The 1,131,982-nt window shown below is 38.2% G+C and overlaps 38 protein-coding genes, 2 long non-coding RNA genes and 4 other non-coding genes across 71 annotated transcripts; 22 read left to right on the forward strand and 22 right to left on the reverse strand.

The window, feature by feature from the left end:
* Positions 1-3,196: 3,196 nt before the first annotated feature.
* On the reverse strand, positions 3,197-4,693 carry LOC106636175 (uncharacterized). The gene is made up of 4 exons (XM_014348495.2): positions 4,462-4,693; positions 3,941-4,213; positions 3,755-3,863; positions 3,197-3,673 (listed from the first exon to the last, which is right to left on the reverse strand). Exons 1-4 carry the CDS (start codon positions 4,537-4,539, stop codon positions 3,426-3,428), a joined length of 708 nt encoding a protein of 235 aa, XP_014203981.2. The 5' UTR covers positions 4,540-4,693; the 3' UTR covers positions 3,197-3,425.
* Positions 4,694-9,588: 4,895 nt separating this feature from the next.
* Positions 9,589-12,237, forward strand: PGAP5 (Per1-like protein PGAP5). 2 transcript variants are annotated; one of them, XM_089591196.1, is made up of 9 exons: positions 9,589-9,846; positions 10,617-10,762; positions 10,857-10,927; positions 11,002-11,142; positions 11,225-11,392; positions 11,467-11,552; positions 11,625-11,747; positions 11,825-11,965; positions 12,047-12,237. In XM_089591196.1, the coding sequence occupies exons 2-9, from the start codon at positions 10,698-10,700 to the stop codon at positions 12,200-12,202; spliced, it is 951 nt and encodes a 316-aa protein (XP_089447322.1). In that variant the 5' UTR covers positions 9,589-9,846; positions 10,617-10,697; the 3' UTR covers positions 12,203-12,237. The 2 variants fall into 2 exon arrangements, with proteins under 2 accessions (XP_089447322.1, XP_014204125.2); XM_014348639.2 differs by lacking the exon at positions 9,589-9,846 and adding an exon at positions 10,276-10,541.
* Positions 12,238-12,649: 412 nt separating this feature from the next.
* TM9SF4 (transmembrane 9 superfamily protein member 4) lies at positions 12,650-16,659 on the reverse strand. Of its 4 annotated transcripts, none has more exons than XM_014348586.2 (12): positions 16,642-16,659; positions 16,152-16,511; positions 15,805-15,874; positions 15,539-15,719; positions 15,299-15,445; positions 15,067-15,219; positions 14,728-15,005; positions 14,333-14,545; positions 14,098-14,255; positions 13,714-13,973; positions 13,457-13,640; positions 12,650-13,379 (listed from the first exon to the last, which is right to left on the reverse strand). In XM_014348586.2, exons 2-12 carry the CDS (start codon positions 16,152-16,154, stop codon positions 13,140-13,142), a joined length of 1,887 nt encoding a protein of 628 aa, XP_014204072.2. In that variant the 5' UTR covers positions 16,155-16,511; positions 16,642-16,659; the 3' UTR covers positions 12,650-13,139. The 4 variants fall into 4 exon arrangements, with proteins under 4 accessions (XP_014204072.2, XP_089447320.1, XP_014204074.2 ...); XM_089591194.1 differs by lacking the exon at positions 16,642-16,659 and adding an exon at positions 16,597-16,622; XM_014348588.2 differs by lacking the exon at positions 16,642-16,659 and having other exon boundaries at positions 16,152-16,217; positions 16,297-16,577.
* Positions 16,660-17,119: 460 nt separating this feature from the next.
* Positions 17,120-23,011, forward strand: LOC106636234 (neuroguidin). Of its 4 annotated transcripts, none has more exons than XM_089591174.1 (4): positions 17,120-17,187; positions 18,290-18,812; positions 18,929-19,270; positions 19,353-23,011. In XM_089591174.1, the coding sequence occupies exons 2-4, from the start codon at positions 18,302-18,304 to the stop codon at positions 19,376-19,378; spliced, it is 879 nt and encodes a 292-aa protein (XP_089447300.1). In that variant the 5' UTR covers positions 17,120-17,187; positions 18,290-18,301; the 3' UTR covers positions 19,379-23,011. The 4 variants fall into 4 exon arrangements, with proteins under 4 accessions (XP_089447300.1, XP_014204058.2, XP_014204057.2 ...); XM_014348572.2 differs by lacking the exon at positions 17,120-17,187 and adding an exon at positions 17,244-17,367; XM_014348571.2 differs by lacking the exon at positions 17,120-17,187 and adding an exon at positions 17,569-17,806.
* A 1,368-nt stretch (positions 23,012-24,379) lies between these two features.
* mxt (Eukaryotic translation initiation factor mextil) lies at positions 24,380-34,496 on the forward strand. Of its 8 annotated transcripts, none has more exons than XM_014348747.2 (12): positions 28,982-29,134; positions 29,355-29,463; positions 29,609-29,749; positions 29,895-30,064; positions 30,139-30,337; positions 30,554-30,625; positions 31,226-31,286; positions 31,361-31,655; positions 31,748-31,991; positions 32,099-32,214; positions 33,615-33,756; positions 33,927-34,496. In XM_014348747.2, exons 1-11 carry the CDS (start codon positions 29,051-29,053, stop codon positions 33,720-33,722), a joined length of 1,599 nt encoding a protein of 532 aa, XP_014204233.2. In that variant the 5' UTR covers positions 28,982-29,050; the 3' UTR covers positions 33,723-33,756; positions 33,927-34,496. The 8 variants fall into 8 exon arrangements, with proteins under 8 accessions (XP_089447481.1, XP_089447484.1, XP_089447483.1 ...); XM_023391257.2 differs by having other exon boundaries at positions 33,930-34,496; XM_089591355.1 differs by lacking the exons at positions 28,982-29,134; positions 33,615-33,756; positions 33,927-34,496 and adding exons at positions 24,380-24,398; positions 24,582-24,618 and having other exon boundaries at positions 32,099-33,067.
* A 2,161-nt stretch (positions 34,497-36,657) lies between these two features.
* On the reverse strand, positions 36,658-43,672 carry Top1 (DNA topoisomerase 1). Of its 2 annotated transcripts, none has more exons than XM_089591794.1 (12): positions 43,200-43,672; positions 42,604-42,649; positions 41,190-41,589; positions 40,851-41,119; positions 40,665-40,777; positions 40,360-40,599; positions 40,133-40,294; positions 39,943-40,055; positions 38,630-39,603; positions 38,101-38,551; positions 37,877-38,026; positions 36,658-37,800 (listed from the first exon to the last, which is right to left on the reverse strand). In XM_089591794.1, exons 1-12 carry the CDS (start codon positions 43,239-43,241, stop codon positions 37,698-37,700), a joined length of 3,063 nt encoding a protein of 1,020 aa, XP_089447920.1. In that variant the 5' UTR covers positions 43,242-43,672; the 3' UTR covers positions 36,658-37,697. The 2 variants fall into 2 exon arrangements, with proteins under 2 accessions (XP_089447920.1, XP_089447921.1); XM_089591795.1 differs by having other exon boundaries at positions 40,360-40,551; positions 40,650-40,777; positions 43,200-43,671.
* A 1,812-nt stretch (positions 43,673-45,484) lies between these two features.
* Rnmt (RNA guanine-7 methyltransferase) lies at positions 45,485-47,462 on the reverse strand. The gene is made up of 2 exons (XM_014348635.2): positions 46,824-47,462; positions 45,485-46,744 (listed from the first exon to the last, which is right to left on the reverse strand). Exons 1-2 carry the CDS (start codon positions 47,161-47,163, stop codon positions 45,801-45,803), a joined length of 1,284 nt encoding a protein of 427 aa, XP_014204121.2. The 5' UTR covers positions 47,164-47,462; the 3' UTR covers positions 45,485-45,800.
* Positions 47,463-49,171: 1,709 nt separating this feature from the next.
* Positions 49,172-50,479, forward strand: LOC106636289 (uncharacterized). The gene is made up of 3 exons (XR_001338870.2): positions 49,172-49,306; positions 49,671-49,755; positions 50,342-50,479. It is a non-coding gene; the product is annotated as an uncharacterized LOC106636289 (long non-coding RNA).
* A 389-nt stretch (positions 50,480-50,868) lies between these two features.
* On the forward strand, positions 50,869-51,907 carry RsfS312 (ribosomal silencing factor RsfS-like protein, 312). Its single transcript, XM_014348496.2, has 3 exons — positions 50,869-51,240; positions 51,339-51,599; positions 51,675-51,907. The coding sequence occupies exons 1-3, from the start codon at positions 50,892-50,894 to the stop codon at positions 51,839-51,841; spliced, it is 777 nt and encodes a 258-aa protein (XP_014203982.2). The 5' UTR covers positions 50,869-50,891; the 3' UTR covers positions 51,842-51,907.
* Positions 51,908-52,168: 261 nt separating this feature from the next.
* LOC106636260 (uncharacterized) lies at positions 52,169-55,388 on the forward strand. Its single transcript, XM_014348606.2, has 4 exons — positions 52,169-53,479; positions 53,563-53,765; positions 53,842-53,981; positions 54,153-55,388. The coding sequence occupies exons 1-4, from the start codon at positions 53,106-53,108 to the stop codon at positions 55,041-55,043; spliced, it is 1,608 nt and encodes a 535-aa protein (XP_014204092.2). The 5' UTR covers positions 52,169-53,105; the 3' UTR covers positions 55,044-55,388.
* A 109-nt stretch (positions 55,389-55,497) lies between these two features.
* LOC106636261 (uncharacterized) lies at positions 55,498-57,682 on the reverse strand. Its single transcript, XM_089591033.1, has 4 exons — positions 57,274-57,682; positions 56,362-56,743; positions 56,149-56,289; positions 55,498-55,865 (listed from the first exon to the last, which is right to left on the reverse strand). The coding sequence occupies exons 2-4, from the start codon at positions 56,731-56,733 to the stop codon at positions 55,581-55,583; spliced, it is 798 nt and encodes a 265-aa protein (XP_089447159.1). The 5' UTR covers positions 56,734-56,743; positions 57,274-57,682; the 3' UTR covers positions 55,498-55,580.
* Positions 57,683-62,792: 5,110 nt separating this feature from the next.
* On the reverse strand, positions 62,793-66,280 carry LOC106636178 (uncharacterized). The gene is made up of 4 exons (XM_014348498.2): positions 65,474-66,280; positions 64,720-65,380; positions 64,361-64,633; positions 62,793-63,796 (listed from the first exon to the last, which is right to left on the reverse strand). Exons 1-4 carry the CDS (start codon positions 65,758-65,760, stop codon positions 63,581-63,583), a joined length of 1,437 nt encoding a protein of 478 aa, XP_014203984.2. The 5' UTR covers positions 65,761-66,280; the 3' UTR covers positions 62,793-63,580.
* Bug22 (cilia- and flagella-associated protein 20) lies at positions 66,176-70,325 on the forward strand. 3 transcript variants are annotated; one of them, XM_089591416.1, is made up of 3 exons: positions 66,176-66,284; positions 69,194-69,479; positions 69,581-70,325. In XM_089591416.1, the coding sequence occupies exons 2-3, from the start codon at positions 69,204-69,206 to the stop codon at positions 69,884-69,886; spliced, it is 582 nt and encodes a 193-aa protein (XP_089447542.1). In that variant the 5' UTR covers positions 66,176-66,284; positions 69,194-69,203; the 3' UTR covers positions 69,887-70,325. The 3 variants fall into 3 exon arrangements, with proteins under 3 accessions (XP_089447542.1, XP_014204128.1, XP_014204129.1); XM_014348642.2 differs by lacking the exon at positions 66,176-66,284 and adding an exon at positions 68,410-68,582; XM_014348643.2 differs by lacking the exon at positions 66,176-66,284 and adding an exon at positions 68,859-69,105.
* A 2,866-nt stretch (positions 70,326-73,191) lies between these two features.
* On the forward strand, positions 73,192-78,953 carry LOC106636179 (uncharacterized). Its single transcript, XM_014348499.2, has 6 exons — positions 73,192-73,461; positions 75,677-75,895; positions 76,343-76,557; positions 76,685-77,170; positions 77,324-77,694; positions 77,776-78,953. Exons 1-5 carry the CDS (start codon positions 73,192-73,194, stop codon positions 77,667-77,669), a joined length of 1,536 nt encoding a protein of 511 aa, XP_014203985.2. The 3' UTR covers positions 77,670-77,694; positions 77,776-78,953.
* A 6,853-nt stretch (positions 78,954-85,806) lies between these two features.
* Naprt (nicotinate phosphoribosyltransferase) lies at positions 85,807-92,343 on the forward strand. 4 transcript variants are annotated; one of them, XM_014348554.2, is made up of 11 exons: positions 85,807-86,192; positions 86,980-87,150; positions 87,387-87,513; positions 87,602-87,813; positions 88,094-88,212; positions 88,296-88,489; positions 88,829-89,014; positions 90,118-90,343; positions 90,517-90,837; positions 90,920-91,048; positions 91,133-92,343. In XM_014348554.2, the coding sequence occupies exons 1-11, from the start codon at positions 86,120-86,122 to the stop codon at positions 91,208-91,210; spliced, it is 1,836 nt and encodes a 611-aa protein (XP_014204040.2). In that variant the 5' UTR covers positions 85,807-86,119; the 3' UTR covers positions 91,211-92,343. The 4 variants fall into 4 exon arrangements, with proteins under 4 accessions (XP_014204040.2, XP_089447240.1, XP_089447241.1 ...); XM_089591114.1 differs by having other exon boundaries at positions 86,020-86,192; positions 88,094-88,216; positions 88,300-88,489; XM_089591115.1 differs by lacking the exon at positions 88,829-89,014 and having other exon boundaries at positions 86,020-86,192; positions 88,094-88,216; positions 88,300-88,489.
* A 503-nt stretch (positions 92,344-92,846) lies between these two features.
* Neos (nuclear receptor coactivator protein neosin) lies at positions 92,847-99,595 on the forward strand. Of its 3 annotated transcripts, none has more exons than XM_089591766.1 (7): positions 92,847-93,068; positions 93,709-93,955; positions 94,060-95,335; positions 95,449-95,529; positions 95,624-95,823; positions 95,917-96,321; positions 98,733-99,595. In XM_089591766.1, exons 2-7 carry the CDS (start codon positions 93,721-93,723, stop codon positions 98,954-98,956), a joined length of 2,421 nt encoding a protein of 806 aa, XP_089447892.1. In that variant the 5' UTR covers positions 92,847-93,068; positions 93,709-93,720; the 3' UTR covers positions 98,957-99,595. The 3 variants fall into 3 exon arrangements, with proteins under 3 accessions (XP_089447892.1, XP_089447894.1, XP_089447893.1); XM_089591768.1 differs by having other exon boundaries at positions 98,736-99,594; XM_089591767.1 differs by lacking the exon at positions 92,847-93,068 and adding an exon at positions 93,120-93,302.
* A 97-nt stretch (positions 99,596-99,692) lies between these two features.
* LOC106636180 (protein-lysine N-methyltransferase SMYD4) lies at positions 99,693-102,170 on the reverse strand. Its single transcript, XM_089591769.1, has 5 exons — positions 101,987-102,170; positions 101,092-101,713; positions 100,685-100,971; positions 100,334-100,617; positions 99,693-100,211 (listed from the first exon to the last, which is right to left on the reverse strand). The coding sequence occupies exons 1-5, from the start codon at positions 102,168-102,170 to the stop codon at positions 99,693-99,695; spliced, it is 1,896 nt and encodes a 631-aa protein (XP_089447895.1).
* A 1,820-nt stretch (positions 102,171-103,990) lies between these two features.
* LOC106636274 (arf-GAP with dual PH domain-containing protein 1) lies at positions 103,991-107,675 on the reverse strand. The gene is made up of 6 exons (XM_014348631.2): positions 107,568-107,675; positions 106,606-106,831; positions 106,327-106,525; positions 105,879-106,238; positions 105,578-105,800; positions 103,991-105,495 (listed from the first exon to the last, which is right to left on the reverse strand). Exons 1-6 carry the CDS (start codon positions 107,647-107,649, stop codon positions 105,431-105,433), a joined length of 1,155 nt encoding a protein of 384 aa, XP_014204117.1. The 5' UTR covers positions 107,650-107,675; the 3' UTR covers positions 103,991-105,430.
* A 7,791-nt stretch (positions 107,676-115,466) lies between these two features.
* Positions 115,467-117,292, reverse strand: LOC106636290 (uncharacterized). The gene is made up of 4 exons (XM_089591359.1): positions 117,208-117,292; positions 117,012-117,131; positions 116,826-116,925; positions 115,467-116,758 (listed from the first exon to the last, which is right to left on the reverse strand). Exons 2-4 carry the CDS (start codon positions 117,032-117,034, stop codon positions 115,697-115,699), a joined length of 1,185 nt encoding a protein of 394 aa, XP_089447485.1. The 5' UTR covers positions 117,035-117,131; positions 117,208-117,292; the 3' UTR covers positions 115,467-115,696.
* Positions 117,293-118,167: 875 nt separating this feature from the next.
* Nhe1 (Na[+]/H[+] hydrogen exchanger 1) lies at positions 118,168-121,804 on the forward strand. The gene is made up of 4 exons (XM_014348577.2): positions 118,168-119,823; positions 119,902-120,071; positions 120,232-120,600; positions 120,726-121,804. Exons 1-4 carry the CDS (start codon positions 118,296-118,298, stop codon positions 121,080-121,082), a joined length of 2,424 nt encoding a protein of 807 aa, XP_014204063.2. The 5' UTR covers positions 118,168-118,295; the 3' UTR covers positions 121,083-121,804.
* A 6,466-nt stretch (positions 121,805-128,270) lies between these two features.
* On the forward strand, positions 128,271-650,583 carry MESR6 (misexpression suppressor of ras 6). The gene is made up of 8 exons (XM_089591368.1): positions 128,271-128,647; positions 132,236-132,381; positions 132,485-132,634; positions 369,847-369,973; positions 424,288-424,482; positions 521,292-521,407; positions 646,834-647,052; positions 649,859-650,583. Exons 1-8 carry the CDS (start codon positions 128,585-128,587, stop codon positions 649,998-650,000), a joined length of 1,158 nt encoding a protein of 385 aa, XP_089447494.1. The 5' UTR covers positions 128,271-128,584; the 3' UTR covers positions 650,001-650,583.
* Positions 206,699-207,229, reverse strand: LOC149374959 (uncharacterized). Its single transcript, XR_016292955.1, has 2 exons — positions 207,143-207,229; positions 206,699-206,859 (listed from the first exon to the last, which is right to left on the reverse strand). It is a non-coding gene; the product is annotated as an uncharacterized LOC149374959 (long non-coding RNA).
* On the reverse strand, positions 213,630-215,216 carry LOC106636182 (alcohol dehydrogenase 1-like). The gene is made up of 6 exons (XM_014348501.2): positions 214,992-215,216; positions 214,763-214,898; positions 214,580-214,686; positions 214,339-214,512; positions 213,841-213,995; positions 213,630-213,768 (listed from the first exon to the last, which is right to left on the reverse strand). Exons 1-6 carry the CDS (start codon positions 215,094-215,096, stop codon positions 213,630-213,632), a joined length of 816 nt encoding a protein of 271 aa, XP_014203987.2. The 5' UTR covers positions 215,097-215,216.
* Positions 650,584-669,361: 18,778 nt separating the features above from the next.
* On the forward strand, positions 669,362-669,525 carry LOC111643444 (U1 spliceosomal RNA). The gene has a single exon (XR_002759699.2). It is a non-coding gene; the product is annotated as a U1 spliceosomal RNA (small nuclear RNA).
* A 2,900-nt stretch (positions 669,526-672,425) lies between these two features.
* LOC111643876 (U1 spliceosomal RNA) lies at positions 672,426-672,587 on the forward strand. Its single transcript, XR_002759698.1, has one exon. It is a non-coding gene; the product is annotated as a U1 spliceosomal RNA (small nuclear RNA).
* Positions 672,588-766,987: 94,400 nt separating this feature from the next.
* Positions 766,988-767,892, reverse strand: LOC106636265 (microsomal glutathione S-transferase 1-like). Its single transcript, XM_014348614.2, has 2 exons — positions 767,683-767,892; positions 766,988-767,392 (listed from the first exon to the last, which is right to left on the reverse strand). The coding sequence occupies exons 1-2, from the start codon at positions 767,806-767,808 to the stop codon at positions 767,063-767,065; spliced, it is 456 nt and encodes a 151-aa protein (XP_014204100.2). The 5' UTR covers positions 767,809-767,892; the 3' UTR covers positions 766,988-767,062.
* Positions 767,893-770,792: 2,900 nt separating this feature from the next.
* Positions 770,793-773,825, forward strand: LOC106636185 (uncharacterized). Its single transcript, XM_014348505.2, has 5 exons — positions 770,793-771,011; positions 771,102-771,299; positions 771,367-772,175; positions 772,240-772,832; positions 772,911-773,825. The coding sequence occupies exons 1-5, from the start codon at positions 770,927-770,929 to the stop codon at positions 773,632-773,634; spliced, it is 2,409 nt and encodes an 802-aa protein (XP_014203991.2). The 5' UTR covers positions 770,793-770,926; the 3' UTR covers positions 773,635-773,825.
* A 690-nt stretch (positions 773,826-774,515) lies between these two features.
* Positions 774,516-775,843, forward strand: Dtwd2 (DTW domain containing 2). Its single transcript, XM_014348567.2, has 5 exons — positions 774,516-774,724; positions 774,809-774,970; positions 775,040-775,220; positions 775,300-775,502; positions 775,584-775,843. Exons 1-5 carry the CDS (start codon positions 774,639-774,641, stop codon positions 775,711-775,713), a joined length of 762 nt encoding a protein of 253 aa, XP_014204053.1. The 5' UTR covers positions 774,516-774,638; the 3' UTR covers positions 775,714-775,843.
* A 69-nt stretch (positions 775,844-775,912) lies between these two features.
* On the reverse strand, positions 775,913-778,875 carry Art7 (arginine methyltransferase 7). 3 transcript variants are annotated; one of them, XM_089591132.1, is made up of 10 exons: positions 778,715-778,875; positions 778,423-778,603; positions 778,212-778,361; positions 777,919-778,140; positions 777,620-777,858; positions 777,410-777,539; positions 777,116-777,342; positions 776,488-777,034; positions 776,248-776,408; positions 775,913-776,178 (listed from the first exon to the last, which is right to left on the reverse strand). In XM_089591132.1, the coding sequence occupies exons 2-10, from the start codon at positions 778,597-778,599 to the stop codon at positions 775,923-775,925; spliced, it is 2,109 nt and encodes a 702-aa protein (XP_089447258.1). In that variant the 5' UTR covers positions 778,600-778,603; positions 778,715-778,875; the 3' UTR covers positions 775,913-775,922. The 3 variants fall into 3 exon arrangements, with proteins under 3 accessions (XP_089447258.1, XP_089447256.1, XP_089447259.1); XM_089591130.1 differs by having other exon boundaries at positions 776,482-777,034; XM_089591133.1 differs by lacking the exon at positions 775,913-776,178 and having other exon boundaries at positions 776,316-776,408; positions 776,469-777,034.
* Positions 778,876-779,069: 194 nt separating this feature from the next.
* LOC106636186 (uncharacterized) lies at positions 779,070-782,555 on the reverse strand. The gene is made up of 6 exons (XM_014348506.2): positions 782,146-782,555; positions 781,895-782,068; positions 781,623-781,824; positions 781,363-781,555; positions 781,213-781,298; positions 779,070-781,148 (listed from the first exon to the last, which is right to left on the reverse strand). Exons 1-6 carry the CDS (start codon positions 782,330-782,332, stop codon positions 779,108-779,110), a joined length of 2,883 nt encoding a protein of 960 aa, XP_014203992.2. The 5' UTR covers positions 782,333-782,555; the 3' UTR covers positions 779,070-779,107.
* A 651-nt stretch (positions 782,556-783,206) lies between these two features.
* DEF8 (differentially expressed in FDCP 8 homolog) lies at positions 783,207-785,447 on the forward strand. 2 transcript variants are annotated; one of them, XM_014348652.2, is made up of 8 exons: positions 783,207-783,320; positions 783,407-783,612; positions 783,683-783,974; positions 784,042-784,212; positions 784,367-784,420; positions 784,549-784,790; positions 784,857-785,092; positions 785,156-785,447. In XM_014348652.2, the coding sequence occupies exons 2-8, from the start codon at positions 783,436-783,438 to the stop codon at positions 785,355-785,357; spliced, it is 1,374 nt and encodes a 457-aa protein (XP_014204138.2). In that variant the 5' UTR covers positions 783,207-783,320; positions 783,407-783,435; the 3' UTR covers positions 785,358-785,447. The 2 variants fall into 2 exon arrangements, with proteins under 2 accessions (XP_014204138.2, XP_089447490.1); XM_089591364.1 differs by lacking the exon at positions 784,367-784,420.
* Positions 785,448-786,140: 693 nt separating this feature from the next.
* LOC106636267 (uncharacterized) lies at positions 786,141-791,853 on the forward strand. Its single transcript, XM_014348618.2, has 5 exons — positions 786,141-786,171; positions 788,342-788,828; positions 790,970-791,129; positions 791,260-791,409; positions 791,592-791,853. Exons 2-5 carry the CDS (start codon positions 788,387-788,389, stop codon positions 791,683-791,685), a joined length of 846 nt encoding a protein of 281 aa, XP_014204104.2. The 5' UTR covers positions 786,141-786,171; positions 788,342-788,386; the 3' UTR covers positions 791,686-791,853.
* Positions 791,854-792,202: 349 nt separating this feature from the next.
* On the reverse strand, positions 792,203-799,292 carry su(r) (dihydropyrimidine dehydrogenase su(r)). The gene is made up of 16 exons (XM_014348555.2): positions 798,735-799,292; positions 798,525-798,635; positions 797,626-797,958; positions 796,353-796,661; positions 795,797-796,126; positions 795,520-795,730; positions 795,259-795,443; positions 794,967-795,182; positions 794,729-794,893; positions 794,434-794,586; positions 794,243-794,363; positions 793,413-793,675; positions 793,165-793,341; positions 792,876-793,100; positions 792,612-792,769; positions 792,203-792,470 (listed from the first exon to the last, which is right to left on the reverse strand). The coding sequence occupies exons 1-16, from the start codon at positions 798,783-798,785 to the stop codon at positions 792,398-792,400; spliced, it is 3,081 nt and encodes a 1,026-aa protein (XP_014204041.2). The 5' UTR covers positions 798,786-799,292; the 3' UTR covers positions 792,203-792,397.
* A 2,131-nt stretch (positions 799,293-801,423) lies between these two features.
* Cdc6 (Cell division cycle 6) lies at positions 801,424-803,810 on the reverse strand. The gene is made up of 5 exons (XM_089591140.1): positions 803,702-803,810; positions 803,305-803,604; positions 802,312-803,211; positions 802,042-802,235; positions 801,424-801,965 (listed from the first exon to the last, which is right to left on the reverse strand). The coding sequence occupies exons 2-5, from the start codon at positions 803,561-803,563 to the stop codon at positions 801,732-801,734; spliced, it is 1,587 nt and encodes a 528-aa protein (XP_089447266.1). The 5' UTR covers positions 803,564-803,604; positions 803,702-803,810; the 3' UTR covers positions 801,424-801,731.
* Positions 803,811-804,871: 1,061 nt separating this feature from the next.
* On the forward strand, positions 804,872-804,943 carry TRNAG-UCC (transfer RNA glycine (anticodon UCC)). The gene has a single exon. It is a non-coding gene; the product is annotated as a tRNA-Gly (tRNA).
* A 166-nt stretch (positions 804,944-805,109) lies between these two features.
* SMC5 (structural maintenance of chromosomes 5) lies at positions 805,110-809,950 on the reverse strand. The gene is made up of 14 exons (XM_014348630.2): positions 809,518-809,950; positions 809,104-809,431; positions 808,634-808,972; positions 808,409-808,537; positions 808,142-808,349; positions 807,935-808,066; positions 807,323-807,850; positions 807,100-807,229; positions 806,770-807,016; positions 806,292-806,702; positions 805,989-806,216; positions 805,739-805,918; positions 805,559-805,654; positions 805,110-805,413 (listed from the first exon to the last, which is right to left on the reverse strand). The coding sequence occupies exons 1-14, from the start codon at positions 809,586-809,588 to the stop codon at positions 805,267-805,269; spliced, it is 3,174 nt and encodes a 1,057-aa protein (XP_014204116.2). The 5' UTR covers positions 809,589-809,950; the 3' UTR covers positions 805,110-805,266.
* Positions 809,951-812,865: 2,915 nt separating this feature from the next.
* l(2)k09022 (HEAT repeat containing 1 homolog l(2)k09022) lies at positions 812,866-820,292 on the forward strand. Of its 2 annotated transcripts, XM_089591731.1 has the most exons (11): positions 812,866-813,058; positions 813,157-813,299; positions 813,393-813,687; positions 813,765-815,828; positions 815,983-816,104; positions 816,159-817,752; positions 817,823-818,411; positions 818,525-818,842; positions 818,914-819,365; positions 819,454-819,910; positions 820,005-820,292. In XM_089591731.1, the coding sequence occupies exons 2-11, from the start codon at positions 813,158-813,160 to the stop codon at positions 820,173-820,175; spliced, it is 6,204 nt and encodes a 2,067-aa protein (XP_089447857.1). In that variant the 5' UTR covers positions 812,866-813,058; position 813,157; the 3' UTR covers positions 820,176-820,292. The 2 variants fall into 2 exon arrangements, with proteins under 2 accessions (XP_089447857.1, XP_014204224.2); XM_014348738.2 differs by having other exon boundaries at positions 813,765-815,871; positions 815,975-817,743.
* Positions 820,292-844,240, reverse strand: LOC106636187 (uncharacterized). The gene is made up of 8 exons (XM_014348507.2): positions 843,807-844,240; positions 839,929-840,032; positions 837,348-837,524; positions 837,073-837,270; positions 836,054-836,242; positions 823,530-823,754; positions 821,565-821,649; positions 820,292-820,936 (listed from the first exon to the last, which is right to left on the reverse strand). Exons 1-8 carry the CDS (start codon positions 844,238-844,240, stop codon positions 820,840-820,842), a joined length of 1,509 nt encoding a protein of 502 aa, XP_014203993.2. The 3' UTR covers positions 820,292-820,839.
* Positions 844,241-864,038: 19,798 nt separating this feature from the next.
* Positions 864,039-956,495, reverse strand: dysc (whirlin protein dyschronic). Its single transcript, XM_023391298.2, has 17 exons — positions 956,087-956,495; positions 925,870-926,297; positions 925,047-925,300; positions 924,367-924,378; positions 921,233-921,363; positions 907,662-907,982; positions 906,267-906,499; positions 904,330-904,618; positions 903,524-903,586; positions 899,399-899,547; positions 895,969-896,050; positions 894,561-894,671; positions 873,057-873,281; positions 869,249-869,563; positions 867,560-867,638; positions 866,738-867,030; positions 864,039-865,944 (listed from the first exon to the last, which is right to left on the reverse strand). The coding sequence occupies exons 2-16, from the start codon at positions 926,271-926,273 to the stop codon at positions 866,888-866,890; spliced, it is 2,811 nt and encodes a 936-aa protein (XP_023247066.2). The 5' UTR covers positions 926,274-926,297; positions 956,087-956,495; the 3' UTR covers positions 864,039-865,944; positions 866,738-866,887.
* LOC106636337 (uncharacterized) lies at positions 882,949-889,822 on the forward strand. The gene is made up of 2 exons (XM_014348714.2): positions 882,949-883,285; positions 889,366-889,822. The coding sequence occupies exon 2, from the start codon at positions 889,398-889,400 to the stop codon at positions 889,578-889,580; it is 183 nt and encodes a 60-aa protein (XP_014204200.1). The 5' UTR covers positions 882,949-883,285; positions 889,366-889,397; the 3' UTR covers positions 889,581-889,822.
* A 4,427-nt stretch (positions 956,496-960,922) lies between the features above and the next one.
* Rgl (Ral guanine nucleotide dissociation stimulator-like) lies at positions 960,923-998,616 on the reverse strand. Of its 2 annotated transcripts, none has more exons than XM_014348593.3 (6): positions 997,805-998,616; positions 966,369-966,473; positions 964,763-965,189; positions 962,704-963,338; positions 962,139-962,602; positions 960,923-961,646 (listed from the first exon to the last, which is right to left on the reverse strand). In XM_014348593.3, exons 1-6 carry the CDS (start codon positions 997,832-997,834, stop codon positions 961,136-961,138), a joined length of 2,172 nt encoding a protein of 723 aa, XP_014204079.2. In that variant the 5' UTR covers positions 997,835-998,616; the 3' UTR covers positions 960,923-961,135. The 2 variants fall into 2 exon arrangements, with proteins under 2 accessions (XP_014204079.2, XP_014204078.2); XM_014348592.3 differs by lacking the exon at positions 997,805-998,616 and adding an exon at positions 971,872-972,109.
* Positions 998,617-1,000,693: 2,077 nt separating this feature from the next.
* TRNAV-CAC (transfer RNA valine (anticodon CAC)) lies at positions 1,000,694-1,000,766 on the forward strand. Its single transcript has one exon. It is a non-coding gene; the product is annotated as a tRNA-Val (tRNA).
* A 2,170-nt stretch (positions 1,000,767-1,002,936) lies between these two features.
* Axud1 (AXIN1 up-regulated 1) lies at positions 1,002,937-1,068,292 on the reverse strand. Its single transcript, XM_014348743.2, has 7 exons — positions 1,067,690-1,068,292; positions 1,012,535-1,012,935; positions 1,008,948-1,010,269; positions 1,007,639-1,007,871; positions 1,006,754-1,007,185; positions 1,005,895-1,006,406; positions 1,002,937-1,004,919 (listed from the first exon to the last, which is right to left on the reverse strand). The coding sequence occupies exons 2-7, from the start codon at positions 1,012,915-1,012,917 to the stop codon at positions 1,004,379-1,004,381; spliced, it is 3,423 nt and encodes a 1,140-aa protein (XP_014204229.2). The 5' UTR covers positions 1,012,918-1,012,935; positions 1,067,690-1,068,292; the 3' UTR covers positions 1,002,937-1,004,378.
* A 5,109-nt stretch (positions 1,068,293-1,073,401) lies between these two features.
* Oli (basic helix-loop-helix family member olig) lies at positions 1,073,402-1,076,748 on the reverse strand. The gene is made up of 4 exons (XM_014348508.2): positions 1,076,596-1,076,748; positions 1,075,192-1,075,457; positions 1,074,804-1,075,027; positions 1,073,402-1,073,655 (listed from the first exon to the last, which is right to left on the reverse strand). Exons 1-4 carry the CDS (start codon positions 1,076,746-1,076,748, stop codon positions 1,073,402-1,073,404), a joined length of 897 nt encoding a protein of 298 aa, XP_014203994.2.
* Positions 1,076,749-1,131,982: the final 55,234 nt, after the last annotated feature.

A 1,131,982-nucleotide genomic window follows, 5' to 3' on the forward strand; every position in this document is an offset into this window, starting at 1 on the left:
TACTTTCCTTGAAAATTCGTTCAACGTTTTATAGAATCACGATTTCTTCGACTAGATGCAATGTTAAAAAAAATTATTCTCGATTCTCACCAGCACACCGTATATCCATACAAAAACTGTTCACGCTTTGATTGATAGTATTTTTATGAGCAAAAAAAAAAAATTCTTAGCAACTTACCTCCGTACGCTCGAAACTTTTTAAATAAAATGGTAAAGTTTAACGACTCGCACTGAGTCGTAATTACCGATCAACTCTTAAGTAGAGCCCAGATATAAGATCGTGCTGATGTTTATCTAATCTGCGGGTGAAGCTCGTTGGGAAACGTGGTTTAAAATTGATTAAAATAAAAAATCGAATCTCCTTTTAAGCAATTGATCATGTACGTATGCGAAATTACGCTACGTTTGTATGTATGAACATTAAAACTAAACTTCTTTTTAAATTAATAGGGATTATTGAGAAAATTAAAGTGAACAGTAGAAAAAAACATTGAAACATTGTATTTTTGACCCACTACATAATCATCAAGGTATATGTCAACAAATATCTCTCGAGATTTGACGATTTCTACTGGAAGTGAAAGGCAAGTTAATCTTCATTGTGTGTTTGACTTTCTAGGTTTTTAGTATAGCAACCTGATCAAACTTCTTAAAGCAAATATGAAATGACGCGTTGGAATGTATTGGAAAAATTATGCACAAACAAGTACATGTTTTATTATTTATCAACATTAGTGGGGGTACATTTTTTCTCACTTTGACGTAGTCAACAAGACATATGTTTGACATTAACCATATACATTTATTTTATAATAGTAACCTTTTTTTTCCTTACACTGTCTCCGTAATGCTTGTTGATTAAAAAAAAATCGTTTTTTTTTTGTTTATCATAAGTTTAATTAAACATTTGTAAGGTATTACTAGCTCTGACGAAAACAAAGATTAAATAATGTTATCGTTTTATTTAATCAGTGATAAGATATATTTTAGCCGTGAATCCTATAGTGATAAACTACAATAATGATGATGAACAAAGTTTTTTTTTAAACGGTTACAACATCTTTATAGCCACCCAGTGGTGCGAAAAAAATATTTAATGTATACGTTAACCAATGATGTGAGTCGCATGTTCCAATGTTTTTTCGTTGATGAAACCATCGAGCAACTTCGTCAGTTCGGAATCAATTGTGCCAATAAATAAATACTGGTGGAAGTTGACGGCGTGAGGCAGCGATGAGCTGATTAATTTATTTATACTCTCCGAGGCCTCCTCATCGTCATAGATACCGGTAGCGCGAAACTAAAAAAAAAAAAAAAAATAACTGTATTTGTTGATTCCGCGTGTTTAATCGAGTTTTCGGGAATGATATTCGTCGTTCTTACGTCGATCGATCCCAGGGAGATATTTGTGGATAAAGCATCAATTGATAATTTGTTTGTTTCTTTAGCTGCACTGAGTTTTATCTTGACCGCGACTGTGAGGTCTTTGGCATCAAACCTAAGGGTAATGTAGAATTGAAAATAAAAATATAAAGTTGTCAATGAAGGTGATGGTTTTTTTTCACGGAAGGACATATTTATGCTGAAAAAAGACAAGGTGGTGAGAGCGCACGTAGGAAAATTAAACAATAAACAAGTGTACAGGTCAGATCATGTCATTTTAATGTGTAAATATGTTTTTAATATTTGCACCAATATGCAAATTGTCTATTTTCACCGTCGTAACTGGATGGTATCTTTACTTTTCTACCAGCATTGTACATTAACTTGTAAATGTATAAAAACACATTTGAGCCACTATTCCTCGAAGAAAACTCGACGGATCATCATACCCAAAACATTCTTAAGAAAAAAATTCTCACTACAAAAATAAAAACCTTAACTGATAAGTATTACTTCGAATGGAATATTTTATTATTTGCAATCAAAAATTATTTAATATGATTTCAATAGTGCAGGTTTATTAGTAATAAGTGTTTAATATATGTCTGAATCAATATATTAGATAAAAAAAAATAATGTTGAGTTGCATTTTTGTCAATAATGCATGGATGATGGCTCTGAATTTCTCACGGGGCACAAAAATAATACCTATATTTGTATGTTATTTGTAATGTTGATAGAAATTTTAGTATAGTATACATAAATAAGTTTTCATTGTCGAAACTTGGTCTTTTGTCAATTGAAACTTTCTGAAAAATCTTGATTTCAACGAAGAAACTACAAGAATAGCTTAAACAACGTCCTTGAATTTTTGAGTTTGATCTATTGAGTATTTTTCAAGTAATTTATGTACAAAGTCAAGGAAATAATTTAAAAATGTAAACTATAAATACTACGTGATAAAAATTTTAGTCATACACTGTATCACCATTTCCGAAAAGAGGAAAATCCGGCCAATCTTTTTTGAATGCTTTTAAACCGTACGAAGTCACCACTTTTAAACTAGACCAGGTTGCGTTTAGCGTCAATTCCTGGTCTTGAAATTTGAAATGAGCTTCGTTGACTTTATAATTGGACAAGCCCCCAACCTTGAGATTACTCGCGTTGAAATCGACGCTGAACAACAAAAAAAACGAATGTAAAATTCTCGCAATCCAAATTGAATCACCTGGTACCTAACAAATGTTGCAGTAAATACCTGAATAGATCGTTGTTGATGGTGATATTTTGAAAATCAGTTTCAAAAGGATCGAGAACTGGAATTCCTAGGGTATTGTTTTCAGATCTCATGACATCTTTCAAACTTTCAAAAAAGACCTTCAACTGTCTATCCGGGGCCACTATTTTTATCTTACGATATACATGTAGAATGTGATACGTGAAAAATGACCGATCGAAATATATATCGGAAGATATTGCGAGCACAATAATCGCAATTACCGAGATGGCTATCGAGAACTTCATCACGCGTCGTGTATGTTTTTTACATGTAATAAACGATGAGTATGAACAGCAACTGTTTCAAGCACGAGCGGTTATTAATTGTCGGAATATTTTATCTTATCGCTTTGTAAGTTTAGAATGTGTTTTTTGAAGGTTACAATGGTTATTGGGTGACGATTGAAACGATGTCAAAAATGTGAGAGCCATCATGGTAGAAAGTAGGTACACAAGATTAAATATACACAAGTTGATATTCATCGCAATGTGTAAACATAATTTTACGATTTTATTAAGCAGAGGTATAAATTTTTGTATTATAAAATATCCTATTGAAAAATGTCTGTTATAATAGGTATCAGTTCTTTGTTGATGATCTGCTTTCATTCTGAAGATTAACTCATATTTGAAAACATTTTTTTTTATGTGTAATGTACTTAGATGAATGAATGTTTAACAAACATTAAAAAAGGTAATGCTTAAGACGTGTACAAAATATTAATTTTTATATATATATATATACATAAATTCTAAGGAAAAATCTACACTATCTTGGGAACATTCTTAGGCTTAAATTTAAGATTAACACCAGCACTTTTTAATGTCTCTTCCAAAACAGCAAGCTTTTGTAATGATTTTTTTACTTTTTTTACGTGCTTTGCCTCGGCTAATGGAAGATCGTTTTTCTTCAATTCTTTCATGCGATTCTTTACTTTGGGGTTTATCTTTGTAGACCATGGTTGACCTAAAAAGAAGCCTCGATGTTGTTTTTCTGGTGGTATGTAGGTAGCTGTAAAACAAATATTATTTAATAATTGAGAAAGAAAAATGTAACTGTAAAAGAATTGTTGCTTATACTAGGAGTTATTACTTTTCAAAAGCCTGCCACACATCAAATAGTTGTTCATAGTTTCTGCAGCAATCTTTGCCACTTCTGGTTCTTTGAATTCAACGTAACCATATCCTCTACTCTTTCCAGTCTGAAAAGTCATAAAATTGACATCATCTAACTTACAAGCAGTCATACTAACGATATTTACAAAACGTAGTAGTCTACCTTTCTTGATCTCGCTACCCTCACATGAGTAACTGTCCCAAATTGTTCAAAATACTCTTTCATTTCATTTTCAAAAAATCCATGAGGAATGTGTCCAATGTAAACAACTCCTCTGGTTGATTGGAACGGTTTTTCTTTTTTCTGAGGTGATTTTGCTGCATTATTTCTTTTGCTCTTTTTGGAATTGTTTGAAATTATCGTCTTAGCGACTTTTAAAGTTTTCTTAGGAACTTCTTCTGTTGTCTTTATCTTGGTTACTTTGTTGTTTTTGTTCTGCAACAGAGCGAGCAATATATGAAACACAGAATTATTATTTTGGTAAAAACAATAAAAGTTCATGTGATTTACTTATATTTTTTGTATTTTACGCAACAAACCAACACATATCGTGTTCAATATTGTTGTGAATAAGTATAATTTTTTTAGATATTACTTAGAAAAAAAAAAACTGTAATAAAAACTGAAATTTTATTTTAAAAAACATATCGCAAAATAGGTTATATTTTAAAAACTTCGTTTACCTTTACGATATTTGTCACATTGCTGACGGCTTTGCTGAGAACCGATATTCCCGGTGCTTTCGTCTTCTTCACTTTCATGTTATTATTTTTGCTGTGTCTATTCGCACCAAATCCACGTAATTACGTGGATATAAGGTTAGGAATTTTAAAGAAAAACGCTACTTTTTCAAATAAAGTATGTCCACGTAAAGTGAAGTTCGCACCAGTGCTCTCGGGCGTCTATTGAAGCGGGAGGGAAGAACGAACGCACGAGCGCACGAGTGCACCGAAAGTGCACGAGCATTTATATATATATTACGATATTTTTCCAACTAGCTATCAGCGCCATCTAGCGGATGATTATTCTCGAGAAAACTCGTGGCTCAGATACCCTACGGACGTTTTTTTATTTCGGATGACGAAGAAAATCTTAACTCGGATTTCGCTATGTAAAATGTGACGGAGAAATACGAGTAGTGCTTTTTTTCGTCCGCCGTAAGGGTCACCGCTGATTGGCTCTACTATTTGTAGGCTGTCAAATTTGTCAGCGGACGAAAAAGAGCACATCTCAGATTTCTTCATGTTATTTTACTTTGCGAAATCTGAGTTGAGCTTTCCTTCGTCATCCGAAATAAAAGAACGTCCGTAGGATACATATATATGGCTTTACGGCAGCGCAAAGCGCAATACACTTAACCGCTTGTGGTGACAATTCTATCCTGCTATACCTGCATGCTTTATTGCGCTCCATGTGACTGCAGCCCAAGATTGTCTTTTAGTTATCAGTTGTCAAAATGATTCAATTTGGTATCTGTACATTTTTAACCGGTAAATTTTTAGGTAAAAGATAAATTGTAAACTTGCCGCAAACAGCACAAAATATGTCAACTTATTATTGCCTATCTATTAAATTGGTTGCGGCTGGTTTATAATTGATTACATGGCTCTACTGTAAGTATAGTAATAATTATTAGGATCAGCGCCATCTAGCGTTGCGGATTTTTAAACTAAAAAGTGGCCCTAAACTTTTCAACCAGAGCTTTAGCGCTTAGAGCCACTTAGCCTATTATAAACCAGCCGCAACTCATTTAGTGGCTATAAAATAAAAAATTAATTATACATGTGTTTTTGGCGGCAAGTAAACAATCTATCTTTTACTCGAAAATTTATCTTCAAAAGTATAAATACATAGTAGATCAATTTTTTGATAAAAAATAGATTGTTAATTTGCCGCCAAAAACACATGTATAATTAATTTTTTATTTTATAGCTGCAAAATGAGTTGCGGCTGGTTTATAATAGGCTAAGTGGCTCTAAGCGCTGAAGCTCTGGTTGAAAAGTTTAGGGCCACTTTTTGGTTAAAAAATCCGCAACGCTAGATGGCGCTGATCCAAATAATTATCACTATATACTTCCAGTAAAGCCACATAGGGTGTTTTCCGCAATCGTCACCAGCAAGTAATTTAAGGTTGCGCTCTACGCTACCATCAGGTCGGTAAGTCAACTACCTTGAATTAACTGGCGCTCTGTTCCGTAATCTGGCCAGTTAAAATAGCAGACGACAGTCAACAGCGATGAAATCTTCACTTTTTTCAACAAGGTAGTTGACTTACTGACCTGACGGTAACGTAGAGTGCAAATTTAAATTACTTGGTGGTGACGATTGCGGCAAACACCCCAAGCGGCGTTACCACCACGACCTACGTAACTTTACAGCCTCTGATTTTTTCATTCTGGTAAAGAGAGCACGGTGTAAGATGTACGTGAAGTTATGTGTAGTAATTAAAGAAATTACTACTAAGTAATGCCATATGGTCGATTTTATTAAACCATATGAATATCTCTATTTTTAGAGCTCGACTTTTGAGTAAAAAATAGATTGTAAACTTGCCGCATACAGCACAAACTACGTCAACTTTTTATTATCTATCTATAAGATTAGTTGCGGCTGGTTTATAACTAACAAAGTGACTTTGCTGTGAATAGCAATAGTTATTTGGATCAGCGCCATCTAGCGGTCTTTATTTTTTGGCCAAAAGTGGCTCCTAAAATTCTCAATCAGAGCATTCAGGATTAGAGCCATTTAGTCAATTATAAACCAGCCGCAACTTATGATGAAGCTATAAGATGAAAAAATAACGATACTTGTGTTTTAGGCGGCAAGTTAACAATCTATTTTCTACCAAAAATCGACCTCCTATGTGTTTGTACTTTTGAAGATAAACTTTCAAGCATAAGACGTATTGTTAACTTGCCGCCAAGAACACATGTATCGTTATTTTTTCATTTTATAGCTTCATCATGAGTTGCGGCTGGTTTGTAATTGACTAAATGGCTCTAATCCTGAATGCTCTGATTGAGAATTTTAGGAGCCACTTTTGGCCAAAAAATAAAGACCGCTAGATGGCGCTGATCCAAAATAATTATTGCTACTTACAGTAAAGTCACTTTATTAGTTATAAACCAGCCGCAACTAATTTTACAGATAGATAATAAAAATTTAACGCAGTTTGTGCTGTTTGCGGCAAGTTTACAATCTATTTTTTACTCAAAAGTCGACCTCTAAAAATAGAGATATTCATATGGTTTAATAAAATCGACCATATGGCATTACTTAGTAGTAATTTCTTTAATTACTACACATAACTTCACGTACATCTTACACCGTGCTGTCTTTACCAGAATGAAAAAATCAGAGGCTGTAAAGTTACGTAGGTCGTGGTGGTAACGCCGCTTGGGGTGTTGGCCGCAATCGTCACCTAAGTAATTTAAATTTGCACTCTACGTTACTGTCAGGTCAGTTAGTAAACTACCTTGAATTAAACTGGGGCTATTTTTCGTAATCTGGCCAGTTAAAACAGCAAACGACGTGAAAGTCAAGAAAAAAGTGAAGATTTCATCGCTGTTGACTGTCGTCTGCTATTTTAACTGGCCAGATTACGGAACAGAGCGCCAGTTAATTCAAGGTAGTTGACTTACCGACCTGATGGTAGCGTAGAGCGCAACCTTAAATTACTTGCTGGTGACGATTGCGGAAAACACCCATAATCAATTATAAACCAGCCGCAACTATTTTGATAAATAGACAATAATAAGTTCAAATTTTTCGTGCGGTTTGCGGCATTTTTACTATTTATCTTTTACCCGATCATCGACCTCCTATATGTTTATGCTTATAGAGGTAGATTTTGGAGGAAGAGTTTTTATCAAAATGTTAAAATTCTATAATTCTTCTAAGTATTTACTAAGTGTAACGATTAGTGTTGATTTTTGTTAATTGAAATAGGTAAAAAAACAAGTAGAGCCATAAAATGTCAGAGTTTTTTAACATTTTTATTTGATAAGTATTTTTATAAAAATATAAAATAATTTTTCCATTGCCTTTATTGACATAATGTTGAGTACATGATAATCACAGCTACAAAAGAAAATCGATGTTATAAGACCCATTGCTTAGGAACATCCCAAATTTCAATGCACACTGAGTATCAGGATCAATAATGTAGTTACTACTGTTTGCAACTACAATTGGATTACCACCTGCATGAAAAAAATTGTAATGTTTTGAAACATAATATATTAAACGTGGCATATGGTTTTACAAAATTTACTAACTAAAATTAATTTTGCCCGGCTTGGAAAATAATGTAACCTTTGTGACTTTTTGTACAATTATTTTAACACAACCGAGTTTGACTAAAATCTGTAATAATTAAGTTTTTAAGTATTGGATATGACGAGTTTAATCATATTTGAATACTTTTAACTTGTATGCAAGTAATTGCTCGGGGCCTTTTCACTTAGTCATACTTATGTACCTAGACTGGATACACCTGCCTCTTGAGCATCTCCAGATAAATATTTTCATGATAAAATATTCGAAACGCCATACCTCCATCAATCCTCTAGTGTCATACGGTTGCAATGCTGGTGAGAACCGATTTTGTACACTAGTAAGAAATAAACCTGGCCTCTCTACAATAACATAATACTGCTCCAAGCATACGATCCAAAACACGCATATTCAAAACTCCATCGATTCTTATCCAAGGTTTTATTACCACTTTGATTTCTTCTTTGCTGCTACAAGCAATTGATAAATTTATCTTGGCCAACAATGAGCGTTAAATATTTCAATGATACAAATTTCTTTTAATGGTAAATATTCGGGTAAAAGATAAATAGTAAACTTGCCGCAAACAGCACAAAAAATGTCAACTTATTATTGTCTATCAATCAAATTATTTGCGGCTGGTTTATAATTAACTAAATGGCTCTACTATAAGTTATAGTAATAATTATTTGGATCAGTGCCATCTAGCGTTGCGGATTTTTGAACCAAAAAGTGGCCCTAAACTTTTTAACCAGAGCTTTAGCGCTTAGAGCCACTTAGCCTATTATAAACCAGCCGCAACTCATTTTGTGGCTATAAAATAAAAAATTAATTATACATGTGTTTTTGGCGGCAAATTAACAATCTATTTTTTATCAAAAAATCGATCTACTATGTATTTATACTTTTGAAGATAAATTTTCGAGTAAAAGATAGATTGTTAACTTGCCGCCAAAAACACATGTATAATTAATTTTTTATTTTATAGCCTCAAAATGAGTTGCGGCTGATTTATAATAGGCTAAGTGGCCCTAAGCGCTAAAGCTCTGGTTGAAAAGTTTAGGGCCACTTTATAGTTCAAAAATCCGCAACGCTAGATGGCGCTGATCCAAAAAATTATTACTATACTTACAGTAGAGCCATGTAATCAATTGTAAACCAGCCGCAACCAATTTAATAGATAGGCAATAATAAGTTGACATATTTTGTGCTGTTTGCGGCAAGTTTACAATTTATCTTTTACCTAAAAATTTACGGGTTAAAAATGTACAGAAACCAAATTGAATCATTTTGACAACTGATAACTAAAAGACAATCTTGGGCTGCAGTCACATGGAGCGCAATAAAGCATGCAGGTATTGCAGGATAGAATTGTCACCACAAGCGGCTGTGTTAATAAGACTATTGGCTATTAAGACTGGCTATTAAGACTATTGCGCTTTGCGACGCAGGATAGTAGCCTATTGCGCGGGGCAATATACTTAACACAGCCGCTTATGGGGACAATACTATCCTGCAATACCTGCATGCTTTATTGCGCTCCATACTGGGGTGGTATTCCGTAAATTTTGTTCACTGTGTGAGCTTATGTTGTCATAGGCTGATAGGAGTGATAGGCTGATGCAGGTATAAGTAGGTATACAGCTACAGCAGACTGAGCCAGCCGGCAGCCTTAGCGATGGAATTTGACATCCATAGCCATACGATGTCAGTACTTACCATCAATGTTTGTGCCGTTTGTAGGCTTGTTTTGGTCACTTAATTGCTCCTGATGGCGGAAATGAAAACAATAAGTAATATATTTTTTTATTTTCTTCTCCGTTTGGCTAGATATGATATTTAAATAACCGATACTTAAGTACAACTTCTGACCGTAATAAAATTGACGATACAATGAGATGATTTTTTTTCTACTCATTCAGATACTTTTGTTTTACATAAAGCAACACTACCGCATTCATCCGTGTTGCTTTAAAATGCTGAATACCCATGAAAGTTAGTTTGTTTAAATTATTATAAAGGTATATAATGGTGAATTTATATTCAAAAGTATGAAAAAGCTCATGAAAGCTTCATTCACGCTTCGAGCTACAATGTTTGTAGTTCATTATGCCGATAAAAAGCAGTAAAATTCAAAATGTGACTACCAATGATATGCAATGATTGTTTATTTATTGACGAACTGTTTACACTTGCAGATATTGTCTTTGCAACTTTTCGATTGAGTGCCAATAGACACAGCGTTTTTTCATCATAATACGACGTTTTTTGCTAACTAACGTATAACAAGATAGCTGGTTAATTTGTCATTGAGGAACTTATTCCTTATTATTTTTGAGAATATACATACAATAAATACATTTTTTAACTACACAAAATGTTCGGCTCGAGACGACCATTTAGTCACTTATTAATGAAAAGCTCGATTGCGGCATTAGGAGTTTTATTTTTTACTCAATATGTCGTATACTATCTTGTCCTCATACAGGTACATTTTTTTACGAATTTTAGAAAATTTTAATCTTGAAATAAGCAAATTTTCAAATTGTTTCATTATTTCTAGTGTGCCTGGCCAGTATTGGACGAACGGAAAGTTGATCCTAAAATACCTCCTTCAACAGTTGACGAAAAACCTATTAATGTGATGTTTTTAGCTGACACTCACCTGCTGGGTTCAAGAAAAGGCCATTGGTTTGATAAATTAAAAAGGTCTCGAGAGATATATTATGAACTGCTGTACATGTACACATTTCTCCAAACATTTAACTGTTAGGGTATCTATATTTCGTTTATTATATTTTAGAGAATGGCAGATGTACAGGGCATTTCAAACGGCAATGGCACTCCATAGGCCAGATGTGATATTTGTATTAGGTATACAAGTCTTGTGATCAGGCTTTGTTTGCCCAATTTAAGAGATCACTTGATTTTTTTCGTTTTAATTCCAGGCGATCTTTTTGATGAAGGGCAATGGTGCAGCTTGGAAGAATTTCAGATGTATGTCGCAAGATTTCAAGCTACGTTTGCCGTTCCAGAAAACGCGCATCTCTATGCAGTAGCTGGAAATCACGACGTAGGATTTCATTATGGTTCGAAATATGTTAACACTTTTGATTCCCTGATGCGAGGTACTAAAAGAAAAAGTATACTAACAAGTAAATTTTGTATTAGTTATTACTCCTTATTTAAACCAAAGATTTGTGAATGCTATGAATACATCAAGCGTCAAAAGAGTCAGTATTAGAGGAAATCACTTTGTTTTACTTAACAGTATGGCTTTGGAAGGAGATGGATGTTTTTTGTGTAGACCCACAGAAGTAGCTGTCAATAAAATAAGCAGTAAGATGTTTATAATAGTCATTAATAAGTTTTTTTTCCATTTAACTAGCTAATGTAGACAATTTTTTATTTAGAATCTCTAAAATGTGCCAAAGGCGTTGGTAATAATTGCGAAAATGCTAATATTATTAAAAGATACAGTAGACCCATTCTAGTGCAAGTTAGTAAAGATTTTTGCTTGCAGTTACTACATTTTTTTCATTCATTTTGATCATTGATGATTGTGATTCAGCATTACCCGCTATATCGTGAATCTGATGAGATTTGTAACGAGGTTGATGAAGCCCCAGCAGATATAAAAAGTATCAAGTTCCGGGAAAGATGGGATTGCTTGTCAAAAGAAGCAACAGATCAAGTAAATTTTAAGCAATTAAAGATTTTTTTACCGATGTGTTTGGAAGTTGATTGTTATGCGTTTTTTAAAAATTTTAGTTACTAGATATATTAAATCCAAGACTCGTAGTTGGTGGCCATACACATCATGGATGTAGAAAAATTCACAGGCAAGATATTTTGGAAATGACAATTCCATCGTTCAGTTGGCGAAATAAAAACAATCCATCGTTCTTGTTGGTGGGTTAATGTCATTTATCTTTTTTATTTTGTTTGTTTTAGCATATATTATACGTGTTATACAAAATAATTTACTTCCAGGGCGTATTCACACCAAATAATTACGCTTTATCAAAGTGTTATATGCCTGTTGAATCAACAGTTGATAACATTTGTATAATTGGTTTAATTGGTATAATTATTTACCTAGTAATCAAATTTTGGAAAAATAGACGTTACAATAATAAAATCCTTTAAGTATTTTACGTTTGAACGTTGTAAATATTACCTGCTACGCTTTGAATTATATCACTTTACAGTTTTATATTACATTTTAATTGTTTTTATTTACCTACAAAAGTGAACAGAAGTAATGTTTTTGAATCCAAAACTGGATTTGCACAGTACACAACTAATTTTTTTTCATAATGAATCGTGTTGCAAGTTATATTTTTTGTCATTGAAACTTGTAAAAAAATTTTGTTATTCTTGATGATTAAAAAAGTAAAATTACTTTAAAACGATTAACAATGATAAATTTTGATTTAATATAATAAATTTCATAATTTTAGTAATACTTAAAAACCATATAGTACTTTAATTTTCTTCACAAATATGATAAAAATTAAGTATTAAATCTTTTAATTTTTTAAAGTTTTTTTTACAATCATCAAAGAAATAATTAGAATATCAAGTAATGATGAATTTATTTATAAATAATTGTTTACTCAGAATTATGAGAAATGATACATTTTGAAATCTACAAAGAATTCTATATAAAACGATGATTTATATATTTACACGCGCAAGATACGAACATGTTGAAGTGAGCTCATACTATACAGTCAATTCTCGATCGATCTTCAAGGATTTGTACACATTGATTCAAAAAATTAACATTTTTTCAACACTCAAGCAATTAAATTATTTTCGGATCAGCGCACTTAAATGCTACAACTAAAGAATATATTTAATACAATGTACCAGCAGATTTACAAGACTTAAAAAGTAACTGATCCCTTTCACGTGTGTAATAGTAATTTTCTGCCATTAGAGACTGGAAAATGTAATCAAACATTGCAACAATTTTCTCGTAGAGAACAAAATTACAATTAATCAAATCACAACTATTTCGTAGTTAACTTTCTTCTGGCAGAAAGAATATCACTGATTTATCAGAGTCAGTTTAGTACGACTAGTCTATTTTGACGGATGCATAAATTTTTCGGATAAACGAGTAAGCTGCAAAGAAACCGATCGTCCCGGTTAGCAGCCAAAACGTGAGCACCATCAACGTAGTGTATCCGAAATACATAAGAGTCGGTACGAGTTCCGTTATCTCCAGTTTGGTCATAAAGTAAAAGATGGAATAAGCCAGTACGTACACTGCCGAGCCACCACTGACTATGAAACTGCGCCACCACCATCTGTAATCCTGGAGTAGAAAACAGGAATAATTAGTACTAGAGTAAGATTTTTAACTCAGATAAAAAGTTTAAAGAAAAAACATACTTCTCCACAAAGTTGAAAGTACACCATGACGATTGATATCTGAGAACATGATATCACAAGAATACAAAAAACTAAGAATAAGAAACCAAAGACGTAATAAAACTGATTTTCCCATAGCGCGGTCAATATGAAAAACAGCTCAATGAAGACTGCTCCGAAAGGCAAAATACCAGCCATAAAAATACTGAAAAGTAAAGTCGATTGAGTTAATTTTTTTCATTTCCACTTTGACACAAATTATTTGAATTAAAACTTACCTCAAGATAGGATTCATGTACCAAAGTTGATCCGGTACTTGTCGAGGAATTTGGTTAGTTCTAACGGGATGTGTAAATGGTTGCTTTCGGTATCCAAAGAAGTAACCAAGGTACACGAGAGGCAAAGAAATGCCAAACCAGAGACAAAGTAACGACACCATTGTGGAGAATGGAACTGCTCCAGAGCTATGCTTGCCCCAAATGAAAAAGTTCAAGAAAAAGCATGTACCAAATACAATACCGGGATATAAAGTTGCAGCCTAAACATCAAATTGAAACAAAAAAATTTTCAATATAAACAACACAGTTTTTAAATTAATCAAATTCATCATACTTTATGTGTTATGATAGTATCTGCAGGAGTTTTGTTGCAAAAGGACTTACCAAAAACGCAGCTTTTTTCCATTCTTTTCCTTTCATAGTTTTGTATAATCGTGCAGAAAAATATCCTGCTATAAGCCCTGAGGAAACATACAGGAAAATCGCGCATGTACCAAGAGCTCCTCTGCTAGCTGGCGAAAGCATACCCAACATGGCAAAGACTGTATTACAAATAATAACAAATTAATTCTCACTTATGGTTATGTGAATAAAACTAAGAATTAAACTAACAACTCACAGATTGTTATCAGTGTCATTAAAAATATCTGTATTCCACTACCAATGACGGCAGCAAATAAGCGAGTGTTTGTTGGTGGTCGAAAAACGTCTCCATGAACAAGTTTCCAACCAGTTTCCTCGATTGCTTCATCAAGTCCGAGATCACTATCTCCAGCATTGTACCTAGCAATATCCCTACGTAGGGTTCTAATAATAATCATTGTCAAAATACCTGTTAAAATCATAAGATTATAATTAATGAAACATTTCTCATACTACAATGAGGTACAATTAGAAGGATACTGTACAAAAGAAAAACAATTGAAGCAGGAAATATATAATACAACTATTATAATATAATACATAAATGCAACTATTGCTTAGTGAAAATTGTTAATAAAAATAATATATTACCTGACAAGAAACAGACAACAACTAAAGAGTTGACAATGGAGAACCAGTGAATTTTCACATCACTCATTCCAAGATACGCATCCCATCTACTTGCCCAACTAATTTCTGATTCACTCCACTCAACGGAATAGAAGAATAGTATTTTAGTCAACTTAGGATTGACGTATTGCAGTTTGTGCTCATTGAGATTGATTTTACATGTTTCGTCTTCAAATTCTACTGTATTATAATCTATTGAATGGGCTTCCACTTCAAAACCGACGACTCGGAACTGATTCCTACAATCATTTCAGTTAATTTTTTCAATGAAGAAGATTTTCATATTTCACAAAAACTTACTCAGCATGTTTGTGGTAACTTAATTTAAATTTCAAATAATTGTTCACATAGGCTTTGTTGTTCTTATCAACACCACCTAATCTGTACCCTGGATAAACATTAGTGTTGTCATCATTTTTTTTCTGTGTAGCAGCTGGTAAATTATCAATCAACCTTCAAAAAGTATAAAGATAACGTTAATGGATCAATTACAAAAATATTTTTTATCAAAAGAAGACATTTGATGACTTACAAATGAACTGTGTACTCTTGTTTGATTCTCTCAATGAATCGGAGAGAATCTTGTTCACTCCAATTCATAGGATTTGATTTACCATGACACAAAAGTTTACAGCTAACATCTTGACCCATTGCAACTATATAAGGAGTGTTGACGATTCTAAAACCAGGAAAAAAAATTTTTTTATAAGCAACGATGTTTTGATTCCCACCTAATTTTATGTTTATTAATATTTACACTGAAAATATTTACCTGTCACCTCTGAGAATCTCTCCTAGATTCTCTGACTTATACTTTAACGTTCCTTTTTTAGGTTTACAAAATTCCAAAGAGTAATATTCGTACGGTAGTTGTGCACGGGTGCTGGTCATTTTGACAGCTTTAACATCAATATTCTGTCCTCTCTTAAACTCAACTGGAGCAACTCCGGGAACTTTGAAATACAACAGTCCACATAAAAATTCGCAAAATAAATAAGCAACATATATTTTACCATATGATTCATTCACTTAACTTACCATAGAACCCATGGACCTCAACTAAGAACATAATCAAGGCCAGCACAGCCCACCTCCGTTTTAACCTATCCTGTGGGATAAATGTCTATAATTAACAAAAGATCAAAGCTCGTATGAAGAGTCTAACTCGAGGTGACTTAAAATGACTGTATGAAAAAATTTGATGGTTGTCATGAAAAACAGAGCCAACAAGCCAATTCTTAAATAATTGAAACATTCAATGCTGAAACGACCTATGAGAAATTTTTTGCCAAATCAATCTGCACTTCGACGTTTATAACATTCAACTTGAACCCAGCAAAAATAATGAGAATCCGACTAGTTAGAGAAAAAAGGAAAGCTCTTACCATCTTTCGTTATTTTTTCTTCCGGAGTCGCGCCACGCTGACGATTTCTCTTCCTCTTGTTAGGTTCTCAACAGATGTATACCTATATAAATTTACTCCAGAGACACGATGACCAAAGAGACGACGAGGCTAACGCTTAAGTAACCTGCTAGATATTTGGATGTGTTTTCTCCGGCTGTGCTGGCTTTTTGTTGTCTTTTCTTCGTCTATGTTGCTCTTAACAGCACTTTTTTTCTTTCATCGAAGAAAAAGGCATATAGCACAGCCCAGCACACTTGCATTAAGACGATTGTTTAAGATACACTTGGAATAGTTGGAATCCAACACCTTAACACACGCACTCACATTGAGTCCACTGAGCTGAAAGTTAATTAATACAATTCGATCAATTAAGTATTTTACCAGATTCTTTTTATAACGTAGTATGATATAGGTATACGTCTACTTTGTTTCTAATTCTAATGTCATATTGTCATATCGTAATCTATACCTATACATGTTTTCAAACACTCGTCTGCACGTACGGTCTGCAGCATCTGCCCTCCTGCGGCTCCGTATATTTCTCATCTTATATTGAATATTTCTGAAGTTTTTATCATACTTGAGCAAGTACAATAAAATCCTTGGAAGAAAAAAATGTTACTAAACAACGATGTTTTACGTAGTGTTGACAATTTTTTATTCAAATTGTTCTCCAATGCAACATACATCTAATGCACTAAAGTTATTCAAACTTATGTGAGCCGTTGCGTATTTTAATATACAACTGATATCCAACTTTTTCAATATTGGATAAAAAAATTTGTTCATCTGCGGTTACGCTGTAAAATATAACGAAAGCACGTGACGGACAAAGTGTGTATAAAAATTCCAGCTTGAATTTCGCGCCATTGCAGACGACTCTGGGGAGGAAGTCAAGTTGTTGTCTTTGGTGAAATTTGTTATTGAAAATAGGCTCTTAACAATGAAGCTTTCGTGACAAAAACTAGTGAAAATTAAGAAGGTCAATAACCAGCGCAAAAATTCGGGCAGACAGGTGGTGTGAAAAAAAAATACCGAGGGAAGAAAAGTATGGGTGGTCGCTCGCTTGACCAGGCTTTTCCCGTAGGCGAAAAAATATACCCCGCAAGGAAAATATCCTCCACGTGGGGAGTTTAATTACGAGTTGAAATTTTAGTTAAATGTAGTTAATTTTCGTTGAAAAACCATGGTGCAGGTGAGTAGCGCATGTGCACGCGTTATCCGAACCGTGTGCGGTCCACGAGAGCCCCTGGAGGCGATTTTTCACGCGAGTACGCCGAGGGAGCAATTTTTCGTTTGTTTTTTTTTTCCGCTGTCATCCATTAGTAAATAGGAAAGATGGCAGCAGATTATTGCGCTTTTTTCTCGAGCCGCGGCGCTCGGGGGGGCCGACATTTTTCTTTCCTCGCGAAAAATATATTCCGATCGGGGGATGAAAATTCCGGGATTTTCCGGGCCCGAGTGATTGGGAAATTTTGGCCGCGCCACGAGGTTTGTCGACTGGTTTTTCGCGGGCTCGCGAATTTTCGCGAAGCGAGGCCCGCTCGTCGGCGAAAAAGGTGTCACGTCGGGAAAAATTATTGGAAAAAAGAGTGTGGGCTCTCGCGGCTCGAGTGCGGATGCTGGAACGAGAGGTACAAGGGGGAGGCTGTGGCCCCTGCAATCAATGTGATGATGATGCGTCGGAATTTTTATATCTCGGCGGCGGTGATCGGACGTTTGTCTCAAGAACAGTGATCGAGTGGTCCCCCACCCTCCCTATGATCTCTAAATTTGAGTTTTCACGTGGTTAATATATAGTTTGTTTACATTTTCGGAAAGTGTGACATACGAAGGAAGGCTGTTATGCCGGCAACGGGTTTTCTTAAAATTAATTGCTCGTGACATTTGTTAAGTACTCCGAAATCGCTGGTGTTTTAAAAGTTGTCAAGTGTACATTCATAACCTGGGAAAATTATTTTTTAACTTTTCAAACTTACAACATGATTGACTTACGTGTACGTGAATTTACTAAAATTTAAAAATTTTCACAACATAGCTTTGTTAAGTTTTTTTTGAAGAATTCCAAGTGATGTCAAGTAATGATTGTATAATATTGAATTTGTTTGTTTTTGTAGGCAATAGATGAAATGGAGCAGCGGGATCTGCCACAAGCATTCCGTCTGCTGGGAGAAATGAATGCCAATGTGGTTCAAGTGAATCAGTTGGTGGACAACATGCTGGTCAGGGTAAAAAATGGGGAGATCTCAACGGACAAGGGTCTTAGTTTCCTAGAAATGAAGTATCACATGCTGTTATCCTATCTTATAAATTTAACTTATGTCGTCTTGAGAAAGTGTTCTGGAGAAAGGATTGAAGGAGACCCATCGATTGATCGCTTGATTGAGATCAGAGCAGTGTTGGAAAAAATCAGGCCTATCGATTACAAGCTTAAGTACCAGATAGACAAGCTTGTGAAAACTGCAGTTACAGGAACAGCAAACAGTGATGATCCAATCAACTTTAAGCCCAATCCAGATGCCTTGGTTGGTCAGTTGGACGAGACAGAGGAAGAGTCAGGAAGTGAGGAAGAAGCTGAAGGTGCCAAAACACACAAGTCTGGAGTTTACAAGCCACCAAAACTTGCTGCTGTTCATTATGGTAATTATACATAAAGTTTAATGCTATGATAGTTTCGTATGTAAACACATTAATTTGCATCGTTGTATATAATAAATGGTAACGATTTTTGTAATATTTTTATTTTGATTTCTTAGATGGTGATGAAACAATGAAAGAAAAAATGCGCAAGGCTGAGGAAAGAGCACGCAGACGTGTTGTGTCAAATACTGTCCTACGAGAGCTAAAGGAAGAATATCTTGATGCGCCTATTGAAGATGCAAATGATATAGGACAAAAACAAGCAAGCCTTAGCCGCGAATATAAGAGGAGGATCGAATACGAAGAGAATAACTTGACACGTACACAAATGACCAAGGAAGAGAAACATCGTCTACGTCAAATGACAACTCTTGGTACACTTGGAACAGAAATTACTACTTTTGGTGGTTCCTCATCAGCAAAAAAAAGAAAAGCTCCCAAAGGGAAATCTAAAAAAAGTATGTATAAACTGTTTTATTTTTAATAAGCTTTGATAGAGCTCACATGTTCATCTTTTAATTGGACATTTTTTTATTGCAGGTTTCAAAAAGAAACGACGTCACTAAAATGTGATTTACTTCAATCGTCCTAAAAGAATTCAAAACATTGGTACTGACTATTAAGGTAAATCTCTGAAAACTTACTTCGTCACTTCCTCTTGGTAAACGAAATCGCCAGTAATACTCTCGTTGCTAAGTTATATTAATAAATTGATTGAAAAGTCTACCAATAAGGATATACTGTCAGTCAAAGAAACCAAAAACGTGACAGTTGTACTATTGTGTAAGGCATCGTAATGGTCGTAATTATAATTACCAATTATAGTTACTAATGATTTTAATCTCCAACTGTTATAAAGAAAAACGATTTTTAAATTATTATTAACTTGTCTAACTTTACATGGACAAGCGTTTTACTGATACTCATTCATTTTTTAAGAAGTGAGGCATCAGTGTTGACAGATAGTAAAATTTTGTCTTCTTTCATCGTAAAGTTGGTTGGTTAGTTAGTTGGTTGGTTTTGCCCCTCGTAGAGGAAGCGCTGTATTTTCTTTTATACTGTTTGTTTTCCACACAGATTATTGTGATTACTAATAATAGATTATTATCGAAAATTTAGAGTTTGTGTTTTTATTTTAATTTGAACTGTAAATTATTTATATTTATATTTAAATTTTGTTTTACCGCTACGTGTAATTTAAGTTTGTTTGAAAATTTCGAGAATCGGGCACGTATCTGACAACACTGATACGCGTATGGACGAATTTACTTCGCGTTAGAAGAAATAATCTAAATAAGCGATGGTGGCTTCTAAAATAAAAGAAAAAAATATTATAAAGCCCAAAGCACATCAGCCGTAAAAAAAAGAGTAAAGCTAGATTGAGATTCAAAGTTTTTTGAAAGAAATAAAAAAATAAGAAGATAGCATCGTCCGAGTGACGGCGCTCGAATCAATTGTTACAAAAGCGTAAAAATCACAAGACATTCACCAAAAGCGCAAACTCACTTTAGGCTACCGTCGAAAAAAAAGCTACACTTACCCTTTGGCACTATCGAAATTTCAGGTCTCTTAAGAAAATTACCAGTTAATTATTCACGATCGCATGTCTTAGGATTTTCTCGCTGTTCTTAGGGTAGTAATATTAGTAGATAACTAGATTAAGTATTACATGTATGTTTTGTTCGTGTTTCCCCCCTGGTAAAACAATGTTGAGGCTATTCAAAAATGAAAAAAAAAAAAAAAGAAAAAACGCAAAAAAGGAAAAAAACTTTCATTGTGACTTTTGTTTTCGGGAACTTTGCGTTCAATTTTTGTTTAACGCAGTTTATCTTTCGTTCCTTATTGTTTACTCGAATATAAAGACAAGCTTATATAATCTTTAGGCATTAAACGTGGATGTGTCAAAATTCAAAATTGATGTAAAAGGTTTTTTATCAAGCGTTTATTTCACATTACTGTATTTTGTTTCGTCTAAGAGAGAGAAAGCATGTAACATCACGGAATATTAAGAAAATATAAAAAAAAAATGGAAGTAATGTAAGATGAGTGTTACTTCATATCGAAAAAAAAATTATCAAAATTCGTTACGAACCTTTCGACAAATTGTTTAGTTCTAAAACGTTCCGTACACCAGGATAAGCTCTCCGAGCTTTACCGGGATTGCAATGCTAGAATTGTCCATCAAACTGTTTGTTTGATGGCGAATTCCAGCATCGCGATTCGTTTTGCATTTTTCGAGGAAAAAACTTTTCGGCCCCAGCGAAGCCCAATTATGTTGGTGAAGTAAATCGCTGCACCTTCCGATAAAAAAAAAAAAAAAAGAAAAAAAAAGAAGAATGAAAAAAGAAAAAAAAGTTTTTTATCGCTTACGCCAATTGTTGCAGGCTCGATCATTCACATATAGCGCTATATATTTTTTACAAAGATGTTCATTGTTTGAGCCGATTGGCGAAGCATGATGTTACGTGCATTTCTTTCTGTCCAATCTGTGACAAAGATTAAGATGAAAAAAAAAATGTGATAAATTATTCTTGAAAAATAATAGTTAAAAGAAACAAATGAGAATGGAAGATGGATGATACTAAAAAATGGAGGAAGAAAAAAAAATAGCACAATTGCTGGGCATTATTTACAAAGTGCTAGCAAAAAGCCTAAAAAAAAAAAAATGTCGTCAGCAGCCTCTCGTGTAGTTCCGATAATTGAAGCCGAAAAGGATAAATGTCAATGAAAATTTGTCGAGCCTTGTTGTGGGGGCAGATGTTGATACTTTGTTTTTTTTACTGTCAACGCGCAAGCACATGTACAATAGATTGATCGTCAGTTTGTAGACCGTATTCACGTTGCAACACAATATGGACAATGTCTGAGAAGAGATGATTTTTAAGATTTACAAACACAAGCAGATTTCAATCGAGACGCACATCATCAAATTCTACTTGACATTTAACCGGCATTTCGCTTTCAACAACTTGGACGATAAGTAATAATTGAAGAATTTCAACTATACCCCCTCCAAAGAGACCACTATGAGTCCAAATAAACTTTTCTAGGGACAGGGTTTTGAATTTTAAATAAGAGTAATAAAAAATAAAATAGAAAAAAAATAAGAGAGAGAGAACGGAGACGAGGGGGAGTGTAAGAGGGTGCTTTGATTTTTCAAAACGCTGAGCGCGAGGAGCGAGAGTCCAGCGTTTTCTACGGTATAGGCATGCGCGTTTTCAAATTTTTTTTTATTGATTTTTCCGTTGATTTTCGATTGCTTGTTTGTACGGTTACACAAACCGGAAGTCGATGAATTTTTGACCTTTTGGACTTGTAGCAAAGGGTTGTACGGCAAACGAGCGTGAATGACAAACGAATCATACTTATTACAAAAAAATTGTACGATGCAACACAAACACATATCCGCGCACAGTTACTAAACAAACTCATGTCCAAGTCTAATTTTAAGGTATCGATCGAATTCAAGAATTTGTTACCAGGTCAACCGTTTTTTCGCGTGGCTCGAATCGAAGGAATGGATTATCTTTGCGAGTCATTAAACAAAGTAACAAGCAACGCATCCGAGAAATATAAAAATTAGTGTAAAACAGGGGAGATTTGAGGGGATGGATGAAAAAGAAACTCTGTTCGTTTCTCGTTTTCCATAGCAGTGGAATGGATTTCCGACACTTCACAATGTACAGATATAAATAACACACGCTATGCGAACAGATGATTAACAATAGTTATTTATACAGAATTAGTTGTAATAACAATAAACACAGTACTTGAAGGGCGGAAAGTGAATTTCCGCGCCTTCGTTCGCGCCTGATATGCCTTGAGTCTTTCAGCATTATTATACGAAATGATACATTTTTTATTATTGTAACATGCGACAACTATAATACACATTCTTTAATATCTTAACGATGAGAAATAAAGAAAAAAAAAAAGAAAAAGAAAAAAAAACGAACAGAGTTGGCATTTATTACATAGTTCCAAAGAGAGTGAGAGAGAAAAAAAAAAGTATAGAAAAAAAACTAAGTTCACGCTGCTGTCCAATGGAGACGTCTTTGCAGCAAAGACAAAATAAAAATAATTTATTGACTGGGTACATGTGAATTATTGAATGATTTGTGAGAATCACCGTGTCAATCGGTGATGCTGATGAAACTTTTGAATACTGATAATGTTTTTTTATTATAAATTTATTATGATTGTCATTACCATTATGATTATTATCATTATTGATTGATTGATTGATTGATTGATTGTCATTATTAAAATTATTATCATCGTCTTTATTATTGCTATTATTATCATTACTGTCATGGTAAATGATATTGTCATCATCATCATCATCATCATCATTATTATGTAGAAGGCTTCTTACTGACTGAATAAAATGTTTTAATGTCAAAACGCTTGTTTTTATTACATCAACTATAAAAACACATGTCATATAAATGTATTAATTTAAAGTCTAAAATCATAATGATACAACTGATCGATCTTTAGGGTGATCACGGACTTTTTCTTGTATTGCTCCCGATCTTTTCCTAAAAAAAGTTTTACCTTTGTTTTCAAGTTTTTTTACCTCTTCCTTCTTTCCCCCCCCCCATAGCGCGTGCACTTTTACCACTATCCTTAAAATGTTTATAAGTCGAAATAACATTTGTACATCGAACAGATCGAATCACGTGAAAAATCCTGTGAAACCCTGTAAAATATTGTTATTAAAACACAAGAAATCGTATCGAAGAAAGAAGCTGTTGGGAAAACCTTGTTCTAGCCACACTGTATATATGTGTTATATATCCGAGCAGCTCATCACGCGTATAAAATACGATGAAACGATTGTACCCATCGATCTCCTATCGATCAAGCGAGCAAAATAACGTACAGCCATGTATTAAAGTAACATGCTTAGCTTTCCCTGCAGCAGATATCCTTTTCTCTTCCGTACAAAATCTAAAATACATTCACTCGCCATTATAAACACGTACAGGTAAAGTATATATACAACAGAGACTTTCGCCTACACTTACCAAGTGTAAGTATACAGCAGTGCCGAGCAGCGATCGGGGCCTTTTACACGGAGCGTTGATGTAGAAAGTTAAAATTGCTGTAAGTACTCCCGGCATAAAACACTCCTCTCCGCTCGTTATTCGCCAAAAATATATACGTGTGCCTAGACCTACAAGGTATACCATGTGTACATACGCGGTTAATACTTGAAATTTTTATTCATCAGTGCACAGTATAAGTTGTAAATGAATACGCAATTAAGCTTATGCCCGGATGGATATCGGTGAGCTTATTTTTTTGAAAATAGAAGAAAAATGAAATAATTTTTTTTTTGTTCAACCAATGGAATATTTTGTATCCCCTTGTAGCGCAGAGAGATGGTGGTGTACACAGTCATGGATCTCAAGTGAAAAAGCTCGAAAACGGATGTAAAAAAAAACCAAAGCTTGCAAGTTTGCCCCGTTTCTCCCTCGTTGGAACGAAGAGAGGCGAAGATAGAGTGGGTATAGCAGAGAGGGAGAGAGAGAGGAAGCAACTTATCGTGAGGAGAGGCGCAGTGTGGCACGGCGAGCCGAGGTCTGTACAACAACCGAGTGGAGCTTGCACGCGCGGGTGTACATATTTTTTTTTTTATATTTTGTTTCTTGTACGTGTATACACGAGTATGGAATATTTACAATACATACGTAACATTTTATTTTAAAATCACAATCAGAACTTTATATGTATACATTTAACTTTGTGTTGTTTTTGTTCAAGTTCAACGAAGACGACTACGACGACTGCCTCATTCGGTGTGCGTATAATACGGTGTATATATTTATATACCCATATGCATGAAATATTTTGTACAGTGTGCTTTTCTTTTTCATACACTTTTTCGGAACATTCGTTTACATTTTCGTACTAATGCTTTATTAGTTTTTTTTTTTTTTTTTTTTTTTTCTCCTGATACTCGGTGCAGTGACGAAATGTATGTAATGTAAAGGTGGCGATGATGTAGGTGATTGACGCCCACGACTTGATTCATCTCATTAAAATACGCTCTGCCCGAAGGCTTTATTGAAATCGATACCCTGCGTGTCTCTGTTGTGTGTGAAGGAAAAAAAAAAAAAAAAAAAATGATGAGCGATTCGTTTGTTCGTGACGTATATACACACATCACGTATACTCATAATTATTATTATTATTATTATTATTATTATTATTATTATGTAGAGTGAAGCGCGGCTCTGTGTTATTTTTAGTTGGTGTGTTTTTTGTTTTAATGAAAAATCGCCGTGTACGCGTCGCCAACAACGTATTTTTGACTGACAGCGTACATATTTATATACGTATGACTGACAGAGGGAGCGCCCACTGTAAAAATTGAAAAAAAAACATGAATATAAGTATGAAATGGAAACAAGTGCATCGATTGATCGTTTCTCCATACAATACCAGTCACGTATTTCGAAACCACAACGCGGCTTCTTCGGTATGCGTATGGCACTATTATTCTTACACTTTAGTATCCAGGCTGAGAGGGGGGGACCCTCTTCTCTTTCTGCATGGTTACTCAATACTTGACACTCGTATATGCGTGTGCGTCTGCAGTGCATAAAAAAAGCTCTCGCCTGGGCCTAATGAGTACATATATATATTTTTTTATTACCTATGCACGTGTGTGCATCCGAAACAGCATCGCCACAATGTTAAACCAAAATTGATCTTATGATGGGTCTCTTGCACCGCGATAAAGAGGGATAAAGAGGTATAAAAAAAAACAACGGGAATTCACATATATACAAGTGTAGGAGGGAAGAGGTCATAATTCTTTAGCATCTGTGTGTGCGCGTGATGTATATGTAGGTACTGTACACTCGCTAAATTAATGTACGTGTAAAGTTAAAAAGCAAAAAGCAAAAATTGCACTTCCTTATTATCAATTAAAGATAATATTCAAGCTAATCACAGAGTATAAAATAATTTTTAGAACGAAGTTTTTTATTTTAATTTATCATTTTGCCCCGAAACGTTTTAAATCATAGAACACAAGTTGTTTGTAACTCTCGTACTCTCGAAGAAAAAAAACAACTTATTTGCAAGCTCAGAGGGTTGGTTATGAGAAATTAATTTTCGGGTGAAGCCTCGCGCAACTGTGTACCTACAAAGTGAAAATAATTTATACTTTCGCTCCTTTATATTTAGAGACAATATAAACATGCTTTTGTTCTCTGTAAAGGTGCATATGGTTCACCACAATTAATGTAAAATTAGTCCACGTGTCATATTGGTAAGCACATCGTTTTTGTTCCCTTTTATTAATCCTCGCGCAAAAATTACAATGTGGAATGCAAAGATAATATGAAGAAAGCTTTTAACCATTGCAATGGCGCCTAGCACAGTTTACTCGAATGTATAAGTATATAGTGCTTGTTTCCGGAGATCTCTCTGTTTTCGTGCATTACGAACACCGACGAGCTTGCAAGTTCAGTGCGTCGGTACGGCAGGAAGCGCATCAGCTGTCCGATGCAGAAGACAACGCGAGCGTTTATTTTTATTAACTTCGTTGTAGTTTCCATGCGGCCAGCATCAATTATTTACTTTTTTTTTCTTTGTGATATTACGGTCAATGTATATTCATTCCTGCACAAAGACGCGAAAAACCTCGAGCTCTGCACCTGTCATATTTCGCGTCAATTTTTTTAAAATTATTTTCAACAAATGCACATCTCTCGTTTAGAAAGTTAATTTATCTTAACGAGCAGCTTCTGCGAATTCATCAAGTGTAATTTGCCTCAACTCATCCGCGGGTCTTTTATTCGAATACGTTTCGCGAGTTACGGAAGTAAAAACAAATTTTTGTAATTTTTCGTGCCTTTTTTTTTTTTTTTTTTTTTTTTTTTTGGTCCGTCGAAAAAGTAAAAATAAGCTGCAACGCTCACGTACAGACGTGGGCACATGATGTTTGACCTTTCCTTTGTTTGATTGGTGTATTTTTGGTTTTTGTTTTTGTTTTTTGACTGGCGTATTTTTCTCGAGTATATTGTACACTTGGAAAGTCAGTGCTTATTAAAAAAAAAAAAAAAAAAAAAGTGTTTCTCTCGTGAAAAATATTATTTTCAAAAGACCGATCAAAACTTGAAAAAAAAAAAAAAAAGATCGATAGCCTTCACAATTCATCGATCAATTAACAAATATCAGAGTTAAGACATAAAATTTTTCTGTGACATTTTCTAACATTATTCAATCAACTAATAAAACGTAGATAATATATCTTTGAAAATTTTCAGGGCTCGTGAACAAATGTATTTATTAAAAATTTCGAGAGATTACATACTTTACATAGCTTTTCTAAGAATTAATCATCTTTGTATGTTAATTGTAATTGTAGTTTCGTCAATATAAACAATCCTTTTAATCGTGCCTTTGTTTACCTTTCAATTGAAAATGTAGTGTCTATACACGTTGAACACAAGAATTTCAAAGAGAGGCAGAGATAAAAAAATCATTTAAACGAGGATTTTCGTGTGATTGAATCATTACAAACATTCAAGTATAAAAAAAACAAACAAGCGAGAACGTGTACAATGTCATAAGCCTTTATTGATGCACTGAATAAACAATACTTCTTTTTTTCGAATCAGTGTAATTAAGTACTGTACTTATACTGAATTAACTTACTACTTACTTGAAAAAGTACTGATTATCCATTGTACTACTCATGAAAACTCATTTTTAAATACGTTTTTTACACGAAATCATTAACCGTTCTAGTTTTTACCGATGACTCATTCATACATTGAAGTATAGTAGCTTCTGGATATTAGAATTAGACCAAAAAATTACCGAACATCGAAAAAATGTTTTCAGAACTGTCAACCATTACCTTGGGAACAGAGGGGGAAGGGGGGAGTGAGAATGATTTTTTTTTTTAACGCAACGTAAAACAAAGAGGGGACAACGTGTCGTGCTTGCATTTAATTTATAGTCCTTTAAAAACTTTTCCCCCCACTTTAAACAACAACTTGCATATATGTTTATATTTACCAGAGCAACAAATGAATATCAAAGGAAGGGGGATGACTTTTTACCAAGTCAGCGAATGAAATACGAGTCGAGAGAGCCGCATTGTTTTGAAAACTCAGTTAGAAGGAAAACGCCGGAATACTTATAAAACCTTTACCAATCAATACATTATTTTCTCGTGCATCATGTGTGCAGGGTGGCTTGTATATACATTTTACAGTATATGCGTATATAATTGCGCAACTGTGCAAAACTGCGAGAGCAAAACAGAGAAAGAAGAGAAGAGAGAATAATAAAAAGCGCGGCTTCCGGAGGGGAACGATGAATAGGTGGGAGGAGGAGGGGGAGGGGATAGGTCTGGTGGTGCCGGGGTGCCGCCTCGCGAACGCTTGGATATATATATGTTTTGAGTGTGGCACCTGACGTCACTTAGCCGTGAGCCACAAGTCTGTCCGTCCATCGCACTCCGACGTCTCCGACCCGCCCGTCCCGTCCCGTCGTCGACGAACTTGCACCGACTCGTATGTAGAAGTATTTTTCTCGCCCGCGGATACCTGGTGGTACAGGGAGTTGGTGGCTTCCTGAGTTGTACGTGCGAGGGGAAAAGCTCCCTGGAAGACTGCAGCTGTACGACGACGAGGACCGGGTCGGTGCATTAAAGAAGAAAAGTGAGAAAAGAAAATCAACAAAAAGCTTTTTTTTTTTTTTTTTTTGGTTGTACCTATCTACCTATAGCACGCGGTAACCATGTGTAGCAACACTCGTGAAGAGATTTCCCTACACCTCCTTCCGCTTTGCTCTGTCGTCACACGCAGCCGGCAGTATTTTCTTTTTTTTTTCGTGCGAGCGAAAGAAAGACTGAGAGCCGGGGGGTTATTTTTAAATCGGCCGCAACGCAGAACGACGGCCCGGCCCCGGAGTGTAGCGTAGCCGTAGCTCACCAGCAGTAGCCTCAGAGAGACAACAGCGAGAGTCTTGTCTTCGCTTAGGACTCTGGCAAAAGCTTTGGTGTGCGCGAGGAAGCAGCGGCAGTCTTTTTCTTTCTTTCATTCTTTCTTTGTTTTTCTCGAAACGAAAATTTGCCTCTTATCTTTACCACGAATTTTCGGTATTTTAGTGCGCTTGTATAATTACGTACGTTCTTATATACATTTCGCACTTACTAGCTTACTACTCGTGTACATAGGTGTATAGGTTGTACATACACAATTAAAAGTATGGCTGCACTGTTTCATCGCGCCCGAAGCTTCACCGGGAGGTCCGGGAGCCGGGTAGACGAAGAGGACGAAGACTTATTTGCGGTGGGTCGTGGGTGTGTTGAGTTTTGTGTAATCATGCATTCCTTTCGTAATAGTTTTCCCGTTTTTCAAAATCACGTGATGGGAAAAACTTGAGATAAAAACAATTTTCGCCATTGAAAATTGCTGATTTGTTCTGGGATTTTTTAAGCTACTTATCACGTTATTGTTTACATTAACTTATTGTAAGTGACTTTTTATCTAATTATTCTCTCTGTTTTAGACAATGGCAACTACAATTAACAGACCACGAACGATTAAGAAGCTGGAAAAGCCTCGGCCGCTGAAGATCAGCCAACGTAGCCCAACGACCGACACGCGGATTACGACCGGTAAACCTGACGGATGCCATTTTTCTTATTTCACTTTGCCATTCCATATTGCACGTTTTATTTTTTTCTGCAAAATAATTTTCGAGTATTGGATGCCTTCTGGGCTTTATTCAACTTTTCGCGTGTTTTTTTTAACTCACGACAGTCGACGACATTGTTTCACTGATTGACAATGTGGCCATGCACTTGAACAATGGCTTTTACGATCAATCCCTGCAAAACAACATCGTTAGGATGTGCAATCATCTGAAGCTTTATTCCCAGCAATTAGAATTGATTTACAAAGGTGAGTTCTTTGCGTTGTATTTTTAAGCTTCTCGATATTTTTGTTTACCTCCTAAAACCAATATATTTTGATATTCAAGTAGAAAGCGGTTCAAATGTTATCTCTAACTCTAAATAATGTGTGTTTACCTATTTTGTTGTTTTAGATCAGCTGGATAGAGCATTCATTGCTATCAGAAATGGTAGCCAAGACGAAAGATTAGACATGACGACCAGGGTACACTTGTTGGAACTGATAGAGCTAAGGGCTAAACAATGGCACAACAATGAATCCATGCATGCCTATTATTCTCAGAAACTTTCCCATTTGGATGACGTGAGTCAAAAAAATTTTCTTACAACTAATAAGGATGTGATCTAACTACCCATGAAAAATGTATGTAAATGCAGCAAAATGAGCTGCTGACACCAGAAACCCCAACGCATTTGCTGACGCCTAACTTAATGCCCATGAACTCGGCCTCATCACCTCTATTGGGACCTGGTGAAGTTATTAAGAATAGTGGCAAGTTTGTGAAGCCGACTCGTATTCCTGGTAAAAATTACTGCAAGGATGAAGTTGTCATACGAAATAGTGATTCCGGAAAAGGTAAGACTTGTACTTTATCCTTGTTTTTTTTCAGAATGCGTAGATGGGCCATTTCGTAGTTTATACTTCTGTAAATCGCAATCTGCACTCACACTGATGAAATTACTTGTAAAATTTATTTATCAAAAGAAGGTTAACATGGTATAATTTTCATTTGAATCTGTAGACTGCTATGGTTTTTATTTATTTTTTAAATGAATTTGCACAAATGTATAGTGATGGGAATAAAAGGTCGACGAGTTCACATGATTGAAGAACTTAGCGAGACAATCATCTCCTTCCAAAGAGGTAAAGTGTTAAAAGTGGTGTGCTGGACATGCTTGTGATATAAGATGATTCACCTACAAGTTACTTGCTATTAATCCAACAATGACACCTTGTCAATAATTGCTCACATCATCAGTTTTGTTTGCAGCTTGTTGTTCATTAGCACCATATTTTTATACCTAAGGACATATTAACATTATGCAATGAGGAAAGGTGCCCCAAGAATTTTTAGATAATTCGGCATTAAATTATGCTTGTAAATAATTTTTCCGAATTTACTTTAACTAATTCTAACAGCCCCTTGAAGCATGGCACAGCACGTATCACATTAACACCTAAAAATTCTTAACAAAAGTGTTTAAATAACTCGTTTGTTATATTTTATTAATATAAAAATTAATTAGTTAAAAATAATGAAGACTGTTGAGTAGATTTTGGTACTCTATAAGTATGAAAAAATTTACACAAATCGAATTGGTATTATCAACATAACATAGAGTTATAAATTTTAATCAATGGTGGTCAATTTTTTAAAATAATTAAGCCAAAGTTGTATAAGTAACATGTTTCACATCGTTTCTATTTTAATTATTCATTATTAAAAACTTGAATTATTTTTAGTGAATCCTGGAGCTAAAGAACGACTTGTCCAGATAACGGGTACTTCCGAGGACAAGATACAGTAGGTTCCATCATTTGAGTGTTGGTGCTACAAGCACAAATAACGCAAGAAAATAATAAATTATTAACTTTCAGCTATGCGAAAGATCTAATCAAAGATACAATTCAACGAAACGCATCACCAGTGCGACTCGAACAAGGTGGACGAGAGAAGAGTGCTATTGGTGGCTCAAGTTCTTCCCTGAATAGCAGTAATTCAGATGAAAGTAACAGACTACAACAACATCATCATCAACAGCATCATTCTATGCGCTCGTCACTTCTCCACAGTCTGTCCACCAACGACGCCAGTATTGGCGAATACAAGTATACTGTTACAGTAGGACCACATGCTATTAAAATTACTGGAAGTAATTTGGATATTGTTCGGGCAAGTTTTTTAACAACTCATATTGAGTGTTAACTTTTTACTCTAATGTTTGTCTATTTTAATCATGACAAATCTGGATTCGTTTCGTTAAGGCGGCCAAGTTAGTTCTTGATGAATATTTTTCTGAGGAGTCTGAGCATTTCAATAGTGGAATAGCATATTTCACATTTAACGAAGACCCATTTGCTCAGGCTACTCCAACAACTCCTAGCACTCCCCTGTCTGCTGGTCAGGCAAATTTTCCTAGGAGAAATTTAAGTTATGAAGGTAGCCCAGCTATGGATACTGCTAAAACTAAAGGTGCTTGTATCCCTGAAATTGAACCCAAAAAAATTGGTAAGTTTTATTTTCACACTTAGTTTTGAAATCTCAACTCTCAAACGATGTCATTATTTTTTTGAAATCAAACATTTTGACGGCCCTTTTTTTAATTTTGTTCACAGCATCTACGGAGCTTTCATACGAGTTTTTGATGCAATGTGCTAAGGGTCCGTTTGCTAAGCGACCTCCAGCTGACTGGGACCGCATACAGAAAGAGCATCCTAATATCGTTCGAAAGGTACAGGATACTCGTGTTATTACTAATAATGCTAATGATATTAACGAGGACTCGCCAAGCCCTCAACTGCACCCTTTTAACAATACTAATGTAACTTACAAGGCTGATAACTTCAAAAGCTTTTGCGATCCTTCTACCAATTATGAAAATAACGGAATGCAATGGAAAGATATTGCAGTTGCTGTTTGCAATTAATCCTCGGACAGAACACAATCATAAAACATTCACCTGTTCAAATTTCATTCTTTTGAATTATAAAGAATGACAATTTTTTTAACTATTGATTAATAGTTGTGATATTAAAAAACTTATTGTTAGTATCGAGCTGTGAAATGTCTAAACATGCGATCATCTCGCGATTTGGATAAACGTAGTAAATACACAAGCAAAATAATAAATGCCAAAATATTCTTTAGTCAAAAATATACTCAGTCAAGTTTTATAACATTACATTATAAGGTAAACTATTAAAATATTGAAAGTTTATAAATCTCATTAACTAAGTAGGAATGTGAGAAACTTGACAAGTTATCATGTAAGGATTTATACGAATTGCTATTTATGTAAAACTATTAGACGTAGATAATGTCAAGAACCTAAAACGTCTAATAAATAAGTAAATTCCAAATTTGGAAACATACTTGTAGACAATTCATTTTTTTATATTTCACAACTGTTCTCTATACGTTTTGAAACGTGTCAATCAATCAGAAAAAACTAGACAATTTCATTATTTTTTTACTTATACTCATTGATCTATCAAATAAATATAGTTTGATGAATTATATTAATTGTGTTTAGTTAATCTTTATTTTATTTTCAACATTGCTAATATCTGCATGCTTCCACAATATTAATAACAATTACGTTATATGCGCATGCCTTGTTTTATTAACTGTGTTAAATTGCATTTATCATAACTAATTATGTCTTTCAACCTGCTACTAAGGACAATACAAGGTAAGATTATAATTTTTCTACTAAATTACTTTGAGCTCGAAAAACATGTGTCTCACTTCCAAGCATAAAGAGGGTCCAAAGTACTTTTCACACCTTTTTCTCTTGAACACAAATAATTAAATAGTACATCATGCATCACCTAAGACAAGAAAGTACAGAATGTCCTAAATCGCATGTTTAAAACGCTCAGTTTCGCCTCAGATGGCAATAACATTCTTCACTTCCGTTCTCGATGTGTACGATTTTTGTGTCTCAGGCTAGAAATATGAGTTTTCTAGCCACTGGCATGAAATTGAGATATTTTCAGTGAAACCCTGCAGGATGAAATGAAAAAAAATTTAATTTTTTGTAGTAGTTGATACTAATATCAAGTAAAATAAAAATTTGAATAAAGAATTATTAGATGTAAGAATCTACAAGAAAATGTGTGTTGGTTGTAGGCACCGATTCGCTGGTTCGAACCGGAAGCATATAAAGCAAAAGTAGCTGCAACAGGTTTCAGTACCGTGATATCTGTTGGTGAAATATTGGAAAACGATCCTGAATAAACTTGAACAGTTCAAGCGAGTAACATAAGTCGAAGTGAGTAAAATTTCATACTTTCATTTTAATAAAACGCGAGGACGCATTGGATTTTGTTTTAAAATGTGTAAAATTAGAGAGAGAAACAACTATTATATTCTAATGTGCCGCACGTTTTGGCTTCATTTTTTGGGAAAAAAGTGAAAAGGATCTGATTACAAAATTTTCAGAAGTTTGGCCATGAAAAAGTCAATCAAAGACAACTTTTGAAAAGGATACTCATTCAAACGGTGTGATCAAAAGTTCGAGGACTTACGCTACCAATCGACTTTCATGAAAATAATAGACGTTTTTTCATAATGAGTCCTTTCCAGTCATCCCTCATGAACTTTTTTTACGTACATAATGTGTATATGCAATAATTTTAGTTTGTATTGGAAGTTTTACGAAAAAATGGACTGTGTTCCGTGAAAGGTAGCTGTAAAAAATAATGTGCAAGAAACGCACACCTGATTCATAAACTTGTTTGTAATAATTCATAATCTTTTATTTCAAATGTTACATTATTGATAAAATTGTATAAAATTATTTTTTAAAACAATGACGAGTAGCAATTTTCGGAAAATTTAAATTTTTAGGCACAGTTTGTACAACTGAATTTGCTTCCTGCATGATAAGTAACTTATGACGTTAGATATTCTTACGTCTTGAGTATTTTATAAGAAACAAAAGTTTTATTTCAACTAACGTAAGATTTATCAAGTTTTCCTTTAAACTACCCTTTCATGTTATAGAGCAATAATTTAAATTATTTGTAAAACAATGCTTCTGTGTGATCAGTGACCTTATGAATAAGTACGAGCTTTCGCTTCTGAAAAAAAAAAAAAAAAAAAACGGTTTATACAGTTCGATCTGATGACAAAATTGAGTTGTACAAATTTTGAGTAAAAATAAGTACACATTTATTAAATAGTCTAGTCCCATTTTCCTTTTTTAGTTTTGATTAAATCTTTTTCATGAAGTGACGTGTCAAAATGGATATTATACATACACTAAAAAAAGTATAAATTGTTATAGAGCTTCGCGTTGACATAAAATTTAAAAATCTTAAGAATATATTAAGTTTGTTGAAGCTCGAAATTAAAAAAATAAAAGCTTGCGTAACGCGAACAATTTGATTGTCCCGTTATAAATTTAAGCCTAAGAAATGTGTTGGAATATGGCGACTTGCATTTTTTTAGTCAATTATTTGAAGAAGATAAGACATTCGTAAAAGTAAGTAGATAAAAATTCCCAACAAAATTTGATAAAAAAAAAGTGATAAAAACATTAGTTAGTAAAAAAAATAAAAAAAGTTCGAGCAATAAAAAAGATAAATGAAACGCAAATCGCGCTTGCATTTTCTAAAAATAAAAAAAATAAAAAAAATAAAAAAAAACAATCAAGAGCCACTTAAAGAATAAGTGACTTAAAGAAAAAAGGAACCTAGTCTGAAAAATTTGTTTGTGATTTCGTTATTTGTTGTCCCTTAATATTTATTTTTCATCAAATCAATATTACTAAGTTTACCTTTTTAAAACAATGGTAAATTTCATGTTTTTATACCTACAATATGTTTTGTTAAGTGACTACAGAAAATGACGTCTCAAAATATATGTTGTGTTTGTTAATTTTTATTATGTCTACAAAATATCGCTAGATGCAGTTTGTATGTATTTATGGACAAAAAATGGAAAAAAAAATACCATCGAGGCGTTTCACTAATTTATTACGAATTTTTACTAACTGTAATTATAAAAATATTACAGAGTATTGCACTGTATCAATGTTTCCTTTTTTAATAAATTTTAAACAGTAAGAAAATGTTTTTATAATTAAGGTATGGTTTATAAATGGTTGCAAATTTTATAAGTACACATACTTTAATAATCCTTTTATACAAAAGAGTTTTTGACACATACATAAAAAGGACTTGCAAATCTCCTACTTTAAGTAAACATTTTTTCAAAAACAATCGCTCTTGAAAAATAGAAGTTATTTTTATGATTCATTAAATTACTGGCATTGTTGGCTTATATTGTAACATAAAATTTCTTTTCATTTATGTAAGAAAAAATGTCAATGACTACGACAGAGCTGTATCATCATGGAATGATTATTGAATCATTTATTACTTATTGTTATAAAAACAATCTAATGTTTTACTACAATCCTCCACTGTTACTCAGGTCAGTAAACTAACCCAATTTGAATGCGCTTTAAAATTTTTCAACAAATTCACTACATTGATGGGAATCTGACTTTGCCATTATATGAAAGTGTAAGAGCAAAAGATTATCACTATTCTAAAAAATCTTCGTAATTTTATATCAGTTGTTTCAACTGCATGAATATTTATAATTTTCATTAGTTAATTCATTGCTTATTTTTTTTTCTTTCTAATCTTATTCCCTGCAATATAAAATAGTTTCTATGCAATCAACATTTTTAATTAACTATGCATACAACTTTAACGGTTGATTGTGATGGTTACATCTAGTAAAATTCATTTTTTGTTGCAATTGTGTTTGGTGAACTAGACTTCACGAATGAATTTATAAATGAATTACCCTTAAAATAGACTTACAGATGTATACGTCATTCCATAACTTAAAAAAGTTACAATTATCATTACAAATTACTTTTTATTAGAATTTATATTATAAACCTTTCCTTGTTTGAAACAATTTACTGATTCTAAAAGAGAATGAATAAAATATTGCTTTTGTCAAAAATATTTGTCACTGTTACATTTACCAAACAAATATTAACTATTGAAGACTACACATTTATTTGTAAAAAGTATCATTTTAAATCATAGCTGACAAAATACTTACTTCTTTTGCACGCTTTTTTAAATTTATATACTTATTAATATCAAAGTATATCCCATAAAAAGTAAGGGCCCTTAAGTGAAAGATCTATAGTTTTATAGAATTTTATTTTATTTTTTTACTACATATACGATAAATTACTTTGCATGAGTGTATTTATGTATAAGAGAATATTACATGATTCAGACGAGTATATTCAATTCAATGCTTAAAAAGTATGAAATCATTGTTTGTGATGTAAAAAGCGCGTTTGTACAAATGTATTTCCATAACCTTAGGAAGCTTAATGAAAAACTACATTTGAGTGTATCTTAGAATCTTAATGAAAATTTTTTTTACAGTCGTGATAAAAAGTGTTATAAATAGGAGAAATAATACTTTATATACATATAAAAAATCTCTATTACTGTTTATTGTATGTATATGTGTATACTGAACCACTCATTAAATTCAACAATAGGCAAGAACGTCTTCAAATTTAATGTTTGCTTTCACTTCGTGGCATTTATCAATAAAACCTGGGTTATTAAGTAACTATATAGTTCATGCTACGAATACAAACCTGTAATTAAAAATTATGTTGATCTTTCTTTCAACTTTGAATATATATAATTATTTATTGGAGTGATAATGATTCAATTTTGTACTGACCAATTGAACGTTTGCTACAATTATACTACACATGACTGTATTAAAAAAAAATTGTTTGTTTTATTTATCTATCAATTATATGCACGGAAACAGGAAAATTGAACAACAACAACAATTTTGTCTCAAATTTTAAAATTGACTTATTGATATAAGAAAACATCAACTTTCAATACAATTACAAAAAAAATGATCTATCAATCTTATACAAATTAATTCCTTCAAGGATTATCTTAGAAAATTAAGATAAGGTAAATTGCATTTAATGTATCCGGACAACTACCTAGATTATTATACATCTCGATAATTATCCTTTTAACAGTTGATTATCTAGACAATGTACAACACTTACTCACGCACGCAGAATTTTCTTTAATAGATTATGAAAAAAGTTCATATTGTTCTAGACGTCTTCACAACTAAATTAAAATTGACTAAAGAGAGTAGTCGCACTGCTGCGCGTCGCCGAAATTCGCGAGGTTAAAAAACGTAGTCGGCTCCTGCCATGTCTATTGCCCAACGGAACTTATCTCGCTGTGTCTTGTTATAAATCTTTTCTATTGGCACGTCGTGTTTCTTACACCTTGTAAATGAAAAATTTATTTTAATTTTTAATAATTTTTTATTTTTACTTAATTTTGTATTTAAATTATACTCACCACGCAACAGAGATACGAGGATCAAGATAATTCAATTTACTGGTGCCTAGAGCAATTTCTTTATTTTCTTCCTTATCTGTGACCTGAAGTTCTAATTTATGTAACTGCTCTTTGAGTTTTTCCAATTGCTTCTTTTTTTTCTCATACAACCTAAGGGTATAAGATTTTTCGTAAGAATTCATTACAAACAGAAATTTCAAATAAAAGATTCAAGAGTTACGTACACTTTTTCTTTAACAGAGCCACGTTTTGCGTCTTGCTTCATTCCTTTGATATTTTTCTCCGCCTCAGCAATAACTTCCTTCTTTGCATCAATCTTGCCTTTTAGATTCTCCATTGATTTACTGTGAGTTTTTGGAACAGCTCGCTGATGGTTACACAATATCGCGACAGCACGATTCGCTCTATTGTAGGATAGAATTTTTTCAGCTACCGTCGAATCAGGATCAGTAAGCTTATCCAACTGTTGTTGCAGTGTCCAGGATGCGTTAAAAGTCCTGAACACTTTGGCAGTAAGACCTTCCATCAATTCGTTTAAGTGTTTGTTCATAATTGTAGTATTAAGACGATCGAAAAGTTCATCGCTTGGTGCTTTGTTGTCCATGAAGAGTTGAAGACTCTTGAAAACGCGTTTTTCGACTGGTACTTTGTTATAGTATCGAATTGAGTCTTTACCTAGGATTCAAGAGAAATGTGATTATTTATTGGTACTTAAAAGTAATGAAAAATTGAGTACTAATTTTATCAGCTTACCTAAGAAATCAAATTCAACTACAAATTCTTTTCCATCCATTTCTTCGTGTAATTTGATATGTTCCACGCGCAAGGAGCAGCAACCGACTGTGTCAGCTTGATCCTCGTCTTTCTCATTACCAGCTCTCAAAGCGAGCCTGTCAATGAAATATAATGCAACAGCCCTTTGCCTAACTCTCATCTCTTTACTCTTCCAGTCGTCGCGGTAAGTTGACCTAATTTTATCTACAGATTTAGCAAGTTTCCTAGCAGTCTCATACTTTTGCCAATCCTTCTCACCTTTAAGTTTACTTGAAGGATTTAACATGACATATTTGACCTGGCCCTGAACATTTTCAGTCCAGGAAGCCAACCAAGTAACAGTGGGATCATGTCTGACTTCTCTCCACTTGTGACCGGGTGGAGGTTTAGGGATTAACGAGTCTTTGGAGCAGTTGATCAAAACATCTTCTGGTACAACTCGCTTTTTAAGTTTTCCCATTTTAGGATGTTCTCCACGACCTCTGAACAAACCTGGTGGTTCTATTTTGAAATTACCTATTTTTTCTTTGTGACCGTCAATTGTGCAAATACCATATTCCTTTTGAATCTCTTCATTCTGTTCTTTAATAGCCTTCTTTTCTTCTTTAGACATTGCCTTACGCTCCTCGCTTTTCTGGGTAAAATACTTGTTAATTTCTGTAAAGTTACATTTCTTCAAATCAGTGATCTTGGATCGTTCAGAGTCTGTCATGACCTCACGCCAGTCGTGGAAGAAGTTGTCATTGAACACTTGTTTCGTTGTATAATCATGTTCCAACATTTTACCGTAGAAGGTGGCAATTTCTTCAGCTTCTATAGACAATTTCATTTCTTTGCCATTGTAATAAAATTTAACACTACTCGGTAGTGGTTCGTATAGCGGTGCAAATACGGGTCCTTTGTGTTCCAAGAAATGCCACTTGGTTCCGTCATCTCTCTTTTCTTCCTCCCACCTGAAAATAATAATAAAAACGTTCACCGTACAGACATCTTTAAGAATGAAGAAGATATGTGTGTGGAGGTTAACTTAACCTTAAATTCGATTTTCTAGAGGATTTTAACTTCGGGAACTTCGCTTTTGAGCAATAAGAAAAACAATGAATATTAACAACGGCACTACTTTTGTTCACAAGATATTTGATCATAAACTCTAAAGTGAAATTCATTACTTTTATCTAAAGTTATAGACAAACATCTCATAATGAGTCAAGGCAAGAAAAACACCGTTGGGTCAGATAAGGTTACGTTACATCACGTGATAAATGGGTTCAAATTTTGGAGCAGCATCTTACCATTTCCAAACTTCTTGTTCTTCTTCTTCTTTTTTTTTCTTTTTAGGACTTGGTTGTGACGATGTAGATGTATTATTTTCTTTTGCTTTTAGTTTTCGTTTCTTTTTCGGTTTCTATGTACATATATAAAAAAAGTATTACTCTCAAGTGTACTCCTAGACAGTAAAGAATTGTGTATTATTTGTCTCACCTCTTCAGGCTCTTCGTAATCATCTTCATCTTCACTATCCTTCTTCTTCCTTTTCTTTTTAGATACAGGCTCTTTTTTAGGTTTTTTACGAGCTGCCAAGGGAATATCATCATCACTATCTGACAAAGCCTTTCTCTTTGTACCTGGTGTTGATCTATTAGCCTGCATTGATTGAAAAATAAGTAAATAAGTTACAAATAACAATATATAATTAATTTGATCCATACCAATGGCTTATCTTCATCAGACTCTTCTTCAGTTTTCATGGTACTATTGTACATTTCAGAAAGTCTAGTGTCAGCAGTTGAGTCTAAGCTATTTTCTTCTTTCATTTCTTCATCTTCTTCTTTGATGTATAGACGTTGACTATCATCTCCGCTATCATAATCGTCATCTGCCTCTTTAAACGATTCTTGTTGCTTCAGAAAATATAACATTTCATTAACGATTAGACTTAAATTTTGCGTGTGAAAATAGTGTAAATGAAAACAAAAGAATTGCAAAAAAAAAACGTTACCACTTTAACTTCAATTTTAACTTCAGACTTAATTTGTAAATCAGACTCTTCTTTGATTACAAGTTCTTCTTTTATCTTAGGCTCTTCTTTAATTTTTTCCTTCTTTTCCTTTTCATCGCGTTGTTTGGCTGTAAAACGTATTCTTGTATAAAATAACCGTAAAACAAGAGTTTGTATTAAAACATACTATCCTTAACCTACATTTTTCTTTATCATGCCGATGCTTATCACGGTCTTTCTTGTCTTTTTCGGGGGAACTTTTCTCTTTGTGCTTTTCACTTGAGTGAGAGCTGGAATGACGTTCCTTGTCCTTATCGGAGGAATGCTTCTTTTCTTTATCCTTAGAACTCTTCTCTTTTTCTTTATCCTTGTCACGAGAGGAACTTTGTGAAGAACTGTGCCGATCTTTGTGTCTTTCCTTATCTTTATCCTTACTTCTTTCTTTATCTTTTGAGCTACTGCTATGGTGTCTGCAAAAAAATATGATTTTAGAGCTTTTGTAAGTGGTAAAAAAATTTCGCATAAAACTGTTATACTCACTTGTCTTTAGAGCTGGAACTTGATTTATGGTCTTTGCTTCTCTCCTTGTCACGATTAGAACTAACAGATGAGCTCTTGTGCTCCTTGTCTTTGTCTCGACTCGAAGAACTACTCTTCTTGTCCTTGGACTCTTTATCCTTGTCCCTACTTTTTTCTTTATCTTTACTACTACTGCTACTGTGCTTCTCTTTGCTCTTATCTTTAGAGGAACTTGAGCTGTGCTTGTCCTTATGTCGATCCTTGTCCCGATGTTCGCTTTTATGACTCTTTTCTTTATCTTTACTCCTTTCTTTATCCTTATGTTCAGACTTGTGACTCCGTTCCTTATCCTTTTCTTTATACTCAGACTTATGCTCTTTTTTGTGTTCGTAACCATTAGTCATGCCATTCATTTGAGCATCTAAATAATAACACAATAAATAATGTTCTTTCATGTTATGTTTTGATTTTAAATTTGTCATGCATCACACAATTATATATTATTTAAATTAAAGCTTTCTTCAAAATTGTTTTAAAACTATAGTGTTCTTTTAAAGGATATCAGAGTGTTCTTTCAAGTACTATTAGAACATCAAATACAAAATTGTTAAAATATGATAATTATTTCAATGTTTTGAATTTTTTCTTACTTAAACTAGAAAATTGTTTCTTCCACCATAAGAAAAAACTTCAAATACAAAACTAGGACCTTATGTAAAACTTTTTATGAACATTACGAACAAAAAAAGAAAAAAAGAAATATTTATCAGATAAAAAAAAAAAAAAAAATTGAAATATCTATACAATAATCAATAGACTTCAAAGCATCAAAAATTCGCCAACGATCGGTCAGGTTACTACCTGTTACTCCGACTCGGTAAGATACAAAAAGCTGATTCGATATAACGTGCTAAAAAGTGGAAATAAAAGTGAAGCTGTTAAGACACGGAAAATAATACTACTTAATCACTTAGTCAGCGTGTAGCCATGGGAAAAATGTGGAAGGAAAAAAAAGTGATTGAGAAAAGAACGTAAGTAACAGTTCTTCCGTCCGCACGCAAGCGGCGATCGGAGTCGGCTGGCCGTTCTCTTTAAATTTAAAATCTCGGCCTGGCCCACAAAAGCCGCATCGTAACTTTAAGAGCTGTCGCAAAGCCGAGAAGGATCCGACGAGCGAGAGAGAAAAAGAAAATCAATTTGCCTCGTCGATTCGAAAACCGGAGCACGTGCCGAATATATGTGTATATACGTGTGCACATATATTTATATAAATAGTGTTCTGCGACTCTGCGATTCTTTCTGATGGTCTGCAGTTACCCGTCGACGACAGAACGTATGATGTGTTGCCTTAAGAGCGGCACATTCGGAAGATACAAAATAAGTTGAATAAAAAAAAAAAGGTCCTTCCCCTCAGCGTCCTGGAGGCACGACTTACCTCCATGGTTGCCAGCCGCGCTACTGTTCTCCTTGGCCTTTTTGTCCTGTGAAAATAGCAGATATTAAGCGTGCATGTCTCAAGATATAAAAAAAAATTGAAGTAAAATAATTTTGTTAGTAAATGTACATGTTTAATCTTTCAATTATCACGTCTACTGGAGCTCATGTTTTTTTGAGCTATATATTAACATCCTCCCAAGGATATAAGCAGCGCTTTCTTAAGAATTAAATATTTAACAAACAAGTACTACAACTGTCTTACAAAGCCATAGATGGACTTGAATACTTGGTATTTTTTTCAAAAAAAATTTTTTTTTTCTATATGTATATTATTTAGATAAATGTAGCAATAAAGTGATACACAGAGACGCGCCGCGAGTCGGGACATAGCCTCTGGACGGTAGGAAGCGCTTACGTGTTATAGAGAGAGAGCAATTGAGGGGAACTTAGTCGCAGACGCCATATTGGGACTTAGAAAAATTTCGCTCGGCGGAGGAGCGGCCAAGAGCGAAGAGGTCGAACGGGGGCTCGGATCGAAAAAGTAAACTCGTGACGAGCTTCGTCGTCGAGGATAGAACAGAAATGGCCACTTACCGGGTCGACCTCGGCCCTGGACACTGGCTGCTCAACCTCCATTTTCTCCCACGTACGGGTGATAGTCTCTGGCGTGCTTGGCCGCAGCTGTCTCCTGCGAGAGAGCCGTAGCCCGAATACTTGCTTGCTGCTCTGCTGACCGCTGCCGAGAGACTAAGTTGCTTTCTCGTTCTCTACACGCTTCTCTTTTCTCTCTTGCAACTTCTCTCCTCTGGAAGCGCGACGACGACCGCAACGCCAAAGTCCCGACCAACAGCGGCAAAGATACGTTTACTTATCTTCACAAGCTCGCGTTCGAAGATAATTCTTCTCGTTTTCGTGGTCGTCCTCTCCCCTTTTTCATATACTTACTTTTTTATCCAGAACAAAACTGCGTTTGCGTTCGAATGTCGCGCAATAACGAGCGTAGCAAACTTCGACTTGGGATTCGCATGTCGCACCTTCTTCGCACGGAAATACGACAAACACCCAACAACTAACGTATCGGAACGTATAATAATGTACAGTATGTACACTTAACCCGAACCCGGCCAGCCAGCGTCTAAGTGCTGAAAATGTACAACTGCGCATGTGCAGGCTCTTTAACTCTATCCTTTTGATCGAGTTCATCGAGTCGAATCGTCGAACGGCGAGATGAAAAAGATGAAACTTAATCACGACCACAAGATATATTTACTCATGTTTAAGGAATAAATAAGTATATATATTACACCGCTGTGATAATATGATTTTTTGTATTTATGGATTTTGCGAAAAAGTACGATAATGCTAATCCTCCCCGAAGGCCAATAGTTTTTTTAAGGTGGTTAACATACAGCAGTTAATCAATAATTCGAAGCTTCTTTTTCGCGGTCACTTATTGGAGCTGTATAACTGATGAAATTTGACTACATAATTTTTATTGTATCAACTTAAATTAATTAACTACTTAATAAATTTGAATTTATCAAGTACATTTTTAGTAAAAAGACATTATTCTCACTTCGAAAAAAATTGTGATTTCTAGAAATCTTCAGCATATTTTTTATAATTTTGCATTTTGTGTACAGTAAAAAATAAATAAATTGTATTTTTTTTTAATGAATTTCAGTTAAAGAATATGAAAGAAAAATTCAAAGAACAGTTTATATACGATACAAAAATTGTGTTTTTCAAAAATTATAGTATATGCAAACTATGACATTTGACAGCTTGTAGATTGTTTCGTATGATATTGTATTAAAATAGAAAAAAAAATGATTTAGGAAAAAGGTTTTACTTTTCTGAGATTTGTCAATTTTTTGTTCTTTTCGTATTTGATTGTAAAACATTAATATTTAACTTAACTGTTGTAGGGACAAAACTTTTTTTTTTAGTTTTTTTTTGCAATTTAGAGTGTTTATTATTGATCGCTTAGAACTTGAGAATTTCAATGAAATATATCTAAAAAACTTTATTTCGGAGTGTACTTTAAAAATGCCTATTTGCGCTTATAAAAGGAAAAAATTGTATTCTTTTCATTTATGTTTATATAAAATTTCAAAAATAATAATTAAGAAATCATTTTTTAAAATCTTGTAGTCTGCAGTACGAAGCTTAAAAAATATTAGCTCTTGTCAGATTTGATAAATAATCCTTTATACAGTACTGGCCCTTAGAGCGTTGGATGATAAAAGCAAACTACTTGTAGCCAGCTGTCCATTACATGATGTGAAAAAATTAACTATATGGAAACGCTTTTTTTTCTCTTTTTTTTTTAAATCTTTACTTAGTGTTACTGATAATAAAAACATGGATTATATTGTACATTTGCAAATAAGGCGCTTTAGCACGAGAGCCAATTATGGCTCCTCAACAAAAGGGGAAACAAATGTAGATGTGTACATGTATTGTATATAAGTACTTGACAAAACAGTTTTTTCCGACAGCACGATTTTTGTCTGCACTAATAAGTATCGATATTTTAAGTACCATCTTGCTCTTCTGTTTATCGCTTGCTTTTATATCCGTAATTACTTACTTGTACATCTTTAACTCAAATAATACTTTAATTTATTCGCTAGTATGTGACAATTGGCGAAACTTATATCGATTGCTTGAAGTAGATGGCCGTTAACGTTTATACGATAATTTTAATTATAATTTAATCTATTTTCTCTTGGAATGAAGATTTCATGACTTTCATTAAATTTATTGTTGTCTTACGATATAGAAGCTCTTTGGCCTTGCACAAATATTATTATAAAATTATCCTATGAGGTATATATGAGATAATATAAAAAAATACGTAGGAAAAAAGAAAATTATTGTATACATGAGTCCTTTATTGAAAAGTAATAACAAAAAAATAGTTAACAGAGTAATTGTATAAATCGTGCTTTACAGTAAGTATATGTATATCTACATCACATGACAAAATATAGGAGTAAACGGCAAGCAAAATGCGCTTGTCTATAAAAAATTCAGATGCATAATTCGGGTATTTGATTAAAAATGTACAATTTCAGGGTAAAGTTAATAATAATAATAATTACAATAATAAAGTAAATAAAGATCTATGGTGTATAATTCATCAAGCATATGTGCAAATTAAAAAAAAATATCGATGATTCGCGCGTTTGTTCAACATTTAACATACTCGGGCTTGCCTTCGGCGTTCCAAACGGTTTTCATTTTTTGAAACGCGAAAACAGCGTAAATCGTTATCGCCTCCCATTCAGATTTGGAAAGTGTTCCGATTCGACGTATGTTTTCGTTTTTTTGCAAATAATCTTTTGCATGTTGAAACTCGTCGGGGTTATTTACAAGTTGAGCTCCCTGTGCTGGTGGATATGTTTCCAGAGCTCTCATCCTAAAGAGAAGGCCTCTGTTTTGGTTGTTTATTCTCCCGTTTTTTTCATCTCTCATCATTTTCTTGTAATAATCTTCAAATTTATCAAAAAAAATCATTTCCAAACCATACTTCAGAGCTAATTTGCGAAACATAGGCAGGTAGACCAGAAATTCTGGACAGTCAACTACTCCTTCCAAATGGAAGTTGTATTTTGCGCCAAACAACGGTGGCTTATCCTTGTCACATTGAAACTCAATACTATAAATGTCGTTGCCAAACTTATTACCGTCACTTTTCTGCCATCGTGAGACTAATTCATAAGCATTTGGTATTGTTCCAATAAAATAGCCTCCTGGTTTGAGACTCTCGCTTGCATTCTTCATCATACACTCTGCTTGAGGCAGAGATTCAAAACTGTAATGAAATGCAAATTGACAGGACACAAGATCCAGCTGCATACTAGGATCTTTATATTTTTCCCTTAGACGAACTTTACTGCAGTCATAAGCATGAAACTCTGCTTTGAAATTAACCGGTTCCCTCTTACTACCCATTGTTTTGAAACGCTCGCTACACTGTTCGACCGACACCTCGGCAATGTCAGCGCAAATCAAATAATTTATCTTACTTTTATTCCATTTAAGTAAGTCTCCACCTTTGCCACAGCACATGTCTAGTACGCGCACTGGATCACTGTAATTTTTCTTTTCCTTGACTTTTTCTAGGTACTCATCTAAAAATGACAAAATAGTCATTCTTTCATTCAACAGTTTCATGTTAAAAAATTGTTATCTTGTATGAAATCCACTCACTGATTATCATGCTCTTGATCCAGTTATTGAAGTTCCTCATGGTGACGATGCGGCTTTCGTTCCTTGCATACAAACCCTTTTCCTCTAGGGTGTTGTAGTGACTGGCAACAACGTTGGTGTGATCCTTAATCCTTGCAGTATTCGTCTCTCCCCTAGGTGCCTTATTAACAGTCAAGATTTCTGGCAAGTCTGCCTCGGAAGCGCTTCTTTTTTTTGATGCCTCGATGAGCCGTGTTTGCTCCTTGGCCACAGCATCCCCGTCTTCCTGGCAGTACACCTTGAGGACATTTTCGCTGGTCTGGTTGCTGATGTCTGTGATCCCTGCACTCAGTTCTGACATACTAAAATTGTTGCTGTTATGTTGTTATACAACTGAAGCACGCTGAACTCTCTCTCTCCCTACTGCAGCTGATTGCAGTTTAACCGGAGGTGAGGAAAGGAGAAGGACGAAGACGACGCCGCAGCTGCGGCAAGCACGAGTTGCTCCGAATTTGAGTATATATATGTTTGGTGTTTTGCTTACGTATGTTACTGCTTGCTACGGAAGCCCGGCACGTCACGACATCTGCATAAAAACGCATAAGTACGCACGAGAACAAGTATGAGTGCATTGAGTGCACGAAAGCGCGCTCAGCTCACAACAAGTTGCAAAGCAGGCGGTTTCTATTTCATTTACTTAAGAACAGCTTATAATTGTAACATCGTTACGCGGGAAAGAGATTTGTTAAAAAATATATAAATATATAAATATATATACATATTAACTTTTTACATATATTTACTTTGGATTTTATCATTCTGGTAGAGAGTACGGTGTAAGATATACGTGAAGTTATGTGTAGTAATTATAGTAATCACTACTAATAAGTAGTGCCATACGGTCGATTTTATTAAACCATTTAAGTAGAATTTCTATACTTTTGTAGATAAATTTTCGGATTAAATATATATTGTAAACTTGCCGCAAATAGCACGAAATATGTCAACTTATTATTGTCTATCTATAAAATTAGTTGCGGCTGGTTTATAATTGATTATAAGGCTTTACTGGAAGTGTGTAGTAATAATTATTTGGATCAGCGCCATCTAGCGTTGCGGATTTTTGAACTAAAAAGTGGCCCTAAACTTTTCAACCAGAGCTTTAGCGCTTAGAGCCACTTAGCCTATTATAAACCAGCCGCAACTCATTTTGAGGCTATAAAATAAAAAATTAATTATACATGTGTTTTTGGCGGCAAGTTAACAGTCTATCTTTTACTCAAAAATTGACCTCCTATGTATTTATACTTTTAAAGATAAATTTTTGAGTAAAAAATAGATTGTTAACTTGCCGCCAAAAACACATATATCGTTAATTTTTGATTTTATAGCTATGAAATGAGTTGCGGCTGGTTTAGAATAAGCTAAGTGGCTCTAAGCGCTACAGCTCTGGTTGAAAAGTTTAGGGCCACTTTTTAGTTCAAAAATCCGCAACGCTAGATGGCGCTGATCCAAATAATTATTACTATATACTTCCAGTAAAGCCTTATAATCAATTATAAACCAGCCGCAACTAATTTTATAGATAGACAATAATAAGTTGACATATTTCGTGCTGTTTGCGGCAAGTTTACAATATATCTTTAATCCGAAAATTTATCTACAAAAGTATAGATATTCTACTTAAATGGTTTAATAAAATCGACCGTATGGCACTACTGATTAGTAGTGATTACTATAATTACTACACATAACTTCACGTATATCTTACACCGTACTCTCTTTACCAGAATGATAAAATCAGAGGCTGTATTCCGCAAATGCTGCCAGCATGCATGCAATGCATTATTGTGTAGGTACACAATTCAAAATAGTAATTGGTATTACCTACCGAGAGAAGACATACTTACCAACCGCGGATGAACTTGCGACTTACAACCTTGAAGTTTAAATTTGAGTGTCCATACTCCCCGGAAAAATTAAGAAATCTTGAAGGAGAATATCGCAAAATTTAACTTCAATATAGGTGTAGTGTTTGATTTTTCACTATTCGTATGTAATTAGTTAGGCTTAATGAATTGAGATCCTACTACAGATGAGTTACAATCAGTACAATTATCTCGTCAATAACAAGTATTCTTACATAAAAGTATTTCCTACTTTTATGATAAAACCTTCCATGCCTGATGGTATTTGTAATTTATCCGTAATACTTACTTTTTACCAAAAAAATAATTTTTATTTTTTCATACTGAAATAGTTTCTTAGCGTTTGGTACTTACTTTAAGTGCTTTTAGTATACTTCATCTATCATCTTTCCTATTGCGATCCGCGCGCCACAAGCCGCTTGCCGTAAACCGTAAATTCCCTAAACATCTCCAGTCTCTTCCATATTGGCTTCAGAATTGAACGGACAGTCGAATCCAGTGAGAGTTCGAAATCCGTGGCAATCGAGAATTCTAGAGTAATCTAGTTTTCTCAAACCATCAAAGATGAGAGCGAAGGTAATTATTAACAATCTCGGTGCATTATTTATTTGTTATTGTTTTGTTTTGTCGCAAAATTTCGTTGGTCGCTTCTGTCGGAATCGACCCACGTCGTTTTCTGGAGAATTGTTGTGTTGTGCCGTCCTTTAGGTTAAACGTGTTTTGTTTTATTGTTAACAAGTTGACCTATTTTATTATCTAAATTTGAATAATACGTGTTGTAAACAATCCGTTGTGGAGATTCTGCTGTTGCTGGCTATTTTTGGACATAACCTAACTGCCTAAACACACTATGACTAGTAGTTCTTGGACCTTGAAGATTAGGGTTTCTTTCACTTTTAGGTGAAGCTAAATTATTTATTTATTTATTTATTTATTCCAGTGGCGTAAAAAGAGGATGCGAAGGCTAAAGCGCAAAAGGAGGAAGATGCGTGCGAGGTCCAAGTAAATCTCCCGTTTCTCATTCTGTAAGTACTTGTTTTATATTTTCCACTTCATTTACATTATATGCCTTGAAACCCTAAACACAACTTGGTCATAGTTTTTGTGCCGAAGTATTGTTTATTGTTTAACAGGATTTGCTTATTAATATAATGAACTTGAGTCTCGCGTGTTTGTAGCTACCAATACAATGTGGATGTTTATTAAAATCTTGAATTACAAGTTAATCTAAATAATCAAACCAAAAGTTAATAAGTTAACGATTTTTTACAATCTTTTATTTGGAATTGTATTGAATCTGTAAATGCAACATTTTAAGGGCTTTGGTAGCTCTATGTGTGTTTGCATACTCGACAAAAAAATTTAAATCAAGGACATTTGCTCTGTTTACCTAGACAAACTTCACTCTAACTCAAAAAATAAATAAATATATAAATAAACAAAAACGGCATCGAATTGAATTCTAGAAAAGTCGAAAATAAAAATAGTTCCAAAGATAAACAAATAATACAATCAACTACGTTTCTTAATGTATTAACCAAGAAAAGCAAAGTACTTTTAACAAACTTTTCTAATGTTCTGATAGTGACCATGAATTTTATTTTGTTTCAGCTGTGGCATTAATATTGTGTAAGAATATTAATAACTGACCATCACCATCAGTATTGCAGAATTTTAGCTCAGAGAAATATTTTATAAATAACTTATCTTGTTTGGATTAATAAATAAGATTTTTCAAGATATACGAAACTGTTAAAAAATCATTTTCATTAACCTAGTACTTGATACATCCTTCATCCTTCTTATTTGACCAGTTATTATGTGCAAAGCTTTCTTCTGGTTTCTTTTTACATTTAAATTGTAAATAAGTAAGTACATGATATTTAAGTGTAAGAGCCCGAAAAGTTTTGAATACTTGAAAAATTGCATTCCTATTCTCAGTTATACGGCACTGTTTACCCCTTGTTTTACGTTTCCGTAAGAGAGTTGCATTGTTTTTTCGTCATGCTAATTTGCAAATCTGATGTGCCCCATGGATGAACGAACGCACGTTTTATACGTGTAATGTGTATATATCTGAATACACGTATATATTTGAATGTGCAGTCGAGCAGACAATGCACGTGCACTGTGCACACGAGGGTTATACATAAACAACAGCATGTACGGCATCACTTCGCGTTTACTGTACAATTGCAGCACAGCGTCATACCGATCACATATGTGCCGATGTAAATCGATAAATAAAATCAATTACAGAAAACAGACCATTTCACAATGTCGTATCAATTACGCGAATAAAAAACTGAGTGACAGTGAAAATTTTGAGGAGGATAAAAGTGACGAGCATAACCTTCCTTCTGCTTTTGCGACTAAGTACAAAGTGTTCAGGGATGAGGATGCACCGGTGATATTTGATGTTAACGAGGAGAAAAAAAGAATTGCTCTTAGTGAGCTACATATCACAGAGGCAGACCAAGAAGATCCTTACGCTGATATTAACTTGACTCGTGAGTTGTCAAATTATTCTGTATTCTAGATGTTAGATGAATTTTAGAGAACTTGTAAACTCAATATTTTCTAAAATCTTTTTTCTGATTTTGCGTAGGTGGTACAACCGGAGTTTACGAGATTGAAGATTTAGTTGAAATTTTACAAAAAAATAATGCCAGGCAACTTTTTGTTGCATTAGTACCCAAAGAGAACAGTTATGTCGATTATATAGTAGTGGTGACTGGGAAATCTCCCAGGCACATGCTAGCTCTTGCCACGACTGTTCGTAAAATATTCAAGCTAAAAATGCATAAAAATGATCAAATTCCTAGAATAGAAGGTGAAAACTCTAAAGAGTGGGTTGCAATTGACCTAGGTAATATTGACTTTTATTGTTTATCATTTCATTAAAGCCTAAAGTTTTATTTTATAAATTGATGATTTAATTCAGGTAACATTGCACTTCATATATTTTCTCAAGAGGCGAGAAAGAAGTATGATTTAGAAACTCTGTGGGCCGTTGGCCCTCAATATGATGACTTGTGCAATCAGAAGGATGATGAAGATATCATGGACAAATATAAGTCGTTTTTGAAAGACCTACAGCCTGCTGAATAAAAAGATTTTTACCTCATTTTTTTATTGTACAGATTGTTTACTTAGTTTACTAGTTTGAGTTGAAATCTTGACAATCGTTCTAAAAGTTGTTTTTTATATAAATAAATAGTATACACCAATTTTGTACTAAAATGTATAACAAACTTCAAATTTTGGTGTGTGATAACGAATGAAAAAAATGTAAGTTTTGTGGATCAGTACCATCTATAGCAAATAAGTATAGCAGTGCTCTCATTTGACATTTCTACTTGGGTCGAATGCGCATGCGTGAAATTCGCTTTTTTTATGCCTCTGAGCCTCTCTTAGTCTCAGAGAGTCTAACTCAGTCTAAGTCTCTTCTCTCTTCTCTCTCGTTTAATCGACAGATTAACCAGCTTCTGATTTTGGTCTGATCGCGTCATCGACACCGTGTCGTATAGACCCCAGATTCAAGCTGCCAGTCTGCCACCTAATTTAAGTTGAGGTGAATTGAATTGGGTCTCAGTCACCCCATGCACCCGACGACCCGACGCGAGTACGCGGATAGAGTTAGAGCAATAGTATACAAAATGTCAATCTGAGTATCTGACAATCAGGATGTTTTTGATTAGATATTCATATGTACAAGTGTGTTTAGAATATATGAGTTAATTACTTAGTACATACGCTAATAGTATTTTGCCTAACGTATTGCAGAAGCGATGTACTAATTAGGTTTAAAAGGAAATATAATTTGAGCTTTTTGTGCTCTAAGCTTTTTTTTGTTCGATATATACTTATAAAGTACCCATATTCAATACAAAAGTGGTACCCTACTTATTGTAATAAATATACATTGATTTTACCATGTGATTTTGAAGTCATTTGAGACAGTAACATTTATGTATGGTACCAGAGTTCAGCATAAAGAAAGTTAGGAAGAAAATTACTCAATAAATGATTACGCACTTACGGGAAGTGATAGTGATAAGAAACAGTTAAGTGTGTCATCTGATATTAGAGGCAAAAACAATGGTGACTTACTTTGTTACTTTGAATGATCTATTTGTCGATCTTTAAGCTAAACCGATAGGAAATAAGACAAAACAAATAAAAAGTGACTTAATTATTCCTGTGAAACGTGTGTGGTGTGTTTACATAGACCATTTGAGGTCATAGAGTATAATCACACAAAACCTTGATTTATTACTTAATAAAGTTAATAAGTGCTTGTCGTAGTTTATAATGTCCGTGATGCAGAGAAACAGTCAAGATCGTATGCTCTAAGAAAATTATTGAAAGAGAAATGACAACAATGACTCGGGAGGTAAATGAGATTTGTCAAAGGAAATCAACCAGATACATGAAGATACCTTTAAAGTCAAGGGAACAGGTGTACCTGGTGTTCCTTGTACCCACCATTATTAGTTGCCTTGTGTATGTGTTACACTTTGCAGCTGACCTGGTTGTTGCACTGCAACATTACAGAGAAAACAATCCAGCATGGGCTTGCATTACTGTAGGATTTATGTATGCTCCTGCAGTGGCTTATTTCGTCTTGACAATTTCAAGACCCGACTGGTGGATGACCGATGATGATAAGCTGCACAAGGGAGCTTTTCTGTGGTGCCTGATGCAAATTGCCAAACTTGTGGCTTTTCCATTTTTTGCTCTTTACAGGTACTTAAAGAGATAAATCCATCTTAGATATTTAATAGTTACACTTAAAAGATGTTTTCAATACATTGTAATATTTGTTTCAGATTTGCTGGACTCATAGTATTGTCTGTAGATGCATTGCAGCTAAAAGGAGAAGAAAGAAAGAAAACACTGGACATTGCTGCAGCTCCAGCTGCGATTGAACTCTACTTCTTTCTTCAGGCTTGGTTCCAGGCTGCTCCTCAGGCATTTTTTCAAATGCACCTGTTATTAAGAGAAAGAAATACTCCAAGATCTGCACAATCTGGTAAATTTTTGTAATTAAAATTTTTCAAGTCATTTCGAGATAAGTAAAAATTAATTGAAATTTTACCGTGTTACAGAGGTTATTCATGGGCTATGTATCTTAGTATCGGTTTGTGTGATAGCCATCAAGACAACATCATTTCAGAGATATGAAAGCCAAAGAGTAGCTGGTAGAAAAGTGCCTTGGGCAATGTGGCTAAAAAAATACAGGCTTCAGGTAATAACCTATTTAAATCTAATTAGTAAAGGTAAACTTCGTTTTTTTGTAATGCTTATATTTACGTAACTCTAGATTGTATCCTTAAAAACGAGTTTTATACTTTAGTTAAACTTAAGAAATGGGTTGTGTATATTTATTTGATAACAGTACCCAAACATTATATTTCAGGAACTTCAAAGTCTTGAAAAAAAACAGTTACTTTCATCATCTGTGACAACACCTCAAAAAGAAAGTGCTGAACCAATTCTTCAAGAAGAAATTTCAAATCAAGACAATCCAAATTATACATATACTATACAACGTCAAAACTCTGTGACTCCACCACTGCCACCAAAAAATGTCAAGATCATCCCACCTCCAGCTCCGCTTCGAGGAATAACGTCCATCACGCCGTTACCCATTCCAGACATGCCAGCACCACCTAGGCCAGATTCCATGGTTGATAGCAAAGACATAACGTTTGTTCGAGTTGAAGAACCATGGAAAGAAAATTTAATAATGTACCAGACTCTTGGTGATAAGACAGAGGTGACTTTTGAAAAAATTAACAGTATTAAAAGAAAAAATTATTCTAAAGGCTTAGACGAAGATGATCCCGTGGGATCATTTCTATCGTTCTTGTGGTGGTTTTTATTCATATTAGCGCGCATATTATCAGTGGCCATATTTTTTGAATTTTACCCTTTATATGCGGTAGGAGTAATAGGGGCACATTACATTGTCATGATTACTTATTTATTTTATTACTCGAAGTATTTTGATGTAACAAGTTTCTTGATAAATTTGTGGCTCGGATTAGTGTATATTTTTAGTTTAATCGAATACAGAGTAAAATTTACGAAAGCCGACAAACTGGTTGCTTTTTACCATGTGTTTGTCATATTGCAAAATACTTTAATGACCATATGTTGGTACTTATACAGTGAATTTGAAGGATTCTGGTACTCATACTCATTTAACTTAATATTTATATGCATGAGTCTATGTCTCTTTTCAATGATAGTGTATACTTTTTTACTAAAGCCAGAAAAGCGTAGAGTGTATATCGCCCAAATATAATAAAATTTACAGTATGTGATACCTTTCTGAATATCTATTTACATTAACTATTTTTTAATCAAGAAATTTGGACTCCCAATCGCTCCATTTTGTGTTTTTAATAGTACGTATAGTTTTACAACATGTTAAGACTGAGCTAATTGTAACAGATAGGGACTGCAATCTGTGTAGAATATGATTTCACGTTGTAATCAGCATCTTATAAACTATTTTGTGAAACACTAATTTATTATTTATATCGTAACTACATCACATAAATAATACACTCTAGTGTTACAATTTTTTACCTGGTAGACATATTTACAGATCCTTGTACAATATGTGCAATAAAAATATTTATACAAATACTTTAATTGTTTTTACAACTTTAAAAAAGAAAATCCAAGCAAACTATACAAACAAAATATACCAAAGTTTTATGCTTATTACAAAGTATTTAAAATACCTTAAATATGTAGTTGAAACATTTTTCAAAAAAACTTTTTGCATTTAAGAAATAAAATAAAATTAAAATAGCGTTGTACTAGTGCGCATTTTTTAAACATTTATACTTGAATTTTTGTGAAGATTACCTAACTGTGCTTCAAATAAAATGTCGTTAAGTAATTTTTCAGCAATAATTCTTTGATCCACTCCCATATGTCGAAGTTTAGCTGCAACATTTTTGCCAATCGCATCATATTCATCTTCAACAGCAACTGAGTTGTTGTGAATTCTGATCATTTCTTCAGTAGCACTTTCTTGTGATTTTCTTTTTTTTATATTTGGAGATTCTAGCCATTCTACTTGATCAAATGAATTTTCATTAGACTGAAATTCTTCCTGAAAATAACAGCAGTAAATTTTCTGAACTTTTTTTCATGAGTGTCTTTTATCAAGTTAAATGAAAAAAACATACAAGTGGACACACGTGAACTAACAAATTTTTTCTGTAGATTAAAATAATTATGAGTTTATGACTACATTTATAAAGATGTATTTACAATACTAAACTTCAAAGATTACAAAAAAAAAAAAAAAAAAAAAAAACTTCTAGATGACTAATTAATGAATTAAGTTAAAGACTTTGCATGTTACAAAAAAAAAAAAAAAACTTTATACTCACATGTTTTGGAAATTTCTTGAATCTTGCTTTTTGTTTGTGTTCTTGACATTTCTCTTGGGCTGATAAATCAATGTAAATTGCTGCAGGCCTCCTTTGATTTGATTTAGTCTTGATTTTCTCCATTAAGAATGGGTGTACTCTCTAAAGGAAATTCAAATGTTCAGTATACCAAAAAAATTGAAGCACAATTAATTTGGATGATAGTTCACATACTTTGATGTGGCTGAGAAAATTTCCTGTGGACTTGAGATTGCCATTAAGAAGCTTATTGCATTGCAAACAACGTGCAGTTACGTTTGAATCCTCAAGTCTCACGACGCTAAAGAACTCTCCATCCAGAATAGCAGGTAGTCTTACTGGTGTCAATGTCACATTTCGTTCAGAATTTTGTATGATTGAAGTACTTTGGTCTTGTTCATTTACACTTTCTTCTTGATTTTGATCACCCTCTAGGGTATTCATATCATGAACGGTTCCTTCACTAGCAGATTGTTCAATGTGCTCTTGTGTATTGTTGCCATCAATCATACATGTTACGAAGTTTTCAATTTTGCCCTCATATCTCTGTGTGGCAAAAGTTTCCATATTTTCTTCACTGGTCACACAATCATAGAAAAAAAAGAAGATATTTCTTTCGTGTCTCAGTAAAAAGAAATCGGTTTAGTATACTTTCAACGGATTATCCCTTAAAAAAAGGCAAAATAGTTTTAAAATTTGACTTTTCAAGTTTATAGCTTCACAAACGTTTATCTAGGTAATTCGCCTGGCAGTAGAGATCTTCAAGATAAGCTCCTCTAACCAGATAAGAGAGAACATGCACATACAGGGATACAGGCATACAGGTCAAGTCAAGCATACACGCACACACATACATACCTACATGTAAAGTATTAAGCATAAGCTCGCATTGCTCGCAATTGTAAGCTTGTCTATATATAGACTATATTATATAGTAGATAATAGATGAAGGAATAGCTTAATTTTTTAAAATATACAATTGTCAGATGAATCGACGAAGCAACTTTGAATTTTGAAAAAACGTGTAGTTAGCACTAAAGAGGTACATTTGCTCTTTTAACCCGGTGTTTTACAAAATAAACTGTTAGCTTATTTTTATTTACTTACATGCAGCAGTCACCCAGTTTTTACTTGAATTTTTATTAGAAGTCAGCTTGTTCTATCTTATCGGAAATTTCCATGTAGTGTGGGTGAGTATTAAATTTATTCAACTATTTCTATCCAGTATAAAATTTTAGGTTAAGTAAACGTTTAGCACACAAAATGCCATGCAGATCGTCCGCGGTTCAGATTTGTAAACAAGTATAAGTATATATTATGTTACCGCCTGCGTAAAGTAAAGCTACGACGTAGGTACCTATATAGATTTACTGTTACCAAATTTTCAGTTTTACTAACACGTTTTTAGTCTGTAAATTACAGATTTCACAGAGCTTCCTGCTCTGTCTCTGTAAAGGTGTATAGTATAACTACGTTTAATTGTTTTTGCCAGTTTATTCATAAATAGTAAATAAAAGACTTTAAATTAATTTAAGTGACGAGTTATAGGTAATTGGTTGTTGCCACTTGTTGAAGTTAATGTGCTGCCACTTAACGACAACAGACCCAATTTACGCACAATACCAACAATATTTTTGCGTATAGTGCGCAAAATAGTCGATGGTTTTTAGTTTTTGTTTCGTTGTTAATTTTTCCTTGCACAGATTTTTTTTAATTTTATTGGGAACAAAAAATTTACAAAAACCCCTTGAATTAACAATCACTTTAGTGCAATGTTTGCCCGCCAATTTCGAATCCCAAAACATGAAAATTATTTTGGAGCCACACAAGGAACTTACTCGTTCGCTCCATAATCCATGCAGTTTGAACTGAATAGCATCATACTAAAGTGAGTCAAAATTTATTACTTGCACATTTATCATGAGATAAAATTGAAACAATGATAATTTTCATTATATTACGAAAATGAAGTACACGACACGCAAGAAGTTTTATGTATCAAAAAAGTTAATCATGCATCTCCAGTTGAAATATATAATAAAACTTTTGTTTTAATAATACATTTATCGCACGCAAATCAAGGTGGAACTAGTGAAATTATATTAGCTCCCGCAACTATATGGAACATTTAATATTTCGTATGCATCCAAAGCTTCAATGACTCATTCTTACTTGTGGAAATTCTCTCCATGTGGGTTCTGAGATATTTGCAGATGAAAACTTTGCAAATTAACGTGGCGCTGGAATAAATAAATATTTTTTTAGGTGCTAGATTATATTAAAGTATGTACAACTGTTTCTAATTAGTTCGATTCCTCGCCGTATCAGCAAGCAGCAAGACCGGTATTTTTTAATAATTCATTAAAAATGATCGAGCATTGTACTTGCAAGTTGAAGACGTCATAAATTCGACACGAATTTTTTTTTCTTTTATTTTACGTTGTCGCCTCAAACCTATAGCAATACTGGAGCTTTTAATGTTGTAACAGTCTGGATTATTAAAAAATGAGTCTCTGTGAATACTAAACCGAGTTAAATAAAGCGCTTATAAGCAAATCAATAATAAATCTCTGACTATATATATATTATACAGCTGTTTACGCTAATCAATTGTTTTCTCTCTTCAAATGCGGATTCCAAAATAATGTTTAACATTTAGTAAGGGTAACCAAACACATTTAAAACATTGACGAGAGTTTCTCTCTATATATATATATATATATATATATATATATATATATATATTGTCGTCTCGTAAAACTAGATTTGCTGTAAATAAATGGTAACATATTGTAGTAGGTGGCTAATTAGGTATGGAAACAATAAAATAATTAATTTATAAAATCTTTCCGTTTTCTATGGTTGAAAATAATAGTGTATGCCTTGGATATTTGTGTTAGTGATGAATATCTAGCAAAAATTATAAATACTGTTACTATAGTCTATGAGTTTGCACTACGTATTTATTACATACACTCGTGAAAAAATTTTAAATTTTGTTAAGTTCACGTGAAAAATAAAATCATTTTCATCGAATGTGTTTTGGTGCATAGATTTTTTTATTCATCTACATCAGAAGTGTTGGATAATCGTGTGAAGTATAAATACATATTTTCAACATAAAGGATTTTAACACGAGAATAAAGTGTGTAAATAAATTAGTTCTTTATTATTTTGACAAGATTTTTATGAATTAAACGTGCATTTTTAACTTTTTAATGACAAACTAGATAGGTTATATATTGTAGTAAACTATATTTCAAAAATATACATATTTCGTTGATTACATCGTTTTAAGGCACTTTTTCTAACCCTATGTCACAAACATGAAGGTACATTTTTCAAATATTTATAAATTTGTAAATTTCGATAATTTTGGAAATGTTTATAACAAATGTGCCATTTGGATGGCGTTGGTTCAGATTTTCTCGTGAGTCAGAACAGTTTGCGTGTGCAGCCGAAATCGTCATCAGTTCTACAAAAAGAGAAATGTCAGCCATGCGCACCGATAAGACGGCATTGAAAGTGGATAACTTAAACTAAACCTACAGACTTTCCCTTAGAACGTAGGTTTTTCAGCGAATAGAAAAATAAGCTGATTCGTGCATTGTGGCTTCTTTCAGAATCATTATAGTCCCATTAAACACTTCTAATGATTTTTCTTGGTGACACCACCTATACTGCGATTTTCTAACACCGTAGGTATTTGAGGGCAAGGGTACGCTTTTCATTCCCACTAACGTCGAATCATAATTGACTTATAATCGCACACTCGGTGAAAGCGTAAGTGAATAAATATGCGAGTCGAGGGCCCAGGAACACATAGTCTGAGTTTACCAACCATAAGTAGTGCATCAGTTAGGAAAACCTCTGGTAGTTTAGTGCCATTACTCGCTGAATTTTCATTTGTCGTGTTTGAGTATAATAAGAGTAAAAATCAAGCGAAATGCCCAGCGCTAACATAAAAATAAACGCCTGTGACTCCAAAACGTTACAAAAAAGAAGTAAGCGTCCTTATTTTATGATTGTAAATTTTGTTAAACAGTCCGAGTCGTATCTGTGCAAACTGATCCTCTAAACGCGAATCTACGCTTGCCCAATTTTTTCCGGTAGATTTGTTTTTAAGGGACCATTTTGTATATGAGATCACGCAAAAACTTAAGTATGAATATTTTGTTCAACGGATTCGCAGTTCAATGTAGTCTAAGATCTAAGAGTTTAAAAAATAAACGCATTAGTGTTTACGTATTATTCTCTTGTGATCTACAGGAAATAGAACGGCGATAACCTGTCAACAAAAAATTATTCTGCAACGAGAGTTTGCAAAATCAAATTATTTGTCATCAACGGCTCGTCACGATTTAACAAAAAAGTTGGGTTTGACGGAGCGCGAGATAACGACGTGGTACCAAAACCGTCGATATTTGTTGAAAAAGGCAAGCAAAAAGGATTCGGAGTTGGATGCGCATTCGGTGCTTTTGCCCCAAAAACAACCTGCACCAAGCTCGCTCGAAAAGCAACAAACATCGCAACAACAGCAGTACAACCCGATCGAGTTGCAACAAGGGAATCCGGACACGGCCAATTTAGCAACACATGGTTACCACATTGCTTATAATTTGCCAACCGATTCCTCAAACACGAGCAATAGCTGGGCAAGGTAAATATATATTCAACAAAAATATTTTCGATCGGATAAAAATTAATGGTACATATGCCATTATTTTGATGGTGAATAATTTGTGCCATTATTTATGTTTCAGTAATAGCTCTAACGAAGATAGAGTTAATAATCAGTCAAGCTGTCAATACGGAACGTGTGCGCCAGTGCTAAATCAACAGCTACTCCAAGAAACAAACGATCTACTAGATGACATTAATGAGATAATCATGAGGGAGTACAGTGATTTAAATTTGTACTGGTAGTGTTTTTTATTGCTTTTGAAAGTGTTCAGTGAATCAAACTATAACTTTTATACCAAATCTAGAGTAACTAAATAACGACAAAGTACCTGAGGACTAAATTTAGCAGTAGAATTGAGCAGTAGTTTAATGAATTGATTTAATGGAATTTCTTAAGGTGTTTTTTTTAGTGATTTACTCATAAATATATTAGCGTAGTCGATAAAATGTATTAATGTAAGCGTAAAGATACAACTGTAGAAACGTATATCATCGATATGACTACATTGATTACTGAGGATACGAAAATTTGTATAAACTTTTTGTAATAATGTGTATGTACAAAGTTATTATTTTAATTAAAATATATTTTTACGCAAACAAAAGTTTATCCAGTTTTATTACAAGTAAAGAAACTAGTTGCCACCCTAAAACTTCTCGTTCTTTTTTTACTTTTATTTTAAATATTTTTCAAATTTCAATGAAGAGCCATTATTGGTAAATTAGTTCTGTAAACAAAGAACGTTGTTTAAAACTATATTTGAATAACACATATTCTATTACTAAAAAGTAAATAAAATTCTGTTTCTAAAAAATAACTCTTTTACTACTGTCTTTCTATTATACTTATAAATTTAAAGTTTTTACTCAAGAAATTTAAACACCTGAGACCCTAACACAGATAAAAAAGATAAGCCACCAACAAACGTAAACGATGATGAACTTCAACGCTGGCTTATCGCATTGCACTTACCTTTTGTATATAGTTTATACTTTTGCTCTGTTGTAAGCATACTTTGCCGTTAAAAGAAATAAAAATATACTTAAATTGTATTAGTATTTTTTTAAGTTTCTTGTCAATAAAATTATAAAAAATACAACATTAGAGGATCACCGAAGCATTAGTTAACATTTGATATTCAATGACTTTAGAATATTTTTTGGAAAAGGTATTTTTTTTACTTTCATGATTGTTAATGCATATAATATCCAATTACTTATTCGTTTTATAAATTGTATTTAAAACTACAAATTTATTGACGTCAATTATCTAATGGACATGCAGTTATCCTCTTATACTTCAAATAGATATTCGATCGAGTTATTTTTTAACCTCCAATTAACTCCAATTAATATGAATCACATAATTTATATTTTCTTTTTGACATATTTTTGTGTATATACATATTCCCATACACATAAAACTGCTGCAATAGCAAGCTTACACTTTTCAACTTGTTTTAATCCAATGAAAATATATTGATATTTTGATTTTTAGTTGTTAAATTCAGGAAAAATAAAATGAAAGTTCAAAGTGTATTTGTTCCTGTTTCATTAGAATTTTTTAAAATTATCACAACATGCATGAAAAAAAAAAAAATTAACTTTAGCTTTTGAAATACAATTTATTAGTATTACATTAAAACTCACACATGTTCCAATACTATAATAATGCTTGAACGAATATAATATTTTTGGAGGTTTGACGATTTTGGAAAATACACAACCAAAGGCGATAATGAGAAAAGTTTTAATTAATTTAAAACAATTTTAGTACCAAGTGCTTATGACAAAGAATGTAATCACACCGCAAAAACTAACAAGTCCATACTGGTTCATTTGTTGTCGGTCGGTTGCGATACTTTCCAATAACCCGGAAATCGTAAAAAATACTTTTAGACACGGGAGCCGATCACATAAATACCTACAAATTTTTATGGTAACTTTGGCCCACTACATTTTGCCGCCGAGAGGGGCTACGCAGAAATGATCAAACTACTAAGTATTGAAAGTCGGAGCGGACGTGAAAGTTGTCAATGTTGGACGACGTAGAGCTTTGCATATGGCAATTGCAATAGAGTACGGTACAGTAATTTTTTAAATTCATATCTTAATTCATTTATAGCCGTAGACCGTAATAAACTTTCAATTATAATTGTGAAAAAAGTTTTGTCAGAAATGCGGATTTTTTATCGCCATCCTGAAAAAGGATAATCTTCTTTCCTCGTATAGCTATTAATTAAAATAACTGTTTTTTTCATATTTGTGTAAGCATTTTATGATGTGCGCTATGAAAGCTATTTTTAATACAAATGCCTTGAGATTATTTAATTTACTACACAGACCATAAACAATTCAATAACACTTGTATTATGATACGTTCGACCACATTAAATATGTTTCCTTTCAAGTATTAAATACTCATATCTAAGTCATAAAGATTTAAAAAAACTGATGCCTTAAGCATAACTGTAAGTATTGAAATGTAAAAAAGTTTTTCAATATTAAGATAAGAATTTTCAAAATACTTCAAATTTTTTAATCGAAGTAATTTCACGTTAAAAAATAAGAGTCAACTATTACGAATAGTTGTAACCTATAATACTGATGAGTACTAAACTTACAAAACATGTAAATCTCATGAGTCCAATTTTTAAACGAAGCATGAGATCAAAGCAACACACATACACATATACTATTGTTACACAAACAATACTTTCAAAACGATACTTTAACACACTTTTTTTAATTTTATGTTTCTAAAGTGTTTTTTTAACTCATTTTTATCACACTTTTTAATACTGGTCAAATTGTTCAAGTATCCGTGAATGTCCTTCAGATCCTCTGGAACTTGTAGATAGATCCTATCAAACTCTGGCAGCACTTCTTCACGAACCAATTTGAAAATGTTATAACTCCGACGAGTAATCATACCATCATAGAATTTCTGAGAATAATAACACAAGTTTGTACAAAATTACATTTTTTTTTAAACGAGTGCATATAAATTGACGAAAAAAAAAAAAAATTACTTGCACGATTCATTTATACATTGGATTAACGGAGAAAAAACAGGTGCAATTTCAACTGCAGGATTTTATGTAAAAATCCTTATCATAGTTTAATGTATCAATATTTTGTCAGCAAATGTCATGCAGATAATACAATTACAAACTATGGAAAAAAAATTAAAACGATTTTCATTGTATCTGGTGTGCAAAAAACGATTTTTTTCGCTGTTTTTGTACATCTACTTTGTATTACAAAGAAATAAAACAAATTTTCATTGTGCAGCCGAACATGTAACGTGTACGTAAAAGAAGTTATAGCTAAAAAACTATTTTTTTTCCCTCGGATAAAAACCTTCATACCCGAACTTACCTAAAAAATGTAAGCCTATTCGTATGATAATTTTGGCACTCCCATAAACAGGTAACGACTAAAAATTGACTGAAAAAAAAAAAAAAAAAAAAAAAAAAAAAAAAAAAAGGTTTCGCTACGAAGCTCTCACCTGCAAGTGACCGCCTCGCGGATTGATCCGAATGGCCTTCGAAAAATAAACCAGGGCATTCTTGACGTCTTTGCCCTTGAAAAAGTACTGCACGGCCACGTTCAACAGCAACAATTGCTGCAAATAAACGTCGTTCTCGTACTTTCGGACCATACCCTTGAAGTAACCGACGCAGTCGAACTGCGGCAGCAGCTTCGCCATCATGTCGACGTACTGCATCTCCGCCTTACCATTGCCGCACTTGGCCGCCTCGTAAAAGTACGTGGACGCCAACTGAAAGACACACCCCAACCATCCGTTTATCTTCAAAAACGTCAAACAACTCTCATACACATATACATATACATATATATGTATACCTTGTACAAACCCAGCCTCTCGCAGTAAATGCCCCTGTAGTGCAGGTACATCGAGTTCCCGGGGGCAAGCTCGCGCACCCGCTCCAAGCACGCTTGGGCGAGATGCAAGTACCCGGGGATCCTGACAAAACCCAAGGCCAGCCTCAGATTGATCCCCACGCTTTTGGAGCCCCGCGCGAACGCCCCGAGGTACAGCCGCGCTGCCCGCTCGAACTCCCTGCTCTCCCGGTGCATCAGCGCCGCGAACACCCCGTAAAACGGCTCCCCGGAGAGGTCGTAGGCCATGGCCAGGTGGACGCGCTCCTCCCGCCCGGGCTCGAACGACGGCCCGTCCCGGCGCCGCAGCCGACGGAGGTTCTTCCCCAGCACAAAGTGCCACAAGGGGCAGGCCGGGCTGGCGCGCACCGCCTCCCGGGCCAGGGCCGTCGCCCGGTCGAGCTCCTCCTCGTGGAACATCGACCAGGCCACGCTCTTGCAGCCAGCCAGGGTCGCGCGAGCCACCAACTCTTGCTCCCGGGGTCTTGCAGCCGCGTCGTCGCACTCCCATTTTTCGATGGCCGGTGTCGAGCGGTGCGGCTGGATTATCCTGGATAAATGGCACCGCGTGGCTTGGACGATGTGCTCGAGGACCGTAGGCGAGATCCCTTGTCGGGCCACTTGTCTTTACGACCCAGGGAATAACGTATACACATATATGTTTTGCAAAAAAAAACAAAAAAAAAAAACGTGTTTGAAAAAAAAAAGAGCCACTCACTGGCGGTCCAGTTTGCCGAGGCATTGGTCGGCCAGTCGCGCTCGTTCCTGGGCCCGGTCGAGCTTGCGTTGAGTCGCGTTGATGTAAACCATGACCGCGGCCTGGACGATGGCGACGACCGGCTGCTCGTCGAAGCCGACCTCGAGCTCTTGCTCCTCCTCGTAGCTCGCGGCCAGGCTCGCGTCGATACCCCAGACGAAGGGCGACTCGAGCGCGAGGTCGTTGGTGTCGCGCGGCGCTTCCCTGGCTTCGTCCACACTCGTCCTGGCTATGTGCGTTGGGGCCATGGTTTGTACCTTTTTTTGCGGTCGCGAGTTTTCGAGGGACGATAGGTCACGGGTGCCGAAGAAAACAATCTCGGGTGAACGATGCCCTTATACGCGGTGGGGCAGTCTAAGAGTCTATATACACGCACGAGCACCGACCTCAGATGGCGAGTTTCTCGGAAAAATGGCCAATGTGTACGTGTACAAGTATAGAAATGAGTGGCACTCGTGCGCGTGTGATGAATACAAATTTATGAGTGTACCTGTGCATGTGTGTTTATTGCAAATGAAACAATACTCGCAAATATATTGTTTTGCGAGATCGCGTGGAATGTTCTTGGATTGAGAAATCAGTCAGAAAGTGTCTGCCTGGATATATGATATATATATCTCCTTACCCTTTTGTCCTACTTTTTATTGCGCGCAACACCGTTTGTTTATACTTGTTACTTTCTTGAATATTATAAAAGCGTGATGTGAGTGTACATATAGTTATAGACATAATATAATGGGATGTTCCACATTACGTCAGACGGCCGAAAGAGGTACGATTTTGTGGATTTTTTTTGACGAAAACACTTCAAACTTGTGACCGTCACTCGTGGCTTTGGCGTACATTAAAAAAAAACTAATGAGTAGTATTTTCATGAAGGACTATCGGCCAGCATATAGGTTTCGACAAAAATATATTTTTTACCGTCTGACTTGACGCGGGACATGTCACATACATAATATATTACATAAAACTACATCCATAGCGCTTTCTTGGACTATGATATATAAGTAAAGTATAAATGTCGATTCCTAAATTTAACAAACAGATCAGAAGGTGTGCCCCTATTCTTACATTTATGTACTTACTACGAAAGGTAATATACTTTAGTGTATGTAAGTTTTGCTCGTATACACAAGTTTTTGTATATAAATTGATCGATAAATTACCTTTATTTATTAGATTTTTGGAACTACGCTGTAGGAACACAATTATACACTACGTGTTTTTGTTTATCTCAGATACTGTATATTGTAAAATAATATACATACATGGGTCATTTTACGAATAATGCCATTTTTATTGGCCCTGTCAATTGAAACGTTTTTTTAAATACTTACTTAAATGATAAATAGTGTTTTTCTGATAAAGTTCCATCAAAAATTAGATCATAAAAAACGATATTGCTTTTATTTCAAACGGAAATAAGGGCGACTACGTTGGCGTTATAAGCTTGTCCCATTATGTCCCTACTCTAATCCTCCATGCGTTTGTGTAATGGCCATTTGCAATTGTCGTTTTTGTTCCTTAGTTTTCGGCACAATACTGACATAGTCAATAGCTTTTGAGAGAAAAATGATTTCGTGAGTAATCAAATTCTAATGATCTCGAAAAAAGCGACCCTATAGTTGGAATCGCAGTCCGTGACAAAGATTTTTTTTCCCCAGGGAAAAACAATGAGCCGTCCTTGGTCGTGGAATTTGGCGTATTTCAGATACACGAAAATAATTGTTTTCCTTGGTATGAAATAAGGCAAGGCAGCACCTCGTCAGACATCTCTGACCTGTTCTGATGGACCATAAATACTTACATGCGGCTACACGGAGCGCCCTTACAAGCTTTACCGCACCATTAAAAAAAAGTAAAAAATAATTTTAATTACATCCTAACTCTTCGCTACTTTAATTGTACTTTATTAGAATGACAGAACACAGATAATTACTAACCTTTTACGAACATATATTTCTTATATATGTGTAAGACCTGAAGTATTACGTGGGTAAAATGTTTTAAAATACATTTATATCTAAATTTACAACTGTATTGATGGATTCGAAAATAATTACAAACGTTTTTAAAGTAAAAATTAAACAGTACCACTAGTTTATTTGGATACAGATACTTATACATGCAAGTACTCATTGTGACCAAAGTTCTAAAAACGCTGATTTTTCTTTTTCTTTCTTTTTTTTTTTTTTTGCCAAATTTCACTAATAGTAAAAAAAGCATTCAAGGGGCGTACATTTTCCAATAATACTGTTGCTTAAGGATACGATCCAAAAAAAAAGTAAAGTACTAGTATTATGATTAGAGTGTGTTGGATTGCAAACAAAAAATATTTTTCAAGTGGCAACAATCAATCGATAAATGTTAGATGGATTTTCACGAGTTTTTTACGTAAGAAGGTAATGCTTAAAAACTAAGACTCACACTTAGATGACGTATTTATAAATTATTCACAAAAGTGTTTTACATATAATCCTATGATAGTGTGTATCAATAATGAATGCTTAAGATAAAAAAAAAAAAAAAAAAATGCTGCCCCATACGACCTAGCTCTAAAAGCAGAAATAATTTTTTGTTTTTGTTTAAATTCTTACGACTTTGTTTATTAACGTAAACAGTTGGGATTTAGACAAGGGATACTCTTAAATACCTACATATTTAAGGAAAAATCATTAAACAAATTATTAATTAAAGCTATTTCTCGCAATCAAGATCAAATACTCAAAAAGAGGTGTCGATATATTGTATATATTTGTCGGTCGGTACAGTCACTGCCTGTCGCACCGTCCGCCGGTGCATCTATTATTCATTAACGCTCCGCTAGATGGCGCCGATTTGGACCTCCATCTTTGTTATTGTTTCTTTCTTGTTGAAAGCGGCAATGTGTGTGCTATCACTTAATTAACCACAACATGTGTATCTTCGAAGTAAAAAATTCGTCCTTGCAATTTGTTTTTACTTATAAGTAGATGTAAAATAATTTTCAAGTTGTTCGACGCATTTTGAAGTTCAACCCGACAATACGTGAAGACGTGCAATTTTGTTTAATTTTATATTTTATAAGGTATATTACAATAAAATGCATTCAAGCATTAACAGTTATTTTTTACAACCGTATTCTATTGTACCAAGAGTGTTTCTATATTTATAAACAAATCGAGTGGTGAAACAAGTGACGTTTCTTCGAACTTTTTGTCAATTTCAAACGTTCGTTTCCCCCGACACTTTTTTAGGTTAAGCCCGTCAAAATCAATAGTTTTAATTGTCCTTGAAGAAGTAACTCAAGTAGCACAGTCGAGTTCTTGCTTTGAACGACTTTGATATTTGACATAGTTTTCTCCCTCGTTAATAGTAATAATTAGAGATTCGTATATTCGTCTTCAATGCGAGTCCTCGAAAATCTTGTGAAGTGTGTGCACGCCTAGCCTGCTTTTGTCTGCAGGGCCAATCCTCTCTTTCTCTCATCATATTTCCCCAACGACCTTACTATTGATAAAACTCCGAAATTACCTTTGCAAGTCTATAGGCGGATGCCACAAGCGCAATAACTCCGCATCTCGAATAAAAAAAATGTACACTCGACAGAAGTAATAATAATATGAAATTGAACTGTATTATTAAGTATACGAGTTTTAGTTTTTATATCGTAATGTCAAAGTGTCATTTATTTTACAGGTAAACGAAAATGTTCAAGAACACGTTTCAAAGTGGCTTTCTGTCAATTCTCTACAGCATAGGCAGCAAACCGTTGCAAATTTGGGACAAGAAAGTTAGAAATGGACACATCAAAAGAATCACAGACAATGACATTCAGAGCTTGGTTCTGGAAATCCTGGGCAGCAACGTCAGTACAACATACATCACGTGTCCTGCAGATCCCAGAAAGACCCTGGGGATAAAACTGCCTTTTCTGGTTATGATTATTAAAAATTTGAAAAAGTACTTTACCTTCGAAGTGCAAGTCAGTATTCAATCATCATTATTTTTATCTTACTAATACGTTTTCGTATTTCATTAGTGCCATTTTCATTTTTTTTTTTTTTTTTTCTATAATTGTTGCAGATTATTGATGATAAAAATGTAAGAAGACGTTTCAGAGCAAGTAACTACCAATCCACGACCAGAGTAAAACCATTTATTTGCACAATGCCAATGAGACTTGATGATGGTTGGAATCAAATACAATTCAACTTGGCTGATTTCACGCGAAGAGCGTATGGAACAAATTATGTAGAAACTCTAAGGGTGCAAATTCATGCAAATTGTAGGATTAGAAGGGTTTACTTTTCTGATCGATTGTACTCTGAAGATGAGTTACCAGCAGAATTCAAATTATTCTTACCTATTCAGAATAAGGTCAAGTGCTAATGAATAACAATTATTTTAGTGCTCTAAATTGGTTTCAAATAAAAAATATAGTTAAATTAAAAACATAGCAAAACTTAATCACAAACGCTAAAAAAATTTAATGTTTGACTGATAATGACACTAAATGTGATATTTTTATTTGTTACTGCAAAAAGTGATCAGATACTTAGTATATCATTAGTACAAATGGTCGACTGGAGTATTTTTTTGGAAAGAAAATGTATGTGCTTACAATTATTGTGAACTTAATTTAATGATATGTGTGAATCAATTATGCTAATGGTGAGGCACAAATGCGATGTGTCTATCGAAAGAAGATAAATACTGTTGTGCATTAAATCTTGTCAGTCAGTGCCTTGCTTTTCATATTCACAGACTTTGCACCTTAAATGATAAGCAATCACCTATCATGTTAAAATTTTCTTTCAGTCCTAAGTTAACCTGCTTTTAATAAATAATTTTTACAAACTTACTCATTACCATTGTTTCCAGCAACCCACTTAAATATGAAAGCTATCCTGATATTGCACAAGTACATGAGAAATTCTGCAAAAAATGAGTTGAATTTTACTTTGCGTTTTCTGCACTTTTTTTTTTTTTTTTTTTTTTTTTTTTCATTTAAGGTAAACAAATACAACAGTTGTCTCCCTGAAAAATCCTCTTTCAAAATGTGACTAGTCAGAAATCCAAAGTTAAAATCACAGTGAGAAAAAGCTTTCAAGTGAATCTTGTCAAGTTTATAATTTCCTGATCAAAAGTTTAATACAGTTGAAGGTCATTCGTCAAATTCAAATAATGTTCATAAAAATGATCAAAATTTAAATAAAATTTGATTGCTGCCCGTTTCCCGATATTATTTTTCAACTCAAAAAGTCAGCTCCGATAATAAATTACACATTGTATAAAAAATACGTACTTATTTAATCCTAGGTGAAAAAAAGCTGCAATTTACCCAATAAAATAATTGCAATGATTAACAATAACGTCTCAAACCTAATATCTATGCTCTCGCATGCGTTGATTTTCCCTTTAAATTGAATATTTTCACATCGACAAAACGTATAATCAATCTTACCTAAATGTACCGACGAAAAAAAGCGAACCGTTAATTTTTCACGTCTTAAATTAAGAAAAATTACAAAAATTACATATTGCGCGCATCGAATCCCCTACATGACACGAAATATCCAAAAAGTCAAACAAAGCGAAACACAATAATACAAAACGTAATATATTCTCAAGGAGCCCCCGTAACTTGTAGTTCTTCGAACGAAAACAAAACGAGATATAGCTCGCCACTGCAACCCTTTCGACTCATTTTCTCTTACTGTCATATATTATTCATCGACTTAATTAAGTATATACCTAATATATACATTTCAGGCAGCGGTCATACACACACGTATAGCTCAGGTCACTCGCAACACCTATTCACGTACTACAGCAATCCACAAGTAAGTATGATGCACACATATCAGCAGCAAAGTAAGCGCCCATCGACACATTAATTGCTAATTATTGAGTATTGATTTTTTTTTTTTTTTTTTTTAACATGGGCAGTAGAGGGGTAGAGGCGGGGGGGGGGGGGTGACGCCATCCCCATATTTTCCTTTTTACCCCGGGAAAGGGGAGATGGAAAAAGAGCCAGCCGGTGCACCCTGACCCGCGTGCGAAGGGACAATTAAAACACGTCGCGCGCACACCCTCCCTCCCGATTATTTCCGGTCCAGAAGGAAGGGGTGTGAAAGCTCGCGCTTGCGCCGAAAGCTGGACCGTTTCGGAGTCTGCGGGAAAAAAAAAGAAAAATTCGAAAGCTCTTGTTCTCGATTGGTTCGCAAAGACGCGCGAGTCATTGTTTTTCTACAAACATTTTCTGGATGAAGTATGAAATTGCTTATCGCGTCACGTTTACACGGGGGATACATTAATGTAGGCACGTAAATGGCAAAAAAGAATGGGAGGGGGGGGGTGGCAAAACTGATTGTATATATAAACAGCCAGAGATGAGTTTTTGTAAAATTTATTTGTAACGAGCAACCACTAATCGTAGCTACGATTTGTCACGTGGTAGCGCGCGTCAGCGAGAAAGAAATATAATAAGCAAGCAAATGGGTATATCGCTAAAAATGGCGGAGCAATTAAAGGGCGCGAACAGAGTTCGTCGTGGCGTCAATAATCAGTTACGATTCGTCTCAACACTCTACTGTGACCGGAGGCAATTGTCACAATATTTTTTTTTTCATACCTTCCATTTCAGGGACGAAAAAACGTCCACCACTCTGCAAAAGAACCTCCCCCCTCCCCCCAAAGGTTTATTTATAAGAGCTCGAGCTATAGTGTACATATTATTGTGTGGAGGGGCACGCGGGGGGAGGCAGACGAGGCGGAGGTACAGAACCGCAGCTAAAATAAAACCGCGATCCATAACATCGGTGGGAAGGGATGTGTGTGGGTGTGTAATGTATCGCACCCTTCCCCCACCCCTGTATACCTTAGCTGCCAACCCACTTCTGTGGGCGTATAGACACAGGTTTATTTATAAATACCCTCCTGAAAAAATCATCCCCTCGAAGGAAGGAAAAGTTTGATAGGGTTGTATAGACACACACACACATATTACCCGAATGGACACTTAACGCGAAACGTGTCTATACCTACAACACCGGAGGAAGGGTTGATACACGAGACGAAGGGTGCACACGTATACATGTTATACGTAGTAATAATAAACGTATATATACCGCGCGGCGTACAACCCGTGGAGGAGGGTTGGTGGGGTGGATAGAAAGAGCAGACGAGGAGGGAAAAAGATCAGCGGTGGTAGTGGTGTGGTGCGCCCCTACCTGGATCCGCTGCGAGGCTGGAAATGAAGAAGACGAAGAAGAAACGCCAGCGGCGGGCGAAGGGAGGGCTCGTCGGGAATAATGTAATTGTCGTGGTGAGGAGAGGAGGGCGGAGGACCGTAACCGAAGCGTCGCGCGCTTTTAGTGGAAAAAGTGCGCCGAGACGAGATAGATGCCGTCGGCCGCGGACGCTGCATATCATATTTATTTATACACATATACATATACACCGTGTAGCCCCTAAACATATTATATACATGTATATGTATATTGTTTACGGGCGTTGTATATATACGCTGACCTGGGGCATCGTAAATAAAAATTGATAGCGGCGAGTGTCGTGTTTTGTCGTCGATCGGTATCGGTTGCGATCGAGTGATCCCCCGGTATGCGAGGCGCGGGTGATGCGTGACGCGATCGAGATCGCCACGCGAGGGAGGGATCATCGTGCATAGCCAAGCGATGGGAACCACGGGGAGAGATCCGACGCCGAGGATCGAGCATCAGCTGGAAAATAAGGAGGAGGAGGAGGAGGAGGGGGTGGTAAACAGGGGAGCGCGGCTGGTCCAACAGAGGTGCAGGATATGCGCGGGCTCGGTGCGGCGAGTCGAGGCGAGGGAGCCCGAAGACGGTGGTGGTGAGGCTCAGGCCGGACAGGCTGTGTGCGTCTTTGGCGAGGAGGGCAGGAAGAGGAGCTTGCAGAGGAACGTGCTCAAGTACCTGCACATTAGGGTGCGAAATCCTTTTTTTTTTTTTTTTTTTTTTTTTTTTTTTTTTTTCTGTTGCTGTCGTAGGTGGTGTTTTTTTTTTTTTATATATCAGAAATTTTAAGGGAAAATTCTTGGGGGAATACAATTTTTAAGCAACAAAAACAACGTGGCTTTTCACTCACGTGTTTTTTCGTTATTTCAAAAGCACGCAAAGCTCCACATCCACCCAAAACGGATATTCCTCGCGCTGTGCACGTGTACCTCTCTCTCTCCCTTCGTGATCTTTACACTACATAGGCATATTCATTCCTTGTCCTTTTGACCCTTTTTAAACAAAAACAAAAAAAAAAGCCTCGAAAATAAAACGAAACCCTTGGTAGGCTTCTCATGTCGGCCTTGGGAGCTTATATTGTAAGACGAACAAAAAAATCAGAAAAACAATACGAGAGACCGAAGGGAAAATTATGTTAATAAAATATGCATGGGAGGAGAAAAAAAGGCATTTATAATTTAAATGTAGATACGTACGAGTACAGGCAGAAAGTCATAATATTGTACGTGCGCAAAGTGGATGTGGAGCGAAGCAAGCTGGGGAGGGGTGAGGGGTTAAATTGGAGCGCGGCAGTGGTAGGAGGAGGCTGGACCTGTAAAATTGTAAAGAATTAGCATTTTATTGATTACCAGCGCTGGCTGCAGTAGATACAGACAGGGGAGAGAGGCCGAAGTATAATATATATGTATATAGAGGGCGGGAGTCGTCTGGGTCTGGCGTTAACGCGACTGTATCTACTTGTACCGTGTATATTTTTTATGTAAAATATACACCTATACGTATTATTACGTTGCTTTCATGACGATGCGCTTACTTTTTTATCATCTCGTACTTGTTACTTATCTGGATCTTTTTTTTCTTTCAAGTATTGTCGTTACACGTAGGTACACATGTATTTTTTTTCTAATCACAAAATATTTTTTTGTATGTTAGTGATTTCGTGCATTTTTGACGTTTTATTCATTTTTTCGGATCTCAATAGCAGTAAATTACTTGACCAACTCTACCTTTAACGGAACCTTTCTCTCGATGTAAAATTAAATACAGAAAATTTTGTTAAAAAAAAAAAAAAAAAAAAAAAAAAAAAAAAAAAAAAAAAAAAAAAAAAAAAAAAAAAAGAAAAGAGCGGATAAATTTGTGATTTTTTAAAAATGTTTCTTGCTTTAAATTCTTTGATTTATTCGTAGTAAAGAAACTCTAGTGATTTTTTTGTAAAATATGTAGCAAAAAACAATTGTTATTTAATTCATGATTCGTCGCGAAATTTGGCACATTTTTTGTTGAAAAATTATAACGTGATTTAAAAATTGAAAATTAATAAGGTAAATTTAAATTTTATTTAAAAAATAAAACAAACAAAACTGGTTTGGGAGATCTGGAACTAATTACACGTACAAAAATTGAGTTTAAAAAAAAGTAAAAAAAAATATTCAATTTTAAAATCAATACATGGATTGGTTCGTGCTCTTGTATTCTCAGCCGGTGTACGAAATCACCTTGATCCCTATAAAAAAAAAAAAAAAAAAAAAAAAAAATAGGTGATCACAGATTTAGACTTTTCGCTACGCTTTGAAGTGTGGGACGGTTGCAAGTGAGGGTAAAAATTGATCGACATGTCCTCGCAAGTGCAGTTTATATGGATTTAACCGAAGTGCATGTGGCCGTTTTGAGAGTTGATGATGATTTATTTTGCATTCAAGTAAATATACCTCCCAGCGATTTCGTTAGCGTAAAATTTTGAGGATCACTAACATTTTAAAAATATTTTGCTTGTTTTTCTTAACAAATTGTAAGTTTTATTTATAGATTTCTACACCTATTTAAGTTTTTTTTCCCTTATTCTGGTAATAACATAATATGAAGTACAGATCCGAGAGTTGCAAATAATTTACAAGGTTAATAGCACATTGGGTGACATATCAAATTAATCAAGAAAGATTTCATTATTCATCGGTCCATTGTAGGTCCAAAGCCAGAACTTTTACGCGCTAACGCGCTGCAATTTTCTGTTCGGAGTAATTAAACTAAATGCACACAGTAACAATTTCATGAACGCAAATAAACGAAAAATAGGGATGGAAAAATAATTTTCACAGTACATATATACGTCTATAAAACATTAAAAAATAAATTAAAGCGGATAGAACAAATTTAATAACATAACTGCTTGTGTACTCAAAAATAGATAACTTCAGAAGACACTTTGCCGAAAATGGTGTGTACGACGTGTATCGATAAACTGGATGGGATTCACGACTTTGCGACAATGGCACTGAGGAGCCAAGAAAAACTGAAACAGGAGCTTCTGAGGGTACCCGGTGATCCAACAATTGTTGTCGACGGTTTGGACAGTTGTCCAGACAAACTCGAAGACCGCGGTCTTCTGCACTCGATATTGACAAAGGTATATAAGTTATATTTTTTAATTTTACGTACAATGGATCCTTTTTGCGTTAAGGTAAATAATTTTCTCTTTTGGAATATTTGTTAGGTACACCTGACTTTATATTTTCGTGATTAAATACTCATTTTGGAACATTCTACAGATGCCTTAGTGAAAAAAAAGATAACATATCGATTTCGAATGCGAGGAAGTTGTAAACCAATTTTTTTCTCCTGATAGTTCTTGTACTAGTTTATTTTCTCGTTGAAGAAAAATTTTTCTTGGTCGAAAATTTAAGTAACTCGTTTTTCCCATGAACCACGCATATAATTAAATTCTAAAAATGATTAATTCCCAAGAGTACCCTTTTGTAGCGATAAATGAGAAAACACCTGAAATCGGCACTTGAAAGATCAACCATGTATAAAAGCGTCGTATTGTTATTTTATTTAATTATCATCTCAAAAGGGATCCATCGACACCTCGAACGGCGGAGAGTCACCCCCTTGGCGCCAAAGAACACCGAGCACGGAGGAAATGGAAGTAAAAATCGATCCCATGCTGTTCCTCCAGTGCGCCCTCGAGCAAGCTTCGTCGGTCGATTGCTCCGATTACTCGGACGACGACTCCGACAAAGAAGTCACCTCTTACGGCACTCTGACCTCCGAGCCAACGACAAACAGGTGAACACGCACACACACCACATAATACATACATATATATATATATATATATATATATATATATATATATATATATATATATACACACACGTGGATCGTGACACATTGACGAATCGACATTTCCCAGGGCCAACAAGAAAAAGCACACGTCGAGCTCGACGGCCGAAGAATCCCAGGCGAAAAGCCACCGCGACAGCAACGACAACGAAAACAGCCCCGACAACGCGGTGAAGTGCAACTTCATCGACGAGCCGGATTACTACGACGATTACGAGGAGCATCGTCCGGCCTACTTGGAAGAATCGCACGACGCCAAAGTAAACAAGCCGCACTCGTGCAAAGTGTGCGACAAGCCCTTTGCCTCGCAATTGGCGCTTCAGAATCACCTGTGGTCCCACTTGCCAACGACAACGACGACCACCACGCCAAACGGTCAGGACTCTTCGTCCTCGCTAATACTCAATGGCTGCGGGGTGGAAAATCATCTGCTCGGCGAGGCGAGCTTCATCTGTCCGATATGCAGCAAGAGGATCTCGACGAAGGGCAACCTCAAGGTGCACCTCGAGACCCACAGGCCCAAGGGCAAGTACGGCTGCGACATCTGCGGGAGGATGTGAGTACCTTTCGACTCTGAAGTTCAACTTCTCGTGTGTATATACATATACTATACCGCGCCCAATGTAAAAAAAAAAAAAAAAAAAAAAAAAAAAAAGAAAAAAGAAGAAAAAAAAGAATCAAACGTACATGATCTTTGAAAAATTCTTAGCTTCAAAACGCAATCCAACCTCTTTCGTCACAAGGAGTACCACAGCAACGTGCAATTCCCGTGCTCGGTGTGCGGCCGGGTTTACCCGACCAACTCGACCTTACGAGCGCACAGCATAACCCACTCGGACCTCCGACCTCACGCGTGTCCCCTGTGCGACAAGACCTTCAAGCGCAACCAGGACCTCAAGTTCCACATCAACCAGCACACCGGAGCCCGGCCCTACCAGTGCCCCTACTGCCCCAAGGCGTTCGCGAGCTCGGGCAATTGTTTCTCGCACCGCAAGCGCATGCACCCGAAAGAGGTCAACCGGGACCGGCAACGAGCCGCCGATCTGATGAGATGAGTCGCGCTGGGGTGTGATGACGCAGGTGAGCGTTAATCCCCTTTTTACTTGGTGAACGTTAAATTTTCCATCCTTATTGAATACACGTATATTTTTTTTGTTTAAGATCAACGTGCAGCCGACAACGAGGATAAATTTATGTCTTAATAAAAGAGATGGTATCGACTCATTGAAACTGACCCCACGCCGCGTGCCATCACATCGAGGAAACGGTCTAGCCCTGTGATAATAATAAAAACAATGACGATCCGACAAACGAGCTTAAGTGTCTTTTCATTTTGGTCGGACGCGACAACAAAAATGGGAGGGGGGGGGGCTGAATTTTTTTGAAAGTGAGTGTTGAAACGAGAAAATCGTCACGCACAATAAATTGGACGCGTGGTGACGGAGATGCGTGTGTTGAAGCAAAAAAGGGGACATTGAAAGACTGCAAAGTAACAAACGAAGAAGAAGAAACAAATAATGTATAACGAATTCACATGTGTCAAATTATCTAATAAGTATATCGTTATGAAATACGGGCGTTGTTTGTAATAATCATGATATACATGTTTCACGTGGTCGAGTTTAGCGATTCTCGTAGTTTCTTCAACATTAATAGATCGTGTATTTATCCGTTAGAAAAAGTATGATATTTGAGGAATGCTCTCGTAAAATGCGATAAAGTATACGTATGAGTGTACGATAAATTGATGTTCATACCTGAATATAGAAAGAGAATGCGTGATTTTAGAGTAATATATATACATATATAGAATCGACATTTGTAATTCCTCCAACAGTATTAAATATTAGAACCTACGAAATTGTGGTGATTAACTATGACCAAAAGATTTTATGTCTTCGTGTATAGTGATAGAAAAGGAAAGAAAAAAAAAATAGTGCTTCCGTAAACTTGAAACAATTGTACTATACGTATTATGATTGTAAAGAGTCCCAGTACGTGTATTCATATTTAACGACACGTGTGTACAATACCTAGGTATAATTTAGTATGTAGAAATAATCTTGTATTTTATATTGAATTTTTTGTAACGGTAGTTTAGCGAAGGAAATTTGGAATAAAATTAAAAAAACAAAAAGAAGATAACGAACAAAGGTGCTTAGACATATTGTATAGAGAAAGTAATTCGTAAAGTTACAATTATTTTTTTGTCTGCAAATAAGTCGATGAGAATAATAATAATTATTAGCAAACATTGATTATACGAATTAGATCGAAGACTGTGACTACATATGTTTGTTATATGGTGTGATGACCAATAAACAGTATTATTTGCCCAACTCGCTTGTGTTTGTGAAATTCATTTATTACTCGTATCTAATTGTTTTGTTATTATTCAGTTGTTAAATCTGACAGTCTATGGTATTTTATTTTAAATGTTTTGTTTTTCTTCACATTTGTACGTGTAAGCCTTGATTGAGGAAAGTATGATTAATTTAATTAAAAATGCATAATATTGTTTGGTGGCTTGGCTAAACAAAAATTTCTTTTTAGTTTAAGTATCAGAAAAATTTTATTTTTTAGTACAAAATACGAGAGTTTTTTTTTATTCCTTTGAAATTTCGGGACACATACTGTTTTGAAAACGAAAATAAAAAATTATACCAATTAGTTAAAAAATAATTAAAAATTAGTACTATTATAAACAAGAACAAAAGTATTGTAAAATGGTAACGAATAAAATTTTTAGCTAGCTTTGCTCCAAACAATTAGTAGTTATTTTTTAGGATTTAACAACTGAAATATTCAAACAGTATTAAATGTGTAACTACTCGCACAATAATGATTATAGTATATTGTAATCAGTCTACTTCCACATTAGGTATTCTGTGAATAATTTAAATCCCAATGCTATTTTTCAATACATTTTTTTACAATACTTGATTAAAGGTAACATTCTATTTTTAAACAACAATCATTTTACACCTTAATTTTTCCATCAAAACGACGGAGTACAAAAAAAAGTTCTTAAAAATTACTGCAAAAAAAAAACGGATGAAATCCACACCCATATTCGTATTATAACTGCTGCAAAGTTGTATAGTACTTGAGAGAGGACTCGTAAAAACACGGCAAACCCTAAAGAGTACTTCAAACATACATACCTATGTATATCAGACGAGCAAGCGTCGTCAAGCCAATCATCGTAAAAATGAGAGTTTAAGCCGATGCATATGAGGAAAAAAAAAAAAAAAAAAAAAAAAGCTGCATGTATTCGCTACAAGAGTCGGCGTTGTTTTTCTCTCCTCTGCAACTTATTACGTAGATTAGATATACTCATGCCTATATTTACACGATACGTATAAATGAGCGCGCACACGCATGATCATCCTTATCCGCTCCCGGTCAATGAAGAGACACACGTGCTTACATGTCAGTGCAGTAAATTTGCAACTTTACGACAGGCAGGTTCCACCGCTGGATCTCTCTCTCTCTCTCTCCCTTATATAATGACGCTTTAATTTTTTTTTGTTGTTGTTGTTGTTGTTCATTTTTATTCGTATAAAAACACAATATACCCTCGTCGCATGCATAACACTCTTTTATTTCACGCGAACGGGTGGCCGATAAGGAATATATAACCACTACTGCGATCGTGTGCAATAGACAAACAATGAAAAATCAAAGAGGTGTGATTCTCGATGGATCATAGTGGACAAGGTGATTGAAGTATCACTAGAGGTACAGTAGAACCGTCAATTTGTTGAGATAACACTCGCGACAATCGTTATTTTAACATTTTTTATTTTACCGGAACATGTGTATTGTATTTTTAGATTTTATTCCATCGTTGGTTTTTGTGACGCAAATATTACATGCATGATACAATTCCGCTGGTGCGTCGTGTGGGTATATTTTCTTTTTTTTTCTGCAATGTAAAACTAAGAAGAAATCTCGTTGATAAATTTCTTTTTTCCCCTTATTTTCATCTTCCACTAATTTGCTTTTGTAAAAAAAAAAAAAAGAGAAAAAAAATTATAGTGAAAAAGAGAACGTAGTTTCTCCCGGTTAAGCACTTTTTTAATTAAAAAAAACATTTTCGTATCAAATGATAAAGCCACATCGTACGTAAGTATAGATAAGCGTAATTGTATTGTCCACATAAACATGCTCGGGTGCATTTGTTATTTATTAAACTAATAGAAAAAAGCGTTACTCAAATTTATAATTTTTGTCGAACTTTGCCGTCGCAATTTTTTTAAACTCCAGTCGTTGTAATTGCAACGAATCAATTGTAAAAAAAAAAAAAATAATAATAATAATAATAATAATAATAATTGAGGGAAATTACCGATGACAGTGCTTTTTTACCGCCAATAAACCATCTGCTGACGTGCGTCAAGTTATTTTTGATGCCGTTATAACGCAGAGGTCTGTAATCATTTTTTCTCTTTATAAAACAACTAAGTACGCAAATAAATACAAGGTGATAACGATTCAGCTGCACTGATGAGTAACGTGTAAAGTTTTACAATGAAATTTTTCCATATTTTTCTCAACTTGAGAACAAAAAAAATTTCGGTATAAATAATCACATTATACAAATTTGTTTATAAAACAACAAAATACAGTTATCGTTGTTTAAAAGAAAAAAAAAGCTTGTGAGGTAAATCAAGACTGTTTGTACAGGAAATCTGATATTTATAATTTTTAATTAATCTCCTCCATTTGAAACATACCATGTCGTACACGAAAGATATTCGAAATAAAAATTCCGCCGCTTCGAAAAACGGTTACACCCGATGATCCAAAGTAAATAAAAAATAAAAAATTATTGATTAAATTATTATTTAAATTATTTCCTAAAAACCTCGAAGCACATCGGATTACGACACGTGACGAAAGCTCGCCGGCAACCAGGAGTCAACGGCGCGAAACCTTGCAAAGTACGGGTGTATAAATATATACTTATACAGCTCGAAAAGCACGCGCGGGCCAAAGTTCCTCGCACCTCCAACCGATAATTGCTCTCCATCACGACGACTCATGAGTAGAAAAAAAAAAAAGGAAGAAATTTTTCAAAGTCGAAATCAACAAAAGCATCAAACGGCCCTCGATGATAATCCTTGAAAATGTTCTCCGGAAGGGTAAAAGGAATCTTATAATCGCGTGTGCGTCTCTGCCAAAAGCCCATCTCGTGCACGTGTATCCATATAATGCGCGATGGATGAAAAAAAAAAAATAATAATAATAAAAAAATAAAAAACGCGTTATACGCCCTGTTCCTCTACTCGGTGTCAAGTATACATGTATAATTTACTTACGCGAGGGGGTTGGCTTGTGACCTCGAGGTCGCTACACTATACGTAATACACGCTTTTCCCGTTTTGTTTGATCGAAGGACTCGTAAATATACGCCAACGCGGTCGCGAGGATATGTGTAGGAGTCACACAAGCTCGAAAGCTCCCTGAGACATAACATATCGTACACATGCACGATATCTCGGGGTATAAGCCTGTTGTTACTACTCTGTTGCTGCAGGCTAACTTTTTTTCTTTTTTTTTCTTTTTTTCCTTTTTTTTTTTTTTTTTTTCTTAATTGCCTCGCGAGAGAAAGTGGAAGTACTAATACGCGGTGCCGCTGCGTTGCGGATCTCAGTAGTCGATTGGCTTTCTCACGCGTCGGGTATAATATATAATACGATTAACCGAGACACGCGCGCCGCTGTGGTAATTGAAAATAACCAAATTAAATCTCGTTTGTGTTATACGTTTTGTTGATAATATTTCCTCGACTGTCACCGGTACCAACTCTTTGGCTATATTATCTCATTGGTAATTTAAGCGGGAAAGATCACTGCGCTGATTCTGGATTAATATTTTACGTTTTTTTGTATAACTGCATATTGCCCCGTAAGTTTGGCTCCCGAGTCCGATACAAGTAGTTTGCAAAGAAAAAGGTATTTGAATTGAAGATCTTCAGGTTGAAGTTGTTTAAGAAAAGAGCTTTTCCCGCTGGACCGATAATATCTTTTCGAATGAGTACAATTTTTTTTTTAGTTCTTACGCTTTAGTATGTAGGATGTAGAATTTTTTGTAGAGAGCTTTCGATGTTTGAAAAAAATGTTTACTACCTCTTTTTTTCAGTACTACAGAATTTTTCCAACGTAATTTTTTTTTTTTTTTAATAATAATAATAATAATCAATTTAATGTAATATAGCTTACTAGTAGTTAATTCTGCAAAGAATTCAAAGTACAATAAATTGTTTGAAAAATAATAAAACACAAAAATTATTTAGAGATCACAATTTTTTATCAGCTGTTATTTTAGATAATGCTCATACGATTTGACTGTAATTATTAAAACTTTTTTCCTAAACATAGTTCTTACGATTATTTTTCAGTTCAAATTATTTTTTCCAAGAAAAAAAATACCACTCGATGTTAGTAATTAAATTATATGTGTTTTTTACATTTCTTTCAATAGATAAGTATAGTTATGTTCTTTAAAAATATAAGCACTGAGGTCATTATTTTTTTTTTTTTTTTTTTTTTTTTTTACATCAGGTCACCATTTATTGTGAGTTCATATTGTAAATATTTACAAGCGATGTTTATGTTCACAGTATTTTTATTTGCGATTAAGTCGATGACTCAAAAGTCAATATTAAATTATACTTAATCATATAATCAATATTATCTATTTAAAATAATACGACAAATATCGCTGCACTTAATTTTTAGTTAACGACTGGTGTAGTATAAATAGTATAATATAATTTTTTTTTTTTTTGTGTCAAACGAATCATCAAGATGTCTTAACAAGTTTGGAATTGAAGATAAAATTGAAAAAAGCGTTTATATAGCAATTAACAATAATCCCACAAAACTAAATATTCTAGAACATCAAGAAATTAAGGAACAATTAAAATAATAAGCCATTGTGAATCACACATTAATCTCGATGTCTTCATCGTGAAATCGGTTTTTTAAAAATTTATTTTATTTATTTTTTTCATTTAAAGAGCCACAACTTTGTGCACTTTAAAAACAAGATAAAATATAAAAGCTCAAGCAAGAGAAATAAGAAAATTGTAAGCCAACATCCTACGATTGTGCAGAAGAAAAATCGTCGATGTTTGTATGGACACATTTCAACAGTAATTTTCCGCAACTTTGAATTGTCACTTATCTCTGGAGTCATTATTTTTGCATTTATCGTGAAGATACGATGGCAAAGTGTATAAGTTTATAAGAATGACAAAAAGTTTCGTTCCATTCATGATAAGTACATAACTGAGTGCAAACAGATAGGACGGAAAAATTAATATAATTTTGCAATTCTATTGTCAGAAAAATGGGAAATTTTTATCGTAAGCAAAACATCTTGTATTTTTCGTATACGTATCCATTCTTTAATCGTATGATTCAGTAATTACATATTTTCTCAGTATATCTGTCAATGCTCACTTGTAATCTGAATGAGATAACAATTTAAGTATAATTATTCCAACTGACATTTCTAAGTTGATAATAATTTTTTAATTTTCATTGAGAGTTTTTGTTCCTGTGCATACATCGGATAAAATATAAGATAAGTCATTATGAGGTCAATCAATCAAGTGCACGATTGTACATGGTAGATTTTTTTTTTTAGAATTTAGTTTTTTATTTTTATTTACTATTATATATATATATATATATATATATATATATATATATACGTTGCGTAACATTTATATTTACATGACATGTTGACCCAAAAAAAAAATTATCTTTGAATACTTAAAATTTAGATATTCGATGGGATTGCACATGTATCGATCGTCAATCATAATATGAAAAAATTTTTTTGATTTGAATAAAATTTTTTATCAGTTTGATAAAAAATAGGTCAAAAGGTTTTTTATACAACATTATTTTATTTGTAGAAAACCTGAGAAAGCCATAAATATATTTTTTTAAGAAACTGAATAGTCGAAAGTGTCGCTAATAATTTTCTTAAATAATAACAATCTATTTATTCGTTAGGAAAAATAATTAAATTACTATCATAATAACTGCACATTGCACGTGCATGCGAAAAATAATGAAACAGTTGCGAGTGTGTAACAATACACTGAAATGTGTCAAGCACAAAAGATGAAAAAGAAAGAAGGAATGATAAAATTACACATAAATTAAATATTTTTCAACCCAATGACGGTGCAATTTTCAGAGTAATAAAAAAAAAAAAAAAAAATGCTAATGAACTGTTAAACTGTACAGACATAGTTCCAACACCATTATCTAAACCAAAACAATACGGAATATGATTACAGATAATTTTTTTTTTATTCTTATGGCCTTTACTTAGTGTAAAATAATCTTTCTTCGAATCCTCCAAAAGTACAAATATATAGGTCAACTTTTTGATAAAAGATAGATTGTAAACTTGCCGCAAATAGCACAAACATTATTAACTTTTTATTTTTCCTTATATCAAATTAGTTGCGGCTGGTTTATAATTAATTACATGGCTCTACTGTAAGTAGTAATAATTATTTGGATCAGCGCCATCTAGCGTTGCGGATTTTTGAACTAAAAAGTGGCCCTAAACTTTTCAACCAGAGCTGTAGCGCTTAGAGCCACTTAGTTTATTCTAAACCAGCCGCAACTCATTTCGTAACTATAAAATCAAAAATTAACGATACATGTGTTTTTGGCGGCAAGATAACATTTCATTTTGTACTTAAAAATTCATCTTTAAAAGTATAAATACATAAGAGATCAATTTTTGGTAGAAAATAGACTGTTAACTTGCCGCCAAAAACACATGTATCGTTATTTTTTGATTTTATAGCTAATAAATGAGTTGCGGCTGGTTTGTAATAAGTTAAATGGCTCTAAGCGCCAATGCTGTGGGTCAAAAGTTTAGGGCCACTTTTTAGTTCAAAAATCCGCAACGCTAGATGGCGCTGATCCAAATAATTTTTACTATTTACAGTAGAGCCATGTAATTAGTTATAAACCAGCCGCAATTAATATTGTACGTATAAAATAAAAAGTTAATATCGTTTGTACTGTTTGCGGCAAGTTTCCATTTTTTCTTATACCCGAATATTGACCTCCAAAAGTATAAACATACACTTATACAAGCGCGGCGCTGGGCGCTTCTGTGTTTTTATGTACCTAGATGTGACCGGGCTTGCGTACAACAGTCAACAGTGGTAACTGTTAACAGCGGCAACAACAACAGTGAGATCACAATCAGTGGGTCTTCAGCAGCAGCGCTGGATCAACAGTGTAACAACGAGCCGAAGCAGCCGAGGCGCAAGTCCAGCTGCATCAGCAGCAGCGCCCTGTCGAGCATCGTCGAGGAACAGCAGCATCAGCAGTCATCGTCCCTCGGTGCTGTTGACGCTGTTGTTGTTATCGAGCCACCCGCTCTAACCGCCGCAGCCTCGACCTCCTCGTCATCCTTGTATTGCTCGTCATCGGAATGCCGCGGTAGAAAACGCAAGATGCAGCCACCCCACGACCAGGAGATTTGGTGCCGATCCAGGCAGAACGGCGTCGTCCAGCCCCTGCTCACGGGTAAGCAAATTAATGCGTCAAGCTTTTTTAGATCTTACCTAGCTATAAGATGCCCAAAAGGCGGCTAATATATTTTTGCACATCACTGTATAAGTGTGGGAGCAGTGCGTGGGTGACATGACATGCGTCTGCATCAAACTTTTTGTGCGCTTTGTTAAACGTATAAGTACTTGAGAATTGTGGCTTGTTTACGCGAGAGAGAAAAAAAACGTACCTACTTAATTATCCACTAGTGGACGGAGAGCAGAGAGCCTGTCCTGTGATTACGTGATGCAACTAGTCACAGCCACAGCCACATAATATTATACAGGCAGTTTCATTAAATTGTTTACACTCTGTTGCTGCTGATGCACATGCATTCTCGTAACTCGTACGTTTCATTTATTTGTTATTATGACATGTGTCCAGAAGAAATCTTTTTGGTGATGGCTTAAATATATATTTAAAAGAGCTGTTTCGTTGCTAAATACTTATGCAGTTTTAATCTGCAGCGATGTCTCTCGAGAAGGTGGCTTTTTAAAAAAAGTCATTTACACGGCTGGCTCGTCAATAACACACTTGTGAGTCAGTCCGACTGTCCGCGAGTCTCTCTGACGTAATGCGAAAATTTGCTTAACAATCGCTTGGAGCCTATCTCGAATGAACTTTCAAGTTCAAATGAATCGTAACTATTTTTCTTTTTATATCGCTTTGTTGACTCTCCCGTTGTATCCGTGTGAAGATGGGGTTCTTTTGGCCCGTCTGCAATGCGAGTTTAAAAAAAGAATTGTTTTTTTTTCTTTTACAGATCTGTATCAAATCACGATGGCTTATGCCTATTGGAAAAACGGGAAGATGAACGATTATGCGGTCTTCGATCTTTTCTTCAGAAAGAATCCCTTTCAGGGTGAATTTACTGTGTTTGCTGGGCTGGAGGAGTGTCTCAAGTTCCTGGAAAAGTTTCACTACTCTGATAGTGGTGGGTAAATTCATTTTTATTGTACGAGAAGGGACCTTATAAGGTTTTGTGCATAACTTTTACTTCTTTTTTTAAATAAGTCTGACAGATGTGATTAAATAACTTAAGTTGTATAAAATTTGTATTGAAAATCTCCTAAAAGTAATTGTCATGCAATCCAAAACTGAGTTAGTTTGAATAAGCTTTCATCAACTTTTGCAATTTTGTTATTATTAGTTCAATTATGTTTCTAACAGATATTGAATACCTCAAATATGCGATGCCTGCGTCAGTTGAGCCAGAGTTCTTTGATTTTTTACAAAATTCAACAGCTAGGGATGTTACTCTTTATGCCATTGAGGAAGGATCTGTAGTGTTTCCACGGTAATTTTATAAAAAAATATAATACCATCAAATTTCATTGTAATGCTTTTGAGAGAAATGTTGACGAAAAAATTCGTACGATTTGCAGAGTACCACTGTTAAGGGTTGAAGGGCCTTTGATAATGGTACAACTTTTGGAAACAACGCTGTTAACTCTGGTCAACTACGCTAGTCTAATGGCAACGAACGCAGCAAGGTATCGCATGGTCGCTGGCAAGGGAATTCGATTGCTCGAGTTTGGCTTGCGAAGAGCACAGGGGCCAGACGGTGGTCTCAGTGCTTCCAAGTACAGCTATATGGGTGAGAACATGGTTTATTCGGAAAATCAATATGAAGCATGAACTTGCACTCTCACACGATGCTCTGGAAACGAGTACCAAGTTACAAGGTCGCGATGTCGATTTATCTTTAAAGGTCGATTACCAGAAAGGAAACCGCTTTCAAACTTACTGTTCATATACACGTATACTTGTAACTCGCTCTAGAGCTAGAGGGTAATTATTTTTGTCGGCCCGTCATGGATGATATCATAAGCGGTATTCGTGCATACCTGATGGAAAAAATCAATTTCTTTCTATAGGTGGCTTTGACGGTACCAGCAACGTTTTAGCTGGTAAATTGTTTCACATACCTGTGAGTGGCACTCACGCACACGCCTATGTCACATCTTTTACCAGTTTTAATGATTTACCTGATAAGGTTCGTTAAAAACTAATTTTTTTGATTTTTTCTTTTTTTATTAATAATCATTGTTTGAGTGAACCAAAATTTTTAATTTTCAGACAGTACCCGACAAACAGACTGGAGAAAAACGAGATCTCTTAGCATTGTCTTGTAAATATCGAGATAATATAGCGTCAGATTTAGGTGTATTAGTATCAGAAGCCTCTGATGGAGAACTGACTGCTCTTGCGAGCTATGCAATAGCTTTTCCAGATGGGTTCATGGCATTGGTCGATACTTACGACACTAAAAGGTACGTTCATGTTTAATAACGACGTGTATTGATGATTGTGTCTTGTTATAGGTGCAGTTCGACTCATTCCATTGCTTTTATACATGTTTCTTGTAATTTCAATTAGACATCGTGATTTGCGTTTTAATGTTTTTTTTTTATCGCTTCTAACGTTATTTGTTCATTTATATATTAATTTAAAAAAAAAAAGTGCACCAAGCCATTAATCCCGTCATTTACTGTTGTAATAAGCTACTATAATGTCGTGAGAGTTGATAATTAAAAAGGCTTATAAAGGATTAGAGAGCTTGCAAAAGTACAGCGCGAGTGACTCAAAGTCTAACAAAAGTGTGTTTATAGTGTTGACACAACGGCCAAGCCACAAGCAAATGTAACCGGCAATAACTTAACGAATAAGCTTCTAGCTAACGGAAGCAATAAGACACCTCGAAATGGTGCGAGACACATCCCAATTATATCTGATGAACCAACTTTGTCAAAGAGTGGCATAATAAGACAAAGTGAATTGGGCGAGCTCTATGTAAGGTACGGTCATGGCATACCTTTTTTGCTTTATCAAACGTGGAAATTTTATTTCACAAGACGCGACACTGTGTCTTTAAAGTAACTGCATCTTATTTCAACGGAAATATTCTTCAGTAAGATGAAGCAAAATCCATAGTGTGAATCATTTTTTTCTTTTGCTTTATCAAACGTGGAAATTTTTCTCTACAGAACGCAATTCTGTGTCTTAAAAATAACTGCATCTTATTTTGACGAAAAAAATTCTCCATTAAGATGAAGCAAAATTCATATCATGAATCATTTGTATATCATCCAGCAACTCTCAAAAGCATGAGAATCGTTTAAAAATAACAACGTAGAGCGAGCGGTTCTAATTTTAAAATATTAAGAATTTTCGTATCGTGAAGTACATTTTTTGCATTTATAATAATTATAATCAAGGCAGTGAGTATCGTATTTCAAAACCCTTTAATATCGGCTTTGCGTATTTGTACCATAAATTATAAAATTTTAAAGAAGAATACCTTGGCTTACAATCAGTTACCACTAGAACTGCACATCGGTGACAAGAAGTTGACCAATCTAATTTTTACTTTTTTTTAGCATGATTTTTTCTTCGTTTGGCTTTTTTTGTTAAATTAAATGATTTTAATACAAAATAACCATATCCCAAGGAAAAATTTGTTGTAACTTAACTATTTTAATATTCTAAAACATGCCTTGTCTTACTAATATTTTAATACTCCGAAATAAAGCTCTTTGGTCGATAAAATTTTATGTTATAAAATGAATCGTTTTAAACTAATATTTCCTGTTTAAAGACACGACCTTATGCAGTGCCCTTCCCAATTCAATTTTGTCAAGCATTATAGCATTTATTTTTTTTAAATGTTGTTGCTCATGACGGTTGGCACGTTTAATTTTTGCTTCCGATTCATTCATATGGTTTATATTTATTGCATGGGTAATTGAAAAAAAAAAAAAAAAAAAAAATGTTTTTTAACATCAATAGCTTTAAGCACATTCATAACTCATACAAGACATTAATAGCCCTCAACAACTAAGCTCTAAATCAAACTTGGAGCTTAGACTCACCATGGAAAATTTGGTTTTGATTTTTGCAGAAGTGGTTTATTGAATTTCTGTGCAGTTGCTTTGGCCTTGAGCAATCTAGGCTACAAAGCGATTGGCATTCGCATTGACAGTGGAGACTTAGCCTACCTCAGTCAAGTAGCCAGAGAGTTGTTTGTAAAGCTTGCCAAAAAATTCGATTTGCCGTGGTTTGCTAAACTTACGATTGTTGCCTCCAATGACATTAACGAAGAAACTATTGTTAGCTTGAATGAACAGGTGATTGTCCATTATTAACTAGCAATACTTATACATCAAGGATGGCTTTTTAAATCAATTCCATTAATACATATTCTTCTCATAACACAATTTTTTTACTCTTCAAATTTATCTTGACACATTCGATGTTTGGTTGAAAAAAATTGTTTACTTTTTTTTTATAATTATTCCAGAATCATAGAATAGACTGCTTTGGAATTGGAACCCATTTAGTAACTTGTCAGAAACAACCAGCACTAGGTTGCGTGTATAAATTAGTAGAAATCAATGATCAGCCTAGAATAAAATTGAGTCAGGAAGTTGGAAAAGTGACAATGCCTGGCAGGAAAACTGCATATAGGCTATATGGTTTGGATGGTCATGCTTTAATAGATTTATTGCAAAGGGTTGAAGAAGAACCCCCTCAAGTTGGACAAAAGGTACTATGTAGACATCCCTTTGAAGAATCCAAGCGTGCTTACGTTATTCCTACAAGAGTTGAAAGTCTACACAGGGTAACAACTTATAAACTCTACAATTATACAACAATCAAATCTAAATTAAACATTTATTTATTTATTTATTTTTTATTTCCAGTTATACTGGCAGGATGGTAAAATTCGGCAGAAAATACCGACACTCGCAGAAACGCGAAATAGGGTGCGAGAGTCTCTAAACACCTTACGCAACGATATTAAACGGAATTTAAATCCTACGCCTTACAAGGTAAATACGTACAACCAAAATCTCAGTTTGTTTTTACTGATACCACTGTAATGTTGTATGCCTATTATAAACATTTTGTTACAGGTATCTGTTAGCGATCACCTGTACTCTTTCATCCACGATTTGTGGCTTCAAAATGCTCCGATTGGTGAATTATCTTGAAGCAATTTTTTTTCATCACTTATAAAAAATTACCAAAGCTTGTACTTTTACAAGCGTAAAATCAACCCACAGTTCTCAATTTATGAGAACACTAACGATCATAAAAAGCAAATAATAATTATAAAAAGTAAGCATAATAGAGGATGTAAAAAATAACTATTTCAGAAAAATCCATAGATACTTTTAGGGGCCTTACAGTGATAAAGTTGATCATGTTTAAAAAAATTTGAATTATACACGTGTCATGAAACGAAAAAAACTAGGACAATAGGTAAAAAATTACATTTATTTTTTGTGAAACATTTGTAACAGAAAAAATCAAACATGCCTACAGTCATCCACAAAAAAATATATTTTTCAAATATAACTCGTTAAAATGAATAATGAAACTGTTAAATTTTGAATGTGACATTGACAAAATAAGTTTTGACAATGATGAACGTATTAAAAATTTCTGACTTAATAACGAAACTGGTAGAGTTTTTGTAGTAGTACAAAGGCAGCATTACTAATGTAGGCAATTATACTTAAAAAATAAATTATTTTGTGTAATAACTATTAACATTTTGACTACAGTTTTTTTTTTTTTAGTAATCAGCCATTTTATAGACACATTTTATAAGTTTAAATACTTTCTTATAATGAATTTTGAACTATTTATGTCACCAAGATTTCGAGACATACTTGATAATAATGTAGGTTGCTATAAAACGTATTTGAATATGTAGTCAAAATGTATGCATATTTGAATATGAGATTCCTTCTGGTATCATAGTGTTTTTGGAAAAAGAATCACAGTAGGAAGCTTAGAGATTCCTAGAAATTAGTCTACACGCATTTGGGACTTGTAATTATTTCATATCATTTAATTGATAACATCTTGAGAAGTGATACTTCTAATCTCTAGTCTGGAGAAACTACGTTAAATATATGTAAAAAATTGTATGTATAGCATTGATGTGTATGTTTAGACTTTTATAAATTCCTTAATCGATTTTATTTGAATTTACCCGTCATATGTAAATGTCACACTCAAAAAGGATATACGCACATAAATATGAGAGCGCATTTATTGTGCCGTTAATGTGTTATACAATTATATGCTTTTAATAAAACGAAACTAATCTAGTAAATGTTGTTTTATTTTAACCGATCAAAAATCACGTTTTAATGGTACTACTCGATACATCATATTAATGATTATCAAAGCCTTTCAACAAAACAAAATATACTTAATCTATATCATCGAGCTCAACTGCAAAAATTTTGTCATAACAATAAAAATACCACTGTTTGTAAGTACCTACTTACTGCGTTCGGAAAAATAATAATCATGGAAAATAACTTCATGAACCTTTACCGTACACTTCAGTGGTGATCGTAGTATCGGCACTCGGTATGCTTTTCCACCATATTTATGCTAAAAAAAGATCCCCTCCCTGCTTTCCTTACTTTCTTACACGTATAATATAGCTTAGCAAACGCAGCGAGGATATTCGCATGAAATGTGGATCGTTTGCAAAACTTTATAAAAAAAAACGTTGGGGCTGTTTTACAATTAACAATACAAACACTGTGTAAAAGGCAAAAGAGATTAGTTATAGGGGAGGGGGGTGTGCATTCCAAAGCTCCGAGCTCCGAGCTCCGATCCGATGGTAACGCCAGAATAACCAGAACGGATCGAAACGTAACGTACCCTGTCTCGGCTCGGCTCCTTGCGGCCTGAGCCAATGCGCGTTTTTACTATTTTACATTGTGTTTCTTTTAATACAAACAATCAACAAATTCTAACAAAGCCTACTCTGGCTTTAAAACATTCCATACTTAATTGTAAGTGTCACCTCGCAAAGGATTCAAAGTAAGTACCGACTTGATCTCGAGAGAAGCTTGCTGCGCATATTATAACCTCTAAAGCTTTCCGGCTTCCATCGTGTTTACGTCCGTGTGTGTATATGTATGGGCGAATGTTTGTCTCCTAAACAATTTCTTTGACGGTGACCTTATCAGGTTTTATATTATTGCTCAGGATCCAGGAAGCATGTACTTCATCTGTTCGACATCCTCCGGTTCTCTGAGTACTTAAATCTTGATTGTAAGTTAAATCGTGCTTAATGGAGTCGAAACTCCGAACAGTGTGTTTGTGTTTATGTGTGTGTGTGTAGACGCAATAACTTTGTTTGGTTACCTTCAATTCTTTTGTCGTTTTGTTTTTTTTTTTTTTTTTTTTTTTTTTTCAAGCTCCGGGTTTCCCTTTCATGATTTTAACTACTTAGAGGTCAAGAGGTTGTAAAGATTATTTTGCTCTATTTTTGACTCGTACAATACATGCACATAAGTAGTACCTAACTATTATCGCATAAGCAAGTATTTATGGATTCGATTTAAGTACTTAATTTAACACCAAAGTCACTATGTATAGTAAATACTACGTGTATGTATACTATCTATTAGAATTAAGATTAAAATGACGGCGTCATTAAATAATCATTCTCTTTCAGGTAAAAAAAGCAATGGCTGCTCGACTTCTAAAAGATCCAGCGACTGCTGGAAGCAGAATATTCATAGGTCATCTCCAGACTGAAGATATGTCCCGTAACGAGTTGGAAGACCACTTCTCCAAGTATGGAACGATTGTTGGTTCATTGCTGAACAGAGGTTTTGGTTTTGTACAATTTGAGAATGAATTGGATGCTCAGAATGCCATAAAAAACGAAAATGGCTCTATGTTTAAAGGCAGAAGAATAGGTAGAGTACAATTGTATCTTAACAATTTTTTTTTTTTTTTTTCATCAAGCAGCTAGGAGATTATGTCTTAATGCCCTTAATTTTGATTTTTTTTTTATTCAAAGATGTGAAGCCAGCCACAGGCGGCAAAGCAGCTGTCGCTGCTGCCGCTGCTGCTGCTGCAGCTGGTGGTGGTGGTGGCGGCGGCGGTGGTGTTGGCTCTGGCAATTCTGGGGGTCCTGGTGGTCCAGGAGGTTTCGGAAACGACTCTTTCAACAGCGGCAACTTTGGAGGTGGAAATCAGGGCTTCAATAATTCCAAACCATTTGGAAATGATAACCAATTCAATCGAGGTGGTGGTCCTGGATTAGGAGGACCAGGAAATCTTAGTGGAATGGGAGGACCAGGAAATCTTGGTGGAATGGGAGGACCAGGAAATCTTGGTGGAATGGGAGGACCAGGAGGTGCTAATAGTGGATCAGGAGGCCCAGGAGGTGTTAGTGGTGGACCTGGCGGTTCTTTCAACGATCAAGAAGACTTTAATAATAGAAACGATTCGTTTAATCCAAACAAAGATCAAAATAATGGGCCACCCTTTGGAGGTCCTGGAAATCGAGGTGGTCCTGGAAATCAGAATAAAAACCAAAATCAAGCGGGAAACCAAAGGCAAAGAGGAACTCGAGGTGGTAAAAATCGAAAAAATAGAGATTCCTCTATGGATGATCGCATGGGTGGAGGTATGGATGATCCGTTCAATGATCGAATGGGAGGACCCGGCGATCGCATGGGAGGACCTGGGGATCGGATGGGAGGACCTGGGGATCGAATGGGAGGACCTGGTAATCGCATGGGAGGACCTGGCGATCGTATGGGAGGACCCGGTGATCGCATGGGAGGACCCGGTGATCGCATGGGAGGACCTGGCGATCGAATGGGTGGACCCGGTGATCGCATGGGTGGTGGTATGAGCGGAGGCATGGGTGGTGGTATGGGAGGAGGGATGGGTGGGGGCATGGGAGATTCAGGAAGAGATCTCGGATCTGGCTTAGGATCAAGCTTCCGATCAGGATTAGGTGGCGGTCTTGGAAGTGGATTAGGCAGTAGTTTTGGTAGCCTCGGGAGTGGTATTGGTGGAAGCTTAGGAAGTAGCTTTAGAGACAGAAGCCCACTGGGAAGATCTGGACGGCCCATGGACGACAAATCAAATCCATTAGCCAACTGGGAACTCAATAAACCATCACAGGTTGGGTCTGGAGGTCCTGGCCCGGGTGGGCCACCTGGACGTGGAAGCTTTGGTGGTTTTGGTGATCACAAGAGTCGCTTTGATGACTTCAAAGGACTGGGAGGTCCTGTAGTATCTGGAGGACCTGGAGGCCCACTAAGAGATGGACCAGGATTTGGGTAGACGTTTATTTTTATTTATTTATTTATTTTAAAAATTTTTTTTCTGTTTATAAGTAACCATTATTTAAAACTTTGGATCCATTGGTACATTATTAATTGATATTTTTCAGCCCAGCTGTACCAAATGACTATCCATCAATCGCTGCAGAGAAAAATGATTGTGAAATTATCGTAGTCAACAAAATGTTAACGTAATATATTCATACATATCATATCTAAATGAACAACCTCTGTATGCTCGTAAGCAAGAAGATTAATTTTTCTATGATTTTTATATTTTTACAGAGAGTATGCCGAAATGATCGAATCACGTTTGAAAAAGGAAGGATTAACAGTTGACTTACTCTTCCCAAATGAAGATGTACCACTGACTCGAGTACTTGGAAACATATGCAGTCGCGGTTGTTTGTACGCCATTGTTATTACACCTACTAATGAAAAACACCGCTCGTTAACTTTAAATATCTTACATGGATTGCCACAAGGTAATATTATATGTCGTACATGAGTAGCTATTACATAGTGATTCAGTTCAAAGATATATAATTTCAAATTTGGGATGCTTGTATTTATTACAGAGCACAGAAACATGCCAGTCGAAGATGCTGTATCGTTGATTGGGCGTGATTTTAAAAACTACAAAACCGGAGGAAGATCTGTACCATCGAATATCCCTCAGTCACTTGACCGTCATCCTGATGCTATCCAAGTTCTTCTCAATATGTTGGCAGATAATCTTCAGTTGACTGTACTTCAGTATGAGGGCTTGATAAAGTACTTAACCATAAGGCGAGAAGAGCAAGTACAGCTAGAATTAGGCGAAGATTTGAAAACTCTAGGCGCAACACCTTTGGTCAGCGACCCGAAACAGGCCGAGCTACAGTCTAGAATATTAAACATACTCAACAGCAACAAAAACCCATCGGCAGCACCGGTACCCCCAGTTGTCGAAGCTGCACCTAGTCCAGTTCCACCTCCAGCAGGTAAAATAACCGCAGTAACGTAGTTTTGCTCTGTGATGACTATGATGCCGATCGCAACCGTAGATTGTGCATCAAACTTTGTTTTTGTCCGAAAGATAACTCAACACGCACCGTACGGTTCTCATCGTATTCCGCCAATGTTTTCGCGATCTGTTTTTTACGTCTCCATATCCTGATTTGTTTCCAGCTTGTTTTCGTTCAAATATCGTAAATATTTGCGTTTATCGTTTGAATCGAAAAAATGTTTTTAAAAAACAAGCATAAGACAATCATCCTTTAGCGCATTAGTTCTGCGCCGTTGCGTTTTTCATTGTTACTGTGCGATACATCGACAACCCTCTGAACTACCTAAAATCATTTTTTTTTTTTTTTTTTTTTTTTTTTTTTTTTTTTTTTTTTTCATTTATGATTTTTTAAACAAGCGATCTTATACCCTACGATTGTAATTAATTAATTGTGGTACCGTTTGCGTGTAACATTTTTTTGATACGTTTTATTTTTACTTTCTACATTTGAAGTTTGAAAGGTGTTGGAAAGTTTCTTGATTAGCGACTTCGTTTGTGCTTAATACGTATGCTTGAGTAGTCGCGAGTCGAAAAGTTAGATTATCACCGTCTTCAAAAACTTTCAACGTAATACTCTGCATTTTATCGTCCAAGCGGATGAAATTTTTTTTTAAATACTGCTTTTAAATCGATATCCGCTCTGGTTAAACTGCAAGGACGACTCAATTACACATTCCAATGCCGTCTTTTACGTATGGAATGCATAGCGTGCAGAATATCTACATTACGCATCGATTTTTAATCGGGAAAGGAACACGCGATGATGCGATTTTGTGTTTCTGCGCTTAGCACCTGTATGTTTTCGTTACTTATGAAAGTAAAATTCGCATCGTATGTGAAAAATATTTGTTTAGGATCGTGTAAACAACATGCTTCTACCGGAGTGAATTCGTATTTTAGAATAGTTTTAGAAGGGAAAACTTTAAATTTTCAAAAGTGTGAACAAAAATACTATGATAAAATAGTATTAAAAAAAAAAAAAAAAAAAAAAAAATTATCTATGGTTTTGCGCATTTTGCGCATAATCGTTTCTGGAAAAGCCGTTTTTACGTTTAATGTATTTCTGAAAGCTTTTAATCACGTACAGCCACTTAGGTTTGAAGTTTACGATTTCCTAAATCTTTAGACAGTATATTTACAGTATCATCCACTCTAACTTCATATCAATATTCATAATCGAGCTGTTTGCACTTTTTCAATCTTGTGCAGATTACAGATTTGTGTGTCTTAATACATATAATTTTATTCTTATAATCGTTATAAGATTAGTGTTAGGATAGATATTTCAAAGAATTTGATTCTTTTTCTGAAAGCGTAAGATTTTATACTCTACTATTTTACTACTACGTTGGTTCATGTACAGCTTTGTTTGAAAATCGAGGCTTAATTTTTATAAGGTTTTCATATAAACATGAATATAATACGCATCAAAATGTATGACTTTTTGAATTTTTTCGAAAAGATTAATACATCACAATATTATATAAAGTGTATAAATTTTGTTATTATTGCGTGTAATTTGCGGTTAGATCTGTTTATTATAGAATCTACTTAATATTGCTAGTAATTAGTATCGTTTTACACAGTTACTTTTACAACTAGCGATTATTTTTAGGTCGAGCCTAACATTTAGAAATCTATGTAGCGTTTGTACAGATATTTTTCGCATCTTCCGAAAATTCTGTAAGTACCTGTGATTGACATCAGACGTTTCTTTCATAGGGCCCATAATCTACATTTCTTTAATCTCCAGTATTTTGTATACAATAGGATTTCTATTAATGTAGGTAATTTTTCATGTTTTGTGCATTGCAGTAGTTTTTATCATTCGTTTACAAATGAATCGGCGGTATCTAGGAGAATATGGATTTTATATATATTTTTTTTTTCCATGAGCATAGTAATGCAGCATAATTCTGCATTCAATCACCACATCCATGACGTGCGCGTGACTTTCAAATAATAAATATATAATATAAATAAAAACTAATAAATAATTATAAGAGCTTCTGTGTGCTAGTGGCTTACGGTGGTCATGGTCAGACAAAGGTAAAATAAATGATGACAATAATTATCCTATACTACAAATGAATCTTTCAAAGGGAACTCGCGTCTCAAGTCTAATATCACGTGCGTTATTTAACCACCATCGGTCACTCAGTCAAATAATTTTCATTACACATTGTAGAAAATCAAACTACATAACACAACATTTACCAAAAGTGACAAAAGCCATTGCAAACTTATTTTACACCTAAAAACTTTTTTTGTTTTTTTTGTTTTACCATTCATATTTCACAGCATCTCTTCAATGAAACTAATTGGGTATGTATTTCTTTGTATTAGCAGCAGTGACGTCGAATATGCCCGGAAATCCAACGGTCCCAACAAGCACGGTTACGCCTTCACCTCTGCTGAACAATCCCACTGTACAGAAGGCACTTGATAGCCTATTTCAGGGCAATTTGTTGAAAAACATTGGCGATCAGCAACAACAGCAGTCGGTTCCGGTAAATTCTTCCGGTCCGACTCCGCTTTTTGCTGCCTTTTCCAATATGAATCGTTTCTAAGCTCAAGATAAGATAAGAAGAAATAAGAATAAAGTCGCGTCTTTATTTCCTCCTCCCGCCTTCATCATCTACCTTTTCTGTAATTATCCTTTTTTTTACTCTTACAGTAAGTACCTTTCCCTTTACCTTCTAATTCGATGCATTTTTTTATTCAATAATTATAGACCAATTAAAATATATGTGAACAGCATGTATGTATTCATAACGACTAGATTGGCTATTATAATAGTTGTGACATAATTAACTGAACTTGTAATAAATGTCTCTGTACTCTCAAACGACGAGCCGTTTTTTTTTACAAACCTCTATGATATCGAACAATCTACCTTTGATTGAATAAAGTATGTATTTAAATTGTATGCATGTTTTGGTGTGCCACCCTTCCAATCCTTTCTCCGTAAGAATTTTGTGTTTCTGAGAATTCTCACGACTGGACTCGAAGATGATGTGAAAATTAAAAGTAAGTAAAATTTACTTATCACAATAAATGCGTACAGTGATGTAGTCTGGTTGTTTAAATATCACGTTTACGGATCTATAAATGTAAAAGATGAATCCATTATTACTGATATTTCAGGGTAACTACCAAGCGTTTGCAGCAGCAGCAGCAGCAGAACTAATAGCGAATCTCAAACTACAAAAGCTTTGAAAAAAAAAAAAAAAAAAAAAAGTGTGAGAAAAAAAACAAGCATCAGTCACTTTGACTAAAAATGACTAGAAGCAAAGTAGGGCAAACTCAAGCTTTGCAAACGTAAGTCGATTCGTGAAATTTACCCAGGTAATAACTCTTGAGGTACTCAACGCCGTGGACGATCTCCTCGCTGGGCATCTTCACCTCGGCATGTAGCAGGTTCAATACACTTTTCACCGCTTCGATGTCATACTTGTTGTGCATCAGTCTTTTTCTGTATGGCTTTAATTTCTCGACAAGAGGCTTGTTCATCTTCGAGATGGAGCCTACGTGGTTCCTCAAGATCTCGGTGTACGTGGGCCAGTCTTCCTTACACGCCTGGCAGTCGCACTTGAAAAAGTACTCCTCAAACATTTTGCTGCGACGCTCGCGCCTGTCCATGTACTGATAGCCACCTCCGTAGCAAGTGAATATCTGATCGCCCGGGTGAATGGGCTCCGTAGCGCGTGAGATCATGGTGAGACCGTCAAAGTGTCGAAAAGTGTTTGGAGCGCACGAGTGGTTCATCAAACTGCACGTGACGTACAGACCCGATCCAGATTTCACGCTTATCTCTTGCTGAACCTAAACAAAATCCAAATAATAGTTTAACCTTAAGTAGAATTTTATGTACTTTCGCAATAAAAAAAAATAAATAAAAAAAATGCATTAAATGTAATGCTTTTGAATAATAAAACCATACCAACCGAGTACGAATTCGACGACACTATGACGCAGTTGCGAAATATGAGCGTACCGCAGAACTTGACGTCGTCTTTTTCAACGGCTTCCCTGAGTTCGTCCATTTCATACTTTTTCCCAAAGAATTTCGTAACCACGGCCAAAAGCACAGCGGCCAGGGCTGATATGCAGGCAAAGGCACTGACCTCCATCAAGGGACGCGTGTCCAAGTTTGTGGACAAACTGAGCGCGCACCTGGTGTCGTGGCCCAAAAATTTCCCATCGTCCGTGAATCCCGCTGTTCTGTTATCTGTACGGGCAAATCGGTTACCGCGTGATTTATGGTGCGGGCGGGAAAACGGCACTTTTCGGGTTACCTGGATTTTTTTCGGCTATCTCCGCGTCTCTGCGCACCTCGTCTATGGCCGTGCCATTTTTCGTCTCTATTATCAGCATGCGTATGATTTTCGTGAGTATTCGTATCTTGTTCTTGTCCAGCTTGAGCAGCTTGGAAAGCACCGCGAGTATGGGGCACTCGGTGCCATGGGCCACCTCCCAGTCCCGCGTCTTGCATTTTTCCGAGCAGTACTGGGCGACGGGGCACGCCGGGCACGGTATCAAGTTGTAACTGCGCTCCAAACAGTGGTGACAGTGCGTGTAGTACCTAAGCGCGAAGAGAACAACATCACACGAGGTAATTAACACTCTTTCGTCAAACAATGATAACAACGCATCCATACTCTAATTGTTCAATGACCAATATTTGTTTCAGCCTAGCACTCACTTTTCCCTGTAGACGACGTAAGCGTACGGCTTCTCCATGGCAACAATGTCCCCGGGCTGGAACTCCTCGGTGGCCTCCAGGTACCTCCCGTACTTTTGGGAGTAAGCGATCCGCACACCCTTGCTCAGAGCCGGGGCCTCCTCGCTGGGACCGTGGGCAAAGGACAGCTCCCTCTCCTCGACGATGTACCTGGCCGGGCTCTTCCTCCCCTTGGACATCAACTCGTCGAGATCATCCGTGGCACAGGCTTCGGGGGCAGCTCGGTCGTCGTCGATGAACTTCCTGATCATGGCGAGGTCGCCCTCGATCGGCTCCTGGTTGGGGTCCCCAGTGGCAGGCAGGTCGTTCATGTTGAGGTCCTTGGGCCGGTAGAGCTGGCGAACGGCCTCCACGGCCTTCTGGGCCCGATCCTTGAGCTTCCTCTGCTTGTCAGGCGGGTAGCCGTGGACCAGGGCTGCGTCTATGTCGATCAGGCACTCGCGGTACAGCTTCTTGCGGTAAAGGGCCGCCGAACGATTCGCCAGGGCCAGGGCCATGGATCCTCGGCTCGGCGCGTAAGCTAGGCTCATCGTGTACTTTTCTATCGCCTCGTCGTCGTCGCCCGACACGAAGCTTTGGTTACCTGAAACGCCGAGCACTGCGATGTAAGCATTTTTCCCTGATTTCAATAAAGCTTGCGAACCATCGATCACTCTCCGTCTTTTTCATTGGAACATTTTTCTCTTTTTCCACATCCCAATCGGAGAGTCAGCGTATTTGTATTTTTTTTTTTATCCAAAGCGCGCAAAAACACATTTAACGCAATGAACGATGTATGCATATTTTTTTGCTTTTCTCTCAAATTTAATCAAGACCCGGCAACGCGTGAACGCGGGTCTATAAAAATTGATGTTACCCTCCTCCCTGAACCTGGCCGAGTCCTCCTCGTTCTTGGCATCGGAGTCCAGCGGGGGCATCTTCGTCTTGACCATGTTGCTCAGCACGTGGCTGACCAGCGCCTCGCACTCCTTTTGCAGTCCGTACCCGGCGTGCGAGTTGTTCCTCTGCACCGCCGTTATCAGCTCCTTGGCCAACTCCATAACGACGAGCTACTCTCAAGCGTACATACATATATATATATTCATTACATACACTTTAGCGAAACTCGGACGAAACCGTCCGTACAAGTAAGTAATTTTTCTTGCTTTTTTATTTTTTATTGTTTCTCCTTAATGAGTAATTTTTCTCGATACTTGCGACAATTCCTCGCTCAATTATGTAATTTAAATGCGCATTGGGGTGACAGAGCGCCCGAGCGCGAAACACTCGATGGACGATTTTTTCTTTCTTTTCCAACCGATGGCGGTAGATCGTTAAAAAAAAAAAAAAAAAAAAAAAAAAACCAATTCGTACTATTAAAACATAATGTACGTAGGTGTATATAATTATATTTACCGTGTAATTGTGTGGGCAAACAAGCCGTAGATGATAATATAGTTGGATAGGGGGTATATGCGCCCGTGTGCGCGATTGCGAACTAAATTAGCCGAGGCTATCGGTATACGCTTATACCGAGCAAGGTGGATGCACCGGAGAGGAATAGCGGGTAAAATCGAGCAACGAGACTAACACTCGGGGACTAAAATTACCCCCCTGCTGGTGCTACCTCTATTTGGTATACCCACATTTGTACATACGTACCTATACGTGATATAGCGAAGGCGGAGCCCGTAGGGTTTGCTTTTATATGCCCACTTATGCAATGCTTTCTCGCCTCGTGTTGTAAGTATTATTGTACGTTATACACGCGCTCTCTCTCTTTCGCCGGTCTCTCCGACTTCTTGCGCTTGGAGCTATTAGGTGGTACACTCCCAGCCGCTGCTGCAGCTGCCTCGATTATAATTAAATCACCCACCGTTGTTTTACCACTTTGCTCAGAGATTTTTTTTTTTTTTTCAACCGTCGATTCCTACAAATGTCGACAAGATATTTTTTGTGCCATTTTTTACATGCTAACACAGGTACACCACTTGTACGATGAACGATACATTTACTAATATTTAGCCATTATGATTTATACATTGATACGTACACGCAGGAAGATCTCCTACTGCTGTATATCCTATGAACAATTTTGTTGAAAATATATGAATGTTTGTTGAAACGAAAAACGCTCAGCTCGTCTTTTATCCACACACCTTCTGTAACTTTATTTTGTTATTAATATTATTTGCTAATTATGGTATTATTGAATAAAAAAATGGTTTTTAAAAGGTAAGTAAAAAAAAAAAAAATACTTACATACCAAACAAAACGATTGATCCAGTGCACTTTCTTTGACAACTAAAGCGTGTACACCCAATTGGCGTGTTTTAACGATGATGGATCAAGTGTTTTTGTGATTTAATTATTTTTGGCACTGCCGTGAGAATCACAAACATTGTCGAAAGACGTCCGAGCGAATGGCCAAATTACCTGGTGACAATTACGTAAGTCCGGTGCAAGTGATGGTGGTTATTTATTCGATTTTGCCGCTGGCCGAAGAACCAGGTCCATGAATCATCCGAATATCGTTCGCTTAATGGACTAACGAAGAGAGCGGACGCGGCAAGTGTCAAGTGGGCTGCTAAGGCTGTTTGAATGGATATATAGGTAGTATCTAAATGGCTCTAACAAGCAAGCTATATATTTGCGAGCCTTCGTATAATTGTTACCATTAAAATTTAAGCTAACAATTAAAGTGCCCCGCGGTAATCAAGTTGTGTTGGCTCGTAGCCAGGTTTTTTTTTTTTCAATCAAGCTCTGTTTTTTTATTTATTTATTGCTGTGGCCCGTTTGCTTATGATTTTACATACTTGCACGTTGAAATGGAAATTGAAAGGTAAAAGGGAGGAATGATTGATTTAAAACTGCTTAGGAATCGAATTGAAATATCTTTATTCACCAAAAATCACACAATTATGTATTAACATCTAAGTAGAATGAAATGCGATGTGAAATTTTCACAATATTTCGAGTGACAGGTGTTTCGATTTAAAGCTACATTTAAAAAACAAAAAAATTAAAGCATGTATACTGCTTGTATAACGTGAGAATCGATAAAATCACATTAAATGAAGATGCATAGTATTATGTACATTACATTTTTAAGTGTTATTAAAATTCTTATTATTATATAATAGTAAAATTGTCCAGCTGGTGATATAAATAAATTAAAACCGATAAGTGATGTATATAATCAAGAGATCAGCAATCAGAGGATCATCATATTCCTTTCAAACTGCATAGTTAAAAATACAATTTTCAATCTTATGCTACATTAAAAATTTCACTAATTCACATAGTTCAGTCAAGTCAACAATTTCATTTGCCCTTGCACTCGGGTTACTTCGCATTGAGAGTATAAAAAAATCCTTATACAGTCAATTAAAATATAAGTTTCTTTTAACTTCTTTGGATTAGAAATATATAGACTTTTCATTTCGCACTTTGACACTAAACATCCGACTTGAGAGTCGCGACGAATCACATGCAGTTATACATTATTTTACTCATTTTGCAGTCGCTCTCTTTTTATTACTTTATTTTTTTAGTGTTTCCCGTGTTAGTCTTTGTCAAATAGTTGCCATGTACACCGTTTATTCTTACATTATAGTTTTATTTAAGAATAACTTGTCAAAAGACCGACTTACGTGTTTTTCGTTAGAATCTTTATATTATTAATTTTATTTTAATACAATAGCACATATTTTTTTCACAGATAATTACAGAGTAGCGACACTCTAGTCAAAATAAAAAAGCAGTTCTAAGTAGTGAATAGTCAGTTTTTATCTGCCAAGCCTCATTAGGATAAGTCAGCTCTTAGCATAAAATTATTAATCTCTACAACGACGTTTCGTTATTGCTTGTAAAATTACCAAGAAAACACGTCAAGAGAGAAAGTTTTAAGCTAAACGAAAATCTCAATCCCTTCAATTAATTCAAATCGCCTATTATACAAATTTGTAATCGATCATTGCGTTTGCAAACATTCTCAACAATTTCTTTACTTTTTTAAAAGAGCTATAAAATACTGAAGTATTAGTTGTCTAAAATTCATTTTGCATTGAATATTGCATTGCTCATTAAACACAATTATTAAGTAGTGCAAGAGAATATACACAACGCGCATGCACAAACAATATAATTTGTGCGCCTTTTTCAAAACGAGGTTTGAGCATACATACCTTAATTTTTTCTCAATCCTTGAATACATAAACAATTGATTTGCTTATGCATTGTTTGCTGTTGAGATCATCAATCTCAAAGTAAACAATGCTCTCTGGTTATTTTTTTTTTTATCATTTGGTAAGACTGTACCCTACCTCGCTGAGAAAATATTCATGGTACTGTTGGCGTTGCGTTTTCTTACAAGACGAGCTGCAACTGTAAAAAAATTTCATCGTTTAAAAGAGACAAAGGTGATATTTCATATTTAAAAAAATGTATTTCTGTCAAGTATACTTACTATTAGCGTCTTTAATAGTTAACGGTCTTTCAAGAACTTTTTGAAGAACATCGATCCATTGCATCCTATCATCTTCATTTTGAGCCGAAAGAAGGTAAGTCCTGTCTGGCGTCTCAAGAGTAAAAGAGCACCCTTGATCACGAGCACCTGCAGGAACGCCCATTTTTACCGAGTAACCCTCTGAACAATGTCCTATGAATATTTCTCCTTTTGGATAGGCATCCTTGAAACAAACATTTCATCATTCAATTAAATAATAGCGAATAACATAAAATACCTGTAATCTAGTCATTAAAATTACCATAGGATCATCGTGATACATTAATTTGCGGTTATCGAGTGTGAACCAACGCTTTTTGTAAGCATCAGTAGGTCTCGGTCCTGTTTTCCACAAATATCCCTCTTTAAGGAAATCCTTGGTAAGTTGACCAATTAACTCGTCATCAGATGCGCCAGGATATGCTAGCTGCAGTAGATGCAACTGTGCACATCTAATAGCAAAATACCAGTTGATTATTATTTTAGGATCTTCATGATAAACATAAATGTGACGCGTTGTTCCATCCTTTAGAAATGAGATTTGAAGGCTATTTTGATTTCCAGTCTTGTTAGGGACAAACGATACGTTCAATTCTGATAACTGCAATACTGCTTTTGGTTCCTGTGTCATAATTAAAAGTGATTTTACAAATTTTGACGCTAAATTGACTTTACTACTTACAATCAAAAATACGACAAACGTATCTCACCTTATTTTCTTTAACGTAATACTTCAAGGTGTTTTCCGACTCTTTAAGTACAAACTTCCTGGGCTGATACCTGGCATCTTCCTTTCCCCTTTTCATCAAAAACCCTTCCATAAATCCATTCATGTAAGGATTCTGTCTCTCGGGATAATAGAACTCTTGTGTTTCGTACTTTGCTTTGATCCACTGCTCTATCAGTACTCTACCAAAAAAAAAGCTAGTTATTCATCTTACACTGCACTCAAGTAGGCAATGAAAAAAGAAAAGGAAAAAACGGCTTACTGAGGCGAATCAGGACCGGGTCTTATGTAACAGGCAGGTACTCTGTCCTCGTATCGCAATTTCGCCACGGTGTTACCCACCTCACGCATTCTTTCCACTTGCGAGTCTTCCCATCTGTCGAGCCTGAGATGCTTTACTTTTGATATGTGTGCCCCCATGGAGCGATGCACACCCGCGCATCGGGTGCACACAAATACCCCGATGTTGTACGATGCCCATTCTGGTGCTGCATAAGAAAGAAATACAAAATAGCGAGAAGCGAATTAATTAGACACTGTTAACGAGAAGCTAACGTGATTGTAAAACGCATGACAATCACTTCGACATTGAGAACTGGAGCGATAAACAAACGATGTATAAAAAAATGCTCATTTCTCATAATTGTTATCTTGACAGTGTTTTGACATTTTCAAGTAATGAATCATCATTATCCGGAAAGAGAAGAAAATTCCAGAAATTACAAATGTAATCTATGCATACAGATGTAAACATTCGTATACTTGAACTGACAGCATTGCACGCGTGTATGTCAAAAAGTATTGCAATAACTGCGTATCATAAGAAAAGTACTTGCAAAACAAAACAAAGTCAAATGTCAAGTATCTACATTGCAGCAATGCCCAAAATGATGCAAATTTTCCCCCAAAACAACAGAGACGAAGATGACGCGCATGAAAGCATTGGTAAAAAAAGGGGGTTCAATAATTTACTCAAACAGTTCAAGGGAGAAGAAAAAAAATAGGCTGTCAAGTAAAAGAAAACACGATAAATCATTCAAAACGTCCAAACGAATGAAAGGTTGCCCCCCGGAGTCTGAAGGAAGAACATAAACAACACAAACGCGCGTCTTCTCGGAGCGTGCAATTTTTTGTTGTTGTTGGGGAGCAACCAGCCAATTCCCGTGTATGACATACGGCTCGTTCGAGAGCTCATCTAACGCGGCATCTTATCCTGGAACTCACACTTGGCTTCGCAATCGGCACACACGTCGTTTCCTGGCTTCTTCAGGAGCTCCATGAGATACTTTTCATTCTCGTCCGCCATCTTGGCACTTACTACTCAACAACACAACACCGATACACACAGAGAGAGTGAAAAATATATAGGGTGTATTCCGCAAATGCTGCCAGCAGTTAAGTTACGTAGGTCGTGGTAACGCCGCATGGTCGGGCAGCGCTAGCGTCAACCTGTACTAACTGTCGGTGGGTTCCGCATGTCAACAAACTTTGATATTTTTTACTGTTTTCTCTCCCATGCCATCTGATATTTCGGAGTTTGTTGACATGCGGAACCCACCGACAGTTAGTACAGGTTGACGCTAGCGCTGCCCGACCATGCGGCGTTACCACGACCTACGTAACTTAACTGCTGGCAGCATTTGCGGAATACACCCATAGTCCGCAGGCTAAGTATACGTCCTTAACCGCCTTTTTCACTAACGTTTATAATAATGATTGAGACAATCAATGATTGTATCATGAGTTTTTGTATAAAGTTCAATTTATACAAATAAGTTGGTAAATATAGGCACACATGATTAATATTTAAACATTTTAAGCTGTATAAATATATAACATAGATTCCAAATATGCATTATTACCGCTGGAATATGCTAACAAAACCAAATATCCGTCTTTCTCACCCAGCAAAATAATAGGTATCTGTATAATCCTGTATCAATTTATTGCACACATGCGAAATGTTCAATGACAGTAAACAATGACATAATTTCAAACTTTACTTTTAACTCTTCATTTCACACGTAATTTTACAATGCAATTGATAAATTATTATTCATACAAAAGTATTAATATTCTTATAGGAGGTCAATTTTCAGGCAAAAGATTATTTGTAAACTTGCCGTAAACAGCACAGCCAATGTCAACTTTTTATTTTCTATCTACACAACTAGTTGCGGCTGGTTTTAGCGTTTCAGATTTCTAAACTAAAAAGTGGCCCTAAAATTCTGAAGGAAAGCTTTAGATATTTTAGGCCCTAGAGCCATGTTGTCAATTATAAACCAGCCGCAACTTATTTGACAGATACAAAATGAAAATTCAACATTTTCTGTGCTGTTTGCGGCAAATTTACAATTTATCTATTACTCGAAAGTATACATATATAGGAGGTTAATATTCGTATAAAACATACACTGCAAACTTGCCGCAAGTAGCACAAACATCGTTAATTATTTATTTTGTATCTATTTCAAGAGTTGCGGCTGGTTTATAAGTGACTAAATGGCTCTAGGGCTAAGCTGCCTAAGGCTCTCCTTCAGAATTTCAGAAGCAATTTTTGGCCAAAAAAATCACGACCGCTAGATGGCGCTGATCCAAATGATTATAACTACTTATAGTAGAGCCATTTAATCAATTATAAACCAGCCGCAACTAATTTCGTAGATACAAAATAAATAGTTAAAGATAATTGTGCTACTTGCGGCAAGTTTGCAGTGTATGTTTTACACCAATATCGACCTCCCTTATATTTACACTTTCGGGTAATAGATAAATTGTAAACTTGCCGCCAATAGTGCGAACAATGTTCACTTTTTATTTTGTATTTATCAAATTAGTTGCGGCTGATTTATAAATGATTAAATGGCTCTAGTATAAGTATAGTAATAATCATTTGGATCAGCGCCATCTAGCGGTAGTGATTTTTTTGGCCAAAAATTGCTTCTGAAATTCTGATGGAGAGCTTTAGGCAGCTTAGCCCTAGAGCCGTTTAATCACTCATAAACCAGCCGCAACTATTGACATAGATACAAAATAAATAATTAACGATGTTTGTGCTGTTTGCGGCAAGTTTGCAGTGGATGTTTTACACCAATATCGACCTCCCTTATATTTACACTTTCGGGTAATAGATAAATTGTAAACTTGCCGCCAATAGTGCGAACAATGTTCACTTTTTATTTTGTATTTATCAAATTAGTTGCGGCTGGTTTATAAATGATTAAATGGCTCTAGTATAAGTATAGTAAAATAATCATTTGGATCAGCGCCATCTAGCGGTAGTGATTTTTTTGGCCAAAAATTGCTTCTGAAATTCTGATGGAGAGCTTTAGGCAGCTTAGCCCTAGAGCCGTTTAATCACTTATAAACCAGCCGCAACTATTGACATAGATACAAAATAAATAATTAACGATGTTTGTGCTGTTTGCGGCAAGTTTGCAGTGTATGTTTTACACCAATATCGACCTCCCTTATATTTACACTTTCGGGTAATAGATAAATTGTAAACTTGCCGCAAACAGCACAAACATCGTTAATTATTTATTTTGTATCTATTTCAATAGTTGCGGCTGGTTTATGAGTGATTAAACGGCTCTAGGGCTAAGCTGCCTAAAGCTCTCCATCAGAATTTCAGAAGCAATTTTTGGCCAAAAAAATCACTACCGCTAGATGGCGCTGATCCAAATGATTATTTTACTATACTTATACTAGAGCCATTTAATCATTTATAAACCAGCCGCAACTAATTTGATAAATACAAAATAAAAAGTGAACATTGTTCGCACTATTGGCGGCAAGTTTACAATTTATCTATTACCCGAAAGTGTAAATATAAGGGAGGTCGATATTGGTGTAAAACATACACTGCAAACTTGCCGCAAGTAGCACAATTATCTTTAACTATTTATTTTGTATCTACGAAATTAGTTGCGGCTGGTTTATAATTGATTAAATGGCTCTACTATAAGTAGTTATAATCATTTGGATCAGCGCCATCTAGCGGTCGTGATTTTTTTGGCCAAAAATTGCTTCTGAAATTCTGAAGGAGAGCCTTAGGCAGCTTAGCCCTAGAGCCATTTAGTCACTTATAAACCAGCCGCAACTCTTGAAATAGATACAAAATAAATAATTAACGATGTTTGTGCTACTTGCGGCAAGTTTGCAGTGTATGTTTTATACGAATATTAACCTCCTATATATGTATACTTTCGAGTAATAGATAAATTGTAAATTTGCCGCAAACAGCACAGAAAATGTTGAATTTTCATTTTGTATCTGTCAAATAAGTTGCGGCTGGTTTATAATTGACAACATGGCTCTAGGGCCTAAAATATCTAAAGCTTTCCTTCAGAATTTTAGGGCCACTTTTTAGTTTAGAAATCTGAAACGCTAAAACCAGCCGCAACTAGTTGTGTAGATAGAAAATAAAAAGTTGACATTGGCTGTGCTGTTTACGGCAAGTTTACAAATAATCTTTTGCCTGAAAATTGACCTCCTATAAGAATATTAATACTTTTGTATGAATAATAATTTATCAATTGCATTGTAAAATTACGTGTGAAATGAAGAGTTAAAAGTAAAGTTTGAAATTATGTCATTGTTTACTGTCATTGAACATTTCGCATGTGTGCAATAAATTGATACAGGATTATACAGATACCTATTATTTTGCTGGGTGAGAAAGACGGATATTTGGTTTTGTTAGCATATTCCAGCGGTAATAATGCATATTTGGAATCTATGTTATATATTTATACAGCTTAAAATGTTTAAATATTAATCATGTGTGCCTATATTTACCAACTTATTTGTATAAATTGAACTTTATACAAAAACTCATGATACAATCATTGATTGTCTCAATCATTATTATAAACGTTAGTGAAAAAGGCGGTTAAGGACGTATACTTAGCCTGCGGACTATGGGTGTATTCCGCAAATGCTGCCAGCAGTTAAGTTACGTAGGTCGTGGTAACGCCGCATGGTCGGGCAGCGCTAGCGTCAACCTGTACTAACTGTCGGTGGGTTCCGCATGTCAACAAACTTTGATATTTTTTACTGTTTTCTCTCCCATGCCATCTGATATTTCGGAGTTTGTTGACATGCGGAACCCACCGACAGTTAGTACAGGTTGACGCTAGCGCTGCCCGACCATGCGGCGTTACCACGACCTACGTAACTTAACTGCTGGCAGCATTTGCGGAATACACCCATAGTCCGCAGGCTAAGTATACGTCCTTAACCGCCTTTTTCACTAACGTTTATAATAATGATTGAGACAATCAATGATTGTATCATGAGTTTTTGTATAAAGTTCAATTTATACAAATAAGTTGGTAAATATAGGCACACATGATTAATATTTAAACATTTTAAGCTGTATAAATATATAACATAGATTCCAAATATGCATTATTACCGCTGGAATATGCTAACAAAACCAAATATCCGTCTTTCTCACCCAGCAAAATAATAGGTATCTGTATAATCCTGTATCAATTTATTGCACACATGCGAAATGTTCAATGACAGTAAACAATGACATAATTTCAAACTTTACTTTTAACTCTTCATTTCACACGTAATTTTACAATGCAATTGATAAATTATTATTCATACAAAAGTATTAATATTCTTATAGGAGGTCAATTTTCAGGCAAAAGATTATTTGTAAACTTGCCGTAAACAGCACAGCCAATGTCAACTTTTTATTTTCTATCTACACAACTAGTTGCGGCTGGTTTTAGCGTTTCAGATTTCTAAACTAAAAAGTGGCCCTAAAATTCTGAAGGAAAGCTTTAGATATTTTAGGCCCTAGAGCCATGTTGTCAATTATAAACCAGCCGCAACTTATTTGACAGATACAAAATGAAAATTCAACATTTTCTGTGCTGTTTGCGGCAAATTTACAATTTATCTATTACTCGAAAGTATACATATATAGGAGGTTAATATTCGTATAAAACATACACTGCAAACTTGCCGCAAGTAGCACAAACATCGTTAATTATTTATTTTGTATCTATTTCAAGAGTTGCGGCTGGTTTATAAGTGACTAAATGGCTCTAGGGCTAAGCTGCCTAAGGCTCTCCTTCAGAATTTCAGAAGCAATTTTTGGCCAAAAAAATCACGACCGCTAGATGGCGCTGATCCAAATGATTATAACTACTTATAGTAGAGCCATTTAATCAATTATAAACCAGCCGCAACTAATTTCGTAGATACAAAATAAATAGTTAAAGATAATTGTGCTACTTGCGGCAAGTTTGCAGTGTATGTTTTACACCAATATCGACCTCCCTTATATTTACACTTTCGGGTAATAGATAAATTGTAAACTTGCCGCCAATAGTGCGAACAATGTTCACTTTTTATTTTGTATTTATCAAATTAGTTGCGGCTGATTTATAAATGATTAAATGGCTCTAGTATAAGTATAGTAATAATCATTTGGATCAGCGCCATCTAGCGGTAGTGATTTTTTTGGCCAAAAATTGCTTCTGAAATTCTGATGGAGAGCTTTAGGCAGCTTAGCCCTAGAGCCGTTTAATCACTCATAAACCAGCCGCAACTATTGACATAGATACAAAATAAATAATTAACGATGTTTGTGCTGTTTGCGGCAAGTTTGCAGTGGATGTTTTACACCAATATCGACCTCCCTTATATTTACACTTTCGGGTAATAGATAAATTGTAAACTTGCCGCCAATAGTGCGAACAATGTTCACTTTTTATTTTGTATTTATCAAATTAGTTGCGGCTGGTTTATAAATGATTAAATGGCTCTAGTATAAGTATAGTAAAATAATCATTTGGATCAGCGCCATCTAGCGGTAGTGATTTTTTTGGCCAAAAATTGCTTCTGAAATTCTGATGGAGAGCTTTAGGCAGCTTAGCCCTAGAGCCGTTTAATCACTTATAAACCAGCCGCAACTATTGACATAGATACAAAATAAATAATTAACGATGTTTGTGCTGTTTGCGGCAAGTTTGCAGTGTATGTTTTACACCAATATCGACCTCCCTTATATTTACACTTTCGGGTAATAGATAAATTGTAAACTTGCCGCAAACAGCACAAACATCGTTAATTATTTATTTTGTATCTATTTCAATAGTTGCGGCTGGTTTATAAGTGATTAAACGGCTCTAGGGCTAAGCTGCCTAAAGCTCTCCATCAGAATTTCAGAAGCAATTTTTGGCCAAAAAAATCACTACCGCTAGATGGCGCTGATCCAAATGATTATTACTATACTTATACTAGAGCCATTTAATCATTTATAAACCAGCCGCAACTAATTTGATAAATACAAAATAAAAAGTGAACATTGTTCGCACTATTGGCGGCAAGTTTACAATTTATCTATTACCCGAAAGTGTAAATATAAGGGAGGTCGATATTGGTGTAAAACATACACTGCAAACTTGCCGCAAGTAGCACAATTATCTTTAACTATTTATTTTGTATCTACGAAATTAGTTGCGGCTGGTTTATAATTGATTAAATGGCTCTACTATAAGTAGTTATAATCATTTGGATCAGCGCCATCTAGCGGTCGTGATTTTTTTGGCCAAAAATTGCTTCTGAAATTCTGAAGGAGAGCCTTAGGCAGCTTAGCCCTAGAGCCATTTAGTCACTTATAAACCAGCCGCAACTCTTGAAATAGATACAAAATAAATAATTAACGATGTTTGTGCTACTTGCGGCAAGTTTGCAGTGTATGTTTTATACGAATATTAACCTCCTATATATGTATACTTTCGAGTAATAGATAAATTGTAAATTTGCCGCAAACAGCACAGAAAATGTTGAATTTTCATTTTGTATCTGTCAAATAAGTTGCGGCTGGTTTATAATTGACAACATGGCTCTAGGGCCTAAAATATCTAAAGCTTTCCTTCAGAATTTTAGGGCCACTTTTTAGTTTAGAAATCTGAAACGCTAAAACCAGCCGCAACTAGTTGTGTAGATAGAAAATAAAAAGTTGACATTGGCTGTGCTGTTTACGGCAAGTTTACAAATAATCTTTTGCCTGAAAATTGACCTCCTATAAGAATATTAATACTTTTGTATGAATAATAATTTATCAATTGCATTGTAAAATTACGTGTGAAATGAAGAGTTAAAAGTAAAGTTTGAAATTATGTCATTGTTTACTGTCATTGAACATTTCGCATGTGTGCAATAAATTGATACAGGATTATACAGATACCTATTATTTTGCTGGGTGAGAAAGACGGATATTTGGTTTTGTTAGCATATTCCAGCGGTAATAATGCATATTTGGAATCTATGTTATATATTTGTACAGCTTAAAATGTTTAAATATTAATCATGTGTGCCTATATTTACCAACTTATTTGTATAAATTGAACTTTATACAAAAACTCATGATACAATCATTGATTGTCTCAATCATTATTATAAACGTTAGTGAAAAAGGCGGTTAAGGACGTATACTTAGCCTGCGGACTATGGGTGTATTCCGCAAATGCTGCCAGCAGTTAAGTTACGTAGGTCGTGGTAACGCCGCATGGTCGGGCAGCGCTAGCGTCAACCTGTACTAACTGTCGGTGGGTTCCGCATGTCAACAAACTCCGAAATATCAGATGGCATGGGAGAGAAAACAGTAAAAAATATCAAAGTTTGTTGACATGCGGAACCCACCGACAGTTAGTACAGGTTGACGCTAGCGCTGCCCGACCATGCGGCGTTACCACGACCTACGTAACTTAACTGCTGGCAGCATTTGCGGAATACACCCATAATATGTCGCCGCTTTTCGAATATAGCTATATATGTATTGATCATATCTCGCTCAGTTTTTAATTAGCGCCATCTCGCGTTGCAGATTTTGGGAATTCAGGGAATTGAGTTAAAAAGTACCCCTAAAGGATTAAAACTCTCGGAAAATCCTCCGCCAGAAAGCGCTAGTGGTGGAACTGCAAAAAGTCACTAGCCTAGTTCGGATAATCTAGTGACTTTTTTAGTTCAAAATCAGCCGCGCGAGATGGCGCTGATTGCAAAACGTGTATGAAAATATTTTTTACACATATTTTCTAAGTTTTTACAAAATTTGGGTTAATAAATTTAAACAATCGTGATATTAACAACGTTTGCGTACTTAATTCTATTTATAAAATACTTAAATAGACTGTACAAGGTATGTTAGTGTTAAAAAAATCAATAAATGAATAAAAGATTGAAAACATTATTACAATTAACTTTTTGTGTCATTAATCTCCAACAGTTAAATGAAATACATAATTTATTTACAAGTTCTTAACAACTAGTTTTAAAACGTAGAGTTTTATAGCATATACAAATAGTTGAAGTACCCAGATAAATTTTTAACAGTTTTGTCGCGCCAATTCCGGGAAAAATTGTGAATTGTACTTTTGTTTCATCATTGGCTTTGCAGATTCGACTGGTAGGGTTGTTGTACCTTGACTTCTTACTTCTGCTAACAATGCTTGAGCTCTCAATCTTTCTACCTTTTCTCTTTCCAATCTTTCTGCTCTCAACTTTTTGAAATCTTCGCTACTTAGACCGCTAGAACTGACTATACCACCAAAAGAACAAGTACTTACGTCAAAGGGCTTTACTACTTGCTTATCCTTATCCTTACTTTTCTTGTGTTTCTTATGCTTCTTGTGTTTCTTGTGTTTCTTATGCTTCTTATGAGATTTTCCACCATCATCACTCGAGCTGCCACTTGATGACTTGTGCTTTTTACGCTTTTTTTTGGACTTGTGGTCATCTTCGCTCGAACTGTCGCTCACCAACGACTTGTGTTTTTTAATCTTTTTTCTAGGTTTTTGACTGCAATCTTCATCAGGATCACGCTTTCTTTTTTTCCCTATTTGAACCATGTTATTGAACACGTCACTTTCAACTTTGATCATATTAGGTTCAAGTTTGACCAAATTTGGTTCAAGTTTGACCGAATTTGGTTCAATTTTGACTCTAGAAGCTAGTATCTTTTTGTTTTTCTTATCCTCCATTTTTTGAGCATTCATTATATTTAAGTATCTCTTAATATCGTGAATAGGATCTTCCACAGCTTTTCTGTTAGGCTTGATTTCGACATTTTTTTCTGGATCACTGACTCTTTTTGGTAATTCATTATACCAACTTTTGCTAACAGCTTCTTTGATACCTTGGCCAAGGTAAGTCAGATAACCAATCTGCTTTTCATACTTTTCTTGCTCTTCTTTTTTGTCCTTCTCATAATCCTTGTTCGTCTTCTTATAGTCTATATTACCTTGTTCCAACTCTTCAAAAAAATTTATATGCTTAGAGGAAGATTTAGACCTACTCTGAACTTGTTTTGGTTCAGCATCATCTGGTAGAACACTCTGATTTTTCTTTCTGGATTCATTCCTCAGAAAATTTATTCTTGCTTCACTTTCCTAATGGATATAAAATAGTCATCAATAAATAGTAATAGACGAGTCATTCATCAATGAGAATACATACAGCTTTGTCAATCCGAGCCTGCTCAATTCTGGCTTCTTCGGCAGCCTTGGCTTCATCCTTGCGAACTCTTGCTATGTTTTCCTTAGTACGCACATGCCACCTGTCAATCACAACCAATACGTTTTTACGTTACATCCACACTTTGTCAAAATTATTAGCTAAAACGTTATATTTTCGGGTACATACCTTTTTTTTGGTAAGATATTCATTTCTTTTTGCTCTTCCAAGGGTTATGATTTTTAAGTTTTCATTTATCTAAATACTTGACGCTGTTTTAAAATTGTACACTTATACGACTCCACATAACTGAAAACCAATTGATGAACTAAAAAAAAAGTGGTTTTTGTTTTGTCTTCATAATAATCAATCAACAAAAACAAACGCAGTCCAAAGATAACAGATCCATTGCAGAGTACACCCATGCCGATAATGACAAAAAAGTTGCCATCTATCTTACCGACGATGAAGAAGAACAAACACGCTTACTGTATAAGTATAGCAATAATTATTTTGGATCAGCGCCATCTAGCGGTCTTTGTTTTTTGGCCAAAAGTGGCTCCTAAAATTCTCAATCAGAGCATTCAGGATTAAAGCCATTTAGTCAATTATAAACCAGCCGCAACTCATGATGAAGCTATAAAATGAAAAAATAACGATACATGTGTTCTTGGCGGCAAGTTAACAATCTATTTTCTACCCAAAATTGACCTCCTATGTGTTTGTACTTTTGAAGATAAATTTTCAAGCATAAGACGTATTGTTAACTTGCCGCCAAAAACACATATATTATTATTTTTTCATTTTATAGCTTCATCATGAGTTGCGGCTGGTTTGTAATTGACTAAATGGCTCTAATCCTGAATGCTCTGATTGAGAATTTTAGGAGCCACTTTTGGCCAAAAAATAAAGACCGCTAGATGGCGCTGATCCAAAATAATTATTGCTACTTACAGTAAAGTCACTTTATTAGTTATAAACCAGCCGCAACTAATCTTACAGATAGATAATTAAAATTTAACGTAGTTTGTGCTGTTTGAGGCAAGTTTACAATCTATTTTTTACTTCAAAGTCGACCTCTAAAAATAGAGATATTCATATGGTTTAATAAAATCGACCATATGGCATTACTTAGTAGTAATTAATTTAATTACTACACATAACTTCACATACATCTTACACCGTGCTCTCTTTACCAGAATGATAAAATCAGAGGCTGTAAAGTTACGTAGGTCGTGGTGGTAACGCCGCTTAGGGTGTTTTCCGCAATCGTCGTCACCTTTAATTATATACTTATATACTTGCTGGTGACGATTGCGGAAAACACCCATAGTCGTCTGCACAGCAGACGTTAAACGTTGCGTCAGTCAAACAGCGTAGCAAATTGTTGACGTGTCTTGTAAGTGTATCCCTGCAAAAGTCATCCAGCTAATTTAATTTCGCTCGCGTCGAAAAATGTGAAATCCCGAGGTCATGATTCTGTCACGCTCGACCACCAGGATATTCCAGCTAACTACCTTGGCTCTGATACAACTGACAGTGCTCTGCTTCGTCGCCAGCGATGGAGGCCCTAACCTCACTGCAGTTGTTATTAATCCAACAAATGCAACTACGCCCGAGATCGGCAAGGATGCGATCCAAGAAATCCCAAAAAATTCGAATACGAACGTCTCGAACGCCAAGGAGCAGCCTGCGGTGATTAAGCAGCAGCCAGATGCTAGTGCACCTCCAGTAAACAGCAATGAGCAGCCTGTGGTGGTGCCGCAGCAGAGTCAACCAGATGACAGTGCAACTTTGGTAGTGTCTTCGACCTCGTCGTCCACTACCAGCATTTCAACAACCGAAGATGCGGGTAAAGTTCAGTCTTCATCAACAACTACTGCAACAACAACGTCAGGGTCCACGAGTACCTCCTCGACGACTTTGTCTACAACTGTGGCCACTTCCCCGACAACTTCCTCTACAACTGTGAGTACTACAGATACCAGTACCGTGAGTACTACGAGTACAATGGCTCCGACTACGAAGACAACGACGACACTGAGTCCTACTAGCAGCACCTATAACGAGTACAGCAGCTTGCCCGGTCCAGTGGTCACTGGGACTAACAGTGTCGATGTGACAAACGAGACTACCTCTAGCAGCAGCACCACCACCACCACCACCACGGTCGCTCCTGTAGAGCCAGTCTTGCCAGCTAAGGGCTCTGCGGAGGAGGAACACAACAGCTCTATGTCAATATTCTTTGTCCTGTGCGTGCTAGCACTGGGTATTCTTCTCATACACCTAATGCTGCAAACAAATTTTCAATACTTGCCAGAGTCTGTGGTCATTGTATTCCTGGGTGCTGCCATCGGGATGTTCATAAATTTCGTTGCCCACAAGAATATCGCCAATTGGAAGAAGGAGGAGGCTTTCTCGCCCACCGCGTTTTTCTTGGTGCTCTTGCCGCCCATTATATTCGAGTCCGGATACAATTTGCACAAGGGCAACTTTTTCCAGAACATAGGAAGTATTATGGTCTTTGCCATATTTGGCACGGCTATTTCTGCTCTGGTCATTGGAGCGGGAATTTACTTGTTAGGATTAGCCCAGGTAGTTTATAGGCTTAGTTTTGTTGAGAGTTTTGCCTTTGGATCGCTCATTTCGGCGGTCGATCCTGTTGCAACGGTAGCTATTTTTCACGCACTTGATGTTGATCCCGTCCTGAACATGTTGGTGTTTGGAGAGTCAATATTGAACGATGCTGTAGCTATAGTATTAACCACTTCTGTTTTGGGATCAAACAGTGCTGCTACCATTGGAGAGGCTATTATCTTATCTCTTCAAAAATTCTGTTTGATGTTCTTTGCATCAGCCGGAATAGGAGTTGTCTTTGCACTTATGAGTGCTTTGTTGTTGAAACATATTGATCTCAGGAAAAATCCATCCTTAGAATTTGGGCTTATGCTGGTTTTCACTTATGCACCGTATGTCTTAGCTGAAGGAATACAACTTTCAGGTAAATAAAAATTATCATCATTATTCAATGAATGTTTTCAAGCATAAAAGTAATTCATGATTCGATTTTTTATTGCAGGAATCATGGCAATACTCTTCAACGGAATCGTAATGTCGCACTATACTCATTTTAATCTATCAACTGTTACGCAGATAACAATGCAACAAACAATGAGAACCTTAGCCTTCATTGCAGAAACATGTGTGTTTGCTTATTTAGGATTAGCGCTATTTAGTTTTAGACACAGGGTAAGATTTTATCAGTTTTACATAACTTGTACAGTCAATGCCGTTCAATATGCAATCAATATTTGAAATTAAACTTTCATTCTGATTGCGGAATACATAATTTATAACTTTGTACTTATTTTAAATGTTAAATAAAGTAATGTACCATTTGCATTTTCAGTTTGAACCAGCACTAGTCATTTGGTCCATCATACTGTGCCTTGCGGGAAGAGCAGCTAATATCTTTCCTTTAGCTATTCTTGTCAATCGATTCCGTGAACATCAGATAACTAGAAAAATGATGTTCATAATGTGGTTCAGCGGACTGAGAGGAGCCATTTCCTATGCTCTGTCACTTCATTTGGACTTTAGTGAAGAAACGCGACACGTCATAATAACGACTACTCTCATAATCGTACTTTTTACTACACTCATTTTTGGAGGATCCACTATGCCGCTACTGAAATTTATGCGAGCCGAGAAAAAGCAACGAAGTAGCAGACGCAGGAGGAAAGAAAAAGGAGTTTCACTTAGTAAAACTAGAGAATGGGTTTGTTGTTGCTTTCTATTTTATACTTTGATGTTATTTTTAAAACACAAAGTATTTTTGTAAATTCCACGTGGATGAATTTGTTGCTGCAAAAAAATGTTATTGCAATTTTTTATCTTTTGTAGGGTCAAGCCATTGATTCCGAACATTTGTCGGAACTGACGGAAGAGGAAATGGAAGTTTCGTTTCTACAATCGCGGATTCGCGGTTTTGCTCGCTGGGACCTGAAGTTTTTCATTCCCTTTTTTACGCGTCGATTTACACAGCAGGAGCTCAAGGATTGCAAATCACAGATGACCGATTTAACAAATCAATGGTACCAGGCGATTCGCATCAGTCCTATTGAATCAGATGACGAAGCGACAATTATGTCTTCAATGCAAATCCACAGTGGTGACAATATTTTTTCAGATAACCAAAAAGAATTACAAGATATGAAATCTAAAGACCGTCCTAGTCATGGCTCTATATTGAGTATTTAGTACTTAAATAAATCATTTCACAAACTCTCTGAATAAAACAATACAGATTGCGATTGCTTGCACAAGTGCCAAAAATAGTAAAGCATTGGTTTTTTGAAGGTTTTCTTTTCATTTAAGAACATTACAGTACACTTGCTCGCACATTATTTTTTTATAGAGAGTTTTAATAGAAGTGTGCCTACTTTTATGAAGCTGTGTTACTTTATAATTTAAGTATTACAAAAAAAAAAAAAAAAATGTGATTTTCTAGACAATGAGTATTCATTACGTTTGTTGCTGAGCTTACAAACTTGAATTAATTATACTGATATCACTATTAGCTTTAGAATATTAGATAATTGAAATTATTCCATTAAGTTTAAGTCATGGGTATTTCTCACATAGATGTTCAAGCTGTATATCTTTAATTAAAGTCTCGTACCTACCACTAGTGTTGTGATAAACTAATTTTCAATATATTTATAATTGTTTATAGTTGAAAAATAGATTTTTTTTCAATGCTCTGCAAATGTCTTAATCACAAAAAATACGCGCAAGCCTTGTACATGTAAATGAACATTAAATATACATTTATCGATCATTCATGTATGAATACGTAAAATACGATTCTACCAAGGCAAAGAAAAATAACTGTTTGATTTCAATTTCGCCGAAAAAAAAAGTTATTGTATGTCTTGCAAAGCCTTATTATATACATTTGAAAAATAAACGTCTTATTGTAATTCGATCCAATTGTACAATAAAGTTTTATCTTTTTGAAAGTATAAGAAAAAGCTTTGTTTTCTTTATTTCTCTATGAATCTATCTACTCGTCCAATAAACGTTGCAACAATGTAAAACCATAGGAATTTGGAGAGAACAAAAAGCTGGTAAAAGGACTATATTCAAAGAAGAAAATTACTTTTCCAAGATTACCAGATAGATGCATTTAGCTAAACGAAAAAAAAAATTCATATGGAAACTTGTGTTGCACAATGTACAGACCTTTGGAATAAGCAGTTTAAAACATTTTGGTGCGATTTGGGTACAGTATATATAATATATAAAAGCCGATCATTGGGTCAATAAAAAAGATTTATATCTTATAAAAATATACGTTTTCCGGAAAATAATCATTACTGCAATCACTTGGAAAATTACATTCAAATGTTAAAAAGTATTTAAGGATTTGAAAGATCCAAAAGATGCATTATTCAAGATCATAAATAGAATCTAAGTTTGTTGGATTACAAGGTATATTATATTATTACTCAATTCGAGCACGAAATCCTGGGATTTTTAATTCCGCGAATTTAAATTACAAAAGGCTCGGTCGAACATTCGATTTTTTAATTTAATATTCCATCCTCCCTCCCCCGCCTCCCTAATCACCGAAAAACATCACCGTGCAACTGTATTATTCAAATATTCTACATCAAACGCGAATTCGAAGTGATATTTTTGAGTTCTTAACGATCTCGGGTTCAAAACGTTCGATTCCTCAGTGCAAACGGTCGGCCGGCCCCTACTCTGCTTCTCCTCACTCTCGTCGGGATCTTCAAATTGTGCGCGTCTGTGAATAGTGTTTTGCAATAAATAATCGGTTCCGCGGCGGAAATCTTTAAAAAAGTGTAATAGTTTAGTTTCGCGTAAGTGCAATGCTCGGTTTTTTTATCTCAATTCGCTTAAAATACCGTAAATATTCGCTATCGCTATCATGTCCGGGATGACGAAGAACTTCAAGAAAACGCCCGTTTTCGTCGTCGAGTCTCACAATGGGGTGAGTGTTTTTCTCATTTTCTCTATCAGAGACGTTAGCGATTCATTAATTGTTAATCGCGAAAAGTGTGTTTTGTATAACTACACACTCTAGATACAGTGCGACTTTGGTTTTCGCAACATAACCTACAACTTTCGTGAACCGCCCGTACAATATGCAATCGAATTTGTTTGTTCTTTTGTGGTGGTAGAATAAATGGGAAAGTATCGGATGAATGCATTTTGCTAGATGGAAGTACGGCAAACAATTACGGTTTAGAAATTGTACATTCGTGGTTTAAAACACATTCGGTTTTGGAGTAATCGGAGTCGATGCGCGGTGCTCGGAGCCGCTGCCCGCTAGCCGCTAAAATTACTTAATTCTTTTCGCGCGAAACCCTTAAACTATGCTCATCGCGTACTTGTAAAATGTTTGTCTATATATATGTGCTTTGTTCTCGTTGATAAAAATGTTTGAATTTTTAGGCTTATGTATATATATATACGTGTGTAGCATTTTCACAATTTCCCAATGGTTTTTGGGGGTAGATAGCCAACATAACGACTACTGTACACTGTTATCTGGAGGTAACTCATTGAAAAATCGTTTTTAATGGTATTTAGTACTTTCAGCGTTAATTTTTCTTCAGACAACTATGTTTTAACATAAAACCAGGCAATTAATCAAGTGCTTATTTTTTTTTCCTTTTATGTGCGCATGTTATATACATTGTACAACTGCAACATTTGACATAATTGAGACTTAAGTTTTTTGTATTAAACTGTGACAAATTCTAAAAATTCAATGATCCTCAAAAATATTAAAAGTCCTTGCCATGTGAGAGCAACAGTTTTTTTCCATCCAAAAGAGAAAATTTAATTGTGATGTAACTCTGCATTAAATAATTAAATCTTTTGTCAAAAGTTCAAAGATTATAATGATAAATTATGTTAATTGATTTCAGCCCTAGTACATTTTAGTGCATTTTTTCTAAGAGCAAAATTGTTTCACAGATGCTGTTTTTCGCCTCTCGCTGCACCGAGTCCAAGAGTTTGTCGTTGGAAAAAACTCTTTCATATACTCCCGTCCTTATAAGTCGGTACTGAAAGATATGGGTACCGCAATTGGATGAAAGAAGAAAGAATCTATTTAAGTAAGTCGAATTAACTGTATGTCACTTAGAACTTTTCAATTAAATTTCTGATTCATTCAAAATATTACACTGTTGAAGCCTGTTCAGTGATCATTACTTGTTATATTCCAGTAATATCAGTATTTTAAATTGGATATCATCTGTCACAAATGTTGGGCATTTCAAGAACCTCCTTTGAGTTGAATTACTATGGGCTGATCCAATGGCTGATGAAGAAAGGACTTTTCTCATCGGCAAGCATAAGAGCACCAGATTAATGAGGCTAGTTCGCTTATTTAATAACAACTATATACTTAGTCAACAATTTTTATTATTTATTATACAACTTGAACATTAATTTACTCATAAAAAACTAACGATTAAGAATCTTTAAAATTCAATGCAGTACAAAAAATATATAGCAAGAATAACGATGATTAGAGTACTTAGTTTAATGATAGTTATAGTTGCAATGAAAAAAGTATATGTAATATGTAGTATGTTATACAAGTCCTTTGCCACCAAAATTTTCTGAGCTGCCATTAACAGACATTATCAAACAGCATTACTAAAATGTTTGGCCAATGGTTCCAAGATCCCATCCGAATACTAGGGTAAAAGCAAAGAGTGAAAATATCACTGTGCTAGAACTATTAATAAATAGAATTTTGTTATCGGATGGTAATTTTAAAAGTAATCTATTTTTTGCTAGTGGTAAAAATTATTGTATTAATAAATTTATAACGGTATCTGGACAACGAAAAGTCCCCAAAAGATGAATTGTAACTAATCCATCAAAGCTAAACGACCAAAAATAAATGTTTAAACAATGGTATTAACGTTCCCCATTTGGATTATCATAAGCATTTAATAGTCGTTACCGTCAGCTGCCACCGATCATCCTTTTCTTTATCGTGGGTGATTATTTTTTCTCTTACTCGAGTATTTAAACAGTGCATATTCCTTGTGAGTATACTGGTAACAGATAACTAAATAGACGACTTGATAAAGTGTACCCACGCTCTAGAAAGGAAAAGTTCGGTTACTCACTTTGATACTTCATGCTGCTGCTATTCGCATGCACCGGAAGTCGATAAAATCCAGGCTAAGACTGTTAAAAATGTAAGTAAAATCTTTCCTGGTAAGTGTAACAGCAACAGCTGTGGAAAGTCACCTCTAGTGGGCGCGAAAACTGCAGGTGGAGTCACTTTTCGCTCTTCCGTTATTTCTATCGTTATTTTTGTCATTGCTTCTTTCTATAGGAGTTGGATAAGGAAATACGTAAATGCTGGTTAACTTTTGCATATTTATCTGTACTTATATGCGTACACTTTGCTTACGTACTGCTGAACGAGACCTATGCAATTTTTATTATTTGTAGCTTCGATTTATTTGCTTTTGTAATTAAAAATTATAAATTTTGGTCATTACATGATATATTTGTTTTACTTGTGATAAACAGTTGTTAATTTGCGTTACTTAATTAATTTTAATGTTTTTCGCGACTACACAAAAAAAGTATTGCATTTGCATACTCGTGTCAGCATGTATATGTAAACCCACGAACGTTGTGATGAAAAATTATGTTCTTGTATTAACATAACTCGAGTTGTCTTGCTCAGCAAAAATTATCGAAGTTTTCGCTTGGCGCGCCTGTAAAGAATACGCGTGTAAAAGTGTAAGGTGCAAATACACGTATTTTCCAAGTGACGAAAGAGCAAATTTCGATGTGATATCATCTTTGGAGCAAACGCCGCTAACTTTTTTATCCTATTACTACCCTAAAAAAAAGTCCTGAGTATGGTAAACGACAGAGAGGGGTGAGGTATGTGATGATGATTTTGTGTTATATACTTTTTCAATTAAAGTAATCGATGACTATTTCTTCTCACAGAATGGCAAGAACTTGTTAACAGTATGTAGCAGTATAATATATCGAAATACGTGCAGAATTTACGAATTCAGGTAAGAAATTTACAATAATTTATTATGATTTTGGGCATCTTCCCATTAATTATTACATTTTTTTATCACAACCTATAGGAAGTCCTCGAAACACTTAACAAGTAAAGAACTATTTACATAAATTGTTACTATATTGATAAAAATGCATATTTAATGTCTAAAATATTTAAGGGTACTTGGTTTTCTTTACAGAGCACCGAGAACATTTACTCAGAAATGGGTGTTTACATCATAAACTTTCATGTGTGAAAGGAGATGCTCGCGTACCTACTACTTTAGTTAGATCAATCAAATACCTAAGATTTCAAGAATTTTCAGCTGGTATCAACAGCATGGTAACTATTTTATCCTGTGTAGCTGTTACAATCAATAAGAGAGTGTCATTCTGAATTTTGAGCGCTGGAGAACGAGGCATCTTCAAATCGGCGAGCAGATCGGTACCCTACCGATCGTACAATGATCCGAAGACAAAGAATTTTATGATAAGGAAGAATTTAAAAAGCCTACCAGGCCGATATGCATTCATGTCACCAGTCACATTGTTATTGTTAGAAAAACTCTAAACAGCGATAAGGTACAATAATAAGCCGTTGCATTTACCTACTGTTTAGAATACTCCATGTCATACTTTTTGAAACAATTGTCTTTTCTGTTTTCAGTTGAAGAGTACCTCAGGTTCACAAAACAGAGTACTTCGAAGCTCCTGAGTATTGGTGGAACTGGTGTCATTCAACTATGAGGACTATAAAAATTCTGTGAAGTCCACGTGGCGATAATTTTGCTACGCGTTACGATCCAAAGATGTTTGCTGTATCTTGTATCGTCAAGAAGACATACTTACTTTTCTCGTGAAACGTCCCGATATCATCATCAACCGTGTGATATTCTCTCACGTACAACGCTTTGTCACTTGATTGTGTGCATCCAAAGCAAAGTTTTTCCTGACAAAAAGCAAAGATGCAACAATGCTCTCAATGTACATTTATCCATGCTGCTGCTGATAGAGTACAGATACAAGTTAAGGCGCAACGAGGTCATGTGTATCAATGGCACAAAGGGCGTAAGATCATGCGTCTAAACTAAATGTCAGGCAATGTGATTGGTAGTAGAGAGAAAGAATTCTTGGAACATCTTTTTTTTAAAGTGTTTCTTTTGTAATAAGTCTATTCAAGTAGTTTTTCTGCATTTATTTCGTATTATTCGATTCATGTTTGAAACTCTTAGAATAAAATAAGATCAATTGCTTTTACAAGTGCCATTATTTTCAAGTTCAAATCAATTTAATATCAGTGTGTATGCAAACACCACTGTGGACAATAGAATTTAAGACAAGTGAAATTATTTCAATAAATTGGATTTCTTTTCATACCTTATAAAAATGTTAAAACTTGTATTTTTATTAGTGTTGTGATAAACGAATTGTTAGTCTATTTGTACTGGAAAAAATGTTCTTGTATTTTGTATTGTACATTATAATTCTGTATGAAGAACTAAATTATGTAAAATGCGCCCAAACATTGGAAAAACTTGTAAATGTAATTATAATTAAAATGGAAATTTACGAAATGAAAATAAACTTATAATTGAAAATGTGCTATGAATTGAAAAATTGCTTTATTAGGCATGGCTTTTATTATCTTCTGAAATATAAATGTCTTTTTGCTATCACTTGTGTTATTATTATTTTTTTTTAAATATAAAACAAAATTTTATGTCACATCATAAGGACTACATTTATTATACGAACTACAATACATAATATTTAATTTTTAGCATTTAGAAATATTTATAAAATAAAAATCTTTAACAACCCTATACTATAAAAAAATGTATACCTTGTAATCTTTCTAAATTTACCTATGTGTAAGAGTATGACGTAAGGGCGGTAAGGATTGAAAGAAAACAATAGGATGCCAAAAAAAAACGTCAAGGGGGAAAAAACTAGTTTCGTGAGAACAACTTACTGCTCTATAAGGTATTCAGCACGGGCTCAAAGAACATGCGTACATATCAATTTCGAGTACGAAAGTAAAGCAATCATTTTGTTGCTTCGAATCTCTTATAAAATAAAAACTCGCTTTTTTATACTATTTAAGACACATAACTACGAAACTCAATTTATTGAGAGCATTTAATGCATAATTTTTCTATATTCCATAATTTACACTCATATACAAATAATATTATACATATTGATACATAACAAAGCTTTCCGGAGTTTTCGTTTACGCAAAAACGAAGATCCGATCGTCCGGTCTTCACTGGTTCAAATTTCGAACGCGCATCCGATTTTAAATAATCGGTCGTTCTCCTCCCCCGCCTCCCCGCTCGCCGAAAAACATCACCGTGCAACTGTATTATTCAAATATTCTACATCAAACGCGAATTCGAAGTGATATTTTTGAGTTTTTTAACGATCTCGGGTTCAAAGCGTTCGAATCCGCAGTGCAAACGGTCGGCCTCGATTCCTTCACAATTTGCCCCTCCAGCTTCACTCTCGCCGGGATCTTCAAGTTGTGCGCGCGCGTGTGTATTTTATTTCGTTGATTTGTCGGTTCCGCGGCGGAAATCTTTAAAAAAGTGTAATAGTTTAGTTTCGCGCAAGTGCAGTGCTCTTTTTTTTATTTCAATTCGCTTAAAATACCGTAAATATTCGCTATCGCTATCATGTCTGGGATGACGAAGAACTTCAAGAAGACGCCCGTTTTTGTCGTCGAGTCTCACAATGAGGTGAGTGACGTGTTATTCCAACGTCTTTAAATCGATCGGACATGTTAGATTTTTGTTTTGCGGCAAGTGGCACATCAATTAATCATTGATTACGATCGCGACAAGTGCATTTTTCGTGCAGCCAATTCAGGTCCGATTTTCTGTTTTGCGACATAACCTACAACTTGTACGAGTTGCCAATACGCAAATGTAATCGTTCCGCGAACTCCAACTTGTTTGTCACTCGTTAGTATACAACCTAAGAGTACAACTGAGCCGTTTAATTGATAGTTTGTTGGGTTAGGAACATTTGTTAAGCTCTCACAAGAGTCGAACAATCAGCGATGGGATATAGTTCCGGCCAGATTTGGGAATTCTCTAGGACCCAACCTCTCTGACGTGGGAAATCACTAGATCAAAAAAAAAAATAGTACCGAAGGTGACGCGCGAGATTCAAATAAGGTCCAATAACACAAGCATCCATCACCTGATGACCCAGGGCGCTTACTGGCCACTCTTTTAAATAAACAATTATTAATAAATAACACAAGCGCCTATCACCTGATGACCCGGGGCGCTTACTGGCCACTCTTTTCAATAAACAATTATTAATAAATAACACAACCGCCTATCACCTGATGACCCGGGGCGCTTACTGGCAACTCTGTTAAATAAATAATTATTAGTAAATTACACAAGCGCCTATCACCTGATGACCCACGGCGCTTACTGGCCACTCTTTTAAATAAATAATTATTAATAACACAAGCGCCTATCACCTATTGACCCGGGGCGCTTACTGGCAACTCTGTTAAATAAATAATTATTAGTAAATAACACAAGCGCCTATCACCCAATAACCCGGGGCGCTTACTGGCAACTCTGTTAAATAAATAATTATTAGTAAATAACACAAGCGCCTATCACCTGATGACCCGGGGCGCTTACTGGCAACTCTGTTAAATAAATAATTATTAGTAAATAACACAAGCGCCTATCACCCAATAACCCGGGGCGCTTACTGGCAACTCTGTTAAATAAATAATTATTAGTAAATAACACAAGCGCCTATCACCTGATGACCCGGGGCGCTTACTGGCAACTCTGTTAAATAAATAATTATTAGTAAATTACACAAGCGCCTATCACCTGATGACCCACGGCGCTTACTGGCCACTCTTTTAAATAAATAATTATTAATAACACAAGCGCCTATCACCTGATGACCCGGGGCGCTTACTGGCACCTCTGTTAAATAAATAATTATTAGTAAATTACACAAGCGCCTATCACCTGATGACCCACGGCGCTTACTGGCCACTCTTTTAAATAAATAATTATTAATAAATAACACAAGCGCCTATCACCTGATGACCCCGGGCGCTTACTGGCCACTCTTTTAAATAAATAATTATTAATAAATAACACAAGCGCCTATCACCGTATTACCTGGGGCGCTAATTGCAAATCTAGTGAATAAATAATTATTCATAAGTATGTCAAGCACCTTCTTCCTGATGATCCAGGACACTTGTTTGCAACACTATTAAATGATAAAAAGTTGATCGATAACATATTAAACATATCACAATTTATTTTGATTGCCTATCTAGTACAACAAAGATCTTTTTAATTGGCGCTCTTGTAATTACTTGATAACTTATTATTCAATAGTAGCCAGTAAGTACCCCGGGTCATTAGGTGATAGGCGCTTGTGTTATTAATAATTATTTATTTAAAAGAGTGGCCAGTAAGCGCCCCGGGTCATTAGGTGATAGGCGCTTGTGTTATTTATTAATAATTATTTATTTAACAGAGTGGCCAGTAAGCGCCCCGGGTCATCAGGTGATAGGCGCTTGTGTTATTTATTAATAATTATTTATTTAAACAGTGGCCAGTAAGCGCCCCGGGTTATTAGGTGATAGGCGCTTGTGTTATTTATTAATAATTATTTATTTAACAGAGTTGCCAGTAAGCGCCCCGGGTTATTGGGTGATAGGCGCTTGTGTTATTAATAATTATTTATTTAACAGAGTGGCCAGTAAGCGCCCCGGGTCATTAGGTGATAGGCGCTTGTGTTATTTATTAATAATTATTTATTTAACAGAGTTGCCAGTAAGCGCCCCGGGTTATTGGGTGATAGGCGCTTGTGTTATTAATAATTATTTATTTAACAGAGTTGCCAGTAAGCGCCCCGGGTCATTAGGTGATAGGCGCTTGTGTTATTTATTAATAATTATTTATTTAACAGAGTTGCCAGTAAGCGCCCTGGGTCATCAGGTGATGGATGCTTGTGTTATTGGACCTTATTTGAATCTCGCGCGTCACCTTCGGTACTATTTTTTTTTTTGATCTAGTGATTTCCCACGTCAGAGAGGTTGGGTCCTAGAGAATTCCCAAATCTGGCCGGAACTATATCCCATCGCTGCGAACAATGCAGTATGTCCCGGTCTATCAGTCTATCACGCACAATCCTTTAGCAGAGATAAGAGTAGTAGTAGTCTCTGCTTTTAGTGCGCTCAACCTACTGCGCAAGTGCGCACTCTTTTTGAAATTTGAAGGCGTACAAGTACAAGTCTTGTCTATCTCGCATGGCGTGGGATGCGCGCACACAGAGAAGAAAAAGTCGCCAGATTGGTTACCGAGAATTCAAACGACAACCAATTCGGAGCCGCGGTTGTTTTCGCGGAAATTATGAAACTGGGCATCGTGATAAACGGTGTACACTCAGTTGAACTCTGATCTGTTCCGGACCCTATTTCGGAACTATGGCGTGAAGTACTGTTCAATAATAGGGTGCGGGACAGAACAAAGTTCCACTGACTGTACATCTGCGTTTCATTCGCATATATGAAAATAATAAAATAATTTTAGGCTTATGTGGATACATAGTGTGTAGCCTATATTCCCAGAGCATAAGATCTCATAGAGCACCATGGGAATGAGGGGTATGAGGGTGAGGTAGTTTTTCAGGAATCTCTCGAACACCCACAATGTCCCATGGACTTCCATGCATTTTTTATAACAAATTCTGAAGACGTGTAACGACTGTCTCATTTGTATCCTCAGAAATATCCTATTTTGGGGGTTTATCGTTAACAGTGAAATAATGGAACGCTTTTGTCCAAAACTATCTTACACAAAAAGATGTTTAATTACATAACTGGCCATAATTCTTAGAGTACTTATGTTTAACATTTATATTTGATCAAACCAATCAACAATTTGCACATATACATTCATTTTTGCATATTTCTACTAAATATTAAATTTATTCATAAGTATTACGTCGCACATGTAGAGTTTTTTACTTTTTAAATACAAAACTGTACTATTAGGCATAAATAAGCCCATTTGTTTGTATTTTATACCTAGACTACGTATAAGAATTTATCCAGTAGCATCATAAGAAATCACTGATATAAAAAAGACGGTTTTTCATTCCAAACTACCATAAAAATTAAAACATGCTCACTTGTAGGAAAAATCTGGGTTAGAAAATAAAATTTCATACAAAAAATTCATGTATTTAAATAACAATTATTATTTGTCATTTTCAGCTCTAAAATATTCAATTGTATTTTTTCTAAAAGCAAGTTCATTTTACAGATACTGCCTTTTATCTATCGCTGCATTGGATCCAAGCATTTGTTGTTTGAGGGAAATACTTTTATACATTTGGACTCTCATCCAGACATGTTGGTGCCAAAAGACATGGATGCTAATACTGTATGGAAGAAAGAAGAATTATTTTCGTAAGTTGAATTTGAAAGTTTTCAAATGGAATTAAAAATAGTGATTTATAATTTATTTAAAACAATGCACTATCAAACCTATTATATAAAATTTTTTGTCTAGTAAAATCAGTATCGAAAATTGGATGTTACCTGCTGCATATGCTGGACATTTCAAAAATCTTATTTGGGTTAAACCACCATGGGCTAATCAAATGGTTGATGGAGTGAGGACTTTCCTCATCGGCAAGCATAAGGACAGTGGATCAATAAGGTAAGTGTACTAATGAAAAAAATTCAGTAAAAATGTTAATTGCATTTACCACAAATCTATTTGATTTAGTTATCCAAAAAATATTTTATAAATTAAGCATTATTTCAAAAAGGTAAAAGTACATGAATAATATAATTGAATTTAAAAATTTTGTAATTTCACTTAAACTGAAAAGTAGAAAAACATTAGCGAGAGTATTTCTAAGCTTGTCCAGGTACACAAAAAGCTCAATGACTTTAATCTATCTTGGCAATTTCTAAGCAGCAGAAATAACTGTGTAGCAAAAATAACATTGATCACAGTAAAAACGGTTAAAATGGAAAATATATATCTGTAATATCATATGAATAAGTCACTAGTTACCAAAACTCTCAGAACCGCCATTATCAAACAATAGTAAATAGAATCTCTTAAAGAGAGTTCAACTACAGCTGCAAGGTCTCATCTATCCACTGAAAAAATGTTGAAGTACAGGAGTACTACCAACAGTAAAAGCATAAATTCACCCTGGGCTGGCCCAAGCTGTTCTGGGCGTTGAGTGCTACTGAAGCATATGGAAACCGAGTAAGGATAGATGTAAACACCTGTAGTTTTATTAAAACTATCTTATTTGCTTCAGTGACCCTCCATGTGTAGAACCTCTGCTTGAGCTAGTTTGTAAATTACTTCCCGTCAGGTGTTCAACCTTTGCTTATAAAAGTACCCATGAGACCTTTGCAAGACTTCACGAGTTTACTTTTTTTTTGCTGCTCAGGGACCATTTTTTCGAATACTTTGCGTTTTACAAATACATTCTCGTTCGATAATCTAACCAGAGTATAAGGTGAGCCTGTACTTAGGCAACCACGCACTCTTGGGTAGGGCCCCTGTTACAGCTGAGTTATATTTTCGATCTTGTCAGGTTGCTGCTCTTTACTTGTTTGGTACGTTACTTAACACATATTTATTATTCTGAATTGAAACATTTTGTAAATAAAAAATTATATTTTGTCAATCATACACTTAATTAATATAAATCTATGCTTCAGCACACTTTTACACGTTTGAACATCGAAATTCTCAATGTTGATCTTTCAAAGTACACAAGAATGGCTGCATGCTCACCGCGAGGATACGATAAATATTCGAGCTCGGAAGCACCCACCGGCGTGCACGCGTTAAGCATTGTATACCCATAGCGCGACTGCGACCTAACATTATGTGCACGTACATGGCTCGAGGGGTTGTGTCTTGCTCCGCAAAAATTCTCGAGGCTTTCTCTCGGCGCCTGTGCAGGATGTGCGCGTATGCAAAAGCTGTAAGGTACCATCGCCTGTTTGTCTAGTAGCGGTAAAAATGTAGATATGCACGTGTGCAGCTTGTCTAGATCATCCTTGGGGCAAACTGTGTACCGACTCTTCTACCTCGACTACTTACATCTTTGTATCTCGTGTGCTTGTGTTCTCTTTTCTTTGGCTATACTTACTTCTTGTTTTTCGAGATTATCGTCTTCACTTTTGTGTGGTAGCTTATGTAGATGCAAATCTAATTTAAATTTCAGTTGCTCAGAGATGCCAAAGTGCTAAGGTGTTTCAGTTTTTGATCAACGTTTACGTGAAACAATTGCATTTTATAAGTAAGCCTGTACTTACTTTCAACTGCTCATAAAGATATTCCATGAATGTCAGCACGAGTATCTTAAGTATGTTTGTAAAAGATCTTGAAAATAGATACACGGTCGGCTAGACGGACACGGAAAAATCACTTTTTTCGCATTCCGCGAATTTCTCCTGGTCTTGTATCAAAATGTACCGTATATTGTGTATAGTAGCTATCGAAAGCGAGAAAGATATTCGCATCGTCACGCGCATTCTCAAATCGTGTTTGTGCTCAAGAATGAATGTATACGTAATGTGCCTATATCTGTTTTGCAATCGTGGTTTCAGTTTCACACTCGATTATTTGTTTGCTCTCACTCACATTCTTGGCTTGTAAGTTAGAAAAGAAAAATGAAAAATAAAAAATTGAAAATTGATTGATGGTATTTGTCAAGAAGATCCAGCGTGTAAGCTTCGTCTGAAACGTGATTTACACCACCAGTAAAGCCTTGAGCGTCTTCGTAGCGAAACTATACGTACATCAGAATGCAAAGAGGACACCATAAACGGGTATCATAGCGGAGTATGGATCATCACTATGATTATTATTTATTGCCCGAAAGAGACAGAGAGGACATAATGAAAAAAAAAAAAAAGTAATAATAAAAGGCGTCGAGAGGACCGCGGGCGGTTTACCCACGGCACGCTGGCATGCGGCTCCTCCTCTAATGGGCCTTAATAGATATTCTAACACCTGTTCTTAGCCACGTTTATTGCGGCCGCTTAAACACAGATGCCGTAAGGAAAAGAGGGCCTCGCTTTGGTGTGGGATGGGCTGTACTATACCCAGGGATGATCTGACTTTTACAACGAGACTCGGTCGTAAATGGCATCTTTTAAATTCACTTTAGGTGCACGGTAAATTGTACAGACTTCGCTGGGGCTTGTGCAAAATTGAAATGCAGCGCTTTTGTGTCGGAAAAGTGCGCGCCTCCTTTTACTTCGATGATTAAACAATATTGCAGAGTATAGCACCGGGCCGTCGCGTCGGTGCTTCCAATTTTATTCTTCGTCCTTTATTCCGTTATTTTACCCTCATGGACTCTATTTAAGTTAAAATATTGTTTTTGTTGTTGTTGTTGCTGTTGAAAGCTACATGTATACATGTAAACATTTTCAAAAAATTTTTAGGGATGACTGCATTGTATTTATCATAGCAAAAATGTTATTTTTCGTTGCAGAAAAATTATTAAATACAATTCGAGAATGTTCCGACCACTTTGCATTATTGTGTGGGGTAAAGCCATTGCAATGCTTTAAAACGTTTTAAATTGACAAAAATATCTTTTTGACGGCAAATTTTGATAAAACTTGTAGATGTACGTACAACAAACATTTTTTTTATGTAACATTTTATTTACACTTTTACTCTGGTAAAATATATGCCCATCATTTGTGCCTTGTATGAATGTATTAAAGTTCGCTTGATTGAAAGATTACAGCTAAAGCTTAACTAAATAATGTTATGGATAAAATGAAAATGACACCTACCTTGAAAATTATAATTTTTTGACACGAAAAAATATATGAAGCTCTCACGGAGTTGTTTGCAACTCTGTCAGACCATTGAAAACAATTCAGTTCAGTACCCCTTTTTTTACCCCCTTCTTGTATTTTTTTTTCCATTTCCGTCTCGTCGCTCACCTTCATCAGGTGAAGAGGAATCTCCTATCTTCGTTTGTGCAGTGTACTTCATTTTGCCCCTTTTCAATACATACCAACACAGTCTGCCGTCGCACCTCGACATTTTTTTCTTAAGAAATCCTCCCTTCTTTGCGCCGTAGGATTATAACAATACTTACCGCGAAATTTTAGCAGGCTGCTCTCGACGTTTTTCAACATTTTCTATTCCCCTTTTTCTGGTCTTGGAAAATTATTGATGAGAACATTTTTAGTTCTATGGTTGACAATTTTTTTCACGTTGACTTTTCTGAGTAGAAACAAGAAAGATTCTTGAGTTTGAAAATCCTGATTTTTCTTGAAAAATATTTACACATGTATAATTAATACAATAATTTTTGTAACTGTCAAACTTATGTGAACTAAACCTTTTTCAACGCTGATTTTTGGGGATTCAAATTAAAAATAAACTACTTTTGGCATTCCACGTGAAAAATAGTTAAAAGTTATTCTGTTACGAGCATTTACATTCTTTCTCGATCGATTAATGACAAGTTGTATTAATTGTTTTATGCAAGTGTATATACATCAGCATTCATATCACAATAAAATACACTTCAGACTACGCAACTATTTACACAAAGCAGAAAAACAAAATCCCATAAATTTACTTATAAAACTATAACCAGCACCATTAATTTTTTCAAAACAAATTATCGACCAACTAATTGTTACAACACTTTACGAGGGTCATGCGCATGTATATAATATATGTTAAAAAAAATCAGGCGGCGCTTCCTCGCGTAGCGACGAGCGGGCGTGCCGATATCTAACGCAGCGTACCAGCACGCGCGCAATAGAAGACCCACCGGGCAAATTGCACTCGCGTAATTTTTTCCTTTTTTTTTTTTTATATACATTTACACAACACGTCTCCGCAATGGCTTCTTCTCCTCCTCCTATCCAGCGTCACGCTCCGCCCGCTCTCTTGTCCTCTTGTGCAATCTCTCTCTCTCTCTCTCTCACACACACACACACACACACACACACCTCCGTCATATTTATAAAAGTAGCTACACCGCCAATATCTATTAAAATGCATCTGTGCGCGATTATCTAACCCACGCGAGATCACGAGTAAACTGCGCGACGTCGTTAGTTTTGCAATTTTTTTTTTTTTTTTGTTTTCTCGCTCTTTTGTACTTTACCTCGATGTACGTGCACATAACGCGCGTTCGGAGGATAATGCAGTGACGCAACAACAGCGAGGAATTTTTCCAGCGACGAGCTTCTTTGTTCGGCATGTCCTTTCGTCGCTCAAGCGATTTTCCTTTAATTTATGATAATGCGCGACCAAACTAACGAGAGAGTCGAGAGGGTACACAGAGAGAGAGAGAGAGAGAGAGAGAGTTTGTCATTGTGCGAGCGGACCAGCTCGACGAAATGAGAAATTGTCTTTGCCTCTCTCTCTCTTTCTCTCTTTTGTCGCGAGCTTGAATACAATATGAAATGGAAATTAGGTTTTGTGTGGTGACGGGAAAAGAAAAAAAAAAAAAAAAAAAACAATGGGTACACATACATGTATCTCCGCGACAATAGATATTATGCGGAATGTAAGGTGATTGCACGTACATGTAGGTTACAGGTTTTGATGCTGTTGGGCAATCTAACTGAAGCTTGGTAATCGGAGGTGACAAAGGATTCGACATTCCAAGAAAACTAAAATCTCGTTTGCTTTGATACGGCCGACCAAAAAGTTTTGAAAATAAATTAAAGTCATTCAAACAAATATCTTATATACTTTTCTTTGTTAAAATTAGTATAAAATTCTTATACGAATGTTTACTTTGCACAAGTTACGTTTGGATCTACGGGTACGGCTCGATTGGCGTGTTTTGCTACGACAAAGTTCATCAGATTAAATAAATTTTTCTATCGTCTACATCTCAGAAAAAAAAAAAACATTCACAAAAATAACAAAGGACCCGATTGAAGTATCCAAATTAACTTTTATCGTAAACATCTTAGACGCAGAAGTATGAAATAAACTTTACGCTACAAATTAATATACTTTCACACAGTAATCCGGAATAAGTCGCGCGTCCGCACGCGGATGGATAAGTATAGCAATTACCGCTGGTATACTCCCTCAACAACAGCAACAACTGCTCTCCTCCTCCTAGCGCATGCATATACCCATATCAGCTATACTGCAGCGAAAACACTTCACTTGCCAACTTCATATACATCCTATCATAGTGCACGTATATATGCACTTGAGCTTCTAATTACAGTAATTCAAACGTTTTTTTTTTCTTTCTCGTCGAGCCCACATGTATGCAAATGCATGATACATAGAGGAAAGGGGCAATGGGAGGGAGGGTAGGGAGAAATCTCCCAATTAAACAATCGAACTACCCACCTCTTCAATTAGGCGCGCCGGCTCGTTACTATCATCATCCGCAGACTCTCTCGAATCGAGGTCGAAAAAAGCTCCCTCTTTCCGCATCCGCGCAGTTTCGAAAACTCTCTCTCCGGCAGACAGACAGACAGACAGTGAAGAGGTAAAAATGAGAGAGCAACAAAAATCCTCGATGTGCGGGCTCAAGTGCTCCGGATGATAGCCCCCATCGAAGAGGACGCGGATAATCAGCGCACACATCTGCCGAGCTTGTCTTAGATATATAATATATATGTACAGTTGTAGCGGTACCTGTGTACACAGGTGTGCCAATACACCACGGCTTCTACTCTTTTCTCCTCTTCACCGCCGCCGTTGTCTCTAGCCTCTCATTTTTTTTTTTTTTTTTTTTTTTTTAATTTACACTCTTTCTCTCTACGCGCTGCACGAGAGATCCTTCTCGGTAGCGATACTCGGCGCGCGCGACATCGCGAATAATTGGATCGGCACAATTAGACTACAGAAGCGCCGATGCTGCAGGACTCTCTCTCTCTCTCTCTCGCGTCGTTGGCGCAAAAAGTTAGCAAGGCCTAATGGAATCGGCGGCTTCTTGTGGCGGTGCAGCGGCGGCGGCTAAAAAGCCAAACGCGCAATAAAATTTAACAAGGCTCCCCCGTTTATTATTTCAGGAATCTCGCTCGCTCTCCGACTTCTCTTGCCCCTTTGCTGTGGACTATATATACTCCCGTGAGCTCAAAATAATGCTTTTTTTCCTTCCGCCCTCTCTCGACTCTCCTCTTCGTCTTTTTGTTTTCAACTAGTGCCAAACTTCGGGGATGTTTTTCATAGGTATACGTATGGTTACACAGGATTTTTCGTTGCTGAAGTGGGTGTCTGGTTAATTGTGTGTGTGTGTATGTGTATGTGTGTGTGTGTGTGTGTGTGTGTGTGTGTGTGTGTGTGTGTGTGTGGTTCGAGTCAAGATGCTTGTTATGAACGAGGTGTACGTGATGAAACGCGTGAATTGTTAATTGTTCAGGGAATGCGTAAGGGTCAGTGAGCGTATGGTTTGTTTTTTCTCTCTATTTTCATGTTTGGATGCTTGGACGCTTTAATGGTGAGTTGTGAGACGAATTATGAATTTTTCAGGGATCAGGTTGTTCCTGTTCCTGTTCCTGTATGTACATCAGGGTAACCGGTTAACAGGAACTATATCGCGACGAATTGTCGATCGCCTTCGGGGTAATCGTTTGCTTGGCCTTTTTTCGACATTTGTGTTATTTGTTCCCCGAAATATCGCTTGGCTGTCGATTACTTCAGGAATAATTTGTTTTTAGCTGTACTTTTTTCATCAATAACCAAGCTTTGGAGACCCATCTGATGCTCAAACATTCCAATTAATGTTTGCTCATGAATTTTTTTTTTCTACTGATTTTTGCAAGTGATTGTATATTATGAGTAAAAAAACAACTCACTATTATTGATACATATGTATAAAGTTTCACGTTACTTGAAGGTGAGCCAAAGTTTTTCAAAAAAGCGTTGCTTTTAATTGCCACGAAAATATAAACATTTCGCAAGTTTACAATAATCGAAATTTCATCCACGATAATAATGCATTTGATTTGTTTTTCTTTTTGAAAATATATTAGTGAAAATGTTTGCATGGAAAAATTTTATACGACCTATATGTGTTGTTCTTGTTACAATTGTAATTTACTACCTTATGTAATAAATGTATACGCAGATGCACATGACGAGAGGAGTCAGGGAATTAATTATGAGCTTTGAGATACAATTTTATGACTAAATGTACTGTTGAACATTGGCTTGATTTACTTACTTCCTTAAATTAAATTATAGAAATTTCTCTTTTGTTTTTTTTTCTAATTAAAAATATTCTAAATTTCACGCATCCAGATAAGTTATTGATCGTACAACGAAAAATCCACATTATAACTTGAAAAGAAAAAAAAAAAAACTGACGGACTCTTTTTTTGTCCCCAACTTATATTTGACGTTTCGAACAGTGTCGACGAGACACGTGAACACGTGCTCTTCTCTTTTAATTGGCACCTCGAGAGCTTTTCCCTCCCGAAGAAAAAGTAAAATTCCCAAACGCTTGTCCTGCTTCGGAGAAAAAGACAAGGGCCCTTTTTTCTTTTATTTTCTTTATAAGTGCACCAACGAATAATCAAACGAACGCAGGGACGAAAAAGTGCTCGCATAACTTGAAAATAAGTATACTATCCCTGACAAGAGACGACCCGCTCGCTTCCCCGTGAAATATATACACGTGTTGTTGTACTCGATAAAAATTCTTGCCATCAACTGCTGTCATTTGCACTGTTATACCTGCTACGTCCGCCCTCGATCGGAAAGAAATTCAGAGTATTCTAGGGAGCTTGTACCACAGTATACATATGTGCGTGCACGTACGCGAATTAGCGATATCGGAGCGTAGCGTCGTATGAAAGAACGCAGGCGTGCAGATATCCGAAAAATTCTCGCGTCTCTTTACCCTCCCTCCTCCCCCCCAATCACAAATAGAATGACAAAAGGAGAGCCAAAGGGACGACAAGTGCTACGTGCGTTACCCTTTTCGGACGATCGTGACGAAAAATGCGCAGGTGAAGAGGAGGAGGAGGCGGCAAGAGAAACCGGACTGCCCGTGGAAAAATATGGCGACGAGGAGGGCTCGCCGAAGAGAGCAGCGGCAGGACCAGTTCTTTGCGGGTCCGCAACCCCCGTCCCTTCGGTACTGCCATTACTGCCCCCTCCTCCTCTGTCCTCTGGCGGACGCGCGGCACAAACGATGCCTTCATCTCGTCCGGGCACGAGCGAGTTCCATAACTTCCTTCTTCCCTCGCATATTTTCTTTTTTTTTTGTTGTTGTCCCTCTAGCTTGAAAGATATTCGTCGATTACGGGCACACGTGGACGCAGTGGGCGACGGCACGGCTGGCGCGAAGGCTTCAATTATATCGCGTCGCGCGCGGATCCTCCCGGAGTGTTTCGCGCGCCGCGATTCTCTTATATTCTGCCTTCGTCGTCGGCCGAGTTTTATGTATGGATGAAATTATCCTTCGTCCTGTATTGTGATTAATGGAGATGTCGGGGCTGCTGTTGCGGAAAAAGAGATGGATTTTAACACGCGCTTTTAGACGGAGAGGAGGAAAAAAGAGGTGTGAAGGATTGAGTTGGCGACGACACCGACGGCTACTCTACACTATATATACACTACTGCTTGGATTGACGATGTAATTTATCGTCGAGTTGTTTTGAGGGTTTAATAAATGATACACATGGTTTCTTTCTTTCTTTTTTTTTTTTTTTTTGCGTTACACTCTTTTTCTCCACTGCGGAGGATTTATCACGTGTAAACGCTTTTTATTCATCAAGAGTGCTTGTGTTTTTCTGATACTACATCCTGGGTACAACAGAATAATGGGATTAACTTTAGAATTAATTTGCAATAGTTGTTATCGACTATGGGCTCTTGAAGATGTAATTACAGTACAGTAAACTTGGAGGCTTTTAATACTCGTGTAAAAAATAACATTATGTAAATGCAAACGTTTCAGGGATAAAGTAAAAAAAAAGGCTTGTTTATAATTTAAGAAAATTTAATACCTTTCATGTTTGGACTAAAAGCTGTTCTTGTAAAATGGGAGTAAAAGTATATGCAATTATCCCTGATGCGGGCATAAAATTACACCTGCCGCGCAGCATATCTTCTTAAATGGTTTTCGTGAATATTCAATGAGCTATGCGGTCTAATGAAATTGTACTAAATAAAAAGATTCTCGTTTTCGTTCTGGAGATCTATTTGTCGGCCACGCTCTAATTTTAACCACGTAAGCTTTTTTTATGTAAAGTAGTACATGATGAACAATTTCTCACCTGCATGTAGTAACAAACTATTCGGAATAATTGTAAACGTATTTAAAAAAAAATTTTTTTTTCAATTTCAACATAAACGTAAATTTTTTATTTTCGAAAAAAAATTGAAACGAACTGAATACCATTTTTTTCACACAACTGACCCTCGACACTTTAAATTACTGTTATAAATAAAAACAACTTGGGCAGTATACATGATTAAACAATATCATCCAGTGCTGCCTTGACCCAAAAATCTCCCGACTATAGTGTATAAAACTCTTAGTGAAGTATAACTGAACCTAACAACAATCATCTACTTACTACGGGTAGTATTAGTTTGAACTCGATTGAGCTCCCATCACAAAAACTATACATCGATCGTCACTGCGTCAATTATACGTACTTACATCGGAAAAAGTTACAAGGGTTTTTACTGCTCAAACCACGCCAAGGTTGCAACGCCGAGCTAGTTTTAATAATTAAATCACAATAAACTTTTTTTCTGAAACTGTTGCAAACAAATTTTCCATGCCAGCTACATAGTATCACTGATTGACTTAAATTATGTTATAATTATAAAATTCATCGTTAAACGTATATATCATAATGTATTAGCAATTATTACTTTATAAAACGAAGTAATTAGCTATGCTAGCTTCTATCGCTAAAAATTTTTAATTACTCATCCATGCAAATTTGACAATAAACCTCAAAAATAATATACAATTGGAATACTTTGAAAACGCATTCAGACAACAAAAATGAATTTATCTTTTTACCTTTTTTTTGTAAAAGCTTTCTACAAGGAGAGAAATATAACCGTAATGGCAGAGTAAAAATTATAGAAAATTTAAGATATATTTTATCATCAAAATAAAAATTAGCAAAAGCTAGAGTAAAAATTATTTGCAACAGTCTCGGCATTATCGAAGTTTTCGAGGTAAAAATTCTTGTAACAATTTGTCGCAGTTTAACGCTCAAAATTGTAGGTTTCGCATAGTAGTACGCACACGTGTCGCACATTAAAAAAACGCCTTACATGCACACACACACAAAGTTAGTAGGTGCGTTTCGGAACGATCACATTATATAAATATTATCTCTCTATCTTTTCGTAAGAGCGTAAAATCGCACCTGCGCCCGCGTTTTCGCGTCCCTGCAACGACGAGACACGACAAAGAAGAAGACCTTTTCGAAGCGTGCGTGTATATGTTTTATTATCCACATGTAACGAGCACGTGTATAATATATTTACGAGTATCGCGTGTATAGATTACCGCGTCAATGGGGACAGAAAAAACAAAGTATACATTTACCTTATACATTATATCTGCAGCCGTCATCCGCATGCAAAGCGACGTCAAGGTGTGCCAAAGTTTCGTATCGCTGTTGTACACAAAAGTGTAGCTCTTATACATACACATATTTTTAATTTTTTCTTCTGATCCCTCATACACATTCTTTATACTTATACTCCCAAGTATTACCTCAGCGTTTGACGAATCAGCCGAGATCAACGCACACACGTACACGTTATAATAACAATAATAAACGCACACGCGTGTCTACTTTCCCTCTTGTATACCCATATACTGTATTTTATCTTTGGCACGTAATCGAGGTATCTCGGAGCTATATTGGTACTTATATGTATACACGTACGGGTGAAATAATGTTTGGAGATTAATAGCGTCGGGAACTTGTCTCTCTGGCCGTCATATCGGTTAATGCGCTTGGACTCACCTATTATTTGTCGCTCTCGTTTAATCGGCGAACTGCGCTGTACATAGCCCGGAGGAATGCTTTCTCGGGGTAGCTTATTACGCAGGAATTCGCGCTCTCGCGCACGCTGCGTCTACTTAATGGGGAACGGCATTTCTATCTATCTCTCGCGGTTGCCTGACAATCGAATTATTTCAAGAAAGAGAAATACATACACATGTTGTTTTTGTTGTTGTTGTTGTTGTTGTTGTTTTTGTTGTTGTTACGTCATCGCTTTATACCCGCACGTGCCGAGCGAGCTGCGATAGCACGTATACCTTACACATCGCCTTACACATATCGCGAAATGGCCGCCTGTGATATTACGCGTATAATGCGAGTCGAGTTTTCAAGCGAAATTAAATGAACTTTCTCTGTAATGGTGTGCTGTTGGAGAGCTCGTGGTGTTAATGTTCATTAATTTTATGGGCCTGCTGTTTGTTGGGATATTTCATTTCACGCTTTGGCCTTTCACACCTGAAGAAAAAAAAATCCCTTAATTTAATTTTCAGTTAATAATATTACAACATACTAAACGAAGAGCAAAAAAAAAGTTAGTTATCTGTTGTGCCTCTTTAAACATCCAAGCATATGCATCCAAGCTTTGCATTACAGTAATGATAATACGATCTGAAAATATCTATTGGGTAATATTTTTTTTTGGTACGGTAATTTTTATCGTTGATTAAATTAATTTTTTGTAATAATAACTGATCCTCATGTAGTACATGAACGGTGGACACAGTACAGTTTAATTACCGATGAGCAATTTAAAATACTGTAATTTTCTTTCTTTTAATTAAAAATGGAAACATTCGCGCAATAAGCCATGAATAACGTTCTCGTCAAATCAAGTTTAATCCACGCGTAGTCTAAAAGAAACAAAAAGATGAGATGTACCCCTGAGAGAAAAAAAAAAACACAACTCCTACAGTAGCCCACGTGGAACTCCCGCGGCCCGTTCATCAAACCGCACTTAAAAAAGCCATAACTCAGAGCGTCCAACGGACACCACAGCCCTCGACAGAAGCGCAGCGTCGCGGTGCCACGAAAATTTCACGCTCGCTCGCAAATCCTAATTCCGTCCCTGCCACGCGCTGCCGATATCCTTCTGCGACGGCATCCTCAATTACCTCGTGAACGGAAGGAAAAGAATTTCGCCGAGTAATAATCCCGGCCGCGTCAAGCTGTCAGTCTCGCCGACAACGTGTTACACGCGAGAGAGAGGGAGGAGGGAAGCCTCTGCTTTCAAATAACAACAGTTACCACCAACGCCCAGGATAAACACATTTCCGACCCGCGTACGCGTACGTGTTATATGTATATATGCGCATGTAATATTAAAATGTACAGTTCTCGTGAAAACAGCAGCTTCTCCTCTCGCCGTAAATTCAAATTTAGCCACGGCACCGACACTGCCCTGGGCGTCGTTGTCGAGCGAAAAAGCCTCCCCAGCTCCGGATGCTATATGCACGTACGTGTGTACTTATATACGCGACCGTCAAACGACACACGACGCCGTACTTTTCCTGTCCGCGGCGCTGACGTTAATTTATCGTTTGCTACTCGATCGGCGACGTATGTACGTATGCGCGTGTGCCGTAAAGGAGGCCGTATATCTTGTGGCCCTGGGGTACGGTAGTGGTGTGTATGGGCATTAGCTGTCTTAACGACGGGCACAAAGAGCTAGAAGCGGAAAACAAATCGGTTTTCTCATTAAACGATCATATACTTGGTAATGGACCTCCATACTGACTTCCTACTTCTGATGTACCTACTCTAGAAAATTTTTTTTTTCTTCCTTTTTTTCGCTTCTTTTCGTGCAGAAAAAGTAAGTAGTTTGTGTTGGAAATACTTTCAGGATGGGATGGTAATGAGCTTGCGGATTTGTCGGTTAATTTCAACAGTTGTAATGATAAAATTACGTGTAACTTCAATAATCCTAATTCGTTTTCGTGTTACATCACGTCCCTTAAAACACTATGATACCGACAGTCAGCTCTAGTTTTTTCGTACCAAAGTTTTAAAATGCATGAATATTTAATTTCAAAATAAACCTTCCTTTTTTCCCCCAAAAAATTTCTCATAGTTCAAGGTATTACTTGTAATATATTCTTTAGCTTTAGTTACTATACGACAAAGTGAACTCAATACCACGTACATCAATCAAATGTCACACCCACTCGGGCTTTTGTCTTGGGTAGCAAACAAGAGCTTTTTTCTCTCCTTCCCTCGAAGACTCATCTCGTCACTCGCTAAAAGGCTAATCGCTGCGAAAAAATGTCTTGCCAAACGTGTATCTAGACAACAGTGTATCTGTCTTTCTCGCTTTCGACTTCTCGTTCTTATCTCTCTTTTACTTTAGAATAATTTTTTATTTTTCCTGTAATGAAAATTTTTGCAACTTTTGGAGATTTCAGTTTGAAAAACTTTGGATTGTTTACCCTCTCTCGTTACCATATCTAATCTGATAGTTTTCAACCGAACCGAAGGGGAGGCGATAAGTTTCCATTCATTCGGATTTTTTGGGATATTGTACGCTGTATCTCAGGAGATGAAATGTTTACTATCTTATACGTACGGCAAGTATTATTTTAACAAAGGTTGTTTTTGTCAAGTATATACACGATTTATATTACCCGCGTTGATTTTCGAAAGTGTTACCTCGTATCTTTTAAATGCCTTACAGTTACTCGTGATAATATTTAATTAAACGCCTGATTTAGAATACACCATTGTATCAAATGTTGTTGTAATTTTGTATACGAAGAGATAAACTCTGCCAAAAAAATATTATTGTTGCTGTAGTTGCGTAAATACATAACTAAAATAGCCATCAGTTTGCTAATTTGCTCTAAAAATTTTTGAAACTAATTTGAGGCATACCATTTCAAATGTAGTATAAGGAGCATCGTAAAACTTGAAATTTTGTGCTATTTCTTTAAACTAGAACCATTTTTCAAAAACCTCTTTTATTTTGTTGCTACAGTTGTACGAATATAATGTGAAATAGTTATATCATCCAAGATCTCTTTTTTTTAAATCTAGATCTTGGCTTTTTTAAAAGTTGTAGTGTACATAGAGTGTAAGTATAGGAAGGTATGTTAAAATTGTCTCTTTAATTTTAAGAGAAAATTAAATTATTTACCACACTCTGAACGTTGGTTATGAGCTTTTAAACTAATCTAAATCAATTTAACATGAATCAAAAAACGGGTATGAAAAAAATTTGTATGTCTTCTTTCCAAATACACCCGCTCACACTTAAATATTAACAATCGTCAGTAGTTGCAGCAGAAAGTCTTGCAAAAGACAAACTTGTCAAGGCCACGAGTTTTTAACGTCTTTAATTCGATGGCGAAGTCGCACGTACATAGGAGCCAACAATACGGTTGCTTCGTCAAGCAAAGTAGTTTGCGTACATGTTCACGTTCTCATTTTTTCCCTTTTTTTTTCATTGCTACTCAACTTACCCCTCCTGTGTACTTTCTTACCTCGTTTTTTGCGTATAGAATTCATGTACATACTTCACAATGTGTGTAATCGCATGTGCGTGGGAGATGAAAGAGTTGTTGAAAGGGACACAAAGAAACAAACGAAGGGGAGAGCCAGGTGATGTTTGAACCGAACCAGTTGGACGCTCATTCTTTTGAGTTATTGCAAACTTACAGAAGACCATTAGATTTAAATGTAGAAAGCTGCTACGAAATATCTCAACAAAATAAGCAGTGAAATCCATTGTTTTTTTTTGGTGCATACAAGATGACATCAAAATGTTTGATTTTCTAAAATGCCGTGAATTTATTCACCTGTACGAGTACCTACTTGAATTTTATTTTAAAAAAGACAACCATTTTCCTACCGACAGCCATTACATATTCCATGTCACGCTGCTCGGAAGCTGGGGGCTCGTCTCTCTTGTTACCATGGCGATACTTGTAAGCTGTCGTCGTCTTTTCCCTTGTGACTCTCGCCTTTTGAGTTTTAAAACTTTAGTCATTATGAATTTTAATTAAGACACGGGTTACTTACTATCTGGTTAGGAAGCTTTGTCATAGTGTTTTATTAAAAATATGCTATTTACAAGACACCATTGTTCGTCAACCCTTTATAGCTCTTGTGAGTTATATTTCTGGATCTTGATGGTTAAGTCTAATTATTTCGGAGTTAAAGCTTTTGTTTTTCAACAAGTCTGTAATTACTGAAAATTTAATCTCATTTTCAGAGTTGCATGACTATATTTTTGTGATTGATTCGTTTCAAATTTTGACAAGGTGTTGCTCTTTCACAAGAAATGAATGATTTTTTTTTTATTCAACAAAAGATGCTACGTTCTTCCACCCAGATTCGATTATACATATATTATCATGCCAGCATTGTCTATTTGCAAAGTTAAATGTTTTTCTATTAAAAAAAAAGAAATAAAAAATTCACACACGTTTGTCACAACGGCTTTTCCGTCCTCTCGCCGTCTTCCACCGCGTTCAGAGCTCAAGCGAGCGCATCAAAAGAGTAAAAACGCGGAAAAGCTCTCTCTTTTTGCGTAAAATCCAGCGTAGCTTCCGCATCATCATTATCATCATATTTTCCCCAGCTTAAAGCTTCATGTCAAAAGGCGAATATCAAAGCACAGCAGCTGCGTTTCGCCATACCGACTCGCATAAATGGAGAGGAAAAAGCATGCCGTGGTACGTGAAAGGGAAAAACGTCGAGTAAAAAATGGAAAGGCCGCTACCATACACACCGTGCATACTGTATATTATAACACAACTGCAGAGGAGACGCGCCATTCCGTCGGTGGTGCAAGCAAGTTTGACTCCCTGCCTGGCAACACCCCGGCTGCTGGTAGACGCGTTAGGGGTTGCTAGGCGCCTCTTTCTCTCTTTCGCTAGCGCACACGCATACAGAGACACTCCCACGCGTGAACGACCGTCGCCATGGCGACCAGACGGCGGATTTACATTTTCGCGAGAATAATCCTGAAAAGAAAATCCCTCCCGCTACCGGCCCCTTCGCGCCACCCTCCTCTTGCGCGCCCAACTCTCTTTACCCTGCACTCCTCGCGGCGCGGCGGTATAGATTTTTTGCCAACGCTTTTGATATATATGCAGCAGCACTCGAGAGCGGCGCGACGCCGAAATTTCGTTTGAGGACTCCATTGCCTAGTACAACAGTTGCTGCATGTATATATGAATACGAGGGCAGGGAGGGCTTATATGCAGCGTATTCCCGCCCTCTTCCTCGGTTTATAATTTTTGACGTCTAGCGCCAGCGGCTCTTTGACTCTTTCGCGACTCCTTTACCTCTCCCTCTTTTTGCAGACTCGAGTCTATAAAATATGCTTCCGGCTCGGGCTTCTATGATTGCAATTAGTGAAATTGTTATTTATTTCCCCTTTTTCTTCATCTAGCCCTCTCATTTTTCATAGTTAAAATCACTCCAATTTGAGAAACTCCCTATGGGGTTGTGCTCTTTTCTCTTTCCCGGGTTTAATTAATTTTACACGCTCGCCTGACCTCTCCGCCTCTCTTGTTTTAATTTGCGAATTGAATGTGCGTACGTGCGTGAAAAAAAAAAAAAAAAAAAAAAAAAAAAAAGAGTAGGTACGCAATTACTCGCGCAAGTGGTTTGCTTGAGAAACTTCGTTTGAATTTGTTTGAAAATTGTTCAAGGGCGTGGTTATATTTTATGCGATTCAACGTGATTATACTACATGTAGCTGATTCGCCGTCGGGTAAACAAATTATATCCCACAATCATTTTTTCACAAGCACGTGCTTTACAGAACTTTTTATTTCGGCCTTGGGGTGTGTATGTAAAAGTAATCATAAGATGAATATTGTCAGAGAATCCTTTGCGATACAATTTTTTCTTTTTTTCTTCAAATTTGATGTGTTGAATTATGCTGGAAAATTATGATTTTTTAATCACCGCTTACAGTAGAATACTTGACAAAATTGTTTAAAGCAAAAATAATGCATTAAATATGAAAAAAAAACTCATCTTAAATTTGCTCAAACATCTATAAAATGATTACATCAAAATCTGAATATCGTAGTACATGCAAAAAAGTATGATATGTGCTGAAGCAGATGTATAATAAAAGAAAAGATTATTGATTTATCATTGAAAAACTCCTTTGTTTGAATGCCAATTTGTAACAATAGATAAGTTGATCCCATTTTCGACAAAATATTACGATTTTGTTTTAAAATTAAGTTCTGTTGTTGTATTGTGGGTGGATAAAACAAACTTTGATTTTCATTTATAACTTTTGTACTTGATAATGGATGTTTGATCATAGTCATCACCCCATTTGTTTCACGCAATGAATTTCACAATTAAATTTGTATACTGTATTGATTTTGTTTTTTGTAATACCTCACATTACTCATTATTTTAAACCATGACGATCATGCATCCACACCTGAATTTCATATCAAAATCAATTACACAAAAATTAATAATAAATCACCTTGAAAACACACACGACTACACTAAACCGACTATTTTGCAAACACCGCCAACTAGGCTCCATAATTAAACCAATTATTCATGAACAATAATTAAAAAAAAGCAAGTTGATCTCGAATAAAATCAAAAGTCCGTATACCGCGAAAAATTAAAATACACCCTTCAAAGCAACTCATAGCTTTCAAGATTCCAGTTTTCAATCCTCCGTAATCACCACCGTACGACCACTACGTCACGCGCGTGATTATCAAAACTACGTAATTGGCGCCCGAGGCGCCTCTCGCCTGGATTAACCAACCACTCTTATTATGTGCGACGCGCTCGCGTGAAAAAGAATTTTTTTTCCTCCCCCCTACCCCTTAAATTCGTGGAAGAAAATAAAAGTTAAAACGTAGAAAGAAACGGCGCTCGTTAATTTAATTCTCGCTCTTACGTGCTCTCGTACAAATATATACCTACACGCGCACCCATACATGTATATATTATACACATAGGTATGTATATAAATATGCGCAACATGTCGCACACTTTGAAAATCTCACCGCGTTAATCAGACGGCGGTACTGCCGATGTGGTACGCTCATTAACTAGCGAGAACGCGCAATGAGATCGCCGGGAGTAATTACCATTAGTGCGAGAGGGCATGAGCGTATACGTTCACTTGCAAAAAACAAGTAGAAATGACGATGACGATGAATAAAAGAACGAATAGGGCAGAAAGAGGGTGAGGGGGGAAGAGAGTTACCTGGATAGAGAAGAGAAAGCCTCAAAGGGAGGCTGCTCGTTGCTAAGGGCACGAAGAGCCAAGGGCAAAGGTCGTCGGGTTGGCCCACCTACTCGATGTACGTATGTACGGCTGTGCTATATATACTGAAGTCTTCGACAGTCAACGGGAGCACTTGTAACGATCCCCCTCGGCCAGAGAGGGAGTCCTTTAGCTCCGTGTTTGCTGACTCTTTTTTTTTTTTTTTTTTTTAAAGCTCACCCTCCCCGGCTCATGCGCGAGAGAAAAGCTCTCCTCACGGGTGGAGTCGTTTGAAGTGGTCTGCAGCTGCAAGCGGCCATGTTGGCTGTTTCTGTGTGCGCGTGCGTGTGCGTGTGGCAAAAAGGGGGTGGTGCCGACGACGAGGGAGGGTGTAGGCGCCGAGAGTGCCGTTGCCTAGGCTACGCGGGCCCCCGACGCGCCAACGCCCATATCCGCTGTGCGTGTTTTTTTTTTTTTTTTTTTTTTTTTTATATAGTGTATACGTATCGTTCGTCGAGACGGCTTTTGCTTCTTTTCTTTTTCATGCATATGTGCCTGCGCGGCGATTGCGATCCGTGTAATTACGCAATTGATCGGATACGGGCTCATACATTTTCGTGATAGATACATCAGGGCCTTGGGTGAAGAAAAATTTTCGTTCACCCATTGAAAAAAAAAACACAATAGTCATAACCATTGGGTCGATTCATACGACGAATTTTCGTTTCATGGAAGCTCGTTAATGACGCATATATACCGTCCCTTTTTTTTCATATCTTCCGCGGTAAGCTTCAGGGTGGAGGAGGCGTTGATTAAAAACGAGTTATGAAAGTACTTTCGGCGAAACCTTCGGCCGATATGCTACCAGAACGAGTGAGCCGTGCACCTGAAAGCGCGACGCCGATGGCCAGAGGTGTTGTCGCCGCCGCGTGTATTACGTACGTGGCGTTTTAATAGCTGTTTCTCGTTTCGCCCGGACCCCGTGTAATTAACATCATCGTCGAACCTTTTGCTTTATTGTTTTTCATTGTTATATAATATACGTATTCTGTACATATAGCTTTCTTCTTTTGTGCTTTTTATCATTTTAATTTTATGCTTTTTATCATTTTTAGTTACAACTATTTTTGATCTGTGATTATATACTTGACCCCCATCTTTTTTAATTGAATGTCATTGCATGTTATTTAAAAACTCTGTACGTGATCCGATCCACTTTCATTCGTTTATTGCGACACCTCTGCTCCATACTAAACGCCGATTCAATCATTCCATATACCACCGACGTAACATCGTGATACCGGAATCTAGCGCTTAAAACATAAAACCTCGATCCCACACGACTATTCATCTCGAATAGAACGAAAATATTCTCGCCAACATTCACCCCGCAACAAAACCATTTTTCAAGATTAATCGCGAGGGGGGAAAAAAGGAAAAGGAAACTAAAATGCACAGCCGAGCAATAAGCGTAAATCAACACGCTCTAAAATCCACGCACGCGCGAGGAATTCGCGAATAAAGAAAATCCAAACGAGCCCCCATATTTATTCCCGACGGCAAAGAGCACGCGCGCGCCCGCGCGATTTTCCCAACACCACCGAGGGATACTTGATAAAAAAAAAAAAAATTCCGATCTAGCCTTTCTAATCTCCATATGGGTAATACCCATTTCTCTGCCTTTCAGGACCAAAAAGAAAAAAAGGGTCCATAACTCTGCATTATTATGACCATTGCAAGTGGCACTGCAAATACGCGGATAGTTAACGAGACGCGCGAAGAGCTTGCTCAGATAATAGACACAATTTAACGCCACACAGTAGACCGGCCGTGCCCTGCTTGTAATACACACGCACATCGCGTATAAAGGCACTTGGCGCGATCTTTACGACGGAGAGAATACTCTCCCTGGATTATTTCGCGCGCATAATCGCCCGCTTATTACTTACCAACACAACCGGTTCCTCTCCCGCGGAATTGATTTTCGTTCGTAGATCATCCACCGCGACAGTAGCGATAGCCTCCGGCGCACACGCGATGCAAGTATCCATACACACACATAGGCGTAAGTGCGTGCAGCAGCGCGAGCATAAATCACGCATTGTGCCTCGCGGAGCGCCCCGGTCTCTCGTCCGTTCAATTAAAATGTAAATCAAGCGCCTTGCCCCGTTCCTCCGTCCTTATCTCGCGCGAGCGACGAGATGGACAGTATCGTTGAAAAGCCAAGGCTGGTGTACCGCACAGTGGCCCTGTCTCGACGATGTGCTTCTTCCACTTCCGCGTCGTCATCCTTGATTTTCTCCCTTCGTCTATTTGCCATAGAGCTTTTTGCCATCGCAAGCTCGCTGGTTTTGAGAATCAGGTGGAAAAGAAAAGTAAACAGGATATTTCGTCCCGCGCGCAACATCGATCACGTTTATCTCGAGACACGTGTGTGCGTAAACTCGTGTCGAGTGTGGTGCACATGCTCTACCTCCTTCTCATTATCATACAATGGCATCGTTCGCGCTGGGGGCAATTAAAATATGATTTATTTCCTTGCTAATGCATTCTAAATTGCGCTGAAAAAAAAGGGCTTTAAAATTGGAGTAGTACGCGCGCGCGATTCTAATAGTAGGGGTGATCGATTGTCCGGGAAAAATAACGTTGCATGTCTGTCGCGCACCATTGCGCATATATTATATACTTACTTACTTGTTTCTGCATCTTTGTTGTCTTTCTTTTTCACGACATGATTGTATGTGAACTTGCGCCCTCGTCAAAGAAAACGCATTTCTCCGTGCATCGAATGCAGAGTGTATTAGTAAATGACAAAAAAAAAACAAAAAAAATCGAGTGCACCTCGAGGAACGTGTTTTCCTCGTCGCAGACGTGCATTACGAATGACCTTCCTCTAGTTTATGAATGCGGCGTCAACGCGGAAAGAAAAGGAAATACTTAACTCACGAGTACATATGTATCACGGGTCCGCCTCGACTGCTCTCACTATTCACGGATGATGGCGCTTCTTTTGGTTCACAACTTGGATGTTATTGCGTACTACGTTCTTTTATGCACAAGTGAGGCTGTTACTTCTTCCTCCAGAGCACGTGTATACTTTGCTACGACGCGTGCATGGGACTGCATAGCGTCACGTTTTGTGTTTAGATATACCGCCGGACGAAGGAAAGCTTTGTTAAGTTTCTGCCTTGTTTACAATAATATTGCGCAAACGCTTGCCGAGTTGAAATTCGCAAGGCAAACCGGGGCATTGTAGTATTTTCCGATTGACGTTGGGTTGATTAATTTTCAGCAATCGCCGTGTTTGGACCGATAGCGAGTGACAGACGCTCAATCATTGGTATAGTCTATCCGCCAGTAGACTAATTGTTGTCGTTGCTGTTGTTGTTGCTGTTCTCTAGTGCAAAATTGATGTTATTAATCTCGAACTGTCTACTTGAAAAAATGCTGCTGGAAAATCAAGGATATTAATATCTATTGTATACAGTATGTCTGATGGTATACGTCAGATACGATATCTCGGCATGAAAAACAATATTGGCTGTAATGAATTCGCTCTCTTAGCAAAAGAGTACAAAAATTGTTGTCGTGCAAAGTCAATCATAATACATATTAATAGACTCTATTGTGTTTGATTAATAGACCCATAGATTCGCGTTCAGATTCATTTTTGATTCCTCGTCTACTGTTCGCACTTGTCGACAGAGACAAAGAAGGAAATACCACCGCTTCATAACTCTGTGGTAACTCGAAGCTTCACAAAATGAACTAATTTCGCTAATACGATAAAAAACCCAGTACATATGATCACTTTAAAACAACAAAATATTTATAGTTTGAATAAAATCTATTTATTCGTGGTAAATCAAAGTAGTCTCGGTATTTGTTTGTAGTTTAAAAAAGCAGTTGCATCTGTGACTCAAAGTTGAGTTTTAAACTGTTGTTACTGTGATAAAGTTCATCGCAGGTAATAGTTTTTTTAGTCTATGTGAAAACTTGCAAAGCTACATGGCAAAATAAAGTACAATAGAAATGCAGTCCGGCTATTTTTTGTAAACTCAAACCTTTGAGCTTTTTCTTTTACTAAAATCAGTTTTATAAGCGAGTATCCACACGAATCAACTTATTTTATCTCTCCGGCAAAAGATAAGACCGCACGTATTCATGATTAAGCTAAGCTTGTATCCGCTTTGCTCGCTCCGAAATCAAAAAATCTAAAAATCACCCCCCAGCCAAATCAACGTCGATCCGAGAGCACTTTTCACGTCCAGGCACGAAGTTTTCCGCGTAACTCGCAATCTCACCTCGTACTCTTCTCTTTTTTTTTCTATAGCAAACTTCGCGCTCCATCTCCGCAACATCCTGCAGGGCGTAAATTTGCCGCTTCTTTTCTTGCCTCGCGCGCCGGCGGTGATTTACTTTTGCGCCACTCTTTGCGGAATGAAAATCAGCTCCTCCGCGCGCCCGAGAGAACGAAAAAAGCTCGCCTTCTCGCGTTAGATTTATAGGTGCTTAGAGAAACCGTCGAGACGAGCTGAAATGAAATATTTCCCCCGAGCCACGTGGATGCCGTGACTGACATCTTCATTTGGATGCTTCTTTATGACCTTTCTAAATTACCTTTACTGTCGTCAAATCTAATCGCTTCTCTGGAATGTTGCTTGCTCTTTTCACGAGGAGGAACAAAAATATCAACACGTGTCCTGCGTATCTGCTTCTTCTGACCGACACATAGAGCAACAAATATCACAGTCGGTACAATTTACAATATCCTGAACTAAATAGTATATAGCACACCGTAAATACTTGGAGCAATAACTATATGGAAGAAACACACAGTGTTCCGAGATGAATATTTTACGTCGCGTGCAGTATCAATTGGATATCAACTTGCTTCAATTTTCCCGTGTATAGTTATACCGCGACGTTAATGTGTAATATACACCCAATACCTACAATAATCCCAGCAGCTCGCGTTATTATACATATTTTCCGGATTTTATTACACGCGTAGTTAACGTTATCATCGAAATCCCCGTGCACGGTACATATTATCGAAAGAGCAGCAGCTGCAAAAAACATGCACAACATTATAATTTCCTGCTCTAATTTTCCTAGCGTTTCCCGCGCACGCTCGTAAAAAGTCCAACGAAACGATTTATGGCCATTTTTTCCTGTCACCGCGAGCCCTATAATGGTAATACATAACAGCCGCTGGTAGCACAGCGCGCAGGAGCTTATCTAAAACACGGCTACCGGTGGTGCGAGCCTCCGGACTTACACTTGCGTGGGCGGACGTGGGTACCTGACTGCACGTACAAACACACGTGACAATATAAACCGGAACACAGTATAGAGAGTATAATGCATGTGCCATTATGCGGAGAGTCGTATCAATTGCCGCTGCCTCCTTTCGCGATTTATGGCCGCGGAATCTTACTCTCGCGCTGTGGGAGAAATTTATAATTTGTCGGATAAGATTGCGCCCGGCTTGGAGTGTATCGTGACGGATGAATGGCTTTTAATTTTAATTGCACACCCCTCGCGGACACCATAAACTCTGACCGAGTTACCCGTCATAAATTTCCCTTTTCCCCGATTCATTTTATATATTACGTATACGTAATCGTAGAAAAATAAACGCGAATGAACATTGCAACTAAGTAACATACAGGCCACGCGTTTGCGCAACGATTTCGCCAAATTTCCGAGCGCTATCCCCCCCCCCCCAGTCCGTCATAAATATTATCTTACACGCCACGGCTAATACCTTAATAATCGTCACGTGCTCTCGCGAGCGATAATTCGCGGAATTTGTCCTGGCGTACATATCGGCCGGAGCTCCCCCATTGGTGGTGGCGAGTTGCGCAATGGCCTTTGAGCTGGGGAATTTTCATGCCTCGCTGATAATCTGCCTTCTGCGTTTGTCCATTATATGCGCACACAGGTGGTGCCCCCGCGCCATCTGGAATTCGTTGGATAACTGACGGAAAAGGGAGCGAAAGCTAACGCGTGGGGCAGAATTAATAAATCATTTTGCGTTTCGAAAACAGGTAGGTGTGTACGTATGTGCGCGTGAAACCACTCCGAGGAAAAAAAAAAAAAAAAAATCAGGAACGACACATCATAGAGTTTTCAAGCTGACTCTAGATTCATTAAAAGATACTTACTTGCGGGTATGTACGGTGCCGGAATGTTTTCCAGCTCGTCGTCCCGCCCGATGCTGGCATAATGATTCGGGCACAAGAAATATTTTCTTTTTCTTCCATCTATTTCCAAACGAGAGACACTATCGCGTGTCCAGCTTTCCGCATCGATGTATCCACTCCTCATACTCTACGGGACTGCAATGAGAGCATTCGTCCAGTATGGTGGCAGCTGCCGCATGCAAAAACACGGAACATGTATATTAAATTTATCGAAATCGACGGTGTCCATCTTTTGCGTGCAACTAAGTTTCTTTTCCCTGTTTGTGGTTTTTTTCATTCTATTTTTTAATTTTTTTTTATTTTAAATTTTTTTTTCTTTTTTTTCTTTTAGTTTTTCGTGCACGAGTCGAGACAGATTAATCTTCTGCGCAATTTTTACCGCTCGCGATATCTCGTTTCTTTTTCTCATTCGCGTGGCAACTTGTTATCCTAAGCGACACGTGCGCCTCGTACCGCGATATAATTGGCGTTGTATATATGTACCAATGATTTGTCATGCAGATTGTGCTTTGCGTGTTTTTTTTCTTTTTTTTTTTTAAGATGAGAAAATTGATAATATTAATAATAATTAGGAACGCGACGTTTAAAAAAAAAAAAAATGTAGGTATATGGCAAGGTGTCTTGACGAGAGTTACAGTTCTGTTCAATAAAATCGTCCTGAGATTTTATTCACGTGTTGTACGTTGTATATGTCCTAGTTTGAGCTAATCATTAGAATCAAGTGCGACTCAAAGAAAAATATCCACGTGGTATACACGTCATTTTATCTCATTCTCATAGAGCGATCTCCAAGTACGCTGATGCTGCTGGTGCATCTGATTACCATGAGGCAAGTAGCGCCCACCCACCTGTGCCCATAATACGTATACACGCATCTTTCCTCCGCACCTTTTCTCGGCTTGACATCTGTTCGCTGAACGCCAACTCGTGTAATCCAAGGTGGGAAATGTTACTCGTTTCCTTGCTGCTGCAGTACCGCTTGGGGCCGGAAAATTTGCAAGTGCGCTTGTACTCTCGCACGCACGGTGCTAATTATTCCGTGTTGCTGCTTGTCAGCATGTGTATATGAAATGACGATCAGCTTAAGATAAAAAAAAAAAAAAAAAAAGTATGAGTCGAAAATATGAGAAGAACATTGATGCATGTATTTGAAACTATAGTTGGCAGTGAGAAATATTATGAATAAGTTTTTTTTTTTTTTTTTAAAGTAATGTAGTTAAAGTAAAATAAATAACTTATTTTTGTAACAAAATCCTCAAAGTGTATATAAAAATAATTATTTCATTTGTCGAGAAAACAATTTTATATTGACCGTCACACGAATGGAACTTTATCTTCAATATTATATTTAGTCACTCACCACAATCAAAGTTACATTTTAGTCAGGACTTCCTCGAGGCTCGTACTTTATACAATTTCACACCCACGAAGTGTAAAATTTTGCTCATTTTTTTATTGGACGCGAAAAAATTCGTGCAAGAAAATTTCTTTACAATCGAGACCAAAAAATCCGAAAACAATCGCGTAACAGTAATTGACAGGCGTTCCACGTATGCCAATCCAACGCCAATCAAACGCCGAACCGTATAATTTTCCCTCTGAGACGAATAGGTAAAAAAGAGGAAACCCAAAAAAGTTGATCCTCTCTCCCGCTGGCTAAGTTGCGCAGCGCAGCCCAGAAACCACTAAACAGGATTTGGCTGGTGGGCTGAGGACAAAAAAAAAAAACTGGTCGCCTTGCCTTCGCGCGTAATATAATGCGTAAATCTACGTTTTACATAACAAGCACACATGCATGCGCGAACTCACCGTAATGTCGCCGTCGTTTTAATGGCCACGTCCACATAATATATATACATGTTACACTTACGCACACAGCCCTCGGGAAGTCATTTCCGTGGGCCTCATTGTTCATTCAAACGTCTAATGCCTCCTCCCTCTCTCTTTTCTCTTTTTTCTTCGCATACGTACCCTCTCCCGCGTAACACTCGCGCACTTCAAGCGCACACCCTCCAGGGCAACTGCTCCTGCAAAGCCCACAGCTCTCGAGCGCTCGCGATTATTTTCGCAAAAGTTCTCCCCGACGATCGCCGGCTCATTGTTCCCGCGGGCGCGCGCTTTGTTGGCACGTATATACTTATACCCGGCAGTTGCGGCCCACGTCGTTGTTACCAACAGTATAGTGGCAGCAGCAGAAGCAGGGCCCGACTGACCTATTCCTTTGCTTCGCTGTGCCTGTACCCCTATCAGCTGCAGCAGCTGATTCTTCGAGTCCTCGCACGCGGATTTTTAAAAGGCGAGGAGGCTTGTAGCTTTTTTTGCGATGGAACGAGGAAAGCGGAAGCCTTGTGTACGCGCTGTACTCGGGAGATGTGTTGCATAATAACGTCCGTGACAATACCTATCCACTCGATCTGTATGTGCTTGAGTCGTTTCGCGTTTTTTTTTTTTTTTTTTTTTAACGAAAACAAGAAGGAAAAAGAAAAATACCGGTCAGGAAGCGAAAGCACGTACACACGATCGAAGCGCAACTCTCTTTTTCGAGATTGATGAAATTCGTTGCCGAGCTTGAAGCCTGCATCCTGCTCCAGAGAGGGAAAAAAGGGGTTGCGGATTGAAATAACCGTACACGCGTGCCCATGTACACGTACACACGCCACACGCGTGCTCTTGGAAGTAATTAGTTTTGTAAATTAGACTCGTCGTCGTCATCGTCGTCGTGTGCCACGGGGATGTGTGGTACTTACTTGCAAGGCATCGTTGCCGGTTGTGTCTGTCAATCGACTCGAGTCCGCGATTAACTCCCGATACGTATTAATTAACGAGTTTCTCAACGGGGCAAAAAACTACCTGCGCGAAAATCTATACAGCCTATGCACGTATCCCGTCCACGTGAGTAAGAAGTTAGTTTATTTTTCAGGTGTAAAAAAGATCGATTAATGTTGATAACACGAGCATCGTGTCGGCTTCACGCTCCGTGGTTTTTGTGCTTTTTCAACCCTTGTCTTTTTTACCCAAGGCAGCTTCTTGAGCTTAAATACTTCTTTTCTTCGGGCCAACTTTGAGATATCTTGTTTGCCATCGAGCTCGTCCTTTCCGCAAAGATTGATTACGACGTGATTCAAGGCTTTCATTTGTTTTTTGCGAGATTGGCAAAGGCAAGGTTTTTTTTTTTTTTGTAAAAAAGTACATTTTGATCGAATTCCATCGTTGCGTGTATACATGCCCATTTACAGTGAAAAAAGCCCGTCCAACACGACTAATGCATTATAAAATCGATCTCTTCGGAAAAACTTCATCGAGCCTTAACAAAGTACTTGCAATGAAGCTCGACTTTCACCGTGTTTTTAATATATCCAATGACGTCAGGCTCGCGTTTTCACAAAAATATGCAATAGCAACTCCGTGACTCGGTCCGACTCGACAAATGAGTGGCGTATAATGGGGGCTCCCAATTAAAGTGGCTCAACCAATCAACTTCCTAATACCCGCACAATAGAGGCTATTGACGCATTGCGGTAAAATTGATCCAACCACATAAATGCGTGTATTGCGAAATCGAGAGAAAAATTCCCTCTGTATTGGACTGACGATTGTATAAAACGCACCAAAATTATGATACAGTAGCCGTGTTTGTGTGCGGTGGCAGTAGCCAAGCGATTTTAATTAATTTACGTCCACAATCCTTCCACGAGGCACAATCGGCCTGTATACTCTTTACAAGTGATCCGAAAGCTCTGCCTCCGATCAATTAACATAGCCGGCAGTGCATTACGCGGCTCTTACTTAGTCGTTGTGTGTGTGTGTGTGTGTGTTGCACCACCAGTGGTGCTGTTGGCCTTAAAAAGGAAAGAAAAAGAGAGCACGTACGAGGTTGAAAATTTACGAGCGGCGTCGGCGAAAACCTCTTCTTCTTCTTCTTCTTCTTCTTTCTCGGGCATTTATCGCGCGCAATTTGAAAAATGCGCCCGAGCGCGGGCTTTCACGACGACGGTGAGATCCTTAAACGCTCGCGACTGGGAATGCGGAAACGGCTGCCAGCGGCGGACGGACGGCTGCTCGCTTCTCGGGTGTACTTACGGCCTTTTCAGAGCCACGTGTTGTTGCGTTTTGTCGTCGCGAGGAGGGGGAGGGCAATGCTATATATCCCTCTTGGAATGTCTTTTGTAATGACGATATGTATCGCGAAGCGGAGTAAATGGCTGCTCGATTCTTTTATTATTGGAGCCGGTAGAGAGAGAGTTGACGCTCGTTGTTGTTGAGACAAAAATTCGATTGTCTATTGCCACTTGATGTGGAGGGCGCAGATACGGCGTTAATAGCTCCGGGCCGGATTATCTCAGGCACGAGGTTTTCGAAATGAGCTTTTGATGATTTTTCATATTTTCCTTTGGTATACAGTGCATATGTATACGTATAGACACTTGGGCAAGATTATCTCCCTTTATGCACATAGAGTGTATAGTGGTGAAAGCAATCAGCAATCACTATACCGGCCATTGTTTGAGGAAGGTGGCTTTCAGGCCATTTGGAAAATACTTTGGCCGCAGTATGAAAAAATCAAAATTTGCAAAAAATTTATCCTTCGCAGCATCGCAAATAACAAAATCTCCAACTTTGTTCAATATCATCTTGAATGTGATCTACACGCAATGTCTAAGTTGAAAAAAAAACAAAGGAAATTACAGCTGAGCACCACCGCTGTACCAATCGTCGGCTCTTCTCAAGGTCGATAGGCATCATCGTCGATGACACACAAAAGAAGACAAAAGAGGCGAGCGTGTATCGCAATTTTTGTCTCGATTAATGAATGCACAGAAGGCTCTCGCGCATTTGCATTAATGATTCATCTACTACAATGGGCAGTGATTCGCATTCATGTGTCTATTTGTGCACCTCCTAATCGTCCTGTTTAGTCATCTATGAGTAGGGGTGGACTGGAATTTGAAATTAAAGCAAAAACAAATACAAACGCGTTGACGAGTTCCCCTCGCCTATGGATATTCTATCCTTTGTTGTGCTTTATACACAACACACACGGTACAATAAACGCCATACGTATATACCCGCATGTACATACACATGAGTCGTGTTTCTTTGTCGTGTGTGCTATGCATATTTATGCCAAGTTGCATATGGTAGCAACTAGCAACAACAGACTGGACCACGAGAAACTTTGATCTGTAAATCATTGTACTCCTGTTCAAAGATAGAGGGTTTCTCTAATGGGCCTCTCGATGGTTTTGCATTTCATCGATATGCTTGCATAGAAATGTAGTCGTCACGAGTAGTCAATGACACCATCGTCTTTGAAAAATTCTTTCATCGATGGTCATTGTTTTTATTAATTGCTACTTTTTTTTCAAATTGAAGGCCTACCATCTTTCTCGTTATCTTTTATGCTTTATATAATGAGCTTTTTCCCGACCTTTTTTTCTTTTGGCTCGTTAGGTAGTATATGTACGAAATTCATTTTTTTTTTTTATGGTCTTACACAAAATTTGTACATGATAACGTATTCCAAAAACTTACTACGTCAGTCTACACGTTTTTTAATGTTATTAATGTTCAAAGTTGCTGACCTATGTTGTTGGTATATTTGTTGATATATTACGTGATGAATAAGGCTTCTTTTTACAAACGTATGCTTTTTATTTTCCTTCACGCTTCTAGTTAAAAATCGTTCACGTACTGAAAGATTTTTACGCTTTGCAGTATGATTATATTGTTTATTTTGTTTTTTTACACCAAGTTGAGTACCATTGCATCGCACATATACTACCTTAATTTTATCTTGTCCAAATCCTCGACTCAATGAAAATTATAAAATTCCAGTACGTCAACAGTCCCCCATTATACCCATTCATCGATCATCACCTTAATCACCACACTCGCGGTATTTCTCTCAATTTTCAGATGACGGAATTTACAAAATTTCCTCGAACGATTACATTTTCAAGATTAATACCATTTCGATCAGTCATCCGTTGGACGTGCAACACAACGCGACGTATAATCACACCATCGCGAGGCGAACGAACGAGCGAACGTGCTGCATAAGCACTCTATCCGTGCAAAATATCAACCTGAATTACCGGTCGCGGGAGCGGGAAAATTATTCGCGCCCGCGTAACTTCCTGCGCCACGCCGTCGCGTTGATACACTAAATATTATGCAAGCGGCAAAAAACAACTGCCAAAGTTTTTCTTCCGATACATCATGCACCCGTACGCTCGTTCGAGTCTCCATGTGCCTTTCCTGCGCTAGTTTCATGCGGATGGCAATTACGCGCCTGGAAGAGGTTGTTTTTTTCTTCTATACACTCTTACATGGAAAAATATCCAAAAAACTGAGCCGTCGTTCTGTACATAGATACAACACGTGCGAGCCCTAATGAGCTGGTCGGCGCTGGAAAATCGACTAATCCCTCCAGTGACCATATTTATGCGCGGGTGAGAGACGAGTTTTTTTTTTTCGCCTCCACTTTTTCGAGCAGTAATAAGGTACATTCGTGTTGCTCGTATCAACGTTGATCAGTTGCATCTATAAATTATCCATCGAAACGTCAAATTTTGTCATCCAACGATCTGCGTGGAAATTTGCAATCGTTGCGCTGAACTGCTATGCACAAGGTGCGTTCTTTGGTGATTATTTGTGTATACAAAAATTGATTTAATTTTTTTGCGACACCTTAAAAGCTTACTTCATTGACGTACCAAAAGGAAAATAATTTCATAAACAATCAGCCTGGCGTCCGCGCAGTAACAATCGAGATTTCAATTATTTGCTGCTTTTATTTATACATCGAAATCAAAAAATAAGTTGACTTCCCGCTATAGCTCTAAACACCATTACCTCTATCGAATTCCAATGCGCCATTTGGTATGTATACGAGTTACGCAGATCCCAACTATCGCGATGACGCTGTTGAAACGCTGGTGATACACAGCTTTGGCATTTAGGAAACTCAAACACAATGCCGAGTACAATCGTGTTGTACAAGCTGACGTAAAGGCGTCGTTTGTGCAAAAACTCCTTACGTAAAATAAAGAAAAATAACTAATAGTTGAAATAAGGGAAAACAAAGAAAAAAAATGTACATCTCTTTGCACAGCGATTAATTATACTGCGCAACTCTTGCAGCAAGCATTACTCCCTTTCCGATCCATGAGCACCCTCGCGTTTTATCGTAGCAAAGACTCGTTTCCTTCCTTCCTCGTGCTAATGATCGTTCCTCGGAACCTGGCGATATAGGCTCTTGTTATTATTCCCCCGGGATGGGTGAGCGCCAAGTGCAGGTAAGATTGTAGGCGGACGTCACTAATAGGGCCCCTTGAAGGAAGCCAAATGGCCGCGGGCGACTTTCGGCCGGTAGTGCCTCTTTGCTGACGAGAGTCACTGCATTGCTTATGTATGTATGTATACGTACCATGGAAAATAAGACCATTCTCTCTCTTTTTTTTTTTTTTTTTTTTTTCGAACGTTAAAACACGAATGTCTTTGCAATAAGTAGGTACAGCGCAATCTAATCGGCTACGTACGCGAGCCACTTGAACCACGTGCAAGTGGGTATAGGCTCAAAGTCGTATTTTACGTCCGTTTCGACCATTATTCTTTTGCAATTTGCCGGAATATGAGTGGTACTTGAATGCGAATTTGAATTTTTTTTTTTCGTTTGTTTCGCGTGGGGGAGCGCAATAAAATTTGTGTTCGCGTAATCTTTACGACTGGCGCTTTCTGCACTTAAGGCCGATCGTACGAGTAAGAAACAATAAAAACGCTTTACTGCCGAATCGATCGTTAAGAACAGATTTTGCGCTCCGCGATGATAACCATACTGTACTCGTACTCCAGTTGTGGCATTGCTGAAAGAGTTCAACGTTAATGCCATGTTGATGTTGATGGACAAATTTTTTTTTTTTTTTTTTTTTGGTCGATCGGTGTTGACGTTACGATCTCACGGACTCGAGAAACGCATTTGCTTTATCGACATCGTAATGGATGTGGTGAGAAGAAAAATCTTCCGAGCTCTTTAGAGACGATTAAAAATTTGCAAAGTGCATAGTATACCCGTACGAGGCATAAATTTCCGTGTACGTGGGGTGGACGGAAATTTATGATATTTCATCGTAGACTATGTAATTGAAACGGCGAGTCATTTGCATGCACTGATGAGTTGTTGTGTGATCTTTGTTTTACAAGGTATCGATTATACTCGTAGTAGACCGGTTTTTGACACCCAATCATTTATTGACGCGCTAGTTGTTGAAAAATCAAGTTGTGCATCATGCACGCGCCTGAGTTGTATCAATCGTCGCTTGAAATTTTTTGTTGTTGAATAGAAACAATCAATTATTATTTTTCATCCGATACACGACTTTTTTTTTAATGTTTGGAGCTGGGGTTTGTTCCGATTTATCCAAATCTAAGAATAAAATAACGAACTTGTGGTGTATTATACGAGTATCATGATTGATTGAAATGTAAATACTTATTGCTACTCATGAAATCATATAAATCCTTAAGAGAAAAACATTTTTTAAATGATTTTTATCATATATTATACCTAGTAGTCACGATTTCAAAGTCTATTACACTTCTAGTGATTGATTAAAGGCACGCAGTGCTTATCTTCGGGGTTTTTAGATTCAGTCCGAATCAATGGTAGTGCCTTATTTTTTTAAACTAATTATCTAGCAGAGTTTAAGAAAAATTGGTTGCTAATTAAAATTGAAGTTTAGATATACACAATAGAAAAATTCATTAAAAAATATTGTTTGGTTATTTTTTGCCTCCAGATTAAACTATAAATTTATTACAGTAATTCCTGTAAATTATATCACTACTTTCACATTTTTTGCATAAAGTAACACTGTCTCAACACGTGTATTATACACAGTTTTGTTTAAAATTACTTGTACATGTGCCTTACACTTACTGTCATTTTTTACAATTGACCGCTTAACGCTCGTAAGTAAATAAATTTTCCATTTTCCCAAGGTATTGTTTTCTTTTCAAATACTTAAGTATCTGTAAAGGGACATAATACCTCTGTTGAGGGGCAGAACTATTTTGCGCAGTTTATATACATTTAAGACACATAAAATCATCATCGTATGTTTTTTTACACTGTGAATCTGGAAAATTTTGTTTGTACAATGGTTATGATGTTTCAGCAATGAATAATATCCGAAATGCCTAGCTACATCAAGCGAAAACTCACTGATTGTGAGTAAATTATGCAAGGAAGTAAAGTTCCTCCGAAAGTTGCATTGGCATTACGTAAAACAAAAATCATCCTCGAAACCAATTTACAAATTTTCTACCACGATTTCTCAATCCTTTTTTTTTTAGTTATCAATTGCTGAAGCTACTACAACATTATAATTGCAGTATTCATATTTCTCGCATCCTCATACATGTATCCACATATTATAAACATACAAGCGTCGTGCAAAATTAATATCACCTTTAATAAATAACGTTTGTCTCCCGAGCGTGCCATTGCTGCGTTCATAATTGTGAATTATTGAACAAGCTGACAAACAAGAAAGCCCTCTAACCGAGGTACAAGCAAATGACTTCCGCAATTATCGAATTCAGCACCTATAATTGAAAACTCGATTCCCGCGCGCGCGTATAATACGCGGCAAACTCATAACAGCAGCAACAACGACCAGCCGACAAATGGCAAATTTGTCTGCCATGTACGGAGACCCTCGCGCGTGACACTAACAAATCTGTCTTCTTGCCCTTTTCGCGCATAAACTGTGGAGCGCGAGAGACTTCTCACGCGGACGGGGAGAAAAATCATCGGCCTCGACACAATGTGTGCGAGTCGCGCCGTATAAGCTTTGGAAATCATACAGGCTCCAGACGCGCGTAAATGTGCATTTCGAGGCGCTTGTGAGATGCAGGTATCGTGTTCGCACGCAGGTATTGGGCAACGCGTCGTAAAGTCACTCGCGGCGGTGGCTGCGCGTGGAAAATACACATTATATCGTAGGTGGCGCGCCTCGGGCCTTTTCATTACTTTTCTGTTCTCCTCTTTTTACCATGTGTTTGAAAATGGCGAATCGTCGACGCGCGTGTGCGCACTGATTTATGCTCGCTGAGTCGCTCGTCAAATAACTGTTAAATTTATTGTTGTTATTTCCTGCATTTGTTGGATTTTATGACCGTCGGGAAAGGGGATTGGCTTTAATCGAAAAGTTTTGATGCTCGTATACCCACGTCAGTTTTTCTTGTGCAAGAGACACTTTTTGTATGTCTTTCATGACATTTTTATGATTCAGTGTAGCGTAATACTATTAACTGCCCGCGTAAAAATTTTTAAGTTTGGCCAAACTTGCGCAAAAGTTCATGTGGTCAACGTTTGGTCAAACTTTGGCCAAGCTTGGGCAATGAGAAAATCTCAAACTTGGATTTTTGTTGGAATATTTGACTCAAGTTTAGCAAATGTCTAAAAAATTAATTTTTTACGTCAGGATATTAGTTGATCTGCATACATGACTTACGAAAAATATTGAGTAAAATATTCCAACGAAAATCCAAGTTTGGGATTTTCTCATTGCCCAAGCTTGGCCAAAGTTTGGCCAAACGTTGACCTCATGAACTTTGGCGAAAGTTTGGCCAAACGTAAAAATTTTTACGCGGGTGACTTTACTTTTGTTTACCACCTGAATTGAGACAAAGCAACTTGAAATTTTTTTGAAATTAACGAGCTTTATTATCGATACTTGAATATACTATACATGTGTTTTACATATTATACATGTGATGTTTCAAAAGTTTGGGTTCTATGTATGACGTGTTTATACCTTACAGTATGATAAAACGTGATAAACAAACTAGAGCATCTCGTCGAAACGTTTTGAAACAGGAAACATTGAAAATTGCACGTATTCAATCGTCAATGTAAATAAACAATCTCCATGTAATTTTGTAAAATTTTCGCTCGTCCACTAAATCTCGCAAGTTGCCTTCGAGCAAAAAGACTCACTTCGCAGCAATTTCCTAATACGCCACGTAAAAGCCATCCCGACGCGTACAATGGATACTCACTTGTCTTACGAAAGGCGCAATTTACACGCTTTCGTGGCACCGAACATCACACATATTAAAGCCTCGACGCAGCCACAGAAAAGGAAATAAAAACAAATTTTAAAAACACTCCTCAGCTCCTTCGCACAAGTTATAATATAATTATCGCCCATTGCGTATATATGCGTGCGATGTGCTATTGAAAAGCCATCAACCAACAGATACTCGATTCACAGCCCGTGGTCGCGTGAGAGGAAAATACCACTCGCATCCAGACACAGTATACCCACACATCCGCGGATAAAAAAGTAATACGTATTAATTAACAGCGGCACGTATACAACGCGTCCTGCTAACGAGCGGCCGTTTTCCAGCTTCTGTTCGGCCTCCTCGGCGGCATTATAAATGAAGAGATTACGCCCCGATCGCCCGGACCCACGGATATCAAACGCACGGCTCCTTCCCTGCAAGTTAATAGATTACGCGCGCCAAGGAGATAAATCTTCGGCCGCGCGTTTTTCTCCGCGCTCCGCACCATCATCCGGCAAACAGCAGCGGCTCGCTTTTTTTTCCCCTCCCCGCACGCGTGTACCTCCGATTTCCGCAATCAATCTTCCGGGGCCCGAGAGTGACTGCTGCGCCCGAAAGGAACACGGGCAGATCGTTATCTATACCAGCCCCGGACGCCCTCCTATGCGTCCACGGGTGTGCTTCGCCTCGAGAGTCTTTGAGCGATACACGCGAGTCGGCAGATTTATTTGTTCCTCTCTCCCTCGGTGCTCCAAATCGATTCGGTAGCCGGACCCCGGCTGGCTTTCTAATTGCGCGCCATTAGCGCCGCTGGCTGCTCGCCTGGTGCAAATGAAGTTGCCCGCGCTCGATCATTAGGGACGTATTAGCTCGGAAAAATCTCTCGGCGCTCGTTTTCTTTTACCGCTGTCCTCGGCTTGAGGTGCATTTTTTCCCCCAAAGTATAAGTTTGATTGATGCCGATCGTTGATCTGTTGCGCAAAAGTTGGGGGTAACAGCGTTAGCTCGACTGAAGGAACGATGGGGTATTGAAATTCAGAGCGCATCTATTGCCACACGCGTTTATGTCGATTCGAGATCGGGAGGGGCTACTTTTTGTCGGATTGTTAATGGATGCTGTGCCGACGCGAATCGGTTTTGTTTCTTGCTGCCTGGTCCCGTCGTTTCTGCGGAATACCTTATGCAAACGAGTGCGCGTAAAGTCGCATCAATATTGGTTGCCGATTTTTTTCGGCTAATTAAAGCAGTTCGTGGAAGAGAGTATCGAGAGAGCCCCCCCCCCCTGTCCTTTGGTATGCTCGTTTGATTCGCCTTTTTTCTTCCAACTCACTGGTGGCACGACCAACCAACGTGTGTATATACATACGCCAAGTTAATTTCAAAAACACGAATAATCACGTGTGTTTTTCGACGCCTCGTGTTTCTCATCCTCTCGTCTCCCCATCGCGTATATACAAATAAGCACTTGCCGTCTGGTGTTTTTTGCACGTCTCGATCCGAAGAAGAGGGAGAGAGAGGGAGATGAACGGCGATAGCGAACAATCGGACGACGAGACATCGATCGCACGCTCCCTCGGAAGGAGCCTCTAATCTCCCGTCGATATCACCATTATAGCGAGAAAACATTGCCCACGGGTGCATGCGTACACGCGGACACGTAGGCGACAGAAGAAAGAGGAAAAGCCGTTTCAAAGGGGATCGGCTGAGCCGATAAGCTGGTGGTGCGGCTCTCTCTCTCTGTGTATGTCGAGGAAGAGAGATGTAGTTTCCGAGCCAGGTGTCGCTTCTTTATTGAGCCACGTGCCGCGTGAAGTTGACTGTGCAAAATGTGAATCGCGCGATAAATTTTGTCTCACGCGCCTGTTTTCATTTTTTTGCAGCGATTGTTTCACGAAAGGCGACAAGTTGAAAAGCTGCGGATGTTATGCTGATTGCACTCGTGCCTTTTTCCTTTGGTTTAATGCTGAGTTGTTGTGTCGTTATTGCGGATCGAATGAAGGTGTACACAACTAAATATTGGGTTATTGGCGATCGGGTTGGTCCAATAAGGATTTGTATCCATGAGGAGTTTGACCTAGTCTTCTTAGTTACTATAGTTTCTTTGTCGTGACTTAACAGTAAAGCCAAACCCTAATTTGTTGTTTATTCCGAAATACATGCAAATACATAATACAATATAGTCTTACGATTACTTGAAATGTATAACAATGTAATGATTTAGAAATATAAATGTATACGTGTATTTTTATTTATCATATAAATGATGTGGATTTATTTCATTATTTACTTTGATTTGTTTAATTATTTATTATTTTCTTACATATATTATATATACTAGGTCATAATAATAACAAAAATGTCGATGATACAAATATCCTATTTTTTCCTTAAATTTTAACTTAAAATTTGAAATTAAAATTCATTATTTGAACTTTGTGCGTTTTTTTACCACGGTCTTGTAAAACTTCATAACGTAAGGTATTACTACATGATATTTATGTATTACCACGTATCACCATAATCTCAATTTTTTCCACTCTATATTTCCCTCTAAATTGAGATATGGACATAATGTATGGACATCCGATTGGCAATAGCAACGCGGGCTGAGTTTCAGTCCTCCTTTGAATTTGATGCAACAATTAACAAACTTCCAACATTTTTTGCTTGTACATATGAAATACCAGAAATCAATTTTAAAAGCAATTTAAATAAAGTAAAAACAAAAACCATGACATGCGAGAGAAAGAAAAAAAGAGCCTACACAGGACGTGTATAATTAAACACTTGTCAAAGGAAAAATGGCTTAGGTAGTTCGCGAAATAGCGTCTCGATGAGAATTAAATTTTAAAGCGCCCAATTATCCCTTCCTCCCTCCCTTTTTCTCTCGAGTCACTTATTATATGCAAATACATAGGGGCGACTCTCTTCGATTTCGCGAGGCGTGCACCGCCTCGGCATTAATTTTCCTCCGAGCCCCCGTATACACCTACCTACTGCACTCGATCGAGCTGTTTTGTTGTTCTTGTTGTTGTTGTTTTTCTTTCGGAGGGATCATTCTCTCTTTTTCTTTCTCTCAAATGGACTTGTAGCCCCGATTTACATACGAAGTAAATAATTACCCATTTGTCGGACCGATTAAAACCCTTCGCCCAGACATACATACACGCGCATCTGCATGAGCGGAGCTACCGGCCCCTCAGCCTTCGTTTGCTTTATGAATCAGTTTTATTTTTGGTCTTCGAGGTACCTTCGATACCATCCCTGTGCGCATACGATTTGCTCCCTTCTTTTTCTTTTTCCTTCATCCTGTGGGAGCAAAATTATACAGGTGGGCTGACCAGCAAATGTTTTTTAATTTATCATCATTACCTGGTATCTCACTGGGGAAGAATTTCATTGAACTGCAGCAAGGGTTTTGAATGATATCCGAACTGTTTTTTCCCTCGATCGCCGCAATTGAAAAAAAACCCTATTTGTTGCCCACTTTTTTTGTATCATAGGAAATCCAAACGGTCATTTGATATAGCAAACTCGGGAAAAACCGCAAAAAAAAACAGTTGGCGAGCTGTTAAAAATTCTTTTCGAAATAGAACAACAAAAGAGGAAAAAATAAAATAAAATAAAAAGAATAGGCTCGCATCAACACCGGAGAGTTAGATGCGTCCAGATGTTCCGATCCGACGAATGGGCGCACGCCTCCGAGTACAAGAGTAACCGCGTCGACTGTCGTCTCTTCTACAGCTCGTAACACTTGCGTGTCCACCCTTTGCGCTTGCATCAACAATCTACACACATGTATATAAATGCAAAAAAAAAAGAAAAGAAAAAAATACGGCTCTTGCACTCATCACTTACAACGTACACTTACCCACGTTCGCGTATATATATGCGCTCATGCAGAGGCGAGCGAAGAAGCACCGTGGTGTCGTAAGTAACAGCGTCGAGGTGTTTCTCAAAGGTGCTGCGGCCGCGGGGGATAAGCATCGGCGCATTAGCGGAGATGACTTCATTTGCGCTCCCGCTATTATGCCCTCCTGCGTGCATCCGAGCGCCGGATCTTTCGTTATCGAGAAAAAAAAAAAAGAGAATATCGTAATAGGAGGTGAATGGAAAGGAGACGATGGAAGTCGCGAGACAATAGGTGCGCGCGAGCCTCGCGATAATGGCGTTGATAATGGGAACGTAGCGTCGATGACGTTAATGATAACCCGTGCCACTCGTTGTGTACTCGTTGTTGAATCCAAGGGGAATATATACAGACATCGGGTTTGTGTGTATTGTTCTTGAGTGCAGTGGGTACATGCACATACCGTTGAATTGTATTGTGTGCGTAGGTATATATATATATATATATATATATATATATATATATATATATATATATATATATCTGCTGCTACCGCGGCCTCGGACGCACCCTTCCAACGAGAAAAGTAGGTGGAGCATGAGGAATTATTATACGGCAGGCTGGGTTTCTGGGCCGCACTCCGAGGCCCGCGGGCCAGATCTCTCGTCGATTCCTGCGGTCGAGGGGGTGCGCGGATCATTGATTTAGAGCTCGCTTATTTTCGCCCTCCTTCCCTTCCCCCTCGATTGATTGCTCGGGGATTTTAATGCGGCGATCTTTATTACGGGGCCCGCTCTACCCCCGCTTCCTTCCTTTTGATGATGATGCCCCGTGGGCATTGACTCCGCGCTCGTATTTTCCGAGCGCTAATCAGCCGTAATGCCGGGCTTTTACTTTGGCACGCGCGCCAGGCTGGGTGTTTATGGGCCCTTTTTCCTGTTTCTCCTCCTTCTTCTTCTTCTTCTTGTGTTTGTTTTCAGAGTTTTGTTGACGAAATCTGGAAAATGAGGATATGTTTTTATTTTTATGCTTAGGACAGTAGGAGTTTTTATTTAAAAGGTTTTTTTGTGTTTAGAGTGAACCTCTTTTGAACGAATAATATATTATAACATCAACACCACCTAAAATGCTGTAATATATTTTTATTCACGATGAGTGACAACTGTTAATTAATTTATCGTGTTGTCGATGTGAATGGCATGATAAAGTTGCTAAATCCGTACGGTATTTATAAAAAATGTTGACAGGTTTTTAATTTTTTAATTTGACTGCGAATAAATATTTTTTTATCTTAAAAACTTTATTGGCTGTATTTTTTTAATCTTGTGCCATTTTATGTGTCAATCTGTTTATATATACTGTAGATAAAAAAGTTACTCACGTGTGAGATAATATAGTCAGTTCGTAAAATCAATACTAGAAAACTGCTTTATCCGTCGATATAAGGAGCAAAAGGGGTTTTGGGTTTCGACGCTTTCTTCCCCTACTGGCTGGCGCTAAATTCGACCAGCGAGGCTTGGGAGGTGCTTCCCTCTGTGCCGAATGCGCAAACTAGTTTAAAGGTAATGGAACCATTGTAATCGATGGGAAATCTTTACATGTACATATTTGTTTTCTTTTTGCTTCACGCGATGACACATTGTCAAATAAACTTTTGGTGATAACGTTACAAACTCACTTGTCGTACCTATAAACTTTTCATTAAATATAATATATAGCAATCGACGCAGAATTCCAATTTAAAGTACTTTAGTAGTAGCCAATTATCGACTGTTTCAAATTTTTTTACACTTGAAAAATTTTAAGATAACTACATTACGTAGCAAAATGACTTTTTCTTGATTAAAATTAAAAATTAAAAAAAAAAAAAAAAACAAAGTTAATGATTCTAAATTATACGCGTATTTGCTAATAAAGAATTTTTAAGATAACGAATAAATTATTACTGCGAGCAAGCGAGTTTTATTATGAAACTTATTTGCGAGAGAGAGAGAGAGAGATAATAAGAGGTTTGCCGATATATTTACCAAACGATGGAATCAAATAATTACACAACTACCAGCCGTTTGAGATAAAACGTGATCGCCGGCTTTAAATTGGCTTTTTCAGCGACTTACTTCACTGGATATACACATTTAATGATCTATTTTGAAGTGTGGCCGGATTAATTTTTTTTCTCCAGCGACACACCTGATTGAAAACAGCGTCGCCTCGTTGCGAGCTTTCTATATACACACTTTGCGGATATTTTTTTTTTTTTTTTTTTTTCTAGTTGCAATTTGTTCGTGCACGGGAAAAATATCTCGCCTGCCCATAAAAACGGCAGCTAATAACGTTCGAATAGTTGCTCTGACCATTTTAATGGCTAATAGTTTTACTTTGACCATTTATTTCTTTTCAAAGACCAAAAATATATACTTACAGTTTCAATGATAAAAAATAAATCAAAGTACCAAGTCTCGACTACTCTTGTGCCTATTACCTAGTTGACCTATTAGTACTATTAGCGAATCGTTTATTGTTTCCACCAACAACCAAATAAAAGTTTCGGCCATCCGTCGCGTCAGAGCTAAACAAAGTGAAACGGAAAAAAAAAAAAAAAATTTCCAACCAAGCTTAGAGAGATGCGTGACAGTAGCTCTTTGTATTTAAGCTGCAGTGGAGAAAAATTCCGTATACCTACGTGCGTATGCACAAAAATCCTTCCCCTCTTGCGACCTGGTGTACCTCGTAGAGTAGAACAACTACACCACGGGTAGTCGGGCTGGTAGCAGCAAATTTCTCGGAGAAGAGGCGCCGCTTGGAACAAATACTCGCGGGCGTGAAGCGCCGAGACAGTAGTTGGAAAGCTCGTCCATGTGTGTTCCTGGTGTACCTACACACACACATGTGCACTAAAAACGAGCGAACAGGGGACAGTAGTACAGACGCTTCGTACCTACATAATATGTTATGCACAATGCGCCTGTGCTTACGTATAGCTTGTGCACTGGGCCGTTGTTTAATTACTGCACTCGAGGCCGTGCGCGCGGAGGAGCGCCGAGTAATTATTAGCTACAATGAAATATTTCAGGGCCCTCGTACGCACCCACCCTTTTCTCTTTTTTTTCTTCTTTATGCCCCTTCTTACGGCACTTTCCAAGCACTTTTTTTTTCGTTCTAAGCCTCTATGACGACATTTGGCGTCCGTGCAAGCTCTCTTTTAGCACACATGCCATGCTCTCTGCTGCCATTGCAACGAGTGTTTGCTACGGCTGTGCAAAATTGAGGTAGTAGCAGCCGAGTTACGAGTGTAATGCACGCGCGCTCGCAGCAGTTGCCATTGTGGCCATTACGTTGCCATTAATGGCACTCGAGAGAGAAAGAGAGTATATACCGTAGTATTGCGTGTTTTTCAAGTCTCCTTCTTCTTTTCAACCCTTCGTCTTCTAGTGTCCCCCCTGTGCTCTCTCTCTCTCTCTCTCTCTTTCTGGCCTCGAGTGCGCCCGCTCGTGTGTGTATACATATATACGTGTGGGTATACACACCACTCGTCCATCGATACTCGCACACGAGTTGTTCTCTTTTCCCCCTGTAGGTACTTTTGCGTCGCGACGCGCGTATAATATTGTGAGCGCTAATATTTTAAAGCTGCACACGTGTATATGTATGTATACACACGCGTACCACCAGCCCAACCCACATACGCTTACTCTCTGCGTCCGTTAAAAGTAAATTTACGACGAATTTGCATGCAATTTCAGTAATGCCGGGTTACACTCGCGAGCTCGCTTCTTTATAACGAAATTGCTACCGATAATTCACGCGCTTTCGTACTTGCGAGCGAAATTAAGAGTTTGCTCTCTTACGTGTACACGTGTAACGTGTATTATATTGCATTTGAATATAAATATTGCAATTTTACATTGTGTCGGCTAGGTTGTACCTGTATAGCAATGCGCAACTTTACTACCTTCCGCGTGGGCATGTTGTGAGTGCGAACGAAAATTATAAATCTTTTTTTCCTTCACCCTTCTTTCTTGGGAGTGTAAGATATTTATGGACACCGACGATAACAAGATGTTCTTGAATATTATGAGGATATTTTAATTGTCACTGATAATGTTTCTTGCTATCTGCACGAGGTTTACCCTCGCCTTCGATTTGTCAATTACATTTTTTTAAACCAATGCATTATGTTGTTGAACGATTGAATCAAATGTGCACACGTACAAAACGTAACGAAAATCATCATTAAATATCGATGTTACTGATTGTGCCCATGCCCAAGCTGCAACGATTGATGGAGTCTTGCTTTAGTCACTTTTGAAACTCCCATGCAAGCCTAACTAACATCATCTATCATTTAAGTATAAGGCTTCGTTAGTTGAAATAGATTCCAATAGCAAAAAATTTTTATCACCAACAAATAGTACAATTTTTTCAGAGTACACACCCTCCCAAATTTTCCTACGTCAAGTCCATAACTCAATTGTTTTTGTCTGGAGTCTCCAAGAGCACCCCCAGACCCATAGTTGTTACCGTGTGCACGAGCGCAAGTGCGTGCAGAATCTCTCTCTCTCTCTCTCTCTCTCTCTCTCTCTCTCTCTCTCTACGTGCCTCTCGCACGTTACACGGTAGGCAAAAAAAATGAGCCCAAGAGAAAGAGAGGAAGAAAGTGCAGGTTCTCTCGTCCTCGGGGGGGATAAATTTCGCGAGATTAGGATCGGCTTAAACGACGAGTCAAGGTGGCCTCTGCTTGCACACACGCACATCCAGCCTTTCGCGTATTATCTGTTCAGCAGCAGCAACATTCCCCGAGGATCATTATAATCATTTTCGAGCGTCCCCCTCCTTCTTACCCGCTTCTTCATCCTCGTCTCTTCTCGCCCTGCTGCTCATGCACTACATTACCTTCTCTCTGCTTCGTGGTGTGTGTGTATGGGTATGTACTCACGCGTGTGCGCTGCTCCTCCGGCTTATCAGTACGAATTATTCGGTTCGGAGTGCCCGAAATATTTACGATTCGAGATGGGCTGACGATCCTCATAACCCAGAGCAGCGCGCACCTCCTCGCGATCTTAACGAGGATCTTTGCCGCTTCTTACTTACCTCACCTCCCTTTTTTTTTAATTTTTTTTCTTTGCCATCTCCTTCTGGGTGAATACTTATGCGCACTCTGTACTTTGGTGCTGCTCGATGAAACATTGTCTCGAAAAACGTATGGGTTTCTTCGTTTTTTAAATATTTTTTGTCCATCTTTTTGACCTACAACTCGTTCCAAATAGTAATGATTAAAAACTTGGTTTTGTTGTTTATAGGTGCTGTTACATGCAGGTACTTGGGTTTTGAAAGAGATAATTGTAAATATGAAGGTTGAAAAACGGCCAACTGTCCTGCCTTTTATCCTATAGTGTATTATTTTACACCTCTGTGATGTAGCAAATTACCATATATGAGATTATGTCGTGGAGGTTTTAAAATACTCCAAACTTTAGATGTTGCCAGTATTTTATCTTTAATTTGATAATAACGCTGTCCTAAAAATTTCATTATAAATATTATTATTAAAGAAAATAATTTTTCAATTATAATAACTATATTAGCATAGAAATGCTTTTATTTTAATTACTATAAAAATAATCGTGTCCACGAATCTAACAATTATTTATTATGATTTATTTTTCTATGTTGCAGGTACGTTTTATACATTGACACATGAAATTACGTCAGTTATCACTTACGTAAGTCTATAAATCTATATTATTTGTTTCCCATAATTTTACTTCAAAGTACTTGATTGTTAAGCTTTTGACAGCAACCGTTGCAAAGCTTATGGTATGGAAACAAAATAACAGCAAATTAAAAAAAATATTTTAGAAAAGAAAAATATGATGTACCTATTTCCGCATTTAGAAATAAGTAAAAATTAAAAGAAAAAAGAAAAAAACATCCGAGTAAACATGGTGACTGTCTGAAATTGGAAAAGAAATTTCTAAAGTCTTAGAAAATAATCAGACAACGAGTAGAAAAATCCAATTAAACAGATCCAAAAGCAGACGACCCCATTGCTTGTATGACCTATTCAGATCTGATTCCTCAAGCTCGTTACTCTTCCGTTCCACAATGCAAAATCTCGTTGAAAAAAAAAGGGTAGAGCATAGCCACTTTATTATTCCCGTAATTTCTTTCATAAAGCATATTATAAACTCCAACGAGCAACAACAGCCGCAGCTACATACCCTCATTGTCACGACAAACGGGCTCGCAATGGCAACAGCGACGATTGCTTTTCTCCAGCCTCGTCTCCATCCTTTCACGCATCATTATAATTTTTTTTTTTTTTTTTTTTTTTCATCCCCCTTTCTCATAGCCCTGCAAGTACGCTAGGTTGTCGATTTTTCGACTGTCGTGCATATTTTTTTCCTACACTAGCAGCAGCAACAGCACACAGTTGTTGTTATTGTACATCTGCATAATGCACGCAGTGGCTCGCCTCCCTGTCACGCGTACGGGGCCCCAGTCTAATGCCTGCGAAGTACCTATACATGCATAATATTATGCGCCTCTCGGCCAGGTAAGCACGTAAGTATATATATATATATATACACACAGACGCGCTGTCTAACATATCGAGAGGGTGCAGCTAGATTCCGCTCTCTCTCGCCTGATTAGCATTGGGCGTCTATTTTTTCCTTCGACTTTGGCCATGGAAATGCAGCCCCCCTACCGTAGGACCTTTTTTTTTTTTTCTCTCTTCCACCTCCTTGACTGCAGTAGCAATAGCGGCATCTCGAGCGGCCGATCACCTTTTTAACTTTGCTCTTGCCTTTCCCACAATCTCCTCTACTCTCCTCGGCGGATTTGCATATGCAGAGAAAATCTCCGGGGTCCCGTGCTCCTGTACTTCTGTCACTCGCGCTGTGGGAATTGACGCGCCTAGGTATACACTTACATACGTGCAGTGCGCGAATCTGCATTTTCGTGTTTACCTATTTATAAACACTCGCTGGCTGTACTTTTTCTTTATGTCCTTTGAGACTTGGATTGCTCGAGCTGTTGTGATCTTGTTGAGATATAATCGTGCGCGAAAAATGCAGATCTGCCATGGGAAAAACTAAAGGATATTGACAGTAGGACAGCTGATTCTCGTCCCATTCGATCCCAAGCTATACCTCTGGAGTAGCTTGCGTGTTTCGTTCATAATTTATTTAATTTTATATTGTATACTTGATTTAAAGCTTATGAATTTGATTATTCCATGGAAAGTATCTTTGATGTTTGTAACCAATATTTTTGTAAACATTAACAACACAAAATTTTAAAATATTTTTTACTGTCTTCTTACAGCTATTAAGTATATACGAAATATGATGTTGGAAAATTTAAATGTCAAATTATCTGAAAAAACATAAAAAGAAATAAACGTTGTAAAGCCAGTTTTTTTGCGAATATTCACTGCATTAAAACTTCTTATCCGAATATCTATTCCTCGTGCGTATGGTTGTAAAGTAACAATGACTCTTGTCTCCATTTCACCCAAAACAAATCCTCTTAATGAAAAAAAAGGGAGTAGACAAAAGCTTGTAAGCCAAAATTCAATTAACGAGTTGGAAATCCCCGTAAAGAGCCAAGTGAATCAAAGCCCACGTACATCCGCACGCGTGTGCTCCCGTGGAAAATCCGCCTGTGGCCCGCGTCCATAGTCATTTTCCCAAATCCCTGTAAATCAAGCACTGGCCGCAATTTCATCCCGCGGCGGGGTGTCCATTAACAAATGAAACCCCCTCGCGCTTGTGATGCACAGGCCACTTTGCAACACACTTGCGGTTTCGCCGAGGCTTGCGCGCACATGGAGGGCGGCACACGCGCAACCGCAAGCTCCTCTCTCCTCCTGCTCTTATCTCTCGGTCGAATAAACCGAGGATCCGCGTTCATTTTCCAAAAGTAAACCTCCACGGAGGAACAATGCCATTGCGTGTATATTACGTTATACGCCTATTATACGGGCGTACGCTTTCGTATCTGTAAGAAGCATGATAGGTAGAGGTGTGTACATATATAGTGACGCAACTTCATTTATTACGAGGCGTCTGACGTCCAATACCGTCGCCCGTCGCCTCCACCTCTTTCCATATAGAATTTTTTGAATACGTGACGCTTTTCGCGCGTCCCGAACAATGGAAACGCTCAAACAGCCGCTTTTTCCATCCATCCCCTTCTCTTACCTACATATATACATCTGTCTTCTCGAACATCAAACATACACACACACACACACACAGACAGTGCGAGTGAGGATGAAAATCCTTGGGTTGGTTCGTCTATACTAGAGGTTCCCTACTCACCTCCTCTCGGGGTCAAGTGGGGGCTTCGGTGAGATTAGCAGGTCTGGCCCGATCGCGCCACTCAACAAAAAGGGCTTTCGCTAGCGGCGCTCTTTCTTTCTCCTCTTCATCTTCCTCTACTTCTACTTTTTCATATGAATATATATACCTGTATACCTTCGATGATGTCGAGGGTTCTTCCTTTGCCCTCGCCCCTCTTTTTTTTTTTTTTTTTTTTTTTTTGTGTTGCTATCCACCACAGCCGGTCCTTTTCCCGCGCTGTGCTCAGCTTTTCTTCTGTATCGATGATGGTAACTACCCCGACGAAAACGATGATGACGATGTGCTAGCGCGTGCGGATTTCGAGGGTCGGCACAATAGGCGAGAGTTTATTTGGGACGCAGGTCTTTTAGTTTGCCTTGAGCTGCAGTCACGAGAGCTTGTGTTTGGCGAGTGTTGTTCGAACGCGCCGCAGTTGGGGCATCTTTTTCGAGAACAACAGCAGCAACAGTGTTTTTTGAGCCCGAAGATCGTTTTGCGTGCGGTTTTCTCACCTCTTGTGTTTGCGTATATTAAAGGAGCCTGAGGAAGGATATTAACAGGTGTTTTTTTGCCCCACCCTCCCGATCTTTTCGCCAAAAAGGGATTTCTTTATTACTTTAGGTGCCTTTGACTCCGCGTAATTGCACAAGTGGTGTCCATCACTTGCGGCTACTTAAAGTGCCATAATACGCGCGCAAGAGTGATCGTTTCGGGCTTGGTTGTTCTTGTTGTTGTTTTTTTTCCTTTTTTTCTCGAGTTATTTCACAAATTTGCATAATAAGCGTACACTCGAGGAATGTCAATCTCTGAATTCATTCGCACGCCCCGCCTACGGGGGTATTGGGGAAAAAATTGTTTATACATTTTTCAATCGCCGGCTCTCGCAATCGCAAAAGCTTATTACTTTCCGGTAAAAAGTTATAAAACGTACCTATTAAATATCCATTTTTTCAACACACACACACTGCACCCGAGCGTACACGCTCGACAAATAATATAAACAGGGCGTGTGGGCGTTTCTCAATCTTAGAACGGGGCACGGCCTCCCTCTCTCTCTCTTATTGGCGTGAAAAGCAATTACTTTGCTACTCGATAATTATCGTTATCGAGGAAAACGCGCGTGCGTGCCTCTGCCTTGTACACGACTAATTTTTTTATTGAAAGCCGGCGGCGGCAAGTCACACGAAAAATTGGAAATGAAGGCTGTATAGCTTGTTCCCTGAGTCTTCTTGCATGGGGCACGTGATACCATGTACACGCGTTCACGAATGAGTTTTTGATTATTACAAGAAGACGACGACTGGGCGGAGGCGGGAAAGCATCAGCCTGTGCACACGCGAAAAGAGAACGTGGGAGAGGGAGGGTGGCCCCTGGGACGGTAGGATGAAATGGGGGGTAAAAAAGAAGGAAGAAGGTGGCATGGGAGTCGCGCTCCATGTAATACACGGGCGAGAGGAGATGGAGCCCGAAAGGACTCTCGAGGAGGAGGGTCTCGCCGGGAGAGCGAACGAGCGAGCCGAGTTTACCACACGTAAAATTAAATTTCCATTAGAGACGAACGTAGGAATTATAAAGACGTAGGTTGTTGCAGCGGGGCAAAAGGAGCCCATAATGTACGTGATTCGCCGAGACGCGGAGTAAGAGCGTCAATCTGAACACGCACGCCGGAGAGTTGATGATGATGACGATCATGTGTATAAAGAGCGTCGATGGTGGTGATGGTGGCGCATTGCGTAACAATTGATGCAGCCTCCTCGCGGCCATTGTTATTAGTCAACAAGTATACGTGCGGCGTTTTTTTTTTCCCTTCGAGATAGAGTTTATGCTTGCATATGTTTATTTATCGTTTCAAGGTAATCCGTACCTACGTATAAACTTTGCATCTTTTGTTCACTATTTTTTTTTCCTCAAGTATACGAGCTGATATGACTTGCGCAAATTAACCGAGTCTAATGTGTTTCTCTCGTGTGTTTCTACGCTTCTTTAATGAGAATGTGACATGTTTAAGAGGGAAACGATCTTTTGCGCATGAGTGTGTGTGAGTGTGGATGTGTGTCCGTTTATTTGAGTCGCGCCTCTTCTTTATTGCGTCGCCTAATAAATTATTATGCTCGTTTCTGTATGTACGGTTTTGTAAGCCATCAGTTGACTGTCTTTGTTACCAAGAGAGTTGTTGTAATTTGAGCTCTGTTAGGAGTACAGGATATAATACAGATGGTACGGATGAAGTGTCGTACATAGTGACTGACAGGGAATGCAAAGCACTTGTGTATCTTTTCGATTGCAACATATTTTTTTCCAAATACATGGAAAAAGTAAATTATTTTATAAGATTTTAAATTTGCAAACTAAGTAGTTAGATAAAATTTTTATTATCTTGTGGACGAAATATTTATCTTAATTAGATGTCCACTCAGAAAAAAATAGTGTTATCTGTTGTTTTATTATTAATAACTGCAAAATACATTTAAAACCCTTTTTTCTAAAGTTTAGTATTATATAGAATTACTTTATCTATCAATTACAGTTTTCAATCGATCTTTTTTCAAGTATATTTTGAAAAATTATAAAACATTAAATAACGAATAAATTTTTTTATTTTAATATGTGAATAAAGAAAAGTTGATTTTTTTGGTTTACATTTATGGTACAATAAAACTTTTTTTGTTAGTTTATTGATATTTCCTTGGTTTAATCATGTATTTGGTAAAAACTGATATTCAACATTATTGCAAAAATTTCATTGTGATTTCAATCTATGATTTACATTATTACTTGCAAAGAAGGTTAGAGATCTAATTTTCAATTTATGATTACAATGTAAAAAAATTTTTTATTAGTTTTTAAACTATCAATGTTAATTACAAGTGCAACTTTTTCCATGGCAGTAGGTAGTTTTTTTGAGGAAAATATCGATCAAAAGTGTTAGTGGTACAAAAAAAAAAAAAGTTTTCACGCGTTAATAACAATCCAGCGTCTATAGAGCTATCATCAATAGTGTTATAAAAAATTGGATAAAGTAAGAAATCCAAAACAAAAAAAAATTTATATTCATGAGCATCGCCCACCACCATGCATCGACTGAAAAAAACAAAAAAAAGGAAATTGAGATCAGAAGCCTTCTATAGCCTGAAATTCTTCAGTAAAGCTATTATATAGCGTATATCCTTTCGATGGTCCTCCTTAGCTCGACGTTCCCGTCGCACGCCACGTTTCTCTTCTCATTATGTATCATGCATACCTGCGTATATACTTGTCTAACCCACTCAGTCAAATCCGAAACTGCATAGGTGAATGCAACTATATAACTTTCAATGGCAGAGAGGCATATGGTGAGCGGTGGCGCAATAATGGAAGGATCGAGTGTTAGAAAAGGAGAAAAATAAGGGCAGCCCCGGAAGTTTTTAATTTTTCGCCCGCCAGAGGTGGCTTTTTCCCATTTTTCAGCACCCGCTCCATCCAAAGGCAAAACGCATCCGCTGGAATTTTGCAAAAGCGCTGCTCTGGAAACAAAAAGGTCCACGTGTATCCCTCTGTCTTTCTCCAATCGTAAATCTGGTGGTGGTGGTGGTTCGAGCGCAGAAATCAGGAGGCGGCAGTAGTTTGCACGCCCGTAAAATTCGCCTCGGCGATTTTCGAGTAATTACCCACGAGGGCCGCTCGTAATTTTCTGCAAATGTTTTCATTACGCAATCGTCGTTGCTAGCTAGCTCGCGCCTGAGGCCCGTTGTTCGGCCGCGCTCGTATAAACCTCTTTTAATGATTCTGCAGCTGACGAATTGAAAGGTAGGGTACTTAACTTTGCTCAGGTCTTGTGATGTATCAATAGTATTGAAATTATAATATTTTTTGTTTATGAAATTTTCCTGTTTAACACATTTTTTTAAATCTCAGTAAATTAATAAAATATGAAATCATTCTTGAATTAAAATTTAAATGAATATTTTGAACTTTATTTCTAACAAAAATAAAATAATGTCGTATGGTCCAGTTGCAGACTAAAAAATTATACACCTAAGACTACGATAAATAATCATACCATCACTCATATCAATTATTTTTGTTCTTTACGTAGATGTTTTTATTTTTTTTAAATGACACGTAATATTACTGATGTATTTTCGATCTCCGACTCTGAATTATTTCAAAATTTATTTTTGAATTATTTTGATTGACTTCTAAATGAAATAAAATTTTAAAGATTCAGTAAGAAGTAAATTATTTTTCATAAAGCCAAAAATAAATAAGTTATGATTTATTTATACATCATTTAAAAAATTGGTTTACCTTCAAATACATTTAGTTTTTCTTGAGTAAGTTAATAGTTCATCTTTTGAAGAAGTAGGAAGACTAATTTTTTTACTTATTACAATGAATCCTATTACGTAAATTTGAAGTAATAATAGTACTTTAACAATTGACGTGCCTATCATCAATTTATTTAAATCATATGGCTTTGACAGCAAAATTTTCTTTTGATGTAAATTGATTTAACGTTAATTCGATTATTACATTAATCTAAATTAACCACTTGAGTTTTTGCCATAATATGGGTTACGTTTGTTTATGACCTTATTTATAAAACCATTCTGTAAAATAGTTGCTCTCTCATCAATTTAATTAAATTCATCCATGTAGAACAATTGATTGTGAAATTTGCTAAGATGAGCGATAACATATCGAATCAAAATAATTTTTTGATTGAACGAATCATTTCACATAAATATATTTATTTTCTTGTTTTGCGAATAATAACATTTTCCTTGGTTATCTACATTTACCTTATAGAAGTTGTATTTTCCTGTTAGGCTAGAGAGCAAAAAAATCGTCAAAACATTTTTCATGTTTACCTTTAGTTAATCAAAAATTTAATTAACCATTGTCTATCATCATTGCAAACAGCGAGACCCAAACTTAACCAACTGAACCACATGGCATCAGGCAGCATACTTACTGCGTTTATCCTTCGAGCCAATAAAATCTGTATTTCTTTACAAGTAGCTCTGCGGTGAAAACCGATTTCCATAAAAGCTCACGCAGCAGCTGCTCCACAATTATCTTCTAAATAAAAGGCCAAGCCAAACACCAGTGAACGATGCGCAAAGAGCATAAAGGACGCGATGTAAAAACACCGAACGATTCAATTGCAGAAACAATCGGGGCAATTTTCCGTAAGTAAAAGACTGCAATGAGCGCAGCATAAAAAGAAGCTTGTAATATCAGACCGCAGAAGAAATTTGTTTGAGCGAGCGGCAGTCGTAATCCGAAAGTAAATCGCTGCAGGTTTGAAAGAGGGAGGGAGAGAAAGAAAAAAACGCCCGCTCGAAATAAAGAGCTTGAATTTTTTTTTATTATCATTATTATTCCTTGCAGAGCCCCAAGCGCACGTAAATCGAGCTCGCGCTTGTAACTCATTACCCGGCAGTAAGGGAATCCCTTGTTTGCGTACATTTCAATCGTCGTCGGATTGATGCTAAAGAAAAATCTCACCATATGGAAAAAATAATATCCACGCTAGAGGCAGTGCGCAGGTCATGGGGGAACGCTGCACATATACTTTACGACCAGCTTTTCTTTATGCATTCGCTCTTTTCGCAAATTTGCGTATTATACATACATCTATTGGGTACGCACAAGGATTTAGAACCTCCGCTCGATCTCTTTTTGCGCGTAATCCTTATCTGCTAGGTGCCATTACGCCCAGTAATTTTCTCCCTATTACCTCCCGAGAAAAGGAGCCGGCCTGCGAATAGCTCTCACGCCCTGGCTCGCGCTCGCTCGTGTCTTGCTCTGCATACAGGCTTTCTCTGCACCGTAGTGCATTTGAGTTGTGCTCGTATAATTGCGGTGATATCACCAGATGGATTGGCACACGTGTATACGCGTACGCGCCCCTTCAAACCGTACAGGGAAATGATAAAATGTTTGTGATAGCAATCTGTGGTCTAATGACGCGTTGGTAGTATGTACAGAAAGGGGAAGCTGAATTTTTGGCTGTGAGTACTAAGTTCGCGAGATATACACGCGGTTTTTAGAGACTCTCGAGATTGCGCTTCGATTACGAGTTACTGCTGTTCGTGTCCACGATCTGTACGATACCTCATTTGTTGTTGTTGAGCTCAGTAGTGCGTTTGACGTGCGGGTAAGAGGCTAATTTCACGGTTAGGTTTAACAGAGGTCCGTCATTTATATTGAATGTATTTTTTTTTTTTAGTGGTTTTTGTGCTCGCAATATATACATGAAACTGCGTGCATGTGATATAAGATCATCTGTACACATGTGTTAAGAACAGAAAATGAAAATTATAAATTACACTGTACTCATGTATTTATGTGCCCACTGGCGTAGGTCAGTCGGGTGGAGTGACGAACCGAAACGTGTTGTAAGATAAACTGAAGTTCGAAACCAAGTGGTTGCAAATGGCAGTTGGTACCTTTGAAAAGACATGTAATTTGGAAAACTAATTAATTTTGAGGTCTTAGTTACTTCGTACTCCCATAATTTTTTTATGATTTTTCTTCTTTATTTACTGCCGGTATTATTTCCTTACAATCAAAGGTATGATACCGTACATCCCTCATTTTATCCGAATGCGACGCAATACATGCATTATTACGCCTTTTATTCACAACTTGATGAACCAGATCATATGAAAATAACCAGACGTGCCGCAGAAATATTTAATTAACGAAAGTACCCTCCGAGATGCCAAGTATCGCCACGATATCGTGCTCGTAAAGTCTGACATTAAAATCCAATTCCGAATTAAATTTAACAGTCCAGCTATGTAAAAGTCTCAAAGCTAATTTGCTATGAATTACAAAAAAAAAAAAAAAATTAAAAAGAGCAGCAAAGACAAATAAAAAATTTCCATCTCCCAATGATAGTGACCAATTATCATCATCAGCAAGCCACAGGGTCCATACGCCCGTGTTAAAATCACACATTCCCCGTACGCATCGTTTAAGCATCACACTGTCCCCTAAATTGCTCAATATTATTGTCGATATTATTAATTCCTAGTCCTCGAGACCCGATAAGAACGAGGATAAGAAGGAAAGACTGCAAACACACACACATACATGAAAGAGCGACCAAGCGCAAGGTGCAATAATGCGTGTTCTCGGGGTCCGTGAACCCCGCGCAGCAGAGATATCCCAAGAGATGCATTAAAGGGCCCGATGCCGCAGTGCTCGCGTGTTGGTGCGCACTGCACGGAGACGGTCGAGGACGACCGGGACCACTCTCTCTTTCTCTCTCTCTCGCGAGATACGAAATAACAACCGGTTCTCCGCCTTTTTCTTCTTCCTCTCCCAGCAGCATATCCCATCTCTCCGCGTCGGCGCACGTAAACATTTAATTTAGGGAGCCCCGTACGTGCATGCACGCTCACACTCGCAAACCTGCCCTCCTCTCCAAGGGCCCAGAAGCTCTCCCTTATACCTTCAGGAGCAGCATCCTTATATGCTTTCTCTCTCTCCCTCTCCTTCTTTTACCTCTTCTTCATCATCCAGAGAGCAAGAGGCTCCGAAAAGAGAGCCGTGTGCGTGTACAGAATACCGGTGCAATCAGGCGCATGAAAATCGAGGGAGACAAGTTTATTCCCGTGGTCCAGGAGGCGGAAAATTTTTCGAGACAAAAATCATATCGGCTCCGATGCTCATCCCCTTTTTCATTATCTCGTGTATATATACTACACACAAGGCGCCTCTGATTCGGCGTTTTCTCTCGCTCGGTCACTCTTTCTCTCCGAGGCATCAGCCTCTTTCTTCTCATCTCGCGGGATATCGCCGCACGGCTCTCTTACCAAACCGGTCCGACAACACGCGGCTCTTCCTTCTCTCTCTCTCTTTCGATTCTGGTGTTGTTGATCTCGTCTTGTTTTTGTTTTTTCCCTGTTTTTTTTTTGTAACCCGCCTCGATTTCCATCGCCTTCTCGAGGTGAGTCCATGGGTCCATTGGAGGATATGTGGGGTGCATGCACGAATGTACGTTTGCACGTGTGTACGCGATGGACATGACGAAAAAGAGCGGCAGGGGCATGGGGCGTCACGTTAAGGGTCAATGTCGTTCCTAATCATTTGCAGGTATCTGCGGAGTTGGTGACGTGACGCGACGGGAGGATTTTTAATATTCATAAATAAATTTTATATACAAACCCACAAGGAGAGTTTACGCGTCATGAGAAACTTACTCTGATTATATTTTAAGAAACATGTTTTTCTTTATTAATCAACGTCAAATAATATTGAGAATGTATTAAAAAAAACTTTTACACATTATACATTAGTTAATAAGCATTTCTTTGTGTAGTTAAGAGAATATAATAATAATAATAAATGTGGGCATTAACGCGTAGGGGGTGCAGCCCACTAGTAGTCTAATTATTCACAAAACACCTGTTGGAAAACGGTTTGAAAACAAACACTTGATATATTGCTGTTGTGTCACTTGATTTCTTCTATATATTTATTTGTTTATTTTTTATATATTATTTTATTTTATTGCTCTAAAAGCCGTACGTAAGTCATGCTTATTTTTTCTGTCTTTAAATATGAGTTGTATGCTCGGCAGCTATAGCTAAAAAAAAAAAAATACTTTCAACGTGTGCATAAATTCTCAGTGAATCCCCGGACTTTTCACTTTCTCGCTGTTTTTTTTTTCTTTTTTCTTTTTCTTTTTTTTTTTTTTTTTTTTTTTTCAAAAATCCTCCGCGCGTCAACGCGCCGATATAAATAAAACATAATGCTCGCATAATCGCACTCGGCGGATATTCAATTAATCCGTCGCGCGCTAGCGCGTGTCCTAAGACGCGATAAATCCTCTCGAGCCGCGAGTGCCTGATGATTTGTTACGTCGGCGCGAGCTTTATTAAATACCCGTGAGTACTTATACATCGAGACGTGCGTGGAAAAATAAAAGGACCCCCCACACTCGTGTGCGCACTTTTTCCTCTTCTTTTTTATTGTCATCTTCTTTTTATTCGCATACCAGCAGTGCATTATCGAGACGAGCAGTAGCGTCGTGTCCATGTGCATTCCTGAGAAAGAGAAGCGTATGGCCGAGTGAGTGGAAGCGGAAACAAGCCTAACAGTTGGCTGGCTAATCGTAACGTTGGATGGGGAGGTACGGTCGTTCTGCGAGTCGTTAATTTGGCCGAGGCGATGATGTGCCTCGTACAGCGACTCCTTCCGCGGCTATGTTGATTAGCAGTTTATCCTGGTGGTAGCGATCGATTTTACGACTCTGAGCCGAACCATTTGTGTAACACCGGGGTCGTGTTGAGTATATTGTTATTTTGCTTTTTCATGACTCGTTGTTAATTGTGTATCAGGTTTAAGTGTTTGGGATGGTGGTAAATGCGAGTAAATGTACTGAGAGGATGTTTTCGATTTTTTCCTGGTTTTGTAAATTAAATTAGCTTGCACCTCTGTTATTTCTTACAAGTTTTATTGTTTTAACGTAAAAATATTGTCGTTCATGATAAATTCGGCTATAGTGAAACAGGTGTGTTGAAACTGAGAAATGAATTGGATAATATTGAATAAATATAATTTTGATAGGCATGATAAGCTTAAAATTTAGATTAATAACAATTCGACTTATATTTTTGAAACATTTTTATAATTATGAACAAATGTTTGCTACTGTACTTTAAAATCAGCTTGATGAATTACTTACAATCCTAATAAATGGTAAATTTTTCCAAAAAAATTTTTTGACCTCCATTTTTTTGGTGAATTTAATTTAATTACTTAAATGTAACAATATAAAATAAGAATTTTTAGATTAAACTTATTTTGATAGTTGAGATTGACTTATTTTCTCAACTGCATAGGAGAGGGATGATCATTAACTTGTTTTGTTTTGTTGAATAATTTTCAAAATAATCTCGGAATATTTGTTGCAAGGGATTTCATAAACTGATTAACATAAATAATTAGAGTTTGAACGAACGATATACTACAGTTTTTATGTTAAACATGCCAAATACTTAGACACTTTGCAATCTAAATCAATCTCATTTTCTTCCACCTTAATGAATTGTCAAAATGCACACTTCCCCTCCCCCTCGAAATCAATTTAAAGCCAAGAGAATTTACACCAGCCATTTGCAGAGTTCCCTTAACTTACAAGCCTCTAACGTAACTATTCTACATTTCGGAAGTGCAAAACTCAGTCTAGGCCATCCGCAAGCGTCAAAACCCAGCCCTGCAAATTCCCCTCTGGCGCAATCCTTCCTCTTCAAACTCGGTCATCCTGTACATAGTTGTACAGATAACTACCACGACCACAAACCCAACAACTCTGATCGCCCAAGTGCAAAAGCTATATACACAGGTTGGCGAGTGATTAGCAGAGAGCGAGAAAGACAAGAAGAGGAGGAGAAGAGGCACCCCCCGGGAGAGTTAAGCGTCGAGTCTTTCCCATTAGCGCGAGAAAGACGGAGCGGTGGTGTATAGCAACGCTGCACGGGGCGGCGTTCGAGAGGGGCGCTTGGGCTTTCTCTCGCCCTTTCGCAGCAGCAGCAGCCCGAGGGGAGTCAAGGGAGGCTGGAGGAAGGGTGGAGAAGCAAATTAATACGGGCGGGCTAGCGGGCCCCGCTAACGAACGAACCGACGCCGCGCTCTATACCAGACAGCAGCCGAGGCCAAGTCTAGTGCCGACCGCCGTCCGATCTTCTACACCCCGCGCACTCTGTACGAGATCCTCTTTCTCTCTCTTTTTTTTTTGTTTTTTGGGTACAATTTTTTTGTTTTATTTTTTATTAATTTTTTTTACGTAGCTTGTTTTTTCGCACGTCGCGTGCGGTCACTGACTAAGGGGTCGCTGCGAGTTACGTAAGTATCATCCACACCCGTCCTGCTGCTGCGCCTGGGAAGACGCCGCCATCTTTGGAGCTGCTTCTTCTTGGCTGACTCGTTATTCTCTTCTGCGAAAACGTCATGTGCGTGCGACGACGTTTTGTAACAAAGAAAATTGTCCGCTGATTTGTGTGCACCTCCGGGAAATTTCTTTTCGCAGTGACAATGGTATCAAAGACGCAGAAGCGCGCGCGTGTGTGTATCTCCCTGTTGTCCGCGAGGAAGGAAAACAGTCCTCGTAATGTCCACGCTCCCCTTTTTTTATCGCTCGCGTATTATGCCAAATTCGATATATCCAATGGAAAAATTCCGTGGAGGCTCAGTCTCTGCAAGACGAGGGCGATGGAGGACTTGGTGGGCGCAGCGAGTGATTTTAAAGTGTGTCTACAGTCTACACATAAACGCGCATTAAGCAACGTGGCGAAGTCGCGCGAATTCGCAGACTTGCTAACCTCTCCGCTCCCACTCCCTCCCTCGTAAGCCTATACGTGCACGTACTTCACACCTATTACTTTGCTCGTGTGCCTGTGTGTTGTAGGCTGTGCATGTGAGGATGTGAGTATACACAGCATGTGCATGACAAGGGGGACCCTGATATTTCGGTCGTTTTAGCTCAGGGTGGGCAAGCAACTCTGTGTGCTTGTGTCGAGTGCTCGAGGGCGGATAAGGGGTTGTCGTGGAAGGGGATTTGCCAGCTTCGAGGGCGGAAAAAAGGGGGAGAGGCTAGGACAAGGATGCGTGCACGTGACTAGCAGGAGGGGATACCTGATGCCAGATGGATCCTGTGGAGGGGTAATGGCGATGGGTGGGGAAGGATGGATGCGCGCGCGCCCCGAAGGAGAGGAATCGATAAAGGGAGTGTCGTCGTCAGCGACGCCGATGCCAACCGTGTATGAGTGTGTTTGCGCGTGGGTCGAATTTTGAGGTTGAGGGTGTGTGTGTGCGAGGGGGGTAGAAAGGGTAATTTGTTCTAAAATAATTGTGTATCTAGCGGCCGTCGAATTAAACACGTGCGCCCGCTCTAATGGAAATTGGTCGTGCTCTATTTATATACATCCGAATGCGGGTGCATGAGAGGACCGGCGTTTAGCTGCTTGTTTCTGGGCAAGTTTTGATATCACTGTTCGGTGGATTTGCGTGTAGTCCACTTTCCTGCCGATACGCGTGAGATATTTTAATTGATACTTGCGTTTTGTTGGTCTCTTCTTTTCTCGATTGTTCTGGCACTGTTTACTTCCCATTTGGTGTTTTTTTTAAATTCAATTTTCTTTTTTTTTTATGTAGTTGTTGTCGATTGTTTTCCGTGCCAGTCGAACAGATTCTGCTAATAAACTTTTTTTTTTATTTCCATACGAAAAACCAATTTCGTCCAAATGTTTCTATACTTTATTAGCTGAAATTAGTTATTTGATGTTACTATTTTACATTAATGTTCTATGAATAGAGTATAGATTTTTTTACCTGCTTAATGAGGTTCTATACCTTCAAAAAACTTTCACTCGGAATGAATATCAAACGAGATGTACAATTATTTTATAAATACCGTACTCAGATACTATATTATTCCTGAAAAAATGCTCTAATTCATTTTTTGTATCCAATCCAATTTAAATTTGTTGCACTTTCTATTGTTTCTTGTGCAAATTGCGTACAAAATTATCGAACACGTGTTTGAATAATATTGAATGCGTTAAATAACTTTTCATAATTTTACTTGTTAGAGTGCATGAAAAATGGAACGTAAATTTTCACGAAAAATCAGTGGTTTGTCATTCAGAAAATTTTCACAAGACTTTCGAAATTTATTTTACAATTTTATTGGTTTTAACAAAAATTGGTTGTGGTTCCCAATTAATGGTTTTTGTAACGATACAACTACGAAACAATTTTTAACTAAATTTTTGGAACAGCTTAATTAATTTATTGTTTTTTTAAAATTTTATTAGACACAATTCTTTTTAGTGAATAAATTACCTATCATATCAGTGTAAAGTTATCTCGTATTCACAGGATTCCTTTAGCCGAATTAAAATTAAAGCTTTCTCTGAGTGCAGAGCCTCCTCAACCAGGCCTAAAACCTTTCACCAGCAGTAACTATCGATGATTTTTTTTTTCGCTCAAGTTTTACGTAATACAAATAATTCTGTATCCTCAGTATTATAATTGTCAGTTTTGTTAATCTACAACGTTTGTTTTACTTTGAAAAGTTTAATTTTTGTATTATTCGGTTTGGGAGGTCAAAAACTTTTGTTATCAAGTTTGTGAGTTAAGAAACTTGCATTACAGAATTTAAGTGTGGGTTTAAAGGTTGCAAGGGTTGTATAGATTTCAAGATCTTTCATTTTCAAACTGAAAGAAGTTAAAAAACTACGTTTTAAGATCTTGAGGGTTTGCAAGTTATAAGAATTGGAGCTTAAAAGATTACTGGACTTTTATTTTTTCATCCTACGTTTTAGGGATCGAAATTTCACTCCTTACAGAGAAAAGGAAAGAAAATAGGATTGAGATTTATCAAAAGTTTCGTTTTTTATTGCATATTAATTATATTAACTATTGTCATTGAGCTGCACAATTTCATCAATTTCACAACTGTTTATCACAACTATAAAACCACTAATGTTATACTTTTATAAAAATCAAAAAATACATACCAAATAGTAAGTTTCAATATTATTGTCGATTATTGGAAGCTGCAGTTTAAACTTCGAGTAAAAAAAACAAACGACTTCAAATTAAACATTAAAACCCTATAGAGTTATTTTAATAGCAATTCAACACATTACCAACGTATCGATAGCTCGGAAAAGCAAGAAAAAAAAACAGATCACGCACTTTGGGGTACACCAGCTTGACGCTCTAAATTTTTTAAGCGAGTAATGCGCGCTACAGAGGGCGTGTGCGTGAGGGTCGGATATAGGCGGATTATTTGGGATTTTTTCTGCTGCGAAAGCTAAAGCATGAGTAAAAATAAGCGGAGAGAAATTTGGGGAGGAGGTGCGAGACAATAAAGACGGTTGTGCGGGGTTGATAGAGAAACATAGCAAGTGAGGGGAAGTAGTGGTGGAGAGGTTGCAGTGGGAGGTGTTTTATTTTTATTTTTCCTATTTCATTTGACGATTTTTAAGAATGGCACACACTCTAGGGAAATATTTCGCTTGAAATTTTGGCGTGGTACCTTGACTATACAGGCTCTGAGTTAGGTGATGCGTGGAATGGATTATGCTAATGCGATTGCCGGATTTCAAAAATGGTTGCTGAGGGAGGTTGTTCACGTGATCTTTGAACGTATTTAATGCTCCAAGAAAATTACTAATACTGATGTAATAAAAATAGATAAACTGCTAGTGGAATATCAAAATTTCTAAAGTAAAAACTATTGAGATTTTTATCTTTGTATCTGCTTGCTGCCTGTAGATACCAAAATTTTTGAAACATTCGCATTTGTCTTAAAGTACTATATACAATTTTTATAAAATGTACCTTACAATGACTAAATAACATTCGTTTAATAACCACTGTATACAAATTTAATGAAATTTTTGAATGGTAACTATGGAAACTATTTTATAAGAATCCTTTAATAAAATTCTTATGACATATTGTATTTTAAGATACTTGGGTAAAAAATTAAATCTTATTAACTGATTGTAGGAAAAATAGAAAATGTTACACTTGTTGCTGAAAATACGGTGAAATAGTAGTCAGTTTTCAACTTGTGGATTTTATCTGTCGAATTATACTAAAAAATACAAATAATTAAAATCATTATGCATCACAACGAATACTTATACTACTCAAATTGACAGTGATTTTAAAAATATTTTCTCAATTACGTAAAGTTCGTGAGGCAATTTTTACCACCGAGTTCTTTAATATATTGTATGCTTTCGAAGTATTTTTTGTAAGACATTTATTTATTACTCATACAAACTTGTAATTGTAAAATGAAAAAAATAAATAAAAAATGATTGCAGACAATCCTGAACAACGTTGAAATACCTTGATACGGCCTATCGACAAATTTAGCTTAATGAGCCATCCACCCCCACGCATCACTAAATTATGTGTTTACACCGGCGCATTATATTGATCAATGCTCCTCTACTGCTGCTCCCGTTGCATTTGCCCTTCTGTACATGTTGGCTTTCAAATTAGCAAACACAACCAGAGAAAGGGATCGAAGCGATAAACAAAAAAAAAAAAAAAAAAAAAAAAAAAAAAAGAAAACGCAAAGGCAGAGCAAATAAAAACATAAGGTAAAACCAATAATAACAGGGCCGTCGTCGGTTACACTGAGTGCCGAAGAGAAGGCAAGCAGGCGAAAGATAATAAAAATAATAAAACAAAAAAAAGGCCAGCAGAGAGCGTATCGTTCATGGTGAGCCAATTACAGCGCAGTTCACGTTACACGACGGCGACCGCGAACTATCTCTTCCATCGTCTCTCTCTCTCTCTCTCTCTCTCTCTCTCTCTTACTTTCAAGGAGGAGGAGGAGGAGTAGGCCCAAGTTGCTGCTGCTAGCAGTCGAAAAAAGCAAGACGTCGTTGCCCGTCGCCCCGATCCTCCTCCTCCTCTCCTCGTCTTCCTGCGTGAAACGAGAGGCCCCGCATGCCTTATCTTCTATCTATACGAAGCTGGGGAGTGCAGAGAGGGAAAGAGAGAGGGAGAGAGAACATACAAATACACGTACACACACAGGCCAAGAGAAAGGGTCCAAGTGCTTAAAAGCCCTATCCTCCTGGCGCACATTGTGTGAAACGCTTAGAATTTCCGATGAGTGGCGGAAGAAAAAGCCTGTGATGACTTAATTATCACGGCTCGTGATCTCTCTCTCTCTCACTCTCCCCTCGTTTACAGCCCAGAACTCCTTTCTTCATTCGCGCTCTCCTCCCCTATTGTGTATACACGCATTCACCTTCTCCTCCGTATTCGCCTCGACAAATAATATCGAGACGCACGGCTACTGCACAGCCTCGCGCGAGATAAGGGACGAAATACGCTTCTCCGTTCAAGAGGGAGCTGCTGATCTTCGGAGCCGTCCCATCGATCATCTCGTTCCTGAAGTCGCCCTCCTTGAAGGACGCTTCGGTGGATTTTTTTTTTTTTTTTTCAAAGTATCGTCGTGTAATGCTAGAGTTTTGGTTGAATGTTACGAGGCACGTTGTTTAACAACCCCATTTTTTTGATCACAGAATTTCTATCAAACCCTCATTTTTTTATTGAAAAATATATTAAATTGACTGTACTTACATGGTATATTTCATTGAAATGAATTGTTACTTTTTCATGCTCAGTAAACTTTTTTTTTATCCATTTGAATGAAATATGTTTAACGAGCAAGTTAATCTTTTTTTTTTTCTTTGATATAAACAGTTGGGTTGCTCAGCGTATGGACGTAATGTTTAACTCTCATTTTTTTCGTGTACAAACATTTCTTTAATTCACGAGCAAAATCACTTTGAAGTAATTTTCATTCATGCCCATTGTCATGAGTAACAAGCTCAGCGAATCATGTCCCCGTCGCCGAAAAGACGACATCATCATTTAGAATGGAACGATATCCAAAAACGGCACTTCAATCGATAAATGAGTTGTACACCCATGGATAGGAATGAAAAGTGTAAAAGTGCGTTCGCAGCTGACATCTCGATCAAGTACGAGAAATCGGACGGACAGTAACGAGCGCATCTCGAGCACATCGATCTCGTATGCATAATACATAAGGGTCCCCGTGTCCATCTGTAACAACGACGTCGGCAGCAGCAACGGAAGCAGCCACCACCCGGTGGTAACGCGACACGTCCGTTACACACCCCTTTTCCATATTTACGCTGTATACCTACGTATGTATACGTATATACCAACGACGCGAGTTGGAGGATGACGACGACAGGTGCTGTGCTGACTTGCCGCATTCTCTTTCGCATTGCTTCTCTTTCTCCTCTCCTCGATACAGTGGTATTATTGTAATGCGGACTAATGGTATTGTTTGCTCGATCTGTAGTACACACCCCCGATCTCTTTGCGTGTGCGCATGATGGGTTTATTGATTCGGGCTTTGGGTACGTGTGCTCTAATGTTGTCCGATTGGAATTTTAAACAAGTTGGTGTATTGATAGAGATTTAGCGATAAGTGGGACGAAAGGAGATTCATACAAATTTACTAAAATGTTAATTAGATTGATACACGTACTATTTTCGATAAGTTGATTGGATTACTTGCGATCACTTGCAGTCACGGATTAGCACTTTGCGGAATTTTTTTGTCTTTTAAGAATAGAATCCATACTCGATGAATTATTTGGTTGGTGCATCCATTGGGAACTTCAGAAATATACCCGTTGGCATCGATCGTGGCCTCGTTTTCATTTTAATGACCGCCCATCGATCCTCACCAAAATAAGCACCCCAGAAAACAAGTTCCACGACGTAGATATTACCTAATAAAAAATTTAGCCGTAGCTTCAAAGTTTCCCATTTCGAAAAGTAAGAACTCAACAACAAAGTTTTGAAAATACATGTATGATTTTTACGTACTGTTATCTGAAAGCTATTTACCAATACATTACACACGATACATATAAGTATATATACAGTTACACAGTCCATGCGTGTAGTGCAATCAAGCAACAACAAGTTTCCCCCGCACGTATATATCAAACAGTCGCATAAAACTTTTTTAATTAGACAAATTTTAACAATTCGTATAAACGATTTCCAAGCGGCAGTCGAAGTAACAGCCTAGCAGCGATGGCGGTAGCAAGGACTCTGCACGTCCGGCTCATAAACTTGTCACGCGACTGAATAACTCAGTGGCTTCAATTAACAAACATTTACTTGGCTTATCAGCCTCACGTATTATACACACACACGTGCACCAGCGGCAATACCCGACTACTTACTCACCCCTCCTTCCTTTCCTTCCCACACACATACATACAACTCCACGCATTTGCAGGTTTTTTCAAAGCCTTGAAAGAGATCGTATAATACTCGCCCCCTTTTTTTCCCTCTCCTCACTAGTTTATATCCAGAGACAGGGTACGTTTGTATATATATATCGCATGTGGCTCGTCTCGTTAACGGGGAGCGCGAAATATCGATGCAAGATAAGGCGCGTGGGCCGTAAAATATTTTTTTTTCCTCTTCTCCCTGCGCTTTTTTTTCATGCACCGCAGCTCGCAGCCATTACTCAAGCCAACCAAGGCTTTTCGCGTAAATTACACGCGCACCAACTAGGCGACAATGAGGAACGGCTGCTGGCGGCTTACTGCGGCCATCCACTCTGCTGTGTGTAGTAGCTGGCGCGTCGCCGCTACCGTTGGCCTAATGGCAGTGCAAATAGTTTCTATTAAATCAACAGGTCGCTCTCTACTGCTGTACTACTGCTGGCTGGTCTTAGCGACTTTTGGTATACATAGGAAAGAGAAAGAGAGATAAGCAGCAATGTTGTCATCCGTAGCACACCTCAGAGAGTGGGAGGAGGGGGACAGAGAGGAGTAGTTTCTCCCTCGTGAAGCAGCTACCGTACATAGCTTCTCCTTTGCATTGTCGGCTTTAAAAGCGCAAATTTCTCGGATACCGAGCGATGTTTGCTTTCCCATTAAAATGAGCTGTGCGCGGCCTCTTTTCTACAGCTCTTGGCTGGCTAGAAATTGCAGAGAGAACTCGACAATGAAGCGACTCTTGCGCCTCGGGGATTAAATGCCCGCTTGATTCTGCTATTTATGCGTATAGGCATGCCTATTAGGAATTGAAAAAAGCGAGACAGGCAAGTATCTGTGTCTCTTCTACGAGCTATCTTGGCTGTTTTATTAACACCCGAGGCCATAACAATACAGTCATGGGATATTGAGCCAACGTGTAACTCTTTTGATCCCAACACTTTTATGCATGGCACAATGAGAAACTTGATGTCATTCATTAAAGTGGAGGGAAATCAATGCTGTTAGGGTGAATAATTAATTATACTTCAATGTACTTGTTTTTTTATCAAAACTATAAATTTGTCCATAGCTCAATCGACAAGGTGTATAGATTTGTTTTGAGGCAAATAAATACAAAGCACAATATATGAGAAATACATTAGCAGTACAATTTATTTAAATTAATAAATATAGAAATAAGTAAATGAACGTTGAATGGTGTAAGTTGTAAGAATTTTTATCTAATCATGTCGATAGAAGTGTTTTAACAATCTCTTCCAAGAACCCACATTCAAAATGTTTTTTATATTTTTTAACATCGACTTAAAGTATAATTGAAAAGTTTTTCTCATATTTTTTGCAAATATATTTAATTGCACTTTATAATATCTATACAGCTTCCTGAGTGTACGAAATTTTTACGATATTGCGTAAACAATTCTATTGCATTGAGTAATAATCCTTTAAAATCATTAAACGTCATTACTATTTTCCTTAATATAAATACAAACAACAAAGTGTACTACATTTTCTATTTTATTTAAATAGTTCATGAAATATTGTTTCGTCTGAATATTCATGGTAATGAACTTAATTTTTTTCGCAACATTGGTAGTTGAAAAGAATTTACTATTAATTTTTTACCGTTTTCAAAATTTTCAATATCAAATTTCAGTAATATTTGTGCACGAAATTTGTCAAAGTTTATATTTCTTTCGGTATTTTAAATAATAAGTTAGCATTCTTTGTTGTATGTAACTTTCTAATACTTCATCTCTTGATCTTTTTTTTCTAATCTGACGTAGATAATTACTTGAAACTTCTATCGTACATGCAAATAACTATGATTCGTTATTTGTCTAATAATTTTCTTATCATCAAATTCTTTCTTGTTGCCTTTCAATGTTAAATTTACTTCCTTAACCTTTTTTTTTGTAAATTCCTTCCTATGCCTATTTGCTACAAATCTTGAAATTTTTCACTACTTAATTTTTTTCATTGTCCACATTATTGTAATCTAACTTATTGTTCTTCAGGTGCATCATTTTCATTTATGGAAAACCATCATTTCTTTTCTTTGGTTTTCCTTTTATTATTTATTTTTAGTTTTTTTTTTACGAATTGTGAGTATGTAGAAAGTATTACAAATGTCACGTGTCGAGGTTGTGAATATAATTTTATGCTTGTTTAATTTTCAAGTCCTTGATAAATCACTAATTCAATGAGGTTCTGAGTCCTTACAAAGTTTAAACTTCTGCAACTCTGCTTGACATTACATTAAATGTCGGTAAAAAAAAAAGCCCCGAGGCACTTGTTCGTTGCCTTACGCAATAAAGTCGCTCGGTAATCATAATACGATTATAACCATTCGAAGAAGCGAAGGGTGAAGAGGACGCCGAAGGTAGGGGGCAAAAAAACAAATATAGAGGATCGACAAGACCGATCGTCTAATAAATTCATCCATGTGTGCGCGCGTACGTACATCCTTCTGCAATAATAACATAGGCGTACAGAGTGGGAGAAAAGTACATAAGGGGAGGAAGGCTGCACTAATTCATTCTTTTCGAGGAAAGAAGAAGAAGAAGAAGAAGAGTAAGTAGTGGTGTATAACGTCGAGTATAATTTGTGTGCCTGCACCACGCCTTTCCGCGCATTACATACACGTACGTATACAGAGAGGAAGAAGAAAGTACAGTGAGGAGGCATCCGTATAATATACCTACACTCTGTTTCTCTCTGTGCGTCGCCGCTGAACATGCATTATTCACCCGCGGATTGTCTCAATGGGGGTATATAATATGTGCTGGTATATGTTCAAGCCGATGTAGGTATATAGTTCTCTAGTGACGCGTACGACCACCATCGGCTAATGCTCGAGGTCTTTGTAATGTCAATGGCAATGCTTTGTGTCGTACTGTGAACTCTGATCTTGTATTGCTCACACGTAAGCTCTAGACTTTACTCGTTTACTAACGTCGAAACTAATCTTAAATGCGATTAGCTAAATTTTGTGTCCAAAATAAATAAAAGTACCTTGGGACCGGTAACGTATACGCTTTCGTATATTAAAGACGTCACACGACTTGGTTCATTTTTCATGGTTATCGATATCGTTGCTTATGTTTATTTTTATCGTAGTCAATGGTTGGGTATTGAATAATTTGATTTCCATCGAAAGTGCATTAAATAATACGCCCCAGACTTTCATGCCAGCTAAATTAGCAGTTGTAAAATAGTTTCTTGTTGATTTTCTCATCTGGTTTTAGTTATTATTTGGTTAAGTTAAAAATCTGAAAAAATTACGGGGCTATTAAAGTCTTATAAAATTATTGAGTGAAATCGTCTGTCAATCACTCGTACATCATTCAATCACTCGTAAAATCGTAATGCTCGGAGTCAGTAACTTGATAGCACTAATGTGCTCCGAAAAAGACGACTGAACAATAATCGTGCAACAACAACAATAACAACAAGACATTAAACAAGAGTTCTCTCTACTCTACATTTACGAGTCAGCAATTACTGGCAAGTATCAATCTCAGCTTTGGTGCACACGTATGACATAACTCTATTTATTTTATCCGCGAGAGACCGACCGCGATCGCGCACGCTGGAAAAAGAGAGAACGACAGACCCCCCGTATGCACAAGAGGGCCATAATTTTCTCCACAAGAGCTACAGAGAGTGCGTACACCTTCACTGTGTAGTACCTACATTCTGTCTGTCGTTCTCTCTTTTTATACACACGCCCTGATGACTTTTGAAGCGTAATGTGTTCCCCCATCGTTACCTATATTTGCCATAGCTCGCAGTATATTCGAGTGCATAAATAATAATGCACGACTGTGTGTTTACGCGCAACCTGACGCGTAATTGGTCATATGTACCTGTAATGTTTTTCTCCCCGTTGCGGAGCTGTTGGATACGTGTCGTTCATTTCCGCGAGCCGGAAGCTGCAGGTCCGTGCATTTTTCAAAGTGAAACAAAAAGAGTCGATACACCGAACGAACGCCCGTGATGGCTCCGTGGCCTGTAACATCGTTTTTATCCAGCTTGCGTCCATCCATTCGCGTTGTTAGCAGATAGATAAGCAAGAGGCACTGATTACTTACTGCGGGCACGCGTGGTCGGCTGCGAGTGCATCAGTGAAGGGAGAGAGGGATGCGTTTGGCTAGATACACACAGCGTTCTTCACGCACCAAATCTATCATCACATCAGTCTTTCTCTGTGTGTATACCCTGCCGATGTATGGTGATGATGATGATAATGATCATTTGCAGTTATCTTGTTTATTTTACGGAATGAAAACGTGCTTTTTTGTTCTTTCTGGTCGATTATTAGATTTCTGAGTCGTTATAGAGATCAAAATATCGACTCGCGATAACAGTAATCTTACAACTCGAAACCGAAAGGGGGGAAAAAAATAATACCACACTTGATTGGTTAATAGCAGTTACATAAAACTTGGTATTTTTCATATTTTTATAAAGCTACGATTCATACAAGTGTAATAATAACTTGGCAAAGCACAGCGTAATTATCTCCTCTGTACTGCGCTGCAGCGGGAGTCAAACGTAAGGCTAAAGCAGCCGATGCCCTCCGGCCAATAATGTCACAGCAGCACGGCAAACTATCAATGCGTCAATCAATCAGTTCCAGCTAAATCGTCTCTCTCTCTCTCTCTCTCGTGACATTATGCAATTATCCACAGCTCGTCCGTGTGTGTGTGTACAGATAGAGTATTTCCACAACTATTGGGGGCTTATCTCTGTGCGAAATCGCTGTCTCATTCCTTTGCGACAGATCTATCTTTCTCCTCCTCCTCGATGCTCCTCGGCCAAGACTGTTTCTGTCTTTCTTCGACCCTATGATTATACACGCGTGTAGTGAGTTCATACAGGTATTCGATTTTCTGTTTATTCTGTCCTCTCGTTTTAGTGTACGTTGGTACTGGCTTACCATCATCCATACCGCTCATTTCTTTCTTGCATCGAGTATTTATTTGTCTTCTTCGCCATGAAACTTCAAATGGTAAAAACGTATTAAATAATCAACTTTTAAATGTTACTAAAATCAAGTAACCAGCATTCTGTGCTTATTTTTTTAAGATGACAGCTTTGTCTCAGTTTCTCAAGCATTATTATTACGCATCCGGACCGATAGAACCGTTTTATTATTAAAACTGATATTAAAAAAAAAAATTGTTTTGAAAGTTACTTAAGCATGTCTAAATTTTATGGTAGAAACAAAACATCTTAGTATAATTTTAAGCTGATTGTAAGAAAAATAATACTAGCGGCCCAATGTCTGAATGAAAAGCATTTTTTAATTATTTTGTACGTAATTCATTTTAGCTCACTAATGATGAATCATTTATCCAAAAATATTGCAAAATTTTTTTTCGAGTAATAAGGCCCGGTGGATGTATTTTTTTGGACTCACAATAATAATGTTAAGTATCATTCAAATGAATTTTAAAACAGCAAACTAATATATTAGGCAGTTTACATATTTTCTATTTGCTAATGCTTCATATCTTCTAACATAACAGAGACATTTTACACTTCTTAATTTTGATTTATTTCATACATTCAGTTATCAAGAAAAAATTTTAGTAATTTTAAAAATCACTTGCTCTACATTGTAGTTACGCAACAAAGGGTTGAATAAAAATAAAAATTAAAAAAAAATACATTTATCAATTTGGTGAACTTCTTATTGATCTTGAAATATAATCGAGGAAAAACAGTCACTCGAAATTTACTTTGAGGAAATGAAGAACTAGAAGCTAGAACAATTTAATCGTAACGTTACTAACAAAGTAATGAAAAACTCTCTTAAAATACAAAAAGACTTGTTTCTCAGTATTTATACCCCATGTAATATACGTATTTGACATTAAAGGTTAAAGAACAAACAACTCAGAATCCCAAATCCCCTATACCTTTTCAACTGAAAAATAAAAATAAGCGACTGCACGTGAGTTCCGTGTACGAGACTTTAAATCAGACAGAAAAAAAGCTTGTCAATGACGATGCAGTGCCGATGCAGACCCAGGGAATGTTTCCAGTCATACGCGCGACGTTGAGAACGAAGAATAAATCGAGAGTATACCATACACAGAGGGAGGACACACAGGGAGCTCAGGGCGCATGGGCGCTTTAACCGCACTCAATTATCGGCGTTCATAACGGTTGTTTGCTCGCACGAGCGCAGCCGAAACCATCTTACGCGAACCAACCCGTTATGATCACCATGGCGTATCCAGGGATAATTGATATCCAATTTAACGCCCCACCCCCGTCTCCGTGTCTTCTTCGTATTCCGAAAGTGCTGCTGCCGGGGCGCGCGGATCAACCACGTGGGCTGCTCTTATTCGGAAAGAGGAGGAAGCATCGCAAGGGCGCGAGTGCGTTAGGCAAATTAATATCCTTGGAGATCGATTTATGCCCCGCTAAATAACTGCTGGCACATAATAAATAACAACGCTGGCAGAGCGAGCAGGAGCCCTCCTTGATGGCAGCAGAAGCAGCGGCAGTGGTGCGCCGCACGAGTATTATGGAGCTCTTTTTTTCAAAATTAGCGTGCTCCGAGGAACAGTAATGATACGGTTGAGCGCTGCTTGTAGTATCCCGATCGACTCCTCGATCCTCTTTGGTATTATTGCTTGCTCGATTTTACTCCCTACATTATACTGCAGAGGAATTTTCGTCTCGAGCCTTTTTTTTTTTACGCTTATTACGTATGCACGCGGCGAGCCATATTGTAGCTTCTGTTGCTCTCGTGCGCGTGTCTATGCGTGTGTGCGTATATAATCACTGTATTTAATGTGTTTACGTTGTTGAGATCGCTTGGGTCGATACGGGGTGTATAGTGTGCGCTGCACAACCGCGTTGTTAAAAACAATCGCGACGACAACGACGCGATGGCCGCGATGAGATTTTCGAGTCGTTAATGTGTGCGATGATGATCGGTGTACGTGGAATCGCCGTATGGTGCTTGCGGTTTTTCTTTTTTACCACCTTGATTCTATACCTTCTCACAGAATATGCATTGCAGGCTGCTGTGTAATTTGTTAAAACATACAATACAGATTTTCATATTGAATAGCATTGAAAATTTTGTGAACGTTTTTCATTTGAAAATATTGGAAGTATTGGATGACAATATAACATTGTTTTTTTTAAGTATACATATATTAAATCTATAAGTTTTTAGTTTTTTAGTTAGCTGTTCACATAAAAATCGACCTTGAAACTACATACCAAGTAAAATACTTGATGACATTTTTCACTCTATCTGGTGCTCATTAACGTTTCAAGGTGGATTTTTAATTTTTTAAAACTTTGTAAAATAATAGTAACCAAATCAATGCTTTTTCTGTTACCTAATGCATCATACGCAATGCACCATCCGGGAAACGCAGACGAGGTAGACATACCTGAAGCGAAAAGGGATATAAGCTTGCTAAAAGTAAATTAAATAATCCTGAAATATAAAAATACCACGGCGGCCATTTCACGTGAATAACTGAAAATTGGTTTTTCCCTCGTATCGGCTGCGCTGCTTCTTCCTTCTCCGTGCACATTTCCGCGGGTCGGATAATATAAAGGCGTTTCAGAATGAAACTCACGAAGCGTAATTTCCTACATAAATTTATGGAAAAGACGCCGGCAAGCAGTACAGCGGAGAAAAAGTAGCGGCCGCTAACCCATTCCTGTCTTCCTCCTCGTCGTCGTCGTCATCGCTCTTTCATGTAGCAGGTGGAAGGAAGTGTATATATACATAAGGGATAGAAAGGATATAGGCAAAGAGGGACGAAGGGAAGGGAGCAGCGGCGCAGGGATAAGAAGGCAAAGGGACGCGAGGCCATTTGTATTCATATGAAAATATTATCTCTGTGGCGGCGTCTTCGTCTTGTGGATCGCTGCTATTGAGTTTGCGTGGGGACCAAGTCGCGGGCCCATTGTTATGCAACTCTCGGCTGGGTTATAAGCCAGCTCGCGGGGAGTCGGCCACGGTATGACATTGTATACTCTTGTGCATATACATATATTGTACAGTACCTCGATGCTGATCTCATTTCACGGAGGGAATCATTGCCATGTGATCCCTGCCCGCTGCAGCGATGAGAAAGTGCACCTATATAGAACCCACAGTGATTGCTTTGCGATGATTTTCAGACGTGTCTTGATGCATGTGGGAAAAAATATTTCTCATATTCGACAAATTCAGCGAACGAAGAAATGTAAATAATATCTACGAGATATTGGTACCATTGTACAATCATTTATTAATTACAAAAGCATCTATAAAGAAAGCCAGTATCTTCGTAAGCCAAGCACTCTACGTCACTGCTGCACTTGTGGCACAGATCTTCGCAGCTCCTTCGCAATGATCCATCGCAAAATATCAATTGGTGAACGCGACCTGCAACACCACATTAGATACAATATTTGACTCTATGGGTAGTGTAGCTTGTTGTTATCTGTTTGGTAGAGTACAAGACTCGTATCTTAAAAGTTTAGTGGATTCGTGACACAATGTATTATAACAAGAACAGTAAAACCCAGAAAAGGAATTTGTTTAATTATAATGAGAGCAAAGTGTATTTCAGCTGGCCTTTTTTATGCAACGCGAGCGCTAGTGTATTACTTGTATACTAAAAGTAGATAACTAGTTGTTTTTTTTATTAGTAGTTTGTCAAGCTTACCCAAAGTAACGTTCACGATGCAAAGGATTACGAGCACACAAATTAAATTTTTAACAAACATTTTCGTACAAATTATTCACCACAAAACTCCACTAAAATGTAACGAATTTCGCATCTTCTTATGTTCATTTATATATCACTTGGACACTTTGTTCCTCACTTATTGTGAATCTATTGGCGTTTTAGATTAAAGTTATCTTATCTGAATTTTCAAGAGTAAGTTCAAGGGTGGCAAATCTTCTTTGTCACTAGCAACAACAATTTCCGCACTATGATATTTACGAAATTTCAATTACGTTTGCTTTGCATGTATGTTTGATAATATTATCGATGGATGAGTGTAATATTAAATATGAATTTTATCATCTTTATTTCCATTTGATGAGAGATTCGTTGAGCAAGAGTTTTGAAGTACAAGTTCGAGGTATGCGTATTTTCTTTGTCCATGCGAATCGTCGATATTCGATGACATTTTTCAATAGATTTTTCTTTTTCTTCTCTAAAAATTAACATATCAGTGTCTCACGACACGCGATTATGTCAAGCGCTTTTATTACTTAATTGTTATCGAGATGGCTGAAAAAATTTCCCCAACGGTTTCGCGAATTTCAAGTGAGCTCTCTGGAAAAACGTGATCCCCCTCCTACAAACCAGTTTTTCCGCACAAAGACCCGACCGATGAGAAAACGCACGAGCGCGTATGGATCCTGCCCATCTACGGCGAGTCTCTTTTTTCCCCGCATACAGAGAGAAGCTAAGCTCTTCGCGGGTAGGGGGGGCTCTTTCTCTACAGCTTCTGGTAAGTGGAAAACATTAACGCGCGCGACTAATTGTCGAGTCGAGTGCGCGCGCGCCTCTCGTCTACTCCATCGGTGGTTAATCGATTCGTTGGAATTACCGCGAATTTCGCACACGCCTTACGAAACTCCATTGTCTCCTGTTTCAGCGCCTTTTTTGCGCCAACGACTTGACTTTACGTTTCTGTTCTCGCAATTGAATTCACTACGCGAGTCGGCAAAAAGAGTTCAAGAAAAAGAAATAATGCGTCGCGAGGCTGCATCTAGTCGTTCCTGTCGTAGTGACTTTAACGTGTGAATTGCAACTGCAGCATTGACAGCAGACTTTCAAACGACTGCGAGACGCATTCTTTATTTTTTGTTTTATCTATCTTCCAAAGTTTCTATTTGCTTCTAACAATTTTAATCATGAAATTGATGGAAAATCATGCCGATAATTTTTGGTCCATAAATAAATTATAGTGCTACTGACAATTATTTTTAATGGAATTCTTACAGTATAAACATTTATTTGGGATTTAGTTTAAGCAAAAAAAAAAACTTATTTTTTAAAATTGTATAAAATAAAAAAGTGGGTGTACAGTTAGATTGGTTTCACATGCGACGAACTTACATGAATGGTGTTTTCAACTTTTATTGATGTTTAAACGTTATTGTTGTCAAAGTAATAAAAAATAAAAACTACAGAGCTCCGACAATGTTCTATGACAAAAATAATTCCTTCATCCTCCCAAGATAAAGAAATATCAAATATGTATCGTATATGTAAAGTGACTGTCGTCCTCCGATGCACGTGCACAAAAAGTCTCGAGTATCACGTACAGCCCTGTATGTTATATCCACCAACACTGCAGAGAGAGGTCGAGCAAAAAAGCAGATAATAACAAAAAAGGGGGGGACGGCGAAGAATCGCCCGCTGCTACTATTGCTCGAAAGCTCGTAAAATTAGATACATGCACTAGCAGCGTCCTTCACCTCCTCCTCCTCCTTCGTCTTCTTCGAGGGCTGTTTCTTCCTCGTATAGCTGACGTAGGGTATATGTATAGAGGATAGCGCGCCCAAACAAGCGAGAAGAAGGGTGGAAAGTTTCTTGGCGCGCCGTGGTTTTTCGGGGCTCGTCTCGAGCAACATAGAGGAGAGAGGCCCTCGGGACGACAACAGCGTAGCAGACGAGGAGTCTTCGGGGCTGCCGGAAATTCACGGCTCTGGAATTGTGCGCGAGCCCTCTTCCCTTCTCGACCCCTTACTGTCGCTGTGCGGAAGACCCTGAGGGTGTATATGTATATGTGTGCGCGTGTGTGTAGAAATGGAGGCACACCTCGAGGCCTTTTTTGCATGTTGCGTGCCTCTTGTTCGGACTGAGTGGAGTTTATCACCGGGGATCAGGGGTCGCTGATGGTGTATTCGTATTTTTGACTTTTTTAGGTTCGTTGGGCTTTCATTGGTTTTTTAAATAAAATTTTATCACTCATGAAACTAACGGTGCAATAAACGCCTCCATTATCAATTGGATCTGAGTTTTAGGATATAGACACAATCGTAACGGTGCAAAGTATGGATACCAATGATTTTTTTTGTAAATTTGTTCAATTATACAGCCTAAAAAATTTTAAAGGTTAAAATTAGTGTTTAACTTTAACATCTCGATAATAGATCTATAGGTAGATTTTATATTAAAGTGGTAATAATTGTTGATAATTTATTTTTCAATGTCGAAACATTTACTCATTGTGTACAGGCTTTTTTTTTAGTTCATCGATTACAGGGAATTTTTTGTAAATACAAGATTGTCTTGTTCTCGTAAAAAATCAGATGCACCGCATGATAAATAAGATAAATACCACATATTATTTTCCACTACCCACTGTATATCAAATTTATTTACGATCTCTATCAATTTACCGAGCACACCCCCCTCCTACATGCACATACAGGAGCATACTCTTCTCAAGTTCAGAGCAATAGCAGCAGGATTGATCTTTCCCTCGTTCCGTATCCCCTCTGACACGACCATCCCCACGTTGATTTTTTTCTCTCTCTCTTTTTTATGAGACGTTATTGATTCTAATGACATTTTCGTTCGAGCGACACCTATATGTACTCACCAAAGCGTACGACACCCGATGCCTGTAATTGATACGCCCCTTGAGTCACACGAGACGCCCAGGCGTCGTCTATTTTGGCCCGCCCGAGTGTTAGGGCGAACGGAATAATCGATAAGTAGACAGCTCCAATTTTGCCGCGCGATTCGATTATGCGGCAGGCGCGAGGCTGACAGGTGATTTTGCGCTCGTCATCCGACATTTTTTCTCCCCTGTCTGCCTTTTTTTTTCTCATCCCGTTTCTGCGAACTACCAAAGTTTCGTATTCGCTAGCTTTACTTTGATTTATCATCCGAAAACGATTTTTTAATTGACGTGCTAACCTCTCGTTACGCTGTATGGTTTGAGAATTTTTCGTTGTGTGCTTTGAGTAATTGAAATTTGATTGTATTAAAATTTTCATGCCCATCATAGTGATACCAAAATATTTAATTGCAATAATATTACGTGGGTTGTGTTCAAGATGTTACGTTACGTAACTGTACTTGACGATAGAAAGCTAATTCGAATTAATTCAGTTTATCTTAGCTGTCGTCATATCACAACACTTTTATTTAACTTTTAATTAATTATGTAGGTCAACGAAAAAAACTTAAAAGTCGTGTGTTATGCGACGAGTGCGCAAGGCTGGTGATTTTTGTACGGTTTTTACGAACTTTTGTTCACTTATTAAGAGGTGTATGAAGTATTTTCTTTCGTATTTTTCTCAAAGTATTAAGTAGTATTCTAATAAAGTAAATTTTTTCAATTACAAAAATAACTATGCTAAAGAAAAAATAAATCTTGGTAGGGGTCCATTTAGAAACACAAAAAAGGTCAACTGTGAAAAAAATTGAACAAAAATGGTCCGTCTTATCTATGAAAGCAAATATATGATAGCTTTATTTGTTCATTTATTTAAGATGATAATAAAAATGTAAGCAAAGTTGCGTAATAAAAATCACGAGTCTGCGCACTTTTTTTAACATGTACGAATTAGGTGTTTCTTGAATTAAGAAGAAGTGATTTCTGACACTAGTATCCGAAATAGTTACTTTATGCACAAAGAAAGTTTTTCGCGTTGCTTTGAGTGTATAAAATTGAATTTTCCCCAAGTGCAAAATAGTGCAGGAAACGCTTATTTTCCACACACTAATACGAAAAAAAAACCCCCCTTTTTTAGAAGCTACATTATATAATTTCTTTTACTGTCTGTGCAAAAGGAGTCAAAATCGCTTTCCATTTAATTTTTCACGTACTAGTCGACCCCTCGCGCTTCTCCTTCCTTTTTCCTCGAGCTGAGGATCTCTTTGGAAATAGCTGATACTATTATAAAGCTGAGAACCCGGACGAGGCACTTGTGACTGCGTGTCTCTCTCTCTCTCTTCTCTCGAGAATGCATAACCCCCTGCCAAGCCAGCCCGCGACCCCGAACCAGCTGCGTGTACATATTATGTCGCGAGAGCGCTCGCGTTTGTGTATACAGAGACTCGCGATTTTTCGCGCATAATACAACTTGTACGCGCACACCTGTACCCACTCCCCGCAGAACCTATACACACCGTGCGTATATTTCAGCACGAGCCTTATTTTCTCTTATTCTTTTTGCCCCTCCATTTGTCTGCTCTCTTATTTTATTTATTTATTTTTTTTTTCCTCTTCTTCCTCTTCTGCGAGTGCGCCTCATTTCATACGAGCCTTCAGCAGTGGAGAGCCGAGAGAGACAGAGAGCTCTATCCTCTTTGGTATACAAGTACAGCCTCCGACCTCAGAGCGTTCGAAAAGACAAATTGTTTCGGAGCTTTCCATTCTTCTTCTTCTTATTCTCCGCGTTTCTCCCTTTCTTACACACATACACACATAGCGGCTACAGAAAATATGGAGGAGGATTCGCTGCGCATCGAGACTTTATTTCCCTCCCTCCGCTGTCGGCACAGAGAGTATACAGCCGCCACCCGCTTCTTTTCTCCATGCATTGCGCGTATAGTACCTATACCTTGTCGTCTCTGCTGCTACGCTCTCCTCTCCACCACTTCCATTTGAATAAAAGCAACGATAAGCACATCCTTAAAAAGAGAGAGAGCAGCTCGCAGCTCTGAATTGTTTCCGCTTCTTAAACCCCGACAAATTTATTATAATAACTACCCTCAGTCCTCTTCCTCCTCTTGGGGCGCGCGTGCCTTCTTTCTTCCTTTCTCGCGAGCCGACATGACTCGAGACTCGAGTTATTATCATCCGCAAGGGCCCTAATGCTCGCGCTGTCTTATCGCTGCCAACACGCAGCGGGGGCAGGCGAACGTGCGCTCGCCCACATTCTCTCTCTCTTTGTTTGAATATAATATCGGATTAAGCTGTGTGTGGTGTGGCCCTCGGCTGTGGGATCCTTCATGAATGGACTTGTGAGCTAATCAGGTGCTTATTTGATTGCAACTTTTATTCATTACATTTGTTCTTGAGATTAGAAATATATGTAAACATTAGAGTCTCCAGGAGGAAATATTAGAAACTGTACAAACTTTACGACAGGTTTTGGGTACGCATAGTCCAGTGGGGAGATTCGACCAGATTTTTTTCTTTATCACTCGAGTTCAGCGACATAATAGCGAAAGTACCTAATTCTGATAACGATTTTTTATCTTTGTGTACATTTTTTTGCTTTGTAGTATTTTAAGTTTGACAAACAGTTTAATTTAAATGAACACATGATTACAAGTCATAAACTATTTAATAAGATAATTGAATGTGTGCACTTGAGTGAACAAAAATATGTACCAATAGGTACCATAACTTGCTATGAAAAATTAGAAAATAACAAAAATAATAGAACAAGAGAAGAACTGTAAAAACGCTAGCAGGCTTGTGTGTATATTAAAACGCACGTGCGCACAGAGTATATATGTATGCACGTATATACACAAATATAATGGCAATGTAAGGCAAAACTGAGAGAAAAGAGAGACACTGGTTGTTCTCGTCGTGTATTAAACGCGAGCTCCTTGTTCAAGGAGTAGTGCCTTTTTCCACATCTTTTGTTCGGCCCTTTCTCCTGTACACTCACGCTCTTTTTTCTGCGTTTCATCCTCTATTCTTAATGAATACGTACGCTGGGCGTACTGCTACTCTCTCCAGCTCTCATAAAGGACACACAATGCTTTTGCTACCAGTTTCTCAATTCTTTCAAATTTTTCGCGCTCTAGGAGAGTAGGGGCCAAAGATGTCCCTCTCACTTTGCTGCGAAATCCTGTCTTTTTTTTTTCTCTCTGTTTCTTTTGTCGAGAACAGATGAAAAACTTTGAATGAACATTTTTCGAAATCTTTTTCCACATTTTTGTTTTTGACCCTTGAGATTTTCAAGAAAAATTAACCATGTAATCAATAATTTACTCGTTGATTTTCACAATTTTGTATTGAAAAGTATGGAAATGATTGCTGTTAACTGTAAGAAAATTGTAAAGAGTTCTTTGAGAAAAAATTATCCATGCACATTTTAATTCTGTTTATACATTAAAAAAAATAAAAGCATGATTATAAATAATTAATTTTTTAAAAGCATCAAATAGTTTTATTTATTTATTTTTTTTCTTTAATTAACACAAAAAAATTAAATTTTCATTCAAGTTTGTAGCTTAACTCATCGACTTCGTTTATCTCTCGTACTCCTTCTGTCACGTCGTTGCTGACAATCCAAACAGCTCCATAGTCTCCCTTGTTGATTATTTCCATCACAGCAATGGCAACACTTTCTGGCCTAAAATGGCAATGTAATTAGTTTATCATTATTAAGGCAAAAAAAATATTCCATTTTCACATTAACTCTTACTTTTGCATGTAAGCAGTTTTGAAATATTCCGAGAGAACTTTGCCATCGACAAAATCAAGCAATTTTTTCGGTAATTCTTGTTTGTTCGCCAACGGTGTGTTAGTCAAATTAGGACAGAGACACACGACATTAACTCCGAGACTTTTATTGAAATTCTTGAGAGTGAAATATATGAAAGTACGTTAGAGTCTTATGAAGAAAATCATTTCTTAGATTCAATGGAACGTTTTATTACATATAACTGCTGAAATATTTTATCAGAGTAATGGTATTAAGAGAGGCACAAAGTACTTGATTTAAGAAACACTGGTGAAATTAAATATTTGTATGCACACAAGAAGAAAAATTTTTATTTTTTTTATTTTTTTGCTTCAATCAAAAATAATCAAATACTTCTGAAGAAATACTTTGTCATCACCGCGTAATGTAACATTTCATTGAATCCAAGAAATTCTTTTTCTTAGTGATACGTATATATAATTTTTTTTTAATTTTTACTTTGAGTGATCTAACAAAGGAAACGACAGCGTGCTTTGTGGAATTGTACACAGGAAACATTGAGAAGTTACGTAAGCCCGCCGTTGAAGCAATATTGACGATTACCCCCCCTTTTCCACCTTTATCAGTTCTCATATGATCAATTGCCATAAGTGTACCAAACACTACTGCTTTCTACAGACAAATGATTACATTTATGAAAAAATTCGAATGCACTTTATATTATGTCATTATTACTCACATAATTAATATCGATACTCAAATCAAGTTGTTTTTCATTTATTATTCCAGCATTATTTATAAAAATGTCAACATGTTTCTTCAATTCGACAACCATATCAAAATTAGCTACAAATATACGCAACCGCAAGAACAAATTTTATCAAGAAGAAATTTAATTATGTTATGTAAATAATTTACCTACCTTTGAATTCATGCTTGTTACTTACGTCACACGAAAAATACCCGAATTTATTTTTATTGAATTTTTTTTCCAACTCTTGCAAACTTTTGAAAACTTTTTCATCATTAGATTTTGGTAGATCAAACATAGCGATGTACTGCCAAATGTTTAGAACAATTAGTGTTACATTATTAACTAATCAGTTAATGGTGGCTTAACATACACAAGTTATTTATTGTTATGAACCTACCTCTACTCCATTTTTTAATAAGTGTTGTACTGTTTGAAACCCAATTCCTCCGAGACCACCGGTTATTACGGCTATTTTGTTGCTGATCTTTGTTTTTACATCCATGATTAAATGCTGTAACTAATTAATGTATAAGAACGCATCTACCTTTTAAAATCTTAGCTTCTACTAAAACGAACTGAATAATCGTTTTTGAAGATAAATTGTAAGTACTTCTCTCTACGTGATCACGATACTGTTTGCAACTCTGCTATAGATTTCTGTTTCTTATCTTATCATAAAAATTTATCAACAATAAATCTTTAAAAAAGAAATAAATTTCTTGTTCTCTCTATTTATGCCAGCCGTATATGCGCTACAATCACCTCACCTGTGTCATACGGTCGTTCTCGATAAGCAGTTTAACACCTTTACGGTATACATACGTACTCACTTGAACATTACCACTAATGATTCAGGCTGCTTACAAGGCTGCAACTGCTTACACTGCACATAATTTTTTTAACGTTTTTTTAAAAATAATTAATCTTAATCAATAATTTTTTTATCTAAAAAATCTTTTTTGGTAAAAGTCTTAAGTCTTACCTTCAAAGTCTTTTTTGCATTATAATAACTTATAATATATTTAAATAATTAAATGGATCTTTAGTCAGAAAATGACTTTGTATTCGAAGATTTTGTCTGACTCCCAATGACTTTAATATTGAAAATGTTAATTCTGGATTGATGAAAGAGAGTCGCCCGATTATTAAAACAATGGATGCGATGGTATACATCGTAAGCGACTCCAAGAAACGTGAACCAACTTACCAAGAACGGCGAAGAAAAACAAACAAAGCAAGTACTCCAGAAACTAGAAACATAAGCGATGATACCTAAACGCGCCCGTAATTGGCTTCAAACAAACGTGTTCGGGGAAAACCTCCGAAAAATCTCGAGAGCGATTCCATCCCATCCTCTCGCACTCTGATAAACATTCTCCGATTTTCAACAATCGGCGCTTAAAATATCCCTCTCGAGACCACAAACGCTGCCGGCTCCCTTCTCGCAACGGCGGTCTACTCTCTTCTCTCGACATCATTGAAAAACAATCGAAATTAATCTCTGCTGTCTGCTCCAAGCTGGTCTCGTGTATACCTACCCGTAAAATTCATCGCCGCAGCTTCGATCTATTGTTTTCTAATCGAGCGCTGCAGCAGCAGTGGCTGAAGAATTTCCAGGACGGATCCTCGATTATCCAGCAGTAGAACGAGGCAGTGTCGCTGATTGAAGTAGCCGTGAAGACAAAAGCTCTGTTTGCTCGCGGTGGGCGTAAAGAGGTTGTGTGCATGCGCTCTGCGGGAAAAATATCCGAGAGGCAGGAATGACAGCGAAGCAGGACAGGATGAGAGTCGTACGAGGGGGTGGACTTGCTCATCGGCTGGAGGCGCCTTCTTTTTCCTTCCTCGTGATATTTACGACGTCATTTCCTCGGCTGACTGTCAATAATTTCCCTGGGGGACATGCAGAAGGCAGAGAGCCGCCCACCTCGCGTGCCCTCCTCCCCATCTTCAACGCTGTGTGTGTGTGTAGTCTTTATACTTTTCACATCTTGAGCTTTTTTTTCTCCTTAGTATATTATGAGCATCTCTAGCTGTGTATTCTAACTTCCTTTCTTCCTCGCCTCGCTTGAAACTGTTCGGTCTTCACTCTTTTCCATTTTCCGCCTTTTTGCACCAACCACCTTCCTCTCCGTCATCGTCGTTTCCCAACCTTTTTTTTATAATCACCTCTCCTATTTTACTTACCACTCCCACTACTTTTACTTCGAGGGCGATTGTTTGTTTTTGCGTTCGAGGTAACAATGTGATTAAGTTTTTCGTTTTCATTTTTTTCTGTACCTATACACTATACAATGTATGTCCTATCACTCCGTTGGTTTTGCAATTTTCTCATGTGTGGAATGTTATGCATGTATGGGATTCTCTCGGTTAGATTGCAGGGTGTTAAAAGAAAACATCGATTTTCTCGAAGGTCATGAATGCAGGGGGTTTCAATTGTGATCATGGATACCTCGTATACCATAATTAGATCCCTTTAACAGTCTTTCCAATAAATGATCTAGTCAACTTCGAATTGGTAACTCCTAGCAGCAAAAAGACATTTGCCTCTAGTCAGACTTTTTATTCTGAATAAAGTGCCATGATGTCTATAGTAATTAAAAAAAAAAAAAATTTGTTTTTTGAATAAATAAGCATTACATTTTTGGCAAAAAATTATGTTTGAAAAAAATAGAAAATTTATCAGTGCCCATGTCTTTCTCTAGTAAGATAAATAAAAAGCTTCGCAAGCTCTGTTGTATTCTTCATATTTTTATTTATTTTTTACCTCAGTACATTCATGACTTTGCAGGGCTTGCAAACCTTCTTTAGCAATTAAACAAAATAACGCATCAGTATCGTTGATACATTAAATACTTTTATGCACCACATAGCATATTGAGTCCACTTACGTAACCTTTTGTTTTTCAAGTTTCATAAAAAATTACAGCCATGATCTTGTTTTCCAGAGCGTTTTTATTTCCAAAAAATTTTAATTTCGCGAGCTCGCTACGTCCAACGTTGAAAAATGAAAAACTGTGCTCCTCGACATGGAAGAAAATTACGGCTTATTGAAAATATCGAGCGCGCAATTGAATAAAAACCAATAAAACGTAAGCGAATTATCGTAGGGTCGCCCCTTCTCTCTGCCGTGGGAGCCCCGAGGCGCACCACGACTATAAGGTTATACGCAGTGAATTAGAAAAAAGGAAGTTGGTTACCACCGCCGATCGGATTACCTTGAAAATAGTATCATAAATCATACCAATGGATTTTCCCTCTGTAAATAAAAATTTAGCATAACACATGTCACGTACTAATACCAACCCCCTTCGAAAGGGAGAATTCCTCCATTCACACGCTCCGATGCCGTGTCTCGTCGATACAATACACGTCATCGTATGCGCATATTCAATTTTTCTAAACCCTCGTTCTCGTTTACCTGTACGTCACGCAACGCAAGCCCTTATGCTAATACTTTCACGAGTCACCCTACTGCCAACTCTTTAGAGTGTGTACATACATTTAAATACATGATCCAATCAATACTCTCTTGTAATTTTGCACAGCGAGAAGCTATTGTACCAAAAATTTTTAATTGTACTCTGAACGAAATTTTTGTGCATTTAGCCATAACGATGGACTAATTTAATATGAATGAATTTTAGATGATGGAGTGAGGATGGAATAATGTATTAAAAAGTTGTGACGAGTCTTAGAATAAAAAAAGGAAGCATTTTACGATGTTCTCTTTCGCTCATTACACTCAGGCTAGCAAACGGATGTTAACAAATTTGTAGCCTTTAGAGAGGATGGATTAAACATCCCGAGATGGGAGACGCCACTCGGTGTACATAAATAGTATCCAACTCGAGTCCAAGTCGAGCATTTAAGGATCCAAAAATACGAGCTATTTTTTCTTTCCCTTCTTTTATCCGTGAGTTTTGTTTAAGCAAGTCCGCGTCGTGTTTACTCACCATTACTCGAAAATCGCCCTCTTACTATACCTTACATACACATCTCAGAGTAAGACGAGGACGAAGAAAAAAAACATGTGCATTCTTTTGCTCAGTTATGATATAACTTCCGCCCCGACGTTAGGAGACAGAGGAGTAGCAGATATCCCGTCATTTTCTTCTGCTCCTTCTTTGCTGTGCCTCCCCCCTTTCTTATTTTTCTACCACGGCATGTAATGAAAAGCAGCGAGCCGGAGAAGACGTGCCCGCGGGTGTGTAGCGTCGCCGATCTCCTCGCCTATACTTATACATGGCCCCCGTTGCGGAGTAATATGGGAAAAGTCGGGAGTAAGCGGAATGAAAACTGTCCAGCCGAAGATCAAAGCTGAAATTTTTTTTTTTTTTCTTTCTTTTGTCGCAGTTTTTTTCTCCCTTTCTTCCTTGGGTGCGCTGTTGAAGGGGAAAAAAAGTCGTGATAACCGTTCGACGGTAAGATTTGGGATTTCTTTTTTCTTTTAGCCTTGTCTATGTAGCGTTGGAAATTTTGGAGAATGGAAAATAGTTTCTTCTCTTGTACAAAGTATCGAACGGAAGAAAGAAAGAAGTTTTTCCGAATGACTGGCTGCGGACTTGGGGAAAAATTGCTTTGTTAATAGACCACGACGTCTTAGCTGATTGGACACAAACATGTATATAATGGCTCGTGGGTAGGCGATATTTTGTACATTCAAGGAGTGGTCTTACTTTTTGTTTGGTTGATTATCACATTATGTTGAATCCACTAGTATTTCAAACTTATTAAGTTTTTTATTCTTAAGTATCTTTTTCACAATATAATACGAAAGATATAAATACGAGTAATTACCTTAAATTTCGTATAAAAATATTACTAATAATCATTTTGCAAGTCAAAATTCACCTGAGATCTATACAATTTATTTTGATTAAGAATTTGTAAAATATTCTGATAGCAATCTCTTGATTCCTTTTTGAAAATGTTCTTATTGTGACCATTTTTATGCAATAAACACACGATCAGTCAAAAGCTAGGTTATTTATAAGGCTAAGTTGTCATTAAATTATTTATTCAAATCTTGAAAATATGGTCTATTGATCTAGCACCTTTGCGTTGGTTCCGTTGAATTTGTTTAAATAATAGATAATATCCTCAAGTAAAAATAAATTTGGTGGCTAAGGTATATGATAATCTTCTTAATTTAACTTTGTCATCGATTTTGAATTTTGATTTCTGTACGATTTCTCATAATCCCATAACAGAAATCAATAAATATCGAGCTACAAAAAACCCAACCCTACTACGTACCATTTTTTACAACAACTGAAATAAAATATTCTACAGAGTTCACCAAATTGCTAGAAAAAAATCGAAAGTCTCGATCGTAAACAAGGAAAAAATCTCCACGACCCTATCAGCAGGTCTCAACGCAGCACGCGCTCATCTTTATTTTCCAGGGTGCTCCTCGTAATTGAAAAGTTCCAAAGTGACCTTGGCGAAACTTTCACAGAGTTAAACGACATAAAAAAAAAAAAAAAGATGAGGCAAGCAGAGCTCCAAACAGAGGAGTAAAAGAGAACGAAAGCACAAGGAAAATGGTGGCAGTGAACTCGTGCATAACTTTATTAGCGGAAACGCCGCCCGCAGCTGACCTTAATGGAGAACATCTCCTTTAACTAATTTGCAATCAGCTCTCCGTCTCGGGGGCAAAGGAAAGAGGAGTCAGATGACGGCGACGGGGGTAGTAGCGCGGGCGCTAGATCGGGGCCAAAGCCGTGCCACCACTTCCATCCCTCTCCCTCCCTCACTCGGCCAGTTCAGCTTCACCGTGACCCAGAACTCTTCGGTTCCTTCCATCCCTCTCCTCCCCACTACCGGCTCTCTGTACAGCTTAGCGTGATACCGCCTTATCCCCTTTAACTCATTAGACTCAATCAATTATACGGCTTGCGTTCGGTGCTTCCTCCCACCTACCCTCTCCAGCCTTGGCGAGTCCGTCCGCTAGCTTTTTCCATTCGTGGAGCCCCCCCCCCCTACACTCGTGGTCTCGCTACCTATTATTATTACTTGCTCACTTTAACTTACTTACTCGCTCTCTTTCTCTCGCCGCGACAATACCAGTAGTACAGCGCATCGGCGAGCTTATAATTGTCAAGGGTCTCTTTCTCTGCTTATATATAGTGTCTCCGTCTCTTGGCTCGTAATTTGCATAATGTTTCGGAAATATATGAACGACCTCACTGGGGCGAGTGCCATTACGGCTCGTAATTTATTCGCTTTCCTCCTTTCATTCGCGACGGGATCGCTCTCGTTATAATCGATCCTAAAGTAGTTCGAGCAAATGACACACTTATGGCCTCTTATGCTCTTTATCTTTCGTACCCTCGTTTTCGCATGCATACATACAGTCTCAGCTATGAATGGGCCCTCTCATTATATTAATCAGTTGGTGTGCGTGTATACAACCCATACCATTGAACTTTCATTTTTTTTTCAATTATGGTAAATCGCGCCTCGCCAGTGAATGGACCACGTAAACGTTGTTTTGTTGTTTATCGCTCAAGGATCGATGATCGATGTAGTTATTAGTTTTCACACATCTACGAAACATTTATTTTATTTGATACAGGTAGGTGCATTCCATTGTTTTTCTTATGATCGATTATAACATTACCTTAAAAATATCATAGATTTGTTTAAAAATGTATAAAAAAAAAATTTTAGCACCTATAATGTCGTGTCTTACTCATGATTTTGTATGTTCATTTCCCTCCTGAACGAGCTACAAATAACAGTCAGTATCAAAACAGTGACGCTGTGCCTCTATTTATTTAAATCAAGTGTATTAAACTATAAAAGCCAGCCTCACACGGTAAAACGAAACTGCCGAGTCTCTGAACGAACAAACAGAATATAAGTCGTGTGCAGCTCGACAATACCTTCAGACCCCGACGTCAGCACATACACGAACTCCTAAGCCCTACAACAGTCGAGCAAGGTTTACCTGTCTCCAAGTTCGTACTTTTCTCCCTAGTTAAGGAGTTTGAAATTCAGCGACGCGAAGTCGTCCCCGCGCCAACTCGGTGTACTCGCACAAAAGCACGAATGACTCGCAGTCTCTCCCCCCTCTCTCTAGATTGAAAATTCAGTCAAGCGTAGGAAGGAAAACTGCCAGGCAAGGAGGAGGAGGAGGAGGCAGGAAGAAACTCGTGTTACATGACGCGGTAGCGTATACCCGCGCGACCGAGGCAGAGGAGAAAACGAATGATGATAACAGGGGAGACGAGAGGCACATTGTCTGCGCCACGGTGACAGTTTCCAGGAGTCGAGGCTCGCTGTGCGCTTTTGCATGTACGTTTAACGTTAATTTGTGCGATAGAGGAATCATTGATTTTTACTTAAGAGACTCGGAGACAGAAGACGACGACGAGGACAATGCTGCTGCTATTGCAAAAGTCAGCGGGACGCTGGGGGCTGTAAAAATAGAGAGAAATGGCGCGAGAGTGGCAGACATTAGGGAAGACTTCGAGGGCGAAGGGGAGACTTTACTTTGTATAATAGCAGAAGTCGTGCAGGAGGGAAACAGCAAATGGATGTACGGGTATGTGTGACGACTCTCGGGAACGACGCGAGCGAATGATAATCCGAGCGAGAGGAGTAAAATAAATGCAGTGGCAGGACTCTGGAAATAAAGTTTCGAGAGATAAGGGAGGCGAAACGGGGATGTGGGGGTGGTGGTTGCGAGAGGAAGAGGGTGGAGTGTGCTTGCTTGGGAAAGAATTACTTGGAACGTTTTTCTGCTCGAAACGAACCGAAAACCTGTAAAAATGTACCAAACTTTTTATGTAGTTATATGTGGTTATAGAGTTGGGTTGGGGCGTGGCTCTGTACTGAATCAATGATACATGTGACAATGGAAATCGTAATTAATTAAATTTTCGTTATTGTCTAGTATTAATCAACCGAAGCGAATCGAGTGGTGCGACGTAAATACTGCCAGAATCGTTTTACTAATACGATTGGCTTGGTATCTACTGATAAAGTTTTTTTTTTTTTTCAATTTATTAGTGCTTTATTATAGAGGTGATAGGCAATCACTCATTTTGTGTCCACTAACTTGGTAGTTTTTAAAAACGAACACGTCTAGTTTTCTTAGTCAATAGTCTGGCTGTTGGTCGAGGTACCATAGCTGAGTTTAAATCTGTGTTTTTCTTCTGATTTCAGTATTTTTGTAAACACTGTCTTTTTATTTTCATCACATTATCTTTCTATCTTTTACTTCATCGCTGGTTTTTATTAATTCATCAACATTATTACAAGAAGGTTATTTTCATGTACGCCAGTAACAACAAGATGCTGTATCTTGGAATCTCGATAGTTATTTTATTAGCACCAGGTAAGTCATTAAAATTAGTTATAAATTATATGCTTCAATAGCGTATTATTTTTCGACTCAAGTAGTAATCTGTAGTGTAAGAGTGTGGTCCAGAACTGCAATCATGTTCTTGAGCCGCACGTAACATTTCTCACAATTTTGAAATTAGAGCCACAAATTTGGAATATCTATCTGGACGCAGAAAGTGACAAAGGCTACTTTTTCTAGGGATGTTTGTTCGGGTTTAAACAAGTCAGCCAGATGATAAGTGTCGTTATTTGAGAATTCAAGGAGACTTTGTGTCTTTGAAACATTTGTTTGTATTCAAAACATTCGAGCAATTAGCGCGTTATATCATGACACTTGCATCACCAGTATAAACGTTTTGAGAGTGAAACAGATTAGTGCCGTGCACAGCTATACATATACCTACACATTTAATGAATTATATGATAATTGCAGTCTCTTAAATTGAGTTTTTTTTTTAAGTTCATGATCCTAAATCTAGCCTCTTAAAAATAAAGTACTGTTAAAACTACATTATATTTCGTATTGGGCGGCTTGGCTAGTTAACTGCTCACTTTGCGTCCTGGTAGTGTTATTTCCAAATTTTTGGTCAAATGAAGTTTCAACTTATAGTACAAGGATAATCAAAACATGTCTCTATTTAAAGGTACAATTGCTTCGGTAACAACAGACAATAGACTCGTTGAACTTCGTAGTGAGGTGTTAATTCAAAAATTAAGTTCAAGTGGATTCAAAGACGTATGTCGTGGGGCTCTTATTTTGGAAAACTATATTTTAACTGGTGCCCATTGTGTCAACGATTCAAACGCAATATATTCCATTGCAGCTATTTATGCAAATGTGAGAAAGATTATCATTCCGGATTATAACACGTAAGTGACTTTGATCTTTTAAGTTGTGTACCAAAGTTGAATTTTCTAATAAAGTTTGTTTCACTTAATCACTGATCATTATTGCAGGGACTTGGACGATTTTGCACTTCTTCAACTCGATAGACCAATAAAAACTGTGAACTCCTACCAATTGCCATCCTCAAAAGAACAGTGTGACTACGTAGTTGCCAATTTGAAAAAATGGGAACTTGTCATCAAAAAGGGAGAGCTCCAATCCTTCCAGGACGATGTTTATCAACACGACGAATGTAACGAAGAGCCATTAAATCAGTTCATTGGTGACACTAAACTTACCAAAGATGAATTATGCTTCTTTTCATGGCCTAAAAAAATAAATACAAATATCATGAGATATAATTCAGAAGTAAGTATATTTTACGTGGAAAAATGTATCATGAATTATTTGCATGAAACAATTAAGAAAAAAACAATTGTTATTTTCCCCAAAGGATATCACTGGCAGCCCTCTCATACAAATAAATGATAAAAAAGATACCTACCTTATAGCTATTACAACTTCACTTATCAACAATAAACATTCCCAAACGTTTATTGCCACGAAGATTTGTAACTACCTCAACTGGATTAAAAAATTTACAACTCAAAGTCAGGATGATGACTATAGTTATGCTAACTATTTAAAGACTATTTACATTAAATTAGAAACCATCGTTACATCGATATATTGACATAGTGAGTAATCTAATTATTAAATGTACATGCAAAATTTCAATGATGCAAGTAAATAATTTTTCTGCTCTACATTGAAATTTGTTTAATGTCAAAAGAAAAAAATTAACTGGGAAAATGTTGTATTTACAATTATATCATTTGAATAATATTTAGGATATTTATACTACATTTGAATATGTATTTATATTTGAATTTTTTGTGTTACTTGTGTATATTAAATTTTGTCTTTAAAATAATACAAATTGAAATAAATTCCTTGTTTCAAAGTTTTTTATGCTCTTTATTTCATACACACAATTTTCAAATGGTCTACAAAACTGTATAAACATAAAGTTTGTATGGTGTCCTAAATTATTCTCATTCGCATACTTTGATCAAATTCGTGAGCATACAAAAAAAATCTGTCTCATTTTTTAGAACCCTATGTAAATTAATTATTTATGGAGAATAGCTCATATCTCGTCACTGTAGTACAATATTGGCATCATTAAAAAAGAAAAAAAAATTCCACAATAGCTGATAAATTTTTCCAGCAATAAATAAGACAGCAATAAAGTGTTCGCGAGTCTCATCAACAATAGCTCCGAGAAATAAATTAAATTGCAGTCGCACGAGCTCCGGCTATTGAAGATATTTCAAAAGGAAAAAGAATCCCAAATAATACAAAGTTCAGCGCATAGTGAAAAAAAGCGACCAAGAAAGAAAGGGGGGGGGGGGGAGAAGAAGCCATTAAACTTTGACAAGCGTAGTGCAATTGTTCGTCCTCTCGTTGTCGTCCTCTTCCGTTTCCCCAACACCCACCTAACTCCAGCTCCATCCTATCCTCGGAAAGCGCCTCTAAGTGAAAAATTCTCCGTAAAAGAAGCTTTCTCGCACGCGCGCCAACTAATCTCGCGGCCTGCTCTTCTCCCTCGCACAAAGAAGCTGCGCTCGACACTTCACATACTCGCACACGTACACAGACGCATCACATCGTACGTACACATAAAGACTCGAGAGCTAAAATTCGGAGTAATAAGAAAACTCCAGTGGTAGAAAAGAAGTTCAATATACGCGGAAGGAAGAGAGCTTGAAATATGCTCTTTTGACTCCTTTGATTTCACGCGCGTGTCTCTATGGCAAGGACACGTTGACTCTCTTTTTTACTCGGGACCACTATGTATAGCCAGCCATGGCTTTGGATATTGGGTGGAGAAATTTCTACCTCGTGTGATTTTTCTCGTGTCCTTCTATTTTACTCCTTCTCGTCTTGTGCGTATATAAATCCCTCCTTTGGTTTTCCGATACAGTTTTTCCTTAGTAAAATAGTCTTACTTCTACTATCTATTAAACGCGCATTTGGTGTTTGTCATTAGAGTTGGGTTCAGGTTTTTTTGTTTCTTTGTTATTTTTATACATGACATTAACTTTGATATGATAGTAATAATCAATAATTTGACAAGTATTATTTTTAAGTATATATTTTATGGGTGTGTATATGTATAGTATTTGATAGCTAACAAAAAATAATGAAAATAAGTAAAAAAATTTTGGAAACTTTAACTTGTGATGTATCTTTTTATCCGTTTATTTAACCTTGTTTACGTTGACATTAGAAAATATTAATTTTATATCATTCAAAATAAAGTCATAACAACTTGTAAGTTTGAATATCTTTTCTATTATTTTTAGATAGCCTTTGTAAATTTTATTTGTAATAAAATAAGTAAAATAATGTCAAATATCATTATTTTTCGAAAGACACACGTCAATAATAAGTCGTTATATTTAGTCACAGTATTAATAGGACAAATAAAATTTTTAAGTAGTAATTGTACGTATTTGGTCATCCATGGGGAAAGAAATAAGTGTGAACAATTTTAAACATCTATGTTGCATCCTTCACTTCTTGGTACCAAAAAATCAAGTTAAAGGGTTGAAACGTACAGGAAAATTCTAAATTTAATATCGAGAATAATACACGAAAATCTTTTTTTTCCTGCCATCGCTATTTTCGTGCCTTTATAAAACGACTGTGGAATTTTATCTGCGAACCAATTCGAAATTGTGTTTCAAATCATTCGAAGAACCCGAGCTAGAGGATCAGAATGCAAAACGTAAAATGCACTGTAATCTCGCATCTTTCTATTGTCCCTCTCTCTTCCGTACTCTTTTTCTTGACTATTCGTAAAGGCAAAAGAACATCTGTACGAGCACATCCATCATAAGCATTCCTTTTTCTCAATGTCTTGCAGCACAAAAATGAAGGAAATTGCAAAAAAAAAAAAAAACTACGGAAACTCTCCGGGAGCCAAAGCGATAAAATAAAAACGAAACTAGTACAGGGTGACAGAGGAAAAGGCGTGACAGTAAAGAAAGAGAGAGGAAGAGTGGCGGCGGTGGCTGGCTGAGAAAAACGAGAGACGGAAAAAAAGCACACACACAACCTTTGCCGTACATTTTATGTCTCTTCGTCTATTGATTCTCGAGCTCTCTCGAGTGCATGCAGCAGCAGTAGCTGCTCTCGGAATAAATTTGCGATCGCTCGTCGGCTGGGGCGCACCGCGAAAAAAAAAAAAAAAAAAAAAAAACAAGTCAAGGCCCATACTCTTTCTCTCTTGAATTCAGCAAGAATTTTCAATACCCGTGTTCGTCTTTTCTCCCTCTCTGATGCTTTTCTCACGCGAGCAGCCGTTCGAGATTCTCATTCGTACCGATCCATCCTCCTCCTCCTTCTCCTCCTTGGGCAGCACCTCCTTCTTCTGCCACTGCTTCACCTCCACCCACCTGTCCGCCCCCTTTCTTGCGATTCGCGCCAGATATGTAGATTTTTCCTAGAGTGCCAAGCAATTTCCCCCATATCCCTCCTTCCTCGACGCTGCCGATCCTACGCGCAGACGCAAATCGAGAAGCTTTTCTTTTCCACTTTTTTCTATTTTTACTATTTCATACAGCTCCTAGCAATTTCCTTCTAATGTGAACTTTTAACTCTGTGCTTTGTTCCCTGCCTCTGGCAATTATTTTCCGGTTTTTCCTCGCAACGATATCGCTCGTTTTCTCCAGACTCGCGATTTTCCACCAAAAAGGAACTCCCATCGGATCTTCCGTTCTTCCTGACGTTTCTTGAACGAAAAAAGGCCAGCTGAATCCTCACCACCTCCTCCGTGCGTCGCTTATTCTTTCCCGGGCATCCTTTACCCCAGCCAAACGTCAGAATCGTTACGAACGATGATTGGCGGTAATCTCGTTACCCATTACGTTTGAATAATCGACCTGCCGATTTTTCGCGACTACGCGATCCTTGCATGGCGTAATGAGGCGTAGAAATCCCTCCCCCCCCCCTAAACTCTGCTGTATTTTTCCTCGAACAATAATTTTTAAAGGAGCACCACCCCTTCTTCTTCTTTCCCTTGTCTGGTGAAACCCCCGGCGCGCAGTCCTTTTTTTCCCTTTTCTCCCTTTCATCTTCCATCACGGCCCGAACACGCGATCGCTCCTCGTTATAACCAAATTCAATTTTATGTTAAATATCTTCTTCGGCTGGCCTAACCTCGATCTCCTCCCCTGTTTTTTTCTTTTCTCAGTCGAGCACCTACATTAATCTCTGGTATGCGTGTTCTAAATTTCGCCTCCAAGTACACTTGCTCCTGGAGCTATTATTACTATTATTATGGACATTAAAAGCCAAATTTTGTTTTTCCATCCCATTTCATGTGTTATTGGAGCGAGCTGTGTACGCTTAGCTTTTCCAAATCCATTTTCACGAGCTCTGCCTAGTTTTAAGTTTTTCAATGTTTTGGTTCTCTTTGGTATCAAATGGAAATTAAAAAAAAAAAAAAAAAAAGAAACTCTAGATCTTCGGTACATAAAAAGTTGTAAGATTGCCTTATTGGCTCATCCCCATCCAATCCTTACAGAGGATGTGGATGGAAAGCCCTCGCATCACCTCACAAGCCATTTGATAGGAAAACACGCGAACCTCGAAAGCTCACTTGTACGACAAACAATCCGTATTACACACCGAAAGCATACAAGAGAGAGGTATAGGGAGGAAGAGAGACACGGGCTCTCGGCTTGATGTATATCCTGCTCGAGACAGGCAGACAGGCCTCTTCTCCCCGGTCTGTCGAACGAACTGGGGAAAGGGATCGAGGGATTCTAATCAAATCAAGGGAGGATACAGAGAGTCGAGTCCCGAAGTCGCATTCGACAGACAGCTTGCGCTGTGCTATACACCATCCTAATATACGCACATCGGTACGGGAAATATACGTGTATGTATTCGATGTGGGTGGGAGGAGAAAGAGGATCAAATAAAATTGGCGTATAGGAGAGGTGCTCCGCTACGGATGGAAGGTATACCGGGCCCAGGGGGGATCAATCTTCTTGCATTATACTTCCACCCCAGTATTTCTCCTTTCCTCTCTCGTCGCAAATATATTTCACCACACCTTCCTTTTTTCTTTTTATCTCTACTATACTCCGCTGTTCTTCCTCCTTCTCCCCCCCCCCCCGTTCTCACGGGCGAACAACGCCATTGCCCGCCATCCTTTTTACTTAGATACACGTTAGTATACCTACACCAATACCGTCCCATAAAACTCCCTGCCAGTTGGGAAACCTACCAAAAAGCTTTTCTATTCATTTACGGGCCTCGTGCTCCGGTTTCTGCAGCACTATACTGGTACGTACACAGATACCAAAATACATACCTACTAGTGATAAACACCTAAGCGACTTGAAACTCATGTTTTTCCAGAAGCTCGAAAATCTACCTTTGTTTATTCAGTCCCAGGTAGTTATCAATCATCAATTGATTGCAATCTCATTAAGCCATCTGTCTATTCCCAACAATATGTTTGCAGCCACCAAGTATGCACGTGATATCCCTCAATATAAATAATGCCTTTTATGGCATTTTTCTTAAAACTCTGCTGATAAAATTCAATTGTTGGTTCTATGATCTTTCATTTATCCTGTTGTCACACCTCTGTCTTATCCATGTTGCCAATGTAAAAACACATGCCAAAAAGATGTTCAGTATTCTCGCACCGTAGAGCTCAACCTCTCTGCTACGTATACATAATATCCCATCTGTAGATTTATCGAGTATGGAAATGTCCATTATTTCATGGATTACTTCCAAATCTGCGAGCGTTTTCTAGTACACCTCTTTTAGGCTTATACCGTCCGGGAGGATTTTTCTGGTAAGGATGTACAAAAGAGTAGTATAGAGGCATTGCTGAAAAATTGTAAAAAAAAAAAAAAAACCTTATGAAACGCTGTTTAAGATTTGCAAAACACTTTTGCAACGTACTGTTATTTTTTTTGCATAAACCTGTATAAATTAACAAAAGGATCCTCGAGGGTATTTTTATCAGTGAGGAAGTGGGAGGAGAAGGAGCAGGAAGAGCGAACGAGCAAGAGCAAGGGAGCAGAGGAGGAAGATTGATCGATCGCTCACTTTCATCCCGGGCTTCATTCTCCTTTTCTTGACAAATCCTTCGTTATTCATGCCTTCCTCTTCCTCCTCCTCCTCCCCCCGTCTGCTCCCTCTGCACAAGCCGAGCAGACCAGGTGCGTTTCCCTCCTCTACTCGGCGTGGCGCCTTTTCTGCCAGCCGCGTGAAAGCCTCTGATGAACACAGGATGGCAGATAAGCGTATACAGTGTGTTGGTATAGCTACACGCTGGTATCGAGCAGCAGGTTGATTTCATCCGCACGTCTTGTGCTGGAAAAAGAGAATAAATTATACTTTGGAACAAAAGGAAAAAAAAAAAAAAAAAAAAAAAAAAAAAAAAGAAAAAAAAAATGAAACGTACAGGTGAAGAGATACACGAGGATTATGTGTAGATAGGGCGCGCGAAATATCTCGAGAACAGGAGAGAGGGTCGATTTAATCACTTGGCACGACTCGCCGAGAATTTCTCCGCTCCTCTTACGTATACATATATACATGACAATGCGCTACTTTTGCTCCCTTCCAAGTATATACATAGTTCCGTCCAGGCCTCTTTTCCCAAAGGCAACGCGCGAGGAGACACTTGATCTCACGAGCGAACGGTCTGGAGTGAGGCATTGGGGCCCGTTCAATTACCAATATGCCGATATAATACATACACGAGGATGCGCCGTCGCGGATTACGCTTTGGATGCAAGTCACATCGAGAAAGCCTCTCTCTCTCTGTCACTTTTTTTCTTTCCTCCCACATGCACTGGCTTTGTTCCAACTAGTCACTATAGTTACGGTACAGGAGCCAATACAGAAGAGATAGAGAAAGACAGAGTCGTCCCTCTTCCCATTTTTGCTCCATCGCAGTGTTGTTTCTTTCTTAAAAATATCCTTGCGTGCCTTATCTCCGGACGAGCCGGAGACAGACTATGCTTGTGCTCTTGGTTATACATCCAATTTTCATCACTTGAGTCGCTCTTCTCTCTACCCCGCCTCGGAATTCGGGCCTCTAACGAGCGAGAGAGAAATCGCGAAACGACCCCCCTCGCGTCACACGCGAGTACCTGCTAAAAATGAGGCGGAAAATAGGGGGAGTGTAGTAAACGAGCTTTTCAACGGGGGCATGAAGGGCAGGGTTGTGTAAGACGTTTGAGAAAGTTTGAGCTGGCGTGTATGCGAGGGGGTTGAAATTTGCCCTGCCTGAAAAAAAAAAAAAAAAAAAAAAAAAATGCCACGCGCACTAAAGAGAGAAAAAGAAGGAAGAGGCGACGCTCCTAATGCGATTTCGATATCGTCGCCCCGAACATTTCGCGAACTCGGCAGCCCCCTCCCCCTCCCCGTTTCCTTTCTCCCGTCCGAGCTCCCGTCTACCATGTACCGCGTATACGTAGACGGCCCGTAGAGAAAACGCCATGGAATCGAAATCGCGCTAGTATAACAAGCGAGGGAGCGGAGAAGGGAGTAACTTCCTGCGCGAGGGTGGGCTCGACTGCTGATGGTATGAAAAAGGGGTGGTGGGTCGGGCGGCGGGGGGTAAAAAGAGTCGGAGCGCAGAAATGGAAAAACGAATGAGGAGGAAAAAGCGTCGGAGGAAAATGGGAAATATAGAGCGGGAGGCGGGGTTTCCCTGGTACATACACTTTTTTTTTTACTTACTTCCTTCCTTCCTTTTATCGCGAGGCAGCGTCTCCCTGGGGTTGAGGTCTGGAGTTTTCGCAGACGATGTTTGGTTAAATAAACTCACCGCCTTCGGGATGGTTTTGCCAGGAATGAAAAATTCACGGCTGAGTAAAAGTCTTGTCGTTCTTCTTCTTTTTTTTTGTTGTGGAACAACTGAATGTGATTTACGAAAATCTTTAACGTACGATTTTTTCGTGTCAAGCAAAATTTCTGTACAAAGGTCCATTCGACAACACACGAGAGAGAGAATTGAATTGAATTGAATTGGATAGTTTATTGAGGCTAAGGACTCCTGAGAGAGGGAGAGAGAGGAGAAGTTACCGCAGAATTTTCCAACATATTTTACTCCTCCCAGGCGACAAACATTACCGAATGAAGGAATTTTAATAAGTAGAGGGGAAAAGAGAAAGCAACGAAAAACATTCCACGCGCGCGCGCGAGGAGACGAAAGGTAAAACTTGTATAAAACTTCCGGCACGGCAGAAGCTCGAGACATCGGAAGCAGAGCTGGGAAAAAAACAGCGCCGGGAGGCGGGGGGGGGGTCTTCAGGCCGGGAAAATTGAAAAGGGCGACGTAATTGCGAAAAAGTGACGGAGCAAGGAGAAACGAGCGAAGAATAGATAGAATCGAGATTGGGTTTGGAAAAAACGCATCGGCGTCGACGCGAAGGAAGGGGGAAGGCGGAGGTTAAAAAAAAAGAGAGAGCCCGAATGGAAGAGCTTCCCATCTACCAAATAAGAGAAATGGTCTGGAGATCGGGGCGCGTTACGTATGCGAGGACGCGTCGCAGCCGGGAATAAGGTGAGGAGCAAAAAAAGCGCTATGGGTGAATATCTTTTCCCTCTGCCATCTTGGAATCGACGATGTCGATCAGGCGGAAGGAAGGAAGGAAGGAAGAAACTCTCCTGCGCAGCCAAGGAAGGGCGCACTCCTGCCGCCTCTCGGTTTCTTTTTTTTTCTTTTCCCACATGGAGAAAAGAGATACGAGCACCTAGAGCACATCCTTCCGTCCAATACCGCGTGTGTCCTTACTTACATAGGCACACGCACGTATACGCTCCTTTCGATTCACGGCACCCCGACGACTCGACGTCTTCCTCCCCTCTACAAGTATATAGTTATACACGTGCTATAGCGGGAGGAGAAATAAGAAGACGCCCCGGCGACGAATGCGCGGCCACGTACGTCTTGTGGTATATACGTGCATGTACGCCGATGCGAGGCACTCGATTCGCTGGTTAGTCATCTCTCTCTTTCGTGCTCGATCCTCGCATGCGTATTACTTGCAAAAGTGGCCCTCCGCGAGAATTTCTTTTCATTTTCATCCTGCGGAAAAATGGCTGATGCTGACGATACAAACACAGCTCACGTGTGTGCATTGTCGAGGGGGCTAATCTCGGCTTGGCGATTGCTAGCCGATGAAGCAATTACTCGTCGGCAGAGAGGAAGCTGTGAATCCACGAGGCACGTAGACGCACTTGCTGCGATAATGAGGGTACGCGCGCGTGGCTCGGTTTAATGGAAATGATGCTGCTGGTGCTGCTTCTGCTGTATTCTTTTTTTTTTTTTTTTTAATCATTATTAATATGATTAAGCGTTTATTTCGGCGTAAAGTTACAATCTTTTCGGACATTTGTTTCATGTATTTTAGTTGATGAATTTTTCTTTCATGATTGGTTTCAAAATTTTTTTTTATTGAAATTGATCAAAATATAATTTGATAGCAATTGTAAAATTAAAATATTTTACACCAACACATTTACATCGATCAATTTTGTTCGACACAATCGCAGATGATGATTCTGCACGTTTGCTCTAAAAAAAACAGGAAGTAAGCAACCGAAAGTTCTTATTCTTTGGCAAAGTTTTAAAATATATTTGACGTGTACATGAAATGAGCAAACATCCCTAGATCTCCTCAGATAAGCAACCAAACCGAAGGCACGGTGTGTATTTCACTGGCAGACGCAAACGAGCCTCCGTCGCGCGCCAGTTGTTATTTTTGCAACTGGCACGTACACACACTCGGAAAGCATGTAGGGAAAGCGACCCGCTAACGACGTACATTCCCAATGAAATATGCGCGCCAGCCCGCAATAATGGCCGGCGACGAGCACAGATAAGCGCCTCTATCGTAGGAGGCGAAAAAGATCCCCGAGATCGCCGATGATTTATGGCTTATTACGGCCCGACACGCGAACGCTTTCCCGGAGACTCGCGTCTTTCTCTCTCGGCTCCTTTTCGGAGCTCTCGGCGTGTACGCGAAACTGGAATGCATGAATGTTGTCGACAAGGCTATTCATCGACACCGCATTGTAGGGGAGACAATCTCCTTGAAACCCCCATGAAATACTTTCCACAGATTTCGATATCATTGTAATTTATTGCAAATTGAAATCTATCGTTTGCCCTGAATGTACTAAAAACATAAAGGTGCCCCCTACGACATGATGATGGGCCAAACGTTGGATTTAATTGAACGAAAATCCCAACGCTTGCACTCGTGACTCGCACTCCGGCCCGAGGGTGCGATCTCCCGGATGTGCATCACGCGCTATCGAAATTCAAATAAGCTCCAACACACAACAACCCGAGAGAATGGAATATTATTATTATTATTTTTTTTTTTTGCTATTGGCACGAGCAGCAGGAGAGGAGGTGGAGGATGAGGAGGGAGGCCACTAATCACCCGCTTGTCGGCGCTGCCATAAATCACGCCAATAAACTCGTTTAAATTACACCTCCCCCTCCTCTTGGAGCTGTACTCGCGAGAACCAGTGCCGCACGTCAAGCCCAACGTGTTCGGCTCCAGCGCCTGCAATCGATCATACGCAGCTGCAGTTGCGGCACATCAATAACACACGGGCGTGCCTCTATGGGGATCAATTAGCCGAAAGTGTAAAAAGCGCCCGCGTGAAAAACCGCGGAAACAATAGAGAGAGAAAGGAGGAAAAAAAAACTTTTCATCCCCCTCTGTTGTAAATCTGAAAGAAAAAAGAAAAAAAAAAAGCCCCCCGGGATCGATTAAACGCCTAAGTTCATTTCATATACCTATACATAAGTAGTCATCAATGGGAGAGCAAAGACCGCGAAGAAGAATGAGGAAAAAGGAAGGAAAAAAAAAAAGAAAAAAGTTACTAAGTAAGTAAGTAAGTAAGTAAGGCGGAAGAAAAGGAGCCGGGCGCCCGGGCGCGGTAATGAGAAATCGGAGCAGTGGCCGGAGCGCCAATGGAGGGGGGAAAAGAAGAAGCAGAGCGCGTGTCTTCCGAAGGGTAAAAATTGTGCCAATCGAGAAATGAATTCGGTCAGTGTGCCTTGGGATAGGAGGGGGGCGCGTCTTTCTCTCTTTCATTTTCTCCTCATCGAGGGGTTGAATGAATACGTTCCCGTGACCTTGGCCTCGCCCCCGCGGGAGAGGACGATGGCCCGGGGTCGTTCCGCAAGGTAATTAAATACCAAGGACGCCGGGCGGGGGTGGTGGTTGGCTCGGAAAGCGAGAGAGAACTGTATAATGGGCGAGATATATATGGAGGGCGCGTAGAGGGTGGTGCTGCTGGAGTTCGAGAGAAGGAGGGTGGGATTCTCATTCTCTCCTTCTCTCTAATTGCCGATGCCAGCGAAGCGGTGCGCCCTTTCTCCCGCCGTCCTTCTTCCTCTTCGTCTCCGCGCGAGAGAATCCTTCAAGGTGCTCGTTCACCGACTTAGCCTCCAATTATTTTTAAACCTTCGTTTCTTCTTTCTTTCTTTCTTCCTATTGCTGATATTATTGCTGCTTCCTTATCTTCTGCTTGGGAGCGTGTCGGTTGCTACTGCTGCTTCTGTATTTACGCAGCAACAGTGTTGCGAGCAATTTGTGAGGAAGGAAGGGAGAGTTGCTACTTTTGATTTTGGACTTCAGTTGATTCGTGTGCTACGCTGGTGCTCTGTTGCTCAGTGTAATTGGTTTGTCGAAGCGAAAGTGTTTATATTGTTGTACATTTTTTTTTCTCAGCCATCACTAATGCGTTTTGAGGCCTGCTTAAATTTCACATCCGATTGCTTTAAACGTATGAGATAAAGAAATCATGTCATAACACTCTACGTGCGAAGTATGAAAATCAATTATTAAGCAAACGAGACCAGTGGGAATAAAATTTTGTATAAAAATAAAAATGATAAAGAGGTCTTAGCTCGGAGGAAAAGTTGTCCGCGAAACCAGCCAGCAGGGGGAAGAAGAACCTCTGGCTGGCTGGCGCTTGGCTCGGAAAGAAAAGTAGCCCAGTTAAAAATTAGCATCCAAGGATTGCCCTTGGCGCCGAGGAGCAAGGAAAGACTCTCCTTTTACTTTCCCTCAGCCACCCTCATGCATATATATAGCGCCTCGCTGCTGCTACTCTCTGTCCCTTTCCCTCCTCGGCGTTTCATTCGCAGAGGTTGCTCGAGTTATTAAAGAAAGTCTTTAGGGGTCAAGTCTCTCGAGCTAGGTCACGGCGCCGCGCGGGAGTAATGAGCGCCCGAGGAAAGTTAAACGAGGGGCTGGTTTTACCACCCGGAAAAGAAATTGCTCCGCAGCCGTCGCCCTTTCTTTAATGCACAGCCCAGAAAGTAGGGGAGAGGGAGAGAAAAAAAAGTCGAGACATTCAACCTCCTTTCCCTCTTTTCCTGGAAAAATGAGTAAGAGGGGGGGGGGGAAAGCTGGTGTTACTGTTGTTGGCGCAGGGAAAATAATCCGTCGGGGTGTACTCGGGCCCGGCTGGGCTTCTATTCATTACCGCCGGTTTACCCCTAATGGAATCTTCGTGTCCTCATCTTCCCACTGTCTCTTTTCTCTCTCCCATGGTAATTCTTGTTTTGCGCAAACAACAACAACAACAGCCGGAAAAAGACTCGTTTGTACGCCGTATTGTTGGCTCTGTTTTTTTTTCGTTTTTTTTCCTTTTCTCCGCTTTGCCGAGGAGCTGCTAAATAATTGGGAGCCAAAGCTCCGGGAAAAAACGCCCTGGCGTTTATTCGCGCTCGAATTAATTCCCCGCCGCCGGTCGCTTATCGTTAGCGCTCCGTTTCGAGCTGCCAGCTAAGAGTATAATGGTGTCATGACCAGAAGTAGTTTTGGGGCTCCGGATAAAGAACTGGAAGCGACTCTTTCTCTCTGCGTGTGAAGGTACTTTGGATGGGCTCTGAGGTATTTTTTACCCGAGTGCAGGGGTATGAAATTTAATCGGGCGATTAATTTGAAACAAATGTGCAAGTGCGAGTTTTGTCGAGTGTGTCTGGATAAACATATGGCAAATGGAAAAGATAACGAGGTATTCCCAGAGAGGCTTATTACTACTGATTTTGCGTACTGCCGCTCGTTCCGTAGATTTCTTTTCAAGCATTTGCATTGATCAATTTCGTTTGCTCCGTTTTTGCTCGTTTATTCAGAGATGAGCATCACAGATAAATCCACAAACTTTATTCTGGCATGTGAAACTATACCATGAGCATCTAACGAGTGGGACAATTAATCCAAAGACAAGTACCGTTGCGTACCTTACAGGAGAAATTATGAAAATCAAAGGGCCTGACAGAAATAACTCACATGTACTGTTAGTTTGCTATATGTTTAAACTATTTTTAAATAAAAAATTCTCGAAGCTATTGATAATTAAAAACATTTATTTTTCAAGCTTTGCAACATAGGTCTATAAAGATGACTGTACAAGCTTGTAATTACCGTAAAGTTAAAATTGTTTTGTGTTAATACTAGTTAAGAAAAGTGTAAATAATACTGTTGAATAAGTATCTTTTGTAGTGAGCAAAAATCATGTTAAACTTAAAGTCCTGTTAATACATATTTAGGGCAGGTACTTACATAACTTTTTTATCGGTGGGTTACCATACTCAGTAACGAGCTCAATAACTCTGTGGCTTGCCCTTTTAGTTAACACACATGTATTCTGTCGATTCATTTATATTCTGCAAATGTCACATCACGTCTATGCCCAATACTCATAGTGAAAGTTCAACTCAAAGTTCACTGAATCGGAATAAACTAAATCTGAATCAGCGAGTATTCATCGATTAAGCAGTTGAAATTGGGTCATTGCCGAGTCCATGAAACTTCAATTACTATTCATACTTATTGACCACCATCATGAGTTCTAAAATTGCATTTACTTTCTAATGCCTGTATTGACAGTATTGCACTTTTCATTCCAAATTAAAGACCAGCCATTACAATTAAAACAAGATTTTTAGAGAATAAGTGATCAATTTTTCACTGATTGAGTTTTAAAGAGAGAAATATCACCATAGTAAGAAAGAGAGAGAGAAAGAGATGTGATCTTCCCACAGCACTCGTTATAAACGTAGCAGGTTAAAAGGAGTTCCTTCAGCAGCGTGGGCACACGATGCGCACTGGGTAAACATTGCCGGGTAATTAAGCGATTTAAGGCCGAGCGGCCTTTTGATCTACGAGCCGACTGTTGCAGTGCGCCCTTTGAGTGCGTATACTTGATACACGTACGGAGATGGAAAAATAAAAGAAAAACGAAAGGCGGAAGGCTGCACCGTATACACCCGCCAAGAAGAAAATCGGGATGAAATTACCGGACCATTGATCTTTGCCCCCCCCCTCCCCCTTTAAGCACAAGGCACACATGCAAGCAGGCGTGATAAACCATTCGTAAACTCCAAGAGGCTAAATGGACCAGTCCTGTTTTTTTTCCCCTCCTCGAACACAGTAGAAGCCTCGTTCACCTGGGCTTTTGTTGGCTTCTCAGCGCCGATTCCATAGACGTGAGCTTCGCTCGTCCATAAACACAAACGCAGAATCTTAATTGCCGCGACCCGAGATTTCATCCTTCCCCTGGTTTAGACGCTCGCGTATAAGCGCGGCAACGGAGGAATTCCTTGATTAGGGATTAGAGAGCGCGGCGTGGCTCGTTTGCCAAACAGAAACCGCGGGGGGAAGAACAAATTTATTGCTAATGAGGTGGAGTTGCGAGGCGCCGAAGTGCGTGCGCGCGCGCGTGAATTTTATGAACTATCGGCTAATTGACGGGGTGCTCGTTATCTTTACGAGCGGCCTGATAAACAAATTATTGCCCTCTCGCGCCTCCGTATGTGCGTGCGCGCGCGCGTGTGTGTGTGTGTGTAATTTTATAGGAGCGTCTCGAGCTTTTCAGGTGAGCGTTGTAGGGGAGAGATTATTCGAGGGTTTAGCGGAAAACATGCGAATCAATTAATTTTCGCTAACCCCGTGTGAGTGTGTGTACGGGTACTTTCGCAGGCGCGTGTTTTACATGAGTAATGGGCGCGTGCTTTGTTTGTTGATAGTTTTAATTGCTCATGGTGTGCGGGAACTTTTGGAATTTCGAAAAAAGGTTGGACGAATTTTTTGACTTCCCGTTACGTGTGGGTACCTATACCTGACGTATGTACATTTCATTAGCTTAACGAAACATTGCATTATGTATTATGTAGCTTGGCAACGAGTGCAGTCGACTGTTTCGCCTCACTCTCTCTCACTTCATTACGAATCATTTGATTTTTCGTCCTCATTTTTACGAGCGAAAGATATATTTGTTGTACCCTCGGGCTAACTGTGGAAATAATAGATTAATTTTTGCATGCCATGCACCTAATATCACATCCCATTGTAATCCATTGTATAAACATGTTACACCATTGTTATTTATCGTCAGCGTTGTAATTATTAAACCCATGAAATGTCTTCGGTTAATGGCAATCTCTTGTATAATGAATCAATCTTTAGAAAGTTTTTTTTAGCAATAATTTTATTGTACCCTTTGAATAATGTGTGTAAACTTCGCAGTATAAACAAAACAAATCCTTATAATGGTAACAGGTTAATTACGTTATTGTATTTTCAATACAGCTTTTAGTTTATCATATCTAAAAAAAAAAAGACTGTGATTTTTTTTTTAAAGAGTCACTTTTTTTTCATTCTTGGGTAATTTTAATGGGTTTAACATTTGCTGATATTGTAGATTTATGTTTCTGTAACAGCTTGGGTCTTACTCCAAAATTTTGTCAACTGACTAAAAAATATAAACACACAATATTTGAAAACAGTATTGTTAACTTTTTTACTGAGATTTAGAGGCTTATTTTTGTACTTTTGCGCAAAGCCATCAACGTACCACGTAAATACATAGTCTCCAGACCGCCTGCCGGCTCTCAAGAATATACCTGAGCACTACTGCCACGGGCTCGCGTCACGAGCATCAATCAGCCGAGTCACACGTGTATCCTGTATGTAACAGGAATTTTGAGGATCGCTGGTTTTTTTTTGCCATGTCAAATCCTCGTACGCGAATAAAAAAAAAAAAAAAAAAAAAAAAAAAAAAAAAAAAAAAAGATTGACCAATCAAATTTTATCTGTGTGTACCCATACCTACACTGTTGTCAGGTGTGAAAATTCAGCCCAACTATCTCACTGATGTTTCTTCTCCCTCCTACCTGCGATTGATTACTCGAGTAGAAACTCGATAAGTGTAATCTAATCAGGCCCCTTCGACTAAGAGCTCAATTGGGTTAACTTCGACTCGGAGCTTGTTAGAGAACACGTACACAGCCAACTCTGCGTCTACACTATGTGCCCGTGTGTCTGTATTTTTTTTTATCTATGAGAGCGTATAAAATACGAGGACTCGACACCTCGTTTGATTTACTTCTCGGGCATTTTAAACAGAGACAATATCTGACACATACACTCATTATCTGCACACTTGAAAGGCAACGCTATTGTATTAAAGATTTTTTTCAATTATGTTTGACACACTGTGTGACACTATCCTTAAAATAATACCACATAATCTTTAGTATAGATCATGATCTCACAACCATCTAAAAGTAGTACCTATATTGGATATTGGGTTAGTAAGTCATGATCATTACTTTAAAAGTCATTTGTGTAAGTAGGGGGGCACTAACGCGAACATTAGGCCACAGAACGAAGAGCACATACCTTTATTGCAAAAAAAAATTGTGTTCGCCCACCTCCCACGAATAGTATATATCATCTCCCAAAGGAAAAAAATTAGTACACGGTGAAACGTCATAAACAAGAAAGACGAGAGCGCGTGTAAAATCTTGCGAAGGTGGTGAAAAAAGAGCCAAGCAAAACAAGGATGGAAAGGACACGCGTCGTGCATATATACACGCGACACGTATGTCCAACCCGAGGGGCGAGCGATGATATTTCAGCGTCGTTGGGCCGAGAGCGAAGGCACTCTTTTTTTTTCCTTTCTTCTCTACTCCATCTCCTTTGCATGGCCCGAAATCCGAGGATTTATCATCGTCCTGGTCACACAAAGAGCTCCTCTATCTCTTTCTCTGTATGTATGCCTCCCCTGCACCGAAACGCCTTAATTCTAATCGCCGCACTCGTCAAGCAGACGATTCCTCTCTATCGGACTTTTGGGAGGTTCTCGTTTCTAGAGAAAAGAAATCTCATCAGCACTTAAAGAGTCAGGGCTGCAGAGGGGGCTGCCCTTGAAAGCGAGACGCGCCAGGATAAGCCATAAGCCTCCGCTCCAAGGGCCAAAGGAAGAAAGGAAATTTTTTTTTTTTTTTTGAGAGCGTCCGCGATGAAAAGCAGCCCGCTGTACGTTATACACGCGCTTGTATGCCTACGAGAGGGAGAAAAAAAATAGGAAGGGGCTGAAAGTTGAAGGTGGCGTCGTCGTCGTCGTCAGGCTCTCTTGAAAGAGGTTACAGGCCGCGAGGGTGGCTTCCAAGAAAAGCCGACGCACCCACACCAGCGTATACGGTGCAGACAGCGGCGAGGACGCGCCAGCCGGCTGTTCAGATCAATGCTTAGAGAGCGCCTTCCCCCCGCAGTGGCAACCCTTTCCTTTTTCGCCCCCTCGCTGGTGTTCTCTTCTTCCGAGCGAGCCTCCGGCACTCCAACCCTTTCGTTCCTCCCCTCGTTTTTGGTATCTCTTTTTTTTTTTTTTTAGTCAACTCTTTGTGCCGCTGATGCTTCCCGACCGCGATAGGCATGATAAAACACGCAGTCGCTTTGATTTTTCGTCGACGCGGTGGGGCGAGGGTGCACAACGAGATACATGCAGAGCAAAGGAAAAAGAGAGAGAGGAAAAAAAGAAAGAAAAATGAAAGGGGTTTCCCTCCTGTGCTCTCTTGTAATTGCGTTATGGGCGCACTGTTTGTTTGGCCGGAAATGATCAAGAGCGGTCGTCGTCGTTGGGTATAGGGAGGAGGCAAAGGGTTAGCGTAGAGTTATTGTTATTATTACTGGAGCTGAATTAATAAGGGGAAAACGCGGTTGACACCGAGTGATCTCGTTATTCGAGACGTTAAGTGTCTCGAGTGATCTTGACTGATGGTGGTTTTTTTTGTATTTATCTCGCAAGGGTGGTTTATTATGGGTTATTGCTTGTATTATGATTTAAAATTGATTTTTATTTTTAATTTTTTTTTTTTTTTCACTTATGTGTTTTATTTTCATAATAATGGAGTAAAACAAATCACTAAATTAAGGTTGTAATTGATATTTTGGTCATCTTTGAAAGGATCATTAGAATTTCCTGTCACCAGTTCGTCTATGTGGGTAAAAATTCCCTCGAAAATTCCCACATTATCATGAATGAATCACCGATGTTTTGCTTTGATTTCCTTCTCTTAAATAATTTTCTTTCTCACCCAAACAGTCGTTAACTGGATGGAAAAAATTTCCATCCGATCCACATTATTTTTGTTTGGAAACTGAAACCGTACATTAAAATATTCAAAGACTCAACTCGATCCTACTAAAGTCAGGGTATTATTGTAATCTCTAAGCGCAGGGGCACGTAAAACAAACACAGTTCTCATTACCCGAGCCATCTAGTCTCTTCCGCTCAACCCTTTCAAAGGGGCTCACCATATATCTCTTCAGCGCACGTGTACGTGCAAGCATACATGCACACACGTTGGCCAAAGGCTGCTCTCAGCTACGTGGTCCATAAACCAGCCCCAAAGATAATTCGCGTGTAATTGATTAAGCAATAAAATATACGTAGGTATATGCGCGTCATGCGAGAACACCGACCTCTGGATCTTCGATTATTACAACCTGAAAGGGGGAAGGGAGAGAAAGTTTATCCTCGGGTGCTCGCAAATAAGGCCTGAAAATTCTTTACGGCACCGTAGAACCGCTTGCGCACCCACGAGCAGGTACATACGAGCCGAGACGATGGGAACACCACCTGCGGTATATCATATCACTTTGTTGCGATAAAAGCCGAAAAAAACCAACCCTTTCGCTCGTGATGTACGCACTCCCGCGATCCTCTCTCGGGTGGGTACAGTATACATATATACTTCAAGGATGGATAAAGAATCAGAGGTGGAAACGTATAGGTGAAAGGCTCGTGGCGTGCTGAAAAAGTTGAAAGTTTACGAGCTCCTCGCTGTAAATTTTTCACAAGCTTGGACTGCAAAAAGTGTATCTCTTTGCGTGAGGATAAAAGAGATATCTCGGCGGGGTGATGGCAGTGGAAAACGAGTCCTATCATCGCGCTTTCTCTCCCTTACTATCTCTGCTCGCCCACGCACACCAAAATATATACACATAACATCCACACAGCGTAGACCTCGCATTTAGATAATAGGCAAGAGCGCAGATCTATCTCTATATATTGTACCCACAGCACCGAGAGAGTTGGCATGTATACGTTCTGGGAACGAAGCATCATTTCCGCGCATGCGCTCGCGTGGGCGTCAATACGCGGGGCCCGGCTCTCTCTTTCTCCTGTGCTCGCGTGCATTTGTACGTGGTGTACGTGCCCGCCGCATCTACCCTTTCTTTCCCTCTGTTCTCCTCGCGTGTCTATGTAATGTACCTACAAGTAAGTACAATGTGTACACCGTCTCTCCCCTACTTCCCTCGGTGATCTTCAAGTCTCCTGCAGCCGAGTCGCCTCGCCTCTGTGACTTTACGGTGCTGTTTTGTGTGTAAATGCGCATGCATGCCTGGGCGCGCCGAAAATAAATTTCGCTCGAGGGTACGGGTGTACACTTTGTTTAGATGAAATTTTTCAAAAATCTATAGAGTAGGGGGAGGGGGGGTCTGGGTACGAATAAGCGAACTCCGCGATTTTCACGAGCAAACAAAAGATCGTTTATCGAGCGAACGTTGTTTTTTTTTCGCTCTTCTTTTTCGAGTTCGCTTGGGTTATTTATTGCGAGGGATTTTTTTTTACTCCATCCGGGGCGTAATTGAATTGTCGCTCGATTTATCGGGCACAGCGGGTATTCGGCGAGTAGTGGAGGTGGATTTTTGCTCGGAAAATTTTTTTTTTATCTTTGAAACACGTGCAAGCACTATTTTTGGCTTAACCAAAAGCGAAATTGCTTAAATTGAGCTAAATTTTTTTAGAAAATTGTTGTTGTCTTCGATAACAACCTACATTGGTTTATAGGAAGTTTGTAAAGAATCCAAGCGTGATTCGTCAATGCAATATTCTTCAATAATCCAACTATAATGTGACTAAAGGTACAGTTGTAACCCAGAATTGGATGGTTGTCCAATAAAATGTAATCGATGTGATTTCAATGAGTATTATTGATACTTTTATGAAGTAACTTTCATAAACAAATGCATATTTTACCATTCATATAATTTTTGAGCTAACAGTAAATTACTAGATAGCTGTTTAATTGAAGGAAAAGTAAAGTTAAAATAAGAAATTTTTTATAATAGTTATCGATATTTTTAATAATAAAAATATTATATTGATAGACAAGAATGATAAAAAAGCAATACCTCACTTCATAAATGTGATAATAATACACTCTAAAAGTTGCTAACTCGCCTCGTTATAAGACTCGGTTGTTTGAAGATATTAGAAACTTCCGTCATGGACACAAAGTTAAACGGGGGGGTTGGGAAAAAAACTCGCTCAAATTTTCCTTCTATTGTTGTAGTAGCATCTTGTAATAAAAAACGTTGTCGTAGCATATGTTATGCAGTGCATTGCACCGGTAGGCATTTTTTATTGTGTGACGTGCTGAGCGAGCCCCAAGTTACGTCGTTGTTTTTCGTTTCCTGAAAGAGGAAGGAAGGGGGAGCCAAGAATTTTCCGGTGCGCTCGCAAACTTTTTAAGGAAATTAATCAACCTGCATCCCGGTCGCCGCGTGCCTGCCTCCTCTTTTCCCCCCACCCTCGTAGCACGCGGACTATCTGCTGGTAATTTCTTTGAGGCAGTTTGGCAATTTATTATTTTCCAATTTCGCGCGGTCCTGCCGTCCTGGACGTCAAACTTTGACGAGGGCACGTCTGCCCCTACGCTGTGCGAAGGCTGTGCATTTGTAAACTTTTGGCTATGTTTCAGTGCACGCTGTGTCAAGGAAAATCACATTAGTTAACTCTCAATTATTTATCCAAACATTGCAAACACGTATTCACACCTTATAAAATGTGTCTTTTCATGTCTTGGAAAATGCAGACTATCCATGTTACCCCCGCAATTGCGTTTCATTGTATTAACCTAAGACAAGTATCCCTTGACAAAACTTGAAACCTGTTAAAAATTTCTACAATAAAAAATCTTTAAAAAATTAAACTTTTCCACGTGAAAAGTCATGGGTGTAAAAAAAAGAAGAGTAGACATAGAGAAAAATTTACTCGCTCACACACATGCGCATGGGGGGGGGGGGAAAGAAGCGTTAACAATCAGCAGCTTTCCTCGGCAAAACGCGCCGCAGCCCGACTCCATCGGCCAAAAGCCAGCAAACGAGCAAGAAAGATACCCGACTCATCCCCATGTGTACGCATACAGATATACATTTCAGCCTGCGAACACGCCGACGAGGCAACTTTCGAGCTCTCCAATGGGGGCTACCAACGGCAGAGCGAGCCCAGTACGTATGTAAATCTCTCGGGCCGCGGCTACCCTCCCGTGATGCGCGCACATACGGATGCGGCAGCACGCGTATGTATTATATGTACACACAGGTACGCGCAGTTTCTACCACCGCGCCCTACCTGCGTTTCTCTCCTCTCGCTTTTATTTATTTTATTTTATTTTATTTTTTCCTTTTCTTTCAACCCCGTCTATTCTCTCTTTCTCCGGGGCTGCGAGCCTCTCCCCCAGAGCTGCTGCACGGCTCCAGCTTGGTCTGGGCTTCGCAGCAGCTACCTCGTTTTTTGCTCATCTCTCGCTCGCGCGCTTGGGGAGGCCCCCTACCTCCCCCTTTGCCCCGTAGCTGCTGCTGCAGCTCTCCTTCTTCTTCTTCTTTCTCCCGAGCGACTGGAGGGGCTCTAACCCTTTTCCTGGCGCTCGTAACTATCGATTTTTCAGAGCACCCGAGACGAATGAGAGAGAGAAAGAGAGAGAGAGAGAGAAAGCGAGTGTGCATACACTGCACGTACACACGCGAGCAAGGCGCGAGTTCTATCGCCGGTACTTTTATACCCGGCCCGAAGGTATATCTCGACTTGGCTCTTTCGAGGAGCCATGCAGCCTCGCTCCGACCACTCTCGCCCGCTATGCTCCTTTGTTCACCTTCTTTTTACAGTTTCCGCGGCACTCCTTCACCCCTTTCTTTCACACCCCCCGCGTGTAGGGCGCCGGCTGCGTGCTATCTCTCAGGGCGCGTCTTCTCCTTTTGGTTATAAACGTGATGAGTCATCGCTCGGTGTTTTTGCTGTATGTGTATATTTAAGACGCGGACATGTACACGCGCGTGTTGAGGCTTCGTCGGCGGACCGAAAGGGGTGCGCGACCCTTTTGGTAATACGTAAAATGGGACGAGAGTGTGTGTGTATGTGCGTCTGTCTATTATATATATATATATATATATATATATATATGTATAATTCTCGATTGTTACTTTGTTTGCTTAGGTAACGCTCATGGGAGTGACTCTTTAATTTTTTACTCCATAACGTCGCTTTTATTCTTTTAGTGATTTTCCATCTACTGATTATACCAATGTACGTCCGAGAGTTAACTGGATGTATTCGCAGCTTGGGTGGGATGTTTTGTAAATCCAAAACGTGTTTGTACAGTGTTTGTGGATAAACAAAAAATTGTTTATTCAATATTGTAAAACCTCTGATCTTTAAATATTCAAAGTTGCCAACATTCAGTTCGGCTCTGCTCAGAAATAAACGCCAAAGAGAAATTAGCGTCCTAAAAAAGTCACTCAATTTAAAAAAGAAAAGTGAATTGTAATAAAATTCAAAGACAACTTTATGAATCTCATTGCAGGTAAAATTTAATAAGCTGCACAGCTCGTGCGTATAGGCAGCGCATACGCAAAGAAGGAGACTGGCAGGGGTGGAGCGTACATACGTATGCAATATGTGCTCCACGACGATGGTAGGAAAAGAGAGCCGCGCGGAACGTATCGCACGAAAGGAGGGAGGCGCGCGTCGAGGGGTAAACACACACGTTTAAGCTCCCCATGAGCACTCCGTACGGAGAAGCCAATGTTCGGCGAATTCGATGAGTTTAGTTTGATTGATTGTTAGGGTGGAGTCTGGCTGGCGAACAGCCAAGGGTATCTACTTGTGCTACGCACGTGGGGGGCGGGGGATGATGTGCTCACTGTATATACCTACCCTTTACGTATACGTATGTATAGGCTCATGAGGGAGAAGTGGTGCGCGAACGGAGGAGCTTTTTCCGTGTTTTCGCGAAACACCGACGCTAGAGCCCACCTACATTTGTACACCTCAACTCCTGCTGTCGCGGATGTAGGGGTTGTGTAGACGCACTCTGCTCTGTATGCGATTCGGGGGGTGAGACTAGGAGCGGGTGTGTGGGCACGAAAAAAAAAAAACAGCGAATCGGAGCGGGGGCGCCAGAGGCCAATCGGAAGCGAGCGATCCTTTCTTCGGGACGCGTGCTCCTTGCCCGATATCTCTGGGTACACATACGCGCGTACGAAGGGACTCCCCGCACGTGTGAGGCGTGGTTTCCGGGATTGACTTTTGCGTACAGCTTTTTTTCCCCATTTTTTTTTCTCCTTCCCTCATGTTCGCCGACACTTTTCCTCGCGATGACGGGCGTGAGCCTCTTTCTCCCCTGGTGCGACGCTTATAAGAGTGTGGGGATGGGGTGGATATTCCTGGAGTTATGAGGTGGACGCAATTTAGCTGCGAGTGATGGACAGGCGGTCTCGCGAAGGTGAGCTGAGGATATAGTGACACTGCGGGTAACTGTCCAATAACCCTTTTCATTTTATAGAGTGAGTATAAATAATGTGGTGTATTAATGCGTGATCTCTTGGAATTGGGATAGTATTCCATGGGGTAGTGCTTCATAGTTCTAATAGGATTTTTTTTCTTTACAATCTAGTTGATGTCAGAGCTGTAGCTGTACGAAATTCAAATATAACTAATTGGGAGAGAAATTTCAAATAAGTTATCGTTCATGTGTAAGCATAAAATCTTCAATTTTGTTGCCAACAGTTATGTTTATATATAAAAAAAAAAAAATTTGTTGTTTATTATCCTTGTTCAGTACGCCAGATGTGAATTTGATGCGTGTAAATGATATTTTTTACCGTTACATTTTCCCACGGCGTTTCCCTGTACGGGATGTATCACATTATCATTCATAATGCGTGTATCGAATGGAATGTTTGCATGGTTTAGTATTTCATCGTTTGCATGCTGGGGATGCGTGTACGTTATGCGCGTCGAACACCACCTGAATAATGTCCGTGAAAGAAACCCCCTGTATAGGAAGTAATGTATGCAACTTTGCATTCGAGCGGAGAAATTTTTAAGTGACAAGCGCATAAAATTGCGGAAATCAGTTGGCACGAAGTTCAGAGCAACTGCAATTTGCGTCAGATTTCTATTACTGGCAAAATACATATTTGCGTGAAATGTAAAAAATTTTTGATAGTAAACATGAGATGTTGAGGAAACGTACTTGTCTGGAAAATTTTTTTTTTTATTTATTTCAGTTTAAGTATATTTGATTCTAAAACGCATATTTTTTCTTATATAAATAAAAAATTTAAAACATAATAATGCAATTACAATTGTGAAAATTACGAAATGTGCTTTTCGTAGAATGCGAAACAATAGTAAAAAATTTTACCTGATACAATAACTGATGGATCTTAAGCGTTAAAGATAATTCTCTAACGATAAATAGTATTTAATCGCTATTTTCATAAATAATATAAACTCTTAAATTTGACGTACCGCTGACACTTTTTTTAGTAGATATTTTTTGGTAATGTTGCTGATACTTACTATGTTCTCTCTCAACATCTAGTTATTCAAATGTATTATTTCCAATTTATTATGTACATAATTTTACACAAAGATCTTAGTGCTACGCAGGTATCAGTGTGTAATCAGTATAAAAAAACTTAAAGATAATAAAACACAATTCGTGATAATAATGATAAAAATTGCGTAAAATGTAAAACATGATTTTAATAACGTACGTGACTATCAGCGTGACAAAATTCTACCGACTCACCACAACATTACACGCCAACGTAATTAAAAAAGGTGTTATTCGAAATTTCTTAGTTACTATGAAATCTCATTCGACGCTCAAAAAGTAGAACGACGCGCCATTCTGCTCCCTCGAAATAATACACTCGCGAAATCGACACGGTAGCGCGATATTCCGTACGCGCGATATAAAATACAGACTGCGAATCTCCCTCACCTTCGCACGAACTACTCTCTTTTACCTCATCTTCACAACGTCCACGTGCACGTGTGGGCGGCTGAAGTGTATATACACACGGTAGCAGCAGCAGCGACGAAGGGAAGTAGAGAGCAAGGCATAAAGCGAGAGGAGGCACATAGAGCGAGAGTGGCGAAAAAGGTGCAGGAGGAAGAAGAAGCGGCGCTGCTGCCGGCGGGAAAGGGAGAACTCATTATGCATTCCTTTCAGGTGGCCGTCATTATTTTACATATTGCAGGCAACGCCGGTAGCAGCAGCCGCTTTCGCTCTTCTCTCCCTTTCTGGCGCGCGTTTGCGTTCCTTTACGGCTCTTTGGATTAAATGGCAGTGGAGGCCAATTTTTGCGGCTCGATCAAAAAGAAGCGCGCCAATTTAGCCCTCGCGCCCGAGCAGAGATACAGAGCTGGTGTGCGTCCACGTTGTACGTGTGGGCTTCTTATCGGTGGGAGGAGGGGGGCGATGCGCGTGCATAACTTTGCGCCAAATCGACGCTAGAAGGTGGTGGTGGTGGGGTTTTTCGATTCGTCGCCGCCGTTGCTGTCGTTCGTGCTTTTCTTTTTTTTGGGCTCTTATGCCCTGGCGATTTTTTTTGTCCTCTCTCTCTCTCTCTCTCTCTCCTTTTTTCGCGTCACTTGGCTTTTATCTTCCCTGCACTTTTATGCCTTTTGATACGCGCTGATGCTGCTGCTGCAGTTCTCTGGCGAAGTGGGCGCATAAAAACGCGCTGGTCGGTGGTGGTGCGAGTATATAGTAGCTACTTTGAGCCACCGCGATAAAAGCTGCGCGGGCAGAGATCAGAGGGAGCAGTAGAGTGGAGAGCAGAGATGAATAAAGTGTGTGTAGAGACGCTCGGAAAAGCTCGACGACTAATGACACCGTTAAGCTGCACATAGGTGTTGTGGCACCCGAGGTGCTTCGGATGTAGTGGGCTGTACAGCATCGGAAAAGTGATGATGATGATGATGCACCTGTTATGGTAACACGAGTAGCTTCGTATGATTTGTGATTGCATATTTTTCTTATTTGGATTTTTAAAATTAGCAAGTACATTTCAGGAAATCAACACAATATAATGAGTCTTGTGTTGTTTCAAAGTATTTTTTTTATTACATCTTTTATAAACTATTTTTGAAAAAAAAATTTTGTTGCTAAACAGGTCTTGCCAGAAAATGTAAATATACATATTGTATAAAAATTAACGATAGCCAAAATCCAGTGGGTAAAGTACATTTTTTACAATTTATTGCTTTTCAATAGTGCCTATGGTGTAAAAGTACAAAGTAAAGCAACCAAGCATACAATAAACTTGGATGGTACACTACCGAGGGGAATTCGAGTCGAAAGGAGACAAAAGGGCTAAAACATCATTCTTTTGCGCAGAATCGAATTTCCCCACACGCTTCGGGGCTCGGAAAATGCATCTTTCTCCGTGCCCTCTCCCTCTTTCCTCTGTTCCGATAACGTCCAAAGGCAGAACTTACTGCTCCTAGCGGTGTTGGGTATACATGTATATAAGGTTGAACGGAAAGGAAATCAAGAAAAAGAGTGCGACACGATGCGCAAGAGAGAGGATGAGGAGGAGGAGGAGGTGGTTCAGCGAAGGAGAGCGAATATATAGGACTCGACGGGCTTGATGCGATATTGGAAAATGGCGTCGATGTGTGCGGAGGGTTGGCTGCTACCTCCTCTCGCATAGGTAGATGGAGAGTAAGGGTAAAAGAAAAAAAAAAAAAAAAGAAGAGAGCGAGTTTATACCTATACGCGCGGGAGGAGACGAGCGAGGAGGCAGCTTGACTTCATAGTCGCACACGCCCGGGGGTCGTTGGGAAGGGGATGGGGGTGCACCGGCGGGGAAAAATAAAATAAATTGCTCAACATATCCAATAAGGTGGCAGAGTCGTTGCCCCGGCAACCTCCTCGGCTCGTGCCCCGGCACTATAGTACACCTGCACTAGCGCTGTGCTGCACGTACACAATATGAGTACCGCACTACTTCTCTTCTATCCTTTTTTGTTTGCGCGGGTGGGTGTTTTTCGTCTCCCCTCTCGCTCTTTAGCTCCGTACAGTATCCCTTTGCGCTTTTCTTCCTCCCCCTTCTCCGCTCCGCCCCGCATGCAGCTCCCACGGATTTTTCTCTTTGTTCTCTTGTGCTCCTGCACTTGAGACAGTCTTTTCCTCACTTCCTCTAATTTCTTATTCCTTGTACGCGCCCTCGTGACGCTCGCGATTTTTCTCGGGGCCGAATATTGTTACTTCTCGTATACATGCTTGGCTTTCGTTGTGTGTACGACTCGCAGAGTGACTGTGTCGAGCAAGTCCCTCTTTCAATTCGTATTTTAAATTTATTGTAATTGAAAAGTACCCCATCATAAAAATCAGCCCAATGTCACTTAAGGCTTTTCCATTTTTTATATTTTCGAAACTGAATCACGTGAGCAATGGATTGTTGGGTTGGACCAGTCATTGCGTTCGTAAAGAAAGGCTCTTCATTAGTTATCTCAGTAATTTCAAGTATCCTAGAAAGATACTAAATGTGGTGTGCATAAAAATAATTGAAAAATTTTTTTACAAGAGTAGTTCCACCACTTTTTTTCTTCAAATAATATTATCCCACCGAAATAAACAAATCTCCAATAAAGGCCACTCCAAACGTTTAGTTACCAAAACGTGCTCAATGAAAAATAAAACTCCGAGAAATACATCTCGCACTTTTTTTCATTGAAGACGGGAGGGCAAAGGACGAGAACTTATCAGCAACGTGTACACGCTTGTGTCCCGTCCCTGCTCACTCTCTCTCCCTCGTGGTATTTAAAAAGTCATCGTCAAAGCCGGAAGGGCTATACATTTATGGCACAGGGGCTCGTGATCGGCGATATTTCTCCCCACCCCCTCCCCCATTCTCTGCTCGGCAGCGACAAAGTAATCTGACATATTTTAAAAGTTCGAGGATCGAGAGCCTGTGCTCTGTACGCCTACGTTTGGCCGCGACGCGACGTTTCGCTTCGTTTCTCCGTACTTGACAGACTAAGCTGAGGAGGGAAAAAAAAACTCTCGTAATAAGAAAAGGGACCATGCGCCGCTGCGAGCTTACGCAGCTTGTATTTTGTAGGCAGGGTGGGCTTGTAAATTCTAATTGATTTTTTGAGGGTATACTGCAGGGCGTTTTCTTCATTTTCTGTATAGAAATACAAGCGGTTATGGTTTTTATTTTTTTTTTTTTTACTTTTCAATATCTATTATTTAGAAAAAGTGCCTCTGTAAAGTTACCTAATATTACTGTCGACCAGTATAGCTCAGTTGATAAAGTATGAGGTCACAATATCCTCGATGTGGCTTTTTCGGATCGAAGCCAAAAAGTTTTACAAGGACATCTCATGAGATCTCAATGTCGACCGATGTGACTTAGATAGAAATTAATCGTGTAAACTCTTCCACGATCGTCTTTAAATTCTGTAGCCTTTTTTTAATTTTGACTTAAGCCTACATAGATATAGAACCTTCCTTTCCCTACCTTACGCAGACATCTTTTATCTACCACTTGCGGAGGTGGAAGATTAGGGAAGAAAAGGTTAACTCAGAAAACGTGCATCCTCTTGTACGCTATACCAACCCTTACGATACAACGGAAACCAACAAATCTCTCCAAGATGACAATGAATCGTACTTATCTCAAAAAGTAAGCCTCACAGTTCACGACTCTTACATAGCCGAGATAAATGCAGAAAAAAGTCTACAAATTTTTTTTACACCTGCTCATCGACATATTAATAAACTTGTATCGATTACAACTGAAAAATCTTATATACTACAGCGATTTTATCATGAAAATTTTTCTCTTTCATTTACACTTTTCTTTTGCAAAGCTATAATATTTCATAAAACAGCCCCAGCAATGAACAGTGTATTGTTTGTCCCCCATCACCGCAAGAGCAATAGGTGCTTTAAAACAAACAGAAACTACTAGCTGAACATACTCACAACGAAAACAACAGCTCGACCTCGTAGAAAAACCCCGCGTTCCGTGCTTTTTCCTCCTTCCTCCCCAGTTCACTCGTCCCCCGATGGTGTTCATCGAAGGTAAATGCTCGAGTAACGACAGTGACGACGACGCGAGTTACTGCACTCGGAACAAGCAATACAAGCCGGGTGGAGCAGTTGGCTTTATTACATATGTACCGTAGCGCCAGCCTGCGCGCACAAGTTTTTAATATCAGGCGCAGTGTCACCGTGTCTGCGAGAGCGGCTGAGGTGGTGCTGCTAATGGAGAAAGCGTTTTCGCTCTAACGAACGCGAAGAAAGAGCAAAGGGGTATGTCTCGGGGAGATACAAGATTGTTATAATACGTGTGACGCGCGCGACGCGAGCGCCGGGCTGCGAGGGAGCGTTTTCGTTCTTCTTATTTTTGCTCTCGACTCCCGCTTTGTAGAGCTCTGCTGCTGGGCTGCGCCGCCAATTATCTCTATCTCGGATCTCTAGCTTTGCCACTTTTGTCTCGAGCCTCCTTTTTTCTTTCTTTCTTTTTTTTCCGCTTTCAAACGGAGTCAAGAGAATGACGACGCGACGTGAGTCAGTCGTACTTTTTGTTGTTTTCGTGCATATGTGTTTATGAGGCTGTTAAAAGTTGCTTAATAACCTCGCTGAGATACGAGATCGCGATGACGGTCGCGATGGCGATGATGATATGAATGGGTGATTAAATGCCTTTTGCCCCCGCCGGGCTCGACTGTGCTCCAAGTGTTGGTTATTAAATTATAACTCACTTGAAATGGTTTTTCATGATCTTTTTTTTTTATTTGTGAGCATTGGGACTTGAATTCGAAAGAAAAATTGGTTTTCTTTGCGTTGCGGTTTCTGTTTCAATGGTTAATTTGTAGTGTAGCAACAAAATTTAGAATAAACTTAGCCCGTGGAACTCATGACTTATAAGTTAATCCGTACGTTCAGTTAAGATAAATTTAATAAATAAAAACACGAAGTTTTCCTTTTTTTTTTTTGTTTTTTTTTTTTCGGGACGAAAATATTGGTTTTTGCCAACAAAAAAATTATAATGTGGGGATATACAAATGAAAACAAAATTTGTTAGCAAACTCGTTGAATTTTAATCACGCATCATCGACATGACCCAACTCCATCTTTTTTTCTGGAAAAAAAAAAAAAACAAACTTTGTCCTAGCTGACCGAAATAACTCTAATTTTCCTCGCACGCAGAAAATTTTTCATTGTTCGCCTTCGCGGGCGCAGCTTCCCTCCGCGGAACTTTGACAAAAGTTTAAATCAACTTGAGAGCAAGAGAGAGATAGAGCTAGGTTATTTGGAAAACAAATTGCTCGGAGCTCGCAGCCGGAGCGTTGAATTACATCTCAATCGGATCGAGAATGGGACGAGATAGAGGGAGAAGCATAGAAAGAGGAAAATAGTATATAAGGAAAGTAAAGTAAAGCGCAAGACGCAGGTACTGGGAAAGGGAGAGGAGGAGGAGAAGCGCACCGCACCACGGCCCGATGATATTGCCGCGGATATAAAAGCCGAAGGCGGGCGCCAGCTTTGCGAAAGAAGAAGAGAGGGACGGACGCAGCGGAGTAATAAGATCGGCCTAAGCTCCACGCGAATCCTTTTATTAATCCGCATACACGCCAGGATTGGATATGAAGCTCTCGCTTATGCCTCCACCTTTTCTATGTACCCACTTCTTCTTCTTCTTCTTCCTCTTCTCCGACCTGTATTCTCCCCCCCCCCATTTTTTTTTCTTCGCTCTACTCTCGCTAAAGCTGTGTGACTACATATATCTGATGTACGTGCGAAAAATTGTACTGACGCACCCTTGCAAAGAATCCCTTCTACATTCGACAAACACCTTTCCTATCTTCGACTTTTATCCCGCATTCTTTCTCTATCGTCTTCTTATCACGGGGAACTGGTTTTTGACGTGCAGGCGTCCTTTCATCTGCAAGCTTTATGAGTTACCTGATGATTCTGCTTGTCTTTTTCCTCAAAGTTAGCTTACCACCTATCTGAAAATTAGAACAAATATTCCTCAAGTTTTTTTCATAGTTATCCGTGTTATTCGTGTTATTTATTGCTTGTGACATTTAGTGTTTCAAAAACTGTTGCAAATTGTTTTTGACGAGGAAAAAAAAAACATTTCTGCCCAAATAAATTATTTAAAGAAACCTTTTAAGTCAATGTAAGTATTATTTGTACATTGAATTTCAGCTCAACCAACTGAGCAGTTAACATTAACGTTACACGTGGTGTTATTTAGTAATATTGAAGGTAAAAAATTTCAAACAACTTTACATACGTACAAACAACAATTTGGCTTAGTGAGGTTCCAAAAACATTGATCTTGACGTGGTTCAACCATCAACTAAAGCCATCAGATGATGATCGAGTGCGTCGAAACGTACACCCTTCTGAGTAAAAAGTACGCGCGGCAATGAAAGGCACAGCAGGTGTCGCTGTAAAAATTCATGGCCCTCCCTCCTCCCCTCTAAAAGTAACCCTTCAATTTTTAATGAAAACCCACACGCGTAAATCATGACGAATGGATCTACGCCTGCGAGTGGCTCTCCGTTTCCCGTACACTTGCCAGATGACGACGGAAGCGATAGCGCGACGTCGTGCACGCACCGGACGGGTTGTCGATAAAAATTGACCAGTGTTTTTTTCTCCTTCGTTTTCCACGGAAGGTTGTCCCGGTGCGAGTTTCTATCATTACCGGGTGACGCGCGAAACTAATGATCGACGAGGACGTGGATATTTCGTGATCCAGTTAGCCTCGAGAGAGGCTCGATGCGTTGAAACTCATGTGTCGTGTGCACACGAGATCTAGGGAGCGAAAAAAAATACATCCACGACATAAATTGATGATGTGGGCGTCTGCGGGAAATATTAATGAATGATTTCAAAACGAAATTGAGCCCGAGACTTTTTTCTCTTTTTATGAAATATTAAAAAAAAAAAAATTCCCCGGGAAATTCAATTTTACGCTCGTATTCTTCCCCCTTTCCCCGATGGTTTTAATTTATCAGCGTGACCGATCATTAATATAAGCTGTCACTGCGGCTCATCGAATTAATGCCCGCAAAAATGCGATTCCTCGATTTTCGAAACCCCAGCAAAGCTCCCCTCCCACGCGTGCAACTCAACGCGAAAGATTAATCCAATCCGTATCTCGATTTTAATTGCAATCCGTTTCGAATACATTAAAACTCCGCGTGCAACAGCGGCATATGTGATCCCATTTAATATTTAGTGGACAGTTTTTTTCGATTCCTTATCTTCTGTGTATTTGCATAGTAATTTATGTGTCGAGGTGGAGCAGCTTCTGAAGCCGTCAACTCGGTAGCCCACATACAGATATATCCCAAAGAAACTTCGACTCCTCGAGTGATTCGCAAGACACCAACTCTACGCATTACCATGTACACATCTAGGAAGAATCGAGAGAGGAAATCCGCGAAGGTGATATAATTGAATGGAGACAACGATTTGATTATCGCTTTTGAAAGAGATCTGACTCCCCACTGACTGTACTCGTAAGAATAATACAATAAACGTGCCCATGGATGGAGAGATATGGAGGTAACGGAGAAGAGAGAAAAGACAAGTGCATGCTGGTGAGTTTCTTTCTCTTATTCGTAGTCCACAACCCCACGGCCGTCACTTCAATCCACGGACCTTCTCACCTGCTTCTTCTTCTTCTTCTTCACCTGGTTTTTTTGTTTTCGTTCTGCTTTATCTTTCTTCTTCTTCCCTCTGACTCTTCTAAAGAAATGTAGTGTCTGGGCGCCGCCTTTGCCTCGGTCGTACGGATGCATTTGTACATATATTACACATACAACGTGGGCTTCGCTCGCGGGCAGCTACGACATCAAAATGTAAAGTGTATCGTAGCCAGAAGAGCATCAGGTGGTCCCTCTCTCTCATTCGCGTTCCCACGGATACTTTTGCCTCTCTATTATATCATTCGATCACAATGAATACACATCCACCTATACCTGTACCCAGGGATAAGACGTTTCCTCTCTCTCTCTCTCTTCGTCTTCATTTCGCTCCCTCCACGTCCTTCGCGTTATATTGCCCTTCGAAGAGAGAACCAGCTGCACCTGCGACTCTGTCCCTCTCTCGTACTCTGCAGCTTGCAATTTCTTCTTATTTCCTTTTTCTATCTACCTTACTGCTGATCCTCTCTCTCTCTCTCTCTCTCTCTCTCTTATTTTCTTTATTTCGCTAGATGATGTGTTTCAGAAGGAAGTATTTTCTCGTGAATTTTTTACAATACATTTGTTCACGATTTTTGCCATCAAATGTTGTTTGTATATAAATTAGTGAAACAATTGATGTGTAGGGGTTGAAAAATTCTTAACTTAAGTCGATACATTTTTTGTAAACACAAACAGTTCAATTTCTTCACTAAAAACTATTTATTGTCATTAAAAGTCGCATGACATTTTATGAGACGATAAGTTTCTAAGTCATCTTTTAGTACTTAACATTAAAAGTATTTTAGACTCGTTTCAATCTTATTAAAAATTAATCACCATTTAAAATTTACATAATGTACCTCTACTATAATTATGAATGAGTAAAGTATTTTAGATGTTTTTTTATTTGATCCTCAGTTAAACGATATCAGTATCCATCCAGTGAATGAACTGTGAGATGATGTAAATAATTAATTTTTCATTTTGCGAGACGTTCGTGTCATAAATAATTTTTGTCAGACTAACAAAGAAGATAAGTTAAAAGTTGGTCAAAAGTTGAAAGTTTTTTGGGAATTATTAGTCTCTCTACAACTAAACAAAATCATCAATATGTTTTCCTCTTCATCTATTGAATTTAAGATAAGCTGCCTTCTTTTTATAAATCGTGAATGAGGTTTTTAAAAAAGATTTTTAAAAAAAAGCTCAAAGAATTGGAGTGCCTATTATAGTTTTCATGACACTAAATGCCATGTCTCTAGATGCCACTCTGAGGAAGATATAGAGCTTCCAGAAGAAGAAGAAGAAGAATCATTAAGAACCAATAAATCCTTCACTCGTTACCATTGTTACTGTGTTTTTCAGCAAATTTTTTTTTTTCATTCGCTTACTCGAGGTACAGCAATATCAGCTGCAGGAAATGTTCAATATTATCGCAATTTATCGGCAAATATATCGATTTACCCCGTCACGTGTGGCATGGCAAAAAATGTGGCATGCGCCTGCTGCTTTTTTAAAATAGTTGCGGTTTCAGAATGGCCGAGCTTTTTTTTGCACTAGCGTGCGGATGTCGATTAATTTTTCAGTTACGTGTTGTAGTGTTGGTTTGTGTCATGTGTTTGGAAAAAAAAATCAAGGAAATAATGCATTCAGCTAGTCTTAATTTATGTTGCAGCTAGACTGAGTGTGGCTGAGAATTAAAATTAGTACAAGTTACATTAGATGTATGATCGAACGTTACAATTTATTAAAACAAATACTTGTAATGAACCTAATACTTTGGTATTACTTCATGAGTGCATCGACAAAGGTTTTCTCAGCTGAGTAATTAGGTCATGAAATCATTTGATGAAGTTGAAATAAATAAATTTTTTTCAGTATGATGGATAAAATTGAAATTAACCTGAAAAGATATCCTCGTTATTTTTTTTTATACATTCCTCAATTTTTTTACAAAAATTCCAACTTTGTCATATGTTTTACTCGACGTATTTTTTAACGCAGACTATTTTCATGAAAAAAAAATCTCTTGTGTACTCAAGTAGAAGCTTCAAATTTACTACCACCTAAATACTCACCTGCAAAGAAGCCGACACTTTTCGCTTGTTTCCCAAGAAATCGTGACGTGCAACACAAATTTCGCACTTGTACGTATAATATACATAAACAGCTTTAACTCCCCTTTGCACCTCGCTCCCGCTCTTGTGGATCCTTTGTGTGGAAGTACTTTTTTTTGGCATACGAAAGTACCCGCGAGCGAATCGGGTCAGTTCGAGAAGTTGAAATAATAATGAGCAAACGGTGCATTCTCATTTCTCATACCTGTGTACATGCGTGCAGGGTATCGTGTGCGCCGACCGGGTGTTGAATGCCAATTTGTACATGAAGGCCCTCCTGACGTTTCGTGTAACAACTTGCGAGTACAAATTTTTCGCGTGATCTAACAACAGCTGCTCCCCACCTACCGCACAGCGCGTCATTTTCATTTTCTTTTTTCCCCTCTTTTTTGGTCAATTTTTTTTTACCGATAACGTATCTCTTTCCATTTGAATAATGTTAATTTACTTTTTCTTTGGTTTTCAAAGTACCACTAGGATGGGTGCGTGCTATCGGCCTGAGACTACACGAGCGATCGCAACTCCTCGTGGCATGCTTTTACGATTGAAAAATTTTTTTCGTAGGTGCTAAGTTACGAGCTGGTGTTGCGTCCAAGTACATGTTACGTGCACGGTGTTTGAATTATTTATGGCTGCTTCTCGTAACAGCACGAATTGTCACGTTTCGAATTTTTATCATCGATGGAATTTCAAAGTTTGCCGAAGTAACTGTCCGCGCGTGCTAATTAACGATGCTTTTTTTGACTTTCGACATTACGGAGGCGTGTATCTGGTGAGCAAAGTGTGTTTGTGCATGTTTTATAATTGACGTACGAATTTTTTTATGGAAATTGTCCATTGTTTTTTGATTTTCTGTGAAGTGTAGATTTCCGCCGTTTGTGATCGGTACATAAAATGTTTACCACTTTTATCCTTACTCATAGTCGCATTTACAAAAACTTGGCATCTGGTTATTGTGAGGAATTATTTCTTTTTTTTTTAATTCTTGTTTTATTTTTAATTACTAAAAAGAAAATTATCATATAAGAATTTTCTTTGTATTTTTGTTTTGTGTGTTATTCAAGTTTTGATTTATCCATTATTTTTCCCTTCATTGTCATTTTCCGAACTATCCAATAGAGTTCTAAAGTACTTTAAATATATGTTGCAAATTGTTGCAAATTAATTTTTCTACTTACATTTTTTTATGTAAAATTTAAAACATTGTTTTTCCTAGCTCAGCTAATACGCATACTTGTAAAGAAAATTTCTACCATAAATCCCAAACATGTGAGCACACAAAAATATTTAGTGAAATCAAGTAGTTTTTCTACTTGCAGTTACAGACTTGTACCTCGTAAAATATAAAAGTCCAAAAAAAAAAAAAAAAAAAAACCATACAAAAGGAGGGAAGAAAAAAAGAAGAAGAAGAAGAAGATACTGAAGAGATTTGGGTTGCAACACCATCATTACGGCAGTAATAATTTTGCGCGAAATGTAAATAAATTGGTTGCATAGTAATAATAAGAATAACGCGGGCGTTTATTTACGTCATGCAAGGTAATCTCAGCGTTTTCCCACACTTCGGTCTTTCCCTTCCTTCCTCCCTCTCTCGCGAGAGCAACAACTGTCCGACCGACATTTCGGTTCGCATTTGAGCGCGCGGTGCCGCCAACAACACTGCCGTGCAAACCTGCAATCTTTCTCTGTGGGGCAGATACCCGAGGCCCGTTCGCTAATTCTAGGGGCCCGGAAACTTGAGGAATCACCCGCAGACGGCGTTATACGCTCCATCTTCCCTTTCTTCATCTTCTCGTACTCCTCCCTCTTCTTTTTTGCTTCATAAGTATTGCACGAATATATGTACACGTATAGGTGTGTTGAAGTAAGGCGAGAAAGCCAGCTTCGGGCAAATTCATAACAGAGAATACAGGCTGCGAGAGACTGGGAGACAGCACTGATCGAAAGAGATTTATGGAATAAACTCTGTGTACCTTCCTTCCAACTTCCTCTCTCGGTCTCCTTTTCTCCGCCCCCTCCCCATATTTTGAATTTTCTGTCTTGTGAGTAAACAAACTAAATCAATAAACGTGTAAAATGTACTGTTGCGTAATGGGGTGATGAGTGATATTTTTTTTAAGTGACTTTGCTTTATGATATTGTTTTGTTGCTATTTGTTGATATTTAATATATACTATGGTAATTTAGAGTAATAATAAAAACTACAGTAATTTTGACAGTGAAAGAATGATTATTACGTACGAATTGTGATCTATAACTGTTTTTTATTCCATTATGTCCAGTACAACATTAACAGTGAGAAAAAATTAGACTTAAAAATTAATTTTTTATTAAGTCATGTGATTTATTTACTTATTAAAATAAAACAATTAGGTACATGTACTTTACAATTTAGGACAGAAACTTAAAATTTATCCTCCAAAAAAACTATGTACCTTAGTTAACAGAGTTAACTAAATGTTGATTATTTGAGTTTAATTTTTCCTTGTCATTATCATTCAAAGGTTGGTTCGCTTTTTATTTCACATGTTCCTATGTACGTAACATTTTGCTCATTTTTGACAATAAACATTATTTACTCAGGAATGGACACTGGTCCAAAAAGTATATACACTCTGGGAGATAATTAATCTTGTCATTGCCAAAAAAATAGTTTTTCGTAAATTGTCTGTGCTCCTCTTCGCTCTTTCTTTTTTTTAATTTTTTTTGTTCCCTTTTTTTCGAAAGCTACTATAGGCTTTTTATGCAATAAGTGATTCTATTAGTAATTACGAGTAAGGCGTTTTTGTTTATTCAGTTACATTACCAACATATTTGGAAGTGAATTTGTAAATAAAGTGTTTCATTATTTACAACAATTAATTATAATTTTTTCTGAATATTCAACAAAATATTTTATAAAATTTATAAATTTACGATACTTCACATAATTTTTTAATTTAAATTCCATTTTTCAAGCTCTACAATAATTGATATTTTTATTTTCAGGTAAGCCAATCATCTAAAGATTAAATGTTATCGTCTCAAAATTATTTGAATATTAATAATAATGTATGGCGATTTGGTAAGTAACATCAACAAATTTTTTTTAATAGCTTGAGGGGCCACACCTGGAAGTGTAAGGTTAGCAAGAAAATCCGCTCATGTTTAATTTTGTGTTTTAATCTGAAATGAAATTTTGATAGTTTTAATATAAATGTCCCGAAATTCATACAAACAAACAATTTACAAAGTTCTTGAGACTGCTATAAAATGTGATTCATATTTTTATTATGTTTTAAAATGTATTCATTTCAAGAATTAGAAATGTATCCATTTATTTCTCTTGTTAATTCTGTACATTTATTTAATTATTCATAGTAATGATTTGAAATATTTATTATTTCACGCAATATAGGAAATTTTTTTCATACATTTTGCATCAGGTCTCATTTAACTATATATAGTATACTCTTAATCTTTTTTAAAAAGTTTTAATCAATAAAAAAAACTCCCTTTCTTATAAGAGCACTTGTTAAATAATTAATTAATTTTTGGAAAACGATGAATCCAAGATTTTTGAAATTTCGATGTGTTACTTTGCATATTAGTATTAGTTTGTAAAAATTGTTCAATTGATCCTTAAATTTTTTATTTTCATGATACAACCCTCATAATGGGGGTAAACTTGTTAGGCTACTTATACTCTTCTAAGTGTGGCCCCTCACCTATAAACCAATAAGTTTCTCAATCAATGGTATAGTATTAACAAGTGCACTACACTACACACTAACCAATATAAAAGACTTTGAAACAAAAATTTATTGTGACGATCTCTGGTATAAGTTCTTACTCACCATCCATTCCCCGAAACACACCCCTTTCTCCCGATTGTAAGAATAAAGAGTATAGCGTCGTCTGTGCCCACCCCAAGAGTCGAACTCAACGCCTACTAGATGCCCATACGCTCAGCCGCCCTCAGTGTCGTCGTCACCGCCTTTATTGCAAAGCAATTCCTGCAGCTCATATAGCGTATACCTGCGAATAGAATCAAATACGCCTGCACGGATGGTATCAATGTTGCTGCATATGTTTCTCCTCCTGCTGCTAAATCTACCATGTAAATTTAAATTGCATTCGTCGCATTGCATGAACTAAGTACATGTGCTTGAATTTTGAGCCAAATTATTTCGATTATTTTTTTTTAATTTTTTTTTTTTGACCACAATGGAAGTTATTACGTCAAAAGTTTTTTCAATTTTTTGTAATTTCAAATAACATAGAAATGATAGTTTTTATTTATATTTTTTCCAAATAAATTTTACAACAAAAAAATAATAAAAGTATGCAAAACTTGTAAAATAAAATGTCATTTATTGGTGGTAATCTTCGATGAAAACAACAAAGTTTCAGATATAACAAATTTATCAAAGAAAAATTCAAAATTTGATTGATTACTTATCTAGACCTTAATCTAATACAACTTGGGTATATTTTAAAGTTTTATATTCAAAAAACTAAATACGTACTTTCTGGAAAAATTATACCAACTTAAAAAATTTTAAGTACTAAATAAAAACTTTTCAAATAATTCTTGTTAACGCACTAATCACCTATCTTTTTTACTTTATTGTTAGTTTTTTTTGCTACTAGATTTTAAAAATTCATAAACATTTAAAAAATTAACAAACATCAATAAATCTTGTCATGGTATAATTAAATTTGATTAAACTTCCAAAAATGCATTGAACTTTTAATAACTTATAAAAAAATTTTTTTTTTTAAATTCATATCTCTTTATACATTTAAATTGGCATTTTTTGATATAAAAAAAGTTACAACTCATAAAACAATAATAAAAAACATTTCACGTGTGGTTTAATTCATTCGAATACTTTTGGAATGGTCTTTTTTTATAATTTAATAATTCTACGTACAGAGGCATGAAAAAAATACACGAGTTATTTACAGTGTCAATTAAATTAAGCATTTATTAACGAAAGTTACTCCATGTATTCTACACGAGAGAGCTGGAAAAGCTGACGCCGCAGTTGCAAACAATTTAAAACGCACGGCGTGACGATGCAGCAGCAGTAGCAACAACAGTGCCAATTAATGAATGTGTGCTGTGTATTATGGGCACTTGCAGGGCGCGTGCATTTGCATTTTAACCAAATTAGGAAACGACTTTTTCTCGAGGGATGAATATTAAATGCGGCAACAGATATCGGGGCGTTAATTAATTCGTATAAAATTAATGCACTAAAAATGTAGTACCATCATTTCATTGTGCACTTTTACTTTTTGAATGATACAACGGTGATGCAAAAACGGAAGAAAAATAAAACAATAAAATAACTGCTTGTCCTGTTATTATACGTATATGATAAAAGTAACGAGTAATTCATTCGTAAGCTTGCCCAGGTCGTTCTATAATTAAAATATCAAGATATTATATTATGATGGTCAATTTTTCAGTGCCCTTAATTGTCCCACTATTTTGTGAAGGGTATTTTTATGGTACATTATTAAACAAACGTATGCGACGACTAATTATCCATAAACAGGTGCAATGTGGCAAGCCACGTAGTTGCAAAAATCTCTGATAATTATATTAAATACAGAAGGACATGTGCTTCATTCTTTTCTTTCATTTGGTACACACAGTCCCGCATATCAAGTAGAGATAAACAGCGGTCAAAATTCATGAGGCGATTTTTTTTTTATTCTTCACAGTGTAACTGCTGTAGTACTATTAACAAGTTTTTTTTTTCTTTTACTATTTTAATTTTTTTTTCTTCATATAATACTAATGCTAATAAACTTTATTTTAAATATATTGACGATTGTTTAAAAAGACGTATGTGAAAAAGATTTATCAGTTATAGATCAGACTTTAGCACTATTATTTTATAAATTTTAAAACACTTTAAAACGTGTATATTTTTTTATCAGTGGATCAGACTTGGGCAAAATTATTTTATAAATTTTGAAACACTTCAAAATGTATAATTTTTGCTGAAAAAATAGTGCAATTACATTTTTAGTCGGTAAAATTTGTTATGAAGTGTTAGATGAATATTAATTTAAATACTTTTTTCTATTAAAATTTTTTTTCTTTTATGAAATGTAATTCATAATTGTATATAAAAATAATTTCTTTAAGATAAAATATTAATAGGAGTGATAAAAAAAAAGTTTCAGAAAAATTAATGTTTAAAATTTGCAATGAACGCTACAATTTTCTCCGTGAATACTGAAAATTTCATTGATTAATCATCGATGCATGAAAATATAACCATACGGTTGAGACAGTACGCCTTTCATTCATATGGTATGTACCTACATGTTGAACAAACAAATAAACGACTCCTCGTTGGCGTAATAATTAGCAGCTCATTAAAAAATAATAATTAGCACACGTCTCTCACAACGCGTGCACTGTGCCATGTATTCTCATATTGACTCTACTGCAGCGAGTCGACTCAATTAACAGAAAATTACTCACAAGAGTCGCACACGCCAACACGCGCCGATACGCTTGCATTATTAAATAATCAATTAAAATTACAAGATAATTACTCAGCTCTTTTGCCAGGGAGCCCCCACCCCCCTCCTCCATCAAGATACACACGCAACACCTTTGCTCCCCGTATGTACCCTACGGGCAAAATACAAATGTCTAGAGCCTCGTTTCCCCGATCGGCTTAATCGAACTCGATATCCAGGAGGCAGCCCCTCTCGAACTCAATAATCAGCCAAACTCCAGCTACGTCTGCGCAAAGAATCTTTGATATATATCTGCCATTTGTTTGTGGCGAGGGTCGCTCGAAAGAAAAGGCAGCGACAAGGATCGCAAGGAGGGAAATAAGTGCATGCACACCGTCATTAAAATAAAGAAGCGATAGCCGGTCGTATGTACTTACTGGCAAAGGAAAATAAAAAAAAGTGCGAGGGTCCAAAGTACGAGCGAACGTGCATGCAACTTGTCGCATTTGTCGGGTAATTTAATTGCTGCCAGCTGCCGTCAAGCCGTTTCGCATGTGCGACTTCTTTTTCTTCTTAAATAGAGTCGTTTTCTTCTCTGCAAAAAAAAAATGTAGGTTATGGGTAAAATTTATATGCTGTACATTACGAAGTAAAACACCGACCTATCGGATAAGTATCACTTCGAGTAGGATGTGTTTTATTTGTAAATTTGATAGTTACACAAGTATAGCTCATACACTGTAATTTAATACATTGTTTCACTTTAATGACGAGTAAAATTTTAGAACTTTACTTTAACTGTCATAAAATTTATTTTAAGTAAAGTATTGTAAAAAAATTACCGTATGTATACAAGCAGGTATCGATGTATCGTTTGCTGAGAAAATCGTGTTGATAACTTTTCGAACCAATGCTTAGACTCATTTTCTTTATTCTACCATGATCTTTGATTATTTTTTATCATTGGATTATTTATTGAACAACTATCACTGTTAACGCGCCTTCCATTACTATTCCAGTTTGTACATTTTTAAGACTCATTCGTGTTTTTTACTTTTTTTTTCTTTCTCCGCCAATGAGTACTTTTATATCATTTTGAAAATAACTTTGTTCGTAAAGGACTATACATGCTTTGGTTGTTAAGAAGCCCTTTTTCCACGTATTTTAAAATACAATTTATCGATTGTCGTAAGCATGGTTGTAAGCTCTGAAATGATCGGGTTATAACAAATTATTAAAAAGATACCACCACAGAACAAAACGACAGTAAGCACTCTCAGTGGCCGGTGATCACTACGAGCGCTGCCAGTAATGGAAAGTATAAAAAAACTCAAAACTACCATCCCACACTTCTCTAAACTTCACTTTTCTTCTCAACTACACGCTAACCAAAGCATTTTACCCGCCCATTCTCTCATTCAATGGGCAGATAGCGACTTTCTTCTCTCGTCCTAGACCACTTTTCTCCAAGCGGGCACTATAAGTAGAAGAGGCCGACGATCGGCCAATAATTATTTTCAAGGATCCTCCCCGTTGCGGAAAGTTAAATGACCCGCTCGCCGATAAAAGCGCAAGTAGTATACATACCCGAAGAGCACAGGAAGAGAAGTTTATGTGGACATATAAATTTGAGCTCGGGAGGGCCGAAAGGAGGGAAGGGTAAGACGGGCGACACAATACGCATGGTATAGCACAGGAAGATAAAGATCCCCCGATCCCATCTTTTCCGCATTGTCTCTTCTGGACGTGTATACGGTAGCAGCTTCTGCTAGAGGGGGGGGGTACCAGCAGGTTATTCTCCCTCCCTGTGTAGTAGTAGTATAGATACAATGCAGAGGAAGGCCGTGGAGGACTCTGGCAAAACGCCCGAGGAGCAGCAGCAGCAGCGGCAGGAGCAGAGGACACTCTCGGCTGTATCCATTTCAAAGGACAATGCCTGCTGGCGTCTTCCTTCTCTCCTCCCCCCTTCTCTCAACCACCGCGTCTCTTAGCCAGTGTCTTTGTGCAGTCGCGCAATGGATTGCAGGGGGGTGGCGGCGGAGGATGCTGTTACTCCCCGTCGCTGATTACTCCGAGTCGTCTTCTTGACGGGTATGAAAGGCTGAGAGTAGGGAAGGAAGGACGGAAGGAAGGAAGGTGATGCAAGCTCTGCGAGGGATACCGTCCATCAGTCTCTTTCGAGCGAAAGCTGCGGTGTGCCTTTTGGGCCTCTCTTTATGGTATTGACAAGTGGCACTCGAACGCGCATGATTCCTTATGCACGTAATATTGTGTGTATAGGTATATGACGGATGCTGCGCGCGTATGGCGTGTATCGCAGTCGAGTTGATGAGCGGGTACGGTGGCGGCGGTGTCGCAATCAAGAATCTCGTAAACAAACACTCGCCCTCTTCGGAGAATGAATGTTGGCCATTTATACAAGCGAGAGTAGTTGATGGACGGGTGGACGGCTGAGGGTTTTAATTGAGCTCATTTTCGACGATTTAGCGTATGCAAAGTGGTGCGTGTGCATGTGCTTCATGGACATACACGCGCTCGAGAGGACCGTTCTTTTTCTTTTTTTCTTCTCTTTTTGTTCTTTTTTCTTCTTGGGTCTCGAGAATAAGCGTGGCAGTTTCGGTGTATGCAACACGTGGTCGTGGAAGCGAGGCAATTATTTTTTTAAAAGTTTTAAAAGCATCTCTGTTGTGTGTGTGTGTGTGTGTTCGAGTAAGAGGTTCGGCGACGATGTAGGTCTCTCATTGGCGGTTGGCGGGATCTCTTTCTTTGGATCCGGTGCGTTCATTATCTCCGGTAATTGATTGTCCTAATTAAGATAAATAATTGATTATTTTTTATTTGAAACGCGTAACGGGTAGTCGAGCTGAGGCAGTATTATTTGGTAGCTGTTTACTGATGTATTATTGATGTGAGACTTTTTTTGCAATATAACTCGGTGGTGGTTGAGCTGTCGTCAGTTTTATTTAACTTTCTCGATCGAGGTATACGATATAATTTAGTGTATTTTTTATTCTTATAAATTATTCTGATAAATTATTTGGTATCAAACATTTAACATATACTTTTGTGCTATTCAGTTCATAAGAATAAATTATTTGTACACCAAACTACTATTTAAGCCGGTTGAAGAAATTTTCATCGTAAAAATTATTTGAAAAAATTTATATTCGATGACGATCCATTTATTGGTGAACTTATCTTTTTTATACCTTAACCTATTGCATTACAATTAGTAATATTTTTGAGCTGCACTTACAAGAATTGAGAGTAACTTTTGTACTTTATCTTTTTATCTTAAACTAAACAAAAAAAAATAATACTAAACATACAATATTAGTCGTTTGAAAAAAAATAAATACAACATTCTTATTAATATTCTTTAAAAAAAGTCTTGAAAACACAATTTTTTTCTATTTATCAATCAAATGCTTATTATAACACCTTTTAACATGTAATAATTTATTCCAAACTTTTCTCTTTTAATGGACTTGTTGATCACAAATTAAGACAAATTAAGGCTCTCATAATTAATGATGGACTTTTTTCTCAAGTAAATTTAATTGATCAGGCGGTTTATTAATAAATAAAAGTGTGTTAATAAAATTCACAATTTTAGTATTAAAGATTTACATTACGGTACAGTTTTAAAATTATACTAGCATCAGAAACAAATATTTGAATCTTTTTTTTCTTCTTTGTAATTCATAGGTTTAGAGCCAAATATGAATTTAAAAAAAAGAATTACAATGATTTGACTATTTCATTTTCTAAAATATGTGCCAAAATATAGCCTCTCGAAAAAACCGTGCTAATATCCTCATATACCCCTACAGTCCGAGAAACGCACGATGTTAGTCTCGAAATAATACTGAATTTGTTAATCCGAGTCTATATAAATGCTAATCAGCTAAATCTATGACATGCTAATCATTGAGCCAACACCACCTTTCAACAATTTTTTTACTATATCTCGTTTGCCTCTAATATTCGCAATAAGTTTTATTCATCTATAAAATAATATACTTTTAGAATCTTCAAATGTCAATGCACGAAATTTCGAAACATTTCTCCACAGCATTTCCACCAATTACGTACAACACACGCGTATTATTTTTGTAATCGCCCGTTTACAAAGATCCCTCGAATAATTAAAATAAAATACTGCAAGATCCAATGATTCCAATTAAGGTGCTTAGACCGAGCTTGGGTGGAGTCGCGGTAGAGATCAAGCCACGCAACGGATAGTCCAAAAGACAGACAACTTTGAACGATGACAAAGCGAATATGCAACACACGCGACTCGGCACACGCACTTTAACGTACATATTGTGTGCATCATCATCGCATAATATAACAACCCGTACGTTCGTATATACCTTGTACCTATACGCACCGCAAATTGCTCGGCTACCGCATAATGCACCATAATCCATATACGCGTCAGTCAACCCTATGCACGTGCGCCCACACACACGCGCGCTCAGAGTGCAATTGAAATTTAGCTTAAGCGTATTCCGTGGAAGGAAATATTCACTCTGTGCGGGTAATGTCGAAATCGTTGGTTTTCGTGCTGGCGAGGTGGAGTAAGGATAGTTGGGCATCGCATGATGATGCGGTCGAGATTGATGCGCAGCATGGAGAGAGAGAGAGAGAGACTGATGGACTGAAGCGGGCCGTCCACTGTTCCGCGTCGCTGCGGCTGGTAATGCGTTCGTTCTGCAGCTTTGGTATTGCAATTGCACCTGTTGTCGCATGTATGCGCGCGTGAGTTATCTCTCCCACTACTGTGTTGGGGGTCTACGATCGTTGACAATCGTTGCTGGTGATGTATTCTGTATATTTTTGATTTATTTGTATATCGGGAGATTTGGTCACATATGCATATTCTGTCAATCGACGATCTTATACGTTTTTGAGGATGTGACATTTTCAAGCTTACAATTGGTGTTCTTTTTGTGATTATTTGTTACTCGATTTAGTTGGCTGGGCTTGAATTTATAATTTTAATTGAAACTTAGGAAAATAACTAATAACAGGTCATTTATTTGAAAGTGCGATTTTCAATTCTAAGTTGTTTATTATTATTAGCCAAATGGTCGCTTGGGAGGGATAAGGTGTCTATTTCGAATTGCTCCTAGAAATTTATCAAACCTGCGTAAACCCAACCAACAGAGTAAAGAAATTTGCACACCTAAAATCATTAATCAAAACGTATATACAGCAACAATTATCTCTCGATAGCGCCGCTGTCACATCTAAAAACACACACACTCGCACACAACATTAAAAATGCATAAAAATAAAATAATGATACAATCGAAGTGTACCTATTGTCCATGGACACATGTAATGCTCGTATGGGCGCGTAAGTCCTTTAAAAAGCCAACAACAGTGGTGGCAGCGGTAGAATAGAAAAGCACACACAATCGACGCGTGATGGCGAAACAGGTAGGTACTTATGGTCCCAGGCTCGTGAAAGCAAAAGGAAAAGAACGAGAGAAAGCGGCTCGTCCCCACTTTCATCGATTAATATCAATACAATAAACGTCAATGGGTCCCGGGGACAGTAAACGAGATGGGTCCTCGACAATGGTGCACAATCCCCCCCATAAAATAGCACTTCATTCGGCAAAAACGCGCAGTAGCAGTATCCATCCATCCATCCATCCATCCCCCCAGTACTACACCTTCAACCAGACTGTCGATGTCCTCAATGGCTCACTAGCACACTGGCACGCATGTTTTTCTTTTATTCGCCCCTGTGTATGTATACCTATAGGCGCCAGCCAAAAAAGAAAACCAACCAGCCAACCCCCCGATCCGCACCTAATGAATGCATGTATATATATATGTGTGTGTGTGTATCGATGGCCGATCAATGGCTTTTCATTGTGTAGAGGAGCCATAGGGGCGGGCGCGACGCAATTGTCATCGTGCACCGTTCGCTTATTATGCGTATATACGTATTTCGGCGTGCCTGCACATATATACTGCTTCAGTGGGGTGCACGCGATGGAGGAGAGGAGCGCAGGTATAACACGTCGTTTCGATTGTGCCCTTGACAGCGATTGATACGCATTCGACGACGACTAGAGAAAGGGGTCTCTGGCCTCTCTCTCTCTCTCTCCTCTATTGTTCGCTTACTCTGGATCGACGTAAGTAGGAGCGAGGGGGGGGGGGAGAACTGGTACTTTAACGATTATATCGGGACTTTTCGATGCCTGGATTACCGTCGAGTCGATTTCTCATCGGGAGAGCCCGAAAGAGGGTTGAGAGTATATAATATTGTGCGTATACGCGCCTACCTGTATGCTTGCAATGTGTTAGTGTTGTAGCAGCAGCCCGTCGCCGCACGACAAATGAAAGGATGGGAATTATTATTATTAACTCGGGATGGCTCTCGGCCCGGGAAGGTGAGAAATGAGACGGCAGTATATTATCGGGGGTTTTTAAGTGTTGCCGAAGAATTCATCATTCGCTATTCATTATATTGTACGAGAGAGAGAGAGAGAGAGCTCACCACGCGTTATGCGTTTGTGTACGTGTGCATGTGGAGCAGCAGCATAATGTATAATAACCAAGTGCACGCAGCTTTTCCTTTTTATTACCATTCACATCTATTCAGAGGATGAGAGGGAGAGCCGTGTCGGGGCTACAATTCGATTTATCCTCTATTTGGTCCGCTTATTTTCTTACTCTCACTCTCTCTCTCTCTCTCTCTCTCTTCTCGACTATTTATGCGTACGTACGTTTGTGGGGCTCCGAACGCCCACGGGGCACACGAGATTTTTTTGTTCTTCTTTCGCGCTCGGACACATCACTTTAATAAAGAAGTTTTATTAGCCCACTTTTTTTCTACCGTCGTCTCGGACTTTTGCATTTTGTCTGATGTATTATTTATAAGATGGAAGTGTTTTGGCTGCAGAGCTGCGAGGGATCGTTTCGATTATTATTTTTCTTTCTTTCTTTCTTTACTTTTATTTTATTTTATTTATTTTTTTTTTAGGTGGTTGAAAAATGGTTTGTTCCTTTGTATTTTTTTCTGAAATCATCTGTGTGGGTTTTGATAAATTTATCCTTCAATGTTATTTGGGCTCAGACGTTCACAAAGATATTACAGTTATTTAACTCGCTCAGTGCTCGTTGAGGTCGTATATGTTTTCAATTTTTGCCCAAAACTGAGGTAAAAGTACAAATCATCACACCCATTTCTATCATAGTTTTTTTTCTTATTTAATAAAAATTTTTTGCAAGCTTAACTACTGAAATTCCGGTTTTTGATAGTTTTCCTCTACGTCATGACTCTAAAAACGTAATTCTAATTTTTTAATGTGATTTTTATGTAACAAAATATTATTTTTTTTTTTTTGTAAAAAAAAATTGATACGACTCGCTTGCCTACATTATTAAATGGCACCATTAATCTTTTCCTATTTTTTGAACGATTTATGTCTATTATAAAACAAATTCTCATTAAAACCTAACGATAATGTAATAGTTTAACTAATTTAAATCACTTGGGTGATATAATATGATTTTTTTTTAGTTTAATCCAAATTTATGTTAAGTTACTTATCGTAATCTTATGAACTGGTCAAGTGAATCGTTTCAAATACATTATAATATGGACTACTTACAAAAATAGCTTCTGTCATCTTATCCTTACCATGACATTGTTTTAAAAAAAAATCACGTTTTTTTTTTTTTTTTATTAATTAAAATAATAATTAAGCTTTCTCTAGTGAGCTCCTAAAGATAAACAATACATAGATTTATATAGGTGTTTTTGTACTTTTAATTTCAATACTTCTGTAGGGCCTTCGAGCATTTGGCGAGTAGTTATTCCCAATTGGAGAGCTGCAAATTATCAAAGTCAGTCAAAAAGATCTTTTAAAAACTAAGAAATTCCTTGCAAGTCTTTTGAAGCCTTGCAAATGCTTTCAAGACATATAAATTCATCCAATGACTTGAATTCACAGTCACAAAAAACTATAAACTTCGTTGAAAGATTTAAAAATAGTAAAGTCAACTATGAATATTCCATAGGACTCTCAATAACTTGATAGTTTTCATGGGGACTTAAATACAGAATCCATACTCACATTGAACATCCAATCGAATACAATTTTCCGTAGACCTATACACGGACTGTCACGTTCGCTTAAATATGATCGATAAAAAAAAAGTAGGTCGTGAAAATAAAAGCTCAAAGCTTAGTTTCTACGGCCAGCAAAAACACATTACTTATCGGAGATCCAAAGAAAAGATAAAAAAAAAGTACACGTATAGCGGTCGCGATAATAGCTGTGAGGGGAAAAAATCGATGCCCTTTGAAACACCTATGCCAGAGTTCAGTACGATTTGGGCTTTTGGAAGGATCGCAGTCGTCGCGATCCTGTGAATCAGTTGAGACGATGCAGGTCGCACTGTTTATATTGATATTTTTTACCCTTTGCGGAGTGCAGTACGGAAGAGTTGGGTATAACGTTGATGTTGCTGGTTGCTTTTGGATGAGCATAGTGTCGTACAAAATTGCGATACTGCTGATCGGTGATACCATTAAAGAGTGGCTTACCACATTCTTTGATGAATACGAGGAAAAACGAGAGGAAGAACGTAAAAATGCAGAAACACACGAACATAAAGATTGAATTTTTTTTTTTCTATGACGAGTTGATCCTTTAGTGACGAATTTTAAAAAGAGTTGTGCGATTTAAGTGAGTGTTTATTTAATTTAATTCTTATTGTCTCCCTAAGTGCCTGAAATGTATATTTATTGTATGATACAATTGATGTATTTTGTAATAAATGAAGATTTTATAGAAAGTTGAAATTCGTATTATTATATTAAAAAATTTTTTAGTGATACAACAAAATAAAAGAATTTAAGTATACGTGAATGGTGGAGAAGTGGTTGAATAATTTTATTCCATATTATATTTCATGTTATTGCTTAGTGCTCTTTTCATTCCTTTAAACTGTTTGCCTAGAATTTTCCATGGTTTTAATCAATTTTATAACGTTTAAGCAGTATGTCAATAAAAGTTTTTCTTACGTCTTCATGTCAGAAAAACGAAACATTTTGTTTTTTAATCATAACAAAAATCATCTGAAACAAAATACCAACACAAGCACTCTCTGTACTGCGCTTCGCATCCTCTGATCACCAGGTCAATTTCATTCCTTCGCGAGGCTTATCCCCATCTCTTTCGAACGCACCATGCAGCCTACGCGCCAAAGTCCATCCATTATATAGACATGCGAGTATACACGAGAGGCGCTAACTTTCCCGCTATGTTTGCCCCCATACTACTCGTTTCGGAGGTGAGCGAAAGAGGAGGCGTTATTTTGCTGTGCGACTAGGAATTTTGTGGGCTCGAGTGCGCGTGTGATGTATATTAAGCGTGAATGGTTATAGCCATTTTTTGAGACGTACGTGTGCCAAGAGCGCAAATGAATTCGCTTGGGCTCGTATGATGGGAATGTAGCGTTGCTGCGAAAATTAACAGGTTACTCTTGCTGTGTGCTAAATCGATGGTAGGAATCTATAACCAATAGATTGTTACGAGTGTTACTTTTTTTTTGCCTTCCCAAAATCACGTGACCAAATATTAAACGATGACCTTTGAAAATTTGAGTACACCGTAACCATCAACGAATCGAAGGCAAAGGGAGAGCGAGAGAGGCGCATTGTCGACCAAATGGACAAAGGCCAAGGCTCTTTTTGAGTGGCTCTCTTTGCTTCTTTCGACGCGCCGTCGCGGCTGTTTCATGCCTCTTTTATTTCCCCGTGGTTTATACCCCTCCCCCCCCATTTGTTCACAATTTTTTCTCTCTCACTGTTTCTATACCTACCATTATTATCGACTTTGTGCGTACAGGCATAACCCCCTTTATGGGTACTACTTCTCTATTCTCTCTTTCTTTTATACTTATGTTCCCTATGTGTATATGGGTGGGTACTTGCTCGCTTGCACGCTTAACTTGTTCTGCGGTCCAAGGAGGAACGTGTTTCAGAAAATAAGAGTCTCGAGGAGGAGGGGGAGAGCCACAGGAAGCTTCGACCGTAATCTGCATATTACGGAACGACCTGAGCAAATATTAGTGGCGTACCGGAGGGTCGTCGTCGTCGTCGTGCGGCTCCCGCGTTCAACCGACGGTAATATGACTCTTGACCTCTTTGGTTTTCGAATGCTTTCTGTCCCTATCTCTCTCTCTCCTTCTCTTTCTTGTCCTCTTTAACTGTACACACAATTTTATATTACTCGGCATACAAGGTGTATATGTACATTATGATGCGTCACCTATTCAATATCAAAGTCAATATAATGTGAAATGTAGTGTTCTTTACTCGTGTTACATGCACAAAAGATTGTTCAATGCAGATGTAAAACGCTTGATGGATATTTTTTTTTGTGTGCAAGAGAAATTGATACGTTGAAGTATTTTTTTTTTATTTACGCATTCGGAAACAGTGAGAATTTTTTTATTTTTTTCTTTTAAAGTCACGTTTTTTAGGATAAATTTTTTTGTGCTATCAGCAATTATTTCTAATTCAACGGCTCAACATATTATATACTTTTACCGTGGAATTTTATCAGAACTTTCATTAATTAGTGGTTTTTGTTTAATAATGTGATTAGAATAAAACTTTAGTCTTATAAAAAATAAATTACGCAACAATAGCTGGGTGTGAGGACGAAATATATCTTGTTACAAGAGAATTTTAAAACATTCGTCTCATTTACGTATCTTGAAGAGTATATTATTTCAGTTCAAATTTTAATACATCATTTTGTCAATAAAAAAAATATTATAAAATGTTGTATCATATGCTGAAATATGCCGAAGAGAACCCGACGTTTTGAAGCATATTTTCGAAACCTCGTGTAATTCGCAAAATAATAGTGACGATATTCGCGGTCTTTCACACTCGGCTAGCAATAAATAAACCGTTTCGCCGACCCCACACTTAACAAAGTGAAACAACGTAAAGATAAAATATTTATGCATCACAGCGGCGCTGTATAGCAAGCAACGAGATCATTACTTGCGAATTTGCACTCACCGGATAATCAAAGCGAAAAACACTCCAAGGGCCCCTCGGAGCCTTCGACGATTCGTTATCCACGCAATAAAAAGAACACATGTACACGTCCGCCTCGTGTCAATTGCACCCACACGCACACGTGCTCTTTGAGTAGGCGTGCTGCACCGGAGCAGAGAACAACTTGTGAAACAGCTTACATGCACAATATCGGGGCGCTCTCTCCTCTAACGCTATCGCATTTGTTAATTAAGAAGCGCCGCAAGCGATACTTCTCAATGAATGATTGATGAACGAACCCGATCCTAACTCCCACCCCTCTCTCTCTCTCTCTCTCTCTCTCTCTCTCTTTCCTCTCTCGAGATGAAAACAGGTTCTTTCGTTGTGGGATACAGGGGCCAAAGGTATATAGCATTTAGCATTGGGCTTAGCGCGGCTCACCGATTCTGCATCTGCTCGACTTCCGACCGAATCTCCGTTTGTTTCAAAGTTCGTCTTACAGCAGCAATAATCACATATAGGGAGTGGGCGCCATAGTTGCGGTACAGGCATTTATAAATAGCTTTTTCTTCCCCCTAGATAATACCTACATTTACAAATACATTAGCCCAATAACAGCTATTCGCTATAGGCCAGGAGGGCCGATAGGAGATGCAGAGCGAAAATGCAAACCGCATATCTGTCTCCTGTCGGTGAAGAAGTAGTCCGCACAGGCAGATGCGTGAGTGCTGATGATGCCTCCCCAAGGGGTGTGTCGTTCTTTTCGACCCCTTGAGGTGTAGCTCCTGACGATAACGACGATGGTTGTCATAGTGGTGCTAAATGATTGTATAGCGGAACTTTATTCTCGGTGGGCAGTGGTGACGATTAAAAGTCAATCACACCGAGCGTTTACTTAAAAAACAGCTGGGTATTCCTGATGCGCACATGTAGAATTTTTCTCGTAAATGTTCACGTGCAGTATCACTCTAATGATCTCAATTCCGATTCACCTATCAGAGAATCAATTCAACACGTGCACGTGCCGAGCTGGGATTGCGCCACGGAGTTTATTGGCCCCGGTGAAATTTATTTTAATGATGATTGGATTTGCATTTGGGATTTAATTCGGAGTTGCGTGGTGTACGCGCGGTAATGAGAAAATTGAACGGTTGGTGCTCTGTATTAATAACGTCGTGGTATAAGGTAAAATATCCTATAGTGAGACAACTCTAACGGCACGCCGAATAACTATTGATTTTCGTTATGTATTTTATGAAAAAAAAAAAAAATTGTTTTTCGCTCTTTAGAGTACCAAGCATAAAAATAATTCAACTTTTTTCAAATTGTTATTTATTATGATAAAGAAGTATTTGCTTGTGATTTTATTGTCATGAAAATTGTACCTATTATTTATATTTAGACATATTTGTAATCAAAGAAAGAAACTTGAGACTTTTTGCAATAAATTGTTGATATTTTGGTGTGTATTATTAAAATTTTACAATTTGCTATTAAAAACAAAACTTGCAAAGTTAGCTGTAAAACTATTAGTTAGTTACCAATTTTGGTTAACTTTAATATTATGTAAAAACTAGAAATATTTTCGATTTTTAATTAATAGAGAAAATCATAATGTGTACGGCGAAACTATTTTTTATACATCGTAACTCATTAATTTTTCTTAAATTGGAAGCAAACTTTGTTTTATACGTTGATTTTGTCCCACTATTTGGCTTATTTATTTATTTTTTTTAACACGTACAGAATGGATGTCCTTTTTATCAGATCTCTCGTTTAATAATAGTCGTTGGCGTCGAGTGGCAAAAAATAACACTACGCACTGTCAGCCGATCGGGCTTCCTCGCACTTTATTCATCTCGCCTTTAGCACTTATAACACGCATACATACGTCAGACCAGACGGTTATTCAAGCTTACGGTGGTCGGTTTCCTCTCTCTCCCTCTGTCTCCCGTTGCTCGAGCAAGTGTATTATGTGCACCGCGTGTATACCTGTGCGGACGAAAAACCACAGAAAAAGCCTTAGAGGTAGCGAAAACGAGCGTGCGACTGTAAGCTCGGAGCGTGTACGGGGGCTCTGGGGCCGAAATCCGAGTAATGAACAACAACAACGACGACGACGAAAACATCGAAAAAAGGAAAAAACCGCGTCAGTGTGTATCTGCATGTATATACATACACGTGTCTTTTTCTCTCTTTTTCTTTCTCTCTCTCGCTTCCTTTGCTCACGAGCCTGGAATTTGATCTCGTGGTTACGAAAAATTTTTCGCGGGTCCTGCGTGCGCCCTTTTTTTTAGAGCTCGAGTCATGCTATATCAAGTTTCGTCATCCACCGTGTGAGCATTAGCCAAATCAGTGTTAGCTCGTCTCTTTGTTTTGTCATTACTTTGCACTCGAGGCACTGCGATAAAAGCTAGTTAAGAAAAATTGTATTGTGTTTTGTATTTGATAAAGTTGTTTTGGCTAATGAGTGGTCCATCGGACTAGGACCGAAGAGATCGATCCTCAAATGCGATGGTATATAGTACCCGCGTGAACTTGATTAAGATCTCATGGTGGGATCCCTATGCTTGCGGTTGTGGTAAAGAAAAAAAAAAAAAAAAAAAAAAAACAATTATTTTTGCTCGAGGGCTCGTAAATTCGTCGCGGTTTCGTCGTCGTCTGTCCCCGCGAGATGATGATTCTTTGCGGGCGACGCGTAAGTTTAAATCGGGTCTTGTGGGGCTCGGCTTTCGTTTGCGGCCATCGCGACGTGAGTATGTGTGCTCATATAATCACGATTATCAAAAATGTTATTATATTACCCACTGCTGTATCATTGTTATTGTAGCTGCTGCCTACGTGTGCCTGTCTGGAAATTACTTTCGCAAACGAGCCCTAATGTCTAACGACGATGGTGATTACACCGGAGAAAAATTTTCAAGTGCATTTTGAGCACGGTAATCGTACCTTATTTGGATATGTGGGTGCATTTTATGCACACATTTAACAATGAAACATACAGATTTCTTATTTAGTATGGAGCCTTTTTCCTTTTTTTTTTACGATCTATCAAAATATTGTACGCAGTATCAATATTTTATTTATTTAGGTTTTTACGTTCGAAACATTTTTTTTTATGCATACCTTATATTTGTAACAAAAAAAAAAAAAAAAAAGAAACTCTTGTATCAATTATCATTTACAATTACCATTATGAAGTCAATTTGCAGTATTACCATCTTCAATCACTTAGAATTTTGGAGACACTTGTGTTTCAAATTGAGAAAGATTCCAAGCCTTTACCCACCGAATTATTCTACTTGACAACATTTGAGGAACTTTTTATAATTTTATACGTTTTGCATTAAAATGTTGGAATATATATTATGCATAACAACTTTTTCTTATGCAAATGTTAAATTTTGCATACAAACATAAAGATCCTTATCTGCTCTAAAATTATAAATATAAAATTATATCTATTACCGAGATTTGCGGAACCATCACGTGTTACACACGAACTTAACAGCCTCTCAACCGATACAGAAAGCCTCGACGCTCTGGAATAAAATTATAGCTCCCGTGGTGGAGTGCACTTAACTCGTGCTCTGTACCATCAGCAGCATCAGCTCATAGAACAGGACCGAGTGCACTTTTACCAGGCGCGAAGAAGAAGACCGAGCAATTACTATCGCAACTTTTTTTTTTGTTTCCATCGACTCTTACATGCTCCGCCGACAGCGTGCAGAGAAGATACCGCTTGTAATTTATCATCAGCAGCGACATTACCGCGAACTCACGAGATCAAAGAAAGCTCTTGCGATAATTGATTTCTAATTTCGCGTTTTTAGGGGAGATGCATCGCAGCCTCAAAGAACAACATATCCCCCGGGTGACGTACGTGCAGTGCTCGCTGCTTCGTTCACCAAGTCGGGCGTTATTAATAGAAGAGCTTGAAATATATCAGCAGCTACAGCGGTAGCCGAGTTGGCCCACGGGCTCGCAAGGGGAGGGAAAAGCGAGAAAGAAGAGAGTCGAATAATGGCACGCACTAGGTAACAATTGGCCCGGCTGGCACTCGATGAGGAGAATAAAAAACAAGAGACGGATTCCCGAGACGCTGTCGAATGGGCACGCGCGCGAGTGAAAGTCTCGTTGCATTGTTCGCCGGTCTGGCTTGACAAATTGAACCAGTCAGTCGTCGACGCGCGACGCAATCTCCGCTATCTCTTCGTTGTCTTCCTACTTGTTTTTTTTTCTCCCCCGATGATACACGACCGAATGCCTCGTGTCGTTGCTTGTCTGTAATTCTTTTTTTCTAAAAAAAACCAACTTCTATAATTAGAAACGAATGACTTACGCGTATATGCTCCTTGGAGATTTACGGTGTTTTCAGGAAATGCACTATCACCCCGGAAAATATTTATGGAAGCGAGCACGACTTCATTTTATGAGTTCTTTATTACCCATGAGGCATTATCACTACTAGGTGTGTTCGTACGCGTCTGCGTTTACTGCTTGGGAGGCCTGTGATATTTTATAGCTAATAACTCACATCTAATTAAAGCCAAAACTGTTGTTTAGTACATAGTGCACAAGGGTATGTGTCTCACAGGGGGAAATACTCGGGGAAATATTAAAGTCACCCACATATTTATCCAAGAAATCGTAAAATTCAATGCTGATAAAAAAATGTTTGTTTTCTCGTTCCTTCGCTGTCTGTGTAGAGGCAATAGGACCATAACACTGCGATTCGCATTTATAGTCCCCCCCGGGAATCTCGCATACACCCACTGGCAAGCTGCCAAATTCAAACAGTGCAGCGCGCACGTGCCAGCATCCATTCCTTTTGCTAGCGAAGAAAAGTATCGCGTGCCTTCGGTTGCCCAACATGTCTTTCGACTCCATCTAAAAAAACGAATCTCTGTGGTATTGCACATGAAAATGTATTGTATTTTTTTCCATTACTAACTGATCATGCACAGTACACACTTTTAGTTGGATTTGAAAGATGTTCGAGCACCGATATCGATGGGTGCTGTTGATAAACTTTTCTCAACTGGAATCATCCCGAATAAACCTTTTCATGCTCATTACGTGGCTTAGAAGAACCTCCGGCGAATGCGATATGCACGTCCAACTTAATCATTCCCGTACCGTATAAAGAAGGCCGCTCAAGCCGGGGAGAGCTCAGAAAAAATGATACTTACCGTAAACGGACTCGCCTCACCAGATATCCCTTGCTTTTGCAAATTAGCCTTTCATTAATTTCATTGAAGATCCGCGCATGGACTGCTGCCGCGGCTCTTCTAGGCTCTTAATATTTCATTTCTTCCTCGTGTGGTGCCCATGTGCGTTGTAAAAAGAGCCGCCCTGCAGATCTGGCGAACGATAGTACGTTCTGGAAAGTGGTGGTCTGATTAAAACCAATGAAGAAGACCAATTCAATGAATTTGATGCTTTGCTTTATTTTTTGTACTTTCGTGCCATAGTCGCCGCCCTTTTTCTTCAAAAACTGTTTGATAATTGACGTTGATCATCAGAGCGGATATCTAGAAATCGATTTCTGCACAATTTCTACTTTAGTTGGTCCATGTCTTTTTATGCTCTATAATCTGGTGATACTTTTAAAGAGAATTTTTTATTTGGAGGAAATCACAAGTTCAAGTACCCTGACTTAAACTGGACTGCTACTTATTATGGTCCGAACAATTATTGCGTTGCATCAATACGAAACAAGATGATTTCTTGATCACCTGGTGTTGAAATATTTTTATCTTACTCCCACTTATCACTATGGTTTTCCTCTTGCCTTGCTACGGTATTTGATTCTCAACTAGGATTGTGTACATAAAGTTTTTCTTTTTAATATTCTGTTTTCCATTCCTATAGGACAGGGAGCTTGTTGTGTGCTCTGTTTTCACTATTTATTGCTGTGTCCTTTTCTCGATTGGTAGCATCTCCTGTTTTACATCGACCATGTCTGCTCTTTCAATTTACATTCTACGTTTTCCACTTACTTCCCCAGTTTGGATATCTTTGCTTTTTCTTCATTATTGGCTTACTTACTTCCTAACCTTACCTTCAGATCTTTTGTTATTTTTCCAAGCTTTTCAATTTCTTTTTTCTTCTGACTCTTTCTGCTTTTTCTGTGATCTTGCAATGCCAGACTTTTTTTTTTACTTTTGTTTTTCTGATGCACTTGTGTGTATGGGATCTCGTTATATACCTTTCTTTTGTATATTCTAGTGCAAATATTTTTTTTGATTTGCAAGATTTTTCCTCGTATTTTTTATAGCTATTTCTATCGCCTCGACTCTTAAAGCTTAGTATTTTGATTTTTTTCTTCCTGTACCAGGTAATTTGATGTGTTAAAATACATTCCAAGTATCTACTTCATAAATCTTCTTCTTTTTTCCAGCTCTTCTTCATTCTTCAAGAAAAGATGTTTTATAAGCATGCCAAACAATAAAAAATAATTCAGTGCGAATTTCTACAAATTTGTTACAAGTATCTCGTCATATTTTAAACATAATGTTTCAAACACGTCAAATTTCACATAAATTCATTCACCTCGTTCCAAAAAGGAGATAGCTACTACCAGCATCAGTAGAATTGTACATATTTAAAAAAGTCTTACGAAGTTGTCATCGTTGTCATCATCGTTGCAAGGGACGATACATCGTCAGAATTAGAGATGAGAGGCAATGAGAGAAAGAGAGAAACAAGGCCGACAACCCACACAACACGGTTGATTTGCCCCTATTTACGCCATGAAAAAAATTCAACTAAATTGGACACAATTTAGAGCGAGAAAAAATAAATTACGAGATCGGAGGGGCACACATTATGTACACACAAGCATTGTCCCGGTAACGTCGTCACTGCATATTTCTTTGGAATTTCTGACGTATCATTCCACACCCACTATGAAGTTTTCAAGTTAATAAACTTGTTGTCTCGCTTTTCAAGATCTACCAACAAAAAAGAGAAACCTGTCGTGATTGCACACCTCGTCAACTTGCAAATATGTAGCGTGTGCCGCAAAGCCTCAAATTAATATTAATCCTCCATCTCTGGTGCATGTACGTGAGCCGAAACAATTTTAATTCAAGCCCTGTTCTGTTTACTGGATGGCGAACTCGATGCTCTGCTGACACTGACGCTTACGTGAAAAATCGTGTGTATCTGTGTTTGGCGTGGCCCCTGATACAACGTGTGATGTCAGAGTTTTCAAAAGCTCGACTGATACTGTGGTTCTATGATGATTTTGAACATCGCTTTTCTATATTTATTATTTTTAGCACGACAGACAGAGAACTTTGACACTGAGTGATTGCTTTTGAGATTTTTTTTTTCTCAGAAAACATTAGAATTCATGCTAACAAAGAAATTTTCTGGGCCCAGGAATCAATTAAATTTTTTAGGAAACATAGTACTAATAACCTTTTTGTTTATTCTTTACTGGATTTGCAATATTACCAAAAATTTTTAACATGTGATTCGAGACTTGTGAGACACGTTTTTATGGAATCTTTACAAGTTTATCAATATGTACTATGCCAACATCAGAAACATTAAAAAAAAATTTTTTTCTTCAAATTTTCAAGCTTTAAATATTAATGAAAAAGAATGGCTCAAACTATTATGAAACAAAATATTTTTAGCAATTTTTTTATATTGTTTTGGAAAAAAGAATTCCAAATATGCCTTCAAATAATTAAAGTACATTTTTTGGGGCCCAGAAATATTTTTTTTTTGCACAATAATTCTCCTTAAATTCATACTAAAGTCTCTTATTAAAACTTGCATTTTTTTTATCAAGTAAATGTTCCTGCATGCCAAAAAAAGGAAGTAAATTATTTGCAAAGCTAGTAACATTAGATTTTCTATTTATTATTTGCTATGTTCTACTTCTCAGCTCAAAAATGTTTGATGAGTCCGAGCTGAAAATAAATAATCAGATTCATAAAAGAGCCACAGGGGGATGTAGAAACCAAGAGGGCAGAAGCGAAGCGTGGAACTCCATCCCACGCATCCACGATCCACAAAAAGAAAGCGAGTCGGGGCAACGTGGGCTCCACGACTATTTGTAAGACGCGTAGAGCAATGTATTTAAAATATAATGCGCTCAACAGACCGCTCGTATCAGATAGGTTGCACTGGCAGCTTCCCTACAATTCGGTGCAAAGCACAAGGGGGGCATATTGGTGCGTTACCCTCCTCCTCCTCCTCTTCATTTCATCCAGCATCATATATGCACTCAAGCAACATGCACGCATGGCTCACTCGATCTTCTCCCTCTCATTCTTTTTCGAGACGCGCGTGCGTGTATTTATTATCACGGAGTTGCAGCCAAGCACGGCTGCTCCACCTCCTTCTTCATCTTGCTCCTCTGGCTACTAGTATATACTGTGCCGTGGCTGTTTCTCTCCTGCGGAGATTTATACCGGGGCAGCGATACCATCTCATCGGCTCCCAGTTGGTAATTGAACTCGGATGTTTTCGGCATGTTGAAACTAGAAGGTGGATCCGCCCGGCCTCTGCCGATGTTGCACACCGGAGATTCTTCTTCGCCCCTCCGACTCTTTTTTTTTTTTCTTTCCCTCTTCTCTCGCGACAGGCAATCATAAATGTAAAAATATACCGGATCTCCGGCTATCTAAATGCATCGGCATTAGTCACCATACCACGGTTCTTGTCTTCCGTGTATCCTTTTTTTCGCTCGCTACTCGCACTTGTACTCTCATTCTTCTTCTCCTCTCCTGGTTTCGTTCTCCTCCTCTTCGGCGTACTCGTGAATTTTTTGCTCTTTTTCGAACGCACGTACAACGCATCGAACGCACGTGTAATATATGCGTTCTATGTCTCCTCTCTCCTTCTCGAGGAATGCTTATGTTCAGTCGAAAACACGTTATGGATGACCTCAAGCGCGCTACCTTGCTTTTTCGTGCTGCTGATGCTGTTGGTGTTCGTCGGCTGCAAAAAACAAAACAAAACAAAACAAAAATGGGATAGACATACGCGTATGTGTAAGGATGAAGATTCTGCGCTCGCGCCTTAAAATTCATTATGTATTACGGAGATAATGATCTCGTCATTTTCTAAAAGCTCATGTATTTTTTTTCCCGTTCAAAAACAAAACAAAAAAAAACGATGCCGATCACTCACGAGATTGCGCTTTCTTTATGAATTTTTCATGCGGTTCGCGCGCGCGCGTGCTCTTATGAAATTATGAAAATATAGATTTCAAAATTTATGACAGCCATTATGTGCGCGCGCTCTGCGAGGCGTGAGCGCTAAATTACGGATAAGCCATTAGTCGTTTCACGGAGAACGAAACGAAAAAAAGGGCATTTTAATACGCAAGGTGATCTTTTTTTTTTTTTTTTTTTTTTTTCATTTGATAAAGCTAGCTGCGATTGAGATCGATAACTTTTCATTAAAAATAGCAGAAAAATAACCTAGTTCACCTTTCGTTTGGATTTTTATAATGTGTCGCATGTTTATCTAATTAGATGTAAGGAATACCAAGGATATTAAATACTCGAACTTGATTAAAGCCGGTCAACAAATATTGACGCGATCGGCTCTCTTAATTCTTTGCACACATTTTTTTTTCATCTGCTTGAATAGTATTTATTTGCTCTTTTTTTAATTCATAAATTTTTACATTGATACGATTCATTAACTCTTCTCTTAATCGTCTTACAGTTTCTAAGTTTGAAGTGTAGCGAGTATCTTAGTTTGTGTGATATTACCTAAGTACCTTGCACTGTCACTACCAGTATGATTAATTTTAGAAAAATGACTTCTCAATAATTTCCTTTTTTTTTCAATTGCAAGTTTATGTTATCTAACGTGACGTTATTGCTCGATTGTGCATCATGAGTATTGATTATATTTTAACTTGTTTTTATGATAGATTTTATACCAAGTAAAGTTATTTATTTGTTTATTATTTTGTCATTTTCAATTCGTTTTAATTTATTTGAGTACTTTAAATATCATTTTTTTTTCATCCTTTGACTACTCTAACGGGCTCATGCCCTTTACATCTGTATCAAACCTCTCTTTATACTTACCAAACGCTGCTGTCACATGAGCTACGTAACCTGTTAATTGTAATAAATAAACTTCAAACTTCATTAATACACAAGTATAGAGCCACCACAGCTCTGTATCATTTTTCATGTAATCATTACGTATTAGCGATCGTATCTCTCCGGCATTGAGATCGCATGCGGTTTATTGCAGAAGATAGAGGGGGCGAAAGGCAGGGCAAGTGCAGTCGACGTCTGATTCACGGCGCCACGGTTCCCCGTTCGTTTCACTTTTCCTTCTCGGCTCCTATAAGTTTTACACACATCTACTGTAACTCTCTTATCCGGCGTCATCTCTCTTTCTCCCAGAGCTTGCATGCAGCTACCGAACACGTTCCGCGCTGCTCTTTTTTTTTCTGCCCCCCAAACTCATGCATCTATTTCAGATATCGGCAATAGTCTTACGGTATATTCCGGGAGCAGAGAGATCAGTTTTGCCACAGGTGAGAATAACTAGCGCTCGTGTAATGCTCTCGCATATTTGCCATTATGCTCCATTGCCGGCTATAATTCTCGGGTATGGGGTATGGGGACGGGAGACCGATGAACAACGAGATCGCGCTCTCTCCGTGGTGCTTTTCCGCCGCGTGTGTACTTGTGTGTACGTGTATTTATACGAATGATATATTGATCGAGGGATACATGGATTTCGTCGCTTGTGTGTTTGGAGATTTAAAAAAAATTCTTATACCCGCTTCGATGTGTACTTTATTGGGAAATATTGGTGCTGCATTGAATGGAGTGTGTGCTTTCGTAAGCGTTTTTCGTTTTGCAAGTGCATCGCGTGTTGCGGATTCTCGAGCTGATTTTCGAAATGATGGCTAAAAATGGGGTCGACTTGGATGGTGGAAGTTATAATTTCGCCGCGAGGAAAAGAGAAACCTAAGGCAAGATACTGTTCTTTTGTGTATTTGTTGGTTCCTGAAATATACCATCAATTGAGTCCGAAGGGTGCTGAGAACTTTTAAATTTCGATAAAATATAAAGTCGTTTTAAATTTCTTGCCAAAATTTTTTTAAATCATCAAATATCAATCAAAGTCCAGTAAATTAATCGAAAGTGCCTTTTTGTTTTCTCTGACTTCCAGTGAGTACAGCTTCTCCCTAAAGTGTAAGTTTCTACAATGATTCTAGATGGTTCGTTCCATTAGTATTAAAAAGCACTCAAATCAGCGTATACACCATCATAATACACGTGGACCAAATATTTAATGATACCTGTCGGAGGGATGAAATTAGGTAGCTGCGAGCAGAGAGCAGAGTACGGTCTGTCAAACGTGTACGGGTAACCGCACGTAAGCTGTCAGTGCACGTTTCTGAGAAATTAGCGCGTAGCAGCAGCGGTAACTCGCACCTACATACCGTTGGATTAGGCTCTGCATCAAGTTTATTACACTCGTGCGTACCTATGTATTAGACCGAGTGCGTGTACATATACGCAGTAGCGCCGGGTCATAAGCAGGTACATTATAAGTTTGTTTCACCCAACTTCGAAGGCGTGTAATTTATACTTGGTAATTAAATTACCTTTCCGACCGCGTGTCTTACTGGTTCCTTATGTTTTTTTTTCTTTTTTATCGTTGCTATCTATGCGTGATGTATATATCCCCACACGTAACTGATTGCAAATGCCATATCGGCTGTGCAGCTGCCACGTATTTCTGTGGACGATTTATAATAACGAAATGTTACATTTTACGGACGGAAGCCAATTTTTGCTGCATTCCCAGCGTCAGTTAATGCCGCGATATTTACGACTCCTGCACAGCTCGAGTTATTCGGCACGCGGGGATTTTTCGGATTTTACGGTTCCTCTCGTTTGGATTGCGCAAAAATTTGCATCCTAGCGTGCTAGCTCACGTGGAACACATGTGCTCGGGAGGGGGTACTTTTAATTGAAACGATCCAAATCTCGAAAAACGTCGATAAAATGAAAACAGAGTGAGGGGTAGGGTGGCAATATACCGAGTTTGTGAAGGATTTTATGGCACCATATGCGTTCGCGCTTAAACGGAACACGGACGAGCTTGCGTTTGTGGCCATTAAGGATCGTTTTCTAAAAATCACTCATTCGAATTTCCAAAGCCGTAAAGCGCGTTTTTATGCAGTTTGAGTAGCAAAATAAATTTTCTGTGATACAAGAGAGACGGGCTTTGTCCTCGAGCAATAAAAGGAAAGTGCCTTTTTTTCAAGCAAACGTAGTGCGTGACCATAACTTCATCCTTCATACAGTATTTCTATGTTTGACTAAATTTTTAAGAAATTTAGTATTGGCAATGATTAGCCAAGTTTAACTAATAAGACTTTGCCATGTTTACATTCTTACGTGTGTACCCATCAGACATTTTAAGAATTTGAAATATATTCTTCACATCTTAAAAAATTTTATTTTTCTATTTAAAGCACAATATGTTAAATAAAAAAATTGTAGTACCGCAATATTGTAAACTCAATAACTTTTAATCTGGTTGTTTGAAATAGATTTCAATTACTTTTTTTACTCATCAACATAATTGAAATAAATCATCAATTCATTTTAATTACTTTTTTCAAATACAAATACATTTGATAATTTAGTTGAAATATGTTAATCAATTAAAATTGTAACAGTATTTTTGTAATTATAATTTTTTATTTGAATTGAAGTAGCTAAAATATTGTATTCAAAATTAAATATTTGCATATGGTGATTAAAAAGTATGACGTTTAAGTTACTTTATTTGAAATAATAAATTAGTTTAAATAGTTTATTTGATATTTTATTCAGATTACAACAATAATTAAAGTTTTTTAATCAACACCAAATATTTCAATAAAGTAATTAAACTACCAAATAATTTTAATTACAATTCAAATAAAGTAGTTAAAAGTTTTTAAATTACTTTAAATGACACCTATCTCTGTCTGGATACTTTTATTACGACGATATAACTATATTGTTGCTCACAGTAAGAATACTACTTATATGCTTCCAATTTAGGGATCAAATATCTGGATGGACGAAATATGCAAGAATGTAATACATCAATTTGTCATTGTACAATATTGGCTGAACTCAGCTTAAAATGAAAATATAACTGTAAAAATCAGGGCAGATAGATTACGCAACTCAAACTCGAATATTCTTTTTCAAACTAACATGGTATGCATGCATTTTTACTCACATAATAGCTCGGACAATAATACAAACCCATACAAGTGCCTATTACGCAAATCGAAAAAAAAACGCTCTCAAATATACCGTTACATCTTTGCTCGTTATAATTCGCGGGGCAAGAAAAAGAACTGCTGCCGTACAGCTGGTGATGGCGATGGCCTCATAATGCATCCCGAGGAAAGAGAGCCTTTATTGCACTGTAAACGTTCGGAGAGGTGCATCCAGGACCGGCTTCTTCCTTCTTTCTTTTCTCTCGGTAATTCCTCTTTCTCTTCTTTCTACTCCTCTCGTCGCTTCATTGTTTTTCTCTTTTCACCCCACGTGGGTCCTTCGGGCAAGTATCCGCGAACATCTCGATTAAAATAAAAATGACGGGCCCCGGATCGGGGGACAGCCTGCAATTTGTTTCTCCATTTTTGTATTTCGCCCGCGACTCGATTCATAGTCGCAAAAACGACCATTACGGGAAGGGCTTCCTTCTCCCGGAGATTTCAATTTTTAAGATCTCGCTCGTTTTATAGCAAGTTAACGATTTTCTCGAGTAGTCGGGCAAATTTTTATCCCCAGGCCTCTTTGCTCGAGTATCCACGTGCGGCCCGTCATCAAAAACAGTTACGAGCCCCCTGACGTTTTTTTTACTCCTTTCTTTTCGTCATTGAAACTTACGACTGGTCGATTAATGCGAGAATAAATCACAAGCGTGATTGCATCTGCGTATAATAAATTGCAATTTAAAAATAGTCAAACGCTCCCATATGAGCTGGCGCACGCTTGTCGGGTCGGATTTATTGTATAATTGATTGGGATTGATTATATTGTAATGCGGTGCGCTGCTGCTATGTTTTGCCGTTTGGAGGGGAAAAAATGCGATTGATACGGCCAACATTGTACGTATGAATTGCAATAACGACTCGGGAGAGTATGGCAGAACAAGAGACAATGGGTGCCACCAGTGGAGTCAAATTGTTGATTCGTATGCTTTGAGAGAAGTTGAATATACAGTGTATGCGTTTTATGATTAGGTATACATGATTTTCAATTTTTACTTTCAACTCCATTGTGTTTCTTTTTTTTCTCGTCAAATCATCTTTTTGTTCAGGCATTGTTGTTTGATCAATGCAATGAAAGACTTTATCCAATCATTCGAGGTATCTCTAAAATTCAAGTGCTCCATTGGGAGTTAAATAAACACTCGTGACGTGTTGGCAATGTAAAATGAATGCAAAATAATACGGTGACGATTTGAGTGACGCGGATAGAAGAAGAAGAGAGAGAGTTGCGACGATTGTCTTTTTACCACGGAGTAGTTGGGCCCTCGTTGGTGGGTATTATTCAATTCTTCCTTGCAAATGTTTGTATGATAGATTTTTTGTTGTTCCGAAGACTCTCGAGGGGAGATACATAAAGAGAGACTCCGATGATTTATCCATCAAGCCCCGCTGGTGGCACCGTTCCAGCCGTTTCGGCCAGCGACGTATAAATAAACAACGCGATCCAGTTCGCGTTTAATTTATGTCGAGATACGGGCCTTTAAAGTTTCATCAAGCCCGTGCCGTCTTCATCAATCATTAAAGATGCCATTCGTCGCGCTCGTCGTGAATTTATTTACGACAAATGGAGAAAAACAAAAAGACGTGAGGGTGAAGAGAAGAGCAGGACAAAGAGAACAGAGAGCTTACACTGCCGTGCAATGTATGAAGCCGAGGAGATGAGGCTACTGGCTGCGCGTGCGACAAACAGTAAAAAAGAGAGAGAGAGAGTCCCAATAAGAAGGAGAGAGAGAGAGAGGAGAAATAATGAATTATTCCTCGTGGAGGAGGAGTGGCACGGTCTTCTCTCCCTTTCCCACGCGAGCACACGGGTTTTATTGTCGCGTGCCGATAATTAATTCGTCGAGATGTTTGCGCGATCGGTCGGAGGTCGCGCCGAAGTGTGGAATCGTGAGAGAGCGTGTGCTAGAGAAAGTGCCTGGGGAGAACTGAGATTTTTCACGATGCCGGATTATCGCGCGTCTAATGCTTATGTATGGGTGCTGCCTGCGCTAGAAAGTCTTATATTCCATTCGGGGAATATAATCATATTTAAGCCGCAAAGTTTAGATCAGCGATGTGTATCGCTTGCCGTAGAGATTTACGTACTTTGGAGGAAAGAGCCGTTGCGAGGGGCTTTGGGGAGAAAAAAGGGTCATTGAATGAAAATTTTTTGCGAAGATGAAATATCCCTCTTTCTATATCTCGTTCTATGAAGTGGATGTTATGTACAGTGACATTTTTAATAAAGATATTTTTTTTCGGGGAGTTGAATTGAATGTGATCTCTTCGAGGTGATTTATGGTTTCTGCTCTGCTGTGGTCCCCGAATCACTGGCTTTTTAACCGCGTACGTGACAAAAATACGAATCCAACACGGTTCCGTATGGAAAAGCAATTAACGATCGATACCGTTTTATTTGTCGTCTCAAGATTGGAACATAAATAAGAGTCGTGGTCCACGTGTTTTTGTTTGACTGATTTATTTCACTATTAGGGTACATTAGGTGAGTTTGTGCATTTTTCTTGGGACTGTAAAAATAAATTGTTTCTCTGAATGAAATAAAAGGTTCTGGAACTGTTTGGTTTTTATTAATGTCAATCATATTGTATTTACATCACTGTTGTAAAAATGTTTATTGAACTTGACAAAATTTATTAATTTGGAAAATAAATTTGAACTTTATGTTAAATTTTTGTTGTTTTGACATCAATATGTAAACGTAATGAGCGTATGTTCAATACTGAAGATTCATTTCTTAAAACTAATAAGTTTATGTATAAAAATTTTTATTGAAATTTCATTAGCAATGATAAAATAATTATCTGAACTGTACTTATGTTTCATGTTTATTTAGTAAATTTAGTGAAACGATTTTAGCTTATAAGTAACTTTAACACTTTCAGTTTTACCGTTTAGCAGTTTAACATTTTCTGTTTGAAGTAACTTTCAAATTTTGAAGAGCATTTATCGAATTCAATCTGTAAATTTAATTAAAAATTGAATACAAAATAACAATTGTTTATTATTTAAAAAAATTAATATATTTTCATAATTACATTTATGAAGTGGTGTCTTAAAATAAACATAAAAGAAAAAAATTTTTAAATAGATACCTCAATTTTTGTACGTATAAATTTTAAAGTATAACTACACAGTAATAAATAAATTTCATGTGTTAATGCAATAAAAATTTGTTTATTAAATAAAATTTGTACGCCCTTAATTAAAAATTTAAATTGGTTGTATTTCATAGAAATTCGTTTTTACAAATTATCAAATTAATGTCTTAATGTTTAGTAAATGTTAATTCATAACTATGATTCAGCTTAATAAAAATAATTTATTTAATAAAAGTAATTCATGTAACAAAAATTTGTGTTGTTTTGGTTCAATAATTGTAATTTAATGAATGAAGATATTGTCATACACAAGTTATAAGGTAATGAAAATTAATATAAATTGTTCTTAAAAGTTGTATTAAATTTTAGAATTTTCACTTTTTCGCAAAAATTTGGTTTCCTCACTAACCCACAACTTAAGTAAGAACGTCATTCGCCTCGATCTCGATTTTCAAAGCCACGCAGCAAGGCTTCACACATACAAACACGTATTCGACGGCATCAACTTGCAAGCTGCACCCACCGGTCAAGCAACCAGAGCCACTCCACACTCATTCGTTCTAAGAAAGTCCCTTTCGAGGAAGCTTCTTGTCGTCAGTTCCTTTCCCCGCTATGCGTGTGGGTGCAGCGTGTCTGGTGCAGTACGCATTTTTTACTTAAGCTCACTTTTCCCGTAATCCCGCATCCCCGTGTAAAAGTGATTTACATCGCGAAAGGCTATTCTCGATGCGCCTGCGTCGTCCCTCCTCGTGTTCTCTCTTTTACGCACTAGCAACAAGAAAAGCTCACAGCTGAAGCCACACAGATGCACGTACTCGACTAGACTTGCTGCATACGCGGAATTTCCAGTTAAAAAAAAAAAAAAAAAAAAAGCTTAAGGGGATCAGTGAGGGATTACATTTTTCAGGCCTAGTCGTATAGAGACGACGTAGGGATGGAAAATTTTTCTTAAACTGTTCGACTTGTGCAGCTTAATTGAATTTTGAGCCTAAGTCAAGAAAGTTGTTGTTTTATAATGACGAGAAAGCTTAGTTGTGTTGAGCTTTTTTTTTAATTTTTAATTTTTAAATATTTTTATGCCTATTAGATTACACGAGATTACTGTTATTATCTTTGTAAGGTAGGTAGTTTATCTATCACCTGTTACCAGCAGGTAGTAGTGGATATAACCTAATTCCCATAAAACTGTCTTATTTGACTTCAAAATTCGTCTTAATTCAACAATAAGATTTAAAAAAAATTCACTGCTTCGGAACCTTTAATTAGAAAATTAGTAGCCACTTGCTCAACTGTAAGCCATATAAGAAGTGTAGGTGTTTTCAAGTAACAGTACTTTTTATTTAATTTTTTTCAAGTATAATCTTGTCTTGAATAATACAGTTATAACTGTACTAGAGTTTTATTAACTACATAAAACACCATCACTTTTTTACTTTATATATATTTGATTCAATTATTGTTTAATGAGCTTTTATTGTTAACGCATGGCCCTGCAGTAATCACTAATACGTCAGTGAATCTAAAAATCGAAATTATTGCTAAAATATTCCTCCAGTACTATTTTTTCATCCATCATCTACTACTGCCCCAGCTGTAACGTCATTAGTGGCTACTTGGTCCATCACTTTTCAATTTTACCGTTCTTTTTATAGCAGACTATAAAAGAGTTTTGAATTCTGCTTTGCAACAAACTTGTGTGTAAACTAATGAATATAAAAAAAGGAATTCTTTTTCAAAATTAATTCGACAGTTTTTTTACAACGGAATTCTTCTCACGCTACCAGCTAGTAGATCAACTACCTTACCTGTATACTGTCGTCGCTCCCACGTACATTGATTAATAGTAATTACTCTGTGTACGGCTTTGCGTTGTTAAAACGAAAATAGAAAAACGTTGTACAACTAAAAATGATTATGCTTTTGAACACGACTAGGTTGAGGAATATAAGTTCTTGTACACAGGTACCCCACCTATACCAGCTATAATGCCTTAATCGACCTAATAACGACAATAATTCCCCGGTGTGGTAAACAAGACTTTTTTACGGCCATGGCATCGTAAAACATCTGTACTCTTGTTTCATAAACACGATATATCCCGTGCACGCGCGATCGTACGGGTGTATTTATAATCCCAATACACTTTTATTTGCGTCGATTAGAAATTTAACGACAGCCATCAAATTTGAATAATTTCGATCTAATGAAAGCTAGATTATCCATCAAAGTCCCCTCCCCTATCGATTGAAAAAAAAGAAGAAGAGAAAAAAAAAATTGATTAAAGGTAATTTCGTCCATGTTTATATCGATGTCGTCGCTCGGCCAATTACCCGCGCGATGAAAATTTACATCTCCCGCGACTGGCAGCAGTGGGGTATATATATCAGTGACGCGCTTACCTGTACAAACTGTATCGGGAGAGCGCGGAAAACACCAATTTCGCGATAGCCACACGTGTATGGGGAGATACCCAAAAGGAAAAGTCCCATCCCGTTGGAATTTCCATATAATTTGAACGGAGATACCTCGGTGCGCGTCACACACACACGCATGTGCGTTTGCACGCACGCAAAGATGAGCAAAAGTAACCATACCAACAGCCAGTTGGGGCTAATAGACCCGCAAGGCCTGAATGCCGGGCTCTCCCGATTACTTTGGAATTGCCCGGCTAACATTTAATATCGAGCGCTGCTGTTGATGCTACTGCTGCCGGCACGAAAATTGACATTCTATCGGACTGGAGCGGCTTTATAGGCTGGGTGTCCTGTGTATAACGCATCCTCCCTTTCCTGATGGCCGGCCGGTGCGCACGTGCAGGGCATGGTATACCTGCCTCCGTGTACGGATCAGCGTCGCTACGTGTATATGCAAGAGCAGTGACAGGACTCTCTGAAACGCGTGGGGTGGGGAGGCTTTAAAGTCCGTGGTGTACCTCCGTAATCATCGATGATTGCCTTTGATTACGGGCGCTCCATCTGCTGCTTCTTCTCTGGTCAAAGAGTAGCTTGCGTGTAATATGGTAGTGTACGGCTGATGCTGCTCGTCAAACAACATCGTGTCCGGTGTGCGGCTTTTCTGTTTCTGGACCCCCTTTGCTCGACGATTTTATCATTTTGTCTTTTCCGATAGCTGCTGTTGCCGTTTCATCGATCTTCTTGTTGTGCATGAGAGAACTGTAAAAAAACATCGGGGGAAGTGGATAAGAATCATGATTAAAGTAGTTATCGTGATTTTTTTTTCTTCGGATGTCCTTGAAAACATTAGTACATCTATTTTAGTATCTTGAATATGACACACTCAAATATTTAGAGGGCCTAAATATTTATTTCTATGGTCAACTGTACCCCCTTGATTATATCCTAGCAGTGTTTGTTGTAAAAATAAGTATGGCGAATTAGATAATATGTTTTTAAGTTTTTTAATAATTAAGAAATGTGTAATCACGTAAATTTGTAATACTTGATAGTTTTTTTTTTCTTTCAATATCATTTTTGCTTCCAATAAAGACCCTAAAGATTCTTGCAAAGGAACTCGTTAAGATGTAAGTATAAAAGGCGCAACAACTCGTAACTAACAACTCACCGCTTCCATCGAAAATCAGATAAGATTCACTCAGTCGCCAATGGGGCAAACGCGCACGATTGTGAAAAAAAAACTTTTTCTTGCCTGCTGCTACCAACTCGTCTTAGCTCTGCCAACTAATTAGGGAAATGAAATTGCGGCAAAGCACATTTCCAGGTGAACAAGTGTATACTTTCCCTATACCTTATAAGCGTTTTCATAAATGCAAGTTTTCATATACAAACCAGTCAAAAGGAAAAAAGGGTAAACTGCGCAGCGTATTAACATACACCGCGGGAATGAGCGATACGCGCACGCGAACTCCTCGTTCCGTATCCCTCGGGATGCGCGTGAATTTCGACTTTTTGCTTCCGTTTCGCTTTGCGAGAGAGGCTCGCAACGATTTCGAGTGGATTAGAGAGCGGCTGCGTCGGACAGATTTCTTGGAAGATGATGATAATGATGATGATGATGATAATGATGATGATAGCGGCAGAAATCTCTGATACATCGCGACTTTAGTTGCTGCTGAGAGTTTTTCTCGTGCAGGTACTTTTTGACGCTCCATTTTTTTGAATTTGATCACGTTGTCCTTGGTAATCCCTACATAACAGCCATTTGGACGTTTAAAGGTGGCGAGACGCATTGAAAATGCTTGACAGGTGGATAAAAGTCAGAGCTTTTGTGCTGCGTCCAAAACACGCGATTGTACTTTTGCCGAAACGAAGCTCACACGCGTTTAATTTTAACTTGATCGATAAGGGCGTCGCTACGTCCAGACGTTGAAGTTCCAAACTTCTAAAATTACATCGTGACGAATCAAGTGCGAGAGGGTTCAAACTTCCCATTACCGGAGTTCATGCCTCGCATGTGCTTCGACGAATAAATATAAACGACGCGACGGGTGGCTGAGGCTGTGTGTGCTTCAAAGCTCTGCAGAGAAGGCGAAGTATCGGTGCTGTGCCGGTGCTGTCGTAGATGAAAAGAGAAAAAAAAGCCAAAGTGCGTTAGTGCGTGCTTCGCATGATATGATCAGAGAGGAGGAAGCCATGGAGGAGAGAATGAACTTCGGGAACGAGAGGGAGACAAAGTTTCTTGCTCGCTCGAAAAAGAGGAAAGAGCAACGGGACGATTAAGGGAAAGAATAAACGATGAGAATAAGAAGGAAAAAGGAGAGGATGAAAGAGGAATACGAGGAGGAGGGGGAGGAAGCTGTTCTCTTGCTCTTCGTCTCTGTCTGCGCGTTGAGCCCTTCAAGTTCAACGACACGCCTTGCCTTCCTCTCTCTCCTTCTCTTTCTCGGGCCGGTGTAGTAAACAACCTGACGCTGCTGAGGCAAAAAGAATCAGTGGGGGAAAGGAGAGAAAAACCAAAGCCTCGAGGCACAGCGGCCTTCATAGCAATACGGTTCTGTATGTCGCTCCCCGGAGGCTACTCTGCTACTAGTTGGTGTAATCCGATGCGGTGTTTGGACCCTGAAAATTGTCATTTTGAAAAAAAGAGATTGTTAAAATTTTTGAGATCTTTGTTGGGACTTTAGTTGGATTCATTTTATTATTTTATTGTATAGGTTTACTTAAATAACTAATATTCAGGGACTTACGTATCGTTTATTTAGAAAATTTTTGAGAACTTAGAGCTGACTAACATATAGTTTGGTAGGTACAGCGTGGGATCCCGTATCTAAACGTATTGATAGGCTCATATCATGTTCTAACATTGTATCTAAGTGGTAATACCTTTAGAATGCGTTATAAAAGAAAATTATGTATTGTTATTTGTTCATGCACTATAATTTTTTCCGCCTTTTTTTAAGGCACGACTACTTCATACAAGTGACTTATATTTTTTCCAGAGCAAAAAATATAACCACCATTTATGTAGACATTGCCAGCCCCAATATTGCCTAACTTTAAAAAATTAAAATCAGATTTTGAGTGTAAATTATAAAGTGGGTATTGTAGATCTGTACGCAGTCAACAAAAAATGTAGATATAAAAAAAATAACCACGTATGCAGAATAAAAATTGGTATTTTCATGCCTTTCTAGTCAAAAACGTAATATTTTACAGATGGAAAAAATTAATTTTTTTTTATATATCTTTTATAGTTTTCATTAATAGTGTTTATAAAATCCAAGAAACAGTTGTAGATCTCACTGAAATACAACAACTTTTTTTGTATTGTAATGCTGATGCAGTCTAGGAGGCCATCATAATTTAAAAATAAAAACAAATAGGTTTTTGTCGATTATAGTATATGGTTATCAATGTTGATGAATTGAAATTTATTAAAATTTTATACGAGTGCGGTTCTACTTTATTCTCTTTTCAAAAATGTAGCAGTCGTGCCACGGATGCAAAAATATTTTTTTCCTTAAATGTAGCCTTTTTTTTTTTTTTAATGAGTATTCAATAAAGTATTATCAATTTATTTGTTTAATTTATGAATTAACCATTCAGTACGCCAATTTCATGTAAAAATATAGTACTTAAATTTCAAGATTCCCAAGAAACTGGAAAAAAAAATACATCGAAACCAGGGATTTAATTATTTCATACTGAAACACGCGATTATTCTAGGAAAGAAATTCTGAAAAGGATCAAGATTGCTCGTTCCATATAAGAAGATCATGATGATAATGATTAAAAATAATTACAGTCATTACGCGCGCCTTTTTTTTTATTACAATATTTATGACGATATCAGCGTTAAAAATTGCTCTGTCATGTAAATTACTATGATCTTGATTGCACCAACCAGCAGCAGATTACGTTCGCGCTCAAGTTATTCCATTGTCCCGCTTGACTGTAGCCTTGTAGAACACATAATAGCTGCAAAGATTTCGCTGTTTATCCACACTCGGTATTAATATTTATGATACATAGAAAATAATACAATCTCTCTGCGTGCCGTAGTAATTCAAAATTTCAACCAGCTCTCGCGTGGTGTATTAGAAACGCGTGAAGGCCTTGATCCGGCTGTAAGCGCGAGAGAGAAGGTCGCGTGAATTGAGCAATACGAGGCGAATTACCGAGCGAAATTTCTTCGGACTAAATAATTAGCGCGCATAAACACTCGTTTCCCGCTACGTTAAATGCTGACATTACACTTAACGAGGCTACATAGATTTCGGACGCTATTCACTTGTCTAACGAGTAGTATGTACGTAAAGAGTTGTTTTTTTAGAAGCAAAGGGAGGTGGTGTTTTTGACTTTTCGAGCCACTGGAAAAAATATTTCCAGAGTCTTTCGAAGTCGTCAAAACAATTTTGAAGCTGTTTAAAGTCATTTTAGGTTATTACATGCCATGTTATCAAATTCATAAGATACTTTTTAACATTTCTAATTGCAATCTTAATTACAAAACAATTTTTCTCTTATTTTCATTAAATCCCTAAAGTGCAAAACACTATGTATTATGCAGTTGGCACCTTGAGCTTTTGGTTAATGTTAGTTGATGGTGTCTCTACTCATCATTTATTTCTCTGCATTGTAAAGTATTTGATTTACCGTAATATGGAAATTGTAGATTTTATGCTCAGGTCTGCGATTCGTATGTTTTTCAGATATTTTGTTTTTACTGTTTTTGTAGTAATTTTCCTTTTATAAAGTTAACTATGTTCTTCTCTACCTCGTCAAAAAAAAGGAAATTACATCATCCCAGTGGTATAAATTCTCAGTACCCAATAAAGTAATTATCAATCTTATTGTATTTGATCTTTTGGGGCAAGGACTATAAAATAATTATCTTTTAAGTTGTCAAAGTATCGTTTATTACAGACTCCCAGTTGATGTATTGGAAAGCTCTACTCGAGACTTTACATTACTCCTCGCTCACAGTGATGCATTCGTTCTATTTTCTCTCAATAAATTCTTTGTTCATTCATAAACAATATGATTTCAATATTCTGCTTCAACGAAATCGCACTATTCGTGCAATTAGGAAGTAATTGATCCATCACATTTTGTAAAACTTAAACTTTCCTCTTCGTGAAGTGCTTCATCAACCACATAGCTATCGACAGTTTCCGGACCCATCAAGCAAAATGAAAAACAAACCCTGCAACCAGCTATACCGATCTCTTGTCCAATCACTGTAAATTTAACGGTCCCCGGGCTGTCGAACAATACCCACCACACGCGTCCCATAAACGCACCACTGTGCAATCACCGAGCAGTCCTGTGCAACAATGGGCCGCTGGTGGAGCTCACCCGTGCAAGCTCGTGGCTTCCTGGAAAGCCGTGTCAAGGAGAAGAAGAAGGGGCTGTAGGAGTATCCTCGAGGCTCAATGGAACGGGAGAGAACTCAAGGGATCCGATTGTGCGAGCTTAATTAGAATTTATGAATGGTAGTCAGAGATAGGTACAGCTGGCCGCGTAAGCTCTGCCGTCGAGCCGAACGCGTTGCACAGCTTTATCATTTATGCAGAGCGAACGAGGAGAAGATAATACTCCTGCGTACGGGTATAATGGGCTGAGAGGTAGGGACAGAGGGGCTGGCTGTGTGTGTAGCGCCGCTGGCTACGCAATTAATATAAATGATGGATTACCAAGCGTGAGGCCCGCGGTCGTCGCGTGCAATGGCTGATCTAGTGCCCGTGTGTTTACCGCCGTGCGGGAGAGATACGAGAGACAACCCGACAACAATGGCAAAGTGGAGGATACCATGGTGCATTGGGATTCACGGGATTTCTGCTGCTCGATCGCTCGTTCACTATGTTGGAATTTCAATTATTTATTGGGGTTTTGAGAATTTTTCCGTTTTTTTTTTTTTTTTTTTTTTTTTTTTTCTTTTATTTTGAAGTGATTTATGCGTGAGATAGTAATTGTAAAACGAGTCAAACAATACCTTGAAACATTTTTTATAAAGTTATGATCAAACATCCCTAACAATTTTATACGAGGTTATTGGCAAAAACGTCAACAATGCTTGTTTAAAGTTTCTGTTTTTATCTGGACTTTAAGAAAGGGCACTATTTTGTTTTACGTATTTACAAAAAAAAAAAAAAAAATTAATTTTTTTGGCCAAAAACAAAAATAAAAATAACGTAAGAAGAAAATTACACAACATTGAACTTAATTAAACGGTATTGATGGAAATGTCAACATGAATTGTACAAACGTAAAATATGATTGTTCAAAATATAGTTGGAAATCTTCAATAAGTGTATTCAATAAAAGCAAAGTTTACAAAAACTTTCTTGATTTCAATTAGTTTTAATAAAAATACAGATTTGCCATTGACTCAAAACTCACGCACAAACCACGTAAATTAAATGCACGGATCCTACGTGATTCCATTTGAAAATATGTACATGCTATATGTTTAGAAATTTGACTCGAAGAAATTTCGCTGCATACGTATACTGAGCATAAGTTCCAGTAAACTTAAAAGCTATTTATCGCATACGAAAGCAGCATTAGTAGCAATTTAGATACGAAATGTGGTTACGCGCAAAAAGAAAGAGAAACCTATGTCACGTTCGTTCAATAAATCTATACTGAAATTATTTGGAGAAGTGTCGAGATCGCATGGAATTGCGTCCATCGGCTTATACCAGAAAATAAGCTCTCTCTCGCTCTCGCACACTGTACATGCAATAAAACTAGTTGAAGATTGCCTTTTTGCTTCGTTTTTGTGTATCGTATACACGGATACCCGATAAATTTGCCGATCGTGGAGCTGCGTGAGTTCAGCCTCCGGTCGTAAGACGAAGTTGACGCGATTTGTGTTCAAAATTCAATAACACCAAAAACTAGCGTCTCTCACCAAGGAGACGGCGGCTTAAGCTGCTTACTGCCGGCGTCTGATTTACTTTTACGCACGATGATAAAATTTAGTTTCTCGAGATGATTTACTGCGTAGTAGAACATGCGAATTCGCATATCCTCGCGATAAATCTAGAAAGGAACAATGCTCATTTAAACGCGAAGTCAGGAGGCATAGGCCTGTGGTGGTATAAATCATTTTGCGATCGAGTTTAATATTTTTGCCTACGTTTTTACGAATCATATGACCCATGTTAAAATTTAGTGTTTTTGTGATTTGCAACAAATTCGATAAATTTATCATTATATCAACAAAAAGGTAAAACAAAGGGAGGAATAATACCATGAGCATCCTTTCTCAATTTTTCACACCTCCGCATCATCTCGCGCACTTCCTCTTCTCTCTCTTTCTCGGATTACGAGCGCATATGCACACATACCAGATATGCCACAGCCAGGGCTGCATTGCAGCTCACCGGGCGACCCTTTACCCTCCATTTCATTTCCAGTTGCACACACACACACTCATTCACTCGCTCTCTGGGAGAGATAAAACGAGAGACGGGGAGAAAGGGCGCGGGCACTTTGCCGTCGACGTTAACACGGGCATTGCGGTCACGCGGCTGATTAATCTTGCGGCGCGGGCGTGGCGGCGAGCCCTCCGTGTGTACGACCCGCCACCACCACCACCTCCTCTTTCTAATGTCATTTACTTTACTGGCCGCGTGCCCGCTATTTTTGCGCGCTTTCGGAGAGAAAGCTTCCATACTGCAACCACGGCGACGTTCTCTGCGAGCTATGATTCGCCCCACTGTAGAGCAGTGCAAGGGGGGGGGGGAGAATTAAGTCGCAATTTATCCCTGGCTAATGTAAACGGCTCTCTTCGCGAGAGTTGCACTCGGCACGCTGTCAGCCCAGCCGCGAGATGTATAGCGCGCGCGTGCACGTGCGTGGAACGCGTGATGTACGCAAGGCTGGACGCGAGCCGAGTCCAGAGCCGAGGTGGAAAAGAGGGTTGCTTTTGATTGATTTACCGTGGCGTCAAAAGCTCCTTTTCCGCGCGCTTATGGGACAATACAGGAAACGTGGATGTAAAAAAAGCTGAGTGTATGAGCAAAAGAAAAAAAAGGGGGAATGGTGAGGTATGATAATAGAGCAGAGCAGTGGTCGGATATCTGCATATCGGTGCTGCGCATCTTCGTCGAGGACGAAACAAAAAAGCGAATGAAAAAATGTATAGCGTGTACCTATTGTAAACTTCCGTCGCTCGACCCCTACGCTAGACTTGGGGACGGCTGCACTCCTTTTTTTTCCAGCTTGGGTAGAACAGTTTATAATATCTAGCCAGACGACGCGGCCCCTCACCCATGACCGAAGGGGTTGTTGTGTATCTAAAACAGAGTGGAAAAAAAAATGTATGCAAAGAAAAATCGGGTCTGCAACAGCGATGATGTATAATAAAAAAAAAGAAGGGAACGCACACGTGTGTACCCTCGTATAGAGTAAAATGAATGGACGCGTCTCCCAGAAGCTGATCATCGTCAGCGGTAACAAAAAAAAAAAAGGTAGAGACCATCTCCGTGACGTTTCAAACTGCCTGTGTCGCTGAAGCTCTGTGTATAATCGTTTTTAGGCGCATCGGAGAGGCCATCGGGGAGGAGGACATGTGTGCCGCATGTAGAACGACGACGTTGATGTCTGTCTCTCCGAGAGATGCAAACGAAAAAAAAGCGCGATGTCGTCGTTTTTGACACGGCGTGGGGGGCGAGGACGTTCATGTTGAGATTTCTAATTATGTAAGACACGCTACATTGTTAATGGCTATAATTAAGTGGGTAAATTATGCGCATGGCTCTGCTGCTTTTTTGGTTCTACGTGTATTTTTATTTTTTGATGTTTTTTTCTCTCTAACTAATTATTTGCCTTCTTGTATGGGCTACAGGAGAATAAAGTAGTGTTATCATATAATGAGTTAATTGATAAAGTTTTTTTTAATATATTTAACAAGAGGCAGTACTTAATTTGTTAACATTTCATCGGTACTAATGATTTTTTTTGGTAAAAAACTTCTCAATTTACTTTCGAAATAATTCAACTAAGTATTATAATTCTACTTTTTAATGCATAAAGAAGGCTTTGTTACAGTAGCTGAGAAATATTAATATAGCTTTTTTAATGTATCAAAGATCTTTAAACAAGTTTATGATTATTAAAAAAAAATTGGTTTGCTATTTTTCAGTAAAAAATTGAAATTTAATTTATACATTAACTTGAAATTGCATAGAATAAAAATAGCTTTATTTTTTATGTCAAATCTTTCTAATGGGATTTTTTTTTTTTCTTTAATTAAGTAATATTATGATTTTTTTTTAAATCACCTATGTCTCAGGAACCTGGTAAATGATTTGGAATATTTATTGCACGATAGTGTTTACTTATTTTTATTAATGCTTAAAGATAACAATTTCTTTTTCTCTACTGGGTACAAACGATTTTTTAATTTCCAAAAAATTATTTCTGTTCCGTTTTTTTATTTTTTATACTTGTATAAAAACGTCAAAATTTATTATTATACACTAGATGGACACCGATTATCGGACTGTAATTCTAAATTCAAAGCAACACTTGAAAATTTCAAAGGATGATGAAAAACAATAGCCATATAAACTAATCCCTATTATAAAATACAAGCGGTTTGTGTTAAAGGTTGCGCAAATTTAAATTTCGCACTCCACACAATAACAACGGTAGCAGTAGCACAACGGCCTGAAATAGCAATAGACAGCCACTGCTGCAAATATCCGTGGCGCTATGTTTCTGGTAGGAGAACAAAAAAAAAATTCGAAAAGCACTAGACACATGCAGCAAACGAGTAGACGCAATCGCGCCTACGATGCTGTGAGCACGGTGCCGCAACATCCTAGTGGTAGCCCGTCTATCACTCATGCGGCAGTCTTTCTCGACGAGCACTCGAGAATTTTTTTTCTACTTCCTCATCCTATACGTCCCTCACTCGTATTATACATACATCTGTCTCGAACCAGCTCTCTCTCTCTCATCTCTCGTACAAACAATAACAAGCTTTGTGTCTACGTGCACTTACGTAACGTAACCCCTCACCCATAGGTAACATATATGTATACACTGTTCAGCTTCTCTTTCTACTCTCCACGTGTCTGGTGGTCCAAAAGAGAAAGAGGGAATCTAATGCGGCTTCTCTCGATTCGCCACTCGTACGGAGTTTCTATTTTCGTTCCGCTTCGGACTTTCTATTGTTTCTTCGCACCGCGTCCTGGTAATTTCGGCGTGTATATGTATGCACATGGCAAGCAGAGGGGTCCGAGCGAAGTGTCCGAAATAGAGCAAGCTGGCGAGAACGCTGCACGATGAAATTAGAGGCTTTTTGTTCGTGGCTATTTCATTGGTGCAATCAATAGCGTTTGATTGCCCTGCTTTTTTCCAAAGTTGACCGAACGTGATCCAACCAGCAATACGTTTTTATCGATTTACTTTTGGAGTGTCATTAATTTTTGAGAGAAGCACGTGGTGTTTTCCTTTTTTTGTACTTTTTTAAGCTTTAATGATTCCCATTATTACAAAAAAAAAAAAAAAAAAGAAAAAAAGAAAAAAAAAAAAGAATTTTCCAGCGTTCCTTTTCAAACTAATATGCTTAATTGTAAGTCTGTTAATTCTATTGAGTTAATAAAGTGTCCATGTTCAATAAATACTCGTTGGCTGATTCAACATCCCAAATAATAATGAACCACTCGATTATGTGAATTGAAACTTACACCCATTCGAATTTATCCGATAGCACATATATAAATTTTTTTTTTTTTTTTTTTTATATTTAAGTGTTCTGACCTCTGTTGAGGTATTGACACTAGCTTTATTGAAGTCTTGTGTACATACATTTATACGGTTTATAAACAAGCTATAATTCGCAGTACAAGTATGAAGATATGTAGTGTACGCTCATCATATTGATGACAGAATACATATATATATATATATTAAGAAGAAAAAAAAAAAAAAAAAAAAAAAAAAAAAAAAAAAAAAAAAAAAAACATTACAGCTATACTTTAATATTACAATTAGAAAGAAATTCATGAATAACAATACAGGCTTCGATGATGGGTTTGGCAACTATGCATTCTATGTTAAGGGGTGGAGACAGGCCGATGTTAAACAGTTTTTTTAACATGGATGATCTATGAACATTATACATATTACAATTCCAAATTACATGATTTAGGTCTTCTTCTTCGTAACCACACTCACATTTTGGGTCGCTTATTATATTTTTTCGAAATAGAGATTCAGCGAGGCTGTGATGGTTTGCGCGCATTCTGTTAATAGTCACTATGACCGATCTGGGAAGCAGCTTTTTACTAAACCAAGTTCGTTTGCTAGGAGAGAACATAATTTGAAAATAAATTTTGCCTTTATCGAGGCCGTCACGAATATTTTTAGCTTCCGAGGCGTCAAGAGAATTTTGTTCGAATATTTGGTGAAAATCAGTAAAATTAATTGAGGTTGGGGAAGGGAAGTCGGATGTTGTAGCTGATTTTGCGAGAGAGTCTGCTATTTCGTTGCCCAAAATGCCTTTATGTGCGGGGATCCAAATGAACTTAATGTATTTGGTGGGATTTTTGGAAATGAATTCTATGTATTTGTTTTTTATTTCAAAGATCATGTAATTGAGTTTAATGGATAGTTTAGATGAATTGAGACTTTGGAGAACGCTAAGGGAGTCGCTAAATATCAAAAAGTTAGAGTCAGTAAAATTAAGTATGTATTCAAGGGCTGCTAAGATCGCAGTACATTCGGCTGTAAAAATTGAGGAAAAATTAGAAAGGCTGGAAGTGTGTCGGAAATCGGTGGAGGGGCAATAGCAGGCTGCCCCTACGAAAGGGGCTGTTTTAATTTTACTGCCATCCGTAAACATAGCGATAGCGTCGTGCTGATCCAGATAGTCTTTCAGCAGTTGATTGGGGGCAGAAGAATTTGTGAGAGTTGGACCAATCTCTAAATCTATGGGGGGAATCGTGAAGGGAACCAAGAAATTGTACTGATAAATATTATATTGCTCAGTAGTGTGAATGGATAAATTCGAATTAAGTAAATCTATTATGTTTTGTGGTAAAATTTTATTGAGTCTAGTGTATTTAAAGGCGTTATTAAATTTGTTTAGAGTAATGAAAAGTTCAGTAGTTTGATTGCTAAGAATTTTTGAGAGGTAACATTTGCATAAATAATTGGTACGTTCTTTTATGGACATTAATTTTGATTCTGAGAGCAAGATATTAGTAGGAGTACTGGTCCGGTAGCCTAGTGCTGTTCTGATGGCGGCATATTGAATTTTTTCGAGCTTATTTTTGAGGTTCGCATTGTTGGGGAAATAGATAAAGCTTCCGTAATCAATTATAGATCGGATATAGCTTTTATAAATTGTTAGAAGGGTTTCCGGTTGTGAGCCCCACCAGGTTCCGCATAGGTATTTCATTATATTTAAAGAAGACATACATTTTCTGTGAACGTTGGCAATCTGTTCGTGAAATAGTAATTTAGGATCAAATATAATGCCTAAAAATTTTACGTTTGGAGAAGATTGAACAACATGATCTTTTATTTTGATTGAGGTGTCACCTGGTCTGACGTTTTTTTTGGTAAAATGAATGAACTTGGATTTTCTTGGTAAAATGTTAAGGCCAATTTCCGAAATATTTTTATCAAGCGTACAGGTAGCGTTTTCCAATGTGATACGGTGGTCGGTATATGGGTCGGATTTTATATATAAAGCTGTGTCGTCGGCGAAGCAAGATACGGATATATTATCTGGGAGATTGAGGGTGATAGATGCAGTATAAATTGCATAGAGGAGTGGGCTCAGAACTGCCCCTTGAGGGACTCCTTTATACGCTATATTGTAAGATTCTGTGTTTTTAACTGAGTATATGAATCGCTCAGCAGTTATAAATTTAATAAATTTTACGACTTGAAGAGAAGTTCCAAGAGACGCTAATTTTTGGAGTAAGATGTCTATATTTACATTATCAAAAGCGCCTTCTATGTCCAAGAAGGCAGCATATACATCCCGTTTTTCTTTAAACGCTGATTCAATGGTGAGGGACAAGCTGGCGAGATTGTCTATAGTTGAGTTCCCTTTTCGAAATCCATGTTGAGATTTGGGGATCCAATTGTTTCTTTCAGCCACCCATTGCAGTCTATTTTTTATTAAAGTTTCGAATAGTTTGCATGAGCAAGAGGTAAGTGAGATTGGTCGATATCCTTTATTTTCGGGTTTCTGTATAAAATGGACGAATACATTTTTCCAAATGTGAGGGTATAGGCCCTGGAGAAACATAGCGTTGAATAGATCTAAGAGTAGAAGTTGGTATTTGATTGGAAGTTTTTTTAATACGTCAAAACCGAGACCGTCCATACCCGGGGAGGAAGTATCTTTTTTTATTTGAAGGGCTGCGTTGAATTCGGAAAAGGAAAATGGGGTGTCGAGAAAATCGTTAGGAGAGCAGGGTGGCAGATCGTTTGGATTGGTATGAGCCCAGGGTGGGCATATCTTGGCAAGGGTTTCTGAAAATTTAGTATTAGGTTGAAGATTTTCTGACACATGAGGAGGTTTAATGTTTGTCAGACTGTTTTTCAAAATCTTGCAATGATTCCAAACGTATGAAGGATTGGTGCGAAAGTTTAAATTTTCAGCAAATATTCTAAAACAGTTTTTTTTTTTAATTTTGAACATTCTTTTTGCCTCGGCGCAACGTTGATTATATAGAATTAAGTCATTGAGATCTAATGAGAATTGGTATCGTTTAAAGGCTGCTTTCCTTAGTCTTATTGCACGATCACAATCGCTATCCCACCAAGGCACAGGATTTCTGTGGATTCTCTTGGACACTAATCGTTTAACTGGTGTGAATGTAATTATCGTGTCAGCAATGGTATCGTAAAAGGCTTGATATTTGTCAATTACGCTAAGATTTTCATAGTCAGGGGACAAAAAATAGCTATACTTTTCATCAAGAGAATCAGAAATTAAGGGCCAATTGGAGCGAACTGAGTTTAGTTTGAATGAAGCCTTACGATAGCAGGATTTATCAACAGTAATGTTTATAAAGACTGGAAAGTGATCGGAATCCCAAGTGGTATCATTGACTGAGGTGCTTATGATTTCTTTGATCTTTTGATTAGATAAAACTAGGTCTAGGTTAGAACGGTAATTATTTCGCAAGTTAATATACGTTTGAGTATCAAAGTTGTGTAGGAAAAGATTGTGAGCTTTTATGGAATTGTGTAGGTAAATTCCATTGCTGTCAGTCTTGGGACAGTTCCAGATTGAGTTGTGGGCATTGAAATCGCCAATAAGAATAGTATCATTGCTATGGTTAATATTACTCACAATCTCGTCCCAATAAATTTGAGGTAATACATGTCCAGGAGATCTATAACAAAACAATAAATCTATCTTAGGGAAAACGTTATTTAGGTGTAGACCACATATTTCGACTGTGTAATCAGAGCTTCTGGTAGTAATTTCAGTGTATGCAATATTTTTTTTAATAAAAATAATAATGCCTCCTCCTTTTGAGTAGAGACGATCTTTCCGAAAAGTATGAAAGCCTGAAAGATTTAAAGTTTCATTTGGGGTAAGCCAAGATTCAACGCAGGCTATTACATCGAATTTCGTCGAGATTTTTTTTATTTCAAGAAATTTAGGTGCAATACTTCTGGAGTTCCAAAATAAAATTTTTAGAGTCGACTTACAGAAAAAAGATGTGTTGGAAGAAAAAGAATTAATCATTTTATTGCGTTATAGATTGTAAGATTTTATCTAATAAGCTCAATTAAAATAATTAAACTATGAAATGGAGGAAAGATATAAAATTGTAAAGTTTAACTGACTGAAAAAACACTACCCATTGAGGAATCTGAAATTGATTCAGATTCACTCTGATTAGACAGTCTCTGCGCTAGCCTTTTGACACGGTTGCTAAATCTTCTATTTTCGGAAAGCTCAGAAACAACCTTTAGTGACTGGATTAGCTCTTCAGAAGAATTACCTGTTTCTGACACAATACTTAATAATTCCGTCTTACCGTAAGCGCTGAAGATAAATTTTCCGATCTTGCTTAAGTCTACCGGGTATTCAACTTTTTCCTGGAGTTGTGTAGCTAATGGCAGCAGCAGTTGTTCTATTTCCGATTTGTTGTTATGGATGGTGTCAGCGAGCTGATCGTAGCGGGTTTTTTTCTTTTTTCTTTGTTGTCTCTCTTCTTTTTTTTTAATTATTGGCCTTTCTTGAGATTGGGTAGACTGGGAGGTTAAAGAAGAAAGAGGTCTTTTAAAGGAACACTCCTGTGGTTGAGTCTCCATAACTGTTGGTAGGGCTGTTTCTGTGGGGGTCGGTAGCTGAGATTGAGTAAAACCTGTATCCTCAGTTTCATTTACATTGAGATCTTGACTACCAGGGGGGGATAAGTTACTGTCGTCAGCCTTAGGGCAGTTTCTGGCTAGGTGGCCCTCTTCATGGCAGAGAAAACAGGAAAGCTTATCTGCTGTAAAGAAGATGTGAAACATAGTTCCCTCTTCAATTATCGGAAGTGAGTCCGGAATGTAGGTGACTTCTTCTTCTTTCACATACATTTGTTTTCTAAAACTCTGTATGTGGGAAAACTGGGAGCCAGGAACACTTGCTTTAATACTATTGAGATTAGAGACCGGGTAAATTCCTCTTTTGTTTAACTCTTGGATGATAGTGTAATCGGAAATGGTCGGATTAACATTCGATATAATAATCCTTTTGGCCCTTGAGATCAGAGGACGTATAAGCAGTTCGTTGTTGTCGATCGTAATTTTTTTAACCTCATTGCAAAGTTTGTTGACTATTTCATCGCTCTTAGTGTATACGCAGATGCGAGATTGTGAGATCCTAGAAATGTGCGTCATTTCGTCCGGAGATATGTGCTCGGAGAGAGCATAGCAGTATTTTGCGACTGGTATGTTATCAATCGCATCCATAACGATAGCTTGTCTTTGAGTTGAGCGTTTCTGTGTTACAGACGCCATTTGAGAGTACGTTGCACGAGTTTGTTTAGAGATTTGCGACGGTTCGGTGGTTTTCGACGAGGCTGCTGGTGACGATGACGGAATTTCGCTGTATGAGCTGATGGTAACAGTAGAACTTAGCTGTCTTTGCTGGAAGTTATTTGGAGATACGGTCTTGAGGTTGTTGACGTTGTGGAGAGATGTCACTTTTGGCATTTTGAGGTTAGGGTGGTGGACCCGCAAGCAGGACCGCACACTTTTTTTCCAATCGCTTCGATTGGATTATCTAACAAGATAATCGCACTAATTTATGTCACAGGTAGAAGCAGGCCAAAATGGCCTGCTTCTGAACACTTTTCACTTATGTATCGAGTGCGGTATTACTCGTACAAGATCAAAAAGGCCGGAGCGAAACAACCACGTGTCAATCGACCAATCCTCTCCCACATATATAAATATCGAAGTGACTCATAATAAGCACTCGATCCAACATATATATATATCCTCCAAACGCATCATTTTCTACCGTCAAGAAGGCACAGTGGGGATAAAAAACAAAGGAAGGGAAGCTTCGATGCCGCGATGAATCAACGTTTGCGTCACGAAAATCCGAGAGTGCATTATTTGCCAATGCCTTGAGAGGGGGAGAGATATGAGCAGAAGAGAGCCGTCGGAGGAATCAGCGTGCATGCCGGCATACATATACAGACAGCTGCGACGTTAATGCGGACGTTCCGGTGTGGTCTCTCTCCTCCTCCACTTGTTCTCTTCTTATTTTTCTCCCGATGTGTGTTGCACCGCACGCTGGGGCCCAGGGGCACTCTCTCGCTCTCGAGAGAACACGAGTTGCTAGTTTGAGAAGGAGGACGCACGTCGAGGAAAAGTCGGGTGGACGATACAACAATGCTGCCTCAGAGGTAGTCCTCTAACAATTCATAAGGGGAGAAAGAGCTTGATAGCTCGCGGTGCATGTAGCACAGAGATGGTATTATACACGTAAAAATGGATAAGGCAGAAGAGACAACATCGGAAGTATGAGAGAGTGGGCGGCATCCAGATCCTCCACTAGAGTAGTACCAGTAGTAGTCGTCGTCTTCTTCGTGCTCAAGCTCGAGTTGACGAGCGCGCAAGCCGAAGAGGCCACTCCAGGAAGCTGCTCCTTTCTCCCTTCGGCTCGAATGCGACGTCCTCTTCGTCTCTTGTTCCTTCGTGCTCCTTGGCAAACAACACGAACACACACACAAATAAAGTCCGACTCTTCTCTTGTATACTCTCTCTCTCTTTATATTTCTTGGCGTTTCGTCACGTCTCGTTGCCGTGATATCCCGTTATATTTGCATTGTGAAATGAATCGAGGAGAAAAAACAAGATAAGCTAGCTACTGCTGCTGTTGTTGGCGGCGATGCTCGGAAGAGGTGCCATGCCGTTCTCTTTGCATCCCTCAGGATCTTGCGCAACTTTTACCCCACGAAGCCTATATTATGATGTACGGTACCGACGCACTTGTAAGTATCATCCTTGTAGTTGTGTTGGGGGTGGCTTCCTTTCTTTTTTAGCCCATTGTACACAAGTGTGTATATGTACACTTGGCGTTATGCGGAGTAGATCTTGTGTAATATAGGACTTGTTCAAGTCTCTCGAGTGTCATCCGAATGCTAAGCCGTTCTGTTGCTCGTGTTGTCTGGTTCTTCTGATTTTTTGTTTTTTCATCCTTTAGGGTTTGTTGGCAAATTGCACAGACACCAAATCCATAATAAAAAAATAATAGTAATAACTTATAAAAAATAATTTTACAGCATTAAGACTTTGACCTTAAGAGTGGTAAGGGGACGTGGGATTTCAACAACTCATGACTATTAGCCTCAGGGTTTCGTCCTGTATAATGAAACCATTCAGACGTAAGTCTCAGTATGGTTCCCTTAAGGTACATAGAAAACTCGAGAAAAAGTATATTTACATCTTTAACTGTCTCCAGAATTTTTTATTTTCATCTCTTTGTTATCTCCATTTATAATTTTCATTGAGTGTTGTCCACTTCTGTACGACTACAGTATTATTAACATCCTTTACATCCCTCGTGGGGTTGGTTATCCACGATGTTCACACTTTGGAATTCGAAGCACCTGCTGTTACATCCTATTTTGTAGAACACAAAACTAATTCAACACTTGGTTTTCGAAATTACCCTAACAAACGTTCTTCAATGTAACAATGACGATGCTACCACTAATATTACCAACACTTGCAAGCCAAGTAGGTCCGATCTCATGCACTAACTGGCGAAAAACCGAGAAAAGGAAAAAAAAAACCAATTATAAATTTCAGCCTACGGGAGAGATATCGGAATCAGATAATCGCACGCACATCCCTCGCGTACAAAGGCGCGTTTCGAAAACGAAGTTGCTGCTCGTACCTTTAGAAAAACAAAATCGAAACTCGAAGGGAAGAAGCAGGAGGGATACTAAAAAAAAAAAAAAAATAGAGAAAGACCCAAAGCAAAGAGAGGAGGAGGAGGAGGAGTGCATGCCAATGCATTTGAAGTAACCCGAGAGTCACTTGCTGCTTCCACACACACGCACACATCGCCTCGACGTCCGGTCACACAGTCATTTTACCTGCGAACGTGGAAGCGATAAGCATCAACGTACAACACGTATATATAGGCAATGACGAAGAAGCCGCAAGGATGAGGAGAGCTGGTTCGCTCTATCGAGCTCCCTCCTCTTTCGCATATCCGCACGCACACGCCACTTGGTGTCAGGGGTACCGATCGCTGGCCCTGATGTGTGTATATACACACTCGTGTGCATATCGATTTTGATCACAAGAGAGAAAAAGAGAAGCTCTTGGAGCGACACTTTCCACGCGTCGAAATCGCTCCAATGGTTTAATTGCCCTCCTCGGAGTGCCAGGTGAGCCGTACATACGCGGCTCTCGGAGGAGAAAAAGAAAAAGAAAGGAGACGTCTCTTGATCGAGACTCGGGCCAATTTACTCCTCGCATCTGCTACGGCAGCCGGCCGTTGACGAAATGTAAATTATAGGTAATAATTATTCGACCGATCGGTCACTTATCTTGTCGCTCGCACGCTCGTCCTTTGTACAACAGTGAACGCCGATCAGCCCCAACATTTTATACATTTGAGGTGGTCGTTGCTTGTAAAAAAACAGCCGCTTGTTTCTACCAAGAGGCGTCGATTTGTGCGTATCCATCATCATCCGTCCATCCGCGTGCCATGTAATAAAAATGAAATTAGCGCGTTTTATTGCGCGTGCGCGCGCTTCACGAAATTGCCCCGATAATGCACTCAAATTGATTATTACTCCAAAGACGAGTGCGCGTGTTATTATGAGAATTGTTGCTCGTACGCGGAATCGACTGCACTGATCCCCAACAGCTGATCATTTTATATCGCTACCTACGATCTGCATGGGTTGTATACGTGCTTGATGGAATTTCTTTTTTCTCCCATATTACGTTCTTTTAATACTGCATATTTTCTTAACATGGGGATTAGTTTGTGTTTTTTTCCAGTTTAAAAACTATTTCACAAATGATTGTCGATTCATCGAGTGGAAAGCGAAATTTTGTATAGTATATCGGTATATTATACAGCTCGACCACTCAATTTCCGATCCGAGACGAACTTGGCCTATCATTTTACGTGAGCGAGCTTGAGAGTCTCTCGTACTTTTTTACGAAAAAAAGGTTTTTTTTATCACAAAACTCTCGAGCTGTCTGCGTACACGTCGACGATAAAGCGTTTGGGCCCTTATGGGTAAGGGGATGGTAAGATGATACGGTGCGCGCATCAGCCGCAGATAAAAAACTACTCGAGCCCCATTCGTATGCTCTCTTTCGCTCTCTTTCGCTTTGCGTAATTACAGTGTAAAAATTTACGTCGTCGACCCGTACGTCGGGAGAGACGATGCGAAAAAGAAAAGACTGAAAAGACTCGGGGCCTCCTGCCCTTCACTAGTCACTTCGTGGATGTACCTGTACGTCGTCGGGCAAGACTCGCTCGAGGGAAAACAGTACGAGCGTGTTTTACTTACTCTTGTGGAGTTCTCGCGTATGTATACTTACTTCATCTTCACCCATGAATACGTGCAGCTAAATAAGGTTCTGATTCTTTGTATTTTTTTTTAAATTTTCGTTCCATTCATTCTCTGAGAGCTTTTTTCATGTCTGTACCATGTGTGTACAGGGTTTGGGAAATATTTACAAATCTACACGTTCATTTCGTTTTTTAAAACTGGTAAGAGTGTGTTTATGCATTTGATATACGATTTCCGGTCGTTTCGTTGATGTCCGTGAAATATTGATTTAAATTGAAAAGAGAAGAGTCGGCAAGGACGGCTGAGACAAGCAGTGAGAACAAGAGAAGTACAAGGTGAATGCAGTACAGCGTCGTGGTGGACTGTATAATTGAAACGTAAAAGTTTAACGGCGCAAGGATCACGAGGGGGCTCGATATGTTCGGTTTTCGAAGACAGATGTGTGTGTATATATGCACGCGTGTGAGCTGTATAATAGGGAAGCGCGCTGGAGACTGTGGTTAAAAGTGACGGGCTGCTCGTAAAATGCAAAGACGCGCGGATCTTCGGCGCTTTGGCTTTCATGTTCTCGGAAGCTCGAGCGGGGCTGAAATAGTAGGCTGTTTGCAACACCGAGGGCTGTTGCGAATGTGTGATTTTTTTTTCAAGGGCACGGGGAGGATGGTTCGTGGGGTAATTTTTTTCCTTCAAAATTACTTTGAGAGAATTTTTCTCGTTACAAGTACGATGTGGGTACTTGAAATATTCATCAGTTGTCCATCTACGTAGATCCGATTGGCAAAGAAACATAATTTGATCTTTAAAGACTTTATGGGTTTAACAGCTGACCTCTTTAGGTATGTATTGATGCAGTTTTGGTTAAGAGATTAAAAAAACTCCTATACTTATAACAATCAACGTTATTGACAGGATTGTTGATTTTATTAAGTAAATCACTGTTTTTTATTTCTTTGTGTTTTTTTTTTTTTTTTTTTTTTTTTCATTATGACATTATAATCTGCAATCATTCTATTCTTCTCACTACGAAATCATTATACTATGGAGTGAAATTTACAGTATAAAAAAGGTGCATATTTAAATATTTTCAATTTCCGTATCTCATTATGATTCGTACACAATGTTTCTTTTTTTTTTTTTTTTTGTTTTTTTTTTAATGTCAAAAAATCAACGATTATTCTATATTCAACAAGTTTTTTGATCCCTCGTATTTATTTTACTTCTTAGAGAAAAGTGTTCTGATTATAATTCATAATGAGATTTATAGTATCTTTGTGGAAAACATTTGTGATGTATAGCAAAAAAAAATAATCTAAAAACCCTGGGATTTTTATATTAAGATTAAATTCTGTTTTTCATCACAGATAGACGATTTTTATGTGGTTACGCTTTCCAACACATTGAAAATTTATAATTGATAATTAGCAGCTCGCTGTTCTGCAAAAAGGTTTGTTCCCATAAAAATTTCTTAACATTAAATGATCAATTCGACTGCTGATGTCTTAACTACCCACATTGTCCTAGCTCTATGCCTCCAATATACTTGACTCAAAAAAGGCGCTCACTTGATTTACGACTAAATTAATAGAGTTAATTAAATAGAAAAGTCAAGCAAATGGAGCTTATTACGCCTCGTTTTTTCTTTATCGTCGTACAATAAAAGCGCATGCTTCTGTGAAGCTATGTTTAAGAATATACATGGTACACGAAAGTCGAGGTTTTTCAGAGACGAGATAATGAATATGGATAGTCTTTCAAGGATATAATAGTTAAACAAGGCTGATAGGTAATAGATGTGATTTTTTCTACGTTTAATCTGCCTCAATCGTCTCTGTGACCTGAGCACCCTTTCCGTGGCGCATTATATGCAATGTGCGATAAATAAATAACCGATATCTCTTCTTGCCTCGCACTTGATTGCTCGTATTTATTTTATCCCAAGCCATGCGAATAACCTCCGTCCTCGATCGTGCATTCCCATAAATATGCACAAATGGAGATCACAAGCAGTGGCATTATTCTCCCTTTCTTCGTACACGTAGAATCGTATACAGTACATCGTGTGTGTACATCGGGAATATAGTAGTCGGTGTATCAAGACACAGACGTGTACATATTTATACAGCTACGTGTATGCGCACAAAGAGAGATCTGTCAATAAATAATTACGGGCTGGCCGCAAAAGCTGCAAGTAGTGTTCGCTCGGCACTGCAGATCCCTCGTAATTCATAAGCGGTATTCTATTAGTGTTACCCAGTGATTACGCGCCTGCCAGTCCCGAGAGTATATTTCTCTCTCTTCTTTTGCTTTGCAAAGAAGAAGAAGAAACAGCAGCAGCTATACTCCCTATACGTGTGCATACACGTACCGCTTAACCCTTTGCTCTGGTAACGATGGATCTTTTTTTTTTCTTCCAACTGGGTTGATAATTTGTTATTATTTTCATTACGACCGACTTCTTCGATTTTTTCGTTGAAAATTAAAAAAAATTAGTACACGATTGGACTTCAATTTTATGTCAGTTAAATTCACGGTTTTGAAATTTAATACCAACGCCATTACATAAATCACGTGTCCAGATCCGCAAACTTTGTTTGATATCGTTCGAATTTACGATAGAACGACCGAGAGAGTCCATTACTAAGTAAAATTGCAAACTCGGCACTAAAATAGGACCACCGCCTCGACCCTTTCTCCTATACTCAGATGATTACCCATCGAATTAATAATTTATCAGCTCAGTGCCGCTCTCAGCCATACATACTACCCCTTATTTTCAGCAAACCCACTATAAATTTATTTTCACCGACGCGATCGTTACGCGTCATGCTGTACAATGTAAGCACCTCAACTGTTTGCAAGTAAAAAGTTTGGTTGCCCAAAATTCTCCGAAAATTCCCAAAGAATAAAAATAAAGAGTCCCCAAACACTCGCAAAACTCGCGTGTCCATCCACCGCAAAAAAAGTCCGATCGCTCTGGATCTCGCGGATCTCCAGTCCGCTCTTTTCACCCCAATTAACGAAGAAGAACCGAAGGTATACGTAGCACCTGTATATAACTGTATCCATGCGTGCGTGTGCAAGGGGGAAAAAGCAAACGGACTGACCGATTTCTCGCTCATACTTCTAATTTGAGGCTGTATCGGTACTTACATGCATATAAATACACGTGCAATAAACTCAGGAGGCAGGAGCACGGGGGCGTGAGCTCGGGCCATTATGCGCCAGTTATCACTTATAATGGCACAGCAGCAGCCGGCCCGCGGTAAATTGTTAATTATCCGGTATCTCCACTTCTGGATTGCTCGAACGCGACACCGAGAGCCCCAGGGCATCTTGTGCACGAGGGTATACCTGTGCACGTGTGCGCGCACGTGTGGTGTATAATGAAGCGAAGGCTGTAACAGCAGCGCGCGAAAAAGGGAGAGAAAGAAGTAATTGAGAGATCGATAGATACAGGCGTGTGCGTCTCTGGAGCCGAGGGAAAGGGTGATCAGAGGAGAGGGAGAATGACGCTCAGAGCTATGGGATGCATGGAGTAGAGAGAGAGAGAGAGAGGATATAATATATCTCAGGCGTGCATCTCCGAGCAGTGCCCTTACCGTGACTCGAGTGGTCCTTGAGGTTTTTTGGAAAACCGTGGATTCTTTGAGCTTCGTGTGTCGAGTACCCATGAATTGGGCGGAGCAAAAGAGGGAGAGGAAATGCAGCATCGATCGATACTCGACCTATTGCCGCAGGAATTTTTGAGTCAGCACGTCTGTGTATCGTATAAAATTGCATGCTGGGTGCAAGGTTTTCATGTGCATCGAGTGTAGATTGCACGATAAAATTTGTGAGAGATTATTAAGGAATTAAATCATTGTGATTATTTCATGATGACTGTTGGAGTGAGATTTTTAGAGGAGTTTCAAATTTTATTTAAAAAAATAATTATTTGGGTAATTTATTTACTATCAAATGCATCGATTGTACGTTGACTAGCTTAATTAAGTCGGTAGTTTTTGAGCCTCAGGTGCAGAAATAAAACTTCATGGTCATCAGAGACATATGTTCTATATAGTTTCTACAGTCTCTATGGAACGATATCACTTACAAAGACTAAACGAAATGAATGAAATAATTAGTAATTAATATTGCACAGTAATAAAATAGTGAAAATTGATTCTTCATTATTTGAAACTGTTGGTATCCACCTACGATTTCAATTGTTTTACGCTTTATCTTTAATGATGATTAACATTATATTTTTAACGCGTTCATTAAAATCTGACGAATAAAGAATCGACCAGTACAAGTCTGTATCTACCACAGGCAACCCATCAGTGTACGATACGCTTAACAACGATTTTATTTTCCGTAATGACTTGCAGTACAACATCAAAAGTCACGTTAACACGCAAACGCACACACTCGTACACAGATCGACAATAAACATCTCGGCGATCTTAATTAATATCAATAAATCACGCAAACCGAGCAAGCAGCAACAGCACGAGCAAACGTGGAAATCCTCGTCTCGAAAATTAGTATGTTCCAGTGCTCGATGCTCATTAGCAATTCATGTAAGCGCGAACACTATACTCGAAAGAAAAAAAAAAAAAAAAAAAAAAAAAAGATACCCGCGAGGTTTCCCTCTAAACGTCTCGTGGTGCATGTATCCCACGAGAGACTGAGAAGGAGGGAGAGATCAGTCGTAGGTAGGTAGGTACCTACACAATTCCACAGACATGCATAATAAATCGCCGTCCGCGATTCTAGGCTAATCCCTCTCGGAGGTTCGTGCAATACTCACGACTGGAATCTGCGGGGTGAAATGTTCTCTCTCCCTCGTCTATCACACACGTATGCACTCGCTTGTTCGCTTGTTATAACGCCATATATGTAGGCATACTTCTCCAGAAGGGGCAGGCAGCGTAAACCCATGCTAACGCCACACATAACATACACCTTCATGTGTAGCTTATCTCTCGCGGATCGCGTGTATGTATCTGTACGCGCTCACGGTGATCCATCACCTATCCTAGTCGATCACGACGGACTGAATTATTCGGCTCAGAGGGAGGAGAGAAATAACGAAAGGTATATATCGGGGAGATAGATGGAGGGGATCGATGGACGCGATAGCAGCGGTTCACGGATGAGGAGCGAATAGAAAGATACGTGCCGGATAAGTTCGGGAGTGGCAAAACAACCTGTGTTTCTCTCCCTTGTCTTAACGAGCCGTGAGTTCTGATATTGCTGCTGCTGTGTTACATATTGTGTGATAAATTGGAAAAATTTGCCTCCACTTGTAAACTCTCCTGCAGCACTGATTGTTCATATTCTTTGACACCTGGCGATTGTTGCTGTTGTTACTTGCGTACCTTGTTTTATGTCAAGTATACTGCTATCGCAATCATGAATCGTTGAGAACGAAGTAATGATTTTTTTTTGTTCCTAGATTTTTAAAAAAAAAAACTAAAAAACATTCGTTACTTTCTATTCAGATGTGTTAAATTTATGCAAGATTGAAAAACGTTCTCAGCTTTCAACGTTACGAAGTAACCATTCATATTTAAAATTGAAACTTGTTCCACCACAGACCCAACAAAAAGGCAGATTCGTTCCTCCCGAAAGACATATAGTACACAATTCAAAGGAGCTAAACGCCTACAAGGAAAGAGAAGAGACAGAGATAAAAAAAAAAAGGAGAAGCCGCTTTGAAAACGCAAGTGCGAAGAGCACATTATTCAACCTGTAGTAACAGCAGTAGCTAACAGCGGGAGATCGCGAAAGCCTCTTCATCGAGTGCCACTGCCCGGTGCTAATTGGAGATACCAATTAGCGCTCGGATTGACGCTTCTGAATTTCTCGCACATATATACACATACGCTAGCTCGATACAAACCGGAGGAGAGATAATTTCTCCTTACTCTTCCGAGACCCTTCAGCAAAAGAGGGAAAATTTGCCTGATTTCCGTATATTTTGTCTCCTACTTCTCTCTACGTGACCCATTCATTTTTTATGGGCTGTAATTGCTCACCACAATCTAATTAATCATTTCATCACTCATTTTTTATGTAACATGCACTTTAAATATTTACTGCTACTGCAGTAAACTTTAGTTACACTTAACGTAAAACCTTTACAAATATGAGGTGTGTTCACCGTTAATAATTGATAAATAAGTATTTTCAGCTTTCAAAATGAACTTGATTTAGAAAAATGAAAAAAAAAGAAATAATAGAAGATTTCAAGATTAAGACACAAGTTCAGACAATGGAAATAAATGCTAAGACATTGAAATTCAATAACAGAGGTGGAGGGATGGACATAGAGGTAACCGGAGGTAACTCAAAGACAAAAGCATAGAGACATAAACTTAAAGTTATGTTGAGGAATATTTATACAATCAGAATAAGAGATACAAAAATGAAGATATGAAAACCTTAAGAACAAATACTAAAAAGAATAAACAAAAGTTCATGCACATAAAAGATATTTTAATTTAGAGAAACGTTGGTGTAAAGAGCAAACGTAAAAAATAAAGAATGATAGTTCAGTGATTTAGTTTAGAGATTTTGTTAATTGGGAGTTTCAGAGATCAGGGTGCATCTGAATGCATATAAGATAGAAGTTTGAATACATAGATATACAATAAAAATGACTGAGTATCAGATAATTGTGGACAAGATGCAATAAAAATTAATTGTTAGACAATTGTAAAGGTATGAAATTTTAAAGGTGTTCTCAAGTTTTGGTTTTGGCTTAACTTCTTAGCCCTCGTAATTTTACGGAAGGATATAGCGATGATACGGCCTATTCGGATATTGATGAACAAGAATGAGCTGCAATACGTAAATGTTGAACTTGAATGGAAAACTCATTGCACACTGTTATAGGTTGATGTGCATTGTTTCGAAAATATGTTACTACACAAAGGAGGAAGAAAAGGAGTCTGAGGAAGAAAATAATCTAAGAAGCAGTAATAGTAGCGGCGTGTGCAAACGTGTCACGTCAATGTGCATTGATTACAAGACTTTATACTCCTATCACGACAGCATTTCAGATGTAAAGTTTCTTTCTTTTTTACCCGAGATATCATTAGTTTCAAGAGCAAGGTTCCGTTTGAAAAACGAGGAAGTAGATCAGACTTTACATTAAATGAAGACCTGCTGCTATCTCATCTGCTACTGCTGATCTCGATGTGATATCTGCGTTTATCTTTATTAATTTCTTTCTCTTTGCGTGGCAATGACAAAATCAGCGCAGCTTTGTTCACCTCTCCTATGTGTTCGTCCGCTCTACTTGTCTATAAATTTTCATCTTCTTTGATTCTCTGTTCAATTTCTCTTTCTTATTGATTTTTGTATTTGTTAAAATAGCTTTTATCGTATAGATGCTATTATTGTGCGTGTTGGTAATACTTGCTTTGGATTTCTGTACATTATCCATACCATCTGGCATAGAGCCTTTCTATCCGTTTATTTTTACTATTTCACTTAAATCTCCTTTGCAATGAAATATTTCTATAAAATGTAACCCTTTGCTTCCTGGTTCAGTCTTCGTCATATCTTATGGATATATTCCACTTTATTATATGTATATAAATCATACCAATACAACATGCAAAAAACGGAAAAAGTGTCAAGTCAGTTGTCAAATCGTCCCGAGACACATGACCGCATGATAATTTATAAAGGAGCCTCAGTAGCATCTGCCAATGCGACATGCACAAACACACACGTACAACTCGTTATATATTTGCATATCATAACGATATGTAGATAGGCATGCGTTCTCGTGCGATTGCACGACGCGTTAACGTCCATGTAGGACCATATATAGGTGATGGTGTACATATACGTGACGCGTCATCGCCCAAGTGTCCCTCGCGACGATACCTGCGTATAGCGTGCACCTGTGCTTTTCGAGCTATACCTATCTAACAGGAACGCATTATCGGAGGCGCCGTTTATGTACATTATATATTATGTGTGCGGACACACGCTCCTCGATGTGAATCTTCCCCTGGTGATCGGGCGTTGTGTTACCACGTCCCCAATGAATATTATATATCTGCGTATCGTGCTCTCGGATCGCAAACTGCTCGCGAGGAGAAAATATGTTCGTGACGAGGGGAATAATAATAAAAAAAAAAACTCACCATCTTTTTTTTTCTTTTACTATAAGATCTTATTGCTCAATGCAAATGAGGTAGTGAGTATCTTTAGAACCGATGCATCCTTACGTTTTTTGTTTGTCTTTTCTCTTTCGCTTCTGAGGTGATTAATCAAAGAAAGTCGAGGCTGTATACAAAGAGTTACAAGAGGAGGGGTTCATGTGCAAACACGAAAAATAGTAGGCAGTTTTAGAACATGTTGGTTTTATTAATCATAATTTCCAAGAGACATAACCTCGGGCCTAACATGTGTTATCTTATTAAGTGTTGACTGGCAAAGTGGTAGTGGTTTTTATATACGTTCAGTGTAAGATATAGTCATCTAGTGATAATGATCTAATGATGGTGTTTGACTAAAGCAATCAACTAAAATTGTCCATAACAAAAAAAAGTTGACTTATCTGACGGTTTGATTATTCATTTTTTTCATCTCAGCGTCGATATCTGCTTATTATTAAATGTATTATTTATTAGGATGTACGGATAAAATTACATAAAGCTTGTAACTATTGGGATACCTGCCGAGTTTTTTATCAGTTAAAAAAAAAAGATTAAATCAATTTTATACTTTTTGTATTTCAAAATATTTTATTACAAATTATTATACAACTTGCACCTATGTTTACAGTCATGACTTAAATCTGACTCTTGGAGATTAACTTTTGCTCAAGAAATATGTATACTTTGTCGACAAAATATTAATTTCCTCTTGCTTTTTTAAAGTATCATGTAGTATTTCTATAAAAATTGCATTGAGAAGCAGATTAGTCAACTATTTCATGAAATTGTAAGTCAATATTTAAATTAGTTCGTGGCTTAAAAATTATTCAATAATTATAATGTATCATTTTTGTACCTAACATACTTGCTAAAAACTTTAACGAGTACTCAATTCAATCCTAGTCTTCTACCTTTGCACATGGGTTTTATAAATTTCTTTTAAATTATAGAATGATCCAATAAAGAAGGATCTTCCCCATTATTTCTAAAATGAATTCCTGTTTTAAAAATTAAATTTATTATGACATGTACATACATATTGTAATTGAATACGTAGGTCACATAATCCTTGCATTCTGAATTATTGGAACACTGAAATCATCTTCATTTTAATAATTGAATAAGTCATTATTTACCAAATTCAATATCATTAGCAGCCAATACCCCATGTCACAACCTCTTATTAGCGATTAGAAACGATAGCAACCCCCAAGTGACGAGAAAATCAGCTTTATCATTCCGTAAATCTATAATCTCATTTCAAAGCGTTCAAATACAAATGCTAACATTATTACTGAATAATTCATCCAAGCACCCTGCAATCGTGACTTTCCCTTTCAAAGCCCTCGTTGCCCCTCGGAGGAGTTAAGTAAGAATTTGTTAATTTGCTATATACACAAATCAAAAAGTCAACCTGCCCAGTTGACACAGTTATCCGGCTCTTTTTATCTTTCATTCTTTGAACAAACAAAGAAAATCTTAAGGTGTCGAACGTCACCCCTATAAGGGAATCACAAGGCATCTTAATTTATGCTACAGAGGAAAGAGATGCGCATCCAAAGTTACACAATACGAAGATTAAAGCATATACATACGTATACATATCCCGCAGGTGGTGGTGTAGGGAGCAGATACACAGAGCCTAGGACTCCCGACCCATCCGGTGTATTTGTCAATCAGGGATTATTATTGATGACTCGAATATAGGGGTGCGTACACAGAGCCAGGTAGGATTATTGGCAGAAGGGTGGTCGGTTGGGACGCGAGAAATTTCAGCCACAGCTACGTATCCCTCCTCTCCCCCTTTATCTCTCTCTCTCTCTCTCTCTCTTCTGCCATCCAATGCACACAGGAATCAGCTATACTTGCGCTCGATTCACGTCTCGGTGGTAGCCGCTATGTTTGACTAATGCCTCCTCGCAATTTCGGCCATTGTTATTTGCGCTCCATTGCATGCCGGGAGGAGGGCATTGGAGCTGATGCTGTTAAGTGAACGCTGGGATAAGTGTAAGAGCTAGAAGGTACGATATGCTTGACGAGCATTTCTGTCTGGCTTTGAATTCTAGATTGGGTAAAACCATACCGAGAGTGATATCGATTTTAGGGATGTTTTGCACTTGGTTGGATGTAGAAACCGGTCCACTTCTGTTGGATAGATCTAACTTTTGTTTTCCCCCACGAGTTCACAATTAGAATTCGGACCAGCCAGCCACGTTACGCGTAACTGTTTCGGGAAAACACGTAGATGGACAAGTCGGTAAACAAATTTATTTAGAATTGCGCAAGTTGTTTCACCGCTGAGATCACATATCAAGCGAAACTCACTGCCATCGTAATCTCGACACTTTACAACTTTCATCGCATTAAAACATTTTTATCTTGCCTCTCTCGAGCCAGGTTCTTTATTAATAGTTCGGGTTGACCTGATAAAGTAAAGATACTCTCTCGCGACTTGCGCAATTCCAGCAAAGAGCAATAAACATTAATTATTCTGTTTACAACTGGCAGTAGCTGCAGTGATTAGTTGTTTATAAATGTTCACTCGTTATTTGAATAATGCCGAAGGGGGAAAAAAGAAGAAGAAAAAAAAGGCAACGTTATCGCGCTCGCGGTTTTGAGTCGAGTTATGCAAATGTATTAAATGTACCTCGCGTGTTTTGCTCCTGAAAGGTTATTTAATTTAAAATCGCGCACAGTAGCTGCCGTTGATAAATCTTGAATTAATTAGTTTCGATGAGAGGGAAAAGTGGAAACGAACGTTGCCGAGTGAATAGGTGAAAAATACTTGTTATCCTGTTTTCAGTAATAACTCAATTCCGGTCGCATTTCACAAAATCCATTCACATATCTCGATGAAAAAAGAAAAAAATAATAATAACGATTTCGTTTAACAGGAACTCCTTAACAGCCAGTCGGGGATAAAAGCCTATAAACGACGACAAGAGGAGAAGAATGAAAAAATAAAAAACACTTTTTCGAAAAATTTCATTCCTTCGCTATAGCGAGACAATGGGGAGCCGATTCGGAAGCAATTGGTCTTTTCAAGAGCTGGGCGCTCTCGCGCAGATGCTAAGGTTACAAAAGGCACTTCTGGCGCCCGAGTCCTTGAAGCGTAAAAAGCCTATTGCCTTTTTTTTCTCTGCTTCCGTGCCGAGGTCCGCAATAAAGTATATCAGTGAGAAGCAACGTTCGGATTCTTCCTCGTGCGAAACGTTTTCGCGGACAAAGACTGGGATGAGAATAATAGCTAAAGGAGGGAAGCATACACTCCTGGCCTCTTTTTTTTTATCTTTTAGAAGCTAGGCACGTATTCGCAAAGGCGTTTGCTTAATATGGCTCCCGGGGTCCCTGCGCGTTCGGATCACTGTGCCGCCAGGTTTTCCGTACATGGCTACTTCCGGTCTGCTCCATCTGAACCCGGCTAATTCAATTCGTGCGCGCCGGACGTGACCCGCGACCGAAAACCTCCTTCTTTCTTGCGTTTGCTCGCTCTCCTTCGCACTGTACGACTTGACTTAGAAATGCGCTCAGCAAGTGACGTCGATGAGTTGCGATGAGCGTTCCTGGCATCTGCCACTCACTGCCCCCGGACAATCTTTTATGAAAAACTTTTTGAAAAATCTTTAGTTTCATCGTTAAAACCCACATTGATTTATACTATAAAACAAAAGTTATCGATTTAATTGAAATATTAGCAGGTACGCCGACTCTGCAATGACAAAAGAGAAAAAAATCCCCACCACAGTGGTACACACGCCCAGTGAGTTGGAACTGCATTCTTTTAATATTAAAATTGCGCTCCCACTCTCCGCTGAAACCAACCCAACATCGAGCCCTCGAAAATTCCTCGCGTCTACCTCCTCCTCCTTTCTGCACTACCCAAATGCGTACCAACTGTATAGCGAGCGGCTCGAATTCCTTGGAACCACGGCTGCGGTGCACTGCGTCCAAAGTTCCACTGGAAGTATGCGCGTGAGTAAAGAAGCGTACGTGCGAAGTTTCGGTCCAACGATGAGGAGACGAAAGTAGATTGTGGACGGCTGAAAGGAAGAAAAAGAAATCAAGCCACTTGAAAAGTGGTGCAGGCCCCTTAACCGCGACGCTGCAATGGTGGCACTCTGGAGGCGATTCGAGTCACGTTCCAGCTGTTCCGGACGATTCAAAATTGGCGCGAAGTAGAGGCACCTCTGCGTCACTATTTTTTCATCGAGACCCTCCCTCCCGTATACTGTTACCTCCAGCATACTTCACGATTTGTCGAGGCTGGCGTGTAATCCGATTAAAACAGCGCGACCCCGCGCCACTATATGCTCCGCGCTGCGTTACTAATACTCCCTATGCGTGCACGGGAGCTGTGTTTTATCCTAATGAGAGCCGGTCAGCGATACGGCACCCCTGGGAATATGCGCCACCGTCGCGGCTTGATGAGAATGGGGTCATTAAACCCGACGGCGACTACTCTCCGGCGTTGTCTCCTGCCTCGTGCTTTCGTTCTGTCGTTGTGTGCTAGCTCGCAGTGTACGCGTACGCTAATTCAATTAAGCGTGCTCTCATATGTGGAAGAAGACGATGATGCGTCTAATACAACGAAAACGATGACCGCGTCTGACTGCCAGCGGAGCAGGAACTTTTTATTAATTCACGTCATCGTCACGCATCTACATACATGTACACGGACTAACTTTCATCAACCGTCCTTCTTGTTTCTCGTACAACTCCATGGGTTTGACTGCATGGGTGTTACATTAGCGGTGGGTGCGTGACACACGCCCTCCTTCCGTATAGGTGGAAGGATACGCTCGTTTGTATTAATTTGGGTGCGTGGCTTTCATTCAAATTACTTTTATTCGGATCTTTGCTCACCACTGTACGTGGAGTCGGGCTACGTCGCTGATTAGAAATTCGGACCTTACGTCGCCCTAATTCAATTTGACATGACAGTAATATGCTGGGTTCCATTTTTCGTTTTGACCATCAATAATCTGCACTCTTAATTCATTAGCTCCTTGTTTTCTCCCTTTTTGTACGTCGACCACGCTCTTTTCGTTAGGCTTCAACAGGACTACTCACACACGTGAAATAAATACACGAATTTAGCGCTGCAGCAACGTTTGAATCTAAAGTACTACTTGAATGCCTCACCTGCTGTGGAAACTAATTTATACGTCTAATGTTTTATAAAAACAGCATATACCCGATACAGCAAACTATTTTTTTTTAAATAAAACAGAAAATACATAAATATTTTCAAAAGAAACTCGGCCTGAAAACGAGTAGCTCATTTTTCCTTCCGATACATGCAGCCCAACTATAGAGTTGGCCACAAAATTTTTACATCATGGTATCAGTAGCAGCAGTAACAGCTAGCGATCACTGCGGCTGATGTGTGCCCACATAAATTGCCGTCTCATGCACCTGCGTCTCGTAAACAAGTTACACGCGTGTATGAAGATACATTTATAGCCAAACCCGACAGCCACGCGTAGTTTTTGCCTTCTCTTTTTCTCTCTTCCTCTCGTTTTTTACACGTTCCTTCTTTTTAATCAGTCCGCGCCTAGGGAGAGAAAAGCTCGAGTGTGCGTCTGTCCATATGCTGCTGTTACTACTGATCCTGTCTGATTGGGTTTTGGTACATTTCTCTCGATGGCCCACTCGCTCTTTATGCTTATAAGGCACCATCTTTCTGCAGGTTTTGAATGGGATTTGTTGTTGATGGTTGAAATTCCGTGGCTCTTTGTCAACTGAATTGTCTTTTATCAAGTTAAATAATGGTATTACTTTTGCTGCTCTGGAGTACTCTTCTTTTTTTTTTTTTTCTTTGTCAAGTGGTTGAAGATTCACCTTTTTTATCAGGAGTAAGCCATCTTAAAGTTGATAGTAGTATTATTATGAATAGTTAAACAAAAGTATTTTAAACGTCCATCTAAAAAACGGTCACTATAAATTCAAGGGTTTCAAGATTTTTGTGACTACGTATGTGTGACAACATAAGTAATTATTATACACATGTTTTTGATTCCTCCACCCTCACTATTTCTTTTGATTCTGAAAATGAACACTCTTGGAAAGTAAAAATCAAGTTGTATTTAATAATGTATGACCCATATTTTTTACAAATACCCTAAATTACGTTGTATTCTTCACATGTGGAAAGTAGGTACAACTGCACGAATACAAAAATTATTTCAACAATAAAACATCTAATTTCATGCCGTCCTCGTTCTGAGAATCTCACAAAAGGCCATTTTATTGCACATAATAAGATATTTTTTTTTACAAATCTCATTGCTCCAAAGAAATCACGTGCGTCTACCACATGATCATTACGAAAACGATACAATATCCAGTTCTTTTAATGTACTGCTGAGCTAAAATCACTTGAGTAAATTCATATAATCCAAAGTGATATGAAAATAAGTACTTGTGCGTAGGAGGAGGAGAATTGAAGTCACGCTATCGTACCAAAAACAGTTTCATCAAAAGCAAACAAATAGTTTATTATGCTTCAACAATGCTGTAACCGGCGGGACGTTCGTTGTAAAGGAGAGTAGGTATATGGTAACATCAAGGCTACAGCACTGAAAAGGGACTTGCAAAAACGGTGTTTCCCATGCCATCTTTTTCATGCGCTGTAGGGCTCCCAAACATTTGGCCCAATAATAACACTAATTCTACATCTCTCCCCGGAAGAAACCCTGCTGTCCAGTCTATAGGTGTATGCGTTATTTTGTTTGTAGGTGTGCCGTTACAGCGGATGCAGTTCTCTCGATCTACACTTCCGTATGTCTGTATAGTAGTATTATAGGAGCCGCTTATCTTTTTTTTTTCCAACAGTTTTCATAATGTACCTTCGATATTAACAATAACCTGGAAATTACTCAAAGCCATTGATTCATTCTTTGAATACTGCTAAAACACATTCTCAGAGATAGCTCTTTCTTTCAAACAATAAGGATTTTTCTATTTATTTCCAAATGATGAAATACACATCCATTGGTCACATATTGATAAATATTATTTAGAACTATTATCGTACTATTATAATCAATAAAGGATATAATGACGAATTTGACTCAATTATTGCTTCATACAATATGATTAATTACTTATCATTAAAATTTTTACAGTATTAACCACAGATAAGTATTAGTTTCAACAAACTGATTGTGATTACTTGCCTTCTTGATTATAATATATAGCAATCTGAAGTAACTATTGCAAGGACTCTACTAAAATCAGTTTGAAAATAGCTTTTATCAAAATCTAGAGTAACACTAATCCAAGATTAACATTAAACGTTTCACTGCAAGATAGTGTAATGTAACCGGTTGAACAAAAAACTTACTTTCACTTGTACCGCAAAACTTATGCCCTTCTTTAAACGCTACGACGCCAGAAATTATTTCGCCAAGTACACACATGTAGGTACTCTCGTTTTCATCTTTTGACTCGTGAAAAAAAAAAATGTACGTGTATTACCGAAACCACTTTCGGAAACTTTTGTCGCACGCACGTTCCTCTTTCGTTTCTTTCAAAAAAGACGCTCTTTTCTTCGTGCTCGCCCTCAGGACAACCGTGTGACAATGTAGCTTACAATAAGAAACGATGACGTGGCTCAAACCTAAGACAAAAGAACGAAACAGAGGAAGGAAAAAAAGTACAGCTTGCAAAGGAGAGCAGTGTACACGTGTATACGTACTACGTAGCATACAAGAGTGAAGTTGTAACGAAAGAGAAGGTGTTATTTTACGTGTGTGTGTGTGTGTGTGTGCGTGTGTATGTTTATCTGTCTGTCGTATATGTGTTGCAGGACAAATGGTATATTGTATTCAATGAGAGGCACGGCAGGAAGTAGGCGTTTGACGGAATTCGGCCAAGGTGGAAAACTTGAGAAAAAGTGGAAGTCAGCCATTAGTTGGGCACAAGCTGCTCGGGTGCTTTCGTAATGGGCGTCAGTGCCCACGTTTTTGCTGAAAAAAAACTCGTATGCTCTCGTTTGTATGCATGGGTATTGAGTTACATTGTATAACATCGATATACGTACGTTGGTATGAATGGTGATTTAAATTGACTGACTGACTGGTTAGCTAAGTTGTACTTATGCGCCTAAATCTTATGCCACAAGAGCGAAAGTACGCTAAAGCTTTTGCAATATGCTCTCAGTTCGATAATTTGATGGGATTGTTCTTTTCTTTATCTCATCTCTCTCGTTCGTATTCAATTTTGACGAGTGCATTATTCATTTTCTGAATGATGGGTTACATGCGAAGCTCTTGAAAATAGCTGTTTGGCTTTTGTCTCGTGCATTGTAGGTTGCTTGTCCATACTTATCTCAAAATGTGGATTTTATTTTCATAAAGTGAAATAACTGAATAAAAATTTCAGTTTTTGTGGTTTAATGCTAAAATTGGTTTTCATAGAAGGAAAGTGTACTTTTCTTTCCAACGCACAAGATAAATTTTTTTCGTACGTGATTATAACGTTTACATTACGAAATTTAAAATATAAATATTATTCCTGAATATGAATAAGGCAAATTGAGGGATCCTAAGTTTTAATGAAAAGTCCAAAGTCTTTTCGAGACTTGAATGACTATGACTGGTTTATCGAGTATTTACAATACTTTTAAAGTTTTTGAATTATTTTAAAAGTCGTTAAAAGTTTTTAAAAAGAAATTAGATGACGTTAAATGGTTTTCGATGACTTTAAAGTATTAAGTATGAAGACATGAACCTTCCTTGTGAGTATACCACTTTTTCATCTTCCTCTGTTTAGATGAAGAAGTAAATTTTCAAAAATACTTCAGTTTTAATACAAATGTTTTATTTTATTAAATATACCTCTAAAAGTCTTAACTTAGTACAGAAAAGTCCCCTAAAATCATTTAGAGACTTTCATGAACTTCAAGTTCACTGAAAACCATTGAAATACTCCTAAATCCATCAAAAGCCGTCTGATAACTTCTAGAATTATTGGAAGCCACTGAAATACTTTGTCAACTATTTTAAGTCATTACAAGAATTTTAGATACTTGTAAAGTCATGTTATCAATCGTTTAGTGGCTTTTGAAACCTGACAAAGTCTTTCTGTTATTTTTTCAATGTTAATGGTGATAAAAATTTTGGATGACTGTTATAGTTCTTAATAACCTTAAAAAGCTTAATAAACACACAATAAGATGTCTCTAAATTGAAATTAAACCTTGACTACAAAAACCATGACAGTCAACCCCAAAATTCTCAATCGTCAAAGAAATCGTATAAATTTTTTCATTGATCAAACTTCTGATGTATAATAGCTCATTAGTCCAAAACATTCATCACCACTCATATATCGGAGCATGTCATTAGGCACATTTTAATCATATATATATATGAAAAAAAAAAAAAAAATAAAAACGGATTTTCATGGCCCAGCAAAAACAGCACTATTTAATCGTCTGGATTCATCCACACGTATTCTTATACAATCGTTGTATAGGTTTTGACACGCATGCACGCACGTCTACCCTGAACAGTGGAATAAAATATTCTTGTGGTGCAAGAATAATGTATAGAAAAAGCTCTCGTGTTTCTCACACAGGCGCACCTCGAGCATACATTTATATCCATCGTGTATCTAGCAAACGCCGCTAACCACACACGGGCAATCTCGAGCATCTGTTATTGGCCGAGCGAATTTCATTCGCGTGCACCACAGGCTTTATGGCGACGCATGTGTTAAGCCGGAGATTGGCAGTCGGATTTTTTTCTCCCTCACACACAGACACACGCACACATAGGTACTCTTTAACTGTGAGTGAGTGATAAGGTTCTTGGGGAGGGTAAAAAAAAGAACATACGGATAGGTGCAGAGTACCAGAGCTAGAGACACACCAGTGGGTATAATGGACTCGCGCTCATTTTGCAGTGGAGTGCGTTGGGCTGTCTGTTCGCAATGTAGAATATCGATTGGCCACTTGTAACTGTCACTGCCGAGTGACGAGAGACATACATACACACGCGTACCCACAGATTCGCGCACTGTATCTCTATGTACATCGTGTACGTGTGTACAGCAGTGGTCAGGAAAGAAGGAGAAGTCGAGTGCAAAGACTTGGGAAGGATGGGAGTACATTCTGTCTGTCCTTCGCTTGCTGTACTGCAGTCAGCCCGGTATTAGCTCCTGTATACCCAGGACTGTGGCTATACTGTAACTAGAGCACTCTCCTAGGTGTATACCTAAACCTCGCTAACGAGTGAACGAGAGAAAGAGCGAGATATGGCGTGTTGCTGTGGGAGACTTTGCCTTGGCGTGATTTTTGCAGGGACTCGCTTGATGTTGCTACTGCTGTGATGTTGCTGGATAATTTTAACCTTGAACATTGCTCGAGTGTATCTCTGGTGTTTCTGTTAGTTTGGTCGGATTATCTTTTACTCACAGACTTTCTGTGCTGTTTTAAGATTTTTTTCCACCTTTCACCAATAAATGTGTAACAATTGATTGTTAAATCGGTTGACTTCCCTAATAGAATTTTAGATTTGGGACAGAGAAACTTTTCGTTGTTTTAACAAGTAGTTTTCTTTTATTTTTCTTCAATTGTTATAAAATTATGAGATTATATTGACAAATTTAACTATAAAGTCAATACACAGCTTTTATATTTAATCTTGGTGTTAAGTAGGTAAATATTTATTTGAAACCATTGATAGATATCACTGTACTCAATTGTGTGAAAAAAAAGTTTTTAATTGCAAATATTGTTTGTCTTCAATATCTTTCATCTATACTATATATACTATATATACTATATATACTATATATACTATAGTATATATATACTATATATACTACACGGTAAAAACTGAGACACAAAAATTTTTTTTTTTTCAAAAAAATAAGGGTTGTAAAATGGTAAATTTAACGGTATGGACATTAAAAATTACTGTAGGGATGGAAAATTATGCTCCGAACGGCTAAGTTTTAGCAACTTTTTTTGTTGTAACTTATGTTTCCTCATTCATAAAGCGAACAGCATTCCATTGGTACCTGAAAACATCAAACTAACGGAGCCTGTTTGTTTTTTTCAAACGAGAGCTATAATTTACTCAAAAATAAATAATTGAAGCTTCTATCCGTCATAATCAGATGCACGCGATTGAAAATATCTCTCCACGGCTCACGTGCTCTATGTGATTATCAGTAATACATGGTCGTGTAACCAACAGGATTTCCGGAATACGCGCGGCTATTGAAGCGACGAGGGGAAAAAATGACAAAAAAATACACCTACACTCGAGAGCGTCAGTAATCCGTTTATTCTACCTAAATTTTAATTAGCGAGGCTGGATTTTCCAAATTTTCAATAAATAACTCATGCATCGAAAAACAACCGTACGCTAAAGTGCACCATAGCTCTTGGTTGTGACGTGGCAACGTAACTAAGCGTGAAATTGGAAATCACGAAGAGTTGTTCAATCGCTATAGCGTGGAGGATTTATGGAACGGTACAGCTAAGAGCGAGCGCCGACACGGGACCAAAATCCTGACTTTGTTTCGGTGCCGCTTATCGTTGAAAATTGCCTCTTTGCACAATTAGCGCACCAGAGTCTTTCGTACGTTCGTTTACTGTACGGGCAAAAAGTCCTTCTGCTCTATTTAACTGATGCTGCTGCTTGTCTCTGGTGAGAAACTTATTTGTTTATGACCGTGTTTGCGTGCTTGTGTGGTTAAATGAGTAATTAATTGCAAGGTTTATTTAATTACGTGGTTATTATTTGAGCGAATGCTGTTGTAAAATGTAATTTGTTGAGTGGAAGCATAATTAATTATTGTAGAGTTGCTTTTATGTCAACACTTGGAAAACCTGCGAATAATAAATTGGCTTTTGAGTGAAAGGTGTTTTTTTATGAAAATAATTATTGTTGTTTTTTTTTTTTTTTTCATAAATTTTATTTTGTTCAGGTCATTATCAATAAACACTTTTTCTGCCGAGTGTCTTATTCTTCCAAATACTTATACTGTCACAAATAAAATTGTTTAGTCAACAAATTATGTTTTAATTAAACGGTAAACAATATTTTTTCATCTGTTCTCATCAATCATCGAATCTCTTTGAGTTATAATTCAGAGTCGATTATGATCCTAATCGCAAACAGGACCTTAAATAGGTGCTGATTTACTTTTATGCATGGAATGTAAAACTTCATTTTATCTATAATAGTTAAATTCTCACTTACCAAACGAACAATTTATCATTATAATGTTTTATCTACAATTTACATCAGTAACCTTTTTGTTTATTTTTACTAGTGTCATCTATACATTTATTAATATTGTAAGTCCAACTATAAAAATTAACTCTATCGTTTTTCTTTATCTTCAGTCTTTTTCAGCGATTGTCTCTAAACTTTACAAGTCTTTTTTTTAAAGATTATTGATTTTGCGTATTCTTGCTTGACTCTTACATTTATATACCTTTTTATTTATACCTTTAAATATCTGTTCGAAAAATCTTATAATCGCCATTCCTGCTGCTTTTTCTCAATCACTGTGTCACCTTTTTTTCTCAATCCACTATATTTTCTTCTTTGTTCAAATTTAGTTTTTTGTTATTATGCCTGTACGTTAGATTCTTTCTCTAGTTTTTTTTCTTGATGCTTTCAAGTAATTTCGTTCAAAAATTGTCTCGAAAAGCTAATAAGCTAAACGCAATATCTTTCTCTGCGATCTAAAAAGAAAAAAAATCCACTCTTCTCGACGACACCTTCGTGCATGCAATGCTGTACGCTGCACGCAGAGAGAGCGTCTAGAGCCCTAACCCACCTATACACTCGCGCAGTCAAGAACGATCCTCGCTAACCCGCGCAATAAAATAAACACAGATAGCCCAACGTAGATTTCCAGTCCCGTGCAGATAAAAGTACCCGAAAGTGAACTTACAGGTCGAGCGTACAGGTATCCCAAGCCTGATTTTGTATCGGCGCTCCGCTTCTTCGCCCGACGTTGGCTCGTAACTTTTCGATTAAAGCACCAAGCACGCTGTGAGAAATGGATAGGATATGCGCACGTATTGCAAGAATCAAAGATAGCGAACGGGAGGGAGAGAGAGGGACACTTTATGCAGTCGATCTTTTAGCGAGACCCGTGCGGGTTTATCTATGCTCACGCTCTTTATACTTTATACACATGGATATTGATGCTAGAGAGGAGGATGACCTCTGTGCGAAACGTTCAGTTAAGGGATCGCATTGCACCACAGCGTGAGTAACGATTGGCATTTTTATTCAGAGCCTCACTGGGTTTTTCAAAGGAACGAAATTACGAACTGTTCGGCTGATTGCATCCCGCGCGCTCAAATTGAGCGTAAGATTGAGATTATGCAAAATGTTTGCTTATCAGACGCGCTTGGGGTGCTGGATCGAAATTTATAATCGAGCGAGACCCTATCGGCCGAGTGAGTATTTAAATAGCCCGTGAATTGTGCGATAGCGCTGTGCCATACTCCTATTATGCGGAGATCACGTTGCTTGTGCATTTTGACAAATTTATCACTCGGCAATGCGTGTTGATGTTCGTGTTAATCTCCAACTGGCGTACCTCGCGTGCAATTATTTATTGCCACAGACTAATCACCGATTAACATTTTACTATATGTGCACGACACACGCATTAGATTTTGAGTTTTAGCGTATTTCATAAATGACTGCGTGTGGTCCGAGCGTCTATGTATGAACCTACCCACGTGAGCAATAATAAAGCACAGCCTTAAATGCTGAGTATAAAATTTAATTCTTATTCTGACTTAACGTCTTTTTCGGATTCACAGTGATTTTATCTTATTTATGCACTCATGCACTCCCACATGCCCAGCGTTTGAATCGGCTTCGATTGAATGGTGTGCTTTTGCAACTATCATTTATTCCTATTGAATTTGGTAGCAGAATCAGTGCTCATTTTCAGTAATCCACGTTAAAGTATACAAAACGTTTTCTATACCCCTCCGGGAAAATATTACGTCTAAGCCAAAAGGTGAGTTGCACAGATCTCTAAACCGAAAGAGTTAACTGGGGTAGTTCAATTGGTAAATGGAATAGGACTTATTACTTGCTTAGTTTGAGACATACATTCGTTCATATGGATAACTTGCGAAAGTGTTAGTTACTGCTCACCCAAGTTACTCGTATAGGCGATCTCCAGCTAGCAACGTCACTATACACGATAAATCCATGTACAAAAGAACGCCAGTGCCTGGTAAAATTTTGTTGATAGCACAAATGAATAACATAATTTCAGTAACATCATCTTATTAACATTATCTTACCCTTTGTTTGTCATTATTCTTTTGTGGACCCAAAAACAAAACCCATTTCATTGTATCATCGTATCCTCCCTTGATCAACTAAATCTAACCCCGTCGAATATACAAATGCCTGTCACGTTTGAATTGTCCTTGGAACCGCCAGTTGATTATCCAACAGTATATATTTATACATGCATAAAAACCAACTTATTCTATTTCGTTTTTGTTTCGACTCTGGAACACCCCATTCAACCTCTATCGCCACCACCTTGTTACATCATAGTCGTCTATGCAGTCGTGTGTCTACATAATACCTATTTATAATATAGGGTTTCCAGACTGTATCTAGTCCGCTTACACAAGCGCCCACATAATACATACACTACAGTGTATAACAGTGTCTTTTTAATGACATCAGCACGAGATCAGCACCGGGGATCCCATGTGCTCTCGTAATCGCAGATGCACGTGTGTGACGGTATGCTCAGGCGTGCCTCTGTACACCTATACGTACATCTGAAAGCGCCACATAACGTGGAGGAGAGGAGATGCGGAGTCGCGATACCCGGCGCGACTTTTCAACGACTGGAAATCGAGGAACGATTGAGCTTGCGAATTTATGTACGGACGATGCCAATGGGCTACCCGTGGCTTGAAAACGGTTCTGCAGTCGATCGCTAATATTGTCTCTGGAGCAAGCTGCTTCTGGCGTCTAGGGCGATAAATCGACTCTCTACATAAGTAGGTACATAGGCTGCGCCTAGCATGCAGAGAGCTCGAGAGGCAGTGCACCGTGTGCGCAGCTGCAGCTTTGATGGAAGTGGCGCAGGGTAATTAGACGATGCTAGGTGCCTTACACTGCACCATTCACACGTGGATGTGGACATACGTAACAGATCTACGAATACGTGTCCTCGTCTCTTGTGTTGGCAAGTGTGTGTACGGCGCAGGTACTAAACGGTGATTTAGATACCCGCTCGCGAGGATATTTATCGTTTCGAGGGGGAGCAGAGTGTATACCAGCAAAGAGAGACACCGGCGCACGCGACACAGACCGCCGATGCTGCTACCGCAACGAGAACCGAAGCCCCTTATCGGCTTGATTGTTTCTATCTCTCGCCTCCTTCTCTTCTTCTTTCTCGCGTTTCGCCAACTGTCTACATGTAAGGTGTTTTTTCTTTGCCCCTCTACTCAATGCTCTTCTCTTTGTGCTGTTTCTACTCCATCTTGGTTCTGGTTTTCGATTGTGGGTCTTTGTATCTTAGAATGTAGTGCGTGGGCACACCATCGAGCGCGAAAGGATAGGGCTACTGGTATCCGGCACTCTCGTACGGTTATACGAGTTGTGACACCCACGCGCTTATTTTTTTTAGCTTCGCAGTTCTGAGGTGTGAGATAAAATCGGAGACTCTTCTTTGGTTGGAAATTTCAGGTGTGTCTCTAAAGTAAAAGAAACTACAACTTACATGAGTGTCTTTATTTGTTAGTAGATTACTTTATAAATAATCCTTATCAATCACCATCCTAAACAATCTAATGTTGAAAACTTTTTAACTTGTAATAATCGAATATTTCAAAAGCCTGGATCTTTTGACATTGCAATTTTAATTCACCTACATCCCGTGATGTGAGTTGACGTTTGAAATTAGGTCTAGATCTCCTAATCTTGCGATTGGTTTTTTACAATCAAGAATCATGGAGATTTTTTAAAATTTACTAACATTATCTTTGTCTAATAATCAGAATAGGAGCTATACGAAGGCCACCTGTAGCATGAAAAAGTCAATTAAGCTTCTGTGTCAGAGTTATACCCATGTGACATGTAAATATCCAAACTCGACGACATATGATTTTGATTGAAACTTGAAAGAGAGATAAGCACTACTTTTGTAATTCACTGATGTTGTCCAAATTTTTCTTAAAACCATCATATAAACATTTCAGAACATGATCCAAACATTTTTCAAAATTCACACCTTCATTGCTTAAAAAAAAAAGAGATTGTAAAAACCAATTTCATTTTATGAATAATCAATCACGTAATGTACCCCATCGAATCAGCGTCAAAAAGCAGACAATTTAGGGCACCAAGAAAAATCAAAGAGGCAGAGAGAAAAGAAAAGTATGTAGGCTCATGATTCACCGTCAACCCAGTATTAAAGGTCCCGTCAATAATCGTCGATCTCGCGTGCCCTGAGAAAACGAATAGAGAGAAGATGGGGCATCAGGTAATGGCTTTGAAACGAAAAGACACTTAGCTTTCTCTCTCTCTCTCTCTCTTTCTCCCATGAGCTTTGTCGTTTTACTTTCGTATATAAAGTAACCCGTTGCGTGAACCGTTAGACGCACGCGAGAGGAGGTGATACAGGGAGGAGAAAGAGCCAAGGCTCCTCATGCACCGACCGACCGACAGCAACAACTTCTGTTGGTTGCTGTTATAGGCTGCAGCTACACACAACAACTACTACTACTTGCTGTTGCCTTAGCGGCGAGGCAATTTTCTTCTTACATCGCGTTCACTCGCTCGCCCCGTTATATTGGCTCTTCTGTATGTTCATGTTGCCGGCATGCAGCGGCAGCAGCCTATTTTCTCGGCACGTCGTACGTCTTCATAATGCAGCCTCGCCTCCCTGCAGCTACACGTAGGCACTGCTAGAAGTTTGGCTCTTCCCCCATCGAAAATGATTTCTCTTCGCTATGCCCTGCCAGCATGTATACGTCCCGACTTTTCTCGATTCGATTATCATAGAGTCACGTTCCTCGCTACAACTGTCCTTCGTATCACATAAATGTTTTCTATCATGTCCCGAGGACTCACTTTTTCTCTTGCGGTCGCAGCACCAGCTGGATAGGTATACGTATTATGCATAAGTGTATAAGTGAGCGCGTGCAGGGAGACACACGTCGCCGCCACCGCCACCGCCATCTCAACGAGCTCCGGGAATTTTCCCTGGAATTTTCAGTGACGTTAGTTGAAAACAATTTTCAGTGAGGTCATTATGCTTATTTATATATACAAGCTAATGCTGATGGAATTACCTTTTTCGCAAACGTCGAGAGCGCATTCCAGCTAAATTTTAATTATTTTGCATTATTTTTGCATCTCGTGGCTGTGGACTATCTTTTGGGTCCTTGAAAAAGATTTACTCCCAACGAAATAAATGAAAGATGAAATGTTAATTTTAATGATGGACGTCCCATTCCCTTCGTGATATTTATCTTCATAAAGATACAAATGTGTGAGCTTTTCCATACACTGGCTTTGCATTTTTTAATAAAGTTTTTTTTTTTATTCAACCATTCATTAATGTTCTGATTATCGTTATTATGGAGAGAACAAATGATCAGATATTCGGATAGCTCGTCTGTGAAAAAACATTTGCGCTCTAATCACTCGGAGGTTCTCTAATACAATGTAAATAAAAGATTGAAGATGATAGAGAAGAAAAAAATCCAATAATAATGGTTTTGCACACGTATGGATTTTTTCAATTTACTCGTGCTTCTTCGATCATATGTTAAGTAATTCTCAGTGCAAGGAGAAATTATTATCATAGATCGAATAATAATTTTTTTGTACGTAACGTTATTCGAACGACTAAGCGCCGCACGGCAAAACAAAAGCTACTGCTAATAGCTCACAAATGATCGTAGAATTGCCGCGCGGCTTGCGACAACTATAATAATTAGGCTCTCTCTTATCCCCCTCTCGTAATCATACCCTCGGCTATCCTCGATATGGTAATTTCAGCGGCGGCGTCCGCCTCCCATTATCCAATTTTTCAATCCACAAAGAAAGAAAAAAAAAAAATCTTGAACCGCAGCCGGTTTTTCAATCCTCGATTTTTTTTTTCTCTTTTCCAACCACGGATATCTAACACGTGTCAAAACATGGTATTATGAACACGAAAAATAAGAGGCCCGGGGAGGAGAAAAATTCCAGCTAGTGTGCAGGCCATGATTAGCCATACTACGGGAAAGTGGCCTAGCAAAAAGAGAGGTCAAGTGCCCGTATACATGCGTGATGTCACTACACTCGTAAACTCGGCGGCGAAAGCGAGAACCGCAAAGGTAAAACTCCGGCTGCATGCAGGTATCTGTCGGTCTGTCTCAGTCCTGCGACTGATTTGATTGGAATTTGCGGGCCGCTTCTATTCTCGGCCGAGCTGCGTATACTTATACACGTTTTCAGATGACAATACGCTTCTCGCCTTATCTATCTACCTGCGGGTATGGTCATAGAGCAGTATTAGGCAACATGCCTGAGACTCTAGTACGCAGAATGCCAAATGAAACCGCGAATTATTCGATCAAAGTGCGGCTGTAATCCTGTGGCACGTTCTCGCGTGATGTCATTCCTCAGCGGCGAGGAAAGCATTTTTCTTACCACAACGAACTTTTCTTTCTATCTGTACTTTTTATTTCGTATGGCATGAATGATGGTCACGGTGTGCGTTATATACATGCATGGGTGAACCACGCAGGATCGCTGACTAACTGTTCTCTGAAAATGGTACGAATGGTTTTTGCATGTATCGATATCTTTGAAAAAAACCAGAAATTCAAACATTTGCCAATTACACTACCCAGGAAGAAAATTATATCATCTAAGGGTAGTATTCGTTTCTAAATTATTTTGGTCGACACGAAATGCTTTTTAGAATTACCCTTTATTTTTATCTTGATAAAAGATTCACGAATTAAAGGGGTACCTAGCACAAAAAATGTCGATCAGGTCAAAGGTTACCGGATACAAGTTTAGCTCGAAAAAAAGACTTTATCGATGATCCAGTTAACTGTGATATTTTCATTAATTTCCAAACTTCTCAACTCTTGAGCAAGTGCTCAAACATATTCCTGATGTCACAAAAAAAAAAAAAAAAAAAAGGATCTTAATTTACCTGCACTCTTCGTTTCGCACCATTTTCCAGAATTAATGTTGGGGGTACTATAACTGGTAAAACAGTACAACGTGGGCTGAGTTTACCCCTTTTTTCTTCGAGAGCGGGGGATCCTCTATATCCTTTTTGCCCAATGAAATGTGTTCCGAAACTCTCTTCGAATCACAGCACACCAGCTCGACCAACGATTGTAATTTACGCGGGATAATATAATATATGTCTGAGAACTGCACACACAGCCATCGCGAATTGGCTTTCGGCTCGTAGAAATTTCAAGTCGTTACGTCGATGTTTTAGTGCAGCTGCATTCGGGCTCCGACTGCGCGTAATCGCACTTGCGAAGGAACAGAATCTCAGCCGTAAATCTTTGGCCCACAACCACACGCGTTTCCTTAAAAACTGCGTTTCGGGGAGTGCGCGAAATTCACATCGAAAGATTCTTTGATCTTGCATAATTTGAGCACCCGATAATTTACAACAACAAAGAAAAAGGATCCTGGCATTCAAGGTGTAAATTGCAGGATAGCTACGAAAACAAACAAAAATTTGCACATGAACGTGCACCTTTGATCGATCGTTCTCTCCCTCGCATATAAAAGCTCACCGAGATCGCGAATTTCACTGTAAAGAAATTAACATGTAAGCACATAAATCGGTTTTTGGATTTCATTTTTCCAGTTACCTCGAACGAGACGTCACACGCGGAGAACACACCAAGTTCTGTATATGTACGAGCGCCACTTAAAAAACTAGTGCCATGTAATTACGTGTACGAGCTTACTGCTATCGTTTTTATGACCACCGCGATTTTACCGCGATTCATTCATCATAATTATAAAGTTCGAAGGGGGTACAAATAATTGAGGAAAGAAAAAAGGGAAAAAGATACCATCGAGCTCGTGTACAAAAATTTAATCGATCGTTTAATTAGCGCTGGCTGCACCGGTTGAGTTCTCTCAGGGACGAGCGAATGTTGCGATGCACACATACGAGCGATTTGTAAAAGAGGCGTCTAACGCGATGATGAGGTCCCCCTGTGTATATATAGGCGCACAATCTTGGCTGATGGTTGGTCCCGCTGCTGTTGCCCGGAGAGTTTTATGGTGGTCGTATTTATCATCGAGCGCTAGCGAGTGTGCGTCACGGCGATCTTTATTAGCCTCGGCTATGTATATATAATGGTGCCTTGAAATTCCATGAAATTCGATTTCTCCGCCATTAAGCGGAGGGAGGAGGGGGTGGTGACGTGATAGCCCCCCGCTCGTGCAGCCTCCATGTACCACCCGTCCGTTCCTTCCTTCCTTCCTTCCTTCCTTCACCCCTTTGCTGTAGCCGGCCTCCTGTGGCCTAATGACGTTTCTCAGAAAAATATCAGATTGACTCTCTCTCTCTTTCCCTTCCTCTCCATTTTCTTGTCCCTTTTTTTCGACCCCTGCCTACTCATCCTTCTCTATTCCTCCCAAACGCTCATTGCAAACCCCCTCTTGCATCAGAAGAAGCCTGCGTTGAGCCACAGAGGACTCCTTTCTCTCCTTCTCTGCTCTTTGCGAGGTAGAAATTCAATTTCCCGGCGCAATTCGGCCACGGGACCCGAGAGGACGATCGATCAACGTCTCGTTCGAAATTATCCGCGCTCTCGTTTTTTGCCCCACCTGTGCTCTTGTTGTTGCTCCAGCGCGTCATTACCCGGGATGATCGTCCGGTGGGTATAGTTAAGTTATTGCGAAAACAAAAGAGCGAATCGACGATGCGGGGGCGGGAAAGGAGGATCGATCTTTTATAACCAAAGTTACGAAAATGTGCGCGCGTTAACGAGCAAGAGGAGTGTAGGCATGTAGATGGATGGATGGATGGATGGATGGATGGATGCAGGTTGTAGGCAGAAACAACAGGGCCCCCGCATATGGGTATTCGATACGTGTGTGTTAACAACAGTGGAAATGATGAGCCAGTCTGTGGATATAGTGGTGGTGATGTATAGTAGGCAGACGTGAGCCGATCATTGGGATCGGGATTGCTGGTGTTTAGATGGGGATTGTGGAAAAAAATACATTGTGCACCTTGTTATTGGCAAGGAGCTTCATCTAGAAGGATGGGAAAAAAATCTCGTGTGGGATGGTGGTGTTGGATGTTGTTTGCGTGGGTGATGCATCGTTTTTTTGCTGGAAAAAGGAATGATTACAATCGTTACGATGATACTGAATACAAAATAAACTCGTTTTATAAGACCACATGGTTATCCAATAAGTTTTTAAATATCCCAATATTGTTTCAAAACTAGATAGGATTTGGTTGATGTAGCAGATGTCTCTGTGCGAATCTCAATATTTAATTGAACACTAAATGAAACCATTTCTATATGATTGAGGTTTAACGTGTCACCATCGTATCCTTAATTCACCGATTTTCAATCTATTGGAAACATAATTGGTCGTGACGAGAGTACTTGAATAATAGAAAGTTGAGCAATACCATTTGTCATTGATATTTCCTTTTTCCTTTGGTAAATAATAACCAGTCACACGCATGAGAACCAGTTCTACTTCCGCTGTTGGTAAAATCTCAAGTCTCGTATTTTTAACACCAGCATAAGTCAATTAAGAAACCACATCCTCGAAAAGTTCAAGATCGTTTTCTCATTTCGTAACCATATCTATACTTATTTCTAAGGCCATCACAACAAGCCCCATTTAAAGAATGATTTTTAAATCTAGACAAAGTCAATCCGCAATACCTGTATTCGCAAGCCGTATAATAGGTGCCACTTTTAAAAGCTGAAAATCACTTAATAATGCCACGAGACGCAGCAAACAACGTCTCGCTGCTTCGAAGGGAAGAAACAGCAGTGAGGCTCGATTCCCACTCGCGCACGCCGAAAAAAAAAAAGATCAAGCTACCGCGAGTGGCTATTGTATATATATTACATAGGTGCACACATAATGCGCGAGGGCAAAAACTACCTATTGCATCGATTCCGCGAAGAGGAGAACCGCCGCTGGAAAAATAGCTCACGGGACTGGCAAAGGGGAGACAAAAAACGAGAGGAGGAACAAACACATCTCTAGAAAAAGACGTATAGGGACTCGACTATCTACAATGTGCGCTCGGCTCCTCGAGAGCGCCTAAGTGAGTGCGCAGCGAAGGCGCATTACGTGGTCGCGTTGCAACACACCAGTCCCGCGGGGAGCGAGCCGAGAAAAGAAAAGAGAGCCGATCTCTCTCGCTCTCTTTTTCTCTGTTGCAATGTATACCTACACGTCGTGTGTGCAAAGTTGGAACGTTTATTTTACTGTACCAATGTACCCACACACACACACGCGCGCGCACACACACACACACACACACACACACATATAGAGTGAGAGAGTGTAGATAGAGGCCTAGAGAGGCGCGAAGTGTCGAAAACGCGGCAAAAACTCTCCGGAGCCGACACATCGCGTCCGTAGCTGCTGCTGCTGCTACTATACGTGGGCAGAAAATTAATGGCTCCTCATGGGGATTACGCGAGGGAATTTTCATTGCTTGCTCGCTCTCCGCAGCGCGAGGGTCGACCGAGCCGGCAGGCTTTTCCTTTCTGCAGCTCGTACTCAAGGACTCGCTTCTATCTCTCGCGGCTTTTTGTTCGCCCGTAGTCTACTGTAACAGCAGCTCGGATTCGGAACGCATTTTCGCCTTTCCAATTCCCCTTTTCAATAAGACACATAGCCAGGTATACCCCATGTTTTCTGTGACGCTGTTGCCGCTTTTAGAGCTGCTGTTGCTGGATGTCTATAATGAAGCGCCAATTTCCGCGCGAAGAAGATGATGATACTGGTACCGCTTCTTACCAGCTGTGGGCGCGCTCGCCTACAATATTCGCGCATTGAGATTTATGGCACACTGTTTACCACTAAACACCATAATGAGGGGGTGGTAGGAAGAATCGGCCTTCTTTTCCATGACTTGTTTTTTCCTCGCCAAACAAACCGATTGACAGCAACGACAACAACCTGCTCCTTTATTGCGCAAGCACTTTCATAAGCGCCCAGTTGTATATGCTCAATTAATTATAGTGTCTCAAGATGTGTGAACGCGGTTATTGGGGCCTTTTTTTATTCTGTACTTGTACGAGCGATGTTATTAATTTCCTACGCGAGATTTATTTTTGGTTTAGGGTTTATTGCTACTACGAGCTATGTGCTTGAAAAAGAGCCTTTGGTACCGCAAGGCCCGTTAGGGAAGAGCCGTAAAACAATCTGGCGCAAGCATTTTTGAGAACAAGCGAGAGCGTAAAAATCATCGAATGGGCAAAAACCGGTGCTGGAGATTTATCTCTGCACATATACATATACGCACCAGGAGGGAATAAAAAGTCTCGTCGGAGAGTTGCGCGAACCATCAGTTTCCACAGCTCCATAAAAAAATGTTTTCAAGATAAGAGCTAGAGGTTTAGCTACGTGGGGAGACGAATAGACGAAAACGCGCTTTCTCTGTATCTACATGAATTTTTTTCCTTCAGCATCGAGAAAAAGAGCCGATGGCCGGGGTTCGCTCGCTCGCGAGTCTCAAGTTTTAGTGCATACGGGGCTTATCGCAACTCTCTCGCTTTATGGAGACATAAACTTTTGCCGGAGCATAAAGTCGTCGTGTGTAATTCCACCCTTTGTTCGAGTGCCTGCCCGTGTAGATGCACATTCGCTGACGTACGTAAAAGTGCGCCTTTGGGCATCAATTCGAGCTTGCCGCGGATAAACAGCCGCATGGTTGTATATTTTTTGCCACCGCCGAGATGCAAAAGGATTGTTAGTAAAAGCGATTTGTATGGGCTTGGTGTGCGTGGCTCTCGTCGTGTCTCCTTTCCCCTGTGTGTGTCCAATTAAATTTGACTCGGGCCCGTGTCGAGAAACTGTACGCTTGGAGGTAGTGCGCGTATACATTATGTCACGTGCATATTTCAAGACTTGCTTTACGCTGGAGAGAAAAAATTAGACGCAAACCCCTTGGTTTCTGCTCTGTTTTGCATAGAGTAGTCTTCGACAACATTAGGATTTTGGTATTCGATAATGTGAAAAATAATTGTTTCAAGTCAATCGCTGTTTTGGTCACTAAATTAAACGAAATTAACAGCATCAGTACTGAAAAATTCAATAAGTTACTCTCCTTGATGTCACTCCAAGACTTCTCAGGACCTCCAATAACTTCAACTTCTTCAAACGACTTGTCATCATGAGTCAAAACGTCTTTTTTGACAAGTTCCATGACTTTGAAAGATTTCAAAATAAGTCTCTGATATCACAGTCTTTTTGCAAAAATCTCTCTTGTATCTTCCCTCAGTCCCTATCATGGGCATCAATAAAACTCCTAAAGATTCATCTACAAAACGTGAAATCGACAAGAAGCTTACAGAATGAAAAAAACGAAAGCATTCCCTTGTACAAATGCCCACGCACTAATAAGATGAAAATAGAAGAAGAAATAAACTATGGGGATTATATACAGGGAGGTACGGAGGCATCCCACATGTAGTCAGCGACAGGAGAGAAACGTCGTGGTGTTTCTTTCTCTCTCTCTCTCTCTCTCTCTCTTGCAAGCAAGTCCTCCCGAGTCGCACACAAACCCACAAAACCCTCTCGTCGGCAGCCATGGTATTCTCTTCGATAAAGCGTCAACGCAGGGAGTGAGTAGGTATACATATATATATATACAGGGGACAGAAAGAGAGGGAGGGAGTTCTGCAGGAGCAGCTCGGGCGCGCGCGCCTACTCTCTGGCCAACTCGGCTGCAGCTTCCCACGGCTGTTGACATGTTTTGTGTTCATTAGCCGAGCTCGCTCTCTCCCTCTTGAGGGAGAGGACCGCCAGAAGAAAGGGTGGAGGAGGAGGAGGAGGAGGGAGCAGGACTTGGTTATACTGCACAGCACACACATACGGGGCACCTCTCTCTCTCTCTCTCTCTCTCTCTCTCTCTCTCTACTCTGCAAATGTATGTATGTGTGGATGTATATATAGGTATCCAGCACTGTAACGTTGCAGGTTGGACGTGTGTGTATGAGTGTTTGCTGTCCCAGCAACCTTTTGCCTCTGTGTATATGGATGTGTACGATCGAGTACTATATATGTGCAATCCAACAGCAGCGCGAGATACTCGGCGTGAGAATAGTTATAAGAGCGCCGCGCAACTACACCGTATAATACATGTAGCTATGTGTGTCAGCCGTTCTCTCTTAATATTCACGCGAAAACGGCCAATTTATCCGATGTACTCGCATTAAGGAGGCTTGTAAGGCCTCGGCGTGTACATGGATAGCAGGAGCGACCGTCTCCGTTGGGAAAAACATTTTACTCTCCCTCACCCCGGGCGCAGGGTACACAGCACTTTGCGCACCTGGTTGGTTAATTTCTCGACTGATTTTTCCGACCCCGACTTTTTTTTTTTTTTTTTCGCCACGTTCCAAAGATTAAGTTACACGACTGGCTTGTTGTCGTCGCTGTTGTTGAAAGTCCCCGAGTCCAGCCGCACCTGAAATGACGTGGAATTTATGAAATATGGGCAACGCAGATTGTTGAAAGCTCGCGTATTTTTTACGGGTACTAGTGTAATGTGTGAACGGGGTGGGGGGGAAAGGGGTACAGATTTTTGCCGAGTGGCTGCAATTTTGCTAGAGCGTGATGACGAGAGCGTTTTCTCACGTCCCTCGGGGGTATTTGCGATTCGCAAATTTTTATGAACCTCCCGCTTTCTAGTGTTTACTCGCACGAGAGGGAAAGCTACACTCGTCCGGATATTTTTTCGGAATAAAACGGCTGTAGCCGTGAAAAAATTCAAGTATGCCAATAAATAAATAAATACATAAATAAAGCGTCTTTTCAAGGCTGGTCAGAGAAAAAAAAAACCACCCAATCTCATCTAGAGCTCCAAGTTTCTGCCTTTACCGAGGCAATTTTACTCAACGATTGCGTTTCCCTTTTTACTTTAAAAAATATGTCGCGTCTCCCTAATCACAGTTACTTTGCAACCGGTAATGGCTACTAATGGACTTTGCGTGACACACGTGTACGCTCGTGTCGTGTATATGGGCAAGGGGAAAAATGCGAATTTAAACATATGCACTCTTGCATTTTTACTAATTTAATAACTCGTTGAATGAAGCCGAGTAGGCGTACATGTTGTGCCGCGTTTCGCAAAAAAACACCGTGGTATTAAAATTTTTTCATACTGTATTAACCAGTCGAGGAAAAATTTTTCACAGCCTCGCCAAAGCAGTCCACAGTATCCACGGTACTACCATTTATTTCGTCGTGATTATGATTTAGAAATATTAAACCAAGTTGTATACTCGCTTGCACGCCGATGTTTAATTTTTGCCGAGCAGCTTGCAATTTAAAATTGAATTTATTTTCATGATTGAAAATCGATGCCCCTTCCCACTACCCGCTTGATTCGCGCTCATAAAAAAGTAGAACAAACTGCGAAATCGCATAAGCATAAGTCAATCACGGACAATTATGAGTTTTTATTGATCCAAGAGCAATTTCGTTTGTAACAAATGAGCTTACGACGCCCAGCCGGCCGATTAAAACGGTATAATCAAATCGTTACTCCTAATAGACTAATCTCGGATACCTGCATTAATTCCGAAAATGTTTTTTAATCGTCCCCAACCCGACGTGGGTATAATTTAGTCGTGACATCGATTCTTCATCCCAATCCCGTTTGTCCTCGGGTGTACAAATATATGTATATGCATATACACGTAATTTGTATTGCATTAAATCTTCCGTAACAATTTACATTCGAAAAAATAATTCCCGTTCCAACGAGAGTTACGATTGCTCGAACGCGCGCAAAAAAGGCCTCGTTCCTCGAGCCACGTATCCTCCTTTAGAACCATTTAAGATCAATCAGCAAGCCGGATAATTGACAATGAAAAATAAACTACCGAGTCGCTTAAAAAGAAATTTCCCCGCTCAATGAGGCCTTAAAAATACCAAAAATGCCGGGCTCTCCTCTTTCTCGGGCAGCAGTTAAAGTAACATCACCGCGGTCGACGCAGTGGGTATGGGCTTTTGAAAATAAAGGAGGTAAAAAAAAATACGCGTCCGTGCAAGAAGGGGAGGAGGGGAAAAGGAGATGCGAGCGAAAGTGAGCCAAATGCGCCTCCGCTCGTATACATGTACACGCAAAGTAATTGTAACGATCCGCCTTGTAAGGGCACAAAAGACGAACAAGTGAGCGGGCGAGCGATAAACGGTCCCTTAGACGGACGTAATGATTGTCCCGGTCAGGAACGAGCATTTAATGGCCTCGCGATTTTTTCCTTGCCAGTAGCGCGCGCGTGCGCGTGTTTATGCACGTACATGCGCCCTTCCAGGGTCCAGTGGTTTTATGTACACTGTACTTTGTGCCATAGAAGAAATCTATAGCTTGCGTGCAAATACAAGAAAAAAAGTGCGTGTTGCGTGCCATATGTGGGCCACAGCCTCTATATGGCGACTACCAAAGTAAGTTTTTACGGGACGATCCGTATAATGTAGGTGAGTGCTGTGCTCGGGAGAGCTGCGATTCTGCGAATAACTGCGGCGCAAGACTGAAAGTTTTAAATTACTGCTATTCTTACTGGCTAGCTACAGTACGGAAAGTTATCATAATCAATCCTTTTTTTACTCTGTAGCTATAGGTGAAATAAAAGTTGTTCACGTGAATCGTCTGCCTATGGGTTATTTTATGTTGAGAAAGTGTTTGGCATTTTCTTGATTTCTTTTTTTTTTATAGCAGAAACTATTTGCTTCTGTAAAAAGAGAAAATATTTTCACTCGTATTAGTTTATGTTTTTTTTAGTACGAGGTGTATAAAAAAATACAATTTTGGAATGGTCAGAGGGTGAAATGGTATAATTATCAAAAACATTCAGTTCTTTTCATTGCTTATCATTACACTTTTAATTCCTAGTAAAACCAAGTATTTTATTTCAATTTCCACACTTTTACAAATTGTACTGATGTTATGTTAACGATTAGGTTATTATTGAGTGATTTTTGATAAACTGAGTCGATGTTTTTGCACGACTCTTAAAATTAACAATAAAATACTTAATACTTAAATGGGTTCACTTGTTCGTCTCTATTATTCTCTACATGCATCATTTACGATCATCGCACCGGAATACTTTCATATCCCAATATTTTACCGATGCATCAGACTTGGAACACACCATTTACTGCAACTCTTATTCCCTTTGTAATGCACGCACATCATCTTCGTATACGCACATTGCACACTCAAGCTGTATGGGCATACAATTGCAAGGCACAGCTTGACTCAAGCACGCTGCAATAATAATAAGGCTAGAGGGCAAATTATTAAGTAGCGGAATTAATGCAGTGATTAGAGCAGAGAGCGGCCAGTGCACAAAGCCTACACATACACATTATATACAGCTCACATGACGCTATACTTACCTCTTGAGTCAACAATTTCGCTGTTGTTTTTTCCATTATTTTCCTTTTCCCTTGCTACTTTTTCGCATGCTTGCTTCCTCCTTTTTTTTCCTCCGCTACAAAGTAAAAGTATACGAGAGAGTCGCGATGTTTAATGATAGGCTGCTAGATGTAGTACCGCAGCAGCAGTGCTTTTATTGTCTCCACTTCCACTGTCGCTGTTGCCGCAACTGCGGTAACAAGTTTATTCTGTAGTGCGAGAATTTTATTGGAAATTAATGTAATTTGGATAATTGCGTGAAAAACAAATAGCTCGGCGATACGTAAATTACGGATTGTGATTTACGTGTGCTTCGCGGCGCAGGGCTTGTTATTATATGCTGAAACGTTTGTTTTTCCGTTGGACTACATTAATTTATTGTGGTACCTTTGTTTTCTGTTTGCTACCGTTTTGTAAATTTTTTAATGCACATAATGATTGATGCAAATTATTCGTTTTCTCAGAAAATCTTTTTACAATTAAATCATTGTCATTGTTACTATTTTAAAATACTTTACTTTCAATTAATTAATAAAAAATAATAAGTAATCTTTTATTAGCAACGTTTAAAGCAATTTATCTTATTCGCAAAGAAGAAACGCACAGCAATATTACTGCGGTGATTGTTAAATACATGTATCGTATACTCGAAAACTGGTATATAGGCAGGCCAGCGAGTGGAACTCTCTGTGTAATACAGAGCTGTAAAATAGCAGGGGAAGAACGAGCGCGTGTCAATGCTCGGGCAAAACATCGGGCATGGGCATTGTGGGACACGGCAGATGATTTGCGTGAAAAACGCGCTTCCTGAATTTCGTGTCGCAGTAATCTAAATGGCACAAGAGCCCTCTTCTGTAATTGATGGTCCCAGTGCCTCATCGCCAGTTTATGTAAGGCCGTATAGTAGTAGAAGTATACATTACTTGTATTTAGGCTTTTGTTAAAAAAAGTACGGGGCCAAGGGACAATAGTCGTCGCATTTTGCACTTCCTCGCCCTCTGAATAGTATACCTATTCATTTTCATGTGAGTTTACAAAAGCTTATCCCTTCGAAAGGGTATTTTTTTCTAAATTAATAACTAGCTAAGCGCTCGGGTAGGCCTTTGACCCTTTGACTTACCGTTGAGTTTTGACACGTGCACAGTGGTTCATTGACCTCTCTAGCTATGTATTCGAAGAGGTTAATTTTAATTATTTTTTCTCATCAGCTCATTAATGAATAAACATTTTTATTGCATTTTTCACAATAAGAATAATACTGAAAAAACTATTGCCAATGATTGTTTGACATAATGCTAATCACTATTATTTTATCATATTTTTTTTATTTTTCCTTATTTGTATTCTTAAGACGTGGTATTGACAAGCATAAAAAATAGCGGTATCTCCAATAAATTATACATCGATATCTCAATATTTACGAAAGATCTCGTAAAAAACTAAAACGATAATTTTTTTTTTTTTTAATAAAAAAAAAACAATTCAAGCATTCGAAACTTTACCAGGGGCTTTTTGTGAGATATAGTGATTTGTAGAGTTTTAAATTTGCATAATTTTACTGACGTGTTCATTAACATATACATAAAACTGATATAGTGTTTGGATTACGTAGACTAGTTAATTTTTTATGAGATAAATGCTGCTTCAGAGTAAAGTTTTCCTCATTTTAAAAATGTCATCGTGACAAACTTTTTTAAACATAAAAATTTCAAATAAAAATTATATTCAACAGTTGTTACTTAATGATTAAGTCATCCTCAGTTTTCAATGTGAATAATCATAAGATGATATTATTTTTGATGCTCAAATCATTCTTGATTTTCAAGATTACTATGATCTATTGTTAACCACACAGATTATTTTATATACAAATCTGAAGTACAGGTAAGACACCAAGTCACCTACAAAATAATAACCAATGATCTAATACTTAGTCATCGACTACAAGGGAAGGTGTCCCTTTTCTATCGTCTAAGTAAAAATTTAATTTTTTTTGCACGAATTTAGCCACTTGTCGAACGTAACAATAAGCGTCTTCACAAAAATTTACCACAACCTGATGTATGATTAAATAAAGAAATAAAAACCTCAGTTTATTCTCTGCAGAACGACTTGGTTGGATCCTAATGCATATATACATTATAAAGCATTACATACGACTGTCGTTAAGGAGTATACAATATAACGGTACACAACACGGCGAAACGAAAATCATGACGGACATCAGAGCGACGGACACTTAGGAAGAGAGTGCAGGGAAACAGGAGGGGGGAGAAGAACGAATTCAGGGTGACGTGTACAGGTGATCTCACAGAGGCTCTTCTCTTGCATCCACGTGTATACTCGTCCCTGGGCTGCTGCTGCTATGCAAGCGGGGGATGATGCCGTGTAATTGAGTCTGTGACCCGTCATCTCTATCTCTCTTAGCGAGCGCAACATGCACAAGGAGCCGGCGCCACGGAATCGTCGCTGTCGTGCCGGCGCATTAATACAGAAGGAGAGGGAGAGAGAATGCTGAGAGCTCAGGCAAAGGGATCGGCATGAGATCGGTATATACGGCGCGGCAGCGAGCTGTGCAGTCTCTCGAAAACGACGCTTCGTGCTCGTCCCATCCGGGACGCGTCTCTTATTCTCTCCCCTTCCTTCCGATCCTTATATGTGGCCATCTTCTCTCCTCTTCGTGTAACCGTCGTGATTACATTTGGATCTGATCGGCCTATGCTCCAGAGCGGGATGCCGAGAGAACTGGAGAGGGCTATTGTCGTGCGCTAATCTAGTTTGAAACTTTGGGGCAATTTAAATCCGCGCGCAGCGCAGCAATGCAACTCTGAGAACAAAAACAACAACTACCAGCTTTATATTAAAAAGATAATGGGGTATACGTGGCCGCTCGAGTCATGAGAAGTAGCAGATTGGATGATGTGCCATTTGTTTGCTGTCAAGCGGGACGTCAGGGAGAAATGATAGATTTTGTTTTATCTCGGCATTATATACCTTGTAAACGTATAGTATACGTACGTCGCAAAACGAGGTTATCGGTCGCCGAGTGGCGTGCTATTTTGTAATGATCCGACAAAGTTGTGTACGTAAGCTGGTTTTTTTTCCCCCTTTTTTTTTATCGAAAGCTGTAGAGTACATTTGTGAAAAATCGCAGCTATAAATCCTTGTATCGATAGCCGGTTGAAATGTAATATTAGTTTATCCGCCGACCACTGCGGGGTAAAAATAGAAATTCACGATCCCGTCGTGCTTTTTGAGATTGTAAAACTTTTTCTCCCTCCGTCAGAGGAGTGTAAAAGAGTCTCGTTAAAATTACGAGTTTGGAGATAAAATCTGATGGAAAATTTATTTTTCTAATTAAACGCTCGAAAAGCCGCTCGCGCGCTCTGTTCCCATGAGACGAAGAGACCACCGCGTACGATTCTTTGAGTACAAGAAGGCATACACGTGTTGATAGTAATTCTCCAACCCCCAGCTGAATCACCAGTTCAATGGCATTCACGTGCATTATTATTCTGAAATAGTTTATTTTTCAATGATAAAAAATTAAAAAAAATAAAATAAAAAAAAATTAGCGTAAACACCGACGTTTGATCAAGCAATTTGATAAAGTCGTTCGTTATATAGTTTAGCTCTGAATAAGTATACTGTCAGCCGGATTAAAGTTAACGACACTTCTATCAAGGCAGCGAGTCGCTTTTTACGACTTCCTCCATATCTCACATCTAGGAAAAAGAAAAAGAAAAAAAAAGAATCAGAAATAAACACATCAATTCTGAAAAATTAAGATACGGTCAGCGCGCGCACGTAACGTCTAACGTATAACGAAGCCTGGCTCCGCTATATTTGCAATAAGCCTTACGCTACGGGGTATATATACGGAGATGGAGAAGGAGACAAACTCACGCTATAAACTCGATATTTTATTTTCCCTCTCAATGAAATCTAAGCCGCGTGCACGCACACACGAACACGTTCACACCTACATGCCTACGCACATTATGCGCATTTTTTTTGTTCGTCCACACCGACACGGACACCCATACAATCTTGGAGGCTACAATTTTGCATTTGGATTTATTTGAGCGTCGCGCGTGCTGGTATTATGAGTCGGGCCTCTCGAACGGCCTGCGTAAGCCTTATTTAATTGATTAATACCTCTGCTTGAGTGTGAGTACTCTCTGTGATATCCGTATGTATGTACGAGAGTGTCTATAGATCAAAGTCAATATTTTTGCGGAAGAAGGAGCAAAAAAGTAAGGCTGCTTATCGCGGCGGCTGGGGTGAGTTGAAACGAGCGGATATTTCATTTTAATTAAAGGGTAGCGCGCACCGAAAGTACTAACCTATCGTATCGCTGCTTTCTGGTTTTAAATTTTATACTCACTGTCACACTCCTTGAGTCCGTTTTTTTTTTTTTTTTCTTTTTTCAGTCGCGAAATTTTAGCAATGCGTGAAATACATTAGGATTTCTCTCTCATAAACTTGCCTACGTTACGGCAAGTGAGATTTTTTGCTGTCGTTTAATAAATTCAACGTTCGGCTCCGAAACGGCTTGAATTTTGCATCGCGCATAATCACTTTGGAGCTAAAAAATACACGTATATGATTTTTTTTTTTAATTTTATTGCTCGACAAAATAGACTCGACTTGTTTATTCATCGCATAAATAATCGATTCAGCGACGCCAGCAGGTTAATGCGACAACGCCAGAGTATCAGGTTTCCGGACAAATGTGCCAAAAGCAACTACAAATACCCTTGACACGAAACAAAAAAGATAAAATAAAAAAAAATATCCTTAACCTTAACGTAGCGATAACTTTGATACCACTCCTACTTCTCTAGTCTGGCGTGTCTCGTAAATTTATCAATTTAATTCCCAGCTCGACACGTTCGTCACGTGCGTGTCATCGTAATGCTAGTTTTTTATTCTTTTCGTTTTAATTTTACTTTTTTTTTTTTTTTACTCCAAATGCCTAGATCTCGTTGTTGTTTATACACATGTGAAACGTTATATTTATTAAAACAGCGAATTTTATCGTTCCATTTATTCTCTTGGAATACTTTTTTGTCGTCCTCTGCATACATAAGTTCTGCAAGAAACGACGCTCACTGAGCCTTATTGTGAGCGAAGTCAAGTGATATGAAAATGGGCGAATTCCCTCGACACTTGATATCATTCAACTCGTTCATTTTTTATCTCTCGACGTACCAACGAAAACAAAAAATTAGTTTTATGAAAAATAAATCGTTCTCAAAATTCCTAAAGTATCATTACTCGTATAAATTAAATCATTTGAAACAAAAAAAAAAAAAAAAGAAAAAAAAGGCTACAGGTGATAAAAAACGCCAAATTATTCCTGCCAAAATGAAAACTGAAAGAAAGAAACAAGTCATCGCCTCGGTTCCACTTACTCACTCAATTGTCACTTTAGCACATTCGTGTGTACGCTTATTTACACACCGGATCCACAGCGACTGGATATCGTGCAAGTACGCGTGCGTACGTATGAAATAGTAATGACAACAATAACAATAGTACAACGAGCACCAGCACGCAGGATTGTGCTGCTTCAGCGCGCCCTGATGTCGTTGGCCTGCATAGTTTATACGTGTATGTAGCTCGAAAGAGCGTCCCAACACTTCCTCTCTGGACTGGACTATCAACTCATATCAGAGAAGGCTGTCTATATGAAAAAAACAATCATAGGTGCATGCTAAAATTACTGAAAATTATCCAAGAAAAGAGTCACCTGAAGTCTTTACTCTTCTTTGATGAAAATTTCCATCTGTATATTAGCAATCAGATTTCTCTGTTCTCGATACAGTCAAATGACAGTCATGACGTTTTAACATCTTAATTTTTTTACTGTTTCAATTGATTGTATATTTCTTTATTTTACTTTGCTCTTATTTACGCAAGGACCTCTAAATGTTAGCTCATACCAGCCTTCGTATTTATTTTTCCCAGCTTTTTACTATTTTTTTTTCTTCTTTACAGAACAAAAATTGGTGAGATCTATCGATTGCCGTAAAATATGAAAATATAGTATTTTAGCCCATAAAATAAATTTTTATGTTTGTTATTAACATGCAACCATCTGTTCTGAAATAAACTACGAGATCCGCCTTAGCCAGTCAACTTTCAAACTCGCTTTCAAATGTAAAAGGTATCGTGCGACCCATCAATCTTTTAAGAGAGACTCAAAATTTTACGACCCGACCCTTTTGATGTTAATGATGCGAGTAAAAGTCTTTAAAGTCAACAAAGTAAATGAATCAAAACAAAAATTTCTTTTCCCTGCTCTTTTTAAGATGGCACATCTGAATGACTAATTTATTGAATCAAAAGATTCCCACACTCCTTACACCTTTCAATAGACCATAAAACTAAATAATATCACCCCATGAAATCTCAATGCAAAACTTTCTATGTTTATTCTCAAAAAAAAATATCCAACCGCCTGTGTTCAAAAAAATTCCCCACAGCTTTTAAACTGTACACCAAGTGCACACCGCCATTCGTCGCTAGCGGGCCATCAGTTATATGAGCGCGTGTAAAAAGGGGCAAGCAAAGAGGAAGTTGTGCCAGCGATAAGTTAGACTCGGTGGCGTACAGAGACGTGCGCGCACGCACACGCGGACTTATGCGAGTTCGTATTATGCATAAAACATCTGGATGCAGAGGAGAAAAGGCTTGTGCTACCGTGTGCGACGCTAACCGCATCGCAATACGTATAGACACTGCAAAAATTAGCTAGGTCGAGTATACTAAACTTACTGTGCTGCTGCTGCTGTTACTGTTATGAAAAATTATATTCCGTTACGCGTCGTGCGGACAAAAATATTTGGTTGCAGTTGTAGCATAGGTTTCATGTACAACTTATGTAGTGGCTCACTTCAGTCATTTTTACCAAAGAACTCAAAAAATTTCCAAAACGGACCTTGAAGTAAGACAGTTTAGCTTTTGCGAGCTTTTTATATGCCTTTTGTACACATTACTGTAGAGAAACAGTGACTGGCTTCTTTTTATTGTTTCCCCTCCAATGATATTTCTCCTTTTATTCTTTTGCATTTCTCTTGTAACCACGTTTTATGAATCTTGCTGCTGTCGTCGACAATGGTCGAGTGTAAGCTTTTTCTTATTTTTTACTTTTTACTAATAATAATCTTTTAATTGGCGTATGTTTTTATAGTGTACGATAAAAATGAAAAGATTTTTGACATCCACCTATCTCTCGAATGATAAAACATAAGTTTAGTTCCAAAACTCACTTCCACCATACTTTGAAATCTATTTTAATTTCAAAACAGGTATTTTAAAAAACTAATCTCGTGCGCTTACGTACGTATACCATAATCAACAAAAATCCAAAGAAGCGCATTTGTTGCTGACAACATATTTTTTCTCCTTCACTGGCAGCTAAATTACGTACAGCGAATAACCGAGCTCATTTTTCCTTACGCAACGATCGACGAAAAACCAGTTTTCCTACTCGCTCTTATATGTATACGTTGCGCGTATTACACGAGTATCCGGAAATAATCGTCATCCTCGTACTCGATCGAAAAATAAACTAAAGAAAAAATAATCTCTCTCTCTCTCTCTCGCATCTCGGCGTCAATGTGGCATCGCTCGTCTCCTACATATATACCTATTGCGTCATTCATACAAATTGACACGTACCGGCCAAGCTTATAACGTACAGCTAAGTCACAGCTATTGCGTACAGATCCTGCAGAATAAGAGATTTTACTGTGCAATAACTCTGATACACCAGCGAGGAAAATAAACTCAAAAGAAGCTGTCTTTGCACGCGCTTGCTTTTCATGTCGTTTATACGTGCGTGTACACCCACGCGGATAAGCTTACGGGAGATTTTACGAGAGCAAGATGTCACGTACGTTACAGACTTGGGCTTTTTCATTTTTTCCGAAATTCGATCGGGTTCGGAGGAACGGCTGGCAGTATAGTGACTTGGAAATAGAACGAAATCAACTGGCTTAATCGCAATGCTGTGACGTTAAGAAACTGTAGCTATACGTTTTTATGGTTTCGAGTGTTCCGTTTGATTTTTCGCAAGTATAAACGTTTTCAACGATTACGTGAATACTCGTGACGATGCACTTAGCAACTCACCAAAAAGATAGAGATAAGAAAGGACTTTAAAGTACATGGTTCAGAAAAGGTGTGTTATATTGACATGTCGGTGGATTATCCGTACAAATGACCCGTCCGAGCTTGACATGCATTACACGCTCGTAAGTGCACTCGAGCAAACGCGAGCCAACAACAAAGCAGCACACTGCACATACATAGGACGCCTTTTGTACTTACTTTGCGCTCCCACATATCTTAGTAATGTGGGAAATCGGCGTCATTAGATTATACGGTTGCTTTGGGTTTAATTGCATCAGCGAGTACGTACAAAGCGACTATCCATCCCTCTTTGAGCGAAGGAATCTGATAAGAGTCCTACGGTAGTAGGAAGGATGAAAAAAAAGGGCCGCCGTACCTGCTAATAATAAAGAAGGAGCATCAGTGAAGTAAATGAAAGGTGCTTGGTATGTTAAAGGAGGCGGGGTCGAGCAGGCGCGTATGCAACAAATCCCGAGCAGGAAGGATAATAAAGGACAAGCGTATACGCCAGTGGGGGAGAAATGGGAAAAATAAATTTCCTCGATACCCGATGTGTTTCTCCTTTCGCGAACAGGCAACTTTGTCGTTGACTTTAATATCTGAAGTTTTCTCATACGTGAACGAGCAGTACGTGCCTGCACATTGCTGCTGAGCCCGATGCCTTGCTCCTTCCTGATTTTATCTCTTTTTTTGTTTTTTAACTTATTTTTCCGTATATATGTGAAATGAATTCCAGGAGATGTTTCCTTAATGAAAAATGAAAAAAAAAATCCATTGTGAGATTCCTCCCGTCTCGTACGTGCAACTTTTTTTTATCTTTCTCTTTCTCTATTTCGATTTTTTAGCTGCACAGAGTCTTGTCATTTTTTTTATTCTGCGTGAAAGTAGAGAAATTCGTGACTAAGGTGATCTAAAGAGACGGTTTTATAGCAGCTGCATGAAGAGAAGACGAAAATGGTGTCGAATACCGTTGCTGTGAACTTTAATATTTTGCGAATCTTTGAAAGTGAGAGCACGAAAGTTTTGGTACTTTACTGAACAGTTTACTTTGGAGCCTGATTCAAGCTCATTTTCTGTAATAAAGTTCTGTTTCCCCTTTTCGAATATTGTAGAGTAAAATGGAATAATTTTTTATTAAAATTGTATTCAATACTAATGAATAAATCAGTTAAAGTAGCATTAAAATTTTTGGTACAAATAGAATACTGTATAACTTTAGCACCTTCTTGTTAAAAAACTGAAATTTTCTTAAAACCCAAAATTCGTACTGGTATTTTTGTTCACAACCGTTCATGCATCAATAAATGCATAACATTATTCATAATACTTTTTGCTTTTTTGGTTGGAAACGTTTTCATATGTCTAGTCGTTTCTTTTTTTAATTTTTACTCTGAGAAAACTAAAAATCGCTAGAAAATACAATTGAAAAAAAATCCTCTATTTTCATAGCCAGCATTATTAGTTCTTTGTTAATTCAGTCTCGACTGAAGAGAAGCAATATCAGAAAAATAATATCGCAATTAATTTTGTACCATAAAACGTACACTGTTGCATACGGGAAAGTTGCAGGTGTAACTTTTGTATTAAACATGAGCTTTACAGTGCTTAATTTTTTTGCGGAACGAAAACGCGCTCTCAAATTACACGTATGCGCGCTTCCTCATATGTTAAATGATTCACACGGCCAAATGAATCAGGATGAGCATAATTGCAAAGGAAATTTTCATTCTTAATATCCAGAGCTTGCCGTAAATTATATCTATTTTCAATTCCTACTCGGGTACAGGCATCGAGGCTCTGTGTGAATCACCCAGCGATTTCGTTCCGTCACTGCGATTAGCGAGAAAATAATAAAAATAATTTCATAATCACCGGAAACATTAATATCGAGGAACTGCTTTGAATGAAAAGGAGAAAAAAAAACCTCACGTTGCCGTCAAACCCACGCAGCAAGACATAAAGCAAACGACGACAAATAATCCGTTTGCCGATTGATCAAAAAATTTGTTGCGCCGATGGCAATTAATAAAAAGGTTCGAGATTGACGCTCTCGGCATACGCGTGGTACGAATACAAAACAAGGCAGCATCGCAAGCGCATCAAAGCAAGCTGATGCCACGACGACGGCCCACGAGCCCCATGGGAATATCATGCCCGTAAGGGGATAATTGCGCCTCGTCACAATACTCGATCGCGTGCTAACAGCGAGACCGTGCCATTTAGTATATATGTATGCATGTCCCAGGGACCGGGGTCGGTGCTCTGTATGTGTACGGATCTCGATGCGATAGCGCATAAACGCAAATGGAGTACAACGACTATATGAGGATGTCGTGATGTGGCAAGGACATTGTGTACGTAAGGAGTATAGAGAGCCCAACGTCGACGCCGTAACTCTTTCGCGGCTTCTCGTTAGCTGCGGGTATACCTCAACCTTGGAGTCGTTTTTGTATTTAAATACGGTTAATGGTCCGCTGCAAGGGGACGCTAGTTTGGGCAGCACAAAAACATTTTTTTTTTTTTTTTTTTTTTTTTTTTTCCTGTCAGTGTGGCGCAGTATTTAGGTGGTTGTCACGGAATTATATTGTACATCTATCTTGACTACGGTTGCAGTAAATGTAGTTTATAAATAAATACTTTATCCTCACCTGCAGCAAAGAAGTAACTAAATAGTTTCAAACAAAATATTTTTTGTTAAACTCGTTTGGATATGAGGTGGAGGCACTGTTACATGATTCGCTATTCTGAAACGCATCTTTGCTCCAGAATAAGTCGCTTGAAAGCAAACAAATGGAAAAAAGGGGCAGGCTGCACTGGTTTTTGCATGCGATCGAAGGCGTCGTAGCAGGACGCTGGTAACGAAAGTGATGCACGCAAAAATTGCCCGCCGCGGTCGGCATGCACGCACGCAGAGTCGTTTTTCCTGCGTAATGTGCCATGAAACGGCGTGCAATCACGCTGCATTACCATTTCCCACTTTTTCATCTGGCGTGGTATATGATGTACACCAGCAGCGACCATAATGAGCATCGCACTGCACGCGCCTGGACGCGACGACGCCGAAATTATTGTATCGCAAACAACAACGAAATTTCTTTCCCTCAAAACCCCAAGAGAGAGAAAGAGAGAGAGACGGACACGCACGTGGGGAAATGAATGGGGATCGGAGGAAGTAGCGGGTTATTAATTTACCGGCACCGCCACGCGTCCGAGCTGCTCGTGGGATTTGGGTCAGTTTGGTTTGTGCGTTCTCCTTGTTATTATGGTTTTTACTTCTTTCTGTTCCTTTGTTCCGAGACGAGAGAGAGAGAGAGAGAGAGAGAGAAATAAGAGAAAGACCCCGAATTCAAGGCTGTAGATTTTTTTTGCGTGTCTCGCGGTGAACTCGTCTGGGAGCTCTGGGACCCATTCCGTTCTTGAAGAAAATTGCTTTTGATAAGTAGACAATACGCTACTCTACCGAGCTTTTCAATGTTTATTTGCTCTCTGTTCATGTCCTGGACTATCGTAAGCTCCTTGTCGCTAAATATTTTCTAGGACGTAACTTTTTTCTAATCTTCACGAGCAATGACATTGATTTGAAGTAAACGTATATACAAATGTCATTAAAAATTGTTCATCAAATTATATTTTTAATAAATTTCCAGGACGATAAAATTGAAGTTCAGCATCAGACAGAAAAACTGAATTATAATCACATCGTCAGGGCAACATCTCACTTATTTTTTTCAACTCTCTTGGCTCAGCTGTACTCTCCTTATATAGTACACTCAACCCCGTAAATTACGCAGCAGCCAAGAAACAGTAGAAACAGAGCAGTGCGAGTTCTAGGACGAGCGCAATCGAGCGTTTTACGCAGGAGACCTTCGTTGCTCAATCTTTTTTTTTTTTTTTTTTTTTTTTTTTTTTTCTTAAACGGCAAGAAATTGCAAGCTCCGGCGTGCTAAAATGCGCACTTCCTTTGCAGCGCGCGCAAGCTTTCCATAAATTTAATCACCCTATCCACTCTTTTTTTTCATCCAAACAAATAAGGATCCTTTTATAACGGCTTGTTACAATGCCGACGACGACGACCAATATTTATTCCGGGGATCTCTTGTTCCGAGCTTCCTTCGAAAAATGACGATGCGTTTTTCATCCTCCTCTTCCCCCAGCTCTGTTTCTGTTCTCTTTTATCAACTCCCTCTCTCTCTCGCTCTTTTTTTTTCCTCCCGAGACAAAAGTACAATTTAGACGCCCCCGGGCGCTTCTTTTTTTTCGCTTCCTCTTGCCGAGATGTTATTTAAAACGCCCAGCAATCTGCGGGCGGTGGACCATTACCTATTTTTCAAATGTATTTTTGTGAAATAATCGCGCGGTGCGAAGAAAAATTTCTTGTTCTTGATAAAATATGGCGATGTGCAGAAATAAAAATAATCCTAAACAAATTAGATACGCCCACTTGTCACACGATAAAACGAATGTAGCAAATGTATCGCGTGGGCACTCGTAGAAATAAATTTTCATCTGCATATGATATATTTTGAGATGGATAATTATATGTAAAAATGTTTTCCTGCTGTTACGCAAAAAATACAAGTCTATTAATATTCATCGAGTTTTAGATATAGGTATAACCATAATCGAGTAATTACAACGGCGAAAAAATAAAAAGCAACTTCCTTAATACGAATTTCAAGAGTATTGCTACACTTTTACATAATCGCACCACTGCTGCTGCTGCTGTTGCCCGCGGCAAGGAAGTTTTGGCACACACAACGAGAGGCCAAAACAATTTAGAGAGCTTCCGGTCTAGCTGTCAAATTCTAGCCGCGAACAACAACTCCTTGAGTTAGAGAACTTAGATATGTATACGAGGGCAGGCGAAAGCGCGGTCTTTCACGCTGTGGTCAGCACGGCAATACCTTCTAGCATCCTCATTTAGGTATATATAGAAACGTCCGCCTAGTCGTGAGAACACGTTATGCAAGCCACACAGTATGTTCCCTTCGTTTACTATATTATGTTGTACCCCTTTTTTTTAGCAATGTTAACTTCCTCTTCCTCTTTTTTCTTGTCGGTTCAAAGGCTGCATGCTTAATTCACATTGAGCAACTGAGAATAAATGTTGTTAATAATGGATCGATTAACTGTGGTTAAATGTACTATTGAATTCAATATTTTCCCAAATGGAGGTTTACTGCTTTTGAAGTTTATTTAAGAGGTAACAGACAATGAGCTTTTGAGGCTGGATAGGGTTAAGAAGTCAACTCTAAGCACAAAATTCGTCTTTGCTTAGTCATCATACCAATTTTTATTGTAAGCAAAATAAAAATGTTGTAGCCCAATAAATTTATTGCGACACGATTCGAGACTGCATGATGCCTATATGCCTATGTATGACATACAAAAAAGCCTTAAGACGCCCAATAACATGGAATACGATTAGATTAGTTCTCAATTTTTTACGAGCCTCCCGAAAAAAAAAAAAAAAAAAAAAAAAAACAATATTCATGAGCAGTCTTTGAGCGTACTCGAAAAGTTAATTGAATTTTATTGATTTCCCTTGATCACATGTACCAACGACTTCTCAACGAATACATTTCTAGTCATGCCTAATCTACGTAACACACACTTGTTATACGACCCAATCCCCAACAATATCGTAAGAGCTGAATAATTCGACGTTAGCGAACGTTGTACACAGTCCATCTGTCGCCTTTCCTTCCAATATTGTATTATTATTCGCCGTATGAATTCCATTAGCCAGAACCTCGAGTAGCAGCGGACAAAGTCGCTATACGCACCGGGACACGCGCAACTCTTTCTCCCATTTACAGGTATCCACACTCACCGTCACTCGTTTTCGACTTGTCCACAGCACATATATAACATATCGGAAGGGCGCGGGACTCGGTCAGAACTACGTTACGTATAAGCGGGCGTGTGGGCTGCGGAAGCTTTTTTCCAGACTAGTCATCGCCCATATTCATTCGCTAGCATCGCGTGAAACAAGCATGAGGGTGCGGTCGTGTCCCTTACTTGTGTGCCTCTTTTTTTTCTTTTTTTTTTCACTCTCTCTCTCTCTCTCTCTCTCTCTTTGCTGGGCTTCGACTTTTCGACGCCTGTCACGCGTCTCGTCCCGTCCATTTGGCAAATTGATTTCATTACAGGTGCAGGTCTCGCGTGCTGGCCACGTTTTCTTTGCAGCGCATCATCACTCGCTCAGCTGGTGCCTTCTCGTTTTTGGTATCACTCGATACCACACAAGTTTTAGTACATCTTTTTTCTCTACTTTTATCTCGTGAACCGTCGATTTTCGTGGTCTCTTCAAACTTTATTTTCCTGTATAGGTATTTAAGGTTACAACCAAATTTTGAAAGAAAACAACATTTTAATTTCAACAACAGGTTTATCATTTAATCGTCACAATCATGGAACCTGAACTGGAAATTGGTTGAGGAGTACCTACCATCGTAAAACACAATGAACAACTACGTGATTCCCATTACCAGCACATAAAAAAAAATCTTCCTGGAAACTAATGAAACTCCTCACTGTCGTCCTGCAACGCAACAAATGCTCATCCAAGTAATCATTTCGCGATTTACATTATTCACAGAAAATCCAGAGCCTCGATTCCTCGCACCGCGCGCGCGTCGTAACAAAAAGTTCGTCGTTTCCTTTCTTCTTCTACTTACTCTCACGGCGTGTAAATGAACTTGGCGACTGCTCGTTGATGTAATACACACGCGGCTACATCATCGACGTGTCTCTTGTTTTCTTTCCCACCACCCCGTGGAACTTGTACGGCGACTATTCCGCGGAACGCGTTTACCCTTAAAGCAACGTTTTCTCGTTCTCACTTCCAGCGTCTCCCTCGCTTCTTCGAGGAATACCTATTGCTGCTGTTACTTGTAAGGGAATCGTGTAAGGCGCACACGACTTGAATTCTTTTGGAGTGCAGCTCTGCTTGCTAGCGAAAAAAAAAGAAGAACCAGTTGCCGGCGATGGTGACGATGACTTGGTGATGTTAGCATTCATTGGTAAATACAAAAAAGAGTCACTTCACGAGTAAGGGAAAAAGTGTGTTGAACGCGCAGCAGAAGTAGAGAGAGGAAGCTTCGTGGGAGTGGGTGGGAAGAACATTAATCATCGGGAGTTGTCGTTGAGCACTTACGTGTGTGTTTATGTCTAGATATCCCAGTAATAAAACTTTTTTTGATACAAAAAAAGAAAATGTTCAATGGAACCATAAGGTGGAAAGTACAATTATTGCTCTGCCAAAAATGACCGATCGAAGTCGCATGAAAAATATGATGTAATCATCTAAAAAAAAGCTAACTTGTTAAATTTCATTACACATCCCTCTCTTCCTACGTGGAGATAAAGTAAATCATAAAAATTTGGCAATTTAATCGATCTTTACAACGTCGTTTAACTAAAATCTTCGTCAGATAACTCTTTCGGGCAACGTGTACGCACGCGAGCAACAAGGGGCGACGTTATACTGAAACAAAACACTCGTCCCTTAATTCATCAAACAGTTCTGGCAGGCAAACAATTTCTTTCTTTTCATAAACATATTACCGTTGCTTGTAAACCAGTTCGCGTGTAGAGCCGACAAGAGAGAGAGAGAGAGAGAGGCTGGCTAATTAGCATCGCTGGTTTACGCATTTATTCTCGAGCTTTTCGATTTTACGAGAGCCATTAGATCCACCGCGGCCCGTTTTACGACGTCGCGGCACCTTTTGCCCCGATCTTTTTCTCTCCTCCTCTCCTCATCTTTCTCTCCCTGTATACGCGTGTACAAGATGTGTTACAGCTAACATTCGAAATTCAATCGAGGATAAAAAAAAGTGTATGCTCACGCATGCGTGTAAGAGAGCGGGCCTGTACAAGCGAAATAATTGTCAACTCGTAAAACGATTCTCTAACAGTGCTGGAAAATGTACACGTTGTACACTACGTATTGCGTTTATGTTATGTTATACTGCGTGAACGAGAAATCACGTCAACTTTTTTGGTAATAAAAGATATTCACGATTTGATAATTCGATCGCGTGAGCTCATGCGTTCTATCAGGTCTTTCTTTTTTTTCTTTCATTGAAACTAATTTTTGACAATCTATTTTGAATATGATGAATGACATAAAATAAAACGCCTTTACTAATACCATTTACTGCTATAGACAATGATTCATAGATCACCTTTTGAAGAAATCAAAAAAGTTTTTTGTCCTCGTACTGCTGCAAGAGTCGTGCACACTTCAATGTGTCGAAGCACGACACTCCTCTTTCCCTCAATATTTTCGAGAACGAATGATACACCATAGCTATCCTACAAAAATCATCAATATTATTACTGGGAGAGGAGAATAGGTCTTTCTCAGTAACGGCAACTCGTGCGGGTATCATTACAAGTCCTCTACCGCTCATGTTCTCAAACCTATAAATATACCCACGCGTGCACATGTATGTACGACGGACAGCTGACCATCGCGAGATGAAAGGGTTGGATAGAGCGGGGACCTCTCTTGCTCAATGCATCATCATCTCACGCGCATGCACACGCAAAACCGAGAGCGGCTAGCGATAATTATCGCTCGCCCTCGCTTGCTATATGGAATTTACAAAATCTCTCGCCTGCGCTTCCGCTTCAGATAGTTCTGGCGGCAGACCGTGTGTGTACTGATTTTTTTTTTTTTTTTTTTTTTACACAGGCCTCGTGGCCAAGCTGCGATTTCACTATCGCCCGCCACCGCCATCGCTTGATGATAAATCGACTTCCGACGAAGTGTACGGTTCGCGCGGATAGCACGCTTTTTAGGTCTCTTGGCGATCTTGCTGTATATTAGCGTTTTTTTTTTTTTTTTTTTTTTTTTTCTTTAACAAATTCTTTTATGTTTATTGAAAACGCTGCAGTTAAATTGTAATTGCAAAACTCCCCTGCTTTTCAAGCTATCGTTCAATTTAAACACGCGTAATCGAGGTTGTAAATGTGAGTATTTATATTATTGTCGGAGCGATACTATCGTGCATACTCAAGGGTATTAATTCAATAGATACATGAAAAAAAAAAAAAAAAAAAAAAAAACTTCATTACAAACACACATTTAATACACACCGCAATCCATTCGTATACGCAAAATTAATCTCCTCTCTGTTTTTTCAGCAAAATAACAGATCGTTTATCCGTGTACCTGCCGGCGTAATAAATTTTCTCGTTTTCACGATGCCCGCGAATCCCATCAATAACCAACGTACGCGCGTCTACGGCTATCTTTTTCCCATGTCTGTAAATTAATTGATTTTGTTTAACCACCGTGCGTGGCGAATCGTTACGACCCGAGAAAAATATTACAACTGCGGGTACACGCACATTTAATGAAACGACTTGGTTAATGATTTTCCATCTAACCACTCTGATAATGTGAATGTTGCAGGTTGACGTGCCCCGAGCCCTATTTCGTAAGCGAGGCTCTCTACTGTCTTCCCGAGGAGCTCGAAAATACCCGTGAAGTTACGCTGTGCGTTATTACCATCGGCAAGTTCATCACGAATCCAAGCGAGGTAAGTGATTTTGTTACGGTACACATGAATTTCTAGATGTATAATTTTTATACATTAGTTCATATCCACATATTTTTGTACATGACTGTCACGTCAATAACTTACCAATTCCTATTTGTATTGATGATTGTCACTCCTTACTGAAACGAAGCTTAAATTATATGGCACAGTCGTCGAATAATAAAGTAGCTATGTCTAAATCGAGTAAAAAAATTTTATAAACCTTTCGTTGCATCAAAAAAATATACTTACTGTTAATTTAACGCCGTTCATAATTTTTATTCTTCAATATTGATACTATTCCCCTATCACGTGACAATTTTGAAATGTAAATCTAACCTGCAATTATTCTAACTTTTTTATTGACAATTTTTTCGTGAATATTAAAAAAATTTGCATCTTCCTTTCCAGTGTAAAATATCATTGATAATATGAACTCAATACAATTAGAGATCCATTACCTTAGACTGTGTGCGCAAGGTGATACAAACTCTCTTCTTCCCAATGGTACGGTAGAGTAGCGCAAGAGGCGCTTGAATAAATAAGGGGACGGCTAATTGCGAGCACGAGCGCGCGATTCATCCGTCAACCGATGCTCTTTGCTTCTCTTCCTCTTACTCCCGTATGCTCTCGGGGTGCCGATTAAAATTATACTTACGCGCCAGCGCACTTATATGTATACATATATGCTATGGCAAGTGGTAATTGGAATGCGAGCGTTTGTGCTCGCGATACTTACGCGTGAAGTGATTGTTAATGATCGTTAACAAAGCATCCACATGAACCCAGGTCCTGTTCACATACTTAAGGCGATACAATGTCAAAAATGAATGTGAGAAATTATTGATTTGTTGTCGAGATACTTAATGTCAAGTTGAAACTTTATCAGGTTGTTATACCATTTAATTATTTTGTCTCGCTGTAATACAATTGATGTTGATATTTTAATTGTTTAAGATTGACAAAAAATTTTCATATTCGTTTATTACTGTGAGCAATGAGTAAACGATATTTCTGTTTTATAAATTAATAAACTGGTGGTAATCAGTCGTCTAGGAGCCTTTTACTGTTTGGGTAATAACTTTAATATTTCCTCAGAAATAATTACAATATCACTTACAAAACCTCGCAAATACCAGCTATTTACAATTTTCGAATATTGATTTTTATTTATGATTAATTTATGATTATTCCACCACGACAACCATTAAAATGACTATACGGATGTACAAGAAGTGTACGAATTGCTCATTGGTAAAAACTAAAGACGCATACAAGCACGTAGAGTACTTATATCTACAAATACATAAAAATCCCTCATGTTTTTCACATTTGAACACATGTAAGTGCACGTGTGCAAGCGTATACGTGATTTGAAGTAAATGAATTGAGCTTGCGTTGAAACGGGGGGGGGGGGTCATATCAAAGCTTCTTTTCTCTCGTGGATCGCTAATTAAATGAAACGGCTAATTAGATAAGTGATAAAAGGTTACGGCTTCGTACTCCTCCTTCTGCATCCCCTTGATTATTTTTTCTTTTTCCCCTCGAGGCTCTCTCTCTTTCTCCGTTACAGAACCAAGCTTTCCCTCCAGGCGCTCTCTCTTTCTCCCGTTTTTTCTTTCTCTTCGTATGAGAAAAGATCGAATCGAGCATCAGGTATATGTATACAAGCAGTGACCTCGTGATTAATAATAAACCCAATCGTTTGTATGCGCGCGCGTATACACGTACGCTCGTATATGCAGGTGTATTTATATTTTTGTGTGTGTGCGCGGATCGCATGATTCATGTGCGCTGGGCCGGGGAAACGAGCGGTTGGGCCCGGGCGCCCGATAGGTGCTCTCGCAAGCACATGCGTTTTTCGATTGGAATCGTATAAGTGCCCGGCGATTTATGATTTTCATAAAGCATATTGGCGAAGATTAAATTCACGAGCTGTACCAACTCTTTCTCTCTTGTTACAGCGGAGTCTCTTTTGAAAAAGAGGAGGAGAAGGAGAAAATCCTTAGTATATAAATAGAAGGGAAACGGAGAACATCGCGTTTTCTAATTTTACAAAGCGCGTGGGCCGGGGTCTATCCAGAAAGATCTTTTGAGTTTGTATGGGTATGAGAGAGAGAGAGAGAGAGAGAGAGAGAGAGAGAGAGAGGAGCAGCCAACTGTTATTTGGTAATACGAAGGAGAGGTATGCCTTTTTTTTGGAGGAGACAGCAACAGCGGTAACTGGTTTTTTCTCTCTTTCTCTTTTCAGAAATTGTAAGCGTGAGTGATTGTAATAATTTAAAATTGCAAATATAAATTCTGAATAGTCCGAGGGGATATTTTTTATTGTCGATAGTACGTATATTTGATTTCGTAGATTTACTAACTTTTTGTAGAGTTAACACCCAAGTAAATAATTGACGTGTATTCTACTTTCTTTCAGTTTAATGTTATTTTTATTGGTGGACGTAACATTTCAATTAATTATTTCAACGTCAATCATTATTTTATTGCGTGTTTTGATTAAACATGAGTATCTTATTGAAGTAAAGCCTTAGTATTAAATAAACTTCAATTCGAAATTTGTTTAATACCTTTAAATTTGCAAAAGACCGTGGCTACTGATAACAAAAAATAAAAAAGGAACCTCTGGCAAGTTAAAAAACGAAATGAAGAAAGAGAAACCGGAGCCCAAGGAGGCAGGTACCAAGTCTAAGCCTTTTTATCCACATCAGCAGCAGGGCATTTGTCACGCGAGACCTAATGCCCATACCTATACAGCGCCTATGGAGCAAAAAAGACAGAAAGAGAAATCCAGTCCTCATTTCGTTTTCGCACGGCTCATTACCTATCTGGGCTCTCCTAGGAATGACACTTAAAGCGCGCGCACGCGTGTGCCGTACAGTAGGCACATATAACGGCGAGAGATATTTATTATAATTGCTTGTCGCTCGGGCCCTGGTGCGTAATTTATGAGAGCGCGCGCGCTCGCTCCAGTTTTCGAGACTATAATCGCGTGGCAGCCAAGATGACAACGATCAACACCCAATATCATTGTTTATTTGTGTCATTGGTAGCTCGTGTGATCATGAGACGATGGTGGAAGCTCATGTCTGGTCCTTTTGTGACCGAATGCAGAACTTAAGGTTCCTAAAAGAATCTGTGTGGTCCATTACAAAGTTATTTATGAACACGGTGGCAGTAACGAGAGCTTTATCGTTGGATTAACGTTTCTATTAAAAAACCTACGATGATGGGGCTTCTATAACGTAAATCTTTTTTATGAGTTTCGCATTAGGCGATCTTGGGTACTTTTTTTAATGGGAAAGCGCATTAGTATTACGTTGCTCTGATAAATGACAAATCTCACTATCTATCGAGCTGCTTTTTGTTTATGTAAATATATATATGGTATAATTGATCAATACTAGTTTAAGTTTACAGTCATTAGTATAGGTATTAAAAATAAAACAAAAAGGCAATGAAAAAGTCTCAAGTTGAGTACGCGAGTTTGCACACACAAAAAAAAACTTAAAAAAAAAAAAAAAAAAAAGAATTGAGTAATTCGTTTCTTTGCTGTTGTAAAAATTTCTCCACCTGCAAATAAGCTTGTATACACGCCAAAGTGAAACGCATCAATTATTTTCTCTCAATTAAGTAAGGCCAAAACGTAACACAGCTAGTCTCGTCTGACGATTCTTGTACTACAACGTATACACGTGGTTGTAAAAGCAATAGTATCAGCCAGTAGTTGTCTAGACGCGCTAAAAATACTCCTGAGGAACAATTTCCCTCTCCCGCGTAATCACGAGAATTTCCTTTGCATTGCGTGCTCACCACCAGAGCGAGCTTCATTTTCCTTGCAAAATTAAACGAAAAAGACCATCACACGCTCTTGCACGTATGCATACTGCGCATATACGATCACGATCGAAAGTTCGTATTTACGTGTACTGCGGGCATTAAAAAAACCAGCAGCCCACCGCAAGCGTCTCGCGAGGTGCGAACGCAATTTGTCCGCACGTGTGTACGCGCTTGCACACGTATACACACGCAAATTTACGTCGGAGGAGGAGAGGAGGAGCAATTAAACTCCCTGAAGTAGAAAGAATTAATGCTCCCGCCCGATTCTCATCGAGGAAACCTACAGAGCACATACGCAACACGTTGCACCACGCCAAATATACATACATACACGTACGGCACATGGAAGCAGTAGCAACGGCGGCCCATAAGTTTTCCTTCTTAATTAAGCCCGTTAAATTAACATACTCGAAATAATAGAGCCGAACAACTCATTAGTCGGACCGACACTACGGGTACGTCACGTGTAACATACATTACAATCTCACACAAGGTACTGTACGTAACTGCAATGCATGCCACATACAGTGTCATCGGCCGCCTCCTAATCCGCTTTCTCAGCCCGCTTAAATAATTCAGTAGCAGCAGCGCAAATCGGCCCCTCCCGTCCGACCGATACACTTACGAGTGTACTCGTACATGTATTCATATATACCGACCGCGGGAACGATGACCATTAAATTAAGGACTGCGTCCCGAGACCCCTTTGGCTAGCTTCTAATTAACATGCTTGTATATATCGATCGCAAGGCCAAATCTCCTTCATCTGTCTCTTTAAAAGACTGTGTGCGCGCACACTCGACTGCTTGTGTTTATATTTATACGTGTGGGGCGCGTAAAACCGATTCTCGGCGATATTCCCTCGGACGAGGCATAAATTATTCAGGTAGCCGGGGACCTCGAGTGATTAATTTTATTGGTCGTCGACGACGATGACTACTTACCTTCCTCCCCCGGATATGAAGCCCCTCTCTTGTGTGTATATCGGGGCTGGACACTGCCGTTGACCACTTCTTAGCAATTAGGTGGATGACTTTTCAAACATTGCAGTACCAATTGTGTAATAATATTGAGAATGTTGGTCAGTCATAACATCTATAATTCAGCACAAAACGAAAATACTTTGTGGTAATGAGAAATTTAATATATCCATACGTTGAAATTAATTGGGAAAGACTTGAGGTTATTTACTAGATCATGCAAAAAATTTGCCGTAGTTTGTTTTAACTTTTTTCAAACAATTGATTGCACCCTATTTTTTCATTACAATGTAGTCAACTGTTCGAATATTAATCAATCCATTGATGACAAGATAATAAATAAAACATTTTATTAAAATCGAAGTTTCCAAAAAAAGTATGCACTCTCGAGCGAAGCAAATCGTGAAAATAGGTCACACAATAAATATTTCTGATTCCATCTCCTTGTTCATCTCAGCGACGTAGCATTTCACTGTGCTATTTATTGCTATACGATGGAGTCGCACAAAATATTCATCGTTCTTACGATCATAATTTATTATTCACGCCTAACAAAAAAAAAAAAAAAAAAATCCAGCCATCCAAGAGATCAGCGTTCGAATGATCGTGTACGTCCAGAATCCAACGGTATGGATGAATCCCGTTCAAGCTGCTGAGCTCGGGGGGTTGTTGTTGCATATCACACATCGCGCAGCTGCATCCGAATAGTCCGCAGAAATTTCTCTTTTTCCCTTCGAAGATCGCATTTCTAGAATCTGTAGTCTGACAGCAGTAGTCACATTCGAGACCATATTATTGTGATATGCAGTTGCAGAAACCCCTTGTTGCGCCTCTATGTTCCGTTTTGGCCAATCGCTCTGTTACCACGAAGGACTCTTTCTTTTTTCGTGATAGTTCCTTACACTGCATTTATGTCTGCAAAACTGTTCCTTCATAGCTGCTAGAGTGGCCTTTTGTGTCATTTGCAAAAATATTAAATTAAAAATTCTGTAACGGTAAAATCGAGGGTAAAATACGAGTAAAGATTACTTTCTGTCTGAAAAGTTATTGAAAATATAAAGTAAGATGATACAAGGGACTTTCTTTCAATAAAAAAAAAAGTTTTGTTTATTGTGTTTTGGTCAGTTGTTTTTATATTTAGTTTCGAGGAGTTCAATTTTATTAATAAACTAACAAAAAAAAAAAAAAAAACTTTTCCACATCACCAACTTTTCATGTATACTTGTGTTATTTCTAAATTCATGGATATGATAAAGCTAACCATGTTCACTCGGAGAAACTCGAAATTTTAAGCAATAATTAGACGGCACATACGATTAGCCGACGAAATCGATGTATAAGTAAAAATTTTGCTGTGCAGTCAGACACTCTGAGAAAGAAAGAGATAGAGAAAGATTACGCAAGTCGGCGGACTCGTTCACATAGGCTTACACGAATGAAGGACCTTTCACCGCTATATATGTGCACTGCATCAACTATTACCAACTATACATGTCGTATAGCTTAGCTGCAGATTCTCTTTGTCGTTGTCGTCGTCATCATCATCATCGTCAAAAATACATCTACAACCCGTCATTTATATATGTATGGTAAATATAGTCTTGCGAGTCTCGCTATCGCATACACAAGTTGCTGCTTCTTTTGCTCCTGCTGAGCTCGAAGCAGTTGATGCAATCGAATAGACGATCGCTTGGAAATGTCATTGATAAATGTGCATGAATCTCAAGCGCCGAGCTCGTCCGAGCGCTTTTCCTCTTCTTTTTCTACTCAAGTTTTTTTTTCCTTCTCTCCATATCACTTGCCAATGCTTTTTTTCTTCTTTTCCATCCCGTTGCCTATCATGATAAGTGCCTGAAGTTTGCAGCACGGCTCTACTTTTTAACTTTTTAAAACTAGAACGTGCCTCGCACCAAGTTTCTTCCTGGCTTTCATGATTTTTTTTTTGTAGCTATCGAGTTTTTTACTATTAAATGGATAAATAGAGTAATTGAAATCGTCGTGTTCTTAAATGTGACGTATAAATTACGTTAGGATGAAAATAATAGAGTTTATTTCTGATAGACAAGAGATCGAATTTTGTTTTTGTCGATCTCGATAAGAATATATATTGAGAGTAAGAGTGAGTTGTAATGCGATCGAAGTTGTGTGTTAGATAATTGAAGTTCTACATAAATAACTCAATTCAACGTTACGGAGCGGATACGTTTCGCATTGTTCGATATAAACGTCATAGCATGCATGGGACTTATTATGCAAGATAGATATATTTTACAATTAGAGATAAATTCAATCGAAAATAAATCTCCGCGTGGAGTTTATCGAGCATATGAAAGTCAAATTTAATTTTTCTTTCTAGTCGATGCAATCTTGTTTTGATACGGTTCATAATGTTTTAAAAAAGGGCTGCAAACCCGTTTGTATGATTACAGACGTTGAACACATTTGACACATTTTTTTTTTATTTCCTTTTTTTTTATTCTTCATTTCAAGTTAAACTTTTGTTTTTACTTTATAATAGTATAAAGAAATTCAAAAATTCAAAAAGTTTTTTGCCACTTAACTCAGTTTAGTCTAACAAAATTACGTAACTACGGACTAAAATATTCATACAAAATGGTATCATCTCAGAAGTCTGTATGGTAACCTGATTAGGTTATTGGATATCGAATTTAAAAAAAAATAAAAATATTGGATACTAATCATCGGAAGTTTTTCAAAAGTTAGCCTGAGTTTAAATTCATGGGATTCATTAAATTGTTACCATTTATTTTAATCATCATATTGTCAGAGAAATAATATCTCATCAAAGTAAAATTTAAGGTCAATAGTGTACGTATACACTATTATTTACTATGTTATGTTACAATCAAATAGTCTCATTTGTTTTCAATGAAAAAAAATTACGGTTGTCGAATAAAATTGTAATAAGTAGTTTCAAAATTGGAAAGATATGCAATGCATGTTTTAATTTGATACTTTTCATGTTACAGTTCAATGCGGGTGACTCAATCAGTGTCTGCTATTTAATCTCTTACAATTGATTTAGTATACCAATACCATAAATAAAAATAATTTTAGAGAGTAGTAATGTTGCCAGATACCTCTACTTTACGTCTTCATTTTGAATATTCAAGTGACAATAATGAATGTTACCATAATACTCAACTATAGCGCCTACCGACCTACTCAACTACAGCGCATAACCGCCCGCTCTATTTAGCCAAAAATTTTAATCTCAGCTCAGATGAAGTTAGACGATCAGCTAAAACTTTGTCCACTTTATTGCTTTGCCCACGTTTTAGAACCGAAACTTTTCGACATTCTTTTCTGATCCAGGCTATTTACTTGTTAAACAGAACTTGCATCCCAGTCTTCGATCCTGCGCTCATTACTAATTTCAAAGAATCTTTAAGGAATTCAATATTAAATAGAGAGAAGATTGAGAATGAGATGGCTTTGAATGAATGGCACAGCTGCTAAACTAAGCTAAACTACAACAAAATTTTAATCTTAATTCAGCCAAACACACTTTTTACACACTATATAAAAATCCTTATTTATTTATTTATATATTTTTACCAAGTACTATCAAATTTCTATTATCATTGTAAGTTATAATGTTTAACAAATTCTAGCATACACAATATTGTACCTATTTCTTTAGCCTTATACTACTACAATCGTAATTAACCTACAAAGATTTGCTTTACATGTAATTCGTGAACTAAACATGTATTAAAACTATACCAATACTATTACACTTTACTTGCATCTACGATTCTACCACACTACTTTTTTTATACGCTTTTTGTAATTTAGTAAATTATTAACTTGTTGTAATTCGTTGCATAAACTTATTTAAATCTGTATTTTTACAAATCATGTTGTATATTTCAAATGTATTATTATCAGAGGGCCAGACATGGCATAGCCACAAGGCCTCAATAAAGTGCAATCTAAATCTAAATCTAATTTTGTACATAGTCGTACTTTAAACTTGAACACTTTAAGTTAAAAATCTGTTGTCCAACCAACTGATGTGTAACTAACGAGACTAAACGTAACAATAAACTTTTAAAATCCCTTTTGCAAGTAAAACACGAAAAAATTCAGTAACCATTTTCTCCACTTATTTCATATGGATGCATGTCCGTCAAAAGGTTCAACAGCCTCGTCGCGCTCACCCACGTTAGCTTGTTGGCTCACCGTAAGTGCTTACACGCCGAGCGAAATCCGGCTTTTGAAAATGATTTGAAGGGTCTTGCGTGTGAATAAGATCGCCTCTGTGCGATCTCTCCCCGGTGAGCATATAATCGCGCTATAATTCTTAGGGGAATCCAAGCGAGCGAGCTAGAGTCGTATAGTTCCTTTCGTCGGAGGAAAAGCGGGGGGCATGTAAGTATCTAACGAGCGTGAATTCCGAGGAATGGAACCGCGCCGCTGCTGTATACTGGGGCGCGTTGCGCATGCCAAGATTTACGAAGCCAAAGTCCCCGTGCGGATGTGTATACACGTGGATATAATGTGGAAAGGTGGGGAGTGTAAGTGATGAGAGCGGAAAAGCTTCTTTGAGTTGGTTTTGCGCGAAGGATAATGTTGTTGAGGAGAGACGCTCTTTCGTTTGCTCCCGTTTTCTTCTAGTTTTTTTTTGGTCCGTCAACGTTACAGCTTAAACGGTCTTGGATGTTTTTTCAATGCAATTAGAGTGGCTCGGCAATTTATACGTCATGAATAATTGAGTAGAGTTTTGGTTTTGTGGATTTCATGACTGGTGTTACGTTTTACTCTATTGAAACTTAATGGATCGATTGTTTAACATCTGATATGCTTTAATTTTAATATGTATACTAAAATTTGAAATTTTTATTTTTTACAATGTAGTTTTCTTAGCTTCCATATGCGAGTATTACTTAGTTCATGGTTAACTTAATTTCGAAATATTTTTCTCACAAGTCACTTTACCAACTGACGTAGCAGATAATAAGTTTTCGTAGTTCTTAAAACGTTAAATCTTATAGAAATTCTATCGATCAACAGGATGTTACGTTTTGAAAAATTAAGTTCGGAAACAATGATGCAACTGAGAAAACATTTGTCCTGATTAACTAGTTAATCCCCTTAACTATTCAGTTTATTGAAAATAAGAATTTAATGACACCTTCGGAGAAAAACTACTCTCATTAAACTATACAAACAAACTCCCAAAAATTAAAGAAAAGAAAAAAATTATTATTCGATGAATAATTTACTCATCCATTTTTCGAACGCTATCAATTTATGCTCGAGCAAAAAAATCACCAAAAGCAATTCATTACAAGAACCCGCAGAGGAACCGGTTGAGAAGCTCAAAAGCAACGCTAAGCTACACACACGTATAGGAAACAAGATTGAGTGAGGGCAAAGGGGGCAGAATAAAAAAAAAAAAAAAAAAAAAAAAAAAAAAAAAAAAAAAAAAAAAAAAAAAAAACGGTAGGAAGAAGAGAGGAGCAAGAGAGAGGAATAAAAGCCACTAGCGCATTAATTTTAGAGCTCGTGGTGAGGCAATTTCTATGTAACACCTACGTAATTTTGTCAGTCGGTTTTTGCTCTTCGTCATAATGTAATGCACCGAGTCGAGTGCCGCTCTTTCTCCCCACATAATACATCAGTTCGCGTTAATGTACACACATACGCACACATGCGAGTGATATCTCTTCCCCTGCAGTTTCTCCGCCAATTAAAATGCAGAGAGGATTGAAATACTCGCGATAAAGATCCAATTCAGCGCATTTTGTGTCGCTGAATTTCCGATAAAAGTTCATCTCTTATCGGAATAGGTACTGGCTGCTGGTTGTTGAACCGGCTTTTATAAACTCGAGCGCGAACGCGTGCTATTATAAATATGTTATCGTTCCGGCGAGGGAGAAGGAAAAAAAAAAAATAAATAAATAAAAAAAAATGAGAACCAACCAGACTCGCTCGGCCGGGTGTACAGCTCGGCAGCGGCTGCTGCATAATTTTCATTCGTTCCTTAAATGCCTGCCCCGATCGCCTCGTTCCATTATCCATCCGTATCATTCACGTATACGTTATACGCATGTACGCGCAAGCGAAGGTGCATTATGTACTTTTTTCGTCTTATTATTCTTCCTCTGCTTTATCTATAGCTGTCGTTTTGTTGTCGTGCCTTAACCAGCAGCTCGCAGGGACTACTGAAAAAGTAGCCGATCGCAACGTGTACAGCAGAGAGGCATTCTTTGAGATCATTTGAATTTAAATTGGCCGAGACGCAGGCCGATACTTTTCGCTCCACGTGTGTATGTGTGTATAATACGCGTGTGCTTAGGTGTATATAATAAACTAGTACAAAAAAGGGAGATAGAGAACACGATGGATTAATTGATTCAACAGATCTAATACGCGGCGTTGATTGAATTTATCTCATTGTAGATGGACGTTTTAACGAATTTTCATATTTTGCAAAGGTCAATACACCACGTAAGTTTCACGTCAACGATTTTTTAGGAAGCGGTACCCTTGGATAAACCTTGTTTAATGATTATCTTCTTTAAATATTGTACTACTACTCCAATACCAAGTTTGCAATAATATTTTTTAATGATATTTATCAGACAAAAGGCCATAAAATTAGATTTCGATGACAAAAGGTTTAGAGCGTAAAAAGAATTTATGAACGTCAATGGGATAGTAATGATTATTATTATCATTTTATTAGCTCTAACAAGCATCTCCGATCTGTGTAAGTCGCTCATAAAAAGCTTGCACGTCGTACCGCACGAAGACATCAATGAAATCAGTTCCTGTTTATTATACCTACTAACTTATACAGCAGATCGTGAGAATCGGCATCTCGAAGAATCAATCAAAGTTACATATATATATACCGAGCGACGCAGCGATGTTTGCATGTCAAGTGCCGAGCGTACGTATAGCTTGAAACGCAGTCTCCTTGTAATACGACCGCCATAAATAATAGAATTATTAATAGAACTCATTACAACAAAACCAGTCCATCGTCCGGCTAGAAAATTCCATCGCTCCATTGCCAAGTCGAGAAAAACATTGGCGTGCTCTAATCTCCCCTGCGGGTCGCACGTTACCGTGGCCTCGTAGTATCCAATAAATCAGCGCGAATTATCAAACTATAGAAAAGCAGTTAATTTCATAAAGGCCTCCGTTGGCGCGTTATCTCGCCTATAGATATGTATCTGTGTCCCGATGGACTCTCTTTGGATTTTTCGTCAATTTGCCCCGCCAATCTACCTGGCTCGATCGACGCACGTGATTCTCTTTCTCTCTCACTCCGAAGGAGTGATCTCCTTGGCTCTTTCTCTCCCGTGACTCATACGAAAAAACGTCCCAGATGATGAATGGGATCTCCGCGCCCGGAAAAATTGCAATAATGATCAATGCAAGATTAATCGACGCCACAGAGGCGCTCTCGCCGCGATTTCATCTCTCTGTGCGGCGTCGCGGATGCAATACGTATGTATCGTAACGCGTGCCGTGCCGTACCTATACCCGAGTCCATCTATTCAATGGCCTTTCCTCCAGTTATTGATTAAGGGTAATTTCAGCAATGGGCAAAAATATTTCCTACAAATGCGCAGTGCACGTAACCTTATAGGTGAACCAACTCTAATGGGTGAAATGTCGGGGTCTTTTTTTCCCCCCTTTTTTTTTATGGGAAAAAGCAGAGTTACACCGCGCAGCTGAGTCTTATGTATCGGCTTGGCTCGTAACAAATGTTATTGCTACCAATAAAATATAGGTTTTGTAAGAGACGGTACACATATACGAGGCGGCAAGAGAGACAAAAAGAAGCGGTGAGAACTCTCCGTCGAGCAAAAGCCGATCTTACGAGTTATCATGCTCGTACAGCGCACCAGTGCGAGTACTTTAATTTTACAGACAGGAATTTTTGTTAACACGATTTTCAGATTTCAATCGTGATTAGATGTATACTCGTGCTGTTTTATTTGCGCGCGCACACACACACATGTGTAATATAACGTGGTTAACAGGATTACGAAAATATACGTCTGTTTTTTTTTTTCCTTTCGTTACCTCCGTCTGTTCATATCATACCGCTCTGTCAGTGTATTTTACACAAATTAGAAAACGTTAATCAGCGCTAGCGTAGCAAGAGTTTCAGAGTAATTACCACGAAACGCGGATTGAAAACTTTATACGTGTACACTACTTCTCCCTGTACACATACTCGCCACCTTCTCTACACGAGCGCTTTTCAACGTCCCACCTATAGTACGAGCATCAATAAATTAATAAACTCGATAAAAATATCTGCTTTAAATCCATCCTGGTGAAACAAGAAATTATACCTCGTTGAAATAAATTATTATCATTTCGGAGCGTTGCCGCCTTACACGGGTCTAATTGTTTAATTACAGGCGTGTACACGCTAGACGCGCGCTGAGCACGTACGACTTATAAATAACGGCGTTGCCTGAAAAATATCGAAGCTCCACTTGGCGTGCAGTGTGCGCAAATGTTACTCGCCCGCCTGTAGGGTAATCCAACAAAGGATCGCCACTCGGCACTATAAATTTATTTCCCCCGCGCGGTATTCTCGTGCAGCTTGGCGATCTTAACACAAATCGGTCGCTACGTACTGTTGTCAAGCTCATGCATACACGCACGCGATTTAATTCATGATAATATAAGCGTAGTAATCGCGGATGCTTCTATGGTTAAAGATATTGATCTACAGGTATATGCTCTGCGAGTGCGAAAAGAAAATTAGATGCCATTTTTTTCGGGCTGTTTGCTAGTTTTATTTAGCGTGACAGGGAGCGACCGCAGCGGGCTGTTCTTTTTTTTTTATTCTCTCTGCTTCCGATAAACTCGTAAATACCGTGCTCAATTGCCGGGAGTACCGACATGCCGAAAGGAAGAGAATGAAGCGGAAAAGCTGACGCGATGTCGATGGTGATTTTTCTGTTTTTTTTTTTCCCTCCCCGTTCAAATCTCTCGTGTACCGATAAATTGCTCGGATTAGAATTCGATAACGCGTGACGGATTCGATACACCATGCAGGAACTAGTTCTTACCTGCTCGGAGCGTAACTGATGTAGTTGATTTTTTCAAATAGTGCAGCTCAATCAATGGTGTTTTCCGTGGAATTCGTTCAATAAGTGCAGGTTTTTTTTATATTATGGCAGATATATGCGAATGGTCGATAATTAGTTTTTTCAAAATTACTTTTTCATGTTCTTCTCATTTAAAAATATTAACATTTGGATGAGTATTGTTACTCAAGCCGGTAAAGCGAAATGTTGTAGTTATTATCTTTGTTCTCGATACTTGATGATGCTGTGATTGGTAAAATCATTAATTTAATGAAAATTTGATCCGGTATTTTATAGAAGTAACATTAATATTATGAAATTTAAAAACAGATATTACAGAATGTCTCTCATTTTTTTCCCAATGAAAAAAAAATTTTCTTTTTATTCTTATACGTATAAAACAAAATTTTTTGCATCCTTTCACATCCGTAAACGTAGATATTTTCATCAGACTCTACCGCCAAGAATCTCTTTTGCATCTTTCCGATTGTATGCATGTTATTGTTCAGCGAACACACACACACACACACATGTATGTACAGATCGGGCCCTCGATACTTCTCATTCAGCACTCATCCTCCGAAGAAAACGGCCAGCGGCGTCGCCAGCGCGCTTTGTACACACACCGCGTAGCTTCACGATAGTAATTTTTGTTCTCATCGTAATTATCCCACGAGCTCGCCTGCATCGAGAGGTATCGGTCAAGGAGGCAATCCGCGCCGGCTCACAACCAAAACCCTCCGAAGCCCCCGATATTCATCGATTTCTCGCAGCCTCCCTCGATTCTTTCTTTCCATCAGCCGATGCCGATGAAGATTATGAGGGGAGCCAAAGAGCCACAAGGGAGATTCTGGGCCTCGTCATCAAGATTTTCCGAAACGTCATGCATCTCAATCTCGGGTGATTCGCCACGCGGCAGCGCACTTTATTCCGACACGGGGCACGGTATACCCACCCCGAGGCTCCTCAGCAGCAGCTACGCATGCAGAGCGATATGATGAAGTTATCAAACGCAGCCGCCAAAACGACGTGTCGAAGTACTGCGTCCGACTCTCCCTGTGCCCGCGCGTATGTGTGTGTACCGATCGATCGGCCGATCGAGAGATTTGACCGATGGCGATCGCGCGTACACGTGCCGGAGAGTTATGCGCTTATAATGCGATGAGCTCGTTCATTAATCCGTGCGCGGTTGAAACGACGTGTTAAGACTAAGGGGCCCCCGGCCAGATCCACGCCTCCCTCGCGAACGACTCGGGACACATGAGCCGCGGTACAAGTGCATGTAATCTCTCGAAGGCGTATGCCGGCGCTTTGCTCCTCCATTCGTCTCTTCTCTTCCCTTTGGGCTCGTGTGGGTATATACTTTACTTACTCTTATACGTGCCAAGGAGAAGAGGAGAAGACGAGGTATGGAGAGGCTGCTCGGTTGGCGTGGCAGCAGCAGCAGCATCAGCTTCGAGGCAAAGCGGCGCCAGGCAGGCAGCCGCCAAAGTCGATGTACGCTCTCTCTTTCTCGTGTGGAGCTCGTATGCAGCCGGCAGATGCAGCTCGCTGGTTTTGCAGGTTCTGGTTCCGCGCAGGCTTCGAGCCCGCGTGTGTGTAACTACGTGGTACGTGGTTGCAATGTGCGAGTGTACTCTTTTTTGCGCGATAGAACGTGAGCGGTTGTGTGCACAGGTGGGCTCTCGTGTGTTGCGGATGCACGTATATCTGGCGGAGAGAAGCGCGAGGTATAGCGACTCTGATGTTTTCGTGGCTGCTTTCGGCGAAATCGTTTGCCAAACCTTAAGCTCGCGTATAAGTACCGTTTATTCTTCGTAGAAGTACATGTTTTTTCCCCTAACTTCTCTTTAACAGTGTGATTGCGAATCGGCCTAATTTTTTTTTTTTTTTTGTTTCGTTTGTCTTAAATTTACTTGTTTATTTATCCGTTGGTTTTTATGGGGTGGTCATCTGAATTTATGTAGCATTGCCTTTCAATAATCAATCAGATAAGTAGTTTGAATCTAAAAATAATGTATTCTCAATGCTAAGATATTGTCAATTTATTATAAAAACAAGTCCAAATGATTCATTATCAAAATTCATTATTACTCTAAGAGACTTGAGATGGGGAAGTCATAGAAAATTGTAAAAGAGTTAATCATCGTGCAATCGTTTACACGAAAACGTAATTTTTCACAAATATTTCTTATAAGTGTGAACTTTAACCTGTTTCTGGTTTTAAATAAATGCCCATACAACCTTATCTTTAAATGATATTGAGCGTTGATAAGATACCTAGAATCTAAATACAAAAATAACTGATGAGCTGTCATTATGTTTGACAATGTCTTATCTTATTGATTGATTGAAAAATAATACAATAAACTTGTTTGATGATTTAATTTTTTAATGTGCTCGCTTTTTGTGACAAATAAACATGATTTTCAGAATCTGTGCAACAATTGTATCTCATGACAGTAATTATAAGCAGTTCTTAGAAATTTTTTATTTTCATATTAACATCAAGAAGAAATACATGACTAAAGATTATTTATGAATTATTTATTTTTGTAGAAAAAAAATTATTTCTAATGTTTAAATATATTGTTTCACAATAATCTTTTGTATATGCTATAAATATTTCTTAATAAAATTTTTTTTGAATGCTACGTCAATCTAAAGATTTAAATTAAAAAATAGCTAGAAAATTTTTTTGAGTTCATAATAAACAAGATTAGCACAGAAAAATATGCTAAGTCAGATAAAAATCTTTATATTCATAAAATCATGAGATCTGTCTGTTACACTAACATTTATGAACACATTTTACATGATTCAAAACAAAAGTATGTTATCATGTATATTAAATCTTTTAATATTATAATTAACATTACAAAAAAAATTCAAAACTAACATTTTTTAACTCAGATAAAATAAGAAGAAGAAAAAACTTTTGAATTGTAATTAGACCCGGAAATCTTATGATACGTATACCTGATTGCACACAGAAATATATTCAGTTACATGTATCTACATTCAAACAAATTTAATGGTATGAGATAAATTTCTTGATTAAACAAACATACCTATTACTTTTTAATAAATTTTTATAATTTTCTAGATTTTCTAATATACAATATCCAGAAAATCTTCTTTTTTAATGTATCTTAAAATCCATCAAATTTTCATTAGAGCTTAGTAAAATAATTTAATTATACAAATTAATAGTATATCAAAGTATATTATACACATAATTACTTAAGTCAATTGTTTTTTCCAATTACTTTCTCTTTTTTTATATCATCTACAAATTCTTTAAATTTTTCTCTTTTAGTATTCGATCTGATACACAATCAATTGTATCTTTCTTTCTCTAGATTATAATCTTGATTTTTCCTTAGTCTCTTGAATTATAAACCTCGTACTTTGATTTTATTTGTTAAAATTTTTTTCTTGCTTTTAGTTGCATCAGTTGTACCATCTTTACGTTGGTCCTTAACGTTCCTTCAGTATACCAGTTTTTAAATAAAAGTCTTCTCTGTTAAAAATTTTTTTTTCGTTATCACTCCTTACTTTTTCATCAATCCCTTCAGCTGATTCCTTCAGACTTAAGTATTGTTTACTGCTATTGATTCTTGACATTTTCAATGAATCAAACTATTACTGTCATTGAAGTTACATGAATAATCAAATCTCACATCTTAATTTTGCGTAATTTACCGATTTAAATTTTATAATCTAATTCTGTTACATTGTGTTACATATGATTGATTAATTCTTTTTAATAGTTTTTTTTTAATGTCTCAGGAGGAGTTTATAAATTTTCCTGCAAAATCGAAAATTCGTTGAAAAAATAATACCGATCGAAAAGTCCAACAAACCCCAAGTCTAGCCGTGCATGGGAAACGATAAAACAATCTTCGTTTAGCACGAAAATATTTTCGTACCCATTCCTGGCAAAATTTCGAAATCCTGCTCTTGCTCGATAGAAATATGCACCGGGTCAGCCTCAGAATCGCACGCCAAGACAACCCCAAGATAAGTCAGGACACGGAAAACAGCAACAAGATCGAGAGCGGCGTATCGACCGCGATCTTGAATCGAGAGACACGGCGGGAGAGGGGGGGGATCGATAGTGCAACTACTCGGGTCCCGAAAGATCGATAAAGCCAATCGGCCAATCAGCCCTACGGAGAGAAAGAGACCACGCGAGACGGTAACGATTGTGTGATCGTGTATTACGTAAGATATCGCGATCAATTTGGCCGTAGCATATGCCACGGATTATCGGGGACCGGATACGCTGAGGAGAAAAAGAGTGCAATATTTTTGAATGATCAAATCGCGACTTGACATGGAGCAGAGAAAGAGCGAGGTGAAAAAAAATCGTAGCTGCTACAGTTGCGACCTTCTGCTCGTCATCGTTATGGTGGTGAGAGAACGACCTGCATGTATTACACAGCATAGCAGCAATCGTGACGCCCTCCCAGCCATCAGCTCTCCGAGAGACAGTTAGTTTGGCTTGTATATCCGGAATATAATGCATACACGTGTTGCTGTACGATCCCTGTCTATCTTTCTCTCTGTTGTTAAATAATTATTTTCGCATCGCGATCCTACCAAAAGATAAGCTAACGACAACGAGGATTGTGCACTTGTGTGCTGGTACATGGATGGATGCTATAGTAGCGCTGGCGCGGTGACGTTGCTGAATGTTCCGATGTAGCGAGCAAGAGATAGCAGGAGAGAGAGGATACAGATACACAAGAGTGCAAGTAATCAGAGACGTGTGTTTTTCGTACTGAAGCGAGGAAGACGGAACGGGAGTCACTTTCTTGATGCCGTGAGCTGACTTTAAGGAGAACTTGATGGATTTGTTTGGGAGTCCATATCGCATAACTCGACACTGTTTCGCGATAAAATTAGCTTCGCTGTATTATATACCAAATGTCATTTTTAATCCTTCTACATCGCAGTTGCAAGCACATTTGCAAAGTAGATATTTTTTGTTCGCATCAAAAACTTTTGCGTTAGAGTTTCAAGCGTTTACTTATGATCGAGATAATCTGATTATTATTACAAGATGACTGTTATCGATAATCATGCACTCTAATCTTCAATAATTATAGACAACTCAAACGGCAATTATCGATTTATCGTGATAATCTCAAATCTTGCGTTAATTAAAGTAATAAAATTCTCACAATATACCCTGAATATATTGGCCTGCAACCAGTAACCAAGTGCAATAGTCTCAAAGTATTTATCAAAGCATCAATTGTTAAGATTGAGTTATATCATTATTCAATAAAGGTCTCTCAATGATTGCCTGCGCAAATGTATGTATGTATGTATGTATGTGCCTGATGTGAACTCCCTCGTTATCCAAGCGCCACACGGAGCTGCTCACTTTTAGATACACATATACCATGTATGTATATATATTTGACAATTTACGCATTGAGAAATTATAAGTCGTTATACTTTGGAGCAGTATTGTCCGGAGTCGTCGAGGCGAGCTTAATAGCTCATGCGCGCGATGTATATTTCTCTCATTCTAATTATAATTTACCACGTGTGACTCATTAAAAGCTACGGTGGGTATACAGCACACGCGAATTCCTCTTGATTCATGAGACAATTAAACGTGTGTGCCGCCTCCATTAATAGACTCGTAACAAACGTTGAGTTTGAACGCTTGGCTTTATAATTGGAAGCTCGACAGAGTAGTGAGTATTAATAATTATGCTAGTGACCTGCAGTAAACGTCAATTATTCGAGTCAATGACACACTAAAAGCCAAGCTTTTTATCCAAAGTGCGAGAAAAAATGTATAGGACGGAAGAAAGAAATGAAAGGGAAAGAAAAAAAGTAGTGTAGAGAGGTAAAAGAAAAAAAAGGGAAGGAAGATCGGGAGCGTGTGCGTGCGTTATATGTACGATCTCCCTTGCAAATTGAGCGGGATGAATTAATAGATACATCGCGTCGAACGCGAGTGACTCGACGGTGGTGGCTGGAGCGAAGAGTCGCCCGCAGAGCAACTGAGAGAGAAAGAGAAACTGCATGTACACGTTACAGCAGCAGCGGCAGTGCGGGGACGACTCTTCGATCCTCGTGCCCGATACAGAAAGAGGATAGCCGAAGAATGACAAACGGCGCCATGTGCCTCAATAACAGAGGCAATTTCATCGCCCTCCCTCGCCCTTCTCTCCCTCTTTCTCCCTCCTCTCTTCTATTATATTCTTTCGTTGTACTCTTTGTTTTGTTGTCTCTTTTTTTTTTTCGTTCTCTTTCGTCGTTGCTTCTCGATCGTATGCACTTTGTTGTGCTCTGGTGATGAGTTGGCTGTTTTGATAATTTTGTTTACACAGTCTTTTTAATGATGTGTTTTTTTTCTTATTTTTTTTTAATTAAAATGCAATTAATAGAGCAATTTTTCGTAAATGAAACATATCTTTTTGAGTAATATGGTCTAGTCTTATCGTGTTTTCCGAGGAATGCAGTCATTTGATGGTAAAATTATGCTTGGTTCATCAACATTTAAGCATATTCTTATTTAAAGGCTTTATTGGATTTTTAAATTTAAATCAAAAAAATTTCATTTCCAAACATTTTTTTTGTTACCTCTGCTCGATACAACTGTAGGTGTATCCGACAGTTGAATGAAATGTGAATGACAACGAAAATCAACCTTACTGTCCAAAGACTAATAATGTTTTGCTTTATTCTGATCAGCATCGTCATTGTTCACTACTACCCTGTCCCCCTCCGACAATTAAACATGTACAGTGTAAGTTTAGAATTACATGCCAGATTTGTCGAAAGTGACAACGACTGTAACACCTTTACCATGTTTTAGCTCGACCATCAATCACTTTTTTTTTTTTTTTTCTTTTAAGTAAATGAACGAGCCTAACTCTAGAGCCAAGACAGAATCAAGGCAAAATGTAATCGATTTCCTTAGGCAACTGATCCATTTGAGCAATTCTTCTTAACATAATAATACATGCATGGATTTACACGCCTGCAGCCCACGTTTTCTCTCGTCACATTCGCGCTCACAACACTTGCGAACACGAAAGAACACCGTGCGGTGGCGGTGGTGGCGAGGTAATGGTGGTTTGGGTTGCCTGTGCCAAACACACACATACACCTACCTATACACGTACACGCTCGAGCTGCTTATTCAAGGCTCGTCGAGTCTCTTAGACCTTAGCTCTGTAGGTATACAGCTGTATAGGTACTGTACACAGAGCCACAACCAGATAGTCTAGGAATAGGCATGTATACACATAGACAAGATGGTGTGGTGCAACGCCTGTAGTTGACCCAGTTCTAAGCTGCAGCAAGAGCTGTGTATATATACCGGCAATATCGGTGAAGAAATGCCGGAATGTACCGCAGCCGTCGACGTCGACTAAGCTAGCCTAGCTATAAGCACGCTAGTTCTAGCTAGCTAACTTGGGGGATACTTTCACTGGCGCTCGCTTGCTCGGTCTGTACGTTACACACTACCTTCATTCGTAAGCGAGTGTATCTGTAGGTATATTATACCACCACTCTGCCGAAGTAGTATGGTCACCGTATTTGTTACTATAGTTGGGGGTATACGAGTATAATGCATGCGAACATGAAGATGCAATATGGGTAGCGTAAGAATCGATTGTCTTCGCAAGCTCTATGGAATCGCTAGCAGTTGCTATCAGTCAGAGTAGAGCGTTAATATTTAGCTTAGACATGCCAAAATCTTATAAAAACATGAAATGTTCATTATCTAAGCCATGTATAAAGACATGGTTCAAAGAGTAGAAATAAAAAAAAAAAACATAGGTAGTCGGTAAAAATTACGGTTTATACTCTTAGTACTTAGTTATTACTTAGCAAATTTAAGTTTTCCACAAGTTTTCTTGGGAATAATGTTGTAGATATCATTCAAAAATATTTTTTTTTTTATAACGTTTTCCTTTAAATAATCTAAAAAACACTCTAGGTTAAGAAGAATTACTAAAAATAATATAAACATCAGGTTTTAATCTACATCAGTAAAAAATTCTATGACAAAGTAATCGTTCAAAAAATTCAAAAAAAGTAATGATGAATCAAAATGTTGGATGTCTTGAAAAATGAGATTCGGACCCCCCCCCCCCCTTGAGGGCCCAACTACTCAAGCTACCTCCCAACTACATACTCTAGTGCACTAACGTTGCTGTAAAACCATACTGTAATGCTGAATTGTCTACTCATTAAAAATTTTTATCTAGAAATGATGACATTGTAGGTCCTTGTAACGGACCATGACGTCAATTTGTATTATATAATGTACGATTTTTTACTTCTTAATATTATAAAAATGTTTAATATGTAATGCATTGAAAACTTTGACATTCGAGTTTTATTTTACCTTACTGACTCAGTACCCCCATTTATCCAGATAACGCTTTATGCGGTGCTCTTTTCAACTTACCCCTTTACCACCTACTTTTTTATTCTCATACCTATTCTTTTCAAGTAACCTTATTTCTTTACTCTTCCTATGTGAGTAGTTTCGTATTAACTTAGTTTTTTCGCCGTCACCATATTCCTTAAATTTAAAAATTTGATCTCTTTTTTACTATCTTTTTATTTTTCCTCTTTTTTTTTATTGTACGTCGACAGCTATAGCCAACCCCACAGACTACAGTCTTGAGGTAAAATACGAGGTAAAATAAATATCACATTTGAAACATCACAGGAAAAAAAAAATACTAAAGTATCTATTCGTAAGTACCAACACGCTATTCACTGAGCCAACAACTATTCCTTCACAAGAGAAACAAGTATGCGGTAAATTAAGATTCAACATTGCTTTTTGACGATAACGAAATTCTGCAAAGCTTCGTTAATATCATCGGCCTCACCGCAAAACGTATAATTAGCTAAAGATAAAAACGCATCAAATATTTTCCGAATCAGGCACTTGAATCGTACAATAAATAATTTGCCTATACGGTACATTAATAACGCTCACGTGAGTACAGTTACGTCCATTAGGTTTTTTCTCTACTCGTCAATTTTTATCTCCCTCATGCTTGGAATCATCTTTAATAGTGACTTTCTTAACGACTCCTCGTCGTCTACTACCAGGTACATACGTACCGTTTTCTTTTCTTCGACTTTTCTTTCGAGAAAAATACCTCTCCGCAGCAGAAAGAGAGACAAACTCCGTGCAGAACCATACATTTCAGTCCGCGTTCTCTAAAAAGATGCAATCAAAATTTTCAGCCGCTCATAACTACACGTCCGCGTATAGAGCCGAAATCCGTATGCTTACTTGCGCTCGTAAAACCTAGCTGGTTAAAACGTCGTCGAGGAGGGCGTACTTGTATATAGGTATACGGACGAGAAAGAGCTACCGAGCGCGCGCACCCACCCGGCTAAATAATCCCCGTAACACAAAGAGAGGGCAGCAGAAGCAGAATCGAAATGCCTTGGCGCCACGGCAGCGGCAGTTAAACTTAACTAACGACACCATTAAAATATCTGCACTCAAGAGAGAGCGAGAGAGAGAGGAACGAGAGCGCGTAATATAAAAGGCGGAGGGTCTCTCTCTCTCTCTCGCGATGCGAGCGTGCGCGCTTAGCCGATCATTAAATGCTTTGAGAAACGCGAGCGTCTCTTCTCTCCTGTATACCACCGTTTGCCATAATACACACCGTATTTACTCTCTCTCTGTCTTGGCTCTTTTTTTTTTTTTTTTTTTTTTTTTTTACTTGTTTTCAACGATAGCAATGGAGAATACGAGAGAACGAGACAGCAGAGCATCTATTTAGGCTACACTGGGTATATATATGTGAGGTATTTCCCGACAAAACATCGCAAGAGATAATAGCACGTGCGCGAGGCTTGCGAGAATAGCGAGGGCTTCCGATATGTTTATTGCCCTTTGTCGATCATGTGCGATTCTCGTTTCGTTTTTGCTGCTGAGGTTGGGCTTTTATTCTTCTTTTTTTTTTTTTTTTTCCTTCGATGTGCTACTGCACTGATGATTGCGCCAGTGCAGATCGCAGGGTAATTGAACAATTATTTGGAGTACGCGATTGATTTTCCACTGTTTCGTTCTGTTACGTGGGTCTTATTCAACTGGCTAGTCACGTTTTCGTCTTCGATATATGTTATTATTGTATTGTATCGGGAGTAGTTTCAAGCAGTCACCGTGATCCATCAAGTATAAGAATTTTCTATTATCCAGACTACCACAATTATTTTCTCATGTACTAACAATTTGAGTACAAGAAATGGTAAGGTTATAGAAAAAAATTCAATTTTTTTTTTTTTTTAAGGAAAAATTTCATTGGGAATAGTGGCAACAAAATTACAGACCCTTCGGCATGCATCTGATCTGTCAATCACTATATCGAGTCTATTTTATCAAAATCGACGTACCAATTTTTGTAAAGCAATATCCACGTATACGTACCCCCTCACAACAATACTCTTATGTTAGTTATAAGGAAAAATAATACGATCCATAGATTTTCCGGGTGTGCTCGCAAAACTGGGAACAGTAGAGTAGGTATAGCCAAGAGAGAGAGAGAGAGAGAGAAATGTATAGAAAGAGAAACAAACTACGTCGAAGGGGGGTCAGCGACCCGGAGAGAAGAAGAGGCGCGTACGGAAATAGGATCGAAACCTTAGGTTTTCCTCGAGTTTGCGCTCCCTCGCTGCTGTCATGCACGGCGATGCATTTGGAGAGCGGCCAGTACAGTAAAAGACGTGCCGGCGCGCACGATTTCACTCTCAGAAATTGCGAGCAAAGATACGGAGGGACCCCATACGACGACGATGCTCGTTTTTTACCTGTACGTTTTAAAAATCTTTGTAACTTTGCAAGTTTCTTCTTTTTCAATGATATGTTTGATAAAAATACTCTTAACGAGGACCAAATATAATGAGGCACAAATGACATATGCTTAACGTTACGGGTATATCTCTGTCGATGGAATTTTCTGTTGGGTATAGCCCTTATAAAGTGGCTCACAGTGTCAGAGACAAGTAACAGCTGTGCAAGCAAAAACAACGCCGAATTTTCTCTGAATGCTCTGCATCGTGGAGTTCATCAGTAATCGACTCTGATACCTCTTGGATCTGTAATACTTAACAGTCCCACCATAGTACAGTAATGATTGCCTCTTTCATTCATCTTTCTTTTTGATTTCTAACATGTGTACATGATACTTGGAAGTGTTAGAATTTTAAATACATTGCTTCTTTGGTTAGGTGAGTTTTTTAGACTAACAATAATACACTGATTAAAGGAATTATTTCACCGTAAATCCAAGCGTTTTGAGTTACACGTTTAAAGGGTGTCATTGAAATTTTTTTTTTTTCATGAAGTACATTGCGGTGGCGTGGATAATACTTTTTATAACAACTAAGATCTATGATGCGCCAAGTAGTTACACTAAACCAGTTTCACTAAAATGGACACTTTTGAATGGGAAAAACCAATGTAGGAAAGCTGTGGAGCGAAATAACTTGTCTGTCACATATTTTACCTACTTGTAAACGTGTTAAATTTGTGACACAAATGTTTCACTTTCTACATCCTTTTAATTATGCCAATAGTTAAAGGAAAATATTGTTTAGTTTTACAGAATAAGTGAAATACTTTATGAAGTATTGATTTAATTATTCCTAAAATGTTTATCAATACTACTATAAAGTATTTTATGAAAACGGAAATTTCGATTACACGCTTTAATCGTGTACCTCAACACACTTGGATTTTACAGTGTTGTATCTAATAAATTATTCATTAAAAATTCGAGCTTTTAGATTGACAATGTAAGAATATTCGATAATGTAGTTAATGGTTGTGTCTCTGTTTTAGCGAAATTAAGTGCGATGGTATCTGCCACCTTCTGGACTCTCACTATTAAAATATCTTATGTTTTAGTTAACATTAGATGAACATCGATGTTTTATTTTTATTTTTATTTGCTTCAACATTAGACGTATTGAATGGTGATTCAATCTATTGTTTGAAATTAACAAATTTTTTTTAAAACTTTGAAAAACCACTTCTGATTTTAATGTAATGTAAAGCAAGTGCTCCAAGACGATTTCTAACCAGGAGAATGAAACATTTGACTATCTGCAAACTTATTCGTGGTCTTTTGTCAGCAACGCTTATTCTCGAGACAGGAAGGGAAAAAAAAGCGTGACAAAAAGGTGTCCCTGCCATTAGCGTCCGCATAAAACAAGGGCCGCGCCTTCGCGTCGTTCCAACTGCACAAACTCATGCACACATGAGCCACGGCGCACTTTACGACCTACGTCCGCGACCTCGCGCTCCTTTGTCCACAGAGCGTATATACTTACGTGTGGCTTGGCGGTGCACGTTCTCGGCTCTTTTTCTCTTTTCCCCGTTCGTTGAGGAAAGAGCGTGACCTGTTCCGTTGGTTCATCGACGACGTAGAAGATGGGGATGCATTACGTCGCGGGTCACATTGAGGCTTCTCGAGGGATAAAAACGAGCGGTGACCGCTACACCACTAATACACGAGATGAGGTGGACGAAACAGAGACGCGCACGCCTCGGTGGCGGGGTCGCGCTCATAACGCGATAACCATCGATACTCCTCTCCCTCTTCCGCATACCGATTTTGTGGAGTGTACGTGCAGGCACACGTCTATAGAAGTCGTTGCGGCGGTGTACGGGGCAACGAGCACGTGATTGCATGGACCACGGAAATTGCGCGACCGCGTAGTGTACCGAGACTGTGGTGGGAGATAAAGACGCGCCAGCTCTCTATTGTGCCTGTCGGTGTAGGCGGGCCGATGATCTTGTGCATGTGGATGAGCACGAAAATAGTTACAAAGGTGATGGACAGAGGGTTGTTTAAATGGCATGAAAAAATTAAAAATCATCCTTCAGACTGACGGTCTTTGTGATAATTATGTGTTGGACATGTTCTAGTTACGCCAGGTGTCCAACATCTCATTTCTAGCTTATGACCAGAATCCACAAGTACATCAGACATCATGCCATAGTGTCCGAGACAAAAGTTACTTGCAAGCTCGCAAGCACATTTTGATACAAGATTCAGAGCAAAAAATATGTAAAGGAGGTGGCCCCTCGAAATCGACCTGTATGGTTGTCATACCTTGGCCAGATAATCCCGTCGCGGAAGTACATATCTAGCGTGTACATATCACCCGGCACGTGACTCCTTCCCTGTCATTGTCGAAGAGACCGTGTGCTCGGGAGATAAGTAGGCGCAACCAACCGCCGGCCGATAGTTCGGTCCGATAGGGCGTCCACCACCACCACCACTACGAGAATTATAGCGCTAGAGTAGAGTAACCCTATGGGTAGTGGGTCCGTTTTTGCCCCGTGACGTTTTTTTACCCTCCTGCTCTCTTTGAATCGCCGCGCGCAAAAATATCTCGGGTGCATTCACTGCCGCGAGGGAAAAAGCGCGGCAATAAACGGCTTTCCCGCTGCCACGGAGAGACAGCTGGTCGGTACATACGATTCTGGACGCTGGAGGGAGGAATATTGGCCTTTCACACGTGAACTGTTCACCACCTCTCACGAGTAGAGGTATCTTTTTTTCTTTTGGCGTCGCTCTCGTGTGTATTGCCGCCCGCCTGTGGGAAAAACGAGCCGCCGGTGGATTTTCTTATCGACGGCTCGTTTAAAAGTCTCGAGGTCCTTTTTTCGTGTACGTGTGCGTATACGTGTATTCTGCTAGTTTTGCTGTTACTATTACTGCCCATATGTGAGAAAAGTAAGCCGACTCTCGCAGAAAGTCATCAGCGGCTCTGTCCCCTTGGCAGCAGCGGCGTGGAATCCGCAATTGGATGGCACTGGTAAAGGTTGCCGCACCGCCCACCGATATGATGCGCGAATTTATATACATGTATACACGTGGACGGGTCCGTTTGTTTGTTGGCCGACGGCGTGCTCGGAAAATTGGACTCGTGCAGTGCGCCGGCTCTTTTCTTTCTGCGTTTGTCCGCTATACGCGGGGATATCGTTAGGTGGTGCGTTGTACCTACGCTGGAATGCGGTGATTGGGTGCCGGGAGTGCTGGACGAAGGACAATTTACTCGCTGCTGATATGGTCATATTTATTTGTCGGCCGCGGCTTTGCGCTCGACACTAGGTACTCCTGCGTTGTAAAATAATTGATTGTAAAAAGTGCGCTTTACCGTTTAGCTGGTCGAGTCGGTTGAGACCGAGTTGAATAGTTGGTGCACGAAGAGAAAAAGGTTATTTTTTTCACCCAAGAGTGGCGTAAGAGAGTCTTGCGCGGAAGAACAACTCGGTTTGGATTCTGCGGACGTTTTTTACAATTTTTCGTGCGATCGAAATTTTGCTTTTCGTAATTGCGAAATACTCGTCATTAAAGTTAGAAAATGATGTGTGTACGTCGACTCACATAGTTTAGGATGTGGATCTCATGACTGAACGAAGTTTTAAACAAAATACGAGCTGTTATCGAAACATGTAGAGCATTATCCGAGGCATTATCCATTGCAAGTGTAAGGAAAATATTGATGTGATAAAAAATAAAGACAAGTTATCTTACTATGGAATCAAACTTTTTTTTTAATGATATTACTGCTGAAGTTGGTTAATTAGTGTTATTCTGTTTTTACTTTATTGAATGTAAATAGAGACTTTGAAATTGTTTAAGTAAAACATCAGTATGAAGAAAACGACAATATGACATTAACAAAAATATTGTTATTCAGTTATAAAAAAAATTAAAATTCACTCTTAAAAAATTTCAACAATTACTATTACTTTAAAGTGAATCTATCAAAATTTTATTTTGATAAAATTACAATGTCAAATAACATAGTCAATTTTTTTTTACATCACATGCATGAACAAATTTATCAACTCCTTCGTGGTTAAAAAAAACTTAGTGTCACAATTTTTAATTTCTTTTTTGCTGAAAGCACGTCAACTTTATTATTAAAATACTATAGCAGACATTATCTTCCAATCAAACTAAAAAACACCCATGTACAGTTCAGGAAAACAGACTCGTCGACATCAGCTTTCAATAAATCATCGATTTTCACGATAGAGAGTAGCCGCTAGCCCATTTTAAAAATAGCCTCGTTCTCTCGCACACCATACACTCCGCGTACTCCTAGAGAGCCGTAAAACAGCCCGGCCCAGTGTCCTTGTCACTCACAGCTCGCCCACACGTGCAGATATAGTAGCGCTACGACGTATCGCAGAGCGCGAGAGAATGCGAAAAAATCGTGGCAGCAGCAGCAACAACACACACGTCGAACGATCGACGTTAGGAAAGAGAAAAAGAGAGCGAACGCGTGGCCGCGATACTAATTTCGCGCTAGCGCATTCCGCCTTTTCTGGGCTTGGGTAGATATTATAACGTACTATACGTAAGTACTGTAGTGCTGCTGATAGTGGTGGTGGTGTTTTGCTGTCACTACGATCGAGAGCCGGACACGGACGAAGGCCGGGGTTCCTTTGACAAGGATTCTTTTTTCCTTCTTTTTATTTTTTTATTTTATTTTATTTTATTATTATTTTTTTTTTCTTCAAATAGGCACAATCACATTTTTTGCATTGGCAAGACCTTTGAGAGAGACGAACTGTTTATTTTATCGAAAACTTGTAGAAAAAATCAACAACTTACACATCTACATAAATGTAAAACATTGTAGTTTAAAAAATAAATTTAGATATTTTTAGCTACATTAATACTTAATTTATTCGTTAATTTACAATATTCATTAAATCTAGTGAACTTTCTCTGCGCGTGTACATTTTCTCGAGCATTTTCCACTCATATTATTTTTTTTTCGATGTGTATCAATATTATTTTCAATTCAGAAGTTAATGATCCATAATAATAATAATTTTTTTTATTATGATTACATAATTGATTGGATTCTAATCACCTTTTTTTCATAGCACACAAATGCCTTGAACACCTTTCACATCGTCTTACTTTTCAATCATATTTAAATTTACTCACAGCAATAAAACTAGAAATATTTCACAATTGTACAATTGTGAAATACTTCAAGATCCATCGCTGGTGTATTTTTACATTCGCTTACTTTCTATTTCATTATGATTTCTGTGGAAAAAAAAGGAGGCTCCGATAAAAACGAAAAGTTACAAAAATGGCAGCACGATCAATCAGCCGGCTGTCAAATAAACAGGTTCTATCGCCCTCAACAATCTACAAACTTCAAAAACACATACAGGCAGACATTTTTTCCCCTCAACCGAGCAACTTCTTAAACGTTTTATTGATTTTTTTTTTTTTTTTTTTTTTTTTTTTTTTTTTTTTTTTCTTTCATCGTGGCTAAAGTAGTTTAGCGCACATACCTAACATGTATAACAACGAGCGAAGCGAAAAAACTGCCGACACGATAAATTAACGTATACATGCATAAGCTGCTGCTACCGTCACTGCAGCTCCGTAACACGCATAAAGCTCCACGCTGGCGCTGTTGCTGTCGAGAGCAACACGAAATTCCACCTCGTGGAATATTAAAACAAGTCTTCATCAACTGTTTTATAATTAATTTACGACCAACCGGTGGCGCCCAGCTAATATGAAGATCTCCCCTATTTGGAATTTCTTCTAATTGGCCTGACAACAATAAGTATACGGACAGCTAGTGGCTGCGAGTCGCAAGTAGAGCACAAGTTTTTTTTTTTCACACGATAAGCAGTCATGATGGTGGCTATTGTGCAATTTGTTATTCTTATACGCTCACGACGTTGGGCCATAGTTTTTTTCTCTCAGCCGCTACCGACCCCGCGAATTCGCGCATAAATTAGACCCAAGGGGCCAATGAGTATACCCCCCTGTCCACCCCTTGCTTTGGTAATTATAAGAAGTAACCCTTGTCGCTCGGCGAGAATTTCGCAACGCGCACGACTCATTGAGCTCGTTCGCTCTTTTGTACAGTTCAATTGCTGCTGTGTCCCGTTATGACGTGCTCTCCACCGTAGACGTGTGATCATTGTCGCTGCTAAGCCCAATAGGAATTTATCCGTCGGATTTTATTCGTGCTCGTGCGGTGTATTTTATTACGTGACTCTATGTGCTGTCGAGCTTTTTTTTCATCCGACTTTGGTATGGCAAGCGTTTCCACTAAACGCCCGGTATTTTCTGCTCGTGCTCCGTGAATGTCTATGTGTGTACGGGCACGTGTACAGCGAAATTCGATCTCTGCTTTGATTTTGGTCTTACTTTTAAATAGTCGGGGACTTACCATTCGTTCGGTATTTCATTCGAGAGATATATCGTGCTACCGTGCCATGTGTATACGTATACTTCTCTATCAGTTGGATATATTAAGTGCTTTTCCGTTGAAATTCAATTAAAATTATAGTACACGTGGTACGAGTAACGACTATATACCACATTAAATGGCTATGTCTAAATTGTTTTACAATTTTATTATTCAATTTCGAGAAATGGAAACAATCGACTGTAAAAAAATCTGTGTGAACTTACATTGGCCACGATAGTGTCTGATGAATTTTGATGAAACTTTGGGAGATGGTGTCTGTTACCTCACAGCACAGAAAAATTTCACACAGCATTAACAATTTTTTTTTAGAGCCACTGCTTATTCACATTAATATTAACACTACTGTTTTGCTACAACCACCTGCTTTAAACTTACGATTGACCCTATTTTAAAAATAAGTAATGATGTTAGTATCAGTTAAATATTAGAAAACACCAGAATGAATTTGAATCGTTAAATACTGTTTCTTCCATTGAAAAGTACCAGAAACTATACTTCCCGAGGTATCATTAAATAATTTTCTCTCAAAATAATTGCGTGCAACAATCTACGACATTCCATACAATCAATGCCCAATGTAATTGAAGTAATGCAGCATCATCGTGACAATCCACAGCGAGAACCAGTGACAAAAAACTCTCCCCCTAATTAAATTACATCTCCATCATCCTCCACACGCCTGATAATGAAGAAGTCATATTGAGAATTGTTACTCAATAATACTCTGATCGATGAAGATATATATCTTATAAAAGAAAGAAAGAGAAATCGAGCGAACAGGCACGCAGGTCCAACTGCACGCTTGGAATAATAAGCTCGCACATCAAGTATGGCGATCGAATTTGTTGAATGACAGCAGAAATGAACCTGCTCCTTCCGCACCCGTGGTGCGACGAGATTCGCGTCTTGGGCACCAAAGATACGTAAGGCGCACCGTCAGAAGAACAGCTGAGGAAAAAAAAGAGACGCAGCTGGATCGCATACATTTATACAGGCGCATATATATTATATATATATACATTATACCCACAGAGCTCAGGTGAATGCGAATGAGAGCGTGCGTATATACCGCTCGCTTACCAAAACTGGACATCCGCGCATGGACTAGGTACACTGCGAGCGACGAGGAGTCGCAGGCAGCTTTTCTTTGCGCTGGGACATACCGCTGCGCGTTCCCGCGACTGCAGCTGCCTTACTCGTCGTATACATTATACGCTTACACACAGTGCGGTACGCTGAATTTGTTGCATGCGTTTCTGAAAAGGGAGCTAAGGTCGCGTGGTGAAAAAACGAACGGGAGAACAAAAAAAAAAAGAAAAAAAAAAATAGAGAATAAAGTGTACCGTACGGCGTACGCTCCTAAGAGACACTTGCGAAGGCCGAAAAAATGCGTGCGGAGGAGGAGTGCGTGAGAGAGTTAGCGGACGATCCCACTCTCTTTCTCTAATAAACAGAGCCATTGTATGGTAATCCATAAATATGCACACGTGAGGCTCGACTAGAGAGGGAGTGAAACTTGTACGTATATATACGTTCCCTCTCTAGTCGAGTGCTGTACGTCTTTCTTGTGCTTAGAGAGACTCTCCTCCGATTTCGCGTTGACCCATCGCATTCGCCTTTCATATAATATGTACGTATACATACCTGCACTCGAGCAAAAATTCTACGATGCAGCAATCATATTTTTACGATAGACGCTTAGCTGTAAAAAAATAATTCCTTTGGATAACTGCGATTTGGAAACTTGTCCGCGTTGTTTGTGGACCTTTCGATGGTGTGGTTAGTAGAGGTCCCTCTATACAAATGTTTATGTTAAACATTTTGATTCTCTCTCTCACAAATTATCATAATATCGTTTTGAAAATTTATCATGCGCATAAGTTGAATGGCTTAATGGGTTGTGTTTTTGGCAAGACTCGCTTTTTATTAGAAACTACATAGTTTAAAATTACCGTGCACGAATACCGGAAAATGGTGATAAATTTTGTATTGCAAAAATAAATTTTTAAATGATATTCTGTAAGGAAAATCTGTGTATTTTAACTGCGAATACACAAAAAAAATGAATTTTTCCACATGTGCCTGTATACTCACACGTTAGAGTGCCGTGTGAGAAAAAGCCTGAGAGCAGCAGCTTGATAGATGAATCAATTGAATGCTCGGAGTAAATCGCTTTCAAATAAAATATGTAAATCCATTCAAATATATTTGTCAGGCAAAGTTACTTTTCTCACCCTAAATCGGCTTGAGATAAAAATCAGATTGTTTGTATACCTGCTGCTGCAGCCTACCTGCGTTTGTGTTTTTCGAGCACAATGTACATGCATTGTATGCGCGATTTATCCGAATCTGCTGGCTGAGAACATGGAAAATCAATTTAACTCTTATGTATGTGATATTAATAATTGTATTAAAGTCAATCGAGATTCAGATGAAAAATAAAGCAAACGCTCGAGCTTGTATACACCAAAGCGTTACAAGTGTTTTATCCGTAATAACCAATATTTCATTCGATTCTGATAAGTTGCTGTAAAAAAGTAAGAATTTCGACGTTTTTATGAAGCAACTGCATTGAAATGATAGGAACTCTATTGGTTTACAAAAGCAACGAGATTTCTTCACACTCGGTCCACTTTGGTTATTTATTCAAGCTATTGCTCTAATGGGTGCCATTATCTTCTCGCCCTCTATTGTAAAACCGCTTGGGTCTAAAACGACGTTTGCAAAATCAAGCTATACCCCACATCGGATGGACTAGGATTTTCTCATTAAATACCTATCAATCAAACAAAATGAGCACAATAGAGGCAATTTTTCGAAATTTCCCCCCGACGCCGCTCTTGTCTTCGGTAGATTGGGTTTTTCAAACAACCCAAGGCAAATAACCCCTTTCAGAAATTATAAGCGACTCGCCCGAAAATATCCCACACTTTTTCTCCCGCGGCACATTGCATCTTACGTAAGAAATGACCGAGACTTTTGCACACGTGCCAAGAGAGATCCGCGTAAAGGACGCTTGACAAGTTCTCACGCTACTCAGAGACGACGACGAGGAAGCGAGAGTATATATAGGAGAGGCACTTTAGGAAGAAAAAAAATGAAAGGAGCAGGAAAAGAAGAAAGGGAAAAAAAAAGCCAAAAGAAGGGAGATGAGAGAAGGTATATGGTGGTGGCGGGCGTGGGCGACGGGAGGCCCTGCAACAAGTCGGTAATTGCGGATACAACGCCGGAATCACAGACCCGGGGGCTTGATTGTTCCGCCCAGATACAGATCTGAAAATGGTCGCGCTGTTGGTACTTTTCGTCGTCCCTGCTTCTTCTCCTTCTGCTTCTTGTTTTTGTTTTCCTCTCCTTTGAACGTCCCTTCTCCTTCATTTCGAGGGATCGATCGGTACTAGCGCACGAGAGACGTTGTCGCCTCCCTCCCACCCACTTGGATTCGTCTTCTGGAGTGTTCAAGAGAACGGCAGCAGTATAAGCCATGCAGTTTGCTTTTATTTTTGCGCCCGATAATTTATCGCGCTGCCCAAGAGCAGAAAGGATACTGCTGCCGTGGCGAGAGGAGCTACCGTGTTGTTGTTGGCTGTATGTAGGAGAAAGATAAGGCCGGGAGGAAGCTTCGAGCTGTCGTCGGCGATTGTGCGCGGGGATGTTTATTGTCTCGGTGCGATCTTTTCATTTTGCCTGTGCGAGGAGCAGCGTGTGTCTGTACGTGTTTTAAAGGGAAGGTGGTATTTGTCGGTAGGGTGTCTGATTTATCGTTTTGTAAGTGAAAATTCATCATTTCTCTAAAAACGATACCAAGCTTTCTAGAAACCTTCGCCCAACAGCTTCTTGGGTGGAAATTTTTTTTTTTTTTTTCATCCCATCGTCGTGACACTAAAATCTGTTTTCGTGCTCTACACGAAACGTGATAAATCCTCGCTCGCCGTATTATATGATTTTTCTCTCTCTCTCTCTCTCTCTCTCTCTCTCTTTTCGTAAAATATAAACGCCAACATTTCAAAAATAACGAGCTCAGATGCTAGAATTCTCCTTTCTCGGCTGGCGATTGCAAAATCATGACCCCACCTATGCCGAGCACTTGCACTTCGAAAATCGTTACTTTTCCGTAACAGAACGTGAACGGGTGTTAAATGAATTATGTACTTTTATTCTTATCTTCGTGATAAATCTTTGCAGCGTTGGGCCAAATAAAATGAACAGAAAGTCGAGGAGAAGAAAAAAACGAGCAGATACTTGAGGAAAAAATGTAGGGAGAGAAAGGAAAGCAGAAGGAGGCAAACACGCGGGGCGGAAACGTTGTCGGGGTGCCTCTTAATTCTATCGATAAATAAGGACTCGCCGGTAATAAAAATCCGATCGTGACGCCCTTATTAAATTCGTCGTGGATTGAATTTTCCGCTGAAACAAGGCTCCGCTCCAGCGAAAGTTCTGCTCTCCAGTGCGCATGTATAGGTACATTGCAAGAGTTCCATCCCGGCAAAGTTCTGTCTTCGTTCCGCGATGTCTCTTTTCTTTTTTCCCTCTTAGCCACCGACCGCCTGGCAGCCGGGCTCGTGTCCTTCGTTCGATTTGTTCGTCGCTCGGCCGGCAACTTTGTAATAAAATTACGATCGTAACTGATGATTGCGCCACTGCGAGAGGCGATTTGCAATTCGTGCATATAAACAACCTTGAACGCCGATGAAGTTCTAGACGAGGAAATTGTTTGGCCCGCAATCGGGAAAATGATTTGTTTTAAATGTTTTTTTTCTCTTTTTTCCATTGCAATTTTTTTTAATGATCACACACAGTTTACTTAATGTAAGTTATGACAAGTTATTAAATGTAGTAAATAAAGAGAATATTTTTGGCGTTTTTGCACCTTGTGTGTGATTTCTAGTATTAAGATAAAGTTTAAATTTCATTGAGTGTAAGTTACTTGAGTTGCTTGTACAACGTAATTATTTATATGACAAAATTCAAGTGACACGTATACAAAAAAAAAAAACACTCGGATCACCTTCAATTCACATTAACTTTAAAGTTTGTTTTAAAAAACGGTAATCAGTACATTTTTAGAGGTATTGTTGAATGATGCGGAAAGTCGTTTTACATTCACCAAGTTTTTGAGCAAATGATCTTTAGAATTACTATTATCTATGATCCGTTTTATTTTATGGATTACCTACAATCCGATTAATCACAAAAATCACTAAGTGTACAGTGGCTCAGCCAAGAAAGCAACAGCTGTTGAATTAAAGCGTCATCGATTCAAATGTTGTACTGAATCTCAAAGTACTGCCACCCACGTACTTTGCATTACTAAATATTATGCTAGTATCAATACTCGTCAGTAATAGATACATACTCAAATTATGCACAATCAAACCGTAACCTCTTTTTGTTTACTTGTATTATTTTTTTTCCATGTCGTAAGTTAATCAAGATTCATCAGTATACATAAAAAATACATAAAATTGATTCTGCTATCGTCAGCGTATCTATTGTCGGAAGAAAAATATACATCAAAATCAGCAAGAGCTCGCTGCAGTATCCCCATTAAAAGCCATACAAGAGTTGTTGTAGCTGAGGGGCCAGTAGAAACTGAAACCTTCCACTCTCCTATAGCTTAAGTCTCTCTTTCTCTTTCCCTCCCTCTTTTTGCTAAACCTTTAGGAAATCACGATTTGGAATGGTTGCGAAAAAAACATTGTGAACGTGTGCTATACACCATCTCACGATTGTAGGTGGTGTGCGTATACACATAGCTGATGGCGTAGGTACGGTCTTAGTGCTCAAGGCGAAGGGAGCTCAGTACGTACAAAAAGGTTCTTTTTTTTTTTCGCGACTTTTACATAAACCGTGTGTCACTCTATTTCGGTGTGGCACGCTCTATATTCACGAAAGAAGCATCGCAAAAACGTTGATTTCGTTGATTTTATCTTGTGCCATGATGCGTTCTGTACTCGATCAAAATGAGTAATTAATGTTACGGGTGAGCCACGAGCGATTGAGTTTTTAGCAGCGCTCGCTATCGCTGTACTTACATGGAGTTACTATAAATTTCGTTCGCACCGCGTATCTTGAGATTTTTTCATACCATTTGAAACCAAGAACGCGGACACAGATACGATTGAGAGAGGATTTCTAGGTGCTTGGAATGATACTTTGCCCGAACGCAGAAGTAGGTACGTCTCTGCTGCGAAGCGTGTATCTGTTATACACCGAAAGGAGTAGAAACGCATTCCGTATGCAACTATTCTTAGATTATTCAAAAACGCTGTGCACATTATAAAGTTTCGCTTCGGCTTTTAAGGAAATACTTTCGATGACCATTAAATCTTACTCACCGAGTATGTTTACATTCAATTATGCTCTTACACCGCGGTGCCGCGACGACGCGCCGCACAATGTTTTACGACGTGCTAAATAATACCGTGGCTCATACGTACATATTTAGACATTGCAAAATTATTACAATGCTGTTTACAAGCAAAGGGGGAAAAATCCCAAGCTATCGAGCCCAAGCAAGATTGATTCAGCTGGTACACGGAAAAAATGTGTGAGCACTCGGTCTCGATTTTCAAGATTTTTCTGACGCGTATGCGCGTATGGCGCCATCATGCAAATCGATCACCGGTGGAAGACTAGAGAAAAAGATCGTATGCTGTCGAGGAAAAAGAAAAAAAAAGATACAAGCACGTTTAGGTACAGACTCGGAGCGCTTCAATTTGCTCGTGTCCTTGAAAGACTCACGCTTTGCGTAATGACCGCAACCGAGAGGGAAAGAGAGACTTTTAGTATTGTACAATAAATAATTTAAAGTAGTTGTTTTCCACCTCTCTCCCTCATATTCCCTCGACTGCCCAGCTGTACATACAGATATATGTGCAAGCCTCGGCATGAGAGTTGTGCCGCTCGTTCGTTCTTTGAAAGGCTTTAAACGGTAAGCGCGCGCGCGCCGCGGCTCTCTTTGTCATGGTGGTACACCGACGACTGCAATGAGACATAAATAGCAATTACACACCGCCGCTGCTGCCCCGTGAGTCGGACTCCCTTTCTCTCTCTCCGCCTTTTTTTCTTCCCTTTCTCATTTTTTTCTGCTGATCTCTCTCCTCTTCCTTGGCAAGCTTTGCTTCTCTTCTCTTCCTTTCTCATTTCGTTCCGTCTTCTCCCTTTTGCATCTTCATTTTTGTCCGTCTTTTTCGAACGTACGAGGATTTTTTTTATACGCCAGACTTTTATTTTTCCGATAAAATGGACGAAAGCATGCGAAACCACGTACACTTATTAACTAGTAAACGCGTTTTAACAACAAGCAAAAGTTTTGATGAATTTCAAGTAACCTTGTAAATGATAAATAATTGATAAAACAATCAAAAAAATTTTTAAAAGAAAGACAAAAACTAGCCAGCTCCACAGAATGCGTTAGTACATATTTCCCCACATGCTTTTTCTTGTCATTCAGTGTAGCTTATCTCGCTGAAGTGAAAAAATATTTCTTCTGTCGTTCAACAAAATATTTGCCTGTTGCACTACTACTATTACTACTACCACCGGTCAGACAAGCTTGGCTTATTCTACTTAATATGCGCAGGAATGTTTCTGCGCATATTGTTTCGTTAATACATACGTAACCCCACGTTTTATTCAATATTTATACCTTTTATCATTATTAACCAAGGCTCACTCAATTCAATTTGATAAGACACGCCGTACGTATTTATCTTCTGTCGTTTGATTACTAATTTAATTTTATTGATAAGGAGCCGGTACATGAAAAAAACCCGTTATTGCTTCTGTGTTACTCAGTCATATGTAAAATAAAATCGTTGTTATGTATACGTATCTTTTGAATTATCACATTGATGATTTTTATTTTTAATTAAATTTTTTTACCATAAACAATTTGTCATTTTACATTAAATGAGCTCATTTATAATCTAGTTTGACATAAAAAATTTCACTTTATCTTTTAATATTGCAATATCTGATGAAAGATATCACAAGTAAGGAATCGTTTGGAAAAATTTTCTCATTTTTTTTTCACAAGCTTTTATTTTACTGTATTTACTGCCTGTTTGTAAGACAAAAATCTGATATTTGATTCTTGAAAACTGTCGAATTATTATCAAATTTTTAACACACCTCCAATACTGGTGATAAGATAAAATATACTTTTTTTGGCAATGTATTCCGTACTCAAGTTGGAGCCTTGTAAATTGTTACTTATATTTTCTACACTTGCAAAAATATATTTAAGGATGGACTACATTAAGTATTTTTTTCCTTCTTAATTCCAAGCTTTTTCTCTCTTGTCTCTTTCTGTGCGCTCATAGCACAGTTTTGTTTACTTTCTGTTTTTTTTTTTTTTTACAATACCACCTGAATTATATATTCCATCTGAATTGTTATTTCATCATACTAGTCCTTACTTTCTTCAACTATTATTATTTTTTGTTCTCATTAAATTCTCATTTTTTCCAGCACGTGTGTCATACTACTTCTTCGTTAACAAACGCAAAATCGTACCATTCGCTATAATAAACCGATAAAAATATCCATTAATCTATAATTTTCAACCAAAAATTTCAAACACCATTTTGCAACGGTCCATCTGTATAGCTTCCGATTATACTTGCACAAGAGAGCTTTCGTATTAATTCATTCCGTGCGTAGATAAAAAAAAATGGGCCAAGGCCTCTCTCTTTCTCCGATACACATCACACGAGCGAAGAAGGAACAATGAAAGCTCAGCAGTAGCGAAGCTCTCGTTAGCACTTCTGCCGAGTTATTATGCCTAATTAAATAGCGTCCTCTCTCTCTCTCTCCCTCTCGTACGGTCCGTGGCTGCATTAACACCACGTGTGACACCGTTAACTTTTTGTGTCGAGAGTGCACGCACGCTTCCTCGTTATCAGCCGGACAAAGACGGCTCGCGAGGAAGTAATCGCCGCTGCACTTCTGAGCGTCGCGACCGGCCCGTTAACTTCTCAATTCTATGTATGCGCACGCGCATAGGGTAGGCATACACCCATACGTGCGCCAGCCAGATTCGCGAGCGTCGCGATTTCTCTCCGCCTTTTTTTCTTTTCCCTCCGCTCATCTGCGAAAGAGGACGCTTCTTTTTATCTCTCGCAAGGAGGAGGAAAGTCGTCTCCCATTGGCGGTGCAATCGAAAGTCTGCGATTCTCTCGCGTCGAGTGTGTCGTCTTGCGTCGAAGTACGGATACATTATACAAAGGCTCTCGCACGATTCTGGGCAAGATTTCTTTTTAATTTCCTTTCGAGTGCGCCAAGAGATTCTCTTCTGTTGGATTTTCTAGACACTTGCTAGTCAGAGTGTGCGGCGCAATGAAATACACTTCCATTGGAAAGTCGAGAGTTAAAAGCTGGAACGCATGTAATGCACTCTGTTAGCTGGCGTCGTCGACACGCGAGATTGAATTTTCTTCGATTTTACGATCGGCAATAATGAGTCAATCGCAGAAATAAATAAGGAAATGGTATATACGAGATCGTTAAACCGTCTTTTTTTCCGCGTAAAGCTGTTATCTAACCAGACGATTGTCTGTAAAAAGAAAAAATAAATAAAAAATAAAAAAAAACCATTTTCTTAGAGCACCATTGCTGTTGTGCGTATGTAAGGTCCAATGGATTTCAAAGTGAAAATTCCGTGCATTAGCTCTTGCGGTGTTTTTGAAACTCTTAGAGTACAGACGTTTACGTTACGACGACGAGCGATGACGAAGCCGATTGTGCAAAATGAGAAAGAAATTTATTTCGAGAGATTTTTTCACTCTCACGATTGTACTATGGGTACTTGGTAGGTAGTTTTTCCACGTTGCACGGTCGATTTTGAATACGTCATTGTCTCTAAGAGATACATACAAGTGCGCTAGGAGTCGAAACGAGAGATCGGAAAGGTATATTTCGCAATGAAAAGTGACACTTGCAAGTAGCTGGAGTAGTGAGCAAACTGTATCTTTTGTCCCTGTATCGAACAACAGAAGGTACTACACTGGCACAATTTGAGGCTGTTTCGAGTAGTTGGATTATTCGTGGTTCAATCAGAGGATCAGTGAGTGAAGATTTTGTCTCATACATTCTCGTTTAGGACATTTAAGATTCCGATAGTTTCTCTAGAGCCTAGAGTGAGCTCGTTTTTGCACGTACATGAACCAGGGTACTCGATTTCCTCTACTTGTTTTATTCCATGGTTTTTTTAAATAATTTAATAATTCTACTTCTCAAGAAATTTGGTTTTTACGTATGTATAATATCATCAAAGTGTCCGGATTATTTTTTCATTTATACTCAGTTATTAAATATCTACATTCCTGTGCTTGAAAATAAAAGAGCCCAATGTGTAGACTCCATGAAAATCGGGGCTTGATACTTCTTGGGACATCCGAGTTGATGCATTCTTTGGGATAAATTTGATATACGTAATCACATATAATAGATCTGTATGGGGTTATTTGAATATATTTGAATTTCTATGTGGAGAAAGTTGGCACATAAACCCAGGAAAGGTCCCTTATCTAATCATTAAGTTATTGCTGGATATTTCTGAAAAAAAAAAAAAAAAAAAAAAAAAACACACCGTGTTTGCAGTTTGTGATTGAACGATGTACTTACAAACCTCTCGGTTTCTAAGTACATCTACGCAATTCCATCCGTACCGAAGTATTCAAGTCGCTAAAAGTATACGACACTTTTTAGCAATAATTTTCAAAATAACCGACCGCCATCCATAGTAAACAACCTTTCGACATCGTCGAGCAGACGAAGAATTTCTCGAGGAGACGATGAAAGATTTCCCTGTAATCGGCTTTCCCTCCATTTTTCACAATTCACTTCTCTTCACGGGAAATAAAAGCCAAATAGGAAAAGTCTCCTGTGATTTTCCCCACTTGATATTTCTCCCGGTTACAAGACACAGCTCGAAAGCTTCCATTGCGATTTTCACCACCAAACTCATGTACCACCTTCAAAGCCCATTCATCCCGATGCTCCTATTATCTTCGGAGTCCTACATTTTTCCCTCTTCTTCCTCCCATCCGTCCCTTCTCTCCGTCTTACTTTCTGGACCTTAACTGCAGCAGCAACTCGGAACAACAACAACAAGCTCCCGCTCCGAGAGCCACGGTAGCCGCAGCTCTTTATCTGGCAAGGAAATCGTAATTTAGCGAACGAGAGAGCGAGAAAGGGAGAACACATCTTGCAGATCCTCTCCGATCGAGCCGATGTGCATGTACACGCGAGCCGTGCATGCGTTGTATGCAACCTCCTCCTCTATCTCTCTCGTAGCTGCTGCTGTTTGTAGAGTCGGAGCCGCCTTAGGCTCTGAGCAACTCCTATCCTTCGTTTCTCTCTCTCTCTGTGTACTCCATCGGAAGACCTGTATCTCGCACAAGTACTTACGCATGGACGCATTTATAATGCATACACATAAATGCACGCAAAAAAGTCCAGCAAAGGGAGGAAATGACGTTGCTCTTGTTTTTTGTCATTCAATGTCGCGAATTTTTCATACCCGATGTACAAACGTATGAACATCCGAAAGAGATACCTATCGCATCTGCAAAAGAGCGAGCAGCGCATCACTTGGCGCGTAAACTCTTCGTTCATTCATAAATATGTAAGAAAAACATACCCTTTTCTGGTTTCGTTGTTGAATAATCACGTGCGAATGCCTCGATGGCTGGGTTCCCTGCAATTAAATCAACCCGCGGGGAGAGGAAAAAAAATGTGGAAAAATGAGCTCTTACGTATACTCGTGTACCTGCGCGTGAGCACAAGTGTGAACGAGAAAAACATACTGAATAGCAGAAAATACTGAAAGTAGAATTATAGCACACGGTGAGTGAGCAGAGTTGGTGTACACACTGTTGGGTGCGAATTTCATTAAACTCTCCCTGTTTTACTTGCTGTACGAGTATATGCATAATATTATGTACTCCTGAATCATTTATACGCACAAATACGGAAAGCGTACCTATTGGACGGAAGGTGCACGTTGATAATTAATTTCGCCGTCACCGTACTTGGGAATCGTGAAATGATCGGCGAAAGATGATGGGAGCCGCCGAATCAATTAGCTCCTTTCGAGATCGGAATCGGGAGCAATGAAAGCGTTTAATGGCTTCGAGCTACCTTGTGAGTAGCATCGATGCGAGGCCCGTATGTAATTATATGCGTACGCGTGCTCTGCGGTGTCGGAAGTAACTTGAATCGTTCATTGCTGCTTATTTGAGACAAATAATTATTGTTATTGGAGATGGCCGTGTCAGAGATACACAAATTATTTTTATTTCGGATGAACGTCAATTATTTAACTTTCTCAAATACCATCTTTATTGCATTGTCGACTTTTTAATACATTAATTTAAATAATGTATAATAGGTAGAAAAATAAAATGTCTCCTGAATTAATTTCATTTAACCCTCGTTGAATATTTTGTGGGTTATACATCGATTTTAAAAGTTTTCATATTCAAGTTCTCTTTGTGAACTCAAAGTATTCTTAATGAATATACATGCAGCTATAAAATTCGGCCATAAAATTTGATTTTTTAAAACTATTTTTAACATTTGGTGATTTTGAATACTTTTGTAGCTTTAGGTAATAAAACTTGTCACTAAATGCCTATGAATTGTGTTAAAAAATTTCACTCCTTTAGATTTGCAACTTTATTATACAAAACTTTGACATGTGTTGTCAATTTCTCAATGTAATACAAACAATGAATTATACTTTATAAAAATGAATAAAAGGTAGCTTTGGGGAAAAAATAGGTTTAAAAAATAATGAAAAGTATAGATGTGTATTCGTTGAATTTTTAACCATTAGTGCGGCGTAAAAAAATGTTGACAATCCTCTTGATCTCATGATTAGAAAACATCAGATCTGAAATAAGATTTGCCACCGAACAAGTACAGCTTTTACATACCGTGTACTTGCAGCTACAGCAAAAGCTTAAAACTTCGGAGCAAGAGTCCAAAGTGAAGGAGAGAGTGGGGCAAAGAATGAGCCTTACTACACTCCAGAACGAATAAGAAGGATATACGTGTATAAAAGGGGAGGCGCGACAAATGGAAAACACTTGTAAGCGCAGCGCCGGCCTCTAAGAGGAGAGAAGAGAATAAAGTGGTGCCTGTCCGAGCTCTGAATGTAGATATATACCGGCTTTTATGCGCGCGCGGGTGCGTTATCGTGGCCTCATCTGCCGCGCGATCGAGAGAAAAGAAGCGACGGCTGCAGGAAAGAAAGAAAGAACGAGAAAGAAGCGCTCGCTGTGTCCCATATGCATGCGTTCGTTCGTTTGGAGCTCGGTGCATGAGAAAAAGCAGAGATCTACAGCGGACGCGTGCCTGCGTGTCATGTGCTTCTTTGGCTGCTCGTCAAAGAGATCCATTGTCCGTGTGTTGCATCTCTGCTGCTGAGTTATTTCCGCAAGCTCTGCGCTCTCGGTGTTGGGCTATGCTGTCGTGAAATGAGCTTTGAAAAATTACATCCCGTTATGCTCATATTAGGTGGTATAAATCTTTGAAAGATATATTTTTTTTTTTTTTTTTTCAATACTCTTGCTTTGAAAGTTAGGGAAATTAAAATGAATTTGTAAACAATCAGCAACTTTGTGTGCTATACTTATAATTGTCGCTCTGGTTACACATGCATCATACGTATACCTCATATTACTATGTCATAAATTGAGTCACTTACTAAGTAATTTCCTTCTTATCTTTTTTCTTGTGTAAGACTCTAAAAAAGCTACGAGTATCCTTCCTAATAATAGCTCAACTTCTTACCCTAGCTCTTATCAACTCGTGTGTAAATTAATGTCCGTATATGTGCGCATCGCGTGATACTCATGTATAGCATGTATAAGCGATGTAATAATTTCAGAACACAGAAATAGAACGCAACACAATTAAAATTATTTTTAGCTCGTGAATTTCAGATGATTGTTGTTCTTACAATGTGAGAAAAAATGAATCTTATCTAGTTCTATTTGCAACGATGAAAAGTTTCACGAGTAAAAGTGCAAGTTGTTTACTCGGTCGGGTATTAAAAATAAATTACCCTCTTGAATCTCTTTGTATGCGGAAGAAGGTACATGATTACTTTTAACACTAGAGTTGCTTTTACAAAAAATTCAGGTCTTGATTTCTGTAATTTTTTCAATAGAAAAATTTTTATTTGAGAATATTTAAAAATTTCATACAGTTTCCTTGAATATAGTAATTGTTGACAGTTTTACTGCTTTTCGAGCATTTTGAGAAAAGCATTGAATCTCCTTAAATCCTTGACTCTTACAAACCTAACTGATGGATTATCTGTATTTGCAACAAAATAATAAAAAAAAGCTTGCCCAAACAACACCAAAGTAGTATCAACGATCAAATTTCCGCTTTACGTAACAAACAAACAATAATAAAAATAAAAAAGGCCCAACTTGGCTCTTTTGATATTTTACTGATACGTAAACATGCCTCCTCTCTATCAGATACAGTAACTACTGAAAAATACTCTCCGAACTCATTCATTCGAATGACTAATGAGGCTCTCACTGCTCTTGTCCTCGTAACGACTTAACTTGCCGGAGATAAAGAGTCCAGAGGCCGACTCCATTACCTCGTGTATAAAAACAATTATCACGGCGAGATAATGCGTCAATGCGCGACATTGTTAAGCCCATGTAGGCGAGCGCCACTCGACGGCCTGCGAAGCACCCAATAGAGCAGCTCATAGGTATGTACACATTACCAGGAGGTATATGTACCTTGTATGGAACCCCTGCTGCTCTCAAGACAAGAGGCTAATTAATACCGCTGTAGCTAATTATGCTCAACCAAGGACAATGTTATTGTTGTTACTATTGTTATTGTTTGATGGTTATGGCGGTGGTGGTGACAATGGTAATGCCTCAGCAAAGCAATGTGCTTCGTTCAATATTGCGAGACTGTTTGTCATTTGTTTTGCCAACGAGTAATGGACAGAACTACTTTTATCGGGTTCAAAGTCTCATTAAATTCATAATTCATTGACGACCATAGCAAATCAAACATTCTTTCATACACAAGCTTTTTTTTGATTTGTGAATTAGACCACATGTGATTTATGGCTCTTTTTGACCATAAGAATCAACAAAACTATTTTTTTTAATCAAACAAAGCTCAAAACTTTAGCCTTTTTCATATTTACAATTTTAACAAAATTCATTTCACGAAATATTGGTAGTATAGAAAATTTAACATCTTAGTTTACAGCATTTTATAAGCTTTATTAAATTATCGTTGTCCCCATGCAAAAAGCTCGTGTAGGAAGCTTTTCTAAAACCGAAATAAAATTTGTACATCATCTTTCAGTATAAGTTATAAAATTTCTTATATCATTAAAATAGTTATGAACGTTTTGGTAATAATTACACGATATTTTATTTTTCGACTTACTGTCCATAAGACTTTAACTATTTGTCTTATTCCATTTGTAAACTTCAAAAATACTTGTGGATCAAGTTTTGGACTATTGAAAAATTTTAACAAGATTTCTGATTGTTTGATTGCCAAGTTATTAATGAATTATGTATAAATTATGGTTTGAAGTTTGAACAAACCCTAAAATGTTATAACCCTGAGTCTATGTATACAATTACATCGATTCTGCGATTGCACGAAAATAGTAAAAAAAAGGTACTAAAAAGTTACTTCATTTTCCCTTGCAAACTGTAATCATTTCATGTTGTTGGATAATTCGCAATTTCTTTTAATCAACTGTAAAGGTGAAGATCTTGCAGATAAATCTAAAAGTTAAAAGAAAACAAAGCGGTTTAACCTGTTTTTCCGAGCTAAAACCCGAAAATTACTCCATTCCATACAAAAAGGGGGGAAAAAAGTATCCTTCGCACCGACTTGCGCGTAAAATTTCCAACGATGCAGCGGAGATATCGCTCATCAGTGCCTGCGTGTATGAAAGCCAAGCACTTTATTATCCGCAATAAAGAGAACACACACGCAAACTTTCATCGCTCTATCACACGAGCCCAGGGTGAAATGAAGAAAATAATTGTGCGAGGAGAAGGAAAAAAAAAAGGATACGAAAACGATTGACATATGTATACACGAAAACGGCCCATTGAACCTCTGGATAGCATTCGGTAATTCGAGAGGTCTTTTTGCGCGCGTAATTAGAGCCACGCTACCGGTACACACGTAACACACACTACGTCCTCGTATAGAAGCCTGCGTACTCGTATACGTATAGGTCGTGGTATGATACGTTAAACGTATGATACGTTAAACGTATGATACGTATACGTGCCTGGGCTAGGAAAAAGTTTGTATTAACACAATATGCTCGCGTAATTGCCCTACAATTATGGCATGCCAACCTCCCTCTTCCTCCTAATCCTTCGCGTATGTCCATGCAAATACGCAAACTTAAATATTTTCACAACTGCAATAACAATGACTCGTCTTCTTATCTGGCTTGTGGGCATGAAAAGAGCGAGCCGCCAGCAGAGATACAATACGCACGAGAAAACGTGTGGTAGTCATATCTTTATTAATTTATTTCAAGAGTGTGCAGTGCTTCTGCCGAGCGACCGCTACCGCAACTTTACTACCCAAGGTCATTGTCGAGACGAGCAGGGGGACGATCTTTCGAGAGAAGGGCCCTTAGACGCGCTTCCGGCGCGCGAGCCAAGTGCGAAAATGAGCGGTGGTGCGCCGGGACCCCCTTCTCTCATTCTCTACCTTCGGCAGCGCGAAATTGCAAGTTGTTCCGCGGGATCGGGGCTTCGTTTTTCTTTCTTTTGCTTTGTTTTAACGTCGATCCCCCTAATTGAGAGCTTCGTGCGATTTAGCGCCGCGGAGGTTTCGTATTAAAAGTTCGTCCTTTGGTTTCAATTACGCGCGCACCATTGAAATTTTTTTTGCATGGATGACAGGAATTATACTTGCACTGATGGGAGAGTACGGTGTTATTTGTCGCGTTTATTTTTGATGAACTTGGGTTGCGTCTCTTGAGTCGACGCATCGATGCATGGGCGAAAGGAACAACTGGCTCGGGGAATTTTTTTCTTTTTCTTAAATTTTTTAATGTCATCACTGCTGCTGTCAAAATCGAGGATGCAATCAGTTTCATTGACCCAACCATCGATATCTCGATCTTGTATATTTGCACAAAGAAAAACTAATTGTATTTATCATCAATCGTTTGAGCAGAAAAAATTTTTGTATTCGACGCGATAGTAAAATTTCTTAATGCAAGATGTATAGTCAATCTTACACTACTTTTACCTGTTGTATAATTATATGTATCCTCACATACGTTTGTTAGTAGAATTTGAGCCAAAGTATCCCGTGCATGTGGCAAATGAAATTCCTTTGTCCTATCCACCTAACCATAGAGTCGGACAGGAAACAATAACTATCAGTAGCGCGAGTTTCGTCTAAAATACCCGGGAAACATATAATTGACAAGTATATATACGACTTGGTTATCAATATTCAATTGAACAGCTAATCTAGCAAAAGGGGGATATCGTTTCAAACGAACGACACACACTATTTCTCTCAGCCATCGTGACAGTAAAAGTCTATCCGGGGGCGCGTGGCTATAAATAAAATATGACACTATACAGCCGTGAAATGAAAACCCCCCCCCCCCCACGTCGTTCCTCGATGTAATGCGATTTCGCAATCCGTGGCTGGAGCCTATAATTAGAAACGCACAGACAATCGCTCGATTCATTCTTTTTATCAAATGAGAAAACTATTTGTGATGTGAGCGCGAGAGGAGGAGGAGGAGGAGAAAGAGAGAGCGGCGCGGGCATTAATAGCCGTCGAAGTGGAGTGCAAACTACTGGACGTGGGGGCCTTTATTCGATTACGCATTGACATTAATTGCCGACGGTGGCGCGAGCGAACGCACGCTCGATTATTTTTAACTCGGCAAAAGTGACTCATTTGAATCGCTAGTAATTGGCAATAACCCGTCCGCATGAAACTCTTTCCTCCTCCTCTCTGCTGCTCGGCTGGTGCTTTTTTTTTTTTTTTTTTTTTTTTTTTCTTTTTCTTTGTTTGCCTTTTTTTCCTAATGGTGCGAACGCCACCGCGTACTTTTTTTTTCTCGCGCAAACAGAAAAATGCCAATTTCACTGTCAGGCAGGGAAAAAAGAATGCGTTGAATGCTCTGATGCGTTGAACTTTTCAAGTTGGCTCCATATGCGAGGCAATATTAAGTTCTCGCAAGAAGCAATTCTTCTGCGAAAATACGACTCCCGAGGAATCCCTCTTGTGAAATTTCACTCCAATTGTGGCAATTTCGTGCACTTACGCGCCAGCAGCTCATTACTCTCTTTCCCCTTCATCTTGTATTCTCGGTGACGTACAAATTACAATGTTTATCCATCCGATCGTGTCCTTGTCTTGTCTCTTTCTCAACACGCGTTCTCCAGCGCGTGAAAATCATTGCGTGCACCACAGCGCGGGTAAAAGACAATGTGTGTCGCAAGTAGATATGGGCAATTTTCGCGAGGCAACCATAGGATTTCAAAATCCACAATAAAAGGGAAGAAAAAAGCAGCGCTAATCCAAATCATCGTTATTATCCACGGCGCGCACTCTTACACGTTCACGCGTTACTTGCATGCCTGCATGTATATATCTTTACACACTTTGCACACTTGGCTTTTTGCACAATCCTCGACGTTTAATAGAAACTCGTGGAGCTCCGAGTCCAATAATGTGCGTCGCTTCTATTTTCCATTACGCGAGTCAGAGGGAGAAAAATAGCGTCATTCGTTGCCCCATCTCTAGCCCTCCTGGCCTCTCTGTTCACTGTCTGCACGTCTGCTGATAAACGCGAAATGGAGTGGCGTTGTAGTGTACATACACACGTACATAATATGCTTTTATGCAACTGCGCTGCTGCTGGTAATGAGCGTATCGTTAATTGCACACAATGGGGGTATACACACGGTGTACAAGTCCATGTGTGTACGTATGCAGCACCCAAAGACCCGCGAGTAAGAGATGACATAGGCGAAAAAAGAGAAGCACCAGAACACCATTGTTCCGACAGTGAAGTTGTTTTAGCACTCGCTTTCAGAGCCGTGTAGACCTTTTATGCGCGAAAACCTCGATTTTTCCCAGTGTCTCTGTGTGGCGTGGTATACCTACCTACCTGCCTAATAGAAAATTCTATCGGTCTATTCTTATCACCGTCGCGCTGGAGTAACACGAACGCGGCATTGACGGACCGGCCTCTCTCGGGGATCCTACATAATGCAACGTGAGTTGTAGCTGCTACCGCACTGCTGCGTGTGCGTGTGCTACACGAGCTTGCGCTACCGGATACCGATACAACTTGCATACTGATATACGCTACGCGAGCACGCGCTGCACCCGAGCAAAAGAGCCACGTATACGGACGGAAAACTCCCTCTCCCTCTCTCTATGCTTCGTATAATATACGCTTACAATGTTGTGTGTCTCGCATTTTGTACGTGCAACGTCGACTATGAATCGTAGACTTGTCGGGGTATATATACTAATTAATGCCAATACGAGTGCCACTGTCTGCTCGCGTCTTTTTGAGCTGTCCGACCTTTACCGAGAAACAATTTATTCGCACGAGCGTTGGTTTGATGTTTCTTGATTGTGTTTTCGATTTTTTTTCTTTTTTTTTTTTTTTTCTGATATTCTTACACTTTTGGTTCCTTTTTCCATGCACTCCTCCATGTTATATTGGAATGTAAAAAAATTACATTAGCAATATATTTTTTTAGTAACAACTGCAGCAATAGTGTGGACTTTTTTTATCTTAATTAATTTATAATACGTGATGCGTAAAATACTAACCCCTAGTAAGACTCAATTTGTTTGTACCACCAAAGTCATTGGTATAATTTGATCCAAAAAATTAAAAACTTTATTCTGGGCCCCATTGTAAGGTTTTTTTTTTAACGTTACGCTCTCGCCTGTTCATCATAAAATTTACAACTCCCCATACGACGCGACAGTCGCAAGCATGATCCTGCATAGTAGCCAAAGCTTGATTTCAATGACGAAAGAAAAAAGTAAAAAACCCTAGTCACATCTGCCTTTCCTCAACGCACGCGTGTAGTCAGTTCATGTCGGTGCATTGTTTTAATTAATAAACGCCACGTGTATACTCTCCCACTCGCTGCACCGATTCTGGGCTGTGTTAAACGTACAGGCGCGATCAAGCCACATATTTGCGTACAGCAGCGCGAAACAAAGCGCCGTCATTCCTCGATTGACACAACGCATCTGCCACGCGCAGTGCCTCCAGGTATTTTTTTTCATTGTTAGTTTTTTTTTTTTTTTTTTTTTTTTCACTCTCCTCGGCCGAGCTGGAAACAATGATGCCGCGTGCAACCGCGTTTACGCGCGCCACGACACTTTTGATTAAGATGACGTGCCTTTCCGACACTCCCCTTCTGTGGCGCCTTGCCGTGTGTCAACTTATTTTAATAATGCTTGATCTCCTGTGTAGACCTTGTTGTTATTGTCGCTGATCTCATGGGCTTGTATGTTATTGGAATAAAAAAAAAAAATGGAAATAGAATTTACTCATGTAAAATGCAGCTTCTGTGTTACAATTTGTGCTACGTGGTAATCATTGTTTTACCTCATGTATCTTCGCTCAAACATTAGACAGTTATTATATGAGGAGGCTAGTCCTTTGATAAATAATACATTAAAGACATTTTTTAATCCTAAAAACAAATAAGCTTGATTAATCAAAAAATACAGTACCACCTACTTAAGTCTAGCCATTTGTTTATTTGGTTATCTACCTATCGATTTATCAGTCATTGACTAAGGGATGTTTTGTATGCATTGTTCTGATAAAGTCTGTTGTTGGAAAATAACCATTGATATTAAATTTGAAGTTTAATGTAGCAGTTGTACAAGATTTATCACAAGTATGAATAAATCTATTAAGTGACAAAAAAACGTTTTTTTTTTTTTTTTTACTTTTGTTTTAAGGAAATTTCTACCATCAGCTCGTAACTAAAAAATTCTAATAATTAATTAGTTTCCAAAAAACTCCCATCATTTTTTACATAAAAAATATTCCTCCAGGGCTCCAGATAGACACAGCTCATATTTCAAGTGTAAAAATACAATGCTCGCCAGAGAAAAGCTCTCAAGGCGAGATCCAAGCTTCCTTACAAAAAAAAGCAAGAAGGATGGAGGTGGGAATTAAAGTATAGAAACATCCCTCGAAAAATTACTTAATCCGTCAGCGAGGGTGAAACCAAAGAAAAAAGTTGAAAGACAACGCTCTTCGTTAATCACGCCCTCGCGTACCTCGACAAAAAAAAGACCCTTCCTTTGAGCTTGGCGGAAAAGAACTTATAGGACAACCTGGCGCTTAATCGCTTTGCTCCGATTGTTGCCGTAAATTTGTGTAACGCGAAAAGTACAGAGAAGCAGCGCCATTGTTCCTTCGTTTCTCGTGTGTCCGTGTTTCTACTCTACCCACTTTGTATGTTGTGCGTGTTGTGCGTCGCAAGCACAGCTTTTGTCCATCCCAGACTCTTTTTGCATGTTACTCGTTAGAAACGATTTTCTCCCTTTGGTCCGCTGTTTACACGAATAAACGTGCTGTGTATGACTTCTGCCGCGTCGTCGACTTTGAAAGAAAAGGGTGAAAAATGTAGAAAAGTTTCCTGAACGTCACGTACATATACACAGGGAGGGTGAAACTGGCTAAAAAAGAAAGTCGAATTCGTGCCTGGGAGTGCTGTTCGTAGATTGGTTCTTGTATTGTTACACTACTCCGATTATTTCTTTCTCTCAGTTGTAATATATTGTATACAATTTTTTTTTTTTTTTTTTTTTTTTTTTTTTTTACAAGCGATACCACGTTGCTGCTTTCGATTTGTCTTCTCCATGTCTTTTTCTTCTTGATTGATGATCCTGCATCATTAAAATATTGTTCATATCATCTGGGGCAAAGAAATCTGCATTTTAATTATTTCATGGGGTTTATATATATTTAAAGATTCAATATTGTGAATAACATTTTTATGAGTCTTCTGCAGCTCTACAATTTTAATTCGTCAAACATTGAACCGAGGTTGTATAAAGATATTGCTTGGGTCAATTACTAGAGCTTTTTTTAAAAATAAAACTGAAAATAAAGCAGTAGTATAAATTTAACAATGTATTTTTGTACTACTGTTGAATATTTTTTTTTTTTTTTTTAATGACATCGCATGTAAAGGCACCTACAATATTTTCAACACTTTCAATTTTCAAAAAATTCCGCAGACACCAGAAAATTAATAACCAACAAGCACCTCTTTGTAAAAATTATTAAGAACCCGATTCGAAAGCTCGACAAAAAGCTCGAAAAACCCATTGATGGTTTCCCTTCTTTTTCCCCGCGCGTGTTCACTCGTAAAGATCAGCCCTCGAAGCCCCGTGGATTTGCATAGTCGAATTAATAGCCATTGTTTCGAAATGAAAACCCAATGAATGGAGAATTGCGAGCGCGTCACAATGCAATCCCTCCTGTGGTGCGCTCGTTTTTGAGCACTCGCAGAAGAGAAAAAAAAAAAAAAAAAAAAAACAATGAGCCCTGCGTGCGTGTAAGCGCGCGTTTCGAGTAATTGTGTTAAAATCGATATTTTCGCGCTTGCCCGCGCGGGGCTGCGCCTCTGGGATTTACATGCAATTGTGTAACGCTCCCGCGCAGCTAACGGGTTGAGAGAGAACACATGCGGAGTTCGAGAAGGAGGAGGAAAAAAAATGCGGGAGCTATTGCTGGGTAGTGTGTATATATACACGCGAGTCTAGTTTGTAATGTTTATTCCCTTTGTCTCTCGAGTATTTGTATGCAAATCATCGGATTTCTGATAGTACATGCATGAACGATTGCTGCCTTCGTTTATGATTCATTTTCAATTACGATGCACGTACGTGCGCTCGTTTACAAGTGAAAATGATAATCAAATTCATACAATTTTTTGCCTTCCCATGTAATGACTGTTTGTTTTCTATTTCTACATTTTGTTCCACATTTTGGTAAACGAATATAACAAAAGTAGTTAACAAAATTTTCCGTAAAATGTTTCAGACCGATGACTTCGTCCAGGTCGGGCAGCAAATACGCCAGTACTTGCCAGAAAAGGACATGCCCTACATCCTGGACATCGATCTCGACTTCTTTAGCACGAAAAATCCGTTCCGCGACATTTACGAGCGCGCAAACCTCTACGACAAGCTCGCCAAGCTCTACAGTTTCAAGCGGCCGTCCAGCTGTGATCCCGAGGTGAGTCATGCCTACACACTCGTAGCATTAGCCTTTTCAATGCATATAGGTGTATCGTGATGCCAGCATGGGCCATGCCACGCATGTATAACAACGTGTACATGTGTATTTATACGTATGTTACCCATATCTGCCCGGCGGACGGAGAAAGAGAACGAGAGTGTATATGAGAGGCACTCATTCTCCCATCTTGTGTATACACTGCCCACGTAGAGCGGATCGCGTGTCATTAATAATTACTTAATAAGAGTACAAGGGGACAGCCGACGGGCTCTCGGACCACGATCGGCGTGACGGCGTTAATTACCTGGCGGCTCCTCTATTAAGAAATCAGCACTCGCTCCCTCCCTCTCTCTTGTTCTCCCACCCCACGTGGCTACCTATACTCTTTTTCATTCGAGTGTCGAGGCTCAAAAGACCGGCCTATAGGGTCATTATTTATATATACACACGGCGAGAGAGAGAGAGAGCGGGAGGGTGAAATAGAACGCTTAATTTGCATATCTTTGCGAGAGCTTAATCATCTTCCGAGTGACATCAAGTGCCGGCACGTGCCTTTCTCGCTTTATTGCCCAATCGGACGCTCGCTCGTTCTCATTCTCTCCTTCTTTTCTTCTTCTTCCACCTCTTCCCCGTTCACAAACGCTTAAACGATAGTCCGGTCTCTCTCTCTCTCTCTCTCTCTTTCTCTCTCTTATTCTTTCACTCGGTCGCCCTACACCCATTTCTCGCCAATTCCCTCTCGTCGGCTTGTACGTGTGTGTGTGCGCGTGGTGTGCTTTCGAGGTTCGAGCTCTCATTTGAGGACCGAAAATTTAAAGCAGTTGGCACCGTGGGCTCATTGTCTGGCTGTCGGCCCACTGAGAACAACACCCTACATCGCTGTGGCTATATAAAAGAGAACGAAAGCTGGAGTGAGAGATAAACACGGAGGGAGCGAGAAAGAGAGTCGACGGTGCCAAATGCGGTGTGTATAGTGCCACGCGATTGTAGTCCCAACTCACCGGGTTCGGGTCAGGGCCGCTCGCGGACTTTGGCGTCTCAATACTTTCTTAAAAGAAGAATAGAGGAGGGAGGGTGTGAGAGAGATATGTAGAAGAAACGAGAGAGAAGAGGGCATCACTTCCACGCGGAAGATTAGCGAATAATTAGGCGTCCTGACAATAGGCTCCCGCTATTTTTTTCTCTCCGTCTCTCTCACTCCATCCCTTTTTATCCCCCCCCCCTATTATTCCTTCTTCTCTCCCTCTCTCTCGTTCTCCACTTCTGTTTCTTCTCCACCGCTTGTGCCAGTGGTCGCTGCTTCGTCTCGCGGTGGGCCGGATACACAATGTGGTTCGCTACCATATACTATAATAGACAGAGAGCCCAGTGGCAAAACCGAGAAAGAAAGAAAGAGAGAGAAGTATACACAAGGGCCTTTGGATTCGACGACGGACATAATGGCACGGTCCATTGTTTCCCGCACTCTGCTAACTGCAGTCTGCTCTATAACATCCGCTATACAGGGACTTTTTTTTATGTCTCTCTCTCCCCCTTTCTCTCATCTGCATACTCTGCACGCGTGTACTCTGTATATACCTACACGCTGGCCCGACCCTCTAGCTTCCCTCTCTTTCTGTCAGCCGCACACAGAACTGGTGGCTGATGCTGGCCGATCACCGACACACGCGAGATGTATAATAAAAGAGCCTTTACCTCCTCCTGCCGCTGCTGTTGCTGCCATTGCCGTACTTGTATCATAATCGCAAAATATTCATTCCGTGCATAAGAGACGCTACCAACTCCACAATACGTTTAATATCTTTCTATTACCAGTTCCAGAGTTACAATTTTTTCTCGAGATATCTGTTGGGGCAAGGCCGATACAAGGTGGGCGTATAATTATTGTATCTGATGTGAATAATTTCAAAGTTTGGCCCATTTTTAGTCATCCCAGTAATGTGTCCAACGAAACTCTTAACCGTTATCTCATATAATTTTCTGGCATGTTTTTGTAAGAAAGACTAATTTTCTTGTACGTTTTCTTTACAGCTGTTGACCACCGAATCAAATGCCCGAAAGACAAGAGAAGACGTTAGTTTCGCACACTTTCGCTGAGTAATTTTGCCTTAACTTTGTCCAAACTTCAATTCTGAAAAGTTTTGCCAAAGATTTTTTTCTTTTATCCGAATTTTGCAAGTTTTAAAGCTACAGTCGTTGTATTTTTTCTCCTCACCCTTTTGCCGATTGACCTTGACTGCCCCTTATTTTTTTTTTCTATCAATGAATGGGCGAATCAATACGTGTAGTTAAATTGCCTCTGGAAATCCAAAAAGCATAAGCAGCCGAGGAACGCGGCCCTCCTTCCATAAAGTCCTTCTGATTCGTTATTCCCTCTTCCGTTTCTTTGAATCATTCTTGCAACGTCGTCAGCTGTTTGTACAATACGCGAATCAAGACTCCCTTCGCATACCCCGGTAAACTTTTGCACCGACCGTACATTTAATAGATTGAAAGGCAGCTAGTGCCAAACGTTCCCACCTCACGTTAAGTATACACGCGGAGGTTGCATTGCGAGTCGCTTCATGTATATTAAACAAATGGCACACGGGGCATATGTCGGGGCAATTTGCCGCGTCTGCGGATAATAAGAGCGATCAGAATTGCCCGTCATTTTCATCGCCTTTAGAAACGAGACGACTGCGTCGACGTGCGCGCCCATCCCTTTTATGCAAACACCTCCTGCCTTCCTTTTCTTCCTCCGGTGATGCTCTCTATGCAGCAGTACTTATGTAGCGTAGCGACGCATTTGCATGATGCATTCTACGGTGTATGGGCCGAGGAACGCGAGAGTTCGACGTTTCCCATGTCTGTGTGCGAGTGCGGAGTCGCGCTGTGCTGCGTCGTCTTCTTATGGTAATTTTTTCGGAAAGGCTGCTGCTGCGGCTTTTGCTGCACGTTCTATTGGGAAGATGCAAAAATGATGGGGGGTCTGTGTATGCTAGATTTTTGGGCATGTGCGCGCTAAGGCTTCGTGAGAAACTCACGGGTTATTTGGATGAGTATTTGTTGATGGTTTGATTGATCGTTTGTGTTTTTTTTTACATTTCATTAAATACATATTCAATACTATGATGCATTGGGCTTTGGGAAAGAGATCGGTATTGGATCGTAATTGAGATACGTGTGACATTTTTCAATTTAACATCAAGGGCAACTCAAACTCATTGTTAGTATTGCTTTTTTCATTTTTTTTATTAATCTTTTGTTTACAGATGATAAAATAATCAATCAGGTACATCATTTACCTTTTGATGTGGTTCAAGTATGTGGTGTTGTATCAAGTTCCATTCCCAGTTTTTGCGCAATCGTTTATAAATCATCATCACCAAAAATGATTAAACTCTTCTTAGTTTGTACAGTTTTTTATGATTTTTGTTAAAACTCTGTGAATACTTCTATTTATTCAGAAAAAAACTAATCTTTTTTACATAGGATTACTTATTGTCTTAATACTAAATGGAAAACTTTTTACAAGTGATGAAACAGCTTTGCTACGCAACTTAAGTTACGAGTTTTATTATTATTTTTTTTTACATGTTTTTAAGGCTCAAACTCTATTCTGTTCAAGATTGGATAAAGCTTTCTTTGGATTTTTTTGTTCAGATTTATGTGCTTATTTTACAGCTATCTAGTAAATGGAGTACTAAAGTTAACTTTTTCAATTTTTACCTTTGAGTATGCATCTCTCTATAATATATAAGACGTAGATGTAATTAAATTGTACTAATGCAAATATAGGTGGATGGTACGGTCCAATTGAAAAACTTGAGTGAATATTTGTAAATTATTTAAAAAAACATTTATTGTAAGTTTATTCTTTAAGACAATTTAAAAAATCGAAATAGTATAAAATTTTTAGATATTCATCAACTATATTATTTTGATCAAAAAGTTTAAATTTTAAATTAAATAGCACCATACTATACATAGAAGAAATACCACATTTTTGAAATGATACTTTTTTCTATAAAAATCTTCAAATAGCACTCCTTTTTCCCAAGTCATAAATTATCAGTTTGAAAAAAAAAATTATTAAACATATGAGTCGTACAATGGATTATTAATAAAAAAGGACTAACAAATCAAGGATCGATTACCATTATTAACTTAGTCACGAATGTCTTATCGCTATAACATTGAAGAGCCGTCATGCGCCCACGCTAATTCCACAAAACCCTCAAAAGCTTTTATTCACAATTTGACTACAGTCAGCCGCCTCAAAAATATGAAATCCCATTCGAAATACAATGCAACCACAATTACAGCTGCAACATCACGACGATCACCCGATAGTAACGGGGAACAACGGGAAAAGCAATCAAAGCGTTCCATTATCGAAACAATGAGCACCTAATTAATATTTTTCACGAAGCGCAACGAGCGGCGCAATCCTTTATTGTCAGCGGAGAGCAGCACGTACGCGCGTAACGTATATTATACACCCATGCACACGCTCTTGCGATCGGATAATCGGATTTCAGCTGATTTAATCCTAGCGTCGTCTTTAACGTTCCCAGCATCGGCGTCCGTAAACAGTGTATATTTATAGGTGGTGTACCAGAAGGAAAACCTGCTCGCGCGTGTGTGTAATGTGGATCCGCAGCTTCTCGATTGTAACGACAAAGCGCACGTATGTTATACGTGAACGGCGGAGCGCGCGCACTTCTTATCTTCGCACATGCGCCCTCAAGCAAAGGAGCAAAAGCAGCGGAAGGAGGAGGAGGAAGGTAAACAAGTGGTTGGCGAGAATCTCTTTTTCTCCTTCTCTCTCTCTGTTTTTTTTTTTTTTTTTTCCCGCGTGATAAAGTGTAGCGCGGAGCAAGTACGTTGACTTATTGTGGCGTAAGGCCGCCGTATAGCCTCCCTTTGATCTTCCCCATAGTATGTAAACTCTATTTAGGTGTCCTTAATTTTGTTATTTATTTATTAACTTATCTTACAGAGTAGGTATACGTACGCCACAGAGTTTGCGATCGTTAGCGCATAACGTAATCGACAGATGAAGCGCGAGAGCAAGTAGATCGTATTATACAGCGCGTCATTTCGCAATTGCAGAACGCGGGGGTATATACCTATAACACGTACGAGCAAAGTATCGATGCTATCTGGAAAAACATTTATTGTTTCGCGGCGCTCCCGGCGCGAGAGGTGAAAAGTCTTTATATTATGTGTATCGCAATCGGTTGTATTTTATTGTACGCGACGCGCTGAATTTATGATACCGGCTCTCGCGCTGCTCTTGGCTCACCGTTGCCCTGCTGGTGCTGTACCACTTATTCTGGCACGGGTATATAATGATACTCGTTTACTTCTTCATTATACCGCGTTATGAAATAATTAAAGCCCTGCAATGTACCAATAGCGGCCCGCGTGTTACTTGTCGTGTGATGAATTTATTTTACGCTCGGTAATTGGCTACTCAATTCACCCATGTCTGCGAAAAACACAAAGGAAAATAACTTTTTTCTTTTTTCTAATTATTTTTACAAACACACGCGAGTTCTGTCAAAGGGTGTAGACTTTGAAAAAAAAAAAAAAATCCAGCTTTATTACACGATAAACAACTTGGTTGTATAACTCTCTCTAACAACGAGTAACTCATCTTCACTGCGCAAAACACACCTATATACCCGCCTATACCGTAGATTATGTCCAGACGTGCCCTCTGGGTTCTATGTTTAACAAACAATAATCGTATACTCCGAAGTTAAAACACGAGAAAAAAAAAAAAAAAAAAAAAAAAAAAAAAGCCCCTCTCGGTCCGACCTACCGAAACGCTGTCAAGTGGCAGCAGCAGCCGAGGAAATTGTTTAATCAGAAATCCCGTTGTTTGCAGGGGCCCACGCGTAAGTGTGTGAGTGTGTGTATAATATATACGCGGCCACCCGTTGTTTTCGGCTCCTCTCTCTGTTTCGAGGCGCTTATTTGCGAGTGTGTGTAGCTGCAGCAGAGCCGGAGACACGAGGAGGTCGCCGTCGCGGCGAAGATGCAAACGCGGGCGGGGGAGAGGGGCGCCCGGTCGCTGGCGCGGTTCGAGACATGCACACAGAGAGAATAAGATAAAGAGAGAGAGAGAGAGAGAGAGAATGGAAGAAAGGCGAGTGCATAAAAAAGGAAGGGTACAAGGGAGGAGGGGGACAAGGCGCAGGACAATAATGTATGCGGGCCTCTCTCTCTTTCTTTTCGTAGTAGGTTACGTACATTTGTACTCGTAGCTACCTGTTTTACCCCCGTAAAGGCCAGCCCGCGCCATTGTGATTGTAATCACCGCTCGGCTGTTGCTGTACGTAACATATATAGCGCCGCGGCGTGCAGGTCACCCTGTGGCCTAACTGGGGTCAGGGTCATTCTTGGAATGATTTAAATTGCACGATTTACATGTACGAATTCTCTTATTAAGTATATTACTTATGGTGTACGTGTTTATGTGTGTCCACTCTCACGCGTATATATGTATGTGCATTTCACGTACAAGCTGCATTTACGCATATCATCCCTTCCCCCTTGCTCTCTATAATAGCGATTCTTTTTAATGCACCTTCCGATATCTTTTCGAAGTTGCAGCTACTGTTCGGCCCCGCGTGCCTGCAGTGCTACTAGTACAGTAAAGTCCTATTACGACCACTACTGTACAGAGAGCCGCTCTCGCGAGCCAATGGTGGTTGTTGTTTCCTACCTCTTTCTCCTTTTTCTTTTTTTTTCTTTTTTTTTTTTTTTTTTTTTTCTTTTCGAGAAGGATCGCGAGTGAATTATACGTTCCGCGCACTCGCGCAATAACAGAGTGGAGCTTTTGTTGTGCCGACTCTGCTCCCTGTATGTATATATGCGCTCGCCGCGCGCCGAGAGCCCGTAATTTATTTATCCCTCGTGCTTTTCTAATTTTCGTTTAATCGATCGCTCGGTCGGATCGGCGGCTTCTTTTGACCATAGCCTCGTGGATTGATTAAATGCGCACAGGACAACCAAACTCGTGGTCGTAAAGAGACTTTGTTGCTGCTGTGTTTAATTTTTTTTTATGGAAGTATGTTCACTATCGTAGATTGATCTGAATCGATTCGGTGGTAAAGTAATGGGGGCTAAAGTACTATAGTACAACGAAAGGTAGACGCAAATGTGTTTTTGTTAAACTGCTCAAATTATTTGTTTGTTGATGTACACATGGTCCAATTTCATCGACCATCACTTATAAAACAAAATGGATCTTGAAATTTTTCATACAATTTTTACTCTAAGCTTACATACACATGATGCAAACAAATTGTCATGCAAGCGAATCGTGCAACGAAACTCTCAATTGCCCCAATGAAAGAGAGAGAGAGAGGGGTCGAAAGCTTATAGCGGAGCATGAGACACCAACCCTTTTCCCCTTGCTTTTCGCGCTTATAAAACGTAAATAGAAAGATGCAAGTGGGTAGTCGGCCGAGCGAAAGAAAAGAAGAGAAAAGATGTAAAGAGAGCTTGAGGACGAGTATGAGAACGAGAAAAAAAAGCGAAAATAAAAGCTCGCAGCGCGAGCCGGGGAGGCAAATGTCACTCTGAGTATTTCTCGACCGATCTCTCGAGAAGGGGCGAAAGAAAGAGTTGGGCGCGCGTATCGTGGAGAGTAGCGCGGAACAGAAAGAAAGAGAGAGAGAGAGAGAGGGATGCCACAGCGGGCGAGCTTGCACACACGTGTATGTATAAGGTACGTTTGCGTGATGTATAGGTGTACGGGGGACCGAGAAGAGGGAAGAAACGGCGTTTAATACGAGGGGGGTCCGGTATACGTATGCAAAACGGCCTTTTTCTCTCTCTCTCTCTCTCTCCCTTGGCAAACGTTTTCCGGCCTCTCTCTGAATATTGATGCGTGTGTGCAGTTGGGTCTGCTATCGCTGCAGATGAGCGTGAGAATGCCGCTCGTGCCGGATGGTAGAGTATACGGCCGTGCACGTATATAACACACCGCACATAAGAGTGAGAGTGTACGTGGCGTTTGTGTGTATAGACAAGCCGGAAGCGCCCGAGAGAAGCTGCTGCTGTTGCTCTCTGTGGCTGATGCCTGCGATGTTTGACGTCCCCCTGACCGCTGCCGCGTGCATAAGCGGCGTTTCATGAGATAAGTGGACGCGAGCTGCACGCCCTGATTTTTTGCCCTCTTGGTGTTGGTTTTTTTTTTTTTTTTTTTTTTTTTTTTCGAGTCAAACGGAGGCATTGAAACCATTTTTTTCCCTTTGGTTTGCTTTTGAGGCGAGATTGATGCTGAGCTTTCGAACAATGAACAAAGTGTAAGATTTTGACCTTTTTTTCCTCTAAAGGTCTAGTGGTTTATGATTCATTTCGATTTCTGTAAAACAATTTGGATTGTCACTTGGGGTTTACTTGTAGTGCGGATGCTTAGTGTTCCAGCAATGTTTCTATTGAGTATGGCATACGAGAACTGCCGCACAAAAAGGTTTTTAGGAAAAAACTCTCAAGAAATTACAACTTGTCTTGTTTTTAAAAATTTGTTGGCATGAAAAGTCCCTTCTCATATTATTTTCTTAGTATTATCTCAAGAACTTTGCTTATTCATGCTTAATATGAATCATCCCGGAAATGAGTCTTTTGACTTTGTTTATTGTCTTTAATTTTGACTAATTTGAAGTTTAAAAAATTAATTAAAAACTTTGTAATCAACCGAAGGTTTTTGCAAGATCTTGGTACAAAAATTAATGACCTATATTCTACTGTACGTTAAATGCCTTAGCAAATTCGCTCAATTAGTAAAATAACCAACACGCGCGAAAAATGAGTTCTCAAATCTAAAGCAGACGTATCCATCAGAGCTCGAGGAGGTGCTGCGTGTACTATTCAATTTGGCCGAAAATCAACATCCCCCGTGACTTCTCGACGGAACCACCAATCAATTATCCAAAACACCTAGCACCGCCGATGGGGCCAGCACGTATTACCAAGCTAACGATGAGCCAGAAAAAAAGGCGTCGTTTATATTAAACTCCCGGCAATTACGCTCGGCTGCTATAGGATCACGCGAGAGAGAAGCGACTTTGTATACACTTTCGTGAGCCGAAGTAATTATCAGAGCCGACTGACCTATCTCCATTCACGGAAACTCACACTCTTTCGTTTCGCCTCTTCTCTTTTGCCAGACCAGTCGTACTGTAGTGCAAGTATAACTGCTGGAGCAGGGCAGTGGGCAACCATAAATTTCGCCCCTCGTTTATGTACACGTGTAAGCATTCGGAAAGTTGAGTCGTTTTTAAATAGTTACCCGTCAGCTAGTAGAGAATTGCGAAAACGCAACGCACAAGCACCTACAGAAAAATTTCATCCCTTTAACGGAAATAGGTAGTAAATGTATATAGTCCTCGAAGAGAGGACGGGGAAGAGAAAGAGAGAGAGAAGTGCCATCTGTCGTGTTCGATAAGAACGAGAGGGCGGCCGAGAAATTTCCGATAAGCTCCACCACCCTGCCCTCCCTCTTTCCTTTCAAGGATCCTTGGGCTCCCACCCATCCCCGAACATGGCCGCTTGAATGATTACATAAAAGCTACGTATACGGGGAGAGAAGGTGGGGCGACGTTTTCCACTACACTACACACACGAGCAGGGGGCGGACATTTAGGGGTGGCTTGCACACTCAAGGGGATCTATGTATACTCATATGTATACGAGATGGAAGAGAAAGGGAGGGGAGTCTTGAGACATATTTTGCAACTTTTTTTTTTTTTTTTTTTTTTTTCTAAGCAATGTTTCTATTCACGCTTGCACGTCCGGCGATTTTTGCGCCAACGACTTTAGGAATTGCTTTTCTTGGCAGACCCTTTCAAACCGGCCGGCCGAGTCAATAGAGTTGAGACCTCTTCTTTCATTGCTTGAATTGATTACACAGGCTTTTCAGACGCAACGCGACGCTTTTGGACGCTGCTTTGAGCTTCCTTTGTACCTTCTAGTAGATTGCAAGCTTGCAGTTTTGCAACATGCTGGTGTTGTGCAAAAATTCATCGAATTACAATTTATACGTTTTTTTTTTTTTATCATTTTTTATAATTTTGATGTGTTACTATTTTTGTTTGATAAGACAGTTTTATGCTATTTTATACGGGGTAAGTTATTTTTTTATTCAGCTTTGTAAAGTACTAGGATACAAAATTTAGTGGGCAAACTAAAATTAGGACTTACATTAAACTAACTTGAATTTACGTGCATAGTTGCTCTGTATTCTGGGCAACGCATGAGTTTTGTCACTCACGATCTTTATAGGTATGAGTAGAAAGTTAAAACTGAACCAAAATAACCACAAAATGCAAGTTGGCTTCTATCTCGTTCTGTTGTAAAATTCATTGTAAGGTTGCAAAATATCGATATCTTGGTGTTAAATAGTGATATATTTTTTTTTAAGTTATAGACAGTAACATCTCTATTTTTGTTAAAAAAACAGTACTATAGAAAAAGTAGAGATCTACTTTAATTTTCTATATTAAAGTTTAATCAATGCAAATAACTCAAAATTAAACTAACGATTTTAATCAGTAGAACGATCTGTACGAAGTGGTTTGAACGTTTTGATTTTCACACGATCGAATAAAAAGCGATTGCGGTAACACAAAAAAGCAAAAATCGACTGAACCAAAAAAAAGTCTCTCGAAAACCCAGAAAACTCGACACTCGTGCCACCCAACAATCCCTTGCAAACCAACCACTTGCACGTGTATCAAATAACGCAAAGCCAAGTTGCAATTCGTGCTCGCGATTTCCTCGTTCGACTTCACGCTTGCACGCGCGCATCTGTTGTTTGCAAAATGCACAATAACCGGTGGCCCGCCCTCGCCTTGCTTGCACCAGCATTGCGTAGCCGATAAAAAACCGCACGTAAAAAATCGACCGTTTAATTTTTTTTTTTTTTAAGGCGTCAAACTGTAAGACCAAAGTTCAGCGACCGAGCGCTGCTACCGGCTTTGACTTAACACGCCCATTTACACGTGTTATGCTTATTGACGCATGTATTAAGGTATACGGGTGCTTTCACATTGCCTCATTGCATGTGAAATTTATGTATTGAAAATTTTCGAACAAACTTTATAGAGTTGAAATTTTTTACTCTTATTGTAATGAATCCTTTGTTAACAGGAGATATGTCTATTTTGAAATTTAAGGCATAATAACGTGAAAAGTATTATTGAGGTCGAAAAGAAAAATAACAATAGGAATTAAAAAAAATCATAACATCGTTGCATAATAACACAAGAAAATTTATGATTTATGCCAAAAAGTGTTTTTGCCAAATAATTTTTTAATCATTGTTTATTTTTCTTTTTTCTTAGAGTGAAAAAAAATCTCTGATCTTCACGTAAATTTGGTAAATCTTACACTTCTTGAGTCAAATTTCATCATAGTCAAAAAGTTAACAATAAAATCATTTTTGCTTAAAAGTCACAAGTCACAAGAAAAAGCTTTTAACTCTATAAAGCTCTAATCTTTTTCTAGTAAATATACTCTAAACAAGCCTCTTTTGACTTCTAATCAGTATAGAGACCTTCTAAATGGATACTTTTCATGGAATCGTGCAATCTAATTTGAAAACATGACGCAAGATAAAGTTCAGCGTGTACCTCCAAGTCAACCGCTTAACGTTCCCTCGTCAAGCAATTAAAAACCGTTTCAGCGGGGGCAAAAAATAAAAAATAAACGAAAAAAAAAATGATAATAAATAAATAAGTAAAACGGATCAGGGTGCGCGGGTTCATTGACACATAATCGTTATAACGCGTTTCGCCGCATTTTTACCGCAAATAAGTGACGAGCTCTCCCAAGGAGTTCATCGACCCGTTTCACGCTTCGGCGAGCGATTCGTGGCAGAAAAACAGAAGCAGCAGCAGCAGCAACAATAACTACTGCACCCAGCCTGGCCATTACTTTAAACGGGGGATGCAAAGTACACGCGTGAACCGTGTGTGCATACACCACCACAAGGGCAGGGGGCTGTGCGGGGGCGTGCTTGCCTTCTTGGTTCGTTTACGAGCTTCGCTAACTTCAAAGATACTGCAACGAGCGCATTCGCACACCCACACATACGTACAATTCGATAGCCCCGTCGTCGCACGTTCGGCACATGGCCGAAATGTATATATTAACATCGTCCCGTTTAGCGTAAAAAAAAGAGGGTGACCCGCACCCGAAAAACCGCCACTTCCGCCCCCGTATATGATACTGCAATTTACATCGCGCGCTCACATATATATCTACATCGCTCGGCTGAATTAGCTCCCACCTCCTCCCAAGCCAAGCGAGAGAGTGAGAGAGAGTAGGTATAACATACAAGGGGTGCGAGTGCAATTAAAACGCAACGCCAATTTGTAACGGAGAGGCGTAATAGTGGTTGCCTTCCGAGAGAGAGATCGCGATGCCGCCGCGCGTATTATATACCTGTTCCGCCTTCCTCTCCTGATTTAATCGCTCTCCTTGTGTGTAGCTGACGCATTCATTATTATTTCGTTGGAGTGCGTTTTTTTTTTTTTTTTTTTTTTTCATTTTTTTCGTACACACGTAAGTGCGAGGAGGAGGAGGAAGAGATGACGCGAGTAGCTTACATATGATCAGATAAGCCAACTCTGGAGGCTAATTTTTTTCCTCTCCCCGGAGGTCGAGAGCTGTTTTTTAATTCAAATTGCTCGTCCGCCGCGTGTTCAACACCATGTTCGTCAATTAACTATTCACTGAACGGGAAAATTGATCCCACGACAATGTGCCGATTATACAGCGCTCGAGTGCATAAGAAACACGTAATTTGCATCTGTTCCCCAATTATCGATTGCACGAAGAAACATTTGAATATCCCGGGTTTTCAATTCGACGCGTGTATTATTTTTAACACTCGGTCGACGCATTCGCAATAAATTCGCTGCACGCAAAGCTCAAACTCTGCCGGACGCGTTGCCGTTTCAATTAAATGAAGCCGCGCATTGTACCACACTTGATTAACAAAAAGCAATTTTAATCAAACGGCATCATTGCTTTGGAGCATTATCTCTGTCGAAATTAATGACCGCACCCGTGCAACATAAAAACGGCGTCTCGTATTAATTATGTATTATACGCTCGCGGTTGACATTGCCACCATAGAAGTTGCGATCCCGAATTGTGTGTTATCGTGAAAATAACGATGAAAAAATATAAAACCGATACCACACGCATCGGACAGCCCTGGTGCACGTTATGCTGCAGTTGCACACAACACACGTGCGTGTAAAAGATCAATGCTCGCGAATTAATCGTGCCAAACTCGGCTCGCCAATAAACGTGCGTATTACCGGAAAAGTGCTCCAACCCCCAAAGAGGGTACACGTCGCTGTGTGTGTATAATGTACGTGCGCGTATACACGTTGGGCGGTTTTCACGGGTGAGTGCGCGGAGAGATACGTATATACACATAGGAGGTTCGGGGGTCATTGAACGACCGAAAAATATACGTGCAGCGTGTGTATGTGTGAGTGTATAAGCAGTGCCTATAACGTTTTAGCGTTCGACTCGGTACCCCGTGCATAGAAAGTAGTGCGATAGTAGAGCCCCTGTTTTAAAATTAAAAGAGGAACGCCCACGCATGCAAAAAATACATGAGTAGGTACGTAGGCATAGGATAACGACATTGGCACCCCTACATATTAGGAACTACAAAAATTCCCTTTCGAAAAACAAAATAACAAAAAAAAAAGAGTCAAGGGGGTAGGCCCTGTGCAAGAGAGCGATGTACTCCTCCTGCAGTTCCGGTGGTGCCTCGTGAGTAATTGATGGGTTCCTACCTATCGTCATCTTTCGTCGGGCGGCTAATTTCGACCGCAGTATCTTATTTATTGACTTATTGTTATTTTTCATCGGATCAGGCACATGCTCACTGCGTGCCTTGTATATACCTATACACCGTGATGCGCTGATGGGTGGTATTTTATACATATGTATGTAGCACTGGGCGCACATGCGCATGACCTCTCTCCTCCCTACAGGTGGCACGGACGAACACGGCGCCGGCAGGTAGGTTGTTCCTACAAATATGTGTGTGTGTGTGTGTGTATGTATATGTGTTACTATACGCGCCTCTCCTCGCGGGGTCGATGAACTCCTCGAGTCAGCCTCGAGCGAAACAGCGAGCCTAGAGGAGTTTTCTGTTTGGCTGTGTGTACCTGTATGCTCGTATTATGTGCTAAGCGATGACAGGACTTTAGCAAGTACGTGTTTGTGTGGATGGAACTTTAAGAAGAACTCATTGTGGGGCGCGTGCATAGGTATTTATACACATATTTACACTCATGGCATAGCGATAAGAACTGTATGCGGCTTTACTTCTTTTTTTCGGGGCGACCAGTCGCTGTATCCACGGAACGGATTTACTGTGAGACCTAACGGTGCAGGCCGGCTGTCTACAGGACGTTTTTCTTTTTTTTTTTTTCTGAAGATTTCGCTTTTTTCAGCCAGCCAGCCGTTCAAAGCTGATGCTCTGTTCAAGATTTTACGGCCACGCGCAGGATGTTTGTGGATTTTGCTAAAGTTGCGGATGAATGTGCTGTTGACTTCTTTGACGTCTTGACTAACTGGAGAATTTTACTTTAACCCCTTAGCACGGGATGCATGTGTCTTAATCGATGATTTTAGCATTTTTTATTGGAACATATTATGTAGGTGCGTTTAAAGGTGTTAATGAACAATGACTTTTATAAACGAATCCATACGATGGTTAATGTTATTATTAAACTACGTTATTATTCCAACTACGGATTACCTTTCTCTTTAAATACTCTCACAATAAGGCTACTAAGAGTCCAATTTTTCTGTCTTTTATTCAATACACTTATAATTATTTTGTTTCGTCGAGCTCGTTAATTATGGCTGATAAAGTTCTGTAAATTAGCGGCTACTACAAATTAAATTAGCATTTTCTATTTTTAACATAATTTTAAATCAAATGTTTCTTCAACATAAATCTAAATTAGCTGTTTAGTCTCAATCCTAATTAGATGTTATTTAAACCTAAACTTATATTATATTACCTACATCTGAATTAAATGCTTCTCTAACTCAAATCCAAATAAGTTGTATTTTAAGAAAAATCTTTGAGAGAATATCAAAATCTAATAGTGATCAAGCTAAAATCAGTATATCAGGTGGTTTATCTCGGGGTTATTTAAAATATGACAATATTAGCCCAGCTGTGTGCGTTTGCAGTGTTTAATAATTTGTTTTGTTAGAATCGCTTCCAAGCTAAGATCCTGTATTATATGGTGTAGTAAATGTTGAACCTAAAATCAAATAATCGAATACCTGAATTACGTGTATATGATAAGTGCATACAATAGGTTAGCAGAGCACGATAGAGAAAGAGGGAGATATACTTACACGAGCTTTAATCGAGAATTTTCCCACGTATAATGGAGCCCAGACGAGTTGATGAATTAATCACGTTTTCCTTGGGCAAACATATATCGATCGGCCTGTAATTAACAATATGTGTGGGAGCAACGAAAGCACGTGTGTGTTGTTATTAGCTCGTTATACACCACTGTTTGCTCTAGTGTGTACCTACTTGTTGCTACATGAGCTAGCAGAACCGCGAGAAATGAAAGACGATGATTTTTTAATCTTTTTTTCAAATGAGCTAATCTACTTTACATCCTGTTGAATGCCATTGGCAAAAGATTACGCACTGCAGTACAATGCCAAGAGCTGTGCATACTTGCGAGAGAGAGAGTGTGCGCGTGTGTGATATGTGTGCACGTGTATGATGTGTGGAGTCGTTAATTGCTTAACAGTTTAATTATTTTTCGTCCTTATTGTGTAATTATCATATGCGTGGTGTGAAAGTACACGAAGGTGTATCAAGTAGGAAAGAGAAAAGAAGGATTATACGTATTTTAGTGTATACATAGGTATTCACTGTCATTACTGTTCTTTTTCTTTGTTTCTCTACTAATATGTGCATGTACAAGTACCTACTGCGAAGTGGTAATCGATATGGCCAGACTTGGAAGCGGAGAGATGCGAAACACTTTGCGCGCACTTATGTGTAACTATATATACATACATTCAACTCAGGCTTACTTTTCTCTATATTGCTACAACAATCATGATAATTTAAGGCTAATAACACGTATCGTTTGATTAGAGACTAGTATTATCGAGAAATGTAGGAACAAAGAAAATGCAAGAGACTTTTTAAAAGTGTTTGGCTAACTGCATGTGCGTGCGTGTCCATGCGTTGAATATATATGCATGGAGGTTAAAAAACTATGAACAACTTACAGGCACGTAAGTTATAAAGCCATTTATGTACAGCTTCTATGTTTGAGCTGGACGTTTCAATAACATGTAGCCCTTTAATGTAGACGTTTTGTTAGAAAAACTTTCATCCTTATGAAACATATCGAAGTATCGTGTACAGCGAAGAAAAAAAAGTTGTTCATTATAGTTGGTTGGATTTCGTTTTCAAAGCACACTCCGTAGAATAGTTGGGCAATATTAAATCACCCTTGTCATGCGATACCCAAATTACGGCTCTAAATCTCATGGAAATTCCCAATACTTGCTTACAGAATCGATATTTTCCTTTGGCCTACTGGATTGAAGTGGTGCTTGATTTATTTATTCACCGAGCTCACTTGACTAGCATTGCTTTTACTTAGATGTGAGATGCTAAGTGAGAAATGGTACTACCTGCCAATGTGATTCGATCAAAAGCAGTAAAATTCTGACTTGATTTACTGGTAGACCAGGTCTGCTTGTATCTATATCTGCACATTTTTTTACGAATTTACTATACGCACATTACAGGGTATGATTCCTCGTAACACTATTCGTCATTCGTAACAAACTATCGAAAGATGCCTTGCTATAGGTGCGGATAATATTCAAGTATAGGCGAATATATAGCCTGACTCGATTATCTCGTAAGTACAGTGTACACATAAGTATACGGTTCTAGGTATACCTACGTTCGTTTTCCTATACGTCCACGCAGATATACCTAGTACGCAAATCCAACACATGTCTAAGTAGGTATCCGCCATGGGTAAGACGACGTGCCATGGTGTGGGTTATACGTGGGCGCCCAACACCTTATTCTCTTTTTTACAGACTCTGAGTTTATAACGTATACCTACAATACGTTTGTGTAGTAATAACGTGTATTATATACCTATAGGCATGTGCCCGGAATAGGTACTGCGAGACTAAAATGTGTACTGTACGTGTACCCAGAATAGGCACAGGTCGACCGCACGTTCGATACGTAAGTGTGCTTTTCTATGCCCCGATATCGAATTTCAAGTGTATATATAACTACCTGCGCCTTTTGTTGCGTCTCCCTTTCTCTGCCTCAAATTTCGTCACGTGAAACAGTTTTTTTTTTTTCCTCCTCAGCGTAACATAAAAATTCGTGCGTTACCCATTGCATGCTACAACAAAGCTAATGCACGGTTGTTCTCTGCCCTATACGTTGCACGGCAATTGTTCCTTTGGCTGCTCACGGATTCACATTGAAAACTGTTGTCTACATTGAATTTTCTTTCAATTTCTGCACTTATGACAAGGCAATAAAACTAAAACTTCCGCAACGATTCACGAGCTCCGTGCAAGAATATTTGGCGAATAATATTCATTGTTGCTTACCCCGGAGTGCAGGTTGACTTATTATTTATTGGTCATTGTATTCACGAGCAAAAGGGCTCTCTCTCTCTCTCATTTTCTCCGCATGTCTGTAAAAATTGTAATCGTTTGAGGTATCTTTTTTTTCATCCTTTTTTTTTTTTTGCCAAGCTCGCATTATCAGTGAAACGAAGAATGTTACGCGATAAGCTTACCCTCTCTCCCTCTTATCATGACACGCGGATCGTAAATATCGCGCCGGTGTTATTGGACAACGAGCTGGGTACCTGCCTATCCTACTGTAATCGTGCAAGTGCTACACTTACTCGTGTGTGGGTATGTTGTCGCGAAAACGTTTTGCAAAGCTATTAAACGTTATTTTTTTGATAAAATTGCCCGGATGTTGATTGTCGGCAAAAGTTTCAAGCTTGGTGTCTTTAATTTCTGACTGTTCCTGTAGCTAATACGTAAATTGAGTCCTGATTGTCGAGAGAGCGAGAGAGAGAGAGTACAAGAGATTATAATAGCACGTTTCTGAATTGTTCTGCATGTCTACCACATGATAGTCTCAGAGATAATAGTTTTCAACGAAAAAAGAATCTCATGTCTGAATCTGTTTTTTTTTTTTTTTTTTTTTTTTTTTTGTATTATCGACTCCCTCATGATTATAGAATGTCGGTCGTTTATATGCATGTGGCACGTAAAGTTGGAAGCGTCTTTGTACTTATATCCAAAGAGTCAGTGCCCGAATGTACGAGCTTTTACAGTAACTCATCTAAGAGGTGTCGTACGTGCAAGTTTGGCTGCCGGTTTTAGAACTGTCAATAGTACTGCTACGCTTTTTATGAATAGGGTAGCTTCCGTTTCTTTTCAACTGACGCGTCGAATTGGATGCTGGAAGTAAGATGATGGGATTTTCCTCGCGGCTCAATGCTTCGATAGATTTTCCGTATAGCAGTCATCTAAATGTCGTCGTTGCTCCACTTTTTAAGCCGATTATTGACCGGTTGTGCTTGGTATGTGTTGTTGTTGCAGTGCTTGTGTGTCCCTATTTTCATGGGGAAAAATCGTGATTTGTTTTAAAATACATCTACATCTTTGCCACGAACTAACACAACATATTAGGTACGAGTTTGATGGGTCATAGTGGCCTGTGCTTTACCATCTAAGAGAATATGAAGGGCTAATTTTTACACGATGTTCAATCAAGGGTAGTGAAAAGCAAGTTATATTACAATCAGTATAATTACGTCACATACTGCGAGGCTGTAAAATGAAAATATTAACGCACACCTAAAATACTCCCACCCTAAATAACATTTATAGCTGCCTGATCAGAGTACTTACACCTGCATGTTTTAAATTCCAAAAAAGAGTGTCTCTCCCCCTACAATGCAACACTTGATAGTAATGCTAGAGCTCACGCCTTGGTGGCCGAATATTGAATCTTCCAAACGTTTATCTCCTTCTCTTTTTCGTGGCCGCAACAATTTTTTGCATTCGCTAAAAAATAATTCCTCTTGTGTGAGTGTAGAACACACGCGCGGAAGTTTTGAGTTTTAATTAAAATTAAAAATTACTCTCCTTCTTATGTATAGTGCGTATACCGCGAGCATACATATATTACAGTTACGAAGAGCCGAAGCGATAAAGGCGTGCGAGAGAAACGGCGGCGTCAAGGCGACACCTGCGCAAATCTACATACCGGATCGACGAGTAGGTACGTTACACGTAGGTATACTTACCTCCGTCTCCGCCAGCCACTTTTATGTATGCGTGATGATGTATATCGCCCGCTGCGCGTGTGCGTGTGATGTATACGTGTGTAATGCGTGCTTGGCTTGTGTTGTACATCAGCGAGTCTCTTGTCACACGACGACGACGCGCAGGTACTTAATACGTGCCGCGCGCTAAAGTGACGGAGTTTACGCGTTTGTAAAATACGCTCGGTATAGTGGAGAGACGACGGTGACTTCTGTACGGCTCTTTTTCTTTTCGGCGCCAAATGCATCTTCGGCTGTCGTCTATCCACGAGTGTCTCTCTTCCTCGACGAATTTATCGCGGTCTTGGATTTTACTCTGGTGGAAAAGAAAAATACGCGAATGCGATAAATTGTTTGATTTGAGCATCGAAACATCCACACTGAGGCTCGGTCTTTCTTTTAAATTAGCTCCAACGAGTGTATTTTTAGTTACCTTCAACAATTCAGATTGCCCATCATTTCAGAATAATAATTTTTCCGTCGTTGTGGCAAATATTTCTCGTTCAATTATCATTTTGAAGTTTCATCGTAAAATTTTGCTTTACTGTGAAAAGATGGCTCGTAAAAGACAAAAATAAACTCGATCGCCTCGACCGCGTGATTTTTATTAATGAAGAGGTCATTTACTGGCTCTGATATTTTCTTGTTTTTATAATATCGCTACCAATGATACTCAAAACCACATTTTTTTTTTTTTTAATTTCTATACATCGTCAACTATAAGCCAATTAAGGATACGAGAGATAAAAATCATCGTTAAAAACATCGTAAGAGCATCGTATCCTTGTTGTGCAACAACAAAATACCCACGAGTCGGTGATCGAGCATATCAGCGTTGTACAATCGAAACATCAACTGGCATTTAGTACTCCGTCACAGGAGCGACGCTCATATCCTCGAGAATCCGGTAAAATCGGCCCCGTTCTCACAGAGAGGGAAGACAGTTTGATTTGAAGAAGAGCCGTCTCAGACGCAAGAAGCGGCTCACACGGGATCGATGAAAGACAAGCCCAAGAACTCGATTAAAGTCGAAGTAGGAGCGGATGGGAAGGAGAGACAGGAGATAGACCATCACATCTAGTTTCCGATTATTTCCGACGTCTGGGAACTCTGCCGGTTGTTTCCGTGGATGCAGCGCATTTACCGCCGGGAGTTTCGAGCTCTGCAGCTTCCGTCTCTGCTGCGTCCCTTGTATACATGTAGGTGTATCTCTACGTACCAGCGTTTACCTGCTCGTACGTGTGGTCTCTTTCGCTGATCTAGCTTCGATATCGCAGATAGACGTCCTGGGAGCATATCAAGGAGGGATGTAGGAGCATCTCATCTCACCACAAGATCTCTATCTTTTTTTCTTTTTTTTTTTTTCCGTCTTCTTTCTATCTTCCCTATTTTTTGTACGCCGCTTAGTAGTTGTTGGCCTCAGCATCAGCAGCAGCAGAATACCTCTTTCTCTCTCTCTCGCTCTCTCTCGTGGCTTACAGTCATCCCAAGCGTGTGGCTGTACGTCAAGACGAGACGCCGAGTATATCCTTGAAGCTTCAACTCGTTCCATCGTGTAGTGTATGGTAGTAGACGCTCAAACACGCAAGCTCCCGCGAAGCGAAGAAAAAAATATCTACACGTATATTCCTCGTTGCCTGCGCGTGTTCCATACCTCATTACACGCGTTGGTTCCCTTATTTTCTCTCCCCTTCTATTTTTTATATTTAGAAGGCAGTCTTCGTTTTCTAATCGAAAATTCGTGCGATAGTGCAGGCGTTCAGGATAAATGTAAATTTCACTCGGTATCTGCATAAATTTCATCCGCCGTAATTTGCACGCTTTTGTAATACGTTAGTTGCCCTCTTCCAATCGACAGAAGAAGTGTACACTCACGTGTTATGCACTGCTTATTAATGGATAACAAATAACCATAATTATATAAATCTTAAGTGTACTCTCAATGTTGCTTGATTTTATACTTTTTTGTTAATTGTATTATTCAGTTGTAAAGGTTTTTGTTCTCATATTTTTTATTTAAGGTGTATAATTCATTGTTCTACGTATTTATTTGATGTCATTATATAAACATATGTAATACTTGCACAAAGTCGCGGAATTTAATTTTATAAACTTATACTTGTTTTATTTTAATGGATAACTAGATTTTCTTGATTTATCTATAAAACATTGTATAAAACAGAATATTTTTAATCATAGCTAAACTATTGCACGTCACAGTTACAGAATTTTCGTTAAAAATACTGCTATGTATCTTATTGCCAATTTTTTTTATTTTTTATTTAATATTAAATCTATTAATCTTAGACGTTATGAAAGTTAACCCAACCCATTGACTGAAAAAAAAAAACTAATGACACAAACTTCACAACCCTTTTTATATGGAAGAATAATAATAGTATAATAATGCCAGGACTGTCAGTCTGCACAGTTTTAGGTAAAGATATGCACACGGTGTACTTATGTATTCAACTAGATTATTCTTTTTTTCCTAAAATCGAAAGAAGAAATAAATCCACCATTGATGGACCTTAGTGCATCCATAATTTTATATTCCTTCTAATTCATGCTCATGTTTATGAAACTGTACAGATCTACAGTCCTCGAGTGATGTTATTAACAAGTTATGATCTTTGAACGCCATGATTTGACTTCATAACGTAAATTTTAAAATCTCCTATAATCTTGTAAAAAAAGCTTTGCAACTTTATAATCCGAGTTTTCTAAGCTTCTCAGTACTAAAGCTTCTGTTGATTGAATATAGTCATGGTCTTCACTTTATCAGCGATTGAGAACTCATCAAAAATTTGATACATGTACTGAATATATTTGTATATTTCTACAAACAGGAAGCATTTTTCCAAACTGTAAACAATAGAGAAACAAATTATCAAGTTTTAGAGTGAACTTGAGAAAAAATATCTTAAAAAAAACGAATAAATACGCGTTCGATACACCCCACCCTCGATCTCATTCTCCTCCCTGTATATTAACAGTTTGCATCAGCACCAAGTGCATCCGTTCCCTAAAAAAAGGGAGGAAAGAAAAATGTAAAAAAATTAAAAAAAAAAAAGAGAGCGAAAGCGAAGAAGAGGCTTCTAAGCATATTGCTTCCGGTGTGCATGCACCATAGAGAACAGTAGGTATACGTACGAGAGAGAAACGAAGTTATCCACATTACTGCGATGCAAGCCGGCTTATAGGGTGCAGGGCTGGAGTGCATGTCCGGTTTGCAAGATATACGTATAGATGCACCCGGCACGCATATCTTTTGCGTTCCGCAGGCGTTTCGCTGCGGTTTTAGCGCGTCCGCTCTTTCGAGAATAGAATTTCTATATCCCCGCGGGAGGATCCGCTATACCACGTGCATGTTTATAGGGCGATACGCGCGTTGGTGCGTATGTAGACGTGCTAGAGAGTGGGTAGGATCCTGTGTAATTAAGCGTTGACGTTGGCGACGACAACGACAATACAATACATAGACAGACAAGGTCTTTCTCTGATGTGAAGGTGTGGGATGTCGCTCACGTCAGGCGAAGACCCGCAAGTTTGGAACACACACAAACACATGTACGTACAAACTTACTTTTTTTTTTAAGATGGTGGTGTACTGTTTTAGGAGAGGATGAGCACGCGATGCTTGCTGTTGATATACGTAGTACAGTAGTGGGCGAAATATAACAAAAGACTATGTATGCTTGGAGTTAGGTTACGCGTGAATGCCGGAAATTCTCAGGACTCCTTGAAAAAAAAAAAAAAAATTGCGTCTAGGCTAAAAGAGTTCGTGTGGCACAGCACAGCTTGAAATTTATGCACAGGCCTAAAATTAGCGCGGTGCGGTCGCCATCGTGCTGGTTTTATCTGGGAGAAAAAACCTAAAAGATATGGGAGTTCCGCTTACTTTTGGAAATTCTTTTGGGGAAACGAGAGTTTTTTGTGAAAAAAAGTGTATTTCCCCTTTTTATGTACACTAAGTATATTTGATTATGAAATCAGTGATTTATTTTTTATTAAGATTTTTTTTTCTTTTACGAATTAAAGTTTGTCCACAATAGTCAGAAATGATAAATTTTTAATTCTTATTAACTACTTGAACTTTATTGTAAATGGAACTGGACAGTAAATAATAAGTGGCTTCAAACATGAGGAGAAAAAAGTAAATATTTAAGAACAGTAAGTCATCACTATTTGTTTGTTAAACTGAATAACTGTCATTATATCGGTTTAGTTTTAAACATGATAATATTATATTTTTAGTGCTATCAAATTGAAGATTATATTCTTAAAATTTCCAAATATAAATAAACAAAGAAAAGAGCCTATCATTTCTATTAATAGTAGTACATTGAATAAATAAAAATACGGGTTATCACATCGGATTACTCATATCTAACGCATATTTATTCAGACGGACGTTTTATCGAATCATAGTATACCTTTGCAAGAGGCTACCTTATTCTTTCTGCGAATAAATTCAATTTACTTTGTGCGTCGACGATTTCAGTATTTTTAATTCTTACGTATTCGATATAAGCTTAATAGTTAACATTTCACAGAGAACTTATCTAAGATTATTGCATCGATGAGACCCATACCTTTTACTTTTTTAAATTGTTTAATAAAAAAAAAAATTTTTTTATAATTACATTGTAACCTCAGCCAGTGACACGCGATTAACCACGAAAAAACTAATTTTTCCAATTTACTGATTCATTTCCGGATTCACCTGAACAATAATTTTCAGGTCTCTCTTTCACTCGAGCAATGTCTATACGGCATCGGTGGCGGTGATCTCGAACAGAGGTGCTGTCGAGATACGAGTTTGTTCACCTGCGACACATGCCCCCGCGTAGACGAGATAAGCCATTCTTGTTTGCTTTGGACAAAAGAAGCCGAAGGCGGGCGGGAGTAGGTTAAATGTGGTCCCCGGGACTTTATCTCTCCGAGTCTTTTACGTAATGTGGATATTTCTAAACGGGACGATGAAACGAGAGAACTAGTGCTAGTTCAGTATACCGGTAGATTTATGACGGGTCGACGAGTATATTTCGTGGATATTTTTTTTATGATGACTTTTAATTTATTGGGAAAAGGTATATATATACCCTGGATTTGCCGAGTGCATGTACATCTATTATCCATTGGTTTTAAGTTTAATTTTTTCCCGTTCACCGTTGATTTAGAGAAACAATTTATTACACGTCTAACATTGAACGATTGAATAAAAATTAATCAGCTGATTTATTTATATAATACCCTCTGCCTTGTAAAAAACCATAAAAATCATATACATACATCACATGGAATCGCCTAACATCAAGTTAATAATACAATAAATTAAAAATATCAATTGAACCATTTGACCGGTTGAACCATCCGTGTATTGTACATGTATAGACACACGAACCGAGCGCGGAGATAAAAAGTTGCGTGCAATTGAGCGAGGCAGCAGTATACCAGTGCGCACTGCATTAACAGAGCAACGAGAACAAAAGCAATAAGGAGGCTCAATGAAAGGGAAACAGTGGGCGAGCGAAAACGAGAACAGGAGGAGGAGCAAGCCGTTCGGCTGATAGTCGATTTGGTCGGCAAATCGATGGGTTTGGTGCAAGAGTTTGGTCGCGGTGCTTATCGGGCCTATACCGTCAGGAAATGGAGCTTTGCCCCACGTAACGTGAGCGATGCACCAGTACAAAGTCACTGCAACGCTGCAGACCTCCAAGTTGGGATATTCCCGCGGGCCTTGGAAACACACGTATACGAGCACTTGTGTGTATTTTGTATTATTATATACACACGGGCGAGCGATCTCTTCCTCTCTCTCTCTGTGGTCGCCGGAGCGCTAATGGAAGTCGCAAACATTAATTAGTTAGATGCACGGTGGCCCGGGAAGAGGTAGATAACGACGCGGTTGCGGTTTTTGGCAGCGTGGCTGTGAAGCTGCTATCGGGACACTGTGTCCGCTGGATTTCGGGGTACACAATGGATTCCGTCGTTAGCCTCGAGTAAACACTCCGTCTTGGAATGTACTGCTCCTGGTTTCTTAATTAAGGAAAAGTGGCACGAGTTTGGACAATATTTCACTGAGTATGATGGATATTTTTAATAAGGATCTTTTGTAATTGAAATTACACAATGCTGACTCCTTTTTGTTGACTACATCAAAAACAGAACATTATATTTTCAGATTTTCTATTTAAATGATCATTAATTGTTAAAAATGTTGTTGATTTAACAATTTGTATTCTCTTGTTATAAAATTGAATGCCTTTTTATTAACTTAGCTGTACTTAACACACTATACATTTGAAACAAAATGTTCAAGTATGGATAAATTAAATAAATTAATAATCAAGTTGATGTACTATAAAAATTAAATTAATCAAAGCGTAATCAAACATGTGAATGTGTACATTAAATTTTCAAATTAATCAGTAACAAATCCTTACAAAGTTAATTTTTTCGCTAATATTTTTATTTATTTTAAAAAAATCATCTTGAAATTTTTAGAGAATCAAAAACAAGAAAAGGATATAAATATTTCGAAAGTTAGTCCTTTCATTCATTTTGAATTATTAAGTAAGATCTTTTGAAACAGCAAAGGTTACGGATATTTAAAAAATACATCTTTTAATAGCTTTGACTTAGTGAGAAGTTATTATTTTTCAAGTAGTCTTCAAACTCGATAGAAAATTCTAAAGAGCAAATGAAATGTTTAAAATTTTACTGTCGAAATTTAGCTATCTGTTTCCTCTTGAATATATCTCACTATTTAATTTAAATATTCCAGTAGTTAAACTTATAAACTACTATTACATAGAGTCAAGAGCTTATTCGTGGTGATATTTCAATTTTATCGAGGACCCAAATTGGTTGCCTTTGCGACAGCAAAAATTCAGGCATGATTAATACAGCCTATCGCGGTCTTATCGATACAACTCTTCTCTCGCTCTCGGTTTTTACGCATGTGGTATTATTATCACCCATTCAAATACGTATCTATAATACATTCGAAATTTCCGTTCCACATTCTTATCATTCCTGTTTGTTTGATGGTACGAGCGATAATATTCCGCGTCACAATAACAGTGATAAACGTGCGACTAAATATCTCGTTATCCTCCACAGCAAATTCGAATAACACTATTATCATTAATAGTATTCTCGTAATAAATACCACAACACTTTCCAGCGTCAAAACAGACATTGACTGCGATTGTCGAGGATAAAAATAGTTCGAAATAAAGAAAACGAAAAGAATAAACACGGAGAGAAAAAAAGGTATCGTTTCACAATCGTACATCAATAAGGCTTTCTCATTTCCTCTACGCTAGCTCAAACAACTCGTCGATACAAGTACAATAGATGAATCACGTTTCCTATTCCACACAGCAGGAACATAAAGAGCCGCGCTACAACGAGGGCAGGCTATACACATTATGCATTGCTCAAGAAAACTCGATTCCTTTGGTTTACCTCTTCCTACAATTACCCGCAAAAAAAGGCCAGAGATTAGTAGTATTATGTAGCATCATCGGTGAGCGTGTAATATACCATGTGCATACGTACGTACGTCAGAAGCCATGGAGAGGAAATGATTCCATTCCGAGGGCGCGTTTATCTGTGCTATTCGTCAAGCGAGACGCGCCCAAGACAAAAGAAAAGTGAAAAACTGCTCCCCTCTTACACAGATGCGTCGTTGTTATGGGATTCCGAGTAATAACGGGCTTTCGATCTGTAACCATCACCACTATAAGTACCCATGCCACGACGTTTTGCCCGTTGCGTTTATGTATATATGTACACTGCATCCTCTGTTTTGCAATGTGAATTCAGCGAGAGCGAACACCACGAGAAAGAGAGATACGGACAGAGAATTTCCGGCTGCACTGCTGGGCCATAGTACACACACACCATCGCCCACAGTGGCGTGAACTCGAATCCGTTGATGCGGCAAATGAGTGCGCGCACTACCGTTTGGCAAATTCACCTCTCATTTGTGTGTGTATACACATGCTTCGTCGGCAAAAATACGAAATTTCAACGCTAAATTGGAAACACGCGGGGAGTACGGGCAATACGATCAATAGGACCATCGGTACGTGATGCTGCTAATTTTACGGTCCTACAGGCGCGTACGTACTTTGAAAACGCAAAACAGTACGAGTAGTATCTCTGTCGAAAAATTACTTCAGCCTCTGGCTTATAGGTTTATCTGATGTTGTGTCAAGAGAGTTAGCGACCAAATCTATTTGTGTCGGATCATTTGGAGGTTTGGTCTAAAAACTTATCTAATCATAGCCTACAATCAGTTGAAAATCGAGAATGATTGGTGGCACGAGCGTTCAACGATTATCCTTGTAGCATAGAAACAGGTGTAAAAAATCATACTTCAGCCATTGCGAAAACCTCTCGTGTCAGAAATACAGAGAAGACTGTTATATTCGATGCTTCTGTTAAAGTCTTATTGAAATTATAAATTTATTACCTTTTTAAAATTATTTTGCATGAAATTCTTTTAGTATGTGATACTATCTAGCATAATATGAAGTTGCTTTTGAATTTTATAGAAAATTCCATATGTTACTTACGATTTAGGAGTCTTCTTAGCATATTTTGATATCAATTTATGTTGATTAACAATAAAATTATTGATTTACTATTTAATTGAATATGTTGAGAACGTCTGAAGGTTACCAACTTCTTCAAAATTTCTTCCATATCGCCAAAAATTGAGAATTGTAATCGTACAATAAATAGAGTTAGTGCGTACGCTATGCTGTATACAAACGCGAGTACATAAATCCATTCGATTCAACAGCACTAGTTTGGAATTCCATCCACATAGACTTTGGTATACAACTGCGTTTGCTCTATTGGAGGATGTTGTTGGAACGAAGATGGGAGGGGCTGCCGCGTTACAGTATCCAGAGCATGCATATATACGTGTATATACAACACTGAAGAGAGAGAGAGAGGATGTACGGAACAATTTAGGTATATCAAATACCCAGTCGGCAGGCGTTCGTGTCGATAAATTCATCAAGAGAGTAACAACGACGAGCAGCAGCAGCAACAGCTGGTGTGAGTAAGCGCAAAGGTACGAGCGGTACGAGAGCGTGGCTCTCTTTTTGGAAAATAATAGCTCTGGCACGCGTGAAAAGCGATATGGGTACGTGATATGCACTTGTCATACGCAGTCTAAGCTGGAAAGCAGGCGATTAAAAAAAAAAACCTTTTTATGATTGTATTCCCGATAACTTCAGGGCTTTGCATTCGTTGCATTTATCAATTACCAGAAGATCTCGTGAACGTTTGGTTGACACTTACGTGAAGATCAAGTCGTTCAAGCAGCGATGTTAATGTTATTGTTGGAGAACAGAGCCAAATGAAAAACTAGTAAATTGTAAGTCCGTCACTCTTTTGATAAATAAATATTTTGTATCAAATTCATTTACTGATACATAATAATTTAAGTTTGAAAAAACTATCCTTGTAACAAAATAAAAATTGCATAAATAATATATACATACCACTTGTCAGCCCAGGGCAGTTTTTGTAGTGTTATATTGACTGAAATGCCAAGTCTGTGCCGTTAATGGGCCGAAGTACGAAAGCACTTTAAAAAGCGCAATTTCTATCTATAAAATGTATTCTGCGAAGGGCTCAATTGAACGACAAATACGCCTTTTCTCCAAGAGAGTCGAAGAAGTACCTTAACAAGAGCAAATAAGCAAATGCAAAATTTTCATCGCCGAACGTGACGTGACGGCAAAAGTGCTATACTCTTTCTCTCAATCGTTGAACATAGTGACCTCGGTGGCACTTAAAATTTCGCCGATAGCGACTTGTCGGCTCTTTCTCCTCCTCCTACTCTTTTATTTCTCTCTCTCTCTCTTTCTTTTCATCATCATCGACATCGCTTCGTCTTTCTTGCAGCATTTTTTTTTCTACTCGCACGAATTCGCGTGTGTGTACGTGTATACATATAACGACGGTCGACTCTACAGGCATTTCGTCTCTTTTACTCGTCCTATCTTCTTCCAGCGATTCTCAAGTTTCGACTGAAACATAGCGAAACAGACGAGACAGAATTTCATTGGGATCTGCGACGAATGTGCGTGTTTTTTGCCATTTTTGGGATTTGCGGTTGTATAGTCTTGATCTTAATCTTAACAAATTAAAAAAGCTTTGATTACATCTTTTTGTCATAGCTTAATTTGAATGTTACTCAGAGTAGGGATAGTTTTTGATGATGCTGCGAGGTATACATTTTGTTACTAAATTTTTTATCCAATAGTGCATTATTTGAATTGACTTAGAAAAAATTCTTAGCTTTTCAGTATCGCCTGAATAAGGTGTTCCATTATTATCTTTTAAATGATTTCAACATGGGTTTGTGTTCTTTCTCACACCATTATGTGTCTGCAACAAGAACCCCTTTCTCGAATTAAATCTTACGCTATAACGACTAGAGTACGTCCGCCGGGAACTGAAATCAATTAACTAACTTAGTAGGTTGAACATTTCTAATTTTAATTCGATGGGTCGTATAATAAATTGCCAATTTTATAAAACTGTTATTACAGTGTGAGATTATTTTACGGATACAAAAAAAAAAGTTTCTTTCTTATTTGTTATTTTACTTTACCTTTCTTGGATGAATTATTATAAAAAGAGTCACGGTCGGACTGAAGTTAGCTCACTCATAATATAAAATACGTACTCTATACCACTAGCTGATCGAATCAGCAAATTTCTTCAATTGACTTATGAATTGGTTAAACTAACATTTGTGTTTAATGTCCACTATGGAAGACTTGGTAACCTGCATCAATCATTTTATCTCATCGCTGATGCTATTAACTTATTCTTACTAGCTCAAACGTTATCGTAGATGTTAGATTTTTCCAGATGATAAATTTTGACCGAATCTCATCGATTTTTTGTCGTCATGAACTGCAGCACCAATATTATTTATCAAAATGTACCAAGATCAGCCTGATAGGGGGTCAATGTACTTGGGACTTTTCATATTTGGCGTAAAAGCTCTCAAAAAGGCTCAGCGGCCTGACAAGACGTAAATTGATAAAACAGCGTCCAGATAACCGAATAAAGTAGAAGATCCACTGACAAAATTCCAAAGTGAGTACGAGGAGGGAAAGACAGCGAGAGAGAAAAAGCATCGTGCGTCTGAGACATATCGTCTGTCGGCTCAAGGCGCAGTCTGGTGACGTTCATCTTTCGGGCCGCAGAGAGATGAACGTGTGTGTGTGTGTATGTGCGAGAGAGAAAGAGTGAAAGAGCGAAACAACGACGTAGTATAACGCTCGGGCGCATAAAGTCCACACTCCATTTCATGGTGGTCCAGCGGCAGCTTACTGCTCTTCTCTCGCGTTGCTGCTTTTTCCGTCCGTCCCGGGTTTCTCGCTTGCGAGAGAAAGATATATAGGTACCTACGGCTTGCACTATGGGTGTATGGTATCACGATTCCCTATCGAGTGACAAGCGTCGCGTCCACTTTCTGTCCTTCTCTCTATCTTCCTTTCTCAGACTTGTCGCGCCACAAAGGCATCGTGCCCTTCTACTCTCCTTTTTTTCGTCTCCCTTTTGACCCTCCTCTTTCTCGAGACATTAGCAAAAGTTAGGATCACGCTCTGAGATCCGCTCACTTCTAGAGATGCATGTGGTTTGGATACGTTGAGAAGGAATAAGACAATATGATTGGGCGTCATTGTATGACTCTGTAGTTGCATCTGAGATAATGCACAAGCATATTACATTTATATTGACAAAGTCTTGTATTACCTGTGAAAGGTAACCAGAGATAATTACGAGAAAATACAGTCAATTTTATTGAATTGCAAGTCATCTCAATCCTCGAATGGTTACAAATGATCAAGAGTAAATTGCATTAGTTACCTTTCTCTCGAATAAGACATTTACGTTTTACCAAATAAAGACATCTCGTGAAACATTATTATCAATTATTTCGACATTTTGCAAACGAGCAGTTTTTTATTTTGCTTATATGTCTCGCTGATTATTCAGAAATTAATCATAAAAACATTCCTAATAAGATGTGTTACATGTGTCGAAATAAGTTTCTTTTGAAAGTTATTGGTCATACAATAAGACCGAATGGATTAAATTTTAATTAAATTTTAGTGTCGCACCAAATCACAGTCGAATTAGTCTCCCCCTAGTTCGGACAAAGTTTCACATAAAATTGTAAGTAGATAAACAGTGGCGGTTCTGGCTAAACTAACTTAAAAATAAACAAATGTTTCAAAATTCAATTTCCTTAAAATTCTCAATCCTATATTGCATGTCAACAAATTATATTTCATAACAGATAAATTATAAAAAAATTTATTAATAACAAAAAGAAGATTCAAGCAACGCTATGCAAGCAAACTCAAGCAGCAGTTTAGGAGATTTCTACAAGAAAGTTAAGCTTCAACATAGATTGCAACTCTTGAAATTGCGCTTAAGGGACTTCATGCGACCCAAAGACTTATACAAGCATGTACATGAAAATTTTTAATCTCGAAAGAACCGTATACATCACATTCGCTCAAACACCGTCAAGCATGCTCTACACTTTGAACCAAAAGTATGAAAGTGAACGCTCAAAAGTAGAAATTACATAAAACAAAAGTATAAAATCATAAATTCTTACTTTCCAAAAGTAGAAACGTTTTTTCTTCTTCGAAAAGGATTAATCAAGTCATTTCATCTTTTAAAAGTAGGAATTATATCTCGAGAGGGCCCTATATCATATTTGCAGCTTGAGTATACTCTCCGCACGTCAGGTGCTCTACGGGAAGAAAACAAGATTCCGCAAAACTCAAGCAGCGCATGCGGCGGTCCATCAAGTAACAGCAGCAGTTCGGGGGTACTTGGTCGGACCGCTCTCGAGCATACTTGCCGCAGCTCGACCCTGGTTGCCTCATGTCAGGGGCAAAGGGGGGAAGTGAGCCAGAACCGCCACTTGGTATCTACTATTGTAATAAGTACGGAAATGTAGATTGTCTTTGATGATAATAAATATATAAATGGCTGTGATAGCACCTCGTTCTTCTTAGGTGACAAAAATTTTTTTTTTTTTTTTTCAAAAAATCCGTATATTAAAGTCTATTCTGCCTTTGTAATCAAACAATGCAACAATGCACCAAGTCCTAAACTTGTTATCCAGTCCACCCCTGTACAAATTTTCGAGTTTGGCAAAACTTTGTTTAAGTTTGCGTTGGCTAAAGTTTGCTAAGCTATGACGAGACTTTCCTAAACTTGGGCCATTTTCAAGTTTGGTGCATGTTTAGGAAAATTTTTTATTTGTCTCAAGTTTTTTTCAATATCACTTAATGTTTGTGCAGGTATGTCAAGGTAAATAATATATTCTTATCATACTAATTTTAATTGAATTTCTATTTTATTTCTATAACAAGACAAATGTTTACATATAAAATAGTAAAAAGACATTGAAAATTTGCTCTTTACTTAGAAAAAAGAAAGTAGCATCCATATAATTTTTAAAATGATTGGAAATGATTACTTGTCAATTCTTCAGAGATATACTACAAGTGCGTTGGAATTTCAATGTAAATAATACGTATTATATAGTTGTTGCGTGCTATAACAATTAGAATAAATAATAGCCAGTTGTAGTTGATATCAAAATCTTTTTCTGATAATGGATATATAAAAATGTATCCAGCATTAAATTAAACTCAAAAGTCTTACTTGGCTTGAAATACCTACGAAACGTTAGATAATACAAAAAAATTATCTAAAATAAAGAAAAACTTTTCCTGAGCATTCGTCAATCTTTGAAATTGAAAATCACCAAAGTTTGGGAATGTCCCATTGGCAAAGTTTGGCCTAATTAAAAAAAATTTCAAGTAGACATTAATATATTTATGCTTCACAAGAAGTAACACAGTTTTTATTAAGATTCGGTATTGGGTATTTTTATTAATCGACTGTTTAAGAACTTTAAAAATTTTCCTTACCTTTTTTTCACTTTCATCAACTTGCCTTAACTGTGTAATGCTTCTATGTCCTTCAATTATATGGCATAAATTATAATTATTGAATTTCCTTGATCACTCAATTCACCGAATAAATCCTATTCAGCAATTCTTGCTATTCTGAATATTCTGTGTTAACACAAGCATTTGACAGAAGTAGAACTAAAGACCTTGACTTCATCAAAAGAAAAGTTTTTCTGTTCTATTTTAACACCTTCTGTTGGGTTGAGCACTGAGTAGTTAACAAGGGAATTTTTAAATAAATAGTTATTTGAAAGAATTAAGAAAAAATGATGCATCATTGTATGAAATGAAATGTCGGATAACAGGTGTATAGCAACAATAAATTGCGATTTTCTATGGGTAATAAAATGTATACTTAAACTTACATTTATGAATTATTAACAAATTCAACCTCCGTAATCGTCAGTGCCCACAAATTTTCCCAATAAAATTTAATATGTCAATCGTCAATTAAATCAAACAACAATTAAGCAAAATCCTGTGTTTACTCAACAGAATCTAAGCTAGATTGATTATTTTCTTAAAAAGCTGCAGACAGAATAAAATCAGTCCACGCAAAAACAAGCCAAACACGTGTCTAAGCAAAGCACATCAGTTTGCTCGACATTTGTGCGCGCCGTACATCGCCCAGTCATGGCGACACTATACGTAATTTATGCACCCCCTTTATCAGTTCTTTCTCGCTCTGTGTTTCTTTTCTTTTTTTTTGTTTTCAGCTCAGTGTGACACTTTCCTCGGTACGTCTGACGAGACGGACGGATGCTCGTTTTGACTGTCATGCTGGGCTACAGTAAAACTAAGCCGGATAATAAACCAAGAAAAATAGTCATTGTTTTTACGAGTGTAAGCTCAAGAGGGATCGTGTTGGCTTGATGTATAGAAAATAGAAGAAAACACGGGAGAATTTTTCTTGGCATCCACGGGAAGCTGTTGTCGCTGTCGTATATCGTTTCCTTCGAAAGACAGCTAGCCTGTGCCTCATGGTTGTCCAAAGCATGTATACCCACCGTGTAGACTATCTCTCGGGCGAGCCAGTGGACCTGTCGTTCTCTCCCTCCGAAAAACGAAACGGCGTAAACTAGTCGCATTAAAATAACACGTTCTCCCGAGCCCGCCGCCGCGTGTTACCGGCTCTCGATCCCTTTCTACCTCGCCGTGTCTTTTCTACAACTAAAGCAGCGCTACCTCCCAAACTTATCTATATTTTTTTTCTCCTCTCTTTCTCTTTTTCACCGTAAAACCCGTGATTCATGGCTTATCAGAGGCATTTATCTCACCTCGTGGCGTGCGTGTGCGCCTTGCCATCGTCCCGGGTAAGGAAAAAAAAAAAAAAAAATCACAGTGATTCATATGAAAATCACAACGGTATTATAAAACGCTGCGGCGGTGGCGGCGGTTGTGGTGGCGGTCGCTCTTTCCTCGCGTCAACCATAATTTTCGGTCTCGCGCCGGTGATGGTGACGAATGAGATCCAGTTTGTGAAATCTTTCGAGAGCGACTGCATGTTCCTTGGTGCTGCTATGAGCTTGTGCAACGACGAGCAGCGCTTTCGGGATCCGAGACTTGCTACTACTCGGCACCACCACCGCTGCAGCTCCGATAAATCTTGTTTATCTTTTCCGGCAAAGGAGATGGATAAAGTCCTAGGAATAGGTGCTTGCGGACTCGTGGACGAGCTTTTAGGTTACCAAAAATGTGGCATGTACTAGCCCGTGATAAGTTGACAAAGAACTTATCCATCAAAATAGCCGATGAGTTTGCAAGCCAGTGATTTTCTCCCGTTACGCAACCTCGAGGTTGGACAACAGCGACGAAGGAAGGTCGAAAATTTTGCACTGCAGTCTGAAATTTTATCCAACAATCCATCTCAACCGCAACTCTGTGTGGTCGGCGTTAAAAAGCACGAGGCAAAACTCAAAGAGCGCGAATAAACCCAAAACACAGATAAGCCAACAGCTAAGCTCGTGAATCACTCCAGCGACGACCCCGAGGCCGAGGCTCGCTTGAGCTAGTAGGACGGCTAGCCGACAGTGGGTTACTTATCGTGTGTACGAGGCAAAGTCCTCTTTTTGAAATCGCGCACATGCACCCCAGAAAAAATGTAAGGCACGCACTTTCGGGCACTTTCACATTCCTTGGCCGTAGAAATTTCGTGCGAACGAAAAGAGGGAGTAGAGGAAGGAATGAGCCGCTGCCCAAGAGGAAGAGATTTTGCGCGTGTTGTGCTTGATGCTGAGTGAAGAGAGAAGGAGGTGCGTGGCACTCCGTAAGGGATGGGACGTGGATCGCAAAGCTCACCTGAAAGAGAAAAATCGCGGGTCCAACCACGAGTTGGGGGGGAAGGAAAAAAAGGAAGAGGACGAGAAGGTAGAGAACGACCCGGTGGTATATACGTGTACGAAAAGAGAAGGAGAGGAAACGGAGGAGGAGGGCGTGTGCAGGGGAGAGAGCGAGCCAGGGCCGAACCGGTCTTTCTATCTATCGCTTATTCAGCGCCGAGATAAGTGACTCTCGGAGAGAGACTGACTCTCTTGCTCAGGTTATCTTGAGGCGATTCGGCGAGACCGTGCGCTCGAAAAGCGCACCGCGGCCTATCTGTTTTGCGCTCCTACGTCCCGCCAACCTCACGTATAGGCATTACTCCGAAGACCGCCTCTGCGTCCAAGATTTTTCGAAAAACGACCAAATGACGAATAATGAACGCACACACCGCCGTCTCTTTCTTTGACTATTTTTTTGGAAAAGGGTAGCTCGGCTTTTTTTTTTTTTTCACGATCATGGTGGTTCTCCTCTGTTTATAAATTATTCATGATAAGGTCCCGTCTTGAGGTGTTGCAAAACTTCTTCCTGTTTTATTTTTATTTTCTCTTTTCGTTTTCAACGTTAGCCCATACGTTGGGGATATATAGTACTTTTACAACTATTAAGCGAGTTTTTGTATTTTTGACAATTTACTGCCTTTTTTTTACCTGCCTAACAACAAAAAAACATGTGCCGAAGAAAATCTTTAAGTATTATTATATAATATTGTTTTATCCCCAAAAGAGAGTGGCTGGCTGAAAAAAATATGTAAACGTAGGAGCTTTTTTTTTTTTATATTGGTGCAGTCATTTTCATACAAAGTACGATTGCTAGCTTGATAATTAGAAGCTCAAGAACGCAGTATAGTATCTTTCGGTAACTTTGTGAATGCTACACTTTCTACTTTCCTGCTATACATCAGCAAATTTTCATAATTATAAATTATTGTAAAAACCTTAACAGTAGAATAGGGTTCCATTATCAACATGTATTATTACTATTCATATTTTTTTTACTTATCTTGTTCAAAAATATGTACTTAGAATTATTATTAAAAAAAAAAAAAAAAATTAATAAATAAAGGAAAAAAAAAAATATTTTTCGCGCTTGAAATACGTAAAAGGTTTTATGATTATTATCTGTTTCAAGGCGGGTTTTCCCAAAATTCTCCTTTAGTGCTGCAAGAAAAAGTTCCGTATACTACAGTTTGCACAAAGTACATGTTTAAGGCTGATCTGATACACCTTTAGGGACGGAGAATGGGAAAAATCAGTTTAGTATAGACTCTTACGAAAGGTTTGTCTCTTGGGAAGTAAAGATAGTTCGCAGTAATAACAATAATGATAAAAGTAATCGCGTAAACTTCACCACTCGAGTAAACGCATACACAAAGAAAATTTTCCGTGGTATATGATAAATTTAACGATGTTTTGATTAGGTTTCCTCAGGGACAAGGCTGTGAAGGTTAAATTGTAAACACATTAAACTTATCCACTCAACACGAGAACGCACTAAAATTTAAGTGATGATGATAACAATAATAATAATAAGAACAAAAACATCGATAACACCACCACCCGCTAATATTTTTTAAATCCCATTACATTTAATCGCCACTAATGACGGATTTATCGGTAACAAGGTTTCCACATAATCTTGAGTCATTGTCGATATGTAAGATCAATTTCGGTAGAAAAGTTTTCTTTCGCTTGTAATGCATACACACATATAACACACCTTTTTTGTCCCCATGTATATGTGTCTCAGCGAGAACCCAAAGAAAACACGTTGGCGAAATCCCCAAGTCATGCGAGCAGCAGCAGACTGACAAAAAAAAAAGTTGGTAGGTCGTCGTAGCAAAAACGAACGCACACACATGCACGTGTAACCCAGCAGCAGACGCACACCATTTTGAATCCCTCGCATTTGAACGAGGCCATATAGTCGCCGACGGGCCTCCTCGTGTATACGTATAATATTAAGGTCTTCTACCCCCTGCCTGGAGCCAAAAAGTCAGCAACACCAAGGAGAGAGAGAGAGAGAGAGTCGACTGACAGTTGGCTTTTCTATTTAATCTCGAGGTGACAAATGGCGCCTCGGCTGTTTGCTCGTATATATATACACACTAGCTGCGCTCCGATTTGATGACTCAAACGTGTAATCCCGTAGCCACATTGCAAACAGACGCGATCGCTGCACGGGGGCGTCCCGATACCTCATACACGTCGAATCGACGTTTATAGCCCCCTCGGGCTCCTACGTGATGGGTGTAGTATGTGCGCTAAAAACGACGCGAAGGAGAGAAATAGAGTAGCTGCTCGCTGCTTATATACAAAGAGCGGTTCGAGGCATGCAGAATAGGTGCTCGGAGGAAAAGCCTCGGCTCCGAAGAACCTCCTCGAGTTACCCGAGTGAAAATTAACGACTTCCACATCCGCGCCGACGCTGCTGTTGCCGAGCGAGTTCTCCGATCGTCGTCTTGGCTGTTGGTGCTGTGTAACACGCCACACGAGGCAAATTGTCCGTGGTTTTTTGCTGCTGCGGATGATGGCTGTGGGGTATTGAGGCCTCTTTTTTTAGCTGCGCTTGCTTGAACGCAGCTGGTCGGAAATACATGAGAGCCGGTGTGTGGATTGGATTTTTTTTTCTTTTTTTAGAAGTGACAGGTTTTCGACTGAAAAAAAATCAAACTTTCCGTCGATTAATACGTGACGAAGTTTAATAGGATTTTTTTCCTAATTTAAATGTCACTAGTTTGACAGATAAAAAATAGAGTGTTGTGAGCATACCACGAAAGTGAAGATATGATAGTATAAGTATAAAGAGTAGTGTAGACAAGACCGAACAAGCCGTGCTGGGTTCCCTCTTGCCTCTGTCTGAAAATAAATTTTCCTGTCAATTTGATTAGATGCGCAAATTAATTATTTCCTCAATACTTCAGAGTTACGCTTCGCGTTTTCATGTTTTGCGCAACAGTCAACGTGCGCAAACATGTATCGGCGATTATTGATGAAAGATATTTTATGCTCTGGCAGATTTTCATGCAAGATCGTTCTATCCTTCGCTTACGGCAAAATTTGACAGGAAAAAGTAATTATTATAATGGAAAAATTGATCTCATTACTGGCGAGCCCAAGAACCTGAGTATGGGCAACTAAATTTGCAACATACGTTCAAATAATCTGTGCACTCGAGATAAAAACTTTTTCTACGCGGTAACCAACTATTAGAAATAATATTTGACTTAACACATACATGCCGAAAGCACACGTTTGAAATAATTGAAACAAATTTTCCATCTCATTGTCCATACTAGAAGAGCAATTAATCTGCCCATCGACTCAACGTACATTTATCATACATACTAGAGCCAGAAAATACTATGCCATACCTACATGACACATTCACCTTAACGCAAAAGTTCGCACCGTTCGCACGTCTGTGCTTTTATACACACATTCCTGACACATACAGTCGCGATAAACATTGGCTGTCCAAAAAGCTGCGCATGCGTCGAGATTGTAAATTTAACATCACAAGTAGTAGTAACAGCACAAGTGCGTTCAGACACACATTTCGATGGCCGGGGGAATTGCGCGTGTTCTGCCGGCGGCAGCGTAACCCGATCTAAAATGGCCGGGAGATACAAGGCAAGTTGGTACACGAGGAGGAGGAGGAGGAGGAGGAGGAGGCCACCGCGGACGTGTGGAGGGACTTTTCGCGGCCCAGCGCGTCGGAAGTGCGAAACAGCCGCAACGGTCTTGTACACACGACACCACACCACACTCGCTCGCACGCACGCATATTGTACGCGAGCTGCTCACAGAGGGTACGTGTACACGCACACAGTGTATATGTAATATGCCTATCCCGAAGTTGGACTTCCGCCGGTGCGAGGCTCGCCTTTTTCTGTTCCGCCACCACTAGCGCGTGCACGGTATATAAAGGTATATAGCTGCCGTCACTCGTTCTGGACTCTGTCTATTTGTCTGTCTCGCTCTCCAGGTCTCTCGGATTCATTGCTACTTTTACTACCATATTTTATACTCACTGTTGCAAGAGAAAGAGGAATAAAGAAAGGAGAAAAGAGAGAAGGGTTACGTAAGGCACTTTTTTTTCTTTCACGCGTACGCAGAAGCTTCTCGGGCTTCGTCATCATCTTCTTCTCTTCTTTTAATACGATCGAACGGCATGACGAGCGCGTCGTGTGCGTGTGGGTATGCTCATGTGTGCACTTGATGCCACCGATGTCGTCGTCATCGCCATTCGGAGAAGGAGCGACCAGGGAATTCGAAAATCGACGCGTGGCAATAAATCATGATTTAGCCGATCGAAGATGGCCAGCGGTGTGGGCTGAAGAAGTTTCGGAGGCTCGAAAACGCAGCCGAACCCGGCGTTTTATATTTTTCTGTTGCAGATGTCGAGCAGGTTTCTCAGAAAACCCAGAGATTATCGAAAATCTATTCGAGAGAGATGTTTTGATTTACGAGCTCGGAGGGTTGGTGAATTTCTTTTACCTCCGAGCTCGTTTACCCCTTTTTTTCCTTCTTGCGTTATGGAATTCCCGAATTGTTGATAAATAACGATCATCCATCGTTTGACCGACGCCGAGTACTTATCAAATTGTGCACGTTGTGTTGGCATCATACATAAGTTCTTCTCGTGTACAATAATCGCATCAAAAAGCCGAAAAGACATTTTTTGGACTACCGTGTGGAAAACTAAAAAATAAACCAGCACTTTCTTCCCACGCCCACTCTGACGGAAAACCGTATTGCGTTACCTACCACTCGCAAAAATTACACATTACATCTTGGAAAAGCTTTTAATCACAGTCACATACGTAGTATTTTTTTTTTTCAAAAACCCTGAGATTTTTTTTTTTTTTTTTTTTTTTAAAGCAAGTTACGAAACGCAACATCTCTCTCCGCCTCTCTCTTTGGCAACGCACACTTGACTGTTTTATAGAAACTTACGTAACTCTCGTTTTATTGAAGTGCGCAATCGACCAGCCGATAATCTCGAAAATGAAACGTGAAAACTCGCGAGACACCAACGTGTAATGCGTTGTCCTACACCAAGTCGATTTTCCAACCGATTTCCATCTATTTCTCATGCACTCTCCGATCCGCGTGCACAATAATTTCGAGCGACGAAGCACACGTTACATTTAAAACTTTTCTCTCTTTCTCACACACACGCACGACAGAATATTCCCGTTTATAGGGTACACCGCGAATCAAGTCTAACACGTGGCCGATCGTTAATCAATAAATGTATATGAATAATAGTTACAATACGGCGACAGCTGCGACGATGTTTCGGCAAGTCCAAGAGCACGGTATGAAGTTCCTACTTTTTGAAATCTACGTAGGAACTCTATACCTCGCTGCTGGATCTCTACCATATTCATTGAAATCACCTGTTACGGCAATCTCTCTCGACTCCCACGGCGGTTGTGCTGCTGCTGCTGCTGCTTCTTTTTGGTCCTCGTAGCGTACGGGCATCGGGCATCCGTCGGCGCGCAGACTCCGCGAGGTAAGTTTGATTGCGCACTTCCTTGCCCCGCAGGCGCGAAAATCATGCCGCGACCGTGAATAAGTACAGGAGGGAGCACGTGGACACGCCGCGCGATATTTCACATCTTTCGATTAGGACTTGGGAATTATTTGCTTGTTCGATTTTTAGAGGTAAATGTGTAAGGTGTACACTTTGTGATTACTGTTTGAATTTACCACACTGACGTACGGTTCGAGCGATCAAGTATGTTTTATATGTAGTAAAAAAAAAAAAGTTATTTATTTAACTGAACCGGTGTAGCTTGAAAGAATAATCACGAAAAAAAAAAATTTTTTTTTCAATCGACGTACAAACTACTCTTTTGAAGTGAGGAGTACCCCGACTCCGAAATTTCGGAGCACGAGGTCGCCCATATTGCTTCAGAAAAGTTGGCGAAAGGTAAAACATATTTTTTTAGTAAAATGCACGAAACGATTCGCTGTTCCCTCGGAGTATAATAGTCCACTCGATCGCTCGAAACGGAAGCCGATCGCCGGAAAATTACAATTATTAGGAGTTCCGTTGCACACCGTACGGTCACTTGGTTTTCTAGTTTTTCTCCTCTCTCGGAGCGCAACTTTCAACAACTTTTTCCAAACCTTGGCGTTGAAAAAAAATTTTTTAAAGAAAAGAAAAAAAATCGGTATCTGGAAAAATCGAAATCGTTTCAACGATCGCACAGCTCGTTCACTTTTTCGAAACTACGTAAGCTTACACCTCGAATGGTGTACGTGTAGCCGACTAGCTGCGCAGCAGATATATATATATATATATAAAAAGTGAGAAAGAAAGAGGGAGTGAGAGATAAAGTTGACTGCTGCGAGCGAGAGCTGTCGGCTAGCTGTTTCGAAGGTCCGCGGAGTACTGAGGAGCACAGCCACGGCTGCACAGCCGCTGCCACGAGCCGCTCGCGCACACTCACTCACATACAGCGAGAGAGAGAGAGGCCGCCAGTCGGCGCACGGTCCCGTGATATTCCCCTTCCCTCCTCCTCTTTGGCTCCCACCCTCTCTCTCTCTCTCTCTCTCTCTCTCTCTTTTACTCGTCTTCCTCTGCCGCTACGTTGTGCACGCGCATACGTGGAGCATATACAGCGAGGAGAAGAGCTTCCCCGAGATTCCGGGGGAAGCAGAGGGTCACGGCAAGGGGGGAGAAGAGGAATATCGTCGACGACGGCCTATCTTCCTCTCTCGCTCTTGTGAGTGAGGAACGTGTGCTGGCACACTGCATGCATATATATATAAGTCGTAGTCGAGGTAGACGTGGCTGACGGAGACTACGTCACCTTCGTGCTCGTGCTCCACCTTCGAGGAAACATAAAGGAAGATGGATAGAAAAAGTTGTAGGTTGTCGGGGAAGAAGGCGATGGTCCGTGAAGAAGAGAGCGCGTGCGTGTGTTAAGCTTAGAGAGAAGAACCACACCCAAGACGTCGTCGTTGCCGCGATGATTGGGCTGCGTGAAGTAGCGTGGCATGGCTCTTATTCTCCCTCTCTTTTTACACTGACGGCTAGCGTTTATGGTCAGTCGACGTAGCAGCCAAGCGGCCTCAAGGTTGCCTTTTCGAGCTGCGGGTTGTGAGTGCCTTTTTTTTTTTTTTTTTTTTTTTTTTTCAAAAGTCCCGTTTTGGAGCCCAGGGAGTGGGTCTATACCCTGTACAACATTAGCAGAGCAGTAGGGGGCCCTGTTCAGCCTCTTTTTGACTTACAGCGCTATACATGGGTTTTGGGCTGCTTTTTGTATAATTTTCCAAAGGGAAAAAACGTGTTGCGTTTTTTGAAAATCCTGCCACGTAAGCATGTTTTTTTTTTTTTTTTTTTTTTTTTCGAGTGCCGTCGTGGCCTTTTTTTCCCTCCTAAGCTTTACTACCGCGAGATTTATCACCGTATCGCTTTTCACGACCGTACCCATACATGATAATAAACTCCGAAGAAATTGTTTCCTCCTCTGCTTGTTTCATTTTTCGGAAATAAATCTGAATTTGATCTTGCGTCACGGACTTTGTTTACCCAAGCTTTTCACTGCCATATTGCACCATAAAACGTTCACCGTGTCTTCCAGTAATTTGATCGAAAAGATTTTTATTGTACTTGTAAATATCTCAAAATTTTTGTAACCATCATGCGTTGTAAAGTTTTCTTTAAATCTCGCCTAAAAACAAACGGTCCCAACCATTTTTAATAACCTACCCCCGCCAACTCGAAAACCATAAAAACTCACAAAACGCCCAATTGCCTCTCGAGAATGACTGTATACAAAAGAGGGTAAGCTCGTGCCCCTAAGCCCCAATATCTCTCCTACCGAGACACGTGACGAAACACGTGCGGCATCTCGTCAGGACGGCCCTCCTAATTTCAGCAATAAATCCCGAAACCCAGAGAGAGAGAGAGTGAGAGAACTGTATCCACGTCTTTACGAAAAAAGCCCTCGAGAGAAAGCAGCATCTGGAACGCTTCCCAGATGTAGTGCAGCTCTCGGTTACTCTCACAAAAACGAAAAAAAAAAAAAAAAAAAAAAAAAAAAAAAAAAAAAAAAAAAACAGGGAAGACGAAGATGAGGAAGGAATCTAAGAATACCCAGTTGTAACAGATTATACACTTTTAAGGCGAAAACTGCCTTTTGCGCGAGCTTATCGGCGCTCGTTTGCCCCACTACAGTCGTCGTCGCGACCTGCATACACGCAAGATTCACATTATACGTGTGTCCGTGTGCCGCAGAAAACGCTCGCGGACAGCGAGAGAGGAAGAGAGAGAAAAAGGGCAGCAAACGAATATAAGGGAGAAGGAAAAAAAAGGATCGTCAGGAGAGAGAGAGAGAGACGTCGGCTGTGGTGGCGGCGGCAGGAATCGAAAGGTTAAGTTAGATTAGTTTCGGCTCTTATGCCGGCTTCTTCAAAGGGACGGCCAAGAAGAGAGAGAGAGAGCAGATCAGCCCTCTGCTGCAGCCGAGTCTCTCTTTTCTTCGACATAAATTTCGAGCGCACGCTGCAATCTTTTGAGCCGGCTGCTGCGTTTCGCGAGTGCCGCGCGCGACTTTGAACCTCTTGTACGCGGGCTCTGTAGGTATATACAAGCGGAGGGGAAAAAACGAGCAGCCGGAGGAAGAAAAAAAAAAAAAAAAAAAACACAAATAGCAGCAAAGCCAAGTCGAGGAAATTATTTCCACCACGCCGCTGGATAATAAAATAGAATTTATACGCGCGCGCTGCGATTACGCGCGAGATTAGTTGGAGCGTCCGTCGAGGGTATCCTATACACTCTCATAAGTACGTTGCGCCTTAACATTAAAGAAATACGGGATGGTCGTGTTTGCTGTTGTCGCTATTTGCATGCAGGTTTTTTTTTTTTTTTTTTTTTCGCGGATCACGAGACCGAGTGGTCAAGTGCGCGACCGTGGTGTCGATCGGCCGCCCGATGATAATTCCGGTTCTCGCACTTGGCGCCGTGGCAATGTACCTTGTATGCATACACATATATACCTACGTGGTTGGAATAAAAACACTGCACGCCCCGTCTAAAGTGTCTCTCTCTGTGTGTGTGTGTGTATACACCAGGGGGATGTATAATGTGTATAAAGAGACGGCTGCTTAATACACCGGCACGAGCGAAAGGAGAGCGCCTATGTATCGGCACCGCGGGATAATTAAACCCGGAGGAGTAGCGAGCCCATCCTCTTTCTCGTAGTAGCGTCTAACGAGTCGCACGAGTCGTGGATCACGACACAGGCAGCAGTAGCCCCGCAAAAACACGCCTCGGCCTCATTTTGTCACGGGGCCCCCGTATATACATATACCCCGTAAACACGGCGGACTCTCTCGCTATCTGTCTTGCTCTTTCTCCCTCTTTTCCTCTGGGGGCCCTCCTCTCTCTTTTCTTTTTCCGCATTACTCTTTTTAAAGGGAGGAGAAGGGCATCCTCGTCCAACGATCGAAAAGGGGCCAGTCAGACGACGCCGGGATGCCCGGCGCCGCTGACAGCGCTGCACGGCCTAGTCAGCGGCGAGCGCCACCCGGACTCGAAATTTCGAGTTCTCTCTCTCTCTCTTTTTTTTCTGTTTTTTTTTTTTTTTTTTTTTTTTTCTCTCTGCCGTGGCAATTGCATTTCGGACCTGAGTGAGAGAGAGAGTCGAAGCAGCAGCCAAGTCATTTTACGAGTTGTTTGCGCCCGTCCAGGTATATTATATACCTGCCTACACGCTCCTGCGGACGGCTAGATATTTGACTTGTTTTAGGTACCTTTTTCTCCGAGCTTTCTTTTTTTTTTTTTTTTTTTCCCCTCCCCATATCTCTGCGGTGCGTTGCTGCTCCGGAGTTTCAGCAGTGTCATGTTTAGAATCGGCCGCGTATACGCAGGAATTTCTTTTTTTCCCCTCGAAATTTATGATTTAAACGGCCCCGCGCGTGGAATTCCTTGCCCGAGAGGAGCGCGCGTGTTGCGCCGTATATCGGATTTCTCGATCGAAATTTTAATTAAGGGATGCTTGAGTTATTTACTCCCGGGGAGAGAGAGAGGGAGAGACTGTCAAACCACGCGCGCTAGTTGCATTCGAGTGGTGTTCGCGGGAGCCCTTCTTCTCTATCTATCCGTGATCTCTAACGAGCGGCGTGTATGTGTACCTACATATTTATACTGTGCTCGAGAGAGGGACGGATAAATAAAAGAGCTGTAAGGTCTCGGAACACGGCTCTAATTTTAGCGCTGAAAAAATCGCCTCGGCGCTGCTCCGGGTGATTTTTACTCCGGGGGAAGAGGGTAGCGAGAAACTGGGAGGGAGATAAGGACGAGGAACATCGGGAGAAACAGGAGCGGGATGTGTAGCATCGATAGCGGAGCACCTAATACGAGTTTGGTTGTGCATGGGTATATAAATGTGCGAGGAGGGACAGAAGCGCGGCACCTGTAGCTTGTACGTACACTTTACTTTATCGACGTTGCTTAATGAGTTTCTAAAGTGGTCACTTAGTCTGTCGCTCGAGTTGCAAAGTAGTAGCACCAAAGTATATACATGTAGCACGTGTATGCATGGGTACACGGGGGCAAAACGACACGTATACGCGGTTGCAGCTGCTGATGCCATTCGCTGGCCCTCTTTTGCTTTTTTCCGTCTCTCGTGCTCGTGGTATTATATTATTATATACATATACACGGAGGAGCCAACATCAGCAGCAGTGTATAGAGAAGATGGAGAAGCAAGAGGAGGAGAGGGAAATAAAAAAAAAAAAGTAAAATAAAATAAAAAAAAAGCCAGAGCGGCTCTCAAACGCTTCGGCCTTGAACACTCGCTGCTGCTGCTGTTGTGTGAGAACGAAAATTCCCCTCTTACGGTCGTCCCATCTCTCTTTCTCTCCTCGTATACGTTTTGTGTAGCTCGCGTGGGTATATTATATTCACGTATGCGTGTCTGGCCATTCCGGCCTAAAACTGCTCGTAACACGATTTACGCAATTCGCTATGTGTGCCGATGAATCGCTTGAATTTTTCGCATGTTCGGCCCTTTTTTCGCAGATGAGCAGCTGTGCCCGATTCACACTCAGCCGCCCTCAAGCCTTATCCTGCAAATTTCGAGAAAATCCGACTATTTTGGCTGTTGTAGTATTGAAAAAAAAAAAACCAAAAAAAACTAATGACGTATGTTACGATGAAATCATTTTGATTGATGAGCTTGACAAGTCGGCGAGAGCCCGAGGTAGAAAACTGTAAATTTCCAGCAGAGTCTTTCACTGTGGAAAAAGCACGCTCGAGCTTGCGAAACCTTACGTGCGGATTTCCATTTATCAACGCGAACAATCCTCGACGATCCTCTTCGTGTATACCAGTTAGATTGTACACGTATCGTATACAATGGAATAGAAGCGAGAAGATGCGCGGCTAACGGAACTGTTGTTGTTATGCGTGTCACTTTCAGCCGCGCGTGGGCGGCGACGACGACGCGTGGGTGGTTACAAGAGCTTTCTCTCCTTTCGTCAAGATTTTACGCGAGAACATCGTGACGAGCCCACCGACTTTACGAGCGAGTGTGTGCATGCGATGGGCACGGGCCAATTTATCCGAATACGAGTAGCAGAGCCGCTCCGATCGAGAGGGAAAACGACGAGCATCGGGGGAAAAAAAGGACCGAAAGAGAGGGCGAGATCAAGGCTGTAGTCTGTGCGACAAGCGGCGAGCGGGTGACGCAACTGCCGGCCTCAACTGTATCCGGCGTCACCTAATTGCTTATACTCTCCAATTAAGTTCTATATAGTGCCCAGTGTGTACATGCGGCTTAGGAGTTTTTTTTTTTTTTTTTTTCCTTTTTTCTTTTTATCTGTACACAAGTTGTACACTGTATAGGTTGGCGCGATCCATTGATCGATACCGCGCTGTTTTCTCATTAAATAACGGTGTTTATTAAAGTTGGGAAGGTCGATGAAAAAAATCATACCGAACAACGCGAGTGCGTGGAATTGAAGAAGCAATCGATCAACTTGTGCGTTTGACAGGAAATTATTATTATTATTATTATTTTTTTTTTTTTTTTGTTTGACCGGCGATATTATCGTCGCGCGCGAAATAATCACGAGAATAATCGCTCTAATGGGGCTCCAATAGTGATCGATCGGTCCCCCAGAGAGTCTGAGTTTGATTTCTATCGCGAAACCCGTGGGTGTGTGTATACACGCACGTGGGTATGGTCAACAGGTCAATTAGCATTAAATACGCGGCGAATCTGATGAGTAATCGCGAGATCGGTTGCGTACGACACACCTTGTTGACTCGAGATTATTCTGTCGCGTGGTGTTTTTGTATCTTTTTCTTTTTTAAATACCTTACAGACTAATTGTCGTTTTATGACCTCCAATAGTGTTTTTAAAGCGTGTTACATTAGATACGTTTACCGAGCAAGAAAACAATACACGCCTTAGCTTAGCGGTGAAGGGGGAGGAGGACGTGTTTTGAAAAATCTCTTATGCGAGACGAGGCTCGTCGATTTACGTCTCGGCCGAGATTTACGAGGTGCGCGCGCGGCGTAGTATGAACGAGCCGACCAACTTTCGAGCTAGTGAATGTATGTATTACAATAATGACGCACGCCTCGCCGAGAAAAGAGAGGAAAGTGGGAAAAAAAAAAAATGGTAACGCGTTCAATTAATCATCGTCGTTTCAAAGACGATGTATACGTGCATATGCACCGATAATCGATGCAGCTCGATGCGCTTATCGGTCGCTTTGAGCGATAACGTGATGATTACACCCCTCTCTTTCTCTTTCGATTTCCTTGTACGCGCAACAACAAAGACCCATTATTGTATAGATGATACGAGTGCATCGCAACGCAACGTGAGACGAGCGGGACAATAAAAGCGAGCCCGCGCGCTTTTATGGTTCTCACGGGCACGCGAGACGCTAGAGAGCGAGAGCGGCGGTCCTGTATATTAGCGAAACTCATTTACGAACGAGCGAGAGATCGCTGGCGGAGATTATCATCCGCTCCGCCTCGCGAGGGAGGATAATATATAATACACGTAGGCCGAGAGAGAGAGAGGGAGTAGGCTCGCCTCGAATATCGAGGATATCAATCAAGGGAGGCTGCTGCTGGTGGCTTTTTGCTCGTGAGGCCATCCGAAAATCATACTCGTGTGCTGATCGGGACACGCGCAGGGCCTGTATATATATATACGTGTACGTACAGGGCCCACAGAGTTAATTAGGTTTCTCCTCTCTGGCTCTTGATACGAGAGGGGGGGGCCTGTGCACCGTTCTCGCTCGAGAAATGCCCTTTTATTTATCGCTATACGTATGCCCGCACGCGTGTGTTGTACACCGCGCTCCTTCTCATCCTTTTCTTCTCTTCCCCTTTGATTCATCGTGATCATAATAATTATAATAACAATAATAATAAATTTGTCGTTGGGGAACCCGCGAGCTGTACAAGCAAATGTGTAAAAAGAAAAAAAGGTGCTCTAAGCCGCGAGTGGAATATAATATATTGGTACCGATAGCATCTCGTCGCCTTAGTGGATGCAGAAAGCTAGTTTTTTTTTTTTTTTTTTTTTTTTTTTTTTTTTTTCCATACTGCTAGAAGATACATATGAGAGACACGAGAAGAGGCGACATAATTAATTAGAGGCGAGTCGAAAACAACGGCTAAACAGGTCGTACATCGTTAGCCGGCTATTTGTCGTACACCCGAGATCCGATCGAAAACACCTCGAGCCCCCCCGTTGATGAAGAATTGCGTGGGCCCCGATTTCACAAGTATCCGATTCCACAAAACGAAGGCAGGAAATAAAAAAAAAAAAGGGTTGCCCGGAGAGGGGGGATCGAGGAAAGTTCCTCCCGCGAAAATTCCTAGCTGACGAGCCGAGTAAAAAGTAATTTCAGCCGCTCGCGATGGGTATCAGTTTTGACATTGAAACTCGCGAGGGGCGGGAGGGTGGCCAGGCGTTTTCGCGATTTCACGCTCCCGGAAGCGGAAACGCGCACCGAGCCATCAGTCATCCCCCACCCTCTCCTTTCTTCTTCTTCGCCTTTAGTCTGGTAATCAAAAAGTTGTCTCGGGTAGGTGGAGCAGGGCTTTTCAACGTCTTCCCTGAAAATTGCGAAACTCCGGCAAGAGGTATAGGGCGCGAAGAGAGGAGCAACGGTGCACGTGAGCGCACCCGCGATTGTTATTATTACAAGTATGGGGTGCGGGTGTTGCTGCCGTGAACAACATGTGAGTGGGGAGAGAGGCTGCGGAGGGCTTTTGTTTTTGGTTGCACCCTACATATTAACCCCTCCCCTGTGTGGCGCTTTTGATGCGTAATCTGCAGCGCGACCTATGGGTCTTGGTTTATCTCGCCGAGCGAGTAATTTTCGAGGGTCGAGTCTCCGGAGGTTTCGCATTGCGAAACTAATAACGCGAGTCCAAAAGATCATACGTACGTGTATATATGTATATGTTCACGGAGAGGCTCGAGGGTACACGGACGGGAGAGAAAAAGAGCTAATCAAAATTAAATATCCACTAAGCGCGTCCGACTCGTGCATTTTTCATTCCGTCCTCTCTGGCTCGGCACCACCTGTGTTCGTGCACGTGTACACATGGATGTTTTGATCCGTGAGCTTTGGATGATTAATTAATCCCTGGCGTTCTCTGCACACGGGGTGCGTGTGCAACCATATATCGCGAGATTTACAACAGCCGTACTTACTCTGCTCTTTGGATTAGTGCTGATTGGGGGAGGGAAAAGAGGAACTCGATACCGATTGGTGGGCTGGAATTTCAATAGATATTGAAATCGCGATAGGTCAGCGTCATTTCAAGCATAAATCAGTTCACGTGCTCAGCACCATCGAGTGGAGTATCTATGGCGGTCTGGTACAAATGAGAGACAGGGCAACCGATGTGCAGGGGGATCAAGTGCGTATAGTATATGCTGGTGGGGTGGGCGAGCACATGTGTGTGGCAAAGGCTTTTCCTCCATTTTAGGAAAATCCCCTGCGTCCCAAATCCCATGTATATATATATATATACACGTTCGTGTGTGCACCTCTCATCCGCCAACGAGCCAATGGCACGGCAAGCGTGGGGGCTCGAGCAGACCCGCGTGCTAGACTCGGCTCTATGAAAGGAGTCACGTGGCTTAATTGATTTGATTTCGAGGGCTTTGCGTTCCACTTTCCGGCTGCCGAACTCGCTCTCCCTCCGACCGACTGCCTACTCCACTCCTACTGTGCCCATAATACTCGTGCGTGTGTGTATGTGTGTGTACGGGGTGGTGGTTCTCCCTTCTACTGTTACTTCTTTTTTTTTTTTTTTTTTCGTCTCGCTCGCTCACCCCACGTACACGACTCCCTCCCCCAAACTGTATAGTTAAGGTCAACCAAACCGGATTCAACTTTTTTTTTTTTCCATTTTGTTTTCTATGCTAGACTCGCGTCTATAGGTATAGTACGTGCAACAAGGGGTGTTGGGGACTTTTTCAATTACGCGCGACGAATTTCATTAGGAGTGTGCCACTGTGCTTTAGCTGCGTGCCCTTTTTTCGGAGCTCTGTTTTTTTCTCTCTTTTTTTTTTTTCGTTCGTTGTCACGAGTAAATATTATTTCATTGGGTTTCCAGTAGAGAATGAGAATGAGGTGGGCAGATGTCGCGTTCAAATAATCATGAATTAAGCGCGCTCCTGCTCTCTCTCTTTTTCTCTGTGTTGGATAACAGTACAGTTGCGCAACTGCGGGGAAAAGTCTCGCATAATGTATACAAAAGTGTTTTCTGTTTGTTTTTCCGAATCCACCGTCTTGTGTTTTTCTTGCGTAACGCGAGTAGCCGAGTCGCCCGAAACGAAAAGACAGACGCACGATAAAAACCATAAATCGTACGGCAAAGCTACGAAAAAAACAAAAGCATAAATCTACCGAGCAAACACGCGTGGCGCGTCTATTCAAATAACACGTATAGTAGGACACGAGGGCTGCACGGCACTGAAAATTTCAACCTTTTCGAGCAAACGAGAGCGCCGCGTTGGCGTTGATTTACAGCTCGTTGCAGTGTGTAGGCGCGTTTGAAAAAAACTTTGCGCGCCAGCCGCGGATGATCGATCGCCAATTGTATACTCGAGACGATCACCCCCCCCCCGCCCCCTAATGCTCTGCAGCTCATTTTTGGAAAACGCGACACAGATCCAACGAATAGTGATCACACTTACATAGATCGGTCCCTCGTAAATTTTCGTCGATTCCAGCCAACTACTAACCGGTGCAAGTTACGCAAGGCGTAGTTATCTCCCGAAATCCACGTACAAACGAGCCACATGAAACGCCTATATGTACACACACACATACGCTCTAACAACGATAGAGAAAAAAAATGGGCAACCAGAGCTGAGAAAACCTGGAGGCAAACAGTAGCAACGGCTGGATTTTTTTCTTGAATGTACAACAACAACAGTTGTAAGTGGTAGCTGCTATCACGAGAAAGAGGGTTTAGGGACACGCGAGGATAGCGTAGCTGCTCACGGCGCTAATTATCGTCGCGTCGCGTCGCTAACGAGGAGAGGCCTCCGAAACGGAGGAGGCTCCCGGTGTGGCCGTAAAACCGTGAAAAGCCCGGGAGCGGAGCTCTAACGAGAGGAAAATCACACGCGAGCGCGAGGCTCTAATTAGAGCGAGTCGAGGCACGGGGTACCTTATAGGTGTTCGTTAAAACCAAAAATCCGATGGATCGGTGGTATATATATGGAGCCGGTCCCGCTTCGCTTGGTAATTGTTGTTATCGACAAACAGCTAGCCGAGAGTGTTTTAATGCTAACGTGTGGCGACGAGGGAAAAGAGGAACAGACTTGTTGATTGGGAAATGCTACGGTCGTTGTCTAACCGATCGGCGGAACGAAAGAGGACCCGACGAGTCGAGCTATAGGTAGGTGATTCTTTCACACGGGAAAATAACGAAAAATAAGCCAAGCGACCGGTAGATTGTCAGGCACATTAACTCGGCGCCATAAGTATCGAGTGATGTCTCGTTGCACCTATTCGGCGTTTTTGCATATTGAAACGCTCTGTACACGCATGCATGCATCGGCAACCCTGTTTTCGCGTTTAAAAACTTCTCTTTCACTTTGATACACGTATACGTTTATATTCTCGAGCGTATAGGTGGTGGTGCGTACTCGTAAACGCGAGTGCGTGCGTGTGAGCCGGCGGGTGGTGGGCGTTACTCGCGAGCGATTCCGCCAATCAAACAATTTCGAGGCGACGCGAGCGGTAATGCGATATTCCCGCTCTCTGGGACACCACTCCGGACGGGTATACGTGTATGTGTGAATGTCACGGAGCTCCGTCGCACTTGAAAACGTCCTTCTCTACCGCTGCTCTTTTTCTCTCTCGTTATTTACGCTGCGGGGCTCGCGTGGGACACTCTTTTTATTGCACGATCGGGCGATATATATATATATTACGCGGAGCTGCGGATTCAGCGATTTTTTCGTGCCCGCGGGTATCGAGTTTCACGCGTCTTTAAAGTCCCTGACTCGGCTGAGTTTTTACTTTTTCCGGAGTCTCGTAATTCGAGATATGTGTACGGATTGACGAATTCACTTCGATCTTTTTCTCTTACCATTACCTTATAAGCTCGGTTATCGAGTGGGACGACACGCAAACGAAATTTTAGCGACACTTGTGAAGATTCGCTTTCGACAATTCCAATTACACGTGTACGAGTTCCGTCGTCCCCTGCGAAGTAAACAAGAGGCGTATAATGGGAGGTAGACCCGGGGGGGTCAAAACAGACAAAAAAGAAGAAGAAGAAGAGGCAGCAGAGTATAGGCGGAGGAGGAGGAAAGATAAGCGAAAATCGATCAAAGCCGAGTATACTTCCACGCTATGCAAACACGACATAGTTGGGGCTCTGTACCCGTGCCGGAGCGAAAACAAAAGAACAAACGTGCACGTACACATACACGAGAAGCGAATTCTATCCGTCGTCGCTAACATCATAGGGAAGAAGAAGCCCGACGCGTAGAAGACGACAGGCCGGTTGACAGGAGCGACGTACGGTACTCGAGAGCGAAAGACTTTAGGTTCTTGGACACGGAAAGCCCGTGAACAGAATAGGCACTGTCATCGACATGCCAGTCTCTGCGGCACGTGACAGTCAACCCCCTCCCCCCTCTCTTAGCGTGTACAGAACCAAGGCTCTCCTTTTCCATCAATTTATCTGTCTGGCCGATGAGCCCGGCGTAATTAGTTTGGAGAGGCTACTGTTGTCCAACCTGGGAGAGCCATACCCAAAAAAGAAGGGGTTGTTGGTTTGCTTGCGCACGGGACATTGGACAACGAGGGGTCGATGATCATGATGATGGTGATGACGATGCGCTGGTGGATATGTGTATACACGCAGGGGTGACGTTGGGTGGTGGCGCACGAATGAAAGGCCTCGGCCTCGGCGCGCCATTTTTATCGGGGCCCACCACGCCCGGATGCTAACCCACCCTCCCCCACTCCATAGCTCCGCTCGCGCGTGTGTACTATGGTTTACACAGCTGTAGCTTGGACGTGCGTGCGTTATCCGCGTTGGCATGTGTGCCGCATAGGGGTGGCATGGAGAGCTCTCACCCTCTAGTCTCGGGGGTGTGTATGTGGACACACGAGCGGCATAGTGACATTGTGCTCGTGCAAACCGACCATCACGCGTTCCGTTGATAATGGCTTTTTATTAATACATACTTCTTTTTCATCGTCCGCGATTAACTTTGTTCTTGTTTACTTGGCTCTAATATACCCCTTTACCCTTGATCATCTTATGTCCTCGTAATCACTTTACGCGGTTCAAACAGCCTCGTCCGGTATTCCAGATGTAATCAGCAGCCCCGGGCAAAAGTACAAATTTCACGGCTCGATTTTCCAGCGAATCGTAAACAGAATCAAATGCAGTATAATTCCGCACCCCTCCACCAGTATAAGCTACAACACGCGGATCAATAGAGCCAACCGACATCCCCCGCGTATACATAAATACGAGCATGTGTATATACACCGACAATGATAACAATATCGCGATGACCGGACGAAGCTCGCTTTGATTTTACACTCGATCGCGGCCGAGTCGGGGAGGGAGGGTTTTGCTCGAAAAGTTTGCCCCCAAATGATTTTCCCCACCCGCGGTTCAATTGCATGTGTAATATAACGCGCACAACAGCTCCCCTTTGGTCATTCCCGGCTGTAAAAATATACAGGAAAAAAAGGGGTTGGGGGAGAAAAATCGAAAACGCCTCTACACACAGAGCTGCTAGGGGAGGGAGAAATCGATCGAGGAATCGCCCAAACACGCGCGCCCGGCGCTCAATGGAGCCTCCAATTTCGCTAATTCCTCTCGTGTGTCGGTTCCGAGCCCGAATTTCCCCGGAATAATGTCGTTTTGCACGCGTGTGGGTATACGCATTATGCGAGCCCGAAACCACAGAGCGAGATTGCTGTTTGCCAATCTCAGATATGCATATGCACGTATACACGTTACCGTAATTGTGCCTCTTCTCCCTCCATTACTCGATCCTTGTATTATTCAATCATCTATTCTCTCTCTCTCTCTCTCTCTCTCTCTCTCTCTTTCTGGCTCTGTTACATCGCCACTTTGTTGTATTAATTTTCGGACGCTCCGCTCGTTACGCGTGCGCGCTCGAGCTTTTTATTACACGCGCGGCGTACTTTTCATTATTGATCGCCCCTGCTGTTCTCTCCCATCCCTTTTTTTATTTGTAATTTCACGAGCCTTTCGATTAATTAACCCTCTCATTTTCAGCTCCCGTTCCCTTTTTCGTACAACATTTTACGTTGATATTTCCCTCTTTCTCTATTTGTGCAAAATTACAATCTTCGTTTTGCAAAGGCCCGGTGGTACGCGGATGACAAAAGCCGTTCATTATTCCGAGTCTGATATAAAATCCCCATTGAAATCGAATAATTGACGGGATTTGTTCGGATTTCAATTAGACCCAAGGGACTCTCTCTTTCTCTGTGATCAGTAGGACAGGACGCATAACGAAGCAAAGGGTATAACGAGTTATTCCCTGTCTTTTCTGCGTGAATCACATTATATCCACCCCCAGAAAGAGACGATGTATTCCACAATAGAGCAATTTGTCCGCTCACGTTGGGCCCCTCCTCCTCCGTCCCTCCCTCCCTCGGCAGGAGCGCGTGCACTTGTCCCGTGGCATCATCAAAGGCCGACGATTAAAAAGCCCGTGTGGGCCCGGAGTCTCCGAGACGCTGGCTTCAGCTGGCCGAGTCATTTAATTAAATCCTCTATCCGGCCGAGCGGACGCCAAAGAATCGAGCGCGTACGTATAGGGGGGAGAGCTGGGAAGAAGAAGATACGCTCAATGAATCCCTCGCCCGTGCGGGAAACAATCGGGGGGCGCGTGGGGCGACAGCCGGAATTCGCCGCTGCGAGGGTGCTCTTGCGATATCTTCTTCGTCTCCTTGTACGACGTTGGATGCAATTCCAGTTAATTAAGGCACAATGACTCGTTATAAAATTTAAAAAAAAGTTCTCCAAACCCCCCCCCCTTTATTTGAGGCTCTCTATGTCGCGTGCAGGAGTTTTTCCTCCCTGCTTCAATCCGATTTCAATAGTTAAGCCGGAGACATTGTAGATATTTACGAGGGTGCCCTCGATTCGAATATTTCCTGACGATCTTTACAGTCCAAGTTTGATTGTTTCAAGTGTAGCTATTAGGAGACAGAATCAAAAAATGGCAAGGTATTGACCTTCAGTATAGACATCTGGGTGGGTCAGTTTCTGAGGATGACTTTTTTTTTTTTTTTTTAATTTAATTTAGTTTTAAATTTTAAATTCAACTTGATTATTACTAATTTTTGCTTTTTTTCTGTATGTTTCAGGTGAGTTTATGTACAAAACATTGCTGCTTTCTCTTTAAATAAAGGTAAAAAACCATCATACTCACATATATTTTGTGTATAAAACCACAATGTTCAATATCTTTATAATTTAAGAAATGAGTGTAACTTTACTCGATTAAGGGTCGCATTGAGTTGTCAAAAGCATTTGTCAAAAAAAACCTAAAGTGTCCACAAATGGAAAAGCATAGCTAAGCTACAGTAATTCATATACAGTCGAAATGGCCCATCTTTGTATATATAATACGTGTATAATCGTACGCGGTACATGCACTTGCGGACGCTCTATACAGAGTAGGAAAACGCTCGCGAGTTCGTTGTCAAGAGCAAAGAGAGCGGAGAGCCCACAGAGCCGTCAAGAGTCATGTCGCACACACGCGCTAGCTGTACGGCTGTCGAGTTCTAATAATAGCTCGTTTGTGACGAATCCGATCGCCACGAGGAGAGAGCAGACACACGACGATTCTATAATTGAACGCCAGCCGAGAATAAAGCTCCGCTCTGCTCTCCGCGCCTCCGTGTTCGTATATGTACACCGCGACCCGATGTTCTCCCTCGCTCGTTTTATGATACACGTACATGGCTATCGCACGATTTCCCCAAACTCTGTGTGGAAACTTCGTCGAGAGAAAAATGGCTCGCAAAATCTCGTAGCTGACCGATATTCATTAAAAAAAAAAAAATAATAAAAATAATGAATAAAGTTTGCCATCACAGTGGGATGCTATTTGGCGAGTAATCCCGTTTGGCTCGTAAACATATTTTATCAAACGCCCTCTTTCTCTCGCTATACGCAGGACATAACAACACGGCCTGCACTTAATAAACGTGTTGACTGAAGATTGTTCGAAATTTTATCTTATCCCAACGCCATCGTTAATTCATTGCGGTTGCCCGTGCGGTTTATTAGACGCCCACCCTTCATAGCAATGTCATAAAATTCACGACATACAATTACACGTATAGCGTGCAAAACGAAAAACAGGCGCCTTTATTGGCATTAAATCATAAACGCATTTACACGCAGGGAGAACATCAGGGAAGATACCCAAGGTACTTCGTGTTAGGAGATCCACGCCGCGAGTCATCAACTTACACTTGGCCCGACGGCTCGCGGATGGCTATTGAGGTACCTTACGCTTTTATACGACCACCCGACCTCTCTGGCGGCTTCAGCCAAAGAGTCACATTGGAAAAACATTCGCGTAATAGCCCGAGCAGTAGTTTCTGGTGTCACTGGTGGAGTAGTACGTTAAGGCAACTTTAGTAAGCCAATAGCCGCCCATACCCAACTGTCAAAAGCTTCAAGTCGCACTTGGCCCTCAAAACTGCTGCTCAGGATATTCCGCGAATTTCTTTCCATCGTATATATTATTATGTATGCTGCACCTAAGTATTCGCGTTCATGCTGCCGAGCATCGTGATCGCGTGCAGTGCGTGAGTCGGTATATTTATGTACGCGTGTGCCATTACCGTCGTGTGTTCTCTTCGTGTACTTTACTATACTTGCAGCCTTGGTATATCGTTGCATGTGCATGTAACGCGTGTGCTGCAGTGCCTTGGCCACCTCCTCCTCCTCCTCCTCCTCTTCGTCTGCATCAGCCGTCGACGAGACGGTTACGTACGAGGAATACACGCATGTTGGTACACATACACGTGCCTATATGTTCGAATTAACTGCGCTGCACAGTATATACGCGTAAGCTCGTTGCCGAGGGTGCATGCATATGTGTGTATTTAATATCGTATATATCGTACGTATACGAGGGAGGTCGGAAGAGAAAGACAGAAGATCCAATGGAGAGCGCAATGACACTGAGTTTACGAGACAGATTAAATGATTAGGCACAAAATGACCGCCCGTTATATATGTATATACGGTAAGTGTATAACATACATATACATGCACATACTGCGGTACGCACACGCTCGAGGGCTGCAACGTCAAAGCGATGATCTCACTTTTCGAGCTGCAGTTCGTCCGAGCTTTTGCGAAAGGTCACTTTGTCTCTCTGGAGCTGCGTAGCTGGTGTATGGTGCTTGTTTTTTTTTTTACGCGCATTTCTTTTTTTTTTGCTCGATACACCGTAAAGGAACAGAGAGCCGACTGTTCGCAAAGTCTTGTTAACCCCTACGGGGTGTGTGTCGAAAGAAGCTCGTTGTCATTTCGTTGCTCGCCGCGTATATTACTTGCAAGTTTTTTCACTCGTACACAGCCATACTCAAACACTCGTCACTTCAAACACGACTTTACACGAGTACAAGCAATATAATACACGCCTTTATACGCCCGCCCGTAATTTTCGTAATCCCTCAAAAATTACGTGGCTAAAGCCCTGCCGCCTCCCTCTGTTAACAACGACGACCTCATAAGCAAAGTTAAACCGAACATTAAAGCTCCCGGAGAGCAGAGCACAAGTTAAGCAGCAAGTACAAGCGAGGCTGGCGCACATATAAAAAAAGCCTCGAGCTCAGGCCTTTGATCCAATAACCCCGTGTCCACATATATATATGGGTATACGTAAAACACAGGGATTGAAAATTCAGTACAACAAAGAATCGACTTCGTCATTATCCCCCGGTACCTTGAGTCGCAAGACAATTAATTAGGATCAAAGCTGACGTCTATTATCGGTTGTATCCGGATTGTCTGTTTGTTCATTTATATGCATATATTTGCTTAGCATGTACATCCACGATTGCACATCGAAGATCATATAAAGGAGATTGTTAAGGGGAGACAGTGCGATCGACGACGCGACGCTAACGTGCAAGGGCGTCGTACTTGTATACATGTACGAAAAAGCTGAGCGATGCATCCGCGATCGGACAAGCGGGCAAGCGAAAGAGGGAAAAAAGGCATCGCAGGGAGAAATCCGGGAGCCGCGTACACCCTTTCGCATGTAAATTCCAGGACACCTGGGGGAGGGGAGAAAAGGCCGTATGCAAATGGATACGGGGTATACTTGTGCACTGCAGAGCCGATCGACCCCTGCGTGTTGTTACGAGAGGGGAGCTGATGGCTGATGCAAAGCTCTGTGTCATACCTATGTACTATACGAGTACACGAGTAGGTTTATACGAAACAAATTTTGAGTCTCCAAACACCCAGAGACTGATTTATGTGTCCTACATACCAGAAGAGACGCGCTGCTTGGATGTAAGTACCGTATATCGTCCCGATGATCTTTCGTTTCGTCCCTTTAGCGCGTGCACGTGTCATCAGCGGTTCACGTTTACTAGGTATATAACGGAGCTCCATAGAAAAGCGCGTAATGAGTAGGAGAGGCCTCTCTTAACGTTATTGTACGGGGAAAAAAGAAAGGGAGAGGAGGGAGTTGAAAAGAGAAAAGGAAGGAGCCGGGAGGGCTCTCTCTGGAAGAAAGAAAGGGTTGGAACAATGCGGCCGTGGTAATCGCGAACAAAGAGCTCAAGATGAATGAAAAAGTAGAAGAAAAAAAAAAGAGAGAGAGAGAGGGACAAGGAGTTGTGACGTGCACGCACGGGGGGCATGTACAAAGGAATAATAGACCGCAAACGCGACAAACACATTGTACACAAGGTATACGCGTGGGTTTGGATAGCGGGAGAGGAATTCCGGAGGGAGCCAAAAAGCTGTATCCAATATACGCTCTCCTCTTTTGCTCAATTAATCCGCACAGTCTCCCCCCACCCCCCACCCCTTTGCGCTGTGTTTCCAGAGACTACTTTCTCTTAATTTTCGTCCCTCTCTCGTCCCCCTTCCTTGACTTTGCTTATCTTCGATCTCGGTAGCGTTAATTGACTTGACGATTATTCTTACCCCAGTACGTGTACGATCTGCCTGCCGAGGGAGCACCGTACGCTGTACTCGTTAACGCTGATCCTGCCTCTCTCTCTCTCGTTTTTTTTTTTTTTTTTTTTTTTTTTTTTCTTTCTCATCCTGTTGATGTGTCCTCTGGACTCTGTTGTTTCATTTCTTTTTTCTTCACGGATGCTACTGCTGCTGGCTTTTGGTTCCTGGACAGAGGGGGTGCGGTAATCAGACTTTCTTCGCAACCCTTTTTCCAAGGGGGTCGATCGTGGATGCCTTTGTGGACGATTCTGAAACATAAATTAGATTCCGGAGCGTTAATTGAGTTTCGGTGCTCTTTAATCGAGTCAACTTAAAGTATTTTTCCATTTAACTTTTTTTTTCCCGATCGCTGCGTATGGGAGGGTGGCTCGGGTGATCAAGCTAATCGACGTTGCAAGCTTTCATGGTATATTTATAAAGGGTACATTGCTTATTTCGTTGGGGTATGGTGTAGTGTGTATATGATTGACGATGGCATGAATATTAATGACGAATTATGGCTTTTCATTATGCGGTGGTACCCTTGTTTTGGCGCTTGCAAATGTTTAATTTGAATTTTGAAAAGTAAATAAGAAATAATAGAATTTGCAATGCTTCTTCTGATGTGATTGGATGCTGATATTATAGAAAATAAAGAATGACTTCAAACTCAAAACGCGGCTCACAAAAGGGAGTAATAAATGTAAGGGTAACAAAAGCTATAAATATTTGTGGTGGTCGCTTATGGCACACAACATAGAGTTTGCGGATGTAAACTCGTCTTTACTATTTAATGTCAAAATTACGAGATAATATGCAAATTGCTTTTCGCAGATCAACGTCCGTAGTCGATTTTTCTCCATCAACAATATCGGAGCAGGGAACGCGCGTGCATAATTTAGATTTAATTTGTTCCCGTAACTCCATTAAAAGTATTTTTTTTTGCAAACTAGAACTTTGGATGACTCAATCGTTTCTCTTCGACTATCCCCTGCACCACGCGTGCGAAGAACAAAAGCGCACATGTAGTCGAACATTTGAACGTATACATGAGTAAAGCCGCGTATTGTACTTACACGACGCCAAGAAAAAAGAAAAAGAAGACGAAGAAATTGCAAACGAATCAGAGAAAAAGGTAGGACGGGCTTGTGGGTTCGCGTACACGCACACAGGCACGTAGACGCGCATCACATCAGGGCCACGTATCGCATACATGTACGAACCGAAAGGAAGAGAAGGAGGAAAAGTGTATGTGGCAGCGGCGGTGGTGCCGGTGGGCGTGTCGCTGCCCATCGAACGGGCCACCCAACTAGGCTCTCTCTCTCTCTCTCTTTTTCTTTCCCTTTTTTTTTCCTCTCTGATATTATATACCTACACATTTTACGCATCTCTTTCTCTTCCTCTCGATTCCATGCTCATTTGCAATATACACACACGCGTATGTATTCTCAATTACGCAATTACACCGCGCGTCCACTTCTTCGACGTATTTTTTTCTTAACATACATTTCCCGTGGCACGCACTACAGTTGCACAGCCCAATTGCCCCCCTTGCATTTCGAACATTTCGATGCGATGATGGCGCGCAGAGTTTTGACAGGTAGGAGGTACACTGCAAACATACACCTTTTACCGAGGAAGAGAGCAATACTCAGCACGCGACACGCGAGATGAGATTATATAGGGGAGGTGAAAAATAAAAATGAGAAACGTAAAAAAAAAAAAAAAAGAAGGGAGGAAAGAAGAAGCGCGTTAATTGCAGTCCCTTCCCCTCTTCTGCGTGCGTATACAAAAAAAAAAAGCTTTGGCAGTGGCACAGCTATAGGTGCACAGAACTCGCCCTTCAGTAGCATATATAGGTAGTATGCATAATGACGTAATGACTCTTTCAGAGGATGTAATGAGCCAGAGCCCCTCTCCGTTCCTCTCCCGGCGTTCATACTAGAGACTTTCTTTTCTTTTCCCCGCTCTCTTTCTCTCTGCCATGGCAATACACACAAACACGCGCGCGTATAATCGCTTACTGGGCGCCTCGCTCCCATCTCCCTTCGGAGCACTGCTCCCGGCGTTATGTAATAAGGAGCTCCGCTCTAAACGAAAGGGAGATCGCCGAGCAATTATCACAAGGACCTTCCACCACACAGCCTGTAGATCTAGCCGAGGGAGAGAAAGAGAGGAGGGACGACGACGCGCCGTCTGCGTGTGACGCAATAAGTCCACAAGAGCGCGCGCCGCGTTATAACAACAGAGTGTCTAAGCACGTGCCGCTGTACCACGGGCGCATGCCTACCGAGCTTTTTTAGGCTCCGCAGTTCGCCCTCCTCTCTTTTGTCCGCTCATTTATTTTCATTCACGGATTAAATTGCGGTTGTAATTACCGAGCGGTCGAGCGTATATATATATAAGGCTCCCTCTTGCATGTGCGGACAATCAGTTGCCAAAGGGGGCCTCCTCCTCCTCCCTCGGGTTCTCCTTTTCGTGGTATACACGCTATACGTGCGTTATAATACACGCGCGCATTAGTGCAGCGATTTCGAGTGTAATCGCCGAGGAGGCTGCTGCAGAGGTGAGAGATCTGCAGCCTTTCGCTCTTTTTTTTTTTTTTTTCTTTCTTGCTCCACGTGCTCGAGCATTAATAAGCGCCTCCGTGTAATTACGCCGATCGTTATTGCTCGCTTTGGACGAAAAATGGGTAATTATTGGCCCTTTCGTGTGCTGCTGCAGCCTCGTCGTCATTCCTTTTTTCTTCTTTCGGCTCGTCTTTTGCTCTTGTTGTCGGATAGCTCGGAGCTATCTCTTTTTGTGGGTTTTTCTAATTGATTCGAGAACCGACCAACGTGTTATTATCGCGCTTTTACTTTGCTCGATCGTTCATTAACCTTTGCTTTTCTGCTTTTTTTTTTTTTTTTTTTTTTTGTTTGCTCATTGAACAATTGCTTGGAGGTGACGTGGATGGGGATCAATTGTTATTACGTTTCAAGCAGTTTTTGTTGAAAAAATAACAGAGCTTGGAAAAAAAAAAAAAATAGTTAACTAATGAGCTGACAAAACAATTCTTCGTACATATCGTTTGTTCGTGCAAAGACATCGTAAACAATTCTTTACTTTTATCACGATTCTAAGGAAACGATCGTCGCTGGAAATCAGTAGATATGGTATGGGTTTCGTAAAATAAACGATTTCTGTTTGATATCAGCTATGCTCGTCGAAATGAATCGAATTGTAATAATTAAACTACGTGAACATCAAAAAATGTTTACTCTTTTTTTTTTTTTTTTTTTTTTTTTTTTGGTCCAATATAAAGCAAGACACTCGCGAGGTTCCATAATTTTAACATAAAAACTCACAACACTACTCATGTATACATACAGCCTCCCTCGTGTTGTTAATATTCGTCCCTCCTTGTTCTCTCCCTCGCTCATCGGCTTCTTTGTTTTAATTTCTACCACAAGCTACTCTCATCTCTCCGCTTCTCTTATGCTCAACAGAGCTTCACAACTCATGTGATGTGACTTTACCAGCACGTAGCAATTTTTAACAGTCGAAGCGCTTCGTGATCCGATTAAGCTTTGATGTTAATTTTTTTTTTTTTTTTTTTCAATGATTACAATCATCCACGTTGGAGCTGAAGGGTATGCTGTGCTGGTATTTGAGACTTTTTTCTACTTGCTCAAGTGTGCATGAAGAGGTATTTTCGCTTGGCAGAAAAATCAGATATTTACTACGTATTGGATAATGGGAGGGTATCGCGTTTATCATAGAATCAATTTTTCATTGGTTACAAAGTCCCGAGTATACTTGTGATTTGAACGATTGTGACTGATGAGTATTCCAATACTCGTGTGATTCTCATTTGATCATTAAGTGCTTCTATGGATCTGCTGATGGTGAAGCAAAAAGCTTGTGAGTTATAAAAAAAACGAAATTTCTTGACGAAACTCGTGCCTCCTCTTCTTTCCGGGTATCGTAAATTTAAGCGTCCGCCTCGGCGCCATGCACCCATAATCTTCCTCCTTCTCATGTGGCGATACTTTTTGCTCCTCCGAGACCTCTTCTCGAGCTAAATACTCTCCGCTCTCTCCCCAGCCGTCACCCTCGCGGATCATCTTACTTAAGATCCACTCTACTCTTCTCTGCCACACTGCATTCGCAACTGCGCAATTCTCTTCCACCTCGAGCAAAGTGGATGCATGTGTGTGTGTGTGCATCGCAAACGGGAGTCATTGGCCTCGATAAACAAGCACTGGCCGAGTAAATCCTTATCTTCGCCTCTCCGAGTCTTTTTTCTCGTATTTCCGTCCGACTTTTCCCTCCGAGCATCAAAACCAACTCGCGCTGCAACGCGACCAAGAAAGCGAGCGCAGCGCCTTTGTCTGTCCCGGTGATTGAGACGTCGGTCGGACGCGCGTTCCTCAAAAGCCGGCCCAGAGAAAAGACGAAAGGGAACGAGTTTTGCTCCCGACTCTCCCTCGAAGCTTATCTATCCCCGGGACAATGGGAGCAGCCTTCCTCTCGCTTTCTGTATCCTCGCCGCGACCAACGGTCAATTTGCCAATGACGCCCGTCCATACTCGCTAATTAGCACAGCTGACAGAGAGTCGAGCAAAAACCCTCTTTGCGCCCCCCCCCCTCGGGTATTGTGCGCCCCGTCTTTTTCTCGTTGCTTTTTTATTTTCGCTCAATGTACTGCGAGTGCACCGAGTTGGCTAAAAGTTTCGGAGCGCTCGAAAAAACGTCCTTGTTCCTTCGCCGCGGGTCGAGAGAGAGAGATATATGTGGAAGAAAAGAGCGAGGTAAAAAGGGAACGTGTTAATTTCAGCGTTTTTCACCTGCCTTTTCTCCTCCTTTAGCTACATTTGCGTGCGTGTACGGGCAGATGTGGATTTTTCGCTTCTAAATTAACGTTTGCTTTACGACTAAGCGCACGTCGACGCTCAAAGAGCCAGCGAGAGAGGGAGAAACAATGACTGTGCGCCCGTGCTAAGTGCACGGAACTGCATTGTTCTCTGTTTTTGTCAGAAGTCATAAAAATCTCTTTTGTGCTTGACAAACAAAATAAGACACGTCGTACGATGATGGATAAAAGTTAAGTGGACTGTGTTCTCAACTTTGCTGTGAACAGCACGCTCAGTCGATCATAGTACATTACAGATGAAACCAATATTTTTTTGTATTTAAATCCTGTCATTTCCGAGCATGTACCAAAATAATCCATTTTTCATACGTCTAGCGTTTGAGGGCGCAGTTCATTGAAAAGTTGAGAAAGTGGGCCTTTTAATTTTCATCCAGTGTATTATATTTTACTGTGGCTTGAGACCTTGACTCGGCTAAGAACTAGAGGGAAAAGAAATAGTAAATTGCCGTGCATTAGGCTCTTTATGGAAATGGCCGTCCCACAAACATATCCCTGGAGACTATTTTTTCCGTATAACCAGTAACCCAAGAAATCGCACAAAAACGCGCAGTCCCAGAAAGGTCTGAGAAATTAAATTCGAAAGAAATTACTCGACACCACAATAAAAAGATAGTGGGACAGCAGCAGCATCAGTAGCAACCCCTTATTTTCGGAGCCTCTCGGCAACGCATTTTTTTTGAAAACCAAATCCTCTCTGGCCCGTAATTTCAGTGCAGGAGCAACCAGAGGCCCTCGCTGAGAAGCTGTCAGTCGCGCGCATGTAGGGCCCCAACGGTGAACTGCTTTTCGTGGGCCAAGAAAGTCGACTAATCAGAAACCAGTTTTTTTTTTTTTTTTTTTTTTTCTCTCGAGACGCCCCTCTCGCTCGCCCGACGTAAACAGAGAGGCAACATTTTTTCGGTGATTACGAGGGCCCCCTCCCTTCAAAATATAAATTTACAAGGAGGCGAAGGGCACGCAGGCAGGGATCGCGTGTGGGTTTAACTCCTTTATATCGCGAGCGAGCCAGCACACGCAGGCTCGAGTTTTTGGCAGCATGTGGGCAGCCCCGAAGACGATTCCCCGCAGCGGCGAAGGATCCATCTGCTTGTGTGCCCGCGTCTCGAGGCCATCTCGCATACACGTACATATATATACGTATATGTAAACTCGAAAACTACGAAGGCCCACGTTGCCTGTACGTTATAAATACACGCGTATGTTTTTGAGGGGAAAAAAACGAGTGGCCGTGTTTTTGTTGTTTTCCAATCTGCTTGTAGGAATACGAGGTTATATTATAGCCACACGGGGGAAGGAGAGAGAGAGACATAAATAATAAGTCCAATCTCGGCGGCGCTTGGATTTCGAGTATTAACGAGCGCCCGGTCGAGCGGATTAATAAGCCCGGCGTTGCTAAACGATGGCTCTTAAATGACCAAGTTGGGGCACTCGCTCGTATACATATACAAAGCAGATAACAGATGGTGATTTAATGAGCTCAATTCAAACGCCCGATACACGCGATGAAACGGGAAATTAATTACTTCATCGAGCAGCGCTACCCCCCGTTAATGAATCGTTAAACGCGACGGCCTTGCGAGAATATCTATAAAAATGAACGATCGGCGATTACACGTCTTTGAAAGGAGAAAGAAAGAGGCGCGTTAAAAGCGCTCAAAACAAACACCGTTTTTCGCATACACCGCAGTTGAACAACCGGCCGTGAGCGAGCGAAATAAAACGATCATCCTCGGCTGGACTCGGCTCTCGCGCGGCGCAGCTGTCAATTAGACCGCACTCTTTTTCGGCCGTTCGCTTTCTTCTCTCAAAGGGAGGATGAGCAAAAGGAGAAAAAGGAGAGCGCGAGAAAGAGAGAGAGAGCCGTAAAACGAGCGAGCAGAAAGCATATTGGGGCTCCCTCCCACGATGATATCATATTTTCGAGGCATATGCCCTACAAAAACCTCAGCCCGATGGTATATTGTATACGTGTAGGGGTGCGTGCACATTTATAATATACCAGCCGTTTCTTTCTTCTTTGGTACCGGCTCTCTACTTTTTCCTCCACTCCCTCTCTTCTTCTTCGTTTTCGTTTTTGCCTATTGCTCCTCCACGTTTTTTGTTGTACCTCCAATTTCTCTCTGCTCTCCTGCCGCTGTTGGGGAGAACACGAGACAACACTCGCTCGTGCACCCTTTGCCAAATTTCTCCGAGCAAAGAGCTAGAGCTGTGAACAAACAAAACCCGGGGCCTTTTTTTCGTACCATCGGTAGTTTTGTAAACCAATCATCCGATCAGCGGTCCATCACGTACTCGTGTGATAATAAAAGCTCCCTGATGTTTATCGGTGTACAAATAGCGCCGCCCGCCGCTGCCGTTTAATGCATGCTCCCCGTGCTAATAACAATAATATACGATACGCGAAAAACGATAGCGCTCATTAGCAGACCGTTATAAGCCCGGCGACGGAGGCCACGGGCATTATACATGGATAAATATGATAATATAATAATTATAAGTAATAAAAACGACGACGATGCGCTCGTAAACAGATAATACGGCCTCACGGTTTTTGCCCTTCCGATAATTTTCAATAAGCTTTTAATCTCGTGGCGCGAATCCTCAATTAAAAAGAATACATGAGGCGAGCAGAGGAAGGAGGGGAGAGGCAGAGAGAGCAAAGAGGTGCATCACGAGGATCGAAAGCGATAATTTTCTCCTCCCGTATGGTCCCTCTAAGAACGTGTTGCCGTTCGTATATATACCTGTGCACGTGTATAGCCAGAGAGGGAGGTAGGGGGGAGCAAAAAAATAAGGACGAACAGAAGTAGCTGCAGCAGCAGCTCGTCCTCGTTAAATATTTTATCGGCACTTTAATCAGCCCCGCGGCCAGCGACCGAGAGAGCTGCTTTTTGATTGGGGAGGGCTGTGCCGATCTCTCTCTCTCTCTCTCTCTCCTTCTCCACCACCGTCCATCCACCCTACAAACTCTTTAAATGCTCCCGTTAACGCATGTGCGCGCGTGTGTAATGTATTCACCGTACGTGAGCGCATATTCAGAGGGTTCCTTCACAAACTACTCGCAGTACTCTCGAGGGTGAGTGAGCCGGCCCAGCCTCTTTATAATCTTCAACGTTCTCCCTTTCGAGCGAGTGGAGAAGACGAGGAGGGCTGCCTCCTCCTCCTCCTCCTCGTCGGGTTATCGAGAGCTAAGCGGTAACCTGACCGGCCATTATAATCGCATCAAGCAGTGGATGGTGAAAAGAAGCTTGAGAGCAGATAAAAAAGGATAAGTGTGGAAGAGGAGGGCACGCAGGGGGCGGGAGAAGAGTTAGGAGATGAGGGAAGGGGCCCTACAATTTATTCCGTGTAATTTCAGGAGAGTCGACGACCCCCGAGTGAAATTTCGGGGTCCGATTTTTCGGAAATTGATGGCTTACCTCCTGGATTCCCTCCCTCATGTGTGTGTGCATCGGCAATCCCGATCGTCTATCCTCTCACGCGCGAGCTCTCGTGTCGGCTCTTAAAGTGCCAGGTATTTAAACGAGCGACGCGGGAACCCTTTTTCCCCAAATAGTTGCGATTTTTCAACAGCCTGCGACTTATATACGGCACAAGAGTGTGTCCTTCCTTCTTCCCTCGATTATGCTTTCTGCGCCGTGCGGTGTGATTATCGTCCTTCTCCTCCTTCTTTTCTCCAACTATGGGCCCAACACTCTTTTTGTTCGCTTTGTGTAGGGAGCTATTATTATTATTATTATTATCATTATTATTATTATTATTATTATTATTATTATTATTTTCTTTCGACTTCTTTGACTTGCTCTCTCTTCCCCCCTCTCTCTTTTTCTTCATATTCTCACGTGAGAAGAGCAGCCCGGAACGAGTCATCGTGACTGGAAGAACTTCTTTATCTCTATTACGAAACTGTCACTGCGGCAAAGTTCTCTCTTGTGTATATATTACTTGTATGTGGGCACGTGAGACATCAGACTCCTCTTCTCTTTTTGCTGTCTTGCTCGGGTGTAATGGGCAGTAATTGTAAGACGTCGTGGCAGACAATGTGTGTGTATATTGTTGCGCGTGTAGTGGTGACAACTTCTTTAGGAATTAATCGAGCAGTGACGTAAATTAAAATTTTTTTTTTTTCCTTAGCCAATGCAATTGTTAGTAACACAGTTTTGGAACCTAATATAGGTATAGTATTTATATTGATGTATCAATCTTACGAGTAAATTGAAAAAATGTACTAATAAATTAATTTTTTTTTTTTCTTTTTTTTTTAATTAAAAAAATTAAACGTAAATGTTTTTTTCGAATCACTTCGTTTATTATTGTTGCAAATATTTGAAAGAATACCACATCCAACAAGAAATTAACTGAAAAATAATCGGCTCTCTGCATCGTTATTTTCGTTTTAAATCGAAGCTGATTTCACTGCTTCGTTAAAATCGAGGTAAAAATACACACAACAGAAGCAGCAGCAACAGCTTGCTCCCGATAAATCTAGAGCATTAGGCCCGAAAACCCAATCATCGTGCGAACGCGAGGCAAAAATAAGTCCCAAAAATCAACAACAACAGCACCATTAGTCCCTAACTCCACACTCACACACATGTTGCTTTTGCATAGCCTAATAGCCTCATCCCCGTAGATGTATATACACATAGTCTAAAGGTCGCTGGGACATTTTTTTTTTCTTATTGGGAGCTGCATAAAATGCTTAGCAACGCCAAAAGAGTCAGGTACGTCGCTTTGGAAAGGATAGACTCGCAAATAAGGCCGCGGCGGCGCCCAAAAATTTCCATGACATTAGATATGCCGACGATCCAGGGTACATATACAACATTATCTAGAGTCTCTCTCTCTCTCTCTCTGCACGTGTTACTGTGAGAGCCGTGCAGCGTCTCCATATGCGGCGTAAAGCCCCTCCCCTGTTTATATACACGTATATACCCACGACTCCGGACTGTGAAATAATATACATCGCCGGGGCCCGATACACACGCACGCGCTTTTACGGCATTGTACGATATTGTAATGGCACACGAAAAGGCCCGATCGGCTAATGGCTTCTATGCGTCCTGCTCGCATATATGTATATGGGTATACAAAATTCCTAAGCAGCAGCACCCAGATGGCTTCTTCGTCTTCCTCCTCCTTTAGCTGCTTTGGCTTCTTCTTCCGCCCTTAACCCCTTTTTTCGCCTGCCGAACATTCTATCTATCCATCTTCGCTCTCGATCCCACCTTCGGGACATCTGTGCGTATTTATTCGTCTATTTCCGAGGGATAGGCACTATACGGGCATTAATATTCCTTGCGGCTCTCGTTCGACGTATTCGCAGCGGAAGAAGTTGCGTGAGAGTCGAGCTGAGCAACCCCTTCCCAGTTCGGCGTGACATTTTATCGGCGTTGCGTATTAGCATAGTGGAAAAACTTTCTCACGTGCGAGTGTAAGAGGCTGGAAGATCGTTTAGCTACGCTGGGTAAGTTTCGCTGGGGAGATACCCGGTTGCGCTCTCGATGACTCTTCTTTTTACGGATTTTCTTTGGGGACGTGTTAAAAAATAATTTCTTGACGTTCGTTGTAACAGTCGTGTTTACAATTTCTTTCAATTGTGTTTACTGCAGTAATCATCATGGTTACCTAATTTTCATCACGGTATTAGAAAGAATTTTATGACGAAAAATATGTACGTCATTCTTTACTTAGTTTTCACTTTAACACGAAGAAACAGGAACGTCGAGAATTGGGAAAAACCTAACTCTGCTAGATTACCAGTGCTCCCAGCACGAACGAGCATTAATTTGATGCAGGGGGAAAAATATGCTCAACACGAAAAAAAATACTGAACCAAAATACCGTGTTGATTGGAATACTAAATTATTATATTGGTACTTGCTTATTCCCTGGATCAAATAAAATTTAATTATCGTGATTTCAAAGCATACTTTTCCCAATTTAATCTGTTAAAAAAATAACGAATCAACGCTTTTAGTAATAAAAAATTTCCAACGTCAATACCAAGGCTAGATTATTTTCCATTTAAATACTTGCAGATTCAGTAGTTTCGGTTTATGATTAACAATTATAATCATTCTTAAAAACGTGTAAATCGATAGAAATTATAATAAAAATTTCCCAAGTGATTGCTTATAACATATGTAATTGAATAGTTTACTTATTAAAGTGTTTTATTTTCTGATGTTAGTAATTTGATGTACTTATAAATTAGCAATAAATTTTTAAATAATCTAGCATATATCCCATAATTTTAAAATCACCATGCATAAAAATGACAATTAATACATTTTATTTGATCAAGGAATATAATTCTTTCGACAAGAATATAAAAAAAATATCCCGAAAGCGTTACCTTCATAATTTTACAAGTGTATGCGGGCACTATTGGTAGATGGAATAAATATACTGGTATCTTCAAAAAAAAAAAAAAAAAACTCCGGGAAGCTTCTATTTATTTTGGTGTGATATTATTTTCTTTGAATAACCGGTTTCAAAAAATTATGGTTCTTGCTGAATGACAAAAGTAAATGACATCCCACTTTATTCGTCAATGGTCGAACTCGAATTCCGACGAAACTTAGCAACTACACCCGTCTGCCTGACACTAAACGAACGTTACGCAACCCTACAAAACTTTAAAGCTCCAGCTGACCGCGGGTAAGAAAAATCGAGAGCCAATACAACCCAACCGGGGCTCAACGGAGCAGAAGAAGAAGCAGGAGAAGAGATCGGAGAACAAATTACCGAAATTCTCTGTTACCTTATTATTTATCGCGCGCTTTCGGCTCGGTAAATGGGATTTCGAAAGAAACATTTATAAGCGCGCGGCGACCGAGAGGGCCTAGCGAGAGCCGGAATTCCCGAGCTGGAGGAGAGAGAGAGAGAGAGATACGAGCGGGGGCATCAACGGTCTCTCTCCATCTTCTCCGGGGCAGCCAGGCCGTGCGTGCCGGCAACCTCTCTCTCCCTCTTTCTCTCGGGGATATTTTCATAAAATTCCCATAAATAAGACCGCGAACGGGCCGGCCTTATTTATATACAATATTTATACGGCACGCACGGCGAGAGCTCAAGGGGCCCTATGCTCTGTCCCTCCTCCTTCTCTACTGCTGCTGCTGCTGCTGCACATCCCCCTTTTAACTCTCCTTTAGTATACCCACACACACACACTCAGTTCAACGATGAAGGGTGAAAAGGTCGAGGTGGCTAACGTAGGTACAGAGAAGGAGGAACTGACGAAAAAGAAAAAAAAAAAATAAGGGGGAAAGAAAAAAAAAGCTGACTCGAGAGTCTCTCACACCTGTGCCAGGTTATACAGCACGTGTGATCTCTCCCCGATCTCTGACCGATAAAACTGCCTGCTTCGTTAAGCCGCTGAATAATCCCCTTGTTTTTCGTATCTCTTTCTCGCCTCGTCTGTTTTTTTTTTTTTTTTTTTTTTCTTTCATCCCTCCCACCCTGTATGCGTATATATACAACATTTTACACCGCGGTCGGTGTAAATGTACGCAGACGATGTACCTGTCTTTTTTTTTTTTTCCTCTCCTATCCGAGCTTGGATCGGCAGCGTATACACCGGCTTGCCTTTTTTTTCTACAAATAATTAAGCAATTTACATATCGCAGTCCCCTACTCTGCCGTAGAACAGCCAATGCGGTGGTGGTACTTTACGCGCGTAATTATGCTCCAGCGTGAAATTATCGCGTTTACCGGTACACTGCTGCGAGGGTGAGCGTTGATTGTAATTTTTTTTCTCAATTTCCAGTTTTCTTCTTTTCAATTGAAATAATCCAAATTTGCATTATGACATAAAATAATCCAATTTATGATTTTTTTTTCTTTCAATGTACTCTCGTGTTTGATTTATATCCATTGGGCGAGAAAGATGCCTACTCTCCTCCTGTTACAGTATATACCCTTACACACGTGGACGTGCAAACCCCTTCGGCTGGTTCTTGTGTGTGCAATTGTGCTTCGAAGACTAGTTCTCTGCCCAAGGCACAAAAGAAACGCAGGGTCTTTCAGACATACAACACACACAACGCACCCCGAAAACTTTAGGAGAACTCACCCTCCATTCATCCGTTGTCGAGAATAAAAGCAAACCCGGGCACCGCGAAAGGCATCAAAGTCCCCGGTCTCTAACCTCGTTAAGAGCAACGTGAATCGGGATACTGCAAGGACGAAAAACGAGGGAGAAAGTTCAAGCGGCGAGGAAAAAAAAAAAATCGGAAAATAACTTCCGCTCGCTAGGTGCGGGGGTGCAAAAACGGGGTCGAGAAATGGAAAAAAAAAGAGCGTCGACATTGAAAACACGCGCGCGTGTGTGTTTACGATTCGTATATAACTCATCGAGCGCATCGGAGCTCGCATCAGCCCTCGGAGCGATGCAATTTCCAGTGGCGCTCCCGATGTATTTTTTGCACCCGCGGACCGATGAAACGAAAATATACCGCCCATCCTCCCCTTCTCGGCGTTGTTGGCTGGAAAAGTGAAAAAACGTGCTTCGCGTAATTCGTGCTTCCGATCGCCCGTGTGTTTTGTGCTTTAGGGGAAAAAAATGCGCGGACGGTAGCTCGATGTTTTTTGTTGTTGCAAACAGGTAACTGCTCCTGCTATGTTTGTTATTATCGCTAACGTTTTATTGGTACAAGGGAGATTTACGACGCTGCGGGGATGGCCAAAAGTGAATAATGGACCTGTATCTTTTTTTTTTTTTTTTTTTCATTTTCTAAATTGATTAGACGTATTTATCGGAAGACGGAGAATGTTTCGTGCTCTCTAATTTTGTACAAACAGGCGACAAACAGCCCGGCTGTTTAGGGACAAAGTTGTAACCTTGGGGGGTGAAAAAAAAAGCAAAAAAAGTTAGTTCGCAACTTCGCTAATCGAGTTTCCAGCTCGTTCCTTCAAACTTTTGTCTCGTAAAGAAATTACCCCGAGAATCCTGCTGGCAACTTGGTTACTTTCTAGCGTGTGCTGCAAAAATATACGTATGTATAGAGGTAGGGGTAAAATCAACGTGTGTGCTTGTGTACAGCAAAAAGGACCTTATAGTCAAGGGATGCGGATAAATCAAGTGGAAGGGTTGCTGGACCGCGGAGCGAGTAACAAACAAAAAAAGGGAGAGAGAGGCAGTCAGCCGTGGCCTTGGCGAGCTCTCTCGCGGCGCATGGGCGTGTGTGTGTGTGTGTGTGTACGTGTGCGAGTACAAGACCGGTCCCAAAAAAGGGCAGTAAAGATAGGCGCACGGGGAGGAGAAGACGAAGACGAAGAAGGTGGATGGTAAGTGGTGGTTGTCGGGGATGGAGAGGAAGGATAGAAAAAAAGCAGAGCACGAAGTAACGAACGGACGGATGGATGGACGGCGAGTAAGCGAGGAGGTGGAGGATGGAAAGAGAGAGAGAGAGAGCTCTGCCTCGCAGCGGTGCAACGGCAGCAGCAACGGCAGCCGTAGGTACCTTACGTAGGGAGCAGGAGACGACTGAAGATATCAATCAACGGTCGCATTGTGCTGCGGGGATAATTTGACGCGCGGCTGAAAGGGCCCCGGATCTCGAATTCCACGATCGGATAATGGTCCAGCTCGTGTCGGAGGAGGAGGAGGAGAAGGAGGGACCCCACGAAAAAGAGAAAAGAGGCGAAGGTGGGTACTCCGGTCGAGGAGGTGGAAGAAGAAGAAGTACACCTCTCGCTCGCGGCGGGACCCACTGCTGCCAGTGTATGGGTTCTCTAGGCCTTCCCAGTCTTGGAGCCCATGCATGCATCCTCCTACTCAATATAATCTTCCTTTTCTTCCCTTCTCGCGTGGAAGGAAAAAATCCAAGGGCTGCCCTGCCATAAGGGGGGGGGGAATGAGAGATAGACTCGACCCGACCTCCTCCCGCCTACGCTCTCCCACACGTGTACACGTATACATGTATGGGTAGGTCCGCGATGACGTCGACTTTTCAAATTTATATACACCATCCCTCCTACTTTCGTTCCATGAGCTACGTGCTCTTCCGGCGCAGTGCCTTTTTTCCGCCACGAGAGGCAAAGGGATGCAGCGATAATTTATCGATAACCAAAAATAACAAATGCGTTACATCGCTCTCCCGTGGGAACTTTGCGCCGGCCGACATTTATCCTTCCTCGCTCCTTTCCCATCCTCTACCTGCCGATGCTCAGTTTTTTGGCTCTCGAGGTGTAGTATCCACTCTTGAGCGTCTGTTTCTTTTATTCGACGATGGGTCGTTTCTTCGACTCCCTCACCTAACTTTTTTTTTCTTTTATCCCGGCTTTTTCCCCCCAAACAGCTCCTACCGTGATTCTTCAATCTCTAGATCTCCGAGAGATTTTTCTCGTCATTGCGCCATGTCTGACGTGCCGATCATTTTTTTTTTTTTTCTTTCGTTTTTTAAATTAAAAAATTATGTTTCATTGACTCGTAGAATTGCGCAAGAGGTTGTTCCTTCTTCAATGATTTTCGATTCTGATGCGTGGGAGCTACGGTTGCGTGGTGAGGAGTCAAATGGTGATTTGAATTAACTGTCCGAAATATTTAGCACCATCGAGTTATAACTTTCGTCGCTTGCTCTGTGTGTATACAATTCGTCATTTCGGTACATGTACTTGGTATTACCGATACGTCCAGTTCCGTAAATTAATACGTGTAATGATTTCTCTTGGAAGCAGAATAGAAGCGATTACGCGAGCCACACCAAACGCAGCCGCATCGTAAGTAGTAAAACGAACAAACCACGTTATGCCTCCAAGCGCTAGCTGAGCCCGAAATTTCTCCGTGCAATCCCTGTTATTTTTTTCCAAACGCGAAATTCTCTGCCGCTTTTCCGCGCGACAGAACCTCACCTCCCACGAAGCAGTCGAGGAATTTGCGCGTACGTGACGCTTGTGCAAAACAGCGAAAATTCACTGTGTGTGGTACATATGGGTGTGTACGACCGAGAGATCACGTTCTCGGCGACTGTGCGTGCACGCGGATTTGCAAGCGTGTGTCTGGACATCACTAGTGGGGAGCTTTGCTCGCCGTCGGACCACTGCTGTGATTCTATGTGCGTACGTAGAGCGAGATTTCGTTGGATGATATTTTTGTCCCTGATGCGCCCTGATGTACTAGTTTAAAATGTAAAACTCGATAGAACTATTAGAGGCTTTGTGTGTATTTTATAATACACAGCAAGGTATTTTTGTATAGGTGTATAAATTACATTTCGCGAGCTAGAGAAGCGCTTTTTGTGTGCAATCGAGGTTAAAGTTCATATTACCATCGTTTGGGCTGTTCGCAAGTTTGGTACACGTAACGACTCGATGGCGTGCTATTAATATCGGAAGCCCGTGTCTATAGAGCCAAAGCCGATACGTCGCTTGCATGCGGACGAGATTTCGCGGGCCAGCCTTTTTTTTTTTTTTTTTTTTTTCGTCGAGTGCACGCTTTCCAGCGCTGAAAAAGAGATAACCCAGTTATAAGAGCGCACAGTATAGACTCCCGTGTTATATATACAAGGATTTTTTTTTTTTTGTCTCTGTACATTTCGCTTGGCTTGTTGTTTGGAGCGATGCTTCCGATTGTATATTTCCATGTGGCCTCTTTTTCTGAATTTATTCGCAAAACGATGGTGTTGAATCTTTTTGTTTTCCCATCGCACTAGGCTTCTACTTGGCAGTTCTCGGAATCTTTGAATAAAAAATGTTCAAACGCTACGCGTTGTTAGACTCAACAAAACTTTTCCATTCAAACAATCACGCAAATCGCTCGGCTTTTGCGGTACGGTGCTTTTTGCAACTCTCATAAATATGTTACGTTTCCCCCGAACGGTTCAGTCTTTTGCGGAACTAGTAAGTGTATAATATACAGTCACACTTCGATTGAGCTGTACATCGATTATACCATAGACAGGTATGGAGTGGAAAGTAAAACAATAAAAAAAAAAAAAAAAAAAGATAAAAACGGCGAAACTATAATCCCCAACAAAAAAAAACTCGCTCGTTACACGCCACCGAAATCATTGAAAGGACCCTCCGAGAGGTGTTGCCGAATAAGAGCATTTAAAAGTCAAAAGGGCCCGCTGTCCTCGGCTCCTGTTATTTTGACACGTCGCCTAATTCTAATCTCATCAGAGCCCAGCAGCTAACAGTGCGGGATAATGCGATTTTCCCCCAACTTTTCAGTCTTTTCACCCTACGGGAGACGACGACAGCGACAAAAATCATCCCTCTCTTTCTGTCGTGCGCGCGTGTTTACACATAGAAGCCACAAGGAGGCTCCTTGAATGGGGAGGCCTCTCTCTCGTCCTCTCTTTTAGCCGATCGCGCTCACAATGGGAATCGATCCTCAGCACCGGCAAGAAAGACTGAAAAGGAAAGAAAAAGGAGCGCTGAGGCAACTACCTGTTCCTCGATGCTGTACAGCGGCACGCGCTCTCTTTCTCTCCACTATATGTATACACATTGTGTATATACTACTCTCTTATTTCTCCTCGTGCCTGCGGGTAGGGCTTTCCTCGTCTTTAAAGGGAATAACAGAGAGGAGCCGAAGCTTAGAAAATAAGAGGAGGATGAGACAGGCCGTATAGTATAGTGGTTACACCGATGGATGAATTGACGATTGTGCGTTGGGCGATTTGTTGCGCGCTCGTTGCTATAAGGGACGACAAGTGTCCTCTCTCTCTCTCTCTCTCTTTCTCTGTTCGTCTCTGTATGCGTGCGTGTGTAGAGCACAGAAGCGTCGGCATAGGCACGAGTGGCTGGCATTGTTGCGAGCGACGTGAAAAGGCCCCCTTTTTCAATGGGACCGCGCGATGCGATGCGCGAGTGAAAAGGAAAAACGAGGAGGGAAATAAAAATAATGACAATAAAACAGAGAGGGACCTTAACAGTGGTAATACGGGCTACGGGAAAAGCGCATTCGCGTAATTCCGGTGGCGCGTGCTACGGTGTGTTTTCCATCAACCTGTCGATGGACAAAAGCCTGAGTGTATTATACGCGAGTTTGAGTACAATGCCGTGCGTGGGTATATTTATGCAGGGCCAAAGGAAATGGCACAAAAAAAAAAAAGAAAAAAAGAAAAAAGAATGAGGGAGATCGATCGGAGTCTCTCGACGTCTCAACCGACTAATTCCGATCGGGAAGAGAGATATACTACACACACGGTCGAGCGAAAAGAAAGGGAATCCGAGAACGGTGTGTCTCCTTTATCTTCGCGCCTCTCTTTCCTCCTCGGTCAGGCCCCCCCGGTCCGGTGTAAAAATAGCGGGGAGCGTATGATAATGAAGCCGACGACAGATTCTATTGAAAGCAGCCCAGGGTGCATCAATCACAATTTCACGAGCAAGCAAAACGGGGACTTGCGAATTGATGTCGGGCATCGCTCTTTCGCCGAGTGTTACGAAAAGTAATTTTTTTTTTTTTTTTTTTTTTTTTTTGTTGTTGTCATTGACTTTTCTTACCTTTTTTTTGCCTTTTCATCTTTGAGTTTCAGCGTCTGGTGGTGCAGCGGTTAAGCTCGAACGAAGGTACGGTTATTGCACGATTTACGAATCAGTTTAGTGTACGAGTTCGCACTGCGCCGCACAAGGATTCATACGTTTAAGTTTTCACTTCACGCACTCGAGCCGCAGCAGTGATACGATGCCCGTCCTCCTTGCAAGTGGGTGCGTGTTGTCTTTCCCTCCGCGATAAATCTAATGGAGCCTCTCACCACCGGCAAAGAGACAGAGTACGCGAAGGACTTCCTTCCGAGAAAGATCGTTGCACTTTTAAGGCAGCGCGCTCTTGAGCGGGGAAGGGTCGTGTCTTCGCTGACAGATTCGAGGAAAGAAGCCTCGGCTGCTCGCAGTTTGTTCTCTTTCTTCTTCTTCCTACTCGAGAGTCCAACTGACAGTGGCATCAGCGATGAGAAAAGAGCCACCGGTTAACGGCGTACACTCGCTATTTTTTATTTTTTATTTTATTTTTTTATCTCTATCTTCTTTTTGCTCTTTTGCCCTTGCGTGTCTCTTTTGTTTTTCTTCCATCCCAAATTTTCAATCCCCGGTAGGGTAGATTGATTCCCCTGTGGGAAAAAAAACTTGAAAAAACGCGAGTGCGACGACACTGGCTTTCCATCCCCGATGTGTGATAAGCCAAGTGTCAGCCGGCCGATGCTGGTCCAGGAAAGAACAGAAGAGCCAGCTGCCCTCGCCGAGGTGCTCTGACGTTCTGCGGCCGATATCGCGCGAGCGAACCAGCCGTGTGCAGCCGTGTCGGCTTCCGCTTGCCTCCAATACTCTTGGCCGACTCGCTCCCACCATTTCTGCCTTTATCGTCTCGCGCACGCTCTCTCTTTCTCTCCCTCGTGCACGTAATCGTCGTTGTCGGGCTCATTGTGCACCTCGGCCATCCCCTCCAATCGGTTTTGTTGCTGCTACTCCGCGTCGGCGTGTGTATGCTCGACGTGATATGTGGCGGCGGCGCAGTAGGTGCACCTATACACCACCCCCTTCCTACTCCCGCATCTGACACGCAATTCGCCCCTATGCCACTTGGTGGCGGTAGCGTGCACTGTTACTGCTCGTGTATAGAGTCTAAGAGCCGGTGGGGAGTCGGCATAGAGAGGGGGTGGACAGAGAGCGCGAGGGTGAGCGGTTTCCCCATTTTTTTTTCAACCCCCACTGCAGCTCCCCCGAGCGAGGAAAGAGCCTTTCGCAACGGTAGGTAGGGGCACGACGATGGTGCGCCGTGTTGTGGTGGGGGTTGCGCGAGCTGATCCATTGGTGGGGGTGGCTGAGTGATCAGGTGGGGGTGGAGAGGAGAATGGCGCTTAAGGATGGTGGGGATTACTCTCCCCCTGCCCCATCCGCGCTGCCGCTGCTGCCGTCTCGCGGCACGCGCGCTCGAGCTTACGCAAGCCCTGCAATTTTCGATGGGAAGATGCATTTGATTGCGGCTATCTTGGGACTTGGAAATTTTGCGGGCTGCTTTTGGGGAATTTGACGTTGGGTTGAATTTTAGAATTTGATATCACGGTGTAATTGTAGTGACTGCCTTGAATTGAATTGTCTCTGGTATTTTCATTTGTAGGTACAATATTTTCTTTTAACGAAATGCCATCTATTGTATACTTTAACTAGTGGAGTCTCGAGGTTGACAAGTTGTCATAAAAAACTACGTGTGTATGGAAGGACAGTAGTAATAAATATTATTAAAAATAACAAATACTTGAACCATTCTTACACCACATTTATGTGTGGGTTATAATTTTTTTTTTTTTTTTTTTTCATTCTGTCATCTTACTCATTTATTTTGAATAATAATTTTTTATCAAAAAATTATTGTGTAATTTACCCAGTGTTACTATATTTAGCAAAACATTTAAATACAATTGTATGATGTTGTTGCTGAAAATTTTAGTTAAAATTCTTGTCGCTGTTTTAAGAATCATTCTGTAAATTTTTTAGAAAAGTTATGTTTTTTTGCAATTTAATTTTTTTTTAGTTTCTATTTACTTTGCTTGCACTGATGAATTACAAAAAATGACAAAAGTAAAAAAAAATGAAAATATAATAACAATAATGATTTTGTGGTTGCCATATTTCGTAGGAAAGTCTTATCGCGCTAAGTTTCAAGTCATGATGGTCTACAATTAGCGTCTAACATGGCACTTGTACCAAGTTTCTGGATCAGTGATAGTAGAATCAGCTGAATGAGAATAGGTAGAAGCTTCTTTAAGTAGAGAATCGTGAATTCACTTCCATAAAATAATCTTCGTTATTTTTGCAATTAATTGAAAAAAATTTTTAATCAAAATAAGCTGCTAGCCCGTGACCCTTTAAATTGACGCGAAAAATTTGTATAAGCTTTTGGTAACATATTAAAATTTGTTTAATAAGTCATAAAAATAGCGACATAAAATTAACTCGAACTGTTGCATGGATGAATTTCAGTAATTGTACATTGAAATATTAAAAAGATGTTTATTTGTTATTATTAATATGTCTTTTAATTACCATATTTTAAATGTCATTTTACCTTTTAATCACCTACTAAGTAAAGAAAAATCTTTTTAATTCTAAGTGAATTTTAAGAAAGTGCTGAGTCAATAACATCTTAAAATTTGTTTTTGCATCGTTTATCATATATTAAACGTATCAACAATGAAAAATTTTAAAATATTTCCATCGATATTGATTACACAATAGAGTGCAAAAATTGCAATCCTCAATAAAACCAATTAAGTAAAGGCCTTTTTTCACCAAAAATGCAATAAATCAGAAATCTGCTGACCTTGTACTTCACTTGGTACAAAAATCATTTGTGATTACTTGCATAAAAGAGCAACCAAATAATCAACCCGGCCAAAACAATTCAAACCTCATCCATTTGATCGAGCGAATAAATCAAATAAGCGCACCATCAAGTTTAAAAGCTTTAATCATCGGCACCCCGAGCTCTAACGACGCACGCATTTGCATCAAGAGAAGAGTCGAGTATCTCTCTTCAGCTTATCATCGTTGTCAGCGGCGTAATTGAGCCAAAGTCAATTTCGCGCGATCAACCCGATCAAATTAAATGAAGCCCCGGCGCGTGACATTGCCACCCAGCCTCCTCAGCCTCGTCATTATGAAATTTTCTCCTCTCCGTTACTCTAACTAAACGGCCATAATCACAAAATCGACAACAACAATAACAAAATCAACAACAAAAACAACAACAACAACAACAACAACAACTACTACTACAACACAAACAAGTCGACTCACATTGCTGCTGGTGATTGGCGTGTTAATATGTCTCTTGACGTGTTGGCGAGCGTCCGCATCTCAATTGTGCACGCGCTTCTTTTTGCACAACACCCGTAGTTGTAGTGGCTATCGTCGACTCTAATGATCCCAGAGCATCTCCCTTTCTCCCTCTTGCCTCATTCATCCGGAGTAGCAGCACACGTGCTTCAAACACTGGTTAAAAAGCTCGTATCATGTGACACACTCGCGTGGCGCCGTTTTAATGCTCAATATTGCGTTATGAGTGTCGCACAGTACCGCATTGTGCGACCCAGTTGGGCCGTGTGTATACTTAATTAATCGCCAGCTAATCCGAACCTCGACGGGGGACCGTTTCCGAGCGACAGGGACCCGAGTGCATGAGGAGCAAAAAAATTAAAAAATGCAAAGTGGACGATAATTTCAAAGAGGGATCGAGAAAGGGGAGAAGGGTAAAAAAGCGGACTAGGTGTTGCAGCGACGAATACGAGTAGTATGTGGCGAGAGTTTCGACGGGAGGGTTGGTTGCACGCGTTGGACTGGCAGAGTCGCTGAGCCGCCGCGTTGTTCAGGCTCTCGTGTCGACGACGACGAGCCGGCACACGCCGCCAACTCCCCTTTGGCGCTTTTCCGGCACTGCAAGTGCAACGGGGATGCCGAGGGTCTTGAGACTCCGTCTCGCTTCGTCTTGCATTCCGTGTGCGGTTTCGGTGACTACTACTATCGCTGCTACGATACCATAACCACCACTAGCACAATAATCATAGATAAAAGCCACCACCGGCGTATCGAGGGGCTAAAAGGAAATAGGGGCGGCTGCGCTCCTCTCGCGGCATTCCCCACTTTCTCGAAAAGCCCTATCTCCCCTATCTGTGTATGTATGTGCGTGCACACGACCTGCGACTGCGAAGACGCTCCACCCCGGAGTTGCCACTTTTTTTCGTTAACTCCGCCTAGAGGTTGCTCGGAGCATACGCAGCCTGGACGAGAGAGAAAAGGTACGAGGAGCGCGCACGCGAGACCCCCACCAGCAGCGGCAGTCCCCGCCCAGCACAGGCTCGCGACCTTTCCCCTCCTCTTTTTCCGTTCAGTTGTTCGCCCCTCGATCGCCCCTCTGGTGGCTTCCTCCTTTTTTTACGCTCCTTGCCCTCCTTTTTTTGCGACGCCGACATCCCCTCTTCTTCGCCTCCCCTAGATGCGCGGGTTCTGTGAGGGGATTTTTATTACGTGTATGAATTTGTGTGTTGCATTTATGTTGTGATAATACATGCTTGGGTGACGGGCGTCGCGACGTTCGTGATTGCTTGCGCCATCTGTCGCGACGCCGGCCGCCGGTACGCCAGAATGCCAGAAAAATTCGCGACTGATAGATGGCACCATTGGTCCTTATCCGACTGTGCATGTCAGATGGGGGTTTTGATAAGGACTCTGGTGACCCTCCCCCGCTCGACTTGTTGGATTTTTCGTGTAATATGATGGCTCGTGCGAGATGGAAATCGTATGATCGCGTAATGTAGCTTAGAAGCAAAGCTGACTGTACCCTTAGCATAAAAATTTCTGACCTAGAAGTATTTATAGGATTTTCGAAATTGTATAACGATACTGAATGATACGATTAATCCACTACTTCCTCGTAAAAAAAGGGTGAATTGTTTCTTCAAATGACGAAAGATCATATTATTCTCAGACAGCGTTTCTTCCAACTTAAAAAAATAACCATTAAAAAAAATCATAAACTATTACATGCGAAAATTATCCAACAGCTGTATCGAAATGACGTTTGTAATTTGTCACCGAAAAATTGCAACTTGTTTAATACATTTAATCACTCTGATGCCCTTCTGTATGCAATTTCTCTAGTATACGATCTGACACAATGATACAGGTACACCCGACCACATCTCGTCTGTGACTACTAGAGCGCTTGGAAAACGGAACGCGATGGAACGTAAATCACACTATAGGCAAACGAGCATGTACCCTAGTAAGAATCTGCGATTTCATCATTACCGACGACGTACTTTTTCTCACCCCTAATACATTTTTTTTCCCCCGCGAATCTACCCTTGCATGCTGGCGACACCTATATAAAAGAAACGAAGCGAAGAGGTAACTCACCCCATCGGCCCAGCATCTCGCTATAGTTTACACGGCTCCTCGTCTCGCTCCACTGTAGGTGATCTGTAAGCACACAGTAAAACAAAGCATTACACTTTTTCATTTATTAATCCATGTTGTATTTTTGAATCTTGAGCTTATACATTTTTATTTTTGATATTCGTACATGTGGTGGGAGTAGAATGTCTTTAGTTTCAAGTACAACACTGTTGAACAACGTAATATTGAATAGAATATAAATAAAGAGAAAGAAGCGTGTACAGGTGGTCCGGAAAAGACGGGAGGGTTACCCGATCGATGTAGCAAAAACTCGCGTCGGTAAATTTTTTTGGATGGTTACACAATACAAGTGTTTGTTGCACGTGCCAGTCAGTACGGAACGAGATTTCCGCTCGATTAGGCGAAACTAAATGCCTCGGGAGGGCGCAGAAGTGTACTGTAGCAATACCAATATTTGTACAAGGAAAAAAAATAGAAGAGTATGATTAAGCAATTGTTTTGACTAATTTGAAAACATTATCAACACATTTTAGCTCCTATTTATCAATGTTTCATAAAACGTGTGAAAAAACATGCAAAAACATTTGATCGAATGAGTTAACACGCTCGCAAGAACAACTCCTCGGGACTTTGGGGGAAAGACTCAATCGAAAATAGACCGAAACAAGTTGTTTCAGTTGCTATCCAATTTTTATCATCAATCCTGCACTTAGCCAGCCCGAGGCCAAGCGGATCGAGCGATAGGATGTCGGAACACGGGTGTAATCAGTCGGCGTTTGATTAGCTTGCAACTGACGGTATATACCTCGCCCATGTATACACGCGCACGTATACTCAAGAGAATCCGTGTACGGCTCCGCCTCCGTATGGGTATACACGTTGCACACAATGGCAAGTGTGCGCTCACGGGCTCTAATCAGTAAATGCGCTCCGTCTCAGGGCTGAGATTGATGTTAGCATGAATTACAGACGTGATTGATGGCACATCCATTGGGCTTGGATTAGATGCTGTACTTGCCGGCTAATTTTCTAGGGTGTGAAAAGCGATGTTCTATCTTTAAGTGTAAATTACTATGTACATTATTTAATTTCAGTGGTTTCAGATAAAATTTACAATTCTTGAAAACCACCTTTACAATAGAAAAAGTTTTAAACGTGGAAGTAAAAAAGATCGAAAATACTTTCACTCAACGAAAACAATCGATCGTAACCCAAATGCTACTCCCTAACAGAGTCATAAAAATCGGAGTCCAGGTAAAAAAAAGGATGGGGTGGCGTGAACGAGAGAAAAAAAATAACACGAGCGCGTGAATTGCATTCCCCTCCCAAAACCCAACATCAGCGGGCAGTAGGTTACGTGCGGTGAAAATGAATTAATCGGCCCCCTTTCTCCCGTATGCTCGGCATCGTTTTCCCCGGCACTTATCTTCCCCGATACACCTGCTCTCTTTCTCTCTCTCTCCCGTTCCATGCATTCAGTACCAACCTGTCAATAGTGGTAGTTTCACGGGAGTTTTCGAAACCCCGCATGATCCCTCCCTTCGTGCGTACAGTGCATGTGCAGCAGGTCTCGTCATCTCGGGCTTACGGCTTTTCGGTCGAGAGAGAAGGGATCTTTTTTTTTCTTCCGAAAATTACAGAGATCGTGGCACCTGTTGATTCGCGTTTAGCCGGTCGGAGGGGCCCCCAAGCGTTAGGTACCTGTATCAGTTACCCAATATCCACCGTTGAGGTTTTCTGCTTGCCATTACATTATATTCGAGACGGATTTTCTTCCTTAGCTGTTTCTCGGGCAAGGGATGAAGAAGCCCTCTTTTGTCTTGTTCGTTGCTTCGATGTTTATCTCCGTAAGCCAAAGGACTCGTCTGTTTTTGCACGTAGTGGGAGTCTCTCTTTCTGCCTTTGCGTGTCTTATTATTCGTACAAACATCTTTGGTAACTTTGCCTCACTTGACCGATTATTAGAAGTTATATTAGTATACTACGATTGCCCAGGTAACCGTAGCCTGAAGCTCCCGCACAGGTGCGATAAGTTACCCCTCTGACATTGACTTACGCCGTAGATAGTGGTCTCGTTGTTGTTGAACCTTTGACTGGTTTTTCAACATTTGTTCGTTGTGTATGTAAGTCTTCGCTTATTTCTCTGATCTGATATTATTTAATTATTACGCAATTGGGATGATTTTCTTAGATAGCGATATATAAAACTCTATAATCCAGAAGTGACATGGACTAACTGAAACTTTAGGGGTAGACGTAAAGAAATTTTTGACTAAAAATTCAATCCTGTCAGATAAAACTTAACCAAAGCTCGAGCTCTCTATTACATATTGAAAGAAAACACTTAAAATTGCAAGATCGTACGACCGCATCAAATTTTTTGCAGCTCGAAGCGTATCCCCGAATCCGTCGTCAGTGCACAAATACAAAGTGGAAAGTAAGCGAAAGCTAGGAAAAAAAAGAAAAAAAAACAAAAACAAAAAAAAAAACAAATAATAAAACAGGCACCGTATAATCGAGAAGAAGGACAGACAAAAACACGGGGAGAAGATCCTCCGATCCCGACAGAAAACCGTTAGAACCGGTCTTTCCCACCTTCTTCGCGGCTCAAAAAGTTATCGCCTCTAGCTCTCGGACACTCGCTGTATAAGTATAGGCTCCCCAGTACACTCGTGCACAGAAAATCGGCTGCCGCGAGTTAGGATTCCTTCCCTCGGCCCAAAAAAAGGACTCAAAGACACCTCTCCCTTGCGAACAGAGACGACGACAATTTCTCGTTCTTGCGCCTCTCTTTACTCTCGGAAACGTGCACGCATACATAGGCTTCGGCTCGACACTTTGATCTCGACGCTCGCGATGAAACAAAATTGCGCGACACCAGGGGAATCGCCATCATTTTTATTGCCATTTGGAATCCCACGCGTGAAAAATACCCTGCGAAGAAGAAAGCAGCGTCACCGAGTATACTTCTACCTCCTCTTTTTCCAGATGCTGTGCCGCAACTTTTTTTTCTCTCTTTTTTTTTTTTTTATTTTTTTTTTATTTTCACCCGCGGGTGGACGCAAAAACGTTAAAGTCTTTGTTCTCGGCGACGCGAACCGGAAAGACGACGCGTGCTTGTACCACCGTATATGCGGGGCTGCTAAGCGCAATCGCGCCTGCATACAAACGGTTCGTGTTAGTTGCGTATTATACGAGCTGCAGCCAAGAGTCGTCGTCGTCTTGGGGAGAGCGCCGTGCGACTGGACGATAAATTCGTCGTGTCTGCCGAGAGCGGCGTATATACTTACAAGTCTGCGGCGAGGGATCGTTTTATTGCACTTTTGGTAAAAACGATTTAATGGTTCGGTGAATTTTCGATGCGCGGAAAAACGTCATCGATCCTTCATTCTTCATTTACTCGATTCAATGAATAAGTATCAGTAAGTTGTACGTTGCTCGCGAAGATTAATCCATTTAATTGATTCCATTGATCTTCCGATACGCGCTGCAGTTCTCGTTAATCGACGGGGGAAAGGGGCTCACAACGTGGAATTATTCATTTCGGCACCTACCGGCGCGATGTACAGGAAAAAAATTCATCCAACGAGGATTAATATCTCGACGCAGGCGGTAGGTGCAGAGAGTCGCAGTGTAGGGGCATGAGCTGCAGCAGCGTCGGCGAATCGATTGTCGATGCCACTCATGAAACTCGCAGACAAGGATCGAGGAATCCGTCCGGTACGTGTCCGCGCCGCGGAAAAAGAAGGACTCGTGAGACGAGAGAAATAAATAAATGAAAGAAGGCTCGCTCGGGTGCCGAGTTTGCGGGCCCAACTTCCGCGACTGCGAGCTGTAAAAACGCTGCGGAATACGAAACGCCGGCCGCCCGTTGCATGCGAAATAAGCGCGCGCGTGTGTACCTATACACACCGAGGAGAAAATGCCTCTGGTTCATTAAAGTTTCGGAACAGAAGCGGAGAGTAAGAGTTGGAAAAAAAAAAAAAAAAAAAAAGAAGAATGCAAGCGAGCCCCTTTTCACGGGGGAGCTCTCCAGCGATACGTCAAAATCACGCCAAACATTCGGAGATATTCTCTCGTCGGCTCGTCGCGTGCCGCGTCGCAATTTGTCTTGGCCGTAACGAGAGCGCGCGCGTTCATTGAAAAAGCATAAATAACGACGCGGCTTTTCTTCCCCACCCTCCTGTTATTCTGTTCCCGTGCACCGACGCCAGCCAAGTTTTTTCTATTATTAGGAATCGTTGTCGTCGCGAGGTTTGTTGTTGCTCTCTTAGCCGAGTTCTTTCTCTGTACGATACCTTCGAAGGTATACGCTGTTACCACGTTTTACGATTTTTCTCGGCTATTTCTTAGGGTCGTGGTGCAGGTTTCTCGCTGTCGTAAAATCACAGTCGAAGCTATTACTTATACGTCCTCGCGACGCGAGTCTAAATTTATACGTTCCCCGCGACGACATTGTTCGGGGAAGAGATGTCTACTCGCGTTATTATCGTAGTGTCCGTTTACCTTGGCGTTTGTCATTTTTGAAAGTATTCTCATGTGTACAGCCTGAAAACCATTCCCATGACCCTCCTAATTTCATTCCGTTTCGATGATGTTTCTCCAAGTCGAATAACTTACAAAAATACCCCGAGTGGAGAGCGTCACACCGATTTTCAGATTTCCTCGCGTACAACAATAAACCGTCAAGTTTACTCTGTGCGCCCCAAAAAAAAAAAAAAACCTCATAACTCGTTGCACCCTGGACCCTATGATCTTTTTCTACCACTACGTGAGGGGAAAATTATTTTCGGCGTGGAAATAGAGCGCTTACTTTGTAAAGCCCGCGGGACAGGTGTCCAATAAAGAGGGAAAGTTATGTAGCTTACCGGGGAAAGGTATAGCTTTCTCGATGCGCGTATAATAGAGTGTACTGTAGGAAGCGCGCGGTAAGGAGCACTGGGTTTGAAATTTAAGAAGCTTAAAAGGCATATCGAGGCGGCGGGGCCCGCAGGCTTTCTCTCTCTGTCGTTCCCCCTCGCCCAGAATGCATAAACATTCCCTCCGTGCAGTCCGTATCTAAGAGCGTACGTCCTGAGCAGGAAAAAAGAAAGAAAAATAAGAAACGAATCAAGAAGAGGAGGAAGAGAGAGGGAGAACCATGACTGAGAGGCCCGAAGAGGGTTGTAGATATTCAAGATACCAAAGGTATGGTGTTACCGGGCTCTCAAGGGTCTTTATAGCAGGTGGATACGTCCGTTGTTGTTGTGGTTCTTGCCGATCTCTCGATTTCGTTTTCTCTCTTTTTTTTTTTTTTTTTCTTTTTTTTTTACGTCTGTCTGTTTCTCCGCACGAGTGTACGTGAGTGTAAGTGCAGATGTATTACGGCGGACCGCCTAACATCGGGACGCGAGATATTTTTATACCGATGGCGACACGCTCGCGAACACCGGGCCCTACTCCTCGTTTGCCTATGGGTCGCTTGACCGTTATCTATCTTGGATTTCATGGATGGTCTTTTTATTTTGCGATAATACTTGGTTTTTTTGAGGCGATGCTTCTATAGATTTTGTGTGCCAATCATTCAGAAAACAACCTTTTCAAAGCTAATGTGAACTTGTTAAGTAAATGTGAAAAGTCGCTTTTTGACTGAGTGAAAATCCGAGCTTTGTTGATTTACCTACCAAACATACTTAAAGGAATTTTGTCATTTTCACACATTTTGCGGTAAAATTTACGTATACCAACCACATTGGTGGTGTTTTCACGTACTAAGAATAAGAGACTATATTATTTGTATGTACATGTTCATTGTCATACCAATCCAAAGTTCATAGTTAACGTACATTAATTTTGTGGCTCAATAAATTAAGTGCGTGTACGGTATTGAGTCTCACTGTCAATTCAATCCAAACCGAAAATCCAACAAACGTAACTCAAACGCATTTTCCAGAAACACGTTTCCCGGACCATCCGAAAAACCATCAGAGTTTCGAAATCCCACGGTCTTGGGCATAAAACAATCCAGCAATATTTCATTCAACAAATCATAGTCGTTAAACCGGTCGCTCGTTCCCTGATCTCGACACTTCTAGCCCGAAAATACCGATTATCAATATAAATAACGAGCCGTTTCCACCAACTCCGGACACTTTTTACACCCCGACAATCTTCGTAAAAGCCGTAAAAGCCTCTGTTCTCGTATAATCCTCTTCACGCGGACCGTCGTTCCGTGTATAGGTACACAATACGTCCCCCGGAAGATCGATGGGTCATTTACGAAATAATTACCGACCCCGTGCGCACGAGGTGTGGAGAAGTGGAAGCACTGCTACACCGGGGTTCCCCCGCCATTAGCATAATCACGTTGCTGCGTTCGTTTAAAAAGCAAATAAAAATAAAAGTGCGTAGGCAACGTCGGTGTGTGTGTGTGTGATACCCAACAGCAGTTGGAATGGCATTCCGCGGCGGGTTGTCGGAAGGACGCGTGGCTCTGGTGTGAGTACAGCTCTCCCCTTTTTCCCGTGTAATGATGAAAAAAACAACGAGGCGGACAAATAGGCCAACTCGAAACGCGTAGGCAGGATAGAGTCTGTAGGGGGGTGAAAAAAAAAAGAAATCACCAACAAATAGACAAATGAAAAAACAACATTGCGAACGGGAGCAGTGGTGCGTTGGCAGCAGTTCTTTTTGCCAGTACCTATACGTGTCAGCCGTCAGGATTGGCGCAACGCGCGTTATAACGCGCCGGAGTTGCGACAGCGCGGAATAATATTGCTGTCTTTTCTGTGCCAATGGAAAGCCCTTTCCGTCATTATACGCGCAAGTTGCTTTTTTTTCCATTTTTCCATTTCATGCTGCAGTGGAGTAATCCGACACGCCTATTATCATTGTACTTTTTACGATTGTTTGCATGCACGTGTGGTACGAATGGATACGTAGGAATGCGGAGTCTTGATGTTATAATGATAATGATAAATGTTGAAACGCTGTCGCTCAAGACCTGCTGCGTTCGCGTGCAAGTGCGTGTGTGGGCATATAATGGGCGAGAGAGTGCAGGTAGGTGCCACGCGACTGTGGACTCGAGGCAAACATTTATCGGTGAGGTCGACGAGTCTAAGGTTGGGACGCGTGGGGTGTTGGGTTGCCGAAGTCAAACTAATTTCGCTTGCGCGCTTTCCAGGTTTGACACCTTGGCAAATATATGCCCATGCACGTACAACATAGCGTGTGTGTACACACGTAGCGAGTACAAGTGCGAGGTACTTAATAGTTTGTTCGCCGTTTGAGAAATTTTACTTTGTAGAAGTGACGGGCTGTTTTTTGAGCAATACTTTTTCATGCGTGTAGCTCGTTTGGGGCACGCCAAGACGCAATTTGCGTAGAAGCGAAATGCACGGGAGAGCTTAAAGTGATCTATACGTTGATTGATTGCTTTGGACGCGTAGTCTTTGTACTGTACTCTAAGAATACTGGTAAAAAACAAATTTCTGCCAAGTACCCGTCATGCTTACTCTATGGATAAAAAACTACAACTAAATTATTACTTATACTCAAGTATTTTTATATGTATTCTAAAACCTTTTAGTTAAGAAGAAGAAAAAAAAAACGTTCAACTTTACTGAAAAGTAGATAATATTTGCATGATGGGATCACAAAAGCAACTTTCATGTATATTTCGTAATCAGTTGTACCATATGAAGAGCCTCACGATAGAATTACTATAGCAATACTTCCAATGTAAGATGCTTCGTTATTTACGTGATTGAAAACATAAACAAAAGTACAATTTTTAGGAAAGAAAAACTTTTATGACTTTTTATTTTACCAAACATAATCCTTTGGTTTATATTTCTAATCATGTAAAGAACAAATTATCATGTAAATGAAAACAAAAGATTTTTTTTGGCTAGCTAGGCAACTATCTTTGTACGATCGTACAGTGCACCCCTAAATACGGCTTCAACATGATCGAAATATTGATAAATTTGTAAAAAAAAATTTTATAAGTTTCGATTGGTATGTTTTCGTTGTTATTTATTAATTAAGTTACCTAAGTTACCGTCACTATCCATCACTAACCATTTTCACAGAACTCGCGTCTTGAGCTTGTACCATTATGGATCTCAAGAGATTCTCGCTTCGCTGACTGAGCCACTACGTTAACAAACAATTCTATCACGAAAAATGAAAATCTCGATTCAACACTAACGTCTTTCCTTAAATTCGAATCATAAGTAACAACCACACAACGGATCCAAAAAAGTCAAACATCAGCGAAGCATATAATATGAGTAATAGTAAAGCACTGATGTACATTACAGCCACACGTCGTCCAGTTCCGTTCTCGCGTGCATTTTGCACAGGGTCATCTGGCCCCAGGCAGAGACTAGATGCAGATCCGCGCATCTACGAGCCTGCAGCATATACAACCACGTATAGCTGCTGTTCTCGCATAGCATACGTGCTCCCGTAGCTTAATATCCCGAGAGCTGCTACTGCCGCGTTGGTAATCTGATCGGCACTGCTCCTAACCGGGCACTTGGAAAATTTATGCGCGTGTGTACGCGACGTCCAACGACGAGTATAGCTGGCCAGTGTGGTGTATAGGTAGTATCCCGAGATTTTTACACGGCGTTATGAACGTTACACGGGCCCTCTATTATTCCGCGAGTGGTGGACGACCAACTTTTTCGAATCTGCATTCCAGAGTCGGCGTGTGACGCAAGGTCCGTCTGTTTGCGCGTTAAAATTTTTATCGAGGGGAAAAATATTGCGAATGGTACCGCGTTATTTATAATCCTCATTAACGTTTGAATCGAAACGACTGATTGAGAAGGACGCGGGCGCGTCGTAACAAACGGCACAGCGTCGGGGACAAATTCCTCCGCTTGGCTTTTCTCTCGGGAGGTGATCACGCGTGTGCGTTGAAATACACACGTTATAAACGTCTCTCTCATTATAGCCACGTGTATGCCCACAGGCCCTTTTTTCCGCGGCTCTGTTATGTCCCTGTGTCCACATCTCGGGGTATGGATGTAGGTATACAGCATTGCGTAGCCTACACCGCGACACCGATGGGCCGTATAATGGTAGAGGAGATATACGGCCCGGCGACAGCAGCGCTGGGCTGCATACAAATGGTGTACCACACACTGCGCTATTAATATTACACGGTGTACCGGCGTATGTACGCTGTATACGAAAGCTAATAGCTGAATTGTTGATTAGCTTGGATTTATCAAATTTTTCAGCACTTGCTGCCTCGTTGTAGGGTCTTTTGGTGAGACACGGTATAAGCGGTGAATGTGATGTGGTGGTATCTAAAATTATTATGCAACAAGATCCGATTTTTCCAATTAATCACCCGAGGTTTATAATATATCTTCAGAGCTGGTGTTTGTTCAAGTAGAAAGTATTTTTTAATCGTGTTTTTTGATTCGTTGTATCATTGATTTGCTGTCATATATGCGTCAATTTAAAAAATGAATGAATTTGGACAATATTTCATACAATTATTTTTTTATTATATTGTCATGCATGATTATTAACTAGTTTCAATTAACGCATGCTGATAACCTTCCTTAAATTTATTTTATATATAAAACATTCATGTTTCAATCCTATCAATAAACTTACCTGATTTATTTTTAAATTAACAAAACTGCAGTAGCAATTAATCACAATTTGTATTAAAATGTATGATTGATTTGTTTATTTACTGGTACGTAGACACAAATACTTTTTAACCTTCCATTTCACTCATGTAGCTTTGAAAATTGCCAACTCAAATAATTTGAAGTATATAATATACAATTACACGGTACGTCAGCAGCTTGAGAACGTTCAACAATTTAAAAACCATCATAGCTCGATCATATCATTTAAAAAAAACTATATTCTCGAGGCTAGCACGTAAGGTGACTTGTGAAAGTGCGGTTGTGTCATTGAAGGCTAAAAATAAAAATCACATATGCTCATAGAAAGCTTGAAAAAGAAAAAAAAAAAAAAAAAAAAAGAGAGACAGAAAAGTGTATACCTACTTGTCAAAACATGACAATGAAATAGAGGTAAAAGCCAAATGTGGTTTTCAATACAGAGGCTGCTAATTATTACGTGGGAGAACGAGGTGCCGGAGAACGTGTAATTGTTTTGAAATAGGCCGTTCCTACCTACCTATACCTTTTCTTCGATCACGCGTCGTAAGTTTTCAACGTGGGACGTGTGAAAGACTTCTCGTGTTCTTCGACACGTTACATATCGGTACATAGATGGATACACCCAATACAAAGGGCTAGGTCTCTCTCTCTTTTTTTTTTTTTTTTTTTTTTTTTTCTTGGTTGTAGGAGTCACACTGCGGCTCGTGATCCAACGCTCAGCCGAAGAATTCTTTCTCTTCTGCGAGCCACTGAAAAGAAGCATTTATGCGCGAATGTGTATGTGAATGGCAGCGTGCGATGGTTATCGAGCCGAGGAAGAATAGACGCGCCCGTTCCGGAAGCCAGTCGATGTTTCTATTATCGCTTCCTTTCGTGCAGTGCCGAGAGAGAAAAGGAGGAAGGCAAAGAAAAGAGCGAGAGGACCTCTGGCGCACGAAATTGAATTGCATTAGCGACTATCGAATTGCGGCTTGTGCGGTTTTCGTGTTTGTCGGGCCTCTGGTGTGTGGGGACTATCGTCACTTTTTATCGAGTCGTTCGGCGCATTTTCACGTGTTAACGAAAATCTCTAGTGAAAATTAAAAGAAATATGATAGAACTAGTACCACTCGTTGTCAAAATTTCCGAACTTGGAACAGAGAAAAGCAAGCCCCACCCAAATGCCGTACTACACGCACGGAAAGCTCATATTATCCATGTTAACAGAAAGATTGGGATCTCTCGACAATAGAGATGGTTATTAGGGTCGGCTGAGCCCGAGCGTGTTTCCCTGATATTGGCCACTCGAGCCGGCATTTTGTAATCGCGCGGGTATATCCTGTCCCACTCCTTCCTCGTTTTATCATGAATATTCCTCTCCCCCGGTAGAGCTTGCAAGCTCTCCACCAAATACATATACCTACTTTTTTCTCAATCCCTCACTCGTTCGTCCAATCGCGTATATAATACACCCTTTTCCACTTTTCCTTCGCCCCTCTCATCCAGTCTACTCTTTTTTTTTTCATTCCAGGCCTCCCAGCTTATTTTCCTTCATTCAATAACTCGATAATATTACACGCGAAAAACCGATTGCCATGTGCTCACTCTCCCTCAGTTACCGAACTATTTGTGCAAGGGCCAGTATCTTATAACAAAGAAATCGTCGGTTACTGTCGTTCTTTGGTAAAAAGTATACAGATATTTTTTTAAACATTAGTTCTCAACAATATTTTCTAATTAGTAAATGCAGTTGACGCAAGTGTATCTCAATGAACTTTATTAATAAAAAAAATATATTAAAAAATCCTTTCGTACACAACGTTATTATTAGAAAAATCGCATTAGAAAAATCTCAACAGTTCTCCACGTCACAAGCCTGCTCGTATAAACAATCCAAGCACTCAATGGAGTGCTTGAATATCGTTAGCTAAAAGCTCTCTCGGCAGGTATAACAGTATACGAATATACTTATGGATCGAAGCAGCAAAAGTAGGCTTCCTTGTAAACCGGACGGCGATGCGATCCTTACAACGAGCGTTTCAGCTGTATAGATGCAACTGCAGAAAAGACAGAACGATAGTTGCAAGGAGGAGGGGGAGGGGAAGCAAAGTGCTTCCTACAACCAGTGACATAAACAACCGTGGCCGGGAAACGGGCCCATTAAACCCGCGCTCCGCGTACAAACGTATACACATTCATATATATATATATATATATATATATATATATATATATATATATATATATATATGCACGTAATGTAACATCGCAGAAATCGGTCGTCGTCGTTCCATTCGTTGTCTGCTTAGCTGTACCTGTATAGGTGGATATAGCAGTCGTGCAGCCTTACGAATGAAAGCTGTTACACCGGAAACATTAAGCGGCGGCCGGGATTTGTTTCGCTACTCTCGGCTGCGCCACCTCATTCTTCCCCCTATACCTCTTCTTTTCTACCTCGTTCTCTCTGCCCCGCGTACAAACACAAAAGATTTGGTGTTTCGTCTCTGTACGTATATATACGTGCATGTACAGTTGAATGTAGTTTTTTGGATTTTTGTTTGTTTGTTTTTTAACCAACAACTTCGTGGTAATGCAGTAGTCATTGTATCTCCCATTGTCTTGACGCTCGAATGGGACATGCTCGACTCGAAACGCGCTTACTGTGTTGCATCGTTTTGAAAATACTTGCGAAACTCCCGAATGATGCTTAGGCGTGACTCTGGGACCACTGGCGTTTCGGTTATTTGAATTTCAAGCAGCTTTTTTTTTCGTTTGTATGCTTCTTACATGATAATGCACAAAGTATTAGTCTACAACTTTTGCTGATTAAATTTTACTGCACGACGATTCGTGGTGTACTTATGTTAATCGGTCGATTTTTTTTTCTTCTGCTTTCAGATCCTTAAAGAAGTCAGTGCAGCGAGAGACGAGCAGTTATCAGAACTGGAAGGCCTCTTTACAATGCTAGATCTAGAGAGGAGCCTCAGAGACTACGATGGGCCAAAGACTACTCGGTAAGTTGAAAACATCATCTCTCGATTGAAAATTACCATAAAATCAATGTGTCGATGCGGTAAAATATAGCTGCCCCATATAAGTGCCAGTTCAGCAGAATTGAATTCAATTGTTTCGTGCAAACCGAGGGGAAGGAAAAAGGGAGCAAACGGTAGCGAGTATCGCGAAGAGGAGGAGCGTAGGGTGGCATCGCTAATTATCGGTAATTATGCGCACCGTGGGCGGGTAATTAGGATTTATGCGCATCGCGATAATCCGCCGAGAGACGTGTTGCTGGTGGTTGTCGGAGAAAAATAGGGAGTCGGACAAAGTGAGCGAGCCGAGCCTGCTCCCGCGCGTTTAATTGTTATTTACGCGGACGAATCATGCGATCGTCGAGGGGGTGCGAGGCTTGCCACTCGCACCTCGCAGCAGCGGCCGGTGCACGGAGGGAGATAATGAAAAGGAATTTACGGAAACGGCCGACGTGATTTACGGGCCCGTCGATTGCGAGAACTCACGAATCGTCTGTCCTCTCCCCCCCCTTTTTTTTCTTTCTTATCCCTTTACCGCTTTGTTGCTCGGCTTTGCGATCGTATACGTAGACGGATTTTTATCCCTCGTTTTATCAGCCAGGAAGCACAGAAGCGCTCTTCTCCTCTGCAATCAGAGGCGTAGGATGGTAAATTAAATCGTACAGCCCCCCGCGGATCTTGATTGTGTCCTCCCGTGCCTCTTAATTGCCAAATTAAAAAATCTCATTAACATGCGCTCGGTTGGCCTTTGTAGCTCCGCGTGGGTAATTAAAGTAGCTCCTTTGTCGAAGGCAGTTTCTCCTTCGTGACTTTGTTCATAGCGAACGCGTGTGTATATTTATACTTACTTAAAAAACTGCATTTGAGCTCTCAACTAATTGAATATCGTTACGAGGTAGCTTTCCCTCTGCATATACTGTATACATTATAGTCATTGGCAATAAATTATTTTTCTATGTATAATTCATGACACTGTAAGAGTGATAGTCAAGGCTTCAGTATCGTATGTTCAGCAGTCAACACTTGCATGGAACACATATATCTTAATACTCGTAAGGGTCAGCGTCTACGAGACCGAAAATGTAGTCCGTGGAGCGCCGATATGGGAGTGTAAAATATCAACGACGAGAGTCCCGTGAACATGTCCCTCTAAAACTCTCCAGTGTTGTAGATGTAGTGTGACTTTTATTGTGCGGCCGCGATCCGCTATAAAGTCCGTTGTGTGGGCCTATACTATAGCTGTGCGACTGAACTTGCACACGCGTGCTAATATCTAAAGCTAACTTCGCGATCGTCGAATCGAAGTGGGAGGAGACATGGAACGGAGTCTCTGTTTGCTTGTATTTGCAGCGCCGAAGCGAGAAGTATACGATGAAGGAAAAATTCTCTGGGGGAGGCAATAAAATTTCCGACGACCCGTGAATTTGCCATACGAAGCTCATAAAGGAATTTACGCGTGGGTGCGACAACTGGGACGCGTGGATGATGTGCTGAAAAAAGTGCGAGCGGGCTATTGTGAGTTGTTGTTGTGATGGGCTCACGTTCTAACAATTAATTTATAAATTCTTTACTTGGTCTGTGTTTTGTTGAGTTAGTTTTTTTAATATTGAAACTGAAAGAAAAAAACAAAAAACAAAAAAAAAAAACAGTACATCCTCGTAATATGTAAGGCAAATACTTACAAATCTTTTTATTATTCTGTCTCAATTCACTGGTTTAAGTATCGATCTCTCTTAAGAGTTGTCGTTCGAGAAAAATAAATTCCAGCCATTAGTTGCAAAACACCTAAAATCATGGTGATATCTAAATACTACAGTGAAAGGTACATTAATATTTAAAAAATATCACTGTAAACATATAAATTTACTTATAAAACTTATGTGAATATCTCAATGAGAAAAATTTCGTATCCCTCCAAAGTTTATTGTGAGTTTCAGTTATCTAATATATTTTACAAATACACTTTGCACATTTTTATTCTCAATACCATACATTTTTCCACTTTCACCGCCATCGTCTTTTCAAATGGAGCAAGTAATGCTCACACGCAACTGCAGTATCGCGCCCACAATCCCAACTACAACTCCCTACGCTTTATCCCATTTGAGTACACTAGATACCTACACATTCTGATATCGAGTTTCAACATTACACTTACTTATCCATTCGAGATCCATAGATCATATTACATCAATGTGCCTATCGCGTTATTTATACGCTCGTGTGGCAATTATTGTCATTATTACCATAAAGACGGAGTGTGCCATGAAACATTATGCCCCGGCGTGACGCAACTCGAATCTGCCGCGGAGTATCTCTATTATTTGCGTTCTCGAGGATCGTGACTTTTGGATTAAACGCCAAGAGCTCAGACTATTTGCTATACGAGCGAGTCTAGCTGTTCGTACAACACCCACGTCTATTTCTCTCGTGGTGCCTATGCTTATATTCATACTTGCTCGACGTGCGTTTACTATTTTTTTTTCTCCTTCCTGTGAATCATTTCATATGGCATAAATAGGATTGAGACACCAGTGAGGAAAAAAAAAAAAAACTTACGTAAATCCTCGATTCCGTCAACCTGTAATTATATTTATATTTTTCAACAACAAAACAACGTAAGATTTTTTGTATTTAGTCTCCGTTAGAACGATTAAGGCTAAACACATATTTTTCCACGTTAAAAATGGCCATCCACGTAAAAGCGTACCCTTCGAGAAAACAGTAAATCAGCATTGGTCGGCAAAGCCACTAATTACCTTCAACAAGCACGTCTGTTTCCTCGAAGGCTCATTAGACACCGTTCCCTGAAAGTCTTATTTACCAATAACTCGCAAATCATCTAATACGGCCAAAGCCAATCGATGGGCAGTAAGCAGGTATATGATTGAACTCCCGAGTGCTAACTGGCGAACGGACAGATGGACGCGTATTAGGCACTGTCCAATCATATACCCAAGGCAAGGGGTGATGGTTGTCGTGAGGGTATAGATAGGAGAGCGCGTGGAAATTGGCAATTACCGGAAACCCGCAACTAAGCTGCTGCTACTGCTGTTGCACCCCTTCACGGAACCATATACTTGCAAGCCATCCTCTTCCTTCTAAGCTGAGCTCTGATGTGTGCGTGTATATATACTTGTGCAACTTGTGCGGGTGTACAACTTCAAGCCAAACAGGCCTCCGGGACTGTGACGTAATTACAATTCGGCGGGGTGAAATTAGGAATCGCGTATGGGTATTATCGACGAGAGCCTCTCCTCCTCTTTCCTCGGGGTTGACTTTTACTCTTCGTAAGTATGCTTATAAAAGTACAGCACACACGCACTGGACACAGGTAAAAACGATCAGCAGCCCATCACTCGCAGCTGTGCTTCTCTGGCTGTTCTTGTGTGTGCATGGATATACTGACAAGCCGCCACTGCCCACACCATCGTGACTTTGTTCTGCTGCTTTTCATTTCCTCTGTATGTATACTTGATGTACGTTACACATGCGTATGGGTTCAGTCGTTAGGTACTAACCTCGGCTCTGCAGTTGCACCGGCAACGGCTTGTCCTCGTCAGCTGGCAAACTGCATCCTTCTCCGCCTTATTATTTTCTTCGTAGCTGTGCACTAGAGTCTAGACCGATGCAATAGACGCTTTTTTTTTTTTTTTGTTTTTTTTTTCTTTCCTCTTTTTTTAGTTGTAGATCCGGGAAGGAAGTACGAGCGAGAAAACGATGGATTTGTAGTTTTTTTGTCATTATTAATTTTTATTTGTAACATGACGTCTCATATTATGGATCTATGTCGAGTGTGTTGCAATAAAATTCGTGTCATAAAGTGTTTGGAATGAAAAATGAATAAACAAAATAATTCTAAAAAAATTGCATGGAATTTTCACATTTCAGTAGTAGATTAGATTTTTTTTTAAATAAAAAAAGATTAAATGAATTCCAAACATAAATGACTTATTATTTCTTTAAACGGTACTTCTCTGATAACATGAATTCGTACACACTTTGTATCAACAATCAACTCTAGTATATTTGATTTTACAACCTATTTGTGTATATTACAAACACGTTGTTCTATCAATAATCTTGCTCAATCGTAATACCAAACTAAAGTTCATTTAACACCATTCAATTTTCGATTTCAAAAGTTAAAAACGATTGAATCCAACAGCCTGTCCTCAATATTTATACAAGCAGACTTGAGTATCGATTCAGTGAAAAATCCAAGTTGTTTAGAGAAGCCATGAAATTGTAATTAAATATCAAAATGTTGTGTCCTTTCGTAGATAAAAAACTAACGGAAGGTCAGCGATACCGTGCCAAAATGGCTTGAACAATATATAAAAATTTATCTTTATTTTCCTATGTCAAATACACGAGAACAGATCTTGCAAGTCCCGAGGCAAGTCCCACAAATTGTAAAGTAACTTTTCTGATAAAGTCACAAGTATTCGTAAATACAATTAAAGTAACCCCTTAAGCGAGCACCGCGAACTTCTTGAGAATGTTAATCAAGAAATAAATTTCAATTTCCAAGATCTGGTGCAAAGAGAGAGAGAGAGAGAGAGAGAGAGAGAGAGAGAGAGAGAGAGAAAGTGGTAGACGAGAATGAAGATAATCTCAATTTCATCGAGTTCTGGGATTTGAAGAGGTAGGAGGGAAGAAGGCCCTAGCATGACCGTCCCAATTTATCCCCGGGACGGCACACGAAAATCGAATAAAGTCCCCGTCGTCGTTATGCAGCAGCAGTAGCAGCAGACAGGGAAAGAATCCTCCCATTATTTCGATGACTTTCTCACAGAGCAAGAGAGAGAAAGAGAGAGAGAGAGAGAGTGTGTGTGTATTGGCCAGCCGGTTAGCCCTGTAACCCTTGAATTCCCGTGCCCCGCTCTCGGGGGTTAAGAAGACGTCGTCGTAGCTTACTTGTTTCGATCGGCCGATCCAGATATACCCGTATACACGTGCTGCGCTGGGCCCGGCTCTAAGCGCAGAATCCCCTCGAGTATCCCTCGTTGATAGCCAAATGAACCAATTACCCGCGGCCCGCATTATCGTGTGTCTTATATACAGCGCTAGCGAAATTCGCAGAACGCGAAAGAAAAACAAGATTCGACTCGTGTGTGTGTGTGTGTGTGTGTGTGTGTATGTGTGTGTGTGTGTGTATAAGTAAGTGTATCCACGTACAAATAGCGAGCGTGTGCGTCTCCCTGGCGACGACGACGAGGAGGACTGCGACGAGGACGACGGGTCTCCTTGCCCTTGGCCTTATAGGAATTCCACTTGGCGACTGCTGCAGTAGGCAGAGGGGGATGCAGCAGCGCCTTCACATACATACACACACACACACATACACAAGCCTGCATATGAGTGCCACTGCAGGTGGATGCGGCTCTCTTGTTGCACCCATACGGTGGGAACGGGCCGCCCGAGCATTCCGCGTTGCCGCGTTGTGCCCCAACAGCACACACGCCCAGCGAAACTGGTTTTCTGCCTCCTCTTATATTCTTCTCCGTCCATTCCTCCCCCTCGTCGTCTCCCTTTATGTGCCTTTGCGGCGTGCACGAGGCATAGGACCATCCGCGAGCGCCGGCTCATGCACACCGTGCCCGTACCACATAAAAATGCACCGATGCCCCTTTTCTTCCTCTCCACGCGCGGCCTGTATGTACATTTTACGAGTTCGTAATGAGAAGCTTCGCTGTATAAGTATGCAGAGCCGGGCGCTCTTTAACGGTCCGCATTATGTCAGCGGACCCGCCAACCGATGCACGTCAAAACTCTTTCACGGCCATTCGCGTGGCTTGTGTGTAGCGAGTGATTTCTCTTTCTTTTTTTTTTTTCTCCGCACCATACGTATACGTCTCGTACTGTAGCCTCTTTTTTTTTTTTTTTTTTTTTTTTTTTTTTTTTTTTTCTTCCGTCAGTAGTAAAAAGGATCGTCCGAGAAAATTAAGACCGCACCAACGCAGCCGCGGTGTGGTGTACAACTTCATTGTTCTGACTGTGGGTTTTGCTGCGGTCGTCGGCACAAACGTCCCCGTTTGAAGCTGTTGCGAAAAGTGTTTTGGAAACGTGCAACTTTAGTTTTGTTGGTTACCGTCGAATATCTCTTGGTTACACGACAAGAAAATGTAATTGGTCGCAACTTCCGGAAACAGACCTCTCGTGTACATTGGATGATTTATTCACCCACGGCTAAGCATCGGAACGATCTAATGATAAAAGAAAAAAAAAAATAGAGATAAAACGGGGGCGATCGGATTCGTGGTGGGGCAAAAAAGTTGGATTGATAAATAACAATAAAGGAAGATAATAACCGCGTGCGAGTAAACTTAACTACTGTGTGCGCTTGTACATGGCAACTCCGAGGGTATAACGAGTCATAAAAGCACGTACCGGTAATTTGAGAGTTGTAAATTTTATCTGAAGGTTATAATCAAGATAATGCGGAGCCCTCTGGTATATATATATCGCCCAGAACAATGAAATAATTGAATTAGCTGCCTCTATTTAGTACGGGAAAATTTAATTGGGTATATAATAACAACAATGATGAATCGTTGTATTGAAGTTGTTGTTGCTGCTGTGTTACATCTAAAAATGATCTAATTAATTTTTTATGTAATGAACGTGACTGAATCTGCGGTACGCGAAAAATAATAGCAATTTATTCGATACAAAATTAACGATATATAGATTGTGATTGTAATTTATTGCGTACGAATAAAAAATTAATGGCTTTGATGATTTGTAGCTAATGCTTCTAAAAGAGTAACCCTTTTTTATTAATATTTTGAAAAAAAAGTCTATGACTCATAACTTGTATTGTAATGGTTTTGCTGCATTTGATATATCATAAAACTCAATCAACGAACCTCTTACCAGTAAACTTTTTTCTTCTAAAACTTTAAACATCAACAAATTCAATGGGCTTCATCTGTTTATATCTAAATGCTGACATAGAATACAAAATTAAAGATATTGTAACAAAATCGTCTAAAATTTAATTGTAAAAAAAAAATCATGGTAGATGACTTCATTTTCCAGAAAATCCCTCCGGAAAATTATTCTTATAAATCTACATTTTTAAATGGTATTGACATTCGATAATAAAATGCTGAGTCTTAAAAAAGTCAGAACGGAACTATGGCTTTCTTTCACCTAAATCAATTATAAAAATATTTTGTTAACGACTTGGGCATAAGAATTCAGAGGAACGTTATCTGTCATGTACGGGATGATCGTAAAAAATTCAAATCTTTTTTTTAATTAATATTTTTAAAATTTTATAATGATTTAAGCTGTTATAATTTAAAATTCGACAGTCATACAACTGTTATGATAATAAGCAGCAAATTGTTTTCATTACTATTACACACGCTTTTCGAAGGCCCTTTGCAATTGTAGCACCACTAAACGACGAAATCATATATGAAAGAAAAGTCCAACGATAACCATATTCACACAGAAGTATACTAATCGATGCATCCTCATTCAGTTTTTAACAACACGTGCATGTGGTAATACAAATTTCATCCCTCCCAATACTTATACACCAAACAGACGCACAAAGGCTGAATAATTTAGACACATGTTCAGGAACCGTCTCGTGCATGTACAGGTGATTATTGTACCACGCACAATAACTTTGAATGAATCCTTATTATTATCATTTACTGTTTACACTGTCTAGATTTATAAGCAAATATATTTAAACTTATACACACAAACTTATAATAACATTTTTTATTGCAAATAAGATTTTTTGTAGTTTTCCACAGTTGCTCGTACAATACTATCCCACCCCGGTCCTCCCGTGTGTTCACATGTAAGGACACATGACATTTCTGAATTAAAAAGCAAGGCTACCATATAGTGAGAACATGTGCCCCTTATCCCTCCTTTGATATTTCAATAAAATGGTCAGCTGTACCCGATATACAGAGGGCGACTCTCTTCGACACTTATGATCGTATGGTTGGCGATAAACATGCATATTAGTGTACTACACACACTACAGGTACGCAAATGGTATAAACAAATCGCTACGCACGATACACGTACGCGCTCCAATTTCCGTTCTATCAATTGACAACCAGCAGTAGTAGGTACGAGTTATGTATAAGAGAGCTTGTACCAATCGACCTAATCGAGAAGGAGCGAGAGAAAGAAAGACACCGAGGATCCTCATACAGTCACAGTGGAGAGCCAGCTGCCGTCATCGGGCAGAAGGACTGTATGGGTGCGAGATGGCGATCGTTTGCTCTGCTCTCTTCGATATTACCGATCGCTACCTCCGATCGGTTGCACGTGCAACGTACATCCCCAACAAAAATACAATCTTAGCTGAGGCTGACGCCCTCTAATTGGCTAATCGCTGTTCCTCTCGTTGGTTAAATATTAGAATGCAAGTCGTCGACTGCACGCCAAAGACAAACATCGGTAGAGAGTCGAAGTGTGTATATGCACAATGAGTGGAGACGAGAGTGTGCGAAAAATCGCGTGCGCGAGCGAGTCGTTAAAGTACATATCCCGCATCTGCCCGGCCGGCCGGCGTGCTCGTCCTCCTCTCGATGCCTCGGGCAATTATTTAAATGCAATTTCGAAGCTGACCGGTAGTAGCGGCCACACGTGCGTGTATGTTTGTGTATGTGTGTGTACGTAACACGCGGTACTGTTATGGGGATCGGCGTTTTTTTGCAGAGCTGACTTTTTTTTTTTTTTTTTTATCGAGTGAACTACAGAGTACGAGGGGCATTATATGCAAGGCACGCACGCGTTTTTTGGAGCACTCGCGCGATCGATGCAAATATTTTCCATCATTTTTGCTCGAATAAATACTGCGGCAACCGATGTAGTTTTTCGATGTAGTTTGGAGGACGTCGCTTGCACCGAGAAGAGAAATTTGAGACTTGGAAATTGATCGTTGCTCTGTATGTTGCATTGTTATTTTTATCACACAGTATTATCACCATACTACATGCGCTTCAAACACTCCACTCTTTTTTTTGCTCATTTCATGATTAATATGTTAATTTACTGTTAATCTTGTGCTGTGATATCCAAATAAAGTTAAAGATATCCAAATTCTTTGAGTTATCATAGCTTTTTGGAAGGAGGCGGTAATTTCATTTCACTCGAAAGGTTATATTTTTATCAAGTTTTCCTAAATGGTCGTGTTGACAATAAAAAATCAAAACAGCACAACTTACTATGGCCAAAATACAATTGCAATAAATTCCTTGAAAAACTCCCAACACTTGAAACTTAATTGAAGAAATTGCATCTCCCGAGTTGAAAATGTGTATGTACCCAGAGCCGATTTAATTTCCAAATCGACAACGCTAACTCGTAAGTACATAGACACATAAACACGTGTCCTTGTAAAAATTTCCTGCCACACTGTGTCCCTTTTTTTTCCCTCACTTCTCGCTCGGAAGGAACGAAGAGTAACGTGATTTGCGACCCGACATTGCCTCTCCCGAAAAATAAGCGAGTAGTTCGACTGCGGGTATCGGCAAAGCGTTTCCCCGATGTAGATGAACCAACGCGATATCCTCTCTCTATTCCCAACTGTAGCGCAGAGAAGCCAAGGGGGAGAGGTTGTCTTCTCCAGCGCCGAAAGTGCTCCGCCGAGATTACGCCCGCCCTGGCGAGGCTTGCCAGTTTGTCGCTCGGAGTTATGCGAGCGCACTAACGTAAATAGCCCACCCACCCACTTACTTCCCCTTGCAACCTCTTTTTCTTCTTCTTCTTCTTCCCTGGAGAAGTTGAACGTTTTATACCGATCCCTGGGAGGGAGAGAAAAATTCGCGAAGAAGAGCCAAGCAGCCGAGTTAGAGAAAAAAAGGAGGAGGAGGCTGCGCCGCCGGACTCGTAAACAACTGTCGAACACAATCTCCTAATGCACGTAGCTTTTCTTTGGCTCTCGTGAGAGATAGACTTACCGCCTACGTCGCCGTATTACCTACACTCTTTTCCGTAATAGGGACCGTCGCTGCTCCTGCGTCCTGTATGTCTGTCCTAGCCGACGACCTCCCTTTTCTACAAATACATGGGTTGTCGATACACACTTGCCGTCCTTTTTTTTTTTTGGTATAGTAACTCTTAAATTGCACGTAACCATTGTAATTATGTAACTACTCCTGAACAACATCTACTCGTAAATCGTAAATCGAGACAACGCGAGACATCATTTTCTTACGTATACCTATAAAATACACGTGCACACCATAGCAATGATGCATGTGAGACGTTTTCGGTTATGTAGATCAGGGACACGGAACAGGCGAGATGCCGGTTTGTTTTTCAGCCGATCGCTTCGCGGAGGGGCTCCTCCTGAGAGAAGAGACACGAAGCCAGGAGAAGGTAGAGGAAGAGAAAAAAAAAAACGTCGATCCGAGAGCGTTCGGGGAGATGAGGGACTAATTTGATGGACTCCGATTAGCATTCGTTTTCTGGGGGACCCGCTAGCTGTCGTCCCTTTCCTCGTCCATTTGGATTTTTTTTTTTCGTCCAGAGCTTCGGACTTGACTGCGGTTGATGCATCTACAAGTCAGCCTGGATTGACGTGTACCGGCGACGAAGAGCGAACACAAGGAGGGGTGACTCCATGTCTTACGAGGCAAGGGGTTCGCGTGTCATTTGACTGCGGGGACGAAAAAAGAGGTTGAGGAGGAGATGGACTCGTGAAGATTTGTGTACACGAGGGGTCGTCCCCCCTCCTTTTTTTTCAGAGCCGCGTTAACAAGTGCATTGCGTCCTCCTTCGCTTTCGTTTCAGCTCGGGTGCTTCTTCTTCCTTCTTTCTGATGAAATTACGATTGTGGGAGGCAAAGCGCGAATAAACCGTGTTTTAATTGGAGCTGGAAATATGAGCCCTCAATGTTTCTTGTTTTTATTCATTTGTTTTTCATACTTTGAAAGTCACTTGCTTTGGTCTCGCAGATTTTTTTAAAAGTCAAACAGGTTCTCATCAGTTCCTTCATTTAATTGGTTGTTCACTTTGAGCATTTTTTCATAATAATGCTTTAGCAGAATTTGTGATGATCTAACGAGATGGTTTATAAAGTTACCTATGGTAATTATTACTGCGTTGAGGGCGAGGTAGGCTAGTTAGCTTACATCTAGAGACCACAAACTAATTACTGTGGGACCTAATTGCGCTAGTTTAGTTTACAGCAGAAGTAATCTGTGCGGAGTGTAGGAGTTTAGGGTAAAGAATAGTTTTGTTTCAGAGTTTTTGACAAATCCAGTAGCCATTGACTGTTGTAGTTTTTACTTCTTCACATAGTGCACACCTATACACTTAAGCATATTTCATTCTACTTTACAATAAATAGTCTGAGCGATGACAGGTATTTGTAAGAAATCTCAAGGTTGGTTTTTTCGTAAGCAATATTATTAAAGTCTTTGAAGTTTGGAAAAAAAATATTGAAATGGCATACTGATTCTAAAAACATTCATTTCATGAAAAAAAAAATTTAGAAACCTATTTTCTCCTCATGATGCATTATGCATTCGCTATAATTTTCATATCGATCCTTCCATATTCCAGCACGCACTCACATTATTGGCAACCGGAGAAGTGGTAACAGTCGTATAGGAGCCGATAAAGCGGAACGTAAGCAAATTTATCGCACGATTTAACCATCGTCTTCGCATACGCGACCCTATCCCTGGAACTTCTCCTTTTTTAATTTTTTTTTTTTTTAAACTTGTCGAGACTGAAAACTTCATGCACTGCATAGGTTAAACTCGCGAAACTTCCGATGCAGGAGGAGGAGGAGGCTTTTCTAACCGAGTTGTGCGATGTACATACTTATACGTTCCTTGGCAAACTGTTTGAACTGGGACTGCTGACGCTGACGGGACTTTTTCCTCTTCTCTACTCTGAAAACTAGAGTTGCCTTCTCTTTTTTTTCGTAGCTGTTTTTTTTGTGTTCGTCGCTCGAGATCGTACGGTGCGTGCGAGAGAAAAGTTTTATCAAAGTTTCGTGAAATTTCGACATTCCTCAAATTTCGATCCTGACTTTGCAAGTGTTTACCGTCGGTTGTAACATGATGTTTTTTATATAAACATAAGATTATTCTACTTTCAATCTTTTATTTTGCAAATGAAGAATTTATTGTACAAATATATCACGAATAGAGTTATTTTCTACCAAATGGGTCTTGAATACAAAAAATGCTCTCCCTCGCACGATAAATTTAACTCTTGATCTGATAAAAAAGTAACACGTGAGCGTCGTACACACTTCGTGGTGAATATACTTTTTTTACTACTTTTTTTTGCCAAGCTCAGTTTGAACACGCGATTCTCCACTCATATCAATTACGTAGTATCTTTTGACTTTTTGTATTTTACATTGGTTGATTAATTTAAACATTACGAATAGTACAATGATCATTACTAATTTTTTTTTTCTTCCAAGTACATAAGTTATCTTAACACGTACACACTCAGCAACATAAATGGCATCACACAATATTGTTTCCCAAAGCAATAGCAATATAAAGGGAATCACGCACATTGGGAGCCGGCAATCGTGGTAGCTCGCGAGTTGACCCGGTAGCCCTACCGCAGGCGCACCTAGGCGAGAGAGATCCCGCGAGCACCCATTTCAGCGACTCCCATCAAATCTCGCTTATCCCCGTACCCTTCGATAAAAACGATAAGATCTTAGTCGGGCGAATCTCGAGGCTTTCGCCTTTGTCACGCCGAGAAATTGCCTCGAGAATAATGGCCTCCTCTGATTCTATACGTCTACGCGGCTGTAAGATGTATCGTGTAAGTATAAAACCCATCCCCCTTCAGATTGTAAATGTCATTGAAAATGGGTTTTATCTCTTGCATGTTGCAGGTTTGAAAATTTTTAAATTAACTTTTTTTTTCTCGTTCCAATTTTTTAGTATATGCATTTTTACATTATATATTTATGAAATTTTTCGTTATGGCTGAAGGATATAAACGTGTAATTATATTCAAAGATCAAACCCAAGAAAATTTATATAGTATATAAAACAGGGGACCTGTTTCTTTTATCCAACCTTTTAATCGTCTTGTGCAAAAAAAAGGTTAATGTTCATGTAACATGCAACATGTGTAATACAGTTTTTTTCTCGATTTAAGCCACATGGTAGAGGCCAAAAGTGCTTTAAATATACGCAACGTTACCTACATACTTAGAAAAAATTTTCAGTATGAACGCATCTTAAATACAGTACTTGGCTAGAAACGAATATTTTAGTGGATGATGTATCGTTGGTTTAGAAAAGTGTAATGATTATTTTTAAAACGAAAAATTGGATAGTTGCACTAATACTTATAGCTTTAAAAGTGATTTTGAAATAATAACACTGTACGGTATTGAGGCAAAACCAATGGTAACTAGTTTTGGCATAGTAATTAGTTACCCCAAAAATACCATTAGTAATACGACTGTTTTTAGGTCCAGTTGGAATATTGGAATAAGGAATATTTTTCACTTGACCTTGAAAAGTTTTTACAAAATGAGTGCTATGATAAATTTAAACACATAAGATTCAATAGGTCTTTTTGTTTCTGCGTACTTTGGCGTACTTTTCGTAATTCAAACAAAATGAAAATATCTGTCCAGTCTCTGCTGAGATCCAGAAATAATAAAAAATTGTCAATAATAAAAAGAAGCTAGCGCATCGGTTGTAGTATCAAATAAAGATTACGAACATTTTATTCTATCAATCGAAGTATTAATTAATTCGTGTATGATGTACAACAACAAAAAATTTATTTTAATTCATTCCATGACTTCATACACTCTACCGCAAAATCCAAACCGGCCCCGAATTCGCACAACACCCGTCAACTCGTTAAAAACACAAAAACCGAAAAAACCACATGCCCCTCCTCGTCTGCGGTTATCGCTCTCAAACACCCAGCTGCCCTTTTCACGCTAGTTAATCGCGTATCTGTAGAATCAGCAAAAACGCCCATGTAATAAAGGTAAAAGAAAAAAAAGACTTGGCTGCCTTTCTGAAATTACATTCACTCAACGCGACGGTCCCAATTTTTCTGAACGCAAGCGCATTTGTGTATCACAGCAGCACAGCCCTCATTTCTCTATAGTAAATACATGAAAAAGCGAGGGAAGAGAAGGGAAAATAGCAAAAAATGAAACAAAAGACGAGAAGAGGCCAAGATAATAACCCGGCCGCGCTAACTGTGAACTACACGCGGCTCAGACCGAATACGCATATACACTTTTATACACCTTTCATCCGCACGGCACAATGGCCGGGGGCAAGCAAGCGCTTCCGGAGCCTCGAGAGAGTCGAGTCGTAGACGTGCGCGTGTGTCCAAAGTCCCTCCCTCCCGGCACACGTCCATCACGCGTGCGGGCGCAGATGTTGCGTCGCTAATGTATGCGCGCGTCAACGCACGACTTTGCGTGTGTACGTGCGCTTATGCGTCCTGAACTTCCTTCTGATGGGTATAATGTAAATAGGATATGCAGGAAAGCGGGGGCGTGTGTGCGGAGGACAGAGGTGAGGGTATTTTAAATGGAATCACGTGACGGACGATCTTTGTTGATGTTGTACAGCTACCACAAGAGTGTGTATTGTGTAACATATTATATATGCACATGTATCTACTATGAAGCGGACCAGCAGTCGTGAGGCCTTTGATTCTTTTTCTACTTTTTTTGTTCTTTCGTGTGTAGCTGGCTTTTTTTCTCTTTTTTGTTCTTAACTGACGGGCGAATGGCTTCATTATAACGAGGGGTACAATCTTTTTTTTTTTTGCAGTAGTTTCGGCGGGAGATTCTGTTACATAGAGCATAAAAGGGCATCAAAGATTATAAGGATGCACGCAGTCAACGATGCGATAAAAAAAATTTATTTTATTTTTTTAAGTCTTATTCCAATTTACTTGGTAGGATTTTAATAACAAAACTAAACTATTGTTTAAAAAATTATCCATCTTAGCGGTATGTATGCGATCATTAACCAATTGCTGAACTTTTGAGTTCCTACTTTATATCTTTAAAATAAATTTATAGCTCGTTTTACAATGGCAATAAGCAAATAAATTTTCATGAAAAAACTGAGAGACATTAAATGTTTATGTTTATTTTTCGTTAAATTTATTTTAGTGGCTCTGGACAGTTTTTTTTACCACTAATTCTGGTTTTGAATGTAAGACTAAGGTCACGTGTTTTTATATGAATTTACAAACTTGTCTTATATGAATAGGTGAATTTTTTGTAATCATGAAAACTCTTATAAAGTTATTTTGTGTTTACAGCACTTGTACAACTGTTGCATATTATAGGAAATAAGTGATATTTTCATCATCAAAACGTTTTCACAAAAATAAGAAAGTTGGAAAATAATATGCTGTCATTTGCTTTGTTTGGTGTAACTTGCAAAACTCTTATCATATTCCCTAAATTGGGAGATTTTCATTGAAAGCCTCGAGTTTAGTTGGATTTTTAAATAAAATAATAATAGTTTGATTTACAATCCATTTCTCTTTCAAATAAAAATATATTGTAAGGAAAAGTTAACGATAAAATGTACAAAGAGAGTAACTTATAGTAAAACTATGGCAAAAACTACCCCTTCCCAAATAGTACAAATTAATAAACGTATAGTAAAACTCTTTTCCTGTGACAAAAGTTCCCACAGGTACAATTTTTTTTCCTACATTTCCATGGTAAAAAAATATGAAAAGCCCTTTTCTCCACGTATAATCGTAAATAAATCTTGGCTCGAACGACCATAATAACACTATTTCACAGACAGAAAGAGAAAAAGTATTGTACAAATTTCCTTAGGACATTGATCAAGTATGCAAATCACGCATTGACATTCGAGCTAAATAACACCTCTACGGTACAATGTACCATTATACGCGCGTCAGCAAAACTCTCGACAGAAAACACACAGCGTGCGCCTCCAAAGACCAACGCTAGGCCCGTCAATCTTTTTTTTTCTCCCTCGCGTGGTGCGCTCCAACGGCATTCCTACCTCCTCGGACTCGCTGCAGCGTAAAAAATCCAGTTAAGAAATTCTACCGCGAGGCTGTATATTTCCAATTAACGAAATCATTAAAAGGCCACCGCCGGGACGCCCGAGTAGAGCCATTCAGCCGGAACACGGATAGAATAGCTCGCCACGCAGTGGCGACAGGAGTCTCATGTATATGCTTTTACGCGTGTTTGCTCGCACACACGATTCAGAACGGGCCGAGCGTATACGTACAAGTCAGGTGTAGAGAATCGTTAATTTCTTTCTCGCCCTTTCCTCCTCTTCTTTTTTTTTTTCTCGGCTCTTTTGCATACGGAAGAAGCCGGTATGCAAATGCGCGCCCGACAATAACTCATGAAACTGGACCTCCCGCTGCTGTCGCACAGTCGTGTGTGTATATGCATAGCCGTCTTTGGCGCGCATATATATATACACAGGGAGCCACAAAGGCGATAGAGACGTGTCAATCGATCGATAATTCGATTGCCGAATAATGAGCCGGAGGTAGGTATGCGTACGAATGTGTGTAGGGTCCCTGTGTATGCAAATTTGCCTCGGCTCGTCCGTGCGAAGAGGTTAAAGGGAGCCTTGCGTCCTTCGTGCGTGTGAGAATATTCTAGGCGAGATGAAGGACTGCTCATTGTCCTTGGGACTGTACTGTGCGTAACGGTTTTACCATTGTCCCTCGGTCCGAATTATGTTGTTTGCAATTGGCACTTTTCAAGTAAAATTTAGTGAAAAAAGTATAATTTTAATCATTTTAATTCAATAATTTACCTACTCTTAGAACAATTTATAAAAAATAGTGGAGTTTGTAGCCTAATAATTATGGAATGACAATTCATGCTCTTCTTTCTTTTACAGCAGTAAGATGGTTTCATTTATTTATTTTATTTATTTTGTAATAGTAATAGTATTATTTTTGTAACAAAAAGTATAATGTTTATCTAAAATAATAACCATCAATGTAATTATAAGCAATGATAAATCAGTTAAGTTTGTGCGAGTAGAGCAAGTACATCGGAGAAAGTCTTGCAGCTAAACAAGAGTAATTCCCACAGAAGAAGCAAGAAAAATTGCACTTCAAAAATCAAGATAAAACCGAGCACTCAATGACACGACCGTAGCGTATACCATTAACCCCTACGTACTCGATTCGCGAGCAGTAATTAATCTCTTTCCGTCGAAACGTTGGCTAATGCGCGCATAAACAAAGTGCCACTCAATTCCCGAAAACATACACCCAAGCCTTTATTATCCTTTCTGCCAAAGACTCTCGTTTGGTATTATGTACCTCGAGCGCAGCACAACTCACGGCAACGCCCACGATTCAATTAAAAGCACGTGAGCCGCGCATTACAGCCGCGCTATCGTTCATTATAGCTTAATACTAGTCCTTTTCAGTCCTTGGCGCTGTACACACCCCGTGAAACCACTCGCTCGCGGCGGCGCAGACGGAAAAATGAGGACATTTAAATGCGTCGACTGTCTCTCGAGGCCGAAACAATGATATACAGGAGTAGGGGGAGAAAGAAAGAGGGTCGTAATTAGGGTCAAGAGACACCGGCGTGGAAACGATACGAGCGTGCCCCTCTGGTAAAAAAAAAAAAAAAAAAAAAAAAAAAAAAAAGGCAGGACTGAAGAAAGGGAACAAAAGGAAGGATCGCAGGTGGCGGTGACTCGATGCCCGTGCGTGCGCTATACATCACTCGAGATGGAGAAAGAGATCTAGATCGTTATCATCGGAAAAAGAAAGAAAGAGAGTAAGTAGCCAAAGATCTTTCGAGCTGATCGGGAGGAGTGGTATGATGGTATAGCGTAGGGTCGTAATAGTCGAAGTAGCGGTAACATACGCACACGGCTCTATAATGGAAACTCAATTAGCACGCCACAATTCAAGTGGCGAACGAGACGCGACGAGAGTCGTTGAGTTGCACCTGCGTACCTACTGTGTGGTGTCTGTGTTATAACGTGCACCTTTTTTTCTTCACAAACATGACTTTTTTTTTTTTCGTTCTGATGCTCGTTATGAGGCTCGTCTATGATAGCGGTCGATCGGGCCGCTATTACTACTACTTTTCATCCTTGCTGTATAATTATAGACGAGGTGTGTTTTGCTCTTTTTGCGCTAGCTCGATTACCCTTCTTTTTTTGTTTAGAGGGTTGGTTTTTCTTTGCAAAAGTGCTACACGGACATGGGTATAATGAGCAGAGGGAGCGTTAAACTTAATGACCGAGTAGCCGTAGTTCTCGGAGTGTGTTTTTTCCTGCTCGTCATTCCCTCTGCGCTTTTCTGGAATTATCCGGCTAATGTTCGAGACGTTTTACTCAATTGCCGAGCTTTTAGGAAAATGGCAGGTATACCTGCTTGTATACGAAAAGTGACTTGCATGTATTGTAAGTGAATGTTGTATTTTTTAACGTTTTACGTTGATTTAGGGTGGATATTCAAATATTGCATTGTATACTGTAGTATAACATTATTATTTTACGAAAAAAAAAAAAAATACTATTTGTTTATTATTTCTATTGTTTTTTTTCCCCCTTACTTAAATGAAGATGCATTGTGACTATTTTATTTTTTAGTATTGTCATACAGAGTGGCATCAATTATGTAATATATTTGGTATTGACTATCGACGTTTCATTGACAAAATTTTGCTCAAAAAATTTGATAAACCTTTGTGAGTTTTACTTCACTGAAATTCAAGATCAAATATAATTTGTAAGTTATCCGTCTCTGTGAGAACTGCTCGAATCGCACTTTTGATACTCGACCGAGGTAGTACAATATTCATACAATTTATTACTCTAGAGCATAATTAACTAACTAGTGAAATTTATTACGATTCCATAATATTCGTCAAATAATTTTGTGTCCAAAGCATTCTACAGTGGCCCAGTAAACAGCACACTTGCCTCTTAGATCTTTAGAAGCTTTTGGTTCGATTTCCACTCAATGGCAATGTGCGCATATTGTTGTACTTAACGCAGCAATGAACAATTGATTCGAAAAAGTTTATCACATGAAAGTTGTGGTAGTGTGCAATCTTTTCTGAACTTATGATTTTTTTTTTTAAGACGAAATTTTCATTAAAAAGTTCACAAAAGTACGACACATTACTCCCCCGACTTTCAAGACATGTATAAACCACTATAATTATATTCATACCTCCATACAAAAGAGCACCAATCGTGGCAAAATAAGAAATTTTCAAGATTCGCGCGATCGCGCACTACTGTTTGATATTCCGAGGGGCAATTCGACGTGTATATATTTTATATTATTAAATCTCAATGTACACTCGCTGCTTTCTCGAGAACCAAACCGGCATTGTTCACCTACCCGTACTCTCGCGTATATATAGATACATATGCGTATACACCCCGTACACACGTATGGTAAACTTGTATACGCCTTTTGGAAAAGCCAGACTCGGCTGCGACGAGAGAGCTGCATTTTCTCCACCCCGTTTCTTCTCCGCAACAACAGAACTCGTCTCGAGATTCGGATTGGCCACGGAATATTTACCACCACCCCCTTCCCTCTCCTTCTTTTTACCAGTACGTGTGTATATATGTAAACGCGGTGCGCATCACAATAGCCCTCTGATGAATGCTGGTATACATTTACATGGGAAATGCGTCTTGCGGGGTTCGGAGAGCAGCGAGGGAGGAGGGTAGGAAGGAACGATCGGCGTGAAGTGGTCCAGAAGACTGGAAAGATCGTGGAAGGAATTTTCGTGGGCGGCAGAGACGCCATTTTTCGTCCTCCTTCCATCACTACCCGTACGAAACGGTTTGTATATTTTTGCGTGATGTATGCGGGGCTCTCTCTCTCTCTCTCTCTCTTGCTGGTTTGTGTGCTTTGCTTGACGCGTGCGGGGGATTCGTTAAGTCGGGAATGCAGTTGAGTGGTTTTGCAAGAGCTTGCACCATTGCACTATATGCGTGGTGCTCTACAATTACTCATGAAGCGGTGTGGAGTTTTTTTGTTGTTTTTTTTGAGCTGCAAATTGGTATTTTATAGCCTAAAACTGTTGCAACTTTTCATCAGAGATGGTTTTCAAGTAACTGATTATTTAATCAAGTGGAGCAACATTTCAGACAACAAATTTTATATCTCGTATAAAATTTTCGCAAAACTGTTTAATTTAACCTTATATTTTCTAAAAGTCAATGACGTTAAAACATTATCCCAAAGAAATATTCCATAAGTACAAGTCGTTTAAGCATTTTATTCAATCTTTGAAATCTTTTTCTTCTCTGCGTATGAATTTCATAAATGTATACCGAATAAAAAAAGTTCACCGTTTAAAGAGCAAAATCGTTCATTTCAGTAGTTGGGAAAGAGTCAATAAAAAGCATACGATGGGCAAAAAAAAAAAAAAAAAAACAAGTTGGCAAAAAAAAGTTAAAAAGAGAAAAAAAATATAACCGAGCGATTGCACGGGCTGGCTCACAAGAGGCAAAGCGAAGAGCAAAGGCAAAATCAGTGGCTGTATAAAAGCGAGAGCTGCTCGTCGCGCCTCTTAAAGGGGTGCGCCATCAGCATCGCCGGCTTTATTATTAAGCGCCAACGATCTTAAGCTCGCTCTTATGAAGCTCGTCCCTTTAAATTCTCCGTGGCCTAGTTTGAATGCGCCCGCGACCTTGATAATAGTTTATGAAGGAGCGTACCGAGGCAGGGGGACTCGACGTTACGGAATTAATTAACCTACAACCTACCCTCCCTCGGTGGTGATCGTCCTTTCTCTCTCTGTCTCGCAATTTTGCTTGCCTTTCTCCTTCCTTCTCCCTTACATTACGCGGGTCGAGGACGGGTATGGGAGAGATAGAGGCAACCACTTTATACTCTCGCTCTCGAAATTCCATTACCCACTTTCTGCCACCCCTAGCACAAGCTCGTTTGCAGCCAACACCGCCGGGCTGTACTAACTCTCCCCGTGGAAGCTTTCATCCTCTCCCTCCCTCCACCTCGAACCCGAGCAGCAAGCGCAGAGTTTAACTACTCCCTCCAATGCAATTCAGCTTGAACTTTCATCTACTGCACTTTATACAACTTGTACACCGGGACAACGCGTTTGTTTAGGCAAATGATTCGGGGTTACTCGTTACTCGTATTAGAATATTGAAAAAAAAAAAAAAAATTGAGGTCATAGCTTTGATGATAAAGTTTATGCGATTAATGGACATGATTTAAAAAATAAGGTTTCAGAATATAACCCCTTATTAATGTTTGTGTATGCATCAATTTTAGTGTCCCACTGATTCAGGCTGATTCTCTGTTCTCTATTTGCGATTACATAGTTGTCTCGAACCGAAGACGGTGCAAACGCAATAATATGGGACACAATCTCTTTTACAACTGACCCATGCCAGCTGACGTAATAGCGTTCTAATTTTAACTACTGCAAGTAGAGTGTTGATAATTTTGTTTTGTAAAAAGAACAAAAAAACCGAGCGATTCCTTAGGACCTTGACACATAATTTCAAATACCCAGGAACCAATAAAATTTACCGTTGAAAAAGGAAGAAAAAAAACAACCAAGCATAGATCAGTTGGCAACTCAATAAATCAAGCCAATCCATTAATACTCGTTCAAATTATGCACCAGCTGCTTTACCATAAATTATCATTTGGAATGCGCTAAGACTCGGGCATAATTGCTCCGCCCGACGACTCTCTCAATCCGTTTCGACTCGGCTTTAAATCACCAGCTGAATTCCGTATAAATGCATACAAATATACGCACAGCATCCCCAGGTCCTTTAGGCTAATTCGGTGTCCCTCGACTTGACAAGCGTCGTTACACATTCGATTCAGATTAGTCCCGTCGCCCTTAGCAGAGCGAGAAAGGGAGCCACTTTGGCGCCACTGCAGCTTTCGGCTTCATCAGTAGCCCACGGGCTCGAAGCAGGACCGTCAGAAGAAGATGGACACAAGGAATAAGACGGAGAAGAGGGTCACATCCGTCTTGTTTCCCTCCCCGTCATTCCATTGGTATCCGCGAGTCGCAGCAGCAGCGGCCAGGAGAAGAGAGATCCATTTCGCATACTGTCACTTTGGTTTCGCTCTCGATTACAGGAGTCCCTTCGACGACTCTGGAGGGCCCGGTTCTCCGTCTTCTTCTCCTCCTCATCCATTTTCTTCTTATTCCTCTGTTTTTATACTCTTTTGCTGCTGCCGCAGGCGTGTTTATTTGGCCGCGAGCCTCGGCATAAATCTGCAACTGTTTTCGACCGAAGGATCCTGTCTGTCTTTCTTGTGAAATATGATAATGCATGCGCGGGATATACGTGGGCTCCGAGTGGAAGCTTCCTCTGCCAGGGCTAAGGTAAATCCGCTTCCGGAACTTTTCGTATGCATGTATGTGCGCTCGAGTTGAACGGGTGTTTGCTCGAGTGACGAAGAAGAGCTCGCTGGTCTTCTTACTCTTACGTGGAGTTATGTTTCTTTGCTTTTCTTTTCTAGAACTTGTTTTGACTTGTCGGTCTTCGTTTCCTCGATCGCGAGAAAAAAAGTACAAAAGCTGGAAAAACTTTGAGGATTGTTGTGCTCGTAATACTGGGCTCGTTGAGTTTCAACGGTGCAGATGTGTGTATGTGAGAATTTTGAAAAATCTTTCAAATCGGAAAACTCTCCTGATTCAACTGAGCTTGAAACTATAGACAAAGACAAGTTTTTAAATTATCAGTAGAAGATCTAATAAACTTGCATCATGTAATTTGATATAGATGTTTGATACAGGATACAAAAAGTGCTACTCTCATTCTTCGGATTGAATTATTCAAGGTTTCTCGGTTGGGTTATTTGCATACAATACAATGGTACTACTAATGTTAATTTATGTTTATTAGTTCCTGTCAAAGGTAACTTTGTATAATAATCCTCTCTAAAATTACAAGCAGAACCCAATGCGATTATCATAATTCATTTTTTGTTCCAATTCTGCACGTTTAATCAATCAACAAATGTAACTTCAATTGTCAATAAACTCATTTGTCAGCCAAAAGAAAAAATTTTCACTTCCAAACTTCCTTCGTTAAAAACAATGACTTTCCAGTTGGCAAACACAAAAGGTGCGCCACGTGCCGACCAAACAAACTGTACGAGAGTACCTACACCGGCGAAAAATGCCTCTCTCTTGTATACACAAACAGAAGCACGAGTAAGTGAAAAAAAAGCAACGAAGCACACACGCTCTTTTTCCTCGAGAGCAGAGCACTCATCTCGACGCTTGTTTGCTCAAGTTCGGTGCCCAAGAAAAAACACACGCCTCCAGGTTCCACCCCCGCAATGCCATTTAGCTTTTCAATTTCAAAAGATCCGCTATGATCTCTTTGCGCTAGTCTTTTAACCCTCGCGTGACATACCCCTGTGGGTGTATGTAGGTGAAATATTGTTAACCCGATTTTAACTACTTGCTTGTACAGAGTGTATATTATATATATATATCAAAGTGTTTACCTGCACTTCAGCTTCTTTCCTCGTTGCCATCATCTTTAGACCAATTGAATTCACTGGACACCTCGAAATTTGAGGAATAATAGGGAAAAAAAAAAAGTTGAAAACACTTGGACCCGGAACTGAAAGTCGAAGCGAATATTTGTACAGGGCGTCAGTTGGTATGATTTTTCCTGCCGAACGAACGAGAAAACTGACGAGAGCCAAGAACGACTGCCAGGGACACAATAAAGCAAGAAGCGCACGTGACGTTAGCGTAAGGTGAAGCAGCTTTACTCTTTCCCCCCGGTGGATGCAGGGCTAAAGGAGGGACAGCGTAGTCACCCACACGCGTGCGCGCCAAGGGCGACACCCCAGCGTGCGTGTTATGAACTGGTATATGAGGTAGCTCGGAAAACACGCGCTGCACCCTTATCGGAAAAAAAAAAAAAAAAAAAAATAGCGCCCAATCAGAAACGGCTCGAAGCCCAAAGAGGGGGAGTGAGGCACACGCGGCAGCTAGCTCTTTCCGGGGATCCCCTATTTTCCTTGGTCCTATCCTTGTTGGTTCTATCCGTACGCGTCTCAGGAATTCTCTCTATGCTGCTGCGGCGTGTCACCATGACAACCCCGTCGTGCCTCCACGCGTCTTCAACTCCTCGCCGTGTTGCGTAGGTGTGTGTAGGGACGTACGCGCATTTCCGAGTAACAACCGGCAACTTTACCGTGGACATGTGTGCATGTGGGTGATCTTACTCCTCTTCTCCACCTCCTCCTGCTTTTCCCAAGTCGCGATCGCACGGGATTTCGAACTGCCGAGGACGAAAATGCGATTACGCGGCAATCGTCGCGACGCCACTTTTCCTTCTTACAGATATTGCTGGCACTGTGAGTAAGAGCCGGAGGAGGGCTGAAAGTTCAAAAGCAATCACACCGCTGATTTGATATTATCGAGTGTTAGTCTTCCCTTTCCTTTTTTATTCTTTTTTTACTCGGTCGGGGTGGGTGTCACCTGTTACGTCGCATCAAGTGCCCCGCCAAACACAGAATTTTAAATATCTTCTCAAAGTCATCTCGTAGAGATCTTTGAGCCTTTGATATTTATACAAGATATCTTTAAAGAGGCAGGTATTTAGAATTCCGTGTTTGGTGGGTGATTCAAAGGCCTACTTACTCAAACTACTGGTGAGGTAAAACTTTTTTGAGGACTCGCGTGATAAGTGCTCGATATTTTTGCAGATGTTGGTTCTATTATATTGCACAGCTGATGTGTTAGGATAAATCAACAATAACAATAATAATTATTGTTTTGCATGATAATTTTATCAGATACAAAGCATATGAAAATTTAGTGTTAATTTTATAAAAATCATAGTGCTTATACGGTAAAAATTACTTTACTAGTAACATAAATTCTTACTGTTTTTCAACTTAAAAATTGTCTGATCAGACAGAAGATAAATTTGTAATGAAATTCCTCGAAAAATACTATTTAATTGTTCTCAAATTTTATAAACTACACTTTACTACCAAGGGAAACAGTAATTTCCAGTGAAGTACAGTTAATACTCAGTCTAAGCCTCAATTAGAAGTCAAACCCCAAAACTCAAACGTATACATCTGACGTACCGATCTTGTGACCCACAGCACAGTGCCATCAAGGTGTAATTTATCTGTCTCGAGAAAAAAGGGTTCAAGAAAGACGTTGAACTTGAGGGGGAGAGAGAAAATAAATTTCAAGTCGAGAGACAAACATGACAGGGTAGATAAGGAAAAAAGCGTGGTGGGGATTGGAATGGTGAGGTGGAGAATGAGAAGAAAAGCAAAAAACTTCCAGGGTATCCGCAGTTCGAGGAACTTCTACCTCTTATGATTGATGTATGCGAGTGTCGGGACGCTATCGTTTATTAAGTGATCTTTGTTTCACGTGGTATGGAAATTTTCGAGATAAAGAATATTTATCAATTTTCCGTTATCTTGAATAAGCTTCTACCTGTGAACTGTAAAAATTACAATGATTGTCGATAGCATTGTATTTTGGTATACTTGTTTATTTTCTATACTCTTTTATACAATTATTGGATACTTTTTACATGAAACTTCACCCAAATCTACCCTTAACTTGTATCACCTCTATACATAATATTCCTTAAAAGTAGTTCAAACAAATATACCTTGATACTATGGCAATTCTTAAAGTTACCCAAGACCTGAACTTTCGAGGAATGACAAAAGTGAAAGTGAAAAAAAAAAAAATTTAGCAATCCAATCGGTGTGAACAAGACAAACTTTCCACCTCCTCCTTACATACGTGTGTACGGCTAGTACTCAGGGTACATAAAGCCATGCGCAAAGTGCACGCACGCAAGCTGAATGCGAATGAGCGACCAGAGAGGCGCAAAATTCAAGGGCAATCGTATAGTTATAACTTAGTCTTGCTAGCTCTGAGTTTACTGTACAGACTCTCCGGCATTTTTTGGCCCCAAGGATTAAGGAGGCAGATTCTCACGAGGATATCTCGTATTATACATGTGCTCCCCACGACGTGAGTCGATCTTCTCGATTCCATTTCGAAAAGGGAAGAAGACAGAGCCGAGTTCGCATAAGCTCGTCTTCTCTCTTTGCGATGACATTTGGCTTTTTCTTTTTTTCGTCCTTTTTGTCTCTTTGTACGTATCTCCCTCGTGCTGTAAAGCTTTTTTTTTCTTTTCGGTGACGTGGATTTGGAGCCAGCGACGTGGTAGAATACATATATATTTCCGTTGACTGTGACGCTACGCTGATGTAAATGGAAATTTTCCTCTTTACATCTGTTTGTACGTTCGCCTCTATTTCGTAGGGACTTGGCTCGTCTTTTTTTTATTTATTTATTTTTTTTTATCTGCCAAGCGAGTGCAGCGGAAATGTAACTCAAAATTGACTGAAAAATTTGAAAGAAAGACAATTTTGACAAGTATTTTTCAGTAAAAAATGCGAGAATTTGCTTTTTGTGAAAAAAAAGTAATTATAAAAAATAAAAATGTAAATTTAATGCATTGAAAAAATTATTTTACACATAACAGTTCTTCATTGCTATGCACTAAAAGCCTTTGTTATTTAAAATAAATATGTAATATTCATCTAAAAGAATAACATTGAGTACAAATGAGTTTTTGAAGCAACCAATTGTTTTTTGTTTTTAAAATCGATCAAAAAACAATGCCTGTCTGATGTATAGCAACCTGAAAAAGAGCCTAATAACATAAACATTTAAAATGAAAAAACAAAAAAGAAAAAAGAAAAAGGATCGAATAAGAGAACAGCTTATACAACGCTCGGGGAGTTGTCTCGAAAAAGTGCAGCTATTTCCCTGCCAAAGTCTTTTTTCTCGTGACGAGCACGTCCCATAACCAAAGGCTCACGGAAAAACACGCGATACTCGCCTGTATGTGCTCATTCGTAGTCTCGTGTATATGGGAAAATATAAGGAGGAAAAAGGAAGATACCACCAGCATCGGGAGAATAAGGAGGTGGAGGAAGGGGCTGTGTATGTAGAGGTCGGTAACAATGTCGGATAAGGAGTTGGAGCTCGAGGACTGGAGAGGAGGATAGCGGTGCGGCAGTAGTGGTGATGGTAGTAATAGTGGCAGTATGAGGAGGTAGTAATAGTGAAAGAGAGACAGCCGAGTTAGGAGGAGGTGGTGTATAGGTAGGTATGAAGCAGCCTAGCGGGGGTGGGGTGTGTGCGCGGCTGCTTGGAAGAATGAAGGGGGGTGAGGGTTATGTGTGCACAGTATGTACAGGAAAATAGAAAGAATTCAGATCACGGGATGCTTGCTCGCTTGGGAGAGGGGATACCACTATTGCGAACAAGACTACGACGACGACGACGACAACGAGGCAAGGGGAAGGGAAGGGGGTTGAATTCTTCGGGTTATATGTACGAGGATGGAATCAATACGCGTGTAGGGCCAAGTGTGTACCTATATGTATGGCCCACATGTGTGTGTTCCATGGGGCGTCCAAATACACGTAGAGAGAGAGAGAGAGAGAGAAGATGGAGAGAGCGAAAGGCTCCCCTGTACGGTATGCGGGGGCAGAAGAGACGAGGGCGGGTTCCATCTCCCTGGGCACACCCTCGAGATATATACGGAAAGGAAGAGCAAGAGAGAGAGAGAGGAAGAGAACATGCGAGTGAGAGAACAGCAGCGCGTGCTGATGCGAATTTTCGAGAGAGGAATATTTCCCTTTCAAATTTTTGCAAGATAGGCTTTCGTATATAACTCCCTTCTCTACCCTCTCACGCTCCCTTTTATCTCTTTTTCGATATATATTCGAGTCCTCTGTACAAGCTGCTTTTATTTTTTATTTTATATACTTAATATAAAGCCATGAATTCACAAAATATTCGCCATAAAGTACATAATACACGCATGTGGGCTAAAATATTTCGAAGCCGGATCACCGTCTCCTCCTTGCACGTGGATATTTACATGTTGTATGGGTGCTAATCTCGTTGGATTTTTTTTAGCTACAATTCACTAAAACTTGAAAAAATACTTAGGTTTTTCCAAAACTGGGGGGGGGGGGAAGGATGTCGCTGGTGTTGAATAATAATATTAACCTGCTTAGAAAAAATATTCTATCTATGTTGCATTTTTTTGGAAGGTTTTAAATTTTACTAATATGTAAAAAATATCATGTTGTCAGGTGTAAAATTTCATATAGTGAGCTAATTTCATACAGTGAGCTAATTTTATAGAGTGAGCTAAGTGTTATAGTACTACACCGATCCTTGATTTTAGGTGAAAAGTACAACAGTGATTTATGTGTAACTAGTTTGTGAAAAAAAAATTTTTTTTAAACAATTTTTTTCTGGTGATATGCTTATTCAGTGAATGTTAACGATTACTTTTTGACTTTTTAAATATTCTGTTTTGTGACATTAGATATACCAATGTAAAAGTCTGATATTTTTTTGTTTGCGTTTTGATGTAAGTATTAATTCTGATAACCTGCGTGTTACCAAACCTCAACGCTAATTTCATTCATACTTAACATGCTCACCAAAATACCCGTTTGAACTCCATCCAAAATAATTAAATATTTTACAAACTCATATAATTCTAATAATAATAACAGCTATACTAACCATACTATTCATAAAAATCAAAACGATGAAAGTCTCCAAAAATATATATAGTTCTTTTTCAGATACGTACGTGTAAATACAGTTAGATATTCTCAAGAGACTCGACGATTATGAATAATTTGATAAAACATACAAGGAAATAATAACAAAAATCAAGATGAAGGATAAGGCTGAAAATGCTGCGGCAGGGAGCGCCAGCCTTACTGGCGAGGAGCTGGTCCCTACGAGAGTTCCTTCTCCGGGGATGCTTTCCTAGAAAGCTGATCCGATGTCGCAGCAGAAATGCTGGGGCAGGGAGCGTTGGCCTTACCAACGAGGAGCTGGTTCTCGAGTAAAGGATCTTCTCCGGGGACGCTTTTTTACAAAGCTGATCCGATGCCACAGCAGTGAAGCTGATATCTTATTGGAAACCTACTTGAAATTATGCTGTGAACTGTGAAACTTGTAATTGGAAGAAAGTGAAGTGAAGAAAAATGGCCAAGCTGCCGTCGATTTGTCGAAGAAAATCTACCATTGGTAAGTCCAGTATTTTGTAGAAATTGAAATACAAATACATGCACGACAAAAGCAACTTTAAAAAACGAAAAAATAACATCAGTTTTTCACATTACAAATGGTTCCTCTAAAAATATAAGGGAGTAATCATGTATATCTAAACGTAAGAGGCTTTTAAGACCAGTTAATCGGTAATTACAAAACATTGTAATGAAAAGGTAGAATAAAAGAATTGACTTTTTTTTGTTAAATGTAAAGAAAAAAAGTTACACAAATCAATAGTATATGAATTTCCTTGCCCAGCACTAAGTATTCATTAAGATTTTTAGCTTCCTCCTCGATTTCTAGTTGTACTATAGTTTTGTATAATATTTATAAATATCATACTTTAAAAATCCTTTTTAAACTGTTAAATTCTCAAAAAGTAAGATAAATATTTTTGAAATCGGATATTCGATACTTTTTAAACATATTCATCCTACACCACAGATTCTAAATGTAAAAAGCTTACGAAGGATTTATCTTAAATGCTTTGTTGAACAGATATACTGCAGAAAAAGTTTAAGTTGCAATAATTTTGATTTGCAAGTGATTATTTCGTGTCACTGTATCATTTTATAATACGTCTCCCAATAAACTAATTTAGAAGCTTTTAAAATAAAAAATTGCTGACCTTCACACTTTTACAATACATCATTCAGTAAACTTTACATACATCTATACTCAGAACACATTATAAAACAGTTGATTTGTACAAATTTAATAGTTTTGAGAGTATTTGAATTATACAATACTTTTTCTTAACACACATGTTGTTTAACGTTCATTGTAAAAGACAAAAAAACGCAAAAATGAGCCTTCTTTTTTATAAAATCCTTAGTCCTTGCAATAAAATCTTCTGATATACAAGGAGTCAGGTGCTCGGAGGCAATGACCCACATTAACGTTTGCAAGTCCGTCTGCCACCCCTACAGACCGAAGAAAGTTTAAAATATAAATTAAAAAAAAAAAATCCCAGACTCCTGCGAACTTTTCTCCGTGGCTGCTCGTTTCACCTAGTTTCCACTCGTGACATTATTCCGAGAAATGCGCCGGTTAACAAGTGGCTGCTCGCTGCTCGACTCGACTGGCATGAGTGAGAGAGAGAGATAATACAGCAAATCGCCGGGGAGCGCGAGTCGGAGAAAATGAGAAAGAAAAAGAAGAAGAAAAAAAAAGCAGCACTCCTCTCTTATGATCCGCGGCACTTTCTCGCTCTCTCTTTCATTTTCCCAGCTCGGGGAGACGCCGAGCTCACAGCTGATGTAATTTGACTCGAGCGTGAGAGGGGAAGGCAAAGTAGAGTAGAGAGAAGACGAAGCAGAAGCAGTTCCATGACCTACCCTTACACATTAATTATAAGGGAGAAGGAGAACGGGGTGGGCGGGAAGAGTCTGCGCGCCGGGAGCTTGCTCTCCTACTTTGCCTCATTTTCTCTCTTTCTCGGCGAGACGCTTTTCTCTCTACTCTACTTACCTCCTTCCGGAGCCACGCTCATTCACGTCTCCGGCTTTTATCTCTCTCTTTTTCCGCATATATAGCGCGCTGGTGCTCGCTTTCTCTCCCTGACCTTAGCCTCCCAGCGCGCGACTTCACCCTACTCTAAATGAGAGGGTGGCGCGCTGGTATTATATAAGCGGGCGCTCACCTTCTAAAGAATGTAAACAACCTCGTCGATTTTACTTCCTACTTTCTCTCTCAGCGCGTGACCTCTACCTTCTTACTACGGTCGATCTTTTTGCCGTCGCTTTGGTTTCTTCGTACGGCTTTTTAAATTGTTTAGTGAGATTATACGTATGCTTTTTAATGTCACACGAGGAAGTTACTGCTTTACCACCCTTTATTGATATTAGTACCAAAATTTGTTGTCCTGTTTAAGTATTGAGCGTATAAGTCGTCATTATCCGTCGATACAGTGGTTTTTATTATGTGTCTGACTATTCTCTGACCTTGACTACTTAATTTTTTTTTTTTTTTCTTTTTAAAGGACCAATTTTTAGTTTTTATTGTTAGAGTTTCCCATTAAAGTCTCAAATGTTCTTACTTTCTATTAGATTTAAGTAATTTCCAAGCATTTTCTTCAAATGACACTTTATTTAAGAATAATCCATGCCCATACACCTCATCCCAGATTTCAAGTACTTCTAACGTAAACGAGTGATAATGAATATGATGAGTGATAAATGAATTATCCATTACTTCATTTCATTACTTGACCAATGAAAAAAGAGTATCGAAAAACATATTGCTAACAAATTTCTCAGACGTACACCACATCCATCATATTTACTTGCTTATAATATACAACACTGGGAGCAAAATGACCCCAAGACGCGACTCCCGTGAGATATAGCCAGTCAATATGCGGATAGAAATAGGAAGCCAACAGCATTTGAATCAAGCAAAGCAAAAGCGAGATGGCAGAATTTGCACTTTTAATCTACGACTAGCCTCTTCTGCAGCTACACGCGTGAAACTGTACCACTACGGTTTTCAGGAGTTGTATTATCCATCTCTCACTTCTAACATTATCTCCTCACCAGAGCAGCAGAAGAGATCGTCTCTGCCAGCAGCAATCCCCACGAGCCGGGTACCTCGGTGCCGTTGGTCCTACCATTACTGCAGAAGGGCTCCCTTTTCCAAAGCCTCTGTACGGTTCGCACACCCTTTTCCGTCACCCACGGCTACGTGGTATAGCTCTCTTTTGCCTATCTTTGGCTTTCCTCTCGCGTCGAGCACCCAATATAATTTAGATACGTCTAACCCTTCGCTCGCTATACTAGTAGGTACGGCATCAGCGGGACGCCGAAAGGGGTACGGAAAAGGTGTGCGTATCCTCTTTCGCGAAATAAAAGGTAACACGTATGCGCGTACGACGCGGCTGAATAAATCGAGAATGTAGGCGCTGGCTCTCCGCATGTGCCCTCGAGCTATCTCCTTCTCTCGTTTGTATTTATTTTCTTCCTGACGAAACGCCAGACGATGAAAATATATTTACTCTTTTTGTTCCGAATTTCCTGCCACTCCCACACTCCGTGTGTTTGTTTCTCGTTGCATTTTTAAAATACCTGAGATACTTTTCCATTAAACCGAATATTTTTGGTAAGTAAATGTTTTTTACAATTCTCAGAAAAAAAAAAAAAAAAAAGAATTCCGCAACTGAAAATGCAATCCAATGAGATCTTCGGCGAACAATCGGGGCGAGATTCAGCTCGCGCGTTGAATAAACAAAACGCGTTCGTGAAGCGCGAAAGCAAATATGAATAAATAGCAGTTGGTGTGAAAGAAGGTGCATTCGCACGCGTGAGAGTCAAAGGACACGAAACACACGAGTCAAAAAGAAAAGAGAATGATATGTACGTACACGCACACGGGAAGGGTGAAGAGAGAGGGAGATGGCGTAGGTATGCCGGGTGAATATTTTACGAGGAAAATTCAGTTACCATCCAAGATTCGCGAGACACGTAGACGCGCTCTCTCTACCTTCATTTCCCCCTTCCCCCCCTTTTTTTTACCTTTATACGTCGTTCTGTTTCTTTTTCCAACCCCCCGAGCTCTTCCAAGTCTTTGCTCTGTACTCCCTCTCTCTCGCTGCTGGCGTACAACTCTCGCGCACGAGTACTTTGGAGTTAGTTAGAATGTTTGCTCTGCCATTTAACGTCTTCTCGTGAGTCAAGAATCTCTCGTTCGCGCGCCCAAACTTTTCGCGCTCGGTGTACTCACGTTAGCGCCGTTTCTTTCTATTCGTCCACTATGCGAGGAGCTCATGGCTGGGGGACACTGACTATCTTCTTTTCCGCTTTCTTCGTTAAATCTTCCTTAAATGGTGAAACCCTATGATTTTGTTTATGAATTTTCAATGTGGATATATGTACTTTTGACTAAAGCTACTCACTGTTTGATTTGACACATGTTTGTTAACTGATGGTTGCAACATGTACTAAAAACTCATTTAAATAAACAAATTTTTGTTTAAGCTCGAAAAGTAAGATATCATTTCAAGATTATATTACAATGATCTTCACATATTACGTGGAGTTTTATTCTAGGCCCAATATTTCATGTCGTTCATTAGTAGAAACAACAAAAATAATAACAAAAAAGTATAAAAATTGTATTGAAATTCTTCTTCGGTTTGATTATTTTATATCATGTATAGGCTTCATTCTGCCCTTTTTACAAGATACAATGCACGACAACGTGTTACAACAATGGGTAAAAATCGAGATCTGATTCCACAATCGGTGGAATGCAAGCTTGTTCTTTGGATCATTCTACTCACACTGTCAGACAGCTCTAGAAAATATTTTTTTGATTAACATGTAGAGTATTTACTTCTACTTATATTATTTGTATTGTCTAAACTCAAGTACGACTGACACTTGAACTTTTCATAGACGAATGCGCAACGATTTAACAAAGAAAAACGGATATGTTCACCTACTTCTTAAAGTTGTAAAAATTTTTCATCGATTATGTTTCGTCGAGGCTTATGCCAAATTGAAAAAGTTAAGTATCTCTAAAAAAAATTGTTCCGATACATCATTAGAAAACCCTTTCGGTAATAACATTGTTGAACCATCTCGAGTACCTATAACATATAGCCTACCCATTCTCGATAAAAGCATCCAACGTCACCATCGCGTGCATGCGTATAACATACATTGTAATGGTATCCCATTATTCGCACAATACCCGTGCGAGATTGAAAATCCAAAAAGCATCAACCGCAGCGAAATTCGCGCCACACGACAACTACAACACATCAGGCCACGGCTTTACGCTGTACTCTCGGCGGCATCGCTCTCGCGACTTAATTCACCCGCGGCTTGAATATTGAAAAATATGCTCGCGAGCGCGACTGCGACGTTGGCGACATAAGAAGATTTAAAAATTTAATATCGCGAAATATCGAATTTCCAAACGCACGAGGAAGGAAGAGAATCCACCGCCGCCGCTGTGGAAAGAAAAGTGTCAGAATTGCAAAAGTGAAGTCTTGCTGCGCCCGCCGTCATCCTCCTCTCCTTTTTCCCCCCCGTCCTTTCCGCGGATCGTAGGAATAAAAATTGTCAGAAAAAGGGGGTTGTTTGGGATTTAGGATATGCTGGCTGTATATGTGTGTGTGTGTGTGCGTGCAATACTCGGCTACGGGAGGGCTGAGTCGACGTCTTCCAAGCTAGCGAGCGACGCCTAGCGTACACGCGTACACAGCTAGCTGCAAGAAGGAGATCCGCGCTCTGCTGTCTGCCTATCCTCCTGTACCTGCTCCGGAGGATGAAAGAGGGGTGGTGGTGGAAGCAAAGCACATCAGCAGCCTGCAGCCCTCCCCCGAAGAGTAGAGAAAAGGAAGAGAGAGGCGCGGGCGTCTTGGCAGGAGAGGAGACGCGGGGAAAAAAAAAAAAAAAGGATGAAGAGACGTTGGCTGGCAGTCAGGAGATGAGCTCGGATGTGTGCACGTGTATAGTACGTTCGTGTGTGTGTGCCTGGATTGGGTGGAGGAGGATGAGAGCCGAATAGAGCCCAGGTAACCTAATAGAACAGCCCTCGTCATTGGCAGAAGACGACGGCTGTCTAGTAGGACGTGGGAGAGCGAGAGGGTATATGTGTGGATTCCATCTCTGTCCTTCTGCGATTTTCAGACGAATGTACGGAAAAGAAGCAAGAGCGAAATCCCCGAGACCGACGACGCTGCTGTCGACTGCGCGTCTTTCTCTCTTGTACCGGGGACCCACTACATATCACCTGCTGCTGGAGCAGTCTGTACTGTGTTGTACATACGTGTCATAGGTACACGTGTGCGTGTAGTACGCGCCAATGAGAATAATTCGAAGCTCTCGGGGTATATTCGGCTTTACAAGTTTTGCGTTGGCTGAAGTTGAAGGGTTTAGAATTTGTAGAGCTTGCGTCACAGATTTTTTCGAAATATCCGTTTTTTTATCCCATCATGCTCCGTGTACTTACTTTTTGTAATCCAAGAACACTATAAATTTGAAATATCTTTAATTTTTTTTCTCTTTGGTGATAATTTATGTTTTAAATGATTTGATAAAGAATGAATCATTTACACATGTACAGACAAATCTTGTTTTTGAAAAAATTTATGAGTAACACCGCGTAAGTTGAAATGAATGCACACTTTCAATGGATCCACGCAAGTTAAACTATCGTATAAGCAGTTTGTATCGTGTATGTAAAAAAAAAAAAAAAAAAAAAAAAAAAAGTGTTATAAAACTTGTGAATGCATCGCTGGTATTCTTCGAATGCCGCTTCTATTATGTGATTGTTGATTGTCATGCTAAACTTGGTACTTTTTATTGATTGTGTGCCATTGTTCCCCTGCATATAAATATAGCCCCCTTCCGCCTTTCCTTCAACCCCCTCGATCCGCCCGAGAAACACGTCTAGTCTTTCCTTTTTTTTTCTCGTTCTTGTGTCAAGGCGTACATTTTTTTTCACATGGCTGTCTTCCAAATTCATATAAAGAGCTTTCCCTGTAATTGAATGGAACTTAACTTACAAGCCGTTTTGCATGTATTATAGGCTCCTCGTAGTCTGAGTACCATCGTTCGATTTTGTTTGACGTTTCTTTGGCTTGTTTCAATCGAAATTTTTCTTCGTACTGGGTCGATGTTTTCAAGCTTATGTTATATTTTCTAAATTTAGCAATTTTTTAATTAAAAGAATAATTAGGCAAAAATAATTTGATTACATTAAAGAAATGCAAACAAATCGTTACCATGAATGTTAAATACTTTTTACTTTTTATTGAGTTACATTTCATGAAAAATTAGGTGTTGAATTGTTTTTAAAAAACTTAATTTATATTTGTTCTTATGAATATTATTTGATACGAAAGTTTTCAATGATTTTTTTTGTTATTGAGGTACGATTTTCCAAGAGTTATACAAAAAGTAGAAAAATTTGTTGAGTCGATTGATTAAACATCCCTTACTAGAGAAATACCTACTGATAAAAACGATGAGTTAAAAAATTTTAGCTGCATTAACAACACCAGATGAAGCGTGTTTTATAAAAATATTAAGAAGTTTGCAGTTAAAAGAGGTAAAGATAAAAAGAAAAGGGCGCACATTCTTCTCACGTGAGAAATTGGATAGCTTCCCCATGAAATTACGACACATAAAACTGAAGTTCCAACGCGTTGTGGCCAGTCTTTTGGAAAATCGGCAACATGAAACATTGCCGAATACGAATCCCTGGTTTTCTCCTTTTATATTGCCTTTGGGGGAGATGGTGGAATTTTTTTGCGTATCCATTGGGAAAAAAAAGTAATTCGCGAATATCAAAAGGAAATAATAACAACATACTAGAACAAGGGAGGTAGGAGCTGAGCGAACGTCATTCCTCCAAACTGTGAATCGTCGAGACGAAAAAATATTGAACTCACCCTTTTGGAAGATCTGAAGCGCCCGTCAGATTTTTTTATAATTTTTTTTGGCCTTTTAAAAACCATCATCCTCAAAATCCCAGATGATATTTGCCTTTATACACGAGCGTTGGCGGTTGTTTTGTTATTTACTAGTAGATAATGGAATTAGAAGAATAAAGTCGATATGCATGTATGTTTTCTCATAATGAATAAAATCAAGAAAAAGACAGTGGCTTTCGTGTATCTCGTGCTGTAAACGTTACATTTTCTGTACCTTTTAAATTTGATTAATATATACATAACGCTATAGCATAAAGTGTAGTTGTTTGACGTAATAGTTTTTGCTCACCTACGCGAATAATACGTAAGATACGAAAAGTTAAAGAGAGTAAAATAACGTGGGTCCAGGATTGTTCGTGAAAATCTAGAAAAAAATGAAAAACTCCAAGAAACGCTGAATCAATGGCTGTATTTATAAGTACAACAAAACGCAAAAGAAGGAAAAAAAAAGGACGAACGAGTTGAACGAGGAAATCGAAATTTATGGCCGGCTTTTAGCAGCCGAAATTGATTTGCCAAGTAAACTGATACGTAACGGAGCCCCTCTTTTATGCCGTTCTCTCTCGTAGCCGAGCTCTGCTTGTCAAACGAGGTTCAATCGGCAAGCGAGGGAAAGACACTTTTTTGCGAGTCTAATAGAGCAGGTGGCGCGCTGCTACCTCTTATTTAACTGGGGGATTTCATTCCAGATTTCCTCTTGTATGTGCAGGGTGTATATATGTGTATCGCCACTGTTACCTCCCATCTTCGACGCTGCTGCTTCTTTTTTCGTGTTTGCAGAAGTTATTTGAAAGTACTTTGAAATGAAGTTGGTTACTTATTGGCGTGCTCCATTTGCTCTTCCTTGCCCCCCTCGATTAGCCTAACACTGGATGATAGGAACAGTCAACTGTTCTGTATGTCCTCCGGGTTTATCAAAGATTTTTTTTTACAAAATTTCTTCTTGAACACGAATTTTTGTGATGAAAGTCAAAAAAGTTGTTTGTTCACTTGATACAAGTCAAGGAGTGTACAAAAATTTTTAAACATTAAAAAAAATATATCGTTACTTTTTAAAACTGTTAATATAAATTTATCTGATTGTTTGTCACACCTTTATCTCGTATTAACGTGCCTTGAATTAGAATTTCAAAAATGTATCAACAGCATCCTTTAAATCGATTTATTCTGACGCTTCCATTAACTTTAATAGACTTTGTTTGCTGATTTTTTTGGACATCACTTGTTTTGGACATACATTGTTCTTAAAATACAAAGTCATTTACGTTCAAACTATGTTTATCAACTGATTTATTGTTAGTTATACTATCTTAAATTTAACTTAATGTAGCTTTAAAATTATTAACTTTCCTCTAGATCATGTACCAACCAATAACAGTTATACCTTATACTTTTTGCAAATAGCATACTAATAGTTGAAGTATAAGGTTTGAATATCGATCACAAATTAAATCTTAAACTAATTCAAGCACAAACCTGTTGGAAAAAAACTTTTCTAGAATATATTATAATATTACACAAAATAAATTGCAATAAGTTTTGTACCATATCATGTTTGAGCATAAGCAAAGTCGTACATTACGAGCAGCAACGACATTTTTTGCCCTCGTAAAAATGTAAGCCATTGCTTTTTTTCTGATGCCAGAACTGCACTGTTGACGCTTACATTACTTTTTTTTTTTTTTTATAACTAGCGAGGTTTATCTGAGAGTTGGGCGGAGGAAAAAAAAATCTTGGAAAATACCTTTACGGCGTTTATTTATGCCGCGAAAAAGTGCTATCAGAACACTGCATACCGCGCCCAAGCTACCACGGCTTGGATTATCAATATTCTGCTGCCTATCTTCGGGTCCCTGCATATATGCGTCTCCTTCGTGTATCGGTTATACTTACCGCGAAAGGAGGAAGTTTTATCATCGGCAGCACATAAACACTCCCTCAACGGTACGCTCGCGCCCGAAAACACCTACGTAATCATTCACTCGACCTCCTATGTGGACCTATACTCACTTGAACATTTTCGTATGCAAAACTAAGTAAATTACCTACTTATATTCAAAATTTTTACGTTACATTGGAACAAAATTGTCAATGAGACATGTATTCACGATAGCTGAATTGACTACGTATTACCATGAGGATATCGATTGAACGAGAATCGAGTCTCGTCAGAATCATCGAAGTAATAGTGATTATTTACCATTGAATTGACTCAATAAACTGATTAAGAATAGTATATTACGTACCTAGGCCAGAAAGTGGGGCTATTACTGACCGCGCTATATTATCGGCCGAGCCGAAGGCGAGGCCGGTAATGCGCGGTCAGATGTAGCCCCACTTTTTGGCCGTGGTACGTATACTTTTTTTCCTTACACCTCCGCCGAAAGTTCGTCACCACGGTTTTAGTTTTGTCAAAAATGATGGTTTAAAGATCCAGTCAAAGATTTAGTGCATTATGCATTATTGTTGATCGATCGGTCGCTCGAACAATACCACTTAAATGCACGTAGATGAGTGTACATGTGTATAGGTATATCTATATATATACGCTCGCCGAGAATTATATAGAATCAGATTGGGCCGAAGATTTGTGCAGGTTGGTCGTGCTGGCAAAACGAGAGGAAGAGAAATCCGTTTAAATTCGAATCATGGATCCTATAAAGATCATTTTAAAAATCCTAATGTTTATATCCGTAAGTGCAAAATAAATCAGGTTATTATCAATAACTATTATAATTGTGATAAGCATAATTCGATTAAATAAAAGATTTCATAGTTTATTTTTGTAATATGACATGTATATACTACATTTATATACTAAATAAATCATTAAAGTGAAAGTAACTCATCAAAAAACATTAATTTGGTAGTTTTAATTTTGTGTTGTGTACTCTGTTCATATGAAATTAAAAAATTTATATATACATGTAAATTGTGCAAAAAAAAAAAAACATATGTATATATATCCAATAATTTATGTAAATAAATATCCAATGATTTTCTGTGTTGTATAAACTATAAAGGTTATAACTCCGTTAGCCGTATATATATATATATGTAGTGTATAACTACTGCAGTACTGCTGCTTCTTGGTGCTGAATATATAACTATATATATCTGCGCACTTCGTTCTGCGCACATATGGCAGGACTGATATGAGGCTTTTTCTAGCTCAAAATCGGGTCAGATGGAACGAACTTTCGGCGGAGGTGTAAGGAAAAAACAATTTATGAGTCTGTGTCATAAAGAACTCATAATTTTTTTTTTTTTTTTGTACACACAAATCTGTTTATCATGTGCTAAACGGATTGGATTTAATTCCTGTACTACTATGATTTTATGAAATACCTACCTTGAGAAAACACATTATGTAATAGGGTGCGTTCGAAAATTACTGTTCATCACCTGTATCTTTTTGTTCCAAAAATGTACATAAAATTTGATAGGTCGTGGGAGACTACCCGATCCAGTAAAAGTTTCTTTTGCAACATTGGAAGGAACGATCCAGGTGAGGAAGGGTAATTATCGAACGTGCTCATGGAAAGACTCAAAAACAAGCTTCACCCCCGACGAAACAGACCAATCTCGCGCTACACCTATCGTTAAATACCCAACCACCTAGCCCGTCCACCGAACATATACCTATACAATGCGGCACAATCACGTAGAATCAGAAACCACAATAGTGTCGACACATTATTTTTTTTCCTTCGAAAGTTCAAAGACCCGTAATTCCGGTAGCAGCCTCGTATCTTTCGTGTATCCCTCTCGCTTGCTGCTCCATCCTTCGTTTCTCTAACCGAGACCTTTCTTCCTCTTTGCATCTCAAAGATAAGACGCAAAGCAGCATCAGCAGCGGTATAGACGACTACTCGAAGTCGAGAGAAGAGGACAAGGGGGAGATGCGAAACGGTTGGGGGTGTACCGCACCGATAATAAATCATACGATGATACATTCTATCGCGGTGCTACTGCTCCTATATGTATATACGTATACATGCGCCACACGCGCGAATATGGGCTTACAGCGAACGGCGAGAGAGATAGAGAGAAAAGGTAAATCCGAGGATGAGAGAAGGTGGTGTACAACGTCCTTGCGGGCTTTCCCCAATGTGAGATGAAGAAGAAGGAGGAGGTAGATCGCAGGCTGATGACGCCACCGGTGCGCGCGCTCGCGGAACCGCTACATCTCGTTGGAAGGCAATCTATCACCCTGCCTCCTCGCGCTCCCTTTTACCCCTTTCCCTCTTTCTCCCCTTGCCGCGTGCACAACTTTTTCTCCTCTTGCCTCGCGGTATTATATCTCCCTGTACTTTCTGTCCTACTATCCGCCTATATCTTTCCTTTCCACTCCAACCTCGTGTTCGGAACGAACGCGAGCGGCCGCAGATATCTACGGATGTAGAAGGGCCACCCAGAGGATTGCGTTCCCCTCACCCTCTTCACGAGGCTTATGAGACACGCAGCGAAAGGAAGCTATATGCTCGAACAATCGCTTACGTACATCCGCATATATACATATATCCTCAAATATTAAACGGCCTCGGCGAGAAATTCATCTTGTTCGGCTGGTGCATCAGCGGTGCGCCAGTAGAGCGGGAGTTGATAGAATGAGAAACGTTGCGCGCGAGACAATGAAGTATTATTCTCAAGAGAGAGTGTGCGCGCGCGTGTAAGAACGTCGGTAGCGAGATCCTCCGACTGCTGACGTGAATGAAGTGCCCGAGCATAGAGGAGATAAGACGCGGGAGTGCGTACCGCGGGAGCTGTACTCGGAAAGTTAGACAATGTGTCGCGGAAAGTTTTCTCCTTGTTTTCGAGACCCCGTGCGTTACACGTACACAATGCGAGAAAGAGGCGGCTTTTCAACGATGTCGGATTGATTTGGTCTTGAGTCTCCGGTGCCATCTATCACCGGGCGTACATCGTTATTCCGCGGGATGAAAAATGAATTTATTTTTCGCTGAAAACTCGGTTGCTCCGTATGTAGGTTTAAGATGATTGAGCGCACGAGGTGTGTTTTTTTTTGTTCTTCTTCTCGAGTCTGGTGTGCGTTACGTGGTTGATCCTTTAAAGAGCAGAGAGAGAGAGAGAGAACAATACCTCTAAGTGAAATTGAATTCGCCGTGGGTTTTTTATCGCACCCGTGTGCGCAAGTGGCTGGAATTATGTATATGTATTGGGCAGGTTTGAGGGGATGATAAATAAAATTAGAAGGAGAATGGAGAAGATTTTCGGGGGGGCGCACGAAACTTGGAACGATCGGAAACGGAGAGAAGAGGGCCTGACGTCGAAACGTATACGGAGCCCGTTTCAATCTCGCGGTAGTCGATTTTACGTAATCTCGTTTGCGGGGATATGTCGAAAGTTTGGCCATCGACCGGTTTTTACGGCCGAGCCATCGTTATGCTTCCGCTCTCGTGCGTCTCTGCATCTTGGGATCTCTCGGTGCGAGGGAAACTTTACGGGCACAGTTTCGCGTTTATGTCGCGTGTAAATCTCGCTAATTTCGCGACTTTGCCGTCACTGATACTACTTGGAGCTTCGATTGTTGTACTTTTCTCTTTTATGCGCATCTTCTTCTTCTTTTATTTTGTACCCCTACGCACGTCTACGTAGCCTTCGAGGTTTGCTCTTTTGCTCCACACTCGTACACATGCATAGCTTCTCGCTCGTTCGACATGTATACGTATATATACATATGTGAAAAGAGCGAGGCACCAGCAGCGCCTCGAGGACTCGGCAAACGATTATTTACGAGCGCCCTGGCATCCCAGGCTCCCTTGCTACGTTGCCTCTCGACAAACTCAAAACAGGCATTTCTCATGCCTCGAGAGCGAATAGAAAATCAATACCCTCCCCTTTCGTGTGTGGAACCCCGTAGCTGGGGCCAAGGGGGTGGAGAGATACGTTTCGGCTTCGTATTTTCCGCGAACTAGCTGAAGGCTGGCAGCGTTCGGGTACCTCCTACAGTCCTGTATGTCAAAAACTGATGTGATGGTGTTGCATGAAAAAAAAAAAAATAATAGTAATAAAAATCCATTGTTATTGCGAGACAAAACCAGGTGCAAATTTTGTACAAACATTGGATAAACGCACCAAATGGGTGATAAGCTCTCTCGTTAGCGTGTAAACGCTTGCTTTTTTTCCCTCTCTTGGAATCTCGATTTTTCTTTCTATTTTTTTGTTTAGTTCACCTTTTATCGCAGGCGCAGGTGGTTGATTACGGCGAATGGAAGCGAAGGCGCGCGCGTGCGAGAGATAGGAAAGAAAAAAAGCTATAGCTATACAACCGACGCTCGTTCAATAATTAAGTGGAACCTGTTGCATCTCTCAGCACTGCCACCTCTATATACGTATATATTGGCGTGCGTCGACTGACTTTGCTCTCTTTCCCTCCTCTGCGGACGCCGACGGGCTGGTACGCGTGATAGCAGCTTTTTGTTATTCCCGCCAATTAAGCTCACCCTGTCTCTCACTCGTTGTGTTTTTTTTTTTTTTTTTTTTTTTTTTTTTTTCGTTAGCTCTGATGGTTTTCGCAGTTGCACGAGCGCTGTTGGGTATATGGGTCTCCAAGGCGTGTTTGGGGTGATGGCTAAACGACGCGATTGAGGATGGAATCGCTGCTAATCGACGAGCGGGTGATGAACCAAGGGCTCGATGAACTTACGATTGATTGGAGGCTCTTTTTTCAGGGACTTTTTATTTCGAGCTCCGCGTTTCTCTTTTTTTTTTTTCATTCGAGGTCCATCAGATATTTCGAGTGGAAGTTACTGAATGTGTTTGGTTTTTTTCAATCACTGTTCCACCCACTCAAATGCTCAAATTATTTTGTACAAAGCATAGTTAGTTTTATTAATTTTTAATTATTTATTCATAATTTATTAGGCAAGTTTAAATTATATTCATTTACTAATAATATCATATTGTGACATTTACATTGAATCTACTATTTTATGTATTTTAATGTATTTTTATTATTTGTTTTCAGGTAAGTCATCTACGAAACTTAGCCACGTGATTATTTTTCAATTATGTCACGTGAGTTATGTATTATTTTACTTCCATTATTGTATACAAAAATGTATTTATTACGTACAAATGGTACGGAGCAATGCACGGTAAGTCATCCAGGTCCAGATCTAAGCGTAACCACCATCATTGCAACCATCCTTCCATCAAACAATTTTAACAATGATTTCGCAGATTTCACAAAGCAGTAAAAAGAGGAAAATAAAAATGAAAAAAACCGCCCAAGTGCACGCCCTGTCGCTTCTCGTCCCGTCGAAATGTAATTTAAATCGAACAAATTTATTTTTCATCATCCCTCGCTCCCCCTTCCCTATATCCACAGCATCCCCAAAGCACGGGGAGTCGAGCACATCTCTAGCGTTCTCTTCACTTCTCCCACCCCCTACAGCCAATCCCTTTATACTTTGTAACCCTCGCATACACACACGTACTACACAGCAGCAGCAGTTCGATTCGAAAGAAAGAGCTGATCGCGCGCCAACTCACTTGCTCCACCCTTTGAGGGAGTTTGACCCGACCCCAAAGAAAAAGCCCGAATAGCTGCTCCTGTGCTAGGCACCCCCTCCTCCTGCCTTACCCGCTTACTCGCACAAGTCCCCTGTGACTTTCTTTTTCTTTGCGCTCAAGGAGGGATTTTTGAGTGTGTGACGTCCGTCTCCGAGACGGGGCAACAGTCGTCTCTTTTTTTTTGTGGGTACAAGCGCGGGTAACATGAGCCTACCATGTGTGTTAAAACTCAAGGGTAGGCAGACGTGACTTTTGCGAAATTCTCGAGTCTCCGGCATCATCCTAACTCACGCATGTTTATGATGCGAGTGTGTAGGGAAGGCAGGGATGAGCGACATCAAATCGATACGGTATCGTCCTTACGTGGGACGTTGTTTTTGCGATAAAATTCAAGACATATTTTTTACACAAACATCCATAAATGGACAGAATTTTAAGCTCAAATATCTCAAAGTCAAATAAATGCATTACATATGTTAATGGTGTATGGTTTTTTCACAAAAATCTTGAATGGCCATATAAAAAATAATCACAGTAAGAATACTGTAATAAAAATAAAACTCACGTTTTTCTTTACCGAGTGACACATAACTTTACATTTAATTTCGAGTTTGTTCTTTAACGAAATAATCAGTCGCTGAAATACACCTATTTCAGTTTACTTCTAAACAATGAGATTTTCGAACTTACCCTCCAAACGAGTATTGTTAAAGTATAAAAAAAGTTTAGTTTCTTCGCAAATTTTTTTCTTTTAATTTCCACATCCTCATCATTGAAAAACATCCCTTACAATTACAAAAGCCCTTCTTCCCCGCATCCAAACCATTTCGTCTTGAGAAAAAAAGTTCTCCCTTCCTCTTCAAATGTTCCCACATCTCGGACACATCTTTTCGAAAAAAGGCCAGTCACCGTCCATGTGCCAATCTCAGCCAATCTCGTCTAAAATCTCATAGCTACTGTCCCTTCGCTTTCATTTCATGTACGTATACAATACTAGCCAGTCAAAGCCACTTTATACCTTCTTCATCCGCCATCCTCTTGTCCACAAAAATCAGCAACGACCCAATTCCCCTCTTTCCCTCGACAACTTCTTCAGTACAGCGCCGACCTTCTTTCATTTTCTCCGGCTCACCAGAAATTCCCTCTTTCCCTCGCCCCACGTCTCATTGCCGTACAGCAGCCCGAGCGCTCTGCTGTTGTTGTTTGCGCTCTACGGCGCATTCCATCACCCCGTATCACAACAGCGGCGTTGGTGACGCGAAATTTTCCAAAGCCAAAGCAAATTGCGTCCCGGCGATATTATTCTCCTCCTACACGTGCGCACACGCGTGCACACGCGCATCAGTTTTGAGAATAACAATCTCTCTTTCTCTCTCTTTCTCTCCTCCCCAACCGAGAATATTCTCGGGGCCTCTTGCGTGCAGCGCGCAAACACCGCGCTCTTGCGGCTTTTTTTTCTCCACGGCATCCGCTATACACACCTTTCTTCCAGTTCAATTTCGCTCTTCGCTCTCGGCGCCGAGAGGATCCTTTTCTCTCTTTACGCTATGTTTCTCTCCCGGTAATGGTCCTGACGTCTGTCTGAATGCGCAAAATCTTATTTTGTCTATCTCCTCTGCGGTCCCTCTGATTCTCCCTCTGTCTATCCATGCTCAGCTGTAGCTGCTGCCGCAAGCAAGGAAGAAGAGGTGCTCTTCGCGAACCTTCGATTTCAATAAATCTGAATACGCGCCATCGAGCATTGGGAATCGCGAGCTGCCCCGGAAATGTGACAGATTCCCTTCTCTTCCCAACAACCCTCTCTTTTTCCATTTCGTTTCAGTCCTTGGTGCTTCTAAGGCTGTCCACGGCACATATATTCTCGAGCTTGCTCGCGTGCACAGCAGGCTGTGTACAAGTCAAGTCGCGAATTAACGAAATCACGCGACGTCGCACTTCCAGGTCGCCAGAAAGTGGATTTCCAAAAGCTACCCATTATTATTATTATTTATTTTTTTTTTTTTCATGATAAGAAAACAAAGTACCTTGATAACATAGGGTACACGCTTTGCCGAGTTTACTCGATTTTTTTTTTTTCTTGTACCTGAATGCATGTTTCATACCTTTGAATTTCAGAAAACATTGTGATACTACATGAGGTTAAGTACCCAATAGTGGGATAAAATGAACAATCCAGTTGATTGATGAGTAAGTCTAAGTTTGAATTTTTCTCCATTCATTGAAAAACAAAACGTTTTACTTTTTACGTATACTGAGAGACAAAAACACAAATAAGATGCAAACATGTTTTTTATAAAGTCAAGAAAATAAATATTTTGACATCTTTTAGTACTCGTTATTCTAAATAGTCAAAGCAAAGTGAAATCTGTAAGGAAAAATTAATATAAGCTATTGACATCTAAGTACTAAAACTTGCTTTATTTCATCCCACTATTATTTATTTTACCTTATCTTTTATTATAAGTCACAGATAATTTTTATAAATTGAAAAAATATTCCAAATGTATTTAAGCTACATGCGATACATGTGTGCAACGAAAAAATGCGTATCCCATCGAACGTTGCTTAGAAAGCAAAGCTATAAGGTACATTTCAATTTACAGAGTATAATCTCCTATCTCGTATACATAGGGGGGCGAATCTCGGCGCTACAGAGCCTTTACACGCGTATACTATCTGCATAAAGTCTCGAGATCTCCTTCCATACACCGTCGTACTTTGAGCCCAAGAGCCTTTCGTAGGCATCGAGCAAATCCCACCTCTCGTTTCGCGAAAATCAGAGCGTCACCGTAAAACCGCGCTGATAATGCGTGCATAATAACTGCAGCACCGAGGTGGATGAAAAAAAAAAAAAAATGAAAGCGTATGATATAAAAAAGGGGAAAAAATGTATACACGTGAAGAGGGTTAGATAGAGATGAGAGGGAAAAAAGAGAAGAAAAAAGAGACAGACAGCAAGGGATTTTCCCGAAGTAATGAGATATGGGAGATGTTGCGAGAATATATCGGGGAGGGCGGGGATCCCCGTAGGGGGTGGCACGCCAGCGCTGGCTCTTGACGGAAGAAGGGAAGGGCATCCGGCGTATGTCGCGCAGTAATCTTTTACGGTCTATCTGGCAGCGACGACGCCATGCCACCGCTCTATATATACGTCTAACTCGCCCTCTTTTTTTCTTTTTTTTTTTTTTTTTTCCATCCATGCGTGTGTGTTGTGGGTATTTTTCAGAAAGCCATTTTCAATCGTGAGCGAAGACGTGCATCCGAAAGGCATCTTTTTTCTTTCCCCGTGTCTGTACACCCTCTGCTCTTCCGTACGTGTGAGTTTGAGTCATGCTTATTTGCATGAGAGTCGAGATGTATCGGGGCAGAACTATTTTGTGTAATAAGCGTCTATCGAATATTTATCGTCTACGTTGTGTGATTTACACTCCAAGAGTGCATGTTCGGTATTATCTCGCTCGAAATTTATGGCACTTATTGAATACTAATTCGACACAGTTTGAAAGTGTGTAGTATCGATGATATCCAATGAATTATAAAATCTCACTTCGGCACAAACAAAACGTATCACGCGATTTTCGACGAGCGTAAACAATTTTTCAGCCCATCGAGAATAAACATTCAAATTTAATTTCACGCACACAGGATCTATACTGTCACGTAAAAAAGCGTGGGGTAAAGGTTCTCAAGAGCGGCTGCCACGCACCTCGTAAAAACTCCCCCGCAAACGGGAGCACGTACATACACATCGTAACATCTTCCCTTCTGTTGTATGCGAGCATCAAAGAATACATCGAGTCCCTTTTACCTCGCAGATGTACCAGACTCAAAATTGTAAAAAAAAAGAATTCCCAACGTATTTCGTGATTCGTTAATAATTTATTTATTCGCGGACACATAAAAAGACATTTAGCTGGCGCTCAGTATCAGATCTCCACTCACTAAACAGACTTGGGCAAAATTATTTTATTGGATTTTAAAGACTATAAAGTCAAGTTTTTTCCGAAAATATAATAAAGTAATTTTTTTACTATTACTTATAATGCAGTACTCAACAAAAAATTTTCAACACAGAATAGTGGAACATATGTTTATTAGTTTTTTATGATTTGTTTGCAGTAGTTGTGTTTGAAAATATTTTGGCACTTTTTCATTTATATTTGTTTCTTTTGCAAAATTTAATTACTTATTTCATGGAAGTTTTTTGAGGTACTTCTTATAACGAAATACCCAATAAATATTTTTTTCAAGATAATCATACCGATATTTGTAGATAATAAGATTTATTTTAATATAATTTAACAAACTCTTTTTCTTTTTTTTTTAATACTCAAACTTAACATCCTCAAAAAACTTTATCTTCCAAAATCTAACAAATAAGTTTCTTTGTGAAGAATTTTTTGTACATCAAATCTAGTACAACACCTCGAATCTACTCCCGGTGTTGCAGAGTTTCCGGTATCTGCTTGCGGAAAACAATAAACCAGTTTGCTTGATAAATGGAGCTACAGATGTCCGCGATGTACTCAGACACTTGCTAACTGCGTTTACTTATATTACCTATTTATAGTCCTTAGAGCGTCAGTGTTGAGAACTGGTAGTACGGAAATCTTGGCGATATGTGGCGTTCGAGGAACGATTTTTCCTGCTTAAGGATCGCATTATCAAGGCTATGTATACGTAATGGTTGTTGATTGATAAAAATTGTTCGATAGTTGCGATACTGTCAGGGTTGGGTAGAGCGTATATTTGAGAGATGAGGGTTGATTACATTCGTTTGCTATTCCTTGAGTATTTATCGTCGATTGTTTAAAAATTTTTCTCTTCAACTACATTTTAGAAATTTATTTTATGCGTATACGTATATCTGTACAAATATGGCAGATCTAGATAAAATCGATACATCGTTGTCTAAGTAATGGAGTACTTTATGTTTTAAATTTTAATAACGTCATTCATCTCAGCTTATAATATTTATGTAGTTTAATTTTTTATTTTTTTTAAAAACATAATCCATGATATATGAAAAATTTCATTACAAGAATGAAGTAAAATAAAATAAAATTTTTTTTTTCACTGGAAAATCGTTAAGATTACTGGAATACGAAGTTTACCCTGCAACGAAATAAAATCGATGAATAATTAAAATTTCAATAGCATTCATTTGTTTTAATTTAAATACCAAGATTTGTTTTGTTAGAAAGAGTCATTTTTTGTTTAAATATATTATGCAAATAAAGTCGCGATAGTTATTTGATTTTATGTCTATTTTTACATAAACAATGACAAAAGGCAAGGAAAACTATAATAATACAGTACACGCAAAGGGAATCAGTCAATTTTTCATGAAAGCCACATAAGAAAGAGGCTCCGCACATTATAAAATATCCATCCACAGGAGCTCCATTTGGAAAACACTCCCCTGAAATTTCTCTTTCTCCTTCCTCTGTGTGTATGCCCTGAGAGCTATACGCTACATACAGCTACTTCGTAACACTCGTTCGACGCATCGAGGGAATACGCATCCGTCATGGCGTCTCTCCCGTCGTCAACTGTCTTTCTCCCCCTGTACGTACGCGTCCTTTCCATACACGCCACCCCCTAACTACACATATACATGTATACTGATACACACGTACAATATATAGCACATGGCGCACAGCAGCACGTGCTGTTGGCGCTTCTACGCGGAAAATACTTAAAAAAATAAAGTATGTGTCTCTTATCTGCGTATCCTTTTATTATTCGCATGTCTCTGCTGTCTTCGATGTACATATATATAATCTAACGTTACGTCATACGTAACGACGCGTATAAATACTATATACTCTCTACACGCACAAACTCCCTAGCCGCGCTTGGCTTCCGAAACGGAAAATTATCGAGAGAGAGCCGTGAAAATCCAGCGAGGAAAGGATAGGTCCTTTATTAAAAAGTTCCTCTCTCCTTCGATTTCGCTTCGCACTCTCGAAAAAGGAGGGGAAGGCCCTTATATACACGAGCACAAAAGCCGCCGTGTGTACACACAGTTGTCTTTATCAACGTTTCCCGGTTCTCGCGCGTCTAAACATAAACACGAATAAACAAACAAACAAAAAGCGTATGCGCAAGGTGTGGGGAAAAAAAAGAGGTACTGGAGCAACCTGCACGCGAATTTCGTGCGGTTTCGTCGATTTCAAAGGGAACGAGCGAAAGGTATACCAACATGCGCGTATACACACGAAGATAGCGAGGAAAAGTCTCTCTCGTTTTATGGATTTCGCCTCCTCGTATCGCTCCTTTGCGCGCGTACATATTTTCCAAAGAGGTGGATCCCGCCTGTGTACCCATGATACGTGCCACGCGAGAAAAAAGATAGAGCACGAGATGCTGAAGAGATGAGATATATACGTACGTACGCATATATATGTAAACTCGACGATGGTCTCGGGAAAAAAAATATGCATGCTCCGAGCGCAGGAAGAGGAAGCCACGCCATTACGCTTTTCGTTTCGGAGCCGGGGCTTCCTCTTTTTTTTTTTTTTTTTTTTTCTCATGGTTTTTCGCTTCTCCGTATCCTCAGCGCATCTTCTCCTCGTATCTTCCCTTGCCTATCCTTCTTCCCCCCCCCGTCCTCTTTGTGTATCCTCTATGCTCCCACCCTTTCCTCGTCTCAGTCGGCAACGGAAACATTCACGTTCGACTAGCTTGCGCGAGAAAATCCTGCCTGTATCCGTGGCCCGGGATATAATGTATCGTATTCTCGTGAGCCACGCTTGTACACTCGACGAAAGACAGACAACTTATGTGCACGAGGCGAACAAAGCCACTATGCCGAGCATCTTTGCTTCCGGCGAGATCTGTTTGTTGTCTGACTCTCGACGACTCGTACTACTGCGGCTGACGAAAATGGATTTTCACGGCTACACGCCGCCGTCTTTTTTTTCGCAACTGGTAGTGATGTTTGTTTTCAAGTCTAATACCAGGTAAAATAACAAACTATTCTACATTGCGTAACGTTAATTGGTTTTCAAAAGTTAATTAATCAGTATGCTATTACGAACTAGAAATTATTTTGTTTTTCAATCGATGGAGAAATAATCCAAATCTGGTGTTAAAATTATTTGTTATTTGTTGTAACTTACTTATTCATTGTCCATTGTACACAAAGTTCGACACATGTTGATTTTGTCTGTTCGGTATTTTACCTTACATCATTGACTACTTTGTAATTTTTTCAATGTACAAAAAAAAAAAATAACATGTTACGCAATACGAAACTTTATTTACGTTAGTTCTCGATTCTCCGCGGCGCCAGTCACGCGAAAATCAAATCATCGTAAAAGTACGCTCTTTACACCCCGACATCGTGCCCAAGAAATAGGACAGCCCTCGCCAATAACAAAATTGAATCCGCAGCGTGCCGCGTCGCCGTCGAGTTTCATTTCCGCGCGCTTCTCTCGGCAGTCGTTTACAAGTCATTTTTGAAAATTGCAAATTCTCCTTCCGGAGCCCTTGGAGCTGTAAATCCTCGCGCCCGAGTCACCTGGAATTTTTCCCTCCGTCTACTGTTTCTCCATTTTAGCGAGGCCTCCTGAGAAAATACCCTTTCGGAAAAAAACGGGATTGGAAGTAGGTCGTCCTGTATTTGACGACACAGAATGTGTATTTTTTTCGAAAATCTTACGGCTTCCCTCAAATCGCGCGGTCGACGAAGCAAAGAAAATCGCTGGAATGATTAACGTACGAAACTCTGGGAGCACCCTGTAATTGGAAAATGAATAAAATTTCCGAGCTCCCTTCGACCCCCTGTACAACAACGTGTAAAGGATCCATCGAAGCGCGTCGAAATCGGCATAATCGAGGCAAAACGCGTCGACTGAAATTTCGGAGAGGATGTATGGGGACCTCTCGACCGCAGGAACAATATAATTTTACTTTTTTTGTATGCGTTCTTTTTTCCTTCCTCTCCTCTCCTTCAAAGGGGCGCGAGTTTCTGCTGCTGGTATATATACTGTTGGGTGGGGGGGTAGAGGACGGGCTTGAAACAAAGGCACGTGCTAGAGAGCAGAGCAGAGAGAGAACGTGATGGATGACGGAAACGGGGAAATAGAGCGAGTGCGTATCAAAAGCCGGGAATAACTTACATTTTTTACCGATTTTTTTCCAGGGTGCGGCGTAATTGAAAAGAACGAGGGAGAGATCTGTTTTTTCGGCTAATTTTATCAGCGGTGGTAGGTAATCATTTTATCTTATCGAAAACTTGAAAAAAATACGCTAACTGTGTACGTGTATGATAAAATTTATAAAACAGCGTGGTATCTCAAAAGAAAAAAAAGAAAAACAAACCGTGTAACATAAAGTGTGTATCCAAAGTAATCCCGCCATTTCCAAGCCAGTCGAGGCTTCCGTTCCGACAAGATGAGTTTTTGCCAGCTGAGAGCGGAGCAGGAAACAAAAAACATAAAAAAAGAACCGAGCAGCCGGTGTAGGACGGGCTCTCTCTTTCTCTCTCTGTAATTCACTCGCGTGAAATCAAGTACGGTGCAAGATTTGCATGCGAGTTGAATATAAGCTACGAAATATCCCTCGCTAAGAATGGGTACGGAGGAGTATTGCGAGTGGAGTTCCATGTATGCGCAGTGGAGAAGATGTCGCATCGTGCGAATGGGAGAATGAAATGAAAGGCAAAGGAGGTGAGGGAGCAAGAGGGCAGAGATGATCCTGAGAGGAAAAAAGGGGGGTGTCACCGTATCGTATGGGGCTGTTTTCGGAATATGAGAACAAAATGTAATACGCGTGAGCCACTGCAATGTTTGATAATAATGTAGAATTATGCTCGCGAGTCTCTCTCTCTCTCTTTCTCTCTGTGTGCTTGTTTTCTTTGTTTATACAAAGGGAGTGCTTGGGATCAGAGTGGAATAAAGAAACGGCGAATGAGACGTAGAATTGGCAATTTCGCTCTTTTTTTGAGTAATTCTACTTTTTATAAACCTTTTGTGAATCTGTAAAAATTTGAAAACAATTCCCAATATTTCAAGTACAAGTGTTAACAAATTATTTTTTCAACACGTGTAGAGTAAAAACAAAAGTCAAACATCTTACTCCTCAAATTGTTTTGGAAAAACTACTTAATGTATTAGTTTTAATACTTTTGTTGAAGGTATATTAAAATTAGAGATTAATTGCCAGCACTATTTTTTGTACATTCAAATTTATATATGATTTGAAATTGTTTAAGTCTATCTATACAGTGGTGAAAGTTCTTAAATTGTTAGATTTTATGAAAACCTTAAAAATGTTTGAATTTAATTAGTCCGATTTTCTAACTTTTGCCTTGTGCGTCGCTTTTGGCTCAGTAAACTAAACTCATCCACCAACTGGAGTTAAAGTGATTGGTCAAGTTTTGAAATTGTTGAAACTGAAATCAGTTAGAAACTTTAATATTCTGTGATACACTTGTACTTGAACAACATCTATTCTTCGACATTTACTGAAAATAGTTTTTCACGCACTTTCTCTACTAAGATTGTTTCGAAAAGACTTAAAGAAATCCTTGATAGGAGCACGGAAAAATGAACCTTAAATAAAAAACAGAAAAAAAGATAGAGTGTTTTCAAAAACACATATTACAAGTTTCGCGATAAGGACTGCCGCTTAGAGATGTATTTCCCTTTATACTTTTTCTCCCTTGGCCTTCGCTCTATATTTTCGCTCACGCCTGTAAACCATACATAGAAGTAGAGGCGCAGATCAGCCACATCGAAAGAGCCCGAAGACGACCCCCAGGCGTCCCCAAAGAGCCGAGCCAACTCCCCCCCCCCCTCTCTCTTTCTCTTCCCCGAACGTGAAAAAGAATTTTCATATCTTTGGAAAAATGCCGCAAGAAGAAACTCTCGTGCAGTGCAGTGTGGCCTGCTACTGCTTAGCATTTTTCCAGCTTACCTTACGTACTTATATCTTCCACGATTTTCCTCTTTCCCAGAGATAAAGAGCGAGAGGGGAGCAAAAAAAAATCTGATTCACGAAGCGAGCCACGCAATATATCCTCGAGAGTTTCGTTTTCCTCTCAGCCGCAGTACCTAGTAGCGAGTTTCTGATTTTCCGTCGTGAAAAATATCCGTGTGAGGGAGGGAATAGAGGGAACCGTCCAATCCGCCCTATATATTATTATATCAGAGGTAGTGGGAGTGTAAGGATCTAACGAGCTGGTTAACACGCTGTAGTGGTGCGAGGAAAGAGAGAAAAGAGGAGCGGTTCAGGAGCTACTGTTACGTACAATTGCCAGCGTCGGGACTGTAATTTGCACCCGAGGAGGAAGAGAAACGGAGCCGGCACGCATTTGTTGGCAAATGTACTGAAAAATCGGCGCCGCACTCCACCGAGGGTATAGATTCCCCCTGCCACTGTTTCACCCCGTGCAAGTAACTGTTTCGTGAAAAACTGGAAGTAACGCGCGCTTCGAAATCTGGTGCTTTCCAGGTTTGCGGGCGTCAGGGAAGCTTGCGAAGGGAGCTTATGGTTCTCTTGGAAATGTGTGATGTCACTGTATTTCAGAATGGGTGATGAGAATTTTTACACGTAAAAACAAATATATTTTTTGTATAATATCCCATGTGAAGCTTTTGCATAACATTGATTCTTTAGAAATTCTTAGCAAAACCATGTACATGTAGAGTAAAGCCGTTGCTTTAAACAATCATTTAATTAGTGCAGTTCAAAAATTTTATTTAAAAAATCTTTTAAAAGTATAAAATCACGTGTTGCCTAAGTCAACTAATGAAATAATAAATTATACAAATTTGAATAATGAGTATTCATAGTAATTCATAACGATTTCATGGTTCAATTTGAATTTAATTCTATCTTTTACCTTGGTTTGTTTTTCATAACTTTATTTTATTTTTAATTGGAGGGTTGTACAGAAACTTTACAAAACTTATTTCTATGTAGAAAAAAAAAGAAAAAGCTTTTCTCGTGGTGATTCTCATTATCCATTACTCCCGGTAAAGCAACTAATCAAAAAAAAAAACTACCCCTCCGATTTCGAAAAGCCCAACCACATCGGCAACTCAAGACTCAATCGTATTGAACTACTCGTCTCACGGATAATTCCTACTCTTCATTCCAAGTGCAAAAAAAAAGAATCCAGTTAGACGCAGTACGTGCGAGGCATACCCTTAACGCGTCGAATTTCCCGAAGCTTGACGGGTCGTCGCAATGCGTACCCCGAAAAACCCGTCTCCTTATCTCTTACGAGACAGAGAGATTCTACCGTGTAAATCTACACGCACACACGCGTAGGTGTATATCCACATCACCAGCACATGCAGTATACAGTGCCAGTCACATCAGGGGCACCAATCATCCGCGCACTCTCTGCTCACCGGGTGTATATATAGGTGTTAGCCTGCTGCGACTGACAGCTACATTTATACACGTTTCACGGATTTTCCATATCGAGATTTGTCGGGTGCAGCGCGTACCCGTACGCGTATACAGGTATACACTGCACCCTCGACTTCGCAAATACCGCTCGCTCGCGGATTTGTATCTGTCAGAAGTTGGAGCTCGCGCTCCCGTGGCCCTCCAAACGTACACATACCCCACTCAACGGCGTCGGTTCTCCGAGGAAATCGCGCTTGATTTTCGCTCGCCCGCGCGATTTATTACACCACACCTTCGCAGTCGAAGCACGAGGGACGTAAAGCTCCGGCGAACTTGTGTATATTTTTCATCGGTACTTGCTAGGCTGTTGAATCTCACGGCGGAGACGACCATACGACAAGCAGCAGCACACGAATGTAACGACAACAGCAGCAAATCACTGCAGTCGGCTACTTAGCATCCATCCGCACGGCTCCAGCTGTCTTGGGGCACTAACCCTTTGGCGCTACCGCGAGGACCTCTCCCGTTCGCGTATCCGTCACCCTTCCCTTTCGCTCTTTTTTCTCTCTCTCTCTCTCTCTCTCGCTCTCTTTTTGGGTGCGCTTTTTTTTATTACAGTAGGTACCTGAAGGGTAGTCGCGTATGCATATGTGCCATGACGTCCCAATGGTTGTATGTGTGTTTTTTTCTTTGCATCCGCACGGGATATAGAGAGCCTAGCTCGGCGCGCCCGACCGATAAATCAAAAGAGATTTCGGTTGCTCGCGAGAGGCTTGTGTTACCTCTAACTCTCCCTATTTTCTTCTATCTCTCTCTTTTTTTTTCCTTCCTATTTTAATGTATGCATGAAAGAAGCCTTGCGTACGCCTTTGCTCAATGTATCGAATGACGTTTTGAGGCTCGCTCGAAGATTCTGTGACGTGTGCAGCATTTCTACTATAGCGTTTTAAGCGTTACTTGGGTAAAATTGTTGAGGTTATTTAATGAACCATCGTAACGAGGTGCTCTGCTGAAAGTATTTGATGAAAAGAATTGTATCAAGTTTATTTTTATTTAAAAAATTTTAGTCAATAGCTGCGTCAAATGTTTTATTCATTTATCGGTTTTTCTCTCGTTTTAATAGCAAATTAAAGGTTAAAGTCGCAAAATTAAAAGCAGAACCCTTTTCATGATGTGCAGTTAAAAACAAGTGCACACGCAAATGGTCAATCACGAGTCCACACAAAATTTGCTTTGTAAACAGAGTGGGAAATTCGAATTTAAAATGGAAAGAGTCAATGTACGCGCACAGTGAACTTTTTTTTATCGAAAAAACGTTGTATGTACGTACCTGTAATGCATTTATTTTCCAGACAAACCGCACACGTACACACCCACAGCGACGGGTTTTCCTTTTTCAACCAAACCATCGTGATTCGGTTTATCGATTCCTCCCTCATTTCATTGTATGTTCCCTCGAGTTCTGAAAATACGGGAAAAATCCGCAATAAACGTGCGTCAAGGGCCGAGGGGGGGAATAAACGAGCGACAGGAGGAGATATAAAAAGCCGAAAAAAAAAAAAGGGATAGATGGAACGGTCGCGCGCAGGATCATTAAATTGGTTGTGGCTCAGCGAGCTCGTACACGTATACGAAGCGTACGTATCGACAGTTCGCCTCTTGTTTGCCCTTTTAACTTTTCCGGCCTGTAAATATGTTTGCAAATACGCGCGCGAGTCCCCTTGGCTACGGATCCGAGCTACTCTACGGTGGAATCTCGCATAGTACATTTTCGAGTCGCCGAAATAATCAGGGCTTTCTCTCTTCTTTTTTTTCATATAGGAACACAACACATCCCTCTTTTGGGCCCGCTTTTGTCGACACGAGGCCGACCCCCCCTGATTCTCTGTCTCGTACGCAAAATATGCAAATCGTGCATCTCGGAGCCCGTGACAGCGGCCTTGCCCTCTCAGATGTAGATTTGCATGACAGTGTACTCTTTTTTCCCTTTGGTCCTTGATCGGTTGTGCGTTGCACGGAGAGCTTCGCTATTTTTTTTTTTTTTTTTTTTGTTACCTTTTTTTTACCGTGAACCGATGCCACACTGCAGCGTTGCTGTTATTGTCACGCTAGCGTTGGGCACATGCTTTTGAACGACGAGTTTTTTATTCGTCATTTCATTGGACCGTGCATATACCGGGTGTTCACTTGCCCTGTATAGAGTGCGATTTTGTTGAAAATCTCTGCTTGTCAGATCAATTGTATTATCACTGCCCAAAGGTTTGAAACGTATTGTCAATGTTGTCCGAGTCTCAATTTACTCGAAACGAGAAAAAAACTCAATTTTTGGTAAAAGTATACACTGAGAGAAAAAAGTACACTGAGCAACCAAATTATTGAAATCAACGAAAATTTCTCTATTCTCATTATGTTAAATATTTTCTTTTAATTAAAAAACATGTAGTCGATCCAAAAAAACATTTCATACAATTAAATGAGAAATTCGTAATTAAAAACAAAACTTCATTTAATAAAATATTATTTTTAATAAATTTATATTTTTTTATTCATAATAAAACGTTTAACGGAATGAGGGTGAAGAGATTTCCTTTGATTCAAAGAATTTGGTAGCTCAGTAATAATAAAAATTACTGTGCTAGAACTGTTTTCTATTGTACAAACAGTAAAAATCACCGTAAAATTACTTTTCCAAACTGTAAAAATTATTGTTCAAACAGTAAGAAGTTATTAAACGACGAAATAGCACCAGATTGTCATTCTAGCATAGTAATTTTCAGGGAATTTTTATTATAAAAATTAAATTATCTTTTTATATATAAAAAAAGTTTTTTAATCGCCAAGTTTATGTGTTTCTACAATATTTGAAATAATTAAGCCTCTTGTAAGTTATACATACCATTAAAAAATTATTTTTGAATTTACATTAAAATAGTTTGCATCAAAAGGTAATTTTAAAATTAATGATTTTAATAATTGTTATAAATTTTGCAGACTTTCATATTAAAAAATTTAGTTCGAGTATTCTTTGTCATAATGAACAATTGACTGACTTAAAATATCATTCCTATTGTAAAAATGGTTTTCTCAATCGTTTACAGTATTTGGACCATTTTAAGAAGTGTTCTAGTACTTTAATACCTCTGGACAAACAAATAGGATTTTCGTTTACGACAATTTACTTTACTCTGGCAGCGTTTTTTCAAAAAAAAAAAAAAAAAAAAAAAAAAAACTACTTCACGATATTAAAATTTCAGAAATGATAAATCACCGACTTTTGATCCAGACGCGATATAAATTTCCACCCGCGTGTACGCGGAAAATCTCAGGAAAGAAGAATAGGTACGTGCTCGAGGGAGGGGGCGCATAATACAACTATCGTAAACACGAAAATCCTCCAGCCGACGTTGGTGCCGCAAGAATAATGACGCGCCCGATTACAATAATGCGCATCGCACACATATATATATATAGTGCCCCCGAAAAATAATAGAGCCGCCGAGCGGGCGCTTAGAGAGGACAGTGGAGAGATATATAGTAATAACAGCGAGGGAAAAGGGGGCACATAAAAGCCACATAGGCATCAGGCGTTGTCGTATAGCTGGAGGACAATATGAGGACGCGAGAAGAAGAATGAGGGAAAACTCGGCAGTCGACACGGAGGCGCGGTGGGTTCAACAGGGGATGCAAATTCAAGGTACGAAAGCTCAGCCGGTGGTGGCTCGCGCGACTCTCGCTCTCTTCGCTGATTTGCATAAGTGTCCCAGCAGCTGCGCGCTCCTCGACGCACGTGCCTCGCCATCAACGGACCCCGTTCTTTATCCTCTCTCTCTCTCTCTTTTGCTTTATTTTTCTTTCTTTTCGTTTCTCTGCTTCTGTATGTACGTGTATGTGTGTGTACACATTGTGACGGCAACTTCCGGGCCGGCGCCCGCGTGCACAGATACCTATACACTGCACTGTAAGTATTACCGCGTCAATTAGCTCTCTCTCGCCTCGAGGCGCGCGATTAAATGCTCTCCTCTTCCTGCGGATCTTCTTCTTCTTCTTTCAACTCGGGCTGATTCGCAATTTATCAAGCCAGCTAATCGGGAGTCCCGATGCACCCCTCCATACGAATTTACACGGGTAATTAAAATTTATACCCTCCGCTTGCTCCTTTCTTTTATTTTTCTTGTTTTCTACTGCAGTGTCAGAGACTGTACCGCACGTGCTCGCTTGGTATTCGGAAGATGAAGATTAGCGCGGCAGATGTGGTGGTGCTTCATACGAGTTTCTTTGTTCGAGCGGCTTGTAATGAGAGTCGCTTACGATTATTTTTGTGGGTTTATTAATTTTATGAATTATTACGCGAGAGTTGGCACGTGTTATCTCGCTCATAATTATGTTTTTGATACCTCATAAAGATTTTTTCAACTGTTCAACAACTGTCAGATCTTCTGCTCATGTGTAAACTGCTACATGTTGTAGTAATTTACTTAATTTCTCAGACAGCATATTTTTAACGCAAACTAAAAAAATTTTATTGTTCCTTTGAAGAGACCTTACGATATTTTATGCCACTCTTACAAAGTCCGTGGATTTTATGTTTATAAAGATATCGCATCCATCACGTGGAACCGAGTCCGTCATGAGCAGCTCCCACGCAGTTGGATGAAAAAAAAAGATATGGGGAAAAAAACGCGGACAACTGCGCGACTTTCTAACAAACGGAGAAAAAAATTACTGTGACAAGGGGTGACTGTCTGTCAAGAAGGCGCACGATTTTGGCGACAGCTGTCGCGAAAAAACGAGAGAGCAGGAGTGAGAGGGTGTCTGTGTCTACCTCGTACCTCTCACATGACGAAGAGACCGAGATACGATACAAGTAAGCCCAAGAGCCTTCGATTCGAGGGTAAATTTAGGAATTCAGCCGAACGCGCCCGCGGCCCCTTTCGTGCATCATCACGTGTACATATAGTAGCGTCAGAAGAGATGCGTGTTGTACAATATGAACGCGAAGCTTTGACGGTGGCTTCCGAGGGGGTGGCGCGGCCGTAAAGAAAGGTACGTACGTAAGACCTATACGCCTGTGCATGTGACGCGTGTGGCGGCCATTATGCATCGCGTGTGGGTAGGAGTAGGTTATACACGCGTAGGGCTCTCGTTGCCTGGCAACGGCTCTTCAGCCCCCACATACTCACACCACCACCCTCGACCAGCCCCCGAAACCTTCTCTCGCTCTCGCTCTCTCTGTTTCCTATGTACCTCGAATTCGTGTGTTTGGTGTTATGTGTGTACATAGCGTGCACACGATTCGTGCTTGCGAGCTGCAGGCATGGCTACGAGCTGGCTTCCAATTTTGATAGTTGTACGGTTGAAAAATCGATTTTCGAAGAAGACGCCTGACGCGTGACAAGAGGAAAGAGGAGTATCGCTCAAGATTCGCTGCTGTGCATGTGTGTATTTATATGAGCTCTCGTACTTACTACTTCGTGGATGGCAAAATACAATTTCGCAGCCTTCTTTCCTCGTCTGCCTCGTGTGGGGTACTATTCTGGATATTTTTCAATTCGATCGAGAATTCGCTGCCTCTGGCCTACCTCTGCTTTTTTTTCCCCTCCTTCTCGTTCGAGCTCTTGGAAAATGTGTTTTTTAACAAAACATGAATTCGCGTTGGGCTCCATTGTCGTGGAAAAATTTTCCCTCGCGTTTCACGTCAAAGTTCAACTCTACGTTTTCAGCTTTCTATTTAGTGTTCGGGTGCGCGCACAATTTTTTTTACCTAGAATTATGTAAGAAATCATCGAATATTATCTAGATTGTATCTGATGTGATTCTCAACATTTTTTTATAAAGTCTATTGAAAGCCTGTGCTCAAAATTGCTGTTACCAAATAAAAAAGAATAACATTGAAGTATCAAACCAAATAAGAAGCCACTGCTAATTCAATATTTCAGATTTTTTTGCCATATTTATTTTGCAATATTTATTGCTAATTTTCGTTAATGGTTGTATTATAAAAAGCAGAATTGACTTTTTTTTAATTATTTCAATCATTAAACAATCGAATTTCTGATACGATTCGATCAAGTAAAATCCCAACAATTCCGTGAACGAAGAAATAAAACCCTCGAGACGCAGATATTGAAATCTCAAAAAATCCTCGTCGAGTCAACGAGGGAATTCCCCTTTTTTTTTCTCCCATTGGCCGCATTATAGTTAAGAATCGGCATCGGAAGCTCACATTAAGTATCTCAAATTGGGTGTAACACATTTGGCTGTTGACTTTGGGCGCTGATTTTACGATTCGTGCCATTCGCATGTGGAAGCGAGCGAACGAGCAGGAGAGAAAAAAAAGGAGAAGAGCTTCTCATCTCTGGTATAAGTCTGTATGTCTGTATATACAAGTGGAGCCCCACCGAATGCACGTATCGATGATGGGTCGATAAACACACGCCGGTGTATTGTGCAATCAACCGCCTATTTGGTGTCATTGTGCCGACAGTTCGAAGGCAGGCCGGATTCTTTTTTTTTCTTTTTCTTTCTCTCTCTTCTTCTCGTTGTACATACCTATACTCACATACATATACATATATACGCGTCCCGGCGTGAATCTGCCTGCATTGTTCTCACCGCTGCATCCTGTACCCTCCTCTCCGTACTCTATACCATGTACCGAAGGGGTTGCGCAATAAATTTTTTTGTCGATAGTTTCGAGGGTCGTCGCTTCTTCTCTACCTAGTTCTTTTGGGATCTTATGTCTGTGCTGTACGCTAAGGACGGATTTTGTTCATCATCGTATGACTACCTGCGTGCCTCTCTATAGGTACATGGAGCGAGACCTTGATCACTTGCTGCTGGCAAGCGGCGGAGATTATGAGAATTGTCGATCCCTTTGAGACGTGTAAATGTAAGTCGACTTCAGTACACGTTGAGAGCCCCGTTTTTATAATAGAAACTTTGTATGTTGGTTGTCTTTGTGAAATTAGGTCATCGAGAAAAATTTGTTGCTGTTAGGAATTTTTTGGTTACTGTTTATTAGATGTGTATATGTGAGAAATAAATTTTCAATTGGGCAAAAACATATGCCTTCAACAGATTTCAAACATATACATATTTTTTTGGTTTTAATCTTAAAATGTATTTGATAAATGTTATTGATATTCAATTAGTCGATAATCAATTTTAGAGTATTTTATTGCATAATACATTTTTAAGTAGAGATAAATTTTATTAAAATTGATAGAATTAATATTATTAAAATTTTTTTTTTAATTTTAATTTTTACTATTTGATCTTACATTGTAGTATTTAAAGTTTTAGTTAATAAAAAGAAGAAAATCCAATAGGTAGTTTCATGGCTAAGAAATGTAGTGCATATAAGCATTACATGTGAAAAAATTAAAATTTATAAGTTTTACAATAGATTCTGAGCTCTTTTGATGATGTGGTATGCAAGTTAATGAAAACTTGAATTGTTTTTTTAAAAATTAAATTTGTAAATAGTAAAAGTAAAAGTAGGACTCCGTTATAAAGTATGTCTAAAACTATTGTTGAATTAAAAATTTAGTTAGTTGAAAAAAAATTCTTAGTTCATCGTACATATGATGGCAAACTCGAAATAACCTAATTACTTCCACAAAAATGTGAAAAACATAATAAATTGATCGGATATACGCGGAATAATTGAGTACAGAACTCAATAAACGTGTCTGGTCGTTGACCTACCTCCAGCCGGAAATCCCCAAAAAATCAACAAACACGATTTAGAACAGCTTATACCCATCATCGTCGTCCTCGTCATCGTCTACCTGCTGCCATATAGCTTGGGATTGAGTAGAAAACCATACATGTATACACGGAGTATTTTTGGGCGCATCAATACAGAATTATTCCCCCTCACATTCACGCTTTTATTCACGGTTAGCCCCATAGTCGTCTTCTAATTCGGCATTATATTGCCTTTTCTCTCATTATAGAGACTCGCCTCGACAACTTTGTAAGCATTTAAAAATTGTTTTCTGTCCTTCAATATTTTTTTTTTTTTTTTTTTTTTTTCATCCACTGTTACGTGTGTAATGCAGATTATCTCTTTAATTTTTTGGATTAAATTAAACTAAAATAATTTAAAAAAAAAATTTTAAGTCACAAATTTTGTAGCAACAGTTAAAGTTATATCCATAAAAATGATCCATTGTACATGTTAAAAACTTTTCTCCATTTTCATTGAGCTTGATAAACCAATCCTTCGATACACATGATCAATATTAATAATGCTGGTTTTGTCCGAAATAAGAAAAAATATTCAATTCTACCAGCAGCCATACGCGAAGGCAACGCGTATACCTGCCGCGGAATAAAATTCATATCGCGGATCACAAGTTGGAAATTCTTGAAATGATTTTCGCAAGCGAGCGAGAGAGAGAGACAAATATAAGCCATTAGTGAGATCACATGCGGTGTAGAGAGAGAGAGAGAGGGGGAGAGTCTCTTGGTGCGGGCCGTTGAAGCGGATATTTAATAACGAGTCACGTATGAACGAACCTCGGTGCGCTTTCCATGTATAGATTTCAACCGGGCCTGTGCATGGAGGAGAGATATTATTTCCAATTTTTCTTGCGCCCGGCACAAAGTGGTGCGCACTGCTGCCGCGTCGCGAAAAAAACGACGACGACGACGACTACCACTATAGGTACTCACTCCTTCCTCTGTACCACTATATTTATACTGGGGAGGGCGAAAGGGAGCGAGAGCGTAAGAGAAAGAGAGAAAAAAAGAAACTGCTCCACTGCTGGGGGTACATATGTATATACGGAGATGGAAGAGGGCTGGGCTAATGGTGGAAAATCCGCCGGCTGAATTGAAGCGAGACGTCGTGAAATTGAACAATGTACGTATGTAACAGATAGGTACCTATTTTTACGCGTGTGCGGCCTCGGTAGCAATTGCACGGCTCGCGCGTTTGATTCCCTCCATCTTCCTCCCCGCTTACTCGATATTTTTTCTTTAACGACGGAAAATTTTTTGTTTGCTCGAAAAATATTTGGAGTTGCCAGTACGTTATGTAAAATAAAATATGACTTCATATTAATAGAATTAAATTATGTGATGAATTTGTAAGAGTTTCTAACGAATTGAAAAGTTTTATTTAATAAAAGGTTAATGGGAATTTAGGTACCTTGTGACGTAAAAGAGACTTTGTTCTTCAAACAAACTACGATGTAATAATACTGTGAAATAAAATAAAACGTTTTTTTTTGTATTGTACACAGTACTTCATCATCTATACAGTTATAAATTTACAGATAAAAATTAGTTTAAACAAAAGTAATTTTTTAACGCAAAATTGAGAAAAATCTTATTGTAGTTCACAAAATTTTATCCACAGTTTGTCAACTATCAAAACATTTCAACTCTAATTTTAAATAAGAGTCACCTTAACGTTGTCAATAAGGAATAAATTCATTCAATATTACTGAAAAAAAGGAGAAAAACCAATCCATCAAAAAAGTCAACAATCGAAGAAACTCGATGTCAAAGTCATTAAACAGAAAAGTGAATAAGTGGGCACTCGACGGGGGTTAAATATTTACGCCGATCTCGTGTACGACACTGTAGGTATATGTATAGACAAACATAGTACGCTCGAACACGGTATCGCGTCGTCTCGCTTGCCAAACAGACCCCCCGTTCGAAATTGAAAATAAAATTTAAAAAAACCGTGGGGAACCCCCGCGCACGACCCCTATAAAATACCGTTCGCTCTGCATATTCATCCGCACGCACTCCGGAAATTTTTTCATGGCATTGACAAAATAAAATGCCCGTGTAATCGAAATTTATGTCCCGAGCCTGTACGTATATACATACATATTATGCTTGACACGGTGTTTCTTCTGTGTATTCATTGTAGGTAGTGTGCGTAAGTCGCGAAACTCCGTAAAATGCATATGATTACCCTAGGCACTGTTGCTATTGTGCCGGTACTTTCAAGTTTCGTCTAGTGGATGAGGGAGAAGGGGTTGCGTGTAAAAGGTCGGGTTATTTACCCATAAATCAGCTAAGTAGCTTGCCTTTCTCTCTATACTCTCTTTTACTTTCGAGGACCACTGGAGCATATTTTTTTTTTCTTTTCTTTTTTATTCACGCAGCTGTTGGCTCGCATCCTTTACAATTTGCGGGACAGTGCGTTTGTACAAGCAGAGGATGTACAATGCAACCGTTGTTCAGACCCATTGACTTTCAACCTATGATTCGAGACACGAGGACATTAAAAATATTAAAATGCGTGAAATTTTCAAGGATTTTATTTATATATTTATGAGTTTTATTCGAGTCACAGAATCAGGGTATTTTTTTGTACCGTTATATTTTGCTTTACTTTAATAATTTTTGCACATCAATTTTACACGTATACGTATTTAAATACACATTGGTTTTGTAATGATGGTTATAAAGAAATAAGTGATTTTAAATTTAATATACCTTTAAAAATGATTTTAAATCAATTAAATCAAATGAATCATAATTATCTCATGATGAAGATATGCAAAAAATTGATAGGCATTAGGATACTTTTGAGAACTATTAACTTACATTTTTAAATATTTTAATCATCAATATAAGTATGATTTGTATGTCTTTTATTGTTTCAATTATTTCCTTTTACATTATTTTTTTTAAATATTTTTTATAAAATTTACTCGTTAATTTTTTTTTGGGCTCTTACGTTTTTACATTTATTATTATTTCTTGAAAAAAAAATAAGTCGAAAATGTAGACGATTTTTGGATGAATTTCCGCCCAGTTAATATCATTACCTATAAAAAAAAAATTAATTTTCTCACAAAGTCTCAGAAAAAATGAAAAGATTAACTTACCTTTAAGAATAGTAAAAATTTCATTAAGATATCAATGAGTACGTTTATGGTATTTGAATTCAATTAATATTTTTAAAATTACTGTTACTACGAATTTTGAGAAAAAACAGTTTTATAAATGTAGTTTGAGTGAAATTTAATTTTTAAATTGCTATAACAAAACAAAAACAGATAGTTAAACAGATGAGTAATTAAAAGATATAATTTATATATCTGAGATAAGTTTTAATCGAAAATTTGCATCGTAACCATCATTGTAGTAACAAGATTTATTTTTCGAAAAATATTTATTTCATTTATCAATACCTCTTTGGTATCGATCTTTTTTTTCGGATGTCTTTCTTATTTATTTCCTTATTGAGTGTATCAAATGTGGTCTATTGAAAAAAGCCACCTTAAGTGATAAATTATACTGCAAGTGAAGCCTCGAGAGCAAAATAACATTTACAAATAAAAGCCTCGTAACCTCAATCTAACAGGCAATAAAGAATTTCCAAAACGTTAAGTCCTCAAAAAAATCAGAGAAACGAAGACAATTATTAGAACATATTCTACAAAGAGGAAGCAGAAGCCTTGGATTAAGTATCAGGATAAGAAAAAACAAATTAGAGGTGAAGAAGCGAGAGAGGATTGAAGGGAAATAGCGGCAGCAACGAAACGCACTATCCTGCATGAAGGACAAGGCGTGATTAGTTCTCGCTTTCTTCCTTTTGCGGCAGTATAAGTAGACGCACTGTGCAAGAAGAAACGATCCGATTCGAGTGGCGGCGTGACTGTGCTACGACGATTGCTGAGGGTATGGGAGGAAGAAAGATAGGAAGCGGTGCACGTAAACGTGCGTAGGTACGTAAGAAGAGCAGACAGCCCAGACAGACGTATAATTTCGGGGATAAGATCTAAAATATGGCCCGTGCTGCGGAAGAGAGAGCACAGCCGGGGACCGAACCTCGCGAACCTATACGCATCACCTTGTACAACTATATACGCAACGGGGTTGAGGGAGAGAAGGGAAGAGCTAGTTGAGTAGTGCGCCATGTGTGGAACGAGCTGCTGCTCTGCTCAGCTCTCTCGTCTGGATTCGTTTTCTTTTTATTTCGCCTGCCTGACTGTCTACCTGCTTTACCTCCTCAGCTCCAAATCGCCCATATAGCTTTCGGAGAAGCTTAAAATAAGACAAAACTCGCTCTCGTCCTTTACTATCGACCCCACCCGCGACCCCTACCTGTCTCTTTTTCTTCCTTCCGGTTACCCTTTTCGCTTCGATACTTCCCGAGCGCATGTGCGTTGCTCAACTTTTGCCAGTTTTTGTTCCTTATTGCAGCTTCTTTACCCTAGAGAAGGGGTTTAGTGTTTCGAATGAATACTTCAGTCTACAGGCATAACGCGATACGTGCATTTTTTTTCAATAAAATAACAAATTTCAAAGTTTGATTGGGTATAAAAAAATCTTTTGAAATTATTTAAATTTACCAAAATCTCAAAATACAGTGTCAGAAATTAATATAGTATAAAGTACAAATACTAGCGATGAAACTACTTTTAGTGATGTTCATTTTACAAATTTATATATAATCACTGTTGACACGAATTATGAATAATTTTTATCGATAAGTTTAGTTTTTATGATTATTTGATAAATTTTTTATACTTTGCATAACAAATATTTTTTGCAAGTAGACGAAATTCGCAATCGCTCATTATGTTTTATCGATTGGATTGGATACTGTTTTATTTGTCTACAATTAATTTTTTTTTGTACAATTGTATTAAATTTATTAGTTAATGATAGTAGTTACGAAAGCATTCCATTATTAGTACTTATAATTTAGTTTTCTCATTGACGAATCCTTGGTGGAAATACTTTCGAAAATTTGTTGAAATTGCCCAAAGACTTTAAAACTCTCTTGACATCTTCAGAACTCCTTACAAATTTTTTTTTAAACTTCACTTCACTAGTTAATGTAGCAGTACACTAATTACTCTTAATGACCAAACCCTGACTTTTTATTAAAATTAGCAATAGATAAACAAAACCCCTCAAAATTACAAATTGAAAAGAAAATCTAAAGAAAAGGTTTGATACAGTTATTTATCATCGACGGAAAATGAGCTTCCTAAAATTCGCATGTATACGTACATAAACCGAACAACTTGGCTGTTGGAGCTGCAATTTGCGATTGAAATAATGCACGCGGGACCTATAAAATTTGGCGCTCCCTTATACCCTCCCATCTGCCATTGGCGGAGTCAGATATTTGGCAATTTCGTTCGTCCTAACTGCTCCGCGTACTTGTACAGATAAGCGCTCTCCGGATCGAAAATCACTAAACGTTTATCGACTCCGTAACGAGGCGAGGAACTGCTACTCCGCGCATAACCCGGTAAGGGGAGAAAAAAAAAGAGGCAGCACCCATTCGTTACATGAATATCGCTGGTGTATTTTATTGCCGATGCCGGATTTTTATTGGCAGCGAAGTGCTCGAACAAGACGCGTGAGATGTCCGGCTCGAATTTCCGACGAGCTGCTTCGTTTTTCATGGATATGTGCTTGTATACAAAAGACATATATATAATGTGCGCGCACGGTCGTAAAGAGATCGACTGCTGTTGCTGGACGCGCGGATATCGGCCATTAAGGGCCCAAGGGCCCATTTGCATGGCATTCCGATCGATTTTGCATAATCGGTTCTCGTCTTTTCGTGGCAAGGCACTTTGATGGGTAGCAGTGGTAGCGAGCTGGGGGGAGGCTATTACCGCGCCAAAGTAGCTGTATACCAATACGACGTTCGTCTGATCGACTACGAGCTGATGTCGGACCACCGCTGTGGTTTCATCTTTTTCTTTTTTACCTCAGTGTTGGACGTGGAACATCACTTAAACTCTGAAGAAAATTGCCACTCTACACCAATCTCAAATTTTTTTGGGGAATCATTGAATAACAACTAGTTAATTAAAATATTTTATTGATATTTTATGTGTAATTATTACTAATTAACCGATCAGCAATATTAAGTGGTGCAGGCGCTGAGAGGGGTTCTGTGTAATTATCATTAGGTATCCTCGATAAATGTATGTCATTTATCAGTGAATTTTTATATTTTTCAGTTGGCTTGGACTTTGAGTGTTACTACATTGTGTTCAGAAATTAATCCACTCCGCTTTATGAACTATTTCTTATTAAATAGAAGATTTGTTTATTATTAGTCAGTTTTTTCTTTTTTTATTGGTACTTGCACACGTTTTTACGCATTAAATTATACAAATTAAATACTATCATCTTGATGCCTTGTAACTTATGAGCGTTTGTTTGTCAAAACCTAAAGTTTGTTTAAATTTCAACTACTGCAACACTTGGGTATAGTCTTTAAATTATACAGAGAAGGTACATTGTTGTGATGTATTGATAAAAATTATTTTTAGATATGTCAATAATATTATTATTATTTTTATTTTTATAACATACATGCATTAAATTTTGAAAAAAATTATAACTTTTGACAAAAAATAGAGTAGAACTGATAAGATTTTGGACGTAATAATCTTGAAATTCAGCACATCAATAAAAATAAAATATTTGCATATCATCGAGGAAACCCAAATGAAACCGCTCTTAGTGCCCGTACCATTGTAATGTTACGTTTTTCATCAGGCCAACGCTTAATTTTTTTTTGTCTTGCATCCAATAATAATTTATTCATTTAAATCGCTCTCGACGATTTGAAAATTAAAAAAAAAAAAACGCTAAAATCAAGCCGCTCCGCTCCGTAGCTCCCAACTCCCCCTCTATGCAATTACTTAGGATGCCAACATAATTTTCGCATGCATTACGAGTGAAAGTAATTATTTGTTCGAGGCAATTAACGGCGGGCCAACAGGCCTCATCCATCAAACGCGTGGATCGGCCGGCAAAAAGCGAAATTCTATCAAACCTTTCGGGATCCCTGGGCTTCTCCACCGTGCCCAGCCGTTGATCTTTCTTCGAGGAAGCTGCAGGTACATTAATTAAAGGAACAGTTGTCTCACGTGAAGGAACGCGAGAGCACGCGTTGGTAAAAAACAACGGTGGTATACAGGGCATTTGTGTATGTGAATGTCAGACGGAAGCATTACGTCTACCAAACACGCGCAGCATCCCTATGGTGAAATATGCCATCACATGTGCGTTGGGTGTGGTAGCCTTTCAAACCCCTTTTTTTCTCGTCTATCCTCCCAAAGCGGGCGGGACAGACGCTTGTCGTGCATGCCTACCTACGTAATGTAATGCACGTTGTGCATGTATGCAAGAATATACACAAGAGTCGAGCTCTTTGTGCGATATATGTAACTCCGGGCGCATAATGAATTACATTTTTCTCAGTCAGTCGAGCATAGATTATCATATTTTTTATACCATCCGGAGGAAAAAAAAAAAAAAAACGAGGCACCCCTGAAATCTCGGGACTGTGCCCGTGCGTAGATGCCCTTTCATGTATACCTATACAAAGGGGAAAGGGTTCGTTACTCGCGCATAAATAATCTTTACCTGCGGGGAATCTCGGCTGTGCTTTACCCGATGTTGCTTTCGAGCTGTTTGGTTTTTTTTGATAAATTTTTCATCCGCATTATTTCCTCGATGGCTAAATTGTTTAGAAATAGAACTAGACTCGAATGCTTTTTTGCTTTCCAGATTTCTTAGTTTAGAAAAAAAATTTTTTGTTAGTGTGTTCATTTATTATATGAATTATAGTATGGTTTAAAAATTGTTTATATAACATTATCAATTAACTTTGAAGTGCCCAGCTAAATAAGAATTTGCTTTTCATTGAACCTAAATCTCATTTAGTTGTTTATTTTACTAAACTTTCTAAATTTTGTATGAGTGATGAAAAATTTCTGAGAATTTTGATAAACTTAAGACGTATCTTTCTAACGAGTCTTTACAAAATAAAGGAGTCAAAAGGTGGGGAACAGAAGGGAATGTATCTCAGACAAGCTGGATCCGTATTGGGTTTTTGTTTTCCTATACGTACTCGTTCCGTTTGTGTTATCTAGCAAATGAATATAGCGGATGTAGGCGTAAGAGTAACGTACACATTAGGCTGTTTCCGTTTGCAGGTATGTAAATGTGCGTTTAATAGAATCTATATCTGATGCAGTCGAGAGGCTTTATGAGTTTTTTTTGGAGGCTGGCTTTTTATATTTTGATAGTTTTTATAGTTCTTCTTCGCTTATACAGTTTTTTAAATGCAATTTTTTAGTGGTAAATATATAAAGTATATTTCTAGGCCTAGCTTACTGATAAAGTTTTACAGTGGGGTCGTTAAAGTGTACCGAAATTTTTTTTCACTTTTCAATACACTAATAAATATTATGAACCAATGGTTAAAATTGAAAACTGAATTACTTAATAACAACGTTGTTGGCTTTCCATGCATAAATCCATGTAGCCCTTGAACTTCGTGGCATGTTGTGGTCTAACAAAATCTCGCAACATTAACAACAAAACCAATTTGATTTCAATTTAAAGTAACCTTAGAAATTAATGTATTAAGCCTTGTCGCTGACAATAATTTTGTTTACGTTTTATTGTAATAATAATCACATAAATAACTAGCTGACAGAAAAGCTATCTACAGTCACAAAATATGTGTCATAATTTCTTACATTTTTTTACGTTTCTTAAATTCATGACATAAAAAATTACGCCATTCAAGAAAAAAATGTAAATAAAAGTGAAAATATTTTTTTTGAGTAACCACCGTTCATTGGAAAATCTAATTACAATAATTAGCGTATCGCGAAATGTAGTTATTGCTACATGCAGTGCATGTTTACACGTATACAAGCAACACTATTAGTATAGCGTTGTATCTCTTGAATGAAAGCAGCCCTAGATCCCTCTTGAATCTCGTATCCTCTCTCCGTCTCCTTTCCTCCAACCACCCAAGAGCAAAGGAGACGGAAAATGAGTCATAGGTTAATTATATATGCAGGACAGCAGCACAATGGCTGCTGCAGTTGAGTAGGGACGGGATAGCGTGCGAGAGAAGGTCGTGAAGGGTGGGGAGTCGCGAAAAGGGGTTGATGAGCAACGGAGAGAGAAAGGGAGTGTCTGTCCCCCACCCCGTGCGTCCGCCTTTAATCTACCTCCGTCTTGCTCGCGCGCTCATTCATTTCTCTGGAGCTGCTGCTGGAGAAATAAGAGAGAAACTGCTCATCGCCGGCGTCGCAGAGAAGAGCCACCGGAAACGCGCGCCTGCCATCAGTTTCACACGAAATCTCGCTCAAGTTGGACTGTGTTGCGCGTCTGCCTCTGCGCCGGCAATTAATTAAGGAGAGGAGTAGTAGTAGTAGATACACGAGCGCGTGAGAGTCACGGCATTCGCTTGTATATATAATTGTCCTACGTGTCGATGGACGGAGGATTCGTTTTGCCGCCATCCAAAAGAGTGACCAAACGGACGTGGAATTTCAATTATGTACACCCTTGCGGGGCTTTTGTTCATTTCATTGTTTTTGCAACCCTTGGATTTTTAATTAACGCACCGCCGATGTGATACACTCCGTGAGCTGCCACTGTATTATTGTTTTTGCGTGCCGCAGGTCGGGTAAATGAGTTTAAGGGGTTACGCGAGTTTTTTTTTTGTGCCTTTCCTTTCCTTTTTTTTTTTTGTTTTTTTGTTTCGAGGGAATCCGGTACAGTTGTTCATTATTTATTTAAATACTTTAATTAACGGGGCTTCGCCGGTGAATCGAGTAACGGGAAAGCTCTTTTATTCCTCTAATGCAAGCACAAGTGGTAATTGAGTGAATTCAACGTTACACATGCGAAATAAAAGTTAGCACGCGAATACAAAGAAGCTGACAAGGATAGAGAGGGGTTGAGTGAAAAAAGGGGCGCAAGTAGATTTATAACGAGATTTGAATGAAAAGCATTTTCCAGTGCTGCCGTGGAAATGATAAAAAGTTGTATACGTGGCAGTAAACGTCCGGTGGACCGCTACCACGCTCGTCACGTCCGCTTTTCAAAATTCAAGTTCCGTTTCCGCCGCGAGCACGTAATGCACTTATCGACGCATTTGCGCCACTCGTTTCCGGGACTATTTTCGTTTTTTTTTTTTTTTCCTTCCCTCCATTTTTGCGCAAACATTCGAAGAACCATAGTTACCGCGAGTCGAATAAATCATGAGGTACTGGGCTAGCGCGAATGTGGAGCAGGAATTATTTATTGCTCGCTAGTAGCGTTCTTTTGTGACAGTAACATGCGTGTAATGTAAATTGTGGACAATGCAAAATTATGACATAATATTTTATCATATATTGTATAAAATAAATTATTATGTTGTTGCGTACTCACGTGTCGACAAATTTCGGCTGGTGCAGCTGCTCGTCCCACGTTTCGTGACAGCATCAGTTTGGCTAAGGTCTCACCTTCTGTCCTATCTCTTTTCGTAATGTATGGTCTAGCAAATGTTTTCATAGAATTTTTATACCTTGCAAGACATCCGAACTTGTTCCACTCGACTCCTCGAGTTTGTGGCTTGTGCAAGGGAATAAATCTTATTTTTACAAGATTTTTTAATGTTAATTTGGACATAATTTATTTTGTAAAATTTTCAATTCAACATTTTTTATAATTTCAAAACTTAAGTGTAAAAACTCTCAGTAGTACAAGTATAAGTACCAAGAGTCCCTTAATAAAATAATCTTAAATTATATTTTCTGTTTTTGCAACATGATGTACAAGAGAGTAAAAAAAAAACAGTCTAAAAGATGGCAGTACCAACGAATCTAGGGATGCTGGGCCGAACCACTTTGAGCCACTTGTATATCCTGCACAGCCACCTCGAGGAGCCGTCCGATAGGAACTGTACAGCCGATCGTCGTGGCACCCGCTGCTGGTGCTTCTGCTCACCGAAGGGGTGGATATATTCCGTCCTATCTTTGCTCGTCTCCTCTCTCCCTCACCGCGGCTCTCTTACGCGCTCTAGAGACAGCGTCTACATAGACGTGCATGCTCACGTGTGTAAGCTCCTCTCCGGGGCAGCTTATACATGTATATTCAGGAGGGAAAAGCCGGCGTGCGCGAAAACCCACGCGCACGAACACGTACTCCGTAAATAATGTGATGCTGTACCTTATACTTGCGAGTTAAAGAGAAACTTGAGAGGGAGAGAGTGGAAAGTTTTCAAGTCACCTGACTCTCTGACTCTTCAAAGTTAAGGGAATACATTATACGATGCATGTATGGGCTCGAGAATACCTCTAGAATATGGATGTGTATTTTGTTGCCAGGTCTATAAGTACGCGGCTGTTGTTGAAAGTTGAAAAATAGCGAAAGTTTCGAAATACGCGCGACTAAGGTGACTTTATAATGCGCGAGCGCTGAGAGCTGCTCTGGGGCGGTTTTTCTTGTACAGATAAGAATGTACAAATCATACACTCGGATTATGTTGTATTATGTTCTTTGCACTAAACTAAGTTTTTTACTCCTTGGAATTTCAAACTAGATTTGGGTGACAAGTTTTTTTTCTTCTCCTGTATTACATTTTAATATGAATCATCGGAAAATCTAGAGGTGCTTTTTCAAATAATTTCCCTACAAGAATATACCTACGTGGCTGATTTTGTTTTTTAGATTTATTTAATATTTTTTTGCAAAAATCAAGGGTGCATTTCTTCACGTGACTGTAATGCAATTTAGTTTATTTTTATTATTTAAACTTGAAAAGTTATTTCCTCGGGCACTGCTGGAATTAGACGTGCTATAAATCGGTTTTTGCAAATCAAATGTTATACCCTTCAGTTAAGACTTTTGACCGAACCAGGCCAGGAGGTATGATAGAACATTTTTTAATCACTTATAATTACTTTCAGTGGTGTTAAACTAATTTTCTCCTTAAAATTATATTTCACTTTGTCAAGTAATACTAGAAAATAAATTTTTTTCAAGATCATACATATTTGTTTCAAATAAAAGAATAACGAATTAACATCATTAAGCAGTTGTTTATAAATACTGTTTTGTTCAAAATCCTATAAGTGTGCCAAAAAATGTACATGTCGAATACGTAGGAAAGGAAAATCCATGAATAGCAGCCAGGAACGCTTCCTCAAACATGCGAGATCGGAGGGGGTGACTCTCCCCCAATTTTCTTGCAGTAGCCGCAACGCAGCACGCAGGCGTCAACATGGCCGCCTTACTTGTCGCGCCTCCTGCGCATACACCATACCGCTACGACTGCAAGGATCCCTTGAGCAAGCCTGGCCTCGTTAAGCTAAGTTTAGTAATTAATAAAGCGTCATTCCAAGTGCCAGTGTTCTTCTGTCGCTCGGGATGATTTTTTAGGATTTTGGGGTGAATTTTTGTCGGTCAATAACTGTCAAAGAGGTGATAAGACGTACGTGTACGACGTTTTGGTGATAGAGGCTGGTTTTGTGCGAGAATCCGAAATGATTGCAATAAATGCAGGATTTCGTGTGATAGTATCGTAGTTGTTCCAATAATCAATAGATTTGGTGTTTGCTTGATGAAAATTAATGATGCAGTAAAAATATTGAATAAAACTATACATACTAGTTGATCAGCAATCGTGAAAACCTTATAAAATAAATAAATAGTTTTGCTCACTACATTTACTATTTTTTTCAAGTGCGGGCAGTTTACTATGATGTTTTTTTACGTAGACGTTACCACGGAGTTGAGAGAGTATAGTTGTTTGATGAGTTGTAAACTTTTACTTGTCGTAGAAGAATAGGTTTAATTTATTTGTATTAACTGTTTGTTTGTATAAAACTAATTGAAAAAAAAAGAAAAACAAACAAATTACAAGTAAAAATGTTATTTGAAACTATACAAATAGCTACATTACGAGCACTCAAGATATTGGCTGTGTTTACTATTTATACAATTCTCTGTTAAGTCCATAAAAAATAAGTAATTATTTTTGTAATGTATTTATTTGATACTCAAAAATCAATTTTGAAAAGTTGAAAAAAAAAATTAAATTATTATTAATCAATATCATAAGAACCAGTACGTATTTTCAGAAAAGGGAGTAGTTGTATGTTTAGAATGTTGGTTTTTAACATGCAACATTTGATATAATCCGAATTCCGTATTCCATTTTATCGACTCACCGATTTTTCCTTTACAGCTGCATGTATTTTTACACATATATTTGCTTTCATTCCACATTAAATATAAAAGCATCGCCGTCACATAATTATACTCATGTAAGATGACCAACGAAAAAGCAGATTATTCTATGATGTATCAAAAACACTTTCACATAAATAAACAACTCCACATTTCTTCTCGACAAACGATATTAACCATAACTCATAAAATGATTCCTTGATATGTATTAATTATAAAAATTTGTTTTCTTAATTGACGAATAAAAAAAAAAACAAACCGTACCTCCTCCCATGTGCATGTACCCCTACCATTCACATAAAAAACATGTACACAACGACAGTACAGACATCAAAAACCACACCAAATGAACTCAGTCAGTGCGTACAATTCTAAAGGAAATAAATAACTGATTGCGTCCCGCCCACCGTATTAATCAGCGAGTGTAAACGCGCGCTTGCGAATTTTTGTGAAAAAAAAAAAAAAAAAAAAAAAAAAAAAACAAACACTGCCTTCCATTGCACTAACGCAAGTACAAGCACTCGACTCTTTCTCCCCATTAATGTCTATAACTTATATACACACGCTCAAGCTGGCCAGCACATGGAAATCGGGCATCGTGTGGGGTGACAGAGGTGTACATCCCCCTGTGGTAATGTAGGTGCAGTATACACCACACATACATACGTACGCACGGGGGAGTTGGCAGAGTAAGTTGGGGCGCGACATGGCATTATTATTTTTGTACGGAACGTAAGGGAAGGGGGGGGGGAGCTGACCTGTGTGCGTGTGTGCATGTTATAGGCAGCCATCATGCATCAGTTTTTATCCTTCCCCCTCTCTACACCACTGTTGGATCACCCCCGCCTCTCCATTATGTTTATTCGTGTTTGGCTTTTTCGAACTCTCTACCGGAGTTTCACTCGAGAACAACGGAAAAAAAATGGGCAGGCATCATCGAAGTTCATGTTGGACAAACACTTGGTATCACGTTTTTTTGTAATTCATTCATATTCAACGCTGAATGTTTGTCCCTTTTTTATCATCATTTTTTAATATTTCATACAATTTACAAAATGTTTTTTTTTTATCAGAAAAAAAAAATTAAACTGAATGAAAGACTCTTTTTTTTATTGAAGACACTACTATGGGCAGCTAATGTTGTTCTGTTGGCAGAGTCACAATCTCGTAACTGAAAGATTCGTGGTTAGAGACAGCGTCATGTATTTCAGTATACAAAAGTAAGGCTTCACAGAATGCTCCTTTCGAGATGATCCAAACCCACTGTGATACTCATACAGTATTTAGTTGTAGCATCACACGGAAAACAAATGTAAATATTTTTTTTTGTTCAATTATTTTGCGTACGCGCAAAAAAAAAAACTCAATTCGAGAGCACGATATTTCACATTAAATTTGCCTACTTTTTCACGTTCGACTTTTAAAGGGCGGGGTAAAAAGGGTCCTGAGGGGTAAACAAGAAAAAGATATGGAAATGCATTTACATGAAAAATCGGAGCACGAGTCGAATATCAGCGAGGACGAGTGCGAGAGAGCTATTGGCATCCGATTCCGCGAGGGCGAATTTTTCATACTTCTAATCTATCGACGGCAAGGCAACGCCAACAGCAGCAGCGGTGCCTATTCTCGATACATGGAGTAAAAGGGAGCATGTACAGACGCGTACAACAGTAAACTCGAGAGAGGGACGGAGACGAACGGATTGAATAGAGGCGCTTTAATGTATGCACGTACGCGTACGTACATACCTAGGTAACGCGGGACGACGAGGACGCGGATAGCAGGGAAACATGCAGCGCACACGCGACGAGCGAAATCGCTCGATAAATCAAATCATAGTCATTGTGCGCTCGCTCGCGGGGCCTTCAGGTAAGCTCTGCAGCGCCTGTGTTATGCGACGAGAGGGATTCTGGGCTGCAGCGAGTCCCATTTATATATATATATACACATACTTTGAACTCGGCGCAGAGAAAGAGAAGGCCGTGAGAATTAAAATGCGCGCTAAAGAGCGAGAGCCAGAGAGGGATATTCAAATTTCGTGACCCTCGCTAAGGGTCCCCGAAAAGTGTCTCAGCGTGCAATAATTTATCATCTTTCGGGGGGGGGGGCTCCCCCTTTTCACTGCTCCGGTATGCATATTACATGTAGATCAGACAGTTGCTGTACTGCAAGCTACCTGCGCTCGGTCGCTCACTTACATGCGATTTTTGTGTGTACACATTGACTCGGTCGAAATAGGATTTCGGGCAGACCTCTGATGGGTGCCTCTTTTTTAATAAGCTGGGTACACTCGGTGAAAAAGATATCGATGTCAGGAGATGAGATTTGATGTTTTTTTTGTTATTGTACGTGCACATATTGGGTCCCGCAATCGGGAATATTTTATTACGGGAGAGCAGCTGTTTATGGTTGAGGCATTGAAACGTGTACAAGTATAAAATTATTTAATTTTTTTTTACATTTCACTGGCTTTTTTTTATAACTTGTTAGTACCATTCTAAATAGGCAAAATTACACAACGCAATGGTTCAGTTGGTATGTGGTAAGAGCTACTTGGATCGGTTGGGATTCGAGAACTCGTCTAATTACGGTCAAGGCGTTACAGAGGGTTCAGTGAGAATCCTGCAATAAGAACATAATATTATTCTTGGCTGACGCAAACACTTGTGTTTATATACATAGAATAGAATTGTGTAGAATAATAGATAGTAAACTATGTTTGCGGTATACTACACCTTTTTTTTATTAAATTAATACTTCAAAGATGAAATCATTCACTGTATCTACTTAATTTTATATTAGTGTTACAATCGACTCCACGTTTGTTTGAGGATCAGAGAAAACTTTGAAAAGCATTTATTAATTCTTCTAATTTTTATAAAATAAATACGTCAGTTACGTACTTACTGAAACCTAATTTGTCGACAAAAAACTCTTTATCTATAACTATCAAATAACCATTAAAAAAAAAAAAAAAAACTGAAGTAGACAGAAGTGATTTAAATAGAAATCAATTCGTAAAAAGGAGCCTCTCTAACTCTTGGCTTCCTTTACTCCTGCGCTCTCTTCCCTCTCTCTTTTTCTTTCTCCTGCGATCTCGGCGCATACAAGCGCTGCACGTAGAGCTCGAGTTGAAAAGGAGTCCGAAGGGGTCGTGATTCAATGGCCTCCTAATTATATGCAAAGACGTCGTACGGTTAACCCATGTACGGGGATCCTTCCTCTCTCTCTCTCTTCGGGCTCCCGCTTTACGTACATAAAGAGCGTACATATGCGTCTCAAGTCTGCATGTCGACGGATGGTTAAATAATCCTTGCTCCCCTGCTCTCTCTTTTCTCGAGCGCGATCCTTTTCCGAAAGATCTTGTACATAAAACGTATGCGTGCACATGTACTCTGCCCTATGTACACACACGGAAGGACAATATTTATAGAGATGCGTGTACGTATATATATGCATTGTACGAATAAACGAGGACTGGAAAAATCTCCGTCTGCTTATCCCGTAGAAACACGCGTTGTGCATTCATTTTTCAAATCAGGCGTCGATCATGTGAACAAAAAGGTGAAAAATCTCGTTTCATTTGTGGAATCGTAAGTTCGGAACGACATTCAACTCGTTTCTGGATGTTATTTGTTTTTATTTTATATTACTGAATTATGTTTTTCAGGCACGAATACCCAGTCGGATATTCCATTTTATTATGTTTCTCTCGTTGTACACTTTTATAATTGAACGCTTGTAAAATTTCAATCTGCCGTGCAAGTCATCGAACTCGTAAAATATTATTTGTTATGAAATCGATAAATATTCCACTACTCTGCATCTCGTATAAAAAAAATGTTTTATGATACTTAAACAATAATAATTCTTTTCACTTGCACGAATATGTCATATGGTTGGTTTACGAAAAAAAAAAAAAAAAAAAAAAAAATACGCTTGCAAAAGCATCGTTTGCAGAAAACGTAGTCGAAGACGAAGAAAAAGACAAGTAGAGTCCTCATCCCACCCTCATATTTCTGTGCGCATCGCATTTGCAAAGGTTCACCCATATAGGGGGGTAAGAGATGATGCAGGGAGGAAAGGAGGTACAAAAATTGGCTCGACTCTTTTCCAAAAAAACCCGAGCCAACTATAAGGTCCTTACCCGTTTCGTCCCTCTTTCATGTGTTACATACTCATATACATAGGCACATACACTTCCATCCACGACTATCGAGGCCGTGTAATATCTTTCCCTCGCTCCGTCATTTTCGCCTGTACGTTCGTACGCACATACATACATAATACATTATGCATATGTACTCCCGAGCTACGCGCACACACATACAAATGCAAGGAGTATGTGCATACATATAGGCAGCTATCGAAGCAGGTATGAGTTATCGCTGGGGCCCAAATTGCTTGCCAAGCGCCGGTGATGTAGAGCCCGGGGCCGAAGATTTATTCCTCGAGACGGAAACCGCAGCGCTGCAGAGGATCCAGGGCTTCGCTTCTTCTTCTGCTGCTGCTGCTGCTTCTTCTTCTCTTTCTTGCGTGCAAGGATGTGTAAGAGAGATCCATTTTGGGAGCCACGTGGAGGAGAGAAGACACTCTGCAGAGGAGAAGAGGATGAGCATGTATATGTATATAAAAGTATGAGTAAGAGAGGAGGCATTATCGTTCGGCGCGAATGCCGGATGCCAATTTCATGGGAATGGAGCTCTCCTTCCCCTCCTCCCTTTCCTTATCGATGTCACGAACTTTTGGGGGCTCGAGACTTTTTTTTTTTTTTTTTTTTTTTTATTGCCTCGCTTCCCCCTTTTTCTCTTATGTGGCACAAATTAATATCGAGTGGAGCTCAGAACGTGTTACGATCCGGAGAAGAGAGGAATTTTTTTCGGGTGCAGAAATTTATGTGCCAATATCGCTGATATATATCCGATGTGCTGCCTTTTTTCCTTATCGAGTTTATATCGCTTTTCCAAAAGTAATTATTAGTCTAAGTGTATTTGTATTTTTCCATCCATTTACCAGTCCCATGTGCCAGTTTACTGTTTTTGTCGATCTTATACCACCGTTCCTTCGGCCCCTTTTTTAGGCACGACTGCTCACAGCAATGCCTTCATTTTCACCAGAGCTCAAAGTGTAACCACACATAAATTGTCTATTTTTTGTGTATAATTAGTTTTTAATCTGTATTGCATCTATTGTGTGCACTCATGAAATACATGCATACATTGCAAAAGTATTCATATGATTTGTTTTAAATTTGATGGGTAGCTCCCAATTTCAAATTCAATTTACATTTAGTTAAATATGTATTATTTACCAGTACAGTTTATTATGTAAAACCAGTATGGGTCCTGAGAGTATAATGTTTTCAATTTGATGCAATTGAAAATGTAATATTGATAATTAATGTGATTGTAATCAAAGATAAAAAACTTTATGTATTTTTATGCATTAACAAGTCGACATGCTCTGAGCCCTTATCGTTAAGAGGGGGGTGTCCGACAATGAGGAACAATTAATATTCTATAGTGTATGTATTCGACAAATGAAAATAAAAAATTTTGATTTTAAGGAATTAAGAGTTATAACTGTAAGAAATACGTATGATATCAATCATTAATAAGTATAACATTTAGATCAGCTGCGTTATGAACCGGTGATGTCAACTTTTGTTTCTGTTGAGTCATTTCTGGGCTTGGTGATATAACAATAATTTCCTTTACATTCACAAGTTGTATCGCGTGAGCACTTTATACAACATTCTGTAACAAGAAATTGAAATACATACATTAGTAAAATTTTAACGCAAAAAATATTTCGATGATATTTAGAAAAAAATATAGTTAAAGCATACTTTATGTTGATTAAACTTTTTGTACTTAGTACAAGTGTAATAAATGTACAATAATGTTACAATAGTACAACTTAATATATGTATTCAGCCTCGTATTCAGCCGAGTTAGTAAGATATGTTGGTCAACAACTAGTTTTTCGAGATCAGTATTTTTTATCTGATTATTGAACACAAATTCATTTTCGACAAACTACAGTTTTTCACCATTAAAATACAATATACTGTCTATTTTAAAATCATTGGTAGTGGTTAGTTTAAATACTTATCAGTAAAATTTTATTGACAATCAGTACCTTCACAACTGTCACAATCTCCAAAAGCCATTTTAGGTTATAGTCTTAAAAGTTCTGCTACTATGTGTTATAGTTGAGTGTAGTTTACGACAGTTTCCACGTAGTTTACTGCCACGTATATAGCTATATAGTCAATTGATAAATGTCTCCCCTCCACATATTCATGCTTCGTTATCGAAAGGCCGACAACAAATGAAAAATCATTTCTTTTGTTCTTCTTTATTCTGTCAAATGTGCACTTCTGCATTTGTATCTTTTCATCAATGTACCCGAAAAATCAAAAGATTCATTAATTTACTAGCTTCAAAAGAAAAGTTTTAGTTCGTAAAAACTACTTTTTTTTTTCAATTATCTTTTTCCCGTAACTGTTACGTTAAATAAATGACACAGGACTGGATAGTTTTTATACATGGGCTTTATAATATTAGTATTGGAAAATTTGTTTTCCTTAATAAAACTTGTTTAACTTAGAACGATCAAATTGTGAAATACAAACTAAGCTACTTAAAAAATTTGAGTTCAAATTCGTTAATAGTAAATGCATGACTGTGTCTCAAATACAAGAAATCCTTTTTATCAGTGTATGAATTATCTTGTTTAAAAAAAAATAATAATAAATTAATTACGTAGTACAATGTAAATAGATATACAAAGAAGCTTCTCTTCTATCGGGGATCTCATGATTTCACACCTTCGACTTGTTGATGATGTCTTTTACTAAAAATAAAGTAGTTTCTTGACATATCTTAACGTTAATTATCTCTAAAATAGTTAAGTCTCTTTAATTTAAAATCGTAAGGTTGTGTGAAATGTTTATTTTTTTACAATTCCATGAAATAATTAAATTAGAAACGCATTACATTTTATACGATCAGTGGTAATTAAATTTTCATGACTTACTAATGTTCGGAAATTTCTAATATCCAATTAGCTACATTATTTTAAAAAAATAGACTTTATCAACCCAGATAACAATGTTTTGGTTTTGGAAAACATACTGTTTCTATCGGTTTATTTTTGAAGTTTTTTGTTTCGGATACTCAATAAGCTCATCCAACAACTCTTATAACTTATTATTAACGTAAACTATTACAATTCAACATTTAAATTTATATAAAACTTTATCTCTCGTGGTTAAGCTGTGCACTAAGTACTCCATAAACTTATTTTAATTTTTGACTTGAATATTGAATCAGAATTATAAAATATTACTCTAGAGTTGGTAAATCATGTAAAAATTAATATATCAGTTAACAGTAGGGCACAGTGGAGAATATCAATTTTATTTTGACACTACAGAAAGGTGACGTCACATGAATTTTGGTTTTTGTGATAGTGAAGTTAAGTTGTATAATATAAAACTCCTCATACCACTTGTTCTTTATTCTCGCCTTTACCATGGACGTCTATGAACACACGATTCAGAAAATTCTTGACTTGTTCATGCTAGATGTATCATGTTTTACTTATTTTAAGTATTTTTAAAAATGTCATTATAACGCCAAATCAAGTCATTTTTTAGCTTATAACTTTTCATGTTTATTACGAAACTTTTTGCTCTGATGATGAATGTATTAACATCGTTTTGACGCAACAGAGTGTCTCATTCATAGATTTAGCCACTCGTATAACTGTTAAATGCTTCGATAAAACTTTTCGTCGTTAATGTTCTTCCAAGAAATCCGGATGGAAACAAAAAAATCGTTATTCGCCTCGAAAGTTCAATGCCCTATTATACCTGAACCAAGAAATTTTTAAAGTTAGAGGTACACACCTGCTTGTCTCCCTTCACAATTTAATGAAGTTTCTGCTTGATTGAGCGATAACTCACGAGTGCATGCATTGCCTTCGAAATACTTGAGTTCTTATCCTTGCTGTTGTAGGGAAACATTTCATAGGTATAAAAAACATGTACGCACGCACTCACACACCCATACATTAACCAATAAAAATTCAAAATACATCACAAAATGCTTATAAATAAGTTGATATCATAATTTTTTTACTCTTAATTTAATCAATATTTTTCTTGAGGGCTGAGTATTCTTAGTGAATTCGAGAGAAAGGGTACATATGCACAACCACTTGCGTCATGCATGAAAAATTTGGAGATATCTCATCGGTTTTACATGAATTTTAAGCATGGCTGGATCGTTTGATAGGCTCTCACTTGCAGCCAACGCCACCCCACCAGCAGCAACGGCATCACCACCCCCTTTTAAAAGCTTTTCCGTTGCGTTCGGCTGTGCTCAAGGGGGAGAAGGATGAGCGGCACCGATATTGCAATGTGCGTGCGTGCGTACACACGTACATGTATGTGTATATGTATGGCCGATCCAGCCCACGGTGGTTCCGAGATTCAACCAATTGACGGGGCGGAATGGCATTGACCAATCGACAAACCCTCGGTGTCCTGCTCGCTATGTGTATATATGGCCTCTGGTCTGCATTTCATCGACGGATACGAAGAGAGAAAGAGAGAAAAGCAGATCTGGATGGGTAGTCCGGTGACCTCGTTATAAAGCGCCACTTTGAAGGGGTGTGGATGGGTTTTAATGGAATCGTGATTGGCGGCCGATGGTTTTAGGGGAGGAATATATTGCCGGGAATAGTTGTTTTCCGGAGATTCGTAGGTTGTAGAAAAAAAAAGAAATAATCTGCCTCTCACGAAAATCGAGTGATTTTTCTAGCAAACAGTGGTTACTTTGTATACTTTTATTTTTACTTTTTATCATATACGAATGCTTTTTCATGCGATGAAAGATTTCTTTTTTCATGTTTTATGAATTGAGTTTTATGAGTGTATCTTTATCAGATATTAAATATTTAGTAATCATAAATAGTAATGATAAAAGAAATTAATCATCAATTAAAAATAAATCAATAAATGTGTTTTTCCGTGTTTATATTAGGAAGTACAAATTTTTTTTATGCATAACCGTTGAATTTAGTATCTAGATGAATATGTTTTTTTTTTATAAAGTCCTGTACCTTATGCTCAAAACCAATCTATGCAAATAAAAGTAAAAATTCCAATTTGTTCGGCACATGCACATAATTATGTATGCTTGGCTGACATAATCCTCTGTTAAACAATACGTAATCTGATAAACTTGCGGTTAGCCGCATATGCATACCTCCATACACAATAAGCCCATGCAATGTATATATGATTCCTCTGTATTTCGTCTCCCTTCTTGTTATACCCCCAACTCTCATATTCGACAAACACAGGTCATTTCTTCCTTCCTTCCTTTTCGCATTTTCCACGAGCATAATGTACGCTCGAGCGAAGAAAAGGTTCTGCGAAACATAAAGGGGTGAGATTATGAATACACAGAGAAAAGAGGAGAGACCAGCTCTATTGTTGGATATTTGGCCGCCAGGGATAATGTCACGGATCGCATGTTATATATTTTACACACATGCATGTAACAATCGCGATGCGGCTAACCGAAACTCCGAGGGCTTTCCCGGCCTTTTGATACATAAGTATACATGCATATGGAGGGAAAGATTCTTTATGTGGAGTTAGCCGCGCGTGAGTGATTAGCATACAAGTACGTATAGATCGGATGTTTTGGCCGGCGATTTATAAGAGAGATAATATTGAGTTTCGTACAAGCGTGCGCGTATTCGTGATTGTGTGGACGTATATTGTGTCATGTTGAATAATGCTAAAAGAGGATTTTAGAAAACTTTATTAACAGCAGTATGTACTGAAGCATTTTTTTATTTTCGCTTTAAAAAAATAGGTTATTGAATATTTTCATATTCTTATATTATATAACATTTTATACGGTCGTACTTAAAAAAATACAGCTATGTCAATGAATTAATATTTAAATAAATAATGTACTCCTATTTTAGAAAAATTGAAACATTTAACTAAAAAAAAAAAACGAATTTTAATTTTTGCAGTTCTGCCGTTTTATAAAATTACAAAATAATATCAATTCTGATTTAACCGCTACTATTTATCTATTTAAACGACTGAAACCTAAAATAGTTCCATGAAATTTTTTGTTCAGTCTTAAATTTACTTTAGTATCTTATACTTTTACTTAATTGTTATTATTACTATTATTGTTATTTTTATGATGATTATTATTATTTTAAAGATTTTGTTATGTTCTAACAGCTATTGGTAGTTAAACAATCAAAATTGTGAGGTTTGTCAATAGTTCACGTTTTATGAACAATAATAAAATTTTCTCATCACTAAACTTACAGTTAATTTTTAAACCATGTATTTACCATAACAATGTTTTAATATAATAAAAAAAATTTATTCAAGTGCACATATCTAATTTAATTATAAATTACTGATGTAACATGGCCCATATCTTCCTCATTGAATGAAAAAAATAACGATAGAGCTTGAAAAATAAAAAAAATTAGTTGATTTCCTACAAGTTCTAAAGTTGACATTTCAATTTCATCTAAAAATAGTAATGGTTGAAAATCTTGAACAAACAAGCTTTTTAATACATTTTTTAATTAAAAAAAAATTATTTTTATCATGCAATAGTCAAAAAAACGTTATTTTATAATTAAAAAATTCAGTTTTAAACTAAAGGCTTCTTAGGCGGTGGGATATAAAAAATGTGTAGTGTAGAAACTACAGTTTTTTTTCTTATTTTTATTTGTTCTTTAAACATTCTCATTCTTAATAAATAAAAAAAAAGTTATAAATATTAACAAGATTTTTTTTTTTAGATACAACGTAATATCTTCTTGTCATTGCATTTTTTTAGAATTTTTTAAAATGTGAGTTTCAATGTCGTAAGAACATTTAAAAAATAGTGATTTTTTTCTATTAAAGTGCCAATTTGATACTTTAGACTGTTATAAATTTTAAAAAAATATTTGTTTTTGTCCCAGTGTGTATTTAAGTAAGGTACAATTTTTTAGTACATTTTTTCAGAGTAAAATTATTTTTGTAGTTAAAAATGAAGAAGAAAAAAATTAGTGATAATAAAATAATATTGGTTTCAATCTAAAAAAATAATGGTGAATTGACAAAACCCTAGAATCATTGTAAGGTATAATATAATCCTAGCTTTCACTTTAATAAGCACATAAGCATATTAATTTATAAATTCCTTTTTTTCTAATATGTTTATTGGCCTTCGTAATGTTGATTACTAACTTGCTACCACAACTAGTTCAGAACAATCTAGCGGATGCAACAGAAACGAGACGTCGACAGAGCGTCGATAATGCAGGGGAGTCGTATCGATCCTCACGTTGTAGATGTGTCAGAGTTCTCTTCGAAGGGTAAACTTTTTCTCCGGACTCGGCTATAGATAGCGACCCCATGTGATGTGCCAGAGTACTAAGTGATAGGGCAAGCGTTTTTCCTCATCCGTATCCCTGATTTTTTTAAAGGTTGTTCCACAAAATACCGATTGATAAAATATTTTTTTACATTACGTCTAAATTTACATTATCCTTAAGTGGGACTACGTTTATTCATTTACTTGTAAAAAGTTAATGGTGCCTTCCACTTGTATTGGAACAAGCAAGAGGATCAGTTTCAACTATAAATCACAAAGTTTCCTCGCAATAGAGCTGCTGTTTTAAAGCAGGAAATAAAGTTGCCAAGTCGCTGGGTATGGAAATGTTCGCGAGAAGCGAAAGTCGGAAATGAGCGGGGCATCGAGTTAACGCTTAATTGAAAGTCATTAAAGTCAAATTAAACCAAAGTTGGTCTGAAACTGGGCGACTAGCTGGGAGAACACAGGGATGTATATATCAAACAACACCGGCGAGTCAAGCCGGGGAAAGCCTGATTTAATGCAACCGGATACGCTGAAATGAATTTGGCGCCTCCTCGCTGTTATAGGTAGAGCGCGTACCAGTAGCGCGGCGGAAGGGGTTGGAGAGTCGGGGGGTGCTCGCTCGATATTAACCCTTCATTTGCATGTACAGCTAGCTCGTGCGGATGGACGGCCCCAACCCTTGAGAATAGGCAGTACTTCTTACATTGGCGCGCGAGTAATTCACATCCCTTGTGGCGCGTGCTCAAGTAGCCGAGCTAATTGGTACGACAAACTGAAGCCCCTGTTTCGAGTCGACAATTGATAGATACAATCGGCTGTAATAGACGCCTCGGCGGCGCGACTAGCGTGAATTCCGCCGAGTGTTGGTTCGCATACACGTTGAGCTTTTGATATCACACTTTGCACCAGTTTCCAAGTGGTAAATGAAATTTCATCGAGGACTGTGTGGCACTCTCATTTGCGAAGTTTTCGCACGAAATGCGGTGCGATTAGAATCTGCTGTGACGTAAATGTACTCTGGTATTACAACTGATGGAATCTTGATGTCGTGCATGCGATGTGTCATGACGTTTTTCTTTGTTTCAATGTTTATTTAGGGGATTTTTTATTTCTTGATTGGTGGAATGATGACAATTTAAGTACATCATATTATTTTGTATTTCACTTTGATGTTTAATGGTATCAAGTATGTTTACTGAATTTTTTTATATGTATTATTTATAAAATTAAAAGTAAAAAATCTTAATGTATTAGGTCGCAAAAATTATTTTTTACTGCTTGTGTAAACGATGTACACCAGTGGTTATTTTTGTATTTTTTTAAAATTTGGTAAATAATAAGATTTGACAAATTTTTCGTAACATAAAGTAAATAAAAATCATCATTGTTGATACTTTAAATGATAAAGCAGCAGAAAACGTTGTTAAAAACTTCCTAATCACTTGCTTACCACTATTCATAAAAATTATTATTGTTCCTAGTTCTTATACTAATACACTACTTTTTTACATTATTACACATTTACTTGTCAGCTTCATCCAAGTATTAAAAATGAGTTTTTAACCGTCTAATTGTAACACAATGAACTGTTTTTGATACGTTAAGTTAATACCTTATGTAATAGTCAATTATTATAGAAGAAAAGAATTATATATTTTAATAAAAATTCATGATGCTAGACTAGCTTGGAAGGTTTTTTTTTCTTTAATATTAGAATTATAAATTTTTGAGAAATTCTTTTTGGAAAAGTTATACTTAAGGCGCAGCTAATCAGATTTTTAACCTTTTGAGAATTTAAATAATTTTTTTTGTTCTATAAGCTACGATTAGTACATAATTTAAAATTAGTTATTGACCTTAAAAAGTTTAAAAAATTTATAATCTAAACATGACCGTGAAAATAAAGTTATTTTTTTACTGTAATGAATAGTAATAAACAAATTTTTGGGGAAATTGCGTACTTTGATTCAAAGGTAAAGAAACTTATACTATTCTTAATTGGCTTTTCCTTCAATGTGAGGTTAAAACAGTTAGATAGTTAAATTTTTCTACAGTTCGTTTTCTTGCTCATAATCACATGAAATTAGTCAGTACTATTTTTTTTTTTGACAATCCCTACTTTTAATTCGATCGCCAATTTATTAATCCATTTACCACCTATAAAATTGTTGTTAGTTTGTTTAAGTCCCGTCTTTACTCTACTCTTTATCGTTTTACTTTTAATAATTTTCTAACTTACAATAAAGTACATTAGTTTCTTAATCAATCACATTTCAAAATAATTATTATTTTCTGCTTGCATTTTATTTAAGAGTCATCGTAACATTCTCCGTGATTTATTATTCATCGTGGTACCCCTGCATTTACAAGTATATTGGTTTTTCGGATAATGGTAGCATAAATAATACGAAGCCAGTCAACGTTGCCCGAACCGACAGTATGAAAAAAAAAAAAAAAAAAAAAAGAAAGAAAGGAAAAAGGACAAAATAAACAGAACGGGAAGAAGAAAATGACGTAAAGCGGTGGTGTGTATAATAACAATATCAGCAACAACAGTGGCATCATTATCCCGAGCGCCATTAAGGAAGAGAGCGAGCGATAGTCTGGAAACCGCAGAAACAAGGAGAGGGCGGGCAAAGTATGATTTAGATCTTGATCTACCAGGTAGATTATTAAACGAAAGCTGGAGTTCGGCTTTCGGGCATCAGAATGAGAGTGTGGGAAATTGTCAATAATGAAAAGAAGACACGGAAGGAAGGGGCGGACAAAAGCGTGTATTATACACTGCACATCAAGGGAAGAGAAATGAGAGAGAAAGAGTGAGAGAGGAAAGGCCGCGTGTCCGTGTAATGACACTGGCTTTTTATTAGGAGGATCGAACCCATCATTACGGAGGACACCTTTTGTCCCAAGGCTGTGCCTGCGTGCGTCAGCACCCCTTATAAAAAGTTTCAACCGATTTTGATGCAATATTACGTAAAACGAAAATAAGGAAGACCTATCTGTGTGTCAGTGTGTTGCGTTACTCGTGAGCTCATTACTTGTAACGAGAGCAAGCAGTGATATAAAAAAAAATTACTTTGGGATTTTAAAGTAGAGTTAAAAAAGGTTTTTTTTTTAAACAATATTATGAAAAATTCAAGCGATAAGTATACTCACGGAGAGATACAAAAAATTAAAATAGTTGTAGTACTACCATGAACTTAATGGTATTATGTCATTTGGGGAGCTTTTAACTTCTGAAATAAGGCAATTTAATAACAGCTTAATAAAAAAGTTAAATCAGCCGATTCGGAAACAAAGGGACATATCGACAGGAAGATCTGCCGCTTAGCGGAAAAAAAAAATGGTGAAGAGCATGGAATTAAGAAGTAGCTGTACCGGCATTTCCCAGCGGAGAAGCTCTTCGGGCTGATAAGGAAAGACAAGATTTATGTACTCGCGACTCTCGTTTCGCTGCTCCTCCCTCGTATCGAGACTTAACCTTTGATCAGGCCCTCCTCCTGCTTCTCCCCTTATTTTTCTTTATTTACAGTCGACGTTTGACGTCTGTGTACAATATTGTACGTCCCTACTATTCTTACGACGAAGGGGGGAGGGGCCAAACCATCATTTAGAAAATTCATAAAAGAGCAGCAACAGCAGCTGGGACGAGTCAAAGCGACGAGTATAGACATGCACATATCCTCGGCGAAGCCGGGCTTCCTTTTTTTCCAGGACAGAAATTAAGAGAGAAAAAGGGACGGGAAAATGGAAGAGAGAAAAAAAATTGAGGAGTAGAAAGCAGCAGCAGGCTCGCGAGCTCGTTATTCCGGGTCCGGGGCAAATATAAGGGAGCACCTTTCCAGTCCCCTCCGCGCGTTACGACGCTCTTGCGTTTGTCCGATAAAGAATTTGATTTAAAACATTCCGAGCTACTCCCTCTTTCTCCAATTCCCCCGCACGTGCGAGATATGGAAATTGAACGAATAGATGTATACCTATATATGAACTTACGCAGGCAAAGCGAAGGCGGTGCTTTTTATGTAAATACAACGCGTAGAGGCGCCGCGGAAATGCCGAAGGGACGTTGACGTCAGCCGGCTCTATGGAGGGAAATCAAAGAGCGAACGTCGAATCTCTGGGCTGCCTCTCCCTCTTTTTGCTCCTCGCGCACGTAGACGATGTATGTGTATACGTATGAGAGCGCGCGGTGGCTCGGTCGGCTATGTCGTGAATTGGCACGCGGGAGACCGTGGTTCAATTCCCGGCCATAGTGCGACTTTTTCGGGCAAGTACCTCTGTGATTTTTCACATGTGCTTTTTCACCACGCAATGCTCCTCGAGGAGGGTTTAGGCGACCTTCTTGCAGCATAATTGCCTAATTTCCCCCTACCCCCCTCCCTGTAATGGGTGGCCTCCCATCCCTTTCCTTGTCCCTTTCCCAAGTGCTAAGTGCCCATAGTAGTGCCTTTATTAAAGGAGCCGGACGTAGAGCACTATAATATAAAAAAAAAAAAAAAAAAAAAGTGTATACGTATGTATATAGAAATGACCTTTTTCCGGTGCGGTGAGGCGAGCTGATTCGAAAATGAAAAAAATGGAGAAAAAGACAACAAGATGACGCGTGGTAGAGCACGGCCAGCTATGTTCAGTGAAAAGTCCTTCTACTGTTTTCAGCAGTGATGGTGTATACGTGTGATATTTGTAGGGGGACACATCAATTTGTTATAACAGTTCTAATAGTGATGTTAAGTTATCGTTGCTATCATTGTACAGACTGATTTTTCAAGGGTTGATCGAAATGTTGCTTTTCTTATTAATAAGGTGTTATCTATGATCTGTAATCGGGATGTCTGACCAAACGCGTTCCTAATCTACTGCTCTAGTGAATATCACTAATTGACATTTTGTACTGAATAATTGCTATTGTGATCTTCATTTTACCAACTAAATTGTGACAATCGATTTGAGGATATTGTAACATTTAACCTTTATAACAAAATACACCATAAAACAGCGAATCGGTAAACAAACCGCAGATAACCCTGTTCAACGATCCCCTTTTTCACTCGCCCGCATACGGGCACGTTATTACTTCGCGAAGGATAACAAACTGAACCGATGAAGGTCGCCAAGACAGATTTAATGGATTACTGCGTCAGGTCGAAGAAGAAGAAGAAGAAGTTCACAGGACTTGCTCCAGTTGACTCTTAACGCGTGTTAATCGCACCCGATTCTCTCGGTTATCTCCTTAGGGACGACCATACATATTTATGGAGCTTGCATATAGCTGGCAACTTCTCTGCCATAACGATTATCCGGTGTGGCGTTAGGAGCACTGAATTAATGAAACGACCACTACTATTTTTTTTTTTTTTTTTTTTTTTTTTTTTTATTGGAAACGAGCACTCAACTAGAGGTTCTATCATCTGCATATTGTAAAAATTGCTAGACGTCGAGCTCCGACGAATAAACGGGAGGGGATGTAAAATGATTGTAGAAAGCTCGCGTTAAAATGTGCACCGGCATCAACTTTATTTTACGATTATAGATGGCTCGTGCAGGTATGTGCGTATACAGAGACGTATCATCCTCACGCAAAGGTCGTACATGTAATGTCTAACGCATTAGATGGTGAATATGTATAGGTGTGATGGGAGGTGCATCAAAATTTAACACGCTTTGGATAAACCCATTAGCCCGTGGTTTAGTCATTATAACGCCACGTCGTCGTAAACACCGCACCGCACGCGCTTCTTAGTCTTCGCCTCTTTGGTGCCCGAGAGCTCAATTTTCCTCTGTGGATTTTAGTAACAGGATACTCTATTTGCGCCTCATGAATATTAGTGCCAGGAATATGAGATTACGCTGTTTACGCCGTTGTCTGATTTATTCTGTGTCGTAAGATTTTTATTTTAAGGTGTTAAGTTTCATACAGTTGTTTTAGATCTTGAGTGATATTAATTTTTTATGACGGATTATTACACCAATTTTTTCTGCAATCTGATAATGTGCTCTAATCATTCAATAATTATTTCATCATTCTTTTAGTTTGTTAATTTGAATTTACGTAACGTTTATTATACATTGCACAATTAAACAAAGGCCCAACAAGAAATGATAGTTCAAGCTTACAAGTATGGAAATATATTAATAACTTTATGGCACGTAAACGGCGTGTGGACTGATTGAAATTAAAATACACGGTTTCATAGAGTAGTTGTAACTTCAATATGGTTTGTCATGCACGATTCTAGTCGTCGTGTGCCACGAAGCTTTACGTATACAACAAGTGATTACTATTTAACTGTAGGATAAATTTTTTGGATTTTGATCAATTTATTTGAATTATTCATTTGAACTATATTTCAATGTTTTACTGTATTTCATGAAAACAAAAAAATTTTCCTCTGTCAAATACGATAATTAATCACTGAATCTAGAGCACAACTTACACGAGCTTCTTCAACTTGTTAATTGAATCAACATCATGTAAGTTACAGAAACGCTGCATACACATGGAATTCCCCGTGCACCAGTTAATGTGAAATGCCTTTATAGCGCGGTCAGCGAGTCAAGAGCAAAGCGTTCGAAAAGTAAAAGCCCCGAGGGTGTACTCGGCCGCGATAGTAATTGTGGTCATCACCTGCCACCACTAGTACTCACCTCCTGCACATGTGCTGTTTGCAGGCGGGGCTACTTTAACAACCGCATGCTTGCTCGCCTGTATAGCTGTATTACTTGCGTCCTCTGGCCAATCACACGCGCGCAACTGCTACCTGTATGGATACTCGCGAGATAGCCGTTCACTCTGTACTTGCGATGGGTGATTGCGAGTTAAGGTGATGATCATAACGTGTGCTGGGCAGTATGCTTTGCTCGGAACTTTTTTTCCTTTTTGCACAATCGAGGCTGACCGCCATTCTTTTTACTCGCAATACTGATTTCATGAGTGTAGAGTGCTGGTATGATAGGTAAAGTATCAGTGTAGCTAATGCACTTTTCCACTCTGTATTATAAATGGTAAATAATGTGAATATTGATTGTTTTTTTTATCTTTGACTTGCTTGATCGTATTTTTTAGAAAATTTTTACAATTTTCTCTTTGAAGGAGTGGAATTTAAATCCGGTATGTGTACTTTGATAACCCAGTGATACTTCAGAAATATGTATTTGTATTTTGAAAAAACGAAACAAAGTATAAAATAAATAATAATTTAACGCTAACGGTTGGTTAACTATACCTATACCATTCAAACGATGTCGATAAAATTAGACTCCAGCTCGATTCATTCTAAAATTTAATTCTTTTTAAGTATCACACGTACTGCAATTTAGTGATGAATCTCATTTTTTCATAAAAAATTAAAAAATTTTGTGATACAAATTTCTGAGTTGAATATTATATTGCTTATGTTACAAAGAATGGCACACAAAAAGTGTATTCGTATTACAAATTAGAGATTTTTTAAACTCAAAAACACGTATAGTAATTTAATACATCCGCGCTACTTTCAGATAATTAAACGCCAATCGAAATTTTTGAAAAACCAGCGACTTGCTTTGCCTTACGTGTATTAAGTGCTCTGATCCCATAAAAACAAAAATGAAGCATATACATTACCCTCCTTTTTACTTGTAAATACAACAAAAATTGAGTGAAGTGTTCATTGTTCTGAAGATATTGAAAAACAAAACAAGTATATATTCAAAAAACTGCCTCCTATCTTCTCCGAATCTTCCAAAGTGCTCTTTCACTTTGAAGCGAGCCACGACACCGCTAATAACAAATAAACGAAGATCCAAAGTACAACAGGGCTCGGTCGTAACGTCAGCTTTTTCGGAGGGCGGTCTTCCAGAAAGCTAACCCCGAAAAGGACCCTCCCCCGTCAGCGAAACACAACAGTATCAGGGGGAAGGGAAGGGTGGCGGTGACCATCTTTAAAATTCCACAAGATTGAACTTTGTTCACAGCTCGCTTGGCGTTGAAAGCCCCGGATATCTTCCTCCCCCGTCGTCCTCGCAACGCGACGCCGTTGTCTTCGACTCCGTGTAACTTTGCACTCTCGCGCGCCAGCGCTTCCTTTGACACTCGTCCAAAATTCTTCCTTTTTCTCCTCTCCCCTGCCTTCACGTCTCTTCGTCATCGAGTCACGCGAACGCGAAGGTGACTTATTCTCCTCCCATCTGGTGTGTATGTAGTCTCGACGGCTCATGTTTTGCCGCTTCCTCCTTGTTTCTTTTCTTCTCTTTCGTTTGTTCGTTTGGCGCCTGTGCTTAACGCTTCGATTACACTGTCAAGTCTAGCGGCAGTAATGACGTCGACGACGGTGTATTGTTTCCTCGCACCTGTGAGATATTGTCGATAAAAGATGAGCCCTGATTTTAATTGCCAGCGAAAAACATCTATTCGTTACGTCATTTTTACTCCAACATGTTACATTTGTTCTAATATTAATGACAAGAATTTGTCGGTAAAAAGTAATCAATCGACAACACAAGTTAAAAATAAAGCAATGTAAAAATATTTATAAAAAAGTTAAAACAGCTGTAGCGTTAACTACAGACTAAGTACATCAGAGCTCAGGAGTAAGCCGGAACTAGTCGTGTTAAATCAGCGTTACAGGCCAGGTATGGGTAAGCGCCCAGACAAGGCCAACACCGATAAACTCGACAATCCGATTTCGGAGAAAACCTTAAATCGCATAATTTTGTCAACCCTTCGTCGGCTCGCAGCCGCTCGGGAATCGAATTAAGGATCGCGTCCGAGGTGGTAGTTGTAGAAGAAGAAGAAGAAGCAACGTCAGCTAGCAGCAGTAGGTACAGGGACGAAGGACTGTAGAGAGGCTTAATGGGGATAATCGGTAGCCGATTGGATTAATTAATCGCGGACCCGGGAACTCGACTCGGGATACGTGTATATACACGCCCGCCTATATGAGAGTGTCGATGCGATTATGCGTTGCAGCTATAGTCGTGCGGCTGATGTTTAAGTGGGTGTCGAAGCATTTTGTCGCGACGAAATCTCTTTTTTTTTTTTTTTTTGAACTGATACAAACATCTCATCAACACGTTTTTGTTAATGTTACATCGACTGCAATTACAATTTTTATCCAATCTAAATTACGATTTGCTCTCGATTGTTGAGTATTATCCTTGAAAGTTTTTTTTTCCCTTTGAAAATAAACTAATGCAATCCCTCAAACGTTAAATAAATATATATTACACTGAACCCAACCCATACATTTTGTTTATACATCTCAGAGATAGCATTACGTATGTCGACGCTGCACAAAGTTAAAATGAATAATATAAATTACAGTCCTATACGTGCAAATCAATGCTGGTTGCATCTCGTCACGCGAAACTGAAAATTACAAGGCTCTTTCTTTCGAGTCGGGAAACATCCAGGAGTTCATCGCGCGATGATCGATGACATCGTGGGAGTCTGCACCTCCCTCGCATATACACGCAAAAATAGAAAATAAGAAGAGGAGGAGGGCGAGACAGAGCAAACGTTATTTCTGCGATAGAGCGTCGCGCCGCCTGGAACCACTACGCGTTGACGGTTTTAATCTCCGGTCCGATATCGAGGCTTTTTCACCACCTCTTCCTCCTCCTCTTCTCCTTTTTTTTTTCCCTTCTCTGTTCTTTCAACTGACTTTTCCCAGTTTCTCTCTGTCTCGCTTTTACTCCGTCCATGTGTACAGGTATTCGCTTTTGTGTGTATGTTTGACGTACTCGTGAATAGGTGGCGAAAGAGAGAGACAGGCAGATTGCGGATGATGATGCGGGACGACGGAAGATCGGTGATTGCAAAAATCAGCTGAGCAGCAGAAGGAGATGTTCCCGTTGGTGCGCGAATCCGCTGTCTGCGCTGCATTATCAATAGATCTGTACACCTGCAGCGCTCCCTGCTATCGAACAGAAATTGCGAGGGACGCCTTTCTCGTTGATTATTGTCTGGTTCCTTGGGAACTTGGTTCATCGATTTCCCACCTTTGGTGCGGAAAATACGCATTACTTTTTTACTTTAACGGAGCCAAGATTAAGAGTTACCAGTGCTGCTCAGTGAATGTTTTTTACTCACAACTAATTTTTTGGTGATTACGCGTATAAATAATACGATAAGTTTGAATCAACTTGTGTTTTTTATAAGTTCATCAGTCAGCAAAAAACTAACTTAACTCTTATTGTGTTTTAATACTTACCATTTATTGTTGTAACAACTTTTTTTATTTAATTTTGTTTTAAAAAAACACACGACGTTTCCTGATACTCTGAATGGTTATTGTTGATAATTTAATTGCTTTCTGTACATTTTGAGAAAAAATCATTGAATAATTTTTAAGATGTTGTAAGATATTGTAAAATCTAAGCTGCTTCATTTACGTGTATCGTATAATTGTGCTTATTATTATTAAGTTCAATTTTTTTACACAATTGTATTTATTAGAACAAACTTTTACCTGACGTAACATCCACCGTAAAACGCCATCGTTGCATCACGCACATCGGCAGCGGTTAAGAGGGCCCCGAGAATAAATTAAGTGGAAAATCGATGCCAATAAAAGCCAAAGAGAGGAGTCGCCGATAAGCGTTGGAAATTAGTCTATTTTATCTGAAGCGGGCGTACGGGCGCGAGCAAGCAATTAAAGAAGTTAAACGAGCTCGCAAACCTTTCGAATGGCCAGGCGGGATACCTCGGCAATTCATTGGTACAAAAGTAGGAGGAGAAGCAGAAACCAGCTTTTTTTTCGCTCCCTCCTCTCTCGCTCTCCATCTCTCCCACTCGTTCCAAGCACCGAGAACAGCCAACAGTTACAAGCAATGGCTCGTCGCCATTCTGCATCATTGCTCGATCTTCGCTAGCCGGCCCTTCAGTACCCCTTTTTTTTCCTCTTCTTCCTCCATGGAGCTTTTTACGCGCGCTCGACCACAGGGGGATGATGACCAAAATCACGTCTTTAAAATGTTGCTGCTATTACTATGAGACAAAGGTAGTCCTATCAGCTTGCTCCTGCGACCATGAGAGAGTACTTTTCGACAATTGGAGAACACGAGATGGGCCAATTTTTCGAGATGCAGTAGGGTGATCTATGGTATGGAAGAAATCGGAGACGATAAGTTGCTACGGGCTACCGAAAAATTGTTGGTTTGGTGATCGATTTCGTTGGAATTGATGGCAGATTTTTATATTAACATTTTGGCAGCGTGTGGGCTTGAATTAAAAAAAAAATATATATATATATATCTATATTAAATCTTGGGATGTATGTTTCTCCTGTTATTTCCTGTTATTCTTGTTTTGTAGTACATTAAACCATTGGTTCTAAAAACAGGGGAGGCTTCTTGACCTACCAAAGCATAGATAAACGATAAAAGGAGTGATAAGTTTAGATGGGTGTATTATGGTTTTTGGCAAAAATAGTATTAAGCAGTGAAAATTCAGTTATCACTTATTTGGTAAATCTATTTTTGATGCATTGCAGTAATTTGTAATGAAAAGTGCAGTACTGTCACATTATTGATGGGTTAGTTAAGGGAATTCATGAACAAATGACGGTAGTTAGTGTGAATAAGACCTAAAGTTTCTCTCATTTAGCAGTGACCTAATTTCAACTGCTAAATCAGTAAGTTACCCATTGATTAATTCTTAGAGAAAATGATATTTCAGTGAAGTTAGGAACTTTGTTGTCATTGTTATGATACAAACATTTTTTTAGATAAATTGTCACCATTTTTTATTTCTTTCTATTATTTTAAGGCATAACGTATACAGTTAATAAAATACAAATAAGAAATGAAAAAAATTGATATTATATTTATTCAAGTGCAAAATGTATGTAAGGGTGTATTTACCGGCACAGCCAGCATGTTAAATATTACATGTTCTTTTTCTTAATTCGAGGGTAGAAGCGTAATAAAATGAGGCAGAAAACGGGACAAGAGGACAGGATAAGAAGGTGAGGGGGGAGGCAGGGCGTTGAATATAAATGTTAAGAAGGAGAATTCGGTGGCTGGCTGCTCTCGAGGAGCAGTGAGCTAAGAAAAAAAAATATATATATTAAAGCTAAAAATATTGCTTGGAGCAAGAAGAAGAGGAAGAAGAAGCCGAGGTGGAAGGAATATATAAGGTATACGCGGGCGAGCTTGTACGTATTTATAAGTATAAGGAATGACGAAAAAGCAGTGCAGGGGGACAGAGGAGCAGCGAGAGTAGGTACACGAGGTAAAAAGGGAGGGAAGTCGTTTCTTGGCGTATAGCCGTCGAGTGCGCGGCTGCAGACCTCCTAACGAGCTCCTTTCTTCCCTTCGTATTTATTTCGGTTCTTTATCTAACTAACTTCCCCGAGACGTTTGCTGTCGCCTTTTTCCCCCCTGCCCGCTGCCTCCCTGAGATTCCCGCTAAATCACCGATCGCTCGTTTTCCCCGTCTCCGTCCCGATGCTTTCTTTCTCCCTTTCCTCCAGCTCGCCTTGGCTTTCCAGCGCAATTGACAGACTCTTTCGTTTTTCTCCTTCCTCCTTTCGGCTTTTCCTCGCCTTATCTCGCTCTTACCCTCGTTTTCAATCGAAAGCTGCTGCTTTTATACCTGTACACTCCACCATTGCAGTGCGCGGACAAAAGCGTCGTGGATAACATGTCAATGCCTAATAAAGCGTCGTCGACGATTGCGGGATTTTTCCGAGTTCCCTCTGCAATTTTGAGAGAATCACTTGTTTTCGAGACCCTTGACGGTTTAATTTTTTTCCATTGAATTCTTAGTTCACGCGAGTTTAATATATAACATGCAGGGGATGAAAATTAACTTTGTAAGTACGTTTATTTTATTTGAGTTTATTTAGTCTTTCTCGTACATTGAATTTCCAATTTGTTATATTTAAAATGATGCGACTCTTTGATCACAAATGGCACACGAACCGTATACACAAAACAGTTTGTACACTCCCATCCACTGGTATAATGCCTCGTGCAGCTACTCCACGCATGAATATCAAAAAACAAATCAACAAACACAACCCTCAGTATAATTTCCAATCAGTTGAGAAAAAAAAAAACCCCTAATTTTATCAGATGATGATGAGAGAGAAAAGTCCGAATCCCCGACATCAGCAGCCGATTCGATGAAATTCTCATCGACGTCCCTTTGAAGTCCAATTTCCCCCATACACCACACACATACACACCCTGACGTCACGTAGCCTCGTCCTCTCCTGTGTACCTTAATCCGCTCGCCTCCCCCTAATCCTCCGCGCGCGAATTTTCTTCTCCTGCTTGTAGTAAACGAAAACGCGCTCAGGAGAATCATCTCGCCCGTACCTACGTGGAAGGAGCCACGTGCCCCTCCTCCTACATCGTGTGTGCTTCGGGCAAATTTTTTTCAGGGCCGCACACGCGCTCGCATAAATCTTTCAATACCGAGTATGAAAAAAAAAAAAAAACAGAAAAAAAAAGACTACGTTGTAAATGGGAGGGGGGCGCAAGAGAAGAAAAAAAAAATGGCGCGACACGCGCGCACGATGGGGGCGTCGAGCATGGTTGGGTGCATGTATACGTGTACATGCACAATGTGTGCTCAGGGCGGCAGGGGTAGTACATAGGAACACACGGCCAAAGAGGCGGGTGGGACGAAGGATACTCGCGATGGTAGACGAGGGCTCTTTCTCTCCGTACGCGAATAAAAGTGCCCCGTTTCTCGGGACGGAGGGGGAGGGGGCCCGCGCATTGTACGTGTTGGCTACCGTTATATGTACAGTGTGGATACGTGAGCGCCCCAAAACTCCACGGCGATCTGATCAATAAGCCCGTCGGTCCTCTCTTACTCCCCGCGTTTCTGGCTGTGTGGGCTCCGTATGGGATTACACTTTGGCATTTTTCATCTCTTAATGCGCGCCCTAGGAGGTGTAATTTGTTTTTGTCGGTGTATATGCCTTGCCCGGAGAAAAGAAGAAAAGTTTGAGGGGGTAGGTGCCACGCGCTCGCGTAAATATCTTTCGGAGATCGTAAAGTGCTGATTGGCGCCCGAGTTTTCGGGGAACGTAGCTTGAGGCCAAACTTTCGATGGATCTCTGCATCTTTGCTTCTTCTTATTCCGTGGCCCATTAAGATTTTTCGTTCACTCCATCGCGATAGCGTGTACTTTTTTTCATTCTCGAGTTCGTGAAGGTTTACTGTTGCGTTGAAAAAAATTTTGCGTACCGCATTGTCTTGAAACACAAAAAAATTAGCTTCTCCCGGAAACGGATTGATTAATCCATCATCAGTTATCTCCAGTTTATTATACAGTAATCTGAACACGTCTTTCTGAAGATCTCTATGTCAGACCAACTCGCATCTTGAGAGTAGACCCAACAATATAATGTAATTGACAGAGTAACATTTAATCGATTTAGCTGAGACAGGCGACACATGCCGTGTATTAGGATTAATCATTGTTGTAATGCATTATACATCTCACTTGCTTTGATCGTATTATTTAAACACGTTCGAATCTATACAGGCATCCATTGCTTTTCATCATTCGAAACACGAAATTTGATTCATTTGAAACAACTCTACAGATTGTTCAATGTTACGTCATCTTCTTATTTTACCTATATAATACACGAAAAAAAAAAAAATGTAATTTCCAAAAGTAACAGGCTTTCCCCTTTCGGTCGATTTCATTATAACCGCCAATTTCTTCTTCACATACCACGCATTAGCACGTGCACTCCCACACAGCTGAAAAAGCTTTGCTCCTTTTCCACGGGCGGAAGTAATGTATGCATTAGTCGTGCGGAGCGAGGCCCCGGGAAATCGGCTCCGCATTGGGTATTTTTCGCACGGAGGTCGGCTGCCCCACACACACCCGGAGAGGAGAATCGAGCGTAGAACGAGAGAGAGGAAAACCCAGCCGATGAGAAGAAGAAGGGAGAGAAAAATCTGGAGATAGAGAGAAGCACCCGCTGCTTTTCCAAAAGCTCGTATACGTATACACAGTGCACGCGGAGGAGGGCTTTGTGGCGGGCACCCCCTCGTCCCGCATGTTGGAGTAGGTGGCTTTTGGGGGGGGGGGGGGATTTGCGCGCTGGAAAGCAAAGAGATAGAGAGAGAGAGAGAGAGACTTGCGCGCGTGGCATTATAGGAATTGGATTTAAAAGCGCCTGCCTACTCAAACCCATCCCGGCGACGACGTGAGCGCTGGACTCGGAGTTTGGGAAAAATGCCGGGCTACGCGATAAGCAGCCGGTCGTTCAAGGGGCGCGTCGATCACGAGAGGGTGCATTTTAGAAGAATCTCTTATTAGCTACGATAATTTTTTTAGAAATATTTTTCTTATTGATTTTTCGTGTCAATTAATAATATTATCGATTTTTTAATAATTTCGTCACAGAATATCGTGATGTGGTGTACACTGTAATATAAATTTTGGCTAGTTTAAAGAAAAGTAAACGAAAACTCGAGCAGCACAGCAATGGTAAAATTTACTGAGAAAAGAGAGAACAATTTCATCAACTTTTTTTCGTTGGAGGCATTATTACATCCGAGCATTATCCTCAACTTGATTTGCGCTCCGTGTATAAATATAATATAAAAAGACAAAGTAGCTGCTGGTAATAATAAGACGATGAAGTACACGGGAGATAAAACGGTTCAAATTCAGAACAGAAAGGAAAGTACAACATTAATTTTTTTCGTAATACTCGTCGAGCGAGAGTGAAGAAATCAGCGGCTTATATTGCAGCAGTAAGCTCCCTTCATTACGCCCAACATCTCATTCTCGAGGATTACGCTGGTCACTTTTCTTCTGTTCTGTACTTTCCATTGAGTTGCTTTCCTGAAAAGTAAGCGGAATCTACTCTTGAGTGTACGCATGTATACAATGTTAAAGGTGTATTTTAATTAATTGTGGTACAAGAAAATGTATCATATAATATCAATGACGATTATAACTAATTAATAAGCCTTACTTTTGTTGATTGGAGATTCATTTCATCTTTGAATTGATGTGAAATTATTAAAAAATATTAACTTGCCTTTTTCTTCAATTAAAATAGTCATAACGAATGTACTGCTAACTCTGAATGAGCTAAAACGTATAATCCTTTAATTACAACACAAAATCCTTGAAAAACAAGTTCGTTGTACTTCCTTCATTATTATTTTTACGCATTAATCTCGAATCATGTTTCTATCAAAGTCAGCTAAAAATAATTAACAACAAAAATTATCTCATAAGCACAAAAGATTAAAGCAATAGTCTACCCTCGACCAGTGAAACTGTTACTTCACCAGCGCGTGAAAAAGTAATTAATTTGATTGATCGGTACTTGTTTGAAACAGTAGCACATCCCGTGCATGTAGTGTACACCCATTCTGGTGCTGCACCAAAGTGTGTGTGTGCGGCTTTCCATGTCGCTGCCAATAAGAAAATCCTTTAATTTGTTGGCGAGCGCCGCTGATACTGTGCACTCTTTTCTGTAACTTCGTCGAGCACTCGTTTTTTAAGTGCTTAAGTAAAAGAAGGGAGAAAATTGCGTGAATTTATGAGTTTTCTAAAATGCCCTTGTTGAGTTGACTCCTGGGGTGTAACAATCTTATTATAGCTTGCAAAAAGTGAGTGCTTTCTTGGAGTTGCGTGATGATCAGATATAGTTGCAGCGTTTATGTATAGACATCCAAATAATGTAAGGAGAGGTAATTACAATTTCTTTTAAGTTCTAACAAAATAAGTTCTCATCTAACAATCCATGATGCTTATTGTACGATTATTGGATAAGACGGAAAAAAAATGACATTATCTCCCGTTAGAAACGATTTGCTCAAGTTGACCTTGTTAACCGATTGTGGAATTGCCAACACCACATCCAGTTGGCGGTCGTTCTCGCTTACCACCGCAATTCCTCCTCGCGCCGAATCCTCTTGCTTTGATTTATTGTTACCGGCCCACGCAGTGTAACGAAGGAACTAAACCATTCTCAAGTTATGTCTCCTTTATCTGCTAAAATGTTATATCAATTCTTTCATATTTTATGTTAATTTTTGTTTTTGTTTTTTTTTTTTTCGGAGGAAGTTAAGCGGTGTGTATAATTCGTGTTTTACGCTTGTAGTAATTAGTGTAATGCTATGCATGGATTCTATTGAAAATTCAAAACAGGCTTCACGGTGATGCTGGGATAATTAATTCACGCATAAGTCCTTTATTTGAATATACATGTTTCTTTGTTGTGAAAACATGTTTACTAATAGCTCGCTGGAAAATTAAAATCAAATTTGAGATAGGACTACGTGGTAAATTAATGACGTATTTAATAGCAGGCAAATAATCTTAAACAACTTTTACGTTTTTATACTTAAAAAAATTATTCTTACCCTTAAAAATATAGAAAAAAAGTGAAACAAGTTAATTTATGTGCATTTCAACTACATCACCTGTAAGTTTTTGGCTTCGGGCTTCTTTATACGGATATTCAAATGTTAGTTTATTGTAATGAACTAAATTTTAACTGAAATAATGTTAAAAAATATTTTTTGTTCAAATGTGGCCTACATTAAATAATTGGGGTGCAAAAGGATTAAGTCTCCATTTTGGCACGTGGGACCATATTGGTTACTAGGCTGAATTCTGTCTGTATGTTCTTCAAATCACCAAAAACTCTGACTTAGACTTTTTCTCTCTAATATAAATCAAAATTTATTGGACTTTCCTACTATAAAAATCTATTGTTATTGGCTTCTGAGAACGGAGAATTATATTTTTTAACCATAAAAATATTCATTGATATTATTTAAAAAAAAAAACAAATAACCTTCTCCGTTGTCATGTGCTCGTATTCTTAGTCTCTCTTTACTCGTATTCCACCATCAATGGCTAAGCTCATGAAACCATGGTTGTAACAATAATAATTAGTGATCACCTAGCAGTCAATCGTTTTCCTGGACCTAAGGAAAGCCCCTAAAACTAGAGATTTACTCTCTGTGCTCTTGCTCGTCATACATTCCTGAAGGAAAAACCAAAAAACATGTAACACATTATTCATACCGACCAAGTGCGTCAAAAGAATTTGTACACACACAGCCTTCGTCGAGTTGTCCCATACGCTCACCAAAGTCCGCGCACATGCATTATTCGCGTACATGTGCCAATACGCGGGCATTATACGCATGGCGTACAGCTATACAGATATGGAAAAGAGGAGGGGGTGCCCTATCTGACGTCGGTCGCTCATGGAACTCGTTAGCGTTTCCCTGGCAACTCCCTCGCTCTCCTCCTCTCGGCGCCCGACCCCCCATCCCTTTCTTGGTTGTGCTATCGTGGTGACCCTTAACCATCGGCTTCTCTCCCTTTGCCCACCCACCCGCCATCGCCACCCGTTTCCACACATACTACACGTATATAGAGCGCACACGCAGTTTCTCCCTCGTCTCCTTCTTTGCCAGAAGACGAGAGCTTACGCCAAAGTGGAAAATAAAGGTAGCGCTTCTGCGCATGCGTTTCTGCTCTCCAGCATCTTTTAAATTTCTTTCTCTCTTTCATATAGAAAACCTTTATTTTATTATGTGATACATCATGCGAGTACATTCGAGGGACGCACGCATCCGTCCATTTTACCCATGTTGTGGGTGCAAGTTTATAGCTTGGGAGGAAAGTCAAACTCATAGCTTATCTGAAAAAAATAAAGATTGAGAGCTAACTTATCTTGATAATTACTCTTTGATTTTTCGAATATAGCAAAGAAAAATGGTTAAAGGCAGCTATGTGACTTGTATAGAAAAAATAATGTAGCTTTTTGTGCATTGCTAGCCTTAGGATAAACAATTGTGTATGTAAGCAGGGTAAATACCTGTAAATTTATGAACTTGGAAATTTCACCAAAGAGAAAGTTGCAAGCTGTTATTTGAGTGAAATGTTGTCTTAAAACTGTGAAAAAAAAAAGTTAAAATGCCTATAGAGTGTTTATGCAACAATAATAAACTCTTTTTCCAACAGTCCTGAAAACTAATAACTCATGAAAGCATACATTTTTATTTAACAAAAATAAATTATTATTACCTAGCAATCGTTATTTAATATGATGTAGTTTGGTATAACTAATCCTATCGGTAAATAATTTTTGACCAGTACATAATATTATATTACACTGTGTTGTCTAGAAATGAGGCCAATTCGATTTTTAGAAATTTCATTTATTTCCATGTACTTTTTTTTAAACTATTTTAAAAACTATGTATATTATTGAAAGTCTACATACGACGAAATAACTAGCCCCTCTGTAACGAGAGAATGTATTGTGTTTAGAAATTATGGCACAACTTTTCAAATTCATTTAGTCATTCTGATGAAAATAGTAATTGGATGGATTTCATCAAAACTTAAATTATTTTTAAAACAATAATTTCAGTTCCTCCATCGATTGTGATGAAAATCATTTAAAATTTAGTTCGTGTCTTTGTTGTTCCCAAATACTTAGTTTCGAACAAGCTACAGGTAAAAACTATAAATAATAGAAAAACTGTGACTCCTACTCTTCGCGAGAACAAGTGGAGACTTTAGTTACAGATTCATATTATCTGTAAGCTTATCCTCGCCGATACTTAAAAAATAGATCGACACATTTCAAATCGTGATGTTCACTCCATTCGTGAAGTTTTTAGTATTTTATGTAAGTACTGGTACCTGCAACAGGCTTCACTTGAAATCGTAGCGAAAATTCGAACGAAAGAAGCTAGGGATGACAAGGACAAGGACTCTGACTTCCGAATTAATAACAGACTAATACTTTATTGCGCTCGAAGATAAGATCGGTGATATTAATAATGGCGCTCCTTGTTCCGTGCCTATAGGGGATTTCATTAAAAAGCACATAGGGATAGAAGAAAAAAAAAAATGAATGAATGGAGGAGAAAAAAAAATTTCGCTCTGTGAGGGGCAGAATTCGAGGCGTAAGCTCGCGAGCGAGCCAGATCCGCTTAGACTGGCGATGTAATTAAAATCGGAAAAAATGTGTTTAATGAATATTCATTTGTACTCCGATCTGGGAATATTAAAGGTCGATTGCCGGTGGATGCTCGTCGTCCCAACATTGTGTGTACCGAAAGAGAGAGAGAGAGAGAGAGAGAGTGGAAGGGGGCTGGGACGAAACAAACGAGCTAAAATTAAGAAGGGCTCCCGATGGATAGATGTGCCCTGTGTCGCCGCACCAATTTTACAACATTCTCTCTTTGTCTCTCTTTCTGCAAAGTGTAATTCGATACTCGAGTGAAGAGCCGAGCTTCTCTGACGCTGTAGTCAGCATAAATTTTGCCCATGAAATTCTAATGCTCGTGCTGACATGCGATGATGCTGTCAGCCGAGCTGTGTTGCTTACGGAAAGGGCCCCGTACATAATCGTGGTTGCGCATTACTTTCATCACAGCACCTTGTGGTTGGATGAAAAAATTGAAACGAGATGAAGTTTTTTTTTTTTTTTATTGATTTTCAAGACTTTGCTGAAAAATATGAGTAAGAATTTTAATACCTACAAAACAGCTTAGAAGAACTGGTTATAAATTTTAAAATTGACTTCAAGTAAATATTTTTAATTTTTCGTAATACAGTGTGTTATGCTGATTGATGACGTTATAAAACATTCTTAGAAACGCCAAGTACATGAGACTTTTTAACCAAAGTACTTTTGTAAAAAAAACCTTAGTATCGTCAATAGAATTGTGCAATAAGTGACTCAGTTTTTATTGAGATTCCGATATATTGCTGGCAAATAAAAAGTCCTATCAAATAGTTAACTAATCAATTTTGGAAATGGATACTTATACTTTGTATGTTACTGTTGTACAACTTTAAAATATTTATAAATACTACTTAAATATCACATCATTCACGATTATTTAAAAAAAATTTCTTGAAACAGTAGACTTTTGTTTTAATCTAAATGATCCACAAACTTCGATGAAAGAATCAATTTATGCCCATTCAAAAATCACGACTGTAAGATAAGTAGTCACAATTGTGGTAATCCTATTTTCAGACCCCAAGATTTTTTTGCAAGTCCTAAAAAAACAACAAAATGAAAATTAAACAACTCAATTTTTAAAGTTAAGCTCCATCGCAACATCGAGTTCTTCTTCATCCGATTCTCCCACCGTTCACCAATCTCGCAATAACATCGCCGGTGCAACTTTATCGGAGCACTCGAATAACTGCAGCGTAAACAAAGTTGTCGTCAGGCGTGTCCCACCCCCTCCCCCCCATCCTCTTTCTCCCAAAGAAGTTTCCACTTGACGCGTTGCGAGAGTAAGTATACATGTATATAGAGCAGAGGGAATAAGCCACTAATGGCGAGACGTCAAAAACCAGGCGCGAACCAATCCATTTTCCCCGAACGGAGCGCAAATGTGCCCTTGCGGCTTATTCGCGGGAAAAAAAGAAGAATAAAGAAGAAGAAGAAGGAGAACAAGACCAGGGGACCTAAAGCTCGGAGAGAAATGATGAGAAAGCTCCTTTCCCGCGCGATCCTCCTTTTCTCTCTCCCTCCTCGGCAAGGTATATACACGTATATATATATCTACAACACACACCCTCGGTTCTCTCCTATCCATCTTAATATTATTATTTCATTCCAGAGCCGCCTGAGCCCGCAGCCGTGGATTCGCCTCCTCTCTCGCGCACCTAATCGTGCGAGAGCGCGTCAAACCTCCGGTTCTTCTTTTCATATACATAAGCGAAAACCGCCTCGTCGCACCCTCCTCTTTCTCTCTTCCAGTCACCCACCCATCCTCCAACGCGCGCACACACACACGCGAGCGTCGCCGTATGAGTACCACCCTTCGTTCTCTCCAGTATTGCCGGGGGGTGGTGTTCTCGCTTTCTTCTTTTTTTCCTCTCTCTCTCTCTTCTGTACTCGAGCGCGCCATCCTGCTTTTCTCCCGCTGTACCACTATACGGCACCCCCTCGTCATGGCGGGCACCGCACCATCACTTACGGATCAATAGAGTATGGAAGATAAACGTATCGAGGAAAGTGCTCGCCTGCGCCTCTCTGCCGCTCCCACCGGCGAGCGGGATGAGAGCGAGTAGCCATTTTTCTTTCGGGTACGTGTTTCGCCCACTTCTCGTGTATACTTTCCATCCACAGATTGATACATTTTTCATTTGGTTAATAGGTTTCAGATTAATTATTTTTCATATTGTTTTCAAAGTTAGGTGCTCGGTGTTTTATGTATAACTCGTAAGTTTTTTACACGATGCTATTTTCTAATTATTTTTTACTCGTCCACTGTAAAAATATTACATTTGATGCAATTTGAGCCTGAAGGAAATGCAAATTTAAAAGGGTTAAACTCCTTTTCACTATGTTAATTTGGGACTAACAGGATTTCTCGAGCTACTGAGCAAACCTATTTATTCCGGATGAAACAATTTACACTCGCATGGATTTTAATAATCAAGTTTTACTCTAATTCACGATTTGCTACTCTTTTTTATTAAAAATCGAATGAGTCTGCAGATATTAGTTATTTCTTCATTTATTGTTATTAATTTTTTTTTTTTTTAATTATTATTGTATCAATCATTGCTTATCATTTTTTTTTATGAAAAGTAAACTTTACTTTGAACGACGATTGATTAATATTTAACATTTTTTCACGAAGTAGATTGAGTACTTATTCAGATAACCGAAAAAAACGATATGCTGTTAAATACTGTGGGTGCAAATACTTTGCTGTACTTATAAAATGTAAAAACCAATTTTCGACTGATTTGACAGAGGGCTCCGAACAAATTTATCAAAAAATTCCAAAAAACTGCTCGAGAAGTCTACAACGACGCAAATAAAAGACGGTGCCATGGTGAGAGTATACAGTCGGTGTTTATCCATAAGAGGCGCGTAGGTAAACGAAGCTGTCAATGATACAAAAAAAATCGTTTTCCCCCATCGCATTCACTGTATACACTTGAGCTCTCGCTCGTCTCCCAAGTAATAAAAAGAGCGAACGAAAAACTCGCGGAAGAAAAAGAAGTATCAACCCTCGAGTTTTAGGAATTCGTTGTTCTCCCGACATGCAAATTCATGCAAAAAGCTCAGCCCTCCCTGTACATATCGGTAAGAAGAAGAGCAGCTACAGGCGTGAAGCTCTTTTTTTTTTTTTTTTTTTTTTTTTCTATTTCGAGTACGCGCATTAAAATGGAGAAAGGTTTTGCACCCTCGGTCGATTTATGCGCCCGAAATCGAGTCCCTGCACGCGACAAGACGCCCCTGGAAACGAAGCTCATACCTGTAGGCAAGCGCCGGAAAAGCTTCGGGAAAATAACGAGGGGAGGAAAAGAGGTGCGAGATACCCACGACAGAGTAGAGGTGATGGCGGGGAGAAAGGATGATTTTCTACGTGAGGCGATTTTGCATGGCCTCGTTTGCCTTGGAAAAATAATGGAGACCCGAGGGCTCTGGTATGGGTATCGTTTCTCGTCTCCAAAGGGAAGGTGGGAGGAGCCCGGGCGATGGAGTCAAGTGAGCGGGAGAACGTTATTGTGCTGCTGGAGTTTTTCCTTCTCGATACTTGAAAACGTGGAAAAGCTGAAAATAAGGGGGAACAAAATACAGTGATAAGGAAGGAGGAACGATCAAACGGAAGAGAAGACTATGGGATGGAAGCTGAATTTCAAACGATTGGGTGATCTGTCTTCAAAGATTTTTTTTTCGATTTTCGGTGCTCTCGCTCTGTCGGTCTCGTATTGTGCGAGCGAGATGTTTATTTTCGCGGCTCAATGGGTCTGGAAAATACTGACTTGACGTGGCTGGAAGTTTTAATGATCGCGTGAATTTCCATATCAGATTATATAGTGCTGCTAAATTTTTTTTTTCGAGATTTCTCACCTTTTTTATCAAAACATTTTATAAGGATCTACGTCAACTTCTATATGTTCCGCATTAAGATTCATCACTTTTTAGGTCTTAATTATCTTGATTACTCATAATTCTTTATTAATAAAAAATAGTAACTATAGATCAAATGTGAATACTTAAGTTTGATAATTAATGAAAGTATTAACAGGAGTCCTGCGACATAATCATTATCCTCATCTTAAAAACATTAAATTTTCATATTTAGTAAAAATTGTTTATCCAACTGTACAAGATAGCATTAAATTAATTCCAGTGTTGTTTTCCGAAACATACAGACCATAGATCCTAGCTAAAATCAACACACAAATTAATCCTCATGGACCTCATAATGCTTTCTAAATAATATCCCAACTCAGCGCAGCTTAATGGTAAATAAACTGCTTCCTTTGAGATTTGCCAACAACCAAAGCACACACTCGTAACAAACGTCACTATGCACGAAGATGAGAGGAGCGCAGCGTTCCAGCGTCGCCATAAACCGGCAAGAGATGACTGAAGGTGGAAGAGATCACGCGAGAAATTTCGAAAGGTGCGCTGCTGCTGCTGGGCCCACTTACGTCTATCCCCGAATAATCGCCCCTCTGGGATACCCTTTCCTCGGCCTCTCCCCCACTCTCTTCTTCCGCTGGGCCCTACGTGCCATAGGCAGCCCCCCCCCTCCCAGTGGCTGCTCTACTAGTTTTTTCTCGTCGGCTTTGTTCTAGTTTCACGACGTGCACGCGATCCCCTTTTCTCGTCATCTCTTGCATACTTACTCACACAACGTGTCCTCTCTTTCGTTTTTTGCTCTTGGGCCGGTTTCGTAAGTGGGCAAAAAAAAAAAAGCAAAACAGGAAGGGAGAGACCACGAAAAATCCAACTAGATACCTATACATGCGCAAACAGGGGCTGGCTGTGAGCGCGTATGGGTATTGTGTGTGCGTATACCATATACTCGCACATAAGGTATTCCCAGGCACGGATACGAGATCGTATTATCCACAGCTCGTTTCACGCGTCCATTATAATTAGTCTCGCCGGCGCATCCATTTCCTCCTCCAAATGACGCGCGGATGCTACTTGTACACCTAACGAGTGCCGCGAGTCTCAGATGTAACGCCGATTATTAGCTGCTGCTCCTTTCGACTGCTCATTTTTATTTTAGGCGATGATATGGACCAAGCCCTTGGTGAGATTTTTCTTCTCGTGGCACCTACGATAATTACAGGTGAAGGTACCTGTTCTACAACGATTTAACAAAAATTTCCAAGATTCGTGTAAACTGCTGATTTGTTAAAGCAAAGGTTAAACGATCAAATTCTCCTTGAAATCGTTCTTAAAAAAGTTGTACAGCAACGTTAATTGTATTTAAATTTTTTGCCAATAAGATTTATGCCAAAACATCAGTGCCAATCTATTTAAACTCTACGTAATTAATCACCATTTTCAGGATGAACAACTCTTGGTTTCCCATGACTTTAAAATATTCTACTAAGCCTAATAAATGAGGGATCAATCTTACAATTTGTACGTGACGAAAGCTTCTTTAAGTATCTAAAAATATTCTCAAAAGCTCGAAACACATCCTTGACTGCCTTGCGTAGTCACTTAAATATTTATATGAGAAAACGTCGTATAGAGTGGTGGAGGTGACGGTGGTAATGTAACGTAATTTATAACATAATACGCGGGCACTATCGTCATTAAAAAATCCGTCGTCCTCGTCGCATACATCTCCGCCCGTAACGATTAAAATGCCAACGCGACCCGTCGAGGCTAAAACGTGATCTCGCACTCAAAGGACAGGTTACGCGAGAACTTTGCATGCATGTGTGCGTCTGTGAGATCAAAAGGAGATGATGCGAGTGTTCGTCTTTATAGCACAAAGCCGCGAGCATGTCATTTTGACGAGGACACATTCTCAGGGCGGTGAGTATGCAAATGGTCGCGACGCCCTACGCGAGATGTATACGTACGAATGCATGGAGATTGGTGTGAGGATCATGTAGCAAGTGGTGGTGGTGGCAACAGGCTGTGAGACGCTGCAGTGCTCTAATTCTTGCTCCCACGATACTTCTTTTCCTACGTCGTTCGTCCTCTGCACAGCTTTACACCTGTACTCTATACTTGTGTTGCGAGTCTTCTTTCTGTGATGGTGGGAATGTTTTTTTTTTTTTCATTCATTGTTCGAACAAAAGGTGATTTTTCGTAAAATTGTGTACAAAATTTACAACTGCTGGACTATTTGATATTGTTTCATTTATCTAGTTTTTGAGCTTCATGTCGATAATCACCATGAAAGCAATTTCTGGTGATGAAAATACAACGATAAATAAAAAATTTAAATTATAAATAAAAAGTTCTCGAGTCTTGAAGGTCTTTTTCTTCTAATAATATTTTGGATGCAACCAAAAGTAATGCTCAATTTGCAGTAACATACACGTAGATCATCATAAAAATTAACAACTCTAATTACCATTGAGAATCTTTAATAGCTCCACCACCGTGATAATTTATATAAAAAATATCTTTGTCGTCGGACCTATCCGTGATCTCGAACCTAATGAGTCTGCTGTGGAAAAAATAGGCCCAAGTTCCTCGGGACACGCAATTTACAAACGCTCTGCGAGAAGCAACAATGTATCCATGATCCCAGTATACCTTCGTGAACACTGTAGGAAAACAGTGGGGGGTGCAGAACTTTGCATACTAAAAGACTTGCACAGCGTGCTTGGCTCGTTTCATTAGCGAGACCAGAGCAAGCAGCGCCGCTTATGAAATTTATTTCTTTAATTGAACCAATCCGGTTACGCGGCTCCGTCTCGCTTGCACGCAATTAATAAGCCGACGTCCTCCGCATTTGTACAAAAGACCAAGTCGACGCGATCGGGAGCTAATCGGAAAACCAGTGAAAACCATGGAACGAAGGAAAAGAGGCATTTAGTCTCCAGGTGTATAAGCCACAGTCGCGAGCGAAGCAATGGGACCCTCTCTCTCTTGGGACGTACTATAATTGCGTTAACAATCCACGGGCTAATTACGTCACTTTCTTTCGTCCCTTTTCGTTCTTATCGGGTTTCAAGAATCCTAGGAAATCGTCCGTTATTCCGCAAGGACCTCTCGAGACGAGCAACCGCTCCATTGACGAATATTGCCAACCCTGCGTAGACTACTTTTTTATTTTAATCCACAAAAGCACTGATGGTTAACCAGCTAATTTTTCATGTGAATTTTATTCCCACTCAAGACTACTCCACGGTATTCGAAAGTTATTTCATTACGTTAATTCAAAGTCCTGGAAATTGTTAACTTTTGAAAAAGGAGACGTTTCATATTTTAGGTATTGCCATGCGAACTTTTACCTTCAATTTTCACAGAAGTTCTACCAAATAGAAAAATTGTTTATCGTTGCGTGGATAGAACCAAAAAAGAGAGTACCAAAGAAGAAGAAGGAGAAGAAGAAGAAGGAGCCAGGTAACAGTATAGCTAGCCCGTAAGGAACGAGAGTCCACGTAGAGACCTATATTAGGCACGGTATAGCAAGCTGGCATCCCGTAGCGCAGGAAATTTGCATGCGTGCTCCTGGACTTAATTAGGTTAGACGAGCAGCCGGAGAACGGGTTGGAGTTCACACACTTCATTAGAAATTCCAACTTGCCATATGCAGCGTATAAGCACTCGCGTGTGTGTGTATGCGAGAGTGGCATTTTTAATGCGTGTTTTCACCCTCTGCCCCTCTTCCCGCGGCTTTTCTTTTTCCCTTGTTTTTCCAGGACTCTATCCCTTTACTCGCGTATATTTACAAACACTTCTCTCTTCACTGGAGAAACGTTCACACCACGCGGTGGTATTATACGTGGAGTTTTTCCATTCTGTACGCAGCTTCCGTCCGAGCTGCTTCCGCATATATGGGTGACGCCCATTTTTCATTTATTTGATTGCCGCTCATTTCCTCGGCGGAGGCTGAGAGTCTCAGACTGGGTGCGCAACAATGTAGGACAGAATGAATGCACGAGAGCAGCGTGAACCCATCCAAATTAGACTTCCGTTTTCACAGGCACGTTGGCTCTCCTCCACCTCCTTTTTTTTCTCTTCTTTCTTCTTGTCGTCTCCTTCTGGCGCCTCATCCGGATCCGAGCGCGCCTAGACACACCAGGTGACATTCTCATACCATACTGGTGCTCATGGGTATACATGTATACTGCGTGTTTATACAGCAGTCCAGTAGCCGGTGTGGGCTTTTGTGTGTATAGATTTATGGGCCAGCCTGCGGTTAGCTACACTGTGCTACGCAGGTTAAATTTTTTGCTTTTCATGAACATTGATTTAATGATTAATGCATATACGTAGTTGTAAAAAATTTATCTTCGTTTCATCGGTGTAACGGATACACATACTCTCAAATAGTTTAGGATTTTTTAATTTATTGCCCTTACAAACAAATTCTTCCTTACAGTTGCTGTATTATATGATTAAATGAAGTTTGGTATCAACAATTGCAATAAACGTTTTTAGATTCAATATCCATGTCCAAAACATGTATCCAAGAGATAGTATTTTAATTCCTTAAACAAAAATGAAAATATCGTATATAAGAAGTTACATACTGGAATAATTTTTTTTTGCAGGCAAAAAACAAAATTACAATTTTATCTCATTGGATCGCGTATATTTATTAAACGAATTGGTTTGTACTGTCTAATAATCAACATACCTATACTTAACAAGAAAAACCTAAATTTGTTTACTTTTTTAGTAATAATGCAGCCAGAAACGTTGTTGGTAATATTAAAGTTTTGTCTCCGACACAATTGTGCTGTAGACTCAGTGTTCAAGTAATCAAAGCCTCGAATCGAATTTTCTATTCCACAAAACAAGTCTGCCTTGGTTTAAAATCTGTCGATCCCCCGTGACGTACAATCTTTTCACAGTCCAACCTGTATTATCACGCCCATCGTACAAGTTCAGTTGAAAGATAAGTTCTCGATAATCAAATGACCCATAAGAGACCGCATGGACAAAACAAGGCTCAAAACAGTCGCATCAGCAGCAATAGGTAATAGTAGCGCATCAAAAAAAAGACTCACACTGTTGTACACCCTTCGAAAACCAAATACGCCGCTCATAATGGGAGCGATCATCGACAACTCGACGCTCAACAGTGCAACCTGCGATACATTCATCCCCAAGCATACACACGCATTGCCTACGGGCGTGTAAATGCAGGCAAATGCAACAGTCGATCGGCAGTCAATGGCCCCTCCTATGTAGGTCCACGCGCACAGGGGGATGAATATCTATTGATTGGGTCCCTCCAGACGCGCATTCATGCAGTATTTATACCTGCGACACCTGCGCGCCTCTCCGTCCTTCTTCTTTTCCCTTTTTTCCTCCGCCGATCTGTGCGCCGCTGTGTTTAGATACCAATGCCCCGGAAGCCGCACGCGCCCGCCCCGAAATACAGGTAGATTCTCTTCAAACGCGCCCCGCAAGTGTGTGTACGTGTGTATACATCGGATGGGCTTGACTCTGCATCAAAGCGATCCCCCTTTTTTGCTCCCCGACCCGATAATCGATACCGTCATTATTAGACGGCTTTGTGTGTACGTGTACGAACGCTGCGATGCCGAAAAGTCATGTCAGTGGTACGAGTCCCTTGCCTCGTTTGTCCTCGGCACTAATGAGATGTCTTTTTGGTCTTTGTTACTATAAAGGCGAGTTGTAACGATGCTTACAAAATAACTCGCGATGTATGGGTCAAACTTTTCCAAGTCTGATCAAAGGATCATTTTTTTTTTTTTTTCTTTTACCTCAATTTTCCTCCCGCGGATCATGCGGAAAAACGAGAATTGCGGCAACTATACACCTACTTATAATGAAAGCCAAACGTTCACCCAAAATTGGTAGAAACTCCGGGCACATTTCAATTATACGGTATGGTATACTAGGAAACTGTAGAAGAGAAACGAGCTGCTTTTTCCACCTGATCTCGTTCGTTATGAGTAATAATGTCTTTGAAAATTTGTGGTTGGAAATTGAAAGATAACGATCAAATGAATTTCATGGTCATCTACATCTCGTTACGCGGGAAAGTAAAAAATTTTATTTCGTAGTACTTACTTCCGTGTATGTGAATGTTACTGCAATAAGTTAACATTTTTCACCGCACGTTAAAACCAAGTATTAAAAAAAATAAAAATAAAATAAAATAACACCACTGATATTTTTAAGCGTCAGGTACTTTGCACGAAAAAATTTTCAATGCCAAAACACAATTAACGAAACAAAGTTCACTACGTGTAACATACCGTTTCGTTTCTGCATTTCGTTGTACATGTAGCTCCGCATTAAAAATTAACACGCGCGTGCAGCACATCGAAAGCTAACAAGCGATTCTCTAATTACACAGAGAAAAGCAATGAAAGAGAGGATAAAAATTGCTCGGTAATTTCTCCGCAGCCGTAATAGCACACACAAGCGTGTGCGGAGCGAGCGATATTCCCCCGCGTGCACACGTTTACACTTTGAGAGGGAGGAGCTGTATCTCTTCATACGACCGCGCGGAAGATATAGACGTATGTAATATAGGTAGGAAGGCAAAAGTGGCTCGTTGGGCGCTAATATGAAAATGATCGTCATAACGATCGCCACCACCGCCACCTCGTCGGGGAAATAATACCGGTAATTTTGCAAAAGTGTATATATACACAGAACGCACCTGGTTCATACTTTGTACAAGCCACGTAATACATTGTATAGGTGTACCTGCTGTCGCCCAGTATGCTTTACCAAGTATTGGGTGCTCATAATGTATACTGCACTTTCTGATGGCTACCCGGTCGTTACGAATGCGTATATAATATATAGATTCTCTTCAAGTATATATCAAACGAGAGGCGTCCGTGATTGATGCGTGTGATACACTTTGTTATTTTCCTGATTTTTAACCTCGTTTCCTCTTTCTAAAATTCACGTGGGCCAGTATAGGGTGCTGCAATCATGAATATTTGCAAAGAGGGACCGAGCAGAGGGGGAGAAAATGAACACAGCCCCGTGAGAGTGTGCGCGCGGTATATCGTCCGGCCGTTCCTCGACGATGCTCGAACTTGCGTTTATGTTTATACTGTCTCGTTGTAATTCCACCTTTGGGACTCCCCTCCTCCCTCTCTCTCTTTTCAAATGCCACGCTATCCGGGGATTATTCAAACCGCGAGACAAAAGGGAGGCTATCACGTTACCAATGCGTTCCTGCGGTGTGAGCTTCATCTCGTGCGATGATTTCGCAGTGCGCGTGCGTTGGACGTAAAATGTAAATTTTCGTGGAAAAAAAATGACACGATGCCAAGCAACGAGTCTTATTGTTCTCCAAATTCGTTTGATGGCAATGCCCTTTGTGAGCACGGGTGGTGAAAACACTGGGTCGCGAGTTTCAGCTTCCTGTAGAAAGTTTTGATACAGGACTTTTATCCAATTTCAGTGAAGAGAAACGCAAAAAAGAGAGACTTGACGAGTTACCCGATGTTTTCATTTCTCAACAACTTTTCTGCACTTTCTTCCCTGGTATCCTGCATTGAATGTGTACTATCTGGCCTCAAACCTCTACTGGTTTTTTTTTTACTCATCCATTATTAACTGTAGCACACAAACCGTACAATAATTTTGTAAATTTCTGTTGAAACGCTGTCTTGTAACAATCATTGAAAATTCATCGAGAACTTATACCAAGTTAGCACCCAATTTTACTAAATTGCCACATGTTTTATTTTCTACTTCACTTCGTGACAAGGTATGGTACACCTCTTTTTTAATAATTATACGTACATACATTTCCTGCGCAAACCTTTTGAACAAACAAAAGCTTGCTGGTCGCAAAAAAAACCTTCTTCCTTCATCCTACATTCCTTTCTTCCGCTCACCTTCCTGCCTCCTGCAAAAAAAAAAAAAAAAAAAAAGAATATAAAGACCAAACGAAAAAAAAAGATGCCTGAATCGTATTTTTTGCGTCTTGATCAGATTTCGGGAGGGTGTATGTTCATGTCCTGCCTGTGTATGTTTAGAGTCGGAAGTGCGTTTGGAAGTAGCACGTGAAAAAAACACGAATAAAGCCCACGAGAAGAGGACGGCCGAAAAAAAGAGTGAAACCACTTCCTCCTCCTCGTCGCGTATCGCACGCTATGAAATTTCGCGTTCCATTAATCGATCAACGCCTTGAGATACTATAATATACAACTCAGGACACTCCGAGCTCTTCGCATCATAGTGTATAGATCCCTTGACATAGATAGTAGTGCGTATATGCATAGCCCATTAAGGAAAAAAAAAACAAAGGAGAGCAGTCCACCAGGACGATCTAATACAACCCTCCGTTGTCCGTCAACTCCCTTTCCCGCGTATACACGCGTGCATAAAAACAGAGATCCGCGCGCACGATATACCCGCACATATTAACCCAGTCGTCAGGAGTGAGAGAGAGAGAGAGTCGGATATGTCAACCCCTCCTTGTTTTTTGCTGCCCTCTCTCCTTTAATAATTGATCATCTGATTACGTTACATCCACTCTCTCTCTCTCTCTCTGTCCCTGCCTCCGCGTACGTGCATGTATACCCACAGCTCTGCTCGCACCGTCGGAGAGCATTATTCTTGCACCTCTCCGTGTATAGTTATATGCATACTGCGTCGGGGCCATTTCTTTCTTCGTAATATACCTACAGCGTGTGTTTTTTTTTCTTTTTTTTTTTTTCTTCGACTACCACTACCGTCGCCGCCATTTGCATACAGACCCCCTTAACGACAAATACGCCAAAGCCGCCCCTTGTAATGAGCTCTCGTTCTCTCCCTGCCCCGCCGACGGCACTTTCTCGCTGTTTTTTGCTACCTCTTGCCTTTTTTTTTCTCTCTCGCTCGCTCTCCGCTGGCACTATTGTCCACGCGCACACTGGCCTCGATTTATCCTCTCCTGTATATTAGGTCGTTTCCAGTTGGCGTCTGTTGTTTGTGCTTTGCGCTTTCTCTTTCTTTCTTCTCTATTTTTTTTTTAGCGCTTGATTTCGAGATGCTTACCATGACGGTTATACGTTGGGATCAAGCTGCAGCTCGTACTACGTGAGATTAATATTTATATTAGGGATGCGGAGGGTGAGTTATGTTGTTTCGAGATTTTGATAAGACAATGGAGCCATACGCTTTCTCCCGTTTTTCCTGCGTTAATACAACCGGTTTTGGAGGCTTTTATAAATGATTTTCTGTTGTTTATTATTTTTATGAATTTGTTCCATCGAACCGAAGTTTGATTTTTTGTTTATGGAAGAAGGATTCAGTTAACAGGCGATGTTTGTGATGAAAATTTACATTATACTGGTATGCTGGTACATAAAACGAGATTAAACTTAAATTGAGCACTTGCTGAAGTTTTGAGTACATACTTGTCAGTGACAATAACATAAAAATTTTTGGGTCCTCAGGTTATGATGTTAATCTTTGAATCAGAAACTTTTCCAAGTCACCATTCAATTATTTGCTCTGAAATTTACTGAATCTCGAATTAGAAGATCGAAAGTGCCTGTTGTACCATTGTTTTGTACTTTTCTGTGTGCGAAATTGTATTGTAAAGTTGCATGAGTATAAAAAAAATGAAGTTGCAGAGATATACTGGTGTTCTCTCAATCGCAATACCATTGTAAATTTTAATTATTTATCAAAACGACTTAGGTGTAACTAGAGAATAAAATATTTAGCTGATAAGTTGAATTACTCATTAACGAGTTGATTCACCTCCTCAAACATTTGAGCTGAGCTCAAAAACTCAGTTTGACAGTATGATATAAAATAAGTAGTTCCATCATCAAAAATCACTAAATTTTCAACCACTTTGATAGTGATAGTAGAAAATAAGTCTGGTATGGTGTGTCAATGAATAAAATAATAACACTTGCAAACAGTCCAAGTAAAAAGAAAAAAAAAAAGGCAGAGCTAACGAAAATCTTGGGTAAGACATCGGAAATTAAATAACTTGACGCGAAAAACGGCGAAGAGAAAAAGTATCTCCCGGCCACCGCGACATCGCGCCAATACTAGTAATAACGCTTTGAGTTGGTAATTCAATGGCTAGAAGTTTGTGCTTGGCTCTTCCGTGTTCGCGAAAACTCTTGTAAGCGGAAAGACATGCTTAAGATGTAGAAATCAAGAACAAAATGATAAAAAAGCTGTTTTTCGACTTACTGAGATTTTCATTGCGATTTACAGTGTTTTTTCTTTGTTTCTTTTTGTTTTTTTATTCTTTATTACTTAAAGGTAGTTTTTACCGTAGCTTTACTTAAATTTCATCGAAAGTTGTCTAGTTTGCTCACTTTTTGAAGCTTTTTATGTTATTCGTAGTACACAAACATATACTTTAAGTAAATGGGAAGGCAATGTTGACTTAAAATATAGTTCTAAATCATCAAATGTTTGAATCATAAATGCTATAAAAATACTGACATTCATCCAAAATAATGTCATTCCATTGTACCCAGTAAAACTGCAATTAGATTGAGACGTATCTTTACGGATTGTTCATTGTAGTGTGATGATATCTAGATATGTATCTCAGTAGAATACTTTTAGATATACATCAGTATTAATGAGGGATCTTTTGAAGTTTGAATACTTGTTTTGTACACATGCACCAGATGTTAAAGTACAAAACTTTCACTTGCCACTAGAATGATTGCTGTATTGACAATTTGTGCAAGACTTGCGTTTTGATTATATTAATCGTACAGTACAGCATACATTTTTTTCTACAATATATATTATTACTACATTAACCGAGATTCTCGACAGATGATACTGTTTTTTGCTACTATTTACTTTACCACCGATATTTATCTTCATCCGATCTTCAAAGTTAATCCAAACCAAGAAAACTAAAAGAAAAAAGTTTCCGAGTCAAGCTGCAAAGCTACTCGTTTTTACTCGAAGAGTTACTAAAAAAAAAAAAAAAAAAAATTACACTCACGTAATTACAAAATTGCTTAGAATAATTCACAAACGTACATAAAAATGTCAGAACCGGTCGAACGATCTTTTTTGTGTGAAACAATGCTAGTTGAGGTGAAAAAAAATACACGCACTCACGCCCGAGAGAAGCCTTTGGGAAAGAGCCACGGTCACACGTTGAAAAAAGCAAACTTGTGCAATTTGCAAGGAAGCAAGAGGATCGCAAAAACCTGAGCGTTCGTCAAATCGACGTGTCCACGTGAGATGCTCGCATCGCTCGAAACCGGTTGGGTTGGTTTTACTGCGCTCACACAGCTTGGAAGGGACGAGAAAAGATCGATTATTCGCTCGATCGAGTTAGACGGCTCGTCGCCGCTGCTGCATGCTGCCAGCAATTAGCCAGGCAACTGTTGTAGCGCATCGCGACGGTGCAATCTTTGCGAGGAATCGGAGGAACCGATACGAGAAGTGGAGGACAGGTGTATGCTGTGCTGCATCGTGAGAGAATAATTAATATTCAGCGAGGAAAAAAGTGAGAGGCCTCTCATAACTGTTAGCACGTTAGCGGGCCTGCCTTGCTCTCGTCTGATGCATACACGTATAACTTGTCGTTGTCGTTCTTTCGCTCGATAATGTTGGGCAGAAGAGTTGCACCTGGCATTGAGACGAAAATTGTATACCCGTGGGCTGTAACGTTGAGGCGTGTATGGTTTTGTAATTTTGTTTGAATAAGTATCGGAGGGCAACGGGTTTCTCGAATTGTATCCAGGAAAATCATACCTTGACTCACTGGCAGGGACAAATTATATGTGCGCATGTCTCGATAGTTGAGGGTAAATTGTTTTAAGAACGTATTATCTTACAGCGATCTAAAAACGTACTATCTCAAGTAATATCGAAAACCATCTTAAAAACTTGGTTTTTTTTTTTATCAAATGCATAATTTACTCATGTTTTAGAAAAATATATTATCTTGGTCAATATGCAACAAACATCACAAAAATTTTCTGAATTACATAGATATTTTTAATGCGTTCGTAAAAAATTTTTTTTTAGTCTATACGTTTTATTAAATGACTATGATATGATGCTTTTTGAAATGAAGTTATGAAATAAAACGATTTTGTATTCAAATGCTCGTTCAATCACTGGCATCATATATAATCATGGTATATCAGCGTATTCAGAGAATATTTATACTCATGTGTAGTCTTTAACAAAAAAAGTGGGTCCTAAACAAAAGTAATTAATAATTAAATTATGATTTATAAAACTAACTTTTCTACCAGTGAGTACACCACATTACTTGGGAATTTTTTGTTGCTAAGCAATATGATTTCAATCGTGTTGATAAGCTATTAGCTTGGTCTAAATATTTTTATGACAGTTCAAAAGAAATTTTTACGTACGAGGTGTAATAATTTTTATGCAAAAATATTTGTTTGTTCATCGAATACTTATACAGTTTAACTTACAAAGTTTTTTGTTGAAACAGCTTTAAAAAGGCGAATAAGTATCTGCTTTATCTGAAATTTCTCTGCACCTAACTTGAGTTTTTTTTTTAATTTTTATTTTACAACGAAAATCATATACTTAATCCTGAGTCCTGAATCACTGCCTACTTGTGTAAATACAAATTAGACTTATAGTAAACGAACTTGAAGTCTGCTTATAATTAATTATTAATAAGTATACGAGTACAGAACACACTGCGCTTATTAGAGTTTTTAATTTAAACGATTTTACTGTAGGATTGTTTCAAGTAGTAACAATACTTATAAATCATACGACTTTTCATGAAATACATCATCCATCTTAGTAATATCAGTTTAAAAATCAATTGCTTTAGTATACGTATAACCGATGATTTTCCGTTTTAAACAAACAAAATATAATTACCAGCACGAAGAAGAAAAGCTCCGTCTCAAGTATATGAGTTTCAGTTTATTTTAGTTCAGGAATGAACTTTTTTGCATGTGATCTTACATCACACCATACATTACCGTCCCAAGTACTTGTGGCCAATAAAATCACACCACCAAAATAAATTTCGAGAAGGAATTTTGATTCTTTGTTCTCGAAAGCCTATACATATATTACGTGCACACATTATACACACGCTCAAACCCGTACCACATCATGAGCAAAATTATTTGTTAACTAAAAAGTTGGAGCACATACCGCATATTATGACACGACTGCGGTCTCCTGTACATGTTATATACCTAAATAAGAGGGTGTAAAGGATGAAGACGGGGCTGCCTTGGATCGTCCGGCGCACCACAATTAATCCACAACCCACGTTCAGTTTGTCCAGAACCGATGGTCATTGGTATTTCAAATGCGAAGGTCTGCTGGGAAAGAGCTGTACCGACGACGTGACCATAGACTCCCATGCATGCCGTTGGCGAGATCCCCTTTCTAATTCCTGTAACACCCAATTAAACAACGCCACAGCTGGCTGACCATGTTTGAATTCGGTACAAGGATTCTCCTTTTCAATTTTTCGACTCACCGATATGCCACGCACGTACATATCATTATACTAGGACTATTACCCTTGTATCGGAGCTGCCATCGAGCTCCTCATCTTGATTTTTCCGTTTCCGTCTGTTTTTGTTTCTTTGTCTTTTTCACCTCTTTTTTTTTGTGTCATTAACATTAAGTTTTTTTTTGTTTTTTTGTTTCAGATACGACGCAGTTCTCGAAATTTATGATGGAATACACCGAGTGTATAACGATGTCGAAATAGATTGGATGCAGATTCATGATGCCGGCTCGACGATAGATGATACGGAGTTGCCGCACCATATAACTAGTAAAAATGATCTCGATCGGCTGATCGGTGGTACTTTTAAATCGTTCCTGAACGCCCTGCCTGCTCCGCCTACCATCGTCACAGTGGCCAGGTATGTGGAGTTGTTATTTTAAGATTTTCTTCTACTCTACATTTTTTTCTCAATTTCATGTTTATGATTAATTGAACTGTCAGTGCACTAATATTTCAAACTAACCTTTCCTTTCATTTAATTTCATACTAAATTACGGTGCTGAAGTACTTAGCTCTCGTGTGACGGATAAAATAAAAGTGCAATATCTCTGGAATTTTTTTTGTTGTAGTAAAAATATTTCTCAAAGAATTCAGTAAAAATGCTGATATTTTAATATCGAGAGCAAGCACGTGCCAATCATTACACGAGCGACTCACTATGCTGGCATGTTTTTTTCGAGCATCCCCCGAGGGCTTAGGGTATACGTAGATGGTGCAAAAGAATTCGTGCGTGCGGTGAAAGGTGCGGGTAGTGGCGTGGAGTGGGAAAAAGAAAAACAGGGGACGGATACGCAGGCAGGATGGGCCGGCTTAAGGGGGATGGTTTTACGGAAGAAGGCCGGCGGTGAGAGGCCACGGAAAGGTCCCACCTTCTGAACCAAAAATGAGGGGGTAAATATTGGCCCAGGGGTGTACAAGGATCCAATTGATGCTTTTTTACTTTGCCGATGGATGTCGCTATCGACTTGTCGTGAGTAAGAAACCATGCGGCAATGTATGTATAATTTGCAATAGCTAGAACAGACAACATTCAAAAGAAAACCATGAGATCTTTTTTTCTAGTAAGATTTTTTTTTATATTTGATACGTAGATAGCAACTGTAACAGATTCAAAAATTGGATCAATGCAATTTTTTCGTGCGAGAGTAAATTTTTGGAACAGTATAAATTAAATATTTTATTGAAAATTAAAAATGGTACGAAGTTGTTGTCGTGTGATTGTTTTCAAAAATTTTCAGTCCAAAAACAAAAAAAGAAAAAATATTGGACTTTAAGCGATAGATTAGAATATAATTGTGTCAATATACTCGTTATTAAATAAAGTTTTATTTTAGTATAAGTTTATAGCACTTTACTGTCATCTTATGACTACTCCTTGTCTAATACGCGAGCATATAAATCTATAATTTTTTTGTTACTCAGTTTTTTCTTGTCCAACCTCTTAGTTTTTTATACCTACATAAAGTTATAGCAGATAAAGTGCTACAACCTTATAGATTTCGATAATACTACAAAAAGTACGTTTATACGAAATTTCATCCCCCAACAAGGATTTAAGGTATAATCTTTGCTCTGTAAATTTAAACTACCAGTTTGGTTAGTATATTTTTTATAAATTAAATATTACAATGAATATAAACTTTATTTACAAATGTCTACTGATACATTTAAAAAAATTAAATGTACCACAAAAGGATACGTCTAATGTGCTCTAAAATTCTCCAATTTTGGATACGACATTACACTTAAAAAAAAGAGAAAAAAATATTATAAATACATGAATATTCATTCACGAATTTCTCTCAAACTAATGTTCAATATTAACATACTGAGTAACAATTTACATCTAATTATAGTAATGAGTATCAATCGAAAAATTGATGAAATAAATATTAATTGAATTTGAGTTTAGTATTTTGAGTTCTTGTTAGGCCAAATTATAATTTACATTGCCATCATTACAAAGCCAGATAGCGTTTATACCACGAAGTACTAAATCATAATGGAACGTACGTAATATAAACTGAGATGTTACAATTTTTAACTAATAGACGTACGTACTCGGTAGTACCGAGTGTAAATACATATTAAGAGTAAAGAGTATAGAAACAGTTTGTAATTCTGTGTTATATTTATTAATATTTACAAATACAATCAGCAATAAAGTAGATAAAATCTTGACTTAAGATATTAATGATAAGAAAATATAGAGTTTATAGTAACTTTTAGATTTTAGATGGAATACAAAATTAAGTCTTTTGCTTCAACTTTTTTTTTCAAATGCCAAAAGATATTTTCAATGATTTCTCAGTTCGATCATAACAAATAAATCTGAGAAGGTAAACAAAGATCCTGGCGCCACCTATTAATAAGAAGCTCGAGAAGTCAAAGTGCGTATATATTATACCATTCAACGTCGCGTTGTCCAAACGCACAACACTGTAAGAATAAAAAGTGGGGAATAGAAAAGATAGTACAAGAGTAGACGAGGGAAAAAATGATCGATCCACCCCACTTGGTGTATAGTCTTCCCCATCTACTGGCACAACGTCTCTCTCACGCTGCTAATATTTCCCCTCTCGTACCCCTACCCTCGTACCCTGTACCCACCCTTGTACCCTTGCCCCCACTTTTTTACTGGCCCCCTCTCCTTCTCCACCTCTGTTCTTCTTTTCTGAACGGAGATATTGCGACCACTAGTACGTCGCCCAAGCCCCACCATTGCTTCCCCTACTTTAGCGTATACTAGTATACTTACTCAACGAAAGTAAAGCATCGCATCCAACGTCGCTGTACGGCTGTAGTGCTAGTACCATCACAGAGAGAGAGAGAGAGAGAGAGAGTAGTGGAAGGGTGTACAGGTCTACGTGGAAGGAGACTGTTTCTTTTATTTAGCAGAAACAATTAACCCCGGGGATATTTACTGCCAGCAATAATTGTATAATAGACCATTAGCCGCGCGAGGAATTACGCAACGGGAATAATTGATTGTCTCGCGGGACGACGACTACTACTACTGCCGCGTAATTGCGCCTATTTTCTCGTTTTTTGTTGCTTCTTGCACGCCTCTTTAGTCTCTCGTTTTCTCGTTTTGTTTTTGATTCTTCATTCTTAACGAGCCACCTTTTGCTCGCTTTCTTTTTCTGTTTTGGCCGTTCGAGCAGATCGTCCGAGGATGACTACTGTCCGGCCGAGGACGTTGAGCTGATACAGGCTGGGGTGCTGGACGAGTTACGCCAGAGGATTGAATCGGAGATGGACGTGCGTTTGGCTTACCTGGAAAATGAAGAGGAGGGTGCACACTGATACTATGGCTTTTCCCGTGCGATCCCTATTTTCAAAAGATATTTTCAATGGAAAAACAACAGTTTTAATAAGAGTTTTACATTTGACGACCATAAGATATTTTTTATACTTTGGGTTGACTTTGACAGTTATTTTTATTGTACATGAGTTTCTCTTGTTAAGAAGTTTACGTGTCCTTTTTGTAAACTTTGTCATCGCCTATAAGGACATTTTTTTTTTAATCACTACCCCTAGTTTATTTTCATTTAGATTAAGATTCATGTTGAAAAATTATTTGGCAATTTTGTGTTTTAAAATAAAGCACTAACTTCATCTTCATTAATTGTATATGTTATTGTGTTGACTTAAAGTAAAGCTTATTTCAGACGTAAGTGTCTATGTGTAAAGAAATTTTGGTTTCTTTTTTAATTTAATTTTCAATGACCATCCCAGTTACGGCTGTTATCAGTGGAAAGAAATCTTTCGTCGTAACCAGTGCTGCACCATTTTTCATGATTGAATAATTTCTTTTTTTTAAACTTATTCTATAACTTACAAGCATTGTAGGTTCTTATAACCTCCAATAATCAGACTACTTTATTTTTTTGCACTGTAATTAATTTTTTTGTAGTACATAAATTATATTGATTTTTAATTCATATTTTGTAACTATATTCATGTTAACATTGCAGCTCTTATTCAAATTTTTTACCGTTAAACATATTATGTTGTCGTATTTGGATAAGTACTTCATATAAAGTGTATAGCATGTATGACCAATAACGATCCAATAAGAAATATTTTTAAATAAATAACTTTTTCTGTAAATTACTACAAGGCTTTGCACCGTAAAAGTTGAAATATATATTTACTACCATAAAACACACCAAACAAATAAACCTATAAATCCTAATCACCGAATGTTTTACTAATCAACAGTTATAAAATACAAATAATCATCCAGTTTTCTTCCAATACATCTTTTAACATAACCACCAAAATCATCATCTCCGCGTCTTAGTAACAAAAAGCCCTTAAAGCATCTTTCGCGCAGCTATGTAACCTTTTTCAAAAATTCATAATTAAACAATGAGTAATATATGTGCACGGCTACACCCCTCGTCATTTCTGATCCCAAGCATCCCTCCTCGCACAATCCCCCATAGTTTCCCATACAAGAGGGCGCGTGCGGGAATCGCGCGCCCGAATAAAAGACGCACCAAGAAGATGACACTCGCGCGTTATGCGCCAAAGGAAAACATAACAGCGCACGTACAAGCTGCCGTAGCACGAAGAAAAGTTATGCAAAGGAGCGCGCATACAGTCCGTGGGACCGGCGGTCCTCGTCGCTGGCCCACTGATGGCGTATGCAAATAGGACGCGTCGAGGGCCCCGAGACTGCGAAAAAAACGTCGGGGGCCAAAGGGGGACCCAGGCATCGGGGCAAGGATCTTATGTAAATTCCGACGCTTTCACGTATGGTGGCTTCGCGTCGTATATACACAGATGCACGGGAGATCCCCGGAGAAGTCACAGAAGGGCGCACGTCTTATCCAGCCTGCAATGCGAGGATTTGGGTGTCGTTGCACCTTTTAGATTAGGTTACTGTTTTGGTATAGGTACTATATCAGTAATTTATTTATTTTTTGTCGATTTTACACTAAATACACAGTGTGTAATGCATCCGTACGCAGTATGTATATACATTATAAACATAATGATATGTGTGGCTACCTGAGATGTCAATTTATTACAGGTATACGAATCAACGAGAGCTTCGAAATCTGGTATAGTTTAGAAAAAAAGAAAGTACCCCTTTATCGTGGCGATCCGATCTCTACATTATTCGTCTATCATCTGTCACTTACAGGCGGGGGCTGACCCAACCGACACCGCTCCGCACGTCTGACCGTCGGCACGTCAATCTCGCGCTTCCGGATTTTTTTTCCCTCTCGCCCCCGACCTACAATGTTTTTTGTACCCACGACCTCTTTCTCTCCCCATACAGGCCTATATAATATACATTTCTCACACTGCCTGAAGTTCCATGTTCTACAACACACCTATAGCTTATGCAGATCGCGAGGGCCTGAGAGACTGAGGTATCGGTATACGCACGGGCCGGCTGCGCTTTTGCCTGCCGGCTGCCTTTGCCTCGCGTCGTTTGGTGCTTACTTAAAAAAAAAGGAGCATGGGAATGAAACAAAGGGTACTGCATGAAAAAAATAAAGAGAGAAAACTAGGGGGCCCCTTGTTTTTTGCTCGCACTGGTGAGATGTATCCGTTTCCTAGGTCAAAAAAAAAAAAAAAAAAAAAAAACCCACGTATAGGACAGAGAGAAAGCACAGGCATTTGCTCGCTGATAATCAAATCATCGTTCGCGCTATCCGTTGTTGGACAGACGTGTGACACGCTGCAATCGAATTAACGCGTCGAGCTCGAGTTGAGAGATTACCCTCGAGCTCTCGTCTCGTCGCTAGCTTGTGTAGCTTGTACATTTCAATTTGATACTCGAGATCGTATCTGCTTCTGTTTAAGCCTTGCCTGGCTTCGTATAGATGGTATCACGTTTCGGAGCAATATTGTGAAAAATGCGCGTAGGTTTTTTTTTGTACCAGAAGCTAGTAAGGGTATATCTTTTTCCACACAGCAATCCATAATATAACTCAAATTGTGACAGAATGAAAAGACAATACTCCATTATTGTGATATGAAATGCTCGTGTGAATTTGAATGTGCAGACACTTTAGAAAAACGCAATATCATAAACAATTGTACGTGCTGGTAATTTTTCCAATCGACAAACTATTATTTTAACACAACTTGTTTTATGAGCATAAACATCGACATAAGTTTATAGGGTTTAAACAAAATACCTCTTTATTTTACCAATTGGTCAAAACAATAAAAATAACTGAACTCTTTTGTATTCCTCAAGCAGAGTTAAGGCTCCATGAAAATCAATCTATAGTAGCGAAAATCTCTGTCGATACGTACCACACTCCTAGTCAAACGATTCGCAAAAAAAGGACCAAACGTAATAACTATACCACAGAAAAAAGGAAACGTAAACATCATACAGACACGTAGAGTCTCAATTCGTTTGTATAGCATACATAGGTACACTGCAAGGGTGGTCCTTTGTAAAAAAAAAGCAAAAAAAGTACCCACCTTCTAAGCGGGTAGTAACTCGCAAATAAAGGCGCGCAAATGGGCAAGGGCGCAGGAAGCGTGCCTGGCCGATAGAGCGAGCGACTGCAAAATTTCCGCTTACGGGAACGAGTGAGCTAGTGCAAGGGAGAAAGACGCGAAACGGTAATGACAGTCGTTAAACCACCGCCGAGTGGACCACTTGCTGGGCAGGAGTCGTTGCCGCTCGTGCTTTGTGCTAATGCTAATGACAGGGTGGTCCGGTTTCATCGTACACCGGTGGACCTCCTCTTTTTCTTTTCCCCGATGCTATACGCGCAGCCCTTCCTTTTCCTCCAAAGGGCGCGCCGAATGAGTCTTCGGGTCAGCGGGCCGAGCGTCTCTTCGACTTTACTCCCCCCCCCCCCGGACATGTGTGGTACTTATGTTTACTGGACTATACTGTGTGGGTTTATCTGTCACCGAGGCCGTGATAAGAAATCCCTGTACTATATTCTTTTGTTCATAACTCTGCTTGTTTAGGTATTTCGATCTAACTTGGTTCTTCGAATAATTACCAGCATCTCAAAATCGATGACTAAAATTGTAACACGAGCAACAAATCTGTAGTAATAGTTTGATTAATAAAACGTTTACGCGGTCCCGAATCGTTGATGCGTCACATAATCGTCACAGCCAACAGCAGCAGTAAAATATGAAAAGCTGACACTCTCTTGGCTCTCTATACGTATATGAACATTATGCGCGTGACGAAAGAGATCTCGAGGCGAGTATGCTAATCACACGAGCGAGCTGCAATACACTGGGACGACAGAAAAGCCAATTATAGCGCGAAGCTTCTCTCTCCCTTCCTTCCGATACATATAAGTATACTTTTGGGTCTAATGCAGCGTTGCGCGAGACAACGCTGCGGAGCCATTGTTCATACACTTACGCGCTAGATTTGTATTTATTTCGGGGGTAAGTGTGAGAGAGTTGAATACGTTGGTTCATGTGTAAAGGTGCTCCGTGGGTCCGACGCTGGGTACGTTTAGGAGGGTTATATGCATGTGTGCGGTGAGATCGGAAATGTGGAGGGAGCCGAGTGGAAGGAGAGAGAGAGGACGTTTAATTCGGCTAACGTGGGTCCTAAGGTGCGAGATCACGCTAGTCCTTTGCCGGCGGCACTGCGGTCTGGGCTGTGGATTCTGTCTCTGAGTTTCACCGTGCCGTACAATTACGTTCATTTGACCCTTTTTCGTGTACTCGAAGTGGAGGAATTTTTGTTTCCCCTATTTTTATTGTTTCGCATTGTTTTCCAAAGTGATGAGAGGGTAAAAAAGGTGTTTGAATGTTTGATAATCGCAGATATAGAGTTTCAGTTAACAGTGATTAATTTCTTCACAATTTGCATCATCTGTGCGTCGTTCACTTTCTCAAACTGAATTAGTGAAAATTGGGTCACTGCTTTTACAGTAAATTTTATTTTGGTGCGCTGTCATTATACTTATAGTCGCTGATTTGGAATGCTAAGTGTAAAAAAAAATATGATGTTGAATTAATTTTATTAATATAAGTAAAAACCGAACTTGAAATTTCTGTGATTTATGAAGCAGTGGCCTAATTGTCGGTGAACATTTTGTTTTAGTCGGCGAATTTTAATTTCCATTTTGAAAAACCATTCAAGTATAAAAGTTGACCTCATTTACTTCGTATAGCACAGAGTTCCAACATTTGTCCATACAATACTTTTGAAAATCCTCAATTATGAAAATCGATTGTACAATCGCGAACACTTAAAATCAACTCTCTACCACTTTTTCGTTCGTCAATTTCTCGACAATGTATTTTGAATCCATATTGCACTCGAATGCTACTCCCATAAAGTACCCATGTATGGACACTTGCACCAATTTAGCTTCGAAATGCACTGCAGCAACCAACAATATATAGGCCATTCTCACTAATCGACACCCTCGAAATCGATACTACAGAGGGGAGAGAGGATGCGTGCGCGTGTAATTTGCATATGCATGCACAGAGGAGAAAGAGTGAAAGTGAAAAGAGGGTAAGGGAAAGTACTTTCTCTCGGTGGTGCATTATACATACATACGAGCGTGTGTGCACCACCTTTTTCCGCCCCTATGTACACCCGCAAACGAGGGGGGTCGAGAGCTCTTGCGTATGTGATGCAGCAGCGCGAGGCGGATGCTCGTTTCTCGTTGGTGCATATAGCACACATATTGCGGCTCGGCCCCACTTGCTTGCATGGGCGAATATTCGATTGTGTGTTGGTGAGTGCATCTCCCGGCTGATGCTGCAGCTCGAGGGATGCAGTTGTGCTCTGGTCAGTACTGCGCTGGCTGACCACTCGGCACTTTCAACACTTTTATTATTGGCTCCCGAATTCGACGCGGTGTTCATTCTTTTTTTCAATTTTTTTTTTTTTTTTTTTTTCTTTTTTTTGTACTTTTACTTTTCAGAGTGTACTACGGGCGTAATTGGGTTTTACATATTTTTCGTTTTTGAACAAAAATGATGGTTTACAAGAATTTTGGCAAAGTGACAACCTCAAGTGAATAAGAATGAGAAAAGAGTAGTTGTGCTGGTGCAAATTGCATTGTTCTCCCAGTATGGTTGCTAACTGGCGTGAAAAGAAAAATAATTGTCCAGAAAATATTTGTTCCCCAACGTGATTGGTAGATTGGTCGCAAATTTGATTCAAGATAGATAAAAACAGCGGATTTATTAGCAAAAGAAAAAGTGTTGGACGAGTGTATACAGAGAGTGAAAGAAAAAGAGGTTTCATACCACTGGCAACCGTGCAAACACTTCATACGCGCGCATAACTCGATCTGCAAACATCGCGAGTACAGCTTAATATCTATACGCGTCCCGAGAGTAAAGCGGAAAACAAAGCCGGGAGAAGAGTCGCTCGCTTCGGTACGAAGAAAAAGAAGTGTATCGGAGAGACAGACGAAGCAGCGTAAATAAATCAGCCCAGGCCTTGTCGCGTATACTCACACGTGTACACATGTCGAAGAGAGCATGGATCCGTATGAGCCAATGTAAAGAGGGAAAAGTGCGGTGTGTGTATGTGAGTGAAAAATGAGAGAGAGAGAGAGAGAGAGAGAGATGAATAATCCCGTGCAAACGTACACGCGAAAACGAGAGAGCGAGAGAGCGAGCGCGCCATATTTTAACATCGTTTCGAGTCGCATTATGTTTTCAGCAAAATGGTCGGCAGTGCACGCGTGACAGCCCGACGGCAATGGTTTATCTTGAATACACACAATCCCACCCTCCCCTGGCTCTCCTGCTGCTACTACAGCCTGGAGAGAGCCTCTGCTAACGACGCCCATCGCCATCACCCACCCCCTATATCGTGCAGCGCACACGACTCTCTCTGCTTTTCTCCGACGACGGTGTGCAGACTGTAGGGGGTGAGTTCGACCCTTCACTGGCTCTCCATACTCGGTATACGCATCGGCCTAACGACGTTCTTTCTCTCGCGAAACGAGAGTAAGGGGAGAAGAAAATGAAAGAAGAGAGCTGCTGCAGCCACTCGACTTTTCTCCGCGCGAGAGAGGAAAAAAAATTCGCGGAGTTGTTGCTGTTGTGGTGAAAGCGTCGGGGGAGGGTCTCCTGCTCGCGGAAAACTTTGTACCCCAGATATAACAATTTCCATTCAAATGGAATTTTTCCTGGTGCTCTTTCGCATTAATAATCTTCGGAGAAACGTCTGCTCCGCTTCTCTCTTGAGCTCCACTTTTTTTCTTCTTTTTTTCTTTTGGATTTTCAAAACAAATTTCGTCCGCGTGGCGTGGAACTGACGAGATGTGCTATTTTTTCCTCCATAGGCGAGCGGATTTTTGAATAGTGTGGTCTTATAGTTGGGTGCAGGACTCGGTGCAGGATGTATATTTTCAGTAAATAACATTTTTTTTTTTTTTTTTCATGTTGAAGGAATGTTTTATCGTTGTTATCAATTCTTGTTTAACCCAATTGTAATGGATATGTTTCAATAAAAGAAAAATTTGGTTTACAGCGTCAATATGCTTACGTGTATTGTAAAATTTTTTCGTTTTCAGAATTCATTTGTGCACACGTTTTCAAATTAGTTATTAGCCTAAAAGTAACTTTTATACAAAGATTAAGGTACGTCTACTATAGACTTGCGTTTTTTGGGAGAATAGTTTCATGGAATGATATAATTTTAGAGAATTTTTTGACAAGTGATGTTTGGACGTAAAAAAACATTGTGAGATTCACGTTCGTAATAACATATACGGTGACTTTTTTTACTGTGCTTGCATCGAACATTAAGTATAATAAAGTTAAAAGTAAACATACAGGTTAACACCAACTCGTTGGTTGATAAAAGCACAATCTCTATTTGTTATGCAGAAAGGTATTTTCTCCATTTAAAGTTTGAAAACTGTACAGTTTCGGATGTTTAAGAAAATCAATTATCTGTTAACATTTACGTTGCATCATGAGCACTTGGTGTACATGTATTTAATTATGTCATATTATCTTATAAAGTTCCGATACTTATTAAAAAAGACTCCATTCGTTAAAAATTACTAAACGAGTACTTAATCTTATTTTAACTCACATTTATTAACAGTTAATGTGCGTACTCAAGCAAAAACCACATTTTTCACTTTTAATCCTTTTTGTACCCAAATTCTTGTATACATTGTTATTTTATTATTATCATTATTTTTTTTTAAGTAAGATTTGCATTTGTTCAAAAACTTTTATAATTCATCGTTACACTCAATTAAAGTACTCACTTGTGTAAATTTCTCACCAGAAATCGAGATAATACATTATTTTACCAAAGTGTCGATAAAACAAGTATATAAATCCGCTAAAGTAGCACGATTACTTACCGCCCAATAAAGCAATCAGCCAATTTGTCGAATGCTTGCAACCTAATTCTCTAACTTTAACAGTGTCGAATAAAAAGTACCTGCACGCAAAGGATGAAAAAAAAAAAAAAAAAAAATCGAAAGTAAAACGGACTGTGAGAAAATTACGAAACGCGAGGAAACGACGTGGCTCTAATGTAGGTAAACTGCGCGCGTTTACCAACACGAGGAAAGAGAACTCGTCGAGTCGCCCGATCCGCATCTTGGGAGGCAAGGGTTCTTCGACAGAACTGTCCCCTCCTCCTCCTCCTCCTTGAAAGAGAAAACAAGAATGGGCGCGGAAACGGGGCTCTCGCGTGCGACTTGCTTCGAGAAGTTGCTCGTCCGAGAGCCGGAGGAGGCGTAATGTCCCTAATGAATCCTCAAACTCAAATTAAAACTTTGGGAATTGTCGGCAGTCGTCGCGCGACACTCGATTCCGTAACAATGCAAACTTCTTGGGCCTCCAACTACTTAACTACTATACCAACTCTCCACTTTTCTGTAATCACTGTCCTTCTCTCTCTCTCTTCCTTGATATCCCGTCTTCTCCCACGTTCCGGCCTCTTGGCAGGGACAGCAAAGCTAAACAAATTATTACTCGACAATCGGCTTCTCCCGTTTACGCTGCTGTCCTCGTTTCCTTCGACTTTCCTCGAACAAAAAAGAGTAGTCGGAGGTCCGGCTTATCGGGACGGAGCCTGATTTTTTTTTTTCTTGCCCGCCCTTTCCCTCCGATCCTGCCCACTTTGTGCTAGTCTTTCGGGAGAATTTGATTTGTCGTCTTATAAGCCGCGTTCTGCTCATCGGAGTGTGGTACGTGGATTGACACGCTGACAGCTGCATTGACGCGGGGTGTTGATCGACTGACGATTGTTGATTTTCGATGTACCAATTTAGCATTTGAATATACCGATTTCGCGCTGCGGCACTTGCATTGGTTTTATTAAAAGCTTCATTAATGAACTCGTTTCGAAACCTGTTTTTCAGGTATGCGCATGGAGGTAGGCTGGCGTTGATGTTATTCGTGCATAAATTACATACGCTTCTATGGGAGCAATCAAACTGTTGAGCTTTTGTTGATTTATTCGGTGCGGGGATGTTCAATTAAGGTACGGCATCGATGATAACGTGCGTTTTCTAAGTTATGTAAATTTTTTTTTCATCTCATTCATCAAGTTTGGAAATTATTTTTAAAAAATTTTCATCCAAATAAAATCACCCTCGTATGTACGAGTAGTTACGACCACCTCAAATCGAGGAAAACCCGATGCACGTAAAGAATCGTCAAGCAAAGCTGTGGATCTAAAAACAAAGCCCCGACGCCTCCAAAAGTAAAGAAAATAAAAGAAAAAGACCATAACACTCCCACATACGAGAGCCCAGGCACCTAGGCAACGGCACAACAGAATATTTGCCCCTCGGAGCTTTAGCGAGCTCGTAAATAGTATTTTTTCGCGCAAACGCCAAGATCGGCCGGTGAATCGATATCGAGAGCGAACGCAGCTGTACACGCACTTTTACGCAAATATATACGCGCACTTGCACACGTGTGTGCATTGGGAGTGAGAGTAAAAGAGGCGGGGTGGGGGGGGGGAAGCATAGTGGGTGAGGCAGGATTTCGAGGGTTGATGTTTCGTTTGCTCCACGCGCGTTTACCATGCATACACACATAGGCAGTCGAGCCAGTCCTCCCCTCGGCTCTACTTTCACTCCCTGCGCCTCTGCAGCTCTTCTTTCCCTGCGCGGCTCCACACACAAATTCGCCATGTCCCTGTACGCGAGCACACATATATAAATATGTAGCGAAGCGCGTATACCTACACATCCCTCGGGATAATCTCGCATCCCCCGGCGTCTGGCTCACTTTTTTCTTCCTCTACTCCCCACACGCGAGCTCATGCATACTCTCTCCTTCTCTGACTTTTCTTTTTTTTTTTTTTTTTTTTTTTTTCAGGGCTTCTCCGCGAGGCTGTACTGTACCGAAAAAAGCCCAGCAGTCGTCCGTCGCGCCTCACACCACTCGCAGTAGCTTTGCGCGAAAACCCGTCACCGCGTCCCTCACTCCCTTCCCTTATATTGGATTTGCCGAAAAAGCGTAGGTAATACTTGCGCTCGTGTGTCTCGCGTGTATTTCGAGGAGCCCCCCTCTGTATTTGTACGTATACGACGGAGCTTTTATTATTTCTCCTTTTCATTTGATCTTCCCGTCACTTTGGATTTGCGTTTCGGGGATCGTATTCTGTAACAATGAAAAGAATAAACTTTGCATGTTGGTTCTGATGAAATTAAGGGGAGTCCAGCGCTTCACGCCTTATCTGCTAAGGTGGCATCTCTTGATATACAATAATATAAACCTTAATTGCCATTGAGATAAACTCTGAAGCAGAAAAATTCTTAACTTTTGTTGTGAAAATAATTCGGCTTTGGTCTCCATTACACGTAAATCTGATCAATGACCCTCATTTTTTACACTTTTCTCGTTTTCACAATAATTTACGGATTGGATTGTATATGATAATCAATTTTCTGTGGGACTGTCAAAAATATCGGTTAATATTGAAGAATAGTTATCGTCATCAGCCACAAGTCCACATGAACGTGTACAGGAATACTAATTTTCAACCGTTAATATCTTTTAAATAAGCATGTCTTGCTATATTTTTGTCGGTGTCATTTGAAAGCTTCAAATTCTAACTATTAGTGTTTTAATTATCATCGAGAGCTATCAAAAGTTTATTTGCACTTGATCCCTTTTACGATGTATATATCATGCATTCGCTACAATATTTTTAGGTCATAAGCACGAAAGAGGTTGCTGATATCTTTGGTTACTAAAAAATTTGATAGTTTCAAGGGTTTTCCACCACGTGTACCTTACTGTTCGTATTGAGTCATTGTGATCGATTTTGAGATAGTTCCTTGATCAACCATACCACATCAGCCGATATGCAAGAGTAGCAATTTCTCCAGGCTATCAACCCCAAAAACATCAAAACCAAATTAACTCTCCACATTTCCAATTGCGCGTTTTTTTCTTCCCTATGTTTTAATCAACATATGCACAAATTGTTTGTACACATATATATACAATTTCCCATGTGGTAACTCCTGCATGCATCTATTTCTCTCAGCCAAGGCTTTTCCTCTCGCGAAACACACGCTCCCATACGCATAAAAGCACCCTTCCCTGCAAAGCTCCCGTGCGCATGTGCCTCGGCAAACTCCATTTCTCTCGCCGTTTTCTCATCCAGGCGGCACTTCCCTACAGATACACAGTACCATAGCAGTACCTATATAGATACACAGCAGGGCACAGTCACCCCCCATCTTTTTTTTTTTTTTTCCTGACTTTTTCTCTTCAACTACGTCCCCCTTTCTTTTATTCATCGCGCGCCCAACCAACTCTCGGGCGCACACACATACATGCGCGTTGGGCAAAAGGGGGTGGGTGGCAGAGCGGGAGGCGAGCAAAAAGCTTTCTCGCTTTTCCTGCCTCCCCCTACCCCACGTTCCTTTCCTCTCTCTCTCTCCCCGTCTGTATACACATACATCCGAATGGCAGTGGCGGCGTGGCCAGTGACGCGTGTGCGCACGCAGGAGGAAAAAAACTCGTCTTATTTATGTGCTGCCTGATATTGCTATGGGTACACATACATACCACTGCACGCGCGCCGCTAAATCGATAGCGCGCGCGAATAATCACGCACGTAGGGATGAGTGGCACAGGGGGTGGATGTACACATGCGTGCGCTTCTTCCGTACGTCCGTCTGTCTGCCCGTCCTAAAGTACATATACCCATCGGCAGTCGAACGAGCCGGTGAGCCCACGAGTCTAGAAATTTCCGGGTGTACAAAAGTAAGGTGCCGCAGGACGGCGAGCTCTCTCCTTTCGATTTTCTCAAAAGCTCGGTTTTAGGGTTCCCTACAGCGAAAATAGGTCGACTGTCCGGTGTAATTACCGCGCGAAAGGAGAGGAAGCTCCCTCTTAACTCGCCACCCCGTAGCAGCAGATGGTTCCCGAGCAATCTCAATTTCTAATTGAAGGATTCGGTGCGCGTGGATTACACGGGAGGGGGGGGGGAAAGGAGACGTGGCCCCGACGACTGAAAGGGTTGCCCGGGTCTTGGTTGTAATCTACGAGTAATTTCGCACCCACCCATACGCTCGTGCTCGCGGAAGCACTTAAGTAATTTCGCGGCATTAACGCGCCCCTCCCTGCCTTGCTTACACACGCGCGTAACTCTTCTTCGCTTCTTGGCTTCTGAAACTATAACTCCCACTTTGCTCGCCCTTGAATATCCCTCGTGCATGTGCCTCCTCTCTTTATCTCTGACTCCTCGGGCTTCTTCATCTTTCATCCGCGTTTTGGTGATCCAGCTTTATATCTGTGGCGTGGGGTGCTTCGTGAATATACGCTCCATATATGTATATATATGTATATTGTATAATCTCTTCGGCTCCCGTTCGCTACCTTAGTCAGATCAAAGACATAACTGTTATTGTTAAAGTACCAAAAGCTGGGGTCTCGGTGCGAAAACTTGATTCCACGAATTTTCAGGAAATTTGCGCATAGTTGTGTGTATGATGCTTGGATATATAGTCGGGGTAATGGATTTACTGGTTCTCTTTGATGAACCAAATGTGCGGAAATGTAACGTAGCGAGTAACTTTGTCGCATGACGTTAATCCCCTATCTGGGGGTTGATTTTGCCTACCTATACAGCATGAGCCGTGTGTTATTTGGTTTTTTTTTGTTTTGCTAACATTTCTTGTAAGCATTAGAGAAAAACTTAAAAGTCCATAACATACCTCAATCAACCACTGCGGACAATAAGATGCGCGCATACACTCTTAAAGGAAGACTTTGTGACATTAATTGGTGTTCATTAAAAATAAATAGGGGAATTAATAAGTAGCCACGAGACTTACAATTCTGAAAAAGTCATAGTTTTTCAACGATAAGGAAGACTTGATAATTTTTAAATTTCATGGCTATGACATTGTTGTTTTTTTTGTTTGCTGTTTCTTTTCAGTAGAAAAATGACATTTTTTGTGTTAAATGCGTTTTTAAGGTATAAAACCTAATGTAATAGCCTAACGTCAACACCTAACACCTAACACCAAAGTCAACGGAAAATCTCAAAAAACTATTAGTAGAGCGTTAATACTACTTTAAAATTATGTATTTTATTATCTAAATACTCATATAATGGTAAGTGACGTTACTAATTAGATGAACCTGGGGAATGCATGTTCCTTTACTACCACAATGCGATACTTATGATTCCTGTTTGAAGTTGACGGCTTGTATAGTTCAAGTAGTGCACGTTCGAATCATAATTTAAAAAAAGAGACGCTCAAGCTTACACACTAACAAAAATTGAAATTGCTGCTTAAAATAATTTTTTTGTACGACCAGTGTGAAAAAAAAAAAAAAAAAAAAAAATGAGAATAAAAGTATAAATAAAAACTCAAGGTATGTGTAGTTCATTTTTTAATAAATAAATCTCTTTGAAACAAATGCGTATTTAATTGAACCCATCATGTTACGTTCTTTTTTGTCCGGCACAAGTAAAATGTTTATACTCCAGGGTTGAATTAAAATTAGTATGAAAATAATGATGATGTACTTTTCATGATTCATAAATAAAATGACAAAGATAAACGTTCGCCAAGCGCAGGTAAGTACGAAGAAAAAAGTTAGCTTGGGCACATCTCCGAGCACTCGCTAACGGTATTAATATTTTAGCCAGATGAATTTTCTACCACTACCACCGCCACCTCTATACTACCTTTACCATCACCGACATGTCAACTAGCAACAGCAGCGTCGGGAAATTCAAAATGGTTGAGGGGTGGGGTGATGCAATAAAATTTCTCTCTTCACGGTAGTCGAAGAAGCTTCAATCGTGAAATGGGTGGCTTTGCTCTGCCACAAATTCCTCAAAATATACACACAAACGATATACATTATACATGCTAAAATCTCTGGAAAACAGTACGTCCTATAAAGGAGACCAAAATTTTGGAAGTTTTTTATTGTTTTCAGCTTGGTCTGTTCGTAAGAAATGCCCTGCAGTGCAACATTTATTTTCGCCCTGAAAATGATACTCAAAGAAGAATAGTAGCGTTAACAAAATGATTTTTTTATCATGCCTGAAACCTTACAGTTTAGAATGATTTGAAATTCTCTGACAAAAAGAAATCTAAAGAATTTGAAACGAGTCACCTGTATATGTGATTCAAGTTCCTTTGTAAGTTTGAATCTTCATCGTAATAAATGTCATACTTTACATTATGGTTTTACTCAAAACTTGAATCTCATTTTTCGTAATAAGTAAATAATATCTCTGAGTTCATATTAAATCTTGTTTGGATACGCTTCTTGACAAAAAAGTTGAATTTCACCTAGAGTGAAGTTACAACAATAACAAACTAAAGACAATAGCTACCAAAAAAAAATGAGCTTTTGAGCCCGAAGGGTTGTATGCCAGGGAAAAATTTTTATTTATAAGTAGTGGCGTGGTACTGGGAGGGAGGTGACCGTAAACATAAATATCAATGTGTATATTGCAAGTATAGCTCTGTCTCGTTCCTCCATATCAGCATAATGTATAGTTAACCTCTCGTTTCTCCAAAAGCGCGAGGGTAGTTGGATGATGGTGTGTATGTGTTTATACACGGGTGTAGAGGAAGAGAAGCGAGTAGGAGTTAAAGAGGGAGGGGTTACGGAGGAGCACGAGATTGAAATGAAACTACCCGATAGGAGAGTTTCTGCTGCCGGCGGCTTTTCCGAAGAAAGATTAAAATGCCCCCGATAGGGAATTCGAGGGTACATATATATACATGTATAAATGGGGAGGGACGAGGTAAAAACCTATAAGGACTGGATGGCTGCTGGCTGGCCGGATGAATGGTCGGGATAAAAGTTGGTACTGCCTCGAACTTTCGGAAACTGATTCGCAACGTCGATTTCGCTTATATGTATGTGAGTAAAACTCGCTGTCGAGACACCCGAGAGTCTGCTATGCGCTCTCAGATGATTGGCTTTTTTGCATTTTGGAGTTTAGACGGCCCATCAGATAAAACTTCTTGCGCTGATGCTTTTCCCTCTCTTTTTACTTATTGCACTTGGCTTTTCTTGATTTCTTGTACAGTAACTATAAGGGACCTGAGATTATGCACGGGTTGTTTAAGCGAAGCGTCACCAAGTGTATTGGGCTGTATTGTCTGCGTATCTGCAACTTAATCAAAGCAAGATAATTATACGCCAGAGAACATCGCGTGCCCGTATTTATTTAACCTTCTACCGGTATATTTATAATAATAAACTGTCTTCCGTACAATAGGTTTTTTTTAAAAACTCTCCATCACATTTACATTTATTGGTACTTATTTATCATGCCACCCTGTATTTGTTATAAAAATTAAAATGTTTGTAAGTTCAGGAATTGGAATAATTGTAAGGAAAGTCAATTAATTTGATATGGATGAAACTGATTGTTTATTTATTAGCGTATCGATTTAGCTTTTTTTTGAATACTCAAATACTTTTCATTTTAATACTCGAATACTTTTAATAAACTTTTTTTTTTAATATTGCACTATTTTTAGCTAGAATAATGTTTGTTAATCACAGCAGTAAAAATTGAAAAAATTTGTTTGCAAATATAGCACATACAATTTTACAAAATAATACTTTCTTTCGAAATATTAAAAATTATCAATAAAATAATTGTGCCGAATTTTCGTTACGTTGATAAAAATTTCAGCTTAGAGTTGATGTTTTGGTTCAATGAATACAAGTATTGTTCAGTTAATTTTTTACGCACCAAAGTATATTCTAATTTAAATTTTTAATAAATCATCATTGCAACATTTGCCATTAGAAATTTCTAAACGTACGAGGAGACTACCTGATATCCATACAATAAATAAAGAAAAATATTAAAAATAGATGTACGTAAATTAAAAATAAACATTTGTACTTTCATATGCTCAAGTATCGCCCTGTTACACCACTAATTATTCGAATCACACCGTACAAACATCTGAAGCTATAGAAGGTAAACGACGATTAAGCACTCCCTCCCTTGTCCCCTCATTCTCTCAATGAGCATAGTACAGTGACAAAGTCAACGATCGTCTCTTTAGTGCCATTTCAATAGATGCCCGGTCGTCTCAATTAATTTGCTAACAAGATTGTAACGGAGAATGAGAGCCAGCCAACTATATCAATGCTTGAAAAAAAAAAAAAAAAAAAAAAAAAGTAACAGCTTTCCCATTTTTTCTCTCCCATCGAGCAGGCCGCTATTTATTTTCTTAGCAAATTACTCGAGAGAAAGACGCTCGGACGTGCGGCTTCCAATGAAGGGGGTCGCAAGTCGCTACTGGTGGTGCGGTAATGGTGGTAGTGGTTGCGGAGAAGGAGTGGGTGTACTGAATGGCTAGACGTTTCCGTCCCTCTCGCACCAAGAGTTAAAGACGTGCCTTCGCAGCCAGCCACCTGTTGAGACGTTCTTATAATTAATTCCATTTCACACCGTCGCACACTTTTGCCTCTCTCTTTTTCTCTCTCTCTGTATAATATCTCTCTCTCTCTCTTTAGCCTGTATAACGGACTACGTGCCCGCTCAAAAGTAAAGCAGCCCTGGAATAAGTATGTATAAGCGAGCTCTTTTGCTTTTAATGTATCTTTAGAGATACGCGGTTGACTTTATTTGCTTTTTTTTCCTTTTTTATTACTTTCTTTCGTTTTACGACGTTTCACGATACCACGAGATAAAGACTTAACTGTTTGATAAACTTCCTACTTTTTTCATGACCTTGTTCACCTTTGGACTCGTACTGATTCCATTCATTCTAAGATGAATATAATAACTTTTATACATTAATCATTTCTATAAAACAAGATGGAGGTTGGGAAATGAATTAGTTCTTTAACAAGTTCTGTAGATTTTTTAATTCCTTATTTTCAAGTATAACTGTATGGTAAATATTGGATTTCTTGCACAATGAGATCGTTATCATGTTAAAAAGAGGCTTTATCGAGACGACTAAAACATTTATTTCAAACTTCATTACTTTCAATCGATTTTGATTCTGAAAATTTTCTTTAAATTCGTTATACTATTTTGTTCAGAGTATTTTATATTGAAAAATTTTTTTCAATTATACGTTTTCACGCATACACTATGACATGAAAGTTTTTACACGTATAATTATTTTCACTTAGAATTCCTTACGTAGAATAATTCAAAGAGTTAAATAAATTTTGCGATACACTGAAATTAAATAAGAATTTTAAAAAGTTAACATGCTCGTCGAATTTTTTTCTATTATTTATAGTTTAAGCACTCAGACATTAAAAATTACGAATTAAAGTTTTTTTTCGCGCAATTACAATTTAATTCATTATTTTTTGAATAAAGCTTTGTAAAACTATGTGCCTTGTAGTATTTCTATTATTGTTTAATGTTTAGGTATACGTTTTTTATACGTAGTTAAAAAAATATTTTATGGTTTTACATTCGACCTTTTTTTCGTGACTCCGAAGAATTGCAAATGTTTTAAGTTGCAATATTTACATTTAAACATAATTTTTCAGAAACGTTTGTACATCAACCCAATGTTAATGGTTTTTCAATTTTCAAACACTTAATTGTAACTCGGAATAAACATTCCATGATTATTAAACTACAAAAAAAATTTTTTTATCCTTGAAATGTTTCAATTCTTTTAAAAAAGATCCAAATAATATATACTACACATATTACTAACATTTTTTTATCTATAGACCATTTAAATGCTTGTATACTTGCATCACATTCACATAGCCATACATGGAGGTACAGATAATTTAAGCGTCACGCATCGCACCATATCAATAAAAACAGAATAGGTGAACAGAGTAAAAAAGAAAAGGAAAAAGAAAATCAATAACCCATACAGAAATATGCTAATTGAAGGGCCAGAGGCGCGACACGTCCCATTCTATACATTAACCGAGAGTGGAGTCGTCCCCTCGGTAAACAGCATCGCACGCCAGTCGAAATTTATGAGACACACTCGACGTCCGACCTCCTTAGCTATCTCTCCTCGTGACGATTGATTAATTGATCACCCAGGTTGTATCGTCAGCCCATTGTTAAGCAGCCATACTGGTCCTGTAACGCATACCTTGCGCGCTTTTTTTTTGTTCCTATATATATGCGTATAATATATATATATATTTATCTGTGTACGGTTGCGGTGAGCTCTTGTGTATTTTATGGCTATGTATAGTTGAATGGATGAGAAAAGAACTGCACTGATGCCATTCAGGACGAGAGACACTATGTATGGGTGATGGAGCTGATTTAGTGGATGGGCTCTCTTCTCGAGGAGACACACGATTATCACAATTGTTGATGAGATGTTTGCGAATCGTAAAGCACTTAAGTGCTGTTATGTATGTACCTTTAGCTTTATCGGTGATTTCTTTATTATCATTTTTAATAATTAGAATTTTTCAGTAAACTTTTATTTATTAATTTTTTTTTTTTTTTTTTTTTTGTCTTAAGAATTGAATAATATTCGAGATTTAGAATCATAATTTTATTTGTGTACAAAAGTTAGAGTCACAAAATTTTTTAGCGTTCTCGAGCGTTCCTTTGTTTGGCAGATTTTTTTTTGTACTCCTCTTTTTATTTTTTAAAATTCATCATGAACTACATGTACAAATAAAATACAAAATTAGATTAACATCGTTATCACAAATGGTTTTTTTTTTTGCGTACAAGTAACACATACTGCTTGCTGTTTATTCCGTTTATTACATTATAAATAGTGATTCATCATATTTATACTTAGTATTAATGAAAATAAAGAAAAAAAACTATATTCATTATCACACATAGTTAAAGCAATCATCGACATCTACTTATTTCCGGTTGTTCATTTTATTCAGTATGTACGAACGAGATCCGAATAATCTCAAAATACACAACTGTATATATAGGTACTCAGCGAGCTCTCGACTCAGAAGATAAGAGCTATCGCGTCAACTCTTTAAACGCTCGCTAGGTGGCAAGCGCCCAAGTCGTCCTCGTGGTCGTGGCTGTATTCGAGTATTTACGTAGTCCTGCGCAAAAAAAGCGCCACGACATTGTCTCCTAGTACGGTGTATTATTTGTACACATCTGTTCCGAAGGTCTGGTGACGGTCCCTGGAGGAGCACTTGTTCGGATGACGGTGCTATTTTTACTCTAGTCTTACGCATGGCATAGCATTGGCGTGCCCACAAGTGAAGATGTCAGCCGAGAGCACAAGTAGACTCGTGTGACAGGGACCAGCATACTAACCTGGCGCAGAGGTTAACCGTGATCAAGGAGGCGGTTCCTCCGGGGCAAGGCTCTTCCATTGCACTGTCGGTTGAGCTAAGCCCTGCGAGTATCCCTAGTGAGGATACTTCGGGCGTACAATTTTTGTTAGCCGGGAGAGCGTATTCGCTCTCCCGATCGAAATAATAAAAAAACAAGTACGTGCCATGTGCTTGTTAATCGCACGTATAGATGCATAAATATGTACACATTGAATGTGATAAGAATAATCGAACGCTTATCAAAGTTGTTTTCTTTACGCCTTTGAGCTATAGATATACTACGGAACTCATACTGATAACATTGTCCCAATAGAGATCCATGGATACCTCAATCTATTTCTTTGCGATTCATTTTGGCCCCAGTAACGCAAAGTTTTCACTAGTTTTTGCAAACCGATTGTTTATAATAACTATTTCATCAACAATTACCAAATTGTTTGGCTTGTTTTAAGGAGGTTTGGGAGAATCATTCAGAGAGGCGAGGAACGGGGAGTCCTCCCTGCCCGCGCATCTGGGCCCCCTTTACCGCGCACCTCCTCTTGCATACTCTACAAACTTTCAACTGTACGACTGTAACTGATGCTTATACTTTTGAAAATGCCTGGCAAAGCTTGATTTTTTTCGTCAAGTATCTTCCTTTTGTAACAAGGTATCTATGAATACGTTTTTTTATTCCAACACATTTAAAATATACCTTAATTTCAATTAAAAGCCAAATCAACCTTGTTCTCCCATAAGAGACCGTGTTAAACTGTCAATATTTGACAATTTTTTTCTTGAAAATTTCCCCTAGTAAAATATCTGAAAAAATTCATGTGCACTCCTAATATGCTCAAATATAACATAAATTTTTTTTGGCACGTTTCTCCATTTTGAACTTTTCTCCCAAACCTCCTTAAATATTAAAAATTTATTTTGAAAACTTTCGTAAACTATTTAGATTTAGAAGAAAATTTTTTTCATGAATTTCAATTACTCGCAATCACTCATAACTCGCAGTTGTTACTCCATATTTTCAAACCACCAGGACTTCAATTAAATTAAATTTGAAATTAAATCAGGACTTATTTATAATTTTCGATTGAAGTTAATACATTTAGATGAAAAGTTGAGACACCATAATATATAAGATAAAAAAGAAAAGTTTTTAACTTCAGGAATGTTTTTCTTCTAGAACTAAAAAGTTTGTAAAATTTTGTAAAACATTTGGAATGTTAAAATAATCCAAAGAGTCTATAGAATAATTGCTTTACACATACAAAAAAAAAGATTTGACTTTTTCAATAAAAATTGGTATAAGTTATCAATTGTCAATAATTACAGAAAATCACCTTTGTTTATCGTGTTAAAAATTCATCGAATAAAAAAAGGTGTATTAATGGACCTCCATCTACAACGGGCGCCTAAGCGTTAAACTGCAACATGATAATGTTTTTAATGTTATTTCACGAATAATTGTTCATTTGATATGAGTATAACTGGATTAAATAATTAGATTTAACAAATTTAATTTAAAAAAACTAATGAGAACACTTTATTAAGCTTCAGACTTAGACATTTCAAAGTAGCAGACAATCATGTAAATGTAGAGCTTAATCTTTATTAACCTAATTTTAATTACTTTTATCATGCAATAATTTTAATTAAAAATTGATTTAATTACATCAAAAATGTTTAAATTAAAGTTTTTGAAATCTTCATCACCTGCTAAGATCAATTTCTTATGTTCAAAACTGTATATCTTTTAAAAATAAATTAAACTTTGTTTACTTCCGGTTGCATAAAAAAATTGGAAAACATGTTGACAGTTATGTCATGTTCCGCAGAAAACATTGCGAGTGTAGGATATTAAACATTTATGAGCAAATAATTTTGAAAATCAAAATTAGTTTGTGCATTAGATTGAAAAATAAGTTTGACGGAATTTTCACAAAATAAATATTATTTTCTGAAAACTACTGTCAACCTTACAGTACATTTAAAAAAACAGTTGTAAAAATTTACAAGAATTGAAAACATACATAACTACTTAACAACTGTTTTATTTAATCTAATAGTATGTTTTCAAAGTAAATTATATTTAATTTTAGCACACTAAGAAAACAGGCATTAAATAAAGTTATTAAAAAAAAAATTTGAATAGTTTTCTAGTAAAGATGAAAATAGTGAAAAATATAATCAGTTGACCAATATAAATTTTAACAGCTAAAATTTTTTCTACTTCTAAGTTTTCGAGAATCTGTTTTGCATAATACAAATTTTCAGTTTTTATACATTTTATTGGGTTACTTTGTAATTAAAATTGACATCACCTCATTTTATTGACGATTTATTGTAACTTAAGTCCACTACTTATTTTATACTAACTTGATAATAGATCAGGTTTAATTTTACTTCGTGCGTATTGCGTACATTACTAAATATTCCATAGAAATTAAACAACGCTGAATACTTTCACGTTATTTTTGGGAACTCAATTTCGATTTCAATAATTTTTTCTTAACATCCATCGAATTCAAAAAGTAACATGTGGAAAGATTATAAGAACAGTTTCTGTTTGTTTTGATTTGATAGATGAGAAAAAATTTTTTTTCATCAAAATGAGTTACTTTTCGTAACTTGTTTAAAAAAAAAATTGGTCAAAGAATTTCAGACTACATTTTTATCTCACAAATTTAACTGTACTTTCTTAAAAAGTTGCATATTTTTAACAAGGTGGTTAAAAAAAATTTCAAGCGAATTAATTTTCCCGGTCAATTGATGATTCCACCAATCCAAGTGAATCCACCCTATCCACTCATACATACTAGGAAAGCTGTTCATCGGCGCCGTATAGATGTGCATTTGTGTACGACGTGCGATGTCGTTGGTGGCCGGGTGGCGTTGCTGTTGCTTGCGGCCCTACTCGCAGTTTGACATTCAACCGTTAGATGTCAAAGCTTCAGGTCGTTGTGGCAACGAACAGAAAACGTTGATGCTCCCAAAAGTGTATTCAAAAGTTGCGCTTATAACAAGGCAGTATCAGCCCGTCTCGGCATACTTACCTGGCGCAGAGGTTACCGTGATCAACAAGGCGGTTCCTCCAGGGCGAGGCTCTTTCATTGCACTACGATTGGGCTGACCCTTGCGAATACCCCTAATGTGGGTATCTCGGGCGTATAATTTTTGTTAGCCGGGACTGCGTTCGCGCTATCCCGAATAATTCAATTAAAACATAAATACCTTCAGCGGCTCTCGTAACGTTAGATAAAACGTTTCTTGCCATTTGTACTGACCTTCTGCGTTAGTACATCCTCTCATCCCTTAATTGTTTTGATTACTAATAGGAAAAAAAATCCATTTATGATTAGACTTACTTATTAGACGTGTTGTCGTAAAAGAAATTCTTTACTATTAGTCCAATGTTTTAAATGCAATAAAAAAAAAAGTTATAAACTAGATGTCAACATTTGATCTTTGATACTGAGAAAGTTACAGCAACTTTTTTTTCCGTTTCAATACATAGAGAAAAATGCGAACTCATTAATCAGTTACTTTTTTATTAAAAACCTATTTTTTAACACTTATGACCTTTCTTGTACCAAATTTGTTTCGGTATACCAAAGTTTACGTTTATATAAAACTGTTAAGTATTTAAATTTTGTTGAAAAATATTTAATAATTATCTAGTGAGTAATTGTAAGATACATACGTATCAGTCATGATTAGTAATTTGTAAGACTAGGTCAAGCTTAAAATCAAGTGTTTTACGTTGTCACAATGAGAAAATTCGATAATCAAACCAACTAAATTCGAAAAAATGTCATGTTACATGCTATTACCTCTTGAGCCGTTTATACTCCCAGCACTCGTACACATAGACGGCGGCGTGGTCAGAGTTAAAAGCTCGCACGTTCGCCATGTGTTTTGCTCTTGGTTCTATACTCTTAGAAGGCAACTTTTTTTATATTTATTTCACTTCGTAATTCTAAAATACTTTTCAAACTTTGGACAATTAAAAAAAAAAATTTTTCGTACTCATTGTTTACTCGTTTAAAACTCTTATCACTGTCCAAGTATCTGTGATTTGAAATTTTTTTACATAAAATTTACTTTATACAAAAACAATTACACAAAGTAATATCATTACAATATTATTAAATATTTCACTCTTTTCTCTGAACGAAAAGTGATGCACTTAACTACATTAAATAAAATAAAAGTTTCAACATAAAAAATTATACGTTTTAAGATATTCGGTAATGATACTTCTTTGCTCTACACACTAAGTCTCATAAATTAGACGATGGCGTGATCAAAGGTGGAAATTTCCATAATAAGTATATTGCAACTTGTTATTGATTCAAGCCTCAAAGTGAAATTTTTGGTTTACGTTTTATTTAACATTTTTTAAAAATTCACAGTTTTTGATTTACGTTTCTTGAAATTTTTTTTACTTGGTTTATACCCTTATATTCTTTATGAAATATTAAAATAGTAGCTTAATAATTGTATTAGTAAATCTATTATATAAAGTGCTTTTAACATTCATAATTTCAAATGGTAGCAGTATGGAACAATAACTATGTTTTATACTGCAACACTTGAAACGTTTTTCATAGATAAATGATTTATTAAAAAACATTTTATTAATATCTAGATTTTTAGTGATAGTAAGTAATATAGTCATGGGATAATTCATCGAGAAATTTATAAAAAAATATAATATTCATGAAAAATATAATTTACACAAAAAATGTTATTTTTATTTAATTTAAAATTTACTTTTTAGTTTATCTAAAATTGATTTAAAAACAAAATTCCTGAACTTTTTTTAATGAACTAAATTATTATTAAATTTCACAACCATTTTCACAGATTTCAAAAAGAAGTTATTTCATAATATCATTTTCAAATAAAAAACTTATTGCAGATTTGCTCACATGTGATTGAAAATTTTTTGTTTTCTTAATTTATTTATCCATAGACTTTATGCTGGCTTAATGTTTAAATATTAAAAAATTATTAGTAGCAGTAATTTATCATATTCAAGTATTTTTATAATATTTTGGGAGGAATTTTCAAGAAAGAATCTATGATGAAATAATTAAATCAAGTATTTCGTTGTTGGGTGACAAGGGAATGCAAAAAGCAACAAAAAAAATTTTTATGGAATTTTTTTTGACAAAAAATAAGAAAAAAAATGTTTAATAAAACAAAAGAATTTCGCAATAAATAGAAATCATTCGTTGTATCTTAAATATTTTATAAATATATTTTGACACTGCTTTTTAAGAAATAATGCAAGTCAGAAATTTTTCATAGTATGTTTCATACCTCATATGTATATTTAGTTTTACCACCGACCGTTTTGTGTAGTGAGTACTTGGCTGTAATGTGGCTCATTAATTTATCCTCTTCATTGTATTTCTAGTTTAGAAATAGTAATTTTAAAAATGTATCACCTGTTTTTCTGTGATGGATTCATTAGGCTGTAATAAGCAGTTATTAATTTAAGGCTGTCGGCGGTAAATGCCTATTATAATGATATTAAATATGTCTCTTATAAAACTGTCGTTAACTTAGTGCTCTTGATAAAATTTGAATAATACATTTTTTGAATTTATTGTTCACTTTGCTAATGAATTTTCGGATCTTTGCCGGTGTAAATGTTTCGTGAAAATTGAGTTTTCACTACTTGACGATTATTCTTATAATTATATTTTTTTCTCATATAAAAACTAATATACTTTCATAAAGTTCTAAAAGATGGTATTGAATGTGTTGTTTAACAAAGAGCAAGTAATTGTTTCAGAAAAAACTATCTTCATTTATCCAAGTTCTAAATTAACTCTAATTTTCATCCTTTTCGAAATAAGTATAGTAACCTTTGTAATGAGTATCATTTTTATTGTTGAAAGAATATAATTTGCGTAAAAAATTGAATACAAAACTTACCCAACGAATTTTGTCGCAGTGCAAAAAATATTTAACATCAACCTTTCTTAACACCTGTATTGAAGTATCATAATCTCATATGTAATTCGGAGATGTAAAACTTTTATAATTTAGTTGATTTAGAAAATATTTTTCAAAATGAATCATGAATATATCAAACTATTACTTATAAATATGAGGTTTTATACAATTCTCTATCACATCAGATACACATTTTTACTTATAAACCGTTGATATGTAAAAGTAATTGTTTAATTTTTGAATACAAGGATATTAAAAACAATTCAAATAGTAAAATGTATTTGATAGATAAAGAATCGAACAATATATACCTCTTCTATGTAACGATAGCCACTACTCTACAATGCGTGAACATGTTGTAGAGGGGCGATAAACTGACGAGTTGCGCGTAGTGTGATAAAAAGTGAGGTGCAAGCTGTCGTTCGAGTAACATATCATCAGAGAACGGTTAAGATTATAATTTATAATGCCTTTCAAACATTGTGGTGCATGTCGAGGTCAGTAATTTCAATTATTTTTTTTAATTACGTGAATTAATTACTTTTCATGATTAATACTGTTAATTTTTGTTTTCTAATTTTTTTATCATAGGAGGATGTACAAAATGCTCACGTTATATTCCTTGTTATTGTAATGGAAAATGTGTGAGTGATCCGAAACCAGTACGTCAATGTCATATCGTAAAAGAACTAAAAAGAAGCAGAAGCTAAAGTCTCTCATCGAGAAGGTAACGAGCATAAAATTTTAATCTCAATAATTGTCATATTCATTCAGTAGATTAATTATTACTATTTGCTAGGTTATCAAAAGTTTCCACGTTTATTGCTGTAAACAATTTCCGCAACTGTAATCATGAAGTAAAATAACAACTTGTAGCAGATGGGCTGCATTATTCAAGTGAATGAGGAATGACCAACTGTAATATAAAATGTTGTATGGATTTAATATAAATTACAAGTGCTTATTATCAAAATATATAAAGTGCATACATCAATAATTGTTTGATTTTATAACTGTGGCAATAGAAATAAATACAATTGTTCATTGCACCATGCATAGAAAATTTTACTGCACAATACACGTCAGTGGCCACATTTACTTTTATATTTATCTAAAAAAATTACTTACAATGACTTTTATGTACGATCCACTATGATAAGGAATTGTCGTAGTTTAAAAACAATTAAACGATATATTTGACTCACTTCAAAAAATAAAAAAAGCAAATAAATACAATGATTCTAGACTGAGCAGCTCCTCACGTATGGTTTTTGAGATATTTCAAAGATGCTATTAGAGTAATTGAAATCAAATCGCCTTCATGAACATTTTTTTGAGTGAATCAGTCGTATAAATCATGTAAAGATGGGCATAAAAAACCAATCTAATGTAAAATTCATCAGTATCGATATTTATTAATATTTGTATCAATGTTTAAATAAAGTTACGCTGCACAGTCACATAAAAAAATTATGTTTTTGTTCAAATAAAAAAAAATATATTTCTTTAAAATATTTAATCTTTTTTCGATAAATCTCAAAATAAATTGTAAGCAATAAATGTTTAAATATTTTTTTTTTTCCCATGAGAAATTTAAGGTTTTAAACATTATAAAAAATCTATTAAAGTGTCTTTATTTTTCTTCGACAAATAAGTAATTGAAAAACATATTTTTTTTATAAAACCTCCAAAAGATCCGAACCTTTTTTACGAGAGTAAACGAGAAACTTCAACTTTAAAATGAAGGAAGTTTTTTAAATAGAAGCAAAACAAGTTACGCCGCGAGTTACGCACAACAAGTAGTTGTTGGCATCATCGTCTGCGGCAAACCAAATTACCCACCTTTATTGCATCAATACTTTTTATAAACCACACTGACGTTGCTACAATAAGCCAGTAAAAGTTATTTCCTGTAAAATTTAAATCTGTCGTTTTCCATTCGTTTTAACCATAAGCTTAAGATTAGCGACCAAGAACAATGAAATAATAATCCACTACTTCATATTTGACTTTTTAAATTCTTACGTGACTGCATAATAGATGTATATTTTCTAATGGAGTAAATGCTCCATATTGTTGTTCTTTTTTCATTTACATATAAGTGTAAGTAGATATAGTAAATGAAAATTCGATCAGACGCGTAAAAAATGAGTTAGTAGAAATGGATAGAAAGAGGAGAAAGAGAAGCCATGAGTGACATTTTCGACAATGATGTTCCTTCGTAAATGAACGCTGAGCTTAATTTTGTACATACGCATCAATACGGGCGTTCTACCGAAAGTGAATCGTAAACTACAATCTCTGAATCTGCCATCCAATTAGAGTAACTGTTTTACAGAGTCATACAATAAAATAACACCTTCAATACTACCTACGAGTCTTTTTGTGGGAGTGTACAATACCGTACGAATAGTTACTCAAACAACTAAGCATCCATAAGATAGCTCTGGAGAAAACGTAAAATCAAAATTTTTCAGCGTCAAAGGGCAGATAAAAATACACATTTGAACGAGCATCACCTATACGTCATAACGCGGGGTATTTAGGAACTGGGAGTTCCCAGACGCGTTACGTGCAGTGAAGGGCTCTTGGCCCCCACATGCATTTGAATAATACTTTTGACTGCAATTCGTTACCTTGAGTCGCTCTCCGTCCTCACAATTGAATTCGGCACAACAGAAAAACCTATCAGGTTTCCTCATAAATTTCGTTTATTTTGATACTCCGTTGCCTGGGGGATGTATTAATCATTTCTCGCGTCGGATATTGCATAAACAAGTTCTTAGCGCCACTGAAGTACTCAAAGGGACAAAGGGGCAGACAAAGAAAGGCGAACACGAGAGCGTCGATCAATCACCACGTAGGGTACTGCGCTTGGGGCTTAGATTGTCATCGGCAGGTATTAGGCACTTTGACCGCGGAATTGAACAGAGCTCGATACTTTTTTTGCTTCTCAAACCTTTGAGCACATACTTGCGGAGAAAGGTAATTTTATGATTTATAAAAATGTAAACGTTATAGCATAACCGTTACAATTAAATTGCCGTCGGCACTTTAAAACATTGTACCAATGATATGCTCTCGTAGAACTTTTCACAAGGAACCCCTAGCCCCTTGTGGTGAAGAAAGGACGAATTTTCGGAATTTCATGTACTTATCGATCCCCTTTTACGAAAGCAAAGAGTAGGTACCTTCCATTGCTTTAACATATGCAATCTTCTCTCGAGGGAAGGAGGACGAAAGGCAGGAACTTTTACTTGGCGCGCTCGACGAAAGCCGCGCGTCGCGTGTAGGTGAAAAGGGGATAGGACATACGCATTGGATTTCCATAGAAAACTGGGGAGCGGCGAGGCTTTCTCTCCGACTCGCTCCCGCGGAAAAGTGCTGCTGCAAGTCTGCGAAAGCTCAAAAGCTGGTAAAGCCCTCGGTCGGTCCCAGCGTTTGAATAAAACTTTCCCGATAGCTCGAGCTCTCGCCTTCCATTTTTCTCGCGTGTGCTCTGTATACCTATATACCCCCCTACTTGGCGTTGTCCTTTATATAATTGTGTGTGCAACTTTGTTATCTCGCTGTACGTATCTTCAAATTTCTGCTCATCGATAAACTTTTTTTAATACTATTTATACAAATAAAAAAATAAGAAAAGTATAATAGAATCTTTTTTAACTAATCTGCAATAATCTGTAGAGAAATCACGATTGTTTCTAAAACTGTTTTTATTGTCCGGTTAAAAAAGTAACCAGCGTCATTTACACCACCCAACCGTACAAAACTGAAAGTTAAGCTTGCGCGAAGAAGTGAATTTTTCATCCTCTGTAAGCGAACAAACAATCCAGCGTTTTGTCGTCGTTGTCCTTGCAGTTCTTATCTTTTCATTATTATTTTGTATAAATTAATTCTCAGATTATAACAAACTTACTAAATAGGCGAACGAATATGGGATGAAAACGAAGATCACGTTCTATAATACTTTGATTCATTGTAAGTACTTTTGGGCCCAAAATGTAGTTTGTACTCGATATTACTTTTCTTTTTTTTCTCTCTCTCTCTCTTTTGCGTACTGTGTGTAGAAGGGCCGGAACTTGTACATATTCCTGTCTCTACACGTGTCTGTCAAGAATATACGCTTTTATTGATCGTGAATGAATGTGCGAGAAAACCATCGAGAGATACATGCGAAAAGTGCTTCTCCTCCTATTCTCTCCTCCTCTTCTGTGTACACACACCGACGTGCTTGACTTCCCCCCCCTTTTTTTTTTCTTTTGCCAGGGCGAACAAACGAGTCGCTCGCTCGCGCACTCATCTGTCGTTCCCTGACAGATTTCCTTGATTTTGTTTTTTTTCTTATTTTTTATTTCATAATAAAAGAGTACGAACACGTTTATAAGGAGTGCATTCGCTTGTAAACGAGCAAGCTGAGGAAAAAACAAGTTTTGACGGAAAAATAATAGAGTGATGAAAAGTTATTCTCTTTTTGGTGGGTTTTACGTTTGTTTATGACTGAGGTTTCCATTACAGGTAGTCGAGAATAGGGTTGGTTCAGAGGGAGGTATAGTAAAGTTATTTTTATTTTATTTGTTCATACAAACTGATATTTGTATTTAACTTGCGTCCACTAACTGTTTATGTTACAAGTCAGGACTGTTACCTTTTATTCATTTATTGTCAGTCCAAAGCCCCAAATTATTGTTTATGCACTATTGATTATTTTCAAGTTAACTTTTCGATCGGCATGAAAAAAAAAAACCAAAAAACAATTTTAAACTAGAACAATAATGATGATAGTAATAATTTTACTAACAATAATAATAATAAAAGTATAAAAATAAATATCAGAGTAAAAATACAATACATGTGGGTAAACAATAAAATATTTATGTGTGGAGCAAGAGTTTACAGCATTCAAACTAAGGATATGTTTAGGAATAAATAATATTGAGCATAAATTGTAATCTATAAGGTGTAATAAATTAAATGCAGTGTAAAAAATATACGTAGCTCATATTAAAACATCCTCCAATAAAAATGCAATTTCATCGCGGTACTTAAAAAAAATGTAGCTTTTTAACAGTAATAAACTCTTACAATATTTAACAGATTTGTGGTAAAATTACAAAGATAAATACGAATTTCAAGATCCACAATTTCATTTACCTGTAATCCTGAACGCAATCCCATGAATGAGAATATCATCTGAAAGTTGCCTCAAAAGATGAATGCACTATGACGCACTCGTTCTTAATAAAGTCTACAACGCCCCTCATTCTCGCCACCACCTTAATCTTTTACCTCCCACTCTTATGTCTCTCCCGATGTCCGCTCCAAATTAAGACACCGTGGATTGAAAGCGTGGCCGTTATCACATATATATTCCCGTCTCTGGGAGGTTCCTCGCTCCTCTCATTTTTTTTCCAACGGAGACAGCAAACACGTGCCCCGCTGCCGTAGGGAGGCAGGAAAAGGAAAAAGCCAGAGCGTCGGCGACGCTTCTTTTTTCCACTGCTCCCGCTACTGTTGCGGATCGATGCGCTTCATGGGGGAGACTTTCTTTCTTTCTCTCTGTCTGTATGTGTATATATCTCTCTCTCCGTCTCCTTTCATCCCGAGCAGACTTGGTACATATACCTCATAGGCAGCCAGTTGCGATGCTTCTCAATATGGACGCGCGACTTTTGCTCCTATACATTGTACTGGAGTAAATTGTATGGGTGCCTGTAAAATTTGTATATCAAGTGTATACTGTACTTGGGAAAAATAAATAGGCATCGATGCCTTCAACAATGGCGAGTGAGTTAGGTGTACAATTATTGTTTTATTTGTCTCTTTTTACTTTTTTTTTTTTTTCTATTAGGTATGATGACGTTTAAATAAAAGACGCATAAGATCTGCAAGAGGCTGGGAAACTTCATTTAATATTTTGGTGACTTTGACTGCGTCGTATTAATGTTGATTTTTTTTATACAAAACATATTCTAAACTGATTTATTCAAAAGAGTTTTAATATACATATACGTACGCAGAACTTACGTAAATCTGGACTTTGCTTTTCGCAATCGGACTAGTTTGACAATAGGGAAAATATAAAATTAGATACCTGCTGTTATTCATCAACTTAATATTTTTGCAGATCAGTTAATATTATTTCGAGCTTCTGCTCTTCCAAACTGCAAGTAGACCTACCTGTAAATAAAGTCTTGATAAAATTCGCATAAACTAATTACAATGTGAAATATGATTCCCGATCCTCATTTTTCGCATCTTCCCAAGTTTAAAATCCACAGAGTCTCTGCTCGTCGTCTTGAAATCGCTCCCGACGGTATAATCGTCGCTTGTTACGAAGATGAAAAATCTGCAAGCTGGCAGGTGCTCGCTCGAAAATTTCTCGATTCCATTACTCGCCATCGGTCCGATCGTCCTTGTGGGGATGAGCGGTGGTGGCGAACATTATAACCAGACGGGAGCCTGGAATATTAATTCAATAACGTTGATGAGGAGTTACAGCGGATTACAATGCCCAAGGAGATGATGTCGCATAACGCAATCGACGGAGGTCTAATTGTTCGGAGGGAATAGCAGCGTCGAGATGGCGATGAGGGAGTTGGCCTGCCGAGGGGGATGATAATTATTGTTGCCGCAGTGTATAGCTGTGCACTGTTCAGCGTCATGTTAATCGAATTAACGCGCGATCGCAGTTTTTTTTTACAATATTTCAAATTACTTTCCTAGTCAGTTTAACAAAGAAGTTTATACATACATATTCACAAAAGACTCACGAATACATGGGAGCTCGCAATTATTTAATTTTACACTTCATTACCCTCTTTGCGTACAGCATGATCTGCGACGGTCGTGGGGTGTGAGGAAAAATTTGCATATCCAGTTTCTCCGCGTCTTGTTTCTCGATCGCTACTTACTTTTGTCAAGACAAAGAGCACCTGAACAATGAGAAATAATTTCTAGCCAAGCTCAGCCTCACTTGGCTCTGCTGCGCTTCTTAATTCATGCTGCTTATTAAAAATTATCGCGGCATGTCGTCGTCTCCGTACAGTGAGTTTCCATTGACGAAAAGTAGGTGAAAGGGTTCAGGAGTAAAAAAATAGAAGAAAAGAGGCGAAAGAAAACATCGGTTGATTCATCAACCGCGTCTCTGCACACACAGCGCTTTCGTACAAGCACTCCGTTCTGTCAGCAAAAAGGGCCGGACCGTTAGGGCCGGTCCCTTGCAAAACTCGTTTGATCGAATTCACACACATGCACACTCACACACGCCATTATAATATATAGGCAAATGTATGCACGCGCGGCGTTCCCATACTGCGTCCCGTAAAAGTTTGCCCCATTGTGCAGTTATTAATGCTTGCGCGCGCGAGGCCACTTCATTTTCGCCGGCCCTTATACCTACGCGTCAGCGTTACCATACGTGCATAACGTGCATGCGAGGTCTTTTTTTTTTTTCTTTCTCTCTCTTTATTGTACAGCTCTCCAGCTACCTGCGTGATACATCGCGCGCGTGCGATTCGTTCCCGCGTATGCAAATTCGCGCAAAAAGGGAGAGAAGAGCAGCGGCCCTGCGAGCGCCGACCTGCCCAATGTAATGCACAAGCGTTTGTACCTATACTCGTGTGATTGAATAGGGGTTTTCAGGCGCTTAAGGGGGGAAAATGTGGATTTTTTTTTTCCTTCAAGTTTTCGTATCTGTCGCTGTGACGCTCTATGCGAAAAGTTCGCTAATCTCGCTAATTTCTAAGTACACGGGTGATCATCATTGGATCGATTGAAAGTTGTTTTGATTCTTTTTTTAATCGAGATTTTCCAAGGGTGTACAATCAAACAACAGCTGTAAATTGTTGTTTGTCCAGGATTTTGCACTTAAACGAAAGACAATAAATAAATTAGCGAGGGGATTAACGGTAAATTTTAATTGTACAAGCCATCACACCACGAGACGAGGGCAAGGGTAATGTCGGTTTGTTTTAATGAGCGAGGCTTGCTTGATCGCAGTGTATATTTATAATGTTGATGCACAGCGAAATTGCTTTCTGGGTGGGAAACTTCGCCAAAGTTGCGATAAATCGTTTGAAAGCAATTCAATGCCGTTTGCGTCAAATACGTGCAGAACCTTTTAACGACGACATTAAGCCTCGCGGGGTTGTATCCTGCAGGGGATGAAAGTTGAGAAACTCTGAGGGCGTTAAGGCAGTTCCCTGATGTGCAGCTTGCCGCGTTGACAAGGTAGGAAATCTCCCTAGGGGTGCGGCTCGTGGGGAAATTTCACCCCTCGCCATCTGTGCCGTGACCCTTGAAACTCGTGGACACGTTGTTGTGTCGATAATTGCAGCTGCCGGGTTGTAGAATCGATTTCGGGATGAATGATACATGGAAGAATATTTTTAGATATGTACTATGAATATTTTTTTTAAAGTTATTATCTCAATTTAAGTATTAAACAAATCAAATTTTATAAGGTTTTCCATTTTTTTAGGAAAATTTAATTTTTTTACTTTCTGCAAGCTGATTATTGTTCAATTTTTTTATTCATCCATGTTACTTAATTATTGCACTTACTATAAATATTTAATTTTATACATACATGTCCATAAAATTAACTTCTTTCATAAATTAATTAATTAAATAATTATTTAATGTGTAAGTTAATAAATAAATAGATGTATAAAAAAATTTTGACTTAAATAATTTACATTAATAGTTATAAAATACAACAAAACTTTTGGAAATTTTTAAATATACGAAAATCAATTTAAATTATATACAACTTTTTGAAGTGATCATCTTACAAAAAATAGTCAATTTAAATTAACTTAAAAATAATCAACGATTGTTCAGCAACTTTAACAATAACACCTACATTTATCATTACAAATTTCATCTGGCCGTATTCAATTAAGTTATTATTTTTCTGTTTCAATTAATACAACGATTCATGTACATTATTTAAAATACGAAGCACGATTTTATTTGAAATCAATTGCCGATTTTTTCCTGGAACTTCCCTGGAAATAATAAAAAGTGAATGCATAATGAAGGTGAAGCCATTAATCACTGGGTAATTTAGTTCCACTTCATCAGTCAATGTAAAGCCAAGGAAATATGGTGGAGTGGAAAATAATATAAATTATTTCTTCAGTTTGAAATTAAATGAACCTTAAGGTTACACTAAATATTACGTACTTGTAAAATAATAGACCACTTCAGATACCTATTAGTATTTACAACTACTTATTTTTCAAATACTTTTATTATATAATTTTATGCTTGATTAATGGTAAAAAAAATACACCAGGTTAAACATTTTTCGTAGTTGAATAAAATGTTAATTATTATTACATATAATAAAAAATTATAGATATTGAAGAAAAAATAGAACCTCAAACTTATTAAAATACAGTGTACTAAAATCCTCAAGTTGTTGAACAAAAAAAAAAAAATTTCCGAAAAATCCTATAAAGTTTCGATAAACCCCTGCAAATAGAGCACGTGCGATAAATTCCGCAATCGCTACCCTTTGTTTTGCCGATGATTAAAACCATCAACATCGGCAGATTTGTTTTTTTTTAAAGTGGCTCCCGATCCGAAAAACGGACGGCAATAAAAAAAGAGAGAGTGGCAGCAAACCGTGCGAAAAATAACCCTTTCCATAAATCAATGGCATTTCATGGCGTCGGTTTTAATTTTTGCATCAAAGCTAGTCGCGGAATATAGACAGAAGGGGAGTCGAAAAAGAACACAAACAAAAAAAAAAAAAAAAAACCAAGCACCAGAGAAGTGCACGTACACATGCGCGTGCGTGCGCGTACCGCAGATAGTTGCACAGGCCATTTATTCCCTTTGATGCCCGGAGGGTGAAAATATTGGCTCGTGCACCACGAGGCTACAGTGCAGGTATGAGTATTTATATCCATCGACATCTATATCCTGTGCGTGCGTACGTTTCTCCCCTCAATTTAACGGGGAGCTGAAAAGTAAAAAAAAAAAAAAAGGGAGGGGAGAGGCTTCGATTGCCAGTAGCATCGGCTCACCGATTCAATAACCAATAATAGCCACCGATATCGAACCTGTCCTTCACAGCAGGTAACCCAGACACGCTGCACGCGTCGTCGTCTAATACCTATATCTTTTCTCCCCTTTTATCCCGATGGTGAGGCGCAGGTTGAATTAGAAAGTCTCTCTCGAGACGTCGATCTGTGATCGGCGTTTGCCTTTTCGGTAATTTATGGAAGTCGTTGGCTTCTCAACCTGCAAAAAGGGTAACACTTAATCGAGAGAGTAAGAAAGGTGAGATGATTAATGAATAAATTGTTTGGTAACGTAGTGCATCTGTCAAGGGGATCCAAGCGTATACATTATTGATGACTGTATTGCATGATGTGACTGTTTACTTTTCCACCCCTGCTACCCGTATAGTCATGTTGAGTCACTTTGTGTCATTTTTTTGTGTATTTTCTATTGTACTTATGATGAAAATTTTTAAAAGTTTATTCACACATTTTGTAATAAAAATTAAAAAGTATTTAAAAAATGTCTTTACTAAGTTGTACAATCATTTGTTGGTGGTATATATTAGTACACACTAAAAAACCATCAGTCATAGCCATCGCCTTGGCTCCGTTATCTCCATTCATACAGAAAAAACGTTGGGTTTGATCCTCTCTAAATGCTTCCTCGACGATATTTTAAATTAAAATTTGCTGGTGGCCGTGCATTTCCGCGAGGAGAAAATGTTTAATGAAGACTGCCGCCGGCACGGGCGCGCCGAGAGACGATCCATCGATAATTGCTAGAATTAACATGGCTTCTCGTTGGCGGGGGGCCCCCGATTAACTTGTCTTCGCCGAAGAACAATTGCTGGCTCTCCGAATCCATGGAAGCACACAGAGCCAGCCGAGAGAAAGAAAAGCAGCAGCCTGACGCCATTGCTCTGTGAAGGTATACACGCGGAGTCGAGGGAAGGAAAAAAAAAAAAAAAAAAAGCAACTCCACGGGGGTGAGGCCAGCTGGGCCTCCCTTACCCGCCCGCTACGCGGGTGAGAGACCACCCCCTGCTTAAATTTTATTGGAATATAGACTCCCCTTGCCTGCCGATGGAGAAACAGAGAGACGTGCTATTGCAAAGCAACCGTATACGCGTGTGCGTGTGTTGGGGGAGGGAAAAAAAAAAAAAAAAAACACGAGAGAGCTCGGAAATATTTCCGAGAGAGGCCTATTAATTTTTAATTGGAAAGATTTTTAATTCAATTGCACTTTGCTAGTTTCGAGCGCAAATACTTGCCGCCACCGCGGTGCCCGCGTTCTTATGGTCTCTCTGGACCCGCAAGCCCGCGGGCGCCCTCGCTAATTAAATTTTACACCCGAGCGGCGATTGCGATTCAGTGAATTTTCTGCGATTCAATTTCGTCGCCGTAAAATTTTCATAAATCGCCGAGCTCGAATGAAAACACGCGCACGTGCGCCCGTGTGCGCCATTGCGCTCGTGCGCTAATTTTTATTTGCCGTTTGTCGGCTACTCGTCTGCCTAATCAATTATTTAAAATAAATACGTATGCTGTCGTCGTTGGGAACGAGTTTTATTGCCTCTGTTAGGAGGGTTAACGTTTGGTTTTCATTTTCCCGTCCCACTTTCGTCGCGCATGGGGAAAATTAATTAACGCAGCCGTGTAGCCTTTTTTCATGTTTAATTATTTTACTGAATTGCTTTTGTAATAAATACGCACATAAAGGGATTTCTAATGGAAAAGTTTATAGTTATGTGTATCTTCAAAAAATTTGTACACATAGACGGCCATTTTTATAAATTTTATTATAGCCCTGTAGCAGTGCTGTCTATGCTTTGTTTTATTTTATTAATTTATCATGATCTTAAAATTTTTTTATTCTGCTAACGCATACCGACGGTTTCAGTTAAAATTGAAGGAGTCTTAACAAGTGTCTTTGTAATTTTCTTGTAATCTTTACGTTATTTTATATCTTTGAGTCTTTTTTACATCTTGATCAGCAATAACTCTTTCTTCCCTTGAGTCATGGAAGTTATTAACACAAATTAACAATGTACACAAAGAATAATAAATGTTATATACCGGCCCACCTTTTGTCATCTATTTTTTTGCGAATTTATAAAAAGTTGAAACGCAATTTTTCTAAAGGTGTGATTTTTATCCTTTTTATTTGCCACTGCTATGTACAGGTCTACCGTTGCATCTATTAAAATAATTTTCAACATCCATCAGAAACATAATTACTAAAATTTATTTTGGAAAAAATCTCGTACTACAGAGAGATTTTCTGAATTTCAATTACGATGAGAAAACCGTTTAATTAGTCAAATACAAATCTTTGAATAAATTAAATATCTCAATTAACTTATTTCAAATCAAGATAAACACACGTAAGCTGATGTAAAGTTTCTTTTTTTTTACTTCGTAACATATGATCAGATTTGCATCTATCCACCATTACAGTCAGATCAAAAAATATATATTTTTACACCTTCAAACGAATGGAAAAAACAAGATTTTCTGATCATCTCATCAAACAAGTTGCAGTAGTATGAAATAAAAAAAATTAAAAAAAATTGGCATCGTTAAACTAGGCAAGAAGCAAAGAGAGAGAGACGAGGCGAAAAATCGCCCGGGCGCAATAAGTCAAATCTTGTTTGCGAGGCCAGCAAGCGCAGCTAGCTCTTAGAGTTACGAAAGGGCGGGGAGGGCAAGCTTTCGGGCTTTTTCGCCCTCGAGTCCCTGTACCTACCCCCTACACCGTATCAACTGCTATACGGCTCTGGTGCTCCGAGCGACTCGGGGAAGAAGTAAAAGTAGAAGACGAAGGAGCTGCCGCTGCTCCACGCTGAGCGTATAATTAAAGCGGGCGCTGATTAAAAAAGTTGCCGGTCCCTGCGTATCAGTAGTAGTGGTACCATAGAAGTAGTATTAGTAGTGGTAGTGGTACTAAGATCATTAAGGGACAAGTCGAAGAAAAGGAGAAGAGGTTATACATGCTATATTATATATATATGTACATTCACAGGAGCAGGAGGCGCGCGACATCCCGGGGCCGAGGCTCCTTTCCTCCCTGTGCCTGCACCGTGTACTTATATACACGCATGCACGTATATTTACAGTCAGCTGGGTTACGTACGATCCGTAATCCGGTTCTCTTTCTTTCTTTCTTTCTCTTTTATGCACGCACATGTATATATTAGGTATGCGAACAAACGAGACTTTTCTTCTCATTCTGTAGTTCTCGGCCGCCTTCTTCCTTTTTTTCGCTGGTTAGCTAGCCGATACTCGGCTGCTGCTGCTGCAATAATTATTCCAGCGCGGGGTGGCCATTGTTGCTGGCCCGTCTTGCGGAAATTCGAGACGAGCCAGGAAATGAAACGATCGCGAGCGAGTGAGAGACGGTGATGAGGAGGAGGACGAAGAGGGGTATTTCGTTTCGCGACGAGGGAGAGAGGGAGAAGAAAAAAGTTGGGAGATTCGCGAACAATCGAGCCGACCTGCTCCTTCTCCCTCTCGTCCCGCCCTTTGCAGTGCAGTTGTATTTTTTTTTTTTTCTTATTTTTTTTTTTTTTTTTCTTATTAAAATCATTAAGAGGAGCCCTTTGTTCCGAGACCAGATTATTTGTTCGTTCTCCTGGCGCTTTCTTTCCTCCATCACTCGTGCGCCTCTTATCTGCCTCATCCTCATTTCACGAGTCAGTGCGGTATTTCACGGCTAAGGGACAATTAAATAATTGATTATTCGGCCCTGAGAGAGCCAGGAAAGTAATGTATTATCTCGATTAAGCTCGTGGCGGAGTTTAATGTTGTTTTGCCTTTTTTTTTTTCTGCACGAGGATGTACGACCATTTGCGTGGAACGTGACACCGCTCGAGCCGCAAGAGCTTTCGTTTCTTTTTTCTCTCTCCGGAGATTATTTTTCTATTAACTTGATGAGATTCCCCTTTTACGTATCTCTCTTTTACTTTTGCGATATTACTTGGGAGAATTCGTCGCACCTTATCCGAAAAAAAACGTATTAACTTGCATCAATTTTTACATCAAATGTTAAACGTCATTTTTAAACAATTTTTATCCTGTTGTTGAATATTTTGTTGGTTTTTACTCTTTCATATTGGATTTTTCCGATATTTTTAATAACTTGATCTTAGATTTCGATTAATTCAATCAAAAATTTTTGTTTCACGTTCATCGTAGTCGTCCAAAAATAAGTTCCAACGTAAACATAAAATTTTTCGAGTAGTATAATTAAAAAAAACTAAAATTTTACCAGATAATATTACACAGAACCCATCCATCGTCATAATTTTCATCATCGTTATCATCGTCATCAACATCACCATCATAATCCCATAACTAATCCAAAAGCGCATGATAAGATCGAGAATCATACGGAAAGGGGCAAGGGTACGACCCTCCTCTTTCTGCTCCTTTCCTCCAAATCATTATCATAATTCCATCGAGAAACTTGAATGGGAAATCGTAGAGGTGAAAGTTATTACTCGCATCTGCATCCCCTTGAGAGCCGCGAAATTTTCTCAATTTTAGAAAACTCGCGTTCGGAGCCCTCGCTGCTGCTGCTACACGCCCCGTTATAACGCTCAGCTCCTCTTTCTCCGGGCACACGGACTTTTTGCCTGAATAACTTTCCAGCGTGTATAGCTCTCCCGCGCACAGGCCACGGGGGAGGCTGGCGGGAGACGCCATTAAAACGAGGGATGGAGAGCTGTTGGTTTAGACTCTCTTACGTACGCTTGGGGTTCTCTTTGAGAGCAAGGGAAAAAAATCCATGTATATGTATAGTTTTATATATTAAAAGTGGCGGTAGCTTTCATGATGATGGAGGATATACACGTACACCTTCTCGGTGAGCGCAAACGAGTTATTTGCATCGGAAAATTTCGATATAAGAAGAGTTAAATCGATTGAGCTTGCGTTTGTCGGCGAATCCAATATCCTTGCGTTAGGGCTGTGTGTAGCCAGTTGTAAAAAAACTTTTTTTTTTCTATCGAGTAGAACAAGTTTTTTTTTTTCCATTTAAACACCAACTATGAAATTTGTTGAATATTATCGTGGAATGAGTACTTGTTTTATTTATATAAAAACAAAAAATAATTTAAAAAATTATATCCCATTTTAATTTAGTGATTTTTGTGATGTCATTCATATATTGCTGTTATGTTTATTTATTTACTCAGTTATATTAATCCATTAAAATACTCAAATATTTCAACAACAATTGTCATTATCAAGAAAGTTCTTAATTAATATGGAAATATTGTGTTATTAGCAGCAGATTAATTGCTTTCATGGGAACAAATAAGCAAAAAATACAACAACAAAAATATTATACGAGTGCCTTAATGTATGCTATGACGAACTACGTATTTTACCAGTTGGCACATATAATTAAAAGTCACGTTTTTTTTCACGCAAACGTATGAGAAACGGTGTGCATAGCTGATAATATTCTGATTTAATAAGATAGAATATCAAACAATAAAAACGATGAAAATCATTTATATAAGTCACGATCACACCACCCAATACTATTAACGTAGGTATACACTTTTTCAATCTGAAAAATGCTCGGGAAATAAAAAAACAGGAAAACTTTTTACTTAAGACCTGAAAATAACTATCTGCAGTGCGTAAAGGTATTTGAATACAAAAAGCGAAGTATATGCGCAAAAGCATCGCCATTAAAATTATTACGCCCCCCTTTCCTTGGCACGTTTTTTCCTTAAACGCCTTACGACGTCCTAAGCCCCCGTCATATTTCATCCTAATCGCGCTGAGCATTCAAGTTTACGTCCCGAGGCATCATGTGCGGTATAGGTATATGCATTGGAATGAAAAATTAAAAGTCAGACGCGCCCGGCCACCCCCTCTGCACAGCTCGGCGCTAAAATAACTTTTCCCAGCAGATTTTTAAGCGTCCATTCAGACATAATTAGCCGAAAAATGCCCAATATAAAACCTTGGGCGAGCTTTGAAATTCCGCTCGCTTGCCGGGCAGAGGAGGGGAACTACAGGGGGCATTATCAGCGCTCATTTCATGAACTACCCTTAGCCTCACCCCTCGCTCGGACCTCTAGACCTTGCCGTCAAATTATACGTCCATATTTTTATTATCTCGGTTGCACGGTATAGGTTGATACTGTGGGGGCCACCCTCCCATCCCTCCTGCTGCTAGTGTTTGGGGGCGGGGGTGTAGAGCCGACTTTCTTAAAATTCAATATTAGCCCACGGCCGTGCTTCGCCATCTTCTTCTTCTCCTTCACCGTCGTCGCAGTCGTCGTGACCTGGGCTGGGTCGCCCCCAGGAGTTTTCATCTGTAGCGCATGGATGTATAGTATTAAATGATGAGAGAGACGAAGGAAGCTAAAAAGGGAGCTCGGTGGAAAAAGCGAGTCAGGGGTCCACAGGGGAGGAAAGAGAAAACAAATGTAATAAGGAAAAAAAAAAAAAAAAAAAAAAAAATAGAAGTGCGACGGAGACGGAACGAGAGACGCAATAATGAAATGCGCGTTGAGAAACAATGAGAGCAGAGGATGGCAGAAGGTCTCGGGCGTAGAAGGAAGTCGGAGTGGTGTGGTGGTAGTCGTTGGGGCTAAATGGAGATAAAGAAGGAGCAGATATCTCCCGGCAGGATTCCGCGAGAGAGCAGCGAAGAACGATAACGAGCCCGAGAGCGAGATAAAGAAACGCTCTGCAGGATCGAGAAGGGGGTGGGCGGGTGCAGGGAGCCGCGTCCCGGCATCTACTCCTCCTCTCCGCCTACCCTTAGCTGCTGCAGCTCAGGGATCCGGGGGGGCTAGCCATACCTATACGTGGGTACATGTTATATATGTGTATACGTATATGTATGTATTTTACGTGGAACCACCCTTCGACTCTCTCGGTTGGCGGGGGCTGGCTGGCCCGGTTCGAGCGCGGGGGTTGAAAAAGAGAGGGTCACGGTTACCATGGCGATTCTTTTGCTTGACAGGTGGCGAGGGGGGCGAGAGAAAGAAGGAGCGCTCGAACCAATCGCGCAAGCCGAAAAAATATTCAATCACGTGTCAAGGACTCGAGGGGGCTTGCCACCACCGCTGTACCGCCAGCCGTAGCGGCAGCAATAGTTCGGGTAAAACTCGAGGGGGTGGCTGGCTATAGCTGACTATGTGGGCCGTTCTTTTTCTCCGTCTGACTACGTTAGGTATACTTGCAGACTCTACTCTCTTTTAGCTGTGCTATATAGCTGCTGCTTGCCCCGGGATCGTACGCTAGACCCCCGCCCACTCCCTCTCTCGTTCACGCTTAGCTCTCTCTCTCTCTCTCTCTCTCTCTCTGTAGTATATTTATATCCGCGAAGCTAGAGCGAGAACAGGGGGAGAGGGAGAGATCCACTCGATGCGGGAATAATAAAATGCCCGGGATTACATATTCAAAATCAATGGCTGAACAAAAGAGGTGGGATAGGGCGAAACCACTGCGCAAAGCAAGAGTGAAAAAGTTGTCTCGGACAGACAGACTGAGCGTCGTCGCCACCGCCGACGCCGACATTTTATGTCCCGGACACTGCGTTTTTACTTCTCCTTCTCCTTCTTCTTTTCTCGTCTTCTTCTTCTAGCGTGATTTTTCTCTCGCCTCTTTTTTTTTCCTCTCGTCTTCGTTAACTCGGAGGCGCCGTCTTGGAAGCTCGCCGAATCTCCCTCCGAGGAAAAGCCCTGCAAAATTTTAAGTGTACACTTAGGAAGCGATTTATGCAGTCGAGATAATGATGTACTTAGCGTTGGGGGGATTAAATGGAAAAAAAAAGTTTCTGATGTCTGTGTACGGTGTTATTTGATGGAAAAGGTTCAAGGAAGAAAATTTTTTTTTCCATGAAAAGCTGCAAACAATCATTATTGATTTACTTATTTATGTGTTTGAATAATTTTAATGAATAAGTTTCAGCCTTTCTATTTTTGGTTATGTTAAAAAAAATCTTGGTGCTAGATGATAGACATTAGTGAATATTTTTTGATACTGCAAAGTCGTGAAACTAGTAAAAATAAAACAATGGAACACAAAAAAATGAATTTCAACTATAATAACACCACATTATATATGTGTGCTGAAAATTTTTCTTAAAAAAAAATTAGATTTAAATCATCATGAAATAAAAAATAAATTGCTGACAATACCGTTTAACTCATTTTGCTAACAAAATTCAAATTAAAAAGTTTTGGCTACCTTGTTGAAAATCCTTTTTTAATATTATATATTAAGATTTTCACATATAATGAATATAAAATGTAACTTTTTAAAATATTAATAATAATTGATAAACATTACTAGAAAAAAAAAATAATACTAATAAGCTGCAAAACCCTTAATCAATTTATTGTATCTCGAGCTCTTTATCGGCGGGAAAAAACATATTTCCATACGTATTTTATTGTGTACTAGACATATAATAAATATTAATCCTACTCAATTTTTGTTGCATAACTATATGTTAAAAAGCTTTTGATTTGATAAATTAAAAATAAAAAGTTCCATTGGAATTGAGAGAAAAGAGAAAGAAAATTACGTATTAATTATTTCGTACGTACACATTTAAAGTATTCATTAAATTCTTCATCATCAGATAATGAGAGAATTAACAAGCGAGCTCATTACGAGATAATGAGCCCGAGTCTAGGTATCGCGGCTTTGGAGTTTATTTACCTTTGTACTAATGCGAACTGATCTTTATATCTCCTCTTTCTTGTTACTCTCATAGAAACATTAATTTTGTAGATTCTTTCAGCTTTTAAAAGTATACCTCTAAAAAGTATGCTTTTAAAAGCATACTTAACTTCAGACGCAATTAATGTTTATAATAAACGCAGTGATCACTTGATATTACTAAGTAAAATAATTTTTCAAACACATTCTAACTACAAGATACAATTGTTTACAAATTAAGGTTACAGACAATAAAATTAAATATTCAAATACATTATAAATAAAAATCCAATCAATTAACCCAATAAACTTGTTTTTCCATGGAATTAAAAAAAAAAAACGACATAAAATTATTAACGTACAATTAAAGTGATTAATAAAGCCCTAGCGTTGCACGATTTTTAGACTAACAAGCACAGCATAACCATACAGGCGATCGCTCATGAAAAAAAAAAAACCTTCGAACAAAAAATGCTCAGGTATCACGTACCTATGTATACACAATACACACACCGTACAATATCCCTTAGCCCTGACTCGAGCTCGTTAATCACAGGCTGCTTAATAACGATGTAAGTAAGCCCTCTTCTCTGGAGGAGGCATTTTCAATTATTAGCCGTTTAGAGTCGTTTGTTGTACGAGCGATTTAACGAGGATGTCACCCTCCCCTCCTTAGCCTCTCCCTTACCTAGGAAGAAAAAAAAAAAAAAAAAAAAAAAAAAAGGAGAGCACCTAAAACAAGAACGGCTAAAAGGAGAGCGAGGAGTATCGGGGCCTGGATAATTTCACAGACAATCGGTCGCTGCTGAGCCAGAGTACATTACACTCTAGACTCGGGGATACTTAGCGAGAGAGTTAATCAACGATCTAATTGACTGCACGCCGGACAACGGGATTAATGGAGAGGACTCCCTCCCTTCCCGTAATACCGATATCGACGCACCGCAGACAATACGCCTAGCGTCTCTCGCTGGAATAGAAGGAAAGAGAGTGACGGAGGTGCGAGAAAATTCAATTCTTCGTTTCATTTGTTATCGAGAACTTTGCATCTTTTTCATCCGCGGTGGGCTCGCGGGCGTGGGTCGAAGACTTTCTTTTTTTTTTCGGTCTTGTTCTTATCGGCTGGGAGAAGCTGAGCTATAGGTTGAAAGCGCTAGAGGGTAGCTTGCACGGTTTTGGAGTAATAGCGTCTTACGGATGCTTGATCGAGCGCTTGATGGCAGGTATTGAGATTGAGGTTCCAACTGATTATCAAGGTGATATTTTTAATTTTGAGTAATGAGTTGAGTACACATTTTTTAACCAATTGTTCCGACGACAGTCTAGCTAATAATTTTATATACCTTTTTCTTATTAACACTTGCACCTTTTCTATTATGATAATAATGGTTGTGCAAAGCTTAAAACTAAAAGGGTTTATTAATTATTTTATTGTCAAGTATACACTGCAAGTGTAATTAAAATACATTATTAAACGACAAAAGAAACGTTCAAACAGTTTTTTTTTTAAATATAGATTACAATTACAATAATGTGCGAGAAATAAACTTTTTACTCTAGTGTCATGTTAAATTATTTTAAATTTTACGTTTTCTAATCCCGTCGTACGCACAGAGTATCGAAACTATCCACTATTTTCTTTGCGATATCGTTCGCCTCTTCCAAGCCCCACCCTCTGTGTGCGGTTTTTGTCACCAAATTGGCTTATCACACGCGATATCGCGGAATCTTATAAAGTAAAACTTTCCCGTGGCATTTTTATCCTGGGAGGATACAATCACAAGAAATTTCCACGAAAATGAGGACAGACGGAAACGAAGGCTCGCGCGCAGTATGAATATATTCGGACGGCCGGTCGGTCGATTTAAAACTGGCCCCTTGCATTTTGCATGAGGCACGAAAGGGTTAACCCTTTTGCGCTTCGTCGCCGCTCTCGGCACGCTTGTGTGTGTGTTTGCGCGCACTTACATAATGTGGAGGGGACGAGCGCGCGAGAACAACGTGGACTTCGTCCGGCATAAGATTTTCGCCTACCCCGTGTATGATGCTAGAGTAGGGCACGTAAGCGTATATGTTCTCTTGAAGCTCGCCCATTGGATACATTTAGTGGCTGCTGCTTTTGGCCCTTGGTCCATTACGACACGCTTGGTTATTCGGAAAACAAATTTATATGGTTGTGATTGTCTCGAAATATTATTTCTCTGTAAAATTTTGATAATATTAGTATGCATTGATTTTTGTGCTAAAAATGATGCGTTCTTATTTCAGAATGCATAGCTCAAGCATTTTTTAATAAAATATACTGCAAAATTATTCACAAGATTTTACAGGGTCATTACGAAGTTGTCATACCCACGTTTTTACTTCTTTCCCGTGAATGTCTTTTAGAGTTATTAATGACAAAAAATTTACTAAAATTTACTTTGATACATTGATCCAAAGTTATTGCACATTTTTGTTTGTAAATGTATACAGTGATTAATTTTGTGATTAATTAAAAATTCAACGTCATTAATATCATGCTGCTGTAATAAGTCGAGTCCTTGCTTCAAACGTTTATTTTTCGGTATTTAATTTCACGGAAATCTAATCAAATGTTTGCACTATCAACATTAATTTATGAAGAACAAATTAAAATGACTGGAATCCTTTGAAAGCGTACACTTGCGGTACAAGAAGAAAAAATGAAGCAAAGAAAAAAATTCTGACGAATAAAAAGAAGAGAGAGGCCAAGGGAGTTTTAAAACAAAATAAATTAAATGAAGGGCGTTTTGCTAAAATATTTTTAATTAATCTTCTTTCTATTCAATTCTACGGAAAAATACGTGTGTTTACTTGAAAAATTCTCTTACACGCTTTTCCCGTCTCTCTGGGGAGGGAAAAAATCGGGGGAGGAACAGCAGAGTGGGGCCTAATGCGCATAGCGCGGAGCTAAAGAGCGTCGCATTTTTCCGGCGCAGCATATTGCCGACAATGTAGCCATTTCCGCGTAATGGCGGAGATTGCTCTCTCCGCCCTCTTTGTACGCTGTATAGGTGGTACCCATACCGCCTGACAGTGTAGCTTTTAAAATGCGTGGCACCCATGCCATCTAGCCTCTGTACCACAATAAAATTTTTTTTCATATGGTCTACTTACATCTCCATGTAATTTAATTTTAAATATTGAAGGGACTGTAAAAAAAATGTATATATAAATAAAGCATGATGTCACAGATTTTTAAATACTTTGAAATTAAATTTTTTCCCGCTGATGTATCATTTTGTCATAAAAATCTTGTTTTAGTTACTTTTTCTTAACCAAATATCAAGAAAAATTTCTTCTTCCATCTACTTTCAGATAATAAAATTCATTGTGAAGTATACAAAGAAACATTTGAATACTGTTTTCAAAAATCTTAGCACTTTTTCTTCCACATTTTTTTCTCTTTCAAAATGTATAATGTGATTTTGTCGATGGAGAAATTTTTGTTAAATACTGTCTTATAGTAATAAAAAAAATTTCTTTTGTCGATCGAACAATGAACAATAAGAAACTCCCGTGATATTGTTTGAAAAAAAAAAAAAAAATAAATAAAAAAAAAAAAAAAAATTAGGATGAGCCATATATTCTACAATGAAAACAAAAAAAAGCAACTCACTTCTGTCAACGCGAGTAAAACGAGCTCCGCAGTATATAGCACAAAGCGAGACAGATCGAAATTAGCCGAGCGGCCAGTAGGCCAGTAGACAAAGGCCGGGTAAAATTTTTTGCCCCTCCGGGCAGCTGTAATCATCGGGGCGAAGGGGTTGCGTTGGGCGACTGCTGCGCACGTATACCCTGCAAACATCGAGAGAGTGACTGAGGGACATCGTGTACTTAATAAACGGAGCAAGCCAAGCATCCGGGGTGCGGTCCGGCTCGTCATTGTTTCATTTCACGGGCGCGTGCGCGCGTGTACGTGGCTATCGGCAAACTAAATGATGGATACCACGACGAAAGGGTTAGATATGTACGTTGGAGGGTCCGAGGGGGCTTACGAGGATTAGAGACAGACGCGCGTGTGGGTACATACGTACATACAAACACACGTGGATTCGAGAAGAAAGGAGCAATGTTCGCGTGCTCAAGCCTTTTGCGGACCTCTGGACCCATTATTACACGGTGGACGCTGCACCTGGGGCTGGCAAAAAAATCGAAAAAATTGACCCTCACCTTGGATGGTCACGCGTGTACGTTTGTTGCTGGCCAGCTGCCTCGAAAGCTTTACGTGGACCGAGATCGGTTTGCTTCTTTATTTCTCTCTTTCAGCAGCAGCGACGTGTAATCCGCTTTTCTAACGGGGCATACATGTACGAACGCTATGATTAATTATGGGTATATACACTTACGTATGTGTATTGTGCGAGCATGCGATATCTCTCGAGATATCGTGACGGAGGGAAAAAAATTGCTTTGCATTAGAATCGCGCGTCATGGCTACGGTAGAAAGGCTAGCGGGGTATTAGAGTGTCGCCTGCACTGGAGAAATATTAGTCAGCCTCAACTCACGGGGGTGTGGTGAACAATAATTTTTCACGCATGACTTACGTTAGAAAAATCAAAATGGTCGAATCATTTTTTTTTTTTTATGACTTTGAGCAAAAAATGTCGCAGTCGAGCGAAGATGAAATATCACTATGACGAGTATCTTTTAGTTTTATGGCATAGTCTTTTGCTGTACATTTATTGTAAACTACATGAAGCTCAAATGACATTGAGTAATTTTGGATAGTAAAAATGTGAGTTGAGGTGTAAGATTTTCGATTTATCTTTTATCATAAAAAGAAAAAAAAAACAAAAATCAACCAAAAGTTAGACACACCCTACCACTATATTAGTTTTCTGATTACATATGTATAAATCAAGAGTAAAAGTTGATCAATTACTCCATCAACATTTTAATACTGTTCAAATATTCCTTTAATTTAGTAATGAGGGGTTTTAGAAAATTTTTGTAACAATAGAATTTACCACAAATAAATCATTAAATCGAATCACTTTATGTACTATTTCATATTTACTTAATATTATTTGTATTTTAAGTTAGTTCTGTAAAAATGATTGACTGGTTGATCTTAATTTTTACTTACAACACTTATGCATAAAAAAGTCAGTAATGCTTTTTCAGTTGTCTGCTGTCAGTAAGAATTTTTAAAAATCATTTGTTTTCCGCCCAAAGTGTACAAATTCATGCAAGTCTAACGAACGAAAATTCATATCAGGCTCTGTCTAATAATTTCATCAGACTTTGTCAACTTTTCTCATCCGCATGACTCCCCGAGTACTTACACACACAGCACTGCAAAACCCAACGGCCCGGCCTCTCCTTCAATTTTTAAAAGCACACGTATAGGCGCCGCCGCTGCTTTATCTCCCTTCGTTATACCGAAATTTTTGCATTCGTAAAGGCCCCACGCGGGTCGTAGTCGTAGTCGCTCTCTACGCAAATTCCAACGAAAAATCCAACGAAGCGACAATGACAACGGGACGCCCAGCGCTCAATCTCCGTAATTCCATTATGAAACAGGAGGCGAGGCGGCTTCATCCCCCTTCTCCTTTTCTCTCGTTCTCAATTTTGCGCGCTTACGCACACACGTTCGCATAAATGAAAAAAAAACAAAAAAAAAAAAAACAAAAAAAAAAAAAAACAAAGAACAAGGAAGCGGAACTCGTGGAGCAACAGATCGATACGAGAGAAGTGCGCATTGTGTACACATTCGGGGAGTAAAAATTAGACAGAAGCTTGGCAGTGGCAGAAGAGCAGTCATGGCGGCCACGAGGGCGAGGCTCGTACACGAGAAGAAACAAAGGGAGAAACGAGAGAAGTCGCGTGGGAGAGAGAAAGAAGTGGAGTAGTTAGTCCGCGCGGAGCAACAATGGGGACGGAGAGGAGGGTGGGCACAAAGGAGGAAAGCTCGCTAACAAAAAAAAAAAAAAAAAAAAAAAAAAAAAAAAGGCGCGGGGGGCGTGCACTGCTCTTTCGCTCTCTCCTCGCGATTTCCTTTCGCGTTCCCTTTTTTTGTTCCGAGGAAGAGAGAGAGCCGATCTCTGACTGCGTGTTTATGTAACTATGGGTGTAAACTCACTGGAGAGGTGCGTCTTATGGGAACTAGATGCTGCTTTTCTCGCGTGGCAAACGAGTCTGTGGCTCTTGGAACATAGGAGAGGCAAAAAAACTGAGAGCATAAAAAAAAAGGGAGCCGGTGAAATGAGCATCAAGGCCCAACAGCTACACGTAGCGACAGATAAAGGGCGCAGATAAGGGTCAAACGCGTTACGAGAGGGAGAAAGTGAGAGTGAGTGAGGGACAGGCATTGCGCAATGCATGTTACAGAGCAAGGGTTGGCCTCGCTCGTCTGCGTACCTATATCCGTGCAGCGAGCAGGTGGCACGGCTTGACAAGCGCAAAAAGCTCCGACTCTCTTTCTTTCATTATTTTTCTCTCATTGTGCCCGAGAGAGATATATACACGTATACGGTGCTCATGTATGAGAGTACGTGTGTGACTGGCACGCGGGTATTATTTCCCTGTGTACGGGCGGCTAGATAAAAATTCGAAATTTATTGTGTGCGTGGTTTTTTTTTCTGTATTTTTTTTTTTTTTTCGGCGTTCCTCCGGAGCCTGCGAAGGGAGATCACGATGTTCGCGTGTGTATTGTACAACGTGTATTGTCTTGCTTTTCAGAGCGTGGAACTGACTATGGTTGGAACAATGCTCTTGAATTTAAGTTCGGAGAGTTCGTATTTCGACTGAAAAAAAAGAACAATTCTTTTTTTTTTTGGCATCGCTTGGGTTGGAGGCATGAGAGTAGAGATCTGACATCACAAGCAGTCGTCACGACATGTATCTTAAAATTTTTCGGAAAATTCGCTGAAATGAAATTTGGGGGAAAAAATATGAATTACGATATTTGTCAGACGCTGCAGAGCAAAGAATAGTGAAGAATGCTGTAAACTGTTTATTCGTTTTGAATTGTACAAATTGATATCAGATTTTATGGAGTTGCATTGAAAAGAAAAAAAAAAATAATAAAATAAATAAATCATTTGGAGTAAAAATAGTATTTTAAATAATAAATAAGCCAATAAGAACTTGTGAACATTTTAATTAGTCTAGTTATGTTTCTTATTTATAGGTCCATGACTTAGAGATTTTGTATTTGGTTATCCCAACTCACGTTTTTACTAGTACTAAAAATATTAGTATTTAATTGGCAATAAAATTAGCATTAAATTATTCAAGTGTTTAAAAATAAAAGGAACTAAATGTACTTTTATTTATTGACGTCGTGCGTACGGGCTTCTTATAAATTATTCATATCATAAGGTATCAAAATTATTTAACAATAAAGTACCCGATAATACACAGAAGCTCAAATAATGTAAATGGCAGGGACAGTCCCACCGCGAAAGAAAAAAGGTAAACTGCGAGAGTACACAGTGCTCACACCTCTATTTACTTTATAAAAAAAGCCACATCTCGTATACGCTACACAATACAACAGCGTCATATCTTCTCATGTCACGCGGATTCGAGCAAAGGAAAAAAAAAACTCATCCAAAAAGAGAGCCGTCAACTTTTGACAGAGCGCGAGAAAAGGCGCCTCCGTCCCAGGAAAACTCGTCCTCGTGCTATCCCGCACGTCCGCATAAACACTCTCATATGGCCATCATACAGATACCCATACACGAGGCAGCTGTACAAGTACGCATACACACTCTAAGGTGAATTTCTCGACGTAACAGGTCCCGATCGCTCTCCCTCCGGTTGTACAGGTTTCTTGCGTTTCTCACAGTAGCTTACATGGCTAGATAAATGGGTACGCACCCTCCGTTGTTTTTTTTTTTTTTTTTTTTTTTTTTTCCAAGTGCGAGGCCTCGCTGGCACCCCATCATTGTCTTTACCTCAGCGAGACCAGTTTTTGTTTCTTCCGCTAGCTCATTACGAATGCTCCCCCGAATCTCGTACTGCTTGCGTATTAATGTTTTCTTGGGTTTGTACACGTGATACACATAACGTAGGTATCCAAATAGGTACAATGTAGTCTATTTCAAAGAGTGTGATGTGAAGGTGAGTGGCTGAAAATTAGAAAGAGAGACCAACAGAGAGCTAGAAAAAAAAAGAGACGAAGGCGTGGGACAATGCGGGGACTTGCAAAAGAAGCTCCATAGAAAGAGAAATAAGAGTAAGAGTAGAAAGTAGTAGTACTATAAGTAGGTGCGTTGGGAAAAGTGAAATTCATTTCGACACGCTTCTGAGCTGTCTCTTGTACTGTTGTTATGTGAATATATGCCTTTGTAGAGGCGTATTCTGCGCGTTGCTCGACACCTTTGCGCAGCTCCTTGATATTATTTTTTTTTAACCGAATCCTTATCTCAGTGCGATGAAACAAGTTATTAGAATTGTTCCCTGAGCATTTGTATTATTTTGATGGTGTCATGATTATGCGTTCAACTTATCAAAAATTCGAGAAGCTGATGTGATACATTATTTTCATGTAAAGACTGTATTAATGGAATGAACAAAAAATTGCGGATCTCAAAAGTAAAATTGTTTTCTTTTGCGACCTTATGGGTACCGTGTACTTAAAGGTCTTGTTTTATCAAAAGAACAATGCGCAGCTTGCCATTACATTGTGTAATATTACGCTCGCAGGAGTAGTGGCGCGCAAAAAGTGGTCGTGCAAGTTCCTTTTTGCGTGCGAGCCGGAAGAAAGAACGAGTAATTACAAAAAACCTTTCCCAGTGTGTGTATGCTCTTACAATCCATGGGAAAGATTAAAAAAAGATGTTTCTCTTCTTGTAACTAAACTGGACCCGTGGAATGGCCCATAAGTGGGATGCTAATGTTTTTTATTGTTCACTATTTTCTTGTTGTTCGACACATTAAAAACAACTGATCTTCGTATCATAAGTATTATTGATGCTTCGTACATGATCCTTTTTCTTTAGTATTTAAAAAAAAATCTATTTATTTACAGTCTGATGTAACAGTCCGACGAAAATGTTTCCCCCATTTTTGTGATTTTAACGAGCATCACTGCTTCGGGATGAAAAGGGATTAATGACTGTGTACATTATACCCATGGTACAACTTTAAAAATGAATATAACCATATTAAATATACAGACTATTTAATTATTGAATATATTCATTACAGAAGGTGTACCATATTAAATATTATCTATTATCTTAGACAATAGACGACTAATTTTTTCCAAATGATTTGTCATTAGAAACACATGGAAATGCCAATCATAGTGTGTGACTGCAATTATAATAGTAATTATGGTAATAAAAACAATTTAATTCAGTATTATAATAATAATCAATAATAAGTATAAGTTTGACTTCAATTTCAATACTTTCAATGACACTACGGTTTAACGACTGAGCTATATTAGCCAACATGTGTCAATAAATTCTTATAATAATTAAATTTTATTGAATTAATCAGCATCCATTTCAACTAAGAGTCTATATATATATATATATATATATATGCAATGTGAATTACACGGCAGATGAATGTAATACATCGTATCCTACTCTAAAATATTGTCCAAACTCGTACACAACAAATTCAAAAGTATTCAAAATATTAATTTATTACGTGTTGGTTGGCTGACTGAGTAGAGTAAGCATATTTTTTGTAACTTGTAATTTGATTCGAGGCATGAGGTATCCTTAGAAATGTGTACAATACAATCTCACGTTGTTTATAAATGTATCCAACAGAAAAAATATAATGATTGATTAAAGTTTCTGTAACATACAATTCTATTCTTTTTTATCTCATCAATTTAACCACATTTCGTTAGGAAAAGCTAGTGTGCCAATGAGTGTAGAATATGAATTATTCACCGCATGATAATTATTTTCATGTTCCTATAATATCATTTTCAGTTCATTGATGTTTACTTAAAAATATGAGTGTACGTTCTTAGAGGTTACAAGTATAAAACATTATTATATTCTATTAATTAATCAAAACTAACACAGATAAAGCCAGTGATAGCCATAACAAGACAATAAATAATGTACTTGAGATAACAAATAGTTGGGTACAATCATTTTATGGATTTTCAAATGTTAAGCTAATGAATTACAAGCTCCCAACTTGAAACAAAAATTTCATCGCTGGTACATATTATGCATTATATTTTTGTAAAGAATTTAATCTCCAAGTATTAAAAATAGTAAGTACGGCTACCCTTGGTCTTAGTTTAATTGTTGGTAACGGTACGAATTTTAAAATAAATTCTAACTGCAATGTCATGACACAGAAGCTCACTTGCTCAGATAAGAAAATTTTTTGAATTTCTAAGTACTCAACTATTACCAGTAACAATGACGAAGTGCACGGCGCAAATTGCAGTGCTTGTACATCCTCTTAGAGCGCTTCATTCACTGCCAATCTTTTTAAAAGTAAGTACTTGAAACGTGCACAGAAAAACGTACAAGTAAAAAAAAAAAAAAAAAAAAAAAAAAAGTGACGCGAAAAAGGATACCGGCTAAAAGGGGCGGACGGGGGGTGGCGGTATAGTGTATGCTTTCGTACGCGCATTACGAGGGAGCACGGGAGGAGAGCTCGAAAACAGAGAAGAGAGTAAAAGAGAGAGAGAAGAGAAACAGTAGCGGCGCGGGAAAAGGGTTGAGCTGGCGAATCCGGTCAAACGGTTACATGCGAGCGCGAAAAAAAGCGGGACAATGGGCAGGGGGTTAAAGTTGTTACGATTGCGAAACGAAACACATACACACGTACGCATGCACACACTCACGGGGCTGATTTATTTTTGCAGTCACCCCGCGGGGCGCGTCATTGTCTTCGGGCTGTTTAACGAGTCCGCTTCGAAGACCGCCGCGGCGACACCTCGCTCGGTCCCGGAGTGGGTAAAAAAAGGGAAAGGAAAAAAAAGAAAAAAAATTCGCCACTCCCTTGACTTTTAGCCCACGGGTGACTGACTGGCCGACAAAAAAAGCAATCCGGCGATCGCGTGCAAAAAAAAACGGCCCGCAAAAAATCCGCTGCTCCGTGCATAAGTAGTACGAGCGGTACCGGCGAGTTAGTCGAGTAATGTATGGTGTGGCTCTCTCTCTCTCTCTCTTTCTCTCCGGCCTATTAACAATTAGACGACTATGACGTTTCTTTCGTTCTCCGTACTCTCTTTTTTTTCTCTCTGTTGTTTTTTTCCCCTTGTTTTTTGTCCCCTCTACATCGCTCGAACGCGTTTGTCAAGGAGTTGGCTGTTTTAATTAAGGGAGGAACATTTCGGCCTACTATTACTCTGTGCGCGCCAGAAGTGCCATCGCGAAAACTGCCCCCTCGGTGCGCTGGGACACGCAGAGTTGGCTATACAGACTTGGTCCATGTGAATATACGTATATATCAGTGTGCAATATAGCACAGGGTGCCCCTGGGATGCATAAGTCACCGTGAAATTTGACGGTAACTCGCAAATGCTAGGTTTCGATGTGAATACCAAAGTTGTTATTGTTGCGCTGTAATAGCCGTGCGGTGGTGTCGGGCGAGGCTGTCATTATAAATAACCGAGAATCATACAATACGGTTGCATCTTGCATATCACTGCGGGTGACGGATTATTTGAAAATTAGTATGTTGCGGGCAAGCACGTCGATTTAGAAAAGTGTTGGGAGTTATTTGTGCGTTATTGTGTCACCAAGATTACTGGGACAAATAATCAAATTTACAGATTTGCAATCGAGTTTTTTTCTGTCGTTATATATACTTCTACTGTGATATTGAGCACAAAAAATTTCGTATACAAAGAGCTTTTTGTATTTCTTATGCCACATATTACCACTTGTATCTATATATTTTTATATTAAAATATGCATCGACAATCAGCTCGTTAATGTAATGTAAATATAGTAAGCCAAAACGCGCACTTTAGCTCACTCAGAGGTAGTTGAAGACTCAAGCGAGGGTGTTGCCGTGTACGCGCACTCACACTAACACACATATAGATGAAACAGTGAGTCAGCTTCTTTTTTCGCCATTTTGCTTGATTATATTTTTGACATATTTGGCACAGACGAAAAAATGACTCGAGATGAAAACATACGTAAAAGCGAGTCATTTGGTGAATAGGGTCTTAAAAGCAGCAATGCCGACGGAATTGAATTGATGAAAGACTTCTTTTCCTTTATTTCGCTTAATATTTTTAAGAGCTGGTGATTGAACATAAGCTTCAGTTATTTTTATCCTCTTATTACAGACGCACGACAGAGACGACGACGACGCTTTTGATGTATTTTATATATATATTTTACTCTTGAAAATTATATTTTTACACATTTATCAATCAGTTTTCATGCGTTATGTACTTTATAACTATATAAATTACTTTCATAATGTGATAAAACATGTGAGATGTTTATACATGTAGTATTTTTTTAATTAGTTTGTTTTATTGTTTTGATTTTTATTATTACTATTTTTATTCAGTTTTCTATTTCAAAGTTTAAAAAAAATTTTTTTTTTTTAACGAAAACCATCAATAGCTATTACTTATTACTTACTCCCAAATTGTAACATTCATTTTCTGTTGCCTCAGAGCTAAAATGATTTTTATTTTCTAACTTGGACCCATGGGACTATGATTGTAAGATAAAATAATGATTTTTCCTGTTCTGCGGTTGTATTTTTATACTTTCTACAACGAGAGTCGTTATTTATTGATTCATTGTTACACACTAGTACATATCTAAACAATACAATTTCAAGTGTATAAATGTGTTACAATAATATAAAGTAACTTAAGTTTTTTTCATCTTCATATTCGTAAAGTTTTTGTAGAGCATATGCTAAAGAATAATAATAAAATCTTAAAACCCATGTTTTGGAAGTTTAATAGCTTGACATTGAAATTTTAAATAATCACTTACTATTGAAAATAAAGTTATGAATATTATAAGTAAAAACTCAATCATCTCATAGTCTGCAGTAGTATTCAATTGAAATTACTCCTCGTCTTAGTTCTTGTCGTTGTAGTCACTTTTCTGCTGGTTAATAAAAAATAGTCGTAAAACCTGTCTGTGCAGAACGAGAGGCGAGCAGATCTCGCTCCCACCCCTCTTAGTTCGTAGCCATGGAAGCCGCACTGTTTCCTTCGAACATCTCGAGGCATCAAACGCAATTTCCAATTCTTATTAGAGAATCCGAGATCTTTTCGTTCGGAATAAAAAAGAAGAAACTTACAGAGAAAAAAAAGAGTATAAGAGAGAGAGGGCGAGTAGAGCCGCAAGAATGAACGAGAAAAAAAACATATCCGTACACCCTCGCCCTTCTATAAATCGCATGGAATTACTCTCCTCCCCCAACGAGTCGCCTCACCCCACCTCTCATTCGATAAAATTCGTCAGTCCGCGCACGCAAAGGAAGGAAAAGAGAATTTCTCCACCCCCTTTCTACCGCCTTTTTCTCCCAGGATCCCTGGCTTTACTAGCCCCGCCTTGACCTTTTTCTTTCTTCGTTCCTCTGCTGTGCGCTTTTTTTTCTGTTCCCTTCGTTTCTTTCGATTTATTTATGCTTTTTCTTAACGTTTGCCCGTCCATTCTTCTATCGAATTTTTTTCCCATCTTGTTTTCTTTATATATTGTTCATACTTGATTTACCTGTATAACTTATGCGAAACAATGTTTCGTTTTAAATTGATTATTTAGTTGGTATTGAAAAATTGTTTTTGCGACGTTGACTGCATTAAATAGCCCACTTCGATTCAGCTAAACAATTTTTATACTTTTCGATTGATTTATTACAGACGTTTTAAATCAGATAAATCCTACCAACAGCTTATGAAATATTGGCTTTTATATAAAAGACAATTTTTGAGGAGCTACAAACATTGGACATGAAAAAACTGGAATACATTTATTTTGAGAAAAGAAACAATAAAAAAACCACCAACGTATTATTGAATTTTGCGACAATTAATAACTCTGAAATCCATCCTCCATTGATCTCTTCTGTTCACAACTTCAACTGATGTTTTATTATAGCTACTCTCTCTCTCTCTCTCTCTCCCTCTTTCCATCGACGCGAAATATTCATACAGAGCAGAGTAAGCCGAAGCTTCGGACAACAATAGAAGCATTCATCCTCCTTTAAAACCATAGCGAGGGTACTTTTCACTTTCCTTTTTCTATCCGATAGCTTCCAATACGGTTATTAGGAGCCGTGGACCAGCCTTGGCTTTGTGAAAATTCAGAGGCATGTCCCAAGAAACTGTAGTATCATCCGTGGGTTTACTCCAGGTAAGATCGATCGGTGCATCAAGGAGATTAAAAGGCAAATAGACGGATAAACAAAGACTTGGAGAAAAACCAAAAAACCGCATCCTGAAAATGATGGGAGAAAAGGAGGCTCTGGGCAAAAGGGGCGGCTATTCATCAGCGGCTACAGATACAGATAGATGGATGTATTGAAATTCTGGAAATAACGTATATTCAAATGCTGAAAGCGAGAAACTTTGGCAAAACCGAGGTAAAAAAAAAAAAAAAAAAAAAAATCGAGTATGGAGGGTATGGAAACGAACGAGAGACGAAACACTGTGCGAATAATTTCATAAGTGCTGTTAAGAGCCAGACTTCAGTAGACTTGATGGAAAGAAAGAAATAAGGGACGAAGAGCGTCCTAAGGTAAAAAGGAAGAGGCCAGGGTGGAGGAGGAGTGGCAAGGATTCTGCTCAGAATAAAAAGAAAGAAGGATCGCGACTTACCCTGCACAGTTTCTTTCCTAGCGGCTAGAGGGTAGATGAAAAAGAAAGGCAGAAACAGCACGGGGAAGAAGAGGGTATTTCATACATACACCCACACACATACATATAATGCTTAACAAGCTGACTTGAAAGGGCGTCTGCCATTTTGAGTCAATACTTGAAAGTCTTTGCTCATTAAGAATATTTTACGTCCCGAGCTCCTTTCTTCCTCCAGCCCGTATCCACCCACTCACCCCCTCGTCGGCTAACTCCCTCTAAAGCAAAAGGCAGGGGCAAGAAGCCGAGCCTTTTTTTCTACCCCCCATTTCCACCACCCCCCCCTCCCCCCGAACATTGGAAGGCTGGCCAAAGATGGAAGTTTTTCAGGCGTACGCTTTCACCCCGACTTCTACCCTCCATCGTCGTTGGTACATGTGTCTATCTATATACATAATATACGTATAGAGTACGCAGTGGAGCTCAACCACTCACTCGTCCTGGACAACTGCTGCCGACTACTGGCGCGTCCACCCACTGGGCACGATTCGGGCGAATTCCTGCTCTTTCGCCCCCCCCTCTCCCCCCCCAAGAAAAAAAGGCGGTATCCTGCTCCCTCGCTTATTTTTTTCTCTCTATAGCCTCCTTGTTAAGGGTATCGTTGTTCCTTGGGGACATTATGTACTGTTGCTGTGTACGTGTACATGTTCACGCGTCATGTTGGTCCCCTACATCCTTGGTATGGTCCTGAGTCTTGACGGAAGTGGAAGAGGGACGAGGGAGCTCTTGAGATGGAAATCTAGGCAACAGCATCCCTCGGTAATCACTGTCCCATTTTATCTTGCCTCGTCCTTTTTTCCTCTCGGGAACTTCGTGAGCTCCTCTCGCTCTTTCTTTCGCTCACCCTCCTAATTTCTGCCCAATTCCATGGCCCTTAGCATTTCAATTTATGTGCGCAGAGCGATTCGTTGTCGTCGTCGCCTTAGTTAGTGCAACGGTGGTAGTATATAGTTGGTGTCCGCGTTGCCCTCCGGAGTTGACGGCTTGTTGCTTATTCTTCGTTTGCCTCGCGATGATGAGACGAGAATAAGGCTAAGAAATTGAGATGACTACGAAGCAGAGCGGAGTCAGATGCGAATGGAGATGAGAGAGGGTTTGACATGGGGTTGGGGAGAGAAACTTTGATATAACGAAAGCTTGTAGCCTTGGAAAAAATTTGTTTTCTACTATAAAATTAATTTGATGGTTTTCATATTGTCGAAATATTTTTTGGTGAAAGGTGTTTCGTTAAAAAATGTTTATAATAGTAGGTTAATTTTCTTATAAAATTTCACTTTATTAAACGCCATGGTGAAACATCTTCACATAAAATACCAACAGCACTAAATTTTGAAAAAACAACAATAAACATTAATAGGAAAAAATCATAGGTATATTATTAACTATAAAGTGGGAAAATAAATAAAAAGACTATACGATTTTGTCTCAAGATATGTGCTGATAATACATTTACCATCAATAGTTTAATTACAATATTAAAATATAAAAAATATTCTGCATCGATAAACCGATTCCCCGGACAAAGACTGTACCCTGCTTCGAAGCTTGGACAATAACTATGCTGTTTTCCTAAGTCCGGACGGTAACTATACTTTTTTCTCTAGTCAAGACGAAGACTCTGCTCTTTTGGGATTCCGAACAAAGACTATGCCCTTCGCTCGCGTCCTACTATGCATTTTTTTTCTTAGTTTGGAACTATGTTTAAATTTTCTTATTCTTGTGTTGTGTGGTGTATATATTTGAGACACACCTGATTTGCAAACGAAATAAACTCATGTATACAGGGAGGAAATCTAAGTAGCAGTATAACATTTACTGACGACGCTTCTTTCCACTATCTGACAGCCTCTATGTGAGCATCGCTCTTTGTGCATGGCGATTTACATCATCACTAAATTACAAACAATTCTGCTAGTTCAACACTATAATTGTTTAAAACGAAGAACTTTAAGTGATTAATTGATATAATTAAATGCTTCAAGTGTACAGTTTCTCGATTTACATCACTTCGATTTACAGAGTGATTCTTATAAAAATATTTATAAGTATAAGATAATTATTGAAAGCTTGAAGAGGAGGTTCAGCGATATTAGCGGGTGCCAATCGAGGTGCTAGTAGCGCCAAAAATTTGTAAAAGACTACTTGCTCGGAAAATTTAATGCCTCTGCTTTTGAGAAAATTATGAAAAAGGTTTTTTTATGTTGATTAACGCACTAAATCATTAATGTATTGGCAGATTTTTAATATACCCTTATAATAAAGAAGGCCTTCGTCCAGAGCCTCCAAACTGTATTTGTTGGAAACCTGAAAGAATTGTGAACTATGATTCATTTCAAAACGTTAACCAAAAATGTCAGCTGCTATAACACAATTATTTAATTGTAAACATATTGCTGGAAAGTGTTGAAATAGCAAGTAAACGATACAAAAAGTTTGAATTAAAAAATCAAAGCTTTTTATGGATTAATATATTTTTTTCATGAAACATAATGTTAATACCCACAAATATAGTGTAAATATGGTGCAATTCCATGCTTAAGAATAAAAAACGTTTCGCATTTTATTTTGTTAGTTAAACTTATTAAACTAAAAAGACAAGCACAGACAGTTTCTAACACACATTATTAAGATCTGGTGTTTCAAAATTTAAACAAACTTCAATAAGATGATTCTGGCAAAGTTTCAACATGACGATAATCTCCAGCCTTTAAATTGTGAATAAAATTTTTATTTTATTCTTTAAGATATTGTCTTGTAAAAAAATAGTGGGATATTTTATAATAATTTGATTATCGACGGCTATTACTACAGAGACACTATGTTACGTTTAAATTATCCTCAACATAAATTAATTTCATTTTTTTATACTTGTAATAAGCAACTGTATTCTAGAATAATAGATTTTGACATATTTTTGTTCTAGGTAAGTACTATGTTGAAAACATCAGAACAGATTTATCTAAATGCAGTAAAAAAATAAGTATCTTCGTGAGGTAAGATTTGTTAATTTTTAATTAAGATATACAGTAGGCTTGCAAAGCACTGCATAATTAAAATATAAATATTTTATTTGTTATCTATTTGTTATTTAGTAATTTTCTGACAGGTTTAGCATTATCGTAGCAAAAACTAATTTACTTAGTCTCATAGAATCTGCAGTAAGCTAAAAAGTTGCTAACCCTTTCAAAACACTATTTCATTAATTTGTTCAACGGTTAGAATTGTTTTATGTACAGTGAGAGCTATTTAAGTTTATTAATTTTATAAATAGTGTAGTAGGCTTACAAGTACTAATGATTTAATTTAATTCATACTAAATCAAGGATAGGCAGTAGGCTTAAAAGGTGCTGCATTGGTAGAGCAGGGACATTCAATTGAAATTTATTAAAGATACATGTTAATGTGTTTTACGGTTAAGATTATTTTTTATCCGTTTTAGCTATTTACGTTAATTTATTTTTTCAATAGTACGGTAGGCTTACAAGACACCACACCAAAAATTTTACAGTTAACTAGATATTTATTTATTTTCAAATTAGATCAGCGTGAGGCAGAAGGCTTGAGAGGCGCTGCGTTTGTATGGCACAAACATTCGATTAAAATTTATTAAATATACGTGTCAAGGGGTTTCACGGTTTAAAATGTTATGTATACGTTTATAGCTATTTACGTATATTTGTTTTTTTAATAGTGTGGTAGGCTTACGAGGCGCCACGACGAATACTTTTCAGTTCAGTAAATATTTATTAAATTTTATCTTAATTTAGGGTGAGGCAGTATGCTTGATAGGCGCTGCTTAAAAAGTGGGTTTTTTTACGTTTTCGCTTCAACTTATTATTTATAAGTCTGGGATAGGCAGTAGGCTTAAGAGGCGCTGCGTTTGTATGGCACAAACTTTCGATTAAAATGTATTAAATATACGTGTCAAGAGGTTTCACGGTTTACAATTTTTTATATACGTTTATAGCTATTTACGTTTATTCGTTTCTTTAATAGTGTGGTAAGCTTACGAGGCGCCACAACGGATACATTTCAGTTTAGTAAATATTTATTTAATTTTATCTTAATTCAGGGTGAGGCAGTATGCTTGAAAGGCGCTGCGTTTGTAGGGCACAATCATTTAATTTAAATTTATTAATTATACGTGTCAAGGGGTTTCACGGTTTAAAATGTTATGTATACGTTTATAGTTATTTACGTATATTTTTTTTTTCAATAGTGTGGTAGGCTTACAAGGCGCCACAACGGATACATTTCAGTTCAGTAAATATTTATTTAATCGTATCTTAATTCAGGGTAAGGCAGTATGCTTGAGAGGCGCTGCGTTTGTATGGCACAATCATTTAATTTAAATTTATTAATTATACGTGTCAAGGGGTTTCACGGTTTAAAATGTTATGTATACGTATATAGTTATTTACGTATATTTTTTTTTTCAATAGTGTGGTAGGCTTACAAGGCGCCACAACGGATACATTTCAGTTCAGTAAATATTTATTTAATCGTATCTTAATTCAGGGTGAGGCAGTATGCTTGAGAGGCGCTGCTTAAAAATTAGGTTTTTTTACGGTTTTACTTCAACAAATTATTTATAAGTCTGGGATAGGCAGTAGGCTTGAGAGGCGCTGCGTTGGTATGGCACAAACATTCGATTAAAATTTATTAAATATACGTGTCAAGGGGTTTCACGGTTTAAAATGTTATGTATACGTTTATAGCTATTTACGTATATTTTTTTCTTTAATAGTGTGGTAGGCTTACAAGGCGCTACAACGGATACATTTCAGTTCAGTAAATATTTATTTAATCGTATCTTAATTCAGGGTAAGGCAGTATGCTTGAGAGGCGCTGCGTTTGTATGGCACAATCATTTAATTTAAAATTATTAATTATACGTGTCAAGGGGTTTCACGGTTAAAAATGTTATGTATACGTTTATAGCTATTTACGTATATTTGTTTTTTTAATAGTGTGGTAGGCTTACAAGGCGCTACAACGGATACATTTCAGTTCAGTAAATATTTATTTAATCGTATCTTAATTCAGGGTGAGGCAGTATGCTTGAGAGGCGCTGCTTAAAAATCGGGTTTTTTTACGGTTTTACTTCAACAAATTATTTATAAGTCTGGGATAGGCAGTAGGCTTGAGAGGCGCTGCGTTGGTATGGCACAATCATTCAATCAAAATTTATTAAGTTTACGTGTCAAGAGGTTTCACGGTTAAAATTGTTATGTATACGTTTATAGCTATTTACGTATATTTGTTTTTTTAATAGTGTGGTAGGCTTACGAGGCGCCACAACGAATACTTTTTTAGTTTAGTAAATATTTATATAATTTTATCTTAATTCAGAGTGAGGCAGTATGCTTAAGAGGCGCTGCGTTGGTATGGCACAATCATTCAATCAAAATTTATTAAATATACGTGTCAAAAGGTTTCGCGGTTTACAATTTTTCATATACGTTTATAGCTATTCACGTTTAATCGTTTTTTTAATAGTGTGGTAAGCTTACGAGGCGCCACAACGAATACTTTTTAGTTTAGTAAATATTTATTTAATTTTATTTTAATTCAGGGTGAGGCAGTATGCTTGAGAGGCGCTGCTTAAAAAGTGGGTTTTTTTATGATTTTACTTCAACTAATTATTCATAAGTCTGGGGTAGGCAGTAGGCTTGAAAGGCGCTGCGTTGGTATGGCACAATCATTCAATTTAAATTTATTAATTATACGTGTCAAGGGGTTTCACGGTATAAAATGTTATGTATACGTTTAAAGCTATTTACGTATTTCTTTTTATTAATAGTGTGGAAGGCTAACGAGGCGCCACAACGTATACATTTCAGTTCAGTAAATATTTATTTAATTTTATTTTAATTCAGGGTGAGGCAGTATGCTTGAGAGGCGCTGCTTAAAAAGTGGGTTTTTTTATGATTTTACTTCAACTAATTATTCATAAGTCTGGGATTGGCAGTATGCTTGAGAGGCGCTGCGTTTGTATGGCACAATCATTTAATTTAAATTTATTAAATATACGTCTCAAGGGGTTTAACGGTTAAAAATGTTATGTATACGTTTATAGCTATTTACGTATATTTGTTTTTTTAATAGTGTGGTAGGCTTACGAGGCGCCACAACAAATACTTTTTAGTTTAGTAAATAATTTTTTAATTTTATCTTAATTCAGGGTAAGGCAGTATGCTTGAGAGGCGCTGCGTTTGTATGGCACAATCATTTAATTTAAAATTATTAATTATACGTGTCAAGGGGTTTCACGGTTTAAAATGTTATGTATACGTTTATAGCTATTTACGTATATTTGTTTTTTTAATAGTGTGGTAGGCTTACAAGTTGCCACAACGGATACATTTCAGTTCAGTAAATATTTATTTAATCGTATCTTAATTCAGGGTGAGGCAGTATGCTTGAGAGGCGCTGCTTAAAAATCGGGTTTTTTTACGGTTTTACTTCAACAAATTATTTATAAGTCTGGGATAGGCAGTAGGCTTGAGAGGCGCTGCGTTGGTATGGCACAAACATTCGATTAAAATTTATTAAATATACGTGTCAAGGGGTTTCACGGTTTAAAATGTTATGTATACGTTTATAGCTATTTACGTATATTTTTTTCTTTAATAGTGTGGTAGGCTTACAAGGCGCTACAACGGATACATTTCAGTTTAGTAAATATTAATTTAATTATATCTTAATTCAGGGCGAGGCAGTATGCTTGAGAGGCGCTGCATTTGTATGGCACAAACACTCAATTAAAATTTATTAAATATACGTGTCAAGGGGTTTCACAGTTTAAAATGTTATGTATACGTTTATAGCTATTTACGTATATTTTTTTCTTTAAAAGTGTGGTAGGCTTACGAGGCGCCACAACGAATACTTTTTAGTTTAGTAAATAATTTTTTAATTTTATCTTAATTCAGGGTGAGGCAGTATGCTTGAGAGGCGCTGCTTAAAAATCGGGTTTTTTTACTGTTTTACTTCAACAAATTATTTATAAGTCTGGGATAGGCAGTAGGCTTGAGAGGCGCTGCGTTGGTATGGCGCAATCATTCAATCACAATTTATTACATATACGTGTCAAGGGGTTTAACGGTTAAAAATGTTATGTATACGTTTATAGCTATTTACGTATATTTGTTTTTTTAATAGTGTGGTAGGCTTACGAGGCGCCACAACGAATACTTTTTAGTTTAGTAAATAATTTTTTAATATTATCTTAATTCAGGGTGAGGCAGTATGCTTAAGAGGCGCTGCGTTGGTAAGGCGCAATCATTCAGCCACAATTTATTAAATATACGTGTCAAGGGGTTTAACGGTTAAAAATGTTATGTATACGTTTATAGCTATTTACGTATATTTGTTTTTTTAATAGTGTGGTAGGCTTACAAGGTGCCACAACGGATACATTTCAGTTCAGTAAATATTTATTCAATTTTATCCTTATTTAGGGTGGGGCAGTATGCTTAAGAGGCGCTGCTTAAAAATCGGGTTTTTTTACGGTTTTACTTCAACAAATTATTTATAAGTCTGGGATAGGCAGTAGGCTTGAGAGGCGCTGCGTTGGTATGGCGCAATCATTCAATCACAATTTATTACATATACGTGTCAAGGGGTTTAACGGTTAAAAATGTTATGTATACGTTTATAGCTATTTACGTATATTTGTTTTTTTAATAGTACGGTAGGCTTACAAGGTTCCACAACGGATACATTTCAGTTCAGTAAATATTTATTTAATTTTATCTTAATTCAGGGTGAGGCAGTATGCTTGAGAGGCGCTGCTTAAAAATCGGGTTTTTTTACGGTTTTACTTCAACAAATTATTTATAAGTCTGGGATAGGCAGTAGGCTTGAGAGGCGCTGCGTTAGTATGGCACAATCATTCAATCACAATTTATTAAATATACGTGTCAAGGGGTTTAACGGTTAAAAATGTTATGTATACGTTTATACCTATTTACGTATATTTGTTTTTTTTATAGTACGGTAGGCTTACAAGGTTCCACAACGGATACATTTCAGTTCAGTAAATATTTATTTAATTTTATCTTAATTCAGGGTGAGGCAGTATGCTTGAGAGGCGCTGCTTAAAAATCGGGTTTCCAATTCCAATTCCATGCTTAAGAATAAAAAACGTTTCGCATTTTATTTTGTTAGTTAAACTTATTAAACTAAAAAGACAAGCACAGACAGTTTCTAACACACATTATTAAGATCTGGTGTTTCAAAATTTAAACAAACTTCAATAAGATGATTCTGGCAAAGTTTCAACATGACGATAATCTCCAGCCTTTAAATTGTGAATAAAATTTTTATTTTATTCTTTAAGATATTGTCTTGTAAAAAAATAGTGGGATATTTTATAATAATTTGATTATCGACGGCTATTACTACAGAGACACTATGTTACGTTTAAATTATCCTCAACATAAATTAATTTCATTTTTTTATACTTGTAATAAGCAACTGTATTCTAGAATAATAGATTTTGACATATTTTTGTTCTAGGTAAGTACTATGTTGAAAACATCAGAACAGATTTATCTAAATGCAGTAAAAAAATAAGTATCTTCGTGAGGTAAGATTTGTTAATTTTTAATTAAGATATACAGTAGGCTTGCAAAGCACTGCATAATTAAAATATAAATATTTTATTTATTATCTATTTGTTATTTAGTAATTTTCTGACAGGTTTAGCATTATCGTAGCAAAAACTAATTTACTTAGTCTCATAGAATCTGCAGTAAGCTAAAAAGTTGCTAACCCTTTCAAAACACTATTTCATTAATTTGTTCAACGGTTAGAATTGTTTTATGTACAGTGAGAGCTATTTAAGTTTATTAATTTTATAAATAGTGTAGTAGGCTTACAAGTACTAATGATTTAATTTAATTCATACTAAATCAAGGATAGGCAGTAGGCTTAAAAGGTGCTGCATTGGTAGAGCAGGGACATTCAATTGGAATTTATTAAAGATACATGTTAATGTGTTTTACGGTTAAGATTATTTTTTATCCGTTTTAGCTATTTACGTTAATTTATTTTTTCAATAGTACGGTAGGCTTACAAGACACCACACCAAAAATTTTACAGTTAACTAGATATTTATTTATTTTCAAATTAGATCAGCGTGAGGCAGAAGGCTTGAGAGGCGCTGCGTTTGTATGGCACAAACATTCGATTAAAATTTATTAAATATACGTGTCAAGGGGTTTCACGGTTTAAAATGTTATGTATACGTTTATAGCTATTTACGTATATTTGTTTTTTTAATAGTGTGGTAGGCTTACGAGGCGCCACGACGAATACTTTTCAGTTCAGTAAATATTTATTAAATTTTATCTTAATTTAGGGTGAGGCAGTATGCTTGATAGGCGCTGCTTAAAAAGTGGGTTTTTTTACGTTTTCGCTTCAACTTATTATTTATAAGTCTGGGATAGGCAGTAGGCTTAAGAGGCGCTGCGTTTGTATGGCACAAACTTTCGATTAAAATGTATTAAATATACGTGTCAAGAGGTTTCACGGTTTACAATTTTTTATATACGTTTATAGCTATTTACGTTTATTCGTTTCTTTAATAGTGTGGTAAGCTTACGAGGCGCCACAACGGATACATTTCAGTTTAGTAAATATTTATTTAATTTTATCTTAATTCAGGGTGAGGCAGTATGCTTGAAAGGCGCTGCGTTTGTAGGGCACAATCATTTAATTTAAATTTATTAATTATACGTGTCGAGGGGTTTCACGGTTTAAAATGTTATGTATACGTTTATAGTTATTTACGTATATTTTTTTTTTCAATAGTGTGGTAGGCTTACAAGGCGCCACAACGGATACATTTCAGTTCAGTAAATATTTATTTAATCGTATCTTAATTCAGGGTAAGGCAGTATGCTTGAGAGGCGCTGCGTTTGTATGGCACAATCATTTAATTTAAAATTAATAATTATACGTGTCAAGGGGTTTCACGGTTTAAAATGTTATGTATACGTTTATAGCTATTTACGTATATTTGTTTTTTTAATAGTGTGGTAGGCTTACAAGGCGCTACAACGGATACATTTCAGTTCAGTAAATATTTATTTAATCGTATCTTAATTCAGGGTGAGGCAGTATGCTTGAGAGGCGCTGCTTAAAAATCGGGTTTTTTTACGGTTTTACTTCAACAAATTATTTATAAGTCTGGGATAGGCAGTAGGCTTGAGAGGCGCTGCGTTGGTATGGCACAATCATTCAATCAAAATTTATTAAGTTTACGTGTCAAGAGGTTTCACGGTTAAAATTGTTATGTATACGTTTATAGCTATTTACGTATATTTGTTTTTTTAATAGTGTGGTAGGCTTACGAGGCGCCACAACGAATACTTTTTTAGTTTAGTAAATATTTATATAATTTTATCTTAATTCAGAGTGAGGCAGTATGCTTAAGAGGCGCTGCGTTGGTATGGCACAATCATTCAATCAAAATTTATTAAATATACGTGTCAAAAGGTTTCGCGGTTTACAATTTTTCATATACGTTTATAGCTATTCACGTTTAATCGTTTTTTTAATAGTGTGGTAAGCTTACGAGGCGCCACAACGAATACTTTTTAGTTTAGTAAATATTTATTTAATTTTATTTTAATTCAGGGTGAGGCAGTATGCTTGAGAGGCGCTGCTTAAAAAGTGGGTTTTTTTATGATTTTACTTCAACTAATTATTCATAAGTCTGGGGTAGGCAGTAGGCTTGAAAGGCGCTGCGTTGGTATGGCACAATCATTCAATTTAAATTTATTAATTATACGTGTCAAGGGGTTTCACGGTATAAAATGTTATGTATACGTTTAAAGCTATTTACGTATTTCTTTTTATTAATAGTGTGGAAGGCTAACGAGGCGCCACAACGTATACATTTCAGTTCAGTAAATATTTATTTAATTTTATTTTAATTCAGGGTGAGGCAGTATGCTTGAGAGGCGCTGCTTAAAAAGTGGGTTTTTTTATGATTTTACTTCAACTAATTATTCATAAGTCTGGGATTGGCAGTATGCTTGAGAGGCGCTGCGTTTGTATGGCACAATCATTTAATTTAAATTTATTAAATATACGTCTCAAGGGGTTTAACGGTTAAAAATGTTATGTATACGTTTATAGCTATTTACGTATATTTGTTTTTTTAATAGTGTGGTAGGCTTACGAGGCGCCACAACAAATACTTTTTAGTTTAGTAAATAATTTTTTAATTTTATCTTAATTCAGGGTAAGGCAGTATGCTTGAGAGGCGCTGCGTTTGTATGGCACAATCATTTAATTTAAAATTATTAATTATACGTGTCAAGGGGTTTCACGGTTTAAAATGTTATGTATACGTTTATAGCTATTTACGTATATTTGTTTTTTTAATAGTGTGGTAGGCTTACAAGTTGCCACAACAGATACATTTCAGTTCAGTAAATATTTATTTAATCGTATCTTAATTCAGGGTGAGGCAGTATGCTTGAGAGGCGCTGCTTAAAAATCGGGTTTTTTTACGGTTTTACTTCAACAAATTATTTATAAGTCTGGGATAGGCAGTAGGCTTGAGAGGCGCTGCGTTGGTATGGCACAAACATTCGATTAAAATTTATTAAATATACGTGTCAAGGGGTTTCACGGTTTAAAATGTTATGTATACGTTTATAGCTATTTACGTATATTTTTTTCTTTAATAGTGTGGTAGGCTTACAAGGCGCTACAACGGATACATTTCAGTTTAGTAAATATTAATTTAATTATATCTTAATTCAGGGCGAGGCAGTATGCTTGAGAGGCGCTGCATTTGTATGGCACAAACACTCAATTAAAATTTATTAGATATACGTGTCAAGGGGTTTCACAGTTTAAAATGTTATGTATACGTTTATAGCTATTTACGTATATTTTTTTCTTTAAAAGTGTGGTAGGCTTACGAGGCGCCACAACGAATACTTTTTAGTTTAGTAAATAATTTTTTAATTTTATCTTAATTCAGGGTGAGGCAGTATGCTTGAGAGGCGCTGCTTAAAAATCGGGTTTTTTTACTGTTTTACTTCAACAAATTATTTATAAGTCTGGGATAGGCAGTAGGCTTGAGAGGCGCTGCGTTGGTATGGCGCAATCATTCAATCACAATTTATTAAATATACGTGTCAAGGGGTTTAACGGTTAAAAATGTTATGTATACGTTTATAGCTATTTACGTATATTTGTTTTTTTAATAGTGTGGTAGGCTTACGAGGCGCCACAACGAATACTTTTTAGTTTAGTAAATATTTATTTAATTTTATTTTAATTCAGGGTGAGGCAGTATGCTTGAGAGGCGCTGCTTAAAAAGTGGGTTTTTTTATGATTTTACTTCAACTAATTATTCATAAGTCTGGGGTAGGCAGTAGGCTTGAAAGGCGCTGCGTTGGTATGGCACAATCATTCAATTTAAATTTATTAATTATACGTGTCAAGGGGTTTCACGGTATAAAATGTTATGTATACGTTTAAAGCTATTTACGTATTTCTTTTTATTAATAGTGTGGAAGGCTAACGAGGCGCCACAACGTATACATTTCAGTTCAGTAAATATTTATTTAATTTTATTTTAATTCAGGGTGAGGCAGTATGCTTGAGAGGCGCTGCTTAAAAAGTGGGTTTTTTTATGATTTTACTTCAACTAATTATTCATAAGTCTGGGATTGGCAGTATGCTTGAGAGGCGCTGCGTTTGTATGGCACAATCATTTAATTTAAATTTATTAAATATACGTCTCAAGGGGTTTAACGGTTAAAAATGTTATGTATACGTTTATAGCTATTTACGTATATTTGTTTTTTTAATAGTGTGGTAGGCTTACGAGGCGCCACAACAAATACTTTTTAGTTTAGTAAATAATTTTTTAATTTTATCTTAATTCAGGGTAAGGCAGTATGCTTGAGAGGCGCTGCGTTTGTATGGCACAATCATTTAATTTAAAATTATTAATTATACGTGTCAAGGGGTTTCACGGTTTAAAATGTTATGTATACGTTTATAGCTATTTACGTATATTTGTTTTTTTAATAGTGTGGTAGGCTTACAAGTTGCCACAACGGATACATTTCAGTTCAGTAAATATTTATTTAATCGTATCTTAATTCAGGGTGAGGCAGTATGCTTGAGAGGCGCTGCTTAAAAATCGGGTTTTTTTACGGTTTTACTTCAACAAATTATTTATAAGTCTGGGATAGGCAGTAGGCTTGAGAGGCGCTGCGTTGGTATGGCACAAACATTCGATTAAAATTTATTAAATATACGTGTCAAGGGGTTTCACGGTTTAAAATGTTATGTATACGTTTATAGCTATTTACGTATATTTTTTTCTTTAATAGTGTGGTAGGCTTACAAGGCGCTACAACGGATACATTTCAGTTTAGTAAATATTAATTTAATTATATCTTAATTCAGGGCGAGGCAGTATGCTTGAGAGGCGCTGCATTTGTATGGCACAAACACTCAATTAAAATTTATTAAATATACGTGTCAAGGGGTTTCACAGTTTAAAATGTTATGTATACGTTTATAGCTATTTACGTATATTTTTTTCTTTAAAAGTGTGGTAGGCTTACGAGGCGCCACAACGAATACTTTTTAGTTTAGTAAATAATTTTTTAATTTTATCTTAATTCAGGGTGAGGCAGTATGCTTGAGAGGCGCTGCTTAAAAATCGGGTTTTTTTACTGTTTTACTTCAACAAATTATTTATAAGTCTGGGATAGGCAGTAGGCTTGAGAGGCGCTGCGTTGGTATGGCGCAATCATTCAATCACAATTTATTAAATATACGTGTCAAGGGGTTTAACGGTTAAAAATGTTATGTATACGTTTATAGCTATTTACGTATATTTGTTTTTTTAATAGTGTGGTAGGCTTACGAGGCGCCACAACGAATACTTTTTAGTTTAGTAAATAATTTTTTAATATTATCTTAATTCAGGGTGAGGCAGTATGCTTAAGAGGCGCTGCGTTGGTAAGGCGCAATCATTCAGCCACAATTTATTAAATATACGTGTCAAGGGGTTTAACGGTTAAAAATGTTATGTATACGTTTATAGCTATTTACGTATATTTGTTTTTTTAATAGTGTGGTAGGCTTACAAGGTGCCACAACGGATACATTTCAGTTCAGTAAACATTTATTCAATTTTATCCTTATTTAGGGTGGGGCAGTATGCTTAAGAGGCGCTGCTTAAAAATCGGGTTTTTTTACGGTTTTACTTCGACAAATTATTTATAAGTCTGGGATAGGCAGTAGGCTTGAGAGGCGCTGCGTTGGTATGGCACAATCATTCAATCACAATTTATTAAATATACGTGTCAAGGGGTTTAACGGTTAAAAATGTTATGTATACGTTTATAGCTATTTACGTATATTTGTTTTTTTAATAGTACGGTAGGCTTACAAGGTTCCACAACGGATACATTTCAGTTCAGTAATTATTTATTTAATTTTATCTTAATTCAGGGTGAGGCAGTATGCTTGAGAGGCGCTGCTTAAAAATCGGGTTTTTTTACGGTTTTACTTCAACAAATTATTTATAAGTCTGGGATAGGCAGTAGGCTTGAGAGGCGCTGCGTTGGTATGGCACAATCATTCAATCACAATTTATTAAATATACGTGTCAAGGGGTTTAACGGTTAAAAATGTTATGGATACGTTTATAGCTATTTACGTATATTTGTTTTTTTAATAGTACGGTAGGCTTACAAGGTGCCACAACGGATACATTTCAGTTCAGTAAATATTTATTTAATTTTATCTTAATTCAGGGTGAGGCAGTATGCTTGAGAGGCGCTGCGTTGGTATGGCACAAACATTCGATTAAAATTTATTAAATATACGTGTCAAGAGGTTTAACGGTTGAAAATGTTATGTATACGTTTATAGCTATTTACGTATATTTGTTTTTTTAATAGTGTGGTAGGCTTACAAGGTTCCACAACGAATACATTTTAGTTCAGTAAATATTTATTCAATTTTGACCTTATTTAGGGTGGGGCAGTATGCTTGAGAGGCGCTGCTTATAAATCGGGTTTTTTTACGGTTTTACTTCAACAAATTATTTATAAGTCTGGGATAGGCAGTAGGCTTTAGAGGCGCTGCGTTGGTATGGCACAATCATTCAATCACAATTTATTAAATATACGTGTCAAGGGGTTTAACGGTTAAAAATGTTATGTATACGTTTATAGCTATTTACGTATATTTGTTTTTTTAATAGTGTGGAAGGCTTACAAGGTTCCACAACGGATACATTTCAGTTCAGTAAATATTTATTCAATTTTATCTTAATTCAGGGTGAGGCAGTATGCTTGAGAGGCGCTGCTAAAAAATCGGGTTTTTTTACGGTTTTACTTCAACAAATTATTTATAAGTCTGGGATAGGCAGTAGGCTTGAGAGGCGCTGCGTTGGTATGGCACAATCATTCAATCACAATTTATTAAATATACGTGTCAAGGGGTTTAACGGTTAAAAATGTTATGTATACGTTTATAGCTATTTACGTATATTTGTTTTTTTAATAGTACGGTAGGCTTACAAGGTGCCACAACGGATACATTTCAGTTCAGTAAATATTTATTTAATTTTATCTTAATTCAGGGTGAGGCAGTATGCTTGAGAGGCGCTGCGTTGGTATGGCACAAACATTCGATTAAAATTTATTAAATATACGTGTCAAGAGGTTTAACGGTTAAAAATGTTATGTATACGTTTATAGCTATTTACGTATATTTGTTTTTTTAATAGTGTGGTAGGCTTACAAGGTTCCACAACGGATACATTTCAGTTCAGTTAATATTTATTCAATTTTATCTTAATTCAGGGTGAGGCAGTATGCTTGAGAGGCGCTGCTTAAAAATCGGGTTTTTTTACGGTTTTACTTCAACAAATTATTTATAAGTCTGGGATAGGCAGTAGGCTTGAGAGGCGCTGCGTTGGTATGGCACAATCATTCAATCACAATTTATTAAATATACGTCTCAAGGGGTTTAACGGTTAAAAATGTTATGTATACGTTTATAGCTATTTACGTATATTTGTTTTTTTAATAGTGTGGTAGGCTTACGAGGCGCCACAACGAATACTTTTTAGTTTAGTAAATAACTTTTTAATATTATCTTAATTCAAGGTGATGCAGTATGCTTGAGAGGCGCTGCGTTGGTATGGCGCAATCATTCAATCAAAATTTATTAAATATACGTGTCAAGGGGTTTCACGGTTAAAAATGTTATGTATACGTTTATAGCTATTTACGTGTATTTGTTTTTTTAATAGTGTGGTAGGCTTACGAGGCGCCACAACAAATACTTTTTAGTTTAGTAAATAATTTTTTAATTTTATCTTAATTCAGGGTGAAGCAGTATGCTTGAGAGGCGCTGCTTAAAAATCGGGTTTTTTTACTGTTTTACTTCAACAAATTATTTATAAGTCTGGGATAGGCAGTAGGCTTGAGAGGCGCTGCGTTGGTATGGCGCAATCATTCAATCACAATTTATTAAATATACGTGTCAAGGGGTTTAACGGTTAAAAATGTTATGTATACGTTTATAGCTATTTACGTATATTTGTTTTTTTAATAGTACGGTAGGCTTACAAGGTGCCACAACGGATACATTTCAGTTCAGTAAATATTTATTTAATTTTATCTTAATTCAGGGTGAGGCAGTATGCTTGAGAGGCGCTGCGTTGGTATGGCACAAACATTCGATTAAAATTTATTCAATATACGTGTCAAGAGGTTTAACGGTTAAAAATGTTATGTATACGTTTATAGCTATTTACGTATATTTGTTTTTTTAATAGTGTGGTAGGCTTACAAGGTTCCACAACGAATACATTTCAGTTCAGTAAATATTTATTCAATTTCGACCTTATTTAGGGTGGGGCAGTATGCTTGAGAGGCGCTGCTTAAAAATCGGGTTTTTTTACGGTTTTACTTCAACAAATTATTTATAAGTCTGGGATAGGCAGTAGGCTTGAGAGGCGCTGCGTTGGTATGGCACAATCATTCAATCACAATTTATTAAATATACGTGTCAAGGGGTTTAACGGTTAAAAATGTTATGTATACGTTTATAGCTATTTACGTATATTTGTTTTTTTAATAGTACGGTAGGCTTACAAGGTGCCACAACGGATACATTTCAGTTCAGTAAATATTTATTTAATTTTATCTTAATTCAGGGTGAGGCAGTATGCTTGAGAGGCGCTGCGTTGGTATGGCACAAACATTCGATTAAAATTTATTAAATATACGTGTCAAGAGGTTTAACGGTTAAAAATGTTATGTATACGTTTATAGCTATTTACGTATATTTGTTTTTTTAATAGTGTGGTAGGCTTACAAGGTTCCACAACGGATACATTTCAGTTCAGTAAATATTTATTCAATTTTATCTTAATTCAGGGTGAGGCAGTATGCTTGAGGGGCGCTGCTTAAAAATCGGGTTTTTTTACGGTTTTACTTCAACAAATTATTTATAAGTCTGGGATAGGCAGTAGGCTTGAGAGGCGCTGCGTTGGTATGGCACAATCATTCAATCACAATTTATTAAATATACGTCTCAAGGGGTTTAACGGTTAAAAATGTTATGTATACGTTTATAGCTATTTACGTATATTTGTTTTTTTAATAGTGTGGTAGGCTTACGAGGCGCCACAACGAATACTTTTTAGTTTAGTAAATAATTTTTTAATATTATCTTAATTCAAGGTGAGGCAGTATGCTTGAGAGGCGCTGCGTTGGTATGGCGCAATCATTCAATCAAAATTTATTAAATATACGTGTCAAGGGGTTTCACGGTTAAAAATGTTATGTATACGTTTATAGCTATTTACGTGTATTTGTTTTTTTAATAGTGTGGTAGGCTTACGAGGCGCCACAACAAATACTTTTTAGTTTAGTAAATAATTTTTTAATTTTATCTTAATTCAGGGTGAAGCAGTATGCTTGAGAGGCGCTGCTTAAAAATCGGGTTTTTTTACTGTTTTACTTCAACAAATTATTTATAAGTCTGGGATAGGCAGTAGGCTTGAGAGGCGCTGCGTTGGTATGGCGCAATCATTCAATCACAATTTATTAAATATACGTGTCAAGGGGTTTAACGGTTAAAAATGTTATGTATACGTTTATAGCTATTTACGTATATTTGTTTTTTTAATAGTGTGGTAGGCTTACGAGGCGCCACAACGAATACTTTTTAGTTTAGTAAATAATTTTTTAATATTATCTTAATTCAGGGTGAGGCAGTATGCTTAAGAGGCGCTGCGTTGGTAAGGCGCAATCATTCAATCACAATTTATTAAATATACGTGTCAAGGGGTTTAACGGTTAAAAATGTTATGTATACGTTTATAGCTATTTACGTATATTTGTTTTTTTAATAGTGTGGTAGGCTTACAAGGTGCCACAACGGATACATTTCAGTTCAGTAAATATTTATTTAATTTTATCTTAATTCAGGGTGAGGCAGTATGCTTGAGAGGCGCTGCGTTGGTATGGCACAAACATTCGATTAAAATTTATTAAATATACGCGTCAAGAGGTTTAACGGTTAAAAATGTTATGTATACGTTTATAGCTATTTACGTATATTTGTTTTTTTAATAGTGTGGTAGGCTTACAAGGTTCCACAACGAATACATTTCAGTTCAGTAAATATTTATTCAATTTCATCCTTATTTAGGGTGGGGCAGTATGCTTGAGAGGCGCTGCTTAAAAATCGGGTTTTTTTACGGTTTTACTTCAACAAATTATTTATAAGTCTGGGATAGGCAGTAGGCTTGAGAGGCGCTGCGTTGGTATGGCACAATCATTCAATCACAATTTATTAAATATACGTGTCAAGGGGTTTAACGGTTAAAAATGTTATGTATACGTTTATAGCTATTTACGTATATTTGTTTTTTTAATAGTACGGTAGGCTTACAAGGTTCCACAACGAATACATTTCAGTTCAGTAAATATTTATTCAATTTCATCCTTATTTAGGGTGGGGCAGTATGCTTGAGAGGCGCTGCTTAAAAATCGGGTTTTTTTACGGTTTTACTTCAACAAATTATTTATAAGTCTGGGATAGGCAGTAGGCTTGAGAGGCGCTGCGTTGGTATGGCACAATCATTCAATCACAATTTATTAAATATACGTGTCAAGGGGTTTAACGGTTAAAAATGTTATGTATACGTTTATAGCTATTTACGTATATTTGTTTTTTTAATAGTACGGTAGGCTTACAAGGTGCCACAACGGATACATTTCAGTTCAGTAAATATTTATTTAATTTTATCTTAATTCAGGGTGAGGCAGTATGCTTGAGAGGCGCTGCGTTGGTATGGCACAAACATTCGATTAAAATTTATTAAATATACGTGTCAAGAGGTTTAACGGTTAAAAATGTTATGTATACGTTTATAGCTATTTACGTATATTTGTTGTTTTAATAGTGTGGAAGGCTTATAAGGTTCCACAACGGATACATTTCAGTTCAGTAAATATTTATTCAATTTTATCTTAATTCAGTGTAAGGCAGTATGCTTGAGAGGCGCTGCTTAAAAATCGGGTTTTTTTACGGTTTTACTTCAACAAATTATTTATAAGTCTGGGATAGGCAGTAGGCTTGAGAGGCGCTGCGTTGGTATGGCACAATCATTCAATCACAATTTATTAAATATACGTGTCAAGGGGTTTAACGGTTAAAAATGTTATGTATACGTTTATAGCTATTTACGTATATTTGTTTTTTTAATAGTGTGGTAGGCTTACAAGGTGCCACAACGGATACATTTCAGTTCAGTTAATATTTATTTAATTTTATCTTAATTCAGGGTGAGGCAGTATGCTTGAGAGGCGCTGCGTTGGTATGGCACAAACATTCGATTAAAATTTATTAAATATACGTGTCAAGAGGTTCAACGGTTAAAAATGTTATGTATACGTTTATAGCTATTTACGTATATTTGTTTTTTTAATAGTGTGGTAGGCTTACAAGGTTCCACAACGGATACATTTCAGTTCAGTAAATATTTATTTAATTCTATCTTAATTCAGGGTGAGGCAGTATGCTTGAGAGGCGCTGCGTTGGTATGGCGCAATCATTCAATCAAAATTTATTAAATATACGTGTCAAGGGGTTTCACGGTTAAAAATGTTATGTATACGTTTATAGCTATTTACGTATATTTGTTTTTTTTAATAGTGTGGTAGGCTTACAAGGTGCCACAACGGATACATTTCAGTTCAGTAAATATTTATTCAATTTTATCCTTATTTAGGGTGGGGCAGTATGCTTGAGAGGCGCTGCTTAAAAATCGGGTTTTTTTACGGTTTTACTTCAACAAATTATTTATAAGTCTGGGATAGGCAGTAGGCTTGAGAGGCGCTGCGTTGGTATGGCGCAATCATTCAATCACAATTTATTAAATATACGTGTCAAGGGGTTTAACGGTTAAAAATGTTATGTATACGTTTATAGCTATTTACGTATATTTGTTTTTTTAATAGTGTGGTAGGCTTACGAGGCGCCACAACGAATACTTTTTAGTTTAGTAAATAATTTTTTAATATTATCTTAATTCAGGGTGAGGCAGTATGCTTAAGAGGCGCTGCGTTGGTAAGGCGCAATCATTCAATCACAATTTATTAAATATACGTGTCAAGGGGTTTAACGGTTAAAAATGTTATGTATACGTTTATAGCTATTTACGTATATTTGTTTTTTTAATAGTGTGGTAGGCTTACAAGGTGCCACAACGGATACATTTCAGTTCAGTAAATATTTATTTAATTTTATCTTAATTCAGGGTGAGGCAGTATGCTTGAGAGGCGCTGCGTTGGTATGGCACAAACATTCGATTAAAATTTATTAAATATACGCGTCAAGAGGTTTAACGGTTAAAAATGTTATGTATACGTTTATAGCTATTTACGTATATTTGTTTTTTTAATAGTGTGGTAGGCTTACAAGGTTCCACAACGAATACATTTCAGTTCAGTAAATATTTATTCAATTTCATCCTTATTTAGGGTGGGGCAGTATGCTTGAGAGGCGCTGCTTAAAAATCGGGTTTTTTTACGGTTTTACTTCAACAAATTATTAATTATAAGTCTGGGATAGGCAGTAGGCTTGAGAGGCGCTGCGTTGGTATGGCACAATCATTCAATCACAATTTATTAAATATACGTGTCAAGGGGTTTAACGGTTAAAAATGTTATGTATACGTTTATAGCTATTTACGTATATTTGTTTTTTTAATAGTACGGTAGGCTTACAAGGTTCCACAACGAATACATTTCAGTTCAGTAAATATTTATTCAATTTCATCCTTATTTAGGGTGGGGCAGTATGCTTGAGAGGCGCTGCTTAAAAATCGGGTTTTTTTACGGTTTTACTTCAACAAATTATTTATAAGTCTGGGATAGGCAGTAGGCTTGAGAGGCGCTGCGTTGGTATGGCACAATCATTCAATCACAATTTATTAAATATACGTCTCAAGGGGTTTAACGGTTAAAAATGTTATGTATACGTTTATAGCTATTTACGTATATTTGTTTTTTTAATAGTGTGGAAGGCTTATAAGGTTCCACAACGGATACATTTCAGTTCAGTAAATATTTATTCAATTTTATCTTAATTCAGTGTAAGGCAGTATGCTTGAGAGGCGCTGCTTAAAAATCGGGTTTTTTTACGGTTTTACTTCAACAAATTATTTATAAGTCTGGGATAGGCAGTAGGCTTGAGAGGCGCTGCGTTGGTATGGCACAATCATTCAATCACAATTTATTAAATATACGTGTCAAGGGGTTTAACGGTTAAAAATGTTATGTATACGTTTATAGCTATTTACGTATATTTGTTTTTTTAATAGTGTGGTAGGCTTACAAGGTGCCACAACGGATACATTTCAGTTCAGTTAATATTTATTTAATTTTATCTTAATTCAGGGTGAGGCAGTATGCTTGAGAGGCGCTGCGTTGGTATGGCACAAACATTCGATTAAAATTTATTAAATATACGTGTCAAGAGGTTCAACGGTTAAAAATGTTATGTATACGTTTATAGCTATTTACGTATATTTGTTTTTTTAATAGTGTGGTAGGCTTACAAGGTTCTACAACGGATACATTTCAGTTCAGTAAATATTTATTTAATTCTATCTTAATTCAGGGTGAGGCAGTATGCTTGAGAGGCGCTGCGTTGGTATGGCGCAATCATTCAATCAAAATTTATTAAATATACGTGTCAAGGGGTTTCACGGTTAAAAATGTTATGTATACGTTTATAGCTATTTACGTGTATTTGTTTTTTTAATAGTGTGGTAGGCTTACGAGGCGCCACAACAAATACTTTTTAGTTTAGTAAATAATTTTTTAATTTTATCTTAATTCAGGGTGAGGCAGTATGCTTGAGAGGCGCTGCTTAAAAGTCGGGTTTTTTTACTGTTTTACTTCAACAAATTTTTTATAAGTCTGGGATAGGCAGTAGGTTTGAGAGGCGCTGCGTTGGTATGGCGCAATCATTCAATCAAAATTTATTAAATATACGTGTCAAGGGGTGTAACGGTTAAAAATGTTATGTATACGTTTATAGCTATTTACGTATATTTGTTTTTTTAATAGTGTGGTAGGCTTACAAGGTGCCACAACGGATACATTTTAGTTCAGTAAATATTTATTCAATTTTATCCTTATTTAGGGTGGGGCAGTATGCTTGAGAGGCGCTGCTTAAAAATCGGGTTTTTTTACGGTTTTACTTCAACAAATTATTTATAAGTCTGGGATAGGCAGTATGCTTGAGAGGCGCTGCGTTGGTATGGCGCAATCATTCAATCACAATTTATTAAATATACGTGTCAAGGGGTTTAACGGTTAAAAATGTTATGTATACGTTTATAGCTATTTACGTATATTTGTTTTTATAATAGTACGGTAGGCTTACAAGGTGCCACAACGGATACATTTCAGTTCAGTAAATATTTATTTAATTTTATCTTAATTCAGGGTGAGGCAGTATGCTTGAGAGGCGCTGCGTTGGTATGGCACAAACATTCGATTAAAATTTATTCAATATACGTGTCAAGAGGTTTAACGGTTAAAAATGTTATGTATACGTTTATAGCTATTTACGTATATTTGTTTTTTTAATAGTGTGGTAGGCTTACAAGGTTCCACAACGAATACATTTCAGTTCAGTAAATATTTATTCAATTTCATCCTTATTTAGGGTGGGGCAGTATGCTTGAGAGGCGCTGCTTAAAAATCGGGTTTTTTTACGGTTTTACTTCAACAAATTATTTATAAGTCTGGGATAGGCAGTAGGCTTGAGAGGCGCTGCGTTGGTATGGCACAATCATTCAATCACAATTTATTAAATATACGTGTCAAGGGGTTTAACGGTTAAAAATGTTATGTATACGTTTATAGCTATTTACGTATATTTGTTTTTTTAATAGTGTGGTAGGCTTACAAGGTGCCACAACGGATACATTTCAGTTCAGTAAATATTTTTTTAATTTTATCTTAATTCAGGGTGAGGCAGTATGCTTGAGAGGCGCTGCGTTGGTATGGCACAAACATTCGATTAAAATTTATTAAATATACGTGTCAAGAGGTTTAACGGTTAAAAATGTTATGTATACGTTTATAGCTATTTACGTATATTTGTTTTTTTAATAGTGTGGAAGGCTTACAAGGTTCCACAACGGATACATTTCAGTTCAGTGAATATTTATTCAATTTTATCTTAATTCAGGGTGAGGCAGTATGCTTGAGAGGCGCTGCTTAAAAATCGGGTTTTTTTACGGTTTTACTTCAACAAATTATTTATAAGTCTGGGATAGGCAGTAGGCTTGAGAGGCGCTGCGTTGGTATGGCACAATCATTCAATCACAATTTATTAAATATACGTGTCAAGGGGTTTAACGGTTAAAAATGTTATGTATACGTTTATAGCTATTTACGTATATTTGTTTTTTTAATAGTACGGTAGGCTTACAAGGTGCCACAACGGATACATTTCAGTTCAGTAAATATTTATTTAATTTTATCTTAATTCAGGGTGAGGCAGTATGCTTGAGAGGCGCTGCGTTGGTATGGCACAAACATTCGATTAAAATTTATTAAATATACGTGTCAAGAGGTTTAACGGTTAAAAATGTTATGTATACGTTTATAGCTATTTACGTATATTTGTTTTTTTAATAGTGTGGTAGGCTTACAAGGTTCCACAACGGATACATTTCAGTTCAGTAAATATTTATTCAATTTTATTTTAATTCAGGGTGAGGCAGTATGCTTGAGAGGCGCTGCTTAGAAATCGGGTTTTTTTACGGTTTTACTTCAACAAATTATTTATAAGTCTGGGATAGGCAGTAGGCTTGAGAGGCGCTGCGTTGGTATGGCACAATTATTCAATCACAATTTATTAAATATACGTGTCAAGGGGTTTAACGGTTAAAAATGTTATGTATACGTTTATAGCTATTTACGTATATTTGTTTTTTTAATAGTGTGGTAGGCTTACAAGGTGCCACAACGGATACATTTCAGTTCAGTAAATATTTATTTAATTGTATCTTAATTCAGGGTGAGGCAGTATGCTTGAGAGGCGCTGCGTTGGTATGGCACAAACATTCGATTAAAATTTATTAAATATACGTGTCAAGAGGTTTAACGGTTAAAAATGTTATGTATACGTTTATAGCTATTTACGTATATTTGTTTTTTTAATAGTGTGGAAGGCTTATAAGGTTCCACAACGGATACATTTCAGTTCAGTAAATATTTATTCAATTTTATCTTAATTCAGGGTGAGGCAGTATGCTTGAGAGGCGCTGCTTAAAAATCGGGTTTTTTTACGGTTTTACTTCAACAAATTATTTATAAGTCTGGGATAGGCAGTAGGCTTGAGAGGCGCTGCGTTGGTATGGCACAATCTTTCAATCACAATTTATTCAATATACGTTTTAAGGGGTTTAACGGTTAAAAATGTTATGTATACGTTTATAGCTATTTACGTATATTTGTTTTTTTAATAGTGTGGTAGGCTTACAAGGTGCCACAACGGATACATTTCAGTTCAGTTAATATTTATTTAATTTTATCTTAATTCAGGGTGAGGCAGTATGCTTGAGAGGCGCTGCGTTGGTATGGCACAAACATTCGATTAAAATTTATTAAATATACGTGTCAAGAGGTTCAACGGTTAAAAATGTTATGTATACGTTTATAGCTATTTACGTATATTTGTTTTTTTAATAGTGTGGTAGGCTTACAAGGTTCCACAACGGATACATTTCAGTTCAGTAAATATTTATTTAATTCTATCTTAATTCAGGGTGAGGCAGTATGCTTGAGAGGCGCTGCGTTGGTATGGCGCAATCATTCAATCAAAATTTATTAAATATACGTGTCAAGGGGTTTCACGGTTAAAAATGTTATGTATACGTTTATAGCTATTTCGTGTATTTGTTTTTTTAATAGTGTGGTAGGCTTACGAGGCGCCACAACGAACACTTTTTAGTTTAGTAAATAATTTTTTAATTTTATCTTAATTCAGGGTGAGGCAGTATGCTTGAGAGGCGCTGCGTTGGTATGGCGCAATCATTCAATCACAATTTATTAAATATACGTGTCAAGGGGTTTAACGGTTAAAAATGTTATGTATACGTTTATAGCTATTTACGTATATTTGTTTTTTTAATAGTGTGGTAGGCTTACGAGGCGCCACAACGAATACTTTTTAGTTTAGTAAATAATTTTTTAATTTTATCTTAATTCAGGGTGAGGCAGTATGCTTGAGAGGCGCTGCTTAAAAATCGGGTTTTTTTACTGTTTTACTTCAACAAATTTTTTATAAGTCTGGGATAGGCAGTAGGTTTGAGAGGCGCTGCGTTGGTATGGCGCAATCATTCAATCAAAATTTATTAATTATACGTGTCAAGGGGTGTAACGGTTAAAAATGTTATGTATACGTTTATAGCTATTTACGTATATTTGTTTTTTTAATAGTGTGGTAGGCTTACAAGGTGCCACAACGGATACATTTCAGTTCAGTAAATATTTATTCAATTTTATCCTTATTTAGGGTGGGGCAGTATGCTTGAGAGGCGCTGCTTAAAAATCGGGTTTTTTTACGGTTTTACTTCAACAAATTATTTATAAGTCTGGGATAGGCAGTATGCTTGAGAGGCGCTGCGTTGGTATGGCGCAATCATTCAATCAAAATTTATTAAATATACGTGTCAAGGGGTTTCACGGTTAAAAATGTTATGTATACGTTTATAGCTATTTACGTGTATTTGTTTTTTTAATAGTGTGGTAGGCTTACGAGGCGCCACAACAAATACTTTTTAGTTTAGTAAATAATTTTTTAATTTTATCTTAATTCAGGGTGAGGCAGTATGCTTGAGAGGCGCTGCTTAAAAATCGGGTTTTTTTACTGTTTTACTTCAACAAATTATTTATAAGTCTGGGATAGGCAGTAGGTTTGAGGGGCGCTGCGTTGGTATGGCGCAATCATTCAATCAAAATTTATTAAATATACGTGTCAAGGGGTGTAACGGTTAAAAATAATATGTATACGTTTATAGCTATTTACGTATATTTGTTTTTTTAATAGTGTGGTAGGCTTACAAGGTGCCACAACGGATACATTTCAGTTCAGTAAATATTTATTCAATTTTATCTTTATTTAGGGTGGGGCAGTATGCTTGAGAGGCGCTGCTCAAAAATCGGGTTTTTTTACGGTTTTACTTCAACAAATTATTCATAAGTCTGGGATAGGCAGTAGGCTTGAGAGGCGCTGCGTTGGTATGGCACAATAATTCAATCATAAATTATTAAATATACGTGTCAAGGGGTTTCGCGGTTTAAAATGGTATGTATACGTTTATAGCTATTCACGTCTATTTGTTTTTTTAATAGTGTGGTAGGCTTACGAGGCGCCACAACGAATACTTTTTAGTTTAGTAAATAATTTTTTAATTTTATCTCAATTCAGGGTGAGGCAGTATGCTTGAGAGGCGCTGCGTTGGTATGGCGCAATCATTCAATCACAATTTAATAAATATACGTGTCAAGGGGTTTAACGGTTAAAAATGTTATGTATACGTTTATAGCTATTTACGTATATTTGTTTTTTTAATAGTGTGGTAGGCTTACGAGGCGCCACAACGAATACTTTTTAGTTTAGTAAATAATTTTTTAATTTTATCTTAATTCAGTGTGAGGCAGTATGCTTGAGAGGCGCTGCTTAAAAATCGGGTTTTTTTACGGTTTTACTTCAACAAATTATTTATAAGTCTGGGATAGGCAGTAGGCTTGAGAGGCGCTGCGTTGGTATGGCACAATCATTCAATAAAAATTTATTAAATATACGTGGCAAGAGGTTTCACGGTTTAAAATGTTATGTATACGTTTATGGCTATTTACGTATATTTGTTTTTTTAATAGTGTGGTAGGCTTACGAGGCGCCACAACGAATACTTTTTATTTTAGTAAATAATTTTTTAATTTTATCTTAATTACGGGTGAGCCAGTATGCTTGAGAGGCGCTGCGTTAGGATGGCGCAATCATTCAATCACAATTTATTAAATATACGTGTCAAGGGGTTTAACGGTTAAAAATGTTATGTATACGTTTATAGCTATTTACGTATATTTGTTTTTTTAATAGTGTGGTAGGCTTACGAGGCGCCACAACGAATACTTTTTAGTTTAGTAAATAATTTTTTAATTTTATCTTAATTCAGGGTGAGGCAGTATGCTTGAGAGGCGCTGCTTAAAAATCGGGTTTTTTTACGGTTTTACTTCAACAAATTATTTATAAGTCTGGGATAGGCAGTAGGCTTGAGAGGCGCTGCGTTGGTATGGCACAATCATTCAATCAAAATTTATTAAATATACGTGTCAAGAGGTTTAACGGTTAAAAATGTTATGTATACGTTTATAGCTATTTACGTATATTTGTTTTTTTAATAGTGTGGTAGGCTTACAAGGTGCCACAACGGATACATTTCAGTTCAGTTAATATTCATTCAATTTTATCCTTATTTAGGGTGGGGCAGTATGCTCAAGAGGCGCTGCTTAAAAATCGGGTTTTTTTACGGTTTTACTTCAACAAATTATTTATAAGTCTGGGATAGGCAGTAGGCTTGAGAGGCGCTGCGTTGGTATGGCACAATCATTCAATCAAAATTTATTAAATATACGTGTCAAGAGGTTTAACGGTTAAAAATGTTATGTATACGTTTATAGCTATTTACGTATATTTGTTTTTTTAATAGTATGGTAGGCTTACAAGGTTCTACAACGGATACATTTCAGTTCAGTAAATATTTATTTAATTTTATCTTAATTCAGGGTGAGGCAGTATGCTTGAGAGGCGCTGCTTAAAAATCGGGTTTTTTTACGGTTTTACTTCAACAAATTATTTATAAGTCTGGGATAGGCAGTAGGCTTGAGAGGCGCTGCGTTGGTATGGCACAATCATTCAATCACAATTTATTAAATATACGTGTCAAGGGGTTTAACGGTTAAAAATGTTATGTATACGTTTATAGCTATTTACGTATATTTGTTTTTTTAATAGTACGGTAGGCTTACAAGGTGCCACAACGGATACATTTCAGTTCAGTAAATATTTATTTAATTTTATCTTAATTCAGGGTGAGGCAGTATGCTTGAGAGGCGCTGCGTTGGTATGGCACAAACATTCGATTAAAATTTATTAAATATACGTGTCAAGGGGTTTAACGGTTAAAAATGTTATGTATACGTTTATAGCTATTTACGTATATTTGTTTTTTTAATAGTACGGTAGGCTTACAAGGTGCCACAACGGATACATTTCAGTTCAGTAAATATTTATTTAATTTTATCTTTATTCAGGGTGAGGCAGTATGCTTGAGAGGCGCTGCGTTGGTATGGCACAAACATTCGATTAAAATTTATTGAATATACGTGTCAAGAGGTTTAACGGTTAAAAATGTTATGTATACGTTTATAGCTATTTACGTATATTTGTTTTTTTAATAGTGTGGTAGGCTTTCAAGGTTCCACAACGAATACATTTCAGTTCAGTAAATATTTATTCAATTTCATCCTTATTTAGGGTGGGGCAGTATGCTTGAGAGGCGCTGCTTAAAAATCGGGTTTTTTTACGGTTTTACTTCAACAAATTATTTATAAGTCTGGGATAGGCAGTAGGCTTGAGAGGCGCTGCGTTGGTATGGCACAATCATTCAATCACAATTTATTAAATATACGTGTCAAGGGGTTTAACGGTTAAAAATGTTATGTATACGTTTATAGCTATTTACGTATATTTGTTTTTTTAATAGTACGGTAGGCTTACAAGGTTCCACAACGGATACATTTCAGTTCAGTAATTATTTATTTAATTTTATCTTAATTCAGGGTGAGGCAGTATGCTTGAGAGGCGCTGCTTAAAAATCGGGTTTTTTTACGGTTTTACTTCAACAAATTATTTATAAGTCTGGGATAGGCAGTAGGCTTGAGAGGCGCTGCGTTGGTATGGCACAATCATTTAATCACAATTTATTAAATATACGTGTCAAGGGGTTTAACGGTTAAAAATGTTATGTATACGTTTATAGCTATTTACGTATATTTGTTTTTTTAATAGTACGGTAGGCTTACAAGGTGCCACAACGGATACATTTCAGTTCAGTAAATATTTATTTAATTTTATCTTAATTCAGGGTGAGGCAGTATGCTTGAGAGGCGCTGCGTTGGTATGGCACAAACATTCGATTAAAATTTATTAAATATACGTGTCAAGAGGTTTAACGGTTGAAAATGTTATGTATACGTTTATAGCTATTTACGTATATTTGTTTTTTTAATAGTGTGGTAGGCTTACAAGGTTCCACAACGAATACATTTCAGTTCAGTAAATATTTATTCAATTTCGACCTTATTTAGGGTGGGGCAGTATGCTTGAGAGGCGCTGCTTAAAAATCGGGTTTTTTTACGGTTTTACTTCAACAAATTATTTATAAGTCTGGGATAGGCAGTAGGCTTGAGAGGCGCTGCGTTGGTATGGCACAATCATTCAATCACAATTTATTAAATATACGTGTCAAGGGGTTTAACGGTTAAAAATGTTATGTATACGTTTATAGCTATTTACGTATATTTGTTTTTTTAATAGTGTGGAAGGCTTACAAGGTTCCACAACGGATACATTTCAGTTCAGTAAATATTTATTCAATTTTATCTTAATTCAGGGTGAGGCAGTATGCTTGAGAGGCGCTGCTAAAAAATCGGGTTTTTTTACGGTTTTACTTCAACAAATTATTTATAAGTCTGGGATAGGCAGTAGGCTTGAGAGGCGCTGCGTTGGTATGGCACAATCATTCAATCACAATTTATTAAATATACGTGTCAAGGGGTTTAACGGTTAAAAATGTTATGTATACGTTTATAGCTATTTACGTATATTTGTTTTTTTAATAGTACGGTAGGCTTACAAGGTGCCACAACGGATACATTTCAGTTCAGTAAATATTTATTTAATTTTATCTTAATTCAGGGTGAGGCAGTATGCTTGAGAGGCGCTGCGTTGGTATGGCACAAACATTCGATTAAAATTTATTAAATATACGTGTCAAGAGGTTTAACGGTTAAAAATGTTATGTATACGTTTATAGCTATTTACGTATATTTGTTTTTTTAATAGTGTGGTAGGCTTACAAGGTTCCACAACGGATACATTTCAGTTCAGTAAATATTTATTCAATTTTATCTTAATTCAGGGTGAGGCAGTATGCTTGAGAGGCGCTGCTTAAAAATCGGGTTTTTTTACGGTTTTACTTCAACAAATTATTTATAAGTCTGGGATAGGCAGTAGGCTTGAGAGGCGCTGCGTTGGTATGGCACAATCATTCAATCACAATTTATTAAATATACGTCTCAAGGGGTTTAACGGTTAAAAATGTTATGTATACGTTTATAGCTATTTACGTATATTTGTTTTTTTAATAGTGTGGTAGGCTTACGAGGCGCCACAACGAATACTTTTTAGTTTAGTAAATAATTTTCTAATATTATCTTAATTCAAGGTGAGGCAGTATGCTTGAGAGGCGCTGCGTTGGTATGGCGCAATCATTCAATCAAAATTTATTAAATATACGTGTCAAGGGGTTTCACGGTTAAAAATGTTATGTATACGTTTATAGCTATTTACGTGTATTTGTTTTTTTAATAGTGTGGTAGGCTTACAAGGTTCCACAACGGATACATTTCAGTTCAGTAAATATTTATTCAATTTTATCTTAATTCAGGGTGAGGCAGTATGCTTGAGAGGCGCTGCTTAAAAATCGGGTTTTTTTACGGTTTTACTTCAACAAATTATTTATAAGTCTGGGATAGGCAGTAGGCTTGAGAGGCGCTGCGTTGGTATGGCACAATCATTCAATCACAATTTATTAAATATACGTCTCAAGGGGTTTAACGGTTAAAAATGTTATGTATACGTTTATAGCTATTTACGTATATTTGTTTTTTTAATAGTGTGGTAGGCTTACGAGGCGCCACAACGAATACTTTTTAGTTTAGTAAATAATTTTTTAATATTATCTTAATTCAAGGTGAGGCAGTATGCTTGAGAGGCGCGGCGTTGGTATGGCGCAATCATTCAATCAAAATTTATTAAATATACGTGTCAAGGGGTTTCACGGTTAAAAATGTTATGTATACGTTTATAGCTATTTACGTGTATTTGTTTTTTTAATAGTGTGGTAGGCTTACAAGGTTCCACAACGGATACATTTCAGTTCAGTAAATATTTATTCAATTTTATCTTAATTCAGGGTGAGGCAGTATGCTTGAGAGGCGCTGCTTAAAAATCGGGTTTTTTTACGGTTTTACTTCAACAAATTATTTATAAGTCTGGGATAGGCAGTAGGCTTGAGAGGCGCTGCGTTGGTATGGCACAATCATTCAATCACAATTTATTAAATATACGTCTCAAGGGGTTTAACGGTTAAAAATGTTATGTATACGTTTATAGCTATTTACGTATATTTGTTTTTTTAATAGTGTGGTAGGCTTACAAGGTTCCACAACGGATACATTTCAGTTCAGTAAATATTTATTTAATCGTATCTTAATTCAGGGTAAGGCAGTATGCTTGAAAGGCGCTGCGTTGGTATGGCGCAATCATTCAATCAAAATTTATTAAATATACGTGTCAAGGGGTTTCACGGTTAAAAATGTTATGTATACGTTTATAGCTATTTACGTGTATTTGTTTTTTTAATAGTGTGGTAGGCTTACGAGGCGCCACAACAAATACTTTTTAGTTTAGTAAATAATTTTTTAATTTTATCTTAATTCAGGGTGAAGCAGTATGCTTGAGAGGCGCTGCTTAAAAATCGGGTTTTTTTACTGTTTTACTTCAACAAATTATTTATAAGTCTGGGATAGGCAGTAGGCTTGAGAGGCGCTGCGTTGGTATGGCGCAATCATTCAATCACAAATTATTAAATATACGTGTCAAGGGGTTTAACGGTTAAAAATGTTATGTATACGTTTATAGCTATTTACGTATATTTGTTTTTTTAATAGTGTGGTAGGCTTACGAGGCGCCACAACGAATACTTTTTAGTTTAGTAAATAATTTTTTAATATTATCTTAATTCAGGGTGAGGCAGTATGCTTAAGAGGCGCTGCGTTGGTAAGGCGCAATCATTCAATCACAATTTATTAAATATACGTGTCAAGGGGTTTAACGGTTAAAAATGTTATGTATACGTTTATAGCTATTTACGTATATTTGTTTTTTTAATAGTGTGGTAGGCTTACAAGGTGCCACAACGGATACATTTCAGTTCAGTAAATATTTATTCAATTTTATCCTTATTTAGGGTGGGGCAGTATGCTTAAGAGGCGCTGCTTAAAAATCGGGTTTTTTTACGGTTTTACTTTAACAAATTATTTATAAGTCTGGGATAGGCAGTAGGCTTGAGAGGCGCTGCGTTGGTATGGCACAATCATTCAATCAAAATTTATTAAATATACGTGTCATAAGGTTTCGCGGTTTACAATTTTTCATATACGTTTATAGCTATTCACGTTTATTCGTTTTTTTAAAAGTGTGGTAGGCTTACGAGGCGCCACAACGAATACTTGTTAGTTTAGTAAATAATTTTTTAATTTTATCTTAATTCAGGGTGGGGCAGTATGCTTGAAAGGCGCTGCTTAAAAATCAGGTTTTTTTACGGTTTTACTTCAACAACTTATTTATAAGTCTGGGATAGGCAGAAGGCTTGAGAGGCGCTGCGTTGGTATGGCACAATCATTCAATCACAATTTATTAAATATACGTGTCAAGGGGTTAACGGTTAAAAATGTTATGTATACGTTTATAGCTATTTACGTATATTTGTTTTTTTAATAGTACGGTAGGCTTACAAGGTGCCACAACGGATACATTTTAGTTCAGTAAATATTTATTTAATTTTATCTTAATTCAGGGTGAGGCAGTATGCTTGAGAGGCGCTGCGTTGGTATGGCACAAACATTCGATTAAAATTTATTAAATATACGCGTCAAGAGGTTTAACGGTTAAAAATGTTATGTATACGTTTATAGCTATTTACGTATATTTGTTTTTTTAATAGTGTGGTAGGCTTACAAGGTTCCACAACGAATACATTTCAGTTCAGTAAATATTTATTCAATTTCATCCTTATTTAGGGTGGGGCAGTATGCTTGAGAGGCGCTGCTTAAAAATCGGGTTTTTTTACGGTTTTACTTTAACAAATTATTTATAAGTCTGGGATAGGCAGTAGGCTTGAGAGGCGCTGCGTTGGTATGGCACAATCATTCAATCACAATTTATTAAATATACGTGTCAAGGGGTTTAACGGTTAAAAATGTTATGTATACGTTTATAGCTATTTACGTATATTTGTTTTTTTAATAGTACGGTAGGCTTACAAGGTTCCACAACGAATACATTTCAGTTCAGTAAATATTCATTCAATTTCATCCTTATTTAGGGTGGGGCAGTATGCTTGAGAGGCGCTGCTTAAAAATCGGGTTTTTTTACGGTTTTACTTCAACAAATTATTTATAAGTCTGGGATAGGCAGTAGGCTTGAAAGGCGCTGCGTTGGTATGGCACAATCATTCAATCACAATTTATTAAATATACGTGTCAAGGGGTTTAACGGTTAAAAATGTTATGTATACGTTTATAGCTATTTACGTATATTTGTTTTTTTAATAGTACGGTAGGCTTACAAGGTGCCACAACGGATACATTTCAGTTCAGTAAATATTTATTTAATTTTATCTTAATTCAGGGTGAGGCAGTATGCTTGAGAGGCGCTGCGTTGGTATGGCACAAACATTCGATTAAAATTTATTGAATATACGTGTCAAGAGGTTTAACGGTTAAAAATGTTATGTATACGTTTATAGCTATTTACGTATATTTGTTTTTTTAATAGTGTGGTAGGCTTACAAGGTTCCACAACGAATACATTTCAGTTCAGTCAATATTTATTCAATTTCATCCTTATTTAGAGTGGGGCAGTATGCTTGAGAGGCGCTGCTTAAAAATCGGGTTTTTTTACGGTTTTACTTCAACAAATTATTTATAAGTCTGGGATAGGCAGTAGGCTTGAGAGGCGCTGCGTTGGTATGGCACAATCATTCAATCACAATTTATTAAATATACGTGTCAAGGGGTTTTACGGTTAAAAATGTTATGTATACGTTTATAGCTATTTACGTATATTTGTTTTTTTAATAGTACGGTAGGCTTACAAGGTTCCACAACGGATACATTTCAGTTCAGTAAATATTTATTTAATTTTATCTTAATTCAGGGTGAGGCAGTATGCTTGAGAGGCGCTGCTTAAAAATCGGGTTTTTTTACGGTTTTACTTCAACAAATTATTTATAAGTCTGGGATAGGCAGTAGGCTTGAGAGGCGCTGCGTTGGTATGGCACAATCATTCAATCACAATTTATTAAATATACGTGTCAAGGGGTTTAACGGTTAAAAATGTTATGTATACGTTTATAGCTATTTACGTATATTTGTTTTTATAATAGTACGGTAGGCTTACAAGGTGCCACAACGGATACATTTCAGTTCAGTAAATATTTATTTAATTTTATCTTAATTCAGGGTGAGGCAGTATGCTTGAGAGGCGCTGCGTTGGTATGGCACAAACATTCGATTAAAATTTATTCAATATACGTGTCAAGAGGTTTAACGGTTAAAAATGTTATGTATACGTTTATAGCTATTTACGTATATTTGTTTTTTTAATAGTGTGGTAGGCTTACAAGGTTCCACAACGAATACATTTCAGTTCAGTAAATATTTATTCAATTTCATCCTTATTTAGGGTGGGGCAGTATGCTTGAGAGGCGCTGCTTAAAAATCGGGTTTTTTTACGGTTTTACTTCAACAAATTATTTATAAGTCTGGGATAGGCAGTAGGCTTGAGAGGCGCTGCGTTGGTATGGCACAATCATTCAATCACAATTTATTAAATATACGTGTCAAGGGGTTTAACGGTTAAAAATGTTATGTATACGTTTATAGCTATTTACGTATATTTGTTTTTTTAATAGTGTGGTTGGCTTACAAGGTGCCACAACGGATACATTTCAGTTCAGTAAATATTTATTTAATTTTATCTTAATTCAGGGTGAGGCAGTATGCTTGAGAGGCGCTGCGTTGGTATGGCACAAACATTCGATTAAAATTTATTAAATATACGTGTCAAGAGGTTTAACGGTTAAAAATGTTATGTATACGTTTATAGCTATTTACGTATATTTGTTTTTTTAATAGTGTGGAAGGCTTACAAGGTTCCACAACGGATACATTTCAGTTCAGTGAATATTTATTCAATTTTATCTTAATTCAGGGTGAGGCAGTATGCTTGAGAGGCGCTGCTTAAAAATCGGGTTTTTTTACGGTTTTACTTCAACAAATTATTTATAAGTCTGGGATAGGCAGTAGGCTTGAGAGGCGCTGCGTTGGTATGGCACAATCATTCAATCACAATTTATTAAATATACGTGTCAAGGGGTTTAACGGTTAAAAATGTTATGTATACGTTTATAGCTATTTACGTATATTTGTTTTTTTAATAGTACGGTAGGCTTACAAGGTGCCACAACGGATACATTTCAGTTCAGTAAATATTTATTTAATTTTATCTTAATTCAGGGTGAGGCAGTATGCTTGAGAGGCGCTGCGTTGGTATGGCACAAACATTCGATTAAAATTTATTAAATATACGTGTCAAGAGGTTTAACGGTTAAAAATGTTATGTATACGTTTATAGCTATTTACGTATATTTGTTTTTTTAATAGTGTGGTAGGCTTACAAGGTTCCACAACGGATACATTTCAGTTCAGTAAATATTTATTCAATTTTATCTTAATTCAGGGTGAGGCAGTATGCTTGAGAGGCGCTGCTTAGAAATCGGGTTTTTTTACGGTTTTACTTCAACAAATTATTTATAAGTCTGGGATAGGCAGTAGGCTTGAGAGGCGCTGCGTTGGTATGGCACAATCATTCAATCACAATTTATTAAATATACGTGTCAAGGGGTTTAACGGTTAAAAATGTTATGTATACGTTTATAGCTATTTACGTATATTTGTTTTTTTAATAGTGTGGTAGGCTTACAAGGTGCCACAACGGATACATTTCAGTTCAGTAAATATTTATTTAATTGTATCTTAATTCAGGGTGAGGCAGTATGCTTGAGAGGCGCTGCGTTGGTATGGCACAAACATTCGATTAAAATTTATTAAATATACGTGTCAAGAGGTTTAACGGTTAAAAATGTTATGTATACGTTTATAGCTATATACGTATATTTGTTTTTTTAATAGTGTGGTAGGCTTACAAGGTTCCACAACGGATACATTTCAGTTCAGTAAATATTTATTCAATTTTATCCTTATTTAGGGTGGGGCAGTATGCTTGAGAGGCGCTGCTTAAAAATCGGGTTTTTTTACGGTTTTACTTCAACAAATTATTTATAAGTCTGGGATAGGCAGTAGGCTTGAGAGGCGCTGCGTTGGTATGGCACAATCATTCAATCACAATTTATTAAATATACGTGTCAAGGGGTTTAACGGTTAAAAATGTTATGTATACGTTTATAGCTATTTACGTATATTTGTTTTTTTAATAGTGTGGTAGGCTTACAAGGTGCCACAACGGATACATTTCAGTTCAGTTAATATTTATTTAATTTTATCTTAATTCAGGGTGAGGCAGTATGCTTGAAAGGCGCTGCGTTGGTATGGCACAAACATTCGATTAAAATTTATTAAATATACGTGTCAAGAGGTTCAACGGTTAAAAATGTTATGTATACGTTTATAGCTATTTACGTATGTTTGTTTTTTTAATAGTGTGGTAGGCTTACAAGGTTCCACAACGGATACATTTCAGTTCAGTAAATATTTATTTAATTCTATCTTAATTCAGGGTGAGGCAGTATGCTTGAGAGGCGCTGCGTTGGTATGGCGCAATCATTCAATCAAAATTTATTAAATATACGTGTCAAGGGGTTTCACGGTTAAAAATGTTATGTATACGTTTATAGCTATTTACGTGTATTTGTTTTTTTAATAGTGTGGTAGGCTTACGAGGCGCCACAACAAATACTTTTTAGTTTAGTAAATAATTTTTTAATTTTATCTTAATTCAGGGTGAGGCAGTATGCTTGAGAGGCGCTGCTTAAAAGTCGGGTTTTTTTACTGTTTTACTTCAACAAATTTTTTATAAGTCTGGGATAGGCAGTAGGTTTGAGAGGCGCTGCGTTGGTATGGCGCAATCATTCAATCAAAATTTATTAAATATACGTGTCAAGGGGTGTAACGGTTAAAAATGTTATGTATACGTTTATAGCTATTTACGTATATTTGTTTTTTTAATAGTGTGGTAGGCTTACAAGGTGCCACAACAGATACATTTCAGTTCAGTAAATATTTATTCAATTTTATCCTTATTTAGGGTGGGGCAGTATGCTTGAAAGGCGCTGCTTAAAAATCGGGTTTTTTTACGGTTTTACTTCAACAAATTATTTATAAGTCTGGGATAGGCAGTATGCTTGAGAGGCGCTGCGTTGGTATGGCGCAATCATTCAATCACAATTTATTAAATATACGTGTCAAGGGGTTTAACGGTTAAAAATGTTATGTATACGTTTATAGCTATTTACGTATATTTGTTTTTTTAATAGTGTGGTAGGCTTACAAGGTGCCACAACGGATACATTTCAGTTCAGTAAATATTTATTTAATTTTATCTTAATTCAGGGTGAGGCAGTATGCTTGAGAGGCGCTGCTTAAAAATCGGGTTTTTTTACGGTTTTACTCCAACAAATTATTTATAAGTCTGGGATAGGCAGTAGGCTTGAGAGGCGCTGCGTTGGTATGGCACAATCATTCAATCACAATTTATTAAATATACGTGTCAAGGGGTTTAACGGTTAAAAATGTTATGTATACGTTTATAGCTATTTACGTATATTTGTTTTTATAATAGTACGGTAGGCTTACAAGGTGCCACAACGGATACATTTCAGTTCAGTAAATATTTATTTAATTTTATCTTAATTCAGGGTGAGGCAGTATGCTTGAGAGGCGCTGCGTTGGTATGGCACAAACATTCGATTAAAATTTATTCAATATACGTGTCAAGAGGTTTAACGGTTAAAAATGTTATGTATACGTTTATAGCTATTTACGTATATTTGTTTTTTTAATAGTGTGGTAGGCTTACAAGGTTCCACAACGAATACATTTCAGTTCAGTAAATATTTATTCAATTTCATCCTTATTTAGGGTGGGGCAGTATGCTTGAGAGGCGCTGCTTAAAAATCGGGTTTTTTTACGGTTTTACTTCAACAAATTATTTATAAGTCTGGGATAGGCAGTAGGCTTGAGAGGCGCTGCGTTGGTATGGCACAATCATTCAATCACAATTTATTAAATATACGTGTCAAGGGGTTTAACGGTTAAAAATGTTATGTATACGTTTATAGCTATTTACGTATATTTGTTTTTTTAATAGTGTGGTAGGCTTACAAGGTGCCACAACGGATACATTTCAGTTCAGTAAATATTTTTTTAATTTTATCTTAATTCAGGGTGAGGCAGTATGCTTGAGAGGCGCTGCGTTGGTATGGCACAAACATTCGATTAAAATTTATTAAATATACGTGTCAAGAGGTTTAACGGTTAAAAATGTTATGTATACGTTTATAGCTATTTACGTATATTTGTTTTTTTAATAGTGTGGAAGGCTTACAAGGTTCCACAACGGATACATTTCAGTTCAGTGAATATTTATTCAATTTTATCTTAATTCAGGGTGAGGCAGTATGCTTGAGAGGCGCTGCTTAAAAATCGGGTTTTTTTACGGTTTTACTTCAACAAATTATTTATAAGTCTGGGATAGGCAGTAGGCTTGAGAGGCGCTGCGTTGGTATGGCACAATCATTCAATCACAATTTATTAAACATACGTGTCAAGGGGTTTAACGGTTAAAAATGTTATGTATACGTTTATAGCTATTTACGTATATTTGTTTTTTTAATAGTGTGGTAGGCTTACAAGGTTCCACAACGGATACATTTCAGTTCAGTTAATATTTATTCAATTTTATCCTTATTTAGGGTGGGGCAGTATGCTTGAGAGGCGCTGCTTAAAAATCGGGTTTTTTTACGGTTTTACTTCAACAAATTATTTATAAGTCTGGGATAGGCAGTAGGCTTGAGAGGCGCTGCGTTGGTATGGCACAATCATTCAATCACAATTTATTAAATATACGTGTCAAGGGGTTTAACGGTTAAAAATGTTATGTATACGTTTATAGCTATTTACGTATATTTGTTTTTTTAATAGTGTGGTAGGCTTACAAGGTGCCACAACGGATACATTTCAGTTCAGTTAATATTTATTTAATTTTATCTTAATTCAGGGTGAGGCAGTATGCTTGAAAGGCGCTGCGTTGGTATGGCGCAATCATTCAATCAAAATTTATTAAATATACGTGTCAAGGGGTTTCACGGTTAAAATCGTTATGTATACGTTTATAGCTATTTACGTGTATTTGTTTTTTTAATAGTGTGGTAGGCTTACGAGGCGCCACAACAAATACTTTTTAGTTTAGTAAATAATTTTTTAATTTTATCTTAATTCAGGGTGAGGCAGTATGCTTGAGAGGCGCTGCTTAAAAGTCGGGTTTTTTTACTGTTTTACTTCAACAAATTTTTTATAAGTCTGGGATAGGCAGTAGGTTTGAGAGGCGCTGCGTTGGTATGGCGCAATCATTCAATCAAAATTTATTAAATATACGTGTCAAGGGGTGTAACGGTTAAAAATGTTATGTATACGTTTATAGCTATTTACGTATATTTGTTTTTTTAATAGTGTGGTAGGCTTACAAGGTGCCACAACGGATACATTTCAGTTCAGTAAATATTTATTCAATTTTATCCTTATTTAGGGTGGGGCAGTATGCTTGAGAGGCGCTGCTTAAAAATCGGGTTTTTTTACGGTTTTACTTCAACAAATTATTTATAAGTCTGGGATAGGCAGTATGCTTGAGAGGCGCTGCGTTGGTATGGCGCAATCATTCAATCACAATTTATTAAATATACGTGTCAAGGGGTTTAACGGTTAAAAATGTTATGTATACGTTTATAGCTATTTACGTATATTTGTTTTTTTAATAGTGTGGTAGGCTTACAAGGTGCCACAACGGATACATTTCAGTTCAGTAAATATTTATTTAATTTTATCTTAATTCAGGGTGAGGCAGTATGCTTGAGAGGCGCTGCTTAAAAATCGGGTTTTTTTACGGTTTTACTCCAACAAATTATTTATAAGTCTGGGATAGGCAGTAGGCTTGAGAGGCGCTGCGTTGGTATGGCACAATCATTCAATCACAATTTATTAAATATACGTGTCAAGGGGTTTAACGGTTAAAAATGTTATGTATACGTTTATAGCTATTTACGTATATTTGTTTTTATAATAGTACGGTAGGCTTACAAGGTGCCACAACGGATACATTTCAGTTCAGTAAATATTTATTTAATTTTATCTCAATTCAGGGTGAGGCAGTATGCTTGAGAGGCGCTGCGTTGGTATGGCACAAACATTCGATTAAAATTTATTCAATATACGTGTCAAGAGGTTTAACGGTTAAAAATGTTATGTATACGTTTATAGCTATTTACGTATATTTGTTTTTTTAATAGTGTGGTAGGCTTACAAGGTTCTACAACGAATACATTTCAGTTCAGTAAATATTTATTCAATTTCATCCTTATTTAGGGTGGGGCAGTATGCTTGAGAGGCGCTGCTTAAAAATCGGGTTTTTTTACGGTTTTACTTCAACAAATTATTTATAAGTCTGGGATAGGCAGTAGGCTTGAGAGGCGCTGCGTTGGTATGGCACAATCATTCAATCACAATTTATTAAATATACGTGTCAAGGGGTTTAACGGTTAAAAATGTTATGTATACGTTTATAGCTATTTACGTATATTTGTTTTTTTAATAGTGTGGTAGGCTTACAAGGTGCCACAACGGATACATTTCAGTTCAGTAAATATTTTTTTAATTTTATCTTAATTCAGGGTGAGGCAGTATGCTTGAGAGGCGCTGCGTTGGTATGGCACAAACATTCGATTAAAATTTATTAAATATACGTGTCAAGAGGTTTAACGGTTAAAAATGTTATGTATACGTTTATAGCTATTTACGTATATTTGTTTTTTTAATAGTGTGGAAGGCTTACAAGGTTCCACAACGGATACATTTCAGTTCAGTGAATATTTATTCAATTTTATCTTAATTCAGGGTGAGGCAGTATGCTTGAGAGGCGCTGCTTAAAAATCGGGTTTTTTTACGGTTTTACTTCAACAAATTATTTATAAGTCTGGGATAGGCAGTAGGCTTGAGAGGCGCTGCGTTGGTATGGCACAATCATTCAATCACAATTTATTAAACATACGTGTCAAGGGGTTTAACGGTTAAAAATGTTATGTATACGTTTATAGCTATTTACGTATATTTGTTTTTTTAATAGTACGGTAGGCTTACAAGGTGCCACAACGGATACATTTCAGTTCAGTAAATATTTATTTAATTTTATCTTAATTCAGGGTGAGGCAGTATGCTTGAGAGGCGCTGCGTTGGTATGGCACAAACATTCGATTAAAATTTATTAAATATACGTGTCAAGAGGTTTAACGGTTAAAAATGTTATGTATACGTTTATAGCTATTTACGTATATTTGTTTTTTTAATAGTGTGGAAGGCTTATAAGGTTCCACAACGGATACATTTCAGTTCAGTAAATATTTATTCAATTTTATCTTAATTCAGGGTGAGGCAGTATGCTTGAGAGGCGCTGCTTAAAAATCGGGTTTTTTTACGGTTTTACTTCAACAAATTATTTATAAGTCTGGGATAGGCAGTAGGCTTGAGAGGCGCTGCGTTGGTATGGCACAATCATTTAATTAAAATTTATTAAATATACGTGTCAAGGGGTTAAACGGTTTAAAATGTTATGTATACGTTTATAGCTATTTACGTTTATTTGTTTTTTTAATAGTGTGGTAGGCTTACGAGGCGCCACAACGAATACTTTTTAGTTTAGTAAATAATTTTTTAATTTTATCTTAATTCAGGGTGAGGCAGTATGCTTGAGAGGCGCTGCGTTGGTATGGCACAAACATTCGATTAAAATTTATTAAATATACGTGTCAAGAGGTTTAACGGTTAAAAATGTTATGTATACGTTTATAGCTATATACGTATATTTGTTTTTTTAATAGTGTGGTAGGCTTACAAGGTTCCACAACGGATACATTTCAGTTCAGTAAATATTTATTCAATTTTATCCTTATTTAGGGTGGGGCAGTATGCTTGAGAGGCGCTGCTTAAAAATCGGGTTTTTTTACGGTTTTACTTCAACAAATTATTTATAAGTCTGGGATAGGCAGTAGGCTTGAGAGGCGCTGCGTTGGTATGGCACAATCATTCAATCACAATTTATTAAATATACGTTTTAAGGGGTTTAACGGTTAAAAATGTTATGTATACGTTTATAGCTATTTACGTATATTTGTTTTTTTAATAGTGTGGTAGGCTTACAAGGTGCCACAACGGATACATTTCAGTTCAGTTAATATTTATTTAATTTTATCTTAATTCAGGGTGAGGCAGTATGCTTGAGAGGCGCTGCGTTGGTATGGCACAAACATTCGATTAAAATTTATTAAATATACGTGTCAAGAGGTTCAACGGTTAAAAATGTTATGTATACGTTTATAGCTATTTACGTATATTTGTTTTTTTAATAGTGTGGTAGGCTTACAAGGTTCCACAACGGATACATTTCAGTTCAGTAAATATTTATTTAATTCTATCTTAATTCAGGGTGAGGCAGTATGCTTGAGAGGCGCTGCGTTGGTATGGCGCAATCATTCAATCAAAATTTATTAAATATACGTGTCAAGGGGTTTCACGGTTAAAAATGTTATGTATACGTTTATAGCTATTTACGTGTATTTGTTTTTTTAATAGTGTGGTAGGCTTACGAGGCGCCACAACAAATACTTTTTAGTTTAGTAAATAATTTTTTAATTTTATCTTAATTCAGGGTGAGGCAGTATGCTTGAGAGGCGCTGCTTAAAAATCGGGTTTTTTTACTGTTTTACTTCAACAAATTTTTTATAAGTCTGGGATAGGCAGTAGGTTTGAGAAGCGCTGCGTTGGTATGGCGCAATCATTCAATCAAAATTTATTAAATATACGTGTCAAGGGGTGTAACGGTTAAAAATGTTATGTATACGTTTATAGCTATTTACGTATATTTGTTTTTTTAATAGTGTGGTAGGCTTACAAGGTGCCACAACGGATACATTTCAGTTCAGTAAATATTTATTCAATTTTATCCTTATTTAGGGTGGGGCAGTATGCTTGAGAGGCGCTGCTTAAAAATCGGGTTTTTTTACGGTTTTACTTCAACAAATTATTTATAAGTCTGGGATAGGCAGTATGCTTGAGAGGCGCTGCGTTGGTATGGCGCAATCATTCAATCAAAATTTATTAAATATACGTGTCAAGGGGTTTCACGGTTAAAAATGTTATGTATACGTTTATAGCTATTTACGTGTATTTGTTTTTTTAATAGTGTGGTAGGCTTACGAGGCGCCATAACAAATACTTTTTAGTTTAGTAAATAATTTTTTAATTTTATCTTAATTCAGGGTGAGGCAGTATGCTTGAGAGGCGCTGCGTTGGTATGGCGCAATCATTCAATCAAAATTTATTAAATATACGTGTCAAGGGGTTTCACGGTTAAAAATGTTATGTATACGTTTATAGCTATTTACGTATATTTGTTTTTTTTAATAGTGTGGTAGGCTTACAAGGTGCCACAACGGATACATTTCAGTTCAGTAAATATTTATTCAATTTTATCCTTATTTAGGGTGGGGCAGTATGCTTGAGAGGCGCTGCTTAAAAATCGGGTTTTTTTACGGTTTTACTTCAACAAATTATTTATAAGTCTGGGATAGGCAGTATGCTTGAGAGGCGCTGCGTTGGTATGGCGCAATCATTCAATCAAAATTTATTAAATATACGTGTCAAGGGGTTTCACGGTTAAAAATGTTATGTATACGTTTATAGCTATTTACGTGTATTTGCTTTTTTAATAGTGTGGTAGGCTTACGAGGCGCCACAACAAATACTTTTTAGTTTAGTAAATAATTTTTTAATTTTATCTTAATTCAGGGTGAGGCAGTATGCTTGAGAGGCGCTGCTTAAAAATCGGGTTTTTTTACTGTTTTACTTCAACAAATTATTTATAAGTCTGGGATAGGCAGTAGGTTTGAGAGGCGCTGCGTTGGTATGGCGCAATCATTCATTAAAAATTTATTAAATATACGTGTCAAGGGGTGTAACGGTTAAAAATGTTATGTATACGTTTATAGCTATTTACGTATATTTGTTTTTTTAATAGTGTGGTAGGCTTACAAGGTGCCACAACGGATACATTTCAGTTCAGTAAATATTTATTCAATTTTATCCTTATTTAGGGTGGGGCAGTATGCTTGAGAGGCGCTGCTCAAAAATCGGGTTTTTTTACGGTTTTACTTCAACAAATTATTCATAAGTCTGGGATAGGCAGTAGGCTTGAGAGGCGCTGCGTTGGTATGGCACAATAATTCAATCATAAATTATTAAATATACGTGTCAAGGGGTTTCGCGGTTTAAAATGGTATGTATACGTTTATAGCTATTCACGTCTATTTGTTTTTTTAATAGTGTGGTAGGCTTACGAGGCGCCACAACGAATACTTTTTAGTTTAGTAAATAATTTTTTAATTTTATCTTAATTCAGGGTGAGGCAGTATGCTTGAGAGGCGCTGCTTAAAAATCGGGTTTTTTTACGGTTTTACTTCAACAAATTATTTATAAGTCTGGGATAGGCAGTAGGCTTGAGAGGCGCTGCGTTGGTATGGCACAATCATTCAATAAAAATTTATTAAATATACGTGGCAAGAGGTTTCACGGTTTAAAATGTTATGTATACGTTTATGGCTATTTACGTATATTTGTTTTTTTAATAGTGTGGTAGGCTTACGAGGCGCCACAACGAATACGTTTTATTTTAGTAAATAATTTTTTAATTTTATCTTAATTACGGGTGAGGCAGTATGCTTGAGAGGCGCTGCGTTAGGATGGCGCAATCATTCAATCAAAATTTATTAAATATACGTGTCAAGGGGTTTAACGGTTAAAAATGTTATGTATACGTTTATAGCTATTTACGTATATTTGTTTTTTTAATAGTGTGGTTGGCTTACAAGGTGCCACAACGGATACATTTCAGTTTAGTAAATATTTATTCAATTTTATCTCAATTTAAGGTGAGGCAGTATGCTTGAGAGGCGCTGCTTAAAAATCGTGTTTATTTACGGTTTTACTGTAACAAATTATTCATAAGTCTGGGATAGGCAGTATGCTTGAGAGGCGCTGCGTTTGTATGGCACAATCATTCAATCATAATTTATTAAATATACGTGTCAAGGGGTTTCACGGTTGAAAATGTTATGTATACGTTTATAGCTATTTACGTATATTTGTTTTTTTAATAGTGTGGTAGGCTTACGAGGCGCCTTAACGAATACTTTTTAGTTTAGTAAATAATTTTTTTATTTTATCTTAATTCAGGGTGAGGCAGTATGCTTGAGAGGCGCTGCTTAAAAATCGGGTTTTTTTACGGTTTTACTTCAACAAATTATTTATAAGTCTGGGATAGGCAGTAGGCTTGAGAGGCGCTGCGTTGGTATGGCACAATAATTCAATCATAAATTATTAAATATACGTGTCAAGGGGTTTCGCGGTTTAAAATGGTATGTATACGTTTATAGCTATTCACGTTTATTTGTTTTTTTAATAGTGTGGTAGGCTTACGAGGCGCCACAACGAATACTTTTTAGTTTAGTAAATAATTTTTTAATTTTATCTTAATTCAGGGTGAGGCAGTATGCTTGAGAGGCGCTGCGTTGGTATGGCGCAATCATTCAATCACAATTTATTAAATATACGTGTCAAGGGGTTTAACGGTTAAAAATGTTATGTATACGTTTATAGCTATTTACGTATATTTGTTTTTTTAATAGTGTGGTAGGCTTACGAGGCGCCACAACGAATACTTTTTAGTTTAGTAAATAATTTTTTAATTTTATCTTAATTCAGGGTGAGGCAGTATGCTTGAGAGGCGCTGCGTTGGTATGGCACAAACATTCGATTAAAATTTATTAAATATACGTGTCAAGAGGTTTAACGGTTAAAAATGTTATGTATACGTTTATAGCTATATACGTATATTTGTTTTTTTAATAGTGTGGTAGGCTTACAAGGTTCCACAACGGATACATTTCAGTTCAGTAAATATTTATTCAATTTTATCCTTATTTAGGGTGGGGCAGTATGCTTGAGAGGCGCTGCTTAAAAATCGGGTTTTTTTACTGTTTTACTTCAACAAATTTTTTATAAGTCTGGGATAGGCAGTAGGTTTGAGAGGCGCTGCGTTGGTATGGCGCAATCATTCAATCAAAATTTATTAAATATACGTGTCAAGGGGTGTAACGGTTAAAAATGTTATGTATACGTTTATAGCTATTTACGTATATTTGTTTTTTTAATAGTGTGGTAGGCTTACAAGGTGCCACAACGGATACATTTCAGTTCAGTAAATATTTATTCAATTTTATCCTTATTTAGGGTGGGGCAGTATGCTTGAGAGGCGCTGCTCAAAAATCGGGTTTTTTTACGGTTTTACTTCAACAAATTATTCATAAGTCTGGGATAGGCAGTAGGCTTGAGAGGCGCTGCGTTGGTATGGCACAATAATTCAATCATAAATTATTAAATATACGTGTCAAGGGGTTTCGCGGTTTAAAATGGTATGTATACGTTTATAGCTATTTACGTATATTTGTTTTTTTAATAGTGTGGTAGGCTTACGAGGCGCCACAACGAATACTTTTTAGTTTAGTAAATAATTTTTTAATTTTATCTTAATTCAGGGTGAGGCAGTATGCTTGAGAGGCGCTGCTTAAAAATCGGGTTTTTTTACGGTTTTACTTCAACAAATTATTTATAAGTCTGGGATAGGCAGTAGGCTTGAGAGGCGCTGCGTTGGTATGGCACAATAATTCAATCATAAATTATTAAATATACGTGTCAAGGGGTTTCGCGGTTTAAAATGGTATGTATACGTTTATAGCTATTCACGTTTATTTGTTTTTTTAATAGTGTGGTAGGCTTACAAGGTGCCACAACGGATACTTTTCAGTTCAGTAAATAATTATTTAATTTTATCTTAATTACGGGTGAGGCAGTATGCTTGAGAGGCGCTGCGTTAGGATGGCGCAATCATTCAATCAAAATTTATTAAATATACGTGTCAAGGGGTTTAACGGTTAAAAATGTTATGTATACGTTTATAGCTATTTACGTATATTTGTTTTTTTAATAGTGTGGTTGGCTTACAAGGTGCCACAACGGATACATTTCAGTTTAGTAAATATTTATTCAATTTTATCTCAATTTAAGGTGAGGCAGTATGCTTGAGAGGCGCTGCTTAAAAATCGTGTTTATTTACGGTTTTACTGTAACAAATTATTCATAAGTCTGGGATAGGCAGTATGCTTGAGAGGCGCTGCGTTTGTATGGCACAATCATTCAATCATAATTTATTAAATATACGTGTCAAGGGGTTTCACGGTTGAAAATGTTATGTATACGTTTATAGCTATTTACGTATATTTGTTTTTTTAATAGTGTGGTTGGCTTACAAGGTGCCACAACGGATACATTTCAGTTTAGTAAATATTTATTCAATTTTATCTCAATTTAAGGTGAGGCAGTATGCTTGAGAGGCGCTGCTTAAAAATCGTGTTTATTTACGGTTTTACTGTAACAAATTATTCATAAGTCTGGGATAGGCAGTATGCTTGAGAGGCGCTGCGTTTGTATGGCACAATCATTTAATCACAATTTATTAAATATACGTGTCAAGGGGTTTAACGGGTTAAAATGTTATGTATACGTTTATAGCTATTTACGTATATATGTTTTTCTAATAGTGTGGTAAGCTTACAAGGCGCCACAACGGATACATTTCAGTTCAGTAAATATTTATTTAATCATATCTTAATTCAGGGTGAGGCAGTATGCTTGAGAGGCGCTGCGTTGGTATGGCGCAATCATTCAATCACAATTTATTAAATATACGTGTCAAGGGGTTTAACGGTTAAAAATGTTATGTATACGTTTATAGCTATTTACGTATATTTGTTTTTTTAATAGTGTGGTTGGCTTACAAGGTGCCACAACGGATACATTTCAGTTTAGTAAATATTTATTCAATTTTATCTCAATTTAAGGTGAGGCAGTATGCTTGAGAGGCGCTGCTTAAAAATCGTGTTTATTTACGGTTTTACTGTAACAAATTATTCATAAGTCTGGGATAGGCAGTATGCTTGAGAGGCGCTGCGTTTGTATGGCACAATCATTCAATCATAATTTATTAAATATACGTGTCAAGGGGTTTCACGGTTGAAAATGTTATGTATACGTTTATAGCTATTTACGTATATTTGTTTTTTTAATAGTGTGGTTGGCTTACAAGGTGCCACAACGGATACATTTCAGTTTAGTAAATATTTATTCAATTTTATCTCAATTTAAGGTGAGGCAGTATGCTTGAGAGGCGCTGCTTAAAAATCGTGTTTATTTACGGTTTTACTGTAACAAATTATTCATAAGTCTGGGATAGGCAGTATGCTTGAGAGGCGCTGCGTTTGTATGGCACAATCATTTAATCACAATTTATTAAATATACGTGTCAAGGGGTTTCGCGGTTTAAAATGGTATGTATACGTTTATAGCTATTTACGTATATTTGTTTTTTTAATAGTGTGGTAGGCTTACGAGGCGCCACAACGAATACTTTTTAGTTTAGTAAATAATTTTTTAATTTTATCTTAATTCAGGGTGAGGCAGTATGCTTGAGAGGCGCTGCTTAAAAATCGGGTTTTTTTACGGTTTTACTTCAACAAATTATTTATAAGTCTGGGATAGGCAGTAGGCTTGAGAGGCGCTGCGTTGGTATGGCACAATAATTCAATCATAAATTATTAAATATACGTGTCAAGGGGTTTCGCGGTTTAAAATGGTATGTATACGTTTATAGCTATTCACGTTTATTTGTTTTTTTAATAGTGTGGTAGGCTTACAAGGTGCCACAACGGATACTTTTCAGTTCAGTAAATAATTATTTAATTTTATCTTAATTACGGGTGAGGCAGTATGCTTGAGAGGCGCTGCGTTAGGATGGCGCAATCATTCAATCAAAATTTATTAAATATACGTGTCAAGGGGTTTAACGGTTAAAAATGTTATGTATACGTTTATAGCTATTTACGTATATTTGTTTTTTTAATAGTGTGGTTGGCTTACAAGGTGCCACAACGGATACATTTCAGTTTAGTAAATATTTATTCAATTTTATCTCAATTTAAGGTGAGGCAGTATGCTTGAGAGGCGCTGCTTAAAAATCGTGTTTATTTACGGTTTTACTGTAACAAATTATTCATAAGTCTGGGATAGGCAGTATGCTTGAGAGGCGCTGCGTTTGTATGGCACAATCATTCAATCATAATTTATTAAATATACGTGTCAAGGGGTTTCACGGTTGAAAATGTTATGTATACGTTTATAGCTATTTACGTATATTTGTTTTTTTAATAGTGTGGTTGGCTTACAAGGTGCCACAACGGATACATTTCAGTTTAGTAAATATTTATTCAATTTTATCTCAATTTAAGGTGAGGCAGTATGCTTGAGAGGCGCTGCTTAAAAATCGTGTTTATTTACGGTTTTACTGTAACAAATTATTCATAAGTCTGGGATAGGCAGTATGCTTGAGAGGCGCTGCGTTTGTATGGCACAATCATTTAATCACAATTTATTAAATATACGTGTCAAGGGGTTTAACGGGTTAAAATGTTATGTATACGTTTATAGCTATTTACGTATATATGTTTTTCTAATAGTGTGGTAAGCTTACAAGGCGCCACAACGGATACATTTCAGTTCAGTAAATATTTATTTAATCATATCTTAATTCAGGGTGAGGCAGTATGCTTGAGAGGCGCTGCGTTGGTATGGCGCAATCATTCAATCACAATTTATTAAATATACGTGTCAAGGGGTTTAACGGTTAAAAATGTTATGTATACGTTTATAGCTATTTACGTATATTTGTTTTTTTAATAGTGTGGTAGGCTTACGAGGCGCCACAACGAATACTTTTTAGTTTAGTAAATAATTTTTTAATTTTATCTTAATTCAGGGTGAGGCAGTATGCTTGAGAGGCGCTGCTTAAAAATCGGGTTTTTTTACGGTTTTACTTCAACAAATTATTTATAAGTCTGGGATAGGCAGTAGGCTTGAGAGGCGCTGCGTTGGTATGGCACAATCATTCAATAAAAATTTATTAAATATACGTGGCAAGAGGTTTCACGGTTTAAAATGTTATGTATACGTTTATGGCTATTTACGTATATTTGTTTTTTTAATAGTGTGGTAGGCTTACGAGGCGCCACAACGAATACTTTTTATTTTAGTAAATAATTTTTTAATTTTATCTTAATTACGGGTGAGGCAGTATGCTTGAGAGGCGCTGCGTTAGGATGGCGCAATCATTCAATCAAAATTTATTAAATATACGTGTCAAGGGGTTTAACGGTTAAAAATGTTATGTATACGTTTATAGCTATTTACGTATATTTGTTTTTTTAATAGTGTGGTTGGCTTACAAGGTGCCACAACGGATACATTTCAGTTTAGTAAATATTTATTCAATTTTATCTCAATTTAAGGTGAGGCAGTATGCTTGAGAGGCGCTGCTTAAAAATCGTGTTTATTTACGGTTTTACTGTAACAAATTATTCATAAGTCTGGGATAGGCAGTATGCTTGAGAGGCGCTGCGTTGGTATGGCACAATCATTCAATCACAATTTATTAAATATACGTGTCAAGGGGTTTAACGGTTAAAAATGTTATGTATACGTTTATAGCTATTTACGTATATTTGTTTTTTTAATAGTGTGGTTGGCTTACAAGGTGCCACAACGGATACATTTCAGTTCAGTAAATATTTATTTAATTTTGTCCTTATTTAGGGTGGGGTAGTATGCTTGAGAGGCGCTGCTTAAAAATCGGGTTTTTTCACGGTTTCACTTCAACAAATTATTTATAAGTCTGGGATAGGCAGTAGGCTTGAGAGGCGCTGCGTTGGTATGGCACAATAATTCAATCATAATTTATTAAATATACGTGTCAAGGGGTTTCACGGTTAAAATTGTTATGTATACGTTCATAGCTATTTACGTATATTTGTTTTTTTAATAGTGTGGTAGGCTTACGAGGCGCCACAACGAATACTTTTTAGTTTAGTAAATAATTTTTTAATTTCATCCTAATTCAGGGTGAGGCAGTATGCTTGAGAGGCGCTGCGTTGGTATAGCACAATCATTCAATCAAAATTTATTAAATTTACGTGTCAAGGGGTTTCACGGTTAAAATTGTTATGTATACGTTTATAGCTATTTACGTATATTTGTTTTTTTAATAGTGTGGTAGGCTTACGAGGCGCCACAACGAATACTTTTTAGTTTAGTAAATAATTTTTTAATTTTATCTTAATTCAGGGTGAGGCAGTATGCTTGAGAGGCGCTGCTTAAAAATCGGGTTTTTTTACGGTTTCACTTCAACAAATTATTTATAAGTCTGGGATAGGCAGTAGGCTTGAGAGGCGCTGCGTTGGTATGGCACAATCATTCAATTAAAATTTATTAAATATACGTGTCAAGGGGTTTCACGGTTTAAAATGTTATGTATACGTTTATAGCTATTTACGTATTTTTGTTTTTTTAATAGTGTGGTAGGCTTACAAGGTGCCACAACGGATACTTTTCAGTTCAGTAAATAATTATTTAATTTTATCTTAATTCAAGGTTAGGCAGTATGCTTGAGAGGCGCTGCTTTAAAAGTGGGTTTTTTTACGTTTTTATTTTAACTAATTATTTATAAGTCTGGGATAGGCAGTAGGCTTGAAAGGCGCTGCATTTATATGTTACAATTATTTAATTTAAATTTATTAAAAATACGTGTTAACGGGTTCTACGGTTTGAAATGTAATATATACGTTTATAGCTTTTCACGTTTATTTATTTTGCTAATACTGTGTTAGGCTTATGAGGCGCCACACTATAAATTTTTCTGTTAACTGAATATTCAGTTTAATTTATATTAAATTAGGGTGGGGCAGTATGCTTGTGAGGCGCTGCATTTATATGGCACAATTATCTAAATAAAATGTATTAAATGTACGTGTTTACGGGTCTTACTGTTAATATTGTTTTTAATTTTTTTATAGCTTTTTACGTTTTTTTTTTTTTTTTTAGTGTGTGGCAGGCTTGTGAGGCGCCACTACGAAAATTTTTTTACGTTATGTGGACGTAGTTTTTTATTGCACCTTTTACAATTTTTTGCTTGTTGAATAGCAAGGTGAGTTTTAATTTGCCAAAAGCAAGTATGTAGAGCTTAATAAGCTTTCATTTTATTAAAGCTAATCATGTGATATGTAGCCTGAATACTTTCCGATTAGTTTGAGTACTCTCTTTGTTTATTTTTTTTTTTATTTGTTTTTGCGTAAGTTTAGCAAATTATTTGTTCGAAAAGTCTTCTTTGTATGGTCATTTTTTTTCTAGAACCTTATTATATATTTTTCCTGTTTTGCTTCGTTATTTGAGCCTTATAACCGTAAAACACTTTACATTGTATTCTTTCATATCATTTTCCATGAATAGCTCATTTGTGCACCTTTTATTTAGTAGTTCATCGTCAGAGTATCAGTTTTTTTATAACAAGGACTATTATTAGGCCTCAGTTATCTATTTGTTCAAGTAGACATTTTTTCAGAAGTTAAACAATATTACAGGCTTTCAGATAATCTTAAATTTGATTATTATTGTTAATCATATTTCGATTTAAGCATGAATGGTTATTTAAGTAGACATGTATTTATTTATTCTAATATGATCCTTATTCAACCTCTCAGTTCTTTTTATTCCCTTATTCCATTATTTCAAACGTATTCATTTGGTTTCGACTCGACATAACTTTGAAGTCGATGCAGTACTTATTAAAAATTTTTTTTTTTGTAGGTCTTGATTAGACATAAGTATTCAGTTTATACACAATATTTTAAGTATAATAATTTGGTCTTGATTAGATTTAAGTATTTAGTATGTACACAATATTTTAAGTATATCTATTAGATCTCGATTGGACATAAGTATTTAGTCTATACACAATATATTACATTTATTTACTAGGTTTTAATTAGACATAAATGTTTAGTTTATACACAATATTTCAAATATGTTTATGTGGTCTTGATTAGACATAAGTATTCAGTTTGTATATAATATTTTAATTTTATTTATTAGGTCTTTATTAGGCATAAGTATTTAGTCCATACACAATATTATATTATGTTTTCTAGGTATTAATTAGACATAAATATTCAGTCCTTCGAATATATATTTATCTTGTTTTTAAATGACTGTAGATTTTATAGGAGACGAGTTAAGTTTTAATATAATTATTAATTATGTTATTTTATTATGCAGTTATTAGGGTCTTAAATTATTAAGTTCGCTTTTAAAATGCTGAAGTTCTGTGTTGTAGCAGTTGTAGAATATAGCGAGTTTGACTTGCAACTTTTTTTTTTACATCTGTAATAATGTCATGACATGTTTGATATTTGATGATGGGTTTATTTAACGAAGATATTTCTTTTTGCTGGGATTCTATGCTAAGAAATAGTGGAAGCATTACAATAGCCGACTTTTTACGATTGGCGTACTTCTGATTATATTAAACAGTTGAACTGTCAAGTCTAGATACACGAATCCCAATGTAGGTATTTAAGTAAGATGTTTTAAATCTCCTATTGAAGCTTGATAAATAAGGAAAAAAAGTTTTTAATATAGAAACCACAATTTATAATTTTAGGGACCGTCGGTTAAAGATTAGAGTTTTCAAATAAATTTGATGATTTTGTTTCTGATAATAGGTACACTTATTATGCTAATAGTAATTTTCGATACGAATTTTAGGAACTACAAATTTAAATTACCTTCTAATTTATGTGAGTAGTGAAAATCATATGACATACCTTAAAGATACTTCTAAGTTTTCCCCTATTTACTAATCAAACAGTTCTCGAATAGGAGCAGGAAATAGTCTGTTCAATAAAGGTGACAGCAAACAAGGTAGAATGTAATGTTATCATGTGAATTCCTTATGAGTTGTTGTCATTATTTTGATCATAGTGGAACAAATGTAAAAAAATTTATTTTCGTGGATGGGTAGGGCTCCTGGCGATGACTACCACGGTTTCTATTATCTTATTTCGATGTAAAGAGGTTATCAGTACCTGTAATTAAATTTTTACGTATAATTTAAGGTACCGACTAAACGGTCTTTACATCAAGATAAAAATAATATTAACAAAAAAAAAGTCAACGCGCCATCTTCCTTATACGATAAATTTTATAACAAAGTCTCAAAACGTTGTTTAATGTCTAGAGTAGTTAATGACGATTGGTATAAGATTTATTAGTATGGAAGTAGTCCATTTACCTCAATGGTGGTGTGGAAACAATGGACGAAAATACTAGTCTTTTTCCTGGTAATTAAGACACTAACATGAGATCTAGTCTCTTATTGAAAAGCCGATATTATTAATTAGGTTTACCATTCCCTCTACGTATTGCGTAATGAAGGCATAAATTTTTCTTCGTAACATTTGAAGTAAAAGATATATTACAACTCTTAGAAAGTGTACATATTATGAGGAGCTGTGGTCGTACTATTTATTTGAAATATGATCTTTTAAATATTTAAAAGTGCAACTCTAGATCTTTTTCCGACTTATCAGCATTGTTAATAATGATTAACACTTTATTTTAAGAGATGTATTGATGTCTTAAGAGGCGATACACGTTTTCGATAGTGACCTCAAATATTTTTATTACTGATCGCACAATTACTAGTTAAGAAACTACTTTTAATCAAAAAGAACTTAGAGTAACTTCGATGATACACCCAAAGTATCTAGGAAAGGCATAATAGGCGCCAACATTAAAAACTGAGATCTATTTCTATAATTACGTGCTGTACATTTTAGTGTTTTAGTTATTCAGCCATAACTTGTAAGCATTAAAATTTACTGCAGCTAACACGTTATAATTTATTATTTTTTGACTTATAAATAATTTTCTTCGGTTGGCTGAAGAGGCACCACTGTTTTAAAATTTATTAACAAATTAATATTTTTTTAATTTTTAAATCATAGAGGGGTTGCGATAGGCTTAAGAGGCGCTATGCCTATAAGATTTTCTTTTTAGATGATTATCTCAATTTTTAATCCTGGGATATGCAGTAGGCTGTAGAAGCACCGTTTTTTTTAAATTTATTATTGAATTTTTTTTTTCAATCGTCGAATTGTAGGGGATATACAGTGGATTCTTTCTCTACAGTACATATAATTAATTTTTAAAGTACCTACAACTTTAGTTTTTTATTACTGGTGAAGATTAGTCTGTCCAATCCAAGCGGATTCTTGACAATTATAATTTTTTAGAAGTGTATCTTATATCGAAAACAATCAACTTCTAGTCTATGTTTAATATTTTGTTCTCTGTGAAAACCTTGTGGAACAGAGAAAAATTTCGTAGTTGTGTATCAAATTTTAATATTACTTGATTTATCTGAGAGCATAAAAAGTGTCTCTTGCTATTCGTCCATACAATTGTAGGTTTTCTGAGATGTTCTAAGAGTTACTCGTGATTTTAATTAAGTTTTTAATGGTATTTGGTAAACCGTGATACACTGTATATAAAGTTTTTTGTCTACTTTGAAAATAATGTTTTGTGTATTGTTTATTTCTGTGAACCAAAAAAAATATAAATTTTTTAGTTTTTTCTCATTAAAGCTTGGTAAATGTGCTCCAAACCAACAATGTGCTTCAAAATTTTTTCATAAAACAGAGCTTAATGACTTTTTCATTGTATAAGAAGCTTATTTTATTTAAAAAAATTTCACATATAATTTAGTATGTTTATGAGTTGCCGTTACTTTTAAGGTGGATGTCAAATTTTTATTAGAAATTTCTTCTTAGAATAGGACTAGTGTAATGAATGCAGCAGAAAATTATAATCATTAGATGCTTAAGATTATATAAATTAATTTTGCTTCCACACTAACCTACATATGCTATCATTACAAACAGTAAATAAATATTTAAAAAGATTGAAGGATCTCAGTATGTTTCTATTTTTTTATGATCTACAATATGTCTTTATGACGTCATACTGGAATGACCAATGGCAAGGCGTTTTCGAAAGAGAAGAGGTGCAATTCAAATTTAGCGCTTTTAATAATTTGTTTACTGTATAGAAAAAGAGCTCTAAAAATTCTGAAAAAAATAAACTTTCAATAATTACATCCAAACTTAATTTTTAAATTATTTCTGAAAATTGTGCAAGATCCCAATTATTTTGTTATTCCTATTCTCTATTTTTATTTAAAATTTTACAAATATTTAGTTTATAATCAGTTTTAGTAAATAGTTTTATTCATACCAAATTATTTCTAAATTTCTTAATGAATAAAATGAAGTTATTTATTGATTTATTAAAAGATTATTAATGTGTACAAATAAATAATACATATTTTACATTGAAAAACTTGAGGAAATAATCACAAACGAAACGGTTTTATTATATTCATTATAATGTGCATACAAAATTTGATAGTCTTAAAAAATATTACATTTTTATATTTAAGATATTGTATCCCGTTTTACCTATTATTCTAAACCATTGATATTTAAAGCAATCGTAAACATAAGTAAAAATTAAAGATATGCTTTCTTAAAAGTTCTTTTCTTACTGTAAAAATTTAGTAATCAAATAATGTCTCAATACACGATTTATATCTCACAAATTTTTGTAGTTTCTTAATCATTATACATTTCACTCTATAAATTATACGTATGATACATCTTGAAAAAATTTTTATGGCTAATTTTACAGTACACCGTCTGTGACGAACTTTTTTCTGACCTTTATTACTACGGACTTTCATTACAATGACTCTTATTAATTAATATTCAATTCGTTTTTGTATACAAAAAATAGTCGTAAAAAGTTTCCTGATAACAAGACATAGAAATAGAGACATTTGTATGCACATGAACTTTGTATGAATCAGCAGAAATGTTCTTAGACTTGTACGGAGAGCCTTTTTTTAGTTTCTCTTTTAGATTCAATGACTATGCATAATGCGACAATCACAATGATTCGTTTATTGGAAAAACAATGGAAATTAAAAAAAAAAAAAAAAAACATTAGCCACAATGAACCCAAAATCTTCACAACATTATATAAAAGAACACATCTATTAAAATATTACGCTAATAGTAATGTAACAGAGTAAGATAAATTTGGTAGACGGTCACTCCGTATCCGACGAAGTAAGCAATAGCTCGTGCTGGCTGGGGTATCGGTATGACAGCGTATACAATAGTATGAGCGATGCGGCTGATACCAAAAATGCGCATCAAATTGATTGCCAAAGCTGGCCTGGGACTGGTCGTAAGGAAGATGCTGGTGCTGATGAACCACGGTAGGATGTTCTCGAGGTCGTTGAGAAAGGCTCGTCGCGGGCGCTCAACATCAGGGTCGTCGTTAGAAACACGCGCTTTTTTGCCGACAAATTGAGCATCCTCGGGATTCAAATACACCTATCACGAACAACATTATGACAATAAATATCTAACACAGATAAATGAGTGATTTTCAGGGTACTTTACAAGTATATGCACAGAATCATTGTAACAAGCACTTTTCGTTCGCGTGAGCACATCTAACTCTTGAAAGTACTTGAAAGTATCGTTTCTGCTTGGGGTCGAGTATAATTTTGCATAATTGATTGAGCGGCATTGGATTATTCAACGGGTGAGCGACAAAAAAAAAAACTCGCTATAATCAAATGTAAATCTATGTATATGTACGTAATGTCGTTTATACTAACTAATTTGCGAAAACGTTGCCGTCCGATGAGTGGCATCATGCATAGCATTTTCGCCGACATTGCGGCTGACCACCATGCAAAGTGCCGAAAAACTACGTCGTTTTGCAGAGTGAGCAGGACCGACATTTTTCAGAACGGACGGATAAATAATGCTTTGGGATGAAAAAAAATCTTTCGACTGGCTGACACGCGATGTTGCTAGTCGAAGAAGCCGAGCGAGACTGTACTAGTGTAAACGATTGTTTGGCCGAGAAAAATCTCAACTGTACGAGCGTGTACTTTTACGTAACGTGTACGATAATAATAGTCGAAGATTGTTGAAGCGTGCACTAGAGAAAGATTGTAACGTATAGGCATAGGCACTTTTGCGAGATATGAGAAAAATTGGCATGGTGAGTGATGACGAGGGAACAACTCTCCTTATCTTATGGCTTAGTGGAATGGTACTTGAGACTTGAAAATTTTCTCGATATCATATAGATTCACTGTTAAAAGCTGACTTTTTCGCTGCCCGGAAAACTAAAGTATATGTGTACGTAGAAAATTGGCTAATCACGAATTCCAATTTTTTTTTTTTTTTTTTTTTTTCTTTAATTAAGCATTCGAGGTTGATCATTTATGACCTGGATGATTTGATTTTCGAAATTTACCTAGAAATTTTACAATTGAACTAATTAGTACATAAGCATCTATACCTGTATGAACGAAGAACTATGATTTAGAAAATTCTTTACAATATTATTACAAACAATTACTTAAAACAAACCGAAGATTTTATTTAATTGTCAAATTAAAACTAAACTGCTACTGTCAACAATGGAACTAAGTTCAAATCTTGATCTATGTCTTCTCGAATGTGAAAATTATATTACACCTTAGCGTGTAAAAATAATTAAACACAACAGAAAATAAATTTAAAAAATTTAAGCAAATAATAGACAAATAACCTTCGTTAATTTGATGGACGTTTGAAAGTTGTCAGAAATTGATTTAAGTCGAAATAAGCAATAAAACGGTAATAACTATGTTTCCTGATCTTCATCCTTTTTAGTAATTATTTTTGTTCAAATATCATCTCTCAATTTTATGTTACTCGTATGATAAATTTTATTAATCTTCCAAGAAATTTTGCAAAATATCTCAATATCTAAATAATGCTCTGTATTATCTTGTTACTGACATGGCAAAGTCGCGATGATTAACCTTTCAAACTACATAAATCCTTAAAAATACTTATTATTTTCGTTTAAGCAGTAATTTATGGTTTTGTGTGTATAATATGTATCATTGATAACTCACTCTTTCGTTATTTTATTTTTTTTCATTAATAATTGTAATGACATAATAGTGTCAGTTATTGTGAATATAACGAAAAATTATGATTCATAATACGAGTTTGGTGGTAGGGATAATGAGTTATGCTGAAAGAAAAAAAAATAAAAACATTGGTTCAATTTGAAGAGCTGTTAATTTATTTCAGTAAAAGAACTTTAAATACATTTAAAATAGTAAATATTATGTTAATTATGTTTAAAACTTCGTTCAATTAAATTTACGTACTCCAACAAAGCATAACATGTATTTTTGTATGTTTAAGATATTGATAGTCATTTCCTTTTTTCCCTCATTGTGTCTATTTTTCTCTTGTTCTCAAGGGCTTTTCGCATCGGAGACGAACTATATTTTTTACATCTAATATTTTCTGTTTTTCCTATACGTTAATTAATTAATGTAAAAAAACACCTACGGTGCGATAAATTTTTTTCAAGCTCTTTCTCGCTTTCATTTTATAAAGATTCTTGTCTTAAAATGTTTTCCTATCATTCTGATAAGGCTGACGTTAGTACTGACCTTATCTGACGAAATCAAACACCACATCATTCGTTTTACATTTTTGAGCTTTTTAAACTCTGTCTACACACATTCAGTAGCGTTGTCAGAGTTAAATGCTCGCGTTTCAAAATTTGTTTATCGCACCATTTTTCTGCAAAACATGATGCAAAGATCACAATAATGTTTGTTGAAACTATTTTTCAAGCTTCATAAGGATGATGGTATATTCCGGACACTTATAAATTTTTTAAACCAAAAATTTCATGAAGAGCTTGTTTGATTCTCAGTTATGCATTTATTCTCATGAAATATAGTTTTTCAATCTAATAAACTTAGTAAATGCAAAAGACTCTTTTATAATCAGCTGGTGCAACTTTTCCAATTAAATACAATCAATTTTAGCTTCGTTGAATCCTTTAGGTATCAGCTTCATGCAGCTTCTCATTATTTTACATAAAAGCAGTTTCAAAGCAGTTAGACCGGTATGGAAACTCTTAAGTTTGCACAACATCAATAAATCGTGATCAAATCAATCTTAATTTGTATGGTTTAATACTGGGTAAATGTACCCATGCTGAAACAGTTAAAAAAAAAAAATACTTTTTTCATTAACTCCTTACAAATTATTATTTACATGTCCCATAAATATTCAAATACCGTTTTCCATACTTTTTGCTCTCATGCTAATTATCTATTTTTTTTTATTCAAATTAATAAATTTGTTTATGCGCATATCGCGAAACACTATTGAAAACGTTGCATGTCCTATTAATGAATCACGATGTCGCGATGGAAAAATGATCATATTAGTCAAACGAAGATTGTGTGTTTCACTGTTCACACATCAATGTTTTACGTACTTATCTAATTGTACATGTGGTAGAATAGAATTCATGAAAAATTGTATTAAAGTATAAAAAAATTAATTAATCGTCAATTACTTTTGTTGAGTTAGGTAGACACTATCTTCACTAAGTATCGAATAAACTGTTTTTTTTTTTTTTTTTTTTTTTTTTAGACTATATAGATTATGAAAAAGTGCGTTGCGATATTGGCGGTATCGCACATGTATTTACCTTATGAAGGTATACCTTATATGGTACATAAATGTGTTACCGATCATCGGTAGCACAGTTCACTGAACAAACTGCAGCTCGCAACGCTGTAAAAACTTGTTCAGCTTTGCAAGTTTCTGGTCAAAGAGGATATTCTCTTTAAGGTGAACACACTTTAACACGACTTCATGTTTGCTTGTCAAAACCTTTCGTGTTTTCTGTAAACATTACATTACTGTTAATGGAGCTTTGAACGGTTTGTTCTCTATTTCAAAAACGAATTAAGTAATGATAAACTGAAAAAATTTGATTATAAAGTTGTTGGCGTTTGTATTTAAGACATCAATCAAATAAAAATGTCTCAACGAAGAATCACCAGAAGCCGGAGGTCAAGCAACATCTCAGGCATCTTAAATGATAACACAGATATTCTGGAGAACGGTTAGATGCTTACATGTTATTTTGTTGATTTTCCGGCTGTAATATACTTATATTCCATAGACTTAAAATGAGTCTGTTTTTTTACATTAGCGGACCCATTGTGGGCAAACAGGACAGTTGTGCGTCCATCAACATCCCTCAACCTGACTACACGTGCTAGTTCTGTATTAAATTCAAACTCAACAGTAAAGTCTTCTCGGTGGACTGAAGGATGGTACACAAACTTGTCGGAATCAAGTACTTCAAGAGTCTTTGAAAGAGAAGCGAAAAAAATTGCCTTTGATGAAGGTTGTGTTTTAAATAATTGCATATTTATATCTTGACTGACAAAATTTTCAATTCATAAAATTTTCAGAGGATACAAATGTTACAAAAGATCCTCAAGTGGAAAATGAAAGCAGTGACGAGCCTGAGAGAAAGGTATTAAAATTTAAAGCTCTAAAGAAGGCAAAAAAACCAAGTGAAGAAAATAATGTGTTCATGGAAGTTTTACATAAAACCGACTCTATTTCAAAAAACTTGAATGACGTTGAAGGATCTGAAGGAAATTTAAGTGAGTCAACCAATGATGATTCAAAAATGCAAAAAAAATTGAGGCCAAGACTTTTCAAATCTTCTAAAAACGCTGTTAAAGATTTTAAAAATAAATTTGATCAAGTTTTTGGAAGTGAAAGTTTGACAGAAAAAATTCATGATAGTTCCAAAAGCCCAAGATCTTTAAAGAATTTGAGTGTTAACACACCTTCAACTTCTAAAACAGAGAGACAGCTTAAATACTCTGCAAAATTTTTTTCAAAAAATAAAATTACTGACAAGCATCAATTGAGCTCTGACGTGGTACAAAAATTTTCAAAAGCATTAGAAGAAAATAATAGCAGCGATGATGTTTCTCAGGGTAAAAAGATCGAGGCAAGTGTTGAAGTGTCACCCAATAAAACTAATGAAGGAAACGCATCAGATTCCAGTTTGAGAAGTGAAAATACTCCTAATGCAGCATCAACAGCTACTAGTCGTAGTAGATCACTTCAAAAAAAGACTGAGGACAACTTAATGAATAATGTAGAAAATAAAGAAAACTCAACTTCAAATCGTAGATCAAATATTGAGAAGAGTTGGTTTGAAGCATCATTTGGAACAGAAAAAAGTGAAGCTGAGAATGATTTTGTAAGTCTAGATTTTGTATTTGTCATTTTTCTGATGGAAAAACTTAAAATCTTTTGTTTTACAGATTAACGAATCACAAAAAATGGATGAAAAAAGGAAATCAATTGCTATCTCTACGCTTCGTGACGTTCAAAATGCCATACCAAACATTGGCCTTAAGAAGCCACGCATCATTTTGGAAAATATAATGGTACCAGGCTCAGAAAATTATGTTCCAGTTGATCAAATTGTCAGTAATACAAAGAAAATACCATCCACTGATAAAATTGACAAATCTAATATAAAACTGAAAATCAGTGAAATGCCTAAGAATTTGCAAATTTCACACACTTACGATTCTGAAAGTACTGAAAACCAAGATGACTCTCTCCGACCACTAGCACCGGCTCAGTCTACTCTTACTTTTCACGGAAAGCCTATTGCAGCCTTTCGCATGAGTGCAATTCCTGAAACTCCAAAACGAACCAAAGAGAGTGAACTACAGGTTGATGAAGAAAATGTTGATGTTGACGACTTTGTAGATGTAGAAGTGTACAACAGCAACGAGGAAGGCCCCCTTCCTTCTCGTCCACATTCTTCTGCCTCTCATCCATTGTCTAATAAAAACAGAACGATTACCACTGATGATGAACGCGTCAGAGCCTTCTTGACTGAAAAGTATGTAATTTTTATGCAAAAGATACTTATATAAATTATTTAAAGAACAGAGTAATGAAGATAATTTTTTTTTCTCAGACCAATGATAAGCAGAAGGGAGAAAGCTCTACAAGAAAGCACTTCGAATATTGATCCATCAGTGTGGGCAACGATTAAAAAGAAAACGGAGGCTCTAAAGGTTAAAATTGAAGCGAGTAACCAGCACAATTATGAAGAGCAGCGTAAGCAGGAAAAGAAAAAAGCTATAATCAACGAGAAATTACGACGTGTCAAAGTTGCCCAAGAAGCCCGGAAAAAAGAGAAACTTAAAAAACCTATCAATAAGGCATTTTACGTAAGTGGCAAACCATACAAACAACCAAAACTACCAAAACCCAAGAGTTGGGTAACACCCAGACTGTACAAATATCTATGGAAAGCTATGGAACCAAAGTTCGGTCTAAAGACAAGAATCAAATCGGAAAAATTCGTTTTAAAACTATCAAGCATCTACACTTTAATTATTCGGAGAAACAAGTATGAAAATTATGTGGCTGATTTGGACAATTTATTGGTTGAAATGGCGAAATTGGGCATTATCGAGACTCGCTATGACTTTTATAGGTTTTGCAGCGATTTCATGCCACCGGACTTCAATAAAAAAGTTGTACCCATGATGCTTCCTGGTAACAAGAGAAACATTCCTTATGATAAAAAATTAGTAAATAAACCAATAATTGATGATGATAGCAGTGTTGACGGTGCATCCGAAGAGCGTTTAGAGCATCGTTCTGAAATTAGTTCAGGTTCAAAATCGGAGTAATTTAAAACTTTTTTTGTACTTTTTATAAAATTTTGCCAAGGGCAAGATTAAAGTTAAAAAAAGGAATAATACTTGAGAGCTCAAATGTGGTTTTTGAAAGGCAAAAACCTAAAACTAAATCATTATAATACCATAGTACATTGCAATGCCAACTTGTATTGAGCCTGCTAATTAATGTATAAAATTAAAATCTGATATTGTAATATTATTTATATAGTATTTATTTGTGTAAATTTGATAATTAAATTCTCCTGTTCGACAGGATTTTGTAATATTGAGTTTCAATTTATTCTTATTACTACCAAACTCATTGAAGGTATGTAATTTTTTCAGTAGTAACCACAGTTAGGTAATCTAAGTTGCAGAAAAAATTTTTTTTAATTTCAAAGAAATGTTTACCAGTAAATTGTAAGAAATCTCGAAGGATCATTTTAAAGTACCTGCGAGAAAAACAATAAATAACATTTTTTTTAACGTTTTAAAGATAGATATAAATTTCATGAATTTTCATTAATTTAATTATAGCAAAAATATTTTCGATCCAACTATTTTTTGTATACATCTCTTCAGTTGGATAAAAATTTTTATATGACTAATTGAAAGTTTAAACACACACAATATATTTATAAAAAAATTATAGTGAAGAGAAAATGTAAGTAAGAAATAAATTGCAAATTATTAATAAATACGTAAGTATGTACGTTATAACGTAAAATAAATTATATTCAGAAAAAGAAGTAAAATACAGTTTTTCAAAAAGAATCGGTAAGTTTTATCTGCAATAACTGATAAATAATCATCACCAACCACATTAGTTCTACATTAAAATTGTTTGTCGACTGTCACAGCGTCAGATAGCGTCACCGCCGTCACTGGGAGTAGGTCACATGGTTCCACTGTGTATACAGTGTGTAAGTGTAAACAGTTAATCAAAACAATGTGAGCACGTTGGAGACCTTGTTGTTATTTTAACAATCAATTAACATCTTCAGTTTTGGGGGGGGATGAAGGACGAGAGTGAAATTTGGGAGGAACTCTCCAACATCCCGGCTGATCCGCCGGAAATGCGTGACAAGTGTCTCCAGTGCAGGTCATCGAATTTCCACGTAAATTCAATTGTTTAGAGTTATTTGAAAGAAATTTTGATAAATTATTCTTGGTAATTGTAAAACAGGAGACCGGCAGGTGTGTGTTGGTGTCCAGGTTTGCCCACGACACCGCTCAAGTGTTCTTCGAGAATAGTTGTTCTCCAGCATCCTGCTGAGGTTAAGAGATGCTTGAGAACTGCTCCCATGCTTACTTTGGCACTTGAGGCTGGGAAGTGTATCACGTATAGGCAAGAGACTTTGTACATTACAGTTTAAGTTATGAAAAGTAAGCTAAGTTTAAAAATTTTTATTTTCAGAGGTAAAAAATTTCCTTCTGCAAAACACGAGGGTTTAATGGAAATTCTAAATGACCCGGATACTCTTTTGTTGTATCCATCTCCTAACGCAGTGCCATTGAATGAATTCACTCCTGTTGGAACAGATGGTCAGAAGCCTTACAATTTAGTTCTGCTGGATGGAACTTGGCCTCAAGCTAAGGTTTCCTTTTTTCTACTATAACATTGACTTGGATACTTAGAAGTAGTAGACTGAACTTGTCTCTCATTTTATTTTGCAGGCAATGTATACTGCTAGTCCTGCTCTAAGTAAGTTAAAGTCATGCAAACTTGTTAATGTTTCAACTAGTGAGTATGTAATTAGGACACAACCTACAGAAGGCTGTCTTTCGACTCTGGAGAGTGGTGCCCTAGCCCTTTCAATACTTGAAAACAAGCCTTGGTTAAAAGATGGAATGCTTGGACCACTTCACTACCTTTGCAAGTAAGACTTACTCTCTTTTATGTAAATATTTCAATGAGTTCAAACAACTTATTGCAAATATATTATTCTGACAAATTTTAGATTTCAATTAGAAAATGGTGCAGTGACACATCAGAGCAAAGAATTTTTAATCAAACAAAAAGCATATCCAAAACTGATTGGAAAAAGACTGGCCAAGCAATTGAGGACATTACCTGATACTACTTTTTGAAAATGTTTAAACAGTAATTAAGTTAATGTAAATAATGAGTTTTATTTTAAAAGATTGACAGAGAGACAATATATTTTAAAAATAAATAAAAAATATTTCTAAAATTTGTCTGTTGCAAAATAAAAATATTTTGTCGGGTTATCCAGGTTATCAAAATAAAATATAATTTATATTACAATACAAGTTATATTGAGACTGCAAAAGTACTTTTATTCACCTTTTTTTATCATTTTAAAATTGAATCGCAATGTCCCTTCTTGTGGATTAAATTTGAAAAATGTTTCAAGAGTGTTTTCGTTAGTTACTTTTTCGGTATTTGGAGGTAAGTGAACTCCTTGTCTGGTATAAGGATCCCATGATATTCTTTTTCCAGGAAATATATCTTCAGTAGGACCGCTTGATACAACTGTATCTTCATCTAAGTGCCAATCTAACCAGATCGCAATTCCATTGTATGTACCATTTCTATTATAATATAAAAAATTAATTTAAGATGTCTAAATAATGAGTTAAAAATGTTCAAAAGTATCTTACGTGACAATTGGAGTACTGCAGTTCACATCAATCCGACTTAGTTGCTGGACGTTTTCATTAAGATTGAAGTCTGCTATTGTAAAAGGTAAGCTAAGTGCCGTTCCTGGATACTCCCAAAGAGGTTGAGCTTCTACTGGACTATCTGCCTTTGCACTTGAAGACTACAAAAAATTCTGACATTAATTTTATTACTAACAAATAAATTTTATGTTCTTACATACTTTTAAATGTTACCTGTACCAAATCATCAAAAATTGTCAGATCAAAACCTTCGCAGATTCCTAGAGGGGCTCGAATTTTATGAAGATCCTTAAAATCTACCACAATACCTTTTATCACAGCTCTGTAAGGAACACGAGAAATACTTTGTGGGTATTTAGAAGCAAGATACCAAAAATGCAAGTTATCCCAAGGTAATATGGACGAGACAAAGTAAGGTTCACCAAAAATAAGTGTGACTTCGTCATTTGAAGGTAATTTATCAGCTGAATCGACAATCGTCACTTTGTCGGCAAGATTGTTCTTCTTCACGTACATTTTGATTGTTTTACAAGACAGAGAATTAATCTCATATAAGTACACTTTTTTAACTCCCATTTTTGCAATTGAAAGACCTAAGAGTGACGTATCAGTAAAACAGAGACACACCGAGTCTGGATTAATTTTTTTAGATATTGCTTCCAAGAATTTATTGTTTCTTTTCTCGTCATTCCACTGACCAATACGAGTCCTGGAGAGGGCTAGGTGAGTGTAGCATTCGCATATTGGTCTTTTTAAGTTTTCGTTTCTAAAAATGGTAAGAATTGTAAGTATGCAAAACATAATTAAAATTGACATTATTTACATTCAACAATTAAAAAAACTGTACTTAGATGTGTTGTTCAAAGAAAACCAAAAGGAATACTCGTCATGGTAACCAGTAAGAGAAATTTCTTTTTCTGGTGTTACATAATAGTCATTCGGTAAATAATAAACAGCTTGCATCCAATGATCTCTCCATGGGATTTGATCTGCCAGTTTTTCATATTTTATGTCATTCTTTAATTTAGTCTGCACATCTGGGTGTGCCCAAACTGGAGCACAACTTAATTTGATCTGCATGAAATGTTTTATGATGAAAATATGAATAAATTTTATAAGCCCTTCTGTTTTATATATATACCTGGCCATCCATATCCATATCTAAGTCCCACCAAATAAAAATAGCATGAGCCGTTCCTCCAACTATAGGTTTAACACTAAGAACTACTTTATCGTTGAGTTTCAAACTAATCCTACCAGTCCAATCAAATCTAAAAGTAGCAGATTATTGTTATAAATATTTTTTACTGAATCTCGTTATTGCAAATCTTGTAAGAAAAAATCTACTTACGCAAACATTGGCAGTGGTTCTGTCAATGCAGTGAAAGAATTTTGGGGTAACTGCGAAAGTTGTATATCATGCACAGATGAAGCTCCGGAACAACTTTGTGTCACATCAGGAGCTTCGATCAAGGTAGTTTCACTATTATTATGTTTTAAAGGATCAACTCTATTCCATCGTTTGACAAATGTACTCTCAACTACTTGAGCATAAATAGTCCCACTGCTAGGTATAACAATGCAATCTTTCTGTAAAAAATGTTTCACTTCATTTTAAAATTTGTAATTTTTTTATTTCAATTCACCTACCTCTAAAAGGATATCTTGAGCATGTTGGAAAGTTGAAAGAGCACCCTCTCCTATAAGTTCTGTATCAAATACTTCTGTAACCAATATGTTTGCTCTTTTCAATAAATCACCATCTTTTCCAACTGTCAACTTGGTAGACCTTTTATAAATTAATTTTATTTTATCACCAAAACCATTTTTTTCTATTATTTTTTTGGCACATTCTGCAATTGGTTTAAAAGTCTAACAGAAAACATAACATATTTAGTTACAATTTACTGGGATAGTAGTAATGTAAATACAGTTTTACTCACTTCGCAAGCTACTATACTATCAGCACCCAATTGTGCTGCCATCATGGACAACAAACCTGTTCCAGTTCCAATATCCAAAACATTTGCTTCTTGACCTGCTTTATGCATTTTTTCAATAGCTGCTTTGAGACCTAGATAATACTTTACATTCTAAAAAAATCATAAATAAATGAGACTAGCAATTGAATCATTTATAATAATAAATACCTACTCTCTCGTGGTCATGCAACATGTCAGCAAAGGCTGATCTTGCAATTTCTTGATAGTAATCATAATCTGTATCTCTTTCCTCCCATGTTTGGGTCCCAGTAATTGGGTTTATGTTTTGAGTAAAAATACTCATTTTGCACACTTGTCTGTAAATTAATTTATATCTGCAAGTCAGCATACAACTGAAATGAACAAAAAGAGTTATTTAAAAAAAATAACATTAACTTCAATCTTTCTTCAAGTATAACGTTTCGCTATGTAAACATTGTTTTGAGGTTACTAAATGTGCTCACATGTTCAAATTTATTCTCTCTTTAATAATATTCACTTCTTGTAAATAAAAAGTTCATTGATGAAATTCTTAGTAAGCATTGAATTTGAAATGTAGTGATTTTCTATACATATTTAATTAAATACTAATCAACAGAATATACTTAGAACTAAGAACGCACGTAAAACGATAAAACAAATAAGTAGAGTTTAAAATATAATAAACACCTTCGCACATCACCGGCATTCAGTGTCGGCTGCTGAAGTTCATAGTACAATTTTACCGTGCGAGTTGAAAGGTTTAGGCGCCAAAAAAGAAATTACGGGTTAAAATGATACGCAACAACGCAATAGACTTGATGATGGGTAACTGCACTATTTATTGTTGTAAACAAAATTACATGAAAAATTATATTTCAGCTATCATTTATCATATGGTAGTAGTACTCGTGCAAATGAACCTGATCAGTTTGATGCCTTAGATTAATGAAAAAAGTCTCTAATTCATCGTTAGAAATCCTGTAATCTAAGTTATTATAGCTCCCACGATCATTGTCATCGGCGTTATGACTTGGATACCAGTGGTTATTAGAATTATAATCATACTGTGATTGCTGATTTGTATGCTGGTTTCGTCTTTTTGCATATGCATTATCATTAGTACTTTTTGATCCAGCTTCATAATGTTGACTAGATGATGTAGCACCTGTACTATTACTGTAAGTAATATTATTTGACACTAATGGAATATACTTTGTAGGTTTTTTATGTTTTTCTGAAGTTTGTACTTCTGATGGAATATAATTTGTAGACGATTTAGAATCAGCATTTAAATCATTGGTGATGGATACATTATTTTCTTCAAGTTTTTCTGTATGTTGATCAATTAGTTCATTTGTGCATTCACCATTTGATTGCTCTAAACATATTTTATTAACATTATCTGATACCAATGTAAGTAGTTCATCATGGCTGATTTCATAGTTGGCATTTATTCTCTCAGTCAACGATTGCTTGCTATTATCATCAAGAGAACTTAATATCAACCTTATTTTATTCCAAAATTTTTCATAAATATTTATGTTCGAGATCAAATATTTTATAGCTACTTTGTATTCATTTAATTCATCTTCACTCAACATGAGGTTCGGTAGTGGTTTTTTGAAATCAGTCGGATATGGAAAACAAGAATCAAATTGATTTTTTTTACCACGACACATGCTTTTGAAGTCTTCAATTTCTCCATACATTTTAAGAAGATTTACTTTAGGATTATTTTCAGAATACAAATATGTATCTTTTATTTCGTTTTCATCTCGGATTTCAGGATATACACATAATAGAGCTTTTTTTTGTATGTAATAAAAAACGAACAATGCTGCATAAAAATTATTTTCACATAGATTGGTTTCATTATTCCTTTTAGGTAATAAATTTTCCAACAAGGACATCTCATAAGTTAGAATATTTTTCCAACGGAGTGCTTCATGCAGTACCCACTCCTCTGAATCTTTTTGGTTTAAACTTTTTTGTACATCAGCACTCATTTTAAGCAAAATTTTGAAATTATTAGTTTCAAATACATCGTTACCATAATGAGTCCTACTCTCATTAGTAATTTTTTTAAGATCAATTTCTTTATGAATCATTGTTTGTGATACATTTTTATCAGCTATTTTTCGATTGTATCTATTGTTATTTGAGTGTCTACTTTTTATCAATTTCATTGGGTACAGTTTGACTGTACTTTTTTCATTATTTGATAAATCATTTGAACTTATGGAAACCGTATTATTTCGGAAATCTTCTGACAGACCACTTATCATTGCACTGCTAGACATACCCAAATTATCTATTTTGATAGATTGTTTTATGTTTTTTTTCTCTTTTTGTTGCTTTGTGTTTTTACCACTTTCCGGTACTTGTATAACATTCAAATCTGCAACTTTCGAATCAAATAATGAATCTACAATTGTTCCGTTAACCGAGTCTATTATCTTTTTTTCAGCCTCGGTGTTGTCTTCACGTATTTTTTCTTGAGTTGCTAGTAATTTTTCAAATGCTGCGTCACTAGTATCCCAAATATTTTCAGGATAGTTTTGAGGTAACTTCATCATTGAGAAAGTCCTACCACCAATAGAAAGTAAAAGATCTTGAAAAGTACTTATCTCATTTTCGGCAACTATATTTATTGATACACCACGAGAACCATAGCGACCTGCTCTTCCTATTCTGTGAAGATATGTAGCACTGTCTTTCGGAATATCTAAATTAACAACTAAATTTACGTTTTCGGCATCTATTCCTCTAGCCGTTAGATCTGTGGTTAACATAATTCTACATTTGAAATTTTTTAATTTATTCATGGCATCTAATCGTTTATCCATATTTTGATTTCCAACAGTAAAAATTGATTCGTATCCTATTGAATTAATTTTATTGCAAACTGATTGAGCTCTGTGAAATAAATGTGATGATCAATCAATGTGACAAGCCTTGTAGTATGAATTAAAATTATTACCTGGTTTGATAGTTACTGAATACCAAACATTGCTTGAACGGAACTTTTTTGAAAATTTTTACCAACTCGTTTACTTTTATTTGTACCTGAAAAATCCTATTTGTAAGAAGATGATTTTAAAAAATTTTTATGCGTAACAATAAAGTATACTTGTTTTATAGCGTTGGGATGATGAGGAACTACAGTAACAAATTGTTTTAGTCCAATGAGAATAGGTCCATCATCTGCTGATGACAAAATTGGAGAATGCATGTATGATTCTAAAAAAAATTCTAGATCTCCAGGATAAGTTGCACTAGATGAAATAACTTGCTTTTCAATAGGAAGTTTTGAATACACATAGCTAAAAATTATTCATTCATAAGATCATGGAAGTAATTAACATAATTTCATTAAAAGAATCCACTCACTTGATGTCAGCTTGAAAACTGTCTTCCATCAATTTATCAGCTTCATCTAGTACATAAAGACAAACATGCTCAACATTTAGATATCCTTTATCAATTAAATGCCTAATTCTACCAGGAGCTCCTACTGCTATGTGGCAACCAGAGAGCTTTCTCCTATCAGCATCAAGTGCAGTACCTCCAATAAAAGATGCTACTTTCAAACCTATTAAAAAAATTTTTCTTTTAGTAAATACAATATTTAACTTCTGCCTTTATCTACAGCATATAAATACCTTTTATTTCACATCCAATTGATGTGAGAACATCAGTAATTTGTATTGCTATTTCTCTCGTTGGAACTAATATTATTACTTGGACAAAATTTGATTTAACATTTATCTTTTCCAAAGCTATGACGCCAAAAACAACAGTCTTGCCAGTTCCTGATTTTGCTCTTACGATCAGATCTATGATAAATAATTCCAAATTGATAGTAAAGACGACATAAGTTTAACCAAAAGTAGTAAAAATAATAGTATCATACCAAATCCTAATAGCCCTAAAGGAATAGATTTATTCTGAATAGGAGATGGCTTTACAAAACCACAGCTTAAAAGTCCATTCAAAACAAGTTTTGATAAGCCCATCTCAGTAAATGTCACATCTTCCTGTACTTCGACATCACTTGTTCGCTCTTTGGCGGTCAGATCGTGTGCGATTTTATACGCCATTTTCGAAAATATTGAAGTACATAAATAAGATGTAAAAATAAAAATAAAATGAGCCAGAACCAGCCGGCTCTTAAGGTTATGTTTTAACGTTTAAAGTAGCAAGCACATTGTAGAAATTTGATAACTATGTTGTGAATCATTTCTTAGTATCACGACTTAGTTTCATAATCATAAAACATTTTTACCTTAAAAGGTAGTTTTATAATAATCAATCTGACCCAGACAATACACAAGCAATTAGGTTAAAGTACTTAAGTATTTTGTTTACGAACTAATTCAAACCCAAAGGAAAAAAAATGAAAAAATAAAAAATGGCAATCGGGATTACTGCCATCTAGCGGGTTTCTGTATGGTAGAGAATATATACTAGATCATTATTGGTTATCGGCATGATAGGGTCTCTTCTTTATGGGCAAGAGATAAGGTATCATAACAAAGCCCAACAATAAGTAAATGGAACCCCTACTATACCGGTGGGATACTTTCTTATCGATTGGTCGACTGAATTTTTTTTATTTTCGAAGACCCCGAGAAAATGAATGCTGTGTTACGTAGGGAAGATAGCGTTGGTTGTAAATTAAGTAATTTATTGTACATATTATATCAGGCATAAATTTTATGCAGTTGTCCTTTCTTAAACTTTCTGAAATTTCGAATAGTTCCAATAGATGAAATCTTGATGAAATAGCTTACGAAGTAGTTATTTAAATATTTAAAAATGTAAATTTGAATCTTCGCTTGAAAAAGTTCAAGATTCTTCCACCAGGGCACTTGATAAAAAAAAACCGTCTGCTGCGATATCATTTTCTTTTATTGCTGAATTGCAATAATTTATAATTAGCTGCGTGTTGAGTGCTAACGACTATTCTTTTTATCAATGAAGAGCAGAAAAAAGTATCATTTAATGTAAATCCATAACTAATACTTGCAAAAGTGTGTATGGATGCTATACCAAAGACAATAACCCTGTATGGAGTATGTGTAAAATGTGAGTATTAATATTAAAATATATTAACAATATTACCTACGCATATTTTACACATATGTAAAAATTATTGTATATGGCTATTTCAGATTAAACTAATATTCAACACTTCAGTAAAATGAATAGGAGTGTAGAATCAACTGATAGCTTCAGAACACGAAATTTTGACGCATCACCATCAATGCCGTCCTCTTCATCAGATTATATCACTGTTGAAGAGGATGATAGCTCTGACAGCAAAGAACCTATACCTTGCACTCTTAAATCGGTTGAGGATCTTCTCTCCCTAACCAAGGTTTGTGTATCACAGTATTCTTATTATATTTGCAATTGAAGGCATTTACTTAAACTCATTTTACAAACAGTCCTTGAATCAAGATGATCTTCAAGAGATGATAACAAAATGCAAGGATATGGTTCTTGAAAGTGCAGAATGCTCTGAAGAAAGGAAATGGCTTGTTAGACGTTTAATAGAACTAAGACTTAAAGCTCAAGAACTACGAGAAACTTCGAATGAAAAAGCTTTGGAAACTTGTGTGATTTTAGGACATCATTTTACACCACAGAAGTATTATATTACTACTTATAATTCTGTTTATTGTGATCATTGTAGTGGCAGTATTTGGACGATGTTACAATCTTGGTACATGTGCAAGGGTGTGTATTGTATACAAAATCAGTTAAAAAATTGTTTTAAATTTATTGTAAATTTTACATCTTTTAGATTGTGGGTTCTGTTGTCATCTAAAATGTATGTCAAATATTTGCCGAGTATGTGTTCATGTTATAGCAAGTGAAGTGGGTGGATACACTTATACTAAAGATATATGTCCAGAAAGAGGTTTATCCGCACAAGGATACAGATGTGCTGAGTGTAATGTTAAAATAACATTTAGTAAGTTTTTACAAACTTTTGTTTAACATTTATACTTAGATTTCTTGTGAAAGTTCACGGTTATCATTGATGCTGGTCGATCTTAACTAGGCACAGTAGTTTATAGCTATGAGTTAACGTGTGTAAATAAGTTAATAAATTTGTAAATTACAAGCTGCATCACAAGGATTGTCTTTATCCTGTTTTGGCAGTCCTTTTAAGTATACAGGTAAAATACAAGACGCTAGACTTGTAAAAAAGCATGTTTTAATAGATGTAATAGCGATCCAGTATTACTTGTGCTGCGTGTTACAAAGTGTAATTTATGGAATTGATTTGATAAATGCATATTTTCAGAATCGTCATGGGTAGAACCTCGGTTGTGTGACTATAGTGGGTTGTATTACTGCCAAAGATGCCATTGGAATTCACTGGCTATAATTCCAGCAAGAATCATTCATAATTGGGATATGGAACCGAGAAAAGTTTGCAGGGCTTCTTATCAGCTGTTATCTATTTTGCAAAACAAACCAGTATTATTACTAGAAAAATTGAATCAGAAATTATTTACATTTATTCCCGATTTATCACTGATCAAGGTACGTTATTCAATTGATGAATTTTGTTACACAACGAGTTAGTTCAAAATAAATTTCAATTCTTAGAGACTCAGAGAAGAATTACATATGATGAAGCAATACCTTGTGGTGTGCCCAAAAGCAAGTAATGAAGGATTGCCATGGAGATCAGGACTGAGGACGCATATCCTTGAAAATTCTGCAAGTTACTCAGTAAAAGATCTCGTAGATCTTCAAAATGGAACTTTGATAGATGAAATCCATCTTTCATATGGTAAAATGAAAACTCACATTACTCAAACATGTGATCACTGCAAAGCTAGGTAATTTTTTAAATCAAATAATTGTAGAATGTAAAGCTGTTTCCTACATTATATTCTTTACAGGGGTCATCTATGTGAAATATGTGGAAATGACGAAGTCATCTATCCATGGGATACGACTGTAACGACGTGCCAATTGTGTTCAACCGTGTATCACCGTTTGTGTCGATCTAAACGAAACATTTGCTGCCCTAAGTGTTTAAGAATACAGCGAAGACAGTCTACCAATGAGGAAGCATCCACGAGTAAAGTAAATGACAGCTAATATTGCGATCAAGCTTATTCGAGATTTATCTTATCTACAGTGCAATAAAACTATTTCACGCGTGTATATTTTGTATTTAAAAAAAAAAAAAAAAAACTTTTCTAATACTGTTTATCGCAAGTAGTTCTCTTGTCATCACACAAAGATTATTTCAAGAAAAAATAACACAGTATTTTACAATATTACTTGGGATGGTGATATCAAATTAGTTGACGGATAATGTATGCAATCAACAATAAGCATGTTTTGTCAATGTCACATTTTTATCGCGTAGCTAGAATATGTTTCCCTTATTGTCAGCGCTAATCATGTAAAATTTTATGTTACACGTTAACATAATGTGTAGCTTAATGTAAATTGTTAATTAGTTCGAAATAGTTAAGGTTTTAAACTCCTTATCATATATATGTAAGATTATTTTTTTAAACAAAGAAATAAAATAAAAAACCTTTTATAATAATTTATACAAAAAAAATCGTTTTTTTTATTAGTGTGAAATTGGCACTAAGAATCGCTTTAAAAAAAAATAAAAATTTCGGTATGTGAGCATAGTGATACTGGATTTAATCCTTTATCTCAACTTTACAATGCTTTTTACATGCCTAACGATAAATAATCGAGCAAGTTAACATATATAAAACGTTGACGCTTGTTCGGTTTCCTGTTTGCTGGAGTCGTGTCGTTACATACAAAGAGACATACAGTGAGCCGATCGGAAGGAATAAAAAAAAGCGCGTCTGACTTGAAATCAGCGAACAGTTTGCGCTCAGCCACCGAACTACCTTGCTCGGTTATTAAGTACACCTGATTTGAGGTAAGTAATTGATTTTTTAATTTTCAAAAATTTCTCATTTTTATTCCGTAAATACTATTGATAGAACAATAGAATATACTATAAATTATTTTTATTCAAGATATCTATACTGTATTAATTATTGGTATAATTATGTTATCCTAGGATATTTTAGGAACTGTGAAGATATTGTATTTTTTCTACTTTTATTTAAGTTCTGCAGTATTAATTTGGTAACAAACACGTATCAGTAGACCGTTTGGAAAAATATAATATTCTAAAAAACGAAAGATAAAATACTAATTTCGTGTTTTAATAATAATAATAGGTACGGTATGAACTTAATATAAAGAAATATGATGAAAGTAGAAACACAACTTTTTTTTCAATTAAATACAATACAGACATCAGTTTAATTATAACTATTATAAGTCTTTTTTTAAAAACGCGATTTTTTATTAGTTTGTTAAAAAAAAAAATATTACAAAAATAAATTAACATAAATATGAAAAAAATGAAACCCTTTTAACACTTTTATACCTTATTCAGTCAAGGTATATAATTAATAATTACTTATTTATCCTGTAATTAAAATCTATTATTCAATTCATTTTTTTAAAATTATTCTTTCGTTTTGCCATGATTCAAAAATAAATTTTTAATCCTTTATTACGAATACGTAGGTATCATCCATTGAGACATAAGTGTTTGAACTGGTAAACATTGAAATTTGTATTACATACAATAAATGCACCTTTTTCGTTATAATGTTTCATCATTATTTTTACGAAAAACAAAAACTATTACGGTACCATGAAAAAAAAGAAAAAAAAAATTATCACACTAACGTAACTAATAAAGGAGTGCTATCATAATTTTTTCCTTAACATTTTAATCATCCACTAGCGCGTAATCACTTATACTGTTAAAAAAACAAAAGACCTTTGAAAATCTACACAATAGCAGTGCCGACTAAAAACTTGATTCATCTGTATCATTTTTCAAAACGCCTAATATAGTACTCATCCCAAAGCTTAATGCTTCTTTTGCAGATCGAAACTCAATCATCCCTATACCTCAACTAAAGGCTCGACTCAGTCGTTGATTCGTTTTTAACGTTATGCATATGATTATAAAATATTGCGTGCACTACACTACACTCGCACTATTGATACTTTTGATAGTTTCGTTTATTCGTTTAAGCAAAGTGTAATCCGTAAATATCTTGAAATAAATTCTATAGTAATCGAGTCCGGGGCGTCTCGTTACGTTATAATATTGTATAGATGGAATCTCGTGAAAATGTAAATAAAGTGTATTACCGAAACGGTGGCATTGAAACCAAAACCACTCGTTTCTCGCTGTTTGTCTTTTTCGTGTATATGTATTGAATATTATGATACGTATGTATATATCATTATTGTGAAATACATACTCATGTGCATAACTGTCAATGAATCGATCGAAGCTCAAACTATTTTTTTCAAATAAATTAAACAAACAGTGTAGTTGTTCGTGGTTCAAAACATATACTCAGTAGTTGTCGATTAGTGTAAACTAATACGTGAATAATCCTTTCAGGGCATTTTATTTCGAAAGTAACAGGACCGATCTCCCGATACTGTAAATTTTTTTTTTTATGCAACTGATTAAATTTATTTATGATACAAAGTTTCGTTGAACCTCGTGTAACCTTGTTGGTTTTCTAAGAGGGTGAGTTTTGAATGATCTTAGCATCTTTTTTGTTTTCATAGACCTTGTACCGTACATTTTATAACTTAATTTATCGAATGAATTCTTTATCCCAAAGCTTACCGCTGTTAGCATACGACAGCAAAATGTAAAGAAGAAGCCATCACTTGGCATACCATTATAATAAATGTCACCGAAAAAGCATACAGAATGTTTTATCCCATTGAAATTGAAATTACGAAATTGAACGTGTAATTACAAAATTCATAAATATTAATGCATTGCAGCAAGTGTAATCCTGAAAATCGGTAATCATTCACCTTCGCCACGCGCATCTCATCACCTTCCATATTCTATCTCAAGCGCCCAAAACGAAGACGCGGTGCCATTGAAACAAGTTATATCCTTATTGCTCACGAGCCTCTGCACACCGGTTCATGGGTGTATTTATCTATACTTCAACGCCTCGTAATACCGAGTTTATAATCTACAAACACAGCAGTACGAGAGCTAATATATACCGACACTACAATAAGGAGCCACGATGAGGCGCATCTTCGCTTTTCACGTGCTGCTGAATCTTTTGCTTGTATTCAATGCCGTGAACTGCCAGTTTGAGGACGACGCACTTGTTGGGCCGGTGGACAATAATACCGCACACGATTCTCCATCCGAGGGGGTCGAGTCCGAGTACAGGAACAAAGTCGTTGTCGTCCAGAGCAGAGGCCTCTTCTCGGAGGACAGTCAACGGCCGATACCCACATTCGTGTCGCCGGTCGAGAAGATAATGCTTACTCTCATAAAGCCTCTCAAGTGGATCGGTTGGCTAAACGGAGCCATTGGCACCCACAAAAATTCGAGCAAGTTTAATAACCAACTGATTGGCGAACTTACCAAACCGATCAAGGTCGCCGGGAAATCGATCAGGGGCACTTTTGGGCAGGTACTCAATCTCATTGGTAGCAAGTTCAAGGCCATCTTTCCAGGTGAGAATGGAACAGAACGTATTTGGTGCCTTTTTTTTAGACTGCCGATTTTGTAAGGAATCGTGAAATGCATGTGGCTATGACGTTGGAAAATTTATTGTTTTTCCAAGAGTTTCTTTTAATCGTCGTGATTTTTATCGTAAAGATTACCATTCTGGGAAATTTGCAAAAAAGATATTAAATTTTGCGTCAGTCGTAATTCAAGTTTGACACACTGTAACTATTACGATGAGACAAGTTAACGATATATGGTTAGGCATAAATGATAATTTTTGCTAATTTTTTTATCTTCCTTACATTGATATGCAAATTCCAAAGTATCGTTCGAAAACATCCTTCATGCATGTATCTTTTTTTTTTTTAATCATAAGTTAGAGGCATAAGATAAACAGAACTTATTTTTGTTTTGAAAAATTTTTATCTATTTTTGAATTTCATATAGCAAAGTTACTTCATCAAATTTTCTATTACATTTGAAATATTCGCTATTATATGAGTGCTGAGGTTAAAGTGAGAAAACTCTGACTCCGAGCAAAAGTTTTTTCTCCACTTTTATAAACAAATTTGTTATTCCTTTTGTTTCAGTTTCATAATTAGCGATTTTTGCATATGCGAGTAATTTTATTTCGAAATCTGCCGGAGTTATAACATTATTTTTTTTTTCTTTCGAGACACTTATGGACACACACAATTCTTTCTGTGACATACTTCTTGGAGAGCAAGAAAATTTTAAAACAAAAACATAAATGAAGTGCGAAATTTTGTTGGAGCTATTTAAAGTTTTTCATCTATTAAACACCAATTTCAATAAATAACGCTCTATTTTTTCATGTTCTAAAATAATACAAATTTTTTAGCTATTATTTGACGTACTGAATGAATAGATGTTATATTATTTTAAATTCGTTTTATCTTGCAGTTTGAAACGATAAATTTCTGAGTTTGGTGCAAAGTTATGTTAATTTTTCTTTCTTTTAAACTTTATGTTTGTGTGATATTTCTCTAATTATTTCAACATAAAGTCTATACTTTTTATCACGAGGAAGCAAAAAGTGTTTGTTAGAATGCACGTGAAAGATCCAAGTCTTGGTGTCGAAAATGTCCTTCTAATAAAATTTTTTCAATTTTGAAAATTCGTAAAACGGAGTTTTTTTGTGATGTAAGAAAATATACATTCCCCAATCTAGCCTGTACATAAAAGTTAGATTCAACCAAAACAATTGATACAAGTCGTTAAATCATAGCTTTTTTTTGTAATTATATATTATTTTAAGTTTTCAAGTGTATCTTTTAGTTAAATTATTTCTGTACGGATTCAAATTTATCTCCTCGTGTAAGACATCGCTGGCGATGACAATAAAAATGTAAATAGTCTTACTATCTCAAAACGGATGTTTGAATTTTCATAAATTTTTCAAATAAACCTTCATAATATTTAACTCTTTTATGGTTCTACATATTATATATACATATGGTTCAACTGCCTTCATTCGCTAACTTTGTCAACATCACAAAATCAGATTCTTCTTAATCTGCGACGTGCAGTTGTTTACAAATGTAAATACTCAATTACATATGCAAACGCTAACATTTCCGTTTACTACACTGAAAAAAAAAAAAAAATAATAACAATAATAAAATGAAGAGGTAACAAATAAAAACGTATAATAAACTTGACAAGTAATTTTTAAAGTAAACAGATTTTGTACTTTTTATTATATTAAAAGTACTCATAAATTAAAAAAAAAAATCCCTTCATGGTTTAAAATGATTCTCTACCTAATATAAAAAATTTTTAAATATCGTGTCCGTCATTATCTCGCACAAAAGATCATTATGGAAAACTTTTCTACATAGACTGCGTGTGTCGAACAAATTAGAAAATTCTACCTCAAACTTTTCCATTTGAAGAATAAATTCGCTGCTTATGTGCATAATAATATAATAATTTTCAAACATTTCATACAAAAATTTATCTCGCAGAAAATCGTGATCTATAAGAGTTTATTATTATTTTTTCGAGAAGATTACTAAAACTTACCAATACATATTATCTCAACGAAGAATCGAAAAAATACATTGCAGTTCTCGCTTGATGGGAAAATCGTTTCATGTAACTGTATACTTATCGATATCTGCAGGTACCGAGTGGTGCGGTGCTGGTAACATATCATCGAGCATAGATGAGGTGGGCTTGTTCAAAAAAACTGATTCCTGCTGTAGGGATCATGACTTGTGCAATATCAATATGGCGGCCGGGCAAACTCAACATGGCCTGTTGAATACCGGCACTTTTACTAGGTAGGCGCTTCAACGTTTCGATGGTACCTTAGAACTACAGCGAAAACAATAGGGCGAATACTTGACTTGTAATACAATTATTATTATAATCCATATGAAAATTGTATCGTCATAACCGGGATGATTACAGATCTCACTGTTCGTGTGATACCAAGTTCTATCAGTGCTTGAAAAAGGTCCGTTCACTGGTGTCTAAAAACATCGGTTACACCTACTTCAATGTTTTGAGACCGCAGTGTTTTAAAGAGGACTATCCGGCGACGTGCGTTAAATACGGAAAGTAAGTTTGGCTAAGTTTTACACTTAAACTCTGTCTCTTCAGTATTGAATTGCTGACAATTTGTTTTTCATGCAATTATATAGTATCCAGTGTTAGGTGCAATAGTGACAGATGTATTAATTAATATTACCGAACACTGTGTTTTCCTCAATTATTTTTAATTCTATGATATTTATTCGTAGGAAACGAATAAAAGACAACAAGTGCTTGGAGTACAAGTACGACAATGCAAGGAATATGACGTGGCAATGGTTCGATAACCCAGACTTCTTCTAACAAATAACGTCATTTTAAGTAAGTCATAACCGATCTCATGAAATCACGTGATTGCAGTTTTTGCATTTTGTTATGTATGCGCCTTATATGGATAAAGATATTTTTCCTGCTGTGTTATATAGCACATATATATTATTGTTGTAATTAAAATTTATTACATTGTTGAAAGAGTTGTTATTATTAAATTGTTGTTTTGCGTTCATATTCATTGTATGCAATGTAATGTAACGATTAATAAATATTTGAAGAAAAAAAAATTTTATATCTTCCACTATTTAATGTATTTAAGCTTGTTTTCGTTATTTAATTATTAATTGGCATCATAGATTTATTAGTGTAATTGCTGTCGTTATTATGACAATAAAATTATGTAATGTCAACTGCAACGATGAACAAAAAACTATTACACATAAGTCGTTTCGTTTTGTGAGAAATGTTCTTTCTCGAGAATTATATTTTTCTCACAATAAAAATAATTTATTTCACTATTTTTGTGATATAACCTTTATTTATTAAGTCATAGGAAGGATTTCTTTTCAATTTCAACTTATTTTTCATTTCATATTAATTTTATTGATATTTTTAACCAGCACAATTCTTCAAGATATTTGTTTTGAAACAACATTATTGAATAACAATGATGATAATAATTTTCATTCGTTTTCAATTAAAAATATAATTGAATTATAAATTCACTCAAAAATTCCTATGATCAACATTCCAAAGAGACTCCTTTTGGTGGTATTCCTCTTTTTATTACGTGCGGAATTTGTTTTGGCACCATCCTGTAAAAAAAAAAAAAAAAAAAAAAAAAAAAAAACACATGTTGTTCAGATTAGAGATAAACATTATGTTGAAAATGCCGAGAAAAGCAAAATATTTTCCATCAAACAGGAGAATAAAACAACAATGACAAAAACACTTACGTTATACAATCAATAATAGGACAGACGGACAAGCAAAGCGTGCATCCCGTACAGTCGTCCGTGACCTTGGGTATATGTGTGTCGGCGTCGAAGCTGATGGCCTGGTAGCCCGAGTCAGCGCAGGCCATGTAGCATTTTCCACAATTGATGCACATGTCCTGAAACAAGATATGTAGAAAAAAAAAATCGAGGAATACAGCCCACGCACTTGAACAGAGCCCTATAAATACTGGGTTTAAGAAAAAAGAAAAATTCATCACGTACGTCGTCGATGAGGGCGACGACTTGTTTTTTATTGTCGAGTTGTTGGTAAGCGCCGATGTTCGACAGAGCTTTCCCGATGACATCGCCGATCTTTGGCACCGGTCTGACAGGTTGTGGCGCCGGTCGCCTCGGCTCTAGCGCAACGTCCAGCAGATTTGATTGCTCTTTGATTTCCGCCGCTTTCTTCTCCCTCAGCTTTTGGTATTCTCCGAAGTAGGGCACGTTCTGTGCAATTTTTTTTTTTTTTTATAAATTCGCAAATTTTTTCCTTTTTTTCAAGCGGACTTACCTTTCCAAGGGCGTGTTGCAGGGAGACTGGTTTTCCCTTTTGATGTTTTTGCGTAGGTGGGCTCATGCCATCCCAATCTTTCAGGTGACCCAAGCTCTTTAGATACAAAAGCGCTTTTAAGCCCGTTGTGTAGTCCTCGATCAGCGTAAAGTCTTGATTTTGAATAGCACTTCCGACCTTGGAATGAAAAAAATTTAATATTGAATATAAACATGTTTGTTTTTTTTGAAAAAACAAGGTCAGCTTACCTGCAAAACCGTAGCCCCAGCCTGCAGGAATTGAAGCGCGACGTCGGCTGAGTCTATACCCCCGATGCCAAGAATCGGAAAGCCCGGCAGAGCTTTGGCCACTTTGGAAATGGCTCGAAGAGCCATTGGCCGGGTCGCGTTTCCGGATATTCCACCGTAAGTAGTGGCTTTGGCCGTGCCAACTGCTGGCCAGGGTGTGCCGTCAGCTTTTAAACTCATCAGGCCCTGCACGGTGTTTATGGCCGAGACGCCGTCAGCTTGACCTGTGTATCAGGAAATTGTTTTTTTTTTTACTATCATGCCAAAGAGGCTGTTCTTTCGAACAAAAATGCGTTTCAACGCTTTCTTTCATTGAGATTCTTTGTTGTTTAAGAGACAAAAAGATAATTGCATCAAATTGTATAGTTATGACTGAAATAAAATAAATTAAGGATGTAAAAATGACTGGAGCAATACGATGTGATTGATTTGCTGGGAAAAATTGGCGCCAGTAACGTGTATATTAATTTTTCGTATACGTTTGCAAAGACACAAAAATATAAGCAACATTTATGTTTTTACATCGAATAGTGTGGCGATGAATGCAAACAAGCGGAGCACGTCTCACATAACTAGTTATGTAGTAATTGAAAAACAACACAATATTACAACGACTGACGTAATAATTTTCATATTATCTTATCTTAAGCGGTGAAGTTTGTGATTGACGACTTTTGAATTCTAATGCCTAATCGAACGGACAGTCACGCCAATGTCACGGTCATAGTCGGTTACGAGCAAAGATATAATCGACATGCGCAACATTAGCAATTCTAAACAAATGCATTTACCTTCGTACGCCGCCTTGGCAATGGAAACAATGTCCGTGATATTGGGAGTCAGCTTGACGAAGAAAGGTATTTTTATGGCAGCGCGCACCCATCTCGCGATGTTCCTCACTAATTCCGGGTCCTGAAACAAACGCGTTTCACTATTACCTCGTTTTTCCCTGCACCTGTAAAAATCCGAATTTCACACGTACCTGACCGCATGCCAGGCCCATTCCCTTTTCTCCCATGCCGTGAGGACAGGACAGATTGAGCTCGAGCGCGTCGGCTCCCGAAGCTTCCGCCATTTGTGCCAACTCCGTCCAGTCCGCTTTGTTGTACGTGCACATGATACTGGCAATCATTATCTTAAAATGCCATGAAACATTTCAAGACGGAAAATTTCATCTTACTTACTTGCCGCTGCCGATACCGGCTAATGTATAGTTTTTATCACCGGCGTTACATAAAATTCAACCATCCGAACATATTGTGTGTATTATATCCTACCTTCGTTGGGAAATCTTTCTTTAGCTCCGTGATGCCCTGGCACCAATAAGCGGCCGTTTTTTCGGAAATCAACTCGATGTTCAGGAAGCTGCTCTGCTCGGGCCCATAGTGGTGGCCATCCGTGGTCCCTTTGACTATCCGAGGCGACACGTTCGTCACCAGATCCTAGAACAATGGTACTCGACCCTTTATTACAAACCATCACATTCGATTTCTCCTCGAGATACTATATTCACACCTTGTCCAGTCCAAACGTCTTGGTGACGGCGAACCCCCAGCCAACCTCGAACGACCTGCGGATCATGGCACAAGTCGTCGCTGGCGGCGCCGAGGCTAGCCCGAACGGGTTTTCGAACTTGATGCCGCACAGTTCGACACTGAGGTCGACGTCATCGATCGCCGTGTGGAACTGCGGTAGCTGCGGCACCTCCGGCACCACGAGACCGTGCTTCTCCTGAGAAATTACGCATGTTCGTGTACATGTATACATTTTAATTTATTATTCCATAATAAGAAGCGTTTGTTTCCACCTTGATGTACTTGTGAATGTACCAGGACGCGGTTTTTCCGTCGTTGACCGACTCGACGGTAGTCTGAGAGACCCCCGCCAAATCGCCTCCGCAAAAAACACCCGGCACCGAGGTTCTCATGGTGCTCCCGTCGACCTCTGGTGTGCCCCATCTATTGAGTTTTACCGGTTCCAAGGCGCTTTTAACTACGTGTAAAGGTGCACATGTACGTCAGCGTCGCAAAATTACATTTCCATACTATAGTGCAAATCGATAACATACCAGAAGTGTCGTAGAGGCCAGAGCCAAAAGCCGATATGACAAAGTTGGCTTTCAACCTGACCAGCTGGTCTTCGTCCTCTTTCCACTCTCTGTTCTCATCCTGCTCGGTTCTGTAAAACTCGATGGCCGTGATTCTGGAGCCCTTGACGATAACCTTCCTCGGCGATGCGAAGGGTATGAATTCGCATTTTTCGTCTCTGGCCAGCTCCATCTGAAACGATTCGTTTCGCAAATCCACGCGCACAATATGTATACACATGAAAATATTCAAACATGCCTCTTCGGGAACGGCGCGGATGTTGGTGAAGCCCCGTCGAAAGACGACAAAGACCTTCTTCGCCCCGCACCTCAGGGCCGAGGTGGCGCAGTCGAAGGCGGTGTCCCCAGCACCGAGCACGACGACGTTCCCGTAGAGGTTGGGCAGAAGCCCCGTGGTCGACTTGCAGGGACACATGCCTGGTTTGCTGCCCATCGACACGGCTGGTAGGAAGTTCTTGGACGTGTAAAAGCCCATCTCCCGGCTGAGGCCCTCGAAGATCGGCACGGACTTTGGCTCGGGCAACCCGAACCCGAGGAATATCGCCTCGTAGCCGGCGTCTTTCAGTTTCTGCGGCAGGATGCACGTTTTAGCTTTACTCTTGAATTATCGGTAAGGGCCGCGTGTTTCAGAGAGTCTCAGAAAAAATTCCAAAGTCGATCGATTTTTATTAAGAAGACTGGGAAAAGCTTCCAAGTCGTCAAAAGTTTTGTTGTGACTTTGAACGGCTTTTTTCACAGACTTTGAGAATGTGCAGCCTCTCGGTTATCGGTGGTTTATCAAACATCAGACGCACCTCGATCGTGAGATCGCGACTCGACAGTTCTCTGCCGATTTCGATTTTTACACCAAGATCCTTGACGAGATCGACCTCGAAAGAGACCGCGTCGTACGGAAGGCGGTACTGCGGGATTTCCGAGGCGCTGAGGCCCCCGTAGAACTTGTCCTTCTCGAATATGGTGATGTCGTCGTAGCCTAGTCGAGCTAAAAAGGTGGCGCACGACAGTGATGCCGGTCCACAGCCGATCATGGCGATCTTCGTGGTGGAGTGCGGCACCGACTGGCCAGGGATTCTCGTTTGCGGCACGTTCATCTGCTTAAATATCTGTGGATGTGGTTTTGGGGAAAATTATTCTGTTGGATGATGACTTTAAGTGTACGAACTTGTGATTGCTTTGATCGTTGACAAATCAAATTGAACAAATACTCTGGATTTAAATTTTCTATGTTTCAGAGTTAATATTTATGTTTCAAACGTTTGGTTTAAAAAAAAAATAATAATAATAACAAATTACCCTTCAAATAATAAAACAATCATTGCTACTTGGGAGTTATCGAAAAATAATTCTACACAGTTAACAATCAGATTAATTGTGTCGAAAGTGTAACAAAAGATCAAAGTAGACAAAAAATTTCTACTGGACGTACAACGATTAACATATAACAACATTTGTTTCTTATTTCTCGACTTTTTTTTTATCTCGTTTTTTGTAAGCTTCACCAATAGAAATAATACGATGACTAAGACTCTTCACAAGTCAGCGATTGAAAACAATTTATATAAACTTGATAAACTATGTTCCAGAGACTAAGTAATCGATAAAAAATCATGAACGTGTGTGTAACACGTAAAAATATTTTCAAAAGAACAACTACTCGCGCTGCTGCACGTTTTTCAGATAAAAGCAATAGATACGTATATATATATATATATGTTTGCCCGCGTGATCACAAAATACACGGGTGTGCGAGACGCACTCAAGGACAGAATAATCACGTCGTAGATGCGATTATTTAATTTCTCGATAACACCGTGATATATATATATATATATATGTACCTACTCATGCATAAACTTTCTGCAGACGCGTAAGAAATGAACGGGAGCATTGAAAAAACCGCTGTCTTATCTGCGCTGATTGACGCTCTCGGTATGAAAAAAACAAGGAGGTGCTTGATGCGTCAAAAAGTAAATATAAAATAAAATGTCTTAATCGTCAAGTTGAGAAAAAGCTTCCTCGTGACGAGGACGTGAATGAATGAAAAAGAAAAAAAAAAGGTGAGCCTACATCGGTAGCAAAGTGCTGGAGGCCACCGATATTGATGGGTCCTTCCTCGGTGGCGAAGAGATTGCAGCCACCGACGCAGAGATCACTGGTGGGACAGACCATGCCGCAGGTGAGGCCGAGTGGATTGTCCGACAGGATGGCCTTGGCTGCGCCGTAGTAATTCTTGTTCGATATCGAGGTGATGAACGATTTTACGTCCAACTGGGTCGGGCAGGACTTTTGACAGGGCGCGTCCGCGCACTTGAGACATCGCGACGCTTCAAAGAGAGCCCCGCGCTCGCTCAGCGTCGTGTGCTTTATGTCGTCGAAGTTCTTTGTCAAGGGTGTGCAGCTCTTTAGGAAAAGAACCATTGTTGTTAATTCAATTATTTAATTTTTTTTTTCTTTTTTTTCCTTTTTTTTTTTTTTTTTACAGAACTCACGACGTTAGTGCCAATGTGTAATAAATGTTTCGCAAACAACAAAATTGATGGTTCATCAATTATTGTACCAGCTCATGTAAATTTCATAAATTTTTTTTTCTTTCTAGTGATTGACGTACCAAGTTTTCGAAATGCAAAACACGCTCGCGAGCCTGTTAAATCTGTGACGGAATATTTTACGTTCTTTAAGCGATAATTTTCTCCCTTAAAAATCATGCGAATCGTTAAAGCTGGTAAAATACTTTATATACAAGATCGATTTAATTATTTTGGTTGTTTATTTTGCAAGTGGGTAAAAATTACTTAGCAAAAGTTTAAATTTTGAGTGGGTCGACAAAGTACTTTACATTAAAGTGCACGCATTGTTTTGAAATGTAAATGGATATTTTAACATCGTGTCCAGAATTATCTACGGAGCGAATTTTTTTTTTTTTTTTTCGTGTAATGTATATCATATCGTTCGTGCGTAAGACTTACGTCGCATTTTGAGTGAATGTTTCTTTTCCAGTGCTGCTTATTTTGCTTCGTTTCCAATGACGGTCGGAGATTTGCGTAAGGCTTCGATCTCGGGTTCAAGCCGAGCAAGTTCTGCGAGAGACAAACATAACGTGACATATTTCAAAGTGCAGATTCAGATGAAATCGAGACACCCGGTTCATTCGGATTAACTCATGGAGGTGTACTCACTTCGATGTCTGGAATGTCCTTAGACACGATCGGCGAGCCAGCAGCTGCCATGACTTTGTTAAAAAAATCCTGTTCAGTTTGAGCAATCTAATTTTTGTTTGACCCGCGGTCGCAGGATCGGTAAGAAATCGTCTCAGGAATTTCGTATGATCGATCGACTCCAATTTTATGATTTAAAAAAAATGAAAATCTGTCACCAAGTACAACTGTGCTCCGAACGACACTGGCGAAAAACAGATCAACGGCACCGACTATCCAAAATTGACGACGAACCTCTTGCAAAAAGCAACTGAAGCAACTGACTTCGAGTTGCACCGAGAGATACTGTATAGAAGAAGAGAAGAGAACGATCGGCCGAGTGAGCGTGTGAAAACTATATATAGTTATGTGCTTCCCGCGTCGGTGGCTTTTCACCGATTAAGCATTTTATATGCAGCCGAGGAAATCGAGCGCCCGCTCCCTGGCTCGCCTCGCACGTGTTTGGCAATACTCGAGTTTGCGTATGATTACGTTTGATAATAATCAGTCGCGGCTTATACGGAGTTGCGGACTCGCGGTAAGAGACTTTCGAAAGACGGATATAGGAACACACAGTGGTGGTCAATTTTGTTTATATGGTTTTTCCATATTTTAGCTTGTAACCATCGTTGTATCGGTAGAGAAGCTCGGTGGCACGATAAGATAAGTAATACATAACACAAGAGATACAGAGTGCTCACGTTGACAGATTCGCTTTATTGAACTGAATCAAAAGGGATGAAATTAGCTTCGTTAACTTTTTTATTTATTTATTTATTTATTTTTTTATTTCGAAGACTTGCTAATTCAATTTATTGTTGAAGAATTTCCTTTACAATATTACACACATCATAATGTAATATTGTACATTAATTTCGTGGCTTACACTATTCCATATAAATATATTCACGCATACTTGAAATATCTTATACCGAAACCAAAATTTCCAGACAGTATAATACTACTAAAACGAATTTGACGCAGTTGATGCTGCTATTAAAAAGTATATAACACATTTTGCGTGTTGGGTGCATTTATCGAACGATAAATAATCTTTTTTTTTTTAATAGTAAAATATAACTGAGGTGGATATAGAGTTTGTCTCATGTAGTGATTAAAAAGGTATTAGTTGCAGTCTTGGAAACACAACGAAAAAGTCAAAAAGGGGACTAAAAATGGACCTTTTTCGATTTGGATATTCCTCTTTTTTGATGAATCTGTCGAGGCACTTACATCCCTTTTACGTTAGTCAACTATTTTTGTTTGCTTCTTTTTGACTAACGTTGTTAGTTGCACACAGATAACCATTTTTTTAGTCGTGTCGTAGTCATAGATAACTTTTTTTACATCTAACGACGTATTCAGCAATATGAGAAACATTTGTTTCGTGTTTAGTAAAATAAAGGGCCGTAGTACGAGCCTGGGAAATCTTTTCTCGACATTTTCTTTAAACAATCATAAATATGTAAATCTACAGTCATTATCCCATCGTTTCCATCTGTAAAAATTTCAGAAATAAAAATGAAGACGATGTATTAACCTTCGAAAAGAATGACATTTTGATGTTTGTAATTAATATTTTCACACAAGTTTTATCGCAGACAATCTTCCTGTACCAGTAAAATACATAATTGCTTTTTGCAAGTTATATCTTTTTCATCTTCCAGGCGTATCGTTTCATTTTATTCTTGTTTCGCTAATTTTTTTTTTTTTCTATCGATTTCCTTCTCCCTAAATACATAAATTCAATGAATTCGTAACTCACCGTCAGATACATCAGATTTTTTGTACAATATTTTCTTTTGTTGACTTATCGTTAACAAAATGATATGTACTTGAATTAACTCCGAATATCATTACGTAAAAATTTTTTTTGCTCTTTATATACACAAGGACACTTGACGCAAAAACACACGATGATGAGGCTTTTAATTTAAGCATCCAAACTCAATGAATATTATTAGAAATTTACCGATGTATCGATTGTAATTGATACGATTGATGTTTTTTTTAGTATCTACAATTTTTATTACAATTTTTTTTTCCAATAATAACTTTTCTTATTATCATGGGCGCAAAGTGTGCATGGGGGACAAAGTACGAGTACTTGATCTCTCGGAAGGAAAAAAATCCCGCCCCTTGGACGAGATTTATTTGCTTTGCGCACATGATAATATGAAAACTACTATTCGGTTCTATAGGATCCAAACGCCCAAAACACCACTTTGCGCTCCCAGTAAGAAAACGTCCCTTTGTCACTCAAAGACAAACGTAAGTACATTAACCGCGCCTCTACTCTTATTTCATGGTAATATATATATATATATATATTACCTTCTTCTGAAAATAAGATCTTACTTATTTTTGAAAACCTTTTCATGCCCATTTTCTTGAGCTACGAGATTAGCCTTACAGTACCTTAAGAGTCGCAGATTTTTTTATACTGTAGGTATAATTTGCAATATGGTACGATAGCAGTGCTGTCAGTATAGGGTATGCATATAGAAGTACATCTTAGGGCCAATAACGCAAAGGAAAAAAAATTTGAATGATCGAACGGATATTTTCATTCCACTTTAAAGCTGTTTATGAAGTAATAATGTTATATTTTTTTTTATACAAATAAAATGAAATGGTATAAGGATTGTTTTTTAAAAAAATACAAAAAAGCAATAATTAAACAGTTTTTATTTTGTAATTCAACCATAAGGCCCCTTCAGTGTCTATATTTTGAGTCATAGATTTGTACTTATATTGTCAACAAGTTATCATTATAAACAATTCCATTTGGTACATTTAAGCTAAAAAATAAATAAATATATACACAAAACACACAAAGTGCCATTTCTCTAATAGGTTGAGCAATATAAATAATTTACAAAAGGCATTTGTTCATTAAATCAACTTAATACTAGAATCCTTTAAAAATATGTTAATAATCTTTTTATAAAACACACGGTATAATAATGTCAAATATATTTACAAACAAGAAACGTCATTTAAAATTTCAAATGTTAGATCTTTGTCTTGAAGTGCATTGGTCAGCATTTCTTGATCCCACTGTAAACTAACTTTTGACAGTATTGTCTCTTTTTTGAGAAGCAGTTTAAGAATTCCTCGCGTTTCTATTAAAGAACACGCGCTCGTAAATTCTGAAACATCTAGTGCCGATATGTTTCTCTTCTTACAAACCTTTTTGTAAACTTGATGCAACTGAAAGAATTGTTACACTCAGATAAAGATGCACTTGAAAAAATAAGTAATTATAAATTAATGTATAAAGATTTACCCTTCCGAGATTCACGTCTTTGTTCTTTCCTTTGTTCAGAATGAGTATCAGTGAGCAAATAACAAGCTTTTGCTGAAGTGGAAAATTACTTTCTTCAGAGTTAACATTCTGTGAACCGCCGTAAACTCCATTAAGCACTGAGCGTATTTCTTTGAAATCTACTTGCTTTTGTTCGGAACATGCCAAGTCAACACCTAAAACAGGATCGATAAAATTTTAATTACATACATATGCCAAAATTTTTAAAGTGAAATATTGAAAGCAACATACCATTAGTGGGTTTAAGGACTTTTGTTATTTTTTCAGACTCTGCAATTTCAACACCTCTCCTGCAAATATCCAAGGCTTTCCTAATATCACCCGACACAGCTGCAACTTTTCCTGCCAACAATTGTACTGCTGTTCCAGTAAAAACATCTTTTACATCAGATTCTTCCAGTCTTTTATTTATAATATCAACAATTTGTTGTTTGGAATATGGCTTAAACTGTAGCAAAGTTGGCTTAAGTTCACACTTTGCTTGTAGTCTAGGCAGTATTCTGTCTGTTAAGTCCAAAGCATTGGCTATTCCTATTAACATAAGTTGGGCTTTTGGTATCGCTGGCCATTCAAATATGGAATACAGAACAGACTGACTTTTAGTCTCCAATTGATCCATTTCGTCAAGAACCAGAAGCAACATTTTAGACGAATTTTTTAAATACGTTTCAATAACTTTCTTACTATTTTTACCATTTTTACCACTCATCAATTGTAACTGCAGAGCAATTTCATTATAAATCACAGTAGCAGATTTCATACTTGTACAATTGATGTAAATAATTTTAAGTGCTTCTTTAAAATTTGGTTTCTTGATGGTTCTCAAAAGACAAGCCGTTTTTCCTGTCCCTGGAGGACCAGAAATATACATAGAAGCCGAAGTCTTTTGATTTAAATGGTCTTCGATGAACTCTGTCATCTTGGCCATCTCTTCCTCCCTGCCAGTTAGATCTTCCGGTAGAGCACTGTGCAAAGCTTTACGTGCATCGCTGTACCTGTTATTGGCAAACAGACTTTTTGGCATCAACCTGTCTGGCTTACTTGGAGATAACAATTTCAGTCCCTTTAACATAGTGCTTGGTGTTTTGGAAGGTGTCTTTCTTTGCTTGGGTGGAGAAGATTCAGTATCATCTATCAACAAAACAAAACCGAAAATTTACAACTAATGCCTGCAGATGAACTTAAATAATAGTTATTTACTTCTACAATAAAACAATTTCTCACCTTTTTCGTTTCTGTTAGGAGGTTTGCGTTTCGGTGTTCTCGTGATGTTGTTATTCTTGGCGATGTTTTCGGAGTCCGAGTCCGACTCCTCACTGCTGCTGCTGATGTCGACTATTTTCCTGACCGTTGGTGTATACCTCGAACTCGGGGTGCTCAAGATACCGCTGAGCTGCTCAGGTGTTGGCTTACAGTCATTTTGCTTCTTCCCGTAGAAGTTATTCTTGCGAACCTGGAACTGTAGCTTCGTTTGAACGCTCATGGTCGTTCACTAAAGTTTGCACTCGTGGACTCGAGATTACACTGTAATTTTAGTTTTGTAATAAAAAAAAATACTAGTCAAATTAATTAAATACAGTTAAGCAAGTTCAATTTTATTTGCTACAAGTAAATACTTAACAAATTTACAAGCAGCTGTGCTGCATGCAGTGCAGCTTGAAGGGAATTTACTTTCCCGATAACCGCGCGCGTATGTTTATGAGGTGCAAGTGCGCGGGAAAATAAATGTGCGCTACTATAGCTACGAGGCCTACGAGATGTGAGAGAGGCTTCGAGGGGAAGTGAGCGGACGAAGCCATTAGACCTGTACATCTATATATATCCAGTAACCACAAATGGTGGACGCAAGCTGTGTTAATCTTACGAGATGAGGCAACCAATCAGCAGCGGTCCCATCGGTGTCTCCTCTCACTCCCTCTCTCCTACGAGGGCCGACGAGAGCGCGCGCTACTTTTCCCCCCCATTCCCCCATACTTTTCCATTCTCGAGGCTTACAATTTTTACCACATTAGCGCTAGTTGTCGAAATGGTGCTTTTTTTTTATTTGCACTTCCATCAACATCAATAATGGATGAACATCAATAATAATCCGCAATCATTCCCAATTTAATATCTTATGTGTTTACATAATATGTATAGATAATTTATTAGTGCAAGAGAAAATACCAAGTTATGATTTCTTTTGTGCATTTAAATGCCAACAAGAAGGGGGAGAAACACGGAGAAAAAACAGCTGTTTTTGACGTTTTTGTTGGCGGTCCTTTTAACACCCCCTCTTCCTCAGATATAAAAGTACTCTCAACTTTATTACTTTTTGTAAGGGTTTAATTTAAACAAATTGCATAGTTAGGGGTTGTATTTTTTGTTCCATGGGAATGTATTTTTTATTAATTTAAGGGTATTTTTATGTGCTGAGGGAGAGGGGATCCTTTTGACGATTTTTTTTGTCTGTACACGTCATGAGTAAATATAAAAAAAATTGTTGTATGGTTTTAAACTTGATTTAAGAATTATCAAAGACAGTTTTATATAACAAGTAATGCACAAACTTTGTTAATTTCTTTAACTTTTGTTAGATACTTTTTTATATAGTTACTAAAAAGGTGCTACTTTTATTGTACGAAAAGAAATATTTAAATTTTTATCTATTCATAGATTATTGTTAAAAAAAATGTATGTGTTTGAGTAGCGATTGTGTCACATAACATTTTCAAAGCTTATTGTAAAGACGTGCAAGTACCCATTTAATGACTATGTTCATATAACATATTAAGAGAAACCTGGATATCGTGCGATGGTGGTGTAATGGTCAGCATAGTTGCCTTCCAAGCAGTTGATCCGGGTTCGATTCCCGGCCATCGCACATTTTGCAACTTTTAATTGCATATATTACATACATATTTTTTGTTTATTTAGAAAATACAATAGTTATAAGATTTTTTTCGGTATGGCAATTGGAAAAATGCGAAGACATTCTTGTGAAAATGATTAATTATTTATTTAATAAAAAATACATACAGTATCTTCATTAAAGCTGTGATTGAAAAATACAAAAATACTTAAGAGGAACAAAGTTTTAGTAATATGATATTACTTTGAAATCTTTAACGAAACACTTTGACATTTAAAGTTTAATAAATAGCTTATTGGTAAACATTAACGCAAAAAAACGATAGTAAATTTTATTCAAACGCCATTTCTTCGATTGATTATTGTATTGACGATTTTTTCGCAATCATTATTAATATCAAACTTCGAACAAGGTATCATATGTTTTCCGTTAAGCACAGTTAAAACTGTGATAGTTTCGTTGTACTTCAAATTCGGTAACAGCTGAAAACAACACAAAAATTAAAGAGGGAAGTACACAAAAAGTATCATTGAAATAAATTGTAATTATTAAAAAAATAAGTTTAGCCTAATTATAATATAAAGAGCTAGTAAAGAAGATAGAGTTTATTAAATAAGTTGTAAATACCTTGGGAGTCAACAAAAAATATTGAGAACTGTTTGATTTACTCGTTATATTTACTATGAGTTCAAAAACTCTTCTTTCATTTGTGGCATCCATGCCCTTTAAAAAATTATACCACATATGCATTACAATTATACATAGATTTTATTTGATACTACAATAGTTAACTCTTTTTTTTATTACCTGATTAATCTCATCAACACAACGAAAAGGCACACGTGTTAATTCTTGCAAAGATATCATGTAAACAGCAGTAGTAACAGCTCGTTCACCTCCGCTCTGATGATTACGAGTGAGTACTTGCAACTCGTCTGCATCTCGAAACTTGACTCTGATCTGTAGCCCATACTCTTTAAAATTCATCTAGTAAAAAAATTCATTTAAAATATGTAAACAATTCATGGATTAATATTAATTGTTAGTTATTACTTACGGGATTATCACCATGACATAACGAAACTTCTCCAGCACACTTCATTTTGGAAAAGTAGTTACTAAAGTTATTGTTGATTTTGTCGACAAGAGCTGAAAGTGACGGATACCATTCATTTTTTGTCCTGCTAATCTCTTCAGTAACTTTTGTCAATTCAGCATCTTTTTCTTTTATGACTCCTTCTAAAGTATCTATATTTTTCTTTACATCATTGAATTGACGTAAAATCTGCAAAATAATATTATAGCAATCAGATATTAAGTGCTTTAAATAACTCAACGTAACATAATTTCTATTACGTACTCTAGCAGTTTCTGATTGATCTGTTTTGAGACTAAAAATCTTTGCCTGAGTCCGTTGGATTTCCGAAATAATTTCTTCGATGGAAGCTGGCAACTTTGCAAAAATAGCTTTGTAACGAGAAAATTCAGGATCATCATAACACAGACCTTCCGTCAATTCTTTAGCCGTGTCGTACAAATTCTTTGTTTCCGTTTTTAATGGAGTCAACTCGTTATCGAGGGCTCTATAGTTTCTCTCCGCCTCGTTCAATTCTGCTCGTAAATCGTGAGCATTATTTTCTGCAATGGCATGCTCATTCTTCTTTAGCTTGATTTGAAGCTTTATCTCCTCATCTATGATCGAACTTTTGTTACACTCATCTTGCATATTAGTGTACGACTTGTAGCAGTTGAGTTGTTGTTTGATAATATTCTGAAATTAATTAAAAAGAGTTGTAACGAACATAATTCTAAGAAATATATACACTCATAGTAATTACTTGAATTTTCTTTTTAAATTCCAAACGAATGTCATCTATCTTTTTCCTATTCTTCTGTTCTTTATTAATTGATTCATCTATAAGTTTCATTCTGACGTAAATATTATCGATTTTTGACTTGTTAGTTTGCAACTTATTACGGTTGCCTTTAAGACTTTCAATTTTTCTATTTACAGCAACAACTTCCTCTTGACATTTTTTTAGTTCAACAGCTAGTGCACTGACTTTCTCTTTAGATGAGTTGATTCTAAAAACATATGAAATTATTTCTTAGATACTTCTAGAATCTTGATATAATTGTGAGATAGTGTTTCAGATTAAATAACTTACTCCTCTTGAATGCGTTGTATTTTGCTGTGATCAATAGTAATGGCTAAAATATTTCTGGATGAAAGACCTGCTTGCCTAGTACTTTTTTCTCCAGTATACTTTGAACGACTAATACTGTAGAAGTTGCTGTCTATTGAAGAAAACAGATGATTAATTGAGATATACCTACTCCGAAGTAATATGTGAAAGAAATCGGTCAATAATTAAGCGTGAAACTACTCACTGCTGAAAAATCGGATAATAGAGTCAGGAATGCGGTCTAATTGTGATGCAACCTGGTCACTACCAATTGGGATTTCATTCAATTTGTACATAGTTATTAAGTAGTTCATGACAGTCTGTGGTGCTTCAATGAGAGATACAAGATAGTGATGAAATCCAAATTGTTTAATATTTTCCAAAGGTACCCTAGGTGCATCATTAACTTCTTTGTTGGGATCTGAGTGAACAGCATTAATTTTTAATTTCTGCTGTGTACGAAGATACTTTAGAAGCATATTCATATCATTTTTATCTTCACAAACAAAAGCAGTTAAATCTCGTTGGCTTATCAGATTTTCAAAAAATTTGGAATAGCTAGGATCTTTTAAGTTGATGTTTAGTAACATAGGTTCATGAATTTTTTGAGAAAAAAGATGCTTGTTTTCTCTTAGCCACAAAACACCTTGGTACGCATCTCTGCTTAGTTGTCGCAGTGTATCCAGCCTCTTGTTTTCAATATCGTACACTTCTTGTAGATTTTGTTCATCAGCTGTAATGGTGTAATTAAAAAGACATCAACATACATTCTTATAAAATAATGTTTTTGTGATAAAATATCCAAATTTTCTCTCACCTTTTATTTTTCTCTCAATGTGGTTTATTTGATCCTTGTAATAGGTTTCATAATTTTTTTTATCGCTAAGAGTTTTTCTATGATCACTGATTTCCACGTTGATGGTACTCAGGTTTTGAACTATGTCATCCACTGCAAAAATTAAGAAAAATATAGCATCAAGGTATCACGTTAAAAATTTGCCGATGTAATTAAATTCAATTTTACATTGTCCGATATCGTTAAGAAGTTGAGATACATCGTTTTCCATTTTATTTTTATCTTCTCTCAATTGATTGATACGCTCGTCACGTTCTTGCTCTGTTCTAATTTCTTCTTCACATTGTGATTCAATCTCATTTATAGACCTTTCATAGTTTTCAACATCATCTGATAGTTTAGATAATCTACTTTTTTTTGCATTGGTCTCAGAAAGCTGTAAATTAACCACTTTTGAAACTACCAAGCTGGGATTTTGGTTTCATTCTTACTTACATGTTGCTTAGCAGTTTTTTCAAGTGTTTGGATGGTTGCTTTTATCTTTAAAAGTTCTTGATCAACAGGTTCTACGTTTTTCTCAGCTTTCTTCTTTTTTGCTAAAGCTGCATCACGTCCTTTTTTTGCCTTAAAAATTTTAAGGAAAAATAATAAATAAGTAAACAAATAATTGCCCTTGTATCACAACTCTAAAGAATTCACATTTCATTATATATTTTTTACCTCTACAAATTCTTCTCTTCTATTCTGATACTGTATCCAAGCTTTCTTCTGCTTCAAAGATACAAGCTTCTTTTTAATTTGTTTTTGTTCGTTAATGTGGCCCACAGAATCTTTTAACGAATCATAAGTTAGCTTATCTTTGGCAAGGAGCTTGGTTTTCCCTTCTAATTCTTTTTCCAGCTCTGCTTGTTTTTCTCGTAGTTCTATCAGTTTATCATGATACTTCAACAACTTTGGATCACCTACTGACCTTTGTGTTTCTTTTAACAGTTGAGGGGCTGTCATTTTTGAAAATTCTTGCACTTTATCTTGAGGTAAAAACTGGCAGAGGTTATTAATCTACAAAAATAATTTAAATTCAATGCATATACAAATTGAATTAGTTTAAAAAAATATTTAGCATTTAAAGTTATTTAAATTTCATGCCAAAGTTTTTTTTTCTAAATAAAAAGATTCTTTGTTAGATTTGCCTGAATGTTAAAAGAATCCATGAGGTCACAAATCTGTTTGGCATTGACCGTTTTGTTGTTTACACTCCATGTTGATTGGTTTTTTGTGTCGAAGCAACGCTTAACTGTGACATATTTGTTGCGATCATTCTGCAAATCGATTTCTATGATGGCATTGGTATGGCCCGACTTCACAAAATGACCAATTTGCTCGGCTCGTCCAATGACTTTTGTACTTCCTCCCAGTCCCAGAACTATAGCACTGACAATTGTGGACTTCCCTGTGCCATTAGGACCAATAATCAAGTTAAGATTTCTGCCAGGTCTAACTGTTACTTCATCATAAGTGCTAAAAGTATGGAGACAACGAATTTTGTCATAATACAGATATTTGTAAAGCTGAAAATGAAGAAAAATGATAACAAAAAAACTTACACGAAGTTTTTGACGTAGATCCTGGTTATGACCCCTTTTTCGACACCTTCGGTCTCCATTACCTCTTTCATCTCATCAAGTGTTTGTATATTATTTGTAAGATAATATTAAACGCACGTATAACTTTTTTTCTACGCTATCTACTTATTAATATTCAAAATCACTTGCAATAAACTTCAAAATAAAAGACACTGGTAAACGCACATTTTTACTGGAATAGTTGATGAAAAGTTAGTAATTTCAATGACAGTTGAAAATATTGTTTCCAACCAAGAGAAAGTAAACTGTCTTTTTGCGTTAGTCGTTTAATTTGATTAGAAATCCAACCTTTTCAAGTCTTTCAACTATTTAAGACAAATGACAGGAAAGTCTAATAATGTACTATGTACAAATCTTTTATTTCGCAGTTTGTAGATTGCAGCCGTTGCGGTTGCGGGATTTGCAGGCATGAACAAGAAAATACGTCTTAAAAGAGTTAAAAGGGCGCCGATCGCCGATATCGAAACAATTTTAAGGTAAGGGTAGATAAGATCGGTAAAAATGTAAAAATACAAGTCGATAATAAGATTTTTTGTATCACCATATATAGGTAAAGAAAATTCCTACGTATTTAAATCAGCGCCATCTAGTGGTCTTCATTTTTTCGCAAAAAGTGTAAAGTGCCCTCTAAAACTCTGAATCAGAGCTTTAGGGGCCTAGAGCCATTTACTCAATTATACATCAGCCGCAACTAATCTTTTAAATAAAAAATGCAAAGTTGACGATTTTTAGTGCTATTTGCGTCAAGTTTACAATTTATCTTTTACCCAAAAATCGACTTCCAAAAGTATAAATATATAGGAGGTAAATTTTTGGGTAAAAAATAGATTGTTAAATTGCCGCAACTAGCACAAAAAATTTTAACTATTTATTGTCTACTTTAACAATTAGTTGCGGCTGGTTTATAAGCAATAACATGGCTCTACTGTAAATTCTTTAATTGTAATAATTATTTAGATCAGCGCCATCTAGCGTTAGGGATTTCTGAACTAAAAAGTGGCCCTAAACTTTTGACTTACAGCATTTGCGCTTAGAGCCATTTAGCCAATTATAAACCAGCCGCAACTCGTTTTGTAGCTATGAAGTGGAAAAATAACAGTATATGTGTTTTTGGCGGCAAGTTAACAATACATTTTTACTCAAAAATTTATCTTCAAAAGTATAAGTACACAGGAGGTCGATTTTTAGTAGAAAATAGATAGTTAACTTGCCGCCAAAAACACATGTACTGTTATTTTTTGATTTCATAGCTACAAAATGAGTTGCGGCTGGTTTATAATTGGCTAAATAGCTCCAAGCGCTTATGCTCGGTTTCAGAATTTTAGAGGCCACTTTTGGCGAAAAAAAAATACCGCTAGATGGCGCTGATCGAAATAATTATTACTATAACTTATAGTTGAGCCATTTAGTTAATTATAAACCAGCCGCAACTAATTTAATAGATAGAAAATAAACATTTGACGTGATGAATGCTGTTTGTGGCAAGTTTATTGTTTATCTTTTACCCAAAAATTTACCTGTATATTTATACTTTTGGAAGTAGATTTTAGGTAGAAGATAAATTGTTAACTTGCCGCAAATAGCACAAACAACGTTAACTTATCATTCAATACGTATACAATTAGTTGCGGCTTGTTTGTAATTGATTACATGGCTCTACTGTAAATTGTAATAATTGTAATAATTACAGTAGAGCCATGTAATCGTTAGTATATTTGCATGAATTAATACAAGGAAAAAAGTTTAACTCATTGAAGTTAAATGTACCCGATGATAACACGCACGATTTCTCATATTCTAGAAAAAAATCAAAGAAAACATATTGATGGATGATTATCCAAAGTTTGTATAAGTTTCTTGTTTTTTTTTTTTTTTTTTTTGGTAACAAGTGTACACACAAACATGTCATATATGTAATTCTTACTAATATCGGAAGATAATTTAATAATTATAGTGAATATATAGCTTTTTAAGTTACAGTAATTGCCCTTAACACACATTTACACGACTAAAACTTAGTAACTTCCTTAAGGTATACTACTTGAAATCATGAACTTTTCAGAAAATAAAACATTTTTGAATTTTATGAATATAATTTCATTGCATCCTTTTAAAGTACATTAATTCGTGTGGTGCCTCGTGATGTTTTTCATTTCCAAATTATCATCACAACAGTAGTGTTTAAATAAGTATGTAGTTTGAAGTAAACGTTTGCTATGGCATGCAGGGATACCCATCAACATAATTTTTCACAGAGCTACGCAAAATCATTATCATACTCATACTATATTTGCTTTATTCAAACACGTTACTTATAGATAATAACAACAGGTTAAATATAACGTAAGATATCTCTTGTCAATCAATTAAACGTGTGTGCAATGCAATTGTCATCTTGATCCTTGCACCCCCCCCCCTACATAAGGCACCCTTGAATGAACAAATATCATTAATAGTCGTAATAGTAAAATAGTAGTACTTGTAGTAATCACTACTAAGTAGTCGATTTTATAACCCGAATGAGATAAGTAGAACATTTATGGTTTTGGAGGTCGATTTGCAGATAAAAATTTAAATGTAAACTTGCCGCAAACAGCATTAATCACGTTAAATGTTTATTTTCTATCTATTATATTAGTTGCGGCTGGTTTATAATTGACTAAATGGCTCTACTATAAGTTATAGTAATAATTATTTCGATCAGCGCCATCTAGCGGTATTTTTTTTTTCGCCAAAAGTGGCCTCTAAAATTCTGAAACCGAGCATAAGCGCTTGGAGCCATTTAGCCAATTATAAACCAGCCGCAACTCATCTTGTAGCTATCAAATCAAAAAATAACAGTACATGTATTTTAGGCGGCAAGTTTACTATCTATTTTTTTACCAAAAATCGACCTTCTATGTACTTATACTTTTGAAGATAAATTTTTGAGTAAAAAATGTATTGTTAACTTGCCGCCAAAAACACATATACTGTTATTTTTTTATTTCATAGCTACGAAATGAGTTGCGGCTGGTTTATAATTAGTTAAATGGCTCTAAGCGCAAATGCTGTAAGTCAAAAGTTTAGGGCCACTTTTTAGTTCAGAAATCCCTAACGCTAGATGGCGCTGATCCAAATAATAATGACTATATATTTATAGTAGAGCCATTTAATCAATTATAAACCAGCCGCAATTGATGTTGTAAATACAAAATAAAAAGTTTAAGCCGTCTGTGCTGTTTGCGGCAAGTTTACAACTTATATTTTATTACGAATCACGTAACTTAACTGCTGGCACATTTGCGGAATACAGCCTGTAAACATACCGGCACGTGGTGACCTGCTGATGGCTGAAAGCCTCCAAAACTTGCAACAAACTGCTCTAAAGCTGACTTAAATCAGCAAACGGTGTTAACTATAATCGAACATACGCATGGGTGTCGTAAGCTACATTTCCACCGATAATTGTTAACAAAAAATTTTTAAGTGTTTTTTTTTGGGAGTGCAAAAATAACTCAAAGTAAGTAAGCCTACTCTAGGTTATGTGTGGCTTTTGCGGAAGTCTTTTAGCGGTTTTAAAGTAATTATGTGTAACAAAGTTTTATAACTAAATTTCAGAATGGCTACTTCGCTCGCAGAACAACTTAAAAGGCTAAAGACACCTCAGACTGCGTTACTTTTGCAGGACAAGCGCAAGCCAAGTTTGTTATTTGATACAAAGGAGGCTGCTAATCTTGACAGGAACACTGTTTATAGTATTGGTAACTTACTTTTGAAAAAAATTTCTAAAATATGTTTTCATAAAGTGAATTGAATTTTTTTAAATATTTTCATCTATTTATTACTGTTATTAGGTTTAAGTGGTTTGGATGAATTAATAAAATTATGTAAGGTCTTTGATGAGTTCAAACGGACGTTATTTGCAATGGGTTCTTTAAATTTAGAACGTGCAGTGCAAGATCAAAAAGCTAATAAAAAATTAGATGCAGAAATTAATAGGTTTTTAGTGCTACTCTCGCCATATTTCCTGCTGAACATAGCACACAAGGCATTGGAATGGCTCATTAACAGGTATCACATCCACAAATACAACAAAGATGCATACATGTTGTTGATACTGCCTTATCATGAAAGCAGGATATTTGTCAGGTAAGTTTAAAATTTAATCCTTATGTGGTACATAATGTTAAGAAACATCATTTTAAACATAAAATACAATTTTTTAGAGCACTGCAGCTATTAGATTTGTCAGAGCCTAGTGATAGATGGCATTGGATCAGTCCTATTCAAAAGACTCGTAACCCATTGCCTCCATTATCAGTTGTTAATCAAGCAGCTAGGGATAATGGTTTTCTCAAGCTTATGTGTGAACATGTTGTTATTGCAACTGAAATTTATGGGGATCAAGCAAACTGCTTAAATACTCTTTATGGTTTTTATACTTGTGTTGTAGCAGGAGGAATCAGACATTCTCAAGTTGTAAATGATGTGCAGTTTAATCATATTCTGCCCGCTTTGTTAAAAGGATTACATAGTCAAATAGCGGAATTTGCAGCCAGTTCTTATATAATTCTTGCTGAAACTATTTGCAAAATTAAAGTCAAAGAAAAAACATTGAATTCAATGATTTCAAAGGCTATAAAAGAAACGATATTGCCTCAAGAAGTAATGATTTTGACAATATTTTTGTATGACAATCCTCATAACAGTTTATCTGAGGTTTCTGAAAAAGTGATGCTTAGATTATCAACAAAGATATGGTTCATTGAAATTATTATCAAAATAAAGAATTCAGGAGTAGATATTTCTAAATTCATCATTCTCTTTCTCAATTCGGCATTTAGTTATATTGCACAACCTAAATATTTTAACGAATCTGAGCATGTCAAGAAAACAATAGAAAGAATCTTTGATCATGTCTCATTCGAAGACAATGAAGTGTTATCAATACTCCATACTACGTTAGCAGATATTTCAGAGGAAAAATCTCAAGAAATCAAGGAGTATTTCATGAACTTGTATCAATCTATTGAAAAAAAATACCCAATCTCTTTTGACAAGTATTTGAATGAGCTGATGAATTCCAAAGAATTTGACGAAAAGGCAAATAAAATCTTCAAATTCTTCCTGTCGTGGTACTCGAAAGCTGGTATATCGTTAGATATTTTTACGGGGCTGAACCATTACAGTGCTGAACAGAGAATTATCGCAATTGAAAAAATTGGCAAAAAAAATATAACCATACCAGATGATTTTAAAGAAATAGTTAACAAATCTCTATTGTCAAGATTCAACGACGATGATAATAGGGTAATAGAGGCTCTGTTAAATCTGCCAATGCGTTTTCTCCAGAGTACTTTTGATCAAGATACATTAGTCGACGAGCTGATAACACTAGTTTCTAACTGTCACACCAAACACACGAAAAAGTGTGCTAAATCTGCTCTCAAAGTATTATTGAAACTTTGCGACGAGAGTGACGATGTCAATGTATTTTTGGTCACAGTGCCATTCTTGTTTCCAATGGAGAACGAGGATGTCGCGATTGTGCAACAAATATTGAAATCTGATTTTGCTAAAAGGAATTTGTATTTCAAAAAAGTTGCTGAGGAAATAGGAAACTCAACAGATGCCGAGTCCGTAAGGTTGGTGGCTTTCCACAACATCCTCACCGCCGATCTGCTACCACCTGCAGTCAACATTCTTTCTGCGATCAAACAGCAAATTCCACATGGTGACGCTGCTTCGGCCTTTTTTAATATGATTATTATGGGATCAGTTTGCCGAGTACCGGTTCGTACCCTCAACCTCGAAATAGCCAGAGAAGCCGTCGAAATAGCTGCTGAAATGATTAAAACTTTCCCCAATGTCTTACCCCTCAAAGATGTCACCCACATCAGCGCTAATAGTCTTCTGAATGCTCTGAAGTACGTCTACAAAAAGTCGCTGCCACTTCAGGTCAACACCTTTGTTCTGGAACAGGTTCACAGGCGCCTGAACCTAAACAGCAACTCGACCTTTGATTTCGAAAATGATTCTGAAAGGACGCAGTTGATCCTTCGAGTTTTGGAAATCACCTTTGATGGCATGTTTTATCGTCAATGGCACAAAGAATATCAGAAGTGGGAAGAACATTACAAGTGGTTCTTGAAGATTTTTTTCACGTTGCACTTCAAAAACGTGGAGGAGGCACTGAAGTTCTTCTCACAGTTCTTTTTGAAGCCGATCAAGTCAGCGACGTCGTACAAAGCTCTGCAGATTTGCACGACTCTTCTCGAAAACTACAAGCCAACACAGGAGACGCCTGATACTACGAAGAAGAAGGATGAAAAGGTATTAATTTCTTTTATAAATTACCAACATAATACTTCTTGCAGCTTACACATACATTCGCATGATCTCCAACAAAAGCTCAGTGTAATTTTGATTCTTACAGCTCCAGTTTTTCCTGTGGGTACATAACGACAGGACTTTTTTGATGAACTTGCTGTTTGCTCTCTGCTCAGAAGTCAATCTTTGTCGCGAGGTTGCTGTAAATATACTGAACAAGCTGTCTCAACTTGAAAGTACCGGAGATACTACAAAAGATAAAAATAAAAAAAATATTGAAAGTGTGAAAGGTATTGAAAGTGCCGCGATGAAAGCATCTTATGCGCTTCTCAAAGAACTCAATGACTCGAGTCAAGAATTTGCCTTGGACGCAAACCAATTGTCGGTACACTTGTACACATTGTTGTCACCAGATCCGGATGTGAGTTCTCATCTAAAGCCAACACTTCGAACCGATTTAGAGACAGCCCGAGAACTACTGTTCGAGGCAACTCTATCGGATGATGTGCCTGTACACGTTCGTGCTCAATTGCTCGATATATTGATTTACGTCAACGGACCTAATATTTTAATGAGCCTTGTACCGATGTGTAAGAAAATGTTGGACACAGTCACCGAAGATAAGGTATTCGCGCAGAAAGTTATAAAAAATATTCTTCAGAGATTCGATAGTAGTTCGGTCGAGGCATTAAGAGACAATCATTGTTGGGGATTCTTTATGGAATGCGTGTCGAATTGTAAAACCCAAATTGCCACGGATAATGGCAAGCAGTACGTCAACGTTATTATTTTGAAGCAAGTCGACAACATATTCTTTAACCAGATGGGAGAAATATCGAGAAACTTACAAAAGGAATTTTTGGCAAAACTTGTAGACATCGTAACCGATTGCGACATTGATCCGATTCTTTTGGTGACAACAAGATTAGTGAAGAAGATACAGATAGACGCTCAGCTGGTCGTAGACGAACTGAAGCTCATGTCGATGATTGAGGACGAAGCGGAAGCTCTAGATGCGAAAAGATCGACGAGGCCGAGAAGGAAGAGCATGGCTAGGAGACGAAGTAATTACAGTCCTGAGCTAGTAAATAGCAGGAAATGGAGGCGTGGAGTAACGCTATTGGAGTTTATCCAGCACACTAACAACATCGAAAACGAGGAGCTGTTGATTCCAGTTCTGTTCGAGCTGCTAAAGACGTGTCTGTGCTTCGAAGAGCAGAGCCCGGTCGAGTACACGTACCAGCTTATCCTATCGACGATCCACCACCTTACCACAAAGTCTGTGCCGAAGAAAGAGGCCGACAATTACGTGGATTTGATCGCTCAGTGCATTCGCACGTCTCGCAACCCCCAGACTCACCATCACGCTCTTCTCGTACTTGTTGAACTCTTCAAACACGCGGATGTCCAGAGAGCATTGCAGAACATTATGCCAATTTTCACGTTCATGGGAAGTACTGTGCTTAGGCAGGACGATGCCTACTCTATTCAGATAATATCGAAGACGATCGACACCGTGGTGCCGATCATCAACGCTAGCAACGACGTGAATCACGTCTGTGAGATTCTCAGACTGTTCGTCACATCCTTGCCTGATATACCCGAGCACAGGCGTGTGCCGCTGTTTGTTAAGCTGCTACAGCTGCTCGATAACTACCTGCACATGTATTATCTGCTCACGTTCGAAAGCCACGTTTTATCAAAGAGCGTCGAGCCATCGCAAGAAAAGGAGTCCGAGAGACTGAGATTCGCTCTATTGATGTCGCAAGAGTTTCCAGTACAGAAGATCACTAGAGTTTGCGTTCTTCTAGTTGAGTTCTTGCGAGAATTGCCTGTTGAAATCCAAGGCAACAACAAAGTTCTCAATTATCGAAGGTACGTTACGTCTGATCATTCGTGTACTCATATTTATACGTTTTATTCATCTAAATTTATTTAAACTTATTTTTTTCAGTAAACACCTATTCGACGTCGAAAACAACACACCGAAACACTTGCGCCACTACAAATATACGATCGTGCGTTTCTTGAGCACATTATTGTCCAGTCCAGACTTTATTAACCGAGTGGCTGAGTTAAGCGATTCCGAGGTCGACGATTTGATACCGATTTACAACAAATTTATAATCGAGCTGATGTTGTACATGCAAAACACTTCGAAAAACGCGGAAGTGAACCAGGGCAAACCAGATGGAAAATACTGGCGCGTCATGTTGCACGGTCTCTACGACATTCTCGATCTCATTAATAATCTTTTGCCGAATAACGTTTTTATAAATAGTATCGCGAGGTTGATTCAACACGATTCGTTGACTATCAGGAGAAGAGCCTTGGAGTTGCTAAATGCAAGATTAGCGCAGAAAAAGTTCTTTGACGAGGATCACAATCACTTAATGACTCTTGTCGAGCCAGTTATGGGAATTTTGGGTGGGCCACATAAGTTTGTTAATCCGGAGGTGGAGCTTATTCAACAGACGGCTTTGATAACATTGAAATTACTGGCCAAGTTATTGGCTTCTGACAGACCAAGTGAATTCAAACCGGTAAGTGAAACCTTCATCTCAAAGATTTATTTATTTGTCCTGGGTGTAGTGCCAGCTAGTATTATGATGAACTTTTGCGCTAACCTCATAGTTATTCATTTATTCATTTTCAGATTCTTGATTTGGTGACTGAACTCGTCCACAAACGCGAAGGTCCAGTACTTGGAAGTGCAGTACTTTGTGTTGCGGAACTGTGTAGTTCTATGAGAGCTTACGCGATACAGGGTCTCAATAAATTTGTGCCGGCTATTATTAAACTAATGGGAAAGCACTGCACTCAAGAAATCCCAGATATTTTAACCACAAGTATAATAAGCGCGCTTCAAAAGATCGTCGAGTCTCTGGGAAATTTCTTGTCACTTAATCTTGACAAACTATTGTACGAGCTTGCACGGTTAAGTTTACTTTACAAAGACACAGAGCATCCGAAGGTAATAAAAAAAAAGATTCCCGTTTTATTATTGAATTGTTAAAACAAACCAGAGTGTTGAATAATTTACAGATTGGTCCGGTGGCGGCTCGATTGAATGCCACAACGCAAAAGTTGACCAGTTTTCTTCCACTGCGAATATTACTAAAAGCCACAGATGATACCTACCAAAAACTTCTGACCGAAAAATCGTATCAATACATTTCTCCACTCATGAACATATTTTCCCAGTCGTTCATTAATGTCCAAATGTCTGATCTAAAGCATATAATCAACACTTTGGCCAATTTCTTTTTGAAAGTACTTCAGTTCCGTGAAGAAGTTACAATAAACAAGGGTGATATGGACGTGGAGGAAGAAGCAACGTTGCAGGATGTTATTAACGTGGAAGAAAGTGCGAGCAACGCTCTGATTGCATTAATTCGTAAGCTAAGTGAAAATATATTTAGGCCACTGTATTACAAGATGTATGACTGGGCTGCAAGGAATCCACACCACAAGCAGAGAAACATAACGTTCTACAGGTACTTTTCTGCTGTAACTCCAATTTTCATTCGTAGTTAAGCGTCGACGATTGAAACAAATGTAAATTATTGTATTCGTTTTCTGTAGGCTATCTGCAACCGTAGCAGTACATCTCAAAGTATTGTTCCTCATATTTATCGGTCACACTCTGAAACATGCAGCCTCTTTATTGACCGGAAACAATATTATCAACATCAACAGTGAAGAGCCATTAGAGACGACGCTTCCCGACGAAGCAAGCAGAATAGAACTAATCGAAGAAATATTGCTCATGTTCCAGCGAGCTTTTAACTATGACGAAAACGGTTATGTTAATCAAGAAAGATTTGAAACGCTAATGCAGCCGATCGTTGACCAGTTGGAGAATATAGCGGGTGGCAGAGCGGCTTACGAGAAACGAGCAAACGACTTGATTGTTCCGTGTGTCGCAGCCTTTGCTGGTGCGATAAATGATGAAACATTGCACAAACAGCTGGTGTATCAAGTCTTATTGAAAACGAGAAACTCCAAGTCTTACGTGCGAAGTGCTGCGTTGGCCGCAATTGTAAGTCATTGCTTTTTGTTGTATACTTAATGTTACTTTATGCAGTAGTAACGGAATTTAATCATCAAATTAATTTTTCTTTTTCCCTCCAAAGGTGGAGATAGCGCAAAAGTTAGGAGAAGGTTTCACGATATTGTTACCAGAGACGGTGCCATTCTTGGCAGAATTATTAGAAGACGAGGATGAAGTGACGGAAAAGAACGCCCAAAATGCCGTGCGAACATTAGAAGAGGTCCTGGGCGAGTCTCTGCAAGAGTACTTTTAAAACTGTTCATATCTGTAATATAAAACCTATACATAGATTTACATGTAGGACTAAGTTTTTTTCACTCGATTTTTATCCATCAATTGTGTATAAAATAAACGACAAATTTTATGAAAACGTTGTTCATTTATTCAACTTAAATACAATTTTGGACGAAATATACACGCATATATTTTTTCCATATATATCTTTTTGTGTTTAATAATAGTAATCTTTTTATTCTCTTTCTTTTTTCTTTATCATACATCGTTAAAATTCCAATAATCCCAGCAGAGCAGGTTCATTCGAGTCGTTAAATTATGGGCAATAGAATTTTTATCCAACTTTTGTTTTCATCGTCAAACATAAAAACTGTATTGAGTCACATTTTATTTGAAAGTATATAAAAAAATCTTCAAAACTATGGCACACGCATACGTCGCTTGCTATGCTTGGCAAAATGAAATCGGCAGTGGATTGACATGAAAAATGAAATCGAAGACAGTAAATGACATTGATCGATGCATCCATTGACGTCGCACAAGCTTTTTAGTTTGAGCTGCGAACATTAGGCCGTCGACGCTAGCGAATCTGCTGCATCGCTTGCGGTACGTGAAATTTTTCTAAAAATTTAATGACGATCGCTGCTGCTGCTGTTGGTACAAGTTGTCGAGTCTCACTGCGGTCAGACTCGCGACGAGTCACCGTTTGGCTGCTGCAGTTGCTGATGGGCATCGTTAGTCAACACGAGCTCTTCGTTTCGGAACTCGTCGGGCGTCTTTCTGAAATTATCGTCGACATACCTTGATTTTAATGAACAGAGCAGAAAGAAAAGATCGAGATGTGAGTTTCTTTAGACAATAGATAATGGAAACAAGTACACTAAGAATCGTTATGTTTTTTATTTTCTCAAAGACAAAACTTGTATTTGCTCCAAAAATAAAAATGTGCAATTCGTATTTTTTCTTTATATTTATTTCACCTACCCGAATCTAAAAATATCAACAAAAAAGAAAACTCTTTGCACTTTTCTTCATTTAAGGTTTTTCAATGACTTTTTATCACTCAAGAAACACGGAAAACTGCATGTTTGAGTACGTAAATGTGACTTTTTTTTTTTAAATTAAAAATCATATAATTATTCATTGAAAAATGATCTGTTAGGGAAGTGCAAGTGCTTTCCCACAAAATCATGTACTTTAGTTATTTGAGTGGGATTATTCAAAGTTATAAGCTTATTTAACAGTGAAAAATATATGTTGCATGGAATTATATAATTTATTGTATTCGTATGAAAAGTATTAGAACGTATGGAACGTATTTAATGTTTCTTTGAGAAAAAGCATACTCCTACGGGACTAAGCAGCATATTTTCTTTACGATTTCGATAATCGGCTTGCCGATCGTTACCTTTTTCTGTACTGGAAAATGATGTACACAATGACGGCGTTGCCGATGAACAGCATAGCGATGAGTAGCATCGGCAAAATGATGTCTGGAAGAGTAAAAAAGGCGTCAAGTTAATTATTTGCAGAAAAGAGTATCGTGCTAGTTTATCGAGCTTTTTTTTCCCTTTCTTTAGAAAGTAATAATACACACAGATGCTACCTCGTTAGCCTTAAACGAGCTTTAAGCATCAAATTAGTGGATGAAGGTGATCGAGAAGTAGCAAGGAAGTACCTATATATCTTCGAGCTTTTCCGGCGAGTGATTATGTGTAGGTATTAATGTTTCGCTCCCTTAGTTCCCCCTATTGTTTCGGAATATAGAGCGCAAGCATTGCATGCATTGCAGCTGTTCTTGACGTATTTGCTTTCAGGAATGAGAATGAAAAATGTGCTTGTGTATAATTAGTTCTGGAACTACTCGAGTAGTCGGGAATTTGCCGAGAGCTTTGTTAGGTGTATGTTTGTTTGCTTCATAGAAGTTGTAATACAAGAAAATTCGCTTATTTACTGGTACATTCGGTGTGTTACTTATGAGTGGGGGAAAAACTTAGTTGGGTTTTCTTTTTCTTTTTCTTTTTTTAAATAGTTTTTAAAAAGACATGTACGTTGATTTCATTAGGAAAAAATTGAAGTTGATGTGTTTTTTTTTAATTTAACGAATTTCAACTTGATAGGATTACTATTTATTCTTTTATAGTAATTTTTTTACTTCGTTTATTGACAATGTAAATAAAACACTTATAAATAAATTTACTTCTTTTATTTTATAACTACTCGGCAACAAAAATATCAGTATTCTTATTCTGACTGTGAGTAGGAAAATATTTTTTTTCAGAAAATAAGTACTTCTACTCTTTAGCTATGTATTATTGATCAATTATTAAATGTACTAACTAAAATTAAAATAATAAAAAATGTACGAGATCTCTGAAATAAATTTAAAAAATTTGCAATTGTAATTTTTTTATTTTATGTGATGTTTAGTATCATATGCATTTATAGTAAATTTCAAATAAAACAATTTTTATCACACGATAATAATATGTATAAGTGTACTGGATCATAATGTAATTACATGGACGATGACTTTTAAGTAAAAATAATTTAAAAGTACGTATAAAATGTCACGTTCATTAGTTGTTAAGATAACGTTAATGGATTTTCACTTATTCATCCAAAATAGACCTATGGTAGTTATACCTTTTAAAATTAACAGGGTTCCGAAATTATTTGTAATGGTAATTGTTTATTGGAAGGAATACGCTAGACATTGGTTGAAAACATTAAATTTTATCCATTTAGTTGAAAAAATTTTTTTGAATCAATTGATTGGAGAAAGACAGCGCTTGAGTTCTTGAAAATAAACGGTGATTAGAAATGTAAATTTTTTTTCAAATTTCGTAATCATTGTTGCTACAGAGAAACATTTTTCAAGGCACAAAACATCGTTGAACCACAAAGTAATTTTTAGTGTAAAAAATAACACATCCTTCATTTCACTGTCCAGTATGATAATATTTTTAAACTAGGAAAAAAATTACAAAAATACCTTTGAAATAGCTACTTTTTCCGAATGTACATCGAAACAGCTGTTTTCTTGATCATCGAAACGTAGACGCTTATTTTTCGTTTTCCACTTAAACAAACAAAAACCGATGAAGATACATACACGTCAGAGTTCGTAAGTAGGGTCGAGTGTAACGTTACCTCCTGTGTGTGAAATTCATCACACCCTATGACGTGACGAGTAACTTCAACGCGCTTTATCTCCCCAACTTTTGTTCAAGTGAAAAAAGAAAAATAACCAGGTGTCTAATATTTGTTCGATAATCAACACGAAGGCCTCAATGAACTGTACATGTATATTTTTAAACAAGTGTTGGAAAATCCTTTAAAGCAAAAGGAGCAATAACAAGGGTATACTGACCTACGACGAAATTGCCGTCCTTAGCCATGGCAGTCTGGGTTTGATCCATGATACTGTAGTTAGTCGCTTTAGTGAGCACGTCTTGCGTGTTGGGGATCCGCTCGTGGATAGAACCGTTCTGTTCTAGGATGCCAGCACCGACACCGCCACTGGCGTCTGATAATCCCGCCAGTCGATTGTCGGCGTCCACTTTGCTTCTTTCGCCGATTATCGCCGACGACGCTGCTGCAATGCATATTCGTTAGAAATACATATTTGTGTATGTACATAAGAGTCGAGAAACGCGTAATTTAAGTCGAAAATCAACTCGTGTGACAATAGATAGTTATATCAATGGCCAATCGCTTGCATATGGCTCTATTTGGCGGATTGATTTAGTACGAGGGCCGTGATACGGGTACGATCGATGCCTGCTGTGTTACTATTGTTTTTATTTTTTTTTATCACGGCTGATGGTTGAAAAAAGTAAAAATTGCATTTCTAAACATTTCCATTTTTCCCAAGCCGCAAAATTTAATTAAAAAGTTATTGCACGAACACATCTTGTTATAGTCTTAAATACAATAAACACCTTTTTTCTTTTTAAGCGCTCAACCTGTTTACTACCGCTGATATTAGATTTTTCTCCACCAATTAACGGTATTCATCTTTTCCATTCCAATATATCGAATTCTAATAAAATATTTTTTGCACATTTGTACAGATTTTTCTTTGCAGAGTTGAAATATTAATTTAATGTAATTTTTTTTTTATTGCTATGAAATCTGATATTGACAAAATTGTACTGTCGAATCGATAATGATTCTCGTTATCAAAGAGAAAAAGTTGTTATAAATTTAATTTTTAAAACTTATTCGCACAAAAGAGCACTTGACTCGAACCATTTTTTGATAAGAAAAACGATTTAAAAAAATGTAACCTATACTTTAAAGACACGATTCCCAATGCAGATATAGTATACAGATTTTTGTCTTTTACCATTGAGTACGATCTACAACATATTTCAATTATTACTTATTCAAAGCAAATATTAACTTACTTGATAAATACAGATTAGTTTACTCAAAAGGGTAAAAAATCACAATTAAAAAATATAATGATTTTGCGATAAAAATCGCGTTCATCGGCAAAATCGGTAAAAGTTTCACTTATTCAGATCGAGAGAGTTAATTAAGATAGCATTTAAAATTCGCAAAATTTCCAGCTTCTAAAACAAACGCCAAGCCCTCCCGCTTTTTTCGACTTATCGCACAATCACCTAGCCGAAACGAGGACGCAACACCAAACAGCAAAAATTCCAAAGCTTATCGAAGAATCGCGTTAGTAATTTATCAACTTTGATGTATACCTAGCCACGCGTCTTCCAATGTTACACACCGAGTCGTTCAAAGTGTCAACTCCCACTGGAGCGCTTATTCAAGCGGGACGAGAAAAAGACGGCTGCTCCTAAAAAAATGTCACACGAGTAATTGACACAGGGGCCCGTTCAATTGAACGCGATTACCGGGCACTTGATACAAACGCAATGCCACTCGCTTACGCGCCACATCGCTTATATGCACACATGTATGCATTGGGTGTACATTGGGCACCGTCCCATTCTGTCTAAGAATTTTTTGATCACACGCAAGAACCCGAGCTATACTTAGCCAACCACGTACACCTATTTGTTTTTTTGTCACGTGTTCAATGCTACATCATGGCCGTGAATTTAATAACCACTCGCCGATTAAGCTATCAAAAAAGTACAAATTTAATTTTATGACGAATTCGTTCATACATAAATGTGACAATGCAACCGTGTTCAATTTATCCGTGAATATAACGCTTTGAAACCCTCGATTTATACCCTTAAATAAAAAAAAAAAAAAAAAAAATTTGGTTTCGAAGTGAACAACAGTCTACTGTAGTACTGTATAGAACCTTTTCCCGAACTAGAGCAGAGCAGAGTTTAACTACGTTATCGCACACGACTCGGAAGTTTGAACGTGATTATGGGCGACGGTGTACAGCCATAGGAATATTAAATGCGAAATTGTAAAACGAGAGCAGTATACATGATGGCATGCATGTACGCTCGCGTCTTCCTCTTCTCTTTCGTACATTTTAACCCATATAACGGGCAACAGAACGGTACGTGGTCTCTTTTTCCGCTCATGAATATAAAAGGGAGGATCGTTGAAGAGTTGAAAACAAAAAAGCTTCCCGACCTACCAGGGATATGGCCCTAATAACGATGGGCTTTCAGGAGAGGAGAGGATTTGTTCGCCCGGAGGGGTTGTGAGGGAGGTTTAATTTTCTCTCTTTATTCTTCGGATTTTGCAAGCTGTCGGTTCGATTGGACTCTCATAAGACTTTTATTGATTGGGTGTGGTGAAAATGATGTAGTTGAAATCCATTAAAATTTTGCTTTTTTTTTTTTGCTCCGTAATAGTGATTTTTTTTGTCGATACATCACTTTCAAAGTTATGGTAGCATTTATTTTTCAATTACTGTAAGGTAAATTTCATTCTCTAAAAAATTATTGGTTATAGTGATGCACAATAATTTCAGATTTTTAAGATAAATTTTAATGATCGAATGACGTAATTTATTGCCTGATTTTTATTCGATTTACTGATGTCATGTTGTTAGTACTTTAAATACTACAAAAAAAACGACCACCTGAAAAAACGCAAAGAAAAAAAAAGGTATACAATACCAACACTCACTTATAATGCCTTTTAAGCCGCTCGTGAGACTAGGCATCATCTTGCTCTCTCTCTCTCTCTCTTTGTCCTTTGTTCAACTTCTCGAGTAGTTGTTCATCAAAAGAAACAAAGAAAAGCAAACCAACCGTGCAAGAGAACAAGGCAATTAATCTACAGCACGGTGCAAGGAAACGAGAGTCCAATCTTTAATAAAAGTTAAAAGCATCGGAATGGCCCTCTCGACCACGGCGCATCCCTTGATTTGTTCTTTTTTGCGTGCAACTTTCTCGACCTGCTAGCGAAAGCAAAAAAGTAAAAAAGGATAAGCTAATGCAGCACGGCCAACGAGGCGAATATTATTTTCTCCTCCAAGGAAAAGCTCAGTGGACGGATGTGGGTCTGAAAAATTCACCACCACGCTTTTCTCCGAGCCACTGCACTAGCTTGTGTAAATACATCATTTACAGGCGCTCTGAGAGGATAAATCGGCCTCCCCCTTTTCCCTTTCTCTCTCTCTCTTGCTGTCCGACGGCTTTTTTCACCTACTTCCGCGAGCCAGTGGATCGATCCGCGCCGGCTGTGTGTCACGAAAACGCTATCCGCGAAACTGTGCCGAATTCCCTACCTTTACACTCTTCCGACGCGTTGGGGCTGCCCCTGCCTCTACCGAACGGTAGTTTTTGATATCTCTTTTATACTCAATAGTGAGACCAATTATTTGTTTTTCCAAAATCACCGTGTGAATCTTCAATATTTCTAACTTTGCTTTGATTACAATGGAGTATTTTCTGTTGGACCCTTCCGCGCGATACACCCAAAAATTTCAATCACCATGACAATTTATCCAAATCTTGTTTGATTTTAAATTCATGCAAGGCTTGTTTTATTTTTTAAAACATGTGTATTTCATTTACAGAAGGGACAATGTGAAAATCGTATTGGTTAAAAAGTTATAAATCTACGACATAGTAATCGTCTATGGAGAGTGAAGAAGATATTTTTAATTTACCTAATGGGATTTTCAACTTTTTACCCTTTGTAAATAATCAATGGAAAATTTTTGAAGAAAAATAAACGTTATTTAACGAAAACTGAAATGTATTTCGAAAAATCGGTATCATATCATAAATATTTTTTAGTTCACATTGAGCGAAGCATATAATATTTCTTTACTCAATGATACTCTTGTAAATTTAAAAGATGATAATTAATATGAAAATAAGATTTAAAATCAAAATAGACCCAAAATTTTAGACTTGATGATTTTTTTTCTTATTAACCAAGCTAAAATTTAAAAAACGCATTGGTTGCTATTAATAATCGGTGTTTGAAAAAACTCATTTTCGACACGGACTCATGGACGACCTAAAACGTTATGCACAGTTTTCCGCTGCCACCCTCCTATTTGCAAGCTATAAAGTACAAGGCGCGTGCTCACGCGACATAATATACTATATACATTATACACAATAATATATATATATACACGTATACCGAAGCTTGTCGCGTGTTTCCGCTTGTCGCGGTCATTAGTTCCGCTTATCGGGGCCAATTATACGCCTTGCACTACTTACACATTTGTGTATAGAAGAGAACCGCACGCGTTTACGGAATAATAATTTTTGTGTGGGGGATGTGCAAGGGGTGCTGATGAAAGTTGAATCTCCGTTTTTCTGTTGTATTGCTGTTTGACTATCATTAATTCTAGAATTCAGAAACGATGCACTGCTTCGTCCCCACGCGTAATCAAATTAAATGGCAGTCGAGACATTTTACAGTATACCATTGGTGTTCTCGGATCGGGATAATCTTGGAAATTATCGCTCCACGAGCCCCGCGTATCGTTACTAATGGGATTAAATGCCCGTATATAACTGCGGACTCGTCCCAGGTGTAATTAAATTATATGCGGTGCAGAGCGATATTTCAGAGTACTCGGTTATACGTGTTTTGTACCCATCAGGACGGTAGAGGTTTTTTTTTTTTTTTGTTTTAACTTGAAATATTACATGAAAAAGAAACGAGTTGATTCACGAGCATGCAACAGACTGCATGTTATCTCAATCTGTAATTTACGTGATAAATTCAAAGCTCTCGCACGCCAAAACAAACGGAGTTAAAGCGTGCAGCCTCGTTTCGATTTCCGGCTGAGAAATTCTATCGGCGTCGGAAGCTTAATCGCGACTTTTATAAAATCTCGTCGAGCAATTTATCGCTCGCGTAACGAGTTTACAGCGCGGTGGTCTATTGGAGCGAGAGTGTTACTGTGATTCCCAAGCTCTGTGGTAGAAAAAGCCATTTGGAAGGTAGAAAGTACTCCATTGGTCTTAATTTTCAGAGGCCACGTAATAATATTACAGGTGCACCAATTTAGTTCTATACGTAGACGAAATAAAAAAATTCATCGAAAAACGGCTACCAATATTTTTTTGGCTTTAACATCGATATTCGAAAATGATTACTTGGAGCCTCAGGTGCGCTACTTCCGTGACAAATATATAGCTGACTATCCCGTACGCGCGCGACAAAAGCTCTCCGACTGATCGATACCGCTCCGTCGAACCCGCACCTATTGTTAAAATTTGCACACGGCTGCGTTTTATTGAGCCTCTGCACGTATAAATTGCACCCTGTATCCAGGCGGTATTCGCGTGCAAATTCATCCGAGTAAAATTTCAAATGACACAACGATTTTCCGCGTCAAAGTGACATTATTTCACAACCGAGGGACGGCGCATCGTGGAAGCGGAAAGATAAATCCCGCAGAGAGCCCCTCGCGACAGCAATCATACGTGACACAGAATCCACGTGAACGCCTCGAAAAGAAAACGACAGCCCCGACCCTTGCGAAAAAAGATACCCCTCACCCACTGCAAAAAAACAAAAAAAAGTACAGAGAGAAGAAAGAAGCCAGTGTCTGCGGTAAAAAGAGCATCGTCGCTCTTGTGCCAGCGCTGCAAGGTAAAAAAAAAAAAAAAATAAAAAAAAAAAAAAAAAAAGACAAGTACAAAGAAGAGGCCTCACCGCGAGAAGCAAAGCTTTCCCCGGTACGGCAATTTTTTTTCAATATCCGTCTAGTCGGTCCGAAAGGCAGAAGAGAGAGAGAAGGGGATGACTAAGAGGGTGAAGGTCGACGGCGACGAGTGTGGGTCTACACTGCCGATTCCCCGCTCAGCTGGCCTACGATCACACATCGTATGATATATACGACAGCATCGTGAGCCACACAGCCAGCACCACGTATATATATAGTATCCGTACACACCACACTACAATAACAATAACCACTGCGGGCGGCCAGTCACAAAACTCTCGACTCCCCCCCGCGTCTTGGAGCTACTTTTGTGTATACACCCGATGGAGCACAACGACGCGTCGTATATATTATATATTATGTATTTATAACAATAAGCAGCGTGCAAGAACGATCGTTGTTGACGTGAGTAACAAAGAGTATACGTCGAGCGAGCGTGCGCTCCAGGAGCGACTGGCCGCGACTGGATCGTACTCATGTATCCCCCGGCCCGCGCACACGTCGGCGATGGCTCGCGAAACTCAAGCGCGGGGGTGGTTCTCGTACACATGTTCACGCACGCGTACGTGCACAGGATGGATTGAGTGTAAGAGGCCCTCGCGTGGGGATGATGCGCGCGCGAGAGCTCCGTTCTATATCTAATCCGTGGTATACACGTCCGAGAAGGAGGGAGGGTTGGCTTTTCATTTTCCATCGCCCTCTTTTGCCCCTTTCCCTTTGTGCGGGCTTACACGGGGTTGATCTCTGTATCCACCCCTTTTCCATTATTACACGTGTACGTACATACAAGCTCGAGGAGACCTTTTATGTACCGAGTCGCGAGGAGGCTTTTATTCCACGCGTTGTAAGACTCGCCCGCGAGTACTCTAGGATATTTTATTCCTAGTTTTGGCTCGACAATGATTGCCGATGCATACGCCAGCCAGACTATGTGGTATATGTTTACATGGGATTGGTGGAAGGAGGGTTATTGGGTTTGCCGGGGTTCAACTTTTTTTTTCATTTTTTGGATTTGAAAAGTTTGCGGGGAAGAGGAATTTTGAAGAGGTTTTGGGTCGGATGAGAGTAATGAGGTCCTCGGATTCGGGGCTGAGTCTTTGAAAGGCTCTTTGTACGGGTTGGGCTCTGAAAAGAGTTTCTTTTTTACTTTTTTTCTGAATGCGTGTAGGTACGTGCATACCAAGAATTAAAATTTTCAATCCCAGGAATGAAAAGTTGGTGCGTTGTGAATTCTAAATTGTGTTTTTAAATGTGTGCCACCCACCCTGGTATGTCAGCTGCGTTAGTTAATTATGAAACGGTTTCTCAAGAAGTTAAAAAAACGAGTCGCGCAATAATTTCGTATTAGTTACCTGGCAAGGACTACATGGTACTGAAGATATGCATAAATCTGTCGAGGCGCTTGAAAGATTTATCGTCGTAAGGCGCTTACAGCACATGGAATAGGCATTACGGGAGGAAACGAGCTACGGTATAGGTAGACAGAAAAAAGATAACGACGTAACCGCAGGAATTTTTAGTCTTGCTAAAGAAGGAGAAAAAAGTTGTGGAAGAAACGCACATTTGAACGTCACAATTCTATACTCAAGTGTATTATATTGAAGTTAATGTTTAAAGTGTGTAGGAGAGATTATTGTTTTTTTTATAAAATGTAAAATCAATTATTTAGTAACTATTTTAGTAACTTGACCATTTTTTTCTCTGAGATAGTTGACTCAAGGAGAATGTGGGAACAAGCGTGTGAAATCTATGATAGTAATTTTTCACATTTCGTAGCCTTCTTAATTTTTTTCCGTTTCAAATTGTACAATAATATAGAATTGGTTGGATAGTATGAGACTAAACTATTTCCTTTTTTACCAAATATAAGCCCACCTTTTTTCCCCCCGAGGATAAATATACCCTTTTGGCAAACATGTAGGTTTATACCGAGAAAAAGTGAGAGACCGGGTGTAAAAAAATCTGCTTGTATATTATTAAATTTCATCTCAGCACGGTATACAAATACACACGCGTCGAGGTACAGGCTTCGCCACGGGGAATCCAACGAACAAAAGGTAGCCGTGGAGTTGAGAATAATAGGACTGTGGAACATCGAGCCTCGAGGATCCACAAGCAATTGAGCTGAGAAAGTATTCTGTTATATATTGTATAATCGACATTGGATTCGACAAATCACACGTGTGATGTATATGGATGGGAAACTCGAGGTGTGCGCATGTATACGCTCTTGTACAAAATAACTTCAATGCCTATACTATTCAAAACTGTATATCAAAGTAAGTCCATACGAACGAAGGCGAGACAGAGAAAAAAAAAAAAAAAAAAAAAAAAATACAAAGAGCACGATAGAGCGCGAAATCAACAGTTTTACGTGGAGGCGAAACTTGGTAGTGCCGTTAGAAGAGATAACGGAGCTGTATTTGATACGCAATTTTCACGTAGGAATGCTCGAATGACGACGAGAGTATAATAAAACCAATAACGTATCTGTATGCACTGCAGAGCCGACAATTTCTGTTGTGTTGTCCGTCGGGGTGTCAATCAGATATGCACGGATCTCTACGTATACATTTACTTATGTATAAGTGTATGATAAAATCCCTGAAGAATCGGGAGATGGAGGGAGCTAGAAATGAAGATCAAAATTTTTTCATGGTACAACTTACAGATCAATCATCAAACAAAAACTTGTTTTGAGCGCGTTTAAATGTTTTTCGAGGGAACGTGCAACTCTATTTTTTTGCTGCATGAGACGAAAAAAGATTGGTCATTGTTCTCGTGTCACCACTTTTCTTTACATATATTTTGTTTTAGGATAACAATAAAAGTTCTCCCATGGGGACATGCATTCCGTATATTTATGAACTACAGATAAATTTGAAGCCAATGACTATCCACAGTAGAAAGTGAGATTTTATGCTTCGTGGTGTGAGTCGCCGACGAAATACTTTTAAAATTTTTTATCCTCCCTCGTTTGTTATTTTTTCAAAGATTTGGACATATGGATGCCATTGTGCTTCGTATCGAACGCGATTGGCGATAGCACGCGACCGCCGTACAAGTCGTAAAAATCTTGCGCTCCTCGAACTCGAATTTTACCTTTCGTATTCGAAGAGCAATACGAGATTTTACTGAACCATGCCAACAATATTACCTACGCATGAGAGCTCTTTTAATGCTACAATGGATGTCCTTACACGAAAGGTATACATGGGCAGATCCATACAAAAACGTCTTAAAATTTTGGATAAACATCTTTGAAACAATAACTATTTTTTATATGCCTCTATAAATGCCAGGATTTAGAGAAAGCAAATAAGCTAACGTGAGAGGCATTCGAGCTTTTTTCGATTGTTTGGCACCGATTTTGAGAATGTTTATCGATTTTTGCTTGATTCACGGATAGTTATATTATTGTAGACCCTCAGATGTACTCTAGAAAGGAAATGCTTCAAGTAGTTTTTAAGTTGAAACTTGAAGGTATACTAAAAAGTAAAAATAACCCCCAAAAAATAATTTCATCTACAATTGAAAAAAAAAAAAAAAAAAAAAAAAAAAAATGAAAGTTTGTTCTAGGATCAGTGAAAAGTCTTAAAAGTGATTTGAATTTGATTTCCTCGGAAGGCTCGTAAAAGATAAAAATCTCCGTTCCTATAGGAATGACCGTCACAATAGTACAATATTAGTTTTCGTACCTACTATAGTTGTATGCACACCAGGTGGGAACTCGGTTTTTCCCACTGAGAGCACAGCGAACGTCCCAAAGTAGGAAAAATAATTTTACCTCAGTTCGAGAGGACTCCCAACCCGAGTTTTTCGATGGAATGGCTCATATATACGTACGAACGCTAACATGCACACGCGACCCAAGCAAGTTTTCTCTCAAAGAAAATCTCAACCGCAAGGCGGAAGCTTCGCACGTAATATAATAAAGACACACAGCGTAAAATAATCCATCGGATCACTGACCTCTCGTACGTATATACGCGTGATATGTTGTTGGTATACCTCCAGGTATATAATATATTGGCTTTCCTTTCCGGTACTACCACGCGGTTTTCCACAAACAGCTACGGCACAGGAGCGAGAGCGAGAAATTATGATAATAACGACGCAAGTACAAGTTGCACAGAGGTATATACGAAACAGGCTGGCGAGTCCACGAGAACGCAGCTTCTCAAAGAGGCTGAGAAGAAGCACTAACTGGGCAGCACGTGGCCTCGACGAGTAGATGCGTGCGCCCCCGACTGGTATATACCATTCTCTTCTCTTTCCTTCCCCGTGCGCCTCCTCTCGTTTCAATAACCCATCAGCCATTGTATTACACACGCATGTATATTGTATATATATATACATGTCGGGGTGTCGGACGCTCTCTCCCTCTCTCTTGCGAGCCAGCGGTAAAAGAGAGAAACTCGATATATTCGTGTGGGTATACGTATAGGTATAGGTCCGGACAGTCCGGGGCTGCAGACACGTACTGGCTGCCCTCGGCACCCCTTGGCCAGAGACCGATGATGCCTTTTTCTCTCGAGAGAATGGTGTAGTTGGTCGGGTTCTTCTGGGACACTCTTTCTTTCGCTTCGGAGACTCTCGCTCTCGAGAACTGATGGAGTTTTTTTTCCTCTTTATCGTCGGGTAAATGGGGTTGTCGCGGCCGCGGGGGTGAGTGCGTGCTCAGATTTTTGATGGGACCGTGGGGCGATACTGTTTTTGCAATGTCGCTGAGAGCCATTTTTTTTTCCCTTGAAATGAATTTTACGTGGTTTTGATTTTATTCGGGCTTTTGTGAATCGTGATTATTTTTTGGTTTTTTGCAATGCCCTTCTTTCAATCTCTGTGAGGCGGTCACCAATTTTCGTTGTGCATATTCTCATTTTTTTTTTCTCACTTCCTTTCTCTCTCTTTGGATGATTTTAATCGAGTAGGCGCCAAGTTCGTTTGGTCAATCTGACACTACGGTAGGTTTTGCCGATACTTTAATGGTAAACCTTTACGGGATTAGGATCTTCAAATTTAATATTTAATTCCACAGACTTTAACATAATTGATTAAAATACATAACTTGGTTTATCTTTTAAGTATTTTCTTAAACAATTGAATTAAAATGTACTCACAGCTCATACTTGTCAGTGTAGTACTTATTAACCAGTTTATGTAAGACTGATTGAAAGCACTGTTTTTGGAAACAATAGAGGAATAAAATTGCAATCAGTCCTGCGATCGTACACTGGTCAGATACACTTGAAAAAGCTTTCAAAATAAACTGTGGTACGCGAGTCAATTGCTGTACTTGATTGCTAAGCCGCACAAGCACACCCAAAGCGATACGCAAACAATACGCGTCTTTTAACATATATACTTCGAACAGCTGACTTAATATTGTTGAAACAACGTATAGCTACGTTGACTTAAAAAATTGCAAACTCAACCCATGGGCTGTTGCAAAATTTATTAAAATTAATCGTAGGACTAAAATTTAGAATTAATTATAACTGCGTTGTTACAAAAACTATAAAATGTACGTTGTAGCATATGTACTACAATTTTATCGTGCTGTCACAATATTATTCTCATTGTTGAAACTCTGCGTAAATGGTTACTCCAAGTGTATACAAATTGTTTAAAATTTCGTATCACTGCCGTGAAAACGATGTAAGTTTCCTGGTAAAAAAAAAAAATATATATATATATCTGAAAAGAGAGAAAGAAGTCAAAGGCCGGAACGATATGGCTTCGAATTTCACGTTCTGTTAATATCACCGATACATTCGAGGTAGACGAGAGATACGAGCGTACCACACGGGAGTCTGTGTACAAGGCAAATATTTACGGAGAGTGAAGCGCATCGGCTCGAGCTGCGCCCTGTACACATGCAGAGTTGGGTGCAAGTGACATAAAATGTACGGAAAGGGAAATATATAAGCGAAGCATTTGGAAGTAACGAAACGAGAACACGCTCGGGGCAACGCTCGGTCTCTTTCTTCCCGGCGCTGACTCTTCTTCGCTCATGTATAGTTGTCTCTTTTTTTTTTTTTATCTCTTTTTCCCTCCGACAATTTGCTGCTGCACTTTTTGCGCGTAATTATATGGAAAATTGCCTCGTACTCTCGCACCGTAGCTGTGGTTAAAGAAATATCTACCCCCAATTTTAAGTAGACTTTTATTATTGCTTGTTTATGCGGGTGAATATGTATACGCTGTCTGCCCTCAAGAGCTATTTCAACTGTAAAAATTACAGTTTCCTCAAAATAACTCGAGTAACAACGGATTCTCTCATAAATATCATCAGCGCTCGAGTGAAAGATAAACTCTCGTCTGATAAGAATTTCCGCGCTAAAGTTAAACATTCCCTGACGCTTATTTATATGCACTTTTGAAACAAAATGATGCATAAACCTCATGAAAAAATATGCAATAATATCAATTAATTTGTCTCAGTTTGAACGAGACATTTGTCATACTGGTGGTATCAGAAATTAAAATAAAACTTATAAGCGACGTGTATTGAAAAACTGCAACTCTACAGGATAAGAAAATACAAGCGAGCAAACAAGTGTAACGCTCCGATCGATTTTCCTGGGGAAAAAATATTCCCAGCGTTCACTTGTTTTTCGAGCACACAGCAGATGTACTTATCATTCGACAAACAGCCTTCGGATGGAAGGAAGCAAAAACAAGCAGATCTGCCAAACTCATATTATATTTGTGTGCAGTAATGCATCCCCGTACACGTCGAACCGAGCGAAATGAGGCAAAAAAAAGGACATTGTGTCCGCGCCAATCGAGTCACTCACCAACGCAGCCCGGCAGGTCAGGAATGCTCTCGAGCCAGTGTCCGTCCTTGCAGTGTATGGTGCGCCTCCTTTGTCCTGTGTCGGGAAACACTGTGCCGGTGCGGCAGAGTAACGTCTTCGTTTGCGTGGTGTCGTTTGAATTTGATACATAACTACCTGGCGGTGGCGTCACCTCTGAACAGCCGAAAACTGCAATGGTTTTGTTTATAACAGTACAGGTGTTGCATCATTCGATTGATAATGGATGTTGCAGATGATAAAAGAGGTTATTGAAGCTGCTCATGAATTTTCAAATCGCTCATCGAGAAATTAATTTAACGGATATATGGGAGCTTACATAATGGCTGGATTCATATTTTTCGGTACAAATATATCGAATAAACAGTGCATGCATTGTTCCAGTATGGTAAAATGTACTGGTAATACTTTCAGTTGACAAAATTTCAGACTGAGCATGATGCTTTTAAAACAAACTTAAATTAGCAGCGCGTGTATTCCAAAGGAAACAATTTTATTGCAAAAGTTAAACGACAAATTTAAAATTGTTATTAAAATGAAGTATGTCGAATGCTTTTATCCATTCCTCACATTTGCAAGAGTAAAAAAGTTTTAACACGAATTTTATTTCTTACAAAGTATTGATTTATGCTTCTACACCGATATTTGAGGAGACAAATTGAAAGCTTTTGGCAAAGATAAAAAAAAATCGTGTTATACATTTTTACATTGAAACGTCTTGTGCAGAAAGAAATTTGCACAAAAAAAAAACTTTTACGCATATAAGTGAACATTTTTTTCATGCAGTTTTTACAAAACTTTTTACATTTAACGCATGCAAATCATCATCACGAAAACATCATTCCGACAAGTTCACAGGTATAAATCATGCAAAATTTCAAATGACGGATCACAAAAGACTGTGATTGTCTGTACACCTCGAAGCTTTGGCGCAGATGGACGCGAACGAGCGTAAGCATATGTGAATAAAAATCCAAAACAAACACAAATCCAAACCGAACTTTTCATCTCCGAACCTTGGTACTGCAAGAGGAAGCCTCGAGCGGAGTAAAGCCGGGCTGATGCGATGAGGTGGAGCGTCAGAGAGTCCGTGTTTGAGACGATCTTGATGCCGGCCGCGCTGCCGCACGTCTCGAGCAACGTCTCCCCGTCGTCCCAAACCCGCACCACGTCCAAACAACTGCCGTCCCTCTCGTGATCTGCAAAACGAGCGTGTCAATGTCAAGCCGTGCCAAAAAAGAAAATATAGTACAATTGCGGGGTTCGATCGACTCACCTCGTATACTCAGGTCGTGGAAGGTCAGAACGATCCTCTGGCCCGGGCGTGACCTGAATGTCCAGCCACACGTGATGCCACCGAGATAGTAGAGCGGATAACCCGGTGACTTGAGAAAGCCACCCACGCCTTCGGGCACTTTGATCTCCTGGTTGCAGTATTTGTAGACCGACGCCTCTGCTCGGGACGTAATTAAAAGCACTTTCAGATTATACTGTAGAGATTCTGACCTCGTGACTAAGGGTGTTTTGCTTTGATTGATAAGTGCAAGGGTGACGAAAGTTGGTAGAGGATTCAGGGGCTGGAAAAGTTGTTCATCTCAACGTCTGGTGGGTGCATTATGCTTCTTACAATTTTTTGATCACGAAAATTCTTCATGTATTATACCTCTGATATTACGCAAATCTTTTGTAGAAATCATTAATGGTGCCATAGATTGACATCAGGAAATCAAATCAACGTATGGAGGAAGTGCAAATTCAAGACTTCATTCGTTAATTACATTTTACGTGATCTTCAACAGAGGTGACATATTTGGAAATTGAGACTTTTGCTGCATCGACTGAACTATCGATTGAGAAAAAAGTTTAATAGTGCAATATAAGCTTAAAAAGTACCCATTGTACGATATTCGTCCCACGCGAAACTCAAAAATTCAGAAAAACTACCCCTCGCAGCTGATCGAATCAACCCTCACATGTTTCGTGAACAGCTTTATTGTGATGTACCTATCGTTGACTATGACCCCCATTACGAGATGGCCGAAAAAGTACTCCCAACATCAGCCGACGAGAAAATCGTGACGCCAACTCCCCACGGGAGCTGTAACCGCTGTGATACTCATTGTGTCAAAATAGCCATCAAAAGATGCATCAGTCGCGTGCGGCATCCCGAATTTCGGTATCGTTTATACCACCCCATGATTTCAGACCGGGGAAAAGCGGAAAAAAGCATCTGCTTCTGTGACTAATGCCTTTCGTTGTTCGCATGTACGTGTGTACATTATATGTACGTCACGTACACGAAAGACCGAACAACGGGGCCACGTTTATCGCCCAGCGAACGCGAAGGGAGAGGAAAAGAAGATCCACGGACGTGCCTCTTTGTCCTTGCTCTAGATATTCGCGCGTGTGGGGGCGAGGGGGTGAGGCCGGGGAAAGTCCACCCCCCCCCCTTTTCACCCCCTGCTCTCTTTGTCACCCCACGTGGAAGGTACTTCTCTCTCCGACTATAGGTCCTCGATGTTTATAATGCACACTGGTGTAGTATTGGTGGTAGAAGTATAAAACCCATTTTTTTTCTCCACTCTGTATGTATATAAACTCCTTTCGTAATATAAATATCTTCTTTTTTGTACTGCTTTACTTTTTTTCACTTCGCCACCCTTTCCTCGTGCAGCTGTAGAGATTATGAGCTCGACGACGAGCAGCTATCATTAAATTACGCGGAAAGCTTAAAGCCCCGAGAGACAGCTTCGTTGTTGGTATCGTCGTTAGTCGTTGCAGCGTCTCAGATTCCTCGTGATTTGCGAACTGAGAGTATTTTTCCGAGTTACAACGAATTTTGATACGATTTTACGAGATAAATACTTAAACGTGATGGGCTGCAACATTATACATTTGGAACTGTGGTATAAGATTTGAAATCAATTTTGTTTTATGCATTGCACAAAATTGCTAGCTAAAACTAATTATTATTTAAATTCAAAGTTATATTTGCGAATGGATATCGGTGTGGAAAAATTGAAATCTGAGAGCGAAGAAGCCAAAAATACATCCCAACTTATTTTCAGCACAATAAATACTCTCTTTAACTTTAACTAGTTTATCGTATTGATATCTTGAATAGATGATAATGTGAACTTGTAGAACCATTCAAACTCCTTAAATTTTTCGCCAAGTAGCAGAAATAAAAATTCTAGAATAACAAAATTATTAAAACTTATAGAAAGTTGAGATAAAAAGAGCAAAATAAAGAGAAATGTGGTTGAAAGAATTAAGATTAGAAAATAATAGACAAAGAAAACGGAAATCTGTATTTGATAAAATTTTCAAATCATCGCATGAAACGCCAATTCAAAGTGTTTCACTGTTACAATCGACACAACAAACTCGAGGCAAAACCTGTCTCTCTTCCGGACAGAGACAAACCGCGATGCTCTCCTTTCTTTTTTGCGTACTCGTAATTCTGGGTGCTCGCAAAAAAAAAATGCGTACAATATAATGGTAGACAGCTGCCGAACGCCGCATCATCAGCCATCACCGATATAAATCTAGAACTCTCAGAAAGTGAATACAATGCACAGCCCGTCTCATCGCACCCATTTCTTGTGCTACCCTCAGACAAGCCCCACTCGAGCGAGAAGAGGCACGTATGAAATTTTCCGGAAAACTGAGAATTTAAAGGGGATCCCTGACCCTCAGGGGGGATGGTTTATCGTCGGGGGTTGTTGAACTCGATCTCGGGGGACGGAAAAGCGTCGATCGGCCGAAGCCGTACACAGTGCAACGTTTATGGCAAAATAAGGACGGGGTGGACACGGGAAAGGGAGGTGGAGAGGGTGCTCGACGAGAAGACCCACCTGGTATGCAAGCGTATTTGATTCTAATGTTGGCCGGCCTCCAGAAAAGCGCTTCCGGATGATCGGACATTACCCTGTAGCGGCAGTGGTGATGGCCCGAGCACCTGTGGAAATTCAGTTTGACGTGCATTAGTTGAGAACTGGGAAGCACGGGAGGTGTGTGTATTTTTGTTGCTGCAGCGAGTGGTAATTTTATACGGATTGTCGTCGCTGCAGTGCAAATTGTTTAATCAACTGTGCAGCTCGTTTAATGGACTTTAAATCTAATATTATTCGATTACAACACTCGCTCCTATACGATGAGGGTTTTTCTGTGAATTCTCGAGCTTGAAACATTTTACGGTTCATTAATATTGAAGCATTAAATTTTTTTTTAAATAAGTACAGTTTTAGGTTGAAAACTCTACAATCTTTTAAATACGTATACATGTAACTCCAAGGAAAAATTTGATTTATTTATATTTTTTGTTATTTGTATGTACGTGTGGAATATTATATCAATAATCTTTATTTGTATAGTCCAGATATTACGTGATCTTATAAACAACAATTGATAAAGTATAAATTCTCATCATCCAAAAAAACCTTTAAATTTTTCTTTTAAAGTTTCTCTTGTGTATGATTCCAAGGGCGCATTAACGTAGCTCCGCATAATAGAGCCAATTTTCCAGGACATTCAAACAGAGCTTTTTACTTGATTCGCATGCAAATTTGAACCGCACTTTTGCCCGCGCACGAGTGGTTACACGATAAGTGGCCACCGTCCCCACGACTTTTCTTAAAAAACAATATCCAAAACGCGAAAAAGCGCTCGCGTAGAGTGGGTATACCGGTATACGTTCAGGCAAAAGCCCTTCCACGGTAAAAAGGGTCTTTCATCTCGCAAGTGCACATTACTTTTCGCGCGCATGATGGATTTTCGGAAGATAGAGCCCCGTAGCCAAGGGGTGAGGCTGAGCTCGCAAAAAGTTTTTTGCACCACTGACTAGGTAAACGACCAACGCGTCGCTGAGGGTGGTCTTTTAAGGCTCCGTGGGTTGGGCTGGCATTTTTATTGCGCCAACGGGAGCAAGCGCCATATACACGTGCAATCTACAATCCACGCGTGTGCGGGAGGGGTGGCGACGGGGAAAAAAATGAATGGGGGTCTCGCGCGAGGGTGGAAAGAGTCGTGCGAACGGAAGTGTGCGTGTATGTGCTTTGAACTCGAACTGGTGTCTTTTGCCGTTCGAATCGGTGTTGTGCACAAATTGTCGTCGTTAAAATTTTACGGCTCGCTTGGGTCATTTTTTACGTCCGTTTTTGGTTAACTCCGTGAAGCTCCGTTGCACCGTTTAATCGTTGGATAGCGTGGAAAGCCTGGTGTCAAAGAGTGTTGGATTTTTCCATTAATTCTTAAATAAGAACTGCACGTGTCCATCGGAATAGAATAATCTGCAGAAGCACGGGTGAATCACACCCGAACGTAATTACTTGCAGTTCCAACAAAAATTAAAATAACAAGTCCAGTGAAATGACTCTTAACAGAAAATAATTCACGAAACAGTTTGTGTTGTTCTTAAAGTTTTTTTTTGCTTGCATTACTACTTTTATCTATATTTCATGTACAATCTACTTATATTATACTCCATAATACGGTTTAAAACAAGTTTGGCACTGATTGGCTGTACAATCAACACACATGTCAATGATTTTTTAATGCAACCTAATAATTACTTGTCGTTCATTTTTTTCTATAGTAAAGTAAATAGTTTGATTTGACGAAACCAAGTTATCAAACAGATTTGTATTTATTTATTCATTTATCAAACACGTATTTATGTAAAAAGTTTCGATTGCTTGAGAATATTTAGTAGTTGTGTACACGATAATTTTATTAAGTAAATAATCAAACTAATATTAAGTACGTAATGCTCGCGATTTTCTGACTCTTAAAAATATGTATTTAACGATTAATACATACATCTCATATTATTTGTAATATACATCAAGTGCAGTATCGATTTTTCTTACACAAGTTTTTTTGTGAACAACCAAAAACACTGTTTGAAAAAAAACACGCTTTGCGTTCGTACATTGCGTGAACGTACGAGAGTAAGCTGAGATTCGATATTAATTTTCGGTTGACTTTTCGACACTTTAGCCAAATGCATACAGTAATCGATCACTGCAGCAATCACGTATACCTCGATACTGTTTCAATAAAAAAAAAAAAAAAAAAAAAAAAAAAAAAAAAAAAAAAAAAATGCACACACGCACGACGTGGTTGTAAAGCACACAAGGGTGCACTTTGTTTACTGAGCTCAGATCTCAGGTTCGAATAATATTCATTCAGAGACCGTATTTGCCAGAAATATTCGAGGAGAGAGAGCAACGCGAGTATATATATATATATATATATATATATATATTTATATATATATATATATAGTTTGTATATCGCGCCCTAAAAATCAGCCGACATGCACTTTTTCGCCCCTTCCCCCCTTAGCCCCAGCATTATTTGAATGTTTTCTCTGCGCGTATACGATCTGATAGACGGCACATCTGCGGTGCACTCGTGTTTGCATTTTTGGCTGCACGTTCCTTGTTTAGTTTTTTTTTTTTTTTTTTTTTTTGCGGACGCTCGGAGGGTCGGACATTAGATACGAGGCTAATTTCCTTGTTTTCGCTTCGTTGGATCGATACTTAACTCGGACATAGGCTGAGTGAACTCAGCGTTTTTTTTTTTTTTTTTTTTTTTTTTTTTAATTAAGTTCGGGTGAGCCTCTTGAGCTATATTTAATTTTAGATAGTTTTTACGATAGATGGGCTTCGTGTTGATCTGCGGTATTAAAGAGCTAATGCGTTGCCTTGAAATTTTTTAATGCGAGTGGGGCTGCACTCGAAATTTTAATCTATTTGGATTAATCGCTATTGGGGTGAACTTTAATGAGAACATATTTGATTTCTACCTCAATTTTCATCAAAAATATTTTTATGACAAATATATGGCAACATCTCATAACCATGGTTTGCATGGAAAATTGAATCAAATTGATGACTTCTAAGTCTCATGGAAAAAGATATTATTGTCATTTTTTTCAAGCACACATTTAAAATTATATTTATTAAAAATGAAGAAAACAAAAAAAAAGCTCTGCGTGGAGTTTCCAACTGCACATATGGGTATATTTATCAATTGTATGCCTTATATTGTTATAACACGTTTTATCTATAGAAAGTATATACGAAGCAAAAATTTGCCTACGCGCGTCCACTTGTATTACACTCTATACCTATACCCAATTTGTGGTCGAGATTCTCTCGGTTCTATAGTTCAGGTAATTCTACACTTTACGAATTCGGTCTCCTCTTTCACGGACGCTTTGCTCATCTCCTCTAACAGATATACCCTATGTATTAACCCTCTGTGTCGCTTTACCTCTGTACTACCAACCACTGAAGCCGTTCCGCATAATCTCAAGCCCTACAGTCTTTTTCGGATTTCTTTGGATTATGTGGCTTCTTTGTGTCAAGGAATACATACTTTTCGTCTTCGAACGCTTACATTCGTCAAATGAACGCAGGTATGCATTGAAGAAAAAAAAATTTAGAGCCAAACAGCTGATATGTTTTATTGAAAGGTGGGGTCTATCAATCGAAGTTGCGCCTATCGATTGTGCTCCTCGGGTACTTTAATAAGTTTAACCCCGTTTCTCGCCTAGAGAATAAAAAGGTGAATGCTCCGGTGTTATGTTACATACATGCACCTTGATCGTACAGAGACTCTCAGTTTTCACTCGCTTGCACATTTTTGTAACACTGCACGTATACACTAATATAAATTTAAATAAACATCGTCGTTTGAATAAAAGAAAAATATATTCCCGGGTTACCTGCGATTGAGTGTCTTCCGAAAATCGTACGGATCCTCCTCCGCTTCATCACCTGTGTACCTCCCAATAATATAGTCCCTCCGCATCTGTAGCAACCTTATGGTGGCAAAGAGCGACTTGTACCTGCACCAGCTCTTCCGATCCCATAGACAGGCGCTGGTGCGATTCGGCTGGTACTTTGCCTCGATGACGTAGACGAAAGCCGTGAGCGACCTGCAGGTCAGACGGACCAGTGCAGCCGAGCAGGTCTGCTCCTCGACGATGTCCATGATGCGGCCATCGAAAAGCTGGACGGCCGTGGCGTTGCGCGTGATTATTTGGCGCAAGCCAGGTGTGTGATAACCCCCGCGGGTCGACGAGCTGCTCAGTGATGTGCTCGGGGACAGCGCCAGGAGGATCGCTAGGCTTACCATGAGGCCCGCTGTCGTCGGCATCTTCGTTGCGCCGGCCTCTCATGGAGCCTGATATCTGTTGTGATTTTTCATACGATTACTTTTTTTTTTTTTTTTTTTTTTTTTTTTTTTTTTTTTTTTTTTTCAACGAACTTGGCTTACGTGCAGTATCAGTCGAGCTCAAGTGATCACTGCACTTGACATTGTTATTTTTTTTTTTTTTTGGCTCTTTTTATTTTTCATTGCCATTCCCTGCATGCGAACAATGGTACAGATGAAAAAAAAAAAAAAAAGAGTACTCCAAGCTGGCTATAAAAATTGTTATTCAGAGCTCAACCCGATCAGTTTGAAATAAATAGCATCGCGATGAAAAAAGCCGATGCCGAGGCGCCTCTTTTGCTCTCTCGAGATAAAAAAAAAGTCGAGTGGCTGCGCGCCAGTGCAGGCTCGACTTCCAATGTAAATACACGTGAGCTTATTCATACGTACATTTGATTTGCGCGCTGGCCAATGCTCTTTTTTTCAAGGGCTTACGAAGCTTGTAGCGCGTGCTCGCGGGGAAAAATTCGTACACTACAAAGATAACGCATGCCACGGGGACTCTGGAGTGGCTTTCAAAGTAAAGTGGAGAAGGCGTGATTGATGGAAGGATAAAGTCAAATGTACAGAAGCGCACGGATAATATTCTTTTCTCGCGGATGAGTGTTAGAGGAGTCGATTTGGATTTGCGGAAAATATTATGGATCTTTATATGTTTTTCACTCATGTTTCTTTCTATGTTTCGTATTGTACAGGTTCATCAGTTTTTTCGATAAATTTAGCTCGGACGATTTGTTCGTGGAGCCAAAAAAATCAGAATGATGATTCTAAAATGCATAGTGTTTTCTTGTTTAAAGTGCACTGCGTTGGGGAAGGAAATTTAACTCGCGTGTTTTTGAGCACGAGGTTTGATGGGTTTCCAGAAATAAGACGTGTTAAAACTGCAGTATGAGAAGAAGCGGTCAACTTTCTACTGTTCTGAATTGGTGTTTGAAATTTTTTCCGCGGCTGAAAAATCAAACAGAATTGAATACATACATTGTTAGGCGTTCATGTGGGCCTCGATTTTTATTAGATTTTGATATTTTTTTATTCTAGGTTACGTTATATTAGTTGAAAAGATGTTTACATAGGTGCGTTTGTAGGTCGGTCAAAATTGAAATTGAAATCGGAGTATGAAGGAGTTTATTTTTCGTTCGGTAAATTTAGCATTTCGTGAAATCTAGATACGTATAGCAAAAAGCTTACTTTTAGTTCGCGGATTTGAGTATGCGTAAACTAGTACTGCAACTTAAAAATGAAAAAACTAGCGTTTTATTAATACATTGTTTATGTTTTACATTGATTGATTATTATTGTTATCGAGTCACTTAATAATTAATTACAAATATCATCAATATTGCACTGTAAGATGATACAAATAATTTACTACCACATAATTCTTTACTTATTGGAATGCAGTGATAAATCATAGAAACTAGTGTATTGTAATCATAAATGAATCAGAAGATGGAGATTAAATCCTTTTATGTACGTGCGAAAAGATAGAGATCGAGACTGAACCGAGTGCCACCCGATAATCAAAGTCAGTCTGTTTAACAAAACCCATCTACAGCCACGTATATGCAGACTATTATCTTTCAACTCAGTTCCAAGTAAAAATTCACTTAAAACACAGTTGTAATTTCCCCCGAAAATGTTTATCGACACACCATATATACGTAAACAAAGTAGACGCCAAAAAGCGTCCCACCCATTTAAATCGCCGATCAAACTGTGCAGTATACGCACGTGGCCGAAACTGTTCTTATCGTCCTAGCCCATCGTCCCCCAATTCCCCTCCCTCGAAAAGTAAAAGCGATCAGCGTGTCGTAAAAAAATACCCTCCAGGCCCATTACAACCCTCCGTAGGATTAGCATGCGCGCACGTAATTTTCCCCCGTTTGATTTATCGCGCTCACCCAAGCCCGCAGCTGTTGCAGCGCAAAATATATACACACACACGCACCCAAATGACAGGGCACGCGTTCTACAACCCATGCACTCACAAAAAGTACTCACTTCCGGCTCGGAGGGGTGGCTTTGGAAGGCGATCGGCGCTGCTCCCCCGATGATCTTCCCAACCGAGCAGACTCTCGCGACCGATCGGCTCTTTGCGTTGCTTGTTGATCCAAGCTCTCGCTCGGGAAGCGGGAGAACAATATACACTCTCTTCGCCGTACACGGATGGCCAAGCGCGGTCTTGCGCGTTTCTCGGATGTGGAATCACACGTGGGTCTTACTGTTTTGTCTTCGAATCTTTCATCACCACTATAAATACTGTTTGTGTGTACACGCCTCTGTCGGATAATAACTTTTTTTCCATACCTTCGCTAATTTTTTTTACTCTTGAACTTACTTTTTTTTTTTTTTAAATACAAATCGACGGAATACTCTTTTACGGTAATACCTAATTGACGTACCTATTGATAACATATCGTAAAAAATATATGTACATGCATTATAAAAATATCTCTTGGTTTTTCACTTGTAAATAAATATATACGATTTGTAAATAGTTTATGAACAATGAACGATCAATTTTCAATTGCGACTAAACATTAGAGGACACTGCTCGCGCACCCACGACGAAAGACCGGTAAAATCGGTATGCTTTCGCGCACGTGCACTGAGACATCGGTGTCGCATGATCGACGAATTTGCACCATCGCCGTTCGAAGCACAGGCACTAGTTTTCATAATACTTTTCTTGGACACTACAGAGGCACTTATCGTTTGGCATCAGCTCGTCATTTGTCGCTTTATCGTTCGAAGACACAACGCGCTTACGTTCCGTGAGATGTTGTATTACCCTCGCTGACAGGCGTGAGAACATCGCCGCAAATTCGGCCTCTTGGCATCTCGCCATCGGCTACAGCTGCGTCGGACACTACTGCGATTGTTTACTCGACACAGTCTTAATTTTCCTTAATTTCCAGCATGTCACGAGTACGGCCTAAAAGAGCCTCGAAAAGAGCACTTCTCACCAAATCTGAGCCCTTGGAAATTGAAAGTAAAGATCCAATACATTAACGTGTAAAAAGTCGAGAAAAAAAAATTCAACCCCCTGTTCACCAGTCGATTTTCCCGTTGGTTCGCCGGACAGGCGCGCTCGAGTGCAAACAAAGTATACTCGCAGCGCGCGGAGCGACGTTACGTCGCCCACTGACGGCCTACCCTCCGCGCCACCTCTGCTCTATACATAAACAAACGTGCACACCCCGGCAGGAGAGCATTTAAAGAAGAAGGAGACCACCACCCCTTGTTTAACGTGTGTATAAGTGCGAGCGAGCCACGCGACGCTGAAAACCGAACTGATGCCGAGAACGGGATCCACTACCCAGCCGCCCCTCGATCTCTCTCCGATCTTAGGCTCTCTCGCACTCGGTAGCATCTCTCTTCTCTGTGTGTGCACCGCTTTTTGGAGAGAGGGAAATTATAAGCGTGCCCGTGTACCTTCATATATATATACGTATAGGATGCAGTGGCTGATCCATCGACGAGGGGTGGGTTTATAGTCCCTGTAGGGGTGTCTGTACCAAGTGAGAAGTAACACTGGCCCCCCCCCCCCAACACAACACGGACAGGTAAGGGAGCAGGCCGAGCTTTTTGTCAGCTCAGGGAAGTTGCGCGGGAACGGTTTTCTCTACATTTATTCTAAACTCATGGAGAATTCGGATGATTTGCTTACACGATCTAATTTTATTTATTGTGTTTAATTGAGTACTTCCTTGCTCTTTCAGGTCAATTTTTAAGTCAAGCTAATGAATATAATGGCCATCAAACAAGCGTGGTATACCGAGAACTACACGGGATGACCATTATATTGGATAGATAGTCAATCCAGTTGGCCGGATGAGGGCCTTTGTAAACCAGTGGTACATTTTCTTCATTTTTTCATGCGTTAGTCACTACATAATCGCGAGTTACGCAGTAGAATCACAAATAATTAGTTTTTTTTTACACCAAGAACGCTCGATCGATAAGTACCAAAGTTTTTTCACAGCAATTGGCCCATCACTGTCCAAACTACCTCTCTTTCTCTTGCTATACGCGTACATGTATTATGCGCATAACACACCGATACCTATATTTTATCTATCGTAACAGCGGATAGCCGGTCTGTTAGTGGGACCACCCCTCGGCAAAGGGTAGGTATACGCGTGTGCATGCGTCTGCTGCAGTATAGTTGGGGACTGAACTCACTCTACTCAAACCTGTACGTGTATGTTCAAACGTATATATATGTGTACACACACAGAGTAAAGATAGCTCCCGGGGCCGCATTATTATTATTTCCCAACTCCGTGTAGAGAAGTCCCGTCTCGTCGTCCCCTCCCCCCTTTTACTCTTCCATGACAGCGTACCGATCATTTTGGCTCTTTCTCCCTTTCGATTCACGAATGCGGCATATGATCTTTTTTCTTTGTGCAGCAATGCTCCGAAGTATCGTTTAACGGATTGATATGTTTTTAACCTTCCATTTTTTGTCCTTTCTAGTGCTCTGGTTGGATTTCCTTTTTATGAGCAGGGCACGGGTGTCACTGATCTTGGGGTATTTTTATATGGTGGCGTTAGCTGGAACTCGCGTGCAAGAAATCAAAAATTTTTTGTTGTTTATTGCGCAACTTGTGTCATTCTGTACCAGAAGAATTGTAATACGTGTATCTCTGAGTAAGAGATTCATTTTTTTTATTGTAAACAAAGAGTTGCAGTATATTTTTGTGTTGCAATTACTCGATTAACAGTAAAAGAAAAACAATTGTTTAAGAATAAAATTTTCATTCCAAATGGAGTAGATTATCACGTTGAACCATATGATGTCTCTATGGCTCTTTTAATTTACTCCACAAAATTAACCCTGACCCTGACATCGTCGTACACGAATTAAATTTAATTCAGTTGTTTTTTTACACACACGCCATTGATAACTGAATGCATCATACACGTCTAACTATTTATTTCTCATCAGCCCATAAACACGTTTCAAAAAAAGTTAATATTGTCATTAAAATCTCCATTGGACAGAAATTGTAATAAAATCAAAGTCTCACCTGTAATGATATACTTTTATGACAACAGACAAATTCACACCCCAGAAATCGAGCTTAAAACCCAGACGACTGGAAAAATCCCCACTCTGCTTGCCTAGTAGTACGGGTAATTACCATTTCACATATAATTGAGAGGAAAAATATCTTGGCTCACGTACATATTTTTATGAAAACAGCAACTCTCACGACTAGCACCGGAGCAGCTCCCCGTGCGCGCATACAGCTTCAAGTTAGTAAGCTTTCCCTGCACGTGGGTCACACACATATATAAATATTACTGTATTCCTTTTATCTGGCTCATGGAAATTGTATGTATAGGTAAATACTGTATAATACATTATACTATTGAAGGAAGAAAAGGGCCCAGAAAATCCCCGCGCTGCCAAAAATAAACGCGTGAGCCCATTTTCAGGTTGTCTCTCTTTCCTCCTCTTCTTGAGCAAAAGATAGTCAGACGTGCACGCATACCTACATAGAAAAAAAACCACGCATGAAGAGGACAACGACCGTCTCTAGAGCCCTTTTATCCATATCGTATGGGTACGAGCGGGAGGTATGGGGAATCGCAGCTGCCATCACCAGGTACAAGAGTGTGCGCCCATTGTCGTGCAGCCAATCGTACAGGATCTCCCGAAGGGAAATCCGTGAGCGACCATGCATTGTCGGGCTTTTCGATGCACCGCGAGGATACTTTTTTTTTTTTTTTTTTTTTTTCCGTGCAAAGAAACAAGAGCCCTCAGGATCGGCTCCTGCATTGAGACGGACACGCGCGATACGTCATGCCTCGCTTGTAAAAGGTCACGTTATACGCTACCTGTGCTGGGTACAAAGGGAACGACAGCCACGCCGATCAGGAGGATATAGAATTAAATGCGGAAGCTGTTCCATGTACAGAGAATGGAGCTACGAATCAAAACACACGACGCTATGTCTTGGTACTTTAATAAATAAAATTTTCACGTGTCGACTCCTTTTTTTATTTTACGCTCTCCCGCGGGGATTAGGAGAGGTGAGGAGAGGGTAAACAAATGTGAAGGTGCAACTTAAGCCTCCGAGCCAAGAGAGACGGAGATAAAAACATTCAAGTTCACGAGGCATACAGTTGAATCTCGGCACCATCATACATATATCCCGACCGAGGATGAGAGTTAGCGCGAGGAAGTCGAGTTTAACACTCAGGACCGGAAGCGAGAAAATGCGCTCTACAGCTGAGCGAGACTTGTGTCATGGGTTGTGATTAAGATCTCTATATGCAGTGAGGGATTGACCTTGGGAAGTGGGATTTAACAGTGACTAATGATTTGGGAAAAAGGAGGGTAAGCGCGCTAGAAAAAAAAAAAGTAAACCTAATAGGCAAGGGCAGTGCTATTTGTAGAAGGATGTGAAAAAAATTGAGTCATCGTTTATCCCTTAAATAATGGACGGGTCACGGGATACTATTTTCAAAAAGATCTAATTAAATGGCAGAATTAAATGTATTCTTCAGAAGGAATTTTTGTGTGTTCGTACTTGAATTTTATTTTATTATCTTGGATATTTTGTTTAATTATTTTACTAATTATTCATTCAATCGTTAATGCTCATTAAAATTTCATCACTTCATTAACTCTTGGTACTTTGTTTAGCCTGCTGCTACTGACTTTTTCCTGTACAGGACAATGAAAATTGTTGTCAACTTTCAGATTACTAAATCGTACGAAAATAGTAAAAAATACATTAAAAACGTCAATGATTGAAAAATGGTGATTATTAATACCAATGAAACACCCCAATTAGGATGATTTTAGCATAAGTTTACTATCAGAATACTGGTGGTGTATTTATAAACGTGTATGAATTTTATTCTTACCATTTATTACAAAATAATTTAAGAAAAAACAAACAAAATATAATTTACGTACAGATCAAAGTGCTGGTACGTTAATTTGATTAACGATTTAAGCAGTTTTATATTATACTACAAATTACAATGTACGTTTGTTATTTTTTTAAACACGCCAGTACTTGAAGTTTTTTGTACTGCCAGTCCGAAGCCTGGATAAAGTGTGACGGAAATAATAACTATGCGTCAATCTTGGGAGTCAACTCGATGCATTTTATATTCATATGAGCCAACTCATTCATATGTAAAAGATTTGTGTAAAAACTAACATTCGATTTTTTAATTTCGAAAAATTTCGATGTATGAAGTGGTCAATTAAGGCAACGATCGCAGTCAAGTAAGTCTCTTGTTAGAAATGAAATCATAAAGTTTTTCCGTTGATGAAAATGCTTAAGATCTTGGCTAACAATTCACAATTTTCTCGATGCATCACATGAAGTACGTGACCGACAACTCAGCGCCAAATGAAATGAGTTATAAAGTTTGGTGTGAGATTGCTTCGGTCAGCCAAAAAGTAAATTTCTCTACACAATTGGAGGTAAGGATATCGCTCTGTAAAAGTGAAACTTTCCTTTTCTGATGGAATTGGAGAAGGAAAAATATGTATATTTCTCTTTGGATTTTTCATTAAAAAGAGTTTTCAACTCCAAACCTGTAGTTAGATGAAAATTACTAATAAAATAACACTTTGAAACCAAATGATTATTGAATTGTGTACCATGTCTTGAGAAAAGTAAACAGGTAATAAAAGACCCCTAATGATATTTTCCGAACCTACAGCCGAGAAATAACAAATGAAAAAGCCTTCAAAGGAGAGACCTATAGATAGTAAAAAAAAAAAAAAAAAAAAAACTCGAAACAGGAGAGGGTGTAAAATTTGATCAAGCCATAACTCACGAGAGAGCCGGAAAGACAAAGCTAGCTTTTGGGGCATCACAGGAAGTTTAGTCGAAGGGCACTTGGCTCGATAGCTTCTCTCGAGCGCGTGCAAACGAATAAAACAGGGACGGGTGAAGGAGCTGCAACACAAGATGAGAGGAGATGAAACGAGTGGAGCGCGCGCGTGTGTGTACTCATGCCCATTCCTCACTTTCTCCCCCAGAGAGAATCCGTGGGTACACCTATACGGGATCTAAAAAGCATCCGATTTTAGGTGAGCGACACGCGCGCGTGCATCCCGTCTGTACCGAGCATAGGCGCCAAGGCGTACGGAAGAATAAGACACGAGGAGTGCGAGAGAAAGAAGAGCCTCTGTCGTGAGGAAGTAGGATGCATCTGCCTTGTGGACACCCTACAAGAGGATGCTGAGCTGGGGTGACGACGTTTTTTCTTCTTCTTCTTCTTGTTCTCGAGCCTCGATGCTTCTACTACTTCTAAAGAGGATATAAAGCGGGATCGCATCTAACGATGATTTACGATCATTCGAGAAAGTAAGAATTTTCTGATGGCCGGAGCTCACCAGCCTTGTGGCTTGTTTCGTGTAGCCATTGTTGGTGGCGTTTTATTATTTTTTTTTTTTCTTTCATAGACGAATGATCTATTCAAGAGTTAATGTAGATAAATGCCACGAATTAAAGATTCATTTGGGGGTTTTAATATAAAGGGAGTACAGAAGACGTATATTCATGTAGCAATAGAGAATGCTAACAGTGTGTTCGCGTGGTAGACGGAAGAAGTCATAACAGAGCTTCCAAAAAGCAAACAGTTAATTTTGTGGTGGTGGTGGTGTTGATGTTGCGTTAGGCCCGGTTGTAGTCAAAATTATTGCGTGATTGTGTCTACGAGAGAAGGACAATAGATTACCATCGGATTATCTCGTAGACAACGACGTTACAATTTGACTTTGGATTAAGTAGGATTGCGTTGATTTTTTTTTCATCTCTCGTATACAAACGTGTTATTTTTTTCGTCTGCCGTCAACTTCTAGGTGATTAATGTTACAAGGACAGCTAGACCAGTCAAATCTTATTTTATCTCGAAACCTATATAGCACCTTCAATCGAGTATTCTCTTTCTACTTAGTGATAAACCTTTGGAAATAATTGAAAATTCTCCATACGGATTAATCAACTTCAAATAACATTGATCCCTTGCTAAATCTTGAATACGTGCGATTATACACGTAACACTAGTCTCAACTATGCTACATGTGGAAGCCGATGGCAGTTGTTTGAGGCCGGTCACGAAATTCAAATGGAACGAGACCGACCTATTCGAATGCCTTTGTATACCTATACACATGTGCTTCGTAAGTTTAATGGATGGATTTATACAGAATTTCAGCCCGTATGCAGTTTAACTGGATTGTCACGCTGGGGGGGCAAAGATAAGGGTGAAAATACGCTCTCCCTTCCATCGTGACCCACCCCTCCTTTGAATTCGATTCAAGGAGGTATCGATCGGTAATTTGAGTTGCTTCCGCCGAAAATCGCTTCTCCATTCCGTATGGTTCGCGTCGTCCAGGCGTTGCACGGCCCATTGAGAGCGGGAGGAAGTAGTTTCCGAGCCCGCAGCTGTGGCTATCTTCCCTAAGGCCACGCAGTATGTTTGGTAGCAGTTTGTATATGACCGATGGATATTCGAGCGTTTGTATAAAGACGACATCGGGTGCGTTATATGGATGGTTGTTACAATGTGGACAACCGTATCCGTCACGCTGTCGTACTCGTAAACACAAAAATAGAAGACATTGCATTAGGATTGTGCATTTTTTCGTGAATTTGTTCTTGCTTTTTAATAGTAAAGTGTACATTTCTCTATGTGCATAGACTAACAATTTTTTTTTCCAAGTATAATAGTCGAGTCATAGAAATAAGTTTTGAAAAATGGTAAAAACGGCACAATTGATCAAACTTCGGGTGCGGTTCAAGAGCTCGAAGTCGGTAATGATAGGTTAAAAACACATTCACCAATATGATTTAAAACAGCTTTTAATAATGATAATAGTTAGTATTTGGTTACTCATGTTCAAGTTATTACCAGAAAAAACATCTATCACTCTACCAGTACATGTACCAGCTGGAACTTTTATGACGTTTATGACCTGCGATATTTAAATTTCACTAATAAGAAAGGTTACATTTTGCGACCAACTAATAAAAAAAAGGATTTTTAATTTTACGGATTAGTGATAATATGGTCACGACAGGTGTGTATTCAAACAGGCGCGCCACTTGTTCCTTCCCTTGCCAACCTTATGAAAGAAACAAAAAAACGATGAACATTTAATAATAAAATGCATCCTCACGTAAAAAATTTAAAAATGCTCAAAAATTTTAACAAGAGTTAAGTATAAAAAAAACCATATTTTTGAAAGAATGTATAAATAAAGTTATTCTCCGAGTTAACAAATTGCTTATTATTTAAAAAAAAAAAAAAATCAAAAATATATTACGTGAGAAGGATAAGGAATATGTAAATAATTGATAAATAATTTCTGTATGTATTTAGTTTATTAAATAAACTACTTTACTACTGTATAAAATTTGTGTAACCTTAAACCACGAAATGCTACTGATGTAACTATCACAGCTGATCCAAAATACTTTGTCTTTATAAGTACTTTTCAATTTTGAATAAAGTTAACACTACTACAATTAAATAAGGTCTAAATAAATATAAAAAATAGTTAGTGATTCAGATTTGTTTTCACATTACAAATGAAATTACAAAGTATTTTCCATAAAATTTAATTTGGTCTTGGAACTCAGTACCTACCATTTTTTTTCCCCCGATGCTGATATTGCTGTATAATGGTTATTTTAAATGTTAATGGTATAAAAATATAAAAGTTTACAACTTCTTTAGGTCAATTACAAAAATTGGAGTTCACTATATGATTCTTATTAATCTATGTTCATCTATGACATCTAAACAAAAATTTCGTTTGTCAAAAACTACAATCTACAGTTACTTTTGATGAAATTTCTAATATCAGTCTTTTACGTACTATGTATTCTTAATTTAGAATGTTATTTAGTCTTACAGTTTCTACAAATACTGGTCTCAACATTCCACATAATTTACTAAAACTATTTTTAATATACATGTTCCCTTTTTTGAGAATATAAATATTGCATGGCGTTTTTATATGTTTGTTACATTTGTACTGACGGATTATATACCTCCTTTTGATTAATGCAACACAAACAATTTGAAAAATTGTGATGCTTACAAATCAAATTGAAATACTTTATAAGAATTTTTCTTATTTGTCTCATCAATAACCTTATGTTTCATTCTATAATCATCAAACTTTTTGAGAAAGTTTAGTCCTTGATTCATTATAGCTTTTATATCTAGTTTATTTTGTCTAACAATATGAATAATACTATAAAGTTTTCTCCAAAAATATACACAATAATAATTTGTATTGTTTTTAATTAAATTTTTTAAAAATTTTTCTAAAGATTTTTACTGAAATTCTTAGATCTTATTTCCATTCTCATCACTCAATTCAGCTTTGTTTAAAATGTAAATTGGGTCAAAAGCATGATTTTTTAGTAATTTAAAAAACTTCTTGACAAGAAAATTAATGGTTTCTTTAAACGACATATGATCTTTTTGTACATTTGAGATTCTGCAAAATTTTAAATTTGGGTATCTTTTCATAAAATGTATGTAAAATGATTCACCAGCCTTTTTAATTTCACAATTAAATCTATGATTTATCTTCAGTCTTTCTGCAAGTTCAAAAGCCAAACATAAAAACTCACGTTTTGTTAAAATTATTTGGCGTTGTTCTAGTAACTGTAGATATTTAAATAATTGTTCTTCTTGAGTGTCATTAAACGTTCGTTTATAATTACCCCAATTTGATTTAAAATCCACTTGCTCTCCATTTAAAATTGATTTTACTTTCCTTTGGAGTGTACTTCTAGTTATGTTGTAATAAGCACTTGCCTGTCGATAACTCAATCGTTTTTCAATAATATGAGTGACTGCAGCCTTGAGATTAACCTCTTCATATACATTTTTTCTTGTACTTTGTTCTTTTATGGATTTATCTACAATAATAATTTCAGTAGTTAATTTTATAAGAATCAGTTTAAATGTGTACAAAAATAAATTGAGCGCCAAACAATGGTACTTGAAATATTAAAAAAAAGTCATTTTCGTAATTAAATTTAGTTTATATCTGAAATGAGATGGTTACTTGACACAGTAAAAACGAAAAAATTGGTTTAAAATACCTTGTAATCCTCTAGAAGAACACTGTGTGTTTTCCATCGTGTGTTTTGTGTACACTGGCTACACTGTCAATGAACTCTGTGAGAAGCTTCTGATCTGCCCCCTATAGAAAGTGCGTGTTACTTCTGCAGTCCCTATCCAAGGTGAAAGGTAAATTTCCCATTGTAGGTATATACATCCTTTCCTGATTAGCTTGCTTAAAAAATCTACATAAAGTATACATCGTTCTTTGTTCTTACAAGACGAAGTATATATAGAAAGAGGAATCTTTGTAGAACTCGTTCTGTTGTGAATATTTTCTAAAAAGTTTATAAACAGTTTTAAAAATAATTCTACCAAGTCAAACAGATTTCAATCGTGACTCTTTTGAGATTGAATCTTCAAACTACCAATCCAATCATTTGAAAAACCGCATGTTTTTCGTTCTTTCATTTTTGCTCTTTTATTACAAGAAATAAATTCGTATGTTTTATTCTCGTAATCATAAGTTCAAGAGTAAAAGAAATACAGTTGGATTAAATTATTGCATTGACCTAAATTCTTTGTATTGAATTTATAAGCAGATGAACCAATTAATTTAAATAAGATAATTTAAATTAAAATGTACATTTTTTAAATTAGTATCGAATCTGTTGAAATTAAGAACAAATTAATGTTATTATCAAGTGGGTGAGTCGGTAAAAATCAATCTATCAGTATTACTTATCGACACTTTAAAAAATTCCATAAAAACGAATGCAAGTTAAATGTCTTTTAAGAATATTAATTGCACTAAATTAAAAAAAAATTTCATGTTATGGTAAATTAAAGAAGTTATCGAAAAACTGTCGGAATTTTCTTAGTTAATGCAACATCAAAATACTTGCATACATCAATTTGATGGATGAAATAAGAGTCTACTCAAATCAAGGAAATTGCAAACATTATTACGGTACAGTATTGGATGAAATTTCCTGTTATATAATCTCTCGCTGTGTATCATAAAATTGCTCCCATGCAAATATATCCACTGCACCAGTATTAAGTGTGTGTATGTTCACTCCCGAGAAAAATTATGGGTATTTTTCAAAGTTGTTGTTTATTGATTTAAATTTAGTAAATCCGCATATGCGTTATCTTCTTTTTGGTATTGAGTAATACAATTAAGGCTAGAAGTTTTTATCTTAAAAACTGACAAGACTCTGATAACTTGTTTTTATCTGTGCTCTTCAAACAAACTTTTTAGGACAATTATGTAAAAAAAATTTTAATTTATTTTAGTGATCTTTTTTTGTAATTCTTTTTTACGTTATGCTAAAAATATATATATAATTAATGAATAATACATAATTAATAAATTAATAATTTTCAAAGTTCTCTTTCATCAGTGGTTTCTGCTTGAATAATTATTTTTTAAATGCTGATTTTCTATTTATTTTTTAAAAATTTTAGCCAAATAAAATAAAAATAAAATAAAACAATATTGGGAGAAACGAATTGAAATATCCTCCTAGATTTCTCCAAAAAAATTTTTAACGACATATGTTTAAAAAATATATTTGTAAAACGCACATGTTTAGTACTATCTTACATTTTTTACATATTTTAAAAGATTTTCCTGACTCTTATTATAATCAAACTAAGTAGACCACTATTAGTGGTAAAAAGTATCAGTTTACAGAAATCTATTTTATCAATGTATGCTAATATAGCAATTCGATGACCATGAAAAATTAAATTTGTAAGTTTTGTTTAAAAATAGTTTTAGCGGATAAACAATCCATCTAAAAAACGTTTTAATTTAATTGAGTATAAACAATTATAACATAAATAATTTCGTTTAGAAGATTCACTTGCGTTTTGCGTGAAACATGTAGAATTCATTATTATTCAATTTATAAAAAAAGTTCGTTCTTTATGGATTGAAAAATAAACACTTTTTACATTGTTCGTTTAGAATAATACGCAAAAATGTAATTTTATTATTACTCAGTTAAACCACTAAATTGCTTAGCTTTCATGTTGTTTTAAGGATTTTCGGAACCAATTTAGTTATCTGAAAGTCATGGACCATAAAATAATCTTACGTCAGACATAAGATTAGACTTAAGTAGTACAGCGAGTGAAAAAAGGCTACTAATTAATATGCTGTTTGTCTTTTGTGGACTCAAGGAAATAAGCTACGTGTAGGTAGTATTGTGTGCGCTAAAAGTACGATAAAGTATGAAGGTAAGTAAGATATTTTTGAAGTAGATTAATGTATAGAGTTACTTGAAAACATATACATAATTAGCTTTATCACCTTAGAAAAACAATCTGTATTTGTAATTCTTTATTGGAGTTGGGTTGATTTTTTCATGTATATAAAGAGGTAGTACTGGGCTAAAAATTTCAAAAGTTAGTCGAAACTCGATCTACTGACATTCTACAGAAGATATCGACGCTCTTTCTAAGTAACCGACAATCCATTCAACAATTAATTCAATATGTTGAAGTTGGCGCTTCTTTTGGCCTTTTGTGTTGTAGTGGTGAGATACTTAACTATCTACTAACTTTTTTTTCGAGTCTTAAGTCAGATCGTAACTTACAATTTTTTCTCCAGTTAGTAGAGTCGAGCCCAGTTCTGCATAATCAATTATACACAAATGACGTAAACCAACTTGTAAGTCTTTTTTTATAAAGTTATTTGTTACTACTAGGTCTTAATAATTTTTAATGCTCTCAGAACATTTTTTTAGAATGAATCTATAGCACTTTTAAATTTTAATCCATGCACAGCCTACGTGAGGTAAAAATAACTGAAACTAGTACCCTTGTAAAAATCTCGTATTTGTATGCCGTGGAATGAAATTCAATTTTATTTTAGAATTATCAGTCAATTATTTTATTTTCAAATTTATTCATTATAAAAAATGATTATTCGCAATATTTAAAACGTCAAATATTTATAGAAAACTTTTCTTGTAAGAATCGATAGCTCATTAATAAAATAACACATTATTACGTGGGATATAATTAACGTCAATTGGAGTGATCATTTTATATTTATACCACTGTGACCTTACAGACGTGTGATATTTTTATTAACACTACAATTCAATTTAGACACATAGTTTAGTAATTTTTTCAGTAACCGTACCATACTTTATTGGTTGATGAATCGATGCTCTATAAATTAGTAATTACAAATGTTCTAGAGTCTTTTTATCCTGAAAAGGTCTTAAGATAAAATAAACCAATAAAATAATTTTAAGACATCTAATGACAATGGCGTGACATAATAAATTTTTTGATTTACAGGAAAAAATGTTACTTAGGGTTATAACAAATTTTTAAAAATCATGACTCTTTTCAATTTTTTCCAGTAATTCTACAAAATTATTTAAGAGATATAATTAGTATTAAAAATTCAAATTCAACAACAATCTTGAGCATATCTTATTAAAAAAAAAAAGGTTCATTTTATATTTGTTATATCACAGTACGTTACGTATAAATTTAATGAATAACTTTTTTCCAAAATGTAAAAACCTATTATCAAAACAACAGTAAGCGTTCCGTTTATTAAGATAAGACATTTGAATGTATTTTAATTGAAATTGTCCTATGTAGACAAATCCAATAGAAATCAATATTTTAAAACCAATACATGTTTTAAATTTGTTTAACTTATAATTTTTACGAGTAATTTTTGCACCTTGTGTTACAACAGCAATTGTTTTTTAGAATTAATTATAAATTTATATTTCACGGTGTTGCAAGTGAGGTGTAATTTTTGAATTAATACCAGTTTCAGTAGTTTAAACCATATTCGTCATAGAATTGCGTGTTTGCAGATGTCAATAAATTAAAAAATTTTTGTACATGCTTATAATATTGTTGTATGTAGGAGAGTATTTTTCCTGTTATATAATAAGTTATGTATGTATATTTGAATTTCGTCAGGGCGAGAAACATGAACCATTTTTAGAAACAGCCATTAAAAATACTGGAGAAGTGGCAAATTTAGGGATTTCTACTGTCAATTCAGGACTAAACAACATAGCTGAAGGTGCACATAATGCCGTTAATGCTGGAACAAGAATAACAACATCGGTAAATAAGTTTTTTGAACGTTTTTAAATTGAATTTCATTTATCAATATTAATAAAAAAATTTTTGTTAATTTTACTTTCAGCTTTTGAGAAGAATGTCAGCGATATTTAATATTATACTTCCAATTCATGCTAATAAGAACATGGTAGCAGTAGACAAAAATTTTATTCCAAATAACTGATACTGCATAGCATTTTATTTCACAAAAATAAAATAAAATTGTCTGTAGAAGTAGAATTAGTGTTTTTCACTTTTGTGCAATCTGGATATCGTTTTTATTCTATGTAAGCATTAAAACAATAAAATTTATTTTTTTGTGTAAACTTTTTATTTTAATTACAATAATAATAAGAATAATTATAATAATAATTGTAACGACCATCACCATTTTTTATCATAATAGTCAAGAACATATTTTTACATTTCAAGCTTTCGCTAGAGATGTGTACACAAGTGTTTACACTTGTATGCAGTTTATCTCGCGATAGCTAATTTGTACGAGTGACCATTCGTCATCTTTTCTTTTTTCGTCGATTGCAAATCATGAAAACTCATCGCTTACCATCATGCGTTTAAAAAAATATTGTTAGTTGCTGCAAAAAACAGATTATTTAATTACATGAAATGCAGTACGAACGAGCGACACCTTATTTGTTTATTAATTTTTTTTTATGTACATTTGTATAAGTGTTTCACAAATAACAAACAGAATCTCCTTAACATTGCGTTTATATTATTTATATATTTGTATTCAAGTTTTATTGAACCTTTAGTCCTTTACAGTATTATTTCGTAGTTGCAATGAATTGTGTTTCGATTCGTAGAACAGTACCATTAAATATATTTTTACACAATTTTTTTTCTTTGGTCAGACATTAAACAAGTTTCTCACTTCATCACTTGAATATTAAAAAATGTGCAGCACAATCTTGCATAATTTCATAAGTACTTTTTATTAAAGCGAAATTTAGTTTTGCAAGATACGACATTTGCTTATCGAGAAATGTAGGAATCGGAATTGGAGTATTTCCATCGTTATTTTGTTGAAAAAATAAAACCTACCATTTTTCTAGAATAGACGTACCTACGTTTTCAAAATTTCATATTTATACTTTGTTTTGCAAAACGTTAGTCTAAATTCTAAAATCGACAGCTACAGTTTGCTCATTGTAACTAGAGTAAGGATGCTATTTACTAAGTTTTTTCCTTATGCTATCCCGTATTAACAAAAGATCTCATTGCTATCAGAAGTGCATTGTCTGAAAAAGATTTTTATTTTTTTTTTCAAACTTGAAACTTTGTGTGGAGGGGGAGGGGAAGAGAAGAAAGGTCTGGAGCGGGTTTTACCGTCATACAAAATGCTTGAGTCCAACATCAGAGAAGCTAAAGTGAGTAATAAAGTGGCTTTTATTATTTTAACAGTATTTAATCGAGATGGCTTTTTGTCGCCTCGCTAGCCAAGTGAATGATTTTTAATTAAATTTACCATCCACTTGGGCAATTGAATGATTGCTTCCAATGACTCCAATGAATTTCAGAAATCATTAACTATTTATTTTATGAAATCTTAATGAAGTGTCGCAATAAATTTTGTACTCAATTTATAGTTTAAATTAAAGTCTTATTAATCCAAAGTAAAGATGTATGGCAGAGTCAAGAGTAAAGTATCGATACGTTATGACTTGAACACTATAAGTATTGATTTTCTAACGTTACATATAATCTTTGAATTCATTTGGACATAATTGTTTATTTGGATGAAAATTGTAAAAAGTATGTCGATATTCTTTTCACATCTGCAGATAGGTGTAATGAGAGAAAGAAAAATTCAAAAGATGGCTTGTGAATTTTTAAACATTAAATAGAATAAAAACATTAACTAAAACTCACTGATATTGGATCCAATCTGTTAAATAGAACTCGATTATTTTATAGTAATATTTTTGAAAATCGTCATTCTTTAATCTCCTTGAAAGTGTATTCGATCGATGCTGTGATGTCTGGATTTGTGATGTTTCACAAACATGGTTTTAGTCACACATTTTTGTTTATTTGTTAGTTAATTATTTGTTCGTTATTCAACACATAAAGCGGTAAGGCATTGTTCAGATATGTCAGCTGAAATCTTTTGGCTATTCAAACACTGTGCGTATTTCGAAAGCCGCTTATAAAAATATTTTTGTTTCTCGGACGCCTTGGAAAAGTTTCGCTCTGTTTTTTTATTTTTTATTTCTGAAAAAATGTTTTACAGTTTGTTTGAAACTGTACTTTTTCCCTTAATCGTCGTTATTCTTTTTTTTTGTTACATATTTATATTATAATCGCATGGCGTTTTCCGGAAAATCGTTCCGTCAGAAACTGGCCGCAACAGCTTTGTTTTGACGCCGCAAACTCGCCCACTTTTATATGCGTGTAAGCAGTAACGGTAAGTGCACGAATGTTCTTATAACTAGCATATCGTTCTGCGCAAACAAACGACCAATGTGAAGCCAAAAAATAAACGTTTTACGCTTCGTTGCAGATTTTCATACACACGCGGTGTTTGAGATTTTCTCGGAATTGATTTCCCTATCCTGCCGAATTTATAAAAATTGTTCTTTTAGTCGTTCAATTTAAGGTGGTTCATGCATTATTGACTTTCAAATTAGCTTATGTTAAAGTTGCTGAAACTCATAAAAATTTTAGTTGATATTGCTAATTAATTAAATCGGAGCACTAACATAAAATTTTATATCACAATATCTCATAGAAAAGTATCTAGAAATGGCTTTTAAAAATTACATTCAATTTCAAAGTTTCTTTCTTAAATCAAATTATTTATATTTATTAAATTTCCGAATTATTTGGGATTGAACGAGCTATCGTATTTTATTTTTTTATTTATTTCTGACAGGTAATTTTTTTTTTCATTTTTTATAAAGAATGTTGAAAAATATACCCCTCTTTATGAAAGCCTGTCAAAGCTTGTCAAAACTGCAATTTTTAGTAAGTTTTGTCCATGTTTTTGCCTCAAGATTTCTTATCTAAAATTTTGAAGTATAGAGTACATCATAAGTGATAAATAAACTCGCAATATTTCATATGACTTTTTAGATAAATATTTCACGCATGAACCATAACGTTTGATCGATTAAAAAAAAAATTTCCAGATAGTTTTCACGCTGTCGCTTGTATTTTTTCTCATACAAAAAAAAAAAGAATACTTGATTTATTGCGTAGGCGTCTGTAAATTAAAACTTTCTTCAATTGAACATCCCATTAAAATTGGTCTATAATTTTTTTCTTTATTTCCCCCCCAATCTACGGCGTCATTTACCTAAAAGCAGTGCATCAACAATATTTTTTTTTTTTTTTTTTTTTCATTTTCATGTCACTTACTTTAAATTTGCAATCGTTATTGTGCGTACTACGAAATAAAAAATATGTGGAGATGCTTTACATTCATACATACATTTCCATGCCCAATTTCATCTACTCACGATTTTCTAATATTGATAGTCTACTAAGTTTAAATTATTTATTTAATTCACCCAAACGCATTTGTTTTTTTTTTGTTTTTTTTTACATTTAGCTTTTATCTTCCGAACTTTACGTACAGACGTTTTGGGAAGTCTTACTATCTATTAGACTATGAACACTTTGTAAACAAAAATAAATGTTTCTACATATAAATGGTTAATAGTAATATTCTTTCAAACAACAAATTTATAACCAGAGATCAAACACTTTGTTTAAAAATTTTTATATTATAAAACTCTCGTTTCTTACATAATACCTGAAGCTTCGAGAACAATATTATCACGCAATAAACTGTATCCATTTTTAGTGGTTCTCAAACAAGCAAACAACCTTAATCTATCTTAACTCTCATAAATAACTCTTGAGTGACAAAAAAAAAACTGTTTTTCGTATATACTTTTAAACTTTTCTAAGAAGAACATACTTTTTTTTTCAACAACGGGCACGGAAATCTTCGACGAGCTCATTCATATTATATTATATCAAATTTACTTATCTCAATCTCAAATAATATTTAATCTCAAGGCCTTTGATTGCGCCTTTTTCTCATTACTAGCTACTTTGGCACACATTAACAATCAACGTAACGAATTTTTCTACCTTTTTTTTTTTTCTTTTTTTTTTACATTAATGTTATTAAAAAACGTTTCTTTCGTTATAAGCAAGCTGAGTGTAAAAAAATTAACAGGTCTGCACCACGAGGGTATATTATAGGCGTGCAGTTTCCGAGGAATTCATTGAATCTATCGCACTTAGTCCTGTGCGCTTTTATCTTATGTCGATTTAAAAAATAATCGCGTACTCTTTCTTTTACATCTTACGATAGTGAGGCTTGGAAGATTGATTCGTTTGAATTTTTATCATATAAAACAATTTCGTAATCGTTTTTGCCAATTCAATTTTCAAGTAATCTTACGAACTCGAACATATTGGATATATCATACACAATTTTATAACAACATAAACGCAGCTGTTTTCGATGAACGAATCTGCTTTGGTTTTCCGATAAAATTGCGATACATTCACGAGCGTGGTGCACACTTCGAGGATATTTTCCATTACGTAGATTCCATCCGGCAATCGAGAAATGAAAGCAATTTACCATCATCTTCGTGAAACCAAGTATATACAATCAACGTGTTATTTTTAACTGGTAACAATGAGGGTCTGCTTTGATTCCTCGATCGCCGCCCTTATTTCAACACAATGTTGTACTGTAAACAACAGTGAGTGCATCGATAGCACTCCTCTTTTATGAAACAACATAAGTGAAACTCCCCTTCCGAACATAAACGTCATACGAGAAGAACAACAAACCTCGGCCCCACCCGTTACACACTTTCGCAGATCAGACCTAGAGACACGCGTATGCCATCATAGCAAGTATCTACAATGTGTTGTGTACTTAAGATTTTTGGCTGTTAAAGCACAAGTACCGCATCTGTATTACTTTTGATTAATTTTTTCGGTGATTCTTAATTCCGAAAGAGCCAAATATTTTTCACTGGGTCGCTGATTGCTTTGGCACAGAAAGTTCCTCTTGCCTGTCTTCTCCTCTGATCTCTTATGGCGAAAATTTTTTTTTTCGCCTTCTCACCAACCATCTCAATCTTGTTGATGTCTTCGGTATCGCGACAGCCATACTCGCACGCACACCACTTTGAATCGTCTCCTCGCAGTTTTGTTATACGCACGCGCACACTTTGAGCGTTACTTTACACGTAAGAAAAAAAAAAAAAAAAAGAAACGTGTCCACGCGAGATTGGTATATCCCACCACCGTAGCCAGGTATTTTGTCGAGTAATCTACCAGATCAGATGTTCGCCGGTCCATATGTTGAGAGTCAGCTTGAGTTGCATGTACACATTAGGTATTGCAAGCGTTTGTGGACAACAAAGCGTTTGCTCCCAGAGTCGAGTATTTTGCTGAGCAGAGGTACTGATTCGAATCTGTGGAAAAAAAATGAACTATAAAGATAATGTACTGAAAAAGTATTTAATTTACGGGCTTTTAATAAATAAAATGGTAATTTTTAAGTTTATTGATAAAATGCCTAATTTACGTTTATTGATATTATTTGGATAATTTGTTATGTTTAGGGGCAACAAAAATTATTTATTGATATAAAAAAAATCAAAATCCCTCAATTGTTATGTAATTGAAGGCGGGACAAGAGTTTGAATGCTAAATTTATTCACTTATCAACATTAACAATTTAAATTTTAGTAAAATATTTTTTTCTCTGATCTTGTAATTCTTAAAAATAAAATTAGGAAAGTAGAGTTGATTATAATGTACATTTTCCTAATTTATTATAATAAAAATTATAAATTATATGATTATGAAGACATTCAAGTTTTCGTAACAAAAAACAGAAAAACTACAAATTTTTATCCACGAGGGTATTTGAGATTAGTCAACTTTGGTATAAACTTCCTAATAACTTTAGTGCTCCTTGTCAGAAAGTTTGATAAGGGTCGTGCTGTGCAACGAGGTGCTCTAACTATCATTTCTACTTAGGTGATGTGTAACAAGCAATAAAGCAGTTTGTACGGGGTGATCACACGCTGGTGGATCAAAGTCGCTCAACGGAGGAGACTAATACCCGTTATGCTTTGTGCTATTAAATTCTGGGGTGTAGAGCTCTCGTGTGTAATAAATTATGTGTAAGTAATTACTTGCGTATGAATAATTTTGTGCACCTAATTTGAGCTAGGATTTAATAAGAAAAAAAAAACTCACCATAAAAAAGAACAAAAGGCTCGTTCAGGCCCTGTGCAAATTTTGATACGCAGCCCTGGGCTCATCAGACTCCTTGTCCACAGCATAGCGTCCCCTCGCCGGCGCAACGATGACCTATGGGGGCTCTGGCTCGGAGGTGGGAGACTCCTGCTAAGACTCCAGAAATATGAGGGCCGTGGGCTTAGGCTCAAGATTGCTCTTTTTCGCTTCGACGACTAGGAACTCGATCTCGTTGCGGTCCTTACGCGCGTAGGCCTCCGCCAGCTGACGTGCCACCTCGTGATGACGAAGTCCTGCTGTATGAGCAAATTTTTTTTTTTCTCCTTCTTATATCGCCAGTTTGGTGAATTTTATTTGGCACCTTACATATTCGTTGGTTTCGTATTGTTCGGTGCATAGCAAGACTCGAGAAGTGCATAATTTTTCTTTTTATTATTACTGTCTGTATTATATTGAAGTTTGTTACAATTAATAACTGATGTTTTATTAAAATAGTTATTTTTATAGATAAACAAAGATATTTATTGATTTTCAGTTGAATAGAGTGTTTAATGCCTCGATCAATACCTTTGATAAAATTTGGTTGGTACTATTCGGTTAAAGACTAAATACTTAAAATTATAAATCGCAAGCTTTAAAATTCTGTTCATAAACAATGTCAAAAATACTTGACAATATGACAAATAGTAATGATTAAATTTTAGTTTTTAAAATATAGCACTTGAAGAGTTTTTTTTTGTCAAAGTTAAATTATTTGAGTTGTAATTTTCAACATAAAGTCGTTTGGACAAATTTTTTGTAAAATAATGTTTTGCAATATACCTTCTATCTTTTGACCGTCAACCTCCAAGATCAGTTGGCCGATTTCCAAACCGCCAGCCTCGTAAGCCGAGCCACTCTCCTGTTTGCAAAGAAAAATGTCACCAGCCATCAGTTATACGACGTCAAGTAAAGATTTGTTCTTCGGTAACCATGACTACTCTTATTACACACGACTCAATTAAAATAAATGAAAATTCGAGGGTAAATTCGATAAAAGTCAAGGGCAAAAAGATTCTAAAAATTTGTTGTCATGGCTACCGAGTCTAAAAAATTAATGAAATTGTGTGTTTTCATTTTTCAGAAAAATTGGCTGAGTGATCGAAAAATATTACTAAATTATGTAGTTACTGTCTATATATAGGATTTTTGAAATTTTTTTATCGTTATCGATCACAACGATCTGCTAAATTCAACAAATTGGGGATTGAATTTTCGTTTTGTAGGGGTCAATGTATCTATAACATCAGGGCGACGGATTAAGTATCTAAAAAAAATGATATCCATTACAACGAACATTTTTAAATATGTTGTGTTTTGTAAAATTTGGTTTCAAACAATTTTACGTTTTTCAACTTGAGACTGGCAAAAATAAAAAAAACTAACACGAGAAATTCAATGAAAAATCGGCTCTTCATTACACATCGAAGGTTCTTAATTCTTTCTCTTTCGTACTACTTCAAAAGAAAATCCTCTTTGAAATCCGCTCTTTATAGCTGCTACTGTTGATAGGAAGCTTTACAAGCAGTGGCTCAATGCGAACATTCACGCGCAGGTGTGGTCAATCTCTTCTTGGATTCAATATCGAGCCAAAAGATTACAACCATTTTCTTATCCTTTTGTTATTTTTAATATTTAAAAATATTAATTTATTTCATATTTTTATGTTAGGCTGAATTAATATAAAATGTTTTAATGTTCAATTTACTGTCTTGTAATATTTAAATATCTAATAATTTTGACAAGTTATTTTAATTTTTTTTTAAATATTTTTTTTATTTGTTAAGGACTTAAAATATATTTTTGATATTTTAGAAGTCTGTTTAAAAATGTTTAAATTATATCTGTTGATTAAAGGGCGGGGAATCTACATGTTTATTTGTCGGTAAAATTTTTTGAATGCATCGTACACTGTTACTTTTTTCTTATCACGTATCATTTTTATTCTTAATGAGTAAAAAAAGATTTTTATCTCGATTTAGGTTGTGATGAAAGACATTTAAAAAAATGTGTAATTAAAAAAAAAAAATGTACAATATCCTTAACAAAATTCTGATTATTCAAATCGTAATTCTGACATATATTCTTAATTATATCATTTACTCAATATTTTTAGTAGAAATGAGACTGTAGTGGGATGGATGAAAAAAAAATTTTTTCATAACGATCAATTTTCTCAAGAACTCAATAACGGTTACTTTAAAATAAAATTAAGAACACGTAATAAAAAATAGTTTATAAAAATTTCTGTAAGACGCAGTATTTAGCAAAAAAATAATCGTATTTTCTAAGAAACAGGAAAATTTTATTTCATTGTAAGGCCTTTTTTTTCTTGGAAGCAAAAAAAATCAACTCTACGTGAAAAAAAATTGTCAAAAATAAATTTAGCAGACTCTAATAAACCTCTGCACCCCTCCAAAAAACTGCACCCCAGAAAATTTAGAGCTAAAAGTAAATGTTCTATATACTCACGTGAACGTGAATTATCCTCGGCAAATAATGCTTGGTATCAGATCCACCCTCAATGACGATACCCAAGTGTGGCTTGGTCTTCTTGATGGTAATACGTAGATTACCTTGCGCGTCAGGCACGACAACAGCAGCGTCCTCTTCCCTTCTCTCAGGCCCATCACCCGGGCCTCGGGCTATCCTCTGACTACTGTGATGGCGTCGAGATGCCCCAGCTGCGCCTCCAGCCCCACCTACACCTCCAGCTCCGATAGCCGCCTCGTCCAGCAACTGAGCCTCCTGCATGTCGAAGCTGCGTGACAGCTTGTGTGCGAGTTCCTGGACAGGATAAAGAGACGCGGAAGGGAGGAATCGATATGTTACATTTGTATGTCTGTCAATGTGAGTGGGCTTGTTTTTTTTTTTTTTTTTTTTTTTTTTTCATGAGCAGCCTAAATTGTTTTATTTTCAGATTTTTTTGTTTTATTATTATATATATATATATATTTTTTTTTATTAAAGAGCCATGTTTTTTCAAAGTTGTAACTATAGTCTAGAGATACAGATAAAATCAGCGACGTTTCCTTCATAACTCCAGTTATTTTATCGATTTTATAATTTACTGTTTTATAAAGTACAGTTTTTGTCGTACAAAAGTCGTACTTATCAAGCTCCATGTTTATTTGAATGTCGTATGAAATGCTAATATTTTTAATTACAAAAAAAAAATCCTAATTTTCATACTTTTGTCTGCAAATATTTTTTAATACCATTTTTTTTTACAAACGTACGGCCATCAAAATAAATGGAAAAATAAATTTTAAGTAATGAGTGCAAAACGACTAATCACTTCCATCTTTATAAATCTTTACACCGATTTTTGTGGTCAAGTGAAAGTTGGTGTTAAATTTCTTTTGGAATTTATTTTTTTTTTTATATTAGACAAATAAATTGGTGTGAATTATTTTAAAAAAATTGTAAGGCATAAAATTTATATTACAAAGTACGGAGTTGTGAAGACAACGAATGCCTTTTTTATAATACGAATAGAGTAAAGCGTGTAACTGCACGCAAGGGCACAAAAAATAATATAAAATTATACAGTGATAGTTGAAACTAATTTCTATAGACCTAAGTTGAATTTCTAAGATGTATACAAGAATACGTGGATAACATATGAGCAGAGCGCTATTAAATATATAATGCCTAAGAAATGTATCATACAATAGTAGTAAAGTTATTTATACGTACAATGCGTGTATAATACACATTTCCAAACGAACGCTTTATGTATACATAATTAAGTAGTGATAATTTGCAATATATATATATCAGAAATTTTGTAATATATGAGTATTGAGGAGAAAGAAACAGAGAGAGAGAGAGAGAGAGAGAGAGAGAAAAATTCATGCTTGCTGAGAAAAAAGGTGGGCTTGGCAGTGGCAGGGTGTTTTATAATTGGTTGGTGCTTCGGAAAGTGGTGGCGGTCGTGACGGTGGGTGGTGTCGCGCGACTCTAGGCAATCTCATTGCTTCGTTCTCATTTGCATATTTTTTGCTTTTTAACTCTTGTGATGTACGACCACTGAGAATCACATGAATACATTTTCTTTCCTGATAAATATTCGTGTATATCTTTACCTAAACGGATTAAATCTTGTAAATGTTGTAATGCAGCGTGTCAAATGATACGTTGATTAGGATCTATGCTAATGTGAATGTTAAACAAATTTATCTGAGTCTGATTTTTTGGAAAATTTCGTAACGCTATTCCTGGAATGGTACTATGGAACTAATGGCTTTGATATGTTGTTATGTCATCTCTATTGGTGACAGATTAGGAGTCGAAGGAGGTTGACCAGTTGATCAACTTGCGGCTTAATTTTTTTCTATCTTTGACAAACATAGGTGTCGAAAAAAATGGGATGAGATTGTATGATGTCATAAAATGGATTTTCTGTCAAATCTAACAGTTCAATAATGAAATGTAAAAATATTGAAGCTGACGTGATTTTTGATACCCGTCGTAACTCACTAGAAAATGAATGATGCAACAATAACGTGATCTCGTAGCGTTGCACGTTTTCAAACCCCAACGTTAACTTTATGTTTATGTTTTTGTTTTTGAGTGTTTCAGTAGTGGCATACAGTGATTATCGAAAATGTTTTGTTAATTTATAAAATTTTGTTGATATTATACACACATTTTTCCGTTTTAAATTCAAAAGAAAAAAATCTAATAAGTTGTATAAAATATCTATTGTAAAATCACTATTAAACTATATATAATTAACGTGATCTTGATCAGTTCACTTCGTGAATCATTACTTGAAATATGTGCATGCCAAGACATCTAGAATATAGTATATATATCGTGCTTGAAATATAGTATATAAAGACAATAATTAAATTAAAAAAGTGAGTGCAAGACATCTAAAATCATACGTATACATACCCTACAATATGTAATATACGTAAATATATATATGTGAACGTCGACTGTTGATAGCTAGAAGATCGATCGCACAATGATACTATGTTATATACAACTATGTAGGAGGGAGAGACATAGAGAACAAAAATTGCATTTCTAAATTCAACTACATCATGCTAAAAGTATAGCATTGGTGGCTGAGTCTGCCATTTAACGTATAACCTTAAGTAGTCTTCGTTTTTTACTTTCTTCATTTCGATTTTTAATTATACTTTTATTCTTCTCCTGTCTCTCCAAATCTCTCTCTGATAATTTATTTCGAATGAAGAAAAGTGTAAATTCTATGAATACATTTGTCTTGGCTTGTGTCACTGTATATCATTTCTCACAATGAATAAAAAATCAATGGATGTTTTAAAGATGTATATTTTTTATACGTGAAGATGTTACACATATATAAAAACTCATTGTAAAGTGAATTTAACAAGAGATGTGATTTTTGAATATTGTAATGGAACAGATTTTTTTACTAATAGTAAAATTGCGTGCTCAAATAGTTTATTAATTACTATGTATAACAGTTATTATATACGAATTATAATGAAGTAACTATTTCTGAGACTATAATGTTTACTGTCAAAAATACAAATTCTAACTTATTTATAGTAGATATCAGTATTAAACTGATGAAAGTAAAATAGTGTATTTAATCGGTACCACGATGCTCACCTGGACATCGTAATAGCATATACTTATTAAGAGTAAATTAAAATCTGGTTTATGTACTTGGTAAATGAGTATTTAAAAAGTGGCTTGATTTCATTTCCGGTTATAAATAATTACTTGATCATTTTTTTCCAAATTATAATGTAAAATTCTCTTCTTACCGTTTTTTCCAGCTCATATTTTTTGTCAGTGCAAAGTAAATTTTTAAATAACGTTACAAACTTAAAAGTTAAAGGTATGTGCCAGTAGTGTAATTCAAATTTGACTGTGATTTCTCGAAGACAAAATATTGTTACAAGTACACACGCAAACTGTCCATAAAAATAAAAAATGTGAATTATGTGAGATACAACGAAGTGCGAAAAAATCGAAAAAAGTTTAGATTTACAATAGATACACAGAAAGTGTCTGCTTTTCTTAGACAAGAATAGTGAAAAGGAGTAGGTCAAGTTTTGGAAGACACCAAGAAGACGTGTATTTTGAAAGAGTTCGAGTTCAGAACAAGAGATAAAAAGAAATTGAATCAGAGAGAGAGAAAAAGAGAGAGAGGGTTGTCGAAAGTAATGAAAAAAAAAACAAACGAAAAAAAAGACGAGTGATATACATAAAATGTGTTAAAAAGGTGAAAGTGTGTGTGAGAGAGAGAGAGAGCTAGAGAAGAGACGGGACTTACGAGGGGTCTGGCGCCCCAGTACCAGGACTTGACGCGCTGGGTTAGCCCACCAAGCAGGTGGTTCTTCCAACCACCGAAACCTCCACCACCGCCACTCTCCGAGCTCCTCTCCTCCCTGCCTTCGTCCTCGTCGTCCTCGATATTGCCACCGCGATCGCGATCCCGTCTTGGCCCGTTACCGATCATCATTTCGGCGTCACTACACTCGCACATATCGTCGCCCTCCTTGTTTTTTTTTTTTTTTTTTTTTTTTTTTTTTTTTTTTTTTTTTTTTTTTCGTGGGCGTGATACAATTTTGGTTCATTTTTCATTTTGTTTTTTTGTTATCATACGAACATGGAAGACGGTGCCGATTAAGCGAATTGACGAGGTCCGCAAGTATGTGAGTGGTCCACGCAGTTGACGCCGAGGGGGAGAGGAGAGACACAGAGACAAGCAGAGAACAAAAGCAAAAAAAACAGAGACACATCAATCAGTCTTTGTCGTCGTGGTCAGCATTATTTTCTGAATACGCGCTATACTTGTACCAGCTGGTTTATTGTATGCCTCTCTTTAGTATTTTCGTTCAATGCGTTGTTTCTCCGTTGCATTACTTTTTTTTTTTTTTTTTCCTTATATTTAACTTTTTATTCTTATCTATATAAATTATATAAACAAGTTTCAGAAAAAATTTTAATAGACTGGAGTGACTGTGGTTTTTCATTATTTTGAAAAATCCTACCGTTTTTAAACAAATAGGGTTAAAATTTGTTATTAATAGTACTTTTATCATTTTTATTATTATTGTTAACTGTGCATAAAAATCACTGAAAAAATTATTAAAACACCACACTGATACATTTTTATTTTACTATGCCAAATAAATTGTCAAAAAGAGACTAAGGGTTTAATAAAGTAACCCTTTTTGAACAAATAGAAAAATGTTTTGAAAAACTTGGAGGATTCGATTAGTCACGCTAGCTTAGTGCATGTCATTGCCTTCCTCCGATTTTTGTAGTCTTCGTACAATAACATCGTTACAAAATAAAATTTATAAGACGTACGACCACGTCACGGTTAACAATGCGTGAAATTGGTCGGTGGTTCTGCTGGATGCAATTTATCATGTCACAAATGCTGAGCTTTTGATGTTTTTCATCAGCTTTTTCTTTCAAGAAATATTTATATTATTTTAAACAAAGGGCTTTTTTAAATTTCAAATAATAAACTTTTTTTTTTTTTTTTTAGTATTGTGAAAATGTCATGTATAACACTTTCTGCAATGAAAAACAATAAAATTCTAAGGAATACATTTTAGGAAAATTTCTTTCGTATTATTTAAAAGACCCCTTAAAAACTAACAAGGTAATAATTATTTATTACTTCTTCACATAATCCAATTAAAAGATAAACTTATGTAATATTGGAAGCAGCGATGTTACATCAAACTTCCTTGGATTTTTTGTAAATACATCATTTTTTTATATGTTTGTAGTGGATGATTTAATATCATTAATTAAAATGCAAATTAAAAAATAAAATAAGTACAATATACTATTTCATTAAAAACGCTCGATTGTTGAAACAGTAAAGTGTGAGCCTCCTTAAATATCCTTACGAAAATGGTTAAAACTTTTTTTTTTAATACATCTCATTAGTGATAATATGTTTTCTAAGTTTAGTACATCCAAAACCATCAATTTTCATAGCAAAAAATTACAATGCTAACTGTGCCTTTCAACTTTAATCCCTCCAACAACTTATTTCCTTTCCAAAGAAAGGTTGGGCTGTTTCGTCGAACGGGAAAAAAATCAACGAGTCATTGCCTCGAATAAAAATCGATGTAGGTCAAACACCTCTAACATACTCCCACTCCAACCTACGAAGTCTTATTATTATTTTTAATATGATATGTTTTTCCCCCAAACCAAAGTCAACCTTCAAAACAAAAAAAGACAGGCATTTCATGTCTCACGCACATATCGTCTGATAATATACTCACACGTAATGTAAAGACGTCACAAAAGTGAAATGAGGAACAGGAGGCTGCACTAACTGATGGAGGGAAAGCAAAAGATACGCCAATCAACCTCTTTCGTATCAGCACCGATTCGATGAGTTTCACTTTTATCGCGTGCGCTGCTGCGGATTTGCACGCAGCGATGCTCAGCCCAGGACTCGTGCTATATATACGTGGGCGTGCAATTTTTCCTTTTCTTTCCCAAGTATAGCCACTTGGATGATAAATATTTTGCACAATGAACTTTTTCCCTTGGTTTCCAAGTTTCGAGGCGATTTCAATTCGCGTTTCGATTCTAGTTGTTAGCGAATCCGAAAAATGCAATTTCTAATTTTTATCTCTGCTTGATTTTTTTTTTTTTTTTTTTAATTAACTTTTGTGCGAATAATTACTTTTTTACGAGGAAACGTACGTGTTCTTCTATCTCGATTCACTATCCAACGATTTCAGTTATTATATATCGTCCCATGACTACGCAGGGATATTATTAGATACCACAAGTTTTCTCTCTAATAAATAATTAACGATCCATCCTTGCTTTCCAGCGCACTGAACAGTCAAAACCCAACTTACAGTCCATCGAGTTTCCATGAAATATATAAGTACGGAGCTCTTGGCTCGAACAACACCCGATCAATTTTGATGAATTTGCCGCCAGCCAAAATAAATTTCATCTCCAGTGAAAACTCAAGCGCTCCTCCGGTAATAACGGACCGAAGGCTGAGTGGTTACTTACTTCCCATCAGACGCGTCGTAGAGCAGAAGAGCTCGCTTTTTCCGGAGCATCAAAGGCACACGAGAAAGGTTCTTCTGTAGGTATGTAATTAAGCAATTATTGCAGGGATCGTGAAAGTCGCCCACGGAGAGTATACACGCAGCTGAGAGGGCACTGCAGGGGACGGGCGGAAGAGCGGGGAATCTTCTTCTGTCTCAAAAGAGCAGAAGAAGAAAACCAAGGCACTGAAAAACGGATTAACCTCGGTCATCCTCGCAATGGAGAGGCTCCTTCTCGGGCGCGACGCCTCGTTTCTCGTGAGCAATCGACCTACTTCCTGCTCCTCTCTCTCTCTCTCTCTCTTTATTTCTATACTTAGTGAACTCTGGCTTATGTATCCCTTTGTACTCTGTACGTGCGCGTACACGATATATTATTCACAAAGAAAGAGACAAAGAGAGACGCGCCTCATATGACGACTAGAGCAAGAGAGAGGAAAGACTTTCTCCTCGTAATGCAACTTCTATAGGTACAGATGCAAAGGTATACATATACACGTGTACCTACAATCGTGTTGACTCTGTGTGTACATATATATCCTCGTGCATGTACTTACGTCCGCGTGGACGCGTGTTTGCTCAGGTGATACCGAAAAGTTCGAAACCGAAGTTGCAGAGCGACCAGCCGTTTCCTCCCGATCTCCTTTCTCTCCGAGATCTCCCATCTACAGCTTATACAATATACCGTCCAGCGAGAGATCGCGACTATTATTTAAGACACGTATATGCGTGGTCGGCTTATTATTTTTGTTTCTTTCATTGCTGAAAAATCGGTTGGGATCGCGTACGCACGAACGGGTTCTCGGATTTTATTGGTTCGGCGCTGGCTTTCTTCGACAATATCGCGACGAGGAAGTGTGTCGACGCTCTTTATACTAACCAATGGGAATGCAAAGCACACGGTCGGTGATGATGATAAGTTCGACGCGCGAGTTGCGTAAGTTGATGCTTGACGTCTTTTTTTTCCATTTAGAACTAAGAATCGCAATATTGGACGACTGGAAATTGGCGCTAATGTTTGGATTAAATTACTTTTCTGGTAAAAATCTCCAATAATCCTCGCGCACCGCTAGCAGAGCCAATAGTATTTCCTATCTATTCGTGCTGCATTTTCGTAATGCTACAGTGTCACGGTGAAAAAACGTATATCATATACACATGCGAAATTAACATAAATTTGAAAAGTAGACCTCTATTTTTCTCTTGGTTATCACTGACAGAGGCACGGCCGATTCCGTTCCATCTGCATTGAAAAATCCAAAAACGAGAGAAAAACACATATTGACGATAAGAAAACGAAGACGCAATAAACAACTGTTCTATTATCATCGTTCGACGAACATACCCTCCACCGATCGAACGTTCAACCGCTAACAGGAGAGACGGAGAGATAATACACTCTCGAGTCGAGACAAAGAGATATCAGAGAGACCAGCATATATAGGCCGTGACAGCTTATAAGCTTGTGCAACGTATTAACCTACTAGCGGTATATGGGTGACAATCGCCGTGGATTTCGCTATATCCTCCGCCCTTGCTTCATTTCTGGCTCAACTATTGCAAAATATCATTATCCTTATTTTGATACTGCACAAGTGAAGCAAGGTTACCTCTGGCACACTTTACGCACCGCGTAGTAATCTCTTGCGAAAGTTTTTCCACCCCCTTTTTTTTACTCCGTGTAGCGTAAAATCGTTCGATAAATTAATAAATAAACTTGTATGAGTGCCGGACAAGAAAAAAAACAATCCCGCCCTCGTGATATGTCATAGTCAAAGTTGACAGGGACACTTGAACGACATTTTGGGACAGTCTAGTTTTGTGCTTAATACTAGCGAAGCAGACCAAATTGTTTTTCAATCATCGATACTTTATGTAACATCGTGTTGCCGTATCCCCTGGTGCATATATACATGTCATGTACTCTTTTATAACGCTCAAGACATGCTAAAAAGTCAATAAAGAGGTCCTAGTTGTGCATTTCGTAACTTTCTCGTCCGACGATGCTGACGATTTTTTAAAAACGATACCTACGCGACAGACGCAAGTTCTAGCGTTTTATGTAATTTTACGATTATTCACGTGCAGATTGCGTCGACGTGATATTCGAAAGCCAAAGTCGGACAAAATCCGTACTGCCGATAAGATCATCTACACTTTATGCCATTCCGTCGTGCCATTTTATCTAATCGTTTTCAAGGTGCTTATACCTGCGCAAAAATCGAGGGATTTGCAAATAAACCATATGGGATATCGGCTATTTGTGCTATGCTAGATGTAAGATAAGATCTAACGTGGGTTGTATAAATACAAAAATTCTGTCGTTTTCTTATCTACTGCATGGAAGTTCGATAAATATATGAAACGACAATCGGTCTTATCATTCATCGATTGGGCTAAAGTCGACTTGTCCTTAGCCCATAATATTTTATTACACGACTAGGCTTAGTCGCTGGTAATGTAAAGAGGTGAAGGACTATCTAGTTTTCTGTAAATCAAACATGTGTGTGGGTCAATGTTTGTCGAAAGCTTCGCTTAAAACGTCTTCTGGAAAATCTAATTAACCCTGAAAATGAAAATCCTTGATGTAAAGTCTACTGTTACAAATTAACGGTCAGTCAAATTTCATTTTGAGATATGTGCAAGAAAAATAAGACGTTCGTATCCGTTAAATGGTGATTACGTACATTGGTTATTCAACATTCGTGGGATGATCATATTAATAATGCTTAGAATTGTATAATTTTGCTGAAACAAAACAGGAAAAACGGTAAAAAAAAAAAAAAATCGTACGTTCTCAAAAAGATTCAACGAAATTCGTTCTGCGTCATCGGTTGCCAAACTCTCGTTTTTACGACAAAATCGATCCGTAAAGGTTACGCAAACAAAATTACAATATCTTGATGGCGCGCGTGAATTTAACTCCCTTGGAAACGAAAGTATGGTAATTTTTGTTCTCCAACTCGCCGAAAATCCCTTGGGAGGAAATCCATCGAGAAAATGTGGCTCGAGCATAACGAGCTGTGTTCCACATCTCCTCTCACCTATTAAGCCCAACAAAAACAGGAGCAGCAGCCACTATAGGCGACCGCATAAACCTCATCAAGAGCACAGTGTCCGAATGAAAAAAAAAAAGGAGCACAGCGAACGAGGACCCCTTTGCGATATCTTGACCACTTATAAAATGTGTCCACATTATACGCTGCGGTAGCCGCTCCTTCACTGCACGCACACTCACGTGAGAGAGAGAGAGAGAGAGAGGGGGAAAGACACTCTGTGGTAAAAAGGGCAAGCGTCTGAGTCACAGTTTTGCTCTGTAGGCCGAGAAAGGATTCCAGTAGACCAGGGACCTCGTGCCAGTCGTGCCCCGTACGTCAGAGGAGCGCACACGGACGGACACACGCACACAATAAGCTACACACGTAGCCCGAGTTCTGGTATATAAAACGAGGATAAAACCCAACCAGGTGAAGCAGCAGCGATCAAAGACAAAGAGGAAGAAAAATAAGAAGAAGGTACAGAAGTAGGCGTCTCGATTTCTCGGGCGTGTAAGTCGCACGCGTAAAAGCCTAAATATACCTACACACAACTAAGTACGCAAGATCAACGACCAGCCAGTTTCTAATGACATTTGTATATATATATATGCACGCTTCTTCCGTTAGCGGGTGTCTCGCTTCCTTTTTTCCTTTCAACACCCCTTTTGCTACTCGAGATTGACTTTTATCTTTCTTTCTTTCATTTTTTGTTTACTTACACTACTTCTTCTTCTTCTCGGCAATTGCGCAGTAGACTTCCTTGGCTGTGCGTATATGCGTGTACGCTGGCTCAGTCAGGCTCAAGGCGTGGATTTTTTGCTTGCATAAATTATCAAGTCCTAAGCGCCTAACTGTAACCGTACATGATGTTTGAATGCGCAAATTTACTCTATGGCTGCCCCTGGCCGGTTTGGGTACAGGGAGTCTGGAGCGCGATGAAAGACTTGTTTTTGCGTATAGTATGAGTATAGTGCCGTAATAAATCGTGTCCTACAAGTATACTGCTTGAACTCGGTTTGGTGCGGATAATTTTAATGGATGGATATGAAACTATATATCAGTGAGATCATTTTTGAAAGACCCAAAATATTTTCAATTTTAAGAGGTGTTGTAAAAATGTTAATATCATGCGTTTTTATCTGCTGCTTATTTTTTTTTATTACAAAATTTTCGAAAAGTTTTTTGGCTTTTAGCGCTATTTAACACGGCCATAACTGTGTTGGATATTAAGATACTTTAATTGGGCTGGAATCAAAGCTGATATCAAAATTTTTAAATAGCACTTTTATATTTTGTCAATTTGTGCATTTGTTCAAACGTTACAGTCAAACAAACATTGTGCGAAAACCTAGCTAAATTGAGTTCCATCAGACAAGCAAATTTGTTATGGTACTGACCACACAATCTGATTATTTACATGTTTTGACAGCCCATTTTTTTTTAATAAGCGTAATAAATGGTGTGGAATTTCTCGCTTGTTTAGCTATTGAAGCTTAGTTACAAAAGATAGATAACATGTACTGTTAGCAGCAGATAGCAGTGTCCGTCGGAAGTAATAGAAATAAAATGTAGTAAGGTAATTATACGAAATAATCACAAAATAGTAAGCTTTTAAAACAATATTTTTCTTTTTTCACGAAAACATTTTTTCTTTTCCTTTCAATAGCAGTGTACTCATACTTTTCTTTGACAAAAAATGCATCCAATGCTAATAGCTTGTGATACACACTTGGCTACAAGCACCAGCGTTTCCTCACCCTTGAAAACAAAGCAACAAACACAGTCTCCCAAGTCAATTACCCGGGTCTCTCTTTCTCTCTTTCTCCATCTTATGTATAGCCACCCTTCACCGCAGACCTCTAAAGACTCTCGGTGTTCATTCGCGCTTTCTCATTCGGATGCAAATGCTCGAGTGCATGTATACGATTCTAATAGCATTTCAAAGCAGCAGATATATACGAGAGTGGAGGTAATTACGCTGCTCCTCTCTTTCCCTCTCGAAAGAGCAATAAGTATATGGAGAAGAGAGAGAGATCGTGGGTGTCGAAATTTGATCGTTCGACGAGAAATCGGCGCGTCAAGCACTTGATATCCGTGTATTGGAAAGGTATAATGTGTAAAATTACATTGGTGTTTGCATTAAGGAGAGAGAAGAACACCTTGGGGATTCTGCAACAATAATACGGAAGTGCATAAATACGATGCTGCGTCGATCGACCCAAGGCCTACGGCTGCCCTGCCGATCCCTTGTACGTGTGTGTGACTCCTCGGTTCTCGCTCTTGACCGAGAGAAAGGGATAGGGAGCCTGGAAGATGAGACCTTCGAATCGATTCAATTAACGCTCGTATACGCGTATACACACGCGCTAGCGAAGGCGTACCACCTTCCGGCTATGTTCACCGTTTTTCAATTACCGATTTCTATGTACACGTTGGTTTCTTTCGCCCCTTTTGCAATACACTCCCGACAAGACCTGACGCCGTAAGTCAACCCGATAAAGCTAGAAAAACGCTTTATGAAAGTCGTAAACAATGATGCCGGCCGCCGGGCTGGATTTATGTGACGTTAACGCCCTCTGATATGTATGCAATAGCTTTAATGCGTGTTTAATGAGCTTTTACGGTGGCTCGCGTTTATAGTGTTGCGTTTATTTAAGAATTCGAGACTGCGATGCAGACGTGAATTGGAGACGAGGGGAGGAACACACGTGCTTGGCTGCGACGACCGTTTATATAACGAAGTAATCAGTCTGAAATCGTTAATAATTTATGGCCCAGCTTCCGAGGCTTTTTTCGTGTAACACTAAACTTTGCATTTGATACATCTTAAGGTATTCGATAAAACCTGTCTAATATCAATGTATCTCTTTTGTATACGAATGACGTTAAATACTTTGGTATAGAAGAAGACGAGTTGTATTAACAGGAGTATTGGCTTTTGAAGAATCTTCCGATTCTTGTATATAAGTGTTCGTGGCTGTAAAAAGGATTTCGACGAAAAATACTTTGGCACATTTTTACCGGACGTACTTTAACGATTCTCCTTAAAAGCCAGTGATTACCAACGCAAAAGCGTTTCCTCCCGTAAATAAAACGATTCAAATGTTTTTAGAGCGGAATAATTACCTTCACCAAACGAACGCTAACTCAAACTGTTCTAGGAGACTTTTTATTTCATATAAAAACCTTATCAGTGCAAAGTCTTACATTACGCTAATCGTTTATCCCGCCTATTATTGATACTTCTCAGATTTCAACATTTCCACGTTTTTTCTACACTTGAAAAACACATTTTAACAATTTCGATATGCCATAGGTTTATGAGGTATCATTTCATAGTATCTCTTGTAGAAATCCTTTTTTTTTAACCATTACAAGCGACGTATGAGTATCTTCACTCTGATTGACCCATTTGTGCAAACCAGATTGTCAAGAATAAAATACAAAAAGCACAAACTCTTGGGCAAAGACCAAGAAGACGAAGGAGGCAAAACAGACTCAAAGTATGTGCATTCACGAGACGCGCGTTTTTCAAGTCTACCGATCGCATCCCGATCACACGCACACCCCTCCATACCGGTTAACATAGTTATTTTTCCATGGGATCCACTTTGGTGGAAAGTTCAAGATCGTTTTTGTGACCTCCACTGCATAAATCTGGCTGATTTGTCGCCAAAACTCGACAACCGAGCAGATCTTCTTCCGCCATAAAGTTTTACAACAATGCGCACTAGTCCTCTCTCTCTCTTTCCACCTTTCTTTTCCTCTTTCGTTGTTCCTTTTCTTCCCCAACCTCCCGCACGCATCACCCACTGCGTCTCATACAATATATACACACGCAAAACGTGTTCCATACACGCACGCCCGATTATCTTGTTTCTCTCTTTCTTAGCGGCAGCTCCTTTTTCTCCTCCAGAGCTACTCTTGGCCTCTGTTCTCCAGGTATATATAGTGGCAGGCTTCCTTCTATACCATGACTATACTATTACTATCGTACACTCGGGCGAGCGCTCGTGTTGGTGAGCTGCTGTGCACACTAGTTATACCTATATATAATGTAATACGTCGTCCGGACAGAGAAAGGAGTAGAGGAGATGGAAAGAGAGACGACGACGGCGCGCTACTACTTCACGGCTCTCCGGGGCCTCACCTGAATCAGTCGAGTCCGCGGCACTGTCGGGCTTGCACACTCAATCTGCTTCCTCTATTTCACTCTTCTTGTGCGCCCTGTTGCCGGCACCCGAGCACAAAAACAACACCGACTCGCTTTGTTGCCGATTTCTACTTCGACCTCGATTCGACGCACGTCCGAGCTCCGGGTATTAAGATTCGACGCGACGACGTTGTAGCTGGGACGTATACGACGAGAACAGAAACTTGGGCATATAGAGGAGGAACTAGCGAGAGGACCAAGGAAGGTTGGTGTGATTTTTTAAATATCCTCGTTTGCTTGCTTCATTTTTGTCGTTTGCTTTTGGAGGTGCTCTCTTTTTTTTGTTCTTAGAACCGATTTTTAACCGATTTCCAGGGGAAATCACTGCATTACTTGCATTATAATTTCAAGTTGGATGACTTTGCCCCTTTTCAAATAATTGTGTTTGATGACGATGAAATATCAGTTCTTATCATTACATGCCATTGTTACCAGAACACAATTGTACGGCAATTGAACACTGTATAAAACAATCAAAAAAGAGCGTCGAGATGACACGAGTATACAATCTCGACCGCGCAGTCAGCGCAATTTGCAAGCCCGTTACGCTCATTAAACAGCCCCGCGCATCGTCTTACGTCGTCGTCGCGTTTTGAGCCTCGTCACGTGTTATATATACATATATATAAGTATGTGTACGATGCATCAACGCGCTCTCGCGACCCTTCATACGCTAATATAGAGGCAGTTACGTAACGTTTGCCTCAACTGTACCTATTATGGGCCAACATGCAAATGTGCACGCGTATCCAACACGCTCGCGTTACAGACGTATAATAGGCTCTTAGGGCAGTTTGGGTGGAATTTATGCGGCCCGATATTTCACTTTTACTCTCGGCCGTCGAGCGCGTTTCGCGCGAAAGAGGCCGTTCTGAATAAAAATGCACTCCGATAAATAAAAGGACCCGTTGAACGTGTAGGCTTCGCGTGTGAGTGTGGGCACTACATGAGCCCCGTAAATCCGGAAAACGGAGTCACCGGCTGAAATTCAAGTCTCGATGTAGGTGTACCGCTGACTCTGAATTGCGATAGAGGAGCCTTTTTTTCACTCCCAATACGTCTGTCTGTACGACAACATTGTCTGGAACACAGTAGACGCTTCTTTTATTAGGAATTGCGTCAAAGACGTTATCTGCACTTTTGTTTCCTTCTTACTCTATTCTCGTTGTTGCTGCTATGATCCACGCCACTGATTATTTACCTGCTCAAAAACATAATGTGCCCCGATGTCGTAATTTACTTTTACCAATAGAATTGTCACACCAATATTTGTACATAACATTGTTTTGCTTGAATTTGTCATTATCTAAGCCATCGTGATATTACTTTTAAAATAATTTACTTCAAGTTAAATCTTCTACATTAACGTTACTTCACTCAGTGATGAGAGTAGATAAATAAAGATGAGTTTGCAGCCCACCCTCTGGTACAAATGGCAAGTGACCAGATCAGAACAAATGAACAACTATTAATTTAAACTTACTTGTTTTAGCTTACGAGAAAAATATCTCAAAATAGTATGACCATTTTCCTAATGAATAATTAATTATCCTGCATATCGTATAATTTTATTACTGCGAATGTACGACGGCGACCATGAATGTCTTAATACATATTATTTTAGAGATACTTCGATGAAACATTGATATGTGTAGTACAATAATTAACCCAGTTGCACAAGTGTCATCCACACTCATTTAATTTATTCAAAGACAATTTTCAAGATTCTTTTATGATAAAAAAAAAAAAAAATCTTACTACCAACAAGTCATTGTACGTAGTGTAGAGGCCCATCTCAATAAGGATGATACTTTCGTGCGAGCAAAAACACGCATCCGCATCGATACATAGAGTAAGAGAGAAAAAAAAGTGCGACTCCCTTGACTGCAGGGTGCAACAACCCAAGCGCTTTCGTATTATAGTTAATTCGTAACAACGCCAATTGTATAACGATTTCGTGCAACCAACAAGTCACAAGCTGAAACAGCTTCGTCGCGTCGCACGCACTGAGGTAATCACGAGCTGTTGGCGTGGGAGCGTCTTGAAAAGCCTTTTCGAAAAAAAAGAGCGAGAGAACAGCGAATGAAGAAAAAGAAAGGGAAGGAACGGACCGAAGAGCGCGAGAAAGCAGCCGGTCGAGAAATCGGATATCCCGCGCCGGAGGAGGTGGTGTAGCGCGGATATTGGGCGCGAGGGACGGGGGTGTCGGTACTGAAGTCCGCGGGGCCCCCTTTCGATTTATCTAATCTTGCGCTCCGTTAATCCAAGGGAGGGCCGATACTGTGCTATGTGTATGGCTGTCTCGACACGTGTATGCATGTATATCGAGATCGTATCGAGCGCGCGCAAACACGCGAGCTGTTGTTACTGCTGCTGCTGTGTTTCGAGTCCGGGTTTCTCATTCCACCTCTTCCCCCGACATCCCCCATTTTTAATGCTCATTGGCCTCGCTCGTTTGTATTATTTTGCCTTTGGCTGTGAGGGTGTTTTTTTTTTTTCACATCGTGTACCGCGGTTTTTTTTGGGTGCTATTTGGGAAGGGAGGTCCTTATCGTGATACTGCTTGATGCATCGTCTGGTTTTGTCGGCAACGTTTTCGAGATCAAGTGCTTGAATTAGTAATAACATGGGTGTAGGTTTTATAAATTTGCTTTCAGCTTCACAATAGTTTACGATGGATGAGTCTCGAAATTTTATATTACACCTTTTTTCCCCATATCTACCTTAGATTCTGGCTTCTGTTTCTTTTTGCGCAACGATTTCTTAATCGATGCTCGGTCGGCGTGCAAAAAAGGCGTTATTACGTAAAAGGATTTCCTGGGAGTTTTTTTTTTTTTATATTGCTCATATTAACAGATATTGACTTGTAAAAAAATAAAAAGTAAGAATCACTGCAAACTCTTGATTATTGAGTGCGTTTCCGTCAACTTGTTGAGCGTAAGTTTTTTTGGTTCGTTTATTTCCTTTGTGCTTTTATATGCTCGTCATTCATTCAGCACTGCTCTAAAGGTATAAACTAATACCAACGAACGAGACAGACAACTACGTAATCTCCTACGCTACAAGCTTACCTATAGCGTCTCTGGGAAGCTTGAAAAAATCTCTCGATCCATGAAACGCATTCACCGGTCTAGCACTTTTATGCAGTTTAATGGAACGAAAAAAAAAAAAAAAAAAAAAAAAAACCAGCTCGCGTGTGTAAGCTGTTCAAAGACATCGTACTTATACACATCTGCGCATAATGTGGCGCCTAACTGTACGCATGTGTACGGGCAACAGCTGCGCGTATTTACGGTACTTCAAGCCTCGAGTCTGGGAATTTGTGTTTTTTAACCGGTTTTTGTGATTAATTTTTTTTTTTCCTCTCACTTGCTTTTTATCATTTTTACCAGTGCTGCTGTTGTTGGGCTAGATATTGCGCGTCGATGAAAAGTTTTTATTCAAAGGGGCTTTTATTTTTGTTACAACAGGGCACTGATATCTTATACCGGATAAAAATCTCCTAAGCAGCAAACGCAAAGCACAGTGCACCCAATTTTTCTGAATACAAACGTCAAAAAAGGGACTCGCCATGGGGTGCTCTTTAAAAATAAAGAGCACTAAAAAGTCGTATCGCGGAAAAAGAGTGCACGCACGAGAAGTATACAGACAGAGCCGCTAATTGGATACAAGACGTTATGCCTCCTCGTCGTGAGAAAAAGAGATGCAGCGGGCGAGCTTTTACCGGCAGCAGCGGCTCACGTAAACAAGATCACGTAACGCTCTCTTTGGGAGGAAACAAAGGAGCGTTGGCCCATCACCTTCCTTCCTTCTTCCTTCCTTTTGTCCCTCCTCCTTCCGAGCAAACGCGGGACTGATTGTCTGCGCATCGTAGGTACACGCCGCTAATTGGATATCCACCTCGTTGTCGCGTGCACGCCAGCCCTCCTTGTCACAATCTTATTTTTTTCTTCTCCGCTTTCGTTTTTTTTTTTTTTTTTTCTTCTCGCTTTCCTCGCACTGCTGTCCCCCGATCTCTCGTTTTTGGGGTTTTTGACCACCACTTCTTCTTTTTTTCTCCGCAAAAACAAGATGTTAGTGCACACGTTGCTTTATCAGCTCTGGTAAGGACTCGTGGCAAGATTTTAATTGAACACCGAGTATAACAGTTCTTTGAACGTGATCAGCTGGAAAAACATACGAGTGCCTCCCGATCCAGCTCCCCTGCACGCATTAAACATGGAATTAATTAACAGCGCCGGCAAAAGAATTCAATTAAACTTACATAAACGGATCATAAGGAGCGCAAAACGATTTAATTAATCGAAAAAAACAAAGATTTTTCCTCCTTTTTTTTTTTTCATTTTGCTGCTGTGTAGAAAAGCACAGCGTCCAATTAGTCGCAAGCAGAAACACCGAGATCGGCTCCCGATCGGTTGGAACATCGAAACGATCTTGTTTCCGTTTTTACACATCCTGCCCGCTTCATAGTTTGATATACTTATATATTGGCACGATAACGAGGTACGCCCGCCTACCACGACGTGTATAACTTATAATATAGATCTACCTCGTAATCGAGACCTTATATTATACTGCGTCCTCTGGATGTGTGTGCAACACCAGGGAAAGCGGTTGCCGCAGACACGTGTTGCAAATCTACGTGTACCTGCACTATGATGTATATACACAAATGCGGCTTAGAAAGCGAGTTTTTCGCGACGAGCGGGAAAAAAAAAGAAAAATTGGGCCCAACGTAAGTTGAGGGGAGCTGAAATATAATAGACCTGCGAGATTGGCGGGGATGCGTGCTGATGGTCTGGATTAGAAAGTCAGGCGTGTGGGCGCGGAAGATTCTGAATAACATTGAACAGTGAAGGAGTTAGTTTGTTGATAAAGACTTTGCAGATGAATTTGATGATTAATCAGAGCGTGTTCACCCCAAAATGGATGGGAATTCTCGTAAACTTTGAATTCACGGGTTGAGTGAAAGTAGCGGTTTTTCTTTGCGCGAATCACAATAATCGTCGAGAAAATAGCCGTACATGGCGCGTAACACATTTATATAAAAGGAAGCGCTTGTAAAAGGGAACATCAACAACAGTGAGGAAAAAAAAAAAAAAATAATAAAACAGAAATGGCGTTGCTAATCGTCGCACGGAAGATTGAGATACACGCGATGAGAAGGAGAGCCGGCCGTCACGGTCCGTCGAGCGAGTCGGCCTACAATTAAGATGATGGGTCCGATTACCATGCGGAGCCCGTCGTTGTCGTCTTTGCGATGGCCCAGTGACTCCCGATGATCCATCTTCTCTCCCTCTTTTTTTCGGGCCCACCTTGACAATCGGTCCTACATCTTCTCTTCATCTCTCTTTCCATCGAAGCATCGTACCGAGACAAATTTATCGAGTACAAAACCCAGACCAGCAATTAATGCACAGCCGATGCTAAATGGCTGTGCGCGTAATCGCTTCGTTTGTTATTGAGTGCAGTAGCCTAACGTGGACATACATATAGCTATCAAAGGATGAGAGCCCCATCAAGGCTGTGTTGGATTGAGCCAACTCTCGATGGCCATTTCGTCCGGGCACTCCTCTCTTGTCCGTGCGGACAAGGCGGGAGGCGCTCGACAGAGTTTTTTTTTTCTTTCGGTAAATTTTAATAGCTCAAGTGACTCGAATGGCGTACCCACGCCTCGTGTAAAATCGCGGTCTCGAGGCTTGCGTTGAATTAATCGTGTGGCTGTGATCGGTAATCGATGCGTTCAACAAGTCGACAAATTAAGCTTCGAGGACGCGCCTTAGACGTACGCAGCTTTGGTACATAATATGCTTTCCGTTTCCTAATTTGATGTGTGTACGTAACTGCCGCGGGTACATACAGTTGCGCAAAGAATAAAAGTACACGTGTCAATGGAAAGTTGGTAATTGCAGGTTTTGGCGTATTCATACCGAGAGGAGAAAACGAAGCTCCGATTTTTCGGAATAACCATCGCTATATACTGCCTTGCGCTCCACTTTACGCCTCGGAAATATTAATAACGCTCGCGCGAACAAAGAAACCGGCACTTTCCCCTTGAATCGACCGCGTATATAAATATATATACCCATCGCAAAAGAAACGCTTCCGAAACAAAATCACTTTGATTCAAGTGAAAACACTTTCCGACTCGAAAGAAAAACAAAGCACCTCCAAAAGTACGCGCATGCACACGACGTTTTATCCTTTCGGAATTTGTACTCGATGGTTACAGACAGTAAATAGAGGATAAACATTTATCTCACAGCATATGTATATTCATTTCAGGTTTGCTGAGCCCCACACTTCAGAGAGAAAAAATGGAGTCCTGGCTGAGCGACGTGCAACGCGTGAGGATCCCGAGACCGAAGTTCGGGAGCGGGAACTCGGTGCGCAGGTCAAACTCGAGCGTCCAGCACATCCGACCGGAGGCTAGACAGGTGGCCCAGGAGATAGCCAAGGCGACCGAAGAGCTGCGCCAGGCGCTGCAGGACAAGCTCTGAGCGCCGTTTTCATCGCGAGGAAGAGACTAGTCCGAGAGCGAGTGTGCGATTTTTGGTTTTCTTTTGCTTCTAATGATGTGTGTTGGCTTGGATCTTTGCGGCGCTGGGTTGTAAGAGTGGGGGATCGATGGGGGGTCATTAATTGTCTAGAGGGACTTGACGAAATCACGATGTTTTTAATTTTTTGAGCTGCGAGTACATACGCGTATTTGTAACTCTTACATTTTTTTTTTTTTTTTTTTTTTTCATGACTATCGAATCACGCGTGATGTTGAACGAGTGCTATTTGACAGATAATTTTAGAATCGTAAAAAATTGAAGCTTCGTACGTTTATCCGTTTTCGCATCTGAGCGTTTTTGCATGATAACATGACTGAAGACAATTTCCTTCTTTTAAAATTACTTTGAAAAATTCAGTCTCATCGAGTTATACGAAGTCATTGAGGGTATGCTATATGTATGCGGCAGCTTCTCGCGGCAGCAGTTTCGAATAAATAAATCATTTGAAGTTGGTAAATTAAATTTCGTTGATTACGAGCCCGAAAATTACGAATACTCGAAATACTCCATATTTAAGATTCAATTTACAGTTGATTAAATGATCACACGAAATATCTAGCAGTGGGAAAATATTTTTTTCATCCTCGATAAAAAATTATTTTAAAATGTATTTGATTTCCGTGTCAGTATTCGGATTTTCATTTACGCTAATGTTCATGTCAATCGTTTTATGATAAATTTTAATGTGTTGTACAAGTACGTTCACTTTGTTCCAAGTATGATTGGAATTTACAAAAAAATGATCTTCCGATGGATGCATATGGATTTAAGTCATAATTTTTGTTTCTGATTGATAAAAATAATACTTTGAATGCTATCATTGTACTTTAACATTGAATATGAATGACGAATATATCATGTGGTTACAAAATTCATCAACGATCCCACAACAACCCGTTGCATATACAGTACGAACTCGAACTACTCATGCATAATATGCCAACTCTGTAAATATTCACACTATGTTTCATTTATGCAATAATTTCATACTATATTGTTGTTTATCATTCCATTAAAATAATTGTATATGCTGTAGGCGTAAGATTTTATAATTTATCGCAAAAAAATGTATTTATTACTTAATCATCGCGGTAATTATGTAAAGAAATAAAATAAATAGTTGTATAAAAAAGAGACATAGTTTTTTTTTTTTTGATATCAATAAATCGAATAAATTAAAAAAAAATCTTTTTAGGATGGACAAGAAACAACCAAAAAGTGAAAAGAAAATTGAATGGACTTTATAACTCAACGCTTGTGCAGTGTGAGAATATTATAATTTTTATGTGATTTAACGATTTAATCCAAGGATAATTATTGAATCGTAATGAACCATCGATTCATAATGTCTATTTTTTTTTGTTTCGTAAGTATTAAATATTGAGTTTCAATAATAAAGTATACGTTACTGTACTTTGTATTAATTATAAAAATAAGATGCAATTAAAATATTTCTAAGGTTTTATGAGCTCGTCAAAATGAAACTTGAGAGTCAAATTTGTAGTACATACACTTACTTCTTTAAGTTTTACGTTAATTTTTTCGTATGAAAGCATGAAAAACAAAAAATTACTCAATCAGAAAAATTTTAAAAACATTTTTCAAGGCTTGAAAGTATTTTCGAAAAACGAAACTCTCGAGCTCATGTTTCCTTAGAATCTTTATATATTTTTTAAGTCGTGTGTAAATTATGATTCTTTTAAAAATATCTTTCTTTGCATGACCTCAAGTCTCAATTATCTTGGAATTTCCCCTGTCAGATAGTCATTGAAAAAACAAAAAATTTCGAAATGTTGATTCTACTTGTCAGTAATTGTTTAATTTAGTATGTACGTACACAACTGACTCGGATTTCAGTTCCGTAAAATTGTACATGCACTTACTTCGAATTTTTCACCAAAGGAGAGAAATATTTTTGGAATTTTCGGGGAATCCCACTACAAAACAGTACGAGTTATGTTACTCGAGAATTTCAGGTGCTGAAAACACTCTCCGAGTGAATCGTTCAAAGCAAGAATCTTTTGCCACCACTTAATGTACACGCAAAATCTCGAAAAAATCGCCCTTCAGCAAAATAAGTGCAAGAAATAGGTGGGGGCTCGGATGGAACCGACAGCCGCGGCCATAATTACAAGGAACAAAATCTCGTTATCGGTTAATCTCACCAGAACTCTGTAGGAGCACGTATACTCAATCCTCCATGAACCTGTTAATTTTACGGAGAGAAGGAGGGAAAAACGAAGGGCGCAATCGTTGCAGGTTTTCCTCATTCTCAGAGGCTTCTCGCGTTGATCAAAGGCCGGAGCCGTGCGAGAGTTTGACGACTAATTAGCCGCATCGTCGTTACTGCTTACACTTCTTTAATCGGCCCCCCTCCTCTCCTCCACGTAAGGGACTTACACAGATGTTTTCTTGGGAATAATTAATCTCATGGGTGGAGATTTTTTTAATTTTCTTTTTTTTGGTTCGAGTTGTTGGCTGAGGGCTCGGTGTACTAGTAGAGAGCGTCAGACGTCAAAAAAGAACGATGTAAGGACTCGTGCGTGCGCAGGAGCCGAGGCAGGAGTAATGGTTTAATTAGCATGTCATACATCCCTGACTGTGTTTTTGATATTTATGAAGATACAAGCTGAGATAACTAAGTCAGTTGAGTATGCATGGCGTTTATAGAATTTCGAGGCTTCGCGAAACACATGCAATCACTTATTCGTATTTTTTTATTTATTTCTTCATGAAAATAGAGTAAGAGTTTATCACAATGCCTTGTTCGATGCATAAATTGTTGGCGATTCGGAAATTATGTTCATTCATTTTAGCAAGTAAAGTATTTTAACCGATTTTCAAAGTTTTAATTGGCATAAATGAGAATTTTTTTTTTTTTTTTTTTAAATTAAATTAAGCATCTCGTATGAATTGGTTGTGCTTTTCCGTACGATTTAACTTTTGTTAATTATTTTATGATCATTGAGCCATAATTTTGCATTTCTACGTTACTTTAATTTTTTAAGAAGAAACTACGTTCGTGTGGTTCGTTGAAGAAAATAAACATGTTTTGTAAATACTGGGCTACCAGTCAAACTAATATACTTGTGTAAATTATTTTTCTGATAATTACAAAAATTTACACTTACTTCTATATACTTAGATAAAACATAGTTTGATATTTTCATTATTTATTTTTAACTTCTTCGTTTTACTAAAGATGTATAAAATGTTACAGGTTCGCGTCATTGATCAATAATAATTTTGTTTTCTAGTAAAAAAACATGCGTAAAATCAAATAGACAATTTCAAACAAGTCGTATGTAGAAGAAATCGGTTTCAAAGACACTTTGGAATCCATCTCACACATAGCCATAGCCCAGATTACTCCAGAAAAATGGCATCTACGTCACTGCTAATGCCACTTCGATCGATTACATCAATCCCAGGCGGTCCGTTCGAAAAAGCATCAACCGGCCTTCAGCTAACAACTACTACAAAAAAACGTAGCTGCATCCAACATACCAGCTTTAAAAAAAAAAAAAATCGTCCACGAAGAAGCAATCAGCTCGTTTGAAAAAAAAAGTTTCAAAATCCATCCCCACGGCCGCGGTGGATCCGTGAAACTGATAGTTTCGTCATTAAAACTCCCCTTTTCCCTTATGCTTCTTTTTCTTTTTTTTTCTCTTACACCGCACATAAGTACACGTACTCCTCGCCGTTCAATTACTCAAGCGAAGACGAGATAAGAGCCCGCGTGAGCGTAACCCGAGTTACATGCCTTGTACATGTATACGTATCATCCTCGCTTTCTCCCTCTCTGCGGAAGATCAAGAGGAATTTCATGAAAAGAAAAATTCCTGCAACCTTCCTCCCTTCCCTTGCTCTGACAGCGAAGCGCTGCCGTCTGCAGCTGCATAATGCAAATAAATCGAGAATCTTAAAAAAAAAAAATTTCCATTGAATTTTCATTAACGTTACTACATCTATTATTAAAAGAAAAAAAAGTTTAACGTCTCTATCTTATGGTGGGATTTTTATATAAGGATTATGCGTTCGTGGGCACTACTATCTATTTCCGTAAATATTATGCCTTGACTGGTGTTTAGAACCACCGTTTGTACGGCTGAGACTTTGCTCGCCGGCAAATGACAAGCTCGGAATTGAACATAAACGTACATATAATTATATCCTGCCTTGCTTCAGTTTATTCAAAACATTTTTCTTTTATGAAAGGCATTTAATTTGTGTCTCGATTTTTTTTGTCATACAGTTTGGTTTAGATTATCTATTATTTGGTCCTGGAGTTGGAAAATCAGATAGTTGGTTAACCAATTGTGGCGTGAATTATACTCGAATTTTGGTAATTTTAATAATGACAGTTCAAATTATAAATATAGTGTTAAACGATATTCGAATGTATATGTAGGTCCTACAAAAATATTAACAGCCTAAGGCAACAACTATTATTACTTAACTAACTAAATGTACAAGTACTTGGATGAATCAGCTAATACTTTATGAATAATTAATGCTAACATATGAATATGTGTATGTTACTCACGATAATCATAGTGACACATTAAATCTACCTCTAAAATTAACACGTAAAATCTTACGATACAGCAATAATAACTTCTCTTCTACGACCTACGGGTAAAATAGAGATAATTGTCTTGTACGATGGCAGGGAAGGTTGCTTTCTTCTTGAAATCGTAACTTTGATACGTGAAAGTTCTAAGTACTTGACAGGACCTTCGAGCCGCCGAGTGTGGATATGTTGGAGAAATAATTTTATAGCGACCACATTCGTCACTTCGAAGTCCCGTTTTTGAATACATAAAAACCAAGGATCAAAGCCCTTGCACTTTTGTTTTTTTTTAGACGTTAAGAAAAAAAAATTGGACCGCAGATTACGAATTACTTGATGAGACTTACCAAATTGTCGGCGTGCATGTGGTGGTGCAGGTAGTCCCGGTTACCACGTGAGTGTCCAGGCGAACTGTGACGCCGTCCGCTCCGTTCGCCGTCGATCTCTTCATCATAATCCTGCAAGCACAGGATCAGGGTAGAAAATGCAACGCTTTAACAAACGTTTCGAGGAAAAAATGAGGTTTATTTAATGATCTGAAGTGTATTGTATGATGATGAATCGAGTGTGGAGATGTATGGTGTATAGCAGAGTTGTATAAATTTTAATTACTGAGCCAATCACCCATTGCATAATAAAATTTGTAATTTAAAAATTTATTACTGTATAATCGATTTTTAACTATTGATCGAATAAAAATAACCAATTATTTTTATGATGTATTTGTATTCGAGACATTTCTACTTAAGAATTAAAACATTAGTGGATAAGTAATTATTTCTCAATTAAAAATTGATAAAAATTTTAGAACAAAAATGTAGCATAAAATGTCTTAAAAATTGTAGATTTTGATAGAGAACACATTAAAATGTATGCTGTGTTGCAAAATAGACCTTATTTTTTTAAAAGGCTTGAACTTTGTTAAATAAAGTTGATAAGTATGTACATATTTTTCATAGATTTTCAGTTTTTGCATGAAAAATCATTGAAGAGTATATTGAAATAATTAATTTTTTTTAAGTACAAAAATGTAACGGATGATTTGTGTGTAAATAGATTAAAACTATTATTACAGTCCAACATGTACGGTATCTGCTCCTAATGACTTTTAAATTTCAATGAAAGAATTCAAAGTTGTCATACAAAGACGATCTTTTTGTGATTTTTGAATTTTATTTTTTGTTTTTACATTGTAAGTCTTAGAAAATCCCTAAAAATTATAGAAATGTTATAATAACGATCCAAATAAATTTTTTTTAACGATTAAAATACTGCTTTCTTTAAAACAACTTATGTTCTAAATATACTTTATACTTTAAATAAAAATGTTTTATTTTTTCAGGAAGTTTCTACAAAGCTTTTTTTATTATTTTAAGAAAAATTATTTATTAATAATATAAAAAATATTATTGATAATATAATAGCATGTTGTTGTAATATCTTTTGATTCTTTAAGATGAAATTTTGTAATCACTGAGGGCAGATTTTGTACATAGTACATAGTGCGTTAATAATGATTATTTTACAACTCTGCTACATGGCATGTTGGATTCGATTGAGAAAATGTATGGTGACGTGAAAAGAAAAGTGATCGAGTGAAGTTCACGATGTTGTAGTCAGGAGGGAGGAAAGAGAACAAAAAACATTTGTGCTGGTGTTATTGAGATTGTCATTGTTTAATTTTATATTAATCAAGATTTTTCAGTTTTTTTTTTTTTTTTTTTTTTAAGTTAATAATCGCGAGAACTTTGATACCTGATTATCGAACTCGTCGTCGTTGGAGAGAGCGAGGTCGGACGTCGCGACCTGATGCTGTTGGCTTCGCTTGTATGCCCCTCTGCAACGTCCCCCGAAAAAAAAAACAAGTGAGCTTTGTTCGGTTTATCTCGAAAAATTTTGCTTGCTTTCATTTCATAGCACAAAGAGTTATGTATCTATTTCTCCCTCTAATGTTATTATCTGGTTCGAAGTGTTCTTTGCAAGTGACATTGAATATCTCTCGAGCCACGCCGGAAAGTGTGTTTGCTTGCAGAAACCTTCATTTCACTCGAGTTTTGTACATCCAAGGATTTCCAAACGCTCCTTGCTTTAATTAAATAGTTTGGAAGTTTTCAGGAAATTCTTTTTGTTTTTACTTTTCCGACTCGTTGGCAATGAAAACGTTTTGATGTTACTTAAGTTTTAAGTTTGAAGGTTCCTTTGGCACTCAGTTGGAGTTTTTACTTCAGTTAGTTTTTATTTAATTTTTGCCACGATAACAGAACTTCTTATACTCTGAGCTGTATCTTGGCTAGGACTCTGTGTTTGACTGTATTTCAAAAGTAATAGTTTCATTACAAGTATTTTACTTCCAATGTACGCGAATTGTCTTTGATGGATAAATATGTAGTAGTGTTTGCCCATTATAAATGTTTTTAACAACGGATCAAGTCAATTTTTAAAGTAACTTGTACGTTATATTTAAAATTTTCCAATGTTCTAAAAAGTTTTTCTGACAGAAAAATATTAAAGGTGAAACGCGAATGTTGCATTAAAATTTTATAAAAGTGTTCTACGAGAATTCTATATCAGACCTGTACTGTGAACGAAAAGTGATTTCTACGTAAGTTATTAAATTAAAGCACGAACGTTATTTGGAATGGTTCTGAAAAAATAAATATTTCGAAAAAATAGCAATTACTCTTATTAAATACAGGTTTTCATGATTTCAGTTTATGTGCTTGGAATTTTTAAAATTAATGACGCTTCACTCTGCAAGGTCTTGATCAAAAGAAGTCAGATATCCTCTATAATTTATATTTGAACTTCTGTGTGTCAAAAGCATCTCTCAACATCCAAATTAAAATATAATTTATCAACTGTACATTCATTAAAAAAAATACCAAAATATTCGCCAAACCCGGACTCATAAAATTTACGTGATAAAACGTTATGAATATTTGGTGAAAATAAAAAAAAATTGACATCAATTTCGCGTACTTCAAACTATCTAATGAACTTTGCACGACGCATCCGTCGAAACACGGTGATCATGATGAACAAAGCTTCCCGAAAAGCGTGAAGTAAATTTCAGATCTTCGTCCAACTCCGTTAAAAGCAATGAGTGCCGTCAAAAGTAGTTCAAACACGAGTTTGCGATTGGAAAAGTCCTCGCGCCCGACGCCTGAACCCTCTATTTTTTCTTTAGGGCTAGTAATTTCATTACAGCGCAAATTTGGATCTCGTGAAAATCGAACATGACGTTTCACTCGGTACAGGATGAAAAGAAACGTTTCCATCATCGAATCAAAGTCCTAACGGCTGTACCTTCAAGACATAGAAACAGCTCGAGATAGCCAAGGGAGAAAAGCCGTGGCTGACGGCCAGATATCGATTAACAATTAAACGAAGTCACGGCGCCCGTTCTCCTTTTACCCCCTTGATGCCTGTGCCGGTGTGTTGTAGTGTAGGCGCGTGCCGCCAGCCAGATAGTGTACAGACGAATAATTAGACGTCCGAGCCCGGGCATGCTAATGATTTCATTTGGGAAATTAACATTTTTACGATCCCAGCCGACAACTATACGACCACCTTTTTTTCAGCTCCTCTCCCTCATTCGTCCTTTGCCCTGCCGTTCATGTCTCTCTACCCATTACTACTCTTATTTCTTTGCTCTACTTTGCCAATGAGAAAAAAAGGCACGAGAGCCGTTTTGCAAGTTCGTTAAATCCAAAACTTTTTTTCATTTGCCGCTGTTAAATATGGGCAGACTGACGTGTATAATGTGATGATGGTGGTTAAAACGTCGCGAGATTGAGGTGCGAGTGTACGTTGGTGTTAAAATTTAGATGTTGGATAATTCTTGAATAAAATTTGCGTGTAGGTATGCAGATATTTTTACGATACTTTTTACGTACGCAAGAACATGTATTTTGGAAGATTATTTTTATCACGTGGCCAGATAAAGTTTCAGCAAACATTTCTTTCTCTTATACGGCCGATCGATCGTACACGTCCGAAGAGATGGAGTGAGAACAAAAATTCTAAGAAAGTTTGAATGCTGTCGGGGAAGTAACAATCGGAGTTCAGACTTTTTTTTTGTTAACTGACTTTTCGTAAAATGTTGTGGAAATTTTATGCTATCTCCGTTTGAAAGAGTTTAGCGTATTTTTCACGATAACTGTATCTGGATGGAGAAAATACTCATCGTTTTTTTACAATATTTGACTGGTTAAACGGCTTTTGGAAATGTTGTTTTAATTAATGTGTGTGTACGTATATATTTTCATGTATTTATGTATACTTAAGTATAGTCAATGTGCGAGTAATATAGTTACAAAACAAGTGTATAATTTAGACGCAGAGGACACATTAATTTATTAATTGTACGTCAAATTAATTTAAAATAAAGTGGAGTGCTCTACTTCTGCTTTTTGTGAGTATACAACTACAAAAGATTTTTTTTTTATAAATCCTAATATTATAAACTAGATGAGTACCCGAATATGTTTACTCTAGATTATGTGTAGTCTGAGAAATTTCGTTAAAGCAATATGACTAGGGTGACATTTTATAAAATTTGTTGCTTGAAATACTTTTTTTTCTGATAAATCTCCAAATCATACATAATTTAACTCATCTTCAGAACTAACGGGTCCTATTTTTGCTCGAGCATAGAAAATCGATGCACAAAAATGTATAAATTTTTTTATTAAGTACTCGTATAAGTAACTCGTGTCAAACAACGTTGTTAGAAAGATGTAGGAAAAATTTTATGTGCGTAAAGGATTATTAAAAAGTAAAAAATTATTAATGAAAAACATAAAAAAACCAATAACTAAATTATCAAACTAATAGTTTAAGTATGTTTTACGTTGTGAGATATCATGTCACTTATAAATAACCTATCATGTAGTTGATTTAGTTATTCTGTGGTTAGTACCAAAAAAAATTTGAAAATCTGATCTAAGAAACAATAAAAACTCACACCAAACTATCCATCGTTACAAGAACAGAAAGTATATAGAGAATATTTGACTATACAACTATGAAGTGAGAATTGAGGTAAGAGATTAGTAAAATTGAATAAGAAGTAGAAGAAAGAAGAGAGAACAACGCTTAGAAGAGTAAAAGGTTAAAACAGAGTTAGAAATTGTGCATAACAGAGATAGAGAGAAAAGAGAGAGAGAGAGAGTTAAGTCTCGACCTGATCCTGGGTATTTCAGGCCCGAAGCCGCTGTCCTCGCTGGGCGAGCGGTATTCCTGGTTACCTCGGCTGGGCAGAAGCGGTCCCGTAGCCCCAAGAGGATCTCCATCGACCTCCATGAGTCGTCCCGTCCTGCTGTCTATGACTCTCTGCGCAAGCAATTGACCAACAAACTTTCGTTCAACAAACCCATCAGAACTAACACACACCCACTCGCACACCAGAGGATATACATGTATAAATACAATCACACCCACATGCGCACACATACACACGTATATTTTGTCGTGTTGTATCGTGTGTCACGCGATCGAACTTGCCCGAGCTTAATGCTATGACAGCAAAGAAAAAAAAAAAAATAAATAAAAAAAAATAAGACGTATAGACATAGGAATAACATTGGTTGGTAATATATTTCTATGTTTTTATAGATATGGATAAACCAACCAATATACTAGCCCCGTGTACCGTGTATGTTATTCTTTTTTTTTTTTTTTTTCTGCTGTTGTATTATTGCTGTTGTGCTATTGTAGCCCTTACAGCGTAGGCACTCGAATGGGCTCGAGCAGCATACAATACATTACAAGGCTACTGTTGTTTTTTTTATCAACAGCTGAAAAATCGATGATTCAAGATAGAGAAGTTCTTCCGTCGTCGTTTTATGGGAAATAGGTTTCTAGGCTTTTAACTAGGCAATCGATGAGCGGTGCTTGTGGTGGTAGCGGTATAGTGGCGGTAATGTGCAAGCGAATATATATGTATAGTCTCGGCCTCACGACACGGCATCGACGAACACAAGGTAGACACGAGAGGCTTTTAAACTTCCTGCTGGTTGCTTTTCATCAATTTTTTCTTCCTTTTTTTCCGGCAAAGTTATATTGATTTCTCGTAACTGGACCATCCATCATTGCTTTACTTTGTGAATGGGTTGCGATATTTACAAGTTACTGATAAAAAAAAAAAAATTTCAATCATGTAATATCAGTGCTGTGAATTTAATTGTTTTGTTGACACGAAACCACGTATGGCTTTTTGCGCACGAAAAATTGGGAGTAAACTCGAGATTTATTGCGCAAAATTGTGGAAAAGCAAAATTTGTTAATGCTTGAGTTATCAAAGTTGTTAAATTTTTTACTTTTACCTTTATTCAATATCTTTGTCAGTCATAGATTTCGGTAATAAATAAGCACTGAGCTCTCTTTTACGCTTTCCATTTCTTTAAAAGTATGACAATACTATTATTTACAATTTCAATTGCTATAAAATACAAATTTACAGTCTACCATGACTTGATAAAGAGACTTGACGATTTGGCTAAGTTTTTTTTTCATAAAGAGTTGATGGAAATAGTAGTTGGAAACAGAAAGAAAAGAATCGTTCGGAACAGAAAAAGTATCAGACTTCAACGGAGAATAAAAGCCTCGAAACGGGACATCAAAATATTTACGCGAACTTTTCTATCTACGCTTTTTCTCATGCACTCTGATCGATAAACTTATATCGTGGCTCGCAAAGTTATACTTATGCGTCAAGGAGTTTTGCTATGCGTTGCATACTGCAACAAAGTGGAACACGCAAGTAGGTATATATATTTTCTGTGTTTTTTTTTTTTTACCGCATAAACACGTGGTGAGCTGGATATGAACATGTGATTTCGTGGAGGCTGCGTCATAGGCCGAGTGTTGAAGTGTAGTGAATTATTTACTGGATAATAGGGTCAATTCTTCATTTTTAGTGGCATTAATTTGAACCGCGTGCTGCTGACTCGGCGATGTATGAAAACGGCGAAAAGTTTCTTACGTCGTAGTTGCCGAAACGGAGCGATACTGTGAAACATTTCGTTGGTAATATGGTTGTAATATCACGGAAGTAGGACAATATTTACATGATTTAATAACAAACTCGATTTCAGGAGTACAACTCGCAAGATACATGCGATGCTAAAGACACATATATATATTTGCATGATTGCTTTTTCATGTCTTTTGACGCCTACTAATGGGCTACATATTTACTTTTATGTATATTTTTGTAGGTGCAGCTACTCCACAGAAATACCTTATATTTCTATGAAAGAAAAATATGTAAATATGCATAAATTGGCTATTTTAGGTTTTAATTTGTTTTCAACCTTTTATAGGGATATTTACACAACTATTTTACCACTTTAATCACTTGTCTTAAATGTTGCTTTCCGTTTTTATTTAAGTTACGTAAAAAAATTCATTAAGGTGATACCAGAGAAGAGCATATAATATAGAACATATCTCTAGAGGTATTTCTTGCATTTTCTCTGAGAAAAGTCAGAGGCCATCGAAAATTCGAATTGATAGTTTATTTTACTGCTTCGTAACATAGTTAAAGATTATACACATTTTTTTAACTTTACAGTCTATTATAAATAAGTTTATTAAGAGTATTATTTAAGTTTCTATATATATATTACTGTTGAGCTGCAAAACTGCAAAGTGTGGTGCCTTATATGGTAAAAAAGTAGAAGTTTAATAAGAGAAAGAGAGAGAGAGAGAGATCTGTGATAAATATATATTGAAAAGATTGAAAAAATTGTGTATAATTAAGTAGGATTGTAAAAACAGAAGGGCGTATAGAGACACAAAAAAAAGAAAAGAGCAAAATCAATAATTTTAGAAATTTCTTTATTTCTCAACTAACGAGACATAAAAAATTCGCTGCCAAAGCGTATGTATAGATCGTTATAATCTACTCTCTATAAAAATATTGTATGTACCCCTCCCTCCAGTGGTAAAACTTTTGTTTGAAACTTCAAAAAAGTCCAACTTGACATCGATTACTTTCGCCTCGCACCTCTCCAATCGACTGAACGTAAGAATCTCTTTTTGTAAGAGCTTTCTTCTTTTTGAAGATTCGACTTTTGTCATACTTCTTTTTCTCCAATTTTGATGTTTTTTTTACTTATTTCCCTTGACTCGTTCGTTTAATGGCATTACTTTTTCACATTTTATTTTCTGAACACCTGCTCTACTATCGTTTTTTTTCACGTTAGACGCGATTTGTGGTAGACGAAAAAAAAGTATAAGGTATATCTGTACAATAGAAACCGTGTGAGTTTGTATTTTGAGCAATCTAGTCACGAATACGGTCGATAAGAGGAAGAGAGCAAAGTGATCCCTTGTGCGGAAACGTGAGGATTTCTGCGGAGCATTTTGTTCCTTTCTTTTTTTTTACCCCCTTGTATTTCTCATTATATACGGATGAAATTTTCGAGGGCAGGTTAGCAGGAGAACACGAGTTTCTTTTTCACAGAGAATACACACCAACGCTTGCTTCGACTTTTTGTGCTTCTGAAACGATAGTGAGTTGCGTATTTTGAAGCTAAATCTGCAGTGTATATTGGATGGGTTTTTTATGTGATATTGACAAATTTATTGTATGTTATAAATGATGAAATTTTCAGCATCAAGAGAATTGTATTGTTACTACTTAATAATATAAATTAAAAACCGGATCGTGGAATAACTCTTCATATTTTTGAGTTTTTTAATTAACTCATACGCTTAGATAAAAACTTTTTTTATAATCAAAATAATATTTACTATTTAGAATAGTGTCAAGTAAATATTTTCTAGCCACACGATGATGTTATTTTTATGATATAATCATATTATGTGATAATCATATAACGTATCATTTACACTGTACAGAAATGTAAAAATAACCATTTTAGCCAATCTCGAAACAAGAGTTTAGTATTGCAAACAAATCAGTGATACAAGATGGGCAATATTGTAAGTACATAAGGTAAGTGACAAAAAACAAGTACGTACGCTGCTGGATCAGTAATGAAATGTTTGCAAAATGCATAGGCAGAAGAGGATAAGTGTGAATAGATAAAAAAGGAGAGACAGAGAGATAAGTATACCGAAATTAAAAAAAAAAGGGAAAAAGATCGTGTCATCGAGTTCCAAAAAGAAGTGATATCAATGTGAGTGTCATGTGTGAGTAAGAAAAAAATTTGCGTGTCGGTGAACATGAAAAAAGAGATGTAGAGAAAATAGTGATAGTGAAAAGAGAGAGAGAAAAAGAGCGAAAGAGAGACAACGTGGATTTGAGATATTGTTCTCTGTCTGGGTCAAGAGGACTTACCGGAAGCTCGTGCAGCGACGGCGTCACTATTAAATCCGAGTTGTGCGCCCTGTCGTTTTTTCTCTGCAACAGCAAGGATAAATAATCGTCTTAGTATACGTACATCACATCATTGTACTAGACTTTACTTTCACCCTGGCCGTCATTCGTACAATTAAAATTAATTTTTATTCACACTCTAGCACATTGTTTTGACGAACCCAAACGACAGCACAATGTACAGAGGAGGATATCAAAGTCAGGGAGGAACAGCTATACCATTGCCGCGGACGTTGTTTCACGTCACTGCTATTTTGTTCAAAAATTTATTCAGCTGTAACAATGGGCTCCATGCGTGAATAACAAAGTTAGGGGAGAAAGAGAATTTCATGCATAATTTATTCGAAAATTCAACGCTACTTTTGATCACAATTTATGTTCATCGTGGAATACGTAGGAAATTTACGGGTCGAAAAAACTATGTCGAAATTAAAAAATCCAAAGTTCAGACATTTCCGAACTTGCCAAAATTATCTAGGTGAGCTTTCACTGTCTTGAGCGAAAGTTATTTTTAGTTATTAAATATAGTAATAAACTTTCCACGAATAGTACAAACTTTAAAATAGTTTTATATAAATGCTCTTGTACATAAATGTGTTGGAGATTATAACCACCAAAAAAAAAAATATAAAAATTTTCCACCCTATGTACATCAAACACAAAATTTTTCAACTCTACTTGTCATGTAAATAAATCGGCAGGAACATAAACAACAGCAAGCTACTTAACTAAGAAAAAAAATTGTAATAAACGAAAAAAACACTCACCCTCGGTAGCCTCGGCCGATAGACGAGATCATCGAAGGCCGGTCTGTCTTTGCTCTCGACAAGCTCCCTCAGTTCTGTGAGCAGCGTGAGCTTTTCGTGCGTATTGAGCAGATCCTCCAGACTCACCACCAAGTCCTCGACCGTCAATCGACGGGCTCGGTAGTCAATCAAGAGCTGAGAAAGCGCGGCTCGCTCGCTACGCGCGAGCACAATCCGTGCCTTCTCCTCGACCATCGCGACCGTAGCCGCGGAGATCGGCTGCTGTCCCCGATGCCTCCACTCCACGCTCCTGTTTCATTTTTTTTTTTTTTTTTTTTTTCCAGTCAAGGTTTTTGATTAGTACTTTTTTTCGTTTTTTTATGATTATTTTTTTAAAAGATTTTTAGTCTACGTTTGTTGTTTATTGTAAGCACAGCGTTCGTGATGCATGCTATATACGCTTATGGTAACTGTACAACCTAAGGCTTGGAAATTCAGAGATTCTAATCCCAAGTAATTATCTGTGTAATATGTTTTTTCGAAAGATACGGAGTTTTTGCTGGCAACGCCAAATCTCCGAACTAATTCACTGTGAAATTGCACCCATCTGCACTCTCGTCCAAAAAAAAGAGGGACACATATCTCGTTGAATCTTGGAGAGTAAAAAAAGTGGGAGCACGAATGCGGGGTTGCTTGGAATCATCTCGGTCTGGCACGCGTGTTTTTATGTTTCTAGACCTGTGGTTTTTAGGGTCACCTGCTTTCATTTTCGATAACTTTTTCTGTTATTTACAATCACACACGTTACATACTGGCAACCGAGTATCTTTGAAATGTTGAGATGCGTTGCTCTTCGTGACCAGGAAACAACAATCAGCAGGTACAACTTAAGTATTGTAATTTTTTTTTTTTTTTTTTTTTTTTATTAAAGTTGATTTTATGAAGATTGCAATCGATAACTAATTTTAAGAGTGCATCATTTAAAAATTTTGTTTTAAGAAAGTGTATTATTTTATAATAGTTTAGAAGAACTTTCTCAAATAATATATTAAAAAACATATCGTGTCAAAACATTTTTGGGAACATAATAAAAAGTTTTATGTTGGTCATAAAGCTATTTGTGATTGTGAGTTCTTTAAAAATTTTTCGAAAAGATGTGGTTATTGATGGCTTATTAATACCGATTATATACAGCTATTGTGGTTTTTAGTATTTTTAAGATAATACATTTCTCGATGTTATGGAATGATACAACAATATAATTTAAATAATTGTTGAAATCTTGAGTTCATTTACCAATTCATAAAAATATATGTTTATTTACTCAAACAAATGATGCATAATACACTTGTATTATTTCGCTAATTCATTAATAACAATCAACAACGGAAACATACGATTTTCGTTAGCAAATCAATTAATAATATTCTCAATGAGTCGATTAATTTTTCGACTATGCGTTACTTTTGTGAATAACAATCCAAATTCTGACTCAAGGGAATACAGTATGTATAAATTTCTAAAATTGATTGTCTCACAAGTACCAAAATGGCAATGATGTGGTAATGTTAAAATAATTTTGAGAGACACCTTTTGACTGTAATAATTTTCTTTTTATCGTCACTTAACTCACTTTGATGGTGATGCCTATAAAACACGGTTTATTGAAAATTCACGTGCATGTGACTTTATTAAAATTTAATTTTTAAATCCAATCAACCTCATCAGACACTGGGGAGAGTAAAAAAAAGCTCGAGCGGTAACTTCACGATGCACGATAAATTCCCCGTAAATGCAGCAATTTCCTTTGTTACACGATTATACTTTAACCTGCCTGGGCAAAGTGGATTCCGATAAAATTGAAATTTTAAAACTAACAATATATACGTCGAGAGCGGAAGCAGCTTTTATTGAGTATAAAAAAAAAAAAAAAAAAAGGAGGAAGAGGTTTCGCTTACTCAGGACTGGGGGGCCTATGATTGGCCGGGCTCTCGAGCAGCAGGGAGTCGTGGTCCTGATACCTCGGCACCGGCACTACTATCGACTGGTCGGTGGTGCATGAGTGCGGCACCTTGCCAACGTCCCTGATCAGCATGCTCATGCGCTTGCTCGTCTTCAGTATGTGCACCGCTTCGTCGTGCATCGCCTCCTCGAAGCTCTGGCCATTCACCTCGAGAATCTGATCGCCCACCTGTAAGTTATATTAGGATTTGGTGCTAGCCCGTGTGTGCCGATTAATTCATTTGTATTCAACCGATGCACGTCTAGTCGAATCTATTTAGGCCGATATTGAATTTTTATGGCTCGACCGGTAGTTTAATGCTGTAATTGACAAGGTTTTTATAGTGGATTACAAATAAAATGCTGCTAGTATAAGAGCGAGTATTTGTTTCATTAAAATAAGGTGACCGAGATATTATATCGATTACGAGCTTTCGATGTATATTTCTTGTCAAACAAAAATTAGGTGTGATCCGATGAATACTTTGTAAATGAACTATCGTTACTGATCGAAAATGTATTGTCGAGCATAAAGAAATTTGATCAAAATCATTAAATAATCTAATTCCTGTCTATTTGATCTAAATCATACAAAAAATGTAATACTCTTCGAACAATCATTCACTAATTATCAGAAGGAAGTACCAATATGTTGAAAGTGTAAAAAATGAATTTTAATCTTTGATAAGTTGTTACACGTTTGTACGTACATATAAATAATTGATTTAACATGTTAAATATTAAGAAAATTTCTTCTGTTGATAAATAAATTACAGGAACAAAATAATAACAATAAGAATTATGATTGAGAATTAAAAAAGTTTTAATACTTTTTCTCAGCAATGAATCGTTTTTTAAATGTCCGTTATTTGAATTTAATATTTAAAAATTAAGCTGCCCCACTTAAAGTACCAATAAGTTATAAATCGAGCATCTCAATAAGTCTTACGAGGAATAAAATAGCAGTGGAAGACGTGGCTTTAATTTTAGATGCATTGTAACAGGTCAAGAGTTCATCCACTTATAAACCCCGGCAACTTTACACGCTTGCTAAAAAGAGTGACGATCGAAACTATTGAATACTTTATCGTATCATCTTATTTTATGGTTCATTACAATACAACTGTACTCGTACACGTAAACGATCATGTATGCCTATGAACACGTGCCGAAAACATCGATCGAGTGCTACTTCTCCTCGAAAAGAGCAAAAGTCCAAGTATCCAATAGTTCAAAAAGAAAATAAGTCCCAATCGTATAATCGTATGGAAAAAAAAAAAAAAAAAAAAAAAAAAAAGAATTGGAGACAAAGTGCGCTCATCACGAGTGAATAGATGAATCAATGAACGCACCATCAATCCAGCCCGATCGGCGACGCTATCCTTATCGACGCCGGTGACGTAGATGCCGAGGCCGAATTCGAGGCCACCCCTGATCATAAGCCCAAGCGATTGCCCGTGCTCGATGCAGAGGTCGACCTTGCGCGTGCGCGCGCCACCGTAGCGCGAGTCGCGTGGATTGACGGGTGGCGGCGAAGCTGGCCTCCCTTGCCTGTCGATCCAACTGCAGGTCTGCTGTCGATTCACCGGGTAGATCGGATGGTTGCCCCGGCAGCGCGGGTCTATCGGTGGCCCTCGCACTGTCATGCTCAGCATCCGGCACGATTTCAGCATCTAAGATTATATGGTGTGATTCAAAAGAGGAGAGCGAAGATGGTACATTTATAGAAATGCTATGGGGGGAGGGGGCTGCTGTTTGAGAGTTGGTATTTTTAGAGGCTTGGTGGTATTTTTAGTGCTAAAAGGCATGTGGAGGGAGTGATAAACATGGGTCGTCGGAGCTATTGCGTTTAGAATTTGGTATATTCAATGTGAAAAAGGGGAATGAAGTTGTTTGCATTATTGGATGATTTTATGATCACTTGAGTCTTCTAAGTGTAGAAGCTAGAATATAAATTACTATATCATTTGGGTTGCTGTACGGTATTTTATTTTATGTTCCACGATACAATCACAACCTGTGTCGATATTAAATTTATTGTCTCTGTTTCGCAACTGTTTGAAAAATAAAATGATTCCAGAGTTAGTGCACACCCATATACGTTTTCAGCATGACATGATTTACAGAGGTTTGGCGAACAAAAAAGGAGGAAACAGGGAAAAGATGTTTTTTAGAAATTTAATTCATAATTTAAATTTTTGGTAAAGTTCCAAGCCATTCAATATAGGTACGTGTACGCGGCAGAATTTTCGTCGGACTTCCGGAGCATTGTATGCTCTTAAAACGATTATTTTCGACAAACGTCACTTGCACAATGTAATAACGTACGTTTTTGGGTTTTCAGTAAATGGAATCGTTATTTGGGATTGAACAACGAAAGATGGAAAAATTTTTGTAAAACTTAGCAAACGTAAGGAATATTCTATATTATGGATCCCTTAGGATTTTCAAATAAAATGTATTTTTTGAATCAGAATTTATTTTGTTGTCTGTACCTAGTCAGTATTCACCTCTTCAGATAATATCACCTACCTATTCAGATAATATCCAGACAAGATTGATACGTTATCAATCGAGACAAAACTTGATGATTGATAATCTTTGTTCTTGAAGGAATTGATGATTCTTTGTAAATTAATTTAAAGTCCACAAATACTTGGAATTGATTCTGCCATTGATTTATGAAACCTTGTTTTTTATAGTCTCAATATACATGGTTATTCTTGCACAATTGTTACAATAACTAGTAAACCTTCTTTTTGACTAAAATTATGTCTGTGGAGCTAAAAATCCCAAAATATCATAAGATGCTTTATAAGAAAATTTAATGAACCTATGACATCCAATGGAAATGTCGGCAACAAAAATAAATTCTATACACCGTGAAGGTAGAAGTTTAAACTGTTAATGGGAAACTAAAAAGCTTGTATTTTAGTAATTATGTTAAGGAAGTCGTGGATTAAAGATAACCATGGATTTTGTTTTTGTATTTCCTATATTGTCTACCGGAGCTCCTTCACATTGCTACCATTCTTTGGGCTCAGAGTGTACGATCATCCTATCTGGTATCGCGTTGCATTGATGCTCATGAACACATGAATCACACCAAACGTCAGAATCCTCTTGTACTCCAACACATCGGATATGGACACATTTCCAATTTCATCGCATACAAGAAAAAAAAGCACAATACCGTTCACCCCCCTGTGATACGCCCTTAGGGTGATCAATCAGCCGAAGCTAAGGGCCAGTGATGCGTCAGTACAGGGCCTTTCCTCTCGACAGTGACCTATAAATCAGCAGGTGCTGATTTCCACGGAGCTTCCCACATTCATATATGCAGTAGAGGATACACAAGCACACAATACCCACGCGTGGTCATACGGTTAGCTTGATAACTGCGCGCATTATTCATAAGCGAGGGCTTCAATCTGTTGTTTGTTCAAATTTGCGTGTCGCAACGGCAGTAAAAATGCCCGATATGATGTATTGCTTGTCTTTTGCAGCAACGTCAGCTGCGATTTCGCATCGAATACAAAAAAAAAAAAAAAAGGATTTACCGAGATACTACGCAGGCTCAGAGATCAGAGAAACCAGCCTTGAAATCTTCATCGAAATCCCAATGCAGTTATTCCTCCGTTGAGCTTTCAACGCCGATATATGATGATAAAAGAGACAGAGAACAAGAGAGACGCGTGCCGTGCGACACGATATCGATCTTGCCTCGTGTGACGTCACATCCTGCTTATCCTTGACCCGGCTCTGACAGCAACAGCAGCCGCCAGACTCGTTGTCCTTACGCTGAACCCTCCCTCTCCCCCCTTTTTACTCTATATTTCCTATCGGTTTCCACCCTGCACGTGCGGATTACGCCCTCCGTGGGCTTACGATTTGTCCTCTTTTATCAGTGCTGCGGATGGGTTGTCAATCGTTTCGGTCAATATGCTCCTCGGTGCGAAGTAAATGGACTAGAGTGTCTAATAATACGAGGGATAGAGGTGCAAAAGAGAAAAATGATGCGAAGATTTGTGGCAATAATCGAATCAGAATTAAGTGGAGGGATAACGGTCGTGGAGCTTTTTCTTCGAGAGCTTTGATTAACTTTTGTTTTGAGTGCTGGTATCCATTGCAGCGAGATGATTTATCGCTTAAAAAAAAACCAAATAGGATAAGTGTCTCTCCGCTCGCTGTATATCGATCGGACTTTATTTTTTGGCACGTTTCACGGAAGTGACTCTGTCGAATTTGTTTTTTTTTTTTTTTTCCTCAGAAGTGTTTGTGTGTATGTGTACAGATCTTTCGATGAATAATTTAGACACTCGCGTTTTACTGCCGTCGTTTGATCGAGTTGACACGTGTACCCAAGATGGTAAATAACCCAATTTTTTTCATCCGTAATACACGTGCTCTCTATTTATTATTTTGCCCAACAGTTTTTTTTCGGTTCATTAGTGCCACAAACATTTAAAATTACTATAATACACATATATGCATAAAATGTTGTATCCATAAGTAGAACTGTTATGAAAGAATTTTTATGTCATGCATAGATTGAGTACATAATTGCAGAGGAATAAAAAGTAATTATTCTGTCAAAGCTTACAGAAACGTACGAGAATTCTTTGGAAACATGTCTGGCTTAATAATAGCTATTGGATTACATGTGTACATTTACGTGTCACTGGCATCTAATAATTTAATTCAGGGTGGATTCACCGGTTCCAGTACCGCTTAAACTTCGAATACGGTCGTGTATATAACTCATCTTCGACTACACAGTGCAATTCAAGTTCACTGGGATCGAATTCTCCGTGCCCTGAATCTTAATTTGCGTCCCTAACCTTGCCAGCTTTGCCCATGGGGCCGAAGTGAGAGTTTTACCGTCTCAAAGTGCAGCTATAAAATTTCCATCAAGATTTTTATCAAGATGATTCTATGAATTAACAAATGGCTAAATGTATACCATAAACTAAAATTTTGCACGTTATCTTTACAACAGAACAAGTACTATCGTAACACAATACTTTTTTTTTATTTGTTCTTATTTTTAAGAGCAAATTTATAAATACTTTTTTCCTGATACACAACAGAAAGCTTGAAATTATTGAGGAGTACGGCATCATCTCTCCTGTGCTCTTGCAGCCCCTACTCTTGTCTACAAACTCCACTCTTGTATCACGGACCACTCTAGCTCTATCATCGAAATTGCAAACTGCTCATTCAGGTGTAAAGACTTGATTGAATGCTCATGTTCCTTTTAGGAGCACCACAATAACCTGCTAAACCCATAGTGTCCCTTTTCATCTCTAACAAATACTTACATTTATACAGTACTTCAATTTTAGTCGCACAATCCCTAGTTTTCATTTGCTCCTTTTTTGTCTCTCTTTTATTCTTCAAAGAGATTACATAAGATTACAACATTATAGCGTTTTAATTGTAAAGTTATAATATTACAACCTTCGGGATGATCTCTTGGGAGAAAGTGATACTGCATGGGTCGGAGCGAACTTTGTTTGGTGAATCTGACACTACCCTTTGTTTTACTAACCATAAGTATCTTTAGGAGATTTCCCCTCTTCACCACTTCGAAAAAATCTGGTTTTGTTCAGGAAATTTTGTTTAATTGTAATTATGTATTATGTTGTTTTCATAAAAATGTCTAATAAAAAAAAACAATTCCACAAATAGTGGTTATTCGAGTGTATGTTTATGATAAATAGTAAACTCACCTTTATAAAGATGAAAAATGTTAGAGAAATTGTTCTCTTATTGGGTTGTGGTTTATTGATTGATTACAAAAAATATTCAAATATTTATAAAACATTATTAGAATAGCCACAAAAGTAATCAAATTACGCGAAGCGGCATTTAACGTAATCAGCAATATAAATTGACGATTGTTACAGCAACAGTAACAAGAAAAGTATGACTATTTTTCGGGTTTCCTTTTCAATTCCCACCCTTAAAACGCAGAAAATTAATTTGGGTCTGGTTACGAGTGTAGTTTTCCCACGTGGTATATAACACTACAGTGCTTCCTCGGACTACCTCGCTCACTTTCTTACGCGAATAAATGAATATCAGTCGCCATACTCGCTTGAGATTCATTCAAACTTTCGTCGTTTATTTTAAATTCAGCCGTTTAGTTACAACTTTTTAGTGAACATTTTTACAAGGCCAGCCTGTTATGTAGCAGAGTCGTTTTTTTCGTAAGGGGGAGAAGATTTCTTTTTTTTTAGGGCTTTGCGTTAGTCTTCTGTTTGGATAAGAGCAAAGAGAATTATCGTTAAATTGAAAAAGTATAAGGTAAATTGGTTCATGTTAAGTTTTACTACCTGCAGTTTAAAAATCATTCGTGTTTCACTACTATTATCAAGGGGATGAGTATTCTTTATTTTTTAATCAATCAATGAAAATGTTTTTCGTCTAGTCAACAAAAGGAAATTCATTCAGGAAAATTTACTTACTCAACACTATCAATCATAGTAGTGGTTGAAACCTCGTAAACCGATCACACTTATCCCGGACGCAACAACCACTTGAGAGGACTTCCTCCCCTCAATGTGCTATCTTACATACATTCATATGCACACCCGCGCAGGATATCAGAACTTTGCCTAACAGAAGAAAACAAGCTGCCTGCCCAGTTATTATCGAGCCTTCACATGCGCACCCGTGCGAGATAATCTCGTTTTCGCGAGCAACGTTGGAAGCCTTCGTTCGACAAAGGGTGAAAGTCGCGTGACAGAGCCGATTAGAGAAACCTATCTATAGAGCATGCGCTTGGGCAGATCCTTGTCTCGGCAAACCACCAAGAGCGACGCTTTTAGTGGCTCAGAAAAACAGTCTCTATGCGCGTCTACGTTTCTGAGCCGATAGTGGGTTTCTTTAATATTTTTACTATTGTTGCAGTCTTTTTCTCATAATTACTTTTTTTCTCATAATTTTATGGTGATAATAAGACTCAATTTTTAATCTATTATGTTATCTAATTAGTGTTTGCGCTGTAAAGTTATAGATCATTGAAAATCGATATGTCGTGTAATAACTAATATTATGTGTTGAAATTCAATGACCGGTCTCTATTGTGCTTAAACACATTAGTTAACTCGAAACATTATTTTTCTATTAATTTTACATTAATTTTTTTATTTAATCACAAGTAGTTATATTGGGTGGTACTTATTTTTAAAAAACTCGTACGCGTTATAATCATCGTACATTATAAATATTGATTCGTCGTTGGTATGAGAAAAAGTATTAAATTGTGCCATACCTTCAACTGGATAATTATAAGAATCAATTAATTACATTTTAAAAGTAATTACGTGAGATATTGTTATCGTACGCTACCGTTGTAATTGTCATCATTGTCATTATCAGTTTTAGATTGATTTTTTCCAAAATTTTTATTTTTCATATCACACATTGATACAAGCCTAGTGGAAAATTATTTTTCATTTGTATTTATTCTCTTTTAAAAAGCATATAGTTCCATGTCATCTAAAAAGTCAAAACATAATAATTTGTAGTCTTGTTTTTATTATCTAATAAGAAACCAATTATTGTTATACCCCTGTTTTATATCGATGTTTAACAAACCTTCTTTTCTACTACAATCCAACTATATGTAAGTACTATTACTGTTATGTGGCATTAGAAGTTCGAAAATTTATCGCCAAATGTATATCTGTAGGCTAGTCATCTTTATTTCCTTCCTTCTCTTCCTTTCTCATGTTTTTCTAGGCTTGCAGAAGGGAGGACTCCTACAGAATGGTCTCAATCCTGAAGATTTAGATTTAGCTGGTAGGCGTCGACGATGGTTTTGGCCAATCCAATACTACCCTATGTTCTAGGAACCGGGGTGTTGAAATAAACTGTTTTATTTTGTACCACCTCAGTTCAGTTTTTGTCCTTCTATCAACCAATTCTATTTTTTTAAACGATGTTTTGTTGTCGATTCGGTTTATCTTACGTTCTTTTACCTACTGGTTTTCCTACAATTATCTTATGGATATTTTATTGTTTTTCTCCTTCCAGCAGGACCATATTATAACGATGTACTTGTCCTTATAACGTGGTCAACGTTTAAAGTTCTTGGACCTCTAAATTGTGCATAAGATTTTTAAGTGTTCGCTAAGCTCACCTCACTTGACCGTAAAAATTTTCCTTGGTACTTATCTCTAAAAGTGCAAGCTCGTATTTCTCAGTAATTACCAACGTTTAGCTTCTATATCATGAAACTGGCAGTATCATAGTTTTGCTGACACGCATCTTTAGATTTTATACATAAATCATGGTTTACTAACGCAATATTCGCAACTTATTGACATAAAGATACCGAAGTTTAAGTGTTTGTGTAACGCCATCTCTTTTTTATTTTGTAATAATATGAACTGAAGTATTTAAACTTGAGAACCATTCAGAATGTTGTTCATAATACTTTTTACTGTTTATTTTAGACAAATCTTCTGCTTTATTGATCGTATATTTTTTTTTTTTTTGTACTCATTTTAGTCCTAACATCCCTTTCTTTCTAAACGAGTTTTTATGTACATTGAATAGCAACTTTTCTACAATATCTTTGTAGCCTATTCGAGTTGTTCCTTTGATAGTTACCATATTTCCAGTTACAAAGAATAAAAATTATGTTAGCTTTCAAAGTATGTTATTTTTGGAAGTAATCGATACGGCATGCCAATATTTTAAGGCCAAATCAATAAAACAATTTATTTCTATTTCCAAGTTTTTTTTGATTGTTTAAATTTTATCAAAAGCTATTAAAATCTACATAAATGTTGATTAAAAATAGTGAGTTATACTTCATGTTCTTTTAACAAGTCATATGCACCGTAAGTGACTTATTTTTCCGTAGAACCTTTATTAATGATGCTAAGCTTCGACTAATGACTTAAACTCATATTAAAATTTCAAACTTTGATTTTAAAAGTTTTAAAAGGTAGCTTTGCCCAAAGGATTAGCGATTATAATTAACCTGTATTTGTTTAAAAACACTTGATTTATGCGATCAAACGTATTTTTACTTATTTATAACTGATGCAAGCGTAGGTAAAAAAGAAGTCTTTGTTCCCTTAAAGCTTGTAAAAATACATGATTTATTTTTAAAAAACCACTACAAGACGTTAAATGTTAATCAAAACTCTCAACATCGTAGAATAATGAGATTTCTATAATAATTGTTTTAAGTATAGTTGGACCAAAATTTTAATAATAGTGAAACTATTGTCACAACGTGCAAGTAGTGGGTTGTTGAACCGTGTGTTAGTGAATTTTCAAGATTTTACTTAAGGAACAAAACTAAAAATTATACTAACGTCCAAACTACATTCTATCCTACCCCTTAAGTGCCCCACTTATAAACTACTCACCAACAAAACGACCATTTCTTTTCCGAATCGCCTGAAATACGCGATAGATACTCACATTGGAGCAAAAGTATATGACGATGCTTTCCAACGACCCTAACTCACACAGGTGATTTTTGTTTTTACAGTAAGAGTATACCGATGGCAAGAAACATATATAAACCCCTTACTTTGACAAACATACCAATCTTTTCCTGAGCATGATGAGCCGAAGCTCCGAAGATTTCCTGCGCTCCATCCCTGCGTTGAAACAAATCTTACAAACGACACTCTTGACAAGCTATGTGCCAAATCGGTGGTACAAAAAAAAGAAAAAAAGTGGCAACCACCAGCCGAGGTGAAAGATGACTTGGACGTCGCGAGAGCTGACTTAGCGTCTCACCCCGTACACGCGGCCCTACTGACACACCAAGCTCTCTCTCTCCAGCCAAGACGTTCGAAGCACCGTGTGTACAACATACACATTTCTCTCCTATCTTCCTCTTTCCGTTGCTTGGTCAATGGTTCTCGCTCGTCTCCACCGTATACTCCACGGCTCTGATATGCCGCGTATGCGAGAGAGAGAGAGGGAGGGAGACAAATAGAGAATGAGCTAAGTCAGGGGCGATGTATACCCATAGCCGATCGATCTGGTCTTCCCTCCTCCTCTTATTCTATCCGAGCTTGTTTGCCATCGCGCGGATAAGAGGCGTCTCGTGTATCCATGTACACGTGTACGTGAGAATGTTATAGATACGCGAAAGCAAAAGAGGAGGCCAAGAAGGGGGTTGGTTGACGTTAACGGGACATTGCTGCTGCTAGCACTGCTTCCGCGCTTATGCAGGAAAAATAAATGACGGGGTGAGTGTAGTAGTTTGTGGCGCCCGGACGCCTGGCGCCTCCGCTCGATCTGCAAAACGAGCCGAGTTGCGTACATCCGCCCCACCAATTCTTCTTTTCTTCCTTTTTTGCGAATTGGTCATTGTAAGTATGGGTCTCTAGCAAAGCATGGTTTTATCGTGTGTGTGTTTACGTCCTTGTGAATGAGTTGGCTTTACGCGTGTGGGTACGTGTGTTTGTTTTCGCAGAGCTTTTTGTGCTCGTACTCACGCTGTCTGAGGAGTTTACGTGAGTGTGAATGGCTTTACGTTTAATCAACACCAGTTGTAACTTTTTTTTAATGATAACATGTTGCATAGATGATGTAGAAGCTTATCAAACATTTTTGCCAGCATAAGTTTATTTACATCAATAAATACTTCACAGTCTATACAGAAAAAGCATTAGTGTTGGAGTCTCTATTCCACCTAGAAATTGTACGTTCAACAACTCCAAGTCCAAAATAGTTTTTACCCCAGATGTTTTAACACGTTTAGTAATATCAGGCACAACAATAAAACATTGATATCCTCATTTTTAAATAAATACTAGTTATATCAGACGCACTTTACATAATTTAAATTATTAAGTGTACTTTATAATTATTTATTAAACATTTTATTCTTTTATTATTTAAAAAAATGTAGTTCATAGTGTTTAAAGAGAACAATATTTTGCTTACATTTTTTCGTCTTTATGAACGTACACATCACATCTTACTTATACCATTTTTACGTATTACGTTTTCATCGTAATGCCACCAATTATTTCAGTATTTTTTTTTAAATTAAGTTTTTACGTAAACACTATGCAGTAAAAAAAAAAAAAGGTGAAAACATTTATTTCCATAAAAACGATGTGTTGCATAGAGTCATTATAAAATAGCAAAGTGCAAGCATACACTTTAATTTTTAATAAACTTATATCAAGTACAGTTTTTTGTTTAAATCATGTTCCTATCATATTGTCCGAATTTAAAATATTCCACACAGTGAATAAAAAGATTTCAATGATATGAAAATGAAACTTTAAGATATATTTTTTTTGTTCAGATCAACAATCAGATTCATTTGATATTGTCTTTAACCTCTAGATTAGCGTTGCTGGTGCGTACCAGTTACTCTATTAACCCCTTAACTACTCTTTCTCTTTGCTGTTAGTTTTATTTTTTAACTAGTCCTATAAACACGAAGAAAAAAGTTATAAGATAAAATTTTTATGTAATGTTGAAAATGTAGAAAAGACAACTATTTGAAATAAACTACAGCAGGATACAATATTTTGCGCTTAACTTTGCCTTCATGGCACGTCTGGCAGAAAATTTTATAACAGGCAGTGATAATTGAAGGAAAGTAGCTACGTGGAAGATGGAAAAATGAGAGATTACTCGCGGGAATGGGAAAATCATCGCAAGAGTGGCCTTGTCGGAGCAACGACTCTACCTGCTCCACCCTCCAAGCCTCTAGGGACCCTTTTTCATTATTTCCATCCTTGTCGGGTCCTCCGTTTTTTTAATTCCGTTCCTCTCAGTCTGATATTTACTCGTATTTAAAGCTGCGTATAGCAAGAGAGTGCGTTGATTTTTTTAAATTTATACATCACTTTAAACAGAGAAAAGCACAAGATGTTTCAAGCTCAAATTGATATCTTGATAAATCGAATTATTGTGAATGGTATCGTAATGTGAAATTTCTTCATGACAATACTTAAAATCATTGAAGCACCTTACATTCTGTAAGAATACGTACATCGTCAAAAGTCATTCTACTAGCCAATTTGTTAGTCATATTTTAACAATAGTAAAAAGTTGTAATCAACATGAAGTTCCATATTTCAAGAATTTTATACTCTCCAGTGTGCTCGAATACATTACTAAATGATCTTGTAAGAGAAAGCCACGTCAGAAATATTGTTAAATCTGCTGACACCACCTCATAGTGATTGAATCAGATATTTGACCAAGTGATACACATCTCTTTTGTAGAAAACAAACCATCGAATTCTACAATATATAATTTATCCATTATTCCGTATATATTTTTTATACCTATTTATTACACGTGGCATAATTATTAGTAAGAGATAAAGAGAGAAAGAGATAGAATGAGTGAGAACTATAGGTAGATGCCTAATCACTTGACCGTTCGATATATATGTACACATACACAGCTTGTCCATAATAATTAATCGAGCCGATATACGTCACAGAAAGCACATGCACAAACACGTATTGCTCCGAGCCATCAGCTCATTGTCAGAGCCCACCTTTTGTCCGCGAGCGTAGGTATATATTCAGTACAGCGAGACACAGAGAGAGAATCAGCAGAGCCCAGCCAACAGCCCGTTTACACCAGAGATTACCCGAGGCCTCTCCCTGCTCCCTGCGCATTTATCCTTCCTGCCTCTGCATCCAGCCTTCCGGCCTTTCTTCTTGCTTTTTTTCTTTTTCCGGCTCTTTGCAATCCTTTTCCCCTTTGGCTGGTGGCTGCGCTCACACTGCACTTGTGCTCTCCGCTGCGGGGGCTTGATCCTACTTTGTCTGGAAAATGGGTATACGTGTGCCATAGCGAGATTTTCTCTCATTCTTTTTTTTTTAGTCTTCCATTTAGTACGATGATGGCGTTCAGTTGCGTTTTGCTTTATGCACAAGCATGATTGACACATGTATAAATGAGTGCTTAACCCTCAGATGTGAATACAATTTTTTGCGAGTACAACGGTATTTTTTTTATTAAAGATGCAAGTTGGGTATATCCAACGACATGTTTATCGCATGAGTAACTTGTCCAGCTAATGCATAGTGCGAATGTATATTATTTTTTTAGTTAGTCGAGACAACAAAGTGCATATCCTAATCGAAGGCTCCCTTCCTACATACTCTTTATATTCTGTTTTTGATCCCTTGATCTCTCCAAGGGAAGACTGAGCTGCTGCTTAAATTAGTACTTGCCGCGGTTCGGTGGCACACGGTATGTATACGTATGTATACAGGCAGTGCAGATGTAGGGTAAGGGAGAGCTGCTGCTGGGTGCAGTCGAGAGAGCGTGTCTTTGGCGATGCTCGACACACTTCATTTGAATTCCCAGCGTGCAACCGATTTATGGGGGCACTGCTCCGTTCGCGTGCAAATAACACACATAGGTACGTACACACGGGCGCACATGGTTTGACTAAGTGAATTACAGAGGAAGACGAGCTGGGCCGATGGTTTACGTAAGATGTTTTGTTTAGCTGAGACGTAGAACAGTGAATTCAATACTGAATTACTTTGTTTGCTCGTACGTGTGCTGCGTATGTAAAAAAAAGAAAAAAAATCTCCCTCAAGCAAAAGAACGTTAGCTTTCAAAATCTAACTCTAATTGTTGATTCACATGACAGCTTAAAACATGAAATGAGCTTTTGAATTATATCATCAATTATTTTTTACAATTAAATATTTCTAAGATTGATTTTTTAACTCTTAAGTCTTTAACAAATCAAAATTTTGAGTTTTTAAATTATTTTTGTGTTTTTATGTACGAGTGTGCAGCTAAAATATTATCCTACAAAATGTATTTAATTTTGGGGGAAGTACGTCCATTACGTCATAATTCTCGATCCTATAGTTACCAAACAATTTTTCCATGAGTTAAGGTACGAAAAGTACGAAAGTACTACAACAATCTTACAATTCGCTCAAGTAAAGAATGCGAGATAAATCAATTCTCGGTGGAATGATTCTGGCATTCTAGCAGCGGTACGGAAAGTTTAATTGAGAGAGGTACTTGCAAACTTCGATTGGATTTAAGATCACCTTATACCCCGCATGTTTGGAAACAGTAGCGTATGCAACACGTTGCTGGCTGGTTTGCAGCCAATTGCGCAATTTGAATGTAACATCCGATTAATCAATTTGCTCGATGGTAATTTTCACGCTGGTATGGCTTCGCACTTTGTGCATATGAAAAAGATGCAACGGGAGCAAATTGAATCGGTCGTCTCGGATAAGTTAAAGTGGCACTTCACGTATTGTTACCACTCACCGTTAGAGCAGCTTTAGAAGTGCAAAAAAAAAAAAAAAAAGTAGTAATAACAATGTACTATCGATCCACGTAACCAAATACCTTCAAAGGTTGTAAAAAGTTCGGCTGGATGCCTACTTTCCTTGCGAAAAATGGGATAAGTTTGGTGAAAACTGATCTCGCGACTCGTGCAGGCCATGGCCTTCCCCCATCGTGGCGTCACTTCCGACAGTAACGCGATCTCATAATCAAAAAGTTTGCCACGGAAAGTTACGCTTTGTTCCTGTGGCCCCGTGTTTGTATAACTCGAGCTGGAAATCAGCTAGCCACGCTTCTTTGTAAAATGAATTAAAAACAGAGCGTGCGGGAGATTGTGGCTCCGTAAGCTCATTGAATATGAATAAACACTGGAAGTCATCGTTATTAACAAAAGATGATCAAATATCGCTTCAAACTTTGGGCAGTATATTTTTCTTTCCGAACAAATTCTGCCACCAAGTCCATCATAATCATCATGATGAAGCAAGGGAAAGAAAAGAAGAGAAAAAAAAAAATCTCGAGGAAAGAGGAAAGTAGGCGAATTGGCTTAGAAAAACGCATAACGGGCTGTACAGCTGTGGATGAAAACGAACGGGCGAGCAAAAAGAGCGTAAAAAGAAAAAGCAGCGGACTTACTTTGAGGGCTTCCTCGTGGGTCACTGCCCGAAAAGGCGTACCGTTCACCTCCAAGATGGTGTCACCTGGCCTGAGTCCAGCTCGCTCCGCCACCGAGCCCTCCTCGACCCGCGAGATGTAGACTCCCACCCCTGAGAACACAGCGGAGAATCACGTACGCGTGCACACACTCATACACACTACACATAAACCCACATGCGTCCCCAAGCCAGTTTTTTTTCCCTTTTTTTATTTTTCTCGAATATTTTGGCTCTTGCCTCTTTTTGGCCTTCTTTTGCATCGTGATGCACACTGCGTGATATTTTTTTGCACTGCTCCATCTACTATTTTTACCAGTGTGCAAAATATAGTCTTTGCCTTCTCGATCTCTGGTGTCGTTTGTCACGAGCTGTACACTGAGACTTCTCCAAGAGATGCAAATCAAAGCAAAACCGTTGGCTGTGAAAATTAAGCTTGAGTGATTTTAATTTAGACTCTTTTCTGTTAAAATTACTCCGGGAGCTTTTGTCTAATTGGAATACCGTTCTACATCGTAGAACAGAAGTTTTGCAATTATAGAAAAAAAAAAAAAAAATGTGTACGTATTACGAACACTCTGTGTGTATATTTATGGTTTGGTATAGTCATTTGCATAAGTTTGGCAGTTCATTTTGTACTCTGCTTTATGTCTTCGAGAAATAGTATTCAACGACAAGAAAGCACTCGTAGGGAGCCTCCAGCGTAAGCTTGGCAATTTGATCGATACCAGAGATATGATGCATCACGAAAGAGGCATACAAAGATAAATGAAAAAGAAGTTGTACGCAATACATGTGCTGATGCAGAGAAACAAAAGAAAAAAGTGGAAGTTGATGCTGTGCGAGGCCTTTCGGGAGCGCTATAGTCATGCAGATCTATGTATAATGCAATAATAGATTTAAGTATGTGTATGGTTTATGCCTACGTAAAAACCAGCCTCGTGAATGCGTGAAAAGCTTATTAGTTGGATGTAAAAAGGGCTTTAAAATTAATAAAGCTACTTTTTTCGAGGAGCTAATATGCAATCTTTGATAAAAATTGTGCTGGTAAAGTGCAAAAGTTTTAGCGCTTGCCGTGTTGACTATGAACTTTCTGCCGGCAAAACTTGATTATTCGCGAAGCTAGTTATACCGTCGGGATTCTATTTGCTCTGTCAAACGATGTTGATGGGATTTGATTTAAGGTGTGTTAATTTCATGAGCAATACGTGGACTTATACTTCACAAGTCGATGATTTGTTCGAAAATTTGGTTCACAGGAAATTTCAAATTCAAATATTACACAAGGAAGATTGAATGAACATGGATCGACAATATTAAAAAAAAAAATAATAATAATAATAATTCAAGAAGCTGTGAGGACAAATATGGTGAGCATCAAATATCCTCAAAGCAAATAATGATCCATCTTTTCGTTTACTATGCGAACTTTCCTTGATTGCGAGAAGAGCAGTGTTGATGCAATCACAGGGATTGCTTGTTTGCCTAATCAACTTTTTTCAAATCTAGCAATAGTAGGAATATATCTAGGGATTTGTGCAAACAGTGTCTCGTGCATCTATTGCGTCGACTCGTGATTTTATTCGTCGAAGGCTCGAGATTGTCAGCGAAACTTGCATCTATCGACCCTTACGTTCGAAGATTGAGGACGAGTTGAAAATCATAGAACTGGTATAAGTTTTATTTTTTCTTATTTAAATGGTTTTAAAATATTTAAAAAAATGTGCAAGTACAAAAAATTTGAAAGTATCAAACGTATAACTCTCATAAGTAAAAATATTTCAATGAACAAACAATACATGAATATGTGTACCTTTTTATTAATGAATAAGTATTTTTAAAATGAATTTACCCGTAAATTAGGTCATTAGCGTTTAATTTACAAAATTTTTTGAACAAACCACAGGTAATACGTACGTATATATACCGAAATAGTGGTTTCTGCCGGTATTAACCCGTTACTCCGAGGCCAATGCGAAAAACTAAGCGTTTTCGTTGTAATCTGAGAACAGCGCCGTGCAAAAATGATAATACACCTGTTTTCCGTCCCGGAGCCACAGTATCGACGATACGTTTGTGCTTTCGAGCACGTAACTCAGAGTCTTTTTCGTAAAAGTTACCCCTAGTCACCCAATGTATGCACATACATGGGGGAGGAACGGTAGAATATGTTTGCGTTGCTGCACGCGATTTCTCGAGCCTCCGAACACCTACATTACGTTTTCATGCGAGGAGGTGTACGTTTTCGTGCGACACTTGCCGTGAGCCATGTACACATGTGCATATTTAAAGCTAGTCACTTATAAAATAATCAACGATATCATTGCAAGCCTTGCGTGTTTATTATTCTCTAATCGTTGCTTATGAATTCGCGAATGACTGAATTATCAAAATGCAGTAGAAAAAAATGAATATGTTTTTAAAAAAACGAATGTTTCGTCGAAAAAAAAGATTATGTATTTTATAGTTTAAAAGGATGATCATCACAAATAGCTATGGAATTGCGATCATTCAATTGTTTAATGTTACTTTTTAATGATGAAGCTTAGACAAACAATAGTTATTATACTTGAGAATACCAAAAATTTATTGAGAATATCAATTCATTTAGATAATTTGTGATTTAGTTCCAACAGAAAAACAATCCAACTTAATATGAATGGTTTTTTAAAAATTTTTTAAATAAAAGATGGTGTAAAGAGTAAATTATAATATTGTTCATGGTTATAAAAAAATTCAGTGAGTTATTTGCTGAAAGTAAATATAGATACTTATCTTTACCATACTGAAATAATTTATCAAAGGTTCCTAAAAAAGTAACATTTTATTATTTTCTCCAAATGAATAGGTAAAAACTGCTATCAAAATGTAATCCATCATTATTTTCAAATTCTTATAGCACGAGAATCAAGAAATAAAAGTCTTAAATCATCAAAGTAGAACACAAAATCTAATAATTTAATAGGCAATATTTTTCTTTTTGTCGTACGGTTTTTCACGATTATTTGATTTCAAGTTTAGGCTTTTAATGTATCGTTTTTTCATTTTATTCGTTTTTATTCTTTTAAGTTAAGTACGTTTATACGTTTAATTTCCTTTGGGATTTAAACGAATTACCTGACGGCGCATCTGGTACAGCCAAACAGACAAGAAAAACATCCACAATCAAACTCTTACATAATTTGATATGATATATATATATTATTTAAATATTATATTTCATCGAAAATTTTGAAATCAGTCGCTCAAAAATCTGCTAATTTTTCCAGATAGTCATGATTCGTGCTTAAATATTATTAACCATCGATGTCATCATAGAGATTTTCTCGAATTAAATTAAATAGATAATTTCGAGCATCAAAGTGTAAAAAATTTATGTAAACACTGGCATTGATACAAAAAATTTCAAATTTTCCGATGCATATTTAAGCTAAATATTAAAATGACAACTAAATAAAAAGCACTGTAAGAAAGCTGAGCCAAAGAAAAATGTCGCGCGATGATTCGAGCATGAATGTATTACTCCAACTGTCAATGAAGTTTTTTTGGTTCATACCACTCAACGAAATGATAAAACGCCACATTATGACTCAATAATAAAATATATGTGCAGATCAGCGAAAAAAATTTCGGAAATTCCCTGTTGCCACCTACAGCAATTATACATAGCCTACTTACAAACGACTAGAAACATGTATTTTTGCTTTCCGAAAGATTTTTCACTCGCAACGAAAAACAAATTATCAAACAATAAATCGTAGATAAAAATCCCGTAAACCCAGATCTGAGTATCTCACCTGCGTCTTTTCCGCCCTTGACGCAAATGCCGAAACCGTGATGCGAATCGGGGGGATCGCGGGTCATCGTGACAGTGCGCACTTGAAGCTCCTGCAAGCTAAGCGGCTGGGGCGTTTGTGTGTTTGATTGCGCGGCGCTGCGCTCGCCCCCGACGCTGGCCGAGGAATTGCGCAACGCCGCCACCGAAGCTGGACTCGAGGCTGGCGTCCGCCTCTCGTTTTGCCGGCGCTCGTGCAGTCCGTTGCCGAATAGCCTTTCGGGAGAAGAAGAACAAGAGGATGCAATTGAACTTTCGAGTTATGGGAGGAGAGGAACTGGAGGTTCGTTTGGATGGGCAATCTTACACCATTGGGTATTGTTGAGATTAGTTTGTAGCTTGTTAGTAACAGTCATTTTTTTTTTCCTACAAGTTGTATGTTTTTACTTCATCAGGTGCCCAATTTTAACGAACGAATTTCAGATCTACATAAAATTATTTGTATTAGGGTGCCCCTAGCGTCCCAAGTAACCCCAGAATCATTAATCAATACTTTGGATCGCTTGGAGTACTTGGAGCATGCAAATGGAATAAATCTATCGTGTACATTATGTCTCTATCATCTTTTCCTCTCATGCCTGTACGATAGCATAAAAAAACGAAATTAGTAAGGATTAATGTAGCATTATTTTCTCCACGAATAAATAGTCATAGATGAAGTAAATGTATGATGGTTCATAGCAGGTATACAAACTAATGTATTGACCTTGAAAAATGATCGTTAAAAGATAGCGTCTGTCATCTCGTCCGATGAAATACACCAGAAAAATTTTTTGCATTATTACCTGATAACCTGCTCAGGCGAAATGGCCCCACTAGCCCCCGTAGCGCCATGCGAGCGATGCGACCTGTATGGAGTGGCGTGTGTCGAGTGATGATGGGGCGCACTAGGTGGCCTTTCAACGATGGTGTAGCTCGTACCAGGTGGACTATAGTAGCCCCGATCGCGGGCTGAGGAGTGGTGGTGCCTCGTTGACGACGGTGGCTCAAGGTCCTCGGCCTCATAACAACTGCCTCCCGAGCCGCCGCGCAGCAAGTGAGAACTACCACCCCGTAGATAATGCGATCTGCTACCTCCACCTCCGCTTCCACCTCCACCGCCGCTGCCACCTCTTAGGCCGCCGAGACCGTCGTTCGTGCCCCACTGCAGCTCTTGCAGCTCCGAGCCGCCATCCTCTGCTGTCGTCATTACGCTCTACCCTTAGATGAGTATCTGTGAATGACAATTAATAGGCAATCGTCAACGAGGGAAGTTGCATTTTTGAGAATCATGTATTTCATAGTGCATGCATGGGTTTCATGATAGGCGTTGCTTTTCCATGGAGTTGCTTTATACGTCTTCTTAAAATAAATTACGAATATTGATATTGAAACGGAAAGATAATAAATCCTGCAATTCTTGCAGTTTTAGCTGAATCACAAGGCATACATGTCTGACTAAAACGACCTTATACTACTTAAAATTCCCTTGTCGACCACAACAGTTACTGCTCTCCTCCCAATATATATGTCTATATTCTAATTCGAATATGGGTGTAACGACGTATTACGAAATGTACGTCATAATAGATCCAAAAAAGATTTCACCAACGTGTACGAAATGTTAATCAAGCCATGTAAACTGTTAATGACAGACTCTACATCGAGTGAACGTCAACGAAACTAATGGTCCATAAAATAAACGAAACGTCCCTGCCAAAGACAGAAAATCTAATTGAATTTCCACACACTGGGGCGTAGCGGATTATTTGAAGTCATTTGCGATCGAGGCGTGTGTTGTACCTCACGTGATTAACGTACACATATATGTATATACAAGCGTCAACGAGCAGTGGTAGGGTTATCCTCGAATCATTGAGTTTTGAAGAAGTGGCAATCCCCTGACGACATTTCTAATTTACTCAGTGCTTCAAGACTAATTAACCGTACTTGGGTCAAAAGTATATGTGTGTATGTGTGTATGTGAGAGAGAGAGAGAGAGAGAGAGGAAGGAGTCGCATCGGGACCGTGAATTAGTGTACACAGTTGGAGGCAGGGAGGACAAATGTATCCAGCGAATTGCAGCAAATTACTCGAAAGAGCCAGCTAGCTGCTAAAGTAAATTGGCTCAGGGTAAGAAAAATAATTTTAAAAAAGGATATGGAAAAGGAGAAGGAAAGGAAGAGAAAACACGACAGAGATATAAAAAAGACAATTAAGTAAAGGCCACGTGTCGTGTCAAAGCCAAGGTAGCTGAACTTTACCGAGAAACTTTGCCTTGAGCTCTCATATTTGCGCATATATAATATATCTGCTGAGGCATTATTGCTTTTACAGTGGAAAGAGAGAGTAAAGATCTTATGAAGAAGAAGAAGCAATCGCTTTGTCGCAAGAGTCAGTGGTTGTGTACATTATGGGTGTGCAAATAGTATATGCATGTACCATCAGTACGCGATCGTCTACGGCTTCATCGTCTCGACCTCCCCTACACTGACAGTAGGGAGGAATAGGAAGGAGGTTAACCTGGCTTGCGGTCACTGATCCGCCTATACGGACAGCAGGCAGGCTACCAGTGTATCTATTCGAGTTTCCGTCGCTACTGTTGGAAATACGCGGATTACGTGCTCCACATGGTAGCTGCTGCCTCGATTCTTTCTCTCTTTCTGGTACAGCCCGACTTTTACGCTCAAACGAGATTGGAACTGATATGGCTCGCAGCGGTGCTGGGACTTCCCGGCCATTCGGCGATAATACAAGGCAAAGTTCGAGAGGGAAGTCGCGGGCAAGCGTATCTTTCGGAGCTTATTGATGCCGAGTTTTGCTGATGCTGACGCTCGTGGGAGGTGAATTTTGTGCTGTTTAGTGCGCTGATTATCATCATGCGGATGGATGAACTTCAAGGCTTACTTCGTGCGCGGATGTTTCACGGCTCAGAGAGTCGGGGTCGAGTTTCAAGATGGTTTGGATGTGGCTCAACATATTTCGTGGAACCGAATGAGTGAAACATCTACTGGTTTTATCAATGGACGCTATATACACTACAAAGTTATTGAAATTGAGGAAATCGGTATATTTTTAGATCATTTTTACTGTTAGGATTGAGATTTTTACGGAATTCTCTAGTAACTATTCACTGATCCACGGATACCTAGTTACTTTGGTCAGTAAATGTACACTGGAAGTTGGTGAAATTTTAGAGAGGTACTGGTTGAGGGAGCTATGATAAAGTTTTTGTTTTACTTATCTAATGAAAAAACATACACATTAATTAACTTAAGATTGAAAAAAAATGTTAAAAAAAACGATTTAACACGTTAATCCACGGTATTTTTCTCTATAAAAGAACATGACAAATCTCTAATATATTTGCATTTATTTTTATTTCATTCAAAAATACCTCGTAAATTTTCTGATGAACATTATTAGGTGACTTTATACAACTATTAATATTTTGAAGTATTCATTTAGAAAAGAATATTGCCATGCTGATGCGGGATTATTACCAATACTTGCTGCGATGCCAGAAACGATATTGTCGAACTTTCTTATATCATTTTCGCAATAATACATTTCTAGGATAAGAAAACAAAATAATCTCACGGACATTAGTTATTACTAAAAATAGAGAAAAAGTCCTCAGCTAATATATCTAGAAGAGATCAGAAACTAAAGTTCCCGTTTAATAAGTAAGGCATGTGTGTCGTGCAGCTGGTCGGAGCGGAGAGCCCGACCGTCCTCGTGGTTTCCGTAAATCGTATATTGAGCGAACGAACGTGACTCAGTGCAATATACAAAAGCTAGGCGTGCCACTACAACCTATGCAACCTGACGTCTCGATTACTTTTCAGGAAACGGAGTTAGTTCCCTTCCAACTCGATCCCAGCCTGATTGTATATTGAGCAGTACAACTTTTTTTTCGGCCCATTCCTCTCTTTGTCCCTATTTTTTTTTATTCTCTGCATTTTGCTGAATTATATCTACTTAAATTTTGTTTGGCTAATAGTGTCAACTGATCAAGTCGTAAATAAAATAAATAATACAAATTGGATTGTGCAAAAATGTTTTTAAATAACAAACTGGATATTATTCTGCTCTGCGTGTTACTAATTATACATTTAGTCAGGATAATGTGTTTATTAAAATTTGTACTACAAAGAAAAACAAAATCAACTGTACATTCCATTGTATGCATAAAAGAGTATTCGACGGCTATATGCCTCTTTTCAGATATCGACCTGATTCTTAGCACAGAAAATTTGTATCAGGCTACAGCCACTATTGAGAATTTCCGCTATCGGCATTTACTTGTTTTTGCTCCGTGAGGCAAAAAATGTCTCTTTTGTCTCAGGTTCTGGCTGGATGTTCTTCAAAGAAACACGAATGTTAAAAGTAACGTTTTCTAGATAAAATACGGAGTTAGTAGGAAACGAAAATTAAAAAAAAATATTACCATACAAAACCCAATGACTTGGTAACCTATTAAAATCATTAAAATGTTGTTGCAGTTTCAATGGTGAATCTTAATTTTGTCATAGTTTAAAATGCAGGGTAAAATTTACTAAAATTTTAGATTAAAGTTTTTGGAAAACTAACATGTAGACGGGCTGTATAAATTTGATTATAATGTATTGTTTTTAGAATAAATAAACTCCACATACATAGCAAATATCGATTATTATGCTATTAACGATAACTCTATCATAAATACTAGTAGAAAAGTGAATATAATTAACTGTTCTGAATAGTGATTAACCCAATAATTTTCTTAATTTTTTTCTTTAAATGAAGTATTTTATTATAAGCAACAGAACTATTTACAAAAATTATTTAAGTATATTAGGTAAGAAGTGTACAAAGTAGGTGATTTTTTCCCGAGTGTGAATGCTATAATCACAGTGCGCTCTAGCAACTTATTCTATTTTTTTACATTTCGTGTGCAAAGATTTTAACTGTATCCTAAGTGCTCTTATTTTTGTAACTACATGTGAATCAGTACACTCAGTAAGTAGTTCGCACACTGTGCTCAAACTGATCATCTAACTTTGCACACATTAGGCTAAAATGTTAATTTTAATCAGAACAGATATTACTTTCTTGAAAGTTGTGTATTTGATCTCAATGACAATCGATAACACGATAGACTAATTATTCTTGTGCAAAAAATGTGGAGGCATGAAATGAAAAGCTTTATAAGAATATATACTACTAATGATCGTCGATCACAATGTACTATTATTTGAAATATATGAAACTAAATGGTTGAGTTACTAAAAAATGTATCTGCAGTGTTAACCTGTATGTTAGTAGGATGATAATATTCATTCAGCAACAAAGGCTGAATTTATTACAACTACATTCAATAAATTGTTCCAAGAACTAAACTTAAACAAGATATTTTAAGAGACCAGCCTTCTCTGGCGTTTAAATTGTTAGTGAGGCCAAATAGAGATTGTTATAGGAGAAACAGCTACAAACACCTAAAATATTCAAGCCATTAGCCAGGAAATTGAGCACACCAATTCACTTTTGAGGAGAAAGTATGAGTATCCTAGCAGACTTGAATCCTCTTTTCTTTCTCCATGACTAAATTTCAAAAAAGCTCGGCTCTCGCGGTCCATGCAAATGCGCAGCAGCGCTCTGATAAATTCCCATTACATCTGAAATTCATCGCACGCTCGCCTCTTTCTCTTCCCGTACCTTTTCCTTTCTATTTCGTTCCTCTTATCCTGTTCGAAGCCACATATAGCTCTGCTCCTCAGACTTTAGAGTATATGCTCGGCAATAGCACTTCATTTCTCGCACGCCTGTGGGAAGCGCATAATTTCATACACTCGTGCCCTTCGCCTTAATTCTTCTCCCAAGAGTACGAGCCAAGTTAGAGAACGAGGAGAGAAAAGTGGCGAGGAAAAAGTCTCCTGCTTAACTGTCTACTTTTTCTCGCTACTGTATTCCACGCTCAAAATAACCTTCCTACAGTTTTGTTGCTGCATTGCTCATTGCTTACTGTAACTTTTGCATGCATTACTCATCCAACTATACAGTTTATTAAAATAAGGGTTACGTAGAAACATTTCCTAGGACAGGATAATTAGTCAAGGAAAATTTAATCAATTACAACTTCCATCATCTCAAACTTGCTCAGTTGTCCAAAATTCAATATAAAAAATGAATAGCAATTTGGTTGGTTGAGCAGGACTATTAAATACACCAAATTGTTGTTCATTTTTTATATATTAAAATTTAATTAAAATTCATCAATTTTGACACTTTTTTTATCAGTTCAATACGCATTTTCTTAACAAATGTAGATAATTCAGTACATTAAAATACAATCAAAAAAGAGTTAAACTAACTAAAATTAAAAGTTAGATAATAGAATAGAAATTTCGAAGACAAAAAAATTCATTTTCAGGGGGTAATGTCTCTTGCTTATTTGCGTTTCTTGAAGCATTGACGCAGTTGTCCTCACCTCGACTTGTTAAAATACAGCTGCCTCTGTTCTGAAAATGTTTGTTGTTTTACATCATCGTATTATTTAACTGAATTCCAACAAAACCCTTAATTATTTTTACCATAGAGAGTTTAGAAATTAAGGAACGAATACATTTTTTTTTTTTCCTAGAAAGATCTTATTACTTTACAAGTAAAAAAAATGACATTATAGCTTTCGATTTTGTAAACCTTTTATTGAATGTATAACTTGGATAAAGCACTCATCTCGTGAATTACAAAGGCCTCACAATTACAGTCATAATCAAGAATAATTTCTATTTTATCAAGCATCGTAATACCGACGTTGCACAGCATAGGTGCGTTGGTCTGCTGTTTCCTCGTGGATGCGCTTGTGCCTCGTGAGGCTGCTAGCGCTCGAAAAAGTTCCCTTGCACACGGTGCAGTGATAGGGACGGTCACCTGCATGAGAGCCCCCGCTTGTATGGATGGTCATATGTTTTTTGAGGCTTGATATTGATTTGACACTTTGTTGGCAAATCGAGCAGTTATAGAAACGCTGTGGTAAGTGGGTAAGCAGATGATTCGAAAGACTACTGTTTCGGCTGAAGGTTTTCCAACACACTGAACATTCATACGGACGCTCACCCGTATGGATGCGCATGTGTGTTGTAACACTGTGCTTTTGGCGAAATGCTTTATGGCATACCGAGCAGCTATAGGGTATCTCATCCGTATGAGTACGCATGTGTATTTTAAGATGACATTTTCGACTGAAAGCTCGTTGACACGTAGGACAGCGATGAGGAAGCTCGACCGTGTGGGTCAGCATGTGCTTTATGAGATGTCTCGATGTGACAAAGGCTTCCACGCACCTGGAGCAGGAGTAAGGACGATAATTCGTGTGGTTGCTCATGCAGTGCTCTGAGAGTTCTTTTTCATCTTTGAATGCTGGTTTGCTTTTACACGCTTCACAACAATACGCGTGGGTGCGTATGTGCCTCGTGAGATCGCCATTATGGAGGAAAGTCCGTAAGCACACGGGGCAGCGATTATGACAATGACTTGAGTGGGTTCTCATGTGTATTTTGAGATCACTGCTATTTTTGAGATGACGTTGATCAATGGGGCAGTAACGAGCACCTTCGTTTTTCTTGATGCACCGTTCCGTGGGATGGCCACTCATATTAATAATGGATTTGCCGTTGCGCTTTTTGCTGATTAGTTACAAATTGGTTTTCTGTTTTCAAGGCAGCAATGTCCGTTTCGAAGCTTTGCTGTATTACAAATTTATAAAGGTTAATTAATACTTTGTTGAAATGATTTGAGTACGTAGTTTTAATGAGGCAGAACTATTACACGGAAATATTTTCTTATATTTTGACACAAAAAAGAAGATTGTTATAACGTCAATCAGCTGAGTAAGCTGTGTAAGTAGCAGTGAAGTTTTACACTGTTAAGATAAAACAATCACCGCGATAGTTCTAATGACAAAAAATTTTTAAAATTTAGAAAAATAGAAATGACGAAACTTTAATGTTGTAGTATAATTGGTAGGAAAGTTACAATTCTGAAAAAAAAATGGAATTCAATGTTTGGCAAAAACATGTAAAAACTATCAAAATCAGTAAAAAACAATGAAATTATTATAAGAACATTAATAAATTTACAATGAATAGAGCATATATAGTATGTTATAACTACACTTTTTCCTCTGGTGACAAATTTAGCTGTCTTCCCCTCTATATGCAAAGAAATGTGCTCTTTGGCATACAAGTTACTTCATTATTTTCAGCGTTCACTTAAGGAGGTTCGTACGCCATTCGAAGCGAACAGAAAGACACAAATACTATTGGAATATATTTACTTAGTTTGTATCAACATTATACTGAAACTTCGGAGTACTTTACAACACACTTTTTAAGATAACCAAAGTGAAAGTTTTGCTTTCAAACGTGAAACTTTACGGGAAGAACAAAAAAATTGACTGTAAAGGTTTTGCATCTTTTTTCGGCAGTGTAAAAATTAAAAATAGTATTATTTATGATTCGTCAAAGCTTGTTTGATTATGAACCTATTGCTATCGAATGTGACAACATTATAAAAGCACATAGCACGTTTTTAACAAAAAAAAGTTGTCATGCAATGTTTCCACTGTCTACCTTCCATTAAAGCAGATAAACCTTCTTAAAATGTTTCAAGTTGTGTAGTAATTATAGTAAAAATATATTTCATTTCTAATCTATCATAACAAAAACATATGCTAATGTTAACACTACCGCCATTTTAATAAAAAATTGCTAGTTCAAAACGTACCTCTTGAATCCGTAATTTAGTGATCCATGTTTTGTCTCATCCTGTAATATACTAAAAATTTTATGGAATTGACTATACTTTGAAAGATTATTGAACAATAGACATTGCTTCGCAATTTGATAAACTTACGAATTAATTTCAAGATTTACTCCTCACACATCACTTTAATATGTTTATTTATGTTGTTAGTCATGTATGACTATATAAATTTTGACGATAAAACTACTCCCTGTGTATTATTATAAAACTGTAGGTCTATACTGAATAAATCTGTAGTGTCCAACAAACGATGGACGAATGCTTCTACGTTGACAGAGTCAGTAACGAACAAGACATCACTAATAGTTTAATAATGTATTCTCACTGTGTGCGTGTAAGCCATTAGCTCTAATAGTCTGATAAACCTATCACATGTTTTTTCTAACATGAAAGTTATGAAATTGAGAATGAAGACAAAAATCTATATTCGTAAAAATTTTTTTGAACAAATGAACTCTAATTTTATGAAAAATATTCCTTCTGCAGTTATACAGTAAACACCCAAGGTTTTTTATGATTTATAATTGAAGGGCAGTCTGGAGAAAATTGAAATCTCCTTCGACACAACACATAATCATTAGGGATTTTTTTTTAACTAGGTGGTGCAGCCGCTCCGCACGCCAACCCCCGAAATTTAATAAAACATTTATTTTCTATGTTTTTAACGAAAAATACAATAATTATATCTTTGTTGTAACACGCAATATTGTAATCCTTATCAACTTACAAATTTAAATGATTTTTCACTGATTTTTCAAAATCTCATTTTCAAATCTACCCGCGCTTAATCAGTCTCAGCCAATCACAAGACGAATAAACAGGCTTCATCACGTGACCCATCGTATTTTTTTAAGAATAGGATACCGAACATATAGTAAATTACTTTTATAATTAATGTACAATATACAATCTCACAATTTTATAATACCATTGTACATTAGTTGTACTTAGTATAATTAAAATACTCGGCATACATTAGCTGAAGTTGCAATCCTGTTCTGAATGCAAAGTAAAACTTGTGCCTGTACATGAAGTGTAAAATATCTTATCCTAACGCCATTACTGAGGTGGTCTTTGTACATTATTGATGCAGAAAAAAGCACTTAAAGTTAAAATGTTCACTATTTTAATTTCAAAAAGTAGTTTATAACACTCATTTACCAAAGTAATGCTAATCTTTTCATTAGGATGACAGGCGTGCACATGTCACAACCTACATAATCAATTATTACAACAGTCTTTATATGTGTTGTACAATATAAGTATATTAAATAAGTGTATGCAAAAAAGTAAGAGAATAGCTAATATGCTTTCTTTGTACAGCTGATGACCGTACCCTGACAGTGGAGCAAAAAGCAATAAAAAGAAGCTCGTACTATTAATGAGAAAATAGCAAGAGAGGGAACGAGAAAACACTTGAGAAAAACCTTTTACCGAGTGCCTATCGAGGCTAAAAAGCTGCTCTGATTGGCCGAGTTTTCGTCTTCACTCTGATGTGTGTGGTGTTGGTGAGTGAGACGCATGGCAAAAATTAGTGTCGAGATTTTTCCACTAGCTTTCTTCCCTCAAGAGCTACCGCTGTTGCTGCTATTGCTCTTTTTTTTTCCTGTAGTTGCGGAGTTCCTTCGTGAAGTGCATGAATTTTTTATCAAGATTTTTCGCGAAAGATAGGGGAGTTGGTTCAATTGAAGCAGCGCTTTTTTTTACTTACGAACGAATTACTTGTCTTTTTTTTTTTTTTTTTTTTTTTACTTTAAGAGTTCTTATGAGTTTGCACGTATGTGCACTTGTAAATAATGATCATAAAATGGATCGCATTTAAGAGAGCGGAACAAGAATTTATAATAGAACCAAAGTAGAGATGGTTATTTCTAGAAAAAAGTATTGGTTCGTAAGCAGAGCCTTTTTGAAGACGAATTTTAAATATTTCAAACTAGTCCAATATACGGGGCGCAAAAGTTATTTTGATACAAATAAAACATTTGATTTTGGTTTTCTTGAAAATATTGAGAATTTTTTTGTGTTTCAGCCAAAAGCTTGTACCTGTTTTCTTTTTTATCTACTTTTTATCGATTTTCTGCATTGATTCAGTAAAACTACACGGGCCTCTTCATACCCGAAGTGTTCTCAACAGAAAACAATGGATTTGTGTCAAGCAAAAAGGCACACATATTAATAATAACGTAGTACGTGCAATTAATACAAAAATATTGTATGCTATGCCCCAAGACTTTGCATATACATCTCGGTTAAATCTTTCGATCTTGTGAAGTTATAAGCACTGCTAAGCATTGCTCGTAATAGCATCACCGTTTCATTAATCGATTTCCTCGATTTATGCTATTATTTATATTTATGCTAAAAAAAATCAATTTTTAAAATACGCCAGCAGTGTATAATTAGTAATAAAAGTATATTTCTCAACTAGTAGTTCAGTATATGTACCTATTGTATTTGTCGAGTCCTCGGAACGCAAACTTTGTCTTCTCTTCTCTACAGTGCAAACAATGTTCTTCATTGTAACGACGATAATACTTGTAGAGTTCCTCGATAGTTGTTCCTGGCGCAGCTTTTGTCGTGCATAGTTTAATTCTGTAACTCTAAGACAAGGTAGTGAATAAACTCTCTAAAGCGAGTATAAGTATATAGTGAGACTGAAATACTGCTGTCTCAGTGCCTTTTAAAGAAAGGCTAAAAGCATATAAATAAGCCATCAATGTTCGGACAGACTGTTACCAACTTCATGAAACAAAGAATCTTCCTCTTACAAAGTTGATGCGTTAAAATGAAGCACCGTATACCCAGTTGTGAAAATACGCGTAGAAAAATGGAGATGACGCCGGGAATAGCAAGAAAAATTCATTACCCTCGAAGATGTAGCAACAACAGCCGCCTCAGGCTGTTCTCGTGTCTTAAATTTACCGTAAAATACAGTGTTGTGCGCGTGCCACGGAAATTTACGAGTAACAGGGAAGGAGCGAAAAAAGAGAGACGTGAAGGAACGCATACATCTTGGATTGTGAAAAGTGCAAGGAAGTCGGAGGCGTAGGTGAGATTCAAAAACACGAGGAAGACGCAAGAAAGGACGGGAATGACGGAGAAAAAATAAGATCAAAAGTACGGTAAGTAACGCGGAAGAAAGCAGAGGAGAGATGAAACTGGCAGAGAGAAGAGAGAGAGAGAGAGAGAGTGTGGGAAAAAGTTAGGAAATAAATGGAGTTTGCGGGGAAAAGGAGGACCATGGGAACATGGGGTCGTAGAAGAGCAAGAAAGTACAGCGTTGGAGAAAGAGAGGGCGGGGAGAGGGTGAGTGCGCGCGTGTGTGCCGCGAGGGTGGGGCGATCAATACTGCAGACCCAGAAGCCGGCTTCATTCAGCTGCGTACATGAAAGAGCTCTGTCTGTCCGCGTGCCCGTTTATTATACATGTACACGCCGCTGAAGCAGTTCTGCCTTTATTCTTGCTTCTTTCTAGCTAAACTTCACAATTTTTGTTTCACACTGCTGTCTTTGAAAAATTTTTTTTCATTTTTATTTTATTCTTTTTTTTTTATTTTAAAAAAGAAGCAATAGCGCGCACGACGGTTTTTTTTTTTAATCTGTCCGCCCGCCCTCCCTTTCTTTGCAAGCTCGAGCAAAAATCCGAGGAAAAGTCGAGGTTCCGAAGTGACTGTTGGTCGCTCTGTTTTGCACACAATAGTGACTGCTGTAACAAAAAAGTGCGCGTACCAGGGAGCTTTCGTTTCTGGACACAAGCTTCTGGCTGTGCAACTTCGAGGTCAAGTTTGAAGCTTTACGAGTCGCTTTGTTCAAATTCCCGTTGATACGTGTGTATATATATTTGTGTGAAATAAGCTGGGCATTTGTTTTCGTATTCACTTGTGTGCCGTAGGTGTATTATTGTTACCTATCGGTTGTGAAATTTAATCCACATGTTGTGACTGAAGTTTGGATTGATTGCGCTTTAAGGTAACATAAAAGGAGAGTACATCGGGAGATTCTTTGAAAATCAATATTTTTAATACGTGGCTTTCTTGATGCCCACGTATGCCCATTGGGTAAATTTTGTAACCGCTAGTTTTGTCGAGCAAGAGCACTAGTGTTGATGGTACATTGTTGTGGAGGCCGAGTAATGAGCAAATATTTGAAGCATTCCACACATTTGTAATCAAATTTAGATGATGCATGACATACCATACGAGCTCCATCGATCACGAATAGGTGATCAAAAATCATGTAATGTAAAAAAATGGATATTCATTTTGATTGAAATGGAAGAGCATCGAAAGCAACAAACGAATAAGCGGGATAATGCGGAACATTCGAGCAATTTCGACTATTGCTTCGTAACTCATCTCACCGTAAAAGCAAGCCTGTGCACGGGTACTCAAATAACACATAGAAAGCATTAAAACGAACCATCCGCGAACTCGTGTTTTTCCGTCTTTCACATAGCGCGAGCTTTGCCTCCTGCCCCTTGGTATCACGTGCGCGCTTTGGATTCCGGGTCCGTTCCAGCGTGTACACATACTCAAATGTGGGTGATTCAGCTGAAGGATACGTGCGTGTGTATAGATATAAGCCCTACGAGAACAGCATTCCATATCCTGTGAAATGTTTGCTAATAAGACGTGACTCGGTTGCGTTCAATAACGATTTCCCACTCGGAATAGCTTTGGAGGGTTAATACGCGCAATTATGCCTTTCAATATATCGCTTTCATTAAGATGCATGAGAGTGCAGGGAGAGATAAACTTGGTGGTTGGACTGGTGTATTGGTTGTCTGTTTTTTACTACGGCTAATGAGTTTGTAATTCGGATGAATTGGAATATTTGACCGATAACGTTAATGTGGGAATTTCCATTTGGTTTAAAGAGTTACTTATGAACTAATTCAACTATATGAACTCTGTTTGGATTATTTTCGGATGGATAATGATGGTGGAGGCTCTGGGTTGTTGAGTCTATACGTTAACGTCTATAGTGTGATGAATTAAAAAAACATTGATTTGACTTTTTTTTTAATTTATAAATAGAGGAGAATATCGTGCTCGAGCACTCAACTTGCTGCAATAGCCTTATAACGTCAACTGGTATTATCGACTGTTGAGAAGCAACGGTGCTGCCGTTTACGAGTCACATGGTAATTTTTTTTAGATGATTTTGTACAGTGTATACAACGTTACAGTATCAACGAAAGGTATAAAATATAAGTGTAGGGGAAAATTAGTCGAAAAATCAGTAATATGGATTGTGTAGAGGATTTTTCTGTTGGAGATTTTATGAGTACGTGTGTTTTTGTGTTTGTACATTTTTGTACATTTAAAAAAATATATATTATTTAGACTCTACAGTTATATTTTTATTTACAATAATTTATGATTATTATTTTCTTATTTGCATTCAGACTTATCTCGTTATGTAGTGAAAAAAGCGTTAGAAAATACTCTAAAACAGCGTAGTTAAAATTACTCGTTTTTTTTTTAAAAGCATAAGGTTACTGTTATCGTTGTTACTATTTATTTTGTTAACGTGTAGAGTTAAAGTTCTTGATGCATATACTAATTTGGATGAATATAAACTATTTAAACAAATATGATTAATTATATGCTATCCTTGTTGGGTTTCAATCGTTTTTTCACTCACAAAAACTGATGAAAACACTGTTAGCAATCAAATACCTTATGAAAACGAATTTGATAGCTCAATTAAATTCAGTATTAATAAAACCACAAGCAAAAAAAATAGCCAACTCTCAGTCATAGGTATTTTAACTACAGGTCGACCCGCAACGAGTGGGCCTTTAAAATTAATACACCGATTATTAAAATAAATTTAGTTTTAATCGTTGGACCACAGTGCAGGTGGGGAAGAGATACACGATGAAAATGATTTAAAAAGAGAGAAACGAGCAAATGCAAATTGAATTGAAACAAACATACTCAAGAATGGGGCTAATTTAGTCGCTCGTCCTTAATAGCGATCGCTATAATAGCCTCTTACCGAAATGGAAACAGTGGTAAGTGAACTTTAATTCGCTTGATTCCATTAGCATTCGAGAAAGAGAGAAAACGAGACGGAGAGAGAAAGAGATAAAAAAAAAGTTGTTAAAGTTCAATTCTTAGTAGACGGATGGGATGGAGAGGTAAATAGAAATAATGAGAAATAGAGGGATAAGGTAACAGATGTGTACATCGAATTGCGTGATTGAAGTAATCATTAAAAATTGAAAGATAATAAGCAAACGTGAAAAGATTGATCGTGGCTGTACATATGTACTACTTCGTTTTCATAATATCCCTATAACGAGTCCCCAATTAACTAAATTAAAGCCGAATCGATTTTTGGAAAAAAGTTATTTTATTAAAAAAAATTTTTTTTTATGTCTGACATGATTCTGACTTATACTACTGACAGGAGGGAACGAAGACAGAAAGTGTGTTGAATTATTTCAGTCTGTAACTTACCATGACTGTTTGAAATTAAAAAGTACTAATAATTTTACAATTAAATAATTCATCACTTAACAGAATTAGAGGTTGCGTTGTGTGACAAATTATTGTAATGAAAAATAAAACGCGAGAGCCAAGCATTGTCACTAAATATATGCTGTAAATTCATGTTTTAACCATCTGATAGATCGTGGGATAGTTATGGAATACAATGTAGCGTGGTACTGATTGGCTCCATCGTATGTTGATAAGGATATAAATTCAAATAGATGTACACAGTTGATTGACTTAGGTTGTAACTATCTGGATGTGTAGAATGTCAACTGACAAAATTAAAACACTTAAATTGTGTAAATTATGTATTTACTGATTACAATGTGACAAAAAAAAGTAAATTGTGGCTTTATTGAGAGTAAAAGAACGTACGAAATCTTTTTTTAAATAAAAACTTATTTCTTATACTTATTTAATAAATATTCTTGGTCGATAAAACCATATGATTTTTTTGTGTCTCCAGAAAGTCATGATACGTGTTGATATTTTGACTTTAGTTAGTTGAACATATTACAATAATAATGGAATTATTCTTAAACTACAGAATATCTCGATTGAAATAAGAAATTATTATTTTCAATAATGTAAAAAAAAGCTTGTAATAAGATGCGAACTATTAATGTTTATAGTCCAACATTAAGAGTCTACTTTAAGATCTTGAGCTTATTTTGTTGGATTTATTGGATTCACTTGTTGAACTTCCATGTTATATTTTATCCAAAGGATACCTAACTCCCAAGACATTCTAAAACAGCAGTATAGCCCATTAAAATAAAACTTAGCTCGTATCTTTAATACCTAGGAACTCACGTGCACTGTACACTTAACCTTTGGAGAAGAAAAAAAAGAGAACTGACAGAGTTTTACGTGTACATTTTCTCAGTGAACAAAACAAAAATTCAAAATAAGAAAATACAGAATAAGACACCTTATTAAGGAAGGCTCTAATGCGTGAAGGTGAGAAGGTCACATGTTGCCTTACAATGACGCCTTGTCGTATTCCCAATTGGGTAGTTGGTATAGCACGTGGTCTACGGTAGTAACAAAACAGACGATGACAAAGCTATAGGTATACATGTTGCTCCTGTACCCTAATGGCTGAGCTTCAATATTTCACGAAGCCTTTTCTCTCTTTTTCCCTATTTTTTTCCTACTCTCGAATTTCCTTACGCGTATGTCCAGACAAGTGTTTGCATGCAGTGTATAATTTATATGCTCGTACGGGTGAACGTTGGTTGATCAAAAAGCTACGGTAACTTTACCAGGTTTATGTAGGTAGATGGTAGGCCTATCGTAAAAAACCTCACTAAACTCGATCTGTTGGGTCAATTTGACCGCGGAGTGGAAAGCGTCAATACACTGAATATACATGCGTACGCAAGCCCTTTGTTCCCTACTTTGCAAGTTTGGTAGTATTTGGTGTACAGCCCATGAGGTATACAGATGTATAGGTATGTATACGTATATATGTACGCTCTGCTGGCTTTTTATGCCCGAGAAATCGAACTCGCTTGCGTCGTTATTTATATATACGTGCTAGATACTGAAGGGGGTCGCGGGAACGTGTTTTTTCGGTTCTATTCGGGAAAGTGCTCTCTTGCGATCGTAAAGTATTATTTTTTAAAAGCCACGAATGGTCCTACATCATTCAGCCGTCGTTTTATTTATGGACGCTTCGTGAGCTTTTTTCGGGAGTAAAACTTATTCACTTTAGTTTTTTGTAGGAAATGATTGAATTCAGTGGTAAATCGATTAATAATAGAAACGTATTGGATGTATACGAACTGTAAATTGATTTGGTTAAAGATTACCATTAAGAGGTTAAATAAAAAAAAAGGAACGACATTGATGATTGCTTTTTAGGTGTCGACGAGTTTTCTGAATCAACTCCATACTCTAAAATAAAAAAAATGATCAGTTATTGTTGTTCTAAATGTACAAGAAGAAACTCGACAATTTATGATCACAATTTTATGAACAGTTGTACTATAACTATCGTGTAAAAAACGTTTTTATTTTAGATGAAAATTTGCAACCTCGGATTTCCAGTACTCCGAAAAAACAATGTCCTACGTTATCCGAACCCAATTTTTTTGGCACGAGAACACGAGAAGGAGAGCAAAAGCAAAAGCCAGAAAATTAATCTTATCGAGTTAACAAAGGGTACAGTTGCAGTGGCTGCAATAGCTGTAGTGTCCTTACGTTTTCACGAGCCGTCGCATTCGTCCAACTCGCTAGTTCAACAGTGTTATCAAGAACAGACGTGGACGAAAGAGCTTGTATATTAATCTCGAGCGTGTACTGAAGAATATATGTATACGCACGAAAAAGCCAGAGCGTGTTCCGTCGGCACGATTCGATCCACGAGTGAGCAAGCGCGTGCATATGTATAGGATCTACTTATACATTGGTGAGTGTGCATAAATGCATACCAAACCGATTACTACCTACGGTCACGAAAGGAGTAGCAGCTATGTACAGCCTCGTATTTTCCTGTTTGCTAAACCCTGGTGTTGAGCTCTTATGACTGTATCCGGCTCTTCTTCGAGCACTCCAGTTATCGTATTTTTTTCATATATACCTACTTCCTTGATGCTAAAGTCAGAATCGAGGGTGAAATATTGATGTATATGGGTACCTGCGGTACATTGGTTATAGGATGAATACATTTTTTTTGTTGGACGCAAATTTTGGATGGAATAGTTATACGATGGTACGAGCCTGTTTCTATGTATTTGGAATTCATTGTTGTATTTCACAAAAGCTCCAAGCGACAGAGGCACATCATAATGGTAATAAAAATATAATTTGGGACCTTATCGATAAAATTATATGTTTCAGAATATTAATTACCGTACCAGCGAATATAGTGAGGGAGCTACGTGAGACATCAGGATAACGAAAATTTTTGTTTTTTAAAATTTACTGTATAACTCCTGCGCATTGATAAAAATGTAGTTTTAAATAATTAGAAACAATATTAGGTGTACGAAAGATACTTTATTGTTCCAACATTTTAAATGTTACATTATAGTATTTGATTTGGCGTTCATACATGTTCTTGATGTACATCGTAGGTAACGAGTATTTCTGTAACACGAATTAACATTCATCAAGATAAGATTGACGACAACTTCTATAGAAACGCTGCTCAAAATATAACATCCGCCTTTGTTTTAAGTTATTTCTACCTCAAAGACTGTTTATGTGTGCATAAACCCCCACACCTACATAAAACCCCAAGATGAAATATCAATATATTTTAGCAAAAAAAAAAAAGGTTTGTGATAATACAAAGGTTTCGTTTGAGGCGTAAACCATTTTTACGGAGTGATAAATATACAGGCAGTCATACACATGCAAAATTACATAAATTGAAAATAATGGTAAAATTTAACTATCTAAGTATAGTTCAATGTATCATAAATGTCTAATTCCTTTTTATTTGTAAAAAAATTGATTATTTTTTTAAATATGCTTTTTCTTCGTAGTTCTATGTTATGTTTAATCTTTACCGCTTGATATTTAATTTTTTAGTTCTCCTATTAACTTCATGATGTCAGTATATGTTTTCTCAAATATCATTTTGAGCTCCTCGATAGATTGTTTCGTATTTTCTTTGGTAACTTTCTTATGTATCTTTTTTTCCTCGTTTAGGTAATTTGTTACGATTATTGTATGGTTATCCATGTACTTTTGCAAATCATTGAAATTTATGGTTATGGGATCTTCAAATATTTTTCTAACTTGATCTGAAATATTATAGTGATTACTTTCCATTATTTTTTCAAAACTTTTTTCTAAAATGACTTGACTTTCTTCAGCAATTGCAGGGTTAACCTAAAATGTAAGAAATTTTTGAAATTATTTATCGGTACAATACATTTGATACAATCCTCAAAAAATATCGATGATTAAATCTCTATGGCATGACGTATGAGACGCGAGTTGGTTCAGTTGCATTTGTTACTCTACTTTCAAACTAACAACAATTTTAATCAAATGTCAAAAAACGTATCCTTACATTTATTTTTTTTCCTCGTACGCAATGCATTGTGATTTCACTGTCTTGATGAGAGTAAAAGGCATTTATCGCAAAGTTACATTTGACTCTTTACTACTTAGAAAATACGAAATGAATTAAATCCAAAAAATTTAGGTACATTTCTTAGACTGTCTAGTTTTCTAGTTCTCATTAAAAATTGATAAATTGATAAGAAATCAAAGCTTCAGCTGCGAAAATTGCACTACAAATTTTTGTTATTACATGTGTTAATCATTAATTATGTTTATTGTTATTTATCCAGAGTTATTTTTGATCTTCAGAGTATGTTTAGATGCTGGATAAATTCAAGTTATTCAAATTATTATTTTTCTCATCAAAATTTTCACTAATTATATTATGGTCTGTGACTTTATATGTGCTTTAAAGTATTATGTTTGAAGTTCTTCTCATCAATTGAGTAAAATAAGTGTATTATTGATAATAAATTAAAACTTATGAACATGAGGGAAGCAGTATAAAAGAAAATTTCACTGATGCACTTGACATCTATCAACCCGAAATCATTCAAGTAAGTTGACGTGATCATAAACTGCCTACGTATTTACATGTATGTTCGCTTATGTAGACATTTTTTTTTTTTTAAATGACGTATATTAATGCTTTATACTGTGTGAAATATTTTTTAGCCCTTTCTAGCAAAACTTCAAATTTTGACTACTACAAAACTCCCTGTATGAAGAAGCAAAAATAACAGAACAATCTACTCACCAAAAAAAAGGTCGTTCCAAAAACGGTATAAATAATGAGTGGAGTGAACATTTTAGGTTGCTTGAAGTAAAATGGAATTTTTCAACTGACCCAATCTGATACGCTTGTATCGCCTTATATACCAAAAATCTGAGTTACTATCGTTTATGTTCTTTGAGTGGGGAAAATGAGGCAATCGTACTGTAGAGAAAATTTTAAAATAAATAATATAGAAATAACTACTAGCACAGTGATTTGTGCTTAACACCTCATTACTGAGCAAATGTACACGGTATTTGATTGGAATACTTTTTAAATTTTAATTACTTTTTTTCTTTCTGTTTTTTTCAAATGTGCAACATCAGAATGTATACCAGGAGACATGAAAAAAATATCATATGAAGCCTGTGAGACATAAACTTACTTCGATTATTAGCAGCGTAAAAATATTTTGAAAATCGTGAGCAAAAATAACCTGGGATACCTCGAGATGCTGGTGAAATGAAACTACAATTTTAATTATATGGGTACACAATAAAATTAAAAACTTTTTTAGGTTTTATTGTTTAGTTTTTTTTTTTTTTTAATTTGTCTTACTAACTCGACTATACATGTATTTTCCCCTCTTTCCGCTTCAAAATTTTTTGAACTATAGCTTGTGTGGCAATCTCCAAGGTCTCATGCACGCAGAGCGTACGTGTCTAAAAAATGTCACAAAAGAAAAAATTTGAAAGACGAAGTAATACTTATATATATAATTAGATAGAATAAGCGTCGAGCCTATAAGCTTTTAAGTGCCTTTTTCATTTTCTAATGATTTGAAAAAAAAGTTGAGTATTCAAGGTTTTTACGAAATGTACGAACGTTGCAAATCTTTGAACTTTATTTTGAAAACTGTAATTGCTAGGAATTTTTACCATTTTTTGAAATACCAGCAGGGTTGCATTGTATTATTTTGAATTGATAGTCTGGATATTGATATTGACTTAAGTTGATCAAGTTTGATTGAGTTGATTCTGCTAAGCATAGTAGCGGCAAAAAGCACTAATTTATTATAAATTTCATTAGTATCTCATATAAAAGTTGACATGGAAAAATTCCAATCAAGCATATTAATGGTAGAAAAAAGTCTCATAACAAAATGTCGTACGTTAATAGGTTATATATTTTGTGCCTCGTCGGTAAGAAACGTGTTTTCAGGCAATTACCGATTTTTTTCTTTTGCCTTTGCAGCTGCTTCTGTACCGTATGGCGATAACTGATAATTTGTCTTGTTAACAACCGTACCTACGATATCCTGAGGAAAAAGCTGTAATATATGATAACATATGAGTATACAAAATGTACTGTGTGTAGAACTGGGCGCTTTGTCCTCGAAATGACCACTCGATAAGAACAATTTTTGTCTTAGGTAAAAATTAGACGAAAGTAGGGAGATATGATTTTAATACAATCCAATCAGGGAAATCACAAATATTTCCTTGGGTCTGGTGTTTGCCCTGGCAACGTGCGTCCCCAGGTACCAAATAGTGTATAAATGCCAGTGGCTTGGAAAGCGAACATTCCCGTCTGTGTATTGGCTGAGACATGAAAAACTGTATTATGCACATAGGCTGAAAAACAAAAAAAAGTCTTAGACCATCCATTTTGATCGATTAAAACTATTGAAAACCTGTGAAGTTATTTGATACACACTGATCAAAAAATTTTATACATTTTTTAAATAATATTTTAACGAAAAATAGAAAGAAAAAAAAAAAAAAAAAAAAAAAAAAAGCTAAAAATGTAAGCTAAAAACAAAATAAGAAAGATATTGAGTAAAGAAGATGGAATAAACACGACATATTGCTGCCAACACAGCAATAAATCGATCCTCAGGCTCGAAAGATATAGCTTGACTAGAAAAAGTCTAAAAGTCGGACAAACGAAGCAAAGCTCAAAGAATTCGATTAAGTCAGGTGTGTACCGATGGTAGAGCTAGCTGCTCGTATATGTGTATTTGTATTCATACATATAGAACTATAGAGAAAGCAGAGTAAGAGTACCGTGGCTGCGTTTTCCCCTCAACACAACGAAAATTCCAGAGCTACGTTATTCGCTCGCAGCGTGTATAATATGTATGTATATATTAGCAGACCTTGCTCTCACACGAACTTTTGCAGTTGAAAGAAACCACACACCCGCAAAGCAAATGCTTATTCCTACACGTTGCATGCTCGCTAATTTTCTTCCGTCCCTTTTATTCTTTACCTCCCTTTTCTGGAGTGCACATAGTCTAGGAAGTCTTACTCCTCCCCCCCCTCTTAACATTCTCGTTTACTTCTCATTACCTTTTACTTTTTTTTTGTTATTCTGTACTCTGTGTATATTTTTACGTACGTACATAATGTGATACCAGTGGATATCAGGATTCTTTCGCACGAGCTTTCGAGCATTCTACGTCTGCAGTCCACGTAAGTTAGTGGCCTGTTAAAACATGAATGTTGGTTGTCAAGAAATGATAACAATTGATGCGATAAAAAAAAACTGATGTCACCTCGATTTTATTTGTTATAATGAAAGTACAAACGTCATAGGTAATGATATATCTGAAGCTTATTTTAGTTCATTTTTCATCAGTTTACAGCACTGTAAAAATAATATATTCTTTTTGAATTTCAATATTGATAACTATAAAGCATTTTTTAATTTTTCAGCTTGACTACTAAGCTGTTTGCAATTTAAAAAGTTTATATATCAATATAGAATAAAAAAAATCCATAGATCACCTACAAAATTATTCTCTCGAAAAAAGAAATGAATAAAGATACCTGTACTGTCTGCGGTTTCATTGATTATTTTTAGTGCGAGGTCAATACTGTTTTTCTACAGCGAAAAAAGATCAATAAGTCTTTTTACTGTCACATGGGGTGTTACTTTCTTCTTGCCTTATAAATAATTTATTATTAACAGCAGAAATATCGACTTTATCATTAATTATATCTATTTATGGTATCTACATTACAAACTAAAATTTTTTAATCAATATCTAAATTAACGAAGTATAATAAATATTTAATGATCCTAACAAATTTTTACATTAATGTAGACGATGTATATATTCGAATAAGTATGTCCTGTGACGGTGAGATACCGTTGAGCTATCATCGGTAGGCTAGGACCGATAGGGAAAGAAGGAAAAGGGAAAAACGTAGAGGACAGTTAGGAAAAGAGGGAAAAGGAAGAAAAAGCCGAAAAGGGATTAGATTATCTTGGGCCAGCGAACGCGCGTGAAGCGAGTTTTTTGCCGTCTCCCCTTGTTCCCGTTTGTTTTGGTGCGAAAATTTGTGTGTTGGAGTGATTGGGTGATCCACCGATAACGTGGACATCGGCGACCCTTGGAGGGAGATGATTCGACGTCGCGGTACAGTGTTGGTGCCGTGACCCGGCTCCTGTACCATCGGACAAGGTTGATCCAAGGCCAGCCCCGACGACCTTGACCTTCGAACGCAGCCAGTAGGGACGCCTACTGGCCTCTGCGTACTCACTCCAACAGCGTCTAGTTTCCGCGTATTCAAGGCACCGACGAGGAGCGACCACCCGCATCGCTGTCCTGCCAACAGGCAGTTTATTGTAAAGGGCAGCGGCCCTAGATTAGCCCGCGTAGGTCTGTCCGGTTTGCGTTTTCGCGCCGCGAGCACGTCGAGCAATCGCGCTCGACGTGCGAGAACACACACCTACACCCACGAGTACGATTTGTAATTTTTTATATATTTAATTGAATATATTTCTCATTTTAAACTTACTCGCGAGTGCTTCCTTTTGTGTGTGCCCGATCCCCTTTGTGTCGTGCTAAAGTCGTCGCGATATTTGGCCCCGGTGGTGTCTCAGAGAGCGAGACCCGCGCATAACGTTTATTGGAGGTGTCGCCGAGGGTACCCGGGCAACACAGGCCCGGTCGAGGTTGCGAATTCCGCATCGGCTGCACCCCGTAACCGTCCATTCGTGTGGGTCAGATTATTATATAATACATACTACTCATAGGTGGACTTAAAATTCATCCACGTTGGTTTCAACCTGAGAAGTATTGTCAGATGGTGATATTTCATTGGAACTATTAATACCTTTTTGCATATTTTTTAGAAATATTTAGAATCGAATGAACATTTTTTTTAATTTAGGAAATAAATTTTGTGTAAAATGTGGTTTGAAACTATTCTATTAATTATCACGACATAAACTAACAATCAAAGATAATTGAACAAAATTTTTTAGAACACCAAGAACCGTAATGAATACATTAAGTAAGTCAAAATATATGTATCAGTCTGAAATTAATTCTTCTGACTTTCCTGTATTACTACACTTTGGACATTCAGGTAGTTGTAGTAGATTTGAAAAATAGTATAAAAAAGATATTAATTTTTGAAATATTTAACATTTTCAGTCATTCTAGAAATTTTTCAAATATATTGTTGAATTAACATTTACTGTACTAAATACCTTTTTCCCCCTCGTATTGATATGTAATGAAAAATGGCTAAAGTTTACAATGGAGATTGATAGTTGGACCATTTATTGCATGTAACCGCTGCTGTTGTGGTCCTTAACACTTGAACAAAAAGTGAACTAATTTTTTTGTAGATTTTTCCCTCTTCATACTATATTTTTCTCCATGGTTAAGCCAATAGTTGTAGATATAAACAGTTGAAAAGATTCATACAGTCCCCACAAGTCCTATTAAAAACTCATGTTGTGTAAGGTTGAAAACTTTATAACTTTACAATTAGCAAAGGTTTATAACCTTTAAAAATAAACTTGCAAAGTACACTAACTCTAACTTTAGTGAATTACTTTTGACTAAATCTACATTAAACGCATCATTTATCGATATCTAGTACTATTTTTTATACGATTCTGTGCCACTTGTCATCACAAATAATTAAGATAAACTTAAAATAGGTAATAGTATTCTGAGGTACAATAATTTATGTTTGATTCAGAAGTGAAATTCTTATAGAAACTTTAAATACTTTATGTATTTAGCACTTATTATTAGGCTTCCCCAATGGTGTTTAATTCATACACAGAAATATTGAAATGGCAAAAAATTGCGTCGACTACGTGTATTTATCTAAAAATGGGTTGAATGAATGTTTATGAACTCAAAGTAATTTTAAATTATAAAAAAAGCACTTGAGTAAATTACGCAGTTTAATTAGAATGCACTTCTAATATAATTTATGTATGCATAAAATGAGAGTATTCTATCATTATTAAAGTTCTGTCATGAAATAACCAAATTCCGTAAAAAGAAGTCGACGGAATAAATCTGAATAATGGATTCTTGCTCAGCACCGACTGCATATACGTATACATTGTACATCGTACCATCGTATCCTCTTATCTCTCGGAAAGAGAATAAGTCTACGAAACTATTATAAGTACATCAAAAAACTACACACGTGTATGATATTGATGTAAAATTTTAACTCTTATTTTAGCAGTTTATTGAAAAAAGGAAGAAAAACTAACACATTATACATGGAAAAAAGTGCTTTCAGATACTCAGCTTTCATGGCGTTTATGCAGCCTATCGTGTACTTTTTTACTAGCTAAAATAGCTTTACTGTCAGTAAAGCCAAGAAGAGGTCAAGAATTTTCCACGCGGCACCTTATTAACTTTCGTCCTTTATTTTTCCGCAACATAAGCCCTCTGCACCTACTGCTTTGAATTACTTTTCCACGAGCCCGCGCTATTGCACCGTATCTCTTGCATGTATGCCTGTCTAATATATACACCTACTTAGAATTTGTATCGCCACGCGATGTACGTATGAATAGTAGGCGCAAATGCTTTGGCAGACAGCACGGCGCAGCACGGAAGGCTCGTCCTGAAAATAGGCTTCCTACAATACTGTATTGTGTATATCAGAGAGAGCACCAGGGGGTATCTGGGCTGAGGTACAACATAGGCTGAATAATCATTTAACGTTTACATTTGATTCAAAGCGTGCAACCGAGAAAATTCTAGAGTCAGGTGGAATTGAACGCTCTCGTTGCACCCTTAACTATGCCCACAATCTTATGAATATGGTGGCGCGGTGTTGATATGTTCGAGTTCCTCTTTTTTGGGCCAGACAGATTTTTTGTTCACGCTTGGTTGGAGAATCGATAATAGGAACGAGTGGACTGAAAAATGCGGAGCTTAGGTGAGGCAGAAATGTGATGGAAAGTTGGGGGCGTACAGAAGGCAATTGGCAGATATCGAAAGCTCGCGGGTATATAGGTATGAAAAAGTTGGTGTGCGATGTCGTCGTGGACGTATAGCATCCACACATACATACCATGGTGGAATGTGAGGGATCGTCATGTTGTTGGATGGAAAAATAGTCCCTCGTTTTGGAGGGTACAGATGTGGAATGGGGGATCCAAATACTTTACCACGCTTCGGCGAACAAAGGGTTCTACATATAGACGACCCAAAGGGCGTTCGATCTCCTTTGGCTCGTCAAAGCCAAAGATTGTTCTCCGTTATTCAAAAGCAGCTTATATGATACGCGATGATTTATAAATTCCTTTTGTTCAAAAATACTTGAATTTTCTTTGAATCTTTAAAGATTTATTGTACTAAAAAAAAGTTTTTTTTCAGATTTAGAGGTATTATAGTTGCATTTGTCTCAAACGAAAATGTTTCAAATAAAAATGATTTTTATTCCATCATAAGTTAAATCATTGTATACTACAAATCATACGAGTTCTAATATTATACAACGAGATGGGAAATAAAACAAAAATAATTCCCACGATACGCGAAGGCAAGAAATTTGTAGTCCATCAGATACCATAAACCAAATTACAAGATCGACAACTGATTTCGAGCTCAATCATGCCCAACACCTGATTATTCATTCGCACGACTCCACCATTATTCAAACTAACAAAGCTGCGTAAATCCATCCAAAATCCAAGCAGCTGGGAAAATACCACCAGTCATCTTTGTCTGCATGTATACGACAAACAATCCTAACTCCTAGAACCTTTAATCTCAACTCGTCATCTCTTGTGAGAGAAAAAAAAAAAAAAAAAAAAAAAAACTAAAATTACAGATAAAAATCGAAGCCCTCCCTTTGACCTCAAGACCCTCTCTCTTTCGCCTCCTTCCTATTACATAAACAACCTGATTTATATATATGTACAATATACACATAAAACCTGAACTATTGAATTTTTAATGACACGCGTGCGAATACACATACCAGTAAACTAACTCTCCCCGGAAATTTCCTCGACGTCAGCTGACCAGCTGATCAAGCACGTATATGCTATAAAGTATGTATTAAATTTGTACGAGTCAGGGTGGGGTGGCAGCCTTCACGCGAGCGCGTACGTGACAAACAGGTAAAGAGAGAGAGAGAGAGAGAAGGAGAGACGGAAGGTAGCATGAAGACAGCTTCTCATTCTTTTTTACTACCTTTACTCCACTTGACTTTGGATGCCGAGAATTTTCGTGGCCACACACGTCTCTGACCCTTAGTGGCGCTCCTATACCAATGTAAACCTATATGTAGTGACTATATATACATCTAGGTATGATTAACTTGATGTACGAGCTGATCAATGTGGTTATCATGGAAATTTTAGATTCAGGTGTAGTATTACTTGCGCGAGAATAATATATGCAATGCAAGTACACTTTTTTTTTGATTATTAAAGTCATAAGGATCACGAATTTGCAAAATATTTTTGTAATTGATTTGCAAGAAAGAAACCAGCTGATACTTGGGAAATAGTTTGAGGCAACCTTTATCGCAAAAAATTTCAAGTGCTGCAGTAAAATTATTCACTGCATTCGTTGTAATACATGGATTTTAGGTTTGCCTCTTTCAAATTTTTGTCATTAAGTAAGGGTGGTATTAATGAGGGGTGTATGTTGTAAAGCTCTACATGAAGGGTGCTAAGGAAACGAGTCCTAAAATAACTATGTGCGTATTGAGGTATCCATGAAAGTATATTCTATACGTTGGTAATGTCAGTCATCAAGTACATCGACAGTGTTATCACACACGCGCGCTTCTCTTTCGTCAAAATTTTTTTTTAGAAATGAAACGATGCTTTTTCTTATTATTGATTAAACTTAACGCATTTCTGAGAAAATTAGAGTCCAAAGCCTCTGATAAATTTTTTTAATGAGTAATATTTACCGACAACATCAAGTTGTGTTGAAAATAATTTACCATACAATATTCTTTCATTTTGAACTGTATGCACAAAGACATACATTAAATTTCATCAATTTTGGAAATCATTAAAAAATTGAGAGTCAAGTACATCGATACTTAATAATTGGCTTACTACTTCTTGGCACATCCAACAGCGGTGTTTTTCATTATAAACATAACATTACTATTTGACACAAAAGTCTTACAAATAATTTGTTGGCTTTTAATACTTCTTTAAATACGTTGTTTAAAATTTATCACGGTCAAGTATTTAAAATTTAGATTAATGATCTAACAACTACATTCAGATAATGATTTTTTTTCTTTATAAATTATTTTATCATTTCATTTTTAGTTAATTATATATAATATAATAGCAATTCATAATAAAGGAGATGCATCTCGAAGAAAGCCATTCGTCATCGAAGTCATCAAGTAGTTCTAAAGAACTCTTCAACTTATTGAGGTCTTGAAAAGTCTTTGAATTAAACTTAAAGCTGCACTTTCAGTATTTAACAAAAACCTATTCAGAAATGTTGTGCCGACTTGAGAGGAATTTTATTGTAAAACGAATGAGAATGAGTTTGTGCCTTATGAGTCATTGTTATTAGTAACAGTACTAATTGATATTTTATGAAAAATATAAAGTCATTTTTTACGTATGAAAGAAAAGACAAAAGCATTTAATGCTGCAAATTATTCACATAAAAGCCCAGAAAAAAGTACTGCAAAGAAAGCATTTCAAAGGGGATCTTAATGATCTTTTTTTAAAGATAATAAGCATACTGAATATTTATAATCATCATAAAAACGAAAGTAACACTACCTTTTTTTTTAATTTTTACAAAAAACGAAAACTAAGAAAAGAAAAATACTTCTTGGGCGTTCTTTGAAGAGGGATGCAAATTACTCGGCCCATTTTTTGAATTCACGAGGTGCAAAAAGAGGTAATGCCAGTCGTAGAACGATCCTACTAAAACAGCCTAAGTATCTTCCACTAGAGATTAGCTGAGCAGCCCAAATGACATCAACAGTCATGACTGTATGCCTAAATAATTTAACGAGCTTTTTCACATTTTTTTTCTTGATATTAGAAACCGTATACACGTAACTTTTCACGCAACCTACTTTTAATGTCACTGTACATTCTTGATATATTTTGAAAAGGGGCTTTTACTACGTCAACGAAACTTTTTATTATTCAAGTTTTGTTCCATATTGTTGATGACTCGTCATAAATCTATGGATTATTCAAAAAGCTTTGATACAGGCGATGTACCGTGGTTTCGTCGAGAAATCTTTCCGAAATCGCTACGGAAATGGAAATTGGAAAAAAGTTGTTTTGAATAATTACAAATTCTATACGATGGGAATAAATTCCATCAGCAAAAAAACTTTGAACACTTCTTTGAAAAAAAAAAGACAAACAGAACTAATCCACATAAAAACACTGACAATACGACGATCACTGCACAGCCGAGCTTTCAAAATTTAAATTGAAACATCGCTTGAGACAGCGATGGTATTTAGACGGAGGGTGGTAACATTTGACGTAAGCGCTAATAAGCGCAACAATCAATAAAACTCGTAATTAACGAGAGTGTGTATGTAGGTGCGCGAAAGAGAGAGAAATGAAGTGCAATGGTGTGCGGAAATCACCGCACGGATCGGGAGATTTATGCGCGTGGTTGTGTGTATGGATTCTCTACCTCTGGCTTGCGACACCGAGTCTCGAATACCCAAGGGGGCTTCTGACGGTTTCATCAAGACAAAATGATATAGGTAGCCATGACGTTTAAGAGCGATCGAAATTGTAGGCTGTCAAAAGAGAATGGATCGGGTTTTGCTACGTGAACGTTACATTACGACGTTGTCTTTGTGCTCATTTTTTTATTCATCGCTTTACTGCTGAATTACACAGGCTTTCGTGCTGCCTGGACAGTTAATAGTATTTAATGATAAAATGTTAAGAATATTAAAAATCATTGCAGGTGGTTTTCATTTTTGTGTGTAATTAGGGTAAATTTTTGGTTCAACATATTAGAACTATTTAATTCAGATGCAAATCTAACTCGAAACACGACCGATATGTTTTACTATTGACAAAACTATCTGTTTATTTTCACGACAAACAATCACGACATACAATCATGACAAGCAATTCCGCATTGAAAATAGTTTAGGTGATGTTCCTTCGACAAAAAACTTTCTTTCCAGCAAACAAACTCGTCGATTCATCCTTCCTGGCGCATATATTCATCGATTTAACGCTATACAGTATTAAAAATAGCTTTGAACGTCAAAATATTCCCTACACACTCTCCACGTGGTAGTACTAGTATCATAAAAAGACAACGAGAAAATTTTTAAACCGAGCCCCAACGCAGCTACAAGCTTACCTCCCAGCTGCGCTTATCCCGTTGTCAACGTGCTTAAAAAAACAAATAAAATTCATGAAGTAAAATTTTCGTTTACAGCCTCACACACGGTTTTAGAGCCACTCGCTCGACACACGAGTAAAAATTGAAAAGCTCCACGCGTGTGTAAGTACGCGTTCAGTGTTCACTGGGTCAAAGAGCGAACTTCAGGTGTACAAGCACGCACGAGTGTAGAAAAGCAAAAAAAGTTGTTGGTGCGCGCGAGATCTCCCTTTATCCCCTTGCCACGGTAAATTTCCACAAGCTCCGTTGAAAAAGCAAACGCCTCGTTAGGGAGAAACGCAGGTTGGAAGAGGGGAACGGGAAAAGACGACTACTCACCGGAGCGAGGAGGCTGGCTGGCGCGCTCATGTCCGCAAGCTCGACGCACCTGCACTTCTTCCTCTGTTTCCTCGTAAGAGGGAACCACACACGTAAGCGATGAAACAGCAGCAGCGGTCGCGCACTTGGTTTGATAGTAAAGATCAGTAAAAGGGAAAAAACAAGGACGCTCGCAGCGGACGGGCAAACGAGAAGCTTTTTCCCCAGACGAGGAGGGAGGCAGGCTTACTTCGAGGCAAGGGCAGCAGCGAGCGAGCGCTCTCGCTCGTCCGCTCTCCCTCTCTCGTCCTCCCGACGCATCGTCCCTCTTGTGTGTTACCTCTCGGCCTGTCTTCCCGAGTGCGAATCTCTCCCGCGCTACTGTCTACAGCAGCGGATGTACGAGCGCGTGTACATGTGCAGGTACCGTTTTCTCCTCAATTGGCACAAACCAGCCCGTCAGAGCTCGCCAAGGAGGTTATGCCAGTGGTGAAAGGGGGACGATCGTCGCTATTCGACTGATGTCGTCTAGCTGCTCTCGTGGCGCGCATTTTTTTGGCTATTTTTCTCGTTACCAATGCAACGACAGCTGCTACAGCGGAACACGATTGGCGACTACACTGATCGTACTCTCATTTCGCGCCCGCACCGCCACTGCTATGCCAACACCAGCTGTACTGATGATAGCAGGGTAGGTAGAAAGAGTGAGCCTCTCGCGCGCGCACCCACGCACGCACTCTGCTCTGCGGCCCGGGCTCGGGACTGTACTGGTGATACAGGGTGGCTACCACTCGGGGTTGCTACCGTCTAAAGAATGCGGGAGACAAGAGCAGAAGGGAGGTGGCTTGCAGCGGCACCTGACGATTGAGCGTTCAAGCTTCGTTCGGAGGGTCGGAGTGCACGAGAGGGCGAGACTAAGCGTGCAAGTAGTACGAGTCGAGTTGAGTCAGACATGTACCTACTACCGCCCCGCGTGCTCGCTCGCTACTGTCATCAGTTGAACGTTGCTAGTGTACGTATATTGGCTCTTTTGAAGCGTTATTTTTCCCACAAATTTTGAGCTTCTAAGTAATATAAAAGCCCTTCGATGCTTCGAATATGGCGTGCAAGTAGTACGAGTCGAGTTGAGTCAGACATGTACCTACCTGCTGTCATCAGTTGCACGTTGCTAGTGTACGTATATTGGCTCTTTGGAAGCGTTATTTTTCCCACAAATTTTGTGCTTCTAAGTAATAAAAAAGCCTTTCGATGCTTTGAATGTGTAGATTATTTTTTGTCTTTAACATTATGGTAGGTGTTTCGGTTGTGAAATGTTTTCTTTTGTTTTTACAAGTGTATTTTATGCATATGGTTTTAATTCAGTTGTTACAAAGATAATTCAAAGTAAAACATGCTAGAAAAAACAGGTACACCAATATATTTCTAGCCATTTCTGTGTAATTGATGACTTTTTAAATTTTATCTTCATAAAACAATAGTAGGATAAAAATGGTAATTAGTTCACTGAATGATGTTTGAATCTTTTTTTTATGTAAGGCACAAAGTTGTTATGGAATCTGACACTTGAAAAATTACTGCAAATGCTTTTGAAATCATTGGAATAAAAAGTTGATTAAAGCATATTACATGTCAAGAATAGCATGCTTTGACCAACACTAGAATACCAGTTTTTTTATAGTGTACGTTTAATAGACGCACTTTTTTGTATTCAGTCTTGATGTATTACCCGATAGCTCAAGAACTCTCCCATGCAATAGAAGCCAAGCGCAACTTAGCACATCTTTTTTTTTTATCTCACAATCAATATAATCCAAGCAAATTTAAAAACCCGTTTTCGTTTTGGAAAAGTACAGGGCAAATACGCTCGAAACAATAAACTTAGTAGCCCTTCAATTACCCGCCCGTACCTAGTAAGTGTTCACTCCAGCCTGTTGATATGCATCAGAAATTAAGGAAGAAAGTAAGTTGTACAAGTAAAACGTGAGAACATCATAAACAACTGTGTCCATGCACACTCGTGATACATAAGTAAATAGGAGGTATACTCGGTTCGCAAACTACTTTAAACATCAAAACTCTGATTAAGTCACAAGTTGATGACAAAGATTGACGGTTTGGCGATTAAATTAAGGAAAAAATGACTGCTCCGTGAACACCTTTCATTACACACGTTGCACTCCCTGATGGGAGAGCAGTGACTGCAAGAGTCAACAGGTTAGCGTGTCCCGGAAGCTTTGCAGGAAGTCTGTGCTCACGCGTCCTTGCCCTCCACCTTACGCTTTCATACGGTCAGTCGCGCGTTTTTTTTTTCCACCCCCGCACCTTTTAAAACACTGGCAGTTTTTCGATGGCTATCGCGCACCAATTTCTCAATTCCCACTTGATATTCTTGTTATTTACTCGTGGTGGTACTATAACGTATGAGTTATGACGAATTATGCTGCTAACTTTTTGTAATCTCTTTTAATTTAAATTTTAATTTCGTATCGTTATTTAACTTTTAAATACGTATTCAGAAAAATTTATCTCTACTCGTTTGAATAATAGTTCTGTTTTTAATAAGCGACAGTGGGCTACTAACTGTAATAACTGTACACTTGAATTGACGTTATAAGTCTCTATCTCATTTTTCTTCACGTATTAGTATGAGGCCACACTACGCATGGCATACCGCTAATCTGATGTGTTCTACTTTATACATCACTTCATTTATTGACTAACAGTTGTATAAATAACAGAGCATTGTAAAACTATGATGACAACTTTGCAAGTCAAAATTTTTATGCTTTCTATGGATTTAAATTTTATTATAGATATAAGAAGATATAGATCTAAAATCTTTTTTAAATGAATTTAAATCATTAAAAAGTATTGCTTTAGTTTGAGATACAAGAAAGGGGCTAAAGTCTCTAGCGTTTATAGTGCTCTAAACTTCCAATGATTACATTGAAATAGTACGTTACTAGAACGAAAAACTGCAGAATGTCCCTGATCGCATATTTATTGCCACTTGAAGAACAATTTTTTCCAGCAGCCTGAACAGAATATTCCCTTTTTTGCAGCGATAAAGTAAATTAAAAATTCGAAGTCTGAAATCAAAAAGTGGTAAAGAAAAGTTTAAAAAACATCGTTGTCAAAAAATTGACAGTGGTGTTTTTTTCATTTTAATAAAAATCATTGTTTCTTGACTTTAATGAAAAATAAACGTTAAAATGGGAAAAATTCTGTTTTAAATAAAATTACTCTTCTCAAAAATCGTTTAAGCAAAACCAAAAGTTTTTTAGGACTGGATTCCATTCCAAAAATAATTTTGATTTAAAATGGTACTTGTCTATTTTGATAAGCACAAGTTTTATTTCACAGTTAAACTAGATGTCAACCAGTAAGAAAACTACATTTTACACTTTAAATTATAAGTAACAAGTTTAGTAGAAGGGTGGAAAAGAAAACCCATGTTGTTAAACTGGATGATTTGTGTATTGTTATTTTTATGCGTTTAACTCTCAAAAAGAGAATAACTGTAATTCAAAGTAAAGTTTGACAAGAAAATAAGTACAAAACGGCCTAAGACTATAACTATAATACACAACATGTGTTATTCGGCATACGCACCGCTTAACTGGATGGTTTCGCATTTTTTCTCATTTGTGCTTGACGATATTTCGATATAAACTTTCTTTTCCAAATCACTAACTTAGGTGTCGATAGATTCTCGTATTACTTGAGTATTATTCAAAATTTACACTGAATTTCTGCAACTGTTCAACATACAAGGCCAATGGCGGAATATTTCTCCAGAGTATCACAGAACTTTTAAAAACTTTTTTTTTTTTCTTCTTGAAAACGGTGACAATAAAATTTGTAAACAACTTTGCGTCAACAGAAGAAGCTTCATTGTAGAAAATATCTTCTTTTCGAGTGCACACACTCACACATACACACACAAAAATCAAACACATAGGGTCCTACATACATCGAGCAGCTCAATAATCTACATGTATTGCCCCTCAGTTGCAATGTATAACACATAACAAGATTTCTTCAAAAATTGTAACATTTAATCATTTGTTTTATTTAATTTGCAGAAATTGCGTTATTCTCTTTGTTCGTCTAAATTTAGTATAAGTATATTGCTTGCAAGCCATGGCTCGCTTGATCAAGCATAAAAATGTATATATTTACAAAAGGTCACTGGTCCTCTGTTGTTTTTTCGCAAACAACGCGCGTGACTTATATCTTATTATTATTAATACAGATCGTTTCACTCATGCACAATGTAATTATTTTTATTTATAAATACACACATAAACGGACAAATATCGTGTTTCGTCGCATACATTATTACGTTACACGTTAAATTATCACGATTGCACTCAAAAACAGTAGTAGATGAACAAAAGCCAACGATAAAAAATGATATTACAAGAATTACACGTAACATTTCATACAGTCTTCAATTATTTCACTTTGCACTAAACTTGGACAATAATACAGAGAGTTTTGTTATCGCATATTAAGATAAATCTTAACTGTCATGGTTTGCGCATGTATACTGCAAAATGTACTGTTTCTCTTTCACTTACAATTGACATATTTAGTTACAACTGCTAATTAATTAGACTAAAAACTTCCATGAAAAATTTTTTTTTCGCACAGGCGTTTCATAGAATTTCAATAATTTGTGACATTCTACAAAACTTATGGATACAATTATACACAATTATACACATTCGTCATTGTCCTTAAAATAAAAAACTTCAGATACGAAAATTCAATACAATGTTACAGCTTTGATATTCTATTAGAATAACATATCCTCAAACTTGGGCGGATGCACACACACAGTTTTTTTTTTTTTTGTTTTTTTTGTTTTTTTTCTAATAAACTTGATTATTAATCAGTGCAGTGGACAAGAGCACATAAGCCAAGCTCATTTAGCGTAAAATCACGTTTAATGATCGTAATCAGCACACATAAAACGCAAAATTAACCGGCAATGTAAGTTTGATTGTACCACGCTACCGTACAACGTATCAAAAATGAAATACAAAAACTTTTGGGCCCGGCGTCTCAGGTCTTTTTCGGTCTGAGAATAAAATTGAGATTGTGGGCCGTATTGACGGCGTAATAGACGTTGGCCGAGCTCGGCAGTACCATCTCGCGGTCGGGTAGCACCTGAGCCAGCGTGAACTGGTCGGGATTGCCCTCGATGTCGAGTTTGAGCATGGCATTGCGTATGACCTGGGGCGTGCGCTCGTTGTTCGAGAGCATGATCGACTTGTAGAGAACAACGCCCTCGGTCTCGCGGCTGTCGCTTTCCATGGTCACCTTGATGATGTAAAAGTCCGGTGAGCTCACGTGCGAGTGCCCGGGACTCGATGGTCCGCCGTTGGCACCGATGCCGTTGGAATTTGAGACTTGCGAGGTGTTGGAGCGGCTCTGTTGGCTACCATTCAATCCGTTTGTGACGCCGCCACCACCGGAGCTCAACGAGATGTCCAGGGAGGGCAGTGAAGACGAGGAGGACGAGGAGGACATCTGCGAGGGTGACGTCCGCCTGTCGAGCGAGTTGTGCGGTGAGCTGCAATTTTTAGGTTTTTTATTCGTGTTTTTAAACTACATTATTCAACTCTAAAGTACTTATTCTTAGAGGCTTCTTCTACTCGATTATTACCAAGCAAGGAAGAAGAAGGCGCTATCAAAACTGAAATCAACTAGCTTGTTCCTCCTCTGGCATGTTATTTACGAAACCTTTCTCTGTCTTTCTTTTTATTGCTACGCTGACTAAAAATACTGGTATCCTCATAATACATTCGATTATTTTACTTTGTCAGTTTTATGCTGAACAAAAATTGTCGTACTACCCAATTAGTCTGATCTCAATATTAAGTTTACGTCGAAAAATTCAGTGTAGCATTAAAAAAAAGGTTGTATTCAGGTATAACCGTGAATTTTTTAAATTCATAAATCCTTGCCACAAAATGCAACAAGTTATTTAATTCGTTGAATGAAACACTCATTTTAAGCTCAAACAGCTGTAAAAAAAAAAAAAAAAAACTAAAACCATTCATACCTCGGCAACGAGTCCAAATCGCAGTAAAACTGAGAGCTACTCGAGCTGGAGGTCGAGGCGATCGAGTCGTTCTTCCGATGACCCGAGTGATTGTGGTTGTGATGATGGTGGTGGTGGTGGTGGTGATTGTGCTGCTTCTTCTTCACTACCGGGACTGCCTGGAGGCGATTGTTACTGGCAGTGCCGGCCGGGGGTGGCTCGATCCGGCAGCTCAGCCGGTAGGCCTCGCGATCGTCCAACACCTCGATCAAGTGGAACCAGCGCTCAAAGAGCGGGTCAGCGCTAAAGTTGTAGGCGTTCGCAGCTCCCTGGAGCAGCCTGATGCGGGCGAGCACTTCGAACTCTTTGCGACGCTTGTCGAAGTTTATCAGCCCATCGGCTATCGTATCCGGGATCGCGGTGTCGATCATTGTCAGATCGGTCAGGAAGGTGCCCAGGTACGGTATCGTTCCGTAGCTGATATTCTACGTTTGCAAAGGAAGAGGGAGACAATATTATTAAGATTCTTATTCGTTCCTTCGTTCAAATTTATTAGAGGAAAAATTAAAGAATAAACAAAACTCACTCCTGCACTGGTGTTCTGCTTCTGTAGGATCTTCTGTAGGTGCCTGTCGCTCCTTCCAGCCGTGTCGGCGAATTTGGCCGTGCCCTCCTTCATGAGGAGCTCACGCTGGGTCCAGGCGTTGTTTTCTTCGGAGAAGATCCGCTCGAGCTCGCGAAAGACCTCGTGCTTCTCCCGGGGTATGCACTGCCAGGTCTTTTCGAGTCTGTAGATGGGATTGCTCTGCAAGCCCGAGACTATGGCCTTGAGGCTACTGAAGTTTTTGAGCACCCTCAGCTCCTGAGCTATGTCGATCCAGGTCTCGATCACTCGGGCGCGGTCCTGCGTCTTGGTGCCGTCCTCCGGTAGCAGGCTCGTCGAGATGACGCGCAGCGAGACCGCGTTGAACTGATTCACCGTCGCGAGGACCGTAGAGGCTTCGTGGCTGCGCGAGCGGTCGCTGCGCCGCGACCAGACTGCGCCCAGGCACTGGTGGGCCACGAGCTTCTTAAATACCTCGGCATCCATGCGAGTAAGCTGCTCCGCAAAGTGACGGTGTGGCACCTCCGGGAACGCGTAGTTCGACCAGATGTTGTCGTTAAACGAGTCGTGCAACGGCCCGAAACGCCCGTTGCTGTCATAGATCGGGTACGCGTTGTCTGTAAGAGTTTTTGATTTTGTTTAGTCGATCCACAGTTAATTTAATTAGATGGATGTCGTCGGTATCATTTTTTGCGTCACTACTTTTGTATGATTAAGTGACGAGGAACAATGATGGCTTGTGATTAAAAGAGAGACATCCATACGGGACACTTAATGTCATTTGAACGAATACTTTTAATGCTAAAGCTTAGAAGATTCAAAACATTGTGCCGTTTGGGTAAGCAATGGTAAGCGATGATTTCGTCATCGAATGAGTAAAATTGTAACAATAAATTATAGAGAGTAAGACTCTACGTTACGATTACATAAGCGGGGAAGATTTAACTTGTCGTGGGCATAGGCGATGATAATCAGGGACAAGCAGTGATAAGCAATCATAAGTAAACTTGGGATCAGAAGTGATAGGCGCTGATAAGCTGAAGATGAGCAGGGAAAAGAAGTAATGAGATATGATGGACAGTGACAACTTGATGGATTATATCTTACTGAGTGTTATACGCCCTATTGATGATATCAAGTGTATTGTTGTTTATTTTTTACCTTTGTTTATGGTTAAATAATACGGATGTTTAAAAAAAAACTGAGTCATCTCTTTGAATGTTTTCAATGTAATCGAGTGTCTAATAAATGGTGTCTTAATTGAGACATTTAGTTTATTAATTCATTACTCTATTAATTGTCTTTTAAGGCAGATACAACTCCCTAATTGACATTTATGGTGATAATTTTAGAAATAAGTCTTTTTAATTCTACAGATAAATTGAACTATTTGGATATCAAATTTTTAATAGTACAAATTTTCTGCGTACACAAAATGTAATTTAAAACTAACGTAATTTAAGTATTTATCTGCTACATGTACGTCATTCCGTTTTTACAACAAATATACTATCCATAAGCCTATTGTAATCGCATCGACAGAGGCCTTTCAGTTTATAAATAAAAATCTCGATATATTGATTGATTTAATAAAGAGAGTATATTATGAATTGTTCTTATTTTGTGCAATGGTAATTATTAAAAAAATATGAAATTTAGATGTTTTCATTCATCTTAATTTTAGTTCATTATTTTGATTTGAATGTGCTACGTAAAATGATATTATTTATTAGCATTTAACAAAAATTTTGCCGTAATATACATTTATCTTTATTCAACTTCGTATAAATAGATCAACGTATTTCAGCATCAAACCAAATCAGTTCAGGCTGCAAATCTTATTATGTAAAACTAGTGTCAACTACAATAAATTTACAACTCCATTGTTTAGTCACATTTAAAATTCATAACGCGATCCTGTTACATCAATTTCTTTGACTACTTGATGATGAATAACTTTTCTGATTGTAATAATTAATTTATAAATGATTACTAAGCAAAATAAAAACAAAACAAAAAACATTAAAAACCAGTCACTTACCAATTTGGTCATCACGCTGGACGGACGAGAACCTGAGCAGGCGATTCCGAGCCTTGAGCTCGAGTTCAGAGCCAGGCAGCCTCCGATGGGCAAAGTCAAGGAGCCGCGTGAGTAAGGGATGGCCGGGGGGTGAGCGCCAGTCACCTGGATAGGCGTCCAGCCAGACATGCAACGCTTGGACAAGAGTCTTGCGGTGTTGGGTGTTGCTCACCTCGTCGAGCGAATCGTAGCGGGCAAGCAGGAGATCTAGGACCTCGTGGGGCGTCGTGAATGCTCGGTAAGTTGCCAAAAAGACGTTTATGTAAGTCGATTCCAGTTCGCCGTCGTCGTTTGCTAGGCTCTCGACGAGCCGCTGCACTGTACCGGCTTTTAGGAAGCGCACCCGCACCGTCTCCCATTCTAGGTGCGAAATCTCGTCGTCCGAGTCCTTTGGAAGGGATACATCGATTGTTTTTATTCAATAATTACGTACGAGCTAAATAAGATATCTATCAACTATAAAATTGAGGGTTTCAATTATCTACGGATTGAGAGATGTGTTGATCTAGTTCTTATATTCGCAACATTTTTCAATGATTCGATGGATCTTGTCTTTTTTGTTATGCTGAACAAAAAAAATTGCTATAAAAAAATCGATTAAAAAAAATTTTTTAAATGCCGAAGTAAAAAAAATTGCTAAGTGTAGTCTTGTGGCTAAATCTATGTCAAAATTACAATAAAAAATGTGTTTAAATAAATCGATTTTATAGATATATCATGTGTGTCAGATGGATCTATTATTTTCATTTTATTTTAGTCACTGCGAATACAGATTTTGATTGTCCCTTCTCTATTTTTATGTCTCTTATATGAGCACATTGTAGTATCGAACTTAATCGAAAAGGGTCGAACAAATGAGAATCATACTGTACCAACTGATCTATCACAACCAACAAGAGACAACTATCGTTATCAGTTATTTCCCTACTACCATCAACATTAATCACAATTACTGCAATAAATACAGCTGCATCTTGTGTAAACAGTGCATAAAAATTTAACTATAATTTTAAAAAGTGTTAAATCTAAGAGGAAAAAATCGATATTCAGTATGTCAATGTGTTTTTGTTCAAACTACGCCATTATTTATTTATTTTTTCTAAAGTACAAAAATTAAAGAAATATGGTGTGATTTCCTTGGTTTCAGAAAAATGATTTTATGGCTAATAAGTACAATTAACATAATTGTAATTAAAGTATTGTTGTTGTAAAAACCATAAAAATTAATTTTCATGTGAATGGAAAAAGTGACTAATCGATTATACAAATAATTCGGATTAAGCATTTTACGCTTCAGAGTCGAATGTCAAAAAAAATAAGGTTTAAAAAATTTCTTCTGATAAATAAAGTGTTGCGACAAAATTATATGTAGATAATAAACACCAATTGTTGCTTCAAGGTTTTTAACATATGTTGTAATTGTAGTTGACATTTTTATATACTATTGGTATAAAGATCGTTTGTTGTTTTATAAGTTTTATGAGTTTTTATTTAAAAATATTTCAGAAATTGATAATCGAATATTATTACGATCGTATATTCGCTTCAACAAGATTGTTCAACTCACCGAAGTAGAAATACTTCGCGTAGGCCTGTGATAGCATACTTTCTTTAGATAGACTGTATAGATGACGCCGTCACCTTTTTCCTCGCCCCAAAGACGCCACGTGGGCTGTAAATTAAAAAAAAATATACATATATATTATTAGCATAATATTTCAAAAATCTATTCAATTAAAAATCTACTTCAAACTTAGTTGTTTAAAAGACAACATTACATGGCCCAAAAAGGGCTGTAAATATCTTTACACCTTTATAACATTACACATTATTTTTCACGTATAAAACGATACAAATATAACAACTTGTTCATAAGTAGCATTAAAATAACATAGCATCAATCACATATTATGTATCAAGCGGTGTATAAAGTTGAATTTCCGCTACTACGGAAACTCTTCTAATGGTATCTGTCAAACTTAGAAGAAAAAAAATCTTACAGATAAGATAAATGTGATGCTTTTTCTAAATCTCCCTGGTTGATACGACAAAATTCCTACTGAGTATCCAAAGCGTGTCAACACACACACACTTCTGTGGATTATCCAAGCGATCGATGACCCCGAGAAGTGGGTAAACCACCACTATCCGCAGTCGGATGCAAATAAGTCCCCCAACGGCGTGTGTACGTATCTAGGGTCTATTTTTCATAGAAAATAAAGGAGAAGAGACGAAGTAGTCGAGAAAGAGAGACGAGATGCAGCATTCCGGAGAAGGGCAGCATCCGCAGAAGAAAAGGAGAAAATAAGGAAGCCGCGGCTAAAAGCTGGAATACAAATCTTGGGCAGGAGAAGAGGTGTGCGCATTTACCCACCGCCAGCTTTTGAATTATTTCCACGCCATCAACGGAGATACGTGTACGTATGTATACATGCAGCTATCTTTTGCGGGGTAGCAGCTGACACCCGAAAAACGAGGTGGTGTGTGCAACGTGTACTGCACCAGAATCGGAGTGCGGAACCACACGTGCGAAAGTGTTAGCACTTGTCCCGCTGGCTTGCTTTTTTGGGGTTGACGAGACGAGACTGGGTTTTCTTGTGAATGTGAGCGTGTTTGCTGCAGCCAAAGCCGTAGGGCATGAACTGGTTTATGTACATGCTCGAATAGAAACGAAATATTTTGCTCTCAAAGAGTTTGCCTGGGACTCGAGGGACTTCTTCAAATTGCTGCAATGAAGATACTGGAATAATTATTATTGTGAAGTTAATACTTCGTACATGCATGAATTTTATGGATGTTTATTTTATTTGCATGGTTTTTAAAAAAATACTCTCTATTTGTATGATTTGTATGATTGGTGAGCCCAGACCTTTTACACGCGTTTTGACATTAATCTTAGCGATTTTACATCAAAGTAGTAGTAGTTAATATTGTGTAGTTGTTTTGAAAAACGTGTCTCTTTCATACTTTTCAGGTCGAAGACTTAACTCGAAAGATTTTTAATTAATTTGCTTCGTTGCCAATGTTGTAATATGAAATTATATTTCAAAAGCCTTTGTATCTTAATTTTTCTCATTGCGTTTGAAAATGAATGGACATTCGTGCTTTCAATTAAAAAGCACTTGTATGTATTCATAGCTGCTGTAATTTAAAAATTGTCATTGTACAAGTATGAAAAATTTTCTTATAAAAATTAGATGTGTGTTAATGAGCCGTTGAATGCTCATTTGTCTCAAACGCATGGCATTTATCTCTCAAAGAATCCATCATCTACTTACTTTTTTCCTAATTACTTGTTAGAAGAACTTTGTGCAATGATTTCACGACAAAGTCGTGTGCAAAAACTCTCAAGTCACAAAACAGTACTTTCAACATTCAGTGCATACTCATCAAAATGTAAATAAGTCACTTAGAAAGTTCATGAAGGTGTTACATTTTATTAATGAACCATTGTTTGACATTTAAGTCTTGACTATATATTATTTGTATTTTTAAAGCATAGGGTCTGTAGTTGGAAATAAAATCATAATTTTAAATGTCGGAGAAAGTTACTTTTTTGAAAAACCCAAAAAAGTACTTGTGATTAACAACAGGTGAATGACATGATCATTATTTGTACAACTGCAAAATACGTAAACAGTTTCCTTGACCGATAGCTACGAAATTTTCCTATTCCAGCTAACAGTTATCGCAATCATTCTGTATGCAGAAAAATTTTCCAAAGCAGCAATCATCATTACCATTGCATATCGACTCTAATAAAGATGCACTTGATTGAAAATCTAGTCCTACATTTCAATATACAAGCATTGGCCTATAAAGCTCATAATCCATACCGGCTGATTAATAAGCACTCAGCCAACACGCTATTCGAAAGTGCAACCACGCAAGTAAAAGTTGACGAAGAAAACCGAAACACGAATAAAACGACGCAATCCTCGCAAATCGTCTCGCACAGGTATATTATACAGCAGCAGTGGCCGCTCCCGTTCTCGACTGCGGTGTGCAGCGATGAACAAGCTCTAATCGCACTGTGAGAAGTTGAAAGCGTGTCATTGCCACCCTAGTCCTCTCTCCTCTTTGCAAGAGACGAAGAAGCGAGGAAGAATAAGGAAAAAAATAAGCAAGGATGCAGTGGTCGTGAGCAGTTCTACAAGACGATCTGGTAATTAAAGGCGCGCGAGGAGCCAAGCCAGCCGTAACTCCGCGCGTGTGCGCGCACTGTCTTTTACCTCAGCCTTGGGTGCGTGAGGTGGACGGTGTGCTCGTCCGACCGACTGAGTCTTGGTTCTTGCTGTAACTTTTGTACCTGCCTTCGTTCCATTCAACCGTAGATTGCCTGACGAATCTTTTATTTAACGATAGAGTAATGGTCTTGTCATAAAGAATATAGTTGGATCGAGGAATGATAATTAATAACAAGATTTTAATCCTGAAAAAAACACGTGCAATAAGAAACAATCCTTGAAAAACATATCAATTTCTGGAAGTACAATAAAGAGAGAATTTACCTCTAAATATAATATAGACATTCCGCACAACACCAAACTAGTAATTTGCTAAAGTGAACCTCAAGAACAATGAAGAAAAAAAATAAAATAAACTAAACATGGTCTTATATATTTTGGTGGGAAAAAAAATCAAGGTGTGATTTTTAACGAAGATGACGGGAGTTCGCTACGGTTTGTAGCTCATCTTCCTTCGGTCAGTAAATGAAATAAAAAGGCCAGCAGCGGATGTGGAAAAAGCAAAGCAGGCTCACAACAAAGGCTTGACTTTTGCGCGCACATTAGGGCCCAGGAGAGTAAACACGCGCAAAAGATCAGCGGGTGGATGAGTAAGCCTTGCTTTATATCATGTGATATCCTCGTACGTGCAAAAATAAAAGAGGCAAGCGCCCAACGTGCGTGTAAATAGCTACTCATGTGTGAGGGAGCCAAGGCTGGGGATTATCGGCGAAATAAAAGCGACGACGAAATGCGGGACCCCCTTATCCATGAGTAATTGTACGGTGTGACTCTGGAACCGTATCAACAGCCGTTTATTGTTAGGAGAAGGTTCGATTGTTCGGAGGCTCATTATCCGGCGTCAATTGTCATGGACATTCAAGTTTAAAACTCGATTGAATCGCCACAAGAGCATAGAACTATACTGATGGGTAAGTGAAGAGTGACAGTATAGTTTATAAAATGCGTACTTGGCTAACAGTAATATTTTCTTGGAAAAAGTGTTGTTCTTTCTTTTGCCTAGCCAAGCAATCTATATTTTTACTTAGAATTTATATTTTTCTCGTTTTACTCATAAAAATGTTTTTTAGCGATTTAAAATTTTTTTCATCCATTTCCTAATACTACGACTATTTTATTCATTACAATATTGTTTGCAATAAAATGATTCCAATGATATTGTTTGATTTCAATTATTTCTCCTTGTTTTAAGAAACTTACTTTCTTGTAAATAAAAGTCCATTGATATGTAAATTATAAAATGTATAACCCATTCACATGTAGATGTTTTTATACTACCAAATAAATTGAAAAATAATGTCTTAAATAAAAACGTCTAAGTGATGTCACTTGACATTGCACATGAAATATGATTTTTGTATAAAAGGTATAAAACGAAAAGGAGTTGTTTTCGGCGAAAATTGACTCACAGCAAAACTCCCGACTCGTATGAAAATGAAAAAAAAGAAGGTAACGAAAAAAAATAAAGAAGTTAAATCACAACGAGTCAAGGATATACGTGTATACGTCCTGTGTAAGTGCGTTACAAGCTAGCAGCTCATTCGCCTCGGTCTGACGAACAAAGGCATCAGACACACACATGAAAACACTACACTAGCGATTTTCTTCTTTTCAAAGCAGAACAAGAACAAGAGTCTTGTTCGTACACTTGCGTATACATATATATAACCTACCCAGGTACTTCGAGCTCTTAACTTCCCGTCCGGCTACTTACTGCTGAATAATTATATGGTAGCGTGGACCCCCACACCGTACACAAGTGACTACCCAACACTGCACTAGTAGTATGTTTTACCCATATAAGTCCCTTTTCCACTATACGACATTCTTTCGTGTAATACATCGTGTGTTACGTTACGTGCACTCATACACATGCATACATATATACATAAACACATACACATGCTTGCGAGATGATTGTTGTGGGAAAGAGGCGAGTATTTATCGCCTTAGCGAATTGCAAAAAAGAATTGCCCTCCTATTGGGAACGGCTTGTATTGTGTCACGTAGTAAGAAGACGGTGACTTACAGCGTTTGATTTGCTTTTGTTAGGATTGGGATCCCTGGTAAATAATACTACGCGTAATGATGACATTTGATGAGAAAACGAGAAAAGTTGTGTCGTCTCCTGTGTAGAGTGAGAATTTAAATTTTATAGTCTTCATTCGTTTTTATTTTTTCAACTTACGAATCTTTCTTGTATTTAGATTATAGTAATTAGAAGAATGGTGTAGGCTGTTGTCTCGAATTGGTTGGGACAAAGTGCTCAAAAAATCTGTTCTTCCGATTTTTATGAACATTTAAATCAGACAATAAAGTTTAGACCTTGATAAGATCGGAATCTCGAAAGAAAGCAGCCATGATGATGTTAGAAAAAAAGTATATTACCGAGATAACATTGTTTTTTTCAATAAGAGACATCACTTTCTTGCCCCAAGTTGTCAAGATGTGCAAGAGAGGATGACTGTCCTCTCGAAAGTTATTGAACAAAATTTAAAATTTAATAAACCGATTCAAGTTTTCAATTTCAAAAAACGAGCATTACTTTAACTTGATACAACTAATTAAAATTTAGAGTACACAGCAAGCATTACACAAATCGCTACAGTGGAAGCAAAAAAAAGGAAAAAAAAAAAAAAACATTTTCTAATCGGTACAATAAACAAAAACAAAAAAAAAAAAACACCAAAATGCAAACGAAAGTCATAGCTGATGCGTAACACTATAGTGCACTGCGACTAGAAAAAACCAGCTCATCATCATAAAACGAAAAAAGAAATCACTTGATTCTCAGCCAAGTACTTAATCGGGATCCTCATTTACCTGCTTGACGTACCACCGCGCGGTGGCCCGATTCTTGCCTTGGGAGCTCGGCTTGCAAGGCGCACAAAACAGCAGGGGCGCCAGCTTGTTGCTAGGCTTGCAGGACGCGACCCTGGCAAGGGCGGCCACCACTCCACCACCTCCCGACGAACAACGAGCGGCTGACACTGGCTGTGGCGACGAGGGCCTCAGCCCCTCATCCCCGAGCACGGGCCACAGCATCCACCGCGCCCGCCACTCCTTTTGGCGTTCACCTTTATTAATCCCTTACTTCTTTGTTCCCCATCGTTGCTCCCACTGCTGCCTCGTCTGACAAAGACTGCCACCTTAGAGCCCTGATTTTACATTTTCGGGGTTAATGAGGACTGTTTGTACATGTATTCGCATTTTGGGGAGGGGGCAGGCTAGCGTACAATGCGCGGTTATCGATCTCTGTTTGGATTATTTTTTTTTTTTTTTACCACTACGGTTTTACTTTTTGTATACCCTCACGTTGTCGGTGAACTTCTTCAGACATTGTAATATAGTTTTTGTTTTTTTGGTAGTGAAAACTGGAACCACTTTCTAAAATCTACAAGTGCACACCTGCGTCAGCGCTTTTTTTTCCTTTTTTTTCACTTTCGATTCAAACTAAGCTTTCCCAACTTTGTCTTGCTTCAAGGGGTACAAACTTCAATTCATTCGAGCAAAGTAATTTACGTGTCTGGTGAAAAGAAAAAGAAAAATTTGAAAACAAGAGCCTCGCCAGTGAGAAACCACGCGAGTCTCCGATCGAACAACGTGCGCTGAATTGCCATCAAATTGGCCCCCTAATTGAAACTGCTTAAACGCAATAACAGCAAATTGGTATCGCGGAAAACTATGTTGTGTTTTTTCTTCTCCCGATGCAAGTTGGAAAAATGCAGCTTGTTAGAGCCAAACGAGACCCGTTAAGCTTTATCTGGATTGTTTACCCAGCCAGAGAATGGTCATTATAAATTCGAGTCACGACAAATGAGTACATGCATCGCGTTTGAAAAGTCCAATGATCGTAGCGAAAATCCTAGCGTCAACGCAGTTTACGATGTGCGTTGTGTTGCGCAACCGATGTATATTGGCCAGCTTGTAATCGAGTGAAATCTCATTGAGCTATGCGAGAATGCAATGCTAAAACTCATTAGCACATTCCAAAGTTCGCAACTGAGTTAGCTGTAGTGTAATCGTATCGAGGACAGCTTCGAGAGTTGAGGTTTTTACGCTAACGTATACAGATTGTTTTGTTGTCTGGAAAGGATAACTCAGCTACGCATCAACGAAAGTAATAACCACTCTGATGTTTAAAAAATTATCATTATTATGGCAGAGCTGGATCATCTCTTTTTTTCTATGATCTGCTAATATTTTTTATTCTAAAAGCAGCATGAGCTTTCGATAGGGCATGAAAAATATTGAATAACTAATCGCGAAAATTCAAAAATCTTAAGCTATCCAACATATTATCCAGCATCAGAAAATACAAATATCTGGATTTATGCGTGTGAAGCAACTGAGAATACACATGCAATACTGTTTCTCTCGATCAAGTTTGTAATCGATAACTCGGGGCTACAGAATGACAGACAGTACGGGACAAAGCTCAGCTGTTAGATTCATGGGAGCCATATACAAAGGAGTATACACATCAGAGCAGGAATCGTATCGAAGCTAATATGCCTGTGTGGGTCTATACGTACGGAGCCACCATGTCTAAATTTAGCCCTGAATGTGCAGTTTAATATAGTGGCCGTATAGAAGTATAGTATAGCGTGCAGTTGGGGTATTGGCGAACGAACAGAGTGTGGCTGCGTCGAGGCCGAGACGACGACGACGGGAGACGAAAGAGCGAGAGAAGCACTTAATTTGGGTTCACTTACGCCACAATTTGACGTTTCCTCGTTAGAGCTACCGTGGCATGTGGGTATTAAGAGCTGCATAGTAGAGGTGAGATGACGCGAAAAACCTCCGAATCAATGTTTAAGCTTAATCTCAAAGAGACGGCGAGTCTTGATCTGCACGAGCTGAAAGAACTCTAATCCAATTTAGCACGCTTTATGACTTAACTCCTCTATACTCATACTGTCACTTGGAGTTGAATTAATTGTTGCTGAGAATTACTGTACACCTATATGCTACGTATGTTTTTTTGGACTCATTTATTGTTTTGTTGGAAAATAAACAAATAAAGGACATGGTATGTTTTTACGTTGTTTATTTAAATTTTACAAGGATAACTTATGGATATGTTGGAACGAAAGTTCAAAATAAGAAGTTTCAATGGTAAAAAAATGTATAAGTTTGCAGCCTATTTTAAAGATGAACAATATAAAATAACAAAATGTCAATGAAAATTCTTAGGTCTTGATTTTTATAAAAATTCTCTTGCTTGTATAAAAATATTAGTTGAAGCTCAATTTGAGTACTCCGTTGTTTCACATGACTTATGTTTATCAAAGGAATTATATAGTTTTATTGTACTTTTTAAACACCATAAAACTCAAATATGGCCTATTGGACCAGGTTAATTCAATATAAAAATGATAATAAGACGACAAAGGTTGCAACGCACCAATAAAATGGCAAAAAAATCAAACGGTGACGTTCGAATTAAAAGACCCCAACTGTTCTGAATCACAGCACGAATTTAAGAAAAAAAAAAAAAAAAAAAAAAAAAAAAAAAACTGTCCAAAGAAGCAATCAAAAGTTATGCCAATGAAAAAGCAAACCATTCATTGGATACCCAATCGTATCCGCATTATATGGAAGATCGAAAAGTTAAACCGCACAAGCTTCTACTTCACCCAACTCTCTACGTGGAGTAAAAAAAAGGAAGAATGAAAACTAGAATATCCGAATGTTTCATTGTCTTGTTTCCCCGTACACGTGTACCAACGTTATTCCAAATACTCTAGGAGTCCAGACAAACGGAAGGAAAAGAAAGAAGAAGGACGAAAAACAGCTACAGTATCATACTCGCGTGGAAAAAGCGATCGGACGGTCGATAAAAGGTCAGTGTTCAAGCGGTAGGCGTACGTGTATCTATAACACACACGCACGCGTGCACAAGCGAGTGGGTGCCGCTCCATGCGTTACGACGGAAAGGTCAGTCCTTGGCAATCGCCGACGCCCGCACATCGCCGCTCTGTAGCCCGTGCGCGTAACTCGATCGATACATGAACACATTCTCGTATAGATAATTGATGTGAAAGTACAGAAGAGCTATAGCATACATAGTTTCTACACATATGTGTACGTTTTGACATTTTTATCCCTCGAACGTCATCCCCGACAGCTTTTTTTTTTTTTTTTTTTTTCTTTTGAGAAAATCCATGGATGGACCGAGCATACCTACCCAGCGTCAGTTGCGTAAGCTTCGAAAGTTCTATCACGAGCGTTGGATAATGTATACTTTGTGTTATTGAGATTTTCAGCTCTCGTACGCACGAAATTTCTTACTTTGGAGAGTATACAGCTGGTAACGACCTTACGCGCCGCTCGATCGGCCTTCGTGAAAGTTGGGAGAGCGAAAGAGAGCCAGCCTTAATTGAATATACATCCCGGAGGACGGATACTGTATGGATTTGTTGGGAAAATTGCGCCGGGCAATGAAAGCACGGGGTATTAGAAATCCGCGATGATTGACGATTAGTACAGCGGGGAAATTGCTTCGCCAGCTAAAAAAATTCCTCTCCAAACGGTGTCTTCGAGCGATCTGTTACAACGAACAGGAGGGGGATTAATGCCCGGAGAAGTTGAGCATAAACTCGGCAGGTGTAATTTATGGCAGCCCCGCGAGGTAAAAGTATTCGAGTGTGATTAGATCGTTACGTCCGACGAGACTATCAGGTGCTTGTTGCGTCTGTTTTTGTACGTATACAAGAGTATAGTCGTGGAATCGTTGTGGTTCATCGATTTTTATTCGCGTGCGGAGTGTTACGTTAAAGAGCAATGTATCGGTAAATCGTGATAAATATTTATTTCACATTTTTGTTCGGACTTTGCGTACACTGCTCGATTTGGCAGCAGCCAGGATTAGATTTTCTTTTTTTTTTTTTCGTATATACTTAACCGTACAACGCGAGGTCACTTTTATTCATAAAGTTTTCATCGTACAACATACTCCAGTAGTGGATCGTTATTGTTATTAAGAGTTAAAAATAGTACTCGAGCTTGTGACACAAGAAAGCATATACGAAAGAGATAACAACAAGTTGGCTGCACGTTTACGATGCCAGTAGTATTACAAAACGACTCGCGAGCGCCTACCTATATTGTTATTCAATTTAATTGCATAGCTTTGAAAATTTAGCTTCTTCGTACGTAGCAATACTGGTTTGAATCTAAGGTTGCACACTTGCAAGAGTCGACAAGATTTTTGCAGTCTTTTTCAATGACTTAAAAAAAAATACGCAGCCTCTCGATTTAACCACAATCACTTGCGACGAAAATATTAAGCTAGGAATGAAACGTCTTTTTGACGAGTCCTATACCAAAGCAAAAGCCAGTGAGGCTCTCGTACCGGCGGCCCGCTAATTGTTTAGCCACTTTATATAAGAGGCGATAACGCGAGTGCCCCAGTAACGCTATACCCGGGCAAAATATCCGTACACTCGCGCGCGCGTAGCTCTGGTGTACAAGGCGCGAATGAGATGAAAAAAAAAGTTTATACAACCGTCAGGACGTTCGGTAGAGATAGCGGGGGAGGGACCACTTGCGGGGCAAGGGGGAAGTAGCGATGAATGAAGACTTGGCATCGCTGCGTTGGTTACGGCAGCGTATGTGTATATTTGTAATGTATTTGTGCTAAAGATGTAAGTATTTGATTTTTATTCGTTATAACAATGTAATAAAAATGAGTAAATAATTAAAAAGACTTGTGACAGATATATGTACATACAATTATATTCGTAGCTAATGTAAATGAAATTCTTGAATTTTTATGTGACTTGAAAAGTCTCATTGAAAGTGATATGTTAAATAATTAGGACATACTCTAGTCTCTGCGATTGCTACGAGCATGTGATTTTGTTATCTTGTATAAAAAAATTGTATTGTACAAAAATTACAAACCGAAAAATTTATTAAGAAAAATAAATATGTGTTATTATAATACAATGTTTTGTTATGGGTACGGGTGGAACCTATATACATACACTCACACACATATATAAGCTTATTTTTTATACAGAAATATATAAATATCTACCATAATATTTAGATATTTACTGATTTACGTCCTGGAACATTTTGAATTTCCCGCTTCTTGCAACGTTGCCTACGAACGAGACGATCGTCGCGAAACTTTGTGTACATATAGTTAATAACATTATCTGTGACATGTAAAAAAATTGGAGACATTCATCACGCCAATTTTTTTTAAACTGTGTTTTTATAAGTTTCCCCATAAGCGACCGTGTTAAAATGACTGAACTTTGAAATTCAATATCTTGGAAACGAAACAGACGAACCTCTTGAAATTTTAACAACTTCATTGTAACAACAATAAGAACGTCTGGTTAAAATTTCAAAAAGATTCATCACAGGGTTCTATCTCTACCGAACGTCCTTAAAGTGTCGATGACTCGAAGGCCCGAGGAGCAGACGTGCGTGTAACGCCGTCGATAACCTGTCCCTATCTTTTTTCGCACAGTCTCCTGGCACGAATCGTGCCAATGTGTATAGAAAGTGCAACCTGAATGAGGATACTACGCCCTGTCGGCCAGCTGTCGTCGCTGTAAAAACTGCAGGAGCAGCTCGCCAAAATCGCTGGCACGGAAAGACATATATTTTTTATTTTATTTTTTTTTCATGCGCGTCGATACACCCACACTGTTGTGATTCTGGATTGGTGGTACAAATTTCAGGATTTTATGTACGAAGCCGATACTTTGTTTCGCGGGATCGAGGTGGCTTTCAATTTAATAACGTGCTTGCTCTCTAACTTTACAAGCTCTGATGTTTCTAGGTTGAGAAAAAAAAAAAAAAAAAATTATGAATTAAATCAACGCAACAAACATTCGGGCGCTTGCTTAGCGCGGGTCACGGCTCGTAAATATCAAACGAGTTATTAAACGGGTTGATAAACCAGCGTGGCGAAATTCGCGCTCAACGAGCGCGAGGATGATTATACAGGGCACGTGTGTAACAGCGTGTATAACGTGGGTACGAGCCAAATGGATGGAAATTCTGGGACGGTCATGATCGAGTCGATTCGTGCGAGACCTTATATGTTTTCTTAGAAAAAAAAAAAAAAAAAACAACTATTCGCTGCCGAATAGCCGCTACACTTTTTTCTCTTGGCCTATTTTGCATGGCGTACCTACGGGCGTACGCATGAAATCTTTATCACAGCCCATACCACCGTGGAGGGACGTTAAAGTCGCCGAGGAGAAAAATCAATGCGAACAACGCGGTGAGCACCAATAAAAGAGCGTTGGTGGTAACATTGGCTCATAGCCTCTGGACAAAGGAGGGGAAGGAATAAAGTAGCCAGGATAATTTACTGCTGAGGAGTATAGTTACGAGCGCGTTATCATCAAAGGTCACCTCCTCGTTGTGCGAGTTACATGGGGAAGAAAAACGGAAATGCGATTGTTATTACGCAATATTGGCGATGTCATACCTCGCGCGTCATTTGGACGGAGAGGGTGATGTACGACGGAAAGGAGGCTGAGCGAGAAAATTGTCCGAGAACTGCGTGTACGTAATCGGAATGTCATTGCAGCCGGTAATGGGTGCAGTTAAACGTGCATAGGGAGAAAACTATGAAATTTGTAAATTTCGAGAGTTCAGTTAGCGCACGACGAAGATGCCGGAGTCTCAAAGTTTTGCTGGTCCCGTTCGCACATTCCTCGCCGTGGGATTAGATGTGCCGGGCTTCAAGGACGTCTCGCGTTCAAAGGTGGGAGTGAGCGAGAAATTCTTTCGACGGCTGCTACACGCGAAATAACGAGTCTAGCTGTTGGCTGGATTGGGATGTCGAGGGCAATACTATTACCGCCTGAGATTGTTTAAGCCAACGGATTCTTGCTCACTCGCTGCGTTTTGGAAGCAAAAATTTAATCGCAAGTGAGTTTAACGGAGATGAAAAAGAAAGGTGTGTTTATACCTATCTCATGCGAATACAAAAAACACAGCTTCACGATTGTGTCGACCGTTGTCCAGATGACAAAGTGTAATCTTCCTCTACTTAGTTCGTGAAATTGCTTGAAAAAACTAGGCTAAGCCACTCAAAGGCGTCAAAAAATCTGCTCGTTTAGGTATTAATGAAGAAAAGAAGAAAACAAGGCAATCGTTACAAATAACGCATCAGTAAGTAGTACAAGTAATCTCGACAAAACATTAAAAAGGCTAAAATCAGTGATATAGAACCAATGCATACTTTATCAGGAGGAGATAATAAAAAAATTAAAAAAAAAAAAAAAGAATAATTACAATAACAAAAACAAAGATTACGAGCGAGTAATCCCTTGAAGATCAATAAATACGCATCGTTGGTAAAACCCATCAAGGCTCAATGATCCGATGATTGAACTCGGTAAGAAGAAGACGAAGAAGAAGTAGAATAAGACAGTGCAGCGTCAGCCACGCTCTTTTTTTATCACCGCTTTGGGTGATAAACTCGTCCAAGGAGTGTTAGGTATCTTCTCTCTTCGCATGCCATCGCGCTTACGTGTATTATCCATCTGCGTGTACCTGGAGCGCAAACAGCACGAAAAACGAGTCATTCGACGCATGCATACAAACTCGCGCAATTACTCATTCGCTGAATTTCCTTCCTGCGTGAATGCACTGTTTGCACACGTGCTGCAAACAACATCTCCGGGGCTTGCATTGTGCACTGCGTGTATATGACTCGGTGTGCCGGTAGACTTTTTTTACCCCCCTTTCAGGTAAGTATACGCGTTTTCTACGTCATTTGTACGAACAGAGCGAGTTGCGCGCTTTCTCCAGCTACACGGTGCGCTTTTTTAATTCATTCGAGCTTAAAGATTTTCGTAAAAGGCCTCGAGCGCGCGCTCCCGCGCGATAGGCGCGGCTTCGAAAGCGAGATCCTTTGCATGAATCACGCAATCGCGAGCAAGATGGATTTTTCAGGAAAACTCGAGTCGGGAAAACAAAGGAGGGAAAAAACGGTGATACGGTTACAATTTCTGGGGCAGAAGTGATTTTTTTTTTTTTTTTTTTTTTTTTCTCGGTATGGAGGAAGAGTCATGGTTCTGGAAAATCGGTGAGAGAGGTTTTGTTCACTGGAAATGGATGATAGATGAAAATCGATTGACTCGCTTTAGCAAAGATAAAGCACACGTTGGGGCTTTTTAGTACATGTTTCATTCACGTAGACTGTATGAATTTCAAAGAAAACGATTCGCAAACGAATAACTCATCAACTCTCGATTTAAAGATCCTGGAGAAAAATCAATATAAGTTACCCTGAGAATTAAATTTGTATTATTTTCACACTAACCCACCACAGGGGTGCAATATACGGGATATTGTACCCTAACACCTCGAAAACTCGTCTCAATGCATATTAACAAGAAAACCAGAAAAAAGTAGTAATCATTATCATTAGGTACATGGTTGTCCAAGCGTTGACGATTGCGATGAACGACACTAATTTTTTATTGCCATCTATTGTTAGATCCAAACTTCGAACCTGATGTTTATCTGAATTACGCCACGTAAAGCGTTACATACTTATGCATTAAAAGAAAACGATGAAGTAAAAATCGAACAAACGACGTAACTGATTATTTTATTTGATACATAAATGCAACATCAATAACTTTGATACTACAGTACAAGCGGAAAATCAAACCAAAAATAACCAAATTTCCAAGCTGCTTTATGATTTGAGACAGTCTTACTATCTAAAAATTACAAAAAATCGTAGTTTCTCTATGGAAAATAAATTTCCAATGCGCCCATGAATCCAAACAGAGATAATAACCCAGACATGTAATACCTTTAACCCATAAAATGCTCACCACAAACTGATGTCTGTTTACGGTAACGAAGAATCGCCTGAACGACTCGCGTTAGATAAAGTCTTATCGTTTCTCCGAAAGTTCGCTCCAACCCACATGTACCTCGGGATGAGCAATGGCAAAAACAAACCAACGCCACCAAGCCAGTAATATAAAAACAACACTGGTGAGCACACGATATTGTAACTAACACTTGGTACGAATGAGAAAAAAAAAAAAAAAAAAAAAAAGAATCACCAAGAGTCGCGATAAGGTACGCGTATCGCGTTTGTCAGATAATAAGTGTACGCGAGCGCGTCAGAGTTCCAAGCGCGACTGGTTGGAGTTTAAAGCCCAGCTCGCGGAGCAGCATGCAAAGACAGACTGTTGGGTGGAGAGAGACAGAGTAGGGGATAGTTGTCGTCGCGCCGGCTGCCTGCGTACGCGAGCAAGCGTGCAGCCGGCCGCTACACATAGCGTGTAAATACGTAAGTATATATAGGTACGGAGAGTCGATGATTGTATATATACATATATGTGTGCACGAAGCAGATTGGGTGTGTATTTTGCAACTGTATAGCGGGTGACGACGACGACGACGACGTCGATACCAAGGGGTGTGTAGTGTACGAGGGAGGGGGTACATACGTAGGCCGAGCTCTTCTCCTCCTGCGCGTCGTAACATCCCCTAGGGCGCCAGCGCCGACAGTTCATGTGCTGGTGTGTAACTATGATCTTGGCAGTAATCCGACGTGGAAAAACAAAATTATACAGTTTAAGATGCAGACATGTGCCAGGGGAGTGGAGCTGCCGAGATTCTTCACCTTTGGCGCGTATACATTATACGAGCGTAAAGTGTATCTCTGGAAGGGGAGGGGTTATTCTACCTGCGAGTTCTTGCGTCAGAAGGGGTGGATCGTATGTATACTTCATACGTTTGAATTTTTACTTCATGCATGCGCGTGTGTGAATTATTTAACGAGCTTGGTAACGAGCAGGGGTCGTTGGGGATTAATTTGTTGCATTTATTAAATGGTCGATGTTCTATGACTGAGGTTTCTCATTTAAGTTGGGGAATGCTGATTTTTTTTTTTTTTTTTTTTTTTTGAAAGACTGCGTTTGAAAGTAGAATGTGGAGTTTTAATTAGGTTTTTTGTTTTATACATTTTGCTATTTTGAGGGTTCCAAAGATATTTAACTGACGCTGCGAAGCTTTTTTTTAAAGAAAATAAGAGTAGTATGCTATAAAAAGTCGAGGTAATAAATAATTTACATCACTGTGAAAAAGTTCATGTATTTCACATGTGACAGACATGGTGGTTCTAAGTCATCGAGATATTATCTGCTGGAAAGCCAACTACTTGAATATTTTTGTATTGTCAAGCGTCAGACAATGAATGAAAGTTTTATTGTTTTTTTAAACACGCCAGTACGTATTGTATTACTTGTACTGCCAGTCCGAAGCCTGGATAAAGTGTGACGGGAAAAATAATAATTTTTCATCAAATACGTATAGGGCACACTTTTTTTAATGAATTTTAATGCAAACTTTTTAGACTCTTGGGAACGAAGTCGGCGACTTCAAATGTAGCATATAATTTATTTCTAATAGTATTTTTTAATGTCTAAATATACTATCCAAGTGTCCGTAAGGTGTTACAACAAGGAAAACAATACCATCACGTCGCAAAAAATTTTCAATGATTGTACATACACTTGTTAGCCCGTCAAAAGAGTTGTTTCTACAAAAAGTGGATTTTGAAGGTGATCGAGACGCACAAGGAAAATCATCTACTTCAAATCTGATGGCTTGCATTAACATTGATATGTATTGTTTTCAAACGGTCAAAAATTATTTATTGTTTCTTTCCCCTACTTATGTATTTTTAAATTAAAATCTACCTCCATTCCTAGGTACTTGCACATTGATAATAAGAGTAATCCGAATAAATAAATGGAAATTTACTTTTAAAATGAAAACAAAATAAACTCGCGGGACCATTCACGATCAATAAAAACGATCAATCATGTCTTCAACGATTTGAGTGGCAAATAAATACAGAGCTACACAGCTAGAGCAATAAACCGACCTTGCCTTTACTACTACACTACTTCAGTGCTACATCAAAGTATCGAAGACGAGCGCCTATTATTGTCGAAGAGTCAATTGTCCGAGAATTGAAAAGATCAGCTGTGTCTTCTCGCAGAGCACGTGGTAAGCTGAAGTGTAAAAGACACAAACGTCAGAGCCTAGGGTGCACGTATAGTCATCACCGATCGACGGAATTCAGCTGGTAAGACAGATGTCTCACTTTGTCGGCATTGAGAAGTGGATTAGATGCTGCTGACTCCGCGGATTTCTCGAGAATCAACACGAAAGTATCAGAAAACTGTAGCTCTCAGCTCCGTCGATAAGCACCGCTGGGTGTTCTGTTTCTGTCGAGGTTTCTGTGCTGCCGGAGCAGCATTTTACGTGTACCTGTGCTGCTTATAAGTATTACATACAGATATGTATATACATACATTGGATTATATATGGTTCAAGAGGGAAGTGGGCTAGAGCCAAATGTGACGATCGAAGAATGCGGATGAGACTGCAGCCACACTTGAACTTGGAGATTAGATTTAGTTGAGATTAGATTGAACTTTATTAAGAACTGGTGGCCACCAAGATCATGTCAGGTCCTCAACAACAACCAAAGAGAAGAATCAGCTTGTACTATTTTATATAAACAAATATGGTAAAGAATACGTATATCCATGCGTGTAAAAATGTGTACTTGTATTCGCAAGACAAATATCGTTATAATGAAACGAGCTGATTAACTTTGAGTGATTACTTAATTTTGGAATCGTGTGGATTGTAAATTCTGTATAATATCCACTTTCAAGGACTTGGGTTGATTATTTCATTTGAATGGCATTCAACTTCATCCGTAGGGGTTTTCTCTATTCATCAATGGTGAGAAAGTCAATAAGAAAAGGGAAGATTCATCGTAATGTATGAAAAATTATAAAAACACAAGCAGTAAAGTTACCATATTACATATAAAAGTCAGGTATCTTAAATTCACCTACAAACACAAACTGAAAGACATTACAGTTGACCTAGAACAAACCCTCGGACGCAAAAAAGCTTCGAGAAATCAGTAATGGCACATCAAACCAGGTGTCCAAAAATGGCAAAGAAAAACGATCAATTACAACGTGTCGTTGAGCAGCAGCTCCGGAGCTTTTCTCCTTATCGAGCGACTCGAGCAAAAAAACCCCTGGCAAATATCAATCGCACCGTCTCCCCGGGAACGGGAGGAGGAAGGGGAAAAAAAGGTGGAAGAAACTTACCCATCCGTCAATGCGCGCGAATTAGAGAGCACATAGTGGATCTCGGTGATCGATGTACTCCGCGCACCTGTCACGGAACTCCGCGCACAGCGTCCGGTCACGCTTTCTAATGGGATCCGGAAAGAAGAAGAAGACCCGGCACGGAAAATGGTGCGTGTGTCCGTATAAGTATATGCACCTGTACGTATTACGTGTGTGTTAGCTTCGACGGTATGACAAGAATCTGGGTTGCCTATCAATGGTTGCACGACTTTTTTTGAAGCAATGCCGTTGTCTATGAAAGGTTTTTGCATTAAGTGAGTGTGCACGTGTGTTGCGATTGAATTCGGACCTCAACGCTGCTTTTGGCGGTGATGGTTGGGCCAGCGAAAGTCTTTTTGTTTTAGAAAGGCAGCCACTCATACTCCAGGTGCATAGTAAGACGGCTGTAATGTGTGTCGGCGTTTGTTGTGCAGTTTGTAGCGATATTTATTTCACAGGTGTTCAAGAACGTTTATCTGACCTTATTGATGAATGTTTACTTGGCATTGGCAGTTAGGGTTTTCAGTAACATTATTTACGTTTATTTGAATTATGAAATGTCTCTGAAAAAAAAAAAAAAAAAAAAAAAACCATTTGTGTGATTTCTCAGTTTGAATTGAGTTAATAGTCTACTATTTATACAGCTTGCCTTTAACGTGTATTTTAGGTCGGTTTTTTTCGTATTCTAATGTGGAGATGTATTGAAAATATTTTCAAAAGATCATATTCTCAATTTTCATCAATTCGCTGACTTATTCTTCGCTTGTTATTGTTACTTCGTTCTTGTTTTTTTCAAAAGCGACGACATCGTAACTTGACGATCACAGCCAAGTGCGTAAAGCTTGTAATCATGGAATCAACGTAATGTCAAACGATCTTGAGTACCAATGCGTCACTTTTCGGCTCGTAACTCGCTAAATTATCAGTTCGCATAATACCCATTAAAATCCAATTAATCCATATCTGCATTACACAGTTGGCAGCGCGCAAGGAAAAACGAAGAAACGATAAACGTCGCACACTGCGCTATCAAATCTGGTGAGTAGCGAAAAAAACGGAAATCGATAGTTTGTCGACCATTTGCTGGTATCGCTGTACATCTCTCCTCCCCTGAGGAACATCACCAAACCCAAAATAGCTTTTAGCTATTTATATTCTGCGTACCTATAGACATTAAACAATTACACTAGTTTAATTATGCTCTTTTACACCAACATCTACTGTAGTTCTTGCTTCACCTTGTAGCGTAAATGCTCCCCTTCTCAGCTTTTTGTAAGTCATGGCAAATTTTCTTTTTTTCCCCTCAATTTTTTTCCTTTTGTTTTATTTATTTCGTAAAGAGTGTAACCTATGAGTTGTTCTTCTGCAAAAATTTCGTGAATATGACAGATGTATTTTTCAAAGATTTTCCCTGCTCGCCCTTGAAAAAAAAAACTGCTTTTGTATCTTCCTACGTGCGAGCTCTGTGCCAGTGGAATGAGGGAGGAAGCTAGAGGGTGCACGTGCTGCGCATAAAATAGAGGCATCGGACGTCGACAGCAGGATTTTGCCGTGAAACTCTACGCGACAATGAATTTTGCCGACTTTCAAACTGACCTTCTCGTATTTGCGGCCTTTTTGCTCTTATCGCAGTACCCACGAGTGCTTGCGCAGCATTAGCGATACGACGCGAAACTATCTTTGTGACGTACATAGTTGGTCTGTCGGTGTCGTCGCTCCGTGTTCGTGAATGACGTCACGCGTTCGCGGTCACAAGTGCCGAGGAGATCTTTGGGGGCTACAGGTAGGATAGTTGAAAGTCAAGTTTTTTTAAATAATTGCCATCAGGCCTCATAATATGATCTTTCAGAAAAAGAGGCTTACGAACCGATTGATCGTTTCAAAAGTTTTTGTGATTCGTTTGGGGAAAAGCGATTAATTATGCTCATACCGTTTTGTTCGACGATTTTAAACACAGTAATAATTATAGGTGACTGAATAATGCAAAACACTATAGTAATTTAGTACCTAATACTCCAGTACATTGGGGATTACAGCCGAAATTGTAATCGTAGCATTATATTCGATAATGTGAAGAATTACATTCCTTTACAGTACTACATTTTTTTTCCACAAGTAACAATTATTGCAACTAGAATTACTAATCAGCTTCGTTCTTAATTATTTCCAATCTTTTTATACCTTAAGTAAAATACTGTTAATACGTCACCTTAATAATTTAAAGGTAATATTACAGATTTCACCTAAAATTGCATCTACAATTCTAGTTATTACCAAAAGTCTAATACCAAGACCACAGATAAAATTATGAAATTAACATTTTTTCCTGTGAGTCATACTAAAAAAGTGTATTTTAACCAAAGTGATGAGTGTTTGGTAATATTCAAGCACCGTAGAGGAAGTGCCTCATATTCTGTGAAATTTTTCCGGCGTATAGAAGGAAAAGTTTGATTATCGATTTTACGTCATAAAAACATGCTCGTATAACAGTCCCATAGCCGATTATCACAACAGCAAAGTACTCCATTAACTGTAATTGATTTGAATTGAGGCGTTTCGAGCAAACAACGTTTCTCATATGACGTAGAGCACTGATTGGATGGACCTTCAGCATGATATTGATTAGCAAGAGTATTCCGGAGTTCTTGTGTATAGTTATTTGCTTTGAATTTATAATTTTACAGTTTAAAAAAGGTAAAAATAATTTAAATCGAACAATGCTGAAACGACAATGTATAAAATCAAGAAGTCACTTGAATACTGATTGAGATTTACTCGAGAAGCCTTCAAAGTCTGTGAGATTATCACGTTTCCTTCAATTGTTTTGAAATTAGAAAGAAGCAATGCAACCATAATCCCTTAAAACATTCGATCGCTGAATTTATTTAAAAATAACATTTGACTGAAATGTTTTCATCTCATCGTAGCAAGAAGTCTTTCATTGAAATCGAGACGTATTTATTCAAGATAGGATAAGCGCATTCACACGAGTATTATTTAGCTGAGAATTCTCTACATAGAGCGTTTCACGTCAACTTTCTCAGTGCGTAAGAACGCACATGTTTTAGAGCTTGTAATTACAATATAAAAACTCACAAGAATAATAAATTGTTGACTTAATTTTTTTCCAGCTTTCCATTGTGATTATCAATTTATTAATAAATGCAATTCTACATAAGCATTTTTAAATTGTGACTACGTTCAAGAGTAGGTAACATTTACAACAAATGAAAAATTGAATATTGATTAAGAGTTAAAAAGAACTAACACCTACTAAAAAAAGTAGTTAATAAATCAAGACGAAAACATTTTGACATGCTATGTCAAATGTAACATTCTTTTTTTTTCTGAGACATATATTGCTTGTATCCAAATTCAATACATAGTATACAATAGAAAAAATGAGTATTCTATTAGTTTTATTAAAGTTTACAAACTTAAATAAATGTTTTAATTTTTTAAAACTATTTTGATAGCGTATATTGTATACAATAATTCAAAAAAAGGAAGTATTATAATTTTCTCAGTTTAATAGTACGCGTATTCTTCAATGAAAGTATCTACTCTCACTTTATCATTAAGATCGTGAATTTTACACCTCTAGCCAACTTTCAAGGGGGGTATGTCAATTTTATCGTAAAAAATGACAGAAATAATAAAATTTGTAGTTATTATAGAAAGGGAAAGGAGTCTACACGCCATTTTACCATTATATCTGCGTTAAGAGGCTTGCTGAGTGCTAAAAAAAAAAACTTTCTCTACTTTCATGAGAGAACGACTTGAATACAGCGATGGAATCCAACCTACTTTTACTGCTTTTTTACAAATATCCATCGTTACTCAATACATCTTCTTATGAAAATTTCTTCAACTAAAATAATAGCTTTGAGACTGAATTAATATTTTTTTATTGAATTCTTTCAAAAGTCGAGAAAAACCAATGAGATTTATGTTGTGATTTGACTGACCTGCTTTTGTAAATATTCAAGCGTTAAGGAAGCACGTAAGCTTACGAATAAATACACAAAAAGTTAAAATAAATAAATATACTTATACTCATCACTGAAATTAAAAACATCACGTGTACAGCAAGGAAAAGGCATACCAACTAACTTATACAAGCGTAGCGACATTACACCCAAAATTTTAATGTAATGCAAAATTTGGAGCGATAAAAAGTGTACACTCACGTGACTCTCCACTTATTATTTGTACATGAAAATACATGAGCAATCATTCAAACGTGTTTTTTTCTCACTTCTCTTAACTAGTTATGTTAGTATGTTATTGTTATTATTATGTCCCTCAATACATAATTATTAAGCTCTGATGAACTGAAATAAAATAATCAGCAAGGTAATTAAATAAAGATAATTAGCAAGTGTTAAAATGTTACACACAAAAAAAGCATACAGCGAGGAAGGTCGAAAAATACATTATCCGTGACTTCGCACAAGCCTGTATTATTGTTTTTTCTTTGGTTTGTTTTCCAAGTTATGTCGCATGTCTGTTCACAAAATCGACCCGTTATGGTCTTTGGCGACGATGATTTAGGACTCACGTGGGTGTCGTGAGTCACGGTAAAATACGTCGATCGTTGAATGGACACTCGCGATGTCACTTCACTATATCCAATCGCACAATAGAAAAAAATACCTATTGTCTCAGTGGCACAAGATAACAAAAAAAATTATAGAAATAAAAGCGTTTTCGCCTTTTTACATTTAAATCTCATTCTGCACACGAGAGAGGGGAGAACATTCTAATGAAAATAATATTAACAGTGTACGTGTACCTGTTTCATTATGGCATATGTCGTACACCCTTGACTTTAGGTAGTTGTCATTGCAGGCACGTAATTAACTTATCGAGAAAAAGAGACAGAAAAAATGTGACAATAGGCCTACGAGCAGCATTTCCTGTACTGTAATACATATAATTTGAATGGGCTATGTTGTTTTCTCTTTTATGCGTGCAAGTACGCTAATTTTACGCGATGCTCGTGCAGGTACTGCAGATACGGGAAATTTGTCTGTTGTTGCTATTAGAAAATCATTGTAATGCCTTTGAAAAAAGCCATCACTTTTTACATGAAACATCGGCTTAGGTGAAGGATGACGTTGATTGTAACATCAAAGTGTTTACTGTTGATTCAGAAATAAATGTATTCGTCATAAGCGTGTTTATGATGTTTCATATTGACTCGAATGTCATTTTTGTTCACAGAAAAGAATGGAGGGGCTCTGTATGAATCAACAGTCGTACGATCGCCATACATAATGGTTAAGTAAAAAAATGCGTACGAAATTCAAACTGCAGACTAGCATAATTTTACGCAGTTATTTTTACGCTTGTATTATGCATTTCATATTAAATCAACCGCAGTGCAGCCGTTTGTTCATCAAAACTTTGTCCATGGATTATTGTAACTTTTCTTTTATTAAGGAATAAACTGTTTTTCCAGCTGATTGAAGAAGTTTCCAAGTAAGACTTGAGAATTATTACAGAAAACCTTGGAGAAAAACGTTTGATGCAGTATCTTTATAGCTAGAGAAAATGCATTTACGGTATAGTACCACACAATTGACTCAATTGACATCATTTTTTGCTCGCTCACGTCAAGGTTTTCTTCGGTTATTTGGCTTAAACTGTCATAAAAAAGTACTTTGGTACCAGTCAACAATTTTTACTGAACCGTGTGTTTTGTGATTATTTGCCGTAGAAGCAACTGTACTAATAATTAAAAGTTACGTCACATTGGGTTTGACGATTTTTAACATTTCTATGTTTGTGTCCATAAAAGTAGATATGAATGTACAAAACTTTTACGATATTGTCGTGTTGTTGCAGAAAAATACCAAATATCAAATCTACCGAATATAATTTTAATTTTTTTAAACCCGTTTTAATGTTTTCTACCAAATTTTACGGTTATCATGAACCACTATAACTTGCTTTTTATCTTTGTAAATTTAAATTTATGTGTTTCCATGATTAAGCGTAACAATTCAAATGTATAACTGTTTGCTTATTCCATAATGATTATCTAATCCAAGATAACTTTTTCTTGGGGCCTTTAAACATATTGCGTAAGGTCTATGGAAAACAAAATTGAAATAAAAATACAAATACACGAGAAAGCACTTGTCTAAATTGTTTTTGAACGCCCAAATCGTGTAGTGATGGAACAATGAGTACACGCTACGGGTGAAAAAAAAAAAAAAAAAAAAAGGTTTCGGTCGAGTTTTTACTCCACGACCGAGTATGATCTCAGTAAATCAACGTTGTTGGATTATTACGCAACGCACAAAGACACAGCAATAAGCACCAGGAAGTGTATTTAGTAACAAGCATCAGCCGTCAAAAATATCTACACACGCATAAACACGTCATCCAGCGTTATGCTGTAAACAAGCGCGCATGAAAGGAGAGGAGATGCGAAGAAAAAAAAAAAGGAAGAAAAATGGGCGATGTACCGGTGTACCTATACTCGCTACTCGCTTTTATTAAACCCGCTAGCACATGGAACTTCTCACGAAGGTGTACATAATACGCGCGTGGTATTATAATACTTTACGCATATAAGTACCTACTCACGTGAGAGAAGAAAGGTACCCGTTTCAGAGCTCCTATGGGTGTACACATATTGCTGAATGTGTACAGTTGCAGCATCTTGCGAAGCGTCAGCTGAGCTCCGTACCGATATGACATCCTTCGACGTACACGCGAATTCGATCCTGATTGTGGAATCAATAGGAGAGAAGGTGGAGAAGAAAGTGCTTCGCGTGAGAATTTTTTTTTTTTTTTTTTTTTATCACTAAGAGAGGAGGAAGTGAACGTAGATTGAAAAGATGAGTTATGATCGTGGGGGATTACGAATTATCGAATTTCTTTTGTTTCACTTCCTGCAGCTGACTCGGGAGTTTCGAGGATTGACATTCAAGTGGTATAAAGGGAAATGCTTGTTTGCGCGATGCTGCTGCTGTTGTGAAAAGTAAAAGTCTTTTAAAGACTTTACTCTTGATCAGATTGAAACGATACGCGTTTATTCCATTGCAGATGCCAAGAAGGATATCTAAACTTTTATACAATGGTACGAAACGTGTGTGATTTTTACATCAGGAAGAGAAGCTGGTCTAAGATCTCGGTTTCTAGAAGTGTATCCTTTTTTATTTCATAACTTGAATTCATGAAAATTTTTGAAAATTAATTTGCCTGAACAGCTTTTTTTCACTGGAAATAAATAAATAAAAAAAATTTGATCCAACAACATTTGATAACAGTCACCTTTTGTACTTTGTACAATTTGAGTTTTTAAATCAAGCAATACTATCGTGTGAGGAACGAGCCAAAAACATTTTTTTTTTACGTAACCAAACGCATTTTTAATTGCACAAGTAAAGTAATCGCCGTCATTCATTGAATAGTAACAATGATTGTTATTATAACCTGTATGGCTCAGAAACGGCGCGCGTGATTTTGATGCAATTACGTGAGCAATTAATTCGGCACTGAAGATGCATAAATCAAGATTGCCAAACACTTCTGCGCGTTGTCGATGCACAGTTTCACACTTCCCGGAACAATTTTAACGAGAACAATTCAGCGCTTGTACACACGATAACTCATATGTGCACGCGACTCTTTCGTTTGATTTTTTCTTTTTTTTTTTTTTTTCTGAGAATCAAATCTGACGTCTAATGACGATGTCGAAAAAGTGATCTAATCACTTGTCGCGAACATTGAAACAAGTTGCAGGTTTTTCCAATAAAAAATCCATCAATGCTATCAGCTACATCGAAAGCAATTCAGATGTACCATAGCGATAAGGGGGCGAGGGACTTGTTTGATTTTAAAAAGTGTCAGGTGAGATATCGCAGGATATGGTTTTTTTTGCTCGTTTTTTTTTTGCACGGAAGAACGAAAAAAAGGGATAAAAGTGCACGATTGTCAAAGTTCGATTTCCTGCCTATTATCGCTACGAGTGGGAATCTTATCGGGTGTAATGAATGAGGTTCGTTGAGCTTGGCTCTGTATTTGAAGCTCCAGTTGGTTATTTGACAGCACAGCCATTGACGCACGTACAAGAGCTTGGTCGCTCACTAAACTGTTATGACACTTGCGCTTTATGGCGCGTATATAATTCTAATAAAAAAATTTGACATTTCTGAGGTATTTCATGATAATCGATGTTTTTTTTTATGAAAGGGATGTGCCACAAATACTCTCGAACCCAAACAGATTCCGTTGTAAATAACCAACTCTATGGACCAATACGCCGAATGGCGTACGGATAAAAGTTTTGTCTACATATCAATCGATCAAGACAGTTGCTACTATAACATCGATTACCTTACGTACATTGAAAAGAAAAAAGATAGAAGGGGCACAAGTAACATTGGCAGTCTCTCCTCGCAAACGCTTCACGTATACGTATATACACATAGGAAATCCGCCCTGACAAGGTATTTGTTATTCATAGCTCGCGTGCTCGTCTCTCTGTCTCGTCGAGAAAAAAACTCCAACAGCTGTTGATCGAGAAGCACATCTAGCTGCATTCTCGAGCGCCTTTTTGCCACGGAGTGTATTCGCCGGAAAGAGAGAAAATCGAAATCGGCGTCGCAAAGGGAAAGAAACTTTTGCCAAACGCACGCACTTACTGAAGAACAGGGCGGGGTCTCCGTACGTGTGTGCGAGCCTCGTCTGCGTCTTTTCTCTCGGAACGAATTCTTCTTCAAGCCATTGCTGCTGATGACCTGATTCGTGATGCTCATTTTGACCCCGATGTGTATGTATTAACTTGACGTTGTAGGTTGCGAAATGAGGAGAAAGAAGGAAAGAAAAGAGACAAGAATTAACACCGTGGATGTGCCACGAGAGTGTTTAGACTTGACGCCTTGTCTACCTACACGAAGTAGGAAAAACAATGTTTGCTACACTCATCACTGGGAACTGAGAGAAGATGGAAAATTGTTTGCCGTGAACAAATATAGATCCGTCGGTGCGAACGAACTCGCCGCAGACTCTAATCGACATAGCTACCGATCTTAGGTACATTTCTTTAATATTATTAAGATATGCTTCATGAGATGATTGGTAATATTGGAAAAAAGATTATTTATTAAATTTAGAGTCTGATGATGAAGGAAAACAACGTAATTGACAATATTAACAATGAGGATTATGAAGAATTCGCTTGGGAATTTTCCGATGCACAAAATATTGTTCTCATTATGGTTATTTTATTTTTTACTTCGATGGTCAATTGAAAAAAAATCTAAATAAATTGTTCTGTGATTCTTCACACCATCATACTTTTTTTTCTTTGGTGTGTGTAGGTAGTGCCTTTATACATATGCACATCTTTTGCACGAAGAAATATCTTGATTTTATTGAAAATCGACAATGATCAGAACAAAACTGTACAACTTTTTTTATAAGCGCGTCAAAAATTAAACACAAGCATACGCTCAGCATATACCTCTGTCTTTCTGTCTCGAGGCACTCGTTGTATATATAGGTGTATGCTCACAGGAATTTCGCAAGATCGTTTTGTAGACCAGCGCGTCTCTAAAGTTCTTCAGCCTCCTTTTTTCTCTGTCACTCTTTTTCTCTCTGACCACCGTAGCGTAGGATTGTAATAACGGTACCATGAGTGCACACAAGGCTTGATTTGTCGTAAACGCTTATTGGTATATGACGACGTTGAGGCGCGTGAGCTCCTTTTGTCAGAAAGAGAGAGAGAGAGAGAGAAAACTACCGCTGCAACTATCGTACATACCACCTGATGTCACGTGTGGCATGTTGTGAAAGTTATCGATGTAGAGTGCTTATATAGGAGTGTAATGTGTACATAACAATGGACAATGGAATTCATGTGATGTGATCTGATTAGATGCTCTTAGATTCTCCTTTACAGAAAATAATCGGTCGGTTAATTAACGTTTCAGGCTCTTTTTCTGACTTTGATGCATTTTACGAACAATTAGACGAAGGACAACATAATCGTGCGACTGTTGTATACGTGCTCCAGGATTGAAACGGTTTGATGATAAGAAGGAGAAAAAAAATCATGATTCTCGTGCTCCGTTATGGTTGTGAGAACGCGTTTAAAGACCTAATAGTGGTACATTGAAGATAAATTGGATTTATGCAAAGAAAAAAAATACCGTTTTCAAATGAATGCCTAATTGTATTCTCTTTTTTCCGCAGAATTCGTGAGCATTGAGGGGTACTTGTCTACGTTCTGTAGTAAAAGAATATTTTGTTTTTGGAGTCATTTTAAATAAAGAATTTTTGTGGACTGTTTCGTATGGATACCGGCTTCGTTTGTACGCTCAAAAACGTAATTTGACCGATGCGCATCGGAGCAAGAATTACCCTTCTATTTTGAGGGAAAAATATTACTCCACGATGCTTGAAAAAAGATTCGATTCTTCTTCGGTGCTTTAAGCAAGAGAAGCATAAAAATAACCATATGGTAATGCTGTACGTTCGAAAAGGTGCAGGTATGCGAGCATCAAAATACAATCGAGCCAGTGAGCCCATAAAGAGAAATAGCGAGAGAAGGAGAAAGAGGGCCAGTGTGAAACGAGGCTCACGTATAGGCGAGTTGCACGTATGCACTGCATCATGTGCAGGGAAACCAAAGAAGCAAGAAAAAAATGAGGTAAAGAGACAAGTTTTAAACATGGGAAAGGAAAAATTACAAATATGATTTGCAAAATTGCTCCACCGCCGGTTTTTTATCCAGTCTACTCGGAGTACCTGCAGGTGCAGATGACTCTCTTCATGGTCACAACTGTTATACTACCCTCACTGTATACGTGCGTTCTCCTACATCATCTTTTATAATTTTTACAGATAATCCATCTGTTCCCACGCATAACAGGGGAAGAAAAAGTGTTTTGAGAATATTTACGCTCGAACGCTCATCTGCATGATGTAAATGAACGAAGCTGATATTAATCGATGATACAATGAGATTTTTTCGTACTGATGTTGATGTAGTTTGCTCAAGCAGTATACCAACGTGATTTTTATAGATTAGATTTGGAAGTTGTACTAAAATTTATTAACCCTATTTATGGTAAAAAAGTTTTCAAATTTATTTTTTTTCAATCTAGATGTTTCAAGAGTAGACAGTCGCAATTTTTTTTTTTTTCCAATAAATAATGTTTATGTAGATGCAATCAAAAAATTAAGGCTAAAAGTAGTTTTGGTATCAGATAAAAATCAAGGAGTCGCGCTAAGTTTGATTTGTATCACAGTTAACATTATTACAACATTGAGGTATAATTTGTGAGCAGAATTTTCAACCTTAGATCATGAAATTTTAGTACTTCTGCTCAAGGGATTCTGATAATAACTAATCAATTGTTATAGAGAATTTGTTAGGCTAATATTAACTACAAAAAATACTACCGACTAAATTTCACCAGCTATATGCTACTGTATCATTACATCATTAAACGTACCATAAAATTCAGCAAAGTAAATACACGATACAATATTAGTACAAAATACCAAATAATAAGATATTATCAAACGATGATGATGTTTCTACAAATAAATCAAAGTAACAAATTATAAAAGCATTTTTTTTGTAAGTTTTTCTTCATGGGTGCAAAGTACACTGTGACGTCGGAGAATTTAAGTGCGGGACACACTTGAACATACAACGTTGCGGAAGAAACGTCGAAACAAAAGTCAAACCTCTATACACAATGCATCACCGGAAAAATCATCGATTAAATCCAAATCTCGGTTATCAAATGTACCACTAGCTCGAAGAAAAGAGCGACCGGCGCGAAAAAGTAAAAACGATCGGGATAACCGAGCAGGGAAAGTTGGCACGAGCACAAGGCTGCAACATCCGGTAGTGGCGAGTAGTCTCGAAAATATATATTCCCAAGCACGCGGCTTTCGAATGCATCGAACAGATGTTACCTACTCTCGCACGAGCGCACAAATTGCCGGTTTTGCCTTTTTTGTGCTGTACTTATAAAAGAACACGCAATGGAAGGTATGCGAGATGAATGTGCAGAAAAGAATAAGAATCAGACAGACGTTTCTCTATCTAGTTCGTCGTTCGGGTGGTGAGAGGTGAATGACATTGGCTCACTTGATGTCCTTTTTTTTCATCAGATCGCAAGGTTTCATTGGAAAGTTGGCTCGGGCTTAGGAATTATAAAAAAACTTTTTTTTTAACTCTCAAACGCTTGCGTTATTTATTTACTCCTTTTTTTATACACACTCATCTAATCCAATAGCCATGTTACGATACGGAGATAAGTGGGTTTTCTCGATACTTTGCACATATCAAGACTGTTTGACGATCGAGTTTGCAACACGATAATTTTGCAATTATGCGTTTTGCGCACGCATAATTGGTCGTTGGAAAAAGGCAATCGTTGAGTTTTCTCATTTTCATGCTTACGTGTTAGTTAATATGTTAAATAAAGGAGGACAAACAACGACAGACCATGAAAATTAAATGCAAAAAGTTGTAGGTGTCTCAATGCACAATTTCATACGAATATAGAATATTCTAAAATTATTTTCTCGTAAATTACCGAGTAAATGATACATTGTGTTTAGAATATCGTTAACTAATAACTCGTAGAATTTCAACGCAACGTATCGTTCATAACCAGAGCAAAGTAATTATATCGTCACACAACTATGCACATTCAATATTATAGCTAAGAGCAAGTTGTTTCGTGGCAATGGTACCTAATAGTGATAATTGAAAAATTATGTGCCATTATAGAAAAACTTATATGCAACGAAAGACAAGAGTAAACGACATATCCAGCATAAAGTTGGATCAAAGTCATGCACTCCTGCTGTATGAAAAAAAAAAAAAAAAAAAAAAAAGAGTAAGTCACATAAAACTTGACGATGGAAATAAAAAAAGAGCCTTCCAGAGTTTCTCCATGCACAACGCGTTCGCAACCATTGAGACGAAAAAGTCACCGCACACAATTATCAAGCTATATAATATACCTAGATGGTCCCGGGATTACATAAAAATCCTATCATCATCTTGTCCGCGTGACGAGACGACAAACAATAACAGTAAGAAATAAAAAAGACGGAGACAGTGCGGTGTGTAATAGCAACGACTCAACAACCTCCCAGACCCGTTGCCCAAGCTATTGCTGTAGCTCACAGGCACTTTCGAAAGATTTCAAGACTTTGCGAGTCTTTGGCTACTATATTTTTTCTTCTAGTAACCAAAAAATAGGTAAGTAAAGCCTATGAATGCACAGTGCACCCAAACACCAGCGACAACCGAATCCTCCGTTACAATGCTTTATTTTTATGGGCTGAATACCTGTATAAATGGCACATAATGCACTCTACGTATCAGCTCGAGGTGAAGAATGTATAGCATATGCGCACCCAATGCCATCAGAGTGAGAGGTGCGCGTTACAATACACCTCTCACTCGCAGTGTTACGTGCCGAAGGGAAAAGAGAAGTGGCTAGTGCCGAAAAAAAAAGCAAAAAATCAACGGCACTGTCGATTTCCAGACCGAAGCATCGAGCGCAAAGAGGAAGGGAGAGAAAGACGGTAATTACCAAGGATTCGTCCCCATTGTCAGCGCTCATATCCCAGAGAAGGACGGCCGGCGGGGTGAGACTTCCGCGTCGTGGTGCTGGTGATGATGGTGGCCCGGCTTAGTCGTGAAAATAGCTCGGCTGTCGCTCCGTAGTCGTCCCCGTCCTCCTCATCCCGTACCCGCGTCATTCCTGATCCACTGGCTCCTCCTCGACTTTTTCCGCTCCTTCACACACCTACTCCAGTACCGTCATCAACATCGATACCCTTATTTCTATCATCGTTGACTTGGACCTGCAGTACCATGCAGGAACAGCGCGTCTTTTAGCCAAACACCTGTCGCTTCGCGCGACATCACATGCTTGTTATTTTACACACATCACAGTGTACGCGTGGTTAGATGCAACAGCAACCAACAGTGGGTGTAAAGTTCTCCCATATACTTACTTATTACATGGAAAATGTGTACACACGCGAACTACTCACGCACACACTCTACATGTACCTGTGTGTACCTGCGGGAGAGGCGGTCTATTTCTCTCGAGCTGCTCCGATTTGCCGTTTCAGAGCTAAGCCTGCTGGGAGGGTACTTACCAACAGGCCCTGGATTTTTTATTTGAAAAAAAAAAAGGACACGAGGATTCGCAGCGATTGATCGTCTTTTATATAAAATATATCGAACGTGTATGTACTGGATGAGTAAAAATGTGTCAAAATTAAAAAAAATGCACAGATAAAACTCGTCGAAAGTTACGTTCGCTCGCGGTGTAAATGTATTTTGTACATTTGCACCCACTACACGTATACAACCGAGCGCTCGACGCGCGGTTACGACGACTGAACCTTTGGTTTGCCTGGCTGGCTGCCGTCCCGACCCTCCTCCTCTGCGCTTCCTCTACTCTATACCTCCTTCGAGAGACGCCGTTCTCTTTCTCTCTGATGCATAGCACCACGCAGGTACGAAATAGTATATATAGAAGGAGGGGATCGGCATCAGAGCAGCGCACACATACACATAATTATATGTACAGCACCCGGGTGACGTGATAGAGGAGTCAAGAACTAGTGTGTACGTGGACGGTGTGGAGGAATTTTGGGAACTGAATTTGTATGGGGCTTTTGTATTATTATCTATCTCTCGCCCTCCGTTTCTTTCCCTTTCTTTTTTCCCTTGCTTTCGTACCATTTCTGTGGATAATGTACGAGCTGCGTTTGTTCGTTTGTTGTTTCAATGGGTATATTGGGGCCGGTGTAAGTGGACGGCAAACAGGTTTGCGGGTTTAAGTTACATCGAAGGTGAGCTTTCGATGATCGGCGCGACATCTGACGCTTTGGCTTTCATGTTCACATGTTCGCGTTGGACTTTGAGCTGCGCCGATGGCAACATATTATAAGCCGTAAGCGAATGCTAAGTACCATTTCTAAGGCACCGACACTACGGGAGTATTATAGTTTGCATTTGAGAAATGAAAACGATTTTTTCGGTGAAAATTGGAACTTCAGGAACTTTTTAAACTACAAAAATAATTTGTTTTCAAATAGTTAATTTATTTACGTTTATCTATTTGATAATCTATAATTAATAATCTAGAAAAACTGTGGATGTTCAAGAATGAAAATACTACTGTAAGTAGCTTTCACCTCAGCTTTCACTTAATAGAGTTTATCTGAATGTGAAGAGTCACCCTTAACTATGTATAATTATTGTGGATTGTTTCTTATTAGAATGATGAAAAATAATCGATGATAAACCGGTGCCGAAAAATAAAAATAAAAGCAAAATGTAGAAGAATGGCACTGGATGATGATTATGAAATCTCTTAAATGAATCTACAATGTCGTATGATCTACAGAAATGCCTTATGTTTATACCAGTACAAAACCTGTAGTCATTTTCAAATTGTCTATTTTTTAGTGTAAAAGAAATTTCAAGCTTCATATAAAACTCGTCCCACTAGAATTATTAATAAATTTATGGATATAAAAAGTTAGATGAATAAATTATAACAAAAAAATTGCATAAAAGTTCACAATTGTGGGGTAATTTCGTGAATACACAAATTTTTTATTTTCTTTAATTTAGTTACTTGTTGAGGTTTGATTTTGAATGATCCCATTATTTTAAAGCAAAAAATAGAGTTTTAACTACCTTTTTGAGATTAAAATACGATTTTCTTACAAAGAAAAACAATCTTGAAAAATTGATACAATTAAGTAATACATCATTTAAATTAACGTTCATCTGTGTCTTAAATCATATCTTTTAATAACGGATCTTCTGTATTCTGATTTTTATTTTTTTGAAGTATTTTTTTATTAGTTTCAACATACTTGCACCGAAAAAGATTTGGTTTAAAAATTTTACAATAATAAATTAAAAAACTTCTTTTTTAATACAGAACTGATGCTAATCTAGTACTGTTTAGCCTTGTAATCAACCATGGTACCTTCTGAAATTTCTATGGATTTTAAAGTTCTTAAAATTTAATTTCTCTATGCGATTCATACATTTCAATTGACCTCTAAAGAAAATAATGTTACGACGTAAAAGAAACAAACGTGCCTTATAAGTTTTTGAATAAATTAGTATTGCTGTTCCAAATGAAAAATCACTTGTTGCATGCATCGGCGATAACATACTGCACTAACGCTTATGTTATGTGATAAAAATTAATTTTTTAAATCATTCAAAAATGTAAAATACGAAAAATAAAATCGAAAGTTAACGCTTAATGCTAAAAGTCTTAGAAATAAGTATCATCAAAATGAAAATTGTTAAAAAAAAAGATACACAATTATCCATATTCACAATCTGGATGCAAAAGAGTTTATCCACGAATATTCACAGTTAAAGTAAATCAAGTCATCACACGAAAAGCTACACGTTGATTCACGATCACTTAGTCAGCGTTCTCGTAGTGTAGTGGTTATCACGTGTGCTTCACACGCACAAGGTCCCCGGTTCGAACCCGGGCGGGAACAATTTTTTTTAATGCAGCTATGACCAACTTCAATTTGTTGTCTTTGCAAATTTTTCGAACTTACACTTATTTGCAAATAAGTATACGCCGACTTAGAATACTAAGTGAAAGAAGAATCATTGACATCTTAAAATTTGTGAACACTAATAATTCGGAATATATACATATACATAGTTTGAAAACTTTTAGTGCAATAATTAAATAATGGTTAAATTAAGTTATACTGTTTTTTGTAACTTCTGACTCAAAAAAAACCATAGATTGGGAACAACGTGACAAAGAGAAATTTTTATTTAAAGTATATTTATTTACCATTTTTATAAATGTTTTGTCATTCTGGGAATATTATTAAAGTTTTAATTTTGAAGATATTCGTAGATATGTGGAATCGTTTACCGTTCAAAAAAGTATAAATTAAGTAAACTGTCGGATCAATATAGAAATAATCATTACCAGAATATAGAACTGTCATCTATTAATATTATTTTACATATTTAATGGCAACCATCGTAATTGAATTTCTTTTATTATTCTTCTACAACTAAAATATATCCATGCCTCAAAATTAGTTCCAACCTGTTACGAGACTCATTCTTACCAAACTGAACTATGCTAGCTGGACAATCTTCATGGGGACTGAGCCCATTCGTAATAATTTCACTCCAATTCACAAATTAAATTTTAATAAATGTATGGACTAGTGCCCATTGTTACGTACGGTTGCTAATTTAATGATCTGATTTCATTATATTTTAATACTTACCACAAGAAATAACTTTTACACAGGACTACCTTAAAAATTTTTATGAATTATTTTGGTATTTATTTGAACTGTTGATATTATTTATGGGATGATAGAAAAATTTAACTTTTTTTTACTAATTTAAAGGTCAAATATTTGATAAATAATTGTCTTAAAAGGAAAATCATTTCAATTTTCTAATACTAAAAGTGCTTGGATATGCAATTAAATTGTATTTTAAGTTCGTATCACTTTTTAAATAAAAATTGAAAAACATATAATTGAGATTTATATAGTAAAATTTTTTAGAGGAAAATAAGGAAATGCCTAAGGAACGCATGTACAGGTGGAATGCACAAAAAAACAGGTCACACTTTTTCACAACATTTAATAAAACACTATAAACTATGTATGCCTTTTTTTACTCAAATAATCTAAAAATTACTTACATACGTTTAGTGTATAATTATGTTTGTTTTATTTTATATTTGTATGCCGTATGGAGGTGTCACATCCCTCGGATCGCACAATAATCAACGCACATCAACGCAGAAAAATCGATCGGAATCGTTTCCTCTTTTTCACATACCTTTTTTCGACGTAATCGAACAAAACCATACTATTTATATCGCTTTGAACGTCGAACACCTTCGACATTACTATTATTATTATTATTATTATTTTTACATATTCCATTACCAATGGAATAAATTAACTTTATCGCAGGTTTATCTTGTTTACAAGATAAAGTGAAAAAAATATATATAAGGGTACAACGAAAGTGTTTCGTCGGAAAAAACACGACGGGAACTGACACGTCCATTGTTAAATATATATAATATATATTCATATATAATATCGTATGTATAAATATAACACTATCATATCATTATTTTATCTTATATCATTAATTTACTTGGATTAATCAAGGATTTTTTTATTTTTTTTGCGATCGACGACCCGGGATGCTAAATAGGTATCGTTCAAAAAACTTTTTTTTTGTCTCACTACTAGCAAGGGCGTGCTCGAAATAAACAAAGCAAGGCAACCAATCAATCTTTCGATTAGACTTTATATTCATTATTATTTTTACCATTATTATTTTTATTATTTTTATTTATTTTGGTTATTACGTAATGTAGTTGCGCCGTAGCGTACGGAACGCCTAGTTAAAAACTTTTTGTCACAAGTTTATGTTTTTTGTTAAATCATAATACGAAAAGTCAATAAAACTTTTCGTCTCTATGGTCCTCTAATTTTTTTTTTAATTCTGTAATATACTCATCAAACAAAAAAAATATTTTACCAATTAAAGAAATAAACCTAATTAGAACCAATGGATTTTGGAAGCCTTTTATTTGAGTTTTTATCTCTTGACAAGTATATAAATACTTGTCGAATTTTTTAATCAACAAAAAAGATACAACTGATTTTTTTTTTTAAATGCAACAGAAAATGAAAAAAAATAAAATTTTAATTAATTTACAATTGGATTAACAAACTGGTTTTCAATTAAGTCACTGATTTGCTGGTTTGCGTCGGATTTCTGTAATTTTCGCATTTTCAAACATTTTTAAGGTATAAATTGCGCATTTTAAGCTGATCCCATAATGTTTTTGGTCACAACCTCGTTGAATATCTCTTGTTTAGCATTATTCAAGGTATATATCATAAATTTATTATTATTGACAATCGCTTGTCGCATCGCGAACTAGAGTTGCTCGCTATTTCGAAATGTTTCTCCCCTTTGGAAAATTAGCCCTTTTGTACGAAAAACATTCTGAAATGGCTTTTTCGTCATTGCGCTTTGAACGACATTCAGCTGTATATAGTATTTATCAATACCATAATCGGCGCAAACAACATCCATCCCGGGCAGATGAACCCATTGCGACCCCTAAAAATCTTGAACAACTTCTTTTGCTTGCATTTCGAATCACCTACGCTTATTATCTTACTTTATCTCCAAAGTATCAACAATTTTTTTTTCATTACCTTTGATTTAATATTCAGCATCAGTATTCACAATTTTTATTACACATTTGTATAAGTACCATTACATAAAATCAATACATCCAAAAGGTAATGTTTCAAGATCTCTAGGCTACCGCGCTCGATACTAAATACTCTCGCAGTTTTTTTTTTTTTTTTTTTTTTTTTTCTTTAACGCTTCACCTATACACCTGAAAATTCCATCGGTCGATGATCGACAGACTTAAAAAAATCGACCTGTAATTCTGATAGTACTCTACGCCTCGCTTCTCCTATATCGACGGATCACAATTACAAATTATGGTTCTTTTGAGCACAACTTGGATTCTTGAATCTAAGGAGAGTCATTGCGACAGTTAACTTTAATTGTGTGGATTGCACAAGGAACAAATTAATATTAATATGTATTTGCAACTAAATCATATGTACAATGGTTAAATGTATATGTATATACATGTAAAAAAAAAAAAAAGAAAATACTCCTCAATTGATTACATTTCGTGCACAAAGTTGTGCAATCTCAAGAAAAAAAAAAAGTCTAAAACGTACAGTATATTCTTATATCAATAAGAAAAAAGATAAAATATACAAAACTAAGTCCCTGCTTTTCGAAAGTAGCACCCACGTTTTCATCGTAATTCATCTTATCCTAAATTCTTCTAAATAAGGAACGAAGTAACGTGTGCAGACAACAACGGTGTTATCTTCGAGGCAGTGTGTGTTTCCATGATTGCACTGAAAATCGGAAAGCGAATATAAACGCAAGTAGTCCCAAAAAAAAAAAAAAAAAGAAAAAAAGAAAGAGCCCAGCCCCGAAAAGCTACTGCTCTCTCCTTAGTCCCAAGATTCCTCGGCCTTTGTATCCCGCGTTACTCCACCTTAGGCAGACACAGTCTCGACCATTGACTTCTTGATGATTTCCCCGAAATTCTCATCGCAATTGTCATCGTCATCGTTAAGCTGCTCCGACTGCCCCGTGGCACCACTTAGCACGTCCTTGTCCACGTCGGTTTTGGCAGTACCGTTCGTTTGCCCGTAAATACTTTGATGGTGGTGAGGGTGATGGTGTAGGTGGTGCTGATGCTCCTGCTGATGATGGTGATGATGATTGACCTGCTGCTGTTGCTGCTGCTGCTCAACCATGTCCCCGTAGTACGAGTACCTCGCGGCGGACAGCATCTCGGCGAAGGGCTCGAGCTTGTTCATGGAGTTGATCGATGATTGCAGCGAATTCGTCAAGTTCGTGTACTGAGAGCCAGTCATCTCGTCCTGGGCGAACGGCGCGTCGTACATGCTGTGCTGCTGGATGAGCGAATGGGCGGTCTGATGGCAGGTGGAATTAGAGCTGGCACCCGCGTCCTGCACGTACGAGCCGTAGTGAGAGAAGCTCGGGTTCTGGAACTGCGACTGAAAGGGGGACCTGCAAGACAGAAGACGTAATGGCTGGGCGTTCTTTCGTTACAGAGAACGGGGATCACCAGTAGAACTTTACGAACGGATGCTTGGACCATGGAGAGGTGAAAGGAATAAGGTTTTTTTTTTTTCTGAAAAAAGTGAAGAGGAACGACAGAATATTTGAGCGGTATTGCAATTCTACGCGTCGTGTAGGAGAATTCGATTTATAGTTTAAAAAAAAAAAAAAAAAAAAACTCATAAAATTAATTGGCAATGTAGAACAAGATTATTTATAGCTGTAGCATGAAGGAATATTGCAAGTGGGAAAAAAATTGCTAAAGTCACAAAAAACAACTTTTTTAGCGCTCTACATGTGAAGTCTAAATTCTCGTGTCAGAGCGCACCAAGTGTTTGATTTTAGCTCGGGGCGTTTACTAATACTACGACTATCAAGTTTTCTATAGAGTCTTTAAAGACTTTTTTCATCCTCTAATTCTAGATGTCCTTTTTCTAGAAATTGCATAATAACTGAGTAAATTTTTTGGGTTCTGATAGGAATTTGTCTGAAAATGAGGTTCCTACTGAGTTAATTCTCGTACATTACCGGAGGAAAGTTTTAGAATTTCGAGTGAGGAAACAATAATTGATTTTACCGATGAAAATGTAACCCATCAGATTAAAAAAAAATATATACAGTAGTTTGTATATTCATAAATTTTTGGAGCTCTGCATCAGCGAGCTTTCTAATTGAATGGCACGTTGAATTCAAAGAAAAATGTTTGAGCATTATTGCAAAAAAAATAAGCGTGAATCAAAAAACAAATGAGAGAAATGACAGAGTTAATGTATTGAATAAATAGTTGGTATAACTATTCGATTAGTGAGACTTGAACTATTTTTCACAAATCAATCAAGTGAGCAACTATTATTCCCAGTACGGCGAAAAATTTGGAAATAAAAAATAAAGTAACAACTGGCAGCTTTTGGAAAACCAACTGACCTAGACGTGGAAGGCAGACTCTGATATCCTTGATAATCAGCGTAAGGGTTCTGCTGAAACGTAAGTCCCGAGTTTTGTGGCCCGTAGTGCTGAAAACTCTGAGCGAATTCGTTGTGGAGCTTGCGTTGCTGCTGGCTGGACTCCCCGAGGCAGTCGTCGCTCGGATAGCAGTCGTCTCTGATGGTGTAAAGATCAAGACTCTCGGGCCGCGTTGTACCGTCCTGGCTGTCGTAGTGTAGGCCAGTAAAACCAGAACCAAGGCAATCGGCGCTCGGATCGGGCATCGGTGCCCCCAGCCGGCCGTTCTGCTGCTGACTGTTTTGGTGATGCTGGCTCTCTTGCTGGTGCTGCTGGTGCTCCTCGTCTCGATGATGGGGCTTTTTTTCGAGCTCGAGCCGCATCAGTGTGTGGATGAAGTGCGTACGCACGCGGACAGGATTAAACTCGATTCGGCCCGAACTGTTGGCGCAGCCGTCCCGCGAACAACCGCACGGAAAACCTGTTCGGTCGACCTGTTGGTTCGTTTGAAATTGTCAATTTATTTGACAAATTTCTTACATCACGTGAATAAAACTTATCGTATGATTATAAAGACTACGAAATTTACTAAAACCATTGCACAATAATTTCAACGAAAATGACAGATGGAAAGATTGCAATAGAACATGTTGTATAGTCTTTGCACGAAGGATCCGAGGGTGATGATGATAATTTGAAGGTACGATTGCCGTACGCACATAAATAATTTGTTGATAATATCAAATTTAATTTAAAATTTATGCAGTCAGCGCAAAAAAAAAATTAAAAAAAAAAAAGTTTCCCTCCAAAAAGATGTTAATGCAATAAAAGAATCGCCTACCTGGCACTTGACGTTGGCTCGACTGCAGGGACAGCTCTCGGGATCGCAGTAACCCTTGCAAGCGCAGCCGCAATGCTCCCTGCTAGCCCTGATGTCCTTGCACTCCTCTTTCTCGTTGGTATCTATCCTACGTACCCCGGCCGACCTGAGCAGGGCCCTCCTCTGCCAGGCAGGCACGGGCTGCAGGAAGTAGTAGCTATCGATGTCAAGCTCCTCGGAGGAGTCGCAGGGCTCCTCGTCCGTGTCGTCGCTCGGGTCCTCCGAGCTCGAGGCACCAAACTCCGTTGAGTTTGCGATGAGCGTGGCCGCGCGCTCCTGGCGCAACTGGGCCAGCCGAGCGCGGTGCAGCCGGCGCTGCTCCACCGCGTGCTCCGTAAGCGAGAAGCGCTCCGCGTGCGAGTGTGTTGCCGTCATGCCCAGTGTGCTACCACCCTGAGAATATATTTTTTTTTTTTTGTTTCTAAAAATTCCAGAGTTGCTTGGGGGGTGGATGTCTAGAGCAGGGTTTCTCGGGCTATCGTTGATCACGCGAATACAATATGACTCATTGGTATTTGGATGAGACAGAAATAAATTAAAACTCTGGAAAAACATGCCTTGTGGGTGAAACCATCATCTTTATCAGTATAGAAAAACGTGAGTGACGTCAGTTTAAAAAAAAACAAATAAATAAAGAAAGGTATCGCCTATCGACGCCAACGACTGACTATACACGTGCGGTATCGGCATTTGTACAACTTCTACAATCTCGACAACACTGTTGATCGTGTTTTAACGACTATTCATAACACATGATTACGAAAAAACTTTTTTTTAAATAACAGATGAAAAAAGAAGTAACAAAACTCATTGAGACACATACATATGCGCGTATTAATATAATACCTGTGAAGGCACGCAGGTGAAGCCTTGAGTCCTGGGGAAATAGTAGACCGTGACCGCGTCGAATTGTATGTTACGTTTATTTTTAACATTGCCCGACTCGTCGAGGTTCGGCCTTTTCAATGATGGCTCATCATTATCTTCCAGGCAGTCCGTTGTCAGTCGACGTTTTAGGCTGCTCTTCGAGGGCGCCTTTTCTGGTAGTGTCGGCGCCTTCGGCACGTCCGACGCAAAATCTAAGATTGACAAAGGATCAAGTGTGTTTTGCGTTGTTTTTCATTAAATATTTTCATTGAGGGAAAATAGTTTTGAAAAATAAAATAAAATAAGCAACATCTATTGGGTTTGTTGGGTAAATTTTTGATCAACGTTGGGCACTTTTTTTTACACATAACAAAAATTTTGGAATAAGTATAGAGCGCGTTTAAGATACTTGTGACGTCAACAGGCGTATTAATTTTGTATGGGAAATGACGTCATTCACACCCATACTCCCAAACTTTGACGCGCTCTAATATCCCCCGATTTTTGAAAATATATATTTCCATGTGCGTGGGTCCAGCTTCTAAATTTCAAAAAAGAGCTTTAGAGAAAGCTTAAGAATCTTTCACCATTGTGATTCACGTCATTCGATTAAAATAGTCTAGTCAGCAAGAAAGCTATTATTGTTAATTCAACGCTTGATTTATTGTGATTCATATTTATCCCTGTTTTTCGCACAATTTTCGAGAGCGATAAGACAATACTCAGCAAATTGAATGAAAAAAAGAGACAGAAACGGAAAGAAACAGATTAAGAGCAAAAGATAGACAACCGTCGCGTGCTGGTAATCGATGTGCGAACAATCGATAACACTGTATAGTGTCTGTACATGAGCCAACTTACGTGTTTGACGCCGTAAAAGCATGAGATCAAGTTCGTCTTTGATTCAAACACTTGGTTATTGTTGGTACAATTAATTTTCATTATTTCTTTGTAACTATTAATTGCACAAAAAAAAAGAGCAAACTGACTCATTCAAATATCACGTAAATGCAATTTAGAGAAGGTTGACACGCTGCATTAGTACATGCTAACCGTCGGTGCTCTAGTTGAAAAACCATTTTAATTAAACGCCGCTCTCGAGAGCGAGAAGTTTATGTATCTTTTTGGACGTACGGCGCAAGCATCCGTGTCGGACGCACGGATATTGCGAAAGCAGTAATGAGGAGTTTTCGAAAACTTTCACTGGAGCCTTTCTCCAAAAACGCGCATACCGATCGATCGAAAAGTTAACATTGTCAAAACGCTGACAAGCAAAAGAACTACTCACTCTTGTCCTTGTCCAAGAGTATGTCGTCAGGTATCCTGTCCAAAAAGGACGTCTCGGAGTCGCTCTCGGGCGCTGCAGCAGCCATCTCGTTGCCGAGGCCGGAGTCACTACCGTCCGAGCGCACCTCGTCCCTCGAGACGAGCGTAAGGCTCTCGGCCGAGTCCTCGGTAAAGGGCACCGGCCTGTCCTGCTCCAGCCTCGAAATGATCGCCTGGCTCAGCCCGTCCTCGGCGAGCGCGGCCACAACGACGCCTTCCGCGGCCACGATCGTCGAGAGGACGTCCGAGCTGTCGGACCCGCCGTCGAGATCGTTCTCCTCGGCTTCCACGTTGAAAACGGGCAGCGGAATCGACGGCGAGCTCGTCCCGCAATGCACCGAGCGGCCTGCCGACGACGTGCCCGCGACGGAGCTCGAGAACTCGATCTCGTTGCCGATGCTGAGCTTCGCGACGATCGTGGTCGGGTCGGGCGAGAGGATAGCACCGGGGCGAGGCGTGGACGGCTCCGAGTCGAACGTCCGGCTGAGCGAGCGCTCCTCCGAGTAGCCGGGCGCGTTGCACCGCTCGAGGACGAGGTTCGTGCCAAACGGGCAAGCTGGAGGGCTGTCGAGGGGCACGGCTGCCAGTGCGCTTGGGTCCGAGTTCTCGGCCATAACGCCGGTCAAGAGCTCGAATTCCTCGCTGCTGGCCGTCGCTGGCGTTGGAGAAGCCACGCTGGAGGGTGATTTTCCGTCGACGCGTGACAATCGTATGACCAATTCCCGCCGACTCGACGACGATGCGTCGCCACTGGTGTTATCACCGCCACCGGTACCACTCCCGGCAATTGCACCACCGACACCACCACTAGAAAAACCGTCACTGTTGTTGATGTCGTTATTGAAATTACCACTGCAATCGTCAGCGACACTAGAGACGCGCTCCCGCAGTACTGTGTCCGTGGCGCTACTCTTTTCGATGTCCTCGGCAACGACGGCGACACTCGCGCACTTGTCCACCGGGGTGGACTCGGGTTCGGTCTCGCCGAGAGCGTCCAAGGGAGGCGACGAGAATAGCGATATTTCGCCGAGGGTGCGCTCGCGTTGGCTCACGTGGACCGGGGACAGCCTTCGCACGTCCTTCTTCAATTGCTGGGCCACCTCGGCGGAGACTTCGGAGCCGAGTGGCTGAAAGTCCGATGTTGGCCTTCGCCTTGCCGAGGATGTGCTGGCTGCTTGGCTGTGGTCACTTGTCGTTTCGGTACCTGGGACGGTGGGGGCACCATTAGTTTCCAAAGCGATGACCTCCGCAGGCTTGCCGCCGTTCTCGGAGTTTGCCTCCAACCTGGTGGGGTCAAAGAGAGTCGTAGGGGTCATTTTTTATAGAACGTCCATATAGTTGCTGCTACTGTGTACAATGATCATGTGGCGTTATGCAGGACCTTTTTGAAATTTGCTGTTTTGGTTTTTAATGGTGGGATCATCGGTCGGAGAATGAAAGAATTTAGTTTTGTTCTTTAGTTTGATTTTTGTATCGAGCAAAGAGCAATTTCAAGCTCGGGGAGGTCAGACTACGCTCAATCTATTTTTGGTGTTACTGAAACTGAATCTTTCATGATTGTTTTTATCTCATCGAGTCAGATTTTTGAGACAACTTCAAAAACTACTCTGATTCAAACCCAATGCCTAATGTTTAATACATCTTAAACCCAATTAGCCCTAACCCAGAATCCTATAAACCTCGCATTTTCTTGATACGACCCTATAACCCTTCACACCCTCACACCCTCAAATTCCAACGGTCACATAACTCTCATGGCATAATAAATTACAGCTCAGCATTTCTAAGATGCCATCAGCCCGATAAATTTAAGATTCTGCAAACGTATAATCTCATGACATTTGTTCAGATAATAAATCGCCATTACTATCACCCAATGTGTTTACCTCACACATTTTTACACATCATATAGCCCTTATGAGAACTGATTTGATAGTTTTTGGATTTATCTTTAGCTTTCAAAAGATTATTGAGATTTAATGATGATGAGTCAGATTATGGAAAATTGGGGTCCAGGAGGGATTCCCGATAAGGATATTCAGATGTTTTTCAAGTTGTATTTGATTATGTAGAGGAGTAATAAGATAAGTTTCAAAAGTAACGTCTACAAGAAAAACAAAGGGAATTGATGACAATAATAAAGTGGAAATAGTAAATGAGATGGAAGGGAATATAATCATGAAACGAAAGGTATGTGACAAAATAGAAAAAAATACAAACCATGTGAGTTTGTAACGGTAACCGGGAAATAAAAATATTCTATAAAATAATAAGGATGTCAATCAGTAAACGTATGTATTTTTCTAAATTGGTCACTACATCTTGATACAAAAAAACTCACTGATTTAGATTTATAAAATTCTTTGAGTTATGTCAAAAAGTTGACGTACTGAGGACAAACGATCATCAGATTTAGTTCAAGCGACTCAAAAACTGTACATTAAGCATAATCTTACACTAAACAATGGAATGTTTTTTTTAAGGCTGTAAAATTTTCATTCGTGGTTCAAAAATTTCGATGTAGAGTTATTGAGTTTTTCAGCAAATAAACGACAGAAATATTGTTTCTTAAAGAAAGTATTAGGGAGAATATATAAGAAAAAAATTTCACGGTTTAATCCAACGGAGGGAGCGTATCAAAATAGTTCGTTTTGTCTTTAAGGTATATATGCTGTTTACCGTGATAGAATTGATGTATTGTTGTATTTTCTGTTTTGTTAATTAGACATTTTTATATTAGCAACTACTTTCCATACCTGATATTATTGACTATATACTTATATACTTCGAATCATAAGATTTATAATAGATGATTGTGAGGTCTGAGCTTGTTACACTCTTCAGCTTTTTGGATTAATGTGCGCTACTTTTAAAAAAAATACAGACATAATTTTTTTTCATTCTTATTGTTTCTATTGTAAACTTTAAAACTATTCAGAAGATAATGCTTTTAGCATACATAGTTGAATAAATGTTTTTGACGATTCACAGTGCGACCTTATCGAAAAAAAATTGTTTATTGTATTTTTACTTGTCTTATAATCTCGAATAGCTTGTCATTATTTACAAAAACTAATTGAATTGATTTCTTGTTATTAAATCTTTTGCATATTCTACAATTTATTTGGAATAAAATTACATTTTTTGTGATTGTGTTGTAATTTATTACTCAATAGAAAAGGGTATACTTGTTTAATTTTCAATAAAGTTTTTTGACATTTTTTTTCGTGCAAAATTTAATAATAAAAATTTTTCATCAGAGGAAGAGCAAGGATGTGGTTTTTTCTTAAATTCTGCCATGATACGATTTAACTTGAAACAAAACTCACTTTGTTAACCGTATTCGTTCCGACAAAGCCTAAAGATTCACCCTAAATATAAATTTAAAATCGAATATTTACATACGTAAAGGATTAAACCTTTTTTTGGCATAAAAAGATTATATTTTAATTAATGAACCATTGGTGAAGAAAAAAATGAGAGTAAATAAGGTACCATGAAAAAAAAAAAAAAAAAAAAAATCCAAAACTCAAGAAAAAAAAAACATACCTAAGCTCCTCGTCGCCAGCGGAGCTTCTCGACGCGTAGCTGCCCATATCACATACACTGGCCTCGTCACCCTTATCGTAAACAGTATTGCGATTACAAGCAGTGGCCACAGCACCACAACCGTCTTCTTTCACGTTACTCGACCCTAACTGGTCCAACTCATCAAGGAATGAATAGACATTGCTCGTAGCTGCTTCTGCTGCGACCTGCTGATGATTTTCCGGCTGTGGTTGCTGCGTTTTGGGTTCGTTGTTCTCTTCATAGCTGTTTTTCGCAATAGTAGCAGTTGCTTGTCGCAGCAGCGTTTCCACTGAGTTGGAATCCTCGTAGTGCACATTCTCGGCGACAAGCTGCTGATGCTGCTCGGCCGAAGGTGGTTCCATTTCGGGCCAGATGACGCTCTGCAATCAGGTAAAGAAAAGGGGTGCCGTGAAGAACTTTTTCTCTCGATATTTTTCGAGTGTACGGTTCATCGAGCGTACATTTAATGCGATTAGACAAGGTGACATTTGAGTTGATTAATTTGATAAAACATTAGAAAGGTAGAGTGTACGAAATCAAGGGAATAATGCATGTGGTTGTGTGCTTATGGACGCAGTTCATTAAAGTGAAAAGGTATTTTGATTAAGTTATGGGTAAAAACTGTCTATAAAATGCATAAGTAAACTGATCCATTGATACATGTACCATCTTTATTGATTACTTGATACCAAAGAATCGGCAGGGTCTAAATGCCTCAGGACTTTAGTACTAGAGGGTAGGGTGCATGAGGAATAACTAGCCATTACTGTCATAAAATCTCGAGTTGAGTTATTTTTTATTCATCATGTTACAGTATCATTTTTCCAAGATTTGGCCTTTATTTTTCAGTCTTTCGATTTTTACGTGTACTTAGTCTTTGTAATTTTAGTCTTATCAATAATGAGTTCCACATGGTGGACTTGATAGATTATTCGCACTCATAATATCCCGTGAAAATCTTGTCCAGGAATCAAAATTGGACTTTCTCGAGAAACAGTCTTTCCTACGTTGCTAATTAAAATTTGTGTATACGTTAACTTTTGAATAAATAGTTTTGTAAAACATTTATGGTTACCTCGAAAGAGCAAGTAAAGTATCGATTAATACTTTCTGGAAAATTAATACCAAACAAATCTTCATATTCTTCACTTGTGAAAAGTACATGAGAATTCAAGTAGGTATATCTCCATAATTATAGCTCGCCATGAGGCGGTAATACATACATACATACGCATGATAAAAGGTTCGAACGTATTTATAAACTGTAAAACTGCAGTTTATTATTATACGGTCTACCGTACCGTCGTTTTCCTCAAAAATCTTTTGTAAAGTGCCGAGGGGCCGCATGCTTCAATTCCGGTCTTTTATCGTCGTGGTATTCAAGTGTATTCTGTATAGAAAAGGGACAGGATAATAACAGAAGTTTCTTGATCCTTCGGCCCCAACCAAACGACCGTACAACTTGCAATGTACTTACACATCGTATGAAAAAAAAAGATGATATTCTTAAATGACAGTGTTACACTTGGACAACAATAGATACTTGTGAAAATGTTTAAAGACACTTTATTTCCTAACTTTTGATCTCCGTGTTAATTGGATGGCCGAGAAAAATGCTCTCGTAACCCAGTGGTTGAGGGCTTAAGTCTTGATATCTACTTAACTACACACGTTTATTGCTAATCTGTAAAAGGGACTAAAAATCCTTGAACGCCAATGAATGAATAACCGTATTTATGGATGATCCTCGATTACTTACCAACAACACTGGACGACAATAGTTAAAAATTGTCATCTCGAAAAGTTAACCACCGCGCGTAAGAGAGGGTGTCCCGAAAAATCAATGACTATTATAGGTATCGAGGGGAACGCATAGCACAATGTGTATACGAACGAGAGAGAAGAAAGGAGTCTCAAGGACAAGAGCCGAAAGCCCTACGATGTTATATGTATATACAATATACCGTAGAGAGAGCAGAGAGGCCTAACGAAAACGAAACACGTACTCCCGCGCGCGACTACCACTGCCCCCCCCCTCCCCCTGAAACGGGCTCAGGGAAACATCGCAAGGGAGAAAGAGGGTCTATTATATCCCCCGCTGGTGGCTTTTGGGGGCTGATACGGACACGAAGACACGGAAAAGGGAATAGCGGCCGGGTTCGGTACACGGGCACACGCAGAGAGATACACAGGCTCTGCCAGTGTATATAATATCTCTCTTACACTTAACGAGACTAAGCTACATATATCTGACTCGTTGCACACACAAGCACACCAGAAAGAGGTATGCCTACCTAAGGGTCGCGTGCAATCGGTTTAACGCGCTCGCCCAAGTAAACAAACATCCTCCTCTCTTAGACGTCCTGCGTGGCGCCCATACCTCGCCCGTACTGTCTTTGTCTCCCGATTTATTCGCGAAGCATCAGCCACCTCCATTAACACCCTCCGACTACCCTCTTATTACGCGTGTACAAATACATACATATATGTATACATATGGATGTAAGAGACGTGTGTCTGCTCTACGCTTTAAAATACTACGTACCTATATACGCGTGTGTATAATATGTATATATACCTACACGGTAGTAGATAGAGAGGAAGAGGGTGGGAGACGAGGAATCAGAAAGAGAGGGACCGGGGGGAGGGATCAATAAGCCCTCGCGCGCGTATACACTTGGTACACCGCGGCGTATACTCTCCCTCTCTCGGCCCGCCTCGCCGCTCTTCCGTCTATCTATCTACCTATCTATCTGCCTCGCTCTTTTTTGTTTTTTTTTTGTTTTTAATTTTTTTTAGTTTTTCACCCTTTTGTAAACAATATAACGCTGAATAATAACATGATGGTGATGCTAGATCGGTTATGCGAAACTGATGATTGATTTTTTTTCTTTTCGTTCACAGTCCAGAGCTGAGTTGAGACGGCTCTGATGCATGGACTTACACTGCGGTTGAATCGGGATTGGGGACAGGCGGGCTTTGGCGCGTCTTTGCTTCTTCTTTTTTCTTCTTCCTACCTCTCTTTTCATCGGTCGACGTACGTGTACTGTTTTCGACGGGAAAAAGAAGAGTTTTTCGGGGTGAAAGACGGGGTGGAAAAAAAAAAAAAAAAAAAAAACAAGGACGGGCGGTATAGTAGTGCCTCGTGTGTCGCTACAATGAATTTGTAATCGGCTCTACAAATGGGACGGAGCGTGGAGTACGATTCGCTCTGGATTTATGTTTCGATCAGTACTATAAAAAATAGTAGTTTGATCGTGCTCGGGTGTTGTTCGGTGTCATTAATAACGGATACTCTTTGTTTTATCAGTTAGCAGTGATTATTAATTGATTAACAGATGCGAGATCTATTGACTTTGAGTGCAGTTTTTCGGGAGATGGATCTATCTTTTTTACAGAAATGTGTAAGCTCAAGAGATAAAAGCCGAAACTTGATGTGTGTACACAGATTCTGTTGAGTGTGCGGGTAACATGTATTTATGTTTCGTACACCGAACGAAAGGCCATTGAGCGCAGGTTCCGAAATAAATGGAATTAATAAGCTGTTAGAAAATTTACATGTATTGTGTAACCATTCGTGCCGTACGAGCACATATTATATATACCAGCGCAAAGCGCGTACTATCTCTTACGTAAATGAAAATAATCCTCGTACTGTGATTCGATAAATTTATTGTCGGCGTATCGATCCGTAAATACACTTTATGAATTGATTTTAAATCACATAGTATAATTGCATGTGTAGATCTGTGTGGAATAACAAATAAACAAAAAAAAAAAAAAAAAAAAAAAAAAAAGGACCAACAGATATTTTTTAGCACTATCAGCATAACAGAATCGTCGTGCGAACAAAAACAATTCCTCGAATCGTAAGGCCATAACGAACAAGTTGGGTTGAAAAATCATCGCTGAGTATATACGTGTTTATGTTAAGTAGCGACGAATATAATACGTACACACATATCCGTCAGTGACATCATTGCGCCGGAGACGAATTCCTCTCATCTCCAAAGCGTACGAACGGCACACCACCATACGCACACGCGATTCTTCTCCTCCTCTTCTCTTCGGCCTCATCCGATACGCGTATCGAAAAGATCGAGCGAGTGTAGGTATGCAAAGGAAAGAATAAGCCCACGATTTATCGTCCAGAGTCTCTCTCGTTCTCTCTTTTACTACGGTTGTTCGCCAATCGCGCCCCGATACACATAGATTCCGCGACACGCTGCAACAAAACAATACAACAGCCGATCGTCGCGCACTACGTTGCGGTGCCGATGTTTTTCTTCCGAATCATCGCACCGGTCTTGCCACGATTTTTGGACACTTTACTTTCAAAAACGAAAGTCTTGCTCGCCTTCGAGTGGAAAAATACCGTCCTCAGCCGCAGGTTCCTCCTCCTCTCTAATCCATCGTACGTGTGCGTTGGACCTCGGCTCGCGAATGGGTAATCAATCACTCGATTTAGATGCCAAGTTATGGATAGTTGGTAGCGTAGGAGAAATTATTTTTCACTCGTACAGCACCGGTGTATACTGTCAGTCGCACGGTACGGCACAGCAGGCGCTACACGTCGATAAATCCACAGCACTGGCTCGAGTTACACAGGTAGACAAGTACGTGCCGTAGTGCGCCGATTGTCCTCGATGATTCCGTTCACGAGCTTTTGAAAACAGTGAGCCGAAAAAGGTGAATTAAAAGCTCCGCCTCCGTACGGGAACAACACAGGGTACGAACAATGCGTACACAAACAAACAAACATAATAATAATAATGTAGTATATGTTCCTTCTGTTCTCCCTTTTTCCAACTCCTCGTTCCGCGCTTTCTGATCTCTCTCGTCGCTGTATGTGCTTCGTCCTCTTCGCTGCGCTCACCCGTCGTTCCCGCAACGGCTCTCCAACAGCAGCCAGCGAGCTCGGCACTTCCGCCAGCTGCTGTGGCTGCTGATGCCTCGTACCACTGCGCTGCTGTTGCACCGTCTGCCCTGCATCCTCTGACTTTGTGCGGCTTCTTTTTCTCCTCTCGGTGTTCCTCCCTGATTTTTCCGAGTTGTCGAATCAACGATTAATCCTCCAACGCGAGATTAGATGCAAATGGGGGAGGGGGGAAATAATCAAGGGTGCGAAAGGAGCAACAAGGACGATTTTTCGTTCCCCGCGATCGAGGGTTCGTTATATTCGTGCGCGGGCTCTTTCGCGCGTGTGGTCGTCGTCCCCGATTCTCTCCCTCTCGAGAGCCTTTCTCCCTGGCAAAAGAGCCTGTATATAATATCTATTATGAGCAGTAAGTGATTAAACGAGTGTTGTTAGGTATTTGGTATATTTTGGTACACAAGAGAGCGTGTAATGTATTATTGTACGCGTTACACTCTCGCCCGGCAAGTCTCTTTTTTTTTTTTTCTTTTTTTTTTTTTTATCCTATATACCCCGGCGTCGAGGAGCGACGTCTCGCGCGGTTGCGCGTTCACCAGCTCACGGCGGAATGAGACTTGAGCCGTGGCGGTGCGTCCGTTCCTGCTGTACCCATACATAGGTAATGCGCCAGCACCCCCTGCCATCCTCGCCCCGGCTGCCTCGTCGATTCTCGGCTGTGCTCGGCCTCGCTCTTTCTCGCTCTCGCTTCCGTGTGTATATATATACATCTGTACCATCAGAGCGTTGGTTCTGCTCGAGTCTCCATGCGAATATATATATATATAACTATGTACACCATACAATATACCTTCTCCATACACACACAGCTCCAGTTTTCCTATATCTTCTCTTCTCCCGTTCGTCTATACGCATGTATACACTGTAATACTATAATACATAAATTTTCTCCTTTTTTTTTTCCTCCCTTTTTTTATTCATTTCGTTTCTTCGCTCCTCCACCCCCAAACTGTGGTATAGATATGTATGGAACAGTTACAGTTGTACGTAGATGCAACTAAGTACTCTGCTTTTCTAACTCGCAGATATACCTTTTACACGCGAAATATACGAGTAATTCTGTATGTCTCTTATTCATATATATTATGATAGTATAGTAAAAGTGGCAGCTTAAAATCCACTGTAGGCATCATATGTATATAAATCGTTCTTCCTCTTGCGCCTACTCTTCTGATCTGGTCACGCCGGCCAAAGATGTATATGTATGTTACACGTGCATGTTCTGGGCTGGCCCTCTTCGCGTGGCACGTATTGCCGCACGCCAGTCGGCCACGCTCTATCTATACATCCATACATATATGTATAAGAGAGAGGGAGAGAGAGAGAGAGAGAGTAAGTGCTGACGCCGTGACGCGCTGCAGGCACGTTTCTTTTCAGTATGTACGAGACGCGCTTCACCACCAGCACTACAGCTGCTACGACAGTGATTGCCAATGATATTTTATTGATCTCGATACATATGATTCGTGAGGGTTGTAAATATTTTTCCAACCCTCCCTCCCCGGCGAGGTGTTATCATAAATGAAATTACATGGCTTGGAGATTTTTTTTAAATATTTTGTTTCATCGTTTCTTATATTCTCTAGGCGGTTATTTGTAAATGGTTAATTTTACAGATTAGATGTGTGGGAGTTATAAATGTCGAAAGAATCATTTTATTGAATCATCGTCTTGCCTTTATTTTATCTCTCCTCTTTGCCAAAGCAAAGCGTATAACTGAAGACAACGAATAAATACTGTACTTGGGGTGTGAAATCAATTTTTTTTTTACACGAAATGAAGGTAGCCTAAGTTGTACTCACAATGTGTGCGCATGAATACGTCTATGTGTATATTTGGTGGGTGAATTTTTTTCATGCCATAAACTGCCAAATTATATCAATATTGATCAATTTGTGCAGAAAGGGAAAATTTACCAGAACTAAGAAAACATCTTGGAACTACAGAAACAAAATCAATTTTTCTTTGGAAAATTGACTTTTTGTATCCTTGAGCAGTAAATAAGAGTTGAAAAAATACAATTATTCGTTTTCAAAAGGTATATTCGTGTCCTAGAGATCGAAAGAAATCTAATCAAAACACATCCAAAAGATAAATTTTTTACTTTCAGAAGAAAAAAAGTTTGTCGGATCTCAAAAAAACGAAGTTTTCAACACAATCAGACAAAACCAGTTTCCAAATCGAAACTTTTTATTTTGACATTGAAGACCTTAGTTTGGTGGAAAAAGTTGTACATCTTATTGAAATGCAATTTTCTTGCATAAAAAATTCTCTTCTAAAATGCAATCCTAACGATTTCAATGAGAAAAAAAATATTTTCCAAAAAACGGTTACACTAAAAAATTTTTCGATGAAAAACATTTACAGTTACATTTTATTGCTCTTGGATATAAAAAGCATACCTTTAAAATCATAGTGAAAACATGAAACCTCAAAATTTTATAAACGAAAGCTATTATAACGGAACGGTATTGATGAAATTTTATCCAAGTAAAAATATGAAGCAATGCACTTTTCTTCGTGCCTCTGTTTTCTTGAATGTATTACACCAAGTAGATGCGTACCCGCAGATACCGTTACGTGCTTGTAAATATAAAACTCTTCAAGTAAACGTTTAACAGCTATTGTACTTTTATATGTTTCTTCTCATACGTGTGCAACTCTCATCTTTACTTCTCTTTATTTTCCTTCTTCTCAAAGATATCTCCCATTATCGTTATTTACTTTATCGTTGCTTTCTTAATTTTTTATTATATTAGCTATGCTCCAAGTTGTTTCACTAATTATTCAAATCAATAACCATTTCCATCGTCTAAATATATTATGTAAGTAATGAAATTATGACACTACAAGTTGAAGCACAAAAAAAAATACAACCCCTTGCAAGCTCTGATCCATCAATAAGTAAGGAATCATATTTAAATATGGACAAGCCAAATTACACATTTAATACCGCATCATGATAATTTCAATCTGCTTTGACCAGAAGAGTAATAGAGAGAGGCCAGAAGCCAATAATTTTTCACCCACGCCACGGCACTATCTTTCTCCGCCCACCTACCACCCTCCCCTGTAGCTCATACATATAATATACACCCTAAGAGGAAAGCCGAAATTGCGTATATAAATTCGAGCTTTCCTTTTCATCTCCACAGCTCGTAAAGCGACTCGCGTGTACGCTCATCCATACGTACACCTGAAAACCTGGGCAAAATCTTCTTGCCTCCACCCCTCTTTTACAAACAGGTACCCTGTTTCTCTGGTACACATGTAAGTATTGATACCCCCGAAAGCTGTTGCTCGACTCCAAAACCTCTCAAACGCTCGCATCATATCTCTTTCTCTCTTTTGCGTTTCTATTCGATTACACCTCGCGATCCCTCGCTCACTCTCATTTCTTCTCGTCACTCGGGCTCTGCCGTGCGATTGCTACATTTGACGCACACATACAAACTCTCTGTCTCTTTAGTATTATTTTAATGCATCCGTCTTGTATCTCTTACACACTCCTTTCATCTCGCGCACAGCATCAAGCGTATAAAAGTAATGCATGGTGGCTCGCGAGCACACACACACACACACACACACGTACATGCCTACTACACGTACGTTTTGTACAAAGGCCCGCTGGTGAATCGAGTTCAAGCTTTCTCACAAACACACACTTGCAGGTATGGATACGTATATATATATATATATATATATATATATATATATATATATATATACATATATATATATATATATATATATATATATATATATATATATATATATATGTATATATATATATATATAATATTATACACCTAATGCGAGAGCGTGTATAGCATCAACATCATAATATATATACACAAAACAGCAGAGCACGCACACGCTCTCCCGTTTAATACACCGCATATATATGTATAAGTTTTAGCCCACAGAGTGAGAGCGAGCAAACGAACGCCCGTGTGCTTTGGTATGGTAGGTAAGTATATTACACACATATAACGTTTCTTTTTCTCTTTCTCTTCGGTTCTCTCGCTCGCTCTCGCTGCATGTGCCCATATGTATACACACACGGCGGTGGCGGTGGCCTTTCCTCCGGACTCCACCCCCGCCCCCGCCAGTGCCACCCCCCGTATAGTATTATAGTCCAGCAACGGAGTGGCATCGGCGGCGATGGTTCAACGAACGAGCCGAGCGCCTGCGCGCCTATGTGTATATATATATATATATATACGAATGTACTGCTGTTGCTGCAACGTAGACGACGACGACGACGACGACACCAACCAACGACCATCCGCGCGACTGTATACTCTCTTTCTCCCTCCCTTTCTGTCGTCGTTGTTGTCGTTAGCGAGAGCGCGCGTATATTAGGTACAAGCGACTGCCGAAAAACAGCAAGAGACGTCTCGTCACTGCAACTCTCATCCATTCTTTTATCCCCTTCTTTGCGTTCCGTGGCGCTGTACTTTTTCGTTTAATTTTATTTTTGCTTTCCCCGGTGTAAGTACGGCTTTTTTACTCGTTACACGTCAGAGAGAAAAAGAGAGCTTGCAGGAAGAGAGGTGGGCTGGTTTTTGAATAGCGGGTGGTTTAGCAGGGGGCTATATGTAGCAAGGGAGATGGCGAAAATTTTCCGAGGATCGATTTCCGGTGCGTATGCTGTTGCACACGTGTTTGTATGTGTACAATGTATACATATATATATATATACGTGTACAGGTTGGTAAACGCACCCTATAAAGCTGATACCGGTCCGGATGTTGCGCGTTTTGAGGCAGCAAAGCACACGTGAATGGGGGTGGTGCTTTAGTATACACTGCGACGCTTTATAACGAATGTCGGGTAGCAGAGGGTGAAAAAGGGTTTAAGGGGTGGTTCGGGGACTATGATGGATCGTTGGAATTTTTTAATGTTGGCTTTCAACTGGAGAATTTTGACTTGTTTTTTTTGTTTTATTTTATGTCGTCGCTTTCGCTCGAGGGTCTGCGAAGTTAATGTCGAAGATTAAAAGCCGTGCGACCTACGAGATCGATGGGGATTTTGGTTTTGCCATTATATACACATATGGCTCAACATAAAAACATTAAGGAGCTCTTTTATTAAAATTTTAATATTTGAATAGATTTAGTCACGTACTTCCCATATTACTATTTTAAAAAATTTTTTTCAAAAATTTTTTAGTTAATTTCCTTGCACACCCTTTTCGGGCTTCTACGTATACCTCTGCACATTTGTTGTTATTATTATTGTTATTTTTTCTATTTCTCCAAGACCTGCTTACCCACCCCGTTCTGCGATTCACCAAAGATTATGTCCAGTTATGTCTGTGAGAGAAGAAAAAATCTATAGTAAAAATTGCGGAAGAAGTTTTAAGTGCGTCAGCCCTCGTATATTGCGTGGGTTCTTCTTCAAGATTCAAGTGAAATTTCGTAGATTTGAATGGCGAGGCTGAACCCGTACATCTCGTATGAAAAAAAATCGGACAGCCAAACAATCACATTCATCCAAAATAATGACTAACCACCCTTATCGTAATAACGTGTCAACGTGTCGGTTCATCACCTGCTTTTTTAATTATTTAACCTTGAGAGAATCAGTGCAGGGAACTAATAATACATCTCCATTTTTAAACATAAATGATCAATGACTGAAAGCTTTGAGATAATACACGATACGTTTTGATTATAGTTCGTATAAGTATGTTGTAAGCTTAATCTAACAGATAAAGTAAAAAAAATCCGTGAAACGAAAAGTCACTTTGTTACAAGCCATGAAAAATAAAGTAAAACAACATGTAAAACCAATAAATCCAACCGAACGCATGATTTTCCGCGCTGCGTGTGCACGCTTTACTTCCTCAAACTTTTATACCCTCCAGCTAAACTCCCATCGATGCATGTCCCAGTATGGAAATCCAATAAGACGCGCCGACTGCATAATTGCATTACAAATAGCTCGGCTCTCACTCTACTGTTGCAGCACCCTACTACTACTACTGACGTACCTTCTTGCATGCATTGCTTTCTTTACCTCCCTACACGCGTTTCTCATTATTTATCTACTTTTTATCGCTTCTGAATGACAAATTGCTGTCAACTCCATTCATCTACTTGTACCTATGATTTTCTATTGTACATAAACTCGTTGTGTGACATACGCTATCAAATCAATAATCAGCTCATTTGTTTATACTCTGAACGCTTAAATTATTTAATGTGGTAATAAAATAGATTTGAAATAAACATACCATTCTAATAATTTAACAAATTGAGACGATCTCATCGCACCTAGTGATGTGAACTACATGAGCAAGCCTTCCTTAATCTCTATTCTTCCTCCTGCCAAGCCTACTTTTTATAGCTTTTTCGCGCCCTTAAAATTACATAAAAAATTATGTTGTACTTTGCTTTGAGCTTGTAGACGAAGGAAAATATCCTTGGCCTTACTTTGACCACCTGCCCCTTTCTTCTATAGCTCTCTACAAATTTCGATTATAGTCTCAATAACCTTTTTCACATACAAAACCGTACACACCTCTGTCATAACTAATCATGAAGACAGATGGAGAGTAATAATTACATCTGAGAAAACACAGATACGTACAGTAAAGAAATTCAAATATTTAGTTTAATTAAAAAGTGTATCAATCAAAAAAGTTTAAAGCCGAAAACTTGGAATAAAATATATTTAAAGGCAGAGAACATCATAAGGTCCAAGATACACTGGGAGAAAAAAAAGAGTGCGTGTTAATATTCCTATATTGAGATGTAGAGACGGAAAAACCGAGACACTATTACATAGATAAGGGTGTTGAGATAATGATTTGGGAAATCAGATAAGATAAGAGTGGTTACCATGCCGTGGGAGTTACATATGCCCCTGTTTTCGGGAGGTTGTGATTAGTGGTTCAACTTTTTTGTTCAGCTCAGACAATTTGTGAGAGTATTATTTTGTGAGTGCTTATTTTATGATACTAAAAGCAAGCTGGGGTGTGCTTGAAGTTACATCTGATTGGAGCATCATTTTATTACATGTGATCAAAGTTCAAGAACTACAGGTTTGTTCAATGTATTTAGATATGTTTAAATTGCCCCACGGCATAACTTTGCTGAAAAAGAGCATTAAACCTTACTGCTATTGATATTTTTTTCGTATAGAGATACAGAGTAATGTAAGTTTCGATACAGATTAACGTAATTATTAATTACAATGATCGGGAGAGTGAAGATAGAGAGAAAAAAAATTGTGTAAGAGTAGAGAAACGTAGAGACAGAAAAATAGGGGAGGATACTGCAAAACGTAGACATATACAAATAAAATTATAGCGTCAATAGTTGAAAACAAATTTAATACTTCAAGATACAGATTCAGTGTCGATACATCACCATACTGAGCCATAAAAGGAAGAATGTAGGAATGCAACAAAAACTCAGAATTAGATACGTAGTTTCATACAAATAAGTACATAAAAATTAAGCATGAAAAAAAATTAATTCAACAAATAGCGCTTATCTACACTTATCTACACTTTTATAATTGTTCACAAAATATGTTGTATAAAAATAAGACTCAAGATATATATATATAATGTCACTCGAGTGTGCAAATACGGATTAAGATTTAATGAACTTTTAATTGGCCAGAACAAAACTGGAAAATGGACAGAAAAAGAAGACCTAGAGTGAGAAAAAAAAATGAATAGCGCCACGTGAGCGGAAAAACAATGTTTTGGTATTTGTCGTGCAAAAAGCGTGCGTTCCCTCAAAGGGGGTTAATATCGGCATCAGACACAAAGCGTATACAGGAAAAGGAAAAAAGGCGCAGCAACAGCGCAAAATCATCAAAAGAAAGAGTGTGGAGAAACAGAGAGAGGCAAAAGAGGAAGAGCCAAGTTCAGAGTATAGAACACTGCAGGCACGTATGCGACCATCACTGGTATAGGTAGACGTATCGTATATGTATAGAATAGATTCACACGCGACAAGAGAGAACGAGAGAGGGCATCGTCAGTGTGCAGCAGCAAAAGCAGAGAGAGAGAGAGAAAATAAAAAAGACACTACAGCCACGACGAGGTATGCGTTCTGTTGCCTTTGAAAAAGTACAAAAGAGAAAAAAAAAAAGAGAAAGAACATATAGTTGGCTGCAAGGGACGAACAGAACACAGAAGAACGAGGAGCGTGAGAGAGAGAGAGAGAGAGCAGATGAAAGTGTGTGCTCTAGCTGTTCCCTCGGTGTGCGTATATTTATATATTATATGCTATAGAGTGAAGAGAGAAGGACCGTTCTCCGGGTGAAGGAGTCCGGGGAATTTTACGAGGAGACCCCGAGGTAGACGACGACGTCTTCGACGATATTGCTAGGAATCTCCTTCGTCCCCTCTCTCCGTTTTCGCCCTTTTCCTGCTACATTTTCTTCCATACTGTTTCTTTAACGTGCACGTACAAGTATACGTGGACTCTCCACTTTCGTCCACTCTGCGATTTTTCTTTTTACCCTTTTTTTTTTTTTCTCTTTTCACTTCGGATAAATCGACGATCACGCGAGCGCACAAGAAAAGTGGTTAATTTCGAGAGCGAGAGCTAGCATAGGTATGTGAATTCAAGTTGTTTATTTGTTCGAAGGGTGAAGAGGCTCGAAATTCAATCGCCATGATTATATATACAAAGCATGCGCATAAATGTAGGAGTCCTTTTTTGAGGGTGTCTTGAGTTAGGACGGCCAGCAATCATACTATACTGTGACATCCTGGAGCTTTGAAAATTTCTGAAGTTTTTTATTTTGATACCACGAGATATTACCATGAGAGTTCAGAAGCAGCAACGATTGGAATACAAATTTGTCACATTAAATCCACGAATTTTAACACTGTAGAGCGTGGGAGAGATTAATTTCTCAATAATGCAGCCTTCAGTAATACGATCCTGCTCAATATCTGTGATTGAATACAGCCTGTACACATTCATTTTTATGGCCCGTATGATACAGCGTATGTACATCCAATTTTTTAGAATAAAAGCCCTTTAATATTAGAAAGTCCTGGTAATATATGAATGAAAATAAATGTATTACTAATTAACTGTAATTCCTGAATTTTCCTAATCGAAAATTTGTAATCAAAGCTGCATCGAACGATGGTTTACCCTTGGTTTTCCCATTAACTAAGGGAGTTTTCCTCTTTCATCCTTGAATGTGTCCACGACAATTAAATGTACATTTTGTTCGCAATATTGATGATCGAGGTAAAGGTAAAAAGGTATTTTGAGAACGAATCATCTACAAACGACTGACCGTATGTTTCTGATTTAGTTTTGCCTGATGTACTTTCGAGCTGCGCCTGAATTACTCCTGCATATGGTTATATCTAGAGCTTTTTTTTTTTTTTTCAATTAACTATACACGATTTACACAGTAGAAGTTAGAGAACGGCACATTTTAATTTTTCTAAAGTGATTGTTGAAAGAAGTAAAGATCGTCACGGGTCATCTAAACAGTGGACCGATAAAAAAATAGTAGACAATAGTTACTCAAATGTCTTTGTTACTCGAAAATACAGCCGTATAGAGATAGTTTAAAAGACACAAATCCCCAATGAAGTGAAAATTTAAAGCAGAAAGAAACCATTTGTGCGAGATTCAACCATCCTAAAGGCGACGACGAGAATGACAAAAAAACAATAAAAATTTTGTTAAAACACGAGCAGATGAATAAAATATATGTAAGCACGAGCGTGGCCAAACGCAGAAGTACACCGCTAGTCTCATTTACACAATGCTCGCAAATACTCTCGCCAGCTCCCAGGCTTTAATTAGGGAAAAAGGAATTCACGCGACACACATTTCGCCCGAGAGAGCGTGCAACGTACACACACTGAGTATACCAAGTATGAAACGCCCGTGATTCTTCAGCCCGATATATTTATACACACTCGGACTCATTCATTCTCCCTCACTTCCTCCCCAACAGCGTGCCGACGTCTAGCGTCTATCCACAGCTATACAGTTGCCTATCTGTATATATATCGACGAGGTAACGTTTAAAATTCTCTTACTCTCTTTCCTACATCATCCCCACTGGGGCTCGTGATACTCCCTGCCACCGCGACTACTACCACCTCCTCAGTCGCCTGGTGGTCTTTTACCACCTTGCAGCCACCCATCGTTAACTATTTCACTTCCCCCAGACAGTGCCGGTGTACATTTCTCGCTCTCCTTTCCTCTTCCCCAGCTTCTAATGTCCAGCCTCCCTTTCTTCCTTAACTTTGGCTCCGCGTAGCGCCGTATAGCCTCATCTTCTCGCAGTAGTTGCCAACACCACCGTGTACATGTACAACACACATATATGCAAGCTCCGACGACGCGCGTGTGCATGTAATAGGTTGGCTTGGCGCGGTAATGTGGGGGTATATATATGTATACACATGAACGCTTCCAACGGCCACCCCTCTGGAATGTACCACTGTGGGTATATATGTATGAGTATCGTATACCACTGGCAGTCGAGTCTATAGAGCATAGGGCTCGCAAAGTTCCTTTTGCATGCAAGGAAGGAGAGAATGGATGGAGGTAAGGAACGAGGAGAGAAAGAATAGAGGCGCCTTGTAAACGCACGTCGACGGTTCATTAACCATCAGGGGAAATTTTCGGTTCGTTTAGGACCGGGTTAGGTTCTGGGCTGATGTTCCGAGTTCCTTGAACACACTTATGACCGGCAGCGATTTGTGGGCACAGATTTTTTGGACAATGTTGCTAGGATCGCTTGTTTTGAGTATGTATCAATCAACCAATTGGAAAATTTTTTTCTTCATAGTTTGGCGCTCGATCGCTATTATGATAAAATTTTTTGTCAAGCCCGTTTGTTTATTGGTAGATTAAAACAAAGACTGTTTGAAAACAAAAACTAAAGAACGGGCTTTTCTTAGATCCATCGCACGACCGACGTTAAGGTATTATTAAAATGTATCGATGTCGGAACAAAACAAATTGTACCTTTTGTTTTCGTCTCAATTGAGACATATTACCACATGCGATCCAGTGGATACAAAATATACAAACAAAATAGTGGTTTATAATTGTTAGTCTACAATTTTTCTTTATCCGACTGACTTAAATTTTAAAAGTATCACAGTATTTACTAAGGTGTGAAAACTCATGCTAGAGTCAGAGTCAATCGGTCAGTCAATCGAACTTGAGAGAACTAGGATCTCCTCGGATCAACCTACAGCCAACCAAACAAGTAGAACTCACGAGTCAATCGTTAAAAAAACGTAACTCCAATACTTTTTTCGTATGATAAAGCAGAATGACAATTGAATCAATCCATACACCGCAAAGAGTGCAATAAAATTAAAAATTCGGGTAAAGGAAAGAAATAAAAGCAAAACACCTTAAACATCTGTTCAAAACAGTTTTTATTCCCAACAAACTTGTCTGTACCCTCTATATATTTGGGCTTACACACTCCTACAATGGCCTATTCGCTTGCAAGGACGAACAATTCTTGAGTTGCGAAAAATAAGGAACAAAGTGAAACCCACGAGCTCTCAGAGGAGGAAGAAAACAGTTCGAGAGAACTTACGTGCTCTTTAAGGCAAAATGAATTAGACTCCGTGGTTTGGTATGAACAAACATGAAAAGCGGAAGCATTACCTCTTGGTTCCTGAATTTTTTTGACGTCACGCAGAGAGGCGACGCGCGATCTCTAATATCAAGGAATTTTCGGTGCCATTTGAAGTGCCGATTGGGGGCATATTTCGTGCATAGCCTCTCTCTTTCTCTCTTGCTTTGATTTTAATGCAGTAATGAAAATCTGAATAAAACATCCCAAGGGAGAGCTAGCAGTTGTGCTATACTGCTCTTACTAATTACGTACCACGATGGAATAGGGGTGGGGTAGCAGCTCTCGTAATTGAGTTTCGCTGGCGCCCCGAGCTTGCGCGCTTCGATGAGCCTTAAGACGTGTGTATGTGTGTGTACTCGAGCGCACCTGTGTATGTTGAATCACAGGTGTCCGTTGTTCCTCAACGTTGACAAGAATTTTTGATTTCATGAATAACAATGCTCAGGAGGATTTCACGTACCGCACGCATTTAAATGAGATTTCATCGTATTTCAAAGTACTCTCATTTTATCAGACGTCAGATATTTACGTCAATATAATTATTATTGTTTTTTTTTTTTTTTTAAATATAACTGGAAATGATCGAATTTTCCACCAATTAAGCAATTTCATCTAAATTTAAAAATCATTGTAAGCGAAGGAATTGCTCTCATTTTATGAAAATGTACGTTTCGTTGTTCTTCAAACCATACATATAAAATTAAGTTAATCAATGGTTAATATTTTACGTATAATTTTACAGTAACACTGGATAACTACAAACTATACAAGGCGAATGCGTATGTGACGTATCGATTTTTAATTAAACTCCGAAATTCGTGTGTACCGATTAGTTTGGCTGATAATATAATCAACGCTGTAGTCATTACAGGATTGTCAAGACAGTATGTAAAAAAAAAAAAATCCCAAAAGAATGTTTTTATACCGAGGCACTACTTCCATAAGTATTATTGCCTCCACAGTATATTTCCACGTCATAAAGTAACAATGTAATGAAGAGTGGAGCTCTTCGAAGACCCATATTGAACAGCGACCTCGAACTCGCGGTCAATACTTATATCTAGCGTCCTTCTGCATCATTGATTACTCTGTTTTACAAATTTATAGGCTACTTTTCACATTATTTCGTTTGATTCATCATCGTGAGGATTGAGAACTGTTGCAAATTCGAGCGAAGAAAAAAAAAATACCACGGACTACACAATAAATGGGCTCCAAAAACAAACACATCCCCCACTTTGCCGGAGAGTATAGGACGAACTAGTACACCCGTGTATACACGGGTAAATGCGAGGTCTGATTATCCGGCGCTTACTTACATCCGACGCGCCACTACGTCCGCTGAAAAGACGCGAAAAAAAAAAACAGTCTGTTGCGCTCATCTCGGGAAAAGCTCGCGCACACATGCGAGCACCAACGAAAGTGGCTTTGCGAAAAATAGAAGGCGGAGGAAGTAAAAGACGATGATTGTACACGAGAACACGCTGCCACTATACGACTGCAACAATGTGTATATAGACAGGATGACGGGGAGTCAGCTTTCGAGGATGTACAGTGGTGAGGAGCAGCTTGCACGTGGGTGCACATACATATATATACGCAGGACAAAGGGTGCGAGATGTATACATATCATTGCAGTTCAACCCTCCCGCGCTTTTTTTTCTTCCCTTTCTCTTCTTGAGTACATTATGCATGTTTCTTTCTTTTTATAATTTACATTATTTTCCTACAAGTAGGTACATAGTCTACATCCACACAGATTGCTCGGCGTATACTGGGCCCATAAGTGCAGAAAAGAAAGTCCTCATAGTAAAATAATATATAGTAGTAGTATTCATTAGTATCAGTAGCAGCGTACACTGCTAGGGTGTATATTAGAGTTTGTAAATGGGTTGGGGGAGGAGGAGGTGGCGGCAGCTTTCGCGACAGGAGGCGGATAGGAGGAGGCTGAAGAGGAGTGAGGGCGGAGTGAGTGTTGTATAGATATACATGGGAACAGAGTACAGAGTGGAACGGGTGGAGCTGCCTGCTAAGAGAGGCAGGAGGAAGGAAGAGACCCCGCTAGCCGAATCGATCCCGCGAGTGCCGCAGTCCGTGTGGCAGTGGTGGTGGTGCCACCCCCACTCGACTGTACACACCTACCCTTTGCTCCACGTGCATAACGCGCGTATCATAGTACTAAAATATACAATGTACCGTATAGACGTCCCGCGTGTATCCTATCCTTGTTCCGTTAACTCTTGTAACTTTGTTCGTTTTTTCCGACTCCACCTGCCGTGAGGTTTGTTTGATTTTACCTCTCTCTCTTGCACTGAATACACACAACACCCTCTGAATCTAACTTGACTTTGATGTTTTGGAAAAATGATCTCCCTCTCCCACCACGTCTGCCGCTCGCTCTCAATATTCTAGTTTCGAGTTTATCGAAGTTCCACTTGAATTTTCATTTTTCAGTGTCTACAGTACGGAGCGATACCATTTTTTCACGTCACGCGAGCCACGAAGGTGTAGATACAATACGTACAAAATAACAAACTACCCAGAGGACACGGATCGAGGAATAAATGCGTGCTTGGCACACGGTCGATCCAACGTATTGATTTCGTCACCGGGAGGCGCGGAAAATGTTGTCCACGCGAACTTTCTATGCACGGTCATAGGTGCCTGCTCGTATGCACTGTTTGCTCTATGTGTATATTATCCTCTGCAGACCGTCGGAAGTATCAACTCGACCGAGTCAATCGTAAACGAGTTTTACGAAAACTCCATCGAAGCTTTGATTTGATTTTGCATTTTTGATCCATAGGAATGATGTGTTCTGGAATTTTGTCATAGTTGTAATTGTGTGCTCGTAAGGTATGAGCTTTGCGCATTGCTGAAATTTCTATCCTCTCAACTATATTGTAGTTAATAACATTTGATTTAATTACAGTAACATTTTTGCGTTGGAATTCATCAAGAGAACGTATGCGTTTTCGATTTTTTGACAGTGTCGAAACCAATCTAAATTTACGGAAATTTTCAAAACGCACACAACGCGTTCGTCTATAATTCTCACTTCGACCTTAAATCAATTGAAATAGACGTCGTCAACTCTGCCTCGGCTTCAATGTCGCTTATTCATTACGCAAGCGTTAGTTTCCAAAGTGGGTTTTCTTTGGATCAAAGTACGTGAGCGCAGATACTTTTGTATCCTCAAAATTAATGTCATTCATAAATTATTCAATTATTTTAAATAAAGACGAGAAATCTCAGCGCCTTCTCCACTCGTACGAGCTCATCTTCATGAATAATCCAACAAATCCAAAAACTCATTAGAATTTCCTCGATTAATCACACACAAGCTTGTGCCATTAATCTCTACAGCGAGACTGACCAAAAGCAAGTCGAAGCCAACAAATGCACCATAACTATAAAAAATTTAAACCCTCGATGGACGTTTTGGCAGCACACATACGAGTATAGGTACAACAGATTGAATGCATATACGACTAAAGGTAACCTGACCGCGACTCGTAGAGTTTAGAGAGGACGATATAGTCGAGTAAAACAAGGAGATCATGCGATGCGAGCGCGTACGAGTAAATGGGCATGCTCTGTACATTGTGTATGGGCATACAGCAAGCACTCCATTGACGAGAAAGAGAGTCCAGCTGCTTCTTTTTCGACTACCACCACCAACGGTACAGAGAGCAATTGCCGCCACCCCTTTACGCTCTTTCGAGCACTGGTGACTGCGTCGCATACGTGTATACACGTTGATACGCGTGTACGTAAAATGTACATCTGTCTTTCTCTGCAGTGAACTTTCATTCAATCTTAAATTCTCCGCACTTTGCACGCACGCCACTCCTCCGTCAAAGGGGGTGTGGACTACCGAGGGCAAGGGAGGCATGCGCGTGCGAGTCTCTCGTGGAGACGCAGGCGCGTAATGGAGCACCAGCAACAGCAGTGGCTGGTCAGTCAGTGGCGCGCGAGAGATTCATACGCATATATACATGCAGCACCGGAACGACAACACTCCTGCGGGCAAATTTGTGGATTCACTCGTGCTTTTTGATCCGGCAATGATTGGCCGATGCGTGTTGCTTCCAAACAGCGGCACGTGCGAGCTGTAGTGGATGAGCTCTTTTTAGCGGATTATTTCATGGGACAGAGGGTATTCAGAGTTTAACAGTTGCTGAAATATTTATAAGCTACTTTATTACTACTAAGCGTTTTACACGCTAAAGCTTGATAATAAAACGTAGGGGTGTGTGTTAAGGGGTTACTTTGTTTTTACAGTTAAAAAGAATGGTGATTTTTCTCGCTTCATCACATCGGGTTCTTCTATACCACTACGACAGTTCTTTTACAATTTTGAACAACCAATAACTCTCATAATGGAAGACAGTGATCTTAGGGATGATTTAATAACCGTTCTCCCAGTCACTGTTTTTTACTCGTACCAAAAATATGGAAAATGTCAAATAATGGCACTTATGGCGAGACATCTTTTAATGATCATTTAAAGATGTTAATATTTTTACATGGGTACTTATAAAGCTAAATAATAGGTATAAAGGTATTTATGTATCATAATCGGTTTTAAATTTGGTTCTGCTGTATATAGGTATACATGCAATGGCGCCGACAAAGCTCTCCCCTTTTCTTACGTACTGCTTACTTTGGCGCCTTTACATAAGAAGGTGTGTGTATATATATATACACGTAAGGTACGTTGGCAAGGTGTTTTTGCATACAACGCGTGCATGTGCCAGGGCGATCGAAGTATGTGTACACACGCCACTGATACTTTAGTGTGAGCTTATAAGTGTATACGAGCGAGCTGCTATTTTTTTTTCCCGATAAACTCTCCGCGAGCGGCTTCGAGCGCTCACTCGCTCGATTAATCGATTGAAGATAGAAGATAGGATACGTAACAAGTTTTCCAACTGGCTCTTTCTCTTTGCTGCTGCTAGATTTTGTAACTTTGGGGCTCTGATGGTTTTTGTTGCTGCTCTTTCAGGCTATTGTAAAAATAACGTGTTTGTCACGCAAAAAGTGTTCGCATGATTGTCAAGCATTGAAAATGATACTTGAGTGCAGTTGATGGTTTGAAGCATTTAAGAGTGTTACATGTATAGGCGTGTACGATATTGACGTAATGTTTTAATAGGCACTTGAAGACTTGTACACCGTACTGTGTACAAGCAAGCACCAAAGCAGATGGTGACGAAACGAGGAGGGTAAGATCACGTGAGCGCTAAAACAATACACTGTGCTTAAAAACCGTCTAGTCATAAAACCAGCTGTAGCCCGTCCGAGTTTACGTCTCCGTTAACTATCTGCGTTACAACTGGCTACTGCTGGATTTTAACCGTTTCCACAACGCCGACGAGATCACTTGATCTATGCACGCGCATATTGCGCATCAACACTCCATACGCGTATGAATCGTGTATATATTTTTTTTTTTATATTGTAGTGCTATACGTCCGGCTCCTTTAATAAGGGCACTACTGAGGGCACTTAGCACTTGGGAAAGGGATGGGAGGCCACCCATTACAGGAGGGGGGTAGGGGGAAATTAGGCAATTTTTGCTGCGAGGAGAGGTCACCTAAACCCTCCTCGTGTATATATACGTTTTATGGAGAGACAAAGGGGGAGAGCAAGAGAAACTACAGCTGACGCTTATATTAGCCAGGGCAGGATGTATATATGCACATAGGTGCTTTTGCTCTGTATGTATACATGTTTGCGGTTGCGTCCAGGAAAACTGCGGTACGAGGATGCAAGTGGTGACACGTCTGGTTCAATGTCAACGCACCCTCGCTTCGTTGAGATTCATGCGGTCGAAAATGAAAGTGGAAATTTATCATGCCCTTTTCCAACTAAATATTTATGATATTTAATCAACTTTTATATCCGTGTGGAGGAAACTCTATTAAAATTGCCAGTGTCTCTAAGTGTCTCTGAATTCGTACACGAAAGCTTATACGTATAATCACAGTACAGTAAAGACAGATGCAATAAAAAAAAAAAGTACTGGAGCATCAATAATGATACACAGTTTTTCAACTTTGCTCGAACAAAATGGAAGAATTTTCATTACAACATTGACGAAAAACGGGTACGAAGAATTAAAGAGACATTTATGCAGATTTACCCACGAAAGCCAAGATTCATACTGATATGACCGGGAGAATCACACTCTCATTCGCATTGTATCTAAATCGTCGTCTGGTTTCCTCTTTATTATCTCACACATGACCCCATAGGAACGAAATGATCAATGTACAACGTAGATCAAATATATTAAGTACGCGATCGTAAATCAACACGGTCCATAATATCGGTATCATCAAACCATCATTCCTATGATATTTATGTGGCTGTGGCTCTCGGGAGCTAACCACATGTTGTACATGTAAATCTAATCTTATTGAGCAACAGAATCTCGTTGTGACGCTGTAGAGACGTAAATTCGTTAATTTATCGGGGAATGACGATTATTTAGGTATCGAAATAGAGATACGATTCACCCGTATTAAATTTAAATTAGCATTGAAACGCAGAAGTCGGTGGCATTAAATTTCAATCCACAACTCTATTTAAATGCATAATCGAGTACGGGGTTACGATGATATTTATAATGCGATAACCCCCACGTGTACGAAAATTATCGTACCAACGAAAACATACGCAATTATGATGCCCATCATAATACCTACATGCCATGTACAACGAATGTGGCATGCAAAAAACAGGGCTCGTGCGAAAAGCAATGATCACACGAGGAACAAACTTCATTACGGATCAAGTCCATTAGTGGCGCTATAGAAGGACGTCGTAAGAAAGGTTGTAAGAAAAAAGTGACTTTACGCGCGTCCGTTCGAGGCATTTAGAGCATTTAAATACACAGAGGGAGGGAGGGAGAGGGAGACCCGCGCTTTGGTCTCGAAGAAACGTGCAAACAAAAAAAGAAAAGCGAGAGTCGCGGCCAAGAAGAGAGCAAACAAGCCGGAAGTGTAAAAACGCGCGCTACAGCTATACACTGGCATATCCATGTATATGTATATATATACACACGAGTGCTCCATTAGCTACTTACTTCCTCGTCGTCACTCACTGGATGCTAGTGCGAAAAATCAAGTGGCCGCGAGCGAAAAAACGTATACGAACGCCTCCACGTCGCGGTTCGTGGGCACGTGGGTAGAGGAGGGAGGCTCAGACACGTGGCGCGCGGCTCGACTAGAAAGAGAGAGGTTTTTATTTATTCCGAGGACGCGGAATAGCGAGCGAATGAGTAGTGTTTATATACACATATACTGTGAGCGAGCTCGCGTATTGGTTGGCTCACTGCGTCTTCGGCAGAGCGCGACGAGTGCTCTTTGTCTATACGTGCTCACTGCTGTCATCATGGGTATATATGTATATGCATTTATGCGTGAGTATTAGGAGAGGGAGGGGAGGCTATCGAGTATGCACGGGGCGGCTTTTGTCGCGAACAGCTGACCGAGCGCGAGCGGGGATTTTCATCTGTTGGCTTCGGGTATACCTTTAAATGGCTGGGGTGTGACGCGTCAAGAGATTGGATGTTGTTACGTGGATTGTTTGTTAATTTCTCGTACTTTTGGAAAATATTGGCTAAACTGTAAATATAAACATTTGTGAGAGTTACTTTAACGAGCTATGCTCTTTACTTCTGCGTGATGGTTTAACCTTTTTTTTACTATTGAGGAATTTTTTATTCATTACAAATAATTGCTCATCGTCACTTTACTGCCCTACAAATATAGTGCATCTCTCTTAATTTGATGGTACAAATTCGAGAGCTTGAGTTTATAAAAAATTAGCCATTTGTCTATCAACTAGCCAATAGCCATAAAGCATAATCGCAAAAAAATTGTTTTTCGTAATTGTAAAACACAAGTCACCAACTGTGTACTTACGGAAGTACTTTCAATGCGATGCATGCAACACTGGCTGTATCACAAATACTTTTGAATAAACAGTACAAGTATCGCGTAATGATCAAATGAAGCATGAGTGATTAAATGACGAAGGAATCAGCCAAAAGGTGCGTTAAGCCGCGATCGAAGCAGATAGCGGCGTTCGAGCGTCCGCACCGCGGAATGCTTTTAATTCCACGGAAGGAAGGCGCGAGATTCCTGTTGTATCTCTCGAGAAATCGGGAAATTCACGCGTAGGACTAAAAGCTCGTGCACGCGTTTAAAAAACGCTAAAAAAAAAGGGCACGTGCACGCTTGCGCTTTTTCCTATAACCACGAGAAACTCAAGCTTGGGTTCGCTGAGAGGGAGCTTGCGCCGGGGTCTTCGCCCTAAGGACGACGACGCCAGCTATATATATGCTGTAGGTATGAGCGCGACGGCGCCAACATCTCCGGGACTACGTATGGGAGAGGAGGCCGGGCATGAAATGAACTTCCACTGTGGATAACGGGACATCGCGGGAGCGAGGTCAGCCACTGCTGTTGGTATACGAGGCGGAGGAGAAGAAGCTCGCGAGGAAGGAAAAAAAAAAAGAAAAAAAGAAGTCGATCAGCTATACATGCGTTTTGTATGTGTGCAACAAAGAGCAGAAGGCACACATGCGCGTGCATTTATACCTATCTGTGTGTACAGTACCTTACGTATATCACATGCTCGTTTATGCCCGTACAGAAGAAGCAAAGAGTTCTAGACCAGAAAGCGAGCGAGGGAGTAAGGGGGGACCGGCTAGTTGGAGGAGGTGTGTGTATATATACAAGAGCCCGTGCATGCATGCGCTTCTCGGTGTATCGTCGCGCTTTCTCACGATCTTTCGCTCGGCCACTATAGCCCCTTGACTCTCTACATCCCTCTTCCTCTCGTGGGGCAAAAGGTATACCTTCGGCCCATCCACTTGTTTTTCCCCGCCTTTGCCCAATGCACGTAGCTGTACGTATATATATATACGTATGGTCACGAGCATGCACCTACCACGCGCTCGAGCGCGCGCGCAGTTTGTTGTCTCCCGATATCCCAGAGAGAGAAGAGCCAAGAAGAGATGGCCCCGGCCATTCATATATCGCCGAGTGAAGCGGTAAGGAATGCAAAGGAGAGAGTGTATATGTGTACGTGTGTACACAGCGTCTGGATTTCCAAACGATCGGCTGGCTGAAGCACTGCGGGATTACCCGTCTCTGAAGGGACTAACCGCTCCATCACCTTTCTTTTCTTTGCGATTTCTTTTTTTCTTTTTCTTCCCCCCCCCCTCCGTTCATCAGTGTCTTTCTTTTGCTCCGATTCCATGCTCATCTGTACGCTTTCTACTTTGCACCGTCACGGTTGAATTCGACACTGCGATCGATTTCCAAGCTCACGAACTGTCATTTACTTATTGTTTTTCCTTGTTTATTTTGATCGGTGATGATGGTGTTGGGAGGAGAAATTGTTTGACTTTGCTGCTGTTTGTTGTGGACATGTTTTTTTTTGAAACGCCAAACGAAGAAAATGACGCGACTTTCGATGAAGCGCCATTTATAGATTCTTATCGATTTCTCATTATGATGTCCAAACCATTTTTAATTATTGAAAAGTCTTCATTTACGTGTCGTTGATTTTTACAAGTAGCATCATGTACACAGGAATGGTTTGAAAAACGAATTTTCACATCGGAGTGATGGCGATGGAATTACGTGTCTTACCAAAACTGACTGTTACTACTGAGAGGAAAAAAATACCTCCGGGCTATGACGATCTTTGTTTCTTATCGTGCGTGTGGTTGACAAACATGGCATTTATGAAAAAAATAAACCTGTTGAATAACGTACGTGTATGTTTTTACGGTGAATAATTACACGACCTCGTAACCTCTATTTTAAGACTGATATTCACGCAGTTCCTGATACAAATGTGTGGCGCTATTCTTGGCGCGCATGGAATTCTTTGTTTATGCCTCGATTTAATTACTATACGCTTACTGAAAAATTATTTTCTCAAATGTATCCAATCAATTAACGTTGTTATCTGAACTGTTGGTAAATAGATGACTTTGTATTTTCTGCTTCGTCATGATGTCTTGATTAATGTCATAAGTTGCAAACTACATTACAAATCACTCTAGAAATTTTCTTTGTTCAACTTGACGTTTTTATGCGCGAAGGAAATGTTTTCTTATTTTTATTTTTTTTTTATTTTGGTAACCTTCGAAAATTGTAAAAGATAAGAAAGATTATCAATCATACCCATAAGTCCATTAATTTACAATCCAAGTACTGTAATTAATTATATTTTTAACTTATTGTGAAAATTTAGAGTAGCATAATACATATCTACAATGAATCACCCTCTTTTTTTAGCATATTTTATAGTTTTTTATAAATAACTTTATAAAATTTATGTACAAAAAATCGAGATAATATCCTCCGAAAATCTTTCACCATAGAAATTTGACTAATTGCAAGTTATTAGAAAATTAGTGAAGCTCTAAAGACTACAAGTGAACTCAATTTCATTTACAAGTGCGGTGCTTTTTTATTAGCTCAAGAAATGAAATTCTTAAAATACGTACGCTCTCGAGTCTTCATTTCACATGGTCTGAATAATAAATTATCAGTCCAGCAAAGATCCAAGCCGATATTTTCTGCTTGAGCGTTGTTCTGAAATGTATACACAAAAGTGCAAAGGCTGTCAAAATTTGAGATAAATTTTCATAGCTAGTTTTAAGCTACATGGTTTCAACGGGAAAATCTGTATTTTTTACACAGGATTATTTCACTTTACAAAAAAATATTTTTAACAGCAGTAATAAATTAAAAAATTTATATTATATTCTGATAATTTACCATACACACGTCAGACATTGCAATATTTTACAAAATACGAGGGTATTAGTCATGGACATTAAACATGGATGCAAATAAGACCGACACAGAATCCAAAACATACAAAATATTGAATAGAATAGTTAAGCAATTAATATCGGAGATATGAGAAATAGAAACATAAAATATCAGCAGGGTTTCATATTTTCTCAGATATGAAATTTTTTTTTTTTTAAACTCTCAAGCAAATTTAGTTGAATGTAATTTTAGTTGGCATCAAAAAGAAATCAATGAGTCCCACGTCAAATTTGGAATAAACATTATCGCTTTGAATTTTCTCGAGCCAAATGTACACCTACAACATTTTCCCATAGATGGTACATATTTTATTATTTTTACCAAAATAGATAACAACCAGTGATTTCATTCTTGAAAATATCACTAGTAATTTTGTTTATGTAACAATTTTAACAAGTTTTTGAAACATACTAATCGATAGAAGTAAAATAGATCACTACTAATAATAAAGTACGCACAATCTATTTTTTACTACATAATAATTCATATTAAATAAATTAATTCAATACAAATAAAAAGCATATAAAAGTGTGTAATTAGAACTCGATTATGATTTATAATAATGATTATAATAACAGTAAAAAAGTGTTAAATATAAAAAAGTACAAAGACAGTTTGCATTTTTTACGTGCCCGTGTACCACAAAAAATGATGAAGGCAATGCGAATTGCAATCAAATTACAAAATGACATCGTGAAGTATCGTGTTCGAGATGCGTAAGTTGTGCCACAGTATAGATAGTTACAGAAGAACATAGTGGCAACGAAGCAAAGACCATCCACGAACGCACGCGGGAAGGAGGTGTACCAGGAATAAACGACGCCGGGAAGGGTCTGACGTCATCCCGCGCACAACGATGACGACAAGCTCTGCAAGCTTTACTGCCTCGGTGACGAACTCATCATATCCTACACACCCGTTGTAAAAAATCGTCATTGTACTTTTCTTTACTTCTATAAAACCTCAAAAATCGCATCTTATGTAGGTATGTACCTATATACCGAGAGCTTTTTCATTACGGTGACATCACACTGCGAATATTTTTGCACGCGCTTAAGCGGCCACGTGTGTATAGGTACGCAGTGCGTGTTGTGCTGCACGTACACCCAACCTACGCTCTACTACTGCTGCTACCGGTGCTGATGCATTTTATTTTATTTTTTTTTTCTCCTCCTTTGTATTTTCTATGTACTACTGCAGTAAGCGGCTATTATTAGCCGACCTTTGGAAATGATCAAGCAACGACTATAACGACAACCGTGTGCAAGCTCGATTTTTCTTTCTAGCTCGTGACTCTTGTCCCTTTCTATCTCCCTCGATCTCTGATGATTACTGTATACGATTCATCTCCAGGTGGGATGTGTACACCTTGTGTATCGGATTTTTCACACGAGCGCATTTACGTGACCGTACGTGGGCCAAAGTGTGGGAAAAGAGAATCTGGTGCCAAGAGCGATAAGGAGAGACGACTAGTCACGGGCGCAGGCGATGAGTGGCCATGTGTACACTTTTTCTTTCTTATCAAGAGCGGACGTAGCAGCCTCGTATGTATGTTGCACCGTTTTTGCTCGCCTACTGTGTCTGTGTGTTATTTTGCGGGTAAACGTGTGCAAGTGTTTGTATGGAAGTGGATTCAGCCTGTGGTTTCTTACAGTCAGGAGCTCTAACGAGGATCGCGGTTTAGAATTATAAACCAAATAGCTCTCAGTCTTCCGACCGAATTGCTCCGTTCATATTTGCAGAAATTTTAACTGTTGGTGGCATGCCACGCACGAACGGTACATTTACTTTATTATAAAAATTCACAAGACTGCGTGAATATTCTAATATTGAAATTTTCATTATTCGTAACAGTATTTGGCGAATTTTTTTTTTTTTTTTTCAATGAGATGTAACTTTTTCATACACGTAGCTTTATGGCTTATTGTAACGAATAATCAAAGCTCATAGTTGCAGGATGTACAAAAACATTAATTCATCGTTTATCATACACGTGTAGAAAGTTGTTGAGCTTTAGTATTTAACACTGGACAAAATTTTAACTGTTTTAAAGATAAGTTTAACACGATTTTACTGGGTTCTCTTTCGTATTATAACAAAAATCAATTACTAAAACCTTTATACTTCCAATTAATAGCACCATAAGAGCGTCCATAGTAAATTATTCTTGTATATTACTATGTGTTTGTTAAATACACGCAACGACGTAACGAATGAGCTAACCATGCAGAGACCCAGCCCAGCCCCAAGAGCCCGCACGCATATAGCTATAATATATATATATTCAAACTATGTATATGCGTTTTATGTAATCAGCATGTAAATATGGAGCCATAAAACTACGATATGCAGTGTCATGTTCTCGAGGCCTCAAAGTAGGCCACCTACATTTTTTCACTCTAGGCGCGTATATACGTACGGCCCAACATGTTGGTCTTGTCACACTAAAAGTGTTTCACGAGCCAGATGAACTAATCCAAAACGCCTGTCGATATCTTGCTTTTATGGAAACCAACGGGAAATGATTGCAAAATTGGCAAAATAACAACACCAATACAAACATCGAGGAGCTTTCTAAACCCAATAGGTTACCGTTTTCCTATGGTACCGAATGACTGATTCCTGAACAAACCTAGTAACCTACAATTCCAGCAATCATTCCAAATCGGTAAGAAATCGCCACAAAGGTTTTTTCTCGTGATTTTTAAACCAAGCAAACTGAAATTTGAAGAAAATCAATGAGCTAAAAAAGAAAAAAAAAAAAAAAGAGGCAAGTAAAGAAAAGTAAAGAAAATCGAAAGAGAGATCGATATGCTCGACGAAAAAAGGATGGAGCTGCGTGACGCAGGCGTCAGGAGGGGGGGGAAACTCGTCGAGAGAGTCTGGCTGTCGAGTCACGAAGCACATAGCAGCAGCAACTCGCGAGGAGGTTCTCTCTACACACCAGCCAGCAAGTATATAAGCAAAAGAGAGGGAGAAGGGTCTGACCTAGATTCGATCGTACAGCAGAGTCGAGGCCTCGTACTGCCGGTGCGGACGAACCGAACCTGTAAGTACTCTGCAGCGCAGCCGGCGCCGAGCCTCCCTATGCTAGCTAGAGAGCACTGTATGTTGTACGCATCTATATATGTATATGACACATGCCACACCAGTCGTCTCCTCGACGTCATCGTCCTCGCGTATCGAGCTAGCCAGAACGAGCATAAAACAAGAAAATCTGTAATGCATCAGGTGAAAACTTTGACGAGGCTGCCACTTATTGTGTTGAGCAAGTTTGCCCGACACCAGCACATGGTGCGCCGCAAAAAAGGTAAAAACGTGAGAGCTTGGCACCATGGTGCTACTATTACAGCTGAGCTTGACCGGATATATTTATATAAACCTTCACGTGTGATGCACATATAGTTTGTGTGTTTATTTAAATCGTTGCTCGAGGTCTTGGTGTACGTACAGATATTGAAGAATAAGATATCGAGCGGTGATGCTTACAGCTGATTCAACGGTTTGGAAAAGGAGACGGAACGTAAACACCAATAGCGGAAGGTACGACTGAAGGGTTGGATTTAAAGATGCGAGTTATCGACGCCCTATAATATGCGAATAATTGAAGCCTGTACAATATATTATTATACTCTGTACGAGTGACGATTCTCAGTTGTTTGTATTTTTAATGTACATAAATGACTCTATTCTTAAGATTTCTGTATTTTTTCATCTAATAGCCACTAATGTATTGAATTTATTAAAATCTAAAGGATAACTCTAGTTTCGAGATTCCTATGTTTATGCGCATACGTAAGTGTAGTCAGTGAGTAGAGTCTAAAATAAAATAAGGCTCATTGTGATAAGGTAACTTTTTGTACTTCTTTAAACAGTAACAATTGTATGGTTTCAAGTATTTCAAATAATTTGTTTTCAACTACAATGTATGATAGTACGTAGCTATTTTTAATTACAATAAAAATCAAAGGCATGATGTCACTATAGGGTCACTAAAAGTGTGTCCCATAGTCACATTGAGACGTTGACGCCAAAGAGGTTGAGAAGGAGGAGAGACCTTGGACTCTCCTTGGTCGGTATGGAAATAAATATGTGTACATTCGCCTGTATTCCAATGCTGCACATTTCATCGCCTTACAATAAATCTACCAGCAAAAAAAAACGCTAGGCTGCAGTAGTGTATTACTCCGCTAAAACGATTGAAAAACAAAATAAAAACAGATTTACGTATGACTTTTATTTTTTTGTTTCTTTGAAATATACTGACGGTACAAATCACTCGATACGATTTTCCTTACTTGTAATATAGCGGGCCCAAAATAATTTTCGTCGGGATACTTAGCTCGGTCTCGGTCATGATATTTATTTGAGGAATCACGACAACGTATATGGATACGCGCAAGCTTTCAAGAGAAGCATACGACGATTCTTTCAACAAATGGTAGTGCTTGTTGATGTACAGAGCAACAAATCTCTCGTGTAATTGAGCCATTGGTCAAAAACATTTTCGTATATTTTGAAATCTCGTAATACTTCTATCCATACCCAGGGAGGAAAGGCCAATGGAATTGAGAGATCACAAAGTACCATATACAGCGTAAAACAGTTGTAATGAAGAAATATTGCCCCTAGCTTGAGCTATACCCACCTATCATCTGTTACGACCCATAAATATGTTTTCGCAAGTTTGCAGAAAAGATGAAAAATCACTTTGGAACCGTGTTAAAAAAAAAAACTGATGTAAAGCAGCGTTTTAATGAAAAACAACAAAGTAGTGTAATTGAAAAAGTTCTGACAGAGAGAGAGAGAGAAAATGTTGGATACACTTTTTTTTGAATGCACAATGAATCCTACCCACCTATACTCTACCAGAAGTATGTCATAATTCGAAACTCGGAAAATCAAGCCCTATATACACGCTGCGTGCAAAAGAGACAAAGAAAAGTTAACTGCGAGCATGGCGGAAGTAACACAAATTATACGCCACGTACCGACGTAACATGCAACTATAGTTCCTAGCATAATTCTGGAGAAGCAGGGCTGTATTTAAACATTTTCGATTTCGTCATTTTTTTACATCAACTCCTCCTCCACCTTCTCATTTTGCCTCTCTCTTACAAGTAGTACAAGAAAAGTACGAGCTAAGTACACGGGAGAGTTACATTGGTGTGCTGTGTGTGTGGAGATTAGACTCGTGCAAAGGAGGAAGGGAAAAATAAAAAGAAAACTCACTCACGGATAATGGGCAGGGCTGAAATCAAAATAAAAGAGTTGAGCGAGAAAAAAAGTAGCGAAGCAAAAAATGAAGATAAAGAGAGAGAGAAGCGCGCATAGCTGTGGCTCTCGGTATAAGGTATAGTGTTTTTGTCGGATGTGAAAGTGCGCGAGGTATACCAGCAGCACAGCTCGTGTGCACACATATAATATACTTACAAGTACGAGATAGTAGAGGAGGAGGATGGGGGAGAGTAACCTCCGTACCTTACCTATACTACTAATACGTAAGGTAGGAAAATAGCAAGTCTTGCTGTGTGTGAGTCGTTCCTCTGAAATCATCAGTTATTCTTAGGGTCCAAATTATGTTATTATTTTGTTTTTGTGTGCCTTCTAAACTGGTCTCATTTTGTTTGGTATAGGTATCTGTTGGTGATTTATGCGAGGAAAATTGTTTTTACCCTAGAAAGTCAACACGATAGATTTCTTATGGACATTTGGAATATAACAAGTGTCGACACAAAATTTTTAATACAACATTTGTCTACAACTTTTTTTTGTACTTTAAATTTACTATTCGAAAATCGGAAACATTTAAAATGAAGTATATTAAAAGTCTTTGAAATGAGAATCAGTAAGTCCAAAAATGACGTACAGACTATAGTGTGCAGGTGATCTTCATTTACTAATCAAGTACACAAATTTTTATGGTTTATTTATTACATTAGGCCAAATAAAATCAATTTCTAATAATTTTTTTAAATAAAAATAAGAAAGAAAAAAATTTTTAATAAAAAACATCAACCTATAATTTTGAAACAGGCGTTACTGAACTCAATAATAAATACGTCTTGGTCCAAAATTATCGGCGAGTTGTTGAATTTTTTAAACTTAACGAGTTTTGATGATAATTTATGAATGTAAAGGATAACGATAATGATAAATTTCCGATCAGCTGGTATTAGAAAATATATGTAAATGAAAAAAGTTGCTTCTACTCAACAGTTTCTTGAAAAAACCGTTTTTGATATTTCAAGACAATCTAAAACAAGTATACCACCTTAGGTTAAAGGCAAAAACGATTATCCTCACATATCACACAAAAGCAATTTTGAATAAAATAAGATTATAGATTGAAAGGCGTACAAAAAACTGAAGATCAATTTTTTTTCAACCATATAAAAATCGAATTTGTTTGAAATCGCTTACTTTCGCACATGCAAGTGAGCAAGTAGGTGTATAAGGTGCACACTGCGAGTGGATGGGGAACCTCCACGTTGCAAAATATCGTGCTCTATGTCTTTTTCTCTCTCTCTGCCGGTATAGGTATATAAGTATAGAGGATTGCTGATTTGACTCCTTGTTCTTTTCTTCTTCTTCAAGTATCCGTTACTCGAAACTCACTATACAGTTTTAGAGCTAGTGCCGCTGCTAAAGGTAATGTGTGTGGTACAACACACACACACACACACATACAACTACAAAAGAGTTCGGGCTTGTGTGTTCCTTGACCGCGGCTTCAATTTCGCAACAAGCATTGTTGGAAAAGGCGCACAGTGTCGAAACCGCATCAATTTTTGACGAGAGTAGGGAATATAGACACTCGTTGTACCACGTATACACAAACCCAAGAACAGCAGCTGTCTTTTATCTCTCGCCCTCACACCACCCTTTATCTCGTTGTTTTCCAAACGCGGAAAAAAAGGCATGCACGGCAAATTTCAGTGTAGGTAGGTGTGTAAGGGATTTAGAGTTCGATAAATGTAGGAGAATTCGACCGTATATGAGCTTTGGAGATTGCGCATCAGTGCTGCTGTGGAAAAAGAGTACGTGAAAAAACTGCATGGAAAATGTGCTAAAATCGGCTGACTCCTAACATCAGCTGCTACAGGGTTTCTACTATACCCATGTGCACTTTTCTAGGTCGCATTTTTATTTTTTTTTTTATTTTAACTCTTAACCAATCATTGTTTTCATCAACGCACGCTTTAACAAAAGCTTTTTTTCGTAATTGTTCATGTTGATTTAAGTTTAATAGGTGGGTGATGTAGCATGAAATGGTTTTGCAGAAAGTGTTCATTAACAATGTCTTCAACAATGAGCGAAAATGTGACAAAGAGAGTTCGATTAGTATATGTATGTATTTATACATCGATGTATCATACAAAATGTTACTAATGTGTGCAGTTAATTTGAAGCCTTATTTACCATTTGTGATCGTTTCATTTCTTGCAGTGTTGTACATGAATTAACAAAGTTGACGTTAATAATCGAGAAAAAGTAGATGGTCACGTAATTCAACCGTATGCAATTAATTATGAGACACAAGACACAAGGGTTTTTTTCAAACGTACACATAAATCTACATAAATGAATGGAATATCGCACTAGAAGCTTACGTAATGTAGGTTTCGTGAAATGATAACTTCGTGGAACTCACCTGTAACATAAAAAAACATTGAAAATTAATTACTTTCACTTAAACTGTTGGAGAAAAAAATAGTTATTGTAATGTATAAAAAATACATGAAGTATAAATTTTTTTTGTACAAACAAACATCTCATAAATAATATCTTTTAATTTTGTAGTAACGATAAACAATGCAACTACAACTTACGAGTATAAAAGTAAATAAAAAATACAAGAGAAACGCTTCAATGACATTACAGTTTGTTATACAGTTAATTATATTTACTTTCCGATCGAAGAAGCCGCTCAAACGGTCCTAGAGAACAAGTGATTAAAAAATTATTTCAAAACCTACAACCTGAGAGAATCTTTGATTGAATGGGAAGAAAGAGTATAAAAGAGCTGGCTGTGTGTTTCACGGGCCAAATCATACGTTACGCAGGTTATCATTTTGCACAAAGAAAGTCTGTTATTACGCCAGACTGAACGGTAGTACCGTGCAAGCATACAGAGATGCAGAGAAAAACTCTGGGAATCGAGAGTACTCATCAATGCTCACGTACTCGAAAAATTTGAAATATACACCCACACAACTGTAGAAATCTCCACATATCAATATAGTCATGATAAAAGTACGAAGGGCTTGCGTAACAATATTCTCGAGTAGTTTTTCCACTGGCGTAATCGCACCGTAACGTTTTGACATTTCCTTGGATTTTCTTTTCTTTTTCAAGCACAAGCGTAAATTGCAACGGAACGATAGCTTTTACTGCAAGTTACTTAATTAACAAATTAGCTATATAATACTCTGTACAAACGCTCATGTGTAAGTAAGGGTAACACTCGATTAGTAAAATAGACATTTATTTTTCTTACCAATTATAAGTTTTTTTAGTTGTATCATTAATTTTCAATTAAATTTCGCCTTATGTACACACAGAGGAACCAGTTAAAAACTTCATTCATCGTTTAGTTTGGTTTTGTGCAAATATTTTAACTGCAAACCTGTTTTCAGTCCTAAAATTGAGAGCATAATGTACGCACCACTCCTATAGCGAAACTTTTTAGATTGCAGTTATAATAGCTCATTCAAAACTATAATTAATGGTTGATTAGTTCTCAAACTAGAGCCTCCGTAGTTATTCGCGTTTAGTGGAATTTGGTAAAATAATCATGAATCAACAAAAAAAAAAAAAGGTCCAAACTTCTGGTCAATCATGTAATTAACCCAAAAAGTAAGAAAACCTTTGTTTGACAGCCGCAAATAAAAAAACTAACAAACACAGATAAAATATAGAGAGTACACTGGCAAAAGCAGCTCAACCTCGATTCACTGAAGAAATCTGCGACTGCTAAGGAATCGCTGCATCTTGTCACGCCACCACACCCCGTATATATACAATACAAACACGTGCGGTAAAGTGTGAGAAAAATAACACCCACGTGTAAGTACTTGAATGATAGAGTAGACACGTCGGCTTTTCTCGCACCACGTAACACATGAATTCGTATGCAAGAGCAGCTTAAGTATTGGCAAATAATTTAAGAATGTATGAAAATGGAAAATGGGGGACAGAAAGTACAACGCTTGAGTTATATATACGTGTGTATCCGGTGATTTGTCATTACGTGTGGACTGTTAACGGTGTTAGCCTAATAGGAATGGCATAATGCCAGTATTGATTACCACCGGCTGCTGTAATCATAAATAAGGGAATGCCGGGACTGCTGTATGCGTATGCCCTCCTCTACCCTCTCTCTCTCTCTGCCTCACTCAATACAAATCCTCCTGCCTCACCCTCGCTATACATAATAGGCTGCAGTATATACAGAGGGAGAGGAACGGAGTAAGGGAGGCAGAGCTCAGCGCGTACACTCACACACATATACATGTGGACACATGTACCTGGACGGATTGTAAGCACGAACGCGTGCCAAAGGGCGACCGTGTGTGTGTATGCGTTTCCCCACTTGCACGCTGAGATATATCTCTGTGTGCATCGAGCAACCGATTGAAAAATAGAGATAATCAAAGTGAGAGATGGAATGGACGGATGAGTGGATTGTTTTTGTGTACCTGTGAGCAATCGTGGGCGCAAACAAACACCCGTAATCGAGTTGCGTGAAAAATAATGTATTAATAGATACCAAGGGGAGTACGGAGTGCTGTATGTACGGGTATCGATCGAAGTGAACGGAGCTTTTGTGCTTGCTCTCGTGTGCATGTGTTGATGTATACCACTCTCTTCTGTATATAGTAACACCGTTTGTATATCTCTCGTATGTTAGTATATATATTTTGTGTGAATATGTATGTACGATGTTACGTGTAAGGTGGAACGTAAATATACATTTTACACGCTGCAAATAATGATGGGCTTTGTTTATGCTATCGCAAACTAATACATGACGTCACAATATCAATGAAAAATGTGTTTTGTTGCTCGTTGGTTCACAGGATTTGTCGGTGTTTCGTGGGTCGTAGACGTAGAAGAGCAACGCTGAGATTTTTGATGTAATATTTATTTACTCCTCGGCACAGGTATACATTTAAATTCATGTTGATCCAGTGTACTTCCAAAGGAGTCCACGTTACGTCCCGAAACAAAGACACACGCCACAAGCACGACCACAAAAGAAAAAACCTCTCACGTTGAGGAAAAAAAGCTCAAGCCCTTCTACAGCCGGCAAAACGTCTCGGAGAGCTTACGAGCCCTCAACATCTGCGCGAGAAAACGCAGGGAAGCAGAAAATTTCCGGGAGCGTCTCTCTCTCTCTTTATCGGGAAGGAAGCGCCCCTCATACATATGTATCGTTTCACTCGACCGGTGCTCGTGCGGAGGGGCATCGCGCGCGCAACCGTATATTTCACTTGCTTGCACCTCGGAGTCACGTATTTTCTTTTAGAACTCATCACTCTCGCAGGAGATAATTGAGATGAAAAAAAAAAAGAAAAAAAAAAAACAGAGAAGCACATCTCGCAAAATATAAAAGTGCCTTGTACGTGTAATGCGTATGCGCTTCATCTTTGTTTCTGGGTAGCTATAGTGCAGCCTAGGCTATATGATGGACGAGGAATGTGTCACGATAGCAATGGAGGGTAGCTGAGCGCGCGCGCCCGTCCGCGTTACGGTTGCAATGCGGAAAACGGCTTTTATGTCGTGTATATCAGGAGAGTAATGAAAGCAAAGACGGAGGGGACTTGTTGCGGCAGCGGTAATGGGGATTTGTCAGCGACTTAATGACCGCGTGCATTCTGATGAACTTCTCCACCGTGTGTGTATAGCTATAGTCGCAATGTCCTTTGAGTTTTTCTCATTGGGAGAAAAAAAGACGACGACTCCATCGCTGCATGTGAATACAATGCGATCGCGTATTTTCCATGAGCTTTCTGGGTAGTACCAAAAATACAACACACATCCCAAAGCTTTAATCATTTTTAAAAAAGTGTAGCCTGATACAAGGTCTTCAAACATTAAATACCAGAGGGCTGCACAGAAATAATTATTTGCATTGATATATTATCTCTTTTTTCCTTCATTTTAGGTGAGATGCTACATTTTTGAAACATATATATATATATATATATATATATATATTATCAATGATAACGATGAGAAATGATAAGCAATCACTGGTAGTAACTTACGTTTTTACACCGAGAATGAAAGATACAAGGATAAAGGTAAAGAGACACAAAATTAGAAATGCTATCATAAAATGAACAGAATTAGTGGACACAAAAAAAAGGAACCCCAATTTAGAGTGATGAGAAAACAATGAAAGAAAATATTAGATTGAAACAAGAAAAAATAATTTAGGCACTTGAATTGAGGAAAAGTGTACAAGGACAAAGACAAGAGAATAAAGTATGAATTTTGTGACAAAGACAAAATACTGGAGATGCAACATTTTGAATGGTAAAGTGAGAAGCTTTTAAAGCTCGATTTTTTTTCTCTCTGTTGATGATGGCCTCTTGTTTTGATAGTTTTTTACGAGGTTTTTTGATTGTATGTATGCTAACTAGCAAAAGAGTATTTAACCCAGTGTGTATATTGGTGACGTATTGAAATGCCGTCCATTATTGCTTCCACATACACACGTAATTGCTCACTCTTCCGCTTCAGCGCGAAAAATCAATAAAAGCGATAATCACATATACATAAGTACTTGTATTCGCAATCAGCAAAAAGAACGTAAAAACTGCTTCCTTACAATACCAAACCCATAAAGCTCGAGCCCTGAACTTTTTGTCCGACCACTGCAGCGCAGCAGGAAACGGAAATCAGGTCAAACGAATAAGTCGAAGCTTTGGAGAAAAAAAAACAATTTGGAAGCAAGCACAACAACAAGAACAACAATGACGAATGAAAAAAAAAAAAAAAAAAAAAAAAAAAGATCAAGATTGATGACACGAAACTCCAACGTTCCAAGTTTTTTTTTTTCTCTTCGCTTCTCGCAAAACTATACCGCGGCCCGGCACGCGAGTGCACTTTACACTCGTGCCCTGTCTCGTAGCGAGAGGGCGCGTGTGCGAGGGCAGTCTCTCTCCTCGTCCTCCCTTCTTTAAGTCCATTTCTTCGCACCAGCCTCCCTTCTACCCTGTACAATTTACGATACAACCACTGCAGCAGCGGCGGGTGCACAGGTGCGCTGTTTCGCTCCCAGAATTAATCGGCTAGCACGGCTGATTTCACGCGAGATGCACGGCAAGTGAGGACGGTAGGGGAGAGAGAGGAATCTTTTTTTTCGATGCTTGCTAAACGGAGATGATTAGCTCGAGTTTTTTTTCTCCTCGCGTGCTACAAAAGTCTTTGATTATAATAATAATTAGCAAGCAACGTATCGATAGTTTTGGAGGCATAGTTTGTCTGGTAAATATTTATCGGAACGCTTTTGTCTTTGCGAAACACGAGGGACGTTAAAAGCATTCGCTTAATAAGTCTCGAGCAAATAGGCTCGAGCGGTTTATTGAAGTTGAAATATTTTACATCGTTGCGTAAAATGTTGCGAATTTCGTTGATTTTAAACGTTAATCATCAAACGAAGAGTTGGAGCATACACCAACGACGGTTTATCGTACTGTCGATGTGTCAACGTGCGACACTCCAGCGACAATTTTGCATCGGTAAGCCAAAGTTACGAGTAATGTGCTGTTGAAAAAGGATAAAAGCCAACAGAAATGTATTGCACGCAAAGAAAGATTCACGGGCCTCGTGTAAACAATTCTTTGATTTTGCAACGAAAATCTCCGCTACCAACATCACACATGAATTGCGGGGTGAAAGAGCGCAATATGCGCAGAATCAGAAAAAAAAAAAAAAAATGTAAAATACGCGCGTCGTTGATTGAGCATATACGAAAAGGAGCCGGAACCTGCAATAAACAAACCATCAGCCACGTCCTACAATACGTAGTTACGGAGACAACCAGCCGCGCGAAATAATGGCGACACCGTTGCTCGATCGTTAGCCTCAATCCGCGACCTCTAATCTAATCTTATACCTAAAAAAAAAAAGGAAAAACAGAATCTAATTAATCAGTGAGCAAACAACTTTGTTCCCTTGTTTTTACTTTTATTTAATAAGAGAAGGAGAAAAAAAATGAAAGTGTATCACCAAAGCGAGAGAAGATACATTTCTTTTCCAGCGTATACATAGGACGGAAAAAAAAGCAATTCCAAAAGGGAGCGTTGACTCTTCGGCTGCAACAGTATTGGGGGGGGGAGGGGGTAGGTATAGCGCGACCGAGTGTGTGTCGCTCTCCGCAGCGGCGCACCAGAGAGATAAAAAAAAGCTGCTTTCTCTCACTCGCTCGGCCGCTCGTGTCGTGTGTAATACCTTTGGTATATATACAGCGGAACAGCAGACAGGGGAGAAACGCAACGGCTTGAGAAAAGGAAGAAGAAGAAGAAGAAGGAGGAACGAGCCCGAGCTGGCACGAGTCTGTGAAAAAGATAGAGTAAATAGAAAAGCAAATGAGATGGTGTGGAATAAGGGTCGGGGGAATAAATGAAAAAGTTTTAGGGGTGGCACGGAGAGGAAGAGAAAAAAAAAAAAAAAAAAAAAAAAAAAAAAAAAAAAAAGAGAAGAAGAAAAGTCGTCTGGAGGGTGGTTGGGGGCGCAAGTATTAGCGAAAGCGCAACGAAAAAAGAAAAGGAGTACAAGGAAAAATATGGGGATGAACGAAAGCCGGGGAATGATTCGATGCGGCAAAAAGTGGAGGGAAATCGTAAAGAAGGATGAAGGCGGCTGATAAGGTGTATAGCAGAGGGATTAGATGGGTGCAGGTAAGGGGGGAAGAGGTGGAAGCTCCGGCACCCAAACTTGCGGAAAAATGCATATTACGCGCGCATACGTACGATGGGGAATAAAGAAGCGCGGGTGGAGAAACGAAACGAGGCCAGAGCGTGAAAATGCGCGCTGTATCTATGTACGTACCCGAGCGATGGATATTCCAGGCAGGTGGTAAAAAGGGTGGGTGCGGAAAAAACAAGCCGGATGAAAATGGGAGACGGAGATAAAGATAAAGAAGACCAGGGAGAAGCAACGCGTGTCGGTATGAAAACTGCATGCCACGGCGGGAGATACGAGGGGGTGTAAAAAAACAAAAAGAAAAGAAAAAAGTAAGGGTTGAGAAACGCCGAAAATAAAAGCAAGTAAACTTGAAAATAAAAACAACAAAGAAGATAAGCAATAAAAGGAGGAACGTTCGCATTGGTTGCAATGTTCGTGCGTGAGTTTATCGGTTTGTGCGAGTAGATCATGCGTATTAGGAGAACGAAGAAAAGGAAATAACTCAGAGAGACAAAGAAGAGACCTTACCGCATACTCGGTGTGTGTGTGTGTGAGAGAGAGAGATACCAAACGAAGGAAAGAGAGAAATGAAAGGTACGGAGTATACGAAGCGAAAAATATGGTGGTGGAAAATACGAGTAGCCGAGAGAAGGGGGCAAATTTATGGGTGAACGAGCGAAACTGACGGAATATAACGTGTATATGTGCGACGTGAGGAGATGGTTGGAGAAAAAGGGGAAAAAAGATAAACATGCGGGGATAACTGGTGCGGTGCAAAACAAAAAACAGGCGCATTTCGCGCGTGCGCGTGCGCGTGTGTTTGTATACGCGTACTTTGAAAAAGTGTCAAAGAGCAAAAGAGAGGGAGGAAAATGTGAGCAAGAGGATGAGAGAGAAAGGTATTTTTTACATCGGTATACGAGTAATATTAGTATTTACGCGTACATGGCTAAGTGCGGAGAGGAACTCGGAATGTTGGATGTGGTATACCGAAAAGAAAAAAAACAGAGTAGAGAAAAAAAGGAAAACAGTGAAAAGAGTAGTTAGGGGGTTGGGGGGTGGAAAAGTTAGAGTGTCGCGATTCATATAAGAGGTGAGGCTAAAGACAGTAGAGAAATGAGGAGCCCTGTATACATATACATATGCAGAGTACAGCTAGTGCGAGTTCAGAAAGAGTGAGAGGGAGGGATAGATGCGCCGGTAGAAATAGAGGGAAGCCTAGAAGGGGGTAGGGGTGGCGGGAGTAATCAATGCCGGTCACCGTGGCAACCGCGCCAGCAGCAGCCGTAGCAGCCGATCTTCCTTTCTCCATCCATCCATCCATCCTGCATAGGGACCAACTTCTGAGTGCGCCCACCCTTCCCCTCCTTGGAACCACCTCCTCCTCTTTTCATCCTCTTTGTAATTTTCGTAAACGTTCGAGCAACAGCCTCCCCCGACGCACATATACCGTGAGGAACTGAGAGGCACAAAGAACAAGCCCTCTCTCTCTCTCTCTCTTTTAGTTTATATTGTGACTCCAAAAGGAAAAATCGGAGCAGAAGGTATATGTATTTACTTGCTGCTGATGCGAAGAGGATGAGGGCTTAAATGAATACGTGTATTGGCAAGGGATATGTAAGTACACCATGTGCATGTGAGCTTGTATTCTTTTGCTTTGTTTTGATTTTTTTTTTTTCCTGCTTTATTTGTCATTCTGATGTATCCTCCGTGTACTTGTACATGTACTTTTTACGATTACCGTTATTGTGACTCGAGTAGACAATGACGAAGAGTGACTACGTTTTGAGGGGATCTCTCTTTTGGAATTATTGTGATATGAGCAAAACTCGTGCTGAGCGTAATGATATTATTTGTAAGTAGAAGTTGTTGGAATTAATGGTAACGCGGGATTTTCCGTGGTGTTATAATTATGTCAATAATAACCAGGACAAAGAATCGATTGTTGCTCGGTTTTCAGCTAATCTGTAAAACAAAACAGAGTTGAGAAATTTTTTATTTAAGTATCATCTCAATTATTACAATGTGACAACACCACTGCTTTTGATATTGTATATGGTTTTAATACACAATTATTTCACATTGAAACCATTCATATCTACGAAACGTTGTAATAAGTATAAAAAGGATTTTTCAAGGGGTTTTTAAATGATACCACTTGGTTCAAAATAGGCAGAAAATAATTTGTTCATAGTTAATTACAGTTATAAAATTATTACAACAACTTTTTTGATGTATCTTTCTTATTGTAAATAAAATAGTTGGCCTACTTTTTAACCAAACATTTGTTTGGTTGTACCAAACCAACGTTATTATTTCAAACAAGAACGTTTATTTATTCATACAAATGATTAGAAAAAAAAATTGTGGTCTCGAGTATGTCAAGAGGCTTAGTTTAAAATTAACGGGACCTATACCAATGCAACAGACTACATACACCTCAGTCAATCCGTTAGTGTGATATCATGCGTATAAAAGACATTAAATTTTACAAGTTTTGGGTGTTATCACACGAATTAACAACACAGATAAATTCAGTTATAATAATCTGTTTCCAGTTAAATTATAAGTCAAAATCAATTACAACTAAGAAATCTTTCGATGACTGATAAAAACAAAAAATAGATCAATGTGTCAGGTATGTTATGACTGATTTTCGGGAAATCTATAATACGAAATGACATACGTCGATACCAGATTGAGTTTATCTAAATGTACAAATTTTTCAAAACATTAAGCTTTCGTAAACTAAACATATCTGGAAAGCTTTTCCAAAACAAAAGAATTGTTTTTCCTATGTAGCTATAAAAGCTACAAAACTTTGCAAGATGAATAGTAGACACCCGAACACCCATTATACCTGAACATCATTGCTAACCGATCTATTGTACAATTGTTGTTTTTACCACACCCATTTAGTGCGTGTAAGTGCTCCCATCGCACACAAAATTCGCGCTTTACGCGAACCAAACTCAATTTCACGGCGCCCATCTACCTTCACCTCTACTTACTACAACACCGTGTACGTACAATCTTTCCTTCCCATCATCGCCATCAACACGTCATTATCACCATACTCTTCGTACACGTGTACGCATCTGCATGATGCAAAACAGGGTTCAAGGCCCAGCGCGCACTCGTCACTCGTGCACCGCAACGAAAATCGAAAGGATATCAAATTACAAGCTCTAGGCAAGAGCACCGAGGAGGCCGAACAAGCGGGAGGGAGGGAGGAGGGAACAACACGCGCGCGCGTTATCTTTCGTAATTGAGGTGATGACCAGCGGGCCGGGGTAAATTGTTTCCCTTCTCCCTTGGCCAAAAGTGTATACATATATACATATACAATATATACCCGAGGCGTGACGATGATAGCGGCGATGCTGGCACTTGCTACTCCTGCCCTCGTTAGATTGCGCGCCGGCGCGAGCTCATTTTTTCTCTCTCTCTCTCTCTCTCTCTCTTCTCCTCTCGTCTAATGCTGCTGCTACTGCAACAACCCCTCGTTGCTGATGTAATACCGTAATATACGATGTGTATATGTAGCGTGCATCGTGCTCACGCGCTACCGCGCACATCCCCTTTCATTTTGGCGTGTTACTTCCCCCCGATGTACATCAACCCTTTTATTTTTTAACTTGAAAACGGGTCTCTTCCTTCGTTTCTTTCCGAGGTGGTGTCCTTTCTCCCGTTGTAAGGATTTGGACGCGTGGCACGTGCGCTTCTGATAGCTGGAATATGTTTTTACGAATCGGAGCGTGTCTCCGTTTCGTGCGAGAAAGAAGGTGAAAAAAAAAAAAACAAAGAAAATATAGTGCTATCGAGTATCATCGCCGGGACAATTGACGCCGTAATGTGAGACGTTGATGGGTTGTGCTCGTGAGACTTTTAAGAATTTCCGACGATCTCAGAATCATCTGTTTACAAACTTACGGTGATCATCTCGTGCAATACTTACTGGCGAACATGAATCTTTTTTTTTTGTTTTTTTTTTTGTTTTTTGTTTTATCGTAAAATTACTTATAAAAGTAAAATTCTGTAATTCACAGACACTGTGAATTATTGTACGTGTATGCGTAATTCTTAAATCAATCATGAGAAAAATGGCTAAAAAGCATTTTTTTTAATTATAAAGGAAACTCAAATACAGGACGATGCATTTAATTTGACTTTTGTGCCAGTCAGACAAATCGAAAGTATGCGATTCCAACGACGAGATAGTTCTTACGAGCTAAAATTAAATTTTCCGCAATCAGGACAAGTATTAATTCATCCATCGCTCGACTCTTCAATTATCAAGTCAATCTCCGTTTATTCAACGAAGCCAAGCAAGATCATGCGAAACGAGCGATTCGGCCCTTTCGTTTTCAATTGGCCCTTTTGTATCTGGAAATTGAGTGCCAGCTCATCCTTGACTATTATGCACACTTTTTCTGGCCTGCACTCTGCATTTCACCAACTATAATCGCATTGATCGAATTATCACGATGACCTTATTACCATGTAATTTTGAATCATGCAACAATTGATTTTTACAATTGTAGTAGGTATTGACGCAATTTGCAGTTTATGTTTTTAATTTACAAGCCATTTGAAACAATTCAGCTAAAAATAATAAACTATAGTCATCAAAAAAAAGAAGAGCACCGATCGAGAAAAGAAGTGCACCTTGGGTCGCAAGCGTTCACCCCGGAAAGGCCGATCCTGAAGAAAAAACATAAACAGCCAGTACAAGTAAGTGTGCGTGCGTATCTCGGTGTGTAAAATAATTTATCCGATTATTTTAACAGAGATGAGCAAGAAAAAGAGATAACGAGAGAAAGAGAGCAGCGCTAGCACGAGCAAGCCTTTGCGAAGGGGTCGTCGTTCGCCGCGGCTAGAGGGAGCATTAACCTCCGGGCGGCTCTCCTCCTCAGCAGCAACGAAAGAGAGGAATCGCAAGCATCTCTCTTACTATTTGTACGTGTGTGTGAGTGTGTAATATGCTGGGCTCGGCCTTGTACGCGTATAGTTGTTGTCGTCGTCGTCAAGGGCCCAGGAAAAAATATTGCAATGGCGTTTTCTCCTGTCTCTCTCCCTCTTTCTCCCTTTTGCTGTTTATGTGATGAAAAATGTCAAGTGCCATTGTGTACATCGCAGGGATGATTTTCGTACACCAGAGTAATCTTCTGTGAGTGAAGTAGAATCTGTTGAAGATGAGCCAGATGGTATCCAGCCCGTACTCAAAAGTCAAAGGCGTTGGGAAAGGCAGGGAGTGGTGTAAAAAGAGGTTGAGAGAAAGGGGCATACAAGGGTGGTAAAAGAGATGGTACCAAAAGGTAAGGGGAGTGATGAGGAAAAAATAAGTTCGACTTCAACTCTTTGTTTTTTGGAGAGCGACTTTTGGCGGGCTCTCGATTTGCTGTTGTTGATGCACGCCCTACGCACTTTTTTTTTTTAGTGCCATTTCACCAGCTAACTTTTTTTTTCCTCCCACTTCTGTCTCTGAGTTTTCGACTCGATTTTTCCAACTCCATCCTTCTCGTGGAAATTCGTCGTTGCCACCCAGTACACATTTTTTCTGCCCCGCCATTCGTCTCTCACTCACTTTTTCGATCATCGTTCGATTTCGACGTATCCCACCCCCTTCTTTTGCAACTGCGTACAAAAAAAACAAACACGTCCGCAAAAATTGTATTGACTCCAAATGGCCCGGCGTACAGATCAACGCGGGACCAGACGATCCAGTACATTAATTTTTTTTATTCAAATCTCTTTTTGCGGCTCTCAAACGATGCACGATTTGATATTTGGAATTTAAAAACAACTGCTCAAGTGTTGAATATTTTTTAAATCAAACCCGTTAAAAGTGAACGTGTACGATGCAAATTTGTGAAAAACATGCCAGGCAAGTTGACTAAGGCCTGTCTGATGCATTTTTCAACTTTATCGGCGATGCGCGATACGTTTATACGGTATGTTGCCATTGCTATTTGCAGTTTGTAAATGAAACGACGAAAACTCGTTGCTTGTGAATGTTGAATGTCAAATTGATGAAAATCGGACGGCAAAGCAAAGCAAACTGACGTCAAATACTCGACATAAGCGAAACTCAAACTCACAATCGCTATAAAAAGATTTTAGAATCCATGGCCGCCAAACAAATACTCGTATCTGATCTACGTGCAAAATCTTATTCAGTAGAAAGAGATCTTGAACCAAAATAGCGAGTTTACAAAAAATTAATCATTCGAAGTAAAAAAAAAAAAAAAAAAAATATAAATAAATAAAAATAAAAAAAATCGAGAAAAGAGAGGGACAGAAAGGTGGGATGCAAGTCCTTGACCTACGACAATTCCAGGTCATCTCCAAGAGACAGATAAAACTGGTCTCGAGGTACATGTATGTATATAAGCCGAGAAAAGCAGAAGAAGAAGGATGAGACCGAAGCCGAGAAGAGGGAGGGGGAAAAAAGAGAGCGAATGATAGTGAGAGCAAGAGCCATGCAGACACACGAGCGCATACGAGATTTTTTGGGGCAGGGAGCAGTTGTAGGTATACGGTGCACGTACTTAATCCACTCGATTGCCGACGAATTAAAGGAGCAATCGGAAGTTCACATTCTGCTTCTGCTCTTTTATTTGCAGACAGTACGATTAAATCAAAGTACCATTATCATTTCGAATCTAAACGCTGTATTGTAACACAGTTTCGGGAGTTTTAGAAAGTGTTGAGTTTAGGTTTTAGTTTCATGCCATACACTATAGTTACGCCACTGACTTGTTCGATACGTGCATGTGCACGATGGCTAAATTTCATACAATTGAGTAAGCGATTTAGCTAGAAACCATTAGTTGCCATTGTTGGAAATCAAACATAAACATTTTTATAAATTGAGGTGGATCATTTAAATACTACGTTAACTATTTTGTTGATGCAACTATTTTTAATTATAGATAAGAACTTCAGTTTTTATGAGATTAATAGATATTATACTTTTGATGAGATAAATATATATATATTTTTTTTTTATTTTGTGATGACATATTCAAAATGTTACCTTAACAATTAAATAATTAACATTCATATTCATTTTATGATGGGTCATAAAGGCAGGAAGAAGTATCAATCATTGAAGTTACTAAAGACTCGGGAATATATAAACGTGGTAAAAAGGAGTTTAATCAAGTTGGTCGAAAAATCCAGTTTAGTAAAGAATGAAATATAAATAAAGTATTAACTGTGTACACAAAGAAAACAAGTTATTTAAACATTGAATCATCTTGTTTAGTAAATAACATTGGCATTGAAGCGTGTTCGTTTCATGATGCTGTATTTAAATCACGTATTAAACATTTTCTTAGTACTCGTTTTACAATTACCTTGAAATAAAAGGATTTTTCATGGTGCATTAAAAAACGATGATCTATTATGTTTTTGTGGCTTTTATTAACAAAAAGTTTTAATATACCAAGCTCAAAATATATTATTACCAAAACGTAATAAAAAGACCAAAGAAGAAATAGAGAACAACAAGAGATGCATGTAGTAAATTTATCGAATTTGCAAACGGGAAGAAGACATTAAACCTCAAGCCTAGGCATTGAAAACCTATAATCACCGATTGTTTTCGTTAAGTGATTGAGATTCATGACGGGACACAAATCTCTTTCCTCTTTTCTCTTTCGCTCTCTTTCTTGATACAGCTTAGGCAGATAGGATCTTCAACTACTTGTGTAACCAATGACTAATGATGTGCTTAATCTCTTGATACTCATGTGTTAACATCAATAATTACACGTAACGTTGAAGCTAGCGTTGCTTTATTTCAAACATTACGTCAATATTGTAAGGCGTTGATTTAAAGGTACGAGCAGAGACAACAGCTGTTTATTAAACATCTTTTACAACAAAACATTTATGAGTATCTTTTGAACTGCAAACTGTATCTGTAGATACACCAATATCATTTTTTAACCGTAAGACTCAAAATTTGTGCTCTGACAATTTTTTTTTCGCTTTTCAGCGACTTTGAAATATACGTAACGTTGTATGCTGGAAAATAAGAATATTCATGGCTATTTGCCTCAATATTACGTATTCAAATGTATTTTTTCTGATTTTAGTTAGGAGCTAGGACCATTGAGTATAATCTTTGATATTTAATATTCAACCAGTTACACGACTATTTGAATGAATTTCTTTGGACAAAGATTTATGTCACCAAGAATCTAGTAAACAGTTATGTCCTTAAACTCAACTCTTTGGATATTAACATCGGGGATTTAGGTTTGAAAAAAAATAATAAATAAATAAAATAAAAAAAATTAAGTAAACGCACACGAGAAAAACGTCAAGATAGAGTTGACGTCAGATGCATACCACGACGTCAGTCAGTATAGTATGGTATAGCGATGCATCTCGGATTCAACACTCTGTTAATTTAACCTAGAAAGTGGCATGCAGATAATAATCATATGTGTGCCTCTTTTCGTTCATGTGACTGTGATTATACGTTTCCATACTTTTCGTGTCGAGTATGTAAAAAAAAAAAAAAAAAAAAAAAAAAAAAAATCATAATAAAAAAAAGAATAAAGAGACGATAATTACATGCACTCAAGGGATATAGAAGCAGAAAAGAGCCTTATCTTTTCAACTGCAGACTGTGCATCGGGTGTGCTTTCTGTCTTATGCATTGAGTTTCATTTTTTTGTAATCTTATGAAGCCTTCACTGATGCAACTTGAAAAAGCTAGTTGGATACTTAGTTCGACGTATTTCATGAAAATAAAATGATACATTATTCCTGTAATATATCAACAATAAAGTTAATAACAAAAATAATAACAATACTTTCAAAGCAATTAATTTGATTGAAAATGAATTTATAGGATCAAAAATGCATTCTTTTATTTTAGTATCTGTAGTTGGATTTAGTGAGATTTTAACTATAGAATCGTAAAGATTTGTTTGTTATGAACAAGTGATTAAATTTATAAATGTTTAATTTCAGCTATTATTAAGTAATGAGATATAATTGTTAAAATGAAAAAAAAGGTTGCATTAGCATTAAACGACTCACTTACTTTCCACCACACGTCAGCTGAAAATTGTTTCTGTAATATAAGCAAAGAAACTTTGTACGTAATTCTTTTTTTTTTTTTTTCTTTATGTATGGTACATTTGTTTTCTCACTAAATTTCAAAATGGGTTTTACCGCTTTGCTGCTAGAAAAAAAGCTTGTCCCAACTAGTATTAGCCACAAGGATGCATAATTTCATAATAAACTACCAAATTTAAACTCAAACAACTAAACGAGTACATAAAAGCACATCAACACAATCACAGTATTTCATTAGCACACTCGATTTTCTGGACATCAAAAATTTAAATGTACATCAAATAGAAATAAATCCTATTGAGAGAGAGAAAAAGCTATAGGTGCATGTACACGGTTGTCAAGCGGAATCTACTTAAACATATATACAGTCATATCGTATCGTTCCCTCGTCTCTTCTTTTTTTTGCGATTCCCTCGAGCGTAACACTTATGACGCGCTGTCTGCAAAACGGAATCATTTTTTATTGGTCGAGCATGCACGCGCTTATTATACGCAACGGTGCAGTTTTTTTACAGGTCCACATACCTATGTGTATTACTGGAAACTTTGACTCTGTGTAAGTCGTCGTCGTCGAATCGATCGAATGTCAATATAATACACACCTTTCACCGAATTGATTGACTTCAAAAAAAGTCATTGATGATGGAAAAATTTTTACCAAGACTTTATTAGCAGCTTTTTTATAGTTATTTCGGAAAATTTTGTCATTCGAAATAATTATTCTATATAATGACGTAGTCTATAGAAAAGCTGCAATGAACTTTACAAGTAACTTCAAACTTTCTTAAGCAATTCAAAAAATTGTTTTAAAGGCTTGAGTTGGAAAGTATCAACTTACTCGAGCGTCAGTATTATCTTATCTCGAAAATGAAAACATTTGCGGCTTATTATAACAAAAATTATACTCCTCGCCAAGTAGTATGAAGCTTTCAGGTAGAAGAATGAAATGGTATTAAAAATATTTTATTTATAAAACTCGAGAAGATATTTTAAACTTTACTTTTTATGTGGTGTTTGTACTTTTGATGTCACGCATCGCTTGTACTAGTATACGCTAACGCTGCAGGCATGACTTTCAGTATTCATGAGAAACGCCGATGAGTCAAGCTGTTATCTCGACGCGTAATCTCAACCTTTTCTTTGGTACTGATTCGATTCAATTCCAAGATCGTATACTGTTTTCCTACATACTTCCTTGAAAGAAAAAAAAAATAATAACAATGAGTTACAAAAATATGCTAGATGACTGTCCCCAACGTTGAAAGTCAGTCGTAAATTCATTGCAAAGACGCTCAAGAAAATTTTCAGCACGTATTTGAAATAAAATTTTGATGCATAAATTAATGTTGGTTGATAGAAGAAACGTATTTCCTGAGTAGATTAGACATCGCGATGAGGTAAGACTTCGAGACAGAAAAAAAAGGGTAAGCCTTGATTAAATCGATACTTAGTTAATTAAGCGTATGTTAAGTAAATAAGTCGAGCATTCTCATAAATCAGATCGTGATACATACACTGACGATAATCTCGATACAAAAAATTTTTCACACCAAAATGTGTGCGTAACGATTTGAAGCCACAAATAAAACCAAACGTAAAAAATCTTTTGAAAATTTTAATACAACATCAATGATGGTTTAGATGAGACAGAAATTTCCACCTTTTCCAAGGCGTGCATGTCGTGCATATGAAAAATGACTCCATACTTAAAGAAGCAGCTTTTTCGCGTGTGCAATCATTAAAATTTTCCAATTAAGAATTCTGGGGCAGCGAATTATAATTCCAAGCTTATACTCCTCGCTGATGGACGAACGTCTCTTTGCGACGACAATGCAATTTGCCAGCAATTGTTGTTTAAGAGAGAGAGGGAGAGGGGGGAGGCAAAGCCCGTTTAAAACATTTAACCTTGCCACGACGCTGGCAACACATATACGTATAGAGAAGCAGATAAGAAGAGCGAAACTCGTCGGCAAAGAGCTACGCAATAGGAGAATAACTGCCGATATGTAACTGTTCATCGATCTAACCAGCCGAAATGATTAAAGATTGCCATTTTATACTAAGATATCATGAACTACAGTCAAAACTGCCCAGAAGTAGCAACAAAAGTGGCGAGCACAACTCTTGAACATGGTCCTTACTGTACTGATGCTGGTGGTAGACGTCTCCAGTGTAAATGTGAAGGAAGAGAAAGGAAAAAATAGAACTCGAGACGAGTTTAACAAGGGTAGGAGAAAAATAGAGAAAAATATGACGAACAGAAAGAAGAGAAATAGAGAGAGAGAGATGCAGTTGTTTCAGTGACGAGGTGAAGAGAGTCGTTATATTCGTAAGTGGAGGAAACAATAATAAAACCGAGAGTTAGTGGCTGATTTAGCCAATAGGAGAAGATTGTGAGGGAGAATTTGAGGTGCACAGGACTCTTATTTTTGGTTTTGGTCACCTTTTTTATTCTTTGGAACGTTGCTGTTGTGTTCTTTCGAACAATTTTATTGATTGTATCTGTTGAAACGTTCAGCCCTACGTTTTTGAGGTATTAAGTTGAGCATAATGGAACCATATGAATTATCGTATACAATGAAATACTCTATAATTCGGATCAAAGCATTATATAAGTGGCATGGGTTCTGAGAATCTTGATTAATACAAAAAATGAAATCGTCTCGTTAAGCATCATCCAATTTTATAAACAATGTTCATGTTTACAGATTTGCTGATAATATTATATGAGTAAGTGAATATGAGTAATTCTAGAAATCGATTCACCTTTTCTGTTTTATTGAAACAATCAAAGGTGAAGTACGATTAACAATTAAACCAACGTTATGTACTGTAAGGAAGTAGTAAAAAAAGTTATCTTTTGTACTTTAAACTCAAAACGAATCCTTAATTACAAGGGTAACTCGCATTTGCATTCCAAATATTGTAAATTGAAGGACTTGAAAGCTAATGATCAAAGTGGTCACAAATGATGAGCTCAAAGATCATCTCTATCCTACCCTGCATACCTCACAAAGAGAGGATCGAAGCGCGTGCACACACCTACTGTACGTTCAGTAAAGTGCATGTGCCCAGGTAGAGTAGGCATCCTTAGAAAGCATAGTGTCCAAGGAGCAAAAGTACCCTGTACCCTCTCTCTCTCTCTCTGGATGTGTGTGTGTGTGTGTGCCAACCTGACTGAGCCAGGCAGCGGTTTCACCTTGCGCCGACACTTTCAAGACTTCCCCTCTCTCTCCAACGTATTTTCTCTCTCTTTTACACATTCATTCTTTACATATATCTGCGAGCTAAGCGTATTTCGTGGCAGCCGACGTTGCTGGCTCGATCGTCCACAAATATACATGTGTATATAACATAACTCGAGCTGCTGGTGTTGGTAAAGGAGGAGGTAACGAACTTGAAAGCGTGTATACGAGAGAGTCAGATATCTTAGCGTGCTCTTTGCCTTCGATGGTGCGTTTGCAAGCACATTACTCGAATTATGCGTCACGTTTTTTAATTTTACTTTTTTTTTTCCCAATTAAGATAAATGTACTAAACGTTGGCCACCTTAGTAGACCAATTTCTAAAGTACTCCATAAATATAGGAAAAAAGTAAAATTTTCAAGTCCTAATGGGGATTATTTTATAGTTATAACACTATTATAAGATGTACCAAAAAGAAATGATTTTTTGAATAAAAAGAAAAAAAGCTTTCATTTATTACTGGACATGATGGAATGTCCCAATTCTTGACCACTGTAGAAAAAACTTGTCCCTGTGGCCGAAACTTCAAGTCCCAATAACTGGCCAGTCGTATGAATTGTACGCAATTAACATTGGCCAGTTATTAGGACACACTAAAAGTGAGGTTACGTTGGCAGATATCCCAAAGCCTGGTCAGCCGACCAAAATCACTTTAAAAAAACACTTTTTTCTTATTTCCTGGTTAAAGTATTATTAAGATAACTATTAACAATGAAACTAATATAAATTTTAAGCGTGAATATTAATAAAAATATTTTTTACAGCTGCAAAAATTCGTGCGGATCGTAAAATTGTGATTGTGGCCAATCTTTGGGACCAATTTTTTGGTGGCCAAGCATTGGTACATTTACCTTACGAATGTAACGAAGAACAAAAGTTGTTCGTTTAGGCCCTGCACTATTAGTATAATTGCTTCTTTTTTGGATTCATTCACCAAAAAAGATGTCAGCAGAGGAAAACAAGCTGGTTTTACGAATAATAGAGCAGCTGCAAACTGCAAATAAATAATAGATGAATGCGTACGTATTATGCTTGTATGTAGGTTTATATAAATGACGTTCGTAGTTGATAGATCGTTTGTTGCTTTTTGGGGGTTGGTGTATCACCATGTATTACTCTGTATATATGTATACTGCACTGTGTATTACAGGTATCGAACTTTCTCTCCCTCCTCTCATCGGCGCGTTTACCCCCACCCCTTATTGACTCCACATGCCGCTGGTGTGTATTAGTAGTGTAGTACCCATCTATAGTACACATATAGCAGCCTGTACGTAGCGTGATATCAAGCCTCGTACCTTACAGTACTTGTGCGTTGTAAGATAATATTATCGCGCGACACTTGCTAAGCCACGATGATAACAAAACAAAAACTCAACTCTACAAAGGAGAGGGTTAACATCTGAATAAAAATAATTAGAGAATGTAAATTAAAAAAAATTCAATGCGTGTACTCACAGCTATTAATTGCAGGTAGTGTCGTCAGAGCTCACATAGCCAGGGTTGAGACTTTGTTCCAGTAACGTATTGGTAGCGACCAGATAACACCAGGGTTTGATCTTCTTAGAGATTTGATTACTCGAAAACTACTCCGATTGTATTGATATATTCCATCATAGTAGTCCGTGAAAATGTACGTAAAGGTAGTACGTAAAAGTTCCGTTGTACTCTTGAACAACGCGCGCATGCACACTCGCACGATTCACACGGTTCTTTCCTCACAAAACAGTCACAGTTTTTTCTTATATTTGCCAAGCTAATAGCTATAATACTTGTCAGCCACTACGTATCAATCCACTGTTCTCTGTCTCCGTTCAAATGTACGCGGTCTTCTCACCTAACAACAACCCACCAGTCTTCGTACAACGTCAAGAGAACGGATACAGTGCAAATATCCAAGTATAAAGTAGTTTGGACCAAAGGAAAAAAAAAAACACAAATGAAACAAGGAGCAGCACCAAAAAGTGATCACTTTCCAAGAATACGATGCGATCAGGCGTACACAGATTACCAGGCGCAACTGGCTGCTGTCACTGCTATACTGTGCTACGCCGAAACGAAAGCCAGCCACTCCGTTGACTCTGCTCTGCTGCTATACTAGACAGTGACGATAGTATAAATTATAAGAAAACCCAACGCGTGCGACAAGGATGAATGGATCGGTGGGAAGTGGAGGTGCGCGGAGACCATATGAGTGCGGAGATGAGGTTAGGTTAGCTTACATATGTTCCGCACCGCGCTGAGGTGAGTTTCTTGTCTGCTCCTGCCTTTTCCTACGAAGTTCGAGTCGTAAACTCCAGGGGGTGCGAGTATACAGCGCGCCAAAGAGGTGATTTTGAATCATTTCTTTTCCTATACTCTTCTTGGAATCACCAGTTTGTTGCCATGCAGAAGTACCTACATGCGTACAAGGAGACAGTGTTTAGCAAAAACCAAATCAAAAGTGTAGACAGAATGGAATTGGAGTTCTTCCCTATTTGATAAAAGTAGGTTTATCTAAGTTCAATCTTAATCAGTCAATTTTACCATTGAATATCTATTAATTTTGCCCGTCAAAGTTATAATAACATATACCATTAGAAAATGGAGGTTTTCAATTATTAACACTTAATAATATATTTGGTCACTACGTTAATACTTTTCATCGAGATCACTTACAACTAGTGTAAACAAAATCATGAGAGATTATAAGACCGTATGTGAAAATGGTACATTACGTCACTAGGGCAAAAAGTACAAACATGAGCGCCCGAAAAGCTCAGTTGTTGTATGTTGGTTTCCAAGTCACGTATATTTTTCTTATCGAGGACGCAAAGTGCAATGTTGCGCTCAGTAAATCACTTTGGGCCCTAGGGCAGAAAAGTACTTTGAGCCCGGAGGAAGTAAAAAACTTTTCTGCCTGTAAGCCCAAAGTGATTACAAGGGTGCAAAATGTGGCCCGAGGGTGCAAAGTGGCAGTTACACTTTGTGCCAATAGTAGAATTGGTAGTTTTCGCCGGATGAATTCCATCGTCTCCAGGGTTATTTTGTGGCCCAAGGGACTTACGAACCATGGCCCGAGGAACGTAAGGTAACCACGGAGCGATGGTGCTTATCCGACGAAAACTACTATTGTACCCCTGGGCCCAAAGTGGTTGCAAGGGCGCAAAGCGACAGTTGCACTTTGTGCCCATGGTACTACTAAGTATCTTCCAGAAACAGAATAACGAGGAGGCCGTTTTTGTTTCAGTTAAAATTACTCAGAAATAAATAATTTTCCAAAACAATTTGTTGGATTATCTTTTTTATCTTTGGATGAAATTAGTAATTGTTTCATTAATATGACTTAATGATCACAATGCAGAAAAATAACAAAGTTGAAAAATTTGTTGAGTATGTCCTTAATATTAACATTGAATATGACGTACTTGGACCATCTTTGATTTGGCCAAGATTAGAGTCTTCAGTTTGTATAATCACGAATAGTTGTGAATCGTTTCATTCGTAAGTAGGTAAACGGTACAGTTGTTGACCCCCTGATAGTGATTGACCGCCACATGCATTTTTAAATGGAGCCTTTATATGTAGATATACAAATTATACAGGGGTCAATCACTACCTTGAGGTGTCAATAACTGTATCGTTTACCCCTAAATCACTTACGTCAATCTGCACAATGAAATTTGTACGTATTTGCTGAAGCAATAAATAAGAAAAATATATACGAGATGAAATGATGGATTGTATAAAAGATGTATCTAATATCTCAGTTAAAAAATACTCAGTTATCAAAAAATTTTTACCCGTACTTGAATTTCTTTAATCAAGTAAAAATACAGTTTTTTTTAACACGCCAGATATTCTGCCAGTTCAAAGCCTGGATAAAGTGTGACAGAAGAATCTGTTACGGCTCATCACTTGCGTTTTACTTACCAGGACGCAAGTTAACAATCCACTTTAATGGGCCGATCAACTCGTATCATGGCCAGGACACAATTTGATATTCTTGGTTTTCTAAAGTACTACAGTAGTGACGTCACGTAACTATTATAACAGTACTCATCATTATCATTATTTAGCCTTACTGCTGGAGTGTCTTGGAACTGAATAATTGTCTTTCAATTACCAAAAACATTATAGGTTAAAAACAAACCTAAAAAATGATTGGATACTACACCTGTGGTATGGACAGTATTCAAACTGTTTTATAAAAATTAGGATATTATTTATTCGAATTTTGTGAAATAAAAAAAAAATCTGCAGTAGCATGATTTGGAGAGTTCCATGTTGAGGGGGATAAAGAAGCTGCTTGTGACATCGAATTGCCATAATGGTCTTAGTGGAAGATTTTGGCATATTCTTCAGCTTTCTTCCTTCATCTTTTTAGACTCGAAGCTTACAATGAAGTATCTTTTTCCTATTATTAGCTAGAAAATAAGACATTACACAATACAATGTTAATGATGTGGGATGAGAAAAAAATCAAAAGTGAAGGGTAAAAGTTAAATTAAAGCATCGGACATTGTACAATGTGAATTTGTAAATAGATTTTATTTTCAAGCTAAACACTTATAATAATTTCTACAATCTACGGACGAGTAACTGTTTGTTATTAAATTATTTCTTAATACATTCTAATATTGACTTTTTGTAGTTCGTAGTTCTCTTCCATTACCTCATAAATGTATATAAATGAGATATACACTTTTAAGTTTGGCATTTTGTTTTTGGTATTTTTTTCTTTAACTTTTGGAACATCATTCACGTTCATTAGTCGATTATTGCTCATCTTGGGCTATACAGGCTAGGTTTTTCTCAAGATTGCAAGTGCAACCATTAAGTATATCTATTCATAAAAAAAGTTTATCAATTTTTTTGTTAATTCTCTCATTATTTTTGGCACTTTAAATGTACACACAGCAAAGATTTTACAACAATTTTGTTGTCACTTTTTTGTCCACTTGCACAGTAAAAAAAAACAGAAGTTTCAGAGAAATATTTAGTATTTTCTTTGATATTATATAGTTGTTTTCAAAACAATTCTTACTATCTCCCACCAAATTAGGTAACATTTACTAAAGAATTTTACATGATTTTAAATGGAAGTAAAAAAACTGGAGAAGTTTCTCCACTATATCCTGCTGCACTCTTAAACATACCAGAGAAATATATGATTTTTTCAATAGAAACATGACTGATTGTTTGAGGCTTTTTAATATTATACATTCACTTTTAAACTGGTGAATCACATGAATTTCACTTTGGAATATTTTATTATTTGTAAAGATACGTTTTAGTATCAATAAAATGTGTGTATTATTCACAAAATTATGAGTATAATGCGGTGTTGTTAACATGGAGATGAAAAATGACTAAATAAATAATTTAAACTTGTACACCAATCAAGAAAATGGCTTATACATATATAAAAATACATTGACAGAAACAAAAGATAGATACAAAAAGATTAATGTGACTCCAGATGTAAAGTGTCAATACAAAAGTGCGATCCAAATGTTGAATTCAAAACAATATGAAAGCCAAATTTTATCGAGCATTTTCAAAAAGTTTCAAGAAGTACTTAAAAAATGAAGCTTCATAAAGAGTAATTAATACAGTCCAAAAAATTAAGAAAATATTAGATTTGAAGAGCAAGAATAAAAAAATTTAAAGCAAAGTATTGATAGAGTTAAATAAGGAATAGAAACTATAGGAAGAAAATGTAAAACAAATTGTGAACAGAAAGATAAAATATCTAGGATCTAGGTCTATTCTGAAGCAAAATTAAGTACCCCCAAAAAAATTCTAGATACTTGTACAGCCTACCATCATGAATTTTGGTAAAGGCTTCATTTAATAATTTTCTTATTTATACGCATAGGAGATGAGTGAGCGGAGAGTGTAAGAAGACCATAACCATTTTACCGCATATAATCATTCATATAATTTATATACGAATGTATAATTTTTTCTTATTCATTGGCGACTTACGCGACTAAAATACATGTAGTCGTATCACATACAATATTGACTATCGTATTGGAAAGTTTTTTTGACACTAGCTTATTTTGGCTGTTCTCAATGACTTTCATTCCTTATACTTCATTTATATATTTTCGTCCCTTCTTTTTTGCCTTCACAGTGCTCACTGGCTACCAAAACAGTACTTCGAGCTTCAGCTATATTTTTAAAATCTGATACTTTCACACTGTCTCTCTTTCGTAGTTAAAACTCAAACTTAACATATGTTTCTTTCTTCACTCTTATATCGCGGTAAAATTAATTTCAAATATAAATATAATTCATAAGACGTTCTTATATTCTAGATTATTTTTATCAGTCCGCGTCTAATATCATTTCTTAACGTTACTTAAAAACGCATTGACTTATGACGTTTAATACTTATACACTTACTTATTCCTAATGACTTTCACCTTGACTTTTCATAGGCTTCATTACTTTCGTACGTTTTTGACGATTACTATAGATAAACACGTTACCAATGTTTTCTTGCTTTGTATACATAACATGCTTTTTCATTTTAAACGTAATACCTTGCGGGAATATCTAAAAAAAAGTAAACCGGAATGTAAATTGTTTTTTTTTTCTTTTTTTTTTTTAACTTACTTCATGTATGTATATAGTGAATCTTTCAAGCTAAATAATCTACAACATAAGTAATTAGGATGAATATTTAGTGACGGCATCATCTTAATTGTTGCTTTATGTGCCACTGTACTTCAAACACTGCTTTTTTGAATGCTCATCAAGTAAACACGAATTATAAAGTCAAAACTTGTACCCGAGCGACCTTTTAATAGAATTCGAAATAACTTGTCAACTCTTTTCATGAATACTTGATATTTTAGCAAATTTAACTCTTCTTCTCTAAAAAGTATCCAGTGTTATTTGTGCACAACTTATAAAGTGACAGAAAAGTCGTGAATTTTAAAAAACGAGATTTAAAAAAAAATCGATGTCTTGATCATACAAATCACATTCCGATTATCTTGAGTTCAATGTGTACGGTCAGCAGCATAATCCTCGTCACTATTACCCCATTCACATAAATCACTTTTTTGCTATTGTACATATTAGATGTTCAGATAAAAAGCCCTTACAAAAAATCTCATGCTAAATACGAAGTGAAAAAAAAAAAAAAAAAAAAACAAAGCCTAAAAATTATCGATTTCATGCCGAGTCCCCGGCACCAGCGACCGATACCTCACCTCCGGCCGGGCTGACCGATTGCTGCTGCGGATTAACCGGAGCGTTAGGCGCGAGCTGTTGTTGTAGGCCTTGCAGCTCTTGGACGCCTTGAAATAGCTTGCCAGGAAAGCCTTGCAGCAGATCATACGAGACGGGGGTCGGTGGTAGGGCGGTCGTGTGGGCGTGGGGCGATTGCAACACCGCGATGACTCGTCGCAGCTCCTCCAGTGCGTTTCCTGTATTACGAGAACATAATATAATGTACATTGTGTGTGCATGCCTTGGTATACGTGCATATACATCCTCGTACACTGTACCATTAGAAAGTTGAGAGTGTGTATTTTTATTGGAGTGTCGCGTTGTCGTACTTCCTCTGTTATATGGATAACTACTACTACGGCTATTGTTATAGCATCAACATGAGAAAATACCTTTAAGTTGGTACTATCGGAGTTTGAATTCGTTGTGTGGGGTATATATCTAAGTATACGTGTATTGGCAGTTACGTGAATTTCAGGTGATTCAACTGAACTTTGCATGCATAAAGTGGTTCTTTTTTTTCTTTTTTCTTTTTTTTTTTTTTCAGTTCACGGAATCAGGTTAGGTGAGCTTTCATTCGGGAATGAGTAATCGCCTTCAACGTATCAGTAACGACGCGTCTCATTTCTGACAGTTGAATCGACTCGGTGAAAGTATTTCATTGTTGCGACCGGTTTATTTAGGCATGTTGCATAGCGCATTGCAAAACTTGACCTACTTTTTTGCAATGAAAGTAGGTCTGGTGCCAAAAATTTTATTTTAATCAGCTTACGTTCCGAGAGTCACGCGAAAAAAATAATGTGACGATTGTAACACATTTTTTTTTGCAATTGTTATGAAACTTTTGTCACCTTCGTTTGTAGTACTTATCAACAATTGCAGCCGTTTATTTTAAGGGAGAAGAAATACGTAACTATTATACTTGTCTCGCGATTTATGTAAGGCGACGTTTCTATGAATGAAATATAGACAACTTTTACTAGGAAAATTGTCCATCGTCGCTTGAAAAAAGATTGTTAGGTAATAGTTACGTATACACATTGTCTTTCCTTATTTCTTATATCGTGAAACAAGTGTTGAACATTTTTCAAGAATATCGCTGAAAAAACACGGGAAGAACAAAAATTATATTTACTTGTTCGATCAAACGAAATGACTGACGTACAATCGTCTCCGTCACATAGACATGTGTCTCACTGAGCACACAAAAAATAGTGTCACGCAACGCAATTAGAGCGCGTTTTTTTTTTTCCTTCACAGTACAAAAAACCATCGGCATTCCGCACTCAGGCTGAACAACTCGCAGGTACACGTATCGCAATAACCGAGCACAGTAAAGTCTGACCTTGCATGAGAATGTAGTTCTTGGCTAGCAGGAGCGTGGCGATTTTCGAAAGCTTCCGCACGGAGGGGCTGTGCGCGTAAGGAATGACCGAACGCAGCTCGTCCAGGGCGTCGTTGAGATCGTGCATCCGTCGCCGCTCTCTGGCGTTGATGTTCAGCCTGACGCTCTTCCCCTGTCTCGTCGTCTTCGACTTCGATGGACAGTTCAGGCGCTGGGCTCCGGATCTGTGGACGGACCACAGGCGATTTTTTAGTGGCTCAACGTATACCGTGCAAATAGATTGTAGCGTTCAATGCAATCGACGATCAAAGAATAGCTGCTCGAGACGCCGCGAGAAAAAACCAACCAAAGTGGTAAACAAAAGCTCGGTGCACGTAAGTGTACGTACCGTTCGTGATCGGGTCTATTTTCGTCGGTGAGGGTGTTGGACGAAGAGGCATGTGGCTGGGCCGGTGGTTGTTGCTGCTGAAAGTAAAAGCCACCGAGGCCGACGGCCCCGAGGGGAGTGCGTCGACCTGGGGCGCTCTGTGGATTTTCCGAGGCCGAATAGACGGCTGGTGGTGCTCCCAGCATTTGGTGGGCCGAGCTCCCTGGTCCTTGGTGGTAAGCCATCGGATTCAGCCCGGGGTTGCCGGAGTGGGATCCCAGTGCGTGCTGTTGAATTTCATCGAGCGATTGGCTTAATTTTGCAGTATAATCGAGTTTTATCATATTATACCAATGCGTGTCGAATATTTTTTTTTTCTTTTTTGTATCATACACATGTTTTTAAAATAGAAGAGAATATCAATTTTAATCCACTACGTCTTTCTAAAGATATGAAATTCTGACAAAGTTAAACGTGGATTCTTTTCTTATATCACACACTAAAAAAACGAATAAACAAAGACTGCGTCAAAGCTTCGGAATAAGGGCGAAACCTCGGTGTAACTTGAATGTACTTTATCAAAGTCTTTGTTCATACATGAAAAGTAAAAATAAAAATAAAACATACGTATTTAATATTACTTGATCATGTAGTAAATTTTATAAGTATTTTTACCTGTTGTACATATCTACCAACAATATTTGGGTAGTAACTAGTTATAGCTATCAATGATCATCATAGAAATTATTAATGAACTTTCAAATTCAACACATTGAGAAGGACCGAGGAAACTAAATAAGCCAAAAGAATAATTTTTAATAATTTAAGGAGATAATTTTCATTTCCAGGTATATACGAAACTTTATGTAACATATATGAGTGAAAAGGAGGGGTTGTAGAAAATCGTACAAATTCTCACGTAAAAAGAGGGAGTCTGAAATTTAAGAAAACCGTCTTGCGTATTTTATGAATGTGGTCTCATGTTTGTGAACCCACTTCACGGCACCAGTTGCGCAATATACTATTATTGAGTAGTAATAGTACGGTTGATTCCTCAACACCAGAATTTCATTAAGTTGGACAATCGCCATCAATCTTTTTTGCTTTGACATACTGCAGATTTCAAAAACAAGTGATTCCGTATCGCTACAATGCAGCTAAAGAACCGTTGACGTAACAGTTAAATGTTTTCACCATTTGCTCTATGATTTGCCCATTCACGTAAAAGTATTTCCGTGTTCGTACCTAAACGACAACTGAGTTTCAATAAAATTGAAACCAGTGGAAAAAAAAAAAAAAAAAAAAAAAACAGGCAATCGGTATTTCTGAGCACAATAGAGAGCACACGAAGAAGAGCAACGCTCAGTCGAGCTCAGTAAGTGCGTGTAATGGGCGCGCGTGGCGCGTTGTTGCCGGGAAACTTACGGTACTACGTTGCTCCCACGCCCAGGTCGGATGTGAGGCCGAGCGCTGGTGCTGCTGCTGCCAGGGGCCTTGCTGGTGCAAGTGGGCCTCGGGCATCGCCTCTCTCCTCTCGTCCTCCTCGCAGGAGCTGCTCTCACCATCGTAGGACCTCATTCCTCCCCCTCCTCCTCCTCTTCGCCTCTTTCTCGTGCGCTGAATCGCAAACGCTCGCCTTCCGCGGCTCGCTTTCGCTCGACCAGGATGATGACTTTTCTTACTGTGAATTTAATACAGATATGCTATTGTCTTCTGCAAACTCTATGACTTTTTTTTTTTTTTTATGTTTAATCTGCTTTCTCATCTTTAGCGTGAGTTAAAGATTTTCTCATCTGCGGTTGATGTGATGATTACGATGTACTTGTTGTGGATATTACAAAAAAAAATTTACCGTTTTCAGTGAAAAAAATTCATACAATAGAGGCGTTTCAACTCGCAACAACTTAATTAAATTATGAGAGACTTCTGTTGTTTTTTAGAATCAAGAAGTTATAAAATTTTTTTTCTCGTACCGATGAGGTGGTGGACCTATTTTCCAACAATCTTTTTCTTTTTTTGTGCAAAGAAATTTAAAATACATATTCCTGGAAGACAAAAAATTAAATTGCAATGTTTTACGCAGCTTATCAAAATTTCTAAGTAAAAACTACCAATCAGTAGTAAGCAGAAAAAAAATCAGTAAGTACTTATATGTAGAAAGATCAAAATAAGGGTTGGTTGCTACTATTTTGTAGAAAACTTGAGAAAAGATGCCAAATCTTTTACAGTTAACTATTTTTATATTTTGATTAATTTAGGGGTTCAGTTAAAATTGCATGTACTTTGATCAAGTGTGATTTTTTTTGAGATTAAGTCTATCATAAACTATCAAGAAAATATCTATAAGAAGGCCTTATTACTTGTTTAATAAATGACTATTATTAAACAATTAACTCAAGTAAAATAGAAACATCATTTTTCGAAAATAAGAAATTATTTATTAATAAAAAATTTAGAATACAACTAAAAGTTAGTAAATATTTTTTTTATATACTTGCTGGAATCACATTTTTTTTTTAATAAACATCAAAAAAAGTTTTATTCTAATATTAAAATAATACACAGTATCTTTAACAGTAGTATACGTGAGCACTAGTACAAAAAAAAAGGTATAAAATTATTTCTTTGATGATTAAAATAATGAAAAAAATAGTTTGCCTTAGACTAAAAATAAATATAGTATTGTTTGTATCTTACTTTTCAACTTTATTTTGTACCTTAAAATTAAAAGTACTAATAACGTTTATTTCTACTAACTTTCATTATTGTTACTAACAGTTCATAGATTCATTGATAAAAAAAAAAACTACATCGTTAGTATCATATGATGTATCACTGACAAAAAAAAAAATTTAACAAAATTAAAACCCTTTGTAAAACCATCGAGTATACTCACAACAAGGACTCTCCACTTCTGCATCAAACTTCCTGAATAAGCGCACCGGCGCTACTGCTTTTTCAATTCATTTTGATCATTTGTCATCAACAATGATTCCCTCGCACTACCTCGTGTTATCTTTTCCTCTCACAAGGGTCTTCGTCTCCGCTGGTCTTTTTAATCAATTAAGTAGACACTCGGCTAAAGGGATCCTGCGCCGAATCACGGCCATTTTATACGGGCGACGCGTCGATTAAAAGGACCCCCGCACGCGACGCGTCTCCGTCTCCCACCCCCTTCTGGCTCCGTCGTTTTCAGATTATTAAAGGCAACTTGATTTCTGTGCAGTTCTACCAACACTTCATTTATTATTTTCTAACGAATAAACTAAAAAGAAATGCACTTGAAAAAATATTTTGTTATTATTAATGGTGAAAGGAAGGAAAAACAATGAAAGGAGGAGGGAGGAAGGGGATGGATACGGGGGAGACAGGATCACACTAAGCACCTTCCGCACATACACAGTATCTTGCACGAGTACACATCATTTTAGGGGTGATTCGAGGGAACTGCCCTTAACGAAGATTCATATACGCGCTTAGAGATGGCGTGGAGAGCAGGGATGCTGTGGATGGACCGGTAGCTGGCGGTCTCTTTCGAGGGGATGGCAAAGCAGTCTTTCAAGTAACGAGGGGGTTTTAGTATGACAACATACCTACGTGTACTTTTTGAACAACGCTGGCATGGCTGGCTCGTATGGTCATTTTCTCCAGTATTCGGTGATGATGAGAACACATTGGGCAACCTGCTTTTACCATCAAATGCTCAATTACCTTTTATTGACAAATGTACCGGTAGTCGCTACAAGTGCTGAATTGGACTTTTAATAAGTTCATATTTTTAATTGTCAAGTCCAACAGTTTTTGGTGTCAAGTGACTCTTCTCACAGTTGTACTTTTATTGATGTTATTATTATTAACTATAAATATTTTTTTTTTAATAACAGTCAAATTATCTTTCATAAGTTTTCATACGTTCATTCAGTGCCTTATACTTACTGAGTTATTTAGTTTTGGATTTTTAATAATGGAAAAAAGTAGTGTGAACTAAAAAATTTTATAAAGAGATTATAAAAATCATAACAATTTTGTAATTATTCTTATTAATTATCATAATCATTATTTTCCACCACATAAAATTATTTATTTTTATTCATCTTCGTTTTATTATTACAATTGTTTCTCGAGTAAATTTTTTTGAATGATCTGAATAAATGGTTTTTAAAACAGTATAAACATCTTTGGCTGCATATTAATTGATCTATCAGTGGTTGACTCTTTTAATTTGACAATGAACAGAAAGAATCAAATTATATTTAAGGTTTTGCTCAAATTAAACAAGCTAATAAGTATCTCAAGTTTTTGGTTTTTACTTGAACATTTTAAATTTTTGGAAAACAAGTGTGTAGTTAAAATGATGAAAAAATATACTTGTGGCTTCAATAACCCTTAGTGACATTCGATTCAATATCAACCTCTACTATTTTTTTTTTTTTTTTTTGTTCAAAGATTACAGAGATGAACACTCTTGTGTAATATAAAATCAATTAATTAGCCAACAAATAAATAAACAACAAAATACAATATTAAATTAATCATAATATCAACCATCAACATCAGAAATATGATTATTACACTATGGTTAAATTAACATTAATTCGTAATAATTGCTAGACTTCAAATCATCCTGAACTAAAAACCTTAATATTTATGTTTACAGTGTATACCAACACTCCATATGTAAGACACTGTATAAAAAAAGCAGTGGAACCCCGTCGTGGGATTTTCTTCTCTTTATTACTTATTTTCTTCTGTACTCTTTCTTACTTTCAAGTGCGTATATAAGAAGGTACAAGATGGAAAAAATGGGGTATTAGTTCATATATACGTGATTTGTTCGCTTAATTGCGCCTCTTACATTTATTTGGAAGGACAGGTTTTTATTACTTTGTTTTTGTTGGAATAATGAATACTATAATCCTACGGATAAGTTACTTGTATAAATATTGAATTTAGAGTATATCTGATTTTTCGGAATTTTTTAGTACAATGTTATGTAACAACTTTAGTTTCAATAATATAAAAAAAAATTGTTGTTATAGTATTTTTTTAAAGTAAGTATTAGTGTTTGAGTCATTAAATGAGTTGTGGTTTTTTAAAACTATTTCAACGTGTCTTTTAAAATAAAATTGCTTTTTGTAATCAATTTCTAGAGTCCAATTAAACTACTTAGATGTAAAATACTAATTTTTAGTTTTATATTTGTATTTATTTCAATAAAATATTGAAAATAGCCAGCTAGGCATTTTCTACTATGTTAGAATCCCAAATTTTACTGTCTGATTATTTGGAAGTTTATTCTTACTATTATTATTACTATTTTCTTTTTAAGCTATATCCATTTCAGATTTTATCATTGTACAAAATCGTTTGCACTTATCTCTTTATACTTACAGGAGAAATAAAAAATCAAAACTCAAAAATCTCATATCTAAAATTGCAAGTCCATTTCACTACCATTTGTACGTGATGAACACTATAAATTTTCCATGCATCCTTTCCTGTAAGTTTGACGATGGTAAACTGCGTTTTTTCTTTAAAAGGCCTCTTTCGCTGTCTGACACGATCAAACGCCTTCCATCCTGCATCACCTCTTCGTCAGATCGTTCACCCCCGCGACACCAGCTTTCACGCGATGGTGAAATCTTTCGAGCATTGTACGTTAAGAAGAGAAAAAGTCGCGTATGTACGAGCATCTATTATACATGCAAGACGTAAGAGCCCCAAAAGCTGCATGTACCTACATCACGAAGTATGTACCTACACGACTGACAAGCAAAAGCACGACGCGAGAAGGAAAAACAGAAAGCGACGAGCGGACGAGCCATAAGGGCAAAAACCGCGTCGTTCCCAACATCATCGCTCTTCACTGTCAATTTAACGACCAACACATGTGCACCCACACACTTATGCGCAGGATGCACGTATGTACTTCCGTAGAGAGCAAGAGAGCGAAAGCTCTATCAGGTATCGATTCTTCGGGGCTACCACTCCAGGGAAACGCAGCCTCGGTGCTCCTCGCGAGCGAGAAGAGAGTATGAGAGGGAACTGGCGAGAGATCGATCGTCGGAGAGGAGAACAGTGATGGCTATATACATACATATATGTATATACGTGCATGGGGTAGACCCTGACTGATTTGCCATCGGCAAGCGAAGGATGCTTGATTAGGGGTTATCGCGTTCAGCGCCAGACCAGACAGGAGAATCCGAGATTTACTCTCCATGTATGCCCCGTTCGATCCCTTTCTCTCTGCTCTCTGTGTTCTGGATAGGTATACATTTGTACGCGCTTGTTTCCACGTTACGTACATCCAGCAAAAGCAAAGCCTTGGCCTCGGCAAAGCACCAGCCGCGTCGTTAATTAATCGGGGTAAAGAGAGCCCGTGCCCTGGCTGGGGATGTGTAGTCTCTATAGCTCGTATATGCTCTTTTGCGCACCCACATGCGTTCAAAACGAACCCTTGGCTTCCTATACGTATATACGTATGCTCCTCTCCCAGACCCCCTGTGTATCCAGCATCGCAGGGGCGCACCAGATATATTCCCTTTTATGCCGCGTCTTTTCCGCATATGTGCACCTTCATGCAAGTATATATGTGTACGTACTCTTCTACTCGTCTTCGCGCGACATTATTATTTTTGCGTCTTATCCTATAGCCCACTGTATGATCCATTTATTCACTACTTGTCCCCGTATCATCTCCCCTTTTTTTCTTTCTCTAAGTGGCCTCGGTCTCGTAGAAACAAAGATTATTGCCAAATTAATAAACCGCCTCTTTCTCTCTCTCTCTCACTCTTTGTGTCTATTCTTATAACAGTGATAGATTTTAACTATTATTTTTCTTCAAATTTTTGCACTCAATACGCTTATTTGGTTCGTGTGACAAGTGTGGATGCATAATATCTTGTTTCGGTGAAATCAACATAATCAATCAGTTTGCCACATTCTCTTCAGGACTGTGTTTTTGATGATATTTTTTCTTTTAGTGAAATTCTTAAAAAGTTCTGATGATTAAATTTCAGTAAGGTATAATTTTTAACTCCTAGAAGTAATAAAGCCATCGAGTGAAAAGTTTTTTTACCTTCGATTTCTAAAGTTTAAATAAAACTTTTTTATCATTTGACATGTTCAAGTTAAAATTTGTTTCTTATTTTATTTTGATTTAAATGTCATATTACCAAGTAACATAGTTTATCTATCTTCATTTGTTATAACATTAATGTATGTAAACACAAAATTTACACAGACTCAAAGTCCAGTTACTTAATTTTCACACATAGTGCCAAGACAGAATCGATTAAAAGTTTAAGCATCTCTCAACATCTATCTCGGGTAAGCAGACTTTATTTAAAACGATTTTGAAAAGTCTTACACAAGACTCATTTCTTTAAATTAATCTTTTGTATCACTCTGTAAATATTAAGATCCCATAACTTCAATTTCATGGAAACCCAACTTTACTATTTTGTATCAAAAGGTTTTTTTTTTTTTAAAGTTTGTTCTAGCAGCAATCTTCTTAAATTTAAACTTTGAGATTTTGGGAACTTTTAGTAGATATTGAACTTCTCGAAGATTGACTCGATGGGTAATTATTAAAGTACCAAAATATAAAAAAAAAGAAAAGAAAAAAGAAGTACGCCAAAAATAAATATACTTTTGCAAGACTAAAACCCAATTCCCAGTCTTAAGAGGGAAAATGCAATATTAATTGCTCCAAGCTCAATTACCCATCAGCCACTCGCTCGATCGATTACCGCTCACACGCGCGCATCACGCACCAACCTCCTCCTGCGATTAATCATCGTAATCATTGTTCACCTCGCACATGTGTGTACATGTATACGCGTGTGCGCACATACTATATACGCACCCGATCCCCACAGCTATTATTTTCACGCCCCGCTTCGTCTCGCGTCCCATCTCCCCAACGTCAAAATCGATACATCACGGGCAGCAGCAACAGCGATGCCAAAAAGACAGAATGCACATACATACATCCACGTACGGTCCATCATATAAATAGAGTATGGCCTCGCTTGTCTCTCCGTGTGCACGTATAGATGTATACACGAAATTATTACTCGAGCAGCCGTCGTCGTCGATGGTTACCAAGCATATATATACATCCATCGCGCTCTATCCCCGAAAACGCGGCTCCCGCGCTCGATTTACGCGATCGCGCGACAGATGGGCATCGAACAATGCACCAAAGCTCCATCGGGAGTCCACTCGGCGTTTATTTTGCATCGGCATATGGGGAACTTTGCCCCGCACAGGTGTACGTCGGCATCGGCCACGCTCGTCCGTGAAAGGCGTTACCGTAATTGCTCGAGATGGCTCCCGAGAAAGCTCCGGCCGTTGTTGTCGAGCATCCCCGGGTGAGCTTGCAAGCGGAATTTGATAGTTGTCGCGCGGCTCGGGCCCCCATAGCTCTTTACAACCTATACATGTATGCGATTTCGCGCATGAAAGAGAGACAGTATATCTGTAATACACGTGTACACATATATGTATATGCGTGTATTGTATTTGTACGAGCGATGGTGCCCCCTCGTGCGGATTACGTCATTAGCTGTTGTGCGCCCGCGAGCTTCGTACCTCCACCTCCTCCTTCTTCTCTTCTTCTGTACCGATGCTACATGCTGGCGTTATCGAACTTCCAAGTTGGATGATTATTTAATGGCTCTGAAAGGTAACGTGGTTGGGTAGATGTAAGACGAGGGCTTAAAGTGACGAACAACTCATAATGTATATCGAAGACATCGCTTTTTCTAGCGAACGAGCATCACTGCGTTGCGTTTTCGATCATGTACATTTTGATTTTTAAATTTTCCACTTTGTTTTAATAAGTAAAACCAGCTATTGTCCCGTAACGTATAATACATAATTCAGTACTTGTGGCTCTTTTTCCATCCACGCAAGAGCGAGTGGCGAGGAGTCATGTATCCTCTCTCCCTCGGTCAAGTCAAAAGTTGACCGAAGCACCGAAGTATAAACACTGCTGGGACTGAAGTATACGCCCATATACGGTCCTTCAGGACTTACTTATATACGCATGAGAGCTCGTAAAGAGCCGAGCCAGAGGGAAACTCCGAGGGACAAAAAAAAAAGAAGAAAAAAAGGTCTATATAATCTCCAAGCCAAGCTCCGGGGGAATCCGGATGACGCGCGCCTCGATGCGAAAACATTCGAGAGAGCAAAAGGCACCGACGACCCCACCCCACAAGCGTATATATACACTTGATTTGCGCGTATACGACGAACACGTACACAAAAAGGGAGGACGGAACGCGAAATTGCACGTAACACGAGGATTTCACTGCATTGGAATTCTACTCGTGTACTTATACCTATTCGTTGTTGAGCTAACCGGAGATATACACGTACATCACGCGTGACACGCTAGATCCTATGGGATGAATAGTCCACGCACGAGATGTTGCAGTAATATTTTTAATTCAACTTCAACTGCGACACTTTGTACGCGTATTATCATAAAAAAAAAAAAAAAGAAAGAAAGAGAGGCGCGAAATGTAACTTGTGTGCCTTAGCATTGCATTTCCATTTGATGGCAGGTACATCATGCACTCCGATTGTTCAAGAAGCCGGGGCGAATGCTGAGAATGTCCGGGACCACGTAGAGCGCGTGCCATTAGCTCTTCTGGGGTAATTTGTGTGCTCGAGCTTCTTGTTCATTATTGCACGTGTGCTTGCCGGTGTTGCTGTTGTACTACATGCAGACACTGTTGCCAGACAGCGGAGGGTGGCAATTCAGTGCGGCTAATATAATGTTGGTCGCCAAGAGAATATGGCTTGTACCGATATATACAGTGTATGCTTAGGATGGAGATGCAGATGCAAATGACGTACCCGATCGCTTTGGAACAATTGAATAACGAGGATTTCACGAGGGGACGATCCGTCGATGGACTTTTTTTTGGAGTACTGGTTATTATTCCCTCGTGGCACGTTTGGTTATCAGCTGTATTTCAAGAATCGGTTGATATTCATACTGAGTAATGAATCTAGCAATGTAATTTTTTTTTTTTTTTCACGAAACAGTGTTGACATATATGTGTGTATTGAAAACATTCAAAAAAAGTTAATTTGTATAGCTGCGGCATCTATTAACTTGTACGAAGAAACTCTGTAACTATTTTCATGTCAGACGTTGTGGAATTTCCAAAGTGATAAGGATAGATTGTACGATTGATAAGAAAGTACTCGAAAATAATTTAATTGTTATCTATACTTATATCTAATACGTCGTTAAACAGAACTAAGCTTTTCTGAAACCCAATGCTTTGGACGTGTATACGAGTGTGCAGTATCACGTGTGTTTTCTTACCAACCATAGTGGCCGAGTATTCCTCACCTTAAAGTTTCCATCTATGAGATTCAATAAAGCACTATATTATAGACTTGATAATAAACGAGATTTCATTTAAATTGAATCATGATGTCATTGAGTCTTACTTTCGATTAAAATAAAAAAGTTTTTTAAAAAGTATTTCTAATAAGGTTAAATACTCCTTGATCCAGTAATCTGTTTAGTTAAAAGCTGAAAAACCCATTGTACATCGTGAAACATGCGTACACGTACATTCAGTGGATGTCAGTGTAATTTTGCCGTTCAGGAGGTATAAAATAGTAAGTGGATTTTTTACAACATTAAGGAGGATCGTGCACTTGGAGCCGTACACGTAGTCGAGACTCATAAGGGGGCATCTTCATTTTACAACGACATAAACGTTAGTTGACATTGAAATCGACTTTTTTTTTTATTACCATTATATTCATAAAAGCAAGTTAGCCTTTTTTGTCGAAAATAATTTGATTTTTGTACTTCAAGCAACGGTCGTTCTTTGTGACACTCTATCTAAAATATTCTCCAATCACGCACTCCTTTTTTCGATACTCGAACGGCGTATAAAATAAAACTCGCATCGCGTTCCTATTTATCGATCAAGTGTAGCCACTCGCTCGCTCGCTTGACTCTTTCCCTCTCCATGTAGAGGGCTTCGTATCAAAGCAGAAACTCGTTACCTTACCTAATTAATCAGCCCAAACTTGTTGAAACTAAAACCCACTCTCGTAAAATTATCCCTCTCAATCTTCATCCTCGTACGAAATTCAACTTTTACAGAAAATTTTCACAAACTTGCGTGTACGTCATGAAATTTCCAAACTTCTCGAGTATCTCTTAAAAGCAATGGGCCCGAAATTTCCACGCACGCGTAATTTCAAGCCAACGGATCGCATTTCTCACGAGACGAAAAAAAACGGAACGTTATATCTGCAAAGAATATTTCCCTAGTCGGAAGAAAAGCTGATCTGAGTCCAAGGAAACGAAACTACCTGCTCGAGTCTAAGAAGAAATGCAATACCGGCTCACCGGGAAAAAAAAAAAAAAAAATTGGCGCTGCAGGCTGACGGTCATTTCACGTATATACCAATATATAAATTATTACGACGAGGGAGGAGAAAAGAAGAAGGAGAAAAAAAAAAAATCTCATTAAATCGAGCAAACAGTTAGACTCGAGCCCCTCGCGTTGTTCATTTCAAAAAGGAGCAGCGGCGTAGTCTGCGGAGGTGGTACCAGGAGAAGGTGGGAGTCGCATTATAGTTGTTCCGCGAGCTTAAGAAGCGGAGACCCGGCTGTTACACACTTATATAATATACGCACACCTACACGAAAACTCGAGGCTTCAAAGAGAGAAAATACATGTATAACTACACGCATACATGGTCGTAGAGAGAGAGAGAAAGCTAGATGGATAAAACCAGGGGGGTGGTGCATGGCATCGGAGAGAAGAAACATTTTCCCTTGCCTCCAGCGCGCCTTGAGCACGTGTGCGACTATCCATATACCGACTATCCGTGTACGTACACACATGATTATATACGCGAAAAAAAGAGAGAGAGATGAAGCTGTGGTGGCGGTGCAGAGAGAGAGAGAGTGAGGGGGGTTGGGGCGAGTGAGAGTACAGGGACGAGGGGAAGCTGGGCCGCGGCTGTGTGCTGCTCCCGTGGGATGATGCTGGCGGTGGAGGAGGCATCGGCGGGGGTTGCCAGGGCAACGCACTACGCCGGCTTACTTTAGCCCCGCAGCCTCTCTCTCCCTCTTGTGGTACCGCTGCCGCGGATCAATACAGCATCACCAACGCCACCGCGATAGTTCCCCGGACCAAACAAACCCTCGCTCGACGCCGCCTGCCCACACCCCCCACCCCCGAGATATATAACCTGCACCCACTGTCCCAGCCCCACTCGCTCCGTCTCTTCTCTCGACTTTGGCTGTACGGTGTATATACACAGTCCCCCCCTGCCACTGGCAGGCTGACAGCACTGCTCAATGTATACGCGTGTGTGTTTTTGTACATGCTCAAGGGAGGCTATCTGAAAACGTTTTCTCGCCTTCGCGACGTGCAATAATCTTGCCTCGCGATGATGCCTTTCTGTTGGTTCGAGTTTCCTTCGCGCTGCTGCACGTACACGCGTGACAGTCTCGAGGAGTTTTCCTTTCCACGATGAGGTATACATCGGCTCTTTCATGATTTTTTTCTTTTTTTTCTTCTTTTTTTTTTTTCCATCCCTCCGACAGCATCGCTCATCTCTTCCGTATACGCCGGTACGACGTGCCCAGCGTCCCTTCCGACTCCTCGAAATTCTTTGTCAACGCGAGCCGTACCTTTGGGCATCGGCCGCGTTCTGAATTGTTCGGAAAACAATACCGATTGCCCGAGAGACTGGCCTTACACTGACTTATCTCGAAACTTTTCCTCTCGCACGCGTGAAAATCTATCTTCCCCGTCCCCTTCGCGGGAGCCTTGGGGAGTCTCGTCACGTGCCAAGGGTGTTTCTCCTTTCCCTTCCCTCGACCGAAAAGCAGATAGAAAGAGAGCGGGACGAATGGGATGGAAAGACTGATACAGCTGTTATTTGCCGTAAATTATCAACGATAAATAGTCATTTCGATGGATAAACACTCGGGGATCAAGCCACGCGGCTGATGTATCGTTGGACTCTCTCAAACTCAGTCGGCGATTGTTCACCCCGAGTTACCGGTCAAACTTCACTAATTGAATCTCTTATTTTGGGATTATGTTGCCGTTAATTAGTAAATATAGTTACTAGAAAAGTTAGTAGTCTTTGACAGTTTCATCGATCTTGCGGTGAATGTGGATTTGAGGGATGACATCGGTAGGTTTTTCATTGGTTGATTAGGACACTTTTACTCGTGATGCTGGAAAATTCTTAATTTTTTTTTTTACTCCGGACTGCCCTTTGGAACATCCCTTCGTATTTAAAATTATCGAACAATCAATCGGAGGAAGGTTCACTTATTGCGTGAACGCACACAGCAAGTATTGATTTTCTAGAATCCCGATATGCGCATTAAAATTACACGGTGCTCAGTCGAGAAGAACAGCAATGGAAGTGAAAAATGCGACGGCGGAGCTCAACTGCACACCAGCGGACACTTCACCTGGAGTGAAACCTTTTTGATACGCAAATAAGTATTCGATAGAGACTCCTCCTTCGCAAGTTCTGGGGGGCACAATACCAAACTCGAGTGCCAGAGTTTTGGATTCGCATGCTCCTCCCCAGACACGCGAGCATTAAAACTTGGCGCGTGCACTTAGCGTTAAAATCGTTCGGTAGCCGGGGAGCTTCTCTTTATTTAAGTGGTGCACACACATGCACGCACATGTATACCGATTCCCACGCAAGAGCGCACGAAAACTTTTCAGGAAAATACTCCTACCCCCCGCGCACATATTTTCCCGAAGCTTAGCGAAATGCTGCCATTACATACCGGGAAGCTGGTATTCCCGAACTGGGTGGGAGGAAATAATCTCAAACGACATTTTTCTCCCCCACATTACTTTTTTTTTTTTTTTTTTTTTTTTTTTTTCTTTCTATTGTATGTGTAAGCCTTGATACGTAAACAGCATATGCCTGACGTTGTATGTTTACGTGTAAAAGAGGGTGTTGGGAAGTTTACTGAGCACAGAATACGCGTATAGGTATTATCTATAATGGCGTTGTCGAATTCGGTGAAAGTTCCAACTCGGATGAAAGTAGAGTAAGTCGAGTTAATTTTGCTGCTGACGTAAGTTTTCGACGTACCGGAAAATGCTCGTTTCGTTTCGTTTGCTGCGTTGGAAAAGTTACATTGTTTCGTGCACTAGCTTCGTTTAATGCTTGGAAAATTGTTTCTGTATAGGAAAGATCATTAACTTGATTTAAGAAAAATGCTTACAGGACTTTTTAAACAATACTTTTTATGGATTCTCACTCAACTCAAAGAAATATACATGAATTACTCTCTTCTATGATCATATGAAAATCCTAGCGTGTATTGCTCAACAAATGGTCACTTGGTCCAATTAGTGCGAGTATACATTGATTAAATAAAAATATTGAAAAAAAAATTTTTAAAACATAATTAAGCTGGTGTGTTATCATCTAAGTTAATATTTAAGTAAGTGTAAAGTAAAAAAAAAAAATTCAAGCTATAAGCTATTGCCACGAATTTCGTATATTGACGTAACATTTAATAATACCGCGGTACGAATCACGTTGACCCAAACTTAGTAGTAGCAGCAGAAATGTCGTCAACTTACTTTGAATAATCATAAAAAAGTAAAAACGAACAGGCAAGAAATAAAGGAAAATCGATCCCCAAGTGTCATTTCGTACTTGAGTATAACGTACATTAGCTCCCCTCTAACTCTCCCCACTAACGAAACCCGGAGACCGCAAGCTCGCACTTTCCTACGCCATCACGGATAATCGTAACGGCTGTTGAGCGTTGATACACGGTAGAGGAGAAAAGATGCGAGAGAGGGAAGCGGCGTGAAAAACTAAACCGAGGAAAATCGTGTAACTAAGGGGGATGGAAGCGCAGTCGAGAAAAAAGAGAGGCGGCTGATGCCGAGGACGTCATTATCGAGACCCCAAAAGTTTAATTGATGACGCTTTGGGTGAAAAAAGCGCAAGAGAGAGAGAGAGAGAGACGGTCCCCTTTTGTTCGGAGCATCCCTGAAGTCTCTCTTTCCCAGGCGATAAACGTACGGCGCGTGCTGCTGCGCCGCGGGAGAGGGAGAGAAAACGGGAGCCAAGACCTACGTAGGAGCAGAGAGAGGTGATGGATATACTATAGCCATCGATTTTGTTCAGGTATACGTGTAATAGGCGCGAGATGCTAAGTTCCTTTCGTTGACCCGAGATCATCTTTTTCAATTCCTTGATGAGACGCTTAATTTACAAAAAATTAAAATGGACGTAACTCTTACGTAAGAAATCGTTGGTGTACTGACTGCGTGATCAATGCAAAGTTGAGGGAACAGTCGTTAAAGAAACCAACGAATAAGTAGAAAGGAAGGCGAGTTCAAGATACTAACGAGGCTGAACACCTAAATTTAGAAAAAAAAGATCTAGAAATTAGAAAAAAAGAAACTTATGATGCATTGACATGGTGTATTTGAAAGGCAGAATTTCTGAACCTCAGGTATACATAATCGTGGTACCTAAAGGAAGGGTGAGATCACGAGGGATACGTCAGAGCTCCTATTCTATTACTGCCATGTTGGGGCAAGGACTAAGCGTTGGCCACTGAGCGATTGTGGTCCATGGAAGCCAGGCTAATCATGTTGACTTTTCGTGCCATCTGCAAACTTATCAAATGAATGTAAGAATAATAAAAATATCTGTATGAATAACCACATTACGTTATGTATATTGAGGCAGAAAAACAAGCCTATATCAATTTCCATGCATTCAATTATTCTTGATAAATTATATTGTTTAATTTCAACAGTAAAAAAAAAATATTCGAGGGCTCTTTTCATAAAATAAAATTAAAAAAGTATAATTTAAGTAGCCATCAAAGCCAAAGTTTCAGGATTCATTTACCAAAAAGGCTGTTGCTTTAAATTTTGTAATTAAAATATCTCAAAAAAAAAGAAAAGCCATATTCAACACCCATTATTAATTTTATGTATCAAATTCTCATTTCGCATCATAATAAATTACACAGTATCGGTAATCGAAAACAATAATGGTGACGCGAACGAGAGAATTTCCCGGCTAAATTTGCAATCAATTCCGAACAATTCAGGACCAACTTTGCTCTCGGGCCCGTGAGCAGAGAGAGAGAGAGAGAAAGAGAGAGAGGCAATAACTCGTGCAAATTGAATATTTCTCGTGGGCGCGCGAACAAAGGCATTAAGCCGCGTAGCGAAGGAATACAAAAGAGACTCCCTCACCCCTTCGCCCTCTTTCTCCCTCACTCTCTGACTTTCTTAGACGAGATGGCGAACGAACCTGAGCGAGGAGCGGCTCCGTGGACTATATATATATATATATATATATATATATATATATTTAGCTGGAGAGTATTTCCTTCCTTCCTCCCTCTCGCGCTCTCTCTATCGGTACAGCTTTTAAAGGCTAGGAGGAGAGATACGCAAGGAAAGGGGAGGAGACCGTAAACGTGAGGGTACAAAGAAGAAAAAAGGGCTCGGAAAAGACGCTACAAGCCCACCTTCATCATTTCCCTCGTAAAGTCTCGTTCTTTCCGAAGCAGCAGTAACGCCGGTATAGGTATACGCTTTTCTTTTTCCCTTTCTCGCTTTATCGCTCGAAAAGTTAAAGCCCATAGGCTATCGCTCTCGAGATTAACGTACACATTCGAGGAGATTATATGCACCGTTCCCTACTTTTTTCTCCCTTATTTTTTTTTTTTTTTTTTTTTTTCGCTTCTTCACCTTCCTATTTCCACGGGGGATGAAAATCTCCCTTCCTCCCTCTTTTCGCGTGTATACGTCGAAGAAGATCCGTTGTTCTCTCTCTTTCGTACTTCTCGGCTGGGGATGTGTATCTCACGGGATGGGGGTGTAGCACTCCTCCCCCCGATATGAGGCTTTTATACTCATAGCAACGTGGCTCGATATCTCTCTGTAAAGTGCGCGATGTACAGGGTCCTTGGGTACAGTGAAACGTGAGCATTGCGCTATTTGTACGCGCACGTTGTGAATGAAACCGTAAAAATAGTGCTTCACGTGTATGCGTTTCCTTTCTACTTTTTTTTTTTTTTTTTTTTTTTTTTTAATCATGCAGATATCACTTTACTGCAGTGACGATCTTTCTCGATAGTTTGCGTTGAGAAAAGCTTAATACAGCTTGCGACGCTGCTCGTTTGTCTGATATGTTCGTTGTCGGTGAAAAAAAGTATTGATTTGCTGATATTATTTTTTTCCCAAAGGTTAAGTCACTTTGAAACATTTACACTTGTCGTCGACTACTTACTCACAGCGACGGGAAATTTATTCAATAAAGCCTCTCGATGGCGGCAAACTTTTCCCTTCCGCTCTGAAACGAGTAAAATTTTCTCTCGCAATCAAGAGAATTCTTTCTCGAACGCAAGGGATTTTTCTCTCACACGTGGAGGGTCAGCTTCGAGAGAAAATTCTCTTCTGTAGGAATTTATGGGGTTGCTATATCATGGCAGAGACGCGCTAGGATTTTATTCTTCATCGACGTTTAATTCCATATCGGTAGGTCTGTTGTCTCGAACAAACAATCGATTCCATCATATTCCAAAGAAACTAAATTGTCAATAGGTTTCTCGTAACAATTTTTCCAATCTTCCGTGTATTGATGCTCGTATATTTTATTCCTAACTTTATATTACATATATGTACATCACACAAAATTACGGTAAACCTTTACTTCAACGCAAATAATACCATTATCATCGTGATCTCTGAGGTATACACCAAACAATATCTCTGATCATCTCGTGATCGCAGCGGAATAAAATATAGTGAACACTAGCTCGTGTATCGTATTCCTTAGAAAAGTGCTGCAGGTGGCTTACACGGATCAATAAACAAGGAAACTTTTCATACTTTAATTTATACAAAATTTTAAAAAAACAAGAAGATAAAAACATGAAAAAGTGTAAAAATCGAGCAGTTGCAAATGATACCTTTTAAAGGGACTTGATCGATGGAAAAGGATAAAAGAACCCTTACCCCATCTTCTGTTTCTTTTGACGGGTTTTTACTTTTTCCTTTTTGTTTTTTTTTTATTCATATCATAAAGCCTGTTTCGTCAAGTCGTTCGCTGTTAGTGAAACAGCGTTCCCCGCGAGCCCAGCGCTCAAGAGAGAAAAGCAGCGAGATGTACGGACGGGAGATCCCCCGCGTACAGCTCGGATACGCCGTGGGGGAGAGAGAGAGAGAGGCTGGAGGAGACGGAAGTGAAATTTAATAAAATTTCATCCCCTGCGAGCGCGCGTCTACTACATACAGAGAGAGAGAGAGCAGCCAAAGGGAGCCTCGAGCTTCGATGTGCGTATATATATATACATGTAGAGGCATACGAGGAGGGCAGTGCTGTGCGTGCGCGGAGCGAAGGGTACGGCAAGAGAGAGAGAGAGAGATGAGAAAACGCGGCCGGGTCGGCTGGCGGTTACCATGGAGACGCCAGCATCCGCGCCCTCGTGACGTCACTGCTCCATCGATCTGCACGCTTTGGCTTCTCTCTCTCCCTCTGGCTTTTGCGACTCCTATACCAGCCTTTCAGACCCGGAGCAAGGCGCGCTTATCGCGAGAGAGAGAGAGAGAGAACGAGCTGCTCCCGCTGATGGTGTTGGTAACCTCAGGACGAGGGAGGATGGAATCAACGAGCACCCCCCTTTTCTCTGTCTCTCTCTCTCTCTTTTCGTGGCATCGGAGAGGATAGGGCCGAGGTGGAGGTGGAGGTGGAGAACGCGGCAAAGACGAGGGGAAAATTAAGAAAGTGCATAAAAGGAAAATGGGAAATTAAGGTGGCCTTTTTTTGCGCCACCGACGTCGTTGCTGCTGCTGCTGCTACTACTCTTCTCTTCTTCTCCCGCGAGGACGTCTAATCACGCTTTCTCGTTTATTTTTTCTTTCTTTCCGTCTTTGCACCTTTTGACTTTTTTTTTTTTTTTCATCTGTACCCTTCTTCTCTCTCTCTCTCCTATACCGTGCTGCGTGTGCAACTTGGCTGTAGAGCGGACGATATTTTGTTTCGTTTCGAATGGGATCGTCACAGTCGTGGTGCGCGCGAATTGTTATCTTGATTTATTTCTGCTTTGAGCTGTTACTCGCGGGAGCTCGGCCGTATAGTTGTTGCGAGCGGCAATAGGGTCTGAAATAATGGATCGGGGATGTGGACGTGGAGAAATAAAGCCCGGTTTTCCAGCTCCCCCGATGTTAAAGGAATGACGACGGGCATGCATGTATGATGGTACGCAACTTTTGTTTTATTTTTTTTTAACATAATGGGCTTTTTTTATTTTTATACAATTTTTTAGAATTCGTTGGTCGTTACGTACCTCCACCTATTGAAGTTGTATTGTACAGACGAATCTTTGGATATTAGATATACTTAAATGCAGGAAACTGTCGAGCTTAATCTAACTTATTTCGTGTATGTGCAGCTTATACGATTTGTTTCCGCACCCACGAGAGGGTTCGAAAAATCCAGGAGAACAAATGTCACTGCTCAGTCGTGAGAGAAAAAAAAAAAAAAAAAAAAAAAATGATCAAAGGAAAAAAAGGAGCCGGGGGAGCGAGAAATGGGCATTCGTCGGACGACACGGACTCGTACGCAGATTATATTGCCATGGTGCCGCGGCTACTAATTAAATTTCGTTCCGCAAGTGTATACGAGGGTTGAGGACAAAAGGGGACAGCGATTTTTTTTTCAAGGTAAAAGACCACTGATCTTTTTTTTAAAACTTATGCATAATTGTAACTGTGGACCAGGATAAAAGAAAAACGCATCAAGGATTATTTGCCTCGTGCAAATTTTGCAGGGACTATGGTTGGTGCGATATATGAAACACTAGAGAGAGAGAGGGTGGAGATGGGTGCATCCGATACGTTGAAAGATAAATCCACCGCAGACTCGGAGCTGCGATTGTAAAACACGCGTGTCTCGAATACTTTAACATGCTCGTGAAACGCCAATTGCGGATGAATTTCATTCCGTTCGGCTGACTCGTTTGTGCTGCGTAAAGTAAACGTCCCATTGTTTTGTCCAATGAACATTTGAGTACCGCATAACTGCGTACAACTACTTTTTTTTTTTTTTTTCCTTTGAACGAATTACTTTGTGGATATTTGTTTGGAAATTCCAGTTAAAATTTTTCGATCGAAGCTCCCAATTTGTTTCCAGCTCGTGACATATTTATATGCGAACATTGAAAACCCATGGGTATTACTAAATTGCATCAGTTGGAAAGTCATTGAATGCCCGCTCTACTTTAGGCAAACAATTCTTGTTTCTACTATTCTTGGGTACGTAAGTAATGTAGTTGCAAGATTATCAGGAATAAATAGCTGTTTGACATCATTAAAAAATCGTTAGGGCAAAAACTATCTATGAATCACTTTAACTCATCTGTTTGAAATACAGCTGTTTTTCTTCTCGTAAATCAAAATAACTCATATTTCACCAAACTATCGCGTTGCGGATCGATAAAAATGTAATACAAATATACCCGAATTCGGAAGTCGTTTCAAGTTTTGTTTCCCTTCACCCACCTCCTCCAGTCACCAGGAGCGAGCCGAGTACAACGACCGTAATATCTGTACAAGTATTACCTTGCTCTCTCGCATCCACACACACACACACGAAATCAAAAGTAAACTCTATATCTATACTCACATGTACACGCACGCAGACAATCTCTAAAGGAAGCTGCAAGAGTAGAGAGAGAGGGGGGGGTGGTGGTACCAGAAGGACACGTACACAGCTGATTCGAAAACGTATACGTACTCTCCTGGCCACCCCCGTCCCCCTTTTGATGTATACCTATGCGGTGCGTAGAAGCGCGTGGGCGTGCTATATATGGTGATACCTCTGGGAGAGGTCGGCGTCCGCCAGGAAGCGCTAGACAGTTCGTCGCCGGGCTCTGGCGCACACATTCGCCGATACGCCGCACGTATTACACGGACTCGCACGACCACCTCGATGGGTTTTCATCCCTCGAAACAAATACCAACCCGAACCCCCCTCTCTCTCTCTCTCTCTCATCACTGAGCGAGTGCTGATACATACCTATCTATCCGTCTATCCGTATCTGCTTGCGAACCCTTGGTATACACATTTTGCATTCGCAATCCCGGCGTTGCCAATTTTCCGATTCGCCATTGCACGCTCAGCGAGAGGCGGATGGGAGCAGATGAGGGGTGGTAGAATCATTAGCTCGTTCGCCGATCGGTGATTTCTGATTATAGCGGCGCTAAGCTGATGCTGCGCCATTGAAATTGCACGTACAATACACACCGCGCGAGGATGGATTCGCTGACTGTATATACATATATACATATATGGACCCCGTTGTGTCGCTGAATAAACGCGACCCTGATTATTTCCCACACCCCCATCATCTATATATACCCCTTCTTGCTCTTCAGACCCCCCCTGGACTCCTCTCCTTCCTTTCGATGTTATTGCGCCTCGCCAGGGATGATGATGCTGTTACTCTGCTCGTGCAGGCTGTCCCTGTATGCCGTGTACACGTGACTAGGGAGTTGCTTTTGTATGTGTGGGGGTGGAATGGATGTAAAACTTTTGCTTTTTATAATGAGAACTGGGTACACATTGTTAACGACGTGTGCGTGTAGGGGTATATTTACGAGGAATCTGGTACGGCGAAGGGGATTTGGGACAATGTGTACATGGTAAGACTGCGCTTAATGATGTACCCGTTGGAATGCGGGGGAGGGAAGATATACTTTCACGCAATATAATAGTATAGGCAAAAAATAGCAAACAGTTTGTGTCTGTCGTTCTAGAGAAAAAAAAAAGAGTGAGTGCCATTTAAATGTACTTGAAAACTTCAGGAAATACTACGTTTTTAGATATTCAGTCATATGTACACTTAGCTATCGAATTGGTATCAACTAGATAATATTCATTAGAAAATTATCTACATGACAAGAGTCATTATGGTTGCAAGATACTTTTGAATCTGAATTGAGTTATTATATACGTTGGTTGGATAGCTCAAGTTTGTAACACAATGTCCTAACATCCTGAAATCTCAGCATATGATACTTTGCATGAAAAATAAAATCTGTTGTAATGTCATAAAAAAATCCAAATTAGCCTATCGTTACTCTAAATATTAATTTTTCATCATACAAGTGATTCAGTTTTAATGCGACGATCGACTTATATGAAAAATAGTCCTTCAAAATTGCATAAATAATCATCTGAAAACAGCAGTCACCAGAAAAATTTAAAAAAAAAAAAAAAAAAAAAAAAAAACTCAAGCATGAAAGTATACAAAATCAGCTATAAAGTACGCGGGTGTCAAAGCACTTTAGTGGGCATTTTTCCGGCATAGCTAGGTTGGCTGGTGTGCCGTGGCTGGTGCGTGCGGTCGATTCGCGCGAATCGATATTCCGCTGGCTGCTGCACATGAGGAGAACTTAAAGCCCCGGAGTCCAGTATCACGCGCGAGGGATGCTGTGTGTATATATGCCTACGCACATGCCACGTCTCTCTCTCTCTCTCGAGGGGGTGGGGGATGGGCAAACGAGGGACTGCTTTCCTCGTACGTGCGCGCGCGTGTGTGAGACCCCCAAAATTGGAAAGGCAATAATACAAGTGTGTGAGAGAGAGAGAAGCTGTACTGTCGCTGGCGTTGCACACCTCGTCTTCTGTTTCTCTCTTTTTCGGTCCATAGGGGTTGCCTAGCGACCCTCGCGGCAGCATCTTTCTCCGTTCTCTCTGTCTCTCATTCGTACTCCGCGACTTTTTGCTCTGGCTACGTGTATATTATTCTTTCCACGTTTTTTTTTTTTTTTTTTTTCTCTTATCCCCTTTCTCTCCCTCTTGGTCTTCTTCGGACCTTTTTCGTCTTTGCCCGGCCGAGTTATCTTTCTTTCCTTTTTTTTTTCTACAGATTTTACTGTCTCGTTTTTGCGTTAACTTTCCACTCGCCTTCGCTCACCCAAGCCACGCATGTCTCCTCGCGCTGCTGCTGTAAATAATAAATGGTGCTATAAAAGTTTCAATTTGGAAAAGTGTATTGAACGTTTTAGGTTTCTTGTTTATTCATCATCAGTCCCATGTGTAAGCGCTGCTCGTGCGTTTACTCGTGTGCAAGCAGTGTGCAAGAGTTGCTTAATCATTCATGCGTTCTATTCTTAAACATTTATTCATTAACACCATTTAGTAACACTAAATTGAGGATTGATTTAGAAACTAGCCTGTACAGCTTTTTTTTGTCATTAAACATATCTTTTATTTGTAAAATATTGAAGCGGCTTTACTAAATGGAATAGAATAATCTATGGACTTTTATCGAAACTCAGTGGCTATTTTAAAAATATTTCTAACACTAATTTTTAATTTATATCCGTGGACTGGTTATTTTAGACTATTATACAAATTTATAAATGATGAAAAATATTTTTTTTTAATGACGGCTTTTATTTTTAATAAATTAGAGTATTATTTACTTCTCCGTTTCAAAGGCCTTACAAAAAGGATGTTTTAATTTTGTCATCACTAACGTCTTTCTAGCCGCAGCTCTTAAAAAAAACTGACTTTTTCTCTGTTGTTTGGAAAATTTTCTTTCTATCCGAGATCTCATCCCACCTCTCCCCCAAATTTATGCACCAAAATTTGGGCACCACCTCAATTAAGAGGACAGACAGCAGCGAATAATATGTAAGGTGTAGCACTTTCAAGGGATGATTTGCATGAAAAAAAAAAAAATATCAGGCTAGAAATAAACAAAAAGATTGAGATCTACAGAGTTAAAAAAAATAGTCATAAAGAGAAATTTACAGAGATGCCAACAAGAAATTTAGTACAATATTAAAAATTTATTTAAGAAAGGTAGCGTAACAATAGACAAAAACATCTAATCTTAAAGGTAAAAAAAATGTATCACAACAAAAAATTCACACGACAAAAATGTATACACCGGTCAAGTAGTAGTTGGGTGATCAACTCTGAGTGTAAGTTAACATTAGCTTCATTTTCATACTAAAACCTAGTAGTTTAAAATCTATCAAGAACCATTGATGCTTCAAAAAAAGTTAATTGTTGACTAGCATGATTTTCAGCACAGAAAAAATAATAAAACTTTTGTAAAAAAATCATTTTTGCCAACTTCAATCAAAATTTGTAGGCATGACTTGATCCCAAGAGTGCCTTACATTTTGACTGGAGCAAGAGCAAAATAAGAGTAGTAAACCGTGTACCGTTTGTATGTAGACATGAAGGCACGTATGCCAACTACCTTATGCACATCCAACGATACTTTTGACGGGATTGCAACAACGAAATTATATAAATTAGCTCAGCACGACGTGCACTAACCCAAATTATATTGATCCAGCACACACCACGTTATTCCACTACTCCACTCTCCTCTCATCTTTTTCTATCTCGTTCAAGTAGACGCTTAAGGCGCTTTCTCTCTCGAGAGGTCAAAAAACCCACGAGTTACTCTCGAACCAATAGCAGCTGCACATATTTATAGTCAAGCTAGCGCTGGCTCTTAGCGAAAATCCAACTTCTGACTTTATTAAGCTATAACCAATTATTATATGCATAAGCTTCGTACTCTATCTTATTTTCCTTCTCTATCTCACTACCTCCGTACTGTTTACTTAGCCGAAATTGTTTACTTAGCATCAATTTAGTACATCATTTGTGATGTATTCATTTTAGGTAAATTTTAAAATATAAATATTTCCAACAAGACAATCATTCAAGATTACAGTTGTAGAAGAACGTTTCGGTGCAACAATAGAAAAATATTACTTTCTTGTTGTATCATGTTGTTGTTGTTCTACCCTGCAATTACATAATAACCAATGTACCACATAATTTATTATATCTCTTCTCTCCTGCTATGTTACGTATTCGTTTCGTCAGGGTTTTGTTACTAAAATTATGAAGTCAGTCGTACTCTGCACAAAATTTTGAAGCCGAGGCTCTTTTTAGAACGATTATAGGCACGGCTCTTTTGTTTCTTAAAAATATGTATTTGAAAAATCTGATAAATTGCTTTATACGTATAATACTGAATGCTAGCTTTAAGTCACAATTGATACTACATTTTTTATGGTTAACGTTATCATGCATATCTAGGCACAAATACAAAAATGAAAAAAGTTTAATTTTTGTTTTGATTCCCCGAAAAATTAACGTTTTTAGTCATTTGTATTCCCAAATAACATCACATGCACCAAGTAACGGGTGATTCGATGAAGTGCACAAGATGTACTGGAATTAACTATTAGTTGAGAAAAGTTTTGAACATTTAACGACTCAACATTATTTTCAACGACCCAAGGAAGAAAAACAAACTTCATGAAACATCGAAAAGCAAATAAAGTCGTGAACAATCAACATCGTGTCCTCACAGTACATAATTCCCTCGGCTCCTACAGAGATGTGCAAAAAATCTGTCTAGTGAGATATGATGGAGCATCGCCGTCGTGTAGTCGTACCTAATTCAATGTGGACGTGAAAAAATAATCGGCTCTGGTGGCTGGCCGAGTTTTTGGCACGCTGCCAGACTTAATTCGCCGTTTTCCCCCCCTTTTGTATTTCTCTGGCGTCTCATGCGCGCACGAGGAGATTTTTGACCCCTACCGATCCACGTACCTTATATACGTATACACCGACCCCTCGAAATTTCTTTGCAATACTTTTTGACTTGGGGCGCGTGAAATATAGCTTTTAGCCGACGACGCGAATTGATAATAAATTGTTCGGCTTTCCATAACACGTAGTTGCGTCCTAGCTTTTTTTTCCTGGCGGTGAGATACGGTTTTACTGGAAAACGAAAACCAGTGACGAGTAAACAAGTAAATTCTAATTGGGCAAAGTCGATAAATTTGTTAAGCGTTAAGCGTCTGCATACTTGTATGTTTGGGCTCTATATGGCTTTGAAGATACGCAAACAAAGTTATTTGGGAATCGTTTAGTTTCAAACAATAAGTTGTTTACGTTTTGCGTGCGAAGAAACAAAAAAGATTTTTGGATTATTGTTACTTTTGTGCTATTTTTTACTATACTTAAAATTATAATACAAATAGTAATTACAAGTAATATAGTGTAAGACAGTTATGGAAAACAATTTTTTGTAATTACTTCTCTACTTTAAGTACTTCTCTACAACCACATTTTTCCTTATTTCACTTGGCACTAGCAAACGGAAGAGAGAAAGAAATGATTGGAGCCAAGCGTCGTGATGAGTACCTTGACTGTACTGCTGAAATCTCGGGATCTGCACTGCCGTTTCCCGTGAGCTTTCCAAGTCTTGAAAAGCTGCTGCCGTCACGCTTCAACTTTAATGCCTTCAAGGGCCAAGAGATAGGTACTAGTAATTGAAGTATCTCTCTCTCTCTCTCTGTGTTACCCCCTCGGAGTACCTTATTTGATAACTTTGCGTTAAAAGTTACGATTCCAATCTTCTCCCTCAAGCCCCTGTACGTGCAAGAACTAATTGAGACGATGTACGTTTTTACTGCATTGAACGTGACCTTTTCATAATTAAACTAATTTAATTTATCGTGAGTACAGTTTCATAATTGTTACATTCTAGTATAGGTCATTCACGACTGAATATTATAGAGGAAAAAAAAAATCAGCGACTACAACGTCGATAACTTAAGTGCAGCCATTGTTTCGTTAATTCAATGTCAATAAAAAGTAAATCATTGTCGTTTTACTTCTGTTTGATACTTTTATGATTTATAGAGTTTCGCGTGTATTTACGAGGCAGTTAGTTCGCCGGGTGGTGGTTTTTAATTAGCTACGATAATTTCTTAAAAGTTAGCAAAAACATCACATCACTTTTTCCACTTTTTCCCCCCTTTCTCACTTATTTTTCTTTCCCTCTCGTTTAGTTATATATCTGTAACTATACTGTTTAGCCATTAGCATTGAAAAAAAAATGTTGTTATCAATCAATCGATTTCTCCTCGATTATCCACAGAGCAAGTTTGGCTAGTCACAGCTTCTCTTGAAGCGAGTGTGGCACGCAAAGCGATCAGGAAGGTCTAGAATGATGAGAAAAAAAAATCATGACTGGATGAAAAACGAGTGGGGCGAGCGCAAAGGGGAGGCGAGTAGTCGCATAAAGTACCAAAGGTATGCGGCCTGGCCTGTGTACGTATTACTTTTTCCAGAATATTTTACACCAGCTCGAATTTAAAAGCACTCGTGCAGCTGACATTCTGGTCTACGAAGACTTTGCTCGTTCACCCCAGAGACTTTACAGCGAGGCAGGGATCACGTACTTATACATCTTGGGCCACACACAACGTGGGCCAAGAGGCTGCCCGTGGTAATACTCTTTATTTTAATGGACTGAGCGTCACTTTTGAGCAGATGCCAAAAATTTCATGTACTACTTGTTGTCCTTCAAGCGCTTCTCTTGTCTCCAAGTTTGAACAAAGAATAGATTAGGAAAGGTTTTTCCTCTGTGTGATAGTACCTTTAGCAATGAGCTTGATACTTGAGGTGGATAAATGATTTTTTTTCTTCCTTCACCGCAAATACGGTGTTTTTTTCACGTGACCTTCTTACTAGGATAAAAGTATTTTGGTATCTTTTGAGTCGAGATAGCTTATGGTATCAAAGTTTAAGGTGCCTAATTAGAGGAAGACGATAAAATATACTCTCTTCTTTGAGCTGTAAATTATTTTTCATACTTGAGGAATATAATGCGTTGATCCCTGAAAATGGGGTGAACAGGATAGGGGGAGTTTGAATTATGGAAGGATTTTTATACCTAACAACACTATATTCAATTTATATATTTTTTGGCCCCTGAATAATAATAATATTTAAAATTCTACCCCGGTATCCAACTTGTTTCGGATAACTTAAAAAATCCTAAAATCAGTAAAAATAAGTACTTACTGTCCCACGAACCGTAAGTTCTTACAACTCCACAATATAACCTTTTTAACTCCAGCAATCACTTTTCTTTTATTTTGGAAACCATAAGGTTATGAAGCTGATAAATGTTAGCTCCTAAAGTCTAAATGTTTTAATCTGTGTACTGAAAAAAAAAAATACTGAATTGATTAGTTTTAGCTCATTAAATGTATTAATATTACGCCATAGACCAATTAAACCATTAAAACCCATTTTTTATAAAGTTTTTCACATTTTCACATCATCAGACTAATCCTGTTAATCTTGCGTTTCTCTCTAAGCTATACGAAATGTGAGGATTAGCTTTTAAAATCCGATAACTTTCTTTCAATGTCATTAACTTTTAAGGCCCCTATAATCCATTGTGAACCACAAATGCTCTTTCACTTGACCATCTACTAAGTACTTTGCTTTCAAATTTCTCAGATTTTCCCTTTAGAGTTGATAAATAACTAATTTAGTTCTTCTAAAATCAAACATTACAGTATTACATACTTTTGAAAACCTACAAGTCTATTATGTAAGCTTTTTTAACTCATCACACCTAATTGCATAAGCTTTATAATACATTGCTGTTCTTATTTATAATCTAATAGGTTTCTTAGTAAAAAAAATTTTGTAAAAAAAAAAACAAAGCAGGTTATTGGAGTTTTAAGCTCACATAATTATCAGATCAGATATCATATAGTTAAGTTGTTGATTTTGAAAAAGTTCTGGTATCTTATTTATTAAATTTTAGATGCCTAAATCAGTGTATCCTAGGATGTTTTTCATTTCTAGGAGAAAACCTAAGGGAGTGAAAATTAAGAAGTTAATGTAATAAAATTTTCACATTGGAATATTAATTAGTAGTGAGTTATACAAGTATACGGGCTAACCTGTGGTGTATCATAGTTAGATTTTAAAACTCATTTAGATTTCTCTTACAGTTATCTGGATTAAAAAAAAAATAAAAACATAAAGCTGATGAGGTCATATCACACGATTTTTGGGTTTAAATATATTTCACCGTGGAAATATTAAATTTTAGTTGGATCCTTGCTCAATCCAGGATCAAGAAGCCAAATAATAGAATTCATAATTAAAACTAGGAATCATATAGCTATAAAAACATCCACGCAATTGAAACGAATCCAACAATGCTGAACTACATTTCTTCTGACAACAAAAATAACATTGAACTGAAAAAAGCATGGCCGATCAATTTAGCGACGATTTTCCATTCACGGCCGAAGAACATTACTGGATTCACATGGTACAGGAATGGCACAACCCTCGAACGACTGTTGCCGTGCTATTGCGGACGAGCGCATCAAGAATTAAAAGTCGCTCGGCCGTGCATGGCCCGGCTGCCTTTGTACTCGTATACGTATACATGTATACACGTGAATACGCTTCGCAGCATCCGCTACAGGCTTCGCCATGAATACATCTATATGTGGATATTATAACAAAAAGCAAGGAGTTTAGGGACGAGCGAGACTCGTCAGCGCGTAGCACAACAAGCCAACAGAGCAGCATCATCAGAGGGTGAAAGAGCGAAAGAGAGTCTCGGACTGTATGTGTATAGGTACATGGATTAAGGCCCGGGTACAAAAGCGCAGTTGCAGCAGTAGCAATATATGACAGGGCTAGGTATGGGGGGGGGTGAAGGAGGTAACTGAATTCGAATTTCGCGAACGTCAACGCCCCCAACTCGTTATTCCCGTGTTCGAATATACGCGTAGCCGCTCCGATTGTCAATGCCCTTCGATATCGTTTTATGTTATTCTTTCTCTTTCTTTCGGACGATTTTTGCACTGTCGACACGCCTGTGTGCATGTACAGGTGCGTAGTCCATGGGTACATCCACCGAAGGGAGCGGGGATAAAAAGGGGGGGTGAAACGCGTGAAACGTATATAAAAATTCATCCGTGCGTGTGGGCGATCGGTGTATATGGAAAATTGTATTCCCCGTTCTGTCTGCCCTCCCCCCCCCTTTTTTTCCGCTGCGTAATGCATGAGCGATTACGCTGGGGTACATGATGTATACAGCGTTCGGAACACTTTTTGATGATCACGCTTTACAAATTTCTCAACGTGATGAGGAAGAATCTTCAAATGTTGGCTTTCTTTGAAAAATATTTTTATTTAAGTATACGTGCGTTAAAGTAAATGAGGTTATGTTGTTTTCCGATACTACGATAATTTTTTTTTTCTTTTCTATTATTTGGCACTATTTTGGTGGTTGCTTAAGCAACATTTGTTGCGTTTAATTTACTCTGAATACTTAACTGTTTATTTTTTGAAGGAAATGAGAAAAAGCGCGTCTATACCTCTGGCAAGAAAAAGTAGTATAAACGAGGAGTACTGATAAAGATTAAGTCAGACGTAGACGGTGAGATGTGGGAAAATTCTTGTTTATGTGTAGGATATGCTATCAAAAAGGAATCGTCGTGTATACACGTTGAATATCGAGGAGGGAGCATCTGTGTAATGTATTTACATTTTTTTTTACTTTATCATGTTTATAAATTTGTAGTAAGATGTAATTTGTAAAGAAAGTGCTCATTTGACATACTAGCGCCCAACCTATATTATTGGTGCAAGTGGTATTTTTATTGATTGTTGAGGTAGTAAATTTTTTAATCATCGATTAAACCTTTTGTAGTTAAAAGTGTATTGCATTTGCTACAAACGCAAACCATACAACTCGAGTCGATAGAGCAGCAGTGCAAAACTCTATTTCACACTTGAGAGTTCAGCGGAAAATTATTCTAGAAACACGAGACTTTGATTTCGAGCTCGAAAAAAATTCGAAAAATAAATAGACCCAACGTGCAGTGATCACAGCACTGCGGTGAGCAATTTTTCCTCTCTGTATACCCTTTAAGCTAAGCTGCATTTCGATAGTTCGCAAACACGAAAACGCGATATTTCGCCTCTTGTCTGTGCATCGACCACCAGTCCAAATTTGCTCAAGCGTATTTGCCCTTTGTGAGTTTACATATTTGCATGTTATATATTAGCACCGAATTACGTACATACAAATGTGTGTTGGTGAATTCGTAAAGGGTCATATACGTGCATATGCGTACGATAAAAAATGCAAAGCAACAGCAGGCCAACGAATGGAGCACCTGATGCCCGGCCAGTACCGTAATAATTTTTTTCATTTTCTTAATGTAGGTACTCAGAGAGAATACGCAATATGTAATGGGACGAAAATTGTCTTTCACTTTATTTAATTTTTTTTTAATCGGTTGCTAGGCAAATTTTCTTTCTCTACACATTGTGTCTCTTGCATACCCAAAAAAATAGCATTGCGAAAAGCTGCTTAACTCTTGAGCTTTTTATATCTTTTTTTTTTCAGTCCCCAGCTCGGCGTACCTTCCCTCTTTTACTTTTAATCTCTTTCTCTCTTTGCAAGGCAGTATTTTACGTCGAAATTTAAAGTCATTTAGATACTCAGTTTCATTTGCATACTCTAACGAATAAATAAAAATAAATTTTTCTTTTAAATCCAAATCATAATCTCCCTGCGATTTGGGATGGAATTGAATTGTATGGAAATTTACGTTATAGGACGACAAATGAAACTGTCAGAGACATATTATTTATGAATGGCATGTACTTTCATCAATGATAATTTAATTTCTTCGTCTTTAAAGGAAAAAAAATTATTTGTCTTTCACACGTTTGTAGGTGAAAACAGTATCACAAAAAAATAAAATTTTACACTATATTAAGCGTCTCCTCACACAACAAAAGTCCAATCATCATCATTGAACAATAGCGCCTGGCTTGCACATTTTGGATGCAACAACGAACAAATAAAGAAAAAAAAAAAAAAAAAAAAAAAAGTACGGGAAAAAATGTCTCGACAATCTAAACGAGACAAGTTTGCGTCACGCGAGTAGAACCAGGCTGTATATATATATATCTACAGGGTGTTCCCTTGTTAGTGCGACAAGTTGGCGCTCGTATACACGGATCTTTATACGCTACGGCTAAACGAGGCTAAACGAGATGTTGACGTAGTAAAGAAGAAGTTTTTTAAAAATGCTTCTTCGTATTACGTGCAGTGGAAAAAATATGGCAAACTATGTGCGAGCACAGTGCAAAAAAGAGCGACGTCTCGAGTAAAGGACGATGGGGGAAAGAGCGTCGTCTAGCCCATACCTTGTGAGTGGCAGTGAGCTGGTATTGTTACGAGCTGTGATATTCCGAAAGAGCACATGTATATGTACAAGGAAGTTGGCGTATTTCGAGCTCGAAAAAAAAAAAAAAAATGGAATGCATAGCTTGTGCCGATCTGTTCCTTGTCAGTAAATGTAATTTGCGATTTTGCGCGAGAATACCGGTATGCACCGGAGAATCGGCCCTTGGGGAGTTGCTATGTGCGCGACTCTGACGTTACATTTGGATGGATATGAGAATTGACACTAGCTGACGCTGCCAATCTTATTTGCTCACGCGTGAGCTGTGGATCTTCTTCGGAAGTTCCTTCACGTCCGAGGACTAGTAGTGTTTTTTTCATGAGTAAACTTTTTTGCATGCATATTGAAGAGGATGGTTGGAATAAGTTTTGGAATTCACGCTTAGGTGGATTATTTTTTGAGACGACGAACGGACTTTTTCCGAATATTCTTTCGGAAAATATACGTCAATTTGAATACTGGGGTATTACATGATTTTAACTTGCCCATAAAAAATAAGCAATAACGAAAGCAAAGATCCGCGATGCTAAACGAATCTTAAAATATAAAAAGTAATCAACTTAATAATTTGTTTTTAAAAATAATCTAGGCTATACCTAAAAAATCAAAATGAATGTGTTTCATTGAAAATATATTGCCAAATACAGTATGACAAATTATAACTACTAGCAAATATTATTTCAAAAATTTTTAGTATCGTTCGATGAAATTAGGTGATGGTGCCAGACATTAATTTTTTTTTATAAAAAAAAACTATGTTGACGAAACATCATGAATCCATCGTAATATTTAAAGAAAATAAAATAAGACACCATTAAATAACAATGCCTATCTAGAATTCCAATCGAAAATTCATTTAGATCGGAAATGTAGTTCCATACAGCTCTCCGCAATTTTCCACGCGGCTGCATCGTCCAAACCCACGTAATTACCAACAATTAATCACGACCTCCTCCCTTCGTCCTTCTCGCCGATACCATGAAATACCTTGAGAAAAATGACAAGTCAGCTCAACCTTCCTTCATTCCCCCGGTTAATACGAGCTCTCATATATCTCTACCACCCTAATACCAAACCAACCCCCCCCCGTGTCTCTTGCCGTCCCTCGAAAAAGCAAATAAAGCAGCTACAAAAAAAAATCATCAGCACCGATAGGTATCGGAGATATTTTTCCATACAAAATATACAGCCCGCAACAGCTCGGGGACTGATGCTGGGAGTCGAGGGCAATGTGCGATACGCCGCTGTACGTGTTATTATTATGCGCGGACGGAAAGAGAGAGAAAGTTGAGAGCTGCTGCGTATCCCAAAGCTGGGGGCAAAAACGGACCGAGGGGGATGAAAACCGAATGCGACGCTGCCCGAGTTGCACGGGTGAACCAACGATTAAGAGAAAGAGAGAGCAGAACAGGGGAGGCTGTATAAATGAAAGAGACTGCCAGGGAAAGGGAGGCGAAGTAGATTATTAGAAAGAGAGAGGGAGAGAAAGATTGAAGAAGCTACAAGGTGTATATACGTGGACGTATACATGTACGGTGGTAGGAAAAGGTGCTCCAAAGGAGGAGGACTTGACTTTTCCTCTTCGCTCGATGGTACACGGAACAGAGATGTATAGAAGAGCAGACCTTTAATGGCCGTTCGAGGGTGACAAAGTGAAAGGTGGCTATAGGTGAGCTTTGGAGGAGTGAGTAGGGCGGAATGGAAAAATTTTCAAGGAAAGGGGAGAAGCGCGCATTTACGGCCAGCGCGTGCAAGAAATAGATTTTCCGGGTGTGTAACGTATGGAGTGGAAAATCGGCTTTGTTTAAGCCCAGCGGTATATAACTTGGCTGCGGATGCTTCCGCTGCCAAGCTGCTTGGCTTTAAATTATTTGACTAATGTGATGCTGACGGTCATATCAAAAGGAGGTTCAGCCTTTACTATGGACTATAATTCCGTACTGAATTTTATATCGTGTCCGCTCATATTAGCGATTAAATTTCTAGGTATGCTAGCACATGTTTTTTAAAAGATATTTTTGGTTAAAAAAAATTATATCCATCCACTTGGATCGGTTGGAGTCGTAAGACTGTATAATGGATACTAGGTCCAAGTCTCGATCTCAATCGTGTTGTATGTAAAAATTGTTAACTTCTTCGAGTGTCAATTTCTTTTTCATTTACTTTCAAATCGACTGCAGCACTTCTCATTCGAGATGTAAAAGTATCCTCCACATCCTGTCTAATCCGAAAACCAATTGATACTCGTCCCTGGCTTCCGTCAGAAAAAAAAAAAAAAAAAAAAAAAGTAGGACCTCTTTTTCCAATCTCGAAATCCAGCTCCGGAACTTCCAGAAGTCGATGTCACATGGGTACACACGGCATCTCAGAGCGGGCTCGAAGGCCCATCGTATACTTGTACCCTTTTCATTTGAATTCTACAGCGAAATCAGTCGGGGGTAAAAACTATACGACAGCAGCCCTCGAATCCACCAGCCATCGGGGAAAAAATTCCGTTCTGGAGCAGTCAGGCCACAAAGGCGTGGAGTAAGGGGGGGGGGTGGGCCAATAAAAACTATCGACGTCCTCTGAGATTTATCGCGAGAGTCGGCATTACGGAGACGCTCGCGTTTTTAGTTTCCATATGTGCACGCGCACACGCACCCTCGATCGAACGAGTACATGTACATACATAGGCATCGAAGCTACGAAGATTATTATACCGATACGCGTATGCTTTAATCTATTCGAGCACGCACGTGTGTAGCTATTTGTACATAGCAGTGACAGTGTTGGTACAGTGATGGAGAAGGAAGGGAGGGCTGAGGCTCGAGTAGAGAGAGAGAGAGAGAGAGAGAGAAGGGCAGGAGGGATATAGAGGGAGGCTTGCACGCCCTTGAACGAGGACGGGGAACACCACCACCGGCATGGCCACCGACACCGCGAGCTTTGTCGTCATCTCGCTCCTTTTACTGGGTCTGACTCACACACAAGAACGTGCACACGCGCACGAGCAAAACAGCAAGAAGATATAGGCTCGCGTATCATACTCGCGGAGGGTAGGGGGTCGAATGAGGCTTTGGGAGTGTGGGGGTGGGGAGGGGGTGGTTTTTTATGGCGCACACGTGAGCGCAGGGTAGCAAAGCCGGCTGATGCTGGACCCACCACTCCTCCCCCAGCGCGTGGAGTCTGCTTCGCTCTCTCTCCGTGTATGCGCGAGCATTAGTATATATACAATACAAATCTCGCTTCCACCCTCCAACCCCCTCTTTCGATCGCAAAAGAGGAGAGCAGAGCTGTATGCCCTGTACAGCAGTGCCGGTGATGGTGTACACACGGTGGTGGTAGTGGCTGTGCCGCTGGTGTCCCGGCGAGAGATCAAAGTCGCGGAAGAGCCGCTGAAAGACGCGCGGCCCTCTCTATGTCTCTTTCCTCTCTCGCGGAAGTGTGTTTTTACTCCCCATGACTGTGTGTTACGTTGTACAATGACCACCTGTGTCTGTGAGTATACGTGATGGGAGCTTGCGGCTGGTGCGATGTACGTTATCGATGATGGACCAGCTTGCCAGCGACTTCTCTCTTGGTGCACCTCGTCGTTTTCCGGAACTTTGTCCAACTCTCCCAGAGGTAAAGAGGACGGAAGCTCATTTCGCTCTCTCAAATTTTTTTATTTCTTTTCTAACTCTGTCCTCTCGTCCCGTGGTGCTTGAATTTATCTCCTTTTTTTGGAATTTTAGAAAAATACGGTCGAGCGACAAGAAGCTGCGACGCAAAAGACCGACCATTGAAGGAATCCAGATCCATCGCTATGTATGATCTACATGGTACAGGACCAAAAACAGCAGCATCGTCAGATGAAACAAAAAAAAAAAAAACCAAACGAAAAATGGTTGGTGAACAAATAGCTTTTTTTTTATTATTATTATTTTTTTTTTATTATTATCTTAGAGCAAAGCAAAAAACTTGCCGCTCTCGCGTATCCCATCTCCCTCCGTCTTGATTCGCTTCATCTTCATCGCACTTCGATCGAGCGCCTGCGCGTATACGTGCAAGGTACGCCAAGACCAGAAGCACAGGAGGGGTGGCTATCTCCGTTTGTCTCCCTCCCTTCTTCGCAACACACCCGAGGGGAGAGAGCTCAGCTCGAGGAGAGCGTGCATATATATATATATATGTGTGTGTGTGTGTACACACGATGCAAAGAGTCGTCAGGAAGGAGCTCTACAGGAAACTAAAGGGGGGCTGTTGGGCGGCAAAGGCACGGTGAGCACACACAGGCACACTCGGGGCGTCGCTGGCGGGCGTAACCGAGAGGGCGCAGTGGGCCCGCGACCACCGTGCCAACAACACGTCCCCGTCTGTACATCCCCGCGTTCTCGTACCGCCGACGTCACTACCATCATCATCATGATCAGCAGCATATATATATATATATATACACAACCTGCACCGGCCGGCTTTTCGCGAGAGAAAGAGAGGAGGGAGAGATATGGACCACCTATACAGTACACACTGTGCGCGCGCGCCCGCGCAACAGCCACCCTTTAATGTGGAGCAGTAGTGGTAGTACGTACGAGTGGTAGTAGCCGGCCGCTCTCCATCTCCCGGCCGAGGAGGCTGGCTGCAGGGCTCCGGCAGACAGGCGCGCGCGCGCCCCTCGGACCAACGGCCGTCCCTGGATCGAATCATCTTCATTTCGGATTGATAGGCGACGAGGACACGTCATCTCTTCCCCACACACGCAACAACAACCAACAATGCCGGCCACCGACCGTCCGCCCGTTTCGTTGTTTGTTCTCTTGATGGTCCGTCCGTCTGGGCTAGCTTGCTTTTTTATAATCTCGACTAGGCCCGCGAGCCTTTACTCGTTGCGCGATTATCCTTTACTTACTTTTTTGTTTATTTATTTACTTTTTTTTTTTTTAATTTTTTTTTTTTTTTTTTATTTTTTTTTTTATCAAAGACCAAGTCTCAAGATGACGAGGGACTGCTGGAACGGTTTTTCGTTGGATACTGCGCTGATTGCTGCTGGTTGCTGCTGATTGTTATACAGGTGACATTGTTGTTGTTGTTTTTTTTTTTTCTCGGTGGACTATATTATTCATCATCATCATTTTCATCCTCGATGTTTTTTTAAATAATTTTTGTGTATGTTTTTCTTTTCTTTTCTATTTTTTTGCATGGATGTCAACAATCTATGTGTCTCTTAAGATTGTTTTTTTTTTTTTTTACATTATTAACGCTGTTTACTTCTTTTACCCTATGATAAATTGCGCTCCCTGCTTTCCTCGAACAATAGGTGTGATAGCCTGTCCGTGATGCTAAGCCGTGATAAGATGCATCACTCGACTGTATAATGTTGTGCGCGCGTGTTACCACGGTGTTCTCCATGTGTATACGCGCGCCTATAGACACACACGCGCGCGTTACTTCTACAACAGCTCAGCTGTGGACTTTCGTTACATGCATCGCGCTGGAGGGAGTTTTTTTTTTTTTTTTTTTTTTTCCTCGTGCGTTCGCCACAGAGCTGAATCGATTTGAAGTTCAACTTCGGTTGCTACGCCGAGGGCTTGAGGCGTGAATATTCACAACATCGGGCACCGAGCCGTGCGTATATCGTTACACCGAACGCTTCCTCCACCCTGTGAGTTGCGCCAAGTTAAATCGTCGATGATCCTCTTTCCCTGATGTTTCGTGAAACGATTTCGAGGAATGAAGGAAATCGACAGCTGTCGCACGCGCTCGACAATAGACATGTGGGTTCGACGACCCTTCGGCTTTTTCTTTTTGTCCAACGGGACTTTTAAATTTTCTTTTCTATTTCAATTAAAAAAAAAAAAAAGATAAAGATATAGGGACATTCACTCCGCATTAATTCAATGCACGCACACGATCCCGATTCCCGGCTGCGCCGTTGAGGAACATATGGTCGATTAGGTATTGTGATAAAAGTCATAACGCCATCTGGCACGGCGTGTCGACCCGTACGATTTCGTAACTCGATTTCATGCCCTGGCCCAACCGATCGATCGACCTCATCTTCGTTTAGGTCTTTTTTGCGCGCAATCTTTAATTATCGTTGACAATTACTTTTCAATCGAGATAAATCGGTAATCGGTAACAAATCGGTAACTTTTTTGTCACTGTCCAAGTTATTGAAAAAAGAAAAAAATGAGTGATTTGCCGATTGTAATCATAAGCTGTCTTTCAACATCGAAATCGGTACACCAACCTCCACAAAGGTCGATCACAATTGAGAGAGAACACGGTATCGTGTGCTTCGTACAATCCTGTACGGTACACTTCCACCCATAACGAGGTGCAAAAAAAGAAAAAATAATAATAAAATAAAGGGGCTTGGCAGAAAAAAAAGGTATAAAGAAAGCAAAGTGTCTCCCCTAACCCGAACTCGACCTTTTTCCGCATACGTACGTTACAATACGTGCAATCGCGCTTACGCGGTTTGTTTGTATCTACTGTTGTTTTATCAGTAGCGCAGGATCGCCATGGCTACGTTACCTACAATATCAACGTGTAAACCCAACCGCGTGTGTTCAAAAATATACGAGCAGCTGCAGCGCCTCGCCTAATTACCATTTTCGTCATTTTCCCCGCGCGGCACGAACGGAAAGGAGAGACCTCGAAACCTCGTTGCTGCCGCTTCGCGGCAAGGACGCTTAGAAGCGACGAAGGCGGCCTCGCACGAGTAACTGTCCTTCTCTTGCTTCTAATGCACTTCTCTACTTTCCTTGAGATTTCGTAAGCTTAGCACTTGACGTTTGCATGTGTGTTTTGTTTTAGCCGATCGGGGCAGGGAATATATACTATTTTTGTGTTCTTGGGTACATGTGCTTGTTGCTTGATGACTTTAATCGATTACGTGTTATTTACATTAGGATCAAGGTCAATTGTTTTTTGATTATTTGTTAATTTTCGGTGAATCAAACAAAACCTTATGAAAAAACAATGCAATCGATCGTCATTTAGTACGTACACACGCACGAACGACCGTAGTGGAAAAAAAAAAAAAAAAAAAAAATAATATAATTCTGGTGAATGTAGACGAGTTATCGGTCTGTCAATATGTAATCAGTCGACGTACGTGGATTGATCTGGTTTTTTTCCCCATTAGTAGTTAGCCAACATATAAAATACTTACAAATTGGAGATCAAATAACGATTTGTATCGTATTTTCGAAAAACAATGAGTTTCTTGAAAAATCAATATCTTACAATTTGATATCGGTATGGATTTTTCAAATAATCCTACGCCAAATATTCCAATTCAACGAGCAAATGTTTTCAGCTACGTAGAACCGACAACGCAAAACATAACAACCCCTCCCGATTCAATGCCAAAAACCACAGCCAGACCCCACTCCCGTAGTATATTCCCTTGCTGACGGCCATAAATTTAAAAATCGCCTGACCAGACACTCCCCGGGGCAATTTACACAGATATCGCCCAGAATCCCTCGGCAAATGGACCCGGCACGCGTGCGTGGAAAACCCACCCCTACCCACATCTCCCTTCATCCAATGCCCAGCAATAGAGAGGGGGGAGGGGGAATCATCGGAAAAGTCATCAGCTGTCTCCCATCACGGGGTTGTTCACCTCTGCGGTGACACCTTTCTCCCAAGCCCCCGCTCTCCCTCCGTCTACGGTGCGCACCTTCGATACGCGGTTAGTATAACTGTTGTACGTGGGTAGAAAGGGAGAGGAAAAGAGCGCGTGTTCCAGATGTACAGAGAAGAAGAGCACGCGGCTGTTCCCGTTGATCGTATAGAGTCTTGTGAATGGGGTCCGGGTATTAGGTATACGGACAAGAGAGAAGGACGATACGGCGGCAGAGAGGAGGGAGGGTGGATCGATGCGAAGGGCGTGCCCGCCACCTCTACCGGCACGTATTATATGTGTACTATCTCTCCTCTCCATCCGTCGGTCCGTCTCGTTCGTGTGTATTAAATACATAGTATATATACGTATATTCGTACACTCGCGTACGCGTTGTGATGATTTAGCTAGTGACATCAACGATACGTTACCTACAAATATAACTAGATACACTCACACATGTTCACTAAAGTCCACGTGCTTACACTTACTACGTCGTGATGGCAACTCAAATACAGTATAGGACACGGGAGTGGAGGATCGTATGTCAGGATGAACTCAGAGTTGTACACTTATGCCGACATAACTCAAAGAGATCCATTGAAAACGCTTTTACTCTTACTTTTTTTTTTTTTCTTTTGCGATACAATTCTGCCGCTTCTCCGGCTATCACCCACTTAAGCTGTCCACTTCGATTACTTTCCCGACTCGACAGGGGGTACATTGTGTATGTTTTTGTGATCTTATTGGCAGCATATTTATCATTCACAGGGTATGGCTTCTTGGCTTTATTAGGATTTATCTTTGAGTGTCTGCTTTTCATCCCCTAAATGAATCGGGCTGGATCGTGATTCGTTCTATCCTTTGCGATGAGTCAGTATGGCGTTGTTTTAAGTTTTATTTTTTGGTAACACAGTGCGTTTATTGGTCCCCACGACTGCATCGCAAAAAAGGAATCATTTTACGCCATTAGTTTTTTATTTTGTTAAAACTTTGTTTCGGAAAACTTTACCCAAGACCTCCCTGCAAAAGATCCGAGCGATCGAAAAATAAATGTCCACCCCAAAAACGTTTAACCCACATTCGGATGGAAAAAAAGAGAGAGAGAAACGCCCGACAAACTGTGCTTAACCAGCGCGATATATATCCTGCAGCAGTTGTATCGCCAAAGGTAACCACATCCGGCAACTTCACGTAAACTCGACACCTGTGACGACACCGAAGCCTCAAGCCCCTCCACTGTCGCTCGCACCCTCAACTTCTCCTTCCCGCTTGGGCTCCAACTTATAATTAGCCCATCGTCGCTTGCCACGCCCCATCGGGTGTCCCTTCCCTCCTCCTTCGCGGCTTTCTGTTCTTCATTCCAGCGCATCCTTGGGTCATAACGTTACTGTCCATCCACCCTCCGATGCCCTATCTCGTCCTTCATCATCGCTCTCTTCCCTACTTTATCGTTCTCCTCGAGAGACGCGTGATCGATTTTATTTGGGGAGGGGCACGACAAACCAACATGTCGCACGCGACTCGCGCTCACGTGGCACTTTTTTTCCCAAAACACGTTTTTCGACGTTTTAACGGTACGATTAGATTCATGGCTCCGCATTGTTTGGTCTATAAATTGTATCATCATATCGCTTGGCCTAAAAAATGATTCGCCTGAATTTCGTATACTTATATTTTTGTATATGGATTTCATTCGTATTTTTTAATGAGCTTCTGTACGATTTTTTGGTTTCATTTAATGGTACTCTTATGGGTTCCCATAAATTTTGTTTTACTTTCTTTCACTTTTTTTTTTTTTTTTTTTCAAGCTAAAAATCTCATTAAACCAAAGATACAAGTAACAATTTTCAGTTACCTCAAGACCAAATCCTTTCGACGTTTGTCATACACCAAGCGTGTTTCACTAGTTAAGTAATCCCGCAATGTTAAAAAACAGTCATATGATATTAAAATATAACTTTAATCCTGATTGGACTGAAATCTCATTTAGAGCACCCGTTGGGTTTTAATAAGACCCTCAGTGTCACTTTGCACGTGAAAAAAAAAAAAAAAAAAAAGAACTGAATCGACAAAAAAAAAGGAGAAAATTGCCACCAGGGACAGCCGACACGGCGAATAATTAAATTTCAATCGCAGGACGCGGTCGCAGCCCCTCGCTCGGCTTCTGCTCGGCTTTTGCTCGAGCACGAGAGAGCTTTGCGGGATTTATTTAATGTCGAATTAAATTCCCAGCAGATGGGCCTTTAATCACCCCTCCTCCTCTCAATCCTCCCCTTTTCCTCTGCTGAATCTTCCTTTTTTTCTCATTCCCACAAGCTAACCCTGACCCACAGCTCGTCCACCGTTCGTTCGAGGGAATTTTTCTCTTTTTCAACCCTCCCTCCTGTCTCTGTCAGTCTACTTGTTCCACCCCCTACCCCTTTTGCCTGTACCCGGTACACACATCTGTGCAGCTTCGTATTTTATGGACTGTGTATGCACATTAGCTTCACTCGTTCCCTTGCTCTGTTTTTTTTTTTCTCGTACCAATTCCGTGTATTGGTTTATTGACTCTGTCGATCCATCATTTGCTTAGGGCCTTATATAAAGCAATCTTTTTTTTTTGGCCCGACTGATCTGCAAAAATGGTTTTTGGACTTTGCTTAAGCATAAAAAACAACTTGGCGTTTAAATTAAAAATTGGTTTTTTCGTTGTGTATCAGTAATTTATAAAAGGCCATCCCTTGCAAGGAAAAAACGGCAGTGCTGGGTTATAATAATTACAAACAAGCTTTCGTGGGTTGTACATGTTTATTAATTTTTTTATCAATTTAAATGAGATTAATTTTTTGATAGTGAGTATTTTTTTAGTATTTCATTAAAAATAAAATGGTTCGCATAAACATTAATGTGTCTCAAAATCTATGTAGCAGCACCATTATTTTTCCCATACAGATAACGCTGCTACAGATTTTTGTTTACAACCAATAATCGAAATAATCTTACATCTTCAAAATATATTATTTCTTAATAATGTTTCTTCTAAAAGTGATAATTATTTATATGTCATCCAAGTAAGAGACTTCAATCATAAATTAATTACATTAAGTATGATATAATAATATACTTTTTGTTTTTATTTACACTTACCGTTTCATTAATTATCTACTTAAAGTAGAAAATTAAACTCGGAAGGTCAGGTTACAAATCAAGTGTTTGGACAAATATTTAGAATATTTTTTTTTTGTGTCAAAATACGGAAGCACCCACAGTTGTAGACTCTAATAGTTTTAATAGTTTATTGTTCAAAAGTTATGGACATCAGTCGAAATTTTACTACGATGGGTATTCTTCGATTTCTCTAACTCCATTTTTAAAATTCGTACCAAATTTTTATGAATTTGAAATTTCACCTTATTTGTATTTTCCTAAATGTATTGGCTATGACTTCAATTACTACCGTTCCAGATATAGAAATGGTTTACATAACTTCATCTTAGATATTATTATTGTTTTATTACTATTTTACGGTAAAAATTACCGTGAAAAATGTAAAAATTTTCTATGAAATGAAATATCATCGGAAACTTTCATAATTTTTTTTTTTCATTTGTCTCAGTGAACAATCTATAGTTTCTATTATGATCGAAGCCTCTTATCTCAACAATAACTAACACTATACAATGTAACAATACAAAAAAAGGAAAATAAGTTCTCATAACAACAGCTGCTCGACATAAATTCACACGCACACGCATACACACGAATACATACCTTCATAATCGACCTTAACACGCTCTCCTTTATTTCCATCCACCACCTCCACTCGCGATTGTTCATCGTCCGTGCGTAGGTACATCCAGCATTATTTTTGCCCATTGCACTTCACCCTCAGCACCGCTCCCTGCGAGTGCGCTCTTTCATACACATTATTCTTCCAAATGACTCTCGGCGTATCTAGAAATCTTTCGGACCAACCGGAGCCTTTCCAACTCGCATAATAACACGCACTCACACGCGCTTGTACACCCAAAATCGAACGCAGAGAAATACAGCGCCTCTAATCCTGCCGTACAGCCCACAGCGCGTGCATATAAATGCACCCCCCCTTGCTTTTATTTCATCGCTCCTCTCTCTCTCTCCCGATTACTTTCTCCGCGGCTGCTGCTGTAGCATTAAAACCGGCTTCGCTCTCCCTTTGATTGGGACACACATGTATACGCGATCGAGGCCTCAGGCTAGCCACGTCCCGTACTACCCCCCTCCCCTTCCAACCACCCCCTTCCTCGTTTTGTTTTTATTTTCCAACGCACGCCGTTCGTTCGGGTCCAGCGTATAATGCCTTCCTGAAAAAGAAGCCCTTTGGCCAAAGTCACCCCTACTGGACACACGACCAACCGCTGGCCTTGTACTTTGAATAAACGCCGCGCGTCCTTTTTTTCGGATTTTTATCTCCTCGGAAGGGGACTAACTGGGCTTGCTCGTATCCCGTGATTAATATCTTTCGCAGCTTCGTCCCGATCGCCTTTTTTACTTGTGCTGCTCTTCGGGTTCTCGACAACCGAGCTTATGGGAATCAGGCAGTTGCGTCGGGTTTTAAGCGGAGGGGAGTTTTGTTGACTGGATTATTATCGGCGATATGTGGCTATTGACGCGGGAGTGACAATTTTACAGGAAGGTCGAAGGTATTAGCTTTTTTTTTTCCGATATTATAAAGTAACTTTATTAAATGTCAACGTGACGAGATCGCCGTTGGACTTTGATTTTTGTTCCGTTCACACTTAGTGGGTTGGACATCTTTAATGTACAACATTTTTCTTACCTTTAAATGGATAAACATCTGTAACGTACTTGATCGCAAATCAATAAATTATAACAAAATCGAAGAAACCGGCTTTCTTGATGCTTTCATTATAAATTATTAAAATGAAAAATCAAATTATTTGTCCGAAATGTAGAGTTGTCTAAAAATATTTATATACAACTGACAGTCCATCTATGAAACAGTTGTGAGATAAACAAAACAACCGAGAGGTACAACAAGAATAGCGATAAAAAAAAAAAAATAATAATAATAACAACAGTGACAATCATAACGATAACGACACGAGAGATGAACGTTGGACCAAAAGTCCCAGCAGCTCGCATATGTTCAAAAGTCGGAGTTCGGTATACGCGTATACACACGGAAGGACAGTGGCAACAGTATTGTAGTCGGGTTCTTGATCATGCGAAAATATGAACGACGTGTAGATATACATATATGTACGTTTATACACACAATAAGGGGTCGAGGGGGGTAGCCCGAGCTCTGTCAGCTGCTCCCCCCTGGGCATACGTATACATACATACACTCGGTCTCTCCCCCACTTAGCTTCGGGGGCTGCTGTTGCAGTGAACTCACACGCGCGTGCACGTATAGTTACATAGGCACTCTCTCTCTCTCTCTCTTTCTCCTTTGCCCTACGAAATAAGCAATAAGTTACGCTACACACACGGGCGTTCTTCATTTACTAGGACTCCCCGTTCCCCACGCTATATTTCGCCGTCGTCTACCACTTCACCCCATGGTCTGTATGTAGGGCTGGGGTGAGACAGAGCTCCTTTTTCGGTGAATGCGATACGCGTCGTCGCATGTATACACAATATACAAGCAGCGCGTGTCGATCAGTCGGACTGTTGAGATGCATCGGGTCGCACGCGTATGTCGATTTTGGTCTAAGTTTTTTTTTTTTTTATTTCTCTTTCTCTCTGTCCGCTGCTTTTTGTTTTTTTTTCTGCTGTTCTATTGTGCGTTGTTGTACTTTTGAGCAAACGTGCATGAGAGATCGAATTAAAAAGTTTTTGGACTCGAGTTCGCACGTTTGTGGCTGTTTCGAGTACGCCTGGCTGGTTATTGTGTTGTACCGTAGTTGTGCTTTACATGTGCGTGTACGTGAGTGATTAATTGGACCACACATTGTTGTCCGATCAAGCTTTTATTTATTTTATTCAAAGGATTTGTTCCTTTTTTTTTTTTTTTTTTTTCTGTAGTTTGAAGTGCACATTGTTGTTCCGAAATGCTTGGTGAGTTGAGATTTCAAATTAGCTGTTGATTGGCTGTTGTATCATGATGCAAAAACAACATTTTTGGTAGCTAATAAAAGGATTTTTTCCATTTCTATTCTAGGGGTTGCTTTTGAATTACTTTTTGTAAACAAAAACTGCGATTGTCCAAGTGTATCATATGTAATGTGTATTCTATTGGATTTTTTTATTAAAAACTGAGAAGAAAAATGGCTCAAAAATCTCGAAAGTTTGACTACAAGAGTATCTTCATTTTACAGAAAACTAACTTGGAATTGGCTGATGCTCGTAAAATTGACTTGCAGATGTTTCAAGACTTTGTTTTATATGCACAGTGTTGAGCTGTTGAAAAATGTTCTTTTACATTATCATCGACGCCCTTGCCATTTATTTAATACCATAACGAAAACATATGCAGTGTTGTGGTGGTTTGATTACGTATGACAAGTTTAAAAAAAAAAAAGTTCTCGCAGCTATAAATCATGATTGCGTAATTGCTTTGGATCAAGTGGAATGTAGGTACCACTGGAAAGTGTGTGAAAACAAGCCAAAATGTACTATTTAGTATATTCAAAATCGTAAGTCAAAGAAGAAAAGAAGACACCGAAGAAACGTCATGCGGAGAGTCAGAGAAGATATCGCAGTGTGATGTGAGTCTTAGCTCCTTGCGTTCACTGCGGGCTTCCATGTGCCAATTTTATAATTCATAAGGCACGCGGTGAATGCCAAGAGCGGACTAAGCACAACATGTTTTTCATCTCAATCTGATAACATTGTGGTATATTTTGCTTGTCAACTATTTATGGTAAAATCCATCGAAATTTTAATAAAACTGATTGGACAACATAATGGAATGGTACCTGACTGTTCAAGAAAGGTAAAAGTGATCATTACAATCGTCAGATCTGTACCCACTCCTGCATGTCATTTGTATCATTCTTCTTTTTTACAATTTTTGTTTTGTATTTTATCAATGTATCGACTGCTGAATAAAATTGTGTATTAAATACTTATTTGTAAAATAACCTGATCCTCGTCTCCTTTTCTTTTGGTTTATTAAAATGACTGCACTTTAAGTTATTATGATTTTAAATTTGGTTTACTTGATAGTGAACATCAAGGGAACTTTTATACATGTTTTCTACAAAGTACAAAATTTTTACGTTCATTCCAATACATGGCTAAAAATTTTTTTAAATGGTGTATTCAATAATGCAGAAAAATTTGGACGTTAAAATATTAATAGGATTGGTTCTTTTCGTCATGATTTAATGTAAAAATACATTTCTGCTTGTACAACTTATACAAAGAGTATGAAGAGTTTCAGGTTTGATGAAACTTTGATGGATAGTTCGTGGTACATGGTATTAGAAAAAAATTACTTTCAGATTTTTATCTCCATCATTGTTTTATTTATTTCTACAGCTAAATCGTCCTTAATGATAGAGTAGTGAGAATTTGAAAATGTAATGACCAATTGATATTGGCTGTAACATTCAACTACCACAATATAGATACGAATCGAAAACTAGCTGAGTATTGTATATTATCTCGAGCACGTTTCATCAAATACGCAATGTACCATCATAAAATATATTCAAAATTCTATAAAACTGGTTTTTACCAATTTATTTATTAAAGTAAGGAACTTTAATCACATAGTTTTCTTCGTCAATTCAATATAATGGCCAAGTGTTATTTGCTCAATAGCCAGGATTTTTTTAAAATTATTCCAACTACCCTTAATAACAGTTTTAACAGTGATTTTGATAAATACTACAACAGCTGCACTAAAGATAAAAAATATTTTCTCATTTACAAGTTAAAAAGACTTTACTTCCAATTTGGATAAAATATTTTTCACCTAATTAACATCCCTACAAAATTTCAACCGTACCCTCTGTACGTCATTCTCTTAGAGCTCAGATCGATACCACCTATTCCAACCAACCGGTATCTCCCTTTTCGCTTTTGATCCCTCCATGTTCCAGCATCCGCTTTGGCGACTTAAAGCTGGCTTTGAGAACGCGCGCGAAAATTAGGAAATCCCCGGGAATGTAGACGCGAAACGGGAGCTTGTATCGACCGAGGGAGAGTCTAGTCGCTGCGTGTACGTACCGCACAGCCAGTGCACGAGGCAATGAGATAAAGGAAGAGGAAAGGGGAAAGCTGCAGTACATATTACATACGAGGGTAGAAAAGAGAGAGAGAGAGAGATCGAGTGGTGGGAGGAAAGGGCAGCGAGAGACGGGGACGCTTAAGGGTGGACGCACGTTGCCTGGTAACCGTCTCTTTTTCTCTTCTTCAACGTAGGGGGTGCTTCTCTGCACTGCACGAATATACATATATGTGTCTATGCACGTGTGTGAGAAAGACAGAGCTTACCCTGGACCAGCACACGCGAGACGTTGCCACCGGCAGACTCTGCCGGTTCTTTATATCTCCGCCATTGCGCGGCCTCCTACATTATTCAAACCCGATGCTCAACCACTGTCCCTTTTCTTTTTTTTGTTTTTTTTTTTTTCTTCTTCTTTTCGTAATTTTGCTGTTCTCCCTTCGCGTCCCACCACGCTCGTTAACGTTTTTTGTCACGTTTTTTCTTCCCTTTTTCATTCTTTTTGACATCATTTATTTTTTCTTCTACGTGTTTTTTTTTTTTTAGCTAAAAGTATCTTCCATCTTGAGAGTCGATAAAAAAATCATCCGCAAACACCAGCTTTCCAATCATTTCTGGACATGATACTCTCGTGATCCGAAGTATTTTTCCAAAGCTACTTTCCTCATCGCTGAGCGTGGATCAGTCCCGCCGCATAAATTAGCATGCTTATGAGCTGAATAAATTTTGCGAATAAATAAAACGTCGATTTCGTAATTAATAAAGTCCCCGTGAGGTCGGAGCCGAGTATAACGAGACGAGGCCTCGTAGGGAAGTTGAAGACGGGGGAGAGAAAAGTAATCTCCATCGTTTCAGCCACTCTGCCAGCACCTATATTATACCCACGTTCTGCTCCATTATTCAGGACCAATTCTCGACCTTCCGAGCTATATGGAGTTCTCCTTTTTCCTTGGCGACATTGCACGTGCCAATGCCACCCTTCACTCGAGAGATCCAGGACCTGCTTTTAATGCCGAAATATCTACCCACTCGAGCGTGTCATGGATAGCCTTTCCTTTTCTCTTTACAATACACTCCCGACTCTTTGATGCTTGATTGGAAAAAATTGCCGCTAAACATTAACTCGATGGTAGTTCCAACGGGAAAGGTTTTGATAGCTCGTGAGCGGAGAAAAGTGCTTTTTACCCCCGGGGTCGGTGATAAGTGGTTTTAGATTGGTTTCTGCATAGTGGAAAACATTGACTTTTGATTTTCAGCATTAGTAATGAGGATTTGTTTTTAATTGAGTGCTTTGTGACCACATAGTATCCTAGAATATGTGAATTACATGGATCGTGTTGTTTCAAAAACTGGTATACCAGTGCAGTTGTTAGCTAAGTCAGTTTGATTCGTGCAACTTGGAGACTATCGTGGAAATCGATTCGAAACCTAAAAAGTGGATTTTTATTTTTCTGTTTACAATTTAAGCTAAGAACTTAATAGAGTAGATTGAAGATGAGTTTACCTCTGTATTTTGCGTATTATCTCTTGGTACACCAAGTATGTTGTTTCGCGGTATATTTATACAGCTACCGGGGAAACTCGGTGACGATGCAATTTTGCACGAAATAAGGTAAGCAAAGACACCTGATGAGACCTTACTTTCAGCAAAAACATAATTATATAGTATAAGCCACAGCTGTAAATTAAGAAGTAAATCCTCCTTCATCACTCGCTTGTAAATTAAAAACTCGTTAGCCCGCACGTCCCCTTGCACAGCTCAAAGTAAAAGATGGAGTTTCTCCGTGGCGCCGTGGTTGCTTCGTCATACCCTTGCGTACTTAAAGCTGTGCAAATTAGGGCTCAGCTCTCGTTTCATCATCCCAGGGACGAGAGACTCGTCATCAAAACGGTCGCTGTGCAAAGTCGACTCGATCAAAGGAAGCAAGTTTAGTTAAAAACACCCAGAGAGTTGAAAAATCCCTCCCTCCGACGCTCACGTGCGTGAGCCAAAAAACATAGTACCAGGAAGCAAAAGCGCGCCCGACAAAGGAATTCAGATGAAGGTCACTTTGCCAAAGGGTCGACGAGTACCTACACCAGCAGTAGCAGCATCAGCGTGGGTTTCAAACCTCCGCGGGATCTCGAGACCGAATTTTCATTCAAGCACGCGTGCACACACGCACTGAAGAAACATAAGAGAAAAAGAGGCACGCCCTGACAGGACCTTTCAACCCTCCCCTTGAACTTTGGAGTTTTTTTTTTCCCCCCCGACGCCGACAAAAATATTGCCTGACTCTGTGCGCTCGCGTCAGGCTCTTTTGTCGCTCGCGTGCGAACCCAGCGGGTGTCTGATTATCACTTGTTATGGGGATGTACACCATGTGAATTTCGTACGCTAAATGCAGATGGGGATATATAGTGACGTTCTATAGGTCAGTGTAACCTTTCCCTTCAATTGACAGTTTGATAATTTTTTTTTTTTTTTTTTTTTTTTTGAAAATTTAAAAACTGCTGTAAACTACTTGGTCACTTGAATGAGCACAAACCATGGTGATTACCTATTTTAGAACGGACTTGTATTAAGATATACATGCGTGTATACACATATGTGAAGAATATTCTTCTCTATCTTCGATCTTCTGCCTACACACGATTGCACACTCTGATAATACCGATTCAACCTCGAGCTATTTGTCTACTGAGTCTAAATCTAAACGCTACCATCGAGCTTATAAACATCATCTGCTCCCCTGGACGATTCTATATGTACGTGAGATAGTCACCATTTTCTTCGTCTTCGATCATCAATACTTCATAATATATGCTTATTTTCCGATTACCTTTCAACAAATTTTTATGCTCTGATAAGAAAATATCTAAAATACTACTGTATGCTCTGGAAAATTTAGATTAATACGTGCAAGTCTTAAGCAGTAAGTAAAATTATAGTACAATTAAGTGTATAATTATAAATAAATAAGTTTGAAATTAGTCATGATTTTCATAATTTTAAGTTTCGTATTCTTTTTAAGAGACATAACAATGAAAATTTGAAAATAAAGTTTCAAACATTTTAAAGTGACCAAGGAAGATCTTATCAGATATATAATTATGTTGATGCTTTAAAAATTATCGTATTCAATATTTGTTTGTGAGTCATTTTTTCGTTATCGAATAATATGTGCCAGATATATGAGTGCTTTGGTGAGGGTAGCCATGGTTTTACTTGCTTGAAGGAAAGCAATTTTTCTTAGAGCTCTTGTTTTTTGTAAGTACAAAAGCATGCAGGTGATGAAAAGAAAGCATCATCAGACAATGAAATTGAAAAATACAATAAACCTGCACTAACTAATATTTTATAAGTTACCCAACCCTCATGCCAAAAAGCTAATTTTTATTTCATAAGACATGACCACTATAATTTTACCACGGTAAAAACAAAGTAAAAAATTTTTTACCTGAAAAACATTTTTACTTCATTTTCAAAAGTTAAAATGAACTTATTCAATATTTATACTATGAAAACAAAACTCAGTGAAAAACTTTAAAAAAATAGTTTTTAATTTTACAATTATTAAAAGCGTTTTAATGTTAAATGACATAATATTATAAATTATGAAGTAATAAATGATGAATTATCCGTTTATGTGGAGTAAAAACTTTTGAACTATATGTACAACAACTCATAAACAAAAATATTAAATAAAACTTGTTAACCGTTATTAAGAGTTATTTTAACAGTGAAAGTTTATCGTACAGTTTTTTCTTCTCCTTTTTGCTTCTACTTTTTTGTTTTCCTTGCATTCTTGTTTCGTTAACTTTCCTTTTGTTTTCTGCCGATTGTACTTGTGATTCCGAAAATATGTACACGATGGATGATCTAAATAATATTATTCAAAAATTTTAAACAATCTGATCGTTTATTCAATTCAACGTTACCTTGTATCCATTTTTTAATAAATTTTCTGTTAACTTCACGCATTTTTAACTTTGGATCATCGGTGGTTGTACCTAGTAAATGGAATCAGAGTAATATCGAATCAATTAGAATGTCTTCATCAATTATTAATACTCTCAGGTTGAGCTATATGTAATCTGTTTTAACTCTTTGACTGAAAAAGATTAATATTTTTGGTGATTGTGTATTTTAAATCAATTTTTCAAAATATCGTATGATGCCAGGTTATGACAAAAGAAACTCTATAGTATAGGCAGTAGGTATACCTTTTAGTAGACATTTGAAAAAACAAAAAAAAAAAAACAATTTTACCTTTCAGACAAGTGCAGTTTACGAAGATCATCCAGTTGACTACTCAGATATTATGTCGACCTTATACATCTTTTTTTTAACCTCGTTTCTAACGGTAATATGAGGCAACTATAGTTTTTACCTATTATTTAATTAATAAAAAGTATCTTACTTTCTAATATTGAACTCATTTAAAAGTTACTTTCTCAAGTTTGTTATGACTCGAGTATAAAAGCATATGAGGTCGTTTTAAAAGGATGATTTGTTGTAAAGATTGCAGGGTACCAGCCACCACCTTCTGAAGTTTTATTAAATTTGTTTTCTGGAAGTCACAAGACTCACAAGTTCTCCTAGTCAGTTAAATTTAAAAAAAAAGCAATATGAAAGCGGAATCAAAGTCATATCGGCTGATGATATTATTGAATACTCCTTCTAAATTGTTTTATTGACCTCTTAACACTAAGAATATTAATAATACTTGTCTAATTAGAAGTTGGTGCGATTCTAACCTGGGAGCTTCTGTCACACTCCAAAATCAGATAAAAATGTCGTAGTTTGAATGCTAGGTACGACTTGACTATTTACTCAGATACCCAACTGCATCTGGGAGCAAAAGTCTTAGTATACTATGGTTGTGATATTTTTATCTGAAGGTTATTGAAAAATCAAGTTTAGTCATTTTTTCATAACATATTATTTTTAAATTGCTATAACCTATGAATGTAAGGATGATATATTAATAGACTTTTACCTTGACGATTAATGAAATCAAATCACTGCTCCCATTATCAATTATTTTGTCAACTCGTAATTTCAAATTTGTGATTTTCATTTACACAAAATTATCTTGTAATGCGCCATAACTTTTGAAATACCACGAGTAATTGTTTAGTCTTGTACTTTTTACAGTAAATTGTTACGAAGGGAAGATATTGCTGGGAAAAATTTTATAAAAAATCAGACGAAGATTTTTTTAATGCTTGATAGGAAATATACTATCCATAAAAAAAAAAAGAAAACATAATGATCACATGATGTTATGAAACAATTTATCTTATTCTCATTTCCTTATTTTAATTCAAATGGATGGTATGCCACTTACGTATGAAAAATTAGAAAATATTCTTTAAAAACGCTTTTAATTGAAGGTTAGTTATTGAAAACTTTGATTCTTTCGGCTGCTTGGAAACGAGCTTCGCAAAAAAAAACAATATAGTAAAAAATAGTAATAAACAAAAGAACCCGAAAATTTCTTACTTTCATTATTTAATAAAAGTTTGTGAAGATAATTAACTGTCTGTGCAATGCTTTTTTTTTCTTTTCAACATCTCCCCTAATTTTAAGCAAATCTCATTGAAAGATTTTTTTCAATTCTGTAATAGATGTTGTCTACTTATCCCCTCTTAAAATTGGCATACAACAAATTTTCCATTTTTTCTCCCTTCAACTCTTTGCGAGCTAGGTGCCCACCTAATCATTGCTGCAAATTTTTTAATTTTTCCATCCCCAACTCTCTCGTTTTTCTATATTTTTCTAGGAGTGTTGATCTTTGGGCCTGGTCTGGATTGGTTTTAGCTTCGTAGATGCCAACTTTATTGCTAAATCCGGTGCTACTCTATGCTTTATGAATTAGGGTGCCTTTAGAAAATTTACCCTCCTCATCATTTCAAAATATAAAAAAGAAAAAGAATATTCGTCCTCATTAAAATATCTCGATAAACTTAATTAACTGAAGTTAAAAATACCAGTTTGGACTATGCGTATTTAAAGCAGTAAAAATATGCATATGTATTTACAAACATCGATGGAAGTTTCAGAAAAACTGTATCATGCGATTTCTCGCACGTAATGCAAATAATACGAGCAGTGAAAAAAAAAGAAAAAAAGAGTGAGTTTCTTCTACTTCATCGTACGAACCCTTTTCACTTTGAGAGTGCAGCATTCCGCGCCCAAGTGAAAATAAAAACCCGCTTCCTATCTGATTAATTAGGCCAACCATGAAAAGAACGTGGGACGCGATGCAAGTTTGTAATACAAATTTCCCGTTTCTCAATCGGCTGTCTTTATTTTGTGGCTGCATCAAATACAGGCCGAAGTGGCTGGGACAGCTAGGGCTCAAAATTCACCAAACGAAAAAAAAAAAAAAAAAAAAAAAGTAACGTGGAAATTTTCCCGCGAGTCATACGCACATACAAAGATTTTTATTTACGATTTTATGTATGCATGCAAAATCGATGTGTGCGCAGAGCATAGAAGCTCCACCCGCATGGAAAGCGACGGCGGCCAACAAAAAACTCGTTCCTCTCACCGGGGCAAATATTTCTCTTTTTCATTTACACGGTTTCCGAGCCTCTCATCTACCGTACACGTATATGTGTGGGATACGCTAACGGTGAATGCTCGGCTGGTGTCTTTTTTTTCCCTCGTGTGCGAAAAAAAGACAGAATTGACTATAGGCTCGAGTAAAATGAAGAGGAGAACTAAAAAAAGGGGGGGGGGCGAATAGACTCGAGAGTGGAAAAAAATTGAGAGGGCAAAGCGAACGAAAAATTTAATAGAACTGTCGATGTGCATGAAATAGGACGCTGTCGGGCGGGCTTGGATTGGAGGGACGAATAGGTGGAAAAAGTACGAATCGGAAACAAGGGAAGCGATCCGGTTGTGATGTGTAAAAATAAAAATGATACATCTTCAGTATGAGCACTTTGGCGTTTAAAAATCATGGACACTACCTGTATAAAGTGGTAAAATTGTGGCAGGATATTCAATACTACATATTTATATTTAATCTTATGAATTTGATTCAAAAATTTATTGAAATAAAGTAATTTACGAACTATTAGTTTTAAAAATAAATATACTGCTCAGTTAGCAGTTGAACCGATTCACAAATCATTATAATTCGTAGTGATTCAAAAATAACTTGATTCAGATGTTTTAGTTATTAAAATCATGAGTCTACAAAACAATGGAAAAGATGGTTAAATGCCTCGTTGAATTTAACATTAGTTCATGAAAGGTTTTAACTCAGTTTTAAGCCATTGATTGAAATCTACATCCACTGGCAATATCATCATCGACTACAGTATCTCATGATAGCAGTACAACCAGGTTTAAAAAAAATCTCGATAAAAAATTGCAGAGTTTCTTCATCGTGGCCATCATGAAATGATTATCCTTCGTTTCAACTAAAAAATGTACAGCGGAAAAGAAAAAGGAAGGTTGAGATGAAAAATTCGATGGTCTACGCTCGAGCTAAAAAAATATAGAAACGCCCGCTCGAGAGGAGAGATGCAGAAAGAACCAGTGAGCACACAAAAAAAAAAAAAAAAAAAAAAGTGAGGAAAAGTGCAGTGGAAAGATAAAGGAAATTAAGAAGAAGAAGAAGAGAGGAGTAAGATATAGATCGTAGACGGGAGAGCACGGAGAGTCGAAAGAGCTCGCGGATGCTGCGAGAAAAGAGATGTGTATACAGCATCAGTAGCCGAGAAGAAGAAGAAGAAGGTTGACAGAGGGAGAGAGAAGGGTAAAGGGGAGTGTGTCCCGAGATCAATACCGAGGTCGCTAGGCAACGAGCCTCCGGCGCGAGCGAGCGGTCCGGGTAGACAGGGTGCCGCCACCCCTGCCCCTAGCCCCCTCGCCCTCTAAACGAGGAGAGCCACCACCCACCTCGCCGGAGCTTTGGCGTATACACCCCTATTTCTATCTCTCTCCCTCGTTTTTCTCCAACACTCTGCTACTCTCACGTGTGCGTGCAGACCGTCTCGTTCCGTTTGCACCTACGGCCATGCATATAGACCGACACGTTGCGTGTTATTTTTCTCTTCCCATTTTTTTGTTCTCTTGTTGCCGTTCGGGAGAAAAAAAAAGATAAGTACGAGGGATATGGTCGTTTCGAATATTTCAAATTCTGCCAGGGGGGGGGGGGAGTAGAAAGCTCCTGGTCCCGTCTTGGTCCTACTTATTAGTTTTTTTTTTTCCCCGTTCGGCACTCGATGCGTGTTGTTTTCGTTCGTATGGCCCTCACGTGGTACAACTGGAATAACGAGTGGAATTTCCTAAGCTCGATTGCGGGCATAGAAATTCTGGTGTAATCCAGTGGCCGAGGGGTGAAGAGTACGGGGAGCCAACTTTTTACAAGCAATGGAAGAAAAATAAACCGTTTACTACGCGGGAATTCCCGGCGTTGTTCGGGCTTGGTTTTTTCGTTTTTTCGGCAGTTACGTACTACGCTTGCTTCAAACTTCTACTCGAACTAGGACGAAAATCTATTCACCCGTGATTCTCGAGTGAAGTTTTTTCTTCCCCCGTTGCGGGCTCAACCCTAACGCGTACCAGCTTTTTTTTTTTTTTTTTTTTATAAAAAAAAAGCTTGAGTCGGTCTTTCCACGTGCGAGAGAGGGAGCTTCCAAAGCCAGATGGGGACAAAAAGTAGTGGCACGATAACGAGTGATTTAAGGGGCAGCATCGCGAGTTCAGCTCTCCCGTAGAATTGAAGATTGAATTTTTTAAGTACAAGCGGAGTGACGCACGGCTAGGAAGACAATATTTTTTCTGTCTTTCACTCTGTTTCGCGGGAAAGTGGTCCCGGAAAGTTGGGAGGAAAACCTTTGGCAAAGTGGATCCGACTACGAAAGAGAGTCGAAAACGGAAGCTGG

Source organism: Copidosoma floridanum, unplaced genomic scaffold, assembly GCF_036245765.1.
Source record: "Copidosoma floridanum isolate Cflo_tuat_1 unplaced genomic scaffold, Cflo_Japanese_pri ptg000013l, whole genome shotgun sequence".
NCBI classification, from domain to species: domain Eukaryota; kingdom Metazoa; phylum Arthropoda; class Insecta; order Hymenoptera; family Encyrtidae; genus Copidosoma; species Copidosoma floridanum.

Coding starts and splice junctions, on each gene's coding strand:
- LOC106636175 (XM_014348495.2), bottom strand. CDS start 4,539: ATGAAAGTGAAGAAGACGAAAGCACCGGGAATATCGGTTCTCAGCAAA. Junction 4,214..4,461: donor ATGTGACAAATATCGTAAAG/GTAAACGAAGTT, acceptor GCTCTGTTGCAG/AACAAAAACAACAAAGTAAC. Junction 3,674..3,754: donor GTGTGGCAGGCTTTTGAAAA/GTAATAACTCCT, acceptor TTTGTTTTACAG/CTACCTACATACCACCAGAA.
- PGAP5 (XM_014348639.2), top strand. CDS start 10,431: ATGTTCGGCTCGAGACGACCATTTAGTCACTTATTAATGAAAAGCTCG. Junction 10,928..11,001: donor AGATGTGATATTTGTATTAG/GTATACAAGTCT, acceptor TTTTAATTCCAG/GCGATCTTTTTGATGAAGGG. Junction 11,143..11,224: donor CGACGTAGGATTTCATTATG/GTTCGAAATATG, acceptor ATTTTGTATTAG/TTATTACTCCTTATTTAAAC.
- TM9SF4 (XM_014348586.2), bottom strand. Junction 14,546..14,727: donor TGTTGTCTGTTTCTTGTCAG/GTAATATATTAT, acceptor TGATTTTAACAG/GTATTTTGACAATGATTATT. Junction 14,256..14,332: donor AATGACACTGATAACAATCT/GTGAGTTGTTAG, acceptor TTTGTAATACAG/TCTTTGCCATGTTGGGTATG.
- LOC106636234 (XM_014348571.2), top strand. Junction 18,813..18,928: donor ACTTGCTGCTGTTCATTATG/GTAATTATACAT, acceptor TTGATTTCTTAG/ATGGTGATGAAACAATGAAA. Junction 19,271..19,352: donor CAAAGGGAAATCTAAAAAAA/GTATGTATAAAC, acceptor TTTTTATTGCAG/GTTTCAAAAAGAAACGACGT.
- mxt (XM_014348744.3), top strand. CDS start 29,051: ATGGCTGCACTGTTTCATCGCGCCCGAAGCTTCACCGGGAGGTCCGGG. Junction 30,338..30,553: donor AAATAGTGATTCCGGAAAAG/GTAAGACTTGTA, acceptor ACAAATGTATAG/TGATGGGAATAAAAGGTCGA. Junction 31,656..31,747: donor GTAATTTGGATATTGTTCGG/GCAAGTTTTTTA, acceptor CGTTTCGTTAAG/GCGGCCAAGTTAGTTCTTGA.
- Top1 (XM_089591794.1), bottom strand. CDS start 43,241: ATGGAGGTTGAGCAGCCAGTGTCCAGGGCCGAGGTCGACCCG. Junction 40,778..40,850: donor TCGGCATGATAAAGAAAAAT/GTAGGTTAAGGA, acceptor TACGTTTTACAG/CCAAACAACGCGATGAAAAG. Junction 40,295..40,359: donor CTGATGAAGATAAGCCATTG/GTATGGATCAAA, acceptor CAATCAATGCAG/GCTAATAGATCAACACCAGG.
- Rnmt (XM_014348635.2), bottom strand. CDS start 47,163: ATGTCAGAACTGAGTGCAGGGATCACAGACATCAGCAACCAGACCAGC. Junction 46,745..46,823: donor GATCAAGAGCATGATAATCA/GTGAGTGGATTT, acceptor TGTCATTTTTAG/ATGAGTACCTAGAAAAAGTC.
- RsfS312 (XM_014348496.2), top strand. CDS start 50,892: ATGTACGGCATCACTTCGCGTTTACTGTACAATTGCAGCACAGCGTCA. Junction 51,241..51,338: donor CGCTGATATTAACTTGACTC/GTGAGTTGTCAA, acceptor GATTTTGCGTAG/GTGGTACAACCGGAGTTTAC. Junction 51,600..51,674: donor GTGGGTTGCAATTGACCTAG/GTAATATTGACT, acceptor GATTTAATTCAG/GTAACATTGCACTTCATATA.
- LOC106636260 (XM_014348606.2), top strand. CDS start 53,106: ATGACAACAATGACTCGGGAGGTAAATGAGATTTGTCAAAGGAAATCA. Junction 53,766..53,841: donor TCCAAGATCTGCACAATCTG/GTAAATTTTTGT, acceptor ACCGTGTTACAG/AGGTTATTCATGGGCTATGT. Junction 53,982..54,152: donor TAAAAAAATACAGGCTTCAG/GTAATAACCTAT, acceptor ATTATATTTCAG/GAACTTCAAAGTCTTGAAAA.
- LOC106636261 (XM_089591033.1), bottom strand. CDS start 56,733: ATGGAAACTTTTGCCACACAGAGATATGAGGGCAAAATTGAAAACTTC. Junction 56,290..56,361: donor ATTTTCTCAGCCACATCAAA/GTATGTGAACTA, acceptor AATTTCCTTTAG/AGAGTACACCCATTCTTAAT. Junction 55,866..56,148: donor TCAAGAAATTTCCAAAACAT/GTGAGTATAAAG, acceptor TGTTATTTTCAG/GAAGAATTTCAGTCTAATGA.
- LOC106636178 (XM_014348498.2), bottom strand. CDS start 65,760: ATGGCCCCAACGCACATAGCCAGGACGAGTGTGGACGAAGCCAGGGAA. Junction 64,634..64,719: donor AGAGGCTGGGTTTGTACAAG/GTATACATATAT, acceptor TGTGTCTTTCAG/TTGGCGTCCACGTACTTTTA. Junction 63,797..64,360: donor CGCGAGGCGGTCACTTGCAG/GTGAGAGCTTCG, acceptor TATTATTCTCAG/AAATTCTATGATGGTATGAT.
- Bug22 (XM_089591416.1), top strand. CDS start 69,204: ATGTTCAAGAACACGTTTCAAAGTGGCTTTCTGTCAATTCTCTACAGC. Junction 69,480..69,580: donor ACTTTACCTTCGAAGTGCAA/GTCAGTATTCAA, acceptor TAATTGTTGCAG/ATTATTGATGATAAAAATGT.
- LOC106636179 (XM_014348499.2), top strand. CDS start 73,192: ATGGGAACCACGGGGAGAGATCCGACGCCGAGGATCGAGCATCAGCTG. Junction 73,462..75,676: donor TCAAGTACCTGCACATTAGG/GTGCGAAATCCT, acceptor ACTCAAAAATAG/ATAACTTCAGAAGACACTTT. Junction 75,896..76,342: donor TGCACTCGATATTGACAAAG/GTATATAAGTTA, acceptor TCATCTCAAAAG/GGATCCATCGACACCTCGAA.
- Naprt (XM_014348554.2), top strand. CDS start 86,120: ATGCAGCCACCCCACGACCAGGAGATTTGGTGCCGATCCAGGCAGAAC. Junction 87,814..88,093: donor TTCCAAGTACAGCTATATGG/GTGAGAACATGG, acceptor TTCTTTCTATAG/GTGGCTTTGACGGTACCAGC. Junction 88,213..88,295: donor TTAATGATTTACCTGATAAG/GTTCGTTAAAAA, acceptor TTTAATTTTCAG/ACAGTACCCGACAAACAGAC.
- Neos (XM_089591766.1), top strand. CDS start 93,721: ATGGCTGCTCGACTTCTAAAAGATCCAGCGACTGCTGGAAGCAGAATA. Junction 95,824..95,916: donor CTTACATGGATTGCCACAAG/GTAATATTATAT, acceptor TATTTATTACAG/AGCACAGAAACATGCCAGTC. Junction 96,322..98,732: donor TCCAGTTCCACCTCCAGCAG/GTAAAATAACCG, acceptor TCTTTGTATTAG/CAGCAGTGACGTCGAATATG.
- LOC106636180 (XM_089591769.1), bottom strand. CDS start 102,170: ATGGAGTTGGCCAAGGAGCTGATAACGGCGGTGCAGAGGAACAACTCG. Junction 101,714..101,986: donor GGCCAGGTTCAGGGAGGAGG/GTAACATCAATT, acceptor TCGGCGTTTCAG/GTAACCAAAGCTTCGTGTCG. Junction 100,618..100,684: donor GATAGCCGAAAAAAATCCAG/GTAACCCGAAAA, acceptor TTGCCCGTACAG/ATAACAGAACAGCGGGATTC.
- LOC106636274 (XM_014348631.2), bottom strand. CDS start 107,649: ATGGCGGACGAGAATGAAAAGTATCTCATGGAGCTCCTGAAGAAGCCA. Junction 106,832..107,567: donor TGCCGATTGCGAAGCCAAGT/GTGAGTTCCAGG, acceptor TTTCTTATGCAG/CACCAGAATGGGCATCGTAC. Junction 106,526..106,605: donor CCCGGTCCTGATTCGCCTCA/GTAAGCCGTTTT, acceptor TTTTTTTGGTAG/AGTACTGATAGAGCAGTGGA.
- LOC106636290 (XM_089591359.1), bottom strand. CDS start 117,034: ATGAATATCTTACCAAAAAAAAG. Junction 116,926..117,011: donor AATATCTTACCAAAAAAAAG/GTATGTACCCGA, acceptor TGTGATTGACAG/GTGGCATGTGCGTACTAAGG. Junction 116,759..116,825: donor AGGCTCGGATTGACAAAGCT/GTATGTATTCTC, acceptor TATATCCATTAG/GAAAGTGAAGCAAGAATAAA.
- Nhe1 (XM_014348577.2), top strand. CDS start 118,296: ATGATTCTGTCACGCTCGACCACCAGGATATTCCAGCTAACTACCTTG. Junction 119,824..119,901: donor TGAAGGAATACAACTTTCAG/GTAAATAAAAAT, acceptor TTTTTATTGCAG/GAATCATGGCAATACTCTTC. Junction 120,601..120,725: donor TTAGTAAAACTAGAGAATGG/GTTTGTTGTTGC, acceptor TATCTTTTGTAG/GGTCAAGCCATTGATTCCGA.
- MESR6 (XM_089591368.1), top strand. CDS start 128,585: ATGTCTGGGATGACGAAGAACTTCAAGAAGACGCCCGTTTTTGTCGTC. Junction 128,648..132,235: donor TCGTCGAGTCTCACAATGAG/GTGAGTGACGTG, acceptor TTCATTTTACAG/ATACTGCCTTTTATCTATCG. Junction 132,382..132,484: donor AAGAAAGAAGAATTATTTTC/GTAAGTTGAATT, acceptor TTTTTTGTCTAG/TAAAATCAGTATCGAAAATT.
- LOC106636182 (XM_014348501.2), bottom strand. CDS start 215,096: ATGGATGTAAAAACAAAGATCAGCAACAAAATAGCCGTAATAACCGGT. Junction 214,899..214,991: donor TATTAAAAAATGGAGTAGAG/GTAGGTTCATAA, acceptor AACATTTGGCAG/TACATCGCTATGTTTGATCT. Junction 214,513..214,579: donor TGAGTATCGATATTAATTAT/GTGAGTAATAAT, acceptor ATTTGTCTGTAG/AAAGCAGTAGTGTTTGGTAC.
- LOC106636265 (XM_014348614.2), bottom strand. CDS start 767,808: ATGTCGGTCCTGCTCACTCTGCAAAACGACGTAGTTTTTCGGCACTTT. Junction 767,393..767,682: donor GGCAACGTTTTCGCAAATTA/GTTAGTATAAAC, acceptor TGTTCGTGATAG/GTGTATTTGAATCCCGAGGA.
- LOC106636185 (XM_014348505.2), top strand. CDS start 770,927: ATGTCTCAACGAAGAATCACCAGAAGCCGGAGGTCAAGCAACATCTCA. Junction 771,300..771,366: donor AAAAATTGCCTTTGATGAAG/GTTGTGTTTTAA, acceptor TAAAATTTTCAG/AGGATACAAATGTTACAAAA. Junction 772,176..772,239: donor GTGAAGCTGAGAATGATTTT/GTAAGTCTAGAT, acceptor TTTGTTTTACAG/ATTAACGAATCACAAAAAAT.
- Dtwd2 (XM_014348567.2), top strand. CDS start 774,639: ATGAAGGACGAGAGTGAAATTTGGGAGGAACTCTCCAACATCCCGGCT. Junction 774,725..774,808: donor GACAAGTGTCTCCAGTGCAG/GTCATCGAATTT, acceptor ATTGTAAAACAG/GAGACCGGCAGGTGTGTGTT. Junction 775,503..775,583: donor CCACTTCACTACCTTTGCAA/GTAAGACTTACT, acceptor GACAAATTTTAG/ATTTCAATTAGAAAATGGTG.
- Art7 (XM_089591130.1), bottom strand. CDS start 778,599: ATGCTGACTTGCAGATATAAATTAATTTACAGACAAGTGTGCAAAATG. Junction 777,859..777,918: donor CTCAAGATATCCTTTTAGAG/GTAGGTGAATTG, acceptor CATTTTTTACAG/AAAGATTGCATTGTTATACC. Junction 776,179..776,247: donor TGCAGTACTCCAATTGTCAC/GTAAGATACTTT, acceptor ATATTATAATAG/AAATGGTACATACAATGGAA.
- LOC106636186 (XM_014348506.2), bottom strand. CDS start 782,332: ATGGCGTATAAAATCGCACACGATCTGACCGCCAAAGAGCGAACAAGT. Junction 781,299..781,362: donor ATCCCAACGCTATAAAACAA/GTATACTTTATT, acceptor AGGATTTTTCAG/GTACAAATAAAAGTAAACGA. Junction 781,149..781,212: donor TTCAGTAACTATCAAACCAG/GTAATAATTTTA, acceptor TTTATTTCACAG/AGCTCAATCAGTTTGCAATA.
- DEF8 (XM_014348652.2), top strand. CDS start 783,436: ATGAATAGGAGTGTAGAATCAACTGATAGCTTCAGAACACGAAATTTT. Junction 784,791..784,856: donor CCGATTTATCACTGATCAAG/GTACGTTATTCA, acceptor TTCAATTCTTAG/AGACTCAGAGAAGAATTACA. Junction 785,093..785,155: donor TGTGATCACTGCAAAGCTAG/GTAATTTTTTAA, acceptor TATTCTTTACAG/GGGTCATCTATGTGAAATAT.
- LOC106636267 (XM_014348618.2), top strand. CDS start 788,387: ATGAGGCGCATCTTCGCTTTTCACGTGCTGCTGAATCTTTTGCTTGTA. Junction 788,829..790,969: donor GTTCAAGGCCATCTTTCCAG/GTGAGAATGGAA, acceptor CGATATCTGCAG/GTACCGAGTGGTGCGGTGCT. Junction 791,130..791,259: donor AATACCGGCACTTTTACTAG/GTAGGCGCTTCA, acceptor GGATGATTACAG/ATCTCACTGTTCGTGTGATA.
- Cdc6 (XM_089591140.1), bottom strand. CDS start 803,563: ATGAGCGTTCAAACGAAGCTACAGTTCCAGGTTCGCAAGAATAACTTC. Junction 803,212..803,304: donor TCCTAACAGAAACGAAAAAG/GTGAGAAATTGT, acceptor TTTTGTTGATAG/ATGATACTGAATCTTCTCCA. Junction 802,236..802,311: donor AGTCCTTAAACCCACTAATG/GTATGTTGCTTT, acceptor ATCCTGTTTTAG/GTGTTGACTTGGCATGTTCC.
- SMC5 (XM_014348630.2), bottom strand. CDS start 809,588: ATGAAAGAGGTAATGGAGACCGAAGGTGTCGAAAAAGGGGTCATAACC. Junction 809,432..809,517: donor ATCTACGTCAAAAACTTCGT/GTAAGTTTTTTT, acceptor CCATACTTTTAG/CACTTATGATGAAGTAACAG. Junction 806,217..806,291: donor ATCAATCAGAAACTGCTAGA/GTACGTAATAGA, acceptor ATTATTTTGCAG/ATTTTACGTCAATTCAATGA.
- LOC106636187 (XM_014348507.2), bottom strand. CDS start 844,240: ATGCCGACGACAGCGGGCCTCATGGTAAGCCTAGCGATCCTCCTGGCG. Junction 840,033..843,806: donor CGGAAGACACTCAATCGCAG/GTAACCCGGGAA, acceptor GAATTTCCACAG/GTGCTCGGGCCATCACCACT. Junction 836,243..837,072: donor CCAAGGTTCGGAGATGAAAA/GTTCGGTTTGGA, acceptor AAACCATTGCAG/TTTTCGGCTGTTCAGAGGTG.
- LOC106636337 (XM_014348714.2), top strand. CDS start 889,398: ATGGAGTCCTGGCTGAGCGACGTGCAACGCGTGAGGATCCCGAGACCG.
- dysc (XM_023391298.2), bottom strand. CDS start 926,273: ATGACGACAGCAGAGGATGGCGGCTCGGAGCTGCAAGAGCTGCAGTGG. Junction 896,051..899,398: donor CCTGAAATACCCAGGATCAG/GTCGAGACTTAA, acceptor GGGACGTTGCAG/AGGGGCATACAAGCGAAGCC. Junction 894,672..895,968: donor ACGACGAGTTCGATAATCAG/GTATCAAAGTTC, acceptor CTGTGCTTGCAG/GATTATGATGAAGAGATCGA.
- Rgl (XM_014348592.3), bottom strand. CDS start 972,093: ATGCTGTGGCCCGTGCTCGGGGATGAGGGGCTGAGGCCCTCGTCGCCA. Junction 966,474..971,871: donor CGCGGTGGTACGTCAAGCAG/GTAAATGAGGAT, acceptor TTTAATTTACAG/CCCACGTGGCGTCTTTGGGG. Junction 963,339..964,762: donor CCAGCGTGATGACCAAATTG/GTAAGTGACTGG, acceptor AAACTCTTACAG/ACAACGCGTACCCGATCTAT.
- Axud1 (XM_014348743.2), bottom strand. CDS start 1,012,917: ATGGAACCACCTTCGGCCGAGCAGCATCAGCAGCTTGTCGCCGAGAAT. Junction 1,007,872..1,008,947: donor ACTCTTGGACAAGGACAAGA/GTGAGTAGTTCT, acceptor TGTCAATCTTAG/ATTTTGCGTCGGACGTGCCG. Junction 1,007,186..1,007,638: donor TCACCTGCGTGCCTTCACAG/GTATTATATTAA, acceptor ATATATTCTCAG/GGTGGTAGCACACTGGGCAT.
- Oli (XM_014348508.2), bottom strand. CDS start 1,076,748: ATGAGGTCCTACGATGGTGAGAGCAGCTCCTGCGAGGAGGACGAGAGG. Junction 1,075,458..1,076,595: donor CGTGGGAGCAACGTAGTACC/GTAAGTTTCCCG, acceptor GAAATTCAACAG/CACGCACTGGGATCCCACTC. Junction 1,073,656..1,074,803: donor GAACTACATTCTCATGCAAG/GTCAGACTTTAC, acceptor CTCGTAATACAG/GAAACGCACTGGAGGAGCTG.